We start from the raw sequence: 1,153,433 nt of genomic DNA on the forward strand, positions 1-1,153,433 counted from the left end.
GTAAATGCCATATACCAAATAGCATTGAGAAGGTATGAAATATAACAGGCTGAGTTTCTGAAAATGGTTAGAAAAACATTTGAGGTAATTCAATAAAGTATTATAGAAATAGAAGGTAATATAAAGCATTAATAAATAATATGTCACTTTCAACATGCAGGGCTTGGTCCAATCTGAAACATCTGAGGGATTTTATATGACAAACTCCACAGAAGGTGAAAATCATCCTTGGTGAAGTTCTTATATTTACTTGGCACTGTTGATCATCATTGATGAGGAATGACTCTCATATTCCAAGATAGGGACTGAGCACAGTCCTGCTCTCAGACAAAATTCACAGAGAGAATATACATTTAACAACATCTATTTCAGGGGACATGGGGAAGTACCAACAAGACCTGGTTCTATAGAAAGTATAGATGCATTCTACATTCAATAGCTTTTCAAATGTCTTTCATATAAATGTAGACTTTGAAACAATAATAAAGATAAAAAGCTATGTTTATAAAAAGCAATGCTCCTAAAAATTATACATTATCATTGCAATGTTACGTTTTTAAAAAAAGGAAATACAAATATTTAAAAAAAGCACCAAGACTTCGTTGGAACTGTGATGTCGACAAAATGAGTATAGCCAACCAGTACTGTCCAGATAGACTCTCATGAGTTCTGTTCCGAAATCACACGCATGTTCAGGGGTAATGTTATGAACCTGTGTAGTGTGAAAGAAACACATGGAAGATTTTTTTGGTTTAGATTTTTAAAGACTGTAATAGGATATTGCAGATGATATTACTTCCTGCTGGAGAAATTTATTATAAAGATAGAGAAGAGTAAGAACCTGAGACAGTGTTTAAGCAAAAAAACTTGCTCAGTCCATATGGATCTTCAGAAAGAAGCAACAACTCTGGTACAAAACATCAGCCCAAATAGCTTAGTCAGTGTACCACCCCTCCTCTACCCAACTCTTCTCTTAGAAATCATGCAAGTCTTTCTTCCTGGTATTTTTGGAACATGTTCCCCAAAAGTACATGTTAGAAACTTAACCACCAAATTATATGTTTATGCTATTTGGAGATAAAGTCTTTGGATGATAATTAAGAATAAATGAGATCATGAGACTAGAACAAGTATAGGATTAATGCTATGGAAGAAAGAGATGCAACACAGCTTAGGCAGTCCCTCTATTTTCTCCCTTGTTATGGCAACAAAAATGTTGCCATCAGATGTGGCCCATGGTCTTGGAGCTCAGCCTCCAGAACCATACAGAATAAATCTCTATTCTTTATGAAGTACACACTTTTAGATATTGTGATGTAGCTACAGAAACTATGCTTACAATAGTCTTTTCTATGTCTTGGTCTCTATGACTACTGTTTTCCTTCTATTGTCTCCTAAAACTGATCAGTATGTGACTCCAGTGAAGACATTACTAGACATTGATGGGTTCCTGGACAGCTTAAGAATAGCTGCCACTGCTATGGTGCAGATTTTGTGTGCAATATGGTTTGTCATTTCACTTTTGGCTGGAACTCAGCCAAGTTGTGGAAAGGATGTAACTGAGGTTTGTTTGTTTGTTTGTTTGTTTTATAATCAACACATAGAAATTCCTAAACTCTACTTGGACATCCATAGGAGAGTGAGAGCAAATATGGTTCTAGTAAACCTCTGTAACATTTACCTAGGATTCCTGGAATGAGATAATAACCGCATGAAACTACATGATGCTGATGTTTATCATGAGTCAAATGAAAGATAATCCCAAACGATTAGAATACACGACAGGATAGATTTGATGGTAATGTGAAATTCATGAGAACAGGACACATGAAACTCAGGGAAAAAACGTCCTCACAAAGAAAATAGGGATTTCACAAAGGCAATCAGAGCCTTTCGATTTTTCTCAATTGTTTAATCTTTAGCTTCATCAAAAAAAGTACTGATAATAATATAAATTTCCCTTTATTCAATATCTTGGATGTAGCTTTTTGATTTATAATGAAAAATAAAAACTAATCATAAAGTATACTTCCTCATACTGCTTAATAATATTGGCTTTTAATTAAGGATTTTCTAAAGTACTTATAGACCAATTTGTGATTTCTACATTAAGACAATTTTTGTTGACATTATTAGTAGTAGTTTAGCTGAATTAATGAAATTTCAAAATGAACATATGTCATATCACAATAAATATATTTGAAATACTTTGAAAGGACATTGCATCTATGATTGAGTTTCATTCAAATAGAAGCTATAGTAAAAATGTTTTTATTTTAAGATGTAGTTTCAGCTACAAGGTGACCCTAATTCAGGGAATATTTAATAATTAATATTTCTGGCAAATGTATAAACTCCTTTACCTTATGCCCTCAATAACAACAACTCCTACTGACAATATATTTTACGAGCACTTTTATTACTTTATCTCTTTGCAATGTATGTGTGTGTGTGTGTGCACATGAGTATGGATGGATACACACCCACCCCCCCCACACACACACATACACACACACACACACACACATAACAATGCCAAAGCCAATGATGAAAATAGTGACATAGATCACAGATGTCTTAATACTTGGCTATAGGTGAATAGAAAAGAGTGATTATATATTTTTATTGTAAAATACTGTACAGAGGGGTTATAGTTATATGATTAAGGTAAGGGTATACTCAGCTGGGACATGGAATGTGTTTAAGATTTCATTTTAATCATATACTGAATCAGATACATCTCAGGATACAAAGGAAAATGCTTATATTTCAAGGTACTACTATGCTCTAATTTTAAGGATTAAGTAAACCAATTGGTAAGAATTAACTTCCCAAATCCTCAGAGAAAGGTGTAACCACTAGGTCTAGCCTCCATGGTCCAAAGCAGTGAAATGCAAAGGTGCTCACTAGGAGGACTGTGGTAGCTCTGAAGCATTAACTAGAAGTGGGCCTGACGTGAAATCTAATAATGCTCCAAGGCAATACATCCAGTGCAAGAAAAATGTAAATCTAACTAGAGGACCATCAAGTGGTGTAGCTAAAGTGTCTGGTGACATGTCATCCCTCTGCAGTCATCCCTATCTTGAGGGAGACCAAATTATGGGTATCTTTCCAAGGAGGAAGAAGGGGTTTTTTCTTTTTGCCCTATTATAACTAACAGGTATTTTTCCCCTTTTAAGAGATTTCTATTATGTGACCAAACTGATAAGCTATGTGAGGAAGCAGAGAGAAAAAGAAATGGTAGGAATATTATCAGTTATTTTTTCTCTTAATTCCTTCTGTTATTCTTCATCAGAGTTACTTAGAAATGTAGAAACAGTTTTAGTTATCAGTTGTTTCAGTGTCTAGGAGACACAAATGATAAATACACTGCAGTATGTGAGAGAGTTATACAGACTGAACTGGGAAGCCGTTGTATATTCAGAAAGGGAATATACAAATAACTATTCCTCAAGTTTAGCAATGACTCTGAGCATGTTATCTGAATATCTATAAGCCACTCGGTACTTTGGGCCTCGGGAGTTCTAGTCAGCATAATATAAATTGGAGAAACAATGTTGTAAACTTGGAGAACACTGTATCCTCCCATTGCTATTCCAGCACCTCCAAATTATCATAGCAGAAATCATTCAGTGAAAATATTTGCAAAGATTTCTTTTGAATCTAATCAAGAAATAAAAGGTAATGGCTATAAGTATTACTTGCAATCATTAAATCACAGTCACAGGTGCTTATTTATGTAATTTTAAAACATGCAACTGTATGTGTTTACATGTTTCTTGCTAAGGAGAGAGATTGATAGGAAGACATATAATCATGGAAATTTATCTAATGTGGCATGCAAATCACTGAACATTTCAAAGGAGAACAGTTTTTGTGAAATTATTTTATACTTGCTTTGTGAAGACAGAATCAGAAGGGAGGTAAAGAGAATTTTCCTGCCTTATCCAGTAGAAATATCTTTATTTGGGGGCTAAAAACTGTTTAGGAAACTAACTTCCTGGATATAAACTCTAATTTTGCTTACTTACTTAAAGAATGATCTTAAATAATTTGCCTGTTTGTAACATATTTTACATGTCTTTACAATATACATACTACCCTTAGAAAGGTTCAATACTGCAATTTGTATAAATGTGTCTAATATTTAGTTTAACAAGTAATTATTTTAAAATAATCTGTGATGTCTGACTATGACTATTCCAACTTCCCCACGCAGGTAGCTCTTTAAGCAGCTCAAAACAAGGAATCAAGAAACCTCCACAGAGGAAAACTCATTAAATGTGCAGCATTATTAATAAAATATATACATGGAAAGCAGTACTTAATAGCATATTTGTAGTCTTCTTATCACCCACCTTTGAGAATCATTTTTTAAATTTTCCTTCAGCCACATGGAAATCACAACATCCTTAGGATGCTATGTCTTGAGATTTAGAGTTGATGACGTGCCCTGGTAATGGTGTTGTACTGTGTCCTTTATGTGTTAGATCAGTATCTCTTCTGTGTTGACCAGGAAGACAGAAAACACATAGCAATTAAGAAGATGTACAGTCTAATATATTGCAATTAGAGATGATTACCCACATACACCAAGGGGTATTCACAAATTAGCTACTAACCTTTCAAAAATAGGACTAATTTTGTATTGTTGCTATAGATTTTGAAATCTGTGCAAAAAAATGAGGACACAGAAGTGCTTTTTCCCATATGTGCATTTTCCCCTTTTCTTAACAATGTATTTATTTTTAAAAAAATGATATTTATCTAGGCATTTGGCTCATGCCTATAATCCTTGCTAGTCAGGAGGCTGAGATCTGAGGGTCACAATTCAAAGCCAGCCTGGTCAGGAAAGTCTGTGAGACTCTTATTTCCCATAAACTACTCAGCAAAAGCTGGAAGTGGCATTGTGGCTCCAATTGTAAAGTGCTAGCCTTGAACATAAAGAGGCTCATGGACAGTGTCCAGGCTCTGAGTTCAAGGCCTAAGACTGGCAAAAAACAAACAAGAAAAAAAACACATAATCTTCTCTAAAATCGGGATCTGAAACAGTGTCATCTTGAGGAGGAAATATGTTTATTTCATAGCAGGTAGAAACAATTTGTAGAATAGGAATTTTTAATCACACTTGGAGTCTCAGATAAAATTGGAAAAAACGAAAATAATAAATTAATAAAGCGGATATTTCAGGAGAACATGCCTTGTAATACATGTCTTTAAAAATAGAAAAGCCAACTGAGTGTCAGTGGCTCACACCTGTATTCCTAGTAACTCAGTAAATTGAGATCTGAAGATCTCAGTTAAAGCCAGCCCAAGCAAGCAAGTCCGTTAGACACTTATCTCCAGTTGGCCACCCAAAACCATGACAAAATTACATTTATGACCCAACTGGTAGAATGCTAACCTTAAGCAAAACAAAACAAAACAAAACAACTCACCGATAGCACCCAGGTATTGAATTCAAGCCTGAGGACTTGTATATACACACACACACAAACACACACACACACACACACACACACACACACACTCACACATATAGACAAATTATGTAAGTGGTCTACTTGGGATTGTTACTGATTTGACTACTCATAAAATTTCCTATGTGTGATTCCTTCTACCTATTTCCATACATTCATCCTTGCCTAAGCAACTATAGTATCCAACCTAGAAAAGTTTCCCAAAGGTCCAGAGTTCAAGCCTCATGACCACCACCACCAACAACAACAAAAAGTTTTTCAGTACTTCTTAGGAGTAAAGAAGTTAAGTTCTTACTAAAATGTGTATTTTGCTTGAGAAAGTTGGAAATAGGGCCTGATATTCCACTGGTTTACAGGCTCCTGTGTAATACTGAACCCTGTATTTCATGAACCAGCCATCAGACAGCAAAACCTAGATTACACGCAAGGGCACCTAAATTATGTGACAGGACTCATTTTCATAATCTTTCAATAAATTCTCAACAAAGTAGTTTGTATCATCTTTAGAAAATAAAAACAAGATCATGTTGCTTTTTCAATAAAAATAATTTGATCTTACATAATATATTAACTTACAGTTGTATCTTAAAGCTCAGAAAAGAAGATGGCAGAAAGCCAAACAACTTATGTGAGACAATCATGGATATCACAACAGATCTTTCCACTATCCTCATCAGATAACTTGAATTTATGAAAGAGAAAGCTAAGAGGTTAATGAATTTATATGAATCTAGAGCAGATTTTTCTTCCACTTTCCACGTGAATTTTGTTGAGGCTCTATTCTTTTGTAATGCCAAGAAGGCATAGAAGATTCAGTCATATAATTTGTTAGTACATATGAAAAAACAAAATGGCCTTTGTCTTCTTATTGCTCTTAGGAAATGCAGAGTATACAGCAATGAGAAAGTCTCTGGGGAAAGAATACTGGCATATGTACACAGTGGTTACAACATTTATAATCAAAGAAAAATGAATTTGCTTCACATCTGGATAAGTCACAACGTAAAATATTTCCTATTGCAAGCCAAAGTATTAATGATGGAAAAGAATGATTTTTTGGGGGGTGGGGGGGAGGCTGGGAAGGGATGTGAAGGGTAAACAAAGGAGGAGGCTGCAATGCTTGATAAGAAATGTACTCATTATCTTGCCCATGTAATTGTAACCCCTCTGTACAGTATGTTCACAAAAAATAAAAATTAAAAAAAAAAAGAATGATTTGTTTCCCACCATACTTGGAAGGCATCTGAATTTGGTTAATTTTTAAGATACTTCATCTTTGTTAACTCTTCTACCTATCTCTATCCCAAGCTTAGAACCTTTAAAAAACAAAAGTAGTTCACTTCAAGAAAAGAGGAGGGCAGAAACATCAGGGCCAACCAACAATAGATGGAATAGAAGATGCTCCTTGTTTTCTACTGCAGCATAACTTATTTCCAAAACTCAACATTGTCATTGTTGACACCCATTTATTCTTATGGTACTATAACCAAAAGTCTGGCATAAAATTGTTTATGTCTCTGTTTAGGCTATGATAAGATTGACATCAGTTATTTGAACAGACAATTATCAGAAGGCTCTGTGAAAACTAAATTAAACTAAACAAAAATAAACAAAAAGTTATTATACTCAGCTAGATGTTGCTGTAGGCAGAATACAAGAATGCATTCCCTTGTGGAGGTATATCAAAGACACTTGTTTTTGTGGCTTACTGGCAAGTGTAGGGTCAATCTTTAGTCCATGGCTCTCTTCATCTCCTCTCTATGGCCCTCTCCATCTTCCATCATCAATGGCACATTGAAATCTTTTCATGATTCAAACTGTTGACTTTCTCTTTTGTAGCCAGTGAAAGAAAACACTGTTTATAAGAGGCTCAAATGACCACTGAGACTGAATATGCTGGGGTACTATTTCAGAATTTTACCTGCCAAACATCACTTCTTGCTACAGAATCTTAACCTCAAATATCCTAAACTTCCTTGGGGAGGGAGAGGAGGAGTCATAGGGGAGGGAAGGGATAGTAGGAGAAAAACAAAGGAAGGGGTAACAATGCTCAACAAGAAATGGAACTCATTACCTTGAAACTGTAAACCATGTAACTGTAAACCCTCAGTACATCATCTTTACAATAAAATAAAGTTTTAAAAATTAAAATAAAATAATGAAATAAAGCAATGTTTCTTTTAGAAAAAAAGAGAACAGAGATCTTTAATTGGTTTAAGAAGGCAGTTGTTATTGCACTATGTTTTAATTATCTGAAAATAAAGCTGCTTTTGAATGTGCATACATATGTGTGTGTGTGTGTGTGTGTGTGTGTGTGTGTGTGTGTGTGCCGATGCTGGGGGTCTAAACCCAGGGCTTGGGTGCTGTCCCTGAGTTTCATGCTCAAAAATAGCTTAAGCAAGCTCCGTTTCCAACTTTTTGTTGATTCATTGGCGGTAAGATTTCCATGGACTTTCCTGCCTGGGCTGGCTTTGAATCATGATCCTCAGATCTCAGTCTCCTGTGGAACTAGGATTATAGACATGAGCCACTGGCACCCAGCTACAGATGCTTTTTACCTAGAGGGGACAATGTTATTATCAGTAGAAAAGGAAGAAGTTCCAAAGAGCATGTTTTGATAAACCTGAGTTCAAATACTTCTTACTAGAGTTGGAAGAGTAAAAGCCTTTAAAAAAATAGTTTACTGTAAAGATGCTGTACAGGGGAGTCACAGTTACATGAGTAAGGGAATGAGTACATTTCTTGTTGAGCATTGTTGCCCCCCTCCTTTAACTCAGTCCTCAGAGGTTAGGACTTTACTCTCACTTAGATTTCCCAGAAGTGGTTACTGCTGGATAGAACATTAGCCCCAACTGTAGCTCCTAAACAGTACTGTGCAAGCTAATTCTTCAAGGATTTCCTTCTCATTCCTAAGAGCTATGCCTGACCACCTATCATAATTAGACGCTGTTTTAACAGATTGTTTCCTCATTAAAGATAATTTCTCCATTCCCTTCATAACATATATTGCATATTGTCCTTATTTACTTACTTGCTAGTTTATTCATAGCTCAGTCTCAAATTCCTAAGTACAAAAACTGTAAATGCTGAAAATAAACGCAGATGAGTTACATCAACTTAACAGACCCATATCAAGTATAGAATTAGAAATAGCAATAAGAGACATCCCATATAAGAAAAGTCCAGGATCAGAGGGATTTACAGTGGAATTCTACAAGGCCTTCAAAGCAGAACTCACACCAATACTCCTCCAAATTGAAACAGAAAGTTCACTACCAAACTCTGCCCAAAACTAGACAGGGACTCAAAAAAGAAAGAAAACTATAGACCCATTTATTTGAAGAATATTGATGCAAAACTTCTCAACAAAATTTGGCCAATCGACTTCCACAATTCATCAAAAAAAAATCATACACTATGGTCAAATAGGATTCATTTTAGGTATGCAAAGCTGGTTCAATAAATGCAAATCAGTTAATATAACACCACATCAACAAGAGCAAGAATAAGAACCACACAGTTATCTAAATAGATGTAGAAAAAGCATTTGAAAAGGTCCAACACTCCTTCATGATAAAAAGCTCTGAAAAAACTAGGAATCCATGGAACATTCCTCAATACAATAAAGGCTGTATATGACAAACCTACAGACAGCATTATAATTAATGGTGAAAAACTAAAGCCATTTTCTGTGAACTCAGGAACGAGATAAGGGTGTCCACTCTTTCCACTTCTCTTCAATTTAGTATTTGAATGCCTAGCTACAGCAATAAGACAAGATACAAACATAAAGTGAATACAAATAAGGACAGACAAAGTAAAACCCTCCCTCTTTGCAGATGATCTTGTATTTAAAGAATCCCACAAATTCCACTCCCAAATTACTTGAGCTGATTTGAAACTTTAGCAAAGTAGTAGAATGTAAATTTAACCCTCAAAAATCAATGGCTTTTCTGTATGCAAACAATGAGAAGAGCACAGATGAAATCAGGAAAGCAATTCCTTTTGTAATAGCCACACAAAAAAAAATACCTAGGAATTAACTAAAGAAGTGAAGGACATCTACCATGAAAACTTTAAAAACCTGAAAAAGGAAACCAAAGAATTTAGGAAGTGGAAAAACCTCCCATTCTCCTAGATTGAAAGGATCAACATCATGAAAATGGCTATAATCCCTAAGGCTATCTACAAATTCAATGCAATACCTATCCATATTACAACCTCATTCTTCAATGAAATAGAAGAAGCAATCCAATAAAAGACCCCAAATAGCAAACATGATCAATAACAGAAAGAACAGTGCTGAAGGAATATCAATACCAAATTTCAAACTCTACTACAAAACTATAATAATCAAAACAGCTTGGTACTGAGCAATAGAGCAGACCTGAGAACCAACGGAACAGAATTGAAAACCCAGAAATGAACCCACAGACCTATAGCCACTTTCAATAAGGGAGCTAAAAAGTAGAATGGAAGAAAGACAGCTTCTTCAGTAAATAGTGCTGGCAAAATTGATTAATCACCTGTGGAAAATAAAGCTAGATCCTTATTTAACACCCTGCACCAGAATCAACTGAAAATTGATCAAAGATCTTGAGTAAAAGCAGACACCTTGAGAACATTACAGGAAGATATAGGAGAAACTCTAGGTCTCGTTGGCACAGGCTGAAATTTTCTAAAGAGACCCAGAAACAAAACAAATCAAAGAAAGGTTGGACAAATGGGATTGCATGAAATTGCAGAGCTACTGCATGGCAAAGGACATAGCTAGCAAGATCAATAGAAAGCCCACGGATTGGGAGAAGATCTACACTAGCCATACAACGGACAAGGGTCTCATATCTAAAATATACCTGGAACTCAAAAAATTAAATCCCCCAACAACAAATCCTCAAAGAAACAACTGCCTGATAAATAAGTGGGCTAAAGACTTAAAGAGAAACTTCTCTGAAGAGGAAATAAGAATGGCCAATAGACACATGAAGAAATGCTCAACCTCTCTAGCCATAAAAGAAATACAAATCAAGACAATATTGAGATTCCACCTCACCCCAGTTAGAATGGCTAAAATCAAGAACTCTAATAATAACAGATGCTGGAGGGGATGTGGACAGAAGGGAACCCTACTGCATTGTTGGTGGGAGTGTAAACTTGTTCAGCCACTCTGGAAAGCAGTATGGAGGTTCCTCAAAAGACTCTGAATAGAGCTCCCATATGACCCAGCAATCCCACTTTTGGGCATTTACCCAAATGTTAACAAACAAGACCATACTATAGCTACCAGGACAACTATGTTTATTGCAGCCATAGCTAAGATATGGAACCAACTCAGATTCCCCTCCGTAGATGAATGGATCAAGAAAATATGGCTTATATCTATCATATATATATCATATATATGATATATATATCACACAATAGAATTTTATGCCTCCATCAGAAAGAATGACATTGCCCCATTTGTTAGGAAATGGAAAGACTTAGAAAAAATTATATTAAGTGAAGTAAGCCAGGCCCAAAGAAACATAGTTCCCATGGTTTCCTTTATTTGCAATAACTGGTATATGTCTGGGACAAACAGAAAAGGTCAAAAACTATGTACATATGACCAGATAAGATTACGTGAAGCAAAATGAACCCCAAGGTAGGGACACAGTGGTTTTTTTTCTTCCTTGCTACTGTTTCTTACATGTTTAGAATGTACCATGTGATTTTTTTGTTTCTTTATATGTTCCTCCATCACGGTATAACCCCTGTTTTCACTCTATTTGAGGTCGGAGCCCTGCATGTTGTATATATACTTCTCTAATTTGGGGAGGGGCAGGAAATAAAACAAAATGCTTAAATAGGGATACAGGTTGACCCATTGTAACAATGAGCTGTGCAAGACACTATGTTGAAAGAGGAATTTACAACTTAGTTTGGGTTGAGGGAATGTAGTTGTGGAGGTGGGAGGGAAGAGATGGTAGGGAGAAAAAGAAGGAGGTAATAATGCTTGATAGGAAATGTATTTATTACCTTGCTCATGTAACTGTGACCCCTTTGTACAGTATTTTTACAATAAAAAACATATTAAACAACTTTATTACAATCTTAGACTTTCTTATGTGGAATCTTATGCAGAAATAAGAGGATAGTAGGTACCAAAAGTTGTGTTTTAAATAATTAGCAAAGTATTAATATAAAAATATGAATAGCTGTCACAAAACTGAAATGGGAATGAGGTATCTAAAGAGAGCACTGTCAATTATGCTTGACTTATTTTGTTATACAGAGAACATCTTTATAAACTTGAATGTGAATAGTTTGTAATCATTCTGTCTTTAATAATCCTGTCTGTTTCTCATATTTATATGCCCTATCTCACCATTCAAACTTCAGAATATATGAGTACCTCTATATTGAGAGAAGAAAAAAATAGAAAAAAAAGGTTAAAATCAGAAAATTGACTCTTGTTCATGGCTCCTCCTATTAGAACAACTACATCAAAATGAAGCTGAATATCTCCTTTCCTACACACTGGCTGCCAGAGACTCATTGAAACTAAAGATGAACTCAGATTCCAGCATTTTCTATGAGAAGCCTATGGCCACAGAAGTTGCTATGACACTCTGGGTGAAGGATGGAAAGGTGATGTGGTTGAAATCAGGGATGGGAACCACAAAGACGGTTTTCCCATGAAGCAGGGTGTCTTGACCCATGGAGGAATTTGCTTGCTACTGAGCAAGGGGCATTCTCGTTACAGACCAGGAAGAACTGAAAAGAGAAAGCACAAGTCTGTCCATCGTTGCATTGGGGATGCCACGCTGAGTGTCTCAATTTGGTTACTGTAAAAAATGAACAAATAAAAAAAGAAGAAGGAAAAGATATTTCTGGACTGACACATACTACTGTAGCCATCATCTGGGATCGAAAAGGGCTAGGAGAATCCTTGGATTTTTCAATCTCTCTAAAGAAGATGATGTTCATCAACATATTGTCTGGAAACCTGGAACAAAGAAGGAAAAGAACCTACGACCAAAACACCTAAGAGTCAGCGACTTGTTACTCCACCTTCCTGCAACACAAATGCCACAGTTTTGCTCTGAAGAAACAATGTACTAAGAAAAACAAGGTGGAGGTTGTAGAATATTCTAAGCTTTCTGCCAAAAGAATGACAGAAACCAAAGAAAATCGCTGAGAAGAGACTTCGCTGTTCTCTCTGAGAGCTTCTATTTCTAATTCTGAGTCCAGGAAAAATTAGTCTTTAAGAGTAACAAATAAATGAATAGCTTAAAAAATTCAATGTCAGGTGCCAGTGGCTCACGCCTGTAATCTGAACTACCCAGGAGGTTGAGATCTGAGGATCAGTGGTTCAAACCCAGCCTGGGCAGGAAAATCTGTGAGACTCTTTTTTTGTACATTTTTTATTGTAAAAATACTGTACAGAATGGTTACAGTTACATGAGTAAGGTAATGAGTACATTTCATATGGAGCATTGTTGTCTCCTCCTTTGTTTTTCACCTTCCATTCCTTCCCTTCTACCTGCACAACTACCCACCCACCCTCTTCCCCTGGTTGAAGTTGTAAAGTTTGTTTTCAACATAGTGTCTTGAACATCTTATTGTTACAAGGGATCAATTACTCCTATCTCCAAAAAACCACGAGAAAACCAGAAGTGGCTCTGTGGCTCAAGTGTTTGAGTGCTTGCCTTGAGCTGAAGAGCTCAGGGATAACACAGGTCCAGAGTTCAAGCCCCACAACCTACCAAAAAAGAAAAAAAGGAAAAAAATTCAGTAGAATGGTTCTATTTTAAGACCACATAAAAGCAGAGAGGAGACTTTTGTTCGTGTGTGTGTGTGTGTGTGTGTGTGTGTGTGTGTTTTATTGTAAAGATGCTGTAGAAAAGGGTTACAGTTACATGAGTAAGGCAATGAGTACATTATTTGTCAATCATTGTTACCCCTTCCCTTGTTGTTGTCCCGCTATCCCTGCCCTCCCCACCTCCCCCACTCTATCCCCTCACCCCAAGAAGTTGTTTCCAATATACGGTCCTGTAGAAATCCTCAAAGAAACAACTGCCCCATTAACAAGTGGGCTAATTTCATGTTGGTATAATTTGTGGACGGGAAGGGAAAAAACAAATCGTTTAAATAGGGATACAGGTGGATCCATTGCAACATTGAGATGTACAAGTCGTTATGTGGAAAAAAGAACTTTACAACTTTGGTGGGGGGGGGGGGGGGGAGGATTGGTTGGAAGGGCTGGGGGAGGATGGGAACAGATGGGAAGGAGAACCAAAGGAGGAGGCTACAATGCTTGATAAGAAATGTACTCATTATCTTGCCCATGTAATTGTAACCCCTCTGTACAGTATTTTCACAATAAGAAAAATTAATTAATTAATTTTAAAAAATAAAAAAATAATTGAAATATCAAAAAAAGACTTAAAGAGAGAGTTCTCTGAAAAGGAAGTAAGAATGGCCAATAGACACATGAAGAAATGCTCAACCTCTCTGGCCATAAATAAATTGCAAATCAATACAACATTGAGATTCAACCTCACCCCAGTTTGGATGGCCATAATCAAGAAATCTATTAACAACAGATGCTAGAGAGGACATGGACAAAAGGGAACCCTACTGCATTGTTAGTGGGAGTAGAAACTTGTTCAACCACTCTGGAAAGCAGCATGGAGGTTCCTCAAAAGACTGGGATCCAACAATCCCACTTTTGGGCATTTAACCAAATGATAACAAACAAAACCATACTAAAGCTACCAGTACAACTATATTTATCACAGCATTATTCACCATAGCTAAGATATGAAACCAACCCAGATGCCCTTCAGTAGATGAATGGATCCATATATGATATATATATATATATATATATATATATAAATTCTATGCTTCCATCAGAAAGAATGACACAGCCCCATTTGTTAGGAAGTGGAAAGACGATTTTTCCTTTTGTTTGTTGGTTTGTTAGATTTATTTATATATTTATTACCAATCCTAGGGCTTGAATTCTGGACCTAGGCACTGTCCTGAGCTACTTTTGCTCTAAGCTAGCACTCTTACCACTTGAAACATGCCATTTCTGGCTTTTTGTTTATGTGGTACTGTGGACTGAATGTAGGGCTTCATGTATGCTAGGCAAGTACTCTACCACTAAGCTACATTCTTTCTAATGTCCATACCTGTGTCTCACTCAGACCTCCTGTATCCCCTCCAGTACACAGAGATCCTTATCACTCCCACATCTACACTCAGCATTTCACATTCTTATGACAAGGCTCTTTAAAGACAAGTCCTTATTCTGATTACTTACATAAGCTTAATTTCTTCATCAGCAGTGCTAGAAATGTTTTCGGTAGTAGAGATGAAAGCTTTAAAAAATAACCTCTTTCTTTAGAAGTTTTGTTCAACAGGTGTTGAACAAAATGTAAAAAAATGAGCCTTTCGGGTTCATAGATATATAACTGTAAAAAAGTTTTAAGGTACAGGCAATTTTTTTCTGAAGAATTGCCAAACTAAACTTTAGAAATATGAGCACAAGAACTTCTGTGGGCTTATTTTGAGTGCACATTGCTTCCCCGATTACAGTTCAAATATCATGTACTTCACACAGATTTATGAAGACGCTAACATTTTATGCCATGCACAGATTTTTCCCATCATTATTTTTATATGTCTACTAGATGAATTTTTATCATAAAAACGTTGCCCTAGAAAAAGTTATACAGTAACTATAGGGGTTCCTTCTTGAACATACCTATAAATTAATCCTGTACTGCACTTTTGGAGAAAGATCATGTCTTTGTTCTTAGGCTGCCTCATCATACTTCCATTTTCGCATTTGAAATGAAATCTGTACACTGGAAAGGTCTTTGCCATAGTGGTCACAATTTAGAGAAAAAACTGAAATCTCACATGATGAAAGTACCTAAAAAATAGTAGACTCATAACTTTTCTTTCATGTTCTCCTGTGCTGCAAATATATTTAAAATATCACGTAGAACATATACCTGGATATACTGACTGCTTACTTATCTCCATTGATACTGTGTACAGTAATGGAATACTTTGCCTCAGTTTCTCTATTACTGAAAAGTCCATTTCTGCTTGCATTGCAGCCTAAATCCATCACATCACCTTTATCGTATAAATTTCAAACATCTCTTTATCTTTGAAGAGGAAAGGCAATTATGAGAAGATGGAGGACATTATGCTTTCCTAGGCCTCTCAAAGTTTTCCATATTATCCTTTCCCTACAAATTAAATTCTTCATTCTCTGTGAAGTTTATTCAGAGGCATGGTTATTTTGTTCTTAACAAATGAACACTCTTCATCCTGCTATAAATTGCTTCTCATCTGTTTTGAATCCTTCAATTTTAACAACAGCCAAATGTGCTACAGAGTCAATAACTTACACCATTATTAAAGCACTCATTAAAGTGTATTCATTTTACAGAGAAATCTTTGTAAGATTTTAGTGATATCTGTATATGTCCCATCTTGACTCTTTTTAGAAAATAAATTTTTAGAAAATAAATTAAAACATGCATATTTTCCCTTCATGTAGAAAGCCAAGGATGTGTCTTATTTGACTTCCTTTCAACAAATAATTCAAAAAGTTAATAATATAAATAAAAAGAAATGCATAAATACATATATGTATATATACATATACAGAACTTATTCTAACTATGGAATTATTTGCATATGGATAAGGGGAGTGGGGATAGGGGGAAAAGACAATGGAGGATGAAATACATCAAAATACAATTGTACCTATGTATGAAGATGACAAAAGGAATTTCAATGAATAATGTTGATGAATGAGGGATAGGAGAGGGAAAGAAAAATCATTAGACAGGGTATTTCTGACTAAAATGATATATGCAAGTCTGAGATACTAAGGTAAAACTCTTTGACATATTACTAAACACTAAATTATCTGAATGTCAAGTAAGGAAAGCAGGCTTTGTTGAGAGTCAGGTATCCGTGGGTGGAGAAGGCTAACAGAAGGTGCGAGGGGAAGGTCTTTAAATGCATACATGGAAAGAGAAACTTGAAATCTGTTTAAATTGTTTCTTATAACTGGGTGGAGCATAATAGACAGTGATGTGGAGATGAGGTTGATGGAGTACATTCTGGTCACATATGGGATTGTCACATGAAATCTTTTCTTGAACAACTAATATATACTAAGTAAAAAATCTTTAAAGCAAAGTCATCTTAGAGACATATTTTTATATTCTTAAGCTTTATATCCAGTACTTTTGACAGACTCTTTAGTAAAATCTTCCTACTGTTGACCTTTTTTGGTATTCCTGAATTCCCCTCCCACAAAAAAAAAATAGAGTATATATAAATGAATTAGTAAGTGCAGAGTAAATGGTTTGCTTCAGAACTGTAAATGGAGAATAGTTAAACTAGTAAACGTTGTCAAATATATCTGAGAAAAAAACTGAAAAATGTCAAATTTTACACATGTGCATGTGCCATTATTTTGCTTGGTTCACTCTGTAATCTGGAAGAGAGATCAAGAACATAACCCAGATTAACTATAAATTTTCTCTCAAGGATAAAATTGCTATTTGCAAAGAGGGTGGGGATGGAGTCATAAACCTTTTCAGGTATGCACTTAATTCCAGACAGTATAAAATGGTTTGCTTGAAACCTGTAGGCTCATGTAGCTAATAAGATAGCTACTTGCTACACAGAGAAAATAAATACAAAGAGAACAGTAGCCCTAATTTGAGAGTGGCAACAGAAGTAGATGTCATTGTTTCCTAAAACTTTATTTATTTTGATATTTACATTTACTGGTTAGGGTGGATTAGTTCTTGCTAAATTAGATATCAAGACCCTAATTACATATGATTGATATGCTTTCTTTAGAGGAATGACTGGTGGAATATAAACACTTATCTTTATTCTTACTTTTTTCTAATAGCCAAAATAACACAAATATAAAATGAAGACATTTTAGTTTTGTTGTATTCAGTCAGGCTTATTGGAAATTCTAACACTGGGAAACATCTATTTAGCAAGCATTGAAATATCCTGTTTTGCATTGTAGGGTTAGTCCCCATATGGCTGATTGTTCATCTAAAATTGCTATGCAGATGTAAATATAACAAATGACATTTTAATGAGATATTCTTTACAATATATTTATCGTGTGCCTCTATTAAATCTCCAATGTAAACAGCAGGGGACAATGCCCTTTTCTCTATTTTGGCCAAAATTGCTCACATTGTCTGTGAAAACAGGCAGCACTTTAAAGAACTGTACTTTTAAAGAGCTGTGCAGTATTAAATGCTCTTCATAAAATGCCACCACTTCCAGGTTTTTATTCTTTATCCAACCTTAGCAAAGAATAATGAGAGTAGCCTTGCTTTTGCAATCAGACTGGCCTGGTTTGCATCTTCACATCTTCACTTACTAGCCCAGCAAATGTGCCACTATTAACAATGAGTTGCAAAATCTTCTTCCTTAAAATGCTAGTAACTACAAGTATACAACTTGCAGAACTCTCAAAATGCTTAAATAATGATAGAAGATAACCCATTTAAAAGCACAACCTGAACATCATCCATGAACAAAAATGTTGTTCTTTAGGCATTAGAATTATGTGTAGTTTTACACTAAAGAAAAAAGAAAAAAAGTCAAGAATAATATTTGAGTCATTTTAGTGTATAAAGAAATCCAGATGGTAGAGATTGGAAAGATCACATAGATGCACTTCTTTGAAATTCAAACTCAGGGGGATTTATCCCAGTAAACAATTAGATCAACTGGGATTCTTAGTTGCAAGTTATAAGGGTCAAGTCATTCTGCTATAATACAAAATAGAGGGGGAAAAACAGATAACATGGAGCATTTATTGACTCCTTAATTCACATGTCACATCGGCAGAGCTGCCTAACTAAAGAGTGTGATTGTCCTCAGGATTTTGTAAGTGCATCACTCTGGATTGTGTTCTCCAAGTAAGGTACTTTCTCAGAAAAAAAAAAAAACTTTCCCTCTACTATGGACAAACACAGATATATTAAGCAATTTTATATACTTATATTCATAGCTAACATATAATTCTCTATCTCTTTGCCAAACTGTCGCTTGGCAAAATGATTCTATAAACACACTTTAGAGTCTACCTCCATTGTGAACTATTCATTTGACATGCTCCAGAAAACAGAAATTTACCCAGCTGTTATGTGTTATAAAACTATTTCTACAACAAGGTAGTTCCTTTTATTGAAATTCAACCAGATTCAGATAGACTAGGAATGGAGTATTTCTCAAAAAAAAAAAAAAAAAAGGGTCATGGGACAGAAAGTAGATCTAGCTTCTACTATGATACTGTTGATTCCAAAGTAGAAAGATGTATTTATTAAATATTGAAGTAATCATTACAGTAACTATTGCAAATAAAAGACAATGAAATAGTTTAAAAGGTCAGAGAAGTTCATATAAGAAGGTTGATCAATATTAACCAAAGAAGAGTATAAAGAAGATTCCAAGTAGAATATGGGAAGTGTGCAGGGCTGTATGGTGGGTGAGGACAAGACAAGGTTGAAGGAGACATGAATGAGGATGAAAGACATTAAAGACCTAAGTCAGCCATTCTGGACTGCATAACAATATTCCTAAGTCTCCAATACTCAAACTGATGCACACATCCATCATACTACTTATTAATTGTTACCTACCCACTGAAAATGGATAGAACCAAAGTTCCTCATGTTAGGTAAAATAAACTCGACTCATAAAGACAAAGAACATATAATTTCCCTAACTTGGAATCTAGATGCATAAACATAAATGAACAAACAAAAGTCTGCTTTGAGCGGGAACTATGTGGGAGAAAGAAGAAAAGGAGGACTAGGTAATGTGGTGAAGGAGTAAAGTATTTTATGTATATATGTATGTGTAGGCATGCCATAACTTAATATCGAATATTTTGTATAACGAAGTCAATGGCACAGTTTATTGGGATGCTAACTAGAAGAAAATGTCTATGCCATCCTGGTACTAAAATCATGTCTCGAGGCTCCATTGCTGAGCACAGGACTGAAGATAGTTTTGCTACCCAAGTGTGAAGAGGAGTCTTGAAAATCTACTAGCCATTGAACTGTCACACTAATGAGTCTCACAGTCGTAGAAACCTGTTTAGTCTTATAAGGGAAGGGAGGAATGATGTCCAAAGATGTCAATAACAGAGGACAAAATTCCTACCCTTGCACAATGGCTGAGGCCAAGGCAGGTCCAAAGGTTAGGTCCTTGTCAGGCCTTAGTGTTAAGGTTGGTGCTAGGGTTATACATTGTTCTCATGGAATGAATCAGTACATACTCTGTTTTCTCATTCTGAAAGAGATTATAGAAATTTGGATTTATTATGGCTATTTCTTTCATTAAAAGTTTTACTCACCAGTGAACTCATTTGGGTCTAGAACTTTCTTGTTTGTTTTTGAAGGTTACTAGTTGTTCTTGGTTCAATTTCCTGAATAAATAGATACCTATTCAGGTTGTCAACTTCAACTTTGTCTTGTGTGAATTTTAAATAAATTGGTTCATGTCACCTAGGTGATTAAATTTGAAGGCAAAGTGCTCTTAATCATATTTTTATTATCCTCTCTTTGATTTCTGTTAATAGTAATCTGTGTTTTCTTTATTTTTAAAGGGATGTCATTATTACTGAAGTTTTTCAAAGAATCAGCTTTTAGTTTTGTTATTTTTTGAATTTATTTTCTTGTCTTAGTTTTACTAATTCATTTTCTAATTTTAATTTTGTTTTCATACTATGAATTGAACTCTGAGAGATCTTTACAAATGCTAGGCATATCATTTTCATCTTGAGCCATACTCCCTGCCTTAGTTTTTATGAGATAGTCTTATCAATAATTTTGTCCAAACTATACTCAAACTTGTGATCCTCATGCCTTTGTTTCCCAGATAGCTAGAAAAATGAGCAAATTGGGCATAATTTTATCTGCAGTGGCTGTTTTAATTTATGCATGCTTCCATTTGTTGCTTCACTGACGATGGATACTGCCCAACACATTTTCTAAGCAGTTTTATGAATAAAACCTTTGATTGTTTTTAAATCCAATGTTATTGTTTTTCTAGGAATACAAAAATAAAATCTAGTTCCTTCTATGTTAATTTACTGTTATTGTTGTTGTTTGTGGGTAGTCATGGGGCTTTTTAGTCAGGGCCTGGACACTCTCTCTGAGCTCTTTACTCAAGACTAGCACTCTACCACTTTGAACCACAATGGCACTTACAGTTTTCTGGTGGCTAACTGGAGATAAGAGTCTCACAGACCTTGCTGCCCGGATTGGCTTTAAACTGTGATCTTTAGATCTCAGCCTCCTGAGTAGTTAGGATGATAGGAATGAGCCACCAGTGCCAGGCTATTAATTCCTATTCATGGATTCTGTTTCCCTATATTTGTTTTATTCTAGTTGTTTTCTTTTTTATTTCTTTAATTTTTATTATCTTCAAGTAGCTATACAAAAGGAGTTCCCATTTAACAAAGCAGTTTATGAATACATCTTGATCAGTGTCACCCCACTGAAGAGTCTTACCTCCATCTGACCCAACTCTTCCTTTACTTTTCTTGATTCTGTGGTATATATGAGAATCTTGGCTTCATTTCCCCCTATTTCGTCCTTTCATTCACCTACCCATCTTCCTTGGCCTCCCACACCATCTTTAATGTACCCATTTGCTGGTGTTTAGTTCTTGGGCTTTGATTTAATCCTTTTTTTTTTTAAAGTATATATATACATATATATACTTTATATATACGCTCTTCATTATATATAATGCTCTTATATTTAATGCTCTTCATTGTCTATTACATTTTGGTTAATTCTTTTGTAGCCACTTTCATACTACCCAGCACATTTACTTACAGATCTTTAGGCACATTCTAGAAAAACCAATGATGGAATACATGCAACCTTGGTTTCTCTCGGTCAGGCTTGCTTCATTTGCCATAATTTTTCAGTCTTTCCAATTCCTTAAGAATGGTACAGTATCATTCTTTCTGATGGATGAGTAGAATTCCATTGTGTGTGTGTTTGTGTGTGTGCGTGTGTATGTGTGTACATATATATGCCACATTTTCTTGATCCATTTTTTCCATTGAGGGGCATCTGGGCTGATCCCATGTCTTGGCTATGGTGAATAATACTTCAATGAACATGGTTGTGGTGGTGGCTTTACTCTAACCTTGTTTGTGGTTCTCTCACAAGGGAGATTGCTGTGTCATAGAGTAGTTCAATATTGAGTTTTTTGAGGAACCTCAATACTGTTTTCCAAAGTTGAAAGTTTTCCAAAGCTGACATTCCCACCAAGAGTATAAAACAACTTCCCTTTGTCTGCATCAATAATTTGCTGGTGATCCTGATATTAGCCAGTTTAACTGGGGTGAGGTAAATCCCCGTATTTTTTATTTGGATTTTTTTGACAGTCATGGGGCCTGAACTTAGGGCCTGGGCACTGTCCCTCAGCTCATCACCTCAAGGTCTTATCACTTGAGCCACAGCACCACTTCCAGCTTTTTTTCTGCTTATGTGTTGCTGAGAAATGGAACCCAATGCCTCATGCATGTGAGGCAAGCACTCTACCATTGATCCAACTTCCAAGATCGATTTGGATTTTCTTTATGGCCAGAGATGTTGATCATTTCTTCATGTGTCTATTGCCCATTTTACTTATTCTTCTGAGAAGTCTGTTTAAGTCATTGAACCATTTGTTAATTGAGCTATTGTTATATTAGGGGCATACTATTTTTTATTTTTGAGCTCGAACTATATTCTAGAAATTAGGCCCTGGTCTGATGTGTAGCTGGTAAAAAATGCTTTTCCATTCTGTGGGCTTTCTGCTTAGCTTTTTAGCTATTTTCTTTTATAGAAACTTTTAATATGATATGATCCCATTTATTAAGTCTTTCCTTGATTTGTCTGGCTTCTGGATCTTTACTGAAAAAGTTTATACATGAACCCAGGTGCATTATTGTTTCCCAAGCCTTTTCCTATAAAAGGTTCATGTTTTCCAGTATTACATTGAAATTTATGATCCATTTTGAATTGTTTCTGGTGCAAGGTGATATACAGGGATATGGATATTTTCTTAAAATATATCCCCTAGTTTTCTACTATAGCCTTCACATGGTTATTGTTCTGTAATTTTCAGTTTATTGAAATAAATTGCATGTATCTTTCTAGAAATTTACTTGACTCTTTTCCAAATCTTCCAGTCACTTCTGATTTTAAAAGTATGATTAATGTATATACAAATGTAGGACACCGGAATCAAATACAGTGACAACAGGGATTATAACATGGGGGGAGAACATACAAAAGAAACCAAAAAAACCACATACTACATTATAAGTACATTAAAATCAACAGCAGCAAAGATAAAACCTCTTGTATCCCTATCTTGGAGTTCATTTCACTTAACATCATTTTATATGGTCATATGTACTTAGCTTTTGAACTTTTCTGCTTGTCCTAGATGTAGACTAGTTATTTCAGATAAGGGAAACCATGGGATCTATGTTTCTTTGGGACTGGCTTACTTCACTTCACTGTAAACTAAATTATATATTTTTTCCTAAGGGATACATAAATATAGATACATTTGCATACATGATTGCATGTATGTTATGGGTAAGTAACAATTAATTTCTTGGGTAAATAAAAATACTTCCACAAATTAATCTTTCTGTAATGATACATATACTATTAAAAAGCTTTAGATATATGGCAGTTTTTTGTAATTAAATATCCTGATTTCAGGATCACATTGTCATTGCATAGAAAAATAAAAGTTTATTGATTCAAAACTTACTAGCACTTCCAGGAATTTATTTTAAAAATACATTTTAATAATGTCCTTTCTAAGAATAATATTTGCATTCATATACAAGCACTCTAATGGATAGATGAATCAGGAATCAACGGATTGAATCCAAGTAGGGTCAGCAAAACTTGCAAATCATTATCATAAATGCCTGTCAGCAAGCCTACATAAAACAGTGTATACGGCATTACTTGATTCTTAATAGTGAGGCACCAATGCCACAGTCTCACTTTCAATACAGCTGGTACCTCTGACTTCTCGTTGCAAAAGCAAACATGTGCTGACCACAGCAAAGGCAAAGGCAGGATGGGACCAGCATGAAATTGCACAAGGTGCAAATATTATTAAAGCATTATCATTTGCTGAGCCCCCAACTGCTGGGAAAGCTCCAGTGATTACACAAGATATGTCCTTGTGGACATAATCTTTGACTTTCCTTTCCCTTGTCTAACTCAAATATTTCTCACTTCTGTAAATTGATTCTGTATGTTTACATACAGAAAATAATCAAGCTGCTATGTAAAGCAAAATATCCCTCTTATGCAAAATGACTGAAAGTTATTTGCATACCAGTAGCATGTAAGTAGTAAACATGAGAGTGTGTGCACATGCACCCTCACACCCCCACAATGCCAATATGCATGCTAAAATAATTAGTTAGGGCTGAGAGCATATTTCTGTATGTGGAATGTTTTCATAAATTATTTGCAAGTTTATGAATGGTGAGTTATATGGAATTATAAGCAAAATATGTGAGGTGTAATGATGCTATAAACAAGTTAGCATAATTTTATATTCAAAAGGAAGACTTCTTCCTTTCCTGGAAAACAGTGCTCTACTCTAAAAAATGAATTGTCCATGCCATGTTTTTTAATTGCTCTTTACTTATGGTGACGATTAATTGTATTATGACTAGATTATTAATTTAAAATGGACTATTTAGATTCCCTTTCCTAGTTGTTTGGAATTAGACCTGAAGTGAATGGTTAGAGGTTTATCCGTTCTAAAATGTAACATGGACATTTATACAGCCATATTTCACTAGAGAAATGGAAAAAGTTATACACAAAATCAATATCAGAAGAGAAATAAGGGAGCAACTCCTGACCACCTTTTATATTCTAATTGAGTGTCTCTGGTTGAGGTCTGGCTTCATTCCTATGCTTGAGTTCTGCAAAATATCCCAAGATATAATTCACAAAGTTATGATGACTTTGTTCAGTCATGATGATTTAATCTGTCAAGTTGTTTCACTTGGTCACCAAGGGCCATAAAATATGCATCCTTTTAAAAGGCTAGGTTTGAGGTGTCAGTATTTTGAGTCTCCGTGCCATTTTTGAAACCCAGCATAGATTATGATTTGGCTTTGGGGTATTACCTTATTCCCATTCTACTAGGCAGTGCCTGAAGAGTACAATAGCCTTAGCCTAGCAAAGTACAATAAATCTTTGGTGTCCTTTAAGGAGGAAAAAAGATAAGATCTCACCACTAGAATAAACACATGCTCTCAATATACAATATTAAAAGTAAACAAATTTAGGGGGAACACTACAAATACTTAAAGAAAAGGATCATATCTAAATTTTAACATCTGTGTTCTCCTCCTGCTTTCTAGTTTTCTAACAGTCAGTTCCACATTTTTTTTTCTCATGCTTGAGACAGATGTTTCAGAATTAAAGCAAAAGCCAATGAATCCTAGGTATAGAATTCAGTGTGTCAGAATGAAAAGAAAATCTACTTTAATTTTTTTAAGTTTTTTATTGTAAAAATACTGTACAGAGGGGTGACAATTACATAAGCAAGGTAATGAGTACATTTTCTATCAAGCATTGTGGCCTCTTCCTTTGTTTTCTCCTACCTTCCCTTTTCTCCCACATCCACAACTACACTCCCGACCCCACCGCCCAACCTCCAGCCTAAATTGTAAAGTTCGTTTTTCAACATAGTGACTTGTACATCTCATTGTTACAATGGGTCAATTTGTATTCCTATTTAAACATTTTGTTTTTTCCCTTCCCCTTCCCAAATTAGAAAAGTGTATATACAAGATACAGGGCACTGACATCAAATATAGTGAAAACAGGAGTTATACTGTGGGGGAGGAGCATACAAAGCAACAAAAAAAAATCACATGGTACATTATAAACATGTTAGAAACAATAGCAAGAAAGAATAAATCACTTGTGTCCCTATATTGGGGTTGACTTTGTTTAACATCATCTTATCTGGTCCTATGTACATAGCTTTTGACCTTTTCTGTTTTTCCCAGACATATACTAGCTATTGCAAATAAGGGAAACCATGGGACCTATGTTTCTTTGGGCCTGGCTTACTTCACTTAATATAATTTTGGAGGTGATGTACAAAGGGGTTACAGTCATATAAGTTAGACAAAGGGGACATTTCCTATTGGACAATGTCACCCCTACTCTTGCTCTATCCCAGATTTTCACTCCTGTTTCTACCCAGATATTGTATAGTTCATTTTCAACACAGAGTCTAGTGAGCACCACTGCTGAACATTTCACCCTTTCTCCCTCCATTTCTGTGACATGCCTTTCCCTCCAAAAGAGAGTTAAATGAACAAACAAGACAAAAAAGAAAGGAAAAAAACAACAAAGAACAAAACTGCATGTTTCCATTTCCTGTAGTTCAATTTGATAAATATTATTTTATACAACTAGAGGCATATGGACATTGTATCTTTATGTTTCCCCACTAAGAGTACCCTTCCTTGGCTTTACTGTGTGAATGCTTAGAGTCCTGTATATTTTATCATGACCTATTGTGTTTAGATCTAGCTTCTGCATATAAGATAAAACATGCACCATTTGTCTCTCTGAGCTTAGCTTGCTTCACATAGCATGATTTGTTGTAGGTCTATCCATTTTCCTGCAAATGTCATAATATTCTTTCTAATGGCTGTATAAAATTCCATTGCGTATAGGTGCCATATTTTTTGTATCCACTCATCTATTGTAGGGCATCTGAGTTGTTTCCATGACTTGGCTATTGTGAATAGTGCAGGAAAAACACAGTATTCTGGCTTAAACAAAAACAAAAAACAAAGAAACAAAAGCATCAGTATCCTGGCTTGTGATAAGAATCCAGTTTTGAGCTAAGTAGTCCTAGTTTCAAATCCCAAATGTTCCATTACTCTCTGTATGATCTAGGGCAGTTACTTTGATCACTTTGTAGCTTTCTAGAGGAAATTGCATTTTTCTTACTCTAAAAATCAGGGCAAATAAGTTAACAGGGGAAATGAATTAAATGAGATAACACTCATCCTGTAGCTTGATTGGCACCTCAAATATAGTTAAGCATACCGACTGTATTCATTCCTTTCTCTTGTACTAAGTTGAATATTCCATAGTTCTTATTCATGATTTTATGATAACACACAATCAAGTTAGAAAGTGATGACAGAGTTCTTCACTATTGTTACCTGAGGCCCAACAGGTCTCTCCATGTTAATAACACAAATGATGAACCTTTGAATTAATCTCAGAATCAATTTCCATTATGTATCTGTCTAGATCATTCCCTATTATAATAATACATGCTAGTTATTGATCACTAAGCAATAATCAGCTAATTATAAGATTTATTACATTTAATGTACAAAGCAACACTGAATCAGAGATTGTTATGCTGTTGAAACTGAGGCTTAGAAAGTGTAAGTTTAATGTGCAAGGAGACTACCCAAAAAGCCAGAGCCAGGATTCAAAATCAACTTTGTCTCCAAAGTCAAGATGATAAGCAAGCTCTTTTATATCTAGCCCATTACAGTAATGGTGTCCTGACCTTTCAGTATTTGATAGATACTCAGGCAAACAATGTAGAAGAAAAGTGATTCTACCAAGCAGTATTTGAAAAAACAAAACAAAACAGAACAAATACAAAGATATTTTTATCCATTATTTGATCTTAACTAATTTTTCATAATGCCATTTTGGGACCTATTTTTCAATTTCAAAATTGCATCAGAATAATGTCAACTTGGTTTTGTTTATCTTTGTTAGTTTATTTTAAATGTGTGAATTTGTGCCTTCTTGACTGATTCTTATTTGATTTGGTTTGTGCTGTGTTTCTCCGTTTTCTTCTTCCTTCCTCTTTCAGTCCTTCCTTCCTTCCTTCCTTCCTTCCTTCCTTCCTTCCTTCCTTCCTTCCTTCCTTCCTTCCTTCCTTTCTTCCTTCCTTCTTCTATTCCTTCCTTCCTTCCTTCTTTCCTCTCTCCCTTCTTTCCATCTTTTTTCCCTTTCTTCCATCTTTCCTTCTTCTTTCTTCCTCCCTTCTCCACTCTCCTCCCTTTTGTCTGTCTGCCTCTCTCTGTATCTCTCTACCTCCATCTCCATCTCTATCAACACATACATTCTAAGCAAAAAAGAGAAGGATAACATTAATTTTTATATCTTTGCACTATTTGCTTGTTTACTTGTTTATGCTGGCCCTCCTCCGACTTGAACTCGGAGCCTACTTATTGTCCGTGAACTTTTTTGCTCAAGTCTAGTGCTCTATCAATTGCAGTGCAGCTCCACTTCTGGATTTTTGGTGATTAGTTGGAGACTAATCCTGCTCAGGTTAGATTTGAACCACAATCCTCAGATTTTAGCTTTCTGAATAGTTAGGTTTGCTGCAAGAACCACCAGCATAATTTAGCAATTTTCACTTTACATAATCTTCAAACAGATGGGGAATATGTTTAAAATTGATTCAGTTATTCAATATTGAAAATTCATAATATTATATAATTCTCCCAGCAAATAGCTGTTGAACATCTACTTTGTGACAGTTGTTACCTGATATTATAAGCAATAATTTTATTTTGCATTTTATTTTCTATTTATTATTCACTCTTCATTGATAAAATAATAAATAAATATATTACCCTAGTAATTATGACTGGTATTATTTTTTGATAAATTATGTCACAGCACCCTACTGCAATGGGTGGAAAGGATGATCAGACAAGCTTCATTATTGTTTAATCTTCTATCTAGGCCTCTTTGTCTTGCTTAATCTTCTATAATCACTGCAATGTTCTCTAAGGAGCACTGATAGATTTCTCTGTTTGGAGACTCTAATTGGAAGTGAATTCAAGTGCCTTTGCTCAAGGTTGCCGGATTAAGAGATAGACATCTGGTCACCATGTTAATATCCTGGATCATTTACTAGGAGCCAACTAGTTTCCTGAAGATTATAAACAAAATCAGCTAAGGAAGATCTTTCCTCAAAGCACAGAGTTCATTGCAAATAAGGAGGCATTCATTTCTAATTGCCCAGAAAGAAGGGTTGTGGTGAGTTGCCCTCCAGAACAGTATCACACCAACTTAGAAGATGCCTGAGTAAGATCTGTGGCTTAGAAAAAAAGAGAAAAAAGGAAGAAAAAAATTAGGCAATTTAAAAACGAATCAATCAAAACATCCAGGTTTCAAAATACTAATTATTTCTAGTTAACACTATGGTCTCCTATTTTTGAACTGCTTTTTCACATTGATTTTCTGTATTCTTGGCATTGCTTATAAAAGAAATGACTCATCAAAGCACACTTTTATAGAAGTAATTTTCTGGTTTATATGTTACAGGTCCTTCTCACTTACATTACCTTAACCAATTCATTATTTAAGTATTTTGGGAAGAAATATTATTCCAGTTTTTGTCAGAAAGCATAATGTGTAAGAGCATTTCCTAAATATGCTTTTAAAATCTGTTCCTTATTCTTGTTTCTATTATCCTATTGCATTTTTCTTTCTTGTCATTTCCTAACAACACAATATATCAATAATTTATATAACATTTATATAATAACATTTAACTGATCTAGAGATAACAAAATAGATAGTAGGATATATTTAGGTTATATCAGAGCACTATGCTGTTTTAAATAAGGAAAATAATTACTGGAATTTGATACCTTAGGTGGGTGCTGGAACCAATCCTCCATAGTTACCGAGAAACTGTTCTGAAAGATTTCCCTTACCTGATTTTTCAAATTATTTTATTTCCCATCAAAGGTCCCATTAAAAAAATTGCAATCCTTAATTAATTCACTACTGAAACACTGGCTGGCAACATTAGCAACTAGGTGAATCTTTACTATATGTAGCAGTGGAGCTTTATTTACCCATAAGTGTCTAAAATCATGTAATTCATTGGCAAATGGATGGAACCAGAGATGATCATTTAAGTGAAATGGCCTAGATTTAGAAAGACAATCACCACATGTTCCTCTTCAGATTTCAAATAAAGCTTTATAAGTTGAAGGAGGGATAAGTGGGAGAAGGTGAAGGGCAAGAAAGGATAACAAGGGTGATATGAACAAATCAGTAAACAGAGGGCGTAGGAATCCTGAAGCCAATGTTTTTAACAAATGGGGTGCCACTGATCCACCATTTCATTTGAGTATGAATGTAGATTGAATGGCAACAAACATACTGCCAAAACAATTTTATTTTCCGTTATAATAATTATTATTTTCTTTGTGAGAATTAGAAAACAACAAGAACATAGATACTCTTTACTTGTATCTTTTTTCTCCTATTAATAATAGACATTTTTATCATGGGTATTTTGATCAAGGAGACTACTATTGAGTACAAACTGACTGCTCATTATACACAGAGTTCAGGACTTTCAACTTTCACAAACACACCTATACTATACGTACAGTAGGTCTGAACATTCATAAATTGAAGCTGTAGGCAGAAGGCTGTACACTACCACAAAAATTACTATTGTGTACAATATTGCTTAACAAAATATGAGTTTATTCCATGTTCCTCATCTAGAATACTGCTAATGCTTGATGGTATTTTTTCCCCAATAGGTTGTCAAATTCCACTGAAAACAAACTGCCTTTCAACAATAGACCAACTTTTGCTTTATCATGTAAAATAAGCATATCATATGCCATTGTTAGCTTGAGAGGGTTCCATAAACTTTACTTTGTATTTTGGGTACAATTTCCTTTTGAGAATGTGTAATTTCACAACATTAAGGGTTCGAAAAGGCAAAGAGATCAATCAAACTACAACTGAGGATAATACTGAACAGAGAGCTCCTCCCCTTCAACAGAGCTATATAATGGGGGAGGGGGTGTATATTTGTGAATATTTACAATTTATGCGAATATATGACATTTCTTTTTCATTTCCAATGTTTTGATCCAATTACTCATTATTATTATTGTTATTGTTGTTGCTGTTATTATTATTTTGTAGGTCATGGGGTGCTGTCCCTCAGCTCTTCAGCTCAAGGATAGCATTCTATCACTTGAGCCACAGTGCCACTTTGGTTTTCTGAGTGGTTTAATGGAAATAAGAGTCTCACAGACTTTCCTGCTTGGGCTGGCTTTGAACCATGATCCTCAGATGTCAGTCTCCTGAGTAGCTTAAGTACCCATTATTTTTGATGATTTTTTTTCCAACTTGGATTTTTATAGCTGGCCAATATATTTAATACATTGTATTCTGATTTATGTGATGATTTTTCTTTATTTTGTGTGTTTAGTTTTTAACTGGGACTTGAACTCGGCCTCGTGGCCTGCGTTGTTTGCTTATGATTGTCAGTCTATTGCTTGAATCATGATTTTACTTTTTTTCCCTATTTTTGTTGTGGGCTATATACAAAGAAGAGTCTCATGAATTTGTCTGTGTGAACACATTTTGAACCAAGATTCTCATGTCTCAGCTTTGTGAGTACTTAGGATTATATACATGAGTTACCAGTGCCTAGCTGTGTAATTCCTTGAGGCACAACATTTACTGAAAAAAAATAGAAGGAGGGACTCTTTTATATAGAGAGAGTCATTATAGGCAGAAATATGTTTGTGTAAACACACATGTAACACTATAAATATGTATAAATACATGTATACACATGTATGGAGAAGAGAGAGAAAGAGAGGGAGAGATAGAAAGAAAGACTACATGAATTAACTGCTAAGCTTCTTCCAACAGGATTCCCACTCCAAGATAACAAAGAGATTTAGAGGCTGATCACTAGTGGCTCTCTGATGTAATCTGCTACTCAGAAGCCAAGATCTGAATCATGTATTTCCATGTTAGCCCAAGGAGAAAGTACATGAGTCTCTAATCTCAACTAACTACCAATAAACTCTGAAAGTAGAGCTGTGGCTCAAGTAATAGAACACAAGTCTTAGGGGGTAGGGGACAAAAAAAACAAAATAAAAAAAAAAACCACCTCAGAGACAGCACCCAGGCCCTGCGTTCAAGCTCCAGGACAGACACAATAAACAAAGGAAGGACTTAGAGAATGCCTTTCGATGTAGATTCAGTTATTCCAAGAGAAAATAACTTACTTTGTACTTCATTATCTTCTTCAATAAAAGAAGCAGGAGAGCTCCTGATAATAACATTTGTTATAGAAACACAGTATTTTTAACAGTAATAAATAAGTAATGAAATATGTGTTATAAAAAAATAAAACAATGCCCCAAAAAGTTCTCATGCTTCTGCATACCATCCTAGAAGAATTATTGGAAGATTTCTTCTAGGCTCCCTTGTCAAGATGCTTCTAGAGGGAAAGTCTTGGAAGATACAGATGATATATCCATCCTGAGTAAAAGGCTAATGTATAGTCCATAAAAGAAATATGATATATCCCATTGCAGTTTATGTGAAATTTGATTGAGTTTTCTGGAAGCCCTTTCTAAAGATTGAATTCCCCTTGGCTTGTGGTTTCCCGGCTCTGATATAAATATACTGTATATGTACACATAACTAGGCCTTTCATTTTGTGACTATTAGCACTTAGAGAAAAGGTAGAAGCAAATACTGGTAATTCTGGCTACCACTAATTCAGTGAGTACTAGCCTCTTTCACCTCTGACTCACAAGCTTCATGACATGGAAACACATCTTGTAAGCCGGCAAGTATGGTAAAATACTGTATTTCACAGTTTTTAATGGCCAGCAATATTAGTAATAGTTTATTGAGGCTTTTTTTTTTCTGTATTGCATGTGACTATTTTTTTTTTTTTGGGGTCCAGTCGTGGGGCCTGAACTCTGGGCCTGGGCGCTGTCCCTCAGCTCTTCAGCTCAAGGCTAGTGCTCTACCACTTGAGCCACAGCGCCACTTCTGGCTTTTTTGTTTCTGCTTATGTGGTGCTGAGGAATCGAACCCAGGGCCTCATGCATGCAAGGCAAGCGCTCTACCACTGAGCCACCTTCCCAGCCCTGCACGTGACTTTTTAACCTTGAACAAGGAGTTTCTGAGAAAATCACAACCTGCAGTGTTTCTTCCATTATACATAAACTTTTTATAAAATACTAGATTATTTTTAAAACCCCGCAAACTTTCTATCACATTGTAAAAGACAACCTTGGTTGTAGAACCTAGTGTTACACTAAAAAAAAACCTGTTGCTAGTAACAGACTGCTTCACACTAGTTTCCATTTTTTCATATTTCCTACAAGATACATGTGAATGACGCTACCTATAAACCAACACTTTCCAGTTGTTGGTAATGTGTAGCCTTCAGGACGGTTTCACTTGACTCTTTCTATTCCGCTCTAATCTCTCTTGCTTTAGTTCTGTAGTACAATCTGTCCTGTTCATACCTCATAAAGTCTTTATTCCAAATACTTTATTTACCAGTAGGCAATTTTAAATATACAGGAGGAAATACAAAAGATGGTAAATACAAAGTGTATTCTAAGATATTTTATAATGTAACTTTGATTCCATTTGTTTTTATTCAGTCCCAGACTGTTAATGAAAACAAAATCCCCCAACATCCTGCAAAGTGGTTTAGATTTAAGTCGCTCAGTCATTTTCTTATCAATATTTTATGCTTAAGATCAGCATTTATAAGCTGTCTCCTATGGTGTTTCTAGCAACATAAACCATTACTAGGATTTCGAGACCCTAAGGCTCCAGCAGCAGGTTATTAAGCTGTGTACCAAACACAAAATGTTAAAGGTTTTTGAGAAGTCAGTGAAACTTGTATTTAAAATCACTACTTAATATTTGAGTTATTTATTGAGCTTATGTTAATACCAGCAATTACTATAATATCAGGTAAATCATTATCATTGTTTTGTTTTGTGTTGTTCAGTTTCAATTTTATACACAAATTAAGATCTAAATCATATCATTGGTTAAGGTTTCCCCAGTATTAGTTAGGAGAAATGTGAAACAAAAGAAAAAAGACTTCACACGTTTGTGTATTTTTCTACCAACATCACTGTCCCCATCAGACCTTATACCAACATCGCAACACACACACACACACACACACACACACACCACAAACTCTAATAATTCAGAAGTAACCGAAGGAAAGAAAAATGAAAGATGGCCCAAGAATAAAGAGTATATGATGTTTACTTCTGGTTTTTTGACAGAACATGAAGTAATCTGTATACTATTGAACAAATCTAATTATATACATACATACTTTCTATTTTAAAATATATCTAGAAGTTATTAATGCTTGATAATGCTTAAAAATAAATTACAGTAATACATAATCTATCATTTTTTTTTTTTGTCAGGCGTGGGGCTTGAGCTCTGGGCCTGGGAGCTGTCCCTGCGCTCTTCAGCTCAAGGCGAGTGCTCTATCACTTGAGCCACAGAGCCACTTCCAGTTTTCTAGTGTTTTATTGGAGATAAGTCTCACAGACTTTCCTGCCCAGGCTGGCTTTGAACCATGATCCTCAAATCTCAGCCTCCTGGGTAGCTAGGATTACAGGCATGAGCCACCAGTGCCAGGCTAATTTATCATTCTTATGGTAACATTGTGAAAGTGCAATAAAACAAAAATTGCAAGTTCACTATCCATTTAGTAAATATCATCTTGGTAGGAAAGTAGAATATGGTTTAAAACTCAGAAATTTCACTGGAGATATCTTCCTCATCAAACCAGATATCATCTTGACATTTGTTTAAGAAGTTTCTTGCTTTTTTTCTCATATTTTTATTTCCTTATAGCTATTAAAGTTCAGTGATGTAAATAGTGAGAGTAGCTGGATATATTAGCTTATTCGTGATCCATTTTTAGTACTCCATAATTTCAGGTATGCTGCCAAAATAACAAAGTCTATTATAGACAAAGGAGTTTACTAGTCACAGAAACAGCAATGCTAGGGAATTAGCATTCATACAAGATCCACAATCTCTTTTTCACAGAGATCCTTGAGAAAGACCATATGACTTCCAGGCATAGTAAGGTGCATTACAGGGGAGAGACTCTGAACTTGAAGAATACAAAGTCATTAGAGTGGGCAGCAAGTATTAATGAATTTTTAAAAAATTTTTAATTGTGAAAATACTGTACACAGGGGTTACAATTACATGGGCAAGGTAATGAGTACATTTCTTACCAAGCATTGTTGCCTCCTCCTTTGTTTCCCCTTCCCATCCTCTCCCCCGTCCCAATGAATGAATTTTATCCCTAGAAGATATTAAGAGTGATTAAGTAAATGTAGCAAAGAGCCTGTATTTTGTTGGGGAGTAGGAATGCAATTGTGACAGTATCTCACATCTATTTGTTGTAGAAATATTCTTTACAACTTTGGTGGGGGGGGGGGGATGGGAAGGGATGGGAAGGGGAAACAAAGAAGGAGGCTACAACGCTTGATAAGAAATGTACTCATTATCTTGCCCATGTAATTGTAACCCTTCTGTACAGTATTTTCACAATAAAAAAAAAGATGGTTTCAAATAAAGGAAGTCAGTGACTCTGCTCAAAAGTCATACTCTATCCACATCCTGCAGTAAATAACCTTCCTATAAGTCAGCATCATTTGTTGCAAACTCAGTCCTTTCCTGAATTGCCCAGAATTGTGTTTTTCTGGAACATATCATGACTATAATTGTTTTGTTCTACTGTTTTGTATACCCCAGAGCATTTAATTATTACATCATTCAAAATATAAATTCTTCAAAGCATTACCACATTTGGTTAAGTATGGTATTTTAAATCTACATATATTCTGTTAAATCCCTACATAAGGTTATTTTTCTCAAGCTTTTTTTGCTATTTCTGACATAGAATTTATATAATTTCTACCAAGTTATGCCTTGTATATTCTTTTATATTAATTTGAATTATTGATCCTAAATGCAATTTGATTCTATTAATAATGCCTTACTTTTTGTTCACTTAAAATTTTTAGATGAAATTTACATTTCATATTTATATATAAATATTTCATATTTATATTTTATACTCAGATATATACATGTGTAGATATTTGTTGTTCACAGTTTTGTCTTTCTTAATAATTCTGATTTTTTTCCTGAGATTTTTCTAAACCAATAAAATAATGGTATTCAATTACAGTAATCTTAATTCTGTTCTGCATAGAAGCCTGAATAATATTAAATATAATTTACAGTAGTTACTATTCTTTATTCTTAAATTTTATGTCAATTTTTAATAATTAAAGGTTAAGTTTACTATAGATTTTCAGTTGTCATTACCAGGCTATTAAAATATATCCCATTTGCTAGCTTGATAATCCCTTTTTAAATTATGAATGGATTTTAGATTTTGTTAATTCCTTTGTTTACTCTGTGGTAATGATTATAAATGAGATTTGCATTTTATATCATTAGTATGGTGAGTTACATCAGTGGTTTTCCAATATTTTAAGAATCTTTATCCCCATCTCTCTAAAACAGACAAAAATATAATCATATAATGTTCTTTACATATCAGCAGTTTCTATTTCCCAATATTTTTCTATCTTAATTTAGAAGTTTGACTAGGTTTTGTTCTTGCTTCAAAAATTATAGTAGACTAATGCAAATTGAAAATTGTTTTCTTTCTATTATTTGGGGAAAACATAAAATTTGAAATACCTATTCCCTTAAGTATTGGTAGAGGCCATCAAAGAAATAGATCTAGCAGTAGAATTATAGTTAAGGATAACAGTTTATAACTCATTTATAACAAAATGAATTTAGTCTTTTACTTTCATTTCTGGGAAGAATTTGCATTGTGAAGATGGGTGTTTTTTAACTTAAATACATACATACATATATTTCTAATACATGCAGAAGGATGTTGAGAACAGCTCTTTTTTTTAAACCTTAATGCTGGAAACATTCAGCACATTCCCATAATGGATTTTAAAAATGCCTTTAGCGTACTCATAAAATAGAAACCAGCATAGCAATGGAAAATGAGACATTAGTAAGGCACGTTGAATGTATACCTAAGTCATTGTGAGAGTGAAAGGAAGGCCTAAAAAATAGAAATCATTATTCTGTCTAACTTCTAAACAAGTCAAGTTAACATATGATGATATATAACAAAAGTGACTATCTTTCAAAGAAGATGTTGACTGGAAAGTGCCATAAATGAAACTTCTGGAATGACAGAATATTCTAAACTTTGAATTCAGTGATAGCTATATGGGTTTTGACATGTAAAAACTTACTTTTGCTGTCAAAATGGTATCAGTACAATTGTCATTTGTAAGATTCACTTCAAGATTATGATGATTAGTAGGAAGCAGATTAAATACACATATACAGATGAAACAAAATATTTAAGCAATAAGATTATAGAGACTTTACTTAGATTTCTTTTTCAATATATAGCCACATGCCACAAGAAACTAGTTAAATTTAAAATGATTGAAATTGTGGAGAATAAAATCTTTGAGGATAAGTTGTTTTACCACACATCATAACTGTTCAATAACACATCTGATGTAGGTAGCATTTTTTTAACAAGACTGTTTTAAAAGATTTATCTCATTATACAAAGTTGTATATGGACAACCATTGTTCGCCACCCCACCATCTCTTCAAATCCAAGGACAACACAATTTAGTACAATATGTATTAGACAAATAATAGAATTTTCTTAAAATTTTGGTATCCTGAATTCATAAAACTTATTCAGTTATTGTTTTTATATCAATATCATTATGTTCTATTTTCTAGGACAAGTACTTCAAATTTATTCTTTAGGCCACAGATATTGTTGGCTTTGAATATGTAACCAACAAAACCATATTTTATTATTTAATCCACAATATAATAAAAACAAATTTAAGTTCTATTTTATTTTAGATCTTCTAGTAATCCTTATAGATACTTATTTTCCATCTTCCTTTTACATAGTTTTGTTCAATTTGTTTTATGTTCATTCTAATATCCTGCTTTGCTTAGGACACTTCATTGAAAATGTAAAAATTGATTAATCCATTTTATTGAAAAAAAGTGGAATATTCCAAAATCTCCTCTGCTTCCTGCAGCAGTTTGCTCAAGTTTTTGTATGCTTTCTTAGAACCACGTTTTTCGTTTATACTTTTAATGTAGTTTTCTCACTGCAACCAAGTTTCTTAAGACTTATCCTAAGAAATTCTTAGGAATTACATTCCCTAGAAAGCATTTCTATTATTTTTTTCACTTCAAGCATTGGACATTTAATTTGGAAGAAGATAATCAGAGCATATCTTAACCAATTCTTAACTTTCTAATCAATTTTCTCCTATATTTACTTCTTCCCAGAAATTACTGTCTTAGATTGGACAAAGAAACTAATTTATGGGAGTGGAGGATATGGCATGTATTCAAGATTGAGGAAGATTATTTTTTCTGATTAATACATTAAAAGCTATAATATTGCAGGACTGATTTGGATATAAAAATGTAACTTGGCATTACTCTGGCTAAATATTAGAAGTTATAACAAAGCCATTATAACTTTAACACTAGCATAAAAATATTCCTCATGTAAAAATTAGCACCTTATAAATAAGGATTTTTGATAGAAAGAAGAAATAAGAAGATTCTTCCTGTATTATCAAAACAAATTCTTCATGGATTCAAATATTGACAGTTCCAAAGCAATTTATTTTAAAATTACCATGTATTATAAATTATGATTTATACATTACTTCATGGATTAAGAAATAAAACCAAATGCAATATTTCATATTTACTATTCATGCAGTGCAAACCATGGATAAGATGAAAATTCTCCCAAAATTAATATATGGATTCAAGAAATTTCCAATAAAATGTCCATATTTTATAGATGTTAGGAAACAGATACTTAGATTTACTTAGAAAGTAAAACTATAATAGAAAAATTTAATAGGACATAAAAACATGATGAAAAGCTAAAGGCCTTCTACTGACTGATGTTTGATTTACTATATAGTGTCAATTAACTAGCAAGGGTGGGCATTAGTGTGAAAGACCAGTAGATATGTACACCAATGAAACTGAGAGGGACCCCAGAAATTGGGCCACAGAGATAGAATTAACTGATCTTTGTCAAAAATAGAGGGAAGTATGTTTCCGCAAATGGTGTTGTACCAATCATCATTCGTGTACAGAAAATGGAAAGAAGGGAGGAAAAGAGGGAAGAAAGGAGTAATAAAGGAAGCGAGTGAGTAGAGAAGGAGGAAGGAAAAAGTTAATTAGATCAAGCTTTATACCTTTCTTAAAAATTAACTTTTAAAATGTGTCATGCCAGGCACCAGTGACTCTCGCCTGTAATCCTAGCTACTCAGGAGGTTGAGATCTGAGGATCGTGGTTTAAAGCCACCCACGGCAGGAAAGTCCGTGACACTTTTATCTCCAATAAACAACCAGAAAACCTGAAGTGGTGCTGTAGCTCAAGTGGTAGAGCTCTAGGCTTGAGCTGAAGAGCTGTGGGATAAGTGCTCAGGCCAAGTTCAAGCCCCATGAATGACAAAAAGAAAAAAAAAATGGGTCATAGGCCTATGTGTAAAAAAGAAAATTGTAAAATTTCTGGAAAATTACAGGAAAGAAATTCAAAGTCAAACGTCATTAAATTACTTTTTCTTTTTGCATGGTGTCCTATAAAAAGACTATAAATGGAAATTCCAGACTACAAGAAAAAAATTGCAAAACACAACGATAAACGCATATACATGTATATAGACAGGAATTTTATTTAAGTAATATTACAACAAACAATATGAAAGCAAGTAAATTGATAATAGCCAGAATGGCCCGAACAGACATTTCACTACAGAAAGTCAACAGATTACAAATGAGCAAACAAAAATGGTCTGAGCTTGATCATGGTATCACCCATGATGAAAAGGGAAGAGGTACTGATCAAAATGCATTGCACTTACAAACTGACATAAGGAATTGAATAATAATAATAAGGGGACACACAGAAAAGTGGGCTAAGCAATATTTTTAATTGAGATTAAGGGATTCACAACATAGATATTGACACAGATGTTAACACAGCTGTAATCCTAGCTACTTAGGAGGCCAAAATCCAGAGAACAGCCAGCCTGAAGAAAGACTGAGGTACTCTTAAAAAATAAACAAACGAAGAACAGCAAAAGTGGGACTAGAGGAATACTCAAATGGTAGAATGGCAGGTAGAAATCTAGATAAATGAAACCAAGGTTGTGAATTTAAGTGCTAGTACTGCAAAAAGAAAAGAAATAAAGTAATAAAATAAGATGACTTCAAAAAATATCATTGTATATCAAGTAAAATTATTAAAGTCCAAAGAAATGGGAATAAAATTATGGTGGGAAAGTATAAATGCATTTAGTTTGTGAGAATGCAGAATGCAAAGTAGTACAACTTTGCAAGAGATTTTGGCAGTTCTTTACAAAGCTAAACATAAGTATTTGGTCAAATAATTAAGACCTTATGTCCATACCAAAACCTGCACACAAATAATTCAAGCAGCTTTATTTAAAATAAGTTGGAAATGGTCAAGATGTCTGTCAGTAAGAGAATAGCTATTCACAAACAATGCATCCATATGGTTAAATACTTCTCAACTACAAAAGTAAGTGTTATAAAACCAAAATTTTTAAATATGACAATACATTACCATTTGAAAGAAGACACCTAAAAGGCTACATTCTGTATAATGCTGGAAGTAGCCAAACTACACACATTAAACACATTAGTGTTTTCAAAGAGTTTGGAAGGGGGAATAAAGGGAAAAAAGGAAAATAAAAGGGAAAAATTTGGCTGCAAAATTATTATGTGTAACACTTTTATGGTGGAAACCTGGTATTATAATCATTGTCCCAAACATAGAACATTGCAGCTCAAAATGTTAACTTTAATGTGTGCCACTTTTACAGCCATGTTTAAAAAATCCAGGGATCCTAAAAATGAAAGCAAATGGTAATAAAAAGAATTTGCTATGTTAGATATACATTTTTAAAACCTCACTGAAATTGGTGGGTAAAAACCATGCTGATATAAGAAATCTGGCAATGAATAGAACTGCTGCAAGACTACAGTAGTGAGAACTGCACAGAGCACGATATTATAAGTAGTTTACTGTGGAGGTAGGTGCAAATACTCGTAACACAACTATATACGCATACTGGAACTGAACTTACACAGTTGCATGGAAGAGGTTTCTAGAGAATTAGAATGAAAATTTTCAAGTAAGCAAGAGGAGAAGGCAAGAACAATCCACATGTTAATTAACTAGAGTTGGGGATACAGGTTTGATTGCATGTTTAATCCATATTTTAATGGATTGGAGTTGAAGACACTGATATAAATTCATGTTTAGAGTAGTAGATATGCATATATATCATTACATTTAAAAGTATATTTGTGTAAATGCATAACTTAAACTTAGTATATATAGGTATATGTGTGTGTGTGTATGTGTGTGTGTGTGTGTTTCTTTGCTCACTGAGGTGACAGACTTAGAAAGGATAACACCTAGGAAAGATTATATTATAGTTTAGAATAACAGTCTCCAACCAACAACAGACATTTCATAAAGAATTACCCACCCTAGGACTAATATGAGAAATAAACACGATGAGATGGAAATCTGCGGCAAGTTTTAGAACCTAAAATTAAAGAAAGTCTCAGAAAATATTTTTCTACAAACCTTTTATTGAGAGAGGTCTATAAAATCAACCTGCTGAATGCAACTCTAAAGACTAAAGTTCAATTTAGGGAATAGATGAAAGTAATATTAAAATACAAAGCAAAGTATAAAACAAGTATTCATATTCACACAAGAACATATATAAAAGATTCAATGGAAAATAAATAACAGAAATGAATTAAGTCTCCTATGCAGAAGAATCCAAAAAATTTAGGTAGACTTTCCTGAACACAGGAGAAGCTACAACAAAGCTGAAACAATCAAAGACAGAAAGAGAGGCAGGGAAACTGCAGTAGAGAAAGCTGGCAAACACTATCTTTCCAGGTGATAAAGGTCAACCTCACAGTGATAAATCATTTTGACAGTACACACCCTTGACATGATGTGATGGAAATAGCACTTTACCTCTCAGGTCTTTTCCCCCAAATCCATAACCCTGGCTGAGCCATAAAAAGACATCAGACAAATTCCAGTACAGGAACATTCTTCAAAATACTAGACAATCAGTCCTTCTCAAAGCTGGCTGGCCAGCTCGTCAATAGCAAGGAAAATAACAGAAACTTTCTCAGGTTAGAAAAAAACCTAAGGAGAAATTGTAGCCAAATGCTGTACCCAACATAGGCCCTTAGAGCAGAAAAAACACATTAAATAAAACCCGAGAAAATCGTAATAACATGTGGACTTTAATTAAGAACAGCATATCAGTGGCAGTTCATTAATTGAAACAAATGAACCATACAGACATAAAGTGTAAATATGAGAGGGTGGTATAATCTCAATTTTTCTGCAAGTCAAAAGTTACCAAAAATTGAATCCACTGTAAGGACAAAGGTTTATTTTTTTAACTTATAATGTGCTCAAAAACTTATAAAGAAAACATTGAGCTAGGCTTTGAAATAAAGATATATGCACACATAGACACATGCAGATGTGGATACAAATGCAATTCATATTCCGGAGCTTCAAACTCAAAGCTTGGCTTCCAGTGCATTCAGTAATACTGAGAAATGGGAGCTTTTGAGATGTAGAATCCAAAGGAAAGGAAGTAGGACACTGGGACATAATCCTCGCAAAGGATAAATGTAGATTTTGCAGGATACCAGCTACTTCTTATAAGTGTATTGTTACATAATTGCCACTTGGCATGGTGGCATATGCTTATAATTCCAGACATTATGGAAGTGGGGAGCAAGATCATAGCTAGAGACCAGCCTGGCCAAAAGTCAATTATGATAACTCATCGCAAAAATCAAAATGGATGTGATAACCCATGCTTTAAATCCCAAGCATTAGAGACACATAGATTGGAGAATTATAGTCTGGGGCTGGAAGCAAGCAAAAAGTGAAATCCTATCAGAAAAATAATTAAGGCAAAGAAAGCTAGAGGTCCTGACTCAGGGGTAGAGCTCCTCCTAGCAAGCGTGAATCTTGCATTCAAACCCTAGTACTATCAAACAGAAAAATAACAAGTCTCTCCACTGAAACTTCCTGCCTCAATATATGATGACTTTCTCACACAGATATGTCACTTGCCACTTTCAAGAGGCTAACAAGAACTTCAGCACTATCTTCTTAGAAACTGCAAATTATGTATTAAATAAGCCTGCTTTCTTTGTAAAGTGTTTTTTACAGCAATACAAAATGGACTAATATTATATCTCACTTTTTTGTGTATGTATTATATATGTATATAATTTCTAAAGGAAGAGAAGATGTGCCAACAACAAGCCTATAAATAAACTTTAGCATATATAATAATTAAAGAATAATGAAGGACTACTGTTAACATTTGTAGGCCAACAAACAAAGTACCCTAGAGGAAACAAATGTTTAAAAAAATACAATACATAATCATAAAGAGAAAATTTGAAGAAAAGAATGAAGAAGACTGAAGCAGTATAAACAAGAAACACACAAGAGGAAAATGCTGGATTCACAGAATGATGCTATCAATAATATGATAAAGGATTAATTTCAATCTTCCTCAAACTCTTCCAAAATTTGAAGAACTTAGAAAAATTGCAAACTTACACTTGCCATTCCATTATTACTCTCATATGAAAACAAGATAAGCATGCTAAAAGAAAAGAGAATTACAGAAGATGATTTCTGATCAGCCATGATGTAAAATCCTTAACAGTATCCTCAAATAAAACCTGACAGGGTTTTTAAGCACTCATACACAATAACTAAGAGCAATTAATTTCTAAGGGGCCAAGATAGGTCACCATATGCAAATCAGTATTTTCATCAGAATGGTAGGGGAAAAATCCATTATCACATCAAGAGATGCAAAATAACTTCAATATAAAATGTATACCAATAAAAATTCAACAAGATATGTAAAGAATAAGTAGTATCACAAACTTACAGTGGTTACATCAGAAAGTTCATCACTAATATCAAATTCCTTTGTAAAAAGCTGAGGACTTTTCTTTAAGATGAGGACAAGTAAAGGATACCATTTCCCTCCCTCCTAGTACAGAATCCTAACATGAAAACTCAGGCCTAGGACAGAAAAATGCGTTCAAATCCCCAAATAAACAAAAAGCAACCAGATGAGGAAGAATTTAAGTTGCCTCTAGGCCGACAACAAGATCTTCTGCATTGAAAATCTTACATGACCACCAAAATACTGTTAGAACTTATGACAAATGTAATAAAGTTGCATAATACAAAATAAACAAAGATGACCACTTCTATTTCTGTCCCACTAGCAAGGACTCTGATGGAGAGAGAAAAGAAAAACTTACCAGTCATAATAGCATGAAAATGAGCAAAAAAATAAAAAAATAATTAAGCAGGTGACAGATTCATGTGCCACAAACTATAAACCATTGGTTAAAGAAATGAAGACATAAATAAAAGAAAAATTATTCCATGTTCATGGGTTGGAGGGGTTAATGTTGTTAAACATCTATACTATCTAAAGCTGTCAACAGATTCAATGTAATCCCTATGAAATATTCAATGAAACTTTCTACAAAACTTAAAATACAAAGCCTAAATTCAAGAACAAAAGATAGATAAAACCTTAATTAATTTTGAGTTCTAAGTAATTTTAAATATGAGGCCCTTGCCACTTGTATGGCTACTGAAGATCTTCTCCCAATCCGTGCGATTTCTGTTGATTTCTATTGATCTTACTATCTCCTTTGTTGTGAACAAGCCCTGCAGGGTATAAATGTGTTCAACTACTCTGGAAAGCAGTATGGAGGTTCCTTAAAAGACTACACAACTCCCCTTTGAGCCAGCAATCCCACTTCTGGGCATTTACCCAAATGATCACAAACAAGGCCATACTAAAGCTACCAACACAAATATATTTATCACAGCGTTATTCGCCATAGCTAAGATAGGGAACCAACCTAGATGCCCCTCAGTAGATGAATGGATCAAGAATATGTGATATATATATACACATATATGTATGCACACATATATATATATTATATATATATATATATGTATATATGTATGTACTGGAGTTCTATTCCTCCATCAGAAAGAATGATACAGCCCCATTTGTTAGGACATGGAAAGACTTGGAAAAATCATATTAAGTGAAGTAAGATAGACCCAAAGAAATATAGGTCCCATAGTTTCCCTTATAATGCAGTAATTAGTACACACTAGGGTAATCTTATCAGATGAGCAGAAAATCTTAAAAGCTATGTACATATGACATATAAAATGATGCTAAGTAAAATGAACCCCAAGATATGGACACAAGAGACTTTTCTTTGTTGTTATTTTTTAATGTACTATATGATTTTTTTGTTTCTTGTGTATGTTCTTCCCCCTATAGTATATCCCCTGTTGTCACTGTATTTGATTTTGGTACCCTGCACCATTGTCTAATTTGGGGAGAAAGAAGGGACTAACAAAACGCTGAAACAAGGACATAGGATGACCCATTGCAACAATGAGACTCACAAAACATTATGTTGAAAATGAACTTTATAACTTGTGGGGGAGCGGAGGAGTGGGGTAGGAAAAGAACAGTAGGAGAACAACAAAGGAGTGAGTAACAATGCTGGACAAGAAATGTACTCATAAACTTCCTCATGTAACTCTAACCCCTCTGTACAGCGTCTTCACAATATTTTTTAAAAGAAAATGGAAAAAATAAAAAACCCTGAAATTTTATAAGACTCTTTTGAATTTCTTATCAGAAAAAAGATGAGCAGTTTTTGGATAGGCTATGAAAAGCACATATATGAACACAAAAGTAACAATCAACAAATGGGGTTACATGAATCTAAAAGTTTCTGCAAATATGATGAGAGAAAACTTTTACAAAACAATATCTGATAAGATGTTAACATCCAAAATGTATACAGAACTCATACAATTCAATAGCACAGTAAATGACTCACTTCTTTACACAGCCAAACTACCTGTGTAGATATTTTTCCAAAGAAGACATAGAAATGGCCAAAAGAAGTCTGAAAAGGTTCTCAATATCACAAATCATTGAAGAAAAGAAAAGAAAAGTGATAATGAGCAATCACATGATAGTTTTCTACGATGGCTAATATACAAACCAAAAAAAAAATGCTAGAATTGATTTGGAGTAAAGAGAATCAATCCAGAAATAGTGTCAATTTCTCAAAAGCTCACGCAGTAAGTAAAGGCACAGTCAGTCATGGTGAGGCTTGCCTGCTATGTTAGCACTTGAGAGGCTGGGGCATCAACATCATTAGTTGGAGTTCAATCTGGATTACATAAGGAAATTTTTGTCTCAAAACTAAACAAAAGCAAACAAATTCATCATGTAGCACTTCCATTTCTGGATACACATCTGTAGGAAATAAAACCAGCATCATGAACAGTTAGCTATACTCTTGCAGTATTGCACAAGAACTAACATAAAGGGAAATCCTACATGGATAGATAAACAAAATAAGTCAGTGAGGAAAGACTAATACTGTAGATTGCATTGTTTCCCTAAGATCAATGCAGACTGCATAGCAAGTTCAAGCATAATGTGAGCTATGGAGCAAACCCTTTTCTCAAAAACCTAGGGGTGAAGGTATAATTCAAAGGTATAAGGCTTGTGCCTGGTTCTATCAGAAACAGGAAAGATGATGATGTTTTTGCAATGACATTTAGAGCATCTAATTTTATAAATCAGACACCACAGACAATTAAGAGAAATACAGAACCTGTTATGGGTTGAATATGAAATGTGTCCCACAGCTCATATGTTGAAATGTTTCATCACAACATGGTGGCATTATTTTGCAGGAGGTATTAGGTGGCACAACGTTGCAGGAAGAAGAGGTCCCAGGAGGAGAGGCATTGAAGATTATACCTGGCTCCAAGTCCTTTCCTATTTTTCTGCTTCCTATCTACCTCAAGTTAAACAAGCTTATCCTCTACATTTCCGGACAGCATGATGTTCAGTTTTGTCTCAGGCCCAACGTACAAGAGCCAGCCAACCAGGCACTGAAACTCCTGAAACCATGAAGGAAACTAGATAATCTTGAGTTACGCTTTCTCAAAAAATTGAGACCAGAAATACAGGTGTTGTAACTAAACCTGACCATGTGATTCTTGAACTTTTGGAGGGGGACTACAGGAAGAATTTGGAACTATTTGCAGACGTAGGCTAGAAAAGTCCTAAAATGCTATAAACTCAGCTTAATGGATGACTCTTCTCAGCTTAATGGATGACTCTTGTTCACAATTATAGATGCCCGTAGGAAATGGACAGAAAATAAAACACTCCAGAGGTTTGAGGTTGGAACAAGGATTCTGTTAGGAATTGGCATGAGGGCATTCATGTTACACTTGGTAAAGAACCTGTTCTGAAACTGTGGGAGGTTGGACCTAAAGGTGATCAACTAATCATGGGAAGACTTCAAAGAAGTTCAGCCTTGAGGCTGTGAGATTCTTGCAGCTAGCTGCTTTTAGGTAGGTTCTTAGTGACAATTTGAAGAACAGCAGAGAAGAGTGATCAGAGAAACCATACCATTCAGTTAGGAGTAATAGTTAGGGTCAAGGATAATGTTAAAGAGATTAGAGTCATTAAAAAGAACTGTGTAGTTTGCACCAGGGCAATAGAAAAGATGGAAATCTTAGAAATCAAAGAAGACAACTTGTGACAGACTCAAGGCTGTAAATGTGTAAACACATTTAAAAGATTATTCCTGGAGACCTCCAGGGGCCAGAGGGAACACAATACCCTTCTTGCTCGGAGCTGTTTAAGTGAAAGTTGTTTTGCCAGGATTTGTTTAAACATACTGAGTCACATAGGCACCCAGAGACTGCCCCTGCCAGGTCAAAAAGAGGCATGGCCACTGTACATGCTGGCATTAGACTTTGGCATTGTTTACTTGGTGATGGCTTTGCCAGTTTGCAAACTTCAAGAGTCACAGGGGAATGATGCTTCCACTGAGGTTTCAGAGTAAAGCCCGGGATGCTGGGCAATCTGTGGGAACCACTGAGAGGTGATGAATGAAATGGCAAGTGAAGCCAGAGATTCAGTGGAGACTACAGGAACTTAGAGATACAAGGAACATGGAATATCTGTCCAGAAAAGCTTTCAGTGAGTGGCGCCATCCCAGGGAGAAGCTGTGTGAGCTACAAGTGTCAGTGCTTAGGGGTGGACTACCTAAGTACTTTGGGACTTACAGCAAACATGGAGAACACAGTATAAGCAGTATAGAGGATTTAGTGTTTGCCTTTGTTGGGTTTTATCTTATTTTATCACTTCTTTCCTTTATGAACCTGTTTTCTCTTTTATGGAATAATGATATCTACTCAGTGGCATCATCTCTGGAAGTATTTAATTTTCTTTTTATTTTACAGGAGCTCACTGTTAAGCAATTGCCTTCTATCTCAGTAGTGACATTAAAAATAAGCTTTTGAATAATGTTAAATCTGGTATGACCTTGACAACACTTGAAAATGGATTAAATACATATTTTTAGCCATACTGGCATTTAATGTCAAGGCATTGATTGAACTGTATCATCAGTGCTTTTGTGTTTATTTTAGGGTAGAGTTCCACATTTTCTCCCCAGGATGGCTACAGACCATGATCAACCTACCTATGTCTCTTGTAAAACTGGGAATACACAGTCATCACCAGACCTGGTTTATTTATTGAAAGGAGACCTTATTTTTTGGCTAGGTTTGTCTTGAACCATGATCCTTCTTATCCTTAACTCTGAGCAACTGGGATTACAGGTGTGTGTCAACATGTACAGTTCCAAGATGAAATACATTTTGGATAATGAAACTCACAATGAAGCTAGAAAATATTATGGTTTGAATATAAAATTCTGTCAACAGGCTCACGTGTTGAAGTCTTTAATCACAGCCCAGGGCACTATTTGGAAGCAGGTGGCATTATTTTGAAATTTAGTTGGTAAGCCCCAGCCGAATGAAGCTCTCTGAAGGAGTGCCTTTGAAGGCTCTTAATCCTATACTGTCTCCTATATGCTACAGGTTGAGAGCCTCCTTCTTCACATGCCCGCATCACCACAGTGTACATGACCCCAGGCTCAAGGTAAAAGAGCTATCCAACAGAGCTATCCAACATTCACTAAATCTCTGAATCAGTGAGCAAAAATAAATAACCCCTCCAATAAAGTTGTATTCTCAGGTGATTTGGTCACAAAAAATAGAAAGCTACCTAACACAGGGGACTTTAATAAAATAATTGAGGGTCATATTAATATCCAGCTTTCACCAGTACTCAAATTGTTTTCCCCATATAAAAATCTATTTGCCAGGCACTAGTGGCTCATGCCTGTAATCCTAGTTTATTGGAGAACCTAAGGATTGAGGATTGAGATTTTTAGCTAGCTCAGGAAAGGAAAGTCTGTGAGATACTTATCCACAATTAAGCACCAAAAAATCCAGAAGTAGAGCTCTGGCTCAAGTGGTAGAACATCAACCTTGAGGAAAAAACAAAAAAACAAAAAAAACTTCTCAGGGATAGCAGCTAGGCCCTGAGTTCAACCCCTCAGAACTGGCCTGCATATATGCACACGTGTGTGCACACACGTGTGCATGCACAAACACACACACACACAAATCCAATATTAAAGTAGCTGGTGGTGTGGCTGAAGTGGTGGTGGAGTGCTTGTCTAGCAAGTCTTAAGGCCAGTGTTTAAACCGCAATACCACAAAAAGTAAGAAAAAAAATAAAAATACGGGGTTAGGAGACATTTGTAGGATACACAATGTAAAAGTGGCAGAAAAAAAAATTGTTTTCATCAGCATACTGATTTTCTAAAGCAGACAATATGTTTCAACACAAAAAAATAACTACAACAAAAATTGAAATAAAATTCTTGCATATTATTAGATTATAATGGAATAAAACTAGAAATCATTGTAAATCACTGAAATTATACAAAGACATGATGATCAAATAGCACTTTTCCATAATAATAAAAAACTGGTGGAAAATTTAAGGTAGTTACTGAAGAAATCAGGTGAGAAATTCAAACAATTTCTAAAATAAAAATTTAAAAAGTAGACAGAAAACAAGAAGTTGTGGAACACAGCAAACATACTTCTAAGAGGGAAATTTTTAACTGTGAGTGACTACATAAAATAACTTACTGATGGATCTCAATAACTTAAATTAACAAGAGTAAATCAAAACCAAAACTAGTCAAAGGAAGATGTAGTAAAAATCAGATCATAAATAAATGAAATAGAGACTAAAATAATAATATATAAATGAATGACATAGCATTCATAAGTAAAACTTAACATTTAAGAAAAATGTGAAATGATCAAAATAAAATATTAGAAAAAAAGAGAATATATCATATATATTGATCAAGTTGGTTCCATTCCTGTGATGCAAAGGTAGTTCAACATAAGAAACATCAATGATTTTTTTTCTCTGTTTTGTTCTGTTCTGAATATTCACTTTTTGTTCAGGCAGTATTCACATTAATTTATGTTTCATGTGAGCTTTGGGTTTGTTTATATTAATTTCTTCTTCATTTTACTTATCAAAATATGAAAGTCTAATATTTTAAAATAGTGTATTTTACTCTTTCCTTGGCTAATATGACCAAATAATTTCAAAAGAATCATTGGCTACTATTAGCATATCATATTCAAGTAGGTTATAAATTTGAAAGCCAATGTATACATTAAATGGAAACATTTATGTTTACATTCTATTCTCTACAAATAAAAGGAAATGACAGTGCTCTTTTGTCATAAGAATATAATCATGTCATATGATTAACTACATCATTCCTTCTTGTATTGGCACTTCCATTTCTAGCATGTCTTTCATATTATGCCTATAATTATCTTTCTAAACCACATATGACCATGTCGTTCTCTTGACTTAAGTATATATTACAAGTCAAATCCATTTAGAAGGCATCATTAACAGTGTCTGCACAGTTACTTTCTTCTGCATTAACATGTGTTACTTCCTATTTAACTACTCATTTTATGGTCAATTTTACACTTTTTTTCTGATATATCCTAGATTCTTTTTTTAATTTTTATTTATTTTTTATTGTGAAAATACTGTACAGAGGGGTTACAATTACATGGGCAAGATAATGAGTACATTTCTTATCAAGCATTGTAGCCTCCGACTTGAACTATTATCTCTAATGCAAAAACTAATTTCCCATTCCTTTATGTGCCACTGGGGGAACCCGTGGGTTCCATGGGGTCTGGGTACAGGGGATTTAGGTGGTGTGCTTGGAAATTGCCTGATGCCAGCGGAAAACCACTGGCAGTGTGATTGATGACTGTTGACCATCTGCGGTAATTCTGTCAACATACAGGAAGAGTCTTTCTATGTACTTTTCTCACTGTTTCCTGGTATCAAGGATCTGTTACTGAAACTATTCATCTTACCAAGTTCTGATATCCTGTTATCTATCTCTTAGGATATGCCCTTTTGATCTGTTCCCTTAAGCTAGCCTCTGGACAATTTGACTCTATAAAATGGTGTTTGGGAGGGAAATCTTAGGTTTAATCATATCTCTTGGTTAAACTCATTCCTTGTCTCATGATAGTGTATTTAGTATTAAAGTATTAAATATGAGATATCATCTCATGGACATTTTTTCATCTGTCATCCTGATACCGGCTAGATGGATGTTGTCCACACTTAAGTAAATTCCCATAAGCAGACTTGAAAGTTGAGATAATGAGACAATAAATCAGCTTGAGTAAAAAATGGAACAGGTCTTATAGGTAGAATAGGAATGTGGGCTCTCCAGTATCATTCTTATGGACACACAGTCTATATGTGTAGCAGCCAGCTCCTTTGTATGTCTAGGGTTCTTCCTGTGGAATGAGCATATCTCCAAGATTGAAAAAAAGAATCTGAACCAAATTGTTCACAATGACAACTCTTTATATATTATGTTTAGATTGAAGTGTGTGTATATGTATTCTTGAGCCTCTGCTATATGGGATAAATATTGGGATAAAATATTGGGATAAAATTTTAAGCAAATCAGACATCAAGGAAAAGACACTATTATGAACATAAATTTGTAAACTCCAACTTCATGTACTGAAGTACTAATCTTCAATGTTATATTTGGGCATAGAACTATTAAAAGGATAAGGTTAAAGGGATTGTAAAAATGGGTCCCTAATCAAATGTGACTGGAGAATTTACAAATAATAAAATAGACAATATGCATGCTGGCCTAGGGGAATCCAGGAGAGGACACAGGAAGAAGATTGACATTTACAAGCAAAGAAAAGATTGCTTAGAAAAAACTAACCTTGACAGAATCCTGGTGCTTGACTTGCAACTTCCACAACTGTAGAAAAAATGTATTTCTGTGATTAACGGGCTGAGTTTGTAGTATTTTAGTAGAGTAGTTCTAGGAAGAAATCCATAATTCATAACAAGGAGTTTATTACATCAGGAGAAGTTCCTGATCCTGTAGTGATTAGACTTGTTAAAGGTTTAGGATATTCTCACACAGGATAATGGCAAGTGTCTAAAGTTTAAGAGAACAATAGATTTTGTAGTTTGCAAAGATTGGGGCTAAATCTATTAGGGTTTAAGAGAGGCTCAACAGAGATCATTTTAATCACCATTTTGAGATATGGTATGTTTTAGTGATGAAAAAATCAAATAGTGATTAATTTTTCAAGCCTAAGTAAAATAGAAGGAAAAGAGTAATAGGTCTTAAAATAATGTTAAAACAAACAAAATCTTACAGACTATATTATTTTTCTTTAATATTTTACATTACAGTTGTGATTAATATATTGGAGTAAATATATAAATGAACTTCTGTTCATCCTATTCAATTTTTGTAAAAGAAAATACTTGTAGCATATATATGTAAAGTAATATTACACAAAGTGAATTAATAAAATTACAGTGTTTGGCGAATAATAAATTGTCAATGAAGGTGGTAGGTTTTAAGTATGTTCATACTTCTTATCTGTTTTCCCTTCAATCTTCTTTGTTTGGCACCAGTGTTAAGTCCTTTTATTTGCACCTAATACTTTATAGAACTAATTGTATCATGGGTCAAAAGGTAATTTAGAGAAATTGATAATCAACTAAAACAAAGCTGTTTTTGAAATAAATATATAATTGAGGAAGTTTTATAATAAATATAAATTGTCATTAATTTAAAAATGATTATAATAAATAATAATCCATCATCCCTCTTAATGATGTTACTTTCTATCTGAAATGAAAATTGTCTGGAATACTAGAAAATCAGTCATAATAAAATAAATATAGTTTTAGTCTTCAAGAGCCATGTGACCCCTCAATTAAAAAATAAAACAAGTATTTCTTCCAAACAAATGAGTCATTTGGGAATGTCAAAATTGGTTTGTGAATGGCAATATGGCCAATAGACAAAGCATTTAGGAAATATGACCTAATCAGAATAGAAGAAATTATGCTATTGTCTGGCCACAACCCTTCTCTCCTTTCTCAGAGGAGACAGGATTAAATATCATTAGGAGCTCTTGATTGCATCTGGTTCTGCTTTCTGGGCAATAGCAAATTAGATCACCCATAAATTATTATAAATAAATCTTACCTCATGAATCAAATTAAAACATACAGATCAGGATAATTGTGTAACCTCTTGATTATAATTAGGGAAATAGAGCATAATTTTCATTGTTTTAAGGAATAATTATTTGCAAGTTTCATGTACACATTCTCAGGTCTAGGAAATATATCTTAGACTGCAGACTTTTCACAATTATAAAATTACTGAAACAGGTTGAATTTAATATTGTTTAAGCTTAATTTTAGTTTTTCAGTATCTTTTTGTTTCTGTTTTTGTTTTTTGGTCGGTCCTAGGGCTTGAACTCTGGGCCTGGGAGCTGTCCCTCAGCTCTTCAGCTCAAGGCGAGTGCTCTACCACTTGGTGCTATGGCGCCACTTCCAGTTTTCTGGTGGTTTATTGGAGATAGGAGTCTCACGGTCTTTCCTGCCCAGGCTGGCTTTGAACCGCGATCCTCAGATCTCAGCCTCCTGAGTAGCTAGGATTACAGGCATGAGCCACCAGCGCCTGGCTTAGTATCATTTCTTATAAATTGTATATATGTGTGAATATGTTTGCGCACATAAAACATCCATTTAGATGAGCAAGCCAGAAAAAAATTTGTACTAAGTTAAAATAAAACCATTTTATCTCTACCAAAATCACAAATCTCTCTCTCTCTATCTATGTATTCTAAATAATTCTATAAATATAGACTTGACCCACCCAAACACTGGTAATTTATCCCTGTGTTCACATCTATGTCTCACGGTTCTAATTTGTCTTTTGAGCTCCAAGAAAGAAAATGAGTTTTGTTGTCACTTACATTTTAGTCTTTTTTATAATGATAAAACAGAAAATACATGCCACATTCTTCATATCCAGTCACCATATATACACCAATTGAAAGATAGAAAATGTGTATAAGAATAAATATCCTCTGTTGGGAAGCACTGTGATGACCCATTACCTTGTAGCAATAAGCCTAAACATTCAATTCTGAGAATATCAAGTCCATCCAATTATTTTGGAAAGAGCCTTGGAGATTACATATTATTTCCATCTTTTTTTTTCTTTACAAGGGCTGAAATAGAATTCAAGAAAACAGATTCATTTTCCTTCACCCTTTCCTGACTAAAACTAGACATTCTGACTTAGACCTCTTGTCTTCAATTTTACTATAGTTGAAATTATTATTTAAAATAGATGTATTGATTTAAAATTAACTTGTAACCATATGAAATTTTGCTTATTTTACTTTATTTTTGTTTGTGGGGCTTGAACTCTAAGCCTCGGTGCTTTCCCTCAGCTCTTCAGCTCACGGCTAACATTATACCACTTGAGTCACAGCACCACTTCTGGCTTTTTCTGGTTATATGGTGCTGAGGAATCAAACCCAGGGCCTCATGCATGCAAGACAAGCACTCTACCACTGAACTACCTTTCCATCCTTTTGCTTTTACTTTTAACCAACAGGTCTTTCCATTTAATACATACATCTTTACAACTGATTAATAGTTGCAAAAAATTTTTTCTGATAGACAAATACAATTGATAGCAGTGATAGAAATGAAGTTGAAAAAACAAAACATAGATTAATAGAATCCTACCAACTTCAGTAATATCACAGAAATCAGGCCTGTATGTGTTGACATATAAACTGAGTGAGACTTTTGTGATTAAATTCATCGAACAGTAAAATATTTTTCTTATTTCCCTTATGAATTTTACTTACATGCAGTCCATACTGATAATGAATAAACTATAGGACATCACAACACAGAAAGATGAATGCTAGATTGAGCTTACTTGAAAAAAGTAAATTTCCTTGATATTTAGTGATCTGTGTACTTCTTAGTATGCTGAAACATGTTTTTGTCTTCTTAGGAGAAATATCTTTTTAGACTCTTTGTCATTTTTAATTGGAGTCATTTGATTTATATCATTGTATTATAAATATCTTTACAAATTTTGGATAGCAAACCATTAGCAGGCGTGTTTTGCCAAGAACTTTCCCTTTCCTTATGTGAGCATTTCAGTTTTGTTTATTTCCTTTGTAAAAAGCTTTTAGGATTGATGTCCTATTTATTTTTGATCTGTAGTCCAACCTTTTGGTATGACAGCTAAAACTCAATCAATCAAGGAAAGTATTTGTGATGTTGCTGTGACCAATATCAAGGATATCTTCCCCTTGATCCCTTCAAGAACTTTTATAGCTACACGCCTTACATTTATGCATTTCATGTCTTTTGACTTGATTATTTTGTATACTTGGAAGTGATTATTTTGTTTACTGTAAGGGACCACTTTTACTGTTGTGGAAGTAGCATTTTCTCAGCATCATTTGCTGAATAGACTACCTTTTTTCCATTGTGTCCTTTCACTCCTTGCTATTATGGTTGAAATTACCTCTACCTCTCTATATGCATTTAGAATTATTTCTAGACATTGTGCTCTGTTTCATTCCTCTGCATTTCAGTTTTATAATGTAACATAGTGTTTGTGTTGTAATACCATTTAAAGATATTTTAATTAAAAAACTGTGATGCCTTCAACTTCATCTTTCCCTTGGTATTTTTTGGCTGCTCCAAGTTTTTGGTGGTCCCATACAAATTTTTAAACTGATTTTTTTTCCTGTGGAAAATATCAGTGAAATTTTGACAGCTACTACATTAAATCTGCATATTATTTGGGAGCAGGATATATGTTTTAATGTTCTTAAATTTTCTGTTCCATGAGCATAGGATATAGTTCCATTTATTTTTATCATCTGTAATTTTTCATAAATATTTCAGTTTATTTTTATTTATCAATTTAAATTCATTCCTATGTTCTTTTGTATTGATGTTAGAAGGATCAATAATAATTAAAGAAAAACACATGAAAATTGTGATGCACATGTTAGGATGTATGGTCATAGTTAAAAAGAGACAACAAATTTTGACAAAGTTTTAGACAACAGATAATCCTTTACACTGTTGATGAGAACATAGATTGGTATAGACATTACGGAAAACAGATCAGAAATTAAAAGTACAAGGGCCATATGACTCTGAGATACTGAGTCTAGGTACTTATCAGCAGAAAACATAATGTCATCACCACATACAGATATCTGCACTGCCAAGTAGGGCTCATTTAATCAGTTTTTCATCTTAACAGTGGTTTCTTGAGGGAGATGGAAAAAGAAAAAAGAAAGCTAGGAAATTAGGAAGTTAGGAGGGAAGGAAGAAAAGAAGGAGGGAAATAAGGAAGGATTTTCAATAGTTCAAATATGGAAACAATTTAAGTGTATACAAACAGACAAATGGAAAAAATGTGTTCCACAAATATATAAAGTATATTAAAAGCAGAAAATTGTGATACATGCTAAAGCATGTATCAACCATTGGAAACAGGGTACAAATATTTGGTATTTTTATCAGCATCTGATAGAAATTTCAATCAGATGGTGATAGAAATTCAGGAATACACAAAGAAAATGATTGCATGATCTCACTTATGCATGGAATCTAGAAATATAAATGTTAATTTAAATATAAATTTGAAGAAGAAAAGTGGTTGCTTGGAGTTGATAGTATGATGGGGAAATAATGGGGAGATGAAATGCAAAACATGAGTTCTAGCTTGAAAAACAGTTGTTTTGAATAAGTTCTGAGCATTATATTCAGTTAATAGAATTTGATTGGCTCCAAGAGAAGTAATTTGATTAGCTATAATTCCAAAGGAGGAATGGTTCACTATTTTATCACGTCCCTATTAAAAGTTGGTTTGGACCTCATGAAAGTTATATACTTCCAAAAAAGAATGTTGTCTTCTTTTTTCTTGGTCCAACCTAACTTGAGAGGAGGGGAGGGGACTTCTTAGGAAACGGACTCATTACTTGGCTCATGTAACTATAACCCTTTTGTACGGTATCTTTACAATACAAAAATATATGTAAAGTAATATATCAAGCAATGTACTGGGAGAATTTACACTTCAATAATGACTTCAAGGTTGCAAAAAGATTTGAAAAGAACTGTAGATGCCAGGCTGAAATTAAGGGAGGAACTGAGTGGCAGTAGATTGAAGCCAAAACCTATTGATGTGCAAGTTATTACACACCACATGCAACGATATGCAGTTTGGTTTGGAGGATCGATGCTGGCTTCCACGCCTGAGTTCTACCAAGTATGCCACACCAAAAAGGATTATGAACCTAGGATTGGACCTAGCATTTGTAGTCACAATCCAGCGTTTGGAGTCATGTCCTAAAATTGACTTCCTAGTTATTTGGGGCTTGGGAAATGGAAAAGAGATAATCTTTCTGATTATTTGTTTTATTTGGATGGCTGGGTTTGAGGTTTTAAACCTGACTTGAATAGTAAGACCAAACATGATTATACAGGAATATTTAAATAAGTGTATCAACATGCAAATGTAGAAGAGAGCCAAAATCATTGTTTTTCTTTAGACTGAGTATTTGAATCTTATGTGTAACAAAAGCAGTGGGTTTTAGTTCTTTCTGTGCCCTGATATTTTGTATATTATTGAATTATCCAAGATTTGATGGGATTTATCAGTATGTAGATAGCTCTATAATGCTTGAATTGTACACTTCTAAGTGTGCAGTGCAAGAGTTTGTGTATATTTCATACTTTTTGTACTTTGAGGAAAAAATGTCAAAGAAAAATTAGTATCTGAGGTACAAAAAATGACCAAGTAAAGAATAAATTTTAAAAATAGCCTCATGAGACTTGGCATATGCACTCATGGAATTCCAGTTATTATGAATTGCTTCCATTTCCCTCTCCCTTACCCCAACAATGGTTTTCTTTGCAACTAAGAAGCTAGTATCTTAGATTAACTGATGCCTGCTAGTGCTTTCTGATTACTTACATTCTGTTTCTTGTTTTCAAAAAACAAGACAAGATGGTTGGACTTACAGCTCTAAGAAAAACAAGAACTACAAACAGTAATTTGATTACCAAAATTAGTATATTTAAAGCCTAACACCATTCTAATAAAGACACAAATTTCTTTTTAATACTTGTTTCAGGCTTGTTAACCTCTTCATAAGTTCACTAATAAATCTATTTTCGTCAATCTTCTGCAATAGTTCTTTAAAATCACAACAATTAGTTAGCAAGCTGACTTTTTATGTGTGCTATACAAATAATTGTGAACTTTTAATATATTGAATGCTTTCATTTTGATAACTGGATCTCTATTTGATATTTTCATTTGTATAACACATTTGCAGTCTGATTTTGTTTTTTTAGTGCCTATCCCTGACATATCATGGAAAGTTAATTTTCTTGGCATTTAAAAATATCTGGATCATGACGAAAAAAATGATGAAAATAAATTAAAATTGAATTAAAAAAATAATGACTTCAAGGGGCTGGGAAGGTGACTCAGTGGTAGAGCACTTGCCTTGCATGCCTGAGGCCCTGGGTTCGATTCCTCAGCACCACATAAGCAAAAAGAAAAAATCCAGAAGTGGTGCTGTGGCTCAAGAGGTAGAGCGCTAGCCTTGAGCTGAAGAGCTGAGGAACAGCGCCCAGGCCCAGAGTTCAGGCCCCACAACCGGACAAAAAAAAAAAAAGAACCATTTCCAGAAATTGACTAATTAAAAAAAATAATGACTTCAAATTTTGTCAATTGTAAAAGTTCCAAGTAACAAATATATTAGAACATAGTTTTAGCAAAGAGTTGGTGTTATTTTTTTAAAAATCACAATTTTATTTAAACTGAAATGAGAATGGATCACCCACCATCAGCACAGGATGGACACGGAGATAAAGCTGAGTGATGGTCACTTTTATGTTTTTCTCACCTTGATCAGGCCTTACACATAGTCTGTGATCAATGGCCAATCTGGATTTTACTGTGAATATTATTACTTCAACTGAAATTCACATTCAAATCCATAGGTATTTTTTATCCCTTGGAATTTGAGTCAAGCTCATTAAATCAATTGAAGACCTTCAAAGAAAACAGAGGATGGTGCCCTGAGTTAGAATTCTGCCATAGGTGGCCCCTAAAACCAACATGATACAAACTTTCTTTCTGGGACTCCAGTCTTCAGTTTATCAACTTGCTCTGTAGTATTTGGATTCCTTTTCTCTTCAACCCTCTCTAACTCTCTCCCTCCACTTTATGCACTTACTGAAAAACAGAATAGAACTCAGTAAGAGATGTACCACATATATCCTAGTGGTAAAATGACAATGAAACTGAAAAATTCCTACTGCCTAATACTGTCATTATCATGTGTGGTTATGTTGAGGTTAACAAGCCTGTTACTGTTTCAGTTATCTAAGTTAAACATATATTCACATATAGTACATAATACCTGATAATGATAACAAACAGTGGTTCCTGGTTTATGTATTTACTATACTGCAATTTTATTGTTGCTTTAGAATATACTCTACTTATAAGAACTGTTTACTATAAAATAGCATGTCATGTTATGCCGGCAACAGACGTTGTGCCAACAAACAATAGCTTCATACATTTCATATTTACCTTGTTTTCAAGTGATATCATTTTCTCTTTTGCTTGTTTAATCTTGTTTTGTTCATTATTGTCTGGAGCATAAAAACCCACTGGTAATGTTGACACTCAGATGCCTGGTGGGATGACTTACTTGAAAATGGAATTAAAAGTGATTATGAACAGTAAGGGTAAAATAAATTGGTGATTGTTAGTGCTTGCCAGGCAAATTGATAAGTAAACCTCAGCTACCATCCTGAAGGAAAGAACAGAGCTACAAGGGTCAGGCTTCATTAAAACGTGAAAATATACATATCTATCTGTGATCTGGGCTGATAAAAACGCCACTATATACAAGCATGTCAATACTCTAATACTGCCGGTACACTGCAGAAGCAGTAATGATTATAAAGGATGCATCTCCTGTTGCAAAATGACTTCCTGAAAGGGCTATGCCAGCAAAATGGAGAAGTTAGATGTATTAATATCTTTATTATTGATCCCATCCATTCTTCTTTAATTGGTGGAAGAAGACACACAAAACAAGTATCCATAACCTTAAGGAATCCTAAGGTTATGTTTCTGAAAAGTGGTTCTGAGGAATCTCTAACAAAGAGTTGTTGGGAATGAAAGAGAAATGCATCGCAGAAGAGGAGACAAGAGAAGGAAATGAAACCTCAACTTTGAAAGTGAAGTGCTTGAACTTTGAGAACACGGATGCCCCCTTCCCCCAACAATATATTTGAGTTACTAGAATTTGTTTCAGTAGAAACATAATGAAACAACCCCCCAACAAAAAACAAACAAACAAAAACAACCAACCAGGCCATCATGGACATATTTCTGAAAATGGTGGCATCTCTTCAGGAAGACCCTCAGGCAAGATAGCCAGTTGGGACCCAAAAGAAAGCATTGAGATCCAAGAAAAAGGCTGCCTGTCATCATCTTGCAAGTCTACCATTGGAGGGGCTGTGGAGAAGGTAGCTAGTGACACAGTGAGCCTCACCCCGTGTAGTCCCCGCAAATGCATGCATTTATATCTTTAGTTTTCCACACAACATTTAACAGTATAACATTAAAATTGATAAAAATTTCAATAAGCTATAAATAGAATTTTTGTATCACTGCACAATGTTGTTTGTGTTTTAAGCTATAAATTATTACAAACGTCATAAAACTAAAAAAAGGACTTGAAAATTAAAAAGATAAAAAATATAGTAAGTTCTGCTTATTACTGGAAAAGAAAACTTATTTTATGTTTAGTATATACTAAATGTATAGTGTTAATAAAGTCCATAGAAGTGAATATTAAGTGATATTGACCAACTATTTACAAACTGGATAGTTAATAGCAACTTCCAGTCTTGTAAGCTCAGCTTATAAGTGACTCATACAGGGATATCATTTAAAAATACTTTAAACTGGTTTTCTGCCATTATTTCTATAGTTAGGTTTGTTTACACATACATATACTTACCTTTATTAAAGTGACAGTTGCCTATTGTAATGTGTTTGGTACAGTAACAGACTACAAAGCTTGCACCCTGAGAGCAGTATGCCACTCCAAGCAGCATAGGTGTGAAGTAGGTTTTTGTAGGTATGCTCTATAAAGTCCACAGAAAATAAAATAAAATTATCCTTACAATGTGTTTCCCTGAAAATAACTCCATCATCTCTCAGTGATGCATAGTGGTATATTGTTTTGTGTGCGCATAGGTTAACCTGAAGAAATTTTTCAGGACTGATTTCCAGAATGTGTATATAATATACAACATAAAATGTAACTGTCTGTGAACAACACAATGGATAAATTTATACTTTATAAGTTTTATTATGAAAGGATACATAGATACAATATGAAAAATAATAAATAATAGCTGTACAACAGTGTAGAGTAATAGTGGCATACAATATTCAGTAAAAGAAGTCAAGTACAAAAATCATATAAATATACTGAGACTGGGACTCAGCTCAGGTAGAGGAACTTCTCAGCATGAACAAAGCCCTGAGATATTTCCCTTCTACCTAGGATCAGTTTTTAAAGCTATGTTTTTAAACTCATATTTCATAAAACAATATTAGTAATAAATTCTTTCCTAATAAAGCATTTATAATTACTAGTGGGTTGAAGAGCTTTAATAAAACACACTAGGTATCTCCCCCCTTCTCTAACAAAACAAATTCACACACATACATACTTTTTGGCTTATTCTCATAATTGATGATTAATAGTTAAGATGATAAAATGCTGGTAATTAAATGAATTAAGGAATGCATTTTAGAATGACTTTGTGTTCACTCTCGTAGATAGCCCTCTTCAAGTGTGTAGCTCTCACAGTATAAAGAATACCAAAACTTAAATGATTTCTTGCTATTAAAAAGGCTCTTTCTTCATTTAGAAACACATCTATTTGAGAATGCTAAAGTAACAATGTTCTTTTCAAATTCATTAGTTTAAACTTTGTGTGACTGTAAGAACGTCTCCAAATCTATTTTATAATAATATTTGTAACTAAACTATGCATACCCAAAGTATAAACTCCAGCATTAGAGAAGGCAGAATAACTGCAGGTTGTAATTACACTTTTGCTTAATTAAGACTTCTACCGTACATGGAAAAAAATCATAAGATGTTTTGCTGCATTAGTCATTAAATTAATTGTATCTGTGCTAATGTGGGCTACTCAATTATGTAAAGACTAAATTGATTTTTAAAAAGAGCACCTTTATGTAGGCATAGAGATCAATTAAGGCATTCTTCTTTTGATTAAAAATCTGTTTCATTATTTTACTTGAAAAAAAGTTGATATATATGTATATATATATATTAATGTTGCCTATAAGGGACAGTTCTTAACTTCCAATGATCTGTTCCTCAACTTACAGGACATTCAGCAATGTAAGGAGAAATTCTGGTTATCTCAACTACTGCCATCTACTGGTGTTGCTGGCATTTGGTGAATGGAGGCTAGGAATTCTAAATGTTCTACAATGCACAAAGTGTCCCCCCCCCCCACCCCAATAATCACCTGGCCCCAATTGTGAACGTAGTAGGTTGAAAATCCCCCAAGAAATTTCCTGACCTTTATATATCTGATATTGACCAACCAAGCATCACTAATGGTCAGCTTTAGGCCAGACCTAAACCAGTTTGATTCAAATAGAGAATCAATTATCCACCAAATTAGACAGCTATTACTCATATGCCCTGTTTATAAGGGCATCTAACTGACTCCTTTAGGAATTACGAAGTGCTTTCATTAGCTCTTTCCATTAGGCTCTGGGTCTTGTCTTGCCTAAAATGTCTCAAAGTCTAAACAGGAAAAAAAAAAAAAAAAAGACACATGAAGCTGACTTCACCCATTTCCCCCAAAAAGGTGCACTTATGTCCTATTTTTCTATAATAACAATCTAATTTACACTATTAGATTTAAAAAATGTTAACTAAAGTAACTTTATAACATTACCCTTTTCAGCATCTTTGAGAGATTCAAAATGCAGGCCAGAAGGCATAAAAGAAAGGTGTATAAATCAACATAAAATAAGAGCATAACCAGCTATTACAATTAGCTTCTACCTTCCTTCTCAATGAACTCTATCCTGACTATTCTATAGATTCAAATATTTAAAAACAAAGCATATGGTTATGAAAAAAATAGTATCAAGTTTCTAAGGGTGTACCTCATTCCACCTTATCAACTTCAACACTTGAAAAGTTTAAAACAATGTTATTACCTTTCTGGATAATGAAAGGCTTTCTTTCTTTTTGTTGTTACTTTGTTCTGGCTTAAATCCCTTTCTTCCGTTATTATTATTTATTTTTTCATTCCTCTAAAGGAGACAAGAATTCTGGGATTTATATCTCTCCTCAGAACTCTAAGACCTCAAAAGCAAATATTGGAAACCCTGTAAAACAGTCTCAGATATATGCCTTTAGAAAGGTCAAAAAGAAAGAATGTCATAAAAAGCTTCATTTTTTTTTTTTTTGTGAGAGCACAGCAGAAACACACAGGCCCTCCCCACCCAACATCCTCACACTCTTTAAATAACAATGACCTACCTATAAATACTCTCTCAGCCCCTTCATCTCTAAACTAGGTTTGAATCATTGCTACCTACCTTGGTATGGGTGTTGTAAGTGTTGCGTGCATTTGAGTTAGTGAATAGAAGTTCAGATAGAAACCCGAATTAAGGAAAAGAAACTCTTTCCCTTTAAATAGAAGTGGTTCCAGTTTCCATTTACAAGCCTGAAGGGTTGTTGTACATATTAAAACTGCTGCAGAGCTCCATTCCTGGTCACCGAAGCTCCTCCTCCCCCTCCCCCCGCCCGTCCCATTTTCCCCTGTGGACACTGAAGATGTCAGATCTCTGGGAAACAGCAGTTAGGAAAAGGATGCGTTTGGTAGTCTATACTAGCAAATGCTTGGATCTTCGCCCCTGCATAAAATAACACTGAACTGAGTCACCGGCATGCCGGAAGAAAGCTGTGTTTCTCTTTCTCTCCCCAAGGATCTAGTTTATAATAACTGCATAGTTTTTCCTTTGCATATGACGTGCCAATTCTTCTAATCCCTCTTTTGCCCTAGATAATTTTAAAGCTTTATCCCATCCATGTGCCACGCGAGGATGAATTTAAAAAATGCAGTTAACAAGATGACAGTGTTATCTAGGTATTTGGCATCAGTATTAGCGGGAGTCTGTCATTTGACAATTATTTCCCTAGCACAGCAGACGGTAAAGAAAATGTTTTCATCCATCCGCAAATGACTAACATTTTATTGATGCTTCAAAACCACGGTGGAATACTACTGCACTTTCTATTTCCAAGCAGGTTTTGAGAATTAAGCTTGAATACTAATAATGTCAGTAACTCCTGCGGCAAGTCTCTTGGCTAATTGCTGAGTCTCAAAGTGTTAGTAGAGCAGGGACGTGTCGTTGGTTAGGGTCTCTTCCCTCAGTCCGTTGGGTGGTCACACCGGTGACGACAAGAACCCTTCTCTTCCCCCATATATCCTCTTGCAAGGCGATAAAAATCACTGAGTACCGGCACCACCGAGCAAAACGACTCCCTGCCTGCCTCGTAAAAAGCTCAGTCTGGGGAGGAAGCCGGATGCTGACCCCTGCAGAGATGATTGCTTTAGCGCGCTTTGCCAAAGGACCCTGCTAGCATTATGGAAAACTAGTTAGGATGTGCAAGCTTTGGCTTTATTTATTTTGTCCAAGGGGAGAAAAAAAGGAGGCGAGGATGAAGCGAAGATTATCCTCATCAAGCCCTGCTAAAGGCGGAGAGTGGAGGAAGAAAGTAATTGACAGAGGTAGCTTCTGTTTAATTGCCTGGTTCTCTCCTTCACTTCCCCGCTTGGCTTCCTAAACTCTTCACTGAACAAGATTGACTGGTGAAACTGTTACAGGCTTCTCTCATTGATTTGTAAATGGCCCAGCATAGCCAACGGATCTTAAGTCTAGAAATGAGTTCAAGAGGGTTAAAAAAAAATACTGGGGGATAGGAGATGGCTCCCTGCTCAACACCCCGTTCTGCCCTTGGCTAGGAGGGCAGCGTGCCACCGTCCTGGGATCCCTTAAGGGCTTGTGGTACCGGGAGCCAAGGTTGCTGCCTTGTGCGTCCAAAAAGGAAGCTTGTCCAATCCGGTTTGGGGGTGGATAATGTATGTTCCTGTGACTCCTTAAACCCGGTAACTGCACTGCCTTGATTCGGATGCTTCTGATCACTCCGCCCGATAGGCTCAAAGGGGTTAAACTGCCTCTTACATAACAGGGCTGCCTAGCTCTACACAATTAAAACACTTGATTGCAGTCTCCGACTCCGCATCCCAGCACCACCCGCCCCGTCCCTCCCAGCGCGCCTGCGTGCCGCGCGCACACAAACCCCGCGCGCACGCCCCGCGCGCGTGCTACACACTCCATCTCTCACACGCACGCTCCATATTGATCACACACGTTCACACACACACACACACAACTTAGTGTCGAAACGCACCGGGAAGAGGACAAGGCGTCCTCCAATCCATACTGACTGACCCCCCACCCCCCACCTACAGACAAGTCAGCCGCGGTACCCCCAACGCAGTGTACCCCTTCGTGCCCCATCCAGAACAGGGAACCCCGCCACCTTCTCTACCTAGTCCAAAAAGTGGGGGGTGCGAGGGAAGAACTAGTGGGCGTCCGGGTAACATGGTGACCACTGGGATTCAAAATTCCAAACGAGGCAAAAACAACAACAAAAATAAAATGAAAATACATACATCAATAAACTCACAGTCGCCGGCGTCATGATGGCGCCGACCACAACTTGGAGGACTTTAAAGTTAAGGTGCCTCGGGAGGTAAAACGCACCAGAGAGGGCACGGAAAGAGCCCCTGGACGTCTGCTCACCCCAGCCCTGACAGAGGACTTGGCTAGCAGAGCATCCTTCCCCGGGCTCTTACGACAGTGCAGGAAACCGGGTGCCTCTCTCCTGCTCCTCACTTGGCAAAAATTGTCATCTGTCTCTTCCTCCCTCCCCCCATTTTTCTTTCCTCCCCTCTCCCTCTTTTCAATCTTTTATTTTTATTTATTTATTTATTTGTAATTTCATCCCCCCCCCCCCCCCCGCCCATCCCGCCCTGCTGCATCCTCCATCCCCGGGCGGGGTTGCTAAGGAAACCGCCGCTTGGCAACGCGCGCGAGCTCGGGGGCCGGCGGCCGCCGCTGCTCCCCGCACAGCTTCAGCTTCTGCCGCCGCCGCTGCCGGGATCGCAGCCCCGCGCTCGCTCGCCGCCCCGCGCTCGCTCGCCGCCCCGCGCTCGCCCGCCGCCCCGCGCTCGCCCGCCGCCCCGCGCCTCCTCCCTCACTCGCCAGCGCGCTCGCCTCCTCGCTAGATGGTGTGCGAGCAGCCCGAGAATTAGCCACACTCCGGACGCGGCCAAAAGCAACCCAGAGGAGGTGTAGTGTGGTGCTAGGGGGTGGGAGGGGAGGGAGGGAGGGACCGCGAAGAGGAGGAGGAGGAGGAGGAGAAGGAGGAGGAGGAAGAGGAGGAGGAGAGGGAGAGAAAAAAAAAGGAACAACAAGAGAGAAACAACACCCAACAACTAAGGAGAGGGGATACGAAAGAAAGAAAAGAAACCCACCCACCCACTCCTAAAAAAAAAAAAAAACCACCCCTGTGGCGCGCCGCCTGGTTCCCGGGAAGACTTGCCAGCGCCAGGGGGTGGGGGCGCGAGCGGAAAGCTGCCGGAGAGTGAGCGGCCCTAGCAGGGATGGACATGATGCTCTTGGTGCAGGGTGCTTGTTGCTCGAACCAGTGGCTGGCGGCGGTGCTTCTCAGCCTGTGCTGCCTGCTCCCCTCCTGCCTCCCGGCTGGACAGAGCGTAGACTTCCCCTGGGCGGCCGTGGACAACATGATGGTCAGAAAAGGGGACACGGCGGTGCTTAGGTAGGAAGAACGGCGTGCATTTTCGTGTACTTGTCCTGTCTGTCTGTCTGTCTGTCTCTTGGTCTCTGTCAGTCCGTCTTTTCTACCCCCCCCCCTTTTTTTAAAGCCAGCAGGAATGCCGGTGGTGTTATCAAAAAAAAAAAAAAACACACAAAACAATCGTGTCTCCAGAAATCCAGGTGCTGATTTTTTTCCCCCCTTGAACCCCGACCTCTTTTAGGCTGGGGCAGGTAAAGGAGCTGAGCTGGTCCGGGGAAAGCACTTTTCCTGGGCAGCAAAGTAGCCCTAGGATGGGAGCCGTGTCAGGCTGGCGGGGCAGGTGCCACTTTGAAACTCAATTCACAAGGTCTCTGTGTTACGGTCGGGGGGGGGGGGTGCTCTGGCCGACTCGGACAAGTTTATCAGGTTTGTTTCTGTTTTACTCCAGCGACTCCCCCCCCTTTTTTTCTTCAAACTGCGGGCTCTCCATATGTTTTCTCTCTCACATGGACACTTAAGCTGTGTCTTGCTTTTCAGTTTGCTGGCTTTCCTTATCTCGTTTGCTTCTTTCTCTCTTCTTTCCCCTCCCTCTTGCTTTTTTTTCCTCCCGCTTTTATTTCCTTCACCTTCTTTTGCCTCTCCCTTGCCCCCCCTTTTCAAAGTCATTCTTTTTATTTTCTTCTCATTTTTTTTTCGTTTTCTTTGGTAAAAAAAAAAAAAAAAAATCCCTACCACTGAAATTTCGAACGCACTTGTTTAACTCCCTCTCCTCCTCCTTTGTCCCCCACCCACCCCGTCTTCACTCGGTGCCTGGTCTTCCCTTCCCCTTGCTCTTTCCCATCTGTGTCACACCCACAGGCACGTTCCCGCTGCTTTCCCCCTCCAGTGCCATTTCTCACCCTCATAAATCTTATTTTCATAAACTCCACTGCCGCTCACACTCTGTGAGGCTTCACAGACTGACACTCTGTGCTCCAACGTGCTCCAACGACCACTTTCCCATCCAGATCCTCTCAGTTTAAAAAGGCATACACTCCTCTGCTCCATACACTGTCACTCTCCTCCCTCCCTCCTTTCCTTTCTCCTTCCTTTCCTCCCTCCCTCTCTCCCTCCCTCTTTCCCTCTTTCTCCTACCTCTCCTTTCTGCTCTCACCCATGTCCTAACCTTCCTCTTTCTTTCTTCTCATCATTTTTCTCCCACCTCCTCCTGCTCCCTTCCTTTCCCTGTTTACCCTAAGCATGAACATTAAAGTGGTTTTTTTTTGTCATTAATGAATATCCTAGCCTAGTTTTACCCCTAAGCAACACTGCAAAGTGAGCTTGTAGAACCATTTCCTTCCATGTGAAAATTCAAATTGATGAACAGCAGTGCTTGGAACTAAGAAAGGCTAAACGCCTGATTCCTTCATTGCTCATGCCCCACCCACTCTGACACCCACACACACCTGACACACACCTCAAATCTTTCTGAAAGATCTTCTTTCTCTCCACTGGGTGGTAGTTCACTTTTGTGGTTTACACAAAATCATTGTGCACGTTTCAGGTGAAAAAAGCTGGGATATATTTCTACTTGAATCGTGGAACATTTTATACTTAATGATGTGGGTGTGGCATATGCCTTGTATCTCTCCAAGCATGCTTAAGTCAAAATTTACACCAAATGCTGTTATAATTTCTAATATATACTAAATATGTTTTAATGAAATGTTATCTTTGTTATGAATAAAACTGTACATGCTATAGTAAAATAAGTTTTCAGCATTGTTTGTAGTGACGAATACTTTGTCAAATACGTGATATAAATTAAGCCCACAATTGCTCATTATATTAACTTTCAGAAGTTTGTATAACAGTGGTAACAAGGTACTGCTTTTAGAGTCTGCAAACATATATCATGGAAGCTGCTATAAACATATATATGTATGTGTATATATATATATGTATATATATAAATATATATACATATATATATGTATGTATGTAGTGAGCAGTGCTATTCCTGACCTAAAAAGCTTTGATTGATTGTCTTTTGATGTTATTTGTTGGCACTTTGTTTACTAATGAACAATCTGATAAATAATATGCTTAATTAAAATAGCAGAACCATATATTGCCTCTAGGAGACCTGTGCTAAGTTCAGGCATTGCTTCTAACACTGAAGCTTGCTTAACTCATGGTGATAATATCTTAGAGTTGTTGGTTTGGTGCAGTTCTTGTTTACTTTCTGGGCACTGTATCTCCCCCATTATTTGCCATATGCTAGATTTTGTACTGTCTTATTTTAAGGAACTTGTGACATTTCAATGATCCTAAAGAGAACAGAATCCCCTCCTCTCAATGGTATTTCTAACAAATTAGATTTTAGTTTCTTAACAAACATGAATTTTTTTTATCTGTATTGCTTTTTACAAAGCAATGCATTTGTACTGGTTTTGTAATTCTATACAAAGTACCTAATTGGTGAACTTTTACTATTGCCTAGTTTAAAGGAAATAATTCAGCATATTTTTTGTAAGAAAACCTCTTTCCATTAAAAATGTTAAGTACTAGCAATTATTTCCCTTTACTTCCTTTGCTTCTGGTATTTGTTTTGTTTTGTTCACAGACTAATATAGCTAAAGATTAAGGGCTAATAGATTGTGACCGCTCATGTGATATATATTTTCAAGAGTAAAACCAGAGTTGTTTTCTGACATGTATACTTGATATCATATTTGGTATTGTTTTATAATTTATCAGATAATAAAACTATACTTTCATACCTACATTCCTTTCTATCAGTTATGAATCTAATGGTTCAGAGAACATTGAATAGCATATCATTCATCAAGTTTTATACAATATCCTCTGTTTTTGTTGTAACAGATTTCCTAAAGTGTCTAATAAAAAAGAAACAAAGGCCTAACAATTATCAAATAACTTTAAATGCTAAAGACTACAAGTATGAATATTTCAGTCAATAAACTATTGCTTATAGATACATTAATGAAACAGTTTAAAGGTCTGCCCATACTTTCCTATCTACTAAGTTTTGGAATGTCTGTTTTTAAGAAGTCATACATACACATACAATAAAACCAAAAAAAAAAAAAAAAACAAACTTTCCCTGTGTAGAGCTATAGCACGGAAAGTCTCCATTCTGATTTCTAGTACATTTACTGTCACTTTGTAAAAATCTCCTGTTTTACCTCATATAGAGGATTTATAGTAAAATCCATTTAATAATTTCAGTGGTTTTATCACTTTCACTCTGCCTTTTAAGGTTAATGCATGTTATTCAATCTTTCACTGCTGAAGGATTCCCACAAAACATTTGGATATTCTTTATAAACTGCCTAGTAATACATCTGTTCATCATAGTAATATTTAATACCACTATTACCTGAACTGAGGGATCAAGTAAATACATAAACATGTTAAATACATTGTAGACTTCCAGAAGTGTGATGGGTTCCACTAGCCTGTCTAAATACCAATTTTGAGTTTAACATCAGTCAATACATGAATAGTAAATTATTCCTTCAGAAATTCTCAATCTGTATATGGAAACATTAACTTATCCTTCCATCTTCAAGTTGCAATTTGTAATTCATTAAAGGTCTGAGTTACTATGTCCTAAGATGACATAACAGAGCCAGGGAATGCTAGAACCACACCGGTCTCTTAAGGAGCCAGGTCTTGTAGAGCAAGCATTGCTCTGGAACTAACTATTACAGAACCTTGATGTCAATAGCTATAGGTTCCAAGGAGATCACCATTGAATAAATCAAACAAATACTCGGGATGCTTATATTTCATCAAGTAAAATTACATATCACTATATACAGCAGGTATGAGTAGTCATGACCTGAAACCCAATGGGGTAGACTATATTACCATTCCAAAACAAAAAGCAAAAAAAAAAACAGTGTACCATGAATACTGCTTACCAGAAACCAGATCTTATTTTATAATTTTTATCTCAAATGCTGTAGAAGCCTAGTTTATTTTTCCCATAACAATGTCTGACTTCCACTCAAGGCAAGCTGTCGTTAAACAAATTGAAATTGTTCACTTTTATTACTTAATATAAAGCATGTTTGAATTAAGCCTTTTTTTTGTTTTGGGAGGGTTATCAATACTTTATCTTAGTCTTGGGGTATCATTTGTATTTTGGTAGATATGTTTTTACAAAATTAAAGATGGGCAAACGCAGAAGATCATACAACACAACTAAAGTTAATAAGGGACTGAATGAAATCTTTCCTATGTCAACTGAGTTGCATCATATTATGCAACTATTTACAAATTCTGCAGTGGAAACAGGAAACAGGCTGAATATTCTTTTTTTTCCCCACTGGTCATGGGGCGTGAACTCTGGGCATGGGAACTGTCCCTGAGCTCTTCAGCTCAAGACAAGCACTCTACCACTTGAACCACAGCACCACTTCTGGTTTTCTGGTGGTTTATTGAAGATAAAAGTCTCACCAACTTTCCTGCCTGGGCAGGCTTTGAACTGTGATCCTCAGAGCTCAGATTCCTGAGTAGCTAGGATTACAGGCATGAGCCACCAGTGCCTGGCCAAGTTGAATACTATTTGGAAACAACAATATGGGCATTCTTGTTCATAACCTACACATGTCTGAACATTTCTTTTTCCTTTCCTTTTTTTTTTTGTATGTGTTAGTCCTGAAGCTTGAACTCAGGGCATGGGCACTGTCCTCCATTTCTGGTAATTTTGGTGATTAATTGGAGACAATAGTCTCAAGGACTTTTCTTCTGAGTTTAGAACAACCATACCCATATCTCAGCATCCTGAGTAGCTAGTATTACAGGCCTGATTCACTGTCACCCAGCTGCACATTTCATTTTAGTGTCTCATTTTTTTAGACTGTCATTCAACCCTGTTTATACATTTTGTACATTTTTTGCCACCTTCTTGGTAAGAATTCAAAATACTCAATTATCTGCCTGTCATGCTTTAATCAATGAAAAAAAACATTTTTTTCTTAAATGTGTAACCTTCTTATACTTTATAAAAATTGCATATACAAATATCATATCATTGTACTACATTTTAAGATAAGTTGTATGGTAGGTCCCTTTGCAAAAGGAGACTTGTGGATGCTATAGAGTTTATTTCCACTGAACACATTGGAACACATTGGCATTGGAAATTGTAAATATTTTGCAAGTAGATTTGTAAATAGATGTGACAAGTATTTATTCTTTTTCAGTCTCTCTGTCCAATACATTTTGTCTTTTTATTAATCTATTAGTTAGTATTGGTGTGAAATGCATGCTATTAATTAAAATAAATTAAATGCTTTATGTATGAGGATCCAGAATCACCAATAGCCATAAAAATCAATTATGTTATACTTTGGGAATATCACTGAAAACTTTCACATGTCTGGCGACTTGCTCTTACATGGTGAGATTCCAAATTGTTCAACTAGAATGGTACTTTTAATTTATAACATTAAAATGTTATTTAAGCACCTATATATTTCTTAAACAGTGTCATTGGACAAATAAGTTCAAAATTTTTACTTTCCCTTATTTAAAATGAAGCTATAATAGGTTGTTATAACAACTCAAATTGGAAAATGTATGTTCCAGAATATGGAATAAAATGCTACTATGCTACCCATAGTGATTTTCAGAACTATTCTATTATTAGGACACATAAGTAGGCGTGTTAACAGAAAACCACTTATTAGTTAAAGAACATAGTATTCTCAATTTTAAAAATAAATTTATTTTTTCCCAGCATCTTTAATTCATAATAATTGAGAAGTCCATTTGGTTCTTTTAATCTTTTCATACAAGCAGATTTATCAACCTAATATTTTAAAATAAATTATTTTTTAATTAAAATGTTTCATGGAATAACTTAATTGTGTATAGTTGACTTTTAAAGAATTTAGAAAAATGAACATATTATGGTCTGTATCAGCCCGTTGTAAGTCTAAAGGACAAGACCTCTCTTTCCTATTGCTGCTATTTTGTGCTGTGGGGATAGGAGATAGAGCTCTACCTTCAGGCTAGATTTCCCACCTTACATGTCAACTTCTTTAGATTGTGACTGGATAGTGAAAGGTGGTTTTGAAATAAGGGAAAACAAGACAAATAGAAGGTCTAGGGCATTTATCCTTCTTCACTCTTTCATTGTTCTAGTCTGTGAGCACATTTATTTTTTTTGTCCCAGTTTCCATGTAAGACCTAGATCCTAGGCCTCTGTTTATTGCCTTTTCTCATTACTCCTCAAACCCAGGACTAGTCCCTGCTTCCTGTTGATACTAACCACTGAGTTATTTCAATCCCTCCAGCCCCTCAGCAATTCCATCTACTGTACAATGAATTTCCTGCATTAAATCATCTCTGTTTTAAATATCCAGAATGGTTTGATTGTTGTTTGAAGAGCCCTGATTGATACATAGTAATAGTTTCAATGATTTTAATCATCTTTGATTCAAAGACTACTTTGTCCATGTTACTCTAAATATTATTTGCCAGCACTGTATGTGGTAATTAGTTTAGAAGACGTGAATATAATAATGATGAGTATTACATAGAAGAACATTACACTGAGATTTATTTTCCATATGCAGTTAATGATGATAATAAATGTACAAATACTAAATTAACATACAATTGAGTAAACAAATAAAAATTAAATAGATGACTATATGGGCAAGATTGCATAATACCTTATCTTTTTTCCTTTCACTGAAGCAAGAGTGAACTAAGTCTAACACATGCTTTTGAATATATGATCAAACTACTGAGATGACTCCTACAGTGCTGCCTATTACAATCAATAGGAATTAAAGGTCTTTCTTTTATGTAGCTTAAGACCTGAGGAGCAAATCAAAATTTCTAGTTTTCTTTTTAATGTAGCATATGACCATAACAATACTCACAGTTCAAGTATCTGACTGCTGTGAAATCATTCAGACAAATGAGTCTTTTGACTAGAAGTCTTGTTTCAAGGCTATAAATTAAGACAACAATTAATTATTAACTAAGGCATCACAAGAGACTTACATTAAATGTTACGGGAAGCTTTCAAAAGTAGATATTGTACCGTTGTGTCTTTTTCCTCTTTACCTTAAGAATAACTCTTCCCATCATTTCTACAAAAGTGTTTCACAAAAGTATTAGTCATAGGGCTCCAGAATAAAAGAAGTAGTGCCCAGAAAATCCTGATTTTGGTACATTGCCTCATAATTTTATGGGTAATAATTTTCACTGAATATTAACATTGGGGAAATGAACCTCTTGAACTTAGTCTCATTTCTTTCAAAGCTTTTCACTTCACTGACACATTAAAGTATGTCTTTAACACTGTTGCATATACATATAAAGTGCATTGCTCTTTTTTTTTGCAGCATCATATTGCCTATCTTTTTTGAGATTATAAAGGAAATTTTAAATTGGTTCACATTCTATTTTGCCAGGTATTTCATGTGTTTCAAATTAACCAGTGAATAAACTTTTCATAATACCAAGGAATAAAGGCTAAAAGGTCTAGTCTTTGTCAGGTGCATATTTGTTACTCCACTGTATTTATTATTGGATATGTAGTGGAATTGTTTATATGATTTTTTTTGTCAGTCATGGGGCTTGAACTCTGGGCCCGAGTGCTGTCCCTCAGCTCTTCAGCTCAAGGCTGGAGCTCTACCACTTGAGCTACAGCTCCACTTCCAGTTGTTTTTTTTTTTTTTTTGTAGTTTATTGGAGATAAGAGTTTCACAGACTTTCCTGTCCAGGTGGGCTTTGAACTGCGATCCTCAGATCTCAGCTTCCTGAATAGGTAGTATTACAGGCATGAGCCACCAGCGTCCAGCTATATGATCTTGAAGAAATTAAATAATAGGATTTTTAATGTTTTATCAGGAGATGTTTTCTCTTCATTGTGATATTTTGATCAGAAAAGTATTTTGGTGCTATGATTGTTGTTTCTCTTTTCTTAGGACCTTTGTACATATCACATATAGATGAGGGCAACATAAACTGTTTTGTATTGATAACAATTGATTGCATAACTGATGGAATAAATGCATTTGTACTTTATTTCACATTTTATTGATCATTCTCAGTAATGAATTTGATTTTCATGTTGTTAGAAATTGTTTCCTTTACATACTCACTATACCAATAGTCTCTATCTTAATTCTTATGAGTCTTGTAGCAGTTTAAAACATGTGTATTAGAAAAATTCAGAATAACCAATGGCAACAAACATTTTACTAGGGGCTCTTGGAAAACAACTATACTGGAATGGAAGTTATTTTTAAAATAATCCACAGAATTATATAAGGCATTGGACATTGATAAAAATTCATTTGGTGTATATTTCTGCATGCACACATTTGTGTTCTCTCAATATTTGAGTTGTATTTCTTATCATAAAAAGTTGCAAATACGATGATCAAGTTTGATTATTTGACATGTAATTATCATATAAGGGGATCCAAAATTATAAATTATACAAGAGTGTATTTTCTTTTACAGTTAAAGATAGCAAAATATCCATTCTGTTCTCCTGATCTATTTTATGTTTCTGTCTCAGCATATGGCCCCGCTGTTTTCCCTGAGCCTCAGTTAAATGAAGTCAATAAGATAACAGAAGTAGAGAGAATTGGCTATTGCTATTGAAGAATAACTCACAATTATGAAAATATTGTTACATACTCCAGACCAGAGGAGGATTTTGTATTGTTTCAACCATATTCCAGAGATAGGCCAACAGTTCTTCATAAACTACAGGGTATTGATAGTAGCTGATAGAATTTAATATGTGCTTATGGTTTTGATTTATAATGTTGACGATGTTATCTATTAGCATAGTGGTTGTTAAGCCATATCAATTTCTGAATGCCGCTAGAGGACTTTTGATGCTCTTAAGCATCCAGCTGGTATGGGGATTGGACTCTTAATCACTTTTTCTACCAAAAAAAAATGAGTAAAATAAAGAAGGAATTTGGCAGTGTTGCTTGCCCACATTAATTGTTGCTGTTTTGAATACAAGCCAGTATATTGTACTTTCTAAATAGTAATTTACTCAATATAAGGAAAATGTTTATAACCCTTTTCAGTCCATAACTAAAAGGTTCTTTACTGAATTTCACTAAATTATTTGCATATAAGTCCAGTGCTCATGTTTACACTGCATGGTTTGTTATTGGTTTGTTTTTTATTTATTTCTTAATGTTGTTAGCAGCAGTTACTTTCATAAAGAATTTAGAGGTTCTCAATGACTCAAAAGTCATGTGAAAGTGTCTTGTTTTCTTCAGAAACCCATTTCCTTCCATGATAAATTAAATTTGGATATACTAAAGGATTTTAGAGATACCGTAAATACAACAGATCAGTAAAATTACAATAAAATATTTGTATATTCTCTCCAACAATATCAATTTCAATTGTCTAGGATTACTAAAATAATAGAGGGAATATAGTGTTTTACAATTTTATAGATAAAATTCTTCAAACAGGAAAAGATAGATATATTTGATGGACATAGAACTTATTCTAATTGATATTTTGAGTAACTGATCAATTTAATAGAAAATGGCAAATTTAGCCAGACACTGAAGCCCCTGGCCTGTAATTTAGCTACTTGGCAGTTAAGATTAAGAGTATCATAGTTTGAGGCCATTTTGAACAAGTCATTGTCTCTACTTCCAAATAGCCAGCAAAAAGCAAGACTGGAGACATGGCTCAAGTCGCAAAGCACCAGCCCAGCATGCAAATTAAAGAAGCACAAGGCCCTGAGTTCAATCACTAGTATCACCAGAAAAAGAAAAAGAAACAAAAGAAGAAAGAGAATGGCAGATCTGATGTTTAGCATAGTGTTTGTCCCATTATCAGTGTTAAAACCCTGAATGTAGAATGAAGAAGAAGGAGTGAAAAAAGTCAGGGTCGGAGAGAAATGTTAACTTCTTAAGTAACTTTTAATAAAGTTAATTAAAGCTTTAGGACTATTGGAATGATATGGCATTAATCCAAGACTCAGAGCTTTATAAGAGTGTATATATATATATATATATATATATATGTATATATCCATATATTTCATTAAAGAATGGGAATTTTCGTAAACCCATCTGTGTTCCATGAAAAAGAAATATATATACCATGGACTACAGTTTTGAAATTATATTTTCACCCAAGTATGTGTCTTCCTTATAAGTTTCAAGACCATTTATGTTTAATTTTGAAGATGAGAGCTCTATATCTTGGCCTGGAATGCGATTGTGAGGAATTTTGTATTTATTTACTTTTACAAGTTCAGAAAAGAAAATTATATATAAATACTTGAATAATAGGAACTTCTCTAGCTGATGCTAGAGATCAGTTGTTTCCTTATACATTAATTTATTTTTGTTTTGTTTTTAAATTGTCAAAATGATGCACAGAGGAGTTAATAAGTACATTTCTTGTTAAACTTGTTACCCCCTTCCCTCATTATTCTCCTACTTTTCCTATGTCCCAGACCTCCCAGTTATACAGGTCATTTCCAACATTAATTTTGATTGTCTAAGTTTATTGAAATTTTTAGTGCCCCACATTGTCTAGAAGTGAGCACCTTTTAGTTTTGCTTCTCTATTTGTGGGCTACATTACCTTTGACAAATACTTTTCCTCCCTAGCAGAATTATGTGGATTATATGAGATATTTCACATACTAATGGTATATAATGCATCAAAATTCTAAATTTATATCATCTAATAATTTTGGAATATTTTACTTTTAATTCAAGCCTGAAGGTAATTGACAGTTATTACCCATTGATCTTGGTATGATTTCCTTTTGCAATGAGTTGTGATTTTTTGTATAATATTCATTAAATGCACATTTTTACATTTTGAAGGTTATATTTAATAGATATATTTGGAGTTGCTGATATTATTAAGCCCATTAAGAAGAGAAGTAATTAGAAGCCTAGGAGGAAAAGAACACACCAAAAGGAGTGTTAGTTATCAGAAATACAGAACCAGAGCATGCAAGTACAATAGAAGCACAAATTTTGTGTTTAACAGATTGATGGTGATGTAAATCATTTACCTCTAATGAGAAGGGCCTCTAACTGGATGGTTACAGGAAATGTTAAAAAAGAATAAGTGGACTCATTGCAACAATGAGACGTACAAGTCGTTATGTCGAAAACAAACTTTACAAAGAGATAATCTTATAAATGTGTTAGAAACACGTATAACCCCTGCTTTCACTATATTTGATGTCAGTATAACTTGTGGAGGAGATGGGGAAAAACCAGTTGTTTAAGGATACAGGTGGACCTGTTGCAACAATGAGAAGTACAAGTTGTCATGTCCAAAACGAGCTTTACAACGTTGGTGGGGGGGGGGGGGGGAAGGAGAAGGATTGGGATTAGGGGGGGAGGGGGGAGGCTGGGAAGGGATGTGAAGGATAAACAAAGGAGGAGGCTGCAATGCTTGGTAAGAAATGTACGCATTATCCTGCCCATGTAACTGTAACTCCTCTGTACAGTATGTTCACAAATAAAATTAAATTAAAAAAAAAAAAAAGAAAACAAACTTTACAACTTTGGTGCGGAGGGGGAGGAAGAAGACGGGGGCAGGGTGGGGGGGGGGCAGGGGGGGAGGGGGATGGGAAGGAATGGGAAGGGGAAACAAAGGAGGAGGCTACAATGCTTGATAAGAAATGTATTCATTATCTTGCCCATGTAAGTGTAACCCCTCTGTACAATATTTTCACAATAAAAATAAAAATATTAATTTAAAAAAAGAATAAGTGAAAAGAGACTGAAAGGAATGAATAAGAGAGATTACTCATGGGTGGAGATGGGAGGGAGGGTCTGGGAGAGAGTGGCAGAAAAAGGCCCTGCAAAAAAGGAAATGTACTCATTACCTTAGTCATTGTAATCTCTCTGTATAGCACCTTAATAATAACAATAAAGTAAATTAATATTAAAAACTAAAAAGTACAATGCAATAGTAATAAAGAAGTCAGAGGGTGAAGATTTATATTTGGGACAGATTTTAGAATGGAAGATGTGATCATTGGTGACAATGTTGGAAAAATGTCTGATTTTATTTTATTTTTTTTTGGTGCGGTCATGGGGCCTGAACTTTGGGCCTGGGCGCTGTCCCTCAGCTCTTCAGCTCAAGGTTAGCACTCTACCACTTGAGCCACAGCGCCACTTTCGGCTTTTTTTCTGTTTCTGCTTATGTGGTGCTGAGGAATCGAACCCAGTGCCTCATCCATGCAAGGCAAGCACTCTACCACTGAGCTACCTTCCCAGACCATGTCTGATTTTTTTTTAAATTGCCAATCCTGATTTCTGTGTGGTAGAGTAAATAATTTCATCAAATATTATATCTTAGATTTTTAACATAATATGCTGAAGGCAGTACAGTTACAGGGGAAGCATTTGTGAGCTAGAACTTTTTCCATATAGTGTTATGTTTTCTGTATAGTGCTGAACTAAGTACAATATCAGAATTTATGTTAAGAATGCTTGCTTTCATTCTGCATATTTGCAAAAAAATTCATATCCCTAGAGTCATACTGTAGAAATAATGCAATATATTGCCAAGGACTAGAACTCAGGCCCTCACTTGAATTTTGAACTCATGGCTTGTGCTCTACTACTTGAACAATATCTCTAGGCTACCATGCTGCTGGTTAATTGCAAAGAGAGCCCCATGGAGTTTTCTATCCTGAGTCATTAACCCTTAACCTGTTTAAAGTTTCATATGCACTATTCTACCATCTTGAGAAGTATTGCAAAATTGTGCACTGTCTGGATTCTTATTGACTGAGATCAGAGATAGCTTTTTATAGAATAGATCCATGTTTTATGTACTACCCTCCCAGTAGTCACTTGTAGCCTGAAATACCAGATAAAAAGTTTTATTTTTAATAATTTTCTCATATACTAAATTTTTAAGAACCAATTGAGGAGTCTTGGAATGTATCCCTAGTGAGTAAGGAGAACTATTAGATAAGAATACATTAAAAATACAGATATACACCTTGTTTTTCTCATATACTTTAATTTGATAGTATATCTACTTATGATACTTATGAATGTTACTTTCAGATTATAATTAATTATGATACATTTTACTTTGAAAATGTATATATTTATGATTCATATGCATGCTAATGGTACATATGTATTTTTATTGTGTTGTTATAGTTTGTTATCAAAGTAAGTTTCACACAGATGGCACCTGGAATACCTATGCATCCATATCACCATTTCTAATTGTTCATTTTAGTGTTACTATATCAGTTATGCCAGAAAAGTTTTATAATACTGAGGATGTTTTCCCTATTAATACCACTGTTATAACCCAGGTGGTATTGATATCAATGTCATTATTATACAAATAATAACATGAATGCAAAATATTCTCACCAAACATGATCTCTGTATTTTAACAATGAGTTGATTTTAAAAATGTAATCATAACCAAAAATAAAATTTTGGTCTGTTATTTAATAAAATCAGTTTGAAGTGCATAGTATTATATTTTTCCTCAAATTATTGAATGATGGATCATAAAATCAGATGCCCCACTTGGAGAAGTAGAATTAAGTTACTACCTTATAGGACCAATCAAGGAAATTTTAAAATTAGAGAATTTATTTTTGTTTGACCACAAAGATAATTTATGTAATTTCAGTAGCCTAATAAAATGAATTTTAGATTTCATAGGACTGGAAACTAATATCATTGGAAGTTTACTAAATGTTTTATAAGTTTTCATTAGGTATGCTTATCTGTACTTATTTTAGCTATTTAACAAATAAAACATCTTATTAGAGGTGAATAAATTTTGGTTTCTGGTGTTTGTAGTTTATATTACTGTTTATTGGGTAACTCAATAAGTTGTTTATTGATTCATAGATTGTACTATATTTCTTTAGAAGCTTAAACTACTCATCACTGTTGGCTTTAGTTTATGCTATGGAATTAATACTGATTTACTTGTTAATTAAACTGGACATATCATCTCAAGAAAAGACAGTTTGATACATTCTGATTTAAACAAATACTGATATTAATCAACTTTTAAACAAAACACTCATTAAAATTAAAGATAAATATTAATGAAAGATTGCATTCATATCTGTTTTCACATTTTTTTTTACAGGTCCTAGGGCTTAAACTCAGGGCCTGGACACTGTCCATGAGTTTCTCTGTGCTCACGGCTAGTACTCTACCACTTGAGTCACAGCACCCACTTCCAGCTTTTTTCTGTTTATGTAGTACTAAGGAATCAAACACACGGCTTCATGCATGCTAGGCAAACACTCTACCACTAAACCACATCCCAACTCCTGTTTTCAATGATTTTGTTTTTCTTTTGGCATCAGCAATACATTGTTGGTCAAGTGGGCAAATAGCTATTATTGAAGGATTATCTAAGACTTTAGAGTAAGTATGGGCTAGAGGAAAATGACTGACATAAGACATATGCATACATTGTTAGCAAGTATACACATTTCACAAAAGTGGAGGTGGTGATCCAGCCCCCCCTCCACACATGTATTTATTGAATAAGTATATATTGAAGAAATTGAATAGATACTTAAAATTTGTTCAGCATTAATATTTATAATACATAAAATATTTTCACAATAGTAAAGTTGTAGGAAGGACAAAAATATACAAAAAGCATTTTTGCAAGTGCATCTTATCTCTATAGAATAAAAATCCTTAGTATAATTTTAAATGTTTTGCCTATGCTAAAGAAGAAAATTTTCTAAGAAGAAATAAAATATTTCTGCCATTTAAAATGATTGATCCATTAACTATATGCATGTGTGACAATATCACAGTAAAACCCATTGTACAATTTATATACTCAAATGAAAGTAAGCCATTTAAATAAATACTATGATAAATAATTTGCTTACATATATTATTTTATAGTGAATAATGAATAATATTGGACAAGTTAGTGTAATTAAAAAGAAATGACAATTATTTAATATATTTAATTATTTAATATATTTAATTATTTACTCTATTTAATCACTTGAACCCCAAAATAAGTTATCAGATGTTTTTTTCTTTCTTGCTATTGCTTCTAATATATTTATAAGATGATTTCTTTGTTGCTTTGTATGTCCCTCCCCCACGATATAATCCCTGCTTTCACTGTATTTGATGTTGGTATAATTTGTGTAGGGGAAGGGAAAAAACAAATCACTTAAATAGGGATACAGGTGGACCCATTGCAACAATGAGATGTACAAGCCCTTATGTGGAAAAATGAACTTTACAACCTTGAGGGGGCGGAGGTGGGGGAGGTGGGAGATGGGAAGGGATGGGAAGAGGAAACAAAGGAGGAGGCAACAATAAGAAGGCTTGATAACAAATCTACTCATATTGAACCAGCTTTGCATCCCTGAAATGAATCCTGTTTGATCATGGTGTATGATTTTTTTGGATGAATTGTTGAAGTCGATTGGCCAAAATTTTGTTGAGAAGTTTTGCATCAATGTTCATCAAAGAAATGGGTCTATAGTTCTCTTTCTTTGATGAGTCCCCTGCCTGGTTTTGGGATGAGGGTTATGATGGCTTCATAGAATGTGTTCGGTAGTGAACTTTCTCTTTCAATTTCATTGAAGAGTTGGAGGAGTATTGGTGTGAGCTCTGCTTTGAAGGCCTTGTAGAATTCCGCTGTAAAACCATCTGGTCCTGGACTTTTCTTAGCTGGGAGGTCTCTTATTGCTGTTTCTATTTCTTGGTTTAGTATTGGCATGTCAATATTTGCTAGGAAAATGTCCATTTCTGTCAAGTTCTCAAACTTATTAGCATAAAGTTTCGAGAAGTATTCCCTTATAATATTCTGAATCTTGGTTGTTTCCGTTGTGATGTTTCCATTCTCATCTAAGTCGTTTAAGAATACAGGTGGACCCGTTGCAGCAATGAGAAGTACAAGTTGTCATGTTGAAAACGAACTTTACAACTTTGGTGGGGGGGGGAGGATTGAGTGGGGAGGGCGGGGGAGGCTGGGAAGGGATGTGAAGGGTAAGCAAAAGAGGAGGCTGCAATGCTTGATAAGAAATGTAATCATTATCTTACGCATGTAATTGTAACCCCTCTAATAATAAAATAAAATAAAATAAAAAAGAAATCTACTCATCATTTTCCCTTGTAATTGTAACCCCTCTATATGGTATTTTCACAATAAAAAAGTATGTATATATATATTTAATCACTTAAATGCTTACGTTATGGCTATTTAAAAAAACATTCAATGTAAACTATTTAGCTACTTAATAAGAAACTAAATAATTACATGAGCTTGGAATATTACATTAAATATGTCTTATGAAGTTAAAGCTAAGAGTTAAAATCTAAGAATGTTCCTTTCATACCCTTTAAACAATATTTGTATTTTTTAGATGTGGTAATGTTCATATGCTATCTACTTAAGAGACATAGGGTAAAAGCAGAGCAATTGTTAACATTTCAGTTTACAGATGAATAAACAGAGACTCGGTTATTTCCAGGCCTCTTCTTCAGTTATTTAAAGGTTTAGTTATTTAAAGGCCTCTTCTTGCTCTTTACACTTAGATTGTTTTCTTGTAAACATCTAAGCTTAGAAAGGAACTCAGTTTACTTTCTTAAATTATGTGCTCTGCATTGTATTACAGATTATTAAAACACAACCCACCCCACATTACAGATTTATTTAGATTTTCAAGTGGCTCTACATCAGCTTTGGAGTTCAAGGTAATCTCCATATGGGATATGCCTGTCATAGCTTATGAAAACTGGGAGTTTCAGGACCAGGGTACTCCCATTCCAAGTGCCACTTCCTATCAAACGGTACTGTTTCTTTTGAGTGCTCAGCAATGCCTAAGACATAAAATTATCTGAGGAAATTTGGAAAAGTGATGTCACCTTTTCCCAGCTTTCTCTTTTGTCACTGCCTTTTTATTTTTATTTATTTATTTTTTGTCTATATGCCTTTTCCCATTTATCCTAAAACCAAAAGGAAATTGCTACGAGAGGACACATACTTATTAATGTTGGATCTATCTGCAACTCCATACTGCGCAGAAAGTTTCTCATCACTTCATATATCAGATAACAGAAATGAATATTTTGTTGCAGAAAAAAAGATATAACCAGAGACCAGTGATTTGAGAGGTAGAGCAAATACTAAATTTGTAGTGAATTTTAACCCTATTGTGCCCCCATTTTGTTTGATACATTTACTAGAATTAGACATAGATTTAAAGCTAGTTTATTAAGCATGTGTTTTACTCTGGTTACTGAACTCTTTTCCCCTAGGTTAAAAAGTTGAACACACACACACACACACACACACACACACACACAAGCAACACATTGCTTTTGGAGAAATAAAACATCTGTTGTATAGCGAGTTTTAAAAAATAAAGAAATACAGTATTTTAATCCCTGTTGATTAAAATTTTTCAAATATCCTGTTTGAACAGTACTAATTTATCTACATAGAGTAATTCAACAAAAAAGACAAGCAAGAGGAAGAATTGCTCTTTAAGAACTTAATTATATTTAATCTTCACTCTTTAATTTCTCTAAAACACTCTTAACTGGTGCCTACATAGGATCAGTGAGTTTCTCTCTAATTTTCCACTAGCCAGCTCTTCACTTGGTTGAATGCTCAAATAAGCCAAGTCAGTTACAATGTTAAGTATGATGAGGAATTATCTCGTCTGTACATAAAAATATTTAAGACTTTGGAAATAATAAGAACAATTGTTAAGAATTGTACTGAGTAGATATAGATGTGGTAACTGTGACATAATTCTAGGAAAATAATTAAAATCTAGTTGTTCTTTACACTCAGACTGCTTTCTATGTGTCTTAAATTCTCACTTCTCTTTGAAGAAAGAGAAATTGAATTTGTTAATTATGATGGAAGAAGTACATAGTACAAGAAAGACTATGTAGATAATGGTCCAGAACTTTTATGTAATATCAAAAGTACTTTGGTATATGAACATGTACTTAATATTTTATGTGAGAATAACATTTAGAATGTTCATGATTATATACATGATCATCTTATCTTAAAACACATCCCTTTAAAAGTACATGCTATTCAAGTGCTAGTGACTCAGGCCTGTAATCCTAGGTACTCAGGAGGCTGAGATCTGAAGACTGTGGTTCAAAGCCAGAGTGGGCAGGAAGTCCATGATGCCCTTGTCTCCAATTAACCACCCAGAAGCCAAAAATGGACTTGTGGATCAAATGGTAGAGCATCAGACTTAAGGCAATGTCTAGCCCCAGGACTGGCATATACACATTTGTGCATACATGCACACATGCACACACACGTTCAATAAGATAGCATGGATTTTTTTTTTAATTTTATGTTACTGGAGTGTGAACTCAGTGCCTCATGTTTACATAGTCAAGAATCCTAACACTGACCATGTCTCCAACTCCTTCTATGGGGAAATGTTTAGAAAATATTTTCAAATAATTCAAATATTACATTCAAATAATATAAATATGTTGCTAGAGAGAAATTAAAATCATTAACTGACATTTTAAGATTGATACTTATAATGAAAAGAAGGGACTGTATTTTAACCTTTTAGGGGGGAAGCTACTTGTGAGCACTTTGTAAATGGGAACATTGTATCAGATGATTAAGATACATAAGGAAAAAATGAAAGACAAAAGCTAAATCCTGTCCTCAGAGAGCTGTTATGCAGCTGTTTCCAAAGATGGAAACAGGGGTCCAAATAAAAAGTATTAATTGATGAACACTCAGTATTTTCCCAGGCTGTTCTTATTCTATGTCTTCTGATACCACAAAGCAAGCCAATCTTATTTGAACCTTTACTTCATGAGAGCTTTAAGCCAGGCGCTGGTGGCTCACACCTGTAATCCTAGCTACTCAGGAGGCTGAGATCTGAGGATTGTGGTTTAAAGCCAGCCTGTGCAGGAAAGTCCGTGAGACTCTTACCTCCAATAAACTACTCAGAAAATGGGAAGTGGCACAGTGGTTCAAGTAGTAGAAGGCTAGCCTTGAAATGCAGAGCTGAAGGATAGTGTTCAGGCTGAGTTCAAGCCCCATGACTGACAAAAGTAAAAAAAACAACAACAAAAAACAAAAATAAACTAACAAACAAAAAACATGAGAGCTTTAACCCTGTTCTGGTTTTTCACATCTATACTTCTAGCTACTCAAGAAGCTACAATCCTAACTTCAAGTGCATACATTTTACAGATCTCATTGTTTTCAGTTCTAGAACTGGACTTCATTTTCCTAGTGATGTAGTAGGTAAGTGAAACATTATAATGCTTTTTCACCAAATGCATATCCTTATAGGTGGTGCTTCTCAGAAAACCAGCCCTGCCGTAGAACTGAATAATCTAGATACAGATGTGATGCTGAATATGCTCTAGCTAATATGCTTCTGAATTTAGGTTTTGATTTTAATCTTTGTCCCATGGTTTTATGTGTATGTGAAAACTTTGCATGCTTTATATCAAGCACTTATCAAAATCATGTCTGAGCCAGTTAGAGGTCACTGAGGCTTAGTTGATAGAAAAGCACAAGTATCAGAAAAAATATTTTTTTTATTTAGTTTTCTTTGTAAAGTTTCAATGCATTTATAAGTACAACGCATTTTGGTCAATATCATCCCTTTCATCATTCTTCCTTGTCTTTCAAACCCACCCATCCCCTCAAGTTATATGGTTCCATTTTCACACACACATACACACACACACACACAAATATGAATATAATGTGCCTACCTTTCTCTTGCCATTCATCTGGACCACTCCCTAAATTTCAGAAGTGAGATTTTTTGTTTTTTTTTCATTTTAAGACTTTGTAATATTTTATAGGGTGGTGCTTAATGTTTATTTCACCAAATACCTAATAAAGACATAGCTTTATCAAACCAATTTCACCTTAGAATGTATTCTGAAAAGTAGATCTTCCATCCAGTGCTCTCCATACAGAGTCTAAGAAGATTTATATGTTTTATATAAAAACATAGGGGAAGTGAGAATATTTATGACACACCAGGTAGGCTCTAGTTTATCAAATCTGATATCCAAATTCTTAACGAGTTTAAATGACAACAAACATGCCCATGTGAGGAGCGAAGAGGCTGAGTGCTATACGCTCTTTTCCTTTAATATAACACCAGCTATACTCTATTCCTCCAGACTTGTATTACCTATGATTACAAACTTCTTTACATTTGACACTGCTTTACATTTGACATACATACATAAATTCTTTCTTGGTTAAAATATTCACAGTCTATTTCCATGGCATAGTTATTTATTATTCTTTTAAAATGTACCTCATTCTATGATACAAAACCATCATCTTGTATTTTTTATCACCTTGTATTTATATATGACAATTTGTGTGGACATCATCACACATTTTATGTCAAAGATTACATATATTTTTTGGGGGGGGGTCTGGTCGTGGGGCCTGAACTCTGGGCCTGGGCACTGTCCCTCAGCTCTTCAGCTCAAGGCTAGCGCTCTACCACTTGAGCCACACCGACACTTCTGGCTTTTTGTTCGTTTATGTGGTGCTGAGGAATTGAACCCAGGGCCTCATGCATGCAAGGCAAGCACTCTACCACTGAACCACCTTCCCAGCCCCTCCACTTACATTTTTTACTTTCTAAACTCCACTAGTGTTGTTTTAAATACATTTTGCATTTGGATCCTTTTAAGTCATTTTACTTTTCAGAAAGGAATGTGATTACCTAATCTGCCAGTAAATTTCAGCTTTTAAGAATGTTGGCTCACTTTGAATATGATGAAATACAGAATAAAATGTGAAAAGTCTATTGAGTCTCAATTGTGATTCATTTGAAATATTGTGTTTGGGCTTGAACAATTATTCAGTGTTATCCAGGACATCTGTTGTGCCTTTGAGGGCAGTTGTTTTGCAAAGTCCCTTAAAGGGTAAAAGAGGAGGAATGTAGTGATGTGCAGTGTACCTCATGGTACAACTGCTTTGCCTTGAGTTACAGATGCATTACTTCTTTTCTTCTGTGCCAGTAGTGCATATTTTGTAGTTGTGAAGTGTATTCATACACAATGTGTATATGACTTAAAACAGTGCCTGGTTCACCATCAGTGCTTAGTAAATATTAGTAAATTATTACATGCTGTTTGCTCACACAGATCATAAAATTTAATGAGTAAGAATGAAGTTTATATTCAAGAAGTTCTTTCCTAAAATTTGGGCTTACCAAGAGGGAAACAAATCTGGGTTTTGGATGAAACACAGGAAGGAGGAAAACCTTTTAGAGGCAAGGGTAGTTTTCTTTTTTTCTTGTTTTTTCCCAATTTTTAAATGGCTGTACAAAGGAGGTAGATTGAACAAAGGCATCTTGATGAGTGTTACTCTTTTATCCATGCTCACTTACCCCTTTCTATCTACCATTGGAAGTACAGATTTTAAGGCACCGAATTCATTGTAAGTGATGTGGGTTGTCTCACTTCCCAACTATTGTGACTAGGAAATGTATCTTTCAAAATTCATTACGGATAAAGCAAGATGAGTACATATGTATCTGAGGACCAGTAAGAAAAGTGAGCCCAGAACCAGTGTCTCACACTCATATTCCTAGCTACTCAGGATGCTGAGATCTAGAAAATTCAGATTGGAAGCCAACTGGGCAAAAGACACTATTAGACATCATTACCAAAAAGACCAGAAAAAACAAAATAACCAAAGTTAATGATGTTGCTCAAGTGGTAGGGCACCAGCTAAACAAATGAATTGAGCAAGTCCATGGACCTGTGTTCAAATTTCAGTGCCCCAAAAATAAAACATTATTAAGCACTCAGTGTGTTGTGCTACTTGCAGTAAGTGTTTGGTATGTTTTTGTTAGTAATACTTTAATTTTGTGTAGTAGTTAGGTAGTTTAGAAAACCACCCTAACTTGAAAAGACACAGATATACAGAAAAAAAAAGTATGACAAAATGGGAAATTTTTCTCTTGGGAATTTAAGAATAAGAACAATAAAAGAGGTAAGCAATAACAAACGGTAAACTTAGCCTGCCAAGCAGTTTAGACTAAGAATTGATACCTTGTTTATACCTAATTATTGTTAAAGATTGCTACGTAGTCTTCTTCATGATCATAGTCTTGAACTGGTTCATCAAATATACATGATGTAAGAAATATATTTTCCATAGATAAGATCCCATTCTCTAATAGGTTTGAGGATACGATGGGAAAACTCACAATGTCACAGTGATGCCAGAAAAATAACAAAATTTCTGTTTTCATTATAGATGAGAGAAAACTGTGTAGTTCTGGGATGCAATCATTAAATATTATTAGCTACTATTGCAATTTAGACAATGGCTTTATGAAACAAAAGCATGCCACAAGCAGTTTAGATTTGACTGACAATGAACAGGGAAATGGGGGTTGGAGAAGCAACTGAGCACATTATTGGTTGTGGACACTGTCCTTTTTCTGTACTGTCTCATCTCAGGGCGAGTTCATCTTCATCCTCTCTCCTCAGGAAGTGTCTCCTCAGTACCTAAAACATTGCCTGAATTAACATGAACTGGACTAAACTGAATGGAATTGAATAACAATCTATGTTGCTTTGTAACTTTTGAATCCTTGTCTTCTGAACTTAGTAAACTATATTCTACAAGCTTTCCTTTGAGAATAAACTGTGTAATTGGTCTTGTCTAAGTTTGATCATGTAAATCAAAGAGGAAAACTGCACTAGAGTAAAATAGATTGGCAAGAAGCAGAAAACTTACTTTATCTGAGTGTCACTTTTTGTGGTACTGGGAATTTGAACTCAAGTCTTCACACTTGCCAGGCAGGTACTCTACCACTTGAAATGTTATCATCCCCCCTTCTCCCAACAATGCGCTTTAATTTGAGTAGGGTTTTACTCTTACCATGGCTGACTTGGACCACAATCCTCCTATTATTATCACAGAGCTGGGATATGATTTCCATATCCCTGTAATGGCAGGTACCACTGCATTCAGCATTTAATAGGTTGAGATGCAAGGGGGTGTCTCATAAACTTCTCGTACCAGCGGTCTCAAATAATGATCCTCTCCATTTTAGCCTTTCCAGTAACTAGGATTACAAGAATGATTCACTGTGCCCAGGAGAGGTATACTTTTTCAAATACCGTCCACCACTTATTCTTTCCCTTGCTCCTCAGAATAATTCATTGAAATTTGTGGGGAGGATTATACAAGAAAATAAATAACCAAAATCATATAGTTATTTAGTATGCAGCATGTGACTTCCTGCTACTAACAACATTGCCCTTCCTATGAACTGAAAACACAATAGGATTTTAGAGTTTAAGTAAATTTAAGCTATATAAGTACGTTTAGTTAGAATTTAGTATAATTGATTGCTTTCTAGTTAAAAGATATTTTTTGTCACAGCCCATTATCACTTTCAATTTTTCAACATAAAATTTTAAGGAATTAAGAACTTGCATTCTATATATTTTGCTTCACATTTGTTGCAAACTTACACTATACACATCTATTGACACTTAAGCTCTAAACTTGGGTTAATCAAACACTTTGGACCCATACATGGTTCTTGATAAGAAAAGCAAAAAGGTAAACATGCCTGTGAATATTTAGATACATTGAGGGCCATTGTGAACCTTTTAAGAAGCTGATTTTAGAATCTCAATCTCAATCATGGTGGGTGTTTTGAGCCAGATGACTCATTGTTTTGCTAGCTGTTCTGCATATTGTGTATTTTTAGCAGTATTATTGATCCACTTGATACAGGAAGCACCCGCCCACCTAAGAAGCACCTACCCATGAGTTCTGAATGTCAAATGATTATCCAGTTATTTTCACATGACCCCTTATAGGCAAAAATGACCACGTTGTAGGGCTTGCCTAGTAGATGATAGATGCAAAAACCTGTATGAATGGGACTTGGAGAGAGACTGGTTTATGAGCTATTGTCATTCCCATACAGGATTCTTCAGGATTCTTGCTGCATTTATCGTATGATGTAGTCACAAAGATTTTATCTAGGACAATCATACATATGTATATCACTTGTATTTTTTGTGTTTTTTTAATACACTTTAGGTGTCTGGTCTTTACAAGTGTGAGTGCAAGAAAAGTGTGTCCAGTCATATCTTCCATGACTGGGAAGATTAAATAAGGGCACAAAGTACAGGTTTAATCTGACAGTTGGAAGGGCATACTTCAGTGGGTACAGTTAGTTACTTTCTGTTGTTCATTCTTTATATTTGTTCTTTCTTAAAAAATTGTAAAGGTGAGAAAAGAGGGGGTATAGTTACATAAGTAATGAGCACATTTCTTTGTGAAGTGTTACCCCCTCCCTCATTTTCTTCTACTTCCCCATCCAACTCTCCTCTCCCCACCCAAGTTGGAAGTTAATTTGCAACATAGTGTCTAGTGAGTATCACTATTGCATTGGTTCACACTTTGTCCCACTGCTTCTGTGAGTCTCCTTCCCTTCCCCAAATCAGATAAACTCATATACAAGACAGAGGGTACTGAAACAAAAAACAGTGATCAAAGAAGGGGCGGGTGAGGGGAGGGGAGTGGAGGGGTCAAGAAGAAAAAAGAAATAATTGTAAGCAGTACAGTTAAAAAACAAAACCAAACAAACCATAAAACCTTCTTGCTTCCATTTCATTGGAGTTCATTTCAATAAGCATCATTTTATATTAAATGAAGTAAACCAGACCCAAAGAAACATAAGCTGCATGTTTTCCCTCATTTGTAGTAAATAGAATATGTGTAGGATATTCTTAGCAGAGGATCACAATGGCTCAGTAGCGATGTGGATATGACTATTCTTCACAAGAAGAAAAATATTGCCACCTTACCTACAAATGATGAGCGTATGAATATATCTTTAAATGTACAGAGGAGGGATGTAAAGGACAAACAGCATGGATACTAATATGCACTTCATATATATACATTGATCTACCTGTCTATTTATATGTTTAGATATATTTGATTTTATTCCAGGTGGAGTTAAGCTGCTGCTTCTTCTTCTTCTTTTTTTTTTTTTGGTTGGTCATGGGGCCTGAACTCAGGGCCTGGGCACTATCCCTCAGCTCTTTACCTCAAGGCTAGTGCACTACCACTTGAGCCACTACGCCACTTCTGACCAATATTTTGAAAAGATGGTAATATGCTACCATTTATGAACCACTCTCTGTCAACATTGTATATCAACTTATACCTTTATTTGTTCAGTTATTTATTTTGCCTTCAGTCTAACCAATACTTTTAAGAAATGTTATCATGTCCTGTTCTTAGCTATTTGCCTAAAGAAAATGTGCATAAGGATTTAAACCAGAGATTCAATTTTAGATTTGAATCAATGTCTGACTTCTTATAGAACCTACTCTGCTAACCGCTCAATTGCATATTACACTTTTATTTACAGTTTAGTGTGGATTCACGTTGCATGATTAAAATGGTGTTCCTCTAATCAAGTAAATAAAAATATGCCAATGAAAAACATTAAAGATTTGCTTTTACACAGACTGCTTTCTAGTCCTTACATGCATTTTAGCTCATTAATTTTATTCTGCATGTATGAACTGCAATACTGAGAATAGACATTAGGTGACAAATTATATTTGATATGTATAAAGCACTGATGTGACATGACTAGTCATTATAATTCTTGATTCTATTTTAATTTTAAATGTCTATTTTTCAGCATCCATCAGTTTAAACTAGATACACAAGGTAAACAAACAAACAAAAAGCATATTCTTGCTTTGGAGTAGAAAGAGAGGATCTGGCCAGCTGGTGCAGAGTTACAATTTACAGTAAGAAGCATTGAAAACAGACTTGTTTGGCATCTCCAGCTGGATGAGCATTGTGTCAACATTTTTTGATATTTGTTAATGGTATTATGTTAGTCTGAAGAGCACTTAGCAGATATTAATTATCATCTGGTGAACATTCTTCAGCCAAAAAGGTGAAAATCTGTTCAGTATAGGCAGTTGCATGTTTAATTGCTAACCTAAACATAAATCTAATACTACTTAAAGTTTTTGTGGATGATATAGGTATTAGAAAAAAATACACTATGCCTTGTTTAAATACAATATGTGTATCCTAGAGGACTGGATTCCAATTCTACTATTTATAGTGAATAAATCAAGTAATCTATTATAATAGTTTATTCAAAATATAATATATAAACATCTATATTGACCTATAGTATAATTTTAAGTCACACTATTTGCTACTAAGATAATTATTCATGTTATTTGTGTATTTACCATTCAAAATACAATTTGGAAACTTCTATATTGGTCGTTAAGACAATGTTAAGTTAAACTATTTGCCACATTTCTATAGAAGCTTCACTGACTTAAAATTGAGATATTTTAGTGGCAAATGATAGAGATTTTTAAATGAACAACTACTAAATACCACATATGGGACAAAGTATATAAACATATGGTGTATGCTAAAGTGATATCCTGCTGCTTCATTGTCTTCTAAAATCTGTGTTGTCATGCATTCATTCACTTATCTGCTATCTATCCAGCACCTAATATATTCCAGGTATGTTAAACCACACTTTCATGCTATAGGAAAAAAAATAATTGACATCAATTCATTCACAACCACTTTACCCCTAGGGCTGTTTATTATTCTGTTTAAATTACTTAAAAATTAAATACACCCACAGAAAATCAAATAGTACCAATAATGAAATGTGCATAAGAATCACAAACAAGGGAAGTCTTTAACTTCCCTATACTTTGTGGTCAAAAATAATTATCAAATATTCATTATGAATAATATGTCAATTTCATTTCAGGGCATACTAATAATGACGACATTAATAGAATTATACATAGAATTGACAGACTGCAAAATTAAAGATTTAGCCATTGAGAAAACAGAAATGTGATAGGGGGAAGAAAACACAAACCAAAATTGTGTTAAAATGCAGATAGACTTATATGAATTTTTATTATATCTACATTGAAGAATTAATCTTCCAGATGAGTGTTTGTAAAATAGTAATGGCTGTAAAGTCTTACAAAAAATTTGTCAGAAATAACATAAAAGATAATTTTTAAACAAAGAAGGAAACTACTATTTCTTGGAGAAGTATAAAACAAACAAAGCCTTTCACATGAAATTTATCAATGTTTTATTGACCACTAGAACTGTTGAAACATATATGAAAACAATGCCTTTTAGGGTGTGTAAAGGAAGTGGAAGCAAGGTTATCATTTTTGAAAACTCAAAAGCTTTCAGAATTTTAACTTGATGACTTGAAATGCAAAATTCTTCTCCCTTTCATTTCTTCTAGGATACAAGTATTATTTGAGTGTGCTCAACAACCTATATTTCTATTAAATATTGAGGGAAAATGATAAAGATGCTGTCCATTAGAGGACAATTTGTAGCAGCAAGAGATATATACTCAAAAAGAATTACCAATGCACTGCATGTCAGATATATTTTCAAGAAAATCAAGAGTACTTAAAATTCAGAGAACAAAAATTATATCTACTATAGAAACAGAAATGTTTTAAGGATTCAGGTGGAGTTTGAGATACATATGGGATTTGGTCTAGGATAAACCTATGACAATATAAATAATTTTCAAGTATCATTTGTAATGGTTTGATGTTATCAAGTTCATTAGATTGAGAAATACTGAGATTAGTAAAACACACTTTTGGGGATGTCTGTAAGGGCATGTCCAGAGAGTATCATATCATGAGAATAATTTATATTTATATTTGATGGATGCTTTGGAAGGTTGTGACAGAAGGAAGTATAGTCTAATTAGAAGTAGGTCACTGGTGCTATATCACTGAGGTTACATGAGGTTACATTATTCTTTGGCCTTTTCTTGTACCCTCTATCTCTGCTTCCAGTTATAAATTTATTTACTCCATGATATACCTTACCATGAAACACCAATTCCTCTGATACTATGAGCTGAAATGAATCCTTCCCCTATTAATTTAATTCTGTGAAGTGTTTTTTTGTTTTTTTGTTTTGCCAGTCATGGAGCCTGAATTCTGGGCCTGGGTACTGTCCCTCAGCTATTAGCTCAAGGCTAGCACTGTATCACTTGAGCCACAGTACCACATCTGTTTTTTCCTGTTTATGTGGTGCTGAGGATTTGAACCCAGGGCCTCATGCATGCCAGGCAAGCATTCTACCAGTAAGCTGCATTCCCAGCCTCAATCTGTGAAGAACTTTGTAACAATAAAGCAAAAATGACTAACATGTCATCTAACTCTCCTTTGGCCTTGAAAAAATCATTTGTAACAACTCATATTTCATTTCTTTAGTCTGTAAAAAGGTGGGATTAAGCTGGGTGCCAGTGGCTCATGACTGTAATACTAGCTACTCATGAGGCTGAGATGTGAAGATTATGCTTTAAAGCCAGCCTGGGCAGAGAAAGCCCTTAAGACTTTTATCTCCAATGAACCACTCAAAAGCTGTAAGTGGTGCTGTAGCTCAAGTGGTAAAGTGCTAGCTAGCACCAAAAGGCTCAGGGACAGTACCTAGTCTCCAAATTCAAGCCCCACACTAACACAACCCCTTCCCCCAAAAAAGTGAGGTTTAAAGCATTCTATCATTATGGATTTTCTTGTTGAGTTAATCTTACTTCTCATTTTGAGCTAGTGACTTCCTTCATCATCTCTCCTTCCATGTAAGACCCAGTCCCAATTTCCTGACACCTGCATTTTACTATCATGGATTCAGTATTGATATTCTTTGCCACTGTATTAAAATAAGATCATAGTATTTTAATTAAATGGGGAAATTTTTCCTGTTCTTTAGTTTTTACATCCTTGAAATTCTTAAAGGTTTCTCATTGTAATTTCTGTAGGTGACACAATGTTCAAGTAGCATCTAGGGCATGTACACACACATGTTTCCAGTGTATTTTCTTTTGTCTTCCCCCATCTTTCTCTCAAAGCAGAATCGCAAAGACTCTCACTTGGCTATGTCCCAAGATATGACAGAAAGATTAATATATTAAAGTGAAGACGAGTGTTGATTTATTATTAAATCCCTCTCCAGGCTCATTGTCACTCTGAGAATGTATTGTGATTCTGTGATTCCATCTGAAATTCATTGTCTGACTTCACTGCCTGAACTTCTGGGCAACTAGCCTAATGAGATGGAAATATTTCCTAGAGAGTCCCCAATGCATCTTAACATCAACTTTTCAGTTCTTCATGTATTTTCAAAAGAGATAAAATGAAAATGGAACTATTAGAAATTCTTTGTTGACAATGCACGTGAGATGATGGATGTGGTAGTGGAACATTATTGTTCAGTATCTTAAACAAAAAACACTGCCCATCAAAATTGTATAAATTCTGAAGCTACATTACCATTTAATTGAGTAATTTCCACATCTTCTTGTCTAGTAGAGCCAATGCACCCAATTAAATAAAACTTTCCCAATATCCACACTTGTCAAACTATTGCTTAAGGCAGATCATTTCAATTAAAACAAAAACAAAAGTAGCAAGAAAACAATCTATAAATATGTATTTGTCTTAGACAGCTCAAAATTTGTTGTTCTTTAGCAATGAGATTCTTTTAAAAGGATATAAAATTCTGTCTTAGATATGACAATTTACAATCAAGTCTGGACTGGCGGGTATGAAGTTACATGATATACTATTAGGTCTATAAATCAATACACCCTAGTATAAATCCTATATTACTTTCAAGAAATTATATGTATAGATTTCCTATGGCTCACTCATCATGATGAATAGATTTATAAAATAAGTGTTAAAATGAAATTTTCTTCTGTTTTTCTCTCTCTGCCTCTCCATCCTGTCTTTCACTCTTCTCTCTTATGAAAATACACATATACTTCTCCACCCTGCTACAGATTTTTCTAAAGGTTATTTCATTTATATTATAGATCTAGAATTATTCTATAATGTCCTAGAATTTAGTGATTAAGTAAAAGAAATCAGCAAATGTGTTATATATAGTTTAAATGTTGAGATCTATGTATATTAAACACAATTTGTGAAATTTCATATGGTAATGTTTAATTTCTTTTCAATGTCTGAGAGGAACCTGATATAAGACTAAGTCTTATATGCATATATATTTGTATTATATGTTGAATCAACTCATTGATATCCGTAGCCAAATTTTTAAGACATTAAGTTGCATTTTTTCCTGAAAAAAATTAAAAAAACACTCAGAAAATTTAAATTGAATGCAGTTAATAATAAGGAAATATGCTTTTATACTAATTTGGTTAGTTGTTCACAGAGAACACCAGTATAGCTACCTGCTAAAAAATAATGTGCTAAAATATTTTTAAGTAGTCCTTTGACCATCAATCATTTAGAGAAAGCAATTTACTAAGTGCCGCTAACATGTATCCTTTAGAACAAGGAAAACTACTTTGAAGATATTATAAAAATTTCATTGTAGAGATATAAAAAAATCACACAAAAAAGTATATATTTGCATTTTCATTTATTATTGTTATCTTGAATACAAATGTGAAATACGTTGTGATTTTATATTATTATAATAACCTAATGATTTATAAAGATTATGATATTATAGGAACAATGTCTTCCTAGTGAACCAAGAATAATTTTAAATAAGCTCTTTATGAATGTGCTGAAATATTTTTAAGTAGTCTTTTGACCATCAATCATTTAGAGAAAGCAATTTACTAAGTGCTGCTAACATGTATCCTTTAGAACAAGGAAAACTACTTTGAAGATATTATAAAAATTTCATTGTAGAGATATAAAAAATCAAACAAAATATATATTTGCATTTTCCTTTATTGTTATCTTGAATACAAATGTGAAATACTTTGTGATTTTATATTATTATAATAACCTAATAATTTATAAAGATTAGATATTATAGGAACAATGTCTTCCTAGTGAACCAAGAATAATTTTAAATAAGCTCTTCCTTAAAAATAATGTTAAATGAGTATAGAAAATGTATAATGATATGTAATAAACACCCTTTCATGTATATGTGAACTACAAAAGGTACAGTGTTCTTTAAGGTTCTTTTTACTATTTCCATTCATAGGAGTATTCCTAGTAAATAGGAGTCAATTTTAATGTCCCATTACTTCTCTCCACACATTTTCTATTTTGCCAAAGGATCTTCAAATAGGCATGAGAAATACTCTAGTGAATTTGACTGGGGTTCCCTGCGATAAAAGAATTCATGAGTTCATAAATCTTTCAGTCCCTTCAATTTATCTAGAGAGTTATGGATGACATGCTGTGTAGCAGTACATGGAGCAGATCATCTTGAAAAATAATGCCATCTCCATAATGGGGAGGTTGCTATTTCCCAGTGGGGGTGAGATGTTTAGACTGTATAGATATGGTCCTATTGCAGCTTGCTGGCTGACATGGAAAATCACATTCCTCTTGGTTTCTATGTCATTTTTAATGTATTTAAATGGTTGTAATTTTAATTATGTCAAGAAGAACACATGCAATCACTATTAGGTTTCTGATAAAAATGGACAAAAGAAAGACATTTCACAGTTTAATGTAACATCTTATAAAATCCCCTTAATAAGATCCCCCAATTATAGGATTCTGTGACAATTAAAGTGTTTTATGCTATGCATGGTGTGTCTTTCAGCAGAATTACAAACAAGAGAATACTTTTCATTGACTTATTTTGCGTATTTCTTTTTGATTATTCTTTAAAGGAATTGATGTGTTTTTAAGTCCACAGTAAAACAAAATAGCAGTGATCTTTCAGACTGATATTTTTATAACAAATTATCATTACTCTTTTGTATGAATGTCAAAATAGGTATGCACAAGGTAAGACTTGAAAAATAGTTTTGCTAAGTAGAATAAGTAATTAGGTACAAATAGCATAGGTACTATATTAGTAAGAATCGCAAAAGAAAGAATGAATAAGAAATAAACTTGTACATGTACATACACTGTGGGGAAGTTTAGAGAGAGAAAGAGAGTTATATGAGGAATTGGCTAATGGGATTAGATAAGCTGTAATGCCAGCACTATATTTAAGGATTATAACCTTTGCTGGGCTGGTCTTGAACTAAGAGCCAGAGAGCTCTCTCTGAGTATTTTCTAACGGGGCAAGATTTACAGATAGAAGCATTAGGTCATAAAGACTGTGATTACGTATTTATTAATTCATTATGCTTTTATTTTTATTTTTTGGGTCTGGTCATGGGGCCTGAACTCTGGGCCTGGGCGCTGTCCCTCAGCTCTTCAGCTCAAGGCTAGAGCTCTACCACTTTAGCCACAGCACCACTTCCAGCTTTTTTCTTTTTGCTTATGTGGTGTTGAGAAATCGAACCCAGGGCCTTAAGCATGCAAGGCAAACGCTTTACCACAGAGCCACCTTCCAAGCCCTCATTATGCTTTTAAATATGAACATAGTGCAGAATCTAAGTCAGAAACCATGCTTAGAAGTAGAGAAGTAACCTGATCCAAACTATTCTTTCTACAATTTTATTATTTTTTAATAAATATGAAAAAAAACATTTAGTTTAAATCTTTTCAAGCTGCTGTAACTAAGTATGAAGTTAAAAGAAGTACAGGTTGCAGAATACAATTTTAAACAGAACCATGATGATGTAGAGCAAGTTCTTAAAAAATCAATCCTATGAAATGTACTGGTTCTGGGATATTGTTATAGTTAATGAAACCATGATCATAGTTAATGATATATTATTATTTTTTTAAATCCTGGGAATGATTTTTGTGTTCATATTAGAGCTTGAACTCATGGGCTAATGCTCTCACTTGGCATTGTTGCTCATGGTTGAAGCTCTACCACTTGTGCCAGGTCTCCACTTATAGTTTAAGTCAGAGCTCTACTTCTGGCTTTTTGCTGCTTAGTGGGAGGTAAAAGTCTTGGATGTGTCTATCTAAACTGGCTTCCAACATTGTTATTTACATCTCAGCCTCCTGAGTAGCTAGGAAGACAGATATGAGTCACTCACACCCAGCTTTGTTGAGAATAAGTTTATCTATTGTTACCACAAAATGCAAGTTACTGAAGTAATACATATGTTCATTAGCTAAATATAGATGTCTTCATTGTGTACCTCTTTCAAAATACCATGTTGCCCCAATAAATATGCATAATTTTAATTTGTCAATTAATATAGTTTCAAAAAATTAAATGAATTAAGCTAAGATGAAAATGACAGTTCCATAGGAAAATGATGAGTTTCTTTAGTAAATATTGTGAAAATATTAAATGTGGAAGGAGCTAATTTCTGTGCATTAAAAGTAGATGAATAGACACTATTAAACAAATGTACTATTCAAGTTTATACGTGGAACTTCACTTGAACAAATTAGATGTACACAAACATTTTTAAACTATCAAATTGTCAAATAGAGGGCAATTTAGTCCTTAAAGTTAAATTTTTGTGATTTTATAATAAAGTTCTTGCAATATATAAATCATCTTTCTGTCACCGGAGGTGAAGAGTATTAGTAGTAGACTACAGAGTGAGTCTCAGCTTGAAGCTTGGACACATATTTCACCATTTATTATTTTCTAGACTCTCTTGTTGGATTTTTGTGTAGTGGTGTTAGAGATGATATAGCATCTATAGTCTTTCATGCTAGGAAGAAGGAATGAATAAGTCAATGAAATAAATAAGACAAAATACTTAAAAGATAAAATAATATAAAATACTTAGAAGAATAACCAGTTGATTAAAGCATTCACTGGTAGCTGTAATCTGTTCCATATTCTATTGTGGACAATTTTTTACTGTAATACAATGCTTCAAGTTTTTGTTTTTGTTTTTTACAAGTAGTTGGTATATAAATCTGGGATAAAAATACAATTCACAGTAGTTTGATGACTAATATTTAATGAACATCTTATCAAATTGTTAGTGCTTTTAAACCTTTTGTGTTTTGCCAATACATATCATATTTCTTTTCTTACTAGTGAAGTAAGTGGAGAAATATCACAGTTCTAGTGTCATACATTAAATGAAATAATGATGAATATGCAGCAGATAAAAGGTGATTATTTTCCCCCCAGCATGCAATTATAGCTATTAGGTAACAAAATAAATAATTTTAAATATATGGCAAAAATCAGACACTGTAATTTGTTTGGAATCTTACTTTAATATGATAATGTCAGCAAGAAATTGGCCATAAGATTTCTACTGTGAAAAACAATTAACATTTCTAAGGCATGCAATGCTTCCTAGAGGGAAAAATGCTTGAATTGATTATAAAGTAAAAGTTCTTTTCCCTTTAGTTATACTATATAGAAGCCAGGTATAGACTCAAAAAAATCATTATTTCTGGCAAATTAAAGTTACTACTTCCTATGCTTAAAGTATACTTTGGGTTAGAAGCATATAATGTGATTGAGTACTAGACAGAGAAGGGCACATATTACCCTGTCATTAATACATTTGTTGATAATAACAGTAACTAAATAATTAAAAATATCAATGACTACTTATACAATATTAAAAATAATAAAATAACAATAAATGATAACAGTAAGTAAATACTTGAAAATAATATTAATAATACAATAAAATCTTGAGCTTTGATCATGCTAAGCAGATACTTGGATATTGAACTACATTCTGGCACTCCCCTATCTAATTTCTAACCAAACTTAGCTTATACATCCTTATGATTTCCCCTTCCTTTTTTAAAAATTCTTCACTCCCTTTCTAACTTCTTTCCTCCCTCCCATTTTGCTTTCATGCACTAGTCAAAACTGGAGTTGTTTAATGTTATAGTTTGTATTGGAAATAAAACAAGTCAACACCCTATTGTCTTATTGTAGATCTATGAAAACAAATGTAATTTTCCCAGTCTATTTAATGAGCTCTTTTTTCATTTTTCTTTGCTTCATATTGGTGATTTTAGTGTTTAAAATGGCCCCAACCACAGTGCTGTAGCACTGTTTAGTATACTTAGCTTAAGTAGGTATGGTGTGTATCATGGAGAAACTTTCTTAGATAACTATGCAACCAAGACTGAAAGTGCTCCGGTGATGAATCCAGTGTTAGTGAATGAGTACTGCTCATTCAGTGAGGGTTGCTTAAGGAAGAACACACATCAAAGGTCATTTTTTTGATTGGTTGATACAAAATGCTGTGACTATAGATTCACAGTAATTTAACAGGACATGCAGTAACTGAACCCTCATTTCCTCCCAGAACAATGGCTAAATGTATACTCACTGAGATCTTACAGTGATATCAAAGAACATAGATATCACAACTGTGTTTATAGTTCCTTACTTGTAGTTTTGCCAGTATAAGATAGAAGATTATTTGGCTTTCATCTATTCAAATATGCATATATAAGTATATCTCAAAGTTCTAAGATGTGTATGAATTCATATTTTATCTTCAGAAAAAGTCCTGAGTAACATATAGGCTAGATTCCAATCAATTACAAAACCTAATGGAACTAAACATCCTTAATTTGTGTTGTATTTTAGTAGTGGGAAAAGTGGGTTTTAATTAATATCAGCTTATAAATACAATGGATCCTGATCAATGACATCCTAAACTTTCTTAATACTTTGCATGAGTAACTTGGTATAAGTAATATCAGACAAAAATATTCCAAAATGTATAAATCTCAAAGTGGTTAAACAGAAAGTACAGGCATTTATTTATAACTCACATACAATAATTCTATTTTTTCTACAAACAAATAAGGAAAGCATATTCAAACAGGAAGAAGTACTCTCCCACCTATTGTTACCAAACTAAGCCAAGCAGTTAGAAACATTGGATAGAATAATAATGAAACACAGAATTAACTTGGGATTAGGGACTAAATTTTACATACTAGAAAATCAGATTAAGGTGCTATACTTAGATAATCTTTCTGGATAAATGCAGCTTTCTCTATAAATCACCTATTAACCTAAAACAAAGGGAAATTGATTTCTAATTCAAATAAAAATTAAAAACCTTATTTAAATACATTTTAATGTTACATTTGTATTTATGCACACTTTATACCATACAAGAAATTAAGGTATTTAATTTAAATATAATTTGAGCTAGCATAAAACAACTATAATTAGACAGTTTTAGATTCTTAATGTACATAAATTATTTAATATAAAAATAAAATAGGGCTGAGAAGGTGGCTCAGTGGTAGAGTGCTTGCCTTGCATACATGAGGCCCTGGGTTTGATTCCTCAGCACCACATAAGCAGAAAAAGTGGCACTGTGGTTCAAGTAGTAGAGTGCTAGCCTTGAGCTGAAGAGTGGAGGGACAGTGCCCAGGCCCAGAGTAGAGGCCCCACGATTGACAATAAAAGAAAATAAAATAGTTAATGTGCTAATAATTGCAGTGGTTTAATTTCTACATACCGTAGGCTTCATTTTACTAGTGGCTATGAATATATTCAATTTGTTCATGTTAAAATAATATTTCTTGGAAAATAGATTTGTTTATTTAATAATATATCTAGAATGCAAAATGCTTGAACAGAGCAAACTAAGTCAATTATACTATGCCTTAAACCCCAATGATAAAAAAATATACTTGAAACATTTTCAGAATTCCCTATCCTGTATTTAAATCTCAAGACTACCATGTGAGATACATACTATTTTGTTTGTTATGCAAGAGAAACGATTGACATTTGCTTATCCTATTCATTATTGAGTCAGGTAGCTCCTTTAAGTTTAGTATTTATACTTAGAGATTTGAATGAGATGAGAATTGTACATTTGTGGTGTACAAATAACAATATTTACTACTTGCCTTTTGAAGGCAACATTATTATTTTATTATTATTATTACTAACAATATTACAGTTCTACTGAAGCAGGGCTTCAACTTGCCAGTCAGGTGCTCTACCACTTGAACCATGCCTCCATATAACACTAAAATATTTCCGAATGCTATGTCTCAACTCATAATTTTAATCATGTTCTTTGTTACACATGCTACAGTCACTGACCATTAAAGACAAAATGACTACTGTGATCATGGAAATTCATTTTGTTCACCTCTCCCGGTGTTCTTCATTAAGTGGTCCCACCCTCAGTGAGTAATACTAAATACCCTCAGGCAAAAGTTTATTCTTTCTTACTTAATTGGATTATTTTATGCATGCTTTACAAGCATAGTTTTATTTCAAATACTCATGTAACTTTTAAATTCATTGAAGATTTTGCTTCCCATAAACTTCTCAAAAATGTTAATCTCTAGTTGGGTGCCTGTGGCTCATGCCTGTAATCCTAGTTACTCAGAAGTCTGAGATCTGAGGATCATGATTCAAAACCAGTCCAGGCAGGAAAGTCCATGAGATTCTCAAAAACCGGAAGTGGTGCTGTGACTCAAAGTGATAGAGAGCTAGCCTTGAGCTGAAGAGCACAGGGACAGTGCTCAGGCCCAGAGTTCAAGCACCACGATCAACCTAAATAAATAAATCAATCAATTAATTAAAAAAATCTCTTTCTGTCCCTTCCTCCATTCAAAAAAAATAATGAATTTTCATTGCTTCCTAGAAGCCATCATTTTTTTAGGGTAAAACTGAAAGTCTGGTAACCTTTATTCTCTAAACAACCTCTCCAGGTTATTCTTCACAGGAATGTTGTGGCCAAAATATATGCTATTATACTCTAGTACATGTATATCACTACCATTCTCTCTCTAGAATTTCTCCATGTTCTTGATATTCAATACAGTCTGCTAAGCCAAGAGGAAATATGACCTCCTTTTTGAATATTTCTGATAAGTGTAAACGAAAGCACCACAGTGGAGATTGCAACTCGCTCATCAAGGCCATCTAAGCTTTTAAATGTTATTTTCCATGGTATTACACCCTGAGATATATTCATATATAGTTTGCTGGGCAGATTCTTACTTCTTTGGGGATATAATCTGTATTTTATTTCTCCACCCATCAAATTATCTATATTCTTTTATATAATTAGCCTTTGAATACTTGAAAAAGCTTTAGTGAAAAAGCATGACAGAGATGGTGTTTACTCCCTAACTAGGTAGATTTTGAAGTGAGATTAAATGGTTCTGTGTAAAGCCTTCACTCTGTCCCCATCAAATTCACAGTCATCTTCCAGCCTTTTCCGATGATTTATGTCCTGTGGGGGTTTTCTCTAGAAGGCATAAAAGACATCTTTGAGTAGGTTTTATAATTAACTTCAAACTCATGTGGTAACAATGAAATTCATGGATATAGAAGGATGTGTAATGGTGTGTATTGTTTTATGAATCTGTGTTCTCATGATTTGGCCCTGCTCAGTCCTGCACAATTGGGTGTATTTTATTTATCATTTCAGACAAAAACAATACTAAATAAAAGTGGAAAGAATGAGACACTGTAATTCAGTTGAAACCCTTGTTCTATTACCTTAAAGGAAAAGGTATTACTTGTACATTTTTTCAAGCCCATGTTTTTTGTTTTTGTTTTTAGACATTATTTGTCAAGGCCAGACTATAACACTGTTCTGGCCATGGTGATGGTTAGTAACAAAGTTCATTCAGCTACCTAAAATGTTTTTCCTATCTACTCTTCTCTCCAAAGAAGCAAATGTACTTACCTGAATGGATTATGAGGTAGCATGTATGTGGTTTCTGTGTCTGGCTATGCATTAGACTTACCTTTGAAAGCTTGTAAATAGACTCCAAGGGCATGCTCACTAAGCATTCCACATTCACTGGGCCTATGTATATTTTATAGTTTCTTCTCCTTTTTTTTTAATGCTCCTATGTGAGCTAGATTGAACCTCTGCATTTATATAAGTATGGTGTTTATATTGACAAATTATCTGAAATCCTTACCATATTAAAATAAGACCAAACTCTTGTTTTCATTCCAAAGCCTTTCCTATTTATTAGTCTATTTACTGATCTTACAAGATAATATAAAACACCATCTGTGTTCAGAAATCATATAGTAAATGCAATATTATTCCTGCTTGCAACTTGTTTACAATATAGGTACAGAACCACATAAATTAAAGCAAAATCTTTAAAGCATCACTTATTTTGGAATAGATATCATTCAATATTTTAAAAAGAATAATAATTTCAGTCATAAACATAGCACTTAATTATGGCTTAAAGTGTTGTTGTTGTTTTCTTTCTCATTTATTTATGACATCAGTCCTGGGGCTTGAATTCAGGGCCTGGGCATGGTCCCTGAGCTTCTTTTGTTCAAGGGTAGCATTCCACCGGAACCACAGTGCCACTTCCAGCATTTTCTGAGTAGTTTATTGGGGATAAGGATCTCAGGGACATTTTTGCCCAGACTGTCCTTGAACTGCAGTCCTCAGATCTTAGCCCCATGAGTAAGTAGCTAGGATTACAGGTGTGAGCCACCTGCACCCATCTTTTAAATGGTTTTATATATTTATTTGTTTTCTATTTAGTAACAAACATTATCTAAGTACCACTGTTATTCCAATTTTAAAAAGAGGAAGCTGATGCAAAAAGGATCATATACCTGCCCCAGATCATAATTCCTGAATGAAAGATAGAAATTTATACCCAAAGAATCTTGATTCAGAATCTCATTCGATAAAAATAATTCATGGAAGAAATAATGTTTGAGCAGGTAGTAAAGGTCAGAAATTCATTTGACAGAGATAAAGGAAGGATGAATTTTTGTGTGAAGAAGCTATGAAAGATTTTGGCATGAGAGTTTATAAAAGGCAGTATGAAAGACTGATGATAATCTATCACTTTATCATGTCTGCCCTGCTATTGAGTTGCATCTGTAGTAAACCACTTTCACAAATTCGTTAGTCATAAGCTTGCTATGTAAAATTCTGAGCAGTTAATGAATCAATGATCCCTACATTCCGAGGTACCTTAGGAATCATTACATTACCATTACAGATCATTTATTATTTAGAAAAAAGTTGAAATATTATGGTTGTTAGGAAAGTATATATTTTTATTAAAATAGCTTAGTAAAAAAATTAAAAAATAGCTTAATAATTTATTTGTAAGCAACTGGGTGTTAACTTATCCTTTGGTTCTAGAACTTGTTACAAGAATTGGTATTATTTCATATAACTTACTATTTTGGAAGAAAAATAAGAATGTGCTTATTATATGGGAAATTGGACTGGAAATTGGACATGGTTAATAGAAGTTTTGATATGCTGTGGTTACAAATATTCAGCTTTACATTAGATAAATAGGATAAATTCAGAGTGCATGCTCATTTTGAGAAAAGGTGGGATATGTTTAGCTCAGCTGACTATTTGATACAGAAATTAGAGCTTCACAAAACTAGCTAAAGGCCATTAGTGCTTCATTTATATTCATTAAGCAGAAATCTAGATTTATGTTTGTAATGAGGAAGATTGTAATTTGATTTACATATTTGATGACTTGTGAAATGCATTTGAAATCTATCATGGTTTACCTTCTATCAGCACATCCATTTCTAGTAACAAAGCTATAAAAATAACCACATAGGTCCCATTTGTACCAATCAGCATTACATTTTAAAAATTAAATATTAGGTATAAATACTTTTCTTACAGTCAATGATCATATTGTTGCACCCAAGAAAATTTTTGAGGGTGACAGACAATTCCATTCCTAACTTTCACTGTGAACTTTGTATGCTTGCTTTGCTTTGGCAAATGATATTTCCAGCAGTGAAATCTGCAATCCTACCCAATGTGGTTGCTTAAACAGTTAAATCCCTTGCAATCAGCATACTCCCACTGAACTAGTGATTATCCATATGATATATTCTAATGTACTGAGCAACTGTGTAAAGATCATGTGGATTGATTGTTCATTTTACTAACTTCTTAAAGAGATTAAGCAGAAGAATTATACAGCGTACTATTCCTTGGACAAAAATCTGCTTTACTGATAAAAGGAGAATATTCTAGAAGAACATGGAATTTAGAAATGTAATTTACATTACTTGTCGAATCAGATTTTTTTCATTTGGGAAAACATCTTTGAAATGAGGGAGGATGCATCTAATTCTCTAAATAAATTTTAATTTTACAGCTTTGTAGGAACACTTTAGTGAGATTCTGATGACTTGTACAAATAAATATTACAAATATTAAAAATGATCACTCTGAATAAACTCTCAATGACTTTTTAAAAACGTTCACTGTATTGTTAATACAGAGGTGATGTACAGAGGGGTTACAAATACATGAGTCCAGTAATGAGTCCATTTTCTTTCATACAGTATGATCGGTTCCCTCATTTTCTTCCAGTTCCTCCCTCCCATTTCCACTCACGTGTTGTAAAGTTCATTTTCATCAATGTCCAGTGAGCTCCACTGCTGTATTTTTTCAGTTTTTCTCCAGTTCTAGACCCCTCCGCCCTCCCCAAGATATGCACACAAATACACTATATATAAGGTAAAGAAGATAGAATCATCACAAACTAAAAACTAAAAAGAAAAAGAAAGTCTTATTTTTACTCAGTGACTACTAACAAAGAGTTTATGTATGTTTTCCACATTTGTAATTTTACTTGCTCTTCTTTGACTGCAGCTTTTGCAATACAGATTTAAAACTTTTAATTAATAGATACTACCTTTGTTGAACTACAGTTTATTTACTTTGGAAAAAAATCGAAGATTATTGTATAACTTTTTACTATTTAACAAAATTCAATGATAGTATCTATTAATACCTAAAATATTTATAATTGAAAATTTCTTATATATATAGGCTTCTGTTTAATATATGTAATTTTATGTATGTCAGTAAAAAAATCTATGAAACCTAATACTTCAGATTACTGCGTGAACTTGTTTAATCATGCTAGCAGTGTGAGTAGTTTTAAAGATGAAATATTGGCTTTGAATATTTCTTTTTTATAAACAGTGAGTCTTCTGGATGATGGTGATATGGATTCTTTTTTATCTTTTTTATTATTTTTATTTTTTGAGTCTGATCTTGGAGCCTGAACTCTGGGCCTGGGCCCTGTCCCTCAGCTCTTCAGCTCAAGGCTAGCACTCTACCACTTGAGCCACAGCGCCACTTCCAGCTTTTTTCTTTTTCTACTTATGTGGTGCTGAGGAATCAAACCCAGGGCCTCATGCATGCAAGGCGAGCGCTCTACCACTGAGCCACCTTCCCAGCCCCGTGATATGGATTCTTGTTTGAAGGTCTCGGCTGATATCACTCAAATGTGTTTAAATACGTGAGCTTTCATCTGTTCAATGTATATCTGTTAAATGTTGTGCTTTTCTGGTTGTGTAAGGAATGCAAAGATAGTACTAAACTGAGTGTGGTGACTAGTGTCTATAATTCTGGCTACTAAAGAATTGGAGTCTGGAGGAATCTAAGTTGGAGGCTAGCATGAGCAAAAGTAACCAGAAGCAAAGGTCATAGAAACAAAGTAAAAGTCAAATAGCCAGAATTCAGCTCAAATATTAAACTGCTTATCTAGCAAGTAGGAGACCCCGGGATAAATCCCCCAGTAAATAACAAACACAGATACAAAAATAAACAAACAAATGAAGTCAATTTGAGGAATATAACCAGCACTCCTGATGAAAGTAAGGGTTTTTAAAATAATTATGCCTGGTATATAAATCAGTGTTAATTACCAAATATAATTATCATTCAAAACTTTCAAAAATAGCTTTCCTAAATTTGTGAATTCTACTTTAAGCTTATAAGAAAACTTAGTCTAGTTGAGATCAATATAATCATAATATATTTTGAAAATGCTAGTGAGTCCTTTTCTGATTTTTAAGGGTTTTTGTTTTTGTTTTTGTTTTGTTTTTGAGAAGTTGAGTTGGGAATCTTTATTAGAAAGCTGGCAACTGCAGGCAGGCTCATTCCCCAAAGAACCTGTAGTCCCAAAGGCTGATAGCTGAAGTCTTAGAAAGGGGAAAAAAAACACATGATTCCGGAGCTAAACCTATCAAAAGCATGTTTACAGAAGCAAAGCTATATGCGTGTGTGTGTGTGTGTGTGTGTGTATGTGTTTTTATTGTGAAAATACTGTACAGAGGGGTTACAGTTTCATGAGCAAGGTAATGATTACATTTCTTACAAGCATTGTTGCCTCCTCCTTTCTTTTCCCCTACTATCCCTTCCCTCCCACTTCCACAACTACACATCTCCCCCCCCCCCCCCCCATGCCTAAATTGTAAAGTTTGTTGTTCAACAGTGCCTTGTACATCTCATTGTTACCGTGGGGAGGAATATACAAAGCAACAAAAATATACGTTAGAAACAATAGCAAGAAAGAAAAACAAACACTTGTGTCCCTATCTTGGGGTTCATTTTGCTTAACATCATCTTATCTGGTCATATGATATGTACATAGCTTTTGACCTTTTCTACTTGTCCCAGACATATACTAGTTATTGCAAGTAAGGGAAACCATAGTTTTATTGTTTTGTTGTTGTTGTTGTTTGGTATACTCTTGTCTGATTTCCATTTCTTTCTCTATTTCCTTCTCACGAATTAGAGGAGGTATTTCTTTGCCTTTATTATTAGAACTCTTTTTAAATCCAATTTGTGTAATATACTACCTGTGTATTTGAGGGAAAATTTAGTTTTTTTCCTTATTATTATTTTAAGTAATTGTACAAAAGAGTTGCCATTCAGCAAAGCAGTTTATGAATGAAATTTGTCTTAATCATTTTTACCATTTTCAATATTCTCACTCATACCTCCACTCAACTTATTATATTTCTTTTTAAATATTTTATTGTTTTGTACGGGAGATATACAGAGGATTACAGTTCACATGGGTCAGGTAATGAATGCAATTCTACTTGAACCACGTCTCCCTTTCACACTCTCCCAGTATTTCCCAGTAATCCCAAATAGTGTCTAATGAGTTCCACTATTGTATGGACAATGAAGAACATAATAAATATTTAAGAAATAATCACATCTCCCTGGAAGAAAAGTTATGAGAACTACACTAATCACTGTATTAAAGATCAGGTAATTCAATGTTTGCATTTCCATATCCCCTGTATAGAACATTCTTTTCAGAGCAATCTCTCATAGACAATCTTACTGAAATAATTTTAGACAGCATCCTTCATTTTCACTCCTTCTTTCTTTGCATCTCAATAACATGTCCATACCTTAAGACAGCTTTTCTAATCATGTTCTTCACCAAGCAATTCTTTATTTTCTTTTTAGATCTTTTTGTTTCATTATTTATCTTATTTATTTTTTTGTTGAGGTAACTTACATAACATATATTTTATTCTTTCACAGTTCTAAAGGTTTGAAAGTGAAAGAAATATTTACTGGGAGCTTGAAATCAGGGATGCTCCGGAGGTGTCTCTCTCGATTGCAAATGGTACCTTTCTCTGCTTCACAGAATCTTCTGCTCATGAGCAGAATCCAAATTTCCCATTATTTAAATTCATTTAATTTTATATTTGTTTTTAATAGTGGTATAAAGAAGTTGCCATTTAACAAGATAATATATGAATACAATCCATATTGATCACTGTCCCTTCGTTCATCATTCTTCCTCATCTCTTCCAACCCCACTATTTTATTTGTTCTTAACATACATTTTTATTGTAGAGATACTGTACAGAGGGATTACAGCTACATGAGCAAGGTAATGAGTCCATTTCCTAGCGAGCATTGTTACACCTTCCTTTATTTTTCCCCTACCATGGCTTTCCTCCCCACCTCCCCACCTCCTCCCTCCTCTCCCACTTCCCCCCAATGTTGTAAAATTTGTTTTCAACATACCGTTGTGTATATCTCATTGTTACAATGGGTCATGCTGTATCCTTATTTTAGCATTTTGTTATTTCCCTTCTCCTCCCCAAATTAGAAAAATGTTTATAGAAGATGCAGGACACTGTCATCAAATACAATGACAACAGGGGTCCCAACCCCATTTTTATTATCTATAACTTACCTAATTTTGTAGACTATGACTATGAACTTTATGACTGTATTTTCTCCCCTTCCTACTTTTTTAACATGGAAAAATCCTTCTCTTTTCTTATTTATGTATATTCTTCCTTGTGGTTTTCAACAGCATGATTTTAAAACTCTGTAATCTAATGTTGCTTTTAAATTGTCAAGTGAATTTCGGAGCTATTATTTTTTCCTAACTTTATAATCATTTTTAGCATCATTATTAAAAATTTTCCTTATTTCTAGTTATTCCTAATATATTTTATAGAATATATTAATGATCATTGGGTCATTCCTGCATGTGGTTCTCAAGAGAAACGTTAATAAAGAAGAATCACATCTCAAAATTTGTAGAATGCTGAAGACCATGCATCAATGAAGGTCTGAGTTCATGGAGACTGACACTCCTATATTCATTTAAGTATACATAGGCTTATGATAGTTTTGTGACCATCGTGGAAGTTACTTTTAATTAGAGCACCTGTCATGTAGTCAAAGTGTTGTCATTCATGATCAACATAAACCAAAGACCAGTCTCACTGTGAGGAAGAACTGATTGGCTAGAGCAACTGCAATAGTAATAATTAGTCAGAAAAGTGCAGTAGTGCAAGTCACTATCTTGGCTCTGTGATTCTCCTTGGGAATTCCAAAACATAACAAAACTGTCAAGTGGCCAGGAGATTGTACTGTTGCTGCTTTGTCTTGCTAATTTAGTCTCTGATGCCTCTAATTTCTGTACTGAATACATCAAAATGGAAAAAAGATACTTGTTTGATCAACCATACTGAAGCCTTCATTAGTAAACTAATCACATTTTTTGAGGAAAGAAAATCAATGAGTTCTAAGACTTATTATGATGTTATCTTCATATCAAAGGTTAGCAGATACGGTTGATTTGCTTTTTAGGGTTATTATGTTTATGTAAGTAATGATATTCAACATTTTCATTTTAATGTAAATAAAATCTTCAAAAAGTAAGCAAGATTTTTACTTACATAATGAAATTATAGCTATTTATATGGCTATTTGAAGAGTATGTTTCAGAAAGCAATGATGTTGAAGGAAACCATCTCACTAATTTCGAGTTTTAGGTTATTAAGCTTAATAACTTTTCAAGATGGCCTATTTATGATAGGACTTTAAAGTCTTATCTGTATTATATTTTAATTTTTTCTGCAAATTTGGCATAAAATTCATAGCACAATTTTTTTAGAATTTACTTTGCTTATTTTAAGAGAGGTTTCAATCCATTTATGTATTGCTTCATAACAAAAATTATTTACCATAGCTAAGATGTGGAACCAACCCATTTGCCCCTTAGTAGATGAATGGTCAAGAAAATGTGGTATATATACACACTGGAATTTTATGTCTCCATCAGAAAGAATGACATCGCCCCATTTGTTAGGAAGTGGAAAGAGTTGTAAAAAATTATATTAAGTGAAGTAAGCTAGGCCCAAAGAAATATAGGTCCCATGGGTTTCCTTATCTGCAATAACTAGTATATGTCTGGGACAAGTAGAAAAGTTCAAAAGCTATATATACATGACCAGATAAGATGATGTTAAGCGAAATGAACCCATGATAGTGACCTGAGTGTTTTTTTTTTCTTTCTTTCTTGCTATTGTTTCTAATGTATTTATAAAGTACCATGTGATTTTTTTTGTTGCTTTGTATGTTCCTCCCCTATGGTATGACACCTGTTCACTGTATTTGATGTTGTTATAATTTGGGGAGGGGAAGGGAAAAAACAAAATGTTTAAGTAGGGATACATGTTGGCCCATTGTAATAATGAGATTTACAAGACGCTATGTTGAAAAATGAACTTTGCAATTTAGTGTCTGGGCAGGGCGGGAGAGTGTAGTTTTGGAGGTGGGAGGGCAGGGATGGTAGAGGAAAAACAAAGGAGGAGGCAACAATGCTTGATAAGAAATGTACTCATTACCTTGCGCATGTAACTGTAACCCCTCTGTACAGTATTTTCACAATAAAAGCTTATTACAACAACAGCCAAAATATTAAAAAAAATGACCTCAAACTTTGTGAAGCAATGCAGGATAGCTGATGAAATCTCTAGGTTGGGAATATGGGAAAGGTAAGACAAAAAGGCACTTTTGAGGAAATGTTTAAGAAATGAAGACACAACCCTACATAACTCTTGGGGTGATGCTGGTTAGGGAGATAACAGTAAAGGAATTTACAGCAAAAATAAAAAAGGCTATCTTTGCTTCAGATTCTATGGGGAGTCAACAGAGAGTAATACAAATCCATAGAGGCACCCTAATAACACAGTTACTATTAACGTTTAAATTTATGACAATTAATCTTAAAAAAAATATATGGTAGTGTTCATTACATTAACTGTCTTTTTATTTTATTTTTTGCCAGTCCTGGGGCTTGAACTCAAGGCCTAGGCACTATCCCTGAGCTTCATTTTTGCTCAAAGCTAGTACTCTACCACTTGAGCCACAGCACCACTTCTGGACGTTTTTGTTTATGTGGCACTGAAGAATTGAACTTAGGGCTTTATGCTGCTAAGCAAGCACTCTACCACTGAGCCACATTCCCAGACTACATTATCTTTTTGTTTGTTTTTTGTCGGTCATGGTGCCTGAATTCTGGCCCTTGGTGCTGTCCCTCAGCTCTTCAGCCCAAGGCTAGCTCTCTACCACTTGAGTCACAGTGCCACTTCCAGCTTTTATTTCTGCCTCATTCATGCAAGGCAAACACTGTACCACTGAGCCACCTTCCTAGCCCCACATTAATTGTCTTTTAACTGCATAAAATGAACTTGTCCAACAAGTTGGGCTGTGTTTGTTCAGAAGTCTAGATCACATGGGCTTACCATTGTCAGTTTAACTACATAGATAAACTTTTCCATTTGTGGTTCTTAGAGCATGGAAACTGAGTTATGAATGGTGGATTCTCAAAGCCATTTATTTCAGTAAAACAAAGTTGAAACTTCCTGTCTTTTTATGACTTAGATTTAGAAAGCACATAGGATTATGTATTCTCAGTTTATTGGGCAAATAACAAGACTGTTCATGAAATACAAGCAAACTTGAAGCATCTATGGGAATAAACACCTCAATTCTAAATGTTTGTTGAATATTATTAAATTAGATGTCTTGAATTCTTTGTCAAGCAAATCATACATCTCCATTTTTTTATGGTTGTTTTCTGGCCATTAATTTTGTTCCTCAATTGTTGTTAATCTTTGTGGCTGTGCAGTGGTGTCTATGAATTTGAAGAAGTAAAAATACATTACAGGCTTTGTACATTGGCTTTGGTAGGAAAGCCCTTGATCAATAAACCCACCAAGATCTTTGAAGCAATTTGTTATAGCCATGAGTGTGCTTGTTCATTGAGTCCTTAAGCACGGTGGCTTTGTGCCTGTGTCTGCAGGATAAAACCAAATGCCCTAGTCTACTAGGGTAGATATTTCTATTGTGTCCACAAGTAAATCTGAATATTGGATGTTTCTGGAGTATGTATCCATACAATCCAACTTGAGGAACTTGACCAACTTTTGTTCACCTGGTGACTAAAGTTACAGAGTAGCTGCATTCTAGATCCCGAACCCTTTGGATTTAGTTTTCCTAGATAGAGAGGACACTTGGGTATCCAATTCAGGAACTTGTACATAGTAGGAAAGTGCTCCACCATTGAGCTACAAGTACTTTATTTCTAGCAATATTTTATCACTTCTAAGACTGTCAAAGGTTGTAAGGAGTTGAAGATTATTATAAAAATGAGAAATGAAAAAGTGATACTAACCTTTCTAATTTAATGATTTGCAAAAAAATAGTTTATATATGGTAAATCTCGTTAGACCATAGTATTTGATAATCAGATACAATTATCCATGTTACTTTATAATTGTGTTTTATATAATAATAATTGCCTGAGCATCCACAATATAAGATGAAAATATTATCTTTTTGTATGTTCAATAAGGAAAATGCATTAGTCCGCCCTTCTCCACACTTTTGGTGGTTGGTTACTTGCAGCCAAATGCAACTGGAAAATGTTACAAGGGAAACGTTTGAAAATAAATTATTTGTAAGTTTTCTACAGTATGTCTTATGCAAATTATAGTATTGTCTACTACTGTCAATGTTTTACTAATCCTGTATTATAAGTTTAAGTGTGCATGGACATGTATGTACAAGAAATACATAGCAAGATATGGGTCTTGATAAGTTCCAGGCCTTGAAGTATTGTGGTTGTCTCACAACTTACTCCATAGAGGTAAAAGTAGATCTTACGTATGTCAGGAATCTTATTGTCTGTTATTATGTGAACATTATTTTGCAATTCATCCATTGACTACATGTTTTATTTGCAATATTTCATTTTTTATATTTGCTTCCCCCATAATACAATTTTGCTGATTTTTCCTAGCAGGAAGGTGATTTAACAGTTGGTGGTAACTGGATATGCGCTTGTAAACAGAAGTATTTCTTTTACAAATTACACGCATGAGTTTCTTAACACCTACTATCAACTTTTTATTCAGGATTTTTAAACTGTAATTTATTACCATGTCAAATTCCTGTCTGTATTTTTGTAGGGAAGAAGAAAAACAAAAAAGTACATCTTCTAAGCCTATGGAAAGAATGAGTCAGTTCTGAAAATGCTTTTCAAAATTCAATGGGATAAAAATATAGCTGGCTCCAACAAAACTGAATGTGTCCTCGTCCATGCTTGTGAATTAAGTGCTGCTTCCACAATGTGCCTACACTATCCTCTGCCCTTATGTGGAATTATTAGTACAGAGTTTGGACATTTGCTTGCCATTAATGTTATAGAAGTTTCTGTGTCCTTGACCCCTTGAATGTTGTAATCAGAAAGATGCAACATATATTCCTTTCTATCAGAACCATCTTTTTGTTTATGCCTCTGGCTCTGCCTCTTTACCTTAGAGGTCTTCTTTCCTGCTGGCTTCCATTCCTTCCTCCTTACCTTCCTCAACTGGCTTCTCTAAATGTTTGATCAGTATATCTTTATGATATACTTTACTATTTTTACAAAATTCCTTTGAAATTTTTGTCCACAGTATGAAGCCATGTATCTGTTATAGAGACATTTGTTGTAATTTTTCCATATACGTAGATAACATAACCCAATCAAACCCATCTGTAACTTTCTCACACTTTACTCCTTTCCTCATTTATGTGTATAGAATACTTTGATCCAATTCATACCCCTATGCTTTCTCTTTATTTCATTTAATATAATCTTTATGCATATAAATTTTCCCAAAAAATGACAAAATGTCAGTCATCTTTAAAGCTGGATAATACAATTATATTTTTGTGTATATATATATATATATATATATATATATATATACATACATACATATATATTTGTCCATTCATCAGATGATCAGCACCTAGGCTGATCCTATATTTTGGCAGCTTATCAATGCTGCTATAAACATAATTTTGCAAATATCTCAAATTGGCTGAATTCTTTCCCTTTGGAAATATACCCAGAATTTTTATAGTAGATCTCATGGTAGTGCTTTTTTTTTTTTTTTTTTTGGTTGGTCATGGGGCTTGAACTAGGGCCTGGGCATTGTCCCTAAGCTCTTCAGCTCAAGGCTAATGCTCTACTACATGAACCACAATGCCACTTCCAGTTTTCTGGTGGTTTATTGAAGATAAGAGTCTCACAGACTTTCCTGCCCAGGCTGCCTTTGTAATGTGATCCTCTGATCAAAGCATCCTGAGTAGCTAGGATTACAGGCACAAGCCACCAATGCTCAGTTGTGGTAATTTATTTTTAGTTTTTTTTTTTTCTTTTCTTTTCTTCTTTTGTAAAGGACGCTCCATACTGATTTCCATAGTAGCTACACTATTTTCTATTCATACATACATTGTAAGAGCCTCTTATTCCTCAATTCTTGCTAAGGATTATTATCTAGAATGTGCAAAATACTACAAAAATTAAACATGAAAATAATAAATAAACAAATGGAAAAATAGAATGAACAGTTTCAAAATGCAATGAAAATAGCTTAGCCACACTTTTGTATATCCTGTCATTCAGATTGAATGGCTATTAGCTTCTTTAAATAAGTTTATTTTATCTAGCATATGACAAATTATTTCTCTATCCATTGAAGAAAAGGAGCATTTTGTATTACTAAAAAGTTTAGAAATAACAAATTCATATTTTTTTCATTGCACACATATGAATACTATCTTAGTAATCTTTTTACACACTCACAGAGAGTGTTCATGGTACTCCATAATAAACTTATAATTAGGGACATACTACTAGTGATCAGAAATACAAGATATACTAAAAATTGTTCATTTGTGTCCTTAGAAATAATTTTGGCTTCAGTTGTTGTGAGATTTTGATAAATTTAATGTCCAGCTGCCCACCGCCAAGGTTGGCTTCCTGAGATATGTTCCAGCCAAATGTGTTAATTTGATCCTGTCCATTTCAGGATAGCACTTACCCAATGTGCCATCTGCCACGTTGGGCATAAGAAAGATAGAGAAAAGTTAATTCAAAGCATCATATGATAAAAGGAGACCATGACTTTTGCAGGATCAAAGAGATATTAACAAAATTCAATGACTATGATTTTCTATATTAAGTAGACCGAAAAATTCTAATATAAATGATTTATTTTCCTATTAAATTCTACACTAAGTGTCATAGTATACTTAAATTCTGACACTGAAAGAATGAGAACAATGCAAATATCATTGTGAAAGTCTTCCTGTGGTAAGTGCTGGAGCACACAGACACATAGACACACAGACACACAGACACACAGATACACAGACACACAGACACACACACACACACACACACACACACACACACACACACACACACACACACACACACACCATGAACCTTTCCCGTTAAGAATCAACATTTCAGTACATTATTATGTGCTTTTGTATTTTAGTCACATGTTGTATTAAAAAGAATACTTCCCCAATCTTTCCTCTCTGATCTATTCACCATGTTTCCTTCACAGATGAGCCTTGAACTAAACATCTTCCTGAAGGAGATGTGTGGAACTATGCCCTATATTGCATAGGTTTTATCAAGAACAAGTTTGTTGCTTCCCAGATGAGATTTACCCCCAGGGAAGCTGTTATCAAGCATTTTCATGTGATCCCCTTCACACTTTTTCAAGTGTTTATAGCAGTGGAAAAATCCTGTTTATATAGGTTGTATCTGCCAGTATTTATCTTGCTAGAGATTAAATTTGAGGAATGAAAAATGTTAACACTCCAGTTCTAAATACTACTTATGTTAATCCATTGATTTCTCATAATAATCTCTCAGGACAGAACTTATATCATCTATTTTTTGGAGAGAAGGAAAAGTGAAGCACAGAGATAAATCTACTTGAATCTCTACTTTCATGTTGAAGATACTTAAAATTATTTTAGGAATGATACATGAATTCAGCAAGTATGTACAATGACCTTTTTCAATGATTAATTTCTAACTTGATTATCATTATATGAGAGACTATTTAAGAATATTTATCAAATGAACAGTGTAGAAGGGAGAGAGGTGGGAGACCAGGTAAAAGGCTGGATCAGAAGTCTGAGAAATGAGTAATTTGGAGAGATTATTTGAGTTAAGTACAGGGTGAATGTTCTAAAAGATGGGGTTAATCTTTGGGAGAGAAAACTCACCAATAATTTCATGTTTTCAGTATGTGCACATAAAATATTTTATTATATCATCTATCAAGTCACAAACTAATTTGTAATTTACAACTCTTGCAAATATTCTTGATGAAAAATTAGATAAATGGTTAAAATTTATTAAAGTAATGGTTAAAGGAAAAAGTAATGGTTGAAAAGAGATTCTTTTAATTGTTATCATAAAAGCGATGTACAGTGCAATTAAGTCGGTTAAAGAGTACATTTCTTTTTTTAAATAAGTTGTTTTTATTGTGAGAATACTGTACAGAGGAGGGGTTACAGTTACATGAGCAAGGTAATGAGTACATTTCTTTCTTTTTGAACAATGTCCCCCTTCCCTTGCTCTCTCCATGTTTTCCATCCTGTTCCCACCTATATGTTGCATAGTTCATTTGATGTTTAAAATAAAAATGTCCAATGAATGCAATTTCTTTCCACTTGGTTTTATATCCTTATAAGGTCTACGTCAATATAAGATTTACAAATCTTCAGAAATAATTACATGAATTAGTTTTCAACTTTGTGTGTGAAGAAACTATGATCTATTTGCTTCTTCTTTTTTATTTGCTAAGGTCTACATTTGTTAAACCATGAGTCACTTTTTTTTCTAGAAAGACACTCAAGATATTTCTTCAAAGTAAGATCTTAATTTACCATATGATCTTCGATGTCATCACAAATATCCAATTATATTCTAATAGCAATGAATATAAGAGCAATTAAAGCATACTAATTAAAGATATCACGTATGTCCTTGAAAAAATAATAAAGTACAAAGATAGCTTGTACTTAAAAACTGGATGGCCTTAAACATCTGTCATAGACTGAAATGAAAAAATATGCTCAATAGTATATTGAGTCAGGTTTTGTCAGTGTTCTTTAACTAGTCTACTGTGCTATCATGCACTTGTCATTTCCTTTGGATTTATTATGTTTAATTCTGAGTTAACATACATTTGGAATATGAGGAAATTGTGTTTTTTTCTAATATACACCCATAGGTTATTTTGAACAAATTCACTTCCTCTAGCAATTCTCATTTAGTTATACAAACATCCTTACATTCTTTTCATTCCTCTGTGTCTCCTCCTAATTCCCTTTCCTATCTGCTGATCTTCTCATGAACTGACCCCTTTTACACTCATGGATGAACCTGCTATTTCTAAAATGCAAATTCTTATCTTTCTAAAGAAACCTTATTAAGGTAGGTATTCTAGATATTCAAAGTCCTTCTACATAACACTTATATTAAAAAAATGTCTGTGGAGAGCAGAAAATATGTCACTTAAGTTCATGATTCAAGTGGAGTAAATCTAATATAAAATAAAATTAAGTTCTATTTCTCTTCAGACACTTAATAACAAAACCCTTATCACATGTAGCAGAAATACACTGAATAAAGCTAAAAGTCTACTTTGGTTTATCTGTCTTTGACAGTTAAAATTACATAAACTAACATTTGAAACCTACCAGCTTAATAGTTTCCAATTTCTTCACACGCGCGCGCGCGCACACACACACACACACACACACACACACACACACTCCATTTCATTATAACGTTGGTCTATTCAGTAAAGCACACTGTATGCAAAAATAGTATCTCTACTTTGCAAATAAAGAAAACTTTTTGGAAATCTTAAAGAATTATTATTTTTTTGTTTGTGGAATAATGTTTACTAGTAGTTCCTTTGCTTGACTATCTTATCAAATTTCAACCTGTGGATCACTGTTATAACCAATAAATCACTAAAAAGTTCGAAAGGAAGAGTTTATTTTTTCTCTCGTAAGTATATTAGATACACATGTTTCTGAAACAGAAGAGCATTTAAAATATTGATCAGAAACTAATACCTGTCTTTGGAATTTCTCTAATCACAGGATTTTAATTGACACTTATTTAGCAAATGAGTTTTGTTTTTCGTTTTCAAGTGGGTATCTAACTCAGTAGGTTGCATATACTTTTATTTTGAGTCAAGCCATAGCCCTTTTGTTTGGAGTTTGGTTTTGAGATAAAGTCTCCCTAACTTTGTTGAAGCTGGTGTTGAATTTGAGGTCCTTCTGGCTCCACCCATGAGTAGCGGGGATTTTAATCATGTCCCAACATGTCAGGCTTGTTTTTCTTCAAATGATTATTCTTAAGGTCTTAGAGGGATGCCCTATGTAAATTTGTTATGTTTCAAATTTTTCCAAAACACAAATTTCTCCAAACAAGTATAAGGTATTTAGGTTCAATATATGTCTATTATTAACAAGATTATATATATCATTGCAATTTAATATTAATGAGTTTTAATAGTCAATTCTTATCAATTATATAGTTTGATGAACATTTATTTTTTGTTATTGTGCCTAGTTTTTTTCTGCAAAAGCTCTTCTAAGACTTCCAGCTTTCCAAATGTTTCCATTTATTCTCTCTTAAACAAGTGACCACTTTTGCCATATTTAGAAAATCAAAGGCCTCCTTGTGCAAGCATATATATACTGGTCCAATCCTGTACCCTGTATCCATTTTAACTCTTTCTTCCTGTTTACTGTGTATAACCTCTGTGGAAATATTTCGTACAAGGTGGTATGGTGTTTATTTATTTATAGGATATTATTTGTTGAAATAATTCAATGAACCTAACTACGTCTATAAACATGTTTGAAGCAACCATAGTTTGATTTGTGCATTTGAATTTTGCTTCATTTATTTTCTCCCTTTTCCAGCTCACATGTCTTCCTTCTATTTTACAGCCAACTTTTTATTCAGGACAATCTTTTCAATTCCTTACATTTGTTGGTGCATTGTTGTTTCTAAATATCTTCCAGTACATTTGTCTTCAACTCGTCATGGCCCAAACCCTGACCGGGAATGGCATATACCTCTAACTTCTGAAAATAAGCTCTTCTTTTTCTAATACACTTTGCTAGTCTATATGGTTCATTTTATGCATTCTTCTACTTTTTATCCCAATCCGGTGTTCTTTGGCATTTATAAAACTAGATATCCCCTAATATCCATGTTGCACCTTGTTTTGATCTTAAGCAATGTTAGTCACTATAAAATGTACTTTAATAGTGATGGCAAATCTGTATTTCTATACACAGTCCTTCCAAGAAATAAATTTCCAAGACTGAGTAAGTAATAAACTTGTCATTCTAATTGCCAATGCCAACTCAGACTTGACTTCCATCCTTACTTAATTAGAAATTTTTGCCTCCTAAATATTTCAGAGTATGTCTTTGCTTTTGGCTCATGAACATAGGATAGAAAGCATTTTAAAAATTGGAAAAGTTGTAACTATCATCGGGTGTACAGGGGAGATGCTCTTTGAGGCTTCAAAATGCTGGCAATACATTCCCTTAAAGTTGTCCAGAGATGATTAGAAACACATTTAAAATTGCATCAGAAAGAATTCTTGATATCTGTAATATTTTTCTAATATTGATTTCAATAAGAAATATATATAGTTAAAAAAATTTTCTTTTGGGGCCTGAACTCTGGGCCTGGGCGCTGTCCCTCAGCTCTTCAGCTCAAGACTAGTGCTCTACCACTTGAGCCACAGCGCCACTCCCGGTTTTTATTCGTTTTGCTTATGTGGTGCTGAGGAATCGAATCCAGGGCCTCAGGCATGCAAGGCAAGCGTTTTTTAAAGTGAAGAGCTGAGCAATATACCTCTAATCCCAGCACTGTGGACTCTGTATTATTATTATTATTATCATTGATAATAAAACTTTTAATGTATGAATAATGTAAAAATCATGATTAACAAATAAGATCAGTGGTGTCAATGTAGAACTGATGATGTGGATCAGGTAAAATGTGCTTGCCTAGCATTCATGAAGTGATGAATTCAGTCTTCAACACCAAACTACAACAACAAAAAATGTAAATAGATGAAGATTGAAAGTCATGTAAATAAATAGCAGCATTGATATTATGAGATACTTTAGCATTCTCTACAATATCTCTACATAGTTGTTTGTGATGAACACTAGGACACTGGTAATTCCTGGAGACTTTGTTTTGCTATTGGTTAAGATATTTTTATAAATGTAGAAATCATTTCTGTTTTCTTCTCATAGTATGCCACATTTTCAGAAATACATTTGTGCCAAGATTGAGATATAATCATCTGTTAATAATGTGTATTCAATGCTTTTAAAAATAGCATTTTCCATACACAGTAGCAGAATTGCCTGACCTTCCTCCTCCATGGAATTAATCATACCATCTGTGCTCACATTGTATTTAATTATATTTCTAGTATAACATTTACCATATCACATCATATTAGAATTAGTTATATAACTCTTTGTCTTCTGTACCAAATCATGTGCCCCTGAGAGAGGAAATATCTCATTCATCTCTGTATTACCAGCAACTAGCACTATGTTTGACATATAGCAAATATGCAGTAAGACAGTATCATTGTTTTGAAAAGCAATCAAGGAAATGAATGGGAGTACTTTTTAATTAACAAAAAATCACCTGTTACCTGTCATTCCAGAATGTGCAGTTTAAATTGCTAAGAAGAAGCAAAGGTTTATGAATAGAAAAAAGTCTTGGAAGACTAGCTTAATTCAAATTGTAAAGCCAATCAATAGAGTTTGATGCAAACTTTTGGTTTTAAGATCTCATGCTCTAGTGTTGTCTTTAAGGAAGTCTCAAAGTAAAGGAAGGCCAAAGTCAAACACTTGATGCTTTGGCATTTAGGATCATGTTGTGGCTACCAACCCAATTTAGTTTTCCCATTTCTGAAATTCAAGTAGACAGTAGCTATACAGTAAATACATTCATATCAGTATATAGATTGAAAATGGAGAAGAAATAGAAAGTCAAAGGAGCCTGGCCAATGGAAATTTATAATCCCCAACATTAACAATCTCATCTATGTGGTTTTTTTTCTGTAATAACAATTTTATGATTTCTATTTTCTTTCTATTTATGATCTTTTGAGAGGAAAATCCTTCATTTGCCAATTTTATTATGATTTTCCTACCTTCAAGTACTTAGGTTCCATTGCTCTCAATAGTTTCATAGTTGCTTATTGTTTTTGGTTATATTTAACAGGGCACATATTTTTATTTTTGTGCATTGTTTTATGCCCTTATACAACCTACTCTAGATTTTCGTTGTTGATGGTGATGGTTAGATTTTTGTTTGTTTCATTAGAAGTCATAGAAAGGGCAGTTGAAGTAATTATAATGTTGCCCTCAAATCAGAATTAGAGTCTATAGCTGAGCACTGGTGGGTCACACCTGTAATCCTAGCTACTCAGGACCTGAGATCTGGGGATCGCAGTTCAGAGCCAGCCTGAGCACGAAACTCTGTGAGATGCTTATCTCCAATAAACCACTCAGAAAACCAGAAGTGCGCTGTGGCTCAAGTGGTAGAGGGTTCGCCTTGAGCTGAAGAGCTGAGGGACAACGCCCAGGCCCAGAGTTCAAACCCCACAACTGAAAAAAAAAAAAAAGAATTGGAGGCTATAACCTGTTAATATTTTTAATTATATAATTTTTACCATCATTTTAAAATTAAACGTAAGGCTCTTCATAGTATTTTATTATAGCCCTGGAACAAAAGTCAAGATCTCTACATACATACACACACACACACACACACACACACACACACACACACACACACACATTTAACATATTAACACTGCATGATTATTTTTATTAAAATATTTGTTCTTTGTAACCTAAACCACAACAACACTCAGCATGTAATTATTTTGGATATATATATATATATATATATATATATGTATATATATATATATATATATATATATCAACAGTCTGCATTGTGTGAACTCTCATGCTGTGATATCTGCATGATGGACAATGCTGAGGAAGATGACAGGTGTCAACCATTCTCCCCTTGAAGCTCAACAGCCCTCACTCTTCACACATCACTGCACAGGGAGCTGAAAAACACAAAAGGTTCTGCTGATATGCCTATTGACAAAAGTGGCTGGATTAGTTATCATTTATTGGCTTAAAATTTACTTCCCTAAAAAGTCTTTTTAATCTTAACATCAGTTTAAATTTTATTTGGAGCTTGCATGCTGCAGAAGGAAAGAAATGAAAATGGCGAGGAAAGAGGAAATGAATTTTTTTCTCATTAAATAGGGATTTTAGTAGGGATCTTTGAGATTGTAGTCAAGAACATATCATATGGTCAAACACTTAAATGAAGCCAGACACAAGGATTTTATTATGTAACATTGTTCCATACAGTTGTAGTCTTTAATCAGTTTAGTTACTTTTCTGAGAGCTCACTGTGTGAATATTTGGTAGAACCATGCTAGAGTTGTGTTAACATTGGTAGATTTAATGACTCTAGATTCCAATTATTGTTATTTATACATTTCTGTAAAATCATATGGACTAAAATTAGTTCATTAAAATTTTATGTAAAAAATGAGAGACACATTTAGTAAAAGCATATTCTTTTAGTTTCTATGCTTTTAGGGAGTTTCCACATTTCATTGTCTTCTAAGTTTTGCCACATGTTAAAGTCCATTTGCTTACATTTTTCCTTTGTCAAACAGGAGAAATGATTCTGATGTCCGTCCTTTCAAGTGCAAACTTGGTATACGTTATTCCTGTTTTACTCATTGCATTTCAATCATGTGGACTAATGCAGACATTATTAATGGAGATCACCATTTCAAATGTGTTTATTTCACTGATAGGTTGTACTAAATGAAATTAAGAATATTTTATTCTGTAAAAGAAAAATTAAAAAATATGCTGTTGATATTCATAAAGCAAATGTTCAGTATTGGAGGAAATCACAGACTTCTTAAAAGGCTCTAAACAAACTCCTTATAAGATTTAACAAAAGAAGATGCTATTAAATGAAGATGTGTTTTATCTTTCTGAATTATGTGTGCTAAAAGTTGTCAATTATTTTCAAGCAATATAAATTAAAGTTGATAGAAATTGTTTAGTTTATTTTATATAGTAAGTGAAAGAGAATTCAAAGTAAGTGAGAGACGATAGAAAACATTCTTATATCAAAAATAGTTATTGCCAGTCTTTTGTCAATAGTATACAGGGGTAATAATTATTAAGTATTTTTCCAAGAGATAATTGTCACTAGGAGTGACAATAGAGATGTACTTTACTATTAAATGTATATTATAATTACTGTATAATTTAGCAAATACATGTGTGTTCAGAAACAAACTATTTTTGAACTCATTCTTTTTTTAATTTAATTTTATTTTCAAGGTGATGTACAGAGGGGTTACAGTTACATACGTGAGTACATTTCTTGTCGAACTTGTTGGAAAAGTTAGGTTCAAAGTTCATTATAATCAAACGGGAGTCATTCAGTCTTATACTGGTGTCATATTTTTCAACTGCTTAACATTCTAAATGTTTGATATGAATTTTAATTTTACAAGCTGTATTTTATATCAGCTGAAGTATAAGTAGGAACAATGTCACCCATCACGGATTGTCATATTTGTCAACCAACAGTTTCCCTAAATTTATTGTGTTCTTTTCTAAACTAGTATAATGTATGATTTTTCCCAGTTGTTATCCTAGATAAAGATAGCAAACAATCAAAGAGATGAAATAAGAAAATCATGAGATAATATGTTATGTTTATGGACTATCAATTCTAAAATTCACTTCCAAATCAACAGCAAGTGTGATAACATGAAAAATAACACTACATAGTAGCTGTTAAATTTTTGTCACACATCTAGTTTCAAAAGTAGATAGAGCTGGTATGGTATTCCTGAATATTACAAAGCAAAACTCCTTTAATTTTGTTACAGGACTTGCATTTTCTCTATCTTCATTGTTAATAAATGGCTAAAATATTCTCCAGCTCAGATATTGTATCTGAACCCAGACTAGAGGAAAGTGTACAGGAAAGAAAATAGTGAAACATCTGCATTTAAAATTATTTCCAGAAAATAGTTCTTTCCATTCTGTCTCTTCATATGTTGATCTAGAAGTTAGTTCATGTTCCTAGCTATGGGGGATGAGAAGAGGTGGTCTTTATTTAAGGCATATATCTATAATTGGAGGTGTCTCTGTAGTTCAAGAAGGAAAGAGCGGGTTGGATCAATTTAGTAGCTTATCTCTCATCTTCTACCAGTCATGTATCTTCAACTAGCAGGATAGCAATGGTGTATTATATTTTGTAGAGATAATATTTTCCATATAATTCCCAAAGTATTTGAACTAATTATAATTTTTATGTACCACCAGAACTTAATTATCCCTTATGTGTCATTATATTCATATAACTTAATGGATATTTATTAAATATGAACTTCATGCTTGGTGAAGTTGGTGAATAATTCCAACACTACAGTTCAATAGTTCCCTTGTATAGTGGTGCAATATCATTGTTCTAACACTTAAAATTGCAAACTTAAATAGTAAGCTGCATTTTTAATAAATAATTGTTAGACATAAGTTAGTTTACTTTAAGTCATAATTTAAAAAAATAATTTTACTTTAAATCCTAGAATTCTATGAAATGCAAAAACACTTGCCCCCTGTGTTCGTAGGTCTGAAGGCAGGAAATCCAAATGCTTTTCTGGTTGACAATTTAGCTATTGAAATAAACTTACTTTATATGGGATTATGAGATGCCCGTGTTAATCATACTATGTATGACTAAATTACTTAAAAATACAACAACAAGAACAATAACAATAGAAAAAAATCTCTTTTTCTGGGAATGTAGCTCAGTAGTAGAGAATTTCCGTAGAATAACGAAAATCTTGTGTTTAATCCCTGCACCACAAACAAACACACATACAAACTCATTTAAAAATATTTGATTCTCTTTCTAATAATATAATTCTGTCATAGAGATAAATCATCTATTACTGAGTTAATGCAGGTGATTAAGACAATCATTTTTGTAAAGTTCTATGTGACCAGTAGATTACCATGGTAAAAAGGCTAAATAATGGAACCAGTCCTTCTGCTGTTTAAAATTTTATTTTCAGCACTTCACTTTGCAGAAATAATATGGAATAAATGAAGTAATTTTCTGTTATCCCTTTTTAAATAACAAAGAAAACAATTTGTTTAATATTTAGTTACTATTTATATCACTATGATGATTAAAATTTAAATACATACTTTTTGTTGTTGTTGTTGTTGTCTATCTGGGCCTGAGCGCTGTCCCTCAGCAATTCAGGTCAAGGATAGCGCTCTACCACTTGAGCTAAAACACCACTTCCCGTTCTCTTGTGGTTTATTGGAGATAAGAGTTTCACAGAATTTCCTGCCTGGGCTGCCTTTGAACAATGATCCTCAGAACTCAGCCTCCTGAGTAGCTAGGATTACATGTTTAAGCCACCGGCACACGGCAATACTTATTTCTTATATGGCTATTAGGTCATTTTGGGAGAAGGGGCAATGAAATTGTGATACATAAAATGTACCTAATATATAGGTCTTTGTATTTTCCTCTATGTCCTGTTAAACAGGTGTATTACTAAATGTCTCAGTAATTTTAGTCACATAGTCTAAGCAATGTCTTATAATATTCTACTGGAATAGAAATTTGATGCTAGCTATGTTCTCTGACTAATTGTTGCAAATTACATGTAAGGCTGTCTCAAATCTACTTGCCACTTTTATATGGCATATAGGGAAATGAGAAAATAGTTATTAAAATTTTAATTTCATTCTCAATTATTGAAATGACTTCTGTGGGATGATATTTTATTATCTCAATTTACCAGAATCCTTTCATTATAATTACATGTATGTCATTTTCTCTCTGGTACTGATTATTTTTCTAAATATAAAATTGCATTTTCCCTATCATTTTTACATAGGTACATATTTTATTCAGCATTTTAGCACACATTAAGACAAAGTTCAAACCTAACACTACTACAATAATAATAATTTTCTTTCCTACCATTTATCCCTCATTAAAATACTTCTCTTAATATTATAAGATGACTGATAGTTATTGACTGTATTATTCCTAGTAGTAACTAACTAAATAACTGAGAGCAAGGAAAATGAGTGCGTTTTATAAATCTGGGTAATGGAGAATACACTAATTTTCTGAGAGTTAAAGCTTGACATACTTTAAGTTGCTTCTCTTAGACAATTGCTCTTAAGTTATCTCCAAATTTATATTAACATCATGCCAATAGAAACAAGAAGAAAAGCTAGAATTTGTTGATTTTTAGGAGACAATGTGGGTCGCTATAACATTCAATACACTCTTAGGTAGGAAATATCTTATAGAGTGTGGTGCGAAGTATTAGAATTAGCTCTAATTCTATTTATACTTCCAATAATTTAAAATTACATATGATATCTGGGTATCATCATTCAGCTTCATAAATAAGAACAGAATTTCACCCAAAGAAATTTAAAAGTTCTCTGACAGCACGATGTGGAGTTTGCATGCGAATGAATATTTCCATTTTTTCCAAGTATCTGTGAAAGTCTATCATTTTTACCTCCAAGATTTAAATCTTGTTTTAGATCTATCAAGGTATTATTTTCCTTGTTATTTCATAATGAGAGAAAAAAATCTGAACCATTATGTTTTAGAGGAATCATCTTAAATAAACTTAATATGAGCTTTTAAAAGAATTTAAATTTGCAAATAAGGGAAACCATGGGACCTATGTTTCTTTGGGCCTGGCTTACTTCACTTAATATAATTTTTTCCAAGTCTTTCCATTTCCTAACAAATAGGGCAATGTCATTCTTTCTGATGGAGGCATAGGTCCCGTAGTTTCCCTTATTTGCAATAACTAGTATATGTCTGAGACAAGCAGAAAAGGCCAGATAAGTTGATATTAGGTGAAATGAACCCTAAGGTATGTATTCAAATATTTTTTCTTTCATGCGATTGTTTGTAACATATTTATAAGATGATTTCTTTGTTGCTTTGTATGTTCCTCCCCCACAGTATAACCCCTGCTCTCACTGTATTTGATGTTGGTATAATTTGTGGAGGGGAAGGGAAAAAACAAATCGTTTAAATAGGGATACAGGCGGACCCATTGCAACAATGCGATGCACAAGTCGTTATGTCGAAAAACGAACTTTACAACTTTTTCTGGAGGCCGGGAGATGGGGGGGTGTGTCGGGGGGGGGGGCAGGAGATGGGAAGGGATGGGAAGGGGAAACAAAGGGGGAGGCTACAATGCTTGATAAGAAATGTACTCATTATCTTGCCCATGTAATTGTAACCCCTCTATACGGTATTTTCACAATAAAAAAAAGAATTTAAATTTGCAACTAAATATATAGAAGCAAGCTAAGCTTAGCACCTTCCCGTAAAACAATTTGCATGAACTGGTTACTGGAGTTGGGTAGATAGAGTCAGAGTAGCAAAACTGGAAATTATTTGGACACTATTATAAATACTAATTTTAATCCTAATTAAAATATGTACCTCAAAAACAGTTAATTTTCACCCTCAAGTGACACATTGGCATTTCTAACGTGTTTTGGTGGTAATTGTTCAACATTGTAATAGTGAACCTCCTTCAGTTAGGCCATTAATGCAATGGTTAAGGAGAATGTTAAATGGAGATATGAGACTATTCTTGATCAATTCCTCAGTTTCATTGTCATAATAGACATCGACATGATTGACAGAAAAAATACACCATACATGCCTAAGAGAGAAGTACATTCATGTTGAAGACAGAGCATCCTATGCATGAATGGTGCTTGTTCTGTTAGTGTATGTAAATCACCACTCATAGAGAGGACACAGGAGAAATTATCTCCATTTGTGGCCACTTTACATGGCTCTTTCAGGTACAGAATAGTGTCTAGATGAGAGAAAACACTAGATAAAACATGAAGGTTCAAAAATGGAATTTTGAGAAACATTTTTTTGCAATTCAAGCAACATTGGAATCATGAATCTAGGATCTTTACACAAATATAAAAGGAAGGTAAAACTCTTCTATAGAAGGCAAAAAGGATTTCCCCAAGCCTATCCAGATCTACATATTTACCAGATGCTTTAACTGTACCAGCACCTGTTACCACCTGCTGAAAACAGGTGTTATTGTTAGGTAATAGAGAATCACCATAATTTTCCCATGAAAACTCTAAGAGAGTCTAATTCTAAATCAAATAATTTATTTCACAGGATTTTGAGATAAGCATCTAAGGAATCTTGGAAACTTCCTTGAAATTGCTTTCTATTGACTTTGTTACTAACAGAGAAAGAATTATGTATCTTGTGTGTGTGTGTATATATATGTGTGTATATAAATGCATACATACATACATATGTCTTATGTCCTTTTTCTCCTACCCTCTTAGGAGGGAGGGCTAGAGCATCAGATGGAGGGAGTGTATGTTGCTGTACAGCTTTGAAACATTTATCTTCATCTTGCAAAGAAATAGTCCTTGTTTCCCCACATACAAAGAGGTGGTAAGAGAAACATCTGGTCAAATATCAATGCCATTTATAGAGTTCAAATACTTCTGTAAATTCAATTTTGATTTTAACTATCATATTCTATATTTGCAGAATTATGCTCTTCAAGTGTTTGCAATGTTAATATATTTTCCACATATTATTTTCTTCATTTTGTATAGAGATGAGAAACGTTGAAAGGAATTAAATGATATCTTAGGCCAATATCATTGTTAAATTTGGCATCACTCCTATATTTTAGATTCTTTAACTATGCCATGGTTATGGACTATAAAACCCTAGAGTTAGTGCATAGAGAAAAATCCTAATGAATAGAAAATGGTGCCAGAGACCTGGGGTTCATGCTTGTAATGCTAGCTACTCTGGAGGTTGAAATCTGAGGATTGTGGTTCAAAGTCAGCCTAGACAGGAAGGTCTGTGAGGTTCTTATCTCCAATTAACCTCCAGAAAACCAGAAACTAGGCTATGACACCTAATAGTAGAGTGCTATCATTGTGTGAAAATGCTCAGTGACAGAGCCCCAGTCCTCAGTTCAAGCCCTATTACTGACAGAAATAAATAAATGTAAATGAATATAAATAAGTACACAAAATAATAAATAAAATAAAATGATATATGGTAATTACAGTGATAATTTGACTTGAGATGCAACTGAATATAAATGGTAGCAAATGATTCTATAAATATGTATATAAGTACTCATTATATAATATATAATTCAAAGTAATATATTAAGAATTGCAAAGTATTATATATAACATTATATATAAAATTATTGTATATGTAATATACATATACAGTACATTATAATAATTATTGTATATGTAATCTCAAAAGAATATATGTCATAACATCATGTTACTGATACTGAGATACAGAAAAATAAAATAATATACCCATCCTTAAAATAGATTTTCACCTTTTATTTGGGGAAGTACTTGGATTGAATTTGGGGCCTGGAGGCTGTCCTTGAGCCTTTTTGCTCAAAACTAGTGCTCTACCACTAGACACCACTCTACTTTTTAGGTTCATTAGAGGTAAGAGTCTCACAGAATTTTCAACCAAGGCTGGCTTTGAGCCATGATCCTGAGGTCTCAGTCTCCTGCCCAGCTGGGATGACAGGCATTAGCCACCAGCAGTCAGCTTACTTTTAAGTATGCTATGGATATACATTTCTTTGTCCAGTGTTGAAGGGAGTGATATACACATTATGAGCTATTAACACTCACATTATTCTTGTTTTTATAATGCACAGATACACTGATAACAGTTCCTGAATTTATCCTTATGACCTCAGTGATATTGACAGTAAAGAAGTACTACAGACCATGTACCTGTTTTACTGACAATGTGACAGTCTATTTGTACTGCTAGGACTTTTTACATACTGGAACATTTTTGGCTGCTTTGTATGAAATTATCACAAGGATAAAAAGGGAAAAAAAGCCTTGCTTGTCTTATTTTTAATAATAAAGCCCGCTAATATCAGTATTACCAAAGTAACACATATAGACAAACAAAAAATATATCACTTATTTTTCTATTATTCTTACAAAGTAACTTGCTCCCCTTATGCAAGGAAAATAAAGCTTAGTTCAACATAATACTCAAAGTTAGCTAACATCTGCCCTTAACATTCTATGACATTTCTCTTTTCTTTTTCAGTGCTCAGAAGACCTAGCCTGGGGATGAATGTTCTTTCCCTTTTAAATGCATTACTTGTTAATGAAATGATAAACAGTTTCAGAAACATGTACTTAATGGGAGTGGTAAGGAAGGAAGCACAATCATTCTATCTAGTCTAATTCTTTATAGGTGTTAGACATACAAAAAACAAAACAAAACAAAAAAACAAACAAAAACCCTCTGAAATGCAGAATCTCAAACCGGGGAAACTCTTCCGTCATTTAAGTGTTAAGTCATTTATAAAATCTAGGCATGATAAAGCACATAATTTGTAAACTATAACCCAGTAAGACAAAACAGCACCCAGGAAAACCCCATCATTCGAATCTAGGAATATTCAGTTTGATTTAATAGTGGTAATAGATGGAGTAGTTGAAATTTAATTAGTATGTTCCTTTCCTAAGTGCAATATTATTCTTCATACTGAATCATTGCTAGGAATGTGTTTCATAAAGACATATGCTTATGCCCTCCTAGACTATAATTTACATTTTTAATATTCGTACTTTGCAATTAGCACTATCATTACCTTTTATTTGATGAGGTATATTGAATCACTACTCAAATTTTTTAAGAAAAAAGTCCATAGTTTTGTAATCTTCTTCCTAGAGTATATTACACTGTGATGTATTTTACTGTCTGTCAAAAGTGCTCTTTTTTTACAGCAGAAGATAAATTGTTCTTTATCTCTGAGCAGTGCCTTTTTTGCCATAGCCAGTGGGATTCATACCACGGATGCTTTTTACAATCTAGGTTTAGAAAATTAAAGAAACTCAAGTAGCACTGCTGCCATCCATTCACGGCTAATACATCTTGTCGCGCATGACTGAGGACAAGTGCCCTCCAGATTAAATTTTGCTGCTCAGCGCCCTGCATTTTCATAAAATATAGTCTTTACAGAGCTCCATGAATAACCCAAGCATGTGGTTTAATTTAAACCAACATGCTTGAGTCACCCATTTAAATAAAATTTTTGTAATGTTCCAAAACTATTTTATAAATGGATTTCCTTAAAACAAGCAAACACTATAATTTCAAATGACATAAAATATCTACTCTCAATGATAAGCAGAAAGATCTTTAGGCAGGATTTCCTGAGTTATCCTGAGTTATATTTGTTCTTGAATGTTGGTTTCTGAGAGGCAAAGGCAGTACAGCACTGCCAGCTTGGTCCACAGTCACTTTTAAGTGTTGGACTGACCAATTTGCTTCTTTATGCCTCATGGTCAAAGAACTTAAGCACAGTATTGGTGGCTCTTGATGTGTATTTTGAAAAGAAACTCCATAAAATGATAATTTGGTTGGAAGTTTATGTACAATGAATATAAAAAGAATTAGGTTGAATAAAACAATACTCATTAGGGAATTGTTTATTGTAATGTATATGTATACATACATATCTTTTTTTTTTTTCAGGTAAGGGGTAGGTATATTCAGTAGACCTGCTGGGACCAGGCAAGGTTGGCACTCCACGTGGCTGGGAAAGGCCTGGGAATGAGAGAGAGAGCTGGGAAAGAGAGGAAAGAGCTAGAAAAGAGCAGAGAGAGCAGAGAGGAACAGAGAGAGCAGGGAGAGCTAGAAAAGAACAGAGAGAGAGAGAGAGAGCAGAGAAAGCTAGAAAAAGGCAGAGCTACATACATATCTTATTGGTAGCTCTTACTACAAGAAACATAGTTTTTTCTTATAGATGGAAACATTTTATACTTTTATGTGATTATTTGAACAAGCCAATTGAAACAAACATCTGATACTACAAGTTTCGTGTGTGTGTGTGTGTGTGTGTGTGTGTGTGTGTGTGTGTGTGTGAGAGAGAGAGAGAGAGAGAGAGAGAGAGAGAGAGAGAGAGAGACCTTGTTTCGATATAAACCATCAGGTAATGTTTCAAATGATAAAAAGCACATTAGGAACATATTACGGAACTTTGGGCCATACAGAAATAATGAGAAGAAATTAATAATTGCTAACAGGGTTCACAGTTGAAGAGGTAGTACAAATTCTCATTCAAAGGGCCTTGTATGTGTGTTGCAGATTTAAAAGAATTACATCTTATGGCATGTATGTGGAAAATATCATACTTATTGGTCATAATGTAAATTTTACTCCACAAATTTTTACTAACATGTCACAATTTATAAAAATTATTGATCAACTGTTTGACTATGTTTGAGTATATCAAAGGACAACAAACAAAAAGCAGTAGCACAATTCAACTACTAAGCAAATTGTGCAATATAATAAATTAAGTTAGATAAGCTTTAGTAATTGTATATGTCAACATTTTAAATTAATTTTCACATAATTATTAACAATTATTAAGTCGTTTTACCTCCTATTGAAACTGTATATAATTTATCCACCCAAAAATGTGGAGTGATGTTAACTATTTTCAGCACACATAAATAATTAGTTATTCAGGTATGTTAGCAAATACATGCTTTCTTGCCATCTTAAAATTCAAAGATTACCTACACAGAAATAGTCAATTGATTGATATGCTGTAATAATATACTAGAAAGTTATGTTGAAATTAATATTTAAGAATGACTTCTTTTAGGTAAGAATAAAATTACTTAATTATCCACATTCATTATGGATTAACAGAACTATTTCTCTCTAATTTAAATGAGAAAACAAAATTAAATAGATCCCTGACACCTGGCATGTGCAGAAGACATTTTCTATTTAAGTTGATCAGTTATAGGTAATTCATCGGTAATTATAGGTAGTGTTTTCATATATTTAGGATTTATTAAGTCACTTTAGGTAAATTATATCCTAGACTCTCATAAAACTCTAGCTATTTATACTAATATTTCTAGATTAGTAAGCATCTAAGTACATATACAAGTATGTTGTGGTTATTCAAATCTTGCATACATAAACAAAATTGAGAATTATAAAAATAACCATGACATTTGGTAAGATTATAACATGAATCTATATATTCTGACTTCTTATCATGAAGTTATTCTCAATATAGCTACATATTATAAATAGAAATCCACAATGTTTAGTATGCCAAGTCTTTTCTTTATTAACAAAAATACTTCATGTTTTATTAAGACAAGAGCTTCTAAGGGAATGACTTCATAATGGTTTTAGCTAATGAAATAAATACAGATTAAAAAGAGAGAAGAAATGTAAAAATATAGCATATTTTTACCCCCAATATTAAATATAGAATAAGTCTTTTAGATCAAAGAATAGAGATGAATAAAGTACATGTAAGCATTTAAGAGTTCATTATCCCCACACATTGTTGGCATATGGGTGGAATTCTAGCTAGGCAGAAGGCTGAGATCTAAGAAAGGCAGTTCATTGCCAGTCCAAACAGAAAATTCTGTGAGACTCTTATCTCCAGAAGTGGAGATGTGTCTCAAATGATAGCGTGCCAGTCTAGTGAGAACGTGAGGTCCTGAATTTAAGCCCCACTACTGGCACACTAGCATGCACACGTGCACACACACACACACACACACACACACACACACACACACACACACACACACACACACACACACACACACACACAAATTCTCTATCAGGGGTGAAAGATACAGGCCCAGTGAGAGTATACAAGAGCACAACTTGAGAACTCAAAAGAGATACAGCCCAGAAATTTCTTTAAAATTTTACTTAGAGCTGAGCTTCTACATTAGTATTGTTCAGGTTTTAGGAGGAATGAGTTTGAAATTAACATGAGCAAACAGAGTTGAGAAGTAATCTCCAACTCGAAGCACATGAATTGCATTACAGAATAAATTCTGTCCCAGAGTTAAGAGAATTGCTACCTGTATGGCTTTGGGGAGAGAAGATTCTCAAAGTGAATACAAGATAAAGAACATAATTACATATTTAAGGTGAAAAAACAACAGATCTTTATAATGTGATAAGAAGTACAATTTATCATTTAAAGAGTGAGAAGATTTTCTGCTGGGAACAAATGAGGTCGTGGACATTTTGCTAGATGTCAGCAAATTGATAACAGTGAATGCGCAAATGAGGCAAATTTTTCAGTGATCATTTTCTGTCAAAATATTGTCATTATTCAGTATCTAATCCACATACATTTATGCTTTTGTTTTGTCAGTCGTAGGGCTTGAACTCTCGGCTTGGGCGCTGTTGCTGTCCCTGAGCTCTTCAGCTCAAGGCAAGCACTCTATCACTTGAGCCACAGAGCCACTTTCTGTTTTCTGGTGGTTAATTGGAGATAAGAGTCTCATGGACTTTCCTACTCGGGATGGCTTTGAATGGTGATCCTCAGATCTCAGCCTCCTGAATAGCTAGGATTGCAGGTGTGAGCAGCCAGCACTGGGCTATATTTGTGTTTTCAAGAGCAAATATTAAAGACAAAGTACACATTAAGAATTATGTTTTTATTTTATTTTTACTAATTTGGATTAAAATAAGGGTGAGTGTGGGTCTCAGGGAATTGTAAATGTAAATTCAGCAGAAAGGTGAGGGATTATTATTCTTTGCTAAGCAACTCTTTTTTTTTTGCGGGGCGGGGGGGGGGGGCGGTTGGAGGGACAGACCCAGGGTTTGAACTTAGGGTCTGGGAGCTATCCCTGAGCTATTTTTCTCAGGACTAGTCTTCTACCACTTGACCCACAACTCCACATCCAAATTTCTAATGTTTAATTGAAGATGAGAATTTCTTAGACTTTCCTGCCTGGGCTGGATTCAAACTACAATCTTTAGATCTCAGCCTCCTGAGCAACTAGGATTACAGGCATGAGTCACCAATGTCCAGCTATAACAATTGTTTCTTGACATTATCTTGCATCATATGCACACAGTATTCAAAACAAAAACATTTCCTGAAATGAGTGATAGTCATTGTAAAAGACTCATTTCAGCAGAAGACTGCAAGAATTTTCTCTGATACAACAGAAATTACTTCTACTAACTTTAAATTAAAAAAAAACTTAATATGCTACTGGGTAAGCATTCAAAGGAAGAATATGGTACATTTTACTTCACTTGATGAAGTTACTAATAATTAAATATTGCTAATTTTATAAGTAATATAATCTGAAGTTTATAAAGTATGTGAACATTAAAGGAAATACCATTGGTGAGCACATTTGAATGGAATATTCATACCTATAGATGCAGAGAAAAACCTTAACCTTTCCCCCTCTATAGATACTGGCTTTGTTAAAAGCACATATTTAAATAAAATAGTATGAACTTGAAACTTAATTTGCTATTTTGAAGAACAAATAGGCTAAAAAATGGCTGCAAGGTGCCCCTTTGAGTGTTTCACATTCATCTCAAGAGAGTAAAAAGATCTTCATCCAATACTAATTTAACATTCCTTTAACCCCAGAGACAAAAGTTCTCTTAATGCTCAGCATGACTTGAATATGTGTCCTATTAAAACACTCTTCCTTATTCACTGATTACATTGAACAGAGTTGAGCAGTTCACAAGAGCATTTTATGAAGCATATGATTAAGGGAATATGTCATAATGTCTAAAACTTTGTATTAAAGCCAGAATGCTTGAATTTGAATAGTGGTTCTGTCTTCTCAGTAACCTATTCTTCAAAATGATGGTCAAAATCACTGCCTGACTTAACAGTGAAGGTAAACTAAGATCACAGATTGCAAGATTTTTTTTTCTTAAAAAAGTTATCATTAAGTAGTTATATAAAGGAGTTACCCATCAACAAATCACTTGATAAGTACAAAGTATCTTGATCCTTGTCACCTAGACTTTCAGCATTCTCCCTCATTCCTCCCAACCTAGCCCTTCTCCTCTTTTCCCCAATTTCATGGACTATTCATTGGATTTTATGACTGCATTCCCTCTCTTCCATTCCTTTATTCATTTGTTTATTCCTAACTTCCCTTGTTATCTTTCAAGTGCTAATTGCTATTCATTTTCTTGGACTGTCCATTAATTTTTCTAAGGAATTGTGTCATTTGAATTCTCCTCTACAAATGCCATACTTCAGTGAGATTCCATCTAACCCCAGAGCACCAGATAGAATAGCCATCATCAAGAATATAAACAACAACGGACGATGGCACGGATGTTGGAGTAAAGGTACTCTAATGCACTGTTGATGGAATGTAAACTGTTGTCAACACCCTGGAAAACATTTTGGAGATACCTCAAAAAATTAACCAGAGAACAATCCTGTGATCCAGTGATATCATTCCAGAACATCTACCCAGAACATTAAAAATCAGGATGCAGTAAAGTTACCTTGGCAACTATGCTCTCATTCCTATATTATCCACGCTAGTCAAGGTGATCAGATTCCTCTCAATGGACAAATGGATCAAGAAAATATGATTTATATATATGTATATAGACATTTAGAGGGAATAGAAAATGGAGTTTTGCTCATCCACTAGGAAGAATGATATTACATCATTTGAAAATAGAAAGAAACGGATGGACCAGGAAAAATCATGTTAAATGAAGCAAATCAGGCCCAGAAAGATAAAAACAAACAAACACATGTCTCTCCTATGTAGAAGCTAGAACTAATTTATAAACATATAAGTAAACATATATACATTTCTACACAAGCGTGCATGTGAAGTTCTTAACACTTCATATGGATTGTTAGATGCTGTTCATTCTTTTAGAATAAACTATTTTAATGTTATATAACATAGTTAAAATAATATTGCTAAGCTTTTTTCAGTAAGAAGAAAAAGCCAAAAAGATGTAAAACTTTATAATTTCAACCCAGAGAAACATAACAAGAATATTAGTTGATTAGATTAGTTTGAGTTAAAATGATGAGCCTTTCTAAGTGCCATTTGTAAATGTCCTGAAGCCAAATCCTTGGTTTAATTGATCAAATAAGCTGAGAATTAAAATTTAACAAATGAACATTAAGTACTGGGCATGTTTCAAGCACTAACTGAACTGGAATCTCTTGTTTGATTTCTAGGAATATTCCCTAGAAAAAAATCTATGTAAATAAGTGCTCCTTTAGTTACTGAAAAGGTAGACCATGCTAAGCTTTTGAAAGCTAAGAAAATTTAATATTAAATGCTGAGCTAGTGTCGAAGACACACTGGAAGTGTTTCAATTAGAAGAGCACCTGGTTGACAATCACAGGCCCTGAGATCAAACTCAATAGCAGCTCAAAACAAATCAACTAAAGCAATGCCAAAAATAGGAAACAAAACACAAAGGCTCTGAGCTGTGTACAGAGGAGTAATATCAACAGGCACTTTCAACAGGATGAATTAAACACTAATGAAGTTCTACTACTGCAGGTACAGAGAGCACTAAACTGTATGATACTGCTTTCCCACCCCAGTTCTCTTACCTCCTGTAGCTTCCTCTCTTGCATAGCTTGGTATACACAACACCCTAGTCAAGAAATTAATGATATAGCCCAGCTGAACCAATTATATTGCTTTAAATTTTCCAAAGCAGAAAGTGTATATTCAGTGCATTGATTGATCAACTAAAATGACAACAACCCAAGTTCAGAATGAGTGTCAAGCACAAAAAATGGTTTCCTTTGAAGCAATGGAAGAAAACAAATGTGACCCAGATTTTCCCTTGCTATTTCAGACAAAACCTGGCAAACACTACTAGAGAGAGAACACTCTGGGTGTCACTTCCCCCTAGTGGTGAGTAAGGATTCTACAGAATTTAGGAAGCAGTATTCTGTGAAAGGGTTGATGACAATCATTGCTGAACATTCCCTAGTTTTTAGTGTTTCCAAAAGGTATCATATTTCATCCTCAGTTATCATTCCAAGTTGTTTTCATTTCCACTTTTAAATTAAGGAATTGGTCCCAACGCACAACACAATCCCAATCAGTAATATGAGAGTTAGGATGCCTCAGAATGATTCAACATTAACACTGAAAAATAGTTTATCAAACATATATCTTATCTATATATGTAGTGGTATCATTTAGATGGTTCATTCAAGACCATTACAGTAGTTTACTTGTCTCTCTTCTATACCTATAAATTAGCCAAACTAATTTCATGTTTGAATTATATCATCTGGGCAAAAAGATAATTCTTTTTCTTTTTTCCCCTACTGTGTATTTTGAATGGCTTAATATCTAAAAGCAAATAGATTTAAAATAAGAATTAATTTACTCCATACACAATCTTGTAGCTGAGGTTGAATAGAGAGGATGCCAGACCAAATAAGAAACAGACAAATCCTCTAATATCTATTAAGAAAATTTGTATTCTCCTGAGAAACATGCATTTTCCTGGACAGAGTATAATGCATAGTGAACTTGATTCCAGTTACCTTTCTGCAAATTAGGCAGAAGGTTGTCAGAATAGTAAGTTAAATTTCAGCTCATCTGGGACTAATCAACAGGTGGCAGTGATCTAAAGACACAGTTTTACAAGTTAGAGGTTGAAAAGCACCACACCACCTTGGTTGGAAATATATACGCAATATACCTATGCGTACATAAGTATATTGTATATGTACAATATACATATAAATACACAATTTTGCTTCAGATCCAGACAAGTAAACCTCTATAGGTACATAAATAGAGCATTTATTGATTTTCCCTATGTAGATAAAAAACAGTTGTATGTCATTTAGTTGGACCAGTGATACAAATTAAGAAATTACTTACTATCTGAGTAACATTAAGTGCAGGAAAACTTAAGACACCTCTGTGTCTTGAGCCTTTCTAAAGTTACTATATAGCCTAGGAATATATGAGAAAAACTTCACAGAAGTCATTTTAAAATAATTATCAGCAGATTTTGCTTTTCATGAGGTTTTTGACCTAATATAATACTAGGTTTATTTAAATGTTTTATGCAGTGTCTCCTCCATGTTGGTGACCTCAAGTAGGAAATATAATTTTAATGGCAGAAAAGCCTATTTAATGCATGGAAACATCTCAATGACTTCCATTTCCATTTGTGCAGTGTTTTTCCTACTTATCACTCAGCCATTCTACTGTTCTCGGGGGAAAGGCAGCCCGTATTGTTTCTCAATTTCCAGACCCTGCACAAGTAATTGCCAAGTTTATGAAGTCAGTCACAAGAGGTATATTCATATGTGATTGATTGTTTTGGAAAATTAAGCTCTTGGATTTTACCATCATTTGTTGTACTATAATTTTGCCCTCCTCTTAGCCACAGTCTTTTAGAAAATAAAGGAAAATAGAGTTGTAGGACTGCCTACACTTATTGTTTTTAATTGTACATAATATTCACAAGACAATGTTTTTATAATACATAAAAATTTGTCTAGTTAGCAAAAGTAATAATAAAACATAACAGTAGTTTGAGGAAATCTGGGATTTGAGAAAAGAGATGGAAAACATGTACTGAAAGCTATCCTGTGTTAGATAATAGACCAAATGCTTTGTGCCCATCAAGTCCTGTTTTTACAACATTAAAAATGGATCTTGCTGGCCACTGGTGGCTCACACCTCTAATCCTAACTACTAACCACTTTCCTGACTGAGATGTGATGTTTGAAGCTAGCCAGTGGACAAAAATATTTATGAGATTCTTATCTCCAGTTAACCACCAAAACAAAACAAAACAAAAACAAAAACAAAACTGGAAGTAAGGCTCTGGTGCAGGTGGTACCAACCTTGATTGAAAAGGCCAGAGGTAGTGCTCAGGCCCTGAGTTTAAGCCTTATTGCTAGTGTACTTGCTATCTAACTTGGATAATAAGTGCAGCAAGGTTAAGTGACTTACTGATGATGCTTATAGCTAACATAATTGTGGCCATATTTTTGAGACTACAACATCTGTTATAACTTCACCTAGTACTTTTCTGTGTTGTTTAATTTTCAAAATAATCCCATGAAAATGTGCTTTTATTTTCCTGTAGCAGTGTGAAAAGAAAACAGCAACAACTACCATATACAGAATATAAAGTAAAGCCAGTATTGGTAAACTACAAAGTAATTCAGCCCGGCGCCAGTGGCTCATGCCTATAATCCATGCTACTCAGGAGGCTGAGATCTGAGGATTGCTGTTGAAAGCCAGCCCAGGCAGGAAAGTCTGTGAGACTCTGTTTTTTAAATTGTAAAAATACTGTACAGAGAGGTTACAAGTTACATGAGTAATGAGTACATTTTCTATGGAGCATTGTTACCTCCTCCTTTGTTTTTTTCCCTACCACACCCTCTCCTTCTCCCCAAGTCTTCCCTCCCCCAACCTGGAGTTGTAAAGTTCATTTTCAACATAGTGTCTTGTACGACTCATTGTTACAATGAGTCAACCTGTGTCCTTATTTCAACATTTTGTTATTTCTCTTCCACTCCCCAAATCAGGACACTGGAATCAAATACAGTGAAAACAGGGGTTATACCATGGGGGAAGAACATACAAAGGAAACAAAAAAAATCATGTGGTGCATTATAAATACATTTAAAACAATAGCAAGGAAGAACAAAACCACTTGTGTCCCTATCTTGGGGTTCATTTCACTTAGTATCATCTTATATGATCATATGTACATAGCTTTTGAGCTTTTCTGCTTGTCCTAGACATATACTAGTTATTGCAAATAAGGGAAACTATGGGACCTCTGTTTCATTGGGCCTGGCTTACTTACTTAATATAATTTTTCCAAGTCTTTTCATTTATGTCCCATTAACCACCAGAAAACCAGAAGTGGTTCTCTGGCTCAAGTGTGTTAGAATGCTTGCCTTGAGCTGAAGAGCTCAGAAACAGCAACAGTGCCCAGGCCTAGAGTTTAAGTCCCATGACCAACAACAAGAACAAAAAAAAAGTAATTGCTCAATGGGAAATATACGCAGTACCTCAGTCATGTAACTGTAGCCCATCTGTACAGCAGTTTTACAGTAAAAAACATACAAAAAAAAAAAAAGTAATTGAACAAAACATCCGAGCTGGGACTTGAACTCAGTAAGTGGTATTAGAGCCAACAAACATTTTGGGCTACCGTTCCTTGGTAGATCTATAGATCTAAAAATTGTAGATGCAATGAATTTTTATACCACTAACATTTTATTTTTACTGTGCTTAAAACAGAAGAAGAAAGAACAAAAGTGAGCGAGGAAAGACAGAGCTACAATTCAGGGTTAGTGCATAGCTTCCTCTGTTCAATTCTGTTTACCAGTGTTTGCATCACCTCACTAACTCTGTCCAGTTACTCAGGCCTCATCCTGTATTGCTCTGTCTCTCACGCGTTATTCTTACTTCTCTGGAGCTATCATTTATCAGACATTCCTTTCATTCTTGCATGTTGCACCATTGTCATGGCTCCCTGGGTTTGTCTGTCTTTGCTAGATGTTTTTCTTCCCCTGGTGTTTCAGGTATCATCTGTTTTGTAATGAGAGCTTATGTATGCTGCCAGGGTTTCCTAGAGCTACTGTTATGCTCACAGCACAGAGAAGAATCTCTAGACTGTGGACACCATGTGATCATTTCCTTGTTATGCACAGAGATGCTGGAGTTCAAACTCAGAGCTTCATGCTTTTTAGACAGGCTCTCTATGTTGTGAGCTACTCCTCCAGCTCTTTGTTCTCTGGTTATTTTTTGAATAGGGTTGATTCTGGTATTCTTATGCACAGCATATAAGTTCCTTCATTCCCTTAAAGCTTCTTTTAACAACAGCTTAAAACATTTCTTCTTCCACAAACTTTGAGTGCTTTTCACAAATCCAGACTCAGAGAGCTCCACTAGAGAAGTAGTGTAGTTATCTATGAAGACAAGAAAAAGTTGATAAGTTTACTCTTGTGGAAAATGTTAAGATTTCCTTGGAAGCTTTTTTTTTTGTTTTATCATATGACTGTTTAACAGAAAGTTAAACTTGTTGAATATTCCTTTCCTGGATGTGGGGATACTTCTGTTAGACCCCCTGACAGTCTCATTTGCAGAATAGGCATTCTGTCATTTCTTCCATGCAAACAGCCATATGTTTGCTTTAGTTATTTTTAAGACAGGGTTTCATTTTAACTTAAACCAGCCTCACATGGCAATCCTCCAACCTATGCCTTCCACATAGTTGTAATTACAATTGTGTACATCCATACCTGCTTTATATCTTGAAATGGGGTCTGATTAACTTTTTTTTGGCCTGGACTGACCTAAAATTGCAGTACTCCTCATCTCTGTTTCCACAGAAATAGGCATAAGCCTATATTACAGATATCGCTAGATTATAGATTTGAGCCACCACACCTGGCTCTTTGATATCCCTTTAATATTTAGTTTACAATCACACAGCTGTATTACAGGTATGAGCTACAACACTTGGCCCTTGGATATAACAGTAATATTTAATTCACATGCACACTGCTTCATTAATGTTATACTGCTCTTTTTGGACTGTCTTCTTACAGCATTCTTCTCCATCAATATTTTCCATTAAAAATATTACTCAGGCTTGAAGGCCAATCTCAAATGTCATCTCGTTTATTAAGTCTTTAATAGCGTCTCATCTGGCAGAAGAAATAACATCTCTTCAAGTTCTTTTCCATTTTGTAGAACTTCTGGGTTATAAAAATTGGAAAATTGTTTGAAGGGTAATTCCAATATTAAATTCTGAGATTTTTAAAAAAGTTCTTCCTTGTTGTAATATCTTAACATGTAGTATTAAGCAGACAGAGTTGATAATTAACAGATGTTGAATCATTTATTTATAGGATTTCTGTTTAGCTCTTCCAGGAAGCACTCATGATCATCAGCCCAGGATTAGACAGTGCACGATTTGTAAGAAAAACACTTCAGGAAGGTAAATGACGTAGAGCCAGTTAGGATTTGGTGGCACATGCTTGTAATCTTAGCTCCTCTGGAGGCAAACATGGGAAGATTACAGTCTGAGGTCAACTCAGGCAAAAATGTGAGACTATATATAAAAATATGGAAGTAAAATTTCACCAGGGAAGGAAATTAAAAGGATTAATAGAGAGGGTGAATTGAATGTATGCAGCTAAATACCATATAAAACACCTTTGCACAATTAATGTACGCTAGTAAAAAAAAAGAGAATAAAACAGCAAAAGACTGAGAATGACTCAAATGGTACAGGACTTGCCTAGAAAGTACAAGCTGTTTTGTTCTTTCCCCAAAACCACCAAACCAAACAAACCAACAAAAAAAGAAAAAGATGTGAACAAAATGTCTGAGAGAATGATGTCAAGGGAAGAATGATTTATTCTGGCTTATTGTTTCAGAGGATTCCATTAATATTCTCTTGCTCCATTTCCTTGATCCTATGGAGATGCAGAATGTCATGATCGTATGAGGATGGGGTAGGATTTGCTCACCTGTTGGCTGTCAGGAAACAGGGAGAAAGAGAGACAGAGACAGGGAGGCATACATAGAGACACAGTGAGCTATAGAGAGAGACAGAGAGATTGGAGGCAGAAATACAAACTGGTCCCAGTGCACCACAAAAGGCATCAGCTTTTAACCTTCCAAAATAGCACCATGAGCTTGGGGCCAAACCTTGAATACACAAGATGGGGCATTTTATGTTCATGTCATTAACTGTCAATGATACACATCGGACACTATCAGGAGAGACAGAAGGAAATTTTAAAAGGTGTTCCTCAAAATTCAGTTCAGTGTGGCTTGTTCCATGCAGAGCTGGGGACTGCCTATGGTTATACTATGCATGTCAGCATCTCCTAACGTGAGGTTGCAGTGGCCGTACTCCCACCACCATTCAGTGCTTCAATGAGAACACCTCTCTTTGCAATCTCATTAAGTGACAGTATTGGAGAATGAGGGCTTATGCCTAAAATCATCATGCCTGTAATATTTGGTTATAAGGTTAGATTTATGTACATGTATAAGGTCTACTACACAGGGTTTTCTTTTGTTTAATATTAAACTAAAATGTTGTTATTTCTCTTTAAATGTAAGTACAAAAATGTCACAGATGAGGCCATGCTTCCAAGACACAAATCAAATTTACTATTGGTCTTATCTGTCTGGCTGCCTGTTTATCTGTCTATCTATCTATCTATCTATCTATCTATCTATCTATCTATCTATCTATCTATCTATCTATCTAACTATCTGTCTATCCATTTATCTACCTATCTATCATCTATCTATCCATCTATCTATAGAAATATACATATGACTTTTTATTATTATGAATGTGTAAGGTACTGTTCATAAGCCAGGTAATGAGAACATTTCTTTTTTGGTACCTTCATTTTATAACTCCAGAATATATTTTTTTTGTAGGTTGTGGGGCTTGAACTCTGGGCACTGTTCCTGAGCTCTTTGGCTCAAGGCTAGCATTTTACCACTTGAGCCACAGCACCACCTCCAATTATTACAGAATGTATTTCATGTATATACATAGAATAAATTCAAAATATGTTTACATATGTAAAATATATACATTATTTATACAGATATACATAAACACATATATGATAATACAATTATAATTGCACAATTGCTGTTTCTTCCAGTTCAGGACTTCCAGAGCCAAAGCTTTGCCTTAAGGAGTGCATGGTACATTTGGCTAAAGGTTTTGCAATAAAATAACACAAGTCTATTCTTCAGCAGAAGATGCAACATGGGGACAGGAAGAAGAATGTCAATGAAATTTCATCATTAGAACTTTGTCTCATTAGCTAGTAGGCTTATAGATCCTTATTTAACTCTTCCTTATGAAACAAACTTCTACAAGGCATGCAAAGTCACATGCAAGCTAGGTTTTAGGACTTGTTGAGTGCCTATTGGATTGTATATGAGGCACTGGGTTGAGCATTCCAAAAACTACCATACAATACATGCCATCATCTCAGAGACATTCAAAAGTAAGTGTAAAATTAGGCTGCAAATTTGAGAACATTTTAAATTAGTGGTGAGAAGTCAGTGGATCTTCCCTGAACAGATCTTCTAGCCCCAAGTTGTCAAATTAATGTATGCATAATTATTGGGTAATGGGTCTGCAAAGCTGTCTTCACCTTACATGTGGAGCCAGAGGACTGACCTGAGCACTGGGTTCTCTTAATGATTTAAACATATTACTAGTCAGCGTTGGGAGAGTGCTTGCCTAACACATGCTGCCCTAGCTGGGTTCTTACCACTCACCCACCCAAACAAACAAACAAAACAAGTTTCAGTCAAGGGGTCCATATCTCAAAGAGCAAGCTGGTATAGTGTCTGATGCTGTAATCTCCGCTACATAGGAAGAGTAGGTAGAAAAACATTGGTATGAGGCCTTCCTGAGCAAAAACTATGGCCCTAGTCCATAAATCAAAATCAAAAACAAAACAAAAACAACTAACAAAAAGATGTGGTTCAAATGGTAGTGTGCTAGCTTGACACTCAGGATTACACCAAAAAGTTAGTGGTGGAAGATATTTATAAACCTAGATGTAGAACTAGCACTTTGTCAACCTTATTTTATTGGTCAAATTAAGGCAAAGTGATACAGTTACAGAATATAAATCGTGCCTCCTGTGGGGATGTAACATTTGTGGTAAAGTTTGTGACAACAGGAGGGGATGATTTGTTAAGAAAACAGATGCAATATTGCACTTTGCAAACAGCTGAGTAATTTTCTCATTTTTATTGTATGGATAAGGAAACTGAGGCTCAAAAGGAGTTTAAGATCTTCCCTTTCTTTCAAGAATTACTACACCTGGTCAAAAATATTATGAAGGTGTAAATTCCACATAAATATACCAGGCACACCATTTATGATTGCCATATATGATTTTTTTGTTTTTTTTTGTTTTTTTATTTATTTTTATTTTTTTATTGTGAACATACTGTACAGAGGGGTTACAATTACATGGGCAAGATAATGAGTATAAGAAATGTACTCATATATCATTTTTTTAAAAAGGAATTTTCAATCTTTTTTATTCTAGTGTAAAAACTCTTTGAAAACAAAATATTGTTTAAAAGCCATGTTGAATCTTTCAGGAAATTCTATTTCTGATGATTATTCTCAACACTCTCTTTGTTTCATCAGGTGGCTGAACAATTTCTATGCAGAATCTCAATATAGAATTCAATTGGCAGGTAAATAAAGAAAAGTAACCAACACATCTAATAAGCAGATTTTTTTTAGAACTTGGGGTTCTTCTAAGCACAGAGAAAAGGAAGTGTTACAATGTTGCTAGACAATCTCATGAAGAGCTGTAAGGTACATCTAGTGTCTGTGAGTCACTCCTGTCCTGATTTAGCCTACTTGTTCTTGCAAACTGTCAAGCAGAATCAATGGAGGACGAGGCACAGGTGGTGACAAGGTGCAGCTGAGAAGAGAGCTAATTGGGATTCTGCCAGCCAATGGATGGGCGAAATTCAAAGAAGTGGACCCATTAATGGAATATACTGTCATTAGAAATAGAACATAAATGTTGGGACAATTGGGTATTTGCCAACATTTCAGCATCCATTATTTTTAAAATAAAATTCATTGTTCAGAAAAAATAATAAAGACATGATCATTATTTCAACTACTCAGCACAGTGTTTCCCTAATTATAAACCTTTCCTATTAAATAAACAAAAACAGAAGTAGAAAGGAAATGCACACTTTGATATCCTGACTATAGGTTTCATTGTGTGAATACCTGTATTTGAATTTTTGTATTTCTTTTTAAAGGCTCTGAAAACTTCAGTGGTACTCTGCTTTTTTAGTTTTAAGATCCCAGGATTCTAGAAAAGTATATTTTTCAAAGCCCCTAGTTAGTATCTGAAAATCACTAATCTGCTCTCAGTCTCTGTGAGTCATCCATTGTCTCAACAAAGACTTTATTGTCTCTTTTACTGTGGGTGCTGCAGATGCTACCCAGAGACTGTAAAAATAACTCTGAGTATACGGGCAATTCTAGAACACTTTGAGAGAGAGAGAGACAGAGAGAGGCAGAGACAGAGACAGAGACAAAGAGACACAGAGACAAGAGAGACAGAGAGAGGCAGAGAGACAGAGACAGAGAGACACACAGAGAGAAACAGAGAGACAGAGAGACACAAAGAGATGCTCTATGATTACATCTAAATAGCATGGTTTTGTTTTTCTAAGTCAGAATATTAATGCATTATGAAGGAAAAAGAAAATGCAGCTAATATGAAGATTTTTGAAGGAATTACTTTGATCTACCTTTCATGTAAAGATTAAAATTACATGTATTAATTTCTATTAAAGGACAGTAAGTTAGAACCTACAATTATAAATGTACAGTAATATTCACAATAGTGCTGGAACAGTAAACTATGAGAGAATGAAATGAATGTCCAATAATTGAAAATGGTTAAACCGTAGCATATGATACATTGCTATGATGATTTTTTCTTGCTTTCTAAGCTCAACAGCAAGTTAGCATTCCAGTGAATGTAGCTGGAACTGGGCACTGGCTTGCTTACCTGCTCTCACCTTTCTCATCACCTTACTTTGCTTGCACCTGGGTTTTTTTAGGCTTGACCTTTTCAACCTGCCTAGTATGCATCATGAATACATCTCATACCATCTCTTTGCCTCAGTTTACTCATTTTGAGAAATTATAATGAAACACTCATAAGGTTGCCAAGAATATTTCAATAACACATTTAGATTACATCTTTCATTTTAAGAAATTTTGAAGAAAGAAGCAGCTACCTCAGTTGAATAGCCAAGACACTTAAATGCAAATATTTAGATCTATGTCTGACAGATAAGATCTTCAATGAATATTTCGCTTCTCACTGCAGTGAAGGTCACAGTAAATAATTTTTTAGTTATTCATAAAGAATGTGCATTAAATCCATATTGAATAGGAGTCTTCAGTGTTTGCTATTGTGATTCTATATCTACTGAGTTCCTCTTTCTATTTGGTAGCCATCAAAATAATCCATGGACATCTGGCCAATTTACTTTCATACTTAAAATCTGTCCTTGGCCTCTCTGGTATGTGTGCCTCCACAATCTGGTCATTTTATACCTTCAAGATCATTGTATTAGCCTACCTTTCAATTTGTGTTGTATCCATCCCCAAGAATTCATATTTCTCTTGCAAAATTCCAGGATTTTTTTTTTCTGCCCATTTCTGTCGACACCTTTTTCTTTCTCTTGTACTGGAAAGCACTTGCCTGTGAATATTGATGTATTGAATTTTACTATTTCATTAAGAATTTGCTTCAATAATTTCTGCATGGTTTTACAGCCAATATCCTGCCTCCCCCCCGGACTTCCACAATACTATGAATGTATTTCTATCTATTCATTTTTTACCTGGCATTTTAGCGGTGTTTTGGTGCTCTTCTTCAGTATAGATTGAGTTTATCCATGGACAACACTTAGGATATGCTCCCAGTTTTTGACACTGTGTTCCACAGTGACTTTTATAAATTCTTTGAATAAATGAATCTTGCATTGACAATGTTGTTGTGAGTATGAAAAAAGATATTTGGGAAATGTTACATGTTCATAGAAAAATATTTGTAGTGAGGTAAAAACATGGAATTCATAATTGCCCATAGAATTCCACATATATTGTTTGAGCTCTGTAAAATTATATGGAAAAAGACAATTGACCTATAGACTATTTTATCTTAATTTTTAATTAATTTCTAAGAAAAATTATTCAACATGAAATTCAGGACTACTGCAATTTAGATAACTACATCAGTTACCCAGCTACATACCACTACAATCAGCTGTTGATTAGATGGGTCTAGCAAACATTTTTCCTGGGGTGCTTCTGAACCACAATCTTCCTGAACTCCCATCCTACCTTCCCAGTAGGTATGATCATTGTTGTGAGCCTCCAGTGCACAGCTACACAGGTCTTAGTTACTGAAAATATTGTACACATTGTAGACGAAGTAACTAATTCCCAAAGAGTTTAAACACTTCTCAGAGCTAAGTGAACTCTTGCCTTCAAATTGTGTTTATTTTTTATTTTACAATTTTTTTATAATTTTATTTTATTGTAAAGGTGACATACAAAGGGGTTATAGTCATATAAGTAAGGTAATGAGTACATTTCTTGTTGAATATTGTTATCTTCTCCTTTGTTTTCTCCTACTTTCTCTCCCCCTACTCATCCCCCCTGAAGTTGTAAGTTCATTCCAATTTCTTTTTGTTTTCTTGTTTGATTTTTAACAAGTATCACTCCAGTGTCCTTTAAGTTATGGTAAGTCAACAAAACAGAAGGTTAAGGTAGAAAATAAATGATTTTCATTAAAAAAGTTAACATAAAAAGTATGCAATGAAAATAAATTTACATAAAATTTTGTAATATTTTGATCCTTTGACATTAGAATGCAAACTTATTATTGGAATAGAGAAAGGTTTGGAAACACACCTTTAATATCAGAAGAAATTTGTTCTAATTTAAATGTAGGTACCTATCAAGTCACTACTAACAATTTACTGAAAAAGAAATGAAGCTTAATATCCAAGGTAGCAAAACTCAGGCAACAGTGAGGTTATTGCCGATTGCAAGGATTGGGAGAAATGGAGTGAAAATCAGGAAAAGGCACAGAGATGAGGTGAGGAAATTGTTCAGGACTATCCAATTAGCACAAGGTAATAACAAAGGTGAAGCAGAAGGGAGATTTAGCTAACAAAGACTCAGGCAGAGTCAGAGAGAGGGCTATAGATTGAACTCAATCCAGTAGTTCTTCTTTGACGAGTCCATGAGCCAAGAAATATGGGAAGACTCTAGACACTAGAAAAGGTAAGTGAAGCAGTTACATTTTAGAAACCTGGGGGGGGAGTGGGATTTGTTTCAAGTTCAGAAAGATTAATTTCAGACTGATTTCCATAATTATAATAAATCTTTGGCCCTCTCAGTCACTAACTTTGTTGTAAATTGCTTCATCAGTGATTGGAAACTGACACAAATTGCTTAACACAACAGATAATAACATATTTTTCTTTAATTATAACAAATGTACTTTCAGTCCCTAAGTGAAGTATAAAGCACACCTAAGCAAATTGCATTTTGTGCAGGGTCTTTATGGAGAAGGCAATTAGAACTTCATTTGTGTTAGTATTATATTCATAAATGGTAGCTGACTAGGAAGTATTTTAAAGTGTCTTCGTTTTGATTCTGATATGTAGTGCTTTCCCACCTTTCCTTGAAATTTTGAAAAAAAAAAGCAAATTTTAAACAGGTATAAAGACAATCACGTTTGGGCATACTGATTTAGGAAAATAACTAGCATAAATATTTTACCTGTATCTACCTGTCATATGGTTAATATGGACAAAATTCTAGTTAGGGTTATTTAATGTAAAGAAGACTATCATTCACACTCTGCAATGTATTATGTTCACCTCTTTAATCTTCCACCTATTGCAAACAATTACTTCATGATCTAAAAGTGGTTTGTTTTAATCTCCTAGCTTTTTCCTTCAGTTTCTGGATGACACTTTAAAATTGATAGCCCAAAAATGAAGGTCTGAAACTATGGTTTCAGCAAATTTACTTCACATAGCAAGAAGTTATCAACAGGAAATAATGTACCACAAGGAGGCCAGCATTCTAATGACTTGGTCAAAGATGTTTAACTGTTGAAAATAGTAATTTGATATTTTAATAAGCATGTGTCATATTTTCTGTGTAGTACACTCAAAATTATAAATTATTCCAAAACTAGTCTATAGAAATATATTATTCTTTATATTCATTGATTAAGCATACTGCAGTTGACTTTGAATGAGGTTTGATAACAGTCAATGTTGATGCTTCCTAATATAACTTATTTTTACTTTTTATATAGGTAGTATATTGATTATAGCTTTTGAATAAATCTAAACAACAGCTAATAGCAAAAAATGGCAATGTCTTTGAGAGAAATCTGAAAGTAACAATGGATAAAGAATTGACAGCAAAACATTAACGTGGCCTATCTATAGATGTCTCTGGAGTTATAGTCTATGTTTCTTGTACATAGACAATAACTGCAGAGATACTGTTAATGCATTATTTTTTCTGAACCTGTCTTACTCAGTGTGTAACCACAAAAAGATGTCAGAAAGGAAAATCCCATAGTTTTGTGTATTTTTACTGTGAGCCAATTGTAGATGTTTGATGCTTAATATAAGCATCCAGATTTAGTGAAATATACCATTCTAATATTTTTGTACTGAGTTCTCTCATTAACAGTTATATTTGTAGAAAACATTAGAAAATGGTTATTGGATGGCTGCTTATTTTCTTAAATTAAAAAAAAAAATGTTTCCACATCAACTTATTTCAGGGGAAAGGCTCTTCCTTCTCTGATGGGGAAGGAAAAGCAGTTACATTAAATAAACTTAGACAATTTTTGTTCCTATTTACGAGGCTGACTCTCACTGCAAACGAATTCACGAGGCTCTACCATGTGAGGTTTTTACTAGAGCCTAAAAGGACAAAAAGAGATATCCAAAGGTAGCTAACTCTCTACATCATTTTTGTGTCTTCTAAAAGTGGGAGAGAGGAACCCTGAGAAGCTCTTATGAAGGTCAAAAGCCCAAGCACATAGGTCACTAAGAGACTGGCACTAAGACTACTTACTGTTTCCCTTTTCTCATGCCCAACTAACACATCAATAGCATGGCTGTGAACAGAGCTGAAGGCACACCAGGTCTCTGACTTCATTCAAGAACAGTTCTTTCAAAGTCAAAAGACATCAGTGGTTATCAAAAAACAAGGCAGCAAAGACTGTTAGCATGTCTAGAGTTACAGCAAACATATTTACAGCAACGAACATGGCAAATTAGACAACCAATTGCTCATATGCGTAATTGTAAACAGATTTTTATGTCAATTATTGAAAATAAATGTAGTGCATGAAAGGACTCCTACTTGAAAATTTTAATTTATCCTACCTTAGCAGCATGCATGCCATCACCCAAACTCATGAATTCCAAGAATGACCAATATATTCATTGCATATTTCATTTTGAACTCTCTGTCATGGAACAGATTCCAGTTTTATCTAGTTTCACAACCCAAGCTCTCATGGAGTTCCATTGTCTTCTGGCTTCAGGATACAGATCACAGATAAATAAATTTATTTATTAAAATTATTTTGAGTGCTATACAATGAATCAGGAAAATACAATAGTGAGTCTGAAACTTTAAATATATTGGTCAAGGAAATTTTTATTGAAAATATATTTAGCACTATATCTAAAAAACATTCATTTTCTTTAAAAGCAATAGAGATATAGATGAAATATATGGCTTATTAAAAATAACCCAGGTACTGGTAGCTCTAACTTGTAATCCTAGTTTCTTAGTAGGATCTTTATTTGAAGCCAGTCCAGTCAGGCAAGTCCCAAAGATTCTTATATCAAAATAATCAGCAAAATGCTAAAACAGGCCAATTGCTAATGGTTTATGCCTATACTCCTAGCTTCTCAGGAAGCTGACATCTGAGGAACAGGGTTCAAAACCAGCATGAACAGGGAAGTTTATGAGACTCTTACCTCTAATTAATCAAACACACACACACACACACACACACACACACACACACACACACACACACACACACACACACACACACACACACAAAACCAGACTGGAAACAGAATTGTGGCTAAACTGAGAGCACTAAGCCTCAAGCTAATGGATAATGTACAGGCCCTTAAATGAAGCATAGGACTGGAAAAAAGAAAAAGCTGGAACTGGGGCTGCTGCTAAAGTGGTAGAGCACCAAGCATGAGTGAAAAAGCTGAGCCAGTGGGCTAGTCCCTGAGTTCAAATTCTAGTACTGTCACAAAAAAGAAAAAAAAAAGAAAAGAAAACCATAAACAATATGCTAGTGTACTAAAACTCTAAGTCTAACTCTGTGAAAGTCTTGAAATCAAGAGCAGGATTCCTGAATCCTGGATAGTTTGCTGTCTATCACATTTTATGATTTGATGTTCATAAAAGAGGTTTGAAAAAACCTAAAAAATAAAAGAATTATGTATGTTTGCAAATGAATTCTTTTATATTAATAGCATAAACAAATCTAAATTTTGATTCCATAATTTTAAAGTCCTAAAACTGACAATATGGATCCTTGTTTTATAACTTTTTAATGTGCTGGTTTCAAGATGGTTTCTTCTATTAAATATTTGTGTGTTAAGTCTTTCATTTGTCTTTCTATTCACCTCTAATTTGTCAGTGAACCTTTAGCTGACATTTGTTAAAGTTCACTAAATTTGGAAGGGATTCTCAAGGATTAGGAAGTGTCAGGCATAATTTTATGTTAAAAACAAAGGGTCAGAAAGGAAAGTCTCATCAGCATATACCCACTTAATGGAGAGTTTAACATAAATTCTGGATCGCAAACACCCTTGTAAGAAAAAAAAAAGCACTATTTGCATAAGAGTAACCATTAGAGAATTTATACTTCATTAACCTGTTGAATCTTATAAAAGGTCAGAAGCAGAAATTTATATTAAAAGCCATAAAGAAGAATTCTGTTGAGAAAATATTATTAATTCCTGCATTATAAGATTCAACAATGAGTCTGAGCCTGAGGCAAAATATCTTAGGATAGATAATTAACTTAAAACCTGAATTAAAATTCTGCAGAGCAATATATCCATGATTAAATTAATATATAATGCAATAAATAGTTTGTTAAATATATTTGAAGCCTTGAGGGAGAATCCAGTATGACAATATTTAATGTGCTTAAAGTTATACCTTTTTGATTTTTAGGAAAATAAAACTTCCAAGGTGATATGAAAATATAGATATGAGTTTAATAGTTTGACTTACATTTAATACATTAATGTAGACATTAAAAAATCCTACTCCACATTTAGTATCCTTTCTTGATACTATATATGAATTTCTAACTCTGATTTTTTTATTGAAGAGAGTGAGTTAAATACATTTTACTTTATTTTACTTATTCGTTTATTTTTTGTTGGTCATGAGACCTGAACTCTGGGCCTGGGTGCTGTCTCTCAGCTCTTCAGCTCAATGATAGTGCCCTACCACTTGAGCCACAGCACCATTTTTGGCTTTTTCTTCTTAGGTGGGGCTGAGGAATCAAACCCAGATCCTCATGCACAGGAGGCAAGCACTCTACCACTGAGCCACCTTTGCAGCCCAGTTAAATATATTTTAATGAAATATTTTTTAAAATAAATAAGTATATCTTCTTTTTCTTACCTCTCATCATTTTCAAGTTCATTTTAATTTAACTACTCTGTTTTATAACGCTTCCAAAATCTTCACTGAATTTGCAGTTACTTTCCTACTATGCACTCCAGTGTACCTCCTTTGAGCTAAAAAGTTATTCTCATCAATTTTTTTGACAAAAACATTTTGTTATCCATAAGAATAGGAGATATCTGTTTTTTCCTATAATATACATGGTATGTGAATAGATTTCTATACCTGTATCTTTATAAAAATAACAATATAAAGAGACTAAGCTTCATCTTTTTAGTGTCACTCTTAGTAATGGGCAGTATCTATTCCTGACACAGAAGTGACTGTGACCTTTCCCTTAGGCTTCCATTTTAAGTTTGGAACATCTAATACTTCAGTGATGAATTTATATTAACCAATAAATATAGAATGACACATTAAAAGAGAGCAAGTGGTCCAAGGAGAGAGTTACATGTAATCCTTAACATTTCCTGAAAAGGAATTTAATGAACTCATCTTATGATTTATAACAACTAAAATCAACTAAGAAATGCAAAAGTTTTTTGAAAATATGCACAAAGACTATAAAATTAAAGGACAGCTTTACCATGAGAATACGAAATAGCCCAAATAAAAATATTTCAATTTAGCCTATTTACTCTAGACACAATGGTTATTTTATTTATATGTATCTTGTAAATTCTTCACCATTGTATCTGTTATATGTAAATGGTCTGCTTTAGTGGTCACTCATGGTAGAGTGGAGGCAAGTAGAAATTAATGATATAAATAAAAATGTTATTTAAGTTCAGTGGGATACTGTTTAAATGTAAGCTTATGAAATTTACCATTTACAGTCTCAAAGAAGCACTTCAGGTATGCCCAATATAAAAATATGGATGAATAAGCATACGATGTTTTGGTAACTTTCACATTGCTTTCCTGATCCCTATTCCAAGAAAAACTGCCTTCTATTAAATGTTATAATAAAATCAAAATAAAGGAGAGATAGTGTAAATTTGTATCCTAAACATCAACTAGCTATAACCTTCATGGGAAATTATGGAAAACTTACATCCATATCTCATTACAAAGAAATATGTCTCTGTCAGGCAATAAGAATTTTTTAAACTAACAATTTCCTAATTAAATATGATGGAAGCTGTTAAAATACTTAGGTGTGCATTACTCAATTGTTTTTTAATGATATCTTCAAGAGATTATTACAAAAACATAACATAAAAATTAATGTTTTCCTGGACATAGGAATTTTTATTGATATATGTCAATCTGGGATTGGGACAGTGGGAAATATCTCTTTTTTCTCTTATTTTTTTAATGCACTCAGTGTTAGAACCAAATTAAATTACCCAAAATTGAATGTGGTAATTACCTGTTCCATAATTTCTCATAATAGACAAGTTTAAACTGTCACTTCTAACATTGAAAGAACTGTAACATTAAGGATTGAATTAACACTCTAGGAGAATATAACAAAATTGAAACAAAAATAGAGATAGGCATAGGTTTTCCAGTATTTGTCATGTTGACATTTTTACTCGATGTTCTGTTCATCTTCCTTGCCATAGGATGCTTGAACACACCTCTGGTTTCTACCTACTAGATGTAGTTAGTAGTCTTGAACCCTTGGCAATGAAAAATATCTCTCAAAATTGCTAAGGGACCCTGCGGGGAATACCAACCTTGCTGAAATGCACTTGTGCCAGAATTTGAACTCAGGGCCTTGTGCAGCTGGCTTGCTCAAGTGATACTCTACCACTTGACATGTGCTTCCTGTTATTTTGAAGATAAAGAGTCTTGTGGAGATTTCTGCCCGAACTGCCTCCAAATCTTAGTGTCTTCATTAGCTCGAATTCCAGGCATGAGCCACTGTACCCAGCTACAATAGATTACGTTGAATATCAGAAATACTCCAAGCCAGTGCATGGCTAGTAGTCCAGATGGACGCTACCATGAAATATGGAGAAGCTCTTCCTTACACTAGTATAATAATGATCACTAGCTGGAATTTTCACTGGGGTCCAGGGAATGTCTCCCAGACAGCCTGGTACTCTTCAAATCCAGTCTCCTTTTTTGTGTCCCAGATTATGGTAAAGAAGCTTTTATAGCCACAGGCAATTCTTTTTACTTAGTCACTGGGGTTCCTGAAAGAATACTCAAAATAACAACATACAATTCAGTAAACATGTAACAAATGTATCCACTAAATTGACATTACTAAACACAGCAGTTCTCTGGTTCTTTCAAAGAATTCAATCTGCCATGAAACATGGAGAGACTCATAGTAAGTAGTAATTTAAATAATAGTTACAGCATGGTGTTTTTGTTTATTTGTTTTTCTACTAAGAACCAAAAGATTTCTCCAACAAAAATAAAATTCTAAATGGCAGAACTAGAAGGCAGAGCCTGTCGCATGTTTTATTGGCAGTTTTCTACATTTATGCAATCTTACATTCTGGCCTAACAAGGAGAGTTGTGTTATATGGAGTATCCATTTTTAACCTTCTAAAAAAGTTCCATTGATTGAAAAGCCTTTTTACTGATATTTACTAGAAAAATAATATGAGTAAACTTTCCTTCAGAAGTACTTTTAGTGGCAATGTCATGGAAGAATGTAAGCATGCATCATTAGAAGCTGGCTTATTTCAGTTCCACCTTTGTATTTCGGTATTTTGCTTATTTTACTGCCCATTCTATATTTTCTAGTGTGGAAATGAGCTTTTATAATTTAAAATGCACTCACATATCCAGTCACATAAACAATAATATCACTTATCATAAAATTTTAATTACTGCATATTCGATTTATAAAGGGAAAGAAAACTAAGAAAATTATTGAGGCATTTTCAGACTTTTAAAAGTTTAACTTACCTTCCCACCTGGACACTTTAGGGAATTTAAAAGTATTTTGAAATAATATTCCAGTAAGAAAAGTATCACCAAATGGCCTTTTCTTTTCAGAGCTAATATTGCTCTTGTATCAACACCTGCTTCTGCTGAGGTGGGAGCAGCTGTGTGAGTTGAAAAAAAGGAAAAGAACCTTGATGGTTTCACATTCGGTACTACTGTTTAATGAGCTAAACCAGATCTGAAAACCCCACTTAGCTTTTGGAGGAAATTGAAACATTGCTTGCAGAAACTCAGACCCTTTACTTAAAAAAATTAACAAAATATGAAAGTAAGTCGTAAATAGGGAGATGGAATAAATAAATAGTGGAAAATTGATTTAAGTATAATTATAAATAAAATGAGGAATTTGGGCAGTTTATCATACATCTGATATTAATATTGGCTTGTAATGTGCATCTAAAATGTGTATAGTCTGTGTTTGATTTTGTTTAGTACCCAAACTGTATCACATTTACAAATTGTTAACCCTTAAGGGTTCTTCCATGTGTAAGATTTATCCATTCACCTATATTTAATGTCTTATTTAACTTTTGTCCCAAATCATGCTCTCCTACAATAAGTTTAACTATTGTTGAAAATAAATTTTATTTAATAAATATCAGATATCAGGAAAATTGGTAAACCTTTAATTCTTCCATGTTATTTACATTCATGAAGATCAAATTATTTTATAAGTGGATAAATTTTAGGTAACTGTTTTTGAAGTATTTAATGCTTGAAGTTAGCTAGCAATTTTCTCTCTTACTAGAGTCCAGAAATATTTCATAGATGTAGATGTCCTTGAACACCACGGGTAGATTTTTGTGCTGTGTAGAATTCAGTGACCCATTTGCTTGCAAATGTGAACCCAAAATTGCACCCATGCTCTGCCATGCCTTTTTTTTTTTAACCTCTGAGTGATATTCATGGTGTTGTGTTTAATCAACCAAGACCTGTATGGCTTGGCTGTTCTTTTCTTAGAAGTATTTCTTCTCTCAAGAAAGACAGACGGGATACAGAATCAAAAAGATCATTGCAAGCTTTTCTTACTCTTAAATATCCTTGTTTATCTCCCTGAAATATTATATATATGTAATCTTATATATTGTATATTCATAATATATATTATATGCACATATATTATATGCACATTATATATATGTGCAGATTTCAAATACTTAGTCTCAAAATTAGCATGGCAATATGCAACTATAGGTGTACAAGAAAGTGATGATGGGCCTGGGATGCAGCTCAGTGGCAAAGTGCTTGCCTAGCAGATACAATATGCTGCTTTGGATCTTTGATCCCCAGTACCAAAAAAGGGAATAAAAATAACTAATAGAAAGTGGTTATGTATAATTTTCTTAGCTGCTATCAACACTAATATCACCTCCAGGTGAATGTATTTGCTAGCTGCAGCCTTACATGAACCTTAAAACTGTGTTTGATTTTATTTCAGGGTCAGTTAATTATGTTGAATAAAGAGACACTTTGGTATCATCTTTATCAACTGAATTCTTGCATCATTCATATTACTAACCAGGATTGTAAAATCACCACTACCTTTACTTAAATTAAAGTCATCACATTAAAAAAATATTTAACCAAAATAACAAATGAAATTCTTGATCGGCTGTTGTGTATTATAGATCATACAATTTTATTGTTCCTTTTTATATCATAGTTCCATTTATTGCACAAATAGTCTTACTTCTGTCACAAATGGTGGCCCAGTAAAGGGATTTCTCTTTTGCTTCTAGGAAATTTCTGTATTCCAATTCTTTCTAATTGCAAATTGTGTTTGTAATTTTTTAAGCAAATATATTATTAGAGGCAAATAAGAAGGAAAGAGGTAATAGAAGATGGCACAGGCTGTACATACTTTGGTAGAGCTGGCTGGGCAATTGTTCCATGTGAAAAATACAGTATTGTTCCCAAACATTACTTCTTTTAACCATACTAACCATACTAGAGTCCTCTGCATCTGCTCACAGGTCAGCTATGCAGGAGCTGTGCTAGTCCTTGAAAATTAGACAAAAAGGCACAGTTTTCATCAAATATTCTATTTTCAAAAGTATACCATCTAGGAGCTTTTTAAATAGTCTGCAGAACTTATATTAAAAAAATATGTCCCCAAGATGTCTTTTTTTTTTTTTTGGCATGGTTGGTTGTGGCTCTTGAAGTCAGGGCCTGAGCGCTGCCCCTGAGCTTTTATACTCTAGTGCTCTACCACTTTGAGCCACAAAACTACTTTTTTTTTTTCCTCGTGGTTAATTGGAGATAAATGTCTCACAGACTTTCCTGTTTGGACTGACTTGGAGCCTCAATCCTCAGATCTCAGCCTCCTGAGTAGAGATATATTCACAGGATTGAGCCCCCAGGGCCCAGCTCCCCAAGGTGTCTTATGACTCAAAGCCAACATATGTTATATTCTGAATACTTGTCTTCCATACAAGAGAGCATCCATACTCAGGTAGTGAAAAATACCCAGTCTTTATACAGTTTCAAAAATACTGCAGGAGTATCACAAAATTACTTCAGCTAATTTCAGTGTTTCTTAAACAGAATTAAGCTGTGGCTTTTAGGAGCACTTTTGTTTTTGGTTTTTTGTTCTTTTGTTTTTATACCAACACGTTCAGGATCAAGTGGTAAAATGAATAAGACTGGCTCAAGTCAATTATCCTTGAAATTTTCTTAACAATGACTATCTTGTGCGCCTGTGGGGGTCTCTCATGCATAGCCTTTTTTCTTCAGTAGCTATGTCATGGTGACATTTGTCTTCAAGGAAAATCAAATGAGATAGATGTCAGTTTTAATGTATCGCAGTCCTTTTGTGATGAAGTAGCACCTGGATGAAGAGTCATTGTTGTCAGGACCTCACTATCTTTCCAGTGTCAATTTCTTCCTTGCTGGTAGTACAGTTGATCTGCTCAGCGAAGGTGGTGTCTCTATCTAGACTGACTCATGTACCTATTCCTACTAGGAGCGGTGCTGTAAGAATGATGTATCAACTTTCAGTGAAAAGACTGCCTTTAAAGGTCACATGAGGACACTCCTAGCCTTACATACACACATCCCTGTCTAGGATAGCTCACCTGAGAGGCACAATGTAAGTCAATGATCTGAATGCTGAAATCAAGAATTGAATTAATATTAGCATCAAACATTACATATCAAAATGAGTGTCGCTGGTATATTTGTAAAATACCTATTTTAGAAGTCAGTATAAGGAGTATTTGTTAATATTTGGTATGATATAAAAACAAGCAGACATATGAACTCTTCTACTGCTTGTAAACTAAAGCTCTGTTCCTTATTTTTGTTCAAGACAAGTGTTGAACAATTCTTTTATTTTATTGTGAAAATACCATACAGAGGGTTTACAATTGCATGAGCAAGGCAATGAGTACATTTCTTATCAAGCATTGTTGCCTCCTCCTTTGTTTCCCCTTCCCATCCCTTCCCATCTCACTCCCCTCCATTCTCCCCCTTCCCCCTCCCCCCGAGCCAAAGTTGTAAAGTTCGTTTTCCCACATAACATCTTGTACATCTTGTTGTTGCAATGGGTCCACCTGTATCCCTATTTAAACAATTTGTTTTTACCTTTCCCTCCACAAATTATACCAACATCAAATACAGTGAAAACAGGGGTTATACCATGGGGGAGGGACATACAAAGCAACTAAGAAATCATCTTATAAATATGTTAGAAACAATAGCAAGAAAGAAAAAAAAATTTGAGTCCTTATCTTGGGGTCCACTTGGCCTAACATCAACTTATCTGACCATTTCTGCTTGTCTCAGACATATACTAGTTATTACAAATAAGGGAAACCATGGGGCTTATGTTTCTTTGGGTCTGGCTTACTTCAATTAATATAATTTTTTATATGTATTTCCATTTCCTAACAAATGGGGAATGCCATTCTTTCTGATGGAGGCATAGAATTCCATTGTGTATAAATACCACATTTTCTTGATCCATTCATCTAGTGAGGGGCATCTGGGTTGGTTCCATATCTTAGCTATGGTAAATAATGCTGCAATCAACATAGTTGTGCTGGTAGCTTTAGTATGGTCTTGTTTGTGATTATTCAGGTAAATGCCCAAAAGTGGGACAATTCTTTTGAAGCCTTAAGAGATGGGGTTAAGTAGGCTTACCGGCTGTTTGTAATAATTAATTTTTGAAGTTAACAATTGTCACAGCCCACGAATAATACATTGGTTGGAGATTTGCAACAGGAATCCAAACAATTGTTCAAAGTATAATGTATAAGACTAAAATAAGTCAGAGTATTGTGTCTGTGAAAGTTTCTAGCAAGTCCTTTACTCCTACAGTGTTATGAACATCTCTAAACTTTTCTCTGTGAAAATCCTACTAATTTTATAAGAGTGTGAAGGCATTTTTCAAATTTCATTTCATATGGGTGAAACTTTTTACAACCATGACTAGTAAGCATTTTCCAAAGCTTTTCCTTTCTTTCCTTTTTTAAAACTTTAGTGTGATTTAGTTGTCTTGGTTTGATTTGTGAATGATGTGTAACTTATATAGCACTAATAAAATACTGATCACTTAAATTCAGAAGATCATAAAGAAAAAAGGTGCAAGTATGCCAGAATCAACCAGGATTGGCAGCTTGGCACAACAGTAAAGGTTCAATATTCTTTTCTCCAGAGAGGTTAGGATCACAAGTTTATTTTCATATTTATTTATTTTTAACTGAGGGTACATATATAGTCACAAAATCAAAATGCTAAAATACTCAAAATCTAAACTTTTTGATAATTTTGGATGTTAGATTTTCAAACTAGGACTATTCAATCTCTATTTGAAATATATTTGTGATTTGAATATTCATTCCTGGAAATCCTGTCTCATCCATAGGAAAACTTAGAAGAGCAGGAAACAAAAGAGGAGGAAAGTTTTACTCCTAAAGAATATCCAATGACCAGAAGAGGTGAAAGACCTGAAATGTGAAAGAGAACGCATGGAAACACACTTCAACTACTCTCCAATGTTGCTTCAGGCTATGTTAGTTCTTAGATAAATCAAATGTGACATCTCATTTATCTCTGCTTCCTCACATTCCTTCCATCTTCCCTGTCGGTTTGCGTTTGAAGTTTCTTGTTATTAGCAGTCCATTATTGACTATGTTCCAGGTTTTAGCCACCAATGTTGGCTCCAATGTTTAATAACACATTCAGTGAATGTGAACACTTGTGCATATTCTTATTCTGTTGATAAGGAAACTAAGACTTAGATATGACAGGATCTTTGTAAAGCATATGACTTTATATCTAGTATACTATTCTCAGTATACACTGAATGGAAAGTGAATTGAGTCCATAAGTACTGGAGTAGTAAGGTCTACAATAGCAAACATATATGAAAATTACAATAGGAAAATCCTGATAAATGTTTTATTTTCAGTGCAATATCTGTGTAAATTAAAATACTCAGGACTTTATGGAGTACTGTAGTTAATATATCCATTTTGAAGAACCTGAGTCATGATGAAATTACTTGCTATAAAGAGATACCATCCTTGCCAAAACACTAATTATTTCAAAATGGAAATCTGATCGTTGTTAGAATAATTGACTAAGTCACTAGGTTGTGCGATTTGGGTACTCATGATATTTCTTCCCTTCGACTGTGATTTGGAAATATGATGAAGGATGGGCTTTACTGAAGTTGATAGTTAATTTTCTAGTGTTCTTTAACCACTAATATTTGAAGTGAGCATTTTTATTACAAAGGAGAGATACTTGTTGAACCACTACTGAGATAAGAGTCATAGTGGTTATAGCTTGATTGAAAGGTTAGAACAATTAGGAAGTTCTTGTGGTGCAATTGAGGCATATGATTTTCTGTTACAGCATGAGAGTGCTTTAAATGGCTACGGAAAAAGTAGAATTAGGTTTCTGAAAGAAAATAATTTTAAAATATAAAGCTTATTTAAACAATGACTTTTCCTCCACATGTGTGTCCCCAGGGGTCCAGTAATTTGCTGAATTATTCTTTCTTATTTACTCTTGTGTATAATGCATTTTTATTTAATATCATGTTCAGCAATAAAGCTGCTCATTGTCCTTACTGTAATAATAGTCTCATTTTAAAATGTATCCTGTTCCAACACAGCTTCTGACATTCATCTTGAAGGATAATTTATTAATGTATTAATGTACCCAGTGACCTTTGGGCTCTAATAACTGAAAAAACAGTAGGATTTAGATCAGTCCCATGGTCATATGTTTAAAAAAATAGCAACCTAAAGAGACGCATGGTCTGAGGATATAACTTTAAGATGTCTCTATAAAGTGTTGTGCACAATGAAAATATCCTCAGTGAAGTTAAACTTTTCACAAGTCAAAATGTATAAGATTTTTGTTGATGTTTAAACCAACTAAAATGTTTCAGCTATGACAAGTTTCTAGTTGAGCTAGAAAATCACAGAAATATTTCCCATAGAAAGGATATTTGTGATACTTCCATTCTAGAAATCCCTGGAGTCCCTCCCTTACCCCATACCTGAATTAAACAGAATTATCTGAATTATAAAAATGAATTCTGGAAAACACTCCAAGAAATCTAGCTCAGTATTAACGAGCCAGTTGTGGACCAGAGATTAGAAAAGAACATTTGAGGGGGCTAGGGGTTTAACCCAGCGGAAGGGCACCCGCCTGGCGTTCGCAAGGCCCTAGGTTCGGTTCTCAGCCCTGGTTAAAAAAAAAAAAAAAAAAAGGACACTTAAAGAACATTTGAGATTTTGGTTTTAGTGACTACTAAATTTGGTTGACACAAAGCCTATACTCTCATTTTAAAAGTTCACCCTTGTGTCTTAAACTCCCTCTTAATTATATAATTTCCATTAGCATACTTATGTGGACAACTTCCTAAAATTAAAAGTAGCTGTATCCATTGACTTTTATTAAGTGCCAATATATTCTAGCTGCTGTAAAAATACCACTGCCTATAGGTCTGGAAAATGTTCACTCTTGCTATCATGTTGACAATCTCACTTGTCAAGTTTTTACAAGATGACATTAACTTCTGCCACTATCCAGAAACTTACTGCAAAAGATGGCCATCATCTTGCTACTCTGAAAAAATCAATGGACAATTTTCAAGCATTAGTTTCTTTGACCTCTAAAGAATACATACTGTAAGAAATCCTTCATGTTTAGCATCACCTTCTACTTGTTTCATTTAGTTTTCTGCCATCATCCATTAGTAGGTTTTGATCCATTCTTCTGCCTTCTTTTTCTCAGAATACTTTGGTAATATTTCTCACCCATTGTTGAAAACCTTTTACCTATCCAAGCTCAACTTTTAGGTCTATTTTTTATTAATCTGAAGGGCTATCTATGCCACCTAAAGAATGACTATATATATATATATATATATATATATATATATATATATATATATATATATATATATATGCCTTCAATGTTCAACTACTGTTTACACCTTCCTAACACACATACATGTTATTTATCCGCCAGCTGTCATGTGTCCCTTGCTATTTCCATTTCTCATATCAATTCTGATCTTCAATTGTACATGCTTAACGTCTTCTGTGAAATTTTCATTCAGAACTGAAACACCCATGTGTACCTGTCTAAGCTTCTAATAATGTTTCCTTCCGATCTGAGTTTTCTTTTTCTTTTTAACTTGGGGTTTTTCCCAATCAATATTACTCTCATGAAAAGGCTTTGGAATTATGTGATTTTAAAAAAGCACTCACATTGTCTCCTTTATTTCCTACATTGATTCGGATTATGGCTCTCGCTCTTCTTTCTTTTTCCACCTGGGCTGTGCGCCTCTTGTTTCACTTTTAATATGTAGCATTTCATATCATTATGTCTTCTTCATAACTTGTTGTCAGTTATTTACATTTTTCTTTCTGCTTTTCTAATATATTTGTTTTGAATGATGAATATTTCTTTAATGATCATGTTCACACAATTCAGCTTTGACATTTTTGTTTTAAAAAATCCCATTTTGACTTCTTCTTTGATGACATATTGCTTATGTGTACTTTAATTTTTACATATATAAAAGTTTAATATCCTTTTGTTATTCATTTTTAATTTCATTAGGTTATAGTTGCAGAATATGATCCTATGATATTTATTTTAAATTAGTTTTATATTTAAATCTCAGTACGTGATTATTTATAATTATACCATCTCAGCTTGAGAGGCTAGAGTATTGTCACTCCATTGTATGCAGTGTTCCATAAATTTTCTTTAAAATTAGTCAATTAATTGTGTTCTTTAAATATATTAAATGTGAGCCAGGCTCTGATTGTTCATGACTGTGATCATAGCTAACCAGAAGTCTGAGATCTGAGAGGTGCTGTTCAAAGCCAGCCCACGAAGAAAAAGACCCTGAGACTTTTATCTTCAACAAACTATTCAGAAAAAACCAGAAGTGGTGCTGTGACTCAAGTGTTTGAGCACTAGCTTTGAGAAAAAGTTGCTCAGGGACAACATCTAGGCCCTGAGTTTAAGCCCAAGACTGGCACAAAACAAAATAAATAAATAAAATTGGTATTGCATTTTGGAGGAAAGCAAAAGACTAACAGGGTGCTCATACCCCAAACAGAAATGCACACATTACCTCACTTATGAAATAAAAGCATCCCTTTTGTACAATATAATAAAATAATAATTTATTTTAAAAATGAATGTATAACTTTTAATTTAATTTGCAAAATATTCTATACATATTTTGTAGCAATCATTGAACTCTCCTCCTTTGATAGCAGATATGCAAATTTCTTTTCTATTCTATCAATTTTATGTAATATTTTGACAACTATATTCATTTTACCCATTTTGGGAATACTATGATTTTTTTGCTTAATTTTAAAAATAATTTTTATTGAGATTAAATGATTACTTAAATTTCACAGTATTTTGGGATAGTGATATTTAAAGTCACAAACACATTTTAACCTTCACAAGGAAAAATTGTCATTATCTTGGTCTACAAAGTATGTGAAATCTATAAACTTTAACAGTACAACTAATTCTTCCAGATTGAATGATACATACATTTATTTCCTTTTGCTTAGAGTAAGCTGGTCCCTCTTTCGCTCTAATTCCCTCCCTCCCATCACTGCCCTTGAGTTGCTTGGTTCATTTTAATCAATGTCCAGTGCAAATAATGGGTCCCTCTGTCGTATTTTTTACCCTCTGATTCTGTGCCCCCCTCCTAGCTTTCCTCAGAAAAGCATATATATATATATATATATATATATATGTATATATGACATATATGAGGTCAAGAACATGGAATCAATTATATGACAAATTAAGTAAATGACCTTTGTTTCTTGAGTCCTGTTTACTTTAACATCCACATATCAGGGAGACCATGTGCTGCTTGTCTCTCTGGTCTTGGCTTACCTCTCTCAAAATGATTTACTCTAGTTCCATTCATTTCCATGTGAATGCCATTATTTTGTCCTTTCTAATGACTGCATAATATTCCATTGTATATAGGTATCATAATTTTTGGATCCATTCATCTGTAGTGGGGCATCTGGGTTGTTTCCATATCTTGGCTATTGTGAACAGTGCAGCAATGACCATGGAGGTGCATGTGTCCTTGTATTCTGGTTCCTGTAGTTCTGGGTAGATGCCTGATAGTATTATGGTTGGGTCATAGGGGAGATCTATATTTAGCTTTCTGCGGTACCTCCAGATTGCTTTCCAGAGTGCTTGTATTAGTTTACATTCCCAGCAACAGTGCAGTAGGGTTCCTCTTTCTCTGCATCTCTGCCAAGAGAATACTATGATTTTTTAAAAATACTATGCTTTGTAAATGAAGTTATCCCTTTATCATGAAGAGTAATCTTGTCATTTAGTAACACTCAGAATATTTTTTTTACAATTTTGTCTTCTTTATGAAATTTGTTTGCTTAGTAAAATCACCTATTTTGCTGAAATGTTTTTGTATTATCAGAGATAATGACATTCTTTATTTGTTCTTTGAAATAGTTATATTTCCACTATTTTTGTTTATTGTTTTATAAACTATTATAATTATTGTTTTATAATTAAATTATAGTCATGTTAATTGGCTCTATTTTTAATTGTGTAATATTATGCGAAGTGGTTCTAATATTCATCATCTGGTATGTACAAAATAGTCTGCTTATCCCTAGTCTAATGCAATAGATAATATAGGCTATCTAGCAAATAAATATTTTTTAAGTTTTATTTTATTGTAAAGATGCTGTATACAGGGGTTACAGTTACATGAGTAAGGTAATGAGAACATTTCTTGTTGAACAAATTCAAAAGTTTGTTAAGATTAATATTCTATGGGGGAGATATTCCCTTAAGTTCTTTATGGGATGTCTTACTAATCTTATTTTAGTTTTTTTTTTGGGGGGGGGGAAGGGTCCGATCATGGGGCCTGAACTCTGGGCCTGGGCACTGTCCCTCAGCTCTTCAGCTCAAGGCTAGTGCTCTACCACTTGCGCCACAGCGCCACTTCTGACTTTTTTCTTTTTGCTTATGTAGTGCTGAGGAATCGAACCCAGGGCCTCAGGCATGCAAGGCAAGCGCTCTACCACTGAGCCACCTTCCCAGCCCCTTATTTTAGTTTTTTATTCATGTATTTGCTTCCTAATAATAAACAGTACTGAGTCAGAGGAGCTAGACATGAACAAATTAAACCAAGCTTGCAGAAGTCAAAAAGTGAGATAATGAATATATAAGCTTGGTGCTGTTGTATTTGTTGTACTCAGGTATTGAATAAAATTGAAAAAAATACATATGAATAAGTAGCATTTTAATTCTTAGCTTAAAAAACTTAAAAAAGCTTCATTTTATTGTCCAGACAGCAATACAAATGCATATTCATATAATCTAAAAATTAGGAATTTCTAACAGGTAATATCTTTGGGACAGTTGTAGCTACAAGAGTCATGGTTTCTCTGTAAGCTGCAGTCAACCATATTAGGTATATTGAAGAAGATACTAGTAGCCAAATAACAGCAAAGATGTGTTCATATTCCAAAATTTCAGATTTAAAAAAATACTGTGTTTAGATGTATTGTCTTCCACATTTGCTAAGATTCTGTTCATACACTTATTTATATCTTATTTCAAGAAATGGTCACAAGAATATCCTTCAACCTGATTTCTGTTAATTTTTGGAAATAGCTGTTTACTCACTGTGAAAGCCGAAATTTCTGTCCTACCACTTGAAGTTTTATACTGTTGAGACAAAATCTTAACCAAGTTTCCATTCTTATTATATATTCTTTTTAGAAAGAAGTGATAAATGGCTCTCCTTTCCAAGTCAATGTGTGTCAGTTGCAAATTCGTAGTTTCCTTGTAGCTTGAAAGGCTTGTGTTTCATGACAGGTGTCAGGCGTGGTGGTGATTCAAATGAATATGAAAGAATAATAAATGAGTGGAAGAGGAAGTCTGCAAAATCTCTCTGCCGACTCCTCACAGCTTTGGAAGTTTAATGCCCATAGAAATGAATTGCTAGTAGGCCAATTACGAGGGGATTCGGAGCAGTGGTATGTGAAGAGAATAGCACAAGCAGAAGTATGACAGGCTTTTTGAATATAATAGTGATATTCAAATTGTTAACTGGTATTATAGTTATTATACAAGACTATTAATACCTAGTGGATTTAAAATAAGTACTTTGTAGGTTGGTCTAATTGATTTATTCTTTACTTTTTCCTTAAAAATTATGTGTTAAAATATTCCTTTTCTAATGTCTATTTTAAATGTAGTGTAGAATCTCTTAGTACATACTTATACATAGGCATCCTTTGTTAGTGAACTCATATGCATTTAAAGGTAAACTCTTAAAAAGAAACTTTAATTAACCAAATATGACTTATGCATTATGTATAGAAACATTAACATAAACATTCATATAGTGTGCCTCATGTTGTTTTCATATACAGAAAGAGATTGTCAAAGTCAGCCAAAATCAAAACACTTTTATGAGATGTATAATTCCCTGTGAATTTGAAGTCAACTGTATATCATGATATAGAAAGAAATATAATTTTCCCTAAAATTCCGTCATAGATTCTGCTTATAAATGTAGTCTTTTCATTGTGTGATCTCAAATAAAGAGATTTTATGCGCATTTCCACCTACCCATTAGTGCTAAAACGGAAAATTAAGCTGGACATTAAATACATAGTATTGATATTGTCACAAAATGTTGTTTGTCCAGGATTTAAACACAGAATTTTAGAAAATTTTGTCTATTACCACCCCATCATAGTCACTACAATAGAGAAATAGTGGAAATAATGAGCACAGAAAAATACAGTTCAGAATTTTTCTTAATAATTTTGCTCAACTTTCAAAGTAAAACTAAAGTATTTCTATTTCAAAATAACAAAAATCTAAGAATTCTCGTAAAATAAAACTGGGTGTTCTATTTTTCCATGCAAATCTTTGAAAAGAGGATGGAGTATTTTATTTCAATCTAGAGTGACGTGATAATGTTATGTTATTTTTTTCTTGTGGTTGTTTTTGCCTCCCATCCCCTCTCCCTGCCCCAGGGCTTAATGGATTTAATAAGTTTAGCCCATCAGTTTTATTTGGAGCACCCCTAAACCTTTGAAATACCAGTCTGACCTGGCCGTGATCAACAGTAAATTTGCATTCTTCACGGGAGAAGTTCAGTTTCTCTGGCCATTCTCTGCGGCAATGACACGTCCAGAATTATTGGGGAACTTTAAATGTTCCATTGAATAAAAGTTTTCTCCCCTTCAAGGGGAAGAAAGAAAGCTATTTTTCAAAACAGCTGATCTAGCTTTGAGGTTTTTCCTTCTGTCCCATCACTGTCTTTTTTCTTGTAACTCAGGTTAGGTTTTGGCCTCTCTTGTTCTACAGCTAATTAAACAAACAAGCAAACGAGCCTGAAGAGATGAGACCATTATGTTTTAAAGCTGGAATAAAAAACCAGGTGCTGGTAGTTCACACATTTAATCCTAGCTACTCACGAGGCTAGATCGGAGGATAGGAGTTCGAAGCCAGCTCACAGCTGGCAAGTCAATGAGACTTTTATCTCCAGTTAGCTCCCAGAAAACCAGAAGTAGTGAAGGGGTTCCAAGTGGTAGAGTGCTAGCCTTGAGGAAAACACTCAGAGACGGCGCCCATACCTTGAGTTCAAGTCCCATGAACAACCCCTACCTTCACCCCCTTCTAAATAAAAAAAAACCTGGAATAAAATTTAAAGAATATTGATTGATAATTCTAAGCAGGGGAAGTAAAATTTAAGGAAACAATAAAGGTTACAATAAGTATGAGTGCAACCACAGATAAATCCAAAATTAAAAGAGTTTCCTCAGTTTTCAACACTTTCATCAGATATGTCTTCTACCTAGGAAGAGGCAAAAATGCATTTCCTAGGCCCAATTTAACATCATTCAGTGGGCCAAAGCAAGGTCAGTTTTAGTGAAGCATGTTGCACTCATACTCTGCTGTCAGCCTAAAGTTTGCACATTGACTACTTCAGTGCCCTGAACAAAAACTTTCTGTTTCAAATCACCTTGGCAAGCTTTTCTTCTATTCTTCTATTCAGTGTTCACTGGGAATGCAAGTACAGTTCAACAACTTGAATCACCTGAACTGAAGTCTCAATGATTAATGTCCCTGGGACTAAAAATAAAACTTCATGCACATACTTAAAGCCCAAAGAACCTACACAATACAAATTTGTAGTAGTTGACTTTAAGAAAGCCTTCTCTTTGAGCATCTCATTCCAGTTACTATTCCGAATGCTTGACATGTATTAGTATTGTCCTATCCAGGATAATAAAAGAGGTTCTTATAACAAGATATTTTCCCCTTCAGTACTTTTTCCCTTCCTTTGTAGGCTATATAGACATTTTTTTTTCATCTCCCTCTCTATAAAACCCTAGGTTCACTATTGTTAAAGAAACACTTCAAATGTCTTCCACACACTTCTTTGTTAAATCTGACAATTAGATGTCTCTGACCTGCTTTCACTAGCGATTGTTTTGTAGGTATGTAGGCAGGGAGTACAGATCATGGAAGGACAATATAAGCCCTAGGGACTGAATTGTGCATCTATATTTAAATAAAAGATGCCTACCATGACTTCTCTTTTAGTTTGCTAAAGGAAGAAATATTATAAAGGAGCAATCAGGATAGCCTGTAGATATTTCAAAAGAAATGAGATTCCTCCCTTCTAAGATGTTAAGAGTTCAACACATCCCCTGTTCTGTTCTATGCTTCTCTCTCAGGTCTAAAATGTGGACATTGATTAGAGGATAATAAGTTGTCTTGAGGAAAGTGTCCATCTCTGTGCAGTTTGGTTATATAAACTAGACTTAATTAAATGATATCAAGTAGGAAGACTCTGAAACATTTTGAGTTTGCTCCTCCCACATGTGAAATTTAAGACTATATAATTATAAGAATGTATGCTGTATGCACATATAAATTATGTGTTCTGAATTTTCCTTTCATATTGTATAGATATACTTTGTGGACATATATGTGGTTAATTTAACTGGTATCAGGGTTTGAACTCAGGGCCTAGGTGCTGGCCCTGAGCTTTTTATAAATGAGGCTAGTGCTCTACCAATAGAGGTTCAACTTCCAGCTTTTGGCCACTAATTGGAAATAAGAATCTCATAAACTTTCATTTCCAGGATGGTTTCAAACAGCATTTTTCAGATCTCAGCATCCTGAGTTGTTAGGTTTACAGGCTTGAGTCATTGACACTTAGCTTGGCAGCTATTATTACAAATTTGGGATTTTATTATTCTATCATTTATATTTATATATCAAACCCACATAATATTGAAAAATTCCAATACTCTTAAATGATTCCTCAATTATTACATCCGATAGGCATACTACAGCCTTATATATGCTTACCCAGTAAATATCTATTTTAAAATTTAAGGAAAGACAGGAATGAATGCAATATAATTTGGAGTGCCTGAATGGCTTTGTTCTATTGGAAGTGAACAACACAATTCAGTATGTTTCTAGAACCTTATACTCTGTTGATTATGTACTTATTCTTTAGAATCTCATTAACTGAAATAGTAATTTTCCTTTTTGTTTTGTTAATTCTATCTAAAACACCCTAGGAATATAATAATTCTAGATCAATAATAGAGGTGCTGAAAAGGAACAGTGAGGTATCAGGTCATTTTTGACATATCATACTTCAGTTAAAAAACTCAGATCAATGAAATGTACATTATAACCATTTTAAATAAGTAGCGGGAAAAAGACAAAGGAATAAAGAGTGACCTCAATTTTAAATATATGCTATATATGGCAGCTCATAATGAATAAAATGTGTACATAGAATGATGTTCTTTTTAGTCATTTACATAATGATTTAAATAGATTCACTATTGAGTAGAAAATGTTTAACTAAGAGATTATGCTCTTATTAATGAGAAGAAACATTTAATTCCGAATATGCCCCCGGTGACATAGATCTACTAGGTACCACATTTTAAAAAGTTTTCTCACTTTCCAAGAACTCCTGGGACTGGATACTGAGCCTTTAAACACATGGATATTTGGTGTATCCATCCAAACCATGATTTATTTATGTAGGTAGCTAACTAACAATCAGATTGCAGCATCTAGTAAGTGGCTGGTCTTATTGTCCAACTAAAGTTGTGGTCCTGGGAAAATCAGTGTTTGATGATGAAATGTGGATCAAATGTTCTGGTGGTATAGACTTCAGTTTGTCATCTAATGTTGAGTATGAGAAAAGTGTTACTTATGCAGAAAATCAGTCTCACATTTTTTATGTCCATGTATCTTGATTTCTAAGTGTCTCATTTGGAATTGCCTTTTGCTTAGTAAGAAATAAAAAAAGTCACATTCTGATATACTAGAATCTTCCTAACGAAGCATTAAATTATAAAATCTAAGTACCAATTACCTCCTTGGGCAGGAATGCATGGAGCTGTATTCTGGTGAAGTCATAAATGATGAACTCTGGGTTCTCTTAACTTTGGCACTGTATTCTCTGATACAGAGAGGCTTTGTCTCAGGGATACTGTACCAGCTTTTTAAAAAATAATGATGGCTTGGGTATACTGTTCATGCAGTTACTTTATTCTTTTTCTTTATTAGCTGTTGACTTTTTTATTAGCATGCCTTTCTGTTTTTTTTTCTATAAATTGTTCATTATTACCTTGATAGCATTGGGTGAAGCTTCTATTAACTGTCATTGTTTGACTAGCAGTTATGGAGATATACTCTTACCAAACCTTTACTGTACTAAATAGTCATAAAGCACATAGTTTAGTGCATTGTAGATAAGTCTTTCTGGTTTTGTGACCTCCAGCCCAAGAGAATGTGTTTATTTTAAGGTTTATAAAGGAACTGCTTATGAGGCTCTGGATATTGTGTGATGCAGGTGTATTTACCTTCATTTAAACAAAAGGTCTAACCAATCACATAGATAAATATGTAGCTTGAATTAAGCTATTACCCTTTGATATTATTGCCACAAATTTGTTAGAACGAAGTATAAAGATTCCAATACATTGATATTCTTCTATTTGATTACTAATTGTATTAAATTTGAGACACACCTCCAGCCAATCATTCTCTTATTATTTTTAAGTAGGATCTTGCTTTATTTTAACTGGGTTGCCTTGGTCCACAATCCTCCCTCTTTTAGTCCCCACTGTAGGTGAGATAACAGGTGTACTATGGTATTCTGCTATCAGTTGAGATTGGGAATCTAACAAACATTTTACTTAAACTGGCCTTAAAATAAGATTCTCCTGATGTCTTCCAGCTAGTAGCTAAGATTATCAACAGGGATCAACAACATAAAGTCATATGATATGGTCTGAACGACATCTCCCCAAACTCCTATTAAAATTCAGTTGCTACCGGAAAAGTGTGCATGGTCCCACTCTTACATACAACTAGACAACAAAGGTTTCACCCTACTGAATGAGATTGTGTCTTCATAAAAGCATGAGTTCAGCTGGTTTTCTCTCTTTCTTTAGCTGACTCCTGCTTCTCCTTCTCTTTCTCCTTCTCTTCCTTTCCCTCTTTTATCTTAGTTCTGCAAAGCAATGATGCAGAAAGAATTCTCCCATCAGGTGTTGACACTTCAGTATTAAATTTTGCAATAGCACAAGGGCCTATATACTTCCCGTGAACCAATAAACTTCCATTTTTCAAATAAATTATCTAGCTGTAGACATTCTATTATAGTAACACAAGTAGACTTTTAAAAATCCTCCTTTTATAACACATTCTACTTCAGTTATTTGAGCTCAGAGGCCAAAGCTGGAAACCTCAAAAGGTGGCATGTAGGTGAAGAAAGTATATTGTACCTCTACAGTGTTTTTATATGTGAATGCTTTTGTTCTTAATTTTCCTTAACTTTTTGCCGTTTTCTACATGTATGTGCTGTAACATCATCTCAGAATACTTCCATATTACTAGATAATATTAAAATTATTTTGGGTTTTTTAGATGACCATAATAAAATTCATTATGGGGTTTTTCATTGACTTATATATTTTTTATTGTGAAAATACTGTACAGAGGGGTTACAATTACAATGGGAAAGGTAATGAGTACATTTCTTATTAAGCATTGTAGCCTCCTCCTTTGTTTCCCCTTCCCATCCCATCCTCCCTCTGCCCCCCCCCCCGACTTATATATTTTTTAATGTACACAGATTCCAGAGTTTGAACTCATGGCCATATACTCTCACATTTTTTTTCTCAAGGCTGGGGATCTAAATCTTAAGCCACACCTCTATATCCTGGGTTGTCATTTTAATCATGTTCTTTTTCATTTCTTATTTTTACTTATTGTCCATTCCTCCTACTCTTTTATAAATTTTGCCTTGTTTTATCATCGTATCCATTCTTCTTTATCGACATAATGATTGTTTTTTTTTTTTGTTTTTTTGTTTTGTTTTTTTTTTTAAATTTTATTTTATTTTATTTGAGAACATACTGTACAGAGGGGTTACAATTACATGGGCAGGATAATGCATACATTTCTTACCAAGCATTGCATCCTCCTCCTTTGTTTACCCTTCACCTCCCTTCCCAGCCTCCCCCCTCCCTCCCACCCAATCATACCCCCCCCCCACCGACATTGTAAAGCTGGTTTTGACATGACATTTTGTACTTCTCATTGTTGCAACAGGTCCACCTGAATCCTTAAACGACTTGTTTGTCCCCGTCTCCTCCACATGTTATACTGACATCAAATATAGTGAAAGCAGGGGTTACACTGTGGGGGAGGGACACACAAAGCAACAAAGAAATAATCTTATAAATGCATTAGAAACACATGCATGAAAGAAACAAAAACATTAAAATACATATTTGAGGTTTTGTTTTCCTAACATCACATTATCTGACTTTTTCCGCTTGACTCATACCTATACTAGATATTGCAAATAAGGGAAACCATGGGACCTATGTTTCTTTGGGCCTGGCTTACTTCACTTAATATAATTTTTTCCAAGCCTTTCCATTTCCTAACAAATGGGGCAATGTCATTCTTTCTGATGGAGGCATAGAATTCCATTGTGTATATATACCACATCTTCTTGATCCATTCATCTACTGAGGGGCATCTGGGTTGGTTCCATGTCTTAGCTATGGTAAATAATGCTGCAATAAACATAGTTGTGCTGGTAGCTTTAGTGTGGCCTTGTTTGTGATCATTTGGGTAAATGCCCAAAAGTGGGATTGCTGGGTCGTTGGGGAGCTCTATGTGGAGTCTTTTGAGGAACCTCCATACTGCTTTCCAAAGTGGTTGAACAAGTTTACATTCCCACCAACAATGAAGTAAGGTTCCTTTCTGTCCACATCCCCTCCAGCATCTGTTGTTGTTAGAGTTCTTGATTTTTGCTGTTCTAACTGGAGTGAGGTGATATCTCAATGTTGTTTTGATTTGCATTTCTTTTATGGCTAGGGATGTTGAACATTTCTTCATGTGTCTATTGGCCATCCTTCTTTCTTCTTCAGAGAAGCTTCTCTTTAAGTCTTTCGCCCACTTACTTATTGGGCAGTTGTTTCTTTGAGGATTTGTTGTTGGGTGGTTTAATTTTTTGAGTTCCAAGTATATTTTAGATATGAGACCCTTTCGACATAATGATTGTAAACATGGATTTTTTCAGGTCTTTCTCTTACTATAGACTCAGGTTATCCTTATGTCTATTGTTTCTTACTTATCTTAACTCCTTGACTAATTTGACATAGCTTTAGGTACTAAACATATTTTGACAAGATTTTTTGTATGTTTTATTCTATTTATTTTTCTGCTTATTTTATCTTTTTATTTGTGTGTGTGTATGTGTGTGTGTGTGTGTGTGTGTGTGTGTGTGTGTGTGTGTGTGTGTGTGTGTGTACTCTGCACTACTTCTTTTGTAAAAGCTGACAATGTAATTTTCCTAATATAGATTTAGAGAAAGGGAAAATTCTTAGATTCTTTTCTGGGTAGAGAAGTGGGGTCTAGCTGGAAAACTTAAAAAAAATGATTCAAAGCATGGTGGCTCAAGATCAGAGCTACTTGGAAAGCAAAAATCATGTGATTGATCATATTTCAAAGTCATCCAGGGCATAAAACTTCAAAAGAATTCCATCTGAAACAATGGTTTGGAATATTGATACATATCTAAGGTATGGTGGAATGTTAAATAGAAGAATCACTCGTTCGGCTAGCCTGGGCATAAAACAAAGCACATACTACATTGAAAATAAGCAAAACACAACAACAACAGAAAGATTTGATAGAATGGCTCAAGTTATACCTGCCTAGAAACTGTGAGGTCCTCAGTTCAGTCCTAAACACTTCTAAATAAATGAATAAGTAAATAAATTTATTAATATTCTACGACTAAAGTATAATACATAATCAATCCATTTTGTGTGTTAACTTTAAAATCCAGGTATATTCTTTTTCTGCCACATATATACTAGTAAACATACTAAGATATTTTTAGCTTTTACCTCAGAAATATGTGTGTTGAATTCCTGTACCTTTAAAGAACACTTGGACATGATAAGTTATACACGACTCTAGACATTCACACAGTGAATCCAAAGGAGGATATTCTTAAGAGAGGATAACAAAGGTTCAATACCTATGTGCATATGACCATATACAATATTTCTCAAAATGAATTCCAATAAATGGAAACAAGAAGTGCTTGTTTTCTCTTCTGCTGCTGTTTTTTAATTTCTTTACCTTGTGTCTTGTTTGTAAGCTTATCTGCTTGGGAGAAGGAAAGTAGGGAGAACAGAAATGGGACAAAAGATGAACAAATGTGGCAGTGATACTCACTAGACACTTTTGAAAATGAATTATACAACTTGTAGGAAGGACAGGAAGAAAACAAGGAGAAGACAAGGAAAGGGGTGACACTGTTCAAAACGAAATGGACTCATTACGTAACTGTAAGCCTTCTGTATATCACCTTTAGAATGACAATTTTAACAAGTTTACTTATTTGAACATTGGCTTTTTCAACTAAGACTGAAATTTTAATAATAATGATAATTTATTTGGGAACAAATCACCATTTAGCATCAAGACATATGAAGTAATCATACTACAATTAAATAGTCTAAGCCAAAATGCAACTTTAATTATACAATATAAAAAAAGTCTGTATAATTTCTTCTCCTTTTCTTTACCTCTGTAAAAATGTAACTTCTTACAGAAAACAAATGGTCCCTACAATATCACGATCTTCCAATTAAATATGCAATATAATGTGATAAAGTACATACTTCATTAAAGGAATGTATCAATTTATCAATGGATAATGAAATATTTTGTTTCCAAGTAGTAATACAGGTTTGTAAGACAAGCTATATTTAAAGTTAAATTTATTTAAAAATGTCCCCTATGTATCTCCAAGAGTGCCAAAGCAGATAATTTATAGACATCTGCTATAGGAATAGCAGATAATTTATAGTTACTCTGGTTATAAATCTTTTGGTTTAAATGATGACTGTCATGATTGTTGAATTTTAAAATATGTTTTCATATACATTTGAAACCAGATTAAGTAAAAATGTCATGCTGTTTAATGAGAGAAAAAAATATCAATCAGTACCATTCCACTGTTGGATGGTTTTATATTACTAGTGGATCCTTTAAAATTTCTAGTCTTTGTACTATGCAAGTCTGGAATCATCCTCACAGCAGCAGCAAGGGAATTTATACAAGAAATTGTATTAGGAAAAGACCTACATGCTATGCCGAAGGAAAAAAAATCACTAAGTGCTAATCTAACACATTTATTTGGGAAATTTTCACAGAGAAGGCTTTAGCATCCTGTGGACTGAGAGTTAGGAAAGAGATATAGTACTTATGGACTCCATAAAGAGAAGATTGTATTATGGAGTTAGCATGGAGATCTGTGAATGCTAGATTCTAAATGTCTAGCAATGTTTCTGACAACAGATCAATTGGCTTCCTCAGTGCCAATGAGAATGGTCAAGTATGTATCTTGTGTTTGAGCCTCCAGGAAAGAAAGACATCATGTTGGGTTACTGAGAATTCAAAGCACTCAGTGGTTATTATAATGGCAGACAAAGAAAAGTCTTATAACACTGGTCCATTGACCACCTGGAAGAAATTTTGTTTGGGTCAGAGCAAAAATGTGAAACATTAAGAATTTGTGTAGAAGAGTGACAGTGTGCAATACTGGAGTCATTTTGGAATCAAGATGAAGTTGGTTTTTGCAAGGAATTCACATGTGGTACTCTTGCTTCACAACCCCCACTGTTAGTATGGTGAGACAGTTCAGCATCACATTAATACTGTAATAAGTAAAAGGGTCATATATGTTGGTGAACATATTTTGAAACAAATATAACACAAAATTGTGGCCAATTCAATAGAGTATGACATCAGAAGGAGACATCTCTATACCAAGCTTCATTCTGAGCTATTTCTTCACTACTTATTTATGTAAGGGTAACCACTCCATGCTCATCACCATTTCAATACAAATGAAATTTTAAAAAAATGTTTTATCTTATAAACCAGTAGGATAATTTCAGTTCCAGTCAGAAGGACAGAGAACCAGGAAAAATAATTGTATCATTTCTAAATGAAGTTCAAAGGGCGAAGATATGGGCATATTGATTATGTAAGTCTCAGTCTGAGGACAGTCCGTGATCAATATCTAAGCTCAGTTATGTAGTGTGGAATGATCTCTCTCCAAACTTTTTATGTTAAGGACCTCAACAAAGTGGGTGATTCTGACTCACATTGAGGAAGGAAATCTACTTCAGTCAGTGTATCAACTCAACTGGTAATATCAATGAGATACAAATAATGTTTAGGCAAATAACTGGGCACTCTTTGATCTAGTTAAGTTGACACATTAAATTAACCTATGGTGAACTGAATTAGCAAGAGCTAATAGAAATTGCATATAACATAAAAATAAGTCTACTTAAACACAGAATTTTAAACTTATTTCATATTTTAAATGAATGGTCACCTTTATATTACTATTATATGTATTAATTCACAACTCTAGTTAATCTTATGTCACACACAATATTATCTATAAATTGTTTTACTTTCAATCTATTAGTAGTAGATATGTCAACTTCAAGATGCTTCTGTTTACTATTCTTAATATTCCAGGGAATATAAATTAATTTTTTAAATATGTATGTTTCAAGTTCCATCATTCCTCTTCAATATTTTGTATCTTGCCTTATTCACTCATGTTCCTTGGGATATTTTTCAAGAGATTTAATACGTTTGAAAGTTCGTAATTTCATGTACAATGGTGACCCAATATGGTTATCTTGTATATTGAAATTTTATTTTCTTGTGTTATTACATGCCTTGAGCTTTCATCAGTCCCTATCATACAGCAAATGAGAAATATTTCATGCTTAACTCATTGACATAAAAAAAGATTATTGGGGCTGGAAAGGTGGCTCAGTGGTAGAGTGCTTGCCTTGCATTCCAGAGGCCCTGGGTTCGATTCCTCAGCACAACACAAGCAAAGCCGGAAGTCTGTGGCTCAAGTGGTAGAGCACTAGCCTTGAGCTGAAGAGCTGAGGGACAGCGCCCAGGCCCTGAGTTCAGGCCCCATGACCAAACCCCCCCCCCCAAAAAAAAGATTATTTTTAGCCAGGTACAGGTGGCTCATGCCTGTAATCCTAGCCACTCAGGAGGCTGAGATCTGAGGATCACAGTTCAAAGCCAGCCAGGGCAGGAAAGGCCGCGAGACTCTTATTTCCAATAAGCCACTAGAAAACTGGAAGTGACACTGTGGCTCAAGCTGTAGAGTGCTCGCTTTGAGCTGAAGAGCTGAGGAACAGCACCCAAGCCCAGAGTTCAAGCCCCAGGACCGACTAGATATAGATATAGATATAGATATAGATATAGATATATAGATATAGATTTCTCTAGATCTAGATTATTTTCATGTTATGCTGCATAGAGTTTTGTGATTAAACTAATTAGTCATTTATTTGACAGACTTTTCATGGCATTGGTATTTCTACAATATCATTATAGTATTTGTGTTTATTAGTATTTGTGTTTTTCTAGTCTTATTTCTTTTCTTTCAATTAGTTAGAAATAATGTTTACTTCTGCTTTGTCTTTTGAACCTTGTAATCTATGTAATCTATTATATAAGATTGTCAATATAATGTTTGTGTCTATATGTATATGTGTATATATATATGTTTTCTCTTACAGTTAAAATAATGTAAATTCATTATTCTTTGATTGTAAGCTGTATGCCTTCCATTGTCTGTTTTGTCAAATAAGTTGGAGCACTGAAGCAAGTTGACTACTGCTTCCTTATCTATTTTCTTTATTAGGGAAAGAAAAACATGTTAAAGATTTCGAACCTTATTAAGATATACTTAGAAATTAGATCTGTATGTTATCTTTATGATCTTTTTCTTAAGCAATAGTTCATTATACAAAAACCTTCTTGGAAAATGTGCAGTGATAACATATAAGAAATTTTAGTTCTTGTATTTTATGCTATTAATCATATATCCATAATAATACCATCAGTAATTACAAAAGTTGATGTTACCATCTATTGTGAACAAACTTTCCAAGATATTCCTGCCTATTTTGTTACAGATTTTGCCAATAACTATCTTTACAAGAACGTATCTAAAGTGAATATACATGAAGAAAAGAGTCAGTGCCTTTCTCTAGGGCAAAAGACACAGCCTCTTGTGGAGTAAACATTGGTCATTCTTTGAAAGCCCTATTATCAGTTTGGCTTTTTTTTTTTTTTAAGTTCAGCAATTACCAGCTACGTTACAAGCCTATTGTGAAACCTCTGCAAAAGGCATTTGACATGACTCCAGAGCTTGTTGGTAGTGGAAAGGGGAATTTTTGAGAACACAAAGTTCATGCAATGAGTAATAAAATTCCTTGTAACTCAAGAATCTGTGTTATTATAATGCCAGCTTTAATGAAAGTGTTATAGGCAGAAATAATAGCTTCCAAATAGAGCAAAATCTGACCCTCCAATAGTCTTTACATGAGCATTATTTACATATAGCAGATAGGCTACAGGATGGTTAAAAAACCAGCCTAACAACTTAGTGACTTAGAATGTACAACTTAAATTTGTGTCCTCAGATTGTCTTAAAGGCCTGCTGTTTCTAGGGAATGCATTTTCAGCCTGTAATAATTGATTTTACCATCTTCTGAGACATTGCTGAAGCTATGCATAGGACTCATTGTAACAGTGAATGTGGTTAACAATGAATTTATCTTATATAAATAACATATTTAAAACAACCTAGAACAAAATTAAAAATATTATTTTAATGTTTTCTAGATTATCTATCATGAAAAAATAAATTCATGGAATTTACAAAACGCAGAGAACAATATGATCATGGTAACAAAGCTTTTACTGAGCATCGTCTCTTCAAAATCTTTCCAGTTCCTCTCTGCCTCCCTTTTTTCTCTTTCTCCCTTTATATCACACACACACACACACACACACACAAACCCACATGCACACACGTATGCACACATACATACATGAGACCAACTTTTGGTTGAAAAAGGGTTTTGTTAACTTTTTGCCCGAGATAGTATAGAACTGGGATCCTTGCAATCTCTGACTCCTGAGTAGCCCAGATTACAGGTTTGAGCCACCATATCTGGCCATGGAATGAAGTCTTTTTATTTCTTGCAGAAATAGTATAATTTCTGCTTATTTTGGTAGATTGATAGGATATTTGAAAAACTGTACGTACAGGAAAAATAACAATATCATTTTATACAGTAAAACTTTGATGTTTTTCCAGATGTCACCGCTTACAACTTGACTGATTATTTCCTGAAGCTGTTAAATGACAAGCAGTGATAAAAGATGTAAGGACTTCAAATACAGTCTTATTTAAAAAAAGCTGTAAGGACTAAGTGAAAGTAACTTCTTATTTTTAGACAAATTTCAACCTGCCGTATTTTTGACAAACAGTTATGTGAAGAAAAAAATACTGCTTATTCTAAACATTGACTAACATTATCTCAAATGAGAAAATTAAATATTTAGATCATTTTGTATTTCCAGGCAAAATAGATTTTTCCATTGTTTAGGATTGAAAACATTACCTTAAGATTTAGGAAACATTAATACTGAGAAAGGACATCCATAATGTCTACTTCCTGTGAATATGAGAATAGTTAACTAACCTAACAAAACAGGGGTGATTGACTTTAATGTCTGGTAACCTTTTATCTCTATACAGATTGCTTCAGTTTAATAAGTCTTAAATCTAGGTTTTATATTTCACTTGTCTATGTTTCATTAGTTACCATTTGTCTTTCTTTATTTTCAAAATTAAAGATTTTTTTGTTGTCATTTTGATGTTTTGATAATTTGAATAATTCTCTCCTATCCAATTAGATTTTTGTATAGGTTAATCTTTTATTTAATTCTTTGATTTTGGGGGGCGGGGGACTGGGAAGATCCTGTATCTCCCCTGTGTCCTTAACCAGTCTCTTGGTGGAGTCTCTGGTTTGCTTACAGTGTTTGGTTTTCCTGTGGCTTGATTGGTTTCTTTTTTTTTTTTTTTTGGTCGGCCGTGGGGCTTGAACTCTGGGCCTGGGCGCTGTCCCTCAGCCCTTCAGCTCAAGGCGAGCGCTCTACCATTTGAGCTACAGCGCCACTTCCTCTTTTATTTAATTCTATTTAGCTCTATACCAGGAATTTCTCCTGTAATAGGATGCCTGAGGGTAAGTAAAGAGGGGTAGGCTGGTCATAAAAGTAGGAGAAGGCCACTTAAAAAAATTGTTCTTGATCCTGTTGTTAGAAGAGAAAAGGCTCACTGAATTTCTTACATGTACATTTATTAAGTATGGAAGTTCAGAGAGATTTAAGGTAGTTTATATTTCCTTTTTTTTTTTTTTTTTGGTGCTTGGTTGTGGGGTTTTGAATTCTGGGCCTGGGTACCGTTCCTAAGCCCATCAGGTCAAGGCAGGTGCTCTACCACTTGAACTACAGTGCCATTTCCTGATTTAAGGTAGTTGAAAGCCTCCTTGGTTATGTCTTCAACTGCTTACCATAACAAATCTAAATAAATAAAATAATAAATAAAATAAACAAATATAAGTAAATAAATAAAGCCAGAAACTTCCAGGACTGAGTGGAGAAATATATTTTCACTTTTTTTCTAGTTTCTTAGATATTACATCTCAAACTTTCTAACCTATTTAAAGGATAGATTTTTTTTTAGTGTTAAAGATTAGTAATGAACTTTAAAAGAATATCTATTACTCAGGACTGTTGAAGCAGGAGCCACAGTGCTATCCAACACAGAGGCCAATGGATGCACTTCACCTCTGTAACTTTACATTTGCAGAGGGTAAAACTTAAGTGGATTTTCACCTGTTTTTGTATGTGTTAAAATGCTGTAGAAGTTCATATCCAGTCACTACAACAATGAAACTGGAATTGCATCTATTTATAACATTATATCTAAGAGCATATCATGTTATTTGTTTAGCCACATTAGTTTATACTAGTAAGTATGCAGCTGAAAATATAAAAGGAATGTGGTTTATTGAGGATTTCCTGTGACCTACAATCTGTGAGAAGCTTTCAGTATTTCTCAATTTTCCTTTCATTAAAAATATTTAGAAATCAATTATATTGTCTAATGTTGAATTATTCATCCACACAGAAACCTTTGCCTTTACTTGCATCTGAATAAAGTTACAACTTTAGGTTATTATGATCCAAGAGCATTTTTAAAGCACTTTATTTAAGCCACTGGGATTTCTCAGCTTGTCACAGTCTTCTAATTATATATATATATGTATATATATTCGTGAATTGTACTAAAATAACCTCGTCATTATCTGTAATCGATTTAAATTATTTTTCTTCATTTTTATTTTTTTGTTGTAGGGGTGATGTACAGAGAGGTTGTAGTACATAATTCAGCTAGTGAGTGCATTTCTTTTAGAACAGTGTCACCTCTTCTCTCATTGTCTCCCACTTTTTTTTCCTCTCGACTCCTGTCTCCTACAAATTGTATAGCTCATTTGCAACATAGTGTCTAGTGAGTATCACTGCTGAATTAGTTCACCCTTTGTCTCACCATTTCTCTGAATTTAAATTCTTAAAAGACATTTTTCATTGAAGAAATTATATTTTAAATTTGGCCAAATGTTAGCTAAGACTACAAATACAGGGATAAAAGCAGAAAAATGTAAACAGAAGATCTTAGAATATAAAAGTCCAAGTAATAGTATTTATATTAATTAAAAAACTTTTAAGCAGGGAGTTAATACTGATTCCCAAATAAAGCACTTTTAGCATAGATGACAACTAATACATCACTTAAAGACTTTCAGAAAGTGTTAAATATTCTTCATGTCTTTTATCATAAAGTCATTGAGAATGTATCTGTAATAAATAAATATATATTGCCACTATGAAATATTTTTATTTGTTTATTTATTTGTTTGTTTATTTATTTATTTACTATGTATCTTTGGAGCTTGAACTCAAGACCTAGGGGTGATCCTTAATTTTCTTTTTCTCAAGGCTATTGTTTTACCACTTAAGTTACCGTTCCACTTAAGGCTTTCTGATGACTGACTGGAGATTAGTCTCGAACTTTCCTGTTTAGTCTGGCTTCAGACTGTCATCCTCAGATCTCAACCCTCTGAGTAGCTAGTATTATTAGCTTCTCAGTGTTATTATACCATAACATTGGCATGATCCACCATTGTTATGGCATAATCACAATATAACCATGCCACTGGGCCTTACTGCTTCTGTTAGTGTCAATGTGGAACTTCAAAAGAAGTGTACTCTAGTGTGACAAAGGGTCAAATTATGATACTTAAATGCACTAGTTGGAATAGGTAGTATAAAATTTGCGGTCACAGCAATGAACCACTGTGTGTTTTAGTTCATCATATAGAATAGAATCAAATCCTATATACATATAATATATAATTATGTATACATACATACATATGGGTATACATACATCCATGTAACCATACATACACATGAATATATTCATGTATATAAACATAATATATATTATACATATGTAAATTTCATAAATGTTCCCAAGATCACAAATTTCTTCATGTTTGTGAATATGGGAAAACATGAAGTTGCTAAACGGATTTAAAATAAAACTCACATATTTTTGCCAATTAGGGAAGCTGCACATTTGTATGTGGTCTTGCAAGGCCATTTCTTTAAAAATAAGGACACAGAGGAATGTTAAACCTGTATGAATCTTCCTGTTTAATCCCTTGCTGTGGGATTTTCTGTTTGCTAACACTGTAATGCATTGTGCTAGAAATGATAGCAGATTGTTGAGAGCCATGGCATAATGTTTTCTGAAAATAAATGAAGAAAACATGTTCAGATATATCAACATGTACAGATATATCTGTAGCAAGTACAACCTAGAAAGCCCATTTACAATGGGAATTTTGTTTTAGGTTTTATGGGTTTTGAACAAGCAGAAGGAATATATTTTTGTAGTGATATCATTGGTAATTAAAATTCTTCCCAAAGAAGTAATTATGAATAACTTAGAGTAAAACTAGAGTTGGTGACACTAAGTGAATAGCATTTACATAAAAATATTCCGAAGTGATTTGCATATGGACCTTAAAAGTCCTCTGCAATACCTCTAATAAGAGCTAAAACAGTAGGTTTTTTAATGTCATACATTAATTGACAAATTATCTCTAGTCTTTTAATCATGATGTATTTTAAAAACCATCTAGAAATAGTCATTTTTTGTTTCCAACAAAGTGGGGAAGATATCAACTAAATCCACTCTAGTTTCCTTTAGACATATTTTGCATAGTTTACCTTAATAGTTCCTGAGATAATTGCTAACATTTTAAAGAAAATTTTTAGATGTATATCTTCTTATAGATTAGTAAAATAAAAATAAATATATGACTAGGTGACGTATTTGTATATTTATAGTTATATATTTAGCATATATTTAAAGTATAATTTTGAATAATCTATGATACAATTAGCATAATTAATATTACTTAAAAATTAACTCATTATACTTTATTCAGGAAAGTTTAAAATTTCTAGCAAGTTAAAATTCTAGCAAGTCTGGAAAGACTGGTATATTTATTGCTATGTAGATAGGTGACTCAAAGATTGACTATAGCTTTATACATATATATATATATATATATATATAAACAGAGTGAGAGTAAAATTTGAATAATGGAGCCGGGCGCTGGTGGCTCACGCCTGTAATCCTAGCTACTCAGGAGGCTGAGATCTGAGGATCGCGGTTCAAAGCCAGCCCGGGCAAGAGAGACCGTGAGACTCCTATCTCCAATAAACCACCAGAAAACCGGAAGTGGCGCTGTAGCTCAAGTGGTAGAGTGCTCGCCTTGAGCTGAAGAGCTGAGGGACAGCGCCCAGGCCCAGGGTTCAAGCCCCACGACCGACAAAAAAAAAAAAAATTGAATAATGTATGTAACTGAATTGTATGTGTGCAATATATGTAATTGAGTTGTAAGAAAATAATATCTATGTGAGAAATATCCCTTTATACCTCCAAATTCAAAGTTTAGCAATATATACTTGGTATATAAAATTGTGCAAAAATGTCTTCTGACTCCTCTGGTGAATTAAGTCTCATCAACTGCTAGCATTTCTATTGGTGATTCACTTTTTAAACAAAATTCTGTATAACAATACTGGGCATTGCAACGAACTATAAAATATATTTTCATTATACACAACTAGAGTGATACATTATTCCCTGAAAATCTCCCAGCATGAGGATAAAAGGGTGAATTTATAATAAACTTTATTTCATCCTTTATAAAAATAGGTTTTGAAAATGATCATCTTAAAAAATTGTAAATGAAACTTTTACATGGCAATTGTAGTAGATAGCTAATTTCATCCACAATCACTGAGGTTATCTACTATTTTATCCAACTTTCCCACCTTTCATATATGCTCATATTCTCAGATATTTTTATAAAATATTTTATTTCATCAACAAACTATTATCTTTTTTCATAGGATATATAGAATGGCCTTTCTCTTTGGAAATATTGTCAAATATTTTTGTAACATCCAAATCATATTTAACTACTTTTTAACTCTCTTTTAATGATATATTTTAATTCTTATTTCCTAAAAGCTCACTGGCCTACTAAGTTTCTGTCATCACATCATAGGTAAGGTAGCTGGCAAACTTAATTTGTCTCATATTTAACATATAATCACAAGCTTAGGACTTTTTGGTCAACATAGTGTAAAATGCAAAAGCTGCCCTTTTCATGTGATATATGTTCATTTCAGGTTTTTTTTCTTTTTCTTTCTTTCTTTCCTCTTTCCTTCCTTCCTTCCTTCCTTTCTCTCTCTCTCTCTCTCTCTCTCTCTCTCTCTCTCTCTCTCTCTCTCTCTCTCTCTGTCTCTCTCTTTGTTTCTGTCTGTCTTTCTTTCTTTTATCTTGTTGGTTGTGGGGCCTGAACTCTAGGCCTGGGTGCTGTCCCTCAGCTCTTCAGCTCAAGGCTAGCACTCTACCATTTGAGCTATAGCACCACTTCTGGCTTTTTCTGCTTACGTGGTCCTGAGGAATCGAACCCAGAGCCTCATGCATGTGAGACAAACACTGTACCACTGAACCAACTTCCCAGCCCTCAGTTGTTTGTCTTAATTGATCATTTGTGCATGGTTTATTTACACCCACTATAAGATTTAGGTAAGGAAAACTGTTTGTTTCCCTTGTGACCAGACATTTCATCAGATGGCAGTGTGAGCAAATGTCATTTATCTGTAAATTCACTATGAAGAGCTCAGCTTGAAGATGTTCCAGGTTTCACAACCTCATCACTATTAACATTTTAGGCTCCGTAACATTTTTTGTTCAGAAGGCATGTATTGGGCATTGTAGGACATTTAGCAGCATCCAGTTCCTTTATCTACTCCATGCCAAGAGCAACCCTCTGCCAATTGTAACAACCAAAATATCTTCAGACACTGCCAATAGTTCCTTGTAGGAGGGGGCGTTTATCATCATCTCCAGTTGAGAATCACTAAAATGCTTTTCCCAATAGGACAACCTAGGCAATTTAGTTTTTCACAAATATATAAAAAGCACCCTACTTAACAGTTCTCCGCATGAACAACTTACTTTTTAAAAATGCTAAGCGAGACAAGTCTTCCAGTCATCTAGATACATTATAGTTTGCAATTGAGAAGTTATCTTCCTCTCTATCCTTTCTCCTTTTTCCTCTTTTCCATCTCTCTTCTCCCCTCCCCTTCCCTCCTCTCCTCTCTCCTTTCTTCCTCTCCCCTCCCCTCACCCTGATTTCCTCTCCTCAACTCTCTTTCCCTCTCTGGTCTTCCCTTCTTCTCCCTTTCTCATGAAACTACCCTCCCCTAGTTACTTTTCCATCCCATCCCTTTTTCTACTTCCCCCATTATACTAGTAGGATTTAACTCATAGCATCACACATCCTTAAGTCATGTCCCCAATCATTTTGTTTGCTTTTCACATTAGGCATCTCTAACTCAAACTGAGATGCCAAAAACCCAAAATGCTCCTATCTACACTTCCTTACAGCTGAAATGATAGTCATTTGCCACCAGGCCCATTCTTTCTTTCACAATCTTGGAAGCTCTATATGTTTTCATCTGAATGAACTATCAATTAATTATTGGCAAATCATTGTCATTTTTATTAGGTAAAATTGTAGGAAACTTAATTAATCAAGTAATTTCTTATTGCTATACTCATTATGTTCATGCACATTACCTAGTTACTTCTGGAGAGCATTCGAGTTCTTTGATGTTTATACTTCTTGGTTGTTCTGCATTCTATGAACTGTTGCACTATGCCATGACATTCTTTTTTATTTTAATTAATATTTATAATTTTTTCTCTTATAGAAAACTCAAATTCCTATCCATCCTACAAGACCATGTGGCCTCCTAGACTTAGTCCAACTACCATTTTAAGAAAAAGATGTCCCCCTCTTCTGTGCTCTGAGACTATTTTTATGCAGACACACTTACACATATCACAACACATTGTAATGTTTTTCTTACAATTCAGTGGCACAGAACATAGTTTAGAAATAAGTAAATGCTTATTAATGCATTATTTTCATAAAATTGCACTTGGTGTTGGATATGAACAATAGATAATAGTATTAAAGCATAATGTAAGTAAAAATGAATTTAACATATTCTACTTTCTCAAGATATCAATTATTCTTGGCCACCATGGTGCATTTTTCAGACATGAATAAAAAATATTAATTGTGGAAAATCACTAATTTTTCAACTGGTAATTCATCTTCCTATCTCTGAAATATTAGAACTATAGTTAATTACTCTGATTATCAACTATTATTGTGTGAAATTATATATTAATGCTTATTTCTCAACTGAGGATTGACTATTGTAAAAACATCTAGCATAATTCATGACATAGTAATCATGCAAAAAATTTAGTCAGTGTCATGTCTGAAATATGGAATATTATGAATAAAATAATTAGAATAGAGTAAGTTAAACTTTTTTATTGTGAAAATACTGTACAATTACATGGGCAAGATAATGAGTACATTTCTTATCAAGTTTTGTTGCCTCCTCCTTTGTTTCCCCTTCCCATCCCTTCCCATCTCCACAATGAGATGTACAAGTCGTTATGTCGAAAAATGAACTTTACAACTTTGGTCGGGGGGTGGGGGTGGAGGAGGATAGGAAGGGACAGGGGAGGATGGGATAAGTTGAACTTTTTCTTTACCTTAAACTTTTTCAAAACCTAAGCAAATTAGGTTTGACAAACATCAGTTTCATTGTAGTACATAATCTGCATTAAAATTTTTTAGGAAGATTCAGAAAATTTCACGATTCTTTTTATGTTTGTTATAAATCAGCTTGCATTTTAAGAAGTTTGCTTAAGAAATAAAACAGGCAATTTTAAAAATTTTAATTTATTTGATTGTCAAGGTGATGTACAGAGAGGTTACAGTTGCATAAGGTAATGAATCTCTTGACAAATATTGCTACAGCCTCCCTCATTTTTCTCCCAAACCCCTCCCCCAGACTTCCTCTGCCCATATAAGTTATACAGTTCTTTTGCATGATAGTGTCTTCTGAGTATTGCTGTTTCATTGGTTCACCTTTTCCTTTGTCTCACCATAAAATGGTCAGTTTTAACTACTATATTTATTTAACATTTATTTTGAAACAGCTTTCCACATTAATCAATGCATATGATTATATGCATAATCATGTATATTACATATATTATAGATTGATATATGTTCATAGAAACTGATAGAAGAAAAATATGGTATACCTGTAACAATAATAATAAAATACATGTTTATAGTTCTTGTTTTACATAAAGTCACAGAAAATACTATCTATTTTAAACACAAAGTGTTTTACTTTAGACAGCTGGGTACCTTAAATTTCATGATGGGCTGAAGAGGCTAGGATAGGATGTCAACAATAATCTAACAGCAATATTACAAAGTTACAACTACTGGTTGGCCATCCCTAGTCCAAAAATCCAAAAGCCAAAATATTACAAAATATGAAAATTCCTAAATTCTTCACTGGATTTCCTTTCAAAAGGCAGACACACTAAAATTCTCCAAAATGACTTGTAGGATATCTTTATAGTATATATGAAGCAAATTATTTCATGTTTAGAGTAAGTTGTCATTTCCAGGTACCTCATTTTTTTATGCCAATATTCAAAAATCTACACATATTCAGTATCAAAAGCTCCATGGTCCCCAGATTCTGGATGAGTGATATTCAATTTTATGCCAAAATCAGAAAGCCTACAAATAAGGATACTACATTCCACATATTCCTCAGCATTGTGCTATCATAACTACTGCCAGATTTATTGCTATTGGAGGCAAAAATAATGGGTAGGAGTTTTCACCACTAAAGTGAATAATGTGTGCCTCACTTGCTAACTTCTCTCTTGACTCAGTTCCGAATTCTCATTTGCTAAAGCTAAGTCATATTGGCATATTGGGGTCTTAGCTATAAGAGTTGTGGGATATCCTTTACTTTTCTTTTAACTCTACATTTCAGGTAGTATAAAACTGTACAAGAACTAAGTTGGAAAAAGATAAGAAAACATTCATGCAGTACAGCTTCTAAGTGGCAACATCAATATTTGGGCACTAGTGATTCGATTTCAGGACTAGTTTTTATTTCACAAACAACAAAGTTAACATGCAACAGTCTCACTACGGGGTATGTATATACCTAAAGGACTCAAAATCATTATGCTGAAGAGATCATTTGTAGCATCTCTTCACAGTAGTGTAGATATTTTGGCATCAAATTAAATGTCCATCAATGGATGAAGAGACTTAAGAAGTGTGATGCATGTACACAACAGAATATTATTAAGCCTTAAAATAATAGAAATATGTTATTCATGGCATCATGGATTTAGTATATGATATTATTTTAAGTAGCATAAGCCAAACACAGAAATAAAAAAAAAAAGTCATGTATTAAAACAACAATTTCCCAGGCACCGGAGCCTCACGCTTGTAATCCTAGCTACTCAGGAGGCTTAAATCTGAGGATCGTGGTTCAAAGCCAGCCTGGGCAAGGAAATCCTTGAGACTCTTATATCTCTACTCAGAAAACCAGAAGTGGTGCTGTGGTTCAAGTGGTAGAGCGCCTACCTTGAGCCGAGGAGCTGAGGGACTGCTCCCAGGCTCAGAGTTCAAGCCCCACAACCGACCAAAAGAAAAAAGAAAAAAAATCCTTACCACAATAGAAGTAGAAACAGGAAGGCAAGTCAGGAGAAAGGATTTACAAAATCAAGGCTAACCTGGTTAACCGAGCAAGATTATCCTCAAAACACTGCAAAATGTGTAGTGATGTAGCTATGTAATAGTACACTTGCCTACCATTTGGGAGCCCTGGGTTCAATTGCTTGGTACTGTGGGATGGCCAAGGACAGAAAAGAAATACAGGAAAGTGATTACTTGCTTAAGGAGAATTTCAACCATTGTTCCGTGATTTTTTTTCCATCCTATTCCCAGAAAAATGATGCAGATGACTTTCAAGAATGAGTAGCTGCAGTATTTAGCTGTTCCAGTATAGTCACAAGATGTCTTTGCCATACTTTCTGCCACTCGTCTTAAATAACACTTGGCTACTGTTTCTTGAGCAGGTGGCATTTGAGAATCAAAAATACCTTGAGGCAAATGAACATCCCTCTGCTTACAGTCTGGCCTATATAAAGAATGTTAAACTCACAGGTGTCCACCCCCAGATGCCTTCTGCCGGCAAACGGAAAAGGAATACTTTATCTTATTTTCCATTGGAAATGTATGTAGTTTTGTGGGACTGGGGAAAAGAAGAGAGTTACTGGGATATGAATCATGTTAGGGTCATGGTGTGTGCAAGTGGACAGGTGCACCACCTTTTCCACATTGTAGTTGTAGAGATAAAATCAGTCCAGGCACCGTTGGATTTACTTAGCTTCCTCCTCCAGAAAAAAGCATAGTTAGAAATCTCATCAATGATCTCTTTGTGTGTAGTATGCTGACAGATTAAAGCTCAGAAATCTATGTCTGAGTCCTTTAAATCTTTATTCCCAAACAGGTAACTCCTTAATGTATTCAGAATGCTGTTAATCTGAATAATAGGGGAATAAATGTAGCCAGTAAACCTTGTGTTTAGGCATTTTTGAGAACAAAAGAAGCCATGCATAAACATCTTCAGTTTTAATAAAAAGAGATTTAATTATGCAAGTCTTTAAAAATCATACACATGATGTTCCAGGAACATGTATTATAGTATGTGAAAAGAATGGGCCTCCATTGTTCCACTGTATTTAACATGTATTAACTAAACTCATAAATTAGAGATGAAGCTGCAAAGATAGAGGGAAGAAAAAGATTAAAGTAAAAATGGCTAGCAATATCTTTTTTTTTCTTTCTGAGCCAAAGTTCACAGAAAACTACTTAATGCTCTACTGAGCTTTCAGACAAGCAATAACAAGCTCAGATAAAATGCATTCTCAGAGGTATACACCACTAAGCTATTAGAGATCTATTTTAATGTCTTTTAATAAAACATTTCAATTAATATTCTTATCAAAATATATTCCTGCACATGTGAATGTTAGGGGTTCTTAAGCATTAGTATATTTGTTACCAAAGCAAGGTACAAAAATAAGAATGAATACAAACATTTTTAAAGTCTTTATTTCAAATTTAAATGTTAATCTCTATTTATATAATTTAAATGTTTTTAATTACGCTATTATCTGAAAGTCAGCATAAATATTCTACACAAAGCAAACTAATTAAAACCACTACATAATGGGTTACAGGGCAGAAGTCATATTGGGATTGTTATTTTCATTAAGTAAGGATTAAATTAGCAGTAATTAAATTAGAACTAATATTGCTTATTCTCATTCAACATATACTTATTGATTATATTCTGTATATACAGCATTTGTGCTAATGATTTTAAAGTGAAATCATTAAAACTGGATATAGCTTTATGGCAATCCAAATTGTTAAGTCTGGGTTCATAAATTGGATGTTATTCTTCACAACTCAAAGAGACCTATGCCTTACTAAGCAATTCTTTTAAAATGCCATCTTGTGATGCATTTGTGCTTTACAGATCATAGGTACTTTCAAAATGATTTGATGGAATAAAACATTTTACAATTTGTGGTTTTATTTTTGGTTCTAAGTATCTTTTAATGTGTCCAAAGTTTTTTTTTAAGTACAGCTTGCTATTATGTGAAAAGTAAGAATTTTTTTTTTACTTTGTACAAAGTCAAAGAATACAATAGTCTTTAAGTACTTTTACAGAGGAGTAAACGAACTGCTTTAAAACAAATGAACACCAGGAAGTGATGCAATGTGTTTTAGAGAGTTGGAAAACGAGCAAGAGCATATGAAGTGAGGGAGGAAATTTCAGCGAGCAAATGCAGTCATAATACTAATTACACATTCCTTTAAAAATTGAGGGAGAAACATGGAAGAGTTGACATCGATCAAGCTGTAGTGAACTCATTACATAGCATATGGAATTGTAACCTTTTTGTACCACTATTTTATAAAAATAAATAAAAGTCTTTCACCCTTCCTCACTGCACTCTCTACTGGGGTGACTTTTGCTGTTTTGTGACTTTTACATTTTGAGAATAGGAAGCTCTATTCACCTTCTATTGAACTTCTGAACTGTGGGTGATGTTACAAAATTTCTAAAGTGGTGTCTTTGCTTAGATATTATAGTAGTGCTTTGGTAAAGGGGCTGACCATTTACCTGTGAATTTAAATTTAAGGTATACATAAAAGTATGCCTAATGTTTCTGTGTTACACAGATATTATGAAGAGAGCTCCTAGTGTTAGAGAGAGTCACAGTACTTTCTTATGCCATAAGCTAGCATGAATATTTTATTTCACGATGGTCAGTGTATCACCTATAGTACTTCTTGTAGATGATAGAAATAGTGAAATCCGTGCTACAGCCACTAAATATTTGGAGAGAATCCCAGAGTCAAGAATCAAATCAGAACCCTAGTCAATTTCCAGATACCCTCTTGACAGCATAGAGAGGCACATCTCCTTTGTCAGCCAGATCTTTGCATGTTGACTCTGTCAAAAGCCAACTGCTAACTGAAAGTGTCTGTCACCAAAACTTAGACTATTTGGTCCATACACTTTGCTAGTCATGGTCAATTCATATACTGTGAAACCCTTAGATCTAGTAGTTCTGTTTTTCTGTGTCAGGTTGCACTCAACTTTGTGCCTGCTTGTGGTTCAGTCTTTGTGGATTTATCATGATGCAGGCCTGAGTATGTCATACCATTTCCTGAGGATGCTGAAGAATAAATGCAAATCCAGATAACTAATTACTTTGCCAGAGATTTGTTGCCAAGATGAATGAAATCATTAAAGAAAACCTTTGGCAGGTGGCTAGAAAGTACAAACTAAGGGGCTGGGAAGGTGGCTCAGTGGTAGAGCGCTTGCCTTGCATGCCTGAGGCCCTGGGTTCAATTCCTCAGCACCACACAAGCAAAAAGAAAAAAGCCGGAAGTGGCGCTCTGGCTCAAGTGGTAGAGTGCTAGCCTTGAGCTGAAGAGCTGAGGGACAGCGCCCAGGCCCATAATTCAGGCCCCACAACCAGACCCCCCCCCCCAAAAAAGAAAGTACAAACAAAAAAAAACTTGAGTTGAGCAAACAGTAAGAAGAAAGCCTAGAAAAACAGAAAGAGAGGGAGAAATGACCAATTGCTTAAACCAACAAGTGAAGAACAACAAACTAAATGAGGAGCCAAAATAAACTCAGACTATATCAGAGCCAAGGGTGGTATTGATAGAGGTAGCCTGGAAAAGTTTATTATTTTCAATAGGAACATCATTTATACCTGAAATACCAACCATATGTAGTTTCCATCGTTTTCTACAAACTGCCTCCTAGCTGGAGGTTTTTGTTTTGTTTCCTTTGTTAATAAATTTTTAACTAGTGGTGGACTGAGAAATTAGGGGAGAAGTAGAGAAGAAACTCAAAAGTTTTCAGCAATGTAATCAGAAGCAAATAAAATAACAACATAAAATAAAATGTGTTATTTTATACGTGGGATAAGCTTTTCTGTTTCTTGTTTGTACTTCCACTATACTTGCCAACCTACAGACCTCGCCCTCTTCCTATCTTTTTCTTCTTCCCTCCAATCTTGGAAAATTATTTTCTATTAGGAAAATAAAAGTTGGGAAAAACACATTTTTATTTGGACCATTGGAACTAGACTTAGATAATTGCTTCAGTGCAGGGAAGACAATACCAAATAATTTTTAAAGTATTAAGACTTTCACAAATCTGTGCAACTGAGAGTGAATTAACGATGAGAAAATAGAGTGAAACCTTAACAGAGAAAAGTAAGATATAAAAAAATGAATCAAGAAAACAGTTCATTATTTGAAAAAAATTAGTGAAATATGGAACTTATGAAAAGACATAATGAAGATGTAAAGGACTTTGAATATTACTTTGAATTTTCAGGTCATTATACTATATAAGGGAAATAAACTAAAATAGATAAAAGTGAGACACAGCCATAGATATTCTAAATATTGAAATAAATGACAGAATTAGGCCTATTTTGTTTATACTGAAGCTGGAGAAATGAAATAATGTTTTCTTGTATCATGAATAGAGAAGGTGTAATAAAACAGAAATAAATTTAAAGTTTAATTATATGATTTCAGCTCTCAAGATTTTTTGACATTCACAATTCTGAATCCCATTCACTGGGGTATCAAATGAACATTTTTATGAGGACCTACTGATTATCACCTAAGTGGAATCAATTGAACATCTGGGGGATGCTCAGTCAGGAAAGTCAGTTGCTACGCTTTTTTGTGGGTGCACAAGTACATAGTTGTGCTGGTAGCTTTAGTGTGGCCTTATTTACGATCCTTTGTGTAAATGCCAATGAGTAGGATTGCTGGATCATAGTCAATTTCTATGTTTAGTCGTTTGAGGAACATCCATGCTGCTTTCCCAAGTGGTTGAACAAGTTTACATTCCCACCAACAGTGTAGTAGCATTCTCTTTTGGACATATCCCTGCCAGCATCTATTATTTGTTTGCTCAATAATGGCCTTTCTCACTGGGCTGAGGTGGAATCTCAATGTGGTTTTGATTTGATTTGCATTTCTCTGAAGGCCAGAGGTGTTGCATATTTCTTTATGTGTTTTTTGGCCATTCTTATTTCCTCTCCAAAGAAGTCTCTTTTTAATTCTTTAACCCACTTATTTATGGGCTGATTGTTTGGGGTTTTTTTTTTTTAGGATTTCTTATTGGGGATTTAATTTTTGACTTTTATGTATATTTTTGATATGAGGCTCTTGTATCTTGTATAGCTGGTGAAGATCTCCACCCAATCTGTGGGCTTTCTATTTATCTTGCTAGCTGGGTCCTTTGCCATGCAGAAGCTCTGCAGCTTAATGCAATCCTGTTTATCCAGGCTTTCCTTGATTTGTTATGTTTCTGGATCTTTATTCAGGAAGTCTCAACCTTTGCCAAGGAGCCCTACTGTTGCCTCTAAACCTTCTTGTCATATTTTCAAGATATCTGCTCTTTCCTCAAGGTATTTGATCCATTTGGAGTTGATATGGTGCAGGGTCATATATAAGGATCTAACTTCAGTTTTCAACAGGTCTATAGCCAATTCTGCCAGCATCATTTGGTGAAGTGGTGTTTTTCTTCCATCTGATAATTTTGGTGCCAGTATCAATCTGTTTTTGTAACTATCGCTTTATAATAGAGTATGAACTTTCGTACTGATATTCCTCCAGCACTGTTCTTTTTGCTAAGGATTGTTTTTGCTATTTAGAGTCTTCTAATATTCCATATGAATTTTTGCATTGTTTCTTCTATTTCATTCAAGAATGTTGTTGGGATATTGATGGATATTGCATTGAATTTATAGATGGTTTTAGGCAGTATTGCCATTTTCACAATGTTAATTCTCCCAGTCCTGGAACATGGGAGGTTTTTCCCCTTCTGCTTTAATTTCCTTTTTTAGGTTTTTAAAGTTTAATCATAGGTCCTTTACGTCTTTGGTTAATTCCCAGGTATTTTTATTGAGGCTATTACAAAAGGAGTTGCTTTTCTGATTTCAGCCTCATTCTTCTTATTGTTGGCATACAGAAAAGCTAACAATCTATAAGAATAGATTTATCTAAATGTCAGGCCAGGTGCTGCCTGATGTTTGTGGGTTAAACTTAATCTCCCTGATAAGTCAGTGTTGTTACTTGAACTCTAGAGAAGAGGTAACATCTACGTTTGGAAAGGTTGAAAACCAGGACCAAATTTGTAACTAATATTAAATATATACCAGCGCTTAGGAAGTCTACTTGTTCTTATATACAATTATTAAATTTGTATAACTGCTTATGCCTTCTATTAATTAAAACTGTATGGAGAGGGCTTTCTTTTATAAATAAAACATATTAGAATTATTATCTGTATTAGAAATTAAAAGTCAAGTATTTTCAATATAAAAAAGTTCCTGTAGAAAGAAAAGCTAAAAAATTTTGAAACCGGGCATGTAAAGTTCTTACACTTTGATAAGTTGTCTTATTTCTTATTCTTCCTTAAGATAAACATTTCATATACATTTTTAAATTAGTGGAAATTTCACTTGAAATACTTAAGAATTGATTCTTTATCACTTGTGGAGAATAATTTACTATTTTTAAATTGGACATAAACTGAATTTTTAAAAATACATAACTACTGGAGACATACCATAAGGGGTACAGTACCTGTCAAGTACCCAAAGCTGCATTCAAACCACAGTACCAACACAAACAGATAAACAGACAAACAATAAATAATTTAGCATCAAAAAGTGCCTACTAGGAGGAGATAACAATGCTCCATAGAAAATGTTCTCATTACTTTACTCACATAATTGTAATCCCTCTGTACAGAATCTTTACAATAAAGAAAAATTGACTACTGCTTAAAAGCACTTTCCCTCATAGGCAACAGTGTGATATTACTGTAAAATAAGTGGTTAAAGGAACCTGATAATTTGTTCTTACTTTTCATCCCTTTCATATTTTGTTTCTAGTTAGAACTTATCAGTGCATCAAGAGAATTCACTTCAGTATCTACTATCTATAAGTAAAACAACTATTCTCAAGTGTCATAGGCAGGTATGCTGCCTTTCACACCACAGAAAACAAGGCCCTTGTGTATTATGTGCAAATTTTATATGCATAGATCTCTGAATTGCTGGTGGCAATTGTGAGAGTAAAATATCTCCTTTTCATCTATGTTAGGATGAAAGTTAATCTCCTAATGTTTTACAGTTATAACATGTCTTATGATTCCCCAACCAGGGAGCAGACAAAGTCTATATGTTTTCATTATTTAAATTTGCTTGCTTTCAGGATAAAAAAGGGGAATTTTATATTACAGTATTTTAACTACAAACACCAATGTTTGCCTTCTGTAATCTAGATATTGATGAAGATGGAAACATGAAGTGGAAAAAAAGGTTGTCTACTTATAATTTAAGAATCTATATGAATAAATGCTGATTTTTTAATATAGACATAAAAGAGTTTAAATGATTCCTCTTGCATTATTAATCCATTTTTATTATAAATTTGTGACAATAAGTGCATTCTTCCTTCTCAGTGAAGATGTTGAATGCGTTATTTCAATTGAATTAGAGGCTGTTTACTCAGATTGTGAGTTTTATTTTTGCCCTTGTGGTCTTAGTTTTAGAAAGGAATTAAAGCAGTTGTCAAGTTCCTACCTTGCAATAACAGATGAAATTTCTACAGGGATGGAAAGGGGAAACAAAGGAGGAAGCAACAATGCTTGATAATAAATGTACTCATTACCTTGCTCATGTAACTGTAACCCCTCTGTATGGTATTTTCACAATAAAAACAAAAGAAAACAAAATTTACAAATGTAGAAAAAAGATATATAATACATATTTACAATTTTAGAATATTGGTCCTATCATCTATTCAGAATAACTATAGTATTAGTTAAAGCTTAATATGCTTTTTAACTGCTTTTAAAGAAAAAAAATCATTAGTAATATTCATTTCTGGAGTTGTTAAGAGTAAAAGATTAGGTTTTGAGTTCACTAAATTTATCAAACCTTTAGATTAACCTCAGTCTTCCTTTGAATGAAAGCAAGGATTCAAATAACACAGAACATTGATTATGGCTTATTTTCTATTAGTTACACTTTAATGTAACACAAACTTTGATATCATCACTTCTTCTGTAAGCATGCTATTGTGGGCTTATGGCTTATATAATGGAGAATTTATCCAGATAATCAAGTCATTAACTTCGTTTATATATTTTTTAGTTGAAAAGATGTTTATGTGAAAATGAGGTCAATGCAATGGAATGTCCCCTGCTTTCCTAATATGATGATAACCTTGTCCAATAATGTTCCTTGCTTATCTGTGAAAACATTGCCTCATTTCAACCAGATTTTAGTATTTTGATATATGAGGTATAGTTTTGTTTAAGACACAATTCTAAAGTGAAAAAAATAGCTAGAACTGTTTTCTTATGAGAAAGAAAAGTCTGTATTAAAGCTAATAGCTGCCTAGTAAGTTGAGAGGTGTTATAGAGAAACATGCTAATACTTCGGAGGATTAATTCAAGTTCACTCTTACCTGTAGGAATGGGATATGACTCATAAGTTATTTAGGAGACTGAGAAATACAATTCTTAAGGTTTATTATAATTTCCCTTATTATGCTTTCACTTTCAAATAACTTTATATATTGTTGAATTCTGTAACTCATTTTCTCTAAATCATTTATTTTTCAAAACAAACCTTGTACTTTTGAAATAAAATGAAACAGTCATTTTGTTAAAATTATATACACAGAAATGAATAATGATGAGTTTTCGGATATATCCTCATAGTCTAGTCTTACACTATAAACTATAAATTACATACTATTTATCTAGTTCCATAATGATCATACTGCATCTGTATGTCATTGACCACTGTAATAGGATGATACTGCATGTGCATAAACAAAATTGAAGCAAAATGCAAACAATCACAACTGGAGAGAAATCCTCTGGTATCCTTGCTAGTCAGTTCAATGTACTAAACTTACTACTTCAAGAATGAAAACAAACTTTACTTGAAATAATGAAAAAATATTTCTGAGTATTTTCATCGCAAAATAACTGATTCTATGGCTTTATGAGTACATAAGGGGCCAAATCAATGTGACTCTAACAGTACTTAAAATTACACATTCAGTGAATTGCATATCAATTAAGATATTCTAGAAACTGAACAAATGTAAATTTGAATATATTTTGTTCTAAACAGTGCTTTTCACTGAAGAATATTTCTAAAAATAGAAACTTCCTATACCTGAAAGTTACTTGATTAATAGTATAGGTGAATTAACTGCAGAATGTAAGAAATGATTGAAATAAAATAAGAGGATAAGAGTTCTGCCAAACACATTTTATAAATAATAATTAAAGCTAGCCTATGTAGAATAATATTCAGTTATTAAATGTATATGTCTATTTCAAATATGCTGTCTCTATATTTACATATATATATATATATATATATATATATATATATATATATATATGGTACTTCCAGGTAAAAACATAGCTTTGAATTATAAATGGATTAAAATAAGTTTTAGTCCAAAGTATATTACAAATAATATTTTTTTAGCTTAAAAAATGTTAAAATTAGTGGCTGGAAAGGTAGCTCAGTGATAGAGTACTTGCCTCTCATGCTTCTTCAGTACCACATAAACAGACAAAGCCAGAAATGGCACAGTGGCTCAAATGGTAGAATGCTAGCCTTGAGCTTAACTGTTGAAGGACAGCGCCCAGGCCCATGATTCAAGCCTCATGACCAACAGCAACAACAAAAAGATTAAAATTAGCTTTTCTATGAAATTGGACTAGAAATGCAGCCTAAATAAACATATCAAATTTGGATTTAAGTAGGTACATCGGCTTAGCTTATATATCTATATCTATATGTATATTTTTTATTGTGAAATTACCATACAGAGGGGTTACAATTACATGAGCAAGGTAATGAGTACATTTCTTATCAAGCATTGTTGCCTCCTCCTTTGTTTCCCCTTACCATCCCTTCCCATTTCCCCTCCCCCACCCCTGTTCCCTCTTCCTCTCCCTTCCCCTGCATCCTCCCCCCCAGCCAAAGTTGTAAAGTTCATTTTTCCACAAAACATCTTGTACATCTCATTGTTGCAATGGGTCCACCTGTATCCATATTTAAACAATTTGTTTTTTCCCTTCCCCTCCACAAATTATACCAGCATCAAATACAGTGAAAACAGGGGTTATACTGTGAGGGAGGGACATACAAAGCAACAAAGAAATCATCTTATAAATATGTTAGAAACAATCGCAAGAAAGAAAAAAACATTTGAATCCTTATCTTGGGGTTCATTTAGCCCAACATCAACTTATCTGACCGTTTCTGCTTGTCTCAGACATATACTAGTTATTGCAAAAAAGGGAAACCATGGAACCTATGTTTCTTTGGGCCTGGCTTATTTCACTTAATACAATTTTTTCCAAGTCTTTCCATTTCTTAACAAATGGGGAATGCCAGTCTTTCTGATGGAGGCATAGAATTCCAATGTGTATATATACCACATTTTAATGATCCGTTGGTCTAGTGAGGGGCATCTGGATTGGTTCCATATCTTAGCTGTGGTGAATAATGCTGCAGTAAACATAGTTGTGCTGTTACCTTTAATATAGATTGGGCAAAGATCGTCACTAGCCATACAACGAACAAGGGTCTCATATCTAAAATATAACTGGAACTCAAAAAATTAAATCCCCCAACAACCAATTCTCAAAGAAAAAACTGCCTAATAAATAAGTGGGCTAAAGACTTAAAGAGAAACTTCTCTGAAGAGAAGAGAAGGATGACCAATAGACACATGAAGAAATGCTCAACCTCACTGTCCATAAAAGAAATGCAAATAAAAACAACATTGAGATATCATCTCACCCAGTTAGAATGGCTATATTCAAGAACTCTAATAACAACAGTTGCTAGAGAGGAAGTGGACAGAAGGGAACCCTACTGCATTGTTGGTGGGAATTTAAACTTGTTCAACCACTTTGGCTATCAGTATGGAGATTACTCAAAAGAGTCCACATAGAGCTCCCCTAAGACCCAGCAATCCCACTTTTGGGCATTTACCCAAATGATCACAAACAATACCATACTAAAGCTACTGGCTTACCATATTTTAAACTTTAATGTAAAAAGTGTTTGTGAATACTTTTATGCCTATATAATGCTTTCCCAACTTATATTTGATTTTCTTTAGTATACTTATTTCCAAAGTAAGGACTTACATTCCAGTATTTTGAGAGTGCATATTATATGTAAGACTTGCTATGAAGTTACTGCATCATTCCATTTCTAAGCATGGTTTAACATAGAATTCACATAACAAAAATATTAATATTCTCAATATAAGTTCCTACCCTATCTATGTTGTCATTGCAAAAGAGTTCTGCAATCAGTTGATTCATTATAACCTACTTTACTGAGATGTGTGATTATTTTCTACCCTTATGATAGTTTATTCAAATCACTGTTAACAGGCGTAAAAGGAACAGATACTTCTAACCTGAAAATTCAGTCTCCTACAGAAGCTATAACATTCAAGCTTGAATCATTAACATTTAGTGTTCACAAGTAGCTGCTACTTGTGTCTTTTGTAATGTCCCAATATTAAATAAGAAATTTTAACGTATGCAAATCTGGTTCTATATCTTTATTCTAATATGATATTTTGGACATTGACAGAAAACAAAGAGTGAATACTCTAGATATCTTAATAATAACTCTATTTACAATTATGTCTAATTTTTTCTAAACTTTAGAATAGTAAACAAATCTCTAAACTTCTTTTCTTCTGGGCCGTTCAGTTATTCTTTGTTGAAAAGTCTGATGAATTTCATATTCTAAGTGCAATTGCTCTCTTCCTTGTGCATATTTTCATTTTAGTTTTCAAAGCAAAGTAAGGGGAAAAATGTATAGTCTGTCATTGTAGAAGACTAATTCAATCATCTTAGAAATAAAAAGCTTATTATTCAAGTCCATTTTTCTCTCTCTTAACTGCCTTATTTTATTGGCAGGAGTGGGAACTGATATCTGGAATTTATTATAAGAAACTTAAAATAACATAGTTAGCAGTATCTACTGAACTTTTTCTTATACAGTGAAGCTTGCTTGTGAACAAAGAACTTTGGAAGAGCAGACAGTGGAATTTTTAAATTGCATATTCCTGGGTCACTGCTTCTTCAAATTGAATTTGAATGTTCCAACATTGATTTTCAACTTGCTACAAAAAGTCTAACAGGAAAAGTTAACTGGAATTTCAAATATACCACTGAGACTAAACCTTTTGTATTTTTGTCTAGAAATTTTTGGCTTTTAAGTAATGAGCCTTTCTGACTCTATACTAGTGTTTTGTTTCTTAAATTTTTACTATTTATTTTATTGATTAGAATAAGTGTATCAGCTATTACTCATCTTCACATTTCTTGGCAGGTCTAAGGTTTTAACTCGGGACCTTGTACTTACTAGGCAAGAAATCTACAACTTGAGCTATATCTTAACATTTCTTTACATTCCCTTTAAACAATTATAATAAATTTAGAAAAGTTATTTAATTTTTAATAATTTTTGTTGAAACATTAAGCTTAGATGCTACTTATTCCTGGACAAAGTCATATTTTTCTTAAGTTTTATCTACACTTTCCCTACCATCTAGCATCTCTGATGAAGTGTAGATTTTTGTTTTTCATTATTTTTTTTCAAAGCTCTTCAGGTCTCAATAAACTTAGCACTGCCTTTTGTTTTTCTCAGTTATAAAAAGCAATGTGGCCAGCTAAGATAAAGTCCTAAACACAAACTTGCACACCATTACCCTTTCTTGATATATGAACTATACATGCCTGTGGTTGTTTATATTTTCTGTTGAGTTTTTCTTCATTAAAAGCCTGTGCTCTAAGTTTTCAGATGGGTGATTCCTTTTGGTCTCATTTTGCCATTTTGCTCACCAAAATTATTTTCTTAAGCAACAGTGACAATGTCTTAACCACCTGCCACTATCTCCAAAGCATTTGATTTTGACTGTCTTTCTTTTTTTCCAATACGTCTCTGTCTTTATAAAGCATACTCTAGGACAAGCTTCATTTTATAAAATTAGACATTTTTTTTCGTTTTCTTGCTTTTAAATAACCATCAATTAAATTGACTTATGAAAATAATTTATAATTTGAAACTGTGTATAGATTCTCTAAACTGATATAGCAAATGTTTTATGGGCCTTCATTTTAATCACATAATTAATTTAGAAACATTTGACTGAGGTGTAAAGAGGTAAGTAGAACTTGCTATATACATTGCCACTCAGATTTCTGTATGAACAAAAGAATCATAATCATACAGACTTCTGACTTGCAATATGTGGCATTTAGTTGTTGGATCCAGTGAAGAGACACTGGAACTTAACTTTAGCTATAAAATTCTCTATTTACCTATCTATCTATGTATCTATGTATGTATCTCTATCAATCCATCTATCTATCTATCTAGCCATCCATCCATCTATCTATCTAGATGGAGGGTTTCAATTCAGGGTCACGTGCTTGCTACACTTAAACATTTCATCCAACTCTTGTACATTATTTTTCTAAATAAAGTCTTACATTTGACCTTAGCCAGACTTTGATCACCCTCTTCCTGCCTCACATCTGGGATTAAAATTGTACACCACTATACCCAACAACCACAAGCATTTAAATACTGAAACTCAAGAAAAGTACATGCCTCACTCTCTATAGCCTGTTGTCTGAACTACTTATGGAACTCTGCCTGTCAAAAGAAGTGTGAAGAGATCAATAGCATATCGATTAAGTCTTGGACCCTAACACACATGCAGTGCTCAATATTGTTTAGTTACTCTTCTTTATTAAATGGACTTTTCCCATGTGGTGCCTGTGGTTCAGTCAGAATCCCAGAAATTCACCTAGCATTTCTGTGCACTAGATGTCCATATTTTATATTGTTTTATTTTACTCATTATTGTTGTTGTAACTTTATCATATTTACTTGTCTGTATTGTCAATAATTAGTGATTTAACAAAACTACTATTATTCCAAACATCAGTCTTTAAATTAGAAAAATAATGATTTGAATTTCACTTTTTTCGTTATATTGTATTTAAGAAATATAAAACTTACTCCTTTTTGGCACTTCTGTTCACCAAATCTGATTGAAGACCTTACCCTCATGTTGTTGGAATATTAAAATAACCCAGAACCTTCTCCCATTGACAGAATTAACATCAGATATCTGTTTGTCTGACAAAAATAAATGCCATTTTAATTATCCTAAATCCCATTTAGAATTCCTAGTTACTTGGTCTTGATCCCAAAAAAGCATAAGTTTAAGCTGTTTACAGAAAATTTAATTTAAATGTTTTACTACATTGCAAAGTGATTTGAACAAATATTCTACTTACCTCTTTACACCTCAGATAAATGTTTCTAAGTTAATTGTGTGATAAAATGAAGGCCTGTAAAAATGTGGTATATTAGTGAGTCCACACACAGTTTCCAATTATAAATTATCTCCATAAGTCATTTTAACTAATGTTTATTTAAAATCAAAGAAAGCAATTATTGGTAATCCTTTTTTATTTAATTTTTTATTATGAAAATACCGTACAAAGGAGTTACAATTACATAGGCAAAAATAATGAGTACATTTCTTATCCAGCATTGTTGCCTCCTCCTTTGTTTCCCCTTCCTATCCCTTCCCATCCCATATCCTGCTCTCCATATCCACCATCCCCCACCCACAATAATCCTAACTCATATAGTATTCATGGCAATTCTCAAGAAAAAAAAATTTTTTGAGGGGTTAACTTTTTCTTTCCTCTTTTTATTGTGAGAATACCGTACAGAGGAGTTACAATTACATGGGCAAGATAACGAGTACATTTCTTATCAAGCATTGTTGCCTCCTCTTTGTTTCCCCTTCCCATCCCTTCCCATACTTCCCCCAGCTCTCCCAACCCAATCCTCCCCCCCTCAAAGTTGTAAAGTTTGTTTTTCGACATTAGGACTTGTACATTGCATAAAAAATATTTTAGAATTTTAAAATATTTAAAAATTTAAAAATTTAATTTAATTTATTTTATTTTAGAATTTCCATTGTGAAAGAATGATGTAGTATTTTTTTGAATGATGTAGTGTTTTACAAAGTCAATACATCTTTTTTCAGATCAGGGAATGAATGCATAACAATACTCAGATATCAGGATTAATATTTTGTTGTTATTGTTTTATTACTCAATATTTAGTTTTAGTAATGTCATACAATGAAGTAAATTTAACTTAGACAAAAACAGCAGCTGTCTATCAAGTTTTCTTTGTTGGATGATTTTTGGCTATTTGCCTTCCATGAATATATTAACATACATAGGTTGCAATGATGTTTTCTATTTTGCCTGTCCTGAGGCTTGAATCCTGGGCCTGGGCTATGTCCCTTAGCATATTTTGTTCTAGGCTAGTGCACTACCACTTGAGACACAATGCCACTTCTGGCTTTTTCTGAGTAGTTTATTGAAAATAAGAGTCTTAAACTATCTTGCCCAAGCTGGCTTTGAGTTACATTTCTCAGATATCAACCTCCTGAGTAGCTAGAATTACAGATGTGAATTACTGGTACCCAGCTAACCCTAAATTTTAACACATTTCCTATAGTTACTAGGAGCTCACACTTACAATCTTAGATACTTGAGAGGCTGAGATTTGAAGGACTGTAGTTCCTGGCCTGGCACGATAGTAAAGTCCCCAAAACTACTCTCCACATAAGGTAGTTAAATGCAATGGCCCATGCCTGTGATTTCAGCTATATCCAGAAGCCAAAAATAGATGTATTGAGGCTCAGGAATATGCTAGGCAAGGAAACATGATCCTCTCTTAAAACAATATAGAAAAATAAGACTGCAGACATGGATCGAATAGTGGAGCACCAGCTGAGCAGACACAAGGCCTTGAGTTCAAATGTCAATATCTGAAAATAGAAAAGTATCTTAAAATGTGTATTTGGTTTCATTTATGTGTGTTGACTTATGATCATTATTTTCTAGATCCAAAGAGGCTAAACTAACTTTAAGAAAAGTTTCCAAGGAGAGTTTTTATTTGATTATTTTCCTCTTCTAAATATTCTACTTCTTATGATCATATTCTGACTATGGAAGAGTGATAGGGAGCATGTGAGAAAGGAAGAATGAGAACTAAAAACAATTGCCCCACTGCAGACATTTCAACGTGAATTAAGTGAGTGACTTAACACTCAGTTAACTCCAAAATCTTGATTAATATTTGAGGCATTATTAACAAGATAAACTGATAGTAAAATGGCTGTTATCTATGAATCAACAAAGACATGATATCCTTCATGTATGGATATTTCAGACATGAACATGGGAAGAATTTTATTATTAAACCAAGCCTGGAGGAATTAATGGGATACAAGTTATTAAAGTTATAATCTGGTTACATTTGGATATTTTTAAATTACTGTGACAGGAAAGAAGTGTTGGGCACAAGGACAAAGGGACAAAGTCCTGCATTTGTTACATTTATTTGAATAACTTCAATAGAGCATAGAACAAAATTGGAGGTAAAACAGCATCCTGGATTCTACATACCCCACATGTCATTTCATGGTCAGTGAACCCTTTTAAGCAACCTCTCTATTTAGAGAATCTAGAAGATACCCATGGTATTGTCCTTTTAAAGACAGGTAGTTCTGAAAGAAAAACAAAAGCCACAATGGTAAACTTTTCAAACAAGTGTAAGCTTTGTACAACAAGAATGGAAAAGATGGCCTCTCACTTAGTGTGGTTGCTTATGATAAATACGTATTCTTCCTCATCTAAATTTTCATGTAATTACTTAGCAACAAAAGGAACAGTAAACACCTAAAATAATCATATAATCAGACATAAATATATTCCTATTTCATATGAAAAATATTCATCATATTCTAATAAAATAATTGTGGAAATAAAATATATGAGTTCATATACAAGTACTTAATATTTTGCTTTTCATATAGTAAGATGCGACTTTGTCTCCATAGGAGGAAGCTAGTAATAAAAGTTATTTTAACAACTTCGCAGTTAGATTTCCATTAGTGGAAAGTTACTTAGCTAACATGTTTACAGAACTGTGTTGATTTTTCTATCTTTGCAGTACTGAGTAGGTCATTGAACATAACTTAACTCTCTTCATTTTTATAGGGGTAAGATCACAGTTATAGATATTGCCAAATATCTATAATTGTCAAATTGTAAAATAGCAATATTGAAATGTTTATGCAATTGATACATTTTTGAATTTAGCATTTTAAGTTTGAAGGTCACACTCATAAAGATAATGTAGTTTTCTTACCTTTAAACTTCTGAGTTTATTAGATCATAATAGAATTGAGAGGAGGAGTGAAGTATCACCCGTATCATTTAATTAATCATAATACTTAGACTGATTTTCATTGTACAAATAAAATGTTTGTAAGTATATTTCTTCCCTGAATCTGCTATGAGGTTCTTCAAAAGGCAGGCTTGATTAAGAATTGTTGAGAAAACTAAGTGTATCTTTAATTGTTTTGGAGTGGTTCAACTTTCTTGATTGCTTCCTCTCCTGACCCAATGTTATTTATTAGTGTTATAGACACAGCACCACACTCTTGGGTGCTTGAATTAAATAAGAGATGAGAAAATGAAAGGGCAATAGAGAGTATTAAAGCATATGTAAATGTGTAACTTAGACTTAAAAAACAATGCAATGTAGTTAAAAGTTGATATTCAATTAATCAAAACCCAGAATGAAATCTACTTTACAAACTATAGTGGATTTTTCATTTGACTAGAACCATTTGTTTTGATTGGACAATGTGTAAGAAGATCCTTCAGCCTCCTTGTTTACAAATGGAAATGAGTTACCACTGTAAGTTGTTATTTAAAAATCAGAATTTCAATATTTCTAAAACAATCTCTCAGATATTATTACTTCCAGAACTATTTCTGAACAATTAACAAATAAATGCTTTGTAATTGTGAGTTAAGAATATCTCTATTTCTGGGCAGGGAAGTTGGCTCAGTGGTAGAGCGCATGCCTTGCATGCCTGAGGCCCTGGGTTTGATTCCTCAGCACCACATAAGCAAAAAGAATAAAGCCAGAAGTGGCGCTGTGGCTCAAGTGGTAGAGCACTAGCCTTGAGCTGAAGAGCTTAGGGACAGAACTCAGGCCCAGAGTTCAGGCCCCACGACAGGAACCCCCCACCTCCCAAAAAAGAAAGAATATCTCTGTTTCTTTAACCCTAAATAAAAGCAATGTATAGCGAGGAAAAGTGGGTATAAAGTCATTATTTTCAATGCACATTATGTAGAAATGGTGCTCATTAATATGAGGGTATAGATAAGATTAGGAGAGATGGAGGAAAATGATGGAAAGAGTGAAACTGATCAAGATGCATTGTACTCATAATCTGACTTGTTGAGTGCAAATGTGTATGTATAATCATTTATAATAAAATGAATAAAGAATATATAATCTTTCTTGTAATATTATTTTCCAATGGAAAAAAAGGTTTTGCTCAAACTGTCCTAAAATGTTGATGAATTCAATTTAGTTTGCTTAAGTTTGTCTCATTTTGTTCAATTTTTACCCTGTAGTAGAAATAGAGAACTAGTAATTTGATTTTTTTTGTTGTTGGTCATGGGTTCGAAGTAATTTGATTTTTTAAGAGCCAACTTAGTTTGAAATGGTTATTCCATTCATACTTTAACATACAGCAATTAGTTTGAAAGCATTCTTTTTGCTTTTATTTTTGTAAAGTGGTATATGAATCAAGTCTTTTCTTTCTTATTATGAAGTAACACATTTTCATTTTGATGAATTTTATTTTAGTTGTTATTTTAGAGGGGTGGGGAAATTTTTACAAATACTTTTTCTTGAATGATTTTTGTGTTAGAATATTGTATAGGAGAGAGACAAAAATGGAAGGCCAAGTTCAAAAGTTATGCTAAAATAATGTGATGAACTATTTATCCACTTTCAAAATTCCTATGCTGAAGCCTTAAACCCTAGTGTGATCCTTTTTGAAAATAAAACCCTTGAGTAATGACTAAAGTTTGATAGGTCATAAGAATGGGGTCCTGTCTACATGGAAATGGTGTGTTAGCAAAAGATGGGGAGAAACTGGAACTCTTAGCATGTCCAATTAGTGAGAGAGGGCACATGATAGCACAGAGTGATGGTAACCTTCTGTAAGTTAGGAAGAGAGACCTTTACAGAAATGCAACTTGCAAACATCTTGATCATGTATGGACAGGAACCAGGGCTTGGAAAAAAGAAATTTCTACTGTGGTATATTGTCATGATAGCATATAATATGAGCATATCTGCAGAAAGTTTACTAAAATGCTTTGCTCATTTTGCCCTCAGTAAATGAACTTCCATCTCTTACAAAGTGCTCATTACTTTGGGAAACAATTAATATAATTGTTAACTGCTGTATGTGTGCATGTGCTGGAAACTATGCCTGTTATTTCTATATTCCACTTAAAATGAACATAGATATAGATGGATCAACTGCACAATAAAATGTCTAAACTCTAGAAGAACAGCATAGAATTAAGTTCTGCAGTGCACTGCATAAATAGGTTGCTAACAAGACCTTTGGATCCTCTTTTTATGAGCTGAGATAGCATGAGTTGCTCACACTGTGTAGAATTGTAATGACAAAAGAGGAGGAAGTACTGAAATCAGATAAAATCAATGTTAAGTAACACAGGGACATTCATATATGTGCTTTTCTCAAAGGCAGCTAGTATGAAAAGTTTGTGTTGTAATTCTAAAACTTCTTGAGGATGTTTTAAAATTAACTATTGATTTGGTGTTTAGTTAGACTCCTGGGTCCTCATGGGTCATAGCTACAGTTCTAGTCTGTCTTTTTATTTCTCCAAAATAGAGAATCAATGAGACAGAAATTACAAGTATAGTTTAAAATGTTATTATAGTCCTTAGAAGATCAAATTACTTTATTTTTTGGCATTATACTATTTGAATTATAATCTTCCCTACTGGCAACTTCAGGATCACAGCTTCTGTTTTGTTCATGTTTCAGTTGTCATGCAAAGGTTAATTACAAGAACAGTTACATTTATGAACCAATACTAGAGTGCTATGCTCAAATAAATATACTTTATTTGTATTTATTTACATTCTTAAGTCAAAGTAAGTGCTTTATGTATCATTTTCACAAAGTAATACATTTAGCTCTTATTTAAGATAACATCTACGTTGGGTACTGCAGTTTAGATGCTAACTACATCTGAAAGAATTAATGTGGTGAGAAAATCAGTTCTAATATATATGAAATGGGAAACCACTTTGAAAACTCAACCAAATATTAGAACTGTGAAACAGAAAATATTTCAGCAAGTTTATTATTTATTTGTTCAGCATAGGAAATACAATAGAACTAAAGTAAATAATGGAGAACATTTAAGAGTAAAGAGAGTTTATTTATGTTTTTATATCACCAAGCCACTAGCATCTGAATATTTTCCTTTTCTATGTAAGAAAAAAGTCATAATTTTAAAATGTCTGTGTAATGAACAGGACATACTCTTTTAAGCACCTCTCATATTTATGAAATATAGTACATTAAATATACAACAAATGTATGCTAGGCAAAAATGACAACTACTATTTGAAACAAAACCATTATTAAACATAATCACAAAATTTCAACATCTATTAAAAGAAAAATTGTAGGAATAAAAATTCTCTGAAGCTTTATTATACAAATAATTCTTTAGTTCCTAGATAATTTCCTATAAAACTTTATACAAATACAATACATTAAAATTTCTTGTAATTATTTCAAATTTTCTAGTTCACAGTTAATACAAATATCAAATAGATTGTATATAATTAAAGATACTATACTGAATTGAATTTTAGGAACTAGAATGAAATACATTTGGTAAGTTTAATCGAAGTCAAAAGCTTAGAATTTTAAATATTTTTATGTTCTTATTTTGTATATTTTCTAATATATTCTTTTATTGTAAAGACACTGTGCAGTTACATGAGTAAGATAATTTTTTATTGAGCATTGTTACCCCCTTGTTTTTCCCCTACCATCCCTTCCTTCCCCACCTCCTTAACTCCTCCCTCTCCCTCCCAATTTGTAAATTCCTTTTCAACATAGTATCTTGTACATCTTATTGTTACAATGAGTCAACCTGTATCCTTGTTTCAGCATTTTGTTATTTCCCATCCCCTCCCCAAATTAGAAAAGTGTATATACAACACACAGGGCACAGGAATCAAATACAGAGAAAACAGGGTTTGTACCATGGGGGAAGAACATACAAAAGAAACAAAAAAAATCACATAGTACATTAAAAACAACAGCAACAAGGAGTGTAAACTTGTTCAACCACTCTACAAAGCAGTATGGAGGTTTCTCCTCTGACCCAGCAATTCCACTTTTGGGTATTTACCCAAACGATCACAAACAAGCCCATATTAAAGCTACCAGCACAATTAAGTTTATGGGCAGTATTATTTAGATGGCTAAGATACGGAACCAACCCAAATGCCCCTCAGTAGATGAATGGATCAAGAAAATATGAGATACACACACACACACACACACACACACACACACACACACACACACACACACACACACACACACACATACATACACACACACACACAAAACGATATTAAGTGAAGTAAGCCATACCCAAAGTACCATAGGTACCATGGTTTCCCTTATTTGCAATAACTAGCATACGTCTAAAATAATCTTACCAGACAAGCAGAAAAGGTCAAAAGTTATTATCATATAAGATGATACTAAGCAAAATGAACCCAAGATAGGGACACAAGAGGTTTTATTTTGTATGTTTTTAAAGAAGATGTTACTTAGTTCACAGATGTATTTTAAGTCAGCTGCAAATTTAGGGCATAATTATATGGTCTTAAAATACCCTAACCTGTTAGGTTGGGTTTTAAAATATCAAAGTTTCAATAATCTGTTATCAAATAATAATTACAAATTATTATTAGCATATAAATGACTGTAGACTTCACAAACACTCCTAGAAAAGCTTGCTAGAGTGATGCAAAGTTCCAATTTAATTCACATATTGTTATAGGAATTTAATTCACATATTGTTATAATAGGAAAGTCAGAAAGGATATTTAGAGTTCTCTGGGGTGGGCAATTTTAAAGATGTTATCAACAGAAGCTAATCAGATGAGATTGGTTGTATGGTATGTCATAGATTTTGGGGTCAGTTTATTTCCAAGAAAACCTTTTTTTTCTTTTTTAGAGCCAGCACATGGCTTGAAAAAGCCAGCTCCTTTACAAAGCAAAGAGTCAGACCCAATACTTTTAAATGTAAACCAGAAGAATATGCTGTTTCTAGAACTGTTTTCCTACAGGCAAAGACAATTTTCTGTAGTGTCTTCCACGATCTCCTATTGGTTATTCTCTAACTTAAACTCTATAAAGAGCCCTGATTGTACTGCATGATAAATCCAGATATGAAGAGCTGTTGGCTTTTTACAGTCAAAAGATTTTTTTTTTCTGAAGGTATTTGTCACTCCTTTTTGTTCTTTATCTTGCTAAAAGATTAATTATTCCACCATTACACAGATTTGTTGCTGTGCAACATTTAAATCTGTAGTGCTTATATTTGACCATACAGCATAAACAAATGCAAAAAGAAGAATGAGAAGCCAGCAGCCAGAATTGTCTGAAAATAAACAAAAGTAACTGATCCCACTTCTGATGAAAAGTTTATGCAAAAAAGAATTAGAGTATCAACAAATTACCTACCCTTTTTTTTTTTCTTAGCTCATCCTTAAATCATGAGCTCTCTGTAAGCATGCTAGGACAGTATTCCACTGCAAGGATAAATCAGCAGGTGGTGGCAATATTACATGTAAAGCAGTTTTGTCCACTTTCAGGAAACTCAGACAAAAGCACTGTCTGGTTTTAGTGAAATCGTCTGATTCTTCAGTCATTCTTTGCACAAAAGCAGGGAGTATTCTTCCCACTATGTGAGCTCTTTGTGAATCATGAAATGGAAAGTCTTGTGGGGCAAAAGAAAACAGTCTCGAATTTCCTTGAGTGGTTAAAATATTTGAACTCCATTTATGGTCCAGCTTGCCGCCTTTTCTCTGAAACATTTTAAGATAGCCTGTTCTAAGAAAGGAAATCAATGGGTTAAAATGGAGCCTGAGTGATATTAAGAACTACTGTAGAAGACTTAGAAGCTCGTGTCCGATGGAAAATGACTTCACCTACAGCAACCACCTCCCTTCATCCCCAACAGCTGTGCCTTAGAACTGTCCTTGTTTCAGACCCCTCTGAATCATCTTCCCTCTCCTCACCCCTAAATATATCAGAGGTCTTGGAGAGAGTCAAACCTGATGCCGACACCTCTGATGAACACAGATGCTGTCTCTTCAGCATCTTTGAAATTCCTCAGTCGAACTAACATTGCTCATCCACCCTGCCACGATCTTACCCTGCTTTCTTCCACTTCCCCCCACCTCCCCCACTTCACCATTTCTGCTTAATACATAAAGTGCCCCAGTTGTAGGTGGGGAGCGGGGGGTTCCATTTCTCCCTCAGCCAGTCTGAAGGAGACTAGGCCACCCTTCTCAGGCTTCCTTACCAAACAAAGCCTGTTGGTCAGTTGAGTTCGCTTTCTGCCTTTATGTTATTCTAATAACCTCATGACTCACTTTCCTTACAGTGCCATAAAGGAACTGATTGAGGTAGGACAAAGAACCTCCAGCAGGCTTCTTTAGGCTACTTGTATTATTAAATAATCTGAATAATAGTAATAGTTACGGCTTAGTCTTTGTGTGCTGATCAGATATTGCAGCTGATTTAACCATTGCTTAGTTAATCCCCACAGCAAAACCTTCCAAATATTGCTTAGCTCCCAAATACCGGTAGTGATGATGGTTGTGGATTCAACACTCAGACTTTGGTCATTTTATTGTTAACAATTATAAAATATCATCCCTGAAATAGTAATAGTACTCCAACCGAAAGTAAAAAAATAAAATAAAATTAAGACTTTACAAATATTTGGTCTCCTGAAAAATTTGAAGTAGCAGTTTAAAGCAATTTAAGCCAGTTTTACTGATTTTATTTAAAATGAAATGAAAATGCATTTTTTTAATATGAATGCATTGTTAGTTTATTAAACTGAAAAATCTATACAGAAACATGTACAGTATTTAGTTGCTGTTTGTGGTTATATGATCTGCACACAAAATAATATTTTAATAGAAATTTTATGTTAAATTGCACTTGTTTTGACATCACTTATTGGAAAATAAAACAAAGTTAATATGAAACTTTAGTTAGCTGCTTAGATGATTCGTATCAAATTCATATAATACTCAGATTAAATTAACTGGTTATGTTTCAGTTTTTTGTGTACTAAAAATAACGAAATAATAATAGGCTTTAATATGTTATCAATTCGAATTTACCTAAACTTGGGGCTAGGGGACAGAGCTTTATAAACATAAGAATGAAGTAAATGACACAAATAAGCCTGTGCTGATGAAATAATGCAGCAGTAATATTTACTAGAAACGATGTTGAAAATGAACTATACAACTTGGAGGAGGGAGGTCAGAGGGAAAAACTGGCAGAAAAAGAGAGAAGAGGTAACACTGTTAAAAAAGAAACATACTCATTACATGACATGTAACTGTAACCCCTGTCAACATCACCTTTACAATAAAAATTAAAAGAAAAAAAAGAACATTTAAAATGAAATGAAGTTCAGCTTCACCTTGAAACATCAAACATTTCTACTTATTTGGTGTATTTCAACCTTAATTGGCAAATTGATCATTTAAGACTTGTATTTGAAATTCAAAGAAATGTGATCCACAGAGAAGGGAATTCTTGCACGCTGAGTTCAAAGCCTTGTGAAGTCTTAACAAGATGCTTAGTCATACTTTAATATCTTATACTTCAAATCAAAGCTTAAAGAAAAGAACATATATAATTCTTTATTTTGATTGCCCTATGTAAATGTGAGTGTAAAGCAATCAGAGTTAGAGGTAGAATAGAAAATTGAAAAACAAAACAAAACCTCTTGTGGCTAGCTGGGAGAGCAATTCTACTTGAGTTAAAAACTCTTACTGAATTTTTTTTAGGTTGTGGGGCTTGAACTCTGGGCCTGGGTGCTGTCTCTCAGCTCTTCAGCTCAAGGCTAGCACTCAACCACTTAAGCCACAGCATCACTTCTGGTTTTCTGGTGGTTAATTGGAGATAGACTTTCTTTCCTGGGCTAGCTTTGAACCACGATCCTCAGATCTCAGCCTCCTGAGTAGCTAGGATTACAGTTGTGAGCCACTGGCGTCCAATTGAAATTCTTAACCTGTGAGTAGGTTAAGTTTTGTCCTGATAAAAATTTTTTTTAAGTTTGCAGATTTGAATATACTATAGCATATGAATTATAAACAAAAGACAATGACAAAATATCTAGTAGTCTATCATTCTAATTTTCAAATAGTGACAATGTATGATACTGGAAAAAAATGTTGATATGAATTTAGAAATTCAAATCAGTATTTTGAACTTGGCCTTCACAAAAGCACAGACTTTGATCTATGCAGAAAGCTTTAGTACAAAGTAGTCAGGAGAGGATAAAAGATTCATTAATTAATATAAAGTATTCAAATGAATTAGGTCATACTAGCTAATTAGTAAAAATGTCCTCAAATCTGCTCATTGATTCTTTTTTATTATACATTTTTATTGTAAAAATAGTGTACAGAGAGAGTACAGTTACATGAGTAAGGTAATGAGTACATTTCCTATCGAGAATTGTTACCTCCTCCTTTGATTTTTCCCCTACCATCCCTTCCCTTGCCAATTCCCCAACTCCTCCCTCCCCCCTGCCACAAGTTGTAAAGTTCGTTTTCAACATAGTGTCTTGTACATCCATGGTTACAATAGGTCAACCTGTGTCCCTATTTAAGCATTTTGTTTTTTCCCCTCCCCTCCCCAAATTAGAAAAGTGTATATACAAGATGCAGGGCACCAGAATCAAATACAGTGAAACAGTGGTTATAACATGGGGGAACATACAAAAGAAAAATACAAAAGAGCATACAAAAGAAACAAAAAAATCACATAGTACATTATAAGTACATGCCTCCATCAGAAAGAATGACATTGCCTTGTTTGTTAAGAAATGGAAAGACTTGGAAAAAATTATATTAGGTGAAGTAAGCCAGGCCCAAAGAAACATAGGTCCCATGATTTCCCTTACTTGTAATAACTAGTATATGCCTAGGACAAGCAAAAAAGGTCAAAAGTTATGCACATATGACCATATAAGATGATGTTAAGTAAAATGAACCCCAACACAGGGACATAAGTGTTTTTTTTTTCTTTCTTGCTATTGCTCAATGATTCTTACAGTAAAAGAAATACACTTGTAAATGTAGTATACTTTCACCCTCTCAAAATCATAAATGACATACCATTTATAATGTAAGGAAAGTATGACTTTTTGTTCTCATTATATTAAAAAGCAAAGACCAGATATTCTTCTAGGTGTATAAACTAATATTTATGTTTGGCATAAAAATAAGCATCAATTGCTGGGCATCAGTGGCTCACACTTGTAATTCTACTTAGTCAGGAGACTGAAATGTGAGGATTGAAGTTTGAAGCCAGTTCAGGCGGGAAAGTTCATGAGACTCTTATCTCCAATTAACCAGCAAAAAGCCAGAAGTGGAGCTATGTCTCAAATAACAGAGGACTAGTCTTGAGCAAAATTCTCAGGGACAGTGTAGTGGTCCTGACTTCAAGCCCTAGAACTGGCAAAAGAAAAAAAAGTGAGTTATTATTCAAATATTTGAAATGTATTTTACCCCAAGATAACCACTAAAGATGTTTCTTCAAAATGTAAACGTCAATAGATATATAAATAGATATTTTTTTCTAAAAAGACAAGCTTGGAAAATGGAAAATATCACATTTCACCTTTAAGTTCATTATTTCAAGTTGTGACATTTTATCTTTCAGGATATGTTCACATATGCAATAACTGCTTCTGTGTAGTTTGAAGGACTAAGAGATAACACTAGAGCATAATAAATTATACAGGTATCTAGGCATTTACACACAGTGAGACCAAAGCAGAATATTCTTAAGAATGGAACACAAAGGAGCAATAGCTCTATGCATCGGATAATATAAAATGATATTTATGGAAATGAAAACAAGAGGTTTTCTTTTTCTTTATTGCTGTTTTTGTTTTCTTTCTTTTTAATATGTATTTATTGTAAAAATACCGTACAGAAGGGTTACAATTACATGAGTAAGGTAATGAGTACATTTTCTATGGAGCATTGTTAGCCTCCTCCTATCTTTTCCCCCTTCCATCCCTTCCTTCTCCACCTCCCCAAATTCTCCCTCCCTCCCTCCTTTACAACAAGTTGTAAAGTTCTTTTTTAACATAGTTTCCTGTACATCTCATTGTTACAATGGGTGAACATGTTGTTTCCTGTTTTTGTTGTCTCATTTGGTGGTTTCCCTGTCTTTGAGAAAGTAAGGGAAGACACAGAAATGATGGGACAAAAGGTTAACAAATGTAGAAGTGATATTCACTAGACTCTATACAACTTGTGGCAGGGAGAGGGAGAACTGGGGATGGAGGGGAGCAGGGGCGACATTTGTCAAAAAGAAATACATTCTTCATCTGAGTTATATATTTGTAGCCACTCTGCACAGTACCTGTAAAATAAGAATAAACATAAATAAAAAAAGAAACTCATTCCTGTAATCTCAGCACTAGAATAATTGAAGCAGGAGGTTCTAGTAGTCATTCTTGCTTGTAGAGTAAGGTAGAGACCAGCTAAACTACATAACATGTCTAACAAATAAAAACGAACAAAAAACAACCTCACCAGATGGTTGATATGTGACATTCTCACATAACCTTTGGGAAAAGATAATATGCAAAGCTATTAATGTCTGTGAATTGTGATATTTAGGTCATGATAAATTTAATATCTTGCTCATTTCATTTGTTCAGCATATTGCTTTTGATTTACTTATTGTAATCATAAACATCTGCATTTACTCATATCATTGAATTTTGCTAATATTAGATCTTTAAAATACAGACTGCTCACTAAGTTGCTATTGGTTAGATAATAATGCATGTAGAGACCTTAGAAATAAATAACTGAGCTCTACTATTTGTTTTCAAGTATTTAAACATGTTTGAACATATTCATAAGAAAAAAGAATAGCTAGTTTTCTTTGCAAGAAGTCAATTACACATTTAAAAAATGTGGCTCCTGAGAACATTAATTTGAATGAAATGATTTTGAATTATTATGGAACTTATATGACAACACATTTGGGTGAAATATCAATGAAAAAATTTCGATGAGAAATATAGAATTCTGTCAGTATTAGGAAGATTCATTCCTAGATCACACAATGTGGCGGCTTGAAACTCCACATCCATGTGAATTATGGCTATGTGACGGCAGCAGGAAAAGCGCCTTCATTTTTAGTATAACAAGGAGAAAGAAGGAAAGGATGCATAGAGAGACCATCCAAGGGAAAAAAAGGTGCTAAAAACAGGATATGATTAAATATGTATGAAATCAGTTATTGATATTTCAATGAAAATTTAACACACTATTACTAAATTCTTATAACAGACTATTTTACAACTGAAGTTCCTTCTGGGTCAATAGGGAGTAATTCATACTGAACGCCAAAACTAAGTAGATAGATTTGTATTTCTAAGAAATCTGAGTTATTAAAAATTACTTTCAAAAGCAATTTCTTAATGGAAATATGGGATTGAATAACAATAAGAGTTTCAGAGTTTCAGAATACCAAATTATTTTCCCCAAAGGCATTTCAGAAATAAACGTTTTTTAAAGTTCGTTTTTTAAAGTACATCTCACTATTGCAATGGAGGCGTTGGGGAGGATGTAGTTGTGGAGATGGGAGGGAAGGTATTGGAGGGGAAAACAAAGGAGGAGGCAACAATACTTGATAAGAAATGTGCTCATTACCTTGCTCATTTGATTGTAACCCCTCTGTAGAGTACTTTCACAATAAAAAACTTATTTAAAAAAGTTTTTTAAACTGGGAGCCAATGGCTCACGCCTGTAATCCTAGCTACTCGGGAGGCTGAGATTTGAGGATCGTGATTCAAAGCCACGCAGGGCAGGAAAGTCTGTGAGACTCTTATATCCAATTACCCACCAGAAAACCAGAAGTGGTATTGTGGCTCAAGTGGTAGAGCACTCGCCTTGAGCTGAAGAGCTGGGGGACAGCGCCCAGGCCCAGAGTTCAAGCCACACAACGGATTAAAAAAAAAAAAAAAAAAAACGTTCTATAGCTACAAATATAGAGGTAGGCAATAAGTACCATTGAAGAAATCCAGACTTTGATTATATGTGTCTTTTACTTACTTTCATGGCGTTTCTTTCCCTCTCATTGCTGGAACAGCATTGTAGCATTGTCAGACCTTGTTTTCTCAAAATTCATATCACCAATAAACAACCACCAAAACCAAATCATCATGATGCCAACCTAATAAATTTGTCTGGGGCTTTTATTTCTTAGCCTAGATGAGGTTTGCAACATACTTTCATAATGAAAATAAAACTCCATAATTTATCTGTCCAGTTACTGCCAGTTTAAATTATGAAATTTTGTCCTGTATATGCAACATCTGTGCTCACTAAAGGTTTTAGTAGATAAAAAGATCAGGAACCTCATTTCAGAATTGATTCAGGGCCTTTGCACAAGTTATTCCCTGTGCTTGACATGCTCTTTTCCTCTTTCCCTAGCTACTGCTGTCTAATTTTTAAGGTCTTTGACTTTTTCTTTATAGTTTCTCACCACTCATAAATTAGCTCTCATTTTCTTTTATGACATTCTGATAGAGTCCTTCACAGCATTTTCCATAATGTGTAATTATGGATTCATTTGTGAGCTTATTTTTAATGTCAATTTGCCCCTTTTGTGAGCACCAGGAGAGTAGCGGACTGCCTGACACAGTATTTTAAGTTATACTGAGGGATGTCCGATATTTCATTTAGTAAGAAGTGACACAATTCATTTTTCAATAGTAAGAAAAATGTATGAAATAAGTCAAAGTATTTATACTGGATGTTTCATTTTTGTTGACTTTTAAGCAGTAAACTATAAAATTTATTACTCTGGTCTTTAAATGTTCATTACCCCAGAAATATCAGAATATATGCTGGTTGAACAGCAACACACTAATTTTCTAACCTGTTCTATTTTGCAAGGCTCATTAAGAAATCAAAAAACTAAGTTGAAAATATTAACAAGATTTACAGATTTGATCTAACCAAGTTGTAGTTTTAGAAAGATACAGATATATAAGGAACAGTATAAATGAAACTCACATTTACAAATATATTTGCAGGTAGAAAGGCACATTACCAATACAGCAGTGTTAATATGTTTTCATATCTCATTAGGTTTGATATGTAAATATAGTTTGTATTTGGAATAATAAATAGTTTATATTACAAAAACATAATGGCCACAGAATTATCTTGTATTTACACATTTGTAAACTATTGATGATGGTTAATATGACTTGCAAATTGTTTCTTCCCCAGATCTATGAACACTCAGAAGCTACTTAAATATGTATTTTTAATAGGAAGGTATGCATTATGAAATTGTTAACCTCATGCATCTACAATGTTTGTGCTTTTGCTTTTACATCTGAATATATCAATTTTTAGGAATTTTTGTAGTTAATACAATGCATGTAAAATGTCTAAAGTCAAAGTAAAGACTAACCAGCAATGATGAGACTGAGGAAATTCATTATGTTAGCATAATGAGGAATAGCTTGTCTCTAATGCTCTATTAATGCTTATTATGAAATGAAAATAAGGAAAAGCAGGCTATGGATTCTATCCTTAGTATTAAGGAAAATTTTATTTCATGACATCCTTATTAAGGTATAATTCTTTCAGATGAAAAGAAAAGACAACAAATAGGTCTATTTCTTGTTCAGCCAGAAAGCTTCCCCAAGTCTGTCTTCTAGTATTAACAAGAAGTAAAGCACATAGAAATAGGAAAGTTTTTTTTTCAGAGGTTGCTACAGAAAGAATCCTTTCTAGACTGAAAATGGCTGGAGGTCTTCTCTGAGGATCTTAACCATGTACAGATATTAAGCATGTCATTGACTCTTAAGTCTCAGGAGGAACAAATCCCAATTAGTCTCAAGTCTCCTGTATCATTTTTTTGGTCATGCCACAACATACTCTTTGTCTCTTAGTTGTATTGAATGTACATATTTTGCCCCAAATATATAAGCAAGGCACCTTATCCACACTAAAATTTACATTTATTCACAGTTTTTGTGTTATAAACTGAATGTTTGGGCTAAAAGGAAGTAAATACAATGAAGGAAAGAGGTGAGGTCCTGAGCAAATATGACTGATGTCCACACACACACACACACACACACACACACACACACACACACACAGTATGTGAAGCCATAATGAGACACCACCTTCTGACAAGACAGTAAAAAACACAGAAAAAAATATAGAAGGAACTAAACCTTACAAACATTTTGACCTTGGACTTCTCAATCTCCAGAATTGTGAGAAAGTAAGTTCCTGTTGTTTAAGCTACCTAGTCTATGATGCCATAATGTCAGCCTAAGCAGACTAGTATCATTGATCTGGTTATTTTTTTTAGGATTAAAGAAGTTAAGCTTCCTCTGTAAAGCTTCTGGAATTTTTCTGTTTTCCAATAAAGTGAAATTAGTTCTTCTCTGCTCTCTAACCTCATGGGACTTGAATGGTACAACTTTAGTGAAAGGATGCCTTTCTATTATTGAAGTTATTTATTCATGTCTTTGTGGTATCCTTAAAGATAATCAAACCAGCCTAGTGAGAAACAGAAAAAAAGCAAGGATGTAGAAAGGACATGGAAAAAGGGGGAGAAGAGAGGAAAAATGTAGGAAGAAAATGGAGTAGTATTTGATAAATAGTATCATCATCATCATCACCATATATATATATATATATATGTATATATACAATCTATATTATAAAAGCATATGTTTTTTCAGTGTGTATACCTGGCATACTCTTCTTCAAGCAGGAGAAATTTGTGGTACTCCCAAGTGAAAATTTTATAAGTTTTCTAGAAGGATCAGAAAGACTTGACTGAAACCATTATTTGCAATTTGGAAGAAGGATGATTATCCAACTTCTGTGACATATTTTAGCATAGCTGAGGCAGTTCTTACTTAGGAATTGGATCTATATGGATCCCAAATAGATATGTAAATCATCTTCAATGAAGTCTTGAAAAAATGTTTGCCGGACATTATGTCATGTCATAGAAACTGAGTTTTCAGCAACTTGGAGATGAGGGTAGCCCATTATTTTTGATTTGGGAAAACTGGAGCTGGATGGTTGCAAGACTTTACCAAAACCCTATAGCTCTCTGTTCTAAGAAGAAGGCAAACTAACAAGTGTTCTGACTCCTTCAAGTGGGCCTCTTGCCTGTGGAGAATGTGCTCATTTTCATTTTCATGAATCGAGAGCTGTCATTAGGCAAGTTTAGCAAATGTGTTCAGTGAGTAAACTTGCTTCCTGTTAAAAATATTATCCAAATTATCAGGTAGATGATCCTGGAGTTATTTTAATTAAAGGCAATGGAGAAAAAAATTAGACACTTAAATACTTATCTTGGACTCATAAAATTAAAAAGCCTCTTCTGTCAATATGAAGCTTAGAGGTAATTCCTGTAAATGTGAATGTAAATTAACTGTGTAAATCTACATGCATATTAATTGCAAAATAAGCTCTCGTTGCACTACCCTCTTTTTCCATGATGAAAGCTCTTATTTTTAAGAGAAAATAAAAGTTGTGCAAATTGAATTTGGAATATTTTGATATTGTTTGCCTTATTTTCATTCTTCCTGGCCTCAACACTCATAATTACTCTCTGACTTCAGGCATATCATCAATGTAATAGTTAAAATACACCAAAAGGAGTCTTTATAGTAGCATTCTTGCGAATGATTTAATCTATGGGGATTCCTACTCATAGTTATATTTAAAGTAGTAATCATACAACTATCTTCTTCCCAAGAATAGTTGTATTAATTACTTTGGAAGAATTATAAATGATTTTACATTTTTATCCAATCTTTGATAGAGTTGGGAATCTAATGGCAGTTTTTAGTCAACTGGAAAGTCTTTACCTTCTGATTTTAATATCAGAATACTTTGAATATTTTGAATAGTTTGCATACTTATGTTTTTAAAAGGTTCATAAAATATAAGAGCAATCATATCACTTTTAATAATTTTCTTTTTAAGCAATTAAAAGTCTTCATATATGTCCCTAAAGTTGAGTATGACTCAATATTGCTTATCTCAATCACATTTATAATTAATCACTGTATTAATTAGTTACATGTATTTTATAGTCTATAATTTTATCTTCTGTCTTCAGGGCAAGAAATTATTTAAGGTTTCCTAAATAGACAATAGCTAATCAGATAGAATTTTAAAATGCACTATCGTTAAAAATAAAATGTATAGAATATTTTCTTAGTATTGTCATTGATAGAAATAAGTAAAAGTAAAAGGGGGTGGGGGGGAGGATGGGTAGGGATGGGAAGGGGAAACAAAGGAGGAGGCTACAATGCTTGATAAAAAATGTACTCATTATCTTGCCCATGTAATTGTAACCCTTCTGTACAGTATTTTCACAATAAAAAAAGAAATAAGTAAAAGTAATAAAATATGTGGTTTCAGTTAATATCCAAATAATTTAAGAATAAATTAAGAATAAGTATCTGTGATTATAATTTCTTTCATTTCCAGATTGCATTATTTGTAATGTGTTCAGTGACATCTATTAAAATAGCAGAGAAATGTACAGAATACATGTGGTCTGAAAATTGAACACAGAATGAAAAAAAAATTGTTTAAAACTTTTTTATAACAGAAATTCCAAAGGAAGAGGATATTTCATAATTAACTCTGATAGCAAATATTGTAACACATGTAAGTTTAACAGTGAGAACTCAGGGATATTTAAAACATTTTCAGAGCAGAGGCTATAAACAACACAGCCTTCTTCCTCCAAAACTGAACTTTTCTCTGTCACTATCCCTATTAGAATGATGATTAATATATCCATCTTCTATTTATCTGTAAACCTTTGTATTTATGCATCCCACACATTTCATTTAGTGAAATGATTTATGTTTGTTAAATCAATCTTGATAACATAAAATGACATGTGTTCTCTTGTGAGTGTGTTGAGTATAAGTGTATGTGTTTGTGTGTGTGTGTGTGTATGTGTATGTGTGTTTAACATATAGAACAATCATTAGAAACTACCTTGAATAAAGTATTCTCTGAATAATTGAACTCTGGAAGTCTACTTCATCCACAAGTGTCTCATCCCTTCATTCTTTCTAGAGAACCTTTCAGGCCATTATTGTGATCTGATCATTGTGCTGCTTTCAGCTAATGTAAAGCCCTCTTTTATAATGCTCCTGACATGTGCTTCATTAGCACGCCATGATCTTCATCCCACGTTACTTTTAACAGGTACTGTAGTTCTTTCACAATGTTCCCTCATTATATTTCAGATATTCCAATGTGAAGTTTTCTATAAAGTTGGCATAATTTCCTAGTTATTGGGGAAATTTTGAATCCTAGTTTTCTTTCAAAAGAATTATTAAAACAACATTAATCACTCTAAATGATTTATGTCTTTAATAATAAAATATCAGTATATATATTTCAGTCAGTATAAACGACTCTGTGATACATTTATGAACAAACGAGAATAACCAGACCTTTGTGGAGCTCTGGACAGAGGCCAGAATGATGAGACCAGTGGCTTCATGTCAGAAGTGATCTGCAGGCTATGTGTATCAGGCAGACCCTTCATAATCCCGTGGTTGAAAGGCAGCATTTGTAAATCTCTTAAACAAGTAAACTAAGACTGAAAATTGAACAAGTACTATATGATTGCAATTAGGTGACTTTTTTGGTAAAAGACAAAAGTACAGTCAGTAAAAAATCATTGAACACCCCTAAATGTGAAGAGAAATTGAATAGACAAGACACATCTTTTAATTAAAGAAGTACTGTTCTATAGTTATAAGTATAAAGGTAAATAAATGTATTTCTTATTTTTGAAAACTCATAGAAATTCCACCAAGATTTAATTTCAATGTAAACAGTTGTGTTTTGGTTGTTGATGATGTATCAGTGCATTTTCATAGTGTGTAATAAATATATCATTTTGATGCAGGATGCTAATTGTGGTAAAAGCAGTCGATGTTCAGGGCCAAGGTTTCTAATGGAACACCCTATACTTTCCACTCATTCTTTTATTCACTCACTTATTCATACAGTCTGCTCACAATGGAAAACAAAGAGAACCAAGATCATGTATTGAAAGTTAAAAGAAAGTTCCTTTGATTTTTGTTAGGGAAATCTGATTATAAATATTATTTATACTTGTTTCTCTATATGAGTTTCTGTAAAAAGTACTTATGTGCTTTTATCTCATTGAAACTTTGCAGCAATGTTGAAATTGTTCCTCTTACTACTATTTTTATTTCACAAAGGATATGTAGAGTTCTGGAATCTTAAGTAGTAACTATCATTTTTTTCTTTTTCATTATTTAAATTTTTGGTTTATTATTTAAGTATATTACTCAATGCTTATTTATTATGCTATTCAAAAGCTAAATTTCTTTTTTTTTTTTAAATTTTATTTTATTTTATTTGAGAACATACTGTACAGAGGGGTTACAATTACATGGGCAGGATAATGCATACATTTCTTACCAAGCATTGCAGCCTCCTCCTTTGTTTACCCTTCACCTCCCTTCCCAGCCTCCCCCCTCCCTCCCACCCAATCATACCCCCCCTCCCCCCCCCCCCCACCGACATTGTAAAGCTGGTTTTGACATGACATTTTGTACTTCTCATTGTTGCAACAGGTCCACCTGAATCCTTAAACGACTTGTTTGTCCCCATCTCCTCCACATGTTATACTGACATCAAATATAGTGAAAGCGGGGGTTACACTGTGGGGGAGGGACATACAAAGCAACAAAGAAATAATCTTATAAATGCGTTAGAAACACATGCATGAAAGAAACAAAAACATTAGAATACATATTTGAGGTTTCGTTTTCCTAACATCACATTATCTGACTTTTTCCGCTTGACTCATACCTATACTAGATATTGCAAATAAGGGAAACCATGGGACCTATGTTTCTTTGAGCCTGGCTTACTTCACTTAATATAATTTTTTCCAAGCCTTTCCATTTCCTAACAAATGGGGAAATGTCATTCTTTCTGATGGAGGCATAGAATTCCATTGTGTATATATACCACATCTTCTTGATCCATTCATCTACTGAGGGGCATCTGGGTTGGTTCCATGTCTTAGCTATGGTAAATAATGCTGCAATAAACATAGTTGTGCTGGTAGCTTTAGTGTGGCCTTGTTTGTGATCATTTGGGTAAATGCCCAAAAGTGGGATTGCTGGGTCGTTGGGGAGCTCTATGTGGAGTCTTTTGAGGAACCTCCATACTGCTTTCCAAAGTGGTTGAACAAGTTTACATTCCCACCAACAATGAAGTAAGGTTCCTTTCTGTCCACATCCCCTCCAGCATCTGTTGTTGTTAGAGTTCTTGATTTTTGCTGTTCTAACTGGAGTGAGGTGATATCTCAATGTTGTTTTGATTTGCATTTCTTTTATGGCTAGGGATGTTGAACATTTCTTCATGTGTCTATTGGCCATCCTTCTTTCTTCTTCAGAGAAGCTTCTCTTTAAGTCTTTCGCCCACTTACTTATTGGGCAGTTGTTTCTTTGAGGATTTGTTGTTGGGTGGTTTAATTTTTTGAGTTCCAAGTATATTTTAGATATGAGACCCTTGTCCGTTGTATGGCTAGTAAAGATCTTCTCCCAGTCCGTGGGCTTTCTATTGACCTTGCTAGCTATGTCATTTGCCCTGCAGAAGCTCTGCAACCTTATACAATCCCATTTGTCCAGCCTCTCTTTGATTTGTTGTGTTTCCGGGTCTCTATTCAGAAAATTTCGGCCTGAGCCAAGGAGACCCAGGGTTTCTCCTATTCCATCCTGTAATGTTTTCAGAGTGTCTGCTTTGAGTTCAAGGTCTTTGATCCATTTGGAGTTGATTCTGGTGCAGGGTGATATATAAGGATCTAGCTTTAGTTTTCTACATGTAGTTAACCAGTTTTGCCAGCACCATTTACTGAAGAGGCTGTCTGTCTTCCATTCTATTGTTTTAGCTCCCTTATCGAAGATTAGATGGCTATAGGTCTGTAGGTTCATTTCTGGGATTTCAATTCTATTCCATTGGTCCTGAGGTCTGTTCTTATGCCAATACCAAGCTGTTTTGATTACTATGGCTTTATAGTAGAGTTTGAAATTTGGTATTGATATTCCTCCAGCAGTGTTCTTTCCGTTGAGGAGCGTTTTTGCTATTCGGGGTCTTTTATTGTTCCATATGAATTTTTGGATTGCCTCTTCTATTTCCTTGAAGAATGAGGGTGGAATTTTGATAGGTATTGCGTTGAATTTGTAGATAGCCTTGGGAAGTATTGCCATTTTCACGATGTTAATCTTTCCAATCCAGGAGCATGGGAGGTTTTGCCATTTTTTAAGTTCTGTGTTGATTTCCTTTTTCAAGATTTTAAAGTTTTCATCATAGAGGTCCTTCACTTTAGTTAATTCCTAGGTATTTTATTTTTTGTGGGGCTATTACAAATGGAGTTGCTTTCCTAATTTCAGCCACACTTTTCTCATTGTTGGCATACAGAAAAGCCATTGATTTTTGCGGGTTAATTTTATAACCTGCTACTTTGCCAAAGTTTTGAATCAGCTTGAGTAGTTTGGGAGTGGAGTCTATGGGATTCTTTAAATACAAGATCATGTCATCTGCAAAGAGGGAGAGTTTTATTTCTTCTTTCCCTATTTGGATCCCCTTTATGTCTGCATCTTGTCTTATTGCTGTAGCTAGGCATTCTAATACTAGATTGAAGAGAAGTGGAGAGAGTGGGCATCCTTGTCTTGTTCCTGAGTTAAGAGGAAATGGCTTTAGTTTTTCACCATTGAGTATAATGCTGGCTGTAGGTTTGTCATATACAGCCTTTATTGTATTGAGGAATGTTCCATGGATTCCTAATTTTTCCAAAACCTTCATCATAAAGGGGTGTTGGATCTTGTCGAATGCTTTTTCTGCGTCTATTGAGATAACCATGTGGTTCTTATTCTTGCTCCTGTTGATGTGATGAATAATATTAATTGATTTGCGTATATTGAACCAGCTTTGCATCCCTGAAATGAATCCTGTTTGATCGTGGTGTATGATTTTTTGGATGAATTGTTGAAGTCGATTGGCCAAAATTTTGTTGAGAAGTTTTGCATCAATGTTCATCAAAGAAATGGGTCTATAGCTCTCTTTCTTTGATGAGTCCCTGCCTGGTTTTGGGATGAGGGTTATGATGGCTTCATAGAATGTGTTCGGTAGTGAGCTTTCTCTTTCAATTTCATTGAAGAGTTGGAGGAGAATTGGTGTGAGCTCTGCTTTCAAGGCCTTGTAAAATTCCGCTGTAAAACCATCTGGTCCTGGACTTTTCTTAGCTGGGAGGTCTCTTATTGCTGTTTCTATTTCAATGCTTGATATGGGCCTGTTAAGATAGTTTACCTCATCTTGGTTTAGTTTTGGCATGTCAATATTTGCTAGGAAGAGGTCCATTTCTGTCAAGTTCTCAAACTTATTAGCATAAAGTTTTGAGAAGTATTCCCTTATAATGTTCTGAATCTTGCTTGTTTCCGTGGTGATGTTTCCATTCTCATCTCTGAGTTTATTAATTTGGGTGTGTTCTCTTCTTTTTCTGATAAGATTTGCTAAGGGTCTGTCAATTTTGTTAAGTTTTTCAAAGAACCAACTCTTTGTTTTGTTGATTCTTTCTATAGTTTTTTTGGATTCTAATTCATTTAATTCTGATTTAATTTTGATTATTTCTTTCCGTCTACTGGATTGGGGTTTATCTTGCTGCTCTTTTTCAAGGAGGTTTAGATGTGTCATTAAATTGTTAGTTTCAGATCTCTCCAATTTGTTGATGTAGGAGCTCAGAGCTATAAGCTTGCCTCTGAGTACTGCCTTTGCTGTGTCCCAGAGGAGCTGGTATTTTGTGTGTTCATTTTTGTTGAATAGCATGAACATTTGAATTTCCTTTCTAATCTCTTCCATGACCCACTCATGATTCAGCAGTGTGTTGTTCAGCCTCCATGTGATACCGGACTTTCTTTGGTGGCTTTTGGTGTTGAGTTCTAACTTTATTCCCTTGTAGTCAGAGAGAATGCAAGGTATAACTTCAATGTTTCTGAATTTAGACAAGTTTGCTTTGTGGCCTAAAATGTGGTCTATTTTAGAAAACGTTCCATGTGCTGCTGAGAAAAACGTGTATTCTGATGCTGCTGGGTGAAATGTTCGGTAAATGTCTGTTAAGTCTAGTTGATCTATGCAGCTGTTTAGATCTGCGGTTTCTCTGTTGAGTTTTTGCCGAGTTGATCTATCTAGTGGGGAGAGTGGTGTGTTAAAATCCTCAATGATTAATGTCTTTGGATCTATATGGGATTTGAGGGAAAGTAGTGTTTCTTTGATAAATTTGGGTGCTCCATTGTTTGGCGAATAGATATTTAGAATTGTAATATCCTCCTGAAGGAGAGATCCTTTAATTAGTATGTAGCGACCTTCTTTATCTCTTTTCATGAATTTTAATTTGAAGTCTATTTTATCTGATATTAGGATTGCAACTCCCGCCTGTTTATGCGGTCCGTTTGCTTGGTAGATTTTGTTCCAGCCTTTAACCTTGAAAATGTGTTTGTTTTTATGGGCAAGATGTGACTCCTGCAGGCAGCAGATAGAAGGGTCTTGTTTTTTAATCCAACTAGACAGTCTATGTCGCTTAATTGGAGAGTTCAGTCCGTTAACATTAAGAGATAGGACTGAGAGGTATTTGGGAGTTCCTGCCATGTTATCTACCTTCTTGGGGGCTGCGAAAACTGGGTTCTTCCTATGGTTCTTGGATTCTCAGTTTGGGTGCAGTTTCTTGGCCTTTATTGCGGTCTTGTTGGTTTTCTATGTGTAGGACATCTTTAAGAATCTTTTGTAGGGCTGGTTTGGTGGAGATGTATTGTTTCAATTTTTCTTTGCTATGGAAGGTTTTTATTTGGCCTTCAGTTATGAAGGAGAGTTTAGCTGGGTACAGTATTCTTGGTTGATAGTTGTTTGTTTTTAGGGCATGGCATACATCATTCCAGGCTCTTCTTGCTTTGATTGTCTCTGCTGAGAAATCTGAGGTGATTCTAATTGGTTTCCCTTTATAAGTGATTACCCTTTTCTCCCTGACAGCTTTAAGGATCTTTTCCTTGTTCTGAGTTGATCCTGTGTGGATTATAATGTGACGGTGGAATGTCCTATTCTGGTCTGGTCTATTTGGTGTTCTAAAGGCTTCTTGTATCTGGACAGGCCTATCTTTTTGCATGTTTGGGAAGTTCTCTGCTAGGATCCTGTTAAACAGATTTCCTAGACCATTAACTTCTGTTTCTAGGTGCTCCTCTACACCCATTATCCTTAGATTAGGCCTTCTGATGGTGTCTTCCAGGTGTTGGATAGATCTATCATATTTCTTGGACTTGTCTTGGATGGTTGTATGTTCTTTCTCTATAATATCTAGGCTGTCTTCAATCCCTGAGATTCGATCTTCTGCATGGTCTAACCTGCTGTCAAGACTCTCTACTTTGTTTTTTATCTCTTTTCCTTCTAGTTGGTCAGCTTTGATGGCTTCAAGTTCTTTGTTGAAGCTCTGTTTTAGGTCTTGTATGAATTTCTTTACTTCCTTAATTTGGTGTTCAGTGTTTGTCCTCAAATCACTTAGTTGATTGGTTATGGTTTCTTTGGGCTCCCATTCCTTCTGTTGGGTTCCATTCAGCATTCCCTTTGTGGTCTCCCTGACTTCCTTCAGCTCTTTGTTAATGGATTCCATGAATGCCTTTAGTGATCTTTGTGTGTTCTCTACCTGGTCTCTCAATTCCTGTATTACTCTTTGATTAGCTTCCTCCCATTCGTGGGATTCCTGCAGATCTCTTTGAGTGTTCTCAGCCTGCTCACACCATTTCTCCCTTTCTCTTTGAGTATTCTCAAGTTGTTCACGCAAATCCTGTATCAGTTTTTGAGTAGCTTCCTCACGCTTATATTATTCCTGTATAAACTTCTGGGATGCCTCCTCTCTCTCCCTATCACGCTCATACAGAGTCCTTTGTACGTTGTCAAACTTTTCATTTATCATGTTTGCCAGCAGTGTTTGTAGAGCTGTTTGGGAACTCTCCTCTGGATTATTCATTATCTGTTCTAACCCCTGATTATCAGGATTGGGAATTGAGATACCCGAATTTGCCATTTTTCTTGTGTTTTTCCGGCTTACTCTGCCCATTTGAGATGAAGATAGCACCAGTTTTGTGCTAGAACACTATCTTAAGGCAACCATCAACCAAAGTTTGCATTTGTACAGTAAATAGTCTACAGATACAATCTAGTTCAACAGATACATCTATTCGACATCAAACAACTATATGTTAAAGGACTTCGAACCGCAGAGAAGAATTTGGAAAACCAGAAATTATTAGGGTTAGGAAGAGATGTGGGTAAAAAATAGGAATAGATTGGTGTGGGGAGGCACAGGGAGAGTTAACTATGTCCTAATCACAATGCAGGAAATAGGTTGGGTAGGATGTAAGTAGAGAGAGAGAGAAAAAGAAGAAAGGGAAAGGGGAATGAAAAGAGACCAGAAAAAAAATAGAAATGTAAAAATTAATGTTATTATAGAGATTAAAAGACTATCTATTTAGAGAGGAATGTGAATATATTGAGAGAAAGGGAGGGACATAGAGGAGATGTGAAAAACTTTAAAAAAATTCTTAAAATATTATATAGGTATAAAGAGGTAGTACTGCTATTAATGAATTTAAGTCTCAGAGGTTTTGAATTGAGTAATAAGTTTGTGGATTAAGTGTGTATACAATGGGGGATAGGATCTACTGGTTAACTACGGGTTTATTTGAGGATGTGCAGGACAAGAGTTAAGTCACATAAAGATGAACAAAGAGGAAAAGATGGAAAGGATAGGATAGTGAGAAGAAAAGATCAGAAGTTCAGTAGAGCTAGAAAAAAAAACCAAAAAGATAATTAAGAATGAAAGAAAAAGAGAAAGAAGACAAGAAAAGAAAAGAAAACACACATTCACGTATTCCTAAAATAAAAATTATAAGAGGAGAAAAAAAAAAGTTAATGGAAAACAATTATTTTTTCAGAAGAGGCAAAAATTAAAGATTAATAAAAGTTTTAGAAAAGCAAAAAAAAAATTTTATATATATATAAGGTAACAAAAAACGAAAAAAACAAAACAAGAAAAAGAAAAAAAGAAAAGAAGAAGAAAAAAAAAGTTCTTTGATTTTTTTTTTTTTTTTTTTTTTGGGGGGGAGGGGTGGGAAGAGTCCTGTATCTCCCTTTTGTCTGTAACCAGAGTCTGGTTGGAGTCTCTGGTCAGCTTGAGGTCCTGTGGCTTGATTGGTTTCTTAAGTCAGTTTGTTGGAACAGGCAGAAAAATGCTCTGCTTTACCCAAGATTTTGAGATCCCCCTCCCAGGTTAGTTTACTGGGAGGGTGATCTGTCAAAAGCTAAATTTCTAATCTCCATATGGATCTCCAATTTAAGTATATTATGCTTGGCAGTGGATTCCATGTCACATGAATTATTTTAGTATCTTTTTTGTTATCTTTTTTGTTTTTAATATCTTATTTCCCTAGAAAATATATTTGTGAAAACATTTAATAATGAAATTTGTATGTTATCTATAAAGCTGAAAAAGATGTTTAATCAATGCAATGTATTCTGGAGTACATAATTCTAGAATATATATTCTAGAATACATTCTAGAATAAGTTTTGTTGTAATAAATTGGAAACCAGCTATACGTTTGCACATAAATAATTAATACTTTCAATACTAAGAAAGGTTTTAGAGATATTGATTAATTTTTAGTATGTCATGAAATCAAATATATCATTTAAACTTCAAAAGTATCATTTGAATCCCTCGAATATAAAGTATTATTTATAACATCAAATCTCATTTGGAAAAGCCAACAATACCACCAAATATAAATAATATGTGTATTACACATTGTCAAAAAGCCTTATTACTGGCAGGCTGCTTAGTGAAATATTTAGATTAGTGACTTGAATAACACAACTATGTTGCTTGCATTAGTATGTGCTTTCGTCTAAGCTCTCTAAGAGACTGAGGCTGGAGAATCATTTTAGCCCAAGAGTTTGTGCCAAATTGAAACTGTAGTAAGACCCAATGTATTAAATTTTCAAAGAAAGATGAATGGTTCTCTGTCTGATGAAAGAAGCTTGAGTGCTTATTGAGAGATATTTATTCAATTAATGATTTCAATCTTAGCATTTAAAAAGATTTCACTTTGAAACACGCAAAGAATAAATGGTTTTGAAATATTTTTCAGTATCAGAAGATGACTTTTGGATACACTCCCTACAGTGGGAAATTATAGGCATATTGTATTTGTTCTTTTTAAAATTACTCTCTTAAAAGGAAAATCGATTGGTCAAGTTTTGATTTTTTTCAGGAATTTTCATCATCCAAGATACCTGTGTTTGAATTGCAAATATGAAGTACATGCAAATGCATGCGTCTGCTACAATGGCTGCTGTTGTTTTGTTATCATTTTCTCTTGTTTTCCTTCTTTAAATTTGTTTTATTGCAATGTGATATACAGATGGGTTACAGTTACATAAGTCAGGTAATGAGTACCTTTTTTTGAACAATTTTATACCTTTCCTCATTTTCTTTTACTTTTTCCAATCCCTCTCCCCTTTTCGCCCAAGTTGTATATTTCATTTCCAACATAGTGTCTAGTGAGTATCATTGTTGAATTGATTCAACCTTTGTTCCACCATTTTGATTTCCCTTCCCTACCAAATCAGATAAATCTATAGACAAGACATAGGGCACAGAAATACAAAACAGCTAATAAAACAAATAAACCAATAAATCAATAAAAAAACAGAATAAACAAAAGGATAAAAAGAAATAAAAAAAGAAATAACTGGAATCAGTACAAAAAAAAAACCTCTTGTTACCATTTCCTGTTATTCATTTCAATAAGCATCCTTTTATATGGTCACATGTATGTAGCTATTGAGCTATTGTGGTCTTCTCCTAAAAATATCCTAGACATATTCTAGTTATTAGAAATGAGGGAAAGCATACAGTCTATGTTTCTTTGGGTCTTCATTGTGACTTTGCAAATGTTTAGATCTCTCTGTAGTTCCTTGTTTGCTTTTGTAGTGACTGTGAAATAGGATTGATTTACACTTGAATCTGATACAATATTTTAATCCTTGAAAATAAAGTAAAACATTATTTCAGCTAATTTTCATATATGATAACTGGAACAATGGCTTAATTGATGTATTTTTAGCATACTAATTATGTGAGATTTACTTTACTACAGAATTAATGTGAAAATATCAAAGAAGCTTAACTCTGATTATCAAGCAACTCTGTCACTTTGAAATAACATGAGTATATTTCTAAGTAAAATTTTAAATGTAGAAATTACAATAACATTTTATTATGTACTTAAGTACTTTTACTCATATATTTAAAATCAGGAGAACATATAAAATATGCATGCTAGTATTTATTGTATGTAAGATATATATGTCTTGTTCAATGTAACTTGATATATACCTATTAAATAGACTATGTTTCTACTTTAAATAGTGACTACCATGAATTTGTTTCAATTGTATATGTATTAGCATAATCTCCCTTACCCTTTGACTAAATAAATTCAGAAGTCAGACTTAAGATTTGAAATTGAGATAAAGATGAGAATAATATTAATATAAAAGTACATTACAGTCTGTCAAACATTAACAAAAGCATAGCATGTTTATGTAATTTTTATTTTCATTTTTAGTGACAGTACATTTTTACATTAAAATATATTTCCAATTGATAGCAGTATAATTTTTAAAAAATATCCAATGACAATAATTGATCCAGAATCTGTACTTTTCATAATTATGATATTTATGTATGTCTGTGAATACTTGAGTTCCAAATCATATCTATGAATTTTAATGAGATTTTTGCTGAAAAGTACAAGTTTTAATAAGTACTATCCTTAAACTTTTTTTCAGTTATTTTTTAGACATTGCATGGCCTTATAAGTGACCACACATATAGTATAATAGCTAATTTTTCCAATCTTGGTTTCTTCAAGCCAATAAACAATATTATATTTCTTTACTCTGTGACTTGTATTCTTTGACCTAAATTAGGGAGTAACAAATTACTGCTCTTAGTTGATCATGTGTGAAAGGACAGTCTAATGGAAGGGGATACAGGAATTTTACTCCTTTGAACCACAACATTGTTAGCTCCCAGCTAATAAGCAAGGAGTATTTCAATTTGGCAATAATTAATTGTTCCACATGTGCTATGTGTTCTGATTTTTTTAATTTTATTTTATTGTAAAGATGCACTACAGAGGAGTTATTGTTACTTGAGTAAGATAATGAGTACATTTTTTCCCAGCATTATTACCCCCTCCTTTGTTTTTCTCCTACCATCTCTTCCCACCCCTACCTTCCCCAATCCACCCCCCAAAGTTGTAAAGTTCATTTCCAACATAGTGGGGTTTTTTTTTGTTTGTTTGTTTGTAGTGGAGCTTAACTCTGAGTCTGGGCGCTGTCCATCATCTCTTGAGCTCAAGGCTAGCACTCTACCACTTGAACCAAAGTATCACTTCTGGTTTTCTGGTGGTTAATTGGTTTCTCACAGATTTTCCTGCCAGGACTGGCTTTGAACCTCCATCCTCAGATTTCAGCCTTCTGAGTAGCTAGGATTACATACATGAGCCACCGATGCCCGGCTCTGGCTGATTATTTTTATTTACTTCATGAAACTATAGGAAAAAAACCTTGAATCAATAGATGGTTTATCTTAATTTCTAAGGATTGTCTGCTGTTCTTTTCAAGTAATTTCAGTTTATTTGAGAAAGTGGTTTTTAAAAATAATGATAATATAAGTGAGACTTACCCCGAGGTAAAGTTTTGATATTTTTTTCTCTTTGCAATGATTTCAGAAGAAGTTTTATGTAGACAAAAAAATAATAGCCTAGTGTGGCACTGTTAGCATGAGGTCTGGCTGCAAATGACAGAAAACCCTAAGATAGAGGTTGATTCTCTCTTGCTGATTTCCAAAGCATTGATGACATTTTATTGTCTAATGCAGTTGCACCAAATCCATGTTTCACTCACAGAACCTGAGATAAAAGTATGAGAAAAGCAATACTTTGAAAACTTTGAGACTTTGACAGGTTCTCTAAAGAAACAGAAACCACAACTGAGGTTTGTGTGTGTGTGTGTGTGTGTGTATGTATGTGTGTGTGCAGGACATATATAAAATTTATTACACATTCATAGGAATTGGCTCACAATAATGAAAGCCAGAAATCTGAAAATTTGCTATCATTCCATCACCAAACTGAAGACTTAAAGAAGCCTATTTTATAATGCAGACCCTAGGGATTAGGAGAGTAGATGAAGCTGTTTTTCTTTTTTTAAGATGTTGTACGGAGGGGTTACAGTTACATGAGTAAGGCAATGAGTACATTACTTATGGGTCATTGTTACCCCTTCCTTTTCTCGTTGTTGTCCCACTATCCCTTCCCTCCCCCACCTCCCACACTCCTATCTCCCCTCCCTCGCTTGCCGCCCAAAGTTGTATGGTTCATTTCCAATATACTATCCAGTAGGTATCTTCATTGGAATGGGTCATCCTGTGTTCTTGTTTCAGCGTTTTGTTATTCCTCTCCCTCTCCCCAGATTAGATGTATGTATATACACGATGCAGGATACCAAAATTGAGTATAGTGACCACAGGGGATATAACGTAGGGGAAAGAACATACAATAGAAACAACAAGAACAAAATAATAAAATCACATGGTACATGTAAAACTGTAACAATAAAGACAGACCTCTTGTGTCCATATCTTGAAGTTCATTTCACTTAGCATCAATTTATATGGTAATTTGTTCATGGATTTTTAGCTTTTCAGCTCATCTTCATAAGAGTATCCTATATGGATGCTAATTATTGAAAATGAGAAACCATGGAACTTAAATTTCTTTGGGACGGGGTAACTTAATATAAATTTTTTCCAAGTCTTTCCATTTCCTAATAAATTGGGCAGTGTTTTACTTTCTTTCTTTCTTTTTCTGTCGGTCGTGGGACCGACAACTCTGGGCTTGGGCGCTGGCCCTGCACTCTTCAGCTAAAGGCGAGTGCTCTACCACTTGAGCCACAGTGCCACTTCCGGTTTTCTTGTGGTTTATTGGAGATGAGTCTCACGGACTTTCCTGCCCTGGCTGGCTTTGAATTGTGATCCTCAGATCTCAGCCTCCTGAGTAGCTAGGATTACAGGCATGAACCACTGTCACCCGGCTGTTTTTCTTTCTGATGGAAGCATTGAATTCCATTGTATATATGTACCACATTTTCTTGATCCATTCATCTACTGAGGGGCATCTGGGTTGGTTCCATATCTTAGCTATGGTAAATAATGTGCTGGTAGCTTTAGTATGGTCTTGTTTGTGATCATTGGGTAAATGCCCAGAAGTGGGAATGCTGGGTCATAGGGGAGCTCTATGTGGAGTTTTTTGAGGAACCTCCATACTACTTTCCAAAGTGGCTCAACAAGTTTACACTCCCACCAACAAGGCAGTAGGGTTCCCTTCTGTCTACATCCCCTCCAGCATCTGTTGTTATTAGAGTTCTTGATTATAGCCATTCTAACTGGGGTTAGGTCGAATATCATGGTTGTTTTGATTTGCATTTATGGCCAGAGAAGTAGAGCATTTCTTCATGTGTCTATTAGTCATTCTCATTTCCTCTTCTGAGAAGTCTCTCTTTAAGTCTTTAGCCCACTTATTAATGGGGTGGTTGTTTCTTTGAGAATATTTTTGAGGTGACTTAATTTTTTGAGTTCCAAGTATATCTTACGTATGAGACTCTTGTCTTTTGTATGGCTAGTGAAGATCTTCTCCCAATCTGTAGGATTTCTATTGATCTTGCTAGCTATGGCCTTTGCCATGCAGAAGCTCTGGAGTTTCATGCATTCTCATTAATTCAAATTTCGTTGATTTTTTTGAGTTTCTGGGTTTCTAGTAAAAAAATGTTATCCTGTGCCAAGGAGCCCTAGAGTTTCTCCTATTCCTTCCTGTAATATTTTCAGAGTGTTTGCTTTTACTTCAAGGTCTGATCCATTTGGAGCTGATTATGGTGCAGGGTGATATATAAGAATCTAGCTTTAGTTTTCTACAAGTGTTTAACCAGTTTTTCTAGCACCTTTTAGTGAAGAGATGATCTTTCTTCCATTCTATTTTTTTTGGCACTGTTCGGTGGCTGTTGGTCTGTGGGTTCATTTCTGGGCTTTCAGTTCTATTCCTATTGATGTTCAGGTCTGTTCTTGTGCCAATACCAAGCTGTTTTGGTTACTATGGCTTTGCAGTAGTTTGGAGTCTGGCATTGTTATTCCTCTAGCACTGATCTTTCTGCTAAGGATTATTTTTGCTATTTGGGGTCTTTTATTGTTCCATAGGAAATTTTGAATTTCTTCTATATCCTTTCAGAATGAGGTTGGGATATTGATAGGTATCATATTGAATTTGTAGATGGCCTTTGCCAGAATTGCCATTTTCACGATGTTGCTTTCCTGATTTCCACTGCACTCTTCTCATTATTGGCATACAGGAAAGCCGTTGATTTTTAAGGCTTAATTTTATACTTTGCTACTTTGCCAAAGTTTCAAATCAGCTTGAGTAGCTTAGGAGTGTATTCTATGGGGTTCTTTAAATACAAGATCCTTTCATCTGCAAAGAGAGAGAGTTTTACTTCATCTTTCGTATTTGGATCCCCTTTATGTTTGCATCTCGTCTAATTGCTCTAGTTAGGCATTCTAATACTAAGTATTGTTTCTGAGTTTAGAGGAAATAGCCTTAGCTTTTTACAATTAAGTATAATGCTAGCTGTAGGTTTGTAACACACAGCCTTTATTATATTGAGAAATGTCTCCTGGATTCCTAGCTTCTCCAAATCTTTCATTATGAAGGGGTGTTGGATCTTGTCAAATGCTTTTTTTTTGCATCTATTGAGATTATCATGTGGTTCTTATCTTTGCTCTTGTTGATATGATGTATTACATTAAATTATTTGTGTACATTGAACCAGCTTTGCTTCCCTGGATTGAATCCTGTTTGTTTATTTGTTTGTTTTGTTTTTTTTTGGGTCGGATCATGGGGCCTGAACTCTGGGCCTGGGCTCTGCCCCTCAGCTATTCAGCTCAAGGCTAGCACGCTACCACTTGAGCCATAACACCACTTCAAGCTTTTTTTTTCCTGCTTATGTGGTGCTGTGGAATCAAACCCAGGGCCTGATGCGTGCAAGGCAAACGCTCTCCCACTGAGCCACCTTCCCAGCCCCTACATGAACTGTTGGAATCATCTATTAACTAAGTTCTAATTATATCTCTCTTGAAAGAATATTCTAGGCAAATAGAAAGCCAGAATCATTTGTGAATTTGTCAATTAAACCCTCTACTTAAAAAGAAATTGTAGGGCTGGGAAGGTGGCTCAGTGGTAGAGCGCTTGCCTTGCAAGCCTGAGGCCCTGGGTTCGATTCCTCAGCACCATATAAGCAAAAAGAAAAAAAAGCCGGAAGTGGCGCTGTGGCTCAAGTGGTAGAGCGCTAGCCTTGAGCTGAAGAGCTAGGGACAGCGCCCAGGCCCAGAGTTCAGGCCCCACAAACGGACCCAAAAAAAAAAAAAAAGAAATTGTAGTAACCTATAGAATATGAAATTACAAACAAAACCAAAATATTTATTTTAAATCTAAATACTTATTTATATCTAAATATAATACATTGTTTTATGCAATAATCTTCTGCATTGTTTTATACATTAGCACTTTAATTGTGTCACTTTTTTCAGCTTTTTTGGGAAGTTATATTTTTTTATAGGAAACATTAAGCTTTTATTTTATTTTTTTTAATTTTTTTGGGTCCGGTCTTGGGGCCTAAACTCTGGGCCAAGACGTTGTCCCTCAGCTCTTCAGCTCAAGGCTAGCGCTCTACCATTTGAGCCACAGCGCCATTTTTGGCTTTTTTCGTTTTGCTTATGTGGTGCTGAGGGCCTCATGAATGCAAGGCTAGTGCTCTACCACTGAGCCACCTTCCCAGCACCCTGTTTGATCATGATGTATGATTTTTTTTTGATGACTTTCTGAAGTTGATCAGCCAAAATTTTGTTAAGAAGTTTTACATTGATGTTCATCAAAGAGATGCGTCTATAGTTCTTTCTTTGAAGAGTCCCTGTCTGGTTTTGGGATGAGGGTTTTGACAGCTGCATAGAAGGAGTGAACTTTCACTTTCAATGTCATTGAAGAGTTGGAGTAGTATTGGTGTGAGTTCTGCTTTGAAGGTCTTGTAGAATTCAGCAATGAACCAATCTGGTCCTGGGCTTTTCTTGGATGGAAGGTGTCTTATTGTGGTTTCTATTTCGATGCTTGATATGGGTCAGTTAAATTGGTGTGACTCATCTTGATTTAGTTTGGCATGTTAATATTTGCTAGAAATTCTTCCACTTCATCCAGATTCTCAAACTTATTAGCATAAACATTTTGAGAAATATTCCCTTACAATGTTCTCTATTTTGATTGTTTCTGTGGTGATGTTTCCATTCTTATCTCTAGTTTGTTTATTTGGGTGTGTTCTCTTCTTTTTCTGATAAGGTTTGCTAAGGGTCTGTCAATTTTATTAATTTTTTCAAAGAAACAACTGTTTGTTGATTCTTTCTATGTTTTTGTCTGGATTGTAATTCATTTAATTGTGCTTTAATTTTAATTATTTATTTCTACCTACTAGATTTGGTTTGGTTTGTTGCTCTTTTTCAAGGAGCTTCAGGTGCATCATTAAATTGTTAGTTTGAGATCTCTCCAATTTGTTGATATATGAACTCAGAGCTATGAATTTTACTCTGAGTACTGCCTTTGCCACATCCTAGAGAAGCTGGTGATTTGTATGTTCATTTTTGTTCTATATCATGAACATTGAAGCTGTTATTTTAGTCTATTCAAGTTACTATGACATAATATCACAATCTTGGTAAATTAGAAATAAGAGACATTTTTTACTGTTTTGGAGGTTGAAACATCCAAGGCCAAAGTGTCAGTAGAATATGTGTTCTTGTTTACAGATCCTGAATTCTCACTCTTTCCTCTCATGGTGGAAGATCCTAGATAGATCTTGCAGTTTTTTAGAAGGATAGTAAACTTTCATGAGGATGCGTCAATCATGAAGTTGTGAACTTCCAAGAACCTCACTATGTAATACTTTTATAGTGAGGCTTAAGAATTCAAAATAGGAGTTTGGAAGAGACCTAACTACCCAGCTCATTTTGTATGGTTATATTTATTTGTAAATGAGGTTGGGAAATGTGAACTATGAATCTGAACTATATTTCAAATTAAAAATACCAAATTTTCTTTTTACTCTAATTACAGAATGGGAGGAAATAAGTGCTTGGGAAAAGCCAAAGAATATACTTTCAGTGGAAGGTGCCAGATAAAAAATAATTAAGAAGTAGATACATTTACTAATCTACTAATCTACTAACTCAAATTTATTACAATAAGAAGGTGAAATGAATTAAGGAATAGGAGATAGGAACACATTTACTATATACTTACACAAGAAATCTCAAGTTTCTCAAAATGAGGCAAAAAGAGTTTTTTCTTTAATAGGGAGATATAAACAAAAATAGGACATAACTGGTGTAGGAATGTCAAATGACTAAGATCAGAGAATGTTTTGTACAAAGATCAGCTTGTCTTAGAGAAAAAGAGAAACGTAACCAACAAGTATCCAAAAGGACATTTTTCTGGTTAATTAGTAGAGACACCATTGAGCTTATACTTTATGAGACATAAAAGTGGAAGTTTGCAAAATTTGTCTCTGACAATGATTTTCACAAGTCAAATGGGAAGTGTTTTCTTCCAGTGAGCAGAGCAACCCAAAATAACAGTTGAAGGATTTCATTAGCCACCACCCCCCTCATTTGCTGGGATAACAGGGTAATAATCACCACTGGAATTATTTCTCAATTTACTGACAGTAAAGATTTTTACCCTGATGTGTAGAGTACTCAGGAGATATTCATTATAACTTTCAGTAATGGTGGTTAGTATGCATTCATTCGTCAAAGTAGTTTCTCATTTAAAGAGTCTATGTTATTGTGTGTGTATAAATCTATCGATCTATCTATCTATCTATCTATCTATCTATCTATCTATATTTATATATATGCCACTTACAAAAATCATTAGGTTTGTTACAATTCATCTGATGCAAAAACATCACAGAGTAAACACTGATTTCAATGCTTCTTGTTGTGCATTGGATTGAATGGTTCCCTGATTGAGGAAGAGTTGTTACTCAAGAAAAGAGAATCTGGTGTTCAGATATGGAAACTGGAACTTCAAAGGCAAAATGTATGAATGAGAGGGACTGTTTGCTATATATCTACGTAAATGTTTTGCGTTTTGGTAGGTCATTTAGACTTTATCCCTCACTAAAGTTTATGAATCCCCTCTGGATATGAAGACAAGAGAGAATTTGGACCAGGCATACTTGATGGAGCTTATGTTATACCAGATAATCAAAGAGAAAATTGCATTCTCTGTTTCTTTCTTGTTTGGACTACTACCAAGCAGAGGACAAAGTATTCTCAAATGTAAGATTTCACTAGTGTAATAATCCAGTTCACAATTTTAATGGTTTTGAAAAAAATTGAGTCATGTTCTGTTGCCCCTAAAAGAAAGGGACCTCTTTGACAAGTTTGGCCAACTTTGACAATAACTTTAATAAAAGTAATCAATATAATTGCTAAAATCTGTGCCAGTGGCTATCAGTCACGTTTTTAAAAATTTTATTGTAAAAGTGATGTACAGAGGGGTTATAGTTACATAAGTTACATAAGTACATTTCTTTTTGAACAGGGTTACCCTTCCCTCACTTTCTCCCAGATTTTTTCATTCTATCCCTCAATTCCAATTTGTATAGTTCATTTTCAACATAGTACCTAGTGAGTATCACTGTTTCATTTGTTCACCCTTTGTCCCACCATATCTGTGCTTGCTCTCCCCAAAACAGATAAACTTACACACAAGAAAAAAGGTATAGAAAACAAAAACAGGAAGAAAGGATAAAAAACAAACATAATACAAAACAACAAACACAGTCTTGTTTCTATTTTTTGGAGTTTATTTCAATAAAAATAATTTTATATGATCATATGCAATAGATATTGAACTCTTGTGATCCTCTCTTAAGAGTATCCTTCTTTGGTCTCACTGAGAGAATGTCAGAGTCCTGTATAAATTATCATATCCAAGTGTATTTTTTTTGTCTTTTACTGTCCAGTGTGTTTATTTGTAGTTTTATAGGTATAACCTAATTACAACAAATGAAAGAACCTGTCAATTCTCATAACTTATTTTTTCTAAAATATTTTGATAGAATTTTTTAAAAATATTATCTAATTCACCTAAATTTTTCTACTTATTTGTACAAAGCATTTTTTGGTAATTGTTTATAATTGAAAATATTGCTATCTTTTATGTTTTTCCTGTAAGTATTCATTCTTAGCCTCCTCTACTTTTCTGATCAGTCATGAAAAATATTTAGTAATCATATTAATCTTTCGAACAATATGACTTATTATGATCTCAATTTATTTATCATCTAACTTGGATCCTAAGTTTTCGATTATCTATGTATCATTGTTCTATTTTAAAAAAGAGATCTTACAGTTCAGAAAATCAGAGGTTTGTGAATATCAATAATCAGGAAAACTACTAAATATTAAGTCAAATTCAAATTGGCTACATTCTTAGTCTTTGAGTCTTTTCATCAACTATTAAGAATTGTTCTTCTTGGTTTTACAGTTAACAGCAACATAATTTAGTATACAGTGGAGAAATTCTGTATAGAACTTACATGGGCACATTTCCACCTTTCATTATGTTGACAAATGGACTTCCTAAGGCTCAACCAAAATGTATTTTTCCATAGCAGCAGGCATAACTTCAGATTCTGTCTAAAGGACTTGGGTAGTCATCTGTAGCGTTCATTCATCCAGATGGTCAGCACCATAAAACTTTGGATGAAAATTAGGATATGCAGATGAGCTCTAGATGCTTCACAGCTTGACACTGCTGAAGTTTTTGAAAATTGTAGTTCAAAGCTTAGATTGTTTTATTTTGAAACATCAAGAAAAAACACAGTTAACATGCTGTTTTAATTCCAATACAGAGTCTCTACTGTTTCATGGTGAAATTTTGAGTTAACAATTGTTTTAATCTTTTAATTTTTTTAGTAACCCAGATGTTTTAAATAAAAGTAGTCCATTTCTAGATAGCGAAAGGTTTGATTTTATGTATCATTGTAGGTAAAAATATTTTTAAATGACAGCAAATTTTCTTTCAAGAAATGAGGAGAAGAATGAGGGTAGAATGCAGGAGAAAAATCAATGTAAAACCTGCAAATAAAAGCAAGGGAAGGGGTGGGTTAGGAGGAAAGAGTATGAATGTTGAAAGTGGTGACACTGATCAGGATGCATTGGATTCATAAACTGTTTTGTTGAATAACAACTTTGTAAAACTAAAGAAAATTTAAAAAAGAAATCTGTACCACCTAGTTAATTCTTTGACATTTTTTCAACTTTAATTACAATCTTATGGTTCTTTGGTTTGTATATATGCTTACATAAATATATATATGCATATATATACTTTTATTTCTCTAAGTGTTAAACAGCTTGAAATGTGATGATATTTAAAAATATCTGGAAGTAGAGCTGCAGCAAGTACTAACCTCCAGTTCAAAAGCTCATAGACAGCACCCAGGCCCTGGGTTTAAACCTCAGTACTGGCACATTAAAAAAAAACCAGAAGTAGTTCAATGTAATTGATGGAGAAAATATTAATTCATATTATTCAGTGGTACAAGTGTCATATTTAAATTCAAGTGTCATAAATAAATAAAGTTGATGTATATAGGTATTTACCGATTTGCTTATTTATTTACTTATTTATTATTTGTGCCAGTCCTAGAGATTGAACATGGGGCCAGGGTGTTGTCCCTAAGCCTTTCACTGAGCCACAGCTCAGTCTCCAGCAAAAAGGCAGGTAATTGGAGAGATGATACTTGTGAGCTATCCTGCCCAGGCTATTTTTGAAATGCGATCTCCAGACCTCAACCTCCTGAATTGCTAGGATTACAGGTGTGAACCACCAGCTGCTACCTTAAAGCTTTAACTTTATATTTATTCATTTATTTACTTAATTTCCTGCAAAATATTTTCTAAAAATCATGATTTTTTTTAATTAAGGAGTGGTACAAAGGGGATACAATATGTCATGTCAAGTTATGAGCACAATGCTTCTTGGAATGTCTCCCCTTACTTCATTCCCTCCTTCCAACCCTACCCTTAAGTTACATAGTTCCCTTTTTACATAGTGTGTACAATGATTATATTTGCAATTATGAAGTCATGATTTTTAAGATCATGATTATTCATAAGCATCTTACAGCCCTTCCTGTCTGCATTGGCTTCAATCTGCATCCCTCATATGCCACCTCCTGAGTAGCTAGGATTACAGACGTCAGCCACCTGTGTCCAGCTGAGAGGAAAATTTTACTTAGCTCCACCTCATAGTTCAGTTCAGGATGGTGCGGTACCATTATTTGGCCTTAGATAGGCTGCCGAATGGAAATAGTTAATTACACAGGAGAACAATCTGCTCACTTCATAAGTAGGAAGCAAAAGAAAGAGTAATAGATCACTTTCCACACTTCCCTTTAAGAGCGTGTTCCAATTCCCCATGACTAAAGGATTACAGAACCCTCTTGTTCACCATCTCTGGACCACACCATTAGCAATGGGCCTTTCTAGTACATTTAAGTCTATATTACAGATCCAACTGAAGCTAGTGCTCCTGGGATGCCATAGGAATAGAAAAACAGGAATTCCTTTTTGCTGTAAAGGGCAGAGTAAGAATTACTATATATTCCACATCCTGACACAGAAGTGAATTCACATATATTCTTCAACTTTCCAACTAATATATGTGCAACATTTGTACATGAAAATCATGGTAAAGAATCATATTATTATGGGCGCTGGTTGCTCAAAGCTGTAATTGTAGCTACTCAGGAGACTTGAGTTATAAGTATTGGAAATTCAGTAATGATTAAGACAGTTCTTGTCCTCAGAGTTTTCTTAGAGTGAAGACAGACATTTTTGTCTATCTACAGTGTAATATTTAAAGGCATGTTTGAGGAGTAAATGAAGTATGATATAAAGGTGGTACAAAAGATACAATTCACTGGCAAGTTTGTGTCTTATAACTAATGGGAATATATTGAAGCTGGATTTTAAGAAAGAAATATAAAAATTATCCATGTATAGAAGGAAGAATGCTTACTACAATACTAAGTGAGATTAATAAAAATGAAATATATCCATTTATATGAAAGCTTTATTCTAAAGGTTCTTGAAAAAAATACAGTAAGATAGGCTGAGGAGTTGAGACTTAAATCTGAAATCCACTGTAGCCATTTAAGGTTTAAAGAGCAAGGAAGCATGATGTTGAAAATTGTTTCAGAAAGTATACAGCATGGGAGAAGACTGAGAGACTAGAGTGGACATTGTTTAAAATGCAGAGAACAGAAAGATTACAAGTTTTGTAATGAGGCAAGTAGTTGTGGAAATAGGAAAGGGACCCTTTTCAGACCTATTTCAGTAAGAGACTAGTTCATCAAAATGCAAATATGAAGAGGAAGAAGCAAATAAAAATAGTACTAATGTTCTTCTGTGAGTTGATCATGAACAAAAATAGCTTATAAGCATTCATCATAGCCAGTATGCATGCAATAGCCGATCCTAATATATATGCATATATACATATATACATTCATATGTATATACATATATACATATGCTAGTGCAAGTTGGCAAATAGTTTATGAAATTTCTAGTATATTAGCCTTGATTCATAATCACATGTTATTGAAATCTAAACAATAATTATTGACTATTAGTACACATGTACAGAACTAATTTAGAATGGTTGTTTCAACTAATACTGCTATTGAAGTGATTGTACTTTTGGCTTGGAATATACCTATAAAGAAATGTGAATTTATTATTGACTGAGAAATTTTTGTAAGAAATGATTTACCTTCACAAGATTATGATTTCTCTCTTAATCAGTGTTTTGTTTGTTTCTATAAATATTTATTTAGTTTTACATGTGTTACATTTAACTTCTTACAAATGTTTACATAAATATGTTTAAACCAACAGCATTTTGTTATACTATCATATTTTCTCACAAGTTCTTAGAGATTTCTTTTCTTATTATAACAAGTTATATTATAAAACATAAGTTATTATGTGTTATACTATATTATAACATGTTTTGAGATAGCATATTTTTTAGATGATGTTTCCTGTACTTTAGAATTGTCTATGCTTTTGTTTGCCATACTCAGAAGATGGCAAATACTAAAACAGCATAACCAAAGTGTAGTGTGATGTTTTTGTGTTGTGTTATATATTATTCTTTGTTTTAGTGTGGAATCATAGATTAACAATACCAGTGTACACATTCATGGCATTTGACTCCGATTTAATGTCATAGTGCCATAAAATACCATATATGTTAGTGTTTCCATATACACATTTAGGTGTTTTAGGAATTATGCAACTCCATTATCTTACAAATATAGCTTTTTATTCTTAATCAGCTTTCAGACTTCTATTGCATAAAAAAAATAACATGGAAACATAGGAAACTGCAATATTAAACATAAAATCTTTTTGACCAAGTCAATATTGATGGCTAATATTGACAGAACTTTGAATGAGAATTGGATGACTGTCTTGGGAAAAGAGTGAACAAGTACAAGAAACATAGCCATTAGGAAAGAAATTTCAATTTTGCAAGTGCTAGAAAAAAACATTAAGCTATAATTAAAAAAAAGTTATTGGAGACCTCCAGAAAGCTTGAAGCCAATTTAATTAATGTAGTCAATTTACTTTCCTGTGCATATTATATAAAAAAAAAATCAGCAATCTGAGTATCAGCTTTCAAAGTATTGAATTTGGCAATATACTTCTTTTTTTAGTCAGTTGTGAGGCTTGAACTCAAGGCCTGAGCTTTCCTGCTCAAGGCTAATGCTCTGCCACTTTAAACCACAATACCACTTCATTTTTCTGGGGGTTAATTGGAGATAAGAGTCTAATGGATGTTTCTGCCCAGGCTGGCTTTGAACTTCGATCCTCAGATCTCAGCCTCCTGAGTAACTAGGATTATAGGCATGAGCCACCAGTACCCAGAAAGCAATATACAATTTTAAAGCTAAATAAATTTTTGCTTTCCATTGAATTCAAATAATCTTAAAATTCTGTAACATGACTTCACTGCTAATTACTGTTAGTTATGTACTACAAAATTAATAAGCCATGTACAACCCTATTAAAAATTAATGAAAATCTATTTTGAGAGAACTGAAAAAGTATTAATATTTATCTTTTCAGTTTGGGATGTCCATGTAGAAGCAGAATTACTTGTCAAAACCGCTGAGAGATACATGGAATTCTCAGATGTTTAGGTCATTCCCATATATGATCAGTGGATTATTCAAAAATATCTAATGCACAATAGGTGTTCATCCAACAGGACTTGGAAACAGATGCAAAATAAATTACTTTAGTTAATTTTGTAATTAATATGTTGAAATCTGAGGATTTTTCTTACAAAATTTGATGATCTCACTAAGGAAAATAATTTTCCAAGTGTTAATTGCTCCAAGTTTTATTGCTTTAATATATTCTTAATATTTCCTAGTAAGTAGTATAATATTGTTGACAAAACTTTCTTTTCTTCAGTTTAAATAACTAAGTATATAGATGATAACATATTAATATCAATAAGATTCCTCAAGTATAACACAAAACTTTTGTGAAAATGAATGATCCAAGAAAATTATTGTATAATAGGAACTACATAACTATCAATAGATATTAATTCAGGTAAAGCATTTTTACGCTATATATTGGTAATCTAACCCATTAAAATATCAAATTACATAAAGCCTCCACTTACTTCAAGAAGTTGCCTTATCTTATGTTTGCAGACTTTTAAAAATATTAATATAGAGGTATGTATGCTAAAATTAATGGATTGGAATTACCTTTCCACCATTCTCTTATCACCTACATAAAATAGAGCATTAAATAATATTCAGTGAGCCCGTGATAACTCTTCTTAAAGTTATTCAAAAGAGATAATCCTTTCTTTAAATACTGATTTTCTTATGCATTAACTGTTAAAAACAATCAATATACATTTCACTGCTGAGTGGCAGAATGTATCCATGAGACACAAAGAAATAGCCCAATACATCCCTAATATGAAGTTTCTACCAAATATTTTATAATTAATCTAATCTTCACTAATTTTAGAAATATGATTGAAATTATACTTACTTCAAACAAGTTTTAAGATGAATGGCTATTCATTCCTCCTGTGTCCAAAGGACAATAAATCAGTTAACACTTTTAAGTAAATGATATATTGTAAGAACAACTTCCTCACTCCCCAGGATGTGAAGTCAATTCAAATCCACAAACTTGATATTATTATGCATCACTGACTATGTTTCTTGTTAGAATGGACAACAAAATTGACAAGCTAGAGCGCAGATTAGGAAAATCACTCAGTGTAAAACTACAGTTCAAGTAGGATTTGGAGCAAGTAAATTGTCTGTAAATTATGGTACCTTATCTTCAAAGTTTTATAAATTGAATAACTTGTACTTCCTAAAATTGGACTAGACATCTAGTCAATTTTTTTCTGTAGCAGGAAATGGGTATGGTGTTAAAATATGCATTTTATCTTCTGTTTGATGCTTGAGGTATAGCGAGATAAATCTCATTTATACATAAAATCAAAATGCAGTTCACACTGTGAACTTTTTACAAACCAGTTAGAGCAGAGCACTCATTAAAGGTAATGGAAATTTAACATATACAGACACTGTTACACCACAACAAAATTTAAATCTCTAATGTACAGAATATTACCACACATGAAAGATTCATGAGTTGAGTTAGGATCTTGAAATTAAAAGGTATGTAATTTGGTTTACAAATCAAATCGATCTTTCCCATGTTTATAGTACTTGGTATTTTGTCACCAAATGTTGCTGCAACTAGTAAAGTATTTCTTTACTGCTTTAACCACATGTTATATGCCCAGCATAAATTATATATAATTCAAGGATAAACAAGCATGATCATGTTGGAAATTTATGGTAAAATTTTGAGTGGTTGCATGGAGGGCCAGAAAGATATTGTCTCTGCTTAGGGAATATTTCAGAAGCATTTTGCCTAATCTATAAAATTATTTTTAGTGCTTACTCCACCCCAATCTTCATTTGTATTTTAGTTACTTATTTTCTAGTACTAGATCGGTTAATGGCTTGGTTTGGTAATGTAGCCCTAACACACTGCCAAATGCAGGGAAACTAACACAATAGAAATTTCTTCCCTCAGAGTGCTGGAAGCTAGACATACAAGATCAATGTGCCAGCAGGGTTGCTTTCTCCTTTGACCTCCGCCTGGCTTGTAGATGGCTGCCTTCCCATTGTATCCTCACAAGGACTCTCTTCTGTGCTTCTGTGTCTCTGAAGCCACATTCTCTCTTCTTGTTACAATGCCAATCATATTGGATTAGGGGCCTAAACTTATGTTCCCACTTAACCTTAATTACCTCCTTCAAGACTCTGTCTCCCAATATAGTCACAGTGGACTTAGGGCTTCAGCATGAATTTTGGAAGGACACAATTCAATTTATACTAGTTTTTCATTTGGCCTCAAATGAAGGACTCTAGGTGTAGTAGACTAATTATGTGCATCAAAACCTATTTTACACAATTTGACTGTTAACAAGAAGCAGTGAGCTTAGTGGTTAAGTTCTTGGATCTAGACTATATTGCTCCAATTCCAGCACTACTATGAATTAGCTGAGAGATCCCAGAAAAACTTACTTAATTTTCCCATGCCTCAGTCTTCTGATGTGCAAAACTGGTAAAAAGAATGCCTCGAAAATAATTCATAAAAGAATGCCTCTCAAAGACACAATGCCTTGTAATAGTAGCTAATTTTATAGCTGAGAACACATTTCTATCTAATCTACAAGTTTATACTTGCATTACATTTTGAACTGAAGGATTTTTTTTGTAAAAAACCTTTTTTAATTGCAAGTTAGTTAATTGGATAAACCCTGGTGTCTAATTTCCTTGGTTTGTACTCTGGCCATATCATTTCTGTGTTTGGATACTTCTGTAAGTCATTTATTTTTTATCATAACTCTACGTCTAGGCAAAATGAGAATTAAAATGGAGTCTTATAGTGATACTGTGAACATGAACTTGCAGTAACAAAAATGATGTTGGGTGATGCATGATGCAAATTTAATTCTTATTCTTAACCTGGGCTTATGTAAACGTTGATAGGATGATGAATATCCCTTAATTTAGCTTCTTGCTAAAATTACACTCCAAACTTTGTTTTGGAGCTCCTCTGTTTTAGTTCAGGAAGTCCTGAAAAATAAGGCAAACTCTTCATAGCAGCCATGGCTCCAGTACAAGAACCTTTTCCTCCTTTTCGTTACAGTTTAGTAACAACTTAGGGAAGGATCTCAGCACCCATCACGACCTCTGCAGACTGATTTTGTTTGTTTGTTTGTTTTTCTCTTTGATAATAGGGTATCTGGTAAGCAATAACAATACTAAACTGTGGACTAAGAAATTAAATATGTAATTATAAAGACTGTTAGGAAGAAGTATGCAAAATGTGTATATGAAAATGAAGATGGCTAGTAAAATAAAAGTAAAAAGGTACTGAAAAGGCCTTGTGCATATTTAAATGTTAAATTGTACACATAATATGAAAAAATAGATATACACATACGTATACACATACATAACTAATTCAGACAGTGCAACAGAATATCATTGCCCTAGACCATGTGACACACAGTCTTGTTTCTTAGGTCCCTTTTCCTTAGAAAATAAATAGTAAAATGTACTTTCCATCTGTATCTCAAAATTTATCTAGGAATCATATAAGGAAAGATATATTAAAATACATTTTGATGTTGAAAGATTTATTCAAATGTCAGGTATTTTGATTAGTATCAGTTAAAAATAATAAGGTTTTTCATTCTAGAAGCTAATTGGTTAGTATTAGACTTAGCTTTCTTTTCTCATATTTTTTTCCTTTGGTAACACATATCTTATTATTATTCTATTCTGAAAAAAATTCAAACTAAATGTTTCATAAATTGGCAAGAATGAGTGTGCCTGGATACTCTGAAAGAATAAGGCCGGCATAAAGGAAGCTATTGGAGCTCAAGGCCACTGTGCTATGGTTTGATCCCAGCTGGCCAAACCACAGGAGCTTTTGCTCAGACACTATCAACGTATTGCCTGTTCAGTCCGAGTTTATCTTGCTCCAGTTATTGGTGCACTAACAAAGCCACAGAGGTAAAGGATCCTCAGCTCCTCTACATGCCTGGAGAGAGGATTAGAGGCTTTCTTTTCTTTAGGTAACTGTGTCTGGTTTCTGTATTTGGAGGGCTTATTTTTAATAACTGAAGAGAAAAGACGAAGTGAAACCTTTCTTTCTGAGAGACTGGAAAGGCAATAAGATTTGTGATAAAGGCTGCTTCTTTCTACAAAATAAATGACACAGACTTAATTACCCATCAATTCTCTGCCTCCACCTTAAAGCCATGTTCCTCTGGCTAGCAGAGTTTTGAACAAAACAAACTCAAGAAGAAAGGATTTTCTTTCTCTCCTTCCTCCTTCCTTTCTTTCTTTCTTTCTTTCTTTCTTTTCTTTCTTTCTTTCTTTCTTTTTCTTTCTTTCTTTCTTTTTTCTATTTTTCTTTTTTCCTTTCTTCCTTTCTTTTTTCTTCCTTTTCTTGAGTGTTCAGATATTTCTTTTTGCTCCTATATAAGAACATTTATAAAATGTACTTCTTGAATTGTTTTTTAAGCTGAAATTGTGTCTGTAAGCAATCGTATCACAGAGCATTATTTTACAGGATGCCAGCTGTCAAAAACCACATTAAAAATCATACCTTGCACACTCCACCTTACAGGGAGATTCGGTGAGTGTTAAGTGTGAGGGAAAGCACATAGCCAGTGTGCTCAGGTACTGCATTTAGCTTTGCTTGCTCACACAGAGGACAAAAGTCCTGGCTTACATTTTGCACACCCACATCTGTCATGTTCCTTGTGATCCCTGAGTGCTGCTTTTAGCATGGCATAGAGATAGTTTTATGAGCTCCTGAAAATTTTAATCTACATGTTTAGGTTATCCCAGACATACATATAATAGAAGTATACCTTAATTTTACTGTGTTTTAGAAATGAAAAAGGCTTTAAAATAAGGTACATTCAGGATCAAGTTGTGACACTACTAAGTCAGGTATGATATTGGGCAAACCTATTAAATTATCTGATCTTTAGATCCTTTACATACCTCATAAGAATTTTGGCAAAGATATAGCTAAAATACGTTGTCCATTAGGTCATTGTACAGGGGAAAATATAAATTCAAAAAGTTATAAATTTATCTACAAGTAAATTCAAAGAATAGGTTTGGGAGAGATGGGGTGAATTAAGAAAGGGGTAATATTGATGAAGATGCATTATACATAAAAATTGACATGTTGAATTGAAAACTTTCTGTACAACCACTTAAAGATAATAATAATAATAAAATAAAGAATATTTCTATTAATCTATGTTGCAATGCAATAAAACAAATTTAATTTATAAATTAAATTTTGTGTGTGTGTACTGGGGCTTGAACTCAGTACAGGCTAGTACTCTGCTCTTTTACATGAGCCACTGCTCCATTTCTAGCATTTTTGGTATTTTATTCGTGATAAGCGTCCCATGGACTTTATTTGCATGGAATCACTATCCTTAGATCTCAGCCTCCTGAGTAGCTAAGATTACAAGTAAGAATAATCAGCACCTATCTTATAACAATTGTAGCAAGAACAGCAAAGGGACCAAGGTTGTGGCTCAAATAGTGGAATAATTCAAGCCCAGAGTTCAACGTCTGGTGTTAAAAAAAGAAAAGAATTACTACCAGAAAAGAAGCACTATAAATAATTTTAGTTCAGTTACCAGGATGAAGCTAAAATATGAGAAGATTTATGAAATTGAAGTTTCTAAAGAATTATACTTCCGTCTTATTCCTCTGACACATTGGTTGTTGGGGAAAAGTCTGTCCTTATTCTATCATATACTCAGTCTTCATTCAGTAAATCTTTATGGATAATCTCTACGTGTTATATATCATGCCAAGTTATATATACCCTCTGATACCCTCTGTCTACTGGCTGCTCGTTGTTGAGTGACTAAACGATACTATATATTAGAATAAATTATAGTATTTCTCTGTTTAAAAATGGTATTCCTGGAAGAATTCCAATTGGATGTCCAAAATAAATCAATTTTAAAAGTACTTTCAAGTCATAACTTTTTCACTACATTTTATGAAATATGTGTACATTGCTAGTAATGAAATGAATGACATTGTGTTAGATCAGCTCGACAGTGAGCGGATAATTACAATACTACTTTATTATATTTTAGTTAATTCTGGACCCCAGAAGACATTTTAATCAATGTGATTCAGTGTGGAAAAGATGGATATTTCTTTTCTCTTCTTTTTTCATTTTTATGATGTAAATAATTTTTCAAGATAAAACTAGAATGTTCACAAAAGGCATCAAATATTTTGCTGGAACAAGAGACTATGTCATAATTCTGGTCCTAAGTAAAGAAAACACTAGTATTCTTACCTTTTTCTAATAAGTTTCCTTTGGCTCAATACTTTCCTTCAGTAATAGAAAATTTCAGAGATTGCCATGAAAAAACATTTAGTAAATTCTTTTTATTTATTTATTTTTTATTGTGAAAATACTGTACAGAGGGGTTACAATTACATGGGCAAGATAATGAGTACATTTCTATGACCAACATATAAAAAAATCAATCTCTAGAGATCTATTTATTCACAACGTTAATCCTTTTATTTTATTTTATTTGTTTTTTCCAGTCCTAGGGCTTGAACTCAGGGCCTGGGCACTGTCCCTGAGCATTTTTGCTCAAGGCTAGAACTCTATCACTTGAGCCACATCACCACTTCTGGCTTTTTTGTTGTTGTTGTTCATGTGGTACTGAGGAATTGAACTCAGGGCTTCATGCATGCTAGACAAGCACTCTGCTACTAAGCCACATTCCTGGCCCAGAAAGTTAATCTTTCTAAATCTAGTTTTGTCAAAATGGTCCTGCTTAATGACCATAAGTCCACAGAGTTTACAGAGTGGAACATAATGGATGACAGTAACATTTCCATCTTAGCTAATTACATGGACACTTTTGGAAATTGAATAATGTTTATTGTGGATGCCCATCTCCTGCCAATCCAGCACCTCCTGAATGTCACAGAATTTTATTTATCCCCAATTTTAAAAGAATGTTATATAATCCAGGAGCTTATTGCATTAACTCCTCCCTAAACAAGGGCAGAGATGCAAATAAAGAGGTTATTAAAACTGGCTGTAAAAGACATAGATCTTTCATTAAAAGTTTCCAGACAAGCAAAACACATAAGCTTAACTCAAGGAGATTAACATGGTTAGGTTAGAGGCTAATTGTGTTTTGCATCTAAAATGTAATAAAAGTTTGTACCCTTCAGGGGAAAATGCAGCTAAGGTTCATCAATTTTTACCATCTTTAATTCTGCAAACCCTGGAAAACTAATTCAGAGCAATAGTACGGCTAGTTAAGATGATAAATCTCTAATTAAACAAGGAGCTAGCTATCTTTTAAAATGAATAATCTGTTTCTAGATCTCAGTGTTTCTCAGTGTATTTAACTTTGTGGAGGGAGCAGCAAGAAATCAAGGCAGGTTCATAATCTTCAATATAGAGAGCTTGAGTTATTTTGGAAATGCTATTGACAGGGATGTAAATTATTAATATAGTAATTTCCTAAAAGCAATTTTTGCCACTTCATGAATATGAACTTTATGAAAATTTTATTATAATTTTTCCAGCCAATTACTTTGTCAGAAGACTGCAAGATGAATTCTTTAAAACCCAAGTTTCCTACTAAATCATGATGAAATCTGAAATGCTTCAGGCTTTTCCATGAATGGAGAAGTGGTCCATGGATGAAGAAAACATAAAATATCTAGATGGAACATTTTCTTTGTTCTCCAAATGTGATTATTTTTTGCTGCTTGGTTTAGTTTTATAAAATAGCCAATAGTTAAAATTAATATATGATTAAAGATTTAATACCCACAATGTGTATATTTGTTACTAATATTTGATTTCACAATTATTGAACCATGATTTGAATGAACCTTCATGGTTATTTCCAATCTTCATTACAGATTGAGAATTCAGTCTCCTGTATAAACAAGACCTTGTAAAATGTAGATTACTCTTTTATTTTGTCACTGCAGATAATATCATTTAAAGCAACTACCAAAATCTGTAGAATATTACATGTGTTTAGAATTGTAAGTTAAAACCTACTTAAAACCACTATTTTCCCTCCCTAAATTTAACTATTGTTAGCCTGCAAAAATTAGTATTTCACCTTAAAGAGGATTTGATAAGTAACACTTCTACATATAGAGGCAAAGACGTTACCTCTACCCTTGAAAAGGAGTGTGAAGCTATGTGAGGTGGCACATTTATAATCACAGCTTCTTGGGAGGTAGAATTTTAAGATGAGGTTCACAGCTAGCCAGAGTAGAGAAAGGGCCTTAACTCAAAACCAATTAGGTACAATGATACTCTCTGGAGACAGAAGTAGGAGATTGTGGTATAAGTCCTGACCAAACAAAATATGCTGCTGTATGTGAAAAACAAACTAAAAGCAAATGGACTGAAGGTATAGTGGAACTCGTAGAAAGCTTGAATATCAAGCATGAGTTAAGTCTCTGTGTTCAGTCTGTATTGCAGAAAGAAATAAAAGAAGGAAGGAAAGGAGTGGGGAGGAAGGGAGAGAGGGAGAGAAAATAGGGAGAAAAACAAGAAGGGAAGGAGAAAGAAAAGTAGGGAAAGGAGAAAGAAGAGGCAAGAGAAGGAAAGGAAGAAAGAAAGAAAGAAAGAAAGAAAGAAAGAAAGAAAGAAAGAAAGAAAGAAAGAAAGAAAGAAAGAAAGAAAGAGAAAGAAAGAAAGAGAAAGAAAGCAAGAAAGAAAAAAATAAATCCACTGGAAGACAGATTTTGTAAAAATGCAGAATCTGCAGTGGTAGCAATGTTAAGGGGATTTATTATGAACTTGTATTTACACAGAATGTTGTGGCTTTAAATGCACATAGTTTTGCCACTTGGCTTCAAGCTAAAAAATCAAGGTCACTAATAAAGCTCAAGCTGTAATTTGATGCAGCTCCATTCTTGACATCTTTCATAATAAGTTTGGTAGACATTAAAAGTAAGAGCCAGGTAACAAGAGAAAAACAAAACAAATAGGAATCATTGTGTTGAAATAGATCCTGGGACCAATTGAAAGACAAGCTTCTACTTGTACTTCCAATACAGCTTTTCTGTTTTGTGTTGCTATAAAAGTAAAGTCTTCATTAGATACCTCTGGTGTTTACAATCCCCACAATGGAAATAAAAAGGAAATGAGATGTTCCATTTTTAATATTACACATACAATCATTTTAGAGTTTAGAGGTTAATTCCACCAACAAAAGTGGATGGAAGAAATTAAAGGAAACAATTTGAACATTTTAATACTTTTCACGGCTTTCAAGGAGAGAATTAGGCACCAAAACACAAAACAATTATGCACGTAATGTAAAATACGTTCTGACTTTTTTAGAGGCAAAGAAAGAATAGTACTAAACTGTAAAGATTATCTTATATAAATTAAATGTCTACCCACATTTCATTCATGCAACAAAGAATTTTAGGACATCTGTAGTAAGTGGTACAGTCACCCACCTATCAATGGACATTATTATTAGTGAAGGGCTGAAAAGAAACAGCATAGATATGGCAAAGTTTATGTTTTTCGTCTAAATTCACTGTATTTAATTGTACTGCTATATTTATTTAGAGATCACTTGAATTCCCAGAAACATTTAACAGAATAACTAAATCTTGAATATTCAACTTGCAGCTAACTAGATACCAACCCAGATAGCATATAGCAGGATATAATCAGAGAATAGTTTCAGGTTCTCTTTACCACCTTCTTCTACGAATAGCACCTTCAAATGAAAAAGGTAGGTTAATAGCATCATTTATTGTGTTCCTTTTCTTTCCCCAAATACTCTGCCAAATCATATCCTACACAAGGATATGGCTTCTAGTGGGCATAGTTTTACATAAAGATCCTGAGCCCCAAGGGCAAATATATCATGTGAAGTTTTAATATGTGTGTCTTTTTAAGTTGACGAAATTCAGAAATGTATCATTAAGTCAGGAGACTTCAGGGAAAAAAAAGTATGTATGCTATAGACTGAATTTCGTCTCCTCTAAATTTGTACCAGGTAACTCCAGTCCACAATGTGACTGCATTTCAAAATAGAACTTTTTTAGGAATAATTAAAGTCAAATGAGGTCAGCATGGTTGAGGCCCTAAATTAAATAAGACTGATTTCCTCATAAGAAGAAAAAGAAAAGCTGAGCACAGTAGTGAAATTTGTAATCCCCGCTATTCTGGAGGCTGAGGCAGGAAGATTTTTGTCAGATGTTGTGCAAGGCAAAAACTGCAAGACCCTATGTGAAAAATAACTAGAGTTTAAGAAAAGATCATTTTCAACATAGTGTCTTGTACATCTGATTGTTACAATGGGTCAACCTGTGGTGGAGGGTAGTTTTGGAGGTGGGAAGGAAGGGATGGTAGGGGAAAAACAAAAGACAATGCTCAATAGGAAATGTACTCATTACCTTACCCATGTAACTGTAACCCCTCTGTACAATATTTTTATAATTAAAAAATATTTAAAAAAAAGATTATGAGCATGGCTCAAGAAGTCCTAAGTTCAATACAGTACCAAGAGGAAAAGAGAAAGGGAGGGAATGAAAGAAAAAGAGGAAGGAGAAAAGAATAAAAAGAAGGAAAGGAGAGAAAAAGAACAAGAAAGGGAGAGAGAAAGAGGAAGAGAGAGAGAGAGAGCACTCTGGTCCTGCTACATTAAGACATAGCAAGTATAAACCATCTGAAATCATGAAAAGAACCAACATTTGGTTTCTCCAATACCAAAGTACCAGCAATAATGGCACATGGATCTTGAACTGTCGATCTCTGTTGAGAAAACCAATGCCTGTTGCTTGAACTATTGACTCAGTGAGTGTGAGTGGACTCGGGGAAGCCTTAAGAATTGTGCAGAATTGGCAAGGGATCTCAAGTTCCTTATGTCTTCCAGACAGTCAGCAACATTTATGTTGTTACAGGGGGCTACAGAAAATGGTACAGGGAGGCCCATTGCAACAATGAGATGTACAAGTTGTTGTGTTGAAAAAAGGAACTTCACACCTTTGGCTGTGTGGGGGGGGGGGCACAGGGAGAGTGGGAGGGGGGTTGGGAGATGGGAAGGGATGGGAAGGGGAAACAAAGGAGAAGGCAACAATGCTTGATAAGAAATGTACTCATTACCTTGCCCATGTAATTGTAACCCCTCTGTACGGTATTTTCACAATTAAAAAAGAAAGAAAGAAAATTTCTTTGTCTTTTACCAAATCCTAATATAAGTGAATCATAAAACTGTTGAATTACCAGATTACTTTTACAGATTATTTTTAACCATTCAAAAGTTGTTCATTGTTTCAGTATTTTAAGAAATACTTAAACATTAGGATTCTATGTAAATATTATATTCTAGCAGCTTGAAGTGTGAGCAGGTTTCAATAAATAACAAGCACTAGAGATCATCAGAGTTAAAATTTAACAATATTAATGCCAAAATAGCAATGTTAAAGAATCAAACTCTGGACATATTGCAGTATTTCCATTATGTGGTAACAATGTTTAGCCCACCTGGCATTTTAGTTGCTTAAGTGTTATCTTTCTTTTATCGTCATCAAAATTGGCTTTGAGAAAGTGATTATCTTCACAAAAGTTAGGCTAAATTTCATTTGTAATCACGACCTAAGAAAACTTAAAAATTGTGTTTATAGAAGCATTTATTTAGGAGTTTGAATACAATCTATGTTCACTAACATACAGAATATTATCCATGCCAATCTAAAGTTTGAAAAGTAAATGAATGCATGATTATTAATGTTGACTTAGATAACTCTAGTAATGTACAATGTGAATTTTTCAGTGGGGGAATTTAATAAGGAATTTTCTTCTTCCTTTGTTGGGCTTGTATAGATCATTATCTTCATCATCTTTCTATCCAAAACAATAACTTTATGAATCAACAATAATACCAAACACTACACTTATAGAATTAACAAGGCATAGATTCCACACTCAGGAATCCTACACTGTTTGTGGGAAAGGAGTATCTTTAAATTAGAATGAATAATGCTGAGGTAGAAACTCCATATGAAATACTACGGGACACCAAAGAGCAGATGACAGAATCCAATTCAGTGCAGAGAGGTTTGGCAAAGTATGTGTCTAAGTAGCTATAGGCATGGGAAGACCCGGGTGTACCCTAATTATGTTGTGTCAGAACAGTTCAGATGCCTTCAATAGAAAGTCTTGATTAATTGGATGTAATAGAGGGCAAGTAGCAAAAATACAGTACAAATAGATTTTGAAACAAAAGTTAACTTTCACATATTATCAGTTCTTATCCTCACTCTTTGTAATGAAAAGGAACTAATATAATAATAGCAATAATAATAATAGCAATAATAATAATAATAAATAACTGGCTACTGTAGTGCATGCTAAATAAAATAAGAAAAATCTAGATCCGTGAAAATAATATGATCATAAGAGAGTGTTTTCCTTAAAATTGTAACTTAGTGAGAATCTTTTGCTATCTTAAGATTTTTGATTAGCTTCTAAAGAAGACCCTGTAATTCCTCCAGCACATTCACTCACCAGAGAGGAATCCTACTTTTAATTTTTACCCAGCAGAATCTGGGAGGTCATTGACAAAAATTAACCCCAAGACAAAAAGCTGTTCCCTTACATTCATATTCAATCCCAGCTAAGTATCCCTTTGATATTCTATATGAAACAAAGTAACATTCCTTTTGGGTTGCCAGCAAAAAAATCAATAAATGATGACTGAATACATTTCTAATGAAAAACTCTTCCATCATGAACCTTTTTCCTGAACCAAAAAAAGAGAAAAGAAAAAACCACAAAGGCTGATTTACTCCTTAAGATTAGTAAAGTATTAGTTCAAATTATAAATATTGAGTATCATTGTACTTGTTTTACATAATTACTCTTTTTAACCTATGCAAAAACTATTAATTCAGATCCAATGTCATTCAGCCTACATTCTCTGAAGAAGTTTTGTGATTTACAAATTTGAAAGAAACAATATAAATCAAGATAAATTAAGAAATATATATATATATATATATATATAATCATAATAGAATCAACTCCAGAATTTAGGAATGATAAACGTGAAAGTGAGAGAGAGTCAATAGCTTATGCTAACATGCTTGTATTCAGGACAAATAGAGAATTGGTTTCTAAGTACTGAATGTTAGTTGCTTTATTTTGTGCTATGTGTCTCCAAAGAACTTAATAAATGGGTTATAGAGGTTATAAGAATAGTATTCATTCTGTGATTTAAAATAGATTTTGACCAAACAAAATAGGTTTTGACCAGCAATAATTTGTACTTTGCCAAACACATCTGAATTTTTTCTAATTTACTGTTTATGCCATAAGCATTTACAGTATTTAGAAATAGGGTAATAGACTTTAAAAATAAAGAAAATAAAAATTTTAACAGGTATCTGTGGACTCACTTACCAGGAAATTGAGAAGTAAGGATTTGAAGCCAGTTCTGGAAGAAGAATTCATGAGAAACTTATCCCCAGTTGACCATCAAAAAGTGAAAAGTAGAGTTGTGGCTAAAGGGGTAAAAGCTAAGGGATAGTACTGAGCCCTGAGTTCAAGCCTCAGTATGGACAAACACACACACACACACACACACACACACACACACACACACACACCACACACACACAAATTGTTTGGAAACAGTATTTGTTGATTCTACATGCTAACTTGAAGATATAAATCTTAATCATATTTCATTAACTATCACATAAAATAAAATAGAGATTACATTGTATCTCCAAAGAATTGGAGATCTTTATGCAATAGAGAATCTTAGAGCAAGTTAAGCAGCGTTGTGAATGAGTAGGGACATGGGAGAAAAAAGTTGGTTGGCCTAGGAAAGTAATTTTAGTTATGACATTGAGGAAAAAGATGTTATCTTTTAATTTTGTATTATCTTTAAGGAGTTGTACAAAGAAATCTTCATTTAACAAAGCAGTTTATGAATACAGTGCATCTTGATTAATGTCACCCCATTCAACATCTTCACCCATCCCCCCCTCCCCATTCCCCTCTATCACTTTTCTTATATTGTAGGATATACATTGAATTCTTGACCACATTTCCCTCCCCCATGCCACTTCAGAGTATTATTCTTAATGCAAATGTAAATGTAATGTAAACCTTTGTTAAATTTTCTTATTCTTTAGTGAAATTTGAGGAAATATTGATAATATGTGATAGAAATATTAATTTATAGTAAATATTTGGCATCAATGGTCAAAATCTAAGTACACATACTACCACATACTAATCACTTTAAAAATGTGGTCTGCGTGTCACCTATTTAATGTGCAATCTTGCTAATTACTTAGTATTTGAAAAGGCTTTGAAGATGAGAAGTGCTATATGTGTTAGTATTATTTGTGTACCATAGCCCCCATGAAATGAGTGTGTTTGCTAATGAAAGACCATCTTTCTAATCATTAAGGCTAATTAGTAGTTTCATGTCTTCTTCTGAAATTTAAATCAAAACTTTTAAAATTTTTGTTAGAAGTACAGTTTCCTAAAACAGACAGAACTTTCATTATATGTTCATATATATTCATATAATTGTATATTTAGGAGAATTTTTCAATATTTTATGTACATAGAACAGAGAATGTGTTTAACACTAGTATTTTTAATTGTGTAGACAGCATAGTTGGAAAATCAAGTTTCCAATGAGACTCAAAATCAAAATGAGTAGTGAAATTCCATGTATGTGGATAGTAATAAATAGCTCAAACTACCAAGGCTTGGAGAATGACACAACATAAAAATTGTCATCAAAACAAATACATGTTTATTGCTAAACAAGATACATAATACTGGAAAAAATTATTAGAAGGGCTTTAGGAAAATTTAAAAAATAAAAAATTTTTGCTTTCAAAACTCAGTTGTTTGAAATTTTGAATTGAAGCTTGTAACATTAATCCAGGAAGTACATTAATAAACTATTTAACAACTATTTATTTTTAATATATATATTTGTTGTAAAGATACGCTACAAAGGGGTTACAGTTACATGAGTAAAGTAATGAGTACATTTCCTATCAAGCATTGTTACTCCCTCCTTTGTTTTTCCCCTACCATCCTTTTCCTCCCCACCTCCCCAACTTCTCCCCCTACCCTATGCTGTAAAGTTCATTTTCAACATAATTTCTTGTACTTCTCCCTGTTACAATGGGTCGAGTCTAGAACTGAAAGTCCTCCAAGGGGTTCCAAAAGCCAAGAGAAAAACAGTAGACAAAGACAAATGGGAAATGCCAAAACATGATCTATAAATCTTTGGATTTGAGTATTCACTGTTATAAAGCTTTGGAATTGAATATTCATTGAGTGTTTCAGTCAGTTGCTCAGCATCAGAGACGTTTCCTTCATGCTGAAGGATTTCTGGTTTAACATGAAATAGCCCCGATGATTTACTCTGCACAAGGATAGAAAGATAGTTTCTTTAAAATTTTATTTTATTTTTTGCCACATGCTCTTTTTTATATGCAGGAGATTAGTTGCTGCAATTTTCTCTAGCTAATGTACCTATTATTTTAAAATTATTTCCCAGAGCTAATTAACTTCAGCAGGTTTAGTGCCTATCCTTCACCTTATGGCTTTTTACTCTGCTAATTGCTTGAACAATGCTTTCTGTCAAAAAAGATGGTTACATTCTGAATATTTGTACTATTAAATTAAGTTCTACAAATATTTAGTTGTGGTTCTAATATGTTTAATGTAAAAACTCTTAAATAAAATTAATGTATAAAAGTGTTCATATTAATTTTGGAAGTATTTGAAATTATTTAATGCTGAAATTCTATTGTATATTTATTCTCAGATAAGTCTCTAAAGGGCAGCAAAGGGTGGAAAATGAATACAGTATCTAAATCAGGCTTTCTATTTTTTCTTAATTTATCTAAACGAGCTAATTATAGGAAGACTGGCTGCGTATACGTGACCTTTGAGTTTAAGATTAATTACCTTACAATGGTTCCTGGCAATTAATTTTAAAGAATAGATTAAGTGATAGAGCCAATCATGATTTATATGATATGAAAAATTAAAAGATAATTAAAAATGTATGTTATATAGGTTCTAAATTGGCAAAGGATCAATTAATATTTTCCTATATATAGACTTAATGATTTTATTCATATATATACATATATATTACACTTTTGCAATTTGAAAGTGATGGTATTCTCAGTGCAAATAATGTAACAAACCTAGTTGTTACCTATTATAAACAAATAATTTATAATTATGAATGGCCTCATCTAGCTACCAATTTTGTTATTAAGAAATAAGGAAGTGACACTGTGGCTCAAGTGGTAGAGTGCTAACCTTGAGCTGAAGAGCTGAGGAACAGTGCTCAGGCCCAGAGTTCAAGCCCCATGACTGCTCCTACACACACACACACACACACACACACACACACACACACACTAAAAGCAAAGGGTTTTGGTTCGTTTATTCACTCATGAAAAGGGTTTATATGTATATAATATTTCCAGGAGATGGTAACAATAAATATATGTACTAAGTAACATATAAAGTTATAATTTATGTTTTGAATAATGTCACAATGTAGTGATAGGAAAAAGAAAGCTACAATAAAATTTGATATAGAATTTGGAAGAAGTAGAAGCAGTGACAGAAACGCAAAAGGAATTGATGTTGAACTAGCCTAGGAAATGAAGGCAAACTTTGCCTACAAGGTGAAATCTATGACTCTCAGTGCAATTACAAACCTATTGAGTATCTGATGGAATAATTGGACAGCACACACTGGGAGTAAAAAAAAGCAAATATAAACAAAAATACAAAATTACTGACTGATGAAAGCTATGTAAAACATTTACATTATATTTAAGAATAGGCCAAGTAAATTATTCACAAAATATATCATTATTTTATGTAAAGGGAAGTGGCCCACATTTAAAAACAAGAAGGAGAAATCAAACTTGTGTGAAAATTAAAGTAAATTAAACTTTAGCTGTTCAAAATTAATTGTCCTAATAAGGTGATGGCTTGAATACAAATTTGAACTTTTACAAATTTTTGTGAAATATTATTATACACACATAATTTTTACATCAATTTTATTGGAAATGTTCGATCCTCGAGAGTAAAACCCCAAAAAGTTAGCATTTCTACTTAATTCTGCCAATGAAAACAACTATTTTCTAGAGTACCAGAATTTCCTAGTTATTTTTAAAATTTAAGTTGATATGAGCAAGTTCTTGGGGTCAAGTTTGTCCAGAACTGCTTCACTATTGTTTCCTATGTCAATACCAAAGTTGTTCAGACTGCATTTATTTTTACAGCAATTTAAGCAAAAGCAGTAATCAACAATTCTATTACAGATTCTAAAGTATGAAGGCATTTGGAAGTTACATCAAAGACTTTGGAGGGAATGTTTTAGAAAGTTGGGAAACGTCTGCCTAGGACATATAAACATTTTATTCTCTTTCTTTGTTTTTATCATATTTCCACTAAGACAGTGATTCTAAAACCTGGCTTTGATGTAGTTGAAAACTTTCGGGACAGTAGACAACAATTCTCTCAGGATTACTGGCAGTATTTTAATGCCAATGCATGCCAACTAAGAAAGCCACAGTCCTGTGGATTGCCTGTCTTCCAAATCAGCAAATCCATGGCCTTGCCAAGACCATAGGTGCTCTATCTATGTAAAGACAAGCTTCCAAGTTTCTTCCAAGCTAAATTTTCCTTGACAAAGAAAATGCTTCTACACTCAAGAATGTTGATAGCCCTTGGTTTTCAAAGAGGGCTTAGAAAGTACTAAACGTTCTTTAAAACCTAAAATACTATGGCATAATGGGACACTTTTTTTAGATATACATCTCTGACAATATTTAGTTCTCCTCCAGATCACAAATGAACTATATTATTTCCAGGTTTCTTAGAATTATCCTGTTCACTCCAAGAGGTGCATTTTTTCCCTCTTACTTGGCAAGATAATACCAGAAGATTTTTTAATTAAAAAAATCCAAATTTAGATGACATATGCATCCTTTTCAAGTACTTTTATCTTTTCATGGCTATGGAATAGCTTCACCTCAGAGCACGCAGTTCAACAGAAAAGATAGAAAGCTTCAAACCTTTTATGTGACGTGGTCATTTCCCAAGAATGCCGCCAGCTTTGTCTTGAGAGGTAGTTAACTCTATATAAGCATTAATTCAAGAGGCAAAGATTATTGAGGGCTATTTTGAAAGCTGGTCATTGCGTCCAGCAAGAAAACTCTCCTTGCATGAGGAAATTCAGGAAAGTTATTCATGGATAGCTATAAAAATACTTTCCTTAGGTTAGTAAAATGTAAGTGCAGAAAGCAGTTTAGAAAGTAATTCGGTTTTTAAGATATGAATAAGTCAGCAAATGAAGCCCAACAAAGTACTTTCAGTGAAAGTTAACATTAACAAAAATACTCACCCAATCCTCTGTCTGAAGTTGTATGGATTCCATACTCAGGCCAAATTGTAGTTCAGAAATAATAAATCAATTGTTTGAGATCTGAGAATGTAGCTCATTGGTAAAAATCTTGGCTAGCATATATATGGGTTTGGTCTCTAGCACTAAAAATAATACATATTTGTATGGTAGAAATAATATTTCTTTCAATATTATTTAGTGAATTATGTATAGTAACTAATTCATTTACAAATAATAGAATTAACTTAATATTTTGACTTTCTTTAGATTTTTAGAGACAGGTTTCAGTAGCTCAAGCTGGTCCCTAACACATGATCCTCCTGTTTAGCTTCCCATGTACTAGGATTATAGATGTGTACCACCATTCTCAGTTAAGATAATTTAATAGTAAGTTCTTACATTAAATTTCATACACTAAATATTTTGAAATAAGATTTTCTTCTGATTTGTGATTATCCCATTTTACTATAAAAATCTTATCTAGAAGTAGACAGACTTAGGGGCTGGGAAGGTGGCTCAGTGGTGGAGTGCTTGCCTTGCATGCATGAGGCCCTGGGTTTGATTCCTCAGCACCACATAAGCAGGAAAAAAAAGCCAGAAGTGGCACTGTGGCTCAAGTGGTAGAGTGTTAGCCTTGAGCTGAAAAGCTGAGGGACAGTGCCCAGGCCCAGAGTTCAGGCCCCATGACCAGACCCCCCCTTCAACAAAAGAAAATAGACAGACTTAATCAAGTATTATAATATCGTTACATTTTTATCCTCTATCAATATTTTATCTATAAATTTACCAAAATGTAGAAGAAAATGTTAAGAATTTTTCTCCATATTAACCAGTAGCTGACATATTTTGCATTTACACTTTCAAAATTGTTACTTTGAAAGAGTCAACCTTTCTAAAGTTTGACTTGTAGAAGAGAGTAGAATTAAATAAGTACATTTCTTTTTAAACACTGTTACTCTCTTCCTCATTTTCTTATGCTTACCCTTCCCTACACCCCTCTCCCCCAAGTTATATAGTTCATTTCCAATTAGTGTCAAGTGAGTATCACTGTTGCATTAGCTCATTCTTTGTCCTGCTGTTTCTGTGATTGCCTTTCCCTTCCACAGATCAGATAAACTTATATAAGACAAAGCAAATCAAAATAGAAACAATAGAAATAACTGTAACCCCTGTTTATCACCTTTACAATAAAGATACATAAAAAAGAATGAGTAAATTGAACTGCCAATATAAACTCATGAGACCTGCTGTTTTCTTTGAATTGTGAAAGTTCGAACACTGGGAATCTAATTAACTTATAAACATAAATATCATCAGTACTTAGCATCAGTCCCAAATAAATATATATCCATTTATGAGATAAGAATTAATTGTACTTTAGCATAATTCCGCATTCATTAGTAGCCTGCAATGCACCAGGAATTGGATACAAAGATGAAAAAGAGATGATGCATTCCAGAATATATATAATATGTATATATATATATATATACATATATATATATATATGTATATATATATATATATCTTTCAGCAGGTGGAACTAACTGAACATGTCCTCACTCCCGGTTTTAGGGTTGTGTGTATTTGACCAAGCAGACAGTAATAGAAGAAACACACAGAAATGATCTTGATGTAATTCTCAACATGTAAATCAGGATGTGAGTAAATAACAATTTGTTTTATGACTTTATATGGTTTGCTTGGTTCATTTTAAGCCATTCAAAATTCATTTTAAAATGTGAAATTTCTGACCAATAAACCATGCTACTACCTGTCATTTAAATATATTTTGGTACTTCCTATCTTCTCTGCCTAGAAAATACCCTTCCTGAGACTGGAGACTAACTTTCTCATTTCAAATATATCTTACTCAGATCTGTTTTAATGCCTCTTTGACCAAAAAGTACCCCTCAAATTATTTTATTTCATTATCTTATATAATTATTTAATAAAAGTAAATAAACTTTAGGATTATCTTGTTTTCTGATTACCATGCTGACTCCCTCATTAGAGATGACAATCTATTCATTTGATTTGGCCAGGTGACATCAGAATCCAATGTACAGAATCCCTACTCTTCATTGTTTCCTTCCTTATTTCTTTGAGGTTGTTTGTTTTCACTTTTCTGAGTCTTTTAAGGTTCAAAATAACTAACCATTTGAGTAAGAGCAATTTCATTTGGAAACTACACAGGTTCATCATTGTAGTTTTGAGAAAAATCCAAAAGAGCATCTTAAAAGCAACTTAATCCTTTGTCTGGTCCTTAGAGTTTATAATACTCCCTGCTAGCTAGGAGTGTCAAGGCTTCCTCCTGGCAGACTCCCAGTCTACCCATCAATTATTTAGTGGGCTCCTTCTATGAAAAAGTTGCTCTGAAAGTATATACTAAGCAATCACGGTACTAAAAGGAGCTTATGTACTTACAATGGTGATGAGCTACATAATCATCTATTCATAATACAAGGTAGAATGAGTTTAAAGGGATGTGATCCCTTTTGCTTCTAGTAATGTCTTTTACTGTTGTACTATTAAAAAAAATCATGGGTGAATTTAATCTTTTGTATTTTAAGATGTTATGAAAAAAGACTTCCATAGGCGTTCATACTGCTCACATCACACTGATACTGTAATAAGGTAAAAAAATTAAAGTTCTGAAAATGTATAGAAAGCATTCTTGAGCACACAAGATGAAAGTATCAGGTGGGAATGGGAAAAAGGTACTTAGGAGAGACAGAAGTACACAAAACAGAAAGATGTGAGCCAAGGAAGTAGTGGCTCATTTTAACTGTTTCCTTTGTTAGGTAGAAAGCTAGATCATGGAGAACTTTTGGTCCTGAATGAACGTAATATATTTTGATTCTATACAAATAAAATTGTACACTTTGTTGTATATTCTTTATTATACCCGCTCTGTGTGAATAAGACTGTATTTGCAATAAGTAATAAAAATTTTAATTACTTATTATTAATGAATTATATACTTATCAGAGTCAGCTTTGATAAGAAATACATAATTTCAAATTGAAAATATTTCCATGTCATTAGTGCCTAAGGTTGAATGATGTCTTGCAGTTGAAATATTCCTTGTGAATTTGAAATAAATACTGACCACATAAAGCTTTCAAAGAGATATCTGAAATTTATTTCAAAAAATATCTTATTGCAAAGGCTTCTTCAGCTTTTTAACATTTTAGTGGGTTATTTAAAATTTATGAAATACATGTTTACAAGTTTCTAAAGGATATACAATATTACACTATCATATTAATCTTATATTAAATGTGCACATTTAATTGTTTATTAATTTGAATTATTTAAAATCATGAGTTGAGTATAATTTTGTGAAATAGATTATCTAGTATATTTATCAAAATTGAATGATTTCTTTAGTTTTTTTAAAAATTAATTTGCTCTACATTTTGATTGGATACATACTGAATTTGTTTCCTTTGGATTTAATTTTGGATCTCTTATTAACATTAGATTTTATCTTTTCTCTCCATGTGCTTAAAATGCTTGCTAGAATGGATGAGTATATACTTGAAAGGCTACCGACAGACTACAGATAAGAAAAAATACAGCAAAAACTTATCTTTAAAATGAGCTTGGAGAGAGTCCAGACAGAGGAAGATGCTCAACTTACAAGACTGAACTTTTTCCAATATTATGTGAGGGAAAGTAGTTTGTCTTTCCTTACAACCTGTGCAACACTCTGAATATTTGAAGATATAGACATTAGAAGATAGATATTTATAAGTCACAAAGTCGACATCCCAATGAGCCTGTGAAATAGCACTCCAATAATTTTTGCCTATAACATTTGTCAATTGTTTCTTCTTGTAGGACATCTAGCCATATTTTGATTTATTCTTCATACATAGAAGTACTTTCTGGAAATTTCCCTTATTGAATTAATATTTCCTTTTTTGTGTCTTATAAATTTGAACATTTTTAATTCTGACAAAATAAAATGCATTACGTATAATACTCTTTAAATGTTCTTTGCTGTGGAAAAATGTGTACTCATTCTCCTTTGATATTTTTCTTCTTTAATTGTGATCTTTTCTCAAAAATAACCTTATTTTATTTGCTGATAAATAAATTGGGTCATTTACTTGATTTAGCATTTTCTGAAATATGGGCCATTTTTTTTAAGTCACACATCTGGCTATTCTACATTTTTTGTGTACCAATTCTGAGGCTTGAACTTAAAGCCTAGATTCTGTCTTTGAGATTTTTGCTCAAGTCTAGCACTCAATACTTGATCCACAGGTCCACTTTTGGCTTTTGTGGGGTTCTTTTTTGGTTCTGGTAGTTAATTGGAGATAAGAGTCATGGGCTTTCCTTCTTGGGTTACCTTTGAATCACAATCCTCATTTCTCAGCCTTCTTATTTGATAGGTCTATAAGTGTGTCCCATCTCTCCAGGCTATCCTTTTGAATGTACGCTTTGTCATTTTGAAGGGTGAAAGTACCTTAAATTGTTATCATTGAACTAAAGACTGATCTCTCTGAAGTCAATTCATGGCATGTTTTTCTTAAGAAAATTATTTTTAAATTATGAAGTTGTTTTCTTACTTTTCTAAATTTTTGGTTTATGTTACGGTTTGGATATGAAATGTTCTCCCAAAAAGAAATTCATTGAACGTTTGGTGTGGTTGTGAGGGAGCTGGAAACTTTAAGAAGTTGGGCCTAGGTGGTGGAGGTAGGTTATGGGGTGGAGGGTTGGGAGATGGGGGGTGGGAAGTTGGGGAAGGTAGATCATGAAGGTATTTTTTTCTTGGCCCCTTCTTCTCTCTCTATGCTTCCTTGGTTGTCTGGAAGAAAACAGAATTTACCTCACACTCTCACTGCCATGATATACAGATTCACTGGAGGCCAGGAAACCCAGGGTCAAGTGATTGAACAATCAGATACCATGAGCTTAAAGTAAATTCTGCCTCTCTTTTTTTTATTTATTTTTATTTTTTTAATTTTTATTTTTTTGTGAACATACTGTACAGAGGGGTTACAATTACATGGGCAGGTTAATGCGTACATTTCTTACCAATCATTGCAGCCTCCTCCTTTGTTTACCATTCACCTCTTCCCAGCCTCCCCCCTCCCCTTAAGTTGTTTATGTCAGGTATTTTGTCATGGTGATGAAGCATCTCACTAATACACCGTTTTACTTTCAAACCACCAAACAAACTTTAAAGGACTCTTATTCTAGTCATGACGTGAATAAATTTCAGCATTACAGAATTCCAAGCAGCTATGATATATTGGTTGAGATCTGAATTATGTTAAGGAAGTCAGTTTAGAAATCCTATGTGACTATGAATGGGTAGGAAGACATGAGCATTAAGTTACTACTTAGCTACTTGTTAAGTACTTGTTAGGGAGTGCAGAAAGATCCCAACAATTCTATAAAGTCTATTTGGAGTTTCTTTCCTTAAAAACTACAAGAGTAGCTACAGATATGTAGTTATAAAGAAATGCTTTAGTTATCTCTATTCTTTCTGATCAGGAAAAGAAAGCACAGTAAAAATAGGAAGAAAGTAAAGAAAGGAAAGGAAAGGATAAAAGAAGAAAGAAAGAAAGAAAGAAAGAAAGAAAGAAAGAAAGAAAGAAAGAAAGAAAGAAAGAAAGAAAGAAAGAAAGAAAGAAAGAAAGAAAGAAAGAAAGAAAGAAAGAAAGAAAGGAAAGAAAGAGAGAAAAAAAAATTCATGAAATAAATTGTTTACATAGGGAGACAGGTGGACCCATTGCAACAATGAGATGTACAAGACAAGTCGAAAACGGAACTTTACAACTTTGGCGCACGGTGTGGGGGGGGGGGGGGGGGGGAAGGAGGGGTAGATGGAAGGTATTGTAAGGGAAAGAAAGGAGGAGGCAACAATGCTTGATAAGAAATGTACTCATTACCTTGCGTACTCATTACCTTGCCCATGTAACTGTACAGTATTTTCACAATAAAAAATAGTGTGAAAGAAAAAACTTTATTCATAGACGTTTATCAAAACAAAGAACCTAATATAAATCTGATAATTTTCTCTGTTGCCACCAAGCATCTCTTATTTATGTTGAATCATTAGTACCACAGGAAAGTGAATACTTCCCAAGGGAGAGTTAGGCATTTGCTAAGAAGGTGATGAATCACATCAAAGTTTATGTTACTTTATAAATGAGATCATGATATTGGTAATAGGTTATACTTAACAATGCACACCTTTGTATGCTACTTAAAATTGGGGTATATTTGAAGCGCAATTCCTAGGCTATTCTGAAAATATATATGAACGTGGTATTTGCAAACAATTTTAAATTTATTCAAATAATGGGAAATATGATTGAAGAATAGTCAATATCCCCCTAAAATATCATAATTTGCATTTTTAGCTTTCATCCTTGTTTCTTTTTTAACAAAAAATCTTTGGTAACTTATGTTGTTTTATTTACTGTTGAACAGAGATTGAAGCTTTTTATTTGATAAGGATTTCTCAGTTTCCTATATTCATATCCAATAAAGAAGTCTCAACAATATTGACCATTATATAATTATATAATGGTGTATATATATATATATATCCATGTAGATATATATGTATACATAAAGAGATGGACAGAGATGAGAGAGAGAGAGAGAGAGAGAGAGAGAATTGAACAGTTATATGTGTTTAGCACTTTATGCATTTTAACCTAACCTCAAAGACATTAAATCTTTTTCAAGGCTTCAATGTGTGATATTTTAAAAATAATTTTTATTGAGATTAAGTGATTACATAAATTTTACAATTTCACAGTGTTGTATGATGGTGATACTTAAAGTCACAAACACATTTGAACCTTTACAAGGAAAATTGTTATTATCATGGTCTATAATGTTTGTGAATTGTATAATTCAACACAACCATTTCTTCCACATCGGGTGATATGTACATTTCTTTCCTTTTGCTTAGTGTAAGCTGTTGCCTCTTTCCCTCTCATTCCCTCCCTCCCATTGCTGCCCTTCATTTTAAGCAAATGTTTTCATTCATGTCCAGTGCAGCTGATGGGGCCCTCTGTTGTATATTTTCCACTGTTTCCCTCTGATTTCCTCCTAGATTCCTTCAGGTGTGTGTGTGTGTGTGTGTGTGTGTGTGTGTGTGTGTGTGTGTGTGTGTGTGTGTGTGTGTGTGTGTGTGTGTGTGTGTGTGTGTGTGTGTGTGTGTGATATATGTGGTCAAGAACATGGAGTCATTTACAGAAAATATGACAAATTGAGTGGAGGTCCTTTGTTTCTTGAGCCCTGTTTACTTTGTCATATCTCCTTGCTGGAATTATTCTTAATGCAGAGAAGTGTACTTTCTAGGCAGAAGAGCTTCTGTTTATTTTTTTATCAATAATCACCAACTACTTTCTGCAATACTAGTATGAAACCTTAACTTAGTGGACATATAAATCAAGGCTCATTTGGGAAGACAAAAGAAATGCTGGTTATTTCAGAGAGATTTTTCAGTAAAGTAGATTTTTTGCAATTATTGGAAAGGCTTGAGAATAAAGATGAATATAAAATTGTTATGCTTTGAGTAATTGGAAGTCCCAATTCCAGAGCTAATTGTGAAGAATGCTTAGATATGAACTCATATATGATGCTTACCCAGGGATTTTAAGGAAGAAGACCTGAGTTAGCCAGGTAAGGTAGCATGATGAGCATGACAACTCCTACTTGATCATAGGTTTTGAGGTCTAGTAGACTGATCCACAAAAGAGAAATGCAAGTTCAGCTCTATATGACTAGATATGCATTGAAAAGTGTAAATCTATACAATGTAGTACAAAGCAGTTTTGTCTCCATCATTATCCATTTTAAAATTGCTGAAATTAAGTAAATATTAGGTGATGCATAGTATGGATTCTTTGAGTTTTGCAGTTGGTATAAAATAATATGAACTGATAATATTCAGTCAGAACACATCTATGTTCACAGGGTATATGTCTATGATGTCTTAGAAACTATAATGGACAAAATTCCAAGTGTTATTCTTCCTACTTTGGCATGTTACAAACTTGTGTGTATCAGAAGGTCAGGTTTGGTGGGAAAATTCAGTTTCTCCTTTTCCTTAACTAGTCCTTATGTAATTTCTGAAGAGGTTTACAAAACAGAATGTATGGTAAGGAGAAATACAAAGCAAAACATATTCTAACTTTGTGTTTCTGTAATCTGACATCTATGCTTGTGTTTTCTGTGCTTGGCAGATCTTCAAAGCTGAAATCTTCTTATTTTTCTTGGACATATCTACCCTAGCAATACCCACCTGCATTCTTATTTATGCAGGATACACATTCCTTTCTTGAATTCCTTTGTCTTCTCCTCATGCTGAATTGCCTGGATCAACAGCGAGTGCTTCTGATAAAAGGCCCCTAAGTCATTTCAAGTTGGTCCTACTCTGGACATGCTATCTGCCTCTGTTGTTGGAAGGATGAGATACTAATAAACTCATTCTTTATGCCTGCGGCTCAGAGGTCCCAACATCATTTGCTATCAGTACTGCAGATGAGCACTAACAGTGTAATAAACACATGTAAAATAAAGGAAATATGTAAGCCATTTCAAAGCATGTGGAGTCAGTTCCAATGGGATTTATGAAGGAAGGAAGGGCCTTGTGATTTGGGTATCACAGTTGAGATTCCATTTAACATTATCAACATTACCAAAGTTAAAATGACATGCATAAAGTTAGATTAAATTACTAATTCTTTGTCTGCAGAAATAGATATTTTAAACAATTTTGGTTCTGTAACAAATTCAAACTAAGGACCCTTAAAATCCATTACTGAAACATATTTGGATGAACTGAAACAGAAGCCAGTTTATTAGTTTACTCTCTAAAGAAGCAAAAGCTGTTTCTGTTTGAGTCCCCTGTAACTCACAGTCTTTATTGAAGAGAAAATTGATAGAGATGATGGGGAAACTGATTTTCTGGAAATAATTGAAAGCCATAATTCAAGCATTTTTAACCAAATTTAATTTAAAGTGCTAGTTTTTACAATTTCAACAGGACTTTTTGTTAATTCATTACATGGCACTTAGTGATGTATTTCATTAATAATTCTTAAATTTTGTGATGCTAGTTTTTACAATTTCAACAGGACTTTTTCTTAATTCGTTGCATGGCACTTAGTGATATATTTCATTAATAATTCTTAAATTTTATGATAATAGATTTTTCTGGCTTTCTTGCATGTGTGTGCATAAATGTATGCACCTCTCTCTCTCTCTACCTCTCTTTCTTTCTCTCTCATTCTCTCTCTCTCTCAAATACACACATACTGACAATTTCTTTCCTTTCACTAAAGGTTCATAGTTGATGGACTTGTACTCTTATTTTTTGTCAGTGCTCTTACCGCACTTGCCAATTTAACTGCCGAGGGTGAGCAGGCTGACAAGTTCATCATAATCAGCATCTATTCCATTTCCATTTTATACTCAAGGTCTATTGTTGCCAATTCATTCAAGAAGGTGTTTTTATTTAAGTGGTGCTTAAGTGCTGGCTTCTGTGCTCTGTGAATGCAGTTCTTGCCGTGAATGATAACTGTAGAATTGTGCACTCCATGTGATTCTAGTCTCTTGTCTATTTCTAGTGCAGACTCATCAGAGAATTTCTTTTCCTCTAATGTAACAAGTGTTTATCGGGCTTGCATTATCTTCTAGTGCTTTGTAAGCCGTGATGTGGGATTCAGTGGACTACTATGAAAAATCTCTCTTTTCAAAGTGTTCTAAATACTTTGGGGGCTTGAGAATCACAATCGATAGAGGAAATTCATATGCACAGCAAATAAGACAATTATGTGACATAGAATTTAATTTTTCAGATAATGAAAAATTGAAGGCCTTGAGCATGTCTTATTACCTTAGCTCTCTGCTGCCTATTAGACCCATTTTTTTTCATAGCTGTTTACATTAAATCCTATTCTTTTCCTTCCTTTCAGAATGTTTCATGATAGTGCTTGTAGCCATGGTTTTATTGTAGCAAAAGTACTTCCTAAAAAATACAGTCAGAAGTAGCAGTGATTATAAGTGTAAGAAAAAAACAAAACTCTTCTTTACACCCTTTGACAAAAAAAGAACTCCAGATTTTTGCAAATTTCTAGATTTTATTGCATTCTTGTCATGCTATTGGTATTTGGGTTTAACACCAGAAGATGCTTTTTGAGTATTTATTTCTTGAAATTTTATTCATTCCTCTTCCAAAGTTGTTGAGAGATTCTCTATTATCCCTTATATACTTCAGGGATTCTGCATAGGAAAAATACCAAAATCCTCTTTGTTCTCTCAATAACAATGTTGAGCTTGTATCCAGGAACACAAAGGGATTCATTGCTTTTCTCTCCAACACTCAGAGAGTTCTTACAGTTAAATTCAAACTAGATTAACATTGGAATATTAGAAGTGTGTAAACTATAATTTTTGATTACTTGTTTCAAGGAATTGCTTCTGCAAAATATATATATATATATTCCAACTTAGTTATCCATTACTGTTTGCATAGTCTTATCTGGTTGTTTTCAATGTTTTTTTCACCTCTACCCATCTATCTTTTATTGTTCCTACATTATTTAGAATAATGCTAAAGTACAAATCACTTCCCTGATCAGAAACCTCAGTGGCTTCTTAGTGCTTACAGGAAGAATCTGAGCTTCTTAGCATAATTGTCACATTCCTTCACATCAAATATGCATTATCTTATCTACTATTCTCTTAATATACAGAGAACTATAAACACCTTGCACAATGTATTGTTTCCTGGATGATTCAGTCTATTTTACCCTTGAACTTTGCTCATTCTGTTTTTGTGTCTTAAGGCTATTTCTACATTGTTTCCTGAGGATAGTTTACCATCTTTCAAGGACTAAGTTAGCTTCTCCAACTCTCATTCTTTATCTTTTGGGGGAAAAATTTCTCTGTCATATACTCATAATTTACTTTGTACATATTCTTATTAGAGAAGCTATCATATTGTATCTCATATTATTGTTTTATGTTCATATTTTGTCTTTCTGAGCGCTAGTATAACACCTCTGAGTCTCTGAATGATACATCTATCAAAAAACACCTTGGTAGAGATAGGAATATAGTCACTGCTAAAATGCTTGTGTTATGTGAACATGGTCCTAAGTTCAAACCTCAGTTCTGCCAAAATGAAAAAAACACTTTTCTTTTCAATGTACTGCAATAGATGTACATTGGAATCCATCTTCAGTGTTAAGATATAGTTTCTTATTTCTAATATTTTGTCCTAGAGCAAAGAGATCTTGTGTGCTTGATGTTAATTATCATTGCTGCTCACTATTAAAAGATTCCTTTGAAAGGTTATAAACATTTTGAAGGCAGAGATGATCCTTCCATTTGTGTGCCCTGATGTTTTGTGAGCAGAAATCATCTCCAAATGGAGATAATGAGGTGAAAGAGCATTAAAACTGATACACCTAAGCCAGGGGCCAAGTGGTTCATGTCTGTAACCCTAGCTACTCAGGAGGCTGAGATCTGAGGATCACAGTTTAAAGCCAGCCTGGACAGGAAAGTCTGTTGAAACTTGTCACCACCACCTCGACCAGCAAGGAAGACGCGACCTGGGATTCTTCTCAATGCGGTTTATTCAGGAACCTTGTCTACAAGCTTCTTTCCCACTTGCTTCTGCCTGCTTCTCTCTGCTCCCCGAAGCGCCACGTGGCATATACCGATAGGGTTGCGAACACGGAAGCAAACTAGGAGCCAAGTCATAGCCATATAAGGAGTTGTTTTTCTTACAGAGAGGACTCGTTACCGGGAAGACGGAAGGCGGGAGCCAGCGCCATCTTTGGTCGCAGCCGCGCCATTTTTGCGGCCGCGCCTTATGGCCGCGCTGTCTTTGGTCGCGGCTCCCGCAGCTCTCCACAGAAACTTTTTTTTTAATTGTGAAAATATCATACCGAGGGATTGCAATTACATGGGCAAGGTAATGAGTACATTTCTTATCAAGCATTGTTGCCTCCTATGTCCCCCTCCCCCAAGTTGTAAATTTCGTTTTTCAACATAATGACGATTTGTTTTCTCCCTTGAAATTTTTATCTCAAGTTAACCACCAGAAAACCAGAAGTGGCACTGTGGCTCAAGTGGTTGAGTGCTCGCCTTGAGCTGAAGAGCTGAGAGACAGCACCCAGGCCCAAACCCCATGACCCACCAAAAAAAAAAACAAAACACAAAAAACAACAAAAAACAGATATGCTTGAGCTTTTATAGTTACAGATAAAATACAACATCTCAACTTTATTCTAGTTATTGAGTAATTCCTTAACACTTAAATTTTGAAACATCAAGATTCAATAAAAAGATTATGATCTTTCCTTAAGAAGAGATCCAGTTAAAAATTATATTAAGTGAAGTAAGCCAGGCCCAAAGAAACATAGGTCCCATGGTTTCCCTTATTTGCAATAACTAGTATATGTCTGATACAAGCAGAAAAGGTCAGATAAGTTGATGTTAGGCAAAATGAACCCCAAGATAAGGACTCAAATGGTTTTTCTTTCTTGCTATTGTTTCTAGCATATTTATAAGATTATTTCTTTGTTGCTTTGTATGTTCCTCCCACATGGTATAACCCCTGTTTTCACTGTATTTGATGTTGGTATAATTTGTGGAGGGAAAGGTAAAAACAAATTGTTTAAATAGGGATACAGGTGGACCCATTGCAACAATGAGATGTACAAGATGTTATGTCGAAAAATGAACTTTACAACTTTAACCCGGCAAGTGGGCTGGGGAGATGAGAAAGGACTGGAAGGGGAAACAAAGGAGGAGGCAACAATGCTTGATAAGAAATGTACTCATTACCGTGCCCATGTAATTGTAACCTCTCTGTATGGTATTTTCACAATAAAGAAAAAGAAGAGATCCAGTAAAGTGGTAGTTTAGACATATTAATTATACATTTTTAAAATTGTATTGTTATTATAAAGGTAATGAACAGAGGGGTTACAGTTACACAAGTCAGATAAATAATAAATTTCTTTTTGGAAAATGTCACCCTTTCCCTCCCTCTCTCCCAGTTATTCCCTCCCCTGCCTATCTAAAAGTTGTATAGTTCAACATTGTGTCCTGTGCTATATTTGTTTACCTATTTTCCCTCCATTTCTGTGACTCCCCTTAGAATCCTAAAGACATATACATGTTCAAATATAACAAAAACAAAAACAAATTAGCAAAAAAGGAAAAAAGTAGCTCTTTTTCATTTCCTGGAGTTCATTTCATTAAATATTATTTTGTAGGATAGGTGCAGATAGGCATTATACCTTTCAGTCCCTCCATATTTTTAATAAATTGTATTTCTTTGTTTTATCACTTTTTTGTAATACTGTATCATGGATATTTATATTGCCACTGAATGTGTATCAATCTCTTCTTTATAAGTTGGTTAATAATTTCTATTTATTAATAGTCCTATTGTGTTGGTTATTAATGATTATTTGATTTAGACTTCAAACTTTTAAACCTTGTTATATATCAATAATGCAATACCATTGCTAGGATCTGATGTATAAGGCCATGGTATTTAGAAAATGGTTAAAATTTACTTATGATAGAAAACCAAAAACAAAACAACAACAAAAAAACCATGGTTAACCGAAACAGATTCTTTTATTCTAAAGAAATGCAACCAGCAGATTGAAGCAACCTTGAATAGTAGCCATAAACCACAAACACCACAGCATCACTCATTGCTTTCTCAATTGTAAACAGTTCAGGGAGATGTAAGCTTAATAGTCCTGGCAAACTTCTTATCTGGAAGTACCTTTTCCAATGGAGTTCTGTTACTCTGTTCTATAGTGTGTAGTATTGACTAATACTGAAATGGGCACATTCTAGCTTCCACAAATGGGGGTAACCATGCAACTTATATGTCTCTGGACATGGCTTACTTCACTTAATATATTTTTTCCAATTCTTTCCATCTTCTTATGAATGATACAATATAGAATTTCATTGAGTATATATACCACATTTTCTTGACACATTTGTTTATTCAAGGTCATGTGGGCTAATTCTATATCTTGGCTATGGTAAATAGTGCTGCAATGAACATGGTTGTGCTGATAGCTTTAGTTTTGTGCTCTATTGGATAAACGTGCAGGAGTGGAATTTATGGCTCATAGGTGTTAGGTTTTTAAAAAGAGGTAACCGAGTAAAAACTGCACCAGCAGGCACGTGGTATTCAGGTAAGGGGTAGGTTTATTCAGTAGACCTGCTGGGACCAGGCAAGGTTGGCACTCCACGTGGCTGGGAAAGAGAGAGGAAAGAGCTAGAGCAGACAGAGAGCAGAGAGAGCTAGAAAAGAAGAGCAAGAGCAAGAGAGCTAGAAAAGAAGAGCAAGAGCTAGAAAAGAAGAGAGAGAGAAAAAGAGAGAGTCTGGGCCTGGGCTAGGCCTTATGTAGGGTATGGGCGGGGAAAGGTGTGGCCACATCAAATTCAGATGTGACCTCAGCGGATGCAGATGTGACCTCTTCCAGGTGTCTCAGTTGCCTAGGTAACGCAGGTACTGGGTGGAGACTTTGCTGCGAGGAGGGTGGAGTTTGCTAGCCATCCTGGGGCGGACCTTACAATAGGGAAGCTCTATAGTTAGTTTTTTAGGAACCTCCATACTGCTTTCCAGAGTGGCTAAACAAACTTATATTCCCACCATTAGTGTAATAATACATAACCTAAAATTAAGATAAAGGAGGGAAGGGGGGTTGCTTGGATGGGGTTGGTGAGAATGTTGAAAAGGGAGACATTGATCAAGATGCACTTTATTCATTAAATTTTTTGGTAAAGGCAACAACTTTTGACAACTACTAAAAGCTAATGAACAAATTCTAAAATATTACTGAAACGGTGTATTTTCTACAAAGAACGGAATATAGCCAGATGTTGTCAATGCTCCAGACTGGGTCAATCTTTTGCAGACATTCATGATATGGTTTATTGTATGATTATAAATATGCAATCATTTAATTTCATTATTTTGTCTGTGTCAACAAGGAATAAGAAGCTACAACACGCGATATCTGAGAAGATTGTCTAAGGTGAAAAGGAGAGTGACTTTTTTACATGTTTCTACAACCAAGTTGGTTAATAAAATGTGAAAAGGCCCTTGGCTTTGATGTTCTCTGGGTTTATATACTGGCTTTGTCAGTTACTAAAGATGTGACTTAAAAGCATGTTGCCTTACTTTTCAAGTGGGAATAACAATAACATCAATTTTATAATGCAATCATAGACATTAAAGGAGATAATTATGAAGAAGTTGTCAGCAGAGCCTGGTATATAATAAATATTCAGCAAGATGTGGCAATTATCTTTTTAACATGGTCTTAAATGCATTCATTTTCTATTACATATCTATTTCTTCTTCTCTGTATGCCTCAGAATCAGTTTTGCTATTTGTGCTCTATATTTTATGTCTAAAGTGTCAGACATGGAAATATGTTTAAGGCAAAAATTCAGATACAAATTATTTTCCACCAGTGATTGATGTTGAAATAGTGGATGGCTGGCATGGACAAGAACTGAACACCACACACTATCATCACTGAGTTCCATCAGATAGATCTGATGATTATCTGGGAAAGTAATGGTTTCTTTGGTGAGTTGAAAATATAAAGCAGGGTTCAATAATCCTAGCTACTTAGAAGGCTGAGTTCTGAGGATCACAGTTCAAACCAGTCTGGGAAGAAAAGTCCATGAGACTCAATCACTCAGAATTTCTGGCTCAAGCAGTAGAGTGCTAACATTGAAACAGAGAATCTTAGGGATAGCACTCACACCCTGAGTTCAAGCTCCAGGACCCAAAGCACCAAAAAACAAAACACACACACACACACACACACACACACACACACAAAACAAATAAAAACAGAAACACACAACAGAAAGTTCACTTTATTGTGCAATCTTGAGCTATATTCTATAAACTAATATATTTATATAATTTTCATATATTATTTGAAGTACACAAAGGAATTAATGTTGATTTTTGTAGTTATTTGACCTACTTACACTATCCTTAATCTTTTAATACTAGTCTTCACAGCTGAAGAAATATACATATATACTCAGATAATATGAATCTTTAATTTTCCATCCATGTAATTGAAAATTGTTTTAAAGGTGACGCTATATCTATACATATTTTTCCACCCTAGCCCCAGAGGGTGCAGAATCATATAAATGACTTGTGACATTCAGAAATGTTAAATGCTTGTTAGGAACACTTCCCAATCACCACCAGAGTTTTGCAATGCAGACTAAGTTCATATCTATCATAAATAAGTTATATGGACTATCTAAGCCATCAGTCTAGGAAGACATATTGCTGGAGGCAGGGCCTTCCTAACAGCTTCATATCCGTATTCACTGAAACATACTTATGTTAAATCAGAGTGCAGTCTGAGAAATGGTGAATTGTTGACATAGTGTTTGAAGAATCAAACAGTTCTGCTGAGAGCACAACTCTATTATACACTCTCAAAATCTCCACCTGTAATGTAATTCCTTACATTGAACCTTATTTCTGAAGCTATCCACCTGTGATTTCTGAAAGTATTAAAATAAAATGATTTGGAATCTTTCCTAACTGAAAAACAGGAGAAATGTGAAAACACTCTATTTCTATTCATTCATGAATCATGAGCCCTTTCACAACTTAGTTGTTTGTTCTGTCGCCATTAACTCACATGTAAAATAGGGGTGATTAAAGAATATAGCTCACAGACCTTTAGAGAAATTTTAAGGAAATAATGAAGTGTCAAACACAGAATCTGCATCATATACTCTATCACTTCCTTTCAATAATTTTCTTTTTCTTTCTTTCTTCATTTTGATATGTGCATATGTGCTGGTTCTGGGTCTTGAACTCAGAAACTAGTGTTCTCCTGCTTAAGTTAACGTTCAGAGCTTTGTGCACAAGTGTAGTACTCTACCACTTGGGCCCCAGTTCCACTTCTAGTTTTAAAAAAATGGTGGTTAAGAGTTTCATAGACTTTCTTACCCAGGCTGGCCTTGAACCACAATCATCAGATCTCAGCCATTTGTGTAGCTAGGATTGCACATGTGAGACATCAGGGCATGGCTTGATTTTCATTTTTATAGCATGTTCTGAGTATACTTTTTCCTTATGTGCCAAATGAGATCTCATCATCCTCCTTTGCCACTCCATATATCCTCTCCTTTCTGTGTTGTGTTATATAGAAGTAGTTCCAGACAAAGAGACTAAAAAGCAACCCTTTGAGTCTGATCTCCATCCATACTAATTGTGTCAATGTCGGTAGTTTTACCAACGCCTTATCCATACCTTTATCCACAGCTTTATCAAACACTTTATCCACGCCTTCTAAGCTCTGTGTCATCATCTTAAAACATGAGAAGTGATAGTCAGGTCAGGCGACAGAAAGTCTCAATCCTGGTAAGGATGAGAAAATCACTTGCAAATTGCTACTGACCATTCTGATTTCCTAATGGCATTCTACAGTAACACTTAGAGAAGAAAAACACTTTTTCTGACTTACAGCCTTGATAGTCAAGAAAGTAGCAGTTGTTATAAAAGATATTCCAGTTCTAAGGGACAAGAGCTATTTTCTAGCTGTTCTAAGTATGTAACATTTTTGTCTAATATATTGTCAAAAAGTAAGATTTTCTGCAATAAAAAGGAAATAGAGTAAATGTTTTTTCTTGGAGAAACCAAGAGAGAGCAGGTGATTTTCTCCCAAAATGAACTGCAATGTTAATTAGTAATCCAGGAAGTAAATATCCAAAAGCACGCTTTCCTTCAGTTTCCTGCTTATCTAAAAGGAGGAACTCCTCAGTGGGTGATCACACTTGAATGCACAATAGAAGCCCTTCTGGTGTTCTCCAAAAGCTAAAAAATAAAATAATAGTAGGAGGAAGGAACACACCTGTGTGCTTTAGGTGAAAACCATTGTAACTGGCCAAATACTGATTCTTATTTTTATGTAATGCCCCCCACATTTCTTCCACTCTGCATGGAGTATGCACAAGCTCCTCTGTTATATGGTTGCTCTGCTTACTAATAAGAAAAAGTACAAGAAAAATAATTAAGTTCAGGGTTGTTCCAACTGCCTGAAATACATGCAGTAATGTGCTTTTCAGTCTCTAACAAAAAGACAGGATTTCATTGGCTTTCTTGCTTGAAGAAAATATGAAAATTAAATACTAACTCCTGGCAGGCCAATGTTTCTGGGTGATTATAGCACACCTTAGGGTTTTTTTAAGCTTGAGTCCAAGTGGCTTGATCCACTTCAGAGACATGTAATAATCCCCCAGAAATGTACTGCCTAGGGTGTTGTATTAATATTATGAAATAGAATTCATACACACAAAGGAAATCACGTAGATCAGTGCTTTTACTAGACAATATACACATGGCAAAATATTAACGGAATCTTGAGATGTAGTTCCTTAAAAGCTAATTTGTTCATAAACCCAATTACATGTCTTGAACTATTGATAGATCAAACATCTAATTCATGGAACCAATTAAATGATAAAAGCTAGACAACTGATCATGAGATGATTGCCTATGCTAATGTGCTTAAAATTTAAGGTATATAAATTTATTTGAATGGAAAATACTGAAAAAGTTGATGACTAATGCCTCATACTTTAAGAACTTACATCATTTATGGAAATATGCATCATCAGAATAAAAGTCTAACCTCTATAAAAATCTCCCTTTTGACAATACTTAAAAAAATCTTACTATTATTGCAGGATGATAATGTGACTATAATCTCTGCTGCTAAAGGAGAAAGTGGCTGTACAAATATTAATCTTACATTATTACTGCTAAATATTCATCTGATTTGAATACTAAAATAGCCCAAAGGCTCTTCAATAAAATATGTGATTACTGAAATAGAGTAGTCCCTTTTATCATGCCAGTCATATCCTATACATATATTAACAGATTTCATAGTTGCTTAAGTTAAGTAAACCTATTAATTTATAATAGTAGCAAAGCCTGAAGTTGAATTTATGCTTTTAAAAATGTTCTTGAGGGTGTAGTTGAGGAGGTGAGAGGAATGGGATAATAGGGGAAAACAAAGGAAGAGGCAACAATGCTGGATAAGAAATGTACTCATTACCTTGTTCATGTAACTCTAACCCCTCTGTACAGTATGTTCACAATAAAAAAACATTTAAAAATGTTCAAGATGTTACATTTGGGCTTTTCTCATAGATTCACATAATCTTGATTTTGTGAGTAATAATTTAACTTTTGGAGCAGTGCACAATCTTCTTTTTAATTTCTAAAATATTTTCTTTTCTTTCTTTTTTATACAGTAGTAAGGATTGAGAATTGAACTTGAACTTCCTAGACAAGCACTCTACCACTTGATACACAGCACAGGTTCTTGGCTTGTAGTTTGTCAGGTAGGATATAGTGCTCTTTATGGGTTGGCAATCCATTTACTCTGTCTTCCAAGTAGCTGAGCCATAGGTGTATACCACCATGCCTCGCTTCTTTTTTTACATAGGTACTCTCTTTTACCTAGGTTAGGTTTTATCTACTTGATGATCTCCTGAGAAGCTGGAATGATAAGAACATACCATCATACATGGCCCAATATTGTTAAACTTAACTTGAATAACAACTATTACATAGTAGGCTTTGTTCTAAACATTTTTGAGGTATTTAATCTTTTAATCCTTTTGAAACAGATTTTTAAGGCAGAACTATCATTGTTTCAATTTTGCTCAAGGATACCTAGGTAATAAAGGAGTGAATAAAAATTGCAACCAATAATGTCAGCCTGTGATTTTAATTTTAATCTTTATTGTAGCCTGAAATTTTTCCATGACAAATTTTATCTGATGACAATGAATATTTTGTATGCGAGAGATTTGAAAAGGTATATATATATATATATATATATATATATATATACATATATGAAAACAGTGTGAATATCAAATTTTACAAAAGCATACTATGTGAATAAAATGGCCAGGAAAATGGACAAAGTCCCCATAAATCTGAATCCTGTACTTTGCTTAAGGACAAGCATCTGGCAGAGTAGAAATAACTTACAAATTTTGATTACAGAAAAGCCGAGGAGTTTGTGGCATGACTAGTTAGAGAGACAATGAGCTAGGACAGCTCAAGTATGATTTTAAAGCTGGCAGGTGCCCAGTGTTCCTGTCAGCTTCCCACTCTGTTCCTTCTTCTGTCACAAGTTCCCCTTGGCTCCTCTTCCAGCTTGTTCTCAAACTTAGAGTTTTCATTCTCATGTATTATTGAAGGTACTTATGATGGTTCACACAAATTTGTCGTGTCCTCACAGTAACTAGGTGTTAGGGGCTCGGGATTTGTCATACACATTACCTTAAGGTACATTATAGCTGTACCGCATTGGGCATCATATATATATATATATATATATATATATATGATATCATTTATATATATATATGTTTATATATATGATAAATATCTCATATATGTATCTATGTGGGAGAGAGCTATAGACCCTCTTCCACATGTGAGATGCTTATTAATGTAAAAGCACAAGGGCTTCAGAGTCCAAAAAACTTGTTTATTTTCCACTTCTTTTAACTCTTGTTTCTGAATTTGTGTGTGTTTTACTGCAACTAGTCAAGTCTTATTTATTTATTTATTTTTATTTATTTGTTGGTTGGTTGGTTGGTTATGGGTCTTGAACTCTGGGCCTGGGCACTTCCCTGTACTCTTCAGTTTAAGATTAGGGCTCTACCATTAAAGCCACAGCACCATTTCTGGTTTTCTGGTGGTTAATTGGAGATAAGAGTCTCATGGACATACCTGCCAGGGCTGGCTTTGAACCTCGATCCTCAGATCTCATCCTCCTGAGTACTAGGATTACAGGTGTGAGCCACCAGCACTCGGCATGTCTTATATTTTTATCTGAACATGTTGGAAAATTTTCTATCTCTCTAAGCAGTGGGATTAACTTTTAAAATGCATGATTGTTGCTTGGCACATCATGGGTGAAGCTGTGGAATTCTGCAAGGATGGAAGCTCCAATGTTCACCCTCTTTTTGGATCTTCACAGTGATGAAAGCTATCACATGACAGAGCAGCCCCTTCCACAGGGTGTCTCTTGTATTGTACCTAGGCAGTCCCCCTCCAGAGCATTTCTGCTCTTTGCCCTGGTTCACGTCAGGATTTTGCATGACCTCCGAACCATTTAACTTTACACAAGTCCGAGAACATATCTGCACCCTGTTTTCACTGGAAATAGGAAAAGATTGCCTATGAGTCATTTTTCAGCTTCTTCTCATCAATAAAGTATGATAATATTACATGTCACTCTCAGATTTGAGACTTTCACAATTTTTGCATACTTTATAACTTTATAACTGAAGTTATAAACTATATGCAAGTAGTTATGTATTTTCCACTTCTGAAATTTTTCATTTTGAAGGATCCGCTTTAAGTAGGCAATTTTGAAGGTGAGGTTTAACACAGGAAATGCTTCTGATGTAGAAACAAAGTTTCAAGTGAAATTTACTATCTAGTACATTTCAATGCAGAATGTACCTTAATAGAGTAGGAAAGGTAGAGCATCCAGCCTTGATAGCCTTCTCACTTTTTTTTAAAGCATCTCAGCCATCATTCCTCCTCTACCACTTTCCTTATGCCAGTGTCTCTTCAGATAGCTTTGTGGGGACAGAATTTAATGAAATTTAAGTTCACAAATGCTGCTATAACTTGTGTTGTCTCTTATGAGCCTTTAAGTCTATTTGGCAAGCTGATATAAGCCTTCTCTTCTGCTGGTACTTGAGGCACAGGAAAGACTCAGTTTCTTAGCAGTTGCATGTTTGGTATGCTTACCTTTCCCAGACTTCCTCCAGGGCACATTATACTGTAACTGACAGGAATATCTTCTATGGCAATACGCTTTCAGTTGTCTCACATAAAGAAAACAATTTATTTAATAGAAAATGCTCAGGCTCAATTTGAAGAAACAGTGTACAAAACATAATTGAGAATGTTGCCAATGTCACTTTTCCTTTATTTGGTGTTTTTCCTAAAGACAATTTTAGGATCTTGTTTCTTGGGAAGCATGTAGAATTCTCAGCCAGTTACTTGAGTTATTCTTGTAAGCATTATAATATTTCTATCATCCTCTCCAACAACACTATGGGTTCATCCTACTTCTAATAGCAGAGATAGAACTTAGAGCTTTGTGCTCCTTAGCTCATTATTGGCTTGCACGCTTACAGCAGCCTGGGTTTTTGGTTAGTAAAGTTTGGAAATAGACTCTTGAGAACATTTTGGTATGGACTGGCATTAAATTTTGTTTCTTTGGATTGCAACATCCTAAAGAGTTAGGATTATAGACAAGACCAGCTGGTTCCAGGTTATTCTGTTTTATTCTACTCATTTGTTATACATTTTATTGAGCCTCATGCCCTGAATTAGATATATGTGTCCATGTTTTAATAAGGGAAAAAAACATTCCACATTCAGGCAATTTTTAAACTTTTGTAATAAGGAAAAATACACAGTGCCATGGGAATATAAAAGAGAAAACAGCAAGGTTTATCTGGAAGTCAGAATAGTTGGTTGGCAAAGTCAGAACTATTAGAACAATATTTTGAAGGTTAAGTGGACATATTCAAGATCTGAGAGGAATGGGAGAAGTTATCATAGGTAAAGATACTGGTGTGTACAAGGACAGTGACATAAAATCACTAAATGTTCTGAACTCTGATGATCTCAGGAAACTATAATTTGTAGGTGAAGTGGTCAAAGTCATAGAGAGGGTTGAGGAGATGGAGGGTTATTCCTATAGGCAGAAATAATAATTTCATATATTTGTTCTCATTAAGTTATCAGATCTCTTGGCATATCAAACTCATTTTCATCAGGATTATACATAAAACAGAAATTTTATATGAAAACTTCTATGAAGCAATAAAAAATAATATTCATGTTTGTGAAAAATAATTCAGATAGACTGTGGTAAACAAAATAGGCATGACACAGTTTGAAAGGTGTGGCCATGGCCAAAATGAGAGATGATGAAATCTTAGATTACAGCTGTACCTGAGTAAGACGAAGAAATGTGTTTGAGGATTATTCAAGTTTTCTCTTCAGAAGGATTGGCTCCCTGGCATGTATCAAATGTGGAAGAATATACATTCGATTTGAATACTTGTTTTATTGGAGAAACAAAATGCTAGGATAGGATTATCATATGAAAGATTGTGATGTGGATGAAACAAAAGAGAAATCTCAGATTCTTGCTGTTTTGAGCATGAAATGTTCATAGAAAATGCATTGAGAAAAATACCATTTAATGTTTCTTTAATTTTAATACATACTACTCATCTTGGAATGATGTTCATTGAGTTGGGCTGGGGCATAAGCATCTATAATTATGACAAGAATATCCAGGTGTTGCCCATGGACCACATTGGGAAAATTAAGGAACATTCAATAGATAATTGGATTTTTTTTAGCTTTGACATTTTGTCTGTTTATGTTTTACCTCATTTAAAGCCTTTTTATGTTTGAATCTAAGAGTACACTGACAAACACAGTAATAGCCATTCCAGACTGAGCAAGTGATATAAACAGAAAAAAAAACCCGCAATAAATTCTATGTAATGTCCTAATTGAATTTAATACTCAACAAAGAGATATGAGCTGGAGATACAAATTCACAACATCTTGGTCTTTTTGGAGTCAGCTGAAGCCAGAGTAATTGCTTAGGCAGCTTAACCATTGGGGAAAAAAAAGTTTCCTATAAAACCAAAATATGAAACTAGCTAAAGGTTTCAAGTCATGCTATTCTTGAAATCTTAAGAACTTCATATAAAATGTAACTTGTAGATAAATTTATCTTTACTCATTAACCTATTAGTCAAAGGTCTTACTTGCAGTTTACTTGGAAATGTTTATCATCTCTTCTCCATCTTCCCACAGTTAACCATATATTAGCTGAGATAGGAACCCCTTCACAGGTGGACAAAAGATAATATATTGTTTTATGCAATAATCTTCTACATTGTTTTATACAATAGCCCTCTAATTGCGTCACTTTTTTCAGCTTTTTTGGGAAGTTATATTATTTTATAGGAAACATTAAGCTTTTTTTTTTTTTAAATTTTTTTGGGTCCCGTCGTGGGGCTTGAACTCAGGGCCAGGGCGCTGTCCCTCAGCTCTTCAGCTCAAGGCTAGCGCTCTACCACTTGAGCCATAGCGCCACTTCCGGCTTTTTTCTTTTTGCTGCTGTGGTGCTGAGGAATCGAACCCAGGGCCTCATGCATGCAAGACAAGCATTCTACCACTGAACCACCTTCCCAGCCCACAGCCTTTATTATATTGAGGAATGTTCCATGAATTCCTAGTTTTTCCGATCTTTCATCATAAATGGTTTTTGGATCTTGCGAAATGCATTTTCCGGCATCTATTGAGATAATCATGTGGTTCTTCTTCTTGCTCTTGTTGATCTGATAAATTATATTAATTGATTTGCATATATCAAACTAGCTTGCATCCCTGAAATGAATCCTGTCTGATCATGGTGTATGAGTTTTTTAATGCGATGTTGAAGTTGCTTAGCCAAAATTTTGTTGAGAAGTTTTACATCAATGTTCATCAAATAAATGAGTCTATAATTTTTCTTTGATGAGTCCCTGCTTTGTTATGGGATTGTAGTTATGATGGCTTCCTAGAAAGTGTTTGGTAGAGAACTTTCACTTTCAATTTCATTGAGAGTTGGAGGAGTATGGTGTGAGTTCTGCTTTGAAAGCCTTGTAGAATTCAGCTGTAAATCCATCTTTGGGTTTTTTGAGTGTGTGTGGGGGGTATCTTATTGCTATTTATATTTCAGTGCTTGATATGAATCTGTTAAGTTAGTTTAAATCATCTTTGTCAATCTTTGCTAGGCATTCATCCATTTCTTCCAGATTCTCAAACATATTAGCATAAAGGTTTGACAAGAATCCCCTATAATGTTCTGAATTTTGATTGTTTCTGTGGTGATGTTTCCATTCTCATCTCTGAGTGATTATTTGGGTGTGTCATCTTTCTTGATAAATTTTGTTAAGGGTCTGTCAATTTTGTTAATGTTTTCAAAGAACCAACACTTTGTTTTGTTGATTCTTTCTATGGAATTTCTGGACTCAAAAAATACAATGGATGAAAGACAGCCTCTTCAGCCAATGGTTCTGGCAAAATTGATTAAACCCTTGTATAAAGCTAAAGCTACATCCTTATATATCACCTAGTACCAGAATCAACTCCAAATGGATCAGAGACCTCTAAGCACACACCCTGAAAAAAATTATAGGAAGGGATAGGAGAAACACTAGGGCGCCTTGGCACAGGCCGAAAATTTCTTAATAAAGACCCAGAAACATAACAAATCAAAGAAAAGTTGAAAAAATGGGATTGCATGAAATTGCAGAGCTCTTGCATGGCAAAGGACATAGCTAGCAAGATCAACAGAAAGTCCACAGTTGAGAGAAGATCTTCACTAGCCATGCAATGGACAAGGTCTCATATCTAAAATATAGTTAGAACTCAAAAAAATCAATCCCCCAACAATCCTCAAAGAAACAACTTCCCGATTAATAAGTGGGCTAAAGACTTAAAGAGAGACTTCTCTGAAGAGAAAATAAAAATGGCCAATAGACACATGAAGAAATGCTCAGCTTCTCTAGAAATAAAAGAAAGGCAAATCAAAACATTGAGATTCCACCTCACCCCAGTTAGAATGACTTTAATTAAGAAATCTAATAACATATACTGGAAGGGATGTGGCCAAAAAGAAACCCTACTGCACTGTTGGTGGGAATGTAAACTTGTTCAGCCACTCTGGAGAGCAGTATGGAGGTTCCTCAAAAGACTCCACATATAGCTCCCCTATGACCCAGCAATCCCACTTCTGGGCGTTTACCCAAAGGATAACAAACAAGGCCATACTAAAGCTACCAGCAGACTTATGTTTATTGCAGCATTATTCTCCATAGCTAAAACATGGAACCAACAGAGATGCCCCTCCGTAGATAAATTGATCAAGAAATATTGCATATATATACAAGGGAATTCTATGCCTCCATCAGAAAGAATGACACTTCCACATTTGTTAGGAAATGGAAAGACTTGGAAAAGATTATATTAAGTGAAGTAAGCCAGGCCCAAAGAAACATAGGTCGCATGGTTTCCCTTATTTGCAATAACTAGAATTTGTCTAGGACAAGCAGAAAAGTTAAAAGCTACGTACATATGACCATATAAGATGATGTTAAGCAAAATGAACCCCAAGATAAGGTTGCTATTATTTTTAATGTACTTATAATGTACTATGTGATTTTTTTTTGTTTCTTTTGTATGTTCTTCCCCCATGGCATAATCTCTGTTCTCACTGTATTTGATTCTGATGTCTTGCATCTTGTATGTAAGGTTTTCTAATTTGGTGCGGTGAAGTGAGATAACAAAATGCTGAAGTAAGGATACAGGTTGACCCACTGTAACAATTAGATGTACAAGACACTATGTTGAAAACAAACTTTACAACTTGTAGAAGCAAGGGAGATGTTGGGGTGGTTGAGAGGGAAGGGGTGGTAGGTGATACACAAAAGAGGGGGTAATAATGCTCAATAGGAAATGTACTCATTACCTTACTCATGTAACTGTAACCCCTTTACACCATATCTTTACAATAATATATATATATATATATATATATATATATATATATACAAAGAATTGAAACCTAGTTTCCACAGTATGTACAAATGTAAAATTACATTTCTTCTTTAGTTAGTGGTACATTTAAATTCTGCTAAATGAAAATATTCAACAGATGATTTCCAGTATGTAAGAGAATTGAAAACTTTACTTTATTCTCCCAAATGTACCACAGGCTTGCCTTTTCTATTCAGTAATGTGCTTCTCTGATGGTACACTCACTGGTCTGAGATTGTGAACTCAGTTGGTATGCCATTTTGTTAACTCCTCAGTACCTGTGATTGACTTAGGAGGTCTAGATACTTGGAAGATGCCCCCTCGTTACACAAGGATTGAAATCGTGACTTTTTGTTGCTTTAAAAGGGTTTTGAAGAGCGTTAAAACAAATATTTATTAAGGTAATTACAATAAGGTTTTGTTTTGTTTTTTGCTTGCTTCTTCCTTTGTACTTCAGAGAGTTGAGTTTAGGGCTTTGCACTTACTAGACAGGTGCTGTAACACTGAGCCACAATACTACCACTTTTTTGCTTTGGTTATTTTGACATTTAGTCTCGCTTTTCAGCCAAATCAGTCAAAACTTTGTTAAAAAGAGCTAAGAGTCTCAAGAACTTTACTCTCTGAGCTGGTTTGAACTGAGATCTTCAAATCTCAGCCTGCTGAGTAGCTGGGATTCCAGGTGTGAACCACCCTGAACCTAGTTTATTATTTTTATTTATTTTATTTGCCAGTTGCAGGGCTTGGATTCAGTGCCTGGACACTATGCTTGAGCCTCTTTGTGCTCAAGGCTAGCATTCTACCTCTTGAGACACAGTGCTACTTCCAGTTTTTGAGTGGTGAGAGATAAGAATTTGAGATAAGAATCTCACAGGGACTTTTCTGCCTGGGTTGACTTCCAAACATGACCCTCAGATTTCAGCTTCCTGATTAGCTAGGATTCCAGGCATGAGCCATTACCAGCTCTATACCCAGTTTAAAATAAATATTTTTATAAATAACTTTATCTTGCCAACACATTTTTCAATTGTCTAGCAGTAATGTTAGCTTAGATAAATTTTGTTCAATATAACACTGAGAATCAATATAGACATTCTCTTTAAAGTTCTATTTTTCAAATACTGTAAATACAAAGTGTTTGAAAAGCTGCTGACTTTTTGATGGAGTCCTTATAAAGGTTATAGTTTATGAGACATAAACTTAGAAATATGTATGAGTTACATTTTTGTATCTAAACTGAAACATATTCTTAAAAAGATTAATAGATATTTTGGTCAATTTTTGGACCATAATTCATTTTTCAGAAAAGAGAAATTGAATTGTTTCACTATGTTTATCAAGTAGCAAATCATTTCACAGTTCTATAAATAGGCGCATACATGCAATCTGATTGACTATCGTAAAGGCAGAGCCAATTATATTAGGCTAATATGCATATTATGCTCAGAAATCTTAGTTTTCCCCAGTCTAGTACATCAATGCACATTGTCTTTTTAAGAGGTGAGCTTATAGCTGTCAAGTTTTGCATAAAGAGAGGTTTTACAGATTTGTAATTGTCAGTTTAGATGCCTTGAACATTCTTAGATTGCATAACAAAGACTGAATCTTTCCTTTGACAGTAAATACAAAACTGAAGATAGTGATAACCTTAAGTGGAGCAGAGCTGTGGAAGCATTCTGGTAAAAGCTTGTGTCTTTATGTAAGTTCCTAACAACCAGAGGAAATTATCTGAAAATTTGTTCACTAGGAGCTTAGCAGTGTAGTGTTTTGTTTGTATTGCCTAATAAAATGAATCAATATACATACGTATGTATGTATATATACATATATATGTGTATATATACATATATATGTATATATGTATATATATATATATATATATATATATATATATATATATACACACATGTTTACTCCTCCCCACAAGGACATACAGTGTATGAGCTACAATGCAGTGTTAGTTATGCATTTACCAAAGAGTCTTATTTTATTTTATTTTTACCTTTATTTCTCATTTGATTGTTTAACACAGTTTTCTTGAAAGATGACTAAGTAAAAGTAAAAGCTGTTACTGCTCCCTCTCTCATAGATGCTACATAACCCTGTAGATGCTCTAAGCAGCTTTTCTTGCAGCTGAGAAAAGCCCATGAAAATTAGACTTTCCATATTAACGTCTTTTTAATTTTTATTTCTGATGGAAAGAAAAATAAATTGTTTGGTAGTGGATATAAATGAACACAAACTTATAGGACAGAGATATCTTCTCCAAAATAATCTCTGGCTGTATATCTGTTCAAGTAAAACATTTGGTTCTAACTTTTAGCAAGGATGCTTCCTCAAATCAAAATACTAATAATAATGAGTTTCCTATTAGTGCTAAGTTATAAATGGTGATTGGAAGATATAAGATCATTTATTTAATGCTTTTAGGGATGATTCTTAGTGTAATTAAATATAGTTGTAAGCAACACATTTAGATCAGTCTGTCTATTACTAAAATTGTGGTCATTCTCTTGCTTAAGCAGTATATTTTTTCAGCAGAAAAGCATAGCATAAATTGATGGAAGAATATAATAAAATGTAATGGCATTTACTAGTCCCAAATACTCCCGCTATGTTGTTTTTGTTAGTTCATTAAATGGTTTCCTCTTTCCCTTTTATTGTTCATGGGTCCCTGGTGTATATGAGATCCTTTACATTGCCCAAATCTTTAATTTATTGTTTTAGAAATAATAACATTTATTATTATGTGACTTATTAATTCTTTCATCAGCATGTTTTAAACATAGAATGTCATCTATTATGGCAGCATTACACTAACTTTAAAAAAATCTTTTGCTTTAATTTACAAGACATTTTCTAATCTCATTATGGGGGATTTAGAAGTATAACTCATTTACACATAAACAGCCCTGTTGGCCTCTGTGTGGAAAAAAAATTTGCATCTGCATTTTAAAACACTAAGCCTTTTAATATTCCCCTGATAAATCAGCTTTTTGGATTCATACAGCAAATAGGTGTGGGAGAAACTGTAAACACTTATCTAAGTGGTTACAGATACATGAGCAATTAAAATGAGGTAATTTTATTTGTGTAAAGGGTTTAGGCTTAATTTGAATCACACAAGTATCAAGGGCTCTGCTTAGATTCTAACATCAAGTCCAACAAGAAAATAAAAACCCAGTAACCTCTGGAGAGGCAAAGACAGAAAACAACTGAAATGATGCTTTCTTTTCCACAACTTCTGTCCCAAGTATGAGAGGATGAAATATTACAAAACTAAGACATAAAATTCCATTAACAAATGGAGTTGCATATATACAAATTTTGTTCTTTCTTCAGACTATTCATGGTATCTCAATGTACATTAGTGCAACAATCTGTATTAAATGAAGTAATAATGAATTAAAGGTCTATGATATATGGAGTTTTAAATCTTACTACCTTAGTTGTTTATATTGCTTTACAAGCCTTGTAATCCTTTAAATATTTGGTTTACAAAACAAAGCAAAACAATTTAGAAGGTTGGTGCCAATTACTCTCATCTGTAATCCTAGCTACTCAGGAGGCTGAGATATGCTGAGATTATGAGGATCACAGTATGTAGTCAGCTTGGGCAGGAAAGTCTACCATTTGGGGCCACAGTTCCAAACTCAGTTTTCTAGTAGTTAATTGAACTTAAAAGCCTCAAGAGAATTCCAACATCTTAAAGTATGATAGTATCAAAATCTTGGAAGGAACTTTAGAAGTAATTTTCAAAGCTTTTAGTTTGTTTAAATCCTCAGCTTTGTAATCTGAAAAACAGAGGTTCTAATATCTTATCTGCAATGTTTGTTAATATATCTAGAATGCATGAAGCCCTTGACTCACACTTCCCAATATGAATATTCACTAGATGATGATACAATTCTTAAAATTTTGATTATCATTAAAGAGAGCAAGAAGGTAGACCCCTCAGTAAATCAAGAAAATGTGACGTATGTACACAACAGAATTCTATGCTTCCATAAAGTATGACATTGCCCCATTCATAAGGAAATGGAAGGACTTGGAAAACATTATATTAAGCAAAACAAGCAAGTCCCAAAGAAACATACATATTATGGTTTCTCTCATTTGTAATAACTAGATTTGTATAGGATATTCTTAACAGAGGATCACAATAGCTAAATAGCTATGTGCATATGACCATAGAAAATGATGCTTATCAAAATGAACTCCAAGAAATGGAAACAAGAGGATTTTCTTTTTCGTGTACTATTTGTAGCTATTTCTTTTTTCTTCCTTTCCCCCCTTTGATTGTTCTATGTTGTCACTGTTTTTAATTTTAGTATCCTTTGTCTTATATATAAGTTTACCTGATTTGGGGAAGGGAAGGGGAATCACAGAAATGGTGGGACAAAGAGTGAAGTAATGCCACAGTGATACTCTATATGCTATGTTGGAAATGAATTTTACAACTTGGGGGAGGGGGAAGTGAGGGGAAAAGCATGAAGAAATGAGGGAGGGAGTGACACTGTTAAAAAAGAAATGTACTCATTACCTGACTTATGCAACTGTAACCCCTCTTTACATCACTTTCGCAATAAAATTATATATATATATAATATATATATATATTATATATATATATATAAAGAGAAAGTGGGGATGATGAAGTAAGCTTTTAAAATGTGTAACTGTAAATTTACAGTGATTCATAGAACAAAATGGAGAAATGTGGTATTTTATGGCAAGTTAGGCTCAGTAATGAAGCCCAACCATTATTCAGGTTTTATCAAAGGAAAAGTGGCAACTTTAAAATTAAGACAAAGCTAATCGAAAAACATCTCTGCTGTCTCAAATCTTCCATTTTGTGGAAATTTTATTCAGAGATCCAAGATTTTGTTTTTGTCCTCAAAGTACTTTTATTTTAAAAGTTCTTCTAGTTTTTATTACTCTGAAAGAAATTTCAGATTCATATTGATATAATCAGGGTACAGTATAGATGCATGATCATATGGATGGTTCCCCATTTTCTATTTTTCTGACACTACTTTCTAATGTGGGACAAAATAGAAAGAAATTTTAGATTAAAAGGCAATTTATAACTGTGCATCTGAAAATGCAAATATGCATGCTTGTGTGATGTGTACATATGATCCACATTATATATACATGTGAAAAAGCACTCTAAATAGATGATTTTTTCCATAGTACTTTAAATCACCAATACAAATCTTCTTCTGTTAAACAGAAATACATAAATCATCGTTGCTGGAGTTATGAACAAAAAGTGGCTTGCACTAATGATTGCCTTAGACAAAAGCAAAACAAAACAAGAAGCTTGGACATGTCCTAATGCCTCTCTTTTCTATCTCATCATATCCAATCCAAGTGAGACATATTCTACATTCTGACATCATAAACAATTTCATTACTTTTCCAGTGCTTGCATCCCTTCTGAGCCATCACAGCTCTGGAATGGAATATCCCTATGGACTTTGCTATTTATACTTGCGCTCTATGTTCTGTGTAGTAAATCAAAAACATGTTTGAAACTGATCCTAGATCATGGTACATCTAACCTGAGATTCCACCAATGCCCACTCATCACACCTAAATGACAGTATGAAATATTGGCAAATTTGAATTTGAAAAATTCTCCTACCCTGCTCCTCTGGATTTTACAGCAATCATATTGGCCTTTCGGTTATTCTTTGCTATGTACATAATGTCTAGAAAACCCTGTCAAATTCATTCCATTCAGTCTGTTTTAGTTTTCTTTATAGCAAGTATCACTGGATGTTATGTTTATGTACTTTAGATGTAACCTAACTACACATCAGAATTGCCTGAGAAATTATCAAAATTACACCTATATATGCATTTACATATTAATTTTAATGTGTATATATGTATATACATACATATATATTCTAATGTGTATATATGTATAAGTAAATACACATATATATGTATACATATGCATATGTATACAACATTAGAATTACTCAAAAATATGCGTATGTTTGCCTGGGGCCGCTGGCTCATGCCTGTAATCCTAGCTACTCAGGAGGCCGAGATCTGAGGATCTTGGTTCAAAGCCAGCCCCGGCAGGAAAGTCCGTCAGACTCTTATCTCCAATAAACCACCAGAAAACCCCAAGTAGTACTGTGGCTTAAATGGTGGAGCGCTTGCCTTGAGCTGAAGAGCGCAGGGACAGCACCCAAGCCCAGAGTTTAAGCCCCATGACCAAAATAATAATAATAATAATATATGTATGTGTATATGTGTACATGTATATATTATATAGTGTGTATATTTATAGGACATATATATTACATACATATATAGGTGTATGTATATAAACATATAAGTGTATATACATACACACACACAAATATATATATGTGTATATACATTTTTTTCCAAGAACCTATCCTGAGATAAATTCAGTAACAATACTCTAGTAGAATGGTGGAGAGGACTCCGAGGATTTGATAAGTTTTTTTTTTTTCTTTTTTCTTTTTTTTGTCGATCGTGGGATTTGACCTCTGAGCCTGGGTGCTGTCCCTTAGCTCTTCAGCCCAAGGCGAGTGCTCTAATGCTAGAGCCACAGCACTACTTCTGGTTTTCTAGTGGTTTATTGGAGATAAGAGTCTCAAGGATTTCCTGGCAGGGCTAGCTTTGAACCGTGATTCTCAGATCTCACCCTCCTGAATAGCTAGGATTATATGCGTGAGCCACCGGTGCCCGGCTTGGCTCTGATAAGTTTTAAAAACTCTTCAGATCTGATTTTAGTTCCAATAAACCTCCACAAACAAGAAGGCAAGACATTGTCTAATTGTTTTCTGCTCTATGTGTTGCCCTTTAAATAATGCCGACTACACAGTAGATCTTAAATATTTGTTCACATTATGTTTTGGGTGTTCTTTTCTAACTTAAAAGCATAAATAAATATATACTATTGATATCAACTGTACATTGTTCAATATGCACTGTATCACTAATATTTACTCAAAACCTTTAATGTCATAGAAAATATTCTAGGCTTTCAGAAATCAAGGATTAAATAAACCAATAAGTAAATAAATATTTTACCCACACAGAGCTTACACTTCATTCTAATAACAAATTTCTTCGGGCAATTACACAATTGAACAATTTTAAAATTACTTTGAAGAATCCCTGAAAATTAATTCAGTTTAATTCAAATTGTTATTTTGTGCTGCACTTTCAAACAAAGTAATTCCCAAAGTAATTTCAGAGGATTCTTTCTTTTTTTAAACTATGTCTAACTAATAGAGAACCAATTTGCTGCCAAAGAAAATAATTGTAATGTAATAGATTTATAATAAAGACTACTTTATCTGTATTAAGACAAAACTTGTAGTGTGTATTATATATCCTGAGGGTGATAGGTCTGGGGTATTTTTGGTGGCAAAAAAATAAAAATTTTGAATCATTTAAAAATTCATTTGAGTTGTATAAAATGATATTCATTTGCTTTTTTTCATCCTTTCATTCAACAAACAATTTTAGGTGCTAAAAACTACCAAGCATTTTGCCAAGTCCTAAAGATCTCAGCCTCTTGAGTAGGTAGAATTACAATCATGAGCCACCAGCTCCCAACTTTTAATTATTTTGTTACTCATATTATTTAGACCTTTAAAATTTCTATCTTTTCTATATATGTGTTACACTTACATGCACATACACACATAAATATATTTATACCACACTGCTTACCATATTTACATATGATGTATGTCTATATGCAAAGAAAATCAAATTATGTAGAATAATCTTTGCTATAAGATTATAAACAGTGTCATAACCAAATGAAACTAAATTCATTCAATCAAAATGCTGAGAGAATGTCCAAAAGAGCTTAATAAATCCAGATAAATGATTCATGATAATTCAGGTATAATGGAAATATTTCCAGAGGTTATAGTTGATTGAATATACAAGAATCCCCAACAAGGCCAAAGTTTCTGTATAATATAACTGTTTATCTAATAGTTGCTATACTTTCCTAGTGAGTTACATCTCACCTTCCTTTAAAAAAGAGCTGTTATCATCTTCTAAGGTTTCAAAATATTTTCCCTATACATAAAAACAAGGTCACATTCAAAACTAAAATGTCTTCATTTCCTTTCAGTCCTATTAACATTATCATCACAAGCACTTAAAAAAAATCGAGATCTTTGATCCATTTGGAGTTGATTCTGGTGGAGGGTGATATATAAGGATCTAACTTTAGTTTTCTACAGGTGTTTAACCAATTTTGCCAGCACCATTAAATGAAGAAGCTGTCTTTCTTCCATTCTATTTTTTTAGCTCCCTTATCAAAGATTAGGTAGCTATAGGTATGTAGGTTCATTTCTGGGTCTTCAGTTCTATTCCATTGGTCTTCAGGTCTGTTCTTGTCCCAGTACCAAGCTGTTTTGATTACTATGCCTTTGTAGTAGAGTTTGAAGTTTCCTATTGATATTCCTCCAACACTTAATAAAATGAAGAACTTGGGAAAACTTTCCAAAAAAATTCTGTTTTTTCTACTTTTAGATAACTATCCAGTCTTTTCATTTGGGGCAGATGATTTTAAGATAGTGTGACAGTCAAAGGCCTAGTTATCCATGTAACAATTGTAATACCTTGGTAGAGTTAGCTTATCTAATTTGGTTTATATAGGGAATGGTGCTACAAACTGTATTTCTATTTTTCCTTATTGACACATAATAATGCCATATTTATGAGTTTATAATTTGTGTTTTTAGTTTCAAAAATACAGTGGGCCACATTTTAGCAGATACATTGAAAATATTTGTTAAGGAGGGAGGATAATGAATGTTAATTTCCTCTTACATCTATCTTCCTGGGACATTTTCTCTCTTACTGATGGTTACATTCTTAGTTTTATTTGGATCAGTGTAGGTTATTATTTCTCCAAGATATGATTCAAATCGACCAATGACAAATGAAGAAACTTATTTAATTTAAAAGGATATTAAATGCAAGATTAAATGGTCACAGAATGCAAGATGGTTTCTCAAATTGGGAAAATTAGCTTAAAATAAAACTCATCATATTATTGTTGGTCTTTTCATTAGTATTTGGACCAGGAAAAAATGAATAACCTTAAAATGTCATTTAGAAATTACTTCAGTCACAAGCTCCAAGAATCTCTTGAAAATATTGTTCTTCATCTTATCCATGGTTAAGTCTAAAGGAGAAGGTTGTACAAGCCTTAAGGGTTCATATACCTTTGGTAGAAAGAAATATGAATATAAAAAGAATAGGACAATAAAATCTATATTAATATAACCAAAAATTAACATATCTATTTTCTTCTGTTACAGATAGGCAAAAACATATATTAAATATGATAAAACTTTATGAAAGGCATAAATGAGTTACCAAGTTCATTACAGCATAAAAAATTCCATCATGACAGCAATAAAACTTTTTACTCAGTATATGTATTCTAAGAAATATGTTTACATGACAAATTCAGTGTTATTTTAATTCTCATATAATTATGAATGTATATATTTAATTCTTCTTTCTAGTGTAACTAATATTAATGTAATATTTGAAACAAATAGGTACTAATAGTGGCATTATATGAACACAGCCTTATGTCTTAAAAGAGGTCTTGTAGATAGGTTTATCTGATTTAGGGAAGGGGAGGGTATTAACAAAATGGTGAGACAAAGAACAAAGGGTAAACTAATACAGCAGCAATACAAGACGTTATGTTGGAAATCAACTTTACAACTAGGTGGGTAAGAGTCCAGGGGGAGGCAAAGTGAGAGAAAACAAGGGCAGGAGTGAAAATGTTTGACAAGAAAGGTACTCAAGAAAATTTGGTATACACACACACACACACACACACATTAGAATTCTGTGCTGCCATCAAAAAGAATGACAATGCCCCATTTGTAAGGAAATGGAAAAACTTGGAAAAATCATATTAAGTTTGCCAGACCCAAAGAAACATAGGTTCCATGGTTTCCCTTATTTTCAGTAATTAGTATACATCTAGTATAATCTTAGATGATGAGCAGAATAGCTCAATATCTATGCATATTTGACCTTATCATACTATGAAGCCAAGTGAAATGAACTCCAAAACATGGACAAAAGAGGTGTAGCTTTATTGTTGTTGTTTTTAATATACTATGTGATTTGTGCTTTTGTTTCTTTTGTATGTTATTCCCCCTAGGGTATATTCCCTGTTGTTACTGTATTTGATTATGGTACCCTGGTATTTTATATACCTTTATCTGAATTAGGGAAGAAAAGGGGAACAATAGAAAGGTGAGATAAAGAACAAGGGGGACCCAATGCAACAGCCATATTCACCAGACAATACGTTGGAAATGATCTGTACAATTTGGGGGGCACCAGGAAAGTAGGAAAAAAATGAGAGAAGGGGTAGCAAGTTTGACAAGAAATGTACTTATTATCTTACTTACTGTAATGCCTCTGACATCGCCCTTACAACAAAATAAATTGAAAAAAATAAAAAAAGAGGTCTTTGTCAAACAATATTGAGATATAAATTTTCTGACAATTAAATGCCTAAACTTTTTTGCTATTCCTTCTGAAAAAATATTTTCTTACAACATATTCCGAGTGTTTCTTAACTGCCATATTTATGCTCTCATAAAAGGGAATATTTTTGGTTAGACAAATTCTACTAGATAGGTGAGTAGTAGATATTCTAATTTTAAGGGAATATAATATTTTTTCAAAAAGAAGTAAGTTTAAAACAAAATGCCCATACTAGTTACATGAGAATACAATATGTTTATACTGATTTTCTAAACTTAAAATGACTCAATTTATTTAAATATAATTTGATGTATAAAAAGTATAAGCTAATACACCTTACAGAAATACAGTTTTTCAGAGTACTCTACATTTTAAATAACTTATTATACAGATAAACAAGTAAATATAATTTAGAAAATAATTCAATGGCAAGTACTGTAAAATGATGCTAAAAGTAATTTTAATAACTGAGAAGTATTGCATCTCCGCAAACATTTTCCAAGTGATTTTAAAAAAAAACACATTTTTAGCTGGGTGATGGTGACTCATGCCTGTAATCCTAGCTAAAGAGGCTGGTTCTAAGCCAGCTAGAATGGAAAGGCTTATAGGCTCTTATCTACACACAACTATTAAAAAATGCCAAAAGTGATACTCAAATAGTACTGTGGTAGAGTGCTAGTCTTGAAGGGAAAAGCTCAGAAACAGCACAAAGCCCTCAGTTCAAACCCCAGGACTGAAAAACAACGTTTTCAAAAATAAGTACAATGGTATGATTTGTTAACTAACAATTCATGTGTGGAATTCAAATGTCCAACTATGTTGAACTTTGCTACTAACACTGTGGAGATTTTGGTAGTTCCTAAGATGAGAGGAGACAAAATAACCTCCACATAAAACAATTATTGATCAAGGTAATGCATATACTGCAGAATACAAGACAGAATAAATACTCAATAAATAATAGTAGCATGATAATATTAACAAATATCATTTGTAAACAAGAGAGTTTATACAGCAAAAGCATTTTGGAAATGTTGCCACAAAATGGTGGAACAGTTTTTTTTCCCCTTTAGTGGTTCCTATGGCTTTTAAAATGCTAATGTGCATTGTAAATCTCTGGAAATGTATAACTCCAAATTTAATTAACTGTAGAGAAACCTCTCAATTTCTGCACACCATCCCCCACCACACACACACACACACACACACACACTCTCTCTCTCTCTCTCTCTCTCTCTCTCTCTCTCTCTCTCTCTTGGGGTTAGTGTTTTTCTCAGGTACATTTTAAAATGCTTTCTTACATAAGCATCTTACTATTTAAATCACAATGCATGCAGAATTCATAGTACTTAAATGTTCAACAAATACAAAAATTTGCTAAATGTCAAATGTCAGAGTAGTGAATGTTTAAAAATGTTACTCATGAAGATGATAGTTAATCAGAATATTTTAGGAATAAAAATTTTGACTGCATCAAAATTAAATTTCCATTCTACAAGTCCTCTACACACAAGAGAATATTACTAAATAAAAGCATCATAATATCAGGCACTGTTGTTTGTTAATTATGAGGATAAATTCATTTATACTTTTCATTAGATTACAAAATGTTGCATTATTCTTTTTAAAGACATATTACACTGCAGTGCTTGGGTTTCATAGTGGAGCAGAGGGAAATTTCTATTCTACCCTGTGAAGATGTCCTGAATAAGCTGACAAAGACTAAAAGGAAGACAAGCATACCAATTAATTAACATACAAAGTGGAAAAATCACCGCATAAGGAAATATCATGAGTGTGATTACCCACCAGTTCAAAATAATTTAGAGAATTACATAGTCCTTCTAAAAGGGAGGAATGGGAAGGCAATGACAGAAAACAGTAAATGATTTTTAAGAGAACTGAATCAATTTGCAGAATTTACTGTGGGTTAGGACCCAGTCTGTTTGGTTCCTGAAGAATTATTTGAACACTTTGAGAATAAAATACAGTTATAATAGTGTGTGACAAAAGTCTATGCCAGTGTGCTGACAGAACTCTGGCTCTTTTCCTGTGATGTGAGCTTAGTTAAGGGAAGTGTGTGGAAGGGAAGAGAGGTCATTGTTTTCTTCTCTGGATCTCTATGTAAAGCAGACAAGAAGAAAACAGAAAGTAACCTTTCCCACTATCTACCCCCCTCTCAATTCCTTTCATTGGAAACTTCATACCAGGCCACAATATGTGAGGTAGTCAGTATTAGGTCAGAATTTATTTTAAGGCATAATCCTACTTAGATTTTCATAGTATACATATTTGTAGAAAAAGATCCGTTAAAACCAAGAAGTAGTATGATAATTGTTATCTTGCCCTCCAAAAAATGTCCAAGTCTCAATGTAATTATAAAATCAGGCTGTTAGAAAAAAAAATCATTAGGAACAGTATAAATGTGAAATGGTAGTCTTACAATCTCAAATCTTGTCTTCACCTGTGCTATTTTTATTCTAATTGGTGTCTGCTTACTGACAGTTTTGGAAAATATCCCTTTTCATTGTACTGGATACGCAAACTACTAACTAACCTTTGCTTTCAATATAACTCTGAGCTCTTTAATACAGCAAAACACTCTCCCCAGCCATGAATATGTTTCACTCTCCACCCTATCTCCAAAACTCATCCACTTTATCCGCTTTTGCTTTTTCTCAACTAAGGTTTTTTGTTTTTATTGTGAAAATACCATACAGAGGGGTTACAATTACATGGGCAAGGTAATGAGTGCATTTCTTATCAAGCATTGCTGTCTCCTCCTTTGTTTCCCCTTCCCATCCCTTCCCAACTCTCCCTACTCCACTTCTGCCCCCCCCCCACTCCCCAAAGTTGTAAAGTTCGTTTTTCCACATAACATTTTGTACATCTCATTGTTGCCAAGGGTCCCCTGTACCCCTATTTAAACGATTTGTTTTTTCCCTTCCCATCCACAAATTAAACCAACATCAAATTCAGTGAAAGCAGAGGTTATACTATGGGGGTGAGACATACAAAGCAACAAAGAAATATCTTATAACTATGTTAGAAACAATAGCAAGAAAGAAAAAAACATTTGAACCCTTATCTTAGTGTTCATTTCACATAGCATCAACTTATCTGACTTTTTCTGCTTGTCTCAGACATATACTAGTTATTGAAAATAAGGGAAACCATGGGACCTATGTTTCTTTGGGCCTGGCTTACTTCACTTCATATAATTTTTTTCCAAGTCTTTCCATTTCCTAACAAATGGGGCAATGTCATTCTTTCTGATGGAGGCATAGAATTCCATTGTGTATATAGACCACATTTTCTTGATACATTCATCTACTGAGGGGCATCTGGGTTGGTTCCATAGCTTACGTATGGTAAATAATGCTGCAATAAACATAGTTGTGCTGAGAGCTTTAGTATGGTCTTGTTTGTGATCATTCAGGTAAATGCCCAAAAGTGGGATTGCTGGGTCATAGGGGAGCTCTATATGGAGTCTTGTGAGGAACCTCCATACTACTTTCCAAAGTGGTTGAACAAGTTTACACTCCCACCAATAGTGCAGTAAGTTTCCATTCTGTCCACATCCCCTCCAGCATCTGTTGTTATTAGAGTTCTTAATTACAGCCATTCTAACCGGGGTGATATGGTATCTCAATGTTGTTTTGATTTGCATTTCTTTTATGGCTAGAGAGGTTGAGCATTTCTTCAATTGTCTGTTGGTCATCCTTTTTTCCTCTTCAGAGAAGTTTCTCTTTAAGTCTTTAGGCCACTTTTTTATTGGGCAGTTGTTTCATTGAAGATTTGTTGTTGGGGGATTTAATTTTTTTGAGTTCCAGGTATGTTTTAGATATGAGACCCTTGTCTGTTGTATGGCTAGTGAAGATCTTCTCCCAATCCATGGGCTTTCTATTGATCTTGCTAGCTATGTCCTTTGTCATGCAGAAGCTCTGCAATTTCAAACAATCCCATTTGTCCACCTTTCTTTGATTTGTTGTGTTTCTGGGTCTCTATTAAGAAAATTTCTGCCTGTGCCAGGGAGACTTAGGGTTTCTCCTATTCCATCCTGTAATGTTTTAATTGTGTCTGCTTTGACTCCGAGGTCTTTGATCCATTTGGTGTTGATTCTGGTACAGAGTGCTATATAAGGATCTAGCTTTAATTTTCTACAAGTGTCAACTTAGAATTTTATTGATTCCTACATTATTTATATTATTTTGATTACCTTTATGCTTTTGTGTATTGTCCAATTGTCAGTTAACTACAATTCACTGTTCCAATTAGAGATCACAAGTTCCTGAAATCTTCTCTAAACTCTCAAAAACTAGAGGCGAAGCCATTCATCCATGATCCATTTTGCCTACTACTTATTATTATTTGCAGTAGATATGCTTATTCTAATAATCTGAGTGTTTTTATAATCCCAAAACATATCAAATTTTTGAGATAAAAACATGTGGTTCATTAATTCCCAGTGTCTCATGGCATCTGGCCCCATCTTTGGTGATTATTTGTGATTGACATCAGTAAGTGATAAGAAATATTTCCATTAGGTGGATTAACCTGTGAGCCTTTCATTTAAGTCTAGTATCTGAGTGTGTTGATCTGCTTTGTCAATATTGCTACATGAATTCTATTATATAACATTGAGTGATGATCCTTTCTTAAATCCTAAATTTCCCTTTCTAAAAGATTTTAGGTCACCCACTGATTTTTCAGCATTAGTCAAATACCAACTGCATCTTATTCAGGCACTCACTAGTAATGAACTCCTTAGACATGCTGAGCCCACTAATATCCTTTGAATTCTTATGTTCTCTCTCAGTCTCATTTAGGAGTAGAATCTCTGAATGTACATCAGCCCCTACAGTGCCCAAATTGATCTTCATTGACATGACCAAATCATAAAGAGGATCTTATATTAGATGATTAAAAGGGGAAAGAAACCCTAAAGGCAGCTTTAAATAAGTAATTAGTTTTTTCCTATTATTTTATCCTATAGCCTTTCTTAGTCATTATTATCATATCTGCTTTCTGTTTTCCACTGTCCATGCACTGAAGTGCTCTTTCAAGAGCTTCTTTCAAACAAGGAATCTCAGGATGAAGATAGAAGAGAAAGGTAGGGTATGTCTTGCCATGATTTGTCATGATATCTATTTTAAACTCTTTTAAAATCTATGAGCATAATGACATCCAGTTACTGAAGAACCCTTTTCTATACCTCCAGTCCTCTCCTAGACTTTGAATCATAAACAAATCCTCACCCCTCTTAGGTTTATGTGACATAACCCGGTAGACCTATGGTTATTGTTGAGTCTCCTTGGAGTTCCACACATCCTGCTTTCAGATACAGAAGCATTTTTTTTCCTCCAGTGTCTTGGTAGAAGTAGACAGTGGGGAAATGAGGAGGGATATAAATAATCAGGAAAGAATATTGCAATGTTTTAGTTGAGCCTGGCAGGTAGCTAGAGTTGCATACTGCACAGAAGGAGAAAACTTCATTTTTTTATCCCTCTTCATCTCATTTTTTTTCTTTTGTGAGCAGAAGGAGGAAAAGAAAAAAGTATGACTCTGTACTCAGAAATATAAAGACACAAATAAGGATTTCAAACTGGACATTTTATAGGCCCCATTTATTCTTTCTTTTCCTTCTATTTTTTAACAGATGGTTGCCTTTCTCAGAATCCCCTCCCCCATCCCCAGGTTCTCAGATCCTCACCTCATTGTATCAGCTGTCTGTAACTGCTCTGACCTATCTCACCAGCTGTGGACGAGGGAACCTCAGGTGTCAGCAGCTCTTCACAGCTGGCAGAGCGTGCTTTTTGCTTGATTTTCCCTCCATTAAAAAAGGAGAAGAACGAAACACCTGTTTTTACTCTTGTCCTTTCCTTTTCTCCAATGACAAATTAAACTGACAAGCTGGCTGGACAGTAGCAGAGGGGACTTAGTTTTCAGTCAAATTATTTTGACTTCGTCTTTATTTGGCAATGGTTGGCTTTCCAGTCATTTCCTCCATGAGTGTTTTTGACAGCTAAGATTATTTTCGTTGTACAGTGCAGTTTCTGCTTTTAATAGATAGCACTTTCTTTTTAACTTCTCAGATTTAACTGGCATTAGATTGGCTCTGTTTGACCCCTATGTCAAAACGTAGGTCCCTAAAGTTACATATATGTATACTGTATTTCAATTATTCAGGAAAGAAAGCAGATGTTGACGATATGCCAATGTCATCGGATGTTGAGGCCAAATATATGAATAACACATGATTCCTGTATGCAGTAGCTCAGCATGTAATAACTAGCTAGATAGAGAACAATTTTGTAGAGGGAAATGAAAAAAATCTTGAATGGATAATGCAAGGGAGATACATAAACTGTCTCTCACAATGTTAAGAATTTGACCTGAGTACAAGGATAATACTTGTCCATTCTATTTAGTAGCAGATAAAATCTTTAAGGACTATTTTATCCAAAGAGTATTTTTATCTTAAAGATGTGCTTTTTATAAGCACAGCAAATATACACTTAAAAGTAGAATGATTTAAAATAAGAAACAAGAAAAATGTAATTTGGGAAAACTATGCTAATTTTGGATTTAAATGCAATCAAAGTTAGACTATTATGTAACGATCCATATGTTAACATTTACAAAAATACAGAACACTTAGAAGAAGCAATGTCCCTGACATCATGAGGGAAATGGAATGGCTTGGTATCTCAATTTTTACTACTGGCAATAAAGAAACCCTATTTTTGAGTTCTGGTGATTTCATTATGTAATAAAAAGAGAAGGTTCAGGAGAAATTTTTAAACAAATTGACCATCTGCTACATAATACTACATAAAATATTTTGACATAAATTTCAGGTTCTTTAATGATCCTTAACAGTATGTATTCCATGAACTTTTTCTCATGAACTTGACTCCTCTTCCATCTAATTTTTGAATGGGTTTTCCGAAATATCAACCCATTATTTTACCCTTAGCAGACACTAGAGGTAATATTTTCTTCTTTTTTTGTCAGTTGTGGGGCTAGAACTTTGGGCCTGGGCATTGTCCTTCAGGTCTTTAGCTAAAAGCTAGTGCTCTACCACTTGAACCACAGTTCAGGTTTTCTGGTGCTTAAATGGAGATAAGAGTCCATGGACTTTCCTGCTCTACTTGGCTTTGAACCATGATCACCATTCTCAGCCTCCTGAGTAGCCTGGATTACATGAATGAGCTATCAGCACCTGGCTTAGGTGATTTTTTTTTTGCATAAGTATTTTATTTTTTTAAATTTAAATTTTAATTTTTTGTGAACATACTGTACAGAGGGGTTACAATTACATGGGCAAGATAATGAGTACATTTCTTATCAAGCATTGCAGCCTCCTCCTTTGTTTACCCTTCACATCCCTTCCCAGCCTCCCCCTGCCCCCCTCCCAATCCCACCCTCCAACAGCACCAAAGTTGTAAAGTTCGTTTTTGACATGACAACTTGTACTTCTCATAGTTGCAACGGGTCTACCTGTATCCTTAAATGACTTGTTTTTCCCCATCTCCTCCACAAATTATACCGACATCAAATATAGTGAAAGCAAGGGTTATACTGTGGGGGAGAGACATATAAAGCAATAAAGAAATAATCTTATAAATGCGTTAGAAACAAATGCATGAAAGAAAAAAAATTAAAATACATATCTAAGGGTTCATTTTCCTAACATCACATTATCTGACCTTTTCTGCTTGACTCATACATATACTAAATATTGTAAATAAGGGAAGCCATGGGACCTATGTTTCTTTGGGCTTGGCTTACCACGATCAAACAGGATTCATTTCAGGGATGCAAAGCTGGTTCAATATATGCAAATCAATTAATATTCATCACAACAGGAGCAAAGATAAGAACCACATAGTTATCTCAATAGACTCAGAAAAAGCATTCGACAAGATCCAACACCCTTTTATGATGAAGGTTTTAGAAAAATTAGGAATCCATGGAACATTCCTCAATACAATAAAGGCTGTATATGACAAACCTACAGCCAGCATTATACTTAATGGTGAAAACTAAAGCCATTTCCTCTTAACTCAGGAACAAGACAAGGATGTCCACTCTCTCCACTTCTCTTCAATCTAGTATTAGAATGCCTAGCTACAGCAATAAGACAAGATGCAGACATAAACGGGATCCAAATAGGGAAAGAAGAAATAAAACTCTCCCTTTTTGCAGATGACATGATCTTGTATTTAAAGAATCCCATAGACTCCACTCCCAAATTACTCAAGATGATTCAAAATTTTGGCAAAGTAGCAGGGTATAAAATTAACCCCCCCAAATCAATGGTTTTTCTGCATGCCAACAATGAGAAAAATGTGGCTGAAATTAGGAAAGTAACTCCATTTGTAATAGCCCCTCAAAAAATAAAATATCTAGGAATTAACTTAACCAAAGAAGTGAAAGACCTCTATGATGAAAACTTTAAAAACTTGGAAAAGGAAATCAAAACAGAACTTAGAAAATGGTACAACCTCTCATGCTCCTGGATTGGAAAGACTAACATCATGAAAATGGCAATACTTCCCAAGGCTATCTACAAATTCAATGCAATACCTATCAAAATTCCAACCTCATTCTTCAAGGAAATAGAAGAGGCAATCCAAAAATTCATATGGAACAATAAAAGACCCCGAATAGCAAAAAACGCTCCTCAATGGAAGAACACTGCTGGTGGAATATCAATACCAAATTTCAAACTCTACTATAAAGCCATAGTAATCAAAACAGCTTGGTACTGGCATAAGAACAGACCTCAGAACCAATGGAATAGAATAGGTAATTTTTAAAAATTATTTTTTTATTGTAAAGATGTAAAGAGGGGTTACAGTTACTTGAGTAATCTTGTCTAACATTGTTACCTCCCACATTCCCCAATTCTTCTCCCCTACACCCGTGAAGTTGTAAAGATCATTCACAGCATCAACTCTTGTGAATATTTCTGTTGCATTGGTTCCCAGCTTGTCTTTTATCTCACCTTTCTGTTGTTCGCCTTCTCATTCCTAATTCAGATAAACCTATATACAATACCAAGGTACCAAAATCAGATAACAGTGACAATAGGAGATACAGCATAGGGGGAAGAACATACAAAAGAAACAAAAAAAAATCATAGTACATTAAAAGCAACAACAACAAAGAAAAACCATATCTTGGGGTTCATTTCACTTAGCATCATCTTTTTTTGGGGGGGGGGGTCTGGTCGTGAGGCCTGACCTCTAGGTCTGGGCACTGTCTCTCAGCTATTCAGCTCAAGGCTAGCGCTCTACCTCTTGAGCCACAGCACCACTTCAGGCTTTTTTCTTTTTTCTTATGTGGTGCTGGGGAATCGAACCCAGGCCTCATGCATGCAAGGCAAGTGCTCTACCAATGAGCCACCTTCCCAGCCCCAGCATCATCTTATATGGTCATATGTACATACATAGCTTTTGAGCTTTTCCAGATGTATAATAGTTATTGCAAATAGTTCCTTAAAAAACTACATATAGAGCTCCCCTTTGATCCAGCAATCCCACTTCTGGGCATTTACCCAAATGATCACAAACAAGGGCATTCTAAAGCTACCAGTACAACTTTGTTTATCACAGCATTATTCACAATAGCTAAGATATGGAACCAACTATAGTCTAATAAGTAATCAATCGTTAAGTAAAGAAAGCCAGACCCAAAAAAATATAGGTCCCATGGTTTCTCTTATTTTCAAAAGGTGAGTTTTTTAAATAAAAATCCTCTGAATGTAAAACACTGTAGCTATACCTTGAATTAAATTTTGTATTGTTTCTTTTTTGATGAGTTACAGACTACAGTAATTCTGGAAGTATACAAAATGTATAAAATGAAAATGATAGCTCAACTTTGAGGATTTATTCAATCACAAATGATACTATCTAGGAATTCAGATTAGCAGTGTTTAAATGGTTAGATCTTTTATCATGTACATGCATGTTCTGAAGTAAATATTTTATAGAGATTACATCATTGAATTCTTAAATCAGGTATGTAGCATTTCTAGTTCCAGATATAAGTAAGTAATTTGAGCCATGTAGAGCAAAACAACGTGCCCTGTATCTTTGATTTATCCATGAATCATTTTAAATATAGAACAGGAAATAAGTAATGAAGCATGCTGGTAGATTACAAAAAGGTAAAATAGTTGTAATTTATTGTTAGAACAATAACAAATTTTCCTTTCCAACATTGTAAAGAGTCATCCTATGAAATCAGATATCCATGTTAGGGCTGCTGAAAATCAATCACTAACTCTCCTTGGATTAATCAATTTATTAACCATTTGACCTTGGACATGATAACTGTACAACTTTCAATTTCTTCTATAAAATATGGAGAAAAGCAATTGACATACATTAAAAACTCTAATGAACTTGTATTTCTGCACCATTATTATTCCATCATCTATCAAAAAATGATGTTAGTATTTGTTAAGTAACATTTCAGGAAAAAATTTCCCAATCATTAAAGATTAAATAATATTGAGGCATATATGCATAGTTTTTAAAAGTTCAAAAATTCATTATATTGCTCCATATTCTGATAGCTTAGAATGAGTTCCTCTGTTATCATCTGTCTTATTACTCAGCCATAAAATGGCTCATTTTAAAACTGAAAAACAAAAACCCCTTAAGATTCTTACTTTGAGTACAGTATTATATTAATGTGCTTTGCATAGAAATAGTCAAAATTATGCATAGATAGGAAATTGTCTTTGTCTTCAAAATATATTTTGTGGAATTAAATTAGGATTACATTAAGTTTCCAAACTTCAAGTCTAGCATTTGAAATTATTAAAATTATAACAAATCTTTTTTTTTTTTTTTTTTTTTGGTCAGTCGCGGGGCTTAAACTCTGGGCCTGGGCGCTGTCCCTCAGCTCTTCAGCTCAAAGAGAAGACGCTACCACTTGAGCTACAGCGCGACTTCTGCTTTTCTGGTAGTTTATTGGAGATGGGAGTCTTATGGTTTTTCCTGCCTAGGCTGGCTTTGAACCGCTATCTTCAGATCTCAGCCTCCTGAGTAGCTAGGATTACAGGCGTTAGCCACCGGCACCGGGTGTAACAGAACTTTTGTGTCTTCACAATTATTTAGGTACCAGTCTTAATTTTGTCTCTCTTCCCTTCTCATTCTGGCAGCAAGATTTGATTTTTAAATGCATTTTCAGTTGGTAGCCATAAAATGATAGTTAATATTTACTGGCTCTGGTGAAGGGAAATGACTGTCTTCAGGAGTGCTCAGACTTCCCTTCTGCCAATCAGCTGAGCTCAGTCTTAACTTGACTCAAAAAACTTAACTTGACTCAGAAAACTGTCGAGGTTAGATAGGAAAGGACAAAATATCTTCATTTTCTTTTATGTGTATTTTTTCATCCCTTAGACTTAGAGAAGGGGGAAAAAGGTTTAATACCTAAAATCACTCATTTGAAACGAACCCCAAGGTGGAAGAAACATGCAAAAAGTTATGAATGAAATGGTCTACCTATAAATAAGCCCAAGAACATTTACTAGTGAAAATAAATTCTTACATGTACTTCTAAGGTGAACTGGCTATTTAAATGATACCATTTACCAGAATGTCTAAGTTACTGTTGCTTTTACTTTTTATGAATGGAAAGTGATTATTTTTAAGAAGCAAAAATTTGATGTTTAAAGAGAATAGACTTAGACTTTACTAATAGTAAAATGTATGTGAAGAAATACAGGCATATTAAATCATCCAGAAACAGACATGCCCTGCCATCCTCCCCCCCCCCCCCTCCCCCACCAAACTGCACCCCATTACCCTTGACCTTGATCTCTCACTTTGAACTTTCATCAAAAAGCAGTTAACATTGTACTTATAGCCACTGTGCTCTGGGAAAGGAAAGATGCCACAGGAACTATTGAATCCTGGGTCACAGTGATGTTGAAAGCAGTCTAACCTTGTCTTTTCAAGCTTTCTTACTTTTTCCCCTGCAGACAATACTATCAAAATGGAGATTTGTCTGCACATTATTTTGATTGGCTAATATTATCATATTCAGTAGAACTTTCCTGAAACACTTCTCTTTTAATATAATTGTCATGCTCTCCCTCATCATATTATGCAGTAAGGTACTTGGTTAATTATTAGGTGCTTAGTGTCAAAACATATAATATAACTGACAGGTGAACCCTTTCTTCCCTTCTTCACAATGAACCAACATTCTCTGTATACTGACCAAGAAAGAATAGGAGGACAGACTAACTGGTGGAACTCTTACTTACGGAGGAAAAATAATTATTCTGATAGAACTTACATTGCATTCGGTGGTGGAGAATTATGATTATAGGCATTTAAAACGCATGGAATGTTTCTGCTATACCTATGTGGTTTGGAAGGCCTTTTCTACACCAAGCTTATTTACTCTCAGAATCCTAAATTCACCGTGTCATTTTAACACATTCTTGCAGGCTGACAGAGCTGAGGATACTTTCATAGGCTAATGTAAGTGGACACACAGAAGTGCCAAAGTGCATTAGGAAAATGGAAATCTATTCTGCTGCATGGTTGAATTTACCCTCTCCAGGGACTGAATCTATTTGCATATTTATTTCAAATATATGTGAGTTACACTGAGATTTGAAATTAAATTAATCTATGATTAAATGACACATAACAATGGCCAATCTAGTAGCCAATCATGATTTTTTTTTTTCCTTTTGGTAGGAATTTAAGCCTTTTCTTTCTTTTGTGGGGCTTGAACTCTGGGTTTGGGTGCTGTCCTTGAGCATTTCAGCTCAAGACGAGCACTGTACCACTTGAGCCACAGCGCCACTTCTGGTTTTCTAGTGGTTTTATTGTAGATAAGAGTCTCACAAACTTTCCTGCCTGGGCTGGCTTTGAACCACGATCTTCAGATCTCTGCCTCCTGAGTAGCTAGGATTACAGGTGTGAACACCATCGTCCAGCAATTTAAGCCTTTTCTACTTGTGATAACAAAAGATACTTCTTCCACAAAAAAGTGAGATATTTATTGGAAAAGATTGATCTGAAAGGGATATTTGATCATTACTCTGTACAATATTTGAATATGGTAAGTGGAACATATAAATTAAATGACAATGCAGGTGGTTATATGTTTATATGTTTTATTTTCCTAAGTGATTTTTCTTTTGCAGTTTCTTAGAAGCTCTGAGCATTCCTGCTTTTCTTGATGTATAAAAGAAGTACATATTATTATAACTGTGTTTTAGAAAACTAGCTCAAGTTATACTATCAAGTGAAGCTTGAATACATAATTTTTAAATCCTACAAATTTCTAGTAAAGACAAATCTTGATATGTTTAATTATAAAATATGAATGCTCAATTTCTAAATGTTAATAATGTTATTTTACCATATTCTTTAAATTTTTAAATTTATAATGAGCAAGAATATATCAACATTTACTGTTTAGTGAATGATGAAACAATTAAGATTTTAAATTATGGCTTAGATTACAGGAACAGCTTAGTGACTAAATTTTGATTTTGGTTACATGGCCTGGGATTAAGCTAAACTTTCTTCAGTTTTGGTGGTGGATTCAGTTTTTTTTATTTTTCATCATCATCATCATTATTTTTTTTAATTTTTTATTGTAAAAATACTATACAGAGGGTTACAGTTACATGAGCAAAGTAATGAGTACACTTCCTATTGAGCATTGTTACCCCCTCCATTGTTTTCCCCCTACCATCCCTTCCCTCCCTACCTTCCCCGAGGTTCTTTTTTTTTTTTTTAATTGTGATTAAGTGATTACATAATTTCTAGAATTTCACAGTATTGTGGAATAATGATGCTCATTTAAAGTCACAAGTTCATTCTAACTTTCCTGGAGCAAATTGTCTATCACAGTCTATAACATATAACGGTGTACACATATACACCATACATGTGATCAGCAGCATGGGGGTATTTAGTAGTGGTTCGACCAGAGGAGTGGGAGTTCTTTGTTTCTTAAGTCCTGTTAATTTTGTCGTATCACCTAACATTTTGAATTTAGCATCCACTTATCAGGAAGACCATGTGCCGTTTGTCTCTTTGCTCTTGGCTTACCTCACTCAACATGATTCCTTCTAGCTCCATCCGTTTCCCTGCAAATGCCATTATTTTGTCATTTCTAATGGCTGCATAATATTGCATTGTGTATAGATACCACAATTTTTGGATCCATTCATCTGTGGTGGGGCATCTGGGTTGTTTCCATATCCTAGCTATTGTGAACAGTGCTGCAATAAATATGGAGGTGCACGTGTCCTTGTATGTTGGTTCCTGTTGTTCAGGGTAGATGCCTAGAAGTGGTATGACTGGGTCCTAAGGGAGGTCAATCTTTAGCATTTTAAGGACTCTCCAGACTGCTTTCCAAAGTGGTTTTATAAGTGTACATTCCCACCAGCAGTGTAATAGGGTTCCTCTTTCTCCACATCCCCTCCAGCATTTGTCGTTGGCTGATTTGTGGATGTGGGACATTCTGACTGGGGTAAGGTGGTATCTCAGGGTTGTCTTTATGGTGGATTCAGTTTTGCATTCACTGTGCTCATAACTTTCTTCTGTGTAGTCTCTACTTTTGTATATACAATAGAAGAAATATATTCCCAAATAAGCATAATAAACAGAGCTAGTTTAAGGGCTCATTGATCATAGACAACTCCCAATCATGGTATTGGCATGAGTTTGAGTTGTTAATGCTAGTTACTACTTTATGTTAGAAGGATACAAACTGCTAAGTAAGTACAAGAGCAAGTAAGTTAAATATCATAAACATATACCTAGTCACCCATGGAGTAGAAGGAAATTAATTCAGTAATATTTTTGGCTTCATACTTTTTTATTATCTTTAAAAAGCTGTACAAAGCAGTTTCCAAATATAATGCATGTTTACAAATGTCACTCCTTTCAACAATATTTCATCCATTACTCTCAATCCATCCCTTCCTGCACTTTTCTTATCCTTTAACACGAGTGCTGTAAGTCTATTTTGAGGTGCTCAATAGATAACTGGAAAATTTAATTGTGATATCTTGATTCTTCATAGTTTTGCTTCTTATAAACATTGAGAGTTTTTGATAACATTGAAATGATCTAGTACTGATTTTTTAAAGTACCAGAATTTTAGTCAATTCAGTTTGTGATTTTTTTCTTGATATTATGAATTGAGGTAATTAGTTGAATTATTTTTTATTTTAGTATAATAGAAACAAAATTTAATCCTGTTACACTTAATGGGTTCTTTCCCATAGGCTTTTTTTCCCTAAGTATCAAACTTTAGCTTTTTATTTATTGTATATCAATTATTAATTTTTAGCCATACTAGAGTTTGAATAAGGGACTTACACTAACTTGGCTTCTTAGGATAAATTCTTCCATCTGAGTTACATTCCAGTCTGGCACTTTGGAGACATAGTCTTACTGACCAGCTAACCTGTCCATGAGGGACTTGGGCCATCATCTGGATCTCCACTGCCTGAATAGCAAGGATTACAGTATTAAGCCACTGTTTTGTGGGGTGAGGGGGGGGCATGGAGGGTGTTACAGTATCTTTAATTTAATTTACTATACTATCCTATTTCCTTTCTCTGTGCTTTCCTGTTCTAGTAATATATCCTTTTTCTTGATTATGATTGGAAGGGGGTAGGGGAAGCAGGTGCTAGGGCTTAAACTTAGGGCCTCGCATTTTTCCTGGGCTTGCTTGCTCATGTGTACTGCTCTACCACTTGATTCACAAATCCAGTTCTGCATTTTTTCTAGTTAATTGGATATAGGTATCTCACAGACTCTTCTGACCAGGTGGGCCTTGAACCAAGATCTTCTGATCTAAACCCCTTGAATAGTTAGGATTACAAACATAAGCCACTGGAGCCCATGGTGCATGCCCACCACCACCCTCTTTTTAAGATTCCAATGAATTCCTGCCAGGTTCTTTTCTATTGGCATTGCATAATTACGGATAGGCTGCCTTTTCATATTCTGCTTCAGCTTGAGTTCGGGTGTAAAAGCCAGTGTTATACCCAGCAGAGCAGGATACCAACTGGTTTGTTACACTGACCTACCCGCCCAAAACTCAGACAGGTTTTAGAGATGTTAAACATACCTCAGTGTTTGTAATGTACATGAGGTTGAACCCATGTTGAAGAAAGCTTCTAATAAAGTGAGTATTTAAACATAACACTTTTTTTCTGTAAAACATTGTTCTTAAATTGTAATTTGCTGACTTTTAAAGTACCAGTCTGAATATTGCTTTATTTTAAACGCTACTCTGAAACAGTTATACAGGTTTATAATATGTGCCATTTCCCAAACATTTTTATATGCTTTCAAAATTTAACCCACCCACAATAATTACTTTTAGAACTCATAGAACTGCCCAGTAGTTTACACTTGATTGGTCTTTTGCATTCTTTACAGAAAACATCAGGGATCTGTGGTCAGCTCTTTGGGGCAATTTGTATATTGAATGAATTGCAGGGTTGCATTTAGGTATGTTAGAACTGATTTATATTTAAGAGGAGGAAGTAATCCAAAGGACGTTATTATTGCTTAATACTAAGAATGTTACATTTTATATTACTTCCTTGTTTAACACTCTTTCAACCAATTCCTTAAACTCGCATCAAACATTTGGTCCGTACATATATAAGAAAGATATACAATAAAGAACTGCCATACAATTATGTGCTTTGATATACTGCTCTCTAAGGACAATATCTGTCATCTCACTGGACTATAGGCTCCTGTTCAGGATTTGTTAATGAGCTGATATTCAACTCATTCTGTTTTCCCAGATAATGAAGTTAAAAGAAGTCTACCCGTTTCTCAAAATCTGGAGACTGTTAAGATTTCCCTAAAAGTGCTAAAAGTAGTTATGAGATTGGGAGTGGGGGCGGAGGAGGAGGAAGGGCACATTTTTTTCTCATGGCTATAGTTAAATATTTTACTATGAATTTTTCTGACTTTATAACAAATTTCCCATACCTTATCTGAAAGAGTTGTTAAAGTAACACCAAAAATCAACAAATATGATTTTTTATTGGAATCATAACTTACTTTCTCTTTATTATATATAGTAAAACAATATGAAGATAAGAAAGAATGAATTTAAATCCAGGCATTAATTCTTCTACTGAAGCCACTTGAGAATTTTTAAACATAATAAAAAACTATCTTATATTAAGTTTTAAGACGCTGTGACAAGAAAAAAACCAGGAGTCTAGAATTTCATTAATGCCCCAAACTTCAAAATGAATAATTTTATTTAAAAATTATAAATTTATTCTATGCTTAGCTCACCATAAAGTGACTCAAACAAATAGAAACTCTATTATTGATGCCACTTTTCAAGTCTTTTCAGCAAAAGAAGACAATTTAAACACACAAAAAAAGAATTTTGAAGCTATTTATGAAGTATTAAACATAGCTAATTCTGGGTTTTAAGGCAAACTCCTCAAAAGCTAAGAAGAATCATTGAGAGTCTATAAACAAAGTGAGAGTTAAGTAATTATCTTGGCTGAAAATGATTGCAGGGAAAGGCAAGGCCTAGAGTTCAGAGGAGAGAAATTCAGTAATTGACATGCAAAAACACTAGAATCATGAGAATGGGGAAAAGTGTGCCTTAGGAGTTTTCAGATGAGAGAACCAACAAACCTGAGTGAAAATTGATGCTTGTAAATAGAGGAATCCTACATTTCTGAAGTCTAGATTCCACTGTCATTTTCTCTGAGTATTCTTATATATTTAACTTTCTTAAAACTTCTGGTGGTATGTCATTTTTACAAGAAAAAATGATGGTGGAGGTGGAGTAATGGTTCAATTACTTTGAAAGGTAATCTCAGAACTGTCTGCAGAAACTAATAATGGACATTATTAAACATGAAAGAGTTGAGTGAACAGGGCAGGTATGAAACCCTATTCAAAGTTGAACTCTTTTAAAATAGACGTTTTTTTTTTCCCAAGTAATGATGGCCTCCCTGAAGCCTAGAGTGGGCATTCTTGTATTCCTTCTCAGCCCTGTAATTTTAGGATGTCAAAATAATTGTGACTCAGAAGTACAGCTTAGAAATTGATATCTGTCAGTAAGGCAAAACTAAAAACCAGAAGAAATTCTGACATTTGTACATTCCATACATGATGGAATCGAAACCAATACATTCATTCATATATTCTTACAATTAATAAAACTATATAGTTCATTTAATTTGTGGCAGATGATATACTATGAGTTATTTAGCTTTTGACTTAGAAAAGAAAGTGATACAAATGAAGTGAATTTATGTGTATGGATGTACACATTCAGATCTTCAGTAAATATATATGGAATAGCATACATAACTTTAGTCCTAAAAGTGTGTGTATATGTGTGTATGCAATTAATAATTGTGTTATATATCTCATATATAGATAATGTTCATATATACTATAATACCGTACATGTAACATTTATCTCAATTAGTAGATGGTGTATCAGAAATTTAGAGAATTTATACAAAATCTCTCTCTCTCTCTCTCTCTCTCACACACACACACACACACACACACACGCACACAAAGATTGATAATTTAAAGTACCGATGTTATTTTAGGAGTGTAGATCAGTGGTAGAGCCCTTTAACTGGGATACACAAATGCATAAGACCCAGATTCAATCCTCAACGTGAAAACAAAATAAAGTGTTATTTTGTATGCATGTGTAAAGCTCCTTAGCTTTACAATGATAAGATCTAAGAATTGACTTAAATCTTTAAACTTTTTTTTTTAACTGTGAAAATACTGTACAGAGGGGTTACAATTACATGGGAGACAATGAGTACATTTCTTATCCAGCATTGTAGCCACCTCCTTTGTTTCCTCTTCCCATCCTTTCCCATTCTCTCCCCGCCCCCCCAATCCTCTTCCCCCTTCCCTCCCCCCAACAAAGTTGTAAAGTTCGTTTTCGACATAATGACTTGTACATCTCATTGTTGCAATGGGTCCACCTGTATCCCTATTTAAACTATTTGGTTTTTCCCTTCCCCTCCACAAATTATACCATCATCAAATACAGTGAAAACAGGGGTTATACCATGAGGGAGGGACATACAAAGCAACAAAGAATCTTATAAATGTGTTAGAAACAATCGCATGAAAGAAAAAAAAAAAACATTTGAATACATATCTTAAGGTTCATTTCCCTAACATCAACTTACCTGTCCTTTTCTGCTTGACTCAGACATATACTAGTTATTGCAAATAAGGGAAACCATGGGACCTATGTTTCTTTGGGCCTGGCTTACTTCATTTCATATAATTTTTTCCAAGTCTTTCCATTTCCTAACAAATGGGGCAATGTCATTCTGTCTGATGGAGGCATAGAATTCCATTGTGTATATATACCACATTTTCTTGATCCATTCATCTACTGAGGGGCATCTGAGTTGGTTCCATCTTAGCTATGGTAAGTAATGCTGCAAAAATCTTTAAACTCTTACAAACAAAAGATAGTCTGCTGATTTTAGGAATATATCACAGTGTCAGACCTTATGCAGAATTTTGAAATTGATAAGCATTATGAAATCTAGATGCTGGGAGTTCACTATAGTTTAACAATTAAATAGAAAAATAATTCACACCAATGTAACAAAAAAGTAACAAGTCATTCCAAACAGAATTTGAATTTTATCATTACTTGTAAGAAAGAAAAAGTGCAATGTAAGTTTATTTGAATCAGAGTTATGCATGGTCTTATAATAGGCTCTGTATTTTCTATTCTCTAATAAACCACTGGAAAGAATAATATTCTTGATTTTAAATAGTAATAAGCACTATTTGAAGAATATCAAAAAAGGGTAGTTGTGTGTTTATTTATTTGTTTACTTACTTTTTTATTGTGCTGTTTCCCCTTGGGCTCTGTCCATGAATTTTTTATAGTGTTGTATCTCTTGAGGCACAAACCCACTTCTAGTGCCAGTGCACACGTGTGTGTGTGTGTGTGTGTGTGTGTGTGTGTGTGTGTGTGCGCATGAGCACGTGTACATGTGCGTGTGTATGTTATTGGAAATAAAAGTCTCACACACTTTCCTGTTCCAGATGGCTTCAAAATGTGACCCTCAGATCTCAGCCTCTGTATTAGCTAGGATTAAAGGTATGAGCTGGAAGTTCCCTTAAGGTTTTTCTTGGCACACTTATAGGAGTGACATTACACTTTTATTGGAAACATTCTGCTTTACAGTTTAAAGTATTTGAAGTAAGCTATTGTGCCTATAGTTTGAAAGAGGCAGTAATAGTATAATTTAAATGTAGAAATGTAAATTAATCCCTGATAATGGAAAGCAGATAGTAACAAAGAAGGAGTTTGGAAAACACGTCAAAATTTAAAAAAGGGCAGTTGGACACAATTTACATGAATGTAAGCATAAGATCATGAGATCTTGCAGTACACAAGACCAGTGGAAAAATCTAACACTAAAATCTGTCATTGAACTTGTTAAACATTATGCAAGAATTACAAGAGTATTTCAATCCTGGTGGACTAATACAGTTTTGTTGATACTTAGAGACCTCAAAAGAACCAGAGAGTTTTAGGCATAAACTGAGAAATCCATTCTTGAGAAATACAGTGTATTTGAATTTTGGGTAATAAGCACTTTGTTCAAGAAAACTAACCTTTGGTAAAAACTAGAATAACTTTTTGAATTTTTGGTAGTAGCAAGTTATTTAATAATATATATTGAGATATAAAGCTGAAGCTGAGACTTGAAATGGAAACTGGGTATTTCGCTTTGAAAGACTTCAAATAGAGGTAACATTAATACCATGCAATTAGAGTATCTAGAAAGAAATGGAGAAAAAGAAAGCAATGGAGCATGCCTCTCTTCTGTGAGTTACAGTAAGAAAATGGAAGGAGGAGATCTAGAAACAGAATACCAAAGATACAAATGGACAAGTCTCAAAAAGGATTAAAGAAAACAAAGAATGGGAAAAGGTCAACAGAGAGATCTTTGGTAACTGTAGAAAGCACTTTACTCAGAAATAGAGGTCAAAGCTCAAAAGAGACAGATGTGGGTGACAAAGACAGCAATCTCTTTGAAAGCAAAGATAATCTTATTTATTGTTATGTCTCTTGATCCTTTCATAGTGGCTGGAACTTTGTAGGAATAAAAGATTAAAGATTTCCCCCTGGTGAGGAGGATTGATGAGAGAAGGCTAGAAGGAATTGGATCAAGATTATGTTAGTCTTAGAAGATAGCATATTTTGCTGGAGGGACAGTTGTGTAAAAGTTCAAAAATACTTTGGAGATGGTTGGAAAGATGTTGAGAATTTTCCTCTTAATGATTGTTATTTTCCCATGACATTGAAAAAGAAATCTCCTTAATAACAAAGGGATTGATTATATCCTCCAGGGGTCTTTAAGAAAAAGCTTAGAATATCACTTTAGAAAAAAAATAGAAAGGCATACATGAATAATCCCAAGAAATTGCAAGGATCCATTTTGTGATAGGCCTATGTCTATAGCATGAATTAATTAGTCTCAATAAAAATAATGTTGTCACTGTATTTGATTTTGGCACCCTGCATCTTGTATTTACCCAATTTGGGGAGGGGAAGGGGAATAATAAAACGCTGAAACAAGAACACAGGATAACCCTTTGCAACAGTGATACTCACAAGATACTATGTTGGAAACGAACTTTACAATGACAACTTCAATGTGGGGAGTGGGGAAGGTGGGGGAAAGGGATAGTAGGAGAAGTACAAAGGAGGGGTAACAAAGCTCTACAAAACATGTACTCATTATGTTACTCATATAACTGTAACCCCTCTGTACATCATCATGCCCCTCAGTAGATGAATGGATCAAGAAAGTGTGGTTTATATACGCAATGCAATTCTATGTCTCCATCAAAAAGAATGGCATTGTCCCTTTTGTTAGGAAATGGAAAGACTTGGAAAAAATTATATTAAGTGAAGTAAGCCAGGCACAAAGAAACATAGGTCCCATGGTTTCCTTTATTTTCAATAACTAGCATATGTCTGGGACAAGCAGAAACGGTTAGATAAGATGATGTTAAGCGAAATGAAACCCAAAATAAGGACACAATTTTTTTAATAAGATTTTTTTATTGTGAAAATACTTTACAAAGGGTCTACAATTAAAAGAGCAAGGTAATGAGTACATTTCTTTCTTTATTGTGAAAATACTGTACAGAGGGGTTATAATTACATTTCTTTCTTTATTGTGAAAATACTGTACAGAGGGGTTATAATTACATGGGCAAGGTAATGAGTACATTTCTTATCAAGCATTGTTGCCTCCTCCTTTGTTTCTCCTTCCCATCCATTCTCATTTCCCACCCCCTCCCTCCCCGCCAAAGTTGTAAAGTTCGTTTTTTGACATAATGTCTTGTACATCTCATTGTTGCAATGGGTCCACCTGTATCCCTATTTGAACAATTTGTTTTTTCCCTTCCCCTCTACAAATTATACCAACATCAAATACAGTGAAAACGGGTTATACCATGGAGGAGGGACATACAAAGCAACAAAAAAATCATCTCATAAATATGTTAGAAACAATAGCAAGCAAGAAAAAAACATTTGAATACTTACCTTGGGGTTAATTTCACTTAACATCAACTCATCTGACCTTTTCTGCTTGGCTCAGACATATACTAGCTATTGCAAATAAGGGAAACCACAGGACCTATCTTATCCAGCATTGTTGCCTCCTCCTTTGTTTTTCCCCTACCACCCCTTCCCTCCCATTTCCACAACTTTAGACCCTCTCTCTTCCCCTCCCACCCTTCCTCCCAGTCTTTCGACATAGCATCTGTACATCTCATTGTTGCAATGGGTCAATCAGTATCCCTATTTAAAACTTTTGTTTTTTTCCATCTGCTCCCCAAATTTTACCAACATCAGATATAATGAAAACAGGGGTTATATCATGGGGGAGTGACATACAAAGCAACAAAAAAAATCACATGGTACCTTATAAATACGTTAGAAACAATAGCAATAAAGAAAAAATCACTTGTGTCCTTAATTTGTGGTTAGTTTTTTCTTCCTTTACAATTTAGGTGTGGTGGGTTGGGGGTAGCTGAGGAGTTGGGAGGGAAGGGATGGTAGGGGAAAATCAGAGGAGGAGGCAACAATGCTGGATAAGAAATATACTCATTACCTTGTTCATGTAACTGTAATCCCTTTGTACAGTATTTTCACAATAAAAAAAACAATTTAAAAAAAAAAGAAAAGATCATCAAACTCAGATTAACTACCAAAAAAGCTAGAAGTGCAGCCATAGCTACAGTGGTAGAGTGGTACTTTTCAGCAAAATAGCCCAGGGGCAGTGCTCATACCCTGAGTCAAGTTCCAGGACCGCAACAAAAAATAAACAAACAAAATTATAGGAATGTCCTTCGTTTTATTTCTACAAGTGCTTCTCTATAAAAAGGCAATGATAGTTTGAAGAATATTATCAGTGAATCCTCAAAATATTCAAGAAGGTTTGAATGGAGTAATTTTGGAATTTTGTAGTAGTATACAATTAAATAATCATTTTTATAAAAATATGTTGGTATATTTTGAAAATATCAGCAGTAACTTTTTCTATAGTAAAATAATAATGTTCACACATATGTAATGTTTTTCATAATAGTACCCATGATATTAATATTATTCTCCAAATGTGAGACCATCATGCATATCAGCAGCAGATGCAGTATAATAGTACTTAACTGCAGTGTCCTCATTTGTTAATTTACTGGCATTCCATAAATATAATAGATTAAGTTTGGAATATAAAGTTGCATGCTTGGTCCTTTCTCTCAAATAACTTACAAGCTAGTACACTAAGGGGATAAGGAAAAGTTGGTAGGCATGGAGAGAAATGCACTTGGATAAATGGTGATGAGATAGCATAGTAGGAAAGGCTAGTCAGCAACATAGAAGCTGAGCTCTGTGTTCAAAGAAATGCTCATATGGTGAAGAGGTATAGACATTTTAGGAGCAGCATTAGCAAGGGAATGGTAGTACAATGTGTGCCCTGTTTGGGAAGTAAATATGCTTCCTATGACTTTAAACAGAATGTGTGTTTGCTACTAGTAAGTGGGACTAGAATCTGAAAAGGAACAGATGGGTGTCAAGAGCTCATATTAGGCCAAATGACAGGAAAACAGGATTCTAAAATATAAAATCCATTATTTACCATTAAGAAGTATTAGGGAACTAATGTGAAAGCTAACTCTTAACAGGAAACTGGAGAGTACATTTTAAGTTTTAAAAAGTAGAGTTGAAGAACTCATTTAGGAATCATTACTGTGGTGAAAACAAGCATTTGTGACCACCTCAGCTAAAGAATTTACGTTATATAAGAAATATTTTTTTTAATGACAAGATATATTTGAAGAGAAGAAATACATAAAATGAGCAATATTGATTCTGAGAAAGATTGTTCACTTGAACATATTGAATTTATAGCATCTGTGAACATGCACTGATCATTAATTATATATATTATCTAGAGATACAGATTTATGAGGTTCATTATAGTATTTAAGAAATAGTTTCATTTATATATGTATGGAACAAGAATTCTCTCCAAAAAGAAGTTGCAGAATGACTCAACAGAAGAGTAGAGAATGAGTTGTATGATGAAAAATAGTGTACATTACAGATGTATCTAGTGATAATTTACATTCTTCATTTTTCTGAATAATATTGTCTGTGGTTTACTATTCTAGGATTGCTCTAAAAGGCTAATGTTTTATAATCTCAGTAAATTACTATCATTTGATGAGTAGAACCACACATTATTCAAAATTATGTAAACCAAATATTTAAAATCTATTTTAGATTTTATCTTATGTTTATGTGGACAATTTTCTCAGAGCAGCATAACCAATATGAACTTAGATATAAGCAATATCCTTAACAATGACTAAGAATAAAGTAGGAGCTCATTAAATGTTCATCAAATACCCACCCCTCAAATGAATCTATCCATCCCTTAAAAAGTCTTTGAAGATAGATAAATAAATAAGAAATGTATGCAAATGTGTATGATACAGATATAGAACAACAGATAACTACAGTGTTTTACTTTATATGTTAAAAAATAGTGTCCTGGAAGAAATTGAAATTGTTGTTATTCCAACTAACTTGTAATATTCTGATAGCTGTAAAAGATGAACTTCTCTACGTAAAGTCAGTAGGTTTTTAAGCACTTATACTAGAACCATTTGAATTCTGTGAAAAAAAATTAGCATTGTAGATACTCCAGAAAAATTATGAATGTTTTTTAATAATAATAAACAATAGTAATATGATAAAATAGGTAGAAAGATGAAATTTTTATTAATAATGACTCTCTTTCAAATGATATGCTCTTATACATAGGCCATGATAGATTATTTCCTTTTTTGATGTGCATCAGAGATCAAAGGTTCATATTAAACAGCCAGTACACTAGGATTTATATATGACAAGTTACTACTTGGTGAAACAACAATATACATGATATATAAATGAGAAACTTGAACAACAGTTTGAATGAGAGAGTCACAATGTGAAAAAAAAAGAAAGGCTTCTTGTTAAACGTGTTAGAAACATACTGACCAGTAACACTTAATAAAAATAATTAGTAATGCTTTTAGTACCATAGTGATCAGTACACTTTATTATCAGCTGTAGGTTTTATTTTCCTGAAGATTATTATAATATATCCTAGCAAGACATTTTTAATGGACTTGGATAATATTTTTAAGGGTGGCTTAAAATCTTTAATAATTCTTGCTGTTATAGAAGCTCCATTACTCATTCGTTCTATGTAGGCCACACAAAGCGCAGTGGTTGGATTGATCAGACCTGCAGCTGGATCACTTACTGGCTCATTAATTTTTATCATACATTGAGTATTCTGACCTGGTACATCAGCTTTGGAAATAGCCACTTGTCTTATTTCCCTGGGCAAATAGCTACTAGATGCATTTTTTAAATGTTGTTCTCATTTATTTTATTCTCATTGAACAGCTGTGGGAGTGGAAAGCTGGTAAACAAGTGTTTAGGTTTACATGTACCCAGGGACTCCTGTCACCTCTGTGTACAAACTGACAAGATCAGCTTAGGCAAATTTGATTAAATGGCAAAGCAGGTCTTCCGCACTCTAACTTCTTTCATTCCATTCTTCATTCTTTTTTAGTACTCACCCCTACACATTGTTTTGCCTGCTCCTCTTATTTAATGATTTCAGAAAAAAAATAATCTGGATGTTTGAGATGAAAAAATGTTGAAATAGAACATTATTAGGTTATTGTGAATCATCCAAATGTTTCTCAGTCAATGAGTGCCTTTTCTATTCATCTGGATAGAGCCCATGATATTGACATTACAAATGTACATTCTACACAGCATTTTCTCCTGCTTTGTCAGGCACAGTGACTTGAATCTTCTTCCTAATTCCAATATTCTTATTTTCAGCTCCCAAATTGATTCATCTCACATTATTAGTCTTTCACATATGTTACAAGTTGCTCAAAAAATAAAAAAAAATACCTCTAAAGAAGGCATTTTGAACCCAAGCTGTAGCTTATATTCATTCAAGTCTGGTAACCTCTGGCAACCTTAGAGAAAGATGAGAAAAATGCAAGCCTTTCCTTAAGTTGCAAGCCAATTGTATGCCATGCAGTCTCATAGCCATTGTATTTTCTATTAAACTCTATGTTGCCAATAGAAGGTTTTTAAAACTTGTTCTCTTCGATTTCTCTAGCCAGGTAGCTTTAATATAATAAACATATTTTGCATGTATATCCTTGTAAACTCTACACAAACATTCCAATCGGCTTTCATTCCAGCACCTTGACTTTTTGCATCTCCTGTTTTATATAGTCACTTCAAAACATATGTTTCTATTCTCTTCCTATTCTTCATATCCATCCCATCACGCCTTGTGCTTCTTCTTTTCCTTAACATAGATGTCTCTGGCCTGTAACCTTTATGACTTTTTGTGATTGGAGGGAGGGATTCAGTTACCTGATTGTAATTTAGTAGCCAAGGAGAAAACTGATGCAAAGCCTGGCTGGCATGGTGTGTCAAAAGGATCATGAATTCCACTTTACTGTTAACACAGCAGCATTCATGAAGCCTGCGGTTCCTTGGGCAGGATCATCTGTAGCCTGACAATGAGTAGACTTAGGGAACAAGCCACAGAATCTTTCTTTATTAATAGTTTAGGGTTGTAGAAGGATTTCCAAATCATTTCAAAAGTAGGCTCCCATTCATCCTTTTGGAATCTGGGACTACTCTTTCAAATTCCATGAGGCAATGCTGATTCTTCTGTACACATCCTTTCAGAGTTAATTGTACGGGAAAGGAACTGAAACGAGCCTCCGAAAGTAAGTGGCTTTGATAAAGCAGGTTTTATAAAAAAAAAAAAAAAATTCCGCTGATTCTGTCAGTTCTTCATATTATTCCAGAGATTTCCCACTGACCATGAATAGATGTAATTTTCCCTTTTGTGCTACAAGTGGGGGTGTTTATTTTCCTACTGCTCCATGGTAGTTGAAATGCTGTGTGGGATATGTTTCTGTCTTATCGCCTCCAATGTGCTCTGTCCTTGTGCAATCAAATAAATTGGATCATTGAAGGCCAGTAGGCACATTCATGTTTCTGCAGTAGTAAGAGAGAGGGTCAATGTCCTGCATTCTGTTTCTGGCCCCTTTCTTTCTTTGCTCAGCAGTGTGCTATTTGGTTGGCATTATTTAGTCTTATTCTTGCACTGCCTTTCCCTTTGCCTACTCTCTCTACAGATCACTGCCATGTGAGAGGTCTGTATTTCTCCCTGGTAGCTGTTGCTTCCCACTTTCTGTCCTGCCTATCTCTTTATCTCTTCTTTTTGTGTATGTGTGTGCCAGATGTGAAGCTGACACCAGGCCTTGATTGAAACCTTCGAGTAGTTTTTTCACTGCTTGCTATTTCTACAGCTTGTTTCTTTTATCTGGACTCAGTAAGTGAAAGCTATAGAACACACAGAATTAAGCAGCTCTCAGAGAGCAATGGACATTAGCACTTTAGGAATTCTGGTGTGTCTGATAAGACCATCCTGTTGAAGGGGCAATGTAGTTACTTCTTAGCCAGTTTGATCCCAGAGATAGAAAGCATTCCTTTCTGGAAATTTCTTACACATAAAAACTCAAAATTGTTTTAAAGCTCTGAATCTTCTGATTTAAAATTTCTGCTTAACAATATCAATACCAAAGCAAAGCTAGCAGAGTTTTTTTTTTTTACTTCTAGCTCTTTACAAGTGACCACATAGGTTTGTTTTTAATTGCAGTTGTCTGCTGAAAAATCATCGCTGCCTTTTTTCACAAAAGATCTTTACAGTGTGTGAAGAAAGACTGAAGGATTCTGACTGACCTCAGAAAGGACAGTTACAGTCTAAGAAAGTAGCACCTTAAACGTAATGGTGAGAGATATCTTTTGAAATCTCCAAATCTGAGAGTATTTTTGAGGTACAGTGACTGCATAGCAAACATGAGCTCAAACTCCTACACCATGCCTCTCAAACCCCCCCAAAGAAAATAAGTAAATAAATAAATATTGAACATTACAAAGTCCCAATGAAACCTCTGTGACAGGAAAGAGCAAAGGAGGGTTTCTCATATATAGGTGCTTTAGAAAAATCAGACACTTCAATTTTATTTTTAAAAAACATTGTTTTACCTAGATTACATTGGTTCCATGTATTAGTAACATGGAACCTCTCTGCATGTGTCTAGAATTTGGAAAGCCTTCATTGTATATGTTGCTGCAGAGTATATGAAGAGGAAAAAGATAGAAAAGGAGCAGGGAAGGCAGGACAGGGCCAAGTGGGTTGAGAGGGAATACATACAGAGTGAAGGCTACTTTACAGGGTGATAACCAGAAGTGCCAAATCACAATCAACTGACTTCAAGTTGTAGCATCCAAAGAAGCAGAAAAGAAAACTTAGAGCATTGACTAGGCAAAGAGAAATGTTTCTTTTACAATCTCATAATGCACTATTGTGTGGAACATATCTGGTAGATTAATGACCAGCTGCAGTGAAGGCCTGGAGCCCAATTTTAAGCTGGTGATAAATATCCTGGATTTAGAGGATTAAACGTTTTTGTAGCTGAGCTATATTTTATGAAATGATAAAAACAATTACCCTACCACATACGGAATTCTCACACACTGAAACCAAATTTAATTAGTTATGTCTTTCCAGATGAGATTGGAAAGCAAATAAATAAGGATAAATATTTGAGTATTTTCAGTTTCATGAGAACTGAAGTTTTTCTTTTTCCTTTTTATGATATTTTCTTATACATTTTCTCAGCTACTAGATTTCAACTACTGCCCTTTACAACTTCCCTCCAATGAGCATAGTTAACTTCATTTAAAACACAAGAAACCCTGATGGTTTGAGAAAATTATTTTATCAAGTACAATGCACTTCCAAGTACAATGCACATCACAAGTTGTCTACCAATGAGTGAATAAACAAGTCCATCAAATATCCTAATTTTCCACATAGCTGGGGGGATCCATTGATGTAAAATAAATGGAATTCTTAATGGATTCAAAGAGATTAAGTTAGTTTGCCTTTTTCTTATGCCTTTCTCTATAGTTACCATTTCTAGAGACTATAAAATTATGTTCGTATATAATAGATTTGTCCACACATTTTCAAAGTTATTACATGTAAAATTGAAGACATGGATATACTCTTCATCTTCCCACTAGAAACTTTATTAAAGTATACCATTCAGTTATGTAGTATTATGTTTCTCACATTTAAATCCCACTTAGAAAATTTGTCACTGATAGAACCTTGGAGGAAATACTTAATCTCTCTATACTCTTGTATAACAACCCTATGAAGATTAAATGAACTAGTCCACATGAAATGCTTGCTACAATGATTTGATCATCTACAGTCACAGAGAAATATTTCCATCATTTAAAGACACAATGAAGGGAGAGAATTCAAACACACCCAGCCTATTTTCATGTGTTTAAAATATTCTGAACATTTTAATATGTAAGATGGAAGATAATTCCTAAGTTATTATGTTCTTTTTTATCTTTTTTCTATTTTGCAAGTGGTTAATAATTTTTCCAACTTCTTTTGTAATTTAATTTTATTGTCAAGATGATATACAGAATGTTACAGTTACATATGAATATTTTTAACTTTTGTGTGTCAAATTTTCATAGATTTTACAGGTATTACCTTTGATAGAAAGGGAAACTGAATTCAAATTCAAAGTGTTCTTAATATTTTTTTATATCTTTATTGTAAAGCTGATGCTCAGTAGGGTTCCAGTTACAGAAGTAATGTAATGAGTACACAGAAACAGCAGGACAAAGGATGAACTAATGAAATGATATTCACTTGACACTATGTTGGAAATGAACTATACAACTTGTGGGGAAAGAGTTGGGGAGGGGTAAGTGGGAGAAATGAAGGAGGGGTAACAGTGTTTAAAAAGAAATGTACTCGTGTTCGCTTCGGCAACACATATACTAAAAGTGGAACGATACAGAGAAGATTAGCATGGCCCCTGCGCAAGGATGACACGCAAATTCGTGAAGCATTCCATATTTTTCATTGAGATACCACCTCACCCCAGCTAGAATGGCTATAATCAAGAACTCTAACAACAACAGATGCTGGAGGGGATGTGGACAGAAGGGAACCTTACTTCATTGTTGGTGGGAGTGTAAACTTGTTCAACCACTTTGGAAAGCAGTATAGAGGTTCCTGAAAAGACTTCACATAGAGCTCCCCTATGACCCAGCAATCCCACTTTTGGGCATTTACACAAATGTTTACAAACAAGACCACACTAAAGCTACCAGCACAACTATGTTTATTGCAGCATTATTTACCATAGCTAAGATATGGAACCAACCCAGATGTCCCTCAGTATATGAATGGATCAAGAAAATGTGGTATATATACACAATGGAATTCTATGCCTCCATCAGAAAGAATGACATTTTCCCATTTGTTAGGAAATGGAAAGGCTTGGAAAAAATTATATTAAGTGAAGTAAGCCAAGCCCAAAGAAATAATGGTCCCATGGTTTCCCTTATTTGCAATATCTAGTATATGTATGAGTCAAGCAGGAAAGATCAGATAATGTGATGTTAGGAAAATGAACCCTTAGATAAGTATTTAAATGTTTTTTTCTGTCATGCATTTGTTTCTAACTCATTTATAAGATTATTTCTTTGTAGCTTTGTATGTCCCTCCCCTACAGTACAACCCCTGCTTTTAGTATATTTGATGTCGGTATAATTTGTGGAGGAGATGGGGAAAAACAAGTCGTTTAAAGATACAGGTGGACCCAATGCAACTATGAGAAATACAAGTTGTCATGTCAAAAACGAACTTTACAACTTTGGTGTGTGTGGGGGGGACTGGGTGGGGGGCTGGGGAAGGCTGGGAAGGGATGTGAAGGGTAAACAAAGGAGAAAGCTGCAATGCTTGATAAGAAATGTACTCATTATCTTGCCCGTGTAATTGTAACCCCTCTGTACAGTATGTTCACAAAAAATAAAAATAAAAATTTAAATAAAAAAAAAACAATAAAAAAAGAAATGTACTCAACGTACTCAATAATTAACAGATTTTTGTGTGTCTTGCTGTTTTATGTTTGACTGAATTATTTAATGTAGTTTTTAAAAGGCAGTTATTATTTTAAAAATTAATTTTATGGTAAAGATGCTGTACAGATGGATTAGAGTTGCATGAGTAAGGTAATAAGTACATTTCTTGTCCAGCATTGTTGCCTCTTTCTAAGTTTTTCTCCTATTATCTCTACCTTCCCCCACCCCCATTCCTCTCCCCACTCACAAATTATAAAGTTCATTCCCAACATAGTGTCTTGTGAATCTCATTATGGCAATGGGTCATCCTGTGTCCTTGTTTCAGCATTTTATTATTCCCCTTCTCCTCCCCAAATTAGATAAATGCATATACAAGATACAGGGTAACAACATCAAATACAGTGACAACAGGGAATATACCATAGAAGGAAGAACATACAAAAGAAACAAAACAAAAATCACATAGTACATTAAAAACAACAACAAAAAACCCTCTTGCATCTATATCTTGGAGTTCATTTTGCTTAGCATCATCTTATATGATCATATGTACATAGCTTTTGAGCTTCTCTGCTCATTTGTTAAGATTATCTTAGACATATATTAAGTCTTGTAAAATAAGGGAAACCATGGGGCCTATGTTTCTTTGGGTCTGGCTAGCTTCACTTAATTTTTTTCCAAGTCTTTCCAGTGCCTAACAAATGGGATGGTATCATTCTTCCTGATGGAAGTATACAATTCATATGTATGTGTATATGTATTTGTATGTATGTGTGTGTATATATAAATATAAATATATATATATATATATATATATATATATATATATATCTCACATTTTCTTGATCCATTCATCTACTGAGGGGCATCTGGGTTGGTTCCATATTTTAGCTATGGTGAATAATGTTGTGATAAACATAGTTGTGCTGGTAGTTTTAGTGTGACCTTGTTTGTGATCATTTGGATAAATGCCCAGAAGTGAGATTGCTGGGTCATAGTGGAGTTCTATGTGTAGTCTTTTGAGGAATCTCCATAGTTCTTTTCAGAGTGGTTGAATAAGTTTACATTCCCAGCGGAGCAGTAGGGTTTCCTTTTGGTCACATCCCCTCCAGCATCTGTTATTAGAATTCTTGATTATAGCCATTGTATAGTTAAGGCCCTCATATCTAAAATATACTTATAACTCAAAAAATTATATCCTCCCCATACAAATCCTCAAAGAAACAACTGCCCCATTAATAAGTGGGCTAAAGACTTAAAAAGAGACTCTCTGAAGAGGAAATAAGAATGGCCAATACACACATGAAGAAATGATCAACTTCTCTGGCCCTAAGGAAATGCAGTTATTATTATGTTTAAAAAAAATCTAGCTGGAATTAACAGAGTTTTCTTTTTGTTTGTTTATTTGGTTGTTTGATTTTGTTTTATATAGAGGATTCATAAGAATGACAGTGATATATGGACATCGAACACAAAGGAAAGTCCCTAGAAGGAAATATTTATGGTCACCTGCTCTATGAAGTAGAAAGTATTTATCTTTCCATATGTGCTGAGAGAAGATAATCATCATTTTCTTGTGCCTGGATGTTTAGTTCTTCAATAATTTTCTTCTTGAAATAGACTTTTGTGAGTTATACTTCACTAATACTTGTTGATACCTAAATTAATCTTTGTGGAAGGCATTTTCTAATTGAACTAAGTTCAATTAAATAATTTGGCTTTGTTTTGCTGTCCTTCTATTTGAATATCTGAATCCACATGGAGTTTAAAATGTATCCAAACACTGTGAAGCCTGCTTCAAATTAATCAGTCAACATTTATTTAACCCCAGCTACATGCACTTAAATGACATAAAAATTAGGAATTTACTTGAAGGAAATAATAAATCAATTCACTGACTTTATACAATTGAAAAGGCACAGGAAAAGTAGGACTTCAGCCTTTTGTAAATAAAAACTATGAAATCTAATTTCAGAGAAGACTGATTAACTAAAACTATTATATCTGTAATTATATATTAATGATGCTATGCTATTATGCTACCGTGTTTACTGTCCAATGATCGATAAGAGAGTAAAGGTATCTTACTCCTTTGAGACAGAAAATGACAAGAATAATGAAAAAGTCTGTTTGTTGTGCTGATAACTCCTTAGGAGTAAAACAAATATGCAAATATTCATGGGGTTCACACACTGAACCTAAGGACTGTTCTTTTTTCATTTTGTTTTGTTTTGTTTATTGTTCTTTTTTTCTGGTGGTGGTAAAAATATGGTTTGAACTCAGAGCAAACCTTCTACCATGAAAGCCATGCCCCTAGCTCTGAACTGGAAGGTTTAGTATTTTCAAATAAATCCATATTTATAGTTGAGCTTTAATCCAAATGGTAAAGCCTTAAACAGCAGTTGCTTTTTGAAAATCAAATTGCTACATTCTACTGAAGTTTTTAAACTTACTTATCCTAAAACTCCATTTCTTTTTAAATAGAAAGAACCTGATAGTATGAATGTCACAAATCCCTATTTTATAAAATATTGTTCAATGTATGCCAAACGAAAGGCTTATGTATATATATATATATATATATATATATATATTTTTTTTTTTTCCAGGGTTGAGAACCAAACCCAGGGCCCTGTACGCGCCAGGCGGGCGCCCTTCCGCTGGGCGAAACCCCCAGCCCCAAGGCTTCTATATTTTTAACTCAACATATACACTCCTAGTACATAATTTGAAGTGAAAGCAGAAGGAATCTTATCTTGATGTGTGTTTAAAATCAATAAGTAGTTTATGAATACAAACTCTAGGGCCTGTTTCCACCATGATACTGGAAGCCTCCAACATTTCTTATCTCTTGAATCTCTGTAGGTGAGCTCACCTCCCACTTACTGATCAGGCTTGATCATTAGACATAAACCACACTCATAAAGATGCTGTATCCTTTACAACCTGAAATTCAAACCTGGTTTCATAACGCTATTTACATACAAATATCAGTTTTGGAGAACCTTTCATCCAATAGTTCTTCTCCATTGTTCATCTGTTCTCCCCCATCACATCTCTCATTTTACTTTTGTGATACTTTTTCAACTTGTTCTTTCAAGTTTCATTTCTATACTTAGTTCCTATCTACTGTAACCTACCAAAATAGTTCTTCAAATATACTGTGAAGTTCATAATATTCAAGTTCTTCCAAGCATGAAAAATAAAACTTCCACTCTATAAAAAAAGGAAGCTGAGATATTCATCAGCATGAGGCTGTTTTCTGATGGCTGAGCTGCTGGACACTTTATTCTCTCCTTTAATTACACAATGAGCCATATCAAAGTTTTCTTCAGGCAACAATCCCAAAGTAATATCTAATTTCTATACATTCTCAAAGAATGAGAAACTCCTGTAAATTGTAATACTTCTCAACACCTATGTAGAATTGTGCCTTTCCATGCAATTACTTTTTCTCTATATACTATGGATTCTTTCTTGTATGTTACATTGTTATGTTTATTTATGCTTCATGGTTCTTGGTACAAAGATGAATGTTTTGACTTGTATGGAATATGTAGATGCTACTGCAAAGGAGGAAGAAAAAAACATAAAACTCAATTTCAGAATTTTGAGAAGCTTAAAGGAAGTATTATATATAAATAGATTAAATAAAAAATGGATGAAAAGAAGGACATGCAAACAAAGAAAATGACCTAGAAGTAAGAGTATTGAGGCATGAAGCTACAGAAGAGAGGTACTAATAGAGTTATCTATATAAGGTAGGTTATGGCCAACAACAAATTTAAAAGTTTGAGCCTTAGGTTGCATATTTTTCATACGGAGATTGAGGCTATGGCATTCTATTTTATGTTAAGAGATGTGGATTTTATTTTTTTAGATTAAAAGAGACCATTGAAAGATGTAGGAAGGAGCTTCGCTACAATACCGTGACTAATTTTTTTTTTTATCAGTGAACATTTATATCTTTTTGCTGCATGCTTTTTGCTATAGTGGCAGAAGTGTGTCCCTGACCTGTGACAAGCATGAAATATTTAACTCATTGTTAGATGAATACAATAAGACATGCTTTGGTTCAGATGTAAATTCTATCTTTTTCATTGTTAATAATAAATACTAACATGTGAGTAATTTATAGTGATCTTGGTTAAATCAGCCACAGACTTGTGCATTCAGAGATTATCTACACTGTACTATGTTGTCAACCAATTAAGCCTTCCATTTGAATTTTTTAAAATTCATTTTTACTTGCGTATTATTTTCTTATGGTACCTGGAATTGAACCCTAAAGCTTTTACTTGAGCTCTACCACTTGACTTATAACCCTAGTTTTTGTTTTGTTTTGTTTTTACTTTCTTTTGAGGTAACATCTTCCAGATTTACCAGGGCCAGCCTTAAACTTAAAAGATGGTCAAATCCAGTCATAATGTTCCATGTACATGTGTAGAAATAAAACTAGGATAGTTGAATGGGTATGTGAGGTTGGGTTAGATGGCAGAAGGATAGAGAGTGATGGAAGGGAGGATACTAATTAAGATGCATTGAAAACCTGCATTGACATGTTGAATTGGAACTCCTTTGTATAACAATATATGATAATGAATGTATAAATTTAAATAAGCTACTACAATAGAAAGGAATCTTGCCATCCTTCTGATATCTGCTTTTTTATTGGATTGTATTTTTTAATAAAAGTAAAAATCTTTGGCTTAAATTCAAATATTAATATAAGCATTTCCACAACTACTTCTAAGTCCTTAGAGGCAACTTCTCATAATTCTTGCAGTTGTTGTTTTCCTGTGTTTATCTTCATTTTCTTAAAAATATGTAGTGTTTTATATTTTTATTTTGAACTTTGAGACATTGATTATGAGCTGCACTTATGAGATGTGAAATTCTAACTTTTTTCTCCCCACTTATATGTACTCATCTAGTTCTTTTCTTACTAATGTCTTATTGTTGCATCATCCTTGAGTTTAAATAACCAGTGATTAACATACAAAGAATACATTTTTCTAATTTGGGAAGGGGAAGGGAAATAACAAAATGTTGAAATAAGGGTATAAGTTGACCCATTGTAACAATCAGATGTACAAGACACTTGAAAATGAACTTTACAACTTGGGCCGGGGGAGGAGTTGAGGAGGTAGGGTGGGAAGGGATGGGAAGGGAAAACAAAGGAGGAGGTACCAGTGTTTGATAGGAAATGTACTCATTACCTTATTCATGTAACTGTAAGCCCTCTGTATAGTATTTTTACAAAAAAAAATATATAAAAATCAAATAATTAGTGACTACACTGTCCCTGCTAGAAAACAATTTTATAGCCAAATAGCATAATATATTTTTTACATATAGCTCTTTACATACACTGTGTTTAGTAAGTACCCTATTCTTCATTTACACAGGTGATTCTATGCCTGTAGTTAAATTGCGTGAAGATATTTCTATTAAATTTTTTCTTAAGGCACTTGCACTGTTATGATGCAGAAACCCTTATCTATGGCCATAGACACACTACTCTTACCTCTCCAAAAACATCGATAATGTTTTCCTTTCCTTTTGTTTCCTATCCTTGTTTAAGATATCTTCTACTTCATCACACTCATTTTCTTGATGTACTTTTGTTTTGTGGGATTCATTTGTTTTCACCAAATGTTTTTATGATTTTTTTCTGCTTAACTATATTAAACAGGCAATGGGCATCTGATTATGCAAACCATTTGTAGAAATAATTGGCTTCAGTGCAGAACTGTATGTATGGGTCTGGCATTTCTGTGGGAATATCTAAATATCATTATTGCTTTGTCATATTTTAGGGATTATTGCCCAAAGTTTTCTTTCAAAACTAAACTTTTATATCCTTTCTGGGATACTAGCATTTCTGACAGCTTTCTGGTTGATACATAGGAGAGAAGCTGTACATTTTGTTAGCAAGGTAAATCCCCCCACTTTTATCTTGTTTGTCACCATGATGATTAGTCTGTTGGTTGGCATGGGGCCATTGACTTCTTTACACACTTTGAAAAACTTACCTTTCCTCTGATGAAATCAAGAAGGTTCTAGATAACACATAGTTTGAACCAACCTATTGGGAGTCATAAACAGAAGATTTGGAGTGTGTTTGCCTAAGGAACGTCATGTGACCCTATTCAAAAATAACTAAACCAAAAGGTCTAAGGACATGATTGAAGGGGTACAGCACTTGGCTAACAACCATGAGACCCTAGATTCAAGCACTTGTATTTCAAAAAAAAATTCTTCACACTAGCTATGGTGGTTCCCCAGTGTAACCTGAGAATTCCATACACAGAGGAGGAAGTATTGAGAAATTAACCTAAAGATCATTGCATGTGCTACCAGGCTGCACAGCAAAATCCTGTTCCAAAGTATCAAAATATAATCTTGTTTTCCCTTATGAATAATTTTTATTTGCATTACCTTTGTGGGCTATTCTTTTTTTCTTTATTAACATTTTAGTTAGTTTTAGAATGAATGTCAATATAGGCACATGAAATCAGGAATTTTTACCCCACATTTAAAACATATGCTTTTACATATGTTTATTTTATATACCATCAAACAATCATATGTAAAGTTTTTACTTAGATTGTCTGATCTGGTTTATGTCACAATCTAACTGTAGCACTGATAGAGTAAGCCTCATCTCTGTTCAATAGGTTGTAGAAACAAATTCTCAGATATGGTTGTTGTTAGGAAGCCATTTCAGTATTAAATTTTATTTTATTGTCATTTCTATTCAGAGCCTATCACAGATTCTGGGGCAGAGGCCATAGACATATTGGAATTTCAGAACTAAAAAAGCCATGAAAAATAAAAATTTAACAATTTAGCAAAATATAAATACACAGAAATCAAAATATCAGTCTATCCTATTTAATATGTACATTATTTTCTTGTTTACAAAGGATAGAATGTTTTCCTTTCTCAGGCAATATACTGATTGTTATTCATCCTCTTGTGTTTTTTAGACTGTAGTTGTTTCATCACCTCTAATTTTCAGACAATACTAATCTGGCAGGTTTAGAACAACCTATACCTCTTCCACATTAGGAGTTGGCTTCTGATTATTGATGCAAAATACTCTTATGACTGTAAGTACTGGGGCTCTTCTAGAGTACCAGGAGACCACCTTGTCTTCAAAACACATGTTTTATAATGTAGCTTCTGCAGTTTGAGAGATGCTGTTAACCACTGAGCGTCATTGGGAACCTGGACTACCTTATTAGAACTTCAGGCTTCAAAACTGTCACACCTTACTTGACATCCTATCAGTAACAATCAGGGAGATACTACTTGGAAAGAAATTTATTATGGTGATAATGAAATTTGGTATTGAATTATACCATCTGAGGATGCTGCTGGTATTTTATTTTACTCTTATCTACTTTGTTCTATTTCTCAGAAGTCCTCCTAACCCTTTTACACCCTTTAACCTTGGTATTTAGTCCCTTCCATTTTACTACAACATCTAGGAAGGAAAATATTCTTGTAAATTCTTTCATGATTTCAAGACAGTAATAGTATGTAGTCTGCTATGTATTCTATATTATACATGTACAAATATTTAAAAGAGCAAATTTATACCTTTGTGTAACATAAAATAAAAGTAGCTAAATAGGAAATGTACTCATTACCTTGCTCATGCAACTCTAACCCCTCTGTACAGTATTTTTACAATAAAAAACGTACAAAAAAGTAGCTAAAAATGAAAATCATTTAGGCAAAGGTCTTATGATATTTTAAAGTAGGTCAGCTACAAAACTCACTTTGAAGTACACTGTGGCTGTTTTGTACATGTAAAATTTCCCCTACGGCAGGAAGATTATCTTAGCAACAGTAAATAATATCTTCAGAAATTATGACCTTTGAAATTCAGGGACAAAGGATACTTTTAGTCTGCCTTTATATTTCATAACATCTACACATCTGTAGTTATTATATATTTCTAGATTTAACTTGCCTTATAAAAAGCTCTAAGTAGAAAATAAAAATAGACATATGATATGAAACTATTTCAATTAAATGTCACACTATTTTTAAACAATTTGTATAAATTCTTTATTTAAATTTGTTGAAAATACACTGAAAATAAATTTTTTTTTCTTATTGATATTGCTTCCAAAATATGCTTCCTGTTTTTAGAGGCAGTAAAATGAAAACATTTGAAATAAAATATTTGTACTTAAATACCCTAAGGCAGACAACTTTAAAAAATCCCTGGTGAATAAAAAACTCTTTTAACTTACACTCACAAAATAATTTGTTTTAAAAAAAAAACTTTAAAAGAACCACCTTCCAAATCCCAAATGCTGAAAAATAAATAACTGACTATAGTTGAGATAACACACAACTACAAAATATTTCCACCAACCCTTACATCCATAAGCCTTCAATCAAATTCACTTATCAGGTGTTAAAATAAATGTAATGGAAACCCTGTGCCTGGATTCTATGTATTCAAGTTTGCATATTCACAGGAAATCTTCTAGTAAATCATAAAGTAAAACAATAGCACCAAAATTTCAGAGCAATATCAGAGCTACTCGGCTCATTACTTTTTGATCTCTTGGTTCATGTACATATTATATAAGCTGATGGAATCTGCACAGCTTCAGTGATCTACATTTGGATGGAAACTCTTATCTGTATTTCAAGGTTGTGATGTAGTCATGTGAATTCTTGAAAAGAAGCAAAATAAAAAGGAAAAGAAAGCAATCTTGAAAATATAAACTTTTCTTCAGGAGTATTAGATTTCTTTATTCTTGTGGCCATTTATGAATCTTATATACACTATTTTACATTTGGAACTAATAACATATTTAAGAGCCTAATCATGAAATTCTAATAGTTTAGCAACATCTATTGAAGATCTATGACCACACAAGGAAAACCAAAGGTTCTGCCGGGCCCCGGTGGCTCATGCCTGTAATCCTAGCTACTCAGGAGGCTGAGATCTGAGGATCGCGGTTCAAAGCCAGCCCAGGCAGGAAAGTCCGTGAGACTCTTATCTCTAATAAACCACTAGAAAACCGGAAATGGCGCTGTGGCTCAAGTGGTAGAGCGCTGGCCTTGAGCTGAAGAGCTCAGGGACAGTACCCAAGCCACACTACCGACAAAAAAAAGAGAAAGATAGAAAGAAAGTTAAGAAGAAAGAAAGAAAGAGAGAGAGAGAGAAAGGAAGGAAGGAAGAAAGAAAGAAAGAAAGAAGGCTCCCCTCTCTGAAGAAATTAAAGTTAGCTCGTTTCTCTTACCAGGAAACAGACAATTATATTCAAAATATTTTTTCCAATGTGGCAAATCACAAATATACATACTATGTAGCAATATAGATATAGAGATAGAGACAGTTATTGTTAAGAGAGACCTTAGAATTATCTTTTCCATTTAAAAAATGTTTGGTTTAAAGACATAAAAGTAAGTCACAGATGTTTCTTCAGGGACATACAAAGCAACAAAGAAATCATCTTATAAATATGTTAGAAACAATCGCAAGAAAGAAAAAACATTTGAATCCTTGAGGTTCATTTCGCTTAACATCAACTTATCTGACCGTTTCTGCTTGTCTCATACTTTTTTTTTATACTGACTTTATTGAAGAACAATTGTGCATGTATTGGATCATGCTCGGGTAGATTTCCTTGCATACCAGCTCTTATTTAAAAATATATACCTTTCCAATTTTTTTCATCAGAAATAGAGCAGAGACAGAGTCCAGAGCATGGCAAGTATACAGGTTGAGTCTTCAAATAAAAGTTCCTATTCCAGGGGCTGGGAAGGTCGCTCAGTGGTAGACTGTTTGCCTTGAATGCATGAGGCCCTGGGTTCAATTCCTCAGCACCACATAAGCAGAAAAAAACGAAAGTGGGGCTGAGGCTCAAAGTTAGAACGCTAGCCTTCAGCGGAAGAGCCTGAGGTACAGCGCCCAGGCCCAGAGTTCAGGCCCCACGACCCACAAAAAAAAAAAAAAGTTCCTATTCCATCTTTCCTAATCTAGTTTTCTGTACTTCTTTAGATTGCAGTATTTTAAGCTCTTTAAATATAGAATTGAACGTTATACATGCTTTCAAAACATGATAAAGAATAGGGAATAAATGTAAGAAGCGAAAGGAAATAAGAACCAATGTACCAGAAATAAAAGGTCGCTATCAATATTGTCCCACCTGCTTTGAAATTAGTCTTCTATTTCTAAAATTAGTTTTCTACTTCTAAAATTAGCTTGCCTCTATTGCACATTGCAGGAAAATATATTTAAAATCTTTTACGTATTCCTTTGGAAAGTCAAATTTCTTCCTTCACAGTTTCAATTCTTGTTCAAGAAAGTGATTCAAAATATATGTAGTAGAAAATAGTATTTTCTGGACTAGAGAACAACAATTGAAGGAAAGGTTAATATGTCTTCTCCTAATGTCAGATTTTTCCTGCTAGTGTTCTTTGAAGATGAGGTCTTTTGTATGAGACCCAGTGGGAGCATTTAAGTACATTAAGAAAAGTAAATATTGGCACCAAAGAAAATATTTTCATTCCGTTTTGAGTTATTCTTGTATTGTTTAAATCTTTCAATAATTTAAGTGGGAACTTAAATAAAATTGAAGAAACAAATAATGATCATATGTGGCTTTTAGTATGTAAATTGTATGCCATATCTATTTATAAATAAAAGATGTTCATCTCTGATGTTAGGTAAATGAATTCAGATATAGATATTTGCAAAAGTGATGTATCTTTAAAAATAAAGAAGATTAAAAAAAGATTAGTTTTGAAGTTAAAAAGCAATGAATATATAATTCAGAAATAGAAATAACCTGTCTTTATATAATGCAGAAAAAGCTATTTCTTTTATTAATTTGATGATTATATCATGAATGTTATATTCAAGGATAATAAATAATTACTATAAATAAAATTTCATACACACATCATCAATATGCATACTATTTTACTTTGAATGATTTTATCATTAAAGTATAAATTTAAGAATACATGAGGAGGAAGAATACAAATGGCAAATTTGACAATGCAGTTTAGAAAATGTATTAGAAATTTATTCTCAAAATATAAAAATGAAACTATTATTTATTTTATTTGTTGACATAACAGTACAAGTTAGGAAATGAGAGATAATCTAATTTGATTGGAAGTTTATTAAGACAGGAAAAAATCAAGATTATCTATTGAGTTAAAAGAGATAACAATTTCCTAGAGAATTCTCCATGACATAATCAATGGTTGTGGATATCTCCATGGAATGTTGTTATTTTGCATTGGCCTGGTTCTTCTGACTGGATTATGGAGGTATTGGTGTGAGTATCTACAAGGAGGAGATAAGGAACTCCAGGTGAGTAGAGATGATGTTTTTGCTACATTATCTAAGGTGGAGAGGAAGAGGAGGGGAAGGGAGGGAGAGTAAAGAAAGGGAATGGAGTGGGGGAAAAGAGAAAGGAAGGAAAACTGAAGGAAAAGAGGGAGGGCACAATGGAGGAAAGATGTTGTCTTGTTAACAGAGAAAGAGCAATATTTTTTTTCACTTTTTTATTGTAAAGATACTGTACAGAGGGGTAACAGATACATGAGTAAAGAAATGAGTATATTTCCTATTAAGCATTGTTACCCCCTCCTTTGTTTTTCCCCTACTATCCCTTCCCTCCCTACCTCCTTAACTCTACCCTCCCCCCCCTCCCCCCAAATTGTAAAGTTTATTTTCTAGATAGTGTCTTGTATATCCCATTGTTACAATGGTCAACCTGTATCCTTGATTCAGAATTTTGTTATTTCCCTTCCCCTCCCCAAATTAGAAAAATGTATATACAAGATGCAGTGCACCAGAATCAAATAGAGTAACAACAGGGGTATACCATGGGGGAAGAACATACAAAAGAAACAAAAAAAAATCACATAGTACATTAAAAACAACAGCAACAAAGAGAAAACTTTTTGTGTTCCTATCTTGGGGTTCATTTCACTTAGCATCATCTTATGTGGTCATATGTACATAGTTTTTGAGCTTTTCTACTTGTCTGGTAAGATTATCCTAAACATATTAGTAATTGTAAATAAGGGAAACTATGTTTCTTCGGATCTTAATAGTTTTTTTTTTTTCTAAGACAGGAAACCAGCATCTGAACCAGACAACTTTTTAGGGGCATCCTCTTAGCTTCTAATACTCTCTTCTTACATGCTATACCATGTATATAACCTTCCAAATGATGATAAAAATCATTTCAATCACTTATGAGCACAAATGTAGCATTTGCTTTTCTCTCATCTTCAGAGATACTCATTTTAGTAAAACACACATGTGTGTGCAAGCACACACACACACACACACACACACACACAGGTATCATTCTCTTTTTTCCTTAAAATAATTTTCCATCATTGTATAATGATTAACATTTCAAACATGATTCTGACCCTTATATACTGCATAGTAATTAAAAATCCCAACTGTTTCAGAGTGGAAATTTAAATGAGCATAAGTTTCCTAGAGCTGTCTAAAAGATCACTACAAAACCAGTGGCTTGATAACAGAAAAACCCATGCCCTCACCAGGCTCTACAAGAAAGTTTTTTCTTGACTCTTCTACCTCCTGGCCTCCCAGAGTGCAGCAATGCCTTTGATCCCAACACTTAAACCTCTTTCTCTATGTTCTCCTTGCTTCTTTCTCTTCCATATATCAAACTCTCCCTTGTTTTTCTTTCTTTTTTATTGTGAAAATACCATACAGAGGTGTTACATCCCTTGTTTTTCTTATAAGAATGCTTATTACTTGATTTGGATCCGACCTGACCAAATCAAGGCTATGTCTCTGTATCGTATCTTTTAACCGAAAGATATCTGCAGTAACACTTTCTCAGAAAAAGTACCATTCCTAGACTCCAAGAACTATTAAGAAAACGTATCTTTATAGTAACCAGATTTAGTTTGACTAATTTTAAATTTTTAATGTTTATGTTCATCTTAATCCAATATAAGTATCAGAATCATTGGCAGCAGTAGAACAAGATGTTGAAAAGAAAGTTTACATTTACATGGGCCTACTTTTGAATTTCAGCACCTATTATTTAGTAGTCAGGTAAGCATGAGGCAAAGAAGGGATATATAGATAGATTTACAATATTTACTATATATAAAACATTATACATAATTATAAATCCTATATATATATTCTTGGCATCAAGAGACTAATCTGAATAACTATTGTACACAATGACTCTACAAGACTTTGTAGGCACAGATAGATTTGAGCAGTGACTTTTTTCTTTTTTTCATTATATTTGAATTATTTTATGAAATATGTATTATATTACAATATTAATTATATTGTATACTCTAATGTGTATAATTGAATTTGTAACACAAAAGATCTCAGTAGTATTTTAAAAATGCATATATTATACTTTGACCAAGTTAATCCTCTTAATTACCCAGTTTTGTAAAAATTCTGTTTTTAATCTCTTCTTTACATAAGCCTGTCATTATGCTGGATCTACTTCCCATATCACATAATCGGGAAGACTGAGGGAGATACTGTAAACTTTTTGGTAACATGTCAAAGTGCAATAATGGCCAGCAAGACATACTTACAACAATATTATAGTGTTTAATATAACATTTTTGTATTAACAGTTGCATTTATATTAAATTGAGTGTTAATAATACAATATAATATTGTATTCTCCCACAGTTATTCTGAAAAATGGAAAATTATCAAATGTTTGATAAAATATTTACAAATGTAGAATCGATATAATTAGTCAGAAGATGCATATATATACACACACATAATACCTAATATATAACTGTATATTTAAATATATGTCCTTATAGTATTTTTATATGCACACATATAAATGACATTTCCATTTTCCCAAAGCTCTATTTGTTAAGCATTAATTGAATTTTAAATGATTCATATATATGTGTGTGTGTGTGTGTGTGTGTGTGTGTGTGTGTGTGTGTGTGTGTGTGTGTGCGTGTGTGTGTGTATGTAGTAATAGACATGTACTATGGAAGAAACTTGGTTCAACAGTGCAAGATTCAAAAGTAATGAGGAATTGTGTGTCCCTTCTCAAAGCCAGTCAGTCGGAGGTCTTAAAATGGCAGCTAAGGACAAAATGGAACTAAATATAAAAGGACACAATAGGAGAACTATTTTTTATAGGGTTTAGATGTTGAAATAATTTAAAAATCAATTAAAATATGGCTGCATTTTTATATATTTTGCAAATAAGACACTGAATGTAAAGAAACCCTAAATTTTATTTTAAGCAAAGTCGTAAAAGTTATAGCTTTGAAATTTCAAAGCTGATGTAGAGAAATAAAAGCTTTCCAATATCCAAAAAAATTCCTATTTCTTGGAACATACTAAATTTGGTCCAAACTATTGACAGTTCTCAAATAAATATCAAAGAGCCAGTTTAGCATTTGCTGTAGCTCATGCCTGTGATCTTAGCAATTCAGAAAGCTGAGATTTGAGGATTGTGGTTTTCAGCTATCCAGCCCAGGAAACCAGAAATGGCACCATGGCTCTTCAGTGCTAGTCTTGTGCAGAAAAGAGCTAAGCCTGTGAGTTCAAGCCCCACAACTGACCAAAATTTTTTAATGCAGTTTATAAGAATATAGAAGGAATGATAAAGCAAAAGCAGAATGTCAGAATAATTAAAACTATTTTTTCATTTTATTATATGAAAGAAAATTATATTTTAAATTCTAAAACTTCTGTAAGGCTAAATGTTGGCATATATTTGTATATTCACTCATCTCTGAAAGCAAATCTTATCATATTTCTTATGATGAAACTCTGAGAAAACCATTAGTTAAGGCCTCATATTCAAAAATTGTGCTTATTGTGTTTACAATTTCCAACCAAAGGGCAACAATAAACTAAGTGCATAATATATCTGAAAGTGAAGAGTCAACTGAGGAAGAAATATTATTACTGTGATCTTCTACCTCATAAATTACCTTTGAGTTCAGCTATATCAAGAGAAACAGAAATTTTATAGCATTCTAACCATACATGGGTGTTCATTGAACATATAGCATCTTTGGGACAGGACTAAAATTATAGCTATTTTGTAAGATTTTTTCAAACCCCTCTGGAGAAACAAATAGTCAGTGGGGAGTGACCTTTTTCACACATCAGAGAACAACATAAATACAATTTAAGATGTAAAAGAAGAGAGGAAATAGAGCTGAGATTGGATATAACCAATCACTTTTATATCATTTTCTAAAGTGATATATCTCGAATTGTATGGTGGTATTTTGAAGACAAATTTATAAGCAGAAGATTCATTTTAACCTTAGGTTTTCTTGCATTCAGTTTGCTCTACTTCTTTCCTTACATTAAACTTCTAAGGAATGTAGGGGTGAAAAAGCATCTTTAGGTATTGCACTTTGTAGATGTGAGAGTACCAGCACAGTATCTATTTATATACCTGCCATTTTTAACTTGAAAAGCTTTGTAATACATCAGTAATAAATGCATTCATAACCACATCTAGTCTAATCACTGAAGTGCCTGCTCTGCTATTTGGCACTCATTAGCTAAAACTGCCATTCACCTATAATTTATGACTAGCATACAATTATGTGTTATCACTGCTCTGAGTGATTACTACACTGAATGTTTTTGAGATAATGGTATGCAATACTCCATGATAAATTGTACCGCAACGGATACTTCATTTCTGTCATTTATTCTATTATTTTCCTAAAAACAGTCTCAAGAGAATTATATTGAACCGTGAGAACCCTTCCAAAGTAAGAATATTGTGTTAATACCATTAATACAAGAAAGGGAATCCTGCATTCAGGGAAAGAAGCTTACTTAATGTTAACAAATATGTTTGAAAATATTCTGATAAAAATGCAATATGAAATTCTAAAGAATTATTTTGAATTTTCTTTAAATGTTTAGGATTTATTTTGATGAACATCTTGGCAGTAACTGATTTAGGAATTTGACAATAAAAGATTATTTTAATGTTAAATTAATAACAAAAAACTATGGCTATCAATTTGGATATAATACATTAAAAACCACAAGTATTTTTAAGCAATAAGCATTTATGTTTTATTATCTGCAGAGTACTTCCACAATAGTTACAAAAACTAACTTAATTTCTATATCAAATGAAATATTACCCTAGTATTTCACAAGTATAATCTCATAATAACTGATAAATCAGTTATTAACTAGTATTAGTTTTACAAAAGCTTAAGACACAAAATAGTGTCCATCTAATTCAAGAACACTCCAAGAACACAGGCCTGTATAAATTATTTGGATGCTATAAAAATATTATAAAGCAATTTCTTTTATTTTGGGTGAACTTTCTAATTTTTGTTGTTCATTTTTCATAGTACTAACTTTTGAAATCAGCAGTAGATAGGAGCAAGCTCTTCTACTTGAGTCATTCCAGTCATTTATTTATTCATTTTGCTTTAGTATTTTATGTTTGTTTGTTTTGTTTTTAGATAGGGTCTCATGTCCTTCCCACCCCTCCACTAGGGCTTACCTACTAGCTATGTCTCCTGAACAGATGGGATTACTGGTTTAAACGGCTGTTCCCAGATTTTTGGTTGACATTAGATCTTGCTAACAGTTTCTAACTCTTGAGTAACTGAGATTGTATGTTACAGCCACCTTAGAAACCCCCTCCGTCTTAGTTCTCAAGCTACAATTCTGAAATCAAAGAACTACCCTGTTTCTGAAGGTTCCAAGGAGCAAGTGTTCCCTGTCTTTTCCAGGCGCTGGTGCTCACAAGCATTCTTGGACACGTGGCAGTAAAACGTGTCTCAACTTGGACAGTCTTTGTTGTCTTTTGAGGTTGAGCAGTTTGTGCATCTTCTCCTCTCCCTGAAGCTACATCAGTCATTAGATTTAGGACCAATCAAGCGTGATTTCACCCATAGCCAACTATATCTGCAAAGAGCCTTTCCATATAAAATCTACAATAAATTGTGTAGTTCTTAGTAAATTAAATCTGCAGGTTGGAACAATCCTCACTGTAAGGGTTAAGATAAGTGCTCTATTCCCATACACATATGCTCCAGAATCAGTGTCTTTAAACATAGATGATTTTCTCAGTGGCTATATTCAGTATGTAGTTCATTTCAACTACTATATTATTCCAACTTTCTGGATTGTACACTCTTTTTTTATTATTATGGAAGGACACATAAAGCAGTAGCACTGAAAATCAGAGTTTTTTGTTTGCAATATAAGATATGTTTTGTTTAAAAATCATAATTATCTTTACTATAAAACTACTTCTATTGAAATAAGGTTTAGAGGCTGCTTCTCTAAACAGCAGCCTTCTCTTCCAGCTATTGTTTTTCATGCTCTGACCACTAGGCCTTCAGATTTTCTCTGATGTTGTTTGCTTGTCCTATGATACTTTTTCTGTTGCTCTTTGTCTTCTTCCTACTTTTTTGTTCTCCCATTTCCACTTCAGCTGGATGGCACCTACTGATTCCTCTTGTCAATTGGGTACACTTTCCCAAATCAATGAAGAGAGCACCCCACTCACAACCATGGTGCCTTGCTGAGATTGTACCTTAGCTATCAGCCCTTGGATGCATCTTTAATTCAGCTATAGAACTCATGTTCAATATATACTACACAACAGTGTAGTAGCTAGCATTAAATCATATTTAAAGAAAGACAAAAATAAAATAATATTAAAGTCCATATATCTATGTATAACATTCAGCAGAAGCAGAAAACTGCCTAGTAATTCATGATTTAGTATTTGCCTTAGTGTTATCCTCATAAAGTGTTATTATATTTCCATCTAAGTTTTAGGTAATATGTTTCTTTCTTACTTGCTTGCTTCATTCTGTTTTCTTCCTATTTATTTATTTATGCATTCATGTATTCATTTATTTACTTTGCTAGTCCTGGGATTTTACTCTAGGCCTGAGCACTGACCCTGAACTTTTGTGCTCAAACATCTTCTGCTTTTTTTTTGGTATTGCTATTGTTGTTGGTCGTGTAGTTATTATTATTATTACTATTATTATTGTGAAAATACCATACGGAGGGTTACAATTACATGGGCAAGATAGTGAGTACATTTCTTATCAAGCATTTTTGCCTCCTCCTTTGTTTCCCCATACCATCCCTTCCCCTCTCAACCCCCCACTCTCACACCCCCCTACAATCCCCCACCTCCCCCACCCCTCACCCCACCAAAGTTGTAAATTTCGCTTTTCGACATAACCTCTTGTACATCTCATTGTTGTAATGGGTCCACCTGTAACCCTATTTAAATAGTTTGATTTTTCCCTTCCCCTCCACAAGTTATATCAACATCAAATACAGTGAAAACAGGGCTTATACCATGGAGGAGGTACATACAAAGCAACAAAAAAATCATCTTATAAATATGTTGGAAACAATTGCAAGAAAGAAAAAAAATTTGAATCCTTATCTTGGGGTTATTTGTTTTGTTTATTTTTTTGTTTTTGTAGCTTAGTGGGAATGAGGGTCTCATGGACTTTCCTGTGGTGGCTGGCTTCTAACTTGATCCTCAGATCTCAGACTCCTGAGTAGCTAGTATTACAGGCATGAGCCACTAGTGCCTGGTTTTGTGCTATGTTTCATGAGAATGAAACACATTTGGACTTCAGTAAGGAGGTGAAAAGCAAGTAATATGTCTATAATGGCATCCATCTTGTTCCTTTAGTAGTCCAGACTTTCCTAATCATACTGTAAGAATCATAATGAAGTATCTACATATTCTCATCACACATGACTGGACTGGAATGATAAATGTTGAAGCTTCTTGGGAGAAACAGGGAGGCAAGTAATAAATTTTCATGAGAAAAGAGCCTTAACAAAACATGATTGACTAAGTTGCTTTATCAAAGGTTTGGCTACATCCTGGCGGTTTCATGAAATAAATACAGACTACGGGCTTCTTGTGGCACTCAGCTGACACATATGATAGCAGCTAAGATGAGTTATGGAACACAGCTTCAACTGAAGACTCTAGTCCTTTCCACATGTGATGGATCTGCAGTGGTGAATTCATGGGTGAACTGGAAACACAAAGCCTGGTATTTCACATTGAGATTCACTAAAAAATATTAGGAAGCCTCTTTTCCCCTTGATGGATTTTAAAATATCAGGCACTTTTAATTAAGCAAGACGGTTTAATTTGGTGAAAACATTACTGTCCACAAACAAGGCATTTAACCCATGGATCTCTTGTCAATAAAAGAGAAAGATTATTTCTGATTGTTTTGATTATATATCTAATGCATTATGCAATTTTACAAATAACGAAACTTAGCTCTTTGAATTAGAAAATAGCAAATTAGACATATATACCAGTAGTCCACTTTTCAGCAAAAAATACTGAGGTATATTCAGTTTTTAGTCAGCACTATATTGTTACTTACTCTTCCTAATATAATTAGTATATCCTCCTTGTAATGTAAATTGGGAATATGTCCATAGAGGGTAAAATCCAGAGGAGTCTATGTGCCTTTTGAGAGTTCTGTCTCCAGTGTCTAGAGCTGGCATTTAATAAATACTCAACAAATATTTTGAATAAATAAATAAACAGAAGAAATGACTGTGACTTTAAATCACTCACAAGTACCACTAAATATGATATCCTAAAGCTATTTATGAATAACTAATTTTTCACAATTATCTCAAAATATATTCCTCATGTCTTAAAACCTTCTATATGTATATTAATAAGGAGATACATGGTGCTGTCTTTATATTTACAGCTGGGTACTTTAGGAAATCTTCACTTCAATAAAGAATGGATATAGAAAGGGCAAATAGCACTCCCTGCTTTCCTCTAATTAGTGCAACTTCTCTCATTTCTCATAATTTTACACATTTAATTTATGAAGGAAAACTTTATAAATTTCCAGAGTTTCCAGACACAGTAGATAATAGAAGCAAAAGGTTAGCAGACTGAAAAGTGAAAATGGTATCCTTTAACGCATATTTACTTAAGATATAACAATGTAAGGAATTCACTTTGCTTCCTTGAGGCTGTTCTCCATAATTATGAAACTAGCAATTTTTCAGGTTACTAATATGACTAATCACCATTGTCACTATAAAGTGACAATCTCAGCACATGAACCCATGCAATGCAATATAGAATGCAATGTGTAGGGATTGAAAATGTCTACGTAGCCAGTTTCCCTTCAGTTACATGCACTGATTTTTTCCTAGTCCTAAGTTCTTAAGGAAATAATATAATGTACAATAAAATACCTGCAATATCCACTTTATGGAGAAATGTAGCATTAATGAATTATTTACACTGAAGTACAACATGTAAATGAAGGAAAAACAATAATAACCAGTTATTTCCTTATTTATTATTCACTTATTTCATGTATTTTTGTCACTTTGTGAATTTACCAAGATAGAATTCCTTATTTTATACAGATTCCCTTCATTTATTGCATTCATAATTATTATAGCAGGTTGAATTTTTTTCTTTGTCATAAAGCTATAAACAAAAATTATAATTATGCATGTCCAGTGTCTCAATTTGTCTTTGTTTTCAGATTCAAAGTAAGTTGCAATCATGTCCATTAAATTCCTCCTCACAAAGACCTAATATGTTATATTCATTACTGTCTGAGTGCCATAGAAGAAAAGTTATCAGTGCCTTTGGATGATATCTGCATTGAACTGCTCTGTGTTCTTCTCCTAATTGCTTACTCTGAGTAGGAACACCCAACATGGACTTTACTTACCATCACAATCCATTTACTACAGAGTTTTGGCATTTATTTGAATTTTGCAGGAATAATATCAGTTCTCCATTCATTATTTTTTCATAAGTGCATCTTAGTATAATAATCTGCTGCTCTCTGCTCTCATGTTTTTGTCAGAACCTATTATATCAGTGGAGAAATCTCTGTTTCTTTCTTAGCCCTGGACACATTCAGAGCTCATTGAGGCTTCTGAAACTGAAACAAATGCAACTAATTATTCCTTGACCTGTATTAACAACCCAGCTGGTTGAGCTCAGATTTAGCCTACTGAATATGAGACTATAATAAAATATACTCACATCCTTATTCCATGAGAAGCATGCTAAATATTCTAAAGCATTCCCAAGAGCTCCCTATTTTCTCAGATTTTGGGCATGATCACTCATTTTTCTAAGATCTCAAGCTGTATGTTACTTTTAACTAATTTTGTTTATCTGCCGTGGAGCAGAAAATCAGAGGGGAGAAGTTGCCATCTGCATTGGTTGTCATCACCTGCAGGAGTTTTTGATGGCCTACTGATGTGATCCAGGCATTGCTGATTTTCACCCAGCTACAAAGATGTCTTTATTGCTGAGATTTTTGTATCTGCTTTAACTTGTTAAAAGGCCCTTTGATTCTTTTATATATTAGAAAATAACTACAAGTTTATATTTTATAAACACACTTGGAAAACCTAGCATATTATGTTTTCAAACCTGCTTTTGAGGAATTTTGCACACTGGAAAGATTTGTAAGATAGAGCTAGGAGTCCAGACCCCAGGAGAAGCAAGTAGTGGAATATCAATTTATTGAATTCAGTTAAAAAGACACGAGGGCTTGTTCTGCTGTTTTGCTCACAATATCTAACACTTTTCTGATCCATTACATGTTAAATAAAAGGTAACTCTATGAATGGAAAATATATGTTAATTAATTTGCATATGCACTTTGCCAAATTAGGTATTATTTAAAGTGGATTGCTGCAATGAAACAAGAAGTATTTCCAGCTTATAAATTGCTTGGAGTTACTTTAAAATTAAAGCTTGTAGATGCATTAAGTTCTCAAATTATGATATTCTTGAAATCTGAGAAATAAAGGAATGACTGAGATCAAGTATTCAAATTTTGATTATGTATTATTAGCCTTCTACATCAATATTACACAGGGCTATTGAATCAATGAATGAGTCAACAAAGATCCTAAATTGGGGCACAGAAAAATATACATACAGATATAACACTCTCTAAATACTATTTTTGTCATCTTCTGTTTTATCACCAGAATCAAAGGAATCTAATATTTAAGAAAGTGATGAAGATAAAATTCTTAGTATATTTTCCAGATAAAAATAAAGGGTTCAAGTCAAAATGCAACTTTACAAATTCTTATTTACTACTCTCATTTCTTTTACAGAATTTACTATTTCTTAACCAGAAGTAAGCTATGAGATTCTACCAAAAATGTGACAGGTAGACATGTAAAATCACTTATTCAAGAAAGAAAGGGAAAAGATACAACCTAGATTTTCTCCAGCCTTTTCTAGGTACACAAAAAGCCCATTATTCTCACCTTGTGCAAACTTTTATTTAAAGCAAAATACTTAGTTATAAAAATATTTGCTAAGTCTAGAAGAGCGTAAGGGAAGATATACATATATATGTATATGTATGTATATGTGAGTATACACAGATATACACATATATGCACACATACATTAAGAGGAGACTCCATTTAAAGCACTTCTAAAAAGGATAGTCCTAAAAACAAAATAGCTTTCCAAAATAAAAAATGGAGTTGGGGCTATTATACGCTTAAAATTACTTTTAGGAATCCTGTGATTCTTTATTCTCCATGGAAGGGAGATTTGGAGTGACAGGGTCTCAACACTGCAAGCATCCTGTAGTATTATTCATCCCATAGACTATAAAGCATTGGTTTGATTGCTGTATATGTACTCTGTCTAAACACAGAATTTATGAAACATTAATCTTCATACAACAGAAAGCATTGTTGAAATTTCATTAAATTATACAGCTATGCATGTATTGTCTTTCTTACGATGAGGGATAATTGATTCTAAGTTGTGTTACTTATCCTAACGGCTTCATGTCTGTGATTTGTTTTGGAACATCTATTACTTCTTGGCCTTACATTTATATTCACAAGCTAACCACCATTGTTTCTAGCATAAGTCTTCCAATGGCAAATTAAATTTTTCTGAAATGGCAGTGATAAGGACAAGGAAAAACAATGCAGTGTTTTGAACTTTATTTAATCATGGAAGTAAAATATCTACCCCAATTTTCCTTTGAGTCTCAGTATGGTTTTATTCGCCAGAACTTGGATAGAAGCCCATTGTTAAACCAATAATCAACAAAATTATGTTTTTTGCTTAACTGAGATTAATTATTGATCACCCTCATAGACTGTTTAATTGAACATTTATCAATACCTATTGCATCCATTACTTCCTCCAGTTTAACTGCATATTGTTTTACAAATTTTCAATCCTTAAATGCAATGAAGGAAAGGGCTTGTTTTATTTTATATATATATACACACACACACACACACACACACACACACACACACACATACACACACACACACACACACACACACACACATTACAATGCTATTCTTTTATTTTAGATCAATGCTATTCTTTTATTTTTTCAAGACATAAAACAGTTGCAGTGAAGCTGGGCACCAGTGGCTCATGACTGTAATCCTAGCTACTTAGGAGGCTGAGATCTGAGGATCTTGGCTCAAAGTCAGCCAGGGCAGGAAAGTCCTTGAAACTCTTATTTCCAATAAACCACCAGAAAACTGGAAGTGGCATTGTAGCTCATGTGGTGGAGTGCTAACCTTGAGCTGAAGAGCTGAGGGACAGGGCTCAGGCCCAGAGTTCAAGCCCCATGACCGTAAAACAAAACAAAACAAAAAACAATTTCTTTTGAGCTATGATACTGTGGATCATGAACTAATGGAGAGAGAGTGGTAATGGCTCACGTCTGCTGGAAAGAATTAAATTGATGTGATGCTGGTGATTTCAGTAGGGTTTTATTTTTCTCTTTTTATATTTTTATTGTAAAAATGCTGTATAGAGGGGTTACAGTTACATTAATAAGGTAATGAGTGCATTTCCTATCGAGAATTGTTACCTCCTCCTTTATTTTTCCCCAACCATCACTTCCCTCCCTGAAGTTGTAAAGTTTGTTTTCAACATAGGGTTTTATACATTTCATTTTGTTACAGTGGGTCAAACTATATCCTTATTTCAGCATTTTGTTTTTTCCCTTCCCCTCCTCAAATTAGAAAAATGTATATACAAGATTCAGGGCACCAACATCAAATACAGTGAAAACAGGGTTTATACTGTGGGGAAAGAACATACAAGAGAAAAAAAATCACATAATATTTTTAAATACATTAAAAATAATAACAAGAAAAAATCCACTTGTGTCCCTATCTTGGGGTTCATTTCACTTAACATCATCTTATATGGTCATATGTACATAGCTTTTGACCTTACTGCTTGTCCTAGATATATACTAGTTATTGCAAATGAGGGAAACCTCATTTATTTACATAGCAACTCTATTACTAGGAATCTAGGACCAGCTAGGACTGTGGATCTAACCAGATCATCTACACATGGATTTTACCTGGCAACTAGATGCTAAAGGGAAAATATCCTGAAAGGAATAATGTGGAAGAGTGGATGGAATTGTATCTGAATGACTTTCTTGACCTGAGAGCTAAGGATTTTGGTTAAATGCCAGCCTGGGCAAGGAAATTCCGTGTTTACTCTTATCTCCAGTAAACTATCAAAAAGCAGAAGTGGAGCTGGAGCTCAAATGGTAGAGTTTTAGCTTCGAGCTAAAACTCAGGGGGAGTGCCCAGTGCCCAGGCTTTGAGTTCAAGCCCCATAACCAACACACACACACACACACACACACACACACACACACACACACACACACACACACACACACACACACACACACACACACAGTACAAAAGAAGGAACATAACTCTACCTTTGAGCAAGATCTTAATTCCATTGCAACCACTCTTAGAAATACTTGGTCATTTTCTGTGGAACTACTTTGAGGAGGAAATGGTACTCCTTACTGTTTTGAAGTTCTGTAATTCTGTATGTAGGAAACACTATGTGTGATGTAGAACAGGGGATCCTGAGCAGAGAGAGCTGAGTGAGTCACCTGAAAGATCTACTGTTTGTTTGGAAGATCTAAACTTATATTTGCTGTGTCATAAAATCAGAGGAAAAATTTTGCAATTAATGTTTATTTAACAAATTTAGTTCAAAATTTACAAAGGCTTAATTGAAAACTATGCTTACTCAATAGACAAAAGTCAACTTAAGAAAATACATAAATTCAGTTAAAGAAGTTCTAAAATTATTGACTTACAATATAGTCTCCGTATATGCATTTATATGTACCCACAAAGACACATATTTATGTTTACATAGTACATAGATAAAAATACAAAAATATTTCCAAGAATACAAGAATTCTGAGTATTAAATAACATAACAATTGAGATTTTGGTCAAGGAGTGAATATTTCTAAACTATCATTTTATTCATGGGTGATCATTGTTTTTAACCTCACTAACTGGGCTACTTTGCTTATGGCTTTTCTTGTCATTTAAAATGATGCAAAAGCAATGCTAATACCCTTTGGTTTAAGAACAAGTGTCAGTATGTTTTAATTCTTGCAAATGAAAAGAAAAATATATAAGCTATCCTTACAAAAATTTGGAAAGTAGTAAAAAGTCTCACTATATTTTATCAGTTCATCCTTTGAAAGAAATAAGAGGGAGACATTTTTTATCTTTCTAAATTAGCATTTGTAAATGCAATAATCAGATGCTTGTGAACATATCATTATCTAAGAGATAGGTGCAACTTAATTTCTAAGGATTTTTAAGTATATTGAATAGAGCCAAATAGGGCAGATTTTCAATAGAATATGATATCATTATAGCAATGATTGCAGGCTAATTCCCCACTTATACAATCTGACCACTGACCATGCTAGATCAAGAGGGTTTAATTTCCTTTGTAAATGTTCATTCCTGCTCATTTTACTTGAGAGCAACTAAAATGATAGTTTAATAAGAGAAGAAATCATTTTTAGAGGTAGAATTTGTAAAAGTAAATGCTGTGGATTTTTGTCACAATAATTATAGACTTCGTGTTACCAGCATCCCCTGACATATCTGTGTAAAAACAAAGAGAAATCGTGTTTTCTGATTTGTTTCCAATAACCTTTTAAATGATATCCACGATTGTACTGACCTTTAATGTTGACAGGTGCACATTTGACACTTGTCTTCAGGAAATAAAGCACAATAATAGATCCTTTCCCCTCTGTCTCATCTGACATTTTGGCATTCATCACATTTTAAAACCACATTGCACTTTGTTTCATAAAAGCATTACTTTTACTTGCCAAGAGTTAGCTTTGTCATGATTTTCCCCATTTGCCAGACTTGATTAAGAATTAGAATGTTAATAAGGCTACCATACTTAAGTTTCTCAAAAACTCAAGGATATTTCATTAAAACAAAACTGATGTCAGAGTTATCCCAACTATATAATTGACAAAGGATAGTGTTACATGACTTCTCCATCTCATCATGTGCAAAGGGCAACACAAGGTTTCAACCTGGCTCCATTGGACTCCATACCTCCACAGTGAGCCACTTTTCACTTGTAAAGATGATTTCTTTGCAAATCACTTAGGCATTTACAAAGTATTTTCATCTCATTTACTCCTGAAGCAGCTTTAAGAGCTAATTGTTAATACTGACATTTTGCAAGAATATAAAATGAATGATGGAGAGTTGACATGACCTATGCAAGATGACAGAATAACTGACAGGCTTAGAACAGAACTCGGGCCTCTAGATTCTCATTACTCTTTCTCTGTGCCTCACCTGTCTGAATGATGTTCCTTCTAAATATGGCACCTAACTTAATTCTCACTACTACTTGAGTTGTTGGTGATTTTCTAATCTTGATTGTATGATTGAGAAAACCTGATGTTCAAAGACAACATACAGATGAGAAATAGCAGAATTGCCAGGGGCTGGGAATTGCTCACACTGAAGGCAAACTCACTCCTTATAAGAACACCATGTGCATAAGCCTTATTCTCTTGGTATTTTACTCCACGCAAAATTTGAGTCATTTATAAATATAGAATTTCACTTTATAGATCTACTTTCAAGTCAGTGACAAATAATATTTAATAGTAAACATATCAGAGTTGATTCTAGCAGTCAACTTCAAGAGAAAATAAGTGGATTATTTGTCTTAGATTCTAACCCAAACATGGAGAATTAAAGTTCTATACTATGACTACTTAGCCAGTTGTGGCCACAGCTTTCAACCCATCCACAGCTTAAATTTACCTTACATTGGAGGCCCCATCCATAAATGATGCTTTTTACTGAACCCAACTTATAGTCAAACAATTGCTTAGACAAAATAAGAATATGGTAAAAATCCTCTCATATGTGTGTTTGACAAATGTCTCATATGTATGAATAATTTATATGTGAAAATGTTAAGCGTTATTAAATTATACAAACCATTGTATTAATGTTGTACCAAATGTTACCTGGGTAAAATAAGCACATTTTCTTTTGTGTTCTGGTATTTAGGCCTTTTGTCTCCATGGGGACATTTTTGTATTTCTACAAAACATATCGTTCATTAAAATATATATATAATTTTATAAAAGTTGACTGGCTTAGATTTACTACTATGACTTAGGCATAAAATTAACCAAAATTAGATTTTGCTGGTTTCTAAATCCCAGGAAAACAGACCTTAATTATAGAGCAAATGTTTAGCCCTGAGGATTAACTCTCAGTCACCTAATGAGCCACTAATGTACATGGGAATGCTAAACAGAATTTAGAATGGATACAAGATATGAAAATCTAATAACAATCAAATATTTCATGTGAGAATCTGCTGAAGTCATTGAAGGTTCAGTTTTAATAGGAAATAAAGGAAACTTACATATTTATTTTGTTACACTAATTAGCTGGATATTATAAAACTTGTCAGATTATTATAGGTAGCTTCTTTGTAGCAGACTCAAATTTGTGTGGCAATAAACCTTTTGAAGGATTTATATTATTAATAAATACTGTGTACAATATTGGCAGTAGAATGTGAAACAAAATACACAGGAAACCCAAATGACATTAAACTAAAATAATGAGAAGAAAATTATATTAAGAACTGATGTAAAGAAAATTTCCAAGGCAAAAATAATGGTTTATTTTTAAATAGGAAGTGGATAGTAGATGTTGTTGAATTAACTTGCTTGAAAAAGGTGTGAATGTTTTCATAGTCATTTATGTAAAAATAAAAACTACATCATAAGTACACTATATTTGAGAAAAATGTTAAGTCTATGTGCTACAAGGAGAAGATGGCTAAGGCTAATGCTACTTTAACAGCCATTAGAGGGAAATGCTTCCTTTCATGCCTACTTATGAAAGGATTTGATTTGTAGGATGAAAGAATGTCTTTATAAATTTATGTTGTTTTGCTTTACATGCTTGGTACATCTGGTGCAGAAGATATGTGACATGATATAATCTGAATAGTTATCTCTCAGATGCTATTATGTAGCTTCTCATTTATTTATTTATTTATAAGTGTCATGGAACATGTTGGGAGAAAGTGTTCCCACATGTGAAGATTTTCAGTTTATAAATTAGTAGTGAGAAAAAAACTATTGAGGATTTAACCAACTTTGGTTATGGAAGTATTCAAAGTAAGAACTGGACATGGTGAATTACTTATGGTAAAAATTTTAGAAATACAATGGTAACCAGAAAAAGAAACTATTGGGCATTAAATTTCCATGGGACACATGAAGAAGCAGATGGAATTATTATCTCACATTTTCCTGAATGGGAAGCAAGAAGTGATTTTCTTGTTCATTTCTTTTTAACTCTGTTTACTAGAAAAAAAATCTTTGCTAAAACTTAAAAACAGTGGTTGAAAATTTTAAATATTCGCTTAAGATCATGTAAACTCAAACTGGGCACTGGTGGCTCAGGCCTGTAATCCTAGCTACTTAACAGCCTGAGATCTGATGATCGTGGTTTAAAGCCAGCCTCTTACCTCTAATAAACCACCAGAAAACCAGAAAAGGTGCTGTGGCTCAAGTGGTAGAGTGCTCACCTTGAGCTCAAGTGTTGAGGGACAGTGCCCAAGCCCAGAGTTCAAGACCCACCACTAATAAAAATAAAACAACAGTAAACTCAATAGAGATCACATTCCAGAGATTCAGAAAACTATACTTTGTCTGTCCATATTATATATATTATGTTGCATTAATTTTATTATGAATCTTTACATCCCTAATGATCAATCTTTAAATAACAAATCTTTAAATGATAAAGATTATTTAATCTTTATTATGATTCTTTAAAAACTTACCTAACATATATCTCCAATTATTTAAGGACATTGTCAAGGACAGTGACACATATGGAAGGAAGATACATTAAAAATTCAGCTTTGCAGATATTTGTGATTTATTGAGCACTCACTAGGAAAAAGATAGCCTATTTAATGAGTGGGTAATAATAATAGTTGACAAAAGAATCAAGATGGGAAGATGGTTAAGCTGATATTGAATAAAGTCAGTTTGTGAAATAAGTGGATATTTTCTAAGATTCAGAATTCAGGGGTAAGATATCGTCTAGATATACAGGTATATATAATAGAAATCAGCATTTTATAAATGGTTAGAGAAGAATGTAAATCAATTATATCACCTTGGGGGATTTGAAAATTAGCTGTTCATTTTCATTTTCATTGACATACAAAATAATGCATACTTTAATGGCATTAACAAAAATTATTGAAATACTATCAACAAATAATTTCATCTTTGAAGAGGTTGTTAAGATTTCACACAGAAGGCAACAATATAATCATGGTACTGTGTTATGACATGTAAATTAGATTTATCAGCTGGAAAGCAATAATGAAGGGAATAACCACATTATATGAGCTTATGTCCCTGGAATTTTTGAGATAGAGGAAATGTTCTGCTCATCAAAATATTGAAAATAATGAATCTGTGTTATATTCAGTGTCATTCTTGACAATATACCAATTTTCTAGAATGAGTGTCTTCTGTTAGTCTTTCTCCTTTCTCCCCTATTTCATTTATTTTTTGTTTATGCATACATGCATGTCTGTACATATGTATGCATTTATTTTATTTATTTATCTATTTATTTTTTCGGTTGTGGGGCTTGAACTCAGAACCCAAGTGCTATCCCTGAGCTCTTTTACTAAAGGCCAATGTTCCAACATTTTGAGCCACAATGCCACTTCCAGTTTTCTGGTGGTGAATTGTTCATTGGAATTAAGAGTCTCATGGACTTTCCTGCTCGAACTGGCTTTGAACTAAGATCCTCGAATCTCAACCTTGTGAGTAGCTCTGATTAAAGGCACGAGCCATGGGTGCCTGGCTGCCTTTCTTTTCTTTTCTTTTCCTTTTTTTTTTTTTTTTCAGTTGTGGGGCTTGAACTCTGAGCTTGGGCTCTATCCTTGCACTCTTTAGTTCAAGGCAAGCGCTCTACCGCCTGAGCCACAGCACCACTTCTGGTTTTCTAGTGTTTTTATTGGAAATAAGTGTCTCACGGACTTTCCTGCCCAGGTCGGCTTTGAACCGTGACCATCAGATCTCAGCCTCCTGAATAGCTAGGATTACAGGCTTGAGCCACCCGCGCCTGGCCCTTGGTTTCATTTTTAAGAGCTGGATTCCTTTTTGGAGACATATAATTTTCATTTTACAGGATAAAAATTATTGGTTTAAGTAACAAATGGCTAGTTATCACACTGAAGTGAATTTTTCTGTTCCCTCCTACTATGAAGGAAAGAGGTTAGGAAATTGGAAGGCATGGATGCTAAAAATGAGGATATCCCTGCAGGGAATTGTAATGAAAAGGAAAGCTACAGACATTAGTTTTTGCCACAAAAAATGCTATAGCTCTACTCAATGGATGCATGCAAATAGATTTTTTGTTTTAGCTAAGGTCCTCCATGACCTACATTAATTGTACATACTTTAGTGGAAACTCTATTCATGTGGTATGATAAAAAGCTTCAAAGAGAGTAATTAAAATGGACATTAAAGGATAAATGAAGCTCTAAAATGTAGTAAATAGAATGAGGACATTTCAAGAAAATCTATCACTAATGGCTCAGTGCAATAATTATTCAGGAAAGAGAAAAGAAACAAAGCTGCTTGCTACGCAAAAGTCATATTGAAAAGTTGTAGGGAAAAATGGCTGAAAAAATAGAACTAAGATTGTAACTTCAATATAATTCTAGTATTATGCCTTGGACTAGATTATATGTGCCATGAACAGATAGCTGATGATACTGAGTAAGATGTATGTAATGAAAATGAAATTTCAGAACAAACAGTAAGATAAAAGTGGGTAGAATTATGGTAAGTTTCTGACAGTGGAGAATTTATTGACTTTTTTTATTAAATCTTCCCTTTGAACCTGATAGAGTTGGTTACAATATTTTGTTTACACTTACTGATTTGCAAACATTTTTGTTCATGTGTACATTTGATCTATGCTAAACAATTTTGTAATACCAATGAGATTAGCAGATATGTTGAATTGGTTTTTAACTCAACTAACATTTTAATTTGATTATTACTTAAAATGAATTACTGAGAAGTAGTTCACTGACAAGCAATGCTAATCTTTTACACATTAGATCATTGTTTTCAAATGTGGAAATATGCACTCTCTTACTATTCATTTTCAAATATTATATATATATTGCCTAGTCTTAATATAGATTATATTCATGACTTCCTCCCTCCCTCCCTTCCTTTCTTCTTACCTCTTTTTTTTTCCTTTTCCTTCCTCCATCTGCTCTCTCTTTTTCACCCCTTCCTCCCTTTAGTGGAATGAGCACAGGGATTTATTCATGTTCAGCAAGTCACAAGTCACCACTGAACAGGATTCCCAGCCCTATTTTCTACTTCCTTATCATGAACCAATCTACTGATTTTTATTTATCCATAAGCTATCAGTTATTTATCAGTTTGGGCTCAGTTCTTTCTATAGAGAGTAAAAAAAATCCTGTAATTATAATTTATTTGGAGTGAATTAATGCTATAAAACAGATTCCAGACCATCAGATTACCTGTGTGCACCAAATACCTGAATATTGTGCTTACCCTTGAGTTTCATCCTACTACTATGACTACAGGCATTTAGTTTCTGCCCAATGGACTGAATCTCTAAATGATCCCAAATGGACAAAGTGAGCCTTTTATTGAGATATAAACATGGTTTTCAATTTAACATCTTTTTTTTCCTCTCTGGAATACTAATTTTGGAAGTCTCAAATTCAGCACTGGATTAAGAGAAAACAAAGTTTCAGAATAACTTTGTATATTTTTCAGTAGACTCCTTGTGTCATTAACATACCAAACGACCTGAATATTCCTGCAATAAGGAAACTTGATTATTTGTATTTATTTATCTTCACATGAAAGTACAATTTGAGGGCTGGGAAGATGGCTCAGTGGTAGAGTGCTTGCCTTGCATGCATGAGGCCCTGGGTTCAATTCCTCAGCACCACATAAGCAAAAAGAAAAAAGCCGGAAGTGGCGCTGTGGCTTAAGTGGTAGAGCGCCAGCCTTGAGCTGAAGAGCTGAGGGACAGCGCCCAGGCCCAGAGTTCAGACCCCACGACAGGACCCTCCCCCCCCCAAAAAAAGAAAGTACAATTTGAAGAGATGAATGTTTACATTCTACAGAGGTTATTTAAGGGGCCCACTTTGGAAAATGCTGACCTTACTTAGTTGTTCATAGTATTTTGATTTGTATACACTGAGTTCTACAAAACTGTTGGTGGCGGAATGAAAATTGTAGTCCAGTGTACCAGATTCTGTTTTGGAGTCATTTAATTATTGTTTTACCAAAAGTCCCATGGCACTACAGTTTGGGATTAAACTGTCTTCTTTCATGGCCATTGAAATTCACAGATGGTAAAGGAGAAATATTTCTTGTTGATATGACTGCTATGTACTGATAGATAATTTACATACATAGGAAATTTAAAGTATCAATGTTGAAATATCCATGATCATTTCTAACTTTAATGACAGCCTTTTCTCCCCAGTCAAACCATGGATAATTTATTTCTCATTATTATAGAGTTGGGAGGACTCAACTCTATATTAGTTGTTGCTTTGGCAATAAACATTTTAAAGGGAGAATAATGAAATGTTAAAGGCCTCTTAGGAAACTTATTCAGATAGAGCACTTACCTTTAGTATGTGAGATTTTGGCTTCAATCCCCAGTACTACAATAATCTCCTTGACATTAGGATTAAATTTTGTAAGGGAATGCTACTTCGCATGGGAATTGGTCATTTTAAAATTTCCTTTACTAACACTGAAATATATTTTTACTAACATATCATTAATAAAGGTGATAGAAGATTTATTAAATTAAAATATATAAGCAGACTTGATGGATTTAAGAAACTGTGTTTACTCTATGTTGGCTTCAAGAAAATCGTTCTACTCAAAGAAGTGTCGTACAAGCAAGTTCACATATGAAAGGTATGAATAGAGTTCAATTAAATCAGAAGAAAATATGAGATTGTCAGAATAGTGTTTTGTTGTCTACAACAACCGGTGTTATCTTCAACTATTCAAAATATGTACAAAATTGAGATATACCTGGCTTAGTAGAAAATACACATGAAAGTAAATTGAATTTATCCATTTTAATGCTGTGTTTAGTTCATGTTCATTTTTAAAACAGAGCTTCATACAGACAATGTGTGAACATAAGTCCCCACACAGCATTGTGATTTGCTCATCGTCCTTTCTTCGGCAGCATGGTTAACTGAACCAGGCTGAAAGTTCTGTGACAACTAAATTTCATGCTACTAATCACAAAAGTACAAAGGAACTACAACAAAGATGTGTGTCATGGTCAGTGTCCGTGCTGATTTCGAGCTAAGATATTTTGACATACATTGCTCTAATGATTTCCATAGCTAATTCCCTTGAGGAAGGAAAACACAAATTTTTATTGTTTCAATGTTGAGGCTAAACACAGATCAACACCAAACTGCAAATTTCTAATCCTAGTTCACTGAGGGAAAATAGCTACTTGTAATCTACATATATTAAAAAAAAAAAGGTTCAAGTAAATAGTTGTCATCCAAGTCTCCTTTGCAAGGAAGATCTGTCTCACCTTTGTGCTCAAGTTTGTCTTCAGGAAATTTGCAATTTGCCACATCAGGGAATCTCAAAGCTCAGAATTCATTGCCATTTTTTTTATTGTGAAAATACCATACAGAGGGGTTACAATTACATGGGCAAGGTAATGAGTACATTTCTTATCAAGCATTGTTGCCCTGTCCTTTGTTTCCCCTTCCCATCCCTTATTTTTATTTTTTATTTTTTTTGTATGTTGTGGGGCATGAATTCTGGGCTTGGGTGTTATCCTTCAGCTCTTCAGCTCAAGGCGAGTGCTCTACTGCTTGAGCCACAGCACCACTTCCCATTTTCTAGAGGTTTATTGAAGATAAGAGTCTCACAGACTTTCCTGCCCAGGCTGGCTTTGAACCATGATCCTCAGATCTCAGCCTCCTGAGTAGCTAGGATTATAGGTATGAGCCACCAGTGCCTGGCTGCCATTATATTTTTAGATTAAGAAAAGATAAAAAAAATCATAGATATATTTACTGAGCTAACTGTATAGTATTCCTGTAGTTCCCCCCTAACTTGGGAGGTAAAAACTAAAGAAATTCTAGTTCTAGAACAGCCAGTGAAAATTTAGTGAGAACGCGTCTCTAAATGAAGGTTCGTTAGTCCTGGCTTCAATCTCAAGCACCACAAAACAAACTAACTAACATGAAAATATGCATCTATGTCCATATAAAAGGATCATCCTCTAAATTTTTATTATTGGTTTCCTCTTCACTAACTATGCCATTGAGACCCTAGATTAACTGAATGGCCAACCCAAAATGTAACAGACTTCCTAACCACATTTAGACAATTTAATGTAGAATTTAATGTCCGTGACATGCAGGTAAATTGAGGTTTACCTCAAGAAAATGTTGTTTTGTAGCAGTCTGGAGAGTCAAAAAGAAAGGAGTCTGGAGAGTCAAAAAGAAAGGCTGGCAACTTGGATTCACTTGGACTTAAGTTCAAACTCCAAATCTACCTGTATCTAATTTGTTATTTTGAGATACTAATTTCCTTCAGATATGTTTTTCCTTACATAAAACTTAATAGTAACACTAATTTGAAAAAGTGTTTTTGTATGTTTGAACAATGTTTAGCATATATCAATAAGAATTTTTTAAAAAATAAATACTGTAACTGCTTTGATGGTTGTTATTTGATCATTTCTTTGTTTGGCTGACAGCTAGAAGACCACGACATTTTTTAAAAATTAGAATTGGTTATATGAGTGTACTTTATATTTTCAGCAATATGCTTGTAGAAATTTTTGTTATTAATTTTGTTATTAATAATTTTTATTCTTCTAGTTTCCCTTCAGGAATTCCAAAATGTGTACTATTGGAAAGTACAATTATTTTAACACTTTCCTCATCATCATTTATTATTCATTAATTCTGAAAACATTACTTGTATGAATAATCCTAGAAATTGAATGGGTCAACATGGTTGATTAAGGTTGCTTTCATTTTTTATAGGCTTATAGTTGACTAACTTTAATCTGTTGTCATTCCAGTTCTTAAAATCTAAATTTATGGCCTGTATTTCACAGTGTATTAAGAAGATAAGAAAGCAGCCATGATATTCAGTATAGAGTAATTCAATTTATGTGAAAGTACCTTTCTCTAAAAATTTTCTCTCTTTGTTGCTTTCCAAAATACCTATAATAACTATGTATAAAGTTACTTATAAAGAAACCATTTGGAGTTTTAATAAGAAACAAATACACTATCTGTGTTTATAAATGTTTAGGATTAAATACACTCTTCCATATGCACTGATTATCATACAATGAGGAGAAATGTGGCAATTATTTTTCCCAGAATCACCAGTGAATAATAAGGCCAGACATTGTTCTGTTTCCATATATTTGAAATTATTCATATAATATATACTCAGTAATAAACGATTTTTTGTTGTTCTTGGTGGGGAAATTTTGGTTAAAATATGTTTGTACTCATTTCCACACCAATATATTGGGCCTATTCTACATGTTTTAGTTCTTAAAACTACTCCCTTTACTCAATGTTTGATGTTATGGCAAGTTTATTTCTATAGTGACTAATTTTGTTGTTGTTGTTGCTGTTTTGTCAGTTGTGGGACTTTAATTCTTGGTGTGGGCACTGTTTTTTAGCTCTTGAGCTCAAGGCTGGTGCTCTACCACTTGAGCCACAGTGCCACTTCTGGCTTTTTCTGCTTATATGGTGCTGAGGAATCGAACCCAGGGCCTCATGCATGCAAGGCAAGCACTCTACCACTAAGCCACCTTTCCAGTTCTATAGTGACTAATTTTTAAAAGGGTTTCTTTCCTAATGGTTAATTCTATATTTACTGTATGATCATTTCTTTGTGATAATATCCTATACTTCAAATATAATATGTTAAAAGAAAATAATCATCTCTTCTGTAACCAAGTCATGCTTTTAATTCTGCTCCATTTAAGTAGCATTTGTGTTTTGTTCCAGCTATTTAATTCCAACCCATTAAAAAGAATATTATCTTCTCACACTGTTTTTTTGGTTTTGTTTTTGTTTTTGCTTTATCTTCTTTACTAAAACTTTTATCTTTTAAGAATAACCATCCTGGCAGTGTGCAGTGTGCATGTGCAGTGGCTCACATCTGTAATCCTAATGAGTCAGGAGGCTGAAATCTGAGATTCATAATTTGAACCCAATCCCAGCAGGAAAATCCATGAGACACTTATTTCCAATTGCTGAAACTGGAGATACGGTTCAAGTAATAAAAGTGTTAGCCTCGAGCACAAAAGCTCAGGGACAACACTCAGGTCCTGAACCTGAAAGAAAATAATTCCAATAACCAGTTCATCTTGATCATAACTCTCCCATCCTCTCCTTTGAATTTTCCATATTGACAAGTCAGTTTAGTCTGCCATGACTTTTGGCTTAGATGGCATAGAGACTTCCAACTGCATCCTCACCTGTTTTCCTAACCTTTCCTTCAACTCAGACAACATACATAGGATTTGTGCTTTCCCTTTTTTAATCTCAGTGGACCTATCTACCTTATACTACTTATGTATGATAAAATGTACTTAAAAATCAATTTACCCACATGTCTCATTATTCATGAAATTCCTGGGAGTTCTATGGTCCTATATGTCCAAATAAGTATCGTTAAGTGCAAGGCAATGCTGAAAATGCGTGGGAATTTCAATAGTTTCTTGGTGAAAATAATAATTGAATGAGTAAGTGAATGAACTAATAAATAAACATGAGAACATCTATGATTATGCTGCTTCTGACTTTTCTTCCTTGAAAAAACATTGGAGACTGTACTTTTGGGTATATAAAAAGCACAATGGTATTTATTTCATGGGGTTATTATAAAACTTTAATTCCATACTATATGTATACACTCTGCTTATTAACTGGTTCACAGATATATTAAAAATAACTCCCTTTACCATCTTTTTTTTACATAATCATTTTTTATGTACTGTCAACATCTTGTTTACTGAAATTACTCTAAGAGTCCATCACATCTAACATCAGTCATCAGTCACCTCCAGATGAATTTTAGAAAAATTCTTTCCTCCCATATATTTAGTTTAAACAGGTCTGATCACATGTAGGCGCGGAATTTTACTGCCCATTTTGCACCCTTTTCTCTATATTCTATTGGTTATTTCTTCTGAGAACTCTTAACATCTTTTACTTATACACCTCCTTTCTAATCCTCTAAATCATCATTGTTCATAGCGAGACAGCTCACCTACCTATGTCTGTGGGTAATTTTCCTGATTCTAACACAATGAATCATATTCTTTCCTTTCTTACTCTACCATCATGTCTCTCATAAAACTTGTGTTTCGTGTGTGTCATGGTGACTATAGCATAAACATTTTACTTTCACTTCCTTTATAATATGCAAGCATATTGAAAGTGCAATTTCCTGGCATATTTGCTTAGTCAAAACTCAAAAGGAAAATTTGCTAAAGGAATGCAAATAGAAGTTAACTCAGGAAGTATCCCAAAATAACAGTATTGAATTCATTTTGAAATATTATTATCTTCAGATTAGAGAAGGATATATAAATTTCACCTTGTTTTCTCTATTGAGACTCAAATGTAGAGTTTAATCAGTGCTAACATTGGTGGCTTGCCTACAATACTGGTTTGCCTCTTAATAGCACATTGGAATGAGCAGCTCGTTCCATGGGGGTCAGTGAGCATCTGCTTGGTAATGATGACTTTCAGCCATTGCTAAAGATGAAAGACAAATGTTTCTCATTATGTGTAAGACAATTTGGCACTTGGCAAAATCTAAAGTATACTTTGCCAAAAATGGTTTTCTTTAATTATGGGGGCAGTGTATATTTCAAGGGAAATTTAATCCATTCATTTACTTATAACTCAATAAAATTGCACTTTAAAAATCATTCAGCTGCCTATCCATAACATGCTATATTTATTTTACAACTCATCCTTTTGTTATTAAGTTGATGAAGTAGGCAGTCCTTTGAAGAATTGGACATATCGATTGGAAATCCTGAAAACATACAGATAATGATTTAAACTAATGATTTAAAGGAAAGAGAAAAAATATCTTTGCTTCTTTCAACAGTTCATAATTAGAAGGACCAATTAGAAATAGAGAAAATAAATGAATGTGTATAAATAGTATGGAATCCTTAGAATTATGAATTTTAGAGCTCAGGAGACAAGAAAAGCAAGAAACAATAGACCTGTGTTTGATATTGATTGCCATTGTGATACATTTGTAACAGAATAAAAACCCCAGGAAAGTTGACTGCTACCTCAATGTGATTTCACAATGAGTTTGTGCTTAACGAACTTGCTGGGATGCTTGGAAATAATACACTGTGAAAGATAAGAAAAATGGATATAGTACATTTCGATTTTCATAAAAGATTTTGACAGCTTCCCATAAAAGATTAATGGCTAACACAGAGAATTGTAGAGAATGTGGTGAGGATTTCCTTACATAGGAAATCAGATTAAGAATAAAAAAAGAACATTTAAAGAAAAAAAATATTTCAACTGAAAACAAAGAATTTTGAAATATACTACTCCTAACAATTTTAGAGAATGTCATATTTTATATTTCTATTTTCTTGAAAAATCATTCCATCCATTTTATTGTTCTTCCTGTTCTCCTCTATTTGTTCCAAGTTTATCATATTTAACTGTGTTCTTCCTAAATGTGTTATTCTAAGCCCCAAAATACTAGTGTGCTCAGTAAGACACAACAGTGAATGACCAATGTATATTTGTTCATTAATGAGAAAGGGCTAATTGTCATGTTGTAGGAACTGTAAACTACACACACAGTAATAATATTTCACCAAGACCAAGCTTCTAGATCATAAAAAGTCACACATAAGCTATTCTCACACTTGGAAGCATTACAAGTAAAAAGTACATCGTTTGACCAGGCACCAATGGCTCACAACTCTGATCCTAGCTAATCAGGAGACTAAGTTTTCAGGATTGTGGTAGACATATTCAAAGATTCTTGTCTCCATTTAACCAGCAAAATACCAAAAAGAGAAGGAGGGGGTTAAGTGCTAGAGTTCCAGCCTTAAACGAAAACATCTAAGTAAGTTCAGTGGGTGCTAAATAAATTTAAACCTGGTACTTCCACTATAGCACTGCCACTGCTTGAATCAAATGAAAATTCAGTGGTAACATTTTACTAAATTTGAATACAGTATTTATTCATCAACTAAGTATGCATCATGCATCCTCTATACTCCTGCTGTAATTAATCTATTCATTGAGGATTTTCTCACATATTCTAGAAACTCAGGAAAGAAAATCCCTGACTACGTATCTTGATTTGTTTTCTGAGATAAACATCAGTTTATTCTATGATCTATGTGCCAAAGCTAGAATTTTTCCCTGCTAAGAGATTTTCCAAGTAAAAAGAACAAGGGAATAAAACTAAATGTTGTAGATTAGTGGGTATCACAATTTGTTCTGATTTGCAACCATAGGACAAATCCAGAGATCCATGTATGTTTTTCCATGTAGAATAATTATGATTAAATGATAAAAAGAATGATACAATAATTTAGATTCTACTTTAATACTATATCTGATTATCCCCATGCATTCTTCTCCCAGTAGAATGTGTAGTGTTATCTTTTGTTTTATGTACTATGAATTAAATGCTGTTCTTGAAGTTTTCGTAATATTTTTATGCATCTCTGAACATCACAATGAATTATAAAACAGAATCACTTATAGTTGAGCAAAGTTGATAAATGAGTAAATGAGTGATATTATAGTACACACTCAGGCTTTAGGAGGGATTATCAAACAAGTCTGGGGGCATAAAATGGAAATATCAGGGAGGGCTTACCAAAAATGGCATTAAATATTACTTGCTTAGGACCTTGTCTCATAACATATTTCATTTGATTTCCATTTTAAAGAAACAGACATGAATCCCAAGAAAATATTTAGTTTACAAATCCCTAAGGCAAATACATGCTAGGAAGAGATATGACAGACCTAAAGTTGGTCTGCGTTCAGGATAAAATTATCCTTGGAAAAACCATACCAACATTTCTCCCAGATTCCAGTCCATCTATTTTTAGAGAACATTACAGTAATGGGTTTCCTTTTCTCTCTTCAGGTTTACTTTTCTGAGTGACTCAAGGGAGAAGTGACTAATATGACAAAGTTTTGACCTTGAGAGATGATTAGCCATGGGGATAGGAAAATAGTCAGCAATCTAGTTGAAAGAGACTCAGCCAGAAATTCATGCCTGAAATCTCAGCTTCTCTGAAATCACAGTGGAATTTTACATCCCTTGGAGGCACTTGCTTTTCTGAGCCAGCTAGTCACTGAGATATGACAGGTCCAGCTGTCCACTAGATACTTCTGCTGGATGGATCCTTTAGCAACAGGAGCGTTGATATTTGGAGAGATTAGGCTACTTTTGTTAGGAAAGAGCTCAGATTAAATTAGTTTAAGTTATATTTAGCTACATGTTCTAACTTTTCGATCTTTTAACATGTTGGTGATTACCCTTACTTGTGTTTCTTGTACACTTTTTGTACCAAATGTTTCCCCATTCACACACAAATTCACTCACAATTATGCATACACACACACACCTACACACACAAACACAAATATACAGTCCCTTTGAAAACTTTCAAACATAGGATGAAGAATCAAAGCTTTTACAACCACAGAATTGATTGCAAGAAAAGGTTAAAAAAAGTATGGTGGAATATGGGAGGAAAAATTAAGACCAATGAACTTATTGAAGTAAGAATTTGAACCACATGGATATTGACTTCAAATTTTCAAATACATGGTAAAGTTGAATATATATGAATAATAATTGAGTTCATTAGATTGAGCAAAGTTAATAGGACACCATTAATAATTTGAAGATCTTGGGAATATATATGTATATATGTATATACATATATATAATTTACTGATAATTGGACAATTATTACATAACCTATTATACTCATTTTGCTTTATTTTCAAGAAATTTCTGGAGGCTGGGAAGGTGACTCAGTGGTAGAGTGCTTGCCTTGCATGCATGAGGCCCTGGGTTCTGTTCCTCAGCACCACATAAGCAGAAAAAACCCGATGTGGCATTGTGGCTCAAGTGGTAGAGCGCTAGCCTTGAGCTGAAAGAGCTGAGAGACAGCCCATAGGCTCAGAGTTCAGGCCCCACAACTGACAAAAAAAAAAAGAAATTTCTAGTGACTTTCAGTATAGACTCAGCTCAGATGTAAAAGAAACACTTTTTAACTGATTGCATTAGAATGCTCCATGTCCTTTCTATAGCATAATTGTTGGTAACTATATTCAATGTGAAAACTAATCTAACACTCACACATGCTGAGGTTTTGATTTACAAAACTCCTAAAGAGATAGAAGCTAAACACTGAGGTGGGAATATTAGAGGCACATATTTGATAGCCTCTCATTAGTAAAATAAACAAAACTAATGGATTTCTAGGCATCGAATATTCTTAGATACCTGATGACTTTGTAAGGATAATGGAGAAATGAAGGGTTTTAAGAATTTTGACCTTTTTTTTTTGTTTTGTTTTTTTTTAAATATAATTTAATTTTATTTGTGAACATACTGTACAGAGGAGTTACAGTTACATGGGCAGGATAATGCGTACATTTCTTACCAAGCATTGCAGCCTCCTCCTTTGTTTATCCTTCACATCCCTTCCCAGCCTCCCCCCTTCCCCCCTAATCAGGAGAAGGATTAGAATTTTGACCTTTTTAACCTAAATGTCCATATGTTTTTCCTAAGCATGACCTGCCTATAGTAATGTAGAGTGAACTCAGGGTTTCATGCTTTCTAGACAGGTATTGTATGTCTCCAATCTTTCTATTACAAAAGTTCTTTAATACTCAGGTAGGTGACTGAGGCAGTAGAAGAATTGAGTGTCATTAGTATGACTTCTTTTATTGGCAGAGACTTGTTTATGAAAGCATTTCACAGGGCCTCCATCTACAAAATCAAAATCTGGGGTGGAGTGAGTCTGCACCCCTTTTCAGTAATCAAAAATTTACTTATGAAACTGCTTAGTTGTCTAGATAAATGACCTCATAAATATCTGTGTCAATGACTGTATGCAATACAAACTACTCAAATAAACATCAAAATGTATGACATATGAAAAAAATCAACTTTATTTTAAATATTCTTATTTAAATTCCTATGATCACAAGACTCATTCTGATACTTATTTACAGTTACTTTTCTGAACAAAGGATATTGGACATCCAAAAATATTTTGAAGAATAAAAAATTAGAAAGTATCAGATTATGTGACAAAAATAGAAACATTTTCATCTTCAGAAGAAAAAGAAACAGCATGAATAGATAACTTTAGCTACACAAAACTACATTTTATTAATGTTATTTATTAGTTTTATTATTTTGTGTCTGTATGTCTTTCTTTGTGAACATGTCTGCATGTGCTGAACTCCTGGCCAGGGTGGTCTTAGTTGCTTTTTTTCTTTTCCTCACAGCTGGCATTCTACCACTTGAATGACACCTTAATTTCCAGCATTTTTAGATGGTTAATTGGAGATTAGATATTGGACTTTCTTGCCCTGTCTGACATTAAACAGAGTTTCTCAGATCTCATCTTTCTGAGGAGACAAGATTTCAATTGTAAGCTACTAATCCCTGGAAATTCTAGTTATATTAACATAGTTCTTGTTTCATGTGATAATTTTTTTGATTGTTTGCTTTTTAATTACAAAGTTAACAAAACTAAGGTAGTGTAACAATAATTAACTTAGTGACATTTTTCCCTATAGCTGGATCTATGATATTATACTAATTTATTCAAATCTCTTAACAAATGTGTTAGGTGCATACTTTGGGTAACCCCATCTTTACAGGAGAAAAACTAGAAAATTTAACTTTCCTAAAGTTCCCTATTACACAAAGGAAGACATTAGAATCTCAATACTAACTATAGTCACTACATTGTGAATTCTACTAAAGAAAAATCATAGTAAAATAATAAGATATAATAAAGATTCAAATTTGGTACTATTTTTTACTATAATATCTTTTGAGAAAATGTAATCCATGTAAATTTATTTTCAGGAAGTTGGCTAAAGTAAAAAGAAAGTATATATATTTTTTCCTCTATAGAGCATACTCCCCCAATTACATTTTTGGGGCATAACTCATATTGAGTTACGGTTTATTTAATTTTCTCAAGAGAGTGCAGATAAATATAGATTAATGACTACGTTAGTTAATGATTTCAAGGCTAGCTTTAATTAGTTGCACTTGGTAGCCATTCTTTATTCATAAAATAAAATCACTGCTCAGAATAAGCTTAACTAGGAAAAAAAAAACTGCAAGAAGAAATATATCACCACCACCAGCAGAAAATTTAAGAATTAGCAGACAGAGAAATTCATTATACTTGTGTCTGTTTTAATATCTGTTTACTGATACTATAAAATAGCATACTCTTCATCAGTTTTACAAAACAGAGGATGTTAGAGTCTTCCAGCACATTCATTATTTGTTTCATTGTTCTTGTTTCCATCCAAAAGCAGAGGGACTGGAGGGACTTTCCTGGAGCCAACAGCTTCATTTCTAGTCTCTTCCACCCTCACTCACTGACACTGCTATATTAAAAAAAACCTCTTGAAAGTATTTTAAAAGCAGTGCTCATTCCCTTTATAGCTCCTGAGGTGAAAGTCCAACTTCTCCAGGAAGCAGCTGCCAGGGAGACAGCACTGCAGACAGAACTTTCCCCATCGAGGTTCAGAGCACCTGCCAGTTAGCAAAATTCTTGAAGCGCTTCCAGATCTAAATATCTCACATTTAAGTCCACATGGAATAAAGCAAGCTGATTTAGCTGAATTCAAAAATGGAAGAGTAGAAATGGCAAAGAATTTTCCAATTTATCCATATTTAAAGCCATTGGCACACATCAAACCTTTAACTTCTCAAATATGTGACCCCTCTTCCTCCCTAGGACTGTTATATTTTCTGCTTCAGTCACCATTTCTGCATGTATTCACATACATTTCTGAAAGCTAGGGCAATCACTCCTACCTTTTCTCAGAATGATTTTATGAATGTTGAATGGGATTAAATGCTAAAATATTTTTGTGCCTTCTCACTCATATTAGTCATTCAGCAAGTTAATCCTATCAGAATATAATATTGATTGTTAGACTTTAGAAACAGGTTAAAAATAAAGCATTTAATGTCATCCATATTTTGAATTGTTCAGAATTAATATATTGGTGTGCCCTAAAATATACAGAAGCTAAAATTATACAGAAGCTTGACAAATTTTAAGTGAAAGCCAGGGGCTGGTGGCTCACACCTATATCCTAGCTACTCAGGAGTCTAAGATCTGAGGACCACGGTTCAAAACCAGCCCAGGCAGGAAAGCCCATGAGACTAGTATCTCCAATAAAACCACTAGAAAACCAGAAGTGGCATTGTGGCTCAAGCAGTAGAGCACTAGCCTTGAGCTGAAGAGTGCAGGGACAGCGCCCAAACCCAGAGTTCAAGCCCCACGACCGACCAAAAAAAAAAATTAAGTGAAAGAACAGTATGAAGCAACTTGTGGCATTCCAGAAGAGCAATGGTGAATTTATAACTCAAATTATTTAAACCTTTGGAAATGTGACAAATCCATAACCTAATTTGAATGACTTTCAAAATATTCAAAATATTGTAATATATGTGTACATATATATGCACAAACAAGTAATTTAGATTATGTATTAATGTGAAACAAAGGGTATCAATTTCTAGTTTGTTTTATAAAAACAAAATTTATCCAATATAAAAGTTTCTGGATTTTAGGAAATAGGTCTAATTCTCTATGTCACAAACAAAAAAAACTCACATTTTTTATGAGTGTTTTTGACTTATAATTTTTCAGTATCAAGAGTTTTTAAGATGACTGAGAAGTTTTTCTTACCATTATTAAGTGACTTTTATTCTTTTATGTAAGATACATTTTAAAACGTATTATCTAAAAGAAGCACAAGAATAAAATATATAGGAAAATAGATTTATTTATCTCACAAAATACGAAATTGACGTTAGTTAATTTTTTCTTAATTGACTGTATATATAAGTTAAAAATAATGATAACAGGATATAATTGTCAACAAAAAAAAGTATAGATTTCCTTAATATTTCTTAAGAATTTAGGCCTGGAGACTTAATGTCATAATAGTGTTATTCTGTGAAATTCAAATATTCTCCTGTCTCCATTTCTTACTTTATTCATTTTCAAATGTGCAAATGATAGCATTTGATAATACTTGCCCTAAGAAGTTACATTGAAATTGACTAAGAAACAAATGTAAAATGATTGGAAAAGTAGCTGGCATATGGCAAAGTTAGCATACCATTATTGCTGTCTGCATGACAATATTGAACATTTACCTTTAGAAATTTGCTTCTCACATAGATATAGCAAAAATTGTCTAAAAAATACTTCTTAACAATAAGGGTTAATGCTTAATTAGGCACTTGAAATTGCTTTGACAAATTCCAAACATTACAGATCCCCCACCTCTCATACTTGCCAATTAGAAAGATAATCAGTATCATCTGGGTCTCAGAGAAGTTTCAAGAGAAAAAATACTAAGTTAAAATTAATGTTACATAAAGTGATATTATCTAAGAAATATTTAATAAATACATAGGACATATATATATAAAATTTGTATATAAATCAATTCTTTGTAAATTAATTAGACATACACACATATTCATCAGATAGGTGAGAAATACTCAAAACAAATGCAGACAGGCATGACTGAAGAATTTGATCCATTGTGTTTAATATTCTATAAACCTACTTTGACCTAGAAGTCAGTACATCAAAACTTTGTGAGCAGAATTAGTTGGGTTCTCATTTTTGTTAGTAGGTTTTTGAAAATTCTGTCAAATTTAGGGCTTTGTCACAGTATGAAGTGACAGCTGGAAAGACAATAGGCCAATCCATTCATAAGAATATTATTTCCATATAGTTCAGCTTGGAATTCAAGGAGTATTGTACATTCCTTGTGTTATTTATCAATACCTTTAATAGAAGACCTCATTAATGGACATGTCCTGAGAGAACTGATCTTTTTCCATAGAGTTGAATGAATCCTATGGTGTGGAATAGATGTAATGCTGGTGAGATTCATGCTTTTGGAATACATTCCATAGAAATTAGAGATATAAGAGGACAAAATCATTCTTCAGCAGCCAGAGGTGTTTTTTTTGTCCCTAACAAAGCTTACAAAAAATGATAAATAACCTAAAAAGGCAAATTTCCAGAAGACTCTCAGATGTCCACCTTTCAGCTTCAATCATCAAAGGGGATGGTGTCACAGGCAGAGTCTGATAGAATTGTTTCACTATCAGCTTAATCAACAGTAGCTCATCAGATGGGACTTGGACTCTGCATAGCCAAGGCTGCCTCGTGTAGAGTAGCATTGTTTATCAGGAATCTTCTTAAAAGAGTTCAAAAGCAACAGTGTCATCATAATTAGTAAAACAACAACTTCTGGTGCCTTGATCGATATAATTAACCACTGTGAAATAAAATGAAATATTCAAATGAATTTTTGTACATTTTCCACTAGCCAGATGTTTGGCATTGTGTATATAAAACACTTAGATGATTGACTGAAAATTTAAATATTTGGCATGATATTTGGCATGGTGTTAACACAGCTTTTCTGAGGAGTACATTTTCATAACTTCTTTATTCATCTCCCAACAAAATAGATAGTCTAGCAAGTTTTTGTGTTTTAAGTGAGAAAAAATATACATTTTCAAGAGAAGCAATTCCACACTCAATGAAAGAACCTAATTGCTATGGAAAATATGTAATTCATTGTCTAAACTGCAAGAAGATTGTAAGATCACAGATGCTGGTGGCTCATGTCTCTAATCCTATCTAATCAGGAGACTGATATCTGAGGATCTCTGTTCAAAGCCAGCCAGTCCATGAGATTCTTACCTCCAGTAAACCACCAGAAAAGTGGAAGTGGTGCTGTGGCTCAAGTGTAGAGTGCCAGCCTTGAGCTGAAGAGCTGAGGGACAATGCCCAAGCCCAGAGTTCAAGCCCCACAACCAACAACAACAACAAAAAGATCACAGATCACTAGCGGCTAGAATGTTTCATTGTTAATCAGGAGACATTAAAATATCTAAGTTCACTAATAGATGAGTAAAATTCCATCCGTTCCATTAATAAAAAAATGAATAGACTTGGAAAGAATTATGTACGTGAAATAATCCAGTCCCAGAAAAACAAAGGTTGCATGTTTCCTCTCATTAGTGGTAAATAGTTTGAGCCAATAAATCTACAAGTAAACAAACTGGGTGGTTCACAAGCAGTTCCAAATGACTTAACTGAATTATAATGCATGCTCAAATTATAACGGAGAGCTCAAGTAGTACAATATTTTAGAAAGACTAAATCAAAATCTAACAAAATAAGGACCAAGAAAAGGGAACTTGCAAAGGGAGACGGTGAGGGGAGAGGGAGGGACATTGAAAGGGGTAAAGAGGGGAATATGCAGTAAAAAATTTTATTATGTATATCACAAAATTAAGAAATGTAAAGGAAGTGATGAATGAAAGGGGGATGAGATTGTTGAAGGGCTGACACAGATCCAGTTGCATCACACTCATGCTGACCTATTAAATGGCACCTCCATTACATGGCTATTTAAAATTAATAACAACAACAATAATAATAATATCTGAGTTTTCAATGAGAGCTCTGGCTTCACTGGTCCCAGCAATTATCTCACCATACTTACATTACCAGCCTTGTCCTTAGACTTTAACTCCTCAATGCTGAACAAGAACTCCTCAGTCTCCACTGTCTATACTCTGACACTTCATTAAAATGGCTAATTTTTTCAGCTTAAACCTGCTAATCCCTTGTTTCCTCATCTGTAAAGTGAAGATGATAGAAGTGTCTGGTTTAAAGGGTAATTTGAAGATCAAGTAATATGTACAAATCGAATAACAAAGTGACTAGAATAGATTATACAGAATGTTTAATGGCGAAATGAGGAACAATTGAAAAACAAAGCTGTAATTAAATAGTATAAATTATATTTCAAATAATGGTGCACATTATTTATTTTATTGTTTGCCTGCAATCGGCCTACTCAGGCTGACATTTTAAACTCTTAGCTGGATGCTGGTAGTCCCTATACATAATCTTCACTTCTTGGCAGGCTGTGATTTTGGGGATTACAACTTGAGTCTAGCCTGGGGCAGAAAAAAGTTCATGTGACACTTTCTGAAAAAACAGATACCCAGCTGGTACATGCCTTGTAACCAGGATTCAAAGATATGTGGCTTTAACACAGGTATGTACCCCAAAGGAAGCAAGACACTGCCTCAAATATAGGTAGTAAAAATGAGGGCTGAACGTGAGGCTTAGTGGAACTGCCTGCTTTGTAAGTACAAGGCCTGATGCCCTGAGTTCAAACCCAAGTATGACCAAAAGACAAAGTTTATGAAAGGAAACAACAAAACTTTGTTCAGCCAATGATGGGCTCAGTCACCTCATTTAGATGACTGAGCACATCCTCCACATCATGCAACATCATGTTTAAGATACATATATTTGAATTTAATTATATGTTAGTATAGATTTTGTGGATTTTACTTTGCTTTCTCAAATAGGCTGAGTATTAAGATATTAATATATGAATCTTACTTTCAAAATTTGTCTTCATTTATCTACTCAGTAAACATTTATTTTTGTCCATCATATGTAGACCTTTGGAATAAAACAAAGAAATCAAATAGATGTATTCTAAGAAAGAAAGAAAATGAGCAAATAAAATAATATCATGGTAAATGATGATGTGAGGAACATTGGTGTGTTTTTTTTTTCTGTTTAATACCTAGACAATTCAGTGAAGATATGGTAGATAAGAAACAAGCTAGGCAGTCCCCTGGGGAAATAGAGCTCAGGAAGGAAGAATCAGAGGGGAAAGACAGATGCAATCCAGCTGGCTTGTTGCTAGCCCAGATGGAGGACCACAGCCCAGAGTAGAGGGATGAAATGACCTGAGATGAGGTCAAGAAAACCATTAGGGTATTAGATTAGGGATAGCTGTGGGCCACCATCAGAACATGAATGGAATGGAATGGAAGTTTGGAAGTGTTGATAATCTGATTTAATCCCCAAATGGATCACAACATGTTGGGTATGAAGTGGTAGGAGGGAGGGTCTTGGTTCCAAGAGTCCAGACAGAAACTAGAGACACTCAGAAACATGCATGATAATCCTGTTAAAGCAATGTTTTCTTATAACTTAGTCCTGTGTTGTCTATTCATGAACATACATTGTCATCATTGCTGTAAGTTCTATACAGACCAGGTTTTAAAAAGATATTTGTAGACCCCAGAACCTATTAACTTGAAGAAAGACATTTGTTGATCCAAAGTAAAAAATAAATTGTTGTTAATATCTCTTACTTGGTTTTGACCCATACTCCACAATTCTGTGCATATTTTCTCCATTTATTGAATTTCTTAATACATTATGCACATTATAGCAATAGGATTTTTCTCTTACTAAGGAAAATGTGAGGGAGGAAGGAGAGAATAAAAGGAATGTGTGAATATGGAGATACGGTCCTTATTCTGAAGGAATCTATAATAATGGTAAAAATAAATCAACATAATATATATTACGTACATATGTATGTGTGTTTGTGTATCTGGCTTACTTTATGCATTTTATCAACTACTTAAGGAATAAAGTCATCTTCTATTTTACCTTAACCTCTATGCAGAATATATATGTATTGTGTGAATTTTAAAACCATAGAATGGCAAACAGGCTTCTATTCTTATGTGATGGCCCCTGATGCCAGAACCTACTGAGATTTATTGAGTAATCCTGTAATGTTCACAATTCACAAGTAAGGTAAAGCTGTTCCAGTCTCCAGGGAAAGGAATATGCCTCACATAGGGCTGTAAATCAAACTTTCATGGTAAACTAGCCATTAATAATTAATTTTCTGCATCCTTTAGAATAGGACAGGTTAAGCAGTTGGTCACATTCAGTAAATAAGGAATTACTTGCCATAATATCTGCAACATTCTCATCATCTTCCCATTTCTGAAGCCCACTTGAAAAGTCTTTGATCTGGATTACAGTGGAAAGGACATTGAATGAAAAGAAAATAGAAGGGTTGATTATGAATTCAGCATTGCCTCTTTCTTAGACTGTGGCTCGGAACGTCATTTAACCTAAACATCTACATTTATTTTGTAGTAATGGAGAGCATAGGAATTCATATCCTGTGAAGTTGTTATGAGAACCCTCTAGGACACATGAATGCAGATGATAAACAGTTAACACATCATGCACCCAAACATGTAAGGTTCCTCTAGAATTACCCAACCTGGAAGAGGTGTTTCATAATTCTAGCCTACACCAGAACAAATGTCTTCTTGTGAAATGAGAAATAAGTCTCCTCTATATTTGTTCTACATATTATTAAAACTTATAATACACTGTAATTGTTAAATTATACCAGTAAAAAAGGAGTTTATTCTCTTCATTAATTCCATAAAGAAAAAATTTTCAATTAACAAGAACTTTACAACTTTGACTTCTAAGTTTGGATTCTGTAGATGGCCAACTGGCTGCAAATTACATTCTGCAGTTCACCTTATTCCTTACATTTTTCCTGCTGATGAGTTTCATACAGCTGGCAGCAGCCTGCCCTGTTGCTTTCAACTGGCAATTTGGTAGCAATCTCAAATACTGTGTTCAATCCCCCAAGGTATTCTGTAGAAATGCTGTCAAACTATTTCAATGAATGTGTGTTTTCATTCTGTAGCTGTGCTTTGTACTCATTTAAGAAAACCAGTCTTTAATTTGTAGCAGAACATTTTCAAGATGAAACATAGAATTCCTGGCCTCAGCAAAATCATTCACTTATGACCACAGCCTCCTGTTCAAACCGTAATGTGCTTGACTTGTATTAAGTCTAAAACAGCATTTATAAATCTTGTTATAGTATCTGACTTTGAATAAATTGCTTTGATTTGTCTTTAAAATATACATTGGTTGTTCTGTTGCTTACCATCTCCTCTGGCTCTAGTTGATCTTTCCAATCTAATCTTTCAGACCTTTTACCCTGCATCTTATGATTATTTCCACTTTGTTGAAATGTCTAGCTCTTTACATGGCATGGTCCATATATCAAATTTCTGTCTACAAAGCTGTGTTTTTAAACTATCATCTTTATATCTAGGCATTGCCATCTTCAAAAACTTTTCTCTCCTCTCTCATCACCTTACTATGTTATGTAATTCTCTTTTATAGCTAGTATATCTTGTGCACAATATAATAAAATATTTTCAGTGTTAATAGTTGGTATTTCAACTGTTCTTAGAAGCCTAAAACATTTGAAGATTGAGGCACATTTTGAAACCATAACTGTGTGCCTTACATGTGGTGAAAAATGAGTGCTTCTTAGAAAAATATTGAAAAGACAGCAAAAAATTGCTACTAAAAGGGTTATACTAGTTCTGCTGTATTTAAGTACTACATCCAGCAGTTTATAGTTTCATCAGTAATGTACCTTAGAATTTCAGTGCTTATTTAGTAAATAGTTGGATTTTGATCTGGGCTTTTCAATTTGAATACATACACAAACATTTTATTTAAATATAGCATTGCATGATGGGAGGATTCTAATGGTGTAACTCTTGTGAAAAACTTGTAGTTTAACAAAATTTTTTTTTTTTTTGTCGGTTGTGGGGCTTGAACTCTGGGCCTGGGCGCTGTCCTTCAGCTCTTCAGCTCAAGGCGAGCGCTCTACCACTTGAGCTACAGTGCCACTTCCGGTTTTCTGGTGGTTTATTGGAGATAGGAGTCTCACGGTCTTTCTTGCCCGGGCTGGCTTTGAACCGCGATCCTCAGATCTCAGCCTCCTGAGTAGCTAGGATTACAGGCGTGAGCCACCAGTGCCCGGCAGTTTAACAAAATTTATACCAAGAAGCTAGAATATGTTTTGTCAGTACTTAGGAGGCAGAAGTGCAAGGTTGAGGGACAGATAAATGGAGAGAAGAGCAGAGTAGGCAAAAACAGGCATAATGTTCAGTGAATACATGTGAAATAGAACTAGGTACATTGAGGGCTGGGGTTGGGAGAGATGGTGGAGAATGATGGAAGAGGACATGGATCAATATGCTTTGTACTCAAAAACTCACAGGCTGAATTGAAAACACTTACACAATTACATAATAATAACAGTTCAAGGAAATAATTTGAAAATGAGCACTTAGTTGGCCTCATTTATACTTCCTACCTCTGTTATATGCAAATTTGTATTCTGTCAAACAAGGTTAACCTATAGGCCTTTCCTACTCCTTATCATTTCAAACATAGCTGTAGATTTCAATATAGAAAGTTCTTGTTTGAATTTATTTAACTTTATTTACATTTTATTTACCATGCAGACAGAATGAGAAAGCAATTTTGAGCTGGGTTGAAATATATGCACGTAGGACATGCCTTTAAAGGACTGACAATTGTATTCAGGTATTGTTTCACATTTGCAATGGGAATGCCAGCTATCCTGGTATATTCATGTCTCCTGAGCTTATGTCTGATGTTTGCACTGGACGGTGTGCTATTATTACACATATGGAAATAACTCTCAGAACACAGATAATGTTTTCTCTCATTTTCATTTTGATTAATGGCATCTGTCTCTGGTAATTTTTAGGTGTTATTTGGAAGATGGAGCTTCAAAGGGTGCCTGGCTGAACCGATCAAGTATTATTTTTGCCGGAGGCGATAAGTGGTCAGTGGATCCTCGGGTTTCAATTTCAACATTGAATAAAAGAGATTACAGCCTCCAGATACAGAATGTAGATGTGACAGATGATGGCCCATACACGTGTTCTGTTCAGACTCAACATACACCGCGAACAATGCAAGTGCACCTAACTGTGCAAGGTAGGCATGTTCAAAGTGCTATTTTATGGGAGACTGTGCTTAAACCTAAATGTTGTCTAGAAGAATGACTCTGAAGCAAGTAACAATATTGAAAAAAATACATTGTCTTTGTCTTCAGCAAAATACATTCCTAGGTACTGTAGCTGCAATGGCAATTATAGACAATGAAATCCTCACAAAGATCAAGTTATAGTATGATTACTACATTATGATTTTTGTAGATGGTCCATTCTCTTCCTTTGAATCATCTCTAAAACAAATCTTTTTAAATAAGTTTTTTATTGTGAAAAATACTGTACCTCCAGAGGGGTTACAGTTACATGAGCAAGGTAATGAGTACATTTCTTATCAAGCATTGTTGCCTCCTTCTTTGCTTTTTCTCTACCATCCCTTCCCTCCCACCTCCACAACTTCACCCCCCACCTCTGCCTAAATGGTTAAGTTCATTTTCAACATATTGTCTTGATCACCTCAGTGTTGCAATGGGTCAACCTGTATCCCTATTTAAACACTCTGTTTTTTCCCTTCCCCTTCCCAAATTATACCAGCATCAAATACAGTGAAAACGGGTTATACCATGGGGGAGGGGCATACAAAGCAACACAAAATTCACATGGTACCTTATAAATTCATTAGAAACAGTAGCAAGAAAGACAAAAACACTTGTGTCCCTATCTTGGAGTTCCTCTCACTTAACATAATCTTATCTGACCTTTTCTGCTTGTCCCAGACACATACTAGTTACTAAAAATATGGCAAATCATGAGACCTGTATTTCATTGGGTTTGTCTTACTTCACTTATAGGTTCCTCAAAAGACTCCACATAGAGCTCCCCTGTGACCCAGCAATCCCACTTTTGGGCATTTACTCGAATGATCACAAACAAGACCATACTAAAGCTATCAACACAACTATGTTTATTGCAGCATTATTTATCATAGCTAAAATAAATAGTTGTGGGCTCATAATCAATACATTAAAATAAACATTTGAAAACCTATGTCAGATAGATACATTGAAATACGAAAGTCTGTGAAACATAATGTCTAAAAGTCATTCTCCTAGCCTTTCAATACTCTCTCTGTCTGTAATTCCTGTTATTCATTCCAGTCACAATGAACAGGCAAAAGCCTTCTAGAATTACCTTATTTAAATAGAGTAATTGACAAAATATGTATAAATACAATGCGTTATATTTTATTTACAATCGAGAGATTATAAATCATGCTAGGTAACTAATAATCTTCAAAGGCAAACAGAATCATCCAATTATTTTGTTTTGCTTGTGTATTTAAATATGAAACCCTAAATTTCCAGGTCTGTAGCTAACACCTGTAATCAGAGCTACTCAGAGTAGAGATCTGAAGATGGAGGTTTGAAAGCAGCTTGGGCAGGAAAGTCTGAGATTAATTTCTGATTAACCAGCAAAAAGCTGGAGGTAGAGGTGTACCTTAAATGATAGAACTCCAGCATTGAATGTAAAAGCTAAAGGACAGTGTCCAGGGGCTAATTTCAAACCCCAGTATGGGCACAAAAACAAAAGAGAAAAGGAGAGAGAGAGAGAGAAAGAGAGAGAGAGAGAGAGAGGAGAGAGAGAGAGAGAGAGAGAGAGAGAGAGAGAGAGAGAGGAGAGAGAATGAAAGAGACAAAGATAGAGAGAGACAGAGAGAAGAAAAAAGAAAAATTAAAATTCTATATACCCCAATATAAATAAAAAACAATATTAGGAGAATGTAAAATGCATGTTTTTGTCCTTTTATATTATTTATTTATGTTCTATATATTGATTATGTACTGGTTGTTTAGTGGAACTAAAAATGACAATAGAGTATTTTAAGTAAAATTAATAACATATTACATGATACTGTTGTGCCTCTGCATACACGTTTAATGCCATTTGAAATCAAGTGAGCAAGCTAGTTATAGGGTCTCTGAGGTTGTCCTTCAATAAATCAAGACCAGAAATTAATTTTAATACATGCATAAGTCTGCAAGCTATTGCTATAACATTACTACCTGAGATTTATATCTTTATATAAATTTAACTTAAATTCAAACAGGACTTCATATATTCAAAAGTATGGTATTCAATGGTAAACTTAATTAATTTGTTTAAAAAAGAAAAGTATAAATTTAAAAAATAATCAATATTAGAGTGTTGCTTACTGTGGTCATACAGTGCCATATGAAAAATACAATTTTTTTCCAATCCACCTTCATTTTATAGTGCTGGGGGTTGAAGCTGGGCTTTTAATATTCTAGGCAACCACTCTACCATTCAGCTACATCACCAGTACCAGAGTCCATTTTAAGCAAATATTATTATAAGGTGTCAGAAGGGAGGAGTTTGTTGCTTCAAAAGCTCATGTGATATATAAAGACTTAGTTTCAGTTGTCTGTATGTGACAAGCCAATAGTTATTGGCTTCTTTATCAAATATTAGATGGCTGTGGGTCTGTGGGTTCATTTTTGGTTCTCCCATTCTGTTTCAGTGATCCTCAGGCCGATTCTTGTGCTAGTAACAAGCTGTTTTTATTACTAGGGCTTCATAAAGAGTTTGAAGGTTTTTACTGATATTCCTCCAACTACATTCTTCCTGCAAAGGATTACTTTTGTTATTCAGGGTCTTCTGTTATTCCATATGAATTTTTAAATTACTTTCTCTACTTCATTGAAGAATGTTCTTGGGATTTTGATGGATTCTTCATTGGATTTGTAAATTTCCCTGGACAGTATTTTCACAATGTTATTTCTTCCAATTGAGGAACTTGGATGGTCCTTCCATTTCCTTAAATCTTCAATTTTGTTTTTGAAACTTTTAAGTTACACAATAGAGATCTTTCATATCTTTGGTCAAATTCTAGTTTTGGAGGGGGTAGGGTAGAGAGTATTACAAATAGGTTTGGTTTCCTGATTTCAGTCTCATTCTTCTCATTACTGGCATACAGGAGAGCTACTCATTTTTGTGGGTTTATTTTGTAACCCGATATTTTACCAAAGTTTAGGATCAGCTCTAGTAGCTTGAGGAGGAGACTATAGGTCCCTTACAAACCTGATCATGTCCTCTACAAAAAGGGAGAGTTTTATTTCTTCTTTCCCTATTTGGATCCATTTCATTTTTTACTCTTGCTAAGAATTCCAGTACTATACTGAAGAAGGTTGGAGAGACTGGATGTCCTTGCATTGTTCCTGATTTTAGAAGAAATTGTTTTTGATTTCACCAGTAAAATAGTGACTGTAGGTTTGTCATACAGAGCCATTATTATTTTGAGGATGCCATGTACTCCTAGCTTCTACAGAGCTTCATAAGAAGGTGTTGGATAGTATCAAAAACTTTTTCTGCATTTATTGAGATGATCATTTCATTCTTGTCCTTGCTTCTGTTGATGTGTTGTACTGTATTACATATGTTGATTTATGTATGTTGAATCAGACTTACATCCCTAGGATGAATCCTGTTTAAACATAGTGTATGCCTTTTGGGGGTTAGTTATTGAATTTGGTTGGCAAAAATTTTATTAAGAAGTTTAGCACTGATGTTCATCAAAGAGATATATCTATAGTTCTCTTTGTTTGATGGGTTCCTCTCTGATTTTGGTATGAGTGCAATAGTGCTTCATGGGTTTGGTAGTTATCTTTCCTTTGTATTTCATTGAAGAATGTGGCCTTGTAGAATACAGCTATAAATCTATCCTGGGCTTTTCTTGGATGGGCAGTCATTTATTGATATTTCTATTTCATTACTTGTTATTGGTCTATTTCATTGGATTTAATCTTCATTTGGAATGGGTAGATCTATGTGCTCTATGAATGCATCAGAGAATCCCAGATTTTTTGATTCTTTGACATAAAGTTTTGCAAAGTATTTCCTTATAATCTGAATTTTTTTCCTGTTCTAATGTTCACTTTTTCATCTCTAATTCTATTTGTTTGGGTGATTTCTTAATTAGATTTGTTAAGGGTCTGTCAATTTTGTTATTTTTTTCAGAGAACCAATTCTTCATTTTGTTGATACATTGTGTGGATTTTTAGTCTCAAATTCATTTATTTCTGTTCTAATTTTTATTATTCCTTTCCATCTATTGGTTTGGTCTTTGATTTGTTCCTGCTGAGATTGAGGCACATCATTAGAGTATTAATTTGAGATTTCTTTAAATTGTTGATATAGGCACTCAAAGATATAAATGTTCTTGTGAGTACTGTCTTTGCTGTGTCCCAAAGGCAGAATCAATTCAAAATGGATTAACAACTTCAATGTAAAGCCAGAAATTATGAAAATATTACAGAAAGAGGTAAGGGAAACACCAGAGCTCATATGCTACAGGTCAAAAACTTTCTAAGATCTAGAATCACAACAAAAAAAGAAATACTAAGACACTATGTTGAAAAGGAACTTTACAACGTGGGGGGGGGGAGTAGTTAGGGAGGAAGGGAGGGATGGGATGGTAGGAGAAAAACAAAGGAAGAGGTAACAATGCTCGATAGGAAATGTACTCATTATCTTACTCATGTAACTGTAACCTCTCTGTACAGTATTTTTAAAACAAATAATAAATACAAAATGATGAAATAACACTCACAGAATGGGAGAAATTTTTCACCAAGTATACATCAGGCAAGGGTCTAATATCAAAAATGTACTAAACACTCAAAAAATAACCATCCTGCCGGGCTCTGGTGGCTCACGCCTGTAATCCTAGCTACTCAGGAGGCTGAGATCTGAGAATCGTAGTTCAAAGCCAGCCCTGGCAGGAAAGACCGTGAGACCCCTATCTCCAATAAACCACTAGAAAACCGGAAGTGGTGCTGTAGCTCAAGTGGTAGAGCGCTCGCCTTGAGCTGAAGAGCTGAGGGACAGAGTTCAAGCCCCATGACCGACAAAAAACAAAAAAAAATAAAAAAAATTAACCATCCTCCCCAAAAATAAACCAGCAAAGAAACAACAGCCAATTTAATAAATGGGCTAATGCTTTAAAGAGAAACTTCTCAGAAGAAATAAATACGACCATTAGACCCATGAAAAAATGTTCATATAGGAAATGCAAATTTAAAAATCCCACTTAGATTCTACCTCTTCCCATTTAGAATGGTTAGTATCAAGAAAACTTACAATAGCAAATGCTATTGAATGTGGCCCAAAGGGAAATCTATTACACTGTTGGTGTTCAACTACTCTGCAAAGTTACATGGAAGTTCAGCAAAAGACTAAACATAAAGCTGCCTTGTGACCTATTCTATTCCTGGGCATGTATCCAATACTGTATAAACTGGTCCACACTAAAGCAACCAGCACAACCATATTTATTGAGAATTATTTTCCATAGCCAAAATATGGAATTAGCCCAGATGCGCATCAATGGACAAATGGGTCAAGAAAAAATAGATAGATAATTAGATAGCTAGATATATAGATAGAGATAGTTACTATATGTAGAGATATCTCACAAACATATCTTTCATGTACATATATCATATCTCATAGTGTGTATGTGTTTGTGTGTATGTATATGTGTTAATGTGAGCCCATTTGTCCATGGTTCACATTTGAAATCCTAGCTAACTACTCCGGGTGCTGATGTCTGAGGATCATGGTTTGAAGCCAGCCCAGACAGCAAAACTTATCAAGCAAAATGCTGTAAATGGAGGTGTGGTTCAAGTGGCAGATCAACAACAGCTTGAAGTAAAAAAGCGAAGACATAACAACCTGGCCCAGTATTCAACCACAGTACACACACACACACACACACACACACACACACACACACACACACACACACACACACACACACACAAAGGATGAAAAAATCTAATGTGAAATTTAAAAACACAAACATATTACTTCTGTTATTTGTTCCTAATCTGTTCAGTTCAATTTTTTCCTTCTAACCTGAGTGTCTTGATAAAAGACAATGATGACGCTTTTGTTTTCCTTAGAGGAAATGTGCATGACAAATAATTATTAGAGATCCTTAAGATATAACAGACTTTAAACAAATATATTGTAAGGGTGATGTACAGAGGGTATAGTTACATAAGAAGGTAATATTTTTGTCACTGTTTTTGTTTTTGGTACCCTGTGTTTTGTATATAGGTTTGACTGATTTGGGGAAGGGATGGGGAATAACAAAACAGTGAGACAAAGGACAAAGTGTGAACCAATACAACAGCAATACTCACAAGACACTATGTCGAAAATGAGCTTTATAACTTGATGGGAGGGTGGTTGAGTAGGGCGGAGAGTGGAAGAAATCAAATTAGGGGATAACAATGTTTGCTAGGATAGTAAACATAGTTTTTAAATTGTAAACTTTAAGTTTTATATATATATGTATATATATATATATATATATACATATATATATAATATTTTCCAACTTCTCTTTTTCCATGATAAAGTTGACTATGGAGTGTAAGCCTTGCCCAGCCATACATTTCATTTCTATATAGATTTTAAGTCCTTGCTAGAATGACTCAGTTGATACTGGTAAACAATTTTAAAATTATTACATTATTTATTATAATAGTGGTATTTTTGCTGGATTTAATGATAGATAAATTTCAAAAAGTTAGGGGTGGACTTATTGAATATTTTGCTACTGCATTTTATTCTACCAGAAAAAGATAACATGATACTGTTTTGAAAGTGTGTGGTTAAGTTAAATTAAAAGCTAATAATTTTACAGTATTTATGAATATAATTACTTCTTAGAAGTTGATTGACATGTAGGCCATTTTCCAATTACATTAATAAAGTTCAGGGAATACATTAATAGGCTTGTCAGTCAATTCAAGAACTAAATAAATGTCATAAAAAGTCAATCCCAGTTAAGCTGCATTTCCTCTCAATGAACAAAAATAAATTTATGTGCACAGATGCTTAGGTGTATCTGCATAGTTTTGAAGCATATGCTCTTTTCTGAGCCATTTGTCAATCCAATATTCACCAAGATAAAGAAACTTAGCAATTGAAAGAGGACTGTATTAATTGCTAACTGCAACCATATGCTGCCTACTTTAAAACAAAAGTCATCTTCAATTGTTGAAATGGTGCTCTTAGGGGAGTTAATCTTTTGGAAGTCATTTTAGAGACAAGATAACAATAGATGACATACCTTTCCCACACAGGCAGAAAGCTTAGGGATTTTGTCAATGTTGATTTATTGCAACTACTAATATAAATGAGTAGGAAAACAGACCATAAAGGGAAAGCATTTAAGTGCACAATTCAAACACATTTTTGTTCCTAGCCTTCACTTGTATTTTATATTTAGCAACCAGTAGATTATCTTTCTGATGTTTATCTTCCTCCATCTGAGCTAAACAAACTATTCTCACAGTAACTTGGAATTAGGATTTGCAGTGGCAAAACATAGCCAATATTTTCAATAAGAAAAAAAATTCTTATTACCTAATATATAAGGTGTTATTGGTAAATTAAATTATCTAACTATTGAGTTTCTGATTATGTGAGTTAACCTTTATGAAGAGCAGTTTTCATTGTGCATAAATATAAACATATAAATTACCCCAGGACTAGTTATGAACATACAATTTATTGAAATGATCAAAATATGTATTATAAATGATGTTGATTTGAATTCATGATCAGCATAATTTCTAATTTGAACATTCAACTATATCTAAAAATCCAGGGTATATGTACAACCAATTAAACCCTCCTTAGATATTGTATAGTAAACAAAAATATACATAATTTAAGCATTCCAGCAGTATGTCTCAGGGAAATATACGTTCTATGTGAAGAATCTAGTTTCCTGAGCAAAGTAGAAAATCTGCCTAGTATAAAAATATATGACTTCTCTGTATTTAATTTTCCCATGGTTTTATCACTGCCTTTGTACATACTTATCAGAATTATGCTAGATGGGGTATAGAACTTCTCTTTCCTGAGAAGAGACATGTTACTATCACTGCTGGGAATATAATGTGGGAGCAGAATTCGGTGGTCATCCCTATTTAGGCTTTCTTCAGTTTCAGAGAGCAAACCATGATCAAGATCAAGCAATACCTAGAAGAGTCATCATTCAATGCTGGTTGAGATATGGGTATAAAAAGTTAGTTCCAGACCTCCTGATGAGAGAGATGAGATGTGCTATAGTGCACTGTAGTTCAACTCTTAATTCTAGTTAATTCTCTCATTCCTCATTTTTTCATTAGGAATCAATCACAGGAATATTCCATAGTAAATACTTTGTGCTTTAAACTTCACCTTCTTGCAGAATCTATTACACAATGATGCCAAAATACAATGCTAACTCTTTGGCTTAGTCACTGTTTTGAGAAAGCTTTTGTAAAGTGGAAAGACAACACACTCAAACACCATTTATTATTAACATTTTGTTTTGAGATGGAGGCATTTAAAGTGTCATATAAAGAAGTATTCAGTACACCAACACAAATGGAAAAGTAGAAAGGTGAAGACAAATAAGTTAAAATAGGAAGCAGTGATAGGTGAAGTTAAATCATAAAAATGGTCTCATGATTTCTACATGCTTTCAGAGCATCATAAAATATTTACTTCTGAAGTTCCTAGCAGACAACAGAGAAATAAAAGTAGGATCAGTTATTCATTTCATGGTCCATAAGATTTAAATGTTTTCTTCAGTACCTTGATCCAATTCTTGAGAACAGAGAACTTTTCCACTCTGTGTCACTCCAGAGTCACTCACTGGAGGATGCAAGGAACAGCTCAACAGTAATTATTAAAGTTCAAAAAAAACCTCCCATCATTTCCTAGATCTTTATATCCTTTTCAATATATCCTAAAGTGCAGGAAACTAAAAAATTAAATATTCAATAATAAGCTCAATGGTAAATATTTAAAAATAAGATCAAAGTTTCATGGTACAGAGATAACGTCTTGGTTTTTGCCTTACTCTGTGAATAAATTTCAGAACCTATCTTCCTGAATCAAAACTCAGCAATGCATTTTCTTCTTTTGTACACATTTGTAAATTGTTCCTTTTAAATGTATATTTCTATATTTATTGTAAAGATACTGTACAGAGTGGCTACGGTTAGTTACATGAGTAAGGTAATGAGTACATTTCCAATCAAACATTGTTACTCCTTCCTTTGTCCTCTACCATCCCCTTCCACCTCCCCAAGTCCTCCTTCCCCCTACCAGTTGTAAAGTTCATTTTCAACAGAGAGTCTTGTACATCTCATTCTTACAATGGGTCAACCTGTATCCTTATTTCAGCATTTTGTTATTTCCCTTCCCTTCTCCAAGTTAAAAATATGTATATACAAGATGCATGGTACTGGAATCAAATACAGTGAAAACAGAGCTTATATCATGGAAATAAAAGAAACAAAAAATCACACCATACATTATGAGTACATCACAAACAACTGCAAGAGAGATAAAACCTATTGTGTCCCTATCTTGGTGTTCATTTCATGTAGCATCATTTTATATGGTCAAATGTACATAGCTTTTGACCTTTTCTGCTTTTTATAAGATATATACTAGTTATTTCAAATAAGGGAAACCATGGGACCTATGTTTCTTTGGGTCTGGCTTACTTCACTTAACATAAGTTTTTCTAAGTCTTTCCATTTCCTAACAAATGGGGCAGTGTCTTTCTTTCTGGTGGAGGCATAGAATTCATATATACATATATATGTATATACATATATAGGCATATAATTCATATATACATATGTATGTATATACATACATATGTATACATATATATATATATATATATATATATGCCACATTTTCTCGATCCATTCATCCCATGAGGAGCATCTGTGTTGGTTCCATAGCTTAGCTATGGTGAATAATGCTGTGATAAAGTATTGTTGGTAGCTTTAGTATGGCCTTGTTTGTGATTGTTTGGGTAAATGCCCAAAAGTGGAACTGTTGGGTCATAGGGGAACTCTAGGAGAAAGAACAATGCTGGAGGAATATCAGTACCAAATTTCAAACTCTACAACAAAGTCATAGTAATCAATACAGCTTGGTACTGGCACAAGAATAGACCTGAGGATCAATAGAATAGAACTGAAGAATCAGAAATGAATCCACAGAACTATAACCACCTAATCTTCGATAAGGGAGCTAAAAAATTAGAATAGAAGAAAGATAGCCTCTTCAGTAAATGGTGCTGGAAAAATTGGTTACCCTTGCAGAAAACTAAAGCTAGATCCTTATATATTACTCTATACCAGAATTAACTCCAAATGGATCAAAGACCTCGAAGTAAAAGCAGACAGCCTGAAAACATTACAGGAAGGAATAGGAGAAACTCTAGGGCTCCTTTGCACAAGCCGACATTTTGTTAATGAAGACCCAGAAACACAACAAATCAAAGAAATGTTGGACAAATGGAATTGCATGAAATTGCAGAGCTTCTGCATGGTGAAGGACATAGCTAGGAAGATCAATAGAAAGCCCACATATTGGGAGAAGATCTTCATTATCCATACAACAGACAAAGGTCTCATTTCTAAAATATACTTAGAACTCAAAAAGTTAAACCCCTCCAACAACAAATCCTCAAAGAAACAACTGCTGAAGATTTAAAGAGAGACTTCTCTGAAGAGGAAATAAGAATAGCCAATAGACATATGAAGAAATGTTCAACTTCTCTAGCCATAAAAGAAATACAAATCAGAACAACAGTGAGATTCTACCTCAACCCATTTAGAATGCCTATAATCAAGAAATTTACTAACAAAATATGCTGGAGGAGATGTGACCAAAAGGGAACCCTACTGCATTGTTGGTTGGAGTGTAAATTTGTTTAACCACTCTGGAAAGCAGAGTGGAGGTTCCTCAAAAGGCTACAATGTATTTCAATGAGTCATTAAATATTAAATGCAGAAACATTAAAATTATACTTGTCAGTGAGTATCAGGACAGCAATAGTTCTAAGGCTGCAATTTTATTCCTCAAAAACTGGTTCTTTTTAACCAAATGTGAGTATCTTTATTATGAATACTACCACTTTAACATATACACACATAGTGAAATAGAAAAATGCTAGCTGGTTGATGGCCCCCAACAGTAACTCACCCAAAGGGGAAGAAAGTTGTAATGGTCAAAAAGTATGTCAAAATACAATGTGCATTGTAAAATCCAAATCACAGTTCTATAAAATTCAACATTTCAAAATGTTCAACAGATGTTAAAGAGGAAGCAAAGAAAAATTATCCACAATAAGAAATGCCTTACAGAACCAACCTAGATCAAAATAATCAAGGTCTATCTGCAACAAAGGCTCTGGACAGAAAACAGGTATTGATTTCCTCTGTCATTCCAACTCTATACCCATGGGGAACACTACATGTAGAAACCAATTTTCATAAGTTCGTAAAAATAAGACATACACAAAGATCAGTAACATGTGTATTTAATATTTTTAATATATGAACAAACAATAAACTAAGGAAAAAAGCTCTGTAACTTATGTTACATTTCTCCATGCCAGGGCCTTTGGTTTTAAGGAATAAATAGCTTTATGGTATTTGCACAATATTAAGCTGTTTATATAAAATATAATATAGCACATGAAAAGATGATTTATTTCTGGAGCTACTACCTGGAAAAAGGAAGGACACAATTTGGCAAAATTGTCCCCAGCCTTTTGTAGGTAATCTACATTGTCTTTATAGCAGTAATTAGTAGCTGAGAAAAACTAAGAAAATCTTACATGTGATATTATATATCAGGTTAATGCTGTGTAAGAAAATTTTCTTTATATTTATTTTAGGATTTTGTTCAAAGTGATATCAAATCGGTAAGATACAAATTACATGTTTGATATTACTAATACTCATTCTTATTCTACCTGAAATGAATTCTTATTGGCTGTACTCTATATCATTCTTTCCTTTTTCTAATTATTTTAGATTTATTTTAGCCACATAACATTGATCTCACAGTGTAATCAATAGTTGATTACAGCTCACAGGGCCAAAGACATATAAACTAATTTCAATAAATGACATTATTAGTTCTCACAAATTTCCTCAGAGTAAAGTAGTAGTTAAAGTAGAACTATTCCTAAAAATAGAAAACTTCCTATTTTACTGAATATAAATATCTGTTTTTGCAATCTGTAAAGATAACCTACTAGCATTTTGTAAGATATGCTTCATTAATTAATAGAACTATTACTTTCATTATGTACCATATTTAGTGAAAAATATTTAATCTGTTGTTATATGTGAGAAAGAATTGTTGAAGTCTAGAGAGATAATAGTCTGATATCTACACAGTTTGAGACAAATAAGACAAATTTGTGAAAGTTGGGAAAATAAGTCTCTGAGTCTCATTTGGGATTGATATTTCAGCAGAATTATTTTACCAATGCTTTCATAAACTTAAATCCACTTATTCATATTTATATAAGATAAACATTTTAGAATAAATATTACATAACAAATTAATTTTTCAAGTGTATATTTTCTCTTTTCACACAATCTGGCTAGAATAGCTATTGGGATATGGCAAATTATATCAGGCTAGCTTCTAGTAAAATATTCTTTCTATATGAAAACATTTTTCAATCTGTAAACTTACTGGGATGGGTGAGGTTATTACCTTAGTGTAGCACACAGTTTAAGGTTAATAAAACTAATTCCAGGGGCTGGGAAGGTGGCTCAGTGGTAGAGCACTTGCCTTGCATACATGAAGCCCTGGGTTCGATTTCTCAGCACCAGGTAAGCAAAAAGAAAAAAAGCCGGAAGTGGCACTGTGGCTCAAGTGGTAGACTGCTAACCTTGAGCTGAAGAGCTGAGGGACAGTGCCCAGGCCCAGAGTTCAGGCCCCATGAGTAACCCCCCCCCCAATAAAAACTAATTCCAACTGAAATCTTACTTTACATATTGACTTTCTTTCAGAATATACTTTTTTATTTAAATATGATTTTTTTTTGCTTTCATGTTCTTTAAAGCAGGATTGCTGGCCATTGTTTTGTTGTGCATTTGGGATAAAAAAAAAAAAAGAAAGAGAAGTATATTTTCTTAGGGATTTTTAATTCTAAAAAGATATTCTCTTTACCCATAGTGATCATATTATCTTGATCAATTTTCACATGAAAATTTATAATTTTATAATGGAAGATCTGATATAAGATTAGAATAAAACCATGATAACATGTAGAACTCATTTGTTTACTATACAAAATAGGAATGAATAAATTGATGGCATAGTGAAAAAGAAAATAAATACAATACTGTCCTGATAGGTACCGCACATTCCTGGCTTCCACTCCAGTCTCCCTTTTATCCTGAAAATGGAACCTCATAAGCTGGTAACACAAAAAAGGAACAACTAAGGTTAATATTTTTTTCAGTTTTATTTAAGTGGTTGTAAAGAGGGATTTCAATTCAATATGTCAGTTATGGGTAGAATGAATCTTGATTAATGCCACTTCTCCAAAATACTGAGATTTGAAGAGGAATTGTTCTAACCAGGAGGAATTTTTGTGCCAAGGAGGAATCTACTTCATGACTTCAATCTACTCATGAGTTAGATAACATTTTGAGAGTCTTACAAAAAAGAATAAATAAATAAATAACAATGGAAAACAATACAATTGCATAATTTGGGACCCATATTCTTGATGGAAAATTTAGCCCTCATTTTTGTTGTTAGGCTTTATGTTCTGAATTATATAGGCAGTGATTAAATAATATATCTTGGAATAGGATTTACAACAAGAAGAAAAGGATTATAAATATGTTCATATATGTTTAACTAAATATTAAGACAGTATAAATACATTTATATATGTTTATATAAATATATGTGCTCCTGAACCATGTACTTTGGTACATGTATGAGAGCTTAGACAGTACATATTTTTATGTTCTTAGTACTAATTTTGAGTTTTGTTTTGTAAGTGAATTGAGTAATGATCCTTTCTGTTGTTTTGGAATATTTTCAATTTTTTTTATAAACAAATCAACTGTGTAAGTAATGTCAAATCCTAGTGCAACATATATTATTATTATGAATATCTCCCTATAAATAATAACTTACCAATCTCTACATGGCTTATTTATTTTGAGAAACTCTGCAAATAAAATCTAAGTCAGTTGGAATAATGTACCTTCTTCTAGGTAGTCACTGCATTGTGATTTGTCTTACAAAATATTTTTTGTTTCCTTCTTAAGTTATATGTATAATTAAGCTATTGTTACAGAAACAATTAGGATTTTGTCACTTTTATTAGCTATATTCTAAATGCTATACCTCTCATACATTTATTTAGGACAAAGAATAAATGTAGTAGATAAGACTATTTGATGGAATTATCACATGCTTTTCAGCACAACTTAAGGAAATCCATCTGTAATGTCAGAAGACAACTAAATTTCTCTATATAGAATAAATATGGGCTGGGTCCCTGTATCTTTGTCCCATACTACTATAACATTTTATTATTAGAAACATAGAAAGAGCAGTATAGAGACTCAGCACTTAGTACCTGCACTATGTACCAATGCTAAGCAGTCAGTTTTTTATCCACATTGGTAGGTTTACACAAAGCCCAGCATTTTCTTAAGTTTGTCATAATGAACTGTTCAAAAAAACTAACAAAATATAGACATCCTTAACATTTTACATTTATTTTTACATGAGTTCAAGGCTGATGAGCATTCTAAACTTACTTATGAACTCCAGATTGGAACTTCAGTGAACTTGAGGATGAGCACTGAGGGTTAGTCATTTTTTACTTACAAACATAGAGAACAGCACTTGACAAATGTTAAGGGTCCAGGAGAGTTTTATTGGCTGTGTACATGGACAAGTATTTTCTTCCTAGTTTCATACCAATCATGTTGCTTAAGCTGTGACTTAATGTACTGATGCTATCTCTGTGGCATTAGCACCAGGAATGCTGACATAACAAGAAAAAATAAAATTAAAAGGATTATTTAAACATTCATGACTTAGGCTGTTTATTTTCATTCCAGGTCATGGCAACCTTATTCTCCACTAATCCCTCACAATTTTGCAAGTGATTGCATGTGGTAGCAAAAAAAATAATAAATGGGAGACTCACATTTTGCAATTTTTTTTCTCCTAAAAATGCTATTTTGAGTTTAAAAACACAGAACAGGTTTTGTTGTTGCGATTATATTGCTAATACGAAGCAAAGAAAGAAATTAACATCTGTAAATGGCCTAGACTTAAACCACTGAAATTTCTTTTAACTGTTTCACTCATTCTTCCAAGTTTTGAATTGAGCAAATGCATGCAGGGACACCTTTTAAAATAGAATATTAAAGACAAAGGACAGATTTCAGAACTAGGTATCAGTACAGAGTAAGAAAACATATGTGTGCTACTATTACCTATGAACATTACATTTTAAGGTAGTCCATTTTTAGAGAGTATCTACAATACAATACAATACAATCTTTGCAATCTACTTTAAATTGGTACTTATCAAGTAAAACAAGAACCCTAGATATGTATTTAAATGTTTTTTTTCTTTCATGCATTTGTTTCTAATGCATTTATAAGATTATTTCTTTGTTGCTTTGTATGTCCCTCTCCCACAGTATAACCCCTGTTTTCACTGTATTTGATGTGGGTATAATTTGTGGAGGGGAAGGGGAAAACCAAGTCGTTTAAATAAGGATATAGGTGGACCCGTTGCAACAATGAGAAGTACAAGTTGTCATGTGGAAAACGAACTTTACAACTTTGGTGTGGGGGGAGGGTTGGGTCGCGGGGCTAGAGAGGCTGGGAAGGGATGGGAAGGGGAAACAAAGGAGCAGGCTACAATGCTTGATAAGAAATGCACTCATTATCTTGCCCATGTAATTGTAACCCCTCTGTACAGTATTTTCACAATTTAAAAAAAAAAATTAAAAAAAGATCCTCAATTCTACTGAGGGAAAAAAAATTTACACATGCTTGCTTCTTTTGATAAGCAAATGTCTTCATTTCTTTAAGACTCATTCTCCTCTGAGAGGTAAGTCATAATGGCAACCTTATTGTTTGTTGTGAAATTTTTAAGAAAAACTTAGATATACTAGACATTTCTTCAAGTGTCTGATACAAGTTTGAAGTGCATGTTCTGATCTTTCTTCTTCCAAAGAGCTACTAGTGTACAGACAAGTTCTTCCTTCTCCCTATGAATTAGGATATAATTAACTTTGCTTTCATTGATTCCCAGGGATTTTTATTTAAGAATATGTACAATAAAGTTAAACTGTAAAACATCACTGAAATTAATTACTCTCTCTTCTCATGGGGAAATTCTATGATAAATTCATACCAATATGAAGTGTTTAACTAGAGCAATTAGAAACAATTCCACATTTTTCCAATACTAATTACTCTCCAGAATTAAAGAAAATGTACTACACGTATTCTTTCCTATTTAATCTCAGACTCATTCTTCTGTCCTCCTGTGCTTTACATCACTCCCAAGAGTAAAGCCATCAGTCTGCTGGTGTCTGGTTTCTGGCAGGATTTGCCTAGTAAGAGAATCCAGTCAGAAACTAGAGATCAGAGGAAGGTAGAAGTCAAACTATTTTCCCTCATATTGCCCCTGGCAGTGTCTCCTGCATGTTTCCTCTGCTTTGGCTCTAGTTTTGGCTGAACATGACACCTTTCTATTGGCACAATTCACACCAGGAAGCCCTAGGCTGAAAGGTTGGAGCTGCTGATGAACAGCCCTCTGGCCTCTGGCCATGATACCTGCCTGCAGGAATGTCAGATAACCTTGGGTTTCAAATTTCTCAGTTGTGTTTCCTCTATATACTCTTCAATGAATGCCAGCACAAATACATTTATTAGATCCTTTTTATTTGAAATGCCTAAGTTGGTTTGGAGTTTCCTGATGGCATTCTGGCTGATACCAATATTTCTGTTGGTAAATATTCTCCAGAAGCATATTTTTAAGCTCAATGCTTTATACAGGTAATCCAGGTAATCATCTAACTCCCTACTTATATTCTGGCAATGTGTGTGTGTGTGTGTGTGTGTGTGTATTCTTATCCCTGAGTTTAAAAAGAAAATGAAAAAGCAAATTTTAAAATTAATTACACATATGTTAGGATCTTGATTTACCAAACTAATTATCAGAAAGTAAGATAAATTAGTGGGAAAAGCTAAAAGTATGCATAATTATTAAATGTTGGCATTTATGTGAGCTTTGGGCTTCTCTTTATTGGCTTTTGGGGTGCAATTATCATTAACATTTCAGTTACATCGTTAATGAATATTAGAGCTGCAAATACACAATGGCATGAATGGAAGCAGCAGTCTTTCATTATCTACACAGACTGCAACTTTAAGAAAAATAACCTATGAGAAACTATAGAGATATGACTCTGTATTTACCCTGGGTACTGGGAGTTGCCCAGCAATATTCTGGTCTTGATTTTTATAGCTGCACCTGTGCCTTGTGGTTAAACTAGTAAAGAGCAATTTGGGACAGTTTTCCAATAAACCAGTTTATTGCATTTGGATGCAAACGCTAGTGTGATCAAAGCTATTCTTTGATCATTTGCCTTGTGGAAAGAATTGCTACAGGTGTTGGAACATGAAGATAGGCAAACAGAAATTAACCTTTCCCTTGAAGGTACTATTAAGTCAAAAGAGGGAACATGACTCAGAAGCAAATGAGTGGACTCAAGTTCAGTGACTCAGAGGCAAATAAGTGGACTCAAGTTCAGTGAAGACTTCTGCAGATATTTCTGTAAGACACTCATGTGAGCTGAAGTCCTTTTTTGCTGAAAAGTCATTGTCAAGTTTAAGGGTAAAGTAATTTGTAGGGGGTAGGGGATAAAAGTTTAATTATAAAGCAAAAGAAAATGGTTAGCTATAGTAGTCTTCTTGGAAGTTATAATAAATCATACAGCCCTGACTGAAGAATTTCAAGTCTCAGCAGGTACTGAAGAAGCAGAATCACACAACACTGATTTGTTCAGTAAAGGGAAATGAAGGCTGCAGAAAGGGTGAGAACAGGCCAAGATCTTCAAATTGGTGGGATGGTGTGATTGGAGATGTCATTTAGAAGTTGTACTGACAAGGGTTGCTAAGATTTGCAGCTCCAAGGAGATCAAGATGCTGTAGAAGGTTCTTGAGCATGAGAAAAGCAATGGGGCTTTTGGATAGCAGCAACAAGAAGCTGGAATTTCTGAGTTTTGCTGTTCACTTGAACTACTCATGCTGAGAAGAGTATCTGCAGAGAGCTTAAGAAGGGAGTTCTGAGGAGTCATGGCTGTAGTTTTCCCAGTTGAAGAAACTGCCAGTAGAAACAACAGTATCTTCATTTGAAAACTTTAAAGGCCACTATGTACCTCTATCATGTCATCTCAGTAGTTGGTAATGGGAGAAACACAGCACTGTGCATAAGAAGACATAGAAAAATGTTGACAACATAGAGTTGAGATTTTTAAGTACTTTCCTCCAACTTTAACAGAAACTTCCTTGGCCTATGTGATAACACTTGCTATGGTTGTTGATTATGGGGGAATTTTTTTCCTTAAAACATAGCTGTTATAGTGACACAAACAAAGTGAATTGATTTTAAGTTGATAAATTCTTTGGCCTATATATATATATATATATGTAAATATATATATATATATATATATGTAAATATATATGCATTCATCCATTCATCTACTGAGGGGCATCTGGGTTGGTTTCATATCTTAGCTATGGTGAATAATGCTGTGATAAACATAGCAATTGTGCTGGTAGATTTAGTATAGCCTAGTTGTGGCCATTTGGGTAATTGCCCAAAAGTGGGATTGCTGGGTCATAAGGGATCTCTATGTGCTGTCTTTTGAGGAACCTCCATACTGCTTTCCAGAGTAGTTGAATAAGTTTGCACTCCCACCAACAAATACCTTATATTTTAATTTAAAACTTACTTATTCTTGAAAGTGTATGACCTACTAAAGATACCTGGAAATAGTTTACTTAAATTCTGTTCTGGACAATTTACAAAAGGCTCTCAAAGTTATTTAGTTAACTAATAAGGATGCCTTGGGAAGTATATGAATGATTACTTGAAATCAGACATTCCAAATCTCATCCATCTCTCATGGAGAGCTGTCAGCTACACAACCCTATGAGTGTTTGATTCTCATCTCCAAAGGAGACTCTGTCCCACTTTCTGAGACTTGGAATGGGCTGACATTACTAGGAGGCTTTTGAGCTTGTAGTTAACAAAGCACATAGGTTTTTGACATATGCTCTTTTCCTCTTTTAACTTTGCTGTGCACTGCAATCGTGGTCTTCCTTACAGGCAACCAGACTTGACTTGTGCTTTTTGAACTGTGGTTTGCTATTTATTTTGGCTGCTTCCAAAATATAAAGGGATTAGTTTTTGTATTTGCTTGTAGGTGAAAAATTAATGTGCACTTCAGACTCTCCAAGGGGGGGAATGCAAGGGGCTCTGGGCCCTTTGAATTCACAGGGATTTCTTAGAAGAAATTCAGGCCTAAAATACTGTTAATCAAATAAGGAGAGTTGTTAGATCTCAGTAGCAAAATTTTCTTATGTTCTTCCTTTGAGATAAGTGGAGAAGTCAGACTTCTGGTTCATCACCTAAAAGAAGAAGAGGTATTTTTTTATTTTATTTTTTATTGTGAACATACTGTACAGAGGGGTTACAATTACATGGGCAAGAAAATGAGTACATTTCTTATTCTTCTTTTGTTTACCCTTCACATCCCTTCCCTACCTCCCCCCACCCACCACCCAATCCTCCTCCCCCCCACCAAAGTTGTAAAGTTCTTTTTTGACGTGACAACTTGTACTTCTCATTGTTGCACCGGGTCCACCTGTATCCTTAAACGACTTGTTTTTCCCATTCTCCTCCACAAATTATACCGACATCAAATACAGTGAAAGAGGAAGTTATACTGTGGGGGAGGGACATACAAAGCAACAAAGAAATAATCTTATAAATGCTTTAGAAACAAATGCATGAAAGAAAAAACAATTTAAATACATATCTACAGGTTCATTTTCCTAACATCACATTATCTGACCTTTTCTGCTTGACTCATACATATACTAGATATTGCAAATGAGGTAAACCATTTGACCTATGTTTCTTTGGGCTTGGCTTACTTCACTTAATATAATTTTTTCCAAGCCTTTCCATTTCCTAACAAATGGGGCAATGTCATTCTTTCTGATGGAGGCATAGAATTCCATTGTGTATATATACCACATTTTCTTGATCCATTCATATACTGAGGGGCATCTGGGTTGGTTCCATATCTAAGCAATGGTAAATAATGCTGCAATAAACATAGTTCTACTGGTAGCTTTAGTGTGGTCTTGTTTGTAAACATTTGGGTAAATGCCCAAAAGTGGGATTGCTGGGTCATAGGGGAGCTCTAAGTGAAGTCTTTTGAAGAACCTCCATACTGCTTTCCAAAGTGGTTGAACAAGTTTACACTCCCACCAACAATGAAGTAAGGTTCCCTCTGTCCACATCCCCTCCAGCATCTGTTGTTGTTAGAGCTCTTGATTTTTGCCATTCTAACTGGGGTGAGGTGGTATCTCAATGTTGTTTGGATTTGCATTTCTTTTATGGCTAGGGAGGTTGAGCATTTCTTCATGTGTCTATTGGCCATCTTTCTTTCTTCTTCAGAGAAGTTTCTCTTTAAGACTTTAGGCCACTTATTTATTGGGCTGTTGTTTCTTTGAGGATTTGTTGTTGGGGGATTTAATTTTTTGAGTTCCAAGTATATTTTAGATATGAGACCCTTGTCCGATGTATGGCTGGTGAAGATCTTCTCCCAATCCATGGGCTTTCTATTGATCTTGCTAGCTATGTCCTTTGCCATGCAGAAGCTCTGCAACTTCATGCAATCCCATTTGTCCAACCTTTCTTTGATTTGTTTTTTTCCGGGTCTCTATTAAGAAAATTTCGGCCTGAGCCAAAGAGACCTAGGGTTTCTCTTATTCCATCCTGTAATGTTTTCAGAGTGTCTACTTTGAGTTCAAGGTCTTTGATCCATTTGGAGTTGATTCTGGTGCAGGGTGATATATAAGGATCTAGCTTTAGTTTTCTACAAGTAGTTAACCAATTTTGCCAGCATCATTTACTGAAGAGTCTGTCTTTCTTCCATTCTACTTTTTTAGCTCCCTTTTTGAAGATTAGATGGCTATAGGTCTTTAGGTTCATTTCTGGGTTTTCAATTCTATTCCATTGGTCCTGAATTCTATTCTTGTGCCAGTACCAAGCTGTTTTGATTACTATGGCTTTATAGTAGAGTTTGAAATTTGGTATTGATATTCCTCCAGCAGTGGTCTTTCCATTGAGGAGCGTTTTTGCTATTCGGGGTCTTTTATTGTTCCATATCAATTTTTGGATTGCCTAGAAGAGGTATTTTTTATTCTTAATGAAATGTTACATTAATCTTTAAAGATAGCACAATATACCAGATTGATTTGTTCCAGTCCATCATTTGTTTGACATACTAAATTCTGTCATTGGTCCTACTTCAGTAGTTAACAAGACCCATCAAGAAAATCAAATGATATTTATAAATAGCTATAGGCAACAAGTGACAACCAAAGCACAGGGCTAATTTTGGTCACAGTCTTCCCAACACTCATATTGAAAAGACTAATGACCCAGATGGAAAAAGAGACAGTATGTGCCTACGCATGAGTACTGCCAAAAAGTCTTTATACCACCTCTACCTTTTTACTTTTTTTCTAATCCCCTTTTATCCACCAAATAATCAGAAATTTTCCATCACCAATAATTGTGCCTTGTCTGGGATGAAAACATTCGTTTATGGCTAAATAAAACTACACTACCTATCAATGATAACAGTCTGTACAGTGACACATTGGAATACTCTACTGGAAATTGAAAAAAGATATGTTTGAATTTTTGCATGTGAACTGGATGATTCTTCATTTTGAGTGTTTCATTCTTTAGGGAACTTAGTTTCATCTTAACTGTTGTCACCAAATTGCCTATATTATGTTTTATTATGGTAGGAGTTATGACAATAAGATACAGAAAACACTTTCTAAAAAATTCATTATGTATTTGGCTTTGGACTTTTGTATTTTTAAGATTTGCAAAATTAATAGAGTTTTTGAAGTGTCTGTTTTATGACATCATACATCATTGCATTTAAACTCTAATCATTTACTTAAAGGCCTACTTTACAATATGCTGTAGGATGTAGTATAGAAGACTGAGAAGAAATCCCCTCCTTACTGCCTAGTTTTTACAACGGCCCTTTCTGCCTCCACCTTCTCCTTATTACTCATAGTAACATTGGGATTTGGGGGGTCCCTTTAAAGAACTTAATATTTTATGCATTTCTTTTCTTTCCAGAGTGTCTTCTTTTTCTGAATAGACTTAATTATGCCTTTTCTGGGTTATCTTTGATATTTCTATCTCTGTCATGATCATGTTTTTGTTAAAGTAATATGCTTTGGGCCAAGGAATTATATTTATGGTTTAGCTTTCCATTTCTTTAAACAAATACCTGATATAATCAATTTAAAATGTGGAAAAGTTCATTTGGCTTATGGTTTTAGACATTATAACCAATAGCCATTCTAGCCAATAGCCCTGTTGCTTTTGGCCTAGTAGTGAGACAGCATATTTGGCAGGTGTTCATGATGGGCAGGCTGGTCACCTCACAGGTGCTAGTGAGTAAAGAGGAAAAGAAGCAACCTAACTTTCCCTATCCACCTAGATAACTGACCACCAAGTACCTAAAACTCCCCACTAGCTGCCACATCTTTAAGGCTTGTACCACGAACCAATAGAACCAACCTGAAAACCATATATGTGTAGTTGGAGGACATTTCAGGTTGAAATTACAGTACTTTATAGTTCTCAAAAGATGTTTTATCAGTGAACTAATTTAGATTGTCATGCATGATGAGAATTAGGTAAAGTAACCATACATTGTTGAGAAATGGCTTCTACAGAATTAGATAGAATTCTGCCACCACGGGTCTTTAAATTGGAATGACTGACATGAGATGACCTCACTCTTGCCACTTAGGAGTCCTGTGACCTCCTACTTGAGACAAAATCTATTGACATCTAGTTAGAGAATGAAACCTGTGTTTTGGAATTACTTTCAGAATTTAGAGATGAGATCAACACAAAGTCATCAAAAAGTAACATTGTTATCACTATGTTTAAGGAAAGTCCCTGAGGAATTGACTTGCATTTGTAATCAATTGAAATCATAAGTGATCTGTTTCAACTCCTGCATTTTGCCTGTTGTCACTCTATTTAATAGGTATATGAAATAGAATTGTTAAGAAATTAGCCTCTCATTTCTCCAGCTTCCTGTCTTTTATAAAAAAATTACTTAATGATGCCAGCATACCATAGAAAATTGTACATGGCAAGCCATGTTTCAACTTTAAAATGGCAAAAAGGCTTCTTATCAAACTTGAATACCTTAAAATGCCACTTTGTTTATTAAAATTAATGAGATTCTTGCTAACATTTTTTTCATCTTAAACCAATCATCTGTTAGCCTGACAAAAACTTTTAAGACAGAGATTTTAATGGGTAGCCTCTAACTTTCATAATGACAGATTAATTGCAGACCAAATTATTGGGAAAAAATTTTAGTATCAACTAAAGGAAGATAAAAATGTTAATAGCAGCCCCAAAGACTTTTATATGCAAAATAATAGTCATTACCAATAGCCAAAACAAGAACACAAAAGCAAATAAGTTTATCCAACTAAAATTATAGACATTGATTTCATAGTAAAAGGGTGGCAACATGAGAGGTACTCAAGAAGCAAAACAGTTCCCAGACTTCTTTGATATTATGAATAAGAGAGACAGCAATACATAAGGCAGAGAAGGTAGAGAAGCAAGTAAAGAAATAATGAAAGAGGCAGATACATAGAGAGAGAAGCAGAAAGGCAGAGACTGATAAACAGAGATAGAGGGACATAGACAGACAAAGATAAACAAGAAGACAGAGAAAAACTAAACTGACATGACTATGGTAGTTCCCATTCCATATCCTACCTCTTATTAACAGGAGACATTGCAAAATTATTACTTGGGAAGAATCAAATCACTCCACTGGACAGAATACTGCAGTATATCAATGTCTGGCTGCTGGTATCAACTGTGAGAATCAGCTAAGTTTTTTCTGTAGGAAAGACAAAGAGGAGAACTTACACTGCACGGTAAATGGGAGTGAGAACAATGAATATTTGAAATTATATTATCAAGTGTACTCCTGATTTAGGGTGTCTAGTTGTCATTACATAGATCTGAACTTCATCGTTAGCAGAATCTTGACACTATGTGGGATAAGAACCTCACAACTTAGTGGGGGATAATGAGGGGTAAGTGACAGATAATGAGGGATGGGTTAACATTGATTAAAAAAAATGAACTCATTATCTTATTTATGTAACTGTAACCTTACTGCTCATCACCTTTTCAATAATAAAAAATAGACCATACACTTTTACAGACATTTTCCATGACCCTCAAAAACCTGATAAGTTGGGGGAAAAGAATCTTCATTTCATATTTCCGTAGCTTGGTTTCCTTTTGTTTAGTTGCCAGGTATCCTTTGAGTGTTGCTCAAGGTGCTCATGTCTTCTGAGAGGGAGCCATAGACGTGTTTGGACTTTGATGGCAAACTGAAAATCCAGGAGTCAGTTGGTATTTGCAGATAATTTATCCACTCACAGACAAAACACCCTTGCTTTATTTACTTCTGTTAAATATGAGAGAAAAGACAAAAGGAATAAGTTTGATTGTCATTAAAGTAGCAATCACTTCAACTCTGATTGCTGAAATAAACGGTGAAAGAATTCTTTGTAGAGATGAATCAGAAGCCAGGAAAATAATGCATTCCTGCTTCATGAATGCCTTTCCAACATCTTCTCATAGGATACAGAGGCAGTTGGGTTTGGCTCAGAGTGATTTAATTTCTGTCCAGGTTTGGCATCTTAGAATCATATCCCAGGTTGACCATAACTGTGGTCTCAAGAGCTAGAAATATCTCAGAATTTTCTTATATTGTTCAAATTAGAATGTCTTTGTTTTAAATTTAGCCATTCTTATGTAAATGGAGAGGATGTTGGTATTGTGATCAACTCTTCACAAAGAAGCTTATACCACAGAGAGATTAGAGTCGTGCTGGGAAAAATATTGTTTGTCTTGCATTTACCAGGGGGTATACTTAGCTATCACTGTTCTTTTTTATTTCCTTTTTTCAAGAGGAAACACTTTGTTTTACCACGTGTTAATGTAACTCAAATAATGGAATTTAGGATTGGCAGCTCTATTTTTTTTCCTTTTGTGTGTTTGTCATCTATTCCTTTGTCATAAAAGATTAGAAACTGCTGAACAACTGGAAAGAAAATAATTAAAAATGAAATTGGGGTAAAATGAATGGAAAGAAAATTTCTAATCAGTTCTTGAAAAGATATCATTTTGAATTGAATTTTATTTTTAACATAATTCCTCATCCTTTAAATTGTAAGAGATTAATTGTAATATCTAAGATTAAGAAATAAAAAACAAGAACAATATGGGAACTTCATGCACAAATAGGTCTTTGGACCTATATCAAGGTTGCATTTTTGTGTGCTGTTCATTCTACAGTAGAAAATGTAAGAAATTTTCTTTTCTATGTATATAAGCATATATATATGTAAGAAATGAGTCTTCATATTTTGTTATAGATAGATAGATACATAGATACATAGAAACACAGATGTACATTTAGATATTTGAGGAAATTACACAGAATCTTGTATCTCAAACAATTAAAATTAATGTTGAAACTCAGAAAAAATGATTTAAAAGAGAAAAATTGAGAAAATTTTGAAGTAATACATGAAAAATTCAGTCTAATTGTAAATTCATGTATGTATGCACATATATAGATATCTACTAGTACATGAAAAATAAAAATACATTTATCTATCTATTTTCTGTTTTATTTCACTGTACATGTATTAACAATTATATTCTTGAAGCATATTCTTTAGAACAACATTGAAAAAATGCAATAATATGAATTCAAGTGATTTTAAATACTGGATATTGTTCTCCGAAAATATATTCATAAAAATTTACAGCATTCTCTAAGAATGATTTTTATCACAAATACCCAACTTTGTTATTGAATAGTGAGTTGAACTTGACAAAGTAAGTTTATATTTATTCTTGGTCATCCATCCCTACTCTCATGGAGCTTAGAATTTATTTCTTAGTGTTATTCATATCTAGAACTGAAGGTTATTTTGTATTTTTACTACAACTCTGTCAATTAACAAATATGTTATTCTCATTTTTTCAGATCAGAGAAAAAACTTTATGTAGAAAAGATGATATAGTAAAAGTGAAGAGATAGTGTTGTTGTGGTTTTCAGTGTTCACAATTCCCAGTCCTTTTGTAGATAGATAGATGATAGAAACAGACAGATAGACAGACAGATATTTGGAAGAAAGTCTCATGAACTTTTCCCCTGTTGACATGGAATTTATAAGCCTCTTGACTCTACCTCCAAGAGTACCTGGAATTATAGATCTGTACTACCACACTTGATTAGCAGAGACAGCTCTTGAATGGATATCATCTACTTCCTGACAGATCCTAGTATTCTACTACATTTAAGCACATTTTTAATTTGTTTTGGCAGCAGTGGTTTGCAGACAGGGGGTCTCTTTCACTGAGAAGATATTCTAACTCATTAGGTATGCCCAGTCCTTTTTGCTTTAGTTATTTTTCTGATTGAGTCTCATGGTTTACCCAAGGATATCCTCAGACAGCAAGCCTTCTGCCTGTTACTTTCACATCCTTGAGAATACTATGTGAACCATACTCCCAAAGTAAATGGGGTCATGCAAACTGTGCCAGGGCTAACTTTGAACTGCAATCTAAATCTTCACCTTCAGAATAGCTGGTATTATAACATTAGCCACCAGCCCCAGCTAATCATATTTTCATAAATATCACAATACACAATTTATTCAAAATGCTTTTTACTTAAAGTAAATATCCTAATATATTACTAGTAGAGATACACTTTAATCAAATTCGCTGAAGAAAGACCATTTACTAATACAATATTATCTGTTTGCTTCTCTACAATGGCTTAATAGATTTATATCTAGAGAATAATTTCAATTAAAGAAAATAAATAAAATATTACTCTTCCCAGAGAGTTCTAAGTATTAGTGTTTGTTTATATTTATGTGCTTTGTAAATATAATTAAAATATATGAGATGAATTTTTGTTTAGAGTTCAAGGTTTTACAAAATATCAAGACATGGTCTGGGAAGGTGGCTCAGTGGTAGAGTGCTTGCCTTTCATGCATGAGGCCCTGAGTTCAATTCCTCAGCACCACATAAGCAGAAAAAGCTGGAAGTGATGCTGTGGCTCAAGTGGTAGAGCGCTAGCCTTGAGTTGAATTGCTTAGGGGCAGCGCACAGGCCCAGAGTTCAGGCCCCAGGACTGGCAAAAAAAAAAAAAAATCAAGACATGATCACTCTAGATTGTAACGATTATGTTTGGTGAGCAGAATGTATTTTTAAATGCAACCTTATGTATTGACATAATGGTAGGCAGAGTTTTAAAACAGAGATAGAATTGTTTTTCACATCAAAATATCTGTACTCAAATTGCTATTCTAAGATGCATTGTTACTTTCAACAAACAACTTCTTCAAGTTGTGTAAATCAGATCCAGTTTATCCATGTGTAATGAGAATAATCAGTTTGGCTTTGAGGGTTGCTAGCACTTAATACCTATCCAAGTATTTGTTGCTCACAGTTTTCTTTTCTTTTCTTTCTTTCTTCCTTTTTTTTTTTTGTCAGTCGTGGGGCTTGAACTCTGGGCTTGGGCGTTGTCCCTCATCTCTTCAGCTCAAGGGGAGCGCTCTACCACTTGAGCCACAGCGCCACATACGTTTTTCCAGTGGTTTATTGGAGATAAGAATCTCACGGACTTTCCTGCCCAGGCTGACTTTGAACCCCGATCCTCAGATCTCAGCCTCCTGAGTAGCTAGGATTATAGGCGTGAGCCACCAGCGCCCGGCTTTTCCCACAGTTTTCTAAAACTGGTTATTAACAAGTGTGCTTCCAAGGTTTATGTGTTCACACTGTCTTTGCAGTTACTTGTGTTCTTATTTATACACTGGATTCTAAGTCCCTTAAATTTTGAAAGGATGCCTTATTTAAAAGTAATCACCAGAATGTACCGTATAACTGAGCCTCAATAATAATTGTATATTTGTTGAATGCATGAGAATCTTCCCTGATCATTACTCACCTGGCTTTTAATGCCTGAGTTTATGGTGTTACTTTGGAAAATCAGTGAAGAAATACAGAACCTAAAAAAGATGCACTATCCTACTCCATCTGTTCAGTTTAAATATCTTTTTTCCTCCGTAATACTTCATCCTATGATAGACTGAATTGAATCTATAGCGTATCTAAATAAATCTCTATACTATTTATAGAGGCCATGCATAACCACAATTGATGACTTTGATTAAACATATTTAATATTTCCCATATAATATTTATTGTGTTTTATGGTTAATAAATCTTTCAAAATACCGCCTTAATATTAATATATTGATTCATTCTTCATAATGTTTGTGAAGTCTAATTTATTTTCCTAATCTGGCCAAGAGAGATTTACATTGGGAACTAACAAGATAAATTGTATAAAGATTTGTATAAAGTGGAACCAAATAAATATTCAAAAGACTTCTAAAATCATATAAAATCCCCTTTCCAGTTAAAACCGACAATTCATTACTCTTTCAAATTGTGTGTAGCTGAGTAGAATGTCAGTTTGGGCTATAAAATTAACTCACTACTGCCAGCCACTGTTATTATCTTGTTCTGAGAACAAAACCCACAAAATAGAAGAAATTTCTCATGAGTTTGGTGGGAATATCCGTTATTATTATTATTATTATTATGAAACACAAAGAACATTAAGGTATGCATTTTATTTTAGGTATATGTGAATAAATGCAAAATTGAGCGCTCAGAATCATTTCAGAATCAGTATCTTCAAATCCGTCTTTTCCAATGCTATATTGCCTGATTTGTGGCACTCTTTCCAGAGAAAAATCATTGGCCATTTCAAATGGAATATTCTTGATATCTCTGAGGTCTGGCAGCACGAAGAATGTCTTCTCTTTGTCAACAGACCACTGCAATTTTCATCTTTAGGAGTTTCATCCGTACAGCACTGTAGCCAAGACTTAATAGTTTTGATAAGTCTTACAAACAATCCAAAGGGAGTTCATGCATTGAAGCAGTCACTGACCTTAAACCTTATTGATATTAGAAGTTGTACATATCAAAAGCTGAGTGAAATGTTTTATTTTGCCCATATGCTAAATTTGACACTTCAACAGTCAGTTAAATAAAAGACTTTACTCTGTAGCTAGATATTTGCCTCATTTGGTGTGAGCTGGTAGAAAGTTCATTGTTGAAAATTAGTTGGTAATTTCCAAGCTGGTAAGTGTAAATTGTATTTACATGGGTCTTCAGTTTGCATGCTTATTAGCATAAAACCCTACTACCAACCCATACTTATTGAACTTCTAATTAGAAATTTTTTATCTTTTCTGAAACCCCATCTAGTTAATATATAAGTCCATTTTAATGTTCTGGTTATATTGACTTATGAAGACAATGTGTTAAATCTCTTGACATAGGAAGTTTCATTTATATTGCATTATTTTATTTATTTTGTCAGTGCCAGTACTGAGTTTTGAACTCAGGGACTGTTCCTGAGCTGTTTTTTCCTCAAGACAGAATCACAGCTCCATTTCTGCATTGCTTTAGTGTATGAAGCAGGGAGGGTTACAATTAATTAGAGCTATGAACCTCACAGAGTTTTCTGTCCAGATTGACTTTGAGTTATGATTCTGACATATCAGCTTCCTAGATTACTAGGGTTATAGGCATGAATCATCAGCACCAGGCTGAGACTACATTTCTTTTTTCCTTTTTAATAGCTAGACTTGAACTCTTTTAAATGTATCACCATCTGAATATTATACCTTCCTAAATCAGGATGATCTTCCAAAATTATTGTGAAATATGGAAACTAAGATTTGGTTTTATTTGTTTCTTCAAGATTTTGAAGTTGTAATTAGTGACCAATTCATTCTTTGATTTATTAAATAAAAATTTCTTGTAAGCTTTTGGTTATATTTACAATATTCCAATAGAAGAGGAAAATTCCAGTGACAATAATTTTCTTGTTGAAATTAATATTTATATGTGTATGTATATATGACATATATATATACATGTTAGCAAACAACATTTAGCTATGACTATATAGGAAATTTACATTTTAATTCATCCAAAGAGTCATCTTCAAAATTCTCTACTTTTAAATAAATGAAATATGTATCTACATTTATTTTTGAAAAAAGACAGTAAGTATATTTTCTGTTTGCATATCAATAAATAGTAAAACTGAATTAAAAAACTGATCACAGAATAACCTTTTAATAGGTACTTTAAGTGCTTATTTGAAATATTATTCCAGAATCTCTTTGCTTGAGTCAAAGCTACATAACATGAAAAATCTCTACTATTAGATTGTGCAAAATTATCCTGATTAAAAAGAAAATCTTTCACAATTTTGAGAATATTCTAATTATATAGATAGTTAAGTTGGCCTTATATAGATAGTTAAGTAGCATGCATCCAAGGGTTACATTATGGATATATTGAATTCCTTTATAATAAAAGGTTTGTGTATAACAGGGACTTTCATGTAAGCTGCCATCTTACATATAAAATATATTAGAGTCCATAGTATTGGTTATTACATTACACAACTATGTTCTTCTATGAAATGTGCATATCTATAGTAAATATGCTAAATTCCTTTGTAATCCTGGAGTTTCAATTCTTTCTGGACACTTGATAGATTGGGTAGGTAACAAATGAGTAGAAGGTGCAGCAGATGTGACAACTCAATGAGTTTGCTTATATGAGTAAGCAGTTTTCTAAGCAATTAGCTTACATAAAACCTAGTTTAAACTAGTTCCCAGCTACCTTTATGAGGAAAGACTTCCTTCTCAAGAAGCTACTACTAGTCTTGTCAGCTCTTATAGTTGAACCAACATAGATACAAAACTTCAATGACAACATTAAAACGTTTCATGAGGGAGATCAGAAAGGTGACACTGATCGAGTTGCATTGTATTTATAAACAGATTCGTTGAATGGTAACTCCTTTACATTACTTAAAGATAATAAAAATAATTTGAAAATGAGTTTAAGGAACACTGGTACTGTATTCAGTTTATATTACTTTATCAGAATAATTGTGTCTACTATGACAATTAAACTTCAGTTGAGTGCTTAGCACCACAAAGCAAATTTAAACATTACTTTGAAATAATGCTACAGATATCAAATAATAAGATCCAGCTTTGTAGAACTGGCATGTAATAGTTATTTATAATGACATTTTATGGGATTATGTTATAACTTTTGAGTGACATTATAAGTTAATATTATAAGTTAATATTTTTCAGCAGCAACTATTTGAAATTACTATTGCTGAACAGGTCCATGTGACTTCGTTTTGCTTTCATGTATGCTAATAGTTTCTGGTCTTAGCCATCAACACTGCATCTGTACCCTGAGTCATAGCTTTATGACAAATTTCATTTTGGTTAAATAAAAGATACACTAAAAGTTTTTAATAAATATTAAATGACAGAGTGGTGACATGAAGCCCTCACTATAAGTTCTCACAGCATGTATATAGAAAAATTAATCAATCTATTGTTCTTAATGAAGAAATCACTGGAATTGAAGAAATCAAACAAATTTTGTTTTTTGGATTTTTTTTTTGGGTCCGGTCGTGGGGCCTGAACTCTGGGCCTGGGCACTGTCCCTCAGCTCTTCAGCTCAAGGCTAGCGCTCTACCACTTGAGCCACAGCGCCACTTCTGGCTTTTTTAGGCACTCTACCACTGAGCCACCTTCCCAGCCCCAATCAAACAAATTTTCAGTCCATAAATCTGTTCATGCATCTGCCTGATGATGGTATATATGTATATATACATATATGTGTGTGTGTGTGTGTGTATATATATATATATATATATACACACACACACACACACACACACACACACAGAATGAAAGGGGCTTATATATGAACATGATGAGATAGACATATATAAGTATACATATAAAAGGGGTTGTATATTGGGGACATACACATGCAAACATATTTTATACTAAGGATAGGTATGTGTGTATGTACGTATACACTAAAAACAAAGAAATTTGATGAATTTGAACATACAGAAATCCAGAGATAATGACTGTTGTCACATGATTTAGTGCTTTACCTCAGTTAGTAGACCTCCAGGATATTTCTACATGCAATATTGAGGTCACACTGGTGCTCTTTGACTGACTAAAGACTAATAATATCTGGCATAATAGATATCTTAGTTGAAGTGCTATCATCACATAAAACTCTTTTGTCAAGTTCAATTAATAGTTATTATAGAATGAAGTGCTTAGAAATAACACCGAAAATAAAATTCTTGCTATAATTGTGCAGAGAATAGTGCTTTAATTAAACATTTCTTGTTTATTAAATGCACTAATGACATAAGCAGACATAATAAAGGTAGTTCGACACCATTACAGTGATATCAAAAGCAAGAAAGGGGTCAGTGTGGGCTGAAGTCACAGCAATGGTGTAAGATAACATTGTTAGCTAGGCGCCATTGGCTCATGCATGTAGTCCTAGCTACTCAGGAGACTGAGATCTGCGAATAGTGGTTCAAAGCCTGCCAGGGCTGGAAAGGCTATGAAACTCTTATCTCCAATAAGCCACATGAAAATCAGAAGTGGTGCTGTGGCTCAAATGGTAGAGAACTAGCAATGAGCTGAAGAGCTGAGGGACAGTGCCCAGGCCCAGAGTTCAAGCCCCATGACTGACAAAAACAAACAAACAAACAAAAAGACAGCATTGTGCTCTTATCTTTTAGCTAGAACTTGGGAAGGGGTGGCACTGTTCAAAATCCCTCTGTTGTTATTAATCTAAACATTCCTGCACTTAACAGAACCAAATTTCACAAGTAACTTTAAAAAAACAAAAAATTAAGAAAAAATGATTAATCAAAACATTTCCATAATTCCTCATCTCATAAAATTTTTCCTGCTTTGACATCATTGCTAATGATTTAGCACAACAAGAATATATAAAAACACAATCTCCCATGAAACTCACTGGAAAGAGTCATGATTTTTTCCATCATTTATTTTATAGGTGAAAGTACATTTTGAATTAGTAATGACCCCGAGATAAGTATTCAAATGTGTTTTTGTTTTTGTTTTTCCTTTCATGCAATTTTTTTCTAACATATTTATAAGATGATTTCTATGTTGCTTTGTATGTCTCTCCCCCACGGTATAACCCATGCTTTCACTGTTTTTGATGTTGGTATAATTTGTGGAGGGGAAGGGGAAAAACAAATCGTTTAACTAGGGATACAGGTGGACCCATTGCAAATGAGATGTACAAGTCATTATATCGAAAAACGAACTTTACAACTTTGGTGGGGGGGAGGATCAGGTGGGGGGAGGGGGGAGTATGGGAAGGGATGGGAAGGGGAAACAAAGAGGAGGCAACAATGCTTGATAAGAAATGTACTCATTATCTTGCCCATGTAATTGTAACTTCTCTGTACGGTTTAATCACAATAAAAAAAATCCCATATCCTATATATTTACCAGGGAAATTGTTTAAAGTAAATTACCATTTAGCATGTTCTCCTGAACAGTTACCAATGAAAAATGGTGGGACAAAAGATGAACTAACGCTGCAGTGATACTCATTAGACACTAAGTTGAAAATGAACTATACAACTTGTAGGGGATGGAGGCTGGGAGGGAAAAGCTTGGGAGAACACTGTTCAAAAAGATATGTACTCATTAACTTACTTGGTACACAACTGCAGCCCTGTATATCACCAATGTGTATATCACCTTTACAATAAATGAATACATAAAAAAGAACTACCAAACGTGTAGCAGTGAACTATACAGATGTTGATTCTGAGCATAAAAAGCAAAAAGGGGGGGGGGTTAGTCTTGAAGTCATAAAACTGGCTTTGAGTTAAAATAAATGATTGGAATGTACTTATTTCACATTTGAATGGAAACTTTTGTAGATGGCAAATAGGCCATCTCCTCTCCTCTCCTCTCCTGTCCTCTCCTGTCCTCTCCTGTCCTCTCCTGTCCTCTCCTCTTCTCTATCTTTTCTTTTATTTTCTTTTTCTTTTTCCTTTTCTTTTCTTTCTTTCTTTTCTTGTCTGTTCTATTCCTAAGTATTGAACTCAGGACCTGGGTCTATCTTTGAGCTCTTTTGTTCAAGCCTAGTATTCTGCCACACTTGAGCCAGAACTCCTTTTATGACTTTTTAGTGATTAAACTGGAGATAAAAGTCAGACTTTACTACTAAGATTGGCTTTAGATCTCGACTCTCAGTTCTCAACAACCTGAATCTCTAGGATTACAGTCATAGCCATCAGTACTTGGCAAGACCAGAATTTTTAAACAGAAATACTAACAACATTTGATCAATAGATCATCACACACAGATCAATGGAAATAATTGTTTTTAAACTCTCCTCAATGTCATTTACAATAAAATGAATGAAATGTATTATTTAAGAGGTATCCTTTGGAAAAAAAAAGTCTACCTTTGTTAATTTCTAGCATTTTGGCATTGAACAAAATCTTTAACATGACAATGCTTCCACAAACAAAGGAAATAAGTGCCCATTAAGTAATCACATTTTTTAGAGCTTCCTTCGTACTATTGTCATGTAGTACTAGGGATTTAGAAGTATGCATGACAGTTTCAGGAGGCTGCCTTAGAGAGACCTATATTTTAATAAAGGCAGGAGCATGCAAAGTAGGAAAGAGGACTAGCATCAATATGTCAGAACTATTGGTAGTCAGTAAGTAGTAACTGCCATTACCAAATATTGTACACAGTAATGGTATTAATGGTAGGCTTTTGGAGACATACATCTATGATATATATATATATATATAGTAAAGATATGAGTTACATGAGTCAGGTAATGAATACATTTCCTATGGAGCATTGCTACCCCCCTCCTATGTTTTTTCCCTACCATCCCTTCCCTCCCCACCTCCCAAACTACCCGTTTCCCCCAATCCAAACTTGTAAAGTTTGTTTTCAACATTGTGTCTTGTACATCTCATTGTTACTATGAGTCAATCTGTATCCTTATTTCAGCATTTTGTTATTTCCCTTCCCTTCCCCAAATTAGAAAAAATGTATATACAAGATACAGGGTAGCAGAATCAAATAGAGTGATAACAGGGGTTATATCAAGGGGTAAGAACAAACAAAAGAAACAAAAAATCACACAGTACATTATAAGTACGTTAAAAATAACAGCAAGAAAGATAAAATCCTCTTATGTCCTATCTTGGGGTTCATTTTGCTTAGCATCATCTTATATGGTCATATGTACATAGCTTTTGAACTATTCAGCTTGTCCTAGACATTCACAATTATTGCACATAAGGGAAACCACCTATGTTTCTTTGGGTCTGGCATACTTCACTTAATATAATCTTTTTCCAAGTCTTTCTATTTCCTAACAAATTGGGCAGTGTCATTCTTTCTGATGGATGCATTTCTTTATGATATTTTGTTTCAGCAGACAATGCCTTGGACTCAAACCTCACTACCAAATGGATAAATATGAAAAACAGAAATTCTGTATGGCTGCTATATTGACATCAAAACAAGTAAAGATTGCAGGACTAATACTAACATTATTGTTAGTTGATTTTATTGTAGAGAAAAATAACTTTACTCTCCTACTACAAATCTCTGCTGATATCAAGTCAGTTAGTTACATGTTCTTTGGAGATCAAATAGGAAATGATTTGGAATATTGTACCACTGGCTCAGCTATATAACAATGACTGAGATAGTGATGGTGATTATTTATTTTTACCATTTATTTAAATTTTATAACTACATTTAACAGTAGCTAACTACACTTTCTGCATCTTCTCTTAGAATTTATTACCTTCGATGTATCTATCCAGCACAGTATTTAATTAATATTAGTGAAATAAACTTATACCTCTTGTGGAATAATTCTGTACATATTGAAAGATGAGATAAGCAAACAAACATGTTTTCAATCCTTAGCATCTACAGCCCAAATCTTATGGTTCCTCTTAAAAGTTATTAAAATGTGCAAACATTCTTTTCCTACATTAATTGGAGCCCTGCCCTCATTTTCCAGTACATAGTTGGCTACCCTGCAAGTTAAATAACTCTAATTATTAAGATTCAAAACATTACATGTATCAGTGAAGTCAATTAAGATGATTTGAATATTATTAAATGAAAATGAATTACTTCTGTTTCAAAAAAATAAGTAAATATGCTTAGGGAATTTTACGTTGTTAAATTGCCTCAAAAATAATTGGACAATTCAACATAAGAAAGCAATTGCGATAAATAATTTTAATTCATAATAACAATAAGTAATGTGCTTATTTGCATGACTGAGATAAAGAATATATTGTGCAAGTACTGAGAAGACTAATAAGGCAAGCATAGGTTATTATATTTTTAAACTTCTAGTTCCTAAGTTATAATACATACTGTGGTTAAACCCTGTTCCACTATGGCATCTTATAAAAGTTCCTGATCTCTAACCATTTACCATGTGTGATGAAGCCCTCATTATAGCAAACTAAAGAAAGGTGTAAGGTATTTGGCTGTAAGGAAGGAAAGTGGAATCTTTCTAAGCAGTCAAAGCATCAGACAGAGAGTGTTTTTTTTGGGATTGGACATACCTCAAGTGTTTTCATTTACTAGTCATAACTTCTTTGTAACCCTTGAGAAGGATTCCCAAATATCCCAATGGCTATTTTATCAGGACTTAAAGAGAGATTCAGAATAGAAGATAATAAACACCACCTGTGAGTCAGCTCAACCAATAATATTAACCATTTGGATAGTGAAATGCTTCACATTTGGGGCTCATGTTTGACACTGAGGTGAGAATAACTGGCAAATATGAAAATTTTAGAGAAACTTGCAATGAGAAGAAATTATTTACTATAAAAATGGAGTAATTCTAACCATGAGTAACAGAGCCTTGGAATAAAGACATTCTAATATAAACAAGTATTGCTACAGAAGAAAATTAATTAATTTGAATAAACTATGACTTCTACAATATTACTTTCTACAAAATAAATCAATTATTATAATAAAATATTATTTTTATATGGTAAATCAGGTTATCTATAGATAGTACAAAACTGTAAGTTAAAATGCATGTATGTAACTCCATTTCAAAGAGCGGGAGCCCTTAATGTACATGAACTCTCATCAGTCTCCAATTTTCTTGTGCATTGTGACAATTTCAGCTCAAGAAATCAAGAGACAAAGGACAAGGGGGAACCAATGCAATAGTGATATACACAAGACAACATGTTGGGCATGATCTGTACAACTGTGTGGGGTTTGGGGGGGATGGGGAAAATGAGGGAAGGGGTAGCACGTCTGACAAAAGAAATGTACTTACTACCTTACTTATGTACCTATAACTTTGACAATAAAATAAGAAATTTAACAAGTCAAATCTCAAAGTATTTTCTCAAATTTTTCATACCGTTCTATCATCCACAAATTTCTCAGTTGATCCCATTTGTAGGATGATATCCGTAGATTGCCTTGCTTGCACTATCTTATCCAACTCTCCTCGATCATACTCATAGCTTGTAATTCAGAGTTTACTATCCCACAAACTTAAATTTATAAATAAAATATATTTTTAATTTCACTATATGTACTATCAAAGGCAAACTTTTTGATGAATACTCTCAAATTGTGGATAAAGATAAGAATGGACATGAAGTATTTCAGATGTTCTCAACTTGATGATGATGAAGAACAGTTTAGGAGCTGTTATGTATCAGGTGATATCTGTATACCTCAGATTAGGGATTTATTTATTTATTTTTATCCTAAATCCAACAAAGAACATTGAGCTTGGTCATTAGAAGCTGTTCAGGTTAGGGAGGGGAAAAATTCTTGGTGTTCTTGACTTCCCACACATTTTAAATGGAAAAAGATCGACAACAAAATTTTTTTATTTTAAATTTTATTGTAAAGGTTCTGTAGAGAATTGTTACAGTTACATAAGAAAAGCAATCAGTACATGTCTTGTCAAACATTTTTTCTTTCTTTTTTATTATGAAAATACCGTACAGAGGGGTTACAATTACATGGGCAAGGTAATGAGCACATTTCTTATCAAGCATTGTTGCCTCCTCCTTTGTTTCCCCTTCCCATCCCTTCCCATCTCCCCCCCACCCCCAAACCCCCATTTCTCCCCCACCATGCTCTCTCCTTCCCCTCCCACCCCCCTACCCTCCCTGGCCAAAGTTGTAAAGTTCATTTTTTTGGCATAATGTCTTGTACATATCATTGTTGCAATGGGTCCACCTGTATCCCTATTTAAACAATTTGTTTTTTCCCCTCCCCTCCACAAATTATACCAACTTCAAATACAGTGAAAACAGGGGGACATACAAAGCAACCAAGAAGTCATCTTATATACATATTAGAAACAATCACAAGAAAGAAAAAAAAACATTTGAATCCTTATCTTGGGGTTCATTTCTCCTAACATCAACTTATCTGGCCTTTTCTGCTTGTTTCAGACATATACTAGTTATTGCAAATAAGGGAAACCATGGGACCTATTTTTCTTTGGGCCTGGCTTACTTCACTTCATATAATTTTTTCCAAGTTTTTCCATTTCCTAACAAATGGGGCAATGTCATTCTTTTTGATGGAGGAATAGAATTCCACTGTGTGTATGTACCATATTTTCTTGATCCATTCATCTACTGAGGAGCATCTGGGTTGGTTCCATATCTTAGCTATGGTAAATAATGCTGCAATAAACATAGTTGCGCTGGTAGCTTTAGTATGGTCCTCTTTGTGATCATTTTGGTAAATGCCCAAAAGGGAGATTGCTGGGTCATGGGGGGGAGGGGGTTTATGTGGAGTCTTTTGAGGAACCTCCATACTACTTTCCAAAGTGGTTGAACAAGTTTACACTCCCACCAACAATGCAGTAGTCAAACATTTTTACCCCTTCTCATTTTCCTCCCACTTTCCTTTCCATCCCAATTCCCCCACCCACCAAGGTGAAAAGTTCATTTCCAAAATAGTGTCTTGTGAGTATCATTGTTGCATTGGTTCACCTTTTGTCTCACCATTTTGTTATTTCCCTTTCCTTTCCCCAAATCAGAAAAATGTATATACAAGGCACAAGGTACAACAATCAAAAATAGGGACATCGGGGGATAAACCAAAGGAAAAGAAAAAAGAAAAAAATGAAAGTAAAAAGAAATAACTTCATTTGGAGGTGCAGGGTGATATATAAGGATCTATAAGGATATATAAGGATCTAACTTTGATTCTCTACAGGTGTTTAACCAATTTTGCCAGCATCATTTTCTGAAGACGTTTTTCTTCCATTCTATTTTTTGGCTCCCTTATCAAAAATTAAGTGGCTATAGGTCTGTGGACTCATTTCTGGGTCTTCAGTTCTATTCCATTAGTCATCAGGTATGTTCTTGTTTCAGTACTAATTTGTTTTGATTACTATGGCTTTGTAATAGAGGTTGAAGTTTGGTATTGATATTTCTCCAACAGTGTTCTTTCTGCTAAGGATTGTTTTTGCTAATTGGGGTCTTTTGATGTTTCAATGTATTTTTTAATTGCTTCTCTATTTCATTAAAGAATGAGGTTGGGATATTGTATTGAGGATGGGTATTGTATTGAATTTGTAGATAGCTTTTGGCAGTATTGCATTTTTTACCAAGTTAATCTTCCCAATCCAGGAGCATGGGAGACTTTTCTACTTTCTTAGTTCTGCTTTAATTTCCTTTTTCAGGTTTTTAAGGTTTTCATCAGAAAGGTCTTTCACTTCTGTGGTTAACTACTAGGTATTTCATGTTGTTTTTGGGGGAGGCTATTACAAAAGGGGTTGCTTTCATATAGTAAATTAACAACAGCAACAATAAAAATCTCTTTTTTCCATATCTTGGAGTTCATTTAGACTAGCATCAGTTTAAATGGTCATAGGTACATAGCTGTTGAGCTATTGTGATCTTCTGCTAGGACTATGCTAGACATGTACTAAATAATTACAAATGATGGAAACCATGAAGCCTATGTTTCTGTGGGTCTGGCTTAGTTCACTTAATATGATTTTTTCCAAGTCTTTCCATTTCCTTAGGGATAGGGTGATATCATTCTTTCTGGTGGGAGCATAGAATTCCATTGTGTATATTTACCACACTTTCTTGATCCATTCATCTGCTGAGGGACTTCTGAGTTGGTTCTGTATCTTAACTATGGTAAATAATGCTGCAATAAGGATATTGTGCTGGTAGCTTTAGTGTGGCCATGTTTGAGTTTGTTTGGGTAAATACCCAGGAGTGGCATTGCTGGATCATAGGATAGTTCTATGTTTAGTCTTTTGAGAAACTTTCACACTGCTTTCCAGATTGGTGGACCAGTTTACATTCCCACCAATAGTGTAGTAGCAGAGTTTGGACACATCCCTGCCCGTATCTATTATTATTAGTTGTCTTGATAATGGGCATTCTAACTGGGTCAACTGGAATCTCAGTGTGGTTTTGATTTGCATTTATTTTATAGCTAGAGATTAATTAATGTGTCGATTGGCTATTCTTATTTCCTCTCCAGAAAAGTCTCTTTTTAATTCTTTTTTTTTTTTTGTTGGTCCTGTGGCCTGAACTCTGGGCCTGGGTGCTGTCCCTCAGCTCTTCAGCTCAAGGAGAGCACTCTATCTATCACTTGAACCATAGCACCACTTCTGACTTTTTCTGCTTATGTGATGCTAAGGAATCGAACCCAGGGCCTTATTCATGCAAGGCAAGCACTCTACCACTGAGCCACCTTCCCAGCCTCCTTTTTAAAATTCTTTAGCCCACTTATTATTGGGGTGGTTGTTTCTTTGAAGATTTTTTTATTGGGGGGTTTAATTTTCTGAGCTCTTTTTTATATTTTTATATGAGGCTCTTGTCTGTTATATAGCGAATGAAGACCTTCTCCCAATCTGTGGGCTATGTACCTTGCTAGCTGGGTCCTTTGCCATGCAGAAGCTCTGCAGTTTAATATGATCCCATTTATCCAGCCTTTCTTTGATTTCTTGTGTTTATGGATCTTTATTTAGGAAGTTTGAACCAGTGCCAAGGAGTCCTTGCATATCCCCAATTCCTTCGTGTAATATTTTCAGGATATCTTCTCTTACCTAAAGGTCTTTGATTCATTTGGAGTTGATTTTGGTGCAGAGTGATATATAAGGATCTAACTTCAGTTTTCTACATGTGTATAACCAATTCTGCCAGCACCATTTACTTAAGAGGCTGTCTTTCTTCCATCTGGCAATTTTGGCTTCCTTATCAAAGATTAGGTAACCATATGCTACCTACAACAGATGTGTTATGGAACAATTAAGATGTGTGCTAGAGGAAGTGGCGCTGTGGCTCAAGTGGTAGAGTGCTTGCCTTCAGCTGAAGAGCTGAGTGACAGCACCCAGGTCCAGATTTCAAGCCCCAAAACCGACAAAAAAATGTATGCTGAGCAACTGATCTTCAACCATTTTATTCTCCTTAATTTCAATCATTTAAAATTTACCTAGTTTCTTATGTCTAGTGGCTATGTATTGCCATAGAAAAACTAATCAGATGCTCTATAATCATATTGCTTAAGTATTTTATTTTCAAATTATCATCTATATAGTTGTATTTAATCTTTAGCTTCCTACTAATCATCTAATCTTGAAGTACATCTTACAAATGGCAATTATACTGATATTACTAGACATTGATGAAAATGAACTATACAGCTCATGGGTGGAGATGGCAGGGAGAGACTAGGAGAAAATGAGGGAACAGATGACACTGTATGAAAGGAAATGTATTCATTACCTGGCTCATGTAAATGTAACCTCTATCGTGACAATAAAGTAAAAATAAAATCAATTAATTAAAAATATTCTATCACACAGAATGGGACTAGATATTTGTCCTTGAGCTCAGAAAATTGCTACAATAAATATTTGAGACTGAGTAATTTATAAGGAGGAAAACTATTTCCCATAGTTCTGCAGACTAGATATTCCAAGATAGAGGCTCTGGGTCTGGTGAGGATGACAGTTCTTTTGCTGAATGATAACATCAAAAAATGGTGTTATAGTACCCAGAGTCTTGGAGCCCCCTGTAGACCACCAGAGACCTTGGACAATGCAAGCGGCAAAGAGTTGTTTATTAACAAACTCGCGAGCAAGGACTTCATGCACACCGTTGTAGGGGTGTTAACAAGAGGCCCTGAACAAAGGGTTACAGCACTTTTTATACATTTTAAGGTAGGGGCAGGGCCCCGATAAACACTCACAGCAAATCACTATGCCATACGGGAAATTTTGTAACACTCTTTGTAAAATGATTGGCGTGGGGTGACTCAAGGGGGATGGTTGCTTTGGATGATAAGGGTTAGGGGGAATTCTCATAGTTACAGGTTTGTGATTGGTTGACATTTGGCCTAGTTTGCTGGTCCCAGATGGTCGTTATCTTGGGGTCCAGTTCCCGGAAGAGGATCCGGAATATGTGTTAGCCATTGTTCCCAGAGTCTGGGAATGTCTGGGCCTTGAGGTCAGCAGTTATCTAAGCAGTTGGTTATCTATCACGCGGCTACATTCTTGAGAGTTTGTTGACGCAGACCTATCTTTATCTTTGGAGCTTGCAAAAAACAAGTTACAGAAGCGAAGTCAGCAGTTAGTGACTGCAACATGGTGAATATAATTTTTAGTTCTTCAGTGTCATATGATAAGCCCGCTGCAGCACACAAATACGCATCACTTCCTCTACCCATGACGCTTGTTTTCTAAAGGTGCTCATTCCATCATCACCACTCTACCTCACCTTCATGGTTTCTTCTAACCCTAAATTCTTACCAAAGACCCTCAACTAAAAATGCCATCATTTGAATAATTTTGAGGATCAATTTTCCAGGAATTGAGTTTTGGGGAACTACCTTCAAATTATAACAAATAATAAGGCATAAAAGGATAAAGATATTCAATATGAAATAGTATTTTTTATTGTAAAGATGCTGTAAAATACGGGTTACAGTTACATGAGTAAGATAATGAGTACACTTCTTGTTGAGCATGCTTACTCTCTCCTTGGTTTTTCTCCTACTATCCCTTCCCTCCTCCCTACTTGCCCCCCTTTCCCAAAATTGTAAAGCTCATATCCAATATAGTGTCTTCTGAGTTTCATTGTTGTAATGGGGTTATTACTTTTTTTAGTACGTTTTTTATTGTAAAAGTATTGTACAGAGGGGTTACAGTTACATAATCAAGGTAATGAGTACATTTCCTATCAAGCATTGTTACCCCCTCCTTTGTTTTTCCCACCATCCCTTCCCTCCCAACTCTACAACTACACTCTCCCTTCCCCCTCCCTACCGCTTAAATGGTAAAGTTCATTTTTCAACATAGTATCTTGTACATCTCATTGTTACAATGGGTCGACCTGTATCCCTACTTAAGCAATTTTTTTCCCTTCCTCTCCCCAAGCTAGAGAAGTGTATATACAAGATGCAGGGCACTGACATCAAATACAGGGAAAACAGGAGATACCATGGGGGAGGATCATACAAGGAAACAAAAAAAATCACATGGTACATTATAAATGTGTTAGGAACAATAGCAAGAAAGAAAAAAAACCACTTGTGTCCCTATCTTGGGGTTCATTTTACTTGACATCATCTTATCTGGTCATATGTACGTAGCTTTTGACCTTTTCTGCTTGTCCCAGACATACACTAGTTATTGCAAATAAGGGAAACCATAAGAAACTATGTTTCTTTGGGCCTGGCTTACTTCGCTTGTTTTTAGAAAAATCACATGGATATTTTTTTTTACCCCAAATGGAATCTTACTCTAAGCCTTGGTCAACATAAATAAACAAGGACAGGAAACACATGCTCCTGTCTGTGTTCCTACAACCCTTGTCTGTACCTCTCTCTTTTATACTTCAGAAGACAGGCAAATGTAAAAAGTGTAGCAATCAAATGCAATACCTATCACTCACCTAGCTTTATATGTCAGTTACCATTACTGACAGTTTTTCTTTGTTGAAAGCAATGTCAAAAGTGGATAGATAAAGAGGGTACACTGTAGGCCTCATGCCACCTGCATTACTGTTTTAGAAGTTATATTAAAATATGAAGCTAAATATTTTACTGAATTAGATGTGAAGAATGAAAGACTGCTTGCTGCTTCCATCTCTCATTTGTTTTTCCATAAATATTGACTAAGCATGTTGTATCTTTTTAATATATATTGTTATTGTAAAGATACTGTACAAAGGGGTTACAGATACATGAATGAGATAATGAGTACATTTCCTATCCAGCATTGTTACCCCCTCCTCCTTTGTTTTTACCCTACTATCCCTTCCCTCTCCACCTCCCCAACTTCTTCCTCCCTCCCCACCCACCTCCCCAAAACTAAAGTTTGTTTTCAGCATAGCTGGAACTGAAGCTTGAACTCGAGGCCTTGCACTCTCGCTTGGCTTTTGGGCTCAAGTTTGGAACTTTACAACTTGACTTATGCTTCCATTTTCAGCTTTTCCTTGGTTAATTAGAGATAAGTGTCTCCACTGACTTTTCTGATTGAGCTGGCTTCCAACTGAGTTCCTATACTTCAGCCTCCTGAGTAGCTATGATTACCAGGTGAACCAATAGCATTTTAATACATAATCTAAAGCGTAAAGAAGGATAATAGGTAGCAACCATTCTCACAGAATTTCCCATGTTAAGACCATAAATGGCATATAAAGTAAAGCCTCCATGTCTGACTGTGCTTAGAATTGTTAAAACAAACACTAACATTTTATTTGTCATTTTATTAGGACACAATAATAATCACATTTCTCTAGGAAGAACATGTTTAGCAGGTTTTGAATTCAGGAATCTTCCCTGGGCTAATCTAAAACCTTTTGTTATAGTTTTCAGCACCTTTTGTTCCTTTGTGTATAATTAGCAACTCCTTTGAAAGCTTGCAAACATCAGAGTTCAGGCTTGTCATAAGGACTATTAATGGTTCATAGTCTTTTCCCAGAAGGGTATACGTGAAAAAGCTGTCGTCTTTTGATATAGAAACTTCATTGCAAGATTTAATTAGCATTTTAAGTATAAATCTTTTCATCTACACTTTCCACCTGCTTGTTTAAAATGCAATTTATGTCTTATTCAGTTTATAGTATAAAACATTTGTATGAAAATATATTTTATAAATTTTCAAAGTGAATATAAAGACCCTATTTGTTTTGTTAAGAAACTATTTAGGTAAACCGCTAAGAGATACAAGTAAAATGAGAAATAGTGTCTTCCAGAAAATATTTAGAAAAATTACTATAATTCAAATCTATATCTATGACTATTTATCTACATATAAATATATATTCCAGTAGCAACAATTTCTTAAAATATTAGCATTCCCTATTCTCTAGTATTTCTGTGCATATTAAATATATATTCATGGGATTAATTAATGGCTTGTGAGCCATTTTCCAGGAAGTTTGGAGATTTTATTGCATATTTCAGTTTTTATGTGTTAACTTCATATGTTTTTAACTCACTCAGATCCTCTTATTTACAGTTGAATTACTAATTTTATGTTTTAGTACAGAAATGTATTTTACAAAGAGGCAATGTGCAAATATCCCTTTTAATAAAAATCTTTTCTTGAAAAGTCTAATCAAGTAGAAATACAGCAAGAAACACTGCTATGTGAGTCAAGTCTTTGGGGAGAAATGCAAGCTGGCATTCTTCCCACTTACGTAGGGTTTCTTAATTTGTTCTACTATAAAATAATGTGTGCTCTCCCTTGCCATAAGTACCTCACTGGTTTGAAATGCAGGAAGTGTAATTAGACTTGAAGCTGAAAAGGAAGGTACCTTGGAGATTCCTGCCTCTTATTAACTGTAGAGCTAGGGACAAACAGATGCCACAGACGATTTGAAAAATGTTTCTTGGATGATGTTAATTGTTTACTGTGCTCATTATTCTGTGACATCCTTAGAATCACCCAGGTGGGGAAATGTCATATGAAAATTATCAATATCTGTGCTAAGACCAATTCACATTTCTATAAGTCCTTTTTGTTTTCAAAACATTACATTACTGCTCACATAGGTCCCATGGTTGCCCTTATTTGCAATAACTAGTATATGTCTGAGACAAGCAGAAATGGTCAGACAAGTTGATGTTAGGCAAAATGAACCCCAAGATAAGGACTCAATTTTTTTTTGGTTATTGTTTCTAACATATTTATAAGATGATTTCTTTGTTGCTTTGTATGTCCCTCCCCCCCCTCCTCGTATAACCCCTGTTTTTACTGTATTTGATGTTGGTATAATTTGTGGAGGGGAAGGGAAAAAACAAAAATTTTAAATAGGGATACAGGTGGATCCACTGCAACAATGAGATGTACAAGTCGTTATATGGAAAAACGAACTTTACAACTTTGGTGGGGCAGGGAGGAGGATTGGGGGGGGGGGGAAGGATGGGAAGAGGAAACAAAGAAGGAGGCTACAATGCATGATAAGAAATGTAGTCATAATTTTGCCCATGTAATTGTAACCTCTCTGTACAGTATTTTCACAATAAAAAAATTGAAAAAAAAAAAAGAAAAAACTTTGGCCTGGGGGGGGGCAGGAATGGGGAGTATGGGGTGGGAGATGGGAAGGGGAAACAAAGGAGGAGGTAACAATGCTTGATAAGAAATGCACTCATTACCTTGCCCATGTAATTGTAACACCTCTGTAAGGTATTTTCACAATAAAAACAAAACAAAACAAAACAAAAATCGGCCTTACATTATTAGAGGGCAGAGGGATTCAAAGACATTCTGAGGCCTGTAAACAAGATTAAGAAATCATTGCACAGTGATATTGAGCTTGTAACAATGGTGGATCTCAGACATTTCTTCAAATTTCTTCTTCCTATTTCTTTTTCTTATTTTTTATTTTTATTTTTTTATTGTGAAAATACTGTATAGAGGGGTTACAATTACATGGGCAAGGTAATGAGTACATTTCTTATCAAGCATTGTTGCCTCCTCCTTTGTTTCCCCTTCCTATCCCTTCCCATCTCCCCCCTCCCCCCCTCACTTGACCCCCTCCCCGCTCCGCCAAAGTTGTAAAGTTCATCCATGCAAGTAGTTCTTAGTTTCAACTAGTTCTTAGTTTTCATCCTGTCAAGTTTCTGTGTATCATGGATGCTTTATAACAAATGGGAAGCTTTTTATTGTGGTGAGAGAGAATCTTATGATAATTGAGTTTTACAAAAAGTTATTTTCAGACATCCTCAGGTTTCAATTCTGTAACTTTAACCAGTTGTTCATGTAATTTTTGTTAATTTATATTCCAAGTCATCAAACTATCAGTTAAAACATGTTTTACAAACAATTTGGTTAATTAAAATAATATTTGAATCACACATAAGTAGTGGTCCATTATGATGTGAATTTAGATAGTAAGTGTCTGTGTGCTTGGCTATGAGGCATGCCATAGACCCTGTGGATGACTTTCAGACGAATGGAAATTTCTTGAATATTTTTCAAACCACCTTCTTACAAGTAATGAGGCAAAATATCAGTCTTGAAACAAAGGAAAAGACAAGCAATTCAAAGCAATATATCAGCTACTGACTTCCCAAGGTAGAGGAAACAATAACCAATTAAAGACAGTATTAGGAAATATATGAAGTATGAAGGCAATGAACTAAATTACTTGCAGTAAACTTTAAGGGACCTCATGGAGAACTGGAACAATTTGATTTCATTTATCTAAGAAAAGCTGAAAGACAGAATGGTGGTATGGTTTAGGACCCAAGAGTTACTGTACCTAAAAGAATCGAGAAAAATATTTCTGTTAGAGTGTTGTTAACTCTTCTGTGTATGCATTTCTGAAACTTATTTAACTCTGCTATACTTAACAGCTTAGGCAAGCCATTTGCAATGTATGTTCTCCTAAAACTGGGTAAGTTTAACTTTAAGAAAATACCTCCTAGAGATTTTTTTATTGAAAGTATATTTGAGTGCAATAACCTATAATGATTACTATCTCAGACAAACAAACCAGTTTATCAATGGGTCAGATTTCCATGATGAACTAACTATCTTAGAAACTGATTCTTGTTGATCAAAAACTCTCCTCTTTCCTTTTCTACTAAGTAACAAAAATCCCCCAAATAAGCCAACATAGTAGCTTTATTGACACTGAAGCAGAATTTGAATGTATACAATGATTATATAAAAACTCAGGTATTTAAATTCAAGGGAAGAGGTCAAAATCATCTTATCATTGCCTTTAAATGTTAAATGTTATGAAAACAAGATAGACTTTTTAAAATTTTGAATAGAATTTAAATGATAAAATATACCTCATATTGAATAACTCCGATACTAGAGATACTTATGATGTAAACTAATGTGAGTGATTTGCTCTTGTTGAAGTAATGTTTCTTACAAATGGAGGCTCACAGAGATTGATGCTCCCTGGTTAAACATCAAGTGTGGAAATTATACATCTTGAGTTCGCCTATGTTACATTTCTTTTAACACAAGTGAATGTTGTGACAATAAACATAGGTTTACAAAAAGTCTGTTTACTTGTATAAGCTAGATAGGCTACATCTATTTTTCTCCAATATTTTTAAACCCAAAAAATATATACCATGGCTGTGAATTCAAATTATAAGATTCCCTAAGGCAAAAGAAACTGACTACAATCATGTAAGTAGTATATAGAAGCATACCGTCAAAGCCAGCTCAGGTCAAGTCCTAGACACAACTAAGTTGAAATTAAAAAGTGATCTTTTTCTTCCTTCTCCTACCTTTCCTCTTTTTTCCCCTCCTTTCCCTCCTCCTACTCTATGTCTTCTTTCCCCTCTTCCTTGTCCCTCTCCTCCTTCCTCCTCGTATTCCCCCTTCTCCTCTTATTCCTCTTCCTTTCCCTGAAGATGAAGTTTATTTAGTACATGGAACGGATAACCTGTTAATCATGAGTATTGATGGTGTGAAAAAAAAGGATCCTAAAGATAGGTCCCTTTTAAGCCTTATTAAATTTCACAGCATCTGCTTAATTTTTAAGGAGCTAACATTTTTACACATTGTGTTTGCAAGAAAGGCAGCCATGAAAGATTCAGTGTTCTTATGGGAAACATTCTCTTCCCTAAATGAAAAAATAAATTCTCTGTTAACTCTCTTGAAAGGTCTTCTAATTGAGGAAGTCCTTTCTTCCCTCAAAGCACGTGGGCAGTTCCCATTAATAATAAAGCCCTTAGGGGAAAATTATTCCCTAAGATGCTATAAAATGCCTAAACAGGATGAAATCTTCTGCCAAGGTTTATATTTGACTCTGAATTTTGATATAAGCAATTCACTTTGACTTGCACAAGCAATGAAGAAAATTTTATTAGCAGTTATGCAACTGAATTAAAAGAAAAAGAGCGAATATGAAAGTCAAGAGATTTAAATTACAACTTCCAACTATAAAGTTTGTGTCTGTTAATTCAGAATAAAGACCATCATCTTGCTATGCTATAGGAGCCTAGGAAAGTGAGATAATGGAACTCTTAAATTCCATAGGAAGGCAGCATGTTCTGGAGAGAATATTCCTAAACTGCGTTAATATGAAAACATATGTCAGTTACAGATTAATTTTCTTCACAGCTCTTCTTACCCCTAGAAATATCTGCAGCTGAAATGTATTTCTCTAAAATGTAGATTACAAAGGCCAACCACTTTATCAGCCCTGCTAAGTATTGGTGGCTTTCTACAGTACACAGATAACATACAAATAGCAAGATTAAGTGCATACCCCTCCTAAGATCACAAAAGAAAAGCTGTTGGGTGAAGGATAATGACTTTCAAAAAAGAACATATTTGGTCTAAAACGATTCAATTGTGAAGTCACTTGTGGTTTGGCCACATTATTTCAAATGAAATGTAATGCGCTACTTTTATATTCAGGAAACATTTAGAGCAATAGCCTTTTCCATATACATTTTTAGTAAACACTTTGAATTTAATAGTCACTAATCAAATGGAAGCAAAAAGGGGGAATGGGCCTTGCAGAACTTGTTTAAAAACATTTTATAATATTGTACTTAAATTTCTAGGCCTTTTAAAATGGACAGGAGAAAGAACAGATTAGTTAGGAAAAATGTAGACCTAAAATCTGTGTAAAGGCCTAATTGCTTGGCAATTAACAGTTACAACTTATTTTAGACTAAGGTTTGAAAGCCTTTACAGAATATCCATGCAAGTGTCAAAAGGGTTCATGATTTCACTAGCAGAGAAAGAAGAAAATGTCAATAACATTCTTACAAAAAGCTGAATTTGCTCTTGAACTGCTACTTCCCTTTGATTCATCCTTTCCTTCTTCTTTCTTTCATAATTCTGTTCTCCATTAAACCCTTATTGTCCTGGACAAAAACTTCTCATAAAATATCTGCATAGTTGAGGGTACTATTATCTGTTAATTTTTTTGAAGAGAAACTTTCTTGTGGCTTGAAATATGCTGTCCCACAGAAAGGATTCTGATTGAGCAGGACTCTTAAAATCTGCTGGAAGTAAAAAATAAAAAAGGACAACCAAGGAAAGTTGAGTCTCTGAAATATTTTTTTTTAATACCAGAAACCCTCATTCTCTGCCATTTGGAGTGTTTGCTGTTATTATTCTATTTAACTGAGTATGTCGCCTAGCAATCTCACGATATTCTAAGAAAGTTTCTTTCCAGAAATTGAATGCAAATATTAGTCAATATTAAAAATTAAATAATCACTACTCCCCCTCCATTTATTTATTCCCTATTGTGGCAAGATAATGTGAGGACTTAAAGAAGGTGCTAGCAGCTACAAGCATACAGCCTTTGTCCAAAGCTCTTAAATTTTCATGGGTAGGAAAAATATTTATGCAGAATTGAAGGCAGTAGGTTATCTTTGTAGGAAGCTGCTGCAAAATAATATTTTACCAGAGGGTAAAAGAGTACTTTGAAAAAGTTCTATTGAAAGCATACAGTACGCTATCTTTATCAAAACTGCTTGAACTCATTTCAAAGGAGTAAAAACATATTTACAAAATGAAAATTCATCTAGAATGAAGAGATGCCTTAAGTTTGAACAGGCAGCCAAACCCAAGTCAACAAAGAATCGTCATTTTTCCTAAGACTGGCTTGCATATTTTCCTTGCAGGATTTGCTTGAGTATTTTGGAATGTGAGTGTTTTATCTGTAGAAATAGACTCGTAATTGAATTAAAATGATAAATTTTGTCAATCCTAGAAACAATGATCCATAATGAAACTTAGAAATAAGCCATAGTTCATTGAAATATGGACAATTAAGATACTTTATAGAAGATATATCAATAAAATATTTAAAATTGTAGGCTTCTCAGCACATAAAACTATTAATTTTTTATCGTGAAGCATATGTTCAAAGATACCTGGGGCATTTCTAAATTCAAGGCCTGAAGTGTCTCTCCATTATAAAACCCTAAAATGCAAAGTTAAAGTGATCTATTTCTGAAAGTATTGGAATGGAAATGGTTTTTATATTAGTAGCTATCTTGGTAATATTGAACAGTTTCAAGATTAGAAATACTAAGTTTAGCACATTTAACTACTATAAAAATTTGTCTTTCTACTGAGCTCTTATGGAAGTTTCAATTTCTTTTTCTATTTTTTGGCAACACAGGGTTTTAAACTCCATGCACTTTACTACCAATCCACACCTTCAGCCCTTTTTTGCACTGGTTATTCTGAGATAAGTTCTCAATTTTTACCAGGTTTGCAACTTCCTATTTTATGTTTCAACTGTAACTGAATTGACAGGATAGCATTTTGTGATTTTTTTTTCCCCAGGCTGATCTCGATCTTCATTCCTCCATTTTTAGCTTCTCATATTAGCTGAGATGACAATCTTTTTTTAATTAAGTTTTTATTGTGAAAATACCGTACAAAGAGGTTACTGTTACATAAGCAAGGTAATGAGTACACTTATCCAGCAAAATCTTGTGCCACCATGCCCACCTACTGCTTAAGAAGATGTCTCACACATATTTTGTGACCCTGACCTTCTCAGACTCCAAAGTACCTGGGATGACAGACTGGAGCCACCACTTCTGGTTGAAAGATTTAATTTCTGAAGCTAGTATTGAAAAAATGAATAACAACATATTTACTAGTTCAATGTATTTCAAGTGGACCATCAGATAAAAAGAGTTTTAATTTGGACAGAATTCTGAAATTTTATTCAATATTCCACCCTAACACAAAGGGGAAAAAATCATTTAGTCCTAAGACATATTGTGAATGCTATTAAAAACCTGGCATTTCTAAGATGTTTTGTGAAATGCTTTAGTAAAGAGCAAGAAAGTTAATACTTTTTTTTTCAAGAGAATAAAACAAAGATCTTTTATAACTTGTGTGTGAACTGGAGATTATTATTATTAGGGAACTTCATCTCTTAAGTAAGGGAGATTATTATGTAATTACTGTGATGTATTAGTTAGCTCTTTATATTGTCAGCAGGAAAGTCAACAATAAAATATCCAACTAATCCTATAAATATGTGATTGATTCGTTTCCCTTAAAGTATCTGGACTTGAGCTCCCTTACTGGCATGTTTGTTTTTTTAACATTATCTTTGGTCCTTCTTCTCATAGTATATTTTCAGGCTTCCAATATGTTTTTTTTGAAGTCCTCTCTTATGTAGAGGTGGGTGAGATGGGAAATCTTTGCCTTCACTTTGGTCCTAAACCTCCATCTTAAGCAAAACAGAAAGAAGAAATAACTCTCTTAATGCACCTTCCTTTGTATATTTTTGTCTGAAAGTAAATAGGTAAGATGTGTATTTGGTATTCTTGCTGGTTTTAGCTTTCTGATGTGTATTTTAAATATCCTACAAGCTAGTAACATTTATTTCATTAGCTCAGGCATATCTTTTTTTGTTTTGTTTTGTTTTGGAGTCACTCCTGGGGCTTGAATTCAGGACCTAGGTGCTAACCCTGAGATTCTTTTGCTTAAGGCTATGATTCTATTACTTGAGCTACAGCTCTACTTCAGGATATTTTTGTAGTTTAATGGAGATAACAGTCTCATAGAGTTTTCTTCTCAGGCTTTGAACTGTGATCCTCAGATCTTACCCTCTTGAGTCTCTAAGATTATATATTATATTATATATATTTACATATATTAAAGAGTTCAGTAATAGATATGATATTTATCCATTCAAGGTTGCTACACAGGGCCTTGAACTTATTAGGCAAGCACACTATCATTTGTGCCCTTCTTGTTTATATGCGTGTGTGTGTGTAATTTTTTTTTAGCTAGAGCCTCTGTTTTTCACTAGGCTGACTTTGGGCCTAGACCAGCCTATCTATGCCTCCTGAATAGCTAAGATTCCAGGAAATAACCATCATGCACAGACTTCCATATTACGTTTTACTGCCTTGATCCTGGTATGTCTTAAGACTGTTTAGAATATGAGCGTATAAAATGTTTTAACTATACTTTGATTTCATAGAGTTATTAATCCCTTAAGTTGTTTCTTGGTGATGATAGTTGTAATTGATCTCATATATTCTGTGATACAATACATTTCAAAATTATTTCCAGCCATTTCTCATTACTAATAAGTGACTCAATTAATTAAAACTTTATTTTTACAATTGAAAAATGTCATAATTTGATCATATAGATAGAAATGTCATGGCAGAGCAGAGGGGTTCACAGAGTAGTCTCTATACTATCAGTATCAACATTATTCAGAACTTGTTAACAATGCAAATCCTTAGTATCCACCACAAAGTAGGAATCAAAACCCTGGGGATGAAGCCCAGAAATCTGTTTAAACAAGTCCTTCAGGTGATTCTAATTAATACAAAGTATAAGGATAGTTGCTGGGAAAGATAATGAAAGCTTTCTTCAGAGGTGAATAATCTGTGTTATAAAATTCCAAGAAGAAAGCAAATTTAAACTTACATGTTTCATAAAATTTGAAAGGCATAGATAAGAGATATATTGATTGTTGATTTGAATTTGGATTTTTAATTGATGTAAAAATTACTCAATTCCTTATTGCCCCTCCAAGTAACAGAAAAAAAAATGTAAGAGTAGGATTTTCCCAGGGTGTGAAATTATTATGAGAGTGATTTGAAAGTCATTTCTAATTTGAATTAGAGAACTAAAGTCAATAAATCATCACATTAACATCTCTGGTTGAAATCTAGATGAAGTTCTAGCCACAATAAGCCATGTAGTATTTGGTTTTAGTTCTTTTATTTTTAATATATATTTTTTATGGTGAAGATACTGTACAGAGGGGTTACTGTTGCATGAGTAAGGTAATGTATCTATTTCCTATCCAGCATTGTTACACCCTCCTTTATTTTTCCCCTACCGTCCCTTTCCTCTCCCCTCCCTAACTCCTCCCTTCCCTCCCCCTCTCTCCCCCCCACAATGTTTGCCCTTGAAAAGTTGTAAAGTTTGTTGTCAACATACTATCTTGTACATCTCATTGTTACAATAGGTCATCCTGTATCCTTATTTCAGCATTTTGTTATTTCCCTTCCCCTCCCCAAATTAGAAAAATGTATATACAAGATGTAGGACACTGGAGTCAAATATAGTAACAACAGGGGTTGTACCATGGGGAAAGAACATACAAAGAAATCACATAGTAGATTCTAAGTATATTTATGTAAGTATATTTAAAAGAAGAGCAACAAAGATAGAACCTCTTGTGTCCCTATCTTGGGGCTCATTTCGCTTAGCATCAGGTTTCAGTTCTTAAATTATACTATAAAGTTTACAAGATCACCTTCATCGTGGAATAAGGAATCATCATGAGAATTGGTGTAGTTCAGAGAATGTTGACATGCTTGAGACAGCAACTAAGTGGCCAATGTCCCCCAGATATTTTTTTGTAGTTTTCTTCTCTTAAAAAGTATATGTATTCATCATAAACTGTATAAATAAAACTACAGTTTTCCTCTTTTGTCTGTTCTGTATTTTTTTTTGTATTTTGGTCACACAGTAAATTCTGCTTGACCTCCAAATTCTGGTGTCAAAGCCCTATCTCCTAGAAATTCAAAATGTAAATATATTTGAAGATGATTTTTCTCCTACTTCTAAGTTTGAATTCAGAGCTCTAGGCTTGCTAGGCAGGAAGTATGCCACTTGAATCACAAAAGCAACTCATATTTCCTTTAACTATTTTTCCTGACCAAGTACTAAGTTTTTCTTTGTTTTTTATTTTTTTTTAATTTTTTTTTTAACCTGGGGCCAGCCTTGGAACAAAATCCTTCTACACATGGTGTTCTGTAGCTTGGATTACAAGCATGAACATGGCTATCTCCACTTGCAGATAGGTTTTTAAAGAGAGATAAATGCTATTCTTAATGCTTTAAAGCATTATGACAGGAGACAAAGAAGAGTACTCAGGATGCACAAACACAGAGGGAGACCATCCCAGACAGGAAAAAGACTCCACAATCCAAGGACTAGTATCTTCAGGAAACATATCAACTTATATATCTTGACCTCTAGAAATGTGAGGTGTACAAATAATTTTCTGTGTTTCAAATGCCCCTTATTGTACCACTTTACCCTGCACTGCTAGCCAAGTGTCACCACAACTTGTGAAGCTATTGTTTTTCTAAGAAGTCATACATGGCTAGCTCCCCGCTCATTTTTTTCTCCAGGTACAGCTGCTTCTCTTACTCTCAGCCACACCCCTTTTGTCCTCTTTGTATAAATATTGCTTTGATTATTCTTTGATTATTTGAACCCGGATGCTCTCTAGACCTTCACTTGTATTAAGACTTAACAAAGATATTTTTATTGCTTGAGATTTGTTTCCAGCCACACTATCATTAGGGCAATTTACTAGCCCTTTTCTGGCCTCCCTTAAGAGATTTCCTATAGGTATGCTTCCTCTACCTATCTCGCCATCCTGGTTGCTTCAAAAATGTATATATCATGGAGTCCTAAAACACAAGTGTGCTTTATCTTGTTCATTCATCTATCTTAGCAGTTAAGGTGATTACAGCCCATATGGATTATGTTATATGTCCCCAAAGCCCCAATATTAGATCATTGAACACATTCAACACTATTAACTTGTCCCAGTCTCCCATATAGATATGCTCAGACATTTAAAATCTAGGATTTTTTTTCCTTCAATCAGAATACCTAATTCAATGGTAATTTCCAGATCCATGTGAGATTTTGTTGTGAATGAAGACACTGGTATTTCTATAAGACAGAAAATATTAAACTGTAGGAAAATGTCCTTGAATATCTAATCCTAGTCCCACTTCTTCCCAAGATCTTCCTGAACAACTGTTTCCAAGGCTTCATATTCTATTCTAACATATCCTGAATCTTTATCAATCACTTAGTAGTGCAAAATGAACTAACTGATTCACGTTTCTTAAATTGTTCATTTAGAATCACTATATTACAGAAAAGTAAGCCAGGCGACAGTGTCTCACGCCTGTAATCCTAGCTACTCAGAAGGCTGAGATCTGAGGATTAGGGTTCAAAGCCAACTCGGGCAGGAAAACTCCGTGAGACTCTTATCTCCAATAAACTACCCAGAAAACCGGAAGTGGCGCTGTGGCTCAAGCGGTAGAGTACTAGCCTTGAGCCGAAGAGCTAAGGGGACAAAACCCAGGCCCAGAGTTCAGGCCCAGAGTTCAAGCCCCGCGACTGACAAAAAAAAAAAAAAAAGAAGAAAGAAAAAAAGGAAAGTAATGGACAAAGAAAAATCCCCCTATTACATGAAAAAAGTTTTTGGTTTTTTTTTAGAGTCAATATACAAAAAATATTAAAGAATGCCCTGTAAAAAGAAGTGAGTGTTCCTTATTGTTCTATTTGAGAACCACTGATAGTATCACCCTCAGGAGGAATCAAAACATGAGAGCCAAGTACAGAAGAGATTAACTAAGAAAACACCTTATTAGATGCTACACTCCTGTCTTTGTGAGTAAATCTCATAATGGGAAAAGTTCATGAAAATTGTACAGAATAATTTACTGCCATTGAGTTTTCCCATGTTTGTATACTAATTTTTTTTTTTTTTGTCGGTCATGGAGCCTGAACTCTGAGCCTGAGCGCTGTCCCTCAGCTCTTCAGCTCAAGGCTAGCGCTCTACCACTTGAGCCACAGCGCCACTTCCGGCTTTTTTCCTTTTTGCTTATGTGGTGCTGAGGAATCGAACCCAGAGCCTCGAGAATGCAAGGCAAGCGCTCTACCACTGAGCCACCTTCCCAGCCCTTGTGTACTAATTTTATTTTTTTATTTTTTTTTTTTGGGTCCAGTCGTGGGGCCTGAACTCTGGACCTGGGTGCTGTCCCTCAGCTCTTCAGCTCAAGGCTAGCGCTCTACCACTTGAGCCACAGCGCCACTTCCGGCTTTTTTCTTTTTGCTTATGTGGTGCTGAGGAATCGAACCCAGGGCCTTGAGCATGCAAGGCAAGTGCTCTACCACTGAGCCACCTTCCCAGTCCTGTGTACTAATTTTAAACAGGAAAAGATCAAGGGACAATATAGTAGCAGAAATTTACCTTCCAGAAAAATAATCAACTTGTATTTTGGAGTAGGATTTTCATTAAAATGTGGATGCTTCATGTTTTTGGTTGAACAGTATTACCTAAAAATGCAGATATATTAAAGTGTCTAGAATCTAAAACTAAGCATCAAATATTCAGTTGTTCAGGTTGTTTAGTAAACAGAGATTCCTGTGCAAAAGCACAGCAGAGAGGCTGAAATCTGGCCCCTGTATGCTCATCAAGCTGTAAACCCCAGTGCTGGGCTGCACCTATGCTAATTCACACAGACTCTTTGCCAGCCTCAGAAATGCTTTTTAAATCAGTTGAAACTATCAACTGCCATTGCTATTTGGTGCCAACAGTAACTGGCTAAATACAAAACAGTCAAAATTATCAGCTGTCTGCCTTCACAAAGGGAAGCAGGATTATTCCAACCCCAAGTTACAAGTTTTTAATCTAAGAAGGTATTTACCAAAAACAATAGGATGTTAATCAAAAACCTGCTTTTCAGCAAAAGTAAAGCAAATAAACAAAGAAAATGAAGATGGAGAATTGAGCCTAGGATTAATTTTTTCAAAATCATTATAAAATGTTACCAACAAAATTGCTATTTAAAGGCCTGCTAAATTTCTCATATTTTTTGTGATTTAATAAACACTTTATATAAAAATTAAAATCAAAAGAAATTTAAAAAACTTGAGCATTGTAGATTTACAGAGCTTTCACCTGTGTTGTTTTGACACTGTGTGAACAAACTATGTGCTCTGAATTTAGGCATTTTTTAAACTAAAGACAGGATTTTTGAGAAAATTTGAGAAGTTGGTGATTGTAGTAGATGAAGATAATAAGCACCACAACAATTTTATATTTTCAAAAAAAAAAAACAACAAATTTTTATTTTATTTCTTCCAAATCACCCCTGAACACAGTGTTTGAGTCTAGTTCCTTCCATTAAGGATAATGTACTTCCTAGAGTGCTTTGAGATCTTTAAATGAAAGGTACTAAGTGCATGTTATTTAAAAGCTGTGCTAATGATTTCATAAGCTATAGTGGAATGGCTTCCAATTTAGTTCTAAATAGGTGTAAATCATTACACATGAAGAACCAAGTGAATTAATTGCAGAATAGTTCGGCATGCACCAAACCTATTAGGATACTTGAACACAGCTGCAACTCAGAGGATAAACTAGATTAGAATACTGTTTGCAGAAAATAGCAAATCGAAGCACTCTTTGAGGCAATTAGCAAAATCAGAGCATCCTTTGAAGCACATAAGCATGAAAAATGCCTTTCTTACTCTGAATTTTTTCCAAATGCCTAATTTTGCTACTGTCTTCAGTGTCTTGGATTATGTTCAAAGCCCAAAACATCAGAGTTTCTGTCATACAGATGAGATTGTGTTTTGATGTGAACTATTCAACCACAACTAAATGCACATTTCAACCATAGCAGTGATGAATAAAAACTATTATAGTAACACCCACTACAACTTGACTCATGATGGTTTTACCCATCTTATTCTACTTGTGATTTCTCATTGATATGAGAGGTGGGATGTGACAGGATTGAGGGAGGGGAAAATAAGAGAAAATGTTAACAATAATAGAAAAAACAATAATAATAGTTAACAATAACTAGTGTATAGAGAATACATACAGGTTATGTCATTTTAATGTATTTAAAAAAGGAAAATATTTTATATGCATTAGTTAACTGGTACGGAGTTACACAGTAAACAATTGAAAAAATGGAGTACTAACCTCTTATTTTTAAAAAGAAAAATCTTTTCCATATCCCATAATGTAACAAATTTCTCTTCTGAAAAATTTTGCAGTCATGTTTTCTTATCAACAGATACTGAAGCTATGGAAAAACATACCTAAGAGATAATACTCTGCCATGGGCTTTATATATTAAATGTATGTATTTTTATATTCAGTACTTTTTTCCAACTGTAAGCTCAAGTTACTTTACAAACTAAAATGTTATTGTATGGAGGTAGATAAATAAACCCTTACAATATATTAAAAAAAAACAAAACCTCAAAATGCCATACCTGCTCTTCTTCTTTTATGACTTTAAAAATGCATTTAAATATGCTTTGATTCCTAAATTTAGAAATTAATAGACCAAGGTTCAAAAAAAATCTGATTCATGAAATGCAGGTCATTTAGTTTACTTTGAACTCTTAATGAATCCTGTTAGTCCATTTTCTGAACAATGTAAATGATCTTTTCTCAGAAGAAAAAAGAAAAACACTAAGAATAAAAAAGACTAAATTAAGATGCAGAGGAACAAACAAGTATGACTATTTATCATAATGTTCATTATTAGGCAATCAGAATTTTAGATATTTATGTATTGTTGCTAACTTATGTTCCAGCATCCATACAAGCTGCTCTCCTTAGTAGTAAGGTACTGAAAGTTAAATTATTCTGTGCCAAATTGTACATCTAATCTTCAATGACTTAATTTAACCAAGTTTTATTTGTTACTCATGTTCTATATCCAACTTGGGAAATGGAAAAGCTTTATTCATGATTGTCTCTGAAATTTCCAGCATGGCAGAGCAGCTACCATCTTGAAAATCTTCTGTGCTCAGGGGAAAGAGAAGAGAGTTCCTCATAGTCTTTAACCAAAAAAGAAGAGTACACATAATTTCTGTTTATAGTACTTAATTGGGCCCTCGGCAGTTGGTTTGGAAGAGAAGGGTGTGTTGAGCAGAGTCTATGTCCACAACACAACAATACTAGTAATTGTGCTAGTGTTAAGTACTAAGACTTTCTTGGAGTAGTTCCATGTCTTGGAAAACCATACCATTTATAAATATGTAGTTATAGTAGTTCCCTATCTGCAGGTTTACTTTCTGTTATTTTATCTACTCAAGATCTACCTCCCTACAGTAGTCTAAAATATTAAATTAAAAATTCCAGGAATAAGCAATTCATAAATTTTTAATTATGTGTCATCCTGAGCAATGTAGTGAAATTACACTCCCTCTTTGTTCCACATACAACATTAATCATGCCTTTAAATAGCACATATGCATGGTGTATTCTGCAACTTAGTCATTTCCAGTCTCCTCAGCTGTCAGATGGTCTAACACGGAAGTGTACACCTGTGTTCAAGTAGCCCCTATTTTACTTACTAATAGCTCCACAGCATAAGAGTAGTGATGTTGGCAAGTAGGATAAGACAAAGATATCAAAAAAGATTAAATGTCTTGACTTAACATATAAAAGGAAAAAAATATCATTTTCTAAGTTTCCTGAAATTAGTAGTAATGATTCTTCATGAAATTGTAAAGAAAACAAAAGTATACTTGTTTTACTATTGCTCTTACAATTTATTGCCATGAAATAACTAGTTAAGATGATAATGATATTACATAATAGCATTTAGAACTACCTGTGGTTTTAAGTATCCATGGTGGCTTCAGATCTTGGAATTTATCACCAATTGGCAAGGGGTGATAACTATAATTCAGAATATAATATTAAAGCCAAGACTGAAAATCAGCTGACCACTTAGAGCTGTTTAGAAGAAAAGACTGTATTGTTTTGCTCTTTATATTTTAGACAGCATATAATCATAATTATCATGAGATGAATTTAGAAACTTTTTAAAGTTGAATGAATTTATTTTTCTACTAGATTTTTGTTCTCCCTATGATGACCAGCATTTACTTTTTTAAATCACTATATTAATTAGTAAGGAAACTTTACATTATATAGCATACAGCCTAAAGCTTCAAGGTTAGTTGAATTAAAAGGGAATTCTATAACTGATATTTTGCAGTTCTCAAAAGATATATTTTAGTTACTCATAATTAGATCATTGGAACTCAAGATAGAAGACAATTGAATTCATGAAAGTAGCAGAACAAGGACCCTAATTAGGAACTAATTAGAAAATAATTTTTTTCTAAAATGGAAGACAACTACATCTGAGTCTAATCCCAATAACAATGATTTAGTAGACAGTCATAATTGTCAAAGTAATGTGATTTAAAGATTTCACCACTGATTTCAAAGCCTGCTAAGCTTCTTGCTTTTTTTTTTTTTAAGTATAATTCAGGTAAATGTATGAACCAATGGATGAACCAAAGCAAAGGATGCTGCTCATGACCAACAACTAACCTGCTAATCTTGTGGGATGAGTTCAACTCACAGGGAGGGTTAATAATGCACTCTGAACATAGAGGAATTATTTAAAAGAGCAGCTAAGATTAGACACTACAACTGCCTTGTTATTTGAAATAGTATCTCATTGACATTTTGTCCAGTTGGCCTTCAACTGTGATCCTCCATTGCCTTCATCCCAAGGAGCTAATGATACACAGGTATAAACCTCTGTGCTCAGCTTATTTTGACTTTTCTTATGATCTTTAAAATACTGCCACCAGAGGACCTTAACAAAGCAAAATTATATGAAGACATTGTAGACCAACCATAAACTCTACCAAAAATATGGTCCTATTAGTTGGAAGTGTGAAGATTTACAGGAATATTACACATTTGGAAAATAAAGAAGACTTTGCAAAATAACTGTCACTCACTTCTGAGACTATCCATGGGCCTATGTGTTTTCATATTTTTAGAAGAATGTATCATCTACATAAGTACACTGGTATAATTAGCTTTTACAATATACATTTTACACTCTTAAGTCACTGAAAAATTGATGCTGATTTTTGTAACACATGGTGGAGAGAAAAGCTCTAAGACAAGAGAACTTCTGTGTTGTTCTTCCATTTAATACAATCCTGCAATAGAATTTAGCTTCCATTAGTCTTGCTTCTCACAGCTATTTTATCCCCAGGTATTCATGTGAAAGCTGAGATTCTTATAAACAAAATATTCTAGCCTTCAGGGTGAATTTTCACATTCCTTCTTAGGCAAGGCACATACAAAATCTGGTAGCTTATTGCATTTTGGGCACATGTTGCCTCTGCAGTGTTTTGAACATTTACCCCTTCAGGTTAGTACATTCATTAAAAAGCATCTCACGAGTGTGATATGAACTCTCATTTGAGCACACAGATTTGAATGAATAAAAAGGCACTTACAGCGCCAGATAATAGTCACATTCATAGGTCTGTGATTTTTCATACTAGCTCTAGGCCAACATAATTTCACACAGTGTAAGAGAATGAATAATACAATTACCATCTCATCTTTAAGATATTATACTACCAAATTCTGGAATTAGGAAAATGAGTGAGAGATTTTTACCTGCCCCACGTAGCTTTAATCTTGTGGCAAATAATGTATGAATTTAATTTAAGCCACTCATTTTATTCTCACCATCATCAACAAATTTCTAAATTTTAAGTTGCTTTTCGTTGGTCAGTGGTGTTTTTTGTTCAAACTAATATCTGCTTTTTCACTATCATCCAAAGGAGTATTTATTAACTATTCCCATAACTAATACTATAAAATAATCTTGAATTCACAATTTTAATTATTTGCATTAAAACTTAACCTTTAATAAGCTTTAGCTTTACTAAAAATTTTAGTCAGTATTTCATTTCTATGTCTGAAAATATTCAAGGAAAACAATTTGATTAGAGAGCTAATGTATTCAAAGCACATAGTTTACAAATATTTCGTGGAAACAGTATAACAAATTTGAATAATCCATCACAGGTCATCACAAAAATTATATTATATGTGATGTTATGAAAAGAAGAAAAAAGAATAAAAAACATTCTTTAAGAGCAACTATTTTCTTCTGATTGAAATATCAACTTCATATCTTTATAAATACAAATGTATTCTGGGAAAATTTCCTATGTTTAGCTAAATTTTTATAACCCCAATATTTGAAAATAATAAGCCTCAAATACCAGTGCCAGTGTTACCTAGCACTCAGGATCCATCACATTAATAAAAGTAGGACTAATTGCATTTTCTTTGTGGACTCTATGTTCCAGAATTTCAGTACCTAGACTTCTGTTTGGGTACTGAATATAATTTTGGGATAAACACATGGAAGAAGGTTCTTGCCTTCTGGAAAATAAACAAGTAGTGGATGCAAATACACAAATAGATGTTTTGATTAAAGTATAGAGGAAAATTTGTGTTGAGAACACTCAGCAAGTATTTCTGACTGAGATTTTGGACTTGAGGGTTAACTAAGGAAAGAAATTGATGTTCATTATAAAACATGAACCATAAGATAAAGTTAACCAAGAAATTTGTCTTTGGGGCTTTGAAGTGTACACACAAAGAGAGAGGAGGGGAAAGAGAGAGAATCAGGTTGACAGAGGTGAGGGGAGTGTGTGTGTTTGTGTGTGTGTGTGTGTGTGTGTGTGTGTATGTGTATGTGTAAAGGGTAAAGGAGAAAGGCAAAGTACATGCAGAAATGGAAGGAAGAATTAATCTTTCAGAGATAAGAATAGTCTTCAGTGAACTGGAAGTCTTTGATAGTATTAAGATTCTGTAAGTAAATACCTGAAACATTGTTTGATAGCAGGAATAGAATTAATCTATCTATCTATCTATCTATCTATCTATCTATCTATCTATCTATCTATCTATCTGTCTGTCTGTCTGTCTGTCTGTCTGTCTGTCTGTCTGTCTGTCTGTCTGTCTGTCTATCTATCTATCCATCTATCTATCTATCTATCTATCTATCTATCGGTCGTGGGGCCTGAACTCTGGGCCTTGGCACTGTCCCTCAGCTCTTCAGCTCAAGGCTAGAGCTCTACCATTGGAGGCACAGCTCCACTTCCGGCTTTTTCTGCTCATGTGATGCTGAGGAATTGAACCTAGGGCCTCATGCGTGCAAGGCAAGCTCTCTAACATGGAGCCACTTTTCCCACACCAGGCATATAATTTCTATGAAGATTCTGGAAGTTTAATTTTTTGCTCTAAACATCTTGTAAAGGTCTATAAGTCATTGTAGCAATACGATCTTATGAATGTAGACCGTATTTTCTCTCTCTTTCTCTCTCTCTAATTTGGAACACATTTTCTTACAGAGATATACACAATGGAATTCTATGCCTCCATTAGAACGAATGGCATTGCCCCATTTGTTAGGAAATGGAAAGATTTGGAAAAATTATATTAAGTGAAGTAAACTAACCCCAAAGAAACATAGGTCCCATGGTTTCCCTTATTTGCAATAACTAGTATATATCTGAGATAAGCAGAAATGGTCAGACAAGTTGATGTTAGGCGAAATGTGCTCCAAGAAAAGGATTCAAATTGTTGTTTTTTTTTTTTCTTGGGATTGTTTCTAACATGGATATAAGATGATTTCTTTGTTGCTTTGTATGTCCCTCCCCCACAGTATAACCCCTGTTTTCACTGTGTTTGATGTTGATATAATTTGTGGAAGGCAAGGGGAAAAAAACTGTTTAAATAGGGATAGATGTGTTCCCATTGCAACAATGAGATGTACAAGACGTTATATCGAAAAACTTTACAACTTTGGCTGGGGGTGGGGGGACAGCACTGGGGAAGTGGGGGGGAGGAGAGCTGTGAAGGAATGGGAAGGGGAAACAAAGGAGGAGGCAACAATGCTTGATAAGAAATATACTCATTACCTTGCCCATGTAATTGTAACCCCTCTGTTTGGTATTTCCACAATAAAAAAAAAGGTATCTCCAAATTTTGTAGTCTCCCTCATGTAAATTTTCTTCTGTAAGGCTAGTAAACATGCTTAAAACTGATGCTCGTAGTCTTTCCATTTCCTAATGAATGTGGTGATGACATTCTTTCTGACAGAAGCAAAAAATTCCATTATATATATATAGATATATATAGAGAGAGCGATAGATAGAGAGAGAGAGCAATAGAGAGAGAGAGATATACATATCACATTTGATCCATTCATTTTCTGAGGGACATCTAAGTTGATTATATCTCTTGATGAAGGTTAACAATGCTGTGATGAATATGGTGGCTGTAATGGTACCTTGGTTTGTGGTCATTTGGATAGATACCCAAGAGTAGAATTGCTGGGTCATAGGGAAGCTGTTTAGTCTTTTTTTTTTTTTGGGGGGGGTCCGGTAGTAGTTTCTGAGCTCTGGGCCTGGGCACTGTCCCTCAGCTCTTCAGCTCAAGGCTAGCACTCTACCACTTGAGCCACAGCGCTACTTCCGGCTTTTTTCTTTTTGCTTATGTGGTGCTGAGGAATAGAACCCAGGACCTCAGGCATGCAAGGCAAGCGCTCTACCACTGAGCCACCTTCCCAGCCCAGCTGTTTAGTCTTTTGAGGAACCTCATACTGCTTTACACAGTGGTTGCACAGTGGTTCCTGCCAACAGTTTAGTAGTGTTCTCTTTTGATCACATCCCTGCCCAGCATCTGTTATTATTATTTTTCTTGATAATGTGTATTCTAAATGGGATGAGGTGGAATCTCAATGTTGTTTTGTTTTTGCATTTCTTTTATGGACAGAGATGTTGGACATTTCTTCATGCATCTATTGGCCGTTCTTATTTCTTTCTTGAAGAAGTCCTTCTTTAAGTCTTCAGCCCATTTCTTACTTGGATTGTTGCTTCTTTGAAGGTTTGGTTTGGTTAGGTTTTTAAATTTTTGAGCTGAGAGTATATTTTAGATGTTAAACCCTTGTCTGTTGTATAGTTAGTAAAGATCTCCTCTCATTCTGAGGGCTTTCTATTTATCTTGAAAAACATATATTAACCAAAGTAAGCCAGACTCAAAGAAACATTGGCTGCATCATTTGTCTCATTGTAATGATTAGAATGTGCTTATAAATCTACAAGCAAACCTAATGGACAGTAAATGACAAAGATTCCACTTGGAAGGAGTCTAAACATTCACACAGTGATACTAAAGGAAAATATTCTTAGGAGAGGATCACAGGGCTTAATAGCTACGTGCATGTGATCATTTAAAATAACGCTTATCCAGCCACACCTTTAACCCTAGCTTCTCAGGAAGCTAAGACCTGAGGTTTGCAGTTCAAAGCCAGCCTGGGCAGGAATGGCTTTGAGACTCTTATCTCCAATAAACCACTCAGAAAACAGGAAGTGGTGCTGTGTCTGAAGTGGTAGAGCATTAGGCTTGAACTGAAGACCTCAGAGACAGCACCTAGGCCCAGAGCTCAAGCCCCATGACCAACATAATTAATTAATTAATTAATTAATGCTTTTCAAAATGAGCTACAAGAAATGAAGAAAAGTTTTTTTAATTGTACTCTTTGCAGTTCTTTCTTTCTTTCTTTCTCTTTCTATCCCTCCCTCCCTCCCTCCCTCAACCCTCCCTCCCTCCCTCCCTCCCTTCCTTCCTTCCTTCCTTCCTTCCTTCCTTCCTTCCTTCCTTCCTTCCTTCCTTCCTTCCTTCCTTCCTTCCTTCCTTCCTTCCTCTCTATCTTTCTCTGTTTTTATTTTCCCTGTTGTCACTGTTTTTGATCGCTGTACCATTCTTTCTTGTAGATAAGCTTATCTGATTTGGGGAGGGAAAGAGGAATCACAAAGGGCAGGACAAGGGTGAACCAATTCAGTCCTGATACCCACTAAACACAATGTTGGAAATGAATTATACAACTTGGGAGGACAGATGATGGGAGGGGAAAAACTGGGAGAAAATGAAGGAGTGGTAACACTGTTTAAAAAGCAATGCACTCATTATCTGACTATGTAACTATAACCCCTGTATCAGTCACCTTTACAATAATATACAATTGCATATATATATGTATATGTACATATATTACATCTACAAAAAGAAGGAAAATGATGCTCCCAGCTGGACACAGGTGGCTCACTGCTGTAAATTACACTTGGTGTAATCCTTAGGATGAGACCTAAGGATTGAGGTTCCGTGCCAGTTCCAACTTTCTTTTATTTGCTTGGCACTAAAATATGAAAAAAACAGTTCTGGGTTCAAATCACTTACACCTGGTATCCTAGCTACTCTGGAGGTTGAGATCTGAGGATCCAGGTTTGAAATCAAACAAGCAGGAACGTCTGTGAGACTCTTATCTGCAATTAACCAAAAAAAAAAAAGCCAGAAGCAGCACTGTAATTTAAGTGATAATGCGCTATCGTTGAACAAAATTGCTCAGGGACAACACAGGGACAGCACTTCGGACCTGAGTTCAAGCCCCAGGACACACACACACACACACACACACACACACACACACACACACACACACATGAAACAGAAACGTGAATAATTTTGCAATTTTGATAGCCCTTGGTGTATATACTTGGAAAGAGCATACTTCGAATTTGGAAGGGAACTTGAATGTCCATACCAAATAAAATAACCCATTCTATTTGTAATATATATGCCAATTTTTCATTCATCCTCTGCTAGACTATCTCCATGATAGTTACTTATCAATTTTAAACATTTTACTTCTAGTTCACATATTAGATCTTACTTTACCTATTGTATCTATGAAACCAACGGAGGGTAGACCACCTTTGTCCAGTTTGACTGATTTTTGAATATTATAAAATACCCTTGTCATTTCTCTTTACTATTTATTTCCTTTATTTAAACAACTTCAATTCCTTCATTGCCCTGAGAATGACAGAATAACCATACATTTTAAGTATTGCAATAACAATTGCAATAACTTTGACTCTTCAACATAAAAGGTATAATATGTCTTCCTTTTGAATATTTCTTTCTATCCAAGGACCATCATGTCTATCACCTTTATGCTTCATTAATAACTTATATTCACACTATCATGTTAAAAAAAACAAAAAATAAGTCAATATATTCTCATTTTTAGAGATGAAAGCTGCAGTTTTAAAAGGTTAAATGGTTCAGCAATTTCACTGTTCTTGGAATTGAAATTTGGATTAGTTTATGACAGTATTACATACAGAGAACATCTTGTTATCCTAATATTTCTCATTGAATTTATTACAAAATTTCAATTGCTGTTTTATATCTTCTTCATAAATATTAGTAACTGATCATCAAATCACCTGTGGTCTAAGCATTTGCACATTGAATCTTTAACTATTTGGAATATTGATGAAGTTAATATCCAGTGTATAATATTTATAAGATCACAATATTCAAGGAAAATTTGATCAATCTAAAGAAAATGAGCAAAGTTGTGTAAGGTTAGATATGTGTCTATTATTTAAAGACAACCTATAATATTCACCATAGTTATGGCTTTTTACTATTTTTGAATATTAAACAATTTTAATATTAATTGAAATATTAGAAAAAACTTGGCTGAAAAAGTGTTTGCTGTTCATTATTGTTTGATTAGCCCATTCTTACTGACATTCTAATGGATGAATATGATATGTTATGGAACATCATGTCAAAAAATTATTCTAACACTGCCACTGAGGACAAAAATCTTTTCTAATAATTGTTAATGGTCTAAATAGGAGATATTTTATTATTCATCCAGTGTTTTTAATTACTGTTCAATTAGAGATTTTTAGTCAAATAGATTTTTAAAAATCCAAAATAGACTACTGTGGGCATATTATTTGTTTATTTTCTAATCTTTTTTTAAATTAAGAAAAAGGCTTTCAAAGTGCAGAATGTGTCTAGATGCCCCTCAAAAGGTGAAGGGATTTAAAAAAATGGCATATATACACATGGGATTTTAGTTATTTATGACAAAAACATATTACATCATGTGCAAAGAAATGGACAGACATGGAAAAATTATGTTAAATTAAAAGTCAGGCTGGCTTTGAGAAACAAAAGATGCCTGTTCTATCTCATATGTGGAAGTTAGAACTAACATAAATGTACAAGTAAACAGATATGGGGCTGTGTACAAATGCACATGAATGTATTAACTGAAGTGTGGTATATGCAGGGTAGAAGTCAAATGATGCAATTGCTTAGAAAAGCTAACTCACAGTCCAACAAAATGAATACTGGGAAACTGGCACTTAGAAGGCGAGAGAGGGGTGGTGAAAAGGGGTTGAAGAATGAACAGAACAAGCGGCGAAGAATACAGTCATAATATTCAATGCGTATCCGATGAACTGAGAATATTTAGGGGATGGAATGGTTTGGGTGGGTTGGAGGCAAATTGCTGAGAGAGGTGGCATGAATCAAGATTCATCGCAATAGCAGCTCCTTTGTACAACCACTTAAACTTAACAAAAGTATAATGGAAAAAAAGGAAAGGGCCTCAATTTGTAAGCACTTTTGTTAATATTTTTTGTTCTTATGTTAAGAAGTGAGGGTATTTCAAGTCAGGATTAGAAATATTAGTCCATTTTCTAGCTAGATACTTATTTAATTCAAAGTACTGGAAGCTAAGAATTTTAAGGCTATATGGCCACATCTGCTTGAATACATAGAAAGGAATGGAAAGTGGAATGGCCATGCACAGAAGAGTCAATCATACTGGATGGCCTTGTTTTTTAACAACCCATTCTCTAAGGAGCTAATTCACTCCAAAATACCAACATTAATCTCTTCTAAGTGCCATCCTCAAAGACCCCATTACCTCTCACTATGCTGGACTTCTTAAAGATTATAACGTATCAATCCTGAGTCTAGTACGTGAACCTCTCCTGAATCCAGTACAGGCCTTTCTCCCGCAAAGGAAATAGAAGCCACTCAAAATACTTATAATGCTAAGATTTATTTTCAGTGTGGAGGAAGGATTATTGTAAATCTATACCCTGACCTTATACATGCTAGAAAATTCTGTCAAGGTGATTTCACAGGGAATCAAATGTTCATACATTTGTTTAAGATTTATCTCAAGGCTTCAGGCATGGCTAGGAAAATATGTTAGATCTGAGTTCCCAGGTAACTAATGCTAAAAATAAGTAGATGGGGCTGAGTTGAAGAATCAGGCAGCCACCACTGGTAGTTTCCAACCATTTCATCTTTTCTACTGATAGCCATGTTTTATTCAGCATGGTATTGGTTGTCACAGTATTGCAAACATTCCACTCTGATCTAACCTTGAACTTCTCTTCATTGAAAACTTACTAGAAATCATCCTTTAAGAATTTGATCATGAGGGCTAGGAAGGTGGCTCAGTGGTAGAGCGCTTGCCTTGCATGCCTGAGGTCCTGGGTTTGATTCCTCAGCACCACATAAGCAAAAAGAAAAAAGCCAGAAGTGGCTCTGTGGCTCAAGTGGTAGAGCACTAGCCTTGAGCTGAAGAGCTGAGGGACAGCGCCCAGGCCCAGAGTTGAGGCCCCACGACCGACCCCCCCCCCAAAAAGAAAGAATTGGATCATGGAAATGTTTTCAGCATTCCCTTTTCTTCTTATGAAGTAGTCAATACACCCCTCTTGTTTGCCATGTGTCTCTAAATCAGAAGCCCTGCAGGACAATATGTTTTGTTTTTCATATGGTATTCAACCTGGCATATAATGCCATGTGCACCTAGAGCACTGTATAAATAATAAATAATAATATTTATGTCCTTCAGGGGAAGACTGAAAACTTTCCTACTTTAATTGAGTTCTTCTGTTTGTGCATTTGATGTTTTATTTATTGTATGCTTTGTTGAAAGGATTTTTTTTTCGGTTTATTGTTGTGGTTCCTGTTCTGTTTCAGCACTGGAATAGCTCCTGTCTTGGGTCACCCTTTTCTTTGAAATTAGTTTAATTTTTGTCAGATAAAGGTACTTTGGAGGCTGTTGGGCACTTGGATCAATAAATTAAGGATATAAAAATGCCATCTGCCACTTTCTTACCTATGATACAACATTCATCAATGTATCAGGAAAAAATTACTTTAGTCACATCCCTCACAGAAAAATTTATTTTCTTGTTTTCTTCTGATGACCTTCTAATTTTTAGGTGTAATCAGATTATAGGGAATGTCAGTAAGTTATATACACATTTTATTCTTAAGTTTAATACCAAGGTATTGCTAGAGCACTCAGAACAAGACACAAGCCCTGGACTCAAATGTGAACAGGACAAATTTGCTTTTAGGGTCATCTGTGGCCAGGAACTCATTGCCTACTGTCCTTCATAGGGGGTCTGTTGCACAAGTTCCATGATTGTAAATCACATAACATGAGCAAAACAAACAGATGATGCTATAAAACATGTCAACTCCAGTAACACGTATTCTTAACTGCCCTCTGACCACCATGATGGAAATCCATCAGTGTGTGATGGAGCAAGTCTTGGAGGAAACTGCTCAGTGAATGGGGGCATATAATCGTGAACATGCACAAAATCTTGTCCAAGAGATGAGAAGCATACATCTGAGTTTTGTAAAATGACTTAGGGGAGGTTTCTTACTTTACTAAGTTTCAATTTCCTCATCTACAAAAATACGAAAAATCCCTACACTTTAAAATACTAAAGGGATGATCCAATAAGATGAAACTTATAAAATGGTTAGCACATACCAAATGTTAAGAAATGGTATCTTAATGTGTTATTAATACTTTTAATAATGGACAGTCTTCCTGTTCATTATGTTTAATCATCACTTTGGTACAGTGCCAGGCAATTCAACTTTCTACTCTCTGAGGGGGTCCTGGAAGCCTGATACTTTCTATTCCTAATTGAAAATAATCCATCTGCCTTGGAAACTTAATAGCCATGAGTTGGAAATGTAATTTTTAAAAACAGAATTATAATCAGTATCCTCTCTTTCACTTGCTTATATATTCAAATCCATTTGTATAGCACTGAGCTAGATATAGGCTCAATAAATATGAAAAGAATAGTATCCTTCCTTTGAAAAGCACAAAGATTTGTCATTTGATTAATTTTAGTGAAGTATGATCTAAAATACACAGAGCAGAGAAGAAAACCCCTGACCTCTTATTAGAGGTAAAGAGCAGAGGACTCTGCCTAGATATGGCAAGGGTTTAACAAAGGAAGCTGACTGAGATGGGTTTACAAAATCATTATCATGAGGGTAGAATAACTTTTGCCAGGGAATATCTTTGGAAAAGAGGGAGTGCAGAAAGAAGTTATCTCATGCTAATTATTGAAAATGGGTCAAGGATAACATATTAAAATGAGAGTGCATCCAAGCATTTGTGGTTCATGACTGTAATCCTAGCTACTGAGGAGACTGAAATTTGAGGATCTCCATCAAAGCCAGCCCAGGCAGGAAACTTCAATTAACCACCAGAAACCCAGAGTGGTGCTGTAGCTCAAAGTGGTAGAGTGCTAACCTTGAGCAAAAGAGCTCAGGGATATCACCCAGACCCCAAGTTCAAATCCCACAACTGACCCCCTCCCCCTAAAATGGGGGAAATGGAAATGGGTATCCTAGAACTTCTTTGTAATAAAAAGTGTTAAAAAAAACTGTGATGTTGGCCCACCCAACTTTCATTCTTTTTTGTGTCGTCTTACTTGTCTTCTCAATCTTTTATGCTTCTGGGATCCTTTCCTAGAAATTTGGGAGGATGTTATGAATAATGAAAAAACATTTATTTCTAGTGATTAGAAGGCCTGCACACAATAAGCATTAAACTATGACTTGGTATAATGTTCTAGAAAAGATGGTATTAATATTATAAATGATGTTCTGGCAGAGGCTACCTTGTCTAAATTCAGTTTTTCTTCAGAGTGATGTCCCTGTGCTTAGTTCAATCTTAATGAGTCAGATCTCTGAAATGGTTGAAAAGAAAAATGGAAACAAGTGTCATTACTCACTAACTTGAATTAATGTGACTGAATTATGTCCTAATAACTGCAGTTTACTCATGTCTCCCTGTAATAATCCAAAATTAATTTCATTTTGTGCTTGTGAAGAATCTGTTTACTTTTTAAGATTAGCTATTTGTCTCAACACAAGTTATTTCCTTCTCATTGCTTACTGAATTGTGCTCATGAATCTGAGGCTGGAGGTGCACACATCTATTTCTTCTGCTCTCTTTGGTAAAGAAAGGGCAAGCATATGAAGACAAGAAGACATAACACAATGGGACTTGAGGCTGGAAATATGATCCCCATCTTTAGCTATCTACAAGGAATGTGGCCACTCAAGTATTTACTAACATTTTCTATGGAAGGGACAAAGGCTGATCCAAGGATGAGAGTACGTAAGTACCCTGCACATATTCATCCAAGGAGAGCTTCACAAGCCACCACTCTTAGATGCATAGTACTTACTACAGGGAAAACTAGGTATCTAAATGTGCTAGATTTAATTTTCATGATAGTTCCAGAAGATGTATGCTAACATTATGTAACAAAGGAATGCAGCCATTTTTGTAGACTCTACTGCAGATATGTGTTGAAGCTATGACATGAAACATTTTGCCAGCCACAGAGTTTGTGATCTATAACACTATGCTAATTTGCTTCTCAGCATATAGACAACAAAATATTATAAAATTTACAGGTAATCACCACTTCCCCAATGTGAAATAAAAATAAGCCCTGGCTAAAAGATAATAACTTCTTACCTTTCATATTTAACAGACTGGTAATCGTCTTCTCAATTGCATTTCATTGCATGAACAATTATACTATTTTAATTTGATTATGCAGATATGCTATTACGTAAAAATAATCTCCTACTTCTCCATATGCATATGTTTGCTGTTCTCAACCATAGAAATGCTTTATTACTTGGAGATTGTTTATCCTATTTGGGGAAGAGTTTCTTTTATCTGTATGTAAAAAGCAGATACAATTAAAATCTCTAAATATATTTTACCTGAAAATGTTATAAATCCATAATTCTACCACAATGAATTGACACTTCATATTGTCCTGTGTTAAGTATGTATGCATTTTAGTAAATCGAGTTTATAGTTTTGTATAGTCAATTTATAATAAGCCTTGCTTTCAGTGTATTTTGTGGCAATTTTTAATCTGATTACTTAAGAAAAGACTGCTTTCACATACTAGGGTTAAAGTATCACTAAAGCAAAGTAAAACTGAATCATAATTTTCAGAAAATGATTATCTAAAAGCAATCTGTCTCCACATTTAAACCATATCAGTTGGTTCTATTAACCAAAGTTGATGAGTAGACTACTTTACAATTCACTGCCAAGAAATAGTAAGAAAATATAGCTTGATTTAATTGTTCCATATTAGATTCATAAATGGTAACACCAATTCAAAACTAATAAATTTAAACAATTATAACTGGTAATTTTATAATAAACGTAAGAATAAAAATTATGGTTGTATTGTACAATGATCATCCCTACATGTGAGAGATTGTGTAGCCATGCTCTCAGGAATGAGGACTGAAAGGAAACACAGAAAATATATTGACTCTTGTAAATCTTACAAAGAGAATTTGGGGTGAGAATTTTTGCCAGTTGTGCCTTAGTACATGTGTAGTGAATAGCAGTGTCACCTGTGACCCACATTGGCAGAATTTGCAAGGAAACATTATTTGTATTTATGAGAGAGAGGATCTGGAAACAGACTATATTGCTGGCTTTTCTTCCTTCATTAATCATTGTGAGTATGGCAGATTGTCCTTGGTTACTTTCCAAGGGGAATGAAAACAGGGATGGAGAGAGAGGTTCTCCTCACTCAGGAATGTGATATATCACCTTACTATGTAGATGGACAAATGAAAAAGCTTATTTAATTAAATAATTTGTTAAATGTAGGTCATGTCTCTGATTTTGTGAGAGAGAGAGTGGTAGAAATATCAATGAACCAAATCCTTGCTTCTATGAAATATATATCAAATATGACCAGATATTGGTAGACAAAATAAGTTGCTCAGTTTGTTAAATGTAGGATTATCAATTCTGTCATTCATCAAATTTGCTCAATTACCTGCTTTTGTAAATAAAGTTTCATTGCATCACAACCAGGTACTTTCACCTACCTGTTTTCTGGTGCTGACTTGGTGCTACAATGGCAGCATAAACTGCAAGAGTAACCATTGGTCTTTACCTGTTTAAAAAAGGTCTGCTGGCATCCATGTTATATGTCAGCAAATAAAATGGGCAAAAATACATGCAGAAATGGAAACAGGAACGAGGAGTTCTTTAGATAAAATAATCAGGCAAGGTCATTGAGAAACTTACATTTATGCAAAGCACAGAGACGGCAAAAGACTTTTTTAAATCTTGAAGCTTCTAAGGCAGCATGCAATGATAGGGAACAGCAAGATAGCAGGCTCTGAAAAAGAGAATACTTGGGATATTCTGTACTTAGCAGAAAAGCCAATGTAAAGTACAGTGAGTGAGGGGGAGAAGCAGGAGATAAGGAGTCAGGTAGGAAAAGTCAAGCCACCAGAGTGCCAATCCGTGTAGTCCATCATACATTCTAGGATTTATGGTCAGAGTGAGTTGAGGCCTGTGATCCTGTGACATGTAGCTTACATATTACAATCATTGAAGGTTGTGATCATGGGACATGCCACTATTTTACATATTATTTCCCACTGTCAAGTTGAGAATAGAGGATAATGCCACAATAGGGAGTAAAGATCTCTATTGAATACTGTAAGGAATCATGTATGAGAAAACACTAGCTTGGAAATTAAGGGCACTGATAGTGATAAAAGCAAAATTTTGGGATGTATTTTTCATTAAACACACATACACAAAAAGGGAACTAATACAGACGTGATCTAAAATCATTGATACTTTAATAACTAGGGCTATTATTTGATTTAGTTTTTTTTTTTTTTTTTGGTTCGGTTGTGGGGCCTGAACTCTGGGCCTGGGCGCTGTCCCTCAGCTCTTCAGCTCAAGGCTAGTGCTCTACCACTTGAGCCACAGCGCCACTTCCGGCTTTTTTCTTTTTGCTTATGTGGTGCTGAGGAATCGAACCCAGGGCCTCAGGCATGCAAGGCAAGCGCTCTACCACTGAGCCACCTTCCCAGCCCTATTTGATTTAGTTTGATTAAATAATATTAAATGATATCTTTTTGAAACACAATGCTTCTTGTTTTGTAAGTATATTTTATTTAATTATTCTTCATACAAACATACATGCGTGCACTCAAAAATACATGGCTAATTTTTTTATTGTGAAAATACTGTACAGAGGGGTTACAATTACATAGGAAAGATAACGAGTACATTTTTTTATCAAGCATTGTCACCTCCTCCTTCATTTCCCCTTCCCATCCCTTCTCAACATCCCCCACCCCCACTACCCGATCCGCCCCGCCCCCACCAAAGTTATAAAGTTCGTTTTTTGACATCACCACTTATACATCTCATTGTTGCAATGGGTCCACCTGTATCCCTATTTAAACGACTGTTTTTCCCCTTCCCCTCCACAAATTATACCAACATCAAATACAGTGAAAGCAGGGGTTATACTGTGGGGGAGGGACATACAAAGCAACAAAGAAATCATCTTATGAATGTGTTAGAAACAATCGTATGAAAGAAAAAAACATTTGAATACATATCTTAGGGTTCATTTCCCTAACATCACCTTATCTGACCTTTTCTGCTTGACTCAGACATACACTGGTTATTGCAAATAAGGGAAACCATGGGACCTATGTTTCTTTGGGATCAACAGAAAGCCCATGTATTGGGAGAAGATCTTCATTAGCCATACAACGGACAAGGGTCTCATATCTAAAATATACCTGGAACTCAAAAATTTAAATCCCCCAACACAAATCTTCAAAGAAACAACTCCCCAATAAATAAGTGGGCGAAAGACTTAAAAAGAAACTTCTCTGAAGAGGAAAGAAGGATGATCAATAGACATGTAGAAATGCTCAACCTCTCTACCCATAAAAGAAATGCAAATCAAAACAACATTGAGATACCACCTTATCCCAGTTAGAATAGCTATAATCAATAACTCTAATAACAACAGATGCTGGAGGGGATGTGGACAGAAAATTTTATGACGTTTTTGGTGGGAGTGTAAACTTGTTCAACCACTTTGGAAAGCAATATGGAGGTTCCTCAAAAGACGCCACATAGAGCTCCCCAATGACCTAGCAATCCCACTTTTAGGCATTTACCCAGATGTTCACAAACAAGACCATACTAAAGCTACTAGCACAACTATGTTCGCTGCAGCATTATTTACCATAGCTAAGATATGGAACCAACCCAGATCCCCCTCAGTAGATGAATGGATCAAGAAAATGTAGTATGTATACACAATGGAATTCTATGCCTTCATTAAAAAGAAAGACTGCCACATTTGTTAGGAAATGGAAAGACTTAGAAAAAATTACATGGCTAATTGCTAATGAGGGTTTTTAAATGGTCCTCTTTGTTCATCTATTTTCCCTAAAGAGATTGGGATTTGGATATTCCACTGAGCAGCCTGAAGAGGGAGGAAATATCATCTATGTTCATCTAGATTCTTTCATTTTTTTCAACTATCACTGAGAAATTTACCAGTTTCAAATGGGATTCTCCATCACTAATGTGAATTAGTAAGGTTTCACTGTAATAATTTTCCATTAAAATCCATGAAGCTCAGGTTTTATATGATGAGTTCCTAGATGACTACAAATATATTGCTCTATAGGCAGTCTGCTGAACATTATGTTAAAGGCATCCTGACTTTACAAACTTACCTGCAAAATCATAGCTGGAATTCAGTCTTAACAGTAGCATACTGAGTGTTAGGAAAAAATATTTTCTTATAAAGTAAAACTAAAATATGCTATTCTATGGTGAGCATTGAGTAAGTATGGGAGAAGGGGATCTCAATGGAAGCTGTCTGGGCTGTTGACATGAAATCAACTAGTCAAAACTGTGTTTGTACTGCTGCAGAATGACCATTGAAGATCGCCAACTCAACAGAACAGCAGGGAAAATATGTTTAAAAAATGGAAATTAGTGAAAGCCAAATTTAACGACTTGGTGATAGAAAGTTGAAAGTTAAAGTGAAGCTTGCCAAATTCATTGCCTAGAAAACATCACAAGGAAAGGAAAATCATGAAAAATTCTTTAGCTCTGCCACGAAAAAAAAAAAGAAAAGTTTTCTAAAGGAAGCATTTTTATAAAGAATCCACAATTAGATTCTATTACAGGATGGCCTATAATTTTATAAATATTTCAGGTTGAAGGAAAAACTACAATTTATTGAAGCTAAGGTAGAGATGATTCATATATCATAATCAAGAGATAAATAATTGCACCACCTATTCCTACAGAGTTTTATCATTTACAGAACTTTTTGTCACATCAGTTATCTAATGAAACCAAGGAAATTTCTAGATAAAAATATTTTTAGGGGCTGGGAAAGTGGCTCAGTGGTAGAGCGCTTGCCTTGCAAGCCTGAGGCCCTGGGTTTGATTCTTCAGCACCACATAAGCAAAAAGAAAAAAACCGGAAGTGGTGCTGTGGCTCAAGTAGTAGAGTGCTAGCCTTGAGCTGAAGAGCTAAGGGACAGCGCCCCAGGCCCAGAGTTCAGGCCCCAGGAACGGACCCAAGAAAAAAATTTTTTTTTAGATGAGGAAACTCTGGATCAGGAAATTAATTGCCAATAGTTTTAGAGCAAATATTAGAACCAGGTTGTTTAGAATGCTAACTTAGGGGACATTTTCAATACCTATGTACCTTTTAATATCATTATAATGAACTTCATATTCAGCTACTGTGTTGTACTTTTGCAACAGCTGAGAAGTTAGAGGGAAAGAATCCCATACCAATGCTACTTCATTTGCAATTTCTTCTTCACAAGTTATTTCTTCTTCACAATCAGCGATCGTACTGGCCCTTTCCATTTAACAGATAGCCAAGAAAGACTTAAGACTGTATGTCAAGCCTTAAGCAGTCATGTAAATTCAATAATGAAAATGGAAACCCAACTTTTCTAAATGCAATTCTCATACATGTTCTACTGAGCCATTGAAGTAATGCACAAACATAAAAATCGAAATTGGAAAAGCTCATGATAACATGAGGTACATTTGCCAGCTGATACCATTCATATCAACATTAATAAAAATAATCTACATAGTATTACAGTTTCCCATAGATTCTAAATTTTCCCTAAAGGAATAAATATTTTAGGTATTGTGGATGTTCATAGACAAGCTTTAAAATATACAAAAGAATAAATGGTTTGATACATGACTGATACCTTTAACAAGTCTGGAATTCTATTTTTCTAAATGTGTTTCACTTCCTCATTGAAAGCTTCTTTATATTCCTTGGCTAAGATTCCTAAGTACTGATTTGTCAGGATCCACATACTTTTTGTTTCCATAACGTCAGGTATATTAGACTGTGAGTTCCTTTAAAAAAAAGTATCTCCCAGGTCACTATAGCTGACACACTATAGAGAATCATTGTTTACAGGAGTGAATAGTGGATAAAATGGATGATATCCATGGAAAATAAATATGTAGAGCAACATTTCTATCTGCGTCTGGGTATTGCTTCTACTTCTTTCATTAAGCTTTCCTCATGTCACCTTCCTAAGCAGAGAGTTCCATCTGTTATTTCTCAATTGTATACAGATGACCTCTAAAAGTTGTGTCTTTTACTTCTATGTTGCCTATTACTTGGACTGACAGTAGTCTCTTTCACTAGAGCAAATATCCCCTGAAAATAGGCAGTATTTCTCATACCTGCTTTGGAAATTAGCATTCTAACCATAAGTAGTTCATCAGTGCCTCCTGTTTTCCTGTACCATTCCTAGTGTCAGCCAGAAAGCCTTCTAGAAGTGAAAATAAGCAAACCATGTGTAGCAGATGGATCATAACAAGGCACAAGATTGTATGAGGCAGCTAATGCAGGTTAGGTAGAGGGGCTGTGGGACATAGAAAATGAAAGAAAACCATATTTACTTGCTGGAATCATGGCTCATAATTACATATGCAAGCATGATATTTCCAACACATTCCAACATAAGGTGGTAAGGATGCATTTATTATGAATGCAGCCATTTCCTGGTGGAATTAATCTCACCTCATTGCATCCTAATAATCTCTTGTCACAATTATTTCTTTTTTTCATGGAGATATATTTTCTGTGTCCTCTAAAGGGCTTTGGGAATGTTAAAAATGCCATGCAAATTTAAGAGAGCATTATTAATTTTGAGACTGTTAAGAACATGTAATTCAAACTATAGTTACTGTACCATAAAGATGATTAAGTATAATCAAAAATCACAGCCTCATTGTTCTTAATACATTCTGGTTCCAGTATTAAACATCTTTTTCAATTAATTTTTCAGCATCCTCAAAATGCCAGTATACATATCTTATAAAAAGACTTTTCTGTTTCTTTTAGAGGTTAAGTGGCTATGGCAGCTTCCTCCAGAGTTGAGTTGACTGTTTCCACTTCATAAATCAACAGCTGTTCTCCTAGGACCAAGGAGGCTTTAGAGTTATTTATTGCATTTCCAAAGAAAAAACGTAAGAATTATTATTGGAGATCTTCCAAATAACTTCAATGGTGCAAGAAAAATGAAGTTTTTCCAAGGTCTGGCAGGAAAAACCTAAAATTATATAAATATTGTTTGTTAGCAATTGCATATTGATTGAATAAAAGATGTTTAGCTAATTGCCACATTTCCTTACAATGAGCATGGCAGGTCAGGGATTTGAGTTTATTGAAAGAAATGGAAACCGGTTGCAGTTTGACCTGACAGACCGTATATTGGGAAATACACAACTGAGTTACAAATTTCTAAAGGAATTTCAGGCCAAGAAAGTGACTTATAGAGCTTCAATATGCCAAACTTGGCATTCTTTAGGGTATTTAAAGATAAGTGTAGAAGATCTGAAATCTAAGCATCAAAGCTTTTAGGTCACAAACAAGGTATACTCCAAGAATTGGAACGTGAACCATGTGCTGTTACCCAAGTCTACAATTGTTTGGCTCTTGGTAGCAATGAGCATGGGCTGGTGAAATCTCTGTTACCATAATTAAGATTCTAATTATTTGTCTCCTAACCAATAAAACATTTTCATGTTTACTTTAAAATATTTTAATCTTTTTCTGAATATCACATATAGTATCAGAAATGTCCAGACTGTAACAGAAAGTAGGAATATAACTAAATTTATTCACTAATTTCTGCAAAAAACATTTATTGAGAGCCTACAGTATTCATCATCTAATAATAGGATTAGTAAAGAAAGATGCCTGACCTGAGCAATGGGAGCTCAAACTTAGGCGAGGTGATTCTAGAGTTCTTAAGGAGAGTAATTTCTATTTAGTAATTTAACCACACACTAAATGTAGACATAAAGGTTCTCCTTACATTTTGGTGGAAGGGATTAAGAAAAAAATTTCTCAGAGACTTTAGGGCCTGAAAATGGTTTTATTAAATGAGTGGAAGATTATGAAATGGAGAAAGAATAAGACAAAGCAGAATGAAGACAATATATCAAGGTGAGGAGTATTACATGTGATTAACTTTTTAGAGAATATATTCTAAATAAACAATCAAACCTTCAGCAGACTAGAATACAGAATCAGTGCTGCAGACAAACTCAAAAACTCATCATTCTGCCCCCATGCACTATTGGCCCCAAACTTGCAGTTTAATCACAAATTTAATAATTTTATTTTATATTTCACAACTGATTCGTCTTGTTCATAATCAAACACATTCACATTTTAAAAGATAGCATGCGATGCTTATGACCAAAGTGAGAACTGTCTTATAAATATAGTAATTTCCAAACAACATCAAAGAGATATCTTGATACTTTTTTTGGGGGGGGGGTCCAGTCGTGGGGCCTGAACTCTGGGCCTGAGCGCTGTCCCTCAGCTCTTCAGCTCAAGGCTAGCACTCTACCACTTGAGCCACAGTGCCACTTCTGGCTTTTTTTTTTTTTTTTTTTTTTTTTTGCTTATGTGGTGCTGAGGAATCGAACCCAGGGCCTCAGGCATGCAAGGCAAGTGCTCTATCACTGAGCCAACTTCCCAGCCCATCTTGATGCTTTTTGTAAAAAAAAAAAAAAATTCTCTTTACCATTACAGTCTTTCCAGCTGCTTTCTTCTTCTCTTTCTAAAACTCTTTCTGGATCTCACTATTTGGGACAAAACTTGAGAATTCAGAGACAAAAAAATGGACTCCAGAAAAGGAAGATAATATGGCCAGTTACTCATGAATTTTCTCTAGAGGAAGCTCCTAATTTTACTTCCACTTAGCTGCTTTGAGTGAATTAAATCCCTAGTCTACTACATAGCTTTTAGAACTTTCAAGACAGAAGACAATTTGGTTGGATTCTTTTCCATCTTATTACACATAAAAATTTCAACATTGATATGAATCTTCTAATATACGTCTAAATATAGCTTGGAATTTTTGTAATTATCATTCAGCAAAATCATATTAAATTCCTGCATACCATCACATCACATAAGATAATTAATAAAAGTACAGTTATATCTGAGAAATCAATAAGTTGTAGATTTGAAAATGGCAAATCATTATCATTTACTTGTAACAAAATCATGAGTAGGATCTGTAAAAATATGCTAACATTCTAAAGAGCAATAAAAATTTTATTCATATTCTCTATATTCAATAAACATTTATCTAGGTCTCCTCTTTGCCAAGCTCTGTGGTCATATTAATAGATATACTGCCATCTTTATTCTGAAGATTCATGTTTTATTTGATTATGAACTGTAAATATCTCTGTGGGTCACTAAAGATTGTCATCATGACTGATGATTATTGGAAATTCCCTAAATTAAAATATAGAAGTGAACTCTGTTCCAAATTAAAATCCCTGGCATTTCTATGTATACTCTGGTTTATTTTATGTTTAATAGCACATCTTGATCCTTCAGTTGCAATAGTTTTTAAATCTTTTTCTTTGCCTTCCTTTTTTCCCTAGGTAATCAGGCTCCCTCAATTATTTCTTTGGTATAACTTTCACATCAAGAGTTGCTGACCATTTTTGCATTGCATTTTTTCACTTAACCATTTTAATCTGAGACTAATTATTTTTCTACACTAGTGAAAAATTTACCTGCCTTCAATCTTGTTTTTCTCTAATATAATGTACAAATTGCACAGGTACAATACTCCTGAAAGTACCTTTACAAATCTCCCTCTATTACAAACAAGAAGTCATGATCCATTCTTCATTAAAGCAAAGTACTGGAATGCCTAACTGGGCCAGATAGGCCCAAAATGAGCTAATTCAGTGGAATAAAGGCAATGTGGAGTAAACAAAAAGGGCTCCAAATAAGGTTTATGTAGAAGGACTTATTTCTACCTGGTTGTACTCATATGGATATATAAACTGGACACGTTTTTCTCATTGACTAGTGCTCTATTAACAGAGTCATGCTTCCAAGCTACAGTTCTGAATTATTTTTAAGTGTTTTTTAATCTTTTCATTTTAGTACTGCTGAGAAATATTTGAATCAAGTCTCTTATACAAGCTGGATAAGCAATCTAATACAGAGCTCCATCTCTAATCCCCAATTTTCCTATTTTTAAGATACTGTTTGGAACAAACAAAATACTTCTGAATCCGTCATTTTCAAACAGCTCTTACAGAATATGAAAGATAGGCTATTGTCCTGTAACATCCAACTTATACAGTTAGATATACCATGTTATATTTTATTTTTTTTTGGGGGGGGGGTCCACTCATGGGGCCTGAACTCTGAGCCTGGGCGCTATCCCTCAGCTCTTCAGCTCAAGGCTAGTGCTCTACCACTTGAGCCACAACGCCACTTCTGGCTTTTTTTCTTTTTGCTTATGTGGTGCTGGGGAATCGAACCCAGGGCCTCATGCATGCAAGGCAAGCACTCTACCACTGAGCCACCTTCCCAGCCCAGACCATGTTATATTTTAGTATTTCAGAGACTTATAAAATTTAGAATCAAGTACCTATAAAATCTTGCCTTAGTATCAGTTACTAAAGTTATTTATTACTGGTATTAGTAATATCTAACACTAACATTTTTTGACTTTTTATGTGTAGCATGTTATATACTTGTTGTCTTCAATACCCTATGTAAATGGAATTATAATACCCCATTAAAAGACAAAAATTGGAAGTTTGACAGTAAACAGTAATTGTCAGTTTATTGAGTAAGCTAAAATATTGTTTGATGGCAAAGGTATACCTTTCACATTTTTTTTTTTTTGGTAGTGGGGCTTGACCTCTGGGCCTGGGTGCTGTCCCTCAGCTCTTGAGCTCAAGGCTAGCACTCTACCACTGGAGCTACAGCGCCACTTCCCTTTCACATTTGTTGATGCTTTTATTTTTTCTGGATACATCTGTATGAAAATATATGACATCCCAAGAACCCTGTGGGAAAAAAGGCTTATTTCTTCTCTCATTTTACAAGTGAGGAAAATAAATTACATTTGAATAATATCATAAAATTATTAATAGATAGACCCAACATATCAATACACATTTCAATTCAGTCTACTTTATTAAAATTATGCTCAGTAAGTAATGAGAAAAATGAATATGCAATAAGTAAATAGAACTAATTTTTAAATCTAGCTCAAAAACCACATTTTCTATAATGTTTTCCTGTACTGCTTCATCAGAAGTAATTTTTTTCTCCAATGATGCCTTACCTGCATTTCACAGTCTTTATATCTACATACAGACCTTACTTTGTATAGATATTATCTCTTTCACAAAACAAGGTCAGTGTCTTGGTAGTCATATGCAGCCACGTGTGCATACTTAGAGCTTGTTAATACTGAATTGGGTAAAATTAATAGAATATGTGCAAATTGAGAAACCTTATGCATTTCTGATTTAAGGAATGTGATCTCTGTAAATGTCATAAGATTGTATGAAAAATGAAACATTTTTCTTGTTTAAAAACGTTTTTTATTGTGAAATAACTATACAGAGAGGTTACAATTACATGAACAAGGTAATCAGTACATTTCCTATCAAGCATGGTTGCCTCCTCCTTTGTTTTTCCCCTACCTTCCCTTCCCTCCCATCTCCACAACGACACTTCCCCTCCCCTTTACCCCCCTCCCCGCCTAAATTGTAAAGTTCGTTTTCTTGACATAGCGTTATGTACATCTCATTGTTAAAATGACCCACTGCAACAATGAGAGGTACAAAATATATTTTTTCTTATTCTTCATTTTTAAGAAAATGTGTCTGCATTTTTAAACCCATCTCTTTCTTCTAGTGCTTAACAATCTTGGTTCAGTATAATCCATCAAAACTGTTCATTAACTTATTTAGAAAAACAAGCCCAGGATATACTGGTAACATATTGGTGAGGGGGGGAGGATGAGAGGTGGGAAAAGAAAGGGAGGAAGAACACAATCATTGAGGAAATAATCCAGGGTTTATGTGTGTGGGCAGTAATGTCAACATGCAAACCAATTCCCCTGGTAACAAATTCTATGAAAACATTTGTTCAAACCAGGGTATACTGCTGTGTTGTGTAGTTTCCTGCCAAAATCTTCCTTTGCTGTCACATAGATAGCCAAAGCGATCTGTTAGGAATACTCCCTCTTTACACAAATGGTCCAACTTAGCACCTTCAACCCCCGCTGGAACCAGATGCTCATTTGAAACCTTTAGGGATGGATAAACATGGGTAGCTGACGTGCCATAGTCCAGAAACCTTTTCCCAAACCTTTAACAAGAAGTGACTTAATATCTTCAGCCCTTGGCAAGATCTCTGCCTTGAATGCTTCAGCCTTGTACTCATTTTTAAATGTACTTTACTGAGGGAATAAAAAGAAACAGTCAGGATCATTATAGAAGACTCTGTAACTCCAAAATAATAAACAGGATTATATTATTTAAGAGCACTATAGTTTAAATATTATAGTATGTGAATGCATGATTTCATGCCATTTCACTGCTCTCTTAGAGATATAAAAGCATTATAAATCAAAAGCATTAGCATCTAAAAGTATGTCCTGGGATCTGTTTCAAAACAAATCAGATAAATAAATAACACACAGACCCAGATATACCTAAATCAGCACAAATTCTGATTTGTATCCCAGAAAATGTTGCAACTGTGCTATGTAGGTAATTTTGTAGCACAGTTTAGAAATTCTCTAAATAATGCTTCAAAATATTCTCATCACAAATATACCAGCACATATACACAAAACAGGGCATATCTGAGGTAATCAATATGTTTCAGAGCTTAATCTAACCATTTTATAATTCATATGTATACCAGAACTTCATGATATATACCACAAACATAAATAACTTTTCTTTGTTAATGAAGAACCTAAAACAGGTCAGTATCTTGGTAGTCATACACAGCCACGTGTGTATACTTAGAGCTTGATAATATTGAATTGGGTAAAATTAATAGAATATATGTAAATTAAGGAACCTATGCATTTCCTGATTCAAGGAATGTGATCTATGTAGATGTCCTAAGATTCTAAGAAAGACTAAACATATTCTTCTTATTCTTCATTTTTTAAGAAAATGTGTCTGCATTCTTAAGCCCATCTCAAATAAAAATCTTTGTAACAATCTAAACTGATGCAATGAATTTGCAAGATTATTTCTCATGGTAGCAAAGTTATTCTTCATTACTGCTTGAGTCAAATGATCTATGCCAAGGGCTGAGAGGTTTTGCTTGATGATAAGAGGGACAAGGAATAATAATGTTGTGTGATTAAGAAGAAAGAAGGGTTCATTTTTTGAGAGTAGGGTACTAAGGGAGAAGAGACATGTTTGAAGGCATCTATTGTCTCAATGTTTTTATCTTCCTAAAATATATATCTAAAACCTACTCCTGAGAGCAAAAATACTAAGAAGGGAGTCCCTCAAGGGACCACAAGGGCTCTGTCCACAGACGTGGCTTTACAGCCATTAGAGGAACAGTGTAGGTTGTTTGCCTCTCTTACACAAACAAGATCCAGCTGTGGTAAATGAGTTCTCACCAGAGATACAGACTGCCATTACCTTGATCTTGGACTTCCCAGAATCCAGAAATAAGAGGAATACGTGACTACTATTTATAGGTTACTTAGTATTGATATTTTGTTATAACTGAATGAAAAGACTGTGCTAAGATACGTGGTGGTAAAGCAAAGAGTAAACAGCTAGTTCATCTGTGTGCTGTTGCTGGATTCTTCATTGCTGAGGAATGCATTGGTATCTGAAGATGAGAGAGGCAGGAAAAGAAAGCAGAGAGTAGCCAAGGACTAGCTTCATTTCTTTCTCAAAATTTTCTTTCAGGTACAAATAACCCTGAAAGAGCTAGTGGTCTTATAACTTCATTTGGCCTACCCTTGGAATGTGTGAGTTTACAAGCGTGTACATATTTGAGGTCTGAAGAACCATGCAAGCAGTTAAAATATCTTGTGTTAGATACACATGGCCAAGAGGACTCCTTGTTACATGGCATTAGAAAAGCAACATATAACTGGGCACCCATTGCTCATTCCTGTATCCGTAGCTTCTTAGAAGGCTGAGAACAAAGGATTGCAGTTTGAAGTCAGTTTGGGCAAAAGAATGTACAAGAGATTCTTATTTCCAGTTAACCAGCCAAAACCAGAAGTGGAGGTATAACTGAAGTGATAGAGTGCAGCCACGAGTGAAAAAGCCAATCAAGACTACATGATCCTGAGTTTAAGCCCTAGTGGCAACACACACACACACACACACACACACACACACACACACACACACACACACACACACACACAGAGCAACCTCATTTAAACACTTCTCTATGAGAATTTTGAGAATTTTGAGTAGATGAGAGGGAAGTTCACCTTTTACTCACCCCAGAGAAGAAGGCAGTAACTTTTTGGTTCTTAGTTCTGTAGCTGAAAGAATATACCAGAGGCACAGGGGTCAGATTACAGAATTTGAATCTAGCTCTACTGCCCTTTGCTGTGTATAGTAAGTCCAATTAATCACTTTGTGCCTTAATTTCTCAGTTGTTACTAATAGGAATACTCAGTTTAGGTATTACTTATAGTTTAAGGATACCTGCAAAAAAAACCTGGTAATCCCAACTACAACCCCTTCCCCCCACTTAAAGAAGTGCACTTAGGTAGGTTTTTTTTCCTCATATAAGCTTTTCTATTTCATTATCATATTTTATAAATCTTAACTGTTTGCTAAATTATTGTGCCTGGTTATTTATATGCAACATGTCATCTTAAATTATACATAAATATAAATTTGTGAAGATATGTAAAATTCTCCCATTATCAAAATTTAAAAAATGAGTTTTTCTCTCAAATTTTTATATCAAAATTAGCACAGCAAATATTTCTATATGGCTTACATATACTCTGAAATTAAAATGATACAAAGTATTTAATGAGATTTGTCACAAAAAAAGAATGATTTCACAAGTTGATTTGGAAAAAAATAGCCACTGTTTATTATCTTTACCATTAAACTTTTAACTAGATTGAATTCAGATAAATCAGATTATGAACACTTTTGGAATATTTTGGTGGTACTGGGGTTTGAACTCAGATCCTTGCAAAGAGAGCCTTCCACCTATATCTTAGATGCAGTGTAGTTTAGAAGACAAGTGTGAACTCTTAGTGCAAGAAAAAAAATTATTTCTTTATTTTCTCTGTACTGGGGAATCTAACCTAGGACATTGCACTTGGTAGACAAGTGCTTTGTCACTGGGCTCTATCCCAGCCCAAGATAAATTTTTTAACTAGACATTTCCAAAACCTCTTATACTCATCTAAGCAGTTGAAAAGGACTGGTGAGGGACTTTTTATTTATTGTCAAGCTCAAAGCATAGGATCTTCATTGTAGGACTCAGTTGATGTCTATATATGCACTAAATCAGGAAGATTCAATATGTGCAACCACTCAAGGAGACCCCCTTGGTAGCACTGACCATAAAGTTACTGTTTCCTTCATGCACATCCTCTCTCTCCAGCAACTTCTCCAAACCCTGAAGGATCACTAATAAGGTTCTAATCATCATTCTATGCCTCCATCAGAAAGAATGACATTGCCCCATTTGTTAGGAAATGGAAAGACTTGGAAAAAATTATATTAAGTGAAGTAAACCAGGCCCAAAGAAACATTGGTCCCATGGTTTCCTTTATTTGCAATAACTAGTATATGTCTGAGACAAGCAGAAAAGGTCAGATAAGTTGATATTAGGTGAAATGAACCCCAACACAAGGATTCAAATGTTTTTTTTCTTTCTTGGGATTGTTCCTAACATATTAATAAGATGATTTCTTTGTTGCTTTGTATATCCCTTCTCCATGGTTTAACCCCTGTTTTCACTGTATCTGTTGTTGGTATACTTTGTGGAGGGGAAGGGAAAAAACAAATCGTTTAAATAGGGATACAGGTGGACCCATTGCAACAATGAGATGTACAAGAGTTATGTTGAAAAAAAGAACTTTACAATTTTGGCCTGTGGGCTGGGAGTGGGAAGAGGGGAGAGAGGAGATGGGAAGAGATGGGAAGGGGAAACAAAGGAGGAGGCAACAATGCTTGATAAGAAATGTACTCATTACCTTGCCCATGTAATTGTAACCCCTCTGTACGGTAGTTTCACAATAAAAAAATATTTTCAACCCAAAAAAAGGTTCTAATCATTAAGATTGGCTCTGAAATGACTAATAGTAAATTCAATGTGATTTTTCCCCTTACCTATCAGTGCAATTGATTGTAAATCAGCCATCTCCTTTAGAAACATCAAAATACTGTAAGGATCTGCAAACCCCATTTTGCACAATGTGATATGATTCAAACCCAAGTGGTTCTGAGGGAAGGCTACTTTATAAAATTTCCCCATTGCACTCCTTTTCCCAGTGGGGCATTATGTCTTTGTTAAGAAGTGGTTGCATCCATAGTGCTCATTAGTTTGATTAATGGTGTACTTCTAATAGAGGCCGCCACCTGACATTTGGGGAAAAAAGTACATGGCAGGTAATTTTTAAAAATACTGAACCTGTCCCCTTAACCTAGTTTCATTCCCTCTGGTGAGGGTGGCAATTGGATGTGACACTCATCAATGAAACATGTCTGACAGCCTCTCTTTTCCTCCCTCCACAATTCAATTAAAAAGATAGCCTGACTTTAAAAAGATAGCTAAAGCAACTTTATAAGGAGAGACGGTTAAATCACCCTGGCATAAGACCACATCCATCCAGTTTTAAACTCTGCATTTCCTGTCACTTTAAATGTGTGAAGGTTTTTGAAAAATATTGGAGTAATGAAGTGATTCCGTTCCTGATAGATAGTATATCTAGTGTCTTGCTCATCTTTCCAATTAGAAAAACAATGAAGTATGAAAACAGACCAATTTCAAACTTTTGAAATGTTGAACTAAATTTCGTATTCAGAAGTCTTTATTTTGGAGTTGCGTTTTGGTCAAATTAGTGAAACTGCCTTCTCTTCTTTTGATCTTTAAAACTGTTATCAGCACTATTTTAGCCTTGGTGGTATGGACAGTCTTGCGATGACATAATGTAACAAGTTTCAGAATCTATTGTGTTCTGAGATGGAGCCCTCAAACATTGAGAAAGAAGACAGGAAGCAAACCTTTGATAACCCCTGACTTTGTCAAGTGTTCTTAGGCAGTATGAAGCAATGAAATCACCCTGTTTCATGCTATTTCAGTATCCAGAAGTCAATACCCTCAACCTCTGTTCTTTTATTGCCTAATGAGAAATGGATTTATTTTAAATTCCCTTAAGCAAATCTCAAGTTCTTTTTTCCCATCATTTGTTTGCTTTTACATTTAATGTCTTATTTCCATATCTAAGTTTCTATTCACCAAATGACTAGATAGCCTGTGTGTCTATGCAGTAATATAGGCCTTTCTGTGTTCCTCTGCCACAAAAAAAAGACATGGCTTCAGCCTGGAAAACTATGGTGACAACTGTCCTTGGAAATGGATGTCCTCTTTAATCAAAGTGAGCTTCTAAAAGAAGCAATAATGACATTCACTTGCCATTTGGCTGTACCTGATGTGACGCTTGAGGCAATGCCCTGACTACTTTCCTTTCAAAATGTAAAAGAACTTTACAAAATAAAAAAAGAGCAGAATTATTGCTCATAGAAGCAATTCAGTTTTAAAAATAGTAATATTGCCTGGATTCAGGGAAATGCTGTAATTCACTTTCGTATAAATGATAATAGGTTTGTATCATCTTTAACTCGGTACTAATATTCTTTATTTAAGAAAAATAGATCTACCAGTTACAAAAGATCAGTCCATGGAGTCTGTGACATTGCTTCTGGAGTTAACATATAAGAATAAGGACAATAATATAATGAAAACGTTTTAGGTATATTTCAGCAATAAATATCTCTTCTCTTGAATTTAAAAGATGTTTGATAATGGGGAAAGTCTCTCTACAGTGGAAATCGTGCTTAATGCTGGACAAGTAATTTCTAAGTTTTTGTTTATATGCAATTGCTAACAGCGATTAAAGAGTGCAAGGTAAGTTTCAGATGAAAAGTTGAGGAACACTTGAGTTTAGAGATGAAAATATTTATTCAACATATGTGAGTTCAATTGTTTATTAATTATAAATATTTGAGAATTTTAAGAAATTCCTCAAGAATTTTTATTAGATCAAGTTCTTAAACCCAAGGGGCTGGAGGAATTTCCAAACACAATTTGTTTTCATCTGCTTGGAAACTGGCATTGAAAGATTCTGACTGTCTATGAGGAATCTTTAAAATTAAGCTCCATAGATAGGTAGAATGTATTCTCCTTAAATGAATCACCAGGGAAGATCCGTTCATATCTTCCTCTTTAACAAGTGTCTTTAACACATCAGAACAACCAGACTTCAAGCCCCCAATGCCCATTTCTGAGCTCCCAGGCAGCCTGCAAAGGCAGTAAGAAGAAAGAATACGGTGATCCTTGATAGATATCTATGTGATATCTGAGCTGAGAAATGTCCACAACCAGTCATCTAATAGACTCTATGAGTTGCAATGTAGAATATATGTTCTTGATTTAGAGTAAGATTAAATATTCTCTCTACTGCTAGATGTCAGTGTGTGAGAGCCTCAGATTCCTCATCCAAAATAAGTGGATCATAGTATTTACCTTGAAAGTGATTGTCAGAGAGCTTTGACAGCATAAAAGAACAAAAATTTGCAGTTTTTGCCAGTAGTTACTGACTAATGGAACAGATCAAAAACTACAAAACCAGATTATTTGTGGGCTAGAAACTTGCCCTTAAGTGGAGTGGAGGGTGGAAGGTTGTAAAATCTAGGATGAGACTCCTCAATTTGCTATGCTAAGGTCATTGTACTTTTCCTTCATACTGATCTTTTGCAATGAGTACATTTTTTAAACTTTTTCTGTAGATGTGGAACCAGAGGTTGTTAGATGTTGCTTAACCTTCTTACCAGTTTGATTCCAGAATGAGCATTTAACAATTATACTGACAGAATGTGTCTATAGTGGTAAGAATAATACAAACATAATTGGAAAAGACTATAGTGGATGGTGTAATTATTGACAGATAATTGTTTCTCTGATTTAATCTTGGAAATCTGAGATGTACCACCATCATTTTACACAATAAACACTAGGAAATTGATTCTAAATTGTGCTTAATCCTTTAAAACTATTTAAGTTTTATTCTTTGCTTTCCAAAGTGGTATCTGAATTTTATCAGCACAATTTAATTGTACAAAGAGAATTCCTTGTGATATTTACGTATTTAATATATTTTGATCAGATGTAATTAATCTTTCCTAACTATACTTCATCTGCCCCCTCCCTCCTTTTTAAGAGTTTTTGCCGTTTTTCATCTCATTATATGTATATATACAGTGCATTTCTTTAATATTCATACCCCTCTTCTTATTTACCCTCTCTGTCATTTCCCCCCACTCAAAAATCCTGCCTTTAAAATTTTGATATATTATTACCTTTATTAAAGCTCTAGCTTTTGCATATAATTGAAAACATGATATTTGTCTTTCGATCCTTAGCTTATCTCATTTAACATGATAATCTCCAGTTCTGTCTATTGCAAACAATATAGTTTTATTTTTCTTTACAGCTGAACAATACTCTAGTGTATATATGTATCACATTTTCTGTTGCATATCATAACTATTATAAATTGTGTTCCTGCTTTAGACACGAGTAGGTATCTCTTTTACATGTTGATTTAAAGATGATATCTCCCAAAGTTCAAAGACTCATAAAAGCAGACAGTAAAAGCTATTTCTTGATTACTGATATTACAGTAGGTAATACTTCCTGCCAATAAGGTTCTCTATTCCCCCCCCCCAAATAGAATGAATTTAAGTTTACATATAAATTAATATTGAAGTTTGCAACATTCTGGAGAAATGGAAGAGATATTCTGTATATATATATATATATGTATATATATATATATACTTTTTCCCTAAGGATTCCTCGCATGATTCTACTTTTATCAGGTAGGTATCTAATGATTATGTAGGCTTAAGATTCTCCAGTGAAATAGAGGTAACAGGATATTTTAGATCCAGAAAGATTTATTTTAGGCAAGTGTTTCACATAATTATGGAGATTGACTACAGGAAGGCTAGCACGATGGCAGATCGAAGCTCAAGGAAAGAGCTCTTGTTTTCCAAGTCCAGAGGCTGTCAGGCTAAGTTTCCTTTTGCAAAAGAAGCTTACTAGACTCATTATTCAGACTTTCCAGTGATTGAGTATGGCCAACCCACATGAAGTAGAGCAATCCACTGTATTTCATCATTTAAATGTTACTTTCATCTCCAGTCACCCAGAAAGATATATGTACACTAATGTTTCACAATTAGCCAAGTACCATATCTTAACCAACTTCATCATTGCACTGCTTTAGTGTAGTACCAATCAACCTAGACCATTCCAAATTTTTTTATACACTCATTCAGTTACTAAGAATTTTAGGTTATGTTCACTATAATATGAAATCTCCAAGTAGTAGAATGAGGTCCACTTGTTAAAAGCAAAGGTTACTAAGGTTACTAATTTTTCAATGTTTCAGGGAAAGTGGAAAATTAAGACATTTGTTTTTACAACTTAATTAACACAGACATATATAAATGGCATTGAAAAATCAATCAGTCTTTTAATATCCGAGTAAACCTACATATTGGTATTTTTCAGTAGTTTCTAAAATTCTGAAGATAATATAAAATTCACTTTGCAATCACTTTATCTTATGATTAATGACATGGTGATTCAGAATACTCTCGTGTCTTTATAGCAGAGAAATCTTAAATATATATATGTATTCATTGAATTGTTTTATGCCCACTGTGCATGATCCAATAGATGTTGTTTATGTACAATGTTTCCTGATTCACTTAAATCAGGTATGATAGAGAAACTCAAACTGAGCCATTTCTATAGTCTTTCTATACAGCAAGTGCTTCCAGGAATTATATTTACAGAAAAAGAAAAATTCACTCTGGAGATAATGCATATAATCACATTTGCTAAAAATGGAAAAACCTTATTACATTCTTGTTTGGTATATTTTTACATCGTCACCTGCAGCTATGTTCTGATGCCACTATTCTAATACGAGTAAGAAGAAATCGCCACTAAAAACCTCAAGATAAAAGACTTATTTTGTAAAGCTGTAATTATGTAACTTGAGTTTCAGTATCTTCTTCATAGTATAACAATGGAAAAGCTCTAAGATTATTGCAAAAGCTGTATTTTGAAGAATCTTTTGTGAACATATTTTCTTTAAAAAGGATACTTAAATATTGCAGAAATGAGGGTAGAATTTCTATTATAAGAGTTTACATGTCTTGGTTAAAACTAAATCCTGTGAAATATTTGCAAATATATCTAGCTCAATAAATGATAAAGCAGCCCATTGTGTCACAATCTACAATACATCCTGCTATCCAAGCCACATCTTTTCTCTTGGTTCATTTTGTTTTCAATAATCTTGATCTTTTTATTCTTTAGAAACATTTGGTTCCTCTGAAGTACTTATAGAAAGTTTCATAGCAAATCCAGTCTTTTACAATCCAACTCTACTTCTCCAAGGATTCTTCCTGGAACCTTTGTTCTTTATATTGGATGTGGGTCTGACAACAGCAATTGTGAAGTCACAGATCTGTCTACAGCATTTCATCTTTCAAAAATGTATTTAACCAGGCACTAGAAATCATTTTGGTGGTAATTATTACTACAAGAACTTCAAATTTAATTCTACTTTTAAAAGTTTGCATTTTCAGAATATCAAATGAATTTTATATGAATTATTGAAATTTCTCTTTATTGAAACCAATTTTTAATTCCACTTCAACTTCTATTGAATCTGGTTTTTAATCAAATACTGACCCTTTCAGTTCAAGATAACATCTCATTGATTAACTTTGAAACACTTTTATTTTTCTAGGCTATTTGTACTATTATGTGAAGTCTCTTTGCTTGAGATGCTCTCTCATATGAGAATTTAATTAATGTAATTAGCAACCAAATATATATCATTTATGAAGATACTTAGTATAGAAGGCTACTCTAATGAAATGAATTATTTCATACTCATCATGAAAGACTCACCATATATACCTTTACTGTTGCTTACCAGTAACAGTACTAAATTACTTGTAGTAGGATTCTTAGTTACCTAAGATATCAATGATTATATTGTACTTCAAACTAAGAGTCTCTACTTGGCATGAATAGTAACTTTTATTATAGCATCTATATGGCAAAACACACTTTATATATGTATAAAATATATGCTGCATAAAGCATTTTTTGGCTTTCTGAAGTCAGTGGGCAGGCATTCATCTTGATTGTTCATCTTCCTTGCTCCACTGGGAACTCTAACACTTGAATCATGGAGCAAGTCTGTTTTTTTTGTTGGCTATTTAGTAGATAGAGTCAACAGGGATTTTTGGCCTGGTTTGGCTTCAATTCTCAGTTCTCCATATCTAGCTTTCTGGGTAGCCAGGAATACAAGTGTAAGTCACTAGCATCTGGAAGCACTTTTCTATTGGAAAAGTTCATTTGCAGTTTTAGAACTGATTCACAAAAATGTACATAGCTTTCATAATATATAAAACAGTGTGATTTCTTACAGTGAAAAAGTAATTTGTGCCACATTTTACCTATGTGGACTATAATTTCCCTTTGCTATTTAGCCTATATATTATTAGTGTCATTAAAATATATGTTCTTGAAAAGTATTTGTCTTTAGGAGAATAAATTGATGATTTTCCTGGAGACATTTTTCAAAATTTATGTTTAAAGTATACATAATCTGCAAATGAAAATAAAATTAGACTCTCTATTTTGCTTCCAAGCAGAATAAAATAAAATAATACTTTTATCATTACACTTAAAAAATATAAAACAAATTTGGCTATTACCTAGAGATTATGAAACTTTGAGAAAATAAACCATCTAAAGAGTCTTTCTTGACATTAACGTTAACATTAACATGAACACCAAGAAGAACTTGTAAAATGTGCTTCCCATTGATCCAGAAAAAAAAAATGAGAGTAGATTACATATTTTTGCATTTGTTCTAATTAATTGAATACCACATTTTGAGTGATTAGAATTGACTCTATCTTTCTCGCAGACCTTACTCTGCTTTTTCAAGTAGATGTTAATTAAAACTGTGCCACTTGGGGCGAGGGGAATTTTTAGTTGTAAAAGCAATAATATTAAAGGAATATTTCATGTAGGAAACATAGGTTATCTTATCTTCATTAATAAAGGGTAAGCAGAGTGTTGTGCTCAATTGAGGGCCCATTATTAAAGTAGAAATAAAGAAAATGTTAAGTAAAAGGCAACAAACGAATTAAAATTCATGATAGAATATATTGAGAATAAAGAACGAATATATTTTAAGTGAAAACAAAAGATTAAAACAGAAATTCTATTACCAGCTTATCTGTTTTTATACTGAACGTATATGGTCTTGAAGTGAAGAATCCTGTATTTTAGTCTCACATCTCCCTCTTATCCATCTAGCCAACCATGAACATGTCCTATACTCAAAGTTTCTACTTTCTATCTGCTTTTCCAGGCTATCGTTAGAATAAGGAAGCCATAAATAATTTGCCCAGTATGACCTAAAATATATAAAAATATCCATTTATAAATAATAATCATTCAGTATCAATTTTAACACCTATTTCTGATAAGTAATTACAAAGTAGACTCATAGGCCCGTTGTGTCATTTCTAACCATAGAGTTGCTTTAGGAAGACAGAAAGGGGGAAATAGAATACAAATAAAGAAAGGAATACAAATAAAACTCTGAGTTAGACAGAATTAAAATATTGTGAAAAGTATTAAGTAGAACTTACAGGTTTTTTTTCTTCCTTCCTTTTATCTTTCTGCCCTTCCTTTCTCCTCTCTCTGCCATACCTCTGTCCTTCATTCTTGCTTTTCCTTTCAGAAATTGATAGGTATAGCCATTACCACCTGCAGGGCATTTAAGTATCAGGTTGATTTACCATATGACTCCTTAAAGTATAACTGAAAAGGAAGTAAGCATTACTTCAATTTTGTTTGTTGTTGTTACCAGCAATAAAACAAACAAAAAACCCCAAAAACATACATTATAATGTTGGCAAATCTATAAATGCAACATTGTTTAGATTTGAATCAGCTTTTTCAATGAAGAATTTGCTTTTATTTTTATTTCTTTGTAATCCTAAATTTACTTACACACTCATGGTGAAGACCAGAAGAGAATTTCATCCAGTTTACTATGTGTTGACCAAATTGTGCCTTTGAATAATTTTGGCAAATGTTTTATTTTACTGTTCTCAAGGAAAATTAAAGTTTCAACATTTCTTATCACTGTGGATGCATGTGACTGCTATATAATTAATTACCATTAATCCTCTTGTACGGTTTAACAGAACAAACAGTTGGTAGGAAAATAACCTCTTGTGTGCCTAGGATTTCCATCAGAATCATGATTTGTGGATTTTGGTGTGTTTCTCTCAAAATTCAGTAATCTGCAATGCATGGTCAGAAGTGAGGGCAGCTCCTCAGACTTTAGGCAATAAATGAGCTACTCAGCTACAGAGGCTATTCTTATGAATGTATCCCATACTCAAAAAAAAAAAACTATTAATTAAATATAGCACACACACACACACACATACTAGATAGGATACACCTATATTAAACTTCATAGATGCTTGATACTTCCATGTTATAGATCATAAAACTGATTTGCAAAAGAGTAACCAATAATCACAGGCCATCTGGTTATAACTTAATAGAATCCAAAATCCAAAAATGTAGTCTACCTTGAGAGGCCACTTATTTAACCATGATTTTACAGCAGTGCATTGGAATCTTCTAAAATTTCAGGATTCAACGAGATTACAGGAGATGCTTCTGGTGATTATGTCTTGAAGTTATGAGGAGAGGACTCTGACAGAAGGGACAGCCAGGGTAGTTTATCTAATCCACCATGGCCATCCGTATCTCTAGCGTTACAGAAATAACAGTAATGAAGTGAAAGGGGAAGGAAAGCAGAGATCCTGCAATACACTAGCAATAATTACTATGCATTAGGTGTTCAGGTATGCAGTTATCATGATAACTCCTTTTATGTTGTGGGATATTGCAAAAATCAATATGATTTCTCAACTGTTCATTCTCTTCTCCATTTGTAATGTGCCTTTGCTATTCATTCCACTGAAAGGTGGATTCTATTTGACCACTCCATGAAAGTTATGACACTCTTGGACCACTCCATGAAAGTTATGACACTCTTGGACCATCAGAAGCAACATTATTCCAATTTTTAATTTGAGGTTAAAGAGAATTAGAGGCACTTATTTTGCCCCTATATTGAGCCTCTGTTCTATGCAAAGAAAAGACATAATAATATGGTCCTGATACCTCTACCAACTCAGCTATCAGCTAAACAAATACAACTCATAACAGTTCCATCTAAAATAGAAAATTCACAAACCATGCCTGCTCTAGAACTGCCCAGCTCTTTCATAAACCTTTGAGAAAAAAATAGGCCCCAACACTTTGAATGCTTTATTATACAGCAAGAGATAAGTGGTATGTGTGTAGGGGGGTGGGTGGTTTGCCAAGTATTATTATCAACTTAAGATAATAATATTTACCGAGCTCTGCTACAGTGAGCTAATAAAAAGCAAGCCAGTATTTATTCCAAAGTTGTAAATTTCTCAAACTCCAGTTTTGTCTTTCTCAGAAAAGTTAAACCATTGCCAATTGTATATTAGTCAGAACCATAGAAGACATATATGGAATTGGCTCACATCATTACAGAGGCTGAGAATTTCCAAGATCTTCACTTGAAAGCTGAAGACCCAGGAAAGCTAGTAATGTGATGCAGTCTGAATCTGAAGGCTGAGAGCCTGAGTTGATGCTGTTCGTTTCAGTCTGGTGGCAGCAGAATATTTGATCATATGTCCCTGTTTGAACAATAAGACTAAAAATATAAAAGTGAGTGAATTTTCCCTTCCTCTGCTCTGGGTTGTTTTCAAGCCATGCATGAATTGGCTGTTAGCCACCCACATTAGATAGGAAAATCTCTTTGAATCCAAAGATTCAAGTGTTAATCTTATTCAAGAACACCTTCACAGATGCACCCAGACATAATACTGTTTGATATGTGTGTGTTCTATGGCTACATCAATTTGACAACACATAAATAAATACACAAAAATGAAACTAGAAAAGGATGATCTAGAAACAAATTTCTCCTTATTGCCATCCCAAAACATGAAAGGATGAATTAGGAAAAATTTATGAAGTTAATTCCAACATCATTGAAGTGGTTTAACATTCGAAAACAAGGCAGTTTATTTGTGAACATTGAAAAATGATAGGCTTAAAAGCAGACCTGAAATAAAACTAAACAACCATTATTAGATATCTGCCATATTCCAGGCCTTGATATTCAATTAATTAAAAAATAATCCATGATTTTAAAAAGAACTCTAGCCTGCACAATTTAGGCAGAGTAAGGCAAGTTATAAAGGAGGCAGATAAATTGGAAGCTAATTTAGATACTATGCTTAATATCACTTAGAGAAGGACAGGTAAAAAAGGAAATGAATATAAAGTTCTAAAAAAACATTAAAACAGTTACACATAAGAAGAATGACACTTGGAATCATATTTCTTCAAAACACTTTTTAGAGACACATTATAGATTTGGCTCAACTGGCTTATCACATAAGGTATACTGTAACTATAAACCTAACTCATGTTAAATGATTGACCCAGCTTTATAGATGGGTAGAGATGAAACAGGGACTCACACTAATTACCAGAATGGTAGAACTACCAAGCGAAAATGACATTTGCCATTTGTTTTTTATGTAACCTGCTTTCCTCTCCATTGCCTCCAGCTCATAAAAAGACTGCTTTCTTCCAGAAAGATTTTCTCTTTAGACTTCTAGGCTTGACCAACCATGAAGAAATAAATTTTCTCTTCTCTCACAGTATATAATTTTCTCTTCCTAACTCCTGAGAAGAGGCCATTGATAGGAGTTAAAGTTATGTGTCTGACTCAGAATTTTACACAATCTGTTTTATTTTCTTATTAGAAAAACAGTCCTAGCATCTTATCACTGCCACCAGATCACTGCTAGAAACACTTTTCTCAGTAAATAAAAATATATACATTTCTGTATTATTTTACTTCTTTTATAGTACTAGATCAATATGAAAAACGATAACCATTCAATCTTCCTGATTATCTCAAAGAAGTAGTAAGCTGTTTTGTGGAAAATAAGCACTAAATTTCTCCTAGAAACAAAGAAAATTCATTTCCTCCATGTCCTGGCTCTAGATTCACAGGTCTGTGTTTTATGATGAATTTTGCTCCACAAGCTCAGTGCACAATGAACAACCAGTTCTTTTCACTTCTGTTGAGAAATTCATGTATGCTCAGTTATTTAATAATAGTGTCTATTCTTAGCATAATGTTTGTAGTCAATTCAATGAAGTCAAAGCCAACCATGTAAGCAGAGAAAGAGACAAAGACTAGGGAAATGGGTTTTCCTGACTGGAGTTGTCCATGAAGTCATTCATTGCAATGCTCTTCATGTCCATGTTTTGGAAGAGACCGTCCCATTCTGTGTAATTGGGCCTTGGCTTTTGATTTATTACACTGTTCTCTTCTCTTTGCACATGTTGTACAATGTGAAAGAGGAGACTAGCTCTCCACTGACTTGTTATTAACCTCCTGTCCTCAGACTAGTTGAAGGGATGTTTATTGAGAGCCAACCAAGTATTGGTATTTGAAGTTTCATTGTAGTGTATAGGTGACCTGGATGAAGCCTCACAAGGGGATGTGATATCTATTTGCAGTTCCAAATTGTATAGACATCAGAGCTGACCCTCACTCCGTGGGCTTTTAATTTGTTTTGACACAAGAGGTCATATCAGCTAGTGCCGTAGCAGGTTTCCGTCTTTATTTATTTTTTTATATAAGCGTTCATCATTTACCCATGCATTCCTGAGGAGGAAAAATATAGAAACAGCTCTTCATCCAGCTATGGATCTCTGATGATGAGCTTTCAGACATGGCACAAGCAGGCTGTTTGTCACTTGATCGTCTGCTTGTCAGTTTGTAGTGAGTGGTTGATTCTGTAGTGGGTATCACTATTCTTCCACACTGCCTTTACTTTTCTCACTCATTCAGACCTCATGTTCAATTTGTCATGAAGTCCTGTCATTGTGGAACTGTCTGTTTCTATCCTCCTTTCCAGTTACAATCACAGTGATCTAGGCTTGTGATTACTGCCCAGTTGACTCTCCACATTTTGAATCTATTAAATCTATCCAGGGCTCTTAAGGTCCTATTGTTGTTTTTTTTTTAATATGTTTTTATTGTAAAAATACTGTACAGAGAGGTTACAGTTACATGAGCAAGGTAATGAGTACATTTCCTATCAAGCTTTGTTACCTCCTCCTTAGTTTTTCCCTTACCCTCTCTTCCCTCCCACCTATTGTTTTTCTTTTATTCCTTATTCAACATTCTACAATAATTCTCTCTTTCCATCTAATAAAATTCAGACTGACGGTACATACCTCTCTCTTCAACCAGTTTCTCACTTGTCAGAGATACCTCATAAATACCACACTCAAAAGCAGCATGCTCATTGCTTTCTTATTGTTTTCCCTTAGTTTTTGTCCAATCCAAAATTTTCTCAGTATTTCCTTTTGTACAGAAATCCTGCTATCTGCTTAGAGAGCAATACAAATCCCATTTCCCCAAACACCTGTACAGCAGCTTTCACTGGTATTCATAACCTCTGTGCTTCTGTGACACACACAAATGCTCTTTCCCAGATCATAGCACATGGTGATATAACTGTCATCTGCACACAAGAGTATATCTCAATAATGAACATACAAAAGTGAACTCCATATTGTATCCTCTGGTGACAGAAAACATGTAAACTGGCTCGACTTGTTAAGTCTATGTGACTATATTTGAGATCATAGTAGGTTTCCAGTGATAATTTCTCAACGTATTTAATAAATCTCTCCCTCCTTTGTGAATACTTGCCTCTGAAGTAGAATGATATTTCTAAAGATAAGCAATATAATGAATCACATACATGACTCCAGATTAAAGGTTTATTAAATCAAACAATTGGTATCTTTGCAGTTATTTTCTCCTCCAATCATTGTAAGGGCACAGATTAAACCTCATTATCCTTTGATCCTTTGATAGTAACTAGCACGGTGATGGTCCTGGTGTAACTCAACTCCTAATACTCTGCCACAATGACTATTGCCATCCTAAAAGACATCTCCCAGAAAGACAAAAAATTAGTTTTGTCTGATTTTCATTAGTTTGTATGATTCTTTTTTTTTTTTTTGTCGGTCGTGGGGCTTGAACTCTGGGCCTGGGCGCTGTCCCTCAGCTCTTCAGCTCAAGGCGAGCGCTCTACCACTTGAGCTACAGCGCCACTTCCGGTTTTCTGGTGGTTTTATTGGAGATAAGAGTCTCACAGTCTCTCCTGCCCGGGCTGGCTTTGAACCGCGATACTCAGATCTCAGCCTCCTGAGTAGCTAGGATTACAGGCGTGAGCCACCAGCGCCCGGCAGTTTGTAGGATTCTTAAGACTGTATTGAGGAACAGAGAAGCAAAGATTTTTTAAAATGTTTCCCAGTTAAAATATCTCTAGAACTCCTATATTCAGATAATACTAATGTCATACATTTCTTTCTTCCAACTATGATGTGATCCTATTACAAGCAGGAAATTTGATTCATACAATTATGGGTCCACATAATAGAAAGTATCTTGCATACAAAAAAGAAGTTGAATATTTCTGGAGTAAATGGCTGAATTATCACAAGGAAAGCTAAATTTTAATTTAGCTAAAGTTTAATTTCAATAAACATCTTCTAGATGGATGAGTGAAATAATAAAAATAAATCTGAGGATCACGGTTCAAAGCCAACCCCGGGCAGGAAAGTCCTTGAGATTCTTATCGCCAATAAACCACTAGAAAACCGGAAGTGGTGCTGTGTCTCAAGCGGTAGAGCACTCTCCTTGAGCTGAAGAGCTGAGGGACAGCGCCCAGGCCCAGGGTTCAAGCCCCACAACCAACAATAACAAAAAAAAAAGCAAAAAAAAACAAACAAACAGATTTCTTCATCTAAAGGGGCCTATAGTCATTTGAAGAGAATTGTGCTCATTCTTTTGTTGTTGTTGTTGTCCTAGGGCTTGAACTCTGGGCCTGGGCACTGTCCCTTAGTTCTTCGGCTCAAGGTGAGCGCTCTACCACTTCAGCCACAGTGCCACTTCTGGTTTTCTGGTGGTTAATTGGAGATAAGTGTCTCACAGACTTTCCTGCCCAGGCTGGCTTTATGATCCTCAGATCTCAGCCTTCAGAGTAGCTAGGATTACAGGCGTGAGCCACCAGAGCTGAGCTAATTTTACTCATTCTTGACATTGATTTAGATATATCTTCTGTGATGGAATAATGACATTAAAGAAGATTAGACTAGAGGAAAGATTAGGAAACTTATGAAAAGGAATTCTGATGAGTAAAATATTCTGGTAATATTAGGCTGACTACAAGTAGAACTAATTTTCATAAGTATTATAATATATTGAGTATTAAGAGAATATGTTTTACCCTTCCCTAATCCTTCCACTTGGAGAAAGATAGACTATATCTTTTACTGCAGACCTCTAAATTAGGCTATGAAGATGCTCATATCTGAATGAGTTGGACAATAGGACCAGATAGGATTTTTGGTTTGGTTTGGTTTTCTAGGGAGACAAGGGAACCCATTGTGTGTGTGTGTGTGTGTGTGTGTGTGTGTGTGTGTGTGTGTGTGTGTGTGTGTGTGTGTGTGTGTGTGTGTGTGTTTAAGTTAACACCAAATTATAGGCTGGAATACAGAGGTCAAGAGCCCGAAACAGTGTTCAGAAACTTAGAAATCCAGACCTGAGGGATTGCAGAGCTGTAGGCAGCGGCTCTGATTATATATCAGAACCCCCTGCCAGAAATAATTGGAGTGTGGTATCTCTGAAAAAGTCTGGCTGTCTGCCTCATCAAGTTGATAGGAGCTTATTGCATTGAGATTTAGAGTATTGCTGGAAATGTAACAGAGTTTTACTTACTGGTTGGTGATGCCAGAGATTTGCTGCATCCAATATCTGTTAAACCTCGAAAGAAATGAAGATTTCAGTTTAATTTTTCCATAAAAAGAGAAAGGCATTTCTGATGTGACAAAGAAATCTTTGGGGATTTAATGTTAATTTATTTGTATGATATTTTCTAATAGCCAAATCTAGAAAAATGTCCTAAAAACTCAGGATACATGATCAACAACAACAAAAATCTTGCAAAGTACATTGAAGGCTTGTTTTCAACTTAATTTTGATTTAGAATTCTGATAGTATCAATAGGCTAGGAGGTAAGAAAGCAGAGTTAAAACATTGTTGTGGTAGAATTTCCAAATACAATTGTGCCTACCTTTTCTTTGTCTATGAAATGAACCTGCCCTGAAACATACATCTACAGCTCCTTCACTCTCTGCCCTCGGTCTGTCTCATCACTCAGCTGTCAGTAGTATTATTGTACATTGATTGGGAGGAAAACATAAGCCAAACCTTTTTTCCTTGAAGGAGCACGGCTCACACTGCAGGCAATAAATAATGACACAGAATCAGAACAAACAGCAGATCCCATAGAGTGCAGGACAGCAGGATACTTTGCTAGAAAGTTAGAAACTAAAAAAAAATAAAATAAAAAAGTCCCTGATAGCAAGAGACACAGGTGACTGGGAAAGACAAAAAGCAATGTGGACTTGTGTCCCACAGATATGACCAACAGGTACAGGAGAGTAAAAAGACAAAGCAGAATTGTGGTAAATTGAATGGATTATATAGGAGAGAAGGAGAGGAAGAGAGAGAAAGAAAGAATGAAAGGGGGAAGGAGGGACCCTGTTTTTTTTTCTGTGTGTGTGTGTGTGTGTGTTTAATGAAAGGAAAAGAATATCAGTATCTGGGGTATAGCAGCAACAGAGTATGTTTTTGCATTGTTCCCATGGGGAACCAAAATTCAGTCGTTATTTTCTCTATATTACATCCATTTTCTTTGCTTGCTATTTCTACTCTTTGTGTTCCACATGAAGAATTGAAAAACAGAAATAATACAGGTCTAAAGAAAATTTTAAAATGTTTATTAAGAACTAACAATGTGCAGAGAACTGAACTGAACATTTTGGGCATAAAAAAAAAACACTATTGCTTTAAATATAGAATAAGATCAATCAATGTGTTATTCTACTTCTATGATTCCCAAATATTTAGGTTGTGTATTTTATAGTCTGTATCACAGTCTTTTGTGGTATAATTCTATAATTCAAATATCCCTCTGGCTTTAACAGAAAATGCTGCGCGTTATGTTACCTGATTTTGAGATCTTAGATGTTTTAAGAAAGGAATTATTGAATTCTTACAAAAGCTGTCCGAAATGAAATCTTCATTTTTCTGAACTGTTCACTTGACCATATGTTTGGTTCCACAAGTTTATTTTACTTCTCCTTTTATACATTATTATAGTTAAAATGAGATTTCTGTTATATCTGGGTCCATTGGAATAAAAAAAAGTTAAACAACTATTTGCCATTTGGACTAGTTACACAATTTTTTAATATATACTTTCATTGTAAAGATTCTGTACCAAGGCATTACAGTTACATGAGTAAAGTAATGAATGCATTTTTTATAGAGCATTTTTACGTAAAATTTCTGTGGAGAGAATAAATTTTCAGAAATAAAACTTTTTGTTATCTATTTTTGGGTTTTTAGATAGCAAATTTTGGGGATAAAATTTAGAGAATGCTAGAAAGACTTATTTCCAATTACTGTATTCTAACTGATAATAAAACCTATATTGTTTGTATTATAATTGATAATAAAACCTATGAGAGACTAATGGTGCAAATCTTCTCTCCACTGGTATTTTCCATGAAAATGCTGAGTCACAAATTGTTAGGAAAATTTTGCGGTACCAGAAATAGAAAAATGATTCTGTAGAGAGAATCATTTGGCTTTTTCATTGATAGGTTGCATGGCAACATATTGGTTGGTACATGATGTGGACCCATCCATTTATTTTAAAAGCAGAAAGCTAGTCATTCTTGTAAGAATTTCAGCAGTCTATCACATTTTATCAATAACTAGCTAAATCTAGATTGTTTCTACCTCTCAGTACTGAAAGGCTCTATATATTTTCAAGAAAATACTTTTACTTTTTCTGTTTCATTTCTCTACAAAATAGACAATACTAAAATACAGAGATAAAGATTGATATATAATACATAATCTTTGGCTATTTTATTATTTATATATTTAGATTTATATATGCATATATATAATTATTGGCAATTTACTATACAGCCATAGCAACCTAGATGTTACCATGAGACTTATGCTTTGGGAAATCATTTTGAAAAGAGAAAAGCCAGAAATGGCAACTGCTCTGAGGAAAAGTGTAAGCTAAAATCCTGCAGCTTGCTGAAGACTCTGTTACTGATAAATATTTTCTCCTTTCTTCACTGAAGATTGATGATCATCAGTATTGAAATTGTATTCAAATCTCCAATTATTTTAGTAGGTATTATTATACCTTTATCATGATCCCAGGCCTCATTTATATTAACAATATTCATGAAGAGTTATTTTATTTTGTGATCAGAGAGACATGCATACACAAGAAACTAACCTTTTCTTGTAAATAAACAGATGTGTTTAACAATTCAAAACAATTTTCCTTCTTGGACTGTGTATTAGTAAAAAAAAATGTACAATAGACAACTTTTTTCATGTAAGATTGAAACCAAATCATCAAAAACATGTCTCATTAGACATGGAGAAAGGGGAGAAAAGCATTTTTCCTTATTTCCATTGACTCACATGTAATGCAAAGGAAATGCAAATCAACTTATATTCCTTTAAAAAATATGCTATATATTTGAAAATTATTCAAAATAAAAGAAGACCTATTTAAGCAGAAAGCTGGAGCTGATTGTAAAACAAAACCAAAAGAATTTAAGTCAGAATGAATCTTGAATGGCAGATGTTTTCATTAAAAAGGTAAAGAAGATTGATTGGAAAGAGTTATTAGCACGTAGAATGATAATCAGCTCAGCAAGAAAATTTTATTTTAATCACCAAAAATAATATCTTAAGAGTGCTACTTGACTTATTATATCTTTGCTGCTGTTGTTTTTACTGTACTTACAATGTGCTGTGTGATTTTCTTGTTTCATTGGTATGTTCTTCCCCCATGGTATAACACCTGTTTTCACTGTATTTGATTTTGGTGCCCTGTATCTTGTATATACATTTTTCTAATTTGGGAGGAGAAGGGAAATAACAAAATGATGTAACAAGGATACAGGTTGATCCATTGAAACAATGAGATGTACAAGATACTATGTTGAAACAACTTTACAGCTTTTGGGCAAGGGGAGGGAGGAGTTGGGGAGGTGGGAAGGTGGGGAGGTGAGGAAAAACATAGGAGGGGGTAACAATGCTCAATAGGAAATGTACTCATTACCTTGTGCATGTAACCCCTTTTACAGTATCTTTAAATAATATATATACATACATAAAGATAATATATATATACATACATAAAGATATACAGATGGAAAACACACAGACAAATACTGAAAAGAATGAAAGAGAATTCAGGAGATATGAGGTTTTAGAAACTAGGACCAATTAATACTAGATCGCTCTGAACTGAATATTGAGGTTAAACTGTACAAGCAAAGGGGTATCTAAAGATACTAAAATTTGGTATGTTTTTTTGGTAGCACTTGCTCATAATATTTGTACATCTTCCTCTTTTGTTGTTTGATGGTATTAACTTTGAATTCAAAGCCTCCTTCTAGGGAAAGCACTTTACTTTTTGAGCCATATTTCTAGTCTTTTGTTTGCCTTATTTTTAAGGTAAAGTCTGGTATTTTTGCTTGAGGCTAGCCTCTGTCCTCCTAACTATGTTTCCAAAGTAGCTGAGATTATAGACATGAGCCACGGTGCCAACCCCTCCCCCCCATTTGTCTCCTTCTTAAATTTATCACATTTTTATTGAGAGCTATACTCAACAATAACCTTCCCAAATTCATCATATTTGACGTCCTTCATTACTCTATAATTTGTAACGCTCTCATAAAGAAGTTAATACACAAAGAAGCTAATGTTTAGAGATTATACAATTTATGTCTCAAATTTAGATAGGGAGTTATGCCCAAGACTCAACAGCCAGTCTTCTTCATTTCATAGTAGATACTTTCAATTGTTGTTCTAATATTGCCCTTTTGTGACAATAAGAGACGTATTACAAGTATTAATAACTTGTCCAATACTGGAGTGTAATCCAGTGGTTTATTTGTGAGTTAGAATCATATTCCAAAATGGTCTTATACTGGATCTTCTTTTTTTTGGGGGGGGGGGGTCTGGTCATGGAGTCTGAACTCTGGGCCTGGGCGCTGTCCCTCAGCTCTTCAGCTCATGGCTAGTGCTCTACCACTTGAGCCATAGCACCATTTCCAGCTTTTTTTTTCTGCTTATGTGGTGCTGAGGAATCAAACCCAGGACCTCATGCATGCAAGGCAAGTGCTCTACCACTGAGCCACATTCTCAGCCCCATAGTGGATCTGAAACTCAAAAAAAATAAAAGAAGAGACTATGATTGGGCCATATTTTGAAGATTTTAAAAAATGTCTTCATAGCTTAGTTTACATGTGAAAAGAAGCAGAGTGTTATTAGACATTTAGGAAATGCCCTTAAAATTATCATAAGATACTATTCAACATCCCCTACAATGACAAAAATTTAAAAAATAATGAAATCAGAAAATAACAAGTGTTAGCACAGACATGGAACAACTATAATTGAGTTTGGGAGCAGAAGATGTAACCATCATTTTGAGAAACTGGCAGATTCTTATAAAGGTAAATAACATAATTACCTTGTGAACTGAAATTCAGCACCATAGACTTTTGGCCAAGAGAAATGAAAGTACATATTTATAAAAGATTATACATAAATATTTATAACACACTACTTTTGAAAAGGTCAAAAATTGAAAATAACTCCAATATTTTTAAAAAGAGAATGATGGACATGCCATTGTGTTTTTAGACATTGGGATACTATGCACATTAATAACAAATAATAAATGTGTATTGGACAAGTTTTACAGACATTATGAAAAGGAAACTGCATGATTCCATTTGTATGAGTTGTAAGAATAATGACAATGTAACCATAAGGACAGACACCAAAAAATTATTGCTGTTTCTCTGTTTTGATAAGAACTATGATTACCTGAAAAAAGTTATGATTAAAACTTTCTGGACTATGGATTGGGAGGATTAACATCGTGAAAATAGCAATACTACTAAAGGCCATCTACAAATTCAATGCAATACCTATCAATATCCCAACCTCATTCTTCAATGAAATAGGAGAAGCAATCCACAAATTCATAAGGAACAATAAAAGATCCCGAATAGCAAAAAAAATCCTTAGCAGAAAGAACACTGCTGGAGTAATATCAATACCAAATTTCAAACTATACTACAAACCCATAGTAATCAAAACAGCTTGGTATTGACACAAAAACAGACCTGAGAACCAATGGAATAGAACTGAAGACCCAGAAATGAACCCATAGACATATAGCCACCTAATCTTTGATAAGGGAGCTAAAAAAATAGAATGGAAAAAGGACAGACTCTTCAGTAAATGGTGCTGGTAAAATTGGTTAAATACCTGTAGAAAAAACTAAAGCTAGATCCTTCTATATCACCCTGCACCACATCAACTCCAAATGTATCAAAGACCTCAAAGTCAAAGCAGACATCCTGAAAACAATACAGGACGGAATAGGAAAACATTAGGGCTCCCTAGCACAGACCAAATTTTTTTTATAAACATCCCAGAAACACAACAAATAAAAGAAAGATTGGACAAATGGGATTGCATGAAACTGCAGAGCTTTTGCCTGGCAAGATCAATAGAAAGCCTGCAGCCTGGGAGAAGATCTTCACTAGCCTTACAACAGACAAGGGTCTCATATGTAAAATACACTTAGAACTCAAAAAATTAAATCTCTCAACAACAAATCTTCAGTAAAACAACCGCCCCATTAAGAAGTGGGCTAAAGATTTAAAGAGAGACTTCTCTGAAGAGGAAATAAGAATTGCCAATAGACACATGAAGAAATGCTCAAGTTCCCTAGCCATATAAGAAATGCAAATCAAAAGAATATTGAGATTCCACCTCACCTAAGTCAGAATGGTCATATTCAAGAAATCTCATAACAGATGCTGAAGTGATGTGGCCAAAAGGGAACCTTACTTCATTGTTGATGGGAGTATACTTGTTCAACCACTCTGCAAAGCAGTATGGAGGTTCCTCAAAAGACTACACATGGAGCTCCTATATGACATGACCCCAGCAATCCTACTTCTGGGCATTTACCCAAAGGATAACAAGCAAGGACATAGTAAAGGTACCAGTACAATTCAGTACACCATAGTTAAGATATGGAACCAATCCAGATGTCCCTCAGTAAAGGAATGGATCAAGAAAAAGTTATACATATATATATATATATATATATATATATATAATTTTATGCCTCCATCAGAAAGAACGACACTTCACCATTTGTTAAGAAATGGAAAGTCTTGGAAAAATTATATTAAGTGAAGTAACCCAGTCCCCAAAGAAATGGTTTCCCTTATTTGGAATAACTAGTATATGTCTAGTATAATCTTACCAGACAAGCAGAAAAGGTCAAATGTGATGTATATATGACCATATAAGATGTTGCTAAGTGAAATGAACCTCAAGATAGGCACACAAGAGATTTTTTCTTTCTTGCTATTGCTTTTAACATACTTAAAATGCATTATGTGACTCTCTTGTTTGTTTTATATGTTCTTAATCCCACAGTAGAACTCCTGTTTTCACTGTATCTGATTCCAGTGCCCTGCATCTTGTATTTGGGAAGGGGAAGGGAAATTACAAAATGATGAAACAAGGATACAGGTTGACCCATTGTAACAATGAAACTTACAAGACACTGATAAGTTAATGTTAGGTGAAATGAACCCCAATATAAGACTCAAATGTTTTTCCTTCTTGTGATTGTTTCTAACATATTTATAAGATATTTCTTTGTTGCTTTGTATGTCCCTCTCCCACGGTATAACCCCTGCTTTCGCTGTATTTGATGTTGGTATAGTTTGTGGAGGGGAAGGAAAAAAACCAAATTGTTTAAATAGGGATACAGGTGGACCCATTGCAACAATGAGATGTACAAGACGTTATGTCAAATAATGAACTTTACAACTTTGGTGGGGGGAGGAGGAGGATTGGGTGGGGGAGCAGGGGGAGGATGGAAAGGGATGGGAAGGGGAAACAAAGGAGGAGGCAAAAATGCTTGATAAGAAATGTACTCATTACCTTGCTCATGTAATTGTAACCCCTCTGTATGGTATTTTCACAATAAAAAAAAAGAAAAAAGAAATAAATACTGTACACAGAAAAAAAAGAAATTTTACAACTTGTGGGGGGTAGAGAATTTGGGGAGGTGGTGAGGGAAGGGATAGTAGGGAAAAAACAATGGAAAGGGTAACAACGCTCCATAGGGAATGTACTCAGTACCTTACTCATGTAACTTTAACCCTTTGTACAGTATCTTTACAATAAGAAAACTTTCTTGAGTAATACTACATTCCTTGTTATATTTTGGATGATAGTTCTGAAATTTTGTAAAGTAGTCAAAATTTATTTCTTAACACATCTAAGATTGTTCGTGTAAAGTATACTTCAATTCAAAAATACCTTCAGATCTTTTTATCATTCTTTTTGTTTATATAAGATAAAGAAAACGGGGGAATTGAGGAAAACAGCTATGATTAAATGGCACTTGGGTTATAGAATGTACACAAGAATCTAGACCTTCATATTTTCCCAATTTTATAATTCATATGTTCTCCAACCCCTAATTGCTTATTTTCACTATATGTGTGCATTTGTGTAAGTGTGTATATGTTTGGTATTTGAGACAAGGTCTCATACCTGGCTAACTCTGAACTCACAATCCTCCTGTCTCAGCCTCCCTCCTTAGTGCTAAGATTAAAGGTATGTGTTACTATAAGTCAAAATAACTAGTTTTGATGCTTTCTTTTTTTTTTTTTTGGTCGGTCGTGGGGCTTGAACTCTGGGCCTGGGCGCTGTCCCTCAGCTCTTCAGCTCAAGGCGAGCACTCTCCCACTTGTGCTACAGCGCCACTTCCGGTTTTCTGGTGGTTTATTGGAGATAGGAGTCTCACGGTCTCTCCTGCCCGGGCTGGCTTTGAACCGCGATCCTCAGATCTCAGCCTCCTGAGTAGCTAGGATTACAGGCGTGAGCCACCAGCGCCCGGCTTATTTTGATGCTTTCTATATAGACACTCATCACTATTTCTGAAATCCTCTTCAGATAATGTCCCAAATTTGCCTTGTTTTCTGACTTTCACAATCTATACTTCTAGAAACTACCAATGAAGATGAGTTGATACTTTCTGAGGAGGTAAGGGTACCTCCTATACTGGCAAATGTAATGAAAAGAGTGGATTGCATTTCATCAAATCACTTCTGTAGACATTTACACAAGATCAGCTTCCCTGCTCCTCAGATAGACATGCAGTTATGAAAGTGCCATAAAACCTGTGTGATCACCACCTGCAATGTAAAAAAATGCAAGCAATAACTTACCAAAATATTTCCAGTGAAAATATGACTTTGACCCAGATGGCAAAATAGACTGTGTTGGCCATAAATCTGTAAGCAGTAAACGGGCAGGTGGGAAATCTGCTATCATTGCTACTGTTTCCTCAACACTTTATCTGTTCAGCCTTTTTCTAAGGAAGTAAAAAATTCTGGAAATTTGAAAGGAGAACAAAAAAAAAACACTGACTAGAAATTCTAGTGTGAGATTGTAAGTTTTTAGCAATTTAAGTGTTCTGTCCTTACATTGCAGGCTCCAGTCTGAGGTTTAGGTAAGCAGGAAAGAAGAGAATAGAAGTATTTTTCATAGCAGTTTTAGCAGCAAGAATTACCCTTAAAATGCAAATTTAATTTTTGTTTTTCTTTGCAAAGAGGAGCAAATAGTCACCAAATGTTAGAGTTTATTTTCCTCCCAGCTGCTATTTCCTATCACAATTGGCTCCTACAGCATGAAATGAAGGACAGAACAAGGTTAGCACAGACATGTTGGAATAAACCATACTCGATTTAGGCCTAATTGGTGATCATGTTTAGATTTTAAGACAAGAACTTATTGAATGGAGATATGCTAGGATTTTATTTTTCTTCCTGAGGTAATACTTACACTCACTCTCCATTGAACTCCAATGAACTGTTTAATTCTGGGGCTAGAATTGGTGCAGATTTTTGGACTCAGGCGTAATATCTTTACTACTCTTTAAATCTGAGAGAGATCTATATATGTATGTATATATGCAAATATTATATCTATATCTATATGTATATACATGCCTATATTATATCTATATCTATATGCATATACATGCCTATTTGTCTATCTCTATCTTTAATTCTCCCTTAAATCTTTAAATCTTCACAACCTGTCATTTTTACTGTGCTTTCAGCAGACCATGGATAAAGTATGTGATAGAACCAGTAGGTTGAGTAGTCATATATCTACTCATGTACCTTCATTTGTACATAAAGGGAGGTATTCTGTTCAATGGAAGTGTATTTATATTTGTCAAATGCAGTATGAGTCTTGAGCAATAAAGCTTTCCAGGGCACTCATGTCAGAAAAGGAAAACACATACAAAAGCATATGTCCATTTTTTATATTATATATATATATATATAATTGTAAAGATATTGTACAGAGGAGTTACAGTTATATTAGTAAGGTAATGAGTACATTCCCTCTTGAGCTTTGTTACGCCCTACTTTGATTTTATCCCCAGCCATCCCTTCCCTCCCCATCTTTCCAACTCTTTCCTCCCCCTATCCCCAAGTTGTAGAGTTCAGTTTAACATAATGTCGTGTACATGTCATTGTTACAATGGGTCAGCCTGTATCCTTATTTCAGCATTTTGTTATTTCCTTTTCCCTCCCCAAATTAGAAAAATGTATACACAAGATGCAGTGTACTTGAATCAATTACAGTAAAAACAGGGGTCACAGCAATAGGGAGGAACATAGGAAAGAAACAAAGGAAATCACATAGGCATATGTCTATTTTTGTAAGACCATGCCCCTAAACACCCAGAATTTAAGGAGAAAAAAATGTGCTCAACATATAACTTAATTGCAATCTCTCAAGCTATGGTGCCAAGCTGTGAGCTCAGCCTTAGTTTCTTGTGGGAGGTTGGAGTCTTGGTTCATCCTCTAAAAGATCTAAATCACTTTTTACAAATTGAAGCTGATGCTATTGGACCCATTTGTTGTACTAACAGCTTTCATCCTGACCCTTTGTTTATGTGCCCATCCATCAGCTCTCATTTTTCCATTGATATGGACTGTTTGACAATGTCTGTCCAGATCATTTTATCTTCTTGGTTCTTTAATGTCTCTTCCATTACATATATTCTTGGTTGAGTATTAATCTGTGACACAAAGGTCTGCTCACTTTGTTTTGCACACTCCTGCATGTTTACCCATATGCCTCTAACTTATTCCTTATGGGGCTGGGAAGTTGGCTCAGTGGTAGAGCGCTTGCCTTGCATGCCTGAGGCCCTGGGTTCGATTCCTCAGCACCACATAAGCAAAAAGAAAAAAGCCGGAAGTGGTGCTGTGGCTCAAGTGGTAGAGTGCTAGCCTTGAGCTGAAGAGCTGAGGGACAGCGCTCAGGCCCAGAGTTCAGGCCCCACGACCGGACCCAAAAAAAAAAAAAAGGATTTTTTTTTAACTTATTCCTTATGTATAACATTCCAGTATTTTATGCTCAGACCATTTGCATATGACTGTTTCCTGTTCAATTTTTATAACCAATTATCTTCTCACCCAAAGTAGATGATCAGATTCTATTTCTGATATTTTTACTCAGTGAGAGAATCTTCCATTATGACGATGCTTTCTGGCATAGTCTACATCTATTATGTGCAGCCACTATCCCTATGAGATTTGCATTCACGTGCTGTTATATCCCTCCTAGAAAATCTCTATTTGAGATTCATTGTTCCTCTATCAGATCAGTCTAACTTGCTCTTTCCTGTGGTTTACAAGTGGGCTGAAGGAGTCTAGGTACAGCAGGGCTGCTGTAGGCTTGCTTATGCCTTCTTGTTCTACTCATAGCGCATCTCAAATACACCATTTCCTTGTGATGTTTGTAGGAATGGGTCCAGCAATGATCCTATGAATCAGTGGGTCTAAAAGAACTAAGTTCAAAATAAATGTAATTTCTGGTAGTCATTGGTTCATATTACCTTATGGTTGGATGTTCTGTCTATACAGAAGCCCAATAACAAAAGAACTCTATTCCTAAGGTCAGATATTTTTCCCATCAAATATAATAGAAGGTCTATTCAGAATCAGAAGTGTTAAGATTCTTTTGTGGCATCTTGCCACTAATTCCCTTTTTCATCTCTAGTGATCTAACAGTATAGTATCTACCAGATAGTGTGGCCCCATTGATGGGGCTACCTCAGCCTAAACACTGAGAGGGTCCTTTTCTTCTTTGCACTCTACTCAAATTTTCATTGAATGTGGTGTTAACCTACATATTTCTCTGTGGGTAATTATTATGTTCCCTCTTCACATCAGAGAACACCCACTAAGATATGGTGTTTCCTTTTGTATACATGTAGGCACAAGATGTGATAATTCACATTTTACTGAGTGATCATTGACTAGTCTTTCACAGTCTAGCCCCTTATTTCTTACAAGATTTCTCTCACATCCTCTGAAATGCGTGCGTTCTAGGAAGGCCTCCAGAATGTTAGCTACCTCTTGCTCATCTGGTACAATCAGTGCAATATCACCAAAGTGATAGATTAGTGTGAAGTGCTGTGGGTTGTGCAGATGGTCCAGATCTCTTCACACTATATTATGACAGAGGGCAGAAGAGTTAACATAGCCCTGGGGCAAAATGAAATTAATATTGTTGTTGAATCCATGTAAATGTGAACTGTTTCTGATTGTCTTGTCTGATTGGAATAGAAAAGAACACATTTTTCCAGAATAATGGCTTCATACCAACTTCCTGAGGCTATATGAATCTGCTGTAGCAAATACAACACATCTGGCATAGCAGCTGCAAAGGGACAATTACTGGGTTAAGTTTGCAGTTATCATCCAGGATACATCTTGTTTCTACAGGTTTTGGACTAGGTAATTAATCAATTGAATCATGATCCTATGAGCAGAAACATCTTTACCTCCTTTGATCTATAAGGTGACCCCAATCTCCAATCCCATCCACTATGTCCAAGATGAAATACTGGTTTTGATATTCTATCATGGCTGAAGATGGATGGAACACACATTCAAGGGCATTTGCTTGGCTTTGAGCTGTGTGACATCTCTCACAAAAATAATCCAACAGAACTATTTTATGATTTCCAAGTGTTATTTCTGATTATGCATGCATGGACAAGGAAATGACCTTCTAGTAGCTATGTTGTAAGGTGGACATTAACCAAAGTACCATTTACAGGTCTCTGAAGGTCCCTAACATGGAGAATACATACAATGTTTATTACTGAATCCCAATGCAACTTCAATCCTCTACTCAATAGTCGCCAAAATATCTAGATATTTAGATATGGGCAGAGTCTTCATGGGGAAATGTTGAAGAAATAATTCCCAATATGCACCAAAATAAAATTGTGGATCCTTACTTCTAGAAAATATACATATTTTTTATTGAGAGCTATTCTGAGTGAGTCTGGAAAGTTGACAAGGAATGATCAATTTTTGTTGATGTGACTTGTTCATCTTATTCATCTAACCTGAAATTGTTTTCTCATGCAAGTACAAATTGAATAGGATAGCACTGAATGCCTGGCTACTTTCTCCTGTATGCTGTTTTCAGATAACATCTACATAGGCTTCCTTGGTCTATCATTACTATATCATTTCTTTATAACATTATAGGAAAGCAATTCAACTTCTCGGATTCTGGCAAGTAAGTTTCTATTAGTGGGGCAAATTCAGTAACACTCTCTTCTTCCAGTTCTTGTAATCAGTTAATAATATTTAGGGGTGGATCCTTGCAGTTGTATATTCCACCTGGAGAAGATATACTTATACCAATAAATCCATACTTATCCAGTTTTGTATTCCAGGCTCTTTTAATAGGTATTCTCAGAATCTGTTCCCACATGGACTACTCCAATTTCCATTAATAACCTTCTGTCTGTGTCTGGCATATCCTTTGGGGTATAGACCATCTCATGTCCTAGGTATAATGTAATTACATCATATTTTCAAGTCTGTGGCCAGGAAAAGAGAAAGTAGGTCCTAAAATAGACACCAAATGCCTCAGTAGACATTACCCTGCCTTCTAACAGGAATTGGATTGTGTTCCTGTTATGGATAAGGAGAGTAGACTGTACATACCACAGGCTCAGAAAACTCAGAGTCCAGTTAGTGGAAATATTAGGGAGCATGCACTCCATGCTGAACATGGGCTTGTTGGTACTTAAATGTCTTTCATGTTTGGCTAATCTGAGTATTAAATCCAGAATTGAGCTCTTACATTTCTTCTACTAGAACAGCTTCTAAATTCTTTGCATAAAATCAAAGAAACTTACTTTTTAAAATGATAGATTCTTACATCCAGCTTTCCACAGCCTGCTAAACAAGTTCAATTACTTTTTCTTCTTTTTTGCTCTAGAGCAATGTTGTACAATAGAAACATACTGCTATACACATATGTGCATTCAACTATTTCTACTAGCCACATTTTAAAAAGTAAACTAAAACAAACCAGACATTAGTAGTATTTGTTCATAATTCTAGTTATACAGGAGACAAGATTTGAGGAGTCATGGTTTGAAGTCAGCCTAGGCAAAAAAATAAAAATAGTAATTCATCAGACTCCATCTCCAAACTAACCAGCCGAAAGCTGAGATGGAGTGACTCAAGTGATAATTTGATATTATGTTTTATTTAACTCAATACATCTGAAACATTTGGCATGTAATAGGTACAAAAATCAATGAAAGAATTCCCATTTTGTATTGTCTTTAAAATGTACTGTGAATTTATTCTTTATATCTCAGTTTTGATACTGGTGGCCATTACATTGGGCATCACAGCTCTAAAATACTGGAGGAGTTTTACCATAGCAGTTTAATTTTGATATTCTTATATACATTATTTTCTCTATCAACCGCAATAGTAGTAGCAACAATAGCTGTTAGAATATGCTTTTCTAATGTAACTTTACAAATTACCAAACTACAGGTGGAGAAAATTTCAATAGGATACCTCTTATATTAGGTGCCATCTCCTCCTAAAAAATGTGTCTTCCGGCCTGCTTTCTCAAGCCACTCTTGATACCAACTGTTACAGATTAAATCCTCTGACATCAAAGTATAAATTTCAGTTCAGGACAAACATTATAAAACCACACTTACAGTAGGAATAAGGATGAAGCAAAGACCATTAAGAAGACCTGGTCAAGTTCTAATGAATGTCAAACAGAAGCTGGGCCAGACGTGGTGGGGAAGTACTAGGGCATTCTTTTAAAAAAATTTTTTTTAATTGTAAAAACACTGTACAGAGGGATTACAGTTACATGAGTAATGAGTACCTTTCCTATGGAGCGTTGTTACCTCCTCCTTTGCTTTTGCCCTACCATCCCTTCCTTCCTACCTCCCCAACTCCTCCCTGCCAACTTGCAAAGTTTGAGATATCTATATCTATATCTATCTATATATATGTACATGCATATATGTGTGTGTATATATATAAATATTGTATATATATAAATATTATATATAAATATAAATATGAGTAGGGTAATGAGTATATTTCCTATCTAGCATTGTTACCTCTTTCTTTGTTTTTTTTTGTTACCTCTTTCTTTGTTTTCCCCTATAATCCCTTCCCTTCCCACCTCCCCAACTCCTCCCTCCATCCCTCTAAAAAATTTTTAAAGTTCGTTTCCAACATAGCGTCTTCTACTATCTTATTGTTACAATGGGACAACCTGTATCCTTCCTTATTTAAGCATTTTGTTATATCCCTTCCCTTCCACAAATTATAAAAATGTACATACAAGATGCAGGATACCAGAATCAGATACAGTGAAAACAGGGGTTATACTGTAGGGGAAGAACATACAAAAGAAACAAGAAAATCACATAATGCATTTTAAATACTTTAAAAACAGCCTGGCGCCGGTGGCTCACGCCTGTAATCCTAGCTACTCAGGAGGCTTAGATCTGAAGAACGAGGTTCAAAGCCAGCCCCGGCAGGAAAGTCCTTGAGACTCTTATCTCCAATAAACCTCACGAAAACCTGAAGTGGCACTGTGGCTCAAGCGGTAGACTGCTCACCTTGAGCTGAAGAGCTCGGGGACAGCGCCCAAGCCCAGAGTTCAAGCCCCACGAACGATCAGGAAAAAAAAATAGTAAGAAAGATAAAACCACTTGCGTTCCTGTCTTGGCGTTCATTTCATTTAGCATCATCTTATATGGTCATATGTACATAGCTTTTGACTTTTTTTGCTTTTATTAGACATATATACTAGTTGTTGCAAATAAGGGAAACCATGGGACCTGTTTCTTTGGGCCTGGCTTACTTCACTTAGTACAATTTTTTCTAAGTCTTTCCATTTCCTAACACATGGGACAATGTCATTCTTTCTAAAGCCTAGTCAGAAAGACATATTTTAATAGACATTCTGGTTTCTTTTTGTTTGTTTGGATTTGTTTTTGCTTGAGCAACAACTCTAATGGCTATATGGCCTAAGAATGCCTTTCTATGAAAACACACCTTGGAAAATACATTTTGACCATTCTCGGCATATGTGATATCTTACCCAAATTCTGTTTCAGTAAACTCATTAGCAAAGCTTTGAATGCGTTGCAGTGCTGAGCCTTTGTCATAGCATTACAGTTACTGATACTGTTTCACTTCTACCCACAATGGCAGTCACATCCCTGGGAAGTTGTGAATCACTGTAAGGTGAGTGGCTCCAACACACGCAGGTAAGGGAGGATGGGGAGCATATCCTGTTATCAATCCCATTCTGTGATTACAAGCACCACTGGGGTTGTTATGTGTCATTGACAAGACGGCCCCTGGTGGCTTATGCCTCCAATCTTAACTACTCAAAAAGGCTGAGAACTGAGGATCGCGATTCAGAGACAGCCTGGAAGGCCGGAAGTGGAGTTGTGACTCCAGTGGTGGAGCAGTAACCTTGAGTTCAGACTCAGGGACAGCACAGGGGGCCCTGAGCTCAAGCCCTAGGACTGGAGCGCGCGCGCGCACACACACACACACGCACACACACACACCCACACTCACACACGACATATAATTGGATTTTTTTTTGGTAAAATTTAAGATGAATCAGAGAGCAGCTGTTAGGTCCTGGATAACAAAAGAAAATATATCCTGATTGCATGAATCCTTTTTTTCTCCTTTTGCACCTCTGTCTGCCATTGTTCTTCCAGCTATAGTTGTAATCACATTAACAATCATATTCCAGCTTGCATAAATGAAAATATATTATTTCCTCTAAAGTAAAGCTGCTCATGGTTCATAATCCACTTCATTTAGAGTAACTTACAATAAAACTGAAAAATCTTTTAAAAGACAATTACCATTTGTCTCAGATGGTTTTAGTTTTCCTACTTGAACCATTTCTATTATATGTATATATGTATACATATACATGTTTTTCTTAACTGGCTCAATTAATCAGTTCTTTAGGATCACAAGACTATAAAATGACTTTGAGAGATCATGTATGCTTTTTATTTGTAATCAATGTACAGAGTAGTCCTTTAGACTGTTGATAAACACATACACACACATCTACACACACATCACAGATACATACATACAACTTCTCAATACCAAATTGATTTAATAGCTTACTGTTGGCAAAAATATATACAATGTACAGTAATGGTACCATTATGAACTCAGAAAATGGTTAATGGAAGAAGAGTTATGTTATACCGTTACTTATTATGACCATAGATGTCTTGGATAAGTAAAGTAAATTTTTGGTTGCAATTTATATTTTTGATCACCTACATTCATTATATCGCAAGGAACTGTGGGGAGTATTTCATTTATTTATACATCCACAGTGCCTAGAACGAAGCCTGAGCATGGAAGATGTACAAGGACTGTGTTATGAGTGAGTGAATGGATGATTACATCAACTTAGCTTTATTGTTTCCCCATATGGGTGGTACTTAAATCATTCTTTGAAAGTGAGATAAATGAGATTGCTAGCTGGATTTCCATGGCAGTAAATTTCTAGATAGGACACCCAGGCCTATTATATCTGCTTACTTAGCTGCCTTGTGTAATGATGATGGGAGAAGTATGATGATACAGGTTAATCAAAACCTCAGAGAAGCACAACTTTCCACAAAGGCCTACACGCACTTGCAACACCAGTAAATTGAAAACAAACAGGGAATGGGGGCATGGCCATTTTTCTTTCCTGTGTAGCCATCGCTTATCTTGTCAGTGCTGCACTGCTGCGGCTCTCTCTCACACACATGGAGATGTATGTTTCATAAGCAATTGGTACAGATTGTTAAAGGAAAGCTCTTCAGTCACAGTGCTGTTAAGGATCTAATCATGTAAATAGGGAAAAACCACATAGACATACTCTTATTAGGATTCTTGAGCCAGTGACAAATTGACACATATAAAAAACAAGCTACATATAAACAGACATTGTTATTGTCATTTTCATTGGCTTTGAGTTCATTTGGTTGGTATTCATTTAAAAGCTTTCCATAGTTTGCTTGAAAGCAAGGAAATCACACAATCCTTTTGGGTCATCTACCATTCTAAAAACAATCTTTCATTTTTCCTTATTGTTCTTCCCCTTTCTCAAATAACAATATGGGGTGAGAGGAAAGCAATTATGCAAAACTATTCTACTCATTTTTTATTTTAAGTTATTTTGGAAGTTCAGAACTAGTATCACCTTCGACTGAACAACAGAAGTACAATCTGTTGTTTAGAAACCATAAAGCTACAATAAGAAAAAGTCTAATAAAAACTCCTTTGATCTGTATGGGAAGAATTCACCTGCAAGTCTGAGACAGTGTGTGATTGATAAGCTTCCAAACGACTCTTCTCAGACATAGTTTCTTCATGTATAAGATTAATCATGAAAAATTATGTTCAAATAATAGTGGAGGAGGAGGAGGAAGAGCTGGAAAGGAGAGGGAGGAGGATGGGGGAGGAGAGAGGAGAGGGAAAAGGGAAAAAACTGAGAAAATTATAGAAAAATAATAAGTTCTCAATAAATATCAACTGGTGTTTATATTAAAGTAATTTTCTAAGCCAGTTGATGGTTCTGACATAAAAATGACACGTGAAGTTGCAAAATAAAACAGTTGATAATGTGTGTCACAAGGGCATTTTAGAGGATCCTGACTTGAAATAACTTCTTATATTGCATAGACCTACACAGTGGCTTAAATTCTTTTAAATTACAACAAAAATCCTTATTATCATAGGGCTATCTTCTCACCATTTTAAGGTCCAAGACATAGAGATTCAAATACAGTATGAAAAAGAATGTTACAGTATATCTTTTTAAGTTCAAATGGTCAATACATTTTAAGTAGTTCTATTGTAATACCTTGTCACATATTCTTTAGAGAAAATGTCCATATTATCCTCTTGCCATCATTGAATCAACAACTGATAAAAGTTACAGACTAGACAACTAACCCTATCCACACAGGGAGAACAAAAGCTTTGATTATTTGGACATGATTTTTCATAATGAATCTTACAATTATCATCCATCCTCATATTGAGATTCTGGTTTACATTTTGATTAATTTTAGAAATAATAATAGAAATCTCTTGGTATCTGTGAGGCAGATATTTTGCATACAAGGCTAACAATAAAAAACTTAATACCTTTAGATCTTCATACTAGATTGAGATTATTCTCAGTCATTTTTATTTAGATAATGAGAAGTTCAGAGTTTAATAAACACAATTTTGTATAGTCATTACTTTTAATTAACCATTTAATTTCTGTTTGTTTTCCCAATGTCTATTGCCGATAACATAAATAAAAATGTGCCATTTAAATAAACCAGGTGCACAGTATTTCAATTCTGTGCTTATTATACATTACAGCAACCAAGTAGTTAAGCATTTTACAAAAGGAACATGGGAACTTGTAAGTATTGTTTGCAAACTGTGATAAGCTCACAATGAAATCTCTATCTAAATACAACAGCCCAATTATCTCTGAAATTGTGTTAGTGTATTATTATCTTTGAAAGTGATACTCAGAAAGATGGCAAAGCCATCTCTGATTCTACTTATAAACCTATATTTGATGGTATCTACATGTGCAATATGTACTTACACTGTACCAGGAGGCCAGCCACTGGATTGTGGCCAGCAACTCTCTCAGAGCTGCTTACATTCATGACATCTGTTCTTATTAATTAATTCACCTTGCAACATTCACCGTGGAGAGGAATATTGGCAACAAGACTTGCGATTGCTGTTTATTATCAAGTTTATCACACATGAATAAATAAACATAGCCTAAGATAAGTACCATATTTCTAGTAATCATTTCCAAGTATTTCATAGAAAACTTGTTTCATATAAATACAAGAAATACAAAACAAATGGTAATGTTGTACTCTAGATTCCAGTTCTTTTTCTGGGTATCATGAGGCACTGACTTTTTCATTTAATTTTGGATACTTATTTTTTAAATTTTTCTTCTTACTTAATAAAAATATAAGAATTTTTCCTTATCCATAGAAATATAAAATTTATGAATAGAATGATTACTGAAATATTTTTGATAACATGATATTTGAAAAATACAAAAAAGTGGAAAAGAAAACACTGCATGTATTTAAAGGAAGAGCCCAAATAAATGAAGCTACAAGTGATAGGCCCTGAGATAGGAGAAAAACAGAAAGCAAGGAATTCAGTGAGTAAGAAGTAAAAGTAAATGATACTGAAAAAGTATCCTGCTTAAAATAAAGAGATTCCAGATACGGGAAGGACTTTATCATTTCCATTGAGCATGATGACTTATCATTCTGCTCTGACATAATAAAACAGAACAAACATAAACAACTTCTATTTTCTTATTCTTCTGAGGATATAATTCTTAATTGAGATCAAAGTGCTGAAGAGCTAGATCTTAGTGAGGCTTCTATAGGGACTCCTAAAACACACAGTATTTCTACCCAAAATGCAACTCAATACATAGCAGATGGAGTGCTGTTGAAATGTGTTGAGCAAGAAAACAATGCCAGCTGGTTTACTTTGGTAGAACTGGTTTAGACTCTCATTGCTGTAACAAATTACCTGACATATAATGAGACAAAAGATTTATGGTAGCCCACTTTCAGAGGTTTCATGCCAGGAAAGTTATCGACAGTAAGCTGAAATAGGGTAAGAGACACAGAGAGAATTTGAGAGATTATGACAGAGACAGAGAGAGACAGAGACAGAATCAGAGATAGAGAAGGCTCAATATCCAGCTCATAAACTCATGTGTTCTGTGACCTGCTTTCTCTAGCCAGGTCCCACTACTGAAAAATTTCAGTATTTCCACAAATAACACCACTAGTCAGGGATCAAGTCTTCAACAACTTTTTCTGTTATGAAATTTTTATATTCAAACCGTAACATTTCACCTCTCTCCTCCAAAAGCTCATGGCCTTTATAAGGCAAAATGAAGTGTATTGTATTTCCAATAATGCCTATTGCTCAAAGTCTCCACTCAAAGTATCTTCCAAGACTCAAGGCTGACTCTTAGCATGAGCCACTATAAAGAGGAAATTATGTATTTCCAACATATAATGGTGCAGTATAATCTATGGATCTTTGGATATAAGAAAGACTGAAGCAAAGGAGTGCAAACTTTGCATTCTATTACTCTGTGTCTGGCATCTGGGGCTTGTGGTGTGATAGGAGCTCAAAAAGCTTGGGAAGCCTTCTGCCCATATACTTGCCAGTTGTAGTCTATGTGGCTTCTCTCCTGAGCTCACTCTGTGCATGGCTTGCAGTTTTCCTGGTCAGATGTTCCATATTCCTGGTATTGATAATTTCCTAGAATCTCCTCCATTTCTTCTGCTTTACCCATACAGATTCATGCATTATACAATCAAAAAGCTGCTGGAAAGGATCCTGTCCCTGGCACACATTACTAGTCCTCCCAGGCCTTCCCTTGAAATTTTGGTGATAGCTTCCATGACCCTATAACACTTGCATTCCACATGACTGCCAAACCAGCATCACACAGAGGATGCCAAGTTCCCCTACCAGTTCAATCACTAGCCAGACCCCCGTGGACCATGGCTACCATTGTAGCAGGCTATGAGAACCTGGTTAGTTGAGCTTAGGGACCTCTTCCTAGGGTGAGAAGTGCTCTAAGTGCATAGCAGTCTCCTGAATGAGTTTACAGTTTTATGCATTGGCCTGAAGGAAATGAACTGAGTCAGCCTAATTCTCAAGTTGTCCTCAAGGCATCCTTCTTATTGTCTCAGTAAAAAGAACATGGGTTCTTTTAAATGGCCCTAAACTCTTTGGTAATCACACTTTCCAGGGTCCTAATTTACATATACCACTTTATTCAAAACACTCCAAGTTTTTTAAACCATTTGTGCTTCTGGTTGTCCACTAACACTATTAAAGCTACCAGTAGTACTGTGCAGTAGAATGAACAGTGGACTGCTTTGAGATTTCCTCTAGATAAATTAGTACATCACTTTCCTTGGGCTTGAATTCAAGGCCTAGGTGCTGTTCCTTAGCTTTTTTGTTCAAGGTTGGCAGTCTATAACTTGCAGCAAAGTACCACTTCCAGCTTTTTGGTGGTTAATAGGGGATTAACCCTTCTTCTCAGGCTTGCTTGGAGCCAGGATCCTTAGATCTCAGTCTGTGGGATAGCTAGAATTACAGGCATGAGCCACTGGTACTGGGCTAGTCCTACACTAGGGTTCTGCCTTTTACAAAGTCTTAGGACAAGCACGCAGTGTAGGCGAGTTCTTCACCACAGTGTTACAGGGATGGCTTCTGGTTAGTTCCAAACAATGCCCTTGATCTCATTTGAACCTCTGGAGCACAGTCTTTGATATTTACATTCCTATTGACATATTGATCTTCTTTACTCCCACTAGAATAAGCTCAGCTTACAGAATTCTAGGGCTTCTCAGTTCTTCATTTTAAACCTTTTCCAAATTCCTGTCACAAACCAGTTGCAAATCCTTTTGAACCACATGGGTAGGTTTTGTCAAAGTAATAATCCCACTTCACGAGTCATTTCCTGTATTAGACTTTCATCAGTGTAATAAGATATGTGGCATAAGCTATTTAACAGAGGAACGATTTATTTTGGCTCACAATTTCATAAGTTTCAGGCCATGGACACTTGGCTCTGTGCTTCTGGGCTTGTATTAAATCAGTACATTGTGGATGTGGGAACACGTGTTTACCTCATGACAGAAGCACACAGACAGAAGGGACATCAGAAAAGTTAAAAACTCTGGAGAACGTGGTCCCCAGTGACACTTCCTGCAGCTAGACTCCATCTAGTAAAGTTTCCAGAACTTCCTAAAATCATGCACTGCTTAGGGAATAAACTCTCTACAATGGTGCCTGTGGAGAGTATTTCATATCCAAACCCTATGGACTACTCTGATATCTGTGTTGAGAATTAATCTTAGAGAATGTGAGTGACATCAGGAAGAACATTTTGGAAACTTACAAATAGATCTGAAATCTGAGAAAAGAGGAATATTAAAAGTGGCTTTAAATGCTTAGATTTGAAACAATTAGAAGCACTGATAACCATGATTTGAGATAAGGAAGGCTGAAAGTATAGTTAAGCATAACTGATAATAGCAAGAGGACTCATGACACATTTAAGGGTGAGGTATATGTTGATGATGCAAGTGAAGATACTGAGAAAAGATCGGAGGTAATCTGTCATCTGTGTCTGCAATCCACAAGAAGGCTGCTTTCCTTGGGTTTAGCATTTAAAATATAAAATTCTGTGTGATCACTAAAAGAGCTATGTAGATATAGAAGAGATCAAAGAATCCATCTCTAAGATACTCTCACAGTAGGAGACCAGTGAAATAGTGAGAACCACAAGAGCTGACTGTGAAGAAAAGTCTAGAAACGTTAGTAGATAGCCCAAAAGTAATGCGGTAAGGAACTTTGAGGAGAAATGGACACTGGATAAAAAGATGTGTCATGATAGGTAGGGGGAAAAAGGTTCTGGCAGAGGAGGAATAGTACAAATGTTTTTTGGAGTAGCATCAAACTCAACTGGTACTGTGAAAATAAACACTATTTGAGACATTTTTACTTGAAAAAAAAAACAAGATTCTGAAGGAAAGCAGGTCAGTTTGTAGATTTTCTTTCTTTAAATTATGGATATATATTTTGTTATTTCCCTTCCCCTCTGCAAATTATAAAAATGTATATACAAGATGCAGGGCACTGGAATCAAATGCAGTGAAAACAGGGGTTATACAGTGAGGGAAGAACATACAAAAAAATCACATAGTACATTATAAATATGTTAAAAACAATAGCAAGAAAGATAAAAAAAAATTTTGTCCCCATCTTGGGGTTTATTTTGCTTAACATCATTTTATATGATCATATGTACATAGCTTTTGACCCTTGTAACAATGACATATACATGACACTATGTTGAAAATGAACTTTACAACTTTGTAGGAAAGGGAGAAGTTGGGGAGGTTGGGAGGGAAGGGATGTTAGGGAAAAACAAAAGAGGAGGTAGCAATGCTCAATAAGGAATGTACTCATTACCTTACTCATGTAACTATAACCCCTCTGTATAGTATTTTTACAATAAACACACACACACACACACACACACACATATACATATATATGTATGTATGGAGACACACAGCCATAGGAATGATCCCATAGAGTGTAACATTGGGTAATGTGGAATGCAGCAGTAAGATTGAGTCGATGAAAATCCCTCAGTAGTTGAAGAAAATAGACTTAGTGTTCAAGTGGAATGAGAACTCTGGACAGCCAGTCACCTCTGTTAACAAGGAAGACAAAGCATGAGGCACAAGGCTGCCAACACACTTCCGCAACAATATTAGCTACTAAGATTTCTCTGTGCCGCATGCTTCTCTTCAAGACTCATTTCAGCAATCTTGATAATTTCTCTTTTTAGCCTTTGCATCCACAAGGTTAAAAGTAGACTTTGAAGTCTGAATAGATAACTTGGATCCTAGAGACTTGGCTAATAGCAAAGTGGTATAAACCAGTTAATGCATAAATTAATGCACTTGTCCCAGTCTCCTGTCACTACCAGGGGCAATACAGTGTCTCACACAGCAGGATGGAATTCTTTACTTTTATAAGGGCTTAGAAAAGTACCTTGAAAATTATAAATTATTCCCAGAATTAGTTATTATTTATCATTTTGTTATACTTTGTTTTGTTTTATGTTTCTACCTAGTATTTTAGCTTTCTTTAGAACCTTTCTTATTTTAAACTTATCTACTCTAATTTTTTTCTAACACTTAGTAAGAGTCCTTTTAAAATATATATTTGCCCTCTGCATCTTTTATTATGCGTTGAGAAGACACTTCACCATGAACTTTTCATTTAAGATTAACCATCCCTCTATTTTTTTCAGTTGCTGTTTATCTTTGAGCTAAATAAGAGGATTCTCTGCTTCAAGTCTGATTTCACCCTCTAAAAGGTCTGGAGTCAGTGGCAGTATGAGAAAGCCTGTCATTGCTTCAGGGGCCTAGCTTCTCTGCAGCTTTTCTCTCCTACCCAGCTGTGTTCTGTTTGTTTTGTATAAAGAGCAGATAGCCAGTCTGGAAGGTTGGGAATGTTTGTTCATCATGTCCTTTAATATCAATTGTTCTATGTAAAGGATATATATATATATATATATATATATATATATATATATATATATATACATACAGTTTTATGATGATAAGAAATGATACTTAGTGAAAGCAGAAGCAGAGATTTTAAGTATGAACGTTTTCTACAACTTAGGTAAAACAGTGACTCGGTTAAACAAATTAAGCTCTGTTTATTTTTCCTGAAGCTATTCAATAAAAATAAAGAGAACAAGAAGAAAATTTATGACTAAGTTTATGTGCACCTATCGAATCACAGAAAAGAAGTCTGCCCAAGAGTGTTGTTGAGGAAGAAATAAAGTATGAGAAATGTATACATTATTCAGAACCATTCTGAAATAAAAAATAAAACTAATCTATTCAAGAGTATTTAAAATGCTTGCTCCATAAAGCTATCATTTATCAAGTACATAATTTATGTCAGGTAATGTTCTATTTCTGTATATACATCATCTTTTCATATTTTCACAAAAGTGGTATGATATATATCATATAATTATCCAAATTCTACAGAAGGAAAGCAAGAATCATAAAATGTAAGTCATTTGTTCACTGTCAAACTAATAGCAGCAAAGTTTCAAGGAAGTTACGGATTTTAAGGTGACATGGTACGTTTTTATTGTGAACCATTTTACAGTAACTCATTGGCTCATATTGTTTTTCTCTTAAAATTAAGTTAATAATTCCTAATCATAGCATACTTTTGAGGTTCTTTGAGGCTTGTTATGGAGTGAGATTAGGGCTAGAGCAACCCAGCACTGAGCTTCACTGTGGAGTATGCAAGAGAGCATATCTTCTGTCTTTGGTATTTAAAACTATCTTCCTGGAAACTGCTCTGGCTTGTCTAAATCTCTTCCTTTTCTTATTTAATGACACATTATTTTTTCTTTCACTGTCTGACAAGTCTTAAAAGACTAATTATATAAGTGCCTGTTGTAAAAATAATAACCTATAGACTCTCTTTAACCTAATAATCTTTTCCATAACCATGCATCCTTTAAAACTTTCCCCTGCACTTCAGGAAAATATGTTTCTCTCAGTTCCTTTAGAACTGAATCTGTGCTTACTTTTCAGTGCTAAATGATGTGTTTGCTTTCTTTGTTAAATGTCCTCACACCTGTGGTCCCTGGTTTTCTAAGAAGATATGCCATCTGTCTAGTTTTAGAGAGCATATCATACTGTACAAGATAGGTAGTTACCAACTTTCTGACTGTAAAACTAAATGTTTATTATTTTATTAGTGGGTATAAGTGTGTGTGTACATTTGTGTATGAATATGTATGTGTGTATATGGCTGTGCATGCTGATACTGGGGCTTGAACTCAGGGCTTGGGCACTTTACTGGATTTTTTTCACTCAGGGATTCTGCTCTACCACTTGAGCCACAACTCTGCTTCCAGCTTTCTGGTGGTGAATTGGAGATAACAAATGCATAACTTCAAACCTCTACCCTTGGACCTTAGCTTCATCAATAGCTAATATTACAGTCAAGAGCTATTGTGGCTGGCTAAAATCTTTATCATTCCTAAATTCATTAAAAAAATCCTTCCATCCAGTAGTTATATACCACTGTGCTTTGCTTTGTTTTTAAAGCAATTTGGCCATCTAAGTTTATGCCACATCCTAATAAATTGAGCCTTTCCTTTGCCTTTGGATCTTACTCCATTTTTCTAGATTCTGAGGACATAATAAAAATTCACAAAACCCAAAGTCTTTGGACCTATGCTCTCTTTAAAAAAATAACTATTTTTGCTAACTACATACAGAATTTCAAACAACAAAATATTCTAGCTGGTTGGAGTGTTGCACAGTGATAGAGTATCCCTCCCTCTAAAACAGCCTGAACACTTTCCAAGGAGTTGTGTAAATAATAGGACTCAGTTAGCAGGGATAAAACATGGCCAGACTCTGTAATGCCTTCCGAGCTGGGATCAGAGCATACACAGAGCAGGCTTTCACATGCTTGCAAGAGAAAATATGAGTGTGGGTGTGTGTGATGGTAGACCTGTGCTGGGGAGCATGACAGAAGATCAGATGGGAACTCAGGTAGCAATTAAAACACAGAACTATATTTCCATGCGGTTGGACAAATAGAATGAGCATTGTTGCAAGGGCTAGATTCCAATGAGAGCCGTTTGGCTTATCTGAGACATACATATGCACTCAAAAATATACCATTTCTCTGGGACTGACTGAGACTTGAAATGATCTCCAAGTTCAGTGTAGTCTAAATTGTGGATGTTCTTAAATTCACAGTATACCATTAAACAAAACACTGCTCTTTTCCAAAAGGAGAAGGCTTCTAGTTTTCAAGCACTTAGGGAAAAATATCTTTGAGTGCCCTGTTTTGCCTCAATCCATTTATCTGGTGTTTACTGTCACACTCTACAGTCTTTTATTCAATGTACATCATGTAAAAATTGAACTACATAAGTCAAGGGTAGGCATGGGAGCAGAAAAATGGAGAAAAATGTAAGGGTTGTCATTGATCAAGATCCTTTATACATATAAACTGACTTAAGAAATTGTAACCTCTTGGCATAACTACTTAATAATAAAGCCAAAAACTCTTCTTTTTCTTGATGTGATTAATTTTAAGTAATTTTTTTTCTGGTCCTGATGAGATATTTGCTCAAGGCTAACACTTTACCATTTAAGCCACAGTTCCACTTCCAACTATTTGTTGGTTAACTGGACATAAGAGTACCATCGAATTTCCTGCCCTGACTGGCTTCAAACCACAATCAGCCAGCCACCTGAGTAGCTAGGACTACAGGTGTGAGTCACCAGTCTCTAACCATTGTTCTTTTTTTAAATAATTCAATTTTATCATAGATTTTAATCAGCTCATTGTGTCAAATATCTTTAATATTACTTTAATATCTATCTGTATTTTTCCAGTTTCATTTGAACTTTATAGTTATTTAAAATTTAGATTAATGGTCCTTATTTCACAAACAGTTTTTTTGTGCTGTTTAATGACCTTTCAAACAAGGACAAACAACATATTAATGGTGATTTCATAAATTATAATATAACTATAAAATCTCAATCATGAGGAAGATGGCAGAGGAGAAGCTGGAGGTAAAACAAGCTCTCACATAGAAAGCAGTTTTAGTATTCCAGTGAACAGACCTAGACTAGAGAATCACACCAAGTGTGCCATCACAGTACAGAGAGTTTGGCCAGAGAAGGAAAATCAAAGCAGCTGGGTCAAGGAGACAGATCTGAGCTCATGCTGGTGTTTGTGGTGGTGGTGGCAGCAGCAGCAGCAGTAGCTGCCTTAGCTGCCACATCAACAGAAAGAGTTTAGGACAAAGGCCCCAGATGCAGTGTGCAAGCAGATTCTACTCACACCAGCAACACGTGACAAGGAACAGAAATCTTCATCCTGCTGATCGCAGACCATAGATGACCCAGAAACGAAGAGGCTGATGTGAGTAGACCTTAGACATACATCCTCACTCCTTCTCACAGAGCAACAACAGTGGGAAGGTAGCCCCTCCCCCATCACCAGAGAAGATCTCAATCTTTGATACTGACAAAGGCCCAGCTGGAGCAGATAGCTCCAACTCAGGCCTTGGAAAAAACAATAGGAGCTATTCCACAGAATACAGGAAGATGAACTGACCTTCCAGGCTTAGCTCCACCCAGGGGAAAGTTGCCCTTCTCAGGCAAGAGGAGCCTCCACCCCCAAAGGAGAGACTGGATAAAAAGAGCCAGAAGCTGCCCCTCCCTACTACAGTGTAGGCAGCATGCCCAGCAGCAGGAGGGGTAAAAGACAAACAATTGAAATTCAGCAAACATAAATCCAGAGAGTGGCTCCAGGCTAGGCTCTGTGTCTCATGAGCTAACCCCTCAAGGAAAAGCTACTGATTGCTGATAGGCCTCAACCTTACCCAGAACCTAGCCTCATCACAGTAACTCCAAACTAGTAGAAACAGCCATCTCTCTCTTTTGTGATACTCAAAGCAGATCTCCCTCCCACTGAATGAGCCTGGGAGGAGGATCACAAAGTCCTGGGTAAGGCAGAGCTATTTTCTAGCTGCTCAAACAAACTGACTTAAGATACTAATCAAGCCACAGGAAAACCAAACACCACAAGCAAACCAGAGACTCCACCAAGAGATTGCTTACAGACGTGGGAGAGATACAAGATCTCCCTCCCACAAAAAAAAAAAAAAAAAAAAAAATCAAACAAAACTTTTTTCTGCCTATTTTTAAAATTTTTTAAAATAAAAGTGTTTCTATTTTTTTCTTTCATAATTTTTATTTTACATGTATGTGTGTGTATGTGTGTGTGCTTTTGTTAAAATCTCTTTAACCTTTTGATCCTTTTTTTGCATGATTAAATTGCTATTGTGCTCATTCCCAGATATATACCTCTCGTCAATTATTAGACCTTATCCCTCATTGTTTACATACTTAATTAAGAAATTTATTACTCAATACAAAACCTCTTGGCTTCTTTAATAGTAGTATTATTTCTTTAATAGCTATATCATTTTTAAGTATTCCATTTTTAAATTTTTTTTATTTTTTTCATTTTTCCTTTTATATCTCTCCTCCTCTCATCCTATCCTTTTTTCTCTCAATATTATTTCTTTATGCTTTCATAATTTTTAAGTGTTTCATTTTTTAAATTTAAATTTTTGTTTCTTCATTTTTTCTTGTTTCTTTATCTATCTTCTTTCATTCTGTTCCAACCATTTCCTCTCTGAGATTAGGACTTGGTTAAATATACTCTTTACTTTTACCTCTCCACATCCTTCTAATCCTATTTTTCCCCACAATTCTCCCTAAAACTATTAATTTCTGGTCTGATGAATTGCTCTTTGATGTTCTTAGCCCATTAATACATAGTTGTTTGATCTTGAATAGATTGTATCTGTTGAACTAAATTTATCTGAAGCCATTTTGACTCTGCAACTACAGGGCTTTGGTTGATCCTTGCCTTAAAATAGTGTTGTAGAGCCAGGTGTTGGCGATTCACACCTATAATCCTAGCCACTCAGGAGGCTGAGACCTGAGGATCACAGTTCAAAGCCAGCCTGGGCAGGAAAGTCTGTGAGACTTTTGTTTTCAATAAAACCACCAGAAAACCGGAAGTGGTGCTGTAGTTCAAGTGGTAGAGTGCTAGCCTTGAGCTGAAGAATGCAAGGACAGTGCCAAAGCCCAGAGTTCATGCCCCAGGACTGGCAACAAAACACACACACACAAAAAAAAAAAACAGTGTTGTAGTGGGAAATTGGTGTTACTTTCATACTAAATGGGCAGAACAAGCAGGAGAAACACAAGAAAAATGGCAAGTCCGGGTATTCCAATTCCCACTCATGATAATCTGGTGAAAGAACAGTTAATGTATAGTCCAGAGGAGAGTACCCCTAAAAGCTCTACAAAAACTACTAGTAAACATGGTGAATGAAAAGATTGAAAACCTGCAAAGGGCTCAGTGTGAGCGTAATAGGGAATGAGACAAGGCTAACCAAAGATTAATACAGGAACTTTGAGAGTATGATGAGGCTAACCAAAACTTGTAAAGGAATCTCATGAGTCTGAGGAAGCTAATCAAAGATTAGTGCAGGAATTGCCTGAGCAGGCTGAGAACAGTCAAAGAGAAATACAGGAATTGTGTAAACTTGAGGAAGCTAATCAAAGAGTAATACAGGAATTGCATAGTGGGATGAGAATAAGCAAAGATCAATAGAGGGATTCATGGAATCCATCAACAGACAGCTGAAGGAATCCAGGGAGACCACAAAGGAATGATGAATGGAACCCGTCAGAAGGAAAGGGAGTCTAATGAAATCATAACCAATCAATTAAGTGATTTAAGAATAAACACTGAACACCAAATTAATGAAGTAAAGAAGTCCACACAAGATCTAAAACAAAGCTCCAACAAAGAATTTGAAGCCATCAAAGCCAACCAATTAGTAGGAAAGGAAATAAAAAACAAAGTAGAATGTCTTGACAGTAGGCTAGACCAAGCAGAAGATCAAATCTCTGGGATTGAAGACAGCCTAGATATTATAGAGAAAGAACATAAAACTATCCAAGACAAATTCAAACATATGATAGATCTATTCAACATTTGGAAGACACCATCAGAAGGCTAATGTGTATAGAGGAGCACCTGGAGACAGAAGTTAATGGTCTAGAAAATTTATTTAACAGGACTAGCAAAGAACTTCCCAAACGTGCAAAAAAAAACAGACCTATTCAGATACAAGAAGCATTTAGAACCCCAAATAGACCAGACCAGAACAGGACATCACACCGTCACATTTTAATCCACACAGCATCAATTCAGACCAAGGAAAGGATCCTTAAGCCTGTCTAGAAGAAAAGATCAATCACCTATAAAGGGAAATCAATTAGAATAACCTCAAATTTGTCAGCAGAGACAATTAAAGCAAAAAATGTACAAGTTGTTATATCAAAAAATAAACTTTACAACTTTGGTGGAGAGGGGGGAGGAAATGGGAAGGGATGAGAAGGGGAAACAAAGGAGGAGGCAACAATGCTTGAAAAAAAAATATACTCATTATCTTGCCCATGTAATTGTAACTCCTCTCTACGGTATTTTCAAAATAATAATAATAAAAAAAGAGCCTGGAATGATGTATGCCACACCCTAAAGACAAACAACTATCAACCAAGAATACTGTAACTAGCTAAGCTCTCCTTCATAATAGAAGGTCAAACAAAAACCTTTCAAAGCAAAGAAAAACTGAAACAATATATCTCCACCAAACCAGCCCTACAAAAGATACTTAAATGTGTACTACACATAGAAGACCAAAAAGAGCACAAAAAAGTTCAACAAACCACACTAAGAACAATAGGAAGAACCCAGTTGTCACAGCCCCCAAGAAGGTTCATAACATGGCAGGAACTACCAAAGACCTCTCAATCCTAACTCTCAATATTAATAGGCTAAACGCTCAAGTTAAACAACATAGACTGTCTAGTTGGATCAGAAAGCAAGATTCTTCTATCTGCTTCCTTCAAGAATCACACCTTTCTCATAAAAACAAACATAATTTGTTAAGGGGAAGGGAAAAAACAGATAGTTTAAATAGGGATACAGGTAGACCCATTACAACAATGAGACATACAAGTCGTTATGTCGAAAATGAACTTTACAACTTTGGTGGAGGGACGGGGGGAGGATGGGATGGGAAGGGGAAAACAAAGGAGGAGGCTACAATGCTTGATAAGAAATGTATTCATTATCTTGCCCATGTAATTGTAACCCCTCTCTACAGTATTTTCACAATAAAAAAAAGTCAAAGGCTGAAATAAAATTTACCAAGCAAATGGCCCCCATAAACAGGTGGGAATTGCAATTCTAATATTAGATAAAATAGGCTTCAACTTAAAATTAGTGAGAAGAGATAAAGAAGGTCACTACATACTAATTAAGGGATCTGTCCTTCAGGAGGATATTACAATTCTAAATATCTATTCACCAGAACACTCAAATTTATCCAGGAAACACTACTTTCCCTCAAATCTTACATATATCTGAAGACATTAATTGTTGGCACTTTAACACACCATTATCTCCACTAGATAGATCAACCCAGCAAAAACTCAAGAGAGAAACCACAGATCTAAATAACTGTATAGATCAATTAAATTTAACAGCCATCTGCTGGATATTGCATCCTGCAGCATCAGAATACACATTCTTCTCAGAAGCACATGGAATATTTTCCAAAATAGACCACATTTTAGTTCACAAATCAAACTTGTCCAAATTCAGAAACACTGAAAATATGCCCTGCATTCTCTCAGACCACAAGCAAATAAAATTAGAACTCAACAACAAAAGCCACGAAAGAAATTCCTGTAACATATGGAGGCTGAACAACACACTATTGAATCACCAGTGGTTTATGGAAGAAATTAGAAAGGAAATTCAAATGTTCATGATATTCAACAAAAATGAACACACAAATTACCAGCTCCTTTGTGACACTGCAAAGGCAGTACTCAGAGGCATATTTATAGTTCTGAGTTCCTACATCAACAAATTGGAGAGATCTAAAACAAACAATTTAATGAGACACCTGAACCTCCTTACAAAGAGCAGCAAGCTAAACTCCAACCCAGTAGACAAAAAGAAATAATTAAAATTACGTTAGAATTAAATGAATTAAAATCCAAAAAACCATAGAAAGACTAAAAAAAATTAACAAAAAAGACAGAACCTTAGCATGTCTTATCAGAAAAAGAAGAGAACAAACACAAATAAACAAACTCAGATATGAAAATAGAAACATCACAGAAACAACCAAGATTCAGAACATTATAAGAGAATACTTCCCAAACCTTTATGCTAATAAGTTTGAGAATCTGGAAGAAATAGACAATTTCCTAGCAAATATCAACATGCCGAAACTAAACCAAGATGAGGTAAGCCAACTTCACAGACCCATATCAAGCATTGAAATAGAAAGAGCAATAAGAGACCTCCCATTTAAGAAAAACCCAGGACCAGATGGTTTTATAGCAGAATTCTACAAGCCCTTCAAAGCAGAACTCATACCAATACTCTTGCAACTTTTCAATGTAATTGAAAGAGAAAGTTGCAGGGTATAAAATTAACCCTCAAAAATCAATTGTTTACTGTATGCCAACAATCAGAAAAGCATGGCTGAAATCAGGAAAGCAATCCCTAGTGTAATAGTCCCACAAAAAAATAATATACCTAGGAATTAACTTAACTAAAGAAGTGAAAGACTTCTATGATGAAAACTTTAAAAACCTGAAAAAGGAAATCAAATTAAAACTTAAGAAGTGGAAAAACCTCCCCTGCTCCTGGATTGGAAGGATCAACATTGTGAAAATGGCAATACTTCCCAAAGCTATCTACAAGTTCAATGTGATACCTATCAATACTCCAGCCTCATTCTTCAATGAAATAGAAGCAATCCAAAAATTCATATAGAACAATAAAAGATTCTGAACAGCAAAAATGATCCTCAACAGAAAGAACAGTGCTGGAAGAATACCAATACCAAATTTCAAACTCTACTACAAAGCCATAGTAATCAAAACAGTTTGGTACTGGCACAAGAAGAGACCTGAGGACCAATGGAATAGAACTGACGACCCAGAAATGAACCCACAGAGCTCTAACCACCTAATCTTTGATAAAGGAGCTAAAAAATATAGAATGGAAGAAAGACAGCGTCTTCAATAAATGCTGCTGGCAAAATTGGGTAATCACCTGTAGAAAACTAAAGCTAGATCATTATATATCACCCTGCACCAGAATCAACTCTAAATGGATCAAAGACCTCAAAGACAAAGCAGACACTCTGAAAACATTACAGGGCGGAAAGGAGAAACCTAGGCTCCTGTCATAGGCTGAAATTTTCTTAATAGAGACCCAGAAACACAACTAATCAAAGAAAAGTTGGACAAATGGGATTGCATGAGGCTGCAGAGCTTCTGCATGGCAAAGGACATAGATAGCATGATCGACAGAAAGCCCACGGATTGGAAGATCTTCACTAGTCATACAACGGACAAGGGTCATTACATTTAAAATATACTTGGAACTCAAAAGTAATGCAAATCAAAACAACACTAAGATTCCACTTACCCCAGTTAGAATGGCTATATTCAAGAATTCTAAAAACAACAGATGCTGGAGGGGATGTGGCCAGAAGGGAATCCTACTGCACGGTTGGTGGGAGTGTAAACTCGTTCAACCACTTTGGAAAGCAGTATGGTGGTTCCCCAATAGACTCCACATAGAGCTCCCCTATGACACCGCAATTCCACTTTTGGGCATTTACCTAAGTGATCACAAACAAGACCATACTAAAGCTACTAGCACAACTATGTTCACTGCAGCATTATTTACCATAGCTAAGATATGGAACCAACGCAGATGCTCCTCAGTAGATGAATGGATCAAGAAAATATGATATATATACACACACATATGAATTATATCCCTCCATCAGAAAGAATGACATCTCTCTATTTGTTAGGAAATGCAAAGACTTGGAAAAAAATATACTAAGTGATGGAAGCCAGGCCCAAAGAAACATAGGTCTCATGGTTTTCCTTATTTGTAATAATTAGTATATGTCTGGGACAAGCAGAAAAGGCAAAAGCTTTATACACATGACCAGATAAGATGATAGTAAGCAAAATGAACCCCAACATAGAGACACAAATGTTTTTTCTTGCTATAGTTTCTAACATATTTATAATGTAGCATGTGATTTTTTTGTTGCTTTGTATGTTCCTTCCCTGTGGTATAACCTTTGTTTTCATTGTATTTGATTTGGGGAGGGAAAGGGAAAAATCAAATTGTTTAAAAAGGGATAGAGTTAACCCATTGTAACAATGAGACATACAAGACACTATGTTGAAAAACGAACTTTACAATTTAGTCGTGGGAGGCAGGGGGGAGTGTAGTTGTGGAAGTGGGAGGGAAGGGATGGTAGGGGAAAAACAAAGGAGGAGGCAATAATGCTTGATAGGAAATGTACTCATTACCTTGCTCATGTAACTCCTCTCTGCAGTATTTTTGCAATAAAAAACTTATTTAAAAAAAATCTCAATCACCCATATGTTATCATAGAATTTTATGTCTAGAAACATCCTGGTACGCCACATCCTTCACCTCACATGTCTGTGTTTGTGATATGGAGCCAAGCATTGTGTGAAGTTAAAACACATAGGAATATGAACAACACAAAATGATTGGTTATATTAAATGACAATGTATGACTCTGCTACTAGCTTGTGAATTTTACTCTATCATACTTTTTATTATCACTATCTTAGAGGGAACTCTTTCTCCTTATGAAAATGTTACCATATTGCAGTATGCTAAGCTACATGGGTTTCAGACTCATGTAACTCCTGACAAACATGTCTTAAGAGTTCACATAGGATGTCTGAGCTATACCATGTAGGTTTGTCCAAATGTTCCCTGTGATATACACACAATGATGAAATCACCTGCTGACACATCTTTTAGGACTTGCTTCCATCATTAAGAGATGCATGTCTGTACATGTACATAAATAATAATTTTCTCCACAGGGTCACAGTAAATCTGGTAGGCTTTGAATATACTAAAATAGTGGAATGGAAATTTGATTTTGTGGGATAGGGTCCTTGAATTAGAATATTCACACTAATGTGACTCGAACCCTGAGAATTATTACTTCAGGGCAATGCTTATTAAACTTTACGAGGGATATAAATCATCTAGAAACCTTGTTAAATAGTAGTTGCAGTTTTTATTTAGTTCTGAGTTCATCTGAAAATTTTTCTTTTTGTTAGATGATTTTTTATTGTCAAAGTGATATACAGAGGGGTTACAGTTACGTAAGTAAGGTAATAAGTACATTTCGAGTCAAACTTGTTATCCCTTCCTTCATTTTTCTCCTTCGTTCCCTCCCCTCCGCCCCACCCCCAAAAGCTGTACAGATGATCATTTCCAACATATTGTCTTGTGTATATCACTGTTGCATTGGTTCCTTGTCTCACCGTTCTGTTGTTCTGCTTCCCTTCCCTAATTCAAATACATAGTACTAGGATACCAAAATCAAATTCAGTAACAACAGGGGATATACCATAGGGGGAAGAACATAAAAAAGAAACAAAAAATCACACAGCACATTGAAAACAACAACAAAGAAAAACCTCTTGTGTCCATGATTTGGAGTTCATTTTGCTTAGCATTATCTCTCTCTCTCTCTCTCTCTCTCTCTCTCTCTCTCTCTCTTGCTGGTCTTAGGGCCTGAATTCTGGGCCTAGTGCTGTCCCTCAGCTCTTCAGCTCAAGGCTAGCACTCTACCACTTGAGCCACAGCACCAAGACTGGCTTTTGCTGCTTTTGTGGTGTTGAGGAATCGAACCCAGGGCCTCCTGTATGCAAGACAAGCACTCTACCAATGAGCTACCTACCCAGCCCCTTAGCATCATGTTATATGGTCATATGTAGCTTTTGAGCTACTCTGCTCATCTGCTAAGATTTTCCTAGACCTCACTCCAGTTAGAATGGCTATAATCAAGAGATCTAATAACAACAGATGCTGGAGGGGATGTAGCCAAATGGGAACCTACTACTTTGTTAGTGGGAGTATAAACTTGTTCAACCACTCTGGAAAGCAGTATGGAGGTTCCTCAAAAGACTCCACATAGAGCTCCCCTATAATCCAGAAATCCCACTTCTGGACATTTACCCAAAGAATCACAAACAAGGCCATACTAAAGCTACCAGCACAACTGTTTATTACAGCATTATTTACCATAGCTAAGATACGGAACCAACCCAGATGCCCTTCAGTAAATGAAAGGTCATGAAAATGTGCTATATATGTATGTATGTATGTATGTATATATGTGTGTGTGTATAAATATATATATTTATATAAAATAGAATTGTATACTTCCATCAGAAAGAATGACACTGTCTCATTTGTAAGGAAATGAGATGATTTGGAAAAAATCATATTAAGTGAAGTAAGTCAGGCCCAAACAAATGTTAAGTCCTGTGGTTTCCCTTATAATTAGTAAACATCTAGGATAATCTTAGCAGATAAGCAGAATTGCTTAATAGCTATGTACATATGACCATATAAAATGATGCTAAGCAAAATCAACTCCAAGACAGGGACACAGGAGTGTTTTCTTTATTGTTCTTTTTAACATACTATGTGATTTCTTTATTCTTTTGTGCTTTCCCCCTGTGGTTTATCCCCTGTTGTCACCGTACTTGATTTTGGTACCCTGGTATTGTATATATGTTAATCTGAATTAGGGAAGGGAAGGGGAACAACAAAATAGTGAGACAACAGATGAAGCGGGAACCTTGACAACAGCGATACTCACAAGACACCATGTTGGAAGTGGGGTAGGGTTGGAAGGAGTGAAAGTAGGAAAAAATGAGGGAGGAGGGTCACAAGTTTGACAAGAAATGTACTCACTACCTTACTTATGTAACTGTAACCCCTCTATACATCACCTTGACATTATAACTTAAATAATTTAAAAAGGACACCATCACAACAAGTACAATTAACTCAATGTGCTACAACCTCCCTCCAAAAGACTAATATGTGGCAATTTCTCTGAAATATGTTATAAAGAAATTATGTTATCTCTCAGCTGTACCTCTTTGATCTTTTGCACTAAATACTGGTACTTTCAATTTATTTATTTTTAATAAATTAGTTAGGAACTGTAGTGCAATGTAGCAGAAGCAGAAAAATTGGCCTACGTTCTTTCTTTCACTTGTAAGTCATGTCTACTACCATACAATCTCACATGATATGCATGTGAATTTGTTACATCTTTTAGCACATAGTAGTAAAACTTTCTAACTTTTAACCTTTAGTTATAAATTTTATTTCTTTCTTATGTAATGTTTTTGCACATAAATTGCATGACTATATATTTATATTTCCTCAATCTATTTCTAAGAGGTATTACATTAATAAATCATTATATAATAATTTCATCCCTGGGATAAAGACTCTTATATAGACATGAATTTTATATTTATTGCTGGAGAATTGTTTGAAAATTAAATTCTAACTAAATGTTTTGTATATTCTTAGATGAAGTTTCTTATTTAATTCCTATGCAATATTATTGTATTCTATGAGTTCTATATGATGGTTTGTAAGATTATACTCTTTCATTTTGAGATTGTTAACAGGATAAGAATTATTGCCTCAAAATTTCATTCTTGGATTTTATTTTTCAGTGGGTGATGCAACATAATTATTTAAATATTGGTTGATTTCTTTTATAAAGCTGTGTGAGAATACTATGCATATCTTGCTAGCACAACAGTCTAATTGTTCCTTATAGGCAGCCAACATCTTCTAGAGAATATTTCTCTTCTAGTTTGTATTCCTGCCATCTTCAATCTGTGATTTCTGATTTCCAATTGAAAATTACATCAGTCTGGAGTAAACAACATAGAGGTTAGCTCATGGAAAGTATTTTTTGTGTGTGCAGCCTAGAAGAAGCAAATATCACTTCTGCTCATATTCTACTGTTTAAACCTCAGTCATAACTAACTGGGTAATTCTGGGAAATAAAATATAGTTGTGCACCAGAAAGAGAAAATGGGCTTGGTTATCAAAGACCAGTCTTGAAAATACACAGAAAGCAGTGGATTATATTTTTCTACTAGAAAAGAAAAAAATGGATTTTCTCCTACAAATTTTTATTTTTAATTGTTAGTAGTAAGTTTATAACTTCGGTCCTGTATGGTACCATATCAGCGTCAGATATGACACTAGGTTAAAAACTCCTAGTTAGAAACTGATAGTACATTCATGGCACAATTCTTCTGAGTCCTTCCCCAAAGCATAATACCATATACAGAACAAAATCTCTTCATCATCTGCTGACTCTGCTGTCATTGGGTGACTTTTTCTTTGATAAAGTAACTGGTAAAAGTCCACTGTACTCACTGCTGTTTCTGCAATACGCTTCAGAGACAGGAGGCCATCCCATATCTGGAAATTGACTGGGTGTAGGTGTTTAGTAAAATAGAATGAGGACTCTTTTGGTAGTCATCAGCTGAGAAACATATTTCCATCTGTTTATACTAAAACATCAATGTGGATTCATATACTGTGACTGCTGTAATGAATCCAAACTCACCAAAATTTGCTTAGATATAAACACTAAATGAAATATTCATATTTTTTGGGGAAAGTATATACAATAAAGCCTTCAAATAGAAGAAAATAAGCTTTGTTACCTGATAAAAATATTCATTGTATTGTTTTACTCAAAGAATCAAATAAGAATTTATCTGGGCCTATTACATTTTAAGTCCTCAGTTAGAACACAGCAAATAATAATTATGGCACATTTGCTGTGAGGTTTTTTTTCTTTCTCTTTCTTTTCTTTCTTTCTTTATTTTTTTTTAAGCAAAACTTAAATTAAGGTCTCCCATAATTTACCATTTGAATCTCATTTCTGACCAAGTTCCTCTATGGCTTACTTCCTGATTTATAAACATTACTTTTATGTTTCTCTAACTGCTTAATTCCAGACACAGATCTCACAATTCTCCCAAGTTCAAACGTTATCCAACATTAAGATCAGATTTAATCTCTCCTGCCAACTCTTTTCTATCTCTCGTGTCTACATGCAACTCCCCTACCTACTGATAAAACTCATAATTTCCTTACCTAAAATTCCATCATCTTTTTCTGTCACCCTTTTGTATATTATTTAGAATATTCACTGTACCTTGTTAGTGTTGTTCTCTTCTTGTCTTAACTATGGCCCTTAGGTATTTTTAGGGAAATATCACATAATTATAGCACTGGACATAGTTGGAATTCTAAAAGACATACTGTTATTATGAAATCATAAACCATTTATTGATGAACATGTAATGTTTCCCTTACACCTGAATAGATAAATATTGGCAGATTGATGATAAATTAATAAGTGTTCCTACAACAAGAATGATAATTTGTAATGTTTTCATAACTCACCCCCACCATGGGTAATTTCAAGTTAAGCCATGAGATCCCTAGAAGAGATGAATTGTACAGGCCAGGCTTTCCACCATGCACTAGCAGTATAGGTAAATAATGTCATGATAATAAGATGCAAGAAACAATTAGGAAGTTATACATATAGAGCCTGTGCAACTCTTATTTAGCTTTGATTTTTGTATTATTTATATGTAGTAACAGTGATGTTTAACATGCAGTTCATAAAATTCCTGAGAATCCTAACCATCAACTTCCAGAAACTGGTAGTATCTTGCTATAGTTTAGCACTGGTAGAAGTATATTTTTATTGAATTGATATTTTATATTAGTAATATTCGCTATTTTTACATAAATATTGAGATAACAGGGAATACCTGTATTTTTGACTAAAGTATAATGTCTTCCATTTCCTCCATTTCATGAGCGTGCTCGTCTTTTTTATTATTTTTACTTTTGGGCTGTGATCTTATTTCTCTTCTTCAATTATCTATTGATCTTGTCACCCTGTCTGAACTCAGCTACTTTGTTCATCACTTATCTCCCTCATATTGCATTTTTAACCTGTAACAGCCTTGGAATTTATTGTGTTTTATTCCAATTTACCTCATCATGTGCATATTCCTATAATAAAGCTAGGAGTCAAGGAACCTCACAGTTGGAAAAAATCCTAATGTATTTGATTGAAGTACCTATTCTACACACTAATCCCTCCTCTAACCCACAATGATTTTTTTCTATTCTCTGAAAAATTATTTGATGAAAGGGAACTTACATTCTCATAATCAAAAAATTACCAAACACTAATCTATTATCAGGAGCTTCTCATTTCATATATATCATAGTAAAGACCAGAAATGTAACTTTTTGTGTCCGCTTAGCCCAGAATGTATTCTCTAGCCAATCTAAACATTTTTCTCCTTTACATTGCTTATGATGAACACATCATCTCTAATAAACTCATATCAGCTAATAGATTTCCAAAAGATCAGCCAAGCTGATTAAAGTTAAGGCACAGAAATGTTAAATATATTCTTAGGGAGCTCTAACATTTCCCTAAGTGAAATGAACCCACTACAAATACTTTTTGGTTTAACAAGTCAAGACTCTGTTGGTTATATAAATACCTAGTCCACATCATTTGATTAAATAAGCTATTTTGAACAATTGCCAAGTGGTTCTTGATATCTATGAGAATTCAACAATTTCATTAAGTTAACAGAACTGCTACACTAGTCAACCTACTCAAAAGGTAAATTGGGTTATTATAACAAAATAATTTCCACTCATTATTTTTTAATGGTCAGTTGAAATATTTAAAGTAGTTTCTACCATCTTACTAGTAGCTGTGGGAATAAATGATAAGCAATTGTGAGAGGGAAATGATGTGAAAATACATAATACGTATATGAAACAATGAATTGGAGTTATTAAACTTCTAGAAAGAAAAAGCAACAAATTTAACTTGTTTGTTGAGGATTTTCCAAGTGATGAAACTGGCATATTCAAAACCAGAAAAATTGAATGGGTTGTAAGGCTACTTATAGAATACATAAGCATGGTCTTGTTTGTGATCATTGAGGTAAATGCCCAAAAGTGGGATTGCTGGGTCACAGGGGATCTTACCGGAATGATCACAAACAAAACCATACTAAAGCTACCAGCACAACTGTTTATGGCAGCATTATTTACCATAGCTAAGATATGGAACCAACCCAGATACCCCTCAGTAGAAGAATGGATGGAGAAAATGTAGTGTATATACACAATGGAATTCTATGCCTCCATCAGAAAGAATGACATTGCCTCATTTGTTAGGAAATGGAAAGACTTGAAAAAATTATATTAAGTCAAGTAAGCCAAGTCCAAAGAAACATAGGTCCCATGGTTTCCCTGATTTGCAATAACTAGTATATGTCTGAGACAAGTAGAAAAGGTGTAAGATGATATTAAGCGAAATGAACCCCAAGATAGGGACAAAGGTATTTTTTTTTCTTGCTTTCTATTGTTTCTAATGTATTTATAACGTACCATGTGATTTTTTTTTGTTGCTTTGTATGTCCCTCCCCCACAGTATGACCCCAGTTTTCACTGTATTTGATGTTGGTATAATTTGGGAAGGAGAAGGGAAAAAACAAATTGTTTAAACAGGGATATAGTTGACTCATTGCAACAATGAGACGTACAAGACACTATGTTGAAAAATGAACTTTACAATTTAGTCAGGCGGAACTGGGAGCAGGGGGGAGAGTGTAGTTGAGAAGGTGGGAGGGAAGGGATGGTAGGAGAAAAACAAAGGAGGAGGCAACAATGCTTGATAAGAAATGTACTCATTGCCTTGCTCATGTAACTGTAACCCCTCTGTACAGTATTTTCACAGTAATAAACTTATTTTAAAAAAGAATAAAAAAAAGAATACATAGGCACCGGGGATTTTTGTTCTTTTCATATTTAACCTAATTTTCATGTTCTTGAACGTATAATATGGTAGCATCTAAAGGCAGAAATACACGATACCTTTCATCAGGTTATAACATATGTTTTTCATCTAGTAACTTGGAGTAGCTGAAGTAGACTAATATTTTTTGCTTAGTAACCTAAAGACTGTTCACTCACAATTTATTTTCATTTAAAAGGCAGCAATTGTAAATCTTTTCTTTTCCTCAGAATGTAGCGATTAATAGGAAGAATTCGTTTTAATTAATATATGAAAGACTATAATCCCCAAATTAGGGTGACTTAGAATGGGTAAGAACATTCCCAAACAATATTTTCTGGGAACTTATCATGTATTAAGTATGATGGGATCCATATAAAACTGCTTCTACCTTCATCTGCTTTCTTTATACATAGAAAAACAATAGAAATTTGTTTATGGCTTGAAAGAGATGTAATTTTATAGTTACTTGGAAAATAATTTTAGGTGATAACAATCAAGCAGCTTAATCAATTATTGCAACTAAAAGAGTGACTATGAGTCTGCAAATGAATCCAATCTTTCCCAGCTCTCTACCTACACACAGATGTTAGTCTACCTGGAATACCTTTACATGATTGCAGTATATTATTTCCCAAATCACCATTGTATCTAAATCAGGTAAATACAATGCTTCTGTCACCACTTGGTATGGTGAGTTTTCCTTAAGAGACACATAATTTTCATGTGTACATATCTGATATAACTTGATATAGTTATATTTTAATCTATTTCAATGTTCATTGCCTCCCACACTAAATAATCTACCAGAAACCAACATATGTATTTTATTAAATTGTAAATCACTAACAACTATCACAGCTTTAATGTGTAACAATGATAAATGAAACTTTTCAACCCAGAAGAGTATTACATAATTCTGTAGGTGAGAAAAATTTTCAGGTTAAGCTTCCTATAATTAAACTACCCTCAAAAATCATGAGTGTATGAAATAATGTTGAAACATAAACTATTTCCAAAAACGGATACTGAACTATGTAGCTAGTATTTATATAAAATTTAAGTGTGAATACATGTACTATATGTACACATATGTAATTTACAGACAGTATAGTATATAACTATATTTTGTTTTATATATATATATATGTATGTATGTATGTATATATATATATATATATATATATATATGTGCATAGTACATTCTACTCCAAATGCTTGAGTCACTAAATGCATATATTTTTATATAGGCTTTTCACAGCATTTAATCCTAATTGATAAGTATTAGAAAAAACATCTAGATGCAAGACAACATATGATATTTAATCCACTTCAGGTAATCAAGCAGATGGAAATAAACCTCTTATTCAAAGCCTAAGAAAATTATTAGCATCAGAACATTTCACTTTTGAGATTCATGTTTAAATGTAAATCCCTGAAGCTAGCCCCAGTATAAAACAATCTGTCAAGAGACTGCTTTTTTTTCCAATGAATAATTTAAAATGCAACTTTTTCATGTGAACTTTTATAACTTGGCAGCAGGCATAGTCTTTCAATAATTTATACAATTTTTGAATATAATATACTTAATGTCATAAGAGCAATTTCTTTGATATTGAATTATAAGAGAATGCACTTAAGCCACTGTGACTAATGATCTGGGGGCCAAAATCATGGCAAATTACCTTTTAATCCAATATCAGAGAGAATCTGTACATTTAACCATAGGACTATACCATCTCCTGGAGCATACTTGCAATGCATGATAACATTTAGTTGTTATGTTAAGAAAAGATTACGAATAATTCTACTTGAGAAAAGTACATAAAGAAATGTGATCATTAAAAAATACAAATGATAATTATTTTTGGAAGAAAAATGTTAGCATGAATGTTTTATCATTCAATTTTCTGAATAAAAACTATCCTCAAAATATTTCCTAAGGCAAGACTATAGTCACTCTAGAGATTTAATCATGGCTAGTCCATGACAGGTGAAAAATCACACATTAGTGTGATAATGAACTATTTTTATACAAAACCAAGGAATGTAATTTGAAAAATGTATCCTTAGACCTTCTAAGGCTACAAACAAGCTGACGGGTTGCCAGTATTAAAGCAGAGGTAGTAAGACTGTGACTTCTCGGTTGAATTTAGACTAACAACATAGGCATGCAGCATAGGACAAGCATTTTGTACACACACACACACACACACACACACACACACACACACACATTTTTATATATGTACTATTTACCTTCATAGATCTTGTAGATTTCTGTATTATGAAAATTTCTAAAATGTGTTGATATTTTTTGGTTAAAAAAACCAAGTTTCTTCTAATTCCCATAAAGGTGCTATTTGGATTGAAGAACAGAGAACATCTGATAAGACTGTATGAAACAAATATTTTTATGTTTCAAGTGTGAAAGCCAAATAAATCTAGACTTCTATTTTCTAGATGGAAACTATCACACGGTAGCTGCTATTGCTAGAGTTATTTTCCCACCTGGGCTTTACCATTTATAATGTATGTATGTATGCATGCATGTATGTATCTACATATCTATCTACATATATGTATGTAGATACACACACACACACACACACACACACACACACACACACACACACACACACACACACACACACTCTTGGTCTTGGCTACATCCCTCATGTACATGCCTATCTGTGCCTTTGAATATATTTGTTCTTTTTAATTTTTAATTTTTATTGTAAAGGTGATGTATAGAGGGGTTACAGTTACATAAGTAAGGCAATAAGTACATTTTTTTTGTCAAATTTGTTACTCCTTCCCTCATTTTTCTCCTTTCCCTCCTACCAGTCCCCATTCCCCAAGTTGTATAGATAATAAGTTGGGAATAATGGAGATTTTGTCATCTATTTCAGAGGTTGTTTTGTTCCACTGTCTACTGTAATGTCAATGGTATACTGTTGTAATTTTACTATTTGTGAAATCAAGTAGCATAATGTCTCCTCTTTTATTGTATTTCTTAAAATCATTCCCAAACTTAGTAACTTTTAACAGCTACAGTTGTTTATCTTGCTCACAAGACATCACTTGAGGCAATTTGGACATGACATTTGGGGCCTCCCTGGGAAGACTTGAGCAATTAGGGCTCAGACAAGTTGGAGGGCTTCTCAGGCTCCTGCTTGCTCTCTCTGCTCGTCCCAGATTCTTCCCAGGTGGCATCCATAGGTGACATCCTCCATGCATTCTCCCAACTTTAGTAGCCCCAGGGTGGTAGAAAGAGTGTTCTCAGAGAATAGGGTAGGAAACAAATGGAATATTTTTATGACTCAGTTTGGGTAACAGACCGTATTATTTCTTCCCAACACTTGTGGGAAGCAGCCTGCTTTTAGTAAAGGAGTGTTGAAGAGTTCATCTTATATTCTAGCACTGTCCCACAAGCTGACTACCAAAAAAAGCAAAAAATGACATTAGAGATTGGATATGTAGAACTCACTGATGATATATATCGTCCTTGTCAACAAAATAAGTCATTAAACTCTTGTTGTATTACATATGTCAATATTTAGCAACTATTAACTTTGTTGTATATATTCTTTGTTAGACAGCTTTCCAGGAGTGCCACAATGTCTATCTTGAATTTGTTTCCAATTATTCTCTCAAACATTTTCTTGAGCGTATTACCAAGAGCACACTTGTTTCACATGACAAAATTTAAATATTTATTTTATTTTTTTGTATTGACATGTTTTTATTTTCCTTTGAAATTATTTTTATTACCTTTGAAGTTGTTGTACAAAGGAGTTTCCATTCAACAAATCAATTTATAAGTACAGATCCAATCAATGCATCTTGACTTGTGTTTCCCTTTCTTCTTCAGCATCAATTCCCTGGTGAACAGGGTGGACCATATAAATTCTTTGTATTCTATGTGAAAATATTTTCCTAAAATATTGAAGTGATATATCTGAACGTTAATAGTGATTCTCACTAAATGTTGGCATTATATTAAATTGAATCACATGATTTTGGCACTATCCATTTGGTTTCAATTTACTAGAGGAAAGGTTTAGACACAGTGAACTAAGATATGATTTCTTCCCTTCTTTTTCTTTATAAATTTTCTACATTATTTTCAATAAATGTATGTTAACCACATCATTAGGACAATAGGTATTATTTTTTAATTACAAAAGTAGTGGAATAACCTGGCGCCAGTGGCTCACACCTGTATTCCTAGCTACTCAGGAGGCTGAGAACTGAGGATCATGGTTCAAAGCTAGCCTGGGCAGGAAAGACTGTGAGACTCCTATCTCCAATAAACCACTATAAAACCAGAAGTGGCACTGTAGCTCAAGTGGTAGAGTGCTCGCCTTGAGCTGAAAAGCTGAGGGACAGCGCCCAGGCCCAGAGTTCAAGCCCCATGACCGACAAAAACAAAACAGAAAAAACAAAGTAGTGGAATACTTCAAGGAAGTCATTATATATTTTTTCTGATAGTGTTGCAATTACCCATCTACTGTTAGGTATAGAAGTATGCTAAAAAGCATTTATGGAAACTTGAGCCTAAAAGGGAACACTCACATTGACCGTGAACAGGCTTAACTTATGAAATCGAGACAAATGTTATCACTCTACAAGTTCAAGGGTAGATTTTGGACTCTAGTGTTTTATAAAAAAAAAACCTTCAAGCAAGCTTTTAGCTATGGGAAATGTTTGGAAAGAAGGCAGCTGGGTTCTAGTTTGACACAGCTGTGCTGTGTCCTCTGGTTTATGTGCAACATAATTCACTGCCAAAGATGAGGCTGGAAAAGTTCACTCAGGCCATTCCAGAGGGTATTTCTTGGCACATTTCCAAGCAGAATAGTGAAGTTGACCACTAGGTTTATGGGAATATTGACTGCTGAAATAAGGTACCTTTCTTTCCTCATTAATTACTGGAAAGGGAAATATCAGATCTATGGTTTCAATTTTTTAGTTTTTTTAACAGTGCCAAATGATTTCCAGGAAAAAAAGCTGATGATGATTTTTAATAACACATTACCAAGGACACAAATTTTATTCCCTAAGAAATCTACCTCATGAAGTCTGGACACCTACATGGATGTTCCTTAAAGTATTTCAATTGGTGGTGTTCTTACTGTGGGTTTTGGTATTTCTGTTCTGTTGTTCTGTTGTTTTGTAAAGAGCCTGTGAACTGTGCAGGAATTGTGTAGTCCCTGGTGATATATAGTTTGGCTACAAGGGTGCTTTAGCCTTTTTGCTGCTCCTACTGAGGCCTGAGGGGGTAGCTTCTATGATGGTCCTGACTTTAAGCAGCATTTTATAACTGAACCATCCAAGTAAGTGCAACTGAAGCTAGCCTGAGGTACTGCAGGGATTTGAGCTCTGGTTTATACAGATTCACATGTTAGAGGCCAGCTATTGATTCTCTAGCCAAAATGAAGCAAAAGTAACAATTTTTACACTCTAAAGTATTGAAACTTTTATATATCAGAGCTGTTAGTTTGCCTTTACAATGTTTCTATGGAAAGAAATTTTTCCCATCCAAGAATTTGAAGAACAATTCATAAACTAGGCTATCTAAACCAGTACTCTATAAAAAAGTAAACTTTTCTTTATCCCATCACATTTAATTTTCTTTATATTATACCTTTTTGACATTTTGATTTTTAAAAATGTTTGTTTCCATTTGTCACTGAGAATATATCTAGAAAATAGTGGGGGGGTTTCCTTAAGAAAAAATGTTGAAATTTTGGAATTCCTTGCAGCTGACAAGAAGTATGTATGTATACATGTGTGTACACACACACACACACACACACACACACACACACACATAATGTCTCCTCTAAACTTGTGTGTGTCCTGTTCAAGCTGGGTATTCTTTGCTTGTTCCTCAACATTTATATAGTTATTATGATTTAATATAAATATATTTTGGTGTTTAAAAAGCAACTAGATTTATTGAATTTCAAATGCCACTGAAGTTGCCTTGGTAGAGTGGGATCATATGATACCAATAGCATTATACCCTTCAAGACTAGACATTTCCCACTCTTGCATTAGATAGTAGAGGTATGATGGGAAGGGAAAAGTGTAAGGGAAATTCTTTTTATAGCCCTGTCCTGAGTGGTTTATCCCTCTCTGCTGCTTACTTTCTTTTCCTCACTGATGGGTTATTTTCTTACTGTGACATAGCCTCAATTCAGTTTTCCCCAAGGAAACATAACGATAGGGACAAATATGTCAGGACAGCTTTCCACCTCTAGTTGGGTATCCCTTCTCCATCTACCTTGCTGTTCTCAGTGAATCTGAAACTAAGTGCAAGCTCTCAAGGCATCATCATTTCTGGAAGAGTTCTTTGAATTCATACCTCAAAGGTTCGAAAATGCACTAACAATCTGAAGAAAACCCTCTCTAGGTAGAATGCAAATTTTAATCAATAAAAGATAATTTTGTGAAAGAGTCTTTCTGGTATTCTTTGTGTTCCAAATATCTACAGAACTTAAGTAAAAAGGCACCCTATATTTTTATATACATTGTTTTTTGTGATATTAAAATCTCCTAAGTTGGCCTTCCTCTCACTAGAGAACTATGAAAAGGATTTCTCAGTTTGTTCCTGATGATTAGCTGAATACAATTATCTGTTTTTACACCATCTTATTCTGTCCAAATTCCATCTTTTCCAAAGGCTCTACCAAATATCAGCACCTCTCCAATTCTGACTCCAGAGAAAGGTTCTATTTGTGATTGTGTTCCCAAGTATCTCGTTTGTGAAATATAGACTCCATACTAGAATGACTAATTTTATCTACTTCAAACTTTGAGATTAACCATTCCTGATAAAGCTGGTTGTTCAATAAATGTCTATTGCATAGATGGTTGGAAGGATGGATGTATAACAAAAAGAGGCCACTTTGGTTTTGATATGCTTTTAACCTGCTGTCAGAAGGAACACAATGAGAGGGAAAAAAAACTTTATGCATAGGTGCATAGGTTTTCTAATAGAGGAATAGTACTAAAGAAAGCAGTGTGATTCAAAATTGGAGCTAAAGAAAGAAAGATACGTATTTTTCTCTGCAACTTATTCTTTACCCCCTAAGCTGTTCTGACATGTTTCATCAGTTGGGAAATCACAAATCTGGCAACTTTGCATTTATAACTCATACTTCCTCTTTTCACAATCTCTGAGTGATGGAATGAGGGGAGAAGCCATAAAAATTTCTGAAATGTCATAAACTATAACAAGTCATTCATAATCAATCAGTTGGTTAGATACAGGCCATGAAGCCATAAAGCAACCACAAGCTAACCAATTTAGAAAAAAAGAAAGAAAGAATTTTTCTCAGTTTGAGAACAGTACTTTTTATGGAAGTTTTTCCTGTGTAGAAGATCTGCTTTCACCTTCTGGGGACTGGCAGAGATGGAAAGGGGCCATGCCAGCACAGTGAAAGAAGGAAGGTTCTTTTCATGGTGCCAGTTATTACCAGACATGAGAAGAAAGAAAAATATGAGAAAAAGAAGAAGAAGAAGGAGGGCTATTCTCCCAACATTTAGAGTTATGTCTAGCTTGTTGACTCAAGAAGTTTGAAAAATTTCAGAAACAGCTTGTCTGAACTAAGTCAGACTCCAACTTCTAGAGAAAAAAGTAGAAATAATATGTACATACAATTAAAGTCCAATTCTTTTGTTTGTAAATTTATGTAACTTTATATCATTACTTATGTTTTTATTTTGTTTTTTACTTTGTGTTATCATTAAGTAGATTTACAAAGGAGTTTCAATTCAACATGGCAATTTATGAGTACAATGCATTTTGAACAAGGTCACCCCTTCCATCTCTCTTAACCCACACATTCCTTCAAGTTCCTTGGTTCCATGCTCACATAGGTATACTGAATTAGTGACTGTATTTACCCACCCTTCCTCTATTAACTTACCTGCCCCCATCCTCTTAACCTCTTCCCCAAATCACATGTTTCAACTGCCTGGTATTCATTTTATTAAACTAGAAGCTAATTCTTCAAAGTACTATATCATTGTGACTCTCTCTGTGTAAACATTAGAAAATATATTTATGTATATATGCATATACACAGATCACATGTATATGTTTTATATGTTTATAATTTATATTTAACTGCTATATATGAGAGGAAAATATACATCTTTTGTCTCTGTGAACCTCTAAAGTAAGCTTGCAAAGTAAGCTTCTCATAGCTTCTAAGGTAAATAAATAAATAAATAACCAACACACATGGCATTATCTGATTACCCAGTCGAAATATAAATTTCTATCATTATTGTCCATTTTTTTCTCTGAGCTTACATGGCAAAATCTATAAGAAGTGATGGGATAGGAAAATACTGCCTTTTAAAATGAGTTAACAAGAAATTCCTAGAAGAGGTGCTTGTTCACATCTGTAATTCTAACTACTCAGGAGATGGGGAACTGGAGGATTGGGTTTTGAGGCCAAACTGGCAGAAAAGGTAATAAAATCACACTTCAATAGGTTGGCATGATGGTGCCCATCCATCATCCCAGCTACATAATGAAGCAGAAGGAGAATGGCAGTTCCAAGTTTGACCCAAGGAAAAAAAGTGTTGGTGAGACCCCCTTGTCATCAGAAACAAGACTAGGTATGATAGTCTGTGCCTGTTTCCTGTCATACCAGCTATAGAAATAGAAGAATTGTGGTGTATTCTGGTTCCTGAAAAGAAAGCTAAAACTTATGTTAAAAAAAGAGGGGGGGGGGGAAGAACTAAATAAAAAAATAAAGTCAGCTGGGTGTGGGTGGCTCACATCTGTAATCCTAGCTACTCAGGAGCTGAGAGATGAGGATTGCAGTTCAAAGCCAGTCCAGGCAAGAGAGTCCCCGTGAGACTATTATCTCTAATTAACCACCAGAAAACTGGAAGTGGCCTTGTGGCTCAAGTGGTAGATCACTTACTTTGAGCTGAAGACCACAGGAACAGCACTCACACCCAGAGTTCAAACACCACAACTGACAAAATAAATAAATAAAATAAATACATGAATTAACAAACAAAATCCAAAAATGGCTGCATAGTTAATCCATATAAATTTTCAAAGACCTGAATTAAAACCCTATGACTTTGTAATAGTATTTTCATTATAATCTCAGATTTTATATTACCATTCTTGCAATAATTGAAATTTACAGGGCCTCTATGTCTGTTTTATGAAGAGAAGAAGAGTCAAAAAGCAGTTAAAGAAATATATACCAATTACAACAACAGATAGCAAAAAAATAAACATCTTCTCTTCATCTATCAGGACACCATGACAAAATATCATAAACTAAATGACTTACATACAATTAAAATTCACGTCTCATCTTTCTGAAAGCTGGAAATGAGCTGGTTGCTTATTTTGCCAAGTACATCAAGGTGCATGCTGGGCTGGTGCTGGTGAAAGCCCATTTTGTCAAAGATGACACCTCATTTAGACCTCACATGGTGGAAAGACCAGCTAGCTCTCAAAGATCTCTTGTATAAATGTCCTAATCACACTAATGATCCAATCATTTCCTAAAGCTCCACCTTCTAATGTGATCATATTGGGAGTTATGATTTCAAGATACAAATTTGGGGTGGATGTAAACATTCAGATAACAACACATACTCAGAAAAATCTACCACACTTTAAGTCATCAGTGACACAAAACATTCATTAACACCAAACTATATCAGAGAAATTTGTGAGAAATTTCAGAAACATACTCTTGTTCCCTGTTTCAGCAGCCAGGATAGAAATATCTTTTCTTTCACTATTGTCCATTATCCTGATGAGCTGTGACACCCTCTCGAAACTTTACCCAATATTTGACATGATTCTCCTGGCAAAATTGACAATTGTGACTATCATCCACCAATCAGTTCTCTAAAGGTTCATTTGTTGTCCTATGCTAAGGTAATGAATGGTATTCATCAATTATATGTAACACTATATTGAGTGACTTTGTACATTTTTAAAGATATCAATGATCAACAGAGTAGCCTAGCACCATTCATTATATAATCTATTCTGACCTAGAAATTGAGAACTTCTGCCTCCACATTCAGGTTCATGTCCCATGATTTTTTTGTTTTATAAACGCTATTATTATGTGTTTGCATTTTAGCATTTCCTTTAACTTCAAAATATCAGTACATTTTTAGTAGAGATTGAAACTTGTGAACATCAAATTTGCAATGATTGAATTTGCCTGCAACCACAGTATATCTGAAGAAGTCTACTAGTCCACTTTATCCAGCATCTGCTACCAACAGGTGATGGATACTGGGAGCAGTGCCTTGCCAGCAGATTTTTTCTCTTACAAACATCCTGTTTCCAGATGTTTCTTCCCTGCTGTGTGTATTGAATTATAAGTCCCTGGGAGGTGATTGTAATCACTGAGATGACATGCCACACCTGGAATCCACTCTCTTCCCCATCACCTAACTTCTCATAGTTAAATATCAAGTCTAAGTATTGTAAAGGGAAGTGGTTGCTTATTTTGCCAAAATACGAGTACTTCATATCCACATACAGGATTTAGGACCTGAAATATCAGTCTATGTATAATGATGCAATTATTTTATGAGCAGATATCATTATAAATGTTTACAGGACAGCATGCAGATTATCATTTCTCATAAAATGCATAGATTTGTCCAACCTTGGATCATTTATGTATTTGAAATATGTAATTAAAGTGACCGGGCAAGAGTAAAATCTCTGAAGATTCACTTCTGTGTAAAAGAGGAAAGAATATATATGTATATATCCTTTTAATAATAAATATTAGTATGTTACACATGTTTCAAAACATGAATATATGTTTATGAATGTGTTCGTAGTTTACTATAATAAAGTTATACCTACATTTATATATCCAAATGACGAAATTTGTTACAAGTGTTTTCATTAACTCTCATTTTCACCATAAATTCATGCAAATTTTTCTCTATTTTCTTTCCAGAGTATTTTAATGTCTTTATTATTTCTGTTCTGTTTCAGTTAAGCTGAAAGTGTGCTCCATTAAGAATGATTTGTATTGTTTTATTATTTGCCTGAGAAGAGCTCACAAAGAGTTTGATGATCATATGTGTCAAATGCCAATTAAATTATGTCATTTAGAAACATTTACATTGGTATGTCACTTAGGAATAAGTCTTTTCCTCAGTCATATCAACATTTGATCAAATATGTTATATTTGTAATCATATCATCCTTGATTTCTTATGGCTCTGTAAAACATAATCAAAGATAGTACTGAAAGTATGGGTGAGTTAATTAGCAGTCATAGCACATTTTAGTTACTGGCATTAAAAGTGACTATTAAAGCATGTATCTAGTATAAAGAATCAGAATGAACAATTATAATGAATCTAGGGGGAAAACCATGTAGTTTTTATAACTACCAAAGTGACTAGTTACTATATTTTTATTTGACCTGGATTATCAATGTATTATGATTTTGTTAACATGAGCCAAACCTACATAAGACACAAGTAAGCTATGAGTGCTACCCAAGTGAAATTTGAAAGCACTTTCAAAGTTTAGGAAAGGAAAAATACTGAAATTAAACTCAAGCATGATACATGTGTTACAGCAGGTTAAGAGCTAAAACTGAAACCAGGTACTTTTCTGTATTTGTTCCCAAGGTATTGTACTGAGGGGTTACAGTTACATAAATAAGATAGGAAGTGCATTTCTTGTCAAACTTGTTACCCCTTCCCTCTTTATCTCCTACCTTTCCCTCCTCTCCAAACTCTCACCCCCCAAGTTTTAAGATCATTTCCAACATATTGTCTTGTGCATATTACTGTTGCATTGATTGCCCCCTGTCCTTTGTCCCACCATTCTGTTGTTCCTCTTCCCTTCCCTAATTGGCATTTTACATACTTTTCTACATTTTAAAACATGTAATAGCTTATTTAATTCTCACCACAATGAGAAGCAGAGTCTGAGATGGACTAGGAACTTTCCTTGATAACACAGCTAGTCATTAGAGAAGCCACAGACTTAATTTTTTCTTGGAAAATAAAATGGTTTCATTTAATCCTTTAAGTCTGTGGCTTCTCTGAGGACTAGCTGTGTTATCAAGGAAAGTTCCTAGTCCATCTCGTTGTCTCATTTGTTAGGAAATGGAAAGACTTGGAAAAAATTATATTAAGTGAAGTAAGCCAGGCCCAAAGAAACATAGGTCCAATGGTTTCCCTTATTTACAATAACTAGTATACGTCTGAGACAAGCAGAAATGGTCAGATAAGTCGATGTTAAGCGAAATGAACCCCAAGATAAGGACTTAAATGTTTTTTCTTTCTTACTATGGTTTCTAACATACTTATAAGATATTTCTTTGTTGCTTTGAATGTCCCTCCCCCATGGTATAACCCCTGTTTTTACTTTGTGGAGGGGAAAGGAAAAAACAAATTGTTTAAATGGGGATACAGGTGGACCCATTGCAACAATGATATGTACAAGATGTTATGTCGAAAACGAACTTTACTACTTTGGGGAGGGTGGGATGGGAAGGTATGGGAAGGGGAAACAAAGGAGGAAGCAACAATGCTTGATAAGAAATGGACTCATTATCTTGTGCATATAATTATAAACCCTCTGTTTGGTATTTTTACAATTAAAAATCATAATTTAATCCTTCTTTAGAGACTTTCTGTCTACACTTACCAAATTCTATTACATGATCCAATTCTGTGATATAAGTTTCCACAGTTTAATAAATATAAGACAAGAATATAATGGCTTAGCTAAGAGTTTAGTAAACTTACAGTGCATAAGACCATAGCAAAGGTTCTGGCAAGTCTTGAAATATAGACATGTGTGTCATTCTGCATTTTCTAGTTTATTTTTGAGGGTATGAGGGCAGGCCTAAGGCTTGAACTCAGAGTCTGGGCACTGTCCCTGAGCTATTATTATTTTTATTATTATTATTATTTGTACTCAAAGCTAGTGCTTTACCATTTGAGCTGCAGCTCCAGTTCTGCTTTTTTGGTGACTAAATGGAGATGAGAGCCACACTGATGTTCTTGCCTGGCTGCCTTTGAACCATGCAGCCTCTTGAGAAGCTAAGACTACAGGCATGGGCCACCAGCACTGAGCTATGAATCCACTTTTCACAGTCCTTAGATTGTGTTTCTTAGGAGAAAAACAGCAAAATAAAGATCTGACAAAATCTAGACCTACCAGTCATAGATACAAAATTGAAGTTAGAAATGCTTTTGTGAATCTGAAGTCTCACTTGCTAGGCTACACATGTTTTACCTCACCTCCAGTAGCTTTTAAACCAGTAGATAGACAAAATGGTTGGGCTGTTTTCTTCCAGATTTTCCTTGTATGTGACTGTTTCAACAAAATAATCCTTATTAGACTGAAGATACCTGTCTAAGACACAGATAATTTATATTCCAGTTTATTTAGCACAAATCCTTTACAATATATATTTCATTTAATTCTAAAGCTTTACCATTATTAAATATCCCATACACCCTGAACTACATAATATCAAATCATCAGACACTGACCACTAACACAGTTTTTGGTCACGAGGTTCAATAAAATTTATATTTTCTTTTTGGTGAGGACTAGAAGAGATTTCCTAGACATTTTTTTATTGATGAAGCTAGGTATAATTCAAAAAAGTGGGATGAACAATTATTCTGATCTCTGCACATTTGCCATTTCAGTTCCTCCGAAGATTTATGACATCTCAAATGACATGACCATCAATGAAGGAACCAATGTCACTCTTACATGCCTGGCTACCGGAAAGCCAGAACCTTCCATTTCCTGGCGGCATATCTCCCCATCAGGTAATGTGGGAATAAAACACACCAGTATTGTTTGTGCTGTTTGTTATTCTCCTAATACTCCTAATACTTCAGAACTTCAGTCAACTTGTTTAGCTTTTTTGTATCTTTTTCTCAAGGTAGGTAAGGTGCATGTATTTCCACATTCCACTTTATACTTACAGATAATATAGTTCATAAAAGTCAAATGAAATCTGTCAGAGTCCAGAATAAAATCATCTCTTGATACCTAGTCAAGGTTATTTTCAAGTTAGTGTATGGGATAATCACAAATCAATAGACAAAAGACTCAAATGGAAATATCACCAGAGGGGGAAAAAAAGATCTTCATTTAAATGTGTAAGGGATTTATTCAATTGGCATTCACATGTTAATAGGCCAGCATGAACTGCTAAAGTAATCAGGGGAGAAAGAAATTATACAGATTGTGAGGTTGCTGGGTCTAATTTCAAACTGCTGTTCAGAATCAAGGATTTTTGGAGTTAGAATTAAATTTTAACTGATGAGGAAATGTAAAAACCCCAGAGTTTAAGTACTTTGCACACATAGATCACATAGGTAGGGGAAATTAAAGGCTGTAATATGTTTATGGGTTTCAAGTGCTTCTGCTGCTGTGTATATCTTCCCAAAGAAATTAAGCCAATTTTAGAAAGTTGAGGATAATCATCATCAAAACAGACTGTTTTCAACAGCCACCTTCTAACAGTTGTGTACAATTTAAAAGTTCGAATTATATAGCTTTAAGAATTCCCTGGAGGTAAAGATGATAGTTTTAACAAATAAGATACGACTTCTTTGCAGATAAAATTTTCTCTTTTTTATTTTTATTTATTTACTTTTCTTAGTGGAAATGTCTCCAACAGAGCTACAGCAATGAAACTGCTTTTAATGAAATCAGAAAGGAACATTTTATGTAAGTGTAGAAAGAACACAATTGGAACATCTATTTTATCTCTAATGCTTTCTTTAATATCACTTATCCTTAAGTGTCTTTCAGTTTCCTCATTTATGCAGTGACTCTAATGAGACTCACATCACATGCTTAGAATTAGTATTAATGGGACAGAAAAATCAATAAAACAGCAGTGCATACTTATATAATATGCATTATGGCTTTATGATATTTCTAAAGTTTGAGTGTGCTCTTGACTGCCCGCATTTTACTCTCTTGAGCTACTATAATATAAAACTGATATGTGAGCATCAAGTTCATGGCAGGAGTCGAGTGAGAAAAGTTCAGGACTAGTAATTAGATATATCTGTTCTAAGCTGATTTCCTCACTCATCAATGCAGTCTTTGTAAAAGCCTTTACCTTCTGTGACCCATAGCTAGCAGATCCTTAGCAGACCCTTGACTGCTTTTCAAAAATTGAATAATGAAAATCTCCCACTAGTTTATAACTTGACAGACAAAATTATATGTATTTATTTATGTATATTATTTAATAGATATATATCTATTATATATATATTAAAGAACGGAATGATAATATTTGGCTAATTAACAAATGCAACACCTCATATAGTTATTTTTGCGGACAGAGCACTTGCACTTAAAGATTGCGCTGCATTTTTTCTGGAATACAATATATTGTCACTAACTATAACCATCACTAGATATTTTGAATTAATTCCTCATATCTAACTGGAATTAGGTATCATCGACCAGGTACACATCCATACTATTGTAGGACTTATATAAGGTAATATACATAAATGAGCTTTTTAAAATTAATTTGTTGTTATTATAGAGATGATAATCAGGAAGGTATATTTACCTGCATCCTCTAATAAGTACACTTCCTTTTGTACAGTGTCATCTGTTCCCCCATTCTCTCCCATTCCCTCCCTCCCATCTCTACCCACCGGCTGTATAGTTCACTTTCATCAATGTACAATGCAGTCCAGAGCTACACTTTTTTACCCTTTGTCCTTGGATTCTGTGCCTTCCCCCAACCCCTCCACAGATACGCACAGGAATACCTTGTATACAGTGTAAGGTAAAGAACACAATCATCAGAAAAAGAAACAAGCAAACAAAAAAACTCCTTTGTTTCCATATCTTTGAAGATTGCTTCACTATGTACATTATTTTGTATACATATGAGGAGGCCCTTGGGTATTGCACCTTTGGGATTCTTTCCTAAGATTATTCTCTTTTGGTCTCATTGTATGTGAGTATTTAGAATCCTGTGTAATTCATCATATCCCAGTGGTGTTTGTTTTTTTGTTTTTGGGTCCAGTCGTGGGGCCTGAACTCTGGGCCTGGGCGCTGTCCCTCAGCTCTTCAGCTCAAGGCTAGCACTCTACCACTTGAGCCACAGCGCCACTTCCGGCTTTTTTTTCTCTTTTTTTTGCTTATGTGGTGCTGGGGAATCGAACCCAGGGCCTCCTGAATGCAAGGCAAACGCTCTACCACTGAGCCACCTTCCCAGCCCCATCATATCCCAGTGGATTTTAGATCTAACTTCCACATATCAGAGAGAACATGTGCAGATTGTCTCTGATCTTGGTTTACCTCACTTAACATGATTTGTTCTAGTTCCATCCATGTCCCTGAAAATGACATTATTTTGTTTTTTAATGGCTGTGAAAAATTCCATTGTATATAGCTACCACACTTTTTGGGTCCACGCATCTATAAATGTGCTTTTAAAAGTACAAAGTGATGTGTAAATGTAAAGTTAATTCTTAATTTTCTTTCTAGGCATTTGCATCAGATATGGAACTAAAATTATTTTTCTAAGAATGAAGCACATAATCTCAATCTCAATATAATTTAAGATTAATATTTCTGATTTAACTGTCCTACTTAGCGGGGCTTATTACTATGTATGTTCTTTTTTAAAGTGCTCAGATATATTTTAGTTTAATTAAACAGCAGGAATGTTAGTGAAGTTATTAGAATAATGATAATAGATCACATCATAAAGTTGAAAGAAGAGAAATTGGATTTATAAATTAAACTATGAGCATACTTGTTTTTTTAAATCTTGCCATACCAACGAAATAAGTAAAATTAACATAAATTTAATTATTATGTTGTAAATATCTCCACTCAGAATATTTTGTAAATACTTCCAATAATTTTAAAGTATAATTCATTAATGATTTTCATTCAACTGAACATTTTACTATGGAGTTTCTGCATTAAAAAACATGTCTAACAATTTTGTTAACTTGTTAGGGTTTACATATCTATATTTGTAAAGAAATTTGTAGGTTTCACTTATCTGCTTGTATTTTACTGAAGAAATATCAATATTATAGTAATACATGTATGTGCACATATACAGACAGAACATATAGTTGTATTCCTATAAGTTCTTTGAGCTAATTTTAATATTTTGCTATTAGCCAGGGAGCTAAGTAGAATCTTTAGTGTGTGTTTAATCTTGAATTTGCATGAAATTATTAAGTTTATCTTTTTGAAAATTATAAATTGATGTAGGCAATAAAGATAAAAATTTAGGAGTTCCTAACATGCTGACTATAGTTATGAAATGAGTGAGATTATCTAAAGGTAAAGTATATGAAAGCATGATCTGATTTAAGAAAGAACATGAGTGTAATTTGATGATATGTTCAGACATACCCTAAGAGGTTTTGAAATGCTCATTTTCCTACTGAGTAAGTTATGGATCAGAAAACACAAGTAGCTCCACAGACTATCATAATTTAAAAAGTATTATATAGTATATATGGCTTTGGTCATTCTGACTAAAAAAATTCAGAAACATCAGTACTTTTGCATGTACTTCTGTTTTTCTTTGTCCTATTATGAAGGAAAAATGTCTTAGAGCAGGTGACAACATGAGAACAAGGCTTAGGTTAGAAACAGTGAAAGACAGTCTGTGTCCATAATAGAAACAATGGTGGCCACTTCTCATACATGTGTGAATTGTACCAGTAGCTTTAACATTTCTTGGTGATTTGTTCATGGATTATTTTAGTTTTAAAATTCAGTAATAGCCAGGCCCCAGTGGCTCACACTTGTAAATCCTAGCTACTCAGGAGGCTGAGATCTGAGCATCATGGCTCAAATCCACTATGGGCAGGAAAGTCCATGAGACTCTTATCTCCAATTAGCCATCACAAAACTGGAAGTGGTATTGTGGCTCAAGTGGTAGAGTGCTTGCCTTGAGCTGAAAAGCTCAGGGACAGCGCCCAGGCCCAGAATTCAAGCCCCCAAACCGACACACACAAAAAAACAACAGTAATAATTATCTGCTTACAGGAAGATAGCTCAACATAACCTCTACATAATTTATAGAAAAGAAAGATTAAACCAGATCACATCACATAGTTGCTATTCTACTTGTTCATTCAGACTGGTGAGTGCACTTTTGCTGAGAAGTTTCTGGATACAGGAGCTTTCTGAAGGTTCATATCAATGATTTGTATATTTGTATTTTTATGCGGATGTCTTTGTATTTGGGAATCAGCTTTAAATTTACAGTTTAGAAGCTTGTAAAATGTACTACTCAATTTTATCCATCATTATTTTTGTCAATTTTGCTAATCACTTGCTCTATAAATTAAGTATATACCATATATAAAGAAGCTACTTGGCTTGTGAAAAGTTTTGTTAAATAAATCCAGTGTAACTTGAAAATATTACAAGTCCAAATGGACTCAGTACACCAAACTCACTGGGAGAACAACATAGCTGAGCACCGTAGCATACTATAGAGTGTAGGTTATTTATCTGTGTAGCTGTCTACTACCACTGCCCAACTTTGTGCATGAAATTAACAAATGTTATCAAAGCAGGAAAAAAAACAGAATTTGAAGTGTGCTTTCCATTAAAGACATTGCCATTTCTTTGCATCATCACATAGCTATAAAATCCTAAATTGACCATCTGTAATTTGTAGGACTGTTCATGTCCTTACTGAATGATTTGAGAGCAATTCTAAAAGGGATACATCTTGAACTTCATTATTTCTAAATATTTTAGTGTATATTTTGGAAGAATATGAGTATTCTCTTTACATAACCTTATTTAAACTTCAGTAAATTTGGTATTAGAGTTCATCTGATTAGTCCACTTTCCAGTTTAGTCAACTGGTCAAGATGTGTCTTACAGAACCACACTTTTCCTCTCATATACATATATATATGTATATATATATATATATATATACATATATATATGTATATACACACATATATATGTGTATATATAACATGTTATATATTATATAATATATATGTATATGTATGTATATATATGTATAATCCAGCCCAATACATTATACATAGCAGCCAAAACACTTTCATTTCCTTTGTGTCAAGGACTAATTCCTCAACCTATTCTCTATCATTATAGAGCATTAACAGTTTTAACAATGCCAATGTGTTCTCTACTTAAGTTAGAATGCTTCATGCTTGGGGGTTTGTCCCATGTTTCCTTATGATTATATTCCAGTTGTGGCCAGCAGTATTACTCAGTAAGTGAAGCCTTATTTTTCTTCAATTATTATATTCATTGGTCACTCATTTGTTTGTTAATTTCAATTAACAGATGAAGGTGCTGCCTTATTTCTACTCTGCATGATTTCTTCCTTTCTATTTCCTTCATGCCACCAATAAACAGTATCTATAGGGAGAGAATTTAAAGCCATGGCAAGCAAAATCTGCTATGTCTCAATCCATCCTTGGTTTTGACATTATTGTGATTCTTCTATGAACTAATCTTCACTCTGTTGAACCAACTGATTACTTTTTCCTAGCCTCAGTAGTCATTTCACATCTACAAGTTAGTACTTGATGTTTTACTTCAAACATCGCTCAGTGATTCTATTTCTTTGTTTACTTAGTTTATTCATCAGTTTTATGACATGGATTATAGAGTGTCAAAATTGTTTAGTATTGTTCAGAATAGTTAACATCTTTAATTATTTGATGCTAAAATTATCCCTAATTTGGCCAGTGAGAGTACATCATTCTGGCTCCAAAATCATCTCAACCATCTACTGCCTTAATTTTATTAAACACTTACATATTTTCTAACATCACAAAATGCCAGGCTCATCTTTCATGTTTCCTTTTCATCTCTGTAATCAAACATGTCACTTCAAATGATTTGATCAAATTGGGGATTTTAATTATGTGTCTGTTTTAAAATACAGCACTATTGTTCTGCCTGATATTACAATCATGTTTTTAAAAACATACAGAAGTCTAGACAACCTCTTATAGTATTCTACCAAACCTAAATAAATTCAAGAAAAGTCTTGTTCTATGGAATAGTAAGTCCAAAACAGGTCTTAATAAGGAAAATATAAGGAATCGATTGTAAAACCCATAGATACTTTGCAGATCTTTCTGCAGAATACTGTCTCTTCTACCAATCTGATTGTTTACATATTTGCTAAAGTTGTTTTGTTTTCAAAATTCCTAACTTAAAGTATATATGTTCTTTTTTTATAATTATCTTTGAGTAGTTGTACAAAGGATTTGCCATTTAATAAAGTAGCTTATGAATACAACATATCTCCTACTAGAAATATAAGCATCAGATCATACCTGTACTATAGGAAGCTGAACCTCAAACTTAGTATGAGATCCAGGGCTTCTTCTTACCAACATGCTGTAAGATGTTGATTGACTTCTTTAAACTTCAAATCAAGTACAAAATGGTCATAATTATTTAACTGAGTTCACAGAATTTTTTGTGTGTTCTGTGGAATAGCGTAGAAATTGAAAGTTTGCATTATAAACATCCAATAATAATAATAATTGCTGATATACTACCAGAATGTTCTTTAACTTTGGCCACACAGAATTTCCCACCTCTTTCTGAAATTCAGGAACCTATTCGTGATCCACATCATTGCTGTCAAATGAGGTGACCTTGAAGTTAAAAATTATTTTAAACTCTGAGAGAATATTAAAAAGTTAACACAAGAATCTTATTTTCAATATAAGCAGTTATCTTATCAGTCATCTATTTCTTATTAGGCTAACAAGTCAAGACTTAGTCAAGAAGCATTGGAAAAATTACAAGATACATTTTAAAATAATAAATGAGATATAACAAATTTAGAGAATTTTTGCATGCTTCTTTTCAAGCATTTATTTATCTAGTATAGTTTTTCTTGATCTTTATTTTCTCTAAATCCTTTGCTATTCTTTGGCACTTGCATTTTCTAAAGATGATCATACTTAAGCACAATGGTTGTTATTAGGTGAAAAAAATATTCTTTTTGACAATGAATGCAAAATTTGACCACAAACATTGAGCTTTTTTATCCATCATATACGTTTTTATTGAATACCTTATTAATCTATGGAAATTAAGACTATTTTATAGTTTAAGACAAAGAAAATTTCAGTTCCCATCTTTACCCATTTGTCAGACACTTATTCCATTAAATACACTTTTTCACTTTGTTTCAATTTTTCCTTTCTAGCAACTCCATGTATATCCATAAAGGCTGAAGTCCTATTTAATAAGTCAATTTCTTGGCACCTCTCATTTTGTTTAAAAGCCAAATACGGAACATTTATAACTGAGACTTCAAACCAATGGTCTGAGATTTAAGGGAAGTGATAGAAAGAGATTTCAGGAGACTAACAATTTTCCAAGAACAGTTAGCAGTGAATTGTATAGTTCAAGTCAAATAGATACAAAATAAATAATTATATTTGCAGGATATTATTTTGTAGTCATCACAATTCAGATACATTACAGATCATGAATGATAAATTAGAACACAAGAGAATTAAAGAATTTATATGTGAAGACATAGCTAAAGGGTGGAAATTAATTATGGAATTTATTTTTCCTCTATTAGCAGTATACTTTCTTTCTTTCTCCATTCTACAAATTCCACTCATTCTACTAATATTTTTCCTAGAATGATTATTAAGTATCACAGAAAAAAATCAGGCATTTATTATTTTGTAATTAAAATGAACCCTGAACTATATCATTTAAATGGAAATAACTCTGATTCTAGCTGTTATCTTTATTTTTCTATAGTTTCAGGGAGCACAGAACTCCTTGTATACACAGAGATCGTGTTCAAACTCATACTACAAGACATGGAAATGCATCCTCTGCAATTATTACTGCACCAATGGACATGCCTCTCTCCTTTTGATTTCTGCATGGTTTCTTAGCACTAGCAATTAAATATTCTAAGCATAGACAATTGTTTCTTTTTGGGTGTTTTCCCTTACCCTGATTCCTCTAATATTATACAATTATAGAAACATGCAACTGTAAATATGAGTCAGTCACTTATTTTTCTTGCAGTCTTTGTATGGGTATAAAATATTCACACAAAGAGGTACTCACATCAATAGAATTTAGCCAACATGATTTAAGTAACATTTATCCCTTCTTTTCCATAGTTTAGGCGGTTGCATATTAAGCTTCAAATTAAAGTCATTGTACAAATTGTCATGATGTTCAGAATGTTTCAATAAATTGCTCCACAGACAAATATACATTATATCTTATGTTTTGAGATAATAATACACAGGAGCTTGCAAAATTGCATGGTTTCCATGAACACTTTACTCAATTTCTTTCAATGGTTACTTCATGCACAACTATAATAGTGCATCAAACCAGATAATAGATATTATTTTCTGTATGTGATGATGTATTTCTGTTGGTTCTCCTCTACTTGTGAGTATATGAAAACCATCAATCAAGACTAAATCACATTTTCTAAACTAATAGATGTAAGATTTTTGAGATTGTCCAATGAAATTATTTTCAGGATAAATAGGATAAACCAAGTCAAGTATCCATTAAGCCCAAATCAGCAATCCAAGGCCCACATTTTTTCCCTTTTTGTCAATAAAGACATTTAGATCATGGTGATTCTCATTCATTTACATGTGGACTATGGCTACATTTTCTCTATGGAAGTAGAGTTGCACAGTGGCCAAGAGAGATTATATACCTTGCAAAAAAATAAGCAATATACAATCTGGTTCTTTAAGAAAAGGTTGACTGACTCTTGAACTAAAGCTTTGAAAAGAGTTTGCATTATAATGTTGTTTCTCAGCTGATAGACATACAGGGTTAGCCCACTAAAACTTCCATAATTATATTAAATACAACCTTAAGAGAGAAAATGTTAATTACTAATTATCAGAAAAAGTAGGAGACTGTAAGAAGTGAAAACTATTCACTAAAAACAATGCATACTCCTGCAATCTATTGTTCCACATAACGCTGAAAATAGCTCCAATCATCACAGGTACAAACTAGAAAGTATTAGTAGCTATTATTGTTCTTAATTCTATTGTAACTCCTCTTGCGAAAGAAAGTCTTCTTTGCAATACCTGCATTTGAAGCCAAGACCAAGGGTGATATGATGAAGAGGCTGTGTGTGTTAGTGCTCCTTCTGAGCTGGCAGTCTGTCACCCAAACACTGTAATTCTTTAAGATTCTTGTTTCAGGTTGGCAATCCTGACATTGTATTTTGCACTTTGATATTAGCAAAGAAAAACTCAGTAAAACCAGCAATTTATGCTGATGACATTTCAACAATACTAGATCTTCAGATTACAAGCTATGGTTCCAGTTCCATTGTAGAGCAGCACTCTATGTGGAGCTTTTGTGAATTTCCATAATGACTTTACATAATGGATAATTATATAATGAACGAATTTACATAATGATGGCAAGTTAAACTTTTACCATAAGATTGCACACCAACAATTTATATATACAGCTAAAATGCCTCTTTGTTCAGAATTTTCTTTATAATTTTAACTTTCAATTGTCTGTTTCTCAAGTCCCCTTTACTTCTATCTGTTTAGTGGTGGGCTATGCTAGATTGTTTGTATTCAGAGCCGGTTAATGCCTGCTATTTGAGCAGGAACGTTTTTTTGGTATTTTACCATATACATAAAACCAAACAATGGGCCTCATGATATGATGAGCCAATAAAAAATAATTCACTATTTTCAGGGGAAGGTGTTTTCTCATTAAAAATAAAACAGGAAGCTAACATCTATTTTATAAAACAATTTCTTATGAGATGTGGTTTTCTTAAAGAGATAGGATACTTAAAAATGACAGCAATATAGATTATACCTCTCCTTAGTGAACTTAATTTCAGAAGTAGGTAATGGTTAACATTATAGTGCTTACATCTGAGAACTGGTTTGTCAAGAGTCCTTTCACCCACCCTCCTGCCCCATGATTTCAATGTCGTGTTATATGTATCGGAGAAGAGTGATTTACAAATGGTTTGGTCTAAACAAGAAAAGGCTTGGTTAAAATTTACCCTCAAAAAAAGTACTGCTATTTTACTGTAAATTAAGTGTGGTTTCAAACTGAAGTGGAACTGCATGGATAAATTTCCATTGGTAATATTAAATGGACATTAATTGTATTTCAGTGTATTTTAAAATATACTTTGTTAGCTTGACCCAGAACTAGAAATAATCACTAGTGGAAAATTAGAATGATCTTGGATCATTAAAGCTGTGACAATCACTTTTTACATGTGTTGTTTTCCATAGTCAAGTAAATATTGCTGTGAGTCAAGAAATTACAGATTACATAGTAGTCAATAGATATTTATTGAGTTTATCAAATAACATAATGCTTGAAAATAGTAGTCTTTATGTGACTGAGAAACTTAGGTTAATAAATGTTTTAAAATTTAATATGAATGAAAATTTTACTTATGTTTATCACCTACAAGACTACATCATTCCACAAGACATTAGAGAAAAATTTAACATTTTCAAATGTCTTCTCCCTTCAAGCCTTCACCCAGGCAGCTTTCTTTGCTCTGTTTGCCTTCTTACCTTCATCTGCAAGATGGAGCTGATAACAGGATTGATATCTCTAGTTTTTACATAAAAGATGTATGAAAAATAAAGAATTTGAAAGAACAATCATTCAGAATAAAAAAGCCCTTCAATCTTAGGTATTACTATTAAAATTTCTTTTTTATTTTATCATGAGGAGATATATTAAAAGATGGTAATAAATAGTGGGCTCTAATGTGATAAATTTAACTAAATGTGAAGTAACAATTGTATTTCCAAACTGAGTAGTTATCATCTCATATTTTTAATGTAGAAAATACTGGAGTGAGAATCAGAATAATTTCCAGAAATACACATTTGAACTAATTAATCAGATTCCAAAAATCTGTAGATAAATGGAGGAAGATAGGAAATATGGAGTACTAGAGAAGGACCGTTTTTAAGAGAATATTTCCTTTAGCAATATTTTGTGTTGTAGAAAAAATATATAAAACTAAATAACAAAAGAGAAGAGTCTTTTACAGAGCTCTAGTTTCCTAAGAGGTGAGCATCAGAAGGCAGGAGTCATGTCTCTTTTAGTCTTCCACATAATCATTAATGATAACACACTAAATAAGTAAAGGATACTGTGACCAGAGTAATATAAATAATGCTGTCATATTTTTATGTTTTATCAGCAGCTGCAGCTGTCATATTTATTCTTAACTAATTAGACAATCCAATTACGTCTTGCTGAAAATTTGAAAAACAACATGGAGAAATAATAATTGTAATAATTTCGATTAGAAGACATTATGTTTACCCTCAACATTTCATGAAATATCTCCTAGCAGAGAGAAAATGTCTCCAATAATGATAAGTCACTGGTTTTCTCAGACTGACAAAAGGTTAATGGCAGTATTCATGGCAAATAAAATGTATATGTAAACCCTGCCTGACAGACTGTGTCTTTAAAAAATTCATTTACTTTCTTTCTTTTTTCTTTCTTCCTTCGGGCAGTATTGGGGTTTGCATTCAGAGCCTTATTTGTGCTTATAAGGCAAGGACAAGTATTCTAGCAACTTGAGCAATGTCTCTAATCCTTTATGCTTTAGCATATTTTTCAGATAAACACTCCCTTATTTCCTGGGCTGGCTTCTGACTGATATATTATTGCCTGTCCTTCTAGGTAGCTGGGACCATAAGGATGAACCACCACACCCATTTTTATTTGTTGAGAAGGTTACACTAACTTTTTGCTTAGATTAACCTTGAACTGTGCTTCTTTCCATCTCTGCCTCCTGAGTAGCTTGGATTGACAGGCAGGGAACACCTTTCTGAAGTTTTTATGTAGCTGTCACCCCAGCTATTTGAGAAGTGGAGTTGGAAGACTGCAAGTGCCAGTCCAGCTCTGACAAAGTGAATAAGAAGACCCACTCTCAAAAACAGAAGTAAAACCTCTTAAGGGCAAGGAGCACATATCAAATCATAGAAAACTTGCTTAGTAAGAGGGAAGCTCCACCTTCAATCCTTAGTACTGAAGAAAAAATAAAAACCAAAGAACTCTCTTTATATGGTGTCCTCCCCCCAACCCCCTCAATTTTCTTTGTAGCCAAGATTTTTTTTTATTGTTTCTTTCTGCCTTAGGTTTGAATGCAATCCAGTACCAGCATATTGTTTCTGGACAGTACTGACGCTCTAGAGATGTATTCCTCCCATACATCATCGTAGCATTGTCATTCCAACGATATATTAGTGTAATACATCTTCAGAGCTCTCAAATGAGAAGCTGTCTAGGAAGAATGGGATGAGGAGCAAATTCAATTCAATTATAACACAAAAGAACCAGCTGAACAGAAGGAAAGAACTCTCCCAGAACATTCTCTGTGAAGTTGATTAAAGCTGGGTATTTCATGGAAGTATAGTCTGCTTTTCCATTGGTGACATGTCAAGCAATAACTGTGGACTTTGAACACACATCTGAAAAATGAAATGTCTTCTCAACACTCTGCCTTTAATTTGGTAAAGGCCTGATATGTATTCAAGGCATTTAATTGATTTAAGAGGAGAATATGCAAGCAATACTATTTATTTAATTTATAAATCTCTAATATACTCTTATACAGATACATTGATTAATATAGTTTAGGCAAAAACAAATGCAAATTTATCAAATGCAGTCTAGTATTATTTTATCTCATTTATTTATATTTGGACACCAAATTTTTTCTTTTTTATGTTTTTATTGTAAAAATTTTATACAGAGGGGTTACAGTTATATGAGTAAGGTATTGATTACATTTCTTATTGAGCATTGTTACCTCCTCCTTTGTTTTTCCCTTACCATCCTTTCCCTCACCAAGATTTTTGTTTTCTCAATGCAAAAACTAAAGTAGCAAATTTTAAGCACAGGGAGGATATGATGAGATTTAACTTGTGGCTTCATCTACTTGCAGATTGGACATGTCATTAACTTAGTTGTGATAAACTAGAAGAGATAAATATAATTCGGAGTGAGGTCAAAAGTTTGTTTTTGGCATTGTAAGGTGCAAGGTATTTTAGACATCTAAGTGGAAATGTCAATGAATAATAATCTCAAGGAAAACCCTGGGGGAGAAATTAAACTTGCAGTTCTGTGTCCATGTTTGTTTTAAGGAGACAAAGAATACAAAATAGAAGAGATCCCAAGACCAATATGTGAAGATTTGAACACTGTACAAAAAAGGACTGAGAGTTGCTAGGCTAATAATGAAGAATGGGGAGAATAAAATATAAGGAAAGATATTGTCACAACTAGAAAGTGATCTGAGTTGATGAAGTAGCAGAGAGAATACACATAGGAAAGTGCCAATTGTGTCTGACAATATGAAATCATTTATGACCTTGACAAAAGCAGTTTTAGTGGATCTGTCTGAACTTTAGCCAGAATAATTACGTTAAATAACTAGTGTAGTTAGTGGTGTGGAGAACAAGTGGAGACAATGTGGCAGGAGGTCTTGTGGTGAGAGAGAACAGACAAATTGGGAGATTGCATTGGGTTCAAGTAGGGTTGCTGTCTTAAGAGAAAGCTAAATAGTTACAATATTACAAATCTGATGTATTTATTAACCTACTTGAACAATTAGCAAAACATTACTAAATCTTCATCTACAGTGCTCTCTCAGCCTAAGGGGGAAGATGTTATTTTACTTCATAAAGAGTTTTATTTTGAAAGGACCATAAGCAATAGTTACCATTGAGCTCTTGCACTCAACCACTCCTAAAACAAAAGAGTAGTACATAGTAGCATTGCAAAAGTGCTGTCATTTTCCTTTTTATGTTTTCTCCTTAAACCCAAGAAATAGAGGTTTTTCTGGCCAATCCAGGATGCAAAAGGAACTTGTCAATTTACGGGTGCATATGGTACCTCTCACAAGCTCTTTTCTCAGCTCAGTTCCTGGAACAATTCCTATCATTTCTGAGAAACCTGAAGCTCCGCAGTCCCAGATCTTTCAGGAAAGCTTACCATCTTCTCTTTTTTATATAACATATTCGGTATCTTATTTCTTTTCTTGCTCTGCCTTAAAATCGTGTGTGCTTTAAGCCCATTCATCACCCCAGGTGTTGGTGGCCACTGATAGGGATTGTCACCTGGCAGTTTATTGCTCAAGAGTCACCATCCTTTGCATTGTGGTCTGTAACAGGAGCCTTCCTCTTCCCAGGTGTTCTGCTGCTCTGTACCCTAACACCTTGCCAACTGCTCCTCTCTCCATTCTCAAAGGTTGCCTAGCATTTGTTGGATCCACAAAGTTAATAAGGAAGAAGGAAGAAAGCCATTAGATATTTTCCAGGTATTAGGGGTGAAAAATTTCTGCTTCTGCTCCTGTTGAATCTGATCTGTACTTTAACAAATATACTTAGTTACCTCAAATAAGGAAATATTCAGTTCAAGTAAAATTTTAGCTAATAGTTCACAGAAAAAGCTTTGCATACTGTCCTTGATATAGTTATGAGACCTTCAAAATGTCTTGAGATTCTCAAATTTGCTTTTTTGACGTACTAGGTCCATGAATGATTTAAGAAAATAATCTAAAAATATTAAATTTGAATTAAGATTCTGACGTAAGCAGAATTGTATCTCAACATTTATTAGGCTTTAGTTTGCAAATTTTTCTACTCCAGGATTTCTTCCGATACATGAAGGGGTAATCAGATGTGAGGGGGTTGAATAGAAAATGATTTCTACAAAGTCCACAAAATTGAAGGACACATGTTGAGCATGTTCAGGCCCTAACATAATCATCTTTAATCACGATGTCTAGACTAAACACCAAACATGCCTCGATTCAGATGTACTTCAGATTGCCTCTCAGCCTCAGTCTTCTCATGTGATGCTCTTCAGTTTTGATATTTTTCAGACTATTCTTTCATTCATGCCTCTAAAATACTCACAAAATTGAAATACAGCCTTGAAAAATGGCATGGTTATATCCAAGGTAAGGTAAAAGCCTATTCTCTGAAAATACAGTCATAGCAAAGTCACAGAAGGAATTGCATTAAAATAAATTGAGCAGAAGATACTCTGAATATAAGTAATTCTCTAGAACTAATTATGGAACTAACAATATGTAGATCTAGAATTGTACATTGGAGTACCATCGTTCTAGACAAAGAATTCATAAACAAGCAGAAGACTCCTGAGGTTTGTCCTACCCATCTTCCAGTTCCACTTTGAGGATGTGTATACATGCTGACTACATTACCTTCTATGTTGAAGCTATGGTTGCTGAACTCACTTCTATCCTGACTTTTACTGTGCTCCCTTGATATATCATGAATCTGACATACATTTTAAATTAAATGACATAACTAGAAATATATATGTTGACTTTGCATAATGGTTTCATATCTTTCTCCTACCAATAATATCTTTTGTAAGTTCTTATTGTCTTCCAGGCAATTTATAGTTATATTCTTAATTAAAAATCAAGAATACCTATATTATAGGTGAAATTATTTGCATTTTTTGTCCATCATGGGGCTTGAACTCTTGGCTTGGGAGCTATCACTCAGCTCTTCAGCTCAAGGCGAATGCCCTGCCGCTTGAGCCACAGTGCCACTTCAGGTTTTCTAGTGGTTTATTGGAGATAAGAGTCTCATGGACTTTACTGCCTGGGCTGGCTTTGAACCATGATCCTCAGATCTCAGCCTCCAGAGTAGCTAGGATTATAGGCATGAGCCACTGATGCCAGCTATTTGCATTTTTGAGACAAAGAACTTGAGCCTCTTTACATTTAGTAATGTTCCTAAGGACTATAATTAGATCTTTTGAGTCAGAATACTCAATACTATTAGACACCAATGCCCAAAGCTACTGACCATAACTACATAATTACATAAAAATGGTAATTAATAGACCAAGAATTTCCAGATCATACACTTATTATTATAAAATGCTGGGGGTTTCATTTGATCGTTTTCTTCTTTAGGTAGAATGCTTGCATAGCAAATACAAATCCTTGAATTCTAACTCTAGTACACAAAACCCCTGATGCAGATAAGTGACAGACCCTCTTTCCTATATTTAGTACATTATCTTCTAAGTGTGCAGAGTAGACGGAGTTTTGCTGCAACTTAGAAGGCCAATATCTTATTTTAAGGTTAGCATTCCCGATATATTGCATAATTTTAATTTGCTTTTCAGTAATTCTGCAACTAATTCCTTAAATAAATCACTTGTTTGTTTTTTTAATTTTATTTTATTGTACGGATGCTGTACAGAGGGGAAACAGTTACATGAGTAAGGCAATGAATGCATTACTTGTTGATCAAGTTTACCCCTTCCCTTGTTGATGTCCCACTATCGCTTGCAATTCCTATCTCCCACACTTCTCCACCCACCCTCCACCCCGTCATGGATACCCACTCCACCTCCCAAAATTGTAATGTTCATTTCCAATATACTATCCTGTTAGTATCCTTCTTACAATAGGTCACCTTATATCAGCATTTTGTTATTCCTCTTCCCCTCCCTAGATTAGACAAATGTATATACAAGGAACAGGGTACAAAAATCAAGTACAGTGTCAATAGGGGATATACCACAAAGAAACAACAACAACAAAAACAAAATTGCATAATATACATAAAACAATAACAATAAAGACAGACCTCTTGTGTCCCTAACTTGGGGTTCATTTCACTTAGTATTCCATTAAATGTTCAAATGTACATGGCTTGTGAGCTTTTCAGCTCATCTAAGATTATCCTATATGTATACTAATTATTGAAAATAAGGGAAACCATGGGACCTAAATTTCTTTGTGACTGGGTTCCTTCAATTAATAGGATTTCCTCAAAGTCATTCCATTTCCTAACAAATGTGGTTGTGTCATTCTTCCTAATGGAAGCATACAATTCAAATATATACATATACATATACATATATATATATATATATATATATATATATAATAACACATTTTCTTTATCCACTCATCTACTGAGGGGCATCCGAGTTGGTTCCATAAGTTACTATGGTGAATAATGCTGCAATAAATAGTTGTTCTGGTAGCTTTAGTATGGCCTTGTTTATGATCCTTTGGGTAGATGCCAACAGTAGGATTGATGAGTCATAAGGGAGCTCTATGTGGAGTCTTTTGAAGAACCTCCATACTGCTTTCCAAATGACTAACAAGTTTACACTCCCACCAACAATGCAGTAGAGTTCCCTTCTGGCCACATCCCCTCTAGCATCTGTCATTATTAGATTTCTTGATTATAGCCATTCTAACTGGGGTAAAGTGGAATCTAAGTGTTTGTTTTGATTTGCATTTATTTTATGGCTACAGAAGTTGCACATTTCTTCATGTGTCTATTCGCCATTCTTATTTCCTCTCTTTAAGTCTTTAGCTCACTTGTTGATGGGACAGTTGTCTTTTTGAGGATTTGTTTTTGGAGGATTTAATTTTTTGAGTTCTAAATATATTTTAGGTATTAGGCCCTTGTCTGTTGTAGAGCTAGGGAAGATCTTCTCCCAGTTTGTGGGCTTTCTATTGATCTTACTAGCTATGTTCTTTGCCATGCAGAAGCTCTGCAGTTTCATGCAGTCCCGTTTGTCCAATCTTTCTTTGATTTGTTGTGTTTCTGGTCTTCATTAAGAAAATTTCAGCCTGCACCAAGGAGCCCTAGAGTTTCTCCTATTCCTTCCTATAATGTTTCCAGGATGTGTGCTTTTACTTCAAAGTCTTTGATCCATTTGGAGTTGATTCTGGTGCAGGGTGATATATAAGGATCTAGCCTTTCTACTGGTGATTAACCAATTTTGCCTGCACCATTTACTGAAGAGACTGTCTTTCTTCTAATTTATTTTTTTTCCTCCCTTATTGAAGCGTAGGTGGCTATAGGTATGTGGGTTCATTTCTGGGTTTTCAGTTCTATTCCATTGGTCCTCCGGTCTGTTCTTATTCCAGTACCAAGCTGTTTTGATTACTATGGCTTTGTAGAAGAGTTTAAAATTTTCTTTTAATATTCCTCCAGCACTGTTCTTTATGATAAATATTATTTTTGCTATTCAGTGTCTTTTACTGTTCCATAGGAATTTTTGGATTGCTTCTTCTATTTCATTGAAAAACGAAGTTGGAATATTGCTTGGTATTGGGTTGAATTTGTAGATAGCCTTTGGAAGTCTTGTCATTTTCATGATGTTAATCCTCCCAATCCAGAAGCATGGGAGGTTTTTTCCCCTTCCTTAGTTCTGCTTTAATTTCCTTGTTCAAGTTTTTAAAATTTTCATCATAGAGATACTTCACTTCTTTAGTTAAGTTAATTAGTAGGTACTTTATTTTTTGTGGGGCTATTACAAAATGAGTTGTTTTCTTGATTGCAGTTGCTCTCTTCTCATTGTTGGCATACAGGAAAGCCATTGATTTTTGAGGGTTAATTTTATACCCTGCTGCTTTGCTAAATTTTCGAATCAGCTCGAGTAACTTGGGAGTGGAGTTCATGGGGTCCTTTAAATACAAGATTTTGTAATCTGCAAAGAGGGAGAGTTTTACTTCATCTTTCACTATTTGGATCCCCTTTATGTTTGCATCTTGTCTTATTGCTCTAGCAAGGCATTCTAATATTAAATTGAAGGGAAGTGGAGAGAGTGGACATCCTTTAGCTTTAGCTTTTCTCCATTAAGTATAATATTGGCTGTATTTTTGTCATACATGGCCTTTATTGTATTGAGAAATGTTCCCTGGATTCCTAGCTTCTCCAGAGCTTTCATCATAAAGGGGTGTTAGATGTTGTCAAATGCTTTTTCTCCATCTATTGAGATAATCATGTGGTTCTTATCCTTGCTCTTGTTGATGTGATGTTTTACATTGATTTATTTGTGTATATTGAACCAGCTTTGCATCCCTGGAATATATCCTGTTTGATCATGGTGTATGATTTTATTTTATTTTTTTGGTTCCTTCATGGGGCCTGAACTCTGAGCCTGGGCACTGTCCCTCAGCTCTTCAGCTCAAGGCTAGTGCTCTACCACTTGAGCCACAGCGCCACTTCCGACTTTTTTCTTTTTGCTTATGTGGTGCTGAGGAATTGAACCCAGGGCCTCCGGCATGCAAGGCAAGCACTCTACCACTGAGCTACCTTCCTAGACCTGTATGATTTTTTTCTGATGAGTTGTTGAAGTATATTGGCCAAAATTTTATTGAGAAGTTTTGCATCAATGTTAATCAAAGAAATGAGTCTATAGTTTTCTTTCCTTGATGAGTCCTTGTCTGGTTTTGGGATGAGGGTTATGATGGCTTCATAGGATGAATTTGTTAATGAACTTTCATTTTCAATTGATTGAAGAGTTGGAGGAGTATTTGTATGAGTTCTGCTTTGAAGATCTTGTAGAATTCAGCAGTGAACCCTCTGGTCCTGGGCTTTTCTTGGGTGGGGGCATCTCTTATTGCTGTTTCTATTTTGATGCTTGATATGGGTCTCTTGAGTTGGTTTTACTCATCTTGGTTTAGTTTGAGAATATCAATATTTGCCAGAAATTCTTCCATTTCATCCAGACTCTCAAACTAATTAGCACAAAGGTTTGAGAAATATTCCCTGACAATGTTCTGTATCTTGGTTGTTTCTGTGGTGATGTTTCCATTCTCATATCTGAGTTTGTTTATTTAGTGTGTTCTCTTCTTTTTCTGGTAAGATTTGCTAAAGATCTGCCAGTTTTATTTATTTTTTCAGAGGACTAACTCTTTGTTTTGTTGATTCTATGTTTTTTGGGGATTCTAATTCATTTAATTCTGACTTGATTTTAATTATTTGTTTCTGTCTACTGGATTGGGGTTTGGCTTGTTGTTCTTTTTCAAGGAGCTTCAGGTGTATCATTAATTGTTAGTTTGAGATCTCTCCAATTTTTTGATGTAAGAACTCAGAACTATGAATTTTCCTCTGAGTACTGCCTTTACTGTGTCACAGAGGAGCTGGTAAATTGTATGTTCATTTTTGTTGAATATCATGAACATTTGAATTTCCTTTCTAATCTCTTCCATGACCCATTTGTGATTCAACAGTGTGTTGTTAATACTCATGTGTTACAGGATTGGCTATGCTTTCACTGGACTACTTTTCCTTTTTTTCGAATTCCTTCATCTTTCTGCTTGAGGAATTCATGAATTCTTCTATTAACCTTTTGTTTGTCTCATCACACTCATACATAGCCTAATGTAGGCTTTTAATTTTTTCATTCATGTTTACCATTAGTGTTTGTAAAGCATTTTGAGAGGTATCCTCTGGATTTTTTATTAACTACTTTGTTGCCTGTGTGTCCTGGGTTGGAGTTGAAATTTCTTGAGTTGCCATTTTTTGTGTGTTTCTGTGGCTTGTCTGCCTATTTGAGAATGAAAGAAAATCCAATACCTCACTAGAACACCAGTACCAACCCAGAGCTCTATAGTTGCACAGATTTTTGAGGTTTATAATTAACGATAAGTATTTTCACTTTATTGCACCTTACTTGAGAGTGAGTATATATCCAATTACACACCAGAAAACAATTCTAAGACAAGCACCTACCCAGAACCCTGTAGTTTCACAGACTATAGGAGTTTACAATCAATGATGGGTATTTTCACTCTATTTCACCTTTTCGGAGTGTGATAATATCCTATTACACACCAGAACACACATCTAAGACTAGCACTTACCCAGATCATGGTAGAAGAACAGACTTTGGGGTTTACAATCAACAATTGGAGTTTTCACAGTATCTCACCTTTTGAGGGAGTGAGATTATATCAATTACACACTGAATCACAATTTTAAGACAAGTCCCCACCTAGAGCCCTGTAGTTACATAGGAATTGGAGGTTCACACTGAAAATGGGTATTTTCTGTCTATTTCTCCTTTTTGGAATTGAAAATATCTCCACTTCCTCACCAGACCACAATTTTATAGCAATCCTGAACCCAAAGACCTTCAGTTGCACAGACTTTGGAGGTTCTCACTCAAAGATAAGTGTTTTCCCTATACCTCTCCTTTTTTTAGAGATGAAAGTATATCCAGTCCTTGATTAGAACACAATTTTAAGATAAGCATCAACTCAGAGCCCTGTGATTGTGCAGAATTTGGAGATACACAATCCAAACAGGTATTTCATTCTATCTCTCCTCTATTGGATATGTAAGTAGGCCCGATACCACCACTGAGCACAGTTTTAAAACAAAATCCACACTTGGGTAGTAACTTTGCACTGATTTTAGAGGTTCCCAATCATAGATAAGTATTCCTTTATTTACCTCTGCTTATCTTTGTCAGGGGAGGTGTATTGTGTTTCAGAAGTGGGGATTATAAACAGTTGTAATTAGTGAGTAGTTTTGTTCTGAGGTTTAGAATGGTTTGGGCCAAAGGGATAACACCTTGAGACACTTTGGCACAGTCTCACTGACTACAGATACTGACTAGCTCAGTATTTCACACTTGGGGATCAACAGAGTAAAGAAAGAAAAGAAGGAATTAAGGAGTAGAAATAATTGTAGATGAGTGAAGTGTAGTTAGAGGAAATATTAAGATATACAATGAAATATAGGAGGAGAAAAATCAGATTAGAGGGATGTAGCAAAAGAAAGGAACAGAGGGAGGAAAGTTATGACCTAATGTGGTTGCCCTTGGCTTTTTGGCCCATCTTGATCTGCACTGGTGGTCAGCAGGATGTGGAATTCTGTGGCTGAGCATGGAGGTGGAAAGAGATAGGTCCCTCTGTCTCTGGGGCGTTTACTTCGGCCTTGTCTGGTGGGTCCCAGGCAGCCTAGGGTGGCCACAGCAGCTGCTTGTGTTCAACTCTGTCTTCTGGTGCAAACTGCCTGAATTTTTCCTTGATAGGCAGAATCTCTCTACTATTACAGCTCACTTGGTGTGATTTTCCCGTAGTGAATTATTCCCTGAACTGCAAAAGCTGGTTTCTTGGCAAGAGTTCACATACAGCCCAGCTACATCTCTACCATCTTCCTCCGGTCTCCAAATAAATCACTTTTTAAAAATTGTTGCCAACTTGAAGTTAGTCAGTGAATCAAATGATTATTCTATTTCTTTTATAGGCTGAGTTTAAAATTCTCATTCTCACATTATTTTGAATATTTCTTTTACTCTATTTTCCCATCTATGTCAAGAATCATTTTTTTTTAAATTGCAGAATTCTGAAGGGATACATGGTTGGTTGTATTTTTCTATTGATAGGGAAAATGTGTCTCTGGACTTTCCTCTAGAAAGAATGCTGCCCTGAGCCAATTTATGTAGGCACTTATGAGTGAGGCAGTTTTTTTTTTTTTTTTTTCATGGAAAACTTGCTCTGAGCTGACACATTTACCCAGAAGGCCTGTCAGCCTCCACTGAGTGACAGTCACAGAAGCAGCTCTGGGAGGAATAGCTTCTGCGAAGTAAGATAAAAGTATCCGTTTGATCAACATCCAATAGTTAAGGAAAGCACAAGAAACAAACAGTGGGGAAAAATCTTGCCAAATAAAATCAATAAGGTCTCTGTATGGGATTTGGGAAGTCAAACAATGGGAAAATGTGTGATTTAATAGTATTGATCTTCAGAGACGTCCTCGGCACAGCCTCTTATGCCTTTAGCAGGCTTTTGTTGTGTTAAATGTTGATCGTCACTCTTCCACAAGTCAAATACTTTTCTTGATGTGCTCAAATCATACTGCAATCTAGCCTATAATAAGCACTATCTCTGTGCTTTAGAGGTGAAATAAATAAACTGTATAAATAAATTTGAAATGGTATATTAAAATGGCAGGCCTTAGATTGCTCATTACTGACCTTAGCTGAGACTTTCCCTCTGATTGGAGAGACTCTAAAAACTAAAGCCATTGAATTTCTCAGTCAGGTTTGGTATTGCTTTTTTTTTTTTTAAATTGTGAAAATACCGTACAGAGGAGTTACAATTATATGGGCAAGATAATGAGTACATTTTTTATCAAACATTGTTGCCTCCTCCTTTGTTTCCCCTTCCCAGCCCTTCCCATCTTCTACACCCCCAACCTGCTCCCCTCAGCCCTCCCACCCTCCGGCCAAAGTTGTAAAGTTCATTTTTCAACATAACGACTTGTACATCTCATTGTTGCAATGGGTCCACCTGTATCCCTATTTAAACGATTTGGTTTTTTCCCTTCCCCTCCACAAATTATACCAACATCAAATACAATGAAAGCAGGGGTTACACCGTGGGGGAGGGTCATACAAAGCAACAAAGAAATCATCTTATAAATATGTTAGGAACAATTGCATGAAAGAGAAAACATTTAAATACTTGTCTTGGGGTTCATTTCACCTAACATCTACTTATCTGACCTTTTCTGCTGTCTCATCCATATACTAGGTATTGCAAATAAGGGAAACCATGAGACCTATGTTTCTTTGGGCCTGGCTTACTTCACTTAATATAATTTTTTCCATCTTTCCATTTCCTAACAAATGGGGCAATGCCATTCTTTCTGATGGAGGCATAGAATTCCATTATGGAAAGTAGTATGGAGGTTCCTCAAAAGACCACATAGAGCTCCCCTATGACCCAGTAATCCCACTTTTGGGCATTTACCCCTATGATCACAAACAAGACTGTACTAAAGCTACCAACACAACTATGTTTATTGCAGCATTATTTACCATAGCTAAGATATGGAACCAACCCAGATGCCCCTCAGTAGATGAATGGATCAAGAAAATGTGGTATATATACACATTGGTATTGCTTTGTAAATAAGGATGCAGTCTAAAAGCAAGAACAAAATCAACCATAGGATGACATATTTACCTCCAATATTTCACTTTATTCTCATCCCTAATGTAAAGGAATAATTTCTAAGGTATTCTCTGTTCTAAGTGTTCATCAAATAATAACTTAAAATCATAGGCAATACACAACTTACATCTCCTCACTTTAATATTGACACAGGAATCTATGTATATGGGCACATATGTATACTCAAAAGTCATAACTTAACACTTAATCAAGATATCAAATAGTATATTTCCTCTTTGGGCAATCAAAAACCGAAACATTCTTCTTTCTGACACATAGAGAAAGGGAGTAGCACAATGGCTTATTTTCCAAAAGAATGAAGCAACCATTCCAGAGCTAACTGTTTTTTTTTTCTTCTGAGTTTTGAGAGTCATTTTTATAGATACGTGGAAATAAAGAGAACTAAATAGTCAACAGTGCTTAATGACTGTTTTTATATTTATCATTAGCATACATGAATGACCAGCAATGAGTTGGGAATGGTGGAATAATATTATCTATACTTACACCTTACAGTGTGGTTTTATTTAAAAAGAGTTCATCACTGCTACACTGAAGGTGAATTTAATCAACACAATCAGTTGACTATTTTCAATACTGATCAGGATGAGCTTTTCAAGAACTTCAAAAGTGAGGTTGGAACAATTTGATCAGAGAAGAAACAAATAGTACTGGAGCCCCTACCTAAGATGACAAAATCTGCCATAGGATGGCAGGAAGGCCAATCAATGGGATGGGAAATATGAATGAAATTAGGGACATGAAGTGGCAGTCAAAAGTATTGTCAGAGGTTGATAGGCTCAGGTAGTCACATCCATTTTACTCCCGAAGAAACCTGTTTTTATGTAAGAAAACAAAGAAACATCATTATTTTATAGTTTACCTTTTACTTAAGAATTAAATTAACTAAATGGTGATTCCATGAATAATTCTGATAAATCACTAATTGTAATAAGAGGAAAAACCGTTTCCTTAATTAAATATCTTCTTTCAGTATCTATTTCATTCCAGATGGTATGATCAGAAACCAAAAATGTTAGTTTTTAGTCATATAAATGTGAATTTCAGTATAACTTCTTGATAGTATTCTTCTGATTTTAACTGAACAGAAAAACAAGAGTACTATGATCTTGTTATAATATTTACAAAGAGCCCTTTTCCTACTATGGTTTCATTCTCCTTGTGTAATATTTTGATTCTATTTTCTCTAGCTAATTTTCTTTGATCAGTCTCTAAATGGCTTTTTTGCTTTTCTTGTGTGAATCATAAGAAGGATATTATAGTCCTTTACAGAATTCAGGCCCTCAGTGTATTACAGCTTCAGACACACTCTCCATTTTTCATGCCAAAGTAAAATTGCATTTGATTTCATTTGTTTTAAATTATGCCATCTTGTGAGCAAAACACAGTTCATGGATTTTTTTCTGGAAATGATAATAATGTCTTAAAAGCAGAGAATGCATTTTATTCATATCAGCCTACTAAAAACTAATCACTCTACTGAAAAAAGTAAAGCTACAAAGAGACACAGCTTCTGAACTTTTTATCTGTTTTATTGTAGATATCTTAAGTCATTGATAAGGTTTTAATATATTATCACTTTTGATCTTTACCTGGAGGCTGAAATTTGCTTAAAACCTACCAAAGTAATGCATTTAGTCTTTAATTTTAAAAACAAGGCTTAAGATGTATAAATTCAGGGAATTAATGTTCAACCTCATCTGTCTTTCTTTATGAATAAATTTCAGTCTACTCAAGGAAACTACGTTGTAAATTAGCATAAACATAGTCTTTGTAGCATTGAAGTTGGAGAAAGAGACTCAAAAGATGAATTGTGGCCTCATCAAGCATTAGGTTAGGCAAGGTAGGGAAAGTGAGAAAAGCAGTGAAATGTTAGTGAAAAGAATTATTATCTTTCAGATATCTTCATGGAGCACAAAGCTCTTTAGGATTTTATCTCTGTAATTGTACTGTACTTGGGATTTTATCCTCTTGTATCTGAATATGAAGTTTACCCTTACTCAACTTGAGATATATATATATATATATATATATATATATATATATATATATATAAAATTTTTATTTATTTATTTATTGTCAGTCATGGGGCTTGAATTCTGGGCCTGGCACCATCCCTCAGCTCTTCAGCACAAGGTGGGTACTCTACAACTTGAGCCATGGCTCCACTTCCAGTTTTTCTTGTGATTAATTGGATATTAGAGTCTCATGGACTTTCCTGCCCAGGCTGGTTTTGAACCATGATCCTCAGATCTCACTTCCTGAGTAGCTAGGATTATAGGCATAAGCCACCGGCACTTGGTTCAACTTGATAATTTGAAGACAAAATAAACAGGGAAGCAAAATTACAAGTATCAAACTTGTAAAAGATAATGGTAGGCTTATTGTATCTTATGAAATTAATTTGAAAGGGCATGAAAGATAGGGGGTACTATTCATTTTTCCCACCCCGTGTTTCTTTCTCTAAAACTTTCTAAGCCATTTTTCTCTAGTCATACATAAAAATAAGAACAGGGAGTGATGGATGAGGTATGATCAGGAAAAAAATTAAGGATTATATTCTAAGAAATCTACCTTTCCCATTTTCTTACTTAGTAAAAATGATTAATAAATAAAAACAGGATTAAGAAATTTTCACCAGTTACCCATTGGCATTCAATGTAGACACTAAATGATTGCTATATTTACTTTTTATGTTGTAGTATTGATCTTAAGCTATAGACTGAAATGGATGTAATGGAAGCAGATTGACTGATCTGCATATCTGCCATCTGATACTTCTTGTAAGTATCTGTAGAGGAAGTACCCCATCCCTTTGGTTGTTGTTATTAATGAGATTTATATGCCCGACTTCAGAACAGCTCTCTTCCAGTGTGTCTATTTGTCACTAAGTCAATTGCTCCCTTTATGAGATAAAAAGCTGATATATTTCTGTACTCAATGGAGGAAATAGGTTTAAGGAGGAAGCTTCCCTCCTACACTCAATTTAAAGTCATTTGAGAGCGAGTAATGCAACTGAATTACTTATACTATCAATATCCTTTGTTTTCGGAAGCGGGCTGAAAACTTCAGTGACCCCTAGAATCAGATAAGCTTTTGATGTAATTGAGACAACTAATATTCTATTATCCAGGCTGCCTGAAAGGCACTGAGAAGGTATTTGCCATCAATTGAAAGGAAAATGGTAGTGTAGAGAACATTCCTGAATCTTATTTTGGAAAACTGAGAAATGTACATGTAGTTATGTGTAAATATGAATTGTATATTCCTTTCAGATAAAGTGACATTGTGTGTGTTTTGTGACAAAAGTCATAAGATGGAGAACACACTGAGAAAAACTGATTTATTCGAACTATTGATAGTTATCAATCTACCAACCAAAATTAGCAAGGAAAAAATCCGAAATGATGATTACTTAAAAACATGTTTATTGCAGCATTATTTACTATAGTTAAGATATGGAACCAACCCAGATGCCCCTCAGTAGATGAATGGATCAAGAAAATGTGGTATATATACACAATGGAATTCTATGCTTCCATCAGAAAGAATGACATTGCCCTATTTGTTGGGAAATGGAAAGACTTGGAAAAAATTATATTAAGTGAACTAAGCCAGGCCCAAAGAAACATAGGTCCATGGTTTACCTTATTTGAAATAACTAGTATATGTCTGAGACAAGCAGAAAAAGTCAGATAAGTTGATGTTAGGTGAAATGAACCCTAAGATATGTATTCAAAAGTTTTTTTTCTTTTATATATTTGTTTCTAACGCACTTATAAGATTATTTCTCTGTTGCGTTATATGTCTCTCCCCCACAGTATAACCCCTGCTTTCACTGTATTTGATGTCGGTATAATTTGTGGAGGGGAAGGGGAAAAACAAGTCGTTTAAATAAAGATACAGGTGGACCCATTGCAACAATGAGAAGTACAAGTTGTTATGTCTAAAACAAACTTTACAACTTTGGTGGGGAGTGGAGAATTGGGTGGGGGGGGGGCGGTGGGAGGCTGGGAAGGGATGGGAAGGGGAAACAAAGGAGGAGGCTACAATGTTTGTTAAGAAATGTACTCATTATCTTGCCCATCTAATTGTAACCCCTCTGTGCAGTATTTTCACAATAAAAAAATAAATAAAAATTTAAAAAAACAAATATAATGAGCAGTTGAAGATAATAGTTGTTCTTTTCCTATTAAAGTGTGAATTTGGATATATTTTAGAGTTTTCAGTTATAACCAGGTAACACCGAAGAGTATTTCAAAGTTTCTAAAGTAGTTTACCCAAGTTTTCAATCCTTTATTAGTGTTCACTTTATTTCTTCTACCCAATATTAACTCTTTACTCTAGTAGCCTTATAAAGAACTTCATATTATTTGTCTTGTAATTATTCATATAAAGCTTGAGGAAGGTATAGTGATAAGATACAGCAAGAATATCACAGGCATTAAATCACATACAGCAGTTCTCTTGTTGTGTCAAATATTAATCTCTAATATCACAGTAATGTTATGGTTAATGTTCTATTTTCTTTTATTTCTTTATAGCCATTTTTTCTGTCATTACAAATTTTGAATCATAGAAGCCAGACTTCTTTTAGTTGTATATGTAGACAGACAGACATACAGATAGATACTATAAACATGATAAACAGAGAAGTTCCCATTTCATAAGTGAAGAAATGAGTACATTCCTTTTGGGGCAATGTTACCCTTTCCTTTGCTCTGTTTTGTCATTTTTATTCAATCAAAACTTTGGTTTGCCATTTTTGGTGTCTTTATTAATAGTCTGCTCAAAGCTCTCCTGTATCTAAAATCCTCTACCCAATTCAATCAAGGACCAAATCTTTCCCACAGTCTGGGAGAGATAATTACTTTCAACTCCCTGGGGTGATGCTCAGAGTTGACTTTGTCAATTAGAAAATTTAAATATATGAAAAGCACCTTTTCTTTCTCAAACCTGATGTTCAATTTTCAGCAGAATGCATCAATCTTTTAAAATGTTCATCTAGGATTCCTGGTTAGAACTTTTTCCCTGTAGTGGTTAGCATATGCTTTCTTTTAAGAAGTTCGCATGTAATTTATAGAATTGAACAATATTAGAAAACATGTAAATGGTGTTCAAATCAATTTTACTTCTGTATTTGTTTTTGTTCATTAATATTTGAGCCCTACTCCCTTAGTAAACATTAAATTGATGCTTCTTAGCTCATCATAGTAAGTCTGTGTCAGCTCCATTCATTGTACTTTTCCCTTCCACCTTTATTCTCAGTCCTTTTCCTTCCCTGCTCCACACTACTTACTGTAAAAGTTTAATATAGATAGCAAGAATAATAAACTCATATACTACATACACATAGAGGTATTTGAAATTTTTATTTATTTTAGTCTTTAGTGGTTCTATTCCTCAACATTATGACTAAAACAGTACACCAACGTTGCAATTTTGAACAATTTTATGGGAATCTAGAATCTTATTTTATTAATCACTTTGTTTAATTAACAGTTAATTTGAATATCCATTCCTTGAGTTTGTCAGATTTCACATTTGCGTTTATTTATGTCTGATTTCTCAATACAAAGAATGAGTAAATGTACTACAAAATTGTAAATTGTTTCTGTATAGCTGTATAGGAAAAAATGTTGACTTGTTTGAAGATGGAAAGCTGAGAATATATAATAATAAATTTTATTTAGCGTATCCACACAGATATGGATCTATTATATTGATTATCTGATTCTAAACGTGCATTGCTTATTATTGTCATTAATATTTATGTGTATGGTACATTTGTAAGTGCTTTACATCTATACATTGTTTAATTATTTTTTACAATACTCTTTCTTTCAGAAAGGAAAAATTAAAATACCAGTCTTGGGGCTTGAACTTAGGGCTCTTGGCACTGTTCCTAAGCTTTTTAGCTCAAGGCTAGTATTCTATCACTTGAGTCACAGCCACACTTCTGGCTTTTAGTCAGTTAATTGGAGATGAGAGTCTTACAGACTTTCCTGCCCAAGCTGGCTTTGAACTGCTGTTCTCAGACCTCATCCTTCCGTGTAAGTAGGATCACAGGCATGAGCCACCAATGCTTGACAGGGTTAACTCTGAAGTTTAAAGTCTAAATTCTTCTGTAAATCTCATCCAAAACATTTATGAGACTGACATATACTTTGTTCTTGGCAAAAAAAGTGATTTTACATCTATTAATCTAGGAAATGAAAATTATATGCTTCCCAAACACACTGTTGGGACAGGCATACTACCAATATTTTCATTCTAAAAGTGAGAAATAAGAAAAAAGGGGGAGGGGGTAGAAGTTCCTGAGAGTTTCAAGCTAAAAGCAGTCCTGCTAGGTTCAAAGCTCTGTCTTCAGGGCCAGTGAGTAGCCATCCTTTCACCCATGACAACTGGAGTAAATGAATTCCCTCCCAAAGCCACAATCGCTTAAGTTCTATCTCCTGGACCAATAGTGCAGTGGTCTTTCTCCATCATTTTTCAGAGTAGGCATCACGTGTTCAGGGCTCTGTTAGACAGTGGCATTTCCCCCCACACCACAAAGAGATCCTGCCTAAAGGCTTTGGGTAGAAAATGCCTGGCTTGTTGCAAAGCACACTGGTTTCATTCCTGAGGCACATGAATGCCTTTTTGCTGTAAACTCTCAAGGATGAAAGGTTATATTTTGTCTCATTTTATAAAGGCATTAATCACATCTTGAGAGTCTGACTCACTTGTCCTGATTACCTCCCAAAAGGCCTAATTCCAAATAACATCATACTGGGAAATAAGGTGTAATACATGAATTGAGGGGAAACTACAAACATTAAATTCATGGCAAAATACATACAGCATATGCTTAACAAATATCAGCAGAAAGTATAAATGGAAATATGGGGAGAAAAATCAATTTCTCCAGAAAGATTACTCTGGAAGAAGTGAAGAATGGATTACCTACTTTTCAGGGGAGAAAAAAATACAAGAATGGAACAGTTAGATTTTATAATGGCAGCCATAACATTAATTTTATAATAGACTAGTATTGGAAAGATCTGTCTAATAACAATTGTGATATTCATTGAGGTCATAGATGGAGAGAATACATTATTGATTTTAAATTTTTAATGTAATTTCTGAGCGTTGATTTTAGTCACTGTGCAATTATGGTTGCTGAGCATCTGGCCACAATGGCTCCTACGAGGACAACTTAAAAAACTCTAGGTATCTTCTCTATACAGCAGCCATAAAAGATCTGGAATTTTAGTATAAAATGAAGTCATGGATGGCACACATAACTGGTTAAATATGAAAAATCATTTAATCAGATTATTTAAAAAAAGAAATTGGTTCATTTTCTGAGTGTAAATGGGGCACTTGAATAAACCTTTACAGGGTGTCTCTTTCAGTCCCTAAGTCTGATGAAGTATAAAGTCAAAGCCTTATCAAATAATTCCTGAGAGTAAATTTTCACCACTCAATTATAAAACTACCAATGGCCTCACTTGACTGTGAAATTATGCTTTAACATGTCCCTATTACTTAATTATGAATATAAGTAATGCAAGTTCTAGTAATCTAATTGCCTGATTCTTGTTTCTAAAGAGGACCTAGATAGGGTTCCTGAAGTCTGCTAAATGATCTATCTCATAAATTGCATTTTAGATGAATTTTGGTCTCAACTACCTGGAAGCCTATTTTATTTTCCCATTCTTAGAAAATGAATCATTGGAAACCTTTTTATGTTATGAACAAGCTCATTGTGTTCACAGAGATCACCAGTGTGTTTCTAGGATGCAGGCAATTCATGAGGAAATCAGGCCTCCATATTTTCCAAGTAGTCTAGTTAATTGATTCTGTTACTTCTAGATTTTCATCTCTTAAATTAGCTGTGCAATAACCTCCATCTCAGACAGCCACACAAGGTATAGAGTACCATAGCTAATCTAAAGAGTACTTCAAGTATCATATAACAATAAATAAATAATTCTTTTTCCTCCTTGTATTGAAAATTATAATCTTCATCGAAGTCCCAAATGGTTTGAAACTAGAGCAAAACATGGTTTTTCTTCAAAATGTACAAAATCTATAATCAAAATGTAGGGAATAAATTCCATAAGAGAAACAATGAATAAAGAGAAATAATGAATAAACAATGAACAATGGATAAATACAGAAAAGTCATAAGTGAGACAGACCATGTCTAAACAGAACATGTTTGGAACTGTTATTGTGAAGTGTTTGAGCTGGGTTCAGATCCCTCTCTGAGAGAGGATGGGAAGGGAGAAAGCCTAGAGCATAGTATTATGTACTGGTAACATACAGGTGTGTCTGAAGAAGAGCATGAGGATGCTAACAGTATATGATGGGGATGGAATCCCACACTTTACGTTTTATGTGGTAAAAATTGAAAGCCATTAAAGGCTTTTGAGCAATAGAACAGCATTAGTAGAGTTGTTCTTTATAAAATGAAACTGACAGACATATGAAGACAGGAAGGAAAAAACATGTTAACTTCATGAAGTTGGTGATTTTTATCTCTCTGGTTTATAATTCTACTTTTGTTACATAGATCTCAATAGATGCTCAATAAAATTCTTGTTGAGTGATTGAATCAATTTGTTGATTTTTCTGAAAACCATGGAAGGAAAATAAAACTTTATTTGAGACACTCCTAGAAAAATCATTGGAAAAATTCACCTCCACAGAAAAAGAATATAAAGGAAATAGCTAGCTTTATTGAAAATAAGGATGATTTAAGAGTTTTTTTAAACTTTCATGAAGTTGTTTGTACACTGTACTGTCTTTAATCCCTATTTATAAACAGGCATACATATTTGAATTTGGATTACCTAAAGTAGAAGCAAGTTTATATTACACAACTCTCTATATATTAAATAAAAGAGAACCTGAGGTCCAAAAAAGGTTTCATAAAGGATACAAATGAAGCAAGTATGTTTTTTAGAGATTCATTTTAGTGGTAAATAGAAAACAGTAGACAAGAAAAGAGAGGATGATAAAACTTCATTAATACACCATACTTCACTTCCTTAGTAGCTTTGGAGACGTGCTTAAAAGTTATCTGATGTACTTAGCAAACCTCTGCTTTGTTATAAATCATGGTTGCAGAATCTGTCTATGAATCCTGCCAGTTATATGGCATGAGGATCTGTACTGATGAATACAACCCAAAAATAAGTCAAGAGGAAGAGAGGGATGCTTCTTGTGCATGAAGAGCCTGTAAAGGAATACAACTTTTACTCTGCTAAAACAGAATAGTCCTATAAGAAAATTAGCAATCTGCTTGACTTTTCTTTGCCTGTGAGAACAATGACTGAAACTATAAATTTACTCTCCATTTTGTTGAGCATGCATATAACCCCATTAAAAAAAACAACCACAAAATGAATGGCAATATAGATACCACCATAGCTTAGTGAGGGAGCTCGTACTTCTGCTTCAGTTCTTCCTATGCAGTTGCTGTAAAGGTAACATTTCAGCCTCCTTCATCTCTATTGGGAGGGATGGAACAAGCGGAGTCTAAGCCTTTAGTCAACATCGGCATTATCCTCCAAGTGCAAAAGGGATTTTTTCCCACCTCTGTCTTACAGTAGTTTGAATGTGAAATAGGTAGGGAAATCAAGACTAGTATTTGTAATTCTAGAACTATTGAATTCTGGTTGAGTGAAAGGTCACAGTTTAACAGACATTCACAGTTATAATATGGTAGAGCCTATTTCTTTTCCCTTTTCATAAGCTGAAAAATCAAGAGGATTCCTTTTAAAATTCAGGTTACATTTCCCCTTTTACTTGAGGTTTATTATAGCTGAAGGACTGGTTTTTCACGTAAATTTTCCCCCCTTTTATGCTTAAAGCACTCATGAATGGTTTCTGATTTCTTCTTATTCTGATAGTCAGGAACAATTTTAGGAAGCATCCAGCTTCACTGCACTGCAATCTCAAGTGTTCCTTCCTGAGTCCTTTGACAAAGCACACCCAGATCTCGCCTCCCTGATGTTAAATACCGGTTGACATTTTTAGATTGGTTGGAATAGAATTGCAGAAATTTGCTTTTTTTTTAATTGTGAAAGAGGCAGATATTCATCCACATTTTTTCATTCTGCATATCTAAAACTGCATTCAATTCTTTAGCAAAGATTTAGTTCTTTTATTATGCCAGATACTAGAATGCTTCAACCTGAAGGACTGATTGTAGTGGAATTTTGGTGCTTATAAGGTAACATCTTGGGAAAAAGTTAGCCTGGAAGGACTTTTCTGACTGCATTCAAATTATCCTGGAGACACAGTGCTACATCATTTGTGCAGCTTTGAGAGGTGCCAGCTATTCCCAGCTCACCTAGAAAACATGCACTTTCAATAAACTATACTTGTGCCAGTCCCACAGCCTTTTACCAGTTACTGACTACTTCAAGGCTTTATGACTTTTGCCAGTGTCACTGCTCAACTTTAAGGGAAGTGAAGATTGTAAATTATAATTGAATATAATATAAAATAGACATCTAAAACCAAATGTATTTCTTATATTTTAAATGTCTGTAAGTGTATGTGAAAAGAAAAAAATGTCTTCAAAAGGATGTTTAATTTCTTTAGATATTAAACTAGATTCTGTTTTGGACAAAGAATATATCTAAATATTTTCAATGCATATGCTAAAGTTTGAAATGAAGTAGTACTATATTACATAACTAAACTAAGAGATGATAATAAGAAAATTTTAAATAAAATGTTAAAAATGGATTTGGTATTTTATTAAAAAACACTAAAGTCAATTTACTAGGTTGTCTCAACTGGCATTTGTGAATATTACTGAAGATTTGGAATTTTTTATGCTGATGATAAAACAATGAAATAATATCAGTCTAGGGAGATTACAAACCACATTGTCAGGAACGCCATGAATATTCTATTTCTCTGAATATTAATTGATCACTTCTATAGAAAGTAAGAATTTTACACCTTGCAGCAAGAGTTTAAAGTAAATGACTTTCTCAATCCTCCTAGCCCTTTGATTCATATGGAACAATTTTAAGGTAATTTTTCTCAAATGTCCTTGAGCACATAATATTATTCTAGGATGAATCATCTTCAGTTTTGCCCTTCAGCCTCTATTATAAAAAACTAGCACAGGGAATGGCACATGGGAAATACCATACAAAGTATGTTTTATATGTTACAAATATTAGATTTTGTATCCATTTAGATACTTTTTCATTTTACATAATTAACTTTATGTAGATACATTATATAAAAATACTTCACAGTTGTTACTTTACAGTTACTACAAAATAGTTTATTATTTTCAACTCTAGTAATTGTATTATGATTTTCATACAAATCATGTAATCACTTCATCCCATCTATTGAATTCATCAACCAATCCTTAAATATCAGATAGACTCACTCTCCTTGTGGGAGAATTTTAAACATTCTATTGATGTGCTTTGAGTTCTCAGATACACAGTTCATGGTTGGGTAAAAACTTCTGTACAGCAAGACTAACCAAAAATAAGAAAGAGAAGCAAATGTTGCTATAGTACTAGAAGCTCTTCACAGGCTTTTTACAAAGGCAGTTCAATTTGAATTTTGGTCTTGAAAGATGAATGCTAAATGTAGCATCATTATAAATGAATGAAACAGAGTATCAAGAAATGGGAAAACTCAGGCTGGTGAGGTATCCAATGTAACTAGTAACAAAAAAATCAAGGACAACCAATAGTAGTGAAGAAAATTTGGAAGTTAGTAAGATATAAATGAAGGAGTTAAAGTGATGGCAGAAATATATTGACTAAATTGAAAAATCCTGAAGTTTGAAGGCAGAGGAAATGACTACAATAAGATATAAACAGCTACCATGACAGAAGTGGAGCAAGTGGGGACAGAACTACTGGATAGGACAATGTATAAGAGAAAGCATTTAAGATTGCCAATGGCAGCCATGACAAAGTAACAAATGGATCACTGCACTTAAAAATGAGAGGCCATTGATGTTCAGTGGGAACTATTTCAATAGTACCAGGAGTCTGAATCAGAGGTCTTCTGGTGAGAGAAATATAAAGGTAGATTGTATTTGGGATAAATGAACATTAGACTTTTGTTGAAGTGTCAAGGAGCAAAAGAGAAGGGAATGTCATCTTACATTTTGCAAACTGAGCTAGAGAGAAGGAAACAATGAAGAAGAAAGACTAACATAAGAGAAAGAAAACATAATAATAATTCTCAGAGAAAGATTGTTTGAGATAATCAAAATATTCATGGCAATTACTTATTGAACTCTTCTTACATGCTCAGTAGAATTCTAAACACTATAAGAGCCAGAGTATGCTGGTTTTCCTCCTTAAATTTGTACTATAGAGTTAGCTTAGTTTTCTTGTTAGGTACCGCTTTAAAATTACCTTGGTCTCATCTGGGCACTTGTGGTTGGCTCACACCTGTAATCCTACTACTCAGGAGGCTGAGATCTGAGGATGGCAGTTCAAAACCAGCCTGGGCAGCAAAAGTAAGTGTGACTCCAATTAACCACCTGAAAACTGGAAGTGGCACTGTGGCTCAAGTGGTAGAGTGTTTGCTTAAAGCTGAAGGGCTCAAAGATAGTGCCTACACCAAGAGTTCATGCCCCAGAGCCAACACAGTAAAAAGGTTATCTGAGTCTTGTTATTAGTTGCTGCTTTATTTTGGTTTAGTATTACATTAATAATTCACAGTTATGTGCAGCTATTGATTGGGACAAGTAGAAATGAGAAATGTGTCATTGAATAATTATATCACTATTCCAAGAGGCATATACAAAAGTGTATTTGAACCAACCCAATGGTATACCTTATTACCTCTTTATCTGTTACATATGTATGGAGTATCTATGGATCCCAAGGCCATGATGAACCAAACAACAGTATCTTAAATCAAGCACAAAGGGACATAATGCTATCCTGAGATACAAGAATCAGGAGATATTAATTGCTCTTGTACCAACAGAAGGACTACACTTTAAAATAATAACCAAGTATACCATAGTAATGATCTATGTCATAGCATAGTCATGTATTATCATGACACGTGTACTTAATGGTTACAGATAAGCTGTACTTCACAGGACTATACCATTGATGTTTTCATTCACATCAGTTTTGGGATGTACACAAACAATGCCTTGTGCTATATGTTTCATCAACATCACAGGAGGAGAGGGAATTTCCAGCTTTGTTAAAAATCTTATTGAGTATACACTCACTTATTGACTAAAAGGTTGTCATATGACACATGGATGCCATTTGTATTAACAAAAGAATTCTAATGAATTTGTTACTAGTATTTAGGGAACAGTCCCTAAAGCTGACATTTCTCTCTGCTGCCATCGTCTCTTTACTCCTCTTGACGAACCCATATTATTTTTGCTTTATTGAAAGTTCTTAGAGCCTTGGGCTCTTCAGTCAAAAGTGTAATATGAAGCTGAAATATAAATAATGCATCTGATCTACTTTACTAGCTTCCATTCAATCTAGGCAAGTGACATTTACAGTTTTAACAAACCAGAGGCATCGTGATGAATAAGAGAACATATGCACCAGAGCAAACTGCAGCTAGAAAATAGACTAAAACTAAGGAATCATTCCTCCTCATTTTGCTAATATATATCATTCAGGTTCATTGGCAAAGCACACTCAAGCACATGCAAAGATTCACATCTGCAAACTCTGCTCAGAAAAAAGTACTTAGAACTGTCACTGATTTTTATCATTTTCTACAATATATCAGATGGTCGAGTATTAAAATGCAGATACACTTGCTTGTTAAATCTCAGCCTAATCTTTGAGGCTATCAGCACACACTGAAGCATTTCTGAGAGGGTTTGGTTTATAATTCCAGAAGATGATCTATTAAAAAAACCAGAGTTATCCGAGACCATATTTGACTTATGAAAAGCTGAGCTTGTCGATCTCGGAAATTCACCTGGCATATTCCCTTATTAAAGTCTCTGAAAGTCCACCATAAGGAAGAAGTTTACTCTGTTTAATCTGGCATTTCTCAACTTCATGGAAACACATTTTCTACATATTCCTATTAAGAGAACTTCCTATAAAATGTGATTTTATTGGTGGTGTTTATGTCATAGTCTCTTTTGTATTTGTGAAACAGATGGTGTGAAATACGGCAGTGTCTGATTTGCTCTTTTTGGTACAATAGTATGAAGAGAAAATTGAACATTCTTGAATACTTATGTGTCACTTTTATCAATTCACACTTTTTGCAATATAAAATGGAAGAATCATGGAAAGTGTCAGAGAAATAAACTTGATATTTTTTTCTCCAGACAGCAGTCCTCAGAGAGCTTTTTAGAGGATAAGCAGGAATCATCTGCCTCCTATCAAGGCCAATGCAAATGCTTTCGAAATAACTTGTGGGCTGGGAGATTGCCTAGCAAGCACAGTTCTTGAATCAGTCCCCAGATCCACTATCAATAATATCCTATTTTATAATGAATTGATTTTTAATACTAGGGGCTTTAATTGAGGCTTTCCTGTTTTTTAAACAGGTCCTGTAGCTCTTGAACCATACTCCCACTTCCTCTGTTTGCTTCAGATAGAGTCGTATAAATTTGCTCAGAGCTGGCCTCAGAACATAATCTTCTCAACTATGCTTTTGGACAGCTAATATTGTAGGTATAACATACCATGTCAAAGCTGTTGGTTGAGATGGAGTTTCTCTTTTTGTGCAGCATGGCCTAGAAACATAGTTGTCTTGATTTCTACTTTCTGACTAGCTGAAATTACGAATCATGTTTAACTCAAGAAGAGCTGAACAGGTGTGATATGGAAGATTCTCCTCACCCAATCTAGAAACTATTTATATTTGGCTGAAGAATGTTGTATTAAGGTTCTCTCACACGAATCTCTGAAATTATCAATTAGTTTAGTAAGAAATATGCATGCTTTATATAGCTAGTACATAACAAAAAACCTAGCTGACACACTAGCAAGCCATTAGTATTGTGCTGAATTTTTCATGTGTTGAATTCATGAAATTAAAGCAGGAAATTGTGCATAATTGAACTCATTGGCTAAGCCAAGAACTCTGGTATAAAACCAACTTAACAAATAACATGATTTAGAAACTCTACTTGTAAACATGTATTCATACATCACAACATCAACTATAGCTCATAAATTTATACATTATTAACCATCCATTTACAATAAAATCAAGAGGTATTCAATATCATTATGCAATTCATGTGTTCACTTAATCATTGCTAATAGAAACCCTTGGCTCACAGGAACTGAAGACTTCAATTTGAATCAGCTGATCCTTGTACCATAAAGCCATTGATAGGAGCCTAATCGATGATTGTACTAAATGCATTCTCCCCCTTTGTCTTCCAATCGTGAGTGGAGTCAGAAATCAAGCCTTCATAGAGATACTAACTTTAATGTTTAAGCCATCTCAGAATTAAATCCCGCAAATTAAGCTAGTGTTACATAAAGGCTCTGTGATCATGAAGTAGGAGAATTGTGAAGATGTGAAAAGCAGAAATGAAAATAATCTCAGTACCGTATCTACTCCTGAGGAGGGAGAAGGGAAGAAGGAGTCTTTTTAGGCAAGTCCAATTTTGCCTGCGCCACTGGTGGGGAGCCTGGAAAGAGTGTGATTTTTTTAAAATGGTATTTCTACCCAAAAGGAAAAGAAAAGCATAAAAACAAAAAGGGGATTTCATCTCTATAGTCTCGGTTTTCCATACCCTACAGTGACGAGATTCATAGATTCTTGCTCTATCTAAGGAAAAGATCAACTTCAGGCTAGTTCTGCTGTTGTTGTTTGTTTGTTTTTTAAGAAAACATAAGGCATTTTTATCTCCATTTTTTTAAGTACACAAGTGATCTGGGGGAAATATAATTTCAGACATCAGGTGAGAGTGCTCCCTACCAGAAGCAAGACTCATGATTTGAGCAAGACCTACTGTGATCAGAGTAGGTTCTGTGAAGAGAAAGGATCAGATCTGAGTTCTGAGCATTATTCTACAAACGATGTCAGAGGGCATTTTTCACAAATGAGAAAGGAGGCTGTAGAATAATGTGACCTAAAATTCACCACATAAAATGTACTTTTCTGATTCACAGTTCCTTAATAGGAATCATGACCTCGATCTTGTTTGTTTTAAACTGATGAAAGCACTACCATATCTAAGAACAAAATATTAATATTTCTGAATCCTAAAGCATTTTAGGATTGAGAGAAAAAGACTAAAATTGACAAAGTTAACTTGCTTTTTATGAGCTAGGAAGGTGGCTCAGTGGTAGAGAGCTTGCCTTGCATGCATGATGCCCTGGGTTTGATTCTTCAGTACCACATAAGCAGAAAAAGCAGGAAGTGGTGCTCTGGCTCAAGTGGTAGAGTGCTCACTTTGAGCTGAAGAGCTGAGGGACAGCACCCAGGCCCAGAGTTCTGGCCCTACAACTTACCAAAAAAATTTTTTTAAAAGATAAATTATTTGTTACTTGCTTCTTATATTTCATTACTTTTCTCAGGATCAAATTTTTTTATAATCAAATTAAAATGTGTGTGAGCAAACACACCACAAACACACACACACAAACATGCACACATATACACGCTCATGGACTTATCCACATTAGTGCTTTTCTATAAGTGTAGCTTGGGTACCCATGATGTGTCAAGAATAAATCTATATTTAAATTTCAAACAATTGTCAACTATAGCGGAAGTAAAACAAAACAAACATTTGTTGTATCTGTGCATACTTGTTATGCTTTACTTTCTTTTTAACTTTTCATAACAATTGAAGATGCAATAAATATTTGAAAAAAGAAGTTATTCTGATGCAAATCAGAATAACACTGAGAAAAAAAAGAAAAAAAAAACACTGAGATTCCATCTCATCCCTGTCACAATGTCTATCGCCAAGGAAAAAACAATAAATGTAGGCAAGACATGGTGGTAGCAGGAAAATATTTATCATACATTGTTGGTTTCAAAGTAAATTACAATAGCCACTAATCAAATCTGTATGAAACTTCCTTAAAAAATATATACAGCTATCGTATGGTCCTGCTATCCCACTCCTGGGCATATACTTGAAGGAATATAAGAAAACATGAAATAAATACTTGCATACCCCCCACAAAAAAGAAAATCTCATAGTGAATATAAATTTTTCTTTCTGTCTCTGTCTCTGTCTCTGTCTCTCTGTCTCTGTCTCTGTCTGTCTGTCTGTCTGTCTGTCTGTCTGTCTGTCTCTCTGTCTCTGTCTCTGTCTCTCTCTCTCTATATATATATATATATATATAGTACTAGAGACTAAATTCAGGGCTCTGCACTCCTATTTCCAATTATTTCTCCCATTTTTATTAGGCAGGGGGAGGCACATTTATTTTTAATCTGGGGTTGACCTAGACCTCAATCTTTTTCCTTTTTTTGTCGGTCATGGGGCTTGAACTCTAGGCCTGGGCACTGTCCTCAGTTCTTGAGCTCAAGGCGAGCGCTCTACCACTTGAGCTACAGCGCCACTTGCTAGACCTCAATTCTTTTACCCAGACTTCCCACATATTTTGAATTACAGGCATGTGTAACCTATCAAATCTTCAAATACAAAAAAAAAATCAGTATACAAAGTCTAAAGTTATTACATATATTCAAGAAATAATGATCATAACATAATACGTGCCTCCTACATGACTAACAATTCTTTATGAACTTTAAACTGTAAGTCCTTTAAGATTTATGCAATATTTTTATGAGGTGGGGGACACTTTTCCTGGGTGTTGAACTCAAGTCTTAGGCATAGTCCCTGAGCTCTTTCCTTGCTCAAAGATAACATTGTACCACGTGAGCCACAGCTTCATTTCTAGCTGATTTTGGTAGTTAACTGGAGATAACAGTCTTGTGGAATCCTGCCACATTGTCTTTGAACAGTGATCTTAAGTTCTCATTCTCCTGAACAACTCAGATTTATAGGCCTAGCCAAAAGTGCCCAGGTCCAGCATGATCATCAATTATTATTATCTCAGAAGGAGCTGAAGATTAGATAAGTAGACTTATTTCTCTACTTTTTGATTTTGTGCCACTTCAAAAATCATTCTTTAACAGGTGCCAGTGGCTCACCTCTATAATCCTTGCGACTCAGGATCCTGAGATCTGAGGATCGTGGTTCCAAGCCAGCCAAGGCAGCAAAGTCCATAAGAATCATCTCCAAGTAACTACTAGATAATTGGAAGTGGTGCTATGGCTTAGAGTGGTAGAACACTCCTAGCCTTGAGCAAAAAACTCAAGGATAGTTGCCATGCCCAGAGTTTAAGCTCCACAACTGACAAAAAATTTCTTGGTTTTTCACTATTGCTGGTGCCATACCTCTCCTTGGTCAGAGTAGATTGCTAGCACTTCTTACCTCTTTCTGTTCTTTCTGTCACCACTCTTCTACTGAACCAAATAGTATTAGTTCCAAGAAATGTGTAAGCCATTGTCATTTTTCTCCATCAAATCATGCTGAGTCCTTATTTTCTAAATCAATTTTTATAGAAGTTCCTCATTCCTCTTGGTCTTTTTAAATAGTTCATCGGATTAATCTCTCTGATCCTCTATTCCAATTACCATCTTTAGTAGATATTTTTCCACTCTAAAATTACATTACATGGATTTTTAGCAAATTAGTTCTCAGAGTCAGGATTAGATTTTCTCAGAAATTTTGTTTTCTCAAAGGAAAAAAAGAGATGATTTTTCTCATTAAAATCATTCGGATATATGCCCTAATGAATTTTGTTAAGTTGTAATGTAAAAGTCCATGTTTTCTTATAAATCACAACCTTTACTAATTCAACAAGTGTATAGAACTTAACCTGTATTAAAGCTCGAGGTACAATAGTGAGCCACAGAAATATGAAGTGTAATGACGAATCATTTAGTACATTACAAGGTTACTAGCTTAGATTTGTAGAGATGGAAAAGTGGAAAAGTAGTAAAGACATTTGGAAATTAGAAGGGAAATGTTGCAATTTAAATAAAGCTGTCATGGTAGCCTAATGGTAAAAAGTTTTATTTGAGCAAGGGCATGAAGGCAGAAACGGAACTGGGCACACAAACTATTGTTGAGAAGAGTATGCAGTAAGTCAGCAGCATTCAGGGCAAAGTCTGGAATGTAGCAGAGAGGGTGCTAGTGTACATAAAGCAGAGAGATAATGGCCAACAGAGGAGCAAAAGGAACCGAAGTGGCCACAGAAAATCCATTCATGGGAAGGTAGTAAGTAAGCCCTGATGGAAACTGGGCAATTTCACTTTTATGATGTTCTCCTATCAGAAGTGGACAGGGATTCTCCATAAGTAGATCAAAATTAGGAGACATTCCTGGTTCTTCCTCTCACACACAAGATTTCACTCTTGTGAGTAACTTCACCGCAAGAAGAGGAGTTGATGGAGCTGCTTCCTGCTTCAGTTAGCCACCACGTCTCAGGGTGTACAACTGAGAAAAAGAAGGAAAAATGAGCTGAAGGAGCACTCTCTTTGCTGTTTACTGGGTCATATTTTACGTTATTGGATCTACAAACTTTGAGAGGAAATGATCTCAGCTTTCCACACCAGTGGAATCAAGTTCATAGAAGTCAGGACATTTGTCTAAAATCACAGTCAGAAGGTTTCCACTCTAAAACTCAGTGTAAGCTTTTAGTGAAAGATGCTTTTTTAACATAGTATCTAAAGCATAGGATGAGAATGTGTAAGAAAATTTGGAAAATCCACAATGTGAAATTGTCTTTACCTGCTATATAGCTTCAGACAGCTTTAGTTCTAGTGCAGAGAAGGGCCTGGATAGATTGTTTCTTAAGTGTTGTCAGTCTTGTTTCTTATTTCTGCATTCTACAAACTCATCCCTGTAATTACTGTGCCCCAGCTCAGACTACTGTTTATTCCCATGTCTCTAGATTGTTGACCTAAGAGTTTTCCTTCCAGAATCTGCTTGTGTACTAGCTAAATTGACTTGAAATGAATCAACATTCTCCTCTACACTCTGACAAGTGCCTGCTTTCTGAAAAGATGTTTCTAAGATTTATCTTCCTTCTCAGACTAGTTACATTTCTATGATTTTTAGGGTACACACCTGACTGTAACTGCTGATTTGGCTCCATTGGATTCAAACACTTATCCTCCAGTGGAAAGGTCTAAACTTGTTTCTCCTTGCCCTGGGATCCTGTGACAGAATCTGTTGCTGCTTTGCATAGGTGCATCTCATTTTTTATTTCTTTTTTTCTTTTTTATTATATTTTATTGTAAAGATACTGTACAGAGGGGTTACAGTTACATGAGTAGGGTAGTGAGTACATTTCCTATCAAGCAATGTCACTTCCTCCTTTGTTTTTCCCCTACCATCTCTTCCTTCTCAATCTCCCCAATTCCTCCCTCACCCACTCAAAATTGTATAGTTCATTTTCAACATAGTGTCTTATATATCTCAATGTTACACACTGTATCCTTATTTAAGCAATTTGTTATATCCCTTCCCCTCCCGAAATTATAAAAATGTATATACAGGATGTAGGACACTGGAATCAGATACAGTGAAAACGGGTTTTGCTCTGGTGAAGCCAACGGACTGGGAGAAGATCTTCATGAGCCATAAAATGGGCAAGGGTCTTATATCTAAAATATACCTAGAACTCAAAAAATTAAGTCCCCTCAGGGCTGGGAAGATGGCTCAGTGGTAGACTGCTTGCATTGCATGCATGAGGCCCTGGGTTCGATTCCTCAGCACCACATAAGCAGAAAAATCCAGAAGTGGCACTGTGGCTCAAGTGGCAGAGTGTTAGCCTTTAACTGAGGAGCTGAGGGACAGTGCCCAGGCCCAGAGTTCCGGCACCACGACAGACCAAAAAAAAAGTCCCCCAACATCAAATCCTCAAAGAAACAACTGCCCAATTAAAACGTGGGCTAAAGACTTAAAGAGAAACTTCTCTGAAGAGGAAATAAGAATGGCCATTAGACTCATGAAGAAATGCTCATCTTCTCTAGCCATAAAAGAAATGCAAATCAAGGCAATATTGTGATTCTACCTCACCCCAGTTAGAATAGCTATAATCAAGAAATCTAATAATAACAGATGCTGTAGGGGATGTAGACAAAAGGGAACCCTCCTGCATTGTTGGTGGGAGTGTAAATTTGTTCAACCACTTTGGAAAACAGTATGGAAGTTCCTCAAAAGACTCCCCATAGAGCTCCCCTATGACCCAGCAATCCCACTTCTGGGCATTTACCCAAGTGATCACAAACAAGGTCATACCAAAGCTACCAGCACAACCATGTTTATCTCAGCATTATTCACCATAGCTACCATATGTTACCAACCCAGATGCCCCTCAGTAAATCAACAAAATGTGATATATATATATATATATATATATATATATATAAATACACACACACACACACACACACACACACACACACACACACACACACACACATATAATGGAATTGTATGCCGCCATCAGAAAGAATGACATTGCCCCATTTGATAGGAAATTGAAAGACTTGGAAAAATTATACTAAGTGAAGTAAACCAGACCCAAAGAAACATAGGCCCCATGGTTTCCCTTATTTGCAATAACTAATTCATGTCTAGGACAAACAGAAAAGGTCAAAAGCTATGTACATATGACCATATTAGTTGATGTTAAGTGAAATGAATCCCAAGACGGGGACATAAGTGGTATTTTCTTTTTTGCTATTGTTTTTAATGTACTTATAATGCATCTTATTTTTGTGTTACTGTGTGTGTGTGTGTGTGTGTGTGTGTGTGTGTGTGTGTGTGTGTGTGTGTGTGTGCTTGAACTTAAGGCCTGGACACTGTTCCTGAGCTTTTTGTGCTCAAAACTAGCACTACACCACTTGAGGCACAGATACACTTATAGCTTTGTGGTTGGTTTTTTTTATTGTTGATAAGAGTCTCACAGACCTCAGATATAAGCCTCCTGAGTTTCTAGGATTATATAGGTGAGTCACTAGCACCCAGTTTGCCAAGGTGTGTCTTTCTTGTAATTGTTTTCCTCTTTGCTTGCTTCTAAACTCTTTACACTAATAACACCTCACATTTCATGCACAGTTCTTTGACTATTTTTCACCATTATTTTAACATAAGCACAATATTCTGTTCAAGCAGATCTAGGATTATCCATTAACATGGATCATTTATATCTCTGGTTTTCTTCTCCTTTAGCCAGAAATGTTCACCATCAATGTAATTCTTTTTTTCAGACTAAACAGTCTTTGTTTTCCCCAGAAGACTGTTCTCTGAAGACTTCACTCTGAACATTTATTATATGTCATTCTTACACTAAAACACAAAAAATCATTCAAGTATAAATATATGATATTTGGCTCAGCTTCCAATCTTGTTGAGAACTATAATTATTTTTATACTTTATTCCATGATATAATCATGCATTAGGACCTTTTTTTTTTTTTGGTCCGGTCGTGGGGCCTGAACTCTGTTCCTCAGCTCTTCAGCTCAAGGCTAGTGCTCTACCGCTTGAGCCACAGCGTCACTTCCGGCTTTTTTCTTTTTGCTTATGTGGTGCTGAGGAATCGAACCCAGGGCCTTGATCATGCAAGGCAAGCGCTCTACCACTGAGCCACCTTCCCAGCCCGCATTAGGACCTTTGTAAATTCTCAATAAATATATGAAATATAAGTGCAAATAAAATCCTTTATCGAAGGTTTAGTTTGTCATTTTCTGGTTTCATATATCTTTAGCATTATTTTACTGAAGCTTACTCATACTAATTATAATATTTGTCTCACGTTATGATACACAAAAATTTATATGTACTCTATTACCTTAACAGTTCAACAGAAAACCTAAAGAAATGGTTAGAAATAAAAGGTTATCTGCTTAAGAAACTGAAAGGAAATGAGTCGACAGGAATCTAAGAAGGAAGTTTTACTCTAGTTTCACTACAGTAAAAAAACAAAAATCTAGCTTTACCTCAAATGTACCTAATTGGAACTACGCTAATTAATGAGGGAAAGAACACAGAAGATATCAGGATACCCAGCATATTGCTATTGTTATCACCCTTGGCCAGAAACTGACCATAGTAAAAGTGCCATATTTTTGTACCTATGAGTTTGTCTGTGCATAAAAGCTTTGGTCCCATGGTGTATGGCATATGAGAAAAGCACACCTAAAATATTAGTGGTTGCCGTTTGTTAACTTTGTGTGCTCTACATTTATTTTCTTTGTCTTCTGGAAGTCAACCACTTTTGGGAGGAAATTACTGAAGTGGTTATTTTATGACATCATAGTATTGGGACAGGATGATCATGGAATAGAAGGCCTATCCTCACATCTCATTCCTGTAGATATACAAATGCAACCATATTAGGATCTAGCAAGCTTTTGGCAGCAAATCAGTGTTAAGGCAAAGAGGGTGTCATTACTTCTAAAACTAAAGGAAATGAAGTCAAGGTTAGCTTGAGGATGGCAAGGGTGAGGCGGGGGGATTAGATAACTTCACTATGTAGAGAGAACATATCTTGGAGGAAAACATGGAAGAATTACCAAGAAGTGCAATTCCTGTTAATTTTAATGACATTTGCGTTCCTGACACAAGACATGTGACTTCAGACTCCTCAGTTAGCTTTTGTTTTAGGTAGTTTGAACTGTGTTTCTATTATTTTGAAATAAAGAAACATTGATCCTGTACTGTACAATAAAAAATAGTTGTGTTTCCAGGATGATCAAAGAAAGTCAGAAGGCATTCTGAGGATATCTTTCTCCTAGTTTCTCCAAAACTGGGTGGGGATTAGAAACTCCATACTTTATGATTACTTGCAAAAGCTATAAAAGAATTACTCAGAGGCTGAGTTGCAGTGAGAAAAAAAAGAGATTCCAGCTAACACTTGACATTAACAGCTGTACTTCAATAAAAATCACATAAGTACTATCTAAAATTTCTAAATACTAACTCCAATAACTTACAACAGCATCAAATTGTCATCCAGCATTGTTTTAGAGAATCAGTACTAAGGAGCAATCTTTGATAAATTCTTTAGCATATGTCCGCTTGCTGAAGATAGCATTTTTGTTATTTCTTTTTATAATCAGACTGTTAAGAGACATGAACAAACATCATTTGTATGGAGATAGGGAGATGCTGAGCAGATAGAGACAATTGGGGTATTGGGAAGGAACAGTATACTCATTGCATTTGACATAGACTACCATGTATTAAAACTTCAAACTACCCACTAAAACTGTGCCATAATCCAATATTAATTAAGAAATGTATCTGAAAGGCAGTAAGGAAATAAATAGCTTGCTTAGAACTATCACAGTATTCTCAAACAGAGTAATAGTAACAACAAAACCCCAGCCTACAGTATTGTAAAAGAATGGGCTCTAGCAGTATATTATCCAGAGAAATTGAGAAAAGTAATATTGTAATTTAAATAATTTGTTTTGTTTTGTGTTACCTTACAGAAAATAGTTTATTAAAATAGAAAAAATCATCTTAAAGTTTATTAAATTTTGTTTACCTGTGATTCAATTTTATTCTTCTAACCAAACATGAAGTGGAACACTAACAGTGCTAGAGAATTAATTATAGCTGATTTTGTAGTTGACTCATTTATTTTGTAAATATCAGCAGCATGGATGAAATTTTAATACAAGGCTATACACAAAGTAATACCAAAGCTTGGGATCTGTAACTGTGAAACTTTTCTAAATGTAAATGGAAGAAATGAAATAGTCTAAGCATAGGGTGTTGAAAAAAATCCAGTGTACATAAAGAAATTGACATTTGCCTTATAATTCAGACTGAGACCAATTATCTAATTTTAGCCACCCTTTCTGGTTGAGATTGCTCTGTGGGCCAGCTCAGTTCAGTGCTGACACAGCCTGGAGTCAACAACATAGCCCACATATAGTGCTCAGACCTACAGGACTGACCAGGTTTAGACACTAAGCATTTTGACTTATCAGAAATACAGTAAAGAGCCAGACTAGGGAACATAGAAGAAGGTCCAGACGACCTTCTGTTCTGCAGAGATGAAGCAGAAATCCTTTTAGGCATTTGGATATGATCACTATATCATGCCCTAATCATGTTATTTAGGATATTTTGTGACTGTTTCATAGCATAGGCATAATTGATTACATGATTTGTTTCTGGTTATTAACTTAATCTGTACCCATTTTCCCTTCCCAGAGATTTCAGAGTGAGGCTGAAACTTCCAAGCATCTCTTCAAAGTTGGTCTTTCTAGTGACCAGACCCCATTTGAGGCTATTCCAGAGCCTGTAAAGTCTTCTCTCATTAAAATATAAACATTGCTATTAACTTTATCAGTCAGATTCCAAAGATTTAGGAGCTCTAGAACACCACCTAAGACAAAGACTGAATATCTTTTTGTTGTCCTATAATCAGCAAGCATAGATAGCCAATGATATATGAACCCAAGAAAAGCAGAAACATTAATACCTACAAAGCATATCATACTCTAATTGTCAGAAAACGCTGGCAAAGACATTAAGATCTTATTAGCAGCAGTAGTGAGGGAACCATCCAGTATAAATAGGAAATATCATTAGAAATAATGCCAGAAGAGTAAGAATCCATTTATATAAAATGCAAAGAAATTTGAACTACAGTGTTAGGATGGAAGAATCCTGAATGTGAGAACAACAGGGAAGAACAAGAAGGAAGGATTACAAAGATAATAAAGATGATGATTACAAAGATATAGAAAGAAACTTTGAAAGAGTTGGATATTATCTTTATCTTAAGTTTGACAATGACTAAAAGTGGATGTTGATATGTAAAAAAGTTATCAACTGCAGTTAAATATGCTCAACTCATTGTATAAGAGTTATACTGAAATTAAACTGTTAAAAATTTTAAAATGCAGAAAATTATGAATGTTTTTGATTTATAAAACACCATGCAAACTATGTAATTTCTATATTTCATAGATAACAAAAATAATCAAGTAAAGCTTTTACTTTTGATGTTTAAAATCTTTGCCCAAGTGTACTTAATAAACATTCCAACATCTCTCTAAATTCTATTGCTATTTCCACCATCTCTTGTTGTTTTACTAATCAAATGAGCAATTTCTTAAAGGTCTTTCTAATTGTAGGAAATAACATATGGATGTAATATATTATTTCATAAAATAGCACACTCAGTGAAATATTAGCTTCATAATGATAAGCATCACATGTTGTATTTTTAAACCCTATGAATTTTCATTTTACATTATAAGCCAATTGAACAGATACATAAATAAGGCAGGTCAAGTGAGCCTTTGGGAGGTAGAGGCTGGAGAATCTGAGGTTCTAGACCAGCACCAGCAAAGTTAGCAATACTGAGTCTCAAATAAAAGAAAGTAAAGTAAAGAAAAAGGAAATTTAAAAAATTCAAAAGAAAGAAAAGAAAGACACAAGTATAACACAAATGGTAGACTGCTTCATTGTGAGATATAGTTTCAATATCTAATAACAAAAATAAACACATACACAGGTGAATTAGTAAAATTAAATCAATAATGGACACTCTATTTCTGTATACAGGAAAATGATTGGATTGCTCACAACAGAAAAGAGAGGAGGTTGCCTATGCACTGAGAAGTTTACACTGCTACACGGACTATGATAAGAGAGATTTTCATTTACAAGTGATTGAGACCAATCTTACCTCATAGTACATAGAGTTATTGCCTCTTACCTCCCTATCTCTAATCAAACCCACTAAGGTAGAACGATACAATGATCCTTTGACAATATAAACTCCAGAATATTTCTTCATTGCTGCAAAGCCTTCTTATAATATCTTAGAGTAAAATAAAGTGTTTTTACACTCCTGAAAAGTTATAGTGAACTTATCTCTGCTCTCCATTCATTTCTCTTACTTCTCTTCCCCTCGTTGGCCTTCCTTCATCATCTCCACTGTCACATTCTTGTTCTGCCTTGGAGCTCTGAGACAGTCTGTCCCCTTCACCTCCCAGTCTCCACAGGGCACCCACACTTCCCTCTCAACATTCAGATCTCCACTTAGGAATTTTGGTGCCCATTTATGGTCACTCATCCAATGACCAGGAAATCACGCTCTGGTTCTCTACTAGGAACAATAGTACCACAAGGGATATTTGGAAATTCCAAGAAATTTTGAGAAGGGGTTATTGCCTCTGATATTTAAAGGGTCAAAGCCCTGGATGCACTAAACATACCATAATATAAAGGACATTCATACATCCATACTTGAGACAGAGAGAGACAGAGACAGAGAGAGAACTAAATGATTTAAACTATCAATAGTTCCAGACTTAGAAAATTGACTGTAATTTGCTTTTTTCTTGCATTTTATACTCATGAGAACAGATAGCCTTAGCTTCCTGTTCAGCTTAATATTCTCAGCTTTTTTAGTAGTGATTGCCACATAACGCTTTACCAAAATGTCTTGGCACAGTGTTGAAATGCCACATACACTTTTCCTTTAAGGCATTATGTGTAATTTGTTAACTATTTCTGCAACCAAACTCCCTCATCTGTAGAAGGCATAGTCTCCTTAAACTATGAACTTAGAGTGAAGACCAAGGGACTTACATTTTTTAATATAAATTTAAAAATGGGGTGAGAGAAACGGTATGAGTATATAGTATACTTTACAGGGGAATTTACATGCTTGCATTTTGTGACAAAAATTATTTTCATAGCTTCTAAATCAATTTAATTCCTTAAATTTCAGACAAGGTTCACGATTTGAATTTGAATGTTGATGGAAACAACTGGTATCTTCAACTTTCCCTCAAGTACAAGAATTAACAATTTTATCCAATCTGACTTGCTCTCATGTGCTATTTCAATGTTGGCTGAAATTTTCTCTGGAGACATGACTATTGACTCCATTGTTCCAAGTAAAAGTACTAGCATGCAATATTGATTTCCTATAGTAAAAGAGTACAGAGGCAGCAATATTATGCAAATTGTTATGAAGTGCATCCACTCAAAAACATCTATTCAGTAGCAGTCATCAAAAACATGAGTCTAGTTTATTTTGTCAGATATTTCCTCTGCTGAATTGTTCCTTGGGTTTGATAGATTTATCAGAGATGAAAATCATGGCTGTTGTATGAAGCCAAGCAATTTTGTTAGGCTCAATGAGTGGTAGAGCTAGGGCTTTAGACCTTAAGGCAAATAAATAAATACCAGTAAGTTTAGATGTTTTACTTCCTAGGTAAAATATTTTCATTTTAAGTAAGAACTCCTAATTTCAACTACAATAACAATCAAAACAATAGGAATGTTATACACAGGAATACATGCAGTAGATTACTGACAATGTAATAATCACCTTTTAGAAAAGAGTTGGGTGTAATAGTACATACCTATAATGTGGGATACATAATTAGACTCTTCTAAGAAACCACATACATGCACATGCGTACATGAGCACACACAAACACACATATATACATTGAAAAGTACCTCATTCATTTTTGTTTTAATTTGTTCTCCCATTCACTTATCTTCCATTCTTTTCATTTAACAAAAGAAGAACAGACAGTGTAGCAATAAGCTAGAAGTTTTGAGTTCTCTAAACTTGTAAGTTACTGGCTATGTAGTGAATGTAGGAGTTAAGAACAGGACTCTCCTAATCCTCTGATAGCAGCATGGTGGTTCTCACTGCAGAAAGGTGAACTCAAATGAACCCTTTGCAAAAACCAAAGGCTTATTTTGTAAGGGACAGAGACAAAAAGTGCTATAAAATCATTTCCCCGGAGAATGGAATAAATTTATTTCCCAAAACTCTTTTCCATTGTACCTTACAACTCAAACCCTTAGTTTATCCATTTCTGCAGACTAAGCTTCAAATATGAAGAAAACAGTACCTATTTTGTTCATAATAGAAAATCTTGTGGATTTTTTTGCCTTTAGAGTTGGCTAAAATTTTGTAAGAGGGATCAAGGGATTGGTACAATAGGCAGACTGTTAAATATACAGAAAGGGAAAACTAGATTACTGGAAAGTGAATGGAAGGTAAGAATAGAGATGAAGGGGAATATAAGGGTGATAGAAAGGATAGAAAAGGATTACTTACTGATTTCTTTTATGTTTTCTTTTTTCAGGAAAGTTGAGTACATTCAAAATAACAAAAATATATATGCATACATACATACATGCACATATGTATATATGCATCTGTCCTGTGGCGTTTTAAATTTTGTTGAGGATAATTTTAATTTTATAACAGTAAAAATCAACCATAGTTATGAAATAAAACCAACAGTGGTAGGGATGCAGCACTGTAGAAAAGCACTCACTTAAAATATGTGAATCTCATGAGCAGTCTCCAGCATCACCAATAAATTAAAACAAAATGATATAAAGTAAAACAAAACCAGTTACACAAAATATCATGGCAGTTTTTGAGCATTTTAAATATAACAAATATATTATAATCGCTAGAATTTTCTTTTCCTGCATTAGTGTATCATCTATATTAGCCTTCTAAGGCTGTCATAACTAAGTGTCATGGACTAATTGGCATATACTGCAGGAAATTATTTCACAGTTGTGGATATTAAAAATCTAAGGTCCAGGTTTGTCAGAGTTGGTGCTGATTAGGGTTTTAAGAGGATGATGTTTCAGATCTTTTTCCTTGGCATGTAGATAGTCATTTTGCCATGTGCCTTCAAATCATCTTAAATTTCCTTTTAATCCAAGGATACTAGACATGGTGGATTAAAGACCACATGCATAATCTCACTTTCACTTAATTACAATTTAAATACTTTGATGAAAATATGGCCACATCCTAAGATCCCATGGACTAAGATATCAATATATGAATTTTTGAACTAACACAATTCAACCCAAAACAGTATCAAAAGCAGTATCAATAGAAGACTATTTGAAGAATTGTAATTCATTTTGGAGTCAAACTGCTGCTAAATATTAAGAACAGCTTTAGCTGGGTGAGGTAGCACAAGTCTATAGCCAATCACTTCAAGGGGCAAACATAGAAGAATTGAGATCTGAGAATATCCTGGGCAAAAGCCACAGACCCTATCTGAAAACTTAATCTAAAAAGGCAGTAAAACTGAGAATGTGGGTATAGTGGTAGAGCACATACCTAGCATGCATGAAACTTTGAGTTCAGAAAGAAGGAAGGAAGGAGGGAAGGAAGGAAGGAGGGAAGGAAGGAGAATGAAAGAAGGAAAGGAGAGAGATAAAGAAGGAGTCAGAAAGAGAAGGTGAGAGGAAAGAAGGGAGAAAGAAAATGGGAAAAAAAAACAAAGAAAAGAAATAACTAGTAGATTAAATTCCTGATCATGAAATTATAAAAAAGGGATACTCAGCAGAGATATGACATAAAATTGAGATTATCTTTTAAGATGTACATGATGCAAGGTATGTCACAATTTGAAGAAAAATAATATCTGTAACTACAATTTTCTTAACAAAAGTATACATAGTGGAGACAAAACAAATCATTTTATCAATTAATGATAACAAAAGCAAATGAATGGTAAGGCTTATTGTGCCAGAACAGCATTAGAGGCACAGTGGAAATGCCCACAGTATTTTCTGGGACCTGATTAGACTTCCTAGGACTTCAATTTTTTGTAACTTGTTTGTAACTTGGAGAAGTCAGCATTATTAGATTACTGCTTGTGAAAAGTGATCCAGGCAAGTTACAGTATTTACAAATGGAATAAATAAAATAAATATAATAATAAATAAAATAAATGAAAGTGTGTCACTTGGTGCAGACAGTAACTTATGGCTCTATTCCCAGAGACAGCAAAGAAGTCCATTCTAGTAATGAATTCAACCAGGTCTTAACAGAACTTGTCTGCCACAACCATATAAATAGTAGCAGCTACTTTTTATTTGTTCTGTTGGATTTTTTTTTTATAATGGATCCCTTTTGAATAAAGTGTGTGCTGGATGAATCGAAGGGGAACAAGAAGGAAAATTTTCCCTCCTGTAATGTAAGATGTGTTATTTTACTTCTCACTCTTTGTGGTTTGAATTATTAAGAGAAAAATAATGACTAAACTTATCATTAAAACCTAAGCGCTCATGTCTCAGGGCAAAATGAGTCTCAGACCAGCAAATGGAGTGGAAAGTTCAGAGACCAGAAAAAGAAATAGCCACAAAAGTCCAAAATGTATGCTGGCCACTGGAAGGGCTCTGGCTATTAAACTTGGTGAGCAAGTCATATGCCGCAAAGCAGACCCATACACACTGAGCTGTGTGTGCCATTTCTTTTTAACTCACAAGCTGAATCTGTGACTCTACAAGTTTGGGTTTATAAAATTAACGTGTGTTGTGAGATTGAGACCTGACAACATGATTTTTACCTGGACATCATTTCAATTTTACATTTATCCATAAAAGTTTATCACGGACAATCACAATTTTAATTTGGCTGGGATTTTCATAGCGCTTTATATATATACTCTTGCACCTAAGATTAATATTAACTCTAAAATGGATATTGTTCCCTTTGGACATATGAAGAAACTAATCCTGATAAGATTTTTTTTAAGTATCAACCAAGAGCCTATGAAACTCTGTGTATCTATTCTAAGGCCCTTATGTTTCATTATTCTCTATTATTATTACAAAATATTATTTTATTGTCTTTTTGACAGTGATATTCCTAAGAATACACTTTGAATTAAATATTGCTTTGAATCTGCTTTCTTAGTTTGACATGTGCTTTTTTGTTTTTAAATTTTATTTTATTGTAAAGATGCTTACAGGGGTGTCACAATTATATAAGTAAGGTAATGAGTACATTTCTTGTTTAACATTGTTAGAAATCTTCACATAATTAGATTTTTACACAGTGTTGGGTAATTTTAGAGTCTAATCAGACACTGAGCTTTCTCTGCTCAGCAAGTGCTTCTTTGGAAAATAAAGTGATCTCAAAAATATCAATAGTAATGTCCAATAGAAAATAAACTACTTGTTTTGGGAGGGGGTGGGGAGGATTGGGTGGGAGGGCAGGGGGGAGGCTGGGAAGGGATGGGAAGGGGAAACAAAGGAGGAGACTACAATGCTTGATAAGAAATGTACTCATTATCTTGTCCAGGTAATTGTAACCTCTCTGTACAGTATTTTCACAATAAAAATAAATAAATAAAAATTAAAAAAGAAAATAAAGTACTTTTTATACAGTTCTTCTATAACATATATAATGTAGTTATTTTCAAGCCTTCTTTGGATCTATATTCTTCTTTACAATTCACTAATTTATCTACATATTTATTAACCTCAAAACACCAGTAAGGTCAGAGGGATAAAAGTAAAGCTTCCATAACCATAGTGTTAAATTTCTTGTGGCCTAGGAAAATCAGTTTATGGAACTTTAGATTCTAATATTAAAAAATAGAGATTGAGATATCAACAGTTTTTTGTTAAGAAGGAACATTATTTTTTGTTGTCAGAGGGATTATAGTTACATAAGCAAGATAATAAGTACATTTCTTATCAAACTTGTTACCCCTTCCCTCATTTTTCTCCCACTTTCCCTACCCCAAGCCCTCCAAGTTGTACAGATCGTTTCCAACATATTGCCTTGTGTATATTGCCTTTGCATTGGTTCTCTTCTTGTCCCTTCCTCACCATTCTGTTGTTCCCCTTTGCTTCCCTAATTCAAATAAACATATTGCAATACCAGGGTAAAAAATCAAACACAGTAACAACAGGATACACCATAGGGGGAAGAACAGATTTACAAGACACTATGTTGAAAACGAACTTTACAACTTCGGGGGTAGGGGGGCGGGGGCGGAGAGGGGAGGGAGGAGTTGAGGAGGTGGGGAGGGAAGGGATGGTAGGGGATAAAACAAAGGAGGAGGTAATAATGCTCGATAGGAAATGTACTCATTACCTTATTGATGTAACTGTAACCCCTCTGTACACTATTTTTTACAGTAAAAAGCACATATTAAAAGAGAAACAAAAAATAACATAGAACATTAAAAACAACAACAAAAATGAAAAACCTCTTGTGTCCATGTCTTTGAGTTCATTTTGTTTAGCATCTTCCTATATGGTCATATGTCCGTAGCTATTGAGATATTCCACTCATCTGATAAGATTATCCTAGATATATCTTGGAAGTAGGATACACAAAATTTTTCTTACACTGATCCTCAGTGTTTCTCAGTGGAGACTGGTATGAAAAATATTTGATAAAGCTTTTATTTTTTCAGTACTTGGATTGATTCAAAGGCCTTGCAGATGCTAAACAGATGCTCCATCACCAAACAACATAAGCAGTCTCGTTTCTGTTTAGTTTTGGTTTTCAGATAAGATCTTATTATTTAGCCTAAACTGGCTTTCCACCTTGTGTTCCCCCAGCCAGTGCCTTCCAAGTGCTGGGATTATGGTAGTAACTTTAACAGTTACTGAAACAACACAGTCAGAAGGAGCAGTGTTCTGATATTCTGGCATCTTCCTAAAAGAAAATTTGAGATAACTAAACAAATGGGTACAATTCTTTCTCATAATGCACTATGAATATCATTGCTCTATCTGAATATGTTATACAAATAAAACACTGAAGAAGTTCAAGTCCTTTTATCTGGGCATTAAGTACATGCCACACTGTTGCAATAAGGCCCTTTGCCACCATCCTAATATACAGGTTATAGTGAAATTCTGCTAAGTCCTAAAATGTCAAGTAGCAAAGAAAATTATAATTTTCGTCATTTTCTGTAACTTTTAGAATATGATTATCTCAAAATCATTAGAATACCCTGAAAATCCCCACCCAACCTATGGAATTGAAAAGACTGAAAGGGATTTTGAAATGAGTACTTAGAAGTTATACTATGTGCCCTATCTACATCTTCATCAATATTTGACATTGCCAATGTTTTATTTTTCTTTTTCCATGTTAGTGTACATGTGCTAGTATAACAATACGATTCAGAGTTTAAATAAGATACAAGTCATACTTTGTATTGGATAGTGACATGGCTTTTGACATATATATAGTCCATATACATAGTCAAGTATTCATCATTACAATCATGACATAGAACAGATAAATTTTATAAGTAATTATTTCATTTTTCCACTCTACTTTTGTCAAGATACGACAAAAAACAAATCTTTTCTTTAATTTAACACAATTATTTGGCCATTTCCAAAATGGCATATTAATGAAATACCACCAACTGCACTTTGATTCCATATTTTCATTTAACAAAGGATACATTTGAGATTTATCCATGTTGTGCATATGTTAATAATGTGATTGGCAAAGGGTGCTGCATTTAATGGCAAGTGGATGGAGGGCCATTCATTTATTGAACACACTGTTTGAAGGACATGTGGCTTTTTCCAGTTTTAAGAAAATATCAATAAAGGTGAGATGACCATTTGTATACAAGATTTCTTCTTGCTTATTGTTTCAGTTTATCTAGTGCTAAGATAGATAAAGGATCAAACAAAACATTACTGAATTTTATGAAAAATAGACAAATTGCTTTCCAAACTGACTTTACTATTTTATAACAATGTGGACAGATATTTCCAGTTGTTCAGCTTCTTGTAGAACTAGTCTGGTATGTTTCCCTGCTTTAAGAGTTTCTAACACAGGTGCAATTGATTTCCATTTTCATTTTGAATTGTGCTTTCCTAATAATCAGGCATACCATCTCTTGATAAACCAGTTTATGAAGTGAATATCTGTGTGTGTGTGTGTGTGTGTGTGTGTGTGTGTGTGTGTGTGTGATATTACTGGGGCTTGAACTCAGAGTATTGGAATTAATTGCCCTTTAACATTTTGCTCCAAGCTGGCATCTACCACTTGAGTAACAGCTCCACTTCTGACTTTTTGCTGGCTAATTAGAAATAAGAATCTCATGGACTTTCCTGCCAGTGCTAGCTTTGAACTGCAATTCTCAAATTTTAGATGCCTGAGTAGTTAGGATTATAGGCTCCTGCACACCATCACATGTACTCTTCAAACTAAATATTCTTAGTATTCTGATTTTTATTTCTTCTGACTTTAGAATTTTGTATCTTTGAAGAAAGATACAAATGCTGATTTGTGGACTTGAACTCAGGGCCCATGCACTGTTCCTAAGTTGTTTTATTCAAGGCAAGCACTCTACCAGCTGAGCTACAGCTCCACTTTGGCTTGTTTGTTAACTGGAGATAAGAATTCTATGGACTTTCCTGCCCATGCTGGCTTTGAACTGCAGTCCTCAGATCTCAGCCTTCTGAAGAGCTGGAGTTACAAGCATGAACCACTTGTTCCATGAAAGAGAATATCTTTCTTGAAACCTAAATGGAAAAATTAGTTAGCAGGTATACACTTGTCTAATTTGGGAAAAGGAAGGGGGATAACAAAATGGTGAAACAAGGACAAAGTGTGACCCAGTGCAACAGTGATACTCACAAGACACTGTGTGGGAAATCAAATTTACAATTTCTTGGGTGGGGGAGAGGAGTAGGGGAAGGGATAGTGGTAGAAAAATGAAGGAAGGGGGTTACAATTTCAACAAGAAATATACTCACTACCTTACTTATGTAACATCATCTTGTCAATACTGTAACTCTCTGTACATCAAAATAAGATATAATTTATAACAAAATAAAAATTTATTATAAATTGTAAATTGAATAATTATAAATCATAATTATAAGTTAATTATAATTAACTAATAAATATAATTGATTATATAATTATAGCTATAAATTAATTATAATTAATATAATTATAATTAATATAAATAACTATAATTATTATTAATTCATATAATTTACAACAAAATAAAATAGAAAAAGAATATTTGCCTAGTAGTAATCCAGTCTTAAAAGTACACTATATTCTCTCATTCTATTGACATGAATACTTGTGTTATTTCTATTTCTATTTTGTATCAACTTGGAAAGTTTTACTGATTTTTATGATCTTTTAAATGACCCGGTTTTGATTTCATTGAATGTCTTTATTGTATGGCCACTGGTTGTTTTGTGGACTTACTTTTTATTCTTTCCATGATCTGATTACTTTAGCTTTCATTTGTTCTTCACTTTCCAATTTCTTCATTTTGTGTTTTTTTTCAATTTAAATTATATTATATTTTTTATTGTAAAAGTGATGTGCAGAGGGGATACAGTTACATAAGAAAGGAAATGAGTATAATTCTTGCTGAGCATTGTTATCTCCTCTTTCATTTTCTCTCTTATCCCTTGCCCCCTACTCTCCCCACAACAGGTAAAGTTGATTTCCAACATAGTGTTTTGTATCACTGTTGCATTGCTTCAGCCTTTTTCTTTTTCTTATCATTTCTGTAATTTCCATTCCCATCCCTGAATCAAATAAACTTACATACAAGGCAAGGGGTACCAAAATCAATAACAGTGATAACAGGAGGTAAAGCAAAGGAAAAATAAAAAGTGAAGAAAAAAGAAATGACTTCATACAGTACACTAAGGGGAAAAAACGCTTGTTTTCATATCTTGTAGTTCATTTCAATTAATATCATTTTATATAGTCATATGTACATAGCTATTTTTCAGTGTAGTCTACATTTTAATATTTTATACTGTAAATCTTAGTATTTTATAGTCAAGGTTATGTATTGAAGAGGGGTTACAGTTATATAAGTAATGTAATAAGTATATTTCTTGTCAAACTTGTTGTATCTTTCCTCATTTTCTCCTACTTTCCCTCTACTCACTCTCCCCCACCCCTGTGATTCTCTTCTAGGAATATCCTAAACATATACTACTTACTACAAATGAGGGGAATCACGGAGCCTATGTTTCTTTGGGTCTGGCTTACTTCACTTAATATGATTTTTTCCAGGTCTTTCCATTTCTTAGGAATGGGCAATGTCATTCTTTCTGATGGAAGTATGGAATCCCATTGTGTATACAGACCACATTTTCTTTATCTGTTCCCCCCATGGTATAACCCCTGTTGTCACTGTATTTGACTCTGATACCCTGGTCTTGTATATATGTTCATTTGAATTAGGTAAGAGAAGGGGAACAACAGAATGGTGAGATAAAGGACCAGGGGGAAACCAATGCAACAGTGTTATACACAAGAAAAGATGCTAGAAATGATCTGTACAACTTGGAAGTGGAGGTTGTGGAAGATGGAAAGTAGGAGAAAAATGAGGAAAGGCGTAACAGTTTTGAGAAGAAATGTACTTATTACCTTACTTATGTACTATAACCCCTCTGTGCACCAACTTGACAATAAAAAATGATTAAAAGAAAAAAAAGGGGAAAAAGAAATGCTACCTATTCTTGCTATACCTTAAAGCTAAATATTACTTCACTTTGGTGTCATGATCTACTAATTTCTTCCAGTATTTCATTTTATAATGTCCTTAGTCTGATGAAAAAATGTCTTAATAATTTTTTTCTAGTTTGCATTTCTAATGATAACCCCATTTTATTCTATTTTTATTGTGAAAACACCATACAGAGGGATTACAATTACATGGTCAAGGCAATGAGTGCATTACTTATCAAGCATTGTTGCCTACAGCTTTGTTTCCCCTTCCCATCTTCCCCCACCCCCACTTCTGCTTCCCCCCCCCCCAGCCCTCCAGCAAAAGTTGTAAAGTTCGTTTTTCGACATAACATCCTGTACATCTCACTGTTGCAATGGATCCACCTGTATCCCTATTTAAACAATTAGTTTTTTCCCTTCACCTCCACAAATACAGTGAAAACATGGGTTGTACTGAGGGGGAGGGACATACAAAGCAACAAAGAAATATCTTATAAATGTGTTAGAAACAATCGCAAGAAAGAAAAAAAAACCATTTGAATCCTTTTCTTGGGGATCATTTCCCCTAACATCAACTTATATGACCATTTCGGCTTGTTTCAGACATATCCTAGTAATTGCAAATAAGGGAAAACCGAGGGACCTATGTTTCTTTGGGCCTGGCTTACTTCACTTAATATAATTTTTTCCAAGTCTTTCCATTTCCTAACAAATATAGCAATTTCATTCTTTCTGTTGGAGGCATAGGATTCCATTGTGTATATATACCACATTTTCTTGATCCATTCATCTACTGAGGGGCATCTGGGTTGCTTCCATATCTTAGCTATGGTAAATAATGCTGCAATAAACATAGTCGTGCTGGTAGCTTTAGTGTGGTCTTGTTTGTAAACATTTGGATAAATGCCCAAAAGTGGGATTGCTGAGTCATAAGGGAGCTCTATGTGGAGTCTTTTGAGGAACCTCCATACTACTTTCCAAAGTGGTTGAACAAGTTTACACTCCCACCAGCAAGGCACATCCCCATCCAGCATCTGTTGTTATTAGAGTTCTTGATTTTAGCCATTCAAACTGGGGTGAAGTGGTATCTCAATGTTGTTTTGATTTGCAATTCTTTTATGTCTAGAGAGGTTGAGCATTTCTTCATGTGTCTATTGGCCATTCTTCTTTTCTCTTCAGAGAAGTTTCTCTTTAATCTTTAGCCCACTTATTTATTGAGCAGTTGTTTCTTTGAAAATTTATTGTTGGGGGATTTAATTTTTTGAGTTTCTGGTATATTTTAGATATGAGACCCTTGTCCATTGTATGGCTAGTGAAGATCTTCTCCCAATCCCTGGGCTTTCTATTGATCTTGTTAGCTATGTCCTTTGCCATGCAGAAGCTCTGCAATTTCATGCAATCCCATTTGTCCAACCTTTCTTTGATTTGTTGTGTTTCTGGGTCTCTATTAAGAAATTCTCAGCCTGTGCCAAGGAGACCTAGGGTTTCTCCTAGTCCATCCTGTAATATTTTCAGAGTGTCTGCTTTGACTCTGATGTCTTTGATCCATTTGGAGTTGATTCTGGTACAGGGTGATATATAAGGATCTAGCTTTAGGTTTCTACAAGTGATTAACCAATTTTGCCAGCACCATTTGCTGAAGAGGCTGTCTTTCTTCTATTCTAATTTTTTCCCCATTTTATTCTTGAATATTGAGAATAATGGTAATTTCCAACTATTTTGAAATATTGGATAGTTTTATTATCTGTATCCTTTTATGTTATCTTTCTGTTGATCGATTTATCTGTAATAAATATAATATTGTGAGATTGTTGTGTTATTAGATTTTCTTTGCTCCTTCAAATGATGGTGGCATTTTTCTAACATGCATCTATATCACTTATACATCATTTCAATTTATTAAATTCTGTTCTTGAGTTATAAAAGGCAGGATGAAAGAGTATTGCAGCTTTATGCATATGTCTTCAGCATCTGAAGCCTCAATTAGTAACTCTGATGATTACATTCTCGACTATCAAAGATCAATATCACTTCATATTGTTTGATATGTAGAATATATTTTGCAAATAAAATCCCCAGTTGATTTTGCCTCAGTGTTTTGAGATTGCTCTCTATGAATACACAATCTAGATCTTGTTAAAGACAGAGTTACCTGTTGTTTTTCATATCTTTGATCTGTGTTGGTTTTTCCTCCTTAAAACTTTAACTACACCTTGTTATTCTTTGTCCTGCATGAATTACAACCTCTCCTTCAACTCAACATGACCACATGAGTCTGGATTCTTCGTCCTTGAGCTTAGAGCCTTGAAATTGCTTCCAGACAGCAAGCAATGAAAATCAACTATGAGACTCATTTTGATTACTTCCTTATTTTCAGAGATCATTGGCCTGTGCTTTCAGTTTCCCAGTGTTGAAAATGTTGGTTTTGTGGGTTTTGCCCATTTCTGTACACATTGTTACTAGAAGTTTATGCCTGGTTTTTGTTTTAAAATATGATAAAGTAAAGCATCCCAGGGTTGCATTTCTTTAAAATTAAATATTAAAAATATATCATTATTCTTTTATCTATACTGTTTTAATGATTCCTCCAGTTATAATTTAAATTTATTTCATAGAATATAAGTCCTTTGGGCTATATCTTCTGTGTATAGGTCCAGATTTACTATGCTTATGAAGTTAATGTTCAGGCTGAGCCAAAATTTCATAATCACTTTGAGATTATGATAGCACAATTATGAAAATGCAGCATTGTATACTTAAATTAGTAGTTAGAAGACATGCTTGAAATTACCTTTTTCTTTTGTTTTCCATAAGCTGTAAGCTTTCTAAAATGCAAGTAATCTTGTTCAGTGATCAGATATAATGATGTCAAATTAATGTTCATAAACTGAATACAAAAATGGAAGGATAAGAAGAAAAGCAGGAGAAAAGATGGCTTGTGCTCTCAAGATTCTCTTTCAGTACTATCTGGTGGAGTGTTCCAAATAAGTGAAAGATAAAATCAAAACCTTGAGCTTTTTTACTTATTGGTTATTTCATTTGCTCTTGAAATGTGTTATAGTCATCTCAGTAGATGACCCCCATAATTTTTTTCATTTGTTTTGTTTATTGTCAAGGTGATGTACAGAGGGGTTACAGTTACATAAGTAAGGTAGTGAGTACATTTCTTGTTGAACTTGTTATCCCTCTTCCTCATTTTTCTCCCAGTCAGAATCTTGATTACAATTTAGGAGACATGGAAGACATAGATATTATGATGGAGAAATTTAACTCTTGGCTAATCATCCCATCCAGACTCACTCATAAATTTTACTTTTTCCAGCAATGGTCTACTTTGATTATTGATGGTAATGCTAAAAGATTTCTGTAGTGACTGTTTGCCATGATGAACCTTTCTGAGCCTCACACAAGACTCAGATTGTATGGGCCAGATCAAAGAAAAGGAATCTCTGTGTTTTTGTGAAATAATTTCTTATGCTCTAATACATCCTACTCTCATTGCTTCTTCCAACTGCATTATTTCAATGTTCTAACAATACTTCCACAATTATGTTACCTGATATATTTATGGTACATTCTCAAAATGATTTTTGCCTCAAAAAGAATATCTTTATCAAACTCATTTTTCTGGGATCTATGCATACTTATAGGAATTAATGACCTAGAAACTTAATAAATCACAACACTTTTTTCTACTGTCATTAAAAATTATATATGAAGTATAATTTCCATGTGCAAATAGAGCTATGAGTGAAGGAAAACTTTGTTAAATAGAATAATGGCCACCATGCTTGGAAGCTGGACTATGTTATCTTTCAGATATTATTATGGTTGTGGAATAAAAGTTATTATGGTCATGGAAAGAGGTTAACTTGGATTTAGAAAGTGGGTTCCATTTAGTCACATGAATTTTTCAAATTTTAAGAGAAGGCAGAGAGAAAAACATATTATGACATGTAGAAGAAAATTGTTGAGAGAGAATAGTGATGGGAGGAAGAAGGAAAGAAGAGGTAGACAGAGGTGAATATTATATATGTATTAATGAAACTCACTAGCAACTTCTAAAAAGGAGGAGGAGATGGGAAAGAGATTGAGAAAGAGTAACATATATATATATATATAATAATTTAAACAAATTTAATTATGTACATGATATAAAAACAACAATGATTCCCTTTTATAAATATATATACATATAACACATAAACACATGTATGTATCTCTCCATATATTTTGATGTCCCTTTTACAAGTGTGTATATATATATATGTATATATATATATTGACATATTGATATGTATGTGCGGTGCTGGTTCTGGGGCTTGAACTCAAGGCATGAGTACTGGCTCTGCGTATTTTGCTCAAAGCTAGTGCACTACTACTTGAGCTACAGCTCTACTTTTTGTTTTATTTTGATGTTTCAATAGAGAGAGTCTCACATGTATTTGTGCCCAGGCCGGCTTTGGACTGTGATCTTCAGAGATCAACCTCCTGAGTAGGTAGGATTATAAGGGTTTGCCATTGGCACCCAGACTAACATTAAACATAGGAAGGGATCAGAAATATGTGAGTAAAGGAAGAAGAGGTTAAAGAGGGAGGCCTTGGCTCAACATTTTCCAGTGAAGCAAAAGCAAGAAGAAAATATAAACCAGAGAATAACACCCTCTAGAAGATGGAAATTGTCCTCAACTGATGGCCACCAAAGTCCTTTAGTGTCTAAAGGACTCCAATTGTAAGCATATTTGTTCTTCAAACAACCCAAATGTACAAATAAAGAAGATTCTAGCAATGACTCTTGCATCTCTAAGGCTAATTTTGTTATAGTGAAAACCAATATTAATGTAGAAGTAATAAAAGTGTGTTCTCAAAAGACAATAGATATATTTACTTGAACTTGGTGGACATTATAGGACCTAAGTACTGGTCTCATGAGCTGGAACCAAGGTGTTAAGTGTTCTGCATTTGGATTTCCTTATTTGGAGGAGAATCAATGCCTTGCTGTCACTGAGGAATGTTCCATCCGCTCATGCTCTACTTCGCTATCATGAACATTAATGGCTGGTAGAATCCTCCTCCTCCTCCTCCACCTCCACCACCACCACCACCACCATCACCACCACCACCACCACCATCACCATCACCTCCTCCTCCTCCTCCTCCTCCTCGTCCTCCTCCTCCTCCTCCTCCTCCACCACTGCCACCGCCCACCGCCGCCGCCGCAGCCACCACCACCACCACCATCACCTCCTCCTCCTCCTCCTACTCCTCCTCCTCCTGTTCCTTTTCTTCCTCCTCCTCTTCTTCAATGTTTTACCTTCCTCTTCTACTTCCAAAGAATCATGTGATTTGATTCCATTCTTGCAACTTATTTTACTTAAGATTCATAATGTAATCCTATCTGCAAAATATATTTTGCCATATAATTAATTACTCCAATGATTAGGGGGTGGATACTTAATGCAAATTATGATTTTGTTTATTATAGAATCAAACTGACCTTCTGACCCACATAGCTGTGAGGCATAAATTTGAATGCTTATATTATGCCAGTAAATGAATGGTAATTTTTTATGTCAACCATAGAAAGTCTTTCAAAGATAAACATTAACATCTTTTGATTGGGCTTTAATGTTAACATCAATTATATATACATGCCCTAATCTAGTTCTGTTTTTAGTCTAAGTGGGATTTGGACTGAGGAACTTACCCTTGCTAGGCAGGTGCTCTATGATTGGGTCACACCCCCACCACATTTTTTACTTACTATTTTGATAGGGTCTTGAATGGTCTCATGACATCATACTTCTGCTCTCAGCCTTCTGAAGAGCTAGAATTACAGACCTGAGCCACCACACCTGGTCCTTAATCTTAGAGTGAGAGCTTTTGTTAATACAATTATCAAAGAACCAGTAATTCAAGTCTGTAATTTTAGCTATGCAAGAGCCTGGCAATTCAAATCCAGCCAAAGCTGAAATGTCTATAGACTTCATCTTCCAAAACAACCAGAAAATGTTGGTCTGTACATGTGGATCAGTTTGTAGTGAGTCAGTTGAGCAAGCAAGGCAGCTTGTTTGATGTCTTGAGTCCAAACTTCAGTACTCGCAACAAAAAAAAATAAGAAAAAAAAGAAATAAAGGAAGGAAGTAAACTAATACAGCACTTACCAAAAGAGGCAACACTTGTTTTGGATTTAGTTCTGTATGTTCAGTCTTACACTAGGTTCAATAGCCAAAAATGTAGTGACTTTTATACCATTATAATCTTATTCTTACCCTAGACACCAATCCTTGTCTGTGAAAAACTAATGCTAGGACTATATACAATGGGAAATTTCATAGATGCTTAAGTCCCTTACCTAAAATGGCAAAATATCTTCATATAACTTATGTGTTGCCTTTCAAGTGCTTTAATCTCTAAGATTACATTAATTACTAAATAAAATCTAAATATTACATAAGTAGCTCTTATGAGGAACTATTTAATGAATAGTGGCAAGGAAATAGCTGTACATCTTCAGTAGAGACAGTTTTGCTTTATAATATTTTCAACTCACAGTTGAATTTTTATATTCAAAATGAATAGATCGAACGGGTCAATGAGATTGGAAATTGCCTCATAAATTTAGCTAAAATTTACTGATGAATTAAATGTTTAAATCATTTAGTATAATACTTTACCTGTAGTGATAAGGATTGAAGGAGAACAACTATCATTTTTATTTATGGTGGCATGACTAGCCACTAATTGAAAAAGATGTTTACTCTGTTTTCTAATGAAAAGCTGTCTTTCCTGGGCTATTTTATTGTTTTTCTTTAATCAAATAGCCAACAACTATAGATTCCACACTTGGCATGAAATAGAATGTAGACTTTGATCTCACATATTCATATTCTAATAGGAAAAATAAATGGCAGTGAGTCAAACAGAGTTAGTGCAAATTTTTTTATCATTTTTATAAGCATATAATGTAGAGTTACTAGACTGGGAAGTGGATACAGTTTAAAAAGTTTTCTTTGAGGATATAATTTTCAAGCAGGGAACTGAAAGCTGGGAAGTTAGTTGGTGGAACTGAAGGATAGAAAGGTCCAGGTAACAGACAGATCCACTCTTTAAGAATGTTGACCATAAAATCTTTATCTCAGCCTACATTGCTCCTTAGAAACCTGAAGCTTAGAGGTATCTTTGAATGCTGTTTGGAGCCATGTCTAAGGAGGCTGGTGTGTGAAAGTACATAAATAAACATAGCCTTACATGGGTGCATACATGTTCATACATCTCTACAACAATGAAGAATAATGGTTACACTGTCCTTGGGAACTCCAGAACAGAGAAAGTGACTCCAATATGAGAAAAACCATCAATCCTATCTGGAGATGTAAAAAACAGATGTGTTTACTGAACTCCTGCAGTGACATGTGAACCTAACCAGGCATTGCTATCAATGCTTTTTTTTATACGTTTTTTTTTTATTGTACAAATACTGTACAGAGGTTACACTTACATGAGCAAGGTTATGAGTACATTTCCTAGCAAGCATTGTTACCTCCTCCTTTGTTTTCCCCCTACCATCCCTGAGACTTCCTTAGTCTCACTTCTAGTTGCTATTAAATATTATATTAAGGCAGAAGCATAAATACTGATTTGCTCATCTCCATAACTGTTAATAAGGAAAATCTACTTAAACTAACCTCTCTGGCATGCCTAAACCTGTGTACATTATAATAATAGTTAACACATTTCTTTTTTACATTCTTATTATCTGTACAGTGCCCTAATCATTTTACTTCTATTCACTCTTCACCACAATCATATAAGCCAGATCCTGTTATTATTCTCACACATCACAGATAATAATCTAAAGATTAAGTCCCTTATATAAAGACATAACCGAGATTTCAGCCCAGATAGTCCATATCTTAATCTCATATCCATAACTAACTACACAGTATGTTATAATTCATACATGTTACAAACACTTTCATAACTTCAAACATGCCAGTAGATGAAAAGCTGATGGGAAATTACTCTCGTTAATGTAAAAACAACATCCAACGGATCTTTTATTATTTCACTTTCAAGAAATAAGTAACTAGGAAAGCCTATCTATATATTTTTCAAGACTGCCTTGAAAGTGTGATTTGTCTGTCTTTTCTATTGTTTGTAAATTCTGGGGATTGAACTGCGGGCCTCACACATGCAAAACAAGTATTCCACCATTTGAACATCCCTCTGGTTCCTCTTTGCCTTTGTTATTTTCAATGTGGGGTCTCACTTTACTTAGGCTAGCTTGGGATGCTATATTCCCACTTATGCTTCCCTATGTCTCTTGGAATTACAGATGCCACCTATTATTGACTGAAATAGATTTTCACAAATTTCTCTTTGCCCTGCTGGCTTTGAACCCTCAATATTAGTGCTTCTCAAGAAGCTACAATTGCAGACTTGAATCACTGTGTCTAGTTGTGTGATAATTGTTTGGTAAATAACAGAAGGAACTTTGCAAAGCATTCTGTAACCACTGCTACAGGAGAGTATGCATTCCTGAGTTAGTAACAAAGACAGGAGTTTCTGCAGTAGTTTTTGGAAACGCTTGAGGAGATAGAACTAACAGAATATATGATGGATGACTGAGGTAAAAGCATTGTCAATGAGTGTTGGTGCTAAGGTTTCTGGCTGGATAATCAAAGCACTACAACTAAGAACAGAAATGTAATTGTAGACTTGACAGGAAAGACACATCTGACTTTGGTTATGTTGATTTGAGTTGACTTTTAAACATCTAAGTGGAAATGTCATGTTGAATTCAGGTATTTGAATTCCAGAGGTTAAATAGTTCACTCAGGATTTTGTTAATATATAGAATGCAATGAAATGGAATGAACTCACAACGTCCTTTAACATTGTATAATGTGAAGGAAAATGAATGCAGTAGAACTGAAGCAATATACAATGGATGAATGAGTGTGACTCATTGCATAAAAGTAGAAACACATATAAAATTAAGTGAAGTAACCCAGGCCCAAAGAAACACAGATCCCATGGTTTCCCTTATTTGCAATAACTAGTATATGTCTAGGACAAGCAGAAAAGGTCAAAAGTTATGTAAGATGATATTAAGTGAAATGACTCCCAAGATAAGGACACAAATATGTTTTTTCCTTCTTGCTATTGTTTTTAATATATTTATAATGACTATGTGATTTTTTGTTTCTTTGTATGTTCCTCCCCCCACAGTTTAATCTCTGTTTTCACTGTATTTCATTCTGGTGCCCTGCATCTTGTATATACACTTCTCTAATTTGGGGAGGGGAGGGGGAAAAAGCAAAATGCTCAAATAGGGATACAGATTGACCCATTGTAACAATGATATGTACAAGACACCATGTTGAAAACAAACTTTACAACTTCTGTGAGGGGGCAGGTGGGAATAGTTGTAGAGGTGGGAGGGGAGGGAGGGGATGGTAGGGGAAAAACAAAGGAGGAGACAACAATGCTCAATAGGAAATGTACTCACTACCTTGCTCATGTAACTGTAACCCCTCTGTACAGTATTTTTACAATTAAAAAACATAAAAAATAAAATAAAATAGCATCCAAGAGATTAAGAAAGGAGCTACTTATTTTTTTAAATTTTTTATAACCTGCATGCCATTGCAGTTAAGTTAGCCTAAGTCTGGGAAACTTCCCAAAGGAGATAAATTAGAAGAAGACCAAGGTGAGAGGTCTTTAATCACATGTGATGAGGAATATTTTCTTCTTACAACTGTATTACAAAGTAGCTGAGACATGACTGAATCTCTGAAGTTGTCATTAAAATGAAGGATTATGCTGGAGGAGTGGGAAGGTGCAAACAGTGCTGAAAAGACAGCTGAGGATGAACTCTGGAGAGTTTTGTAAAGATTCCCAAAGGAATATACTGCTGAAAACTCAGCAGGACTACGTATTACATCCAAGACCACAGATTTCAGGGGGCTGAGAGCTCCACTCTGAGCAAAAACGCCTTAGCACTTCATTATTGCTTTAAAGTTTTCATCTGGCTACTTAAGTACGGGGGGGTACTTCTGTTTAAAAATTTTATTGTGTGAATACCATTTGCCATCTGCTTTGTAATACCTTTTGTAAAGATTTTGTGGTTCTCCACGGTTTTTAATTTTTAAGTTATCTCAATACTGTAGAGAAATACCAACATATTACAGTTCAGTTTTTATATGCAATATTAAAGAATATTCACATTCCTCATCAAACATAAAGCCAAATCTAGGTATTGTTGAATGACCCACATAGAACTCCTCCTGGTTGCCGGGCTCTGGAGGCTCATGGTTGTAATCCTAGCTACTCAGGAGGCTGAGATCTGAGGATCATGGTTCAAAGCCAGCCCTGATAGGAAAGTCTGTGAGACTCTTATCTCCAATAAACCACCAGAAATCCAGAAGTGGCACTGTGGCTCAAGTGATAGAACACTAGCCTTGAGCTAGAGAACTGAGAGACAGCTCCCAGGCCCAGAGTACAAGCTCCATGACTAACAAAAATATGACTAAAAACAAACAGACAAACAAAAAAACCTCCTGGTCAAGGTTGTGTCAAGTTTGTATCAGAAACTAGTACCAGAAAAATATTATGAAGTACAACTACTTTACTTCCTGTTAAAGATAGTAATAATGTTGTATTGTTGAAACCTTATAGAACTTCTATAGTTCTCTATTTTTTGTTAAAAACATATCTCTACTTGGAAGAGACTATGAAGTACTTATATTGTAGGAAGTACTAACTTTTATTGCTCAACATTATATTTAGTGTTTTTGCTAGAGTTTATAATATCAAAAAGGATCTATGACAACCATACAGATTATTCTCACTCGTTTCACCAGCTGTCACATCAAGATGTCAGCAAGGATAACAACTTTAGTTTTTGTCCTTTTCTTTCTTCACAATTCTAAAAGGGAAGAGGTAACTTCTAAAGGAGGAGTTGGTATATGTGATTTTATTAGTTCATTTATCAATGTATGTGTTTTTCCAATACGTATTTGCAAAATATATATTGCTTCATGCATCATGTTAGAGCTAAGATCATAGAAATGAACAAACCAGAAACTACTGAAGCACTGGGCAGTTGCAAAACCTTCAATCAGAAGAGGGCTGCAATATCACAATGAGCTTACATCTTATCCGCATGCATAATTGGCATCCCAGGAAATATGATACAGCCCAATGTCTTACATTTGTAATAAACACACTTAGAGAGTGCCTGCCCCTCAGTAACCATGCAAAGCTTTGGTTTAGTGATAGTCCTCTTGTCTCTATTTCTCTGTGGCCTTTGAGTTTGATCTCTTTCTTTCATTTTGGACAATAGGTTAACTTGAATCACATGTATGAACTGGCTGCATCTTACTGAACTGTGCCCCCAAATTAATTGAGTAGTTAAATATTTTCCCTTGCATATAGAACTAAGTTAATGAATCGATACTAAAGAAAATAGAGTACAACAAAACCCAAAGAGGCAGCCAAGCAAATTATGGACTAGGAACAGACTCCCAGGTTTATATCTTGGGAAAAGCAAGTCTAAATTTTGAGTCTGGAATTTGACTCTAGTGACACAAGACTGAGAACAGAATATTGACTGGCAATTCTTGTAGTAGTAAACACAGACTTCATTTTGTGGTGGGCTGGAGAAGGATACTCAAATGTGCTTAAGTTACCTTCAAAAACATAGATTCAGTAGATATGAATGGAGCCCACTGTAGTGTTCTCATATGATTATCCTGGCAGTGGTCAGATTTTTGTCATACAGCTTCAGTCTTTCAGAAACTGATGTTTTGCCCTTCAGGATAAAGAAACAAAAAGGAAATAGCAAAATTCCTTGCATTGGAAGTAGTGTTATGGCTCAAAGTGGTAAAGCATGAGCTTTGAACAAAAGAGCTCAGGGACAGTGCCAGACCCTGAGTTCATGAGTTCCAGCCTCACTACCGACAAAACAAAAACAAAACAAAACAAACCTTACATCTTTATGTTCTAAACTTATTTTTTCTAATTTTTCACTGTGCTTACTGACTTCTGGTAGACATATAAATCCAATACACTTATGGTTTAATACTTTAAAATATTTTGCTCATATTTCTTCTATACATAAACATCAAAACAATAATAGATTATTTAACAATTAGATAACATTTGATTATTGAATTTGATTACATTATGTACTTGTTTTCAAGGCAGGTATTTTGGAGATAACATTTTTAAAAACTGTATTATCAAGTAAAAGGAGGATTTAAAAATAACATTTTCATACTAAAAATGAGTTCAATCCTAATATATTTGTCTTTACATTGTTTACAATAATATATTTTTTCTCTTTTGGTTGGTTTCACTGTATAATCACAAATGTAGTCATTTCATTCTTATAGAGCATATCACAGGCCCCACTTAGGTTAGTTCATATTTGATTTGGTTCTTACTTTATAATTCAAGTTTATTTGAAAAATTCTTTTTTTGTAAAAATAAGGAGTTACTCCTCTACATTTCAGTGGTTATCACAGACACACTTGAGCCTAGCTTATCTTTATCAGAGAGAATAGGATAACTTATAGAAAACAGATATTGTATTAGTGTACTAATGTTAAGTACATGAAATGAGATGAGCTACAAGAAAATTTATAAAATCAAATTATAAGAATTTACATCGTGAAGTTAACTGTTATTTTTGTAAGGTTATATCCAGAAGCTCAAACTAATATATCGACTGTCATCTTAGAAGTCTAGTTCATCTCCATCTACAACTTGATAACAGGTGGATAGATGAAAAAGTAATCCCAGTTCTGAATATTCTAAATTCAAGTTTTTAATTATCAAGGTCATAGAGCTGGGAGGATAGCCTGTGCAATATCTTAATACAGGCCCAGGCAAGGAAACATACAGGGAAAATTAATTGACATAGATTTTAGATGTGGAAGGTCATAACTAAATTTTGTTTTGTTTGATTCACTATAATTGAATTCTCTTATTAGTTGTCCACCTTCTATATAATTCTAATAGTTCTTATAAGACAGTAACATAAAGAATAAAATCTCATTGACTACTGTAAACATGCCATTAAATGGAAACATTTTTTTCATTTCTTTTTTTTTTTTTGGTTTTCACTAAAATTCAATATTCCAAGTCCTGTACAAAGTGTCCTGGCTCTTCAAATTCACATAGGCCCAATATTCCTTTGCCCTACCTCTAATAATCAGGATTCTTACGTCCAATGATTCTCTGATTAACTGAATAAAAATTCTCTTCTTGAAGAAAGAAATCTTTATTTCAAATCTCATTCACTTGAGGACATTCTTTCATCAGTGAACATCTTTATATTTTTAATCTTCTATTATTTTCAGTCAACAGAATACTTTCCCTGGAGCACTAAAAAATAAGGATAATTTAGCTTTTTTATAACCACTTAACTCTTAGATTTTAAAGTCATTAAGGTTGTTTTCTTAGAGACATAGTGGTGATTTACATATAATGTTTACAGTGTTACATTTTTGGCAACCATAATAGTTTTGGAATTAGAAATATGGCAATGATTTTGTAAAGCTGTATACTTTTAGCAAGCCATCTGGCATGAAACCTTGAGTATGAAATTTCCCCCAAAGAAAAATAACATTTAGTTAGGTTAAGTGTCAAGTTGCAAGCTCATACTGTATAAAAGTCAATATGTACCAAGTCATATTAGTGAATTCCATCTACACTGCTGGGAGGTTGTTGAACTCAATTATAGAAATGTGCAGTACTCTATTGGATGTGTGAGGAGGTTAGGAGACCACAATCAATTAAAAAGAACACATGTATATCCTGTTCTGGGGATATAGTTATTATAGTATCCCTTGTTTTGCTTCTGCTTATTTTTTCCCCTAAAATTTCCTCTGAAAATAGGAGAACAAAGAGTTTAATAATTTCCCTGTTTCGTTTGGAATTATTTTGTCAACAGTATCATACAAAGTCATGAGATTATTGTTTTACATAAATGAAGCCTCAGGTAGTTATGACTAAACATGTTGTAATTTTTTGTAGCAAAACCATTTGAAAATGGACAATATTTGGACATTTATGGAATTACGAGGGACCAGGCTGGGGAATATGAATGCAGTGCAGAAAATGATGTGTCATTCCCAGATGTGAAGAAAGTAAAAGTTGTCGTGAACTGTAAGTCTCACCACTATTTATTCAGATAAATTTTGGGAAAACATTAAAGCCTGTGAAAATGTTGTCTGAAATTGGTATTACTGTAATAAGTGGTGTATTGGCAAATATCACCTGCTGACAGTGAAAACATGTTTTTCAAAATATTGATCAAATTGGTGGCTTGGAATGTGGCTCAGTAGTAGAGTGCCTGCTAGCATGCATGAACCCTTGGATTCAATTCCTCAGTACCACATAAACAGAAAAAGCTGGAAGTGGTGCTGTGGGTCAAGTGATAGAGTGTTAGCCTTGAGCAAAAAATAAGCTCAGGGACAGTGCCCAGGCCCTGAGTTCAAGCTCCAGGACTGGCAAAAACAAAATATTGATTAAATTGTTTTATAGAGAAGAAACCATCTCAACTGATCCTCTAGTAATGCAGTTTGATGCCTAACACCATCCCCAGTATTCTAAATTCTGCTGTGTTCTGCAGTATTCTAAATTCCCCTTCCAAGTGGGTTGACCTTGTAGGGTATTTGGATTAAGAAGGAGTGTGGAACATTCTCAATCACACCTGATGGAGCTAAAATGTGATATTTTTCTTCAAAGAGTTGTATTGTGGTGCTTACATTACTTGTGTGATTAATTTAATTCTATTTTCTTGGGAAAGTATTGAGAAAATTGAGAAATAATTTCCCCATGAACATCATTCTGATGAAGTTAGGATATGTGAGTCAAAATGCCATTATGTAGCATTTTCTCTAAATTCCCCCTACAGTAAAATTACATACATTTTAATAGCACTCTACTATATATCTCAACACCAATGACTATTTCTTTTAAAAATGTGTACTTAATCTTTCTTTCAAAAAATCACACCATTAACTTCTTCAAATAAAATACCCTTGAGTTAACAAAAATTTGGCAAAATTATAAGATAAAAACTTCACTTTTGCTCATTTTACTTGTCTATATTTTCTAGATGGTCTTTGGTAGCAAAATTTATATAGTAGTATACCACAGATCAGATAAATGATTCTAAATATATCCAGGAATGCTGAAATTAATTTTCAGTTGTTTGATATTAATGTGTCTTTCAGTCTCATGAGCCAAAAGTTTACTCTCAAAATTCTCCTGGCAGCTGAGCTGTTTGTCAGAGCAAATCCTTTGTATCAACTGAGAGTGTATGGCTAGTCCATATAGTCCTGTTGAACTATCAGACAGCGCCGATGTGCATGATACTAGATCAGGAGCCAGTCCTTGAAGCTGAATTTCTCAGAGTGCTAATCAGAAAAACCACTGAAGAATCAACCAAGAAACTTATTAAATTGAGAAATATCTGGATTCCCCATCAGCCCTACTGAATATATGACTTAGATTTTTTTGTATTTTGACACATTTCCAGATTTCTCAGCATGTTTTTGTTGCAAAGGTTTACTTACCAAAATTTCTGAATATTTTATGACTGATAATACTTATTGGAACATATATGTAGTTATTGAAGGGTTTAAAGGTTGAGAAAGAAGAAACAAGAATTGGCAATGAGAAGTGAGCAGTAAAAGGTAGATTCAAAACCACTAAATAAGTCAGATACCCAGCCCCAGCAATACAGTCTACATAAAATTCCAGACACATGGGTCTATTAAAGAATGTCTGATTGGAATGAAATGAAAAAAACAGGTTTTCATGGGCTGCTGTACAGGTTTTCATGGGCTCCATGCTCCATGTATAATCTCCACTTCTCTTTGTTTTAGTGAAGTCCTTTCATCTCTCTGACTTTAGTTCATTGCCATTTATTTGATTTGATTCTGTTTTTTATTCTTTTTAATATATATTTTTATTGTAAAGATACTGCACAAAGGGGTTACAGTTACATGAGTAAGGTAATAAATACACTTCTTATGAAGCATTGTTACTTCCTCCTTTGTTTTTCCCTCACCATCCCTTCCCTTCCCACCTTCCCAACTTCTCCCTCCCCCCACAATGAAGCTGTTAAGATTGCTTTTAACATAGTGTCTTGTACATCTCATTGCTACAATGGGTCAACCTGTATCTTTTTTTCAGCATTTCACTTCCCCTACCCAAATTGGAAAAATATACATATAAGAAGCAGGGCACAGGAATCAAATACGGTGAAAACAGGGGTTATACCACAGTGGAAGAACAAAAAAACCCACAAATAGTACATTATGAGTACATTAAAAAAATACAGCAAGACAGATAAAATCTCTGTGTCCCTATATTGGGGTCATTTTGCTTAGCATCATCTTGTATGGTCATAGCTTTTGACCGTTTCTTCTTGACCTAGACATATACTAGGTGATGCAAATAAGGGAAACCATAGGACCTGTGTTTCTTTGGGCCTGGCTTACTTCACTTAATATAATTTTTTCCAAGTCTTTTCATTTCCTAACACAAGGTGTGGTGTCATTCTTTCTGATGAAGGCATAAAAGTCCATTGTGTGGGGGGGGGAGGGGGTGTTTATACCAAATTTTCTTGATTTATTCATCTACTGAGGACCATCTGGGTTGGTATCATATCTTAGCTATGGTGAATAATGCTGCGATAAGCATAGTTGTGCTAGTAGCTTTAGTGTGGCTTTGTTTGTGATTCTTTGGGTAAATTCCCAAAAGTGGGATTGCTGGGTCATAGGGGAGCTCGATGTGTAGTCTTTTGAGGAACCTCCATACTGCTTTCCAAAGTGGGTGAACAAGTTTACCACCCACCAACAATTCAGTAGGGTTCCCTTCTGTGCACATCCCCTCCAGCATCTGTTGTTATTAGAATTCTTGATTTTAGCCATTCTAACTGGGGTGAGGTGGTATCTCAATGTTGTTTTGATTTGCATTTCTTTTATGGCTAGAGAAGTTGAGCATTTCTTCAGTGTCTATTGCCCACTCTCATTTCTTCTTCAGAGAGGTCTCTTTTTATGTCTTTAGCCCACTTGTTGAAGGGGCAGTTATTTCTTTGAAGATTTGTTGTTGGGGCTTTATTTTTTTAATTTTTTTTTTTTTTTGGGTCCGGTTGTGGGGCCTAAACTCTGGGCCTGGGCGCTGTCCCTCAGCTCTTCAGCTCAAGGCTAGCGCTCTACCACTTGAGCTACAGCGCCACTTCCGGCTTTTTTTTCTTTTTGCTTATGTGGTGCTAAGGAATCGAACCCAGGGCTTCATGCATGCAAGGCAAGCACTCTACCACTGAGCCACCTTCCCAGCCCCTATTTTTTTAAGTTCTAAATATGTCTTAGGTATGACACCTTTGTCTATCATATGGCTAGTGAAGATCTTCTCCCAATCCATGGGCTTTTTATTGATCCTTTGCCATGCAAAAGATCTGCAATTTCATGCAATCTCATTTGTCCAAACTTTCTTTGATTTGTTGTGTTTCTGGGTCTTTATTAAGAAAATTCAGCCTGTGCCAACGAGTCATAACTTTTCTTCTATTCCTTCCTGTCATGTTTTCAGGGTGATTGCTTTTACTTAGAAGTCTTTGATCTATTTGGAGTTGATTCAATTGGAGAGTGATATGTACAGATCTAGCTTTAGTTTTTCTACAGGTGTTTAACCAATTTTGCCAGCCCCATTTACTGAAGAGGTTGTTTTTCTTCCATTCCATTTTTTAGCTCCCTTATGAAAAATAGCTCTGTGGGTTCATTTCTGTGACTTCAGTTCTATTCCATTGGTCCTCATGTCTGTTCTTGTTCCAGTACCAAGCTGTTTTGATTACTATGGCTTTGTAGTAGAGTTTGAAATTCGGTATTGATAGTCCTCCAGCACTGTTCTTTCTGCGGGGGTTTTTTTTTTTCTTTTTTGCTATTTGGGGTCTTTAATTGTTCCATATGAATTTTTGGGTTGCTTCTTCTATTTCATTAAAGAATGAAGTTGGAATATTGATAGGTATTGCATTGAAGAGCTTTGGCAGTATTGCTGATTTCACAATTTTAATCTTCTCAATCCAGGAATTTGGGAGGCTTTTCCAGTTCCTTAGTTCTGCTTTAATTTCCTTTTTTGTTTTTTTAAAGTTTTCATCATAGAGATCTTTCACTTCTTTTTTTTAAATTTTTTTTTAAATTTTAAATCTTTTTTTTTTTTTTTGGTTCCGGTCGTGGGGCCTGAACTCTGGGCCTGGGCGCTGTCCCTCAGCTCTTCAGCTCAAGGCTAGCACTCTAACACTTGAGCCACAGCACCACTTCCAGCTTTTTTCTTTTTGCTTATGTAGTGCTGAGGAATCGAACCCAGGGCCTCAGCATGCAAGGCAAGCGCTCTGCCACTGAGCCACCTTCCCAGCCCCCTTCACTTCTTTAGTTAGGTTAACTCCTAGGTATTTATTTTTTTGTGGGGCTATTACAAAAGGAGTTGTTTTCCTAATTTCAGCTGCAGTCTTCTTGTTATTGGGATAGAGATAAGCCACTGATTTTTTATCATTAATTTTATACCCTGCTACTTTGCCAAAGTTTCTTTTCATCTTGAGTAACTTGGGGGTGGAATTCATGGGGTGCTTTAAATACAAGATCATGTTATCTGCAAAGAAGGAGAGTTTTACTTCATCTTTCCTTATTTAGATCCCCTTTTATGCTGGGTGATGGTGGCTCATGCCTGTAATCCTTGGTACTCAGGAGGTTGAGATCTGAGGATCCTAGTTCAAAGCTTGTCCTGGCAAGAAAGTCTGTGAGATTCTTGTCTCCAATAAACCAATAGAAAACCAGAAATAGTGTGTGGCTCAAGCAGTAGAGTGTTAGTCTTGAGGTGAAATGCTCAGGGACATTGCCCAGGCTGAGAGTTCAAACCTCATGACCAACAAAAACAATATAAATAAATAAAAGATTCCCCCCCTTTATGTTTGTATCTTGTCTTATTGCTCTAGCTAGGCATTCTAATATTACATTGAAGAGAAGAGGAGAGAGTAGACATCTTTGTCTTTTTCCTGAATTTAGAAGAAATGGCTTTAGCTTTTTGCCCTTAAATATAATGCTGGCTGTAGATTTGTTATACATAGACTTTATTATATTGAGGGATGTTCCATGGATTCCTAGTTTTTCCAGAGCTTACATTATACAGGCATGGGTTCTTGTCAAATGCATTTTCTGCATCAATTAAGATAATCATGTGGTCCTTATCCTTGCTCTTGTTGATGTGATGAATTATATTGATTTTTTAACATACTTCAAACCAGCTTTGCAGCCCCAAAATGAAATTTGTTTGATCATAGTGTGTGATTTTTTTGATGAGTTGTTGAAATCAATTGGCCAAAATTTGGTTGAGAAGTTTTGCATCAATGTTCATCAAAGAAATGGGTCTATAATTTTCTTTCTTTGATGAGTCCCTGCCTGATTTTAGGATGAGGATTATAATGGCTTCAAAGAAAGAGTTTAGTAGTGAATTTTCACTTTCAATTTCACTGAAGAGTTGGAGGAGCATTGGTGGGAATTCTGCATTGAGGGCCTTGTAGAATTCAGCTGTAAATCATCCAGTCTTGGGCTTTTCTTGGATAAGAGATTTCTTATTGTTGTTTCTACTTCAATGCTTGATATGGTTCTGTTAACTTGGATTAAATCATCTTGATTTAGTTTGTGCATGTCAATCTTTGCTAGAAATGCATTAATTTCTTCCAGATTCTCAAACTTATTAGCGTAAAGGTTAGAGAAGTATTCCCTATAATGTTCTGAATCTTGGTGGTTTCTGTGGTAATGTTTCCATTTTCATCTCTGAGATTGCTTATTTGGGTGTATTATCTTCTTTTTCTGATATAATTTGCTAAAGGTCGGTCAATTCTGTTAATATTTTCAAAGAACGAACTCTGTTTTGTTGATTCTTTCTATGGTTTTGGAAGACTCAAATTCATTTAATTCTGATTTAATTTTAATCATTTGTTTCTGTCTACTGGATTGGGGTTTAGCTTCTTGCTATTTTTTCAAGGAACTTCAGGTATCTCATTAAATTGTTGGATTCAGATCTCTCCAATATGTTGATGTAGGAACTCAGAGCTATAAACTTGCCTCTGAGTATTGCCTTTGCTGAGTCCCAAAGGAGCTGGTAATTTGTGTGTTCATTTTTGTTAAATATCATGAATATTTGAATTTCCTTTCTAATTTCTTCCATGACCAACTGGTGGTTCAACAGTGTGTTGTTCAGTCTCCACGTATTACAGGATTTTCTTTGGTGGCTTTTGGTGTTGAATTTAAATTTTATTCCCTTGTGGTTTGAGAGAATGCAGGGTATAATTCAATGTTTCTGAATTTGGACAAGTTTGCTTTGTGACTTAAACTGTGGTCTATATTGGAAAATGTTCCGTGCACTGCTGAAAAGAGCATGTATTCTGATGCTGCTGGATGAAATATTCGGAAGAGGTCTGTTGTCTAGTTGATCTATGCAGTTGTTTAGATCCAAGGTTTCTCTGTTGAGTTTTTGCCTGGTTGATCTATATATAGGGGATAGTGGTGTGTTAATGTTCCCAACAATTAATGTCTTTGGCTCTATGTAAGATTTGAAGTAAAGAAGTGTTTCTTGGATAAATTGGGTGTTCCATTATTTGGTTAGTAGATATTAAGGATTATAATATTCTCCTGAAGGAGAGATCCCTTAATTAATATGCAATGAGCTTCTTTAACTCTTATTACTAATTTTAATTTGAAGTCTATTTTATCTGATATTAGGATTGCAACTCCTGCCTGTTAATGGGTCAATTTCTTAGTAGATTCTATTCCAGCCTTTCACTTTCAGAATACGTTTGTTTTTGTGGTCAAGTTGTGTCTCTTGAAGGTAGCAGATAGAAGGATCTTGCTTTTTGATCCAACCTGACAATCTGTGTCACTTAATCGGAGAGTTAAGTCCACCAATATTGAGAATTAGGACTAAGAGGTGTTTGGTAGTTCCTGTCATGTAATCCACCCTGTTGGGGGCTTTACCAACCGGCTTCTTCCTATGATTCTTGAATTCTCTGGTTGGGGTTGTTTCTTGGCCTTTATCATGCTCTTGTTGGTTTTCAATGTTTCATCTTTAAGTGTTTTGTAGGGCTGGGTTAGTAGAGATACATTGTTTCAATTTTTCCTGCTGTGGAAGGTTTTTAGTTGACCTTCTGCTATGAAGGAGAGTTTAGCTGGGTACAGTATTCTTGGATGAAAGGTGTTTTTCTTTAGAGCATGACATACATTATTCAAGGCTCTTCTTGCTTTCATTGTCTCTGCTGAGAAATCTGAAGCTATTCTGATTGATTTTCCTTTATAGCTGATTGATATTTTCTCCCCGATAGCTTTAAGGATCCTTTCTGTGTTCTCAATTGTTCCTATGCAGATTACAATGTGACAGTTGGATGTCCTGTTCTGGTCTGGTCTGTTTGGAGTTCTAAAGTTTTGTTGTATCTGAATGGGCCTTTTTTTCCATGTTTGGGAAGTTCTCTGCTAGGATTCTGTTAAACAAATATCCTAGATCTTTCTTTTCTGTCTCTAGGCCCTCCTCTACACCCATTAGCCTTAAATTAGGCCTTTTGAAGGTGTCTTGTAAATGTTGTATAGATCTATCATATTTCTTGGATTTGTCTTAAATACTTGCTTATTCTTTCTCTATAATGTTTGGGCTGTCTTCAATCCTGGGGATTCAGTCTTCTGCATGGTCAACCTACTGTCAAGACTTTCTACCTTGTTTTTTTAAATTTTCTTTCCTTCTAATTGGTCAGACCTGATGGCTTCAAATTCTCTGTTGGTGCTTTGTCTTAGATCTTGTATGGACTTCTTTACCACCTTAATTTGTTTTTCAGTGTTCAGTCTCAATTCCTTTAGTTGATTGGTTATAGTTTCATTGTACTCCCTTTGCTTCTGTTGGGTTTCATTCAGCATTCCCTTTGTTGCCTCCATGGATTCCTCCAGCTTTCTGTTTGTAGATTCCATGAATCTATCTATCTTGGTTTATTTTCATCTTGCTTATGAAATTCCTCTATTAATCTTTCATTAACCACCTCACATTCATGAAATTCCTCATTAATCTTTGTTTAGCCTAATCATGCTCATGGATTTCAAACTCACACAGAGTCCTTGACAGGCTTTCAATTTTTTCATTCGGCATGTTTACCAGTAGTGTTTATAGAGCATTTTGGAAACTCTTCTCTGGATTATTCATTAACTGCCCTGTTGTCTGATTATCATGAGCGGAAGTTGAGATACCTGGACTTGCCATTTTTCTTGTGTTTCTCCAGCTTGCTCTGCCCATTTGGGTATGACAGCAAAACTATTTCTATATTACACTATTTTAAGGCAAGCATTAACCAGAGCTCTGTAGTTGCACAGATTGTTTGACACAGTCAAAATTAATATATGTCCAATCTAGTTAAACAGATACAATCTAGTTCAACAACAAACAACTAGGGATCAATGGACTAAGAAAAACAAAGAAGGAGTCAGCAGACCAGAAATTAATAGATTTAGGGAGAATTGAGAGGAGAAAATAAAATTAGAAGAATGTGGGGAGGGAAAGGGAAAGACAGAATATAACCAAGACCTAGGAGAAGAGAGATAAAGAAAAAGGAAAAAGGAAAAATTAAAAATTTAAAAAGGAAACACTTAAACAATATATAAAAATAAGCCGGGTGCCTGTGGCTCACACCTTTAATCCTAGCTACAAAGGGAGCTAAGATCTGGGCTTTGCAGTTCAAACCCAGCCCCGGCAGGAAAGTCCCAGAGACTCTTTTTTTTTTTTTTTTTGTCCATTGTGGGGCCTAAACTCTGGGCCTGGGCGCTGTTCCTCAGTTCTTCAGCTCAAGGCTAGTGATCTACCACTTGAGCCACAGCACCACTTCTGGCTTTTTCTGCTTTATGTGGTGCTGAGGAATTGAACTCAGGGCTTCATTCATGCGAGGCAAGCATTCTACCACCAAGCCATCTTCCCAGCCACCGTGAGACTCTTATGTCCAAAACACCACTCAGAAAATGAAGTGGTGTTGTGGCTCAAGTGGTGGAGTGCTCACTTTGAGCTGAAGAGCTAAGGGATAGCATTCAGGCCCAGAGTTCAAGCCCCAGCACCAAAAATATATATATATATATATGTGTGTGTGTGTATAAAGAAATAATACTACAATTGAGGGAGTTTAGCCTGAGAGTTTGTGAATTAAGTAATCGATATCCTAATTAAGTATGCACACAAGAAGAATAAGGTCTAGTAACCGAAGACAGTTATATACTTTAGATGAAAAGAACAGCAATTAAGTAAAGCCAAAAATAATTTTCTTTTAAAAAAGGACCAAAAGGGAAAAAGAGCAAAAAGGGAATTTAAAAAAAGTAAAATAAAATGATGAAAAAAATAGAAAACCTTTTTTTAAATTAAAAAAAATAGAAAAAAGAGTTCTTTGGGTTTTTTTTGTTTGTTTGTTTTTTTGGGGGGACTGCTGGGAAGGATCTTGTTTCTCCCTTGTGTCCTTAACCAGTCTCTTGGTGGAGTCTCTGATTTGCTTGTGGTGTATGGTTTGCCTGTGGCTTGATTGGTTTTTTAAATCAGTTTGTTTGATTATTCAGAACAAAGCTCTGCCTTACCAGGGACTTTATGACCCTCCTCCTCAGTAGGCATATGACCTGCTTTGAGTATCATAAAAGTGGCTGTTTCCTCTAGCTTAGAGTTACTGTGATGGGGCTAGGTTGTGGGTAGCGTTGAGGCCTATCAACAATCAGTAGCTATTCACTGAGAGACTAGCCTCTGAGACACTCACACAGCCCCGCCTGGAGCCATTCTCATGATTTATGTTTACTGACTTGCCAAATGTTTTTCTTTTACCCTCCTTCAGCTGGATATGCTGCCTGTTCTACAGTGGGGTGGGGCAGCCTCTGGCTCTGTTTACAGGGTAAGAAACTCACTCCTCCAGGGGCAGAGCTATCTCTACCTGGGAAGGGCAAATTTCCCCTGGATGGAGCTGAGCTCCACAGGTCAGCTTCCTTTGACCTATTGAATGGCTCCTATTGTTTTCTTCCAAGGCCTGACTTACCAGTTAGCTGCTCTGGCCCAGTCTTTGTCAGTATCAAGAATAAAGTTCTCCTCCAGTGGTGGAGAAGAAGCTACCTTCCACTGCTGCTCTGTGAAAAGGAGTGATGTCTTGGGTGGCACTCAAGCCTTTCCCTTGGTTTCTGGGCTGTCCAGATCTGCAACTGTCTGTGGTCAGCTGGATGAAGATTTCCACTCTTTGTCAGTTTTTGCTGGCAGTGAGTAGAATCTGTTCACACACTGCCTCTGGCGCCTTTGTCCCAGGCTCTCTCTGTTAATACTGTGACTGCAGCAGCCACTGCTGCCGATGCTGCACACGCCAGCAAATGCTCAAATCTGTCTCATTAATGAGGCTGCCTGGATTTTTCCTCTCTGGCCAAAGTCTCTGTACTATGATGCACACTTGGTGTGACTCTCTTGCCTTGTACTTTTCACTAGAACACTAAACTGTTTTTTACGAGAGAGCTTGTTTAGCTCCCAGCCTCTCCTCCACCATCTCTCTCCTGAGTTTTCTCTATTTTTTAGTCTTGTTTTCCCAGACAAGTAGTGATAGTACACTCAGAGTATAATTAATGTATCATCTAAATTCCTTGACTCGAGGAGAAAAATCCATCCTATGAAAGAAAATTATAGACATTGGAAAACATACTCAAGAACTGTCAGTTTCAGAAAGCGGAGTCAATGGATAAATTACTCAACACAATAGTAGTAGCCAAAGTACTGCCATTTCCTTGCATCTTGTTCCCTAAAGCTCTAGTTACCACAGATGTGTGATATGGAACAGATGATATCTACACAGTGCATTTTTGCAAAAGCAGGAGCACCATAAACTTAGGTCATTTAATTTCTATAATTACATTAAGAAAGCTTACTGTTTTTCACAGACTGTGAACTGTAAACAACCATGCCTTTTGCAACAAAGGAGAAAGGATTTCTACCTACCAAAACAGTTAAGACCAAAATTTGTGATGCCTTCTGTTGCTTCTGTTCTTAAGATTGTCAGAAATGCCACGTGACCATGAAAACTGTCTTCTCACCTGAGATGTCAATAGAAAAGTTTGGAACAATTCCACCACTACAAAAATTGTTTTAGTGACTTTAGATTTTTTTTTTCTTTTAAGAGTACCAGATACCTCTGGAATAATAGAATACATTTATGTTAATCAAATTTCACTGAAAAGGGAAACCAAGAAAGAGGAAAAAGAAGAGGGGGAATTAGAGAAATACTTTATAAGCCCTAACAAAGACTATCTTTATATTTTATTATCAGTTAACTAATATTCTGATTTTACTGGTCTGACAGCTTGAACTCAGGGCATGGGAAACTGTCCCTGAGCATTTTTGTTCAAGGCTTAAACTCTACCACTTGACCCACACCTCCACTTTCAGCTTTTTGGTGAATAACTGAAAATAAGCATCTCATGGACTTCCCTGCTCTGACTGGCTTCAAATCAAGAACCTCAGATCTCAGCCTACTGATTTAATGGGATTTTATACACATAAACAACTGAGCCACAGTCAAAAACACTGTCTTTATAAATAACTAATTACTAGTAAAGTACAGACCTAAATAAGCATATTGAGTCAAATATGATCATTTCTGTCATATTATAAAGGAACTAAAAAGGAGTTATATATTACATACAATTATCTTCCCTTTTGACCTTCTTATATTATACTTTGTGTAGCTCCCATTTTGTGAATATTACATGAAGAAGCATGTTTCTTATTGATCCCACACAATTACATTTATTTTGTTGTTTCATACTAATATCACACCACTAATACAAGTGATATCTAAGGTGTTTAGGAAAGTGAGTTTGTGTGGTTATGTTTCTTATTTTCACAAAGTTTTTCAAGTGATAATTTTGTAAAACTGTCCCTTCAAACGTCAATGGATGAGAGCTATATATGGATTTTACTCAGCTGATTTCCCAAAGGAAATTAGCTAAGCCTACTGAACAAACTTTACTTCACTAAAGCCCCAAATTGAGCATGTGGTATGGCTAGCATGGTACTGCACATCCCTTGGTAATTCACAGATTCCCTAAAGATATGAACCAGGTTCAAGGTAGTCCTTCCTTTCATTGTTATTCATCAATATTGATTGTGCATATGGAATTGCAATAGTTTTGTGAGCTGTAATTTGAAAAGAATCTCTGTCCTTTTTCCCAAAAGATGTTTGAGATGAAATGTAATGAATTTTCATAAGCTCTGGTGGATTAAGTCATGTGGTAAATCAATTTGAAAAAGTAACAGGTTTTATGAGTTTGAAATTCTTAATAATTTCTTATTTGTCTACTTCCTGTATGCCACATTTGATATATATTTTTTCTTTTTTCTTTTATTCTTGAGTGCATTTCTTGTTAAATGGCACATTAACTAAAATAATAGAAAAGAAATTTGTAGATTATTATAACTAATCTTAGAATATTAAGACTTACACACACATGCAGATAGAAGACAGAAAGAGAAAGAGGGAGAAAGCTAAATTTGGAGAACTACAAAGGCAGCAGGTTTGGACAGATATAATTTACTAATTTTTCTAACTGATGATTACTGAAAATTTACCATTCCACACCTAAGCTTTTAGATCTTTATACAAGTTTTGTTTTACCTCTGAGTTCTTATGCTTACTTCTGTAACATTAGGCAATAATATGTACTCTATTGTTTCTTGGAATTTGGCTAAGATCAAGTATAGTATCTGTTCTTATCAGTTCAATATATGCTTTGTATATAATAAGTAGAAAAAAGTTTCTATGTGAATGCTTATGAGAATGTAGTTTGATATGTATTTAAATATAAACTACATTAACTAACTCTAGAATGTAAGCTCTCCTTGTTCTTTAAAAATCAGTGTATTTCTGTCACAGAGACCAGCACCTGGTCTATACATACATACTCAAACAGTGGTTATTGACTGGGAGAAATATTGAAGACATTGAATTTTTCAGGTGAATCATTCTGCTAAGCAAAAGAAGAGAAAATATTAGGTTTGCTTCCTAAATAATTTTTCCAATGAAAGCTAATAATGGTGAACTTCTGATACTATTTTTCCTATCAATTTTTCAAGTGAATTGAAAAATCATGATGTATTCCTTACAAAATATTTTTATTCAGAGAGAACTGATTCCATTTTTTTAGAAATAAGACAGTGAAACACAGAGATTAAATCATTTCATAAGTATCCTGATTTTTAAGAAAAAAGTAGGCATGAAATGAAGAAATACATTCTTTATCTGGAAAATACATAGTCAACTAGATTAGGACATATAGACCTTACTTGAATTTCAACTCATCATAGTAATAGTCCAAATTGTGTATTTACCATTTCACGTGGTATTAGAAAAATTTAGTACAATTTTCAGTTAAAAAGTGAATTAAAAAATTCTTCCTATGGTCAGATTGAAATGTACAGTGAACAAAGTTTTTACCCAATGTATCACAGGAACATATTTATGTGTTATTTTGCATCTTCTACATATTCATTTATGCAAATGTGCACTTTATCTTCCAATACAACTAGCTCCAAACATGTGGAATAGAATGTTCCAATTAGTGTAACTTAGTACAATTGTATCAAAGTCTGAAATGAGAGGCCACAAGGGAGAAGTAGGAGAATAAGGCTCCTAGGAAATCTCTTAGGATGTTCATAAAGTTCTCTCCAAATCTAAGGGCTATTTAGGCAGACATGACATACTTAAAAATGGAAGAAATTGAGGATAAAAGGAATCTATTAGTTTGAATATAGGAAAAATCTGAACATTCAGAATTTGAATTGGGTAAAGATACTATTGTAGAACCAAGAGAAAGAAATATGAGTGTCGAATTCAGAGTTTTCAACTTAGTTTTATTTCTGGGTTCATTTTTTGCCCCACTTTTGCTTATGATTTATATAAATTTCATGTAGTTTGTTAAACTTCAGTATGTTAGTTGTTTAAGTCAATTTACACTTACTTAAATAATAATTAAAACCATAAGAATGCTTACATTTGTCTTCTAAATAAAAAGTACTAGCTCACATGTTACCCCTAGAGTTATGATGAGGCAGTCCACTAAATCTACATTCATCTGTTGTCCAGGTCATCACAGGCAAGTTCACCTGGGGCTGGATTCACAGGGCAGGTACGGGGTCTCTCGGGTGAGTGCTCCTCAAAGGAGAACCTGTACCTGTCGCCCTGGGCCAGGTGGTGGCTGGGAAGAGGGCCACCCTAGCCCAGGTGGAGGGTGGAGGCTGGGAGGTGGATATGCATTTATTTATTTATTTATTTATTCCTATGAAATAATCAAAGGACTAGGGCTTGAGATTTCAGTGTTCAATAAGTTCATTTTCTTAAAAAAGCCAGCTTTAATTCAGCATGACAAGTTCTTTAGTAAGATATTCACAAGGTACTGAACAAAACTATCAGAAATATGCCAAACATAGCCTTGTGGTAGCACTGAAGGTATCTAAGATTTTTTTTACCTTTAAAGAGTTTCAAAATTTCAAAATTGATTTTGACAGCTTTACATTTTTTACAAAAAAGGAAGAAGGGACTTCAAAATAAAAAAAACAATACCATTTGTTCAATTCATGACAGGGCATCGGTTAGGCTTCAATGGGCTAAGATGGACAAGGAAAAAACCTAAAAGGGAATAAAATGGGTACCTGAGAGGAAGACAGAACCAGACTGGCCAAAAATTAATGAACTCACATAGACATACTTAGATCATAGACTTTATAATCAAACCAAGGATTACTTTGAGATGACAGAACAATTCAGAGATACATCTGAATAATCACTAAATATAATTAAAAATATAATTTTTTACATATGTGGGAAACATGTGGAAGGTTTCTGCTTGGTTATGGAAAGACTGAGGGAACTGATTAAAAATAGTAACACTAAGAGAAAAATTCTATCTAGGAGAGATAGGACTGGAAAGTCTGGGAGAAATTGCCTGAAGAAATTAAACAGTGAAAATACTGTACAGAGGGGTTACAATTTTACAATTACATGGGCAAGGTAATGAGTACATTTCTTATCAAGCATTGTTACCTCCTCCTTTGTTTCCCCTTTTCATCCCTTCCTATCTCTCCCGCCCCCTCACCCCGGATACCCCCTTCTCCTGGCCTAAGTTGTAAAGTTCGTTTTTTGATATAACATCTTGTTCATCTCATTGGTGCAATGGGTCCACATGTATCCCTATTTAAACAATTTGTTTTTCCCTTCCCCTCCACAAAGTATACCAACATCAAATACAGTAAAAACAGGGATAATACCATGGGAGACGGACATACAAAGCAACAAAGAGATCATCTTATAAATATGTTAGAAACAATTGCAAGAAAGAAAAAAATATTTGAATCCTATGGTATTTTCACAATAAAAAACAAAAACAAAAAATACCTGCACTGTGGTACATTTGTTAAAATTGAGATATTATTAATAATTATGGTCTGTAGTTTACATGAGAACTCATTCTTTGTGTTCTATGTCCTATGGATTCTGCTTAAAATATGTCATATGTCCACGTCTACCATTATAGTATAGAATACTTTCATTGCCCATTAAAAATTCCCTGTGAAGGAAACTCCCCATACTACTGATGTCAATTAAAAAAACAACAACAACAAAAGAAATTAAACAGTGAATATTAGAATCATAGGCATAATCACCCCAAATATAAGTAATTCAGCAGAACAATATAAGACCCAAATCATTAAAAATTTGCTTTCTGCTGGGCTGAGAAGGTGCCTCAGTGGTAGAGCACTTGCCTTGCATGCATGAAGCCCTGGGTTCGATTCCTCAGTACCACATAAGCAAAAAGAAAAAAGCCGGAAGTGGCGCTGTGGCTCAAGTGGTAGAGTGCTAGCCTTCAGCTGAAGAGCTGAGGGACAGCGCCCAGGGCCAGAGTTCAGGCCCCACGACCAGATCCAAAAAAAAATTGCTTTCTGCTTAGGCCTTATTTGATGTGCAAAGTTTATATTTCATCTTATGGTATACACACATAAGGACAGTCACATACCTGTTTAAAATAACTGTATTAAGCCAAGTAAAATAGAATATGATGCCTTTTATTGAAGGAAATACAGTTGACTCATTTATTTATTTCCATTTGTTAAATAATATTGTATTTCCTTTCAATAATATTTTACTTTATTGTAAAGGTGATATACAGAGGGGTTACAGTTACATAAGTAAGGTAATGGGTACATTTCTTGTCTCACAGGTCTCACAGTGATACTCCCTCCTTCATTTTCTCCCACTTTCACTTCCTCCAACTCCTCTTCCCCACAGTTTGTAAAGTTCATTTCCAACATAAATTTCTTGTGAGTATCACTGTGGCTTTGTTTGCCCTTTGTTCTTTATCTCACCATTTTGTTATTCTCCCTCCCTTCTCCAAATCAATGAACATATATACAAGACACAAGGTACCAAAATCAAACACAGTGACACCAGAGGATAAACCAAAGGGAAAAAAATGAAAGAAAAAAGAAATAACTTCACACTACATATTAAAAAAACCCTCTTATTTCTATATATTGTAGTTTATTTTAATTAACATCATTTTATGTGGTCATGAGTACATAGCTATTGAGCTATTGTGATCCTCTGCTAGAAATATCCTAGACATATACTAATTATTACAAATGAGAGAAAGTATGGAGTCTATGTTTCTTTGGGTCTGGCTTACTTTATTTAATATGATTTTTTCCAAGTCTTTCTATTTCCTTAGAAATGGAACAATGTCATTCTTTCTGACAGAAGCATAGAATTTCATATTGAATATGTATCATATTTTGTTTTTCTTTTTTGGGGGGGGAGAAATCCTGTCGTGGGGCCTGAACTCTGGGCCTGGGCACTGTCCCTCAGCTCTTCACCTCAAGGCTAGCACTCTACCACTTGAGCCACAGCTCCACTTCCAGCTTTTTTATTTTTTCTGCTTATGTGGTGCTGAGGAATCTAACCCAAGGCCTCATGCACACAAAGCAAGCGCTCTACCACTGAGCCACCTTCCCAGACCCCAACGTTTTCTTTATCCATTCATCTACTGAGTGGCATTTGGGTTGGTTCTATATCTTACCTTTGGTAAATAATGCTACAATGAACATAGTTGTGCTGGTAGCTTTACTGTGGCCTTACATTTTAAATATTAGTCATGCACTCCAATTAATGATTAGTGTGTAATTTAAATGCATTTTCACATATTTTAGCTATATATATATTTTTTTGGTTGGTCATGGCCTTTAACTCTGGGTTTGGGCACTGTCCTTGTGCCCTTCAGCTCAAGACCAGCGCTCTGCCACCTGAGCCACAGCACCACTTCTAGTTTTCTAGTGGTTTATTGGAGATAAGAGTCTCACGGACTTTCCTGCCTGGGCTGGCTTTGAACCGCAATCCTCAGATCTCAGACTCCTGAGTAGATTACAGCTAGATCACAGCATGAGCCATCAGTGCCCGGTCTTAGCTATATTTTGAAAGGATTTTCCCTTTTTTTAAAAAAAAATTTTTTTTGTGAACATACTGTACAGAGAGGTTATAATTACATGGGCAGGATAATGCGTACATTTCTTATCAAGCATTGCAGCCTCCTCCTTTGTTAGGATTTTCCCTTTTGCTCATGGAAAATAAATGCATCTGTAGTAAGAAAAATGTGCATATTTTTATTATTCTTTCTTTAAAAGTGAAATAATTTTATTTCTTAATTTAAGAATAAGACTTTTCCTGAATCAATATCTAGTTTGTTTTTTTTTCTAGGGATTCATGATTTCCGTAAGGAAATGCATAAAGCAAAAGTTTTAACAGGGTTTGACCATTCACTACAACTAGGAAAACAATCTCAATCTGGATAAAAATATCCTGGGTTGAAATGTGTTCACAAAAAATTGAAGTGTTAAAGTCAGGAATGGAAAAAAATAATAATGTATGTGTTATACTCTTCTAGATTAACATTCTCATTTTGTTAAGCTGCCAGTGTCAAACCCACAAAAATAACCTGATGATGTCTGAGTATATTCTTCAAAATGATTTAGAAGTTTCAAACCTTGCATTAGTCAATAGAAACAAATAGCTTATAAACCTCTATTTGTTTAAATCAGGACTTTTACCACCATATTTCCTCAGCCTGTATAACATGCAAAGGAATCTATAGAATTGAAATTTTTCTACCCCAATGCTTGAGAGCCATTTATAAAATGGAGCAGCATGTTATTAATCTTGAGTCACTGCCACATCATCATGATTAAACTTCAGAGAAATTGCCAAGTATTCTTATGCCTGATATTGCATACATTTATATATTTTGTATGTGTGTGAATCAGTGAAATGGATTGATTAGGCAGAACTAGAATAAATATTGAAAGTGCACATAAAAATTAATAGAATTGAGCACAGGTGGCTCATTCCCCTCATTCTGGCTACTCAGTAGGTTGAGATCTGTAAGATCATGGGTTTGAAGCCAAACAGGGTGGAACAGTTTATGAGACTCTTATCTTCAATTAGGCAGCAAAGTGCCACACAGGAACTGTAACTGAAATGGCAGAATGCTAGCTATGAGCAAAAAGAGAAAAAGGATCCAGAGTACAATGCCCTTAGTTCAATTCTTAGTACTAACACACATGCATGTGTGGCCACCCCCCCCCCACACACACGATGTGCACATTCACATGAGAGAAAGAAAGACAGAAAGAACAGACAGAAAACAAGCAAGAAAGAAAAAGGTAAATTTTGGCACAAAATAAGACCCAGTATGGAAAAACGTCTATATTTCAGTCCAATTTCCAATCATTTCTTTCTCCATGCATTTACTCTGTCTGACTCTCTTTCTCATTACCATGTTCCTACCTTTTGTGCATGTATCATCTTCTTACCATAAAAAAGTGGGGGGATATGAAATACAATGGAGATAACGCATGAAATGATTTAGTTCATATTATTATCATTAACATCAAACCTGGCACAGTGTCTGGTATTAAATGTTGCTGAATAAAAAGATACATGTAGAATTAAGCATATATAGAATTCTATACTGATAAATTTCTGTAAAATCATGAATCTTATAGATGGATAATTTTTGAAATAAGATCATAGAATTCACAGTGGGCCTTAATAGTGCCTAAAATCCAGATTTTTAGATTGAAACTTACCATATCAGTTTTTCATGGGTAAATTTAAAATTTTTTAATAATTTTTTTTCTCTCTCTCTCTCTCTCTTTCTATCTATCTATCTCTGGAGATTGAACTCTAGGCCTGGACACTGTCCCTGAGCTCTGTTTTGTTCAAGGCTAGCACTCTACCACTTGAGACACAGAAACACTGCTGGATTTTTTCTGTGATTAGAGATAAGTGTCTCAAGGATTGGGACTTTCCTGCCCAGGCTCACTTTGAACAGCGATCCTCAGATCTCAGCCTCCTGAGTAGCGAGGATTACAGGCTTGAACCTGTAATTCGGCTTGGCTTAATTATTTTTATAAGCTAAAATGAAAGGAAGAAAGGAAGGAAGGCTGCAGAAAGCGGGAGCTTATGTGTGTGATGAAGGGGAGTTCTGATCACCAGAATATGCCAGGTGCACAGTCACAATGGCTGATGCTGAAATACAGTGAAGAACAAAGAAAATAAGTATCATCAGCAAATTCAAAAAACAATCAAAATAAAAAATTATTGAGAATGATGCTACACTCACAATAGGATTTTCACATTTTGTCTGAAATAAGAGCTTTTGTTGAATTGTGAACATAATGAAGTCTCAGCATCTGGTAGCCAAGTCTGCTTGCTCCTATAGTGAGAAATTAACAGCAGTACAGAATAAATAAATAAGTAAATCAGTAAATAAATAAATAAATAAATGACATTGTATAACATAACATAACAAACTATCTATCCAGGGGGCAAGAGCCATTGGGGCGTTATGGATTTCTGAAGTAAAATGAGACAGAATTCTACAGAGAATGTTCTGTATGCATGTTCCTTGTTCTATGAATTGATATTCTGCTATGTACTTTGAGATCATGATCCATATAGTATATCCATTTCAGGGAAGGGGACAAGAGTTTGATTTAACTAAATTAGAAGATATATGCATATGAATTACTATGGTGAACCCCCTTTATACAATGAATATGAACTAAAATGGGAAAAATAAATCATAGGGAAGTAAAAATTGGTGGGTGAAGCTGGAATGGAGAGAAGGAATGGAATAGGTAAATGAGGGTGAATCTGGCCATGGTTCTTTGTATGTCTATATAAAACTCAAATAATGAAATCTGTTGAAATTGTTTTTAGAATATGGAGAGGTGAAAGAAAACAATTGAAGGTGTGTGTTTGATTGGGTACATTGTATGTGTTTATAGGAAGATCACAATGAATGCCCCTTCCTTGGGCAACTAGTATATGCCAATAAAAAATGTTAACAAAAATTCATGAAAATGCTTAGATAGTAATTATAAAAAAAGGGTTCTAGGTAGACCCATTACAGCAATGAGATGTATAAGACGCTATGTTGAAAAATGAACTTTACAATTTAGGTGGTGGCGGGGGGAGAAGACAAGTGTAGTTGAGGAGGTGGGAGGGAAGGAATGGTAGGGGAAAAACAAAGGAGGAGGCAATAATGCTCGATAAGGAATGTACTCATTACTTTGCTCATGCAACTGTAAACCTTCTGTACAGTATTTTCACAATAAAAAGTTATTTAAAAAAATAAAAATCTTATACTTTTGTTTTTCCCCTACCATCAATGCTGGATAGTAAGTGTACTCATTACCTTACTTATGTAACTGTAACACCTTTGTACAGTATTTTTACAATAATATATGTACATATATTAAAAAAAAGAAAAAAAGGAAGTAGCAGAATGTGCAGGATCTTTCATCTTGCAGAATCTTATATGTGAAAGAGGACTAATAGTATCAATCTACTAATTTAAGGTTCAATAAGGATTAAATGAAATGATACAGAAACATATTTTGAAAGAATAAAATGTGCCTCCTAAAAAATCTTATACCTGCCCTGCAATTTTTTAGTTATAGTTAGCAATTTGAATAATATTTCCAAGTTGTAAGTAATATGATGAGACCCATTAGCTTAATACATATTAATTATTCCGCAGTAGTCATGCTTGGACTTCTTTTAATCAAAAGAGTTCTATAGCCTAGAACAGATGTTGACAGCATTTCCTGCATTTAATATAACTAGCTTGTGTAGATTTACCTGATTATGATGAGTAATTAGCTGACATTCACACGTTTTTCTTCCCAATACCTTTTTATCTATGTGGACATATTGATTTTGCAAACCTTTCTGGGTTTTTTTTTTCATGATGTGAAAGGAATTTGAAGCCCTCTATAATTCACCTGCAGAGTCTATCATTGGTATAGACTTTCATGTACAATTCTATTGAAAACAAAAAGGAAAGGGATTAGTCAGATAATTTGTGAGTTCTTTATTAGTAAACTTGCATAATTCTAGGAACCCAATATTCGGATAGAATTTTCTCCATTAGGTAATGTGATAACAATTGTATATTGTTTATCAAATCTCATTTGATCTCCTTTCTACACCTACAGCTTGGATTATTTGTGTCTATCCTGGTTTCAAGTTGGCCCTTTGATGAGTTCCCAGCAAGGAAATGTAAGCAGAAATGGTGTAGGCCACCTCCATACTTGGCCTGTAAAACTTTCCCAGGCATGCACTGCCTTGCTCCTTTCCTTTCTTGTTAATAGAGGTAGTAAAGTTAAGCATTACCTTAAAAGTTACTTGTTGAATGTAACAAAACTGTCATTAGCTTGAGCCCCTGAATGATTTCATACTCAGAATACCTCTATTACTACCATATTTCAATGACTTGACATATCAACTTTTAGGTTAGTGAGGGCAAAACTTTTTCATTGATTCATTGCATGCTAAAATATTTGTTGAAAGAATTTACCGTCTTCTAATGGATATGCATAAATATTCTAGGTAAACTATACATTTTTGTCTTTTGCCCTACTTCAAAAATCTAGCCTACAAGCAATCAAAAAAGCTGCCTGAAAAGTATATAGAGATAATAAATATCTTTCTTTTTATGTGAAGCGTAACCAACTGAGTTTCCATTTGTGAATTTTGTGAGTCATGCTAGTCTTTGAAACTACACATAATGTTATTGAAAATACAATTGGATTCAAACCAATATCTAGCTATCTGCCTCAGAGATGAACTTTTCCTGACAAAATTTGACTGAAAATGCATAAAGAAACACTGGTTGTAAAACCTCTAAAAACTAAAACTGATAAAAAGCCAGTAGAAAAAAATAAATGAAGGGCATAAAAGTTATAATATAAAAACAATGTAACTTCCAGCTTAATTTCATGGGAAAAAGCTGTGATTATTTTTTTTCTGAGCTTCTGGTTTGTGGCTAAGAAATTACCCGAATTTAACTGGACATTGGTGATTCATCATGATTATATTCCTAGAAAATCAAGACTGAGATCTGGAGGATCACTGTTCAAAGCCAACCTAGGTAGAAAAGTACATAGATTCCATATCCAAAATAACCAGTAAAGATCTAAGCTGGAGCTAGAGCATAGGTGGTAAATGTTCAGCTGAACAAGCTAGCCTAGCAAACACAAAGCTCTGAGCTGAAACTCTAGTACCACCAATGGGAAAAACATAAATAAGTAGCAATCACCAGCATGTCTAAATAGGGAACTGGAAAACTTCTCTGTACATTTTTGAAGGCAGCTTGAATATTTTTCCCTTGCTATCAACCTGCTTCCTTAGCCAAATAGACCCTTATATTTCAGTAATTGTATTTTCACAACTCAAAATTTTATGTGTAGTTAAAAAAACAAAGGAAATTGATTAGACCCATGACATGCTGAGAATTGTAGCTTTGCACTGGTTTCAAGCATTACAGTATCAGGGAACTGAGTTAGGAAAACTATTAATTGAGTAAATTCTACTTGATTATATTGCTATGCACAGGAAAGTGGAGGATAGTTGTGGCTTGAGATAAGTTCTTTGCCTTAGCCTGGGAAGTACCTCCAACCACTTATCAGAAAGAGAGTGAGCAGAGTATCTACAAACAATACATTTGAATGCTGGAATGAATCCATTCATCTAGAACTCTGAAAAAGTTGGGGGCAGAAAGATGATGGAAACATAGAAGAAAAACTTTGTTAAAAATGAACATGAATATTTTTAAAGTATATGCCATTCTCCCAATTTTAATTGGCATGCACTTCTTGTACAAAAGGTTTTCACTGTGATGCTTCCATTTATACATACAATGTACCCAGATTAAACCTACCCCTTCTGTCTTTTACCCTCATTGCCCTTCTGTGCTTCTTGGAACATTTTCAGCAAGTTTCTTTGTTCTGTGTTCATCGATGTGTATAAAATATTTTCACCATCTTCCTGCCCCCCAATATTTTATTTAAATGATTGGTTGAAGTGGAAGGAATTAAATTAGCAAATATTTTTGAGAAATTAATTTTTGCACCCCTTGCTAGAATGACAAAACCCAAGCAGAATTTTGAGAATAAAGGACTAGAGGTAAGAACAATAGCGGTGACCAATTGTGATGGAAAGACAGTTAGTGACTTGGTATTTTCTATCTTCACTAATATGGAACATATAAAAACTATTCCACAATTAAACATAAAATTCCTTGAAGCTAGATAAGCATGAGAAATATGTCTTTCATAGCCCAACTTAGTTTGTGGCCCCATGAGATATTAACATTGGAAGCCAGAAATTAGGGATTGTGTGATAGAACTTCATCTAAAATTCTCCACCCAAACACTCACTTACATAGATTTGGGACTGGCTTCACACCACATGCAGAGTCCTGGAAATGCCAAGGAGAAAGTTAAGTGACAGTGGTTCCAAAGTGACAGTCTTCCCAGAAGACTGACAGAAGAAGAATCAATATTTTTTACAAAGCATATTTCCTGATGCAGGCCTCAACATTATTAGAGATTCAGTTGAAGAAACCTAAATTCTCAATTGAAAAATCCATTACAATAAAGAGAAAACAATTTAACATTAGAAAGACAAACATGATGAAAGATACAAATACTGGAAAGATTCCTAACAGAATGTGAAATTACATGTGAATATGCTTGAAGAAATCCAAAGGGGAATTACAGTATGATGAAAGAAAATGATGTTATCAAAACTGTAGGACAATTTATAAAATTATCTTAACCTATTACCAATATTGTAGCCAGAAAGTCTCAGTTATTAAAAACTATAGAAAATTTACCTCAATGCTGGTAACTCAGGCCTGTAATTCTAGCTATTAAGAAGACTGTGAACTGAGGATCATGATTTGAAGCCAGTCTAGTGAAGGAAAGTCCATGAGACTGGTTTGTCCAATTAACCACCAAAAAAGCTGGAAGTGAAATAAAGGTGTGACTCATGTGATAGACCTAGCTTTGACCACTTAAAGATCAGGCACAGTTCCTGGAGGCACAGTTCAACTGGTACAGTACTGACAAATCAAGGATAAAGTCCTGAGTTCAAGTACCAGGACTGACAAAAGAAATTAAAGATCAATAGAAAGCCCGTTGACTGAGACAAGATCATCATTAGCTATACAACACACAAGGGCCTCATATCTAAAGTATACTTAGAACTCAAAAAATAAAATCTTCCAAAAACAAATACTCAAAGAAACACTGCCCCATTAACAAGGGGTATAAAAACTTAAAGATATACTTCTCTGAAGAATTACAAAATTCTGAAACAAGGATAAAGGTTGGCCCATTGTAACAAGATGTACAAGACACTGTGTTGTGCTTTAAAACTTCAGGAGGGGGGTGTGGAGAGGGGAAAGTTGAGGAGGTGGGGAAGGAAGGGATAGTAGGGGAAAAACAAAGGAGTTGGTAACAATGATCAATATGAAATATACTCATTACCTTACTCATGTAACTGTAACCCCTCTGTACACTATTTTTAAAATAAAAAACATAAACAAGGGGAAAAAAGCAATAAGAATGTTCACATGAAGAAATGCTCAAATTCTCTGGCCATAAAATAAATGCAAATCAAAACAACATTGAGATTCCACCTCACCCCAGTTAGAATGGCTATAATCAAGCAATCTAATAACAACACATGCTGGAGGGGATGTGGCCAGAAGGGAACCCTACTGCATTGTTGGTGGGAGTGTAAACTTGTTCAACCACTTTGGAAAGCAGTATGGAGGTTCCTTAAAAGACAACACATAGAGCTCCCCTATAACCCAGCAATCTCACTTCTGGGCATTTACCCAGATGATCACAAACAAGGCTGTACTAAAGCTTCCAGCACAACTATGTTTGTTGCAGCATTATTCACCATAGTTAAGATATTTAACCAACCCAGATGCCCCACAGTAGATGAATGGATCAAGAAAATGTGGTATATATGTGTGTATATATATACATATATATATACATACATACATATGCATACATACATATATAATATGTATATAAATGCATATATATGTATACATACACATCTATATAATATATATTATATATCTCCATCAGAAAGACTGACAGTGCCCCATTTGTTAGGAAATGGAAAGACTTGGAAAAAATCAAATTAAGTGAAGTAAGCCAGACCCAAAGAAATATAAGTCACATAGTTTCCCTCATTTGCAATAACTAGTATATGTCTAGGATAATTTTTTCAGATGAGCAGAAAAAGCTCAAAAGCTATGTACATATGACCATATAATATGATGCTAAGTGAAATTAACCTCAAGATATGGACACAAGAGGCCTTTGCTTGTGGTGGTTGTTCTAAATGTACTATGTGATTTTTTTTTGTTTCCTTTGTATGTCCTTTCGCCTATGGTATATCCCCTGCTGTCACTGTACTTGATTTTGTTACCCTGCATCTTGCATATATATTTGTCTAATTTGGAAAGGGTAAGGGGAATACCAAAACACTAAACAAGGACACAGGATAACCCATTGCAAAGATGATTCCCACAAGAGAGTATATTGGAATTCAACTTTACAACTTTGGGTGGGGGCGGGGGAGTGAGGGATGTGGGGAGGAGAAGGGATAGTGGGAGAACAAGGGAAGGGGTAACAAAGCTTGACAAGATATGTACTCATTCTCTTACTCATGTAACTATAACCCAACTGTACAACATCTTTACAGTAAATAAAATTTTTACAAAAGAAACTAAAACAATGTTAAAATGGCCATTATAAAGAAAACTAACAATAACAAATTCTGGTGGAGATGTGGCCAGAAGAGAACTCCATCACACTGTTGGTGAGAATGTGAACTTGTTCATGCACTCTGGTAAGCAGTATGGAGGTTCCTTAAAAGATTATACACAGAGCTTTCCTATGAGCCAGCAATTCCACTCCTAGACATTTATCCAACCAAACACAAACAATGCCACACTAAAGCTACCAGCACAACTATGTTTATTGAAAATTTGTTAACCATATATATGTATATGTATATATACCCAATGAAATTCTACTCATCCATTGGAAAAAAACATTACTGTACAATTTGTAAGGAAATGTGAAGCTTTGGGAAATAATATATATTAAGCAAAGTTAGCCAGAGCCAAAGAAACATAGGTTGCATGGTTCCTCATTTGTAGTAACTATAACGTTCCTATAAATCAACAAGTGAACACCATCCTTACCCCCGTCCCCTCCCAAGTTGTGTAGTTCATTTCCAACATAGTGTCTAGTGCGCATCACTGCTCAATCCCACCATTTCTGTGCTTCCTTCTCCCCTCCACAAATCAGCTAAACTTACAGAAGAGGCAACAATGCTTGATAAGAAATGGACTCATTACCTTGCCCATGTAATTGTAACCCCTCTGTACAGTATTTTCACAATTAAAAAAAAGATCCTAAAAATAAAAATAAATAAAATAACAAAAGACAAAGGGTACAGAAATCAGTAGCAGTGACAAAAAGGAAAAATAGAACAAGTAAACAGAAAAAGACCAACAGACAGTATAATCAAAACTCTTGCTTCAATTTCTTGGAGTTCATCTCTTAAGCATTATTTTATATGATCACATATGTACATGCCTATTGAGTCCTTGTGGTCCTCTTCTAAGAATAACCTCCTTTAGTCTCATTTTAAGTCATGGAACACTATTTTAAAGAATAACCTTAGCCCACAGATTATTTTATATGGAGAAGAAATGCACTTTTGTAACATAAAGCCACTGACATTTTGGGAATATACCTTACTATAGCATAAACTAAACTATAAAAACTGATACACTATGACATTCTTAAAACAAAACCTTCAGAAAGAGAGATTGCCATGTGGAAGTTCTGATATGTGGGAAAAATACATTAGACAAATAAACGGTAAATAAATGAGTAAACCTAAATATGTATTAATAAGATAATAACTTTATACAAATTTGTTTGTTGAAATGAGAACTAAGGTGTTAACCTCAAAATATACGAAGGCTCTGTATCATTGGGAAACGATTAGCTTAAGTCAAAAGTTTATAGAAATATATTAGGACAAAGATAAAAGCTAGTGACTAATATAATAAACAAAGTTGTCATGAGATTAATCAGAAGTGAAAGAAGCCACAAATAAACAAAATTAGGACTGAAAAGGAAACAGAATTTTAGATGTTGCTGAGATTAAGCAGTTGTAAAGAAACTATCTTTAATACTTTCATGATAACGAACTAGAAATTTAGAATATAATAATTCCTGAATGTTTTAATTTCCAATCAATCAAAATAAAAAAATTGAAAATCATAATCATTCTGTATCATTAAAGTCATGGAATTATATTTCCAAAAATAGCAAAAAACTCTCTTGTCTGAGAATTCAAACATAGTTATAATGAGGGTTAAAAGAAAAATAATCCACAAGGAAATTTTAATAGAAGAATCACTAAAAGCCAACATATATTTTTTCATAACAGTTATTACCAAAGTATAAAGAAGATGTACTCTGATGGCTGACATATACGAAATATTTAGATTAAAAATGTTACTTAATATTGAAGAATTATATACTATTCCCTTTGGAGCCAAGAAAGAGTTAACTCTCAGCATATGTACTTAGTTGTTTCTTTGTTTTTTTTTTTTTCTGATCCTCGGGCTTGAAGTCATAGCTAGTTCTCTACCACTTGAACCTTGGTGGCCCTTCCAGCTTGCTATATAATTTATTGGTGATAAGAATCTAATGATGGGCTAGCTTCAATCTATGATTTTCACATCTCAGCTTTCTGAGTAGCTAGGATTACAAGCATGAACCACCCATTTTCAGCATAGCCAAACATTTTAATGGAGATATAGCAAAAAGGACAAATAAATCAAAGATGTATGGGCATATTATGATCTGAATGTGTTGCTCCAAAATGCTTGTAGAATATTAATCCTAATTGTGGTATCATCAGTAAGTAGGGTCTTTGGAGAAATGAATGAGTCAGTAAGGCAACCCTCAAAAATTAGATTAGCACCTTATGAAAGAAATCAAAGGCAGCCCCTTGACCCCTTCCACTGTGTGAAGGCAGCAAAAAGTCCTTCTGTCAGTAGCAGGCACTTACCAGATATTGAATCTGCTAGTGTCTTCGTCTCCCATTTGTCCAGCCTCCACAACTATGAGGAATATAAATTTCTTTGTGTATAAATACTCAGTGTAAGGTATTTACTATTGCAGAGATAATGAACCAATGAGAGTCTTCAAAGAAAAACAATGTAGCAAGTTTATATGTATATATATGTACATATATATGTATATATATACATATATCTATATAAGTATATAGATATTAATACTGGATAATAATCATGTTCTGTGCTATAAAGCTCCGATAATTCATACACAATAATTACTATGCGTAAGATTTCATCACTGGAGCTGGGTAAAAGAAATAATCAGAAATTGTACTTTATAAAATATTTGATCTGGGGCTGGGAAGGTGGCTCAGTGGTAGAGCGCTTGACCTGCATGCATGAGGCCCTGGGTTCCATTCCTCAGCACCACATAAGCAGAAAAAATAAAAAGCCGGAAGTGGCGCTGTGGCTCAAGTGGTAGAGCACTAGCCTTGAGCTGAAGAGCTGAGGGACAGCGCCCAGGCCCGGAGTTCAGGCCCACGACCGGACCCCCCCAAAAGAAATTTTTTGATCTGTAATAGCAAATAAGGATCAAAGTGTATGTATATCTTGATATATATAGTATATTCATATATAGTATGATAGATTATATGGATTAATATATATATATATATATTAGAGAATATATTAGTGAAAATTCCACACCCTTTATGGAAAAAGCTATGAAGCTAATTGAAAAATATAATTAAGTAACTTTAAATTAAGAGCAATGTAAGTTATTCTTTAAATTCATACTGTAATATAATAAAGGCCAGTTGTTTCTCCATCAATCCTCAAATTAAATATATGTCCAGTGAAGACTTAAAAGATAATTCTGTCAGTCTTGAAAAACTGATTCTAAAATTAACATGGAGAAACAAGATATCAAAATTCAACAATGGGACAACAATGATTAAAAACAAATGTGAAGTAAGCCAGGCCCAAACAAACATAGTTTCCCTTATTTGCAATAACAAGTATATGTCTGTGACAAGTAGAAAAGGTCAAAAGCTCTGTACATATGACCAGATAAGATAAAGTTAAGCGAAATGAACCCCAAGATAGGGACACAAGTGTTTTTTTTTCTTTCTTGCTATTGTTTCTAATGTATTTATAAGGTACTATGTGATTTTTTTGTTGCTTTGTATGTCCTAGCCCACGGTATAACCCTTGTTTTCACTGTATTTGATGTTGGTATAATTTGTGAGGGGAAGGAAAAAGTTGTTTACATAGGGATACAGGTTGACCCACTGTAACAATGAGATGTACAAGATGCTATGTTGAAAAACGAACTTTACAATTTAGGCAGGGGAGGTGGGGGTGGGAAGGAAGGGATGGTATGGGGAAAACAAAGGAAGAGGCAACAATGCTTGATAAGATATGTACTCATTACCTTGCTTGTTTAACTGCAACCCCTCTGTACAGCATTTTCACAATAAAAAACATTAGAAATGTACTTATTGCCTTACTTATATAGCTATAATCCTCATGTTCATCACCTTTTTAATAAAGAAAAAAATCAAGGTAGTCCTGAGGACTAAACAAAATATAAAATGTTTTTATTTAAATAGCTGGTGGAAGATAAGGTACATAGAACAAAAGAGAAATGAGAAAAATAAGGAATAATTACAGTAGAAGTTCAAAGTGGTTGAATTCAAATCTACTACAACATTTTTTGTTTGCTTGTTTTTGTTTTTTGTGGTGTTTTTTTGTTTTGTTTTGTTTTGTTTTTACAAATAATGTACCTGGTACTGTCTGTGTCCTGTGTAGAAGTCCTCAGTGGATTTCCTCTTCCAGAGGATTGTCAATCTTGTTGGTTCTTGTTGCCAACTCCCTTCCCATCCACCTTCCTCTCCTTATTGTGCCATCCCAACCTGACAGAGAACTAGTAGCATCTTAAATTTGCCATATTTTGCTAAAACTCTTTTGACTCTCTGAACAGACCATTTTAACACTTGTTTTTCCATGATCATGTATCCTCACACTGCCTAGTGATCGATAGATCAATCAAACAAAATCTAGGAAAAGTCAATATGGCACATTCCTGACAGACTTACCATGGGAAAAATCATGTATATGTATAATAATACACTATTGAATCCTTTGATAAAGCTTCTAGTCTTGCTTCAAATAGACTTGAAAAGCAGTTACTATGGCATAAGATTTGCAGCTCAGAATATTTAAGAATTGGGAATAACCATTCATTACTTCTTGTGTTCTACTCATAGTAAACTATTCTTACCACTCATGTAATTAACAACTGAGATTCTGATCTGTAAAATAATGTAGTAAACAAAAGATTTTAATGGGTATTTGTTTTATGTATAGAGTAGTTGTTTGGTGTTTCAAATAAATATACACAAATTACCTGCCTTATATACACTATGGAATTCTATGCTTCCATCAGAAAGAACGACATTGCCCCATTTGTTAGGAAATGGAAAGACTTGGAAAAAATTATATTAAGTGAAGTAAGCCAGACCCAAAGAAACATAGGTCCCATGGTTTCCCTTATTTGCAGTAACTAGTATATGTCTGAGTCAAACAGAAAAGGTCAAATAAGTTGATGTTAGGGGAATGAACCCCAAGATAAGTATTCAAATGTTTTTTTTTTCTTTCATGCAATTGTTTCTAACATATTTATAAGATGATTTCTTTGTTGCTTTCTATGTCCCTTCCCCACAGTATAACCCCTATTTCCACTGTATTTGATGTTGGTATAATTTGTAGAGGGGAAATGGAAAAAATTGTTTAAATGGGGATACAGGTGGACCCATTGCAACAATGAGATGTACAGATGTTATGTCGAAAATGAACTTTACAACTTTGGTGGGGGGGTTAGGAGGGGTGGGCGGGGGGGAGATGGGAAGGGATGGTAAAGGGAAACAAAGGAGGAGGTAACGATGCTTGATAAGAAATGCACTCATTACCTTGTCCAAGTAATTGTAATCCCTCTCTACGATATTTTCACAATAAAAAAAGTTTACCTTAGGTTCTTGATTATTTTCAGCTATAAACTGGGAGTATGCTGTTTTTCTTTTAGTTTAAGTATAATCATGCAAACATCTCTACTTGTTTTTTCACTTGAATTGTTTTAGGTGTGTGCATACCCTCCTACTACTGTGTTCCACAAATCTCTCATTGTTCCTGTGGTTTGGCTCTGAAGGGGAAAAAGAAGTAGTATTTTCTGAAGCTTAGTATATATAATTAGCATACAAGGTGAAAGGACAATTTTTGAATTGACTTTAAAGGATAAGTTATAATTCAATATCCTGTTACCAATAAATATTGTTTGTATTTGCTGTTACATTTGGTAAAGCAAAGTTTGATTTATGCTTGATAATCTTAATTCTTCAAATTTAAGTCTTAGATTAATAAGCTTTTAATATCATCATTAGCTAGGCTGTAACCTATACTCACACTAGTCCAGCCCCATAAGTTTTCATATTTGTAAATTACCAAATATTTAAGGACATACCCAAACACCAGAATCAGTGTGGTCATGCTGAGACAGTGAAAAATGAGACACATGCTTCGTAAAACAGGCTTTTATTTTAATTTATATTAAATTGTCAAATCCTGAATTAATGAATAGCAAATGTGAACCTCCAAATGGGCTCATGTGGAAATATTTCCATTTGTGGTTATCGTTTTTAAATTACATAAAGCATACTTGTTCTTTTGTGGCTACAGAATAAATACGATAACTTAACACCAGAATCCAATGTTCACTCGATGAGAGCAAAGCAGATATCAAATAAAAGCAGCCATGCAACTAAAATTAAAGTTCAATATCATTAATTTAATTATAGTACATAATCATTTGACAGTGCTTTGGGTAGGACTTAAAGGATGATATTGTAATTGATTGTGAATCATTAAGAAGCATGCAGTAAAGATAATGCCACTTGGGTGGTGGTAAGTTGCAATTTTATTCTACCCAGGGACCAGATTGTGGGGAAAAATGGTTCTTGTCACCATCAATGAATCATGGAAGGTAGAAATGGAAACATAGGGCTACCCTAGAATATGCGTGGCAGAATATTATCACCATTATTGAGGGCTAACAATGCACCAGCCTGTAGCTAAACATTATGTATATATTATCTCTTTTAATCTTTGTAATATGCTGTGGGGGTAGACATCATTATCTCCATTTTACAGATGAAGGAAATGGAGTTCTGAAAGTTGCAGTAACCCATTCATGATCACCCATTGCACAATGGAGAAAACTGTGCCTGATGGGAAAGCTCAAGCATTGTACTGTTACCTGTATTTTATTCAGTGAAAATGTTGAAAATGAACTAGCTTTGAAATTAACTTGTTTGGTGCTTGTCAGTCAGGATATTTATAATTTATATTCCAAAAGCCGTTTGCTAGGAATATCCCTTTTGCCTCCAGAATTCTTTCAAGTCTTCTTTTACTTCTTTCTGCCTTCATGATTTATAAGATCATGAGGTGGTGAGAGAGTAAAAATGTTTCCCAGTTTTATCTATGTGAATAGACGGCAATCAGGAAAGTAGAGATTACTGGCTGGGAAATCCTTGCCAAATAATGTATCTAATAATGACTGAAAGAAGATCTGACAGAAGGGAAGGAAGGACTGCCTGATAGGCCTCTTACAGTATGTTTCTATTTTCCCTTTGTCCTATGGCAAGCATGTCATTGTGCTGCTACAACCTTTACATTGCTTGCAGCTCACTGGAGCTTAGAGCTTAAAAAGTATGTATGAAACTGCAAGAGTATTTTTTGAGATACCAGTACTATGTATTTGATGGCACTGTTGGCTCACATTTGTAATTCTAGTTACTCAGAAGGCTGAGATATGAGGTTCCTGTTTCTAAACCAGCCCTTGCAGAAAAGTCCATGACATTCTCATCTCCAATCAACTATACAGAAAAATCCAGAAGTTGTGCTCTAGCTCATGTAGTAGAGCTCTAACACATTGAGGGTTTCCACAAATTTTATATACTTTCAATTTTTAAGAACAATCATGTTGTCTCTTAAGAAAACTGTTTTCATTTTCAAGAGAACTAATGTTCATAAGAAATAATTTGAACTAAAAATGCTGTACTGATTTGTTCTTCTAGCTCTATTACATGTTAGGTCCTAAGCTTCTTTTTTTTTTTTCTTTTTGGGGTCCGGTCATGGGGCCTGAACTCTGGGCCTGGGCGCTGTCCCTCAGTTCTTCAGCTCAAGGCTAGCACTCTACCAATTGAGCCACGGCACCACTTCCGGCTTTTTTCTTTTTTCTTATGTGGTGCTGAGGAATCGAACCCAGGGCCTGAGGCATGCAAGGCAAGTGCTCTACCACTCAGCCACCTTCCCAGCCCAAGGTCCTAAGTTTCTTAAAGGCAGAAGCCAAGGAGTAATCATTCCCATGCCTTCAATGACACAAAGAAAGAACCAAACACATTTCTACTGGATGTTGAATTCATAAAATATGAATAAAGGACAATGCATTTAGGTTGTCTTGTCTATACTTCATTGTCATATAAAAATAACAGCTATGCAATGATGGCTTTTGCCTGTAATTCTAGCTACTCAGGGCCTGAGATCTGAGGATCAGAATGAAATTGAAAGAGAAAGTTCACTACCGAACACTTTCTGTGAAGCTATTGTAATCCTCATCCCCAAACCAGGCAGGGACTCATCAAAGAAAGACAACTATAGACCCATTGCTTTGATGAACATTGTTGAAAAACTTCTCAACAAAATTTTGGCCAATTGACTCCAACAATTCATCAAAAAATCATACACCACGATCAAACAGGATTCATTTCAGGGATGCAAAGCTGGTTTAATATATGCAAATCAATTAATATAATCCATGACATCAACAAGAGCAAGGATAAGAACCACATGATTATCTCAATAGATTCAGAGAAAGCATTTGACAAGATCCAACACTCCTTTCTGATGAAGGATCTGGAAAAACTAGTCATCCATGAAATATTCCTCATTTTAATAAAGGCTGTATATGACAAAACTACTGTCAGCATTATACTTAATGGCCAAAAGTTAAAGCCATTTCCTCTAAACTCAGGAACGAGACAAGGATATCCACTCTCTCCACTTCTCTTCAATTTAGTATTAGAATGCCTAGCTACAGCAATAAGACAAGATGCAAACATAAAAGCGAAAGATGAAGTAAAACTCTCCCTCTTCGCAGATGACATTATCTTGTATTTAAAGGACCCCATGGACTCCACTCCCAAAATATTCAAACTGATTCAAAACTTTGCCAAAGTAGAAGGGTATAAAATTAACCTTCAAAAATCAATGGCTTTTCTGTATGCCAACAATGAGAAGAGCCTGGCTGAAATCAGGAAAACAACTCCTTTTGTAATAGCCCCACAAAAAATAAAATACCTAGGAATTAACTAAAGAAGTGAAGGACATCTACAAGGAAAACTTTAAAAACCTGAAATCAAAGCAGAATTTAGGAAGTGGAAAACCTCCCATGCTTCTGGATTGGAAGGGTCAACATCATGAAAATGGGAATACTTCCTAACCCTATTTACAAATTCACTGTGATACCTATCAATTTTCCAACCTCATTCTTCAATGAAATAGAAGAAGCAATCCAAAAATACATATGGAAAAATAAAAGATCTCAAATAGCGAAAACGATCCTTAACATAAAGAACAGTGCTGGAGGAATAACAACACCAAATTTTAAACTCTACTACAAAGCCATAGTAATCAAAACAGCTTCGTACTGGCACAAGAACAGACCTGAGAACCAATGGAATACAAGTGAAGAACCAGAAATGAACCCACAGACCTATAGCCACCTAATCTTTGATAAGGATCTAAAAATTGGAATGGAAGAAAGACAGCCTCTTCAGTAAATGGTGCTGGCAAAATTGGTTAATCACCTGTAGAAACCTAAAGCTAGATCCTTATATATCACCCTGCACCAGAATCAACTCTAAATGGATCAAAGACCTCGAAGTCAAACAGACACTCAGAAAACATTACAGGATGGAATAGGAGAAACCATAGGTCTCCTTGGAGCAGGCTGAAATTTTCTTAATAGAGACCCAGAAACACAACAAATCAAAGAAAGGTTGGACAAATGGGATTGCATGAAATTGCAGAGCTTCTGCATGGCAAAGGACATAGCTAGCAAGATCAATAGAAAGCCGGTGGATTGGGAGATCTTCATTAGCCATACAATGGACAGGGATCTCATTGCAACAATGAGATGTACACTTATTATGTCAAAAAACGAAGTTTACAACTTTAGTCGTGTGTGGGGGGCGGGGGTTGGAGATGGGAAGGGATGGGAAGAGGAAACAAAGGAGGAGGCAACAATACGTGATAAGAAATGTACTCATTATCCTGCCCATGTAATTGTAACTCCTCTGTACCGTATTTTCACTATAAACAAAATAAAATAAAATATACTTGGAACCCCAAAAATTAAGCCTTCCAACAACAAAACCTCAAAGAAAGAACTGCCTGATAAATAAGCGAGCTAAAGACTTAAAAGAGACACTTCTTTGAAGAGGAAAGAAGGATGGCCAATAAACACATGAAGAAATGCTCAACCTTTCTAGCCATAAAAGAAATGCAAATCAAAACAGCATTGATATTCCACTTCACCCCAGTTAGAATGGCTATAACCAAGAACTCTAATAACAACAGATGATGGAGGGGATAGGGCCAAAAGGGAACCCTACCACATTGTTGGTGGGAGTGTAAACTTGTTCAACAACTTTGGAAAGCAGTATGGAGGTTCCTCAAAAGACTCCACATAGAGTTCCCCTATGACCCAGCAATCCCACTTCTGGACATTTACCCAAATGATCACAACCAAGGCCATACTAAGGCTATCAGCACAACTATGTTTATCACAGCATTATTTACCATAGCTAAGATATGGAACCAACCCAGATGCTCCTCAGTAAATGAATGGATTGAGAAAATGTGGTATGTATAGATTTCTATGCCTCCATCAGAAAGAATAGCATTGCCACATTTGTTAGGAAATGGGAAGAATTGGAAAAATTATATGAAATGAAGTAAGCTAGACCCAAAGAAACATAGGTCCCATGGATTCCCTTATTTACAGTAACTAGTATAAGTCTAGGACAAGCATAATAGGCCAAAAGCTATGTACATATGACCATATAAGATGATGTTAAGAGAAATGAAGCCCAAGATAGAGACACAAATATGTTTTTTTCTTTCTTGCTATTGTTTCTAGTGTATTTATAATGTACCAGGTGATTTTTTTGTTGCTTTGTATGTTCCTCCCCCACAATATAGCCCCTATTTTCACTGTATTTGATGTCGGTGCCCTGAATCTTGTATATACACTTCTCTGATTTGGGGAAGCGAAAGGAAAAAACAAAATGCTTAAATAAGGATACAGGTTGACCCATTTTAACAATGAGATATACAAACACTATGTTGAAAACAAACTTCAGTGGGGAGGTAGGGGAGTAGCTGTGGAGGTGGGAGGGAAAGGATGGTAGGGGAAAAACAAAGAAGGAGGCAACAGTGCTCAATAGGAAATGTACTCATTACCTTGCTCATGTAACTGTAACCCCTTTGTACAGCATTTTTACAATAAAAAAACGTACAAAAAAGAAAGTATACCAAAGAAGAAAGTATATGAGACTTTATCTCCACTTAAACACCATAAAAACCAGAAGTGGAGCTGTTACTTCCATGGCAGAGTACAAACCTTAAGTACAAAAGTCTCAAGACAAACACAAAAAGAAATAGACAATCTTAGCATGACAATTGTATGAAGTACTTCTGGACCTGACAAATAGGTAGGCTGGCATAGTGGGATTTAGTCCTCAGAATTGTTAACATTGGGCCAAGTGAGCAGTTAATTCTGATTCTAATCATTTTCAAATTAACAATCTCTCATCTTAGTTCCTTCATAACCTGTTAGATTTAGTTTATGAGCCATTGACATTAATTATACTGTTTAAGTCATTTCATTTTTCCTGTACAAGTAAGCATTTAATTTTTTAAGTTTTCCAATGTGCTTACAAACAGCTTGTTATTTGAAATTTAAGTGTGGAAATATTTCTCATCCAGTTACTTTGTGGGATAATCACAGAGACCCTCCCAATTGCAGGTTCTATGGGACTATGAAGAATTTAACTGTCTTACTTTGTTGTTACTAACATTTCCTTTCATTTATTTATTGATTTCACATGTATCTATTAAGAAACTATCATTTATCATTATGCAAGCACTAGAATGCACATAAGTAAGCAAGGAGGAGGCTGCAATGCTTGCTAAGGATTGTACTCACTATCTTGCCCATGTAATTGTAACCCCTCTGTACAGTATGTTCACAAAAAATTAAAATTAAAAAAATAGAAAAAAAAACAAAAAAAGGAAGATGTATATCTGCCTTAACTACATTTAAAAATCCAAATTCAGCTAAGCATCAGTGGCTCACACTCATAATCCTGGCTACTCTGGATACTGAGGTCAAATGATTGTGGTTCCAAGCCAGCCTGAACTTTAAAGTCCTTGAGTCACTGTTATCTCCATTTAATCAGACACACACACACACACACACACACACACACACTCAGAGCAAGAAGTGGAACTGTGGCTCAAGTGACAAAACACTACCTTTGAACAAAAGAAGCTTTTAGACAGCTCCTAGGCCCTGAGTTCAAGCCCCAGGACTGGCACACAACGCCAATCCAAATTCAGCCATGACTTCCCACTGCAAACAAATGTCCTTTAAAACAGTATTTTTTTTTTATTTTTTATTGTGAAAATACTGTACAGAGGAGTTACAATTACATGGGCAAGATAGTGAGTACATTTCTTATCAAGCATTGTAGCCTCCTCCTTTGTTTCCCCTTCCCATCCTTTCACAACCTCCCCCCACCTTCCCACCAAATCCTCCCCACCCCCCCACCAAAGTTGTAAAGTTCATTTTCAACATGACAACTTGTACTTCTCATTGTTGCAACAGGTCCACCTGTATCCTTATTTAAATGACTTGTTTTTCCCCTTCCCCTCCACAAATTATACCGACTTCAAATACAGTGAAAGCAGGGGTTATACTGTGGGGGAAGGACATACAAAGCAACAAAGAAATAATCTTATAAATGCTTTAGAAACAAATGCATGAAAGAAAAAAACATTTAAATACATATCTTAGGGTTCATTTTCCTAACATCACTTTATCTGACCTTTTCTGCTTGATGCATATATATACTCCATGGGACCTATGTTTCTTTGGGCTTGGCTTACTTCACTTAATATAATATTTTCCAAGTCTTTCCATTTCCTCACAAATGGGGCAATGTCATTCTTTCTGATGGAGGCATAGAATTCCATTGTGTATATATACCACATTTTCTTGATCCATTCATCTACTGAGGGGCATCTGGGTTGGTTCCATATCTTAGCTATGGTAAATAATGCTGCAATAAGCATCGTTGTGCTCATAGCTTTAGTGTCGTCTTGTTTGTAAACATTTGGGTAAATGCCCAAAAGTGGGATTGCTGGGTCATTGGGGAGCTCTATGTGGAGTCTTTTGAGGAACCTCCATACTACTTTCCAAAGTGGTTGAACAAGTTTACACTCCCACCAACAATGAAGTAAGATTCCCTTCTGTCCACATCCCCTCCAGCATCTGTTGTTATTAGAGTTCTTGATTTTTGCCATTCTATCTGGGGTGAGGTGGTATCTCAATGTTGTTTTGATTTGCATTTCTTTTATGGCTAAGGAGGTTGAGCATTTCTTCATGCGTCTATTGGCCATCCTTCTTTCTTCTTCAGAGAAGTTTCTCTTTAAGTCATTTGCCCACTTATTTATTGGGCAATTGTTTCTTTGAGGAATTGTTGTTGGGGATTTAATTTTTTTTTAAATTTTATTTTATTTTATTTGAGAACATACTGTACAGAGGGGTTACAATTACATGGGCAGGGGGGATTTAATTTTTTGAGTTCCAAGTATATTTTAGATATGAGGCCCTTGTCCGTTGTATGGCTAGTGAAGATCTTCTCCCAATTCGTGGGCTTTCTATTGATCTTGCTAGCTATGTCCTTTGCCATGCAGAAGCTCTGCAACTTCATGAAATCCCATTTGTCCAACCTTTCTTTGATTTGTTGTGTTTCTGGGTCTCTATTAAGAAAATTTCAGCCTGCTCCAAGGAGACCTATGGTTTCTCCTATTCCATCCTGTAATGTTTTCTGAGTGTCTGTTTGACTTCGAGGTCTTTGATCCATTTAGAGTTGATTCTGGTGCAGGGTGATATATAAGGATCTAGCTTTAGTTTTCTACAAGTAGTTAACCAATTTTGCCAGCACCATTTACTGAAGAGGCTGACTTTCTTCCATTTTATTTTTTTAGCTCCCTTATCAAAGATTAGATGGCTATAGGTCTGTAGGTTCATTTCTGGGTTTTCAAGTCTAAATCAGTATTTTTTTGTAAACTCTCTTCAACTGCATTTCAAGGGATCCTGAAGTGTATCTTTTGGGATTTTTAATTTCTAAAAGTTGCAAAGGTATCTCATGTCTTAATTTTTAAATGAATATATAATTTTTTATAGATAAACTTTGACTCCTGATAATAGGTTCATAATTAATAGATCAAATGATAATAGTACATTATAATTGATATGTCCCCATTTTTACATCACCAAGATATTCACATGAGAATCTAGTGTTGAACTGGTAAAATTCTTTATTGATATAAGTGGCTTTTTGTAGCAAATAGATGACTCAGTCTATATTATTAATATAACTTTCGAAAAAACAAAGGAGAAGACAACAATGCTTGATAAGAAATGTACTCATTACTTTGCTCATATAACTGTAACCCTTCTGTACAGTATTTTCACAATAAAAACTTATTTAAAAAGATTTATGGAATGGAACAAATAAATAGAAAATAGAAACAAAGTACACTTTGAAGTAGTATATTGATGACACAGTATATTGATGACTTTCAGGCCAAATACAAGAAAAGTTGAATATAGCAACAAAAAAATACCAGTGAAATATTAAGGAAATATCTCTCTGTATGTGGGAGGGAGGTTGTAAGAATGATCATTTCAGCCTCTTCATTCTATTAATCTGTGATTAGAGTTTCAGGACAGAAGTTTGAGATCTATATTTTCTTTGATCAGAGACAGCGCTGTGGGCTTGAAATAAGTACAATAATTGTTGGAGAAGATGCTGAGCTAGGCCGACATAAAAGAAATTTTGAAGCCTTCAAGATCCAAGGGAGACAGATAAAAAAATTAAGAGATATAAAAAATTAAGCTTGATACATACCTTTAGCCTCCTTTAGATATAACAGTTCTAAAGATGAGCAAGATAGAAATAGAATAAATGGAAAGCCTGAAAAAAATCAAAATCAAAGTAAAGAGAATAATTTCTATCTATCAATATGGAGTGGACAAGATTTGATATTTCTGAGCTTCCAAGCAGAAAGTTCCAAGTAAAGAGTCCAGACCTCCATTTTAGTCAATAACTAATCAGTAACAATGCAGAATGAGAAACATAGTCAACACAAATGACCGTAGATGATGGCTCACTCAAAGCAGGTTGTTCTTGGGAATATTTCCTCCCTCTATTCCTGTCTTGATGCTCCATCTCTGTATTTTTCCTTATAAATTATCTTTCTTTATTAATTCCTCTCTTCTTTGGGAAACTATAAACCTTTATAAAATAGGGTATTCTCATTTTATGTTCCTTTCCTGAGTCCCCAGGAAGTATTGGGTGTGACCCATAGGAACTGTATTTTCAGTCTCTAGGAAAAGGAAAATTAACAAAGGTCTCTCTTCCAGGTTCTATCTTTCCTTTACAGAGAGGTATGGAAATGTTACTCCTGTGACTAATGGTATCTTTAATGATGTTTGTTTCTTGAACTCAAATATTCTATCCATTTGAAATAAAATGATAAATAGTTATACAAGAATGAGACTTAACCCTAATTTTTACTATTCTTTTACCTTCCTTATCATGGTCCAAAGCACTAGGCTCTTTTCCTGCTTTACCAGCTAGCAATGACAAAGATTGGCATGACAGCAGTCAAGGGTTACTTCCACTGCTACTCTAGAAATAGCACAGAGTTTAATAACCTAGGTCTTCCTCTAAAAAAGGAAGCCATTGGGGTTCAGTTTTATATAGTCATATGATAAAGAAAGGGAGAGTAATGGATAATCTTTCAGTTGAATGAACTTTTCTGTGGCACTGTGAGAACTGTTCAGGCATGTCCAGAAAAACACATACAGAAGATTTACCTATCAAGGAGACACAGTAGAGTAAAAATACAGCTGAAAGTTTTATTTTAATTCCCATGCCTTCCATGTTTTGGAAGAAAGTTAAAGGATGGCAATAGTTAAACATGACTTTATCATTAAAACATGAAAAATTATCGACTGCAGGATTAGGGAGAGTCTGTGGCTACTTTTATAGAGAGGTACATTATCAGTAATGATAAGTTAGGCATGATGATGTGAAATACCTTCAGCATCATCTGCCTATGAGATTAGATGTTTTTTCCTAATTTAAGGCTGAGGGAAACTTTACAAAACATTGTCTCAACTAGTAAAATTTGGGGGCATGCTGTGCATCTGTCACCCCAGGCTCCAGGAAAACATGAATAGGAGGCATAACATCCAGATTCCCTTAGGGGAATAAAAAAGCATAATTCTAAATAACAAAATCAAAATAGGGGCCTGGGAGGGGCTGAACTGGTAGAGGACTTGGCTAACAAGCACAAGACAATATCCCCAGCACTAACACTAGTAGTGGTAATAATAATTATAATCATAGTAGCAAAAATTTTATAGTACCTAATCATGCCAAACATTGTTCTAAGCACTAAATTAATATGCACTCTCTGCAATCTACCATGTCCCTTATTTTACAGATGAAGAAACTAGTGTGAGATAAAGGGAAATACATTCTCAGAGTCATAAAGAGACTTAGAATAAAGAAAGATCTGAACATACACAGTCAGATTTTTGAATGTTATACCCTTAATCATTTTTGATATATGAACACAGAGGGAAGGTTTTAGTAAGATTTTCATCCAACCATACATTTGAAGACAAATTTACTCTGGACTCCTTTTTACTATGAATGAAATTATGATGTAAAAGAAGACCTCCTTAATACCTTCCAGAGTATTAAAATGAGTATTTCTGAGCACATTTCTCCATACCCCATTAAATCACCTGTCTCCATCAGACACCAGACTGTGGAACTAGAAGCAAAACTCTGACCTCATCTAGGCCTCTGTTCATCACGGTACTGAATCACAACACTGATTTTTTTCCATCTGGCATAATATTGCTGAAGTTATTATTCACATTCTCACTTGTGTGCATATTCACAGACCTTGATTTTATTCCATAGTTACATAGAAGGGCTTAATTCATTACCATGTTTTGGAAACCAGCTTTTACTGCCACAATGACAATTTGCACTGAATTACTCAAAACATTCAGCATGTGCTTTTCAACTGACTTACAGCCATCACCCTGAAGACAAAACTTTTATATCTCTAGCCGTAAATGTACCACAGAACAAAGTATGTAGTTTATCATTTGCTAAGCTTCTATTTGCTTGGCATATGGTTTCCAATTTTTCTTAGCATTGGCTTATTTCTCTGTATAGACTCAGCACAGACTTACTTCTCTGTATAACCTTGTCCAAATTTCTCTTGCTTATGGACTTCTTTTATGTCCAGATATCATAATTATTTTTTCCTGGAGAAAAGCAAATCATAAAAGTTAATACTCATTAATGCCCATAGACAGATGCCTGCTGAATGTTGGAAATTGTTTTGTTAAATATGAGGTGATGAGATATTTTTCATAGGTTCTTGTAGTTGGGAAATAATAGAATGGCTTCAGTAGCAAAATAAATCTCAGGTTACACTGTAGTTTACAATGCAACTTAAAAAAATCATTCAAAATTATACTTCAAAGAATGAAAAATGAAGAGGTTATTCAGCCCTTTCTATGCAACTTTTTCTAGTATGTGAAGTATTTGAAGTAATAAAAAAGAACTATACTTTAGCATAAATTTACAGGGGTAAAGGAGAGCAAGCTTTTATTTCTGAGTAGGTATATTTCTAGATAGAAGATTTGTAGTAAATCCCAACATAATTGCAATTGGGCTTGAAATGTTTCACTGTAAATGTGGTACTCATGCCTCAGAAAAGTTTGAGTGACATTTCTAAAGATAAACACTGCCTATTCTGCACCCCAGAAGAAATAAAAGGTCTTCAGTAACAAATCCAGTGGGGTGTTAGTATGTTTCATTTCTAATGCTGATTGAATACCTGTGCGTTGGCATCTAAGAGAATTGACTATTCTGTTTCCATAGTGGGTCTTTGTTCCACACTTTATAATCAAAGGTAGACAAATAAACTTCTTTAAGGGCTTTCTTCTTAGTCTGTGGCTCTCATAAAGGAATTATTTTTGTTTACGACTAATGTTGGAATGAAAAGGAATATTGGTAGGAGTGATCTTAAAATTTCTAAAGAAATCTTAGTGCCATGCCATGCTGAACATGCCTAATCTTGTCTAAACTCAGAAGAAATTCATAAGTCCTATTCTTAAGCTATCTACAGAACTGGAAAGATTACTTGGAAGCAAGCCATAAACAATGTTCTTCAAGGATGGAAAGGGTTAGAAACTCAGGTTGTCCCAAGGACTTAGGTTTTCATACTTAACATGGCGAGACAGAGATTCATGTGAGCTTAGAGTATAATGAAATGAGACAGATTGTTCAATTAGTAACTTCCTGAAAGCAGAAGCTATCTTTAATTTGCTATTTTATCTCCAATACCTAACATAGAATCCGTCAAGTAAACAAATACAGATAGTAAATTAAAAACACAAATGTGCCTTATGTAATCATCTGATCTATCTTCGGTAGAAAGAGATGAGGAATCAAAAAGCATAATTTCAGAAAAGATTAAGAAGATGTTAAAAGGGTTGAAACTCATACTCTGTGAGGTATAAGAGAATTAGTTGAGATAAACAAAGATTTAGGCAACTGTCATCAGTCTACAATTGAATGAAACTCTATTGTACAAAAAAAAACGGATTAAACACCTGGGTAATTCCAAAGAAAAGAATCAGAACCAGTAGATTGGAGTTTATTTGAGAACAATGGAGTTTAATTTAAGGGAAAGCATCATTCTAAATTAGATCTGTCTAACCACTGAAAAGGTTGTATATTAGGATTAGGTACCATTTCCTAGCAAGTATTCAAGCAGATTTGAATGTGAATTTCTATTTCATATCATTAACCATGTCTATCACATAGAAAGATACAATGACTGTTCATGAAAAGAGTTATGGCATAAAATCAGAAGAAATCTCACAAGATTATTTTAGCTCTGTCCACTAATTGCTGTTTAACAAATACAGGAACCTCAGACCTATAATTTGAATCAACAGGAAATTTATTTGAATGTAAGAGTTTAACCAAACAAATGTGCAATTTTATTCCCAGATAGCCAAGATGGTTGAATACTATGTGTAAAGGAAATTATAGTTTTAAATCATTTAATTTTATTAGAGGATATTGTACTTTTACTTCCTAAGTGTCTCTCATTTGTCACATGAAAGCCTATCTTAAAGTGTTTAATATATTTTCATGAATGATTTAACTTTGCAAATAGCTTTGGTAAATATTTGATATGCTGTTATTAAATTTTCTTTTGCTGGCCTAACCTTTTGACAGTTATTTTACTTTGGCCTGATATTGTTGGATTTAAGTCATTCCCACATTTGGAGAGCTCTTCTAAAGAAAGGCTTGATAGAAAATGTATGCTTATACCTTCTTATTAAAGGTTATCTAGCCTAAAACTTACATTTTTCTAGATAAAGTAAGTCCAAATGGCAGGCTACTATTCTGCTGCTATTCTGCTACAATAATAGGATCAACTTAAACAGAACAAGGGAAAAAGAGTGTCAAAAACACAAAGAGATATTTTGTACAATATATCCTAACCTTGTCAGAAAGATAGGATCTTTTTTTTGTTCCTTAAGAGGCCAAATAACAGAGGCAAGCTTAGCTTCTGATTATAGCAACAAAAAAAAAGAAAAAGAGAAAAAAAAATTGATAAATTCTTACAACATTTTGATATAAATTACATGTAAAAGTAAACTTACTAGGGTTAATATTATTATTTAGTTTATTACAAAATTATGGTCCAAACAGATAGGTCTTCTTTCTTTTGTGATTCCCATTCACACAGAAGTAGATACATTATGGACTGAAGAAAATCATAAGAATCTGTGTGGGCACAGGCAAACTGGAAATTATAAATAATTTGAAGAGAAGAAATTAGACAAAGTTGAAGGAGAAAATAATACAATTGGAAATATAGGGGGAAGAATTATTTTTGTCAAATCAATTCCAAAATCCTTCAGTAAACAACAAATACTTGTGAAATAAGCATTATTAAACCACTGTGAAGGTAATCTCGATTCTTTCAACCTCTTTGCACTCAGTTGATAAACAAAACTAAGAATTGTCACCTAAGAGAATTTTCTGCCTAAAATAAGATTCTGTTATCAAGAGAGGAATCTAAACATCAGAAACATGATAGTTTTGAAAAAAAAAGCCATATTTGAAGAGAAAAACATAGGTGACACAAGAGAAAACAAACAACATTGTTAACCAAACCAAAAAGGGAAATCCAAACAATTATTGTTGAGGTCAAACTGACTCTTCTTGTCATAATTAAGAATTCCAGCCCATCTGTCAACTTTACATTTGCAAAGGTAAAGGCAACTAAAATGAAAGTAGCCAGTTGGAACACAAAATATTAACAGCAGTGGTATAGAAGCTCAAATTGTCTCTCAAGAAAAAAGTTTCCTTGTCTAGAAGGAAATTTAAGAAACAGATTCATACCTCTGTGGGCTAAGTGCACATAACCTAAATGTAACAACTTTCTTTGTTAATAATACTCAGATTCAACCTAGAGCATCTACTTTTGATTTTAGAATTCCATGTAAGTCAAACTATCCATAATGTCTGAAGGAAATCAACTTATTTTCAAATAAGCAAAATTTAAGCTTAAATCAGTTTGTCTATGAGATATTTTAGTAGAACTATAAAAGATATATAGTAGGAAGATAGTAGATAACTTAAAGAGCTGTAATTGAATGCATATAAACAAACAAAAAGCATAGTAATTACTGTGATTCCAGTAGAAAATTATATTTTCAAAGATCTTTTCCAGGAGTAAGAAATTAATAATTTAGGAAAACACTTTTTTAAAAATAAAAAATATAAAATTACAAAGATTGATGTTGTTGACTGAATTACTAAATAGAGCATGTAGACAAAGAAGGTAACTCTGACAAAACATAAGAATGTTACAAAAATTGATGATATAAAAATATGATACCAGAATTAGCAGAAAATGTTGACGGCTGAGTATGGTGATACATCCTATAATCCTAGCTACCTAGGATGGGGGGATAGGGAGATCACCGTATGAGAGCATCGCTGGACAAAGTTTTTGTGATACTATGAAAAAATTAGCTGAAACTTGTAGGGTGTTGGTAGCACACCTATAATCTTAGCTAACCAGGTGACTGAGATCGGAATATCATGGTTCAAAGTCATCCTGGGGCAGGTTAATCCGTGACAATCTTATATGCAATTAATTACCAAAGCTGTGGCTCAAGAGGTACAGTGCTAGCCTTGAGCAAAAAAAGGCTCAGGGATAATTCCCAAGCTTCATGGCCACTACACACACACAGACACATAGACACACAGACACACAGATACAGGTGTACACAAACACACACACACACACACACAGAGACAGAGGCACAAACACACAGAGGCACACACACCAGGTGATATTACCCAAAAAATATACTCATTTCTTAATGTATGAAATGATATGCCTCTATACAACTTCAAAAATAGATTAGTATGATAGTAGAGTGGAATAAAAGTTCATAAAATTTCTCATCTGATTGATGATTTATTTTTCATTATCCACCTGTTTGTTGTATGCATGACTCTGAACATTTAGTATTTTTTCTGAATTTGTGGCATAAGAACTACCTGGCAAGAGTGACATGAAGATTAGAGATTATTACACAATATTGGTTGCATGAGGTAGCAATCTGGTAAACTGTAACACTTTCTCTTCCATTTTCACTCTTTCTGCTCATTTGTGGATTTACACAATTTTAAAGATATCTATACTAGCCAAAGAACCATCATTATATACAATATATGATATAAACTAAAGCCGCATTGACTGCTTTATTGTGTGACTGTTCAGCTCCCAAAGTCAGAGTTGTTTAAAATTAGTAATATTTTGCATATGAGTAGAGTTTTGTAGATATATTTTCTGGTTCTAGTTTCTGGTTGTTTCTTTATTTCGTTTTTCATCAGAGTATTAATTACTTAGGGGACACATTAAAAATGAATTAGGTTAACATTCCTATATGGAACCAGCTTTGCATCCCTGGAATGAATCCTGTTTGATCAGAGTGTACAATTTTTTTGGATAGTTGTTGAAGTTAGTTGGCCAGAATTTTATTGACAAGTTTTGCATTGATTTTCATCAAAGAAATGGGTCTATAGTTCTCTTTCTTTGATGAGTCCCTGTCTGGTTTTAGGATGAAGGTTATTCTGGCTTTATAGAATGAGTTTGGTAGTGATCTTACTGTGTTAAGCTATATAGATCAAGGATTTTCAGTTTGCATAATAGAGCACCCAAGATTCCATATCAAAGTGCCAAGATTTAACTCTCAAATAAAATCAATCTTTTTATGTTTTTTCTAAGTATTTTGTTTGTGAGACCTTTATTTATATTATGTAATATACAAATAACATATTTAAAATATGGCATTTATAATGTCACATAAATGTATATGTGTGTGTATGTGTGTGTGTGTGTGTGTTTGTGTGTGTGTGTGTGTTTATTGTCTTTTTTGCAGGTCCTGGGGCTTGAACTCAGGGCCTGAGCACTGTCACCGAAATGTTTTTTTGCTAAGGCTAGCACTCGACTGCTTGAGCCACAATGCCACTTCAGTTTTTTTTCTGTTGATGTTGAGTAATCGATCCAAGGGCCTCACCCATATAAGGCAAGCACTCTACCCATTATCCACCTTCTCAGCCCTTTGAATACATTTTTATTATCTTTATGCAGCTATACAAAGGAGTTGCCATTCAACAAAGCAGTTTATGAATACAATATGCCTTTGTCAATGTCGCACCTTTCATCAAAATGTACATATTTATCAAAATGTTCATATTTATCAAAATGTATATATTTTAAATAAAGTATTGCAGATTTTTGTTATGCTATGCTGTCATAATAAAAAAATGAATTAGGAAAAAAAGCATCCCTCTGACTTGATGCAGCTTTGACAGTGTGAGTGCCAGTAAGCAGGAAGAAACTGAGAAATGAAAATGGCCTTCTTCCCTCGGCCTAGAGAGCCCCATAGCAGGATGCACAATATGGCCCTTGAAGGACAGTCTGTGTCTTCAAGCACATTTATCCCCTTTTAGGATGCCTTTGTGTAATTCCTAAGTTGCTGAGATTTTGGAGATGACCTGCTCAAATGACTCCTAAAGATCAGAAGTCCTCAGCAGTGGAAACCTGAACTCAAAGAAGTTAGCTGTTTGACTAGTGTCAAATGTTTAGAGAGTAAGGAAGTTAACCTTCTGCAAGAGTCCTCTACCTACTAAGCCAGTGGTCTCCTCTATCAACTCTAATGTTGGTTCATCAGATTTGGTATTGTCTTATAAAGTTCAAGATTTATTTTTTTATTTTTTATTTTTTCCTTTTTTATTATTTTTATTTTTTATTGTGAACATACTGTACAGAGGGGTTACAATTACATGGGGAAGATAGTGAGTACATTTCTTATCATGCATTGTAGCCTCCTCCTTTGTTTCCCCTTCCCATCCCTTCCCATCCTCCCCCTGCTCCCCCACCCAATCCTCCTCCTCCCCCCACCAAAGTTGTAAAGTTCATTTTTTTCACATAACAACTTGTACATCTCATTGTTGCAATGGGTCCACCTGTATCCCTATTTAAACCATTTGTTTTTTTCCCTTCCCCTCCACAAATTATACCAACCTCAAATACAGTGAAAGCAGGGGTTATACCATGGGGGAGGGACATACAAAGCAACAAAGAAATAATCTTATAAATGCGTTAGAAACAATCACATGAAAGAAAAAAAACATTTGAATACATATATTAGGGTTCATTTCCCTAACATCAACTTATCTGACCTTTTCTGCTTGACTCAGACATATACTAGTTATTGCAAATAAGGGAAACCATGGGACCTATGTTTCTTTGGGCCTGGCTTACTTCACTTAATATAATTTTCTCCAAGTCTTTCCATTTCCTAACAAATGGCGCAATGTCATTCTTTCTGATGGAGGCATAGAATTCCATTGTGTATCTATACCACATTTTCTTGATCCATTCATCTACTGAGGGGCATCTGGGTTGGTTCCATATCTTAGCTATAGTAAATAATGCTGCAATAAACATAGTAGTGCTGGTAGCTTTAGTGTGGCCTTGGAACAATGTATCTCCACCAAACCAGCCCTACAAAAGATTCTTAAAGATGTCCTATACATAGAAAACTAACAAGACCACAATAAAGGCGAAGAAACCGTACCCAAACCGAGAATCCAAGAACCATAGGAAGAACACAGTTGCCGCAGCCCCCAAGAAGGTGGATAACATGGCAGGAACTCCCAAATACCTCTCAGTCCTATATCTCAACATTAATGGACTTAACTCTCCAATTAAGCGACATAGACTGTCTAGTTGGATTAAACAGCAAGATCCTTCTATCTGCTGCCTGCAGGAGTCACATCTTGCCCATAAAAACAAACACATTTTCAATGTGAAAGGCTGGAACAAAATCTACCAAGCAAATGGCCCCCATAAACAGGCAGGAGTTGCAATCCAAATATCAGATAAAATAGACTTCAATTAAAATTAGTAAGAAGAGATAAAGAAGGTCACTACATACTAATTAAGGGATATTCAGGATAATTCAGGAGGATATTACAATTCTAAATATCTACTCGCCAAACAATGGAGCACCCAAATTTATCCAAGAAACACTGCTTTCCCTCAAATCCCACATAGATCCAAAGACATTAATTGTTGGGGACCTTAAGTTCAAGATTTATTATCTGTTCCATTATGATCCAAGAGCATTAAGTAAGACTTTTAAATATTTCTTGCTTGCTTAAGTGGACTTGTTTCACATTTTGTTTTTAATCAGACGCCAGTGTGAGTAATAATTTTGTGGACCTAAAATATTCTCATGTGAGTTTTCAAGTGCCTAATTTCCCAGAGAGGTAAAATATAAACAGCAAACTAGAGATCTCTAAAGGCTTTCCCAAAATTCTTTGGGAATGTCTATTTTTTTTCTAGAAAGGCTGGCATGCTTTACAATATTAATTTTGTAACTCATTGTTACTCATTAAAATGATTGAATAGACGTACGTAAGAAACAATCAACATCCACATCTTATGTTCTTCTTCCCAGATTAAAAAAATGAATTGTATGCATGAGATGGAGGTGCAAGAACCATCTTTTTGCACTGAAAAACAAATCAACACCTGTTTAACACATGGCCTATTCCAAGAAGGAGATCTGGCACATCTAGAGAGAACTTTGGCATCTACTAACAAATTCAAGTCTCTAAGCTCTTTGTTCTTGAAAAGGAAAGAGAAATGTGGTTTATTCCCGTTCATAGAATATGAGAATATTGCCCAATTAATGAATTAATCATTAAAAATCTAAGCAACCCAAACATTTATTTTATGAAGAATGTAAAGATACATTTTCCCTAAGCAAAAATACAATCCAACAATCTCCTTCATTTTTGGAAATCTCTATGCATCCTGTACTGTGCTAAGTTAGATAGACCTCTTAATGAATAAACAATCCCTGTTCCCAACAGATTCATTCTCTAATACTGAGCAAAAGTGTGGAAAAACAACTTTCAATCTGGATATGGAGTGCATAGAACAAGAAACAATTAATTACACTTTGGTTGTGGCTGTGCAGGGATTATAGAAGGAAACATTTGAATTGAGATTGGAAAGATTCATCATTTGGCAGAGAGAAAAAAGATATCTATCCATGGGACTTTGGACAAGTCTCTAAACCTCTGTAGGTTTATGTCATAAAATGTATTTATATTAAGTCAGTTTCATCGAAACTCTGCTACAGATTTTGAAAACAATCTTTATTTTATGTGTTGTACTTGTTACGTCTTGTGAATGATTCATAACATTTTCTACTCATTATAAATTACCAAAGGAGGCCAATCATCAGGGAGGATAAAAACTTCAAAACTGGCATATGTAAAGTTCATGGTAGCATCCCCAGTCTGCTCTTTGCAAGCTTGTTCCCTTGCTTGTTGACATATGCTCCCCTGTCTCACCAGATCCTAATGTTTCTTGCTGTTTTATCCTCACCATTATTAAAGTCTATTTCCTAAATGATCTTTTTGTTTCTAAATTAGTTTCTTTATGTTGGACCTTTCTAAGGAGAACAAAACTGAGGGTCTCTTTCTAAAAAAAATACCAACAAAGCTTTGAAGCATGTTTGATTTGTGATGTGGTTTTCTAGTGATGAAGAGCAATTAAAAAGTGTGCACTTATTTGTGTGATATTTAAAGTTAAAACTGAATATTTAATTCCCCTAAGAACAGATGTTTGGCAGAGAATTTCATTTTATTCTTGATCTTTAGACTCTTTTTCCAACACGTATTGCAGTTTTTGTAAAGGTCGAGATAGAATCCCTTTGAACCATTGTTCGAGCCCATTCCCAGAGATGGCTCCTGTGAAGAAACATGAGGTTTTGTTTGCCTTTTAAAGAATTCACTGGTTCTTTATACTATTGTGAGTCACTGTCTGAGTGTAAAGCTATTTCAAGACATTCTTTGTGGACTGCTGTTTCAGATCTCCTTTATCAGACTACAGTGGTCCATGGGGCTCATTCGTTCAAAACACTTGCCTCTCTCTGTATTCAGTGTGACAAACCCTTCTTGTTATTATTTGAAGCCAAACAGTATTATTACATGTCCACGATGCAATATAGTGACCTAGGAGCCTGTTTGGGAACACTCATGTGTAGTTAATAAATGAATTAGAGACATGTTACAATAATTTGGAAAATCCAATCTAAAATCTTTTGCATGAACTTAACAAAGATGTATCCTGGTAACTAAGAACCAGAAGGATATAAAATTACCAATAGAAATAAAGTACCAAGTGTTTCCTCTTACTCCAGTGTTGTGGAAATAATTTTTAATTATTCTGATATCTTAAAGACATGTACTTGTATCTCATTTCATATAGATAAACCATGACTTAGAGTTGTTAAGGAATTTCGTTTCCTTGTTTGAAGGGGCAGAACCTATTGGTACTATTGCCTGACATCCTAGTGGAAATCTGAGGTTTTCTTTTCTTGCTTGATTTTTGTGTTGCATTATTTGCTTGTTTGCTTTTTACTACACCATCCTTTAATGATGATAACTTCATTTTTATATCAATAAAATATACATGTTTTTAAACAATTAGTATACCTAATTGAAAGGTTGTTAAAGAGAATCAACTTTAGGATAATTCATGACTAAGAGCTTAACTCTATTTCATAAGTAATTTGAAGTTGGACAAGCTTCAATTCTTCATTTGTAAATTTGGGAAGAAAATTTATGGGGTTATGAGCAGGGTTAAGTGAGATATTCTACAGAGAAGGGGAAACAAAGGAGGAGGCTACAATGCTTGATAAGAAATGTACTAATTATCTTCCCCATGTAATTGTAACCGCTCTGTACAGTATTTTCACAATAAAAAAAGAAAATTCAATATACAATGGTAACATCAAAAACACAATAATATTGATATGCCTAATAAAGGTTTAGAGTGGATTCATCCTAGGGCAGGTGTTTAAAAGAAAGGCCTTGGCATAAGACTAAATGCCCTGTGATAAATAATGGTGACAACTTTTTTATTTTCCCTCTGATTTATTTTTCTAATTGGAATTAGACAGAAATTTATGTAATACTCTCAGTGCTTTCTGAACTTATAGACTATAAACTCCATGAGCACAAGAACAAATCTAATTGTTTTGCAATTATATGTTTCAACTCAAATAATGACAAAATGTCCAGCAAATAGATAATATGTATCAGTATGATTATCTGGTCTTTCCAACTCTGAAATGGCAAAGAACATGTGGAGTCAGGGAGAATGATGGTGCAGAATGGATCTCTGGAAGTCCATGTTGTGGCTTACAACTTTTAAAAAAGGCTATGTCTGTATCTATTATAACCATAAAAGGCTCATTAACTTGACTAGAGGTGCAGTTAAAGGAATTGCAAAATAACTGCAAGTTAGCTTGGGAAAACAGGGGTGACTTAGATATGGTCCTCGCAGAAAAGGGAGATATAACTATTATGATCAAAGGTGAGTGTTGTACTGTTATTCTCAATTATGACTTCACACAAGACCATGACAGGCTTTACAGATATAGATAATGAATTAGCCCAAATCCTGCAATTAAATGAGCCACTCACTGGGTGGTTAGAACAATGATTTGGAAAATGAAAGGAAACAATAGCCTCAATTCTGATGCCCCTTATTGTTGGACCTTGGGGGATAATCTTAACTGGATGTGTCCTAACTTGAGTCAGAGGGCTAATTCTTAGATTTATAGAAACCACTTTAACAAAGCAGATTGCCATATCTTATCAGTTATTGAGGTCAATGTCAAATACCAGGTTCAAATTATACTAAAATATTGGAAGAATAGTGTTAAAATAAAAGAGGGAGGAATTGTCAAAGATAGTCTTTTCTAACAAAATGTGTTATATTCCTTTATAAGACACCACTTTTACTTGCCTTATTCTGAGTTCTTGCTCTGGATTCTGGCTTCGCTAAGCTCTTCACTCTTTGTCTGCCAAGATGTAAAGCCCTTGAAATATGTCTGTAGTCTTTCTACCAGAACCTCAGTTCCTTAAAAGTCTGCCAAGACTCCCTAAACTTGGTTTAAATTCCGGGTTTTAGCCAATCGCAAGAGACTACGAACCCTGAGCTTTACCAATCCAGTACTCACTAGATAAGATAAAAGGCAGTGGTGCAACCCCTTGTGTGTGTGTGTGTGTGTGTGTGTGTGTGTGTGCTCGCACGTGCGCGCACGTGTGTTCAGCTTTACACATTTGGGTATGCTCATGTATCCTTCTACACACACGTAAACGTCTTGCCTTCCTGAGTTGTTTGCTTTTTAGAAAAGATATGAATGTCTAGTCCCAAAGCTGATAGAGTATAGAAGGGATGAAATTTAAATGATTGTGAGATTTATCCTTCCTATCAACATAAATCATTGTGATTCTATCAGATGTACTCCTCCGTGGTGATGATTCAGTTATTAACCTCTCTTCAATTCAAATTCTGTATTTGTGTACATTACTTATGATTTTCAATATCAAAGGAATCTTCTCCTCAGGAGAGGAGTCACAAATTCTTTAAAACTGGATGCAAATAAGTTTTGTAAATTTTTCTTTTAGGAGTTCTGTTCTTTTTAAGTCTATCTAAAGACTTTACTCATAGTGTGATTTTTATAGGTTATCCTGTGTGTTTAGTACATGTGAATCTTCCACCATATTTTATATTCTTTTGTTTGTGATAGCCATTCAACTCATTTGTAAGCACCTTAATGGTTCAAGAAAATTTCCTTTATGGCTTGCATCTCAGCAATTAGCTCAATATTCTGCCTAAGTTAACATAATTAATAAGTTCTCCTTGAACAAATGAAATAGAAGCATAGTTGAAAATCTTTCTTCTGATCGGAGTTGAAGAGTGTATTTTTGATATCATAAGAGGAATTTGATTGAACCTAGTCAAACATGGGAGTGAAAATTCTATTGACAAACATGCAAACTGAAATGTACATAGATACCGATGATTCTGCTGCAACTTCCACACTGAAATTCACAATACAAAATGTATTTCATTTCTCAGTATTTATCAAAGAAACATTTTTTTGTCAGCTGGAAAATACTTAGCATTCCATTATTAAACTCCTGTATTAAAAAGTCTCCTCTCAAATTTATACTTTCACTGAAAATCAGCACTTATAATGTCAAATTTTTATTTATGCTTAGAATGTGTCCATGTCTTCTAAAAGGATCACTTGTCACTTCTACAAGAAAGGATTTGGAAATTATTTATTCCTTGACCTGTTTGAGATTAACCTGCAATAAATTCCTTATTCTATCTCATAGTTGACACTCCTCCCTGCCATCCACTAAAGATGTTCAGTGTAAAGAAAAAATATGTTCTGTCACAAACCCTCAAAATAGACCAAGAATTGAATCCATTGTAGTGAAGTCACAATACCATCATGATTTATTTATTTTACTGTAAATATGATTTATTTTGGTACTTTAAGAGCTTAAAAGAAAGTTACACTGAAAATATAGAGAGTATCTCTATACTTCTACCTCAAATCACTAGTTTCCCATATTAACTCCTTATCTGAGTGTAGTATTGTGGGGTTTTTTTTGTTTTGTTTTGTTTGTTTTGTTTTGTTTTTGTTGGTCATGGGGCTTGAACTCTGGGCCTGGGCATTGTCCCTCAGCTCTTCAGCTCAAGGCTAGTGCTCTACCACTTGAGCCACAGCACCACTTCTGGTTATCTGAGTGGTTTATTGGAGATAAGAGTCTCACGGACTTTCCTGCCCAGGCTGGTTTTGAACCAGGATCCTCAGATCTCAGCCTCCTGAGCAGCTAAAATTAAAGGCGTGAACCACAAGTCCCCAGCTTGAGTGTAGTATTGTTGTTGCAATTAATGTCAACTAACACATCAACTTTAATTCTACAGTTTTCATTAAGATTCACTCTTGATATTGTATATATTATAGATCTATACATAATGTCTATATCATAGTATAATGCAGAATAATGACACTGGCATAGGACTTTACACATTCGTGTTTATCTCCCCAGCCACATTTTTTCCAACCCCTGGCAACTACTACTGGTCTTTTTCAAATCTTCATAATTTTGCCTTTTCCATAATAAAAAAAAAGCTGAAATCTTACCACATGTGGTTTTTCCAGACTACCTTCTTTCCATTGGCAATAATATTTACATTCCCTCCAGCTTTTGATGTCTTGTTAGCTTATCCCTTTTAAATATGAATAATATAAGAAATATATCATCATATTTATGTAATGATCATTTTCTAATTGTAACAGGAATAAGGCAAAATATCATGTAAATAGATAAGTAATTTCTTTTATTTTATAACTGCAAGCTTAAGAGTGGCTTTGTCATGTTTGACCTATGTGAGTTTCAGCAATTTACTAAAGATCTCAACTTTGCTGTTTTGCCATCACTCACTCATACAGAAAATATTAATATCAAACTTCAAATATTCATCATAAGAAAGAAGCACAGCTCCTGGTTAAGGATACAAGATGTGACAGGCATGTGCAGTGAGCAGTGTCTGGATTCTTCCTAAAAACCCATCAATTTTGTTTCAAGCTGTAGAAAAAGACATACTCATTTTCCTAAGGTCGTACAAGTATTTGGTTATTTGACCAAACTCAGATGATGCTTCTTTTTTATTTTCCCTCTGCCACACAGACATTCTTAGAACAAGCAGAACTGAAGACTGAACCAGAACATGTAAATCAATTATTGCTCTCATTGTCACATTTTTGCCACTAATAAAAAATGCTTTGAATCCTATTTTTCTTTCCCATTCCAAAGATATATGTGTGTGTGTGTGTGTGTGTGTGTGTGTGTGTGTGTGTGTGTGTGTGTGTGTGTGTGTGTGTGTGTGTGTGTGTGTATTCCCCTACTATGTGTCATTCTGGAGTATGTTCTATGCCCATTAAAAATAACAAAGATATATACTACATGATTATGAGTTTCTATTTATTTTAATTTTGGCAAAATATTTTCAAGATTAAGAAGGTACTATTAAGAGTGGTAATATTTCTCTCTGAAAAATATACTGTTTCCTATTACCTAACTGTAATTCTACTCTTCTAAAGATATTATATAGTAGATATCTCCAAGTTAATAGACACACATTTCTACATTGCAAATATTGACTGATACTCACTTTTTATAACGTTTTAATTATTTAAAACAAAAATCATGATACTGTTTTAAGTACTCAGTAATAACACAACATTTACTTTAAGTCAAATTTAGGAAAAACAACTCTTCTTAGTAGAAAGTTTTCTTGAAATAGCTGAAGTAAAAAGAAAAGGAAACACATACTCTCATTTTAAAAAAGCAGTAGGAAAACTTCTCTCAATAACAGCAGGAAAACATAAGGTTCATTTGTAATAAGACAGACGTTGTCTACATTTCAAATTTTGTTATTTCTACATTTGTATCATCAGAAGTTCAAACTGCACTTTAGAATGTGAAACTTGCAGTTACTAGTTTTAAGTCTTAGAGATAAAGATGCAAGTTTCCAGGAACAGCTGTATCTAATTAGGACCCAAAGTTCTGATGCCACTGCATCTGTATGGAGTCATTTCACCATAAATAGTGTAAGCTATAACTTCTGGTTCAAACTAGAAAAAAAAGTCCTGAAAATCACAGTTGTTATTCAGAGGTCATTGAAATTTCTTGTTACATCCCACCATTTCTGTGTTGGCTACCTCCATGGTTTAACATTTCTCAACAAAAAATAATAACTAAAAAGGAGAGAAATCAGTATTTTTTCCAATCCTTCTAATGATTTATTTTATGAGAAGATACTTAATAAGCATCATATTTAGGCATTAAGTATCCTTTAATATCTTATTAAATGTTACAAAGTCTTATTAAACACTTTCAGACACCCTCACTTTTGTTTGAAGTTTGTCTGCAAGAGTCTTTTCATAGTAAATCTGATATTTAATAGACTTAATAAAATTTTATACAGCATTTGCAATGTAGACGACAAAGCACTTGTCTAATTTGCCTTGTACACATACATAGGAGGGCCAGGAGTAAAGCTTCAACCTTCTCAGTTCCCAATTAGTATGTATTTCAGGATTTAGCCCCACCAGTAGAGGAAACATCATCAGGGGAAATAAAACTCTTTTCAACATTTGTAGTTTTACCTAGTATCATATAATAGAATTTTATTGTCAGCTTTACAAATGCTAGAATAAAAGAAAAAAAATGAATTGTTTAAACAGGGATACAGGTTGACCCATTGCAACAATAAGATGTACAAGACGCTATGTCGAAAAACTAACTTTACAATTTAGGTGGTGGGGGGAGTGTAGTTGTAGAGATGGGAAGGAAGGGATGGTAGGGGAAAAACCAAGGAGGAGACAACAATGCTTGATAAGAAATGTATTCATTACCTTGCTCATGTAACTGTAACCCCTCCTCTGTACAGTATTTTCACAGTAAAAAAAAACATAAAAAAAGAGAAAAAGAATATTCACTTTAAAACAATCACTATTAAAATTTAAGCTTTTATGCTACTACACTTTGTGCATATTCCAAATACTGTCCATTCTAATATATTTTATTCTGTTCTCAAAAACTTAATCTTTAGGAATGTTCTTTTTCAGGGCTTAGTTGTGTCATATGTAAGTGTAGCACAACATAAAATGGCATATTATTGCTTGGTAGATTGTTTTTATTTGGTTCTACACTGGGGTCAATCCTGCACATTGCTGTTTAATTATTGTTTGTTTGTGTCTTTTGCATAACTTTTTAAAATGGAAATGTTAAACGATCAGATATACATTTTTTAAATTTTATTTTATTGTAAAGATGCTATACAGATGGGTTATAGTTTCATGAGTAAGGTAATGAGTACATTTCCTATGGAGCATTGTTACTCCCTCCTTTGTTTTTCTCCCTCCTTAAGTCTTGATCTAATAAGGAAAGACACATTTCCAATTATATTTCAGATTATGAAAGTTTTAAGTTTCTGCATACACAGTAAATCTGGAATATTTTTTGTTCTTAATAATTTTGATTGGTAAGATACAGCATCATATTTTTTATTTTATGTTTTTTATTGTAAAAATAGTGTACAGAGGGGTTACAGTTACATGAGTAAGCTAATGAGTACATTTCCTATCAAGCATTGTACCTCCTCCTTTATTTTTCCCCTAACATTCCTTCCCTCCCCATCTCCCCAACTCCCCGCTTCCCCCCAAGTTGTAAAGCTCATTTTCTACATAGTGTCATGTACATCTCATCGTTACAATGGGTCATTCTGTATCCTTGTTTCAGCATTTTGTTATCTCCCTTCCCCTCCCCAAATTAGAAAAATGTGTATACAGATGCAGGCACCGACATCAAATACAGTGAAAAAAGGGGTTATTCCATGGGGGAAGAATATACAAGAGAAACAAAAAAAATCACATAGTACATTTTAGATATGTTAAAAAAATAGCAAGAAAGAAAAAACAAGTTGTGTCCCTATCTTGGGTTTCATTTTACTTAACATCATCTTATATGGTCATATGTACATAGCTTTTGACCTATTCTGCTTGTCCTCGACTTATACTAGTTATTGCAAATAAAGGAAACCTTGGGACCTATGTTTCTTTGAGCCTGGCTTACTTCACTTAATATAATTTTTTCAAAGTCTTAACATTTCCTAACAAATGTGGCAATGTCATTGTGTGTGTGTGTGTGTGTGTGTGTGTGTGTGTGTTGTGTGTATACATATATATATATATATATGTATATATATATATATATATATATATAGAGAGAGAGAGAGAGAGAGAGAGAGAGTTGTGCAGATAGCTTTAGTATCTTACAATGCTTAAAATGAAACTGCACATTTCACATGCTTTTAGGTATTTCTACATATACACAAAGGGCTACAGAATAAGATTAAATTAAGAAACCGTGGACAAAGACAGGAATAATTGATTTCAGCTGGGAATATAAGGAATCACATTTAGAAATAGTCACTGGGAAGGAATGGTAAAGGGAAATAAAGGAGGAGGCAACAATGCTTGATAAGAAATGTACTCCTTACCTTGCCCATGTAATTGTAACCCCTCTGTGTGGTATTTTCACAATAAAAAAAAAGAAAATAGTCATTTGGAAATCAATTGGTGATGTGGAATTGAATAAAAATGAATTAAGTATGTAAATAGGAGATTCAAGCTTTATTAAGAAATAGTATTGGTAAAATCTGAACATGGCAAATATGGTTTCTGAAAAGCCTATAAACAATAAGCAAAAGTTTCCAAATTTATTCCTCCTGTGACAGACAGGAAAGTTTTTGGTCAGAGTACCATTAAAGACTCATGGATAAACAACCTGAAGGAACAAGAAACAGCTACATATCTTCAGAGTTAGAAGGGATCTTTGGTGATGTTTGTTAAACCACGCATTTTCTACATTAGGCAAAGGAGCATGTAAGTGCTTTGCCTAAGGTTTTATCTTGTCAGAAGATGTACAAATAGAATGCATGCCTGCTCACTCCTAGTTGAATGCTTTCTGTAGTTTTATAGGACCAAAAATAAATCTTTGAGCAGCAATGTTATATTTGTCTCTTGCATTTTCATTTAGCTTCCCTAAAACTCAGTAATCCCACCTTTAAAATGGAAGTCAAGACTAAATAAAAATGCAAATTCTTTGTTCTTATCAAAATTACTGGAATTTGTCTTCATATAACTTACACTCAAGTTCTTTGTTTCTTAAGCCATACTAATCTTAAATATATAGTGTGTATATTTTCCTTCATCTAAACTTTTAGATAGTTGAACTACTTTCTTCTACCCTGTGGTCAGGTAATTCAGAAAGTGTTCTGGTTTTCATTCTAAATTGAATTCTCAGAACAAAATTGTTTCTTGACCCAGATGATTTATACGATAATTTAGAGCCCAAAGCATCTTTTAAGAAAGTTATAAATATCCGTGAATGGGTACAATGCCAGTTCACTAAATATTTTTTTCTGGCTCAAGAAAGCTAGTAGGATTAAGTATTAAATAGTTTATTGGAATAGAAGAAGCTCTCCACTGTTCATATATCTACATATATACATGTATATTGTATATATGCAAATATATGCATATGTGCATGTATGTATATAATATGTATATATACTATAAATGTTTGGGGATATTTTGGTGATAACCTATAAATGAGCTATAACATAATTTTATTTTCATGAAAATATGCTAACTATATCTAATGTATGCTGGTTAAAAGACTGATTACTTCTTGCCAGGAAGATATTTCTGCTATAGTTCACTGTATGATGCTACTAAGACAGAGTTCATATATCTAGTTCCTATTCTTTGTTTATATTTTCAAACCCACATAGAAATAGTGATGTTAGTCATAAAGGTAAATTAAGGACAAATTGTATACTATCAGAACCATGGGGAAACTGACAAATAGACAAAAGCTTATACATGAAAAATTGAAAGTTCATTGGAGCTTGTCAGGAGAAAAGGGAAAGAAAAAAGGAAAGTAATTTACAGGTAATACATCTGCCAGCACAGAAAGAGGATACTTACGTATGGCCTCAAATAGATATTGAGTACAAATTAATAAGAATATAAGCGTTACCACTCCCTTTCTTATCAGAGATGAGATCAATCCAATGTACTTTCTTTGAATTCAATGAAATGTTGGATGATCAAATTTCTGAAAATGGTTCCTATGCCATTGTTAACGGTCTCTGGGTCGGAACGGATAGACTATTTTGTGCAACACTTAGATATCTTACCAAATATATCAGGGAAACCAGATGTGTCCCAACGGCTAAAAATGCTGAAGAAAGAAATATTCTTATCTTAGGTTTCAGATTGGGTAAACTTTATGAAGAATGAGAAAACTGAGTCAAAAGACTCCTGTACATATTCGGTCCAATATATAGACTCACTTATAATTTAGTCTGAAATAATATAGGTACTTCTACATATGAAGATAGAAGTGATTTTTCAAACGTGTGGTGCTCATTAATTTTTTTTCAATTCTTGAACAGATTGCCTTGCTCTCTGATACCCATCCTACTTAGTAATGACAGATTGAACCAGTGTGTTATCTAGTCCATCCTCAGATCAATTATCATGTTTTATAACTCTCAGGAGAAAGATAAGTTAATTTCTGGGAGATTTTCCTAAGTGATAAGTGTTTAGATTGGTTGCATTGTACAGACTGTTATAAATTACTAGGATATGCTCCTTTTTTCACAGGAGAGAATACAAAAATCCAGGGTAGTCTACCAATGTATATTGACTACCTCTGAGAAGATATAAAGTAAAATTCATCTTAAAGAGTCAATTTCCATTTCCTACACATTTATATAAATATACATGATGTACCCACATACCTCTACACACACATGAGCATATGCATATTATTGGAAATTAAAAATAGCCCATCATAATCTAGAAAGGAAAAAAAAAACATTGTATTTAAAACTTTTCACACTTTTGAATAAACCATCACAAGGAGTGAGTACTGCTCCTATAAGATGAAGAAGTAATTTTTTAAAAAGAGTTTATAATTCTAACAAGTAATTTTTCTTTGCTGTTAATGTGGCAATCCAAAAATACCTGCTTTAGAGTTCATGACCCATGCTGTACAAGGTGGCCAAGATGTGATTAAATATGGAGCTTCCTAATGATTCGTCAACTTCTCTATAGCTCAGTGTGTCAGCTGATTAACCTTGATTGAAATTCAATACCCACTTTTCCTTCTTCACTTCATCCATCAAAGGAATCTAGACACTGAAGATAAATGGCAGCCTCTTACTTCCAGTTTTTCATCAAATGTCAAGAAACTTCAGACTTAGTCATTTCCTCTAAAAGAAATTAAATTTTACCAATGGAGTCAAAGATGGTTCTCTTGCATATTTAAAACAAAACAGAAAAAGTCCTAAGGTAATGATTCATTTCCCTCATTTGTTACTGCATTATAAAAATAATTCTTGAAAGACTATCTTTTTATGCTGCTTTCATAATTTAAAGAAATTCACCTAGTGCGGACTATACTGTATTCCTAAGAATACATTTTAAAAATGAATTACACTCTATTATGGGCTCAGATTTCTTTCTTCATTCAAAGATTAAACACATTGAGAGAATATTGCTGTCCAGAATAGTTAGTGTATCAAGCAGTATGCTTGAATTGTATCATAAATATTGATTTACCTAACTTTCTACAAGTGTCCTACCCATCTATTCTATTTACAAAACATTCAAAGTATTTGCACCTTTTGAAAGCCAGAAAATGTGAGGTTGCTTTAAAATACCTGCCAACTGGAAAATAATCCTACTTATACTATTTTTTAAAGGCATAATTTTAAAGTGAAATACAAACCTAACTTATCATATAGAATGGTTCCTAATTTGCATTTCAGTGGTGGGGTACATAAGGAACCATTTTCATGCAGACAGTTGAAGTAGCAAAATTGTGCGTTATCTAAAGTTATACAACTCTATTAGTGGTATGAAGACAGCCAATAGGAGCCCAAGTAGGAAAACTATTGAAGAATGATATTGTATGAAAGGAAAATATTATCCTTTCTAGAAGTTTTTCAAACAATATTTATTTGCTACTATAAATGGACAAATACGAGCCTGGGGAAGTTATGAGAATGAACTCTTGTCCAAGGATCTCTCTGATACAGGCAGAAATGCAGTTAAGAGTCTAAAGATGGCTACCTTTTATATTTGTGCCAGGCGTAATAACAAGTGCATTGAAACCACTCAAGTCTATTCAAAGTGTTTAAAATTAAAGCATGCATTTTAAGTATGTTTTCCAAGAATTCACATCTGTTATAATCATACATAAAGTAGTTATTGAGTACTGATCCATATCAGCACCCACCTGAGGATTGGGAGTTAAAGAAATAAATGAAACAAATCCTTCATGGAGATTTCATTTAATAGAAGAAAGACATGGAAACAGCAACTGAGAATGGAAAAGCAAACCAAAAAAATCAGATATTAGAAATGTATAGTAATATACAAAATAATATTACTATCATATAGCATTATTATATCTAATAATGCTATTTTTATATAGTTTTGTATTTAACAATAGTATTATTAGATACAATACTATATAATAATGTACAATACACATGGAAAAACAAAAGATAGTGGAAGTAAAGGTAAACTGAATGCTGGGAGTTGGGTTTTTATTGGGATGTTCAATATAGGTTCATTGAGAAGATAATATTTGAACAGGAGTTTAAAGATGAGAAAGTTGACCAGTTGGCTATCTAGGCAGTAGTCCAGATCCAGGGATAAGCCATGTTCATAACCCATCGGTAGAGCGGCTGGAGAGTAAACAAAATAATTAACAGAGGAAGCAGTCTTAGGGACAAAAGTGCCAAAATATTGGAGGATGGGAGTGACTGTATTTTTAAAAGCGTTTTTCTCAATGAAGAGTGGAGTCTCTTTGGGAAGCTCCATGTCATCTCTAGACAAATGCAAGAATCTTTAAATTAATCAAAGGATGCTTCATTACTTTGTATTCTTTTTCCTATGGCAGTCCACAGGAAATTTATCTCATATTTTCTGTGAATAATGAAAACCTCCCTCGTTGCTTTATATTCATTTCAGTTTGATTCTGCTGTTGCAAAAATCTATGAGGAAAGCTAATGAATGACTTATGATTCAAAACTATATCAAATATCAATCCTGAAGGCATTCTATTTACCACCCAATGTGTCTGGATTGTTTCTGAAATCTCACTGGGTATAGGTACATTAGAATATTATGTGTCTTAACTTTAACATGCTCAGGGTTTACAAATTTTTGTGACCACCCACATACATATACAATGGTATTTGGTACCCAACTGGAGTACCAAGAATTTTAAGAACAACAGTATCCTCCTTCTTCAAAACAACCTCTTTCCTTTTGATCCTTCCTCCTAAGAGTGGGTGCTGAAAACACATGGAAGCAGCATAACAGACTGATGCACTGTATTTCTTTCAGAGAGGTTTAAGCCTGGTACAATTGAAAAGTCAATGAAATATTTATCAGTGCAACTTTTGTAGCTTTACCATGATGCAATATATTCTCAAATTCACCTATCAGTTTTCCAACAGCACATTTTCTTTTCTGGTTTACGATAGTCCCACAAGTACTCTACAATTTATATTATCGCACTCAGTAAAAAGACATATTGCAAGAGACATATGGTCTTTCCTGTCCAGTTAGCTTGCATTAGTGTATTTTGACAACTGTGTTCTGTAGACTTGTTGACAAATGTAACATTGTACCAAAAATGGGAGAGATTTCAGGTCAGGTTAGAGAAAGGATAGGGCAAATATTTAGACAGCTGCTTTCTTTTTTGGTGTTTTGGTTTTGTTTGTTTGTATTTTTTACAGAATTTTATTCCTAACAAACAAGAGGCCTCCTACCTTTTCAGATGGAGGGCATTTCTCTCTGTCTGAGGTTTAATCTTTTAGTAAGACATGTTTATTCTCCATCATTTGGAACTTTGCTTCCTTGTTCCTGAATATAGCTAGCCACATCTCAAAGTCCCAGTGATTCTTACAAGCTCAATCCTAGATAAAAGAATGACAACCTGCCTGGGACTCTTGCTGTTACCATGCTCAGTGAAAAATATCAAAAGTGACAAGGAAGAAATATTCAGCTTCTTTAGAACAGATATTTAAAATTTGCCTACTGTGAGGCTAGATAAACATTTACAGATTCTCCATTGCATACTGAACACTAAAGCAGTAATAGTGTACTTTATTAGTTCTAGGGAACTTTGAATGAATGAATGAATGAAAAAAATGAAAAAAAACAAAACAAAACCTCTGTTGATTTGTGATCTCACTTTCAGCTTAAAAATGTTTCATTTTCTGGAGCTGAAAACTCATGCCTATAATCTTAGCTATCCAGGAGTCTTAGATCTGAGGGTCACAGTTCGATGCTAGCCTGGGTAGCAAAGTCTGTGAGACTTTTATCTCCAATAAACTACTGAAAATGCTGGAAATGGAGTTGTGCCTCAAGTAGTAGATCACTAACCTTGAGCAAAAACAACTCAGTAACAACACCCTGGTACTGAGTTTAAGCCCCAGGACCAGCACCAAAAAAAGGAAGTCTCATTTGCATGCTGAACCCTTTGGATCATATTCTCTTTCTCCTGTCTTTTTTCTTCCCTTTTGCTTTTCCCTTTTATTCTGCCTCAGTTCATATATTATATTTCAGCTATTCTAACATTATCATCTTCATTTCACCATTGGTTCAAACACGTGTTCTCTCTACCATGTTACAGTCAATATTACTAGCACCTACAATAATAGTTGGGCTTTGCCAGTCTGAGGGATACAGCCCTGCCAGACTTCTCTAATCAACCTCTGGGTATAGCTGCACTGCTCCTCCAACCTATAGGCATGTTGGTTATTCTGATCCTGTCTCTCATTTGAAAAGAGGCCAGAACTCTGCCAAATTATGTGATGATGACAAATGAGAACTTGAACAAAGCTATCAAGTAAATGCATTAACTCACCATATTTTCTAAGTCCCAAAGCATATGGATCATTCTAAGGAAGAGCATAGGGAGAATAAATTACTGAACCTTCTAGAGAAGTCTAAAGGAGCTGATTTGATGTGCCTTGTTCCAGTGAGATGTCATCCTTGTCACATTTCAAGTAACCCCAGAATATCTGAACTATTCTTATCCCCACATCTCTACTGGTTGCTGCTGAAACAGAGCTATGCAGAATTGAAATTCGTTGTCAAGTCTGTACCTAGTAGTGTATGCCACACCTGCCTGTGTTCTACATGACTGGTTGTGCTTCCTAGTGTCACCTACTCTTCTCATAGTACCTCTTTTTAAAAAAGAGGTGATATTCCCCTGTATTCATCCCTTGACAGTCTGTATATTTAATAACTAGGATGAGCATTCCTTTCCTAAGGATTCAGTATTCACCTTGGCCTCATTTGGTTGCAAATGAATCTCGCATGACAGCACGATCAATTTAAAAACCATGGACAAGGCCTAACAACCAGTCAGGCACCATGCTTCCTAGGCTCTTCTGTTAACATGTGTGCTTTTTGTAAGCAGAGTGTTTTGTGCACTGTTTGACCTGCAATATACAAGTGTTATCCTTTAAAAAAAAAAAAAAACATAGTTCATAGAGCTGTAGCTTCTCAACCTTTCATGGGTATTCAGCAAGTGTCTGGTTTTTCTTGAGATACATATGTATATCAGCTATAACACACTGTCAGTGAAAAGTAGTTTTCAATCAAATAGGCTGTCAGTGAGGCTGATTCACTAACAAGGAAGCTGTCAAGCTGTGACAGCTGCTGTCTTTGCTACCCAAACAATCTGTTCTGTGCTAATGGTGACTTGTGCACTCCCATTTATTATCCAGTCATAATGAGCAGTGTCCTGAGAAACACAATCTGAGTTAGTGGATTTACATACTTTGTTGTGTACGGGCTCTGCAAAATCAACACCAGCAGCTGGCTTTCCATAGAGATTTTGGAGGAATTTCTTTGTTAACAGAACTTTTGCCTAATTACCCTTCCAATGGTGAGGAATTATCTACCATCCATCTCATAAGCCTCTATTGAGTTCGTACTATACATGCAACATTTTTAAGTATCAAGAATGTAATAACAAGAAAAGAATATGCTTTCAAAAATTAATTTCAATCTACAAATACAGCACGTACAAATAGATCACTCCAAGTTATAATGGTTAGATACTGAGTTTTAGTCAGAACTTCTCAATTTCTTTTAGTAAAGCAAAATGAGAAATTAATTTTTCACTCAGAGTTGAACATTAAAGCACTTCTATATTCATATCTTGAGATAATTTATTTCTACTCCAATTCTGAGTTGTGAACAGGGAACTTTATTTTTTAAGTGACTGCCATCTTAGGCAAGTTGTAGATTAGTGAGAACATTCAGTTCAAAGATCTTAACACCAACTTCTTATCATATTCTTTTTTTATCATGAGATGAACTTCCTAGCATTTATTTTTGCCAGAGTATCCTATTACTGTTATTGCCCTGGATTGAATCACTAGGCGAGACCAGAGAAGTGTGTGGAGAATAATTCACTATGACATTCTGAGATATCTTCCCCTCTGCAGCGTATCTTTCCAATCCAAGAGCATTATTTTAGTTTCAAGAGAACACCATGTTCCAGGCAGATTAGAGGTCTGTACCCCATGAGTCTCCACAGAGCCACATTTTGCAAACTAATTGGGTGTTTCCATGGCCAAGATTCTCATCTCATTGTGATAGCAGTGTGGTTACATATCAATAAAGAGAGAATCCCAAGTTAGTTACACATAACACACAATGTGTTCCAGTAGAAAGTCAACCATACTGGAAACTGTTGGCTGGACAGTAGTTCATTTACACTGTAAATATTATTTATTCTAGAGCATAACGATAGGAGACATATAGCAGGCTTGTAATGGTTATAATGGAAGTATAAAAGTTCAAGAAAAGAAAGTTAACAGTTCTGCCTCAACCATGAATTTTGCTTTTACAAACAAAGTAGTATTAATCCCGAGGACTGGGGTGGAAATGTATGCTAAGTGGCCTGATTTTCCTCCTTAGACACATATTGCTTTCATGTCTTTCCATTCCCTTCTTCCAATCCTCAGCTAATAAATATATCATCGAGACACGGAAGAATGCTGCGTCACATTCATGCTGCCTCTGGTACTCGGGTGCATTTATGGCATGTGCTCATTGGGTCCACCTCACTTGATATGACACAAATACCTTGAGCTCAAACATAAGTTGAGTCATGGTTCGTGCCTCTAATATCTCCCTTTATCGACAGGGAAGTGTGTGTGCTGAGAACAGCTTTTATTATAATAGTGTCCAAGAAATGTGTCTTACTGTCCAACTGCCCCCACAGATTACACAAACATACACATATTCAGACACATATATACTCTATCTTCAGATGCATATACATAAATATGTCATACACACTACTTTCACTGTACCAATATATCTTCACACACATTCTCTTATAAGCCTCCTAAAATATAGAGATTTAGAAAACAGTGACAAAATGTCGCCAATAAGAGCAGCAACAAAAGGAATAGGAGCAACAAAGCTTTGTGATAAATAGGACTTGGTGGAGCCAGCTCTTTGTAACTGCAAATGGAAGACTTACAGAAATGCTCAGTAATTGTAAGTGTTCTAATAACTATTAAAAGTCATATGGCATAAATGTGCCTAGTTGGAAAAGCCTGTGATTTGGGTGGGGAACTTATTTTTCCTGTTTTTTTTTTTAAATTTTGACTTTTTAATTTTATTGTAAAGATGCTGAATAGAAGGGTTAAAAAGTAAGTTACACAGTAAGTTAATGATTATATTTCTCATAGAGCCTTGTTTCTTCCCTTGTGATTCTTCCACTGTCCCTTCTCTCCCTCATCTTGCTGACTCTTCCCTCATGCCAAGTTTTAACGTTCATTTCCAATATAGTGTCTTGTGAGTATCATTGTTGCAATGGACATCCTGTGTCCTTGTTTCAGCATTTTGTTATTCCCCTTCCCCTTCCCAAATTAGACAAATGTATATACAAGATGCAGGATACCAAAATCAAATACAGTGACAACAGAGTTTCTCTTCGAAATATAAATGCATTCTATTCAATGATGGTCTGGTCTTTCTCTTTACTCGTGACGTGCTCGGAGCACCAGGATATGTGTGAACAAGTTCTGAGAGGACAATTGTACCTGGAAATGAGGGACAGCAGCTCTTATTGGGGAGCATGAACCTGGTTTATAGGCTTATTATCCTCCAAGATCATTTATCTTATTCTTTCCCATTGACAGGTGAAAGAAATGAGTATAACTGTTAAGATCAAGTTTTTAATTATTTTCTCTATCCATCAACACTATTGTATTATCTAATGAAAGATTTTAAATTCAGGGAACAAAGCAAAAGAACAGAGAAAATATGAAGAGCTAGCCCAATAGATATGTAGAAAACATGACAGGAGATGCCATACCATATTAATAATGGTCCTCTCTTGAAAGATGAAGGATTATTAAATGTTAAGGATTCCCCGCATAAGACAGTAGTGATTAAGAGTATGAACTCAGTATTTATCAAATAATGAAGGTAAAATAGTTGGCACATGAAAGGTACTTTGAATTATTTCTGGCATTAGAATAAACCGCATAACATGTTCCCTCCACTATGTAGTTAAGGTCCTGCTTGAAGAATTAAATACCAAACAGACACTCTTGGTTTTAAGATGTGTTCATGAGCCAGGCATTTTCAAATTGCTTTTATTTTCAAATTCTCTAGTAAACTGTGCAAGGGAAAGGATATTTCTATTTTCCTAGTGAATTCTCAGAATTATGTACATTAAAAACTTACTTAAAAACTCAAATACAACTTTATTCTATTCCTAAATTGTTTAATACAGCTGGTTTATGAATATCAAATGAATTCAAGTAATGAGAAGGAAGGATGACGTCTTTGTGGAAAGATTTAAAAGGGCTTCAGAAAAGCAATGTCCTAAATGAAATTAAAAAGGTTATTTTATCAAAATGAAATTAAGCAGAAACAGTCATGCCAAATGTGACTATGAAATGGCCCACATTTGTCAGTGTCATGAGAATTTCTAGAGCAAAGTAATCCTGGATTTTCACACAGCTTAGAGGCTATCTAAACTTAGGAAGATTACTTAGCCTCTCTAACTTCAGATTTCTCATTTTTATCTAAAAGATAAAAATAAATAGCACCAGAAATATGGGGTCTTACATAAGCAAATTAATTTTAGGAAATTTGGACTGTTTCTGGCATATAATTTATACTTAGAGTAGGTTAATTACCATTACTAGGATTTAGCTAAGGACTTGGGGAGTAAGAGAAATTATGCTCATAATGACTAGAGACCTCCAGAAACATGTGTTACTTTTCTTACTTTTCTTTTTCCATTTTTAATCTTCCTTCTCTTATTTTTCTCCATATATTCTTTTAATTTTTTTCTTATCCTTTTTGAAAAGACATATTAGACACATACTACATATTAATTAACTATGGTCACATTAGTGTGACTTTTTTTTGTCTTACCTTCACTTTGGTGTGATACTTGTGTAGCATAATCATTTTATTTTTTATAACCATTACATAATTTCTATAATCAGAGAATCTGAAAACTTTTCTATTATTGCTATTATGCAATTTACAGAAATTGCATAATATAAAATTACATACATAAATATCATACTCTACAGCTCATCTCAGTTGAACTAAATTTACATTAAGAAATTTAAATTTATGTTAAGAAAATGTTTTTCCCTTTTAGCATGGGTAATTCAACATATAATCAAACTTTAATATAGGGGAAAAAACTAACTTAAAGCAGGAATCTATTTTTAATATACAAATGTCCAAACCTTATAGGAATATAGACTACTTAATAAATATTTGTTTTAAATAAATATAAGACTTGGCAATATGTATTGATGTCCTGGCATATTTGGAGTGGCAGATACACACCCAACAAAGAAGGGCAGATCAATAGTTTACATTGATATTTATATAACACTGTACTAGACCATCATGACACTTGGAAATATTAAGCCCTGTATTTTTCCTCTCTGTCAAGAAATGAGTACTGCTTTACTCTTTGTAAAATGAAATTCATATAATATAGTTCTCCTTATTTACCCTACTCCTATTCCCTATAGAAATCCTTGTTAGGATCTGTATACACTTTCTGTAATCCTTCCACTGACTTCAAAATGCTGGGTCATTCTTTTACAAATGGTATTTTGATTGTAGAGTAAAGCTTCCTTCTAAAACTATGTTGGAAATGAACTTTACAACTTGGGAGGGAGGGGATTAGGGAGTGGAAAGGAGGAGAACTTGAGGGCAGCGGGCATCAGTGTTTAAAAAGAAATGTACTCATTGCCTTATTTAACTGTAACTCCCCTCCTGCTCATCACCTTTACAATAAAAAAAGTAACACTAAGAGCAATTAGAAATTCTATCCAGCTTATTGCTGATGAAACAAAGAAAAAACATTTGCTATATGTGTGTGCGCACGCTCACACACATGTGTGTGAACTCTAGTACTGGGCCTCAAACACAGAACACTGTGAGCTTATTTTTGCTCAAGGCTAGTGCTCTACCACTTGAGTCAAAACTCAACTTTCAGCTTTTTTGGTAGCTTAGTGAAAATTAAAATATGGATTAAGAAAATGTGATGTATATATAGAATGTGATTTATATGTACATATACAAATATATACACATATGTGTGTGCATATGTACACATACATACACACATATACAATTGAATTTTACTCATTTTTAGAAAGAATGATATTATAGCATGTGTTAAGAAATGTAAATACTTGGAAAGAATCATATTAAGTAAATAAGCAGACTCAGAAAAACAAAGATTATGGTTTCGCTCATTAGCCCATTAATGGTAGATTGAAATCTATATGTAAACACAAACACACAGGGTAGTACTCAAGAAGTTCTAATTGAATTATAATAGATAATATTGAAAACTTAAATAGTAAAATGTTTTAGAAAGCCCACATCAAAGCCCGACAAATAAGCACCAAGAGATGGGTACTTGACAGGAAAGGGCATTTTATTCATATACTGTTTTGTTAAATCACAACTCCCTTGTACAACTTCTTTAAAAAAAGAATAAGTCCACAAACTTTCCTGGTTGAACTGGTTTTCAACCACAGTCTCATATTTTTACCTCTGTAGTAGCAAGGATTACAGACATAAGGCTACTGAGACATTTTAACAAAAAGCCAAATAATGTTCATGTTTTCTTTTAAATTCTCCATTGAATAAGTAATCAGTTAGGAAAATAATCATTTTTGCAAATTACAAAAAAGTACATCCATTCCATAAATTCAGTTTAAGTATACCCCAAATGTCGGAGAGAAGCTATTTACTTGATGACAATTATTCATTGTACTTCCTGTCAATCCATCCATCATTCCCTCAACCCTATCCTGGCTAGCAATTCTACGCTTTCAAGAGTTTTAGTTCCTACACAGAATTCTGTTTACTCTTGTCCCTCAAAAAATAATTTAAGAGTTTCATGAAAGATGTCTCTACATATTTCTTCATGTAATACTGACTGTTGAACATCTCAAGAGCATCTCAGATCCTGTTTCCAAACTGAATTTAGGATTCTCAGCTACCTTCAACTATCAAAGACTTGTGATGCTCTATCCAGGATTGACATGATCATCTATCCAATTACCCTAGCTGAAAACTCAGGAGTCATTTTTAACATCTCTATCTTCCATTCCCTCAAATCTAATCTATCACTAAGCCTATCCGTCTTGCTTCTTGAATAATTCTCTCAAGACCTGTCTCATCTTGCATATCTGTCACTGTAACTGCATATATACTTCAACTTCAATGTTTCTGACTGTTCTCTCTTATGATCTCTGGCTGTCTTCCAATATTAAATTTAGGCTGCAGCCCCAGTGACAGTTTATTTTATTTTTGCTCTTCTGTGGGATTATTTCTGTTTTGTTTTTTTTTAGGGAGAGGTGTTGTTTGTTGTGGTCTGAGTGAGTAGTAGCCCCTCACATCTCCTTTTCCTCATTTTCTGATTGAGAATTGTAGAGACTAGAGAGTCTTTTCTCTTATTTATCTCCATCATCTTCCTTTTAATATCCCATGATCCTCTTAATGTCTATCTGAATGAGCCACTAAGATTTCAACTAATTCTTTCTGAGGTGCTTTCTTCTATCATTCAATTATTCTGTGTTCCTCTTTTATGATTTTCATTTATTCACTGCCATTCAATTATAAGACTGAAACAAACATTTTCTTTCTTGACTTCTTGAACTAACTTGATACTTACTACAGCCCAGCCATTTCAATCTAACTTTTACATCGTTATAACTGTAGAAAATTATCAGACTGTTCTCTGTGCTTCCATCTAAAGAAACAGAATATTCTACTTATAATAAGGTCTTCATATTTGTCTTTCTTAGTAAAATCTAAGACCCATTTATGACTGACTCCACAGTTTTGATCTCAGAAATCAAAAAATGATCTCGTAAGACTATTTAATTAGTAAAAAACAAACGCACTTGAAACTGAAATAATAGAGAGTGACCCTCAGGAGCCTATCGACCAGTCTCATGTTTCCAAGGTTCCTTTTTGGTGTCCTCTTCAATCAGGACAGCAGTTCAGAGCATAAAATAGATGCAGGCTTTGTAGCAGGAGAACTGGAATTGTTTTTTTCTATTAATGAACTCAGGAAAGAATTTGACTTCCCTTCCTGCAGACTTGGCTGAAAACTACAGGAACAGTACACAAAAACCAAACTCATCTTTGTTCCCATTGGCCTATACCAGCTGCAACTCAAGCTTCAGTATCAGATACAGAGCTAGCTTTATTGGTGTCTGCCAGGTTCCATGGTCAGCCTGGGTAATTTTTCAAAGATCAATTTTCCTGAACCATTCACTGGGCTCACCTGTTTGTGACTTGCTTAGATCATTCCTATAAAGTATAACTCTTCCTATCTATCCACTTGTAAAATATCTACTTGCTGTAGGACAAAGTCTCAAAAGTATTTTGTAAGTCTCATGTGGCCCCATATCTAACACTTACTGCCACATTCTTGGTCAGAGCCTTTTGAAGACACATAGCTATAAAGATAAACCTTGCAATACTTGTAACTCCAGCTCCAAAACAATCTGGATTCTCTCAAATTCATTTCTGGGCATTTATTTTGCTACTAATTTCCTCTCCTTGTCTATATACTTCAAGGTTTCTGGGACAGTACAGGAGATTGTAACACCATTTCAAAAGTAAACATTTTCAGTCACAGACACAACCACTAAACCAAACAAATTGTTTTAATCTGTGAGGCTTTTCTCATGAGACACAGTTCAGACTGTTTATTCACACCTGTTAGCTACCCAAGAAAAAAGAAAATGAGTGGATTAACCTATTAATGATCATTTCCTCTTGTGTATCCACAAATATCAGATATGACTAGTGTTTGAACTCACTTGCTAGTCAGAAGTTCTACTACTTGAACCATAGAAAACTATCCTGGCTTTTTACTGATTAGTTTGCAAATTGAGTATATAATTTTTGTTTTGCCTGGGCTGATATCAAACCATATGAGCTATTACAACCTAGATACTTATTCAGTTTATTTGAGAGACAGTGAACAGAATAGTGAAGAGAAATCAAATTATATTAGTGCAATTAATTCAAGTACCAAAGTATAAAGTTATGATTGGACTCACAATTTCTGAAAAAAATAATTAAACAAATCTCCCTCTAACATCCTTTTCTTTCCAGAAGAACAAATGCTTCTTTTGAGCTCCTCCCACATTTATTTAGCCTAAGACTTTCCATTCCCTTTGAAATTGTCAGTTTAACCCTTCAGAACTCAGATTTTTTTTCCATTTTTTGACTCAAAACTCCTATAGTCTTTCATCCCCATAATGTACTCACAATAAAATCCAAATTTAGACCACCCCCAAATTATCAGTAGTATAATTAATAGTCTTAAAAATCATACAGTGAAAGGTAAGGACATAAAGATTAAATCTACTACTGCCAAGGGGCTATATCTTATAATTACAGAAGATGACAAAGAATCTTGTAGCATTTCTTTCTTTCTTTTTTTTTTTTTTATTGTGAGAATACCTTAAAGAGGGGTTACAATTACATGGGCAAATAAGGAGTACATTTCTTATCAAGCATTGTTGCCTCCTCCTTTGTTTCCCCTTCCCATCCCTTCCCATACTCCTCCCACCTCCCCCCCCATCCTATCCTCCCCCTCCCCCACCAAAGTTGTAAAGTTCGTTTTTTGACTTAACCAATGTACATCTCATTGTTGAAGTGGGTCCACCTGTATTCCTAGTTAAACGATTTGTTTTTGCCCTTGCCCTCCACAAATTATACCAACATCAAATACAGTGAAGGCAGGGGTTATGCAGTGGGGGAGGGGCATACAAAGCAACATAGAAATACTCTTATAAATATGTTTGAAACAACTGCATGAAAGAAAAAAAATTTGAATACTTATCTTGGGGTTCATTCCCCTAACTTCAACTTATCTGACCTTTTCTGCTTGACTCAGACATATACTAGATATTGCAAATAAGGGAAACCATGGGACCTATGTTTCTTTGGGCCTGGCTTACTTCACTTAATATAATTTTTTCAAAGCCTTTCCATTTCCTAACAAATGGGGCAATATCATTCTTTCTGATGGAGGCATAGAATTCCATTGTGTATATATATCACATTATCTTGATCCATTCATCTACTGAGAGAGTCTGGGTTGGTTCCATATCTTAGCTATGGTAAATAATGCTGCAATAAACATAGTTGTGCTGGTAGCTTTAGTATGGTCTTGTGATCACCTGGGTAAATGCCCAAAAGTGGGATTGCTGGGTCATTGGGGAGCTCTATGTGGAGTCTTTTGAGGAACCTCCATACTGTTTTCGGAAATGGTTGACAAGTTTACACTCCCACCAACAATGTAGTAAGGCTCTCTTCTGTCTACATCTCCTCCAGCATATGTTGCTATTAGAGTTCTTGATTATAGCCATTCCAACTGGGGTGAGGTGGTATCTCAATGTTGTTCTGATTTACATTTCTTTTATGGCTAGGGAGGTTGAACATTTCTTCATGTGTCTATTGGCCATCCTTCTTTCCTCTTCAGAGAAGTTTCTCTTTAAGCTTTAGACACAGAGACAATGCAATCTACGTATGAAAAGAGGTAGCTCATGACACTCTTAGGTAAAAATGGGTGGTAAAAATTGAAGGAAGAGGCAACAAGGTTGACAAGAAATACACTCATTACTTGTGTAACTGAAACCCCTCTGTACATAACCCAGGAAGCAAGTGTATTTTATTTAGTATTGTATATTGTATTACCATAGTATTGTTATGATTTCCACAAGCTCCAATGCTAAAATATACAGAATTAAGTCTCATTGGACATGTTTTCTAAGCTGTATGAAGTTATGTTTCTTCATAAATTCTTATTAATCATTGTATGAAGTTATGTAAATATTCAGAGCATTTTTCTATGCGAACATAGTGCATCAACAGGAAGTCTTAACCCATCACTCCATTATTTTCACTTTACCTGTGGACATGGCCTATTAAAGAAAAAAATAACCCTGGAAAACCTTTCTGATAAATCAACAGTAAAAAAATAAAACCACAATTCACTCATCTGTTCATTCATATGAACACATTTATTATGTTCAAGGCATAGTTACAGCTGCAAAGGCTATTCTAAAATAGCTGATACTCAATAGATATAAAATATTTTTTCTAATTCACAGAATAAATGGCTAAAGGAATGAAAGTCTACCATTGAGATTATGAACCTTCAAAGAAATAATAAAATAAGAGCATATTATGTATATGTTATTTTTTTCTATGCATAATTTTGTAATGTAATTTATAATAGAAGGGTTACATATAATGATTTTAGTATTAATAATACAATTATAGAAATTCCATAACATCAATTTATATCAACATAAATTAGTTGCATACAAACCTATACATATTTTTTGTCATAAGAACATACAAAGAGCTGGGCGTCAGTGGCTCACGCCTGTAATCCTAGCTACTCAGGAGGCTGAGATCTGAGGATCGCGGTTCAAAGCCAGCCCGGGCAGGAGAGACCTTGAGACTCCTATCTCCAATAAACCACTAGAAAACCGGAAGTGATGCTGTAGCTCAAGCGGTAGAGCGCTCGCCTTGAGCTCAGAGGGAAAGCACCCAAGCCCAGAGTTCAAGCCCTACTACTGACAAAAAAAAAAGAACATACAAAGAGTAAAGTAGAATTTTAATAACTGTTTTGGACACCTTTGTTGTTTCTGTTTTTACTTTTGTTGGTTTTTTTAAAAACATTTTTTGAGATGGTCTTGATGCATAGACTGGCCTCTAGCCATTGACCTTCCTTCTTCATCTTCGTAAATTCTGGGATAATAGTTATCTACCACCATGCTTGGCTCAAATTGGTGATTTTATATAAAAATGCATGTATACCTATGCATATACTTTTATAATTATACGCTATGTAGACATAAATCTATACATATTATGTATATATACATATGTCATATTCACTAAGAAATAGATTACATTATGAAAAAGGGGATGTTGGGCATGCTTTGATAAATAAGCAGATACATATTTATGGATGACAGTAGTATTTGTGTGAAGGCACTTTGTAATTTGTAATTTCAAGTCTCTTTCCTATTGTATCTATCTAATATTACATATACATAAATGTATATGTTCATTTTCTATCTATAATAAGCTTTTGGATATATTTTAGCAGACTTTTGTTACAGAAGTATGAATTAAAGTTTTAAAATTTGGATATTTTCCCCAGTGATCCAAAAGTAATAACTGGTCATATGTTAAGACTCTATTGAATTTCACCTTAATACTAAACCTTTAATTGCTACACTATATGGATATCTATAATAAGAAATTTTCCAGATAAAAATCTATTTTCATGACCTTTTTCGTTCAAAATTATGTTTTCCCTATTTACCCTAAAGATAAATACTGTTTGAGTCAGCAATATGAGTGTCCAGAACCCAAAACTCTAGATGTCAGCTGATAAAATTATGTTCTCATTCATGTTTAATTACTGGTTAGTGTTACTTTTTTTTCTAAATGAACCTAAATTTTGTTATCAGTTAAAGCTCAATGATCAATTGACATGTATTGATTATCTCCAAGATATAGATCCTTAGACTAAATATAAACAATTGAAATTTAATTTGGAACTATTGTTCCATATGAACAATTTGGCAGAAAATTTCATCTAAAACTTATACAAATATTATGCCAGATGGGTTGGTGATATTGTTTATTTATTTTTTACCAAATGTATGGGTTAGTTTGAAAGCTTGCTTATTTTTCCCTTTGTGATGTATATAGCTACAATCTCAAAAACTACCTAGCTTTCCTTAGAAGAAAACTTGTAATTATCTGCTATTAGCCTTTTATTGAAATGTTTTAACATCACAATGATATTTTAAATAATTAAGAAAATGATAGTAGCTACTTAAATATTTTTAAATGAGTTTACAGTAATGGAATAATCCAAGGAAGCTCAAAATAAAAATTAATGAGAATTAACAAAGAACAAAAAAGTCAACACTGCTTTTTTGACATTTACAATTAATTTCACACAAATGTTTGTTTAAATAGACAATGTGGTTAATCACCAAGGTGAGATTGAAAGTTACCAATACTGAATGCTGGTATAAAGTTAATAAATTCAGTTCATAATCATTATGCACATGCTAGTTATAATAATTTACTGTCCATACCAAATCTTTATAAGCATTGTAATTAAATATAAAATGCACATTAGAATTATAATGAGTAATTAGGCCAACATAACTAATATGCATGAAAGTCCCAAAGCTCATTAAAATGTTAAAAGACAAAACCTGTTCTACCTAGCATTTTTGCATATTTTCTATAGCTAAATGAATGCTAGAAATGTGAATATTGTATCACCATTTTTGTTTCTTTGTAAATTATGCATTTAAAATGCCCTGGAAACATTTGGTTCAGTTACCAAATACAGGCATATTTACATTTTGGAAGAAACTGAGCTCTCTCTCTCTCTCTCTCTCTCTCTCCCTCTCTCCCTCTCTCTCTCTCTCTCTCTGTATGTCTCTCCCCCTCTCTCACACACACATATCATATCATCACATCAAAACCTATTATTTGATGCCAATACTAACCCATTTAATAAGAATATTCCTTTAAAAATAACACTATTTCATGGAGCACAAAATGGAACATGTTGGAAGCAGCTTCAAAATAATAAACCCAATAAGGAGCATTATCAGTCTTCATCGTTGTTAAAACATATCTATACTTAGTCTTAGTTCATAGTTCCTATAATGAACTTCCAGTTTAAGAAATGGTCAACTCCAAATAAGATAGAAATGATATTTAGAAGATAAAAAGATAACAGAACACAATATAGCTTCTGACATTATTTTATTTTATTTATCTTTTTTTTGGGGGGGGGTCCAGTCATGGGGCCTGAACTCTGGGCCTGGGCGCTGTCCCTCAGCTCTTCAGCTCAAGGCTAGCATTCTACCACTTGAGCACAGCACAACTTCCAGCTTTTTTCTTTTTGCTTATGTGGTACTGAGGAATCGAACCCAGGGCCTCATGCATGCAAGGCAAGCACTCTACCACTGAGCCACCTTCCCAGCCCTCTGACATTATTTTGGAATCATTCATCATGCTTCTTCCAGAAACAACACATAAACTGTTTCTAACATGACCAGTATACACCAATCAGTATTCTTAATTTAAAGTACTTCTTTTTTAAACTTTTACACAAAGTGAATAGAGCATTTGGAAACCTGTACTATGTCAGCTACAACTAATGAAAACATTTCAGTAAATATTTGTCCTTAACATATCCACTTTTTGACTAAAATATAGCTCTAATATCTTTTTTCTTAATCTTGTCGGGCAAGGGGCTTGAAGTCAGGGCCTGAGGGCTCTTCTGAGGATTTTGCTCAAGAGTAGTACTCTACCACTTTGAGTCACAGCTTCACTTCTGGTTTTCTAGCAGTTAAATGGAGATAAGAGTCTTACAAACTTTCCTTCCCGGACTGGCTTTGAATCATATTCCTCAGATTTCAGCCTCCTGAGTAGCTAGGATTAAAGTGTGAGCTACTGGCACCTGGTTAGCTCCAATTTTTAAAGGGAAATTTTTGCTTTAGATTAACTTAAAATGAAGTATACAATAAAAATTTCTGCTTAAAAAAAGCAGCTTAATAGTTGCTAGATAGAGCTAGGTAGAAAGGAGACTTTGGATTGACTGGAAGTCAGTAGCGAGTTACTTCTGGGGAAGAATGTTCTAGAATTAATTGGGGAAACACTTGAGTATCTCTGTAAATATATTAACACATAGCAAATTGGATATTTCCACTGGTACATGAATTATGTAAAAATAAACTTTTTTATTAAGTTCAAAAAATATTCATTAAAATGCTTTGAAAAATACACATTATTCAAATTATGAATTGATATAAATATTTAGCCATATACTAAAAATTAATTTATCACTTCATTCCTTGAACATGATAAGTCTGTCCACATTATTAAATACAAAAGCCTAGAGATTAAATCATGAATTGAAGTATTTGCTGAGATCGTGCATTCATGTATCATATCTTTTTTGTTGTTATAGGTTTTATCACTGTCCTTGGCCTTGATCTCAGAACCTAGGTGCTGTCCCTAGCATATTTTTTTCCTCAAAGCTCTGTCACTGAGGCACAGCTCCATTTTGGCTTTTTAGTGGTTAATTAGAGATAACAGTCTCACAGATTTTCCTGTATAACTAGAATTATGGGCATGAGCCTCTAGAACTGGGTTCACCATATCCATTTATTCAACAAATATTTTTGTTTCTACAATGTTTCTGATAACTTAGAAAATCCTCAGGGGATGCCAGAGTGTGACATTGTGCTGGCCAGTTCTTAATTCTATCAAATCTCCAATGTAATTTCAAGTAGAAATGACTTTGATCACTAGCGCTGAGTAGATAACTGAATATAGAACAATTATAAGAAATAAATATGGACTCAATAGATGACATAAAGTCTACCAATTTCCAAATGCATTTAATTTAGGGTCACTGAAGAAGTAGGGATGGTTGTCCTGGTGGGTTTTATGGGCTATTGCCCTGAGCTCTAAAACACTTCCCTGACATGTTAGCTTCATACAGACGCCTTGGTTTACATTGCACTTTCTGTCAGTTTGGTTTCCATGACTGTAATATTGCTCTCTGAATATGTCTTCATTCATATATATTTTTCATATTGAATTACTTTGGCATCTGCAATTCATTTTAGATATTTCATTTTCTTAACAGAGTATAAAGCAGACTTTCTTTTAAAGCAGACACTTATAACTTTCTTTGGCTTTAATATGGAAAAGACTGAGATGGAATGTCTTTGGAAATGTCTGCCTACAACTGGTAGTCTGGTTGATTCCTTAACAAATATTGGCTTTCTTTTCCCTCAAATGTCAGAGGAATAACATTCCTAAACTGCACTATGAAAGACTTGATTATACTACTGCATAACTAATGGAAATTACAGATATGACAAGGAGAGTGAGAGACAGATGTTAATTTTAATAGACCACAAAAGTATTACAGTTGTTTCTTCCATAGCATTCTAGCTGGCAAAAAAATCTAGTATTAATCAATTCTTAACTCTGAATGCTTTTTAAGTCAAAATAAGACTGAGTCAAAATACTCAATATAGATGAGAGCCATAGATATTGAGTTCTTTCCAGAATTCTGCTGCCCAGGTATATAATATAATGTTTTAACATCTAGCCCTATACTTTTGGACAATCTAATATGATAGAAAGCTCTTAACTATATCATTTCAGATGGTTTAAATCCTATCATATAATTGCTGAATCCAATGCATGTATTTAATTGTATATACACTTATGTAAGTACAAAGAAATGAAAAGGTATGACACAACTTAAACTAAGAAGGTGATACAGTTGCAGATATTTCAGAATTCATTTTGCAGGTATACCGAATATAGATTTTATTTCTGTTTTCACATTATAGATATTTAATATACAAATAATGCAAAAGTATTAAAATCAATGAATCAGAATGAGACTATGACATCTTCTTCGGCCAACATCAAAATGAACAACACATCTAGGGCATGCGGGATTGCATATTTTATTCTTTACCATTCCGCGCATTTTTTTAAATTCCAAGGCCTACCATGTTTCAGGCACTGGTATAAAGACTTGGTATTGAAAAAAGCACATAGTCAACCTTTGCACATTGAAGATTTCAGTGAGAGAGGAAGACAATTAGAAAGCAAAGAAGTAAATATAAACCATTTTAGACAATTATTCTTAATATGAAGGACAATAATATTAAGAAGGAAGATGTAAAGGGCAAGGAATTCAGTATTATTTTATATAGAAACTCCAAGAAGTTCTCTTTAATATGTCAGCATTTGAGCAATGTGCAGAAGGAGATGAGGATACAAAAAGACATGCAGATTTGAAAGATGAACATTAGAGACTAAAGAAGTGTCCATCATAAAGACCCTGAGAAAGGAGCACTCTTGGTATGCGCACCTCAAATATGTACTCCAACATGGAAAGCAGAGATTTGGCAAAACAGAGGATGGGCTTAGATATGGTCAGAGATGGGGGGAAGCTCGGAAAATTTGACTTGAATTCTCAGTGAATGTGGAAGCTCAGTAGTGTTTAGCAAGGATGGATAATTTAGCTTGTTTAATATAAATATGTGGCTGTTGAATTGAAATACCCTGTAGAAGGAGTGAGGGCAAACTATAAGACCCACTTAAGAAACTACTAAATATTCCAAGCTCCCCCCGCCACCCTCAAATGACACATTTTAGGAGACAGGAATGATAACTCCTTGCTCAGATCAGTACACACACTACACATTTATATATATACAATGATTATTTCCACTGCCCCATTCACAGCCATAATCATTGCATAAATTAAAAATAAAATTTTAAATGAAAGAGGTAGTGTTGTTTGCATGATAACCATAGATTATTGATAAGATTCATTTTAAAGGCAGAACGAACATGATGGCAGTCGCTAAAAACTTGGAACTGCTTTGTAAAGACATTGGTGAACTGTTAATAGTAGGTTTTCAACAAGTGCCCAACCAATCTATACATTTGTGGTGTATGGGGAGGATCTAATTATTTTGACTGAGAGAAAACTAAATGAGGCTGGGATCATAGAAGGTGTCGGCCACATATTACAGATACATATTGGTAACTAGAAGAGAATAAAATCCAAAATTTTCTCCATTTATTTTCCTCGCTGGCTGACATAGGATTTATTTTTAAATCAGTCATATTTGTCCTTTGTTGACAGACTCAGAATACAGCGGATCTTAATTTCATTCTCTTGTCCTCGTTATTTTTTTATCCCTTTTCCCTTGACCCCACTCCACCCTATTCCAATACCTGCTTCTTAGTGTTTAATTTTCTGAACTTTGACTTTGCCTTTCTATGTGAGTTCTCCCTTGAATCTACTATATTTCAGTTAGTCTATCTCCAATAAACTACTAGGAAACCGGAAGTGGTGCTGTGGCTCAAGTGGTAGAGCGCTGGCCTTGAGCTGAAGAACGCAGGGACAACCCCCAAGCCCAGAGTTCAAGACCCATGACCGACCAAAAAAAAATGTAGCTTCCACTTATAAAGGAAAACATGCAATCTTTGGCTCTCAGAATTTTCTTCTAACAATTCTGTTTGTATTTCATCATTATATAAAGGATGTCATTTTTCCCATGTCAAATATTCCTACTACAAAATAACCTTTTACTATTGCTGGTGAAAAGTATAGTTTTCTTGGCACCTCTCCCTATATATCTTCTTGTTTTTTTGAGATAAATTGTTTGTAAGCAAAATGTATCTTTTTTTAAAATAAGTATTTTATTGTGAAAGTACTGTACAGAGGGGTTACAATTACATGGTCAAGGTAATGAGTGCATTTTTTATCAAGCATTGTAGCCTCCTCCTTTGTTTCCCCTTACCATCCCTCCCTTCCCATCTCCCCCACCACCACACCTTACCCTCCCCTCCGAAGATGTATAGTTCATTTTCGATATAACATCTTGTACATCTCATTGGTGCAATGGGTCCACCTATATCCCTAGTTAAACAATTTGTTTTTTCCCTTCCCCTCCACAAATTATAACATCAAATACAGTGAAAACAAGAGTTATACCGTGGGGGAGGGACATACAAAGCAACAAAGAAATGTCTTATAAATATGTTAGACAAAATAACAAAAAAGGAAAAAAAACATTTGAGTCCTTAACTTGGGGTTCATTTCACTTAACATCAACTTATCTGACTGTTTCTGCTTGTCTCAGACATATACTAGTTATTGCAAATAAGGGAAACCATGGGATCTATGTTTCTTTGGAATGTATCTTATACTTTGTCTTTTCTTTCTTTTACTCCTAGTTACTACTTACTGTGTTTGCTCTGATTTAGCTTTGTTTCTTCATGAATAACAGTGTCTACAGTAATGTTGTTTGTAAAAATGAGAACAAAATTTATCTTAAATTCTACAACTGTTAATTCTTCCTACTATCCTTTCCCCCCTAGTTTACCAGTTCATACAATCTGTATGGATAGAGCACACATGTGATCTTTCTTGCTTTGCTCCTATAACCATTAAACATACTATAATTTGACATATTTGGGAGCATAGATCGAAGCACACTGATTCCAGCATGAGAATAAGTAGAAACTACAAGTGTTCTTAGTTTAATGCTTAGATTCTTAATAAGGTATCTGTGTTTGTAGTTTTAGAAATTTTTTGTTTTTATTTTTTAATTTTTTCCCCTTAGATTTTCTACAGTCTTGATTAACTTCTACCATCCTTCCTCATGCATTTGAGGATGAGGTGGAAAGACAAATGGGTTACCACTGTTTCCCTTTGCAGGTACTCAGAGATTTCTTTTCCCCCAAGACACTGTGTTTGGAAAGAGATTGTTTAAAATATACTAGCAATATGAATTATTCATTTTTCAGAATTAAACAATTTTAATAATGAATTTTAATCATCTTTTTAATGTTCTATTTTAAGATTACTGAAGGCCACAATAACAGAAAAAAATAATAAACTGTTCAGTCAACAAAAAGAGGTTCTTATTCTCTGAGCAAAGAATTCATACAGTCCAAGGTTTTCTGTTACCTTCAGATTTACAATCTGATCTTTGGAAGAAGGGGGCCTTGAAATCAGAGGGAAAACTGATATTGTGAGAAACTGGCCTAAAGATTCCATGAATGCCTTCTCTCTCTTTTTTTTAACCGAGTAATTATAATTACTGCAAAAATCCTAATGATAACACTATTGCTACCATTGAAAGAACCTTAAATGAGGTTACATGATAAACATGTGTATATATTTGTATATATATATATATATATATATATATATATATATATAGACACATGTGTCTATATGAACATACATATATATATATACATATATAATTTGGAAAGATCAATATCAGCATTTAAATATATACCATGATGTGGTCCAAGTGTCATAGCTTACACCTAAAATCCCTCCTTCCTGAGAAATATGAATGAAAAAATCATGGCTCTAGGCCAGTCCTGTCTAAAACTTTGATACTCTGATACCTTATCTGGAAAGTAATTTGAAACAAAAAAGGCTTAAGTAATGTAGTGCTTGTCTAGCTTTGGTTCAAACCCCAGTACTGGCAACAACAACCAAAAAAGAGGAGAAGAAAGCAGCAGGAAAAGGAAAAGACTTAAGAGAAATAAATAACAAAAACTCGTTAAATGTCTCTTGACTAATTCATTCAACTAAAAATGTTTTCTTATGAAAGAAATATCAATGATAGTCTCATACTTAACAGATAATGCTCAATCATAATCTATATACTATTCTAAGATTTATTTTTGAGAGCTACTAAAATAACTTCATATCAGTAGATTTATAATAACTGCAGTGTGAAAAGACTACATTGAAATATTTCAAAATCCATAAACTTGTACTGAAGAATGAATTCAGCATAAGACTATCTGTGGTGAGTATCAGGATGTTTTGGAGGATCACAACTTCACCATTTTTACAGACATGTCAAATGTATCCAAATCAATCACATACAGCTATAATTTCAACCTGACTGACAACAGAGAAGAGATCAAATCATGAATACGTCTGAAGAAAAATGTTTTGAGAAGAGCTAGGAAAACAGTGAACCATTTCATTCTTATTGATACAACTGGTGGCCCAATAAATCACAACATATTTTGCAGTGGATGCATCACTGGAGTGGGTATTGCTGGTTACAAGGGGACAGATACGTCAAGCTGTAATTTCACCAGTGTTGACCCTTGTCAAATGCATAATGTGAATGGATTGTGCCTAAGCACCAACAAACAACTCTGTTACTCATCATGTAACCCTTTCGGTTCTTACTGGATTTTGTCTACTTGTTCATGAATTATAGATGATTGGTCTACCTATTCATCCATCTGTTATTTAACGGATCGTATCAGTTACACATGCAAAGTCAAAATTTTATGTTATGCACACCATACTATTGTGGTATGCATAATTAGATGATTGGTCTACCTATTCATCCATCTGTTATTTAACGGATCGTATCAGTTACACATGCAAAGTCAAAATTTTATGTTATGCACACCATACTATTGTGGTATGCATAATTATAATGATATTCTCATATTTTACAGATATATCTCAATAAATAATCTTAAATATTCTGCTTATAAATCACTATGATAGCTTAGTTTATTTAACCCCTTGAAAGAGTTAAATATTCCGATATCATTAAATTCTAGTATATGGGGAAAATGTGCTACATTTTAATTTCAAACAAGGAACACGTTTTTCTTTGAGTGCTTAAGAGGATAGTACAAGAGCTTTCACTAATGCTCTTAAAACAAGATTTCATATATAGTCAAATATTTTAGCTTTATGAAATTTCTTACTAAATAGTTTGCTTTTATCTATAGTTCTATCAGTACTAAGGTTCAGAGATCACAGATCATATTGATTTTAAATCTTTAATAAAGCCATTAAGATCAATTTTACATGTGAAATTCCATTTTTCATTATCTTCCTCTGAAAGAGGAATTGGCCTAATCATAGGTTTATCTGGATCAATACATTGATTTTTGTGTGTTCAAACAAATAATCCATCATTTTAGTTCATGTCTTCTTAAAGGGATAGTTTGGGCTACATATATTTCGTTTCTTTCTCACCATGACACCATGTTCCCTGACATTCTTGTTCCTTGGCCTCTTGGCTAGGAGAAATAAGACAAAATCTACCATTTCCTTTCAGAAAATAGTTTCTTGATTAACTACAATATAAAAACAGTTTACTGACATAATTCTGGGACAGTAAAAGGCTATATACTACCCAACTTCTTTTTTATGTTATTTTTATTGTAAGAATAGTGTACAGAAGGGTTACAATTAAATGAGTAAGTAATGAGTACATTTCCTATAGAGCATAGTTACCTCTTCTTCTGTATTTCCTCTACCATCCCTTCCCTCATGACCTAGTCTAATTAAATTAATTGCTTGTTTTCAGAGAAAAGGCAAAGGATTCTTTGAAAATTCAGTTTCCTTGTATAGTGATTTGAACAACATTCCATGATATTTTTTCTTTCTTTCTTTTTTATTTATTTGTTTTCAGGACTGGGGTTTGAACTAAGGTAGACATTCATCATACTATGCTAGGCTTGCTTGCTCAGACTTAGACTCTAGCTCCAGCTTTTATTATTTTGGAGCTAGAGTCTAATGAACTTTGATGTGCAGGCTGGCTTTGAACCATAAATCTCCAAATTTCAGCCTCCTGAATAGTTAGGATCATGGGCATGAATTGCCAGTGCTTAGTGTGTGTACGGTAAATAGAATAAGGCTGTATTACCTTATTCCTTTAAATAATTTCTACTTTACATAATTTTTATTGTAAAAATACCATACAGAGGGGCTACAATTACACGAGCAAGGTAATGAGTACATTTCTTTTCAAGCATTGTTGTCTCCTCTTTTGTTCCCCCTTCCCATCCCTTCCTATCCACCAAAGTTGTAAAGTTCGTTTTTCGACATAATGTCTTGTACATCTCATTGTTGCAATGGGTCCACCTGTATCCTTATTTAAACGATTTGTTTGTTCCCTTCATCGCCACAAATTATACCAACATCAAATACAGTGAAAACAGGGGTTATATTTTTATTGACTGCTAATTAAGCACAAAACACTAAAGTAAGAATTTTCTCATAAATTGTTTTATGTTGTCTATAGAGTAATCTTGTAAAGCAGGTACTACTTATTTTACAGATGAGAAAATCTAAGACTTAATTAACTTAGTGAGTGGTAGAGCCACTTGACTGCAAAATAGAGATTTTTTGGTAGACAATTCCATCACTCTGTAAATGATAAGATTTGGGGAAGGATGGAGATACATTATAAACTGAATCGCTTTCATACTCTGTGAATGCTGGAGTTGAATTCTAGGAAGGTCCTCAGACAATGTATAATTCAACCAAATTTTGGTAGACAATTATGATTCAACCAAATATTGGTAGTTTTGTTTTTATAAGATTATAGAATTAAGTACGTTTTGTGCATTTTTATGGTAAAACTGCTGTACAGAGAGTTTACAGTTACACGAGCAAGGTAATGAGTACATTTCCTATTGAGCATTGATGCCTCCTCCTTTGTTTTCCTCCTACCATCCCTTTAATTGATTTCTCTTAGTAATAAAATAAACTTTATAGTTCTCTAAAAATTAGACCATAAGCCAAGGAAAGAGTTTGGTTCAAGAAAAGAAGACAACATCTTTTTGAGTTCTTTCTGTGAAACCTAGTATAATCTCTGATTGTCATTAATTTGCATATTAACTTTTTACTTCTACTGGAAGAAGATATTTTTAACCAATGCTCATAATCTTTGTAAGTATCAGCAATGTAAGAAATGGCTAAGGATGCATCTCTGTCATAGAGCATTGCCTATGCTACCCAAGGAACTCTGGAAAAGAAACAAAATATATGGAGCACATCCTATATGCTATATTGTCTGATGGATAATAGAAACCATGACATTTTTTAAATTGTCTTTTTGACCAACATTAATTTGGTGTAACCTATAAACTCTAGAATATAGACCAAGCCAATGTGTTACTACAGCATCATTGAAAAAGTACTGAGATCTTTATTATTTCTTTTTTCATAAAGTCTAAATATCTTATGCCTAATTTGGCACTGTCGTTGTATAAGGTAGCATATCCATCATTGGACAGTGGTCAAACTTATTTTCCTTCAGGTTGCTAAAGTTCTCATTCCAACTAGCCCCACTTAATAAGGTGATTACAGCAATTTTTGACTCACTTTTCTTTTTATGATAATGATACTCTATAGATAACTAACAAAGCTAACATTGAGGATGGCAAGAGAGGAAGGTCTTTGTGCCTATTGTCATGTAACTAAGGAAAATAAATCTTGATTAGGTTTTTCGAATGCCAACTACAGAGGTTCTGTTGCTTGCACCTGCAGAACCTGGAGATCTGGATGAAGAACCTTTCATTATCTTCCTCCTGAAATAACTGGCTAAACAATGCAAGAAAATAATCCCACTGAGTAAATGATAAGAAAAGACTCTTCTTTTTGAGTATCTAATCACACAGGTGTTAAACACCACTTGTTGACCTTTTTGTTGGCTTTTCTCAACATCTGTTCTTTGCTCTCACCTACATGTGTAATAATATTTTGCTAAAATTGATTTTGTTCACCATGCAATTGCTTCAGCTAACAGTCATACACAATTTGGCACAAGGGCACTGTGTTTAAATTTCAGCAGTGCACACATATCAGTCATTGTAATGGTAAACTTTGGAGGCTCATTTTACTTGCTACTTTGGTGTTAGTGAAAGGTTATATTTCTGAGAACAAAATTTTATTTCTTATAAATACGTTAGAAGCAATAGCAAGAAAGAAAAACCACTTGTGTCCTTACGTTGAGGCTCATTTCGCTTAACATCATCTTATCTGACCTTTTCTGCTTGTCTCAGACATATACTAGTTATTGCAAATAAGGGAAACCATGGGACCTATGTTTCTTTGGGCCTGGCTTACATCACTTCATATAATGTTTTCCAAGTCTTTCCATTTCCTAACAAATGGGGCAATGTCATTCTTTCTGATGGAGGCATAGAATTCCATTGTGTAAATATATACCACATTTTCTTGATCCATTCATCTACTGAGGGACTCTGGGTTGGTTCCATATCTTAGCTATGGTAAATAATGCTGCAATAAACATAGTTGTGCTGGTAGCTTTATTATGACCTTGTTTGTGATCATTTAGGTAAATGCCCAAAAGTGGGATTGCTGGGTTAAAGGGGAGCTCTTAGATCCCATGGTTTCCCTTATTTACAATAAATAGTATATGTCTGAGACAAGCAGAAAAGGTCAGATAAGATGATGCTAAGCGAAATGAACCCCAAGATAGGGACACATGAGTTGTTTTCCTTTCTTGCTATTGTTTCTAACGTATTTATAAAGTACCATGTGTTTTTTTTTTGTTGCTTTGTATGTCCCTTCCCCACGGTATAACCACTGTTTTCACTGTATTTGATGTTGATATAATTTGGGGAGAGGAAGAGAAAAACAACTTGTTTAAATAGGGATACAGGTTGACCCATTGCAACAATGAGATGTATAGGACACTATGTGGAAAAATGAACTTTACAATTTAGGCAGGGGTGGCAAGGGGGTTGGGCAGGGGAGTGTAGTTGTGGAGATGGGAGGGAAGGGATGGTAGGGGAAAAACAGAGGAGGAGGCAACAATGCTTGATAAGAAATGTATTCATTATCTTGCCCATGTAATTGTAACCCTCTGTATGGTATATTCACAATAAAAAAAGAGAAAAAAGAGAAAAAAAGAAATGTTCTCATTACCTTGCTCATGTAACTGTAACCCCTCCTTTGTACAGTATTCTCACAATGAAAACTTATTTAAAAAATTTAGTTCTACATAAAGAAATAAATAGCTCCTACTCATAAACACATAACACTGCATTCACATACACTCTTTCCTTCAGTGAATACAGATTTCATTACTAATGCAGGGCCAAAATTCATAGAGCAATAGTTGGAATGTAGTTTGGAATCACTTGCACTTTGTCATTTAATCCCTTTTCCAAGAAAAAATCCAATATGATTTCTTGAAACATGGAACATGTTGGGTATAATAACAATTTTGGAGACTCTGACCAAGCATACTTTTCATTTTCAATTAGAATTCTAGTTGGAAGTTTAAAAAATAATCTTAATTATGGTCAAAGACATTTATTATAGGCAAATACATGATCATATCTTTATGTTGAAAATGGTTGAAACTTCCATCTCCCATGAAATTTGTTAGTTCAGTACAGCTGATAAGAACTTGGAGACTTTGAGACCCAATAACCATTACGTGTATTCGAAGAACGAAACACATAACCAAATATGAGGGATGGATATTAAAGATTCAGTTCTCCAGTTGCTCCAACAGACCACGTGAAAGAAAAATCAAATCTTCAAGAAGCTCAAACAAAATTTTCTAGAATTCTATCATCGCTTTTTAGTTTTCTAATTGCCATAATCTACAAAGAAAATATCTACAAAATTAGAAAACAAGAAAATTGGTTGTTAGATTATATATATATATTTGCTTGAGTATTAGGATAATATATACATATCTTTATTTCCCAAATTTGTTCATGGCCTTTTATTCTATAGTATAACTACACATTTTAATTACAATAGTTCAAATTGAAATACTGAAAGATAAATTTTCCCCATCTTTGACAGAATAATTGTATCTCGGAATAACTGGAGCAGCTGAGTTCAACTAGCATGGTAAATAAAATTAAGTCTTTGTTATAAAAGAAAAAAGGTCCAAGCTGGGCACCAGTGGCTCATGCCTGTAATCCTAGCTACTCAGGAGGCTGAGATCTGAGGATGGCAGTTCAAAACCAGCCCAGGCAGGAAAGTCCATGAGAATCAGAAGTGGCTCTGTGGCTCAAGTGGTAGAGCATTTACCTTGAGCTGAAGAACACAGGGATAGTGCCCAAGTTCAGAGTTCAAGCCCCAAGGTCCAGAAAGAGTCATAATATGTATATTGACAACATACTCTTTGAAAATCTCTGAGTATAAAAATCAGATATTTCTGTGTTAGATGATAGAATCTTTATTTTTATACAAAATGATAGCATGCAGAATAGTATACACTTGGAATTTCAGTAAAAGATTGTTGATATTGACTTCAGTAAGCATCCAGTCCACATTGACTTTGGTCTACTGTGACCACAGGTCTATCTAACCAATTCATTTTCTCAGTTTCTGCATTTGCTCTGGAATGCCTGGTGTCTTTGTCATCATCCTAAGGATTATTTCATCAGCCTTCTCATTGTCCTGCTTCTTTCTTCTCTTGCGTGTTTATGGAGCATGTTCCCCAGAGAAGCCAAAGAATCTCTATGGAATTTAGGTCAAATATCATTCTTTTATCCCAAATCTCTCAGATTCTTTATCTTTAGAATAATATTCAAAGCCTTGACCATGGGCCACTAAATCCCCAGCTGTAAATAGTATCATTCCATTAGAGTTTTTCTATTCTCATATCTTGCTTGAGCTATGGTACCAATTTTGTTATCATCTTAAAAAAACCTGTTACATTTCAACCTGTTTCCACTTCCGACAAGCTACCAATTATGGTCTATACATTTCCAATTCCCTAATGTTGGAATAATTCCTACAATTCACTCTATGACTTCTTTCCTCACATCATTTAATTCTCCACTCAAATAGTACCTTGTGATTAAGGAGCTCTGTGGCTTCACCATTTAAAATAATTTACCTGGTGATCCTTTTTTTCCTTTATCCTGCTCTATACATTTCTCAGATTGCTTTCATCTGATATATGAGGCCAGAAATATTATGACTTTTAATAATGGGTCACTAAGAAACATTTTCTAAATTAGTGAAGGAGTGAAAAATAAAGGAATAAATCCTCTCCTTCTCAGTTATTTTCAAAAGATGCACAGTAATATGGATGCACAACATCAATTTCATATCCTTAAGTAAAATCAATAGAGACATTAGGTCCAATTATGAATATAGCCACAAAATGAAATCTGCATGAGAGTCTCTTCTCCCTATTGATTACCCCACAGCTCATAGCCCTTTAACTCCCTACCATGCAAAATGCTCATAGACAATTTCATGAATGTTAGCATTAATTTGGACTTTATCTATACTTCCATATGGCATTCGGAGTGTCTTCGTGTGGCTTGTCCTACCTTATTCACTCCTGGGTAACAGGATCATGTCTCTTTAACTTTATGGTGAAATATCTGATGCCAAGCCACATTTGTACCATATGGTACAAAAGCCTTTTCATGATGAATTAGAGTTTTATTTCAGCTTATTATGCCTGGGTTTTCAGGCAATGTTCTGGATTTCATGCTTTTGTTTGTAATGAGTCATGGCCCCCTTGACAAACAAGAGAGTAATTAAACTAACCAGGTTATCAATAGAAGCTTGTGATGGATCTTCTGTTGCATATGGTTATTTCATCTTCAATAATTGTTGCATATCATAAAAGATTACAACTTGTTAGTGTGACAGGAAAGGGAGATGGAAGCCTGTAATAACAATAGTGAAGCTACAATCTTATTTGTGCCTCTTGTAAGCTAAATAGTGTTATAACAACAGAAATGAGTGAGATTTTATTTATGGGTCTGTTTTGTATGGTTTAGATGTTTCTATGAGGCGATGAGCATGAAATTTTGCTTAACTGAAAGCTAAAGATCATTAAATGAGCCCTTATATTGTGTATGTGTGTGTTTGAATATAAAGAAGTATATATGTATACTATTTAATTTTTTTCTCATTCAAACATTTTAGTAAACATTCTTTTTTGTAAACATTCTTTTTACCACATTATTAGCAAGTACTTTGATAAAAAATATGACTATGCTGCTTTTTAGACCCATAAATTAGAAAAGAATACCACATAAAAATTCAGTTACTGTAACTTCACCAATGAGATGTACAAGATGTTATGTCGAAAATAAACTTTACAACTTTGGCACGGGGGGTGGGGGATGAGAGGGGGGAGATGGGAAGGAATGGGAGGGGGAAACAAAGGAGGAAGCAACAATGCTTGATAAGAAATGTGCTCATTACCTTGCTCATGTAATTGTAACCCCTCTGTACAGTATTTTCACAATAAAAAAAATCAGTTACTATAACTTCAAAGTGATGAATTTACTAGGGTCTTTATGTAAAAAGAAAAACAATGTTCTGCTCTGGAAGTGTTTATAGTTTTTGTATTTTCTACATATTGAAAAATATTAAACCTTGTACTTTTTTATTGCTTTCCACACAAATCTCAACTACACCTAGAGCAGACTTTAACTCAACGCTTATTTCTGAATTACATCCTATCTGTATCTTTAAGTTTCCAGTTGTATTGAACTCTCATGGTGTTCTTTAAAATATATACTATATGTGTATATATATGTGTAATATAGATAGATATAGATATAGGTATATCTATAGATATGGGGAGGAGGGACTCTAGACATTCACACATTGAAGCCAAAGGAGGCTATGTAAGGAATGGTTGACAAGGGCTCAACACCAATGCACATATGATCATATAAAATAATGTGTTATGAAATGAGCTCTAAGAAAAGGAAACGAGAGAGTTTTTAATTGACATTGTTGCTGATTTTTGTTTTCTTTTCCTTTTTTCTTCCTTGTTTGTATTTGGGAGGTAAGGGGAGACACAGAAAATGTGGAACAAGGGAGAACAAATACAACAATGATACTCACTAGACACTATGGACAGGAGGGAAAACTGGACGAAAGTGAGGGCAGCGGAGACATGGTTCAAAAAGAATTGTAATCATTACTTATTACCTGATTTGTGTAACTGTAATTCCTCTGTATATCAATTCTATATCAATAAATAAAATATATAGGATGTAAAAATCTTGATAGAAAAGGAAATATATAGGAAAGTGTTATGCATCCAATTCTGAACATTCTCTCCAAAATTGTTATTTTTTCCTATTTTCCCATCTCAGAAAAAAGATATTGTGACTAACTTCCCAGTTACTTACATCTACTAAAGCCTCCTTTACCTGTTCCTTTTTAGATGCTACTTATTTTTTATTAAAAAATCTGATTAGTAGTGTGATAGACAGGTGTAATAGTACATACCTGTAATCCTAGTTATTAAGAAGGCAAAAACAGAAGGATCATACCATCCTGAGGATATGTTGATGGGAGAACCTATGCAAAAACAAACTAAACAAAACAACTGGAGTGTAGCTTGAGTAATAGGGTTCTTACTTTGCAAGCGCAAGGCCCTGAGTTCAAGTTCAAGTACTGGAATGAAAGAGCAGGCAGGAGACACACACAGAGAGAAAGAATACCTGAGGGCCTAAATCAAGTAAGGCAAATGCTCTATCTCAGAGCCACATTCCCAATCCCATTTATTGCCTCTTTAATTTTAACTAGGCATTCTCCGTATTCATTATTTAGAGGCTGGTTCCTCATGTCTCGACTCATCTGGAACATATGCCTAATTGTATCCAGAATTTGACCTTGTAATGTCTTGAGAAATAAATACCTGGCACATATCAAAGGCTCTATTATTTGCTGAATAAGAGAATGGGTATGTCACTACCAAAAAAAAAAAAAAAGCTTCAAAACTCTAGCACTCTATGTTAGGCACTGTGATCTGATCTGTGAATCTGAAAATACTATTAGTAATTTTACCTTGCCATCAAAGAGCTCAGTAGGAAGTTTGTCACAACCATAAATAACCCCAATACAAGGGAGAAATTGTATGGCTTGAGTGACTTAGATAAACTGCTAAGAGAAGGCAAAGCTATTGCTGGTTAGACTCATGGTGAAGAATAGAGAGATGGGCACTTAGGATGGGCACTCAATCTGTGAAAATGGAGAACAGACTTCAGGTAGACCAACCCACATTAGAAACTACACTACACTGATAATATCAGGAAAAGGCAGTGGGAAACAGAATTGTGAAAAGGACCCAGGCTGTGTCAACACAGTTGACTTCAAATACAAATCCTTCTACATAGACACACATACATATATACACACACTTACACACATACATATTTGTGTGTATATATGTTCATGTATATGTGTATTTCTTTAAGATTGTGTGACTTTAAGAATTATTTTAATTGTGACCTTCAATTTTCACATCACTGTTATGTTCCAGCATTACTGTGAGGAAACCAAGACCATAAAACACCTAGCTTGGTGACTAGTTCCCAGTGATCACTCAATAAATGAGAGCTATTATTGGAGTATAGTTTGACTGGAGTACAGATGAAGTGTTCCTTTCACCAGGCTATTCTTTTCCAATATGAAGCAAGGCCAAAATGTATTGCATTTACTCTGTACTCCCTGAGAACATTCATCTATTGTCCAACTTGAAAAATAAAGCTGAAAATGACTAGCCTTGCGTTGGAAGCATAAACTACTGAAAATGTGATGCATTGGTCTATCAGACATAAATTGTTTTGAATATAGAAAGAATAAAAAAGTTATATATATGTGTGTTATATTTCTGCTGAAGATTATTTTTCTTTACCCACCAGGTTTTCTGTTTTGTTTCTTTTTCAGTTGCTCCTACAATTCAGGAAATTAAATCTGGCACGGTGACCCCGGGACGTAGTGGATTGATAAGATGTGAAGGTGCAGGTGTGCCGCCTCCGGCCTTCGAATGGTACAAAGGAGAGAAGAAGTAAGGACTTTGTGATCGTTACTGTGTTTCAAGCACTTCAAGCTAATGTGTTTGTGTTTCAGATACTTACTTTAAGCCATTTTGGAAGGAAAAAAAACCTGCCTTGAATGATTCTCAGTAGCCTCCTTACAAGCAGGCCTTCAAAAGGGGCCCAAGTGGGCAGCTGAATAGCTAATAGCATCCCCAAGAAATGTCCACATTGGTTTCTATAATCTCAGAAATGCCTGCAAGTCCTCCATTGCCGATCCCTTTCATTTCTTTCTCTCTGTCTTCTGAACTGGCACACCGAGTCTCTCCCTAGCAATCACGTTTACTTGGGAGGTAAACCCACCTCTAAAGGACTGGCACACAGCTTCCAGGAGAGCACTTCAAAAGCAGGAGGTACTGCTGTCTCTGTCTGGCTTCCTTAATGAGCCTCAACCCTCATCACCTGCCTTGCTCGCCTACAAGATACTTTTTCTTGTTTTATAGGACACTGTGTTTGAGCTACTCTGTCACTAGAGAGCCTGTAAAGGAGTTAAAATACATAAGCTAAAGGACTAACCAAGAGGATTTTAGGGCTACTCTCACATCATCTCTGTGCTATTGTGTCCTTGAGAGGCCACAAAGGTCTTGGCAAGAGCTATTGAACAAGGGAAGACATAGACAGATCATTTTCTCTCATACCTTCAGCCACTTGGCTCATTTAAGCCTCTTCATTCTGCACTTATACAGCCACCAGAGAAGCACTGGATCTCTGTCAGTTAACTGGAAGATGTAATGCAGAGTGGGGAGATACTATGAAATATTTTGTAAATTTTGCTTCAAAATAGGGAAGAACATGGTCAAGAATACGTTAGGTTGAACCATATGAGACTACCAATTTTAAGTTCCAAAAGGTAATATTGATGATCCCATACCACTCAATATATGTGTATGAATCTCACATTCTCGGATCATGACTCATAACTAATCTCTGCAAAATATCTGAATAGAAAACTATTAAAGTGACACAAAGAATTTAAATACTGCCACTGTGGATGAAAATGGATGTGAGACGAGCAGACCTTTTCCTGTAAAATTGGAATTAAAGGTGATTTGTGGAAGATAGTTCCTTTTAATACAATCTGTCACAATTTCGATGGTTCCATTTATAATTCTCATATTTTTGTTAACTTTTACGGATGCTTAACTGGCACCTTTGTGGTGGTGTGGAAGAGCCACTATTCTTAACTTCTGACACCTAGATTAATTGTTATCTAGTTTCCCTCATTCCATTTTACAAAACAGTATAGATGCCAATATAGACTTTCTTGGATTACCAAAACCAAGTTGGTAAAATTTTATTTATGATTACGTATATTAAAAAACACCAAGGGCTGGGAAGGTGGCTCAGTGGTAGAGCACTTGCCTTGCATACCAGAGGCCCTGGGTTCGATTCCTTAGCACCACATAAGCCAAAAGAAAAAAGCCAGAAGTGGCGCTGTGGCTAGCCTTGTGGTAGAGCGCTAGCCTTGAGCTGAAGAGCTGAGGGACAGCGCCCAGGGCTCAGAGTTCAAGCCCCACGACCGGACCCCCTCCCCACAAAAGAACCACCAAGAAGAATACTTCTGAACCGTCTGAAAGTGATGGAACTTTGTGTCTAAATATAATCTTATTTGGATTTCCAATAAATAAGCTCTAGGAACATAGTATTTCAGTGAAGCCTCAGTTAAGATTTCTTTACAAGAGCCTTAAATAGATTCTCCATGAGCCACAATTTGAAGGACAATTATTCAGAATATTTTACCTTTTTTTAAAGTCAGTTTTAATCTGTGACATTAGTTTCTTAAAGACTGGCAAGTAGAATTATTCCTCTTAAGCCAAATGAGAGCTCCTTTGTTAAAAGCCAATACTTTATGATGTCCTGCATTTCCTTTTTCCCATTCCATATCTGTTTTCTTTTCTAAATTCATTAACCATTCTCAGAAAAGGTTGTAATAAACCCCTTAAACTACCTTCTCAACCTAGGACAACTATAGCAAAGAACCAATTGATGGCCATTATCAGAATTTTAGTGATTATTTTGCATACTGGGGCAGTGGATGGTAACTTTTATTAGATTTTCAAAGTTTATAACCACTTTGCAATAAGAAAATGTCCTTTTCAACATGCATACACATCTACCAAAAAGTTAACAGCTATGAAAAATCAGAAGCACCTACAAGAAATAAACATAAGTTCATAGTGAAGTACACAGTTCATTAGCAATATATAAATTCTCAAATAAGAAATACAAATTCTCAAACATAACTAGAATAAATTATTTCCTTCAAAATTACAATAAAGCTAAATATATATAGAACATAGAAGAAATAAGAACTCCAATTGTGAAATGATTATTACATCAAATTAATCTACCATAAAAATTAGGTTATTTAAATATTTGTATCATTGAATCAAAAAAAAAAAGATTGACAGTTTTCCTATTTGCTAACAAACATTAAACCACTGTATTTTTGTAACCAGTCTGTAAGATAGATACTATTTTATTTTAGTTGTACCTGGGTTTGAGTTCTGGGCCTTGTTCTTTCTTAGCTTGTTTGCTCAACTGGGATGGAATTCTGCCACTTGACCCATGCCTACAATTCTATTTAATGATTATTATTTTGGAGACAGAGTCTCATAGACCTTTCTGTTCAGGCTGGGTTCTAACTACAATCTTCCATATCTCAGCCTCCTCAGAGGCTGGCATTACTGGTGCCAGTGTAAGCTAGATTCTATTGATGTTCTTTTATCTTTGGAAAAACCGACATGAAGCATGCATTAATATATCTTGCACATATAGGTATAGGTGTAGCAGAGCTGGTATTTAAAATCAAGAAGTCATATAAACCTGTAAGCAGAGTCCCTGGCTTTATCCACTTACTCTGATATCTAGTGAAAGTGATTGTCCTACAGATGCATAAAAAATAATTTTAGATACAACAAGAAATAGCCAAAGTAAAGGCATTTCAGGTTGATTATTGATTTGTAAAATAAGGGACTTCCCACACAAACATTCACTTATAACATCTAAATTCCCTTATACAAGGAAAAAGAAAAAAAAGTGGAATCAGGTGGACCTCATAGCAGGCACAGATTGAACATGCTTCAGAGACCCTTTCCAGGACCAAAATTCTGTCAGAAATGAGGGAGGTTTGTGTAAGCTCTTGAAAACATTTTTTTTTCTTTTTTCCATTGAGTCGTTTTACACTTGAGGTTGAAATGAATGATTAGAAACAACTAATACCATAATTTTGCTAACATTTAAAGATATGTTTGCAATTATTCATCTCTTAAGATCTTCAAAGCTCTATTTTAATTAGATAAATGCTTGTGAAATAAAATAAATAGTATATAATAGCTAAGATAATAAAAGTAATTTTTAAACCATAAATAAAACATTTTAAAGTAAATAAAAAATAAAATAATTAAATGAAAATTTAAAAAAAAATTAAAAAATTCAGGCTGATTCTGAGCTTCCTTTGTTCTTTCTCTTTCTGAAGCTCTTCAGCATCCTGTAAAGTCCATTTTCTGTGTGCTACAAATAATCAGCTTGAAACCCTCTAAGCAAGAAACTGACACTAAGCACAATTTAAACAAAGGAAAGAAACATATACTTAGTGAAGAAATGAATACTTTCCAGGTCTTTATAAATTCTGCTATCTCAATTATTGTTAAGAGCCTTGTGAAATAAGATTTACTGTCCTGAATTTACTGATGTCAAAATTGAGACCTTAAGGCTCTTAAGATAACTGACCTAGAGCACTCAGCTTTAAGTTCCATCAGGACACATTTTAGATCCACAAGTCGTTCAGTTCAGGTTCATCCCCGAGTATTGTAGCTGTTTTTTTGTAATCTATTTCTCATTAACAAATTAATTCAAAATTAGCAGCTTTTGTTATCTCAGACCATTTCTGTTGGTCAGAAACCTAGGAAGAGGTCGGCCTGGTGGTTGTGGCTTAAGGTCTCCCATACTGTTTCAGTGAAGATTCTGCCATCTGCTGCTGGCCATGTATGGGATTATTTGGGCTAGTGGACATGCTTACAAGGTACACCATTCACATATCTAGCAAGATCATGCCAGTGGTAGCTATTGTCAGATGATCTTAATTGTTTTTCTGTGAATATCTCCATAGGGCTACATGCCTAATTGGGGTTCAGGAGAGCAGCAAGATAAGCAATTGCTCTATCTTTTGTGGTTTAGTCTCAAAGTCATGTCTTATCATTACTGTAATGTCTATACTAGCTGTCTAGGACAACTTTATTCAGTGAGGAAAGGATAGCAAAGGAGCTAAATTCCACAAGGTAAAAATCATCAGCTATCATCTTTGAAAATGGATCATACACTCTTACATCACTAATTTTTATATTATAAATATACCATTCGATTAATTTCTTTCACTGTTCATATTATCATGAGAAGGAGACTGTTAATATTGTATATTTGTTATGAAAATACTACTACTTGATATATAGGTAATCATTGTCTAATACCTTAATTTTTTCAGCATACCTGGCAGGAAGATTTCTAATAGATTTATTTAAGTACAGATATTTTAGAATTATGAAAATCAGGGTTTGGAGATCAATTACACAGAGGGCCAAAAATTCAAACATTTTTATTTGATAATGGAGAAGGTTGATAAGAGGAAATATTCTTAAAATGCAATAAAATGACAATTTCAGAACATCCAAAGTACCTTGAAGCAAATGTCAATTATGATACAAAATCAAATCAGACTATTGTTTAATACATAAACATTCACTGGGAACTAAGCTAAAAATATAAATTGTAATGGATGCTCTTTTCTAGGTTTTTCCAAAAAAATAGCACATATATTTCTTTGTGAAGCCAGCATTACCATCCTAACTTCAGAATTTTATCACATACTGATTCAGTTAATTTCCCTCTTCTTTATCTAGATTCCTTGAAATTCATGCATGCAGCCTATAATGTCATGCCTCCTGATTTTTCATGCTTATTTTAATGGCTTCAGGTTTTTTATGATAACTATGTTATTTAGCTCTCTCTCTGTCTCTCTCTCTCTTTCTCTCTCTGTTCATCTGTTCATGATAAGGTTATCCTTACTAGAGTAAGAAGTTACTAGGTTTTTTAAAAGAATATTTGAAATAATTGAACTACAAATATCAAATTAAAATTGATCTTCCTTGATGTATGTGTGGTGGTGAGTGATGTCTGTTGTCCCAGCTACTTGGGACTTGAGGCAGGAGGATCACTTAAGCCTACTAATTCAAGATGAGACTGGGCACCATAGAAAAACCCTGGTTGAAACTTTTTTCCTAACCTAATATGTTCTATTGAGTTATAACAAATATGTATTAAACACTTGTAACTTATGAGATAATTTGAAATATTTGAAGAGGAAACAGATTTCTGCATTGAAAGAACCTATATTTCCAGTGTATTTCTCCTCCTCCTCTTCCTCCTCCTCCTTCTTCTTCACCTATTATTATTATTACTACTACTATTATTTTTATTGCCTGCAATAAAAATAACTCAGTGCCTAGGAGGTATCCCTGAGCATTTTTGCTAAAGGCTAAATATTTTCCATTTGAACCACAACTCCACTTCTGGCATTTTGGTGATAAGAGTCTCAGGGTCTTTCCTGCATGGGCTGGCTTCAAACTACAGTTCTCAGAGTGCAGCTTCCTGTGTAGCTAGGATTATAGGCATCAGCCAACCATCATTTTTGTTTTATTATTTATTTATTTTTGATACTATTTCATTCTTTTAAATAATCAATGTCTCATTGGTAAAACAACCATTATCCCTGTGATGACTTTATCCACACAGCCAGGAATGTGAAGGACTAAAACAATTGAGCTTATTTCTATGACTGGGAACGGGAGAGAAAATGCATATGTGAAATACAAACATGTGTTACTATATTTACAACATAACCAGCCAAAAGAGGAAAATGGGCCAACTCCAGTTTGTATCCCCAGGCTTTAGAAGTTAGAATTTGTCATAAAAATCAAAAAGATGAAATAAGCACAAAGTTATAAAATCCTGAGGGAACTCTCAATGCTGTCCTGTGAAATTGCAAAGGAAGGACTCCTTCAAGGAAAATCAAAGGATTAAAGAGTGCTCCGGGACAATGGTAGCTTCAAGCTGGATGATAAATGATGCAGAGTAATTTCAGACATTGTGAAGGTTCAAGAAAAATGCTCACTATCATGTGATCATTTTGGAGAGAGTTATTTTATTCCTTGGTTTCCAGAATATAAACTCAGCTGTAATAAGAAACAAGGTTAGGGCTCAGTGTCAAAGTGCTTGCCTAGCAAGTGCAACGTCCTGGGTTCGATCCCCAATACCAAAAAAAGAAAAGACAAAAAAATACAGTTAAAAAAAACCCAAACAAAAAAAAAAAAAGGTTAGAAAAGACTTTAAGGAAATACTTAGGCATCTTAAAAGAGAGAACCATGTGGACTAGTTTCCATAGTCATAAGAAGCTTGTGAGGAGTTTCTTCAGGGTAGTAAAACAAAGCAGTTTGATTTTTCTCAAGGTATTTGGGAGGAATGCATGAAAAAGTTACAATATGAGTTTAAGTATAATATTAGCTGTTTGGTCCTAAAGCAAAAGAAAGAAAAGACAGCATTTACATACTTCAAAAAAACAATTAATTCTGAATGAAGATTTTGAAGATAGTTCAAGTTTTCTATCCAGGAACGAGGTGAAGGGTGAGGCCCTTTGCAGAAGCTAGAATACAAGAAAGGAGATCCTGGAAGAATCATCCTGCAAGATCTTAGCTTCAAAACTGTGATGCATCCTCTTTCTTTTGGGATTCTTCATATGTTGCTTTATTTGCTCATCATCTTCCTCCAAACACATATCCTTCCCTGTCTACATTTAGCTATGTATCCTTCATCTCAGTGTAGATATCCTTTTCACCTGGAAACCTTCCTAGAGCCTTTGCTACTTTTGGGGAAGAAGCTCTCGAAATGGATTATTGTGTCTTCAACATGTTTTTCTTGTCCATCTCTTACTGAGCCTTAATCTACTTAAGAACAAAGAATTTCTTTGCTCGGTACCATGTCCCCAATATCTAACATAAGGTTTGACATTGTATTTCAAGTATGAGCAATAGTCTCTCAATAGGTAGAACTATTGTTATTTTAATTCACTTTTGAAAAGAGAGTTTTCATACAGTTCAATCCTCTGCCCTTCGATTGTAGGGTATTATAAACTGTGTGAACCCAGTATATGGGTAGAGAAAGGAAGGTAGTTTACATTGCTTTTCTCTGGCTGATATTTTGTGAATGTCATCTGTGCAAAATTTTTGTGTTGCTTTATGGTACAATGAAATGTGACATTAAAATCATGGGCATGTTGATATTAGAAAAGCAGATCAAGTGGAAGGGAGAAATTCATTCACAGGCCAGGTTGTCAGGGATACAGCAATTCGCTGCAATCAAGGCGAGTTTGATACCTGCACTGTAGCCTTTGTTTATTTGACAGAGGGATAAATAGGTATGGCCTTATTCATGCAAATTAAACTGTCACAAGTAAAGCAGCCCCAAAGTATCTTATGTAAAAGTATTAATTTCATTAAAATTGATAAAGTAAACAAGACATACATTTTAAATAGCTTAATAAAATCTAGAATCATTAAAATATCCTAATGTATTATAATAACATTAATTTATTCAAATGCACAACTAAAGATAGATACCCCTTGGGGCTAAGACAGTGATGCATGATATTATTCAATCTGTTCCTAGGAATAAATGATATTATATTGGTTCTAAGTCTTAAGTATCAAGCAACACAATAAACTAATGGGTTGCTATAGCAGTACATCCATATAAATGTTTATTTCACCCGAGTCTCCTGGCAGTTTTTATTCTACCCTATTTTTACTTTTTTTTGTTATCTACCCTGAAGATCTGTGGAAAACCTAGATGAGGTTGATAATGTGCATGTAATTGATACCGAGTTTGGCACATTTTGAAATCATGATGCCATGATCTTTCAGTCACTCTCCTATATCTTTTCTTTAAAAAATAATTTCCTGTGTGCTCAATGTTTAATATTTGGCAGACATCTGAGAGGAAATTTATCTGTTCTGTCTAAGAAACAGACCCTATTATTGTACAATAATATCACCTGCCATAATCCAATGTCCACTGCATTTGATATATATGTGCATAGATATTATATATTATATACATATTATATATTATTGCATTCTCATCTAAAAGATTCTTATATTAATCAATTCTTTGCTACTGGATCCACTTTTCCCATTTCATAGATGATGTTTCTAAGGATAATAAAATATAATAGCACCGTCGGACAACAGTTACTTATTGGGTCCCTGACTATTAAGAGGCCAGCATTGTTAGACACTTGTGCTTGGAATACACAAACTCACAAAACCATTGAGAAGCCTTGTCATAACAGGGCTGCACACTGAAGAAGAAACTTATTAATTAAAAATCACACAAATAGGAAAACTTCAAGTGAGAAGTATTTTATTTTACACTAATAATTTGGCCAAGTCAGGCAGAACACAATAACTTCACTGCATGAGTAGAACTTGACTTTGTAATTTTGGAATTGTGCTGAGATATTGCTTTTTTCAGACCTGAGGATTGAACTCAAGGCCTTGTACTTGCCAGGCAAATGCTCTTCTACAGAGCTAAATCTCCAACCCAAGACAGTGCTTTCTTATTTGGCCCAGTTGTATTTTTCTGCCATTCTTGAACACATTCTGCATCTTTATTATGAAAAGAGATGTTCTACTCTCTATTAGTGAAGCCAGACAGGAACAAACAAAACAGCAAGTGATACTGATAGTCTGTATATTTGGGGGAAATAGAGAAGGAAAGGAGGTAAGAGCCTGTGAGGAACCTGACAGAGGAACTCCAGTAGAGGCTGATGACTGCTGTGTAAGAGGCTGCACTAAAAGGAATAACTAACAGAACAAATAGCCAGGAGACCTCTGGCCCAAAAAGACTGCCCTTTAGCTAGCTGAACTGAAGTTTCCTCTTTATTTGACTTTCTACACCATTAGACTTCAATCCTGAGATTGAACTTGGCTTTCCTGGCACGAATGTGGCATGTCAACTGGTTATTTAGCTCATTGGTTTTATTCTCTGGTTGGACTCAATTTCTTGAAGCACTCATGATTTCTGACTCATCTCTCCAAATCAAATATAACATCCAGGTTCCTACTTGATGATTTTAATACTAATTCTATTGTGAGAAGATACCAATAGTTCAAAAGGCTTCAGAGTTGAATATTTGTTTTGCTACTTATCCAGTGGTCATAGATAAATTTGCTCATTCTTTCTAAACTTCTGTTTTCCTCATTTGTAAAATGAGATTGATAACACCTATCTCCTAGGGTTGCTGTGAACATTAGTTCACATATATGTTTGGAAACAGTCCTATACCACATGCCAACTTACCACTCAACATCAGGCATTTTTGCAAATAATGCTTTAACGTTTTAGTGTTAGATTACTTCAGCTATAAGCGTATTGAGAACAGTTAACATTTTCCACATATATAAAGCATTTCTCTTCACAGTGAAAAGAATAGAAGTATACTCATAATTCAGTGCCTGTGGTGTTTATTGTTATTACTGACAGATAGTGAGCAATGACCCCCCCAAGTATAGAGTAAGGCTGGATTTATATAGGAAATGAATAAGTTGTAGTGTAGTTTCTCTATTTATTTTTGCAGTCTTAACAATTGATGCTGATACCATGTAGTCAGGTCTTCTGTGATGATGTAACTAGGAGCTCTTTTGCTCTTCCTAGAGAGTTGAGCCTAAGGGAGATGGTAATTATAAAGTTTGCAACATTCCATAAATCAGAAATGGAGGAATACTTCCCATGTGCTATTCCTTATTGAAACTGAAAGATATAGGGGGCTATTTCTAAATACTTAGTGGTTTGGCCTCTGTCACACACAAGTTTTCAGCATCTGTTGGAAAGTAAACAGCTTGTGGCTCACAAATTTATGAGGCTTTGGCGAGAGAGAGAGAGAGAGAGAGAGAGAGAGAGAGTAATGGTCCTTGATATGGAGTAAACTTGTATTGGTATCATAGGACAATGGGGTCTACAGTAATGGAAGGACCTTATAACCATATCCCCTATGATAAAAGTACAACAAAGAAAAAATGACCAGGTAATTCCAAGTAAGCACCATATGCTGATGATCTTCTTGTAAAGAACAAGATGTTATATTTAACTCCTAAATCAGTAGAATTTCTTTTACTTTCTTTGGAAAGAGAAGATAACCTAATTCAATACATGAATGGTTTTCTGCATAAAAAATATAATCATTGGCCCTTTTGGAATAAATCTATTTCAGAAAGAAAAGGTCATCAATTAAAACCTCTTTATCATATATTTCTAGTCACATTCAGACCTTATTTGCTGAGACTTCCAGGTTAACCCCATATTTCTATATCCAGTAACTAAAAATAGAGATATCTGAGATAGAGATAGATTGATAGATAGATAGGTATATAGATATGGAGATATCTATATATTATGAAACATATCTATAGCTATATATTAAGAAACATGTCTATATATAAACTCATATATAGATATATGTATCTATATTATATGTAGATATAGATAGATAGATTTTTTTTGATATCTGATTATTTTTGTTGCTTTTCCCTTCTTAAAGACAGAGTCTGAATTTTGCTGAACCCAGTTCCTAATTATCCAGTGTAAAACTCTTTGTAACTATTTAGTGAATATTTTCTAAATTGATTTGAATAATTGAGAAAGGCCTCTCAATTTAAGATCCTTGCCTAAAATACTTCAAAGTACATCTTCTAGAGGTGCATACGCCCCTCAACTTGTAAAAGCCCCTGTCAGCTTGCTACCTACCAGGCAAAGGAAGATAAGGACACAAATGGTATTTGAGGAACCAGCAGTTTTAAAACTTTCAACAGTAAAAGACAGCAAGCCTTAGGTTTCTTCAGCAATCTCAGAAAGGTAGTTTTCCCTAGAGGGAAGAAAATCCCCTAAGATATTCCTGTTTTATGTTAGTCCTAATCACCTGCCTGGATGCTCTAAGTTAGTAGGGGTTTGAGCACTATGTGCCAGTCCGGTAAGGATGTAGATGGTACTGTTGGCCAGAGGCCAGAACTGGCTGCGATCAGACAGGCATGAGTGTGCTGCATGAGTCAGCAACATCTGTGCTTTTGCCTCCAGTTTTATTGCATATCCAGGATTCAACACCCACTCACTCAGAAAGACAGCCATAAGGAGTATCAGCAAGTACTGCTACAGTGTATGAATGCACTCTCATGAGAATGGCTCCTCCAAGCCTAGCCAGTAAAACATTCTGGTTAATTTATTCTCATTTCTTTAGCAGCAAAACAATCTTGGGGAGCAACAGGGATTTAGTAGTACAGAGAATTGCTGAGCCCTTTGGAGACCCAGGAAGACTGATTGAAGCGCTAATATTGAAGTTTGCAAGGTTATAAAGATGATATTTATACTCAGCTTATAGAATTAGTTTTTAAAAAGTTACTAATACTCTGCAGGAAAACCTGCAATAGTCACAGTGGGAATTCAGCATAAATGATAGGTTTGAAATATTTTATGCACTATTTTCCTGGATCATAGTGTGGGAACACTTCAGTTAATGTTCATGTTAAATTGTTTGGTTTATTCAACTCAAAGTTTTGTTAATCTGATAAAGTATTTGTTTACATATGTCAAAGTTAGCTATTTTTGAGTAATTCCCAGAATAATCAAGTATCACTACTATTTTAATCTGCATTTAACTACAGTATATTTTTATCTGCATTCAGGTGTAACAAAGTTCAACTTAAACTATCAAAATGATGCCACTTAAAATCTCATCTTTATAATTAAAGAGATATTTATTACTAAAATGATCACATTGAAGATGAAAAACCTAGCATATCATTTGGATTGTGGCTTTTCAAAGCCTATAACATATTGTGACAGTACATCTCTGTCACAATAAATCTTTGACTAATAGGAAAAATAATAAATCTAGAAGTTAGTGTTTTGTCATCTTCATTTTAGTAGAATTCATATTTAGAGAAAATATTCTGAAGTGAGCTTAATAGTACCTGCACTGGAGGAATCTTTTCCATTGTATCAGTAATGTAGTAGTTGGACTCATACCCACCCTGACTCAGTGGTAGGGTTAAGTTTCATGGGAGTTATCAAATATTTTCCTCTGAAATTGCCTAGGCATACACTAGTCAGGTTATCCAGAAAATGCAGGTTTCTACTTTAAGTGAAATCTTTAAATCTGTCTCTGTTTTAGTCTTTCTTGACTTTAATATATAAAATGCACTTACCTCTGAAATATAGAACAGTGGATAGCCAAGCTTTGTGTCAATACCACACAAATATGCCCACAGAAACCATCTACAGCCTGCCACGCCATCCTCACCTCCCTCAAATTTACTAGTGCAAGGAAAATTGCACTCATATTGACTAAGATGCTACATGCTAACAGGAAGGTGGTCAAACCGTCTATGGGTTACCATGACAATCGCACCTAGGATTGAAAAATGAAACTGTTCACAATACATATTCACCGACAGTTTATTTTGTCTTCTAGGCTCTTCAATGGCCAACAAGGAATTATTATTCAAAACTTTAGCACAAGATCCATTCTCACCGTTACTAACGTGACACAGGAGCACTTCGGCAACTATACTTGTGTGGCTGCCAACAAGCTCGGCACGACCAATGCGAGCCTGCCTCTTAACCGTAAGTAACCATGCTGCGGAAATGCTTTCGGGGGACTTGTGGCTCCCATAAAGAAGCAAAGGTGGAAACATAAATAAATGAACAAAAAAAACACCTAAGAATGGAGTACATTTATTTTAGAACTCAACCAGATGTAACAATTCCTTACAGAGAGGAAAGCTTGTTCCCAAAAAATACCTTTTGGGGGAATTTTATAATCCTGATAGAAATGTCCATGTTTAAAAAAATGTATCTCAGAGCATAAAAATTGGGGGGAGGGAATCACAAAAATAACAAGGCCAACTATAACACGTTTTCTAACTGAGGATAGTTAAGTGGGATTTTGTTGGCTTTTTGGTTTAAAAACACATGTTATCTCAAAGCACAGATTACATTTAGGTGGACTTTAAACTTGAGTGGCTTTCTTTAGACTCTCATCTTGTAATAGCCTGAATTTTCCATGTCATAAATGAAACAAAATATTAACTGCATAATCTTGGACAATATGCTTCATGGAGATGGCAACTAGGAGCAGATCTGTTTTCTCCAAAAACTTTAGCTTATTAAAAGAAAAAGATACTTTATGGGTACAATAATTGAGGAGTTTGACCCTAAAGTGCCTTGGTTGTTTAGCTGCTAGTCAAGTAGACAGTAGAAGTGAATACAACAGCCACAAGAATCAGTTAAAGGGAAAGAGATCTACACTTTTTTATCCAGCAATTAATTGTAGTGGGTTGTTTTGTTTTTGGTCGGTCATAGGGCCTGAACTCTTGGCCTGGGCACTGTCTCTCAGCTCTTCTGCTCAAGCCTAGTGCTCTACCACTTGAGCCACAGCACCACTTACAGCTTTTTCTGCTTATGTGGTGCCAAGGATTCGAACCCAGGGCCTCATGCACGCAAGGCAAGCACTCTACCACTGATCCACTTTCCGAGCCCTGTTTTTGGTTATTTTTTCTTTGAAACTAACTAACCAGTAAATTGTTACAAACAGTATTTTCCTAATTTTCAAACTGAGTGTTTCTCAGAATGCTCAAAGAAGACTAAAGAGTATACTATCTCTCCAATTTCATAAATTATCTGAGTTATCCTTCTGTAGTTAATATTTTATCATAATATACCATATTTATATCTGTTTTGCCATTCTATGATCATAAGCTATTCCAAAATGAATATATTGTATAGTTCTTCAAAAAAATGGCTATTTCAATTTTTCAGAAACAAGGATGGAAGGTATGATATCTCTACTACATAAAAATATACTTTAGGAAATTTGATGTTTTATTAACTTTGAATAACCATGATTAAAGACCTTCTAATGAGAAAAATGTGTGATTTTTCATCACATCTTTTATTATTTCATTTCAATGTTTCCCTACATTTAATTTTGACAGAAAAAACTTGCCTGCCATGCAATAGCCACAGTATAACACTCTGGCTTATGATTTTTTTTCCTATGAGACTGTTCTATTAGTGTAATTATGACTATAAAATATTAAAGAGATCACAAATAGTATAAGGGATAATTTATTGCGAATATTGCTATTTCTGTAGCATATTAATATTTTAAGTACATAAGGATCTGAAAGAATAAATGAATTTAAGAAGCAAAGAAAAATTAAGACTTTCTAACATACTATTATTTGCTATTTACATTTGTGCATCACATTCTAGTTTTTAAAAGTAGAGCACTAAAAGTTTGTCAAATTAGAAGCAAATATCAGTTACTTAAACATTTACTCTGACACTCTTAACATTACACCAGAAAAGGCTTTCAATGTGGAGTATTCACAACAGATTCTTCTGAATCCTCTCTGCCACTGACTTTCTGTGGGTTTAGGTGCTCTAAATAATTGTACCATTTTAATAGCTTTGTTAACAAATCTTGTCTATAATTACTAACATAGCCCTGGAAGTTTGATGAAATGTCTGTATGTGTAGAATTCTTTAAGGGAAACATCTGAAATTCTTACTGTACTAAGCATTTCTTTTTTTTTTTAACTTAATTTTATTTTATTTGAGAACATACTGTACAGAGGGGTTACAATTACATGGGCAGGATAATGCATACATTTCTTACCAAGCATTGCAGCCTCCTCCTTTGTTTACCCTTCACATCCCTTCCCAGCCTCCCCCCTCCCCCCCACCCAATCATACCCCCCTTCCCCTCCTCCCACACTGACATTGTAAAGCTGGTTTTGACATGACATTTTGTACTTCTCATTGTTGCAACAGGTCCACCTGAATCCTTAAACGACTTGTTTGTCCCCGTCTCCTCCACATGTTATACTGACATCAAATATAGTGAAAGCGGGGGTTACACTGTGGGGGGAGGGACATACAAAGCAACAAAGAAATAATCTTATAAATGCGTTAGAAACATGCATGAAAGAAACAAAAACATTAAAATACATATTTGAGGGTTCGTTTTCCTAACATCACATTCTCTGACTTTTTCCGCTTGACTCATACCTATACTAGATATTGCAAATAAGGGAAACCATGGGACCTATGTTTCTTTGGGCCTGGCTTACTTCACTTAATATAATTTTTTCCAAGCCTTTCCATTTCCTAACAAATGGGGAATCTATTGTGCACTCCAATTATTTTACTTTTGTAGAGGTATGTATGAAACATAGAGCCTCCTGAATGCTGATCAAGCACTCTATCTCTGAACAAGATCTCCAGCCTTCATAATTATAAATATGCATATATACATATATAATACATATATTTGTATACATACATATAAAACATACCTATACTTCTCTCTCTCTATATATATATGTCTACTAACTCATAACTTGCTAAGAAAATATGATCAATGTCTTATAAATTTTATCTATAGTACCACCAAACATAATGTCTGCTATTTAATAGAAAACTAGTACATCTTTGATAAAGGAATTAAGCATTAAGTGAATTAATAGCCTAATGAATAAATTAATGAGTGAATTATGTTTAAACTATAGAATGTATACTTACAGTTTCTAGAAAGAAAAGACAGTATCATTATATTTATATTATACCCTATTCTCCTAATTACTTTGAATGAATATGTTCATTTAATTCTCACAAAATTCATAGAATTAGAATCTACAATATATATTCCTCTTACAGATTAGAAAACTTAGAAAATATCAATATGGCCAAAATCAATTAAGGAATAAATGACAAAGAAAAAGGAGCTCAAGTTATTAGCCACTTTCAGTATGTGTACAAAACCAAAGTAAGAAATTTTTGTATAATTTGTACTTTTTAACTGTTAAATCTCCAAATATATCATTATCATCATTTTGGGTTTTGTCAATTTTCTTGATACATTAAAGTGTTAATGTTTATTATATGAAAGCTCATTTTAAAGATACAAGTTCATATATACCTAGCTGACAACCATTCCATCTTTACAGTCTGTATGGCAATGTACTCAACCACTAAAATTATTCAAGATTAGAAGTTAGTCCTAAGCTTATCTAACATTGGCATTTGACCTGCCAAGCAATTGCAGCAAGAGATTAGTCTTTCCTATAAGTCGGGATTAGTCTTTCCTATGAGTAGGAGAGTATCTAGTGTTAATGACCCTATCTCTTTTAATGAAGAAAGAGGTAAATTCCAAAGGTTATGCTATCTCCATATATGTTAATATTTAGTACATGTTTGAAATATGAAAATAGTCATGCACTTATATTGCATGTTTGACTTCTCAATGAATTTGTAAGACAACATGATTGGAAATATGGATTACCTGGCATGATGCTATTCAATATCAAACATACAGACTACTTGATAATAACATTCCAAAAGAGATTTAGCCACTGGAAATCAGCAATGTGACCCTACTATTTAAGATAAATCCTGAAAATATTTTCATCTACTGCTGAATGAAAATTACTCATATTTTCCAGATCACTGGGGAGATAAATAATACAAATATAAGTTCAGAGCTTTGTTGTAACTAGTACTACCAAATGGAAAGGAAATAATTTGAAGTATTTGTATGTGTGCGAATGAATAAGAGTATGTATTTTACATAATGGGAGTCAAGCAGATCTTGGCTTGAATCCAAGTTTCACTACACATTAGTTGCATGTAACTTTGTATGTTACCAACTTCCAGACCTTAATTTAACTCATTTACAAATTAAGACAGACAATACTCCCACTTCAAAGGTAGGGATTAACTGGAATGATATATTTAATGCGTTTATCATTAACCCGAAAACAAAGGAAGTATTTGATAGATGCAAACATTGTTACTCTGCTTATATATCACTTCTTTTCATTTGAAGAATAATATGTGAATAAATGAGTTTACTTGATGATTATTTGGCCAACTATTTTATTGAGAACTTACATGATAAACATTCCCATAGTGAGCCACTAGCAAGTCATGAAAATTTGAAATAATATTCCAAATATAATTTATAATTAGATCTAATTCCTTGCTTAGGGCAGTGACCATAGCTTATGACACTAAGTTTAGATCAAATGCCTTTAGCACAGCAGTCCAGATATCTAGAAGATTCAAGGAGTAAATGCAGAGCTGGAGCAACTGTTGTATTTTGAGGCTCGAATAATTCATTCAATTGGAACATTTATTTGTCACACATATATTGACTGACTGTCATGTGAAAAACATTTAGGATTTGAAAGAAAGTATTTCATATTGGGAGAAGAGAACTGTTGGAAATACTGAAAACTCCCACTTCCATGAACTCTTGAACAATTGAGAGGAACAAAGAAACAAGCAACTCTAGTGCAATATAGTCAATGGTACCATGCTGGAGCTGAGAGGAGGCACATAATCTGTCTCTCTGGCCATGAAAGGAATTCTGGAGTAGCCCATATCACTGTTTGAGACCATTCTGCAACTCAGTGTAGATAAGTCCTCAAAGGAGGAAGTCCTTTAACAAAGTTCACAGATAGAACAGTGTGCCAGCTATACACCGTTTAACAAATTAACAGTTGGGAATCAGAATCTTATTTTATTTTCACTTCTTTACCCATGTGCTTTTTTCTGGAACCATGAACAACCAAATAGATGGCACATCTTGGTTTGTACCTTAAAGAATAAGGACTGAATGGTCCCATCCTGCCATCTATGGGTCCAAGTCATTAAATGTATGCCATCCCTTCAGAAGGAATTCTGTGACTAGTAAAACCATCATTTCTATGAGTGAAGCATATTGCATGTGCTTTGTTTTACATTGTCACAGGAGTACATGTTTTCAAAAGGATAGGTCTTAAAGGAATATAAGGAAAGAAATTAATTAGCAAAGAAGAAAGTTACATAAGCAAAGTGCTTACAATGCTCACAGGTCTTCTTTAATAGAATTGTCTCCTGAAACCTAGTAAATGAGACCATCCTGGACAAATCTAGCTTTCATCTTGACAAAGAGTCTTTGCTTATGGAGAGTAAAATTACTAGAATGAGTGAATGTCAAATACCCCTATGCAGTATTTCCAAAAGTATAATGTCAAATCTTTTGCTGCTGCGTAAAGTCCTAAAGATGGTAAAGAGACTTCTTGCATTGTATATGTGTGCACTTATTCAAAATATCAAAGCACTTGCCTTAGAAATATCACCTATAAAACTTTCCAGTGACTCACTAAACTGTCTGTTACCTACTTTGGCTGATAGGTAAAACTTGCTGGTAGAAGCAGTAATGAAATTCCAAAACTAAACGATAAATAGAGACAATACTGTCCAACACTGTAGAAAAACTCTACTCATCTTAGAGAATATTTCATCTCAGCCCATTTAACTTGATGAACACTCCTCTTTTGAAATAAAAAAAATAGCAACTCAGTACCTGATATTCAAAAGGGGAATTGAAGAGGCAACCAGAGCAAGTAAGAATATGGGCAATGTGACAGGTTTTCCTAGCTCAGCCTTGACTGATGCATGTGAACAGCACTTCCGAATGATTTGGTGAATTTAAAAGTAACTGTGCCCTTGCAAGTCATATTTCTACTCTCTATTTGCTTCATATATCCCCAAATGCCAGTAAGCTACTGTGCGGGCTCCCTCTTACTTTTGCCTATTGCAGTGAATCCTTATTCTTTGTGAAAGGTGATACCACAAATTTAAATGATTTATATTTGAAATCAAAACCTCTCCTACTGCAATTTAAAAGAGATTGGGTTTTCAGTTGGGTTAAAAAGTCAGTAGTAAATGAATATTTGGTGATTATTGAGGACGTGGTGATATGTGAATCAACTTGCTTTATACTCACAGCTTTAAGATGTTATTGTGCATAAGGATGAGTGAACGCAATCATAATACTCAATGTACATGTGTGCAAATGGAACCAGGTAACTTGAGGGGATGGGTAGGATTGGGAGAGATGAGAGAGAATGATGAAAGAGATGACACTGATCAAAACTCATTGTACTTACAAAATGGTCTGTTGATTTGAAACCTCTTTGTTCAAACCGCTGAAGGGTTATAAAAATAAGTAAAGTTATCATAAAACTGGGAACATTTTCTTGGGCATTCTCAAAATAAATAAGGCCTAAAGTATTCTAGGTGACCAAATTCCCATTATGTAGATATCATTAGCTTTGTAATTACCCATGACTACTGATAGAATTTCAGAGCTTCAGGTCATTCACACATTGCCTAACCAATTTTCCCTGTTTTTTTTTAAATATATATTTATTGTAAAGATACTGTACAGAGGAGTTACAGTTACATGAGCAAGGTAATGAGTGCATTTTCTTATCGAGCATTGTTACCTCTTCCTTTGTTTTATCCCTACTATTCCTTCCATTCCCACCTCCCCAACTCCTCCCCCACCGAAGTTGTAAAGTTCATTTTCAACATAGTGTCTTGTACATCTCATTGTTACAATGGGTCAACCTGAATCCTTATTTCAACTTTTTGTTATTTCTCTTCCCCTCCCCAAATTAGAAAAATGTATATACAAGGTGCAGGGCACCAACATCATATACAGTGAAAACAGGGGTTATACCATGGGGGAAGAACATACAAAACAAACAAAAAATCATGTAGTACATTATAAGTATATTAAAAACAACAGCAAGAAAGATAAAACCTCTTGTGTCCCTATCTTGAGATTTATTTTGCTTAGCATCATCTTATATGGTCATAAGTACATAGCTTTTGAGCTTTTCTGCTTGTTCTAGACAGATACTAGTTATTGAAAATAAGGGAAACCATGGGACCTATGCTTCTTTCAGCTTGGCTTACTTAAATTAGTATAATTTTTTCCAAGTTTTTTTAATCAACAAATCTTTTCTTCTCTCAAATAAAATGGAATGGAAAACCCTTAACAACAGAGATATGCTCTGAGAAACGTATCATTAGACAATTTCAAGATTATGCCAATATCATAGAGAATACTTACATAAACCATAGAATACACCTTATCACACGGTACATACATGTATTATTCTCCTATGGCCATGAGGAGCAAAACAACATGAAATCAAATCAAACTCAGGAGAAAAATACATGCTGCAATGAAGATACCCAACACTCATGAGATGTAAGAGGTTGCTGCTAGTATATTACTTCAGATTCCTTTACAATAAAGTAGTTTTATATGTAAGAATATATTCTAAAATATTGGTTAAAAGTATAGTAACTGTATAAATGAGTAGTATAGCTATTTACTATAATTGCCTTATTATATGTGCTGTGCTTTTATATGATGATGCAATGAGTTTATTTACATCAGCATTACGGTCATTGAGCTAATGTTTTACACCTAGGGTATCACTGGGAATCAGTATCAGATCACTATCTAATATGTGGTCTGTCTTTGACCAGAAGGACACTATATTGTATATAACTTTATAATAAAGATAAAATCAGATTTAGTTTGGCTGATTGTGTAAATCAATCTGAAAAATCTGATGTTTTTCTTTCCCCGGCACACTTCCACAGTGCCATTGAAACTTGTCAACGTGTTACAAAGTTTCAGAGAATTTGACTGGAAAACTTCTAGTATAGCGCAATTCTTTTACTTTAAAGAAGAGGAAACTGAAGCCCAAAGGATGAGTCAAAAGCTCAAAGTCAAACAACCATCACGGAAGCTAGAAATTGGTTTCTCCTAACTTTGTTCCAAAGATTTTGAGCTCTGAGTTATACAGATCAAACTTGAAAACAAAGTCCAACATTAGAGAATTTGGACAGTTATCTTTATTCTCATTCTTTGAGACTCAGTCATTTCATTTATAGGAATGAATATTTTACTTATATATGATTTGTGAGTATAAACTAGATGACATGCAAAATGGCTAGGTCACTGCCTGATCCAAAACAAGTGCCCACTGAATGTTATGTTATATATAACCCAAACATTGAAAGATGAGCACAAGCAATCTCAGATCTTCATAACTTTCATATCTCTGTAACTATATGTTGATAGATTTTCAAATAAACATCACTGGATTTTTGGTTCATTTCTTAATGCACCTATGCATATCATTATGGTAGTTCTTTTTATTATTAATTGAACCAGTCATGCACATGATCGCTTTTAATGAGTGAAAAAATAGTAGGCTGGTTGATGGAAAGGGTTGTACAAGATTAATTACTGTACTATGCATTTTCTGCATCTTGCAGCTACTGGCATTAAGCATATATCACCATAGACAACAAAGGGTCAGTAAATGATGAAGGCAGAAACACTTTGGCATTAATTATTGTCACTGATAAGCCTTGAAAGGTTTCAAGTTTGTAGGAATTAGGTACCAAAAATACACAGAAAATAAAGAAAGTTAACTGGATTTTTTAAACCAATGTCACTATCCTAGAAGATGAGCAATCTAGATTCAAATCTAGACAATTTAGCAATGACCTCTCTTTCCACAATTTACTCCTGTATGAATGCAGAATGAAAGAGTACGTATTCTCCCAGTGCTGTAAGAGCTTAATGTATATATATATATATATACATAGAAAAGTTATATATGCAAATGTATATTATTATTAGAAAATATATTTACTGCTTAAAAAGTAAAAACTCTATCAATATTGTCCCTTCTGTACATTTTTGTCATGGAACTCGAAATTATCTTTTATTGAGAGAAAACTTTCATTTTAGTGTGTTTTGTCTGTGGTAAGATTCCACAAGGCTTAGTTCAATAGTACTGCTGGTATCATCATTTTGTCATCTCCAGAAAAAATTTTCTCCCCAAGGACATTTCCTCTATGCTCACAGCTTCCATTTTGCTGGCTGGCAACCTCAATAATGGCAGCACAGTAGATCCTGTCGCTGCTTTTTTTGTTTCACTACAGCCTTAACACTGTAAATAATGAGGCCAAAGTGTGACCCTCAATACATAGTATTTATACATATTAGGCTTTGTAAAATTTAAAACATCACAAAATTTCTATTGTAAAAGAATACATGAGATAACTCTTCCTTTAGTAGGATCCTTCCCTGTCTGTTTTCTGACACAGCTTGTAAAAGACCCCCTCTCTGTTGTTAACGAAGTCTCTGAGCCAATTTTTGGCATACATTGTCTTCCTTAGACCTGTGACTGGGTTTAAGTCATGAGCTCAGGACTTGATCACATGTTAAGGTGGAAATATATGAGAAACCTCCCAACTGTACTTCAGTGTTTTCATTTCTTCCTCTGAAAAATGAAACCTAGTTTTAGGAAACAGGATGCATGTGAACAAAATCATGATTACAAAGAGCTGAGTGCCTTTATAATTAAACTTCCTCTTTTCCTTTGTTGGTATGAAGAATAATTGATAGAGCATTCTACCAAACGTAAAGTGAAATTGGCTCTTTTTCTTTTCATTTTTATGTTCCAGATAAAAGCAAAAAGGGACTTCAGAATTAACTGTGAAAAGCAGAGATATTTCAATGGCCAAACTTCCTCTAAAATACTGTAAATTCTGTTTTAGTGTCTATAAAACCACTAGGGAGACAGAAAATAACATGGGCTCTTCGGATATGTCTATTCAGCATGGGTTGGATTTCCTTATTTATAAATGTAATTCAATTGAGATTTCTCTACAGAGACACAAATTAGCTATCCACACAGTATAAACTTAAATAAGATTTGAATGAATCAAGCAAGATTTGCTTGTGTGGAAATGTTATTTCACCTTTGCTGTGGCCCACATTTATAGTAGATTGGATTTTCCCCAGTTTTACCTTCTTTTATTCTTGATCCAGATTTCACTTTTAAGTTTTAACACAAAGAAGCAACTTGAATTTCCTAGCTCTGAAATTTGGTTTTAGGTGCTGAACACCCTTCTGTTAAATTCTTTGATTAAAAAAAAAATCATTCCAATTAGTACACATGTGGAGTTGCCTAATTAGTGAGGTGGGTCATAATTCTTGTTAGAGAAATACTCAGGTCACTACACAGTCGTTCTAAAATACCTCATAAGACAAGATATTAGCAATATGTCTTCCTAAAACTAGCAAGATATTAATGGGTACTTCAGCAATTAATGGTCCTAACTGCAGGGATATTTGTATTTCTCAAAAAAGAAAGACCTGCTTAACTTCTTGGGAGCAGTAAAATTTATGCAATAACAAAGTACTTTACCAAAATGGATGAAATAAATCTATTATCAAACTGGGTGGTACTGAGTTAACGCATAATCCATGGCTGCAGGACTCTTCTGGAGGAAGCGCAATGAAAATGGTTTACTTCTTTCGAGCTAGCATATTGTCTGTCAGGGCTCTTACCTGACATTGTATCTTGCATCCATTTTGCCTCAGCTGTAGAGCCATTTGTATTTTCCCAACACCCCTCCTGCCAGCAGCACCTGAACGAATGGACCTCTTTTGCAAAATAATCTTATACTGTCCTGTTTCACCATCCCGATAATCAGCCATTTATTTTCTTTTACCACCTATCCCTTCTTGACTTTCTTCCTCTTATTCTTGTGAGCATTATAAGTTACTAAAAACAAACAGAAATGTTACTGGATCATTCACATATTAGCAATGGCTGTCTCTTGTGTTCTAGCCAGATATATCCGTCTGTCTATCTGTTTATAACTTTGTAGATCATTCGTTCTTTCTTTTCTTGTTTTTCCTCTCATTTCTCTTCAATCCTAGGACTTAATCATCACCAAAATACAGACAGATAGATGCTTCTCTAACCAATATAAATTTGGGACAGAGCTAAACAACCTCTGAATAGGCAAGCTAAAATTGCTTTTGAAAGCTTCATCACTGAAAATGTAATCAAACTTAGCTTATCCAAAATTGATTTAAGTTGCAGCCTAAGGGCCAACCTTTGACCAGGGCAGCATTCACACTTGCATCGATTCTGCCTGCAATTGAATTACTCAGGCAATTCTGTGCGTTTTCAGCTTTAGCCCTAGAGTGCAAATGGCCAATTTAGGAAGCAACTTGGTTTTGCTTGAAATCTGCAGGAAGATTTTCTCATATGTTCCTGGGGAAAAACTTGCCTTTCAAAAATATTCTCTTAGTCACAGAATTGGTTGCCCAAAGGATGTTTTGTTTGCTTGTTTTTTTTGTTTTGCTGTGTTTTCATTTGAGAAAACTTTGCATTCCCCAGGATATTTTGAAAAGATGAGCTCTAATCCTTCAATATGTATGCTAAAATTTAGGAGCAATGGAAATTAATGAGGAGAATATAAGGCAGTAATATATGCTGTTATTGAGTAGAGGAAAAGGTCAGAAACAGAATGTATTTTGTAGTTCTAAAAGCAGAAGTTAACAAAAACGTTTATACTGTGATAGAAACAAAATAAATTTTGACAGGTCTCTATAGAATTGTATTATATGTCAGAACCTCCTTCCTTTCTTCCTCAAAAGATTTAACAAGATTGACACAGAGAAACATTACAAATACTTATTTGGGTGAGAAGTGGAGATGGAAAAGATGGGGGATGGTGGTAGTCATGACACTAATAACAATGCACTTTACATATAAATCACATTTTTAATTGAAATTTTTTGTACAAATATATAAACATAAGGTAGGATTTTTAAAAAATACCCTTCATAGGTATTTACAATAGTCTCTTGTTATGTACTTCCATTTCTTCATGGATTTCCCCCTGATTCTGTATACCAATTTTGTATCACCTATTCCTCTCACAAAACTTCCTCCATTTTCATGTGAAATGTGAAACATAAGTATTTATTTGACAAACTTATAATGATGAGGTAAAATCACTTTGTCTTTTTTAAGTTGATGAATAGATAGAATATGAGTTTCATTATGGTATTTCCTTATACATACCTAGTGCGTTTTAAACAAATTCACCCATCCATCATATTCCTAATAGTCTCTTCTCTCTCTCTGTTTTTCAAAGTGTTTGGTTAGCTTTATTATGTTATATTTATGTGCAACATGTATATACATGTATATCTGAGGATGTGTCTATATGTATATATGTGTGCATTTATAGATGTATGCATATATATGCATATAAATAAATGCAATGCCCTTCAAGCCTTTTCAACTCTCTTTATCCCTTCTTTATCTCTCCTGCTTTAGACTGTTTTCCTTCAAAAAATATTCATGTTTTATGAATTGCCAGAAACATCATCATTTTTTGAGTCTGTACTATACAAGTGAGTGAGAAATGCAATAGTTGGTGTTGGACAAAATTGTAGATTTCAAGGAAGTTACCTTGATATTTTGTTTTATTCCCACCAGATTGGGAACACTTTAATGTTTAATATCCATTGACATTTTCTTCATCATTTTCTACAGTCTATATGATCAATAAAACTGTAGTTATCCTCTACTTTGAAACATTGATCAGATTGCATGATAAAAATATGATTTTTGACTACTAATGTGACACTATTCAATTCAGAGTGATGAAGAAACCTATCTCATCATCAAATATTTCCATAGTACAGGTACAGAATAGATGATAATGACCAGAAGGTCATTATTTGGAACCAAACCAGATGCCCCTCAGTAGATGAATGGATCAAGAAAAATGTGGTATATATACACAATGGAATTTTATGCCTCCATGAGAAAGAATGGCATTGCCCCATTTGTTAGGAAATGGAAAGACTTGGCAAAAATTATATTAAGTGAAGTAAGCCAGGCCCAAAGAAACATAGGTCCCATGTTTTCCCTTATTTGCAATAACTAGTATATGTCTGAGACAAGCAGAAACGTTCAGGTAAGCTGATGTTAGGCAAAATGAACGCCATGATAAGTAAACCTCTTAATAAGCTACTCAGTACTGATTTCCATAGTGCATAGGGGTTCTATTTTCTTCACATCCTTGTCAGTATTTATCTTTTGTCATTGTAAAAACTACTATTCCTACCTAAATGAGATATTTCATTGTGTTTTGAATTTGCATTTCTCTTATATCGAGTAATGTTGGGACTTTTATATATATTTGCTGGTCGTTTCTTATGTCTTCGAGAAAATCTATGGCTAATTTTCAATTTTCTTTCTATTATACCTATTGAAATTTTGGGATTGCTTAGATTCTGGACTTTATCTTCATGTTAAAAAGAGTTTACAAACTATTTTTTTTTCACATTCTGTATGTTTCCCTTTACTCTGATGATTGTTTCCATTGCTGGGCAGATGATTCTTAGTATTCTGGCATCCCATTTGCCTAGTTTTGCTTTTGTTTCTTGCACTTTGTCCAAAAAATTCTTTTCTATTCTAATGTCCTGAAGAGATTTTTTTTGATAGGGAGATTTTAGATACAGCAATCACCACCAAATGTAGCAAATTCTTTTTTTTTTTGTTTTATTTTATTGTAAAGATGCTGTAATAAGGTTTACAATTCCATGAGTAAGTTATTGAGCACATTTCTTGTCAAGCATTGTTACCCTCTCCTTTGTAGTTCTCCTACTATCCCTTCCCTCCCCCACACCCCCCACTCCTTCCCCTCCACAAAGTTGTAAAGTTCATTTCTAATATAGTGTCTGTGGCTATCATTGTTGGAATGGGTCATCCTGTTTCCTTGTTTCAGTGTTTTGTTGTTCCCCTTCCCCTCCAAAATTAGACAAATGTAAATACAAGATGCAGGGTAACAAAAAAGATAAGAAAATAAAGCATATGAGTGAATAATGGACATATATGTGCTGGAGTGCAAAGATTTCCTTACTTGTAAAGTGGAGAGTCACCTGTGTGAGAAGGAAGGCTACGCTAGCTCATGAATGGCTTTGGAAGGAAATAAGACCTTAACATAGCATGGAAATGTTCAATCCCACAGCGTCTTTCCATACACAATTCATAGCCTTCAAAGTGTTCATGAGTATAGAGTAACAAAAACTCTGAAGTAACAAAGAATGTCTACACTATTGTAATACTTGGCTTTTAGCATATCTTCTGGCACCTGTAAAAAATATCCAGGTATTTAATATCTGCCTTAATTCCTCTAAAACCTTTGTCACTCCTCATATGTATGAACTATTTTTCAACTTCTATGTTTCTAGACAATCATATATATTTGTGTCAATTTTTTTCTTAAAAGAGAGTAATTAGTTCACTCTGTTGTTCTGTTATACTGATCAAATTTACTATTTGATTAATACTGAACAAGTTAATGAAATTGTTACCCTTTAATATTTATTTCCCCTAATTGTCTTTTTCAATACATTGCTAATCCATTCACCAATTCTTGTTACAATTGTTTAGGTCAACTTCTCTTTTTATGCAAGATGTTTCAGTAATTCTTTCAAAGACAGTTAGAAGCAAATTACATCTCTGAGGAATGTAATAAAATTAAATACATTTGACCCTGAATACATTCATAGATAACTTGAATATGTAGATTTATAATGTCTTGCCTTATGACTAAAGAATTCTCTTATTAATAGTGGCATGATTACAGCTGACTAATAACTATTATTTAGATGTCCAGGAAAATAGATAATATAGTCTTCCACTTAGCTATGGTTTATTGTATCCAATGACCTTTCTGGAATAGTATGTACTGTCACCATCCCAGAACAAGGAAGAGTTTGCCAAAGGACAACTTGATACTTTTTTGTTTATTATGTTTGTTGTTTTATTTTATTTCCTTTTGTTTCTAATAACTTATATTTCCAAACCATGCCTGTTGCCTTCAAATAGGTTATGAAAGGAGCTAAAGAATAGAGCTGAGATGTGTGGGCACAAATGCTTATGTTTCACATCCAGTACAAACTGATGGCTGTGGAAAATGAGAAGTGTGTGAGATAGGTATATAAGTCTTTATTCAGCATGGCTAATATAAGATCAGACTTAACATCTTAGCTCAACTAGAGAGTGGAGAAAGGCAGAGACAGAGAAAGGCAGAGAAAGGTAGTGCTATATCTAGTTACAGATAATCACGCTTAAGGAGTTCAGAGAGAGTGTATATCACTATAGGGGGAAAATAGCTCCAAGCAAGTGTTCTGCTGATGGTGATTCAGAAACATTATCTTCAAATATACACACAACATTGTTATCCTTTGTTATTTAACATAGTTGAGTTCAACATGACAGAAGGCTAGCTTTTAACAGTTTCAAGAAATATGATGTGATGTTGTGACTGTTATTGTTGTTGCTTACAAAGGAGAGTGCCACAGAGTGGCAAGCTAGACAGTGGACAATTTCAGACCAGAAAGGGATTGATTAACACAGAGATAGACAGCTAAAACAATCTGGAACCCAATATACCTTTCAGAAATGAATTAATTGTATGTGTGTATGTGTGTACGTAGTGTGTGTGTGTGTGTGTGTGTGCGTGCGTACATGTGTATGTTTAGGTGTATGAGTATACATTTTTATATTAAAAATCCCCTAATAGTGATTTCAGTTCATGATTTCCATTATATGTATGTATTATAACCTGTAGCTTCTAAAACACTAGCAGAGACATTGTCATCTGAGTACTTGCTTATGATGCTCACTTTGTTGGGGCTCGATTGATCCACCAACTTTGTTAACAGCTCATTGAAGATTTTAGCCAAAAGTCATGGACTTCTTCATAGATAATCTTGCATAGTTATAAAATTCTAACATTTGACTTCTTTCAAATGAGTTTTGAAATCTTAATGTCTAAAGCAAAGTTCTAGAAATAAAGAGAAATTATTTTATCGACCTATTTTACCATGAAAATTCTATTAGGGCCATGTGCTTATAGACCCTCTTCTACAAAGGCAGGACTATTCCAGGAACACATTTATCATCTTTATCCATTAATATTAAAATTCTATGAGACTTGGAAGGAACTAATAAAAGCAAAAGAATCTATAAATAACTTTCTAGACTATTTATCCTAATCATTTATGTTTGTTAGAATGAGGAAGAGTTGCAAATGATAAAACCAAAAATACCAATGAATTAAATAAGACCCAACTTTGTTTTTCTCATACATAGAAACCTACAATAGACAATTTATGGCTAGAATAGCATTACAGTATGAAGAACAGAGCCTCTTTGATTTTATTCTATTGGGGAACATCCACTTCAAAGTACAAGACGCCCTTCCCCATCAAGAATCCTATGTATACTTTCTTTTATAGGGTAGGAAAAGAGAGAAGGAGGTTTACAGCCTGCCTTTGTAAGTATATCCCCAAAATTTGTACATACCACTTAAACTTATGTTTTAGTGTATTTGACTTGGTACGAATACTCTTAGCTGCATGGGAGATTAGAAAATTTGCTCTGAATATTCTTAGCCAAAGGACTTTTTTTAATAGGAAAGAGTATGATGACTACCCTCTTATTATAATCTACCCCTTCATAAACTAAATGTCAAGGCATTCCTATTCCTATAGAATATAATGATACTATGAAAAGTAGAGAACTTCAGTGTTTCATTCAAACACTCGATATGACTGAGGCATAGGACTTCAGGCTAATGTATAAATATCTGAGTTGGTCTAATTTTTTTCTTACTGTGCAATTTATTCTTTTTCAATTGGTCAATAGCTCCAGTGAGATATGAAATGAAAAGCTCAAACGGGGAGGCAACTCATTTGAGCCCCCTCCAGACAAGATCGGGCGCATTCAGGGAAGTATGGCCATAGACTGTGCCCCCTCCATGAAGAATATACTCAGACCCCAGTGTATCCCTGACTTTGTGGATAATACAGGACCATTATAAGAAACGTATGCCCTGAAGTAGTAGAGTAGAGCAGTACCAGAGTTTTTTCTGTCCTTGAAATGTATTACATTTGTTCTCCCTTGTCATTACCCTTGCACTTGGGGACCATTATTAAGCAAAATAAGTTATTCAAACACAAGTACTATGATGGTACAACAGTGGATCCAATAGCTGAGAGTTCCCACACAACTAACAGGTAGACTGTAAATAAACCATAGCTAGCCTAGAGAAAGAGATGATTTATATCCTGTGAAAAATGGAGTTGGACAACACAGGATTTCATTATGCTTCTCAGAATTGTGTACAATTTACAATTCATAGTTGTTTATTTCTAGACTTTTCTAGACACTCCATTTCACACTGTAATTGATTGCAGTAACTGAAAACTCAGAAAATGAACTCATGGATAACCAGGAACCTACTAAACTTTGAATTTTGTCTATGTCCCCCAAAGTAACAGACTTGCCATGCCTTCTTTTGTACTGAGGTTGATGCTTTATAACTATTTGTTTACTGTTTCAGTTGGAGGAAAAAAAGCAATAGGATTTTTTTCTTCAATATTGCAAGATACACATTTTGAAACTCTTGATCAGTTTAGATTGTAAGGTATATGAAGCTTCTTCCTTAGAAAAGACATATCCCCCTCAGCCTCACCTCTGAAGAAGGGCTAGAACTTTTCTGGAGCTGGGGTAGCTCAGACTACACATATTCCTCCTTGAGTTCTCTCATTCTCCTTTAAAAAAAAATGAACACAATATAGACTCAGTCTCAGAAAATTTCACATTCAATAATGAGCAAATAGTTTTACAAAGATTTTCATATTTTGTAATAGCCTAGATGACTAGAGATCTGAAAATTCTCTAAATTAAGTTGACCTAGATATATGCAAAATCATTCCTGTATGCTGATTTCAATGAGAAATTAATTTTCTTCACCAAATAAGGCATCGCATATGCACAGAACATATGCACATCCTTAATGCAGTATTAGGGTGGACTGACAAAAATAAATGATTAAGGTATTATTGGAATATTCTCAAGTCTTTCAAACTAGCAGGACATAAATTTGTTATTTCCAACATTCAAAGAAATGTGCTGAATTTTAAAAGCATTCTTAACACATAAATGCTGATTACCTAACTCATACATCCTCTTCCTCTGCTCATTTTATATGTGAAGATATTATTCCAGCGGGAAAAAGTAATAATTATTCTTTGGAATAGCCAAAGGTAGAACTTAAAGAAGAACTCAGTTTTCCTAAGACTTGTTTTTTGACAACTTTTTTGTGCTAAGAAAGATGATAAGAATCTGTGCCAATAACTAAAGTGTCAAAATTTTACCCTGCACAAAAGCTAATGTTAACCTGCCAGTTTTCTGAATGCTAACAGAAACACAAGACTCCTAAGTCAGAGCTATAAGACTTTATTATTAACATCCAAAACAATAGTCTATATGTTTCTATCAGTTTCTACACTGATTCCCAGAAACCTAGCATGGATTTCTTAAGTGGATACACACACACACACACACACACACACACACACACACACACACACACACACACACAGAGAGAGAGAGAGAGAGAGAGAGAGAGAGAGAGAGAGAGAGAGAATATTTCTTTTTTCTGTTTAAGGAAGCACTGAATTTAGGGACACCAGTGTTATACTAGCCTTAACTGAGCTTGCTTTTCTATCTCAGAACAAATATTACCTCATTCCCACAAGCAATGGTCTGAATATTTAATTTTCATCTTTCTTTTGGTTTTTGTTTCTTGGCCTTCTGAACAAACTATGTAAAATAAAACATGTAACAATGTAAGTAACCCAGTGAAGAAGTCTGACTGACATTCTCTGGAAGGAACAGAGAAAATGGTGGCTATGTCCACCTGGACACATTTTAAACCTTGCTATTCATTTAAATATACCAAGGTCCTTATTAAAATACAAACTCTTATTCAGTGATTCTCAGAGCTTAAAATTATTAACCTCTTCAAGTTCTCAGTAGTACATCCTCTAAATTCAAGGTTCTGAGGAAGGCTTGACTAGTATTATATTCTAGGTTCAGCATCTCTATTTCATAAATCCTGGAATCTTCTAAGTCTGGTTGATAGGATTTAGCAGACTATGTTAATTTGACATAGTCTAAAACCAGAAGAACCATAATTTGTGTTCTGAAAGATGCTAGAGCACCATCTTAATGATTTACAAAAAGAGAATGACCGGAAGAAAAATATTCATATTAACATGATACATTTGTTCTGTCCCTAAAATAATTGCAAGAAAAGCTGCATTGAAATCAGAAGTCGTTTTTATTAATTCACTCTGAGAAATCACTGTCTGAGGGCAGAAAGAACTTAAGGTGTACAGTATCAGCTCTTTGCTCATTGTAGGAAGATCTACACAGGACACCAAATGACAATCAGAAGGCTGCATAGTGAGCATGGAATCAAAAGAAAGAGGCATAAGTACTAAATGACATTAATCTAAAATCAATGTTACGGCTTTCATCTCACAAACATAGCAATGTTCCCAATGGCACAAATATGTATAACACTCAATAATTCTAGCTCCTTTTCTTTTCTAATTGGTGCATATAATATATCCTTCTTTGAGCTCCTCTCTGTAATGTTTCATTGTCCATGTACATGACTTACCAGATGCCAGATATTTTACCTTCTTTCTCACTGCCTTAACATCAAACACACCAAACACACTGTAATCCACACACACATAGACAGTGTTCCTAAATCAGAGATAGTGTCACCATGTAATGTTATATGTGGGAAGGGAAGGCTCTTGGCAGTTGAAAATTCTCAAAAACCAACAGCAATCATCAGAACGTGTCCTGAACTGATTTTCTAACCTAAGTTCCTCCAGCTGTGCTCTCTCCACCCATCTTCTCAGTAACTGGAAATTATTTTAAGATGATGTTAGCATACCAACCAATGTGGTCACTCTTCATCTGATATTCATTCATTTCTCCTCTAAGGGCCTTTTAGGGCTGTAAAACACCAGAAGTAGATGTGCTTTGTCCATTCATTTATTAATGTCTAGAACAATTAGAGGTGTAGTCAGACCCATTTATTAACGTTTCCATAGCAATAACTCCAATCTTAACTAAATTATTATGCTTAGCAATTGCAAAATAAGCTTGAATATGTTCTCTGTAAGCAACCACACATACAAATAACTCTGCTTTTAAAGTCTTCAGACCTTAATCATTTATGATCGAGTCCTATGCTGAAAACCTATGCTTAAAACAGATGGTTGCAGGTGTCTGAAATCCCTGAAAATTGCTAATGATAGATACTTTGCTTTACCTAGTATTGTAAAGGGATATGATGTGGGAGTTACAGGCATTGAACACATCTCATATTCAAGACATGGAGAATGGACATGTATTAGGAACTTGGATCAGGCACTGAAGCTCTGTGACACAGCAATGATGCTTGATATAGTCTTAGTTGAAACAGAGTCTTGCATTTCAGTTGTTTACTGTCCTTTTCTCTTGGAGCAATTATAACTTCTCAGATTTTCTAAAGCTTGCTTTTTGCCTTTGTTTAGACTTTCTATGTGCTGCAAGCACACTTTTAAGAGTTGTGATTAAGAATAAGAAATAGGAATCAGATGGGCTGGGAAGGTGGCTCAGTGGTAAAGCACTTGCCTTGCATGCTCAAGGCCCTAGGTTCGATTCCTCAGCACCACACAAGCAAAAAGAAAAAAGCCGGAAGTGGCGCTGTGGCTCAAGTGGTAGAGTGCTAGCCTTGAGCTGAAGAGCTGAGGGACAGCGCCCAGGCCCAGAGTTCAGGCCCCATGACCAGACCCAAAAAAAAAAAAAGAAATAGGAATCAGAGAAGTGACTTGTTAGAGTTTTAAACCTGTAGTAAAGCTAAACAAAGTCTAGTTGAACCTAGAAATCACCAGTATTCTAACATAAAAGACAAATGCTGATACCCAGAGTTAATTTTAAAGTTACAGCTCCAAAGCATGGCTCAGCATAGTCCAAAAGTAGAGGAATGGCCTCTCTCCCTGTTCTAGCACTGCATTTCATTCTGCGTGAAATTAGCCATAATGCAGTCAAACTAAATGGAGTTTAGATTGTGCCATTTTTTACACTGTGACTTTTGAAAAAAATGTCTGGGCCCTAAAGGACACTTTAAAGTTATCTCTCTCCTTGGTTATAATGAGCTCACATTTCAGGTTTTGAAACTTCTTATTAGTCTTGTATGCTTTAGTCAGTTACTTTAACTTGGATCTTGGTGAAAATATTGATCAGGCATACTGAAACTGCTACTTACCTTCTTAAAAATAGTACATCCATGATGCCCACAGAGACTATGATTAACAATAGATATACTTGTGCCTTGGGGGATCGTGAGAATAGTCCTATATTGAGTGAATGATACATTGGTAACTTTTCTAGATATGCTATGTGAGTCAGCTAAACATAAGAATCCTTCATTTTGACTTTCAGAAAACTTCAGGTAAGCCTATCTCCAAATACATGCCTGAGTAAGAATGGAGTGAAGATAAAATGCTACTCATAGTTAAAATGCATCTTGCTTTCTAGTGTTAATTTTCACAAGATAAATGAGTCCTTCTCCCATTAATCTAGTTTGCTTAATACAAAGTCTAAAATGAAAACTTGCTTTTACTTCCTGATGTACTATTGGTTTAATCTGGCAGATAACTCACATACAAGGACAAACATTCAAAGATAGACATCAGGGACTTAAGAGTGAGACACAGGGATGGAATGTTTGTCTAGCATGCAAATAGCCTGGATTCATTTAGGTTCCCAGGAAAAGCAGGATAGGAATGAGTGAATATCCATTTCTAGTCATGTAAAAATAAGCCCACATAAATACAGCATCCACAGATGAACAATTACAAGAGTTTTAGACTAGTCATAAGCCTCAAATTACTTTGTTAACTTCCTGTAACTTTGGTTAACACTTAGGTTATTTTTCCTCCTGTTCTGATATAACTTGTTTGTACAATTTAATTGTTTTTGTCTTCATAGTTTTAACAAAAAGATAAAACCACACAGTACTATTTCAGAACATTTACCTTCATAAAATAATGAATTATATTGCATAAACAAAGTATGTGAGTACCACAAGAATGTTTTACTATTTAGCAAGAACTAATTAACAACTGGAAGTATGTATATCCAAATAAGAAAGATATTTATAATGCAATTTTTAAAATATCATATCTCATACCAGAAAGGTGTATTTGACTATTAAGAAATAGCTATCTATGATTTCACAGTTTATAAATGTATGTAACTTTGTTTTATATTAAAAACCATACAGATCCAAAAGATTATTTCAGTTGATGTGCCAGAGCCAGTAGAAAAAAAAAGAAGGTTCTTCAGACCACTGACAAGCTGTGGTTTAAGATGGGTGGGGGGAATTTAAAGTTTCATCAATGTTGGTAGCATTGAAATACAAATTTAATAACAAATTAGAAACCGCTTCTTTTTCAAAAAGACAGAAATTTACTAAGCAATTCCTTCTCAGCATCCTTTCAACCATAGACTCCCCTTGGAAAACACCTATGTCTGTCAACACATTATGAAAAAAATAGCAAGATTATTTCTGATGGTATTTAGTGCTTACAAAACACTTTATTGACATTCAAAATGTCCTCATGGGAACTGTATTGCCTGCATGCGTACTTATATAAACATATGTATGTGTGTTTTAAGGAAATGTGTAGCAAGAGAACAAGTATATGATAGGAAATGTGTAGCAAGAGAACAAGTATATGATAATCCAAAGTCACCAAACAGTGTAGCTAGACATTGTTTAGTCTATTCAGTGTTGTTATCACTACCACTGGAAAAGAAACTGGTAGTACTTAAGCAAGAAGGCAGGAGGAGCGGCTGTGCAGTAAGCCACACACTTGTATTGAACTATTTCCAGGGTCATCTGACATATGCTTCAAGTGCCAGTTTACAGCTCAGCTTGGAAGGGATTCTCTCAGTGACCTCACATAAAATGGTGCTTTTGGCCTCCTTTTGCCAAGTAGGGATTCTGTAGCTTTTCCTCCAAATAACCCAAATAAACAAGCACTAGATATTTATCATCTCCAGGCTGCACCTGGTGAGGGCAAGAACCACATGTAACGCCAATAAAATGGGATTCTTTTATTCTAAATAAATATACTTCAAATAAATTTGAGTAATATGGATCATTACTGTTGATTATGTTGAGGCTAAACAAAGTATTATGCAGTTTTAATAAATCTTATATAATTCTGCCTGAAATGGACTAAACAATACAGTCGATAAATATATATGCTTCTTTCTCTGTCTTTCTCACTCTCTTTTTTTAAGATCAAACTAACTTGACTTATTTTTGTACACCTTTTTTCCCTTTCTCTTGAACCCTCCCCTTTCTGCCACTAGATTATTATATTTCTTTCCTTAGTCAGTTCCTTTACTATATAGCATGATTCATTTATTTTAGATATTACCTTAACAACAGTTCATGGCTGTTACATAGAAAACACACATTTATATAAATATAAAACATGTCATATATTCTTGAAGATTTTGCATATGTATACCTAGGCACATATGTAAACATATTCATGTCACTTTAGTTACAAACTTATTCTATGTGTGTGCATTTTTTCTTGCCACATTGTCATTTCAATACGAAATTGATGAAGAATGAATAAATTGCTTATTTTCTTAGTCTGCTTATTTGTAATGCATAGATACCCCAAAGTCCTCAAGAACTCTTGGAAATGTAGCCCTGCTTTTGACTTGCACATTTTCTCCCAGGAAATCAGGACAATCTGTCATGGGCAAGAGACAAGGATCAGGGGCACACCAAGCAGATGTGATTCTTCGCCATACTCACTATACTCTGAGGGATAAGGGAGGCTTTATGATTTAAAGTGTATACTCCTCATCAGAGAGGCCCATTTCATAGGTGGGATGAGAAAATTACTTTACTATAACATCTATGGAAATCAATAACTCAACTGATAGTAAATACAAGTTCGTTTTCTCTTGACACTGGAGCAAATTAATGAGTGAGATAGAATCCTACCATTTTATGAACCTTAGAGTGAGATGGAAGCCTATCATTTTATGAATCTTAGAAACCATTTATTGTAGGTACTAAGTGTGTTAGCCAGTTAGGCTGCTACATTAATATACTATAGATTGGGTGACTGATGGACAAAGAAATGTATTTTTTTTTTACAATTCTGGAAGCTAGAAATCCAAGATCGGGATGCCAGAATGTTTGAGTTCTGAGGCCCTTTGCTGGGTTATAGACTAACTTCTGGTTGTGTCCTGACAAGGCAGAAAGAGGGTAAGAGAACTCTCTGGGGACCTTTCAGAAGGCTACCAATACTATTCATGAGGGATTTACCCTTATGACCTAATTATTTCCCCAAGACCATACTTCTTAACACCTTCCTTTGGCGTTTAAAATTTCTTCATATAAGTTAGGGGTGAGCCACAACAGTGGTCATATATCACACTAGTATACTTTATTGTGACTTGAATATTAAAAATCAAATTTCATAGGAAGTCTGGAATTAATAAAACCAAATATTGAATACCCAAACATATGCCTGCACACACACACACACACACACACACACACACACACACACACACACATTTCCTATATGCTTATTTCTATTATGTGGTAATCAAATAGTAGTTGCACAAATACACAATTTACCTGAATTTTGTTCACGAAGCAAAGATACAATCACATATAAACATTGTTGCTAGAAAATGCAACTGTTTTCCCTCTCTGGCCTAACTCTCTGTTGGGGAAATTAACCTTAAGATATCTTTTTTTTTCTTTCATTCGATTGTTTCTAACACATTTATAAGATTATTTCTTTGTTGCTTTGTATGTCCCTCCCCCACAGTATAACCCCTGCTTTCACTGTATTTGATGTCGGTATAATTTGTGGAGGGGAAGGGGAAAAACAAATCGATTAAATAGGGATACAGGTAGACCCATTGCAACAATGAGATGTACAAGTCGTTATGTCGAAAACGAACTTTACAATTTGTGGGGGGGTGGGGGAGGAAGGGCCGGGGAGGATTGGGTGGGGGAGCCGGGGGAGGATGGGAAGGGATGGGAAGGGGAAACAAAGGAGGAGGCTACAATGCTTGATAAGAAATGTACTCCTTATCTTGCCCATGTAATTGTAACCCCTCTGTACAGTATTTTCACAATAAAAAAGATTCAAATCAAAAAAGAAAAAGAAAATGCAACTGTTCAAAAAAAACCCACAAACTGTTTTACTAAAGTATATGTAATAGAAAGTACATATCAATTTCTATATTATCTCTGCCTTTTGCTAGAAATACTATTTTTAGAACAATCTTCCCCCAAGCCATCTTTCTAAAATGCAGCTACTACATTCAGAGGAAAATCTATATAAAAATGCCCTTTTGAAATTTCACTGGCAATACTTAATCAATTTTATGTCAAGTAGATAGTTTGCAAACATGTTACAAATACAGAAAAAATGGGAAAGATGCAACAAAAAGCAAAGAAATATTATTGTGTACATTTCGCTAAATAAAATTGAAGAATACTTTCTATCTGATTATTCTTTTTTCCAGTGTCTCAAACAATCAGAAAACTTATTCAAGACTTTTGATAAATTTTGAATCTTTATTTCTCAAAAGTTTTATGTAAAATATTAACCCTGAGGAAATGAAAGTAGGAGTTGATAGCATTTAGTAGTCAATTAGATACTGAATAGAAGAGAGCCCTTATGAAAGATGCCTGGGGAGGCTTATTTGTACTCTCCACTCTGTGAAGTGAGTGTCATAAATGATATCTACAAATGGGAAAAGGAGGAAAATAGATACTTCTTGAAGAACAAGTTCAAATGGTCAATAGAAACAAAAAGAAATGTTCAACATCCCTGGTCATAAAAGACATGCAAATCAAAACACTAGCATTGCATCTCACTCTAATCAGAATGGCCTTTATCAAAATTATAAACAACACCAAATGCTTTGAAGATTCTGGAAGAAGGAGTCATAATGCACTGTTGAGCACACACATACAATTGAATTTTCTTAGTTATCAGGAAGAACAAGATTATATAATTTATAGGGAAATTAATGGATCTGGAAAAATTCGTGAGTGAAATAAGCCAGAGCCAGATGGAAAATGGGTGCATGTTTCCTTTCATTTATGAATTGTTACACCCAAAAATACAACCTCACACGAAAATACACATACATAACATGAATATGTACAAAATCAAGTTGGCTAAGGTATATAACATTTATGAAAGAAACATTATGATGTAAGCTTTGAATAATTAACAGATAGTTTAACAAAATGAATATCAGGAAACCTAAGTATGTGTTGAATTGAAGGATTAGTAGGAAGGAGTAGATAATGCAAAATGGAATAATGGATGAATACAGTCATGATACTCAATATATGTATATAAAAAAAGGAAGTGAGAAACTTGATATGAGATGTGGGGAAGGGAGTAAGTGGGGAAAGGAGTAGGCAGGAGAGAGGAGAATGCTGGATGACTTATTAGATGCACAGTACACACAAATAGGCAGGCTAAAATTTAGCTCCCATTTAAAGCATTTAAAGATTCAAAATATCTACTTTTAAATACCATCTGTGAAGAACAGACATTTACCAGTCATCAAATTTTCCTTGCTCTGTACTATGCAGCTTCCAGAATGGTGTGAAATTAATTTCTGTTGTTAATAAGTCACCTAGACTATGGCATTACATTATAGTAGCTCAAAGAACTAAAATAATTGTGAATGCTTAATGCTTCTATATTATACTTTTCTGCTTTAGTATCAACTCAAAATGTTTAACATGGTAATAGACTGTCTTACATTTAATATTTAAATGTGATCATAAAAACATAGATAAAACAAGGATATTAATAAGATAATGATGAAACACTGTTCTTGTTCAAAGATACCATGTTTGTGTTTTGTGTCTTTTATCATATCAAAGTCAGATGTTTGAGGCCTCAGTCTCCTATGATCTTACCAGGTGGCTTCTTCTTATGGAGTTGTCATATCTTCATGAGATTAAAGGAATCCACAAGAGACATAGACATCTCTTGCTTCATCCAGGATTAGTGAGTTCAATTAATCATAGGAAAGAAAATGTAAAGTCCTTCTATGCTTATAGAGTGGGGATCAACTGTCTTATGCTTTGGTGACCAACATTCTGAAGGTAAGACTCCAACTGGCAAGAAGCCAGTTCCAGAATGGCTTCCTATCCCTCAACTACTATCTTTTCCTACCAATCACTTTACTTTTCTGAAACCATTTATTTTCCATTTGCCAGGGCTCTTCTGGACTAGATAATATAGGCCCTATCTGAATCGCCCTTCTTTGCCCAAGGCAGTAGTCCACTTTCATCCATGATTCTGCTTTCTGTGGTTTCAGTAACAAGTAATGAACCATTGACAAAATTCCAGACATAAACAATTCATAAGTATTAATTTTACTGTAGTATATTTCTATAATCATTATATTTTATTAGCTATTCATCTATGTGTCTAATTTAAGTATAATGTTATCATAGATATGCATATGTAGCATAAAACAGTACCCTTTATATACAGTATTCACTACTACCTGTAGTTTTGTGCATTTCAAACAACGCTTCGGAACGTATTTCCCAAGGACAAGGAGATAGTACTATAAAAACGAATCCGTCCTTATTCTGACTTCCACTCACTTTTCCTTTAGACAAAAGCTATATTCACTTTTTCTTTCATAAAAGAGCTTCATGGCCAATTAAACCGGACTCTGAAAAAAGGTTTTCTTCCTGTGCTATAAGAGAGATGTTCTCCTTCCTTTAAAATTTGAAATTGAAACAAAATATTCATTTTCAAATTTGAATAAGTAAGGTCATTGAAGTATGCAATGTATAGTTTTAGTTTCACATCCTGTGACTTTACATGTACAGCTCTTTCTGTTTTGCTATGTATGGTTAACACACTACAAACTATCGCCCATGAACCACACCCAGCTACCATTGGAATTTTTTTCAGATGGTGAGCTAGGAATGACTTCTAACATTTTTAAATAGTTGGAGGAATAATAAGAATATTACATGATATACAAATCATATGAAATTCAAATCTCAATACAATTTTATTGGAATACAGTGTTTTCTACCTTGTAAGTCCATATTTCATTGAAGATGAGGACTTAAAACAACATCTGAGAAGCTGTTGAACAGCCCAAATACGCACAATTGAACTTACACAGGCCAAGTTTGCAGATTTCTGGGAGCATGCTCAGTCAAGCTAGACCTGTGTTCCCATTCAACTCTGTTATTTTTTGCAGTCTAGTTAATCTAGAGGCATTCTATGCATCTCACAGACAATGCTTCCAGGAGTAGATGAAAAGATGCTTATAGGTCACTGGTGTTGTTACATGATGGCAAATAGCATTAACTAAATACTTTTGGTCCAGGTTACTGGGACTAGAGCTCATGGCTTATGCTCAACCACTAAAATCATTGCTCCACTTACAGTTTTTTGGTGGATAATTGAAAGTAAGAGTCTCACAGACATTCTTTTCTTACTCACGTTGTCTTCAAACAGTAATCCTGACATCTCAGCCACAGGTGTGAGCCACTGGTTTCCAGCACCTAACTGCTTTAAGAGACAGAGACAGACACAGAGACAGAGAGACAGAAAGACACACACACAGAGGAACAGAGACACAGACACAGACACAGAGAGAGAATTGAATTACTGAATTGCGGTCTTCTCTATGTCTGGGTTTCCTCACAAATAAGTTAAACAAGATTCTATGAACTTCTTGCTATGATTTTCTGATGGCAAAACAGAATATTAAAAGTAATGACACAATAAAGTTAAAAGTAGGACTGGGAAGGTGGCTCAGTGGTAAAGCACTTGCCTTGCATGCATGAGGCCCTGGGTTCAATTCCTCAGCACCACATAAGCAGAAAAAAAAGCCAGAAGTGGCGCTGTGGCTCAAGTGGTAAAGTGCTAGCCTTGAGCTGAAGAGTTAAGGGACAACACCCAGGCCCAGAGTTCAGGCCCCATGACCGGACCCAAAATAAATAAATAAGTAAACAAACAAACAAATAAATAAAGTTGAAAGTATTATTAGAAATCCACGGAAAATCTATTGAAAAATAGGCATTCAACCCATAGAACTATAATAACAAATTACTACAAACTGGGTGGCGTGCAACAACTGAAATATATTATCTGTCATGGTTCTGGAGCTAAGAGATTTGACGAGTTAGTTCCTTCTGGAAACTCAGGGAGCTGGTGCTGTGCCTGACTTTGTGGCAGGTGCCAGCAGTCCTGTGTTGTCTGACGTGTGTCAGCATAACTCCATTCCTTGCCTTGTTTTCATGTAGCTTTCTTTTCTGCATGTTAACTATTGTGTAAAAACATGCCATATTTTTGTATGGTCTGTCTTATTTCTGGAGCTAGATCAGTAAGAATGCATTGCAAAGCTATACAGAAATTAGAGAAAGATATTTTAAATAAAAGAATTTTATAAAACCATCAACAAAAAGGTATTCATACCCAAAGTGTTTATTAAACACTATTCTTTCCAGTCTCTTCGGGTTCCTTTGCTCCAAGATGATTCTCTGCTTTCCAAGATCTCCGTGTTTAATTTATGCATCATACTTGACTGATATATTTTATTCTATTCTATTCTGTAGCTCATGTGCTATTCCTTTTTTTCTGTCTCCACTATGTACCTAGTTGAGAAACCAAGGAGTCAGCTGGCACTCTCTGCATGTGCCTGTCTGCATGCCAGTACTTGTTCCTCTGTCCTATTTAGAGGCCTGAGTTCTTGATGAGGAAATGTGCTCTGCACAGAGACCAACACAATTTTGGCAATCATAGGGAGAGACACTTATTTTCCCTGCTAAGCAAATAGCTTATTACTGTAAACCAGTAAGAATTGAGATGAAGTCTGTATATAAGAAATGACATGAATCATAAAAGTCTTAGCCAGGCTTAAACTATTGTGTATATATACATAGAAACATGCACAAGCACACAACTCCAGCTGTTTATTTTCCCCTTTTCTTTTCTTTTGAATATGCCTTAATTCTCTAGTAACCTCAAGCCAAGGATTAAGTCAAGTAGGATCTCAGCAGAAATAGGATCCAACTCTGGTTTTGGACAGAATTCACAGAAAAGCTCAAAGCAATAAAAGCATGGCTTTCTCTGTGGACCCATCAGGGAATGTTTGCTTTACTGCCTTTCATTCTACCTAGTTACTTCTCAACAAATGGGCCATTGGCAGGTTTGAGAAGAGGAACTCAATGTTGGTTTTATACCTTAAATACCTTGTATATTTGGGCACTCCATCTAATTGCTAATTGAGTTTTAACTTCCTATTAAAGAGATAGCATATGCAGTAGAAGAGAATGAAACCCAACTGTAAACCAGAAGATGTGAACCAAAAGACCTACATTTTAAGCTTGGCTCTGCAATAGATGAGCTTTGAAAGTCACCCAAGGTCTCCAGGCATGTAAACAGATTATCTCTAAATCCCTTTATAGCTCAAAATCAGTGATCATGTTATGGTCTACGTATTTCAGTTTTTTATCCTTATGGGACACAGTTATAGGGTACTCTATCATAACTAGCTACTATTTGTTGCCCTGAATTTTTTATGGGAACTATTAGCATCAGAATTGATAAAATATGGTTGTCCATAAAACTTTTTTCTTATTTCCTTGAATTATGAATGAGAATTGAGATCAAATATTGCAGGTTGTTTTGTCTAGATCATGTCTTTGAATTTGTGGACACTAGGAAGAGGGAAACGGGAGAAGAGAATATAGAGGCACGGAGAATTGAATTGAATCTGACATAAAATTAAAGACTAATTAATAGAAGATGGCAAAATTGTGGGAAAAGATCATAGAGCCTCAAGACAGGGGTAAAAACCTTAAGTCACTGCTTACTTATACATATGATTTTGCCCATGTATAAGACCTGAGAGTAAGTTTCCTAATGGTTAAAAATTGAAGCAGAAGCTATAAACTATGTAAGATATATACAGACACTCTCCTAGCAAAGTGTCTGTCATCCTGGATCAGTGGTTCTCAAACATTAAAATGTATGCAAATCATCTGGGCTAAGTTGCAGCCTGAGATTATTCCTATCTGGCAACCTCCAAGATAATGCTAAAGCTTTGAATGTAAAGTTTAAAGGCATTTCATAAATGCAGCATGTCTTTGGCTTTGGTCCTTCCATTTCCAAGCATAAGTATACATTTACTTCAAAATGTTCATCTTTGATTTTCCCCTTGCTCTGTATGCCTACTGAGTATGGTTATCTGTCACCTATAGTCAGGACAAAGGACACCAACAGTGTATCATTTTCAAGTTGTCTTGTGTCAACCTGCTAGAACAAGTCCCCAAAACTTTTGCTGAGTATTTTGAGGCTCTTTTTCCTTCTTCCAACCACCAGTACCAGACACAAAAGTTAACAATTATTGATTAAATTCTTCACTCTCCTTTACACTGGAAAAGCAATGTTCCCAGTAAAATTACATTCCTTTGCTTGTTTCAAACCTCAGTCTATTGAAAAAAATGTAACAAAAAATCCATTTCTCCTGGCTCATGAATTTATAATATTTTGTGCTCTTCTATTTCTCTAAATGATCACAAAAGGCTTAACAACAATTTATCTTTCTAGTTCTTTTCGTCAATTATAGATGATAATTCACTCTCCCTCTGTATTATTGGAGCATATTTTAAATTATCAATTTAAGCTTGGACTGTAATTAAAATTATGTGAGCATTTAGGACATTATTCTGCAAAAATGCTCTGTGGGCATTCTGTGTTCTAGCTCATAGAGTCCAGGTGCAAAACAGCATAAAAACACTGAGTTAAAAAATCATCCACTTCTTGGGTTCATGATCTGGCCATTCATCTAGCCAGCTCCCAAACAAAATCCATAGATATGTTTTTTTCCAGGAGATTAAATATCTACCAGAGTTGGCAGGAAACAGAAAATCTTCTCTAGTGACATATTAGTAGAAAGTAGGCCTGTCTATCTTGATCCCACTATACCTTATGGAGCACATGCTCTTTTAACGTGCAAATATACTCCACATGAGATTCTATTATTATACAGGCCCTTGATATGTGCAAGTATATGGTTCTAAGGGGACTGCCACTGAGGAAAAGCCACAAGCACTCAGGCTGCATAAAACTTAGTACTGCATTGTGAATGCGCAACTCATTTTTCCCACAACACTGCCCAAAGGCTGCTAAAGATGCAGTGCTTTGCAACAAATCTTAAATTTTCATGTAATCGCTTAAAGTAAACACATTAACTTTTACATTCCTTTTGGGGCAACATTTGCTTTGAGGAAGTTGCATTTTCAAAAAATTAAGAAAAGGAAAACAGTAGATCACACAAGATTTAAACACAACTGACAATAACATGAGACTGAGTGAAACAGTCTCTGAATCACTTAAGTGGCCTCATATGCATACTAGAATTCAACATTTTATGGGCAAGAACAACAGGGGAAAACTGGAGAAAGCAAAGGAAGGAACGAATGCATTATCTTAATTATGAAACATTAACCCCTCTGTAGAACACCTTAGAAACAATAAAATTACTGCTATGACAAATTCATGCTATAAAATTGGGAAATCAAGATGATGACAAAAAGGTCACCATCATCAGAAAACAGAAGTTCTGCTTGGGGAAAATGGTGTGATTTTTTCACTGCCACTCATCAGTCTTTTTTTAAATTTTTTCCAAATATTTATTCCAAATATTCCAAGTGGAATATTTATTCCAAATATTCAATGTTTATTAATGAAAACCTGAATCAAACCCTAGGTACTAGGGAGCTTCGTAGACACAGAACATACAGAATATAAAGAACTGCCCATTAGTTTACCTTTGCACTTCCATGTTAATTCATCCCACAAACCAACAATGGAACAGATTCAAAGATGACCTCTGAAGAAGTAAGTTCAACTGCCCAGACTTGAAAATGTGGTTCCTTGATGGCGAAAGTTGCAATATTAAATTTAGCATAATCTTTTCAAATTAAGAACCTGAGCAGTGTTACCCTAAGTAAAAATGGAGCTTGAGATACTTTGTTGGCGTTCAGATAGAGGCAAATGAAATGTTTTCCTTCCAGTTCCTAGGAATTGAGTCTTCTACACTGAGACTTTTCTTAACGAATATCCTCTTTTGTTTATTGATAACTTTAATAAAGGTCATTTAAGAGTGTAAGTTTTTAAGGACTCCCAAACTGAGACTTAAAACAGCCCTTTTGGGGACAAGTGACTGCATATTTCAATTTATATTGTGTGCTCAATTATGATGTGTGCTGTCTTGATGTTTTGGGAAAATGGAGACGACACAGTCTGTTCTTTAGCCTAATAAATATGTCCTATTTTCTGTGTGTAAAAAAAAAGAAAGAAAATGTGCTTCCTCAATATGGTCCTCCTTAATCTCTAGCAAAGATATACTTTAACAATCTCCTTCGTCTCAGTGATTCATAAATACACTATCTAGCATTTTCAGAAAAGAAAGAGTAAAAAAATACTTTGTCACTTGCTTTTACACATGTAGGATGAATAAAACTAAAAAGACACCTAAGCCATCTGTTCAATGCTGCAAATTCTAGAATCAACCTGACTAGCCACACAGGACTTGAATATCTGTGCTTTCAGGATTCATAGTGCATAGCAGAAGCAGATGATATGGATGAGGCCCTACACACTTCCAAGCCAAATGACTACTTGTTTTCACAGTGTCTTGTGTTATACAAAATTTCTGAGATTTACTGATTCAAGTTTGGTTTGATATTGAGACTTTATCTGCATGCGCTAGACCTGGGACTTGAACTCAGGGCATGGACATCCTGAGCTTCTGTGATCAAAGCTAGCAGCCTCTCTACCTCTTGAGCTACAACTTTACTTCTTGACTTTTGGTGCTGAATTGGAAATAAGAGTCCCACAAACTTTCCAGCGCTAGCTTGCTTTGATTCACAATCCTCAAATCTCAGCCACTTGCAGAGCTAGAGTTACAGACCTGAGCAACCAATGCCTAGCTTAATAGTGGTATTTTTTTTAATTCAATTGAACAGATACTTATGTCTAGTTCATTAAATGGCCATTTATATTGAAGGAGTAAAGTATAATGACTCTAGTGAACACAGAAAAAAATAATTCTTTTTAAATAGTGTGATCATATAATTTGCCCCCAAATTTGTAAACTTTTAAAATACAAGTATTCCTTATAAATTTTTATATGAGGATTATATTAAGTAAACCAAGATGGATAATCAAAGTGGTTATGTAACATATGGAGAGACAATTTGGAATTTGAATTCTGAATCAAAATAAACAGCACAAGCTGGGAGTGTAAATCAGGTTTAGAGAGTTTTCTTGGCATACACAGGATCTGGGTTCAATCCCAAGTGTCATCACTACCAAAACCAAAGCTCAATGAATTTCCTTGATCCCTTTTACCGGTTAATAGGAAGATGAGGTTCTCTAAATAGCTCAGTGAAATTCAATATTGTCTTCCCTAAACCTTGCAGTCATTATTATAGAAAGGATATGCTACAGACTTTGTATTCATTATATTACTAGATCCTTGAAGCAGCACTATGAAATAGTGTTCTCAACTTCGCCTAACATAACATTGAGTAAAAAGATATTAGATAAGTTGTCCAAATTTATAAGCTACTGTGAACTATAGCCTGAGTCAAATCTAGTTCAATCTGAAAAGATGAAAAAATTCTTTCCTAAAGCTTTGGGGAATGTGTCTGTTAGGTCTAACCTTCATAAGCCAGAAGCTAGAATCAGGATAACTTTTCCTACTTCAGGGAAAACAAGAGGTATCCATCTCATCTTTCACATAGAATCACATACATCCTAATAAAATTATGATGAAAACCTGAGGAGTTTCTTCATGAAATGTAAAATGTTCACAATCATGAAACACAAAATATTGGGGTGGAGAGAAAATAATATTAATTGTCTTAACAGAAACTTAGTGTGATATAGTGGAAAAGAGTTGAATTTCCCTACTTGAGGCTGAAATATGCTGGTGGTGTTTGAAAAGTTGTTCTGCTTCTCTGCATGCTAAATGCTCAACTGGTGCTATTTTTCTTAAAGAATGACAGGAAATTTGATAAGATATATAATGGAAAATTACACAGTGCCTAGGACATATTAAAAATCATATATTAGTTTCATTTCTTTTCTCCCAATAGCAATGAACAGCTTCAACACAGATAATGGCAGAGCAAGAAATCTGAAAAAGAAGATCAGAGTATAAGTCCTAGCTCTGCTATTTATTAGCTTTTTAGCCTGGAGATTACCTCTGTAGCTCAATTTCCTTGTCTTTAAGTACAGAGATAGTAATAATAGCGGCCCTTCATATCTCAGTATCCTTCAATGTTGTATGTGAAATAACTAAAAAGAGTTCTATATAAGTGGCTACTTTTGAACAGATATCATTCTTGTGATTATTATTATTATTGCTATTAAATATTAATATTAACAGAGATTCTTAGTGAATAGGGCAATATTTATGTAATTGTCAACTACAGACACTGGACTTCATGTAAAGAAGATGTTGTTGGTTGTTGGAAAAAGCGATGGGAATTCCTGGGGCAGAACATAGTAACGAGTGTGAGAATGAGGGCATATAAGTCTTCGAATACAGAATCAAGTCTTAATCTGGAGAATCGTTGAAAATTAAGAAATTAGTACACATAAATGTGTAAAAAATACCAGTGTATCAAATTCAAATGCATTGAGAACAAGGGATGCCATAAGGGGAAGGACACTCGAAATAAACAAGCAAACATATACTTCATTGAAAACAATATATAGTTCATTGAAAACAACAACAAAGAAAAACTATGTCCATGTCTTAGAGTTCATTTTGCTTTGTATCATCTTATATAGTCATATGTATGTAGCTATTAAGCTATTTGGCTCATCTGCTAAGATTGTCCTAGACTTATACAATTATAGCAAATAAGGGAAACCATGGGACCTGTGTTTCTCTGGGTCTGGCTTACTTCACTTACTATAATTTTTTCCAAGTCTTTCAATTTCCTTAAAAATGGGGCGGTGTCATTCTTTCTAATGGAAGCATAGAATTCCAGTGTGTGTGTGTGTGTGTGTGTGTGTGTGTGTGTGTGTGTTGTACCACATTTTTTGATCCATTCATCTACTGAGGGGCATTTGGATTGGTTCCATATCTTAGCTATGGTGAATAATGCTGTGATAAGCATAGTTGTCCTGGTAGCTTTGTTATGGCCTTGTTAGGGAAGGGAAGGGGAACGACAGAATGGTGAGACAGAGGAAAAGGAAGAAACTAATGCAACAGTGATATTCACAAGGCACTATGTTGCAAATGATCTGTATAACTTGAGGGGAGATGTTATGGAAAAGAGAAAGTAAAAGAAAAGTGAGGGAAGAGGTAACAAGTTTGGCAAGAAATGTACTTATTACCTTGCTTAGGTAGCTGTAACTCCTCTATACATCACCTTGACAATAAAATGTAAATTAAATAAAATAATAAATAAATGAAATGAAAAAAGAAATTAGCACATCTTTTAAAGTCCCTAAAATGTTCCTACCAGCATGGTCATTTAAATTATATTTTACTTAAAGGCTATTCATATGAAATGTGTAGAGGTCATTATGCTTTGCTGGGTATTGGGTTTCCTGCAAATAGTCAGATCATATGAAGCCAATTCACAGTCCAACCCATAAAGTGTTCTACATACATATTTTAGGAATTCGATTACACTGCTCAGTACTTTTATTGTGTCACCTATTATATGTGTCTTGAAAAGACTTCATTGAGAAGGTTTGGAGTAATAGAACTAATCTGTTGTATTGTGGTAGTAGATGCACAACTTTGTGTATTGTCAAAAGCCAGCACAATGTGCACCACAAGAGGTGAATATTATTTTAAAAATCAAAGAGAATATCATGATAATCCCTTATGGAATGCAGAGTCTGACAAATGCGTCTGACTGTGTAACAAATGAATCATATTACCACACTGAAATGACTAAGAAAGAAAAGAGCTGATTTAAGTAACTTTGTAAAATTGTCTTTTGATTTGATGGTGTCAGGCTAAAGGAAGAAACTGACAGAAGTGGTAAATTCATTTTTCATAGGATTATGGTTAATATTTCTGAAACTAAAATTACATGTGGAGTTAAGCAAATTAGTAAACATAGTATAAATAATGAGAACTGGAATTTTCAACATCTGTGAAATTATAAATAAGCAAAGAAAAATGCTAGAATAAAACATGATGATTGATTGGAGTTGGAGCTATCAATACGAACTTACATCAAACTACATATGTACAGACATCTATGATATAGAGATAAACATAGCTATATGTGGACTCATGAATATTATATTCAAAGAAGTGTAGGTACACAGTCACCAGTAGCAACAAGTGTTATTAGTACTTAAATCTTAGCTTATAATACCACTTTGCAATAAAAGGAACTAGGATCCTGTAAGAAAAGACTGAATCTGAAACAGTGAACTCCGTGGCTGGTAGGGAAAGTCTAAAAGAAAACTACAACATCGTATGATGCCTAGATATACGCAAGTGCTCTAAGTCAATCCATAAATGGATGAAAGCCATGTCAAAAGGACTCAAAAACAACCTGAATGAGTTCCCAATGACTTAGTTTCCACATTTTAGTTATAACATCGACGGTGCTGTAGTGTAGTACACATAATGAGGTTAATATCAAATAAATTTCAATGACTACATTTATATAAGCAAAGTTATGTGTGTATATGAAAGAAGAACTCTTTATTGCAGAATTTCAATGAAGAAATGTAGAAATGAGAGAAATAAAAAACCTACAGTAATATTTTTTGCCTGTGAGACCTACTGATGAATAATAAGATAAAAGTGTATATTAAAGAGAAATAAACATCTTAATATGTCCTCAAAGTACCTTTCCCCAAATATGTCTTAATTACTCTCATAATTTGATCATATATCTACAAATTATTTTATATTCTTTCCTATGAATATTTAACTTCATTTCTATTCCCCTCAGTGGGTCATTGTTATAGAGTATGAATAAAGAAAAATAATAGAAGAATACAAATGTCTAGAATTAGCAACACTAGTATTATGTCTGAAATAATAACCTCTGATATAACAGAAAGAGAAGAGCAATAATCTAGTAGGTATTTTCCCTAGAAAGCTGTAAGTTCAGTAAAAAAAAAGTTCTGCAAAAATCAAATCAGTCATCTTCACAATTTGACCAGATAGACTCTAAAGAAAAACACTAATAACACTATTATAGATTTCATGTAGGAGCCTTGAGAGATTCAAGAACTAAATGCAGTGTAGTATCTTTCGTTAGATCATGGGATGAAAGAAATCCATGAAAAGAAACATTAGTGGATGCATTGGAGAAATCTGAAAGTAATCTGTAGTATAGTTAATGATACTGTAGTAATATTAAATTACTTGTATTCATGCTTGGATTGGCTACTGACCATTTATATTTGATTGAAAAAAAACCATGGTGATATAAGGCTTAATCTTAGAGGAAATTGGTTAAAGAATATAAAATAATAATATGCTCCAACATTGCATTTTTTCTAGAAGTTTAAAGTTATCTCAAAATCAAAAGTTTAAAAAAACTATTGAGATATTTCCCCTCCTGTTTTCACTGTATTTGATGTTGGTATACTTTGTGGAGGGGAAGGGAAAAACAAATTGTTTAAATAGGGATACAGGTGAACCCATTGCAACAATGATATGTACAAGATGCTATGTCGAAAAATGAACTTTACAACTTTGGCGAGGGGAGATGGGAAGGGAAGGGAAGGGGAAGCAAAGGAGGAGGCAACAATGCTTGATAACAAATGTACTCATTTCCTTGCCTATGTGATGGTAACTCCTCTGTATGGTATTTTCAAAATTAAAAAATGTATAAAATAATTTAAAAAATGAAAACCTTAATTTAATCCAGTGGAGAAGACAATTGGAATTACAAAAAAAGTATCTTATTACTACATGATTTCCTCTTCATTTTAATTTATTTTGTTCAAATATATGATGTTCATTGTAACATTCAATGCATTGTGAATATGACTACCTGTCCTGCCTATAATATCTGCATGGTATAGCTAATATTTGTATGGAATCAAGTCAAATATCTTAGGCTCTGACATTACATCCAAGCCCTTACATGTTAATTCAGGATTTGAGGCTGTAAAAACTCCCTACTTCTCCAACATCTATTTTCATCATTTTATGGCATTTTAAAAATGTGTTCTTAAAATGAATGTTGGAAATGAATGTTGGACTAATCTTTGATGAGCTATTGGGCTTCTCAATACTAGAGGGTCTGTAGTGACAAAGGTCTTAACTCAGTTCTTTGAATAAACCCAAATATATATATATATGTATATATATATATATATATACATATATATATATCCATTCCAACTCATAGTTTTCCTAGTGTAAGTGTATTTTTGTGTTTGCAAAATGAATTTTCCATATTCTCATTCATTTTATGCAAAATAAATTTATACATCTGCTAGAGTGTTTTTTATTTTGCTATTCTACACAGCTGTTGTTCGGTGACCCTTTTTATTAGATGTATTTATCACCATATGCAGTCATAAAAAAAGACATGGGAAATAGGTTAATTGAACATTCAGGTCTCCCTTAAAAGTACTGTATAAACCTCCCAGGTTTACTTTCGAAGTGTAACTCTCCCTCTCTCTGTTTTTATGATTCATTTTTTCCAAAAGTAGTTTTGCATAAGCTTTTATATGTCTATGAACTTGAAATATATATATGAAATATATGAAATATATATATATATATATATATATTTCATGAAAACAGGGAATGTGAATCTGTATTTCAAATGCTAAAACCCAAAACTCGAAGTTTCACTGCTGTATAGGAAGTACTATTGTCTTAAAGTTTGATATATCTGGGCTCTCAGAATGCATTCCAAAAATATTTGCTTTTCATTAGAGAAGAGGTCTACTAATATTATTTAATAGTACTAGATAATGTTAATTATATAAAGTTCAAAAATGTGTACCATCATTTATGATTTAGTAATGACAAGTGACTATCTTCCTATACCTCCAAATTGAGTAATATCACAATCTCTTGGCCATCACACCTACCAAGCTAGTGTTCTACAACTGAAATATATCCTCTTATCAAAAAAAGAAATGTTACTAATTTTTCTAGCTCATATATAAAAGCATTATCAAATAGAAATTTGACAATAATTTGAAAGAAATGCTCAAGGTTGTTCTAATTAAGCTTACGTGTTCCTAAAACTCCAGTGAGAGGAAAGACCTCTGAAGATATTCTCAACCCCAAGAGTAGAGAGAGGAATGAAGGAGTTCCACAAGTAGTATCCTCCCCACTCCAAAACTGCATGTGTACTTTCCTACTAGGTAAAGTCTACTTTCATTTAATAGACCTCTGTTGTCTTATTTCTCCCTCCCATGTTATCTGTCAAAAAGTGGAGTTTGGCAAAATATCATCTGCAGACATCTAGACTGGCTTGTACTACTCTATGTGCAAGCTCAGCAACAGGCTTATCAATTGCTTAAAAATAAGCTAACATATTTCTTGTGAGCAGGAACACCTATGTCATTTTTATAGCCTTTGTAACCAGTAATGTCCTGAAAATGTCTGCTTTCAGGCAGCAAATAATATCAAGAGCTAAGATTGACAAAGGCAGAGAAGGCAACATGGCTTGTAGCAGTTACTTCTTCCTCCTCTCCTCTGGCAGACATTGCTAATCAACATTGGAACTGGTTGCTACTTTGCCCAGTTTCAGCCTGAACATATTCACTTCCAATCAATCAGAACTGACATATACGAAGGATTTATCTGCCGAGACAGTATTGAGTATGGCTACTTATTTAAACTTGGGTATGATGTAAAGCATGTGTAATCTGTGATTTGGGAATGAGGCGGATGAAAGACAATAATGCCCCCAAAAGAGATCTCAATCTATTATTAGAAGACTAGTGACTGTCTCAAACTGAATTCGTTTTTTGTATTTTTTAATTGTGAAAATACCGTACAGGAGGGTTACAATTACATGAGCTTTGGGCTGATATATCTATATCTATGTCTATATATATATATTATATATATATGTGGGGAGGCAGGTCTAAATATCTATATACATGTATATGTACATGTATATATAGATGTATATATAGATATAGATATATCTGCACAAGGATTATCTGTATGTATATGCATGTATGTTTGCACATATGTGTGTATATATACATACATGCATAAATATATTTACATATACACATATGCCCCTTATTGGAAGAAAAATAGTAGTTTTTCCTAGTAAGTTTCATAGTGATTCCTTAAATAACTTCTTTCAGGAGGGATGGAGAAAACAAGTCTGATGAGGACTTGGGGATGACTTGTATCTTTCAGGGACACTTAAGGTGCTTGGTTCACAGAACTTTAGTTCTTAAAAACTTCCCTCTTCCAATATATAGGTAGTTCCCATCCTAAACTTCCAGCAGGCTCTACATGCCAGTAAGCTAGCAAACTTATTATAAAATCCCAAGGCAAAAACCTAAGTGCTTGACGCACAACCTATATCCTCTGATTTGTAGAAATAATAAGACTTCAATTTTTCTTCTAGATGGCCCAAATCTTTTTACTTAGGAAAACAGGAGAGTAGGATTCATGAGGAAGTTCTGTCAAAAGAGAGATTTAATACCCAACATCTATATCTTGAAACTTGAGGGTGATAATAAGATGCAGGAGGTGAGAATTTCCCAGGACGACATGTGATTTTCTGGTTTCAAACTCTTCACTAGTGCTATTCAATTCTTCCTTAACACAAATCTACCCAAGGCCAAAAACAGGCATTGTCTCTTCAGGAGATAACAGACATTTAAGTTGCTCCTAGTGGTATCAGTTGATTTTTATATTATATCCCACCCCAAAATATTTCTCTTAGTCACTAATATAATATTATCTAATTAATAAAATTATCCATAATTAGCAATTGATTGTTATCTATCTATACGTTTCAAGCCTGGGCTTTCAATAAGAGAAAACGTTAACCAAATTTATTTATATAATAATAAAACATCTTATTTGCTAATCCAAAAATGTAATATAACTGACCGGCATAAAAATGAAAAACAGACAGCCAATTATTTTTAATCTATTCTCAAAAATATTAAAACAATGAATTTCCATTTAGGATGATGGCTGGTTTTTGCAATTATACATACTTTCCTGAAAAGCCTGACTTACTATTAAATCTTAGTTTTAAATTCCCTATGATAATGAGTTCTTATCCTATCAAATATAAATATGTTAAATAAGGAATTTTTGACCTAATTAAAAGTAATTATTAAAAATATGCTAACAGGTTAAATGTAATTGGGCTGTAATCATACAGCCAGTCAAACATGAGTTCAGTCAAACAAGAAGTTATTTTAAATCCGTTATCTGAAGTTATGTTTTTCTTTTCTAGATTGACCTGCATATACAAGTATAGTCTCGGGTAATTTTTTCCTTTAACTGTGAAAAACAGATGTGAGTTCTCATCTGTGTTTAATTCCTGGAAAAGGTTGGAAGCTATTGTAGCAATATATTTCAGATGAGTTATGTCTCAGCTATGAATTAAAAATATCTCCATTGTATCATTCCCTTTAAACCTTTTCATCTAAATGGTTTATCTTTGAGTTAGATTCTTCTACTTCCAACACATTCTGATAGTGTCTGGCCTACTTCTGCAGCTTAAAGTGTGTTCATTAAAATGAAATACATTAACATATAAGCCACAGACAAGGAAGATGAAATTGCTTTAAATAACTACCAAGGAAGTAGGTGTAAATGAAAACAGTTATAAGTTGAAAATTAATTCAAGCATTAATACTTTGATACCAGACAGATTCCAGGCTAGGCAATTAATTATTCGTTCTGAAATGCTTGAGATATCCTTATTATTTAAAGACAGAAATACTTAGAGATGAGATTGGTAACTTGAAAAGAGGGTAAGTAAAATTATACATTAAGATTATGAGGTACTGACTGTTAATAAATGTGCTGTGGGAAAGAATGCATTTCAAAATATAATCTTACTTTTATAAAGTATAAACTCAGTATAATTTTAATAACAGAAGAAAATAAAGGGAAATTAAGGAATTTGCAACACAAGCTTATGTAAATTTTATAACCTGACCTAATTGTTTGTAGAAAAGCATATATATCTTTATTTTATATATAATACAACTAAATACAATTTATATTACAAAAATCTAAGACTAAGAGAGTCAGTAGATGTCTCTATTGTATAGGTCAAATGCAAAGAAGCATCTTTTCCTGACAATGCCAATTCTCTTGCAATATTTAGTTTCAATTTCAATCGTTTAATTTTCATGGGAGTATACTGTAAAACAAAATGTATGTTTGCTTTGATATACAAAGAAAAAAAGAGAAGAGGTGTCAGTAGTTGAAATAATTAAAAAAACTGATCTTATTTTGTGAACTATTGCAATAGGGCAAAAGGCTTCAGTATGGACAGAGATAACTTCTGAATGTGTAAAGGAAAAGCAAAGTAAAATGATATACCTGGGCTCAATGGATGGAAAATTAAGAGAAACAGCATGGGTAAATGTAGTTTGGTTAAGTAGACTCAACAACATTTGCAGTAAGGGCAGCCAAGCATGACCAGATACCACCTTGATGGAAGTGAAAATTTTGACCAGACATGGAGAGACAGTAGGTATTGAAGGTGAGGGATTTTATCCAATGTGCCTGATCAAGATTCTTCCTACAGCTGCACATAGGTGGCTCATGCTTGTAATCTTAACTACTCAGAACGCTGAATTCTGAGGATGATTGTTAGAAGTCAGCCCAGGCAGAAAAGTCCATGAGACTCTTATTGCAAATTAACCATAAAACACCAAAAGTACTGCCACTAAAGTGGTAGAGTGTTGGCCTTAAGCACAAAAACTCAAGGACAGTGCTCAAGCCCCAGGACCAGCCAAAAAAAAAAAAAATCCCTGCTACTATTGGACAATGCAGTCTATTCCAAGGTTGATGCCTGCTACCATTGGACAATGAAGTCTACATCAAAGTTGAGGTCTAAAAAATTTAAAGGACAACACATTAGTTCAGTTATAAAGTCTTTGTAAGTTGACAATATGTTCTGAACAAGAAGGCCATGGAGAAGGGTATTGATGACTAAAGGTGAAGAAGATTTTAGTTTGAGTACTTGTTTACTCTTATGTCTGTAGATGAGAATGAGTTGTTTTTAGGATCTAAATCCTTTTGATATTAAGGTGTATTCTTGAAAATATGCTTGGGGGGGAAAAAAACAAGGTCATCTGATTAGGATAACCAGTGGACTTACCATCAAGTGTAAATTCAGATCACTATCTGGAGTACTGAGAAGATTTGACCCTGATATCCTGGCCAACAGTAAGGAATTCTTAGCATTTTGGAAGAAGGGACACTAACATGCATGTTATTTGCTACGAACTCTCGTTCCTACTGTTTACAGTAACACATAATGATAACTAGTACAAATCATGCATCCATTCAATAGATTTCAAACAAACTTTTTGACCGTGTGCAACATTCCTAATACTATCCTAGGATCTTGGGCTTTCAATGATGTTCAAGTGGTCTCACTTAAGAAATAGGAAAAAAAATATCTGAAAGACAAACTCTGTTATTCTGGAAGAGTAGATACTACATGACTCAACTCCTCCCATCAATCAGTGCTACTGTAGGCCAGAAATGAGCTGCTCCATATGTTAGTGCTTAAGAGTCTTTTAGATTTTAACTGATTCAGACTTAATTCATCTAGTTTCACTACTTTCCAAGTAAAAGGGCTTAAAAAAATCACTTTATCTCTCTGTAATATTAATTTTGTGCCTGTGGGAAAAATCTACTAAGAAAGTATTTTAGAGACTTCCAGTATATCTAGTTCTGTTTTCTCTCCTTTTTTCAGACATTTGGGAAAATTTTTTAACCAATCTTGTGAAATTCTCTAAGTGACATTTTGAGCAATGGAGATAGGTAGGATATCAAGACCAAAGTTTCAAAAGAACCATCTCTGAGCACTTTCAGGTTAATATGGAGGAATTTTGTTCTTTCTACATGGTTTAAATACATATGATTTGCATAGTCTCTAAAGGATATGCATCCATATATAGGACAATTTGGAAACACTTATTAATTCCCTGAAATGTTAAGGTTGATTATTGTTTCAAAATTTCTAATTTGTATTAGTCTGCATTAGATGAAGCCTTCAAAGTGTTTAGTATGACGTTACAGATATAGTAAGCCCTCAAGAAATGATAGCCTTGGCTGTAGTTACAGGTGAGTTTTCTTTAAAAGATTTAGCTTATTTTTCCCTAGTGTCCAGAAGACCAAAGTTTTAGATTCTTCTCTTAGCACAGCCACTCTCCTCAGCGCACGAAAGGATCAACCTCTATCTACACAGACTCGTATGAAATGACTAGTTCCTTCCTTTATTTAAATCACTGTACGTTGACAATATTTGCTGTACCAGAGGGGCTCATGTTATTCAGCTCTACAAAGTCACAAATAATATATATTTGAAAACAAGTGGTAGCTGATGTAAGCACCAGATGGCTCAAACATAAAATCAAGGGAGCTGCTTTTAGCTCTACCCCAAGGCTCTTAAAGCTGCCTTCTCAGTGTTCCTTTATATGTTGTAGTTTATTTCTGAAGTGACAATAAAATTGGGAACAGCAGAATGGAAAGGAGCACCACAGCCCCATCATGTCTGAACAATCTGCTATGCATATGAGATGAAACATTGCCATCAGTAGAATCAACAACATCTTGACACATGATTCAAACGTCAAAAATATCTAAGAATGTAAGATGTCTTTGAAACAGTGACAAAAAGTGAAAGTCAAATCCAAACTGGAGCCTGATCCCTAGAAGATACTGTTTCCTCTCTTCTCAAAGTTGAGAAATCTGTGGGGCACTATTTTGGCCTTAGAGAACACATCCCGAACATGTCCCTCATTACAGTCATTTGCATTTGATTTCATTAGACATTGTGCTCACTTAGTGTGAAGGGATCACAGAGAAGTGATATCCCTAAGGAAACAGGATTGCTGCTGCTCAGGAAGCCAACAGTTAGGCAAAGGCTTTCTGTGTACACAGAAGCAGAATCATCTCCAGACAAAAAGCACTGGCATATATCAGTCTCATTTTGCTTCATAATAAATTATCCCCAACATGGAAGCTTAAAACATCAAACATTTATTATTTGGGGGTCCAGATTCCAAGTGTCATTTACTTAGGTGATTCTGGATCACAATCTCACAAGACAACATCATGATCAATGTTGAAGCTTTAGCCATTTTAAAGTTTGATCAGTCTAGTAGATTATGTTTCTGCGATGGAAGGATGGTTGGTGATAAGAGACTTTAATCTCTTTCTGTGTGGGCTTTTCATAAAGCTGCTCACAACATGCCTTTCTCCAAGTTATTGATCTGAGGGTGTGAGGAATGTGTGAAGCACACAAGAGTCAAGTTTCTGTGATACTTTTATCCAAGTCAGAGCAATAGGCCGTAACTTTTTCCTATATAGCACTAGTCAAACACACAGATTCTGAGGCAGCTTTGCCAATACTAAGAGCCTGGATCATTGGGGTGCAAGCTGAAAGCAGGCAGCCACAATAGCCATGGCAGAGCTGGCAAATGGCCTTCTTCCCTGCTCACCTCTTTACCTCTGCTGGATCAATTTATTTTTTTAAAAATAGACTTGCCATTGGTTGCCAGTGACTCACACCTGTAATCCTAGCTACTCATGAGGCTGAGGTCTGAGGGTCATAGTTCAAAGCCAGCCAGGAAAGTCAAGCAGGAAAGTCGATGAAACGCATCACCAATTGGCCATGAAAAAGCTGAAAATAGAGCTGTCGTTCAAGTGGTAGAGTGCTAGTCTTGAGCAAAACTAAAAGTTCAGGGACAGCACTCAGTCCCTGAGGCACACAAAAATTAGTATATGGAATTCTCACTTCCATCTTGAATGACACTGATATGGAAGAATGTTAATATATTTCTTTTTTATATTGCTTGATATCTCTATACATTTTTCTCTTTGTGTTGAATTCCTATGGTCAAACATATCTGTTTCTATTCTTCAAGGGATTACAAAGTTTTAGAACTATTTACCTGATTTTTGGAAGCTATCCTCTCAACTAGAAAAGACAGAAGCACAAACAATGAGTGGCCCAAACAGCTTTCCCCCTTTCTACTCCAGTGACTTTGCTAAATTACAACTCACACATGCTTCCATTTCCAATAAATTATCTCCAAGTAGTTCCCAGTCTCTTGCCTCTGTCTCTTGACAAGTGAACCAGTTGGATGGACAATGTCACACAATAAGGTATGGGATGGATGCTTTGAATTGACAGTGAAATTAGGATCCAATTAGGATTAGAAGACCCAGAAGGCTAATAATGAAGAATTGTTTTGCCTACTATATTGGCTGTATGAAAAACATCAAAAATGCCAAATATTCCAGAAGTAATGGAGTTGTTAGACAGTCTGTACTGGTTATTATTGGCCACAATAAAAGAATTGGAAATAGTTAAATGGCAAATCCTTTCTACAATTACTTAAAGATAATAAAATATATTTTAAAAATAAAAACAGCTTTAACACTGTGTGGTGTTCCAAATCAAGTTGCCATTCTTCTTCTAGTTTCACACTTTGCTATTTTCTATCTTAACTCTGAAGCCTTATTAGCCAATTGCTAGGTTTGATTTAGAGAGGCATCAACCAAGAGAGTAACTCCATAGGAAATGGATAGTTGGTAATACAGATCTTGACCTACTTTACATTTGGTCTTTAAGTCCTCTATACTGCCTTTATACTTTGTTGTACTGAAGGCCACCATTACCCAATATCCTCTAAGAACAACTATTTTAAATATTGAGTGTATAGACACTAGAGTCCAGACACACTAAGTTTAAATTCTGCCTCTATTACAGACTTTCTCTGTCATCTGTACAAGTACTAAATTTTTGCTTGTTTTTTCTCTTATATATTTGTATTTTCTATTTATACACTCTCTTATATTTTTATGGCATTTATGGTAATCCTAGTATACTCTCATCTTAGTCTGTTTTCTTTTGCTGTAATTAATTGCCTGAGAGATGGCAACATATAAGGAAAGTAATTGTTTCTTTCAGTTCTAAAGGCTAGCGAAGTTCAAGGTGAAAGGGCAACATATTCCAAAGTTCATATTTGCTACCTTCTAGCATGAATATTATTTTACATCCATTGCAAACTCTTTAAATGATTCATTGAACAGGAAAGTAAAGGATAGCCATCAAATTGTGGAAAGCTTAAGGAGTTAACAATTTTTGGAAGACAGTATACAAACTGGTTTTAAGGTTGCTTCTGAAAGCTGCCTCTTGTATCCTCTTCCAATAGAGCTGCAGAGACAGGAAAAAGTGGTTTTTTAATAATCTGTTTTTCTTTCTTTCTTCCTTTCTTCCTTCCTTCCTTCCTTTCTTTCTTTCTTTCTTTTCATATATATATTATAATATATATTTTCATATATATATATATATATATATATATATATATATATATATATATATATACATATGTCACATTTTCTTGATCCATTCATCTAGTGAAGGGTTGGTTCCATATATTATCTATGGTGAATAATGTCCCAGAACTGGGATTGCTGGGTCATAGGAATCTCTATGTGCAGTCTTTTGAGGAACCTCCACACTGCTTTCCAGAGTGGTTGAACAAGTTTACACTCCCACCAATAGTGACATAGATAACAAGATCAATAGAAAGCCCACAGATCAGGAGAAAATCTTCACCAGCCATACAACAGACAAGAGCTTCATATCTAAAATATACTTAGAACACAAAAAACTAAATCCCCAAAAAACAAATCCTCAAAGAAACAACCACCTGATTAATACATGGGCTAAAGACTTAAAGAGAGACTTCTCCAAAGAGGAAATAAGAATGGCCAATAGACACAGGAAGAAATGTTCAACCTCTCTGTCCATAAAAGAAATACAAATTAAAACAACATGGAGACTCCACCTCACCCATTTAGAATGGTTATAATCAATAAATCTAATTATGCTGGCCATAAGGGAACGCTGCTACACTATTTTGACTTCTTTGAGATCTACAATCTCAAAGGATTTAATAGCTAAGCACTTCATCCAACTTATTCACGTGGTGATATGTATCTTATATTCATTTCCCAGGAGTTTAACTTTCTCTGCATAAGAATAAACTGCTCATTTGAACTATGTAATTTGTATAAGAATCAATCGTAGCTGATACTTTGCTCAAATAAATTGTTTCTGGTACTATTAAAGTGCTTGAAATTAATAACATCTACTAAAAGGTCCAGACCAAGCAAAATCTAGATATGCTGAGCCTGATGGAGCTTTGTTCTCTAAAATCAATCTTGACTAAAATCATATGTATTTCTTTAATGTATGTACAGAAAGATTGTGCAATTAGAACACATTTATGTCCAATCATCCTGCCCTCCTGTTTTATCTATTCTTTCACTCTTTATGATAATGAATCATTTTGTAATTAAATTGCAGGAGAATAGGAAAATTATGATTTAGTCAAGGCAGCAAGCATCTTGGTCAGATGTAAATTTTAATTTGCATAATAGAAACAGCTTTACTCCAACTTTAATTTTTTAAAGAAGGTTTTATATGCAGACCAAGATGAAATTTTCATTTAAGCTCGGTACTAGGACTCTTATCATATTAGGCTCAGATTTGGACTGTAACCTTAAGATATTTGAGTATGTTCTAAGAATCACTTCTCTCCATCAATCTTCCTGTTCTAGATTTCTTAGGGCCATCACAAGTAAATGTCATGTATAGATGTATAAGTTAAAAGGCTTGTATATAAGCAGATGCACTCACCTATATATGTATAATCATATACATGGTTCTCTATTCATCTAGTAAATAGCTATTGAATACTATTCTCTGTTAGTAGTATTTTAGGCCTTAAGAGTGCAACAGCAAAAGAGGCAAAGTTCCTGGCTTTATGAAGCTTATATCCCAGTGAGAGAAGGAATAAATAGGAAAATTACTTTTTATGTCCAATATATGCATCTGATTCCACATCTATACACATATTTTTATGTATGTTTGCATATTCACATATGTATGGTTAGGTTTACACTCACTTTCCACTCCAATATGTAGAAATTTGCATTTGCTCAGAACAACTTAAGAGAGAGTTGCAAATTATTCCACAGTTAACTGCTCTCCAGAATTGTGAATCAGACTGTGGACCAAGAAAATTTGTCCTTCTGTCCCTTGGTCTCCTTATTTTGTGGATTTGACAAGACCAAGTGTTATCATAGGAATGAAATTTTACTGTCTATACTGGCATACTTGTAAAGAGACTTAGCTTTTGTTGATGGGTCATATTTATAGTAATATTACTAAGGCAGAAGTTTTCCTGTTTTCCTCCATTATGTACAGGTTGGGAATGAAAAATGTCAGATTTCTAATTACATCCCTGAAGATTATTGGCTGTCTGGTTCAAGTAGATTATTGTTTCCATTTGGGTCTGGGGTTTTTTTTCCCTTTTTTTCACCTGCAAGATGAATTAATGGGATCAGTTTCTTCAAGCTGTAATGATCTCTGTTTCTAGAAAAATCATTTGCTCTGCTATCTTCACTGCTCACAGACCTTATTAGCTCATGCCTTCTCTCTATCTCATGCTCTCAGGAGTATTGTCCAGTTTACAATGTGCTGCATCCAGGGTAGTCACACAGCAGTAGGTAGTCATACAGCAGGCTCACAGCAGTAAGGGCACATCTACTTTCCCCTTGTGTTGCTTGCACCAGCCTTGGCAAAAGGTATGATGTGAATGTGGACAAAAGATCTAGTAGATCAATTCTCAGGAGGATTTTCCCCACCTCTCTGGCCAAGAGAAAAATTTTCTGCTGCATGCACTTGTATGCTAGACTATCATTCCCTCATTCTTGCTGCAGTGTCTGTTATGTCATTAGTTTTGTTTTTACTGATACTGGGATTTAAACTCTGCTCCTTGTGTTCTCCCTTGGCTTTTTCACCCACTGCTAATGTTCCACCACTTGACCCATGCCTCTACTTCTGGCTTTTGCTAGTTGTTTGGAAATAAAATTCTCTTGGATTTGTGTACCGAGGCTAGCTCTGAACCATGATGCTCAGATCCCAGCCTTCTGAATAGTTAGGATTATACGTGTGAGTCATCAGAACTTGGCACTTTGTTGTATGTTTTTACTTATTAATAATCTCATAGAGAAGGAAACATCTCATTAGCCAGATTTACTAACACAGTGCGAAGATAACAGAACTCTCAAAGGTATGTTGAAAGGGAATGAGTAACTCCAGAATAATCTGGTTGGAAAATACTCAGCATGTCAGTGATCAGTCAACTTCTGAAGGAAAGCTTACCTGGACTGTCTCAAAACTTTGGTCAGCCTTGGGTATTTTTCCTTAACTGAGCCAATAATAGAATTACTCTTTGGCAGGCCTGCTTTTGGTGGTATTACTTTCCCAGAATATGGTATTATTGCCACATTGCTTTGGATGGAGGACTGGGAAGACTGTAATAACACAAACTTACCTGCTGTTCTGGGCCTGTGGCTCAACATTGAACCTGTCCTTGACTTCGTTGTTGACTTCGTTGTTGACTTCATCCACAGAAAAAATTGTGATGCCCAAGCTTGTCACTGATACATCACATTTTTAATTTACTAGTATACATTACTTGTACAAGGAGAGAGATCATTGTGACATTTCCACATATGTATATAATTAATCTCACCCTATCACTTTACCTCTCCTTCTCCTCCATTTTCGTAAGAGAATTTGCTACTCTATCTTATAGCAAAAAGTGATCAACCTTTACATATCCCATGATGTAAAGGACATTTATCACCATCTTTATGACTGATTTTTAGCTTATTTCTTTATTGTTCAGTATGTTACATATATACTGTCCAAATTGATCCTGGATATGACTAGAGCTATCTTCCATGATATCAGGAATTCTGGATCACAGAGAAACGATACAAATTTGGGATATGACAGTCACCATGTGAGGTGTCACATCCTGGTCACTCACCTTAAAAATTCCAAATTACCTACAATCAAAAATCTGCAAAGGATCTCACAGGTGGCAGAGATTCAAACTTAAGTCTGTCTGCTTAAAAGTCCCTGAAAAAATATGGAACAAGTTGTAATCCTAGCTACTCAGGAGGCTAAGACCTAAAGATCATAGCTTGAAACCAACTCAGGGAAAAATTTTCATGAGACCATTATGTCCAGTTACTCAGCAAAAGTGGAAGAGTGGTTCTAGTGGTAGATTGGCAGTCTTGAACAAAAAAGCTGAGGGATAACACCTAGAACCTGAACTCTAGCCTCAGTACCGATAATATGTGCATATAAATATATATATATTTATATATATATTTATATATATACTTATATATATAAATATATATATATATATACATACATACACACAAATTCAGATGCAGAAACTAAAATTTATCCCTTTGTAGAGTCTTCCATAGAGAATTGATAAAGAGCTAACAGTCCTTGGAAACAATATTTATAATTTAAGAAACAAACAGTCCAGGTTCTATAACTTACTTTTCTTGCATGATTTTTTCTTTTTTTATTGTGAAAATACCATAGAGAGGGGTTGCAATTACATGGGCAAGGTAATGAGTGCATTTCTTATCAAGCATTATTGCATGATTTTTATAAATATATCAACAGTCTGTAAATACATGATGGGTTAATACTCCTTCTTTGGATTTTTGCTTTGCCTTTTATGACATTTCTTTTTAGTATGTTTTTTTATTGTAAAAATACTGTACAGAGGGGTTACAGTTATATAAGCAAGGTAATTAGTACATTTCCTATTGAGCATTGCTGCTTCTTCCTTTGTTTTTCCCCTACCATCCCTTCCCTCCCACCTCCACAACTAGCCCCCTAACCCCTCCAAAGTTGTAAAGTTCTTTTTCAACATAGTGTCTTGTACATCTCATTGTTACAATGGGTCAACCTCTATTTTTCTATTTAAGCATTTTTTCCCTTCCCCTACCTAAATTAGAGAAGTGTATATACAAGATGCAGAGCACAGATATCGAATACAGTGAAAACAGGGGTTATACCTTTACTCAAAATAGAACTAATTGTTAGTTAATTGAGAGGATTCTTTCATATTAAAAGTAGAGTGGTTTTGACCAAGGTTAATCATGGCAATATTTATAATATCTTAAGACATTTTCCAGGATAATTATTGTATTACTTTGGCTTTCAAAATTCCTGAGAAAATAATTTAAAACTCCTTTTAAGATTTATTGTGGCTGGGTTTCAGATGTTTTGTTCCACAGTTGGCTGACTCTTTTGCTTTTGAACTTCAGTGAAACAAAATGCCATGGTGGTAAAAAGGTATGGCAGAAGGCTATGCTCATCTCATGGCAGCTTGGAAGCAGAGAGAAAGAGACACAAAGACAGACAGACAGACAGACAGACAGATAGAGAGATAGACAGACAGACAGACAGATAGACATAGAAACATACAGAGAGATAAAGAAAAAGAGACATAGAGATACAGGAAGATCACCCAAGACAAGGAATATCTTACCAAATTATTAATCCATCTTAGATTAATTTACTGAAAAAGTCAGCCTTTATGATCTTTTCACTTCCAAAAGCCCCTTCTCTGAACATACCTGTATGGAGAGCCAAACCAAAAACAAAGGAGCCTTTGAGTGGACACTTCATTTCCAACCATATCATCCCTTCTTGGATTAAACATTGAACTTCATCTTCAAATAGATGTTAGCAGAAACCATGTATATGGATACCTACAGCAATAACTCAGATTATATTCTCCTATGAATTCTCCTTTATTTCATTGCAGGCATACAATTTAAATACTTGCAAACAATAGCTGTATGTAGCAAAAATCATTTCTTAAATAAAATGAATGCAGAATATTTTGTGCAGTTGTAAAGATGTAGTGAAATATTTGAGGTTGAGTGAGTAGGACTAATGGTAACATGTAGGCTTTCCTTTGTATTTGCAAATATTTTTGCGATCTCTTTATTAATACAAATGGTTCTCTTGAGCAAAATTACTTCTAAAGATGAATTGTATGTTACAAATTTATAGCAACATAAAATGTTGATGGTTTTGTGATGGTTTCAGAGTCATTCATCATAACTTCAATTAAATAATAAACTAACATTTACAGAGATGTGGCTGTTTGGCAGAGTCACTATGCTAAGTAATGTGTGTGTGTGTGTGTGTGTGTGTGTGTGTGTGTGTGTGTGTGATCTCATCTAATACCACTGCAATTCTGAGTGGTAGACATCATTATTATCACTATTTATTAATGCACAAATTTAGAGAAAGTGAGTAGCTTCTGAGTATTGGAGTCAAGATTTGATTCTAGGTTTCTTATATAAATTCTTTTATTAACATGTTGTGAGACATTCACAACCCACTGAAGTATATGTCAAACAAACACAACCCAGTGAAGTATATGCAATTCAACAATTATAATCTCTTAGCTGCGTATCAGAAAATTTTCAAGTCAGACTTACAATACAGTCATACACCTAGGGTTATCTGAAGGGACAGATTGGAAATCTTCTGACCGGTGAGAACATGCTGTCCGTATAGAAAGTGTGGTCTCTGATGTCATTATAACCATGTAAGTGTTCAGAAGTTGTGCATTTCTTCTCCAAAGGTAAATGTGTGATTCATAAACTGTACTTTTATTCCATTGCTCTAAGAAGCTGGACATACGCTTTACTAGCTGCCACATAAAAAGGAAAACTGTTACATTTAATGACCTCGGTCATTCCAGAGCAACATGCCCTGCCTTCTCTTCTTGAAATGGCACTACTTCTGCTCCACAACCGTTGCTAGTCAGGGCTTTCAGGTGAAACCATGGCAACCGAAAGGATTCATTTCTGCTATGTCTCCCTAGTACAACCAGTTATCTCAAAGATCTGAAAAGTACCTCACCCATCACTCACTGCTGCATAAGAATACAAAGATAAAAATAGGAACTTAGAAACGAAATACTACTTTCCAAAATACCTAAAAATGGTTGGGGGTAGGGGGAGGCCTGAAGTGAGAGAATGAAGTAATATAGAATGTAAGAAGTAAAACACCAATTAACCGAAAGTCCCTGAACTAAATGGTGTCTTCTTAGAACACAGTTTCATTATCACATTTTAGTAGCATTTCCTCTTGTCCTGAACCAAATTACACTTACTAGAGAATTAAAATTACATCTGTGGACAATCTTGTTTTACATGATACCTCATTTTTCTTGCATAACAGCTGAAAATGTCTGATTTGGTGAACTTCTTTTCACCCTTGTTTTATGTACAATTAGAACTATCCCTTTGTTAAAGTCAGTCTCCACAGACTTGTAGCCCAGAATGATTTATTCAGCCCTTAACCCTAGAGTGTTCACTCTGGTTTTCCACATAATGAGACACATAAGAACACCCACAAAAGACCTTTGCAGTTTCTCATTCAGAAAGTGCACTTGGCATCTCATGAAGAATATTTCCCCATTCAGAGACTGATTACTACAACACAGAACAACAGCTCAAATCTGATCCCCATTAAAACAACAATGCTGCTTATGAAAGCTAAGCAAAAACTCTGCACTTCTGTCTTAACAGAATGAGGGTTTACAAGTTCAAGATTCTTATTCAATTGTGCAATTCTGTGATGAAAACATTCTTTGCACTATCTGGACAATTGTCCATCCATAAGCATCAAGCTTACACAAAAGCAAGCTGCTAGATTTAGTGTTTGGCTCAGAATACAAGAATAAGATTGTAAAATTGTGTGTAAATCTTTTTCTCAGTGAAAAGTCCATTAAAGAAGTCTCCAGGAATTAACATTAATTAAAAATTTCTCCCTTTTTAGTTAATTAACATTAATTAATTTTTCTCATTTTTTTCTCAAAATTTTGGTAGCAGAAGTTATTCACTTATTACCTACCTCCAATACAAACAGTCTATCATGGGAAAGCCAGCAGAAATGAACTACAACATTGCTTTCCTAGAAATGTTCTTTGTGAGTGATAATAGATATAATGTAAGTGAACAGGGTATTTCTTCTTGAAGGTGAGGGAATGGAATGTTTTGGTATGATACAATACAATGCCATGATATCCATATTAATTATATCATATAGTATCTCTCATCTCTACACTAGTAGCTATGTTAGATATGTAATTTCTTGATGCTATACTTTTGTCATTTGTAAAGGAAGGATTAATAATAATATCTATTTCACAGAGTTGTGAGGAGGAAATGAGTAAATATATTAAAAAGAATTATGTTTTGCTGGTTACACATTAATAGTGGGATGACTTTCCCAATTGTAATTAGCCTAATAATACCAAGTATTGCTGTTATTATAAATGTCAGATAACCAGTTTCTAAAATGTTGAATCAATGCTTTCTGAGAGTATAAGGAAATCCAGAACTTACTAATTTAGTAATAAATGATTATTACTTTCTTTTAGTAAACCAATGTGGTTACCTCAAGCTATGTGAGATCATTCCTATTTATTTAGAGATAGAAGGAGGGAAAGCTTAATTTTCAGTTGTGTATGTTAAAAATGTAGGCCTACAAGTCCCATGCAATTATTTCTCATTTATATTCCTAGGTACATGGAGGCAGAAAATTGAAGATTAAGATTTGAGGCCAGCCCAGGAAGCACATTTGTGTTACTTATTCTCAAATGATAGCTTGGCACATTGGCTCATTCCTCTTGTTTCAACCTTTATGGGAGGTTGGAATCATCATGCCAGACCAACTCCAGATAGAAAAGAGGCTCCAGGGAAGGAAGCTGGGTGCATGTCTGTGATCCCAGTAATAACCAAAGCCTGAAATAGGTACATTGCAGTTAAGGCAAACATGAAACAGGAAGAAAAATCCTAGAACTGGAAGTCTGGTTCAGAATTATAGTACCAGCCTACCAATTATGAGTCCCTAAGTTCACCTGTATGCATATATACACATGTGTATACAGGTACATGTGTGCACATATATGTGTACATGTATGACTATGTGTGTCTGTGTGTACATATAAATTATATATACATTCATACATATATACATGTGTATATGTACAGAAGTATGCATGTGCGTGCCTTTATATGTGTACATGTGTGTATATGGCATCAAAAATTCATTTTGGATTAAAATAAGATTTTCTTTCACAACAAAAACATTTATGCCTTGATCTATTAATTTATACTTTAATTTTTTTTACTACATTCAAAACTATTTCAAAAAAATCTCTCTTCTGCTTAGTTATTTTTTCAATGCAATAACCAATATGACTCTCAAATAAAAGTATTCCAATTCCACACTGTTCACTATTTTAATTGGAAATTAATATGTACATTCTAGGTGGAAAATTGATTTTTTTCACTTCAAACATTCATGTCATTCACTTTTGCTTTCAACTTACTGAAGTTATTCTCCCTAAATTCTTAGGATTGTCTGCATTGGCTCACATACATTTTCCATTCAGTTCAGAGTAGAAGCACAATACTTCTATTCTCACTTTTTATTTGTATAATGTATCTCTAACCTTCCCCAAAGCCTACAAATTAGGGGATTTAATTAAATTTGATAGATGAACTAAGGTGTGGAGAGATCCACTACTGTGCCCATCATCACACAGGTGGATGTGGGCAGGTGTGAGATCTGATGCTTATATTATTTGGGCTCTTTTCTTACATCAAGGAAGGTCACTTATTCTGCTTTGGAATGACCCTTAGCATCAGATTCATATATTCTCAGTGTTTTGATCTCCTTTTGTTTGTCTTCTGTTTAAAGACCATTTGTGTGACTCCCTAGATTTTATATTGTGAATTGACAACCCACCAACTTCTCTATTTTTAATTTTAAAATAAAACAAACAAAACCCCCACAAAATATAAAACGACTCACTAGAGATTCTTCTATCTTAACATGGCATATAGGGGGAAATGTCCTTTATTGGTGGTGAAAATTATGGAGTGCGTCTTACAAGAAACATAATTTTTCATGCACTAAATTTCTGTACTCTTTTTAACAATATAACTTTACATAGGCAATTTAGCTTTACATAGGAAAGTACAAAGAGGAGTTTGGTTCAATGGGCTAGTTCTTTGTTTCAGCCATCCTTTTATTGAAATGAAGTTGTAGTTGTATGTTACCCTCGATTTTCAATGAGCTCTTAGATCAGTGCTGGAAATTCAAAACCATGTATTTAGTTGAAGAAATTAAGGTTCAAATGTCCAAATTCCTCAACACAAGAACCCCTCATCACTATGCCACTGAATTTAGTTTTTCCATGAATAAATATTCCAATTAAGCTTCCAATTTAAGCTTCCATTTAAGCCTAGATGATTCCTGCTTTTATTTCTCTTTAGAATCATAAGAAGCCTTTCATTTGACTACATAACCTAAGTTCATATTAATGAATTTATTATACAGCATTAAACTAATTTTTAGATTTCCATTACTTCAAAAGAACATCTTGTTCATTTTTCTTTCATGTTTTTAATTAAAATTTGTTAATTTTCATAACTAAGATAATTTTGATAAAATGATTGAACGTTCTTATATTATAAAACTTCTTAGTAGTACTAAATCACACCATCTGATGGATGACCAGACTTCGGCGTTTTAATTGCAGATGCTTGTCTAATTCTTTTCAATTTGAGAATGTATTTTTGCAATATATTCTCCAGTCCCCAATGCGCCGAATCTTAGGTCGTAAAACTTAGCTCTTGTAAATGTCTTGCAAGATCCATGGATCTTTACTGATCCAATAATCAGTAACGGACCCAGGCATCAAGAAGAACCCTCACCAGAGTAGGACAAATGGAAATTCCTCCAGATAACCCATTGGAAGCCTGCCTTTATGACACTTGCAACATGTGTGGTGGGTTTACTATTGAAAGTAATCATGAAAAAGACAAATAAAGAGGAGATGTGAGTTTATTATGAAATACAATTACCACGTTCTATTGCATTATCAGTGAAAATTAGAATACAAAGTGTTACAAATTAAATATATGCATGTGCACACACAAAGAACAAGAGAAATAACACTTTTAATAGTGTGTGTGTGTGTGTGTGTGTGTGTGTGTGTGTGTGTGTGTGTGTGTGTGCCTGTCCTGGGGCTTGAATTCAGAGCCTGAGTGATGTCCTTGAACATTGCTCAAAGCTACCACTCTACCACTGTTCTTTTTTTTTTTTTGGAGGGGGGCAGGGAATGACATGATTAATTGGAGGTAAGATTCTCTCAGACGGGCTTTGAACCATAATCTTCAGATCTCTGCTGCCTGAGAAGCTAGGATTACAAGCATGAGTCACCAGAGCCCTACAGCATCTTACTTTTTGAGGCAAGATTTTGTGTGAAGATCATTGTTTCTACTTCTCGAAGTGACACTCATTGTATTTAGTTTCAATAATGTTTTCTTGTTATTATAGAACTTTTCTTATTAAGTATGTTCTATCATATCAGGAAAAGTGACTAGATTTTCAGGCTTCATTAGAGTTAGCTACATTCTTCGTGTTCATCAAAAATGCAGTATTTGACATTTGTCTTACTTTCTTATTAAAAATGATTCATGTCATTTGGAATTGCTAGATATCACTCCTGTTTTTATTATCGCCATCATTTTTACTTGAATTCTTTTAAAAGATTGATTGAAAAATTTTGAACTTAAATAAAAGCACACAAAAGATTTTAAATACTTGTTTATTAGAATACTTACTGGGAAATTATATTGAAAAGCCAATGATGCTACTACCTTTTAGTTATACTTGGGATGAATGCAGGAATGCCTTGTAAAAATTCCTATATATTTCAAGTAATTAAAAATGTGCATAATTGTAGTATGTGCAGGGTGGGTTTCTTGGTCATGTATTTCTTCATGTTCAACTTTTGTTCAGAAACATAAAAACAGACAACTGGTCTTCTAAGTGATAAAGTTTTGGAGCTATGTTTATAAAGTATGAGATTTTTATCCTTGAAATGATATTTTAGAATAGTTTGGATCTTACCAATGGTTAGTATGTATTAGAAGCAGCACTTAATTCAATAACATCCTAACATCTTCCCTCTGAAGAAGATACTGTGCATATAGCTTTTAGTATTTTACTCAAAGGAAATCTTGCAACCCATTGCTTGAGAATGCCGGGGGCAGATCTCTAACCTTGCACAGCATTGATGCTATAAATGAGACCGTGGAAATGACTCCTTAGTGTCAGTTCAACACAAAAGATCAGTTAATAACAAAGATGTTGTATAACCTTCAGAATCTGGATTTTAGATCACTTCTGCCAGATCCTGGGAAGTCTGCAAATCAAAGACCACCTGTGTATATGTTGCATGACTGTTGATTGTCTTCATGAGTGTTTGTCTTTTATGCATGATTAATACACAAACTGTTTTTCTTCTCTTTCCTTTTCCCTTTTTGTAGAAATTATTGAGCCTACTACCTCTAGTCCTGTCACAAGTCCAGGTCAGTATCCACATACATTCCCAAAGTATGTCTGGGTACTTTTTCCATTAACAAAGACCTTCATATTGTCACAACAGACAAAGCGAGTTGATTCTGGGCTGCATGCCTGCAGTGCTGCTCTCCTGTCAGTTGTTTGTCCTTGTCTTTCTGTGGTTTGTCTTCCCTTTGGATTTTGTGACTTGATCCTGGCCTGGCCCTGATTTGAAGTTAGCATCTTTTACCTCTCTTTGGAGGACTTCTGAAGTAAATATATATTACATTATAGAATAGTAGCAAGATGATGAGCGTCAGTATCGTTGTGAATAGAGCTGTGGAGAGTTTACAAGGTTTTCTGAGCAAGCTATTAAGAAACTATTTACTTTGGCTTGGTATTACATTATTATAAAATCATTATGAAACAGGAAAGCATTTAGTGCTGCTAAAAGTAACAATAGTTTGGAAAAAACTAATATTTCTCTAGCTATATTACAGTGAGAGATTTGGGTCTCTAGAAACTGTCAAGGCAAAGGACTTATTTCAGTTGTTGGGCTTTATTTTCAAATTGTTCCTAATTCAACCACAAAGTCTCATTCTAAAAGATAGGCCATTGCTGTAAGTGTGTTTTTAAGAGTTGTTTTCAACTGTGAACACTTCTGAGTGACACAAAATCAAGATAAAAGCTATTGATATTAGAAATAACCTTTTTCTTGTTATATAGGAATTTAGAAGTTCATTTTGAATGTTGGCTGCTGGCTATTTAACAAAGAAAGTGGAAATGCTGAAGTTATTTAGCTTGAAAAGTTCATAGGGACTTCTTGTAACTGCTGACTTAAAGAATTTGTTGGTGCTGCTTACCCATAAAGAGGTATAAGTTAGTTAAATAGTTGTTTCTCCTCTCATTCCAGAAATGGCACTAAATTTTAGTCTAAAACAGGATTTGCTGATCCAAGAAACTGAGTGCCTCAAAATTGAAAAAAACACTATCTCAAATTGTAATCAATCAAAAATGCTTAAGATTGCTTTAGATGATTATGAATTACCCTCACCCCCCAGATGCAACAAGTTTGAGCAAGTCTATGATTATATATTTAAGGAATCACATAATACAACGTTTTCTGGTTAAATTATAGAATATGCTTTAATAACCTCTCAAAAGTTCAGCATATTGGAATAGTCTATCTAAAACTACTTTATAGTCAATATATACAAAATGTATTATGTGATTAATAACAGTAACCCATTTTATAGATCAGCTGAATAGTCCCTCAAGTTTGAACATCTTAGTGGTGTCATTAGTTATCATGTGAATGAATCTGGTCTTGTTCTTGACATATTAAGACTTATTATATCTGATTTCTATGAAAGCCCATGTTCTCCATGGGATAATAGAACATCAGCTTCATAGGAGACCTGAGATTCTAAGGTCAATCTTAATAGCATGTTATAAGTAAATCTCAGTAGCTAACATCTTGACCTTCTCTCCATTCATCTTAAAGAAGGCATTAAGAAATTTCTGTCACTTAATGGACAGGAGTAAAAAAAAACTAGTTACTTGGCCTTCTTAGGCCCTGCTTACTGGGTGAGATAATCCCAAATTAAAAGGGTAAGATGTATCTCTTCAACCTAAGAAGAATTGAATGCAAAATATTTTTAAAGACTCATGTCTTGTTGCATGTAGTAACATAATATTTACTGAGTGTTTTGTGAAAAAATAAATCATACAGGACAAATTTAATGATATTCTTTCTAAGTAAGCAATCTTTCAGTGGAAGATCTCATACCTCCTCACCCCTCAAAAATCATGTTTTATAAAACAAATTATACTAATCTTCAAAAAGATACATAATTATTTGCAAAATTTATGGTGCATTGGTTCAGAGCACAGACTTTGGAGCCAACTGTTTATCTCCTAGAGCTTCTAACTTTTAGCTGTATAAATCTCATCAAATCAACTAACCTCTCTGACTCAGAATGCTCATTTGTATGATAGAACTACATATAGTTTTTATACATCATTATCATGAAAAATAAAGGAAGTCAATATTGATTAACCACTAATAAGAGTGCCTAACACCAGTATAATAAAAATGTAGTAGTATATGCATATATTTATATACATATATATAAATACACGATGTCCTCTGGTATCCAAAATAGAAATTTAAAATTTACTGAACAGCAAACTACTGGACTACTTACTCTCACAAGTACTCTAAAACCTGATCTTTATTGTCACTGCCCATAGACCATCTAAGCAATAGTTATTATGTCTACAAATTTGTCAATTTGTTGGAAGAATTAAATATTTTGAAAGTAGGAATGCATGAAAAAAGTCTAAAATTGAATTATTTACGCTGTAGCCCTTGAACTAAAGACAATCTAGGCTATATGTTAAAGTCTTATATGTACATGTACCTGATTTGAGAAGGGAAGGAGAATAACAAAATGGTGATTAAAAGGACAAAAGGTGAACCAATGCAACAGCAATACTCAAAAGAGATCAAGTTAGAAATGAACTTTAAAACTTAGGAGGGGAGGAGTTGGGAGGAGGTAAAGTAAAGGGGGCTGGGAAGGTAGCTCAGTGGTAGAGCGCTTGTCTTGCATGCATGAGGCCCTAGGTTTGATTCCTCAGCACCACATAAGCAGAAAAAGCCGGAAGTGGTGCTGTGGTTCAAGTGGTAGAGTGCTAGCCTTGAGCTGATGAGCTAAGGGACAGAGCCCAGGCTCAGAGTTCAAGCCCCACAACTGACCAAAATAAAAAGAAAAGAAATTAAATGAAATGAAAAAAAAAAAAAAAACAAGGGAGGGAGTAAATGTTTGACAAGAAATGTACTCATTACCTTATTTATATAACTGTAACCCCACTTATACCACCCTTACAATAAAATAAAAAATAGTATCATGGTGAACAATAATAAATATGTGTTTAACTGAATTAGGGGTAAAATAACAAATACATCCATTAATAAAACTCAACCTCCACTAATTGTGAATTTATTAAAGGACTCTATGGAACAGTTTGGTGAGGCAGGGATTTAAAGAGCATGTGGTTATGGCAGGATTGAAAGAGTGGTACAAATAATAAACAAAAGCTTTAAAAGTATGTGCACTCTACTGAGCACGAGTCAAAGAAAAGAATACAACAATGTGTAACTCCAAGTAAAAGATCATTAGAGGCAGATAGGAAAATAATTTACTCTATGATCAAAGTCAAACTTCCAAAAGTTATAGATGTTTAAAAAACTTTAAAATGTTATAAAAGAGCAATAGTAAATGAAAATTCTTATAAAAGTATTCAGAAGATAAGAACTAACAGATGTGAGTAGACCAGCTGCCCAGTAAGTTTAATGCCCTGTGTTTAAACAGTAATGTCTCCCCCCAAAAAAAGAAATATCAAATTTTCAAACTGGCTATTCTGTCAAATAATAGGAAAGAAAATGTAAACTTTGGGTTATTCCCATAATTCTATGTTCTCTACAAGCTGAGATCAGATTTCATTTTGAGGCTAGGCAGGCAAAAAAATTCATGTGTCTATCACAAATAATTAAAAGTTAGGCATGAGGGCAGCATTGTAGTTATATGAGAAACATGAATAGGAAGATCAGAGACCAATTTAGCAAAGGCAAAATATGAGGCAATAATTGAAAAATAATGAAAGCAAAAAGGGCTGGGAAAGGAAAAGTCATATGTAAACTTAATTCAAATCCCAGAATGTAAAGAGAAAAAAAAAACACACAAAACAATGTTAAGGTTATCTACTCTGAATAGACAAACTACTATACCTTAATCTGCCTAGGAGTTTGGTGATGTATCTTGTCTAAGAACAGCTCTGATCAGGACTCTACATTATCTTTATCCTAGCCAATCATGATTGAACAAGAACTGAAATCACTGTATATATATCTGATTCAGAGTTAATATATAAAAATGCATTAATTCTGTTTTCACATTCTTACTTCACAAATATATACATTATTTTACAATAATCTACCAAAAAGTTAAACTTGCCAGTGGCTCATGCCTGTAATCCTAATCTACTCAGAGGGCTGAGATCTGAAGATTGCATCTGAAGCTAGACAGGACAGGAAAGTCTGACACTCTTTTCTCTAATTAACCACCAAAACCACCAAATAGCTGGGAATGTGGCTCAGGTGGTAAAACCCAGACCCTGAGTTTGAGCCCCAGAACTAAAACACACACACACACACACACACACACACAAAATATTAAACTTCAGTCAAGCCAGTATTCATTTGGATTTATATACATTCAAAAGTTGACATTAATTCTTACAACCATTTTTAGATTCTAGACAGATTAAAATTAGAGGTTATTGTAACACCAATGTCTCACTTGGTATTTATCCCTATTCTGTCCCTAGAACTAGTATTTCTCAGTCTTCAACTGGAAATTTTTTATTCTGAAGGCACTTTAACTTTTAGATACCTGATACTGGTATTTACAGTAAAATGGCTTTCCATGTACATCGTTAGACAAATAGAGAAGCAGTGTAAAATATGATTTTCCAAAATTTGTACATATGAGTATATGTCTGAGACAAGCAGAAATGGTCAGATAAGCTGATGTTAGGTAAAATGAACCCCAAGATAAGGGTTCAATTTTTTTTTCTTCCTTGCAATTGTTTCTAACATATTTATAAGATGATTTCTTTGTTGCTTTGTATGCCCCTCCCCTATGGTACAACCCCTGCTTTCACTGTATTTGATGTTGGTATAACTTGTGGAGGGGAAGGGAAAAAACAAATTGTTTAAATAGGGATACAGGTGGACCCATTGCAACATGAGATGTCGAAAAACGAACTTTACAACTTTGGCGTGGGGGGCGGGGTGTGGAGGAAACAAAGGAGGGGACAACAATGCTTGATAAGAAATGTACAATGTACGTTGGTGGGGGGGGAAGGGGGGAAGATTGGGTGGGAGGTGGTAGGGGTGAGGTAGGGAAGGGATGTGAAGGGTAAACAAAGGAGGAGGCTACAATGCTTGATAAGAAATGTATGCATATCCTGCCCATGTAATTGTAACCCCTCTGTACAGTATGTTCACAAAAAAAATTAAATTAAATTAAAATAAGAAAGAAATGTACTCATTACCTTGCCCATGTAATTTTAACCCCTCTGTACGGTATCTTCACAGTAAAAAATAAAAATAAAAAGACATTTTTGAAAAACAATAAAATATAATAATTGCAAATAGAATCATTTAAAGTTATCCAAAGTTTGAACTACATTGTGTAAAAACATCCTACTCTGAATTGATCCCAGCCTGAATTTTTCACTTTGTTGACTTGCTGGATTTTCTTTTTTGTTTGTTTATTTCTTTGTTTTTATTGTGAAAATACTGTACAGAGGGTTTACAGTTACATGGGCAAGGTAATGAGTGCATTTCCAATGAAGCATTGTTGCCTCCTCCTTTGTTTCCCCTTACTATCCCTTCCCATATTCCCCCGACCCCTGTTCCAATGTTGTAAAGTTCATTTTCAACATAACATCTTGTACATCTCATTAGTGCAATGGGTCCACCTGTATCCCTATTTAAACAATTTGTTTTTTCCCTTCTCCTCCCCAAATTATACCAATTGCTGAGTTTTCTTAAGAGTGAAAATGCCTTTATTTAACTTACCTCAGGAAGCCCATTTCCTATTTCCTCTGGAAAATACATTTCATTATTTAGCAACTACTTATTGAGTAGAAACTCTTAACAGGCTGAGGGCTAGAAGAATAAGATGATCTTAAGGAGGGTTATAACTTATTAAGGAGTTGGGCATGTGTGTGCCTAACCATTATTTTATTTGATATATTCTAAAATTTTAGTTCAAAGACAAAAGCAGACAATTTTTTTCCTGGGGGAAATCTTCACATGTATAACCATAGTTTTCATAGATTAGGGATAGTTGGCAAGAAACAGGAATACCAAACAGGAAATAAACAAGGAAGGGCTTAAATGTCAGGGATAAACATTTAGAAGAGCAAGAGAAAGCTGAGGTAGAACTTTCTGTCTTTTATATCTTAACATGGTGCCTGGTATTAAACATGTACTCCATTCACGTCAGACTTTAACACAAATGTTGATTTTAGCACAACAACCACTGAAGCATAAAAGTTTTCTCACAGCTAGATAATACTTTTAACTTTACAATAAGAAGTATCTAGCTGTCATCATTTTTTTACATTTATCTAAAAAGAATAAGAAAAAATAAAATCTGGGTGCTGGTGGCTTACACCTGTAATCCTAGCTACTCAGGAGGCTAAGAGCTGAGGATCATGGTTTGAAGATAGCCCAAGAAGGAAAGTCAGTGAGATTCTTTTTTTTTGTTTGTTTGTTTATTTTTTGAGATTCTTATCTCCAATAAACTATTCAGAAAAAAGCCAGAAGTATTTCTGAAGGTCAAATGGTAGAGCACTAACTAGCCTTGGGCACAAAGAGGCTTAGGAACAGTGCCCAGATTCTGAGTCCTAAGAACAGCAAATAAAAATTAAATAAATATGATAATAAGATTAATTCACCATACCTCACTGTCTTGTTTCAATTTGTATACAATAGAACCATACCTCTGTCTTGGATTACTTTGTACAGATTAAATACATAAACACACACATTTTTATATATAATATGTTAGCATTCTATGGTAATTACAATAGCATGTCAAACCACTTTTAATTATCACATTCTGTGATAGAAAAAAGGTCTGATTGTCAACAAGCTGTAATTCTTTAAGAAATGAATAAATAAATGATTTTTTAAGAAAATCTGTATGTAATCCACTGTGTTAAAGAAAAGTCTCATGGGAACCCATTGTATGCTCTAGTAAGATTCATTTAAAAAATGGAGAGGAGGAAAATCACTCAATTAAAACTCAGCACAAGATTAGGTGACATTCATTTGCTTACTAAGCAGAAACTTTAGAAATATCAATGATTAGACCAAATGTATATAGCTGACTCCCATGGATGAATGGACAGATAGATGATGGATGGGTAGATGGTGGAGGAATGTATGACAAATTTATATGTGCTTTATAGGGTTAGGCCACAAGAAAAATGGAGAAACTGGTGGAAATTGAGAGTTAGTTAGCGTGTGTAGCTTCTGTCAGTTCTTTAGAACTGATTCAGCATCTGAAACTGTCACACACTGCAGTATGCATTAGAAATGCAAAGGTAATTGGCCCACTGCCTGTCATTTGTGCTTGTCATCACACTGTGATAGATGAGGAGGCATGGAAACAGAAGAGATGTATATAGTGCAACATGTATTACAAGAGAAATACGTACCACACTGTGGTAACTCTCATTCAGCCTGAAGAATATTAGAAAAGTCTTTTTAGAGAAAGTGAATCCTGAATTTGGTTACTTTAAATCTTAAATTTGATAGAGACAAAGGAGAAAAGCTACTTTAGACAGAAGCTCATCATGAGCAGAGGCAAGGAGACAAGACCACACAGCATATTTATATGGAACAACAAAAAGTTACTATCATGTAAATTGAGCAGAGAATGAGGTATTGATAGATCATGAAGGGTCTCAAGTACCTTGTTAGATACTGGGTCTGTTTAACCCTATACATAGGCTCATTGGCTTTCTATGTAACTTTAGGAGACTGGATGAAGTTTAGGGGACAGTTGCTATGAAGAAACTGACATTATCAATGTGAGTTGTACAATATCAGGGAAGAGGTGGAAAGACATAGTATGGAACTGTGGTAATAGGAAGAAGAAAATTGAACCAAATCAAATTGTTTAGAACTGTCCTGTATGAGAGCATCAATGTTGATTGGAGTTGGAGAATAAGAACTCAAGGAAATAAGACAGTGACACATGGGTAATCTTAGCACTGTCTAGAGAGGGTCTATGTCAAATGGAGATAGGAAAATACATTTAAATGTCAGTGTATAATGGACTTTGTTCTGCTGGTGGGAAAGGATTCCGTGGTTTGTTTGTTTGTCTGTTTACACACAGGAATAGTAGCACCCTGTGTCTTACAAACAAAATTCTGTAAAAGTAAGAAACAGAAGAATGAGGGTGAGGAAGAATCAAGCAGTTAGGAAGGCAGACACTCGCTGCAAGTATAGAACTTCATAGGAAAATGATTGAGAACAAGCACCTCTTTAAGAGCCAGATGAGGAATTTCTACAAAATAACTGACAAACTTGCAGTGATATTTCAAAATTTATTTTAAGGTTTGTGAGTTTTTTTTCCTAATTTGAAACAATCAAGCTTCCATTATTCTCTGATTATTAGAGTGCAAGGAATTTAAGACAGCTCAGAATATATTTGAAATTTCAATTAATATGACTCAATATAATGAATTCAGATATTAATTATAATTATCCATAATTAGTTGATTAATTTCCACATACAAGTGCAGCAGAAAGCCTATGATTCAATTGAGAATATGATACTTTAAAAAAAGATGAAATATAGGTGCTCACTACTTGGTGCTTCTCACTATATATTCAAACATTCCTTGGTTTGTCATATCTTCAGCTCTGTTCCACAAGATATTTTTAAGCTATTAGTCATTTGATTTACCAATAGACTCAACTCAGAGTCAAGCACCACCAAAGGGTCGGAATCAAAGTGTCAAAGCTAAACATTACATATACCAATCATAAATTTAATATGCTAAATAAAATGATCTCTTATATATACATACGTTCATATAAGTATATATATGAGAAATGTAATAAGATTACTCATGATTACTATTACTCTGCTTAATATACATAAAATGACATACACTTGTGGATGTAAATCCCCATTAAGTACTTAGCAGGTACTCTCAGTTGTATAAAATTATAGTCATAAAACTACTTAATGCCTTGAATTATATTTGGGAGGTGTGTATGTGGCACACTTCTAGAATGTAAATGTATAGAGAAGGAATAAGTGTTTTTGTACAATTTTTCCTTTTAAAAATATTTCTTTTAACCTTATCTGATAGTACCTGGAATATGGTAAGAACTGAAACCACTGAATAAATGTATTCCTGAATGAGTATATTAATTTACAAAGACTAGCTAGATAAGAAATTAGAATATCTGAAATCAATGCTTTTGTATTTATACAAATTCATGCCCCCATATTACATGCTGTCTTTCAAATTAAAGAGACATTCATTATTCCAAGTCCAGCCTATAGCCCAATTTCACTGGAAGACTTTCCATAATGCATCTATTCAAAGAAGGAGAGAATGGAAAGCTGATGTGCAAAAATTCTCTCCAAGACTCTATGATGCAGAAAGTTGCCTCTTCATCTTATTGTTCCTGGTTAACAAAAAGAAAGAAAGAAAAGAAACTAGGAGAAGTTAACAAAGGACAGTTAAACACCGATTAGATGAAACTCTTTATACTTAGAAATACAAGATTGTCTGGCACTGGTGGTTGAAACCTATAATCCTAGTTACTCAGGAGGCTAAGCCATGAGGATCATAGTTCAAAGCCAGCCTAAACAAAAAAGTCCTTGAGACTCCTATCTCTAATATACTATCCCCCCCAAAAACCAGAAGATAATATTTGGCTCAAGTAATACAGATATCCTTGAGCAAAAGAAGCCTAGGACAGCGCACTAACCCTGAGTTCAAGCCCCAAGACTTGCACAAAAATAAATCAAAATCAAATCAAATCAAAATAAGGAAAGAAAAAAGAAGTAAATAAGGTTTATGATTTATTGAATTAATGGATGAAAAAATATATGGCTTAGATGTGTATCAGCTAGTTTCTCATTGCTGCTAAAAAAATTACCGAAAGCATCTTGCCTTAAAACAATATAAAGAGATTTGCAGTTTATAAGTCAGAAATTCAACGTGGGTCTCACTGGCTACAATCCAAACATCAGCAGAGCATAGATGTACTCTTTTCTATTGCTCTAGGGACAAGTCTATTTCTCCCTTTTCCAGCTTCTTGTGGTTTCTTTTATACAGGTTCTTCTTTTGTCTTCAAAGCCAAATGTAGCCATTCAAATTTTCCATGTATCACATCACTGTGGCACCAACTCTCCTGCTTTCTCCTTCCACGTTTAAGCATACTATGATTACATTGGACTCTCCCAGCTAATGCAGGAGAACCTCCTTGCTTTAAGGTCAGCTAATTAGCAGTCAATTCCATCTGCTACCTTCATTCTCCTTAGCCACATAATGCAATGCATTCACAAGTTCTAGGAATTAGGATGTGTCTATCTTTGGAAAGCTGTTAATTTGCCTTTGATACCAGGGCAAAGAATTTATTTTCTCTATATCTAAAAATTTCCCCTCAAAACTTGCCAAACTTCCTTTGCTTTTTTCTTCCTAATATAGAATCAGTTTTAAAACTATAGGTTATTTGATTATTGCATGTTATATTAAATGTTTATAATCAAATACTTCACTATGCAAAATGTAAAAAGATTTATTATGAAGATCGTATTTTCAGGCCATATCATTTCCAACAATATTATTGTAGCTTATATAACAAATGTGATTTTACACACACACACACACACACACACACACACACATACGTACACACACACGGAGAAGATTAACTAATCTTAGTATAAGAAATAAGTCCCAACCAGCTAACTGGTCAACTAGAGGAAATACCTATAACAGATCAATTAGAGGGAAGATCAATCTTAAAACAATTGAAGTTAATCACTTGTAGTCTACTAAGTGATTATACTTGCAATAATACATGTAGGAAACAGTTTCCTTGACACAGGCTTCAAAAAGCAAATGCTTGTTATTGAAAGTAGGGAAGAATATACTTTAAATTGGCTTTAATTCTGGAATATAAAAAATGGAAAATTGTGGTTTTAAATGTGATTTTGCATTTAAGAGACTAGAATAAAATGCCAAGTACATTAGCCCTCTGGTTCTATTATCACCTTTCAAAAAGGCAGTTTTCCCTTAGTTTTCTCTTGTCTCCTGTAGAGCACAGACATTCTCATCAGTGCTCTCAGCACAAAAGTTCTCACTGTGCTAAGAATCTAGCACAATGCCCACATTCTGAACAAACAAGTTTTATTGGGTTGTTATTAGCAGGACCAATGAACTATTGTGTTATTATTGTCAGTATCTTCAAATATTTCCCACACCTAGGGATATTTGTGTTTGAAAAGAAATTAGATACCTATTTAATTCTAAATAATGTGAGTCTAATCATGGGCACGTCAACCAGTGAGCTGAGCACTTTTGGAGTTATTAGTAGTCGAGAAAGAGTCTTGCTTGCCATGTAAATAGCTAAATCCAAGGCTCCATATCCACAAACTCTACTTGCTCAACTGGCCAGATATTGTTTGAAGATGATATTCATGATTTTATTTCAAGATGTGATACAGTTTAAAACTATTTTTGAAGTATTTGATATAATTCTCAACAATAACATTGTGTTCCATGTATTATTTATATCAATATTTTGTAGATTTAAAAAAAAACCTCTGAAAGTTAAGGAGAGGTTAAACAACCTATTCAGGGGCTCACAAATTCATTCAGCATTTTCTGTTAGGGGTCTTGTGTTATTCTAAATATATACTTTATCCCATTGGCTCCTAGGTAATGAACACTGATCTAAAACTTCATTGATTAGGTTCCTCTGTTTGGGCCCTTTTGCTCTACCATTATATAAACTACTTTTCTTCTGGAAGTGAATCAGGTATCTTTGGTTCATTTAAATCCAACAAGCAAACACCACGCCTTTCATAAGTGTTCCTTGTTTCTTAGTGATTGCCAGGAGTGCATGATAGGAACATTTAAAAAACAGTCATTTAAAAAACCAGTCGTTACAGACTTCCTCCTTCTAAGGCCAAGCAATCTTTCCAATTGATGAAATCTTAAGAGCCTTTATGAATTTCTTTTTTATTATATCTGAGTAGCATTAGTTATTTCAACAGTGTGTTACAATTTTTAGGCAACCACACATATGAACACTGAGTCTGCACCTTCACAATTATGTTTGCTTTCTACAAAGAATTTTACATGTGTTGCAGCACAGGCAAGAGTAGGTTTCACACTCATTTGACAATTGATAATGATGACTTGACTACTTCTACACTATGAAATCTACACTATGAAATTTGTTTTATTAGAAATGGCTGAACATTGTATTTTTTGGCTCTTCTGTTGTCAATTTTTTGGCTCTTGTATTGTTTTACCTCTTTCTCTGACCTCTCCTAATTGAACAAACAAGCTTCCTTAATTTCAGGATTTTTTTTCAGGTTTAAACATGAGATTATACACAGATAACTAGATAACTGTCTTACTGGCCATGGCTGTGAGGAAAATTTGGGCTTGCCCACTTGCCAAGGTAATGCATCTATTCGTTAATGTATTCAATCATTCAACACCCTCTGTCAATCACATCTATTCTGTCCTACATGCTGGACTCAATTCTTTTAAAGTAAACTTAGAAGACAATTTGAGAATATCCTGCTAGAGGCAAGAATATGTTCTATGTTCTATCTTTTCCCACCATGTCATATGTTAGAAATTCTGTTTATTATATTTATTTTGAATTGGAGAATTGTACACCCATAAGAAGCCAAGTACTTTGATACACTATGATTTTTTGTTTTGTTATACTTGCCCTTGTTGACTTTCAAAAGTATGTATACATTAGGCATTTTATTCTCTGAATTAGGCACAATAGGGAGAGCTGCAAACAGACATTTTATCTTATAAGTCATTTGAAGATGACCTGAAATATGTACAAATCTCAGTCTCCGTGAAACACACTTGTGTTTTACAAAGAGGAGTGCAGTCACTAGGTGGAGCCTCTGTACTGCATTCTTTCTGTAAGTCATGGTTTATGTTGGGATTCTATAACATCCTCACCTCTCCTCCAGCTATGTTTCATCAAATTGTGATTTGTACTTATCTTTGGAATAAGATGGCTCTTATAACTGTAAAATAACCATTGAAATTTTTTGTACTCACTGGAACATGAAAAACGGAAAACTTCAGTTATTTTCCCCAGTTATTGAAGTATATTATATCACACCATCTAGTGGTATATAATATTTCTTTTGTTTGTGACTACATAAAATAGGATGATGTACTTAACAAATACAATATACTTAGCCAATATGTGTATTGCTAAAAGGCCTAAAATATTGTGAGTTACTTTTAGCGATTCCAGCATGTCTAAATTTACAAAAACATTGAAGAAATAGAATGTTCCCCAACAAACTCTTTCCTCTAAGAATACAAATGCATAAAATGAAATGGTTGAACTAGATGATCTTAAAGTTTGCTTCCAATTCTTAATGTTTATGAGTGTTCTATAAACCTGGTATAAAAGGTCCATGGGCCTAAATCAGCTGTGAAATTGCTTTGGTATTCCTTATGAGGTTAGTTAAATTGACTGTTTTCTAGTCAGATGGGTAATCAGCACTTTTTTACTCTACAATTTCTGTATTGAATGTAGGATTTTAGAATGAGGAAGATTCATTTCAGGCATAAATCTCTCACTCCAAATCAGAGGCCCTAGAATTAAGTTCACATGAGAAAAAAGAATCTCCAGGTATATATTTACACATCCCTGTAATAACAAGAGGAAGGTAATAGGTGGGTTTCAGACCAGCCATGGCTACATAATAAGTTCAAGGCCAGACTGAGTTATATAATAAGAGTTTGTCACAGTAAACCAAGTGCTACTCATATAGTAAAGCATGTATATACTATGCACAAGGCTCTGAATTAAATCTCTACCTGGAACTTGATCGATAGATAGATAGATAGATAGATAGATAGATAGATAGATAGATAGATAGATAGATAGATAGATAGGTAGGTAGGTAGGTAGGTAGAATTTTAATTCTACAAATTTCTATGTAATCAGGCTGCTAATTAAAATGGCCCCAGATTACAAATCACAGCTGACGTATCCTTTAATCTGGCACATATGCAGATATATGGCTAGGTCTTACACAAGTCCCAAAATTTTTCAGTGGGTTCATCTAAATTTGAATCAATGAGCACTTCAACTCCTGATAGATTGAGTGGGAATGACAGAATATACTTTATGCCAAAGAAAAGCAGAACAACCTGTACCTTATTAAGATCTATGCAATCAACTTTTTGCTTGCTCCAACAGACTTCTCTTAGTGTTTTTCCCTATTATGACCAAGCCTGCTACACTAGGGAGGAACTCTGGATTGTTGATTTTTGCATATTGTCACACTACACTGAACATTGAAGTGTCATTTCAAGAATCTAGATATCAATCTAGTCTTTTGCAGTAGGGGAGGGACTTAAACACATTTTGAATAAGTGATAAAAGAATTTTAGACTATTGACTGCCTTGTAAGCAGTGTACAAATCTGAGGAAAACAATCTGTGAATATTCAGCCTGTGTAATCATCATTGAGATGAACCATCTCTCTGAAGGACTGTCCAGGAAAGATTTCTCCAGCAGACAAATGTAGCTGGGCCTAGCTTTCAGGGAGCAATGGATGTCTGATTTGATGGATTCTATGCTTCCTAAGCAATGTTTTGGTGCCCTGAGGGAGGTCAGCATGTCTTAGTGGACAGCATTGGGATGGAAATCCAAATCACAGTCATTACCATTTATTAAGCAATTATTCTGTGGCAGACACTGTGATAAATAATTTTAAATGCATTATCTCAGTTAACCTTCCTGACAACCCTCACAGTGGGTATTTTCATCCCAATTTATAAAAGAAATGGAAGCTTAGAGAGCTAAGTGATAAAGTCAGTGCAGTCACAGTATGTGACTCCAAATCATGCAATCCCTTAAAAATTACATTTCTCAGCTGACATTCTCAGCTATACTCCTAGAGTCTCACAAAACCCATCAGAAGTTGAAATTTTACTTCTTCATTTTTTATGATAATCCGTAATCATTGTACTAGATATACCTTTTAAATTTCATTTTCAGTAAATAATAAGCATACATTAAATATATTAGTGTGTGCATACAGCCTTAGATTTATTGTATCTTTATATTTCTTCTTAAAACCATATCTCATTTAGGATGTAGTCTATTAAAATTGGTTGTCTCAGACTTTAGTTTTTTATTGTTCTTTTTTCTTTATAAAATATTTTTATTGTTAAAAAACTGTATAGAAGGGTTACAGTAAGGTAATGAGTACATTTCCTATCGAGCATTGTTACCTCCTCCTTTGTTTTTCCCCTACAATCCCTTCCCGCCCCACCCCCTGAACTCCTCCCTCCCCCCCCCCAATTTGTAAAGTTCATTTTTAACATAGTGTCTTGTACATCTCATTGTTACAATGGGTCAACTTGTATCCCTATTTAAGCATTTTGTTTTTTCCCTTCCCCTCCCCAAATTAGAGAAATGTATATACAAGATGCAGGACACTGATATAAAATACAGTGAAAACAAGGGTTATACCGTGGGGGAAGAACATACAAGAGGAACAAAAAAAAATCACATAGTACCTTTTTAATTACATTAAAAACAAGAGCAAGAAAGAAAAAAACCACTTGTGTTCCTACCTTGGGGTTCATTTCACTTAACATCATATTATATGGTCATATGTATAGATATTAACCTTTTCTGCTTGTCCTACACTTATACTAGTTATTGAAAATAAGGGAAACCATGGGACCTATGTTTCTTTGGGCCTGGCTTACTTCACTTACTTCACTTTTGAAACTGCATTTGTGAGTTACTGACTACGTGACTTAAATTCCTGGAGCTGTAGTTTTGACTGTAAATTGAAGAAAAGAGCACATACAAAGATGGCTTTCAGATACTGTAAGAAAATTCTAATGCCAGAAGTTAACAATTTTTTAGTGTCTACACAAAATCTAAAAGTTTAAAAACATTCATTCAAATTTAGCCTTCCTAAATAGCATTTTGATTATATCAATAGACTCATTTGTCAAAGGAGTTTATTAATGTACACATCACTATATGTATGTGATATTTCTTGCCCATTTTATGAATTTATACATATACATATGTTTGCAAATAAGCAAAATTGTTAGCTTTTAAATAATTAAGGAATATTGTATTAGACTCTACACATCTCATTGCAAAAACTTGTTTTATTTACCTAAATCTTACTTTAATTTTAATATTCCCAATAGAGAATATTAATAAGGAATATTTTACGTAGTGAAATTTTCAAATACACCTGATTCTAAAGAATTAAGGAAGAAGTGTTTTTATTTTGAGAGGGAAATATTGATTGAGAGTTGTTAATAAAAACAATAATATCCAGGCGCTGGTGGCTCATGCATGTAATCCTAGTAACTTAAGGAAGCTGAGATCTGAGGATTGCGGTTCAAAGCCAGCCTGGGCAGGAAAGTCCATGAGACTCTTATCTCCAATTAACCACCAAAAAACCCAAAAGGGGTACTGTGGCTCAAGTGGTAGAGCCCTAGCCTTGAGCTGAAGAGCTGAGGGACAGTTCCCAGTCCCAGCATTCAAAACCCATGACCAACAGCAACAACAACAAAAAGAACAATAATAATGCTTCCATAAATTTCCTTTTGTATTGTATTGTACCATTTGTTTGAATCAAAAATTACAGTAATTCTAAGTTTTTACACATATCAAATAAATTTTATATATATATACATATATATATATATATATATATATATATATATCCATCCCAAATTGGATACATTCATTAATTTTTAAATTCTAACTCCTGATGCACAATTTGGCTAATGTAAGTGTGGATATAAAAGATGAAAGATGTATTTTTCTGTTTTCTTTCTAGGTTGTCATTTATATCAGATATGTTTAATATTGGTTCTTCGTGTATTTTGACCAAAAATCTCAGTGCAAATACATAAGGTTTGTGGCCAAAAAAATATTTTAAAAAAGTACATATCTGTATAATCCATTTATCTAAACACAGAGAAGCAATCCTTACCAGATAATTTATTTTACAACAGGCTGTCATAGCTATACATAGAACCAATATATTAAAACAATATTCATAGCAAGTTACTGGTAAATCATGTCTGTAATTCTAGTTGCTCAGGAGGCTGAGAGCTGAGAATAGGAACATGAAGCCAGCCAGGGCAGAAAAGTTCAAGATTCTTATCTCTGATTATACATCAAAAAAATAAAAGTCAGAGGTGAAGCTGTTGATCAAGTGATAGAGTACTATCCTTCCGCACAAAAGTTCAGCCAGGCCCAGAGTTCAAGCCCCAGGACTGGCAAAAATAGTAATATTAATCATCATCATCATCATCATCATCATCATTCTTCAACTTGAAGAATTCTGTGGAAGTCTGTGAAATCTTAGAAGCCCATTCTACTTTGTTTGGCTGAGCACCTGATGAATAACTGAATATAGATACATAATGGGTAATTTAAGATAAAGTATTTAGGAAACAGGAATTCATGTGCTTCATGGAATATGCCAATTTTGTAATATTTTGAAAAACAAATGGCTTTGTTGGCAAAATAGATTTGGAGACCCTGCATACTACTTCACTAACTGAAATATTCAATATGCTACATAATTTGAGGTTCTAAGAATTCCAGCAATAGAGAAAACTAATGTTGTTTAGTTCAGGATTCTCTAAACTTAAATAAATGATGAAAATATCTGTATTAGGGTTTTCATTCTCTGACAAATACTTGAGAGAAACAATTAAAGGGAGGAAAGATTTGTTTTGGCTTGTCATTTCAGAGATTTCATTTCATGCTGAGCAGGCTCTGGTGTTTCTGGATCATCATAAGACAGATGAGACAGATCATCACAGAAGGGTCCGGAGGAGCTTATCTGCTACTGTGGGGAGACTAGGAAGCCAAGAGAAAGTCTGTGCTTATGGCCTTCTCCTTTCTTGCTTTGTGTTCTGTCTGGACTCCTAGCATATTGAATGGTGCCACCCAAATACCTCCCTTAGACAATATCCTCTCTGCAATACTAATTACCAAGGCCTGACACAACACACTCAAGTTAACAAGATTAACTATCACACCATCCCACATTAGACTTTCTTTTTTCATTAACCAATGCCTACATTTGTAGACCATGTTGTGCTAAATGCGTGCAGTTGTTATGGCCAGAAAGCAGTCAAAATGTTATCTTTGTTATCCGTCTTCTAGTCTCACTCTAAAAGTTCTTCCTAACCCAGATCTGAAAATTTCCAAGACACTCCCAGATGTCTATCCTCTATTTCCTGAGGCTCTTAGTATTGTTTCAGGCCACAAGAATTGCACTGAGTAAATTATGCCTTAGGAGACATTGCATAGTTTAAGAATATTATGAGGACATTCAAATATACAAACCTTCAAATATACAGGTGCCTCTCCCCTTTGGAAAGACTTGACTTCTAAACAAATAATAAAACATAACTAATTATACATTCAAATGTAAAATAAGTCAAAACTTAAAATGAGTCACTTCTATTTGATCATTGATTATTATATTATGTTTTGCCTTGTTGAAATGGAACAAAGCTACCAAAAATACACATACACTATATAAACATATATATATGCTACATATATTATATACTACACATGTTGCATATACTATATATATGTATATATAACACTATAGTTAACTTCTATAAAATTTATTAGTGCTTATGTTTTTATGAACACTGTATTTACACACTCGTGTACATTTTGGCATTTTTCAAATGTTTATCAGTAAGTAAATCTATTTCTGTCAACATGAAATCATTATTTTTTTATTTGTAAAGAGCCCTTACAGACTGTCTACTCTTCATTTTATGGCTAGGTAAACTAAGCCTTGTCAACTCTCAGTGGCTTTTATGTGTCTGTGCAGTGAGCAAAATGGCCCAGGTTGTTGTAAATTGGATTTGTCATGAGTTGGCAAATGCAGAACTCAAAGCAGCAGCTTTTTCTAAATGGCCTAAAACCTTCTGGGAACATTTCTTCATTTTTCTACTTGAGACCTAATAAGCTAGTATTTGATAAAAGCATAAGTTTTTACTTCACTGACATACATGCATTTACTATCAGATCACTGTGCTCACTGAACATCATGTCCATTACAATGAGTTTTGTAAAAGAAAAGAATTTTATTTTCAAAGTGAACATGGAAGAGGAGATACAACTTCAAACACACCACTCTAAAAGCAGGGATTAATGATATTTAAGGGTGAAGATGCAAGGAGATTTAAGGTGTAAAATGAAGTAAGAAGGATTCTAGCATGTGTAATCAACATTCAGGCTCTTCGTGGAATGATCATTCAGAAGATAACAGTGTTATCATGATCTAAGCATTGGCTTTTCCATCTTCTCACCTCAATGTTTACCAGTTCAATAACTGCACAGACCAAAGTCAGGAGAAGACAAGTGCTTTAGACACAAACAGCCTTCAGGACTCAGAAAAGTAACCCAGACAAAGGCAATTATTCTAACCCATAAGCCAGAGGTGTAATTGTAAATAAGGGAAACCAGAAACTGTCAGATAAGTTGATATTAGGCTAAATGAACCCCAAGAAAAGGATTCAAATGTTTTTTTCTTTCTTATGATTGTTTCTAACATATTTATAAGATGATTTCTTTGTTGCTTTGTATGTCCCTCCCCCACAGTATAACCCCTGTTTTCACTGTATTTGATGTTGGTATAATTTGTGGAGGGGAAGGGAAAAAACAAATCGTTTAAATAGGGATACTGGTGGGCCCATTGCAACAATGAGATGTACAAGTCGTTATGTCGAAAACGAACTTTACAATTTGGAGGGGGGGAAAAAAGGGAAGGGGGGGAGATGGGAACAGATGGGAAGGGGAAACATAGGAAGAGGCAACAATGCTTGATAAGAAATGGACTCATTACCTTGCCCATGTACTTGTAACCCCTCTGTACAGTACTTTCACAATAAAAAAATATTGAAAAAAAATAATCCGGAGGTGTGCTAGTAATAGTAAATCTAATGGAAAACTAATACTATACAATTAGCTGTGTAAGCCCAAAATTAGTGATCAATGAGAAGGAGCATGGAAGCTCAGAGTAAAAGAAAAAAATGTACAAATGGTAGGTTGGTATAATGGAGACTGCCAGATGTATTTCTGTTTGGGTAATGATTCAAGTTAAAATCTTGTTGTCCCACAGAATCTCAGATACTGAGATACCTTTCTTGATGGCTAAACATGAGAATGGATCTCTTGAGAGCTATTTTTGAGCTGTAATGTTATGTGTTTATTGTTTTAAGCTCTTAGAAAATGCCCCCAGATGGTTTTAAGCCATCTAGCAAGGGATTCAACATTTTCCAATTTATGACAAATGGCATTTGCAGTAACACAGAGAAGTGACTGTATTGTTACACAATATTCCAAAGTATAGGATCATTTCAAACACCAAATTACATTAAAACAGATGCTGAAAATAGTTACTTCATAGTAGGGTTGAAGCTTATCTTATTTATTAAGTCATAGTAATGCAGTAAATGTAATGAATCAGTCATAAGGAAAACGTCATCAATTATTTAGGAATATGAGCAATTATGTATATATGCCAAGTAATTAAAAAGTTATGGAATTATCAGATATTAGATAATTAAGTCTCAATATATGCATGAACATACGCCTACATGTATGTGAAATAAATAGATAATGATAAATACACAGAAAATTAGTATGTATACTTTTTTCTTTTTTATTGTGAAAATTCCGTACAGAGGGCTGGGAAGTTGGCTCAGTGGTAGAGTGCTTGCCTTGCATGCCTGAGACCCTGGGTTCGATTCCTCTGTACCACATAAGCAAAAAGAAAAAAGCCGGAAGTGGCGCTGTGGCTCAAGTGGTAGAGCACTAGCCTTGAGCTGAAGAGCTGAGGGACAGTGCACAGGCTCAGAGTTCAGGCCCCACGACCGGACCCCCCAAAAAAAAAAAAAGAAAATTCCATACAGAGGGGTTACAATTACATGAGCAAGATAATGAGTACATGTTTTGTCAAGCATTGTTGCCTCCTCCTTTGTTTCCCCTTCCCATCCCTTCCCATCTCCCCACCCCCAATGCCAAAGTTGTAAAGTTCGTTTTCGACATAACATCCTGTACATCTCATTGTTGCAATGGGTACACCTGTATCCCTATTTAAATGATTTGTTTTTTCCCTCCCCTCCACAAATTATATCAACATCAAATACAGTAAAAAGCAGGGGTTATACCGTGGGGGAGGAACATACAAAGCAAAAAAGAAATCATCTTTAAATATGGTAGAAACAATTGCATGAAATCAAAAACATTTGAATACTTATCCTGGGATTCATTTCGCCTAACATCAACTTATCTGACCTTTTCTGCTTGTCTCAGACATATTCTAGTTATTGCAAATAAGGGAAACCATGGGACCTATGTTTCTTTGGGACTGGCTGACTTCACTTCATATAATTTTTTTCCAAGACTTTCCTTTTCCTAACAAATGGGGCAATGTCATTCTTTCTGATGGAGGCATAGAATTCCATTGTGTATATATACCACATTTTCTTGATCCATTCATCTACTGAGGGTCGTCTGGGTTGGTAAATAATGCTACAGTAAACATAGTTGTGCTGGTAGCTTTACTATGGTCTTGTTTGTGATCATTTGGGTAAATGCTCAAAAGTGGGATTGCTGGGTCATAGGGGAGCTCTATGTGGAGTCTTTTGAGGAACCTCCACACTGTTTTCTAAAGTGGTTGAACAAGTTTACACTCCCACCAACAATGCAGTAAAGTTCCCTTCTGTCCACATCCCATCCAGCATTTGTTGTTATTAGAGTTCTTGATTATAGCCATTCTAACTGGAGTGAGGTGATATCTCAATGTTGTTTTGATTTGCATTTCTTTTATGGCTAAAGAAGTTGAGCATTTCTTCATGTGTCTATTGGCCATCCTTCTTTCCTCTTCAGAGAAGTTTCTCTTTAAGCCTTTAGCCCACTTATTTATTGGGCTGTTGTTTCGTTGAGGATTTGTTGTTTGGGGATTTAATTTTTTGAGCTCCAGGTAAATTTTAGGTATGAGACCCTTGTCAATTGTATGGCTAGTGAAGATCTCCCAATTGGTGGGCTTTCTATTGATCTTGGGAGCTTTGTCCTTTGACATGCAGAAGCTCTGCAATTTCATACAATCCCATTTGTCCAACCTTTCTTTGATTTGTTGTGTTTCTGGGTCTCTGTTAAGAAAAGTTCGACCTATGACAAGGAGACCTAAGGTCTTTCCTATTCCATCCTGTAATGTTTTCAGAGTGTCTGCTTTGACATCGAGGTCTTTCATCCATTTGGAGTTGATTCTGTGCAGGGTCATATATAAAGGTCCTAGTATTAGTTTTCTACAAGCGATTAACCAATTTTGCCAGCACCATTTACTGAAGAGGCTCTTCCATTCTATTTTTTAGCTCCCTTATCAAAGATTAGATGGCTATATGTCTGTAGGTTCAGTTCTGGGTTTTCAATTCTATTCCATTGGTCCAGAGGTCTGTTTTTGTGCCAGTACCAAACTGTTTTGATTACTATGGCTTTGTAGTAAAGTTTGAAATTTGATATTGATATTCCTCTAGCACCGTTCTTTCTGTTAAGGACAGTTTCTGCTATTTGGGGTCTTTTATTGTTCTATATGAATTTTTGGATTGCCTCTTCTATTTCCTTGAAGAATGAGGTTGGAATATTGATAGGTATTGCATTGAATTTGTAAATAGCCTTGGGAAGTATTGCCATTTTCATGATGTTGATCCTTCCAATCCAGGAGCATGGGAGTTTTTGCCACCTTCTAAGTTCTGTTTTGATTTCCTTTTTCAGGTTTTTAAAGTTTTTAATCATAGAGGTCCTTCACTTCTTTGGTTAAGTTAATTCCTAGGTATTTTATTTTTTGTGGGGCTCTTGCAAATGGAGTTGCTTTCCTGATTTCAACCATGCTTTTCTCATTGTTGGCATACAGAAAACCCATTGATTTTTGAGGGTTAATTTTTTTACCCTGCTACTTTGCCAAAGTTTAAATAAGCTTGAGTAATTTAGGAATGGAGTTCATGGGATTCTTTAAATACAAAATCATGTCAGCTGCATTCCCTATTTGGATCCCCTTTATATTTGTATCTTGTTTTACTGCTGTAGCTAGGCATTCTAATACTAGATTGAAGAGAAGTGGAGAGAGTGGACATCCTTGTCTTGTTCCTGAGTTAAGAGGAAATGGCTTTAGTTTTTCACCATTAAGTATAATGCTGGCTGTAGGTTTGTCATATACAGCCTTTACTGTATTGAGGAATGTTCCCTGGTTCCTAGTTTTTCCACAACCTTAATCATAAAGGGGTGTTGGATCTTGTCAAATGCCTTTTCTGCATCTATTGAGATAACCATGTGGTTCTTATCCTTGCTCTTGTTGATGTGATGAATAATATTAATTGATTTGCGTATTGAACCAGCTTTGCATCCTTGAAATGAATCCTGTTTGATCGTGGTGTATGATTTTTTGGATGAATTGTTGAAGTCGATTGGCCAAAATTTTGTTGAGAAGTTTTGCATCAATGTTCATCAAAGAAATGGGTCTATAGTTCTCTTCCTTTGATGAGTCCCTGCCTGGTTTGGGGATGAGGCTTATGATGGCTTCATAGAATGAGTTCAGTAGTGAACTTTCTCTTTTAATTTCATTGAAGAGTTGGAGGAGTATTGGTGTGAGCTCTGCTTTGAAGGCCTTGTAGAATTCCGCTGTAAATCCATTTGGTCCTGGGTGTATGTATTCTTTGATACCATTTGTATACTAATGCCAGCCCTATTCTATTTTTTCTTTTTGTTGTTTTCTTTCTCTCTTTCCTTTCTTTCTTCTTCCTTCCTTCCTTTGATCTTTCTTTCTTTGTTTCTTTCATTGTAAATTACTGAGGATTGAACTCAGGGCCTTTTGCTAGGCAAACCCTGGACCACTTTGGGCTATATTCTAGTCCTTTTTTTTTTTTTTTATTTGGGTCTGGTCGTGGGGCCTGAACTCTGGGCCTGGGTGCTGTCCCTCAGCTCTTCAGCTCAAGGGTAGCCCTCTACCACTTGAGCCATAGCGCCACTTTAGGCTTTTTTCTTTTTGCTTATGTGGTGCTGAGGAATCGAACCCAGGGCCTCAGGCATGCAAGGCAAGCACTCTACCACTGAGCCACCTTCCCAGCCCCTATTCCAGTCCTTTTACTCTTAATTTGTTTCTCAGATAGGGTTTTCTATTTTACCTGGCTTGCCTCAGGCTGTGATGTTCCTACCACTGTTTCCTGAGTAGCTAGAATTACAGACATTCACCACTATGCACAGCTTGCTTATATGATAAGGTCTTGCTAATTATTTTCCCCCCATCTGGCCTCAAACGACAATCTTCCTTTACCTGCTTTTTAAATATCTGGTATTATAGGGGTACCCCACAAATATAGTACCAGTCTTATTCTTCAGTAATTCAAATTATATGACAATTTTAAATGACTATATAAAAGTTATATTTTGAATTAGCAGGCTTATATACACTATTACTTTAATAAACATTATTTCCTGATAGATCTTAGAAAAACTCTACCTTGGTAGGATAAATTAATGAGGGAGGAATTAAAGGAAAAGTGATGTTGTACCTGATCTTTGGCCTTTTCAAAGATTGACATAGACAAAGGACATTGGATTTTTCAATCAAAAGTTTGAGGAGATGAACTGATTCCAAAATAACCTTTCCATAAAAATGAATTTACAATTTAGAAATCCTTTTTCTGTGTGTGTGTGTGATAGTACAGATTTGAACTAAAGCCTTCTGGCTCAATTGGCTAGCCTGCTTAGTGGGCACTCAATACTTCAGTCATGTTTCTTTCACTGCTTTTTGCTAGTTTCATCTGAGGCAAGTCTTGTAGATTTTTCTGCTCATGCTTGATTTAAACTACCATTCTCTTGAGTAGCTAGAGAGCAGGCATGAGCCACTAGTGCTTAACTTTTAATTTAGAAACCATAGTATAAATAAAAGCAAAGATCTTCATGGATAGTTCAGATTACAATAACAAAAATGATTATTATTATTTCCTCATTACTATCAATTCTATTGGCCATGTATTTAGTTATGATTGTGGTTTTATTCTTCAAGTGACCAGACCCTCAGGCTGGGTTTAGAACTACCTTAAAGCACAATTTTTTATAGCAACATCACAAATATAACTGTAAGCGTGTTAAAATACATTTGTAATAGACATATTACATATTATATAATTTATATTGTTCAAAAAATAAAGGAAAGAGAATGTTAACAGACTGATATTTTTGCCCTTGTTGCTCTAGATAATTGCAAACTTGTTACATCTATGACTACCTTCTTTGAATACATGTTGACAGATCCTGTTTTCTTAAAAAAGAAAATAGTTTCTGAATGCAAAACAAAATCCAAGCATACATAAAGACAGGAATCATTAATCCAATAAGCCCCAACAGGAACCTATTTTTAAAACAGTGTTGTTAGACAACTAAAGAAAGTTCATTTTTCTACAGAGAAGAGAATAAACCCTTACTACAAACTAATATTACTTGTGTTTCTGAGATGAGAAAGTAAACAAAGGAAGCTTGAATTGTATAGTGTCCTCAAAGTCTTTGTATTTACCCTGCTGCCTCAGAGCCAATAGTCATCAGAGGATTTCTCACTGATAGGAATGGATTTGCCTTTGAAGCGACTTTGTATACAACTGACTTGCCTCTAAGAGATGAAAATAATGGATGCCAAGAGACCTGGCGGGTAGCTGAGTTGTGGGCACCCCCTATAACTATCTCTACTGAATATATTCCCTATGGTTGAGGAATGACCTAGAGGTCTCCCACGATTAAAGCAAATGATCTCATGAGTGGTCATAAGTATGCACGTTGATTGGGTTTGGCAGATTGCATAATCAACTGTAAATTAGCTTTTGGAAATGACTGGCTAAACACAGTGGGCAGAAGATAGGGAAGCAAGGGGATCTGGCAGACAGCAGGTACCCACAGCAGCTGTATGAGTTACATTCCCATCATTTACTGCTGGTGAGAGCCAAGCTTGGACCTTTCCTAGCTGTGCTTTTCATTTCTGATATTTGGAGGGACTGCATGAGGTAACTGCACACCCAAGCAATTTATTGCTCAGGTAGAGGTAAAGGAGAGTGAGAACGTCATATTTTATATTGGTCTACCTTTTGAATTATGTAATGCACATCCCTTTCCTAACATACAGAAGAAAGCACAACATCTGCTCTGCTGATAATTGGATACCAGTTTTGTCTGATGAAAGCATATTAATTTTCACTTCATAAATTAATAGACCTTGAGAAGTCAACTAATTCATTATATGCTCTTATTTCGAGAACCTTCCTAAGCCAAAGGAAGTGGTTGAAAAAGGAAAAGATTTTTTATAATGTTGTGATTTTGAATGCTAAAATACTACCCTAACAAGTTGCTAAACCACCCCAAGGAAAGATGATCATTGCCTCTGACCTATTAGAGGAGACCATGTGTTGCCGTTAGTACATTTTATTAGACAGGACCATGATCAGTCTCAGAAAAACACAAATTGACTCAAGAAGTATTAGAGAACTCATGCTGAGCCTTTGTTCATATCCTCTGGGCTATGGTAGCTGATGTTTGATGTTTTCTTTCTTCATATATTTATGTCTGTAAAATAAAGGCAATAAAAGATGACTTCTTACTATTTTGACTGAAATATAGAAAAATGTATAATTAACATTCAAACTTGAATAATGCAGATAGCAACAAATGTAAAAAGGAGTTCTAATCAGAAAGCAGTAGTGTCTGATTTTATTTTGCATTAGACACTGGTTTTATCTGTATTTCATCAACATTCCTTATACTTCATGTGCTTACATCTTTATGTTATGAAATTATTTGCTTTTATGCTTTCCTTAGCCTCTTGAAGACTATAGTTTAGATGGTTTAAAAGAATAATATGAGTTCTTAAAGCACCATGGTTTAGGGAAACGACCAACCAATTAAATGGTAGAAATCAAATCCCTTGACAATTTATTCATAAACACAGTTTGAAAATACTGTTTTAAAATAAACTTCTTTAAGGTTCACAGAAAAAATAATATTTCATCTTCCTTAAACTATAGAATGACAGTAAATATTTCTGCTCAGATGTGAAATATAGAGCCAGGTAAAGTATCATATGCCATACTTCAGAGAAAGAAACCAGGAGAAGACAAGAACGCAGGAAAGAATTCAGTGAGACTCCATTTTAACAAACAAGTTAGAAAAGGTAGTAAACTCCCACTACATAAAGGTAGGAGGATGTAGTCTGAGGCTGGCCCTGGGCAAAATGTGTAAGACTCTGTGTGAAAAACAACTCAAAGGAAAATGTGCTGGGGAAATGGCTCAATTGGTTGAATGCCTGCCTAGGAAGAATGAAGCTCTGAAATTTAAACCCCAGGGCTACCAAAACAAGAAAGAGAAGAACATATAGAGATTGATAGATAGATAGATAGATAGATAGATAGATAGATAGATAGATAGATAGCATATATATTGTTTATATAATTATTTTATATATTTCTTATTACAATAAGCTATGTATAAAGCAATTCATTACAATAATAATAATATTTCTGTATATATACAATGATGGCAATATACGAGGTATTATTTCAAGAGACTTTTTGAATATAAGAAATCATCATTAATTTGGGGAATGTATGCATCTTATTCAAAAATTGGTGGTAGTTTCTCAATATGAAAAGAAAAACATTCATCTACTGAGGGGCATCTGGGTTGGTTCCATATCTTAGCTATGGTAAATAATACTGCAATAAACATAGTTGTGCTGGTAGCTTTAGTATGGTCTTGTTTGTGATCATTTGGGTAAATGCCCAAAAGTGGGATTGCTGGGTCATAGGGGAACTCTATGTGGAGTCTTTTGAGGAACCTCCACACTGTTTTCCAAAGTGGTTGAACAAGTTTACACTCCCACCAACAATGCAGTAAAGTTCCCTTCTGTCCACATCCCCTCCAGCATTTGTTGTTATTAGAGTTCTTGATTATAGCCATTCTAACTGGGGTGAGGTGGTATCTCAATGTTGTTTTGATTTGCATTTCTTTAATGGCTAGAGAGGTTGAGCATTTCTTCATGTGTCTATTGGCCATCAAGAAACTGTGGTATATATACACAATGGAATTCTATGCCTCCATCAGAAAGAATGACATTGCCCCATTTGTTAGGAAATGGAAAGACTTGGAAAAAATTATATGAAGTGAAGTAAGCCAGGTCTCAAGAAACATAGGTCCCATGGTTTCCCTTATTTGCAATAACTAGTATATGTCTGAGACAAATAGAAAAGGTCAGATAAATTGATGTTAGGTGAAATGAACCCCAAGATAAGTATTCAAATGTTTTTTTTTCTTTCTTGCGATTGCTTCTAACATATTTATAAGATGATTTCTTTGTTGCTTTGTATGTCCCTCCCCCACAGTATAACCCATTTTCACTGTATTTGATGTTGGTAGAATTTGTGGAGGGGAAGGGAAAAAACAAATCATTTAAATAGGGATACATTGCAACAATGAGATGTACAGAAGTTATGCCAAAAATGAACTTTACAACGTTGGGAGGGGGGGCAAGGGAAGCGATGGGAAACAAAGGAGGAGGTAACAATGTTTAATAAGAAATGTACTCATTACCTTGCCCATGTAATTGTAACCTCTCTGTGCAATATTTTCAGAATAAAATAAATAAATAAATAAATAAAATCTATTCACATAAATCTAAAGAAAAAGAAAAGAAAAACAGAATCATCATCTTTCAGTTGATCAGCATTTGTTAAGGCCAGTATGTAAAATATTAGCTGACATCGCTCTAATTAAAGATGTTTTTCTTCTTGGAAATTTTAATATCAATAAGCTTGTTCTTTTCCATATCTCTTTCTAGTACATTGGAATCAGACTGTATTGAAACTTGACACACTCCAGTTGGTTTATCTAATTCATAAAAAAGCTGATGTTTTAAACAGAAACTAGATATATCCCATCAAAACTGAATATTGTTTAGATTAATTTATTTCCCAGTATCCCATAGAAGTTAGCAAAGTCACAGGTAGTTTAATTGTCTATGAAGGGGTGTGTTGGAATGTGTTGAACTTTCCACAAAGTGAGATTCACACATTTATCCCATTGATAGGTTATTATAGGCTGTAGCAGGTAGATAATGAATCCTTGCCTTGATAATGATTGATTGCACATCTCCCCAGTACGTCAGAAATCTGTAGTGTGATATGAAAAGAGTAAGAAATAATCCATTTTTTATAGAATTGCCCCAGTTTAGGGCCTTTAGTGCCCCTTCCTCCATAGTGCCTATTGCTCTCTGAAAAATATTATCCTGAAATAAAATTTTAGAAATGCAGTGTAGTTTGCTTTCTGTTCATGGAAGTGACTGAGGAAGCATCGCCAAAGTGTCTCTTCTCATCGTATCTCCATCTGAGTCTCTTAAGGAGCCAGAACAGCTGCAGAAGCTCTTCATTGGCGGGCAGAGAGTGTAAGGAGCTATTCTGAGCAATGAGGAACCCTCATGGACTGTGTAATAAAGAGATCCAAACACCAAATGTCTCTTGCCACTCTGGAAGAATTGGATGCAGCTATGAATGCAAGGTCAACGAAGTGGATAGAATAGTTGTGCAACCAAAAAGAGCTGTCCCAAGAGAAGATTCTCAGAGATCCAGGGGCCCATTTTACTGTGTGGAAAATTTCTTTGGTAATAGCATTAAAGAAGGCCATGAAGGACATCTTGGTTGGTTCCATATCGTAGCTATGGTGAATAATGCCGTGATAAACATAGTTGTGCTGATAGCTTTAGTATGGTCTTGTTTGTTGTCATTTGGGTAAATGCTCCAAAATGGTATTGCTGGGTCATAGGAGAGTTCTATGTGTAGTCTTTTGAGGAAACTCCATACTGCTTTCCAGAATGGTTGAACAAGTTTACATTCCCACCAACAATGCAGTAGGGTTCCCTTTTGGCAACATCCTCTCCAGCATCTGTTATTATTAGATTTCTTGATTATAGCCATTCTAACTGGGGTGAGGTGAAATCTCAATATTTTTTTATTTGCTTTTCTTTTATGGCTAAAGAATTTGAGCATTTCTTCATGTATCTATTGGCCATTCTTATTTCATCTTCAGAGAAGTCTCTCTTTAAAAACTAACCCAGGGGTTATACCATGGGGATGGAACATACAAAGCAACAAAAAAAAATCACATGGTAACTTATAAATACCTTAGAAACAAAAGCAAGAAAGAAAAAACCCACTTGTGTCCCTATCTTGGGGTTCATTTCGCTTAACATCAACATATCTGGTCATATGTACCCCTGTTTTCACTGTATTTGATGTTGGTATACTTTGGGGAGGGGAAGGGACAAAACAAAATGTTTAAATAGGGATACAGGTTGACTCATTGTAACAATGAGATATACAAGACACTGTTGAACAATGAACTTTCAATTTAGGCAGGGGGTGTGGGGGAGTGTAGTTGTGGACGTGGGAGGGAAGGATGGTAGGGGAAAATCACATGAGGAGGTAACAATGCTTGATAAGATATGAACTCATTACCTTGCTTGTGTAATTGTAACCTCTCTGTACAGTATTTTCAAAATAAAAAACTTATTAAAAAAGAAAAAAGAACTAACCTAGATGACCCTCAGTAGATGAATGGATCAAGAAAATATTATATATATATATATATATATATATATATATATATATATATATAATGGAATTCTATGCCTCAATCAGAAAGAATGACACCACCCCATTTGTTAGGAAATGGAAAGTCAAAAAAATTATATTGAGTGAAGTAAGCTAGACCCAAAGAAACATAGGTCCCATGATTGCCCTTATCTGCTATAACTAGTATATTTCTAGGACAAGCCAAAAAACTCAAAAGCTATGTACATATGACCATGTAAGATGATACTAAGTGAAATGAACTCCAAGATAGGGATGCAGAAGGTTTTATCTTTCTTGCTGTTGTTTTTAATGTACTTATAATATATTATGTTATTTTTTCTTTCTTTTGTATGTTCTTCCCTCATGGTATAACCCCCGTTTTTACTGTATTTGATCTCAGTGTCCTGCACCTTGTATATACATTTTTTTTTTAATTTGAGGAGGGGAAAGTAAATAACAAAATGCTGAAATAAGGATACAGGTTGACCCATTGTAACAATGAGATGTACAAGACACTATGTTGAAAATGAACTTTACAACTTGGAGCTGGGGAAGAGTGGTAGAGATGGGGAGGGAAGGGATAGATAGTAGGGGAAAAACAAAAGAGGGGGTAACAATGCTCGATAGGAAATGTACTCATTACCTTAATCATGTAACTGTAACCCCTTTGTAAGTACCTTTACAATAAAAATATATATTGTAAAAAATTTAAGAAGAAGGCAATGAAGAACATCATCTACGAGATTACTTTGAACTGTATGAGAAGATTGAAGTTATTGAAATCAGGACTCCCTGAGGCAGTGGAAAGAAGCGGCTTTGTTTTGATAAGCTTTGTTGGTCATGACTCTGGATGAGTTTGTCATTCAGAAATACCATACTGTGATTGGCTACAACTGTGAGGAAAGGAAAACTTTGTCAAATCAGGAGAGAGTTAATGGTTTTTCTAGCCACAGAATTCAAACTGGTTCTGGAAGCGTTGGAGGTGATCATGGAGATAGATTTGGTGGCAAGGACAATTTTGGTTGTGGAAGGAAGTTTGTGGTTATAATGGCTTTTGTGGCAGCTGTGGTGGTGTAGGATATGGAAGCAGTAAGAATAGCTACAATAGATTTGGCAGTCATGATAGCAGCTTTGGAGGTGGTGGAGATGACAATGATTTGGGCTAAGTTACAACCATCAATCTTCAAATTTTACAACCACAAAAGGAAGCAACGGGGGGGGGGGGGGGGGGGGGAGAGAGAATCTCTGCCTCAAGTGGTGGTGAATGTCGATACTTCACCAAACCATGAAACTAAGGTAGCTATGACAGTTCCAGCAGCAGTGGTAACCATAGCAGTGGCAAAGGGTTTAATTTCTGTCAGGAAACAAAGCTTAGCAGGAAAAGAGAGCCAGAGAAGTGACAGAGAAGCTACAGTTTACAACAGGTTTGCAAACTCAGCCAAGCATAGTTATGGTATGAAGATGACATGTTTTAGACAATACTCATGTGTACGGGGGAAAAAAAAAAAGAAAACTCAAGGCCTGTGTTTGCGACTAATTGTATAACAGGTTATTTTAGTCTCTGTTCTGAGAAAAATATAAAGCATTCCAACAAAAGCATTTTCATGTAGTTTTTTTATATGCCCATGTTTTTGTTTGCTAAATGTTATAATCCAATCATGACATTGAATAAATGTGTCTTGTTATTTTAAAAAGTAATGTAGTTTGTCTTAAACATGTCCCAATGAAATATGAATACTGGACCCCTTCTCATTTACAAAGAAGTAAAAATAAGTCCAGGAAAGCAACCTACCGTGTACAAGGAATGGATATAAAACTCCTAGCCAATGGGCAGCTTCGTTATTTCCATCATCTCTACTTCTATGTCCAAGTCAAAAAACAACTCATAATTTCAATAATTTTTTTAATTTAAATTCAATTTTTATTATCTTTTACTAGTTCTAAAAGGGAGTTACCATTCAACAAATCAGTCATGAATACAATGCACCTTGATCAATGTCACACCTTTTATCATTCTCTCCATCCCTCCTAACTCCACCCCTCCCCTCAGTTTTCTTAATTTTGTAAAATAGGCATTGAATTGTATGACTGCAGTCCTTGCTTCTTCTCTTCATTCATCTATCCCTTCCCCTTGACCTCACTCCACTAACTCTGTTACCAGGTTCCTGGTACTTATTTCCTTAAACTGTGAGTTTGTTTTTATATGAAATTACACCATTTGAATTCTGTCCTGAAAATACCATATTCTGTTTAATACATTTGTTTTAATACATACGTTTTTACATACAACCCCATTGTATTTATTTATACACTTATAAATTAGTTCTAGCTTTTACATGTGAGAGAAAATATATCTTTTGTCTCTTGCGGCCTGATTTGCTTCACTTAACATTTTTTCCAGTCCCATCCATTTCTTTGTAACTGATATAATATTGTTTCAAGACTTTTAAAAGTTTTTACAAATATTTTCCCCAAAAATATAGTTCCATATGTCCAGGTGAACCGACTTTTTACCCTTTCATTTCTGAGTTCTTTCAGGTTTCTTATACTGTGTTTCTACCTGTGTGCCTATTATTATGACTCTTTTTGTTTTCTCCCACTCTCTTTCAGTCTTTAGCATTACTTAGAATTATCTCTTGCTGTCAAACTGGATGGAAGTCTTACATTGACTACCGGCATCTTTCATATGAAAAGGAAATTATAATTAAGCAGCAGCAAGAATATAGATAATTTTACTTAACTAAAATTATAGGATGTGAAAGAGCAAAGATATGTTTCCAAAGTATGAAGCCTCTGGGAAATTTTTATGTCAAAAAGAAGCACAGATTAAAAAATGATCAGGAACCTCTATCAGGTATTCATCTCTGGAGAGTTAGAAGCATATGCTCCATAAATGTTGATGGAACTTTTGAGCTATTTAATTAATGCTGTGCTTCTTTAGGAAAATACTAGATGTCTTTTTACCAGTATCACTATTAACTTCTCTTATAATTTTTTTTCAAACCATGATAAAGCCCTGTATGATCTCAAAATTATGAAATTACTGTGGTTTTATTTTATCAAATTTAACTCTTTTCTGGTATTTATATTAAATGTTGCTTAATAATTAAACCAATGATCAATATTAGCAACTTGTGATAGTTAACATAAATAATATCGATATTTCAAGGAAGTGCATCAGTGGGAGAGATAATAGAGTATTTTTCAAAAGGGAAATAAGTCTGTGCTGTAAGTTTAATCTACTACACTGTTTGAAAGACCAGTCCCTACAAGACTGAAACCACTTCAGACACATGTCACACATTTCTGGCTCTCTAGGATGATCTTTTAGACCAAATAGCTACAAATTTAGGGACCCTCACAATTTTGGGGTTAAAGCTCTTCGAAGAGCTTACAGAACTTGTTGAAAGCAATTATAATGAGTATATTGCTAAGAAAGAATACAGACAATCAGCCAAATGAGAGTTATAAAGAACAGAGTTTAAGAGGGGCTCAAATGTAGAGCTTTGGGTCAATTTCTCCCTGTGGAATTATGTACATTTCTCCTCCCAACTTCCAGTGTGTGATGATGCTCACAGCACTCCCTGCCAACTAAGCAAGCTCAATGGAACCTTCCCTATCCTTAGTTTCTATAGGGATTGTATCACCCATTCTCTGAATGGCTGTTTATTAGACTCCAGTTTCTCATAAAGGAAAATCTGCCTTTATTCATATTTTTCTAGTTCAGTACTCATAGAACAAGTCCACAAAACCCTCATGAATCCCCTGCCACTCTGTTAACTAAAAACACAGGTAAACAAACACTTATCAAATATTACATCCCATGGGCTAGACATAGTAGCTAAGACCCAAAGCTGAATTTCACTTTGGATACAGACAGATTCTTTACTGTCCAATCTGAAAGTGTGGTTTAAAGGAAGTAGAAGATGAAGCAAAGTAGAGTAAAAAAGATACCTTTTCAGATAAAAGTATAAATACAAGGAAAGGCTTGAAAGGATAAGTGGGTGGATAAAACAATGCTAAGGAGATGACCCCAGGCAAGCAAGATGAGAGACTTAGGAAGCTGGTATAGTTAATGCTCTGACCTCTGAAACAGAAGACCTGGATTCTGATGGACAAGTCAAGTCAAGGCAGAGAAATTTGGCTTTGACAGACTTCTATTTGACTCCAGAGGTGAACAGGATGACAAAATTTCTGCACAAAGAAATTCTAAATATAGCCCCTATATTTCTGATATCACATTTTAAATGACACTGGCAAAAAAATATAAAATACCCACATGAAATGAAACTTTAACTAAGATGTTAAAGTCTAAAATTTGTTCAGTACTTAGTTATAAAGTAGCATATGTTTAACCAGTTTTTCTTTTCTTTTTAAACATAAGATTGAAAGACATGAAATAGTTTCCTTTCAAAGCTTGATAGGATTTTATACTTCAGGGAAATAAAACTAGGCTTCTATAAAGAAATATAACAAGAAAGGCATAGACTAGTCCAATGTAAGAGACTTTTTCTGACAATTTAAATTATTTATAAATTAAATGAAAAAAATCATTTTCCATCAGTCTGTCTTTAAGTTATGGAGAGCTAGTCTATATTTAAGGTTGATAGAGAGTTTTGCTCTGTGGGACAATGTCTTTTCCTAATGTAGAGCTCCATATTATTTAAAGTACATGGGATAATTTAAATAAGGGAGGGCATAGATTGTAGACATCTACTAGGAAGCTGAAGAAATATAAATGTAGAAGTAATCTGATTTTGGAGTAGGGTGATTGTAACCTAGAAGCCTGATGAAACTACTACGAGCAATATATCTTTTATTAGAATTACTTAAATATCTCACTCAACTTGATGCTTGAGATTTTTGAGAATATTTTATGCATTATTTCCTTTACCAAACTAGTTCTCAGTCTTATACATTTTCACAAAGCATTTTGTGTTTATTTATTTAGCTATTAAAGACCTGAGACAAATTCAAATATGCACAGTTTAAGAGACTGTAGAGACAATAAGTTTGAAGGGGCTAATGAGGGCTTTAAGATTGGAAGGAAGAGATAGCTGAACAAGGAGCCATAGAAATTGGAAAATCCATTGGAGAAAAATCAGGGTCATATTTTATTTTAGATCAAGGACCCAGCTGACTGAGATTTCGAAAATAGAACAGAAAAAAAAGACAGATCTTCTCTTGTTGTTTAAGACTCAGCCAAAGACTTCTAAGAGGTATGGAGACTATTGTAAATTGGTTATAAACTAACTTCATGCAGAATACATATCTTCTGTGATAAGGAATACTTACAGGGGTAGACAGTATTTCTCCCCTAAGATATATTCTCATCAGATGATCTCATATCTGAAATCTTTCTTGTATTTCATCCTGTCCTATGAGTTAGATTGATCTGATACTGTAAAAAGTAGCACTGTCAGGCACTAGTGGTTTGCACATGTAATCACGACTATTCAAGAGGCTGAGATTTGAGGAATGCAATTCAAAGCCAGCTTGTGCAGTAAAGTCCCTGAGAGTCTTATCTCCAATTAACCACCAAAAAGTCAGACATGGAGCTATGGCTCAAGTGGTAAAGTACTAGCCTAGAGCAAAATATCTTAGGGACAGCAACCAGACTCTTGTCCAATCCAGGCTTCAGGATTGGCACACACACACACACACACTCACACACACACACACATACACACACACACACACACACACACACACACACACACAATAGCACTGACTGGGTAATGTACAATAGAAACTTGGTTCTACTGCTTTCGAAACCAGATTGTCCAAGATCAAGGAACCTTGAGTGCAATGTCCTCACATGAAAGAAAACTAAGAGGAAGAGTCAGCTTGCTGAAGCCCCTTTTAGAATGCCATTAATCCCATTCACAAGAATACAACCCTTATGGCCCAAGGCATTCTCAGAAGCTCATCTTGAAGTACCATCACACTGGAACAAATCATAGGGTCTCATTAAATGAACCTTCAAAACACAAGTTTCTTGTGGAAGGAAAATTCAGTAATTTAAAAAAATTGGTTTGTTCTACATTTTACACAGTCAGATCTAACCCTTTGGGAAATAGAAAACACTTGTCTACAGGCTAGAAATTTGAAGAAAGGTCTTGCCATGGCAAGAGAGACTGACATTCACACTACAATGATAGGTGAGAAAAAATACTGTGTTGAGAATACTAATTTTTTTCTCTTACTAGAAAAAGGGTCAAGACATAAGATAGTCACTAGCAAGTCAAAAATGTGCTTCTTCTTGCTTTGACATTTATACAACCATGGTTTTTTGTAGTTTTTTTGTTTTGGGGTGTTTTTTTTTTTTGCCTGTCTAGATGCAATCCCTGAGCTTCTTTGTACTCATGGCAAGCAGTCTACAACTTGAGACACAGCACCACTTTTAGCTTTTTCTGAGTAGTTTATTGACGATAAGAATCTCACATTTTTCTGCACAGCTGGCTTCAAAATGCTATCCTCAGATCTCAGCCTCCTGAGTAGCTAAGGTTGTAGGCATGAACAACTGGTGTCTGGATCATATTTTTATATTTATTATTTCCTTCTCATCACCTTCATCATTTTCATCTTTAATCCAAATAAGAGTTGATTTCTTCATGTTTCTTCAAGTGATAACTTCCCTTTAATAACTTGTCCTTAGAGAGCTGCTGCTGCATGTAAAGTTAAGATGTTTTGTTACACATAAGAGAGAATCTCAACTCAAAGTTGATATTACATACTATTTTATGTATCAAAAATACCATCTCCAGAGTTTTGTAATTCAATGACTCAAAAGAGTCAGTTTCTTCTAGTTCTAAGTCTCCAATCTGCAAACAGTCTTGAAGATCCCAGTTGACTAGTATACATCTAAGCTTTCCATACAAACACGTCTACCTGAAAAGGCAGAAAAGAAGCCATTTTCTTTTCTTTTCTTTTTCATGTATTTTAAAAATTGTTATTTTAAGGTGCTACACAGAGGAGTTATAATTACATAATTCAGATAAAGAGTACATTACTTTTTGAATACTGTCACCCCTTCCCTTGCTCTCTCCCAGTTTTCTCCCTTCTAACCCCACCCACAAGTTGTATATTTCCAACATAGTTTCTAGTAAGTACCACAGCTGCACTTTTTCACTCTTTGTACCATTTGTGTCCACCCCGTTACCTCTCAAAGACAGATGAATGAACAAACAAGACAAAAGAAAACAAAACAAAAAAGTCAACAACAAAGAAAAGAAAACCTCTGTTTCCATTTCCTGGAGTTCTTTCCAATAAATATTATTTTATATGATTAGATGCACATACACATTGTGCCTTTGTGTTCCTCCCCTAAGAATATCTATCTTTGCTCTCACTATGTATGGCTGTCTAGAGACCTGTATAATTTGTCATGTCCCAGTGTATTTTTTATTAGCCAATGTGTTTATTTGTACACTTACAGAGACTTCTCAGATAAAGGAATAAGAATGGCTAATATACACATGAAGAAATTTCAACATCTCCAGTCATAAAGGAAATGCAAATCAAAACAACAGTGAGATTCTTTGTCACCTCAGTTAGAATGGCCAGTATCAAGAAAACTAACAATAACACATGCTAGTTATAAAGGGAGCAGGGGAGTAGTTGTGGTGGTGGGAGGGAAGGGATGGTAGGGGAAAAACAGGGGAGGAGGTAACAATGCTCAATGGGAAATATGCTCATTGCCTTGCTCATGTAACTGTAACCCCTCTGTACACTATTTTTACAATAAAAAATGTACAAACACACACACACACACACACACACACACACACACACACACACACAGTAGTGTAGATATGGCCAAAAAAGCAACTCTATTACATTGGTGGGAATGTAAACTTGGTCAACCACTTTGGAAAGCAATATGGAATTTCCTCAAAAGACTAAACATAGAACTTCCCCATGACCCAGAAATTCTACTCCTGGTATGTTATCCAATAGAACGCAAACAAGGCCACACTAAAGCCACCAGCACAATCATGATCATTGCAGCATTATTTACCCTAGCCAAGAATATATGGAATAAGTGTAGATGTCCCTCAATTGATGAGTGTATTAAGAAATGGATTAAAGAGTGTCGGGCGCTGGTGGCTCACGACTGTAAACCTAGCTACTCAGGAGATCTGAGGATTGCGGTTCAAAGTGAGCCAGGGCAGGAAAGTCCATGAGACTCTTATCTCCAATAAACCACTAGAAAACTAGAAGTGGTGCTGTGGCTCAAGCGGTAGGGCATTCACCTTGAGCTGAAGAGTGCAGGGACAGCGCCCATGCCAAGAGTTCAAGCCCCACAACTGACCAAAAAAAAAGAAAAACAAGAAATCGATTAAAAAATGTAGTAAGTAATGTAATGGAATGGAAGTCTTTCCTGACATTTAAAAAATCTTCTAGATCGATTGGTTATTTATAAAAGTAGCCAAAGTAGCAGCAATGGAGTCTAGCCCTAGCTGTTTCATGCTGAGTTTATAGTTTGGTGGTTTTGGCCATCCAGTGTTACCATTTCCTATCCTTTCTCAGGTCTGGCTCTCCTGCCTCTTGCTACTACTCCTAATTCTTAACATAACTTTCAAATATATTTCTTTTTCTATATAGTATTTATAGTTGATTATTGTTCTTACAAAGGTAACTGATTACACCAATTAAGAAATGGTGGTATATATATATATATATATATATATACAATAGAATTCTAATCCTCTATCTGAAAAAAACTATATTGTAATATCTATGATGAAATAGAAAGACTTGGAAAAAGATATATTAAATGAAGTAAACCAGACTCAGAGAAACATAGGTTGCATGGCTTCCCTCATTGGTGGTAGCTATGATGAGCCATTTTATTTTCTTTGTTTCATTTCATAAATGAGGAGACCTCTCCAGAGTCTCTCAGCTGGCTTCACTTTGCACCTTATTGCTATATGATTCAGTTATTGCTACAAACATTGCATGCCTCATCCTAAACCAATGATAAGAAAGTTGACTGGTTTCAACTAAGAAAACTTTACCTTTGAGTCTATGGAGATATTGAGTAAGTAAAACATATCATCTGTGTGATGTATAAATGCTTATAAAATAAGGAAAATTTGGGCGAACAATACTCATCTAGGTTTAATTGTATGTCCTATATATTGTTGCTATATCTTTTTAAAAAGATAGCATTGGCAATGCATATTTTTACTTTTATCTCCAACATTGTTTATATCAGAATAATGAAATTTTTACATCAAGTTTTGTAGGTATTGCATATTAATTCTAGGTTTATGTTTCAAAAATTCTGTAATTGTACAATAGTTAATTCCATCTTTGGATTTTGTAAACCCTTGGTACAAAAAATAGGAACACAATCCATCAAAATAGTATTTTAAAAATAGTAGATCTTTATTTAATAATGAAAATATTATCTACTTTAGCTAGTCTCTATTTGTATTCTATAATACAAAGTAAAGAATAATGTATAGCATGCATATCTTCAAAGTTTGAATCATATATTTAAATTTTAAATATAGACCATTTGCTAACTGATAATGCAATTTCATGTAGGTCATGGCTTAAGATAATCTTATTTCCTTATTTAGGGCATGACAAGGGGAAAAGGACTTATTACTCTATCCATCAAGTAAAATCATTTCACTTTTGTTTTATTTTGACTCAAAGATGTTATGAATTGAGAACAATGCAGCAAATCCTCCTCCTTAGTATCTGTATGAGCTTTTGTTTTGTGTTCTTCCTGTTTCACAACAACTCAAGTTGACTTGAACAGAAACTTCCAGGATATCCTTCAGGGAAATAAGGTCAGTCAAAAATATTTGAGTTTTCTGAGACAACTCTATTTAAGCAGAAAGACAAGTCTGTTTAACTAGAAAAATAAGGATTTCAGTCTGAACAATCTGATTTAAATCATGTCTTTACTACTTACTAGGTATATGACTTTTCTGTGGCTTAATTTCCTCTTTTATGGGTTAGAAAAATAATTTTATATCAATCAATTTCCTTTGTAAGAACAATAATCAACTATAAATACTATATAGAAAAAGAAATATATTTGAAAGTTATGTTAAGAATTAGGAGTAGGAAGTAGCGCTGTGGCTCAAGCGATAGAGCACTCGCCTTGAGCTGAAGAGCTGAGGGATAGCTCCCAAGCCCCGAGTTCAAGCCCCATGATCGACCAAAAAAAAAAAGAATTAAGAGTATTAGCAAGAGGCAGGAGAGTCAGACCTGAGAAAAGTTAGGAAATGGTAACACTCAATGGCCAAAACCACAAAACTATAAACTCAGCATGAAACAGCATGGGATAGACTCCATTGCTGCTACTTTGGCTACTTTTATAAATAACCAATCAATCTAGAAGATTTTTAAAATGTCAGGAAAGACATACCAATTAACTGAATATAGGTCATTATTTCTGTTTGTTTGCTACATAGGACAGAAAAAAGAAGAAATTATTTTCTTCCTTTGGATTTTATCATTAGTACTTCCACCAAGGTTACATGAAATGGATATGATTATTCAATAGGAAAAATGAAATGTATTTATTTTTATCTTACTAATGTTTACATGAAACTTTTTTTAGGTTTTAAAGTCCCAGAAACAGAATCAAATGCTTAAATCTTTATATAAGTTAAATCCATATATTACCATAGTAAGTAACCATATTAGAAGAGCCAGTTCCAAATCTATATCTATTCAATTTTGCATTTTGTAGCTTCACTGAACTGTACCAAACTATCTGTATGGGACAGAAAGAACACTCTAGTTTCATTGAATCTTGAATGATATAATAGACAAAAAGCACTCAACAATGGGAATCTGGGGTAGGTTAGATTGTGTTTATCTGAATGATACTTAACAGTAGAAGCAGAGACACAGGTAGTTCAAGTCATATCTTGTATGTACATGGCACAAGATGGCACTGATACTTGCTTAATTTAGCCAAAAGTTGGACAAATAATCTGATTCTCTGAGTTACTCAATGACAGTGTGAAAAAGAGGGGACCCAGGGAAATGGAATGACAATTAAAGGTGACTCACTGACAGTAACTCATCCTGAATTTCAGGACCTCAAAGTTGAATCAAGGAAAGATGAGTGGCAGAAAGTGTTTGGGCTTTCTAAGTACAATGTGTTGGTTTTTTTTACAAGAAATTAGGGCTTACAAAAGTGCTGGATAGGATTTTAATAATACAAACCAACCTGGTTCTGGCACTGGCTCCCAGAGAAGCAGAAAGTAACTTCCCACAAAGGAAACTAATATATTTCTTGGCCAATGGTAGGAAATTGGAGAATTCAGAAAGTCCATCACAAGAACTATTTGCCTCATAAGAACACTGCTTTAGTTTGAAGCTACTGCCAGCAAAAAGTTACTGGTACTAGAATTTAAGAGCAATGCTGCCCTGGTAAGACTCACAGGAGGCAACTAGCTCCTTCTCAGAAGAGTAAGTTCTGAATATAAGTTTTAAACATGCACTTCCAATCTATAGAATCTATATTACATATATATATATGTAAATATATATATGTGTATATAAATTATGTTCCCAGGGTCTCAGGGAATATTTTCTAGTATCTGAAGTATAAGATCAAACCTCAGGGGAAAATGTCAAGGAAACTAATCTATTTTATCTCCCATATCATTATAGTCTTTTAGAAAATGAATGTTTTAAATAAAAAGAATCTGAGATTAATTTCTGTAAATTTATGACATTGTAGATAAAGTAATTAGCAAATACAATTTCTCAAGCTTCAAGTAAAAGTAGATTCTGCTTACAACAGGAAAATTTTGTTCCTTTTTTTACCAAAAATGTTCTTTTTGCTTGCTCTGGTGTACATGTATCGTAACAAACTACTCATACCATCAGCAGTTTCTGAGCAAAAAGTTACCATTCATAAATCAGTAATATTTACTCCTCATCTAGCTCATTATTATCATTTTAAATCATCCTAGGAAGATGTAATCTTAGTCACTTTAGCTAATGCTAGGAAAATGGTGATAAATAGTGTGGAACAGAGTGTACAAACTTAAAGAGGCTTGACAGACCTGGATTATGAGTGAATAAATGACTCGTGGAATTTAGAATAACTATGTGTAAAAGGCATGAAACTCTGAACCAAACGATCAGAGAGCCCACAGCTTTAAAGGGTTCAGAGAACAAAGTTCACTTAAGGAGAGAGCTTTTGAGTAGTCAGAGATACTATATGAAAATCATTTGCCTGGGAGATAACTGTGAGGAAAAGATGGGAGGAAATCTGTTGCTACATCAAGAAATAATGTCTCTTTGGTTGTTACTGTCGAATTATGTGAAGTATAAGCTAATAAGACAGCTTCCTATCATTGTGAAAAAATACTTGAAACATTTTTTACAAGAAAGGTTTATATTGGTTTATAATTCAGTGTTTGAAATCATTCTACCTGAAACTATAGTTCCCTTGCTTTGTGCCTGAGGTTAAGCAAAACAGTGCAGTGGAATCACATGTGGAAGAGGGTATTTATCTCATGGAAGCCAGGAAACAGGCTGGGAACAAGATATAGTCTCCAAGTAACACCTCCACTTAGTCTCCTCAACTAGATTCCATCTCCTAATTTTTAATCATCTTCCAATATTCCATCAAATTATGACCAATTAATCCCTTTATGAGGTCAAGCTCACGCGATTCAATTATTTCAAAAAATCCCAGCTCTAACATTGCTACCTTGAGGGACCATAATTTCATCTCATGATCCTTTGGGAGCATTTCATGTCCAAACCAAAATAATTTTCCTATCGTGGGATTGTCTAAGCAAGAATTCTTAACTCGGCTGTGTTGAGCTGCCACAATGTTTATCACAGATTTCTTCTTAAAAATTGGGAGGATCTTATTTAAGATGTGATGTTTATATGGTGATTCTTCATTTTCAAACAATGTTGAGAAAAAAAAATCTTTTCTGTTTTATATCTTCTCTGAGTTTTCATTTTTGCATGGAGTAAAATTGGTCAAAACTCATAACTTGTATATTACCTTAATATTTTGGATGCACAATTAAACCAATGTGTCCAGACTACTGTATAGAGCACCATGGAGAAAGTAATTGGAAAAATTAAAGTCTACTCTTACATAATATAATTAAGAAGAAAAATTTAATTGTTAATATCTAAATTTTAAATATCACTATTATCATTTGTTGAAATATTGTTAGAAGAAATAATGTTAAATGCTTTATATAAATTATTATACATGATTTTATATTTTTTTTCTCTGATTTCAGGAACAAAATATCGCTAAAATGCCCTTTAGGGGAATCATATAACAGATCTCTGAAAGTATTCTGTTAGGAACTAACTCTTTAGGCAGGTTCAATAGTTTCCATTTATAGCATTTATAGCATTTCTCAGCAGTATGGTCCTCCAGTCCCAGAGGTAATACAAAATTGAGGCTAGTCCATGCTATGTGTAACATCTTAACTCAAAAACAAAACAAAGCAACTTTTTAATAGAAAAGATTGAGCTAGCAACATAAGGTTCCAGAGATGAAAAACTTACGTCTTGCTTTGGGCCTAATAGGGTACACTTGACTCTGAGTGTCACCGTTTTCTAGGCTATATATACTTTAAAAGATTCATCTGTTAGGTTATTAGAGAAGGTGTCCCTCCCAATCCTTTTATATTTCTCCTGTAACTGCAAAAAATATTGAATCTCTCCTTTTCCTTCACTAGACATTTCATGATAAACAACAGCAACTATTTTCAAAAGATGTATCATGTAAAAGAATGTTATTCAGCCGGGCGCCGGTAGCTTATGCCTGTAATCCTAGCTACTCAGGAGGCTAAGATCTGAGGATCGAGGTTCAAAGCCAGCCAGGGCAAGGAAAGTCCATGAGACTCTTATCTACAATAAACCACTAGCAAACCGGAAGTGGCACAGTGGCTCAAGCGGTAGAGCGCTCTCCTTGAGCTGAAGAGGACAGGGACAGCGCCCAAGTCCAGAGTTCAAGCCCACGACCGACCAAAAACAAAAAAAAAAGAATGTTATTCAAAATACATAAAAGAACCCTAAAGCTCAACCATGAGAATATAAGCTGATCTTATAAACAAGGACTTTAACAAATACTCCACCAAAAAAGTAGCAAAGTAGTATACACAAAGATAGTCTATATTGCATGTCACCACAGAAATGTAAATTAAAACAGCAATTACATATTCCATGGAACAAAATAGACATAAGCCTACTTGAATGGTAAGAATTCAGAATACTACCCACAGCAAACACTGAAAAAGCTGTGGAGCAACAAGAAATCCTACTTACTGATGGCAATGTGACGTTGCCTATCTACTCTGGAGGAGACAATCATGTTCTCTGACATTTTCAGCAAGGATTTGAAAAAGTAAATTATGTGCACATAGGACTCTGCACCCAGATATTTGTAATAATTGTATTCATAATTTTCAAAATAGAAACAACCAAATAACTACCAGTAAGTACATGAACTGTTTTATCCAGACCGTGGGATATTCAGTACTAAAAGAAGGAGAGTTGCAAACCATCAAACTATATGCACGTACCTGAAATTCACATTATTTAATGAAATATGCCAAACTGAAAACAATATAACATTCTAGTCAGGCAAAACTATGTAGATAATATAAATGATTGTGGCTGTCAGAGGCTGGGGGAAAAAGTTTGAGTAGGAAGAACATAGGAATTTAGGGTAGAGAAAATATTCTATGTGCATAGAATCATAATGGAATTTACACATATAAATCTTATTATACATTCATCCAAACCCATAAGGTACACAACATCAAGAGTGAACCCTTTTTTCAACTGTCAGCATAGTGTGACAATGATGTTTCAGTGTAAGTTCACCAGTTACAACAGTTACCACTTTTGTGAGAGATGTTGGTAATGGTGAAATGAGGATTGTGTGTAGGGGCAGGAAGCTTTGAGGATATTTCTATGTCTTCCATCCAATTTATTGTTAAGCAAAACTTCCCTAAAATATAAAATAAATTAAAAATATTAAAATAATCAAGAAAATTTATGGTAAAAGATATGACCAGAAGCAAAGATAATAATAAAATAGCTTTACTTTTTCTCTATTCTATATGCACTTTCATCAATATCTTTGTGTCTGCTATGAAAAAAAATTCAGGAATATTTTCAGTAGTGAAATATTATAAGTTACTTTTAAAATGTTATGTCTTCAATGTGTTCTGTTCAGTTTCTTCTGGAAATTGGAGATGGAATTTCGTGAAAGGACCATATCAGGATAATATAATAAGAGGTCTTAGTGAGTTAGAAGCAGTTTCTGTCATGATTTTCACTAGCTTTAGGATTTTCCAAGCATCTATTCTTAGATAAAGGTTGTTGAACTGGAAGACTTCAAGTCATATGATCCTGAGCCAGGGTGCTCAGCTACAGAAATATAAGAGATTATTAAAACTGTTGAATAGAGTCTGATAATATATTTCTTAAAGCAAAACTTACACTGAAAAATTCAGCAATAAATTGTTGTCCTAGCACATTTCAGTTGTACAGACTTTCTGGTAATATCTATTATATTAAGGGCCATTTGTAAGGGGTTTGTATCTTGATTTATTCCAGTTTGGGATTGCTTTCTGAAGGGATAATCTCATTTGTGATATTGCCTTTTTAAGATGTTCCAGCATTATACAGAAAGATGAATTTGCACTGCCAACTAAATGCAAATGATTACTCTTTTGGAAAAATAATTTTGAAGCTTTATTTTATACAGATGTATGGAGATTCCAGTATGTCTAAGGGTTACAGGCAATAGCAATAAATAAAATTTGTTGACTCTGAGGATTAAAATGCCTTATTATGTGAAGGTGAATAGTATCCCCATTGTATACTAGAAGTGGATACTCAGCTGGTATTTTATCTATTTGCCTAAGTAGAGTCACATCTAGAACTCTCTTATTGCCATGGAAATTGGTGTCCACATAGCAAGTTTGAGGAGATGAAATGGAATGTGAAGTTCTTACAAAGTTAGATCTCAGAAAAGAATCAAAGCTCATATTCACACTCACAATAATGTTAGGCCTTAATTACTTTACAAGAAAAAAATAAACATGATCGAATTTGCACTGTACAAGATTATACCAATTGTTTTGTTATACAAAATAGTCATACTTTGCTGATTTTTTTCCACTATTATTTTTGTTGACTCTTTATTCCTGAGAAAGTATACTGCAAGTGAATGAAGTCTCAGAAATAATATTAAACTCCTTTCAGAGTCTACTGCTACAGAAATTACTGTTAAGTGTGAGCCACATTCATTTAGTTTATCTATTTTAACCCCAATCCAAAGTCTTGTATACTTACAATCCTCTACTGATAATGACATTTCAGCAGAGATGAAATATACCTGACATTGTGGGTGCAGTTATGGGACTCTTTTCCATGATTCTGAACATGACATTTCTCATTAAAATAGGTAGCCATTACCAATGCAGAAGAGTGGGCACTGAAGGTAACATTTATGAGCTATGGATAACCCCTTACACACACACACACACACACACACACACACACACACACACACATATCTCACTGGAGTCTAAACATGTCTAGATATTAAGATATATATACATGTTTCATCATCTGAACCATATATCATTCTGGAATTTTTTAATGGCCCTCATGCTATTTTTTTCCTATATAATTTCCTCTCATTGACTTTGTCAATTCTTTGTTCAGACACCTTCTGTGGAAGGGCTCTAATTTGACCATACTTCCTCTAACTGCATACCAGTCCACTACTCTCAGTTTTCCTTCCCTGATATTTCATTATTTTATCCTGGCTATGTAAATATCTATATATTTTCTACTTTTAATTATAAATTTTCTCCTCAATGGAAAGGTAATGTCTTATTTGTGACATTGTCCTCCGCACTCCATTATAGTTAGAAATCAGCTGTTGGTCACTTCTTAAATTGATACATACATGCCTGAATGAATAAATAACAGTTATTCTCACAGTAACTCAGAGAAATACAGATGTGAAGTGGGCTTCCTGATAATCACAACTTCTGCTCATACTGTCCAGTTTGGAGACTTAATATTTCTGACTGAAAAGTGATCAACATCACAGCATTTTTATTCTATAATAAACTACCTCAAAATCCTCTACTGGAACAAAGTCCTTTGGAAAACTAAAATGAAAATTAAAAAATGGAAGAGCACAACATAAAAAATTTTATACAGGTTGTTCAAAACAGTGATTACTTTTCTGAATAGTAAATGCATAAGTATGTTCTCTTGAGAAAAGCACTTGTGAGATAGACAAATATATTTCCTTACTTTTAAGAGTTACTTTCTGTTTTGTTTAGAAAGATGAATTATGACAGGTGGTCTTTCCTTCCCACATTAAAAACAAATATTCTTTATGTGCAAGATGTTTCTCAGTGTCTAAGCCCAAAATACCTTTCCTGCTACTGTTCCCAAACCAGTTTTTTAATATTAATGAAGTTCTGTTTTGGCAACAAGGAAAATTAACAGCTATTTGTGGTGCTAGTTTTATTCCTATCTCTGACTACTTATTATACAAAGGTTTCAGTATGAGGAGTTACTAGTGTTTTAGAAATTAAAAGAAATTTAATCTTCATCATCTCTGTATCAGTGTCTCATCAACATCAAGAGACTTGATGCTGAAAATGAGTTGGTCCATTAGTCCTAAAACTCAAGGCTTTGTGATTGCAGCAGACACTGGGCTTCTGCTCTTCAGGATTAGGCTAGTATCCAAAACACAAAACAACAGAATCAGTGAGGAAAACAAAGCACAGAGAATACAAAGAATAGGAGCAGAAGGAAAATTAATGTACTTTAATCCAAATGCAGGAATACAGCTTTTGTTTACAAGGCAACCAAATTGCATGACAGCAATAGACAAAACATGGGAAAAAAGAAGGCAAAGGTTTAAAGTTCATGCTTTTAAAACAGAGTCGCATAAATAAATGCTGAAAAGAGAAAATAAGAAAGGTGAGGGAAGTAAGGACCAAAAAATCCAGCCTAAGAATCTATGTTACCTCTTAGAAAAAAGAAATTATAAAATGATATTGTTTTGAAAGCATGTGCAGAGAAATATAATAAATGCATAGTCAAGTTTTCATTGGCAGAAATATCTAAAATATTCATATAAGATCATAGTCCAAGAAGCACCAGTCAGCTCAGAGCTTTGCTTAATTTGCAATGCTATAGATATGTTCATATTTTTTTTACCACTTCTGTCATTTTGGAAGACAGACTAAGAGGTGGGAAAGTAAATGACTCACCTATATATGACAAAAAAAAAAAAACAAAAAAAAACAAGAGAAGGGATGCAGTGCTGTCAGCATTTAGTTCCTAAAAAAAAAATCATTTTGTGAAGGAGAATGGCCATGATAGGAAGGATTACTCTTCAAAAAGTATTTGTCTCTACAAGCTACAATTATAAGAATTTTTTTCTCTCATTTGCTCAAGTTGATGAGTAATTGAATAACCATTGTGTAGGGCACTTGGGGTTGCTGAGAGAAAGCAGGATGATATAATGTTGCAGGACCTGGGCTAAGACTTGCTGGGATCCAGCTCTCCCTTAATCACCCTGGGTAGCTTGTTATCCTCAAGCAAGAGCTATGGCCTGAGAAAGACATAATGGTATCTACCTTATTGAGCTATGAAATTGAATTTATTATATAAAATAAGCTTGCACAGTTACAATGATGCTTATCTTTTAATAAGCAGTCACTATTTTATTATATAAAATAAAGGAAATACATTTTGCTAGAAACAAAATTGTATTTGGCTGTGAAAAGTAAAAGTTCAAACTTAGTCTCCAAACTTTACTGATTTACAACTACTAAGATTTTTTTTACCTCTTTGAGCTTATATATCATTAATCCTCAACTGAAAACAAGTACTACTACTTTTCAGAGTACTTTGAGAAAATTGGAAATTAGTTATGTAAAATAAATAGTTGTAAATGTAAAATGTAAAAAAGAATAGTTCCCGGAGTGGCTAGTACTCATAAGTTATTGTAGCAAATATTTCTTCTTATCTTGCAAGTGGAAAGTATTCTTGTTTGTCAATGGGTTCTGAGGCAGCATTGACTTCCTACTCTAAGTCATCACTATTGCAGTTACAATGATGCTTACTATAAAGCAAATATAAGCAAATAAGCAAGCTATAGTGAAAATTGGAAGTCATAAATATTACTAAAGGGATGGGAGAGGAAGAAAGAGAAAAGTGATGTATAGACCAAACTAATGGCAATAGGATTTTGTCATTTGACTTATTTGTTAGTTATTGTCATAAAATTTACAGACTTAACATCTCTGTCCTCAGTTGCTTCATTAAAGCTAGTAGAAATAATATGTCTACATTCATAGAATTTCTTTGAAGTTTACACTACATGAATGACTCCAGGTATAGAAATATTACACTGTACCTCATAAATTATACAACTCCTAGGTTGTAAATGTCTTAAATATCTAAATCTAACTTTGTTGGTTAACAAACCAAACACAGAAAAAATATCTAGCACATAATAACTTCTCAGTAGGTATCAACTGATATCAATAATATTATTACTTAGAATTTGGACATTGTAATTGCATGAGTTTTCTATAAGATAGTCTATAGATTTCATTGTTTGGGGACAATACTAATTACCCAATTGAGTCTCCTATAAATTTTCATAAATAATTAAACCTTACATGAAGCATGTAAAAAAGTATATATATTCAAAATATACTAAACAATTTATTAATCATTGTAATCACTTACATGGCAGCAGCCACAGATCTGCAAAGAAACTTGAATAAGTATTAACACTACTATAGATAACAAAATCAATAACAATATTAATTGCAGGAAAAAAATTTCCTACCCACCCAAGCCTCTGATTTCTTATGAATGAGAGAATACAACTAGGTTATAACTATAAATAAAGTTTTTAGATGGTACATGGTTAAGCTATAACTCAATTAGACTTGGATTGGTGTGAAACAGTTTCCCAGAAGCAAAGTTTTCTCCTGTACGCATATATCTACCCTAATTGCCCATCACTATGCAGAACTCGGTGTCAGAAGGACCTAATAAAAATGAATAAATAACACCTAGATTCCCATTAAATATTTAGCCTGTCTGGAAGAGAAAACAAGCAAGTGAGACATAGTTTTATAATGACTCTTTTCTACTGATTGATTCTACTGGATAGTGGGTTTATCTGGATTATATCCAACCAACTAAATGGGATGCTGGTTTTCTGATTTGTTTTTCAGTCCCATGTCAGGATATTGCTTTGGTCATAAGTGAGTAAGAAAGATGCAGCAGGTAAAGAAAGGAATGGGCAAGAATAAGACAGTGGGAAACTAATCCAGGCCAACTGAAGAAGCACAATGAAAATCACTAGCCAGCACAGCTAATCAACCCCTACTTCCAAGTAGACTTAAGATGTGGAAAATCATTTTGAAAAAACTCAGGCCAGGATCTTTTCATCTGTGCTGCTTTTTAAAAGAGTGACATGAAATGCTCATTTCTGCTCGGTTCACACGGAAAAAATACTGTCTTAATATAAATAATTTTTGTCCTCATAGTGCATGAAATGTGTATTATGGCTCACTCAAACTGAAGAAGGCTTAGTAAAGGAATATATAGTTTTGGGTCTTTGGCAAGCTAAGAAACTGTGGCTTTGGGTGTGGTTTGATCTAGGGGCACAGAGAATGCAATTGAAACATTTTTGCATGGCCTCTCAGAGTACTACTATTAACATGCAGCCACCATGATTCTCTTTCAGCAAAACAATATACCAGTTTCAGCTCCCCTGTTCTCGCCCACTGCTATGAAGGGGCAAGGAGAAAGACTTGATTGGTTTTCATTGCTCCTATAGGTGACTTGCTTTCACTCCATGGCCCAAACTAGTTTATTCACTTTCTGCCATTCATTGAGGACTAAGATATGCTGACCTCTTAGGTGATGTGGGGGGAATCAAGCCTATACAATCAGAAAGCAGAGGAAGAGCTCAGTTTCCAAATAAATACCAACCTACTGGGGAAAATGGAAAAGACAAATAACACTCAGAAAGCAAAAACAAACCAAAACAAAAAACCCTCCTGTTCAAGGGTTCCACCTGCCAAACACTCAAAAATAGCATCCTAGTACAGAATGTCAGTGGACCCACAACTGCCTGGAAGTTATGTTTCATAATACTTGAAAATAGAGCTCATGGGGAAAAAAATCATGAAATGGAAAAAAATCAAAGCAAAGAAATTAGAGGATTTACTTTAGCTATTGGGAAATTTTACAAGATTTTAACCTGGGAGAAACTTTTTCAAGATTTCTATTGCTGAAATAGTAATACTTCTTTCCCCTTCTTCTTCTCCTTCTTCTTCCTCCTCCTCCTCCTCCTCCCCCTCCCCCTCCCCCTCCTCCCCCTCTCCCTCCCCCTCCCCCTTCTCCTCCTCCTTCTCCTCCTCCCTCTTTCTTCTTTGTGGTTTGAACTCAGGATGTAATCATGCAATGCAGTCACTACAACCTTTTTTTGGATTTGTGAGTTTTCAAGTCAGATATCTCTTTTATGTTCTAACTGACTTCATTCTCAGATCATGTAGCAGGGATGACAGATGTGTACTACTATACCTGGTTCATTTTTTGAACTAGGGTCTCACTATCTTTTAACCAAGTCTGGCTCCCAAAATAATCCTCATCCTCATCTCCATTTCCTGAGTAGCTGAGATTATATTCATGTGCTATCATGTCCAGCACATGTTTTTGTTTTTTTTTTATTATACACATGAGCGCCTTGTTTGGCTGCAATAATGGTATCTTTAAAAGAAATGCAGCAATATGAAGGAGTGCCAGTTTCCAGAGAATCAAGTAGGATGAGGACAAAGGAATAAACTATCAAGAACCTAGGGGAAATAAAAACACACTAATGAACAGAGATAGTTTTTGTCTTCTTGGATAACTTTACACAAGCAAAGTTTGTTTTTCACATAGTGCCTTGTACATCTCATTGTTACAATGGCTCAAACTTTATCCCTATTTAAACATTTTTCCCTTCCCCTCCCCAAATTATACCAACATCAAATACAGTGAAAACAGGGGTTATACTGTGGGGGAGGAACATACAAAGCAACAAAATAAATCACATGATACCTTATAAATACATTAGAAACAATAGCAAGAAAGAAAAAAACGACTTGTGTCCCTATCTTGGGGTTCATTTTGCTTAAAGCCATCTTATATGGTCATATGTGCATAGCTTTTGACCTTCTCTGCTTGTCCCAGACATATACCAGTTGTTGCAAATAAAGGAAACCATGGGACCTATGTTTCTTTGGGCCTGGCTTACTTCACTTTATATAATTTTTTCCAAGTCTTTCCATTTCCTAACAAATGGGGTGATGTCATTATTTCTGACGAAGGCATAGAATTCCATTATATATATATATATATATATATATATATATATATATATATATATATATACACATATATAATATATATGTATATATTATACATATATAATATATATATACTAGGTTTTCTTGATCCATTCTTCTTCCATCTGGGTTAGTTCCATATGTTAGCTATGGTAAATAATGCTGCAACAAACATAGTTGTGCTGGTAGCCTTAGTATGGCTTTGTTTGTAATCATTTGGGTAAATGCCCAAAAGTGGGATTGCTGGGTCATAGGGGAGCTCTATATGGAGTCTTTTGAGGAACCTCCAAACTACTTTCCAAAGTGGTTGAACAAGTTTACACTTTCACCAACAATGCTGTAGGGCTCCCTTCTGGCCACATCCCCTCCAGCATCTGTTGTTATTAGAGTTCTTGATTATAGCCATTCTAACTGAGGTGAATGTTGTAAAACAAACTTTGCAACTTAGGCAGGAGGCACAGTGTAGTTGTGTAGGTGGGAAGGAAGGGATGGTAGGGGAAAACAAAGAAGGAGGCAACAATGCTTGATAAGAAATGTACTCAATACCTTGCTCATATAACTGTAACACTTCTATACAATATTTTCACAATTAAACTTAAAAAAAACAAAGAAACAAAGGAGGGTTAACATGCTCGATAGGAAATGGACTCATTACCTTGTTCATGTAAGTATAACCCCTCTGTATAGTATCTTTAAAATAAAATATATTAAAAATAAATTTAAGTATATAACAGTTTTTTTAAAAAAATTACACAAGCAAAGTACAAGATCATTGCAGCCTCTTTATTTCTCAGCTTCCAATAGCATTTGGTCTTCAACTCTACAAATTCAAACACAAAAATTTCACAATGAAATAAATCTCTGACTATTAAGATCACTCCTCAGTCTCATTGGAAGACATTTGAGATCTAGAATTCAACTTTAGAGAGAAAACAAACATAACGAAGTATCAAGAACCTACCAAGGGAACAAGATGCCTTGAGCAGAAGGACCTTGGGGTTTCAGGCAAGGGCTCTACTTTCTACTAATCCGCTGTCCCTTGCAAACAGCCCCTATTCACATGGCATTAGCTGTAGCTGACTAAATTACAGTAGCTGAACCTTTTCTCCCATCGTTTAGTAGATAGGACTAAGTAAAAGGTGAAAAGTGGAAGTCCCAGCAAAGCTGCGGGCATAAACACCACTATTAGAAGGCAAGAAGTGTAGGCTCCAGAGGAGGCCAGAGTCAGGAAATGCTAGCTTGCCTTCAGCACCCCAGCAGTCTCTAGGGAGACAATTAACGCAACGTCACCAAAAGCAAACCTCAGCCTTTGACCAGTCCCTGTGAAAGGCGAAAAATAGCTTTTCATACACTGTTGTCAAGAAACCTGCTGAACAAAAGCATCTGCCAAGTTTTCTGCCCTAAAGATGGATTTCCAATGAATGTCAACAAAATTTACAGCTAAAACACACCTAAAAGCAGTCTCTGAAATTTCTCTGGGTTACTTCGTATTATCAATAATAAGCAAGGTGGCCTACTGGGTTTTATTTTTAACATTTAAAACCATACAGGCTAAGGAAAATTTTACAGTTAGTAATGATTACCAAAACCTTTGATGGGAATTAGAAATGATCTGAAGACAATAATCTTTACTGTGCACATTGCAACATACAACTTGGCAATACTTACCTTTAGTAGGCCAGCCATGATTAGGAAATGACCTTCTAACTACGTGCATGAACATATATGAATTATTTTCTGGTCTAGAACTTTGCATAGTGCTTCAAGCTGTCCTCAGTTTAAGAAACTCACTTGGTGTCACAGAACACACTGGAAGCATTGTACACACAGTTACTTTGTATTACAGCTAAAGAATGCACATAAAAATCAGCCAAGGGAGATGGGAGTTGGTACCTGTAATCCTAGCTACTCAGGAGGCTGAGATCTGAGGATTGTGGTTAAAAGCCAGCTAGGTCAGGAAACTCAGTAAGACTCTTATCTCCCATAAACCACCAGAAAACTAGAAGTGCCTCAATTGGTAGAGCCTTGAGTCTTGAGCTGAGGGAGAGCACACAGGCCCAGAGTTCCAGCTGCACTACCAAAAAAAAAAAAAAAAAAAAATTAGCCAAGGTATGTGTGTGGGGGGGGAGGGTAAACAATTAGCATCCAGGAAAGTTCCAGACAAACGTGACTTGATGCTCTGCTTAATTTCCTGCCAATGGAATCATGGGCATCTTTACTTTCACAGCATTAATATGTGACAGCAGGCACTGCACCTGGCTGGCCAGGAAGTTCACCTGAACCGTGATGAGCCTCCATGCCTTTAGTTCTATCAGGTGAACTTGGCTGATTTCTCTCACTGGTGTTCTCAGTTTCCAATCCTTCCAGTGATCAGGCTGATATCATGTTAACAGAGACTCTATCCTAAGTCACATGGTTTTCATGATTGAGGACCATATATTACTGACTGGTGGGTCTAAGGCCTTCTCCTAAACAAGGACACTTATGTCTGGCATGTATAGATAGATAGATGGATAGATCAATAGATAGATAGATGTGTATATATATATATATATATATATATATATATATGTATAGACATACATATACATGAATATATATATATATATATATATATATATATATATATATATATATATATGAATTCTATGCTTCTATCAGAAAGAATGATACTGTTCCATTGTAAGGAAATGGAAAGACTGGAAAAAATTCATATTGAGTGAAGTAAGCCAGAAAGAACATAGGTCCATGGTTTCCCTTATTTGCAATAATTAGTATATGTCTAGGATAATCTTAGCAGATAAGTAGAATAACTCAATAACTATGTTCATATGACCATATAAGATGATGCTAAGTGGAATAATCTCCAAGACATGGACAAAAGAAGTTCTTCTTTATTGTTGTTTTTAATGTACCCTGTGATTTCTTGTTTCTTTTGTACATTCTCCCCCCTGTGGTATAACCCCTATGGTCACTGTACTTGATTTTGGTACCCTGGTAATGTATATACATATCTCTGTGTTAGGGAAGGAAAGTGGAACAACAGAATGGTAAGACAAAGGACACAGCAGGAGCCAATGCAACAGTGATATTCACAAGACAATATATTGAAAATGACCTGTACAACTTGGGGGGAGCAGCATTTGGGAAGGAGGGAAAATGGGAGAAAAATAAGGGAAGGGGTAAGAGATTTGACAAGAAATATACTTATTGCCCTACTTATGTAACTGTAACCCCTCTGTGCATCTTCTTGGCAATAAAATAAAACTAAGCCTCTATTGAGGCAAGGTCAAATTATTTCCACATCTTATTAGATATAAATTGATGTACCCCATATATTTATTTTTATTGTCAAAATGGCAGCTAAAGGTTAAGAAAGATATGAGAATGGATTCTACAGTCTTTTCAGTGTTCAGTGTGGTCTTCCTGTTTTTCTTTCCTGCTTTGAAATTTTAAATCTATCAAATCGTAATCTTTCTAATTGGAACAGGATGTAGAGTATAGTGAATGACAAGGTGTTTAAATATCCCTTAACAAATGTTTTCAAAAGAACTGGGGTGAAAACTTTCCATAATCTTTAGGCATACCTCTCAGAGAATTCATTTTATAAACATATATCGCTATGAGGTGAGCCTAGAGCAAAGCCTTGTATACTATAGTATACATACTTGAACAAGCAAGTATCAGTGAAATAAGAAAAGATCCTCTAGTCTCTAGAGAAAACCAGTTTCAGAATAGAAAGCAGCATTAAAGTTTTAGCATGTACACATTAAAAAAATTAGGATGCCCCTCAGTAGATGAATGGGTCAAGAAAATGTGGTATATATACACAATGGAATTCTATGCCTCCGTTGGAAAGAACGACATTGCCCTCTTTGTAAGGAAATGGAAAGACTTGGAAAAAAATATATTAAGTGAAGTAAGCCAGGCCCCAAGAAACATAGGTCCTATGGTTTCCCTTATTTGCAATAACTAGTATATGTCTGAGTCAAGCAGAAACGGTCAGATAAGTTGATGTTAAGCGAAATGAATCCCAAGATAAGGACTCAACTGGTTTTTTTTTTCTGGCTTGCTATTGTTTCTAACATATTTATAAGATATTTCATTGTTGCTTTGTATGTCCCTCCCCCACAGTTTAATTGTTGATTTGTATGTCCCTCCCCCACGGTATAACCCCTGCTTTCACTGTATTTGATGTTGGTATAATTTGTGGAGGGGAAGGGAAAAACAAACTGTTTAAATAGGGATACAGGTGGACCCATTGCAACAATGAAATGTACAAGACGTTAAGTCGAAAAACGAACTTTACAACCTTGGCGCTGGGGATCAGGGAGGAGGGAATGGGGTCGGGGAGGGGGGAGATGGGAAGGGATGGGAAGGGGAGACAAAGGAGGAGGCTACAATGCTTGATAAGAAACATACTCCTTATCTTGCCCATGTAATTGTAACCTCTCTGTACGGTATTTTCACAATAAAAATAAAATAAAATTGACTTGGATATGGAAAGAAACAGAAATTAAGAAATGTCAATTTATTTGCTTTTTAAGTATTTTTATTGTAAAGATACTATACAGAGGGATTACAGTTAGATGATTAAGGTAATGAGCATTGTTACACCATCCTTTGTTTTTCCCCTACTATTCCTTCCCTCCCCACCTTCCCAACTCTGCCCGAATCCTCCCAACTCCCCCCAACCCTGAAGTTATAAAGTTCATTTTCAACATAGTATGTCTCCTTGTTACAATGTATCAATCTGTATCCTCATCTCAGCATTTTGTTATTTCCCTTCCCCTCCCTAAATTAGAAAAATGTATGTACGAGATGCAGGGCACTGGAATCAAATGCAGTGAAAACAGTAGTTATATCATGGGGGAAGAATATACAAAAGAAACAACAAAATCACATAGTACATTAAAAACAACAGCAACAAAGAAAAAAACCTTTTGTGTCCCTATCTGGGTTCATTTCGCTTAGCATCATCTTTTCAGCTTGTCTGGTAAGATTATCTTAGACATATACCATAATTGCAAATAAGGAAAACCATAGAACCTGTGTTTCTTTGGATCTGGCTTATTTCACTTGATATAAGGTTTTCCAAGTTTTTCTATTTCCTTACAAAAGGGGCAGTGTCGTTCTTTCTGATGGAGGCATAGAATTTATATATATATATATAGATAGATAGATATGTATGTATATATATATTATACACAATATATATATCACAATTTCTTGATCCATTCATCTACTGAGGGGCATCTGGGTTCGTTCCATATCTTAGCTATGGTGAATAATGCTGCAATAAACATAGTTGTGCTGTTAGCTTTAGATGGTCTTGTTTGCGATCATTTGGGTAAATGCCCAAAAATGGAATTGCTGGGTAATAGGGGAGCTCTATGTGGAGTCTTTTAAGGAAACTCCATAGTGCTTTCAAAGTGGTTGAACAAGTTTACACTCCCACCAACAATACAGTAGCGTTCCCTTCTGGCCACATCCCCTCCAGCATCTGTCATTATTAGATGTATTGATGATAGCCACTCTAATTGAGGAGAAGTGGAATCTCTATGTTGTCTTGATTTGCATTTCTTTTATGTCTAGAGAATTTGAACATTTCTTCGTGTGTCTATTGGCCATTCTTATTTCCTTTTCAGAGAAATCTCTCTTTAAGTCTTTAGCCCACTTGTTGATGGGGCAGTTGTTTCTTTGAGGATTTGTTGTTGGGGGATTTAAATTTTTGATTTATAAGTATCTTTTATATATGAGGCCCTTGTCTGTTGTATGGATATTGATAGGTAGATATCACATTGAATTTGTAGATAGACTTTGACAGTATTGCCATTTTCAGTATTAATCCTCCCAAACCAGGAGCATGGGAGGTTTTTCCACTTGGTTGGTTCTACTTTAATTTCCTTTTTCAAGTTTTAAAGTCTTCATCATATAGGTCTTTCATTTATTTTTTAATCTGTTTTTATTGTAAAATTACTGTACAAAGGGGTTACAGTTACATGAGTAAGGTATTGAGTACATTCCTTATCAAGGAAGGAGGAGGTAACAATCCTTCACTTCTTTAGTTAACTCCCAGGTACTTTATTTTTTGTGGAGTTATTATAAAAAGAGTTGCTTTCCTGATTTCAGTCGCGCTGTAGTTGTTATTGGCATACAGAAAGGCCATTGATTTTTGAGGGTTAATTTTATTCCCTGCTACTTTGCCTAAGTTTCAGTAACTCAGAAGTAGTCCATGGGGTTCTTTAAATACAAGATTATGTCGCCTGCAAAGAAGGAGAGTTTACTTTATCTTTCCTTAATTGGATCTGGTTTATGTTTGCATCTTGTCTTATTCTCTAGCTAAGCAGTCTAATACTAAATTGAAGAGGAATGGAGAAAGCAGACATCCTTGCCTCATCCCAGAATTTAGAGGAAATGGCTTTAACTTTTTGCCTTTAAGTATAATGCTGACTGTAAGTTTGTCAAGTTTGTCATACTCAGCCTTTATTATATTAAGGAATGTTCCATGGATTCCGAGTTTCTCCAGAGCTTTCATCATAAAGAGGTTTTTGGATCTTGCCATATGCTTTTTCTGCATCTATTGAGATAATCATGTGGCTCTTATCCTTGCTCTTTTTGATGTGATGAATGTATTTGTCATCTTTTTTGCCAAAAAGTAGAAGTAATATAAGTTGTTATCAATTCTATGAGAACACCTCAGTCTTAAAAGTTTAAGCCAGAATGTGAGGGAGGGAAAGGTAGTGGGAGAACAGCAAGGGAAGGGGTAACAATGTTCGACAAGAAATATCTTACTTATGGAACTGTATCCCCTCTCTACAGTATCTTTACAACAAATAAAAATTTTAAAAGAATAATGCTTGGGACCAGGAGCATGGTTCAATTGGTAAAGTGCTTGTATCCTATTTAAAAAGCCTGGGATTTAATCCCTAATATTGCACAAATAAAAGTAATATTTAAAGTTTTTTTTTTCAAATTCTCTGCCTGCTAGAAAATTCTGTGTAGCCCTTAACCACTCTTAATTTTTTAAGTAACATTGTGGTCAAGTGTACCAAAGTCATGCTATAGTTTTTGCTGGTGTTAATCATCTTCAATTTTGTTTTACAGAAGGTATCATTAGAAACATTTGCTAAGTACACAAACATGGGAAAATATCATTAGGAACATTTTCTATGTACCCAAGAAAATCTTATTCAAAGTTACACTTTGTTAGATGTGAATACATACGAAGCTTTTTTTTTATTTTTGTGGCAACCATCTCCGTTAATATAACCACTTATGTTTTTCCCATTTAACTTAGAGATTTGCCTAATGACTCAAAATTAGATATTTTTCAATATCTTTTTTCAGTAAGTACCACTAGGTTTCAAATATATTTTAAATACTTAATAACAATCTATACAGAATAATGGATAAGTATCATTTTTAAACTGTAAGTTATGCAACTATCCAGAGACATGAAAGAATAATATAATAAATTCACATAGGGACTAACTAGGCAGATCAATTTTAATGTTTATTCTTCTTTGCTCCAGATCTCTTTGTGGTAGAGTTGAAGTCCCTTTGTCTAATTCTCTGTACTGCCTGCACCTACATTTAGTGTTGAACTTTCCCAACCAATTCTATGCATTCATAAAGAATACATATTGTGAGATACTGTGTTTTAAGATTTCATATATTCCTTTTCTCTCACTTTGCTTGACCTCAGTTGAATTTCTAATATTTCTCCTTGCAAATTTTTTCTCTGTTGATTTGGAAGTTATACAGTTCCTCTTTCTATTTTTTTTTTTTAGTGGTTTCATCTGGCACTTTAGTATGTAGAGTTAACTACAGATTTCCCAAGAAAGATTAAATATATTCAGTAACTTCTTCTGAAGCAAGAGAAGAATTTAATATTTACTTCTTCACTGTTTCTTTCTCATTGTCATCTAGTCTTCCTTGTATTACTTTAAGTTAGTTTCAATCACCCACATGCATGGACACACCATTTTGCTGTTTTTGTTCTTTATTCAACAGCTAATTAACTTTCCAAAATATGTCACTTTCTACATTTATCTTTTCCTCATTGGACTAACTTGTTCCTTTGTACCAAGGGTTTGTTTTTTAGTTCTTTCAACGCAAGCCTATGGGTGACAAACTTTCTTAATCTAGGTATGTTTAACCATTTGTTTATTTGTTCAGGAATTTTGAATGATAGCTATGTTAATCCCAAATGTTTAGCTAGCGAAGAACAGTTCTGCACAATGTAGATTTCACACAGCACCAAACTTCATTAGTGATTCAAAAGATAGGCACAAGCAGCAACAGCAGGCAAGACATTCATTTCCTGTAGTAACTCAAGACTAAATTCCACTTCCAAAAAAAATGCTCCTTCCTGGCTTTAGTTCTCTTCTCAAATAAACAGAATCATACTGAACGATGTACACATTATCTGCAAAGAAATTAGAAGGGATTTGGAGTTCCTTTGTTCTGTACCCTGATAATTGGAAATAGGAAAATGCTTAGAAGATCAACACATTCCTCAGTGTCCAACATTGCCCTATACACCATAAAGTCCAAGTTCATTTCCAGTAAGTTATCCAAGTTAAAGCAAATCTATCATACAGATCCTTTATAACATCTCCCCATATGTAGTAACTGTTAATATCATGATACCAAGAGATCTTCTCAACATCTTTATGTTGATTATGAAGACGTTCATGCACTTTCCCTGGATTTTCCCATTAGAGATTCTGATATTGTTTCCTCTTGGTTGTTTTATAGAACTTAGAATTTTAGATTAACAGTTTTCTGCTTGTTTGTTTGTTTCCTCTGAATCTATCCTTTGCATGTCCTGACAGTGACTAGCTGGTACTGTGTTTTTTGTAGGTAATCTATCCTTTATTTCTGTTAGCTTTACAATAGTTCCCTTATTATTGTCCTACAAAAGGTTCTTTATAATTTTATAAGTGTCTCATCAGTATGTATTTAATTTCTTTTATATGACTGGCATTTACTGTGGACTTTCACTGTTAGATTTATTGAATTCTAGAAGCTTATTAATATAGTTATTTAATTCTACAAGTCTAGTTTTTTGTTGAGTTTTGATATTGAGGTGTGTGTGTGTGTGTGTGTGTGTGTGTATGTGTGTGTGTGTGTGTGTGTGTGTGTGTGTGTGTGTGTGTGTGTGTGTGAGTGTGTGTGTGTTTGGGATGTTTCTGTTTTTGTTTTTATTTTTTGTGCCAGTTCTAGGGCTTGAACTCAGGGCTGGGTACTATCCCTAAACTTTTGTGCTCAAGGATAGCACTCTTTTCACTTGAGCACAACTCCACTTTCAGCTCTTGGTGATTAATTGGAGATGAGAATCTCAGGAACCTTCCTACCCAGGCTGGCTTCAAACTGTGAGCACCAGATCTCAGCCTATTGAATAGCTAGGACTACTGACATGAGAGCCACCAGTGCTCAGCTTCCTTTGTTTTATAATCATATATTACCAGTGATTAAGTTTTCTTCTTTTGAAATTTATTTTAGCCTTTCAGTTGTCCTTCTGCTTTCCCTAAGGACACAGATATTCATGGAGATAATTATTAAAGATCACTTTATCACCCTCATTCTGTATGGTTTTCCTTTCCTCTGTTCTTCCCCAACATAAAGTGTACTTCATCTATAGTTTTTCAATTCTTCATATTTAGACTACTTGGTATATTTTCCCTATTTATGCTGCTTGTCTCTTGTCTGTTCTATACTCTCTTTGTAATTTTGAATGAAAGTCAGAAATGTCCTATATTATACAAAACATATATAACATATAGTATAGTCACTATCTCCATGTGAAAAAGGACCAATTGCAATATAGTATTAGGGATTAATTTACTTAACCTACTTGACTTGAACATGCTTAAGTATAAACCAGCTAACTTTTAAAATAATATCTGAATACTAAAATTAAAACATTTTAGTATCTTGATTTGTGCCTGATATAGTACATGCTTCCTGAGAGAGATTTATGCTCTACATTTTTCTTAATAGTTCTTCAGTTGGCTCTTTCATGCTGTCCCAAGCTATCTCTTATTGTATTAACCAGACTATAGGCAAGGTCTCTGCTGTGTTTGCAATGATGTTAGTGCTTCTGATAAAAGCTTTATTTTTCCCCCCAGATAATTTTAATTCAGACTATTTCTTTTCATTTGCAGCCCCCTATTTTCCTGCAGATGCTAAATTCAACTGGAGGATTTTTTTCATCTCAGAAAGTTAAACATCTGTTTAATAATGAAAAATGACCAGAAGTACTTATTAGAATTTAATTACAGAGAAAATTATGTTTTTTAATAGTTTACAATGTGATCCTGCTTACTAAAAGTAGTGCACTCTATTTTACAAATTTCAACTTTATTCCTATGCAACAACCAAATTATCTTAATGGATGTCCCAGTGACAAATTAGATGAATGCCTTCCCCCTGAGTCATTTTCTGATAAAGACACATCGTTTAGTTGCAAGATGACAAACTATGTGTTCAAAGTGACAAATCATTTAATTAAAATTTACAAGGAGTTAAATACTGTTTGACCCAAATAGAGGCTGGTTTCATGAATCAATTTCAGAAGAGAAACAGGCTTCTTGGGAAAAGCAATCCCAAATAACTGTAGCACTTTGAATGTATTGTACAATGTCTCACCCATGTTTTTGAACACCTCTCCAGGTTAACAGCAACTTTTACCTGGTTCCAAAGAAATTTCAATCTAGTTGAAAGAATTTAAGAGTTTTCTTAGTACTTAAACTCTATTCAGTGTCATGAATATTTAATATCACGTTCAATGTTCAAGCAAAATGTTCTTCTACCATAAGAGAAAATAGCTAAAATTTTGATGAGTTATGGTTTTTTATTGCGTATGCAAGCCAATGGAAATTGCAATCATCTTTCATGAAAAGGCTGGGTAGTTTTTATTGTTTGAGAATAAGGGTGGTCATTGCATTTACTTACTAATACAGTAAATGTAAAATTGCTTAAGTAACATGCTTTATTATTTATGCTGTCAACCACAAAATGTGAAGGTAGTTTCATAAAAAATATAAATTAGAGAAATTTCACATGCCAGCAGGATGTAGATCTGTTTTATGGCTCTGTCTTAGCAGGTGCCCTTCTATTTTAGTCATGCCCTGTAATGAGGTACAGATTTAAGCGGTATTGAAATGCAGGTAACAATATGACACATATAAGGAAAGTCAGTTCCATTCTCTGATGACACTTCTGTACAAGCTCCACATTTAGTAGTTAATGACTTGGTGGTGCTTTACATCAGTTCAATTCAGCTTTTTGCTCAAAGTTTTATTTCCATGCGAAGGTTGATAAGGTCTTAAATGCATTGTTCAAATGGGATAGCAATTCTTTCAATGTTGATGGACTATTCACATAAGGAAAATTCATATGAATAAGAAAGTGAATTTAAAAATTGGACCATGGCACCAATGTCTACACTAATCGAGTAAGTAGAATCAATTAAACATAAAATATCACCTAATTAGAATATATATAATATATAATTTATTCCTTAAAATCATTAAATTATAATGAAAAGAGAAATTACATTGATCATTTCAAATTGTTAATATTAGAATTGCTTAATAATATTTAAATCTATTTTATTTTTTTTACAGAACAATAGACAATTTCTTTACCTTTAGATGCATTAAAAGGCATAATAACTAAATAACCTGAAAAACACAGAATTTTTATTAGAATATAATATCAATTTATTATTCACAATAATCATTACACTATGATTACAATTACAAAAAATCCAAAGAAGTTTGAGTTATAATCAAAATATCAACATGTACTTCATTACTTAAGATTTAAATGTGCTATATCGAAACAAAAGGCTTATTTTCAATCCCAGGTAACAATTGAACAGATAGACATGATTTTGACAAGTAATTGCTTCAAATAGGAGAAAATTATATAAAAGGTCAAAAGTATAAAATATTTTGTTGTTGGCTGAAATTAATAGCTCAATTAATCTCTATAATGTCTTTTAGAGTATTCTGAATAACATGCAACCTGTAATTATCTATAGTAGTCATAAATAATTGTCAAAATGCAAATAAGAAAAATTCTACCAAATTAAAATAATTAGTTCACTAGTTATCATTTCCTCTCATATTAAAAATCACTTACTTTCTAAAATATGACACTAAAAATGAAGAAATTCTTTAGCATACTATTGTGGATGAATTACTGGAATTCATCACTGAAATACAGCACAAATGATAGATAACAAGCAAAATGTACATTATAGAATTTGTGTTGATATTAATTTATTACCTGTTTTCTGTCTTACTTGATGTGACCTATGTTAGCAAACCAGCAGACCTCAGGAATGTTTCACATCTTATAACTTCCAACACAATCTCAGGATCCACTTATTTAATTTCTCTCAAATTTGCCCTACTCACTCATCAAAGAAAATAATCCAGCCTTAGCTACATGTCCAAATGCATAAATTCCCAAAAGACATTATCTTATTTGCCTTGTGCTAATTTATTTTAATGTATTTTGTGACTGTTATTTATGTTTTTATCATTTCTAAGTAAATATTGATTCATCTACATAAATGAAAATTCAATCTTCATTACCTTTAAAATAAAAATCCAGTATGTTGTACATAAAGTTTTCAGATCTGTGTAAGAGCTTACTCAGTGGCAAACTACAATTGGTACTAGGGGCTGGATAATCGGGTATGAATCTTTGAAGGTACACTCAGTCTCTTCCCTCCTCTAGCTTTTAGAAGCTAGATCAAAGTTGTTCATAGTGAGTTCTGTGGCCCTTTGTTTGTGGTCCCACCCACTCTGTTGTCTAGTTGACTTACTTATAACACTTTTTCCCCTTGTTCACTCTTCTACATGTATGTAGAACCATATGTGTTCAACCTCAGGAGTTCATCCTTGCTCTTCCTCTTGATCATTTTCTTCTAAGCATCATATGAATCTCTCCCTACATTGTCCTTTCAAATGTTTGTACAGTTATCACCTTCTGAATTGAAACTTGCTCTGAGCAGGCATATATATCAACTGCACTTCTCCATGCTCTGAGTTTTTCATAGTATTTCTCAAATTCTAAGAGGGTCTATGTTTAACTACTTATTAAGTTCGTGACTTATAATCTATCTATTCCTAACACATAAATTCCGATGGAGTGGAACTTTGGATGGCAATGTCTTGTTCAGTAAAAAAGTGCATCCACAGTGTACATCAGGGAAGATTTAGCAGGAAGCTAAGTAGATAGTAAATATTAGTGCTGTTAATGAATTAAAGTTAACAAACTTATACTTTAAGTCCTGCATATTAGTCATATATGGCACATGGATACAAGTACTAGCAATCTTTTTAACTAAGGGCTACCACTTAGTACTTACATATATATCATGTACTAGGTGTTATAAACTTTTTCATCCAAATCACTTGTTTTTGTTCAGTGTTCTTGTTACTTTTATATCATTGTTATGGATTTAGAAATGAGGGAGCTGAGATTCAAATAAGGTAAGATATCATACATGTAGAAAATAGAGGAATCGGGGCAAGCTCAAGCTTGTCGATCCTCAATTATTTTGCTATTCACTATTACACAATACAGAAAATTCTCACTTCTAATTTCAATTTGATAAAAGTCGGTCATACTCATTTTTCCTAATATCTTTTAAATACACACTTGAATTCAATGATTTATTTTTATATGAACTATGATAATAATTTCCTAAATGACATTCTTCTCTTTTCTATTCCAACCCATTATATACCCTGTGTGGTTTCATCTTTCCAAAGTACATCTACAATCACATCATTATAAGATTCATATGATCCAAGGTGACTTCATTAAGTACATCTTCTCTTTATTATATGACTTTAGTTTAAGAATTCATTGATGTACTCCTTTCTCCCCATTTCATTCCAGTAAGAAAAGTAGACTTGAAGAAGCCATAATGATAGGAGTGAAAAAGCCTTCTAAAGTTGAGTTCCATGTCCAACTGAATAGATTCAAAAATGCCCTGGTTTAATAGGATGTATCTTGGGGAGGTGAGGAGGGAAGAGATGGCAGGGGAAAAACAAATGAGAGAGTAACAATGCTCAATAGGAAATGTACTCATTCCCTTACTTATGTAACTGCAACCCCTCTGTACAGCATCTTTACAATAAAAAAAAAACAAAAATAGGATGTATCTCCAATATCACTGTTGCTTTCAAAAGATTGTCATTCCCTTTCTCCAAGTCAGTATTTGTACATATTGTGACATGAGTTACAGAAGACTAGGGATAGGCAGTGTCCAGGTGATAAATACTGTCATAGTAACCAATTGTGAATAGGTTGCAGCATTGTTAGCATCTTGAAATAACTCAGCTGACAACTCAGGTACCCTGTTGCAGCCACTCAAGAAGATCCAGAAAGATAGAAAGTCTCACTCCTGTATCTTTGGCATCTAATGCAGTGGCTAGTTGTTTTTTAGTCCATTGAAACACTGATGTTCCATTCTTGTTTGTGTTTCCTTCAATATATTACAGTTGGAGCTGCAGGTCTAAGAAATTTGAAACAGTTAATAAATTAAAGGTAAAAGTCCTCAACAGATGACTGATTTGCCGTACAAACATCTTTGAATAATCCTAAACACGCAGATGAAATCTAATGAGGGCTCTGAAGTGCCGCTCTCTGCTCTGAATTCCAGTATTCCTCTGAAGATACCTGATGTGGATTTCCAGCAGAATTAATAAGTAGTCAGAGTCTCTTTTCTCATGTATAGCTTTTATACTTCAATTACTTGAGATAAGACTTCAATTTCTTATATTAGACCCCACTGTGAGACCTTTCAACAGGAAAGCCCTGCAATTCACAATGGGAATTACTTTATCTTGACAGCAATATACAGCAATCCCTCTACGCATGTGTGAGGCAGCATATGTTTATTTAATTAAGGAGAACATTGTATCCCAGGTGAGTTGACTTGTAAATGTTCTCCATTTTTTTCCTCTATGATGGAAAAACTCTTTAATGTGTATTTAGGTATGTGTGTGTTATGTGTATGTATTCTTTAATTTGTGTCGATCTAAGTTAATATGAATCATTTCCTCCCAAGGAAGACCTATATTTTTTAAAATATAAGTTAGTTAATTTGGCAAAGTGAAAATGGGAATGTACTAAGGCAGAGAAAGGTATGCTTTTAGCTAGATATCATGGTTGCTTCTTTTTATCTTTTTCCTAACCCTTTCTTTTGAGATGTGTAGCACTAGGTATATTTATTTTCAATTCATTTTACTTCTCTTACTTGAATTTACCATTTTACTAATAGACTTTAAATGCCATTGAAATTTTTTGCAGTACAATAGACTGGACATTCTCCCTTATTTGTAAGGTATGCTTGAAACCAGAATTGACTCGTTTCTAGTATCTCATGGCACTATTTTATGCCTGTCTCAAAGATACCACACAGTTCAACTGATCTCAGATGCTTTCCCCCCCATTTCTTAATAAAGAAACTAGATAGTAAGATGTTGACAGAAGATTATAGCTTGACTCTAATCTACTTTTATTAACTACATAAGCCATTGCAGATGTCTGAAAATCCAACTGGGGTTTAAAAGGAAAAGCAACACCATGAAAATAAATTAATCTAACTCTATCTTTCTCTAAGAAAGAATGTCCCCATTCTAAGTGAAAGTTCTCCCTTAGATTCTGAACTACACATCTCATCTAATACAAACTTGATTTATCCATCTACCTATTATCTATCTCTCAATAATCTATTTATTTATCTAATCTATTCATTACAACTAATGAATCAAATGGGCAGACTTGTTTTACAACTGTTTAAAATTGATTCTGACTACCTATACTTATCAGGATGGACAAACCCTACTACAATACAAAGTTCCATCATTTTATTTATTTCTTTATCACATTTATCAGTCTTGGCAGAAGGCACTGGTTCTTGTTTTCTTCACTGGACTCAGCAATTTTTACCAGTTAATCACTGATTGCCACAGTCAGAGAAAGAAAATATAGAGCGTCATGAGCTTCTCAAAGACTCCTGTTAAAACATGGTGTGCATAAATTCTTTTCACACCCAATTGTACTGAGTGAGTCACATAACAAAACTCAACATTGCAAGAAAGCATAATGAAGCCCTATACCTCTAAGGAGACAAATAATACAGTTAATATTCCTAATGGCTAAAACAACACTATTAAAAATAAATCCCATCCTTCCAGCATTTTCCAGTTTCCTTTGTGCAACTTAAATTTGTTCCATAGCCTTTGCTACATATAGGTACACACACACACACACACACACACACACACACACACACACACACACACATATATATACACACATATATAATGATTTCTTAAATAATATTCTCTATTTCTACTGCAACCCATTATATACCCTGTGTAGTTTCATCTTTCTAAAGTACATCTATAATCACATCATTCTTACGATAAGAACCTTCCAATATGACTTCATTAGGTACATATTCTCTTTATTATCTTTTAAGAACTCATTGATGCACTCCTTTCTCGCCACTTCATTCCAATAAGAAAAGTAGGATTGAAGAAGTCACAATGACACTAGTGAAAAAGGCTTCCATAGTTAAGTTCTATATCTAACTTAATAGATCCAAAATGCCCAGGTTAAAATAGGATATATTTCTAATCTACTGAAATGTTCTGTTTTCAAATCTGCCTCTTATTCAGTCTATAGTATATTTTACACAAAGGCAGACATTTTTAATATTATTTGTTCATAATAAGTTACCAGAAGAATGCCAAGTACTTGAAAAATACTTTAAAAATATTGTTGAGAATTCTATGCCTTCATCAGGAAGAACGACATTGCCCCATTTGTTAGGAAATGGAAAGACTTGGAAAAAATTATATGAAGTGAAATAAGCCAGGCCCAAAAGAAACATAGGTCCCATGGTTTCCCTTATTTGCAATATCTAGTATATGTCTGAGACAAGCAGAAATGATCAGATAAGCTAATGTTAGGGAATTGAACCCCAAGATAAGGACTCAAATGTTTTTTTTCTTGCTATTGTTTCTAACATATTTATAAGATATTTCATTGTTTCTTTGTATGTCCCTCCTCCACAGCATAACCCCTATTTTCACTGTATTTGATGTTGGTATAATTTGTGAAGGGGAAGGGAAAAAAAACAAATTGTTTAAATAGGGATACAGGTGGACCCATTGCAACAATGAGATGTGTAAGGTGTTACGTCAAAAGTGTGCTTTACAACTTTGGCGTAGGGGCAGTACGAGGGCGGTGGAGATGGGAAGGGATGGGAAGGGGAAACAAAGGAGGAGGCTACAATGCTTGATAAGAAATGCACTCATTACCTTGCCCATGTAATTGTAACCCCTCTGTACAGTATTTTCACAAAAAAAATTTTAAGTATATTGTTGAGTGAATAAATGAGATAATATATGAACAGGTCCTAACTATAACTGCACAGGTCTTAACTAAATACCAACAAATAGCTTCATCTTATTTTTCCCCTTTGATTTCCTCAAATCCTTCAATTCTAGTAGAGTGTTTCTGTAAACACACATGTGTACACACTCCAGCATACAACCTGTTGAGTTTTCTCAATTTTGACACCATAAGTTAATTCCTTTTGAGGTATAGTACTATAAAATTTGGTACTGAAACGTGTCTATTGATCAGTTTGATTCACTGATTTTAGTAAACTATATTCAATATATCAAAAAATAATGTTCTTAACATGGTGTTATAAAAGGAATTGTTGGGGTTACTAATTCATTAGGGCTGATTGCTTCCTCTTACTGCTCTTCTAGGATAATCTCTGCCTTTTTGCATAAAAGCCTCTGTTCCTCCAACTCAAGATAAAATCATTTGAAGTCTCTTCCTCTGTTATTGGCCTGGTGTTCAGAGTCACTGGACAAGTAGAGGCCATCCTGCTGGGCAAGGCCTTGCTTTCTAAGGCCTGCTTTGCACTACAAAAGGGAACTAACTACTTTGAGATCACCTATTAGTGCTTGATTTTCCTCTTTGCATCTCTGCAGCTGTCTAACTGGCAAGCTATCATGAAAGAGCCCTTCTTCTAAAAGGGTCTGCTGAATTTTCTAAATATCAGCTATTAAATCTTTATTTGATCTTAAAAGATTTGTTCTATTCTGAGGGAGAAGGATAAAAGGCATCTCTCACAAACTTAGGTCATTCCTACTTAAAATACATTATGGATTTCTGGCTAATGCTGAGTATACCACCCCAAAGCACTAGATTACATCATTGATTTTAAAAAGTCTTATTTAAAGGTTTTATATAGAATTATCTACGACTTTGATTATAGTACCTGTCTTTTGACATCTTGTTTATAAAGGATGAAAGATAATGGATGAAGTTAGCCAGACATAGATATAGTTTTGTAGCTAAAATCCTAAAATCTGTAAGGAGCAATGCCAGGGTTCAAATCCCATTCTGCAATTTGTTCTGCTACTCTGGCAGATTGTGGCAGGCTTGGCTGTTACTTAACTTCTATAAGATACAATTTCTTCCCAGTCAAACACGCCTCTGAAGAACAAGTAGTTTTGTAAAACCTTGATAACAATGCCTAGCACAGAACATTCAGAAAAAGAATTCCTTTGTGTGTGTGTGTGTGTGTGTGTGTGTGTGTGTGTGTGTGTATGTGTGTGTGTGTGTCTGTGCACGCATGCACACTCATGCATGCGCGCTTGGTTGTGTATTATTCCTGGGGCTTGAGCTCAGAACTTGACCATTCTTTTGCTCAAAGCTAGCACTCTACGACTTGAGCCTTTTTTGTTGCTTAATTGTCGATAAGAGTACCATAGACTTCCCTGCCCAGGCAGACTTCAATCTTGATCCACAGTTCTTAGTCCCTGAGTAGCTAGAATTACAGGCATGAGCCACTAGTGCCCATCAAGTTCTATTCCCTTGACAATATGTTCACTAGGTGTCTCTGAATGCATACCATCCTTCAAACTTTCTTCATAATTTTATGCTTCCTTCTACAATATTTCAGATTCTTTCAAGCTAAAATTTCATCTCTAAATAGAGACTTTATTTTTCCTGGACCATTTTCTGGATATTTGACATTGGACACATGTCTGTGAATCATTGGTGACATTTGTGTAAGTCAGATGGGAAGATTAGATATAAGCAAACAATATGTCCTTCTACCAATATTTGTTCAGCCTTCCACAGGAAATACCAAGAGAACTTACTAGAGTAATTTGCAAAATTTTGTTGGACCAGTTTGCTTATTCAAATTAGAAACTGATTATACATTCAAGCTTTATAAAGATAATAAATTAGTTCAGACTTTTTCAACAAGAATATAAGACCTTCAAATTGGGCAATCATGACCAAGTTTGGGATGTTAATTTAGTTTAGCTAATTATGCAAATCTCAAAGACAATCATTTAGCAGTGATCTGTCTTAAATGTTATAAAGTATGCATTAGAATAATATATGATTTTCAGGAAAGAAATCTTGTGACCAGAGATTGACACACAAAAAATCCACCAGATTTTTTGCTTATTGAGTTAAAGATTTAGAACAGCTATCTTTTCTTGAGAACTTCAGCAGACAATTTATATTATAAGTTTATAATATTGGAAGAACACAATCCAATCCTGAAAATATAGTTGCAGTTTTCCATCATAAAGAAGGCAAGTACATCCACCCATGAGAAAGAAGAAGGTCACTTTGGGCTCACTAGGGCTCATCTCAATTAAATTTCCCAAGTTGGTAAAAATGTTTACTGGGACAGGAAAATAAATTTTTAAAAAATGGTTGATTAGCCCAGTATGGAGCTGAGGGCTAACTTTATTGGGTTAGTTGAGACTTTGTTGACTGATGATTTCTTCTATTATGGACCATGTTGACTGGCTATCTTTCTCAGACTATAGTTTAAATCTCACTCATGTGGGAACATCGTAACTCCAGTTTTAGATCTAATTCCATCTGGTTGACTTCTTTTGAAGGCTTGAGTCATTGATTCATTTAATCAAATCCATTTCACATGCTTAATTCCCATCTGCATTTTATCTACATGTTGATATTTCTCTGACCGCCATGGTAAATGATAATTACTTTTACTGTTATCAAAAGTTGTTTAGGCTGCTCAAATGGCAAAGTAATAAGACATTGTTTCTGCAGCATTTCCATTCCTCTTTCATAAACCAGTGTGAATATATTATATTCTCCCCACTTACATGAAATCCTTCCCAGTTCTTTCTCCAAATAACTTCCATTTTCCCTATTTTTTCCATATTATCCAAACTTGGCCTGCACTCAATATTTTAATATCCTATAACAGGTTGGCAGTGAGTATATAGCTATCATATATTGACAAGTTCTATGTATAAAGTATACTGTCATATTATCTTATATAATAGTCAAATATATTTCTTGTAAGGTGGAAACAATTTTTAAAGTTTCATTTTGAGAATGAGAAAACCATTAATGTGAGGTTAAGTAAAGTGCCCTCAGAATTTGGAGACTAAGATATGGGAGGTGAATAAAGTGTGAATTTTAAGATGATACTTACTTTCAGAGGGTAGGTAGCCCTAAGTTCCTTGCTTGTTATGAACTTAACCCATCCGTTATTGCCTGTGGTCTTTGTGGTACTGATATAGTCCAGTGGTAGGAACTACTATAGGCTCTGAATCCAGAATTTGTTCTTGGTCATGTACCAAAGACACTATGCCACCACAGAAACATTGTCAGTATTGATCAATTGGTAAATATCTTTAATATTTGCTCCTTTCTAAGAAATATCATTACCAGTTTGAAATAAGATGTATCACTCATTCTTTTTTAAACTAGTATTAATTTGTTGTATTTGAAGTATCTGCTCAAATTCAGACATGGTTTTTCTGGATTGCCTCATACACTGATGGGACAAAAGGGCATAGTATTTGCTTTTATTGCAACAAGAGGCCTGAAGGAGAATCAAGCATTAAAGTAGCCATGTTTTTTCTTGCTTGCTATTGTTTCTAACATATTTATAAGATGATTTCTTTGTTACTTTGCATGTCCCTTCCTCACAGTATAATCTCTCTTTTCACTGTATTTGATGTTGGTATAATTTGAGGAGGAGAAGGGAAAAAACAAATTGTTTAAATAGGGATACAGATGGACCCATTGCAATGAGACCAATGAGATGTATAAGTCATTATATAGAAAAACGAACTTTACAACTTTGGCATGGAGGGGGTATGTGGAGGAAACAAAGGAGGAGGCAACAATGCATGGTAAGAAATGTACTCATTACCTTGCTCATGTAATTGTAATGCCTCTCTATGGTATTTTCACAATTAAAAAAAAAAGAAAGTGAGTTACAACTGACAAGTATATACAGAAATCCATGGTGCTAATTGATACATAATCAATTCCTAGGTTCTTAGGATTCTAAAGATGTTAATAATGAGCCAAGTGCACAAAGGAAGAGGAAATCCCTACGTGAAAGGAGAGTAAGAAAGTTCTAGAAAAGAAGACAAGTACAGAAAGCCTTGTGCATAATTTGTATACAATGCAGAATGTGACATTGAACAAAGAAATCTATTTGGGGGCTTCTGGCTGGGAGTAGTTATGTGAGCATTAGCTGACTGTTTGTGTGTAGGCAGAATTTAGACATGCAGACATGGATAAAAAGGAACATTTCAGGTAGAGGAATAGGTGACAACAAAGGAACTGAGATAAGGAATCTTAGCTAAGGTAAAAAAAAATTGGCTTGGGTAATGACATGATAAGGAAGCAATAAATAGGACCAGATCATCAGTGGCTTTAAATGTCAGTTGAATCTCATAGGTAGCAGAAAATTCAAGTGGGCAGGTGACATTTGTAGAAGTTTGACACTTAATTAGCCCTCATCTTGGATAAAAATAAAAGAAACTGAGGTATGGAATCATTCTAATGTCAGTAGTAAAATTTTGAGAAGTTATCTTGGAATCTATAGGGAGATGTTTGTTTTCTTTTTTCCTTAGAGGAATATCAAGAAGACTTTAAGAAAGAGAAAATTTGAGAGATAATGATTCAGAGTTAAGATGACTGTTATTAAAAGAAAGGTTGGCTATGTATTGTGGCATTTTCAGAATAATAACTAAAAGAAGTGGGGGAATTTAATTTTTACTTAAAAGAAAATGATGCTTAAAGCAATGGAAAGAAATAAGTGAAGCAAAGAAAAAAAAAAAAGAGTCCTGGACTTCAACTGGAAAGTTGAAGTCTGTAACTTGGCTTGATTTGGGGTGCCAGAGGAGCATTTGAGGAATGGAGTAACATGATCCTAGCAGCACAGAGGAGATAACTTTGTCAGAGATGTATGGCACTGATTGAAACTGGGAGATATTAAAGCATGAGAGGCAATAAAAAAGCTAAAGTCACTTAAATAACGAATTATCAACTTCTGGATCCAATATAAGTCTATGCTCAGGACATATTTGATAAACAATTGAAGAAGGATCCAAAAAATGTATCCCTTGTTACCATGAGGAAGTTGGAGCTCCTAATTCAGATGTTCATCTATTTAAAAATTATGGATTGTGACCCATGCACCAGACTCTGTGATAGGAACTGGGCTCCCAGAATGAGTCCCAACATTAGGATAGACTTAAAGCCATATCAAAATTAAGATTTAAGGAGACAAAGTGACAGTAGTCATTTATACTGTGGCAATGCAATTTAACAACCAAAGGTAAATATTTAAGAAGAACCTACATATAACTACTTTGATTGATTTATAGACATTATTTTTAAATATGCAACTTGATCCTAGTAATCAATAGGCTCACAAATTATTTGATCTTGCAAGATATGATTACACATTAGATTAAAACATAACAATATTCAACCTATGAAAAGCAATGGAAGGGATAATAACAGGTAATGGGAGTTTAGAATATTTACAAAATAGAAGATAGTAAGCAAAAACCTTTATCTAGCAGTCAAGTTTTATTTTCCCTTCAGCCTAGACAAGAGACTACATGACACTGTAATGAAGAAATTTAACTCCTCAGCATTACAAGGCAAAGGATACAAGCTTTGCAGTCAAGAAGATCTAGGATAAAACATTTGTGTTTCTCTATATACTTTGTTAGTCACATAGCCTTTCTGAGCATTCGTTGTCTTTTTTATTCATATATACATATATAATCATTTCATAAAGTTGCTATGAGAATTTCGAGATAAATTAATTTCTCTCGATGAATTTGTAATGTGAAAACTTACTAGTAGTAAGTAGTAATCTGTATAAGGGCAGAGTCTTTGTCTCGCATTGCTTCCTTTCCTTAGGATACAAGAAAACCTCTAATATCACCTGGAAGCAGGAATCGTCTGACCAATGGTTGAAAAAGTTTTAAAAAAATGCTTTTGACTGACACAATTAGACTTGCGTATATCAGAGCTCAAGTAGGAAAAAACTGAAAGAAAATGCTGGAAACTGAAATTCGGAGCCTGATCTTATCCTTTGGACCTTTTAAACACTAAAACATTATCAGGGAGCCAGCTTGTGGGTGACATCATCCTATGTAAACCCTAGATATAAGTGGGGAAAAGATGGTGTTCTATGAAATCATGCTGGCAAAAGACAATTTCCTATACTATTGTAGTTTATAAAACTTCTTTACATGTATAATGCAGGTAGGAAGAACTTAAAAATATCTGGAATATTCTGGAGAAAGCAACCCAACTTTACAAAGTAATGGACAAAGTCAATATTTTAACTTCCTTCTGATCACAAAACGTATGCTCTTTCCACATGTCATGCTTCTTCTGGAATATTTCCTACGTAACTCAGGATTTGGCGTCTATATTGTAAAAATGTAAAGTATATGAAGGAAAATTTACAAGGAGAGCTATTTGAATAAATTGTAAAGAATCTTTGTACCAGAAAGAAATTGGAGCATTTGAAAGAAGTAACATAATTGAATTTCAAGAGATGTGAAATGTCAGGGAGTACAGCCAATGGCTTTGAAAACTATCTATGTAGAAGATATGGATGTCTACAAATCTTTCTGTCAAGTAACAAAACAAAGAGCCAAATCAAATAGAAAATAAAAGAAGTTAGATCTAATGTTAATGACAACACATATAGTCATTGTAAGTTCTGAAGAAGGTGAAAGCAGGTAAGCTCCTATGCATTTCCTAAAAAAACAAAAATGCATAGAGATGCTTAAAGCTGGTGAAAATCAGTCATTTAAATCGTCATTTGATTCTGATGGACAAGAAATGACTGTTAAGGGAAATGAAGAATGGACTATGGATAGTCTTGAGAACGAAGAAAATTAGTCTGCAGAATAAAATTTAAATTCTAAAATAAGAAAGTCACCTTATGAATTAAGACTGAAGGAGAGAAAACAAATGGATGATGTGCATCCATCTCCTGTGTTCCTGGTTAATTGTGAAACTAACATTTGTAATGTAATTGTGACTCATTTGAAGGTAAAGGAAAAGATTCAGAGGTCATTTCTTTTCTTCACAGTTCTGATTTCTAACCTTTTGACTACTGAGAATGGGGCTTTCTTTCTTTAGTGCTGCTCCTTGTCAGTGAACAATCTGCTCAGAATCATTTGAGATTCATGCTGATCCTTATTAGCTTTTCATTTCCCTTGGAGTTTCTCCCTGACATAAACAATACTTTCTAGTCACAAACAGTTTTGTAACATAAAACATCATGAAAGGCAATTGCACTTGTTTGTTCTTCTTTTCCCTTTGTCTTATTGAAAGGCTGCTGGTTTTATTTCCAGTCCTTTTCCATGTGGTAAAAGTTGTAATTCCACCACCTACCTTGACTTACCTCTGACTTTTCCATATCTTCCTTCATGTAAGTATAAAATTGTCAACTAGTCATTGTATCTTTCCATGAAATGAAATGCAAGTTGATGTATGTCCTATGAATTGTATGGCATTTTACACTAAATGTACTATGTTAAATAAATCACTCACTCATGCCAGAGATCTGAGAATTTCTAGTTGGATATCCAAAACAGCTCATTGTGAAATTCCATCACTGGAATGCAGGGATTGTTTAGGATAAGATCAAAGGAGCTATTGTGCAGAGGACCTACTGCATATCCTTAGTTGAGCTAAGGTAGGATGATTTGGAGAATACCCTTGATCTTGATTCTGTTAGACATAGCCCTGAATCCAAGCCTATGGTTATTCACCCTTATGTACAATGGCTTCTCCATTTTCCAATTATCTCTGCATCTCCATGCTTTCAGAAAGCTATTGAGATAGTTAGGATATGAAAGAGTCTATAAAAACCTAAATTTAATTCTGTACTATTCCTGTAATTTGCCTCATAAATATTGCTTGAAGTGGTGAAATATGTTCAGTTATAGAAATAAAACTTAGGTATTCATGACCTGTGTATTATTTCATCTCCTTGTGAATCAAAGGACTCTTCCCAATAGCTAAGGCTATTATCTGTTGATTTTCCTTCAAATTATTTTATACATATTTCTTAGCCATCTTCAGTAAGTAAACAGTATGAAATATTTTCAGTAAATATGATCAAATATTTTCATTAATAACTAGGGAATAAAGTATAGGTCCCAATGGTCAATTAAAACTGATGACAAAGACATCAGCAAGGTTAGACAACAAATTCTCTATTGAAAAGACAGCTCCATGATTTCCCTCATTTGCAATAATTAGTATATGTCTAGAGTAGTCCTAGATGAGGATCACAACAGCTCAGTAGATATATATGTAAGACTGTATAAGATGATGCTAAGTGAAATGAACTCCAAGATATTGAAACAAAAAGTTTTTCTTTGTTGTTGTTATTTCAATGTATTATGTAAAGCTCTTCCTTTCTCTTTTATTCCCTATGGTTTATCCTGGTTGTCACTGTATCTGATTTTGGTACCCTGTGTGTTGTATATACATTTATCTGAATCAGGGAAGGGAAAGGAAGGGGAAAAACAAAATGGTGAGACAAAGGACAAAATGTAAACCAATGCAGCAGCTATACAAGACAATATGTTGGAAATGAACTTTACAATTGGGGAGGAGTATTGGAGAGAAGGGAAAGTGGGAGAAAAAGCAGAGAAGAGTAACAATTTTTGACAAGAAATGTACTCACTACATTATGTATGAAACTGTAACCATTCTGTATATCACCTTGACCATAAAATTAAATTAGAAAAAAAGAACTAATCCTTTTAACTTACCCTGTGGAAGTCCCTGTTATATCAATAACATTAAGCAAAACCCCCAATATTTTAATTATAAAAATCAAAAATAATTTTCAAAACTTATAGTAATGTAAACTTACTAATGATTAAAACAAATTAAGACAATATGGGTTTTGATATGTAGTCATTCCATTGAGGATTTATTTATTTTTATTTTTTATTGTAAAAATACTGTACAGAGGGGTTATAATTACATGGGCAAGATAATGAGTACATTTCTTATCAAGCATTGTAGCCTCCTCCTTTGTTTCCCCTTCCCATCCCTTTCCATCCTCCCTCCACCCCCCTACCCAATCCTCCCCAACCCCCACCAAAGTTGTAAAGTTCGTTTTCCGACAGAACGACTTGTACTTCTCATTGTTGCAACAGGTCCACCTGTATCCCTATTTAAACGACTTGTTTTTCCCTTTCCCTCCACAAATTATAGCAACATCAAATACAGTGAAAGCAGGTGTTATACTGTGGGGGAGGAACATAAAAAGCAAAAAGTAATTATCTTATAAATGCGTTAGAAACAATTGCATGAAAGAAAAAAAGAACATTTGAATACATATCTTAGGGTTCATTTCCCTAACATCACCTTATCTGACCTTTACTGCTTGACTCAGACATATACTAAATATTGCAAATAAGGGAAACCATGGAACCTATGTTTCTTTGGGCTTGGCTTACTTCACTTAATATAATTTTTCCAAGCCTTTCCATTTCCTAACAAATGGGGCAATGTCATTCTTTGTGATGGAGGCATAGAATTCCATTGTGTATATATACCACATTTTCTTGATCCATTCATCTACTGAGGTGCATCTGGGTTGGTTCCATATCTTAGCTATAGTAAATAATGCTGCCATAAACATAGTTGTGCTGATAGCTTTAGTGTGGTCTTGTTTGTAACCATTTGGGTAAATGCCCAAAAGTGGGATTGCTGGGTCATAGGGGAGCTCTATATAGAGTCTTTTGAGGAACCTCCATATTTGGCAAAGTAGCAGGGTATAAAATTAACCCCCCTAAATCAATGGCTTTTCTGTATGCCAACAATGAGAAAAGTGTGGCTGAAATTAGGAAAGCAACTCCATTTGTAATAGCCCCACAAAAAATAAAATACCTAGGAATTAACTTAACCAAAGAAGTGAAGGACCTCTGTGATGAAAACTAAAAACCTGAAAAAGGATATCAAAACAGAACTTAGAAAATGGCAAAACCTCCTATGCTCCTGGATTGGAAAGGTAAACATCGTGAAAATGGCAATACTTCCCAAGGCTATCTACAAATTCAATGCGATCCCTATCAATATTCCAAGGAAATAGAAGAGGCAATCCAAAAATTCATATGGAACAATAAAAGGCCCTGAATAGCAAAAACGCTCCACAATGGAAAGAACACTGCTTGAGGAATATCAATACCAAATTTCAAACTTCACTACAAAGCCATAGTAATCAAAACAGCTTCGTACTGGCACAAGAACAGGCCTCAGGACCAATGGAATAGAATTGAAAACCCAGAAATGAACCTACAGACCTATAGCCATCTAATCTTCGATAAGGGAGCTAAAAAAAATAGAATGGAAGAAAGACAGCCTCTTCAGTAAATGGTGCTGGCAAAATTGGTTAACTACTTGTAGAAAACTAAAGCTAAATCTTATATATCACCCTGCACCAGAATCAACTCCAAATGGATCAAAGACCTTGGAGTCAAAGCAGATACTCTGAAAACATTACAGGATGGAATAGGAGAAACCCTAGGTCTCCTTGGCTCAAGCTGAAATTTTCTTACTAGAGACCCAGAAACACAACAAATCCATTGAGGATTTTTGTTGCATTTAGGCACTAAGGAAATTCTAAAAGTTATTGAGATCAGATATCCACTATATAGCTAAATAAATAAAATGACAAAAATAAAAGGAGTTATGTGGCAATCATCAATACATGTTGGGAAGGTTTATAAATTAGAATAATTAATCCATGAAAAGAACCTATTATTTATTTGCTCCATCACAACTATTAGGAGACAGCTTCATAATTTTGAAATAGATTTTATTCATCTCATTTAGGTGCTGATTTTGGTCATTTTTGTAATCCTAGCTACTTAGGTGGCTGAGATTTGTGGATTGTGGGTCAAAGCTAGCCTAAGCAGGAAGGTCTATGGGATGCTTATCTCTAATTAACCACCAAAAAGTTGGAAGTAGAGCTATGGCTCAAGTAGAGTGCTAGCCTGGAACACCAAAAACTCATGGACAGGACCAAGGCACTGAGTTCAAGCCCCAAGACCAGAAAAAAACATATAAAATATCTGGTGAAGATTCACACATTCAAAAATAAAATCCCATTTGAGATTTATTATTATAAGTATTTTGGTCTAGAATATGGACTAGCTTTATTAAATAATTTAATGAACATAATCAGATTTAAAATATACTATTTCAAAGGAACTTTAAATCTCTAGTTCATAAACCTAGCAGCACAATGTTCATATGGTCTTCTCAAAGACACAGCCAGAGCTATAGCTATATGCATCCTACTGACCTCAAGTCAGTATTGGGGACCTTTTTTGGCTTCACTAGCTTTTCCATGAAATTATTACTTTTTCATGTAGAACTGAAAGGAAATTTTCTTTTAAAGAAAAAAATAAAACCTCTCAGAACATTGCTGAAATGTCTGATAATAGTTATAGATATTCTTGTAGATATTGAAGTTCCTGTGCTTATACTAGCCAGTCTGTTACATTGTGAGTCTGTAAGGATTTTGTCATTGAAAGGACATCAATGAATCGCTAAGCATTAGTTCTACAATCTGAAAAACAAAGAAAATAATAAAACTTTCCTTAAAACCATGAAACTTGTGAGAATAAGTGACATTATATATGGTGCTATGTTGTAAACTATAAGAACAAATCAAGGAGTGCTAGCCAAAAAACTAGTAAGTTGGATTAATTTTTATATTGGATTCTCAAGTATACATTAGTCTCATTGTAAAACAATTTACAGATCCTAAAAAACCTAATTTCAGATTAATATTACTGATAAAGCCTGTCATCCCAATATGAAAGTTCAGTGATGACTCCAATTCCCTGATTTGAGTATCAGTGAGAAGTGACTCTTCTATCTGAATAATCACGCTACATGCAGTTTTATTTTATCTTTCCAATACTGATCGTTCAAAACCTTTAAATGTAAGCATAACCTAGTATAACTTTAAACAAATAGAAACAGTTTCAAATTAATTGGTGGTATTAATTTCTAATCCAGCTGATTTGTATTTATACACTAACTCTCCTAGCTCTTTCATCCCAGTTAATATAGTAGTGGACATAAATTCTGCTATGATGAAGTCAGAGTTTGTCAGTGTAGCCACTAACTACAGGAAGAGAGTAGTGTGAATTCTGTTGAGTTCTTGTGAGTAGAGTGCTGTGTCTCCTTGTGTGTCATACGCAAATAGGTTTGGGAGTATTGGGCTCTCAAACCATCTCAGTGACAATCTTCGATTACTCTGACAAATGAACTTAAAAAATTATAGCATCCAACTGTAATATCAGTCCTTTTTAAGGGGAAAAAAAGAAAAATAATTGGATTTTGGTCCTATATCCTCTTATTGTGCAATTGTCACTAAACCAAAGCTTGCAGAGAGCACCCAGTGATATAACTTACAATGATTACCTCAGTACAGTTGGGTTCAATTGTATGAATTGTATCTGAGATGGGAAACACCTTAACCTTCTTTGTATCTGTACAGACTGGATCTCTTGTAAGTCTACCTTGAAACCATTGCGAGATCTTGCCCTGCCATCTATCTTAAGAGTTTTCTGCTTCTGGGATGTTATATTATCTTCTCTAATCTCTCTCAGCCTCTTCTTACCTAGGACTTCCCTTATCAGCCAGGACACAGAAATAATGTCTTTTATTCCCCCTCAGCTGACAAGGCACACCAGTTCTTTTAAGCTCTGTTAAGCTTCCTTTATGTACTTTTCTTTCAACATTGACCACAGCACCATTCCTCCAATCTCTAAATCACTTTTCAATGATCGGTAAACAGGGCTTCTGTTGGTCAGGTGGAAAAAAAAAAGTTTTTATTGTCCTTCTCTTGGGTCACTTTTTTTTCCCATTGGGTTACCTTTAGCCTTGTGAAAGTATAAAAGAGAATTCAAGTTTATTGAGTTTCTTTCCACCAGTCTCTATAGCAAGTACATGCTTCTGGGATCTTTCTAATTTTTCTTTTATTTATTTCCTGTTATTGTAAACATGATGTACAGAGGTGTTACAGTTACATAAGTCAGGTAATGAGTACATTTCTTTTCGAACAGTGTCACCTTTTGCCTTGTTTATTCCTAGGTTTTTTTCCTCCTAGCCCCCTTCCCCCACAAGTTGTATCATTCCTTTTCAGCATAGTGAAGAGTGAGTATCACTGCTAAATTAGTTCACTCTTTGTCCTGTTGTTTCTGTGCTCCCCTTATCCTTCCCCAAACAGGTAAATGTCCATACAAAACAAAAGATACAGAAATCCAAAACAGTGACAAGCAGAAACAAAACACAAAATCAAGCAAAATAACAAATGGAAACTTTCATTTCCATTTTGTAGAGTGTTTTACTGTAGGAAACATAATTTCTATTATCAAGTTTTATTGATAAAGTATTTTGAAAAGAAAAAAAATCCTCAAAACAATTAATTCATTCACTTCCACAAACTTATAGATGGCTATTGCTACTTGTTAATCACCATTTTTCTCACAGTTAATGAAAGATAACTTTTGGCAACAGTCCTTGCCTGTACTGTCACCATTTCCTAGGTAGAATACTTAAAGTATGCTCAAATATTTGAAGTGCACACTTGATGGAATGACTAGTCTGAAAAGACTTTTGAAAGGCTATAACGTATGAACTGGAGGAGGCAGAGAACCAGAGGCAAAAAAGAGAGATAAAATCATATGAAATGCACATATGTTATTCTCTGCTGGTTCAGATACTGAAAGTAAAGTCAGGTAGTTGAATGGTAAACAATAACCATATTATAGATGGGCTCACATACTGCAGTAAGGGTTTGAATGGCATCCTATGACACTAGACCATTTTGACCTCCAAAATGATTTAATGTGAATTTGCAAGGATTTCTCTGGACAGCAGGAGTATTAGTCAAGAAAATAAAGCAACACAGAATCTGTATGCAGTCACATATAACAAATGAAGACTGAAGCATAACAACACAGAGAGATAAATATGTTAGTCTTGAGCATGTGTTTATATTATAAATTGAAAGGTCTTATTTTAAATGAATGAGTTTAAATTAATTAATCATAGCCTGAAATGCTTGGACCAAGTTAATGTTAGTTAGAAAGTTAGTAAGTTAGTTAGAAAGATACAGTAAAATTACTCAGTCGGATTTCAAAGTCATACCTTGAATAACCCTTCTGTAGTTTTGGAATATGGATCAAGATTGAGGATTCTGCCTGATTCTCCTGTTTTAGACTTCTTTAGATTCAGGCATACAATGCACTAATGGAGGAGTAAGGGAAAAATAATAACTGAAAATAATATTGAAAGCTGACTGTTTCTTTGATAACATGACACATCGAAAAAGATGAAAGGCATATGATGGGTTAAGGAGAGGTAATTGCAGTACATGTATATTCAACCACAGACCTACATCTTAATGCATTTAAAAAACCTATAAACAGTAAGATTCAGACAGATGATGACATAAGTAAATAGGAAAAATGATGTGAAGCAATACTTCTTATATTGAATGGAAATGAGCCAGATACAAGAGTATTTCATTTGATTTTATGCATTTAAAATACTGGTGACATTGGAGTCAATGTAATGGGAAACTTCTGTAATGGGAATTGTTACTAGAAAGAACAAAGTAGCTCTAAGAACTTTGGCAATGTTTCCTCTGTGACAATTATTTTGTGTGTGAGCCAGTACTAGGGCTTGAACTCCAGGCTTCCATGCTATCCCTGAGCAATTTGCTCAAGGCTTGAGCCACAGATCCATTTGTGGCATTTTGGTGGTTAATTGGAGATAATAGTCTCATGAACTTTCCTACCCAGACTGACTTTGAGTTGAGACCCTCAGATCTCAGCCTCCTGAGTAGCTAGGAATACAGTTATGAGCCACTGGAGCTCAGCATCTTAGTGAAAATTTATCAGTCTACACCATTGTAATTTAAGTAACTTTCTGTTAAATTTCAATTAAAAGTTTACAATAGAGGAAATTTGAATAAAGGAATAAGAAAAAACAGTTTCTAGTATGAATATATGATAGCATAATATTGTTATCTAAAATTAAAATATAAACATCACAACTAAATGTATAGATACTTAAATTTGCCATGGGGATATAATCCATGTAAAACATGGCAGTTTTAAACTTTTTCTCCATCTCTATAGTATCATGGGCAATTCTTAAACATCAATGTTGACACAATTTATCTAGCTCTTTACAATAATGAGCACATTGCAGAGATGTGCCTCATGATTCCACAAAACAATTCACTACTTCATAAAATTTAAGAAAATGTAGCTTTTTTCTCTTTCTTCTGAAACAAGACAAAAGTTTCTGAGCTTTGTTTTCTGAGATAGTTATCTGAGAACAAACTAAACAGAAATCTATTTGGTATACAACTGATTTGAAATGCCTCCTATTTCCTCTTCCTCACGGTTTTCTGTGAAATGATTTCCAATGAGTTCATCTCAAATGAGGCAGCATGGCTTCTGCTAAAGGGAAAAATATCTTCCAGTGTGGCCATAGATGTTCTAAACACCACATAAAAGCCTCCATACTGATAATGTCTCACAGCAACGTGACTCAAAGTTTATATCATATTCAGTTGTCTTGGCTATTTTAAAAACAAGAGTTTTCATTTCAAAAGCATTTGGACAATTTCTTGTAATAGGATAGGCTAATCTAGAAGACCGGTTGGAGGATTTGAATCTAAAGATATAATATGAATTCTTTCATATCTTTTCTTTTCATTACATAATTTTTATAGTGAAAGGTTAAGAAATTCAGCTACAGAGGTTTAGCTCTACAAGACCTTGCTGAACAAAACATTTACTAAATGTCCTTAGAAATTTTCAGTGGGTCACATAACAAGACTGCAGCATGGGGTTTTATCATTGGTTTTGCCCATGTAGGATCTCAACAAAGTCAAATGGTTATCAAAACCTGAACAGGCATATTGGTGCTTTAGATTTTTATTAAAAATAATGTACATTTCATAGGTCTTATTCTCTTAACATATTAAAGTGAATTACTCCCAGGTCTAGGTATCTACAGTTTAGATTGAAGTGTCTTAATGGAAAACTTTATGAGAGAACTCTCTGTAGACAATTGGTCAGATTCTAATCAGATCAATTTCCATATCTCAAGTCCTCATTTCTAATTCAGCTTTTCCATACCCCATCAACCTCCTCCTGAAAGCCATAAATCTTCAATCCATGTCAAGTTAAGCAACACTTAGAGATTTTTATGTCTAGGTTTCACAAAGAACTCTAATTTTTTCAATCATATTTCCCATTGTCTTCTCTGTTTGCTTTAAGACAATTTAAACAGCCTAATCTATATTTTCAATTACGCACATGTCTTAATTTTTTGGGGGGGTGGGGGAAGGGTGTTCAGTTGTGGGGCTTGAACCCTGGGCCTGGTTGCTGTCCTTGCACTCTTCAGCTTAAGGCAAGCGCTCTACCTCTTGAACTACAGCGTCACTTCTGGTTTTCTAGTGTTTTTTGGAGATCAGAGTCTCACTAGCTTTTCTGCCTGGGCTGGCTTTAAACCATAATCATCAGATCTCAGCCTCCTGAGTAGCTAGGATTACAGGTGTGAGCTACCGGCCCCTGGCATGTCGTAATTTTGAAGCTATATTTTCTCCTTGATTTCCAAGAAAACAAAGTTAAAGGTTTTCCTTATTATGTCACTGATTTCAATTAGAGTTACAGTGGGCTGTCCTATAGAACTTTGCTGAGATAAACACAAAAGTGAACTTTTTCATTACTGTTTGCATATTTTAGCTTTGCTTAAAAGCCAGAAGTATTTTGATAGTATATAAAATTTATGCATTGTGAAAGTTTATTTGATAGTATTGGGCTCCTACCCAAGCATGTAAACTGCATTGGAGCAGAGGTTAATATACCCATTTGTATAGCCACACTGTGACATCTTCAAGCTCTAGAATAATGGCTGGTACTTATTAGCTGTTCAAAATGGATCCATGAGTTCGTAAATACCATTGTATTAGAATATGTTTCCTAAACATATTCCTGAAATATTCTCATCTATAGTTCTTTGTACAATATCCATGTGCATGCTTTTGCTTTTGATGGAAATATATTGTTTTCCCGGTTAGAGATGGGCAAACTTTTCCTTTAAAAGCCAAATAGTAAATAGTTTAGTGACTTCATAAGCTTTAAGTCATCACCAATAAGCATATAACTCTATGACAAAGGACTTAACTCTAACAGTTCACAAAAGTGATTGCATACTGTCACAGATAATATGCAAATGAATAAACACACAGGCAACCTACCTATCTTCTGGTTTTGTATGGTTCTAGAGATAAAAATGGTTTTTATTATTTTAATGGTTTTAAAAATCAAAAGAAGGATATCATCTGACACTTAAAATTACATAAAATTATAATTTTTACTGCTCATGAATATAATTTTTGTTGAGTGCTGACATGCTTATTCATTTCCATATTATGCATGAATACATGCATTATAACAAAAGGGTTAGCAGAACTTTTTTGTGTGTGGTACTGGGGATTGGATTCCAATTCTTTAACTTGTACTTTTCCACTTAAGCCATTCCCCTAGTCCTCTTCCTTTTAGTATTTTTTCTCAGATAAGGTCTGTGTGTTTTGACTAGGCTGGCCTCAGACTGTGTTTTCCCATTTTAGCTCCTTCAGCAGCTGAGAATATAAGTGTGAACCCTTACAACATCCTAGAGCATATTTTTTTTTTGCAAAGGAGGGCTAGAATTGAAAGGAGATGTTTTATGATATTTTATGGTTATAATAATCTCCATCTCTTCAAAGTGCAAAAAATATGAAATTTTATTATTTGTGAGTCACTCCTTGCCAATGATACAAGAGAAATAAAAGACATTATTTCATACCTGCTAGCGACAGTATCTATAATTTTTGATTTCAAAATCAAGTATTAAAATGATGCTGATAGATGATGATGCTAAAGAATTACCTAAATCATTACAGGCTAGATTCTCATTTTTGTCAACTTCACAATTCTTTTTTTAATGTTTTTTATTGTAAAAATAGTGTACCTTTTCCTTTGTTTTTTCCCCTACTATCCCTTCCTTCCCCCCACCCCCAAGGTGTAAAGTTCATTTTCAACATAGTATCTTGTACATCTCATTGTTACAAGGGGTAAACCTGTATCCTTGTTTCAGCATTTTGTTATTTCCCTTCCCCACCCCAATTTAGAAAAATTTATATACAAGATACAGAGCACCAACGACAAATACAGTGAAAACAGGGGTTACACCATGGGGGGGAAAACATCACATAGTACATTTTAGATACATTAAAAACAACAGCAAGAAAGAAAAAACAAATTGTGTCCCTATCCTGGGATTCATTTCACTTAACATCATCTTATATGGTCATATGTACATAGCTTTTGACTTTTTCTGCTTGTCCTCGACTTATACTAGTTTTCAAATAAAGTAGTAAGCCAGGCCCAAAGAAACAGAGGTCCCATGGTTTCCCTTAATTTCACAATTTTTTACAACAGAAAATTTAAATTCATTTCTTACTTTCATCCTCTGATGCAATTGATAGTACTAATGAAAAGTCTAGAATATCTGTATAAGAGTGGGTTGTAGTTGATTATCTTCTATAAATTTGTAAACATCAAACAGACAATAATTGTGTTTATTAGAAAACACAAAGCTAAAGTATCTTTCCCACAAATTATAGGGACTTCTAACTCTAAGCAACATATATCTAAGTAAAAATATCACTGCTTAATTATTTCATGAAAGACTTAATGATGATGGTCATTCATTTCACCAAAAAAAATCATTTGATAAAGTTCAGTGTGAACTCAAGATATATAAAAAACTAACTTTGCTTTTCAGCTACATAAAACTAAGAAAAGTGGATATAATGCAAGATTTTAAACATAATTTGGAGAGGGGAAGGGAAAACAAATTGTTTAAATAGGGATACAGGTGAACCCATTGCAACAATGAGATGTACAAGACATTATGTCTAAAAATGAACTTCACAACTTTGGTAGAGTGGGTGGGGAAGTGTAGTCTGGAGATGGGAGGGCAGGGATGGTAAGGGGAAAAACAAAGGAGGAGGCAACAAAGGAGGAGGAGGCTTGATAAGAAATGTACTCATGGGCTGGGAAGATGGTTCAGTGGTAGAGTGCTTACCTTGCAGGCCTGAGGCCCTGGGTTCGATTCCTCAGCACCACATAAGCAAAAAGGAAAAAGCCAGAAGTGGCGCTGTGGCTCAAGTGGTAGAGCGCTAGCCTTGAGCTGAAGAGCTGAGGAACAGCGCCCAGGCCCAGAGTTTAGGCCCCAAGACCCGACCCCAAAAAAAAAAAAAAAAAAAAAAAGAAATGTACTCATTATCTTGCCCATGTAATTGTAACCCCTCTGTATGGTATTTTCACAATATAAAACTTATTTTTTTAAAAAAAGATTAGAGTGATATATAAGTATTGGCATTAAAACCCGGTGCTGCTTTCTGTGTTAGATAAGCAGGACAGGCAATTGAGCTAGAACAGATGGGGCAAAGGATTCATCCTTGGGATACAGAACATCAACAAAGTCGTTCTCAAAGAAAAGTGAAAAACACACAGTAAATACTTAATGAATAAACAACATTGAGGTAACTGATGAGAAAGAATACAGTGAACGCATTTCTGAGCTTTCTGGATCCTACGAGGAAGCTCATGGTGAACAAACACTCCTGAGAGGTAGCTTGCCCCCTTCCCCACCACTGACTGAGCCTGGAAGAGATGAACCTGCACCCTCCAGGTCTAGAGCAGAGAAGCAAAGCTGAAAATTCAGGCCCTTTAAAAAAAATAATGAGTTTTTTTATTGTGAAAATGCCATACAGAGGGGTTACAATCACATGAGCAAGGTAATGAATACATTTCTTATCAAGCATTGTTGCCCCCTCCTTTGTTTTTTCCTACCATCCCTGCCTTCCCATCTCCAGGACTACACTGCAATACCCCTACCCACCCCCACCCCCCACCCCCGCCGCCAAAATTGTAAGGTTCGTTTTCCAACAAAACGACTTGTACATCTCATTGTTGCAATAGGTCCACCTGTATCCCTATTTAAACAATATGCTTTTTCCCTTCCCCTCCCCAAATTATACCAACATCAAATACAGTGAAAATAGGGGTTATACCATGGGGGAAGGACATACAAAGCAACAAAAAAAAATCACCTTATAAATACCTTAGAACAATAGAAAAAAAAGAAAAATCCACTGTATCCTTATCTTGGGGTTCATTTCACCTAATATCATCTTATCTGACCTTTTCTGCTTGTCTCAGACATATACTAGTTATTGCAAATAAGGGAAACCATGGGACCTATAAGCATAGTAAGCCAGGCCTAAAATTCAGACCCTTTAACAGTTATAAAGATGATTAACCCAATAATGCTCAACTCTTTCTGAGAACAGGCCACAGTCCACCATAACTTTCTATCAAAACAAGGCCCTGTAGATAGATTCCTACTGCTGTCTCAGAACCACTCTCACATTCTGTCTTATGCTTTTGTAAACAAGACTAATTTCTGCTACTCTAGTATACAGTCAGTGCAAGTTGATTGTACTATATGAAGCTAAAACTGTCCAATGCTTAATAATGGAATTTTTTTTATGTGCTGTTTGTTGAAAATAATTGAGAAGCATATACAATCTAATTTAAGGAAGTAATTTTTCTTCTGTGTTTACAAACTTTTTTTTGTTTTTCTGTCCTTTTTTTTTATAGTGAAAATACTGAACAGAGGGGTTACAATTACATGGGCAAGATAATGAATACATTTCTTATCAAGCATTATAGCCTCCTCCTTTGTTTCCCCTTCCCATCCCTTCCCAGCCTCCCCCTGTCCCCCCACCCAATCCTCCCCCCCCCAAAGTTGTAAAGTTCATTTTCAACATAATGACTTGTACATCTCATTGTTGCAATGGGTCCACCTGTATCCCTATTTAAACGATTTGTTTTTCCCCTTCCCCTCCACAAATTATACCGACATCAAATACAGTGAAAGCAGGGGTTATACTGTGGGGGAGGGACATACAAAGCAACAAAGAAATAATCTTATAAATGTGTTAGAAACAATCGCATGAAAGAATAAAAACATTTGAATACGTATCTTAGGGTTCATTTCTCTAACATCAACTTATCTGTTTTCAAACATTTTTGCATTTGCTCATGTGCCTGTACATGCACATGAAAACATGATGTTTTCTTAAGCTACATCAAGGAAATATATATCTATATACATATAGGTATATATGGTCAGTGAACATCTAAATTTAAATAACTCACATTCTTACATACATTATGTTTTATTTTATTATACTTCATTACATATATTTTACTAAAATTTTATGTCAATTTCAGCTACCATTTCACAAATTGATAGCACATCAATATCGAATATTGATAGCACAATAATAAAGCTATTGTATTGAATGTTGGATGGTATGGATTACCATCTTCATGTAGTGAAAAGTAGTAAAGATATTGCTAGAATGAAGGAATATTTTGGTATTTAGCAAGGTTTTCTTTACTGATTGGACTGTCTTAAAAATAACTAGTATAGGTAAGGATAAGTATTCAGATATCCATGCTACAAAACACTTAATATTTCTTTTTTTATTTTGAAGATGCTGTATAGAGTGGTTACAATTACATGGGCAAGGCAATGAGTACATTTCTTATCAAGCATTGTTGCCTCCTCCTTTGTTTCCCCTTCCCATCCCTTCTCATCTCCCCCTGCCACACCCCAACTTGTGCAAGTATCAAGCTGTTTTGATTACTATGGCTTTGTAGTAGAGTTTGAAATTTGGTATTGATACTCCTCCAGCACCCGAACAGGAAGTATTTCTTACAAAATCCACAGTACCTTCCTATATCACCTAAAATAAGCCTCTTTTTTTCTTGTCTAGAAGACTCAATGACCTTATGTTGCTTATTACTTAGATCAAAAAAGTAAAGATTCTTGGCCACCATGTTTCATCAAGCTCTTTTAAGGATTAGAGTCATTTCTATTCCTTGTCATCAATACCAAAGGAAGCCGCATGACTAAATCAAATTTATGACAGAAGGGTATACTTAACTGGTTATTTGAAAATTCAGATTATTTTGTATTCTGATTGTTCTTTTGTGTTCCTAGCCACACTGAATTTCAGATTCGTTGATATTCTCACTTGTGAGTGAATATGGACATGTGTGAGTACAAGGCACATGGACACTTTGGTCATGTGAGGGTAGCTAGGCATTTTGCCTAAGACAAGTGTATTTTTACTCATTTGTATGGATAATGATTTTTTATAAGTATATCTCCTATGTCTTCCATTTCACATGACTCACAGAACCTCATCCATGTTTTTGTACGAACTGAGCATTCTGATCACACTTTTTACTGCCTGCTTTATCCTGTTTAAAAATATGGGTGACCAATATATCTGCATGATTCTCATCATTTGAAACATTAATATTCAAAGCCTTACTAAGTTGATCACCTGCATCAGTTAGGCTGATTGAGGTTATAGGACCAATCAAATACCAGACACAACAAGACTTTATTCTTTCATCTTTATAAATATAAGATTTCTAATTCTGTCTAATGACAGAAATAAAGACCTATGGCAATGTCTCTCCAACATTAGTATGCTTTTGGATCATGGGAGGATCTTATTAAAATGTAGATTTTGAGTCAGTACTTTGGGGTGAGATCTGATAGCTGATATTTCTAATAAACTCTCAGCAGATGTTGATGCTCTTGGTGACTAGGCCACACTGAAGAATTGTACAGGTCTAGAAAATTAGTACTCCTTTATCTATGAGTCATAGAATAACTTCATTTGAGAAACATATGGCAAATATCTTCAGCATGTATGTTATTATAAAATCGTTCACTGTATCAGAAGCAGACTATACTTTTGTATATTAACAAGTTAATATAAGTAATACTTTGGCAACAGAGCACTTACTTATCAAAATCAAATCATATTTATCATAAAACAACTAGTTCATTGCAAACATATCATAGCCTCTGGCTGTAGAAGATGGATATACAATGCTCATAAGAATTTGCAGAATGTATTGATAGTTCAGCATTTCTCAATGTATAGTAGGCCATCAGTTGTGTTCTCAGCTAATTAAATATCTTGATTTATTTGTGGATTAGAGTACAGTATCTTCTGTGTAATGACCCTCATTGATAAACAGTATTTTCTGGGACATGATGTGGTAATAGATATCGTAGGTGAAAGAACAATGGATGCATATGACAAATATTCATAATATGTTTTTAAATTAGGAAACCAAAATAGATGATTAGGTAACAACCAAACACTGCAGGAAGTACTAAGTTCCTTGAGATGAAAATATAGGGACACCAGGCACCGGTAGCTCACGTCTGTAATCCTAGTTACTCAGGAGGCTAAGATCTGAGGATCACGGTTCAAAGCCAGCCCAGGCAGGAAAGTCTGTGAGACTCTTATCTCCAATAAACCACTAGAAAACCGGAAGTGGTGCTGTGGCTCAAGTGGTAGGGCCCTTGACTTGAGCTGAAGAGCTGAGGGACAGCACCCAGACCCAGAGTTCAAGCCCCATCACCAACAAAAATAAAACTTTATATATATATACATATATATATAGGGCTGGGAATGTGGTTTAGTAGTAAACTTAGTGGTATGCTTGCCTAGCATACCTGAAGCCCTGGGTTTGATTCCTCAGAACCATGTGAACAGAAAAAGCTGGAAAGTGGCACTGTGGCTCAAATGGTAGAGTGCTAGCCTTGAGCAAAAAGAAGCTCAGGGACAGTGCCCAGGCTCTGAGTTCAAGGCCCATAACTGCCGCACCAAAAAAAAGGACATAGGGGCTAAAGAGGCATATGAGAGGAAAAATTAATTGAAATTAAAGTAAAATAGGAAAAATGTAAAAGGAGAGAGAAATGAGAGAAGGGGTATGTATTTTACAATTTATTCAAGGGAAGAAAGTATGGTGACTGTCCATTGTAACCCTAGAGACCAAGGAATGATTGGAATCATATTTTTTGTTCCACCTTGAACTTTTGCTTCTTCACAACCATTCTCAGTTCTGAGATCTGTAAAATGAATTGATCTTCCAAAACACAGTGTCTTATTCTCAGTCCACTACAGTCTTATACTATTCTTGCGACACATGATTATATGAGGTAGTTTGCAGAAGAATTAAAACAGTACCTGTCTTTACTAGCCATAAAACGGATAAGGGTCTCATATCTAAAATATACTTGGAACTAAAAAAATTAAATTCCCCAACAACAAATCCTCAAAGAAACAACTGCCCAATAAATAAGTGGGCTAAATATTTAAAGAGAAACTTTTCTGAAGAGGAAATAAGAATAGACACATGAAGAAATGCTCAACTTCTTTAGCCATAAAAGAAATGCAAATCAAAACAATATTGAGATTCTACCTCACCCCAGTTACAATGGCTATAATCAACAAATCTAATAACAGCAGATGCTGGTGGGGATGTCGCCAAAAGGGAGCCCTACTACATTGCTGGTGGTAATGGAAAGCAGTATCTCCATACTCAAAAGACTCCACATAGAGCTCCCCTATGACTCAGCAATCTCACTTTTGGGCATTTACCCAAATTATTACAAACAAGACCATACCAAAGCTACCAGCACAACTATGTTTATCACAGCATTATTTACCATAGTTAAGATATGGAACCAACCCAGATGCCCCTCAGTAGATGAATGGATCAAGAAAATGTGGTACACACACACACACAAATACATACATATATATATACACACACACACACACACACACAAACATATATATATATGGAATTCTATGCCTCCATCAGAAAGAATAACACTGACCCATTTGTCAGGAAATGGAAAGAATTGGAAAAAAAATATATTAAGTGAAGTAAGCCAGGCTGAAACATAGGTCCCATGGTTTCCCTTATTTGCAAAAACTATTATATGTCTAGGACAATCAGAAAAGCTCAAAAGCTATGTACATATATGACCATGTAAGATGATGCTAAGCAAAATGAATGCCAAGATAGAGATGCAAGTGGTTTGACCTTTCTTGCTGTTGTTTTTAATGTATTTATAAAATATCATGTGATTTTTTTGTTTCTTTCGTATGTTCTTCCCCCATGGTACAACCCCTATTTTCACTGTATTTGTTTCCGGTACCCTGCTCCTTGTATATACATTTTTCTAATTTGGGGAGGGGAAAGGGAATAACAAAATACTGAAATAATGATATAGGTTAACCTCTTGTAACAATGAGATGTACAAGACACTATGGGGGGGAGGGAGGAGTTGAGGGAGGTGGAGGGAGGAAGGATGATAGGAGAAAAACAAAGGAGGAGGTAACAATGCTTTATAGGAAATGTACTCATGACCTTAATCATGTAACTATAACCCCTCTGTACAATTTTTTACAACAAAAATATATATACAAAAAACAGTGCCAGGAAATGTGAAGAGGAATGAAGATTTGAGAAATTGGGATTTGGGTATTTTTTCATTTACAAAAAATTGCAGGATGGGGGACCATTGCGTTTTAAGTGTAGTGAAAGAGCATGACAGCTGTTTGCTGGCCATGGCAGGGCAAAAAGAAGGTGTTCCAATCAGATGTAAAAGCAACCACCTGTCCACATGTACCTCTGGGTATTACCTAACCTGTGAGTTTACCCTAGCAGAGTAGATTCCACTGCTCTATCAATCAGTATGGTTACTTACACAACATATTCAGATTCTGGCCATATTATCACTAAATAGATCAGGTACAATCAAAGATATCTGGCCTCATTTTACTTGCAAAGATCTGTATAGAAAAGGTTAGGCATCTTTTTTTTTTTTTTTTTTTTTTTTGGGTCAAGTCGTGGGGCCTGAACTCTGGGCCTGGGCACTGTCCCTCAGCTCTTCAGCTCAAGGCTAATGCTCTACCACTCGAGCCACTGTGCCACTTCTGGCTTTTTTCTTTTTGCTCATGTGATGCTGAGGAATTGAACCCAGGACCTCAGGCATGCAAGGCAAGCGCTCTACCACTGAGCCACCTTCCCAGCCCCAAGGTTAGGCATTCTTGACAACCAGAATTGTGAGGTTGTATGGAGACCAACTTATCTAAGAAGTCTAATTCTAGGACCACTTTCTCTGGAGCTCTAAGCTCAGATAAAATGTTACATTCTCATTCCTAGGTAATTTCTTCAACTTGAAAAAAAAAGGAAGTTTACCAAAAAATATCATTTTTATTTCCCTGAAAGTGTTTTTACATTTGTCTTGTCAGGGGGAGGAAAAGGCAATTGTGTTTGTTTAGGGAGCTTTATTATTATGCAAAGTAATTTTTCAACACTACAAAAAAAATGAAGGTACCAGGATCCATCACATCTGAAGTATCATTATAATTTGATTGAAATTCTTTACAATAGCAAAAGATTGTGGGAGTTTAGATATAAGTACAGATGTATTTTTTCTGCAAGAATCAGATTGAAGTACCTCTGCATAAGACTCATTAATTCTCGGTGACAAATTTAAGCATAGCCCCAGATATCAGAACACCTGTTATTCTGTCATTTGTATACTACTAACCTCAGCAATCTTTGACTAACTGTACAAAGAGAACATTTATACATCTCCAAATCTACCTAAACTATGTACATGGATTTATCTATTACCAATGAAACACTTATTAACCTGGTTGGTGGCTGATTTGAATCATAAATGAGCAGCAATAGCCAATAAAAACAGATCTAAGAGCCATATACTATGAGGCATACAGCTCCTTCGAGAAAGTCTCTTCAATAAATAAATAAATAATTTTAAATACTAATAATGAATGTCCTTAAAATACTTTTAGAAGGAGAGATTGCCTCATTAAATAAATATCCACAGTAGCTCTTCTATCTTTAACTTGAAAGGAAATCATATTTCTTTTCTCAGTGTCTTTCCAAGACAGGTCTTTTTGCCTGAAATTTACCATAAACTCTGAGAATGTGTCAAACAAATCTTTTAGATAAATCTTAGACAAACACAAATCCCTCCCATGTTATTAACAACAACAGTTAATAAATGATACCCTTTCTTATTTCCAAAGATCTCAATGCTCAACCTGACTTCACTATCTACATTTTTCTCTAGTCACAAATACAAATGTATAAATGAATAATAGACCTTCACCAATGTAAAGTAGACTGAAAATTGGTATTTTCAGCAAGCAATGTACAAAAGCACCTTCATTTCTTAGTGTTTTGTTTTGTTTTTTTTGTCGATCATGGGGCCTGAACTCTGGACCTGGGCACTGTCCCTGAGCTCTTCAGCTCAAGGCTAGCACTCTACTACTTGAACCACAGTACCACTTCCAGCTTTTTCTGCTTATGTGGTGCTGAAGAATCGAACCCAGGGCCTCATGCATGCAAGGCAAGCACTCTGCCACTGAGCCACCGTCCCAGCCCAACACCTTCATTTCTTGACACACAGATATGTCAACTTCATTTGAACAGGAATTTGTACTCTGACCCTTAATTTATATGGATAAGACTTCATTCATCAGATATAGATAGATAGATAGATAGATATAATGTATGTCGGATATATAGATATAGATAAAGATATAGATATAGATTGTTAACAGCTTTACTGAATTATAATACATACTACTTTTAATTCAACCATTAAAAACACATAGTCCCACCAGTAGCTCCTATGTTTAATCCTAGCTACTCAGGAGGATGAGATCTGATCACGGAGTTCTAAGCCAGCTCAGGCAGGAAAGTCCCCACATGAGGCTCTTTTGGCTATGTTAAATAATGCTGCAATGAATGTGGCTGTGCTGGTAGCTTTAGTGTGGCATTGTTCATCTTCTATTAGATAAATGCCCAGAAGTGAGGACCCTCCATACTGCTAGTCAATGTGGTTGAACAAGTTTACATTCCCACCAACAGTGCAATAGAGTTCCCTTTTAGTCACATCCCCACCAGCATCTGTTGTCAGTTTGTCAGTTTGTGTGTGGAGTGTGTGTGTATGTGTGTGTGTGTGTGTGTGTGTGTGTGTGTGTGTGTGTGTGTGTGTGTGTGTGTGGTAGAATATCAATTTTTTTTGATTTACTGAAATGAACTCCAAGACATGGAAAACAGAGTTGTTTCTTTTTACTTTATTGCTGTTTTTTGTTTTTTGTAACTTTTGTCTTGTTCGTTCATTTATCTGTTTTGGGGAAGGTGAGGCAGACACAGAAATGGTAGGGAAGAGAGTGAACAAATGCATCTGTGATACTAGATACTATGTTGAAAATGAATTATACAATTTATGGGTGGGGATGGGAAGGAAAAACCAGAAGAGAGCAAGATGACACTGCTCAAATAGAACTCTTCTCATTATGTGACTTATGTAACTGTAACCTCTCTGCACATTTACAATAACAATGCAATATATATATATCTATATATATATATGGAAAAGACAAATTTTTACCTGTCGTCTATGATTGCCCAGATCTTCCAAACCTCTTAGCCCTAAGAACTCAATCACTAACCTTCTGTCTTGATATATTTGTCCACACTAGACATTTTATAGAAAAGGAAACAAAGCTTTACAATGATTTTGCTGATTTGTAATTCACTCATATAAGTATATCTGCTCTTAAATAATTCCTATTTTTCTTAAAAACTATTATTTTTTACCTATAATAGTACTTACTCGTAACTTTTTTATTACAATTTATATTTACTGGTCTATAAGGGTCAGAGAATATAACTCACTGATAAAGTTCATGTTAAATATGCCCTGGTTTAATCCCAAGAAGCAAAATTTTAAAAAAATGATACAAACAAAAATAAAATATGAATGCACACACAGTTAAGAAAGTTAATACATATACAAAGCCAGGGCATGGTGGCTCATGCCTATAATCCTAGTTATTCAGAAAGCTGAGATCTGAGGATGATATTTGAAACCAGTCAGGGTCTGAAAGTCCATGAGACCCTTATCTCCAATTAACCACCAGGAAACTGGAAGTTGAACTGTGACTGAAAGTGGTAGAGTGCTTGCCTTGAGCAGAAAAGCTCAGGGACAGCACCCAGGCCCTGAGTCCAAGATCTATAACTGGAAAAAATATACACACACATATATATACACATATACATATATGTACACACATATGTATATATATACATATATACATATACATATATATGAGATACATATGTATATGTACAGAAGCAAACTTTGACCAGCCTTCCAAACACAATTATTTCTAGCTTATTAGTTCTATATTGATTGAGCAACACAGCAAGGATGCTTCAACCTTGGGTCATTAGTTCTAACCAGTTCTATTTCTAACATCCTTTCCTCCCAAATACTTCTTTTTTCTTTGTTGTAAAGGTGATACAGAGGGGCTACAATTACATAAGTAAGGAGATGAGTAAAATTCTTGTTGAACATTTTTACCCCAACCTTGTTTTCTCCTAATCTTTCTCCCCCTGGCTCCCCTGAAAATTGTAAAGCTCATTTCCAACATAGTACCTTGTGAATATCACTGTTGCATTGGTCACATTTTGTTCTTTGTTTCACCATTTCTGTGATTCCCCTTTCCATAGCCACATCAGATAAACTTATATATAATAAAAAGGGTACCAAAATAAAAAAAACAGTACAACCGTGGGTAAACCAAAGGGAAAAAAAGATAAAATAACTGCATATAGATCACTAAGAAAAAAAAACAACTCATTTCCATATCTTGTAATGTATTTTGATTTGCAACATTTTCTAAGGTCATATGTACATAGCTATTGATTGCGCTATTGTAATCCTCTGCTAGAACTATCCTAGGCATATACTAATTATTACAAATAAGGAAAACCAAGCAGCTCATGTTTCTTTGAGTCTGGCTTACTTCACTTAATAAATCCTCAAAAAATACTCATTCCATTAATAAGTGGGCTAAAGACTTAGAGGGACTTCTCTGAAGAGGAAATAAGAATGATCAACAGACACATGAAGAAATGTCCAGCATCTCTGGCCATAAAAGAAACACAAACCAAAACTACAACAAGATCCTACCTTATCCCAGTTAGAATGGTCATTATCAAGAAAACAAATAGTAACAAATGCTAGCAGGGATCTGGACAAAAAGGAACACTACTACACTGTTGGTAGGAATGCAAACTTGTTCAAACACTCTGGAAAACAGGATGGAGGTTTCTCAAAAGGCTAAACATAAAACTCCCCTGTAACCCAGCAATTCCACTTCTGGGCTTTTGCCCAAATGATCACAGACAAGGCCATTAAAGCTGCCAGCACAACTATGTTCATTGCAGCATTATTTACCATAGCCAAGACATGCAATCAAGCCAGATATTTCTCAGTAGATGAATAGTTCAAGAAAATGTAGTATATATACAAAATGCAATTCTATGCTTCCATCAGAAAGAATGACATCTCCCTAAATAGTTTTATAGCTCTTGTCACTTTATTCAAAGTTCAAGTTGAGATGATTAAATTCCTGACATTACCTACATACTTTTCCTCTTCATTTCCATTTCCCTTCTTCTTTAAAAGTGTTGCACTGATGTGTTACTTGATTTTTTTTCTCCCTCTCCCTGCTTGAATGTAAGTTCGCTGGGAGGAAGAACTTTATTTGTCCATTCCTGTATTTTTAATGCCTAAAATGATCTCAGATAATAGAATATATTTAGTAAATATGTTTAACGAGTAGATGGATGGTGATAAGAAAATTGAGTGAGTGAATGAAAATGACAGAAACAGTCATATATTTCCCTTAACATATAACAAGGCTAAAAGAGAGCTGTGATATATCTATAGTCATTTTTTTTGTCTATGTTTAATTTAAAATGTTTAACTGTGTTTCAGGGCTATTGATTAACCTTTAGCCCTAGGCCGAAATTTTCTTAATAGGGATCCAGAAACACACAAATCAAAGAAAGGTTCGACAAATGGGATTGCATGAAATTGCAGAGCTTCTGCATGGCAAAGGACATAGCTAGCAAGATCAATAGAAACCCCACAGATTGGAAGAAGATCTTCACTGGCCATAAAATGGACAAGGATCTCATAGCTAAAATATACCTGGAACTCAAAAAAGTAAATTCCCCAACAACAAATCCTCAAAGAAACAACTGCCCAATAAATAAGTGGGCTAAAGGCTTAAAGAGAAACTTCTCTGAAGAGGAAAGAAGGATGGCCAATAGACACATGAAGAAATGCTCAACCTCCCTAGCCATAAAAGAAATGCAAATCAAAACAACATTGAGATACCACCTCATCCCAGTTAAAATGGTTATAATCAATAACTATATGGCGAATAATGCTGTAATAAACATAGTTGTGCTGGTAGCTTTAGTATGGTCTTGTTTGTGATCATTTGGGTAAATGCCCAAAAGTGAAATTGCTGGGTCACAAGGGAGCTCTTTGTGGAGTCTTTTGAGAAAACTCCATACTGCTTTCCAAAGTGGTTGAACAAATTTACACTCCCACCAACAATACAGTAAGGTTCCCTTCTGTCCACATCCCATCCAGCATCTGTTGTTATTAGAGTTCTTGATTATAGCTATTCTAACTGGGGTAAGGTGGTATCTCAATGTGGTTTTGTTTTTGTTTGTTTAATTGTGAAGATACCATACAAAGGGTTACAATTACATGGGCAAGGTAATGAGTGCATTTCTTATTAAGCATTGTTGCCGCCTCCTTTGTTTCCCCTTTCTACCCCCCTCCCCACCCTCCAACCTCGCCCCCACCTCCGCCCCCGCCAAAGTTGTAAAGTTCATTTTTGGCATAACATCTTGTACATCTCATTGTTGCAATGGGTCCACTTGTATCCCTATTCAAACAATTTGTATTTTCCGTTCCCCTCCATAAATTATACCAACATCAAATACAGTGAAAACAGGGGTTATACTGTGGGGGAGGGACATACAAAGCAACAAAGAAATATCTTATAAATATGTTAGACACAATTGCAAGAAAGAAAAAAACATTTGAATACTTGTCTTGGGGTTCATTTCGCTTAACACCAACTTATCTGACCATTTCTGTTTGTCTCAGACATATACTAGTTATTGCAAATAAGGAAACCATGGGACCTATGTATATTTGGGCCTGGCTCATTTCACTTCATATAATTTTTTTCCAAGTCTTTCCATTTCCTAACAAATTGGGCAATGTCATTCTTTCTGATGGAGGTATAGAATTCTACTGTGTAGATATAACACATTTTCTTGATCCATTCATCTACTGAGGGGCTTCTGGGTTGGTTCCATATTTTAGCTATGGTAAATAATGCTGCAATAAACTTAGTTGTGCTAGTAGCTTTAGGAAGAAAGACAGCCTCTTTAGTAAATTGTTTAATCACTTGTAGAAAACTAAAGCTAGATCCTTATATATCACCCTGCACCAGAATCAACTCCAAATGGATCAAAGACGTAGGAGTCAAAGCAGACACCCTAAAAACATTACAGGATGGAATAGGAGAAACCCTAGGTCTCCTTGGCACTGTCTGAAATTTTCTTTTTTTTTATTGTAAAAATACCGTACAGAGGGGTTAGCGAAATTTTCTTAAAAGAGAAACACAACAAATCAAAGAAAGGTTGGACAAATGGGATTGCATGAAATTGCAGAGCTTCTGCATGACAAAAGACATAGCTAGCAAGATCAATAGAAAGCCCACGGATTGGGAGATCTTCACTAGTCATAAAAGGACAAGGGTCTCATATCTAAAATATACCTGGAACTCAAAAAATTACATCCTCCAACAACAAATCTTCAAAGAAACAACTGCCCACTAAATAAGTGGGCTAAAGACTTAGAAATTTCTCTGAAGAGGAAAGAAGGATGGCCAATAGACAAATGCAGAAATGCTCAACATCCCTAGCATAAGAGAAATGCAAATCAAAACAACATTGAGATCTCACCCCAGTTAGAATGGCTATAATCAATGTTGTTTTGATTTGCATTTCTTTTATTTCTAGGGAGGTTGAGCATTTCTTCTTGATAAGAAATGTACTCAATGCCTTGCTCATGTAATTGTAACCCCTCTGTACTGTATTTTCACAATAAAAAAAAAGAGAAAATTTTGGAATATAAAAAAAGAACTCTAATAACAACAGTTGCTGGAGGGGATGTGGCCAGAAGGGAACCCTAATGCATTGTGGGTGGGAGTGTAAACTTGTTCAACCCCCTTTGGAAAACAGTTTGTTGGTTCCTCAAAAGATTCCACATAGACCCAGCAATCCCACTTTTGGGCATTTACCCAAATGATCACAAACAAGGCCATACTAAGGCTACCAGCACAACTATGTTTATTGAAGCATTATTTGCTATAGCTAAGATATAGAACCAACCCAGATGCCCCTCAGTAGATGAATGAATCAGGAAAATATGATATAGATAGATAGATAGATAGATAGATAGATAGATAGATAGATAGATAGATAGATAGATAGATAGATAGATATAGATATATGTGTACACACACACACACAATGGAATTCTATGCCTCCATCAGAAAGAATGACATTGTCCCATTTGTTAGGAAATGGAAAGACTTGGAAAAAATATATTAACTGAAGTAATCCAGTCCCAAAGCAACATAGGTCCCATGATTTCCCTTATTTCTAATAACTAGTACGTGTGTAGGACACGTAAAAATCATTCTTGAGTGGATGAGCTTTGACATAATGATGTCATTTAGACCTGAAGAAGGATTTGGAGGAGTTTTTAATGGGAATTTTCTAATCAGAATTTAATTTTAGAGAGGCTAGTTTGTAACACTTGGATGGAATATTAGAAACAGTGAATAGGCTTTTTTATTAAGGTCCTGTCTGGAAGCCCTTCAGTTTTTTTCTTCTTTCATTAGAACACATTTTACTAGAAAAACTAGAAGCTAGAAGTATTTCTTTATTCAAGATGTATATTTTGTGTACTTTAATATTAAATAAACCAAATTAATGATTTATGTTTTATCATATTTTCAATTACATTTTAACTCATTTTTGAAATCTGCATTTTTCATTTTTGAATACTTTTAAGCAATATCAGGGAATGTTTTTTCTTGATTACAAAAAAGTAATATTCCTCTTATTCTCATATGAAAAATCAAAGAAGAAAATAGGGATAAGGCAGACCACTTTTGAAAATTTAGTAAAATGTATAAAACATACACTCAATACATTACCAAACTATGTTGTGCACATCTTAAAAGTAACTATAGGCTTACTAGAAGTATTGAAATTGTCAATGATCTGAGAATTTTGAGTGAGATAATTCACTGTAACTGTTTTATTAATTAATTAAAACACATTACCTCCCTTAATCACTAATCACCTAGCTGAAGCCCAATACAAAAAAGCAGAGACCTACAGAAACAGGGTCTCTTGTGTTAGGGTCATTCCCAAGAAAGGAAGGCAGCTCTGAGTTTTGCAGAAACCACACAGATTGGAAGGAGCTGTGGTCCAAATGAAAACAAACAGCCAAAGCCAATAGGAAAAGTGACTTCACCCGGCCAAAAGGAGCTAATAGAATGGCTGTAGTTTCCACAGTGGTTTAGGAAGATACTATCTCCTTTGGTGCTATAGTGACAAGCCATGGATAGTAGCTCTTTCTGTAGAAAGGAGAGTTGGGACTTGGTGTTTGTACATTTCTCAGTGCAAGTACCTTATATCGGTCCTACCAGGTGATTAAACTTCTGAGAAGAGAGACATGAGGTTTAGCCAGGAGGGTTAAACATGGTAGGTGGTCAACTTATTTATTGAATAATAAACTTAAATTAAGATAGGGGAGAATAATGAAAGGAGTGACACTGGTGAAGATATATTAAACTCACGATTTATCTTGCGTACTTTAACATCCTTTGTACTTAATGATACAAATAAAGAAATTAAAAACTAAAATCTAGGCACCCATGGGCCACTCCCTTAATCTTAGCTGTGCAGGAGACTGAAATCTGAGGATCCAGGTTCAAAGTCAGCCTGGACAGGAAGTTGTATGAGATTGCTATCTCCACTTAACCACCAAAATTCTGGACGTAGAGCTGTGGCTCAAGTGGCAAGGTGCCAGTGTATATAATACATATTACATTATATATATAGCCCTTATATATATTTCTTATATGTATTATATATAATATATGTATTGAATAGTATACAGTATGTACTATTTAGCATATTATATATTATATACATACATATAATCTTTTCCTCTCTCAGTGAATACTTTCTGAGTAAGAAGGGCAAACTTATTCAATATATTCTAACTTTAAAGTAAAATATCTCAAATATTTCGCAAATAGAAGTGTGTTTAAAATAAAGGCAAGTCTAAAATTTCTATAGAAAAATATTTTGAGAAAGTGGTAGGTATCACACAACAGTGATTTTTTTTATTGTGAAAATACCATACAGAGGAGTTACAATTACATGAGCAAGGTAATGAGTACATTTCTTATCAAGCTTTGTTGCCTCCTCCTTTGTTTCCCCTTACCATAAAATGCAGAGAGGATATCAACCATAACTATTGTATATTATCCCTACCATGTTTTCATTGCCACTTTTTGTCTGGCTACAGTGCAATGAAGTACAGTTGGGCATGGGCTGGGCTGGAAAATTCCCAGAATGAGAAGAAAATGGGATGTACTGGCAAGCAGATGGAGAACATTCTTGATACATGACTCTCTGCACACACTGCTCAAAGACCCCTGGCTCTGGGTGACTTGGCTCAGGACATTAGCAAAAAAAAAAAAAAAACAAGTACTACTCATCAATAAGGATTACATTGTGCAATCCACTGTGAAATTGAATTAACAATAAAATTCAGTTTAGTCTTTGAATAAACATTTCAATCTTGATACATGAAGATGCGTGTTCCTGACACTAAATTATCCACTCAAATATGAGGGTGAGTTCATTCCTTCTTGAGAAGGAATGTTTTCCACTGAGTTTAAAATTCACTACAAACTGGCTATGCTTGCCAGACCAGCAATTCTGTTCTATATGATTTATCAAAAGCAGTTCGAGATTATCAAGATGCCACCTCTCAAGCAAATAACAAAATTCAGTATACTGAGCATGCTGAGTATTTCATACTGATTTGTTTGTGAAAAAGAAGTCTTTTAAAATCCTATCTCTGAGTGTTAAATATTTTAACGTGCTATTGTTTAATTTTTTCTTGATCAAAGAAAAGCAACAGATACTTCTGTATCTTCTTACTCCTTTTGTTCATTTTTGTTCTGTTTGACTCTGATGTTTTTGTTATCTTTAAGTAGTCTAAAAGGAGTTCAACATGCCAGTCTATGAGTACAATGCGCTTTGCTCAATGTTAGCCATTCTGCCCCTCTCCTTAATCTTCATCAACCACACACTTACCCTCAAGTTACCTGGCTTCATTTCACATATGTATATTGAATATAATGATTATTTGCCCATTCTCCCTCTCTCGATTCATCTGCCCTCTCTCCTCTTCACTTTCCCCCTGAAAGAACACGTTTCTGTTTCTTGTACTCATTTTGTTAAACTGATCAATAGTTGTTCAGAGTTACACCATTATATTCCTTCTCTGTCTATACCATGGTTTCACCTATCTGTTTGTGTGATACAAGCATATGTCCCCTGTATATTTTGTATGTTTATAATATTTGAGGCAGTAACCCAGATTAGTCTAGAACACATAGTCCTCCTGCCTCAGCCGATGGTTTACAGGTGTTCCTTAGTGACCAATATTATTCTCATATCTTTTTAAAAATACTTTTTAAACTTTTGTCTGAAGGGAAACATAGTGAAGTAGCTAAAGGATCTTAAAATTGCATACACTAGATTGAATCTAAGACACAATGTGAATGTTTCTCAAATTTACCATGAAATTCATAGAGTAGTTATTGAAAATAGCAGCTATGCATAAGAATCAGTCATTATTATTTTTACAGAAGTTATTATTATTATTGTTATTATTATTACAGAAGTCTTCAATTATGCAAGTATTTACTCTTTCTTAGCTAAGCATTTGCTAATGGTTTACCGATGTTCTGTCCCTAACATCTGAGTTTAGACATGCTTATATTCAATGCCTTAACAAGGAGGAAGCATTATAGCTAAATGAAGATGAGTTGATTTGTTTTTGTGCAATTATCTGAACAGTGGTGTTTCATAGGTGCTATTTAGAATGGACTTAACACAGACTGTGCTGTCCAGAGGTGTGAAAGTTTCAATTCACAGCCAGACATGCACCTGAACTTAATGTCATCTAGCCAGAAGGTCAAGCTCTAAGAGCTAGAATTGTTACTCAATCTTCTGTAAAACGTAGGAGGGCATTTTTAGTCTTTTGGGGAACTATCTGTAAAAATGTAAGCTGTTAATATTTCCAGTCCATCTGCCCATTGACCATACTTGTGATCCTGAGTCTCCCTCTGTGTGCTTCTCTGATGTTGCTTTGTATGAGGTCTTCTGTTTGTGTTGTCAGTCTCTGTGTCTTTCGTATGAGTGCCAACTTCACTTTAGCTCTGTTTCTGATTGTTTGTCTGGTTGTCTTGTTGGTCATTTACTTTGTGTGACCCATATCATATCTAAGCACATGATTCTTTAAAAGCACTTCTACCATAATGATCTCAGTCCATCACTTAAACTTCTAGACTGTTCAGATTCCAATGTTGCACTGTCTTATTTTACACTGGTCACACACACTTTCTTAATATGGCACCAAAATTTACAGTTTATTGCTTAATAATATTTAACAAATATTTAACTATCTACTGGATGCCAGAACTAGAGATTGCTTTCTAATTTCTGCTATTTTTAAGGCACAAGGAATATTGTACATTCCCATTAGCTAAATCATCACTAGAATTTTAAATATCTTTTAACCTGTTGATTTATTGTACTTGATTGACTTCACAGAAAAAATAAAGGGTTTCTTTCCCACCTTTCTCTAAACACAAAATAAGAATTCAATCTCAAAATGATAAATTAAGTAGGACATATATTTCCAAATAGATTATACTATGTTAGTGCAGAAAATCCAGGTCTACAATAGCAATATTAATTAACTAACCTTAGTATCAAATGCTTTTTCTTCTCCATAACAAAGAAATAATGAAGATAGTCTGTCCTACTTGCATAGTTATGGATTCAAGAAGATATATGTGTCATGAGGGTGTTATCTCTTATTTCTGCACAGCATCCTGGAGTCTGGGCCGTGCAGAGAACTTCTGTATCTGAGAGGACAAAAACAAGAAAACAAAAACCAGCATATATGAGATTAGGCTCAGATAACTAGCCAAATAGACCTCTAGGCCTATGATGCAGAAGGGCTGACCTTTTAGAGGGATTAATGAAGTCAATACCTGCTAATCAGGCAATGGACCACATAGACCTCAAGGAGATGAGTAAAGCACTGGTACAATGTAAAGAACTGATGAAGAAGTCTGACATGATTTCTGTGTGGGCTTCCTACTCCCTCACTAGCATTACTTTGATATCTAATTTTCAAAGCAGGTGCCATTCTTACTACAGTCACATTGTCACACTCCATTAGGAGGAAGCAATTAAGCCCATAATAAGTTAAGAGGTGATGTTTTGTATTTTTTTGAATCTCAAACAACCATTGATTTGTTAGCTTTTGAAAACAGATAGGAATTTTTCAATTACACCCTGCAAAATACCTTTTCTCATTCTGAGTGTTTGAAAAGCAAATGTATCTTGGATCCAGTGCTTTTGTGCTTACAAAACTGGCTATGATTTAGTAAGCTTTAAAGAGATAGCATGCACAGGGTTAGGAAATCAGATTTGCATAATTTTATGCTTGCTTACAGAACACAGCAGTCTATATTATCTTTTACATTTGGAAAGACTGTTTTAATATGATAAGATGAAATACCACCTACAGTACACTTAATCTTACTAGTTTGACTTCTTAAAATAAATTATGAGCTGATTTGTCACAGAAATTTTAACAGAAATTGCTGTTATAATCTAAACAAGCAATTCTAAAGGAAGCTGCTTTTATACCTCATCGACATAAAAAGATTTCTAGACTTATTCTTTTCTCTGTGCCGTTTCTTTGCTGTGACTTTACAATGCAGATATTGCAAAATCCATGCTTTGTTCACTCTATCCATTCTTCCATTCATGCATCAGAAGCAGCAGAGAGCTGCTTACATGGAGCAATGACATGCTAAAAGAAGTAGGTCTACTTTACTCTTTGCATAAAAAAGGTATTTTAGGGGTTGTGTGTGCCCATTTTCTCTTACTAGAAACCCAACTAGATTGCAGCTTTGAAGAAGTAAAAATGAGCTGAGGGCTTTACTCTGTCTTCCACATGATGTCCTTATGGATGTGTTGTTGCAGCTTCAGAAGCTGCTGTAAATAATATGTGTTTTAGTACAAGCATCTTTTAGCCATAGAAGTGTGATTGGTAGGAAAAGAGGGGGTAGGACTAAACTAAAGACCTGAAGGGCACTCTTTTATAATCATGAGCCTCAGGGAAATGTTTGATGTGTTTTGTTTTTGTCCTGATTTTTGCTTGATGTATTTGTGAGTATTATGCTTGACTAAGCTTTCTGTCACTGTCTCCAAATTCTATTTGTACAAATTTTCCGTGGTGCCTATTTTCTGTATCATCTATATTTATTATCTGACCACAGAAGAGAAAAATGAACATGATTATAGACTGACTAGAATTCATTATATGATGAGAAATGCTCAAATTTGAGGATTTATATATTTACAAAGTGTACATGAGTGGGTGGAGGATAAATACAGGTTTCCTCTTCAGATTTTCTTGTATTTTGTGCATGTATGTATACAATATCTCACTCAGAGCACAGGAAGAGTATAAGCTTGTGATCTTGACTCTTCATCTTGGATTTATGAGTGTTATTTCCTCTGTCTTAGCAGTACAATAGTGCCAACCCTGTGGAGTCTCTGATTGGAATGATTGTTTTCATATTTTCCTATGTGGGGAAGTGTTTGCAGACAACATGTGTAACACAAATCACAAAAGAAGAAACATTGTCATTGGAAAAGAAGTCTAAAATAAAGATAGACAAATAAGGGAGATTTGTGTAATCCATAAGGAATTCTACTGTGCCAAACCCTCCCCTGCTTCCTGATGTAGGAAGAGTGTGTCGGGATGGTAGGGTCCACCATAATACTCCCTTCTGAGAGTTAAGTGAGTTGTCTGGTACTCACTTGATATCCAGCCATTTCATCTTAGCATATCTTTCACTTTTTCTTCTAACTTTTGTCTCTTTAATTATTCCTTGTCTCCCAACAATTTATGTGTCAGAGTCCAGTTTGATAAGAGATTGTTGGTGATTTCTATTCATTTTCTTCCTTCCTTCCTTCCTTCCTTCCTTCCTTCCTTCCTTCCTTCCTTCCTTCCTTCCTTCCTGCCTGCCTGCCTGCCTGCCTGCCTGTTTGCCTGTCTCTCAGTCCCCACCCCACCCCCGTTTTCCGTTCTCTCTCTCTCTCTCTCTCTCTTTCTCTCTCTCCCTCCCTCCCTCCCTCCCTCCCTCCCTTTCTTTCTCTCTCTCTCTCTTCCTTTTTTGGTCTGAGCCTGGAATTCCAACTCAATAATCTTACATTTTTGCTTATTGGCTGGTGCTCTACCACCTGAGCCATGCCTCCAGCAAAGGAGTTATCAGGAATATCAAGGCTGAAAATCATCAGAAATCTATTAGCTCCCAATTCTGTAGGTCTGAGGCATGAGCTAAGTTGGGCTGTGATTCCTAGGTTATGGGGAGGAGTCCACATAATTCATTCAAGCTATGATCAGCATTCAGCTCTTTCATCCTCAGATGCTTGGTGATAATCAGAGGGAAGATGCTTTCTACTTCTTAATGCCACTCATTTTCCTTGATGGTTGGGCCCCTTGAGTGCTTGGGCCTCAAGTCACCAACTGCAAAGCAAATCATCCTGTTTTAATCTTTGATTTCTGCTGCCAGTGTGGGAAGGGCCTGTCTGCATTTAAAGAAATTTATATCATTAGGTGAGGCCCATTCATGTTATTTCCAGATTTCAGGTCAACTGCTGCAGAGCTTTAATTACACCTGCAAAAATCTTTTACAACAGTAGTTGGTTTAGCAAAAAGGGGGAAAGAATCCAAAGGAAAGGGAGGCATCTTCAAAAGACTCCTTATTAGGTTGACCATGATTTTTTATGTCATGTAAAACTCAAGCAGTTCCATGCTTGATAAGATACTAAGTAAACATTTCTTTACCTGATCTTTGTATGTATGCAAGTGTGAATAGTATCACAATTTAAATTCCAGCTATGTTATCTTACACATTTCTGTTAGGTAGAACTGAGACTATAGTTAAACAGAAATTTATTTCACCCAAATAAAATAGTTTGGGATAATTAGCCTTCACCTTCCATCCATGATTGTTAAGAGGAAGTTTTTTTTCAAAGTCTCAACTATCAACATCTGAGATTTGTGCTCTTGGTTCAAGTTACTCTCACAATTTGATTTATACATTACAGAAAGGATAGTCACAAGCATTCTCTTTTAATGCTCACAGTATCCAAGGGAATTAATAACTTTATTGACCAGACAGAAATTTGAATCTCATATTACTAAGTATTTTGTTACTCTTCAATCTTTATACACAAAACTTTCTGTTCCTCCCCCCACGGTATAACCCTTGTTTTCACTGTATTTGATGTTGGTGTCCTGCATCTTGTATATACACTTCTCTAGCTTGGGGAGGGGAAGGGGAAAAACAAAATACTTAAATAGGGATACAGGTTGACCCATTGTAACAAGGAGATGTACAAGACACTATGTTGAAAAAGTATCTTTACAATTTAGGCAGGGAGGTGGGAGGGAAAGGGAGGAGTGTAGTTGTGGAGGTGGAAGGGAAGGGAGGGTAAGGGAAAAACAAAGGAGGAGGTAACAATGTTTGATAGGAAATGCACTCATTACCTTGTCCATGTAACTGTAACCCCTCTGTACAGTATATTTACAATACAAAAGTATTTAAAGAACAAGCAATTAGCTCTGAAAATAAAAAGGAGGGCAGTGGTAATGATAAAAGTGACAAACTAAATGCAATGAAGACTCTTTTTAAAAATTTTATTGTCAAGGTGATGTACAGAGGGGTTACAGTTACATAAGTACATTTCTTGTCTAACTTGTTACACCTTTCCCACATTTTTCTCTCTCTTGTCCTCTGCCATCCTCTCCTCCAAGTTGTACAGATCATTTGCAACATATTCTCTTTTGAGTATCGTTGCTGCATAGGTTTCCCCTTTGTCCTTTCACTCATCATCTTGTTGTTCTCCTTCCCTTCCCTAGTTCAGATAAACACATAAACAATACTCAGGGTACCAAAGTCAAGTACAGTGACAATAGGGGAAGAACACCTAGGGGAAAATCCACAAAAGAAAAAAGAAATCACATAGTAGATTGAAAACAACAAGAAGAAAAAACCTCTTATGTCTTGGAGTTCCTTTCACTTAGCATCATCTTATATGGTCATATGCGCATAGCTATTGAGCTATTCTGTTCATCTGCTAAGATTCTTCTAGACGTATACTAATTATTACAAATAAGAGAAACCATGGGACCTATTTTTTCTTTGGGTTTGGTTTACTTGTCTTATATCCCTATTAAAAGTTTTCAAGTAACTTGTTTAACCAGTTATAAAACATTGTGTGCTGACTACCTACAAGTACAGTAATGCAAAAGTAGTATCTTGAAACAAGCAGTATACTATACATGCTTCTAATTAGTACCTAAGAAATAGTGACCATTTATTTTCTTCTAGGCCTTTGTACTTTTTCCTATATTTTTAAAATAGCTTTTAAAGTTATTGTTTTCATAATTCAGTGATCAAGAATTAAGCTATTTCCAAGCCTCCAAAAACACCCTAAATACAATTTAATAGAGTCAGGGTTGTTTTTAAGAAGTATTTTCAAACATAATTGAATTTAGCAGACTCAAAATGAGCAAACATACCTAGAGGTGAAAAAAAAGACCTCAAAATGTCCAATAATGGAAGATGTATTTGCAGAAATCTGAAAACATGTTTGTATTTCTGATGAAGCTATCAACACCAACCCCTCCCTAAATCATTCCTTTCTTCTAATGTTGTTCAAAGTTCAACATCTTTTCCATCACTCACTTTCCTTCCTCTCTGACATTCTCTTTCACTTAAAAACTCCTTTCCATGATATCCTTACATCATAGTTCATTTCATTGTCGGCAGACAATAATACGAGGCTTTTTTGGAAAACATCCCTGCATTTGCTAATCCTAGACTTAGTTGCTTAATGGTTTCCATAATCCTATAAGTGACTCAGAGCTTCACCTAGACCTTCATTTTGACATTCAGCTGTGAGATGTCATAGGAACTGTCACTTTTTTCCCTAAAGAAGATAAATGGATTGTAGCAATCTTACTGTTGTGGTGATCTTAAATAGGAAAAACATGCATACAAAATCTATCATGACATATTGAGGAATAATGAGCTAGCCAAACTCTGCATTTCCTTAAACATTCTGAGCCACACAAATTTGAACAAAGTATTTGATATACAAATAAGCCAGTTCTGTAATAGACATTGCCACTGTGTCTTACACATGCTGCATAGTTCAGCCAGCTGCATGAAAGAGGTGGGGGAGACAGGCTTTGTTTTCAGTGATAGAGATCCAAAAAAATTATTGTTGTTGCTCTGTAATAAACAAATGCGGCCTAATGAAAATCTATTTTCATTATAGGTGGGAATTTTGTTCCTAAACCAGATATGTGCACAAATATGTTCTATTACCTTTGAAACCAGTAGCTGCCACAATGCTTAAACTTGGCAAAGATTAGCTCAATCGTGTGAAGAATATAAATAGTTTAAATTTTAGGATCTAAGAAGAGATTTGAGTAAGATTAGTAAAAAGTATATAGTGCTTATTGCATCCTTCTATCCCTTTTTGTCAGTTGCACGCTAGAAAAATAAGATATAAATATTTATCATCCCCTCTTTTTAACCTTTAGAAAAGTTAACCCAAGTGTAGGTATAGAGCCCAAACTTTATTTTATAATTACTTGTTTGTAAGACTCAATAAAATGGGTGATTGCTTAAGTCTTAAACATACAAATAAAGGGAATTTTAGAAATTCTTTTTGACAGTTTGAATGATACCAAATAACCCTATTAAATATGATTGTAGTTAAATTGAATATGGAATGATCAACACATATTAGAACACATATATTTAAACCTGACTCTTTTCTCATTAACCAATTACTCTTAGATATCGGTGTATTAGAAGGTAAAATATTACTGCAATAAAAACAAATTTATATGTTATTACAAACTGTAGTTTTTCTCTCTAAGAATATATACTTCTGTTAATGCCTTTCCAATTTTTCAAGTTTTTATGTCCTGACCTCAAGCATAAATAATAAATCAAACCTATTTCTTCACTCAAAACAAAAACAAAATTGTGTTTTATGCCGAAATGATCTAAATGCTAATATTCTGAATTCATGCATACCTCTAAAAAATGAACAAATAAAATGCAGTTGAGAATCCAATGCATATCCTACAAAATTAAGAAAAGTGAAAAAAGAGGTGGGTAAAGAAGGATGGATGAGAATTTTGAGAGATGACCTTTATCAAGATATATTCTGTTCATAAAATGCTCTGTTAAGTGGTAACTCCTTTGTACAACTACTTAAAGATAATAATAAAAAGAAAAGGAGTAGTGGTGAACTCCCTGGTGAACCACACAGAATGGATTCCATAATTGTTTGCACTGTATACAGCTTGTTTTCATAGCAAGTGATAAAGTAATCAGGTAATGAAATGATGCAAGGCAAGAGAGAAAATGTGTAAAACCATTATATTTGGAAATATTATTTAATGTGAACATCAAAAGACCAATTACTTATTAAGTTCTTATTTTGTACAGTCATTGTGATAGCCAGTATGGAACAGGTAAAGAGAAAGTAAGGAAGAAGAAATGCTTGATGCTTGCCACTTAAGAACACAATGTTAGATGAGGAGGAAAAAGTGAGCAAGGCCATGCAGAAGACATGGGCAAGGCCATGACAGATGAGTTTGGATTACAAGGAAACTATGAAGCATGGGATCACAGAGATGATACTGAGCTAGTTTCTCAAGAATTTGCAATACATCAAATAGAGGCTAGAGAACTGGAAATTAATGGAAGGTGAATCACAGCAGAAGAAGCAGAAATTATAATCCCCAGGATTTAAAGGGTGGTTTGTTTCCACCACAGTGATCTATGTGAAGGAATTATATACAGAATGGTATCACAGCTGCATCAGTGCTGCATTTTTACAGCCCTGTTTCAGGAGGAGCACTTCATTGTGACTTTCCAGCAGCTCAGACCTCAGAATTTATGACACACAAGACCTTCTCCAACTACTGGATATTTCTTCATAAGCCAAAAGAGAAGCTTCACTTGCTCATCTTGTGTAACTATTAATACATTTCAAGGCTATAATTTAATGGACACTCGCTTCAATCCTGTGTCTAGAATTTCACTTGTCCCATTTGTTTTACACAACAATAGGAGGAAAAGAGTTGCGTCTCCTTGTTCATCTGAGAAAATTGAGGCACAGAAAAGCTGAGTCAGCACATGGTTTGCCTTATTATAGGGAATAGAGTCCACCCATCGCTAATATATGCAAATAGAAATCCCAAACGAGAGGGAATCTTCATTATTATTATTGCCATCAAGCACTATTGTCATTATCATTATCAATGTGGTGGTACTGGCATTTGAGTTCTGGTCCTTCCACTTGAATCATGACCCTTCTCTCTCAACTCACCTTTTCTATTTTTGCTGTAGTTTTCAGCTATACTCTTGTCTTTTTCCCATGTCTGCACTATGATCCTTCTACTATTCCTCCCATAATAGCTGGGATTACAAACATATACCATCACATCTAACTAGTTCATTTAAATGAGACATCACTAATTTTTTCTTTCCCAGGCTAGCCTTGATCTATGATTGTCTTGATCTGTTTCTTGAGAAGTCACCATATGTGGTTCAAGAGTGATTCTTCAACAGTTCATGTGTGTGTATAGGTTTGTGCATATTGTATATTTATTGTAAATGTATAGTCTCATGCTCGTTATCTTTAAAGACATTTCAATAAGATGAAACCAATAAAATGATAGTGAGTTCCCAAGTCCTAAATTCTTAATAATCTTACCAGCTTCTTTATAATACTTCTTTGTTTTTCTTGATCTTTATAATAAAACCTCATCAAAATGCAGGAATTAAAACAATGAATCTATAATTCAGTTATTCATAATAAATATTTGATAGTGTCAGCTCCTTGATCAAGTGATGTGACTGATATAAAAGTAAATTAAATATGATCCCTACTTTCAAGAAACTTAAGACTCTACAATGGAAGATGCCCATATAAGAGAATTAAAGTATAGGTTAAAGTAAATGGCTGTGGGAGAAAAGAGGAAGGGGTAATAATGGTCTAACTGTAATAGTAATTTACAGAAGCTACAAAAGAACTAAAAATGGAAGGACAATCAGAATGTCTTATTTTGTGTGAAATATAAGCACATCCCTCAAGCCCATCAGCCTCATCTTTCCATCTGTGGAACTGAAGGGTTGCAGTAGGTGGCTCCCAAAGTTCCTTCCAGTTCCAACACATAGAGACCACAGAGGCATGGAAGCCCTATCCAGACCTGAGAATGGAGGGCTGGCCTGCAATGTGGCTCCTGCATGACAACGTGAAAGGGAATAGACAGTGGTGGACTGGGCAGGTAGCTTGAGGAAAGTATATACAACGTCTCAAATGTCATACTAAGTCCTTTGGGTTTTGCTAAAGTTTTCTAACAGCCAAAGTAGAGGAGAAGGATTAGAGAACCATTGAGCATAACTGAAAACCAATCTTGCATATATGCAGTGGAATAATGTGAAGAAATCAGAACTTCTCTAACCTCTATTTAATCAGAAAATCTGGAAAAAAACAAAACCAAACCAAAGGTCAATTCTGTTTCAAAAAATTGAAAAGAAGAAATTTGGATCCTTAATGCTCAAGAACAATCTTGAAAAACAGAAAATAACTAATCCTCGGGTTACATAAAAGATATAACAAATAAAATTTAATAAGCAAGATAGTGTGATCATTTAAGCACCACTTTTAGATATGCTATACAGAACTTGAATAATTTCACACCCACATAACTGCTTATACAGAATCTTAAATACTCCTTTAACTTGCAATAATGTTTGCCCATCTGAAATTTTTCCAATTTGTTTTTACCACAATAGCAATGCCATAGTGCAGATGCAGCTGGCAGTGACCATTAGTGACCTTAAGAACAGCTGGACTTCTATTTTTATTTCTGCAAAGCCCTTCTTTTTTTCAGCTAGATGATGCTTTTTGAGCCAAAACTAAAATGTAGGTATTGTGTTAGTACATGTATATTTTTCACAATGAAGTCTGTGTGTATAAACATAACAACACACACTCACATATATATATTGTCAATATAGAAAATCATCAGCAAACCAATTTAGAATATATAACTGAATCACATCACTTTCAGCTCCATTTAGGCTTATGCTAAACCTATCTTGTCCACACCCTTCCAAACAGAGATAGTATATTCACTTAAATTATATCTGGTGTTAAAAGATAGATTCAACAACAAAAAAAAAGAGATTTGACCTAGATGGCAGATATTCATGGACAGCTCAAGCTCTAAACTTTATTTCAGTTGACTAGAAAGAATAGAGAAAACAGCAGACCTTGTCTTTATTTGGGCAATTGCATTTTTATTCTCATAATATTCAAAAGGGGGAAAAATTCAAATTAATGTTAATAGTCTTTGAGTTTCTTCAGGCTATTTGTACATAAAGGTATTCATCAGCAATGCATACCTTTGATTTCTGAATGCTGTGTTTCTGTCATATTTCTGAATATGTGTTTTGCAGAGACAATTTTAATTTAAATATATAATGGAATTGTTGTATATATATATATATACATTACATATATGTAAATATGCTTGGAATATAATGTTATATGTAATTTGTATTATATAATAAAATATGAACTTTGGCAAAGTGAGTTCTCAGAGAAGGCTCCTCAGACGTAGGTAGAAATTCCTTAGTAGTTGCTAAGATCATCAAGCTAGCAGTGAAATTCTGCTCATCAGAAAGAGAAAGGAATGATGTTGTGACTTCTCTACACATCGTTTACAACGTAAGTAGAATGGCTGTCTACAAAAAAAAGTATTTTATGCTTGAGAAATCAGTCTACAAAGAATATTGAATGTCAAGGCATTCAATGCGTGTGTGTGTGTGTGTGTGTGTGTTTGCTCAAGGCTAGTGTTCTACCTAGCTGTGAGCCACAGCTTCATTTTTTGCTTTTTTTTTTTTTGGTGGTTAATTAGAGATACGAGTTGCATCGAGTTTCTTTCTTGAACTGGCTTTGAACCATGATCCTCATATTTTAGCCTCCTGAGTAGCTATGATTTATAGGCATGAACTACAAGTGTCCATTTTGAGCAAATGAAAAAAAAAAACATTAAAATCTGAACATTTTTGATCAAATGAAAAAAATTAAAATCTGAACATTAGAATAAGTATCTAAATAATAACCTATAAACTTAAGCTCCTCATTTAAGAAAAGTTCACAAGTGTTCATTTTTAGCCTGATTTTTTTTTCTAAAGGAAGGAAGATTGTGTGGCAGGAATTAGAAACTATGTATCTAATTTTTATAGTCTTTATATTTATATCCTTATATTCTTTTCTCTTATATTATATTCTTTATAGGAGCACATATCCAAAGCCTTATTACTCTCCAAGAACAAGAGCTTCTTGATCAGTGGGCTGTGTGTATCTCTCTGAACTGCTACAGTGTATATCATAAAAAGGAGTTTGTTGACTTTTATTATATTGACCCTTTAAAAATAAAGCACTGAAAATCTATTCATGGATAGTTCCACCACATGAAAAGCATGGTACATGGCACAATTTCCAACTCCCATGTCTAGAAAGGGAAGAAGATCTCCGAGTGTCTATAACACAGGAGCATGACTATTACCCCAAGCAGAGCTTTTCCCTAGAAATCACAGGTCCAGGTATTTGATGGAATAGCAAAGATTTGGTTTGTCTGGGTTTTACCTGTAATGCTACACATCATACCTTAAGAGTTGGCAAATCTGATCATACAGGAAATGATATAATGATATAATAATATCCTGTCACACTGAGACTCACCTGATTCTCATACATGCCACAATAAGAGGTGCAAAGCATGTGCGTCCACAGCTCTTTACCTCCCCTAAACTTCACTCCGTGTTGAGGTAGAATTAAGTGGTAAAGAAAAGTGAAACAGACAGGCATTGTGTCTCATTCCAACATTCCCAACACTTAGCAGGCGGAGGCTGGAGGATTGTGAGTCTAAGACCAGACTGGGCCATATAGAGAAAATCTATCTCAAAACAAGAAGAAAAACACTGAAATGCAATCAGTGTCCAAATAGCCTCTGTATCTGATGATAATGTAAATGGCTTTTGGGGGGGCAGGGAAGGGGTATGTGAAGATTAGTCAAAAGAGATTTAAGTTTCTCCTACTCTATCTAGTAATACTGGGTTATAATATCAATGTGATCTAATCAGTGGTGCATAATTTTCAGTATCTAATATGTTCTCTATTTTTGAGCACATTAATCATTCTCTTTTGCATAAAATCTAGTCTGAGTATAAATCATCAACATCCCATTAAGATGTAAACTTCCTAAGAAAATATAAGTTGAGGCAAGTTTTGTCTTAGGGGAGCAGAATTAATGTGGAAAGAAATTAATCTACCTATAAAGATTGCAAGAAGAATTCTAAAAATATGACTCAAAGCTAGTTTAGTTAAAGCCTGAGTAATTTAGGGAAACTGCCTAGGCAAGTAATTGGTATTGTACCAAGACTAAATATTTCACAGTTACATTTGCTCTTGCCTAAAAATAAAAACTAGAGCAATACAAGGGAAAACTGCCAAGACTGAAAATAATATGCAGCAGCTGTAAGTAATTGGGAGTGATCATCATAATGAGACAAGATGTAAGATATGTGTTAAAACCAGATTGGATCTTCCTGTTGACAACTGGAAGAAATCCGAAAGGTTTAAACCCCACACCTAGCCTGGGCACTTGTAAGAGAAAGTACCTCCAAAAGCGATCTTGGAATCAGGTCAGCCATTCAACCACACTTTATATATGTAACCCACTGTTCTCCTGGCAAAGCTTGAGGGAAGAAAAGGAAAGGACCATTCTCCCTGAACTTGAGACTGGAAGCCAGAGGAGATTATTCAAGCATGTAGCAGTAAATGGATGGCACTGAAACAATATCCTTTCAAAGAAGCCAAGAAAATGTAGAAAACTGATATTTTTGTATGCTAAAATGGAGGATAACTCTGTAAGAACAAAGATTCTTCCATTTAACCATTATAGGTAAAGAAGGAAGCAAAATGTACTTGTTCTATAGAAAACTTCTCAAGCCAATCAGAAAGTTCCATGGGGACAGGGGCCATCTCTTGTTCATTAGCTCAGAGTGTCTGGCACATAGCAGACACTTGCTAAATAAATGAGCTGATGCAGAAAATCTTGCTAATATTTGAGGGAGTGCTTATGGCTTGTTAGATGGAGTATTGGGTGGTTTACATGTATCAACACATTTAATCTCCTCAGTAACTTGAGATCACACCAATCTTCATTCCCAGATGATGACAGTGAACTAAGCAAAACGAAGAAAAATATCTAGTTTAGTACAGTTTGAAATGAGTACAGTACCAATTCAAACCACTATCTTCTCTCCTCCAAATCTCTATATTAAATACAATGATATATTATAAAAACAGAATGGTGGGCTGGGATGTAGCTCAGTGGCAAAGCGCTTGCCTAGCAAGTGCAACACCATGGGTTCGATCCCCAGTACCAAAAAAGAAAAGACAAAAAAAATACAGTTAAAAAAAAAACTCAAACAACAAAAAAAAACAGAATGGTAGCTTTAGTGTGGTCTTGTTTGTGAACTTAGTTTTAAAAGGAAATTACAAAGAATAACAACCAGTCCTAAATTTTGACCTGCAAAGGACACCAAAGCAGTCTCCTGATGCAAACCTTTATTTTATCACTGGCTTTTATCTGAAATAAATGGTCAATATGAAACTGTGCAATATATTATTCAAAGACTGATAATCATCTCATTCTACTTGCAATCTTCACCTTTAATCTCAAAAATAAATATATAGTGGTAACGAAACAGAACTATGCAGCCACCATACATTGTGCCTTAAGCACAAAAGAATTCATTCGAATGAACATTGAAATGAAATATTTCATACAAGTGATCTCAAAATATACAAATGCTAATATAGGAATATTTTCTCACATTTTTCAATACACATCTCAAATATATTTGATGGAAGATACAAATACAAAATGATAGGAAGGAGTGATTTGTAAGTTCAAAATGAAAAATAGCATAATTCTAAGTCCAAGGAAAGATAATTATAGGTTAAAAAGAGAACTTTTCTGAAATCAGGTGTAAACAGATGATTAATCATTTTTGTTAAAGAGTTTGTGAAGAACTTCATGAGCTCTTGTTATTTTGAATGTTTAAGAATGAGTAAGACTTTCATAAGGAAAGAGGGGGAATAATGTCAACTAGGCTTAAGGATGTAATGTGTGCAAATGACACTGACAAGGTATTCATAAAATGGCTGTGTGATTGGAGTTAAGAGTGTCTATGAGTTCAGTAAGTTGGCTATGGCCAGTAAACTCAGATCCCTGGATGGTAGACTATGAAGCTTTGGTTTGCCCCAACAGGCAATAGGACATTCGTGAAAGCTTCTGAGCTAACATAGACTTTTACTTTTGCTTCCTCTATTACAACTTGTTGTCCCCAGAGTAATCATGTAATCATTTTTAAATATTCAAGGGTTCACATGCACTTTGTATCACTCAAAAGGAAACTAAATAAAGCCTTCAGCATAACTGTGCCTCTGATTATACCATCTATCCCTCCCACTTTTATTTAAGGCGAATATCACCTTAATATTCACAGACAATTAAAAACATTATAGAGAACCTATAGCAGATCTGACTCTCAGAAGCACATCTGGGTAGTGCCTAAGGAATTTAGTTCTAGGGAATAGACCTAGGATAATGAATTAATATCTAGAGGGGAGGAAGGAGTGAGAGGAGGGGAGAAAAGAGAGAGGAAGAGAGAGCTATTACTTGAGCATCTACGAGGCACCAGACTTCATGTCAGGAAACAGAACAATAAGACCTCATCCAGTGCTAGCAATCAATATGTAAAAAATTTTTGCAATGTATTATCAAACTACTACAGAGAAATATATATTGTGATCTAAGAAATGTAAAGGAGTAATACTTTTGAAGTAGAAGTGATTTGGAAGGATTGCTTAACATATATTTAAAAGACAGATGATTTTGAGGATTATTAATACTCTAGGCATTTAGGTTCTACTTAATTTATCATGGTAACAGAAAGAAATTGACCTTTTCTTTGTATGTTTAGCTTTTTAAAAACCTCTACTAAGTTATGAAGACATTTCAAATATTTATTTATTATACTCAAGGTTTTAAAAATGAACAGCAGTGATCAGCAGTTATTCAGATGCTCATACAGTAATTAACTTTTTATTCATATTTCATTTATAGTTCTATAAATGTTCTTCTAGGATATCATCAAGAGAAAGTAAGAAATTCCATGGTTTTAATTAGATTTCTTGTATGTCAGATAAATACTAAAAAGCAATCTATTCAGTAACAGTCTTGCTTTATCAGCTCTTTTTTTAATTTTTACAACAGCCTATTTGTTACACCCATTTATGCATTAAATAGTTGAGTTTCCTCTCTCTTTACGAAAAAGCAGTAGCTTCAGTATTGGAATCTCACTCATCTCAAGTCAACAATTGCAGAGTTGTGAACTCTCCCCCCTGGTGGAGGCCAATGAACCTTTAATTTCGTAGAAGTATAAACAACACAGTTTATTCTTCTTGTTGCATGGCAACATAGTCATTTGTGATAGTTCTATTAAAAAATGGCCAGCTGGTAATTCAAACTCAGTGCTACTAAACTTCTCTAGATGTGAATTATGGATTCTTTCTTTATGGCAGTATTCAATCTCTACTACCAAATAATGCTTTAAAATCCAAGTAGTTAAAATATGTGGGTTAATTTTGTGTTATTATTGTTGTTGTTATTATGGTAAGAAGAATCCTTCAGGAGCAAATCTGGGGATGCCTGTGACATTTAATTTTCAGAACATAATATAACTCACACAAGGAGGCAAGTATCTTCTTATGAAGTAAAATGGAACCACTCCAAAAACTTCAGCCATATCCTAAATTAATTTTTAGATGTTCAGGGAAATTCAGCATGACTCTTAGCCAAGTACCACATGTATCAAACCATGATATTTCTAACACACAAATATAGTTACACATTCAATTGCTTCAAATTCTGCACATTTTCCTTCAGCACAGAAATATCAATGCTTTCCATTACAATCAAGGCCAATGCACCTGCCTAGATCTCCACTTTCAATCCTCTCCCCTTCTGGCCTCAAACTTCATGGTTAAGCAAGACCAATCTAATTTTATATTCTTGAATTATATCCACTCTCTCTTTACCTCTAGCTTTTCATGTGTTATTTTCTCTATCCAAATAACAGTTTTTTTAGGTATAATACTTTTTTGTCAGTCGTGGGGCTTGAACTCTGGGCCTGGGTGCTGTCCCTGAGTTCTTCAGCTCAAGGTGAGGGCTCTACCACTTGAGCCTCAGCACCACTGGGTACAGCACTTTTAACATTACTCCCTTGCTCAGGCAGATTTAAATGTTCATTTTCTGGTTTACTACAATTTACATGTGCAACTCTAAGGTTCATAGTTTTTATTATGATTTTTTGAATATTGTTTTCTACAAAGGTATTAAGAATTTCTTTCTCCACCCCTCACATTTTATAAAATGTCTATCTGATTAAAGAGGTTTCAAGATATATGTATGAGCAAATATTGTCAATGAATACAAATATTTACAATTCATATAAGAGGAATACCAATGTTAGTAACTGTTTATTGAGTAGCCCAGGGCTAGACCCATGCAATGGGTATTCATGCTTAACTGGCTATTCATATGACAGTTCTTCTTTATTGCATTATTTCTGTTATTTCTATTGTGGTCATGAGAAAGCCAAAGCTCTGAGATGTTAATCCAACAGGCCATACATTCTCATTGCGCAAAATCAGATGCGAACCTAATTCTGTCTGACCCCTAAAGCCAATACTCAACTGTACAACCAGCTGCCTTTTGATTATTGTTAAGATCCTGAAAGACTCAAATTAGATTTTGATTTAATCTTTTCCATTTCTTTCCAGCTCCAAGTACAGCCCAGTATGGAATTACCGGGAGCGCTGACGTTCTTTTCTCCTGCTGGTACCTTGTGTTGACACTGTCCTCTTTCACCAGCATATTCTACCTGAAGAATGCCATTCTACAATAAATTTAAAGACCCATAAAAGGCTTTTAAGGATTCTCTGAAAGTGCTGATGGCTGGTCCCAATCTGGTACAGTTTGTTAAAAGCAGCGTGGGATGTAATCAGCAGTGCTTACATGGGATGATCGCCTTCTGTAGAATCGCTCATTATGTAAATACTTTAATTCTACTCTCTTTTTTTTTTTTTGATTAGCTACATTACCTTGTGAAGCAGTACACATTGTCCTTTTTTTAAGACGTGAAAGCTCTGAAATTACTTTTAGAGGATATTAATTGTGATTTCATGTTTGTAATCTACAACTTTTCAAACGCATTCAGTCATGGTCTGCTAGGTTGCAGGCTGTAGTTTACAAAAAACGAATATTGCAGTGAATATGTGATTCTTTAAGGCTGCAATACAAGTATTCAGTTCCCTGTTTCAATAAGAGTCAATCCACATTTACAAAGATGCATTCTTTTTTTTCTTTTTTGATAAAAAGCAAATAATATTGCCTTCAGATCATTTCTTCAAAATATAACACATATCTAGATTTTTCTGCTCGCATGACATTCAGGTTTCAGGAATGAGCCTTGTAATATAACTGGCTGTGCAGCTCTGCTTCTCTTTCCTGTAATTTCAGCATGGGTGTGCCTTCATAAAATAATATTTTTCTCTTTGTCTCCAATGACTTCAAAATGTTTTAGAAATCCTACAATTTGGAAGCAAAAATAAACCACAATGATAAAGTTGAACTTTATCCTCTCTAAAGAACGAAGGAGCTATCAGACTGTATTGCTTCATTACCAGTGGGGTTTGAGGATTTTGCCCCACAATAACTCAGTTTTCATGATGAAAAACAATTTAATAACATGACAGCAAATGTACCATATGATTTCTGTAGCTGAAATTAAATGTTAGATCCTCTGTGGGAAATAATTCCCTTTAAAATGACAGCACAGTCTACTCAAGAGGTTATCTAGCAATACAACATCTTTTCTCTCACCATTCCAAGCCAAACTGTAAAGATGATTTGGCAGAAAGGACAGAGTCCGATCACCTAATACTACATGAGTTGGTAAAGGTTCCACATGAATTTGGCTTTGTTAAGGTTAGGTTAGGATGACAGAGCGCTCTTGCAGACAGGAGCATTTTACATATATTCTGTCTGAAAACACCATTCAGTTGATAGTCTTAAATACATGTTATATTTTGTAAAATAAAGTTCCAAAATGTATTATAACACATACTCTATATTAATAGGAAGCAGATCAATCCCCAAAGTAACTGATCCTTCAATAAAATCTTTTTATAGCCATTTCAGCTCAAAGTGAAGCCAAAAACTTACCATGCTTTATTTCTTCTTACATGACATATGTAAGATGTGATCCACTAAAAACAGGACATCAGTAATGAGAATACATTAAGATACATTACCTATTAAATTATTGTGAGTATTACATTTTTCTATGTAAAAAACAAAAACTACATTTTTGAAGGAAAATGCTGTTAGTCTAACTCTTATATTACAGGAATAGGCCAATGGTCTGACTTTTTAACCAAAGAAAGACCATAGCCTTGAAAGCCATTTTACAGGTTTGATGAAGTTGCCAATTTCAGCACACCTAGATTTCTACCAATAGTCACCTTTTGCAAGTCATACCAATGACAAGAATTTTTACAGAGGTCATACATATATGAGATAATTAATTATGTCCTCAGAGAAATAAGTAAAAATTGTTACCTTTTTCAAATACAATTTAAATCCAAAGTACATCATAAACCTATTTTAATTAGAAAACTAAATCATAAATGAGGGGATGTAAATATACAGTCTTCCCACAAAATGGCAATAATATGACATAATACTATTAAATTTACTAGTTGTAAAGAATTTATGACACACTGAATAATGTATTAAAATGGGTTTTTTTAAATATGGCATTTAAACTTATTATTTATTTGCTTTTTTAAAAAAAACTTTGTGGAATTGGTGAACAAACTACAAAATATTTTCTTTGTATTGCAGCTTTAAAGTGGCACACTCCATAATAATCTACTTACTAGAAATAGTGGTGCTACCACAAAAGTGTTAACCATCTGTACCATTGTTTGAGAGAAAGAACCAGATCAAGAATGCATATTATACAGTGATTGTTTTCCTAGAGATAAAAATACCTCCTCTTTGTAAGGTTTGTAGGGTAAATGTGAGGTAAATTGAGGTATAAACTATGGATGAACCAAATAATTAGTTCAAAGTGTTGTCATGATTCCGAATTTGTGGTCTGGTGTTTTTCCATAGGATGTGACAGAAGTACAGTCATAGCTCAGTAGCTATATGTATTTGCCTTTATGTTAGAAGAGACTTTCTTGAGTGGCATTTTTAAATAGAGGAGGTATTCACTATGTTTTTCTGTATCACAGCAGCATTCCTAGTCCTTAGACCCCCTGGACAGAGTGAAATCATGAGTATTTATGAGTTCAATATTGTTCAAATAAGGCTACAGTATTTGCTTTTTTGTGTGAATGTATTGCATATAATGTTCAAGTAGATAATTTTACATTTATGGACATATGAAATGTCTGATTACTCCATTTTATCAGTCCTGACTGTACAAGATTGTTACAATTTCAGAATAGCAGTTTTATAAATTGATTTATTATTTGATCTATAACGAGTTTTTAGCTATTCATTCAGCATTATATTTTCCACAAGTTCCATTTGTGGGATTCCTTTTGTTGCCCCTAAAGTTTTTTTTTTTCAAAGATGAGAAATAAAGAACAGTTGAGAAAGAAGAATGAAGAGAAAAAATGGTATACAGGAAGGACAATAAAAGGAAGAGGAGAAAAGATTAGAGGGAAGGAAGAATGAGAATATTAAGGTAGTTAACTTATCCATTTGCATTCTCAGTTTAACAGCAAATGGTGTAATTATATTTTCTGATTACCTTATTTGAAATGTAAGTCCTGTTACACCATTAAGTTCCTATTGTGCAGCAATTACACAATGAAAAGTACTGCCCAAGCTATAGTATTGTATGCTTTTTTGAGACACTAAGATTTGAGAGAGAGAATTTCAAACATAAAGTCACTTTTGGGGGATTTGCAACTTCACTGAAAAATTAATGCTTCATTGTAACATGTAAGCTATATCTAGAAAGTAGACTGGAGAGCTAAGAAAATTACCCAGATAATTCAGAACAAAATATATACATATATATATATATACATAAGTACCCCTATGTGTGAAGTCAGAAAACGCTGAAAAACTGAACTATCAAAGTCAATCATCTATACTGATCAAATTGCCGAATAATTGTTAATTTACCCATTGTGCTTAGCTTTGTGACACAGCAAAAAGTTACCTATTTAATCTTTTCAATAAAAGTTGTTTTTTTTGAAATCCAGAAATGATTAAAAAAGAGGTCAGGTTTTTAACTATTTATTGAAGTATGTGGATGTACAGTATTTCAATAGATATGAATATGAATAAATGGTATGCCTTAAGATCCTTTGAATATGTATTTACTTTAAAGACTGGAAAAAGTCCTTCCCGTCTTTTAGTAAAACATCCATATTTCATAATCTGATGTAAAATATGTTGTACTGTTTCCAATAGGTGAATATAAACTCAGTTTATCAAGTAAAATATGTATTTGACTCATTTTGAAATTCTATTAGTATAAGAGAATGAAGATATCATCACTAAACATGCCCCTGCCCTTCTCTTCATTTTTTTTCTCCATACATCCATTATGCTCACAGTTTTTTGGTACTCAAAATTCTACGAGCAGACAATTTTTTATGCTACAGTTTCCAAGAACTCTATACTATATCTGTCCTCTCTTTGGATTCCCAAAGGATTTGACCAACTCTCTACTTCTATCCTAAAACAAATTTTTCTAAAGATGCTTATTATCAATTATTTAGAAACTTTTCTAGCTGAAATGAAGCAGAGTTAGTAATAGAAACTGATGATAAAATTCTGGTCTTGCACTTTAAGGAACTGAAGTTAAAATACCTGTAGAAGTAGGTGGAGTATAATTTCTTAAGAGAGCTGGGTATAAAAAATGAAGAATGTAGACATTCCTCAAGATATTTAAATATAATTTATTTTAACATGTTGCATTCATGATTTGGCTGAGAGCCTAAGTACTATCATATGCACATGAATCCACTGCAGATGAATGATTTATACTCCTCTCTCAAGCCTGTACCTTTGTGATGCTAAACTAAAAAAGTTAGAATCTGGGATAAGATCAAACTAACAACCAACCATAATAAAGATCCAATTAGGTTTAGGAAGTTATTTTGAAATATGGGTGTTATTGCTATTCTGAGAAAACTATATGTATCAAATGCCTCTTTTCCAAACACTGATTCCTCCCTGGGGGAAAAATTGAAAACACACTAACATATCTGATTTTTCCACTGCCACATTATATCTTGACTTTTCCACCTTTGTCCTAAATGCAATTATAGAAATAGAAGCATCAATATGTAGACATAGAAATGTATCACTTGAAACATAGCCAGCAGGTCAAATCATAGACAATTCAGAACTACATACTGGAATTCAGAATGTAATTACTCATTTCAACCTGTCAGGAAAAAATTACAAGTAAGGATTTCAAGAGAAAATTTCTAAGACTAATTTATTCAATAAAGAAATGCTTGGTCAAAGCACGAGAAGTGAAAATAGCTGGGTGCCAGTGGTTCATGCCTGTAACCCTAACTACTCAGGAAGTTGAGTCTGAAGATCGCAGTTCAAAGCCAGCTCTGGCAGGAAAGTCTGTGAGACTCTTATCTCCAATAAACCACCAGAAAATGGGAAGTGGCGCTGTGGCTCAAGTGGTAGAGTGCTAGCCTTGAGTTGAAGAGCTGAGGGACAGTGCCCAGGCCCAGAGTTCAAGCCCCACAACCTACAAACCAAAAAAAAAGTCTGAATGAATTTTCTCTCATCATCCAAAGAAGTACATGCCTTTACATTCACATATACTTTTTGTCAAAAAGTTCCAAATTTACAGAAGAAAGAAATTGAAATTAATATTTCTAGTAGATGGAGGACAATATGGTACTTCTCGATCTTTCTGGAGAAAAAGAGAAAGATTTTTCTTTCTACTCCCTAGAACTTTCACTCACCATAATCCTAAGTCTAAAACAGTGGTCTCTAGGATTTAGGACCAAGCAACGTGTTCTACCTCAGAGACAGATGGAACATTGGAGTTAGCCCTCAAGTTTCAAGACTTTACCATCTTGTATCTTATTATAGCAAAACAATTTGGCATACATTACTACTTTGGCTTTCATAACACTTTTAAATAACTTAAAGTAAAAGATACTATTAATGTCACATATTGATAATGAAAATGAGATGCAGAAATTTTGTCACTTGCTGGAGATTACAGTTCTATTGAGTAGAGTATCTGAGCCAAATATGGGATATAAAAATACCCCTAGTGTGTTTCTATTACTATTAGCTTTCTTAAGACTAGGAAAAGGACTGTGATCTCATTGCCACTTCAAAAGCATTTATGTGTGTGTTTATGTTTACATAGCTACAAATAAATTGCTTTATTTATGCATGCATATATTTATTTATATGCTATACACTTATTTTCCAGTGCCCCAGGAAGTGTAAGATTTGAAGGTAAATCAGATTTTGCAACACATCTAAGACTTTAGATATGCAAAGCATGCAACACAGTTGGCTTCAGATACACATCTCCAGGCTGTTTTAGATCTCTCACTCTCCTCACAAATGAAGAATCTTGTCATACTCACATATATCTTCATTTTATATAGCATTTTTTAAAAGACTAATGAGTCTGGCTGATCCATTGAGACTCCTCAGACACTTGCAATTAATAGAATGTACAAGGAATATAAATTGAATATGTGTACAAACTGCTCATACACGTATACATGTTTTTAACACTTTTCTATAAAATACTATCTTTAACCTTGAGTGATTCAAGTCAAATTTTATTAAAAATACTAATTATATGTATATCTCTTTGTTCAGTGATGAAGGACCAAGGGAGCTGATGATGATTCTACATTTTGATTCTAGAAATGAAACCATTTGCAGGTTAAAAAATATAAAATATAAACATTAATGCAAATCTCAAGGGCACCACTTATTAGTTTGAAAAATACAGAAAATGTGACTTTTCTCATTCATAAAATTAGTGTGCAATTTTACTGATGAAGGAGATGGTGTGATGTTCAAATGAAATAAGCACACATTGCGGCACAAAGAATATTAAAATTAATATGCCAATGGAGATAAAACTGGCTTCCTTCAAAGTGAAGAAATTTCAGTTGACTCATGGGCCAAAATACTTTGTGTTAATATCTAGAGAGAAAAAAAAAAACTTGTTTTGGTATTACTTGTCTACCAACTTGGAACAATGTTCAAATACAATAAAAAACAAACACACCACATGGAAATAAGGTAACCCGAAATGCTCTACAATTGGACTCTCTAGTAGATGGAGACCAATGTAACCAGTAAATAACACACAGATTTTCATTGTGGCAAAAGCTTCTCCCTAAAATGATTAGAAGTAAAACATTTTAAAACATAAGGCATAGCTCAAATGACAGGTATTGGCCTAAGAAGTGCTAAGTCCTCAGTTTAAGCTTCACTGCCTCCCCTCCCCCCCCCACATACACGTTCTAAATGAGCCCCTACCAGAGGCTTAAGGCTGTAATCTTAGCTACTTAGGAGGCTGAAAACTAAACCTCAAGACTGGAAATCAGCCTAGGCTGATTGTCCATGACAATGCTTTAAATTAACTATCAAAAAGCAAGCTCAAGTTGGTAGAAGGCCAGACTTGAGGACTAAAATGATGGACAGACCCTAAATTCAAGCCCCAGTACCTACACACACACACACACACACACACACACACACACACACACACACACACACACACACACAGGATCTATCCTGTTGAAAAATTAGTGTATATTGAACACTTGTTAAAATAATTAAAGAAAGTCCTTTGATTTTGGTTAAAGGCATTTATTTCATTATATTGTAGGGATTTTCATCAACAGGAAAAAATTTAGTAACAACTGAGAAAGCACTATTTCATTAACCAAATACAAAAGCCATGTTAAGAACATTAAAAGAAGCTGTATCAAGAACTGAATGGTCTGCTTCCACTTAATGCTAATGAGCTCAGTACTAGCAGAAATTTTGGTTTGGTATGAACTACAGGAGGTAGCATGGTTCATTAGGCTTCCAAAGCTTTAAAATGTAAAAGGGGGTGATTTTCCTCCTTCATTTCAAGAAGATTGCTAAAAGCATTGGGATGTTCCTTGGTGGAACTTTGAATTTGCTCATTTCTTCATTAATTTTGACCTTTTTACATTCGAAAAAGTTAACTTCACACTAAACTACAGCAGACTTACACCTCCTGTGGTTCTGAATTGTGCTTAAACAAGCTCATGAGAATTCCTGAGAAATTTTAAGGTTGTGTTTTTTAAAAAGGACTTAATAAATAATTTTTGAAGATTATAATATGCTGACAATAAGGAACAATGGTTTTCTGGTTGCTCTAAAAGAGCCAGTAGAATCCACAGAACTCTTTTACAGTTTACTAAATAGTTTCACAATTGTAGAATATGGCTGTACAGAAAGGCCACATTTCCCAGTTACACATTTAACAAGTGACCTAGCAAAAACGTGGCTAATAGCTCATGTTTTACATACTCCTTAAGAAAGAGCTGCCAGATATTTGAAACTACTTCAAGTTGATGTCTTTTTCAAAACAAAATCACATTGCTTGCAACTAATTTGGAAAATAAGTTCATAAAGTTGGCAGTGTGGTGATTCCTCAGAGAGAGGGAGAAGGGAATGTAGGGAAAGGGAAGGAAAGAATGTGAAGAAGAACAAGAAGAAGTTACAAAGAGCAACTGTTTCTGTTTAAATTCCATTTGCTAAGATTTTAGCATAAAGAACATCTTGTGATTTAATTAATGAGGAGAAGAGCAAATCTGGAATAAAAATTGTTTCTGGAAACATATCCTTCCTGTTGGTAGACAACTGGTTTGTCTTTTGAAATATTTACTGTCTAATACCTTTAAATGTTGATGAGAATCAAGACTAGTTTAATTTTGTTTTGTATTTGGAATAAGTTCTTTTCTCTGGAATATACATTCGCAACTTACAAATAGACAAAGTAATGTGTGTTCAGTAATCCTTGTTTCCTTACAATAAAATGTTTGCAAGTTACTAACATAGCTTTATGACAAAAGGATATCTTTGGTCAAGTAAAACAATATATATTGGCCTCCATTTTAACGTTAAGGTATATCCTTAGAATAGCATCATTTTAAACAGAAATTATTACATGTTGATATTTATTCATTCCTTTACTCATTCACTCATTATGCAAGATAATCAACTATAATTTAGACAATCTTTGAAGATCCATCTAAAGGCAATTGTCTGGTAAGTTCAGAAGACTGATACCAAATTTGAGGAGAAAGCTATTGGATTTTTCTTCAAAAAATATCTGAGTGCTGAGAGTAAAAGAAGAACGATACAAGGAAGAGAGAAAAGGAGAGCAAATGGAAGTAAAAGAAAGTTGGGGAAAAGGTAAAAAAAAGGGGGGGTAGGTTGGAAAAGGAAAAGAAAATAATAGTTGCATAAAACATATATTCCTCAAAGTGTTTCAGGAGAAAGACTTCTGTGCATGTGTGTGTGTGTGTGTGTGTGTGTGTGCACGTGTATATCATAGCTCTCATAAAAACAATGGCTTCTCTTTGCAGTGTTGCTTCACTACTATGAATAAAGGTTGTGGTGTTATATTGTCCTTATGGTCATTTCTTGTTTCTCTATAAGTCTGATTATTTATCTTCCAAAATTAAATCTGACAGTAGGACATCATACTCTTCTCAAGAACATTTAATGATATTCCATTGCATTGTACCACATATTGAAAGAGAAAACATTTACATTTCTGTGACTTTGACACTTATTAATGAATTCCCCAAAGCAGTTCTGAAGTTGCTTAACTCAAAATCAAAATTGGAATTTGTATAGCTCACCATTTAATAAATATAAGAAGAAATATAAGAAGAAAAATGAAGAAACATATCTTCTGCAATGTGAGGTATAAGATTTTCGTGATTATTCTACAAAGGAAAATCTACAAATCCTTGAGAATTTAGCTGAAATTACTGCTTGGTTGGTTGCGCTTTGTTGAACTGGAGTTTAAACACAGGGCCTTGCAGTGATCAATCTTTTGAGCCATGATCCCAGTCCTTTTTAGTTCAACTGAATTTTTTAGGCAGATTCTTGCTCAAGGCCCGTCATAGAACATGATCTTCCTATGCCGCATCCTGCAAAGCTAGGATTATAAACATGGACCACCATGACCACTCCTTAACTCATGTGACATAGTGTCTTAGTCTATTAGTCATGATTGTGAACAGTTAACAGGACTGGCTATGTTGATCAGGAAAGGAATTCATTAGAAGATTCTTGGGTAATTCTCAGAATCATGAAAATCTTGTACAACAGGATGGCACCAAGACATCAAATGTATCCAACAGGCTGTCAAACATACATCTAAGGAAATGTAACAGGTAAATGAAATAGGTAAGAATAGCACCCTGATACAGGTTAGGATGGCTACCTTAAGATGTGGCACTTTGATATATGGATTTCAAGCTAAGGAACTTGAGGCTCCACACCAACTTCTTCCTTGGGTCTTGAAGCAGGTCATGAGACCCTTCTTTGAGAGTTTCCTCTCTCAAACCCAGAGGAATGGGACATCTTCATCCCCAGAGACAAAAGGAAACCAAAGAGAAACCTGCAGGAACAGGCTGCATGAAGTTTCACCCAATTTACTACCCTCAGCTCAAACACTTCGCTCTTGTAATACTTTTCACACATTTTTAGATTATTTTTACTAGCACACAAGAACTCTACAGGACAATGGTGTTTCATTCTTCACCAAAACTGCTTTTACACTGGATCTTGTATCCAAAAAGCTGAGAGGCAATCCATCCTGTTTTTCAAATATACAAGTTTAATTGTTTCTCTGGATCTACATTTCCTTAGGAAGGTTTTTGTGTTGAAAACATTTATAGTAAATAAATTTTGCATGTTTTTCTCTTGTTAATTTGTCAGTCAAATGTAAAGTTCCCAGTCAGATAACAAAAAAAGGAAATAGCAATAAATTTTACCTCTCTTACAGTCCCCATAGACACCTGCCATCTCAGTTTGAACCTTGGCTCTGAGAAATGCTGCCACCCTGAATAATATCTGGTTTCTCCATCTGGCTCACATCCCCAAGATCCGAAGTCCCGAGCAGTTAGCTTAATCAAAGTTTGTAAACCACAAACTGAGCTGTCAGGTTGAAGAAGTGTCTACATCATGTGAGTTTTACAAGCAAAGTAAGAGGGTTCTCTATTCCAACAAGATTTATTCATAGGAGATATTTCCAAATAGTAAATGTGTTCACATTTATTTAGCCAAAATAGGAAAACCACTCACTGTACATCCCTATAAGGAAGTTTATAATAGAATGAACATGTAAAATCATTATACCTTTGCTTCCCAGATAATTAAGTATACTTTTAAACTATAATATAAAACAAAGGCTTACTTTTACCTATATATTTAGTGCCTCTATACTTGATTTTTTTTTTTCGTTTGTGGGGCCTAAACTCTGATCCTGGGTGATGTCCCTCAGCTCTTCAGCTCAAGGCTAGTGCTCTACTACTTGAGCCACAGTACCACTACCGGCTTTTTCTGCTCATGTGGTGTTGAGGAATCGAACCCAGGGCCTCAGGCATGCAAGGCAAGCACTCTACCACTGAGCCACCTTCCCAGAGCTATACTTGATTTTTTTTACTTTGCATTAAAATAAATATGTTAAAGAACCCATCAGCATGTTGTATTATATTTGATTGGGTCTTGAGAAATATAAGAGAATTTACAGAACTTTTAAAGTTAGTCATAGAGACTAAAATCTTAATTTGATATTAGATAGATAATAGATGATAGATAACACATAGAACATAGATGATAGATGGATAGATAGGAAGACATGTATATATATATATATATATATATGTATATATGTGTGTGTATGTATATATATATATATATGTATATATATATATATATATACACATATACATACATAGGCTGTGGGGCCTGAACTCTGGGCCTAGACGCTGTCCCTCAGCTCTTCAGCTCAAGGCTAGTGCTCTACCACTTGAGCCACAGTGCCACTTCCAGCTTTTTCTGCTTATGTGGTGCTGAGGAATTGAACCCAGGGTCTCATGCATACAAGGCAAGTGCTCTACCACTGAACCACCTTCCCAGCCCCACAGTCCTCATACTTATATCTTGTTGTTCTAGCAAAAAGTTAACTCTGGATTATTTCAATTCTTACTCCTATATAGATAGATAGACAGGAAGACATATATATATATATATATATATATATATATATATATATATATATATATATATATATCACTTTCCAAAGTAGCAACATTTCTTAGGAGGGGGAAAATGTCCAAGCATATCCTTTGTTTAAAGTTTGCAAAGTTTGCTTTTAAAAATAACAAAAATTTCTCCTTCACTCAAGGTATTCTTAATGACATTTCAAATAGATACAGCATATTATCCTAAAACTGTGCTCTCAATCTGCAACATTGTTTTAGCGAAAGTTGTGATTAGGGGTAGTTCGGTTTTTATGAGAATTGTTTATCTAAAGTAAGGAGCAACCTAAAGGAATTCCTATGCATATTTAATACTTTAGTTCTCATGGATATTGAGTATTTCTCTTACACTCGCATACATTGCCTCAGAGTCAGACTAATAATTAATATAGAAACTATTCACTTTTAGTAATATACCTTCACAGAAAATTCAGCATTCCAAAATAGTTTGCCACTCTTCTAAACTGAAATTCTAGTAATGTTAGTATGAGTACCCATCAATTCTAAAGACATGGAGAGATGCAAAGATGCTGAGCAAAAAAACAGATCCATCAGAGACAAAACCATTACCTACATTCGCTCTTATTATTTATGAAGTTAATTAGTTGATTTGAATAATATCATAGTGAGAACAGAGATTTTAAAAAGTTAATAATCTAAAACAATATAATATAAACTCTGGCAAAACTTATGACTTATTATCTTGTAGTCTTTTATTTCACATAAAAGAGACAATGCAAAGCTGTATTTGGAAATGTAGACACTTTTATTTCTAATAACCATTATTTTTATCTTAGAGAAACTGATGACACTACATTTACCTCTAATCTATAACAATCAATGTTTTTTCTGCTCTGAGCTGTATCATTCAGACTGACTTAAAATATGGTTTTCATTTTTCATTCAATCACCAAGAATTTATTGAATGCACACTTTTACCAAACACTGTACATATAAGGATGAGGATCTCAGAATGTAGTAGAAGGAAAAGACATAAATAAATTATTATAATACAAAAATGTTTCAGCTGGGCACCAGTGGCCCATGCCTGAAATCCTAGTTACTCAGGAGGCTGAGATCTGAGGATCGCCGTTCAAAGTCAGCCTAGGGAAGGAAAGTCCATGAGACTCTTATCTCCAATAAACCACTAGAAAATAGGAAGTTGCACTGAGGCAGAACTTGCAAAATCAGAGGCTCTTTTGATAGAAAAGAGAAGGGGATGCCAAAGCCTCTCACAATTTCCATTGCTTTCTACCCAGGCCAGAGTACCAGCTAAGAATTTAAGAAGGCAGCAGTTCTAAACCTTGCCATGAATGTTCCCAAATTCCTCTTTTATTTCCCCTAAAACCTTACCAGATTGTAACCCTTGTTAAACAATCATGTTATTGGTATTCATGTTTCAATTAAAATTATTCATGAAATGAGAAAATTGCTAAGATGCAAATAGTTGTGTGTAATAGTGTCATTTTGTCACCTCATGTTCTATTTCATTTTAAATATTCCTACAAAACATTTCCATTTCTTGGAATGTTCAGTCTCCTACAATGAAATATCATAAATCATAGATTTCAGAGATGATAACTTCCATTGTGTCCTCGAATGGTAGAAAAGGCAAACAGAGCTCTCTGATATATCCTTTATAAGAATACTAATAGCATTTGTAAATATTAAACTCTATGAATTAATCGCCTATCAAATACCCTACCCCAAATTTTATAACCTTTTATAGAATATAAAATATTAAATCCTTTACTTTCATTGCCAATAAGACATGCTTTTGAAAGTAGAATAGTTAGTTGTTGAGATGCAAAAGCAATATAAAGTTGTTCTTAACTTCATTTCAAATATAACCTTAACTAAAGTCTGCTACAAACTACAATGATTTTTTTTTTTTTTTTTTGGTCAGTCATGGGGCTTGATTTTTTTTTTTTTTTTTTTGGTCAGTCATGGGGCTTGAACTCTGGGCCTGGGCACTGTCTCTCAGCTCTTCAGCTCAAGGTGAGCATTCCACCACTTGAGCCACAGAGCCACTTCCGGTTTTTGAGTGGTTTATTGGAGATAAGAGTCTCACGGACTTTCCTGCCCTGGCTGGCTTTGAACTGTGATCCTCAGATCTTAGCCTCTTGAGTAGCTAGGATTACAGACGTGAGCTACTGGCACCCAGCTACAATGATTTTTCTAATCTTAAAAAACTGTTTTTCACTTAGTGTTTTTAAAATTGTCCATTTGTTTACTGTATTTAGATGGCCTAATTTATATAAATGCTGAAATCTGAATGGCTTATCAAAATTTAAGTTTCTTAGTATGCAAAATCCAAATTGCACATAATGTTGGATATTTTTCTCCTCTGTACAAGTCACTCAAGTACTCTGGCTGATGAAGCCACTGCCATCTTCAGAATGCGGTTAACTTGAGCTTTTACCATCTAACCATAAAACCAAGGGATAAAGAGAAGAAGGACACATAAAAAGTTTATAAACTAGGCTTAGACAAGGTATATACTATATCTACATACCAGTTATCAGCATTCAGACTTTTACCTCACCCAAGTATTAAGAAAACCAGAAAAATATGTACCAAGGAAATAAGGAGGAAATAATTTTGTTCATTTTAGCCAGTCTGTTTCACATTCTGTTGTTTACTCAATAATTGGATATTTCTCAGTTTGCTCCCACCTGTAAAGTTCATTTCCAACTCCCCCAAAGACCAATCCAGTCATTACATTTGGATATTGCATTAAGATCAGGTATGGTTCCTCATGAATTAGAATTCCACTACTAGGAAACCACACATACATACATCCAGCAGGAATGTCAGAGAGGGAAAACACATGTTATTTTAATCCTACAGGCAGACAATTAAAAGACCACTACATGAAGATAGACATTGCGCCTAATTTTCTGAAATGTCTCTTCTTCTCCCTAGTACCTAGCTCTTCCCTTTGGAATAGTCTTCCATGACCAATATGCCCATCTGAGTTTGGCACAGGGGGACCAGACTCTCCTTTACAGATGCAGAGGCTTTAAAAGCTTGAATTCTGCTCCAGTAGGAAAGCCACAGCCCTAATCTAATATTTATTGTTGGACTGGGTCCAAACAGTTATTGGTCCCTCACAAGCAATTATTTCAATTTTCTTTCCTACTATTTTCAGATGTGTATTGACAGTCATATTCCAAGTCCTTTCAGCTCCCAACCCTCTGTACTTTCTCCATTCTTTTTTATTTCTTAAGCAAGCTTACAAATAGGATTTAAAAAAAAAAAAACCTCTTTCACCATAATCTGTGGACTAGAGATACACATGTCAGTCACATGAGCGTAACCACTTAAAGAAAGGCTTGAAATTGAAGGATCGCCATGTATCCTGACAGTTTCTGGGAAGACTACTAAATCTAAAGAAGGTGGCTCAGTGGTAGAGTGCTTGCCTTGCATGCATGAGGCCCTGGGTTCGATTCCTCAGCACCACAAAAGCAGAAAAAGCCAGAAATGGCGTTATGACTCGAGTGCTAGAGCACTAGCCTTGAGCTAAAGAGCTGAGGGACAGTGCCAGGCCCAGAGTTCAGGCCCCATGACTGGCCAAAATAAACAAACAAACAAACAAAAATAATTGTTTTGAGTTAGAGAGGAAACTTAAAAAAAAGATATACCATGTAGAGAAGTAGGATGTCTTTGAAATTTTGAGAAAAAGTTAATGCTTATAAGATTCATTTTTGATAACTCTTCCTACTTTGTGAGTAGTTTTGCTTTTAAAGGGAAAAAACAAGGAAAAATAGCATAATTTTTAAGGGAAAAATGGTATTGTGCTCTTTAGTTCTTCTAATGGATTTTAGAATTACTGCTTGAGCATGCTTCTTGTCTACAATCTCCACCAACACTCTTAGGTCTTGAATGGCAGTTTTCATTGTTACATTCTCATACTACCTATAGTTCAAGACTCAAGCAAGTAAATTAGGATGAGAGCAAATTCTAAAAGAAATACATTTTCAACTCACAGTAGAACTGATATCACCAGACATCCAGACTGAAGTGGTTAAGAATAGGAAGAGACATAGTTCCTTTGCCAATATGAGTTTTTCTTTAATGAAAGTATAAAATCATTGTTATATTTTTCATATGCATATAAATTATTAAAGTGTATAGTAGTTTCATTTTTCTCCTGCAGAAATTCCAAGGGCACCCTTTTGAAGAAGACAGTAGGGTAGGAAATACGCTGTTCAGTGTTGGTATCCATTTCATCAAGTTGCAAACTAGAACACTGTAGCTTCTAGGTCCTGTAGTATGTTAATGATGATGAATAGGGTAAGGATAACAATGTAGGCATACTGGGAGACACTTACTACTCAAGAATAGTTTATTCTTAATGACTAAAATAAAACAATGAGGAGCAGAAACTAAATATCTCTAAAATTCTTTAATGGAGGATTGTTGGAACAAATCAACAATCTGTGCTCATTTCTTTAAAGGAGTAGCTCAGCCCATTGCAGTTTTTGCCTCACTAGTAGGTGATCTGGGCAAAGTTAAGGCAATAGTGTCGTGTGAGTCACCTTCCTTCTTACCACCAAGGGATGGGCTTTTGTCTGTGGACAACTCAAAGGTTTCTTCTGGATATGGATGGAAAAAGATTATTTCTAATTCTCTGCACTCATTAAAAACAGATGTTTTCTTTCCTAACTATTCATTGAATCATGTTTTCTTTATTAAATTTTTGACTGAATAACAAAATCCTCAATACTTTTATCATATATATTTATCATGAGTACTAAAACCACTTCTCCAAGAAAGTTCCATCACCAACCTACAAATTAGATAAAATGTTAAAGCATCTTAATTCAGTAATTTTCTGTTCTGAAATGGAAAATGAAATGAAGGGTTTTATTCCCTTTGACAAGTGAGGACTTAGGAACAGGAGTTTGAATTTTTTTCTTTAAGTCATTAAAGCTTGGATTCTATCAACCATTTAATTTTATCCTCATTATGAATTTTGTTTTCACTAGTTACCACAGACTTCATGATTCTAAACATATAGTTCTGTCACTTCAGGACATTTGCAATAAGCAATTTTTCTTCACCTTAATTATTGCATAGAAAATCTTTAGAGAATTACACAAAGACTATGGTATTCATTCCATTTTTAATTCACCCCTTCAAATTAATGGTTTCAATTAATTAGACAACAAAAAGTGAAAAGGGAAAAATAGAAGTTATAGTGTTTTTATCTAAAGGTGCATTGCTATAAAAGATGTTAAACAGTTGGGTTAGATTTTAATGAATTCTGAGATAGGTCTTAATTAGGGTTGACATATGAACTGAATAGCTCTATGGCACCCTATACATGAAGGGTTCTTTCAAACACTAAAACCTAGAATTATTATATGTAATTAGTGTTATAAATTAAAAGAGACAAATGGCACATTTCTGGTGCTATAAGAATACTAATTCAGACCTCATCTCTAACAGGCCTCTAGCTTACACTTGCCACAATTTGCTAACCATATTAGATTTCAAAAGTGACATTGGTCATAAGAATGGTAAACAGGTACAAGGATAATGTATTTGTATTATCTTATGGGTAATTGAACTTCCAATGAACCTATTCTCTACTTCTACATGATTTTTGTATTTGGTGAAGCTGTTAAAAGTGTGTCTAATGACATATCCAATCTAATGAAAAAATCCTCAGAGAGTTTCTATAGCCACAGAATTTTGGTAAATTTGATGGACAATAAAGTTGTAAATGGCTTGAAAGCAATCTTGAAGAAAGCATACACACATAAATACCCTAAAAGAAAGATTTGTTTGATAGGAAGAATTCCTGTAACAATATTGAAGAGACAGAATTATATTACTCTATCTCATGTTTTTATTAACTTTCAGACAAAAAGCTGTTTTCAAACACTGTAAAAATATAATCTGGATAATTGTTTAATTCTTGAAGAAAAACTTTTTATCATATACATAAGGAATATTCACAGTCAGAAATACATTTTCAAAGATCCAAACAATCTCCTGATGATTTCTATTTGGAGCAAAAAAGTACCAGCAGAGAAATTCTGCTAAATCAAAAATTACAAAGTGGGTAAGTAAACAGAAACACTATCTTTAACATCACCATTAACAACATATGTGCTATTTATAAATGTGTCATTTCACAAACAATATTAGAAAAGTTGGGTAGGATCCTACTTCATTAAACTTAAGTAGTTAAGATTAGATTATGGTCACAAAAGAAGTACAAATGAACACTACAATCACTTGAATTCCACTCAAGTCAAAATAATAGTGAGGATGGGGAAAACTGGAATCTTCAATACAGTATTGGTAGATATGTAAATTGGTATAGCCACTTTGGAAATCAGAACAAAAGTCTTTCAAAAAAATAGAAATACCACATGATTCGATATGTGTGTTTATACATATATGAATGTGTATATATATGTGTGTATATACATATATGAATGCATACCAAAATCAGAACAAAAGTCTCTCAAAAAAATAGAAATATCACATGATTCGATATGTGTGTATATACATATATGAATGTGTATATATATGTGTGTATATACATATATGAATGCATACCAAAATCATAGTCAGAACACAATAAAGAAACCTGCATATCTGTATTTACTGTGGCACTGTAACAGCCAAATAATGAAATCAACCTGATGGCCATCACAAATGAATCAATAAAGAAAATAAAGGATATAAAATATGAATATAAAACAAATGAAATTATACACTTTTTATAAAATTAGATGGAACTGAGATGATCATATTGAATAAAATAAGACAGACTTAGAGAAAGAACTCATGTGTGTTTTCTGTCATATGAAGACATTTGGATTCACAAAATAGACATGAAACAAAAATGACGGATATGGGAGATGAGGGTAATGGAAAGGTTGAGCAGGACTAAGTGTTCAAAGTGAATACAATCAAACTCTATAGTTTCCAATAGTAAAAATGTCCAAAGGAAACCCTTTGTTTTATACAATTAATTAAAAAAGAAAGTAAAAAGGGATCTACTAGAGAAGTGAAAGAGAAAGTGAAAAGGAAAGGAAATAAAGAGTAATGATGCAGATGAATATGATCAAAACACAGTACATGTATGATTGGAAATGTAATTGAATCCCTTTTATAATGTATATATGGTAACAAAAATTAATAAAAATAAAATGTGATGTGGTTATGATTATTACACCTAGGAAATCAGTATACCTTTTACTGCAGACAGTAAATATTGTAGTCAATATGAGGTTACAGCTATTCAATAATATCATAATACAAAATCTATACTAGGCAATAAATGATTGGATTTTGTTCTAGTTTAATAAACACCTGATTACAGACACAAATTTAAATTTTATATGTTTCCTATATAAGGATATATGCTTTGTTTTGCCCAGCCTTTTGCTTTATCTATGGGATATTCAAAAACAGATAGTGCTTGGGATTTGGTGTATTTGTAACAATTTCTTGATGCTTAATATACCTCATACTTTGTCCAGTGCAGTTCCACTGTTCATCTACTGGCCACCTTTAATGACTAATTGTTCCATAAGAGTTAAGAATAAGTGATATGATCAGACTGGCTATGGTTCATCAGAACAAAAAAGGTCAGTAAAGTCATGCAGCAAACACAGCTTTATAAAGAAGTATGGTATAAATTATTTTATTTACAAGTGCCATAAATTAGATTACTGAACACTGTTGCTACCCTTGCTTTGAGAAAATGGCATAAAACTAATAAAAATTTGACTTAAGATAAGGCAACAGAAGGAAAAGAAGTGAAAGAATCGAGGCAGCTTTATCTTTTATATTGTTAAAATACATATACTAAATATATTATAACATGGATCAAGCAAAGCCCTTTTTAATGTTCTTTAGTAACTTTTTATTTTATTATCTGTAAGTAGTAAAATGAGTTGCCACTTAACAAAGCAGTTTATGAATACAATGCATCTTGATTTGGAAACATCATCACAGATACAATGAAATAGGATATGGTAAGATAAGGCAGGCAGAAATTAAGCATTAAATATTTTGAGAAGTAAATGAATTAAGAAGTAAAATATTAGACAGATAAGCATAAAAATAATAGGAAATCAAGCATATTTGGAAGACTTAGACATTAAGAGTATTTTTATTCCAAATCTGCATAACCAAACCCACTTTTAGTGATGAATTAAAAAAGTACAAATATTTTCCTCCTATCTATTTATTGATCACATTTGTTGGTTAGACCTAAAACATTGTTGGGTTTTCCATAGAAAGATTTCATTTGTTACTAAAAATAGCCAATACTGACACATCAACTTTATGTTGACAGCCACATTTTCTTCCGGAGATGGTACAATTCAAGGAATACATTTTTCTTCATCCAGCTTAAAGGTTAAGATGTAACATGGCAGATAAAAACTACATTTTGTACCCCATGGAGACAAGAAATAATAACTATGCTTTAAAGAAAAGCATGATATGTGGTCTTGTAACCTATACTAAAAACTCACAGGCAACCTCATGAGATATCATAATAACTCTGTAATTTACTGTCTCCCTGGTGCTTAGACCAATACTAGGCTCTGAACTGATTTACTATTAATAATGAAGGATGATTTCTCTCCCACATTCTTTTATTTCTTTTTTTTTTCTTCATTGAACATCAGCCTCCATTGCCTGATGGAGCACTATGGTAAGCTCAGCATAATTCAAGCCATCATATGCCATGACAACTAAACACCAAAGCTGCCTATGCAAACAGTGTGCCCTTAGTTCTAATGCCTTAATCCTTCCTGACAACAAATTTGTTCCACATGTAAGGAATCTACTCCCTAATAATGATGGAATTAATTGCATTTTCCTTCATAGCAGTATAATGAAATGAGAAAAATTAGATAAAACAGAACTGACAAAACAAAAAGAGAGAAACATTATCAATCATCATGACAAATGAGATATTTCTACGTAATCAAAGACATATTGAAGATGTGCAGGGCACAGGATAACACTGGGGCAATGTACTGCCCTGCTAGAGATAATTCACATGTAAATACACACTTTCCCCCTTTCTGGACAAGTCTTTCAGTCCATTCTATTCACACTCCTTAAAACTGTTGTCTAATTTCTACCTAAAGTCTCTTTATTGACTGCTGGATTCAGTGCATCTGGCTTCCTAATATTAACTGGCAAAGGAAGTTCGCTTGAAAAAGTGTACACATTGTGTTCAGGCCAAATCTCATTTTCCACTTGAACACAGAACTAGGTGTTAAAAATATTGATGTCTTCCCTTATTTGCAATAATTAGTATAAGTATAGGATGAACTTATCAGATGAGCTGAAGAGCTCAAAAGCTATGTACAATGATGATATAAGATGTTGCTAGTGAAATGAACCCCAAGATATGGACACAAGAGGTCAGTCTTTGTTGTTGTTATTTTAAATGTACTATGTGATTTTTTTGTTTCCTTTGAATGTTCATTCCCCTATGAAATATCCTCTGTTGTCATTGTACTTGATTTTGGTACCCTGCATCTTGTAGTATGTTAATCTAATCTGGGGAGGAGAAAGGGAATAACAAAATGGTGAAGCAAGGACACAGGATGACCCATTGCAACAATGTTACCCATAGGACAGTATGTGGAAACAAACTTTACAACTTTGGGATGGGAGTGGGGGAGTGAAAGGGGGTAGGGAAGGAATAGTGGAACAACAACACAGAAAGAGGGAACAATGATTGACAAGTAAAGTTCGTACTCATTGCCCTACTCATGTAACTGTAACCCCTCTGTACAACATCTTTACAACAAAATTTAAAAACAAATATTGATGGCTTCAGAAGTAGTATACTGGTTGCACTACTTACAGTCAATTTAGATGAGCAAATAGCTGTTTGAAATTGTATTCTGTAGAAACAGAAGTTAAAAGTTTAGTGAATTAAAATGTTTAAATCTACAATACACTTACTTGACAAAAGAACCTCATTCTGATTTATTTTCTCTGACCTACTTGGATATTTTTAAGTCTAAGACTCAACAAAATCATGGTTATTGCTCTCAATTTTCCATGAAAAGTTGATGTTGGCTTTAAAAAGCATAATTTTATTTGGAGGTTTATTTAATTGAAAGAAAAATTTAAGCAATTTTTTCTTAAGCATAAATTAAATTCCTACAATAAATGCAACAAATTTTAGAAAGTAATTAAGAAATACGTACCACATTTTCTTGATCCAATCATCTACTGAGGGGCATTTGGGTTGATTATATATTTTAGCTATTGTAAATAATGCTGCGATGAACAGCCTCATACTGGTGGCTTTACTGGTATTGTTTGTGGTCATTTGGATAAAGTCCCTGATGTGGAATTGCTGGGTCATAGGGGAGCTCTATGTGTAGTCTTTTGAGGAACCTCTGCTTTCCAGAGTGGTTGAACAAGTTTGTACTCCCACCAACAGTGTAGAAGCATTCCTCTTTGGTCACGTCCACCAACAGTGTAGAAGCATTCCTCTTTGGTCACGTCCTTCCAGCATCTGTTATAGTTAGATTTATTGATTATGGACTTTCTAACTGGTGAGGTGGAATCTCAATGTTTTTTGATTTGCATTTCTTTTATAACCAGAAATGTTGAGCAATTCTTCATGTGTCTCGTGGCCATTCAAATTTCCGCTTCAGAGAGGTCTTTCTTAAGGTGGTTAGCCCACTTTTTAAAGGAGTGGTTGTTTCCTTTGGGGTTTGTTTTGGGGGAATTTAATTTCTTGAGTTGTTGGTATATTTTAGATATGAGACCCTGGTCTGTTGATGAGTAGTAAAGATCTTCTCCCAGTCTGTGGGGTTTTGATATATTTTGCTAGCTACATCCTTTGCTGTGCAGAAGCTCTGCAGTTTAATGCAATCCCATTTACCCAGCCCTTTTTTAATTTGTTGTGTTTCTGGATCTTGATTAAGAAAGTTTCAACCTGTGTCAAGAAACGCTAGTGTTTCTCCTATTTTTTGTAATATTTTCAAGGTTCCTTTCATAAGGAAATGAAAAGACTTGGAAAAAATTAAGTAAATGAAGTAAGCCAGACCCAAAGAAAAGTAGGTCTCATGATCTCCCTCATTTGTAACAACTAGAATATGTATATGATATTCTTAACAGAGGATCTCAATAACCCAATTGCTTAGTGAAAAGGACTACATATAATGGAGCATATTAACATGAACTCCAACTTACGGAAACAAGAGATTCTCATTAGACCCTGTATATGGTTCATTCTTTTTTCTCTATTGTTGTTTTTTCTTCATTTCTCTTACTTTTTTTTTGGGGGGGGGGGGTGTCTGGCCGTGGGCCTGAACTCTGGACCTGGATGCTGTCCCTCAGCTCTTCACCTCAAGGCTAGCACTCTACCACTTAAGGCACAGGGCCATTTCCAGCTTTTTTCTTCTGTTTATGTGGTGCTGAGGAATTGAACCCAGAGCCTCATCCATGCAAGGCAAGTACTCTACCACTGAGCCACCTTTCCAGCCCTCTCTTAGTTTTTTGTTCCTCATGTATTGCATAATAGACAATACAATATGTAAAAGGGAAAATGAATCACAGAAACAGCAGAACAATGGATAAGCTTCAACAACATTGATACTCACTTGATACTAGGTCGGATACAAACATTACAACTCATCACCTTTTCAATAAAAACAATAATAAAGAAATACATACACATATTACACATTCCTCCTATATCCCTAAGAGTATCCTTATGAAGTAAGGATGAAGACTGTGAAGCACAGACAGATAATATAATTCACTAGGTGTAGGTAGAAGTATGTTTAAAACAAGTAATCTGACTTCCAAGTCAATTCCCTTCCTACTAGCACTCTAATCTACCTACTTGCATTTTAGTCTTAAAACAGCATATTTGCAAATCTTTGAAGTTCTGAAGTAACACATGATCAATCTGACTCACTACGTTCTACCAGAGATTGTTCATGATAATCCTATATGAATAGACATGTTTACATGTATCTCAGTATATTTGTAGTTTGCAAACACATAACAATACATTCAGTTAGGTAAGGAATCAGTTTAACTTTCTACTATCAAAAGCTGTCAAAGTATAACTGTGTTGCTTCTTCTTCACCATTCTTCCTGAGAAATGTGTTCATTACTTCACTCTGTTGCGGTCAGATGACTTCAAGAAAATTGCTTGTTCTTCTATCTATTGAATGTATTGCTGATATCAGGAATCTGATATTGGCTGAATTTTTTTTAAATGACAAGGTTACTACTTCAGCAATGTTTTCATTATATGTAACATGTTAGGTCAGGATTTATAGAGAAGACAATCCACAAGGAATATTTGCTCATAAGATTTCAAATTACAAAAAAAATATATGGTTCAATAGAGTTGTTGGGTTTCTATTCTAACATTAACAACCTGAGTTTTAAGTACTGCTAATGGATCAAATATATAGTGATTCTGAATTAGGACCCATGGTACCAGTGTTTAACTTCCCAATCTTACCATTGTTTAATTATGATCTTTTATGTTTTTTTATTGTTTTAAGGCCATATACTGCATTAAAGTATCAAGGGATTACTTTATTCTCAAGGTCTCTCTTGGATAGTATTTTTAAAAACCAAATAAATAGCTTCTCTCCAGATCCTCAAGAAGGAAATTCAACCTTGCCTCCACCCTCACATCAGCTCAGTGAAATCCATCTTGCTCTTCTGACCTCAAGAACTGTAAGAAAAAAATTCATTGTTTTAAGCCACTAGATCTGGAGTAATGTGATAGAACAACAAAAGAAAATTAATGCAACCATGAATTCCATTTCCCTCTCTGCTTTTCTCTTGTATAAATTGAACATAATTCATAAAGAAACCAGGAGAGACTAGCAGAAAAAGAGCACAGACAAGAGAGAAACTGAGTTAGTATAGTTGGGAATGTGTTAATCTATACCTTATTAAGTGTTCTTCAGTTTCTATATCAGCTTCTTTTTTTTCTTATTTTTTATTGTCAAGGTGATGTACAGAAGAGTTACATGTACATACAAAAGGTAATAAGGACATTTCTTGTCAAACTTGTTACTCCTTCCTTCCCTTATTTGTCTCCTACTTACCCTCCCTGCCACAACCCCATCCACTAGTTGTACAGCTAATTTCCAATATAGTGTCTTGTGAATATTGCTGTTTCATTGGTTCTCCCTTGTCCTTTGTCTCACCATTCTGTTGTTCCCCTTCCCTTCCCTAATTCAAATACTTTATTCTTGTATTCTAAGTAATATACAGCCTTAAGAAGGAATTTTAAAAATTAAGCAGACTTTAAAACTTGAAGTTAATGAATGTTTCTTTTAGATTAATTAAGTATACAAATAGAGAGCATAGTGCAAATCAGTTTGGACTTCCCCTAGGATGCTGTTAAAGAAAAAAATGTTGCTGTCATTTTCAGTAGAATGAGATATAATTTTGTTTCTGTCTGCTCATTCAGCTTGTAATACATAAGAATTCAGACACCATTGTGTTTGAGTAATAACTTTGTGCTCTACCTGAAGACACTATAATGGGAAATTCTGATAAATTAAACCAATATCTATTGGAATTAGAGTTTAGGAAAAATGTTCCCATGTGATAATTACAAAACAAGCTGTTACTACAGTAAACTTTACTTCTTAAATTGTGAGGGTGATTTAACCATTCTGTTGAAGTAATTCCACAGTTATAAAATGTAATTGCATTTTTAACCCAATGTGAGCCTGATTTTACAAATGAGAAAATAAATCCAGAATGCTATTTTCTTTCCTTTGTTTATCCAAGGACTATTCAACTAATAATCATATACTCTCTGATTAAAAAAATCAGATACTCTCTGGTCATATATTTAATCAATATACTGACTTCAATTAATATCTGGTAACCAATATTAAATTTATTATGGATGATGTTTAACACAAAAAACAACATTTTGGGAAAAACAAAGGTGAAGGCAACAATGCTTCTTAAGAAATGTACTCATTACCTTGCTCATGTAATTACAACCCCTCTGTACAGTATTTTCACAATAAAAAACCTATTTTAGGGCTGGGAAGGTGGCTCAGTGGTAGAGTACTTGCGTTGCATGCATGAGACCCTGGGTTCAATTCCTTAGCACAACATAAGCAGAAAAAAAGCCAGAAGTGTAGCTCAAATAGTAGAGGGCTAGTCTTGAGCCAAAGAGCTGAGGGACAGCGCCCAGGCCCACAGTTCAGGCCCCATGAGGGACAAAAAAAAAATACTATTTTTAAAAAACAACATTTTGTAAGATTTGCATAATTTAGACTTGGTGATCATATTTTAAAAATAAGACCCAATAATTAAAGCATATTTTGTGCACGCTATATTAAAATTAGTTCAGCTAGCTAAATGCATTTGTATGAAAATAATATTGAGAAATCTTTATTTAGAAAAGATTAGAATCATTATCTTTAAAAATAGCAAACATTCCAATACAGACTACCATAATACTTGATCTTAAACAGTCAATATAGTTTTCTTCTCCTCTCCTTGGTGGTCTTAAAGCTGGCTCACCATAACTGGTATTGCCTGTGTCAAGTGTACCCATGATTAGGACGAGCTCAAATGGGTTAAAACTTCACCTGCCCTGTTCAGCTTTCAGTGTGAGCACAAATATACAGAATGCCAAAACTGACTTCTTAGAATCACACTAGAAAGAATATGAAGCTGCTGAATTCACCACCATTTCCACATTGGGTCCAAGTCCTTTCCCAGAAGAGATGGTAACTATACATTCTAAAATGTCTGTGTGAATTTGCTTCCAGTTCTCTACAAAAGTAAATAAAGAGAACTTGGGTCATTTCCTGGACAGCTGGGGCTACAAATATGTGTGGAACTTAAGCTCAGTGCCTTTCTTAGTTACTATTTATTTGCCTTTGGCAAGAGATAGCTGAAATAATTTATGTAATTTTTTAAAGTATTTCAAACTTTTAATTATCTAATTGCTTATTCATTTGGATAATAAGTACAGATCACTAACATTAACTCTTAATTAGATTTTTATTCTTGGGTGATTATACATAAACTTTGAGGGTCTTAGAGATCATTTGCTTAATATATAAAACACTATTGCAATACAAAATTATTTAAATATATTCTAATTTAGATGATAAATTTGTCACTATTTAGCTAATATTATTAACATTGTGTCTTACTTAGGTATTTTTCTCTACTTCTTAGATTGCATATATGCTTGTATAAAAAAGTTTATTAAAAAAATTATCAGTTAGCTTAAGCACAGGCCAAAGAAATCATGTATTTCCATAAGTAATTTCTTAATAGTACTGTAAATTCAGGACACTAGTGATTAGTTTGATTCATTTTCACTGAGCCATGATGTTCTTTAAGGAAGTATTTATCCAGTTATTCTCATGTAATTCAAACAAGGTATGTTAATTGTTTTGCAACAAAGCCAACTAACTTGTTATGGGAAAAACATACATACAGAGACAAATTAGAAAAAAATCAAATCTCTAACTCTCAAAGAAGCTATTATTAAATTATTGTTATAAAATATGAAACAACTTCATCACAAATGTGTATGCAAGCAACAAGTTGAAGAAAATCAGTGTTTGTTATGTACAAAATGAAAGGGAATATAAGAAAAGCCACTGAAACTTTGGTCATCTCAGTTTGCAATGAATCACTGAAGAAATGAGGTACATTACAGAGGGATTCACACTTTGTGGTCATTACCCACCATAATGATCATGCCTGAAACAGTATCTTAGCATAGACGAAAATAAATTCTTTTAAATGAGACTAATTTATTACTTGAATGGATCTAATAATGTAATCATGTCACTGATGGTTCAGAATTTAAAACCTACATGTAAATAGAGAATAAAAATAAATACTGTGTACAGTCTATAAACCAAACATCTTCGTAAAGCTAGTTCAAACCATAGAGATTTGGGGCACTGGAAAGAAGGCATATAAAATAAAGTAAATACATTTCTATACACTTTTTTACCATAATAGTTTAGCTCAGTTACTGTTCAATCTGAAAACAGCCCCATTAACAATAACACCAGATAATTGAGTTATAAATAGATGTAAAACAGTAGGAAGTGGTACATGACCATATGTAGCTTTTAACAATTGTATGGGATGACTTCATTATTAACACACAGCTTGCCCCATGATCATGATAAATGTCTTCATTGATGAGATAATAGTAATAGCTTATGTTATGATCCTTTTGCTCATTGTCAGAGCTTTCCAGTAGGGCTCAGCAGGTAGAGAAAAACATTTCAAACGATTCATTTCTTCGTCTGGTTGTGTGTTCATAGAAATCTGCTCTCATAATATTTTTTTGCAGGCACAAGAACATACAGAACTTATTCCAAAAGGTGTTTCTAGAAAACCAACTCACATTTGTAAAGCAGTTGATGTGGATATCTGAGCCAGATTCAGCCATGCATTTTAGAACTTGGATCATTACATACGTATATGTTCAGAGGAAAAATGGAGGTAAAAGGCAAAGTCTTCCCAAGTATTGAGAAACCAAGATGTATTAGATATTTCACAAAACTCTTGTTTTTTAAATGCTCACCGTAACCCTGAAAGGAAGACCCTATAATCTCATAATTGAACTATAAATCAGCCAGTAATATTGACAAGTCTGTAGATCACATGTTTAGACATTGACATAATATCAAGATGCTATAAAACTTTCTAAATGCTAGTGTGTGATAATGAGAATCTGTAACCACAGAAGGATCTTGAGTTCAAGGCCAACTCCTGTAAAGTTAGTAAGTCCCTATCTCTAAATCAAAATGTGGTAAAGCAAAGGTGGCTCGTGTCTGTAATTTTAGTTACTCAAGAGACTAAAAACTGAGGCTTGCAGTTCAAAGCCATCCCAGCAGAAGAGTTCATGAGGCTCTTATATACAATTAACTACCAATAAACAGTCATAAGTGGAGCTGTGGTTTAAGTGGTAGAGTGCTAGCTTTGAGCAAGAAAAGCTCAGACAGCATCCCAGCCCTGAATTCAAGCTCTAGGATCAGCACACACAAACATGAACACACACACACCTACACACCATCAAAATATTAACAAGAGCATAAGGAATGTGGCTCAAGCCGTAGAGTCTTTGTCTAGCATGCATTAATACACTGTAGTCAGTCTCTAGAACCGAAGATAAAAATGTTTGTAAATGCTAACAATCACCTCTGTTCTCATCTTAGACCAGCTGAGTTCCAGATACTATATTGTGACTATGAGACTGAAGAAAGTGGAGATCAAATCAATGGTTTCCTAACTATCTAGGAGAAAATTCAGGCAAAGCCTAAATTTCAGCATATCTTTTACTATAGCCCTTTATGCTTGAAAACTGTTATCTTTACAGTTTGCACAAATGCTACTGATTGACTGTAAACTGAAACACTCAGATTTTTTCAGTCATTTTCACAACACTGCCCCAAAAGACCAACATATGGCCATGAAGGCAAATATAATATCTTTCTCCTTTCTGTCATGCTCTTTCCGCCCCCCCCCCAAGCCATTAAAATGTTCTTTGAAAAATAATTGATAGACTTGAGCAGTGGGCAAGGTAAACCCTAAGATCACAATTTTTAATAAAATTATTATGAGATTCTTTGTTATAAAATTAGCCTTTCGCAATCAAGATTTTAAAATATAACCTATCCTCTTGTTTGTTTAGAATTACCATGTGGAAAGTACTATAGAAGTCCTCATTAGTGTATGCACTAGACAAAATTATGGTCATAAACTTGCAATGCTGTGATCCACTTACTCCTAGCTCTTAAAAAATCCTTTATATATGAAAATGTGATATAAATAAATGCCACATAATAATATACATAACATAATATACGTAACAATAATATACATAACATTATACATAATTTCAGGCCTATGGTCTTCTTTTATAAACTTGAGTACTTGTCCATATAAATAATAGATGCCTAATACCTTCATAGTCATTTATTATTTTCCCCTATATATAATATATATACAAAATTAAATAGTCAACTTGTATATTACTTTTCTTGTTTAAGAGAACATTGACAGAGCTGATGGTTATGCTGCTTTTTGTGTAAGATGCTTTTCTCTTTGGCTTTCTTTCTAGACATAGAAAATGATATACCAATATATTAAGGTAAAATGCAGACCTCAGAATTTAAATTAAATGTCAGTGTCCTTTTTAATCTTTCCATGATGTAATATCAAACAGCAATGATTTTTAAATATAGATAAAGGAAAGGGGAAGGTTTGAAATAGTATTGCTATTTTATTTTATAATAGTATACAGAAAACAAGTATGTAATAATAAAATTATAAATCAAATTAAACTTTTAACCTGAAATAAGAATACAAGACTATAATTTCTATTCATTTTATTTTTTGTGTGTATGTGATTATTCTAAAGTAGGGACTAATGAAAAAAATCTGCTAAACATTGATATTGATGCAAATAATGTTTGGTACTTAAATTATGATGCTCATTTTTTTAATTTTGTCAATAAAATCAAATTTTATTGAATACCTTTAAATAGACTGATTAAGATAAAATAGAAAATAAAAGTATTCTTTTTCCCAGAATTTCACTGGTGTCTAGGGAAGAGTGATTTTAAATTAGCAGTAGATTTTTTAAGAATAGAAAACAAAAACTGCTTTGTATCCTTGCTAATGAGATAATAACAACTATTATAATAGTATTTCATCATTTGTAAAAGAAGCAACATTTGAACATTTGTTGTCATTAGCAGAATGACTTTTTAATGGATATGGCAATAGCTTATATCAGATAATCAGACTGAAGTTCAGTCTATTCTGCCAAATACAAAATTAAACAACATACTTCTTTCATACTGAAATGTTTATTCTACTTCCTTAAGAAGCTATGAAAGGGGCTGGGAAGGTGGCTCAGTGGTAGAGCGCTTGCCTTGCATGCATGAGGCCCTGAGTTCGATTCCTCAGCACCACATAAGCAAAAAAGAAAAAAGCCAGAAGTGGCACTGTGGCTCAAGTGGTAGAGTGCTAGCCTTGAGCTGAAGAGCAGAGGGACAGCGCCCAGGCCCAGATTTCAGGCCCCATGACCAGACCAAAAAAAAAAAAAGAAGCTGAAAAAAAAGCACTGTTTCCTCCCAATGATGTGTGTGTGTGTATAATTCCTTGGCCTTATTATTTTGACGATATTGCTATAAACCTGGATAATTTTATCTATTAAAATGTCTAATTTTAAAACATTATAGTCCTGAAATTAGTCCTAAAATGTCTTACTACTTCAGAGGTGAATCATTTGCTTAAGCAAATAAGCTCACACACATACACACAAAGTCATGCCCCCCAAAAATGGAATGATAGATTAGAAATTTACTCCACATGACTCAATGAATGAAGAGTCAGTGTAATAGAGGATCTATACTCCAAAGAGAGAAAGAAGAAAAATATATGAAATCAAGACAGGTTACAGACATGCCAAATAGGACGAAGAAACAGAAAGATGATGCAGAAAAATAGTGGAAGTTGCCCACAGCTCTAACCCTCCAACCCACATACCAAAGTAGAAGGAAACCCAAGGAACCACAAGAACTCCAGAAAAGGTTATTCATTAAGATTATCTCATTCAAAACTTGAAGACAGCTATCCCAATCAATGCACCAGTCTCAAAACAAACTGTAAGGTCCACTCTTGGATGGGAAGCAGACTCCACCCTCCTCACAGCAGTCTCCACCCAGTACCTGCATTACCTAGGCAACTGGCACACCTGGAAGAGGTCACATCTGCATCCTCTGAGGTCACATCTAGATTCGATGTGGCCACACCTTTCCCCACCCCCTACCCTATATAAGGCCTAGCCCAGGCCCAGAGGTTCTCTTTCCCAGGTCCTTCCCAGCCTCGTGGAGTGCTAACATAGCCTTGTAACAGCCGGAACAATTAATAAACCTACCCCTTACCTGAATGCCACGTCCATGGTGCTGCTCTTACTTGGCTGCCTCTCTTTAAAAACCTAACATAAATGGTGCCATTTGAACCCCGGAAGGGCTTAAAGTCAGGATAGGTGGGATTCCTCTCCATTTTTTTCTTTTTTTGTTTGTTTGTTTGTTGTTTTCCATTTTTTGCTCTGAGGAATACCCACAGTTCTGATGGTCTTTTTGCAAACCAGTCTGCTGCGGACACAGAGCATCAATACCACTGCTGGCCTCTGCATCTGCCTCCACACTTTTACATTTTGGTGAGTGAACTACTCTACATTTTGGTGAGTGAACTACTCTCTAAGGCTTCTCTGTTGCTCAGTATCTCTCCAGACGTGGTACCACACCAGAGAACTTACTAGACCTTTAACTAAAAGGCCAGTCGGCCAAGGAAGCTTGACTCTGGTTGTTTGGCCACTCCTCCCTAGAGGGCTAGGTGATAAGTTGGGACACCACTTCCATCTGATAAGCCCTCCTTCACTCACTAATTTTTTTCTCCCCTATGCCTTTAAAGGGGTGCTGTGTGTCACGCCGATGCTGTGAAACCCCTCTGAAATGCTTCCTGCATTCCCTGGAAAACCAGAGCACCTCATTTTTATGCCATTCTCAATTTTAAACAATTTTTGCCTCTGCAATAGTAAATGGTCCGAAGCCTGTTTACTTTCAGGACCTCTTTGTTCTCTGTTAGTCATGTCCAAATTTCTATACCTCTCCCTTTCCTTTCTACAACTTTTTGGCTTGTGCCCTGAAAAGTGCGATACAGGCTGGGTCCCAGGGACCCCCCTCTAGGTTCCCTCTCAAAGACTAGCCAATCTAGGCTTGATCTATTTGTTCATACTTTCTTTGCATTTCTTCAGAAATTTGCCATTTTGAGTTCGCCATCTTGGCCACATGGTGGGTTAAGGGTTTGGCCCCATCTGACCCATACCCTTCCACCAAGCTTACTACTCCTCCATCCATCTATTCTAAGATGCCTTGCTAACAAGTTGCTCTTTTCACAGGCCCTAGTAACTGAAGCCCAATCATCTGATGTGCTTTGTTAGCAAAGGTGTGTAAACATTGTTGTCAAAAATTTTAGGTTTTGAGTTTTGCCTTTTTTGTTTTGTGTTGTGTATTCTAATACTGACTATATGGTTCTAAAATACTGGGCTTATCTGTGCTAAAATTCTCATCACACCTAATGAGTTTTGTCATTGCAGAATATTTGTTGGTCAATTCTTGATAAGAACCAGGTAAGCTCTACTTATTCTATTTGATCTCCTTGTTGCTTTAATTGGAAATAATAAAGGGTTTTATGGCAAAGATTGGAGTTCAAAGCCAGCCTGGGCAAAAAAAAAAAAAAAAAATCCCTGAGACTCCATCTCCCAATGAAAGGACGAGAGTGTCATGAGGTTAGCTCATATCAGGAATAGCTTCAATGTTGTGGGCCATGTTTTAAGAAGACAATGGTAGAATAATCCCTCCCAAGGAAAAAGCCTGCAAAAGAAATTTAAGCACAAGTTTCAACTTGTAGCTCACAATCAGAGCTGGACCTTTCAAAGGTGTTTTACTTGGCTTGCACAGTGTCAAATTGAATGTTGCTTTGAAGTTTAGAATCCTTATTCATACTTAGAAACCAGAAAACTTACCATACAAACCAGACTCCTAAAATTTTTTGTTTTTTTGTTTTTTTAGGAAACATTTGAGCTCATAGATTTATTTAATCATGGAAACACTGGTCCAAATTTTTTACAGAGACCTCTGCTTTAGAAATGGTTTCATTTATACATCACTACAAAAGTTTCATTTTGAAATAATTATATGAGGTCCCATATTTTATCTTTTGTTGTGACTCTTGGGAAGTTCTTTCAACCGGTAATATAGAAAACTCTTCTGTTTTCTTTATTTTTTTTTTGTGAACATACTGTACAGAGGGGTTACAATTACATTGGCAAGATAATGAGTACATTTCTTATCAAGCATTGCAGCCTCCTCCTTTGTTTACCCTTCAGACTCCTAAAGTTTTTTGTTTGTTTGTTTGTCTGCTTTGTTTTGTTTTGTTTTTAAGATTAAAAGATCAGGGAGCACACAGCCCACATTTTCTCCTTGGCAACAATTGAATAAAGTTTGGAGCTACCATTTACTCGTTTTAGGTAAAATGTGAATTTTCTACTATGTAATTGTTCCAAATTCTTCTTCGCTACCTCTTATCCTAGCTAACTTCACACATTCATGGTACCCAGGTTAGTATGGGTGTATTCATTGATGACAGATCTCTGGATGATACTCGGGATGTTGTTTGGTCTAGAAAAAGAAAAGAGGCTATGATGGTGTTTTTCAGTTATCTGAATACTGCTACATAGATTGGAAAATTATGAAGTTACTTTTTGTTTTCAGAGAAAAAAAAGAAAAGTTCAATTGTGGTATTTATATGGGTCTGGGTTTTCAAGAGAAGATGAGAAAAAAATGCAACCTTTCAGATGTAATTATTTGGTAATAGAGAACTCTTTTGCACAGGAATATGTACAGTTTCCTTAAAAGCATAATCAGATTAAGTGACAAGTAATATTTGTTCTCTTAGCATAGAAAATTGGAGATTCTATATAAAAATTGTGTTGCATCTATGAGTATGAAAACTACAATTCTAGTTGTTGCACTGTAGTTGAGCTGGAAAATTCTTTTTGTCCTGACCTTAAACTCATCTCCATCTCTCAGATTTCATATCAACAGGAAAAATATGAAATTTGCAGGTGAAGTCTTAGTGATTGCTCAGAATTTGTCACATTTAATCTTAAATTTATGTACATAAGTACATTTTCCATTAACCTCTTTATTTTATGGTCATAAGCAGTCATAAGGTGCTTATAAACAGGAAAATGTTGACTAAAAAACAAGTTACATTTTTGAGCTGTACAATTTAAATCTGGAATGTCTCCCAAAGACCCAATGTAGTAAAAGCCCAGTCCACATCATAACACTATTGAGTGTTAGTGAAACCATTAGAAAGTGAATTCTAGTGGGAGATCTCAGAATATTGAAGACACACTCATAAAGGAAATTACTAGACCCCTATTCTTACCAACTCTGCTCTCTATCTCTGTTTCTTACCACCATGATATAAATAACTTGCTCTACTACTTGTTCTTGCCAGGATATACTGCCTCACCAAAGTCCCAAAAGCAATTGAGGCAATAATAGATCAAAGGCTGAGACCAGTAACACTGTGATCCCAAATAAGCCTTTCTTTTTAGGTTGATTATTTCAGCCACTTTGTTGCAGCAATGGTATGAATGATGAATGCCTTGATATGGTAAAGAGTAATGTTTCAACATGGTTGCATCTGGGGGGGATGTGGACAGAAGGGAATATTACTGCATTGTCGGTGGGAGTGTAAACTTGTTCAAACACTTTGGAAAGCAGTATGGAGGTTCCTTAAAAGACTCCACATAGAGCTCCCCATGACCCAGCAATCCAACTTTTGGGCATTTACCCAAATGATCACAAACCAGACCACACTAAAGCTACCAGCACAACTATATTTATTGCAGCATTATGTACCATAGTTAAGATATGGAACCAACCCAGAAGATGCCCCTCAGTAGATGAATGGATCAAGAAATATGGTAAATATACACATAGAATTCTATACCTCCATCAGAAAGAATGACATTTGCCCCATTTGTTAGGAAATGGAAAGACTTGGAAAAAATTATGTTAAGTAAAGTAAGCCAGGCCCAAAGAAACATAGGCCTCATGGTTTCCCATATTTGCAATAACTAGTATATGTCTGAGTCAAGCAGAAAAGGTCAGATAAGTTGATGTTAGGGAAATGAACCCCAAGATAAGTACTCAAATGTTTTTTTTCTTTCATGTGATTGTTTCTAACATATTTATAAGATGATTTCTTTTTTGCTTTGTATGTCCCTCCCCCATGGTATAATCCCTGCGTTCACTGTATTTGATGTTGGTATAATTTGTGGAAGGGAAGGGAAAAAAAACAAATCATTTAACTAGGGATACAGGTGGACCCATTGCAACAATGAGATATATAAGTCGTTGGTCAGGGGGATCCATTAGGGAGGATGGGGAGATCGGAAGTGATGGGAAGGGGAAACAAAGGAGGAGGCTACAATGCTTGATAAGAAATGTACTTATTATCTTGCCCATGTAATTATAACCCTCTGTACGGTATTTTCCCAATAAAAAAAAATGGTAGCATCTTTTAGTACAAGCATAGAATTATATTGTTTCAGTCAAAGATCATTTTCAAATAAAACTATTTATAGTCTTCTTTTGATACATATTTTTAAAAATCTAGAATGAAGTTTGTTCATAATCTAGATTTCAATGCCAGTTTACAAGAAATGCTACAAATAAGATTAAGTTGAACATAGATCATAGAAATCATCACTCTAAAAATAAATGGACTCATTTATAATGTGAAGAGAGATAGTGTGTGAAAAAAACAGTGAGAAAAACAATTAGAGTATTAAAGATTCTTAAAGAGTCCAAATGCATAGTGCAATACTTGGTCCGCTTTTTAGTCAGGTAAATAAACAAAATATCTATTAGGATATACAGAGTCATGTTTAGAAAAATCAAGGATTATAGGACAAAGACTCTATTATTTTTAACATTTTTTCTAAGTATTATAATGATCACGCATGCCTGGTTCTTTGGGCACACAGATTTAGTAATGAAGTGTCACTTTCTCTCTCTCTTTTTTTCTTTTTCTGGCTAGTCTTGAGGCTTGAATTCAGAGCCAGGGGCCCTGTCCCTTAGCTTCTTTTTCTCAAGGGTAGTACTCTACCACTTGAGACACAACTCCACTTCTGGCTTTTTGGGTAGTTTTAGTGGAGATAAGAGTCTCACAGATTTTCCCACCCAGGCTGGCTTTGAACTACAGTCCTCAGATCTCAGCCCTCAATGTAGCTAGAATTACAGGCATGAACCATTAGCACCAGGCATTTACAACTCATTCTTAAATGGTATCAGAAGGTAAAATGAGTGAGAAAAAAGGGTATATACTAGTACTCTTTAAGAAAGATGAGCCAGTTATCAATGGTTCATCCCTGAAATCCTAGCTACTCAAGAGGCTGAGATCTAAGGACTCCAGTTTGAAGTAAGCCTGGGCAGACAAATCTGAGACACTTTTTCCTCTTAACTAGTTAACCAGCAAAAAGCTGGAAGTGAGGTGTGGGTCAAGTGGTAGAGCACTGTTCTTGAGTGAAAAAACAAGCAAGAACCCAAAGTTGAGTTCAACACCCAGTATCAGCACACACACACACACACACACACACACACACACACACATACACACGTGCAGACCAAATATGGCCAAATTGAAGTAAGTATTAAATTTAAATTTGAGGAAAGTATGTAGGTATTGTTTGTCTGTATTGTTTTTACAAGTTTTCTGAAAGTCAGATATTTTTTCACATCTAAATGTGAGTGGTGGTAAATAATTATTTCTAATTATATAAATCATGATGACTGAATAATGTCTATGTTAAAAATAAGAATTTTCATAAAGATGCATAACAAACACTGCAGAGAAAAAATAACATAATGTTTGAGATTTTCTTTCAAATATTGCAGTTTTTAAAATGAGGTGGGAGAATAAACAAAATTGAAGCTGGGAGATCAACCTATGTAAGCTCATTCAAAAGATATTTAAAGGCTGCTTTGCTGAATATTTCATCAGAATAATTTCTCACTATTTTTATTTGTTTAACTATAGTTTTAAAAGCAATTTTAAATGCAATTTTTACATGTAAATAAAGACTGAAAGTCAAATATTAGAGAGTATATAAAGTAATTTAGTTTTCCATTGTTCCAAGATATGTTTAAAGATAACCTGCAAGAAATTTCTGGCAGCCTTCCAGATTTCCAGGAAAAATAAAGGAGGAAAAAGAGAAAGCCAGGCTCCTCTGATTGAAAGTGACACCCTTTCATAGAAGAAATATCCTAGTTCTGGGATAGCATTATAATGATGCTGGGTCGTTCAAATCAAGATTATTATCAGTATATTTTATTCTCTTTAAATATACCTTTTCTGAAGCCAAATTGGATGTGCCCAATTATGCTACATTTTCATGGCAAACAAAAGTGGTTTTCTTCTTTTAAAGGTTACTGTTAATAAAAATAACAAAGATCTTTTCCAGACACAGGAAGAACATGTGCCACACAATCCCATCAAAACCTCATGTAAAGGAATAGGTGTTGGTCATCCTTTAACAAGTCGTTTAAATAAGGATGGACAGGTGGACCCGTTGCAACAATGAGAAGTACAAGTTGTCATGTTGAAAACGAACTTTACAACATTAGTGGTGGGGGGGGAGGATTGGGTGGAGGGGGCAAGGAGAGGATGGGAAGGGATGCGAAGGGGAAACAAAGGAGGAGGCAACAATGCTTGATAAGAAATATACTCATTATCTTGCCCATGTAATTGTAACCCCTCTGTACAGTATTTTCACATTAAAAAAATAAAAATTTAAAAAAAGAATTACTTTATACATTTCAGTAGGGCCAAAATAAAATACCATTTACTTCTAATTGGGCACTCAATCATAACTAGTTCTACAAAGAATTTAAAAATTATTATTTGTCAGCATTCTTCTTGATTTTAAAGAGTCAATTCTGAAGGAAATGCAATAAAATTTCTGTCAAGTCTGCAATGCTCCGTGTATTCTTCTGTTGGTCCATTTCTCTTTTATTGTTCATGATGCTTAATTAGACTAAATGCCAAAAGTGGAAAATACTTTCGTTATTTCTCAGAATATACAACTAAGACACAAAGATTTTAAATATCAGAATATAAAAAGAAACAAAAGCAAAAGTAAATAAAGAGGAAGATTTTGTTCTAACATGTAAATCAACATTTTATGGATAATGTTTACATACTTTCAGCCTTTCCCAGTAAATCTTCCTTAAAATATTATCATTAAGTTCTACTCATATACTAGAAACTCTTCAGATATTCATTTTGGACATCCATTTAGTAATGACTACATACTGAAATTCATATACAAGTATTTACTTATCCAAAAACAAATGTTACAATATTTCTAGTTTATCTTGTTTCATGTCTGTCAATCATTCTTTCCTTATCATATACAAACAAGTTCTGTTCCTATTAAGTGGTTAATGGGTGAACTTTGAAACAACTTGCTTGCACTGCCTAGGACACACAAATGCTCAGACTTCCAAATTGAAATCATTTAAATAAAAGTATTTTGTAGAATATTTTCCTCACTAAAATTTTAAAAAATGATGTGGGTTGTATTTTGACATAAACAATGGAAAAAAAGAGTTCGTTCTGAGCCATCTGCTTCACAGTTCATAAATACATTCCCATTAGTAATTCTAATTGGGGGGAACTTATGTCCAAGAAGATGCTTCAAAACAAAAATAATTCTAGTTTCACATTTCTTAGAATTATGAGAATAAGTCATGCATATACAGTTCTCATATTAAGTTTATATGATAATAGTTTTTTTTAATCTTGGATTTCTGAATAATTTTAGCACCTTTCGGTACCATCTTTGCTTTTAAAAAACTAATCCACAAATTGGAAAGTGTAGCTCCAAATGGAATGGATGGATACAGGAAGATTCTAAATATCTCTAAGTGAAAACTATCTTTTCTGAAAGACCATGGGCCTGCGATTCTTCTGCCAGAGTTTCAGTGTAACTGAGCAAACATCTTTACTTTCAATATTCTTGCTGACTCATTTTCCCCTTGCTAGCTCTCCATTAATCAAGGTTGTGGAAGGTAATTCCATGCTGAGATTTGAATGTCCTCAGGAATATGAGATGAGACTCTTTCATATCCTTATATCCTTATCCCTCCACCAATAAACACACCACTGCACCAGGCTTTCTTGAAAGAAGCCATTGAAGGGCTCTTCTGTTTTTCCCCCCTCTGCATTAATTCTTTTTTTAAAAAATTATTGTAAGGGTGATGTACAGAGAGGTTATATCACATAAGTAAGGTAATGAGTACATTTCCTGTGGAACATGGTCACCCTTCCCTCATTTTCTCCCACTTTCCCTCCTCCTTCCAATTTCCCTCTTCTTAAAGAGCCATTAATCGGTGATTCTCCAACTGAACTTCATTTGACAGTAATTAGAACATTTCAGAAATTGGAAAGCAAAATATCCATATCTGTTATAATATCTGTAATAATTTACTTAATACTTTTAGATTTCATCTTCCCATTCCAAACTATCAAAAGTTTTTATGACCAACATACTTTACTAGGTACTAGTACTCTGTGCAACAGAGTCATGTCATTTGACCTCAGGAACTTTAAAGTCTAGATAAAGAGGTAACACTGAACACAAAAGCATGGGGAGATGCATGTACAAAGTAAAGAGGAAGGCTTTTATAACTTACAGAAAGACTGATGTGCCCATAGTGTAGACTGAACCATTTAATGAAGTAAGAGTTCAGGGTACGGATAACAGAGATTGCAAATTAAATCTGGAACCTATCATTGATATTAGGGTAAAGTATATATCAAAAAATACAGCTAGAATTAAAGTAATAGACTTGTCATTTACAAAACAAAACCCTTTCAAATTTCATGTGAGCCACAAAATTTTTGTTGTGAGTGATAAAATCAAGTTCAACTATGTATTTCTAAGACCTAATTCAAGCTAAAAAAAGAAACATGTAATAATCCAATGATAATGAATATTGACATATTTCTACACATCAACCACTAGTGTGTGTGTGTGTGTGTGTGTGTGTGTGTGTGTGTGTGTGTGTGTGTGTGTGCTGGTCCTGTATTTTTTTAATTTAGGGCCTGGACACTATCCATCAGTTCTTTTGAAAACTAGTCCTCTATCACTTAAGTCACAGCTCTACTTTTGGCATGGACTTTCTTTTCCCAGACTGTCTTTGAACAGGGATCCTCAAACCTCAGCCTCCTGAGTGTCTGGGATTACAGGCATGAGCCAGTAGCACGTTGATGTACTTTAATCTCTTTGCACTAATTTTCTGAACAATATGTATACAATGATATTTTAATTTTTGCTTTAATTACAAATGTTAAACTAAATTACTTTGATTTTCAGTATAGCTTAATCTAGAAATAATTCAAAAAAAGCCTTCTGGCTTGAAAATTCAGTGTATGCTTTCAGTAGAAGAATTAGATATTTATAAGTCACTTTGAAGGCAGGCATATGGCTCAAATCTGTAATCTAACTATTTGGGAGACAAGATATGGATCATAGAGGCCATCCTGGACATAAAAGTTCATGACTCTATCTCCCTCTGTAGCTGGGAACTACCTATATTCCCCATAGAGGCCATCCTGGACATAAAAGTTCATGACACTATCTCCCTCTGTAGCTGGGAACTACCTATATTCTCCAGTGACACGGGGAAATGCATATAGAAGTATTACAGACTAAACCAGATTTGGCATACAATGTAAAGCCCTACCTGGAAACCAACCGACAAAACAGACTAGAGTTGTGACTCAAGATGGTAGAGTACCTACCTACTAAGCTTGAGGCCCTAAATTCAATCTGTAGTACTGCCAAAAATGCTGTCAAAATTTTATTAAAACTTTAGATAGTCTTCACAGTTACATAGATAGATAGATACATATCTATATCAGAATGCATATCATATATATTCTTATATACACATTTATATATATGTAAGAATAACTCAGTAGTTTGAAAAATCTTATGATAGAAATACCAATTTTCAAGTGAAGGACTATAGATTTAATGTAGTAACTTAGTCTAAAATAATGCTTATGGTCTAAATAAACATAAATTTCAAATGTTCTTTTAAAATTGTTGAACAATGACCTAGCAGAATGATATGATTTATCATATCAGTATCTTATCCAATTAAATTTATTTCAGCATAAATAATTCAGAAATAATTACAATATTTCTTAGCAAGAATGTTTCACAATACTATCCTGATATTTATCTAACAGCAATCTTTCCCAAGACTACATGAGTCTTTATTTCCCTGAAATACCCAGATAGTAACCTGGGATTAAATAACTAGAGTTATTATAAACAAGCATACTCTCTTGACTTGAAAAAAAATTTCAAATAGGTAGTTTAAAACTTCTCTTTTACTTACCAAACTAAAACTTAAAAGAACTGATTGGCTATATTTTTCCAAGTATCTTGGTATTTGGAGGAAAATTATAATTTATTTATGTTAGAAAAAGATGAAGAAACAAAGCAAAAAAGTCAAGAGATATTGTTAAGAATACTCAATAAGGGAAAATGTTAAGAAAAATAACAACCACCAATCAGAGTGATTGTTCTTATTTGTGATTAGATTGAAAATATCTAACTGCATTTATTTCTTCCAAGAAAGTACTTTCTACCAAGAAAGTAGAGGCATATGTTTTCAATTACATCTGAAAGATTTCCTTAGAATAGCAGGATGCTACAAAACTTTGTTCCAAACACTAGAAATTTCTATTGTATCCTGTGTGATTTCTTCGTTCCTTGTATTGACTTCAGTGTGCAATGAGTAGAATCATAAATACACATAGCATTTTCTTTTCTGTATTTAAAGTTCCTGACCTTTACACTAAATGAGTTTACACTTTAATTATATGATGGGACTAGCAAGACTATAAAATGAAACCACTTAATAATAAAATGTACATGCAGTATAACATTGCACACTGTGAAATATAGCCAATATTACACAGTGTGACTCCTTTAGCATTTGGGAAATCATTCAACAGAATTAAAGCTTTTTAAAGCAGACATTTTTAAAAAGAGAATGTAAGGTCAAAATTCCAAGAAAGGACATGAGCATATTGACTTTTTTCATCAATACAAAATATAAAACCTTTACTCACCACGCCTAGAAGTTGTGGAAACATTTGCATAGCACTTTACCTAACACAGATGAAATTGATCATAAAAAGAATTATTTGAGATCTGCCAAATGATTTTATTCCAATTAAGATATATTGGTGAAAGGGGATGATTTTTTAAAAGGTCTCAGGTTTGTACTTTAATATGTTTCCAAGTACTTTGGAAATGGAGAATATACTATTGAGTGAAAAGAATGCAAGCTTTGCTGTCTAGAACAACACTGTTATGTCAGAAAACAAAATTTCCCAGTGACTTGTCTTAGTTGAGAGTCTTACAAGATGCTTTTTACCTACTACTCACAAAAAGCCATTCAAAACTTAAAACAGCAATGTATTATTTCTCATGATTCTCCAGGCTAATGGAGAATGATGGTTAACAATGTCTTCTGAGGTTACCCTGGGATTTTAGTCACCTGCATGGGATAAGCTAAAAGGTTCGTGAAGGCCTTTCTCACACATTGGGCCTTAGCATTGACTGCTGTCTGGGGACCTCAGTTAAGTCTTACTGTTGCTAGAATTCCAAGGACCCTTCCACTTGGCCTCTCACCCCAGCAGATGGATGAATGCACACCAATTTCTATCATAGCTCCTTAGTTCTCAAAGAGAGCAACATGAAAAACATATGACTCACCATGAAGGCATACATCAAAACTGCTTGACCACTTTTGCCAATGTCTTATTGACCAAAGTTTTGACATGATCAAGCCCAGCATTATTGTGTGAAACAACTATAAAGATGTACAGATTTGGAGCCATATTCATTGCCTCTCACCAACATAACAGTCTACCACATACACAGTAGAGAGTAAGAGATGGAATCTCCAGTTGTCTGAATCATTTTATGATTTACAAAAGTTCTATTCTCCACCTCCTTTCTTCATATCTCAAGAGAACAATAATTTCATCTAATAAATATTGTAGGGTAATATTTAATTTTTGGAAAAATAATTGTCATCTTTTAATAAAGCCAAGAGAGTACATCCAAAATAGAATCAAAATCTAATTGGCTTCTTAAAAGCAACAAAATGTATTACCTTGTGTCCATTCACATTTTTCCAAACATTTACAACTATATCTTTTCTTTTTTTTCTTGCTTGCTTGCTTCCTTTCATTCTGTTTTTTTCTTTCCATCTTTCCTTCTTTCTTTCCATCTTTCTTTGTCTGTCTGTATGTCTGTTCATCTGGTTCAGCAGTAATAGGTTTGACCATAGCAACACAGATTTGCTACACAGATGTTTGACTGCTGAGCCACACCTCCATCTCTGTTTTATACAGTGTTTTTTTAACTAGAGTCTCAGTAATCTGCTCACTTTTGTCTTTATATCATAGTTAGGATAAAAGGTTGGTGGCATCCTGTCTAGCCTCTTAATTAAAAAGGGGTCCCAAGAACGTTTCTGCCTAAACTCTCCATGAACTGTAATCTTCCCGAACAGAGTTACGATGTGAGACACCAGCATATTGCTTCCAATCTTTGCTTTATCTTAAATGGGTCCAAATTTACATAGCAAGGTTAAAATTAAAAACAGGCCTCATTCACACAAAGAAAATTATTTTTCTTGTTAAGGAGAACTTCAAATTAAAATAATAATAATGATGATGATGCATATAAAATTAACTGAATTTAGCATGGTGAAAATTTTTTTCACAGAAACAACCAAATATCTATGTGTCTTTAATTGCACTGATAAACTTATTAACACATTAACAAAATTAGACCAAAAATTAAATGGCTAATTTGTTAGGCTGTAATCATGAAATATATTAACTAGTTTAGGAGAAGATTTAGTTTTTAAAGCCACAAGAAGCATTAAGAACAGTATACAATACTACTTAATTTTTAAAATCTCAAAAAAAAGTGCACAAAGCCTGAAAATAATGTATGTTAGGGAATCTAACAAAAATAGTCCCTAACATAGGCTCTAAGGATCACTTCTTCTTTATATACCTAAATTGTTTTTAAAAACTGAACTTTATAAGATTATTTCTTTGTTGCTTTGTATGTCCTTCCCCCACGGTATAACCCCTGCTTTCACTGTATTTGATGTTGCTATAATTTGTAGAGGGGAAGGCAAAAAACCAAATTGTTTAAATAGGGATACAGGTGAGCCCATTGCAACAATGAGATATACAAATCATTATGTCAAAAAATGAACTTTACAACTTTGGCCGGTGGGGGAAAAAGGGGTGGGGATGGGAAGGGATAGAAGAGGAAACAAAAGAGCAGGCAACAATGCTTGATAAGAAATGTACTCATTATCTTGCCCATGTTAATTGTAACCCCTCTGTATGGCATTTTCACAATAAAAAACAAAAAAACAAAAAACAAAACTGAACTTTCCTCAAGAATAATTCAGAGAAGTCAAGTGTGATTGTGAAAATCTGTATTGCCAGAGACAAGGGATGGCATGTTTTTGGCCAGATTCCATAGCAAGTTTTAGGCTGTCTAGTCTATATTTTTAAAAAAACTTTTTCAAATAAATAAAAAAGAAAACCAATAAGGGAAGCTTTTGATCTGAAGTTTTATCTTGAAGGTCTTGAATACAGGAGCAAAAATATCTTCTTCAAGTTTCCAAGCCTAAAATGCTTCTTCAAACTGCATAGCAAATGAGTGACCAGGAAAACAAAAGTAGATACATAAATAAAGTCCATCACCACTACCAAAAACAACAATAACAAAAACCCTTTTAAAGAATTTGGTTGGCTAAACTAAAAATGATGATTTAGACTCCTTCAAGAAGTTAATGGCCTTTGAATAAATCTATTTCCTTCTGGAGAGATTCTTGTAGATAAATTTCTAAAAAGCATAATTTGCTGTTCAACACAAAGAAAACTAAGTGTCTTGAGTGTAAAGTGGATGGTGAAGTCAAACATCAGAATCATACACAGAAAGAGTTGAGACTATAATGATCAAATTGAATAAATAAAATAAGAATATGAAAATTCATGAGTTAAAATTTCAGACTTGCCGGCTCACACTTACAATCCTAGCTACTCAGGAGGCTGAGATCTGAGGATCATGGTTCAAAGCCAGCCCAGGCAAGAAAGTCCATGAGACTCTTATCTCCAATAAACCACTCAGATAACCAGAAGTGTCACAATGGCTCAAGTGGGAGAGCGCTAGTGTTGAGCTGAAGAGCTGAGGGACAGTGTTCAGGGCCCAGAGTTCAAGCCCATGATCCACCAAAAAAAAAACAAAAACTAGACTTATCAATCAAAGCATGAATAAAACTACAAGTAAAAATATATTTAATGAACTTTTAAGTATCAATCAGTAGGTTTATAGAAAAAATAGATTTCCCTGAAAAATAGATTTGAATAGTGAACATATGATACCATGGGTAATGGATAAATCAATGTTAAAATGTAAGAATTTAGAATAGAATAAGAGTAAATATTCTCTGTGAAATTTGAGCTTAAAAATGATAGGAACACACAAACACACACCAAATGCCTCAGTAGGTCCCACGCTGAATGCCATTTCAGTGACAAGAGCTAACTACTGCTTTTGTGGAATCAGAGGCTTCACAAAACCTCATAATCCCATAATAGAGGATTATATCAAGTTGCAATTTTTATTCCTGAAGTACTACAATAGTTCCTCATTAATTCAATGTGGTCATTAAATTCTCCTTGTTATAAGAAATAAATCTAGGAGGCTGGGAAGGTGGCTCAGTGGTAGAGCGCTTGCCTTGCATGCTCGAGGCCCTGGGTTCGATTCCTCAGCACCACATAAGCAAAAAGAAAAAAGCCGGAAGTGGTGCTGTGGCTCAAGTGGTAGAGAACTAGCCTTGAGCTGAAGAGCTGAGGGACAGCGCCCAGGCCCAGAGTTCAGGCCCCACGACCGGACCCAAAAAAAAAAAAAGAAAAAAAAAGAAATAAATCTAGGCCGTCTGTGGCTTTTTTCACCTACAAGAGTGAGTGAAGGTTGGGCTGTCTTCCTAGCACTTCTTAAGTCAAATGATGTAATGATGGAGATTACTTCTTTTCCTTTCTGGTTAGCTTTCTTGAGAATCTCATAACATCAATTGAGTCAGCAGAAACTGACAAAGCACTAGTTTAGGATGGCATCACCACCACTACAAGTCATGGTACTTTCTGGAGAACTGATCTTTTTCATCTTTCAACTGGAAGTTCCTTATCATGGATGAAATCCAAGGCTTAGAAAAACTTGCTCAATACAAGCAGAAACGGTCAGATAAGTTGATGTTAGGCGAAATGAACCCCAAGTTAAGTACTCAAATGTTTTTTTGTTTCTTGCAATTGTTTATAGCATATTTATAAGATGATGTCTTTGTTGCTTTGTATGTCTCTCCCTCCACAGTATAACCCTTGTTTTCACTGTATTTGATGTTGGTATAATTTGGGGAGGGGAAGGGAAAATAATTGTTTAAATAGGGATACAGGTGGACCCATTGCAACAATGAGATGTACAAGTCATTATATCGAAAAACGAACTTTAGAATTTTGGTGCGGAAGAGGTGAGGAGCACAGGGAGTGGGGGGACGAGGTGGAGGGGAGATGGGAAGGGATGGGAAGGGAAAACAAAGTAGGAGGCAACATTGCTTGATAAGAAATGTACTCATTACCTTGCCCATGTAATTGTAACCCCTCTGTATGGTATTTTCACAATAAATTAATTAATTAATTAATTAAAAATAATTATATGTAGAAAAGAAAAGAAAAACTTGTTCAAACTCAGTCAGCATGGCTGAGAATGCGGCTTAATAGTAGAGTGCTTGCCTACCATGCATGATTTGATTCCTCAGTACCACATACACAGAAAAAGCTGGAAGTAGCGCTGTGGCTCAAGTGTAGAGTGCTAGAATTGAGCAAAAGAAACTCAGGGATAGTACCTGGGCCCTGAGTTCAAGCCCCAAGACTGGGCAGAAAAAGTTGTGGTACACTAGACAACTTGGTCCACAGCAAGCATCCACAATTTGTAAAGACTCTTGAATCTGGTCTAGTCAATGATGGCATTCAGTTTTTAGCTATGGTTCCTTTTAGAGATGAAGAGCTCTAGGAATCTCTTTCCTGACAAGATGCTACAAATCTAAAACAAAACAAGTCACAATACATGGCCTCATTAAGACACTCTTTATCGTCACAGAAGATAAGGACCAGGCATTTATCATTTCACTGCTCAAAATACACAGATGCATGAGCAACTTATCAGTAGAGCTTTCAATGATCTTTGCTGTATGGATACAGACCTGGTAGAGCAAAACAATGTCTCCTTTATGTGAGTTCACATTTTATTAAACAAGACATGGTGCATTTTAGTCATCAGTAACTTCAGGGTAAATTGTAAATCTCTCTGGGTTTTTTATGTTTGATGGCTGGCAACTATCAAGACTTATTCTTACTTCCCCTTCTGCCATGAATCTGGGCAGGTTGAACATAAGCCCAGTTGCTCCCTCTTTTGACAGTAACAGAATTCAGTGCACACAAACTCTGGTTAGTCCACAGATCCTTGCCAGAGCCCAAACTCATTAATCCCTCACCAATCACTGTTATCTGCTCTCAAAGCATTTTAAAACAGATTGGGAGCCTGTCCTACTTCAAAAAGACTCATATGAATAATAAACTTTATCACACCATTTTGGAATATGTGTAGTATTATTAATCTTGAGATTCAAACCAAATTGTGAATGGGTATTCTTACCAATAGCAAGAAAGGATCACAGTACCATTGCTTACAAAATTAAATAAAAGTTAATTTTAAATAATGTACACTTATAAAAAATTAAAGTACCCAGGGTACTTAAAAGAATGAAAATAATCCAGGTACCAGTGGTTCACACCAGTAATCCTAGCTACTCTGAAGGCTGAGATCTGAGGATTGCAGTTCAAAGCCAGCCTAGGCAAGAAAGACTGAGAGACTCTTATCTCTAGCTTATCATAAAACAAACAAAACAGAAGTTGAACTCTAAATGTACTCATTCCAAGAGTACATTACCTTTACAATGAAAATTAAAAATTAAATTTTAGAAAAGTGGAGCTGTGGCTCAAGTGGTAGAGCACTTTGAGCAAAAAAGCTCAGGAACAGCACCTAGGCCCTGCATTCAAACTTCTGTACCTCTGTGTGTGCATGCACGCACACACACACACACACACACACACACACACACACACACACACAATTGAATAAAGTTATTTTCAGAAGTAAAATCTGCGCTAAAAATTTAAACTAATTATTAGTAAATATACAACGATAATTTAAAATCCTGTATCTCTAACAAATGAGAAGATCAAATTTCAGTATGTGAAAGTACAGATAAGAAAATAATCTCGATAGAATGTTAGAAATTAAAACATAATTAATCACCCAAAACACAAATTGATGATCTTTTTCTCCAACAGACAAGATTTAAAAACCAACACTTTGTCTTTTTACTGTATGCTAAAAGAGATATACTATGAAGATATGAATAAATCCATACTCAAAGTAAAATTGAAAGATATATAAGTCAAGTACCAGTTTCTAAAAGCTGTTGTTGTAGTCTATGTGTACATGTAATCCCTCTATGTGAAAGGCATGGACAAGATCCCAGGTCAGGCCAAGGCTGATCCACACTAAAATATGAGACTGTATCTGAAAATTAATTGTGGTCATATAATATACTTCCAATACCTTGAATATTTTGGAAATTTATGACAGTTGTTTTATGGACCAGAATATGATCTAATTCAGTAAATGTATTTGACAAAAATGGAACAAACAAATGATCTTCTCAAGTTGAGTATAATGTAATGAAGATAAAAATTAGGGCAATTTAGTTGACAGTGTTTTTCAAATACCCTAATTTCTAATTTCCTTTGACCTATTATAAGAATTACTGAAAGAGTATATTTAGCATCTTTGAGTATAATCAAGGAATGTTTGTGTCTCCATTTTTATTGTATCAATTATTGTCTCATGTATTTTGAAGTTCTGTTAGACAGTGCATAAGCATTCAGTACCATTATACCAACAGTGAAGAATATGAAATCAAACACTTAAATGGTAAATATGACATGGCCATAAATGGGGAGCACGTATATCATCAAATGTTATTTTTTCCATATTAGTCCAGAAAGTCAATGCAATTCATAGAATAAAATTCAGTGAAAATTAAACATACACAAATGGCCACAATAATATGAAAGTCATGTAGAAAAGGGACATTTATCCCTTTAGGTATTGATTTATCATGATTTTTTACCAACTAAACAAGGGCAGTATTGATCAGCAATAGAAAAAATTCACCAAAAAAAATGAAACATTCAAGCAAAATAAAGACACAAGAAATCAACTCACAATTATATAAACTTGATTATGACAGAATAGTCCCTGCATATTGGTAAGAAAGAATGCATTATGTTAAATAGCACTAAAGAAAATGGGCATATATTGAAAAAAATCTTGTATTTTGAAAAAAATGATCTCTCCTTTACCCTCATCACTAACAGTTTCATATAATCAAAATTTTAAATGTAAAAATTAGAGATGACTGGATCAAGAAAATGTGATGTGTATATATAGATATATATGCATACATATATATATATATATATATATATATATATATATAAAATGGAATTTTATACTTCCATCAGAAAAAAACAACACCACCCCATTTGTTAGGAAATAGACTTGGAAAAAATCATATTAAGTGAAGTAACTCAGTCCCACAGAAATTTAGGTCCTATGATTTCCCTTATTTGCAATAATTAGTATACACATAGGAGAATCTTAACAGACAAGCTGAAAAGCTCAAAATCCATGTGCATATGACCATATCAGATGATGCTAAGTGAAATGAACCCCAAGATATGGACACAAGAGGTCTGTCTTTATTGTCATTGTTTTAAATGTACCAAGTGATTTTATTTTTTTTCTTGTTGCTTCCTTTGTATGTTCTTTCCCCTATGGCATATTGCCTGTTGTCATTATACTTGATTTTGGTACCCTGCATCTGGTATATACATATGTCTAATCTGGAGAGGGGAAGAGGAATAACAAAGGACTGAAACAAGGACACAGGATGACCCATTGACACAGGGATACCCACAGGACAGTATATTGGAAACGAACTTCACAACTTGGGGCAGGAGAGGGGGGGTGGTGCTGGGAGGGTGGGCAGTAGTGTGGGAGGTGGGGGAGGGAAAGGACAGTGGGACAACAACAAGGAAGGGAAGGAGTACCAATGATCAACAAGCAATGTACTCATTGCCTTACTCATGTAATTGTAACCCCTCCGTACAACATCGTTACAATAAAAAAAAAAAAAAAGCTGGGCACTGGTGGCTCAAACCTATAATCCTAGCTCCCCAGGAGGCTGAGATCTGAGGATTGTGGTTCATAGATTTCGTAGATGAGTGATAATGTTCCACTTTTAAGACAAAGTACAGATAAATTTAACTATATAAGATTTCTAGTAATTTAATGATACATGAAGAAAATTAAAACTCAAGGCACAAATAGGAGATGATCACTGAAACATGTAACTGACAAAAATGGCGAGGTGTCAGTGATTCTTTCCTATAATCCTAGCTATTTAAGAGACTGAGATCTAAGGATCAGAGTTTGAACTACTACCTTAAGCAGAAAAGTCTGGAAGACACTATTTCCAATTAACCAGCAAAAATTCTGAACTAGAGGTATGATTCAATTGGTAGAACACCAGCCACGAGAGAAAAAAAAAATCTAGTCAGCATGTAAGGCCCTGTGTTGAAGCCCTGATCTGAGAAAATCTTCCCATTAATTAATTAATTTAAAAACAGACAAGAAAGTGTAGAGTACATTTAAAAAAAATCATGGAGGGAAAAGCCCAAAGAAAAATAAATAGTTATTGGTATGGTCTAAATGTCTGTAATCATCACAGAATAAAAAAGTTGAAATTTAAATCACTTGTATGAATTGAATTAGCACTTTGTAGAAAAAGTCCTGAAAGATCCTTTGGCTCCTTCCTCCAAGTGAATACCTAATAAGAAGGCATTATTCTATTACCAGGAAGTAGGTCCTCAACACACATCAAACCTAGTATCACCTTAATCTTGGACTTTACAGCCTCCAAAACTGTAAGAAATAACCTTCAGCTGTACTTATAGTCTATCTTGTATATGATATTCTATTAAAGCAGAATAGGTGGACTAAGACACACACCATATAGAAAAAATGTAAGCAAAATAAATATATGAAAAACCATTCAACTTTACCAATAATCAGGGAAACAAATTAAATCTGTAATGAATTAATATATTTATAGATTGGAAAAAATTTGAAAGTACAACTTTGGAAGGGAATTTAGCATTATTTGCCCAAATTGCTACATGCGCTATGATTTAAGAAGGCACTCTTAAATGTGCACACTGAACAATGATAGGCATATATATCCTTGGTCCCTGATAAAATACATATATTTAGCAACACTATAATAGTGTGAAAATGTAAAGAATCAAAATATGTACTAAAATGTAATAAGTAATATATTTAGAGTATATTTATATGTTGGAACATTATACAACAGTTAAATTTATACAACAGTTAAATTATTGGCACATAAAAAACAGACAAATTTTAACTATATAAGTATAGAAAACCCAAAGACAGAAGTGAGATTCCACTTTACCCCAGTTAGAATAGCCATTACCAAGAAAAGTAACAATAACAGATCCTGGCAGGGGTGTGGCCAAAAGAGAACACTATTACACTGTTAGGGGGAATATAAACTTGTTCAATGACTCTGCAAAGCAATATGGAGATTCATTAAAAGACTAAACATTAAGGATACAGGTGGACCTGTTGCAACAATGAGAAGTACAAGTTGTCATGTCGAAAACGAGCTTTACAACGTCGGTGCGGAGGGGGGGGGAAGGGAAGGGGGAGGGAAGGAGAAGGATTGGGATTGGGGGGGAGGGGGGAGGCTGGGAAGGGATGTGAAGGGTAAACCAAAGGAGGAGGCTGCAATGCTTGGTAAGAAATGTACGCATCCAAGAAATATGATAGATCTATCCAACACCTGGAAGACACCATCAGAAGGCCTAATCTAAGGATAATGGGTGTAGAGGAGCACCTAGAAACAGAAGTTAATGGTCTAGGAAATTTGTTTAACAGGATCCTAGCAGAGAACTTCCCAAACATGCAAAAAGATAGGCCTGTCCAGATACAAGAAGCCTTTAGAACCCCAAATAGACCAGACCAGAATAGGACATCCCACCGCCACATTATAATCCACACAGGATCAACTCAGAACAAGGAAAAGATCCTTAAAGCTGTCAGAGAGAAAAGGGTAATCACTTATAAAGGGAAACCAATTAGAATCACCTCAGATTTCTCAGCAGAGACAATCAAAGCAAGAAGAGCCTGGAACGATGTATGCCATGCCCTAAAAACAAACAACTATCAACCAAGAATACTGTACCCAGCTAAACTCTCCTTCATAACTGAAGGCCAAATAAAAACCTTCCATAGCAAAGAAAAATTGAAACAATACATCTCCACCAAACCAGCCCTACAAAAGATTCTTAAAGATGTCCTACACATAGAAAACCAACAAGACCGCAATAAAGGCCAAGAAACTGCACCCAAACTGAGAATCCAAGAACCATAGGAAGAACCCAGTTTTCGCAGCCCCCAAAAAGGTAGATAACATGGCAGGAACTCCCAAATACCTCTCAGTCCTATCTCTTAATGTTAACGGACTGAACTCTCCAATTAAGCGACATAGACTGTCTAGTTGGATTAAAAAACAAGACCCTTCTATCTGCTGCCTGCAGGAGTCACATCTTGCCCGTAAAAACAAACACATTTTCAATGTTAAAGGCTGGAACAAAATCTACCAAGCAAACGGACCGCATAATCAGGCGGGAGTTGCAATCCTAATATCAGATAAAATAGACTTCAAATTAAAATTCGTGAAAAGAGATAAAGAAGGTCACTACATACTAATTAAAGGATCTCTCCTTCAGGAGGATATTACAATTCTAAATATCTATTCACCAAACAATGGAGCACCCAAATTTATCAAAGAAACACTACTTTCCCTCAAATCCCATATAGATCCAAAGGCATTAATAGTTGGGGATTTTAACACACCACTCTCCCCACTAGATAGATCAACTCGGCAAAAACTCAACAGAGAAACCACAGATCTAAACAGCTGCATAGATTAACTAGACTTAACAGACATTTACCGAACATTTCACCCAGCAGCATCAGAATACACGTTTTTCTCAGCAGCACATGGAACGTTTTCTAAAATAGACCACATTTTAGGCCACAAAGCAAACTTGTCTAAATTCAGAAACATTGAAGTTATACCTTGCATTCTCTGTGACCACAAGGGAATAAAATTAGAACTCAACACCAAAAGCCACCAAAGAAAGTCCGGTATCACATGGAGGCTGAACAACACACTGCTGAATCATGAGTGGGTCATGGAAGAGACTAGAAAGGAAATTCAAATGTTCATGCTATTCAACAAAAATGAACACACAAATTACCAGCTCCTCTGGGACACAGCAAAGGCAGTACTCAGAGGCAAGTTTATAGCTCTGAGCTCCTACATCAACAAATTGGAGAGATCTGAAACTAGCAATTTAATGACGCATCTAAACCTCCTTGAAAAAGAGCAGCAAGATAAACCCCAATCCAGTAGACAGAAAGAAATAATCAGAATTAAATCAGAATTAAATGAATTAGAATCCAAAAAAACTATAGAAAGAATCAACAAAACAAAGAGTTGGTTCTTCGAAAAACTTAACAAAATTGACAGACCCTTAGCAAATCTTATCAGAAAAAGAAGAGAACACACCCAAATTAATAAATTCAGAGATGAGAATGGAAACATCACCACGGAAACAACCAAGATTCAGAACATTATAAGGGAATACTTCTCAAAACTGTATGCTAATAAGTTTGAGAACCTGACAGAAATGGACCTCTTCCTAGCAAATATTGACATGCCAAAACTAAACCAAGATGAGTTAAACTATCTTAACAGGCCCATATCAAGCATTGAAATAGAAACAGCAATAAGAGACCTCCCAGCTAAGAAAAGTCCAGGACAAGATGGTTTTACAGCGGAATTTTACAAGGCCTTCAAAGCAGAGCTCACACCAATTCTCCTCCAACTCTTCAATGAAATTGAAAGAGAAAGCTCACTACCGAACACATTCTATGAAGCCATCATAACCCTCATCCCAAAACCAGGCAGGGACTCATCAAAGAAAGAGAACTATAGACCCATTTCTTTGATGAACATTGATGCAAAACTTCTCAACAAAATTTTGGCCAACCGACTTCAACAATTCATCCAAAAAATCATACACCACGATCAAACAGGATTCATTTCAGGGATGCAAAGCTGGTTCAATATACGCAAATCAATTAATATTATTCATCACATCAACAGGAGCAAGAATAAGAACCACATGGTTATCTCAATAGACGCAGAAAAAGCATTCGACAAGATCCAACACCCCTTTATGATGAAGGTTTTGGAAAAATTAGGAATCCATGGAACATTCCTCAGTACAATAAAGGCTGTATATGACAAACCTACAGCCAGCATTATACTCAATGGTGAAAAACTAAAGCCATTTCCTCTTAACTCAGGAACAAGACAAGGATGCCCACTCTCTCCACTTCTCTTCAATCTAGTGTTAGAATGCCTAGCTACAGCAATAAGACAAGATGCAGACATAAAGGGGATCCAAATAGGGAAAGAAGAAATAAAACTCTCCCTCTTTGCAGATGACATGATCTTGTATTTAAAGAATCCCATAGACTCCACTCCCAAATTACTTAAGCTGATTCAAAACTTTGGCAAAGTAGCAGGTTATAAAATTAACCCCCAAAAATCAATGGCTTTTCTGTATGCCAACAATGAGAAAAGTGTGGCTGAAATTAGGAAAGCAACTCCATTTGTAATAGCCCCACAAAAAATAAAATACCTAGGAATTAACTTAACTAAAGAAGTGAAGGACCTCTATGATGAAAACTTTAAAATCTTGAAAAAGGAAATCAACACAGAACTTAAAAAATGGCAAAACCTCCCATGCTCCTGGATTGGAAAGATTAACATTGTGAAAATGGCAATACTTCCCAAGGCTATCTACAAATTCAACGCAATACCTATCAAAATTCCACCCTCATTCTTCAAGGAAATAGAAGAGGCAATCCAAAAATTCATATGGAATAATAAAAGACCCCGAATAGCAAAAACGCTCCTCAACGGAAAGAACACTGCTGGAGGAATATCAATACCAAATTTCAAACTCTACTATAAAGCCATAGTAATCAAAACAGCTTGGTATTGGCATAAGAACAGACCTCAGGACCAATGGAATAGAATTGAAAACCCAGAAATGAACCTACAGACCTATAGATAGCCATCTAATCTTCGATAAGGGAGCTAAAACAATAGAATGGAAGACAGACAGCCTCTTCAGTAAATGGTGCTGGCAAAACTGGTTAACTACATGTAGAAAACTAAAGCTAGATCCTTATATATCACCCTGCACCAGAATCAACTCCAAATGGATCAAAGACCTTGAACTCAAAGCAGACACTCTGAAAACATTACAGGATGGAATAGGAGAAACCCTGGGTCTCCTCGGCTCAGGCCGAAATTTTCTGAATAGAGACCCGGAAACACAACAAATCAAAGAAAGGTTGGACAAATGGGATTGTATAAGGTTGCAGAGCTTCTGCAGGGCAAATGACATAGCTAGCAAGATCAATAGAAAGCCCACGGATTGGGAGAAGATCTTTACTAGCCATACAACGGACAAGGGTCTCATATCTAAAATATACTTGGAACTCAAAAAATTAAACCACCCAACAACAAATCCTCAAAGAAACAACTGCCCAATAAGTAAGTGGGCGAAAGACCTAAAGAGAAGCTTCTCTGAAGAAGAAAGAAGGATGGCCAATAGACACATGAAGAAATGTTCAACATCCCTAGCCATAAAAGAAATGCAAATCAAAACAACATTGAGATATCACCTCACTCCAGTTAGAACAGCAGAAATCAAGAACTCTAACAACAGATGCTGGAGGGGATGTGGACAGAAAGGAACCTTACTTCATTGTTGGTGGGAATGTAAACTTGTTCAACCACTTTGGAAAGCAGTATGGAGGTTCCTCAAAAGACTCCATATAGAGCTCCCCAATGACCCAGCAATCCCACTTTTGGGCATTTACCCAAATGACCACAAACAAGGCCACACTAAAGCTACCAGCACAACTATGTTTATTGCAGCATTATTTACCATAGCTAAGATATGGAACCAACCCAGATGCCCCTCAGTAGATGAATGGATCAAGAAGATGTGGTATATATACACAATGGAATTCTATGCCTCCATCAGAAAGAATGACATTGCCCCATTTGTTAGGAAATGGAAAGGCTTGGAAAAAATTATATTAAGTGAAGTAAGCCAGGCCCAAAGAAACATAGGTCCCATGGTTTCCCTTATTTGCAATATCTAGTATAGGTATGAGTCAAGCGGAAAAAGTCAGAGAATGTGATGTTAGGAAAACGAACCCTCAAATATGTATTTTAATGTTTTTGTTTCATTCATGCATGTGTTTCTAACGCATTTATAATATTATTTCTTTGTTGCTTTGTATGTCCCTCCCCCACAGTGTAACCCCCGCTTTCACTATATTTGATGTCAGTATAACATGTGGAGGAGACGGGGACAAACAAGTCGTTTAAGGATTCAGGTGGACCTGTTGCAACAATGAGAAGTACAAAATGTCATGTCAAAACCAGCTTTACAATGTCGGTGGGGGGGAGGGAGGGGGGGTATGATTGGGTGGCGGGGAGGGGGGAGGCTGGGAAGGGAGGTGAAGGGTAAACAAAGGAGGAGGCTGCAATGCTTGGTAAGAAATGTATGCATTTTCCTGCCCATGTAATTGTAACCCCTCTGTACAGTATGTTCTCAAATAAAATAAAATAAAATAATAAAAAAAAAAAGAAATGTACGCATTATCCTGCCCATGTAATTGTAACCCCTCTGTACAGTATGTTCACAAATAAAATTAAATTAAATTAAAAAAAAAAGACTAAACATAAAGGTTCCCTTGACCCAGCAATTTCACTCCTAGGCATTTATTCAACAGGTCACAAACAATGCCACACTAAAGCTATCAGCACAAACATGTGCATTGAAGCATTGTTTAACATAGCCAAGATATGGAATTAACATAGATGCCCTCAATGGATGAATGGATCAAGAAAATGTGGTATATATACACAACAGAATTCTACTAATCCATTAGAAGGAATGATACTGTACCATTATAAGGAAATGCAAAGACTTGGAAAAAATTATACTAAGCAAAGCAGCCCAAGGAAACATAGGTTGTACGGTTTCCCTTACTGTAACAAGAATGTACCTATAAATATACAGGTAAATAAACTAGATGGTAAAAGACAAAAAATACACTTGAACAACATATATTATAAAGGACTCTAGACATTCAAACAGTGAGACTGAAGAAAGACGGTCTTAGAAGAGGGTCACAAAAGCTAAACAGTTATATGTATATCATCATATAAAATGATATTTATCTAAATAACCTCCTCCAAGAAATGGAGCTTTGTTTTGTTGTTTTGGTTTCTTGGCTTTTTTTCTCCTTTGTCGTAGGTTTTGTTTTCTGCATCTTCTGTCTTGTATGCTAGTTTGTCTGTGTTGGAGGGAGTAAGCAGGGAGCACAGAAATGGTAGGACAAGGGGTGAACAAATGTAGCAGTGATACTCACTAGACACTATGTTGAAAATGAACTATAGAATTTATGAGGGGGTGGTTCAGGGGGGAAAACTGGGAAGAGAGATGAAAGACACTGTTCGAAAAGAATATAATTCCCTGACTTATGTAACTGTAACCCCTTTGTACATCACCTTTACAATAGCAATGCAAAAGTATTACATATAAGGAGTAAAGCCAAAAGAAAGGAATGCAAGTACAAATTTTTGTATGTTGCTAAAGGAGAAAGATCAGAATGTAGGAGGGCACACCAGAAACTGTCAAGTAATTGACAATTAAAACTAAGAATACGCAGGTGTTTTATGAAATATATATTATTTATAGATGCTAAATTAATTTAAATATTTAAATCTCAGAAAATGGTTATCTTAAAAGCATTTGGTTTTATCCAGATGTAATGGCTCATATTTCTATCTCCTTTGGATGCTGAGGTCTAAAAGATTGTATTTAGAAGGCAGTCAAGTCAGAATATTCCACAATAATCCATCTCCAAAATAACCAGCAAAAAAAAAAAAAGCCAGACTAGGGGTGGGTGTGGTTCAGATACAGCATGCATAATGTGTAGTATGGTTTAAATGGCAGAGGACCAATTGAACAAGAAAGCTGAGGAAGTTTTAGGGGCTGAGCGAAGGAGAAGAAAGCTATAAGCAACCAAAAATTTCCTTTGAGAGATCATGGACTACAAACCTCCTATCTAGTCAAGCAATTATGGAGAACACAAGTGTTTCCATCTATAAGAGATATTATTCATATACGGAGATCTTTGAACAAAATTGCTTTAATTAGCAATCGTTGTTTGGTCTCATTATCTTGTTGTGACAGCACTTTCCAGGACATTTAATGATTCCATTTAATCAGGTATTTTCTATTACATTTATACTTTAAACCTTCAAGCAGTTTCAAATACAATATATATTGAGGATTTCTTCTACTTACTTATTATACTTCTACTTTTTTACTAACTATGCAATTTTAACATAATGGTTAATATCCATAGTTACTTATTTTTAATTTTGATGAAAGTAAAGCATAACATAATATACTATTTTCAACATCTGTGTGTATAATTTCATAAGACTTTTTGCAACAATGGTTTCTTAGGACTTGTATGATTAAAGTGAAAATGATTAGGGAAGAAAAGGTCCCCAAAAGTTTCTAAAGATGCCATATCATTAAAGAGATCATTGATGCAGCCAGTGAATAATACCTGTTATATAAAACAGAAAATTCAAAATGTTATGAATATGCAAACAGGAATATGAAAGGTAAAAATATAACAGTAGGAGAACCAAATATAATAATGAATGCATGACCTATGCACTATGGAAAAATTAACTTAATTACTGTTCATTATAATAGTTCGTCTTTTTGAGTCAAGTCCAGCTTTAATTAAATCTTCCCATTCGATCAGATGGAGTTGCAGATGAGATTAGTTGAAACTATCTATTGTTCTTATTTGGCTTAATGTACTGCATTTCAGCAGTAGGAAGTGTTCAAAAGAAAAGCATCCAACTACCTTTTCAAAGAGTCTGTTACGATTCTAACTTTAATTAAATTAGATTAGTTGCACATCATTTGTATTACTAAAAAAAAACTCAAGCAATTTCTAAGAGTTCTTCCTCCTCCTATAATATCTTTACCCTCATCTATCATATCCAGTTTTATAACTGCAAAATTTATGTTGAATCAGTTAGCTCTTTTAGTAAAAAACAAACTTTGTTATAAAGTAGTCTATTAATTTCCTCTTTGCTTGCCCACAAATATAGATAAAACACAGTAAATAAATCACCTCATATCCATATGAGCTGAATGGATAACTCTCATTTATAGAAGCTCATTTGAAACTATGAGTTGTATTTTAAATAATCTCACATTTCTCCATTTATCCATATATTCTGTGATTATATTTATATATACATAAGACTATATTAACATAAAAAGCAAAGTATATATTTATATAATATTTCTATTACTTTATTCCTATAAATACAATTATACAAAAGACATGAAATAATCCGTTTTAATTCATGCATTTCTATAACTACAATTTTCCAGCTGACTAAAAATCAATCCAAGTATTATTTAAAACCATCTCTAAGTAAGATGACTTTTGAGATAGGAGGATTGAAAATTTGAAGCTAGTCTGGGCAATTTAGTAAGATTTTATCTGAAATAAGTATCATTCAGTAACAGAATAACACTGTCTTAGAAATCCAACACAGATCTCTCCAACAGTGCAACCAATTGTCTATTGTTTTTAAGCTGTTAAATTATAGGGCAATTTGCTAAACATAAACTAGATAAAAATATTTTTATTAGATAATGATGCATCTAAACTTGATAAAGGTTGGAACTTGAGTAGAATGTTAGTATCAGTAAAATTTGAAGTTTCTTAAAGAAATGTCTGTGTAGGTACAATGGCATTGACGAAGTTTTAGCCAGGGCTTGAAGAACATCAAGAAACCTTTATTAGCAACTAAAGGTCAGGAGGCCCCTATACTTATTGTTAAATATCTTAGTAATGCATATGCAAATACTAATGTAAGAAGCAGAAAATTACATAAAAAACTAAATGATATACTAAAAAAAAGATTTCAAGAGAATTTTTGAATTTGTTACCTTGGAGTATGTTGCTGAGAATAAGATGTGAAAAGAAAAAGAAAGGCAGTACATATACTAAAATTGGAATGATACAGAGAAGATTACCATGGCCCCCTGCTCAAGGATGACATGAAAATCCATGAAGCATTCCATATTTTTCATGTGATTTTTTTGTTTCTTTTTATGTTCCTCCCCCATGGTATAAGCCCTGTTTTCACTGTATTTGATGTTGGTATAACTTGGGAAAGGGAAGGGAAAAAACAAAATGCTTACATAGGGATACAGGTTGACCCACTGTAACAATGAGATGTACAAGACACTATATTGAAAAACGAATTTTAAAATTTGGGGGGGGGGGGAGTGTAGTTGTGGAGGTGGGAGGGATGGTAGGGGAAAACCAAAGGAGGAGGAAACAATGCTTGATAGGAAATGTACTCATTACCTTGCTCATGTAACTGTAACCCATCTATACAGTATTTTTACAATAAAAAGCATATATATATGTGTATGCATATGTATGTATGTATGTATATCCCAAATCCAGTACTAAGTTGTGAAGGAGAAGGGGTCAGCAGGGATAAAACTGGTAGAAAGCCAGAGAAGAGGTGAGACTGTTCAAAAAGACATGTACTCATTACTTGCCTTATGTAACTGTAACTCTTCTGTATATCACCTTTATAATAAAATTTTAAAAAAGGAATCCAGTACTTAGCAGTCTTGAAATTTCAGTCCCTTCCAATAACCAGCAATATTATAATTAAAAAATGTCTCTGATCCTGGGATCAAATATAGGGAAATAATATAAAAAACTAAATGAAACAGAGGGCATAACCATAAAAGTCTTTGTTAAGGTCTCAGAAAGTCCTAAGGCTTGGACCAAAGAGCTACACAGTTAAGCATCTGGAATTCTTTTTTTTTTTTTTTTTTTTTTTTTAAATTTAATTTTATTTTATTTGTGAACATACTGTACAGAGGAGTTACAGTTACATGGGCAGGATAATGTGTACATTTCTTACCAAGCATTGCAGCCTCCTCCTTTGTTTATCCTTCACATCCCTTCCCAGCCTCCCCCCTCCCCCCCTAATCCCAATCCTTCTCCTTCCTCCCTCCCCCCAGCCCCCCCCCCCCCACCAACATTGTAAAGTTCGTTTTGGACATGACAACTTGTACTTCTCATTGTTGCAACAGGTCCACCTGTATCCTTAAACAACTGGTTTTTCCCCATCTCCTCCACAAGTTATACTGACATCAAATATAGTGAAAGCAAGGGTTATACTGTGGGGGAGGGACATACAAAGCAACAAAGAGATAATCTTATAAATGTGTTAGAAACACATGCATGAAAGAAAAAAAGATTAAAATACACTGATTCACTCAAGGATTGTTGTTCTCAGAAGTCTTAAAAGAATCTGAAAGTAAGAAAATAAAATCATCTCAAATCAGTTTTAGGGTGTGGTCACTGATTTGTAGTGGGACCTTCAGCAAGATTCACATTTCTCCAAAGATACACTTAAAAGCCACAGGTAATACAAAATTAAATATGTTTTAACTCTCCAAATTCTTTGTCAATGAAGCCAATTGAACAAAAGTAAATAGGTGCAAACTTACCTACCAATTATTACTGGAGAGTCAGAGAAAATGTCCATACCACTCAGCCAAGAAATGCAGAGAATAAATCTTGTACATTAATGTTGAGAACTAATGTAAAAATCTTCTAATAGTTGCCCAAAAGGATTGTCTTATGCCTTCATAAGCAGTCCTCTGTGTCTTTTTATAAAAATAAGAATTTACAAATGTTACCTTAGAGCTTTCATAAAATTACATATTGGGTAATTAGGAACAGAGGATAATTTTTAAGTCTTCAGATTTAGAGGATTCATGGAGCTGCAATTCAGAAACTGCACCCAAATAATTCTGCTTGGTTTCAGTGTTGAAAGTCTGCACTTCAGGATGCTATTGTAATAGGAACAGGACATTTAGGGAGCCCTAGAGGAGCTTGAGTATCTTTGAACATGGAAGGAATCCTAGGAGAGGGTGGGTATCACTGAACATGGGAGAAATGTAAATAACATGTGGCCAGGAGAGTATTGTTAATTCAATATATAGATTACAGAATCTGTATATAGCTTACCTTTCCCTTTTCCTTTCCTCTCTTTCCTACTGACTGACATGTAATATTACATACCTATAAAAATACAATGTGGTGCTTGGATTCAATTATGCGTTGTATAATGATCAAATCAGAATAATTAGTATATAATTCTTAAACTTTTATCATGTCTCATTACACTTATTGTGAATGTATTCCAAATGCTCTCTTCTATTGTGTTGATTTCTTTTTTCATAAATTGGATCTGTACATCATTCTCAAACACCAGAAACACTTTGTGAAGAACCACAGCACTTTTTTCCTCCATCCATTGTCTACTTATCAAATAAAAACCTGTTTATACAAAGCTGATCTGTCTTTGTCCCTAGAGACAAGCTTAGAGCATATTTACATTATGGAAACACTAGGTGTTATTGATCTGTGGACAGTAGCTTAGTTGGAATTTCTCCCTATAAAAGTTTTCTCTTCTTTATCTTACTAATTGTCAGGGGGGAAAAATGACATGACTACAGATCTTAAACATGCCATCCATTTAAAAACAAACTGCCTGCCTGCAAGCCACAAAAGAAGGTCAGATGAATAGCCTCAAAGTCCAATGGCCAATATTTTCTACTTCTTGAATATTTAGGCCATTATTTTTAATTGCATCTCTAGATACAAAGAGGGTCACCATGTCATATTTTCAAAGTTATGCTTAACACTTAAAAGGATGTACTGTGTGAACGACGAACAATTTAACAAATCCAGACTTCAAGCAACATCTTTTTATAAAACACATAGTATTTTTGCAGCAAACAATGTAACATTTGCACACTAGCAAAAATATTACTGATTTCAAAATCCAGGTAATATTTTTCTGAGTATCTTAGAGATAGACTCTATAATAAATTACTTTAAAATATTTCCTACCTTAGAATGATAAAATGATGTGAGAGATACAAAATATAAAAAGAAAAAAGAATGATTTTCATGATAGAAAATGTTTTTATAAACAAGATTTTGAAGCTATAACTGTTTAAACAACAAACCTGGGATTTTAAAATGCCATTTATCTTTCACAAACAAGAACTATGTTAGTTGAGAATGCGATGTTTAAAAAATATCCAGCAAATCTGTGAATAGTTTGCAAGGACTTCTGGCTTATGACCATAGGTCACAAGAAACTTTTTATTTATAATTTTTATTGTGAAAATACTGTACAGAGTAGTTACAGTTACATGGGCAAGGTAATGTTGTAGCATTGTTGCCTACAAGAAATTTTTTAAAGTAATACCAAGCCACAGGAAAATATTTCAATAACAAAATTATTTTAAAACTTTTTGAATTTTAAGAGTGCAGCTGAAATCAGGAAAGCAACTCTATTTGTAATAGCATGACAAAAATTAAAATACCTAGGAATTAAGTTAACCAAAGCAGTGAAGGATCACTATGATGAAAACTTTCAAAATCTGGAAAAGGAAATCAAAGCAGAATTTAGAAAGTGGAAAACCCTCCCATGCTCCTGGATTGGAAGGATCAACATCGTGAAAATGGCAATATTTCCCAAGGCTATCTACAAATTCAATGTGATACCTATCAATATTCCAGCCTCATTCATCAAGGAAATAGAAGAAGCAATCCAAAAGTTCATATGGAACAATGAAAGAATCCAAATAGCAAAAACGATCCTTAAAAGAAAGAACAGTGCTGGAGGAATATCAATACCAAATTTCAAACTATACGACAAAGCCATAGTAATCAAAACAGCTTGGTACTGGCACAAGAACAGACCTGAGAACAAATGGAATAGAATTAAAAACCCAGAAATGAACCCACAGACCTATAGGCACCTAATCTTTGATAAGGGAGCTAATAAAATAGAATGGAAGAAAGACAGCTTTTTCAGTAAACGGTGGTGGCAAAATTGGTTAATCACCTGTAGAAAACTAAAGCTAGATACCTACATATCACCCTGCATCAGAAGCAACCGTAAATGGATCAAAGACCACGGAGTCAAAGCAGAAACTCTGAAAACATTACAGGATAGAATAGGAGAAATTCTAGGTCTCCTTGGCACAAGCCAAGATTTTCTGAATAGAGACCCAGAAACACAACAAATTAAAGAAAGGTTGGACAAATGGGATTGCATGAAATTGCAGAGCTTCTGCATGGCAAAGGACATAGCTAGCAAGATCAATAGAAAGCCCACGGATTGGGAGAAGATCTTTACTAGCCATACAACAGATAAGGATCTCACACCTAAAATATACCTGGAACTCAAAAAATTAAATCCTCCAACACAAATCCTCAAAGAAACAAATGTCCAATAAATAAGTGGGATAAAGATTTAAAGAGAAACTTCTCTGAAGAGGAACTAAGAATGGCTAATAGACACATGAAGAAATGGTCAACCCCTCTAGCCATAAAAGAAATGCAAATCAAAACAACATTGAGATTCCACCTCACTCCAGTTAGAAAGGCTATAATCAAGAACTCTAATAACAACAGATGTTTTTCCCTCCCCCTCCCCAAGCTAGAGAAGTGTATATACAAGATGCAGGGCACTGACATCAAATACAGTGAAAACAAGGATTATACTGTGGGGAAGGAACATACAAAAAAACCAGAAAAATCACATAGTATATTATAAATATGTTAGAAACAATAGCAAGAAAGAAAAAAACCACTTATTTTCCTATCTTGGGGTTCATTTCGCTTAACATCATCTTATCTGGTCAAATGAACATAGATTTTGACCTTTCCTGCTTGTCCCAGACATACACTAGTTATTGCAAATAAGGGAAACCATGGAACCTATATTTCTTTGGGCCTGGCTTACTTCACTTAATATAATTTTTCCCAAATCTTTCCATTTCCTAACAAATGGGGCAATGGGACAATGTCATTCTTTCTGATGTAGGCATAGAATTCCATTGTGTGTGTGTGTGTGTGTGTGTGTGTGTGTGTGTGTGTGTGTGTGTGTGTGTGTCTATCACATTTTCTTGATCCATTCCTCTACTGAGGGGCATCTGGGTTCCATATCTTAGTTATGGTAAATAATGCTGCAATAAACATAGTTGTGCTGGTAGCTTTAGTACAGTCTTGTTCATGATCATTTGGGTAAATGACCAAAAATGGAATTGCTCAGAAATTTATTTAACAGAATCCTAGCAGAGAACTTTCCAAACATGGAAAAAAATACGCCCAATCAGATACAAGAAGCCTTTAGACCCCAAAATAGACCAGACCAGAACAGGACATCCCACTGCCACATTGTAATCTGCAAAGAATCAAGAAAAACTAAAGAAAGGATCCTTAAAGCTGTCAGGGAGAACAGATCAATCACCTATAAAGGAAAACCAATCTGGATAACTACAGATTTCTCAACAGAGACCTTGAAAGCAAGAAGAGCCTGGAATGAAGTATGCCACACACTAAAAACAAACAATTATAAACCAAGAATAGCATACCCAGCTGAACTCTCCTTCATAACTAAGAGAAAAATAAAAACCTTCAACAGAAAAGAAAAACTGAAACAATATGTCTCCACAAAACCTGCACTACAAAAGAAACAACAAGGAAGGGAAGTGGCAACAATGATTGACAAGTAATGTACTCATTACCTTACTCATGTAACTGTAACCCCTCTGTACAGCATCTTTACAGTAATATAAAATAAAATAAAAATAAGAAGGCAATTACCAAAGTTGGGAATGATGTGTATTATATATAAAAAACCAATGATTGCTAAAATATAGAAAAGCACAGATGATCCAATTTAAAACCCAGGCAAATGTATAAATCAGATGCATAACAAGAGGTTTTTTTTATTGTTGTTGTTGTTAGATTCCCAATAACATTATTAAAGATGATTTATTTTGGGTTTTTTTTTTTTTTTAAGGCCGTGGGGTTTGAACTCTGGGCCTGGGTTTTGTCCCTGAGCTCTTCAGCTCAAGGTGAGCACTCTACCACTTGATCCACAGCCCCACTTCTTGTTCTCTAGTGGTTTGTTGGAGATAAGCAGCTCACGGACTTTCCTTCCCCTGGCTGGCTTTGAACCTCAATCCTCAGATCTCAGCCTCCTGAGTAGCTAGGATTACAGGTGTGAGCCACTGGCACCCAGCTGATGATTTCCCTTTATGTTAGCCATAAAAATGTCAAACCGAGCCGGGTGCCAGTGACTCATGCCCGTAATCCTACCTACTTCAGGAGGCTGAGATCTGAGGATCTTGGTTCAAAGCCAGCCTGGGCAGGAAAGTCTGTGAGACTCTTATCTTCAATAAACCACTAAAAATCCAAAAGTGGCACTAAGGCTCAAGTGGTATAGTGCTCATCTTGAGTTGAAGAGGACAGGGAAGAGCCCAGAATTCAAGCCCCACGACCCACAAAAAAAATGTCAACCTAAAACCCAATAAAATAATTTTCACACCTAATGTATTGGCAGAAATTAGGAACTCTGACACTATCAGGTGTCCACAAAGATACAGATCAAAGGTACAGGATATTTATCCCTAGGTATAGACTATGCAGAAAAGCTCTTGCACGTGTAAAAACAGACGTATTTTTCAAAGGTGAGCACTTAGTAAGATGACTTATAACGTAAAAATTGGACACCTATATCCCAGTAACATGAGATAGATAGGTAAGTGTACTGTAGTGTATTGCATTAAATTTCTATCATTCTATGAGTTAGGATGATCTATGTAAGTTGGTGTGGATGAATCACATAACATAAAGTAGTATAGACAAAGCAATGGAAGCATACTTGCAGAATAATGCCATCCCTGTGTATGTACTTGTTGCTCCTAGTACTCTCATGACATTTCGCCTTGTGGTTAGCTTGTGATCCATTTGCAGTTAAGAACTTCTTCCGAGGGGTCAGAAAAACTTTAAACCTGATAAATGAGATGGAAATGTGGTAGGTTCTTGTTCTTCAGTAGTATCGAAATACTACCAGGAACATTGAGCACAGTTTTAAAGAGTTTATTTAGTAAATAGAAAATAAAGGCCAGGCAGAAGGATGAGCAGTGGGACACGGAAACTACTTTTCCCACCGCATGGTCCTGGGATGTTGGTTATGCTGCCTCTACCCTCCACCGTTTCTCTCCTCCCTTCAGGCAATCTGTCACATCAATATCATGCTTGAATCCAGCCAGACCCAGTCCTGGTGGCCGTCTGAGAAAGGTGGGCTTGGCCTGAGACCAGGCAGTACCTAAGTGTTGGCTTGTAAGAGGGCTGGCCTGTGTTATGGCAAGACTCAAGACCCTCTTCTGGGTGGTGGCCTCCGATGAGAGAACCAAGCCCCTGGGTCAGGGGCCTCCACTGGGGGGGACTAAGCTCCTGGGAGGGGCCCTCTGGTGAAGGGAGGGTGCAAGCAGGCCAAATCAGTTCAATGATATCCTTTAAGCCTTGCACAAAGACAAGACACATGAGTAGCAGAAACGTGTGTCCTTAACCTGGCTATTTTGCGAAAATGCCTACAATCAAATGGATTGCATGTCATTCATTTATTTAATAGCTAAAGGATGACAGCCTTGTACATCACACATTCCTTCCCAAAATATTCCATGTCATAATCCCTTGCTTTGCTAAAACTAACCTTTTAGCATAACTACAAACTTTTCCCATACTCCCTGAGCCTTATAAAGTAGGAATTCCTTTAAAAAAAAAAAAAAACTTGGCTGGGGGCTGGGAAGGTATCTCAGTGGTAGAGTGCTTGCCTTGCCATTCATGAGCCCTGGGTTCAGTTCCTCAGAACCACATAAGCAGATAAAGCCAGAAGTAGTGCTGTGGCTCAATAGTAGAGCACTAGCCTTGAGCTGCAGAGCTGAGGGGCAGTGCCCAGGCCCAGAGTTCAGGCCCTATCACTAACCAAAAAAAAAACTTGGCTGATACTGGGACTCAAACATAGGGCTTCATGATCTTGCTTAGCTTGTTTGCACACAGCTGGTGCTCTACCACTTGAGTCATGACTCTAGTCTGGTATTTTGCTGGTTAAGTGGAGATGTAGTCTCTTGGACTTCTCAGGCTTGCTTTGAAATGCAGTCCTCCATGTCTCGGCATTTTGAGTATCTAGAATTACAGTTATGATCCAGACACAAATGCCAGGTGTGAAGCAGGAATTTCTTAGTAACCTCAAAGCTCTGTGGCTGCTAGCTCAATTATCTCTTTTCCCTTCATAGTGTATTTATGTTTTCTCTATTAAACTCTTTCCTGTATCTTTACTTTTGTGTGTGTGCCCATTCAGTTGCTTCCTTGAAATGCCAAGAATCTTGAATGGTCACCTTAGAAACTGACCCACCACTAGTAACCAATGACTCACCACTGTCTTAATTATAATATTCCTAATTAAGTTTTAAATGTGTAGGGGGTATCACAGCTGACTAAGAATTGATTAATGTGTAGAGTCCATATTCAGCTTTAAAAAATAATGTAGATGCCGGGCGCTGGTGGCTCACGCCTGTAATCCTAGCTACTCAGGAGGCTGAGATCTGAGGATCGTGGTTCAAAGCCAGCCCGGGCAGGAGAGACCGTGAGACTCCTATCTCCAATAAACCACCAGAAAACCCGGAAGTGGCGCTGTAGCTCAAGTGGTAGAGCGCTTGCCTTGAGCTGAAGAGCTGAGGGACAGCGCACAGGCCCAGAGTTCAAGCCCCACGACTGACAAAAAAAAAATAATGTAGAAATGGTTGCTATTTATTTCCTTATACATTACAACTACTTAGCTATGCTACCATTTTGATGAACAAATTCTAGTATTTTTCCAAAGTGGTTGAACAAGTTTACACTCCCAACAACAATGTAGTAAGGTTCCCTTCTGTCCACATCCACTCCAGCATCTGTTGTTATTAGAGTCCTTGATTATAGCTATTCTAACTGGGGTGAGGTGGTATCTCAATGTTGTTTTGATTACCATTTCTTTTATAGCTAAAGAGATTGAGCATTTCTTCATGTGTGTATTGGCCATCCTTCTTTCCTCTTCAGAGAAGTTTCTCTTTAAGTCTTCAGCCCACTTATTTATTGGGCAGTTGTTTCTTTGAGGATTTGTTGTTGGAGGATTTAATTTTTTGAGTTCCAAGTACATTTTAGATATGAGATCCTTATCTCTTGTATGGCTAGTGAAGATCTTCTCCCAATCCGTGGGCTTTCTATTGATCTTGCTAGCTATGTCCTTTGCCATGCAGAAGCTCTGCAAGTTCATGCAATCCCATTTGTCCAAACTTTCTTTGATTTGTTGTGTTTGTTGGGTCTCTATTAAGAAAATTTCGGCCTGTGCCAAAGAGACCTAGAGTTTCTCCCATTCCATCCTGTAATGTTTTCAGAGTGTCTGCTTTGACTCTGAGGTCTCTGATCCATTTGGAGTTGATTCTGGTACAGGGTGATATAAAAGGATCTAGCTTTAGTTTTCTTCAAGTGATTCAACAATTTTGCCAGCATCATTTACTGAAGAGGCTGTCTTTCTTCCTAAATTACCAGCACAATTATGTTTATTGCAGCATTATTTACTATTGCTAAGATATGGAACCATCCCAGATGTCCCTCAGTAGATGAATGGATCAAGAAACTGTAGTATCTATACACAATGGAATTCTGTGCCTCCATCAGAAAGAATGACATTGCCCCATTTCTTAGGAAATGGAAAGACTTGGAAAAAATTATATGAAGTGAAGTAAGCCAGGCCCAAAGAAACATAGGTCCCATGGTTTCTCTTATTTGCAATAACTAGTATATGTCTGAGTCAAGCAGAAAAGGTCAGATAAGTTGATGTTAGGGGAATGAACCCCAAGATAAGTATTCAAATGTTTTTTTTCTTTCATGCAATTGTTTCTAACATATTTATAAGATGATTTCTATGTTGCTTTGTATGTCCCTCCCCCATAGTATAACCCCTGCTTTCATTGTATTTGATGTTGGTATAATTTGTTGAGGGGAAGTGCAAAAACAAATCGTTTAACTAGGGATACAGGTGGACCCATTGCAACAATGAGATGTACAAGTCGTTATGTCAAAAAACGAACTTTACAACTTTGGTGGGGGGAGGGGGGAGGATTCGGTTGGGGAAGGTGGGCGGTGTATGGGAAGGGACGGGATGGGGAAACAAAGAGGAGGCAACAATGCTTGATAAGAAATGTACTTGTCATCTTGCCCATGTATTTGTAACTCCTCTGTATGACATTCTCACAATAAAAAAAAGATGGAGTGACAAAAGCAAAAAAAAAATTCTAGTATTTTTAAAACATCAAAGTTATGAATCGTTTTTAGCCTTTGAAGAAGGACAATTTCTTTCTAGATTTTTAATCATCTGAAAGAGTGACTTAAATATATATAATATATATCAACAAGTATCACATATCATTCATTTTTTTCATTTACCTGCTGTACTTAGAGCTTATCTTCTAAACTAGCTGAAAACAATTACTCCCTTTTTCTTGTTAAATGTCTTAAATTTTTTTGTAAAATTCTTCTTTACTGTCTTATAAAATCATTCTCATATTTTAGAAGAATGATCTGTAAGACTTCTAGGTTAAGAATTAGACAAGCTGGGCACCAATGACTCATGCCTGTGAGCCTAGCTACTCAGGAGGCTAAGATCTAAGAATCATAGTACAGAGCCATCCCAGGTAGGAAAGGTTGTGAAACTGTTATCTCCAATAAACTATTAAAAATAAAAATAAAAACCAGAAGTGGAACAGTAACTCAAGTGGTAGAGTGCTAACCTTGAACAAAAAACAATTTAGACATAGTGCCTAGGCTCTGTGGCATGAATAAATAAATAATAAGAACCCAATCTTTCTAGAAAGTAGATATTTTTCTTTTTTTATTTTTTAATAGAACTAAAGTAGGTATTTTTCATGTATTGTTTCATGTATTGTATTCATCAGGATCCTTAATATGGAATGTAACTTTACATATGAAAATCAATGACTGAATAATTCAGTACATTCTAAGTTATCAAAGCCTTCATTCTTAAATCAATATCCTACATAACTTGTTTTTAAAAATTATGATGGAAGATTAATCATTACACAACTACAAAATGTGGCAGGCCATTATGAGAATTAACAGGTTATTAAAGAAGCTGAAGTTCTTTAGTAAGCCAGAAGGTACAAGCAATGCATGCTTGAATATAAGCACAGTCATGTAACCTTTATTCAATAAACTAATAAGATGCATTAGGTTTTAAAGGCTAGGTGCTTGGGGGCAAAACAAATGGCTAGCATGAACGCATGAAAGGCTAAGCCAGCAGATGAAATCACATAGTTTAAAAAAAAGTTTAGGAAAAGTGGGATGTGAATTGCATGGCTATCAATAAAACCATGCTATTGAAATACTATTTGCTCAGAAGGCAGTACCAAGATTTCAAAAGGAGGGATAGACTGAGAAGCCTGGACCAATCCCAAGAGACACAAAGCAGCTACATTCTAAATGCATCACAGTTGATGCAGTACACCCTCCGGTAACCTAATGAATAATGAATTACAATCTTCTAACAGAGGCTAAAAATAAGGAAACAACCCAATTTCCCCATCTTTCCTATTGAGCCTAATTCCAATAATGTTCTGCAAAATGAAAACAAATGTGTTGCTTAGAATAACTTCTAATTCTCAATGAATTCTCTAATAATGTCTTAAGTGTTTGTGAAATTCTATGTATTATTAAAATATCATAAATGGTTAATTGAAAAAACAAAACAATAATGTTGAAAGAAAAGTGTAATGCTCTCGGGAATCCTCTTTATTCTAAATGCACTTGGAAAATTTTGCCATGGCATAATTCTATGACTTGTAAAAACAAGTTAAGAGAATAGCGTGATAAACATTCATGTAGCTGGGTTTATTCACAACATATATTTATGCAGTAAATATTTCACTAATAAGACTCTGTGCTATGTTAAGTGGGGAAACAAAGTTTGGAGAGGCATATATAAATCCTATGCTAAATAAGTTTACCATTGAATGCAAGAGAATACTATAGGACTAGTTGAACTATAAAACAGAATGTGATAAATTCCATAAGGATTATACAGTAAAAGAGTTATGGTGCTTCATATGGCAAGGTTAGGTATAATAAATTTTTTAATTGACCTACACATTTCCTTGAGGACTGTCCTAGGCATATGTCAATAAAAACAGAAAGACAATGACCCAGTCCTTTTACGTTTTTATATACTTTAACTTCGTGAGAATACAGGGAGGCAAATATTTATAAGAGAGTAACTGTTTTTACTGTTTGGAGTATAAATCATGGCCTTCTCAGTATATCATAAACACATGGCTTAAAACAGGAGGAGATAAGTCTCTATACTCCTCTCTAGAATATATACAAGAACTAGTCTTATTCAGCTCTATTTAGTGACAGGGATAGAACTTAAAAGCTCCAAAATAAAGAGAATTCTGTTATTGCACAAAACTCTTCCACAACAATACTCGTCAAGGTGACTACCAGAATGAATGAAACAAAAGTTAATATTTGAAATAAAGGACCAAACACAAGGTGGAAAAACAATGTCTCAAATAGGTCTTGAATATCTGAGTCCTTATACTCATCTTCTTCACTAAGCAATGCTTATGTGATACTAAAAATTTTCAGGTTTTAAATGATAACCCTTTGGTATTGCAATGATCAAAACTAGTTCAATTACAAGCATTTGACTAAAAATGTTACAGCAGAAAAGATGATAAGATTTTTAAAATATTTTCACCAATGAGAATTAAATAAAATTTACTTTCTGGCTAGCCCAAGGATATAAGTTAATTAAAATATTTAATCCCATAGAGTCTCTTTATGAAGATAGCATAAGAAAAGTTACTAAAAGCTATTGAGCAATAAGGAGGTATAGAAAAGGCACATCTGATTAAATTACTATATACACATGTGAATTATCTTGGTGAAACACCTATGAACAATTAATGTACAATAGAAATGAAGAAAATATTTGAATCACAGGAAATTAAAACAGGCTATATTGAGAAACAGGTTCTAGCACAAGGAAGAAAGGCCAGTGTTGGTCAATATGATCAAACTATGTTGCATGCATGCATGAAAATATAAAAATGAAACCTGTTCAAATTGTTTTAGGAAGTGAACAACGTAAAGGAGAGAGATAAATAGGATGGGTTTGATCAAGGTAGCGTCTGTATGTGTGTGTGTGTGTGTGTGTGTGTGTGTGTGTGTAGGAAATATTACAATAATCATTCTTTCTTCCTGCTTGTTCAACTAATATGTGGAAGTAAAATAATTTAATCTTTTAATTCCATGATCATTCTGGGTAAAATGTTAGTATTTAATGCACTTAAAGACTCTTCATATTGATAATAACATTGCATTTTTCCAAATGCATGAAATTAGTTCAGATTTATAATGACATCACTCTTACATATCTTTTGAGCTACAATGATGATTATTGGTACTTTATTAAGCACTTAACCAAGTGTCTAGTGCTAAACATATTGCCTACAATTTGCACAGTAGCTTCCTACTGTTATTATTTTTAATGTAAAAGTATCTAAAAAGCACAATTCAAAAGACTTTAATAAAATGACTTTATATATTAACAGTTCTCAGCTAATTGTATCCTTCAAAATCATTTGTTAGTATAAACAAAATTCACTTTTACGTTTGTCAAAGACAGAGATACTTGGCACCACACTGAGAAATGGAGTCAGTCACTGTCAAGCATTGTAAAATCTCTGCTGCTGACTGGACTTGATAGATGACAACCACGATATCAGTTATGCAAGAGAACAGAGTTGGAGAATCCTTATTCAAGGCCAGCTTAGGCAGAAGTATGAGACCCTATTAAAAGAAACTGAAAAGCAAAAATTGATCAGGGCATGGGTCAAGTGGGAGACTGTCTACCTACAAAGCAGGAGGTCCCAAGTAGAAATAGCAACAAAAATTTCAATAACAGCAACTCCACCCAAAAGCTCCACAACTCATTCTGATATAAATTAATGCAGTAAGACTTGTCAAACAGCAAACTGAATTAAATTTTCCTTAATATATTAGTGAAATGGAATCTAAGAAAATGATTTATCAATATGCAGTAGAGAGAAACTAGATCCTTAACTCCTACCAGTATAAAAGCAAATTCAAGGGGCTGGGAAGGGGGCTCAGTGGTAGAGTGCTTGACTTGCATGCATGAGGCCCTGGGTTCAATTCCTCAGCACCACATAAACAGAAAAAGCCAAAAGTGGCACCTTGGCTCAAATGGTAGAACTCTAGCCTTGAGCTGAAGAGCTGAGCGACAGCACCTAGGTCCAGAGTTCAGGCCCCACAACTGACAACAAAAAAAAATCAAAATGGTTCAAGGCCTTAATGTAAAACCTCCAATCTATGAAAACAGTATAGAAAAATATAAGGTAACACTTTATATTGGATAGGTAGATATTTTTTTCTTTTTTCAATTTTTATTTTATTGTAAAGATGCTGTACAGGGGGGTTACAGTTACATGAGTAAGGTACACTTCTTGTTGAACATTGTTATCCACTGCATTGTTGTTCTCCCATTATTCCTTCCCTCCCCCGACTTCTTCCCCACCACTAAGTTGTAAAGTTTATTTCCAACATAGTGTCCTGTGAGTATCATTGTCGCAATGGGTCATCTTCTGTACTTCTTTCAGCATTTTGTTATTTCCCTACCCTTCTCTTCCCCCAATCAGATAAATGCATATACAAGATGGAGGGTACCAGAATCAATTACAGAGATTGCCAGGGATAAACTAATGGAAAAAGAAAATTGAAATAAAATAAGAAGAAAGAGCTAAATACAGTACATTGGCTATATCAAGGTTGACAACAAAAAAAAACTGTTGTTTCCATGTCTTGGACTTCATCTCAATTAGCATTATTTAGTTTTGTATGGTCATATGTTCATAGCTCTTGAGCTATTATGATTCTGTCAGGACTAACCTAAGCTTATAATAATTATTACAATGAGAGAAATCATAGAGCCTATGTTTCTTTGGGTCTGGCTTATTTCACTTACTATTATTTTTTCCAAGTCTGTCCATTTCCTTATGCAATGGGGGATGTCATTCTTTGTGAAAGAAATATAAAATTCCATTGTGTAACTATACCACATTTTCTTGATCCATTCATCTACTGAGGGGCATTTGGGCTGGTTCCATATCTTAGCTATGGTAAATAATGCTGCAATAAACATAGATGTGCTGGTGTCTTTAGTGTGGCCTAGTTTGAGATCATGGATAAATGCCCAAGAGTGGGATTGTTAGATCACAGGGGAGTTCTATGGTTAGTCTTTTGAGGAATCTCCATACTGTCTTCCAGAGCGGTTGAACCAGCTTATATTCCCACCAACAGTGTAGTACTGTTCCCTTTTGGCCACATCCCCACCAGCATTTGCAGTAATTTGTTTGCTTGATAATGACAATTCTAACTGGGATGAGGTGGAATTTCAATGTGGTTTTGATTTGCACTTCTTTTATGGCCAGTGATGCTGAACATTTCTTCATGTGTCTATTGGCTATTATTTTCTCTCCAGAGAAGTCTCTTTTTAATTCTTATCCCACTCATTAATGGGATGACTGTTTCTTTGGGGATTTGTTATTGGGGGGGGTTAATTTTTTGAGCTTTAGGTATATTTTTTATATTAGACCCTTTATCATTGTATAGCTAGTGAAGATCTTCTCCCAATCTGTGGGCTTTCTATTTATCTTGCTAGCTATGTCCTTTGCCATGCAGAAGTGCTACAGTTTAATGCGATGCCATTTATCCAGAACTTCCTTGATTTGTGTTCCTGAATCAAACTGTGCCAAGGAGCCCTAGCTACCCCCTATGCCTTCCTGCAATATTTTCAGGGTCTCTACTTTTACCTTGAGGCCTTTGATCCATTTGGAGTTGAGTTTGGTGCAGGGTGATATATAAGGATCTAACTTCAACTTTCTGTATGTGTGTAGTCAATTCTGCCAGTACCATTTGTTGAAGAAATTATCTTCCATCTGACAATTTTGGCTCCCTTATCAAAGATTAGGTGGCCATAGGTTTGTGGGAACATGTCTGGTTCTGCAATTCTATTCCATTGGTCCTCTTGCCTGTTCATGTGCCAGTACCAAGCTGTTTTTATAGCTACAGCTTTATAATAATAGAGTTTGAAGTTTGGTATTGATATTCCTCCAGCACTGTTCTTCCTGCTAAGGATTGGTTTTGCAATTCAGGATCTTATATGAATTTTTGGGTTGCTTCTTCTATTTCATTAAAGAATGTTGTTGGGATATTGATAGGTATTCCATTGCATTTGTAGATAGCTTTGGGCAGTATTGTTATTGTCACAATGTTAATCCTCCCAATCCAGGAGAATGGGAGATTTTTTCCTTCTTTAAACCTGCTTCATTTCCTTTTTTAAGTTTTTATCATATAGATCATTGACCTACATGGTTTAAGTTTATTCCTAGGTATTTTATTTTTTTAGAGGCTATTACTAAAGGAGTTGATTTTTTATTTCTGCCTCACTCTTCTTATTGTTGGCATTCTTATTGTTGGTATTGGAATTCCTAGCCAGAGCAATAAGGCAAGAGATCCAAATAGGGAAAGAAGTAAAACTCTCCCTCTTTGCAGATGATCTGATTTTGTACCTAAAGAAGTCCATAGACTCTTCTCCCAAATTACTTGAGCTGATCTGAAACTTTGGCAAAGTAGTAGGGTATAAAATTAACCCACAAAATTCATACGTTTTTTGGGGGGGCCAGTCCTGGAGCTTGAACTCTAGGCCTGTGAGCTGTCTCTGAGCTCTGATTTACTCTACCACTTGAGCCACAGCACCACTTCTAGCTTTTTCTGTGATTAATTGGAAATGAGAGTCTCATTGACTTTCCTTTCTGGGCTAGCTTCAAACTACGATCCTCAGACCTCAGGCTCCTTAGTATCTAGGAATACAAGCATGAGCCACCAGCACTGAGCTAGATATTAAATGAAACAGAAAAACTGCTAGATAGCTATGGAAGCAATTAACAGTATCAAAAGAAAATTTGCTAGATGGGAGCAAATGTCTGGAAACTTTTCACTCAACAAAGAGTTATAATTTTCATAATACATAAGGGACTCAAATTTCAACATTAAAATTAAATAATAATCTGATGAAAAGATGGAAGAAAGTCCTGAATAGAAATTTCACACAAAAAGAGTACACAAATGGCCAACATGTGGGAAAATATTAAACACCAGTAATCATCTGAAAAATGCAAATCAAAACTGCAGAACAAAAACTTTGCACTTGATTTGGAGTAGCTATTTTTGGAAAAGAAAAAAATAATTAGTCTGAACAAGTATGTGGAGGTAGGGGAACTCATACATTGTTGGTAGAAATGTAAATTACTGAAATATTATGAAAAACAGTATAGTGACTTCTCCAAAAGCTGGAAATAAAATTGTCATATGATCCTGGCATCTACTATAAAGGAAAGGGAGTCATAATGGTAAAGCAACATTGGCACTCTCCTATTTATTGCTGTACCATTAGCAATAACAAGTATAAGGAAATAATTTTAGTATCCATCAAAACATGAGGGTATATCTGAGCATTTATCCAAACCAGGCCACACTAAAGACACCAGCACAACCATGTTCACTGCAGTATTGTTTACAATAGCCAATGTATGGAATCAACCCAGTTGTCCTTCAATGAATGAATGGACCAAGAAAATGTGGTAAATGGGGCTGGGAAGGTGGCTCAGTGGTAGAGTGCTTGCCTTGCATGCATGAGGCCCTGGGTTAGATTCCTCAGCACCACATAAGCAGAAGGAAAAAAAGAGATGGAAGTGGCATTGTGGCACAAGTGGTAGAGCACTAGCCTTGAGCTGAAGTGCTGAAGGACAGTGCCCAGGCCCAGAGTTCAGGCCCCATATCCAGACCAAAAAAAAAAAAAAAAAGAAAAGAAAGAAAATGTGGTAAATATACACAACAGAATTCCACTAATCCATCATGACATTGTACCATTTGTAAGGAAATGGAAAGACAGAAAAAATATATTAAGTGAAATAACCCAGAGCCAAAGAAACATAGGCTGCATGGTTCCTTCATTTGTGGTAACTAGAATGGGAGTATAAATCTACAAGTAAAAACACTGAATGGTTAATATACACATAATTATATTATATGCACACAATGGGACATGATAAATTATATAGGACTTTAGACATTCTCACACTGAATCCAAAGGAGCATATGTATAGGAGTGACTGACAAAGGCTTAATAGCTATGTGCATATGATCATATAAAAAATACTCTATGAAATGAGCACCAAGAAAATGAAACAAGACACAATTTTTAGTTGTCATTACTGTTGTTTTTGTATACTTAGAACTCAAAAAATTAAATCCATCAACAACAACAACAAATCTTCAAAGAAACTGCCGGATTAATAAGTGGGCTAAAGACTTAAAGAGAGACTTCTCTGAACAGGAAATAAGAATGTCCAATAGACACATGAAGAAATGCTCAACATTTCTGGCCATAAAAGAAATGCAAATCAAAACAACACTGAGGTTTCACCTCACCCCAGTTATAATCAAGATATCTAGTAACAACAGATGCTGGAGGGAATCGTATTGCGTTGCTGGTGGAAATGTAAACTTGTTCAACCACTTTGGAAAGCAGTATGAAGGTTCCTTAAAAGACTCAAAATGGAGCTCCCCTCTGACCCAGGATTGCCACTTTGGGGCATTTACCCAAAGGATCACAAACAAGGCTATACTAAAGCCACCAGCACAACTATGTTTATCGCAGTATTATTTACCATAGCTAAGATATGGAACGAATCCAAATGCCCCTCAGTAGATGAATGGATCAAGAAAACGTGGTATGTGGGGCTGGGAAGGTGGCTCAGTGGTAGAGCGATTGCCTTGCATGCATGAGGCCCTGGGTTCGATTCCTCAGCACCACATAAGCAGGGGTAAAAAGCCGGAAGTGGCGCTGTGGCTCAAGTGGTAGAGTGCTAGCCTTGAGCTGAAGAGCTGAGGGACAGCGCCCAAGCCCAGAGTTCAAGCCTACGACCGGACCCCTTCCCCTCTCCCCGCCGCCCCGTCAAAATAAGAAAAAGAAAATGTGGTGTGTATATATACAATGGAATTCTATGCCTCCATCAGAAAGAATGACATTGCCCCATTTGTTAGGAAATGGAAAGACTTGGAAAAAATTATGTTAAGTGAAGTAAGTCGGGCCCAAAGAAACATAGGTCCCATGGTTTCCCTTATTTGCTATAACTAGTATATGTCTAGGACAAGCAGAAAAGGTCAAAAGCTATGTACATTTGACTATATAAGATGTTGCTAACAGAAATGAACCCCAAGATAGGGATACAGCTGGTTTTATCTTTCTTGCTGTTGTTTTTAATGTATTTATAATCTACTATATGATTTTTTGTACGTTCTTTCCCCACAGTACAACCCTTTTTCACTGTATTTGTTTTCAGTGCCCTGCATCTTGTATATACAGTTTTCTAATTTGGGGAGTTGGAGGGAAATAACAAAATGCTGAAATAAGGATGTAGATTGACCCATTGTAACACTTCAATGGGGAGGGGAAAAGGGGAGGTGTAGTTGGGGAGGTGGGAAGGAAGGGATGGTAGGGGGAAAACAAAGGAGGAGGCAACAATGCTCAACAGGAAATGTACTCATTATCTTAGTGATGTAACTGTAACCCCTCTGTACAGCATTTTTACAATAAAAAAATGTATTAAAAAACAAAGGAGGTAACAATGCTCAATAGGAAATGTTCTCATTACCTTACCCCTGTAACTGTAACCCCTCTGTTCAGTATTTTAATAAATAAATATATACACATATATGAGAAGTAAAGAGGGGATAGTTAATGGGTGCTGATTTCATTAGATAGGAGAAATCACACTCCTAATGTTCTCTGACATTAATGACTATAATTGATAATAATTGGTTGACTATTTCAAAATAGCTAATCCAGACGATTTTGAAAGTTCCCAAAACAAAGAAATAATAAATCTCAGAGGTCATAGATATACACAGAAAGAAAGACAGAAGACCTTCTTAATTCTTGCTTTTGCTTTCTTCTCATTTTAGGTTAAGGCCTGAGGCCTGGATCATTGTACCTAATACACTGACTTTATCTGTGCCTCTCACTTGTCTCAGTCTTATAATTTGTTTAGGGCTTTCTCTTATTTTATAATTTTAATAGCAAACAAGTCAGGTAAGTTATGTCCCTACCTGTATTTTACCCAAAACAAAACAAAGATTTAGAGACATTAAATCAATTGCTAAAGATCATTTAGAAACCAAGGAAACCAGGCAATAGAAAAGATTGAAATTAAGTACATATGACTTTAAAATTTCACATTTTATCAAAACTCACCTATCTTCTTTTAGAACATTTTTTTTAAAAAATAAGTATTTTATTATGAAATTACTGTACAGAGGGGTTACAATGACATGGGCAAGGTAATGAGTACATTTCTTATCAAGCTTTGTTGCCTCTTCCTTTGTTTCCCCTTCCCATCCCTTCCCATCCTCCTTCCCTCCCCCCTCATCATCACCCCCCTCAGCACCCTTCCCCTCCCAACACCAAAGACGTATCAAGACCATACTAAAGCTACCAGCACAACTATGTTTATTGCAGCATTATTTACCATAGCTAAGATATGGAACCAACCCAGATGCCCCTCAGTAGATGAATGGATCAAGAAAATGTGGTATATATACACAATGGAATTCTATGCCTCCATCACAAAGAATGACATTGCCCCATTTGTTAGGAAATGGAAAGACTTGGAAAAAATTATATTAAGTGAATTAAGACAGGCCCAAAGAAACATAGGTCCCATGGTTTCCCTTATTTGCTATAACTAGTATATGTCTAGGACAAGCAGAAATGGTCAGATAAGTTGATGTTAAGTGAAATGAATCCCAAGTGAAGGACTCAAATGTGTTTTTTTTTCCTTGCTTGCTACTGTGTCTAACATATTTATAAGATATTTCTTTGCTGCTTTGCATGTCCCTCCCCTATGAGATAACCCCTGTTTTCACTGTATTTGATGCTGGCATAATTTGTGGAGGGGAAGGGAAAAACAAATTGCTTAAATAGGGATACAGGTGGACCCATTGCACCTATGAGCTGTACAAAATGTTATGTCGAAAATGAACTATAGAACATATTAGTACAAATCTCAGTGATGAACCTATAGGAAAACATTTCATCTTCATAAAATGTGAATTTTATTATCTATTCCATAAATAATTTTTTAAAAGGAGGGGAGGAGGTAGAAAAAAAGGAAGAGAAGAAAATGGATGAGAAAAGTCAGGAGTTCAGTACAAAGATCACTGGAAGCACATACCTACACATCCCTGCATATACATGGAATTTGACCCAGACATAGTTGCAGATACATTGAGAACTATGAACATTTTCTACATTGCAACTGAGGAATCTGATAACAGAAAGCATTATCTTTGATTCCCAATCACTCTCTTGGGACCTTTCTACCTATTAGTTGCTATCTTACCCCAGTTGGATCTCTAGCCTTTCTTAAACTGTTTGATCTGTGGTTCAGTTGTCTGATTTATCTTCTGAATGTCATGGACTAAATTTCATTTTCTCTCCTTTAAAAAAAACACAAAATAACATCTGTTGGCCTCCAGTGGTCCACAAACAAAAATCATGAGTAAGGTCTTAGAGAGAACAGTATGATAGTGCAAGATGCAGTAACAAGAAATGAAGGTAAGCATGGTCTCTCTATTGTGAGTACTCAATAAGGCAAAGCAAGTGATAATGAAACTTAAAACGAGAACCTCAAAAGCTGCCTCTAGATTTGTTGTCAGTGGTGAGAATTAAACTTATTTTCTTTAGTCAAAGTGAAAATATGCTTATGACAAAAATATTACAGCATGAAGAGGGATAAAAGAAAATTATATCCTCTCATCATTATGAGAAAAAAATAACCTTCACTTTTAACTCTTTGCAGAAAGTGGATGTTTTTGTGCTGAGTTCTGTCCATAATGCCTAGAATACATATGGGCACACAGTAATTGTTTATAGAATAAATACGTGAATTAAAATAAATACTAGTAAAAGTTGGAGATATGCACAAATGTAATCCCAGCACTTGGAGAAAGAGGCAGGAGTGTAGTGCTGCCAGCCTTGGCTACATAGCGAAAGACTATCTCAAAAAAAATGTTTTTAAGGAGGAGGAAGAAGTAGAGGAAAGGAACAGGATAGAAGATACATCATCATAGAAAAAGAAATTTGCATTAAGTGTGTTGCTAAATAATATTTTTAAAATATAATGGATTTCTAAGGATTCATTTCACTGTGACTTCAGTCAATGAACTGAGAGGTTTTATACATATATATATATAGAGAGAGAGAGAGAGAGAGAGAGATCTTTGGGAAAGTAAGCATTTATTTGAAACATGAAAATCTTTGCAAATACCAAAATTAGTTTGGTTTTTAATTAAACTAATTTGTAATGTGAATGGCTGATAGGTTGTTTTTTTTCTCCTCAGTATAAATTGAGGAAATGTGTTTATCTAATTCTATTTGCTTATCTCAGAAGGTCTTCTTTACCTACTAAATAGTCTCCTTTTCAAAGCAGTGTAGAGAAACCCATTGAACCTTAATCAACAATTTAAAGTGTAGCTATTCTGTTGCATCCTGGCTTTGTAATTACCAATTACATTATTTTTTCTTAACCAGAAGAAACACTTCTGGACTTATTTTGATTGATTTTTTATCAGGCAGCTCTCTTGCATCTTTAAGTAGCATCTTTTGTAAGAGTTTCAGTTTTGCTTACTTTATGCTAATGATAACATTTACATTTTTAGTTATTAATAGATTCAGCTGTCTCATTTGTGTTTGAAAACAAAGCCCTAATAAAAAAACAAGAAAATATTAATAAATTCTGCTTTTGTGCAGTTTGAAAACCAGATTGCAGTTAAACATGATTTGCAAGAAAAGTGAATAAAATTCAGAGGATGAATGAGCCAAATTTCCCATGCTACTCTGCCTTTGTTTTCCACATAGAAATAACAAATACTCATGTGTTCTTCAAGAAATCCTGTTTTCCTCCCTACTATGTGCATGAGAAAAAAGATGGAATATTTTTTCAAATCTGAGGAAAAGTGAAAAATGGGCCCTTCTTCAAAGTACAACAGAGCCCAACAGCATTTGTGAAAAGGCAGCATATCCAGAATTTGTACAGACACACCTGAGTAATGCTGGGTGGCTGAAGAACACATGGCTATGGAATGTAGTTCTTGCCTGGCAGTACAGTTTTCCCTAGATGGCCGCTAGGGCTCATTAACTGTTGAAATACTTGTCACATCTGGAAGCCTCAGTATGGTTGAGTGCCAGATCTACATCAGAATGTTCTCATCTATGTAGTCCATGGTTAAGTCTTCTGTGTAGTGTTGTGTCACCATATATAATGCACATCTATTACCTTGAGATTCAAAAGCATTTGCCTTGGACATCACATTATTGTAAGAATGGACTGGAGGACGGGATCAATAACTGGGTTGCACTAATTTTACTCTTTCTCTTTGATAATAATGGCATATTATCTTAAGATTGTGTTTTTTTTCTCTTTCTTTCTCTCTTTGCTCCATGTCCCTGAGAAGAGATCTTTAGCATCTCTTCTCTATGGGTTTAGGCATTAGGACATATGACTACCAGATTAGTATCCGTGGTACTTCCAATGTATGACCACAGGACAAGTTTCAAAGGCGCCATCTTTCATCTTCTTTTGGTGCTACTGAACACATGATCTCAGTCAGTGGTGGCCACACCGTTATGATGTCCTCTCCTGAATGTGGACAGTCTCTGTGATACAGTCCCTCAGATTTCCACAATATACTTCCCCTTACTTTCTATATTTTCTATATTTTTTTCTCAGCTTTCTTTGAACTGTCTTCATTCCACTATTTCTGCTCAGACCTTAAATATATTTTCCAGCTTATCTTCTTAACTATCTCCAATATTAACTCATCTGGGACTTCTCTTACTTTTCCCAAATCCATGTTACCCAACTGCTTGGTGCTTCTTTTTTCACCCAAACTTTATACCAGATAATCAAGCATCAAGTTCTAACATTAAAAAAAAATACTTTCTCTTGATCAAATTCCTTCTCATTATTTTCTGTATTCTAATTCCCTGAATGCTTATTGAGTTGTCATATCATGTTCTATCTAAGAAGCCACACAGGCGTTTTTAGATGTTCTTCTCTCACGCTTCATATTTAATGTCATGGTGATCCATTATTGCTGCCACCTGCATTCCCCTCAGTCTTCACTGCCACATTTTCATCACATAGATTAGCTCAGAATCGCCTCATCTCTACGTTGACACCAGAAATTCCATCATCTCCTGTCTCCCAATGTCTAGACCACATTTGTCACTCTAGCTGATGGTAGTTTCTACCTCTTTATTAATCAGATACTTTTCTAAGAGGTCTCACTGAGAATTATTTGAGCTATGATCCTATTATTTTGCTACCTAAGCTGCTTCTTCCCAGGCATCACAGTTTCTATGGGAGCAGTGCAGTGAGGAGAGTTTCAAGAACAGCTTCTTAGCCCAGCACTGGTAGCTCATGCCTATCATCTTAGCTACTCAAGAGGCTGAGATCTGTGGATTGCAACTTGATGCTAGGTTGGAAAAGAAAGTCTTTGAAGCTTTTTTCTCTAGGCAACCATGAAAAAAATCCAGAAGTGGAACCATGTCTCAAGTGATAGAGCATTAGCCTTGAGAATAGCTCAAGCCTAGGATAGCACTCAGGCCTGGAATTCAAGCCCTAACACAATAATAATAATAATAATAATAACAGTAATAATAATAATAGTAATAATAATAAATATTTTTTCAAAAGAACAGCTTCTTGCTGTAATAGCACTCAGAGCACTCCTGTTCTTTTGCTACATTTGGCCCTGCTGTTGAGTTTGACTCTCAGCTTAGGTAATGATTTATTTCTGTCAGTAATCCTGTGGGTCCTCCTGCATTTACACTTCCTGAGAACCCTCTACTCCTCCCCCAGGCCATGAACTAGCCCCTCTCCCTCCCACCATCCTGAATTTCCACCCCTTTACTGGATCTCTCTGCTGTACTTGTAATGAACCCTAATTGTGGATGAGTCTATAGACATTCTCATGAGGCTCCTGAGACTCAGACAAATCAGGGAATGTGGCTGGACATCTGTTTGTGTCCCTGAGCAGCCTATCACAGTTAAGGAGACAGCCTGCCCAGAGCAACTGGAGACCTTCCAGCAGGTGTTTCCTAATTTCACTTGCTGGCATGCCAGGGAGACACCTCTAGATCAGCTAGGACACAAACTGTTACACATCATTTCCCAAAGGCTCAGAGGTAGCAAAAGGAAATCGATTCAGATATCTGACTCACGGGGGTCATATTTCCCTCATCTTTAGTGTGTGCTTCCCTCTCCTCTTTCTTGGCCCATGCTATGAATCACAGGTTCCATCCTTGCCTTCCCTAATATCCCAGGATTCTACTGTAGCTCTGAGCATACTGAGCCTCATTTAAAGGCAGGTCTAAGACCAAAAGTTCCAGAGAAAAATAAATATCCCTTTATGTGTGTAGCAAGTCCTGCCTTTCCTACCAGAAATATTCATCCTCTTTAGAGCATCAGAGAGCCACACATGTATAAATGAATCCAAAGGTCGGCATCAGAAGGAAGAACACAGCAAGGAAAGCTTAACATATGTCTGAGACATTAACACACACATAACACTCTCCAAAATCTGCCCATTGGCTACTGGATAAAGTCCAACTCCTGAGCAAGGAGAAAACACCTTCCCCAACTGGCAGTAACCAGATGTTCCAGCCTCATCATCTGCTACCCCACCTGATCCTCTCTCCAAGCCTCCCTCTTCCTACTCTTCAGCATGCCCAACTAACTGCCATTATCTGCATAATCCAAGCACCTTCATTTGGTGCTTCCATGCATTCTACCCTCTGCCCTAAAGACCCTTTTCATGTCTTGTCTAGATGGCAGGAAAATACTTAACTTTTCCTTCTCATCATCTTTCCCTAAAGTTGTTGTCTTTATTTTCTAGGCTCCCGTAGTTACCTAAAAGGAGTTTCAGGTAGCATGTAGTAAATTATATGTTGTTTCTAGATTCATCATGGTGTGGATCATGTATCAACCAATGCTTTAGAAATAAAAGATTGCATCTTTTGGGTGCTTTCCTCAGAAAATGGATGTTAATACTTATGCTCTAAAAATTGTTAGCCTGCCATTACAGTGCAAGACTTGAATAAAGAGCTTCTCTCCTTCATAGGAATGGTATATGCTGGGCAGATAGCATGTATATTCTTCCGTAACAGCTGTCCTAAATCAGTGACAACATTCAATCACATGGTACAGGCTGAGTTCTCTGGATGCAGACAAAGAGACAGACAGAGAGAAGATACAGGATAGATTAGGAATTAACACTGTGAGGAGGTCGTGGAAGAAAACAGGATCTCAGCAGAGGAACAGATGGAACAATGACACAGGCCTCTGACAAAACCTTACATGACTCCCCAGGAATCTTTGAAACATATGTCCAGCAATAGTTGACCTGCTATAGGCAGGTTAGACTGTATATACTGACTGTGATTAACCACTGGTTATGAGCCACTTTGAGAAGATCATGACCTTTGTTGAAATGATTCTGTTTCCTCCAGGCAGACCCTGGAAGAGCAAATTGCTAGAGGCTGGGGCAAAGGCAGCCAGGAAAGCAGAACCTGCTGCTGCGCCATTCGACTTTTCTCTGCAGAGGTCTCCAAGTAGATCAATCTGTCAGGTATAATGGGCGAGATTCTTTTTCCTTTTTTATTCTTCTTTTGTTGTGGTACTGAGATCTAAATTCAAGGGCTCCCGCTGACTAGGCAGGCACTTGCTACTTGGCCATGTTTCCAGCCCTTTTCTGCAGTGGTTTTGGTTTTTGTTTTTTTTAATTGGTCTATCTGCAAATAGTTGAGCTAAGGGGTTACAATCTAACCCGTCCCTCTAACAGTGCATTTGGATCAGAGTCATATTCTCCCTCCTCCTTCCACCTACCACTCCCCTCATCAGTAATATAGCTTCCAAATTCTTTTTTTCCACATGTATACATTGAGTATTCAGACTGCATTTGTCTACCATTCCAGTTTCCATTCATCTGCTCCTTTCCTGCTAACAAGCTCCATTCCGCTTCCTGATATTCATTTTTTTTTAACTTTCTGTTAATTGTTCAAGGGGTTTTACCATGGAGTTTCACTTCTTAATGTACTGTACATTAGTCATATAGACATGTGTATATAATATGTGTATACTCAAATATATAGTGTATATACTATATATGTGCATCTGTCTCCTATACATTCTCTCAGAAGATTGTACTTAGAGTCTAATATTCACATATGAAAGAAAATTTTTACCCTTTGTTTTTCTGGCCCTGGCTTACTTCATTCATTATGTCGTTTCTCCAGATCCACCCATTTCCTTGCAAAAGACATAATTTCCACCCATTGCTTTGTGAAAAATGTAATTTCATTCTTCCTGATTATTGAATACAATTCCATCATGTGTATGTATGTGATATATATATGTCACAGATTTTGTATCTTTTCATCCCTTGTTGGGGCTATCTGTTTCGATAGCATGGCTATAGTGAACAGTGCTGTAATGACCATAGGCATGTGAGTGCCCTTTTTTGTATCTTGTCTTACAATCTTTTGGGTAAATACCCAAGTGCACTGTTATTTTTGAGATAGTGTCTCACCTTAAACCTAGCACATGACTGAACCACAGCTTTCTGATTTAAGCTTCCCATCATGGGTACTATTACAGGTACAACCTCAATGCCCAGCTTTGTCTCTTCAGATGGAGTCTTGCAGAACTTTTTTGCTAAGGTTGGTTTGGAACGTGAGCATATGCATTTCAGCCTCCTAAGTATCTAGGATTACAGATGTGAACCATTAACACTTGAGTTTTTAAGATAAAGACATTATCCTCATCCTGAAAAAAAATGTCTCTCATATTCTGTTATTTTTCTTCTTGGAGTTCTAAAACTATCTATGCCTTTTCTGGAGCTTTTGAACTAAGAACCAAGCTGCTACTTAAAATTCAAAAGTGCCATGAACATTAAAACAGCTACTGTGCCGATAAAATGCCACTTTCTGAAGTTTTAAAAATTGTTAATCAACCCAAGATAGGGACACAAGAGGTTTTATCTTTGTCACTGTTCTTCTTAATGTACTTATAATATACTATGTGATTTTTTTGTTTCTTTTGTATGTTTCTCCCCCACAGTATAACTCGTTTTCACTTTATTTGATTCCAGTGCCCTGCATCTTGTATATACACTTTTCTAATTTGGGGAGGGGAAGGGAAAAAACAAAATGCTTAAATAGGGATACAGGTTGACCCATTGTAACAATGAGATGTACAAGATACTATGTTGAAAACGAACTTTACAATTTGTTGGGGGAGGAGTTGAGGAGGTGGGGAGGGAAGGGATGGTAGGTGAGAAACAAAGGAGGAGGCAACAATGCTCAATAGGAAATGTACTCATTACCTTGCTCATGTAACTGTAACCCCTCTGTACAGTATTCTTACAATAAAAACATATAAAATGATTAAGGAACTCAGTGCCTTCTTTCCTTAGTAACCAGGAGATTTCAATAGAGTTGCCCTTAATTCTCTAATGTAAGTTTGATGTCTTTTTTCTTGCTCCTGAATCTTGCTTCTCACTATTTTTCTGGCTTTCATCTCTTTTCCCTTTACCTATCTTGCCCACTCTCAGGCTTTATCTTTTCCTTCTCTCCACTCCTCATTTCTCTTTCTCTTTTTCTCTTTTATTTCTCACTCTGGAGTTTGTTTGTTGTTGTTGGAGTGTGTGTGTGTGTGTGTGTGTGTGTGTGTGTGTGTGTGTGTGTGTATGCGTGCACTCGTGTGCCAGTCTTGGAGCTTGAACTCAAATCCTGGGCATTATCTCTGAGCTCTTTTTGCCCAAGGCTTGTGCTCTACCACATGAGCCATAGCTCCACTTCTGCCTATTTTGGTGGTAAACTGAAGATGAAACTCTCATAGTCTTTACTGCTCAGACTTTGGATTAAAATATTATGAGGGAAATTAGGAGGAAAATAAAAAAGGGAAGGCCTGTTTTTCTCCTTCTCTATTTTATGAAGATTTAGGCTAGAAAACATATTCTATAGTTTGAAGTAAGTTAGCTATGAGAAAATGTGCTCTAAACTACTATCGCTGACAAAAGACAACCACTACCAATCTAATCAGTGATGAGGTCTGTTTAATGGGCTTCTTTATCCCTCAATAGGGAATAAGAGTCTGCTGAGTGTGTCTATCTGAGCAACTGCAGCTGTGTGTAACCTAATCCTGCTTTGCTGTAGCTGTCGTAGGAAACTCTCAAGGTACATGTCATTATCAGCTGAAATGGAGTTGGAAGTACTTGCAAAGCTGAAATCACACTTTACAAATTATTTGGTCTGTGGATGTGTTAACTATAATATGTCAGTTGGTGGGTCATTTCTTCTTGCCCCTGTACAAGGTGAGAGTCAAGCCAGACTCCTGTTTATTTTTATCTATATAAAAAATAACACTTTCAATGATATTTTTTAATATATTTTAATATTTTGGGCTGGAATATATCTCAGTGGCGAAGTGCTTGCCTAGCAAGTGCAAAACCCTAGGTCTCATCCTCAGTACCAAAAAAGAAATGTATATATACATATATATATATATGTATATATATAATTCACTATTTCTTCAAGTAATTTTCGTTTATGTTCAGGTGGTAAATATATGCCTGAGTAAACTGCCTGGGTAAATGAGATATACATATATTTACTCATATTTTGAGGATATAGCCTGACAAAAATAATGTGCTTTTACTTATGGCTAAAATGGTAAATATAAGACAAAGTGATTAAAGAATAGAGTTTTAGTCACAATGATGCAGATATAAGGATTTGTGATATGAAGATTGAATAAAAGAAAGGAGAAACAGAAGACAAAGTGTGAACTCTGGAAGTAGAACTCTGACAAGACAGGAGGGTCTAAAAAGGAATTTTAGGAATATTGCTTTGACATGCTAAAAATCTCTACCTTCGAGACAAGATTAACACGAAACTCAGTGCCTTAAAAGAATTGACCTTCATTATTTTAATAGTTTAAAATGCCAAAGTATTATTTTCTATATATGAAAAACTGTATGAAACGCAATGTTTTATTGCTTGATTAGGGTATTAACTCAGGACCTCAATTTTATTAGGCAGGCGCCATACCACTTGAGTCACATCTCCAGGCTTTTTTCACTTTAGCTGTTTTTTTTCCGTTTTTTGTTGATTTTGCCTTGGTTATCTTTTAGCCACAATCCTGCTTCCTATGTTTCCTATGTAGCGAGGATCATAGTTGTCATAATAACATTTGCCCTGGGCTGGAGAGATCCTCTGGATCTCTGCCTCCTGAGTGCTAATTGCAGGTGTGAACCTTCATGCCCAGCTTGAAGTTCCAATTTTGAGATCTGTAAGTACTTTTCTAATTAATACATTGTGTAAAGCTTGTATTGTGACCACAGCAGAATTAAATAATTGTATCAAGATCCTGTGGCCCATAAAGCCTAAAATATTTGTTATCTCATGCTTTAAAGGAAATGTTTGAAGGTGCCTATTTATTCAATTATAATTCAATTATTGAAACATTATGAACCTGTATTTTGAGCTCACCTGGAAAGCTGTGCTTCCCTTATGAAGGTTTGCAGAACTCTGTTCACATGTGTTCATCTGGATCTGGGCTCCAGGTAGTGAGAGAGGGTGAAAGGATGAAGTTTTTCTCTTTGTGACAGCAGAACTGCCAGAGGTCAACTGGAAAGATCACAAGGCTGAGGGCAAAAATCAAAGGAAAGGAAATGTTCTCTACACAAGGCTATTGCAAAGCTCTGAGGGGCAAAGAACGCAGTAACTCAAACTGCCATAAATACTCTAATTTCAGTTCTCCAAAAGGTCTAATCCAATCATGGCCTCAGGCACAAGTTCAAGGATCTCACAGACAGTTACAACCCTATATCAAGGATTTCACAGTTCATATTATAACCAAATACTGCTTAACTGAGAGACTGATGAACTGAAAATAAACCCAAACTCTTATTCCTCTCCTTCATCTCCCACCTAACAGACCCAATATGCACTAGTGGAACAGAGACAGGCTAATTACACAGCCGTTGTAGATCTGAGATCCTGTGTTGCCAGATCACTGTACTCTAAGATGAGGAATAATCCTTGGTTAGGTTGTTTTGGATCCCCAAGGATTCATTCCCGGTCCCATGTTATTCACCTTGGTGACGTCTTTCCCTGCCCATCATCCTCAATGGATATAAAAGTTTATCTGAGCCATATATCCATGAAGCCAAATAACTTCATTTGTCAAGAGCCACACTTCCAAAGACAGCCTCTTCAGTAAATGGTGCTGGCAAAATTGGTTAACTACTTGTAGAAAACTAAAGCTAGAACCTCATATGTCACCCTGCACCAGAATCAGCTCCAAATGGATCAAAGACCTCGGAGTCAAAGCAGACACTCTGAAAACATTACAGGATGGAATAGGAGAAATCCTAGGTCTCCTTGACACAGGTCGAAATTTTTTTACTAGAGACCCAGAAACACAACAAATCAAAGAAAGGTTGGAAAAATTGGATTGCATGAAATTGCAGAGCTTCTGCATGGCAAAGGACATAGCTAGCAAGATCAATAGAAAGCCCATGGACTGGAAGAAGATCTTCACTATCCATACAACAGACAAGGGTCTCATATCTAAAATATACCTGGAACTCAAAAATTTAAATCCCCCAACAACAAATCTTCAAAGAAACAACCACCCCATTAATAATTGGGCTAAAGACTTAAAGAGAAACTTTTCTGAAGAGGAAAGAAGAATGGCCAATAGACACATGAAGAAATGCTCAACCTCCCTAGCCATAAAAGAAATGCAAATCAAAACAACATTGAGATACACCTCACCCCAGTTAGAATGGCTAAAATCAAGAACTCTAATAACAACAGATGCTGGAGTGGATGTGGACAGAAGGGAACCTTACTTCATTGTTGGTGGGAGTGTAAACTTGTTCAACCACTTTGGAAAGCAGTATGAAGGTTCCTCAAAAGACTCCACATAGAGCTCCCCTATGACCCAGCAATCCCACTTTTGGGCATTTACCCAAATGTTTACAAACAAGATCACGCTAAAGCTACCAGCATGACTATGGTTATTGCAGCATTATTTACTATAGCTAAGATATGGAACCAACCCAGATGACCCTCAGTAGATGAATGGATCAAGAAAATGTGGTACATATACACAATGGAATTCTATGCCTCCATCAGAAAGAATGACATTGCGCCATTTGTTAGGAAATGGAAGGCTTGGAAAATTTATATTAAGTGAAGTAAGCCAGGCCCAAAGAAACATAAGTCCCGTGGTTTCCCTTATTTGCAATATTTAGTATATGTCTGAGTCAAGCAGAAAAGGTCAGATAAGGTGATGTTAAGGAAATGAACCCTAAGATATGTATTCAAATGTTTATTTCTTTCAGGTGATTGTTCCTAACACACTTATAAGATTATTTCTTTGTTGTTTTGTATGTCCCTCCCCCACAGTATAACCCCTGCTTTCACTGTATTTGATGTTGGTATAATTTGTGGAGAGGAAGGGGGAAAAAATCGTTTAAATAGGGATACAGGTGGACCCATTGCAACAACGAGATGTACAAGTCGTTATGTCGAAAACGAACTTTACAACTTTGGTGTGAGGTGGGGGGAGGGAGGTGGATAGGGGGAGGATGGGAAGGGGTGGGAAGGGGAAACAAAGGAGGAGGCTACAATGCTTGATAAGAAATATACTCATTACCTTGCCCATGTAATTGTAACCCCTCTTTGTGGTATTTTCACAATAAAAAAAAAAAGAGCCACACTTCCAATTCCCTTCCAGATGTGCCTTTCTCTTATAATTCACTATAAACACTTTGGCCTAATTATTTCAGAGATCTTAATAGAATTTTGGCACCAAGTCCTTGGTTTGGCCAGGTTGTCCTCAGTACCCATTCATTGTATTTAATCTCTACCTTTATACAGTGTCTTAACTTCAAGATCTTTCACTGATTCTAAAGATTAAAGACAAGAAACAGTTAGGTGCAGGACTGTCTGCACTCTTTATATCCTATCTAAATTTCCTTTATGAACTCATCAGTTTTATTTTAGCTTACCTCTTTCATGTAGACCAGTTCTAGATGTGTTTAAAGGCAACCAACCTGTTTGCTGATTATTCTGCTTCAGAACCACCTTTCACTTCAGAAGCTTTATCTTCTAAGTAACCAGAGGTGCCCAGTTTACCCAACAGTTTCATGGCCATCTGTACACATTGTTGTTTTTCCAATATCTTATGAGAGTTTCCTCCCGAGCACTGCCAGGTCACAATTATTTTACATATCAAATTCTCTGCTACTTAACTGTCCTCATAGTAAGGCAACATTGAAAACAGAAAGTCAGTGCTTTAAAAATAACAAGCATTTTTTTCTCTCATGGGCCAGCAGGCCAGCTGGAATGCTGCTGCTAATCTTGGCTAGGCTAATCTGGGCAGCTGTAGTCCAGGCTATGGTCTGGATGGCTCTACTCCATGTGTGCTGACCCTCTGCCTAAATAGTGAGATTCTGTTCACACTGGCTGCAAAAGCATGAAAGGGAAACAGAAACTTGAAAGGCTTCTTCACACAACACATTGTCACTTCCACCCTTCCATCATGGAACAAAACTCCCTCCTGGTGAGACCTTGTCACAAATATGACTTTAGGAAGAGGTGAAAAATTAGATATCAATCTACCATTTCTAATATAAACAGTGAAATAGAAACAAGAAAAAGTTTTCTAATAACAAAAGATTAAGATTGTTTTTGTTGACATCAGCAAGGAATATTTGGGGGTATTCAAATGACTTAATCAAAAAAGAACAAAGGAAAATAAACAAAAGAAGAGAGGCAGCAGGGACAAAAGTAACAGTCGATTTGACAAAATAGAAAATAAGAGGCAACACTATTTCCTTTTTCTCTGTCATGTATTCAGTTAACTAGGAAACCAAATCACTTAAACAAATGAATTAGAGAACTTGATACAGAGAACAACATATATTAAATAAACACATAAAATTAATAGCTTTTCCTATTTCTCACAAGTACTGACAAATCATAAAAACCTCATTTATAATATTACAAAGATGTTCTAAAACAGAAATAGATTTTCTTTAAGGAAAAGTAATATCTCATTGGAGAGAAAATAAATTTTGTACAAGTAGAAAAATATCGATTATTAATTAGAAACTTCAATATAAAGCAGTGTCAATCCAACAAATTTATCTTTTAACATTAAATTAGAAATTTTTAAACTTTAAAATAAATTGTTTTAAATGGTTTTAAATTTTCCATTGATAATATCTTACAGCCACCATATTGGAAAAATAAAAGATTAAAAACACTGATAATTTCAAGAGTTCCCAAAATTTGGAACAAGCAATAGTTATTAATCACTAAGTCTCCACAGCTCCACCTATTGAAAAGTCATGGATAGATTTTCATACAAGGATACAAGAAGACAAAGAGATACTATGTAGCAGAGACTGGGTAGCACTTCATAAAGCCTAGTCTCTCATTTTCCTGAGCATACAAACTAAATTTCCTCAACACTGTATGATTTGATGAAGCCCTAGAAACTGTATTCTAGAGAATGATACATAAGTGGACGTAATATACAAGACATCCTACAATAACAACAAGAGGAAACAGACACACAGGTAATTCTTACACCTTTGCCTCTTCCAATGGCTTTAACACAAAAAGTACAGAGATTTTGAAAGCCTCATTGTTAATTAAATAATCATAAGACAAATTAATCTGGGGGAGAGATACAGATATTAAAAATATACATTTTGGTCTGTGCAAGCTAAAAAAATCTATCAGGCATCAACAGTGTCTTGTTCAGTAATTTGTTATCAGAGTAGCTCATGTGATAATATGGCTAATATGTGATCATCCTTACTGAAGGATTGTTAACTAACTTTGAACAAGCCCATTCATAGGAACTTGTGAGATAGTCATAATACGCAATACTGTTCAAGAGTTAAAATTAGCCTGATACTAGTGGCTCACTCCTGCAATCCTTGCTACCCAAGAGGATCGTGGTTCAAAGCCAGTCTGGCAGGAAAGTCCATGAGACTTACCTCCAATTAACTTCCAGGAAAAAGAAGCCAGAAATGGAGTTGTGGCTCAAAGTGACAGAGCACTAGCTTTGAGCACAAAAGCTCTGGTTCAGCGCTCAGGCCTTTGGTTCAAGCCCAAGACTAGCACACACACACACACACACACACACACACACACACACACACACACACACACACACACACACACACACACACACACACACACACACACACACACACACACACACACAGAGAGATTTAAACTTAATGTATCTGAGTAAATCTCAAAATGTAAAAATTAAAATTAATTGAAGAATTAGACACAATATTATACTGCTTATCATGAGATTAACTATATAAAAACACTTAACATCTTGCTTTCAATTTCAGTCCCTTTAGTATTTATCAAATTAGACATGTCATCAATAATAAATTTGTATTTATGATATTTTAAATAACAAGAAAGGAAACCACTACAAGAAAATGTTTTCTTATCATTTTGAAATTGTATCAAATCATTACAGAAAGGCCTCTCCAGAAATTAACATCATCATCATCATCATCATCATCATCATAGTTTTTGTCAGACATGGAGCTTAAACTTTGGGCCTGGGCATTGTCCCTGAGCTCTTTTTGTTCAAGTATAGTGCTCTACCACTTTGAATTATAGCATGACTTCCTCTCTTAGAAGTTATTTCTTGGGCTGGGAAGATGGCTCAGTGGTAGAGCGCTTGCCTTGCATGCCTGAGGCCCTGGGTTCAATTCCTCAGCACCACATAAGCAAAAAGAAAAGAGCTGAAGTGGCGCTGTGGCTCAAGTGGTAGAGCGCTAGCCTTGAGCTGAAGAGCTGAGGGACAGTGCCCAGGCCAAGAGTTCTGGGCCCACGACCAGACCCAAAAAAAAAAAAAGAAGTTATTTCTTACTATTTTTATTTATCATTTGCTTCTGTGAAAAAGATGATATACATATCAAACACATTGTTAATATGCTAAAAGATCTTCACTTTCACACTCAAACTTTCTGAATCACCTTTCAACTCAAGTCATTAAGCATCCATTTTTTGGGGGGAGGGGGGTCCGGTCCTGGTGCCTGAACTCTGGGACTGGGCGCTGTCCCTCAGCTCTTCAGCTCAAGGCTAGTGTTCTACCACTTGAGCCACAGTGCCACTTCTGGCTTTCTTTCTTTTTTGCTTATGTGGTGCTGAGGAATCGAACCCAGGGCCTCATACATGCAAGGCAAGCGCTCTACCACTGAGCCACCTTCCCAGCCCATCATTAAGCATCCATTCTTTTCCACACTCTAACATCTTCTGTGTAGCAAAATTATCCTTAGTATAGCCATTTGTTCAAAAGAAGCTGCTAAAAGAGAAAAGTCTTTAGTCCAGTGCTTTTAAGCCCACTTTGCAATTATGTAGATGTTGCTTTTTAACACTTTATCTCCGAATGTTCTTAAACAATTCTGCTATGTCCCTGCTCTGTCTTTCCCTCATAACCACCGAGTAGGAGGAAGAGCAGAAAATGAGCTACCCTGACCTCTGTAATTTCTTTCTAAACAGCTAATATAAGCTCTATAACTTCTGATGTTGATTCACTTGACACTTACAAATGCATATGACAGCCACAACTAATGTGTGAGTGACAGTTCAGTTTCCATTTGTAAATTATTGTGGAAATTCTGTCTTTCTCTGAATCCAAAATCTTGAGAAAACTTATTAGAGAAAAATGAAAACTTTAAGATTGCCCTGTGAAAATAAAGACTTACCAGTAAACAATAGCTTTTACTAATCAATCATACTTGGTTGCCATATTATTGTTTTATGTTGGTGCTGCATCCTTTTATATAGTTATCAATGAGACATTCTTGCACATATTATTATTATTAGCTTATAAGTATGGTACAGGTAGTAGCTAGCGATGAGCAAAAGGGAAATGCAAAGAAAGCTTGAAATGGATGATGGGATCATACATTAGCTAAGAAAAAAAATGTTCTAATTAAGATTTATGACTCACAGATAACCTCGGCCCTATAGAATAAACGTATGGATAGGTGTTTTACACAGACAGTCTCAATAAGTATCCAAACATGTTCAGTCTTTTGAAAATTTATTTACAACAGGTAATAAACTATTTATCCTGTTGTCACTGTATTGATTCCAGTGTCCTGAATCTTGTATATACATTTCCCTAATTTTGCAATGGGAAGAGAAATAACAAAATGCTGAAATAAGGATTCAAGATGACCCATTGTAACAATGAGATGTACAAGAGAGTATGTTGGAAGCAAACTTTACAACTTTGGGTGGGGAGGGAGAAGTTGGGGAGGTAGGGAGGGAAGGGATGGTAAGGGAAAAACAAAGTAGGGTATAACAATACTTGATAGGAAATGGACTCATTACTTGCTCATGTAACTGTAACCCCTCTGTACAGTATCTTTACAATAATATATATATATTTAAAAAACTATGCTGCTATGAATTAAGGAAAATCAGAAGAAAGCTAACATCTTGCCCTCATTTCATCTCTCAACAGCCACTTAACAATTATCTCGGGTTCCAAAAGAACCAAGACTACTCAATAACATTGTTATGGAAAAGACTAAATCTATCCCTAAAGAACAGAACCCTGCAGGAGAGATCACCCCCAAGTGACTACCATTACCTATAATGATCAGGCTGCAAATCTAGCCAGAAAATTCATCAATTTTTTTTTTACTGGTGGTCCTGGGGCTTGAACTGGGGGCCTCAGTGCTGTCCCTGAGCTGAAGTATCCCAACTTTCTGAGGCCCATGGGACTTGAACCCACAATCAGTGAAAGGAGTCATCAGAAAGTACTCAATCTGGCTGGAAGCCTTTTATTAGCCATGTGGTAACTGTCTCCAGCTGGCAGAGCTTCAGAGAACAGCCCCCTTTGCTTTTCATGGGGGATTTTTATAGGAAGGGGTTACACACGTAGGTGATGTTTACCAAAGCAAGCAACCAAGATTACAAAAGCAAAACATAGCCTTAAGTCACAAGAGCGTAGGCAAAACATAATCTTGACTTCGTCAGCATGACTGATACTATCAATGCTACTGATATTATTGATAGTTGATTACAAAAATCAAAACATACCCTTGGATTACAGAAGTCAAAACATAACCTTGGGTAGGGGTAGTCTGTTTTACAGAAATGATTTTTATTGTAAGCTCCTGACTAATACAACAACTCAGTACAACTGGTGGTAAACCTCAAGGTTGTCAGTGGCCTTTAGCAAAGTTTGTGGCCAATTGCAAAGCTGCCAGTTTGATAAACTTGAGTGAGGGAGAGATATTCTTTTGCTTTTTAGCAAGGATGGAAAAGGCTTAGGCTGACTACTGGAGTTTCTCTCTACAGAAGGTTTCTGCCTTTAATATTTGGCCCTATTTTTAATAATCAATCATTCTGTTCTGGTTCTGATTTCACATGTCACAGAACATTTACCACTTAGAACCACAATGCCACTTCTGGTTTTCGGGTGGTTCATTGGAGATAAGAGTCTCGTGGACTTTCATATCCAGGCTAGCTTGGAACCATGAACTCCAGTCTCCTGAGTAGCTAGGTTTATAGGTCTGAGCCACTGGCTTCTGGCCAGAAAATTAATCTTAAGGAATCACATAGCTCTCTTCAAGTGATGATAATTATAACACTTTGTCTAGAGCTCAAGAGAATCAGACCTGAGATAATGACCAGCCTGTCTACACCTACAAACATGATTGCCAAACTGTATACCTCTGTTCTCTGTCCCTAATGCTTCTTCTTTCTAAACCTGATGTTCATGTTTGTACCCTGAACATTGATGAAAATAAATCAACTGAAGTGCCATCTTCCTATGGCATCATTCCACCACACATAAATCTCCCTACTCAGCAGTATTTCTTTTCAAACTGTCCTAGCATTTTTACTAGGTTTTTGTTTTGCTGAATTTTCTCAATATAAATAGCTGCACTGACTTTATGGTATCATACTTATAAAAGTCCTATGAGTGGTATTACAAGAATACATATTTGGAAATAAAGTAAGTCTTAATTAGCATGTGATTCTCCAGTATTGTGTATCTTATAAAGAGATAAAAACATATACTAATGTTTCCCAGTAACATATTAACTAGCATTCTATAGTACTTGGATATTTGCTATGAGTAAAGTACCTCATAAATACTTTAATAGATGAAGTGAAAAAAATGTATTTTCTTGTGGAATAGTACAACATGAAGTTAAAAACTAATCTAAAACATGAAAAAGCAATAGAAATATTGATTTGTAACTTCAAAGCTAAAACTACAGAGCCCCCATGCATGCACACCACATACACACACACACACACACACACACACACACACACACACACACACAGTTTATATGATATCATATGTACCCTCCCAGAAAAGTTGTCAATCTTGAAGTTATTTTGGAAGTACTCTCCCTGCAGTCAACATTAATAGAAACTAGGGTTGGAAGTGTGGTTCAGTTCACAGATTACTAGCCAGTGAATGAAAGCATCAGGTACTGAGTTTGAGTCCCAATCTTGGATCTAAAAAATATAAAGACCAAAAACATGGAAGAGGTTTTATATTACACCATTTTCAGTTCTTTTTTTTCTTTTATGTTGGTCCCAGAGCTTGAACTCTGGGGCCTGGGTGCTGACCCTGAGCTCTTCAGCTCAAGCCAAGTGCTCTACCACTTGAGCCACAACACAAATTTTCTAGTGGTTAATTGGAGGTAAGAGTCTCATGGAGTTTTCTGCCCAGGCTGGCTTTGAACCACAATCCTCAGATCTCAGCCTCCTGAGTTGCTAGGATTACAGGCATGAGCCACCAGCACCTGGCTAGTTCTTGTTCTTTTGTTTTCATTCCTTCTTTCCTTTATTCTTTGGTTTATTCCCTTTGGATGCTGGTTGTTTGGGGTGGGGTTTTTTTGTACACTTTGTATTGTGTACAAATGTATCTGATTTGGGGAGGGGAAGCAGAAGCACAGAAACAGTGAGAATACAAGAAAATCAATTTAGCCGTGAAACCCACTAGAAATAATGTTGGAAATGAATTGTATCACTTTGGGAGGAGGGAAGTTGGAGGGGAAAGTCTGAGAGAGAAGGAGGAAGGGGATGGCACTGTTTAAAAGGATATAGGAAATAGGATCATATAACTGTAACCCCTCTGTACATAATCTTTACAATAAAACTAAAAAGAGAAAGAAGGAAGGAAGGAGGAAGGGAGGAAGGAAGGAGGAAGGGAGGAAGGAAGGAAGGAAAGAAGGAAGGGGGGGGGGGAGGGAGGGAGGGAGGAAGGGAGAGAAAAGAAAGGAAATTGCAACTTTTCTTATTGTATCTATGGTATTTGTCACAAAATAAAAGGTTAAGATGATTAGATGGTGCAAACAATTATGTTTTAAATTTTCATTTAAAAAATGATATTATTATCTTCTAATGTTTTAAATAATTTTTATTCAGTTTAATAAGTGAACTAGTATAAACCATGACAGGTAGAAATTAGGAGGCCATTAAAATATATTGATTCATAATGCCAATATGCTACTTATTTTTTCATAGCATTCAAAAATTGATAACCTCTAAATAGGATTAATGTTTACTGTCATCCTGATGCAGGAGCGAGGACAAAAAGACATTAAAATTACATTATTTTAAATATTTATTAAAAGCACAAAACTCAAAAATTAGTTCCAGGTAGCAAGCTGAGAAAAAAAAAAGCTTCCTCCCATCACCTCCTTTTAGATGTTAAGTTACAAGAACAGGGAGACTTTCCTTATGAGATGCTAAGAAGCCACTAGACTCCTTGGAAGGGTTGAGAGAAAGAAACAAAAAAGACAGTCTAGCAAAGGAAGACTAAATTTACCTGCTCTCCCTCAATAGTTAGTAAGCCTAGACTACATCTCCATGTTTTAGAATAATAAAAAGTGTTCATATTAACAACCAAGAACACTATGTAATGATATGATCACATATAAGATAGCTCAGGGGGTTGGGAAGGTGGCTCAGTGGTAGAATGTTTGCCTTACATAAATTAAGCCTTGGGTTCAATTCCTCAGCACCATATAAGCAGAAAAAGCTGGAAGTGGCACTGTGGTCTCAAGTGGTAGAGTACTCACCTTGAGCTGAAGAGCTGAGGGACAGTGCCCAGGCCCAGAGTTCAGGCCCACAACCAACATCAACAATAACAACAACAAAAAAAGATAGCTCAGAAGGATTCGAGTCACCATTTTGAGTCTATGGTTTCTACTTCCTTTGTGAGAAACAGGAAATGCTTCTCGCTTTCTCCCTTCTTCTATCCTGTTAGGCTAAAATAAATCCTCTCTCTCTCTCTCTCTCTCTCACTTACATATACACACACACACACACACACACACACACACACACACACACACACACACACACATATACCCATTACTTATTATTGTGGACACTTGATTGTTTTGTTATGACATATGCAGAATAATATGATTAAGAGAACTCCATGGGGCTCTAATTTTTCATTCATGAATCTACTAGAACTATTAACTAACAAAAACTAATAAGCTTTTTAAATTATAAGTATTACTATTCAGTAATGTTAAACTGAAAAACTGTGGGTCTTAAAATCAAATAAAGGTATCATATTACAGGATAATTTCTTTTAGTGTCTTTCTATGTCTAAGTATTTAGTAAGCTTTGGATTTGAATTCTTTAGGAAGCAGAGCACATTAGAGTACTGACATTGCTGAAATGTTAATGTCATATCTCAGTCATTTTCTTTCTCTTCTTCATTTTCATCCTAATAAATAGACCTTCTGTTCATTTATTTCTGCTTATAGCTTTTTACTTTAAGTAAATTATACACAAAACTTAATATGTAACTTTTTATAATGTCCAATGATTTCAACCTTAAATAACTGTAAATGATTGAAAATACCTTTTTCTTTCTATTTTCATTATTCTTCAAAACAGAAGATGGTATAAAACCAGCCACTCAGAATATAAATTTTTGTCTGCTCACTTGCAAAATACTATGTAATAGCAGTTTTTAAAAAGAGGTGGATAAAAAGGTGAGAGTATAAACTTGTTCAACCACTGTGGAAAGCAGTATGGAGGTTCCTTAAAAGACTCCACATAGAGCTCCCCTATGAGCCAGCAATCCCATTTTTGGGCATTTACCCAAACGATCACAAGCAAGGCTATACTACAGCTGTAAGCACATCTATGTTTATGGTGATATTATTCACCATAGCTAAGATACGGAAACAATCCAGATGCTCCTCAGTAAATGAATGGATTAAGAAAATGTGTTTTACATACACACACACACACACACACACACACACACACAAATAATGGAATCTATGCCTCCATCAGAAAGAATGATATCGCCCCATTTGTTAGGAAATGCAAAGTGAAGTAAGTGAAGTAAGCTAGGCCCAAAGAAACATAGGTCCCATTGTTCCCTTTATCTGTAATAACCAGTATATATCTAGGACAAACAGAAAAGATCAAAATCTATGTACATATGACCATATAATATGATGTTAAGCAAAATGAACCCCAAGATAGGGACCCAAGGGTTTTTAATCATTGTTGCTCCTGTTACTATGTGATTTTTTGTTTCTTTCAAATGTTCTCCCCCTATGGTATAACCCCTGTTTTCAGTGTATTTGATTCCTGTGCCCTGTAACTTGTATATATATTTTTCTAATTTGGGGAGGGGAAGGAAAATAAGAAAATGTTGAAATAAGGATACAAATTGACCCATTGTAACAATGAGATGTACAAGACACTATGTTGAAAATGAACTTTACATCTTGGGGGAGGGAGGGAGGAGTTGAAGAGGTAGGGAAGGAAGGGATGGTAGGGGAAAGACAAAGGAGGAGGTAACAATGCTTGATAGGAAATGTAATTATTACCTTACTCATGTAAATATAACCCCTCTGTACAGTATGTTTAAATAAAAAATTTAAAAGGGGGCTGGGAAAGTAGCTCAGTGGTAGAGCACTTACCTTGCATGCATGAGGCCCTGGGTTCAATTCCTCAGTATCACATAAGCAAAAAAGAAAAAAGCTGGAAGTGGCGCTGTGGTTCAAGTGGTATAGCGCTATCCTTGAGCTGAAGAGCTGAGGGACAGAGCCTAGACCCAGAGTTCAGGCCCCATGACCAGACCCCCCAAAAAAATTTTTAAAGGGTGGGAAATTTTAGTGATTGTAACTTGATTTTCTTAGTCCTATAATAGCAAAAATGGAACATACATATATGTTATATATAATATATATATTGTTCTTTCCAGTAAGATCCTCTCTGTTAATAATTTGAGAAAGAGGTTGCTTTTTAAACATTTCCTGTGAACTGATATGAAGTGTGCTTTGCTATCACTGGAACTTTCTAATAAAAGGTTATCACTATTTAAGAGATTTTTGTTAGTTTTAATATTTGTGTGTGTGTGTGAGAGAGAGAGACAGACAGACAGACAGACAGACAGACAGAGACAGAGACAGAGAGATCTGGTACATGCTAGACAAGAACTCTACCAATCAGTTCCATTTCCCATTTAAGGCACTACTTTTTATGATCATCACAATGTGGTAAATTGAGGAGATATAGCTCTGCATAACAGAAGTGAAGCAAAAAACCATTAACCGAAAGTATACTACGATTCAATCACACACCAGTCAGAACTGGCAATCATCAAGAAAACAACAGAAACTGCTGGTGAGAATCTGGATGAAAGGGATTTTTCATACATGAGAGTGAAAATATTAACTATGGAAATCAATATGAAGTTTCCTCAAAAAAGAAAGAAAATGAAAACCTAGGAATACACCCACCTTATAACTCTTCCATGTCACTCTTGGTCATATATGCAAGGAAGTATGAATCAATGCACAAGAGAGATACCTGCACATCCATCTTTATTTCAGTTTTGCTTATAATAGCCAACCTCTGAAACCAGTTAAAGTGCCCAGCAATCAATGAATAGATAAAGTATTAGCCATAAAGAAAAGTGAAATTATGATATCTGTAGAAAAATGGCTGGAGATAGAAATCATAACATGGAGTAAAATTACTCCAAGGTCAAAAAGCCAAGAATTATGTTTTTGTTAACTTATAAAACCTAGACATAAAATAATGTTGATGCTGTTGATGATAGTAATGGTTGTGGTTGTAGTGATTGTAGTTGTGATGATAATGGAATATAAGGGCAAAAGAGGAGCAGTCAGGTGTAAAAGAAAAGGATACTGAGGGGTAAAGAGAATTAATATAGGTTACATATGTACCTATGGAGACAATATAATGAAACCCATCGAACACTAGTTTAAAAAAGGATAGAAATGGAGTTAGAACTACCACAGATGGAGTGGACCTGTTCAAAGTATACTGTATGTTATCTATGGAATTATCACAATAAAAAAACCTTGTACCATTAATGTGTGCTAATCAAAAAAATAAAATTATATAATATAGTATCTTCATATCTCTATTATTCTACTCCTTGTTAGAAAAACAAAACCCCCAACATGGTTTTGCTAATAATAGATTGTAGATTTTAGTATTTGCTGGTCCCAGAATTTTAATTCCAGTACTGTTCTCATATACTTTCTCAGTCTACAAAAGCCACTTATTTAGGCTTAGTTGTCACTCCTCTAAGTCAAGAGGTAGCTAGATCTCAGAAGAGTTTTGTGAAGTTTCCTGGCTAATATTTGCAAAGTACTTTGGATATTAAGGGGGTTGTCAAATGGGAGCTTTTTATTAGCAATACTAGCTCAGTCAAGTGGTCTAACTGGAAGATTGGCAGCCCATAAAATTTTAGGTCGGTTGCAAGATTTCTCATTATTAAAATATGGTTGCTTTCAGAAAAATGTATATTTAAATATTAACAGCATTTGAGGAGCAAATACTCCCAGAGATAAACATATGCTTTGAATCGACAATTACTTATGTATCTTCCCTCTGCCTACTCTGTTTGCATTTTTAGAATTCTGTAGGAGAAGGGCTGAAGTTCAGGCTCAAGGTCATTGAAGCGGCTGTGATTTTATTAGTATGCTCTTCGAATGAGCTGTAGAAATGTAATTTAAAGCATTAATATGTACGTACTAAATAAAACCATGCAGGCGGTAGGAAAAGTTATTTATGATGCTGGAATTTCACCAGTTACGGAAATAAATAATATAATGTGTGCATCTCTGGAAACAATGTAAACTCAGCTTACTCAACAGAAGCGGTAAAGGAAATCTAGACAATTCTGTTATTCTGAAAGGAGGGTAATTTCACTGATGACAGCTTTTCATATTTTTACTCTTTTAGATAGCAAATAATTTCCCCTATTCTTTCTTTTATTACTGTTCTGGATTGCACCCCTTGTTAAAGTTTCACCTTTTGCTAATAATTCTTTGGGAAATATTTTTCACAATTTTTCATATGGCAGTTTCCACTGGCAGTACCTAGTTGAAACCAACAGAATTACAACTCTCTTCAATATCCCTACATGACATGGGTAATATTTCAGTTTAATCCAAGGGCATGAATTGAGCCAGGAACAACCATTTCAATTTCTACTGCCGTTTGTTTAGGCTTAACATGGACTAGCTACCATACCCCTTCTCTCAGTGAACTATATTAAATTGCTTACAGAGCCCTGCTCAGAAAGCAAAAGGCATGGCTTTACTATTCTATGACAAGCTAGTCCCTAATAATCATGAAAGCTATAAGAAGAAATCCACCAACACTTGCCCCCATAAATCTCCAGAATGCTATACAACAGCCTAATTCTTATAAGAGTTAAACACCTATCAAGATTACCTCCTTTATTATAAAAATCTTTTTTAGTGTTTTTAAAAACTAAAGGATTTCATCTATTATAATAATAAACCAGTTCTATTTCTTTCCCAGTGTCCCTGTCTATACTAATATGACTTTATATACTTGCCACATGAAAGACTGAATGTACAATTCACCCATTCTCTCAATCCTTCTATAATTGAGGGCATTGGTTTACAAATGATTGAGGTTAAAGAAATTGCTTATAGCCATAGAAGAAAACACATTGAATACCAAGGAAAAAGACCTTAAGTAAAACAGAGCCATGTGCTTTATAAAAGCTATTTATTTCTCCTTAAACTATAGGAATGTGTTTGTGTTGAAATCCTACGATGTCAAGAAAATTGTCAACAAACTGATATTCAACTTTGCTAACATATAATAAAGTAATAAAAGTTGTCCAAGTGAATAAATGAAAGCCATATTCTTTCTAGCCAAAGATAAATACATGTTATTGTACATAAGGGTAGAGATGGTGTAGAATTAAAAGAATTAAAGCTTCAAATGCTTTCTTTTTACAAACTATTCCCTGACTATCTATTATGTAACTATTACATATCTATTATTATCAATTTTATAATAGGTAATAGACACATGTATTGCTCAGCTGTTTCCTTTGACAGTACAGTAAGCAGATAAATAAAAAGCAAAGGATGAGATTGGAATTTTAGTCTGGACTATCCACTAATTGTCTTTGGGAAACAAATTAATTCAACAATTCTTGCACTACACTCTCCTATGTATAATATGGGGTTTTAACTATCAGTTGTTTGATGTTCTATCTCATTCTAATGTGTTCTAAATTTATAAAGCATGATATACTAACTTTCACAAGGTAGAGAACATTTTTATTAGTTTTATTAGTTCTTTTACAACAGTTTGTAACAACCAACTAATATTTAATCATCCTTCTCTAAATTAACAGATTAATCTATCTAACTAGCTAAATATCTTTATCTATTAATCTAAATTCACCTATTGTGCACTTATTAAACAATTATTTTTATCCATTCTATAGCTGCTGTCGCTTACTTTGATTTTCCTTGTGACAGGCCCTGGTTTGTTCATCGGTACATTATATGGAAAATAAAATCCCCTTTACTTTTGTTCCTGATGATGTAGCCATAGAATAAACAAGATGAAGAAATTTACAAGCTATCATTCAACAATGCTTTGCAAGTGCAATATTCAAAATTTGTGCTGGTGTCAAGGAAGTCAAGCTCTTCTGAAATTATTAAAACCAGCCTATCTTCATGCTTCTGAATATCCTATCCTGTGGCATAGATCAATGCACTGAAGCTTCATGATTCCCTGAAGGGCTTTTAGTACATCGGTAGTGCCACTTCTTTACACTCAAAGCCTCTTGGGGAAAAACTGTTAGATGTATCATCTGCTTAGTTCTGCTCTCTTCCCTTCTTAAAGTGATGATCTCTGCTCCCAATTCTGTTTCAGCAAGAATATCTCTTAAACAGATGTCTTCTTCATTTTCTGTCATTCTAATAACAAGAATGATATCTGTTGTACTACTTTAAGTGTATATTAAATTTGTTCTGAAACCTTTGCTTATGATTCTATGCAGCCAGTCACAACATATATTTTTTAAAAAATGAAATATGATGTATATAATATGAAAACTAGGAGTTTCTAGCATTTAGTGTTTTTCTTAATTTGGTGGGAGAATGTATAATAATATTAATAATAAGTTTAGCTTTGCAATTATTTTATTAAAATTAGTATTTAAGCCAGGCACCAGGCTCACATCTGTAATCTTAGCTACTCAAGAGCTGAAATGTGAGGATTGCCAGTGGAATCCAGACTGGGCATGAAAGCCCATGAGACTCTTATTTCCAATTAATCACCAAAAAGCCAGAAGTGAAGCTGGTGCTCAAGAGATGTGATCTGAGTATTCAATAGTTCGTTAAATGACTCTTAGAAGAAAGGAGTGAGGAGTGAGCATGCAGTACAGGAAACCAAAAGACTTAAGGTAATTCCTACCATCTGACATAAGACATCAGAATGAGTGATTCAATGCATCACTGAAGGTGAGGAGGAACAAGTTAGGAAATGTAAGAACCATATCCCTTCACTTAGGCCTGCATTCAGGCCATTGTCTTTCCTCATTTCCTGCAGAACTTCACTACCTTATTATGCACTGAATTGTATCCCTCCTCATATTAATATTTTGAAGACCTCGCCTTCAGTACTAGAATCTCTGTGACTATATTGTGGGTATGGGCTAAGGAGGAGTTACAATTTTCAAGTTTAAGGTAAAATAAAGTCATTGGCTTTCTTCCAGCATGACTATAGTTCCTGTTAGCAAAAAAAGAAATTAGGAGAAAGGTACAGAGAGAAGACTATGCAAGGTCATAGTGAGAAGCAAAGCAGAGGCCTCAGAAGGAACCAAATCTGCTATGCCTTGATTTAAAAATTCTAGCTTCTATAAGCAAAATGAACCCCAAAATAGGGAGACAAGAGGTTTTATCTTTGTTGCTGTTGTTTTTAATGTACTATGTGATTTTTTGTTTCTTTGTATGTTCTTCCCCAATGGTATAACCCCTATTTTCACTGTTTTTGATTCCAGTGTCCTGCATCTTGTATAAGCATTTTCTAATTTGGGGTGGAGAAGGGAAATAACAAAATGCTGAAACAAGGATACAAATTGACTCATTGTAACAATTATATGTGCAAGACACTATTTTGAAAATGAACTGAACAACCAGAATCAACTCCAAATGGATCAAAGACCTCAGAGTCAAAGCAGACACTCTGAAAACATTACAGAATGGAATAGGAGAAACCCTAGGTCTCCTTGGCGCAGGCCGAACTTTTCTTAATAGAGACCCGGAAACACAACAAATCAAAGAAAGGTTGGACAAATTGGATTGCACGAAGTTGCAGAGCTTCTGCATGGCAAAGGACATAGCTAGCAAGATTAATAGAAAGCCCCCGGATTGGGAGAAGATCTTCACTAGCCATACAATGGACAAGGGTCTCATGTCTAAAATATACTTTGAACTTAAAAAATTAAATCCCCCAACAACAAATCCTCAAAGAAACAACTGCTCAATAAATAAGTGGGCTAAAGACTTAAAGAGAAACTTCTCTGAAGAAGAAAGAAGGATGACCAATAGACACACGAAGAAATGTTCAACCTCCCTAGCCATAAAAGAAATGCAAATCAAACCAACATTGAGATACCACCTCACCCCAGTTAGAATGGCTAAAATCAAGAACTCTAATAACAACAGATGCTGGAGGGGATGTGGACAGAAGGGAACCTTACTTCATTGTTGGTGGGAGTGTAAACTTGTTCAACCACTTTGGAAAGCAGTATGGAGGTTCCTCAAAAGACTCCACATAGAGCTCCCCTATGACCCAGCAATCCCACTTTTGGGCATTTACCCAAATGTTTACAAACAAGACCACACTAAAGCTACCAGCACAACTATGTTTATTGCAGCATTATTTAGCACAGCTAAGATATGGAACCAACCCAGATGCCCTTCAGTAGATGAATGGATCAAGAAAATGTGGTATATATACACAATGGAATTCTATGCCTCCATCAGAAAGAATGACATTGCCCCATTTGTTAGGAAATGGAAAGGCTTGGAAAAATTATATTAAGTGAAGTAAGCCAAGCCCAAAGAAACATAGGTCCCATGGTTTCCCTTATTTGCAATATCTAGTATATGTATGAGTCAAGCAGAAAAGGTCAGATAATGTGATGTTAGGAAAATGAACCCTTATATATGTATGTAAATGTTTTTTTCTTTCATGCATTTGTTTCTAACGCATTTATAAGATTATTTCTTTGTTGCTTTGTATGTCCCTCCCCCACAGTATAACTCCTGCTTTCACTATATTTGATGTCGGTATAATTTGTGGAGGAGATGGGGAAAAACAAGTCGTTTAAGGATACAGGTGGACCCGTTGCAACAATGAGAAGTACAAGTTGTCATGCCGAAAACCAACTTTACAACTTTGGTGCAGGCAGGGGGGGGGGGACAGTTGGGGAGGGGGGAAGGATTGGGTGGGGGGACGGGATGGGGGGGGAGGCTGGGAAGTGATGTGAAGGTTAAACAAAGGAGGAGGCTGCAATGCTTGATAAAAAATATACTCATTATCTTGCCCATGTAATTGTAACCACTCTGTACAGTATGTTCACAAAAAAAAATGTAAAAAAAGAAAATGAACTGAACAATTTAGGGTGGAGGGAGGAATTGGGAAGGTGGAAAGGGAAGGGATGGTAGGGGTAAACAAAGGAGTGGGTAACAATGCTTGATAGGTAATGTACTTTTTACCTTACTCCTGTAACTGTAACTCCTCTGCACAATATCTTTACTATATATATATATATATATATATATATATATATTACATGAATTCTAGCTTCTACAACAGAAGGGAAACAAATTTCTGTTGTTGACAGGCGTGTTCTATGGTATTTGCAGCAGGATCCATAATAAACTGTGTTACAATGACACAAAGTCAAAGCAAGGAAATAAAAATAAATAAAAACATAGCTAGTTTGCCATAGAAGAGACTATGCGAGCAGGTACTTTTTATTTAAAGTGAACATGGATAAATTCTTCTAGGACTGGCATTTCAGGTCACATAGGAAAGGGAAGGAAATGTTGAGAAAAGCAAATATTTGCAGTCATTATTCTTTCAGGTAAAAAAGAAGGCTAGGCACCAAGATGTCGTTAGGTATGAAGGAACACGGCAGTTTAATAACCCACTCAGCAGGGCTGGGAAGGTGGTAGAGTGCTTGCTTGGCATGCATGAGGCCCTGGGTTTGATTCCTCAGCACCACATACACAGAAAAAGCCGGAAGTAGAGCTGTGGCAAAAGTGGTAGAGTGCTAGCTTTGAGTTGAAGAGCTGAGGGACAGTGCCTAGGCTCAGAATTCAGGCCTCATAACTGACAAAAAAAAAAAAAAAAAACCACTCTGTGCAAGGAAGGAAGGAAAGTTGATAGGATGACATACATTTGGAGTAAGAAAGCTAGAATATTGCCTTATCCATATGACAATTTTTTTAATTCTGCCCACATTTGGTGAGTTTAAATATTGGTAAACTGTAAGATCTATAAAAGATTGTTTCTCTAAATCCACTTAAATCTATCTCCCAGCTTCTATCCACCCACACTGTCTGGAATTTGATCCCCTTTGTTATTGCTCCCACTCTTACAGCCACCCAAAGCGTTATGTGGAAGTCCAGGGTCTTTCTCAGTATCCGCCGCTCAGGAAGGGCCTTTCAGTAATTGGTCATTTGTTACCAGGGATTACTACAGGGACATCGTATTTTTCCATCCTCAGGGTTTCTTGGGATTTGGAAACCTAACAGCTTCATACCAGGTATTCACACAGCATGTTAATGAAGCTAAAAGTTCTTGTCTCCTGGGTGTAGGGTCTCAGCAGTAATCACAGTGCCATCCTCTCTGCAGTTGTATTCTTATTGATACTACTGTCACAAGAGCAAGTCACTACTACTACAAGGGCACACACAGAGTCAATGAAAGCTGTCTTTTTAGCATATTAAAAAAGAAAAGCCAGCACCAATCATTCATGCCTATAATTCTAGCAGAAATATGGAGATGATGGTTTATATACAGCCAGACAGACAAATGTAAGACTTTTATGTCCAATTCACCAGCATCAAACAAGTGTGGAACAATGATTCAATTGAAAGAGAACCAGTCCAGAGCAAAAAACCAAGAGCTTGTGGTCCTGCATTCAAGCCCCAACACTAGAACAAAAAGGAGTGAAACCCTTTGCTTCTCCTTCCTAAGGTCTTTCAGAGGTATTATCCTGTCCTTCTACCCTTAAAGAATCTCCTCAGAGAATGGTAGGCTTTCAAAAAAAGCTAGAAAGAACTATTGCCTTCAAACAGCTTCTAATTTAGATGTGAAATGTAATGATGATATCTTCCTGAAATAATGGAAGAATGATGCTAATAAACCCCAACCAAATGTTAATATCTTATTTTTTGGGGGGGGTCCAGTTGTGGGGCCTGCACTCTGGACCTGAGTGCTGTCCCTCAGCTCTTCAGCTCTAGCACTCTACCACTTGAGCCACAGGCCACTTCCGGCTTTTTTCTTTCTTTTTGCTTATGTGGTACTGAGGAATCGAACCCAGGGCCTCATGCATGCAAGGTGCTCTACCACTGAGCCACCTTCCCAGCCCCAATATCTTATTTTTTTGTTTTTTTAGCTTGAGCTAGCATTTTGTTACTGTCAAATATTAACAGTAAAATATAACTATTAGAAACTAAGCAAAAGGAAAGAAATGTACCTATCACCCAGTGTGGAAGAAATAGTTGTATTGCCAAAGCTCATAGAATTCACAAACATTATAGAACATGATAATGACAATTTGCTTTGTGAAGGTTAAAATGTGTTTGTGGCTTTAAGTATCACCATCCCACAATATTGTGAAATTTATGAAATTTACATAATCACTTAATCTCAATAAAAATTATTTTAAAAAAGTAATATCAAGTGTTCAAAGTTCTTAGTGTTGTCAGCCATTGTGTCATGGTAGCAAATGCCTGTAGTACTTACCTTTAAAAAGATGATACAGGAAGTTTATGAGTTCAAGGACACCCTGGGTTACATATTGAGACATTATCTTAAATGAAACGGAAAATAAAAGGCAGATAAATGAACAAACAGGAAAAGGAAGGAAGGCAGGATCTTATCATGTATACATAATCTCCTGTTTTACCATTCCTTCCATTTTGCCATGTGTTGGTATTCTGGATAATGAATAGAATACAGCGTAGGACTCATATCCATTTCCTTAGGAATTGCTGGCTATTGGACTTGATTAAATCAAACCATTACTATCTTCTCCCTAGATGATTTACACTTTGGCTAAGTATTTTTTTCAAAAGTAAAATCACATTCACTATACAAAATCAGAAGTTCCAAACCATGAAAGAGTTAACAAGATGCAATGCCTGTAAAAGAAAAGCTATTCAAATTTGGAAATGTATCCCCAGTGAAGTGCACTGTATTCTCTTTCAGTAATCTCAAATTGGTCTTCATGTGGAGTTTATGGAAGATGTATTCTCCTGGCAGTCTGTGATATAGGAAAAGATTTTATTTTAAAGGGAAAAATATGGATTTAAAAATTGTGATAGGCTATGGCTTTCAGGATGCATTCTACTTGGTCTTGATGAAGCTTATTATTATAATTATGCTGGTGACAGCTTCTCCAGTGAATTAAAATCCATATTTTGAGTTCTCTTATCTTTAATCTTACATCCTCATGACTAGCTGTTCCCCAGATCCCTCTTCTAATGCCTATTCTTAAGTCCAGAGACTGCTTAAATGGGCACTTGCACAACAATACAAAGGAAATAAAGCTGTAGTCTCATCTTCAACATCTAGCTTCTTCATTCATATTAAAAATAGGAAAATGAAAAAGAAGTGATATCTTTTAATATAAATGTTATCTGGTCCTTCTCTGAGTTTTTAGAAAATTGTGAACTTTTGGTGATTCTATGTGAGGCAGCTTATTTAAAAAATACAAAAAGGAAAAAGCAGCCTTCACTATATTTGAGTACTTTATTTGAATGGCATGAAGCAAAGGCTGGAATAATCTGGAGTAGATGATTAGTCATATCACTGGGATTTATGCTTTAATAATGCAAAACTACAACCATTGTTTGGTTCAAAATCTTTCAGAAAGTACACAACCTCCTTAAACCAGAAGCTAGAAAAACTAACTCACTATTTCTTTATTGAAGATAACCACTCACTTTGTCAAAAAAGAAATGTACTCTTTATATAATTGTAACTTCTTTATATATCACCCCTATAATAACAATAAAAATTTTAATGAAAAAAGAAAAGATAACCAATCATGACATCCAAATGAGTTAAGGGAATAAAGTTTGCTTAATTTTGATTCTGTCTTTCCTTGATGCTTTTTTTCTTTCCCCATTAAATTTTGATTCACCTGTAAGGATATATATATATATATATATATTGTTTTCAGAAATGTACTCTTTATATAATTGTAACTTCTTTATATATCACCCCTATAATAACAATAAAAATTTTAATGAAAAAAGAAAAGATAACCAATCATGACATCCAAATGAGTTAAGGGAATAAAGTTTGCTTAATTTTGATTCTGTCTTTCCTTGATGCTTTTTTTCTTTCCCCATTAAAATTTGATTCACCTGTAAGGATATATATATATATATATATATATATATATATATATATATATATATATTGTTTTCATTCTCTTTATTCTTCATAATGCTTTCTGTCTTCTTGGCCTGTTTAGGGTAAGAGAACAAGATACCCAATCCTATTAAGAACTCTAATAATGTCAGCCAGAGGTTAAGCTATGTTGCTTGATTTTTTTCAACAGCCATTTAGGAAGTGATTTTTCTTTAATCAAGCATCAGAACTATTCTGAGGAAATAAATTAAGCTATGATAAGGTTCTCTAGCACCTAACATAATTAAAAAAATTGGACACGGGCTATGAAAGTAAATGAAGTTCCATGGATTTAGGAAGCATTGGGAATTTGGGAAGTTACCCTGAATAGAAGTAATAAATGTGAGCAATCATAGAAGAATTCTCACTTGCACATTTATGTAAAAGAAAAACTTCACCTTTTCAGAAAATGGAGGCAGCTAGATGGGTCCCAAGGATATCAGTGGACATAGGTCGATGCATCAAGAAGAATAGGTGCCAGAGACTGGATAAAGTTTCTTCTCTGCTATCTTCCAGGCACCAAAAACATGTATATGGTCAAAATAGAGAAATGGGTGGGAAGAAAGACAGCAAGGCTTCTTTTGGCGAGGGAATATAAAGGACAAGGCTCCATGGACATTTCAATTGAGTGTTATTATGTATCAGGCAACATGCCATGGAGACCAATGTAAGGACTACTACTAATTCATTTTCAGTCTACCTATTATCCTCCAAAGTTCAGGAGAATTTGTACTAAGCAAGCTGCTATGTGTCTCAGGCTCCTGTGTCTGGTGGCTGCAGTCAGTTCAGTTGAGGGGAGTCATAGATAGGGCAAGAAGCACAATATTTCTTCTTCACTTTCTGTGCCTCTGGGTGCATCATTCTTGATGTATCCTAGGAGACTCACACCAGACCTATTGGCTGAACCCTGATGACACCTTCTTATCTTCTAGTATAGGAGATAAACTTGAACCCTGCTAGTACTAATCACAGAATCAAGTAACCATTCCCTTTTTGACTTCTCTCATTAAGACATTCTCTGTATTCATTTACTCGAATAACACACTGATGGTATTTATATCCTGTACTGTAGTTTCATTTTCTCTGACCTTAATAGTACAAGAGGCATTTTACATCTTATTTAATGCTTACAAGTTCCCTGCAAGATAGTAATCCTTTACAGATGGGGGGGAGGGGAGGAGGAGAGCCCCCCGCGGGGGAGGGGAAAGTAGGGGGGAAGGGACTGAACGTCAGCAAATTTAAGGTCTTTGCTCAAAGTCACAGTACTGGTAAATGTGAATCAAATGTGCTTCCAAAGTTACCCTTAAGATTCTCTGCCTACCAAGGGAAATAGCAGAGCCAGAGAAACCAGGGAAGGAGGAGAGGAGATATAGCATTCAGGCACTTAATATGCAGTCTGTGTGTACTACTCATAAGCAGTGCCACTAAAGGAGATTCTAAGCCCACTGTGCATGCAAGTCCAGTAAGACAGATTTCTCCGCTCCTAAGACAAGTGCCTATTTCCAGGTAGCATTGCCACTTTCCTTCAACTCTGAAGTATGGGTCTGTTCATTTTAAGACAAGAAATTCAGAATTGGTAGACAAAAGTAAGAAACAGAAGTGTCTGAAGGAAGCTCTTCACCTTTTGCTATTTAAAAATTACCTCTACTTTTATTAAACTCTTTAAGGTTTGAACGCAAATTTATTCCCAAGTATTCATTCTTTTTTTCAGTATACTTATTTTCTTTTTTTAATAAGTCTTTTTATTGTGAAAATACTGTACAGAGGGGTTACAGTTACATGAGCAAAGTAATGAGTACATTTCTTATCAAGCCTTATTGCCTCCTCCTTTGTTTTCCACCTCCCTTCCCTTCCCTCCCACGTCCTCAGCTACACTTACCTCCCTCCCTCTACCCCTCCCCCCACCCCACCAAAGTTGTAAAGTTTTTTGACATAACTTCTTGTACATCTCATTGTTGCAATGGGTCCACCTCTATCTATCCCTGTTTAAACAATTTATTTTTCCCTTCCTCTCCCCAAATTATACCAACATCAAATACATTGAAAACAGGGGTTATACCATGGGGGAGGGACATACAAAGCAACAAAAAAATCACATGGTACCTTATAAATATGTTAGAAATAATAGCAGGAAAGAAAAAAAACTTGTCCCTATCTTGGGGTTCATTTCGCTTAACATCATCTTATCTGACTTTTTCTGCTTGTCCCAGACATATACTATTTATTGCAAAGAAGGGAAACCATGGGACCTAAGAGCTCTCCTTTGACCCAACAATCCCACTTCAGGGCATTTACCCAAAAGATCACAAACAAGACCATACTAAAGCTACCAGCACAGCTATGTTTATCGCAGCATTATTTACTATAGCTAAGATATGGAACTAACCCAGATGCCCCTCAGTAGATGAATGGATCAAGGAAATGTGAGATACACACACACACACACACACACACAAAATAGAATTCTATGCCTCCATCAGAAAGAATGACATCGCCCCATTTGTTAGTAAAAGGAAAGGCTTGGAAAAATTATATTAAGTGAAGTAAGCCAGGCCCAAGTATTCATTCTTTCAATTGATTTCTGTCAACTATAAAATGTGACGTTAAAAAGAATCATGTTTGTGTTACAGAGTTGTGAATGACAAATTAAGATAATAAAAGATACTTAAAAAGTCCTTCAAAGATATGTGAGTAATGGGTCTCATACCACCAAAGACAGGCTGAGATCTCTTACTATATTACATTTTTCTCCAGAAAAGAGAAAAGTGAACCCATTTTTATAACAATTCAGATTGGTTGGTTTGCACTCTGTTATTAATCATGGCTTTCTAAATGCCAATAAACTTTCCTTCTAATAAATGTGCCATGTACATTGCTACCATAAACTCAGTTGTATATATATATTACATATACAGTATATGTAATATGTATATTATATAATATATATGTATATTATATATTTGTATTAAACATTGGAACATCAATTCTTTACTGGAACATCAGCTCTTCAAAAACAAACAAATAAAACATCCACATATATCCTTGGTCTAGTTTTCTAAACCATGCAACAGGAAAGATTTGAGTCCAAAATACAAAGAACACCATTGTGCAGATTCTCCTCCTCCAGAGCTCTTCATTTCTCTGAACAAAAACAGCCTCTGTTGCTCTGCCAGTCCTTCTTTTATGTGCTGCAGAACACCTGGTGGCCAATTGCTAGGTGGAGGATAATTAGCCCTTCAATTATCACCAGTTTATTTTCACCTGTTCCACTAGCATTTCCCTAGAACTTGAAGCTTGTCTAATTAGTCTTTTCTGACCCATTCCCCACCATCACAATCAAGAAATAGCCCTTCCACTAAGTAATTAACCCGTGGTAGGCCAATCTTCCAGCTTTTGTTTCAACTCCTGTTGGAATCATTAAAAATCCAATGAACAAAGAAACATCATGGGACAGGGCAATAAGAAACTAAAAAGTTCTGTCTTTCTTTTCTCTCTGCCAGCATCTGCATCCAAATTATAAGGAACTTTAGGTACAGTGACATTTATCCGGACACATATGTGCTTACTGTTGAATGTCTTCAAAGAGCAAAATGGCACCACCAGAATTGTCAAGTTCAGGTCTCTAAAATGCCATAGAAAACATGGTATTTATTTTCTACTAAAAGGTGAAAAAGTTCAAAATTTTAAAATGCAGGCCAAAATCTCCACTTATAAAACCTTTGTGGAAGGCTGTAATTGAGGCTAATAATTTCTTTTTACATTACTTTAGTAGTCTTTGATTTGTTTCTCTCAAATTATTTATACACATGTATATAAATTCTTATTTTTCTTCATGAAATAAGTGAGCAGAGAAGTCTACCAGAATTTTCTATAAGACTGAAAAGGCTTGTGTTCATTTAGTCATTCAACCAGTGCTACTGAAGATCTCCCTTATATCAGACACATTGCTAAATTCTGGAGACAAAGGAATCATTGATATTCTTGCAACATCAATAGCTGAAAGCCTATCTTTTTTTTCTCTGTGATGTAGATCTAGATCTAACTATAGATATATAATGAACTGAAACAATACACACTTCCTCCAAAAATAACAGGAAAACCTTTCTTAGGTAGTAGACATTGTTATCATTGGGCTGACTATTTTCAGGATGCTCCTTTTCAATATTATCCCCATTTTCCTTTAGGATTTTACTTCTTCCATGAGTTATGGCTAGTCCAAACAGAGCTAACCCAGGCTAAGGTGAGCTCAAGTCATTTATTCCAATGTTGTGGAGAAGCTCACTCTGTTACTGACGGAACATCATAGAATGTGAAAATATGAACTGATGCCACTATTTCTTAACCATTTGAGAATAAAGTAACAGAAAAATAATGAGAAAACTGTAAAGTTAGAGAAAGGAAGCTTGGGTAAAACCTAAGCACTGTTTAGGCCTTTTCCAAACTAAGCCTTTACTTAAAGTTTTCCATTGTGTGAGCCAATAACTTTTCATTTTCTTTTAAAATTATATTTGCATTATCTTTACATCATTGTACAAAGAAGTTACCAATCCCTAAATCAATTTATACATTTTGGTTGATAGCACCCCTTTCATTATTCTCCCACCCTCTATTTTCTCTTTTCCTAAACCCCTACTGTACTTCTCTTTGGTCTGAGGTCAAATGTACAGTGTTCTGATTAATAGAATATTGACCATGCAATTACATACAGCCATTTCAATTATAAAGTATGGTTATATTTTTCTTAAAACAATTAAAGTTAGAGCAACTGAATCTTATCTCTTTCGAACTTTTAACATTCAGTTAGGAAGTTAAAGTTATCTATTTCTAAACACATTTATTATTGCTTTTAACTCATAAAATTCTGGAGGATCATACCATTCAATGAAGTGTGTCACTGAGAAGTTGTATCCTTCATTCTTACATTATAGCATCTGCCTGCAAATGTCTTTTTTAACACAGCAGTTGTAATTCTGTCAAGCTGAATATCTTTGTGTTTACCTACATCATTTCCATTCATTTTGTATATAACTATGTAATAATATAGGTGATCCACAGGTAAATAAGAAAGGCCAGTATTTTCAAGAAGCTTCCAAATTCTGTAGATGAGTATAATGGAATATGAAGAGGTGGTCAAGTATTAAAGGTACCTATATATGTTTCCGTTTCTCATGTGCTCAATGAAGCACAGTGCCACTCTTTCCAACACCTCTCACATCCAATCATTAGCAAGTGCCATTGATGCTACTCCTTCAGTCTTTTCCAGATCTATTTCTTAGAATTTCATTCTATAGCACTGTAGTCCAGGTAACCATCATTTCTCATTTCCATCACTGCAAGAGTCTCTAGCTAGACATTTAGTCAACCTTGTCCACTTGAAAAACCCTAGCCTGTTCTGCACATAATAACTGGATTGGTCTGCTCAAAGTATAAATCAGATCAATATACTCTGCTGCTAAGACTTCTCGGTGTACTGTCAGTGGTTTTAGGCAAAAACTAAGCCCACCAAGCAACTTACCATGTTTCACAGACCCCATGTGACCTGGATTCCTACCAATATCATCAATATCACTTCTCCCTGCTCCCCTCCAACCACTTTCCTTTAAAACGACTGTCTGGCTTCAATAGGGTTCATTTTGATCCCAGCCTCTTCTGACACACTTCTTCTGGCCATCTTAGCTGAAATAATATCCTGAACCCTAACCCCATCACATCTCTACCTATTGCATACTTTATTTCCTTCAAAATGCTTCACTATTTCAAATAATATTGTTCAATTATTTACTGACACAAAGAACATTGGCCTTTCTCCAGAGTTTATTCAAATGTAAGTTCCAGGAGTCGGGGAATGCCTTTTATTCATCACTTTCTTCCAGTGCCAAGAATCCCTGGCACATAATAGGCATTCATACATATTTATTGACTGAATTCAAGATTATAAATATGATGCATCTAACTCACAATGGGAAAATGGGGAAACAGGGAATAAAAGGGATGCTGAAAGTTGAGAAAATGGGGGGAATTATTAAATGAATAGTATGTAGAATATATGAGTTAGTGTTTAGCTTGAAAAGTGTAATAACTTTAGTTAGCTATTCAATTAGTTCCAAAATGCTTCCTCTAATTTTGTTACTGGGATCCCAAGACAAATTCTTGACTATATGGGTCCCAACTGACTAAACCTAGTTGACTAACAACATTGAGACCAAAAGAATAACAATATAAAAAGAAAAATAAATTTATTTGCAAGTTGGCTCAAACTAAGAAAACAACTAGTTTAGCCTTCCCTAACATACAGAAATATTACAAGTTATAAGAGGGCTCATTCTTGCAGAACAAAAGTCAACAAATAGCATATGTGGATTCAAGTAGTTGTGGTTGTAATTCTGATTTGATTTGGGGGATTCAAATGGTACCAGGGCTGGTGGAAAGTGGTTTTTCTCTAAGTATTAAAATGAAACTGAGACAAAGAAAAAAGTGTAAAGAATAGACGAACAGGACAATGGCTAGGTCTTTAACATTTCCAATATTATGGGCCATCTGTTATAATATCATCTGACAAAGAAACTTTACTTTCAAACCACAGGTTTGATGAAAGATGATTGAGGATAAGTTAAACTGTGAGAACATTCAAAGCACTAAAAATAGGGCTACAAGGTTTGTACTTAATACTGTTAATAATGACATAAAAATGTTTATCATATTTATAGAACTGCAGATAATCCTAAATAGAACCTTAAATTGAGTTTTGTAATGTCAATTCTCAAAAGACTGTCCACTAAAATAGAAAAATTAGCTGGGCACCAGTGGTGCGCACTTGTAACCCTAGCTACTTTAGGAAAGTGAGAGCTGAGGATCACTGTTGGAAGCCAACCTGAGCAGAAAAGTCTATGAGAGCCTTATCTTAACCATTAAAAAGCCAGAGGTAGAGCTGTGGCTCAAGTGGTAGACTGCTAGCCTTGAGCAAGAAAGTTCAAGGACAGCACCCAGGCTTAGAGTTCAACCCCAGGACCGCGCGCGCGCGCGCACACACACACACACACACACACACACAGAAGTTGATTCTCATATTGATATATAGAGAGATAGATAGATAGATAGATAGATAGATAGATAGATAGATAGATAGATAGATAGATAGATAGATAGATAGATAGATAGATAGATAGATATGCATATATACTACTTACTATACATGTATTTATATATCGCCCGCTGACTGCTCTGAAAAGCCATCTTTGCTTTGTTCCTGAGTCCAGCAGCGTCTGCAGCGCACCTCTTCAGCCACCATGGACTTCGCCCAGGTCCCTGAACTCTCGCTTTCTTTTTTCTCTCACTGCCTGGGATCACCTGCGTGTCCCGCCATGTCAGACGCGGCTGTGGACACCAGCTCCGAGGTCACCACGAAGGACTTGAAGAAGAAGGAAGCTGTGGAGGAGGCAGAAAATGGAAAGACGCCCCTGCCAATGGGAATGCTAATGAGGAAAATGGGGAGCATGAGGCTGATAACTAGGTAAATGAAGAAGTTGGGGAGGAAGAGGAGGAGGAGGAGAGAGACTGAGGCAGCTACAGGCAAACAGGCAGCTGAAGATGATGAGGATGACTAAACAGCAACAAAAGGAAACGTTAACTAACAACAACAACAACAAATGCCTCCGTGACCTATTCACCCTCCACTTCCTGTCTCAGAATCTAAACCTGGTCACCTTGCAGCAGAGGCCCGCCACCCTCTGCCCGCAGCTTCACCAAGCTCTCTCACCACCCCTAACAAAACCCCAACGAGAATATGCAACAGGGGAACAAAATGCCAAATCTTACAAGGCCCTGCTTTTTTTCTTAAAGGTAGTTTAAAAAGGAAAATTTGTTTCTGGGTCTCTATTAAGAAAATTTCGGGCTGTGACAAGGAGACCTAGGGTTTCTCCAATTCTGTCCTGTAATGTTTTCAGGGTGTCTGCTTTGACTCCAAGGTTCTTGATCCATTTGAAATTGATTCTGGTGCAGGGTGATATATAAGGATCTAGCTTTAGTTTTCTGCAGATGATTAACCAATTTTGCCAGCACTATTTACTGAAGAGGCTGTCTTTCTTTCATTCTATTCTTTTTTAGCTCCCTTATGGAACATTAGGGGGCTATTGGTCTGTGGGTTCATTTCTGGGTTTTCATTTCTATTCCACTGGTCCTGAGGTCTCTTCTTGTGCCAGTACCAAACTGTTTTGATTACCATGGCTTTGTAGTAGAGTTTGAAAAGATATGGAACCAACCCAGATGCCCCTCACTAGATGAATGGATCAAGAAAATGTGGTATATATACACAATGGAATTCTATGCCTCCATCAGAAAGCATGACACTGACCCATTTGTTAGGAAATGGAAAGACTTGGAAAAAAATATATGAAGTGAAGTAAGCCAGGCCTAAAGAAACATAGGTCCATGGTTTCCCATATTTGCAATAACCAGTATATGTCTGAGACAAGCAGAAAAGGTCAAGTAAGATGATGTTAAGCGAAATGAATTCCAAGATAAGGACACAAGTGGTTTTTTCTTTCTTGCTATTGCTTCTAACATATTTATAAGGTACCAGGTGATTTTGTTGTTGTTGTTTTGTATGTTCCTCGCCCACGGTATACCCGTTTTTTTTTTTTTTGGGGGGGGGGTCATGTCGTGGGGCCTGAACTCTGGGCCTGGGCACTGTCCCTCAGCTCTTCAGCTCAAGGCTAGTGCTCTACCACTTGAGCCACATCACCACTTCCGGCTTTTTTCTTTTTGCTTATGTGGTGCTGAGGAATCGAACCCAGGGCTTCATGCATGCAAGGCAAGTGCTCTACCACTGAGCCACCTTCCCAGCCCCAACCCTGTTTTTACTGTATTTGATGTTGGTATAATTTGGGGAGGGGAAGGGAAAAAATGGTTTAAAGAGGGATACAGGTTGACCCATTGCAACAATGAGATGTACAAGTCGTTATGTCGAAAAACGAACTTTACAATTTGGGGCGGGGTAGTGTAGTTGTGAAGCTGGGAAGGAAGGGATGGTAGGGGAAAACAAGGAGAAAACAATACTTGATAAGAAATCTACTCATTACCTTGCTCATGTAACTGTAACCCCTCCTCTGTACAGTATTTTCACAATAAAATCTTATTTTAAAAAGGAAAATTTGTTTGTATTTTTTATTTACATTTTATATTTTTGTACATATTGTTATTGTTAGGTGTCAGCATTTTTAAGGATCTTGGAGGAGCAAAACCAACCTTCAAAACATTCTATCATACTTCTGACTACTTGTGTGATCATGTTCATTATAATCTCAGAGGAGAAAAAAAACTTGTTAAAAAAAAGACAAAAACAACAACAAAATTCTTATTCTAAGCCTTCCAGTAACATTTTTGTGTATGTACTTAGCTGTACTAAAAGTAGTTGGTTTGTATGAGATGGTTAAAAAGGCCAAAGATAAAAAGGTTTCCTGTTTTTTTTTATTTGAAGTCAATAAATTTTTATTTAATAATTTTCACATGTTGTGATTCCTTCAGTGCCCATCAAAGTGAAGCGCAAGATTTCTCTTGAAATCTAAGGCAGCCCTTTTTGAAGCAAACAATTCAAGTCAGCCGTACCACTGCTCAGGAGGCCAAAATCTAGTTGCTATGTTCAAATGACCAACAAAAAGCTGAAACTCTGATCAGCCCTGCCACAAATCTTTTATTAGGGCTTCTTGCACTATTACAGAATTACTGATGACACATCTAAAATCCTTGAAATGTCATTCCACAATCAAATTTTGAGATCTTAGAAAGAAATTACAGAAAGCTCGTTATGAATAATTCTTTGCATTACTATTAATACTGAGTGAACACATTACTCATTTTATATTTTGACTCATGAGCTTATGTCACAGGTCTCATTGTCACCACTGCAATGGGTTTCCTGTTTTTTTGTATGTGAAGTTGCTTTTTATTTTTTCTGGCATGCTTGATGTAGGTGTGAAACAATGTTGTTCAACAATAAACTGGAATTTTATTTTGCTGAGTTGTTCCAGATATATATATTCACATACTACTTATATGACTCTAATTCTTCACATAGAACAAAGTTGAGGTAATGGCAATCATAGTAGAATAGGTAGAAATTATGCACCATTTGGCATTTCAAAGGAGATTGTTTTTAACATTTTCTGATTAGATTAAACATTTGTTGGGTGTCCACTATATAAAAAAATTCTTCACTTGTTATTCATTCTATCTTTAACTCCTACCTGATTTTTTATGCCTATTTTGCAAAAAGAAAATTGGTGAAGTGAGAGCTGAATCTGGATCTACAGAATTCCAGTTATTTTTCATCATTAACATTCCCTGCTGTAGACTCTGAAATGCACAGCATTACACAGGGCTTAGTACACAGTACCATTCCTCTTTACTTACAATTTAGCAACATACCCAGTGACAGTTTTCAGAAATAAATGCAAGGGAAAAAGAGAACACTTTTAAATGGGCACCTGACATAAGAGATAAGCAAGACTTTAACATGCCCTCCTTCAGAAAATGGGATAAAAATTCCAAATATGATGAACTGCAATATAAAGAATATATCTAAAATGAAATTAAACATAGATTATTAATTTATCACCAATCAAACAAAAATGGTACATGTCAACAAACTTGTAAAAATGGAAATTTCATCAAGACAGATACTTGATGAAAGGAAGAAAGAAGGAAGGGAAGGAGGAAGGGAGGAATAGAGAGCCAAAGAAAAGGAAGGAAAGAAAAAAGGAAGGAAGAAAGGAAGGAAGGAAGGAAGGAAGGAAGGAAGGAAGGAACGAAGGAACGAAGGAACGAAGGAACGAAGGAAGGAAGGGAAGGAAAAAGAAACTTGATTTTTTTTATTCTGGCTTTTGTGCTGGTACTGGGGCTGGAACTTAGGACCTTGTGCTTTCACTTGACTTTTTCATTCATGAATGGTGTTCTAACCATTTAAATCACACCTCCACTTTCCTCTTTTTCAAGTTAATTGTAGATAAGAGCCATGTGGATTTGTCTGTCTGAGCTGAGCTCTGAACTGCAATTCTCAAATATCAGCCTTCAAAGTAGATAGGATTGTAAGGGTGAACTATGAGCACTTGGCTAGTCTAATTTTGAGTACAAGTTTAAGTCAGTAAATCAGATGTTCAAAGAAAAAAAAATCTCAGTAAGAAATAAGATAATCATGAAAATTTTTCCTGTGCCAAAAGATATTGTGTTCCTTGACTGATATGTTCTGTGCCTTTTCAACAGAGAAAATGAGGTTTTAATGAGTTCTCTTTCTTAAAATAAAAGATAGGACCAAGAATCACTATCAATGGGAGCTTCAACATTATTGCATGTAAACCTGGGCACCTTCACATTTTTTATTTTTGTCAGGTAGTACTATAACAGGATCCTCTATGTCAATGTGCTACCAGAAAAAAAAATCCCTTGAAATAAAAGAAGCATCCATAAAAAGTAAACAAGTTGGAAAGGCTCATTTTTCATTTGTTAACTAGCTTCCCCATGGCTGTTGGCTGTGACAACAAATGATTTAATGAGTCCAATTTAAAATGGTCTTGTCTATGTAAGATAGATGTCTTGGAAAATATTTTTTAAAATCTTGCATCTATGGTGAAGGTTGTTTCAATATACCCTGGGAAAAATCTGAACAGCAGGGTTTTTTTTTTCTCTAAATGTCTAATAGGCTAGATATCAAGCTAGTAGCAATAAAAGGATTATATTCCCATTGTACCTGTGAACATTTCCTAATCGTAATGTTACAGGAAATCCAGCTCAGAAATCTATAAAGATTTATCAACTGTGTAGAAAAGTGATTAGTCAACAAATCTTTCTGAACTATGGTTCATCTTCTGTGTCAGTCACTTAAATGGTCCTTTAGAAAGACACTTTATCAGAAATAGATGGACTATGGGATAGTATGTTTATACCAGGCAGTGGCACAAAAAAAAGGCTTATCTTTATGTGAGGGGTGATATTGATCAAGACACATTGGACTTATAAACTGATTTGTTGTATTAATTGCCCACTCCTGGAGACAGGCCATTGTACAACTACTTAAAGATTATATATATCTATATACATATATATATAGATAGATAGATAGATATAATTTAAAAAGACTAAGTCCTAGCTGGACACTTTGTAGTCCATGGTCTGTTATCCTAGCTAATCAGGTGACTGAGATCTGAGGATTGCAGTTTGAAGCCAGCTCAGTCATGAAAGTCCATGAAGCTCCTATCTCCAATTAAGCACACACACACACCCACACACACACACCACAGAAATAAAACCATGATTCAAGTGGTCCACTTAGTTCAGATACAGTATCCAGGCCCTGAGATTAAGCCAGAGGACAGGAGGAGGAGGAGGGGGGAGGAGGAGGGGGGAGGAGGAGGGGGGAGGAGGAGGAGGAGGAGGAGGAGGAGGAGGAGGAGGAGGAGGAGGAGGAGGAGGAGGAGGAGGAGGAGGAGGAGGAGGAGGAGGAGCAGGAGGAGGAGGAGGAGGAGGAGGAGGAGGAGGAGGAGGAGGAGTCGTCACCACAGGTGATTGTCCAAAATTTGGCATTGAATTAGATTGACTAAAATCACCTGTATGTTAAAATTTATCTTTACTAAATATGTTTTAGGAATCTAGAAACAAGAAAGAGGAGCACCAGTATTGAGAACATATACATTAAATGAAAATCTAAGAGCACAGATGTGATTCAAAAACATCCTCATGATGAAATTATTCAACAAGTCAAGGAAACAGGAAGAAAAATTCAAAATATTTTACACTGAATAAGTAATTAACATGTACTGTATAAATGGAAATGTAGACCATCATAGCCATAATACCAGTAGTTTTTCAAGCCAAGTTTCGGTTTACATAAATATAGTTTCTGCAAGGAGGAAAACATAAACTAGTTCTCACAAGCACACACGTGTGTCAGTTACAATCCTTATTGGTTAACAAGAAAGGGCTGGCTGTAACAAGTACTACCAAAGCAATTGACAAACAGCCAGTGGTTTCATGTGGACAATACATGAACCTCTCCATACTGAGTTTTGGTTCATGGTCCAAATCTCAGGTCAGCACTATGGCGGACCATTGTTTGTATAGAATGCATAGAAAACATATTTGAAAATGTCAAACACTGACTGCATTTTCACTCTGCACACTGCCTACGACAGTTTAAAATGGGAGGGAATGAGTAAATTTACTCTCTGGACTCATTTGAACAAACACATTTTGTTTGGGTAACCATAATAATCACGTCAATCAAATAATTTATGTAATGCAAAAGTCACACAGATTTGTCCTTTCTGAAGTATAAATGCAACCAAAGGTATATGCCAAAATTATTCACATGAATTTATTAAATAATTAATAATATAAATATATACAGTAACTAATTATAAACAATCAATAATGTAAGTAATGCAAATATGGACTACTAATTTTCTAAAGGCACAACACTAAATTATTTTCATTTATGTAATACACCACTAATTTAAATCATTACTTGTTAATCAGAGATACATATCTAGATTATTTCCAACTGCATATTGCAATAAAAATATAACCTGGCCAGGCTCATGCCTGTATTCCTCGCAACTGAGGAGGCTGAGATCTGAAGGTTGCAGTTCAAACCCATATTGGTGCAACCCATTAAGAGTCTGTAAGACTTTTTGTCAGTTATGGGGCTTGAACTCATGACCTCTGTGCTGTCATTAAGCCTCTTTGTGCTCAAGGGCTAGCACTCTACCACTTGAGTCACAACACCTCTTCCAGTTTATGAGTGGCTAATTGGAGATAAAGTCTCACAGGGACTTTTCTATCTGAGCTGGCTTCTGAAGTCATGATCCTCAGATCTCTGCTTCCTGAGTAGTTAGGATTACAGACATGAGCCACCAGCAACCAGTAAGACTCTTGTCTGTGATTAACCACCAAAAAGCCAGAAGTGGAACTGTGGCTCAAGTGGTAGAATATTAGCCTTGAGCAAAAAAGCTCAGAGACAATGCTCAGGCCCTGAGTTCAAGCCCCCAGGACTGGCACCAAAAACAAAAAAAGAATACATGTAATATGTATAAATATTATATATATAATGAAGAAAACATTTTCTTTGTTTGATTATGTATAAACGTGTTCTCCTTCATGTGGATGGGCATCATCCATTCTTGCTTTTTTCAAATTTTGGTTGTTCTAAATGATATCTTTTTGATACTTTGTTTCTTTTGGTAACTACCTTCTATTTTTTTAAATTTTATTGTCAAAATGATGTATGAGGGGTTACAGTTACATACATATACCTTCTATTTTAATCTCTAATATTCTGTCACCTTCTCTTTGATTTCTTGTTTTATTTAACCATTGCCTCAAATTATCTCATAGCATAAATCATTTGGGTAAGACTTCTTTTCATTCTTTGGAATTTTTTTGTTTTTTCTCTTAAGTTTGTTTTTGTCGTTTTCATTGTAATTTTAACAAAAAAGTTTTAGTTTTCCTAGATAACTGTATCAAATCATTTATTATTGGCTCATTGCTGATAGCTTTTTTCTAATTTTATCTATTTCTTCTTACATTTTTTTTCTTTTTTATTTTTTTATTGTGAAAATACTGTACAGAGGGGTTACAATTACATGGGCAAGATAATGAGTACATTTCTTATCAAGCATTGTAGCCTCCTCCTTTGTTTCCCCTTCCCATCCCTTCCCATCCTCCCCCCTCGCCACCCCCCCAATCTCCCCCTCACCCCCCTCCAAAGTAGTAAAGTTCGTTTTTGACATAACAACTTGTGCATCTCATTGTTGCAATGGGTCCACCTGTATCCCTATTTAAATGATTTGTTTTTCCCCTTCCCCTCCACAAATTATACCAACATCAAATACAGTGAAAGCAGGGGTTATACTGTGGCGGAGGAACATACAAAGCAACAAAGAAATCATCTTATAAATGTGTTAGAAACAATCACATGAAAGAAAAAAACATTTGAATACATATCTTAGGGTTCATTTCCCTAACATCACCTTATCTGACCTTTTCTGCTTGACTTAGACATATACTAGATATTGCAAATAAGGGAAACCATGGGACCTATGTTTCTTTGGGCCTGGCTTACTTCATTTATGGAAGTATTCTGTTTGCTTTCTTTAGTGCCAGAAATCAGTTGGTCTTTTTCAAGCTTCCTACTGTTTGAGGGTTAGTGATTTGTTTGGTACACATTTTCTGTATCTTAAGGGCATAGGAGAAAGGATGAGATGAACAAATTGCCATTGATATAATGAACTAATTGGCAATTATGACTAATATCCTGAAGAGCAGCTCTTCTAAAATTTGTTATATCACAGTCCTAAGGAGCTAGACATGAGTCATCTATGCCCAGCTTCAATTAGTTTTGGGATACTTATCCAAAAACTATCCAGCTATTTAAGTAGTCATGTGTTAGCACTGTGCTTGGTTCTGGGGACTCAGGGGTAGACAAGTACAATGCCTGATCTCAAAGAGATTGCAATTTTGTGAAGGGTATTGACATGGAAATGCATATCTCTCTACAACCATGATGCAATATGCAAGAGATGTAATGTTATCCAGTGGGAAAGAGCACAGACCTCAGAACCCATATCTTTTTCTATCAAATTTCTTGTATCTCAGTTGTTTATTATGTTTTCAGTTGGTTGTATTAATAAATAAGCATAGCTTAGCCACCATCACCAGCCCTTTGCTTTCACATATGTATACATTTCATCATCATTATATTGCAATTCTTATTGCCCTTTGCTTTTACATATGTGTACACTTCATCATTATATTGTAATTCTCATTATCATCATTTGTAATAATAAACAATTTTCTGAAATCTCAACAAATATCTAGTTTTAATGCCACATATTTTGGAGTAGATTCTTCTTTTAAGTCTCCTCCTAATGTTTTGGAAAGAAAGAGATCTTCTGAAAAAGTTACAGAAAATCAATTGCCTGATAATCTGAAAGGAAAAGTTGTAGCTGACCTTGTTCCTTCTAAAAGTTAGTCGATTGTAATCATTATCTTTTTTACTCAGACGCAGCTCTTTGCTCTCCCTGTTTTCCTATTGAAGGCCATTCATACACTTAGAAAACTTCTATGGCTATTTTCCTGCTATTCTTAACAAGTCAGTGGTAGCATTGCCAGAAGGCAGCTGTCATTAGTGCCTTGCCAAACTCAGTGGGCATTGTGTGATCTTTGAACTCGTGTGTTCACAGAATCAACATGCCTGAAGTACTGAGGGATGTCTCATCAGAACCATCATTAGCAGTAGGGTATTTGCTATATAACACAGAGATCTTGGTTTATCCATTTCTTCATTTTTAAATAAAATTAATATTCATATTTCAACCCCTGCTAGTGCATATCCCTGATGAGGGAAATCAAAATCATTATGTTGTTTCTCTTACTGTTTGACAGTTTTAAGAAACCTGGTGGGAGAATAAACTGACTTGTTCTATCTATAATTTATCAATGTGAAACATTATTATTGTAATCATAAAATTTGAGAGGCAGTCTTATCTTCACAAATGTGCTCAAAATATTTTTGATAGGAGATCATGTACTTCCCAAAGCACAAAACTGACTGCTGATAGGGGGGAAGAGACTTGCAGATATACAGTATGTTCTGAGCACAAATGTGTCAAATACAGAAGAGGGATTTCAGGCCATAGGCAGAGGGAGGAGTAAAGATGGAGGTAGCAGCCCCAAAATAGTACATTAGAGGGAATTAAAGACAACAAATAGATTAGAAGGAGGCTAAAGGACTGAGCTGCAATCACATAGGAAGGCATGCCTTCACTTACATTTAATTTAATTTGGGACATTATTAGAGAGGCCTTCAGGTGACAGACAGAAAGCTAAACAACATAAATCCCAAGGAGGAAGAGGAGGAAACGTGATGAAAACAGAAACATGATAAACATCAGGATGTATCATTATTATTATTTTCTAATTTTAATTTTAATTTTTTGTGAACATACTGTACAGAGGGGTTACAATTACATGGGCAAGTAATGCGTACATTTCTTACCAAGCATTGCAGCCTCCTCCTTTGTTTACCCTTCCCATCCCTTCCCAGCCTCCCCACCCCCGCCCCCTCACCAAATCCCCCCCCCCACCAACATTGTAAAGTTTGTTTTTGACATGACAACTTGTACTTCTCATTGTTGCAACAGGTCCACCTGTTTCCTTAAACGACTTGTTTTTCCCCATCTCCTCCACAAATTATACCGACATCAAATATAGTGAAAGCAGGGGTTATATTGTGGGGGAAGGACATACAAAGCAACAAAGAAATAATCTTATAAATGCGTTAGAAACAAATGCATGAAAGAAAAAACATTAAAATACATATCTAAGGGTTCATTTTCCTAACATCACATTATCTGACCTTTTCTGCTTGACTCATACATATACTAGATATTGCAAATAAGGGAAACCATGGGACCTATGTTTCTTTGGGCCTGGCTTACTTCACTTAATTTAATTTTTTCCAAGCCTTTCCATTTCCTAACAAATGGGGCAATGTCATTCTTTCTGATGGAGGCATAGAATTCCATTGTGTATATATACCACATTTTCTTGATCCATTCATCTACTGAGGGGCATCTGGGTTGGTTCCATATCTTAGCTATGGTAAATAATGCTGCAATAAACATAGTTGTGCTGGTAGCTTTAGTGTGGTCTTGTTTGTAAACATTTGGGTAAATGCCCAAAAGTGGGATTGCTGGGTCATAGGGGAACTCTATGTGAAGTCTTTTGAGGAACCTCCATACTGCTTTCCAAAGTGGTTGAACAAATTTACACTCCCACCAACAGTGAAGTGAGATTCCCTTCTGTCCACATCCCCTCCGGGATCTGTTGTTGTTAGAGTTCTTGATTTTTGCCATTCTAACTGGGGTGAGGTGGTATCTTAATGTTGTTTTGATTTGCATTTCTTTTATGGCTAGGGAGGTTGAGCATTTCTTCATGTGTCTATTGGCTATCCTTCTTTCTTCTTCAGAGAAGTTTCTCTTTAAGTCTTTAGCCCACTTATTTATTGGGCAGTTATTTCTTTGAGGATTTGTTGTTGGGGGATTTAATTTTTTGAGTTCCAAGTATATTTTAGATATGAGATCCTTGTCTGTTGTATAGCTAGTGAAGATCTTCTCCCAATCCGTGGGCTTTCTATTGATCTTGCTAGCTATGTCCTTCGCCATGCAGAAGCTCTACAACTTCATGCAATCCCATTTGTCCAACCTTTCTTTGATTTGTTGTGTTTCTGGGTCTCTATTAAGAAAATTTTGGCCTGCGCCAAGGAGACCTAGAATCAAAACAGCTTGGTACTGGCATAAGAACAGACCTCAGGACCAATGGAATAGAATTGAAAACCCAGAAATGAACCTACAGACCTATAGCCATCTAATCTTCGATACGGGAGCTAAAAAAATAGAATGGAAGAAAGACAGCCTCTTCAGTAAATGGTGCTGGCAAAATTGGTTAACTACTTGTAGAAAACTAAAGCTAGATCCTTATATATCACCCTGTACCAGAATCAACTCCAAATGGATCAAAGACCTCGGAGTCAAAGCAGACACTCTGAAAACATTACAGGATGTATCATTATTATTATTCTAGAGCAGATGATAACTTCAACAAATGCATAATAGTAAGTCCCTATTCTTTACTATTCTTCTTCGGGTAGTAGGCCTTGAACTCTAAAATAACAAAATATTAATTCTTCTTAGAAGGATTAGTGTGGGCTTCTCCCTTGGTTTTTTAATATGTTCTTGTTCCTAAGCAGGTCTTGAGAACATTTGAGTAAAGTCTAGATGTGGTGGTACATGGTAATCCTCCCTACTCAGAGACAGATATCAAGAGGAGTAAGGTTAGATGTCAGAAGCCCAGACAAACAGTTAGGAAGCAACCATCGCAACAATACCTGGGCATGTTGTATAATTTCCATACTAGCTATATAGGAAGTAGACAGGAGGTTCACAGTCCTTGCTATTTGAAAAATGACTAAAGCAAAAGGTCTGAGATTGTGTCTCATGTGGTGCTGCACTATCCAGAAAGCATAAGGCACTGCTGTACCATCAACACATATTGTGTATGTGTGTATGTGTGTGTGTGTGTGTGTGTGTGTGTGTGTGTGTGTGTGTGTGCTTTTTCCAAGCAAATCAATGAACTTCAGAAAGTTCAGAAAGTATTCAGGCTCATATAGCAAAACCTCCATTCACATGGTTTTTATCATTGTTATAGCTGGATCATTGCACATCCATATCATTGCTGCCATATTTACAAAAGTTAGATATTTCTACCCTAAAATCATGAGTTACCATAATAAGAACTAACAACAATGCAGTGATTATTTTTCTAAAACACTACACATTCTTTAATTTTCAGAACAACTTTTAAAGAATTAATCATCTCAATTTATCATCTCATTAATGAATACAACTCTGTTTTGGGAACACTTACTTTGATTGAATATGATTCCAAACATTGCAAATGAATTCACAAACTATGTGAGCAATATAGAAAATCAAACAGATTCAAGTGCAATGTTAAAGTTTTTCAGTTATTAAAAATGTACAGATTGGGGGAAATTAGGCTTTTTATTCATATATTTTTTATTGTACAGATACTGTGCAGAGGGGTTACAGTTACATGAGTAAGGTAATGAGTACATTTTCTATCAAGCATTGTTACCTCCTCCTTTGTTTTTCCCCTACTACCATCCCTTCCCTACCCAATGACCCAACTCCTCCCTCTCCCACCCAAAGTTGTAAAGTTCATTTTCAAAAGACTGTCTTGTACATCTCATTGTTACAATGGGTTAACCTGCATCATTGATTCAGCATTTTGTTATTTCCCTTCCCCTTCCCAAATTAGAAAAAATGTATATAAAAGATGCAGGGCACCAGAATCAAATACACTGAAAACAGGTTATACAATGGGGAAAGAAATAAAAAAGAAACCAAAAAAAGTCACACAGTGCATTAGAAACAACAGCGATGAAGATAAAACCACTTGTGACCCTATCTTGAGGTTCATATCAATTAGCATCATCTTATATGGTCATTTATACATAGCTTTTGAGCTTTTCTGCCTGTCTAGTAAGATTATACTAGATGTATACTAGTTATTGCAATTAAGGGAAATCATAGGATCTATGGTTCTTTGGGCCTGGCTTACTTCACTTAATATTTTTTCCAAGTCTTTGCATTTCCTAATAAATGGGGCAATGTCATTCTTTCAGATGGAGGCATAGAATTCCATTGTATAGCAGACAGACAGACAGACAGAAAGACAGACCACATTTTCTTGATCCATTCATCTACTGAGGGGCATCTGGGTTGGTTAGTGAATAATATGGCAATAAACATTGTTGTGCTGGTAGCTTTAGTATGGCCTGGCTGTGATTATTTGGGTAAATGCCCAAAAGTGGGATTTCTTGGTCATAGTGGAGTCTTTTAAGGAAACTTCATAGTGCTTTCCAGAGTAGTTGAACAAGTTTAAACTCCCACCAACAATGCAGTAGGGTTCCCTTCTGTTCACATCCCCTCCAGCATCTGTCGTTATTAGATTTTTTTTTTAGTATAACCATTCTAAATGGGGTGAGGTGGAATCTCAATGTTGTTTTGATTTGCATTTCTTTATGGCCAGAGAAGTTGAGCATTTCTTCATATGTCTATTGGCCATTCTTATTTCCTCTTCAGAGAAGTATCTCTTTAAGTCTTGTTGATGGGGTGGTTGTTTCTTTGAGAATTTGTTGTTGGGGATTTAGTTTTTTTGAGTTCTAAGTAAATTTTACATATGAGGCCCTTGTCTGTTGTATGGCTAGTGAAGATTTTCTCCCAATTTGGGTTTTCTGTTGATCTTTTTCTAGCTATGTCCTTTGCCATGCAGAAGTTCTGCAGTTTCATGCAATCCCATTTGTCCAACCTTTCTTTTATTTATTGTGTTTCTGGGTCTTATTAAGAAAATTTCGGGCTGTGCCAAGGAGACCTAGAGTTTCTCTTATTCCTTCCTGTAATGTTTTCAGGGTGTCTGCTTTGACTCTGAGGTCTTTGATCCATTTGGAGTTGATTCTGGTGCAAGGTGATAGATAAGGATCTAACTTTAGTTTTCAACAGGTGTTTAATCAATTTTTCCAACACCATTAACTGAAGAGGCTGTCTTTCTTCCATTCTATTTTTTTAATCTCTCTTATCAAAAATTAGGTGGCTATAGGTTGTGATTCACTATTGGGTCTTCAGTTCTATTCCATTGGTCCTCAGATTTGTTCTTGTGCCAGTACCAAGCTGGTTTGATTACTATGGCTTTGTAGTAGTTTGAAATTTGGTATTGATCTTCCTCCAACACTGTTCTTTCTGCTAAGGATTATTTTTGTTATTTGGGGTCTTTTGTTGTTCCATATGAATTTTTGGATTGCTCCTATTTCATTGGAGAGAGAGGTTGGGATATTGATAGGTAACACATTGAATTTGTAGATAACCTTTGACAGTATTGCCATTTTCACAATAGGAGGTGTTTCTACTTCCTTAGTTCTGCTTTAATTTCCTTTTTCAGGTTTTTAAAGTTTTCATCATCTTTTGTTAAGTTAACTCCTAGGCATTTTATTTTTTGTGGGGCTATTATAAAAGGAGTTGCTTTCCTGATTTCATCTGTGCTTTTCTCTTAATTGGCATACAAAAAAACCATTGATTTTTGAGGGTTAATTTTATACCGTGTTACTTTGCCAAAGTTTTGAATCAGTAGCTTAGGAGTGGAGTCCGTGGGGTTCCTTAATACAAGATCATGTCATCTGTAAAGAGAGAGAGTTTTACTTCATTTTCCCTAATTGGAACCCCTTTATGTTTGCATCTTGTCTTATTGCTCTAGCTAGGCATTATAATACTAAATTGAAGAGAAGTGGAGTGAGTGGACATCCTTGTCTCATTCCTGAATTTAGAGGAAATGGTTTTAGTTTATCTCCATTAAGTATAAAGCTAGCTAGGTTTATCATACACAGTCTTTATTATATTGAGGAATGTTCCATGGATTCCTAGTTTTTCCAGAGCTTTCATCAAAAAGGGATGTTGGATCTTGTCAAGTGCTTTTTCTGCATCTATTGAGATAATCATGTGGTTCTTATCCTTGCTCTTGTTGGTGTGATAAATTATATTGATTGATTTGTGTATATTGAACCATCTTTGCATCCCTGAAATGAATCCTGATAAATCATGTTTGATCATGGTGTGTGAAGATCATGGTTGTTGAAGTTGATTGGCCAAAATTTTGTTGGGAAATTTGCCATTGCTATTCATCAAAGAAATGGATCTACAGATCTTTTTTATTTTTTGATGATTCCCTGCCTGGTTTGGGGATGAGGGTTATGATGGCTTCATAGAAAGAGTTTGGTAGATAACTTTCACTTTCAATTTCATGGAATAGTTGGAGGTGATTGGTATGAATTCTGCTTTGAAGGCCTTCTAGAATTCAGCTGTAAATCCATCCAGTCCTGAGCTTTTCTTGGGTGGGAGGTCTCTCATTGCTGTTTCTATTTCGATGCTGGATATGGGTCTGTAAGTTGGTTCAAATCATCTTGGTTTAGTTAGGACATGTCAATATTTGCTAGAAATCATCCATTTCTTCCAAATTCTCAAATTTATTAGCATAAAGGTTTGAGAAGTATTCCCTTATTATGTTCTGAATCTTGGTTGTTTCTGTTGTGATGTTTCCATTCTCCTCTCTGAGTTTGTTTATTTGGGTGTGTTCTCTTCTTTTTCTAGTAAGGTTTGCTAAGGATCTGTCAATTTTGTTAATATTTTTCAAAGAATTACCTCTTTGATTTGTTGATTCATTCTATGGTTTTTTTGGACTCTAATTCATTTAATTGTGATTTAATTTTAATTATTTGTTTCTATCTACTGGATTCAGGTTTAACTTATTGCTCTTTTTCAAGGAACTTCAGACACCTTGATAAATTGTTGGTTTCAGATCTCTCCAATTTGTTGATGTAGAAACTCAGAGATATGAATTTCCTCTGTGTACTACCTTTGCTGTGTCCCAGGGGAGCTGGTAATTTGTGTGTTCATTTTTGTTAAATGTCATGAAGATTTGAATTTCTTTTCTAATCTCATCCATGACCCACTAGTATTTCAACAGTGTGTTGTTTAGCCTCCATGTGTTACAGGATTTTCTTTGGTGGCTTTTGGTGTTGAGTTCTAATTTTATTCCCTTGTGGTTTGAGAGAATGCAGGGCATAATTTCAATGTTTCTAAATTTGGGCAAATTTGCTTTGTGACCTAAAATGTGGTCTATTTTGGTGAAAGTTCTGTGTGCTGTTGAGTAAAACATGTATTCTGATGCTTCTGGGTGAAATATTCAGTAGATTTCTATTAAGTCTAGCTGGTCTATGCAGGTGTTTAGATACGAGGTTTAGTGGTGTGTTAAAGTCCCCAACAATTATTGTCTTTGGATATATGTGAGATTTGAGGGAAAGTAGTGTTTCTTGGATAAATTTGGGTGCCCCATTATTTGGTGAATAGATATTTACAATTGTAATAACCTCCTGAAGAGATCCCTTAATTAGTATGTAGCAACCTCCTTTATCTCTTCTCACTAGTTTTAATTTGAAGTTTATTTTATCTGATATTAGTATTGTAACTCCTGCCTGATTATGGGGGGTCATTTGCTTGGTAGATTTTATTCCAACCTTTCACTTTCAGAATATGTTTGTTTTTGAAGGCAGCAGATAGAAGGATCTTGCTTTTTGATCCAACTAGACAATCTATGTGGCTTAATTGGAGAGTTAAGTCCATTAATACTGAGATTTAGGATTAAGAGGTATTTGGTAGTTGCTGCCATATTATCCACATTCTTGGGGGTTGTGCCAACTTGATTTTTCCTACGATTCTCATATTCTCTGCTTGGGGGGTGTTTATTGGCTTTTGTCATGCTCTTTTTGGATTTCTTTAAGTATCTTTTGTAGGGCTGGTCTGATGGAGATAAATTGTTTCAATTTTTCTTTTCTGTAGATGGTTTTTATAAAGGAGAGCTGGGTACAACATTCTTGGTTGAAAGTTGTTTGTCATTAGGGTATGGCATACAATATTTCAGGTTCTGCTAGGTTTCATGGTCTCTGCTGAGAGATATGAAATTATTCTGATTGGTTTCCCTTTCTGAGTGATTGACCTTTTCCCCCTGACAACTTTAAGGATCCTTTCCTTGGTCTCAATTGATTCTGTGTGGATTACAGTGTGACAGTGGGAGGTTCTGGTCTGGTCTGGTCTATTTGGGGTTCTAAAAGCTTCTTGTATCTGAATCGGCCTATCTTTTTGCATGTTTGTGAAGTTCTCTGTGAAGTTCTCCTGATAAATTTCCTAGACCTTTCAATTCTGTATCTGGGCCCTCCTCTATACCCATTAGTCTTAACTTAGGCCTTACGATGGTGTCTTCTAAATGTTGAATAGGTCCATAGTATTTCTTAGATTTGTCTTGAATACTTGTCTGTTCTTTCTATGTAATGTCTAAGCTGTCTTAAATCCCAGAAATTCGATCTTCTCCATGGTCTAACCTACTGTCAAGACTTTCCACATTTTTTAAATTTCCTTTCCTTCTAATTGGTCAGATTTGATGGCTTCAAATTCTCTGTTGGAGCTTTGTTTTCGATATTGTATGGACTGCTTTACCTCTTTAATTTGATTTTCAGTGTTAATTCTCAAATCCCTTAGTAGATTGGTTATTGTTCCATTGGATTCCCTTTCTTCTGTTGGGTCATTCAGCATTCCATTTGTGGCCTCCATGGATTCTTCTTGATTGTGGATTCCATGAGTGCTTCGATTAATATTGGTTTATTCTCATCCTGTTCACATAATTCCTCTATTAATCTTTGATTGGCCTCCTCACATTTGCAAAATTTCTGTACTAATCTTTGGTTAGCCTCATCACGTTCACATATTTTCCTATCATGCTCACACAGAGTCCTTTGCAGGCTTTCAATCTTTTCATTCAGTATGTTTACCAGTAGTATTTGTAGAGCATTTTGGGAGCTCTCCTCTGGATTATTCATTAACTGCTCTGTTGTCTGATTATCATAAGCTGGAGTTGAGATACCTGTACTTGTCATTTTTCTTGTGTTTCTCCAGCTTGTTCTGCCCATTTGGGTATGAAAGCAAAACCAATTCTGTGCTATAACACTATTTTAAGGTCAGCATCAACCCAGTGCCCTGTAGTTGCACCCATTGTTTGACAGTCAAAATGAGTACAGATACAATCTAGCTCAACAACAAACAGCTAGGGATTAATGGACTAAGAAAATCAAAGAAGGAGTCAGAAGACCAGAAATTAATAGGTTTAGGGAGAATTGTGAGGAGAAAATATGATTAGAAGAATGTGGGGAGGGAATGGGAGAAAGGGAAAATAACTAAGACCTAAATTCAGAAAGAGGGAAAAGATACAGAAAGTAAAGACAGATAAAGAAAAAGGAAAAAGGAAAAAAATAAATAAATAATTAAAAATAAAACACTTAAAAATTATATAAGTATAAAAATACTACAATTAGAGTAGTTAAGGCTAGGAGTTTGAGAATTGAGTAATTGACATCTGAATTAAGTATGCACACAATGACGAATAAGGTCTAATAACTGAAGATGAATATGTATCTGGAGATGAAAAAAACAGCAATTCAGTAAAGAAAAAAAACAAAAGGGAAAAGAGGAAAAAGGGAACTTTAAAACCCTAAAATAAAAATGATGAAAAAAATAGATAACATTTTTTTTAATTTTTAAAAAATTAGGTAGAAAAAAGACTTCTTCATGTAATTTGGTGTGTGTGGGGGGGGGAATCTTGTATCTACCCTGTGTTTTGGTGTAGTCTCTGGTTTGCTTGTGGTGTTTGGTTTTCCTGTGGCTTGATTAGTTTCTTAAATCAGTTTGTTTGAGCAGGCCGACCATAGCTCTGCCTTACTAGGAACTGTATGACCCTCCTCCTAGACTAGTTCAGTGGGAAGGGTATCTGCTCTGAGTGTCACAAAAGAGGGAGATGGCTTTTTCCTCTAGTTTGGAGTTGCTGTAAGGGAGCTAGGTTGTAGGTAAGATTGAAGCCTCTCAGCAATCAGTAGCTTTCCCCTGAGAGGCTAGTTCCTGAGACACTTTTACTCTATCCAGTTTCAATTATTTTTCTTTTACCTTCCTTCAGCTGGGTCTGCTGCCTGTGCTACAGTGGGTGGGACAGCCTCTGACTCTGTTTACCCAATGGAAAAAGTCACCCCTCCATGGGCAGAGTTTTCTCTGCCTGGAAAGGGGCAATTTTCCCCAGGGTGCTCCACATGTCAGGCTCCTTTGACCGGTTAAATGGCTCCTATTAACTTCTTCCAAGGCTTAGCTTCTCTGGCCAGGTCTTTGTCAGTATGAAAGATAGAGTTCTCTGGTGGTGGGGGAGTGTACCTTCCCACCGCCACTCTGTGAGAAGGAGTGAGGATATCTTGAGAGCACTCACACCTTTCCCTTGGTTTCCAGGCTATCCACAGTCTACAACTGTCTGTGGTTAGCAGGATGAAGATTTCTGCTGCTTGTCAGTTCTTGCTGGCAGTAAGTAAAATCTGCTTGCACACTGCCTCTGGTGCCTTTGTCCCAGGCTCTGTCTGTTGATATGGTGGTTGGGGCAGCAGTACTTGAATTTGTCTCCTTAACAAAGCTGCCTAAATTTTTCCTCTTTGGCAAAACTCTCTGTGCTATGATGGCACACTTGGTGTGATTCTCTAGCCTTGGACTTTTCACTGGAACACTAAAACTGGTTTCTACACAAGAGCTTATTTAGCCCCCAGCTTCTCCTCTGCCCTCTTTCTCCGAACTCTGAAAATGAGGCTTTAAGTCCAGTTTTTGTTTCACTTTAAGAACTACATTGTACAAATTAAAGTAAAACAGGAGATTATATGCCGAGAATGGGATGGGACAAGTGTTTCTAGTGCTCAGGAAAGTAAACTAGAGTGAAAATACTGATTTAGTGTTATCATTTTATAAAAAGCATTCATATACAAAAAGAGGAATGAAAGTACTCAGAGAGTTTAAAAAGATGTGATGAAGTGGGAAGATGGACAATTATGGGATGAACAGAAGTGAAATCAGAAAAGAAAGAGGAAGAATATCCATGAGTTAAGAGAAGAATTGAAAGAATGTATCTTGGAAGCTAAAGATGAATTTTCTCAACCTAAATAGAAGTTACTGTTCGATGCCACAGAGACCACAAACAAGGTAATATTGAAAAGGCTTTTTGATTTAACTACTAGGAAACAGTTGGTAAAACTCTTTGACTGAAATCATGTAAGTTGATAAGTTGGTCCTGGAAATGTCCATATGTCCGTGATCTGCATACTGAATGGGATGAAGTACAGAATGATACCATGTATATCACAATGGCACTAAGATTAACAGATCAATTTATTTCAATTTAGCTTGCAAACATTTATTTGCTCAGCATTCATAAGTCAATTCGACTCTCTGAATACAATTGTGCAGTTTCACGTAACCATATCTCATTCCACTCACATTTCTTCAGCTTCATGACAACAATATGCAGTCACTTTATCAAATCCCTTGCTGAACTCAGGAAACAAGATATGGGAACATATTTCCCCTGATCTATAGCTCTGCTGCCAGTCTCCCAGGTGGATTCCAAGAGTCTGAAGAGTTTTCACACATGAAATCTTAGTTATTTCTCATACCTGAGAACAGTCACAATACAAGGAACTTAGCAGGAATATCTCAATTGTAAAACCATGTTCATTCTGTAAATTTCATGGCAGCCCCTATATTTTTTCCTTTTCTCAGATATGTACCCTGGTTTCTAAAGCATTGGAGGAAACTTGTTTTTAACAGAAATATGTTTATAGTTGACTATAGCCGTCTTATTTCTGCTTGCCTATGTATTTTCAACCTGATTACAAAAATGCAATTTTAGATTTCTCTGGTTTGAGCCTGAAGCAATGTGTAAACCAGTATTTTCTTTCTTCGTCTTCTTCTTTTTTTTGGTTTGGCCAGAGGCTGATAGTCTACTAACCTGAAAGTAATGGTCATGATAAGAGCATTACACAAAACATGACATTCACATGTATTGCTTGCTTCCAAGTAGCATTAGTTGATTCCTAAGTAGGAAAAATCTTCAGTATTTCTGGACTGTGATATGTCTGTATGAAATGGTTATAAAATTGAAGAAAAATGTAAAGACTATCTCTACCTGAGAACTGATTTCTTTCGAACAGAAATTATTGTTGGTTGTGATGTGGCTTATAAAGGAATATGAGAATTATCAAGAATGAATTGTTTAATACCAAAAATATTAATATGAATATGTATAGTTACTAATAAAAGATATTTTTAAAACATAAATATCTATCAAATATTCATAATTCACAATGTGTCAAGGAATGTTGCTTTATATGGAGGTTGAAGGTGCATCAAAACAACCCTCAGAATGGCACATAATCACAACTTTATTACATTAGTAATCATTTATGTTTCTATTTGTTTTGATGGGAGTGGTGTGGAGATAGACCACTCCTTTTGAGCTTCTGCTATCTTGGCAAAAGAGTTTCAAAGAACCGAATGTAAGCCCTGACCAAGAAAGGTACTGGTCTTTCTCTTTAATTAAAATGTTCCCTGTGTGTGTTTGGAAGAATGACAGGAATTTTTTTCAAAAGGTCCCTGGAGAGCCTCTAGTCTGATGAGGGAATGTTTATCACTGTGTATTTATATGAGTAACCTAAAAAGAGAATTTGTATGGAGACTAAAGTTTTGCTGAACAAAATTCAAGAATCAACAGACTTGAAGAATTTATAAATTGTATTCCTGTTATTCATCTTTTTTTCAGTGTGCCCTAGACTCAGAAACTGTGTTGAATTCATTTGATAAATTTCCTTAGGCTAAGTTTGAGATAAATAACTCCATGCACATAGACATACATTTAAGGGTGACTCTAAATGCATTTTCCTCACAACTCTATTATCATGACTTTCTCTTTAGCTAAGGTCCCTCTGTCCTAAAAATGTTTATTGTCTAATCTTGCTGAATTTCTACTGTTCTGAACCCTGGTGTTTGAATCTTTTGCTTTTCCTTCATTAAATAAATGCTGCATTCTTCAATGCACTTGATCCTCAAAACATAATGAGGAAAATATATTGCCATCCTTGTTTGTAGAATAAAAAGATAAAGTTTAAAGTTGCTCAAGCCTATGTAGACATAAAGTGGTAGAGTCATAAACACAGGCAATTTCATATCAAAGCTGAGTTCTTGGCATAGAGGGTTGCTGTAAACCATTTCCCGAATACCTGGATCAGTGGCCAAGTGGGATGACACTCCTGTCTTTTGGCACCAGTGCAAAGATGAATGTGGAACAGGTCACTTGCCCCTCTCCTCATTCTTTTAGAGACCTCAGTAACTAAGCAGGGCAGAAACAAGTTTGCTGTATGTAGCCTAGGCATAGTGCTTATGCAACTTGAGAATCTCATTAAGAAAATAAGACAAAATGATGAGTACATTTTTAGCTATGAAAGTTAATCAAAGTTTAAAATAAGAAATCACAATAAATTTTTAAAACTTTAAAGTCTAGTAAATGTTAGACCATTGGGGGAATCAGACATGATAGTAAAAGACATGTTGATTCTATTTGTAAGGAAATGGAAAGACTTGGAAAAAATTATATTAAGCAAAGTAATCCACACCCAAAGAAACATAGGTTTCATGTTTTCCCTCATATGTGGTAGCTACCATGTGCCTATAAATCTACAAGTAAACACACTAAATGATTAATATGTGTGTGCATACATATATACATACTCTGGGACCTGACAAATTATACAAATCTCTAGACATTTACAGATTGAGACCAAAGGAGTGATGCACAAGAGTGAATCACAAAGGCTCAATAGCTACAATCACATGATCATATAAAATAATATTTTATGAAATGAACTCCAAGTAAAGAAAACAAGAGATTGTTTTTAGTTCTGTTTTGTTGTTTCTGTTTTCTTTTCCTTTTGTCTTATTTGTTAGTGTGTCCCTAGGAGAGTAAAGGGGAGGGGGACACAGAAAAAATAGAACAAAGAGCGAACAAATACAACAATGGTACTCACTAGACACTATGTAAAGCATGAACTTTACATGTTGTGGGTGGAGATGGAAGGGAAAAACTACGAGGGAATGAGGAAGGGGAGACACAGTTTAAAAAAGAACCATACTCATTACCTGACTCATAGTAACTGTAACCTAACGCCTCTGTAAATCGTCTCTACAATAACAAAAAAATAACAAAATAAATTTTAAAAATATGTAACAAAAAAGATAGGGTGCTTTTGAATGCTGAGTATTTCCAACTAAATGAAATCAAGAGCCCCCAGAAGCAGTGTTGCTGTGACTTTCTTTGCCTCTTTTTCTTCCAGAAGCAAGTCATAGAAATGGAACTTTTCTTCTTCAAAGTGGGTCATAGAATCTAGAATTCCTAAATGCAATGAACATTCTACAAAATTAAGAAAACTGAGGGAAGGGATATTATTGGGAGAGATAGGGAAGAATGAAAAGAGTGCCACTGAGCAGGGTTTATTGCATTAATGAACTGCTTTGTTGAATCAAAACTCCTTTGTACAACTACTTAAACATAAAAAATAATTTTTATTAAAAAATGGGAGAAAAGAATCTAGAATTCCTCTTCTTCAAAGCAAGGCAGAAAAACCTAGAAAAGCTACTATTTTTTCATTCTTTAAAGTCTCTCATTCCTGAGCAATGAATATAATACACCCAGGAGGAAGGGATACAACTCAAATACGATTAAGAAAAACCTGGACAGATTTTTCTACACAGAAAAGCTTGTCTGTGAGACTTTACCACTTGAGCAATTTATTCAACTAAGCAGTGTATTTCTTTGTTATTTCTCCATATAGTAAAAATATTAAAGAATGAGGTAATAGCTTGATATTCCATTGAACGTTTTAATAGAACTTTCTTTTAACCTCATATATAAAAAATACTTTTCTAACCAAATAATAATATCAGTCACGTCATGCAAATTTAGAGTATTATAGAAAAACTTAAAAATAGCCTATTCAGATTCTGTGCCATGTGGGATTATAGGATTCCAATTCATTTCTGTTTTTCTTTGACTCTACAGTATGCTTTTGTTATTATTGTTGATAATATAGTGGATAAGCCTGAATGCTCTGTTATAGTCAAGTATGCCAAGTTAGTGTCTCAGAAAAGGAACTATCTTTTCCTTCTCTATATCCTAACTCTTTGGCTGAGGCCTCAAACAAAAGATGGATTCACTGGATAAAAAGCAAGCAAAAGTTTATTAATATCTATAAAACTACAACAAATAAGAGTAATCATTTGTCTCATATCAAAAATTTAACAGTCTCTTGTTATTTCTCATAATCCATAATATGTATACCATGACGAATCATGAGTGTATCCAGGAGAGGCAAACAAAGGCACAAGAGTTTGTTGATTGTTTGGCTGTTTGGTTGGTTTTGTTTTATTTGGCAGACTTATGTAGTCAAGATTGTACTAGAACTCATAGATCCCCTGCCCCAGTGCTCTCCATGCTGAGATTACAGGTATATATTTACCATACCTGGGAAAAGGCATGAGTTGGTAGATTCAAAGGAGAATTCCAATAGTGTAATTCCTAAGAAAGGCAAAGACAAAGTTCAGCAAAATAAATGTGGGAGTGTGTAATTGTAAGGGATGGAATAGAGTCAAGAGGAAAGAGGTGGGTGAACGAAGAGAAGAGCTGGTGAATGAAGTCAAGACTTTTATATGGATCCTACAAAATTTAAAAATGTGAGAGAAGAGGAAGGGGAAGGGATGGGGGAGAATGTTGAAAAGAGTGACATGATACAATGTGTTCATAATCTGCTTTGTTGAATGGCAACTCCTTTGTGCAACTACTTAAAGATATTATAAATAAGTAAATAAAAACACAAGGAAGGCTAGGTGAACTTTTTTTAATACTCATTTGTTAGAAATTTAAAATAATGGTAGTGCTGGCAATTGTGGCTTATACCCCTAGTCCTAGCTACTCAGTGGTCTAAAATCTTTTTTTTGCATGTTTTTATTGTAAAAATGTACAGAGGGGTTACAGTTACATGAGTAAGGTAATGAGTACATTTCCTATCGAGCATTGTTTCCTCCTCCTTTGTTGCCCCCCTACCATCCCTTCCCTCCCACCTCCACTACTACCACTGCACCCCCACCCCCACTGAAGTTGTAAAGTTCATTTTCAACATAGTGTTTTGTACATCTTATTGTTATAATGGGACAACCTGTATCCTTATTTAAGCATTTTGTTTTTTCCTTCCCTCCCCAAGCTAGAGAAGTGTATTTACAGGTATATATGTGTATATGCAGGGCACCGACCATCAAATACAGTGAAAACAAGAGTTATACTGTGGGGAGGTGAACATACAAAAACAAAAACAAAAAAGTCATATGGTACATTATAAATACATTAGAAACACTAGCAAGAAAGAAAAAAGACATTTGTGTCCTTATCTTGGGGTTCTTTTCACTTAACATCATCTTATATGGTCATATGTACATAGCTTTTGATCTTTTCTGCTTGTCCTACTCAGTGGTCTAAAATCTTAAGGTTGAATTCTAAAGTCCATGAAACTTTCATCTCAAATTAACAGCAAAAAAAGGCAGAAGTGGAGCTGTGGCTCAAGAAGTAGAGCAGTAGTCTTGAGCCAAACATGCTCAGGGACAACACCCAAGCCCTGAGTTCAAGCACCAGGACCAGATCAACTAATTAATTAATTCATTATGTGGCATCTTTCCCTAGAGAAGCAGGCCATGGACAGACAGATATCTTCATAGAAATAATCTTCTGACAAGATTGTATTAACCTTCTACAAAGGTCAAAGTGAACCTAAAGAGAACAGGCTAGAGGGACAAATGGTATTAGCTTTGATAATAAATAAAACATATCTCAGATTTATTTTTATTTGCTTCTACTGTCAGAAATTTTTCTGCTAGTCTTATATTCAATGCTGTTGCTTTTATGACAGGTTTTGTTAACTACTTTGCTGAATTTCTCTCATTTAAAATTTATTTTTAAAAATAAATATTATATAATACAGTACTTCTTATATACTTCCAAATCAAGAGACTTCTTATATACTTCCAAATCCTCATTTGTTTTATTGAAGCATTCCAAAATGTCTCCAGAAGACATTGAACTTAAATAGCATACTCAAACTTCACCAACTTTTTATATAAACTTTTTTTATAAACTTTTAGAAAACATGTAACCTTAAATATCTTTATGTTGTATTATGCAAGCAATTCACTAGTAGGTACTTCCTCTTATTATAGTGTGAATTTTCAAGGAAAATCTAAATTGCATGTATGATAAAATGTCCTAATCCTTAAGATACTGCTTCTATGTGAATCATAAAAGAAAACATAACTGAAGTAGTCAACAATTTCCCATACTCTTACTGTAGCTTTTTCTTTGATAAGATTAAGAAATGAGTTGACACAGCATCTCTTCTGTTTATTATTAAAGTTTTTAAAGAATTCTTGCCATCCTTTGTTCCTTATATTTCATAACAGATACTTTGTCATGTAATTTTTTGCTAATTCTTTCAGTTACCATTTTCCAAATTTGAGTTACTCTTTAGAATTTAAAGTGAAACATACCTAGGTGTTTTCATTGGGTAATAATGTTTAAAAAAATCATTCACCAGGGTTTTAATTTTTTTGATAAGATTATAAAATATAATAGTTGACAACTGGTGTTTAGTATTGTATTTTGAAGTTACAACAATAAATTCATATTTTCCACCTTTACCATTTCATTTTATATACAGTTGCTCTAATTATGGTTACTAATTCTTAATCCGTTTTGGTTGTATCACCTCTACATTATTCATTTTGACATTTTCTCAACTGTTAATGTAAAAAATGGGTTAAATTGCAGAAAATTATTCTTTATTTTTACACCTGAATAGTGTATGTCTTTCAGATAAAAAAAAAATTATAATCCCTTTTTGCCTCAACCCTACTGCATTGTTGGTGGGAGTTTAAACTTGTTCAACCACTCTGGAAAGTAGTATGGAGGTTCCTTAAAAGACTCCACATAGAGCTCCCCAATGACCCAGCAATCCCACTTTTGGGCATTTACCCAAAGGATAACAAACAAGGCCATACTAAAGCTACCAGCACAACTATGTTTATTGCAGCATTATTTACCATAGCTAAGATATGGAGCCAACCCAGATGCCCCTCAGTAGACAAATGGATCAAGAAACTGTGGTATATATACACAATGGAATTCTATGCCTCCATCAGAAAGAATGACATTGCCCATTTGTTAGGAAATGGAAAGACTTGGAAAAAATTATATGAAGTGAAGTAAGCCAGGCCCAAAGCAACATAGGTCCCATGGTTTCCCTTATTTGCAATAACTTGTATATGTCTGAGTCAAGCAGAAAAGGTCAGATAAGTTAATGTTAGGTGAGATGAACCCCAAGATAAGTATTCAAATGTTTTTGCTCTCATGCAATTGTTTCTAACATATTTATAAGATGATTTCTTTGTTGCTTTGTATGTCCCTTCCCCATGATATAACCCCTGCTTTCACTGTATTTGATGTTGGTATAATTTGTGGAGAGGAAGGAAAAAGAACAGATGATTTAAATAGGGATACAGGTGGACCCATTGCAACAATGAGATGTACAAATCGTTATGTCGAAAACGAACTTTTCAACTTTGGTGGAAGGCAGTCAGTGGGGGAGGGAAGGGATGGGAAGGGGAAACAAAGGAGGAGGCAACAATGCTTGATAAGAAATTTACTCATTATCTTGCCCATGTAATTGTAACCCCTCTGTATGGTATTTTCACAATTAAAAAGATATGGAACCAACCCAGATTCCCCTCAGTAACGAATGGATCAAGAAAATGTGATACACACACACACACACACACACACACACAATGGAATTCTATGCCTCCATCAGAAAGTATGACATTGCCCCATTTGTTAGGAAATGGAGAGATTTGGAAAAAATTATGTTAACTGAAGTAAGCCAGGTCCAAAGAACATAGGTCCCATGGTTTCCCTTATTTGAACAACTAGTATAAGTTTAGGACAAGCAGAAAAGGTCAAAAGCTATGTACATATGACCATATAAGATGATGTTAAGTGAAATGAACCCCAAGGTAGGTACACAAGTGGTTTTTTCTTTCTTGTTATTGTTTTTAACATATTTAAAATACATTATGTGATTTTTTTGTTTCTTTTGTATGTTCTTCCCCTATGGTACAACCCCTGTTTTCACTGTAGTTGATGTCGGTGCCCTGCATCTTGTATATACATTTTTCTAATTTGGGGAGGGGAAGGGAAATAACGAAATGCTGAAACAAGGATACAGGTTGACCCATTGTAACAATGATACGTACAAAACACCATGTTGAAAATGAACTTTACAAGTTTGGTGGCAGGGAGGAGAGAGGGTTTGGGAAGGTGGGGAGAGAAGAGATGGTAGGGGAAAACAAAGGAGGAGGTAACAATGCTGGATAGGAAATGTACTCATTACCTTACTCATTTAACTGGTAACCCCTCTGTACACTATTTTTACTATAAAAACCAAAAAAAATATAATCCCTATAATTTTTGTTGAGCTCTTCAAAATGTTCTCTCCTTCTTATCTAATATTTAAGAGGTGAATGCAGAGCCATTTGTGATTAACTTGTAATCCAAGTAAATACAGATATTTTTGTGATCTGTGGAGTATTCAGGACTCATTATCCACATCTTGTCTGGAATCTACTCTATTGTAAGTAATGATTGTCTTGTTAGAAACAATTTAAACAAAACAATAGATATAACCTATAAATCTCAGAAGAGCCAATTCTGTCTCATAATATTTCCAAATGTCTATATAAGTAGCATTCATTTTTTTTCCTTATGCTCTATCTAATTCCCTGTAAACTTATTGGAAACAATTCAGTTTTTCCTATTATTAAGCAGTGTTTAGTAAAATTGTTTTACTGTGAAACAGATCAAAATAAAAGATCATTGTATTTATTGAACACAATAACTTTACCAGTTTAAAGCTGCCGCTGACTTTTATATTAATAAAACCTCATTTTTCTTTACTATTGTTTTCTTTCTGCTTTTGGCTTCTTGATTGGTAGGTAGAGTTTAACTTGCATAATTTTGTTAATAAGATGTCCTTTCCAGGATGTGTATATGTCTTTTTTTGAGGCAGAGTCTCACTATTAAGCCCAATTTGAATTATGATGCCCCTATTTCTGCTTCCAAATGCTAGCTTTCCTTTTAACCATTTATATTTTTAACCTTTGTGACTCCTTTTTCTGCCCTCATGATCTTGGATTCAAATTATGGCCTCTGTTGTGATATTATGATAGAAGTTTTGGCATGCTGATATTGCTATCATTTTTCATCATCTCAGCATTCTTTTCTGGCTTCCATTGAGAGATCTCCTTTCCCTTATATTAGAATTGCATTTAAATGACTTGTTTATTGCATTGAGCTGAAAGAAATCAGTGTGATAAATGCTTGTTACTGTGTGAACATTTAAGATGAATAAATATTTGTGAAAGTATATCCTTGAAACAATTACATGTGTTAGATTACTGAAAGAGTAGTTCATAGATCAGTTCCTTGTGCCACTTTTAAGCATCAACTGAACTAGGTAGTAGAAGACAGAATCAACTCACATCACATTCACTAATCCTGTACCAAAGGAATATATATTGGCACTATAGGGGATGTAAGCATTCCTGAGAAGCAAAGACAATCCACAGTAACTTCATTACACATGGACACAGTTGAAGAGCTTTAAACCCGAATAAATGCCTGACCAATTCATCTCATCTGCTTCCCCAAAATATCCACATCTACCCCAGTGCTACACAAAAATGGGGAGGAGGTATGAAGGAGGAGAATTTAAAAATAGAAAAGAGGAAGATAGGCTAGACAGCAGTGGCTCATGCCTGTAATCCTAGCTACTCAGGTGGCTGAGATCTGAGGATTGCAGTTCAAAGCCAGTCTGGGCAGGGAAGTCCATGAGACTCTTATCTCCAATAAACCACCAGAAGACTGGAAGTGGTGCTGTGGCTCAGGTGGTGGAGTACTGGCCTTGAGCTGAAGAGCTGAGGGCCAACACACAGGCCCAGAGTTCAAGCCCCATGATTGATCAACAACAACAATAAGCAAAGAGAGTGAGAGAGAGAGAAAGAAAGAGGAAGATATTGTGGTACCCATCTGTCTTATTTTTCAAATACATCTAAAAACATTACCATATAAGATTTTCCTAGATACTTTCCCAATGATTTGAAAGGAACCAATGCAAATAAAATAACTTCATGCTTAAATCTTCCTCTGAGTATAAAGCTTAGTGGTGTGTTCCAATTGTTTATAGAAAAGTTGATGCATAAGAATCATATACCCCTCCCTAATACTGTCACTATAACAGCTAATTCTATTGACCAAACAAAAAAATGTTTAGCTAGACTCTCTTCACCTTTCTTCCTTCTTTGTACCACCACGTTAGAACAATTCAACATTTCCAGATTATCACAGTAGTTTCCTACCCACTCTCTCTGCTTCTATCATTATCCCTCTATTTTCTTACTTATACAACAGTTAGGCTATGTTCTTCAATGCTCTCTATTGCTTTTAGGAAAGATAAATCAACCCTTGCAAAAATCTTTAAACATCTTATCTTAATTTCCTATTCCTTTATCCAATCAATTGAGTTTACTTATTGTGGCGCCTTCTTTCTTTCATAGTACTTATTGATGCTTCTAAATGTCATTTAGTCACATGCTAAAAATATGTCTTCTGTACTGTGCCAGGTCAGTTTGACCAGAGCTACTCATTTGTGCTACTGTAGCATCCTTCGTATTGTTCAGGGTGTTTGACATTTGACACAGAATAAGTCTACTTGTTACTCAATTTTATGTCACTATAATTAAATACCTTAGATAATTAATATGACAAGCCCACAGTTTGGAGGCTACCATCCATGATTTGGGCAGTTTCATTGTCTGAGGACTTCATGTGTATATCAGATGATAAGGGGACAAATGGAACAAACTTCTCCCTTCTTAGCTTGGAAGCAAAAAGCCAGAGGAAAGGTCTAAAATCACTCAACCTCCTTTGAAGGTACACTCCCCAATGACAAAGAACTCTCACTAGGCCCCACTTTCTGCTTTTCCACAGCACTTTTCCAATAGTGTCACACATGGGGATCTAACCTTTAATTAAATGAACATTTAAGTGATAAGATCTATACATCAGGGTTTTAAAGAAATATTCATTTAAAACTATAGGACTGAAAAATGAAGTACATGATAACTCAAAGCCGTAAACACAGCAAAGATTTCTCAAAGTCTAAAAATACAAATCTTTCATAATGGGATTTTTCATGCACAGATTCTTAGTCCATAGCCTTGATCCCTGTTCTCGGTTTCATGTCTCTCTCAAATTGCCCCTATACTATTAATCTACTATTTCTTGCTGCCTTCCATAGAAGGAAGCTGTGGCCTGAAAGACTCATCAGATACTTGAAGTGTATAAAGTCTCCAAGAATTGGAATTTTCTTTACAGTTTTAACACTATGGGCAGGAAGAATGGTTGTTGGAACCAAGCTGTACATATCTCAAGAAAAAGTTATTCATTCTTGGTGATAACATAGTCTCAATACCTAAAGAAACCTGCTTGTCTTCCCTTGTATTATACAAATCACATTATGTAGAGTAAAACTTATTTCTTTGAATGACTTTTCCCTTAGTTACAAAAAAAAATAATGTCTTACAAACATGACTGTAACAAAAACCCAATGAAAGTTTTACCTATGGAGTCATTGTTCCCTGGCACTACCAATCTCATTTAATAAAAAAAAACTATCCAAAAAAGATATAATTTTATCTTTATCTTTTATGTGAGAAAACTAAAGTTTAACAAATAAAAGTAAATTTTAGATGGCCATCAAGCTTCAAACAGCAAAACAAATTCAGATTTAACATTATATTCTTAACCATTACTGTGTGGGACACTCCCGTCCTATCTCACAAGAGTTGGTTGCTTTTAAGAATTTTTGAGGTGGTTATTAAACATGGTTGTTAAAATTGATTTATATAAATTTATAATTAAATATGTTATATTGAGAAAAGAGATAAGAAATATTAAAAAACAGTACTCTAAATAACATAGGATCCTATTATCGGTGTTTTGTGTTTTACTTCTGTTTTGTGGTAGAAAACCATAAAATGTCACATTTTTTTTCTAACTCTGGAAAGTTATACAATGTCTGATACTTGAAAGTAGCCATGATAGAAATTTTATACTAGAAGCTAGTGAAACACTCAGACTTCTTCCAAGGCACTCCATAAACAAACACACCCACACATCTGGATTGACTGTTAAATATTCACTGCTATCTTATTTCAATTAATCAGTACATTACTCTTTCCTTAAATATTCATCAATTTTCTCCATGAAAATATTACAATGCAATTCATGCACTGGGAAGTTGATCTCATCACAACTATTTAATCCTGTACCACTTTGACTAAAGGCTCATATATGGTAGACTTAAGGAAGCACATGAACTTGTCATTTCTTTCTACAATAATGATAAAAGAACAAAATTTATTTTTCCCATATTTCCAGATGTCCAGTACAATATTACTTACTTAATAAGTATTGATGAAGTGGTAGACTGTTGGTCCCTCTTAAATGGCCTTTCTAAACAAGGAGGAAATTGAATATTTTGAGAAAAGAACAAAATTTCTTGCTTGAAAACAGACAAAAAAAGAAAGAAAAGAAAGAGAGAGAGAAAAGAAACTGCTATGCTTTTGAATAGTGAACCACTCTCCAAAACTCATATTTCAACTTAATTACCAATGTTATGGAATTAGGGGGTGGTTCCTTTAAGTTTCGATGAACATGCCATGAGACTTTCACCTTCATTAGTGAAGGTGAAATGCCTTTTCTTAATGCCTTTGTGGAATCAGACTGGTTTTGGTATCTGTAATCTCAGAACTAATAAGACTGAAGCAAGAAAATTTAGAATAATACTCTGTTTTCCTGTATTCTTATTTTTCATAAATCACAGGCAAATAAATATGCAAAGGAAAGGATAATAGAAATTCACACCATGAGACCAAGGACGATACTCTTAGGATCAAAAGGCTCAATAGCTATGTGCATGTGATCATATAAAATGATGCTTATTGAAATGAGCACTGAGAAATGGAAACAATCTTTTTTGTTATTTTATTTTCCCCCTTTGTCACTGTTTTAGATTTTTGTACTTTTTGTCCTGTATATAAGTTTATCTGTTTGGGAAATGGTAAGGGAGAGCACAGAAATGGTGGGACAAAGGGTGAGCTAATTCAGCAGTGATACTCACCAGATACTATGTTGAAAATGAATTATACAACTTGTAGCGGAAGAGGTCAGAAGGGAAGAAACGGGAGAAAATGAGGAAAGAGGTGATACTGTTCAAAAACAAAGGTACTCATTACCTGATTTATGCAACTGTAGCCCCTCTACACATCGTCTTTACAACAAAAATAAACAAGATAAAAACAAATAACTGTACAAGGCAAAGGATACAGAAATAAAAAACAGCTACAGAAAAGAATAAACCAAAGAAAAAGGGAAAGAAAAAAAGAACCACAAATAGTACAATATAAAACCTCTTGATTTCAATTCTTAGAGTTCATTTCGATAAGCATAATTTATTTTATTTTATTTACTGTAAAGATGCTGTATAGAGAGGTTACAGTTACATGAGTAGGGCAATGAGTACATATCTTGTCAAGCATTGTTACCCCTTCCCTTGTTCTCCCACTATCCCTTCCCTCCCCCACCTCCCTCACACCCCCTCCACCCAAAGTTGTAAAGTTGAATTCCAATATACTCTCTTGTGGGTATCATTGTTGCAATGGGTCATCCTGTGTCCTTGTTTCAGCGTTTTGTTATTCTCCTTCCCCTCCCCAAATTAGACAAATGTATATACAAGATGAAGGGTACCAAAATCAAGTTCAATGATAGCAGGGGATATACCATAGGGGGAAGAACACAAAAAAAATTTACATAGTACATTTAAAACAACAACAGCAAGGAAATGTCTCTGTGTCCTTATCTTGAGGTTCGTTTCACTTAGCATCATCTTATATGGTCATATGTACATAGCTTTTGAGCTTTTTCTGCTCATCTGATAAAATTATCCTAGATGTATACTAGCTGTTGCAAAATACCTATATTTCCTTGGGTCTGGCTTACTTCTTCTTTCAAGAAGAAATAAGAATGATCAATAGACAATAGAAATGTTCGACTTCTCTGGCCATAAAAGAAATGCAAATCAAAACAACATTACGATTACACCTCACCCCAGTTAGAATGACTATAATCAAGAAATGTAATAACAACAGAGGGGATGTGGCCAAAAGGGAACCCTATTGCATTGTTGGTGAGAGCGTAAACTTGCTCAACCACTCTGGAAAGCAGTATGGAGGTTCCTCAAAAGACTACACATAGAACTCCCCTATGACCCAGAAATCCCACTTCTGGGCATTTACCCAAATGATCACAGACAAGGCTATACTAAAGCTACAGCCCAACTATGTTTATTGCAGCATTATTCACCATAGCTAAGATATGGAAGCAACCCAGATACCTCTCAGTAGATGAATGGATCAAGAAAATGTGGTATAGATATAGATATAGATGTAGATATAGATACCGATACCAATATAGATAATGGAATTCTATGCTTCCGTCAACAAGCATAATTTTGTATGAACATCTGACATAGCCATTTAGCCCTGTCGATCTTCAACTAAGAATATCCTCCTTTGTTCTCACTGTGTGAATGTTTAGACTGCTATTTAATTAGTCATGTCAAGGTATAATTATTTGTTTTTTTTACTATTCATTGGGTTTACTTGTAGATTTACAGGCACATTCTAATTATTATATTTTGTCTTGTATGTATCTGATTTGGGAAGAGGAAGCACAGAAACAGTGGGACAAAGGGTGAGCCAATTCATCAATGAAACCCACTAGACACTACGTTGGAAATGAATTATACAACTTAGAGGGGAAGGAAGTCAGGGGTGGGGGGAACTGGGAGAAAATGAGGGAGGGGGAGAGTTCCGGGAAGATGGCGGAGGAGAAGCTGGAATCTGAACAAGCTCTCGCATAGAAAGCAGTTTTAGAGTTCCAGTGAACAGTCCTAAGCCAGAGAATCACACCAAGTGTGCCATCACAGGACAGAGAGTTAGACAAGAGAGGGGAAGCCAAGACAAGGAGACACATCTGACCGCCTGCCAGCAGCCGCGGCGGCGGCGGCGGCGGCAGGGTCGCAGCGGCTACCGCAGCCGCGGCCATACCTGAGCGCTCACACAGAGAGTCCGGGACGAAGGAGCCAGACGCAGAGGGCGAGAGGATTCTACTCAACACCAGCAAGAACCGACAAGGAGCGGACAACTTCATCCTGCACTTTGCAGACCAGAGACGACCCAGGATCCAAGACTCGGCGTGAGTAGCCCCACTTCCTCACTCCTTCTCAGGGAGCAGAGGAGGGAAGGCCACCCCTCCCCCCCCAGCACCGGTGATCTCCATCTTGGATACCGACAAAGCTCAGAGGAGCTGCTAGCTCCAACTCAGGCCTTGGAATAAAACGAGTCATTTAACAGGTCACAAGAACTTAACGGCGAAGTGACCTGCCAGACTCAGCTCCATCCAGGGAAAAGTCACCCAGCTCAGGCACCAGCCATTGGAGTGGCTTTCCTCACTGGGTAACCAGAGCCAGAGGCTGCCCCTCCCTCTAGCAGCCTCCACAATCAATTGAAAAACAGAAACCCTGAGAATGGCTCCAGGGTGGGCTCTGTGAATTTTTCACAAAATAGCCCCAGGGAAAAGCTACTGTTTGTTGAAAGGCCTCAACTCTACCAGAACCTAGCCTCATCACCCCTCTTTTGTGATTCTCAAAGCAGATCACCCTCCCATTAAACTAACCTGGGAGGGGGATCTCAAAATCTTGGGTAAAGCAGAGCATTTTTCTGCCTGTTCGAACAAACTGACTTAAGAAACCAATCAAGCCACAGGACCTCAAGCTGACCAGAGACTCCAACAAGAGGCTGGTAACAGACAAAAGGGAGATACAGGATTCTTCCCACCCCTCCCAAAAAAAAATCAAAAAAAAAAAAATCAAAGAACTTTTTTTTTTCTTCTTTTCTTTTTTCTTTTTTTTTTTTTTTTTTTTGGTACCTTATATATATAAAATTTTTTTTTCCTTTTCTAAAACTTTTATTAATCTTTAATTTTTGCCTTTTTTGAAAAAATAATTGTTTTCCAGTAACTTTTTTTTCCTCTTATAATTTTTATTTTAGGAATACGTGAATGTACGTTTTCCTTTCTTTTCTTGTCTTCTCTCTTTTTATTTCTTTCTTTCTTAATTATCTTTTTGTTTTTTGTCTAGCTCTACTGAACTTCTGATCTTTTTTTTTCTCCCTTTCTTATCCTTTTCACCTTTTCCTTTCTTTTGTTCTTCTGTATGTGCCTTAACTCTTGTCCTGCACATCCTGATAAACCCATAGTTAACTAGTAGACCCTATCCCCCATTGTGTACACACTTAATCCACAAATTTATTACTCAATCCAAAACCTCTGAGACTTAAATTCCTTAATAGCAGTACTACCTCTTTATACCTATATAATATTTTAAGCATTTTTTAAGTTTTTCACATCTCCTCTATCTCCCTCCTGTTTTCTCATTATATTCACATTCCTCTCTAAATAGATGGTCTTTCAATCTCCATAACTATATTAATTTTTACGTTTCTAATTTTTTTTCTGGTCTCTTTTCATTTCCCTTTACCTTTCTTCTTTTTCTCTCCCTCTCTACTTGCATCCTACCCAACCTATTTCCTGCATTGAGATTAGGACATAGTTAACTCTCCCTGTGCCTCCCCACACCAATCTATTCCTAATTTTTACCCACATCTCTCCCTAACCCTAAAAATTTCTGGTTTCCCAAATTCTTCTCTGCGGTTCGAAGCCCATTAACATATAGTTGTTTGATGTTGAATAGATGTATCTGTTGAACTAGATTGTATCTATAGACTATTGACTGTATAAATGCAAACGTTGGTTGATGGTTGCCTTAAGATAGTGTTCTAGCACAAAACTGGTGCTATTTTCATCTCAAATGGGCAGAGTAAGCCGAAAAAACACAAGAAAAATGGCAAATCCAGGTATCTCAATTCCCAATCTTGATAATCAGGGGTCAGATCAGATAATGAACAATCCAGAGGAGAGTTCCCAAATAGCTCTACAAACACTGGTGGCAAATATGATAAATGAGAAGTTTGACAACTTACAAAGGACTCTGTATGAGCGTGATAGGGAGAGAGAGGAGGCATCCCAAAAGTTTATGCAGGAATATCATAAGCGTGAGGAAGCTACTCAAAAAATGATACAGGATTTGCGTGAACAACTTGAGAATACTCAAAGAGAAAGGGAGGAATGGCGTGAGCAGGCTGAGAACACTCAAAGAGAACTGCAGGAATCCCAGGAACGGGAGGAAAGAGAACTGCAGGAATCCCACAAACGGGAGGAAGCTAATCAAAGAGTAATTCAGGAATTGAGAGACCAGGTAGAGAACACACAAAGATCAGTAAAGGCATTCATGGAATCCATTAACAAAGAGCTGAAGGAAGTCAGGGAGACCACAAAGGGAATGCTGAATGGAACCCAACAGAAGGAATGGGAGTCCAAAGAAATCATAACCAATCAACTAAGTGATTTGAGAACAAACACTGAACACCAAATTAAGGAAGTAAAGAAATTCATACAAGACCTAAAACAGAGCTTCAACAAAGAACTTGAAGCCATCAAAGCTGACCAATTAGAAGGAAAAGAGATAAAAAACAAAGTAGAGAGTCTTGACAGCAGGTTAGACCATGCAGAAGATCGAATCTCAGGGATTGAAGACAGCCTAGATATTATAGAGAAAGAACATACAACCATCCAAGACAAGTCCAAGAAGTATGATAGATCTATTCAACACCTAGAAGACACCATCAGAAGGCCTAATCTAAGGATAATGGGTGTAGAGGAGCACCTAGAAACAGAAGTTAATGGTCTAGGAAATTTGTTTAACAGGATCCTAGCAGAGAACTTCCCAAACATACAAAAAGATAGGCCTATTCAGATACAAGAAGCTTTTAGAACCCCAAATAGACCAGACCAGAATAGGACATCCCACCGTCACATTATAATCCACACAGGATCAACTCAGACCAAGGAAAAGATCCTTAAAGCTGTCAAGGAGAAAAGGTTAATCACCTATAAAGGGAAACCAATTAGAATCACCTCAGATTTCTCAGCAGAGACAATCAAAGCAAGAAGAGCCTGGAATGATGTATGCCATGCCCTAAAAACAAACAACTATCAACCAAGAATACTGTACCCAGCTAAACTCTCCTTCATAACTGAAGGCCAAATAAAAACCTTCCATAGCAAAGAAAAATTGAAACAATACATCTCCACCAAACCAGCCCTACAAAAGATTCTTAAAGATGTCCTACACATAGAAAACCAACAAGACCGCAACAAAGGCCAAGAAACTGCACCCAAACTGAGAATCCAAGAACCATAGGAAGAACCTAGTTTTCGCAGCCCCCAAAAAGGTGGATAACATGGCAGGAACTCCCAAATACCTCTCAGTCCTATCTCTTAATGTTAACGGACTGAACTCTCCAATTAAGCGACATAGACTGTCTAGTTGGATTAAAAAACAAGACCCTTCTATCTGCTGCCTGCAGGAGTCACATCTTGCCCGTAAAAACAAACACATTTTCAATGTTAAAGGCTGGAACAAAATCTACCAAGCAAACAGCCCCCATAAACAGGCGGGAGTTGCAATCTTAATATCAGATAAAATAGACTTCAAATTAAAATTCGTGAGAAGAGATAAAGAAGGTCGCTACATACTAATTAAAGGATCTCTCCTTCAGGAGGATATTACAATTCTAAATATCTATTCGCCAAACAATGGAGCACCCAAATTTATCAAAGAAACACTACTTTCCCTCAAATCCCATATAGATCCAAAGACATTAATTGTTGGGGATTTTAACACACCACTCTCCCCACTAGATAGATCAACTCGGCAAAAACTCAACAGAGAAACCGCAGATCTAAACAGCTGCATAGATCAACTAGACTTAACAGACATCTACCGAACATTTCACCCAGCAGCATCAGAATACACGTTTTTCTCAGCAGCACATGGAACGTTTTCTAAAATAGACCACATTTTAGGCCACAAAGCAAACTTGTCTAAATTCAGAAACATTGAAGTTATACCTTGCATTCTCTCTGACCACAAGGGAATAAAATTAGAACTCAACACCAAAAGCCACCAAAGAAAGTCCAGTATCACATGGAGGCTGAACAACACACTGCTGAATCAAGAGTGGGTCATGGAAGAGATTAGAAAGGAAATTCAAATGTTCATGCTATTCAACAAAAATGAACACACAAATTACCAGCTCCTCTGGGACACAGCAAAGGCAGTACTCAGAGGCAAGTTTATAGCTCTGAGCTCCCATATCAACAAATTGGACAAATCTGAAACTAGCAATTTAATGACACATCTAAACCTCCTTGAAAAAGAGCAGCAAGATAAACCCCAATCCAGTAGACGGAAAGAAATAATCAAAATTAAATCAGAATTAAATGAATTAGAATCCAAAAAAACTATAGAAAGAATCAACAAAACAAAGAGTTGGTTCTTCGAAAAACTTAACAAAATTGACAGACCCTTAGCAAATCTTATCAGAAAAAGAAGAGAACACACCCAAATTAATAAACTCAGAGATGAAAATGGAAACATCACCACGGAAACAACCAAGATTCAGAACATTATAAGGGAATACTTCTCAAAACTTTATGCTAATAAGTTTGAGAACTTGACAGAAATGGACCTTTTCCTAGCAAATATTGACATGCCAAAACTAAACCAAGATGAGTTAAACCAGCTTAACAGGCCCATATCAAGCATTGAAATAGAAACAGCAATAAGAGACCTCCCAGCTAAGAAAAGTCCAGGACCAGATGGTTTTACAGCGGAATTTTACAAGGCCTTCAAAGCAGAGCTCACACCAATACTCCTCCAACTCTTCAATGAAATTGAAAGAGAAAGCTCACTACCGAACACATTCTATGAAGCCATCATAACCCTCATCCCAAAACCAGGCAGGGACTCATCAAAGAAAGAGAACTATAGACCCATTTCTTTGATGAACATTGATGCAAAACTTCTCAACAAAATTTTGGCCAATCGACTTCAACAATTCATCCAAAAAATCATACACCACGATCAAACAGGATTCATTTCAGGGATGCAAAGCTGGTTCAATATACGCAAATCAATTAATATTATTCATCACATCAACAGGAGCAAGAATAAGAACCACATGGTTATCTCAATAGATGCAGAAAAAGCATTCGACAAGATCCAACACCCCTTTATGATGAAGGTTTTGGAAAAATTAGGAATCCATGGAACATTCCTCAATACGATAAAGGCTGTATATGACAAACCTACAGCCAGCATTATACTCAATGGTGAAAAACTAAAGCCATTTCCTCTTAACTCAGGAACAAGACAAGGATGCCCACTCTCTCCACTTCTCTTCAATCTAGTATTAGAATGCCTAGCTACAGCAATAAGACAAGATGCAGACATAAAGGGGATCCAAATAGGGAAAGAAGAAATAAAACTCTCCCTCTTTGCAGATGACATGATCTTGTATTTAAAGAATCCCATAGCCTCCACTCCCAAATTACTCAAGCTGATTCAAAACTTCGGCAAAGTAGCAGGTTATAAAATTAACCCCCAAAAATCAATGGCTTTTCTGTATGCCAACAATGAGAAAAGTGTGGCTGAAATTAGGAAAGCAACTCCATTTGTAATAGCCCCACAAAAAATAAAATACCTAGGAATTAACTTAACTAAAGAAGTGAAGGACCTCTATGATGAAAACTTTAAAATCTTGAAAAAGGAAATCAACACAGAACTTAAAAAATGGCAAAACCTCCCATGCTCCTGGATTGGAAAGATTAACATCGTGAAAATGGCAATACTTCCCAAGGCTATCTACAAATTCAACACAATACCTATCAAAATTCCACCCTCATTCTTCAAGGAAATAGAAGAGGCAATCCAAAAATTCATATGGAACAATAAAAGACCCCGAATAGCAAAAACACTCCTGAATGGAAAGAACACTGCTGGAGGAATATCAATACCAAACTTCAAACTCTACTATAAAGCCATAGTAATCAAAACAGCTTGGTATTGGCATAAGAACAGACCTCAGGACCAATGGAATAGAATTGAAAACCCAGAAATGAACCCACAGACCTATAGCCATCTAATCTTCGATAAGGGAGCTAAAACAATAGAATGGAAGAAAGACAACCTCTTCAGTAAATGGTGCTGGCAAAATTGGTTAACTACATGTAGAAAACTTAAGCTAGATCCTTATATATCACCCTGCACCAGAATCAACTCCAAATGGATCAAAGACCTTGAACTCAAAGCAGACACTCTGAAAACATTACAGGATGGAATAGGAGAAACCCTAGGTCTCCTTGGCTCAGGCCGAAATTTTCTGAATAGAGACCTGGAAACACAACAAATCAAAGAAAGGTTGGACAAATGGGATTGCATAAAGTTGCAGAGCTTCTGCAGGGCAAATGACATAGCTAGCAAGATCAATAGAAAGCCCACGGATTGGGAGAAGATCTTTACTAGCCATAAAACGGACAAGGGTCTCATATCTAAAATATACTTGGAACTCAAAAAATTAAACCCCCCAACAACAAATCCTCAAAGGAACAACTGCCCAATAAATAAGTGGGCGAAAGACTTAAAGAGAAACTTCTCTGAAGAAGAAAGAAGGATGGCCAATAGACACATGAAGAAATGTTCAACATCCCTAGCCATAAAAGAAATGCAAATCAAAACAACATTGAGATATCACCTCACTCCAGTGAGAACGGCAAAAATCAAGAACTCTAACAACAACAGATGCTGGAGGGGATGTGGACAGAAAGGAACCTTAATTCATTGTTGGTGGGAATGTAAACTTGTTCAACCACTTTGGAAAGCAGTATGGAGGTTCCTCAAAAGACTCCACATAGAGCTCCCCTATGACCCAGCAATCCCACTTTTGGGCATTTACCCTAATGTTTACAAACAAGACCACACTAAAGCTACCAGCACAACTATGTTTATTGCAGCATTATTTACCATAGCTAAGATATGGAACCAACCCAGATGCCCCTCAGTAGATGAATGGATCAAGAAAATGTGGTATATATACACAATGGAATTCTATGCCTCCATCAGAAAGAATGACATTGCCCCATTTGTTAGGAAATGGAAAAACTTGGAAAAAATTATATTAAGTGAAGTAAGCCAGGCCCAAAGAAACGTAGGTCCCATGGTTTCCCTTATTTGTAATATCTAGTATATGTATGAGTCAAGCGGAAAAGGTCAGATAATGTGATGTCAGGAAAATGAACCCTTAGATGTGTATTTTAATGTTTTTTTCTTTCATGCATGTGTTTCTAACACATTTATAAGATTATCTCTTTGTTGCTTTGTATGTCCCTCCCCCACAGTATAACCCTTGCTTTCACTATATTTGATGTCAGTATAACTTGTGGAGGAGATGGGGAAAAACCAGTTGTTTAAGGATACAGGTGGACCTGTTGCAACAATGAGAAGTACAAGTTGTCATGTCCAAAACGAACTTTACAATGTTGGTGGGGGGGGGGGCTGGGGGGAGGGAGGAAGGAGAAGGATTGGGATTAGGGGGGGAGGGGGGAGGCTGGGAAGGGATGTGAAGGATAAACAAAGGAGGAGGCTGCAATGCTTGGTAAGAAATGTACACATTATCCTGCCCATGTAACTGTAACTCCTCTGTACAGTATGTTCACAAATAAAATAAAATTAAATTAAAAAAAAAAAAAAATGCTCCACAAACAGGAAAAAAAAAAAAAAAAAGAAAATGAGGGAGGGGGTGACACTGTTCAAAAGGAAATGTACTCGTAATCTGACTTACAATTGCACGTTACCTTTACAATAAAATTTTAAAAATCTAAAAAAAATAAAACATTTTAAGTCCAATAACTAGGAATAGCAACAAAATCTGAAGGCTATTGCTCCTTTACCATACATGCCAACAATTTTACTGTAGTTGTGCAGGCTAAAATTAGCAAAAATATGAAGAGCCCACTAAAGTAATCAGTCAGAATGCTCTCCAGAGACTACTAGTCTAGAGATTCTGATCACCAAAGATCCCTACTATAGCCTCAGAGGGCTATGGAGATCTCACACCTAAAATCCAACTCTGCATATCAAAATGCAAGCGACCTAGCAGACAGATAGCTATAGTCACAACAATAACAAAAAAAATGGAAACCAGCTACACATAGAGCAGTGATTGAATTGAGTACATCTAGTCAAAGGTGTTTATTTAATTCTTAAAATGAATATTACATACCTTGCTCATGTGATTGTAACCCCTCTGTACAGTATTTTCACAATAAAAACTTATTTAAAAAGAAAATGATTGTTTTAATATTTCCAGCATATTTTAATGTATAATACTTGTATAATTTGATTGCAACTGGTAAAAAAACATGCATTTTGACATGAAAGTTAATTTAATTAATTAAAACAAATTGTTTAAATAGGGATACAGGTGGACTCATTGCAACAATGAGATGTACAAGACGTTATATCGAAAAATGAACATTACAACTTTGACATGGGGGGAATGGAGGGGTGAGAGGATGGGGGGGCCAGGGAGGCGTGGAGATGGGAAGGGATAGTAAGGGAAACAAAGGAGGAGGCAACAATACTTGATAAGAAATGTACTCATTACCTTGCTCATGTAATTGTAACCCCTCTGTAAGGTTTTTTCACAATAAAAAAACCTTAAAAAAAGAAAATTAAAAAGTTGCATAACAATGAATACTTGACATAAATCCCTAATCTCCATAATAGAGAAGTTGTAAAGCATAGAATAACAACTCTGAAACTCAAATTTCAAACAATGGTTGTTTAAGACCACCAGTGATATGTGTATGTAATCCTAGCTACTCAAGAGGCTGAGACCTGGAGCTCTCAAAGATATGACTTCAGCACAATCAGAAAAGTCTTCGAAATTCATCTTTAACTAAACTGAACAGCAAAATGCCACACTAAAAGTGTTGTTGAACTGGCAAAGTATCAGATATGTACAAGCAAACCAAACATGAATGCAAGTCCAAGTTGAAGCCCCTTACTAGCACACAGACACACCCACACAGACACAAACTTATTTGGTGATGAGTCTTATTCTGAACATTTTATAGGGTAATCGCTTAGTTTACCTCATTAAATAGTAATATATGATATGCCAATGTTGCCCAAAATTATAAATAGGAATTGTTTTTGTTGCTTTGTATGTCCCTTCCTCATAGTATAACTCCTGTTTTTACTGTATTTGATGTTGGTATAAGTTCTGGAGGGGAAGGGAAAAAACAAATTGTTTAAATAGGGATACAGGTGGACCCATTGCAACAATGAGATGTACAAGACTTTAGGTCAAAAAATGAACTTTACAACTTTGGCGAGGGGGAGCAGATGGGAAGGGATGGGTAGGGGAAACAAAGGAGGAAGCAATAATGCTTGATAAGAAATGTACTCATTACTTTGCCCATGTCATTGTAACCCCTCTGTATGGTATTTTCACAATAAAAACAAAATAATAATTTAAAATATATATACAAAAATCATTCTTAAAATTTTATTTAAAGGATTAGTCAAATAAGCTTCAGAAATGCTAGATATAAGTGCTAGATACTGCCAGCTTTGGGAGCTATTTCTCAATATTATCTGATTCTCGGATTCCTAAATCTATCAGTATCTTTAGAGATCAATATTCTACATAAAGTTCTGGCAACTACTCATATTGTATTGTATCAAAACAGAAGTCTGACTTCCTTAGGTTTTCCCCCAGATCTACACTTAACCTATAATGAAGCTTCCTACCATTTCCATTTTGTTTGGGTTTGTGCAGGGTCTTGGGTTAGAACCACAATGGATTTGGGATGAGTATTTTTTTCTTTTGGTTTTGTATATTTTGTACATTAATAATAAACAGTAAAGAGAAACAGCTTATTTAACCATTGGTATATTTGGCCTCTTGCTGTAACAGAAACAGCTGCTTTTAAGGTACATTAGTAGAATGGGATCTTTTTGAGTCCTTTGGAACTAAACACTTGTTATCCCTTCTAGTCGCAGAGCTAGTAGATTTAAAGACAGTTGTACCTCCCACGTGTACCAAAATCCAATGATGCTTACGTCCCTCTTACAAATGACGCATAAAAAAAAAACCAAACTAGGTACTCTTACTGAGTTGTCTAGACTAGTGTTGCTAAAAATTTAATCTACAGACATGTGACCTGTTTTTCCCAAACTGCATGAAATAACTACATAAGTTTTATTCCATTTAAACGGACTAAATTTCTCTCTATGGATTTAATAACTAAAACTTGGAAAAATAATTGGAGCATTTGTTTTATATCAGTATTTTTATTTCTTTCAAAATATTAGTTTTCCTTTTATTTTACAAAATGTGATTTTTTTTCAGCAAATTGGAACTTTAATAACTGTTCTCTTACTGAAGTTTGGGAATTACTATTCTAGTGAAATTGGTTGGGTTGTATAATGTTTCTTTTCTAGAATGCAAGGAACACATAAAAGTTCATAAAATGAATACGTTTTGATAGAAATATCATTAGAAGTCAAGTTCAGAAAACTTCTAAATTCGAGAAGAATGAGGTGAGGCTACTGCAGACACAGAAGTTCTCAGGCATTCTTAGGTGTACAAATACACTCTGAAGATTCACTGTACTTCTCTCTGACTTTGCCCCTTCAAGTCCTACAAGGTAAATCTGTGTTGTTATCAGCCACAGGTTACTATGCTACCCTTTTGTTTCTCCTATACATACTCAGACCTTCATGAACAAACACAATTCTTATAAAATAACCCAGTTAGGAGCATCAGTGGGGCTGTGAAGGTGGCTCAGTGGTGGAGTGCTTGCCTTGCATGCATGAGGCCCTGGGTTTGATTCCTCAGCACCACATAAGCAGAAAAGGCCAGAAGTGGAGCTGTGGCTCAAGTGGTAGAGTGCTGGCCTTGAGGTAAAGAGTTGAGAGACAGCACCCAGGCCCGGAGTTCAAGGCCCACAACCTACCAACAACAAAAAAGAGCATCAATGATTTACCACCAGATGTGGATGGACAGTCACTTCCTCACCATTCTCCCCTGGATATACAGAGCTATACTCCTTACTTTTGGCACTAAAAAATATCCTTGGCCATAAACACTATTTGCTCTGGATAGATCATGTAAAATAATAAGTAAATAATAAATAAAATAAACCTGAAAACTCCAGCCTTTCTAAAAGATCAAGGAGTTGGTTGCTGACTACTTGCAGTGGAAGATCTTTACAAGTGTGAACTTTATGGACTCTAAACAGCTAGTTGTTCCAGGAAATATATGTCCTTAATTTGAATAGAGATTGGTTCCTGTTCAGATTAATCCGCAGTCCTCTGTATCTCCCAGGAAATAGGCAACAGAGGATTCTTAGTAATCTCTTGATGATGTCATGTCTCAAGTACATTTTCTGTCTTTGTATCTTTTCCCACTACATAGAATCTGAGTTACTCTTGATATATACAAGAAAGCAAAGTATCAGTCCAATTGTTTTCTGTTTTCCTGATGAGTCAATCCTTCTTAGATTGTTTTCTTTTCATCATTCTAAAGATGATACGAAATTTCTCAAAATATAGGAGAAGAAATAAACCCTGAACAGATAGGAAACACATCAGTGTAGCTTCCATTTTCTTGCCACATAAATTTCAATAGATCCTACTTCAGAAGAGTGGACATAATGCATATGTTTATTTCTCTTCTCTTTCCAAAGTGTCCTTGAAATAACACTATAAAACCATAAGAAGTATACATTTATAAATGTATTAAGGGTACAATGACAAGCTAAAGGTTTTTATAGATAGTTGCAAAACCAAATGCAAGTGAAATCAAGTCAATAAAGAATTTATAATGCAAGAATTTAAAAATCAGAAAGGCAAGCAGGAAAAAATTTCAACAGAGGTGGCAACTCTTTTTATGACAGACCTAAATGCCCCACTGAATTGATAGGCAGAGACCCCAACAGTAAGAGAAAAAAAAACTGTCAGAAAAATAAAAAGAGCAAACTAATGCATATACCTTAGGCTAGACTAAAGCCTTAACCTCCCAAGAGGGTGGGCAGGTATACCTTTGGTCTCTGCAGTCTTTCAATAACCTTGAAGAGTATTGTGGGAATGTTTCCAATTATATTATTTTCAAATGTTGCACAGATAGTCACATAACACAAATCATAGGGACCAAAACATTAAGAAGTAATCATGGGAAAATGAAAAGTAGTAAACTGGAACTCATCACTCAGATCAAATAATTTAGAGGAGTTGGGAAGATGGCTCACTGGTAGAGCACTTGCCTTGCATGCATGAGGCCCTGGGTTTGATTCCCCAGCACCACATAAGCAAAAAGAAAAAAATCAGAAGTGGTGCTGTGGTTCAAGTGGTAGAGCACTAGCCTTGAGCTGAAGAGCTGAGGGACAGTGCCCAGGCCCAGAGTTCAGGCTCCACGACCAGACCAAAAAAAAAAAGTAATTTAGAGATTGAAGAATAAGCATGTGACTACATATTTACCACTACCCATGCAGCCACTTTGTGTGCAGTAGTGGTTCCCTTTTCATCCTTAAAAGAATCTATATACTTTGCCCTGTACATGAGCAATACTTTGCCAATAATCTCATCATTCTGTTTTGACTGCTTGAAGATCAGTGTCAAGAGTGGGATTGATCCTTTATGTATGACAATCTAATATGAACTATATATAACTTTCTGGGAAAAAACCTATAGGTATCAAGTTCTCTGATACTTTCTAAATATCTGCCTATGGTAGGCTGAATAGGAAAGATTGTTAGACTGATAATATTGAGCAGAGGTATTTAAATACATCAAGGATCAATATTGGACCAACTACAATATTGGATCAAATTTTTTTTAGTAGGGCATCAGGAACTGTAGCATCAGGAATGTGAGACAGGGCCAAGCTTTGAACTGGTGCAAGAGAAAAGAGCAGGTTGTACGAAGTCTACATCTACAGCCAGGCTATCCCCCAGAGGCTGAAAGTAAGACCTATTAGCATATCCACCCCAATTTGGGCTTGACAGCCTTCATCCTATTTTCTCTGCTCTTTCCCTGAAATCAGGTGACCAGGCCAGGACTGGCCACAATCACCCATTCCCACCTAAACTGCACCATTTCTTGCCTCAGCCGCTGTCAGCAAAATGCTGCTATTGCAGTCAGGAGGTTTTGCCCCAGGCTACATGCTATTTCTGGCATCCAGCTGCAAGACTTCCAACTTTCAGTCTCCCTGCCCTCCCTTCAGCTTCCCTGGAACTATATAACCACCTCCCCTGAATAAGGACAGGCTGCTATTCTCTATCCCAAGAGAGCTAGCCTGTCAACTTGCTGACAGGCTAGCTGTATGTGACTTGGTGTTGGCATGGTTTTCTGGGATGGTGCTTTCAAGACCAGTACTCTTTTGTTGTAGGAACAATGAAGAATCTAGATGACGGACTCCATAAAGCCCACAGAAGGAAGAATCTTCTCTAAATGAACCCTGACACTAATCAGTTGCAAAATATGAGAGATTATGGTTTCATAGGGTCTTTAGCAGTTCGTTCATCTGAAGCATTTAGATTCCAAAGGGAATTCTTTGGTGGAAAAACACTTAAAAATAAAATACAGAAATTTAAGAAGAGGTTTCTGATCATAACCAGAGTTAGTCAGTAAAGATTTGGGCCAAACTATATTCTTAATTTATAGATCCTTTGGGGCTCAATTTACCAAATTATAAAATAAAGTAATTAGATTTTTTTCGGAGAGTGAAGATCATGCCTTGAATATAAATTAACTTTGGGAGAAGAGACATACTATGCTTTGATCTGTGCAAACATATATATAATGCCCATATTATATGCTGTTTATGGATAAATTTCTTTCTATAGTTTTGTGAGAAGACATGGTACATAAGTTTATTTTCCAGATAAAATTAAGTAATAAATAATCCTTATAGGCTGTTTTATTTACATATTTACTATTAGTAGTATGTTTATAAAAATGCAGACCCAATAATAAACCTCTAAATGGTATCCACACGAATCAATGTCTTTTATTAAGATGTTTCATTCTTGTTCTAGATTCTCCTGACGTTTTTTGCTTTGGTTGGGAAATAAAGTTTTGTGAAAACATCCAGGCTGGCCTCAACCTCTGAATCCTCCTGCCTTAGTCTATAGAATGTTGAGATTTTAGATGTGTCACAAAGCCTGCTCTTCAATTGCTGTACATATGCAATCAGCCATACTCCTCAGGACTCCATTTCCTTTGGTTAAAAAACAGTAATAGAGTACAAATCTATTATGAGAAGTAGAGAATTTAGTTTTCGTTTTTGGTTTTGGTTTTTTTGGTTATGGGCTTGAACTCAGAGCCTGAGCATTGTCCCTGAGCTCTTTTGCTCAAGACTAGTGCTCTATGATTTTGAGTCACAGCATCACTTCTGGTTTTTGAGTGGCTAATTGAAGATAAGAGTCTCACAGGGACTTTTCTGTGTGGGCTGACTTTGAACCACAACCCTCAGATCTAAGCCTCTGGAGGAGCTAGGATTACAGGTGTAAACTACCAGAGTCAAGCAAGAATTTTGTATTTTATAGGAGAATTGGGGATGCAGTATGATGATAAAACCATTTGTATTGCAGAGCAGAAATTATTCTTGCTTGTCTTCTAAAGTAAGAAGTAAGGCCAGGCACTGGTGGCTCATGACTATAATTCTAGCTAGTCAGGAAGCTGAGACCTGAAAATTAGAATTGCAGTTTGAAGACTGCCCAGGTAGGAACAATCCATGAGATGCTTATCTCCAACTAACCATAGAAAAGCTGGAAGTGGAACTGGTAGAGTCCTAACTCAGGGACAGTGCCCAGGTCCTGACTTCAAATCCCATGACTAGGATAGAAAAAAAAAAAAAGCAAGAGAGGAAGGAATAAGGGAGGAAAGAAAGAAAAGAAAGGATTTTAGATTGGTGTTTTCAATTTAATGAAGCTTGAATTTTATTTCAACAGTGACGTTTTATAATTTCTCTTCCTTCAGTAGTTTTAGCATTACTTATTGTCATGCCAAATACCATTTGTCTCAGATTTAGAAACCTTTTCTTATTCTGTTCCTTATCTCAAATATCCTAAAGAACTCTATTTTCCTCTTTAATATTTAGAAGTGAAATTGTCTGACAAATGAAATCTGTTCCCAAAGGAAATATTGTTTAAAAGGCAGGCAGAAGATACAAGCATTCCATGTAGAATTCTATATAATGTAGATGATACCAGGAATAAAAGTAACAAGCCTTTGAGATTTTTATCTAAGACTAAACTTTAACCTTTAATGTTTATGGTCTTTTTTCAGTGTTTATGCTTTAGATAGTATTGATAATAAATTATAATTGACATATGCAAATATTCTTTAGCTCAGTATTTTTATTAGTCCAATTTTAGTTTAATTTTACAATGAAAGTCAAATAATATATTTAAGTAAATATCAAATATCACCAGAATGTTATGTAATTCCAGAAGCTCAAATGGAATAATTACTGTATATTATATTACCATGTTCCATAGACTCAACTCAAAATGGATAATGGCATATTATAACATAGTCCATATTTGTTATTACCTTTATATTGAAATATTCTATAATTCTTTTATTAATAATTAAAGTTGTTTTTTTGTTTTTGTTTGTTTGTTTGTTTTGCCAGTCCTGGGCCTTGAACTCCGGGCCTGAGATCTGTCTGTGGCCTCCTTTTGCTCAAGGCTGTCATGATTGGTAGTGTTTCTTTCTGTGTTATAAATATACCTCACATGGCTTATTGAAAGTTATACCAGTTTGCAAACTATTGTGGAATTAAAAAATGACTGATAAGCATCTCCCATAAGCTGGTTCTAACTGACTTTTGGCCTTGTATCTTTTTATAAGTTTGCCTGATTTCAGCTTTTTGTGTGTGTGTCAGTCATGGGCTTGCACTCTGGGCCTAGGCACTGTCTCTCAGCTCTTCAGCTCAAGGTAAACAATATACCACTTGGTCCACAGCACCACTTCTGGTTTTCTGGTGGTTAATTGGAGATAAGAGCCTCGCAGACTTTCCTGCCCAGGCTGGCTTTGAACCTCAGATCTTAGCTTCCTGGGTAGCTAGGATTATAGGTGTGAACCCCTGACACCCAGCTTGACTTGATTTCAGCTTTTCTAAATTGCTTTTTACTTTCAAAAGAAGAAAAAAATATGTCTGCTTGTTTGAGAGATTATTTTTTCCTATAAATTCAAAGATCTCATTCCCTTTATAAATTGTTTTAGTGGCCATACCCAATGTTGATATTTGATACTGTAATTGTCTGTCTGGTATTTCCTATATGTTTACAAAAGTTTTGAATATGTATGCAGCTACTGGTGGAAAGGAAGTGAAGAAGACAAAAATGAGTGAAAAGAAGAATGAAGTAAGAAACAGGGAAGACAGAAATATCTTTCCTCTCCTTTTCCATATTTATCACTTGCTCTCTGCTATTCTTGCACATGTGTTATCACTTCTTTGAGTTACAAATACCTTGAGTATTTACCCAGTTATTCTTTTCTCTGTCCTCCACTGCATCCACCTTAATATCTAGTCCATAATGAGCCTTCAATAAATATTGCTGCAAAAGAAATGGAATAAATGAATAAAAGAGTTCACAAGTCAAGATAATGAATTATAGAAAACTTATTTTATTATCTAGCCACATTAATAAGTAGTCAGAGTAGTTTCAAAATCCCATTCTGATAGCCTTCAATTCCCCAGCAAAATCTAGATGATATTGCCAGCCTATCAACAGCAAGCTGTTAACAGTAGACATATTGTCATGGCATGTTCCTCCTATAATGGGAAACATATCTGACTGCCATACTTTATTTAAGGTAATGCTTTCATGCTTCACTGAGATAATCACTCTTTCCTGATAATAGATCAACTCTTTGTTAGAAAACTGGTGCTCAGTGTTATTTTTTTTCCTCCCAGATAAAAAGGGCAGTGCCCACTGACTTGTTCAGCATGATGTGACTATCAGAATGGATGGGAACTGGATTTTATTTATTACTTTTATTGTCAAGGCTCTGTTAAGAGCTGTCTACTGATGATATCATTCCAATACAGACTGTTCAGTGCTGAGCTCCGTGAAATAGTTTGTAAATTTAACTTCTTAAATTTGTTGTTAAAAAATCATTAAAGAAACTCTACTCCTAAAATAAGAGAAAAGTAATCACATGTTTTCAAATTACTGTTAACTTGCTAAACATAGAAGGTCTGGATCTTAAGCCAAATCCCATTTTCTCATTGTTTACAAATCATATAATTCCTATTGTAAGCACATAAACCCATCAAGTGAGTGAAAAATCCAACCTCAGTTATTTTCACACTTTTTCCCACTCTTCGGTTTCTGCTGAGGTGCTGGGGTCTTACATTATCTAGCACATCAAACATTAGAGCATGAATCTTTACAGGTATCTCTCCATATTGATCAGAGCTGGATTTTACTGCAGCCACATTCTACCAATGTGTCATTTGTATGTCATGTCTCATATTGTAAAGGTGGCACTTTAATAAGGCTGGGGACCCAAGCATGGCATATGACCTACTGGTTTACCATGTGGGTATCACCTTTCCAATCTGCCTATAGTCTTGGACCTTCCCAGGAAAGATATGAAGTTCTCTCTGTGTAAAGACTCACAGACCTGCCCTTTTCTGCCAGGCCAAGAGAAAACTTTTTTTCTTGGAGAACCTTCTGTCTCTCTTGGCTTCCCACACAGATACCAATTTCCTCTCTCTTCAAACTCTATTATCCTCATTAGATAAACAGGAGCCAGAAAACCCTGCCAAAAAACCCTTCATGTGGCAAGGAAGTATGGAACTTATTATCTGTTGTGTTCAATTAGAGGATTAAAAAAGGGGGAAAAAGAAATAACATTACAAAATTTCAATTAACAACTTTTTTTTTAATCCCACATTAGCAAACTCCATCAAAAATCATCTTCTTGTTTAGAAGTACCGGTGTTTAGGGAACTGGGACATCCTCTAGCTTTCTTACCCTCCCCCTCCTCTCTCAGTAAAAATGACATTTCGTTTAAGTATCTGCCCATGTGATACATTCTAAAGGATCATAAGAAGACTGAACATTCACAGATACTTGCTTCACTGTCACAGGTGACTTAACTGCTACCAATACAAAATCCACAGTTTAAATTAAGAATAAATATAAATAAACATAGAGATGCTGAATCCTGTGAGAAGTACACAATACAGTAAGTACACAATAATTGAGTAAACATGGTATCTCCTTTCCTGAGGTTTGCAGTCTGTTGACAAAGACAGACATGAAAGAATATGATTATTTTAAAAAGTGATTATTTAATTACAATTATAAAGTGAATATTTAATTACAATTATAAGGGCTATGAATGGAAAATTGAGATAGCTGTGAGAATATGCAGTAGAAATCTCTTCCAAGGAAGCAGCATTTAGACTAAAACTTAAAAGAAAATGAAGAGGAAGAGCATTCCAACATAGACAAAACAGCATTCTGAAAGCCTTGAGATGGACAAAAAGTTATTTCAAATTTTAAAAACAAACTGGAACATTCAGATGGCTGAGCTCTAGGGATGGAGAAAAAAAATTCAAGGTGGCCAAGTCACTAGAATATTCTGAGCTGAGTAAATATAACATGGACTTTTATTCTCATCAGTAAGTACTTCCATATACAGTAGTTAAAGTAGAGGAATGAATGGCCAGATCCTATTTAACAATTTACTTTTTTCTGTGGAGGAAGGCAAAGATCAATGATATAAAACATTATTCCATTACTAGCTATTAATGTGCTAGTGTCTCATCTTTCCAACTATCTCTTGATATGAGTGAAGGCCATGACAATGAGATCCCTGAAGTACCTACACCTGGCTATATCTTTTCTTTTCTCCTAATTTTTTTCCTTAAAATAAAATCTCTGCACAGCCTGTCAATTCTATTGTCAGGATTACTGTTCTAATTATCTGGATGCTTACAATTTCTAAAACTTAATATAGTTAGGCTTTTTTTTATCCAAACTATTTGGGTTATGATCATGAAGTGGAGACATGCCTTTGAATGCCAATCTAGGTTTTGGGGTTTTATTATGGACAAAATAATAATACCTTCCAAACAATTTCTCCCTAATACATATCATATATCACATAATGAGTTACCCTAAACTCGGACATATTTCTCACCATTAACCACTTCGATCAACTATTATCATTTCTTACTTCAAAGCTTCTAATTTTTTTTATTGTGAAAATACTGTACAGAGGGGTTAGAATTACATGGGCAAGATAATGAGTACATTTCTTCTCAAGCATTGTTGCCTCCTCCTTTGTTTCCCCTTCCCATCCTTTCACATCTTTCCCCCCCACCCAATCCTCCCCGGCCCCGGCCTCCCCTGCCTCCGCACCAAAGTTGTAAAGTTTGTTTTCGATATAACGACTTGTACATCTCATTGTTGCAATGGGTCCACCTGTATCCCTATTTAAACGATTTGTTTTTTCTCTTCCCCTCCACAAATTATACCGATATCAAATACAGTGAAAGCAGGAGTTATACTGTGGGGGAGGGACATACAAAGCAACAAAGAAATAATCTTATAAATGTGTTAGAAACAATTGCATGAAAGAAAAAATACATTTGAATACATATCTTAGGGTTCATTTCCCTAACATCACCTTATCTGACCTTTTCTGCTTGACTCAGACATATACTAATTATTGCAAATAAGGGAAACCATGGGACCTATGTTTCTTTGGGCCTGGCTTACTTCACTTAATGTAATTTTTTCTAAGCCTTTCTATTTCCTAACAAATGGTCAATGGTTCCAATATTGCACTGAAAAAAAATCTTCCTTTTTGAAGTCTTGCTTTTCACTAATGTGTTAGACTAGAAAAAGTCATTTTTTCATTTCTATTATTATCTATATTTTAATATCTATTTTTATTGTAAAGATACTGTACAGAGGGGTTACAGTTATGAGTGAGGTAATGAGTAAATTTCCCATCGAGCATTGTTACCCCCTCCTTTGTTTTTCTCCTATAATCCTTCCCTCCCCACCTCTCTAACTCCTCCTCACCCCCAATCAGCTGTAAGTTTCCTTTTCAAGGTAGTGTTTTGTATGTCTCATTGTTACAGTGGGTCAACTTGTATCCTCATTTCAGCAGTTTGTTATAATTATCTATATTTTTTATGGCACTAGGGATTGAATTTCTAGTCTTGCATTTTTTAAACACTTGAATCATGCCCATGGACCCTTTGTCTTAGGACCCTTTTTCAAATAGGAGTCTCCTACTTTTAACTAAGTCAGCCTTTGACTAAGATCTTCCTATTTCCCCCTCCAAGAGTAGTTAGGAACATAGGCATGTACCACTATTACCAGGTTAACTTTCATGAGAGTCTCACTAACTCACCAGTGATGGCCACAAACCATGATTCTCCAAGTCCTAAGCGAGAAAGATCTTACCAAACTAGAAATTTTCCAATGTCATTTTCTTGATTACCTCCTTTCAGTTATCCAATATTTGTTTTCTTTTTGTTATTTTTTTTAATTGTGAGAATACCATACGGAGTAGTTACAATTACATGGGCAAGATAACAAGTACATTTCTTTTTTTTTTTTTTTTTTTGGGGGGGGGGTACGGTCGTGGGGCCTGAAATCTGGGCCTGGGTGCTGTCCCTCAGCTCTTCAGCTCAAGGCTAGCACTCTACCACTTGAGCCACAGCGCCACTTCTGGCTTTTTTCTTTTTGTTTATGTGGTGCTGAGGAATCGAACCCAGGGCCTCATGCATGCAAGGCAAGTGCTCTACCACTGAACCACCTTCCCAGCCCTCAGAGTTATAAACTTGCCTCTGAGTACTGCCTTAGCTGTGTCCCAGAGGAGCTGGTAGTTTGTGTGTTCATTTTTGTTGAATATCATGAACACTTGAATTTCGTTTCTAATCTCTTCCATGACCCACTGGTGGTTCAACAGTGTGTTGTTCAGCCTCCATGTGTTACAGGACTTTCTTTGGTGGCTTTTGGTGTTGAGTTCTAATTTTATTCCCTTGTGGTCTGAGAGAATGTAAGGTATAACTTCAATGTTTCTGAATTTGGACAAGTTTGCTTTGTGACCTAAAATGTGGTCTATTTTGGAAAATGTTCCATGTGCTGCTGAGAAGAACATGTATTCTGATGCTACTGGGTGACATATTCGGTAGATGTCTGTTAAATCTAGTTGATCTATGCAGTTGTTTAGGTCTGCGGTTTCTCTGTTGAGTTTTTGCCAAGTTGATCTATTTAGTGGGGAAAGTGGTGTGATAAAGTCCCCAACAATTAGTGTCTTTGGATCTATGTGAGATTTGAGAGAAAGTAGTGTTTCTTGGATAAATTTGGGTGCTCTGTTGTTTGGCAAATAGAGATTTAGAATTGTAAAGTCCTCCTGAAGGGGAGATCCCTTTAGTAGTATGCTGCATCTGGCACCTTTGTCCCAGACTCTGTGTTGCAGGTATGGTGGCTATGGCCACCGCCGCCACAGCTGTAGCCGCAGCTGCCAGCAAGTGCTCAGATCTGTCTCCTTGCCTGGATTTTCCCTCGCTGGCCAAACTCTCTGTACTGTGATGGCACACTTGGTGAAATTCTCTGGCCTAGGACTGTTCACTGCAACACTAAAACTGCTTTCTTTGCTAGAGCTTGTTTAGCCTCCAGCTTCTCCTCCGCCATCTTCCCAGAACTCTCATCCAATATTTCTTATAGCCAAATTACCCTTACGTCATCCAAGGTACTTCATAACTAGATACCATTTACGCCGTTGGTCTTGCCTTGTACACTCACTCCTTTGTACTTGATATTCCAGTCACCTGAAACATTAATGAATCTGAAGAGTGGTTAAACGAATTGTGTTCACCTCTTTGGTGCACATGAGAAATACCAAGCTTGCTAACTTGAGTTCTCGTGTCTGTTTAACTGGTAAAATTTACACCTGTGCTGCTTGCAGAAAAATAGTCAACACCCTCAGATATAAATATTAATGTGTTCCTCATCTCTCAAACATACTGATAGATTAAGTTTTCTACAAAAACAATTTAGAACAACAGCTGAAAGTTAACATTCACATGAATGTCTAAATCCAAATAATTTGTGGCAAGATGGTTTCAATCGGGGAAGAGACATCTTAACCTAAATTTTGCACTTTTCATATACCCCTCTAGCATCTCAAAGCTGCCTAATTCGAAATGCATGCGAATTGATTAGATAAAAATGAGGATCATTTTGCTAAATAAATCCACAATACCAACTTTGCTTGACCAAGCTGAAGGGCATTACTAAGTGCATATGTTTTGCACATAATTTTTCTTAATACAGAAATCAATTTCTTCCTGGTCCACAGAAATAAATATTGACCAAATGCTCTTCAAAATCCCCAGTTTAAATGGTGGCAAAATGTTAGAAGGGCCTTTTTTTCATCATTCCCATGCAACCTCTATGCTTTATCATAGGCTCCTTCTTTTAGAAATAAGACTTTCTTCCCTCTTCACAACTTAGCCTAAGTATCACCCTTATCAGGAGACCTTTAATTCATATCTGACATACATTCTCCTGTTCTTTTCTTACAGTCTTACAATGTATCTGCTGAGTTTTATTACATATTTGCTCTATTTTATTGCTTATTTTTGTTTTCCTATACCTTAAACTCCAAAGGCAGGAAATTCTACCTTTGTTAACTTACACATACTAAACGACTAAATCAATGCCTAGAAGAGACAAGATACACAATAAACATTATATACATGAACAAAATAGTGTTCTGTGTTAAAGTTCTATGTCTCCAGGCTAGAAATATCTCCTGTCATCTATTACCATAGATTCCAGTTACCATACTCCTGATTGAAGCTGAGTCTATGTGCTGAAAGAACGCCAGATCCAACTATAGGTGCTTGCCACACATACACTCAGGCACATGGCAGTTTTCAATGCTACCAAGTACAGAAAAAGTAAATGCTAAAAGCAAACACCATGGATTAACTGTCTCTATAATTTTGTTTATGGCTACACTACCCACATTTCTCCCTAGTTTGCTAAGGAGCCCTCGAGATACTGGCAAAACAATTCAATTAGCAAGATTCCAGCTCTGGTGTTGGAAAAGACCATAGCTGATACGACTGCAGTAAACTCAAAGCAACTAAGAAGGCCAGACTAAATTGGTTGCTTGGAAATTACTGGTACACTTCTGGCAGATAAAATCACCCCAGGCTTACAAAAAGTGCTATTTGCCAGACATTGTATTGTATTCTACAAATATTAGTTTAATGCCATAAACATGAAAAGCTAGAAAGGTTGGATGTCACTATATGAACTCATTACCATATGAACTGAGGCCAGGGATGTTAAATAAATTATACAAGTTAGCCAGTGGGAGAACCACAGATTCAAAATCCAAAGTGTCTTGTTTCACTGTATAGATACCCTATACACAGTTTGTGTTCATTTGTCCCCAAAAGATCAACTTTTAGAATAAATAAAAACTATTTTCAAAAAAATCAAAACTTGTTTATAAAAGACAAATTTAATCTTTCTATTCATGATTTTTGTAATTTGAGGTTCTTTTCAACCAGTTTGTTGCTAACTTTCCTTTTATACTAAGTAACATTTATTTGGACAGAAAGTATACTTCATTCTATTTACATCCAAAATTTATTTTAAAGAATCAGGGTGTATTCAGGAAAAACTTTCTAAGCAAATCACTGTGGACATGTTCTATGAAATATATGAAACACAATCACTGAATTATCTTGCCACCATTTCAGAAAGAAACACACAAAAAAATGCCAAAACTGTCATCATTCAGAATACTAAAAATCTTTGTAATGCTCTTGTGTGCAAACAGCCAATGAATTATGAACAATTTCTTAGCAAAGGAGGTCAGCCTATTGGTGAAAGGGAAAAAAAATATGCTCAGGAGATGCTAAAAATTATACTGAGTTGCTGAAATTTTAATAGTAGTTGGGAAAATAATTAAATATAGTTACTATGGCTGTAAAAACAATTGAAGTGTGGTTACACTTCCCTTGAGTAAGGATGCAGAGAAGTCCGTGACTGGCAGGAGAGCATGGTACATATTCTATGTTGACATGAAAATCTGCCACCAGAAACAAAGTCAGAGAAGGTGATATGGCTAAAGTTGACATTTTTTGAGTATTTGTTTATGCCACAGTCTGTGGTAGACCCTTTCATGGCTCTTTACTGAAGAGAGACAAAAGTAAGTACAAGATTGTTGAAGGGATAAAAATGCTATCCTTTCAATTAAGGAGGGAAAAAAGCAATTATTCAATATCATGTGAAATTTACAAATAAAAATTAAGACAAAAAATTAGTGAAAACCTACTAAAATCTCAAACATTCACTAGGCTCATGAAAAGTTAGAGGGGAAAAAATTATAAACCTTTGCTCTGACATCAAGGGTTACAAAATCCATAAAGGAGTTAAATCTGACAACTGAGCATAAAATATCGTTATAGTTCAGAGAAAGGATAAACTTATATGGCTTGTGGGGTCAAATGAGTCAGGCAGGAATTGCTCTGTACTTTAAAAGAAATACCAGAATTAAGTGAAATTTTCTAGGCCAAAAGCATAACAGAAGCAAAGGAACACAGTTACAAGTTGAATGTGACTTGTTAAAGGTTGTAAGATTTGCCTGATTAGAATTAAGAGCATGCTCTGGAGAGAACTGAGAGAGTTAGACCCATAAATTGGAATGAGGTTATAGCAAGCCTTAAACCATTTTATGGAATTGAAATATAAGGTATTTGATCTCCAGTTGGTCTTCATGCTTCTTTGTTGCCCCACTTATGAGCATCTGAATGTGTTACTGATACTGACATTTACTCCTAGTTCACAATGGCTTCATGCTCAATCACTGTTAGAATCTCAACCGGAGTTAACAGGAGACAGATACAACACCAGTTCCATACCCCTCATGTAGTTATCAATAACAGTACTTTCCTGCCTTCTCTTGAACCCTTCAGTTAAAAGAGTAACCACCCTGGTCCTCAATTCCTGCTTTCTGATAAAAGATACAAGCCTTACTCTGCACATACAACCTAGATGAATTAGCAGGAATAGTTTCATCCACCTCTAGTATAAGATGTAAACTAAAAAGTTTGTATTAATTGCACATTTATCTCATGGCTATCATTCTCTTCCCAGAGAATCTCTGCACATGAAGCGCCCTATACAAGCAAAGCCATTTTCTAATTTTCATTCTCACATTGTGTGTGTGTGTGTGTGTGTGTGTGTGTGTGTGTGTGTGTGTGTGTGTGTGTGTGTTTGGAAGACACCTGCTTCCAAGGCAGACTAACATGAATACGAAAGTCTGAATTCGAGCATAGTTGAGCAACCTTCCTGCCAATGCAACAAGCTACCTCATCAAATGTGATGAGTCTCATGTCAACAGGAATATAGGAAAGGGTGCTTCCTACAGCTACTCTGAGCTGTCACAGTAAAAGATAGGGAAAATCTGATTATTGTTAGATGGTGAGTTTGTCATTGTTAGTGGGACAATGCTTAATGGTGATGAGTAAAATGAAGAAAAACTGACATAAAATCTCATTTATTGTATTTTCATAGAAAGAAGGAACACCTACATAATCCCTAACTTCAGGCAGAAAAAAAAGAGAAAGATAGCTTTTCATGATAGAGACTTATCATAATGAGATGGAGCACTCAGAATTATTAATGACAACTCTCTTTCCTGGTAGAGACATTGAGATCTAAAAAAGATACTTGTCCCAAGATCATAGGGCCATTGGAAGCAGAGCACAACTAGCTATTCAGACAATGTTTCATAGATCTTGATTTGCAGTGATGCTCAAATTATCAAAATACTAGGATATAATTTATCTTTCTTTTTTTGCCAGTCCTGGGGCTTGAACTCTGGGCCTGGGCACTGTCCCTGAGCTTCTTTTGCTCATGGCTAGCACTCTACCACTTGAGCCACAGTGCCACTTCTGGCTTATTCTGTTTATCTGATACTGAGGAATCAAACCCAGTGCTTCATGCATGCTAGACAAGCACTCTACCACTAAGTCACATTCCCAGCCCCAATAGCCAGTCAGTGTGAATATATTTTACAGGCAAAGATTTTAAGCAATAGTAACAAGTATGACTTACCAGATACTTAGAAGTCTGCAAGTTGTATTTTGGGTTATCAAATGAACAAATAAACAAAAACAAAGCAAAAAATTATCATCCATATAAAGAAAACTCTAGTTTTTAAAAAAATCAATACAAACTTTATCAGCTCTGTGGAAGCTTTATGTAGACTTAATCACAAATCTTGACTGGCAAGTATACATGTCATAAAAATGGAGACACTAATCATTCCTCAACCAATACAATTTTCCTAGTTGAAAAAAAATAGATTTTTCCCAAAATCAGGAACTAATAAGGGAATTATATCAAGGAATTATTGTCATGCTAAAATTGTGATTCATTATGCATGTCAAGACAAAAAAGATATCTTCTAGAGATAAGTTTACCACACCAAGGAATCGATTCTATGAAGACTCTAGAATGTCTTCATCACAGACGGTGATATTGTTGCTAGGAAAACCTAAGTAACCAAAAGAACACTATATATATGTATATATATATATATATATATATATATATACATATATATAGTGTATATATATACATATATATATGTATATATAGTGTATATATATACATATATATGTATATATAATTGTTATTGCAAAGGTGATATACATAAAGGTTATAGTTACATAAGCCATGTAATGAGTATATTTCTTTTTGAAAATTGTTACCCCTTCCCTTGTTCTCTCCCAGTTTTTCCCTCCTGACCTCCTCCACAAGTTGTATGGTTCATTTTCAACAGTGTCTAGTGAGGACCACTGCTACATTTGCTCACCCTTTGTCCCACCATTTCTGTGCTCCTCTTTACCATCCTCCAAGACAGATAAACTTCCAAACGAGACAGAAGGTAAAGAAAACAAAAACATCAACAAAGAGGCAAGCGCTCTACCACTGAGCCACCTTCCCAGCCCTCCCCATGTATTTTATTTTACCATCCACCAAGAACACATGCTCTTTATTGTCTTCTAGATCCTTCCTCAGTAACATCACCATTTAACATCCTACCATATATTTCCTTGGGACCCAGACACTTCATATGGCTCTTGCTGCCTACATCCTCAATTCCAGTGCCTTCTTGGCTACCTTCAAACTCAAGAACTCCTCAGAGAATCAATGCTGGCAAAGTGTGATTTGTGTACTGTGTTCTAATATTTACTCCTCAAACCAGACTGATAAGCACTACTATTTTCTTTTCATAAATAAAGTAATTATGCCCTATGGCCACTCAGTCTCTTTCACCTTTCATTGTTACATGCTAACTGACCAACTACTTGTTGAGAAAATGAGTAAGATCTGCTTTTTTACATAATATTTCAATGTCTGTATAACAGTATGGACTATTAGTTCTTTCTGTATCCATAAGATGTACATGGATTCAAATACAAAATAGTCTTTTAAAAACTGTGTCTTTGTTCCCTAAATGATGCAGTATTTCAAATATTTACTTAGTATCTACATTATCTGAGTATTCTAGAGCTGAGTTAAGCATAAGGAAGGATGCTTGTAGGTTTTATGCAAATAAACACAATCTTATAAGAGCAAGCATCATCAGATTGTAGTATGGCAAGAATACCATGCCTCATAGATAAGAAGAGATGACTATATGAACTTTAAAAAGAACTTTATTGTTTTCATAGTTCTTGAACATTCAGTATTACACTGGTATGGAAATGAGGGAAAGAAATAAGCAAAAAACATTCATCTTACTGGGCTCCAGTGGCTCACACTGATAATCCTAGCTATGTAGGAGGCTGAGATCTAAGGATTGTGGTGAAAAGCCAGTGCAGATAAGAAAGACTGTGAGACTGTGATCTCCAATTAACCACCAAAAACCCAGAAGTGAAGCTGTGGCATAAGTGATAGAGCACTAGCCTTTAGGGATAAAAAGCTCAGGGACAGACCCAGGCCCTGAGTTCAAGCCCCTAAGACTGACGTGAACAAACATTGCACACACACACACACACACACACACACACACACACACGAATTTTAGAAGGTATATATTTGTTTTAAATTGAAGTTTTAAAGCTAGATTAGTATAAAAACTAGATTAGTATAAAAATAAAAGGTACAATAAAGTAGCTGTTGGCTTATATATTTGGGATTTTTAATATGTATTTTTGGTTGTACAGATGCTGTACAGAAGGGTTACAGTTACATGAAAATGTAATGTTTTTCCTGCCCCAGAAATAAAAGTAAAGACAATGATTAAAATATTTATGGCTAAGTAATTGAAAATGAAGATTGTGTTTAAAATATAAAACAGGTAATAGCTAATTAGTTTGTGGTAACAAACTCTGGGTAAACATCTTGATTTCTATTATTGTCAAACTTCATTTCCCTAAATAAATGAAAAAAGTTAACAGTTCTGCTAATGGAATTTTAGATTTCAATCTTCACCACAACTGCAAAATGAAAATTATGATCTTCATTTACAAATGAGACAACTTGAGTTCAGAGAATGAAAATAAATTCCAAAGTAGAGGACAGGGTCAGCATTTTAGATACAGGTGAAACTCTTCCCAAAACTTGTGCTATTAAACACTCCATGGCTGTTTATATACCTTGTCTTATTACCAAAGCCCACACCTTACTCAAGCTCTTGACTTTATCCATATCCAAAATGTGCCAAAGAATATATCCAAAATTGGACACAAACTAGTTGCTTTCAAAAATGAGCAAGGATCTTAGATATTAAGCAAAAGGTACTCTCAGATGAGATAAATAGTTAGACCATGACTTTGACAATGCAAAAACACTTTAAGTGTTAAGTATATTCATAAAAATGAGGATGAGGGGCTGCATGCAATGCTTGGTAAGAAATGTTCGCATTATCTTGCCCATGTAATTGTAACCCCTCTGTACAGTATGTTCACAAATAAAATTAAATTAAATTTTAAAAAAAAATGAGGATGAGGGCCTGGGAAGGTGGCTCAGTGGTAAAGCGCTTGCCTTGCATGCATGAGGCCCTGGGTTCAATTCCCCAGCACCACATAAGCAAAAAGAAAAAAAGCCAGAAGTGGTGCTGTGGCTCAAGTGGTAGAGACGCTAGCCTTGAGCTGAGGGACAGCACCTAGGCCCAGAGTTCAGGCGCCACGACCGGACCCCCCCCCAAAAAAAAAGAGGATGAATCCTTTTCTTGAACCTATATTAATGTTTAAAACTCTGTTTTACATGATGTATTCTAAAATTAATATGTTGATGATTCACAGCCCCATGTAATAACACCTATGACCTATCTTTTTATTTTATCAATGTATTATGATAGAAAATGTGTCTTTTGGATTAGAACACACTTATCTGGGGGGAAAATTATGGTTTGCATAAATAGCACTCAGTTATTTTATAGAATTACCTTCTCCGTATGTTCAAATCCATACTATGTGTTATTACCCTGAGACAAGTGATATTATCTAACATAAATCCTGGTACACAGGCATTAACTCAGCATCTTCCTGACCCTTTATTACATGGTCTGGATCTGTTTCATTTCTTAGAAAGTTTCGACTGACTGTTATTTTAGTCACACACACATACACATGCACACACACACACAAACACACACACACACATCTTAAGCTAACATTTATTAAAAAAAAAAAATACTGTGCAGATTGTACATAGAGAATCTGGCAGTCTCTCATACCCTGTTCATTCTCTGTAGCACAAATCGTCACCACAATCAAGAGCCTAAAACAAAAGCTAAATGCTGCATAAGGAGCATTTTTCCTCCTGGAAAAAAAATCCAACACTGGGGAGCATGCTTTCCTCTGGATGCACTTGTATAATTTCCATTATTGTTAATGGAAGCTATACATGCATAACACCCATTACTGCTAATGGGAGCTAAGTGCACACACAAGGGTAGAATACAGTGAAATCTGTCTTAGAAAATCACCCAAGAGACTAGCAAAAATCAGTTGCCTGGTAGAGAATGGTTTTAAATTAAAAGCAGAACAGAACTGAACTTGAAACCACAGGGGAACTATTTAAACTTCAGGGAGCAGTGGGAATTAGCTTCTCTCCTTCTCACTCTATTCCAGTATTTTGTTTTCCTTATCCGTGTTCTTGATGAGAGCCAATGACCTTGTGGTCTCCTAAAGAGATGATCTGGAAATGAATTTCACACTTCCATTGATTCAAACGGTAGGCTTGGGGATCCTTTGGTGGGGTAAGGAATACAACTACTGGATGATTACATCATAGCACATGCAAAATACAACTCGTGAGGTATTTTTAATGACAGTTAATGAACAAAGATGGAAACAGTAAAGCAGTATTATTGTGGCAATTTATATCTATCATTCATTAATTCTTAAAAACATCTGTTCCATTACACTAGTTTATAAAAATCAATGAAAGATAAATTAGAAAGTGATTTCTATCTAAGTGGCCTACTCCATTTCCTTTGGCATTTCAGGGTTTTATAAACCAGACTTGTGCCTACAATGCCTCATTAGCATAGGATTTTTTAATACATTTTTATTGTAAAAATACTGTTTCGAGGGGGTTACAGTTACAGGAGCAAGGTAATGAGTACATTTCCTATCAAGCATTGTTACCTCCTCCTTTGTTTTAGCCAAGTCTCTTCATTTTCATATCAGAGAAATCAAGTGTTAATCTCAGAGCCAAAGGCACTAAATCTTGGGCCTAAAATCCAGATTATTTTTCTGATTCTAGATCCAGTGGATTAATGTTCAAAGGCACAGCCTCCCTAAGATTTCTCTCTGCCCCTCAACCCCCAGCTTTGTATCGGTCTCTGGGGACCAAATGTACAGATGGATGGATTAGTTGCAAACTCCAAAGTGGAAAATTCTGGAACCCTAGAGAGGCAGGAACTAAATGTTCTACATGTTACTCAAGTAATTCTATGCTCCAGTTATTTCCAAAATAGTTTAAAATACAAATCCCAATAAGTGCTTTGTTTTGAAAAAGTAGAAATAAAATGGACTGGGGAAAGCATTGCCTCATGCTTCCATAAGAAAAATGGAAATTCTGCGTGGGGTTTGAGATACCTTTTCTGCTTATTCCCTTACTTCATAATTATCCTTCTTATGTTGTGATTACAAACATACCAACAATAAAGTTATTCATGTATTACCTTTGTCATAGATACAGCACACATTATTTTTTGTTATGCATTATACACAGATGCTCCTGGATGGATTGGTTTTGATGACCTAACTCACTGAGAAATGGGCAAGAGCAGATTTAAAAAAACAAACATTGGAAACTAAAGAAGTTGTTTGAATCAACCGCTATCTATTCTATATTTATCAATATATAAAACCCTCTGCTTACCTTCTCATTTACTGTTTCCCTAGAACTCTTGATGATTGGCTGCCAGATCCCTTAAAGACTCGTAAAGAGGGAAATCAAATGCTCAATGGGGGAAAAACAGAAGAGATGATGTTCCATCCTAATCCCAATGCTCTAAATGTCTTAGGATTTATAATTTTACAACAAATAGGATGACTCCTATAAACTTCTTTGAAATTTATAGCCCTGCTGATTCAAACCATGAAGGTGGTATAGCTTGATCAAGGGAGTCTTACTTTAGCTGGCCAGTACCAATCAAATTAAATTTTTCAAGCAGAAGAATAAAAGGAAAGTAGGTAAATAAAAGAGAATGAAAGGAAAGAAAAGGAAGAAATAAAGAATGGAAAATGTAGTAGGGAAGATAAAGAAGGAACACAAAAAGACTATATTAAATTAAGAAAAGAAAAGAAGGAGAGAAGAAAAGGAGAGCAGAAATTTGAGGGATGGCACAACATAAAGATGGTATGTGGGGGGTGAAAAGAGCAAAGAAGGTTTTTTAGCCTAAATGTCTTCATTTTAGTTTCATCTTAATCAATGCAATTCTTGATAAATTAATTAAACTTGGCCTTTAACAAGTTAAAGAAAGCTTTAAATTTACTCCTTGTCAGAAAAGAGAAAAGAAAAATCATTCTATTTACTGGACAATGTGAATGCTAGATGAGGTAGATAATGCATGAAAAAAACGTAATAAACACAAAAGAACTGTGACACAAAAGTCCTAAGACCACTTAACAAAAACCCTTGATGGCCTAAGAATATCAGCCTAATTTGCAATAAGCATTTTCATCCAGTACTACCATTTAAGTATAATAAGAGCACCAAAGGCCAAAATTTGATTAAAAGAAAAATCAGTTAACTTTGTGCCCAATGGCATGAAATTTGCTGAAACTCCTTCAAAATTCATATCAAAGGAACAAAAATCTCTGGACTAAGACCAAGGTGACCTTAGATTGGTCTAGTTTTCTCTAGAAAATCACCTCCAAGGAATAAAGACATAACTTCAGGCAGCAAAGTACACACAGGCTCACATTTCAGCGCAATGGTTGATCCATACAACAGGAGGGCTATGCTGAAGGTGCATAATCCTCATTGACTCCCTTGACTATTTGCAAAACAGTAAGTGAGGCTCTAATTAATGCTCTGTGGTCCTAAGATAATGTGGTCTTTGAATTCATATGAGTTCATCTGAAATATATTCAAACTAGCTTTTATTGAACATCTTTTCTATATATTTCATGATATATTTGCCTGTTCTTTATTTCCTCCAACAAACTGCAACCACCTTGAGTGACGTTTTGTTAATTTTAATCTCTAGCCTAGCATGGTACAAGACATATAATAGAAATTCAATTAGTATTTGTTTGATTTGTCTTTGCATTTATTTACTTGTCTTCCAAAAGATTTAAAAGTCTTATAGATACAAGCCATTTCGTAGAAACATAGGCCACACGGTATATGTTAAAATAGTTGTACAATTGATCATTTTCACAACCAATTCATTGAAGTAAACAAGTGCCCATAATTCCAACTAGAGAGAAAAATTTATTCTATAACAAGCATGAAGTCAGTGCCAAGCAGTGCTAGAATATCTAATAATCATTTCTAAAATCAATCCTATTGTAGTTCTTTAAAAAAGACAAAGAAATAGTGGTTTGGTCTTTCAATGTATATTTGGGGATAATGTCTATCATTAGAAGATGCTAAGATAATTTTTGCTTCTCTAAAATATTGGCTCTTATAATTTATTTAATGGCTTTTTGTCTTTAATTTGCAGTTGGCTTTTTCTCAATTAATATTAGCATTGTTTAATTTATGTAATCACTATTTATCTACTTTATAGACAATAAAAAAGTATTCATCTTGCAGGAAGAAGATACTGTTGCTTCACTTATTCCTAGGTGATATTGTGCTGGAGTTTAGGTTCCAGCTTTCATATTTTGTCAACATGTGATTTGGCAAGTTGCTATTGTGCTGAGGATCTTTCTGAACCCCCCATCTCTTACCTGTAATTTTTGCAAGAATTCAAGCAGATATCTGATTAAATATTCTCAATGTACATAAACATATGAAAAAATCGTAAAAAGTTCACTAATGATAGCTTTAACCATTGATACCATTTGACGAATACCTATTAGAATCTAGGAATCAAGTAGCCAATATTACTTATCCTTACAACTATGTAATAAAATGTATTACTGTCTCCACTTAACAGATGAGGAAAACAAAGGTTATGAAATTTAATAAGTAATTAAACCTGGATCAACAGTGACAAAAAGCAGTCAAAGTTTCAAATATAAACTTCTGGTTATGATATTAAAAGAGGAATATGTCATTTGAATTGTGATGAACAAGCACAGAAATTTGTAACTTTTTTTTTTTTTGGTCATTCATGGGGTTTGAATTCTGGGGCTTGGGCACTGTCACTGAGTTCTTCAGTTCAAGGCTAGCACTCTACCACTTGAGCCACAGCACCACTTCCAGTTTTCTGGTGGCTAATAGGTGATAGCCTCACAGACTGCCTTGCCCATACTGGCTTTGAACCATGATCCTCAGATCTCAGTCTCCTAAGTATATTTAAGATTTATACAGTGTTAATATTTGTGTGGTCTGCTTCAGTTTTAGTAAACTTTCCGGGCAGTATCTTAAGTGATAAGGGTTTAGGAGTGGCTGAGACCCATGAGAGAAATTTCTACAAATATATTTTTAGATGAACACTCTAAACCACAAAAGTACAAAAGATTGCAATGTAAGATGGCTGAGATAATCAAACAGTATTTTTTTTTTATTTTTTGTCTGTCATGGGGCTTGAACTCTGGGCTTGAGTGCTGTCCCTCACTCTTTAGCTCAAGGAAGCACTCTACTGCTTGAGCCATAGAGCCACTTCCGGTTTTCTAGTGGTTTATTGGAGATAGGAATCTCACGGACTTTCCTGTCTGCGCTGGCTTTGAACTATGATCCTCAGATCTCAGCCTCCTTAGTAGCTAGGATTACAGGCATGATCCATCAGTGCCTGGCTCCAAATAGTGCTTTTAAGAAAAACATTTTCAAGTTGAAAATGGGCATTACATTTACAAGTCTATTTTCCCCAGATTTCTTGATAATGTTCTGATTTTTTTTGTCATGGGATATGGATTAGTATGACTGGGAAATAAGCTGGATGTAAAAGACAAAGGAATTGTTAGGATGGGAAAAGAAGAGTTTTAACCCCCAATGTAACTCTACTTGGAGACAGAGTCAATAAAAGGTAACTAGATTAAATGAGGTCATAAACATAGGTCCAATTCAATAGGATTAGAAAATAATTCTACAAGCAAGCAACATTCTAAAAATGGCCACTTGGGAACAAAGCAGCTATTTTTAATCTCCAAAGAGATTCCTCTCCTAAAATCTTACTTTTGTCTTGTACTTTCCCTGACTCATAAACTCTGAGAAAACAAATTTCTGTTATTTAAGACAAACAATCTCTAATATTTTGTTGCGGCAACCTTAGTGAACTAATATGGGCCAAAATTGAAGGTCAAATTCCAAATCTGACAAAAAAGCTGTACCATGTATTTAATGTTTTCTAAAGTGGCATGATTTTATACATGGCATGCATGAATCTGTCTGTGCTTCATCTTTCAGTTTCCTTAAAAACACTTATTCTCTCTGTACTTTTACACTTTGCTATCATTGCTTAATTTACATTACTTTTCTAATTAAAGCATTGAAATATGTTATGGAAAATCTGACAGAATTGAGTTTAATTCATCACATGGCTTGTTTTTTATGATCCTGGTATGATCATGAAATAGGGTTCTATGTACCAGATTTTTGGTCCATTTATTTTTGTTATTTTATCCGGTATCTAACAAACCACAGTTACTAAGAAAGGTATCTAATAGCAGTAATATTTCCCTTTTGGCCAGGTCGTTTAATGTGGGTTTTTTAAATTTTTGTATTGCTTTACTTTCTCTTTTTTATTTTTTTTTAATTTTATTTTATTTTATTTGAGTGCTTTCTCTTTTTTAAAAGGAAAAGATGCCTTTGAAAAAAATTCATCCAATCTTATATTTGTCTTTTTTGGCTACATTTAAGAAAAGCCTATCAGCTAGGAGCCAGCTCAGAGCATAAAATGTTAGCTAGTCAGGAGGCTACATCCAGATGATTGCAGGTCAAAATTAGCCCAGCTAATCTCAAGGCTCTGAGTTCAAAGTTCAGTACTGGCAAGAAAGAGACACACAGACAGACAGAGAACACAGAAAGACAGAGAAAGAAAAAGAGAGAGGGAGAGGAGCAGGTGAGAGAGGGGGGAAAAAAGGAAGATGGAGAGAGAGACAGAGAGAATACAGGCTCCTAAAGCATGTATATAAGCAAGCAAGATATATCTTTATACCTTGTTTAATGAATACAACTTCCATTGTTCTTAAGGGTATCTTCTATGATTTAGGGTGTATTATTATTGATTTGAGGAGAACTAACTACCACAAGAGAAAAAATGGGATATAACACTAATTGAAAGTTACAAAGCAAAAGCATGTCAAAATGTAACTGAATGTATTACATCCCTAGGCAAAAACTGGAATATGTGCTTTTTCAGTTGTAACATTTTAATTGGCTTACCTGATAAAAGGTTAAATATAATGTACACCAAACCTCATTACTACTCAATTGTCAAATACCTTCCCTGTAACATAACTAGAACTAGAGGAGTGAGTGGGTGCAATCTAGAATTAGGAACAGACTAAAGCTTTTCTTTACTAACACGTTGCAACACAGAATTTTAAGTGGTCCCTTTAATCAACCATGTTCTTGCTATTTATCCAGGAGTTTTAAATATGGTATTGGGGATATAACATTTCCCTTTCCATATAATAATCTGTTTTTAATGCCCTCCTGGAAGTTATCTGATCTGCACATATCTAACAAAATGAAGACTAACCACACAGCAAGCAAACAAACAATGTATATTAGCATGTTGTTTACAGATTCTTCTGACATGAAATAGATGTGAAAAAAAAAGATTCTCAGGAAGCTGGAATATGTATTGTTGGGGAAACGAGGAGTAAAACCAAGGGGAGGGTAGTAGATGAATGAAGGAAGGGTGGATAAATGCTATCATAATATTCGTGGTACATATGTGAAAATAAAACCAGACAAAGAGGGAGATAGTTGTGGGGTTGAGAGTGAGAGAGATGAAGAATGATGATGAAGGGTATGGTATTAGTCAAGACTCATTCTTAGCTATGATAAATAATGCTGCAATAAACATAGTCGTGCTGGTGGCTTTAGTGTGGCCTTGTTTGTGAACATTTGGGTAAATGCCCAAAAGTGGGATTGCTGGGTCATAGGGGAGCCCTATGTGGATATGACCAGATAAGATGATAAGTGAAATGAACCCCAAGATAGGGACACAAGTGGTTTTTTTCTTTCTTACTATTGTTTCTAATGTATTTATAATGTACCATGTGATTTTTTTTTGTTGTTTCTTTATATGTTCCTCCCCCACGGTATAAGCCCTGTTTCACTGTATCTGATGTTGGTGCCCTGCATCTTGTATACACACTTCTCTAGCTTGGGGAGGGGAAGGGAAAAAGCAAAATGCTTAAATAGCAATACAGGTTGACCCACTGTAACAAAGATGTACAAGACACTATGTTGAAAAACAAACTTTACAATTTAGGTGGGGAGGAGGTGGGAGGGAAGGGATGGTAGAGGAAAACAAAGGAGGAGGTAACAATGCTTGATAGGAAATGTACTCATTACCTTGCTCATGTAACTGTATTTTTACATATAAAAATGTATTTTAACAATGGAGAGGTAACAATGCTCAATAGGAAGTGTACTCATTACCTTACTCATGTAACTGTAACACTGTATAGTATCTTTACAATTAAAAATGTATTTTAAAAAACTAAAACAAATGTAATTTAACCAGTTTTAACACCCTGTGTTTCAGAAAAAGAAAGGTAATTACCTATAAAAACATTAATTAAGCTTGAATGCTTTCTGATTAATGTAATATGTGTCAAACACACACATTTGTATGCATGTGTATATATATGTATGTATGTATACATATTATATATCTCTGATCTAAGAAGACATCCTAATAACTGGGAAATAAGTGGTAAAAAATAAACCATAATTGACATAGGTGAAAAAAAAGATTCATTGTACTCACACACTCATAAATTGAATTAAAACTCCTTTGTACAACTACTAAAGATAACTACACTTTTTTAATAAAAAAAAAAATACTCAAAAGAAAACAAGAAATTGTCTTCTCTCTCCTATATCCTTTCCTGCAGACAAAATGCAGTAAATGTATACCAAAAGTATGTGTATGAAGAATGCCACAGACTATCAGAAGCCTTTGGCACTGAAAAATAAGGAGAATAGTTGAATAAAGATGAACTCAGCATTTCTCCTGATTATAGTTCTCAAGTGTCTCCTACATTATATTTACAAGATTATTTCTTCAGGTTGACTGTCTGATGGATGGCTGGATCTAAGCATCTATGCTTAGATACAATCAGTACTAAGAAGAACGCAACATGGGTTGCCACAATAGAGAAATGCTTTCTGCTAACAAGTATGTACTGAGGTTTGACTTTGTGCCACTGGGAATAGCCTTGTGAAAAAGATCATTTCTGGCCTTCAGCAACTCATTGCTTAGTGGAGAAAAAATAGGTAAATATACAATTACAGTGTAGTGTGATAAGAGTTACAGTGGAGAAACAATACCAGCTACAACAGAAACACATGAAAGGATATCTAACTCAGTCTTGAAGGAATGGGTCAAGTTAAAAGAAGAAATGATGGTTACATTGAAACCATAAAAGGAGAAGTAAAATTAAAGAAAGATAAAGAAAGAAAAAGACAACAGGATGCCCAGTGGCCAGCAAATCTGATCAGGGGTGTCAAATTTGTGAGAACTCAAGTAATTCGGTTGATTTATCAGTTGGTTTTCAAGGTGAGATTGGTGGCATGGGAGAGTTGCCAGATGCATTACAGACTTTAAATTTTATGTTGAAAGAAATGTGGAATCCTGAAAGACATTAAATAGGAAAGTCACAGGTTCATATTGGCATGTTGGAAAAATCACTCTGGCTGAGATAAGAACAGATTGGATTGAAGTAAGGCTGGAGGCCAAATGACTGGTTATAAAAAGGCTATTGCAGCAACCCGGTGGCAGTAGAATGAAGAAAAAGAGATAAATCTCAGAAATATTCAGGAGGTACTTTTGACAAGTTTTGGTGAGTGTCCAATGTGAAAAATGAGAAGGAGTCATGGGGCACCATAGCTCAGCCTGTAATCCTAGCTACTCAGGAGGCTGAGATCTGAGGTTGTGGTTAGAAGCCAGCCAAGGGCAGGAAAGTCTGTGAGATTCCTATCTCCAAAAAACTACTCAGGAAAACCCAGAAGTGGCATTATGGCTCAAGTGGTAGAGCACTAGCCTTAGCAGAAAGAGGCTCAGGGACAGCACCTAGCCCCTGAGTTCAAGCCCAGGACCAGCAAAAAAAAAAAAAAGATGGAGTCACGTTTCCAGCATAAGAAATTAAATATCTCAAATAAGCTAACAAGGATAGGAGGGAAAGCGAGGAGCCAATGACTCACTTCTACAATACTACTGCTCAGGAGGCTGAAATCTGAGGAACATGGTTCAGAGCCAATCCAGGCAGGAAAGACTGTGAGACTTTTAGTCCAAGTAACAACCAAATAGCCAGAAGTGGAGCTGTAGCTCAAGAGGTAGGTAGGACAGGCTTGAGTTCAAGCCCCAGTGCTGGGACAAGAAGGAAGAGAAGGAGGAAGAGGAGGAGGAGGAGGAGGAGGGGAGAGGGGGAGGAGGAGGAGAAGGTGGAAGAGAAGGAGGAGGGGGGAGGGGGAGGAAGAGGAGGAAGAAGAGCAGGGGGAAGGAGAGCAGGAGGAAGGAGAAGGTGAGAAGGAGGAGGAAGAAAAAGAATGAAGAAACTAGTATGGATTGTTCCCAGAAGACTAGCTTTAAAATAAAACTTGTTTCACATTCTCCGAAAGATTTGAGAACAAGAAAGATCTGGTTCAATACAGTAATACTATAGGTAAGATAGGCCTTTAAGATAATTTCAGACTATTATTTTTCCTTTATAAAATCACAGTTTTTGTTGAGAATAAAGGCAAGAGGTGCAGCTGTTTGAAGAAAGTAGAGGAATTCTGAAAAGGATGATACTAAGGAGAGGAAAAGTAACTGGAAAGCCATACAGGTATGTTACATAGAATTCCATCCAAATTTGGAGGTCATGAGACTGATATTCATGGCAATCAGATGGCATTTGTTTTCAGAGCTGTGTGACTTGTTGTTTTTTGTTTTTTTGTTTTTGTTTTTTTTCTTTACTTGTAAGCAGTACCCCTCTTACAAGGCAGAGAATGGGGAACCAATATCAGATTGATAAAAAGATGGCATTCAGGAGGTGGGGAGGGAAGGGATGGTGGAGGGAAGGGATGGTAGGGGGAAAACAAAGAAGGAAATAACAATGCTCAATAGGAAATGTAACTGTAACTCCTCTGTACAATACCTTTACAATAAAAATTATATATACAAAAAGATGGAGATTTTCCAAGTGGCCAAAGACATAGGAAAATAAGATAAGGAAGTAAAAATCACAAAACATTGACAACTATAGTAAGGGATCTGAGATTCTAAAAATCTGAGAGAGACCTATAAACAATCACAGAAAAAAAGAAAAGATAAAGAAGAAAGGAAAAGAAAATCTGGTAAGAGGCTAAACATTTTAAATTAAAATTTCAGAATTCAATCCATTAGATCCGTTCTTCTGCCAGTACCAAGACGTTTTGATCACTATGGCTTTGTAGTAGAGTTTGAAATTTCATATTCATATTCCCCCATCACTATTCTTTCTGTTAAGGATTGTTTTTGCTATTTGGGGATTTTATTGTTCCATATGAATTTTTGGATTGCTTCTTCTATTTCATTGAAGAATGAGGTTGGAATATTGATAGGTATCCATTGAATTTGTAGATAACCTTGGGACCTACTACCATTTTCACGATGTTGATCCTTCCAATCCAGGAGCATGCAAGGTTTTTCCACTTCCTAAGTTGTGCTTTGATTTCCTTTTTCAGGTTTTTAAAGTTTTCATCATTGACGTACTTCACTTCTTTAGTTAGGTTAATTCCTAGGTATTTTATTTTTTGTGGGGCTATTATGAATGGAGTTGCTTTCCTGATTTCAGAGGCACTCTTCTCATTGTTGGCATACAGAAAAGCTATTGATTTTTAAGGGTTAATTTTATACTTTGCCAAAGTGTCAAATCAGCTTGAGTAATTTGGGAGTGGAGTCCATAGGATTATTTAAATACAAAATCATGTCATCTGCAAAAAGGGAGAGTCTTACTTCATTTTTCCCTAATTGGATACTCTTTATGCTTATATCTTGTTTTATTGCTGTAGCTAGGCATTCTAATACTAAAAAATTGAAGAGAAGCGGAGAGAGTGGACATCCTTGTCTTGTTCCTGAGTTTAAAGGAAATGGCTTTAGTTTTTCTCCATTAAGTATAATCCTGGCTGTAGGTTTGTCATAGTCAGCCTTTATTGTATTCAGGAATGTTCCATGAATTCCTAGTTTTTCCAGAGCCTTCATCATAAAAGGATGTTGGAACTTGTCAGATGCTTTTTCTGCCTCTATTGAGATGTTTATGTGGTTCTTATCCTTGCTCTTGTTTATGTGATGAATTATATTAATTGATTTGCATATATTGAACAAGTTTTGCATCTGAAATGAATCTTGTTTGATCATAGTGTATGATTTTTTTGATGAATTGTTGAAGTCAGATGGCCAAAATTTTGTTGAGAAGTTTTGCATCGATGTTCATCAAAGGAACGGGTCTATAGATCTCTTTCTTTGATGAGCCCCTGCCTGGTTTTGGGATTAGGGTTATGATGGTTTCATAAAAAGAATTCAGTAGCAAACTTTCTTTTTCAATTTCATTGAAGAGTTGGAAGGGTATTGGACCAATGGAATAGAATTGAAAACTCACAGACCTATAGCCACCTAATCTTCTATAAGGGAGATTAAAAAAATAGAATTGTAGAAAGACAGACTCTTCAGTAAATGGTGCTGGAAAAATTGGTTAATCACTTACAGAAAACTAGATCCATATATATCACCCTGCACCAGAATCACCTCCAAACAGATCAAAGACCTCAAAGTCAAAGCAGACACCATGAAAACATTACAGGATAGAATAGGAGAACCCTAGGTCTCCTTGGCACAGGCTGAAATTTTATGAATAGAGATCCAACAAACACAACAAATCAAAGAAAGGTTGGACAAATAGGATTGCATGAAGCTGAAGAGCTTCTGCATGGCAAAGGACATAGCTAGCAAGATCAATAGAAAGCCCACGGTCTGGGAGAAGATCTTCACCTGCCATACAACAGACAAGGATCTCATATCTAAAATATACTTGTAACTCAAAAAATTAAATCCTCCAACAACAAATCCTCAACTACCCAATAAACAAGTGGGCTAAAGACTTAAAGAGAAACTTCTCCGTAGAGGAAATAAGAATGGCCAATAGACATATGAAGAAATGTTCAACCTCTCTAGCCATAAAAGAAATGCAAATCAAAATAACATTGAGATTCCACCTCACCCCAGTTAAAATGGCTATAATCAAGAACTCCAATAACAACAGATGCTGGAGGGGATGTGGACAGAAGGAAACCTTACTGCATTGTTGGTGGGAGTGTAAACTTGTTCAACCACTTTGGAAAGCAGTACGGAGGTCCCTCTAAAGACTCCACATAGAGCTCTCCTATGACCCAGCAATCCTACTTTTGGGCATTTATCCAAAGGATCACAAACAAGACCATACTCAAGTTACCAGCACAAGTATGTTTATTGCAGCATTATTTACCATAGCTAAGATACAGCAGATGCCCCTCAGTAGATGAACAGATCAAGAAATTGTGATATATATATATATATATATATATATATATATATAAAATGAAATTCTATGCCTCCATCAGAAAGAATGATATCGCTCCATTTGTTAAGAAATGGAAAGACTTGGGAAAAGATATATTAAGTGAAGTAAGTCAGGCCCAAAGAAACATAGGTTCCATGGTTTCCCTTATTTGCAATTACTAGTATATGTCTGGGGCAAGCAGAAAAGGTAAAAAGCTACGTACATATGACCAGATAAGATGATGTTAAGTGAAATGAACCCCAAGATAAGGACACAATTGTTTTTTTTCTTTCTTGCTATTGTTTCTATTTATAATGTATTGTATTTATAATGTACCATGTGATTTTTTTGTTGTTTCTTTGTATGTTTCCCCCCCCCCCCCACGTTATAACCCCTGTTTTCACTGTATTTGATGTCAGTGTCCTGCATCTTGTATATACACTTCTCTAGCTTGGGGAGGGGAAGGGGAAAAACAAAATGCTTAAATAGGGATACAGGTTGACCCATTGTAACAATTAGATTTACAAGACACTATGTTGAAAAACGAACTTTACAAGTTAGGCGGGGGCAGGGGGTTAGATTAGTTGTGGAGGAGGGAGGGAAGGGATGGTAGGAAAAAACAGAGGAGGAGGTAACAATGCTTGATAGGAAATGTACTCATTACCTTGCTCATGTAACTGTAACCCCTCTGTACAGTATTTTTACAATAAAAAAGTATAAAAAAAGAGAATTAAATCCATTAAGGTGATGATGAGCAAGTGATGACTCACCCTAGGAAATGAGTTGAAATAAGTAAGAAAATATCCCTGAGGTTGAGGAACTGAAGGCACCACTATAGCTACTGCAGTGGCCTGCTGTGAAGTTGCATAGGAAAGAGAAAGAAAGGCTGTAAAGCCAGCACCGAATTCTTCAAAGAATGAGGGAAAGACACCAGGTAGTCAGATAATAACACTGACAACTTCCAAAGGAAGATAGAGTGAGCCCAGATAGAGATTTCTCCCAAAAGTGAGAGCAATGTTCTAGAATAAAAATAAGAGTAGAAACAAGCCAGGTGACATTAATCCAGAGACATGTGAGCATCAGAACTTAGAGGGAACTGGCCATTGGCCCTTTCTGCTGTGGATACATCTTAACCACTATCTCAACAAAAGAACTACTTTGAATTGGTGTTATTATAAGTATTGTTGTAGCATAAGTCCCTTTTTTTTTATATAAAACTGGCTGTTTTCATGGTATGAATATTGGGAGTCTCCATTACAGCTGCTGTACATCAATCTTGCATGAACACTAACCAAAAAAAAAGTGTATGAGCCAGCTAAAAGGTGAGAAGCACACTGAGTTCTCCCACACAGGGATGGTCACCCTGATGTGTAATCAATCAACAAGAAAGGTGTGTCTTTTGCAAAGATCCTTCCAGAGGTCACTTTCCTAGGTGTGATCAATCTCCCTCATGCTGATCATGTTACAGCGATTACTACTCGACTCTAACAGCTTCTTCTCCAGGGAGAAACAGACCTGTGTCTGTGAATGTTTGGTGTGGTATGTCTTGTCAGGTTGAATTACCTTATAACATAACTCACAGTAAATTCACCTCATAAGTAAAAAGCAACTGGAGATTTTAAAACCTCATCAGAAAGGATTCTGTTCAGGGGTGGAATTATATTGTGCAATTACAAATGAACCATGCCAACAGCACTCACTATCAGCAAGTCTTTAGTTCAGAAATAAGTTTTTGTAAAAAAAAAAAAAAAAAAAAAAAGCCAAGAAATAATTCCCCATGCTTTATTGGCCTGGAGAGTTCTTGCTGGGCTAAGACAATAGTATTTGTTCTTTGAAGGAGATGGTAAGCAAACCACCATTCAATGAGTACCCAAGGTATAATACTGTAATGCTTCATTAGTGTCTTTTCTATAGACTCAGTATAAATAAGACTGCCTCTAAGAAACGTTTCCTAGCCATCTCCCAAAGCAAAGTGTTAAGGGTGAACGCTATGTGCCAACTTGAGTGAGCCATGGTGTGTCTATAAGGAAGTTTCTGAGTGAGATTAATATGAGAATTATAGACTAATTAACATATTCTGTTCTGGCCAATGTGGACAGAAAAACTGATTTTAGCTGAAATAAGGATGCAGGTTGAATGAACTTTACAACTTTGTGGGGGGCGGGGAGGAGTAGAGTTGGGGTAGTGATAAGGAAAGGGATGGTAAGGGCAAAGCAAAGGAGGGGGAAATAATGCTCTATAGGAAAGGTACTCATTACCTTACTAGTGTAACTATAACCCCTCTGTACAGTGTATTTACAATAAAGTATATATTTTTTAAAAAAGCAAAACTGATTTAAAAAATATAAAGGGTCACGAGGGTAGAATTTCTTCTCTGCCCAACTATCTTCAAACTGGAAAAACTGAAGCTAGGTCATTGGACTTAGACTCACATTGAAGCCTACACCATTAGCTCTCTTGGTTCCCAGAACTTCAGACTATATGACTGGCTCTTAAATCTCTAGTTTGGCTGTCTGCAGATTTTGGGACTCTGCAACCTCCATAATTAACTAATTCATTAATTAGTTCTGGTTCTGGTTCTTTGAAGAACCCTAACTAACACAGAGGTTATAAACCTGATATCACATATCCTTTATTTTACTAGGTATTTCCTGTTTTCACTTCTCAACTGCAAGCCATGGGATGGACCTGGCCCATATTAACTAGCTTTAAGATTGTGATAAGTCACAAGATCTCCTTGGGCCATTATTATTTTTGTGTGTATGTGTGTGTGTGTCCAGTCGTGGAGCCTGAACTCTGGGCCTGAGCGCTGTCCCTCAGCTCTTCAGCTCAAGGCTAGCACTCTACCACTTGAGCCACAGCACCACTTCCGACTTTTTTCTTTTTGCTTATGTGGTGCTGAGGAATCGAACCCAGGGCCTCATGCATGCACTGAGCCACCTTCCCAGCCCAAGGCCATTATTTTTTAATAAGCTACTACTCAAGTTAAAAATAGATATTTCAGACAGGTGTCAATGGCTCATGCCTATAATCCTAGCTACTCAGGAGGCTGAGATCTAAGGATCGTGGTTTGAAGACAGCCCAGGCAGGAAACTCAGTGAGACTCTTATCTCCAATAAACTTCTCAAAAAAGATGGAAGTGGTAGTGTGACTCCAGTTATAGAGAGCTTACCTTGAGCAAAAGAAGCCCAAGGACAGTACTCAGGCACAGAGTTGAAATCTGAGGACTGGCAAAAAGAAAAAATAAATAAATAAAAATAGATATTTCACTTTTGTCATTGAATTGCTCAAAGGACTAAATGACATATAATTGGTGGTCATGTTTCAAAAGACTAAAATATCCTTGGAAAGTAAAATGTAATACAGGACTAATTTCTGATATCCATTTGTATAAGTTCAGTAAATCTCTCCAGCTTTAAATGATAAAAGCTAGAGCTCTTGTTTTATAGATGAGGTAAATGCTACAAGGAATGAAAGTATGTCTTTTTAAGCCGTAAATCCAAATATTGGCTGATCAGAGATATAGTTAATGTTTCCTATCTTCTAGATGTTGGCTAAGTCAGAAACTGAACCCTGATCATTAAAAATGTTAACGTTATCATTCTTCAATATGAAGTAGGTCTCATCTACTCTAGAAGTTCAAAATAGTAAGGAATTTGCCAGGTAACTATGTAATTTTATATATTCATTCAGCTAACAAAGATACAGAAATGAAACACCCTAGTGATTGTCCTTGGGAACTTATAGCTGTGGAATTAAGAGACTGCAAGAGCTACCATATTCCTTTGAGAAGAAGCTCCAGTACCATAAAGCATGCAACTCATTATCTCAACTTCATGGGATTCAAGAATCTCATGCACCATGGTCTTTCCATTCTTCATCACCATTGATGAAGCAGAAGAAATGGAAGAAAAAAGGTATCACAACTATCATACACAACAAGAACGAGGTGAACCTTCAGGTGGCACAAGGAGAAGTTTCTCAGCAGGAAATAAAAGTGCAAAAGCAAGAAGTAAATATATTCAACTCTAACCCCTGAGCTGAACCAATTCAGCAGTGATACTCACTAAACACCATGTTGGAAATGAACTGTGCAGCTTGGGAGAAAGGAAAGTCAGGAGGAGAAAAACTGGGAGAGAGTGAGGAAAGAATTGACATTGTTCAAAAGGAAATGTACTCATTACCTGACATATAACTGTAACCCCTCTGCATGTCACCTCTACACTAAAACTTTTTAAAATAAAACAAACCCTGGGCTGAGACACCAGAATCTTACCTTATTTCCTTGCTCTTGTAGATTTCTGTAAGACACTGAGTACTCAAGGGCTTTTGAGAATGTCTTATGGGGAAAGTCTTGGAGTCATGACATGATCTAGAAGGTATGGTGAGACTACTGAGGGAGAGCTGAAAGACTCAACAGCCTTGAGGCCAAGCATGTATCTAGCATATTGCTAGAACAGAGCATAAATGTTAAATAGTAGCAACATAGGGAGAGAGTCCTCAAGTCAGAAACCTCTCAGAGGACATAGTATTTCTGCAGTTTTAAAGCTGAGTGGAAGCCTGCCACGCAGTTAAGCAAATCTGAGATATGTCTAGCAGGGTGGTGAATAGGCATTGCACATGAAAACAAATAATTTGTTTTGAAATTGTTTGTCACATCTTATGTATGGCATAGACTATGCATGTTTATGGGAAATCTAGAAAATAACTTAAGGTCCTTGTGAATAGTTATCTTTGAGGCTAAAAATAAGAAGCTAGGTCTATAAAAACTAATGACAGCCAGGCACCAGTGGCTCATGCCTGTAATCCAAGCTACTCAGGGGGCTGAGATCTGAGAATCTCAGTTCAAAGCCAACCCGGCAGGAAAGTCTGCGAGACTCTTATCTCCAGCTCTGAGAACTGGAAGTGGTAATGTGGCTCAAGTGGTAGAAGAGCTGAGGGACAGTGCCCAGGCCCAGAGTTCAAGCCTCATGACTGACAAAAAAAAACAAAAACTAATGACAATATAATGTGATTCATATTTAAGTGGAAATATACACAAAAGGTGGAGGTGTGGAGAAAATAGTCCTTGAGAAATGCTTGGAGAATCAGCAATGCCTTTAGATAATGCATTTTATCTCACATCCTTGCTAAAACACTGTTTTCTCTCTCCTTCGGCTTTGTTACCGAATGTGGATCCTGAGCATTCTCTTTACACACTGAAACATTTCTCTTCATAGCCCCGAATCTAGCCTCCATTGGATTTCCTCTGACCTTCTTAATTCTCTGAGTTAAATATCTCCAAACCCCATTTCCTACTGACAGATTTCAAGGTCTTTCACACAGAGCTCCTAGTATATGGAAATTATGGAATGCAGCTAGATACAGGAAGGAAATCACCATAATACATCTACCAGCATTTATTCTTTCAAGAGCCATTTAGTAATTATATGCTGGGCAGCAGACTCTTCTCTAGGCAGTAGTGATACTACAATAAGCATAACAAACATCTTGACTTCCATGTAGCCTTACAGCCAAACATTGCAGAAACAAGGTTGTTTCTATAATCCAGCTAGAGTTGAAATTGAAAAAAAACATGTAGTAGAACTCTTGAAGAACAGTGGAGGTTACTGGGAGGTTACAGGAAGAACCATCATTTAGATGAATTTTTAAATAATAGTGCCATGAGACATGATCATCCATGTATTTGCATCGTTTCTCTCTCTTTAATTTTCCTTTCTCTCCCTTTCAACTCTAGATCTGTTTTCCCCTAATGCCTATTCATGGAAATAAGATTCAGAATATGATTTGCAATTACTTCCACATCTTACTGTAAAACATCATTGCTTGAATTCTGAATCCTCCAGCTTTAATCTCAAAGAACAGAGAATACAGTTTATCTTTTGGTAGCTAATTCTTTACATATGTTTATTTACTGAATATATTGTTTCAATCATTAAAATAGCTTTAATCAACTGCCAGGGAAGATAGGTGGAATCCATTCCACTTCCCAAACATAATAGCTCTTTCCAATTACACCCAAAAAGTAGACCCATTGACGACTCTATTAAGTCTGCTGTTTATGTAGAAATGGAATCACATCATATACATATTTAAGTTGCACATAATTAACTTCAATCCCCAGGAGAAAGAGAAAGAGAGAAGTTCAACAGTGCAGGTAATTCCACTCACCATTCCACTCAAGAAGCGTAAGCCTAAATTAAGTGTGAAAACAAGAGTTATGGTGTTTCCTCAGTCCCAGATCTCATGGGGATACAAAAGAAAAAAGAAAAAGAAGAAAGAGTGCAGTTCCAATGTTTAGAAATAACACTTTTTCATATAGCACTGCTCCCAAACGCAAGCCACACACCTTATCTAATGTTTAACTGCAGAAAAAGTGCTCTGTTCTAACACTGAATATTCACCTGGACATTGGTTCGACTGAACAAAATGTACGTCTGTCTTTCAATTAACATCTTCCTATTTTCCAGAGATAACTTTGCTAAAGTAACTTTGTCAAATTTGCCTTAAGATCTGTACAATGAAAGCTAAGGTTGGTGGTCTTTGAATCTTACCCCTCTGACACAATATTACTGATTTATTGTGTCCTACCTGTACTGTCTTCACTCACTACATCTGCCTAGACCTTCTTAACTCCAGCTGCAGGGATCTGCAATTCTACTCGGGCCACAAAGACCTGCTTTGTTCATGCATAAGGCAAGTCAAAAGCTCCAGGCCAGCAATGGGCTGTCGTAGTAGCTCTATCAATGACTGACATGAGTTAGCAGATAAAAGACTAACTCCAAGTTGCTTGTTTTGTGTGCTCCCAGAGTTTCCCAATTGGTCTGAAGTAGAAGCCAAATATTGTCTTTCTTTCTTTTCCAATCCCCCTCCTAAAAGTGTTTTCTGGGATTTTCCTGGGAAGCTAACTACCCTTGAATCCTTACCCCAAGAAGAAAATTACAACTGGAGGAACCCTAATTATATAACCCAGAATCCTTATGCATACATTAGACTGAAAGAACGTCATCAAATAAACATGGTGAGATATATCCAGTCCTGAAATCAGACTCTTGTGCAGCTGAGTGAGCAAGACCTTGTTTTTATGTAACCTTTGTAATATTCCCCAACCCCTATGACCATAAAAATCAAAAACATACGATAGTGCAACAAAATTTGTACCTAACCAAATGAAATGGATGCCTCATACCATTTTCCCATAGGAAGAGGAAAATCTCCAGGTTCCAAGGGAGATAGATACTTGGCTCTTTCAGAAGAAACATTGCTAACTATTCTGTCCCTGGTATTTAAAACACTTTAAAAAATTACATTCCATATCTGATGGTAAGTATTGAGTTCAAATAAATGCTGATAAAATTCACTTCTGAACTCCTTTTTATGGGGTTAGGAAACTGTAAATTTGATGAAGACATTCATATAAATCAAATAGACAAAATAGCAAAAGATTTAATGAGAAAAAATCCAGTATTCCATAAAATTTAACTCTCAAGAACACAGGTCCCTAGAGCTACCTTCCAGAACAAAGCTTGAAACAGAAATACACAGATCACTACAGTTTGGGGATAAACAAATATAACAGGGCTCTTCAGATTAAACGTTGTTTGAGAGACTGCATGTTTCCTGCAAAGGAAAATATGTAGTATATGCTCATTTAAAAAATAAGTATACTTTTTTTTGCCGGTCATGGGACTTGTATTCTGGGCCTGGGTGCTGTCCCTTAGCTCTTCAGCTCAACCACTTGAGCCACAGCGCACTTCTGGTTTTCTGAGTGGTTTATTGGAGATAAGGGTCTCACAGACTTTCCTGCCTGGGCTGGCTTTGAACTGTAATCCTGAGTAGCTAGGATTACAGGCGTGAGCTACCAGCACCTAGCAATAAGTATACTTTAAATAGCATATTGTATCTCGTAACACTAACATTATATTTTGATGCAAAATTTTCTCTGGAAGTTTAAGATACTAAGATTTGGAAATTTATTTAAGGTAAAATAGTCTTAGATGTCTCTTCTTTTTCTTGACAAACATGCCATGGACTGAATGCTCATTACAGTTTCTATAATCTGCATATTATACTCAAAAAAAACCACTGTTGCCCAAGTGGACTAAGTGCTCTTCCTTCCTATCTAATGCATGCTATAACACTCCACATGACAACTAACACCAAGGATTCCTGGCAGCTCAGAACCCCAACGACTGACTCAAGAATACATTGCATTTTTCCAACAATGATATTTAGGCCTCTAGCATGTTCGTTGGCAGAGATCTGAGAGCAACTCACACTCAGACATGCCCTGGGCTTAAGGCAGAGTCACCATATTGAGGTACACCTCTAATAATATCACTTACTAAGATGACCAGCAGTTATTAATTTTTTATTTTAAAAACGACTTAAACCTTCCACTCTATGTACTTTAGGAAAACAATAAAAACAGTCAGCCTGCATTGATTCTAAATTTTTCTTTTTTATGGATTAGTTATTTTGTGCCAGATTAATATGATGCAAAATATAATCTATAATATTCATACTCAGTGGGGACATTCAAATGAAGAAAATAATTTCTAAATTGCTGTAAATTGTTGAAGTATATTCATAGGAAAGATGCTGTAAAGGCCTCTTTCTTTTCTTTAACATTTCACCCATTCAGGACTGTATTTTATTTCTTTGAGAACGGCCCTTTGGTGCTTATTACTGTGCTGACTTTGAGAGCCAACTCCCCTGACTTCTGTTATAATGAGCTCTAAAGAGAGAGAGAGAAAAAAAGAGAGAGAAAATTTTAATGGAAGGATGTCTTGTTATCAGAATAGAGCTGAAGCCCCCCTAGCATGATAGATAATTCCAACTTTTACCATTTTCAAAACAACATTTGAAGAATATGCCAAAATCTTCTTAAAAATCTATTCTTTCTGCTATAATCCCAAATAGAAATCTTCAGATACTGTAAACGCACCTTCACAATTCATTACTGCAGCTACCCAGACAGCTGAATAAAAATCTATCAGTTGATGTTTTTGAAGCACTGATGGGCAGTTTACAAAGTCAAGTTAAAAAAGACCCTGAAATAAAAGTTATTTAGATAATTCTGTTTTTATTATGAATAAATTTCAAACAAAAATCTCCTGTGAAACACTTATGCACATGTGCATACACACACACACACACACACACACACACACACACACACACACACACACCACATTTTGGCTAATGTCAGTAAAAAACACACTGAAACCCTCAGACTACTAAAATACACTAAAACCCAAGGCTACTGCAGTACAATTGCAAAAAGAAGCAGACTGGTTCTGAAGATTATCCAACAGCAGCATAATGACAGCTATGTGTTTCTCTGAATGACAAACAGGCACTGAACCCTAAATCTAGATCCTTCCAGTGAGATTGTACTCCATTACTGTAAACCAGTTTAATCAATTTCATAATCAATATCCATCAGTAAGAGAGTATTTGGTACATGGATCAAAGTCTAGGAATTAAAACCAAATTTCATGGCCTCATGTAAAAAAGGTTTTGTTCCTAGGATACTTACTCATGTTTGTCTAATGCCAACACTGTGAGTTCCAACCAAAAAGAAAATGTCTAACCTACATGGAAGAAAGATTATGTAAGCAAATGGCACCTGAAAATAGTTAAAAGTAGCAAGAATAGCAAGACAAGATTAATGAGCCTGTTATTTCATGTTGAAAGGGGGTAAATGCAAGGCTGTCTTTATCAAGTAAACCTATGCTTCAAATGTCTGGGTACTATTAATTAAATCTTAAAAAAATTAAACCTACTTAAAAGAAGCACATGCAGATGTAAACTTGTTTTTTATTTCTAAAATCTGTACTAAAAGGTTAAATAATACTATGCCCAAACCCTGGGAACTATTACCCTCACAACATCTTCTCATCCCTGATCCCACCCTCCTTTATTCCTCTCCATACAGAAATAAGGAGTGTTGGACATATACCCAATGTGTTGTTTAGAACATTTTCTAGTTAATCCAAATGAAAAGCTGTTCAAGTATTCAAGTACATTTTCTTCTTCCTACTGATGTGAATAATTTCAGTTTACAGAAATCCAGGAGACTGCACAATTATTTTTGCCACTGATCCTGATACCATGAACTGAAAAACTAGGTAATTGTATTCCCTGGAATCTGTCCATACTCCTAGGGCTAATACTTGTTATCTGGAGAGGCATATCCTGCCAATGATTTGGATGAGTTGTATGATAGGGTTTTGTGTTCTGGTACACAGAACTGAAATATGATCTTCAATCTCACACATAGTGATTGCATATGGCAGATTAATGTCAAAGAGTCTAGGTTCATCATCAGAATTTTCTTCTACTACTGAGTTATGACCTAATGTGTTTCCCTGTAGTGTCCCAAAGACATGAAAAAAGATGGTTGGAAATGTTATATAGTACCCATAAAAGAGGTGTTCTCTCCCATCATTCAGAAAAAAAGTCAAGAAAAGCTTTGCTAAGACATCATTTCACTATAGTAGGAATATATTGCATGACCATTCAAACTCACCTAACTATTCTGAAGTAGATCATACTGTGAATGTCCTTTGAATATATTTATATGATTGGACACATATTACCGATGTCTCAAGTCAGTCACGCACTTTGGATATAGTCATTGAGGGCTTTATGGGTGAGAACGGACTGTATAAGGTCATTGCATAGTTTTTATTTCTACACAAATTATCTAACTTGGTAATAAATTTCATACTATTTGTCTCAAGATGAAGCAATGTATTTGGCTCAATGTGATACGTAAACCACTGATTCTTTTATTTAATGCTCCAAATCAATTACTATCTTTAGTTTTGCCTTTGTTTCCTTTTTATTTCCACTTTTGGCATGGTTGACATTTGAACGTAAAGGTTTCCCCCATTTGCTAGGCAGATGCTCCATATTTTATGCCATTCTTCCTAATCTTTTTTGCTTCGTTATTTTTCAGATAGGGTCTCATGTTTTCTGTCCCAGGCCAGCCTCAGACAGTGATCCATTTACTTAAAACCTTCCACATAGCTAGGATTACAACGACACCATCATATCCAGTTTGTTAATTGAGATGAGAGCTAACATTTTGCCCACACAGACATCAAAATTCAATTTTCCTGAACTCGATCTTCCAAGTATCTTGGATTAAAGGTGTGTACTACCATGCTGGTCCCTTTTTTTCTTGTTTGGTTGTTGTTGTTGTTAACTTTTATTTAACCCATCTAGTCATTGAATCCTAATAATGAGGTCAGTCTTATACAGACATTAGCCAGCATTAGATACATATTGGGATAGATTAATCCTCAAATTTAGGAAAATGTTTTTAAAAATGTCAAAATATAGTGGATCAGTCCAGCTACTTTCAGACACTATTTGCTATCCCATCAAATAATGATGTTCTGTTTCTGAGGCTGACTAAATAGCTCCTGATAGAGTTTTCAGAAAGAAATATCTCATATTATAGAAATTATCACAAGGCTAACTAAACTAAATGCCCCTCATCGGCACCCTGAGCATATCTCTGCCATGATAATGGCAAAATATACTTTGATATTCTAATAATATCTCTGTTTTCTCAATTATCCTACTTGCCAAGGTCCTAGAGAGCAAGGACAATTTTTATTTCCTCTTTAAATCTACAGCAGAGTTTCCCTGTGCCTCAATACACAGTTTTTGTTCTGAAGTAAACTGAGACAGTGAAAAATATTTAAAGGACTCATGTGCTCACACACTGGCTTTGATGCCTCAACCAGGCCTCTTTGTTCCTTTCATCTTCAATGGAGAAGAAGGTGCTGCATGAAGTGATTTTCATTGCATTTTTCCATTTTCATTCCTCTGTTATGATACATCTGAATCCATAAAAACTGGACAAATAAGATGTTGAAGTGATGACAAAGCTCAATGTGTGTTGTGCACATAAACTGCTATGTTAAAAGGCAATAGAGAATTAAATACAGAACCTGAAAGTAAGATAAGTAAGGGAAGGGGTGGGATAGGAAGTGTGAATGCGAATTTGAAAGGGTTGACATTGATCAGGATGCCCTGTATTCATAAACTGTTTGGGAAAATGGCAACTTCTTTGTACAACTACTTAAAGATAAAAAAATTTCCAAAAACTGGACAGATAAGACTTTCCTCTTAAGGAAACACACGTCTTGATTTCTTCTTAATTTCTGTTGACTCAAGGTTTGGTTTATTCAAAACAGGCACTGAACTGAAAAATGTCCTAGGAAATTTGTTCTGAGAATCTGAAATACTTGTGTCAACTGTAGATCTCAATGGACTTATGCATTACATACTTCACATTCCACTTCATGTTCTCCAACCTTCTATTTGGCTTCATTGGGGTGCATATTACTAATGTAGTTTGAATGTACTCCAAAAAATTTGAAATTTTAATATTGAGGAGAAAAGAGAAGCTAAAAAATCATTTTGCCAAAAGTTCTTGGTTGAAATTATATCTTAATGAGATTTTTTTTACAAAAAAAAATCCTTCTGTGTCCCTTTCTGATTTAAGCAGATGCAACCTAAAATTACTCAAATATTTACATTTCTGTCAATGGCTTTAATCCATTTTGTCAGTTAATTGTATAAAGCTATCTTCTACAAAACAGAATAGTGGTATTTTGAAATAAATTGATTTTTAAAAATGGACCTGGGTAAAAAACCCCTACAGATGGGGTTTTTATATACAGTTGTTTGCTTGGTAGATGGAATATTGAATCCTTCACCCATTAAATGTATCCTTACCACAGATTTGCTGCACCTGCTATTTTACATCTCAGTATATTTCATACTGAATATTTATGGTCCTTTCAAAACAATATGGAGAGACTAAATGATCAGAAACTGCCCAATGCTGACATCTACTGGATACAGAAATGGATGCACATGACTTAAACTGTAATCTAAACTGTGAATGTGTAACATGAAACAAAATTTAACTTTGTTTTTCTTAGTACACATTTCTACTGGTTCTCTATAAATTCACAGTTCATACCTAAACAAATCAAAATGAGGTTGAGACCCTATCTGAACAGCAGATGCACGATACAGTGGCTGTGCCTGTTATTCTAGCTAAGGAGAGAAAATAAATGGAAGGATTTAAATACAGGATGGACGCAGTGGGGGAAAAATGAAGTCTTAAAAATAGACAGAGCAAAGATCATACTAAAGCTACCAGTACAACTATGTTTATTGCGGCATTATTTACCATTGCTAAGATATGGAACCAACCCAGATGGCCCTCAGCAGATGAATGGATAAAGAAAATGTGGTATATATACACAATGGAATTCTATGCCTCCATCAGAAAGAATGACATTGCCCCATTTGTTAGAAAATAGAAAGGCTTGGAAAAAATTATATTAAGTGAAGTAAGCCAGGCCCAAAGAAGAAATAACACATGCAAAATCCCAGAAATGAGGTTGTTATGTTTAAAAAAAAAAAGTTAGTGTAGATATGCACGGAGGACTTCAAAATGAAAAAGCAGAGACCCAGATTTGAAAGTTGCTTTGCAGATGCCTTTAAAGACTCTGAAGAAATAAGCTATCTCATATAGAACTGAACAGTAATGTACTTAGGACTCATTTTCAGATTTTCTCTCACTAGAGTATGGAGGACAGACAATGGGAAAAAGGAGAAACAAAAAAACAAGAAAATAGTGGGGAAGCTGTAGAAATTATTTAGACAAAAATAACCAGAGAAGTAATGTGGAAATAGAGAGTTGTTACCAAGTTCTGCATATTATTTTAAATCTGAGCTGATAAGATATGTTAATACAAAGCCACAGACACAAAAAAAGGAACCAAGGATGTGATCACCATACATTATAGATACAGCAGCAAATTTAGAGTTGCTGTTTTCTGAAGTGAGTCATGGTGTTGGAAACTAGGTTTATAAGAGTTGATCATTTGTAATAATTAGAATGTGCCTATAAATCTGTAAAACCCAATGAATAGTAAAACACAAAAAATTGTGCTTGGACATGATTTAGTATACAGAAGTCTAAACATTCACACAGTGAGACCAAAGGAAGATATGGCTATGTGCATAGGATCATAATAACCCCTGTTTTCACTGTATTTGATATTGGTATAATTTGTGGAAAAGGGAAAAAATTGTTTAAATAGGGATACAGGTGGAGTCATTGCAACAATGAGATGTACAAGACGTTATGTCCAAAAACGAATTTTACAACTTTGGCAGGGGAGTGGGAAGGGATGGAAAGGGGAAACAAAGGAGGAGGCAACAATGCTTGATAAGAAATGTACTCATTACCTTGCCCATGTAATTGTAACCCCTCTGTATGGTATTTTCACAATAAAAAATAAAATAAAATAAAATGCTTATCAAAAATGAACTCTAAGAAATAGAGTCAAGAGGTTCTTTTATTGTATTGGTTGTGGTTCTTTTTTCTGTTTTTTTTTCTTCTGCTTTTTTCCCTTTTGTCACTGTCTTTTTTTATTTCTATACATTTTGTCTTGTATTTAAATTTCTCTGATTTGGGGAGGGGAAGGGGAAGCACAGAAATGGTGAGACAAAGGGTTAACTAATTCAGCAGTGATACTTACTAGACACTATGTTGGAAATTAACTATACAACTTGGGGGCAGGGATCTAGGAGGAAAAAAAACTGCGAGAAAATGAAGGAGGGGTGATACAGCTCAAAAAGAAATGTATTCATTATCTGACTCACGTAACTAATCCCTCTGTACATCACCTTTACAATAAAAAGTTACTCCAAAATAAGTATTCAAATGTTTTTTTCTTTCATGCAATTGTTTCTAACACATTTATAAGATTATTTCTTTGTTGCTTTGTATGTCCCTCCCTCACAGTATAACCCCTGCTTTCACTGTATTTGATGTTGGTTTAATTTATGGAGGGGAAGAGCAAAAACAAATCGTTTAACTAGAGATACAGGTGGGCCCATTGCAACAATGAGATGTACAAGTCGTTATGTCAAAAAATGAACTTTACAACTTTGGTAGGGGGGAGGATTGGATGGAGGGGTAGGGGGAGGATGGGAAGGGATGGGAAGGGGAAACAAAGGAGGAGGCTACAATGCTTGATAAGAAATGTACTCGTTATCTTGCCCATGTAATTATAACTCCTCTGTATGGTATTCTCACAATAAAAAAAAAAATTTTTTAAAGTTACCTTGAAAATGCAAACCAAAGCCAGGTGCTGGTGGCTCATGCTTGTAATCCTAGTTATTCAGGAGGATGAGATCTGAGGATCGCAGTTCAAAGCCAGCCCAGTCAGGAAAGCCTGTGAGACTCTTATCTCCAATTAACCACCAGAAAACCGGAAGTGGTCCTGTGACTCAAGTGGTAGAGTACGCACCTTGAAGAATTGACAGCACCCAGGCCCAGAGTTCAAGCTCCATGACCAACAAAATAAATAATTAATTTCTCTGAAATTTAATATTCAATCAAATTCTCTAAAATATCAAAAAGGGGTCATATTTTAGAAATGATAGATTTGAGCTGCCTTCCATATACCCAAGTAATGATGTTAAATAGGTACAATTAGTCTGAGTTAGAGAAGGATGTGTTAGAAATGTTCATTTTTGGAGTTACCAGCTGCAGACGTTTTCTAGAGGCACAGGGACAGATGAAATAAAAAAGAATAAGCACCAAAAAAAGTCTAGAACTGAGACCTAGGGCAGCAAAACAGCAAATTGAATATTTCTATTCCCATTTTGCTGATGAGGCAACGGAGGCTCAAACAGGATAAATAACTAGACAAGGTCATACAGCTGGTAACTTGCAACACCAGAAGTCAAGGACTCCTGCCTAAGGCCTTTGTAGTACATGAGAGTTATTTGTCTGATGGCAAACCAATTTGAAATCTGACAAAGAAAGTAATATTTGTGAAGAGATAAATTCTTATGCCCCATTCCCTAAGCTTCTAGTTCATAAATCTGGATAGAAATGTACAGAAGATTTTCTTCATTTTATTTAGATGATTGTTACACATTGTAAGGTTACACATAATAAGGTTATATACAGTAAGGTTTGGGGAAACTCATCTGAAAAAAAAGTCAGAACCCAATTGGGAAAATGAAACTCAGCTCTTATTCCTACCTGAAGTCTAGTGTAAAGATTCCATACACTCCAAGTTAAGCATATGTGCAAATCTGAAGAGAAGGCAGAGATGGATCCAGACACCTCCCATTCCAGGAAACAATGAACTATGACCCATTGGCACAGTGGAAGACCTCTCTGAGAATGATATCCACAAATGACCTGTTTCATTTCCACAAGTAACTCTTGCTGAGCTTATTAACTAGTAACTCCCAACCTGGATATATATAAGAATAATCACACTGCTTTTAAAAACTGTAAACCTCTAGCTACCATGTAAGACCCTGTGATTACGAATCTTAGAGACTAGAAATCTACAAGTCTGTATGTTGAAAAACTTCTCAAGAAATACATATGCACTAAGTCTAGAATTAGTGTGTGAACCCATGTATTGGTACCATTGTAGTATAGCATTAAAGTTCCTAAACCTATCTCACAGGTCTGCATGTTAAGTATGGAATCCATTCTTGGGTTATTAAACAGGGCCCATACACCTTTTATAGTCCTTTTGTATACTAATGGAGACTTTAGGGCATTATCTAAGGGAGTAGCCTGAAGCCACTGACAGTTTCCAAAATAGTTCAGCTGAATTTATCTGTGCTATAATAAAATATGTACTGAATTTCAAAGACAGTGAAAAAAATGTAAATTAGTTCATAACTTTATGTCTATTATATAATGAGATACAATTTGGAATTAATACTTATGTCAAATAAATAATTTACTCAAGTTAATTTCACCTATGCCTTTTTACTATTTTCTCAATTTATTTCCTAAAATGTTCATACATATGTGGGGTTCACTGTTTACTAGTAGACAGAAGTGACTAACATGAATCCTTATTAATTTTTTGTTGTTTACTAATCACACAACATTCTGACTACCACAGTTCTTTGCTCATCACATCTTAAAAATATTCCAATTATCTATAAAATAGTCCAATTTTCTCTTCACATGTTAATCTCCACTCTCAGTTTATAAATGGCTTGAGAGCCCTAGCCCTGTTCACCTGTCATTCTCTTGTGGACAAAACGCAACACATGGCACCTGACAGATTTTCCTGAGCAGCTAATTTCTTTGCTTTTCTACCCCTGGCCCACACAAATTGTTAATTGCAAAGCCCAGATTCTAACTCAGGCCACTTGATTTCTGCTTTAATATGCCTGACCTCCATGACATACCACTGCCAAAACCCTTTCTCTAAAGATTAGCCCAAGAAGCAGATCAAAGTAAAACTCAAATCAGTCCAATTTACTACTCATTAGCAGTTCTTATGAAGACTGGTTGTGGAAGAGATTGAAATTCAGAGTTAATGTGACATTTTGAATTATCTCAAGTTGTCACTTTTCCATGCTGTGCTTCACTCTCATTAGGAAAAGTAATCAAAATCTGGGCCTATTATTATAGTGTGCCCTTCCCTGTTATTAAAACTTAGCACTTGGAGGTATCTAATGCTCATATTGATGTTACACTCTTCTTACTGGCATGAAAAGTTGTCCATTCATTTTTTCCCCTAATTAATATTTTGGAGAGTTCTCTTCTTCAAATTACTCTCTCTGCCTACCAATTAAACATACAGATGGATTTTCCTTCAAAGCATTTATTTGTATAAACTGATAGAGACTTTTTGGGGTTTGGGGGTTTTTGTTTTTAGTAAAAGACATCTATGACACCTTCAATAATTTCATCTAAGGCTTTCTGCAAACAATAGGGTGTCCATCAGCAGTGGAGGATCCAGGGTAAATAAATACTCTTCATAGACAACACAATACAAATAGTTCAACTTGAAAATGTATTCAGAAATTCACAAGCTCATTAGTTATACTCTATTATCTGAATAAAATTTCAAAAGAGTGGAGAAACAAGATATACATTTACATTTGTTTTTGTCAAATCAGAGCATATGAAGAGTCTCTGTAGTGCTCAGCCACCAACTCATTGTGTTCATGTCCAAGAGTTGTCTCTTTGTCTTGTTTTGTTTTTCTTACTGTGAAATGCTCTGATCCTAGCTAATTTCATATCGTTTACTTAGTAAAAGAAAAATGTACCAATGCTATTATCACTCACAATGCTGTGGCTTTTTAGTTGATTTTGTATTGAAATAAAATAGATTTTCTTGCTGCTATAGTTCTCTAATACCATTTATTTAATGTTGGTTACATCATTAGTCATGTAATAATGTAATCATTCATCGCGCCGCCTAGGAATATTGGTTTCCAGTGACTCTCTCAAAGGCTGTTGCTGTTTTATAGTGAAGACAATAAATACAAAGGTTTAACCTAGAATATTGAGGAAAATATGAAAAGCATTTGGTGATGTGGTAATTAAACTTAACGTTTAGAATTTTATTGCTTAAATGGAAAGAAACACTCTTCTAACCATGTCGTCTCTTGAAATTGTTAAACCATTTCACTGCAATCCTGACACATTTTGCTGTTTCCTACCCCTGCTTTCTATATACCACGAGTAGCAAGAAGGGATAGGAAAACTGAAAAGAGTAGTCCCATTCATCAAAGGAATAGTCACATGAAATATAACAATGAAATCATTTAGGGAAAATAATTATCAGAAGCAGAAGATATTGTTTAGAAGGGTTCATTTGTACGGCAGAACAATGGCTGAAAAAAATCCCAGAAAACATAAATGAGGTCACCAGAAGGACTGCCTGTCTTATGCCGTAGAACCAACAGAGATGTGGGGGATGATGCCGTGGCTGCCAGTGACAGAGTGTGTATAGGGCTAAAGATAACTCCTGTCATTATCATAGTTCCCCAATTCTGCGAAACACGATGGATGGCCTACACATGTAGCACAAAGCTAAGGAGGGAAGTTGGGCCCTGTATCTATCTGTAGCCAGAATATGAACTTACCTCACATCATATTTGCAAAGCATACAAAATGCCATATAGCATATGTCTCAGAGTTCCTCAGAGCCTCTTACTGACTACATAGAGTGGTCAGAGAAGACAGAAAGAGGCACTATGGTGGGGATAAAATGGGGATATATCTGATCCAGTTGTGCACCTAATGGCACTATCACAGCCCTGGGCAGTCACAAGCATGGGAATGATGGAAAAGTAGAAGCTAGGATCAGGATTGGTCTCCAATGCTCATGTGTTAAAAGTTTGCCATCCAGTGAGGCTTTGGCAGGTACTGGAATGGGGCAGGTACTAGATGGGGCCTACTATAAGTTTGGTCATTGGGAGTGTACCCTTAAAGGGGATATTAATGTCCCTCACTGCTTCCTTTTTCTTTATCCGTTTGCACCCTGGCCATCATAAAGTAAAGAGACCTTCTCAACCACTTGTTCCCACCATGATATACTGTGCTGCTATAGGCCCAAAGTGATGGGGCCAAGTGATCGTTGACTGAAAGCTTGGAAACCATGATTCAAAATAAAATCTCCCTCCTTATAGGCTGATTATCTCAAGTATAAATTAATGACCTCAGTGATGGAAAGCTGGCTAACAGAGGGGGCAGCCCAAACTGTGAGGGTTTCCCCAAGGGATCCTGGCTACAATATATTGAATTGAAGATGAAAGGCTTTGAAATGTAGGCTAGAAAGAAAACAATATCCTCAGGGAAGCTATACCACGTTAGAGGAGAATTGAAAATACTCAAGTGAGCACATATTTGCAGCCCTGTGGTTTTGTGGCTTATCAACCTGGCACGTATATTGTAGACAGTATATGTTTCTAATAGTCAGATGAATTTCCAGTTCCCCCTTCTGTCCCCGCAAAATGTCTTCAAGCTCTAGCTGGATCACCCTTCCATGGTATATTTATATATGTTATACTTAGGTTGTATCTTCCTTGTTCTTATCACTAAGTTTAATAAGTAATACTTGCTTATCCACTTGAGTATGATACTAAAGTTGCTCTGAAGGTTTAGGGCATTTTCTCTCTTAAAAAATCTCTTGAGGCTTTTATAAAAATGTGCAGAATCCTAATCCAGCCACCTTCATAATTATTAAAGTGGAGCTATCATACATTCTATTATTTCTCCTGATACTCAGCCTAATAAAAATATACAGTGCCATGTCATAGCACACAAAATTATGATGCTGTCAAAGTGACTAAGGGCTAGCTTTTGAGTCTTTGTGTGTGTGTGTGTGTGTGTGTGTGTGTGTGTGTGTGTGTGTATGTGTGTGTGTGCCACATTTTCTTTCTTTTTTTTCAGGTAAGGGTAGGTTGATTCATCATTTTAGCTGGCACCAAGCCATGTTGGCCCTCCACGCAGCTAGGAAAGGCCTGGGCACATTTTCTTTTTCTCATATTTTTTATTGTGAAAATACTGTACAGAGGGGTTACAATTACACGGCCAAGGTAATGAGTACATTTCTTATCAAGCATTGTTGCCTCCTCCTTTGTTTCCCCTTCCCATTTCTTCCAATCCCCCCATCCACACACACACCCCGGCCAAAGTTGTAAAGTTCGTTTTTGACATAACAACTTATACATTTCATTGTTGCAATAGGTCCACCTGTATCCCTATTTAAACAATTTGTTTATTCCCTTCCCCTCCACAAATTATACCAACATCAAATACAGTGAAAATAGGGGTTATACCATGCGGAAGAGACATACAAATCAACAAAGAAATCATCTTATAAATAGGTTAGAAACAACCTCAAGAAAAAAAAAAACATCTGGATCCTTACCTTAGGGTTCATTTCACCAAACATGGCTTTTGAGTCTTTTGGAACAGGTTCAAATCTTGCTTTTCATGATTTTTTGTTTTTATTATCTTTTAGTAGTTGTACAAAGGAATTGCCATTTAACCAAGCATTTTATGAAGACAGTATATCTTGATCAATGTCATCCCTTTTCAGCATTGATAATGGTCCAAAAAAGGATTCATTCAGAGGTTGACCAACCTCTACCCAGAACTGGGAGCAATATCTTGCTTCACATTGATTGGTAGAAAAGCAGGCATATTAAGGAGCACTCAATATTAATCACATCTTGCATCTCCATGGCTCTCTTCAATATCTTCACTTCTCAGCCTTAGTTATAGCCACCAGTTTGCCTTTAAATTAGTGCTATAAGATATTATTTTAGAATATATGTTCAAAGGGAACAAATTCTCCTTTTGTCTTCTACCCACCCAACCACTAACTAGTCTGGATTAACTGGAAAAATTCTTTCAATTCAGGGCTAGATGGTTTATCTTTACCTCAAAAAGCAATAGCATCAAATGTTGTCCTTTGACCTTTTAGAGTGGACAGTTAAGAACCCCAAGCATATCAAGTTCCTTTCCCTGACCCAACCACATTGAAATGAATTTGCTAGAGTCAATGTTCCAATATCTATTCTCTTGCATTTTAGCAGGGAACATTTGAATACAGTGTCTTTTGAGACAGTTCTTGTTCAAGTTGTGCTTTACTTGGTAGTATTTCTCAAACCATACTGTTTATTACAATAAATTTGACCACCTTATTAAAAGCCATGAGCATACTCTGCACCCTTGGAGATTTTGATACAATATATTGAGAAGTAAGATTTAGGTGTCTCTATGTTTTTTCAAATTCAAAGATGGTTCAGATATATAAAAATGTTGAGAACCATTAAGGGAGCCTGACAATCATTCCTGATTTTATGTCTGATTAAGATTCCCAGGGGGAAAAACAGCCCTTCTGGGTTTTGTTTTTATTTTTTCACATTTTATCCTTCTAAAACTATTGTCAGTTCAGATATGCTATCATTTGGAATATATAACCATGAGAGATACAGAAATTCAGATTCAAAAATTAATTAGCACATGTAGCCCATAAGAAGAATTACATTGGAACAGATAATCATGTAGCAGAAGTTATGATTAATAGACTGTTCCCTTATTCTGCTTTACACACTCCAGGAAATATTTTTAAAGATCATGGTTGTTCCCTTGACATCCAACTGAAGTGTTGGGGCATTCTACATCATTAGAGTCCTTCACAAACTGCTTTTACAAGTACTCCCAGTAATTTAGCTAAATTTCTTCTGAAGTTATTTATATGTTTAGCTTAGTTCACTCTTAAAATACTGAGTAATTAATATTCACTACAGTGACAATTATTTCCAAACATTTGCATATAAGCATATAACAAGATTGCCTTTTCCTACCTACTGAACAGAGAGGCATCATCCTGTAATTTCCTTTGGCCAATGGAATGAAAGTAAAGTCATGTGTGTCACTTGACTGTAAGAGAAAGATCATGCTAAATAGAAAGATTTAACAGATAATTATATATCACATTTTCTTGATCCATTCATCTACTGAGGGGCATCTGGGTTGGTTCCATATTTTGGCTATGGTAAATAATGCTGCAATAAACATAGCTGTGCTGGTAGCCTTAATATAGACTTGTTTGTGATCATTTGGGTAAATGCCCAAAAGTGGGATTGCTGTATCATAGGGGAGCTGGCTCAAAAGAGGAGGCAACAATGCTCAATAAGAAATTTACTCATTACCTTGCTCATGTAACTATAACCCCTCTGTACAACACTTTTACAATAAAAAAACATACAAAAATGCAGGGGACTTTACTATAAGGCAGTCAGAGTGAGACAGAGATCAGGAAGAAGCCAGCCCAAGGGGGAAAAACAGTGGTCAAGATGCCATCTCAACCAATAGATGAGCTTGATGGCATATACCTGTATTCTGAGCCATGCAGGAAGAATAAATAGGAATATTGTGGTCCACACAATCCTTGACATAAACATGTGACCCTGACATGCAAATAATCAAAGCAAAAATGGGTTGGAGTTTGTTTCAAGTGAAAGAATGCCTGACTAGCAAGCACCAATCTCTGAGTTCAGTTTCTATTACCACCCCCTTACAAGAAGAGTGAGTGAAGTAAGAATACCTACCACTTTTTACATCTATTCAGTTGTTCTCCCATGATCTCTTAGCAAAATTCCAATTATATTTGCTCAAGTTATTGTTATAGGGAAGACCCAAATCAGAAACAGAATGTTTCAAGTAAAGCAATGGAAACGAGAAGTTTTCCATCCATCCTTGTTCTTAAGTTATCCGAAGTTTTATTATTGTTAAGGTTTTATTCCTTAAAGTCATCTCTTCTTTCCAAGGCATCCAACTCCCCTAATCTCTAGATGTTCCAGATCAAAATGTTATTTCCATGAAAGCGGTGAGGTAATAGCTAGGCTAGTCTCAGGATGGGAAAGGGGATTTCAAACTGTATAATCAGAGGGCCTGGATACTTAGTTCCAGTATATGCTGTGAATTATCACTAACTTCTAAGCTTTATGAGTTTCAAAAATATCTCTTTCATACACCTCTATATCCTTAGTATCTAAATCATGTAGTAGCTACTGTGTTAACATATGTCAATAAATGAATAGGAGAATAAATGAACAAGTGATATCTGTAGAATGAACTAAATAAGTTTAAGTAAATTCTTTTTTCCAAACTTAAACTGCAACTCTTAAGGTTAAGCAACAAATTCCCCAAGATCTGACATCTTGAATCTTATATATTTAATAGCTAAAGTGCTTGAGGGAGTAAAGAACAAATAAAAAGAGAAGAGGGAGGAAAAGATTTTTAAAAGGAAGAAGAATGAAAAAGAGAATAAAGGCAAAATAAAAGTAGAGAAAAATAAAAATAGTAATAACTTCAAAATACTTAATATACGTATGGGTGCAAAATGAAACAATGAAGTTTATTGAGATTGGTTTACAAAAACGGAAGGAAGATGAGAGAGAATGACAGAGTGTTGAGTCTGATCAAGGTTCATTGTACACATCTATAAACATGTCAAAACAAAACCCTCTTGTAAAAGTAATTGATGCTAAAAATGTGAGAAAAGAATGAAATCACACCTAAAAATATTAGTCCAAGTGCACATTTAAATGGGTGAATAAATAAGGTATGTGAATTATATCTCAAAAATCTTTTTTTCTAAAAACATATTTTTAAAATCATAATGTAATGGTTGTAGGTTCAGAGGAACAATCTTACTTATTTTCTTAAAGGTGAAAGCAAAGATAAATTTAAAAATTAACTTGCTTATTGAAAAACAAGAAGAAAGTTAAGTATTTGTTCAGCAGTTTGATGTTGACTATAAAAGAAAAGAATTTGAATAGAGATATCCTCAGAGCAAAAAGGGGAAAGTAGGTATGGAAGGAGTTCTTTATTCATCTGACTAGAAATTGCTCTT

General features: G+C 34.8%; 1 protein-coding gene, 1 long non-coding RNA gene, 1 other non-coding gene and 3 pseudogenes across 3 annotated transcripts; all 6 read left to right on the plus strand.

The window, feature by feature from the left end:
• The first annotated feature begins 11,973 nt into the window (after positions 1 to 11,973).
• LOC122103705 lies at positions 11,974 to 12,726 on the plus strand (annotated as a pseudogene).
• Positions 12,727 to 52,185: 39,459 nt separating this feature from the next.
• LOC122107476 lies at positions 52,186 to 57,415 on the plus strand. The gene is made up of 3 exons (XR_006147357.1): positions 52,186 to 52,195; positions 54,476 to 54,480; positions 57,184 to 57,415. It is a non-coding gene; the product is annotated as an uncharacterized LOC122107476 (long non-coding RNA).
• Positions 57,416 to 66,733: 9,318 nt separating this feature from the next.
• On the plus strand, positions 66,734 to 929,550 carry Negr1 (neuronal growth regulator 1). Its single transcript, XM_042681196.1, has 7 exons — positions 66,734 to 67,100; positions 395,601 to 395,833; positions 557,592 to 557,717; positions 633,077 to 633,208; positions 730,965 to 731,085; positions 743,688 to 743,839; positions 929,322 to 929,550. The coding sequence occupies exons 1-7, from the start codon at positions 66,925 to 66,927 to the stop codon at positions 929,444 to 929,446; spliced, it is 1,065 nt and encodes a 354-aa protein (XP_042537130.1). The 5' UTR covers positions 66,734 to 66,924; the 3' UTR covers positions 929,447 to 929,550.
• Positions 341,146 to 341,252, plus strand: LOC122113098. Its single transcript, XR_006148377.1, has one exon. It is a non-coding gene; the product is annotated as a U6 spliceosomal RNA (small nuclear RNA).
• Positions 929,551 to 990,131: 60,581 nt separating the features above from the next.
• Positions 990,132 to 990,224, plus strand: LOC122113149 (annotated as a pseudogene).
• A 61,484-nt stretch (positions 990,225 to 1,051,708) lies between these two features.
• On the plus strand, positions 1,051,709 to 1,056,909 carry LOC122110005 (annotated as a pseudogene).
• Positions 1,056,910 to 1,153,433: the final 96,524 nt, after the last annotated feature.

The sequence above is a fragment of the Dipodomys spectabilis genome, unplaced genomic scaffold, assembly GCF_019054845.1.
Source record: "Dipodomys spectabilis isolate Male_0828 unplaced genomic scaffold, ASM1905484v1 ptg000002l, whole genome shotgun sequence".
Lineage (NCBI taxonomy): Eukaryota > Metazoa > Chordata > Mammalia > Rodentia > Heteromyidae > Dipodomys > Dipodomys spectabilis.

Coding starts and splice junctions, on each gene's coding strand:
- Negr1 (XM_042681196.1), top strand. CDS start 66,925: ATGGACATGATGCTCTTGGTGCAGGGTGCTTGTTGCTCGAACCAGTGG. Junction 731,086..743,687: donor TGGTACAAAGGAGAGAAGAA/GTAAGGACTTTG, acceptor TTTGTCTTCTAG/GCTCTTCAATGGCCAACAAG. Junction 743,840..929,321: donor TGCGAGCCTGCCTCTTAACC/GTAAGTAACCAT, acceptor ATTTCTTTCCAG/CTCCAAGTACAGCCCAGTAT.